Source organism: Aricia agestis, chromosome 9, assembly GCF_905147365.1.
Source record: "Aricia agestis chromosome 9, ilAriAges1.1, whole genome shotgun sequence".
NCBI classification, from domain to species: domain Eukaryota; kingdom Metazoa; phylum Arthropoda; class Insecta; order Lepidoptera; family Lycaenidae; genus Aricia; species Aricia agestis.
The window spans coordinates 2,324,326-3,422,035 of NC_056414.1; the positions used below are offsets into that span (position 1 = coordinate 2,324,326).

A 1,097,710-nucleotide genomic window follows, 5' to 3' on the forward strand; every position below is an offset into this window, starting at 1 on the left:
TTTTATAAAAGGCTACGTGAATTTACTTAGCTGAGTCCATGAAAATACTGTAAAGAGTTTCCTTTCCACCCATTCTGGACGAAGTTATTGCCTTTGAAATTTATTTTGACAAAGGATAGAGATATTTTTATATGTGTTTAAATCCATTTCGACGAAGGAGAAGGAGATATTCGATTTGAGTTTGATTGAAGTTACCTTGACTCCTGACTGGGTCACTCCATCAATCGCTCCATGGTCACAACCAACAACCATTTATATTTTTATAGTTATTTAATTTTTTGGGAATATAAATTTATTACTTTATCAAAACAAACCATCCCCAGATGTTCAAGTAACATCAACTCATATAGAGGATAGGTATAGCAGCTAGCCTGATGTCAATGTTTTACCAGATATTCTTGTGTTTATCTGTTCAGATATTCTTGTATATTTCGTTAGTCACAGGCGAAAAGGATTTGTACGGTAGTATTTTCTATTAAAATGAGCTTTTTACTCATTTTTTTTGCTATTCCAAGCTTTTTGCTATTCATAAGTTCTAACCATAAAGTTAATATACCTGTATATTAACTTTATGGTTAACACGTGAATAATAATTAAGCTTCGGCCGAACCCGCGCGACCAGCGTCTGCAACGCGGGACGTTCGCGTCGGGAGAGCGGGAATCTACGGTTCGCACCGTACGGTACGGTACGTTGCACAACAGTTTCGCGTCTGTTTCACGTTGCAGACGCTCCCGCATCGCGTTTGGCCTAAGCTTTAAAATTCGTCCTGCATAATATTTCACGTTTGACTTTCAGAAAACACTGTGACGACTGCAGCATCACATTTCAAAAACTTTGAGGAGGTTGCAAAGACTAATCTTACGCTACCGAAATCCTTACCTTCGTCAGAAAGGTTATCTAAGCCATCAATACGTTATGGCACACACAGCATGACAATAGAAATTGACAATGAAACAGTACTCATTGAGAATTATACTTACCCTAAATCATCAATGCATGTCGTGGAAACCCCACGTTTGCACAACATTTTAACTTCCCATCCCTCGTCAGAGAATAAAAAAATATTCAAGACCAATGGTGGTTACCGTCAGACAATTATATCAGGTCAAGGCCATGTTAACACCGTAGTTGGTTCCATTTCAACATCAGGGAATAAAATATTGTCTGTCGTGAAAACCCCGCACGATACCTACTATTATCGATATGAGAATAATATTCATATTATAACATCCGATCCCTCGTCAGAGAAAGGCACTGTGATATGAGGTATATCATGGTGGTTACCGTGAGACAATTATATCAGGTCAAGGCCATATTAACAACGTGATTGGTTCCGTTTCAACATCAGGGAATAAAATAGTGTCTGTAGTGAAACCCCCTCACGGTTTCAACTATCGATATGAGAACAACACTCACATTATAACTTCCGATCCCTCGTCAGAAAAAGGGAAGGCGACAATCAAGGGCAATGGTGGATACCGTGAAACAATTATATCAGGTCAAGGCCAAATTAACAACGCGATTGGTTCCATTTTAACATCAGGAAATAAAATAGTGTCTGTGGTGAAAACCCCGCACGGTACCTACTATGCATATGAGAATGACACTCACATTATAACTTCCGACTCCGAGCCGTCGTTAGAGAACACTGCGTTTATCCTCTTCCAAAAATCCTATATTATTTCAATTTTTGTATTCTTAAATTATAATATTTTCTAATAATTTGAAATGTTTTTTATTTTATGAGAGAAAGTTTGTCAATGTTTATTTTTAGATATGAAAAGTAAACACATACTATTTATTTCATTGTTCATTAGTGTCTGAGTTACACACACATTTAAGTAGCCATAATTCATAAATCTTTTCCATTCATGTAGTATTATAAAATATGATAGCGTGTCTGTCTCTCTTTATGTTTCAATTAACATTTCCGTTCGGCACAAATAAAGTTATTTTTTAAATAAAAATAAGGGGGCAAACGAGCAAACGGGTCACCTGATGGAAAGCAACTTCCGTCGCCCATGGACACTCGCAGCATCAGAAGAGCTGTAGGTGCGTTGCCAGCCTTTTAAGAGGGAAAAGGGTAATAGGGGAGGGTAGGGAAGGGAAGGGAAGGGAATAGGGGAGGGTAGGGAAGGGAAGGGAAGGGAATAGGGGAGGGTAGGGAAAGGAATAGGGTAGGGATTGGGCCTCCGGTAAACTCACTCACTCGGCGAAACACAGAGAACGTGGTATTTCTCCGGTCGAGCCGGCCCATTTGTGCCGAAGCATGGCTCTCCCACGTAAAAAAAAGTTGCGGGTAGCATCTAGTTAATAATTATAACTTTATTTGGAATAAAAAGTTGGCCATACAAAAATCATAAAACTCCTTTCATAAGTTTAAAAACATAAAAGAAAGGCGACAAAATATGCACATCCAAAACCAATTAAAATCTAACATAATAGTGATAATAAGTTATTGCACTCTACAGAAACCGTTAAAATATGAATAATGGAGAAAGGTTACTGTGTCAATTATTGTTAATATTTTTGATTAATGCTTAATTCTGCGAGGAATGAGGCGAGAGTCGAGACTAATCGTTGGTTTAAGACATTTAAAGACTGTACTGCCATAAAAGCGATGGGTGGCTAAGCTATCAAGATGGTATAGACTTGTTAATAGCTTGTTATTGGGTAGTAGTAGACAAGTGGTTTCGGCAGAGCGAGATTCCCCTAACACAGGTAACTTTACTTAAAAGGGGGTCTCAAACACTGTTATTATATTGTATTTTAAGTTCGTGAATAAAGATTTTTGTATTTTTTTTTTTGTATTTTTTGTAAGTGGCAAGCGATTATCGTAAACGCTAACAAATGTATGCTATTTGACATAAGTCATCTCTTCGCTAGCGAATACTAATGTCAAATCCCATACATTTTGTGGCTATGGCGTTTACGATAATCGTCTAGGTCTAGGTCTAGGTCTAGGTCTAGGTCTAGGTCTAGGCCCTCTGTTTTGCTGAAGACTTTCAGATTAGATACAGTCAGAAAAATACATCATTTTATCCCGGCCGCACATTGTCCGAATTCTGATCAGAAACAGTTGAATTTCGCCGGACCGCCACCCCGCACACTATTCGAAATATCCTTCCGGCGAGTTCGAGCTCACTTGGCTCAATACAAAATGTAAGAGACAGCGCGGACGTTCAGCTGTTTCTGATCAGAAATTTCGGACAATGTGCGGCCGGGCTAAACATGCTGAAACACTAAAACAAGTGGCAAGATTTGATATTTTCATCTTTCAAAATGTAAGTTCAAATTGTATTTAAAAATAGTTCTAGATCATAAAGTTTTTAATTAATGTATTTTTATTTTTTGCAAAGTTATTTTCATTCAAATGTATAATATAATATCTCGGTTATCGCTCGCTACGTCTATGCAATTACCTAACCTACACGTGATTTATAAAGTTATAATTAATAGCTGCGCTAGAAACCAGGTTATGACGGTCACGATATTTTGATAACATCGCATTCACGCAGGAGGTGTGCCTAAATAAATAAAAATAATCACATACATACACCGTTGCTTGAAGAATGGTTAAACTAATTTTAATGATTTTCAATAAAGATTATTGCTCGAGTAGTTTTGAAGATCTCTGTGGCCCAGTTGGTGAGCACGTTGGTAGCTCAAACCGGGGGTCACGGGTTAGAATCCCGCCGACGGAACAAAAAGTTTTTAAAGTTCCTTGGTCCTATGTATTATATTATCTCTTTATGCTACAAAGTTTTGTAGCATAAAGAGATATTATAATACATAGGAGATAATATGTGTGTGATATTGCGCAATAAAATTGGTCATCTAAGGTAATAGATTAACTTAACCTAACCGGCAAATATATATTGAACAACTTATTTGACAACAAGATTGAAAGGCCCGCATTATGAGAGAGAAGGCACGATTGACAAACGATTAACAATAACCACGAGTGGTGCGAGTGGACCTGAGATTATCCTCAAAAACTGGTATTGCGAGTTCAAGTTCATGGATAAAGACCGTTTACCATCGCAAGCGAAGCTAAAGATATTACAATATTGCTACAAAAATTACATTTAAAAATTTTTTTCGTTATTCTTAAAAACAGATTTAGATAAGATCACATAACATTAGATAACAGAACAGATTTTCAAGACGGGGCAAAGCAGTTAACAAATATATAGTTTATTATAAATATGAAAAGTAAAATATAAAGTATAGACTATAGGATGTAATAACAATCAATGATAGTATTCCCGTGCGGCGTGCGACTAGTGTGCTACGGAAATGCTACGGGAATGGTACGAGGGCTCTACGGGACGTCTACGGGCTGGCTACGGGAGCGCTACGCGGGATCTACGGGACGCCTACGGGCTGGCTACGGGAGCGCTAGGCGGGATCTACGGGACGTCTACGGGCTGGCTACGGGAGCGCTACGCGGGATCTACGGGACGCCTACGGGCTGGCTACGGGAGCGCTACGCGGGATCTACGGGACGTCTACGTGTTTGTTCTGCCCCGTTATTATATTAATATATTGGGGCACGATGTGGTGACGTCATTTTGTCATGGCTATAATTCACTAGCCTATTCTACAGATATTTTGAACGGGTTGTATATAATTAAATAAAAATAAAATAAAATAAAAAATGTTTTATTTCTGAGTAAATTTGAATCAAATTTTTTCAGAATGTCCACATTTCAGAATGTGAAAAACCTGATGCCTACCACCGGTTCGGGAACTACCCCGGCGAGAAGAACCGGCGTAAGAAACTCGCACGGGTCCCACTTTTTACCAAAAAAGTGAGAGAAAAATTGTTCTTTTTAAAATAAAGTTTACAATTTTGTAACTTAATATTATATACAATGTCAACATACATAATTGTAAGTCATAATATAATAATGTAGAAGTAGCCTTGCAAGAAGCCATCCTACTACCAAGATGTGCCATCTTCTAGGAGATCATTGACCTTATAATAAGCTTTCGCACACAAACGCTCTTTGACTACTTTTTTAAATTTATTGATGGAAAGATTTTGAACGTTTTCTGGGATATGGGTATATATTGACCTTTAAAAGATTTACTGACTTTACTAAGTCTGATCACTGGCATATCCAGCTTGTGCTTATTTCTAGTATTTTTACAGTGAATGTCACTTTTAACTTTAAATTTATTTATATTTTTTCTAACATAATATATTACATTGTCCAAAATGTATTGAGAAACAACAGTTAGAATACCAATTTCTTAAAATTTATCTCTCAGAGATTCTAAAGCAGACATTTTATAAATAGAACGTATGGCTCGCTTCTGCAGCACAAATATTGTATTAATGTCGGCAGCGTTTCCCCATAAAAGGATTCCATATGACATCCTACTATGAAAATAACTAAAATATACTAATCGTGCCGTGTCTTCGTCAGAAATTTCTCTAATTTTTCTGACTGCATATGCTGCAGAACTGAGCCTACCTGCTAGATTAGCAATGTGAGGACCCACTGTAATTTACTATCAAGTGTAATACCTAAGAATACAGTGTTGTCTACCAAATTCATCTTCTCATCATTTAATACTACATTGGTTTGGACTTGCCTAACATTGGGCAAAGTAAACTTTATAAATTTAGTTTTACTAGAATTTAAAAGTAAGTTATTAACATTAAATAATTATACTCCATACTACCATTTCTTTATGGCTTTAATTGGAAATCCTGTTTCATAATCATTCTAGTAGTTGAACGACGATCGCCATATTTTTATTCCTAATATTGCACATCTCTGAATAGACTGGACCGATTATGGTAAAATTTTGGGTGCTTAGTTAGGTCTGAGAATAGGCCAACATCTTACATACTCAAACCAACGTACTATCAATAAAGTTGATTCCTATGCAAATCGGGGACCTAAGTAGTTTGGTCGCGTTACGTCAAACCCAGCTGACAGATCACAATTAACATTGAATTGACATATTCGACCAAATAACGTTGGTCTGTCAGTTGCATAGGAATCAACTTCCTCGATGGTACATATATGACAAAACGGCCAGGTAAGTTCGTATATTACAGCATGCTGTGTACTCAACCCTATTGACGCTACTAAGTTAAGTTGGCTAAGCCCACGCTGAGTCAGTCTAACCTTGTTGACCTGTACGTTACCGTTTTGCCAAAAACAAATGCCAATTTCCGGATTATCAATAAGGATATTAGGTTGTACATACTTAAATATAAAAACTGCAAGTCATAGTACTTAAGGCTACCGACATTTTTGTTTGTTTTTTAATTAAGTTTAAGTGACTGGGTTATTTACATCAAGCTTGTCACGCAGTAATAAAACAATGCACTACTTTTTTCCAGCGAAACTCTTCTATGAAGTAAGGCTCGACTATACTATGCGTCCGCGGGACAGAGCGGTTTGACCACTTTTTTTTTGTCCTGAAGACAGGCCATAGCAACCCTGATGTCACTGCGACCCTTGAGGATCTATTGTGACTCCTTCGCATTAGGGTTGATTCAGACCGCACCGCGACGCGTAGATGCATTTCTAATTTTGTATGGATTTGACAGATTTGCAAGACGTCTGACGCAATTGAAATCTGTCAAATCCATACAAATTTAGAAATGCATCTACGCGTCGCGTTGCGGTCTGAATCAACCCTTAGAGTACCACCCAACCCAATGCTTCTCATAAATTGAACGATGTGATTGGTGTTGGCGCCACGAATTTCCTATGAGTATTCGTAGCAACCAAGGTGCCTGTTTCTGGTCTGTAGTAGAACAGGACAGTCAAGGAGAAGGTGTATAGGTGTCTCGTCCTCCTCCTTACAGAATCTGCAGGAGAATCGAAGGGTTTCACCGCTACACCACGAGATTATTTAAGCAATTGTATGTAACGATTAGGGTGATTGTTGTGTTGCGGCCAAATCGCTCTGTTGTGCCTACACATTGAGCCCTTAGGGCCAACCCACACGTATCACAACGTTACATCGATGCAACGACAGTGCGCGCACACCGCCCGCGCTCTCGCAAGGATACCAATAATAAAGTTCCTCTTCGAATGTCATGAGTTTAGTCAACACGTGTTTTTGCTATAAAAGCCGAAGTCGAAGCTAGCACACGACGCGACGTAATCACATCGCAACTACTGGCGACAACGCAACCACGTCGACATTTTGTCGGTACCACAACGCAACTACAAAAAGCTGCAGCGACGCTATTCACACGTAACCACTGCGTAACAGCGCATTTTATCGTTGCGACGCGGACGTGGTCACAGAATATACAGGGTGCAATTAAACCTTCCTGCCAAATTTTTTCCAGGGCTTAGGTATCATTAGAATTATCATGAGTCCATTTAACAAAAAAAATTTGGGTGTTATTATTTTTTAATGACATATTTCATCCCAGTTAAAATCGTTCCCCCGCGTCACTCGCGACGCGGGGGAATGAGAGGGAATCACGCGGGGTGAGGCGCGCGCATGGGGGCCAACACGCGCGGGCGACGCGTCGTGTCCATTAATTGTTGTGTTTTTTAGGATAACTTTCGGAAGCTATTTCTCAACATTTTGGTACTGAATGATTATAAAAGAAAAAATACGTGTATTTTTATTTTTAACAAGGATCAATATATCAAAATTTGGCAGAAAGGTTTATTTGCACTCTGTATATAAGTTATAGCAACGTGGTGTGGTTGTGGTACGTGTGGGTTGGCCCTAAGGTGAGAAGTAAGAGCGTGGAGACTATGACGGAAAAGGAAATGAATATAAATTCGAATACGTAAGTATTTACGTATTCGCCTATGCAAAGATTGAGAATTTTAATTCGACTTTGAACTTTTTAAACATAATAAAATGCATAATTATTGTTTTTAAGCTGTGGCTAATTTCGTTATCATTCAATTTTACTTTTCTCGATGTAATTTTATCTCGAAAACGCCATTAGCGATTTGTTAAACATAACATAGGTAATAATATTAAGCTTATCGTTTCAATAGAAGTTTTTTTAAGACTGAACTGATTGAATTCTAAATAATTGGTTCATTATATTAAGTTGTTTTTAAAAACATATCAGCTTTAAATTGATACGATTATGTACGTGTTAAGTGATTAAAAACTGAAGTTATTTTATTTATATCTGTATGGATGTGCACTTTGCTGAATCGAAACTGCTGGTAAAAAAAATAAAAGTTCGATTTTAAAAATCGTTATTAATTTATCATGATTGTCTTGTGTTGATTTTATCTTCGGCACGGCAATGCGTTGAAATTAGTTTCAGAGATTTGGAATTCGTTTTCTGATTAAGGGATCAATAATAATTTGTTTGATATTAGCGAATTATACTGATTCAATTATTGTCAAAATAGGAGTTATGATGTAAACACTTGTATGGCACTGGAAGGTTTTGTTTAACTTCAAAGCTACTTTTTAAACTATTTTGATGATATTATGTCTTTTATGAAAATATCCTATTTTTTAACTTTTCTTTGATCATTTCTTTCTTCATAGTTGCTCAACTTAAGTCTTAAGTTAAGGAACTAGTATTTAATTTCGCTCATAATAACTTGTCTAGTATAAAATCGTAAAATTTATTATGACAATAAAATGGATCAGTTAGAAATTATAAAAGTTGTTGACGGTATTAATCTAAAATTTAAATTCTAGTCTTGAAGCTTTTATGACGCCGATAAGTATCAAGATCATTAAATCACGCTAAGTTGTAACTATCAAACATAACATGAAAATACAAAATAAAGCAATATTTTTTATACAAAAAAGTTTATATTTTATTTTGCATACAGGGTTGAATTTTTTGGTAGCAAAGATGATGAATTATAAAGTAATGAACCTCTACCTAAAAAGTGAAGTTTAGCTTGATGACAGCGACGCGATAATTACGATAATTTTATTACAATAACGCCTTGGTGGTTTAGAGCTTAACCTTTCATTCGAACCGACGTTCGATTCCCGTGGTGAAATTTACAAAAACTAGGTAAAGGCTAATAACCTGATTATCTGACAAGAAAGTTGATCCATACTTCGAATGGGCTAGTAAACAGTCTCATGTCATGAAAGTGCTTACTGCTTATACTTGGACACTATAATATTATAATGATGCCTTGGGTGTCAGTGTAGGAGCTATTATTATCAGATCATGATGATGACTACAAATGGTCAATGAATTAGTAAGTCAATGAATTCCGCGTGATGTCGTGGTTCGCACTAATCCTTGAATGCCTTTATGGTCAAAAACAATTTTGCCAACAAAATTTACTTCCGACGGAAATTATAAAAATCAATGACTTTGACTTTGGTCAGCGCAGACTTACAATTTGTATCCCTAAAATTTTGAATGAATCACTTAACGTTTCTTATCAAAGACTACGACAAAGACGTTTCTATCATCCTACTGTACATTTTTGTACTTTTTGGTGCAACTGTAATTTATTGTCCCAAGCACAGAAATGGATATAGTATTTCTGTGGTTCCAAGACATAATTTGATTTTCAACTCACTCTAGTCACTAAATTCTGCAACTCTCAAAAGGCGAATTCACTACTTGTGCTCTTCATAAAAACAATTACATTACCCACAAATTAAAATCCGGCTAAGTACTTTGAACTATCAGAGAAGTTTATTCATAGGCAGATTGGGGACCTACGTAATTTGGTAGCGTTAAGTCAAACCCAGCCGACAGTTCACGTCAGGTGACTGAATTGACATAACTCTGCTAAATGACGTAGGTCCCTCAGCTGCCTATGAATCATTTCACTCGATTACACGTTGAAAATGACACCTTCTCGACTTAATTTATTAGAAATAAGGCTATAAAGTGGTACATCTTAATAAACCTCAACGATCTTAAAATCTCCCGTCTGCGCCGGCCACATACGTAGGCGTCGACCTCGCATCAGATTATATAAAACTATACAAAATCGCCGAATAACTAGAATCGATAACGGTAAATCGGGCAGGATGAAGTTGTTAGTGGCGTGTGTCGTCGCACTGGCAGGGTTAACTTATGGAGCTGCTGATGGTAATAATTATTCATGATAAATAGATATAGTAGTTGAATACCAAAATTTATATAAAAAAAGAAATTCGTGTGGCACTCGGGGACTGCCGCGGTAAAGCTATTAATAAAAAATTAAAAAATAAAATACGTTTATTTCAGGTTTTTTAACCCATATTTTGTTAGTAAACAATAAACCTAAAAACTATGTTAGCATTGCATTGCATTTTATCAACTTGTGCAATTATGATTTGCATTCGTCTAGTCGCACGCACACAAACACCGTGCTGAAGTCTAGCAATGCCACACTAGCCGGCACAGCAGTGGGTATTAGGTCTTTTTTGTTACGGTATTTTCTTAATAAATGTAACGAAAAAAAACTATGCAATAGCTTAATAAATTGACACTAAACAATAGATTATTTTCGCTAAGTCGATTTCAAATCCAATTTAATTACTATAAATAAAAGTTATATGTATTTAACGAGCTTTTGCCCGCGGCTTCGCTCGCGTTAATAAGTATTATTATATACAAACTTTCATCCCCTATTTGAACCCCTTGGGGCTGGAATTTATCAAAATCCTTTCTTAACGGATGCCTACGTCATAACATCTACCTGCATGCCAAATTTCAGCCCGATCCGTCCAGTGGTTTGGGATGTGCGTTGATAGATCACTATGTCAATCAGTCAGTCACCTTTGAGTTTTATATATATTATATAGATTAATGTATCATAATAATTATTATCAGTGCAACCTTATTGTGCGGTAAATATGTGATATTTGAATTGGTGTAGTTTGTGTTGACTTTAGTTACATTAAAATTAATTTTCATCTGAAAAGAGGTTCTAAAATATTTGGTAGTTGAAACGTTTTTATCCAATAATTATTAAGAAGTTTTTCAGCCTTAATAACAGTAGGCAATAGGCAATATCAAAAATAAAATATCAAAAAACCCTTTAAAGAAGTACAATTTCAATTAAATATTTTTAAGCTTAAAAATAAAACGCTTGAAAAAAATAACCATCTTCGCTTGCAGGGAAAATTTTAATTCTTTTGATCATAAGTAAACTCATAAAACGTGCAAAAAGTCCGCGACAAGTGTCAGCGAGCAGTTTCGTTGCGTTTTTATCGAGTCGTAACTTTTATGTGTCGCACTAAAGTGATAATTACCTTTCGGCATCTTTGATTAAACATTTTTATCATGAACTTGCTGTCCCGGTGAACTTTGTGTCACTTTAAAACCTTCCCTGGACCTTTACGAATATTTTAAGACTAAAATCAGCCCGATCCGTTCAGCCGTTTTCGAGTTTTAGCGCGACTAACACATTTGAAAATCCATTTTTATATAGACATTATACATGTTCATTGGTACACGCCAGCTTTAACGGCAACAGCCTCAGTGCATTTTTGGTGCTTTACCTGCAATAAAATGTAACAAAATGAAATTTCCTTTTTCTCAAATCACAGGCGTTTCATCAATAAAACACTTGACTTGACTTCTTGATTTAGGGAATTACTTTTACCGGAATTCCGGAATCAAAAATTAAACTTTTTTTTTTTTAACGCATCCGTGGTCTAGTGGTATAGAGCGCGGCTCTTGACTCGGAGGTCGTGGGTTCGATTCCCGCATTGGAAACATGTTTGGTTAGGACAATGCAGGCTGATCACCTGATTGTCTGACAAGTAAGATGATCCATGCGTCGGATGGGCATGTAAAAAGTCGGTCCTGCGCCTGATCTCTCGCCAGTCGTGTCGGTCGTCCGTCCCACTGGATTATGAGAGTAAAAGAAATGAGAGTGCTCTTGTGTACTGCGCACACACTTGGTCACTATAAAAATTACTCCTGCGTAGCTGGCCTGGTTTCAATGAAACCGGCCACCGTCACCGAAACCGGTGTGGGAGCTATTATTATTATTATGATTTTATAGTGCCGCACTCAGAGACCAATATTAATTACTTAACCGTAATTAAATGAAGATTTTGATATAAGCCATACATTATTATCTATCAAAATCTTCATTAAATTTAATTTTAATCATCGTTAAATGCCTCTTAGTGCGGCAGTTAAATAAAATTTTATTTTTAAAATATTCGCTTTCTTTTCAGAATCTTTAGTGCGCGAACCACGTCACTTAAAACAAAAGCTGTGCGGCCTTCTAGGGCTATGCGGTGGTGGGTTCGGAGGTGGTTACGGCGGTTCCCAGGGCAACCACGGCTACCAGGGCTACAACCAGGGTTACCAGCAACCACCAATCAACATCGGTATCAGTCAGTCACAGACCTCCAGCTCTGGAGGTGGAGGATATTACGGAGGCAGTCATCCAAGTAACCCCAACTACTACCAGTACAATGGAAACTTTGGGCATTACCCGAGGCCATATCCAGGTCACAACGGCTATGGTTACAACCAATTTAACGGCAACTTCAATGGTGGTCCTAACTTTGGAGGAAGACCAGCTTTCTACGACGAAGAAACCGGTGAACATATTAAGCCGATACACGAAGATGTGAACGAAAATTATTACGGACGATCAGCGAAAAAGGATTCGTATTAAGCAACTTAACATTAGAACTTCGAATTAGAATTAAGCAACCCATGGTCAGCACGCGTGATAATCTACATAATATAATATATAGAGGAAAGATTTTATATAGGATTCAAAAGTATGAGATCGAATTTGATAAATAGGTAGGGATTGTCTAACTTAAAGTGTTGCGCCCCTCCCTCGTATTCACAGTACAATTTTTTTCATTTATATCAACTTTGAAGTGGTGGACCGCGTCACTTCAAATTAGACAAGCTCTAATAGTTGCGTAGCCTCATATTCTCTCCTGTCTTAACTATGTCTGTATACAAAATAGACTACAGAAAAAAAAGTCTATTAAAAGACTACATTTATTGCAAATTTTAATCGCAAATATCACTCGGAATTTCCTATTGCCTGCACAGAAATGTGAGGTATATAATTAATAACTTGCAGAGACATTTAATGGTCGCTTAACTTTAATTTAATGATGATCTTGCCATAAACTCTACATTGTATTTTCTTTTAAATAGAAGGCAGAATCTTCTTTAAATTAGATAATTTTGTTAAATATCTTTGAGTTTACTCATCGATATTGTATAGGTAAAGAGAAGAAATTTAGAAGAATTCAGAAAAATAAAACTTAAGAAGAATTAAGAAGAAAGAGTTAGATCACGCCAGCTTACCGTGTTGTTTTGTAAAATAGCGATATTTATACTTGTTACTACATGTTTAGATATAATCTTAAACTAATGATCTTGTTCTGTACGAGTTTGTAAAATTATATGATGCATTTATGTTAACACGAATAATTTATTGAATAAAATATTTTAATCACATTTCTATTTTAATTTCGCTGATGAAATAATGTTACTTTTTAAAATGTGTACTATATATTGAAGCATGTATTTTGCCACGCAACGATTATATACAAAAAATTCAATCCTGGAATCCCGGTCGAAATATCGCTCCCAAAAATACCGGGATTTTATTTAGTAAATTCCGGAATCAGAAAAGCTAGCCGGGATTGTATTCCCCAAATTTATGTAATACACTCTTACTGCACTACCTACATGTTATACTTACCTATAATATGACACTTAGTATCTAAATTAACTATTCCAAAGTTACGCGACGGCATTTTACATTCGGAATGTACACATCACAATATTGTACAAAAATACATCCTTAAATCAATGTTTATTGTACTGTGATACGTAAATCATATTTTTCATTCTGGAATAATGCGTTTAGATATATTTTACCTCGAAATTTTAAGAATGAACATATGATTTTAATGCTCTCAAAATGATCTTGATATGAGACTCTTGTGTTATCTTTCTCGGAACGCAAAATTTAGGAACTTAAATAACCGCAACTAATTTTGCTCCTCCAAACACTTATCCCTTGATGAATGCAACTTTTCAAGTATCCTTATTTATCTCGAAAAGGGAAAAAGTATCATAAGTTGTACTTAAGTAAAAATATTTGAATCATTATTCGTTGCATTAACCTCTGACTCGTATTGGCTGGGATGAAACTCCTTAAAAAGTTCATTGAACGTTACCATAGCGACAGGATAAAATTAGGACTCGAAATAGCACCTAAAATGATCAATGATGATGCTTATTTCTGTTTAATTTTTTTTTATTATGACGTAGTGTTTTAGTTTTGACATGTCCAAAGTAAAAGTTCAAAATAATTTTAAGTAAGTACCTAAGTTACATGTCCTAATAAAAAAACAATACATGATGATTATGTGGCAATAAAGACACTATAACATACGCGATGTTAGTTTATTGATTATATTATAACCGTCGAAAATATAAATATTTATTTCGGGATCGATATTACTACTCTATAAGTGTACCTAACTTAGTCAAAATATTTACAAAATAATCTCCGTCGGCTTTTTCCAATGTAAATTTCGCTATAAATTTTGGAACAAGAGAAAGAAATTTAGCAAATTGATTTAGCAAGATAATTCAGCAATAAATTTCGAAAGTGTAGATTCGACAACAAGATACGGCCGTTGTCTCAGCGATCACCTGGACAATAAATATTTTATGGGATTCGAAATTAGTTCGAAATAATTTGAGTATCTAAGGACCTGTTCTATGACTATATAAGGCATTTATAATATGTAGGTACAGTTATTCGCTACTTAATGTGGCAAATTGGTTTTTATTGTAAATTTTTCATGCAATTACATACATAATTTCTTATCTTAATTACTTTCATAAACCTGTTTCGGTCACATTAATCTAATAAAGCCATTTTAATGCGACCAATTAGATATTGATTTGTGACAAACGTTTTGAATGACATCTAATATTTAAGTACTAGGAAATTTTTCAGTACATGTCAGTTTATCTGTCTAGTAGATCTTCGATCTTAAACTCTATAACCGATTCTTTTGAAATTTGGTATGGAGATACTTTAAGTCTGAGAAACAACAATATTTTTTTATCACGGAAAAATTTACGGTACCAGAAATTGCTGACAACATTAGGTATAAATATATATGTTTGCTGCGAAATGTCTACCTTGATTTCGTCTTCACTCTTCAGTGAGTTAAGAAGTAACGTTGTCATTACTTGAATAGTGAAGCCAAAAGTATGGGAAGTTACTGATTTTACTTAAGAGCTCACCTGACTCTAAAAATCAAACATCGTCCTTCTCTCTTCACACTCACGCCCGTCTTTCATATGCCAGGTGAAAAAGGACGGCGCGGAATCATCGCCGAGTTAGTTTTACTTGAATAAAATACTATAATGATTATGAAAAAAGTGTTTTGAGCAAATTTAGGTTTTATTAATACCTTTTTAGATATTAAAAAATATTAAAGAAAAGACAGCAAACTTCGAAGATCCAAGCGAAAATGTGTCTAAAACAAGGTTTTTTTTGTAAAAAAGAAACTGTCGAGCATTTTTTGAGTAATCGTGTTTTCGTCTTGAGCATTTAATCTTTATGAACTGAAGTTACTTGTGTCAAAAAATCAGTTTTCTAGACCTTACAGATTTTGAGATCTAGGTTAATGTATGTAGTCAAGTTAGGGTCATATGGGCTCTTAATTATAGAAGAATTAAAATAAAATGTAAATATAATATTAAGTCCGCCTATGTACCAACAGTGTGCAAAAAGTATAAATAAATAAATAAATACATGTTTACGGGACATTCCGGGGGTAAGACAGGTTCTTAAAATTGCACAGTTGGTGTTTATCTTTACAGAAATCCAAATTATGGGAAAAACAAGAGGTTTATGATAAGTTAGAAAAACAACAATCTTATGTTCTGAGGCCACTAGTACACGAATTTTAAGTTCCTTTGGTAAACTGTCATGTAAAACAGTTACGCAGTATGAAACCGCAAGTTGTTGAGTTCGTCGCTTTGCAGGTTCTTTATGATAAGGAATCCGATTATGGCGAAAAAATGTGATCTTTATAATCTTTATGATAAAAACTACTTGTATCATATTTTGCGAATTTTGAACATAAGTGATAGATGATAAGTAAATTTTGAGGAAACTGATTCTCATCGTTTAATGATAACCCACTTACAATATGCGCGTTTTCGACATAAGCTTAAAAGCTCATTATAATATAATATACATAAAAAACTCAACAAATTATATTATTTTTATAAACATATTTTCTTAAAGTTATTGAGCAGACATTGAATCAAAAAGACATTACTAACAATTAAACTTTAACCGATAAGGAGCCGTACTAGTTTAATATAGATTAGTCCTCCAAACACGTGGTCAAAATATGATTTATGTAAAGTTTACCGTAACATCATTCATTTCGCTTGCGTCTCTAAGATCTTGTCGCGGCGAGGCACGGGGGGAGGGGGGGATTTTGAGTATATAAGGCCGGAGAAATTTGGCGGAGGCATCCACTATTACTCACCACCAGTGAAAGATGGCGTCGAAGGTCATTGTCCTGTTATCAGCGATCGCTGTCGCAGCCGCGGTACCTGTGTGGATAAGTAAGTTATCTGATACCTAAAAAATGCGTTTCTTTTTAGGTATTGGGACCCTATTACTAAGACTTCGATGTCTGTCTGTCCGTCTGTCTGTTTGTCCAGGTTGTAACTTAAGAATGGTAATAGCTAGAGAGTTGAAATTATTTCTGTTGCCGCTATAACAACAAATACTAAAAACAAAATAAATTAAATGTTTAAGGGGTGCTACCATACAACAAACGTGATTTTTCAAATATTTTTTGCTCGGTATCAATGATGACAATAGGTTATTCGCTTTAAATTTTCACAAAAGCCTTAATTTTGTGTACTTTAATAATGAATATTAAAATAAAATAAAAATTTAAGGGGAGCTCCCATACAAAAAACACAATTTTTGGCCTATTTTTGCTCTATAACGTGAGCGAGCTCTATAACGCCCTTCGTGAGCGAGTCCGACTCGCGCTTGGCCTATTATTTTCTTTATTGTTTTATATTATTTAATTTAAAGCAGATTACGATTTCCTTTATGACGCGAATTTTTTATCAACAAATGAGAATGCTTTCAAAATTATTGCTAAGCTGCTCATTAGAAATCAATAATGACAATTTCGTTAACAATCTACGACATTTTCCCATTAAGCTAATTACTTAATTATTATTATTTTCAGATGCACCAGCTCAGCCCAGCATCTCGTATGGGTTCGGCAGCGGGTTCAGCAGCAACATCGGCGGCATCAGCCACTCCAGCGGCATAGGATCCGCCTACAGCAGCGGCGGAGGATCGGCTTACGGCTCCGGATCCGGGTCGTCGGGCAACGGATTCTCCCAGGCCATCGGATCAGCACACGCAGCCCCAGCATTGGTATCCGTGTACTCACCCCCAGCCCTGTGGATCTACCCCGGATCAAACTCCGCAGCAGCCTCAGCCCAAAACATTGGAGCCATTGGATCTGCCCAGTCCTCCGCCCAGAACGTCGGTCTGGGCCAATACCAATCAGCTGCTTCGTCAGCTCAGAACAACGGCTACGGCGGCTACCAGTCTGCAGCCTCTTCAGCCCAAAACGGAGGTTACGGACGATTCCAATCGGCTGCTGCTTCGGCTCAGAACAGAGGACACGGGCTCTACCAATCTGCCGCGTCATCAGCGCAGAACAACGGCTTGAGCCAATCTGCCATCTCTTCTGCACAGAACAATGGTTTTGGACAACAGCAGTCTGCAGCTTCGTCTGCTCAAAATAATGGTATCAGCCAGTCTGCCCTATCGTCAGCACAGAACATCGGTTTTGGCCAACAGCAGTCTGCTGCGTCATCTGCACAAAACAACGGTTTGAGCCAGTCTGCTTTATCCTCTGCGCAGAACATTGGTCTCGGACAGCAACACTCTGCTGCGTCGTCAGCTCAGAACAATGGCCTAAGTCAAATCGCCTCATCCTCTGCACTGAATAATGGTTTTGGACAACAGCAGTCTGCTGCGTCGTCAGCTCAGAACAATGGTCTAAGCCAATCCACCTTGACTTCCGCCCAGAACATCGGTTTGGGTCAACAACAGTCAGCAGCTTCATCCGCACAGAACAATGGATTAAGCCAATCAGCACTTACATCTGCACAGAACATTGGTCTGGGACAACAGCAATCTGCCGCTTCATCAGCGCAAAACAACGGTTTAAGCCAATCCGCCTTGACCTCTGCACAAAATATTGGACTTGACCAACAGCAGTCTGCTGCATCATCAGCTCAGAACAATGGATTAAACCAATCAGCGCTTTCATCGGCACAACATATTGTCCTAGGACAACAGCAATCTGCAGCTTCATCGGCTCAGAACAATGCATTAAGCCAATCAGCACTTTCATCAGCCCAGAACATTGGTCTGGGACAACAGCAATCTGCGGCTTCATCAGCGCAGAACAACGGTTTAAGCCAATCCACCTTATCCTCTGCACAAAACATTGGACTTGGCCAACAGCAGTCTGCTGCATCATCAGCTCAGAACAATGGATTAAGCCAATCAGCACTTTCATCGGCACAACATATTGGCCTAGGACAACAGCAATCTGCGGCTTCATCAGCGCAGAACAACGGTTTAAGCCAATCCACCTTATCCTCTGCACAAAACATTGGACTTGGCCAACAGCAGTCTGCTGCATCATCAGCTCAGAACAATGGATTAAGCCAATCAGCACTTTCATCGGCACAACATATTGGCCTAGGACAACAGCAATCTGCAGCTTCATCAGCGCAGAACAACGGTTTAAGCCAATCCACCTTATCTTCTGCACAAAACATTGGACTTGGCCAACAGCAGTCTGCTGCATCATCAGCTCAGAACAATGGATTAAGCCAATCAGCACTTTCATCGGCACAAAATATTGGCATAGGACAACAGCAATCTGCGGCTTCATCGGCTCAGAACAATGGATTAAGCCAATCAGCACTTTCATCAGCCCAAAACATTGGTCTGGGACAACAGCAATCTGCGGCTTCATCAGCGCAGAACAACGGTTTAAGCCAATCCGCCTTATCCTCTGCACAAAACTTTGGACTTGGCCAACAGCAGTCTGCTGCATCATCAACTCAGAACAATGGATTGAGCCAATCAGCTTTATCATCTGCACAGAACTTCGGTTTTGGGAAACACCAATCTGCTGCGTCCTCCGCTCAGAACAATGGCTTGAGCCAGTCAGCGGTTTCAGCAGCACAGAACAACGGTTTCGGTCGTTACCAATCCGCCATTGCCTCCGCCCAGAAAGGTCTCGGATACGAATCCGCCATCTCTTCTGCCAACTCCAACGGTCTAGGTTACGGTTCGTCTCTATCTGCCGCTCATAACATCAACGGGATCCAGTCCGCGTTGGCTACGGCTCAGGAAAACGAAAGATTCAACACCAACTCTGCGATCGCTTCTGTCCAGAACTACGGAGGCCACAGAACGAGTGTGGCGCAGGCTTTGCAGCACAGAGCCAATCTGATCCAAAGCAATGCAATCCACAACATCGCTTTAGAGTCCGCCAAATCTCAAGCCGGTAACTTCGGCCTATACTGAATACTCGAAGCCTGAAGATGAACGACAACGACTAGACACTACTCGTTTCTTTGTCTTCATGCTTATGCTTAAGGCCAAATAAAAGTATTAAAAAGTCTAAACTTTTTTCTTTACTAACTGTAATTAAGGTACCTACCTACTTTATTACTATAACTCATATTATAAAGACGTCATAATCTACACTGATATTAAAAAGATATGCGTATAAGGTAGAGAAGGAGGAACGTTTTTAACTTTAAAAACTTTTTTTAAGCATTTTGAACATTAAAAGTTTTTATACTGTGCGTGCTACCTACTTACTAACCTATAAAGTAACTAAGTTTTAATCATAATCATAATGAGATCTAAATCTTTATCAATGAATACCAATATTTATTATCTTATTCTTACGAAAAAAACTTGTTTAAAAAACATTTACACTTCATTGAGAGGCTGTACAGGTGGGCGAATCAAACCGGTTCGATATAATTTGATACAATAACCATAACGTAATAAATTTTGCAGGTGCAAATTATTATTGTATGACCATTTCATACTAAAGTTCCCATAACATGGATTAAAAGTTCCTTTAATAACAGCGTGTAACCAATAAATTGATTTCAACGCTTAGTAATATCGCAAATAAAGATTTAAGGTTTCGACAACATTTTTTCTCGACTTTGGAACTGCTAAAAATTGCTTTTTTACTAGACTTAATTATTAAATGAAGTAAATGAAATTCCTTATGCATAAATAATTGCAAACACTTAAGTACAAAAAAGATCGGAACCACTGTATTTTAAATATAATTGTACTGTATTTTAAAAATTTGTAAACTTATGATTTAATAGCGCAGTTTTGTTTACAGTACTTACAAACAAGTATTCAAACCACAGTTAATATGTACCGTACATGGAATAAATAGTAGAATGTAGGTTAAACAAATAAAATTTCGATTTCCTTAAAACTTTTTGTGTCACATCCAAATCGGAAGTACCGCAAAAGCGTTTTCGTCAATACAAATCATATTTTCATAAAATCATATTTTCAAATCGACTTTATTTATCAATCATAAGCTTTTATTTGATGATAAGGGAGAAATACGGTTTCTTAGGCCAAGTTCTACTAGAAATATGCATTTGTTCAATGAAATTGAATATAGGTCGAGTAGCCTAACAACAAATGTACGAGATATTAAAGTTGTGCTCTTTTTTCAATTTGCAAAAACTATGAAGATTAAAATATGAAATGTTACAATTAGTCTACCTTTTTAGAACAGACGATATGGTATTAATAATGGTGGTCTACAATATTATTATTAATACCATATCAAAAGTAATCGCAGTTTTTAAAACCATAAATAAGATTAATAAAATATAATATTTTATAATATTTCAATTCCCTCATTCTATCTAAGCAAGATAAATATTTAAGGCGTAGCTTACTTCGAGTTTTTTATTGGTATCTATGCGAATTTAATAGCGAAGCAATATTTACCTGCAAGTAAATTCCGCAACTACTGAACTTATTTTGATAAAATTTGGGAGGCTGGAAACACAAACCCACAAACGTAAACGTATGAAGGACTATATATTTTTATGGCGGAAAAATTTCTGTGATATTTCGTAAGAAGTAGCGGAAAAATAAAACTTATAACTAGAAAGAGTCAGTGGGTCACTCAAATTGTAGGCATAACATGAGAAATAGTTGTACTTTTCAGTTTATTAATTCGCCCGTTAGTCTCTGGAACCGCCTAACTGTCAGCAATAGTCACTAGTCGAGTTTTGTGTTTATGGTCGACCACGTTGACGAATGTTGAGACCTCCTCCAAAGTTGTTTACTATTATTTATTTGCGAGACAATATCTAACTTTAAATCTCGTAAATTTAATATTATACACATTTTATCTGAAGAAAAACAAGAAGTTTTTTTTTAAATCTCACATCTTATTAATATTAACTGATATTGTAGTATGTTATTTATATCATTTAGTACAGATACATGGGTAGCCCTAGCACGGCCACCAGAAGAAATGCGAAAGTATAGACAAACTGTGGACATAAACTAAAGGTGCCGTTCCGATCTTTACCGCGGCCAATCGCGATCGACAAAAATTCAATTAAAATGCCACTTTATGACAGATTATAGTATAATGTCATAGAGTAGGATATTATTTGAATTTTTAGGACTATAGTCTGACATAAAGTGGCATTTTAATTGATAAATAAATAAAATAAAATAAATAAATAAAATATCTTTTTATTCAAAATGGGTATCATGATACACTTTTTGAAAGTCGAACGAAGAAACTACGTTGCCTACCACCGGTTTGGGAACTACCCCGCCGAGAAGAACCGACGTAAGAAACTTGAATTTTCGGGAATGAAAGAAGATCGGAACGCTTAAACACAGTTAGTCCATACATTCGCATTTATACTGGTGGCCGTGCTAGGGCCTAGGGCTAAGGGTGTAACAAAACTACATGATAATACTTTAGAGTGTGTAATGTGTATGGGTCCCCCCTATTGAGTTCACTGAGAAAGTAGCAGCGCTGAAAGAGCAAAATTGTGTTTGTGATTTATATGGGCAAGCGTCAGCGTCATGGATTTTCCCATGCAAAAATAAAAATGTTACTCTTTCAGCGCCATTACTTTCACATCTAAGCCTATAAAAGGGACACATTACACACCCTAAAATATTATCACTTATGTTGGGTTGCACCAGAGGCGTGGATAAAGTTAAAGTTATGGTCAAAGTTATGGTTATAGTTAAGGCTAATTTAACTTTAACCTTTACTTTGACCATAGAATTTAACAGAAGACGTTGTTGGTCCGACAAGGCCTTATAAGAACGAGGGCGGGGGCGCTGCTGGTAAAGGAGAACTGTCAAAAATTGCGTTTTTATATTATGACAGCGTTAGTTACTTTTTTTGCCACGTGCATTTAAAGCCTTGTCGAGCTCTATAGTTATGGTTAAATATTGCGTCTTGATGGCGTCCATTTTTAACTTTAACCAAAGATTTGACATTTTGCATTGTAGTTAAAGTTACAGAACTTATAGTTAAAGTAAGTTGGTGCAACCCACCCTTAGTTTTGTTACACCTTGTTGAGTAAACCACGGAAAAATCATAAGCTATTTTTGCGAAAAAATGTATGGTTCCTGTCCAATTCCTTATTTACACGGGCAGAGCCGCGCATATTGTCTAGTACTTTTACATTGATTACAGAAGCTACGCGCCAATTTTTATTCAGTCACGTGTAACTTCAAATTGCACGTGACGTGATGCGACGAAATAATGTTCAGTTTTGAACGTGCCGTTCAAAACTGAACATTATTTAGTAGACAATAAGACAATGTTGAATTGTCATACTTGCCGCCCTCGGTATTGGTAGTAGACTGGTAGCTGCCTGTACCAGTTTTACATGGCTCATTAGAAAGGCATCGTATATCGCCGTGTCACATTAAAATATGATCTGACCCTAAGTCGTACTAGAATGCAATATATTGGATACGGCTTCACTCGAAAACATCCGAATAGATACGTAGCCTAAGTTCTCAGTAGTTTTAGACTAATTTATCAACTATAAAATACTAGATGTCCCGTGCGGCTTCGCCCGCGTAAATTAGGAATTTCACAGAAACCGTACATTTTTGAATAAAAATAGCTATAAATACTCCTTTCACGTGGTCTACTCTATATAAGTGCCAAATATTGCTCCAGTAGTTCGTGAGATAAACCCTTTCTAATATTTTCCCCGTTTTTACCACATTTTCCTGAGTTTCTTCGGTCGTATTAGTCTTAACGTGATAATATAATATAATATAATATAGCCTATAGCCTTACTCGATAAATGAGATATCTAACACTGAAATAAGTTTTTAAATCGGACCTGTAGCGCATTCAAGCAAACATACTCTTCAGATTTATGATATTAAGTATAGATTATTTTAAATTATCGCTTGACACTCGATCTAAAAGACTATGAAAAGGCTCATAATCATGGGACGATGCATGGTATAATATTATGGTAGTGATGATGATGATTATGGATGTAATTTGCATAGTAGCATATGCTTTCCGTTCTTAAAACAATACCGAAACTCCCAAACTTGTATCTATAAAGAATCAGGAGTTCTCTCAGCACCTTCCGAACCACGGTATACCTCGGTGCAAAATCTTACTTGTTTGTAGCATATGCTAAGAATACTTCTCACGAAACCGAAGTCACCACATGTTTCCCTATAAATTTTGAGGAGTTCCCTCGATTACTTATGGCCCCTTCATCAGATTACCACTTTAGTGAATATAATACCAAATTGGGATGATACCCTATATACCAAAAGAAAAATTTTGAAAATCAGTTAACAAACGGCGGAGTAATCGTTGAACATAAGAAAACGAACATAACACATCCCCCATTTTGAAAGTCGGTTAAAATTGTAGCCTATGTGTTATTCTGATGTATAAGCTATATTATTGTAAAGTTTCATTAAAATCCGTTCAATAGTTTTTGCGTGAAAGAGTAATAAACATCCATACATCCAAACAAACTTTCGCCTTTATAATATTAGTAGGATGAGACAAAGATAAAACCAGACTAAATAAAACATACTCACATGTGACTAACTGCTACACTCAGATTGTGAACACTTAATGATGGTTAAACTTCAATTTAATGAAGAGTTTGTGAGTAAGACAGCAATAAATAATGGATGAACTATCTTCATAATATGTCACAATCTTCATTTATTTACATTTAAGTAATTCATATTCGTCTCTGAGTGCGGCAGAAAAATGTAATCTTAAATTTGTCACTTGGAGGATGCTCCAAGTGACAATTCAAAATTCAAGACAAAAAAATCCAAGTGCGAGTCGGACTCGCGCACGAAGAGTTCCGTACCGGTATAGAGCGAAAATAGACAAAAAAACGGACAGACAACGAAGTCCTATGCCTGTTTTCACCAACCGCCTCCTAACGCTAAGTGGTCCCCTAGCGGCCATTAAGGGTACATATCCTTCAAGGTTTCACGAATTTTTGTGTGTCACGTTCGTCCTTAGGGCGTAAGAACTTTTACAAAACATTACTTTTTTTTTAATGTGTTTGTTTTAATAGATATTTGACCCGCAAAGATCGCTAGGGAACACTTAGCGTTAGGAGACCGTTGGTGAAAACAGGCATAAGTAATAGGGTCCCGTTTTTACCCTTTGAGTACGGAACCCTAAAAATCATGTTTATAATGTTTCTTGGGTAGTTAACAAACGTTTTTATGAAGCCGCGGGCAAAAGCTCGTATTCTATATATGTCCCTAACATTATAGAATACGAGCTTTTGCCCGCGGCTTCGCTCGCGTTAAGAAGAATTATTATATATGACCTTTCATCCCCTATTTTAACCCCCTTGGAGGTAGAATTGATCAAAATCCTCTCTTAGCAGATGTCTACGTCACATCATCACCTGCATGCTAAATTCCAGCCCGATCGATCCAGTGGTTTGGGCTGTGCGTTGATAGATCACCATGTCAGTCAGTCACCTTTGAGTTTTATATAATAAATATAGATATAGATTATGTAATTCTGTAAAATATTAAAAATGTGCTACGATGTTGGGTGTCCACAGGCGATGAAAACCGCTTCATAATATTATGATTCGTTTTCTCGTTTGCTTTCGTCAATTCTTTTATTCTTAATATATAATTACTTTTTACTCCTCTATACATTTAATATGTATTTTAAAATCCTATTTGAAAACAAAATAAAAATGTCCATTTATTGCAACATAAGCATTTTTGACTTTAAATAATTTAATTGAAATAAATGCCGAAAAAGGAGAATTTTTAATTTGTAATTGATTTTTTTTTGGACTGAGTTGAACATAATGCAAAATCTGAGACAAAATTCTGTATACGAGGACATATTTTCCTTTGAAAACATTCGAAAAGTCAATTTTTTCTTTAATTTATACTGTCTAATATTTTAAATACCTAACGGAATTCAAATTTAGTATACATATTAAATAATAATAACTATAACATAACATAAATATATGTTGAGAAAAGATGATTGATTAAAATTAACCACTAAAATAAATTTAACTGGTGACTACATTTTGTGCAGTGGAAAAGACATCAACGGGAACGAAGCGCCATTTTTTTTAATCAATTTTTGTTTTGTTTATAATAAAATATTTATAGTAGATGACCCGGTGAACTTCGTATCACTTTCTACATAACCTTTTATGGACTTCTATGAATATTTCAAGACTAAAATTAGCCACATTGGTTCAGCCTTCTCAAGTGTTAGCGAGACTGACAAAATTTAAAATTCATTTTTAAACAGATTTAAGGGGTACGTGAATTCTAGCTTAGAATATGGATTGTTTTAAAACTTTTATCCTATTTTAGGTTTAGAATTATGTGCTGGTATGCACACCACGAGACGTATCAATTCATTAGAATAGCTTGATTACTATATAAAACTTAGGAAGTTGAGGGGGCGCCCAACCCAAAAAATCAAACATCGTCCTTCTCTCTTCACACTCACGCCCGTCTTTCATATGCCAGGTGAAAAAGGACGACGGAATCATTGCCAAGTTAGTGGGCAGTAATAGCTATTATTTTTTTTAAAGGATATCTATCAAGTTATTAAAAATATATGTAACATAATTTTTTAAAATTTGTATCGGTTCAAACCATATTACTTATTTTATCGTAAGTAGCATGTTGTTCTTTTTGGTTTTTTGGTCATACTATCATTTAAACCTTTTGTTATAAGTACTTGTTTTTGCTTTGTATCCTATTTAAGAAACATTTCTATATTATTTAATAATTAAGACCACAATAGCATACATATAATTTTATCTGTTACTTAGAGGTGAAAACTTATAATTGGCTCTCTGATAATCATACATAAAATTGCCACTGACGTAACTTATTTTTTTTATGAAAGAAGGGGGCAAACGAGCAAACGGGTCACCTGATGGAAAGCAACTTCCGTCGCCCATGGACACTCGCAGCATCAGAAGAGCTGCAGGTGCGTTGCCGGCCTTTTAAGAGGGAATAGGGTAATAGGGGAGGGTAGGGATGGGAAGGGAAGGGAATAGGGGAGGATAGGGAAGGGAATTGGGCCTCCGGTAAACTCACTCACTCGGCGAAACACAGCGCAAGCGCTGTTTCACGCCGGTTTTCTGTGAGAACGTGGTATTTCTCCGGTCGAGCCGGCCCATTCGTGCCGAATCATGGCTCTCCCACGTATAAACTGTAAGTAATTAGCTGTAAGTTTTCCATGTTATATAAATAAATAAATAAAAATAAATAAAATAATGTAATTATACTAAAAAGTTTCAAGCATGTATTACTCGAATACTAGCAGTTTAACGTGTTAATTATACTCGTAGGTGACCAGCTGTCCCGGTGAACTTCATGTCACTTTAAAACCTTCCCTGGACTTCTACGAATATTTTAAGACTAAAATCAGCCCAGTCCGTTCAGCCGTTTTCGAGTTTTAGCGCGACTAACACATTTGCAAATCCATTTTTATATATAAGACTAGCTGTCCCGGTGAACTTTGTGTCATTTTAAAACCTTCCCTGGACTTTTGCCAATATTTTAAGACTAAATCAGCCTAATCTGTTCAGCCGTTTTCAAGTTTTAGCGCGACTAATACATTTGAAAATCCATTTTTATATATAAGATTTGGAAGCAACTTTGCAATTTTATTCTATCAAGAAAATTGTATGCTATCGTGTTTTTGACTACCATACTCACTAGTGTTAGTCCTGAAGTTTGCTGCATGTTAATTTAACATTCAGTTGTTCAATAATATTGATATTACAGACGATCATGTAAAGCAATTTGATTGAATATGCGCCCTTAACTTATTATTTAGAATATACAATAAAATATGTTACAAATTTTAACGTGGTAGAGCCATGCCTCGGCACAAATGGGCTGACTCGACCGGAGAAATGCAACGGGCACGCAGAAAACCAGCGTGAAACAGCGCTTGCGCTGTGTTTCGCCGAGTGAGTAAGTTTGCCGGAGGCCCAATTCCCTACCCTTCCTTCCCTATTCCCTTCCTTACCTCCCCTACCCTGTAATCCTATTCCCTCTTAAAAGGCCGGCAACGCACCTGCAGCTCTTCTGATGTTGCGTGTATTCCCTCTTAAAAGGCCGGCAACGCACCTGCAGCTCTTCTGATGTTGCGTGTGTCCATGGGCGATAGAAGTCGCTTTCCATCAGATGACCCGTTTGCTCATTTGCCCCCCTATTTCATAAAAAAAATATTATACAACAGTGTGTCTGTCTGTTTGTCAGCCTAACTTCTTCAAGCTCAAGCAGCTAAACCAATTTTGATAATATTTAGTGCGTAGATATTTTATGACCCGAAAAACAGCGTATAAACTCTGTTACTCCCTTTACCAGGACTTAAAGTATTCACATATTTATACTTTAAAAAAGATGTACGATTCGGGTTTTGCTCCTGCAATATCTAGTATGGATTTAAAAAAATCTAACGTACTTGATAGGATATTGATGTGATGAAATATCTATTCTTTACTAGATGATCCGGTGAACTTCGTATCTCTTTCTTTCTACATAAACCTTCCCTCGACGTCCACAAATATTTTAAAATTAAAATTAGCCAAATCGGTTCAGCTGTTCTTGAATTTTAGTCAGACTATCAAAATTAAAAATTCATATTATTCATAGAAAGATAGATATAGATTATGCACATTAAATTACGACAGTTTTGCACACATAAAATCAAAGCAAACAAAATAATAAAATCGCCCTTTTTATTATTGCTAACAATTTAATAAAAATGTATTTTATACATACTTAATTATTTATCGTTATACACGTTTTGACTTAATTACTCGTCTCCAAAATAGTCTTGTCCTACGATCCGTTATCTCGTCAAGAGTAAAAGCAAACAGGATTAGGACACATAAATAAATAGTTAATTATCGGCAGAAGAAATTGGAGCGATGACACGATGACTTCCTCGAGGTAGACCGGAGAAGGTGGGGGCAGCCACATATAAGCCAGCCACACAGCTCATGGTCAAACACTCAAAATGTACGCCAAGGCCTTCGTTTTGACCACCCTTGCGGTTTTCGGCAACGCTCTGCCCGTATTGTATAGTAAGTAATTTTTATTACAAAGTAATTAGTATTAATCTCACAAATATTAAAAAAAACTTATGTTAATAAATTAATTATATATATAATATATAATATATAAAAGCATTTATTAATTCCTTAAAAAGATTACAATACATTACATCTACGTACATTATTATGATAGCTATATATTAATATCTAATATACTCAATAAAACATCACAGATATTTTATTGAGTATTTAGATATTATGACTTTATAAAATATATTAGTACAGTATTGTTTAAATTATTCGCATCTAAAATCTTAGTTTTTATTCCTTATGCCATTATTACCACAATAAATTAATTATATATAACATTAATATTTAAAAAGCATCTATATTGTCTTTATAATATGTTATTGTAAATTAATACTCATATTAATTTTAAAATACAGTAATTTTGCTATAATTATAAACCCTACTTGTAACTTAGAATTTCATGGTACATTTTTTGCAGTTCAAGTTTATTTTTTGAGCGTGTAGATTTAGGATCAAGTAATTTTAAGGCCTCAAGGTGATTAAAGTTCACCATTACATAGAGTTTTTCATCAGGCAATCAATATCATTTATTAACAAAGCATTCAAAGCACACAGCAATTACTATAATTGTTATGTTTACGGTTATTTTTTTACAAATTATTTTGAGTTAAAAATAAAGCATATACTTTCATTTTTTTATTCTTTTATCAAAGTGTAAGCCTTATTGAGCCATTAACATAGTTAAAAAGTATATATACACGTTTATTGTTAATTTTTATGATACATTTTGAGGCCTTATTATGAACATTGATATATTTTTTTATCACAACAATGAATAAAAACAATCATTTTACAGGCGTCCCAGCCCAGCCGTCTATCTCCTTCGGCATCGGTAGCGGCTTTAGCAGCGACATCGGTGGTATCCGGCACTCCAACAGCTTCGGAGCAGCCTACCAGAGCGGAGGAGGCTCAGCCTACGGCGCCGGTCACGCCGGCAACGGAGCACAGGGAATTGGCATCGCCCAGGCCCCATCACATGAGTCAGGCCTCTTCATCCTCAACGGCCAGAGAGTAGACCAGTACAGACCCCACGGCTACCAGTCTGCAGCGTCCTCCGCCCAGAATGCCCCTGGATACCAATCAGCCGTTTCCAACGCTAACGGATTGAGCGGTTCCTCTCTATCTTCAGCCCAGAACGCGCCAGGATTCCAATCAGCCGTCTCCAATGCTAATGGATACGGCGGAAATTCTTTGTCTGCTGCCCAGAATGCGCCAGGATTCCAGTCAGCTGTATCCAACACTAATGGATATGGTGGAAATACCATCTCTGCTGCCCAGAACGCTCCAGGATTCCAATCAGCGATCTCCAACGCCAACGGATACGGTGGAAACTCCCTCTCTGCTGCACAGAACGCGCCTGGATTCCAATCAGCGATCTCTAACTCCAACGGTCTCGGTGGATCCTCGCTATCCTCCGCGCAAAACACTCCAGGTTTCCAATCAGCGATCTCCAACGCTAACGGATTAAGCGGCTCTTCATTGTCTGCCGCTCAAAACGCGCCTGGTTTCCAGTCAGCTATCTCCGCTGCTCAGGGCTATGGTCCGTCTCCTGGATCAGCTGTTGCCGCCTCCCAGAACTACGGTAGGAGCCAGGTGAACTTCGCCCAGGCGACTCAGCAGCGCGTTAACGGATTCTCCAGCAGTGGAGCCACCAGCTACAACGCGCCGGGCTACCAGGCCGCCCAGTCCCACGCCATCAACACTGGATACTACTAGACTTAAGAATTAAGACTGATAATTTATTAAATAAACGATAAAAATTATTGTAATATCTTTTTATTTTTTTCCTCTACTTTTAATACTTTATTATATCATGCTACCTAATAGTTATATATTCAACAAGCTTGCAATTAAAGGTATGTTTAAGATTGATTAATTCATCAAGCCCCATATGCTCACCGATGAACGAGACACAATAGAATATCTATTGTGTCTCGTTTTCCCACGATCGACGGGTTAAGTAATAAATTGTTATTATTAGACTTAGTATTAAATAGAGTTTGAAGTCAGATTAATCCATAAGTTTTTTCAATAACTATTAGTAGACTAATAGTTTATCAAAAACTTCTTAAACAATGTTATATAAATTATTTTAAGAAGTAGGTTTTTTTTATGAAATAAGGGGGCAAACGAGCAAACGGGTCACCTGATAGAAAGCAACTTCCGTCGCCCATGGACACTCGCAGCATCAGAAGAGCTGGAAGTGCGTTGCCGGCCTTTTAAGAGGGAATAGGGTAATAGGGGAGGGTAGGGAAGGGAAGGGAAGGGAATAGTTGAGGGTAGGGAAGGAAATAGGGTAGGGGTTAGGGGATTGGGCCTCCGGCAAACTCACTCACTCGGCGAAACACAGCGCAAGCGCTGTTTCACGCCGGTAGGTAGCTCAAGAGAGTTTATTTTACCAAAGTAAAAAAAAAAATGTTAGGTTACTTAGTAACAGTCTACGAATCATAAAAACTAAGGAAGAGACTGTGTCAAAAAATTTGTCCACGAGTCTACAAAATGTGATCCGAATACATGGATACCTACTTTATGCATGTATTCGGTACACAATTTTGTGTAAATATAGAAGTGACAATTAATGTCAACGGCTTTATTTCGTAAATTTGAGTGAGTGTTTCGTTGCTATATTTTAGTGTGCGTAAAGGAACGAAATTCAAAACGGTTAATGTATCGGAGTTACGTTTCCTTAGTTTTTACTTTTTATTATTCGTAGGTAACAGTATAATTTTTGGAGAAGAAAATAAAAATCTCAGAATATGTATCAGTGCATAAACATTATATGTCTACGATGTTGTTAAATCGCGTCGTTATATACATACCAATTTTATAAATGGCTCTGTCATCTGTGTCTGGGTGTCTGTCACATGAGTCTGTTATCTCTTCACACTTTGAATGCTAAAGCAATGTAGATGTAACGAATGGTGGATAGTCACATAAGCATGAGACCCTGGAAATGACTACAAGAAACTTTTTTTAATATATTTAACGAAATATTTCATATTTTCCGCACAAAATACCAATTTTCGAACAAATTTGTGAACAATATCCACTATACTATCGCCTACGATACTCATAAATCATAAAAACCTATAGTTAAAAAGTATAAAAGGATATTATGCAGCTTTTATGATGGTACCGCTATATGCGATTGATTATAATAAAACTGTAAATTATTTTATTTGGGGTTCCTTTAGAAAGAGTGTTAAGTAAAGATTTTTCCTTATTGATTACTAGCTGTCCCGGCAAACGTCGCTTTGCCATTATATTATAAAGAATTTCGTCCATATTATTTTATTGAAGTGATGTTACTATGACAACGTCCATCGCTATCCCGTCGCACAAACAATGATCGCGTCAGTCTCTAGTTGTAATAATTTACTATTATTCATACAACAAATGCACTTATCAATATAAAAAGTAGCCAGTAGCCGATTCTCAGACCCACTAAATATGCATGTAGAATTTGGTTAAAATCAGTAAAGCCGTTTCGGAGGAGTACGCGGCCTAACATTGTGACACGAGAATTTTATATATAAGATTTAGCTTACTATCGTATAGAAACAGCAGGTAACTTATGGATTTTAGTCTTAGGTGGTGAAACAAGGACTTAACAATTATTATACGCAATGAAAAACGTGAGCAGAATAACTAGTTTTAACTGTATTCATAGCAAAACGGGAATTTTCCTGCGTAGTAATTTAAAAGATTTAAATATGAATCACTGGGATATGATCTATGCGTATCATACGACGTATTCTACAGAAACTATGTGGTTTTTCAGGATATAAAGTAGCCTAAGTGTGTATTAATTGCCAATTTAATCAAAAAAATATTCGGTAATATATAATACGAGCTTATGCCCGCGGCTTCGCTTGCGTGAGAAGCATTATTATATACAAACTTTCATCCCCTATTTGAACCCCTTGGGGTTGGAATTTATCAAAATCCTTTCTTAGCGGATGCCTACGTCATAACATCTACCTGCATGCCAAATTTCAGCCCGATCCGTCCAGTGGTTTGGGCTGTGCGTTGATAGATCACTATGTCAATCAGTCAGTCAGTCGCCTTTGAGTTTTATATATATAAGACTAGCTGTTGCCCGCGACTTCGTCCGCGTGGACTTCAGTTTATAGCGCGCGGTGTCAACAAAATTGGTGTCCAATTAATTTTCCAGTTAAAAAGTAGCCTTTGTCCTTTCTCAGGCTTTAGACTATCTGTGTACAAAATTTCATTACAATTGGTTCAGTAGTTTTGGCGTGAAAGCGAGACAGACAGACAGACAGACAGACAGACGGAGATACTTTCGCATTTATAATATTAGTATAGATTTGCGTGAAGAAGTAACACTGTATACACACTAACTTTCTTCTTTATTTACTAAGATAAAAATTGTTATACTTGGATAAGGAACTTGTACTACTAAGACCCATTTCGCACTTGGCCGATTATTATTGATGTGCCCAAACAGGTACAGTAACACCGCTTTGACCTCGTATATCACACTGAACTCGCCCGGGCCCACCTACCGCGGCAAACGTTTTAGATGATTAATCTTAATAAAAATCGCCATTTGTAGTCAAAGTAATAAAAAGTGTGTGTAAATAAAAACTATTGTAAAAATACGTCCTGTCGAAACTACGAGCAGACTTTCCCGTACCTTTGCCAAAATAGACTAGGAAATGAAAAAAAAAATGTTTGCGCAGAAATTTTCAACAAAAAATAATATCTAAATACATAGACAGACTCACCTCAGCGTTTATTGGAATTTTAAGTCGACTATTACTACGAAATGCATAGGTAACCAAAATTCATGGCCCTAGAGAAATAAAAGCAAAGAGTCGCGAGAAACTGCTATAGATTATTATTATTACTAGCTGACCCGGCAAACGATGTTTTGCCTTATAAATTATTTCTAGTATCAATAATAATAATAATAGCTCCCACACCGGTTTCGGTGACGCTGGCCGGTTTCATTGAAACCAGGCCAGCTACGCAGGAGTAATTTTATAGTGCCCAAGTGTGTGCGCAGTACACAAGAGCACTCTCTATTCCTTTAGTCTCATAACCCAGTTGGACGGAAGACCAACACGACCGGCGAGAGATCAGGCGCAGGACCGACTTTTTACATGCCCATCCGACGCATGGATCATCTTACTTGTCAGACAATCAGGTGATCAGCCTGCAACTTGGAAATAACATCTGAGTCAAGAGCCGCGCTCTATACCACTAGACCACGGAGGCGTTAGTGTCAATATAAAAATTAGATAAAAACCTATTCTCAGGCCTAACGAATGTACTATCGGAGAAGTTGATTCATAGACAGATTGCGGACCTAAGTAATTTGGTCGCCTTATATCAAACTGACAGTACATGACTAGTATTGAATTGAGATAACCTGACCAAATGGCGTAGGTCTATCAACTGCCTACTAATCAATTTCCTAGGTGGTACATATAAAATTTTATTAAAATTGGTTGAGCCATTTTGGACACAAGCCTTATATATGTATATGTATATGTATATATATATATATATATATATATATATATATATATATATATATATATATATATATATATATATATATATATATATATATATATATATATATATATATATATATATATATATATATATATATATATATATATATATATATATATATATATAATATATAATATATATATATATATATATATATATATATACATATACATATACATATATAAGGCTTGTGTCCAAAATGGCTCAACCAATTTTAATAAAATTTTATATATATATATATATATATATAACATATAAAACAACTACACAATAACCTGCATAATTTTATAAAACAAAATAAAAATTTTATTCACCTAAAACTCACACCTAAAAATATTGTCAATAAAATATCTCTTGAGGCTTAAAAATACACGTGTAGATTGGTGATTATAGGCTAATATTTCATCAAACTGTAAATAATTTATTATTTGATCATTAGCAGAAAACGAGAGGACATTCATCAAAAACTAGAACACTCTATTGTAATTAACTCAAAGAAAAATGGCTTACCGCCAATTTATAAAACGGTAAAAAATAAATAAATGATAGAGAGATGGAAGATTAGATAGAGTAGAGAGACTTATAACAAAGAGATTTATTTACTGTATCCCTTATAACATACTAGAGAATAAGCTTAAAGTTTTTTTTTTTAAATAAGGGGGCAATCAAGCAAACGGGTCACCTGATGGTAAGCAACTACCGTCGCCCATGGACACTCACAACATCAGAAGAGCTGCAGGTACGTTGCCGGCCTTTTAAGAGGGAATACGCTCTTTTTTTTGAAGGTTTGCAGGTTGTATAGGTCCGGAAATACTGCTGGTGACAGTTCTTTCCAGAGTTTTACAGTGCGCGGCAGAAAGTTACGCGAAAAACGCACTGTGGAAGACTGCCACAGTTATGTTAACTTCCTATAATTCCTATGTTTGAGTAATTATTGTAAACTTAATGTAAATGTTATATATTTATATTTTATAACTGTTTGTTGCCAACTTATTAATAAAAATGGATTTTCAAATGTGTTAGTCGCGCATAAAAAATTGAAAACGGCTAAACGGATTGGGCTGATTTTAGTCTTAAAATATTCGTAGAAATCCAGGGAAGGTTTTAAAGTGACACGAAGTTCACCGGGATAGCTAGTAATAAATAAAAAAGAGTATTTATTGCTTAAACTTTAAGATATATCTAAAATGATATCATAGGAATTGATTTAGAGACAGATTTAATTTTAGACGGATTATATCACGCAGTAAAATTACCTTCATAAACGTAGATGTAGAATAAATTTCTCAAATCTCAGATAGTACAAAATATGCTTAAAAATAATATTATTATAGAAATTCTATACGAGGGAGAGCAATGCTTCGGCACGAATGGCCCGGCTCGACCGGAGAAATACCACGTTCTCACAGAAAACCGGCGTGAAACAGCGCTTGCGCTGTGTTTCGCCGAGTGAGTGAGTTTACCGGAGGCCCAATCCCCTACCCTATTCCCTGCCCTACCCTCCCCTATTCCCTTTCCTTTCCTACCCTCCCCTATTACCCTATTCCCTCTTAAAAGGCTGGCAACGCACCTGCAGCTCTTCTGATGCTGCGAGTGTCCATAGGTGACGGAAGTTGCTTTCCATCAGGTGACCCGTTTGCTCGTTAACCCCCTTATTTCATAAAAAAATATGTATCGCCTCAGAGAAAGTATCTCTTCAAACTGGTACAGATCTAAGGCTATCTACTTAGATTTTAATCGTGAGCTTTACAATTTATTTTACATAATTTACTGCTTACATTATAATAATATCTAAAGCATCCAAAATGGGAAGCCGAAAGGAAATGTTTAACTTGTTTTATATCTAGCCTCTTTAAATTATTAACAGCAAATAAAAATCAGAAGCTAGATTTTATAAGTCATAAAAATTTATGATTTATTTATGTTAAAATATCGATTCAAATCCATTTACCGTTGGGTTCATCTTTATCCTTAGGACTATTGTCCATCACCGCCTTCTCCGGGACGTCACCGACAAAAAGTCAAATAAAATGCCTCTTGCCTCTATGACATAGGTTTAGGTTTCGTTTTGCTACCACTACAAAAGAAGTATGAGTCGCTGGACTAATGTCGGTAGAAAATGAAACCTATAGCCTAGGTCATAAAGTGGCATTTTTAACATGCTTTTATTAGCTTGGGCTGTATCATGTATGTATGTAACGGAATCTTTGAGCAAGATTTTTACCTATCTCCAGTAGTCTAATTAATTCGAAACTTTGCATATTAGGAGTGAATGGCAATGTAATAATTTGTGTGCGTGTTTTTTTAAATGTTATTTATAGTACAGCTGTTCCCTAGAACTTTTTTTTAACTATCAAGCAAAACTTTCGTGAGTAGCTTCATTTTGATAAGACGAACAACAATTTTCTCTGCGAAAATTCTCGAAAGTGGTAGCTAACTGAGATAGAAAGGATTTAATATTTCAATTTGTTGGTCCTAAAATATGGATTGTTTTATTTGTAGGACAAGGTTACACTTAAACTACATAACTATTAAACTATCAATATACAAAAAAATCAGCTGGTTAGGGTTCCGTTTTAGAGGTCCGTAGTCAACGAGGACTTGTTGATTACAGAACCCTAAAACGGAACCCTAACCAGCAGGTTTGCTTGATAAGTAGGTATCAAAAAAAAATGTTCTAGGGAACCTTTACTATTATTTTAAATGTTTGTCGATGACGTCCCGGCGACGGAGGCGGTGGACAAACGGCCTGAGGTGGGAGTGTCAAGTCATATATAAGCACGAGAGACGAACAACAACCATTACTACAACAATTTGCAATGGCATTCGAATTACTCATCTTTGTATCGACGTTAGTTCTCATCGATGCCGCGTCCCTGCCAATGTTTTATCGTAAGTTTAAATTAAATTTTCCTTCTCCTTAAAACTTCAATTTCGTGACTAATTGTAACAAATATACAGTACCGAGTACAAGATGACACCAGTAACATGCATTTATCGCGGGGGAACCGTATATTTTTCCGGGATAAAAAGTATCCTGTTCTCGGGAGTCGGGACTCAAAGTATCTCCATAGCTACCAAATTTCAGCAAAATGGGTTTAGTAGTTTGGTGGTGAAGAGGTAATAAATAGACAAACAGAACATTAATTATAATATTAGTATGGACTGTACGATACGTATGTAATTTAACTGTAAAAAATGTATATTTTCTATTTACGCAGCAAAGTTAACAGTGGGTTAATTTTCTTTTTAATTACGTTAGGTACTTCTGTTTTTTATGTATTTATCTGAATTCTTAAAACGCTCACATTTTAACTATTTCTACATGTATCATTCAATATATTATCTACAATTCTACATAAGTAAAACTATTAATTATCATCTATACATATTATAAAACAAAGTCGCTTTTTTTCCCTCATGTCCCTTTGTTCCCTTAAAAAAATTATAAAGTAAGCAATTTCTTACAATGAAATGTCAAATGACTAACGGTTGATCACGGTAGGAACTAGTGAATTGTTATTTTTATGAACAATTCAATTATTCTGTAGCTATATAGCTATATAATAGCTAAAGAATAATTTCATGAAAGGTATCATTTTACCTTATATTATAAGGTATTAAAAATGACTTTATAATTGGGCATATTTTTTTATTATGTATTTTAATATCTGTCTGGGACAATCATCATTAAAATCAGTCTTATAGCTTCGAATCCTATTGAAAGCAAACAAATCAAACTTTATTACTTTAATTAGTACATTGCCCCAAATGCTATGATGTTACACATTATATAGCCGACCCCGTGTATTTGTCAGGACCTTTTGTCCTAAAGAATCTAATTGTACCTACCTTAAAAGTTTTATTGCGAAAATCCGTTTACATTTTAGCAGTGGCGGAGCAAGATCAAAATTTTATGTGGGCGAGATACATTTTGCGAGGCCCCCTAGGTCCAAATGGATTATTTTTAGACAATCATTTTTTCATTAATAAAATTTGAATATCAAAACGGGTAAATTCCCAAAAAAGAATCCTCGCCCAATAGGCGCGAGGCCCCTTGGACCGCGAGGCCGTGGGCGGTCGCCCACATCCCCCAACCCTTGCGCCACCTTTGCATTTTAGACTCCAAGGTTGAGAACACAGAAATCCATTTCTGTGGTTGAGAAGGTGTTAAAAAAACGTATAACACGAAAAACATAATTCTAATTTCGCGTTTAGAAAATTAGTGGCAAAAAAGGCACAGGCGCTTAGATAAAAAACAAAGCACGTCAGATTATTCAGTACCTGTAAGCCAAGATTTTATTCAAAATTTCAGAAAAATATAAAACATTACAAATAAGAAAATGCTCTAATGAGCATCCCAGGGACAAACAGATGTCTGCAAGTATTTTTATATTCATGAATATGTTTGCAGGATATATTTTTCAGAGTTTTCACCAACTATTTACTTTTCAGAGTACCCGTGGCTTTTCCCTGCGTCTGCATTTGACCTGCAGCTACCGATGCAACCAAATATACCACAACATCCGATAAACATACAACCTTATATACAACAACCGTTAAATATACAGCGCTTTAACATACCACAGCCCCTTAATATACAACCGCTCAATATAGCGGAGCCTATTCTACCACTGCAAGTTCAAATTCCACAGATTTCCATTCCAAAATCAAACTCTAAAGGACATTCTCCGGGACAGACCATCTTAGTTCAAAATAGTCCAGGATACCAAACGGCAATTTCCTCTGAAACAGATGGCATGGTCCTAAGATCTGCTTTAATATCTACGTCCAATACTCCAGGGTACCAAGCCGCTCTGTCATTGACCAAAACTTCTGGAAGCAATGGCTACGGAACATCTGTCTCAGCGTCAGTGAATTCTGGTCCTAATGATTTGAGTCTAGCTAAAAGTGCATCTGAGGACGGAAAAGTGGAACACAGAAGTATTTCGAGCAGTATTTTTACACCAGATCATAAGATAAATCAAGCTAGTGCAAATTAAATATTATATGTGTCGATAACTAGTGAGATAATTGCTGTGTTATAACTAGCTGGAGTCATTTTAAAGAGCCAAAGTATTTTTGCAATACATAGGACACTCTCTGTTCGTTGACTCTCATTACCCAGTGGGACGGATAAACGAATATGATGTGATATTGTTAGACTAAATAAGTATTTTAGTATTAATAAATTTATACTTCATGTACTCTGTTTTATTATTTACCTACTCATATTGAATTTATTATCATAAACGAAGACGTGAGTGGAAGAACACGATAAGTAATATTTCGATACATACGGATATTTACTCATTTTTTCCCTTATAATATGAACAAACCTTGTAACTTATTTAACTTCATCACCTGGCTTATATATCTGGCTACACATAAAATGCACAGTATTTTTTATTTCAAATCATTTTCCGGCCATAAAGCCTCCATTTTTAAATGGTATTTATCGTGATCATCCATTCGTCTTCAAATATATTTATTAGTTTTATATTAGTTATTGTAATTTATCATTATAATATATTTTATTTAAAATTGTATAGTCATTTGATATTTTTATTAGAATAACAGCGGGAAGTCGTTAGTAAAACAATAAAACCTATTATATTTTAAAATTTATGTTACAAATTTCTACGCTTCACACTTTGATCATAATAATATTATATTTAGGTAATATTATGATAAGTAATTAGTTGTTTTAAAAAAACGACCTTTACTCATGACCACCAAAAGTAGACTTATAAAAGAAGATAAAAATGTGTTGTAAGCTACGATAGGTATAAAGAAAAATACACGAAGACAATTGACAATGTTTATTACGATCAATTAATTAAAATTATATTTTAATTACCATCAGTCAAGTCTTATTAAAATCTAAGCACAGTCAATCAAGAGGAGATCAAAATTAAAAATCTACATTAACACGATTTTAAAAATACATAAGCATCAACTTTATCTCAGAGATTTTCAATTCTATACAATTTCAAAAACAGTACCTACATATTTTAGTTTGATCAGTTGTGGTTGGCGGCAAAAGCACTCGCACTTTGGTACTGAGGGGCAACGTACCTAACGCGACCACGATTGTTGTAAGCCTGGGCAACACTTGACGACTGTCTTCCGTAGTTCTGAGCAGCGGCGATGGCGGAACCCTGGTTGTTGTTAGCACTAGACACAGCCGACTGTAGTCCACCGTAGTTCACAGCTTGAGATATAGCAGCGCCATTGCCGAAGCCTTGGGCGTTCGCTGATGATGCTGCGAAGTTAATTCCTGGGGCATTTTGTGCTACGGCTGAGGCTGATTGGTACGAAGGGTTGAGACGAATCGGGTATCTATTTCCGTAGTAGTTGTAAGTCGGGATCAAATATCCATATCTGAGTTGCTCTTTGTTGTCTGCAATAGGTTCTGCGTTCTCAAGTTTCTCTGGTATCTCTGGTTTCTCTGGTTCGTTCTCTGGTTTGGAGTTGGAAGTAGGTGCCTCTGGTGTCTCTACAATAGTGGCTGGCTTAGGGTCCAACTTCTCAAGTTCTGGCGTTCTAGCGGTAGATGCAGGGGCTTCAGGGGACTCTACAATACCAGTCGGCTTGGCATCAGTTTCTTCGATGATGACTGAACGAACACGTTTGGGCTGGTATCTCCATGATTCCCAGGCGCTTGGTGGGCGATTCTGCATGTGACCAATTTCCACATATTCTGGCAAATCGCTACGTAATCCAACTTGAGCTCTATTACCTTGGTCAGGATTTACTTCTTCTACTTTATCTTTTTCCTTATCCGCTTCTTGAACGGGTTTTACAGAATCCTTTTCTTCATCTTTCTTCATGTCCATGTTACTGGGCTCCTCCACCAAGTCACTTCTGAGTTGGGGAACATATCCTGGATTATGAGTGGCAGAATCTACTCCTTGTAGTCCAATGTGGCCACTTCTAAGAATCAGCTTCGCATCTACCTCACCTTCTGAAAAACACAATGTTATTGATTGGTTAACTTAAGAACAGTCCGATTTACTCGTACATTCTAGAAGATAAAAAAAAAACAATGACATTTTGAGATGCTTAGGGACTCTAGGTCTAATCGATAGAAACTCTGAATCACGCCGTGTTCTGTTGTATCTATAGATATTTTCCTTTCTATAGACAGGAAAATTTATAACAAGGAATTGAACTTACCAGGCCATGTTGCTGAGTATATCCCAGCATTCGCCACCGCCAGCAAAGGAAGGAGAGCAATCACGAACTTATTCATATTTGTTTACGTGAAAGATAGCACAACACCCATTTCTAGTTGTAGTCTCTATATATAGAGACAAGCTGTCCCCTTCCTCGACCAGGGGCAATGACATCATTGTAAATTGATCACCCAAATATAAAATAATATGGTAAAATGCGATTTATAAATCTAGAAAGAAGCTTGTTTGTATAGATTCGTTGAACCCTGCGAGATTTACAACGTCCAGTGTCACAGTTGTTTAACTTGATTTGATATAATTTGTTTATTTACTGTTATGTTTTATTTGTAATTTTATATCTGACTCACTAAAATACTTCTTAGAATGTATTTGGGATCTAAAGAATCCTAAGACTAAGACCTAAAACTAAAACTTAGGGCATAACACTAAGTCTTAGTCTTTCATGTCGTTTATAATATTTTTTCAGTAAATACTAAATATTATTATTTTTGATGCACGTTTTTGTATAGAAAATTTTAAAATAAATCGTTATGTCTGATTATTTTGCTCGTCAAATCTATACTATCTATACTCATATTATAATTGGGAAGAGTTTGTTTGTTTGTTTGTTTGAACGCGCTAATCTCAGGAACTACTAGTTCGATTTGAAACATTATTTCAGTGTTAGATAGTCCATTTATCGTGGAAGGCTATTAGGCTATATTTTATCACGCTAAGACTAATAGGAGCGGAGAAATAGAAGAAAATGTGGAAAAAGGGGGTAAATTATTTGAAAGGGCTTATCTCACGAACTTCTGGATCAATTTTTCTGTTATTTGGCACAGATAAAAAGTAGACCTCGTGAAGGTGTTATTTTCATAAGTTATTTTTGTGGACTAATTTGTCTGTGAGATATCTAATGTACGCAGGCAAAGCCGCGCGGAAAGTCTAGTAATGAATAATTTTCTATTGCTTTACTTTTTCCTATTCATTTTATGACAAATACGTTGGCCTCTGGTACTAAGTAAATCTATAAAATTAGTTTATTTCTCTTATAACTACAACCATTAAGTAAAAGATTACTTCGTTAAGAAATCCTACCATTTAATTTAATAAAAATAAAAATTTACATATATAATTACCGAGTAAAACGCTGAAATTAAAACATAGAACTCGTATGATAGATGAAACGAGTTTTGCGATCGTTCACACTGTTGTATGGTGTTGAAAAATACGAACTGTATTTTTCAACACCATACACAGGGTTTAACAAAACTAAGTACTTAATAATACTGGGTGTGTATCTGTTCCTTGTAGAGAGTTCACCGTGAAAGTAGCAGCGCTGAAATACCATTTTTTATGTTTTGTATGGGCAAGCGCCCCAGCGTCACGAGGTTACCCATACAAAAGTGAAAAAAATACTCTTTTAGCGCTGCTACTTTTACAGTGAACTATACAGGGTGCAATTAAACCTTCCTGCCAATTTTTGATATATTGTTAAAAATAAAAATATACGTGTTTTTTCTTTAAATAATCACTCAGTACTAAAATGTTGAGTAATAGCTTCCGAAAGTTATCCTAAAAACACTGCACACGACGCGCGCGACGAGCCCCCGCGTGCGCGCCTCCCCCCGCGTCTACCCCGCTCAAAACCACCTCCGCGAGTGACCGTTCTGCAACGATTTTAAATGAGATAAAATATGTCATAAAAACACCCTTTTTTTGTTAAATGGACTCTTCTAATGATACCTAAGCCCTGGAAAAAAATTGGCAGAAAGGTTTAATTGCAACCTGTATACACGGGATTCATTTTCTTTATGAAATAAGGGGGCAAACGAGCAAACGGGTCACCTGATGGAAAGCAACTTCCGTCGCCCATGGACACTCGCAGCATCAGAAGAGCTGCAGATGCGTTGCCAGCCTTTTAAGAGGGAATAGGGTAATAAGGGAGGGTAGGGATGCGAAGCGAATAGGGGAGGGTAGGGGAAGGAATAGGGTAGGGGATTGGGCCTCCGGTAAACTCACTCACTCGGCGTGAAACAGCGCTAGCGCTGTTTCACGCCGGTTTTCTGTGAGAACGTGGTATTTCTCCGGTCGAGCCGGCCCATTCGTGCCGAAGCATGGCTCTCCCACGTACACACTCTAAAGTATTATCACTTAGTTTTAACTTTTGTGACATAAAACTAATGCCACCAATTTGTAATGTGTCATTTGATAGACGGCTGGTAAGCACTAGCCCTTCTGCAGAAGCGTAGCGTGACTCGGAGGGGCCCCGTAAAAATTTGCTTGGCGGCCCCCTCTCAAAAATGCTCAAAATTCACGTTGATTACGCCTACGTTATATACGTTCCCTTGTAACCCGGGGCCCCCTATAATTGATAAGGCAGATACGGCGGTAGCTATGCCCCTGCACTTCTGTCAAAGTAATTTAAGTTAAATCTTCTTATGTCATCTGCGTGCTCGAATAAAAGCGAGTAGAATTATTACAATCTAGTATCTACTACAAGAAAATATATACAATTCGAGAAATATTATTTAAAAAATCATCAAAATTCGCATAATAAACACAAAAGGTTTTTATAACAATTGATCAAAGCTTATGTGGCGAAGAAAAGACATCAACGAGAGCGAAGCGCGAGCCAAAGATATATAAACGCTTTTTACCTGCTTACAGCAAGACCGAACTTTCTTATGCTATTTATGTATGTATATTGTATATCATGTTTCTTGAAAGTGCCCAAAGTACCAATCTGATTCAATAAACGGGGAGCCAATATATTCCTGTTAATGACCATGGTATAAGAAAATAATTTAGACGGAAAGTAGTTTTTTACTTTTAAGCCTTAAAATATTTCTATAGAAATATTAGTATAATTTAATGTAGGGTAGCTGCAGCATATTTTAAAGACCAATAACAACAGGTACTTTGCTTGTACATTTTGCACCTTTATCATTTCATCCATAGTGAGTAATAAACCAGTTGGTCATCCTATAATTAGTATTTTATTACTTTTTACGACTATTCTTAAATAGTTTCCTTCGCCCATTAAATGGAATGTTTTGCCGAAAATTGATAATAAGCGTACAACTTGTTCTGTCTAGTTAGAGTCACCGGTCCTTAGATACCTAAACATAACACAGCCGGTCTTGGCAATAGCCTGTTTCATAATGAACCGGGAAAGGTCGAAATCTTTATAAATTATCATATTATGGCAGCAGGCAGAAGAATAAAGGTGCTACCACGCTGGAAAATGACGACTAAAATTAGTAGATAAAGTCGTCAAGCGATTTTTTGCTGTAATTTTCCAGTGAACCATTAGTGCAAATACCAAAATTGCGTACTTTGGCAAATGTAAACACGGTTTGAGCTTTATTGGTCTTTTTGAGTTTTTACTGATTTGTCAGCACGATTAGTACGATAAAATGAAAATTCTATTAAGTTTATGCCTCTAAATTTTCAATCAATTTAATTTAAGCAAAATGTATTTCATCATTTGTCATATTTTGACGCTTACCGAGTACCGACCGACGTATGACTCATTAGTCATTACCCCACATAGATGAAGATATTATATTCTACAAAAAATTGCTTACAGTTATTCGGCCATTAATCAGCCATTCGCCTCATAGCTGTCGCGCTACCGTAGCGAGTCGCAGACCCACCGACGTAAAAGACGTATTATATACGAACAAGAATATAAAGAAGAACATGGGAAATCATTACGCATTTGTTAGAGGCGTTTAAAATGAAAAGTATACTCGTTATATTGTCCGCCATAATCCTTCAAGGGATTTCGGGTACGTTCATTAAGGATATTGAACCGTGAAGATTTTCGGCTATTTTTTATTGCGAGTTCCCGGTACCATGGAATAACGGTACCAAAGAATACATAATGTGGTGTAAAAGTATAAACGTGTTTAGTGTGAAAGATTTTTAAGTGAGAAATTATTCATAAGTATTAACAGTTTAGCGATGAATATTATAGTTTGTAGTTCTCGGAAAGTGAACATAGCGGGGTCGGCGAGGAGGAGATTAATTTTTTCTCACTTTTTTTGGTAAAAAAGTGGGCCCCGTGCGAGTTTCTTACGCCGGTTCTTCTCGCCGGGCTAGTTCCCGAACCGGTGGTAGGCATCATGTAGACGTTCAGAGAATATTTGCAAAAATTTATTCTGAATAAAAAAGTTTGAGTTTGAATTTTTTGAGTTTGTGTTTGAGTATGGAAGTACCAGGGACTGATATTTTTGACGAGTTGTTTATATGATATTTGGGAATATGGTACCAGTAAATTACAAGTGCAAATTATTAAGGATAACAACAAAGTATACCTAGATAAGATGGAACATGTTTTCCATCCATGCCTTATTATTTTATCAGAAAAACTAGTATTAATAATTTATAGATCTAGCAGACAAGCATATTGATTGTAAAAATGAGAATAATAAAAAATTAACTTTATAATTTCAGGTTATTCAACCCATGAATATCAAAGGTACGTTACTAAAAATGTGAATGGATTCGCGACTGTAGAAGGAGTGGTGTCAAAAGATGGAGTCACTAAGAAATTCTACAAGGTGATTCCAGAATATAGCAACACCGATTCCATACCCAGTGGTACCGACGAGTTCGTCTTTCCAGACCCTATCAAAATGCCAGAGATTAAAATTCCAGAATTCGCATCCTTCCAGCAACCTATTCAAATCCCCACCCCAAAGTGGAATTCATTCTCTATCGATGATCACGTCAACAAATTAACAAAGGATATTTTTGAACAGAATAAAAAGATCCATGAGTCAATTAATTCAAACTTTTTGAATTCCTTCTCCAGCCAGCCAACTTTCGAAAACACTTTCTCGAGTCAGCCTACTTTCGGAAATACCTTTTCCTCTCAACCCCTTTTCGGAAGCACCTTTTCATCCCAACCGAGTTTCGGTAGCACCTTCTCTTCTCAGCCTAGTTTTTACTTTACCCAACCTAGTTTCGCAAATGGTTATTCAGCCTATCCCGGTTTTGGGAACACTTTTGCTGCTCAGCCCGATTTTAATGATTTCACTCCTGAGTTCAGTTTTGAGAACGCGGGAAATTCCATCTACTTCCCAGTGTATCCCCAAATTAACTACTGGCTTTGAATACTAGTAATAGTTTTAACTGTCTTTTTCAAATAATATAATTTCATTTTGAGATGTAGTTTTATTTCATAACCTAAATCTTTGAGCCATCTTTAAATAACTTAATTTATTCATTCGTCGATTCTGTCATTTTCTTCGATAAGTATTTATTAGTTATTGGAAAATATATTCGAATGGACACGAGAAACCGGCATAAATTTTCGCATTGTTGAATTTTTATAACAGAATATAATATAAATAAATATATCGACCGGTTTAGGTTTATCATGAAATATGTATTTTAGCCGTTTTCAAATACGAGCGCCTTATGTTAAGTTGCATACTGTCTTAATCAATGTTTCTAGATTTTGCTATTGCATTTTTAAAGGCGCTTAATGTTTCACGATCACGGATGCGCAATCTACTAGCTTAATCTCATGAGTCATAACATTAATAATTTATCCTTAACTTTCACATTAATTTCCTTGCGATAGAATAGAAATCCTATGAACACATTGCGCTTTATCTCAAAATAACCAGGGACTGAAGTGCAAAACGACGCATTTAACTGAAAAAAATTTAAACTATTTTTTTTTCGAAGATTGCGCGCAATAAACTCTTGAGTTATCTAAAAACTTTCTATAAGCTGACAAGTACATGTGAAGTCGCGAGCAACTACTAATAAGATCAGGTCGTGGTCGGTGTCGCAACTCCTCCCACTGCACTGTCATTATGCAACTTGAACCAGGACCATTCTACAACGTTTTGCACTTATTACATTATGAGGCTATTATATTTTGGTCAAAGTTATACACATTTCAAGTTATATTAATTAGATAATAGATAGATATTAGAGTGACGCGAATAAATAATAAATAATCTTTTGTGTCGGTGTCCAAAGATATTTACAATATTCAATCATCTAAGATTCTCTCTGATGAACAAAAATGATGATTCTACGAATGACGACTCCATGGTCATTATAGAAAAGTATTAGATAATACGTACATTATGCAAGAAAATGGTACATAATCACAAAAAGAAAACAAAACACAGATACAATAATGTATACCAAAATATATAACCTCCTCCTTCCCTCCTTTTGGAAGTCGGTTAAAAAGTATCACCATTATTGTAGTCACCCTAAATAAGGTAATACCGTATTTAATGTCTTATTTTGTGTAAAGTGATGTAGTGGAATCATAATTTATAACATGCAAGTTGTAACATGATACTTACATATAAGTAATATTTTTGTCTATGAAAGTTAATAAGAGTATTATAAATCTGATAATTTAAAGGTTATCGTGGCTTTGACAGTGAGTTATGATAACCAAAACCCACGGATATTCTATTTAATGTCAATAAATAATCTACCAATGTACAAATAGCTTCTAGGCATATATTAATGAAACAGACCGTGTAAATTAAATATTAATAATAAAAATATGCTCTAATTTTTTGCACTATTATTGCATATTGTTGTTGAATCATCCTCCTAGTCAGTGTGCGCACATTCGCGCGTCGACCGTCGCTAGCGCCATGCGTTTTCTACATTTGTTCCTTTTTGCTCTACTGCTTATTTGTACCTATGCTGCACCACAATCTAAGCTACAATACGGAAATGTTGGTGAGTACTATTTATTTCATATGCCTTTTTATCAAGATAGTTCCTTGACTTGTCTAGTCTCTACTGCATGTATCCTTACTATAGTTCGTTTAATGTTGTTTAACTTGGGATTTTATAATGACTAATGGGTATTATGATTGATATTTATTATTCATCGTTGGCACAAAGGTATAATTGTATAGGTAAGATAACTTAAACGGACTGTACTTATTAAATAATATTTTTATACAATTGCTACTTTAAATTGTGTAAGTTTATCAAAAAGTTTTCTTATTTATATAATACGTAAAATACTGTTGACTACATTACTCATAAAGAGTCCTAGATAAATTCTATTAAGCAGCAGAAATTGGATTTTCTGCTTAATTTTTTCATTATTAGTTAAAATCTTAACTTGTATTAAATGTTACCAATTGAAAACATTGCGTATATTCTGGGGCAATCGGCATACATTTAGCGATGTGATGACACTTGACATATTATGAGTGATGATTTTAAATTAAAATTAGGTCTAATGACTTGACATTCCAAATTTACATTCATCTTTGACATTATCAGCAATGAGAGGCCCAAAGTTGGCTCAGATCAAATTCACAAAATACACGCCAAACAAATCCAAATCACAAGGTTACCTCAAAAATTAACTACGTCGATTATTATTATGACGTTAAAGCAAAACCTAAGTACAGTAATGCTAAGAACTCATATGCGGTTTTGCTCGATAGTTTTACTCCAAATTAAGTAATAATTACTGCGTGGACCGCAAAACTGACAGCTCGAAGGCTCGCATCGAGCCGGCTTGATGGAATTGCTGCAATGCTGAATGTGAGAACGAAATCCCGAGCCGCGGGTTTTGCTTGACGTTATTGGCTCGATCGAGCAAAACCGTATACGCGAGTACTTAGCATAAGACCATCATAAAAGAGCAGAAAACTTTTAATAACATGGTCGTACGATGATACAGATTTGATTAAAATATAATAATAATTGTTCATTAACGGCCATTCCCAATATTTGATCTATCTCTGGTTTTGCCCTACTAGAGATAGGAATAGCTCACAATTGACATAAAATATATGTCTCTAATGTCAAATTTGAGCTATTCCTATCTCTAGTAGGGCAAAACCAGAGATAGATCAAATATTGGGAACGACCGTAAAACTTCCAACTTAAGTCCGTATAGATAGGCTGTTATTTTTCTAAAGGTTTCAAAACAAAAGTTATCTAGTCCACGTTCTAAATTTAAAAACTTTGATATTCAAATTACGTTAACATTTTGCACAACATGAATATTAATTTGATCTTAAACACACATTAATAAATTAATAACAGAGACTGTAATAATTATAAAACTTCATGAGAAAATATTATTTAAATAAGTTAATTATAAAAAAAGTTAATATTTTTTTCTAAAAAGTTAATATTTATTCTAATTTAGGAATAAAATATTTAATTCATAACTATATAGTGCCTGTAATTCGCTTATTACACGGTAACTGCACAATTTAAGAAACTGTAGGTCCCTTGTCCGGGATTTGAGGTATGTGCATCCCAAACTTCATCTAAATCGGTTCAGAGGCTTTAGCGCCAAGAGTAAGAGAGATAGACAGACACTTTTTAACCGACTTCCAAAAAACGAGGAAGTTATATGTTCGGCTGTGGATATATTTTTTTATTTTTTTTGTATGTTCAACGATTACTCCGCCGTTTGTGAACCGATTTTCGAAATTTTTGTTTTAAAGCCATAATTACGAAAATTATAAATGCGAATGTGTGTCTGTCTATCTGTCTGTTATCTCTTCACGCCCAAACTTGACGTGGGAGAGAGAGTTTCGGCACGAATGGGCTGGCTCGACCAGAGAAATACCACGTTCTCACAGAAAACCGGCGTGAAACAGCGCTTGCGCTGTGTTTCGCCGAGTTTACCGGAGGCCCAATCCCCTACCCTATTCCCTTCCCTACCCTCCCCTATTCCCTTTCCTTCCCTTCCCATCCCTACCCTCCCCTATTACCCTATTCCCTCTTAAAAGGCCGGCAACGCACCTGCAGCTCTTCTGATGTTGCGAGTGTCCATGGGCGACGGAAGTTGCTTTCCATCAGGTGACCCGTTTGCTCGTTTGCCCCCTTATTTCATAAAAAAAACTTTATCTTAATCGGTTCAGGCGGTTCAGCGCCAAGAGATAGAAAGACAGGCAGACTTTTACATCTACATAATCTATATAATATATAAAACTCAAAGGTGACTCAAAACTCAAGACTGACTGACATAGTGATCTATCAACGCACAGCCCAAACGACTATATAATATAGAATATAATATTATATAGATAGGGCTGAAATTTGGCATGCAGGTAGATGTTATGACGTAGGCATCCGCTAAGAAAGGATTTTGATAAATTCCACCCCCAAGGAGTTAAAAAAGGGGATGAAAGTTTGTATTAAACTTTGTCAATTTTAAACCGATCGGGCTGAGACTTTGATATCTACTTCTTAACGCGAGCGAAGTCGCGGGCAAAAGCTTGTTTATGATTTGAGTATGAACAATCATTATTATTAGTAGTTATAAACTTCTTAACAGTCAAAGTAAACGCCGTTTGCTCCTCGATTGATATTTTTAGAAAACTTGTTACCATTTAGAGAAGATGTTGCTACATATAAACAATGCACATTAAACTCAACTAGTTCTTTACGTACTTATAAACATAACAAGTCCTATTAAACCTTAGTGCGAGGGTCAGTAGTATTTGTTTACTGTAAAGTGACAAGAACATACACTTAGGGTAGGTTGCACCAACTTACTTTAACTATAACTGTAACTTTCACTATAACTTTAACTACAATGCAAAATGTCAAATCTTTGGTTAAAGTCAATAACGGACGCCATATTTAAGGCGAGGATAAACCTCAATTTGTTATTCCGCGACTTCCGGTTTACCTAGTTCCAATATAATAACGAAGTTTTAAAAAATAGAAGATATAAAGTACAATATTTAAAATACCTTAAACCATAAACATTTTTATAAAACTTAATACTTTGGCTGTAATTACTTTACAAACTCACCTCCGATAAAAATCTATTTCATCGAAATAAAAGTATTAACTAGGATAATTATAGATTTTCTTTAAATAAATTGTTAGTAAATCTATATTAAAAATTCTTTAACCGAACAATTTTGTTTCTTAATGTTTATTTCCAAAGATATTTAAAAAAAACATGAAAAATAGAGGAAATCCGTTTGAGTGACTTTAATGTTATGCTAAGCTAAAATGAATTTATTGCGATGCTTATACGCTTGGTCTTTGGTTGTGTGCAAAGTTATAGTTTTGGATTGAGATTAATCCCCGCCTTAACGATAACCTTGAGCTCGACAAGGCTTTAAATGAACGTGGCGAAAAAAGGACAATCTACCCTCAGAGAATGAGCAGTTTACCCGTACGAAATTGACTATTCGCTAGAAAGAGAGAAATCTTGTGGCCAATACTCAACGCTTGTAAATCTGTAGTAAAGAAAGCTTGGTATCCCGACCAATCAGAATTCTAGACAAAGATAGAAAAAGACTTTTGGCTGTACGTTCGTTTCATCTCTTTTACATTTTCTTGTGCACTTATCTACTTTATCTACACTTGTATCGGAGATTCTCTGTTCATGCTCTAATCTTTGATGAGAACACATTAAGAAAGAGAGAGAAAGGTCATCGTGTGCCTTGCACTTAATTTGTTTCATTGTTGAAAATATTTAAATTTCGAACTCTTTTTTTTTCAGCGGACAACGGCAAACAATTCGTAGAGGAGGTGGTTGTGGAATCGTCGCTGACTATCAAGACTCCTGCGAACCGCCAGGCGAGGACCAACGTCAGAACCAACCTGCAGGACGGTACTAGGATCGCAGAACTGAAGAAGAACTAAAACAGAAGATGCAAGAATAATAATGAAAGATGGAAGTTAAAAAAGTTCCAAATAAATCTTAAGCACTTGACATAAACTTGGAGAATCTGTCAAAAAAGTTGTGAATAGCCTATTCGCCACTTTATCAGAAAGTGGTGAAACAGGCCCTAATAAAATTAAGTGTCACTTAACATATAAATTAACATGTTATGTGACACTTAATTTATGTACTGCCCTAATTTTTTTAAGTAGCATACTAGAAAATGCTGATATAAAACTTATCCTAAAAATCATAAAGTCGGAATATGCCAGTAAATTTTCTCTATCACCCCCTTCCAAATTCAACAAAAATGCGGTAACCCAAAGATAAATAAACGATTTAAAATATTTTTTTGTTGTTTTATTAATAAGTAACATGCTGATTGGAATTGAAACATTTTCACATACAGCTAATGAATGCTGAATGCTTATTATTAATACAGTGCTGACCCAAAACTTGATCCACCCTGGTGTTTTATAAAACTAAGTAAAGATTTGTTGGTATACGACTTTTCTATGACCATTGAAAAATCAATTATTTTTTCTTAGAGACAAGAATATCCAGAATTTTTTTTTATGTTTTATAAAAGACCATAAAATAAGCTATCTTACATCTATTTACTGTCTTCAAAAATTCCTGATATTTCAGAAACCACAAATATCCTTAGGTCGTATTAACGTGTGTGTTTGAAAATCTACCATTTTTAGAAGCTCATAGCTAGGCAACGATTAGAGATAGATACAAAGTGTGAAGGGGGTGACAGACATGCGAGTAAGTACGCGGACTTATGGCTCGACGACCTTACTCGCCTGTGTAAAGCTCGCGTACTTAAAGATTGGCGCGTAAGTTCGCCGTCTTGGAATTTTACTCGTAGCTCGTATGTCTGGCAGCACTGCCAGTCGCGAGCCGCGAGGCAGTGTTGCCAACACGACTGATACAAAATTTGCTAAACTACTGTTAAAATTTACTGTAATTAATGCTAAAAATTATGCTAACATTTTTCAGTCAAATAAAACGTTTTTAATTTTAAATCTTTAATAATCAACAAAATCTCAATTTATTTTATGTTATCAAACAAAATATTAATTTATTGGTGTTCATCGATAGCTGATGCTGTTGATGTACCTACATGTAGTCGTAGAAAATTCATTGTCCAAACTATAAATCTCCTTGGAACCATGAAGTTAATATACCTAGCGGAATAGAGCAACAATTTCGAGCTGTCAAACGAAACCGAAATTGGTTTTCATTTGTGTGAAAAATATGTACGTACGTATACATTTAAACTTTTCGATTTAGTTTTTTCTTATTAGTTTTTAAAACGTAATATGATATTATTCTTAAATAACACAAAGCTTCTTCCGTCGACAACATGGTAACCCAGTGTACTCGTGTTTACCGACGCGAGCCGAGTAAGTTCGCGGACTTAAAACCCGCGTACTTAAAGTTCGTACGTCTATCACCGACGCGAGCTGAGTAAGTTCGCGAACTTAAAACTCGCGTACTTTAAGGTCGTACGCCTGTCAGGCACTTGAAGGACAAAGTTTTAAAATTTTATTAGCTTTTCTTATGTGGTACAATAAAATTTCGTACGAAGCACCGTTTTCGAAAATTAATCAAAAAAACAAAAAATTGGTCCATCTTTTCCCCCTTCCCCTCCGGCTCACCTCGGAGGGTTCAGGACTTTTAGTACCTTTGTTTATCTTCTAACTAGTCCAAACAAAGTTCCGTAGTCATAATTTCTGCTTTCGACTTTTCCAACCAGAATCATTCGTTTACTAGGCTATTAATATATTACTCAACACATATCAAAATTAAATATATATACATATTCTAATAGCGATCTAAAACTTTGCTATTAAAATTCTTGTAGGAATTAGAGTAAATATGAATACTACTACTGATTAATTTATATGAACATTTTCATTTCGAATGGTGATGATAGTGCTGATGATGATGATGACTGTTTTAAGAAGTTCGTAGCCGGTGTATTTGATGGATTAGCCAAAAACACGGGCGTAATGTATGCATAGAGCGGCACGCGAACTGACGGACAATGAGATGCGCACGCGCACCGCATAACACCGCCGGTACAGGGTGCTCGGTTAAAGACAAGTCTAACTGCCTTCAGAGTCATATTCCAACGATTACTTAACTTTAATTTAATATAGATTTTGGCATAAGCTCCACGCATTTCTCTAAAAAATTCTACAATAAATGAAAATATTTAAGTATAATATTCAGAATTGATTTTATTACAACCCAAGCAGCAAAACAGTCGAATAAGGATTTTTTTACTCAGCCTTTAATCGTATAAGAGCCGGGTAACCGTTCATAAAACACCTATTTATCGTATAATAGCGGTTATCTCGACTATTTGGCAATATTTGCTAATGTGTGCTTTAAGGACGTCGAATAAACGTTTACAGCACTATGTTTTAGCCCTTTTACTCCACCTTTTAGCAGATGCTGAATTAATATGGCTAAAATACTCATTATTCGATCGTTTGATCTCTAACAGTCGTATAATAGCTGTAGAATAGATGATTCGCTGAATTGGGTGCTTTTATACAGCCGTTACTCAGCTATCTTTTATGTTTCTATAAAAGCTCTATAAACGCAATCGAATTGCTTATGGCAACATTTCTGCTGTTACTGCACGCTTACAGACTAACTCTTATAGTAGAATTAAAAACGTTCGTATAGGAGCTGTAGTGTAATTAAGAGCTGTTATACGATATTTACGAAGCGAACCCTAAATCCTGTTATCATGGCGACACCTTGTGCTATAAATGTGGTGACCAGCACTCTTACTCGACTTTTAATGGAATAAGTTAGCTGTAACTGCAACTAGATTATCAATGTGGACAATGGCAGTAAAAAAATATATTTTAAGTAAATTTAATTATATTAATTAGTCTTCAAATTTAAGAAAATAGGCAGCGCATGAATGTTTATGTAAAAATGCCTTTGGGTTTATCAATAAAGCTTGTTGCGCATGATGTTTTGGAGTAGCTACACGAACAGTAAAAATAATCACATATTGATTTCTCAAAAACTTGATAATATAAATAAGGATTGAGATGTAGTTTAATAACTATAATTTTTTTACATTAAATTTATGTAGCACACAAGCTCGCACTCTTTACAGCACTAATTTGTCGAGTAAAAGCATTCTATTCGCTGTTATAGAACTAAAAAGGAGAATAAAAGCAATTCGTCTGCTATTATAGCACACTTTATCTGTATAATAGCAAATCAATTGCGTTTATTGAACTAAATATCCTATATACGCATTTTGGTTACTCTTAAAACTCTTTTAGTGTTTTCTACCACTTTTACTCAAATCTTACAGCATCTTTTTGTTGCTTACTCAGCGCTTATTCCACTTTAATAGGACTTTAGTCTGAATAATTTGCGCCTTTTTCGCGTCGAGTAAACGTTTACAGCACTTTTACTCGACTGTTTTAAGAATTTTTATAGAACTTAAAGCGAAAACAAGAACGTGCTCTCGACCATTATAGCACGTCCATTTGCTGCTTGGGAATATTATTTTTTTTCTAAACGTCGTTAAACAAAGCTCTTACCTAACCAGTAAGTAACTAAAAAAAATGAGTGAGACACACGCTTTAACAAAAATCATATTTTTAACTATTGTTAAAAAATAACGCCTAACTAAAATAATCAAATGTTAGAACATCACACATTGCTAGTATATTTTTAATTGAACAACAGATTCCCACGTTAGAACAACTTTAAAAAATGTTTCAATTTAATTTAGGACAACCCAATCTGTTCGTTCAAATCGCTTGAACGTAACGTAACGTAACGAGAAATATGAGCAATATATTACGTCTGATGGATATTTAAAATACATGATTTCTCACCGATCGTATTGGCTTATTCGAGCTATCGAATTATAAGAGTGACAAAACAGAAAGCGTCGTTGTTGCACCCTAAGGGTCTAATATGCATTTCTAAATTTGTATAGATTTGACAGACTTGCGTGATAGTTGCGCAATTTGCAAAACTGTCAATTCAGTTCAAATTTAGAAATGCATCAACGCGTCCTGCGTAGTTGATTCGATGACAAGAAAACGGGCTACCGATACCGAAACCGGTATGGCTTTTTCAGAACATCCTGTGGAGCCGAATCTGTTGTATTTGAATACAATCACCGTCCCCGTTACGGCGGTCGGCGGTCCAGGTTGCGGCTAGAGCATCTTCCGAGAACCCCGCATCGACATGCACGACGCGCCTACCACCAAATGTTCATTTGGGCCATGCGGATCTACATTATTTTATTTATTTATTTATATTTAGTACACAAACACAAACATAATCGGTCTTACTCTATATTCGATAACCGTACATTTGGCTATGATAATAAATGTCCTTTGGGGCTTAAAAAATCATATCATCTTTTCATTTAATCTGCTTGACAGTTCGAGCAGAACATACAATGATGATAATCTACAATGTAGAGTTTACGTATGTTTAAATTTTACATCACCTGCTTACACGAAATTCTAAAGTATAACTTAAGTAATCTCTGGCTGATTCGCTGCCAGTTACAATTTAAATAGAATAAGTAAAAAAATTGGTCGTTGTTAAGCATTTGTGTACAGCTAATCCACAAACATTTGGTGTTGTTTAATGTGTTATGAATGCAGTCTTATTCTAAATGTAAAATGATCTAAAGTACATGGCTGCATTCATAACTCAATACGTATTTTTTGTAGGACAGTACACAAAATGCTTAACAGCGTCCAATTTTTATTTCTTTTAGCTTTGTAGTTGTAGGTAGTTCCCGAACCGGTGGTAGGCAACGTAGTTTCTTCGTTCGACTTTCAAAAAGTGATACCTATTTTTAATAAAAAGATATTTTATTTTATTTCTATTTATTTATGTAGATTTTAACGAGTAAGGTGGGATTTCACCAGTTACACTTAAATTTTCGTTTTATAAAACTTAGTTCTCACTGAACGCGTTCATGCGGCGACGTAAATCTCGTTTTGTTGTTGTATTTCACAAACTTCTTTTGATCGCGATTAATAAATCTAAGATTACGTGACGTCACGCGATGAGGGTACATGTTTTCATCATTTTCGAGCCTCTTCTCGTTAATTTAACAACAAAATAGTAAAAAACAATACATATTATACTAACGAAACACATTTTCATTTTTGACATTTCTTATCGTCGACACTACACTGACAGGACTTAAACGGGTTTTATGAAGTAAATCGCGAACATTGGGCGTTCAGAAGATAAAACTCGGATTTGTTGTGAACTCGTTCAGTTTATGTCGGTGAAATGCAATTCGGTGTTATTTAAACGCGATTATTCGTTTAGGACCGGTTCAAGGTGCTCTGAACGCGTTCCATTTCTTTGGTAAAATCGCCCCTTAGAAGATATTTAAGCTTAGGTATATGAACATTAAAACTTATAAGTTATAACTTACGAGTTACGACTATGTGTTCTAGGTTCACTAATACACGTGTAAGTGACGCTCAATGAGTTAACAAGCATACTACCTAATTTGATCTTAGATTAGATTTTGAACAGATCTTAGATTAGATTTTGAACAGGCAGACAGAAGATCTGATATAAGTGTCACATTATAATGTAATGTTTAAGAAGTGTGAAGCTTCATTTATATCTATTCGTCTTGCAGAAGAATACAAGCTATGAAGCTTTAGGTATTTACTATTTAAATATTATTTTAAATACCTAAAGCATATGTATTATTGTCTACCTATCTGTTACCTATTCACGCTTAGCCTCTAAAACGATTCAGAGGGGTATGGAGTCCCGAGAAAACACATACAGACATTTTTTAGCAGGGAAAATGTTTCTCTGCAGCTAGCTAAGGTAAAAAACCTAACGAGTGTAACTGAGCCTTAAAATATCGGAATCAACGCACGTAAAGTTCATTCCGTAATATGAATTTAAAGATGTTTAAATATTCGATACCTTATAATCAAGGACACACCTTATTTTATTATATTTTATTGTAACAAAACTCAATTTGAATATTGAAATAATTCGGCACACCTGTGCGTTTTTTTCTGAATCCATTGTTTTAGGATTTATTGTATCATTTTTTAAAACGCAATCTTTGGTGTCCTTGAAATTATTTTTGAATTAGGAATCACGAATTAGCATAGTACTTTATTTTAAATTATTGACAGTAACATCGATAGAATGTGAGAAGAATAATAAGTACTTATAAGCGTAAAACTCCTTAAATTAATTTACGTGATGTTTTTACGACTAATAAAAACTTCAAGGCGTTACGTTATTTTGGATTCCGCCCAAAAACGGTTTTGCACTTGTTAAAACGAGTCTTCATAAAATTATGCATTTTACGGACGTTGAATTTAAACTCTAAGTCTATGCATTTTGAAAATGATTGCTAATGCCGAGTGCCGATTGCGGTTAAAAATTGTGTAAATTTGTGTACAATTTATTTTTATGAACCCTTTTAAATCCATTAAGGACGTCCACCTACGAAAGGTTATGAAAAATTTTAATGCATACTACAGTGGATACTAAAAATTCAAGTACAATCACAGAATAAATATTAGTATAGTACAATTAAAATTGTTTGCTCTATCTTTAGTCTTTACCTAAAAAATCCACTAATAGAATTAGTACATATTAATGTTATAAAGTGGAAAGATTTATTGTCTTCTTTGCAACGAATAAGCTCTCATTGTGATTAAATTGCAAACAGACTGAATTGACCATGGGGCATGGGGCAAAAAAATTGACAGGCTACTTTTCATCACGAGAAACAGAACATCTTACTTAAAGGTACAATTTAGTGGAAAGATTTAGAGGAAAGAGGCAGATTTCAGATACCTTTTAATATCATGATATACCTACAGGATGACTCCAGCAATTTCGTTGTGCCAAAATTTGAATATCACGCAGGAGCCCGAGCCACAGACTTTTCTGGAATCAAAAGTATCCTATGTCCTGTCTCGGGGTTAAAAGTATCTCCACATCATATTTCAGCAAAATCGGTTTAGTGGTTTGGGAGTTAAGAGGTAACATACAAACAAGACGGACAGACAGACAGACAGATAGACACTAGACAGGCTCACTTTCGCATCTATAGTTATTAGTATCACTATAAAAATAACACGTCCGACATAACGTGACCAAAACTGTGTGAGGTATTTCCACCATTGTTGTTGTTATGGTATGAATCGACGATGATATAATCGTGCGTCACCAGACGACATGAGACAACTCAGTTACTTGGCTTGTCTACACTTGAGTATCTCTTATCAGAAACTTTTAAGAGGAATAAAGTCGAGTCCCAAGCAAGACAATTTATATTCCGGGAAAATTATTGTGTGGAAAATCCACACAATAATTTCATTTCAGTACAAGTATCAGGCGAGTAAATTAAATCTATATACGTCTTTTAATTACTCGTGTTCAATTTTATAAGTACCCAACATGAATACCTAATTAACTGTCCAGTTTATTGTTACTCTAACGGCACAAGTAATAATTTAGGTTTTTACATAAGCTCTATTTTACATTTTCAGTCAAACTCATAATTTAAAAAGAATATGTAAAGTATTAATAAAATCGAATGCGGCCGTAAGCTTATTCAATATTTTGGGCTCTAGCAACTACCTCACTAACTTTGATAAAGTATTAATATTTTCCTCATAACACCTCATAAAAACCATACGTGATCTACCATAGACAAATTAACAACAGGAGCACGCGACGCGTTGATCTGTCCATACGACATGTCCATGTTAATGCCCAAACACAATGGACAGGAAAATGGTGGCACAGGGTAGCTGCGGACAGAAGAATTTTATGACTAATAAGCCTAAATTTTGATTATGAATAGACATGATGAGTTGATGAGTAATTCAGTGGCGAGGTCGATAAAATATGAACCTAACATTGAAGGATGAACCTAACCTACGGAAAGACTCACGTGATAGTGAAATGTGTAAATTATTGTTTTCTGGAAACAGTAAAAGGGCTAAATTTAAGACAAACTTGGTGGCATATTCTTTACGTTAGGAATTCCAAAAAAAGAAATTCCTCGCGAAAGCGACGCTCAAATATACAGAGTGTTTCAAATAGTAAGCCGAAAGAGAGTGACACTGCAGGGGGTCATTCTGAACAACGAAACGCCTCCGTGGTCCAATGGTGAAGAGCGTGGCGCTTGACTCGGAGGTTGTGGGTTCGATTCCCGCGTTGGAAACATGTTATTTCCAAGTTTGGTTAGGACAATGCAGGCTGATCACCTGATTGTCTGACAAGTAAGATGATCCATGCGTCGGATGGGCATGTAAAAAGTCGGTCCTGCGCCTGATCTCTCGCCAGTCGTGTCGGTCTTCCGTCCCACTGGGTTATGAGAGAAAAAAGAATAGAGAGTGCTCTTGTGTACTGCGCACACACTTGGGCAACTATAATACTACTCCTACGTAACTGACCTGGTTTCAATGAAACCGGCCACTGTCACCGAAACCGGTGTGGGTGCTATTATAATTATTCTGATCAATTTTTGTTCTACGATTTTTGGAAATTCTTTTGTAAAAGGGTTTCCACCCGTTCGGCTTACTATACCTTATTTTGAACACCATGTATGGTAATTTGGTTGGGTTTGGGTACATTGGAGAAAAATAGCGCGTACTTTTAAACGTATACGGGCCTATAACAACTTTCGTGTAGGTAAGTATACTCGTTCTGAACGAGTTTAAAAATTCTTAACTTAATTCTTAACTTAACTTCTTAAAATAAAAAATTGGAGGAAACTTCCTAAGTTCATAGTATAATATAAAAATAACTAGGCAGTTCAGGAAATACATACATACGGGTCGAATTGATAATCTCCTTTTTTGAAGTCAGTTAAAAAAATGATTTCTCTGTGTCTAGATGCACCTATTCCTAACTAATTTGACGTCAAATGATATGCATTGAATGCACCTTCCAGGAACGAAGCCTGTGACGTCACAATCTGTATTCGAAGCTTTTTACAATGTTCATCGATAGCAATCATTAAGTGCTTCGAAGAATCCATTAAGGTCTTTCCTGCTTTTTGTACGTAGGTTTGTACTGTTCTGAATGCATTACGCAAATCAATTTTAAAATACAACGTATGTAACTAGATGTTGCTCGCTACTTCTTTCGATCTGAAATCGTATATTGCCCGAAAATTATTATCTAATAAAATAGACAGACAGACAAATTAACATAATCATTTAAGTAGTTCATCACTACTTAAATGATTATGTTCTATTTTTGCTGAAATTTAAATTTATGCAGGAAACATAACATGATTTTATTCTAATATTATATTTTAATAAAAAAATTAAAACAAGATTTTTTTTATTCTACAATATTATTTACATTAAGTATATTTTGTTTATGAAGCGCAACAACTCTTATTAGTCTTATTACTCTCTCTATAGTTGGCGGAAATTTACTTGATGATAATATGCTATGATTCAACCATTTTGTACGGACACAGCATTCGTAGCAGGTGTCCCATTAAAATACTATCAAAATTACAACCATGTTTACTATAGTGATATATCGCTATAACGGTGATGGAGAAGGTCCTTGCTCTGATGGTGATTGGTATCGTTATCAGCAAATCTGACAGCTGTAGACAGACCGTCTGCAATAACAACAGTTGTAACTTGTACTGCATTCGTAGAATCACTGCTATAAATAAAATACCGCGTTTTCCTCACAGTTTTATGGGTAGTTTGTCAATTATAGGTAATTTGAGTTCGCAGTAAAGATGGAGATCAAGATTGATGTTAGCTTTGAAAATAAAAGGTAATGTTAACACCATAATCATAGGAATATTATATGAACTTTAAACTACTACTGGTCAAAGGCTAAGACTGGTTTTACTGGTCTACTTTTTTCTAAATTTAATTTAATCTTAATATTATTTTAATTTGAAAATATAACAGTTAAATTTAATTGTAATTTAAAAATATGACCTGTTGATGGGTTGAAATAAAGATTTATTATTATTAATTATTATTATTAAAGTTTAACAAAAAGTTTAAATTTAATTTATATTTACTGCATACTATTTTAACGAATTAATTTTTAAAGCGTGACTACCTTAGGCCCTAAATTGCAGAAAGAAGACATTAATCTGTTAATATACAGCCATGTTAATCGATAAATTAACAGATGAAAAAATTATAATGATTCTAGGGACATTATAATATACTGAAGACAAAGAACTCTTTGAAATCTAGATGTGTCTTTCACCAACAGTCTCCTTATCCTACGTTTAGAGCCCCCGCAGACTGCAGACTTTTAGTCGACCGATAGTTTGATGGAAAGCTTAACTTAATTAGTACGAAATACGAATATGTATGAAGGTGCGCACACTAAACGATTTGTATCGGCCGATAAATGTACTGAAACCCCTATTTGGTCAAACTTTCGGCCGACTAAAAGTCTGTAGTTTGTGGGGGCTCTTAGAGTACCTTCTTTTTGTATATGGTGAGTCACCAGGAACGTGAGGTCCACAAATTTGACAGTTATGATCGTTTAGCTGGACATTATACCTGATTTTATCAGCCGCAGAGAAAGAACGTGACTGAGTTGGTGATGACATAATCACCATAACCATGGGTCACTCATTCTGATAACTGATAAGCTTATACTGCATCACTTTATAATATAAAGAGGAAAAGTTTATCTGTTTGCATCGAATAGGCTCTGTAACTACTTGGCTCATTTTGATAGGTGGGGAAAGATATAATATTATAGCGTATCGCTATATTATATAATAATATGTATAATGTATAATATCCTTTCCCGCTCATCATCCTTTCTAATTTTTTATCGCAGGAAAATGTGCGATGATTGTGGGATACTGCTTTAAGGCGACGCCTTGATAATTTGGCTGTAGCGATATCGATTTTTCTCAGCAATGACTAAAGCTAAATTAAAGTTCATTGTCAGTATTCAATATTCATCCTGTCTTTATATTTGAATTACCCATAGCATAACACGATTGGTCAACTTTTATAACACAGAATAATTAATCAAAAAGACCTCTGTAAAATGGGATTCTAATTTTGTCAACAGAGGAGAGTGATTTAAGCTTCCAAAATTTGTACATAGATTGGTTCAAGCATACACTTTAATTTGCCCATAGCTTATATGAAATATATTTATGGTTTTTAAATTACGCGATAAAAACCATTTTGTCGCTTACGCCCTTTCCATTTCTTGCTGTTCCATTTCTTGTTTTCTATGAGAGGCCGGCCCGGCTTCTCATAGAAAACAAGCAATCTAAAACATTTCCAACACGGTTTTTTCATTTAACGCGGCGTCACCTTAGCGCGGGCGAAGTCGCGCGGAACGTCTTATCGAAAATGGCTTTGAAGCGACTTTCAGATATTTTACAGCGCTACAACCGACATTTAGTATTATTTTTGAGTTTACAAGCACAACTTGCTCAGTTACTACTTTTGGAACAATACTGTAAAAACTAAATTATGTAGAGACAACAAAAGATGACCTGGTCCTACGCTACATCCTCACTCGTCATTCTTAGCACGAAAATCTAAAAAATAAATAAAAAAAAAACGATACAAAAAGTTACCAAACTATAATTTATTGACTAGATACCAATAACGGTTGAGTCCATGTAAAACCGACGCAGACGCGGCATCGTGGACAGAATCCTAATGACACAGACAGACAGACATATAAGCCGGCCGCTCCCGGTGGGACCAACACAACTCGACAACCCGGCAACCAGCAACCAGAGTTGCCTGCAACCATGATCTGTGCCATCCTCTTAGTCTGTGCTCTTCTGGAGGTCCAGGGGTACCCGTACCCGTATTATGGCAGCAACTTCGATACACGTGAGTGCATTTTTGGTATTACAGAGAACTGAAGATAATTTTAATAACAAATTAAGTTTTAGAATTTATTGTACTTTTTATTTTAATTTAACGTCACAAGTTATTTAGAAGTATTATAATACTAATTCATTGAGAATTACCTACGTGCCTCCAGGTTTTCATCCTTTTAGAATTGAAGATTTATTATTTAGATTCTATAATAGAAGTATTATTTTGCATCAATACCTCATTAACAAAATAGGTATCCATATCAAAAATGATATGAATCAAGTTCTAAAAATAGTTTATCTCTTTCCCAGTGTCCTACGGCTCGAGTGACAGCAGCCGTGGTGGGATGGTGCTGAGCCGCTACTACAACCCCTACTACAACCCCCGCGCCGTCGGCGGAGGCATGGCCGCCTTCATGTTCAAACCCGAGGAGCAGTACCAGCCCCAGTCCAGCCAGTACTATGTACCCGACAGGAGGCGACAGACACCCCAGGAGGAGTACATCCCGCAGCAGAACGAGGTATACTACCCGCAGGTGTCTGAGCAGGTGCCAGAAAAACCGGTGGTCTTCGAACAGCCGGCTGCCCCCGAACATCCAGTGACTCTAGCTACAGATATAGCTGAACCAACTGAGAAGATCGAGGTTCAAACGACTACACTGAAAACAGCGGTTACACCTGAAATCACTGAACCTGAAATTGAAGAAGTCGAGAAACCCGCTTCCACACCCAGAAGACGCGTGACTAAGAAGAAGCAAGTCAAGAATACCGAGGAGGAAGACCAGGAGGAGGGCGAGGAGTATCCCCCAAGGATGCCCGCTGGAGCATACTTCCCCATGTTCTTTGGTTGGGGAGGACGGTCCGGGAATACTCCTCAAGGTGCCACCGCCATAGCCAACGCCTTCAGCACCGGTCGAGGGGGGGTTGCTACGAGCCACGCCACCGCATACGGACCGCCGCAACCCGAAATTGAAGAAGTACCTTCTAGTGGGAGATCAAAACTGCGACACTAGTTTTCGTAAAAATTCAGCGCCATCTAGCGTTTAATTCGTGTACTACAATAGCTTATAGATTAGCCGTGTACAAAATAATTCATGAAAATACTAATAGATGTCGCTATAATGTGTTAATTACAAAAAATAAATTGCTCAGGTCAAGAAAATAACCTTTAGGAGCAAAAACTGATGATTATTCTATGATTAAGAGTAACGTTATACAAATTATCATAATTATTGTTTTGTTTGTGCTTTTATTATACAGTTTTTTGCCATTTATTTTTAATAAATATTTTTTTCATTTCGATTTGTTTTCCTCAGTTTTGTTTAAATAATTGATTCATTTTAACATTCCCAACAAAAAATAATCAGAGTCTTAGCGGCAATTATCTTATTAGGTACGTCATATTTTCATGTTGGTATCTCCAAAAATATGACATCCCCACTTTTTGTTACTCTGGTTTACCCAAGAAAGTGATGTTACAAAAAATATAAGTTACCTACCAAATTAAGTGTCTGCAAATATAATATCATTGCTAATAAGTAATAACAGAGTTAGGTTAGGTTAAATTGTTTTTTTATACTTTTTTATTATTATTTGCATACCTACTTATCTTCTCAATTATTAATCTCTGAATCTAGATTTTCTACAGATTAGCATTTCAATATTCCGTTTAAGTTTATCAAGACGAAGCGTGATGCACCTGTACCTATGTAAAAACCACATCCGCATGCATTGTGTATAGCTAATGTCTTTAATAATATATTATAATTCTAGCAAATTGAATTAATATATTGCATTAAATAAAATACATGGCACATTGAGAAAAAATAACGTGATTACTAATCGTTTACTTCTTGAGGCTATTTTTGACTTGTCTTCTTGTATCTTGGCTGGGTTCATAAGGCTCGTTATAGTCTGTGGAAATGCTCTGTAGAAATGGAAACCTCTGATAGAGCTACGACTAGTGGGACCCGCCCAACAACATATTGTCCTAGTAGGAGGAATTTCTACTTTCTAAAATCTAGATAATATCATAATTGTAGATACTTAATTCTTTGTCTTTAGAATCACTCTAGGCTTCACGTTTTATGACACAAAGCCTGAGAGTTTTACAAGGATTAAAAATACTTCATAATATATTTAATACTGAATTGGATTGATGTAAGTAACTATTTAAGCCCGTCAAAAGAGCTATACTATACTCGGCGAAACATGGCGGTAGCGGTCATTGACTCCCTGTAAAAAAACTTGTCATTTTCTATATAAACCGCGATTAACAATCGACTAGGAACATCTGACACTTCATTTTCAATCGCGGTTTATATAGAAAATGACAAGTTTTTGACAGGGAGTTATGACTGCTACCGCCATGTTTCGCCGAGTGCAGTATAGTGAACATATGAAAATGAACTCAGACTGTACAAAAAACTCAGAAACCAGGCGTTAGTGCTTAGTTTTCAACACTTTTATTTTTCAACACAACTAAGTTATTGAACCAATAAATATCGAATTATTTTTCATTACATAATCCTATTTCTAGTAATAACACGTGCGTTTGTTTCTATTTCTTAGTAAGTTATAATATTAATTACTAACTCGTAGATCATAATAATTAATTAATCAATCAAAGATAAGTACTGGGAAATGCTATCTGTCAAATAACTAACCTTTACCACGCTACAATCTACATTTCATATTAAATGTTTGTTTATAGAAAATTCCATCGAAAATATGAAAACCCTTGGAATATACGTGTTTGATTCTTAGCATTGTTTGTTAGGATCATACGGAAGTTATATCATAATGTGTCAATCATAAATAAGACTTTTTATTAAAGTTATTTTCCTAAGCGGACCGAAGTCCGAAGCTTGAAGTTAAAAATAAACTTTAGGCGGAAAATAAAGACTGCTGACGCACTTTGTAAGTTTATTTATAGCCTAGGCTAGAGGTTTTCACTGACGAACGAATTTTGCTCAAATTTTAGCAGACATTGGGAAAATTGTTGGGACTGTTGAAACTCCAAGGATTTTACGAAATGAATTATTTTGTGACAAAATTATAATAAATAATAATAAATAAATATTTATTTCATCAAAACATTGTACACACATTATATAAAACAAATGTTGAGCTTCCCTATTAAGTACTAGTGCACCTGTGTCAGGAAAGGCCACTCTTCCTTAGCACACTCTTACTTATATTAGACTGATGAAATAGTTACAAAAAATTAGATTTAAAGTAAAGAAAACCTAATAAGCGTTGTTTCACGCCGGTTTTCTGTAAGAACGTGGTATTTATCCGGTCGAGCCGGCCCATTCGTGCCGAAGCATGGCTCTCCCACGTTTAAAAATGGTGTAAAGACTAAAGATAGTGTAAATATTATATTAAATAATTATAGTGTAAAATAATCTGTAAAATAGTAAAAATAGTGTAAATATTAAATAATTATGGTGTAAAATAATCTGTAAAATAGTAAAATAGTGTAAATATTAAATATGGTGTAATTTTTTTGTAAAATATTATAACAATAATAAGCTTTAGAAATTAAAACTTATACTAGAAAATATTCTGTTTCTTCATAATTTAGGGTCTTAAGAGGATACCACAGCGGCTAGAGAAATGAAAAAAAAGTACGTGTAATATCTACAGCTGTCTCCCTTACCTCAAGCCTATACCGCAGAACGCGATAGAGACAACTGCAGAAAATCCAGAAAATCAACGATTCGTTGTCCCCTGATTCCTTCTCCAAAACTTAACCGATTTAAGTACTTTTTTCATTAAAGATTAAAAAAAGGCTTGAGCTGTGTTCCTATGTTTTGCTTTTTTTGTATAATCTATCCAAATCTGTTTTCTGGACGTTTGAACACAGTGGAAAATCTGGCCATTTTTTTGGGTTTTTGAACGTTCATATCTTATTTAATAATTAAATTATGAAAAAAAAAGAAAACATAGGGACATTGTATTAGTGGCCGTAGATATTCAGGAAAAAAATTATAACTCTACTAGCATTATCCAGGGAGGAAACAGGGGACAACGTTTGTATGGAAAAAATGGCGGTGTGGAATCCTCTTAAGCCAGACTGTAACTTTGATTTTGCAGTCGCGTTTATTTAAAGAGAAGATTTTTAGTATTTTATTACATTTATTGTATAAATACGAGGAGAGGTAATGGAACTGACATTGGGCGAATTTTGTACGTAACTGTGCAACATTTGCTACTTTGTAGTCCCTTCTTTTTTTTTAATTTTTGGGTCATATTCTAATTTTATATGTTTTTTTATGATGATATGTTGTATGAATAGTCTTCTAATAGATAGAGTGTTGGTAATATTGTGTAAGTTCTGTGTGGAAAATCTTCTCTTTTTAAAATAAGCTACTTTTAGTAGTGCCCTTTGCGCTTTTTCAACATCAATAATCCTTGTTTTTTCAGCGCCACCCCAAACTGTAATGCCGTAAATCGCTATCGATTGAGCCAGAGCAATATAGATTCGGTCTATTATTTTTCTGGTGGTAACGTGACCAAGAAGTTTAAAGAGCCAAATAAGCTTACGTAACCTGGAGGCAACCAGATCTATTTGAGAGTGCCACGAGAGTCTTTGGTCCAGCATAATACCTAAATACTTCACAGCGTTTACTTTAGTTAGTGCAGGGCAGTTGCAATTTATGGCGCCTATTATGTTACTACACTGATGAACTCTGATGTTAAGGTCAACTTCAGGCTGAGTCTTATTAGTAAGTGCGAAGGTCACGTAGTTTGTTTTTTGGGTGTTTAGCGTGAGTAATTTTTTTCTTAGCCACTTCGATATTGTATGTAACCCATACTTAGTGTCCGTCTTAACCGCCTCCCAGGTAGTGTTTGTGAATACAACTGTGTCACTGCATATGAAAAAATAAGAGCGTTAGGTATTTTTAGATTGCAGAGATCATTTAGATAGACCAGAAATAGGGTAGGGCCGAGTACACTACCCTGAGGAACTCCGTAATCTATTTGTTTGCTGTTACTAACTAGTTCGCCGACCCTGACCCTCTGAGTCCTATTGCTAAGGTAGTCTATAAGCACTTTTAGTGAAACATCTCTAATTCCAATATATTCCAACTTTTTTACAAGGATGGGGATTGAAACTGTTTCAAATGCCTTTCTTAGGTCGAGAAAAACAGCTAGGCAATTATTTTTAGCATCTAGTTCATTAACAATTACAGACGTCAGTGCCTCAACGGCGTCTGTAGTTGATATGCCAGATTGGAAATCATATTGATTATTTGCTATGATGTTATATTTGCATAGGTAATTTACGATACGTATATTTATTATTTTTTCCACAATTTTTGAGATTGCAGTTAATACTGAGATTGGTCTGTAATTGCTAATGTCAAGCTCATCCCCACCCTTGAATACTGGCGTAATAATGGATTCTTTTAACGCAGTAGGAAAAACACCTTTCTCGAAACACAAATTTACTAGGTGACAAATGACTGGTACAACATGATGTCTAGTTAACTTAAGATAACTGGTTGAGATGCCATCCCATCTAGGTGCGCTATTAGACTTTAGGTTCGTAAGGACATTGTAAACCTCTTTCTCATCAGTGTCAAAAAGAGCGAAGGAGGTGGTTAGTGGCGAACCCGCAGGAGTAACATCGGGTTGATCAGACTGCAACAGCGGTATTTTATTTGCAAGCTCTCTACCTATGTTATTGAAGTAACTATTAATATAATTAACGGAATCCACTTTTGAGGACTTAATATGTAGCAATTTAGAGTTATCTGATTTATCTTTTTTTAGATTTGTAACTGTAGCAATACTTTTCCAAGGCTAGCTAGTGGTAGGCATCTGTGTAGCCCCGACGTTCAGAGAATATTTGAAAAAATTTATTCTGAATAAAAAATTTTGAGTTTGAGTTTGAGTTTGAGCTTCCTCGAGTCACCACCAGAATCCCGCAATAGTTGTCTGTCGTAATTTCGTTTCAACTTCTTTATTAGATTGTAACAAAAATTGCGGTAACGTCTGTAGGTGAGTCGAAGAATATCGTCTGTTGGGTTTATACGAAGTCTTAATAGCAATTTGTTCCTATGTCTAATGCACCTGAGAATTCCTGGGGTAATCCATGATTTTAAAGTACGCCTATTTTTTGGTATGATTTTAGTTTTAGTGTTTTCTTCAATTGATTCTGTAATTTTGTCTATAAGTCAAAATTAATCTCAGCCGGAGAAGAGTAGACGTGGCCTAAGATTGGGCCTCTTCTAGACTGTCAAATATTGAAGTGCAAATAATGAAAAGCGATGACGATCTACTTTTCCACGTAAAACTGATGGGCAGTCTCGGGGCAGCGATGACAGCGTTTCATTCATTGTGCGACGGACAGATAAAATATAATATTATCTTAATTATAAGGTCGGGTTGCACCAGAGGCGTGGTTAAAGTTATGGCTAATTTAACTTTAACCTTAACTTTGACCACAGAATTTGACAGAAGACGTGCTGTAGGCCTACTACGCAACGGTTTTGAGACTCAAACAATCGGACGAGAATGCCGCGTCCTGCTCTAACAACGTCATTTCACGTTTGTTAGAGTAGGATGCGGCATTCTCGTTCGATTGTTTGAGTCTCAAAACGGTTTCGTGGTACAAGCCCTGGTCCAACAAGGCTTTATAAGAACGTGGGCGGAGGCGCTGCTGGTAAAGGAGAAATTTACTGTCAAAAATGGCGTGTTTCTATGATGACAGCGTTAGTTCCTTTTTTCGCCACGTGCATTTAAAGCCTTGTCGAGCTCTATGGTTATGGTTAAATATTATGGCGTCATGATGGCGTCCATTTTTAACTTTAATCAAAAATTTGACATTTTGCATTGTAGTTAAAGTTAAAGTTGGTGCAACCCGCCCTTAGTGTATAAACAGTTTCGAGATTTAGTGCCTAATTTTTTCAATATGACAATGGAGCTTAGGTCCCGTGCAAAATGGGCCTAAGAAAATCGACGTAGATAATCTCGCGATTGCATTCGACCTACAAACTCGACTATCATACGTCTACGCGTAAATAAATTGTCCGTCTGTTAATTTATGAGTCAAGTTATAGACAATTACAATGATTGCGTGTTTACAGTGTGGCCTTCGCCTTACGATACCATCAGGTATAAAAACCAAAGTACATAATAATCTTTTTTTTTTGCTTATTTGTTTTATTAAATTTTGTAATGACTGCTTAATTGTTATGAACGTTATTGTTTACGATATTTTGTTCGAATCCGGCAAAGCCAAAAGGAAATTTTATATTTGGCGGAATGTGGTCGGAATACTACCTTGTTTGTGTACTTTGTTTTCTGTTGATTATAATACTTAGTTTCTGAGGTGTCTGGGGGTCCCGGCGCGTGCGGGAGGCGCCACCCCGCGCGTCATCCCCGCTCTACCCAACGCCGCGAAGTGACCGTTCTGCAACGATTTTAAGTGGGATAAAATATGTTATTATAAAAAATTAACACCCTATTTTTTGGCAAATGGACTCTCCTAATGATACTTAAGGCCTAAAAAAAATTTGGCCGGTAGGTTTAATTGCACCCAGTTTAAAGCTATAATATAACATATCTATCGTTCAAAATAATCTGAAGCAAGAAAATATTAATAATAGGTATATCAAGACAGCGCCAACTTTTTTTTACTTTTTGAGTAGGTAAAAGAATTTAGAATACCCATTTTTTTAGGGATCCGTAGCCAAAGGGCAAAAAACGTAACCCTTATAGATTCGTCATGTCTGTCTGTCTGTCCGTCCGTATGTCACAGCCACTTTTCTCCGAAACTATAAAAGCTATACTATTGAAACTTGGTAAAGTACATGTAGTCCATGAACCGCATTTTGATACAAAAATGGAAAAATTATTAAAAATTTTAGGGGTTCCCATAGGTACAAGTTACAACAAGTTACAAAGTTACAAAAAATTTTTTCGTCTAACCTATGCGTGTAGGGTATCTATGGGTAGGTCTTTAAAAATCATATTAAAGTTCCTAGTATCATTTTTTTCTTACCTGAATAGTTTGCGAGAGAGACTCTTCCAAACTGGTAAAATGTGTACATTACTATAAAAACTACCAACGAAAATTGGTTTGAACGAGACCTAGCAAGTACTTTTTTATACGTCATAAATGATAAACCTTAATCTAACTTTCATTAAATCAACTGAAATATAAAAATAAATAAAAATCCTTTTAATTTCATAATAAAAATAAACCTTATTGCTGCTGCGGGACCCTTCATGGGCGAGTCCAACTCGCACTTGGCCGGTTTTAAGATACTGCAGGAAGTTGAAACCTAATCTCAAAATCTTCAGTAGTTTATGTAGTTAGATAGAGAATGCGGACGGAATATCAACGAGTTTGAAAAACCTACTAGCAGGAGGTAGTAGCTAGTACTGACGAGTTCGAAAGTTCACGGAGACGATAAGGTAAACAGCTCGCTTACCTGGAAGCAAATATAATATTACTTATTAATAACTATACAGCATGACTGGTGAGACATGTTCAATACTCGAGGAGGTGATATTTGGCTATTAAATTAGTTGAAAAAAAAATCAATTGATCTCTGAAAATGAAGCTTAAAGTCAAATAATTATTTACCAACGCATGGACAACGCGCGCGGGAAGATTAGCGGCGTATAGTAATTTACTAAGTGTCCATGATTTATTTATTTTAAAAAGTTTGGTCAAAACTTAAGTAAGTATGTACCTAATTTTATTACTTAATAGTTATAATGAGAATCGCGTACCGAGTACTCTCCTTAAGTATTGATCATGTCTCACCAGTCATGCTGTATATATTAGTTTTTTTTTTGTGCTGAAGGCAGGTCAGGTAGCCCTGATGTCACTGCGACCCTTGATCTATTGTGACTCCTTCGCATTAGAGCACCGTCCCCAACCCAATGCTGCTCATAAATTGAACGATGTGGTTTGGGTTGGTGCAACGAATTTCCTCTCTGGATGAATATTCGTAGTGACCAAGGTGCCTGTTTCTGCTCTGTAGTAGAGCATGACAGTCAAGGAGGAGGTGTATAGGTGTCTCGTCCTCCTCGCAGAATCTGCAAGTCGTTAAGCTACTAACACATCCTATTCTGTTAAGGTGCTTATTGAGCTTGCAGTGCCCAGTTAGGCTTCTGGTTAGGCTATAGTGAGCACTGTCTCTGACAAATTCTTGTTGAAGCCAGGAATTAGTGCCTTGGAGTGTTAAAAATATTTTTTTATTGACAATTGAAATTTAAGTGGATGAACCCAATAAGTAACAATTTGTAACATGCGGACATTTACTCATTTTTTCCCTTATGTAATTTGAACAAACCTTGTACTTAACTTATCTACTAGATTTTATATTAGCCAGGTGAATCACCTGGCTAATATAATATCTTGACTTCACATAAAATGTACAGTTTTTTTTAATTTCAAATCATTTCTCCGGCCCTAGAGCCTCGATTTATGAAAAAAAGACAGTTTTTTTCTGTTAGTTATCGTGTTATTGCTTACTTCACTCATGTCTTTAATAAAAATTGACATAGCTAAAGATTGTTTGGAGCAAGTGCTTTGGGTTGAGTATTCCACACTTTAAATTTTATCGGGCTTATGATTGTGGCAATTTTTTCTGAATCAAATGAATCAGTAAACGAGCAGATGGATCAACTAATGGTCTGGGTGGTAGCGAAAGCGATGGTTACCGATATAGTCTTCTCTGTGATGTATCCATTTCTGATCCTAATATTTCCAACCTCCTCCAATTATGCGAGTAGTTTATGCTACGTCACATTTCCGAAAAGCTTAGCCAAATCCTGCGTATGCGCTGCTCCTTATGTTTTTTGCGATCTAATCGATCGCGGCTAATCGTGATATCTATAAACAAATACGTCAATCTCTCGGGAATTCAGTTCTCCGTAGCAGCGACGTCAGAGGATGTACTTATATAAGGTTGGTGCTAGCTGCTGGTGCCAGTAGTAAACATGAGGCCGGTGCTGTGTTTAGTATTTGTTGTTCTACTCGTACGCGGAGAGGCCGCAGGTAAATACAAATATATTAACTGTATTATATAGTTAAGTAACAGGAAAAGGGTCAATCAGAAATTAATACTTTTTAATTTTCTTTGGATTGAAATATGCCTTTAGTTTTTTGTGTTTGTGGTATTGTTTGGTTTGGGCATTAGCCAGTTATTAGGTGTTCAACGATTATAATTTATAGCTCTTTCAATATTTATATTTCCTAGATATTACAAATTATTTGACAGTGTTCATTGGTGTTCATAAAACTATAAGTAGTTTTAATACCAGTCGTTTTAAAAAACTCTTTTAACTATAAATACTTGAAAAATTTAACAATATATTTTATACGCCCTTAAAACATAACTAGACGTAATTTTATAATATAAATAATAATACATTAGATAATATTGACCAAAAATATTGTCCTGAAACTGCAATCTATACTAATATTATAATTCTGCAGAGTTTGTTAGTTTGTTTGTTTGTTTGAACGCGCTAATATCAGGAACTACTGGTCCGATTTGAAAAATTCTTTCAGTGTTAGATAGCCCATTTATCGAAGAAGGCTATAGGCTATATTTTATCACGCTAAGACTAATAGAAACGAAGAAATAGATGAAAATGTAGAAAAAACGAGGGGAAATTATTTGAAAGGGCTTATTTGAACGCGCTAATCTCAGGAACTACTGGTCCGATTTGAAAACTTTTTTGTTTAATAAGTATATTTAACATTAATTATAAGTATTGAAGCGCCTGGGCTAACGGCTTTCGTGGATTTTGTTGAAGCCGTGTCACAACCGCCAGGCGCCTAGCCATATTATTATATTCGTTATTACATACATCTCTACGTAACTATTTCAAATAAGACAAATTGTTTTCGTTTTCAGTTCGTGTCCGTAGAGGATACGGTGCTGGCGGCGGGGGAGGGGGAGGGGGTGGCGGCGGCGGGGGCTTCGGCTACGGCGGTGGCTTCGGCTACGGCGGCGGGGGCGGGGGTGGCGGCGGCGGCGGCGGAGGCCTAGGTTTGGCCTCGGGCTTCGGCGCTGGCCTCGACGTCATTCGCGAGGGAGTCAATGGCATCATCGGAAAAGTACACTCCGGGCTGAACAGCGTCGGCGGCGGCTTCAGCGCCTCAGGCGGAATTGGAGGAGGCAGCGGAGGCGGCCTCGGTGGCGGCAGCGGGGGCGGCAGCGGGGGCGGCAGCGGGGGCGGCAGCGGGGGCGGCTATGGCGGCGGCGCCGGCCTCGGCGGGGGCGGCGGCCTCGGCGGGGGCGGCGGCCTTGGGGGCGGCAACGAAAAAACGATCTACACCAAATCGGAAGACGGAAAATCTGGCGGTTTCGCGTTCACCGGAACGACGAACAACGGTGGTTACGGGGGCGGCGGCGGCTACAGCAGCGGCGGCGGCGGGGCCGGCTACGGCGGGGGCGCCGGCTTCGGAGGCGGCGCGGGTGGGGGCCACTCCGGAGGAAAGTCGGGAGGCCTGAGCGGAGGCACCGGTGGCTCAGGGGGCTACGGAGGTGGAATATCCGGCGGAAAAGGTAGCGGTGGCGGTTACGGCGGCGGCGCCGGGGGCGGGATCGGCGGTGGTATCGGCGGAGGCCTCGGCGGTAGCTCGAGCGAGAGCCTGAGCAGTGGAGGAGGTGGCTCTGGGGGCTACGGAGGTGGCAGTTCTGGCGGAAAAGGCGGCGGAAGTGGAGGAGGCTACGGAGGCGGCGCTGGTTTCGGAGGTGGACTTGGAGGCGGCCTCGGTGGAAGCTCGAGTTCAAATGGCGGTGGAAGCAGCTCTGGCAGCTACGGAGGCAGTGGACTCGGCGGTGGCAGTGGCCTCGGCGGTGGAGGTGGACTCGGCGGCGGCTCCGGGGGTGGATACGGAAAAGGTGGCAGCGGAGGGTTCAGTGGAGGCTCGAGTGGCAGCCTAACCGTTGGTCATAGCGGATCGGGCAAATTTGACAGCGAAAATATCGGCAGCGGTGGTGCTGGCCTCGGAGGTGGCTTCGGCGGAGGCTCCGGAGGCGGATATGGTAAAGGCGGTGGGGGCGGTGGTTACGGCGGCTCGAGCGGCAGCGGCGGCTTCGGTCTTAGCTTTGGCGGCAGCCTCGGAGGTGGCAGTGGAGGTGGACTCGGTGGTGCCAGCGGTGGTGGCCTCGGAGGTGGCCTCGGAGGTGGCAGCGGAGGTGGTCTAGGCGGGGGCTCGAGTGGCTCTGGAGGCTATGGCGCTGGCGGTTCAGGAGGACACGGTGGTGGCTTAGGAGGGGGCGCTGGCGGTTCCGGGGGCTACGGAGGTGGACTCGGAGGGGGTGCTGGCGGTGCTGGAGGATACGGAGGTGGCGCTGGCGGTTCCGGAGGATATGGAGGTGGCGCTGGCGGCTCCGGAAGCCACGGAGGTGGACTAGGAGGTGGCGCTGGCGGTTCCGGAGGATACGGAGGTAGCTCAGGTGGTAACGGAGCTTCCGGTTCCGGTTGCGGATCCGGTTCCTGTGGGTGCAGCACGTGCGGTGGGGGTAGTGGGGGCGCATACGCGTCAGCCAGCGCGAAAGCCTCCGCCTCCGCTAGTGCCAGTAGCTATGGAAAGTAATACTAGAATTTTGAAACCACAAAGTAAGATTACATTCGAATGAATAGATAAATATGACTGTTGTAAAGGATTTTGAATGAAACTTATTAATATTATATTTATTTGCCGATTGTATATTTCGAATGTTGAAAAGACGTTGTAGACAAAAGTGCAAAAACCCATGAGACAATATTTTGTGTTTCTATGGATCGAGTTTACCACTTTTTTACTTTATTTCTTGGTAATAAAGTTTAAAAAGTGATAATTATGATTGTGTACATTGCAATAGTGCATTGTACACTAAAAAGCTAATTACAACAAATTGAGTATTCATGATCAAACCGAGATTAATTTTATTATTTAGTAAATAAGTAAAACTATTAGCTGTGATTGTCTAGTTAATAAATTATTTTGCAATAAAAATGTTTTTATTCATACCCAAAAGTTTAGGTATACTTTCATAGTACTATACATTATGTATATATGTGTAATTTTCAAAACTTGACTTCAGATTAACTTGCCATCAATCGATATTAGCATTCATTATAATATTTCATAAATAATAAGTTATTGAATTGATAAAATTGATCTATTCTCTTAGTATAAATGATTTTTATGGGTGTTATATAACTCATAAAGTCTATTTAATGGTCAACTTACCAGTTTTAAATGCTGCAAAAAATCACCTTTAGGTGATTAAGCAGATGGTTGGTGGGGTCCATAGACCCCCAAGGAAAAAAGTTGCCACTGAACAGACATAAAGATAGAATTGTAATTGACCTAGCCTAGATAATTAATAATAATTTATCTACTTACAAAAAAAATATTCGTGATTGATCCATACTGCAGATATATAAATGCGAAAGTGGTTTTGCCTTTTTGCATTTCCGTCTGTCTGTTACAACTATTAAAAGCAAATAAACATGAAAATAAATCGGCCAAGTGCGTGTCGGACTCGCACACGAAGAGTTCCGTACTGTTATAGAGCAAACATCCTACTAATATTATAAAGGCGAAAGTTTGTTTGGATGTATGGATGTGTGGATGTATGGATGTTTGTTACTCTTTCACGCAAAAACTACTGAACAGATTTTAATGAAACTTTACAATAATATAGCTTATACATCAGAATAACACGTAGGCTACAATTTTAACCGACTTTCAAAATGGGGGAGGTGTTATGTTCGTTTTCTTATGTGCAACGATTACTCCACCGTTTGTTAACCGATTTTCAAAATTTTTCTTTTGGTATATAGGGTATCATCCCAATTTGGTATTATATTCACAAAAATGGTGATCTGATGAAGGATACATAAGTAATCGAGGGAACTCCTCAAAATCTATAGGGAAACATGTGGTGACTTCGGTTTCGTGAGAAGTATTCTAAGCATATGCTACCAACAAGTAAGATTTTGCACCGAGGTATACCTGGTATACCGTGATTCGGAAGGTGCTGAGAGAACTCCTGATTCTTTATAGATACAAGTTTGGGAGTTTTGGCGTTGTTTTAAGAACAGAAAGCATAATATTGTGCTACTATGCAAATTAAATTCATCATCAACATCATCATCATCACTACCATATTATACCATGTTATTGGTAATTTTCATAGTCTTTTAGATCGAGACTCGAGTTTGTCAAGCGATAATTTTAAAAAATCTATACCTACCTAATATTATAAACCTGAAGAGTATGTTTGCTTGAACGCGTTAATCTCAGGAACTACAGGTCCGATTTAAAAACTTATTTCAGTGTTAGGTAGCTCATTTATCGAATAAGACTATAGGCTAAGACTAATACAACCAAAGAAACTCAGGAAAATGTGGGAAAAATGGAGGAAATATTAGAAATTACGAACTACTGTAGCAATTTTTATGGCAATATTTGGCACAGATATAGAGTAGACCAAGTGAAGGGAGTAGGGACATAAGCTATTTTTTATGGGAAAATGTACGGTTTCCGTAAAATTACTAATTTACGCGGGCGAAGCCGCGCGGGACATCTAGTAGACCAAAAATTGTGTTTTTGAAGGGGGGCCCTTAATTTTTTATTTAATTTTAATATTATTCTTAAATATTGAAGTAGACATATTATAACTAAGGTTTTTGTGAAAGTATCAAGTGTCTACCTGTTGCCATTATTGATATCGAGCAAAAAAGGCCAAAAAAATCACGTTTGTTGTATGGGAGCTCCCTTTAAATATAAATTTTATTTTGTTTTTAGTATTTGTTGTTATAGCGGCAACAGATATACACTGTCTGTGTCTGTGAAAATTTCAGAACTCTAGCTATAGCGGTTCTTGAGATACAGCCTGGAGACAGGCAGACGGACAGACAGACGGACAGACAGACGGACAGACAGACGGACAGACAGACATCGAAGTCTCATGAATAGGGTCCCGTTTTCGACCTTTGGGTACGGAACCCTAATAAAACGATTAAGTCCTGTAAGGATTTAGTACTATCAGAGAAGTTGATTCCTAGACTGATGGGGCGCCTACGTAGTTTGGTCGCGTTACGTAAAATCCAGCCGACAGATCACAATTAACATTGAATTGACATGATCCGACCAAAAAACGTCGGTCTGTCAACTGCCTAGGAATCAATTGTAATTTTACATGTCAAGAAATAAATAAATAAATAAATAAATTCCTCGATGATCCGTTGACCATACCGATTACCGGTATAACAGACAGTACAAAGTGGGCTAATGTCATTCAACATACGAAAGGGACAGTTTCCATCACGCTAAAATGTACGGTCCTGTAGGAAATTCAAATCTCAGTATAAACAAATAACAAAGCCGAGTTTACGTATAGTTTATGCAATACAGTTTTTTAGTCCCATTTACTTGGCCTGTTTGTGGTTTCCACTTGCTCTCGCTTATATCTCTTACTTTGACTGTATAGATCTGTAACTACCTCATGTATATATCTCTCACTTTGTCTACAACATACTCTGTTTATACACATACAGGGTGTAACAAAAATTTTAGGGTGTCTACGTGTTTCTTGTAGAGAGTTCACTGTGAAAGTAGCAGCGCTGAAAGACCAAAATATTTTTTCACTCGTGACGCTCGGGCCCTTGCCCATACAAAAGTGAAAAAAAAATATCGTCTTTCAGCGCTCCTACTTTCACAGTGAACTCTCTACAAGGAACACGTAACAAGTATTATAACTTATTTTGGTTACACACTGTATATTAATATTTTTATGTAATAAAATGAATGCAAACGAACAAACGGGTCACCTGATGGAAAGTAACTTCCGTCGCCCATGAACACTTGCAACAACGAAAGATCTGCAGGTGCATTGCTGGCCTTTTAAGAGGGAATAGGGAAGGGTAAGGAAGGGAATACCACGTTAATAAATGTCATACTTTGTCTGTTTGGGGTATATAACTACCCCCGGTTTATGCCTATTGCCTCAAGCCTAATTTTCTTGCCTTACATAATGTAATATTTCGCAATAATTATGTGGTCAGCAGTCACGTGTGTAAACCCGAAACACTCGGCGTAAGTTTGAAGGTCATGGGCAGGAGCAAAAACCGCGAACAGGTTTACGGCGAGATAACCGACGAAAAGTTATGGCTTGTTCATGTGTACCGGCTAAGTGCAAGACGGGCCATGGCAGGTTCCGTAGAAATTAGGTTAGCGAAGTTTCGGATTCGGAAACCTTCTATTTTGGTCCCAACTCCCAAGCCACTAATGGCCACCGAAAACTTATTAAAATAAAATGAAATGAATACATTTTGTGCCATCTTCTTCTGTAGGCTGTAGGCTTCGGCTGTAGGTTGTAGTAACTGATTCAAGCATAGCTGATTGAATGATACCTGTCTATCAATGCAATGACTATATAATCATAAAGCCAGCTACTAGCTAGGTACTTGAGACTTTGCCTACGTGTTCCTTTAATGATATAGGCATCCACGATTTGGTCAAAGGATTTTTCAAATTTTTACCCGTAAGTTGATTGATTGTCTTGGGGCCCCCCAAGGCAATCAATTTTACTGTGCAATATATTAAACAGTATTATTGAATCATTTATTTGACAATAAGATTGAATGGCGGGTGCGTTCAATATCAACCCTAGAGTACGGTCAATAACATTGCACAATACGTGATATTGCACAAAAAATTGATCGTCCAGGGGCCCGCTAAGGAGGAAAATAGGCTCATAATTTGTATAACAGGAACCCAATTTTGCATAATATGCCAACCTAAATTATATTAAAATAATCATTATAATCTAAAACATACCTACTTACATTTTAGTTCTTTCAACAAATCTATTTTATTGATAAGTTGTAATTTATTTCATTAAGTATCGATGATGGTTATAATGAGTAGCAATTATTATGCGATGGTGAAACCTATTATCATTCTATTAGCAGAATAAGCTAGAAATAGCATTATAGTAGAAAAACCCGCTAACGAGCCGTGATAACAAAGGGTTAAAAAATCTCATGCTTACTGCATGTACCTACACAACAAAAAGAACAGATTTTTTAAGACTTGTCAGTCACTGAAAATGTATAGTAATATGTATAGTAGTAGTAGTATATTAGTAAGTAAGTAAGTCTTTATTTCCAACCAATCGTCATTACTGCAATGTTATCACTTATCAGTTATCACACTAGACTCTAGAGGCAGCACCAGCGCAGACAGTAAACAAAAAGCTTTATTCGATGTTTGCATAGTATTAAATATCCAATAAGGTAAGTAATCAACACTGTCGAAATCAGCTCTATATTTTCGTATTTAACTATAAGCCCCTAGGGCCTAGACGATCAATTTTAGTGTGCAATATCATGGATTGTAAAATATTATTGACCGTGTAGTCTGGGGTCTATAATATAGAGTATGTTGATCTGTTATGATAATATTATTCTTCCCTGTAAAATACGCTAACTGCCGCTCTCAGCGATAAATTATTTTAATAATTATGAAACTTACTATCAAAATCGTTATTTAATTACAATTTAGTAATTCTTCTCTGAGTAACATTCATAAAAGTATTTTTTTTTAATTTGAAATAAGTACTTACTATGAAAAAGACTTCAAATTCTATTTCAAATCCAAACCCTTTTGCTTCATTGAAAATAATGTCTTAGTAATAGTATCGCATCCAATTTAATTATAGACAATTCTAGAGAAAATAAAATTAATAAAATGAATGTATTATGTAACATCCCAAATATAAAATATCTAGAAATACTTGATTGAGTGGTCGGACCAGCTTGAGTGGTGCATTCTTCTTTGTCTATGGAACACCTGTGCAAATAATAGAATCAATCATTTAACTAGTAAAAACGTCGATTTTTTTCCTACGAATAATAAAAACTAAGGAAATTAAGTAACTTCGTCAAAAAACATGCTCTACACACAACTTGTCAAAAATTCTTGTTCTTTGTCTATGGAACACCTGTGCAAATAATAGAATCAATCATTTAACTAGTAAAAACGTAATTTTTTCTTTTTTTCCTACGATTTACGAATAATAAAAACTAAGGAAATTAAGTAATTCCGTCAAAAAACATGCTCTACACACAACTTGTCAAAAATGTGTACCGGTACACATTTTCAATACATTTGCAATATTTAGTGGCCTTGACTGGTATTAGGCTGACGTTACATGACAGTTCGAAAGGAACCAAATTTAAAACGGCTATAGTCTGTATGGGAGTTACGTTTCCTTAGTTTTTATTATTCGTAGTTTTTTTCATACAAAATGGGTTAGAGAATAGATCCTCCGTAGCAACTGTTGCTCAGTATTAAGAGGAGTCCACACCGCCCTTTTTTCCATACAAACGTTGTCCCCTGTTTCCTCCCTGGATAATGCTAGTAGAGTTATAATTTTTTTCCTGAATATCTACGGCCACTAATACAATGTCCCTATGTTTTCTTTTTTTTCATAATTTAATTATTAAATAAGATATGAACGTTCAAAAACCCAAAAAAATGGCCAGATTTTCCGCTGTGTTCAAACGTCCAGAAAACAGATTTGGCTAGATTATACAAAAAAAGCAAAACATAGGAACACAGCTCAAACCTTTTTTTAATCTTTAATGAAAAAAATACTTAAATCGGTTAAGTTTTGGAGAAGGAATCAGGGGACAACGAATCGTTGATTTTCTGGATTTTCTGCAGTTGTCTCTATCGCGTTCTGCGGTATAGGCTTGAGGTAAGGGAGACAGCTATAGATATTACACGTACTTTTTTTTCATTTCTCTAGCCCCTGGTGTATCCTCTTAATCCATGGGCGACGGTAGTTGCTTACCATCAGATGACCCGTTTGCTCGTTTGCCACCTTATTTTATAAAAAAAAATACTTCCTTACTCATATTATAAATGCGTAAGTGTATCTGTCTGTCTGTTAAACCTCTGAACCGATTTTGCTGAAATTTGGTATGTAGATACTTTGTGTCCCGGGAAAGGTCATCTAAGGATGCTTTTTATCCCGGAAAATGTACGGTTCGGAAAAGTCTAACGGAGTTGCGGGCGTCATCTAGTTAGGCTTATTAAGAGCCCATATGACCCTAACTTGACTACATACTTAAACCTAGATCTCAAAATCTGTAAGTTCTAGAAAACTGATTTTTTGACACAAGTAACTTCAGTTCATAAAGATTAAATGCTCAAGACGAAAACACGATTACTCATAAAATGCTCGATAGTTTCTTTTTTACAAAAAACCTTGTTTTAGACACATTTTTGCTTGGATCTTCGAAGTTTGCTGTCTTTTCTTTAATATTTTTTATAAAACCTAAATTTGCTCAAAACACTTTTTTCATAATCATTATAGTTCGTCTTTTATTCAAGTAAAACTAACTCGGCGATGATTCCGCGCCGTCCTTTTTCACCTGGCATATGAAAGACGGGCGTGAGTGTGAAGAGAGAAGGACGATGTTTGATTTTTAGAGTCAGGTGAGCTCTTAAGGTTTTTCGAAGAGCTTTTCAATATTGTGATTTGTGAAACAGAACTGGTGTTTCAATCGGAGCTTTGATTTAGCTATCGGCCAAAATAATAATAACCAAATCTTCAGCTTCAGCTCAAACGGCCCAAGTCAAGTACTTGCTAAAGATTTCTTGTACAAAAAAAACTTTGAAATTCTAAAAACGCTACCCTAAGTTTTAAGCTACTTTTTTATTTATTATTTTAAACAGTTCAAATATCTTCTTTATGAATAAAGACGATAACAATGCAAATAAAAAAGAGCAAAAAATATACTTTTTCCGTTGTTATTTAAATATGACTCTTTTTTTTTTTTTATGAAATAAGGAGGCAAACGAGCAAACAGGTCACCTGATAAAAAGCAACTTCCGTCACCCATGGACACTCGCAGCATCAGAAGAGCTGCAGGTGCGTTGTCGGCCTTTTAAGAGCGAATAGGGTCGGGATGGGAAGGGTAGGGAATAGGGGCGGGTAGGGAAGGGAATAGGGATTGGGCCTCCGGTAAACTCACTCAATCGGCAAAACACAGCGCAAGCGCTGTTTCACGCCGGTTTTCTGTGAGAACGTGGTATTTCTCCGGTCGAGCCGGCCCATTCATGCCGAAGCATGTTTCTCCCACGTCTAAATCAAAAACAAAAGTGTAACACATTTCCACGGAGGTAGTGTTTTCAATTTTTCTAAAGTATCGAAGACAATGCCGTAGTAAGTAACTACTTATTATCTCCTAATAATTAATATTAAGTTAAATTAAATAACATCACCATAAAGTAAACTTTCCTTTCAAGTTTAATTTCATTAAATCTTAGGACTGAGTACTAACTACTTAAATTATTACTCTGCAAAGTAGAATACAATACCCGCCTTCAGTACTCGTAGTCAAGTAAAAAGCAATAAGGAAACTATCTACTGGACTTAACGAACTCGCCAAATCATAAATGGATTATAATTATAAATTATGAGAGATCTCGCTCAAAACGTGTTATGTAGAAACCTTTGGATAGGTATTAAGAGAGGTATATAAAGGACTCCAAAATTATAGAATTCCAGTTCCACCATCCAATCTCCAGCCAACACCAAAATGAGACAAGTTGTGTGCTTCTTATTACTCGTCGCCTTGGCGCACGCCGCAGGTAAAATTCATTTTCTTTTTTACCGAAAATTATGGATAGATAATTATAATTTTATTTTAGGTATTGAATTATAATTTTATGCAATAAATGTAATTTAAAGTTGACCCTAAATTCTGAACATTTTATATCAACGTGATTTGCTTTTACAAGATGTCTCTATATAGATAAGTAGAGACTCGTAACATTAGTGTAGAAATTCATTAATGGTACACAATTATATCTCACTAGCTGTCCCGGTGAACTTCATGTCACTTTAAAACCTTCCCTGGATTTCTACGAATATTTTAAGACTAAAATTAGCCCAATCCTGTCAGCCGTTTTCGAGTTTTAGCGTTACTGACACAATTGAAAATCAATTTTCTTATATATAGATTAAATAATGTGTTATTATTTTTATTTTGAAGGCATTGATTCATTACAAATAATCGCAGACATTCAGTCGCCAAAGCTTGAAACAAGTTTCCTAATAAATTTTTGGTTATTAAACAAATTCGACCTGAGCAATTTTAATGTTGCAAATGGTTTCCTATAGGATTTAGGGCAATATTGTAATAATAAACTTAAAGCACTCGAACGCCTCCGTGGTCTATTGGTATAGAGCGCGGCTCTTGACTCGGAGGTCGTGGGTTCGATTCCCGCGTTGGAAACATGTTATTTCCAAGTTTGGTTAGGACAATGCAGGCTGATCACCTGATTGTCTGACAAGTAAGATGATCCATGCGTCAGATGGGCATGTAAAAAGTCGGTCCTGCGCCTGATCTCTCGCCAGTCGTGTCGGTCGTCCGTCCCACTGGGTTATGAGAGTAAAGGAATAGAGAGTGCTCTTGTGTACTGCGCACATACTTGGGCACTATAAAATTACTCCTGCGCAGCTGGCCTGGTTTCAATGAAACCGGCCACCGTCACCGAAACCGGTGTGGGAGCTACTATTATTTACCATTATTTATACCTAATTTTTTTTTACAGTCGAACGGAAGACTCGCCAAGCGTACTACGGTAGTGGAGGCTACGGCGGTTACGGCGGTGGTGGCCTGAGAGGAGGAGACCCCTTCGGCACCTTCGGAGGCCTTCGTCCAGGCCAGGGCGTGGTCTACAATGGCTACGGCAACGACTTCGGAATCCCCGGCCTTAAGCCCGGAGACGAGGTGGTCTACGAAGGAGTGGTTGGCAACGGATTCCAGGGAAACCCAGGCTACGGAAGCGGCTACCAGAGTTACGGACTTAACGGAGGCTACCAAGGTCTCGGAGGTTACCAGGGTCTCCAGGGTTATGGTGGATATTACTGAGCTTTAGTGAAATTTGTAGTATTATTTTTGTTAATAAATTAAGTTTTTGTTACAATGTATTATCTTTTATTTCAAATTTTATAGGTAATTTTTAGTCAGTATCAGATCTGTGGAATTAGTCATCACACTTTTTTAATAACGCTCATCAAACTGTGAGCAAGATGATAATGCACAATTCCTGAACTAGATCAAAATCAGACGACCCTTTTAGACGCATTTTACCACGAATAAACACACATACAGATATGATATACTAACTCATCAAACTTTTATAACCCAATGCCTGAAATAATCATAAGCCCATGACAGAACCTCATAGCACTACTGCAGGTGTCCAGAAATATTATATGCATTACAATGTAATGCATTAATATAATAATAATAGCCTGTAACTGTAATGTAACGCATTACAATGTAACCATTAATGACTTCCTTGAAAATGTTACATGATAATGATATCGATCATTGACACACTACGAATAATAAAAACTACAATATTAAAAGCTGGAGGAGAATATATATTCACTTACTCTTACTTCTCTAGTAGTTATTAAGTGATAAATAATTTAATAAGTATATCTCTCTACTAGCTCTCATAATTTGAGAGCACGCGATATTTGAAAAGGGAGATGTAGGTATTCTTAGAGCAGTGTAATAACGAGCGGAAGACGTGTTGGATGACGAAACCGACCCCAAGAAAACACGTGGTTTTCTATTTACCGGCTTGCCACCGGCTTGGCAACAAGTAACATATAATAAATGAATACATAATATAATAATATGATCTGAAATATTATAAAATTCTCGTGTCGCCAAACTCGTCTCGAACGGCTTATGATAAAATTTGTACGGCTTTGAGAATCGGCTAGGATAATTTTTTCATACCGTATCGTAATAAGACATACAAACCGGGCTGGCCTGCGGTGGCGTTAGATTGAAACAGGTGGAAGATTTTCCCAGCAATGGAATAGTACTATATGCTCTAAAAAAAAACATTATCTAGAACGTTTGTCATTAGCGGCGTTAGTTGAGGGCGACGCTGGGCGACGGCCCAGGGCGCTGGATAAAAAGATGGCGCATAAGGCAAACAAAAGGGGCGCCAATTTTTGAGCTCTACCAGCACCCTGGGCGCCGATAAAATCTTGCCCAGGGCGCTTGTAGTTCTAAAACCAGCACTGACGTTTATCGATTCGGCTGGTGTCATAATAATGAAGTGACCATACTGGTTCTCCGGTCAACGCGCATTCGCACGTGGGTCGTAACTCGTACGCAATGACCCTTATAATAGTTCAAGAGCAGGGACCGATTCCAAGGCCTCATATGTCGTTTCGATCGAAGACCGTCTTGATCGTCCGAGACAGCATGTGCGTAGGTCTCCGGCTAGAAAAATCGAACGAATCGACTCTTCAGAATGGGACCCCAGAGGTAGAGTTCATAAAAACAATTGATGAAAACAAGTAATTAAGCACCATTTATCTCTATAATTATCCGAAAATTTGACAATTAACGATCCCTCCTTTAACAAAATTACCCAAAAAACTGGCAAAATTGATGGCGAAAATCTCGTTCTAAACATGTTATAGATAGATATATAAATGGAGGTAAAATATAATATTTTAGTATTTCCACAAACATGAAACTCGCGCTGTGTGTACTGTTTCTGGTGGCCCTGGGGGACGCCGCAGGTATTCTTTTTAATTGCATAGAAATAATCGGCTAAGTGCGAGTAGGACTCGTGCACGAAGGGTTCCGTACCAGTATAGGGCGAAAGTTGGCAAAAAATGTGTTTTTTGTGTAGGATTAATTATTTATTTTATGTTAATTTTATTATTAATTTATTATATTACAAATGTAATTAAGGATTTTGTGAATATTTCAAGTGCCTATTGCCATTATTGGTAACGAGCAACAGGCCAAAAAAAATTACGTTTATTGTATGGGGAGCCCCCGATATTTTATTTTGTTTAAGTATCTTTTATAGTGCCAACCGAAATACACAATCTGTGAAAATTTCAGAAGTCTAGCTATAGAGGTTCTTGAGTTACAGCCTGGAGACAGACGGACAGACAGAGTAGTCTCAGTAATAATTAAAACGGGACCCCGTTTTAACCTTCGGGTACGGAACCCTAGAAAGAAAAAATAATAATGATATTGATAATATTTCATGTGTTTCATTAATTTAATATTCTAATTTTATCCATTAGCGATACCATTAGAAAAAGTGGTACAATAAATGATGAGCGGATCTGGTTTATTATAATAATTGACAATTTGGGTTAGTAGTGGTAATACCTACTGACATAATATAGATAATACCTATCGGAATAAAAAATAAAGCTACCTGTTGCTATTTAAATTATGAACCACTTGCTTTAGATTTTTGTATGCATTCACTTTTGCAATTAATATAACGTTTGTTGCTAAGAATTTTGTAAAGGAATAAAATAAAATTTATATTATGTATTGTCCATTAGCTTTGTCCACACTGTGCCTTTTTCTGTTCGTCAAGGGCATGCATTATAGCGCAGTCAACAGCGAACGTGAGGCATGCCCGCAACGCATGCCCTCTGACCGTATCCAAAACTTCAAAAATGACAATATTGGCATTGCGTTCCTTGACACATTCAATTATTGAATGCGCCAATATGACGGTTGATGACGAAAATTGAAGATGAAAGTGCACAGTGTGGACATAGCTATTGTGAATTAATAATGTTTTATATCAATCATTTTTATAATGTCTTAAATTAGTTGGCACTACTTTATCAAACTTATTGCCAATTTAATTTAATACTGTCAAATAGAAGACGTTAAGAAACTATTCTTTAAAAGGATTCCTTTACCATTATAAAGAGTGTGGGCCAAATTATTGTTCATTATGAAGCGCTTTTACAAATCCTCAGACATAGAGTCACCTAAACATGTTGACCTTGTATTTTTATATATTTTATTACCTTTTTTTAATAGGTAAGTATTTTATATTTTATTACCTTTGCGCCCGACACCTGTTCAAATAAAACGTATTCCTGTTTTTAGGAAACATACATTTTATTATGACACCTGTTCACAACCAAAACCACATAAAGTGTGGACTGTAGCCATATTGCTACATTGCGTTGCGTGATGCGTCGCATCGTCGCAACGAATTACAAATTGTATGGTGCATCTGAGATGCGTTAACGCGAGATCATACAATGCTGATTGCGTAGGTTCCGAAATAAAGCCCAGCCATATACTATACGACGCCATATTGCACTGATGTGCCACTGTTGAGACAAGTGTTACCATGTGTTATGTAATACAATAACATCCCAAGGAAGTCATATAGGTACGTTAAGGCCCTGGCCTCTGGCATTATTTTATGAAATTCTAATCAACAATATGGCATCCATTCTTGACGTCATAAAATATGCTTATGTATACTGATGAATTTCGGAACTTACCCAATATAATACAGCGCAGTGTGACATTCACCATCCAACATTGTCCGTCATTCCTTCCAAATAGCGCGCCCACGATAGTGAATAAGTTTTTACTATATTTATTGTCGTGGACAACAACTTACAGTGCTCTCAAAGTGATAATGCGCATAGAAGTTTTCGAAATTTTTCGGCAACGGTCGTATTTCCAGAGCGACGGTAGATGATATTGCATTTTCTAATTGCATTGCATTTAACATACGTATTAGTCAAAGCTCCTGTGTGTATTCCTGTAGTGATATTCCTGTAGCTTTTGTAATACGGTTATTATTCACGGTCATTCATGCGCATTATTAATTTTGGAGTACTATACTCCAGCGTGCATAACGTTGTTGGAGTAAGTTGGAGCGTCGCCGTTGTGACAACGCAGCCCAACGCAACGCGACGGGGTAATATGGTCACACTTTTAATTCTACAAATTTTTGCAGTGCGATCTCCTAGAGACCTGAAAGAGGGCAAAGAATTGAAAACTTATATCGAAGGACTTAAACAGAAACTAGAAGCAGCAGACGCGGCCGAAGCCGACGACGTGAACGACAGAGTGAAACGTCAGTTCTTCGGCTACCAAGGTTACGGGGGCTACGGCGGTTACAGAGGTTACGGCAATGGTTACAGTATCGGTTACGGCAACCGCGGTTACGGCTACGGATCTTCGGAGAGCTTCGAGAGAGGAGGTTACCGCCGGGGATACTATCCAGGCTTCAGATACGGCTCCAGCGAAAGTTTTGAAGGATAATCAAGATATCTATGAAACGAAAATATGTAACATAATATATGTTTAACTTTTTAATTATCGCTTTTACCTTTTGAGAGATCTGCCTCACGTTTTAGGTTTTTGAGTTTTGTTGTTGAATGTTGGTTTGCCATAAAAAATATTAAAATATTTTAGTGATTGGTAATTCTACATGAAAACTTTTAAGATCCTGCAATAATAAAAAAAAATGAAAATGTTTCGCAATAATTATTGCTGATTGCAAATGGAATTTTTCGGTTCTTATTCTTCATTACATAATATTGAATACGTAAGCATAAATGGAGGCTTTAGGATCGAAAATTATTTGAAATCAAAAAAAAAAAAAATTTATGTACAGCCACTACGAATAATAAAAATATAGCCAGATATATTAGCCACATTATGAAATAGGTAAGTTACAAGGTTTGTTTCACTATCACTACATATTATAAAACAAAGTCGCTTTTTTCCCTCATGTCCCTTTGTTCCCTTTAATCTTTAAAACTACGCAACGGATTTTGATGCGGTTTTCTTTAATTATAGCTAGAGTGATTAAAGAGGAAGGTTGTGTTGAGGAGGAAGTAAAGAAATACTGTTAATTTTGGGGTTTCTAATGTGATGTCGTAAATAATTACATTTTTTCCGCTTGTCATTGCAGACGCAGGCTGAATTGAAAGGCCCTACGAGATTTATCAAAATAATGTGCTAAGTATTGTACACTATAAAAAGGTCTACAGAAAACTCCGCGATGGTATATAATATGTCTAATGTCTATCTCTTGTGGATATCCCACAATAATATTTTTTTGTCATTTACTTTTAACTTCAAAATATGATGGCTAATTTTCGAAGCGATTTTAACCAATACGGCAATAATCCTTATTCAATTAAATACTTTATATACATTATTGATTTAATATAGATTTATATAATGGCCCTTTACAGCATATTATGATTTAAATGAATATTTTCGAAGATATTATTACAGATTTAAAAATTGCGGCGGTACCGACCAATGCGGGCCACGGGTAGTAATGAATATAATCAAACTTATAACACCCCTCTTTTGGTCGGGGGTTAAAAACTGCTGAATCGATTTTAATCATTTCTTCAGTGAGTGACATAGGCTATAATATATTTTTAACCCGTGCGAAGCCGGGGCGGGTAGCGGCGCTAGTAAATTATAAAGAAATTATTATTTGCCCTTATGTTATGAAAATTAGTTATCTAAAGGTACAAGTTGGAAGCCGGCTACATGAAGCGGCAGCAGACGACATGTCGCGACACTACTGGTTTCTATGTATTTCTATGAATAAGATTTGTCGCTAGCTTCGTTTTCATAGAAACCAGTAGTGTCGCAACAACACGTCGTCTGCAGTTGTCGTGTGTCGCTCGGTTCCAACTTGTACCTTTAGACTGCGTTTCCACCGGAGCTGAGCTAAGATGCTTTGTGAGGAATGTGTTTGCAACAACCAGTACAATCGTTTTGCTGATTGTGGTCAGGCAAATGAAGCGTTTCTATTGGTTCTTAAAAAACACATTCCTCGCAACGTAACATAGCTCAGCTCCGGTGGAAACGCGGCCTTAGGCCAGGCACGCACTAGCGGCCAGGTCGCGGCGGCCATCGAAAGTATGGTGTAGCCGCTGGCCGCCATGCGGCCAGGTGCGCGTGGTCTATGGCGGTTTCATACTAAAGAGTAAAGTGATTATCTCGATGGCCGTCGCGACCTGGCCGCTGAAATTTGGCCGCGCTCGGGCTTATCCACTTGATTCGCTCACATTTTCAATTATTCTCAGCTTACAATTAACAGCTGTAGTCTTAAAAATACGGCGCAGACTTGTTATATCACTTTCGAAAATGTCAACCTGTTGGATGCTAGCATCTTCTTTACCAAGGTCACCCACTTTTTATCGAATTATAATTAGAAAATAATGATTATTGTTTATTTTAAACGAGATTTCTGTAAAGAACAGCTTTGAGAAAACGATATTATTTTTATTTCCTCGTTTACTTTATTGCTAAGTGGCAAGGAAACACTTTCCGTTGATAGTTACAAAAATAAAGATTAATAAAATCGATTACTACTGACTCTTTTTATTACTGTCCTAACTACGTATTATTACAAAGTAAGTTAAAATCTAAGCTTGCGGTGAGTCTAGGCGAGAGGCGAGGTGGACGAGACCTTCAAGGTCTTGTTACGGAGTACTATTATAGTATATTCTGTGGCCTAGTGCGGTGCATCCATAAAGTATGTCACACAAATTTCATGATTTTTAGACCCCCTCCTTAGGTGGACACATATTTTGTGTGTCCTCCTGCTGTACTAGCATGCGCGAACGACGAGATATCCCACTCTCGTGTGTACTTATACTGTCGTTAACGACATAGTTTCAAAATCATTTTTAGGGTTCCGTACCCAAAGGGTAAAAACGGGACAATATTACTAAAACTTCGTTGTATGTCCGTCTGTCCGTCTGTCTCCCTGTCTGTCTGTCGCCAGGCTGTATGCCAAGCTGTATCTCAAGAACCGCTACAGCTAGACTTCTGAAATTTTCACAGATTGTGTATATCTGTTGCTGCTATAACAACAAATACTTCGCGTCGCTCCACTACAGCGTAATGTCGCCTAGAGCGTCTCACCTTCACACAGTGTCACAAAAGATAGCTATGTCCAAATGTCCACACTGACCAAACAAGCTGCACATATTCCACCCAGTAAAATGTTCTCGTGGCACATTCAGATTCCAAACACTGCAATTTCTGAACAAAATAACAATATTGGCGTTGCGTTCATTGACGCATTCTTTATTATTCGTAGGACGCATTCAATTATTGTATGCGCCAATCCGAAAGTTGAATGAAAGAAGATGACGAAAATTGAAGATGAAAGTGAACAGTGTGGACATTGCTAATGCGAATGAGCTGGTGTGTTTGAAATTTTAAGTAAAAATTTTCCGACAGGAAATAAGCTGGGAACAAATTATCGGACGTTGTCCTCGGACGTTTTCCTCTGATGCGGCTTGTTTCTATCTGGTTAATACAAAATACAATAAACTGTGCACATTGTCTGACATAAGTCGCGGACGCGACCTTGAGCTTTCGGACGTCTGAAAATAATCTGGCTATAGAGTTCGCATTAAGCTTGTCACACACAGAGCAGGTAATGTAAAGATATATATTATAGCACGATACATCTCGATACATCTCAATACATCTTTCTATAGAAATCGTCAGGAGACCACACACAGCAGCTATAATGTATATTTTTACATCTTCGACGTATCTTAAGATACCGAGCTATATGAAAATATACATTTATATTTTGATACATCTAAATACATCTCAATACATCTCAATATAATTCTGTATATTATACATCTCTTCTCTTCATAGGATGTTCAAAAATATCTGTGATTATATTATATGTGTTATGTGTATGAAAGACAGATACACACAGTGTTGCCACTTGACACCTTAGCACAGCACTTCACAGCAGATACTGCAGGCAGTCTGTTCCCCAGAGCCTATATTTTCAATCAAATATCTTCAATCCACATCGTTCTGTTTTAAGAATGCGCGCATCAAAATTACAATCCGAATCATCTTCTGATGAACTATCTAGTGAATCTAATAGCAAGTAACTCGAAAGGCCATAGTATTACAACATTAAAAATAAGAACAGTCTGTATAACACTTTAACAGCTGAAATGTGCGTCAAGCTGTGCGGCTACCATTGAAATGTAGGTAAAGATACATTACATTACCTGTTGTGTGTGTGATACATTATTATAATGTAAAGATATACATCCCGGGATGTAATGTACATTAATATACATTATCTGCTCTGTCTGTGACCTGCTCTGCCTTTATGTTTTAGCTTAAAATAGACACATGCATATTGTTATCGATAATACTAATTTCATTGCAAAGCTTGTTTCTAAACGTGTTTATAAGCATTAAGGTAGTATATAAATGCAGAAAAAACAAAATCTGTAGTATTTGTACTAAAATGAAACTCGCGTTGTGTGTATTGTTACTGGTGGCCCTGGCCCACGCTAGAGGTAAGTTTTTGAGATATTGGATATATATCTGACAAGGATAGAGTTAGACGGCCGGTCATAGACGGACCGCATCTTGCAGTCGAAACCGGCAGCAAAATGCGGTCTCTGATTCTGAAATCTGCGGTTCCATACTAAATTCATATCCGCAATACACGGACCGCTCGAGCAGTTCTTGAGCGGTCGGTGCAAATTTCAACGCGACCGCTCTAGAGCAGCCGGTCCCGACCATAAAGTTTATAATATATTCCGATAGGTAAATTAACTTTATGGTCCCGACTGCAACTTGTGGTCCGTCTATGGCCAGTCTAAGGGTTAGTTCAAGTCGCACCGAGACAAGGCGCTACGTTGAGTTGCAATTATAAATAAGCCATTGAAAACTGAATTTAATTTACTATAACAGAATACACAGACGTGTCGTTCACGGTGTTGGGTCGCCGTTTTTGAAAGGATCAATCTTAATTATTATTATGGCATCGTAACTTCACGTTTCAATTTATGAACCCTTAGAATACCTAAATTGCCATTAGTAGAATTACGCACACTTATCATGATATATTTTTCATAATTTTGGTAATTTTTATAGGTTTGGAAAAATAGAAACAAAATAATTGCTTCATGGCATTTTCAATCCTTTGGTTGTGGTTTGCCGAGTAAATATATCGAGTTTGTTCTGAAGTTATTTTTTATACAAAAATAATTATCATTCCATCATAAATTGCACAATATTTATAGTGGATAGTGGATCTCTGTTCACATGAACCAGAACAAGAAGTGATTCTATGACTGGACACCCCACCCCATTACAGTGTCAATATTATTTTAATTTTACATAATATTTTTAAAATATTATATTCTCGACGTGATATGGGCAGATATAATATGCCTGAAATAAAGGCCGTTTTACATTATTTATTATTTAAACGTTACTTTTTGCAGTGGAGAGGGTTTATCCCAGGAGGGGGTATACTAGAAGCGCTTCCGACGGCAGAGATGTCACCCCCCAACATGAACACGAAAATCATCAAACTCATGAGCAGGAGCATCTTGAAGGCTTAGAAAGGAAGGAGGATCATGGCCACATTCAGGAGAATCACCATGAACACATCCAGGAGAGTCATCAAGGCCGAAGCCGTCGTCAGTCTTATTCGTACGGTGGAGGCATCAGCACCGGAAACTCTGGGGAGGATTTCGAACATTCCGACCTCTCTGATAACAATTTCGATGGATACTATGCAGGATTCAGAGGAGACGAGTACTACAAATAAATAAATGCAGGAATCAGAGGAGACGAGTACTACAAATAAATAAATGGCTATTTATTCATTAAATGTTTTATTTTACGATTATGCTAGATCGCAAAGTAGCGCCAATGTGGCAATATCAAATTCAAATCAAATTCTTTATTAAGCATACAATAATATATACAATAGTATAAAAGCTAGGTAGCGTACATCACGTCGTCTAATAAAAATAAATAAAAATTGTTTTATTTCTGAATAAATTTGAATCAAATATTTTCAGAACGTTGAACTACACGTTGCCTACCACCGGTTCGGGAACTAGCCCGGCGAGAAGAACCGGCGTAAGAAACTCGCATGGGGCCACTTTTTAGTAAAAAAGTGGAAAATTTGTCTTTTAAAAAAATAAAATTTACAATGTAAATAACTTAATCTATACAATATGAATACACAATTGTAAGTCACATATAATAAATGTAGAAGCAGCCTTGCAAGCAGCCATGCTACTCCCAAGATGTGCTATCGTTTAGGAAATCGTTGACCATATAGTAGGCTTTGGCACACAAACGTTCTTTAATTACTTTTTTAAATTTATTAATTGATAGATTTAGAACGTTTTCCGGGATTTTATTATAAAGGCGTATACATTGACCTTTAAAAGATTTACTTATTTTGCTAAGTCTGATCACTGGTATTTCCAGCTTGTGCCTATTTCTAGTGTTTCTACCGTGACTATCACTTTTAGTTTTAAATTTAGTTAAATTCTTTCTAACATACAATACATTATCCAAAATGTATTGAGAAGCAACAGTTAGAATACCGATTTCTTTAAACTTTTCTCTCAGAGATTCAAAAGCTGACATTTTATAAATTGAGCGTATAGCTCGCTTCCGCAGCACAAAAATTGTATTGATGTCGGCAGCGTTTCCCCAAAAAAGGATACCATAAGACATTCTACTGTGAAAATAACTAAAATAAACTAGTCTTGCCGTGTCTTCATCAGAAATTTCCCTAATTTTTCTGACTGCATATGCTGCAGAACTGAGCTTACCTGCAAGATTTGCAATATGAGGACCCCACTGTAATTTACTATCTAATGTAATGCCTAAGAATACTGTGGAGTCCACCAAATTCTTTTTCTCATCATTTAATAGTAAATTGGTTTGAACTTGCGTAACATTGGGCAAAGTAAATTTTAAACATTTGGTTTTCTTAGAGTTTAAAAGTAAGTTATTAACATTAAACCAATGTACTATTTTTGAGAGAGCACTATTTACCTCGTCGTAATTTGACTGCCGTCACTTCACTTTAAAAATAAGTGAAGTGTCATCAGCAAAAAGTACTATCTCATTATCCTTAACTAGATAAGGTAAGTCATTAATGTAGATGAGAAAAAGAAATGGTCCTAAAATGGATCCCTGTGGTACACTTAACTCTATTTTGGTCCCATTGGATCTTTTACTATTAACTTCAACCCTTTGAGTCCTATTTTTGAGGTAAGAAGCCAAAAGGCTGAGTGCTGAGTCCCTTATGCCATAATGGTGCAATTTTTTGACTAAAGTAGCATGCTCGACACAGTCAAATGTCTTAGAGAGGTCACAAAAAATACCTAAGGCATCCTGTGACTCCTCCCAAGCTTCAAATATGCTAAATAGAAGACCTATACCAGCATCCGTTGTGGAACGACCCTTAGTAAAACCGTATTGGTTATTGTGTAATAAATTATTTAAATTAAAATGTAACAGTAATTGGTGTAAAATTATTTTTTCAAATATTTTACTAAGTGTCGGTAAAATCGAAATGGGCCGGTAATTAGTCGGATCTGATTTAATTCCCGCTTTAAATAAAGGTACGACCTTACTGTGCTTCATTAAATCAGGAAAAACACCACTCTTAATGCAGTCATTGAAAATTATTGCCAGATTTAATAATTTTTGTAGACATGCCCCAGAGATCAGTAGTATTTTTAATATCCAACAATTTAAAGGTATCAATAATATCTCTAGGGCTAATTTCCCTAAACTTAAAATTGACATCACATTCCTTTACATTGTCTCTGAGTAGCTTTTCAGCAGCTTCTGGTGAGGGATTTAGATTTTTTGTAGTTGAGACCGGAATGTCAGCAAAAAAACTTTTCAAAGACCGTCGCAACTTCGAGATTATTTGTAATCTTTTTATTTTCAAAGTATAATTCAAAATCAGTGTTACGACAGGTAACGTTTCCAGTCTCACCAGATATAACCTTCCATGTAGTTTTAATTTTATTTTTAGAATTTTTAATTTTATTTTTGATATATAGAGCCTTAGCAGCTTTACAAACTTTTCTGAAGGTTTTAGAATAATTTTTAACATATGCTTTAAATGATTCACTACTGTTGCTACACCTCTCATTATATAATTCATATAATCCTTGCCTACTTATTTTAATTCCTTTAGTTGCCCATTCAATAAATCTATTTTTTTTTATTATCGTTTCTAACTGTTTTAGAAGTAAATACTGTAATAAATTGATAATATATAATAATAATATAATAAATTATTAAAAGCTTCATCTGAGCTATTTGATCTACCCAATGACTGAATATTTGAATTTAATTTACTTCTAAATTGCTCAATACGTTTTGTAGTCACAGGAACAAACACAATATTATCATTTACGTTATAGTCGCAATTGACATTCAATGATGCTAACTGTCCACAGTGATCAGAGCTTAACTTATTAATTATTTCTTTTTTTATCGGGAATGAGATTTGTAAATATGTTATCAATACAAGTAGCTGTGGTCTCACAGACTCTTGTAGGTTCATGAAACAAATTGCAAAGGTTATATGATTTAAATAAAGATGTGAATCTAACAGTTGTGGAATTTAAATCCAATAAATTAATATTAAAGTCTCCACATATAATAACCCTTTTGTTAGATGCACATATTTTTGACAATATTTGTTCCATAGTTTGTTCAAAGGTATCAAATAACCCTGAAGGAGGCCTGTATACACTCACAATAATAAGATGACTTAGCTCTATGCAAGCTACTTCAATTGTTCGTTCAATAGAGAGACTCATAATATCTTTACGTTCCTTAAATTTCAAATTATTTCTAATTAATATTAAAGAGCCGCCTCTTATGGCATTTTCTCTACTGAACGAACTAGCTATCTGGTGGTTATTGAAATTGAAAGTGAGTTCATATTATCTGAACCAGTGTTCAGATATACAAATAATATCAATGTTACATTCCTTTAAAAATAACTCAATTTCATGTTCTTTACCTACCATACCGTGTAAATTTTGATGCACCAGATTAATCAAATTACATTTATTCTTACTTAATATATTTGAGTCTAACAAATTATTGGTATGATTTTTAATACTAAATGTATTTCCGCAAGAGATGTCCTCCATTGTCTTATTATCTAATTTAAATAAATATTTGGAACATATTCCAATTCGTTAATATTATGACTAGTATAAGTCTGCTCAATAGAAGCAGTAGTCTCTGAAGCCAAACACTTGGCTTGTTTAAAATCTAAAAAGTTAAATAGCAACCTGGCTATTCGTCTTTTATAAAAATTAGATAAGAAGTACTTATCTGTTGTCATGGTGGATAACTTAAAATCTAAATTATTAATGTCTACAACCTGACATTGCTTATGTGAGTCATCTAAAATAATACAATTATTATTTACAGCAGTATACATTAGGCTGTTCAGTTGATACCTAGAATAGTTTTCTTTATTATATCTCTTTGGCAACATTTGTATATAGGGAAAAGTAAACAAGATAACATTATTAATATTTTCAATAATAAATAATTTATCTAGAAATTCGGTCATTTGTTTTTTGTTTAATTTTCGCTTCCTCCCAACTAAAAGTATCAATGTTGTATTCGGACAATAAGTCATAGCCAAAGCCCTGCACATTATTTCACTGTAAGTAGCTCCAGGCATACAGAAATTGGAAAATGATTGTCCAATACACATCCTATTTAAATAAATACCTAAGTCCTTACCTAATTTATCACTGAACAAAGCAATTTGTGGGCATTCAGTATGTACCTTCTGCCTGGAACATATATCAGTTATACTATTCAAGACAGAATGATTTACTTTGTCTAAGGAACCGTTGACTCTCAATAAAGAGTAAACACGTTCCTCATTATAACGAGTCACTTCAAGCAAATCATTCATCGCTGATAATATGCCTCTGTGTTTCTTGTTGTGACAAAGCATATTTTCTGTTTAAATTATCCAAAGAGTCAAGAAGTATCGAAATTTCTTGCTGTAGGTTACATACATCGGCCTCATAGTTACATTTTATTTGCTCTTTGTCAAAATTACAGTTTAGTAAATTATTATTCAAGAGTTTATTTTCATTTATAACTTTTGATAAATGATTTAAACATTTTTTATTTTTCTTTGAAAGTTTACAATAATTTTTAATACACTTTTTGATTTTAATATATTTCTTTAATTTCCTCTTACTATTCAAGGTACATATTGGTAAGGTATCATCACTAGTTAAATCAATAGTAGAAATGTTTTGACAAGATTTAGTGTTAGAAGCAGAGTTGCTTTTATCACAAATAAGCTCATTATATAAGATTTGGGTTTGGGTGGAATTTTGAGCATGGATTTGTTCTTCTAGTTTTAAGATGTAGTCTTCGGCACTACTCAGCTTGATTTTGAGGTTAGCCGAGGTCTTGAGAAAGTCTTCATATTCCTCTCTGCATGTCAAAGCCGTCAACAATATTCTGTAACTCAATGTTTTTTTTAAGAATGTCCTCGTAGTCAAGACTTAACTTATTGAGTTCTAATTTTAAATCCTGATCCTGAGAATAATCCAGCTCCAATTTGAACTCGTCCAGACGTTGACAGTTGCACTTGGCTTGAACTTTAGTTTACAAAATTACACAGTTTTAAACAAATACTCCTAAGGGTTGAAGAGTTGCAATAGTTTCTAACACTTAGATTTTTATTTTTAGTGATTTACAGTACAAAATATATCTTAAAACTTATTTAATTTTAAAATAGTCGGGAGGTGACAAATGTACGTGTAGTTACAAATGTTGCCAGTCATCAAGGCCGAAGGGGCTTAATCCCATGCTAAGTAAAAACTGGTGTTATGGCAATCAGACAATATAATTTATTATTATAATAAAATAATATGTTTCCAGTACAGTCCCACCTGGTTTTGGTGACATAAAAGACTTTATGTTAGCATTTTATAGGAAATAAACATAACCTATCGTCTATCGCAGGCCTCGACGTAAGCGGTGGCATACATTTTCATACTCTGACTATTGTTCGTTAACTACATCCGCGAGGAGACCACCTTCACCTTGAGGGTGGAGCTTCTATATTGTCGCCACACAGTTAACTTCGTGAAAGTGAACGTGTTTTCTACTGATTCCATGTTAACGTATTTTCTACTGATTCCATGCATTCGGTTTTCCGAAGACGAAAAACGTGTGTACGCCGCCAGCCTTAGCCTAAGTTAATTTGGTCTAGTTGTGTAGGAATCTGTTGGATATATTTGATGTAACCGGAGTGAACTAGGTCTAGTTTATGAATCAATTAATTATCTGATAGTACTTCCTCCCTAGCTAAACAAGTGGCAGTAAAACTAGTCACTGTCACCAAAATCGATGTAGGAGTTTTAATTATTACTAACAAAGGAGCAATCATGGAACATGCAGGTCTAGTGAATTATACTTATCTACTATCACTTCATAATAGTAGGGGAGGTCGCGCTCATTTTAAAAAGTCATTTCATACCGAGCGAAAATCGTAACAATAATACTATTCTATTAATACATAAGAGTTTTGATCGTCAGCTACTCCAGTATGGGTGGAATAAAAATTGAGAGTATCTCAAAGTTGTTGTTGAGAATCGTATTGAATTGTCATTAAAAAGATCCCAATTCGCACCCAATAAAGGTCATATTATCTAGATTATACACGTTTAGGTTTGATAGGTGCTATTTTAGTTTTAGTATATAACAACAGATGGCGCTTTTAAAGTAAAATGTATATAATTCTTCTTGACAAATATTGAATATCGAATTTTATGATTAATTCAAACGAAAATCGCCGTCAGCTGAATATTTGCAGGTGGAAATGTCGTCTACGCGACGCACTAGGATACATTGAGCGCGAAGTAGGGCTATATTGGTAATAGCTTATATCGCTGGCTGACGGGCTTTCCACCCGCATATTAACGACTGACGGTGGCCTTTATTATTAAAAAGGTATCAACATTCACCTGTATAAATTTTGTACGTTATGAAATGACTTTATATTTTAATTTTTTTAACATAGTTCAGTAACGTGACTGACGTTGAATCCCCCGTCTGTGATACGGCTGACGGTGCATTTTTGGTTAAGCATGACCTCAATAATCATCCATAAAATTTTCATTCGGTTTAAAATCACTTTTCGCAATTATTTTTTTTACAACTTTGTAATACTCTCAGTTAACATCCCACCACGGGTGCGGCGACTGACGCTGATTATATTGATTGATAAATATTAAGCTACCGCTGGACAAAAATTTGGTCGGTATGAAATGACTTAGCAAACGATAGCACTATAAGCAGATAGGACCTACGTAGATCAACTGACAGATCAAGATTAGGCTTGACGTAACCCGACGTTGGTTACACGTACAGTTTCTCATCAGTTCAGTCCATCAATCTCGGTAAGATTGATGTGAAACTGAACGTCTAACCAACGATAAAACTGCTGATCATTTATTTATTAATTAAGTACTTTTTGGAAATTAATCTGTCATCAATCTGGCGTCAGTCTGAGATTAATGACAAACTGAACGTGTAATCTACGTCTAAGGGCGTTTGTGCATTACACAGAAATTTACCGTCCGGCGTTCATAACTTACACGTTTGCCATATCAAAACGTAAGAAATCGGGACGCCGCGCGCCGCGCCGCGTGCCGGTGGGTAAAATTCCGTGAAGTGCATAAACGCCCGCCCCCTAGACGAGCAGGGACCGATTTTATTGCCCAATAGCATGTATTGCGTCAGGGGCGGATCTACTATATGGCTTTTTGGGCTGCAGCCCAGGGCCCCGCGAATATAGAGGGCCCCCAACCGAACTGAAACCAATAGACGATATTGTCAATAATAAAAATTATCTAGAATTAAAAAAATCCGATCAAAAGGTTGGCGCATTATCCAAATGCCGTAGACGAACATTTAGTAAATGAGTGCATTCAGTTAAAATCTTACTTACTGCAGTCAAAGACAGAGTCTTACACCTCTTGCAGTGAAATTTTTTGGCTAATTTATGAAAAGAAACTTGTTTATGTTTTTCCAAACTGCTATACCATCTTACAGATCTTTTAACGATGCCGATCACTAGCTGTGAAGCAGAGCCATAGAGAAATATTATACACGGGGAGCAGAGCGTTCTTTCTCCAGGATGTCGTATATAGAAAACAAATACAGGACAACAATGTCATCATCAATTATCAGTTCTTTCGATAAATTTCTATTTAACAAAGGACCTACAGTGCGATGACCAAATAAAAGAATTTGCAGTTTGTTTGTTAGTTTGAACGCGCTAATCTCAGGAACTACTGGTCTGATTTGAAAAATTCTTTCAATCTTAGATAGCCCATTTATCGAGGAAGGCTATAGGCTATATTTTATCACGCTAAGACTAATAGGAGCGAAGAAATAGAGGAAAATGTAGAAAGAACGGGGAGAAATTATTTGACAGGGCTTATTTGAACGCGCTAATCTCAGGAACAACTGGTCCGATTTGAAAAATCCTTCCAGTGTTGGATAGGCCATTTATCGAGGAAGGCTATAAGCTATATTTTATTAATCTAAGACTAATAGGAGCTAAGAAATAGAGAAAATTATGGAAAAACGGGGGAAAATATTTGAATGGGCTTATCTCACGAACTACTGGAGCAGTAATTTTTGTGTTATTTGGCACAGATAAGAAGTAGACCACGTGAAGGATATTTTTTGTGGACTAATTTGTCTGTGAAATATCTAATTTACGTGGGCTGAATAACAGAAAAATTCCTCCAGTAGTAATAATTTATCCCCGTTTTTTCTACATTTCCCTCTATTTCTTCGCTCTTATTAGTCTTAGCGTGATAAAATATAGCCTATAGCCTTCCTCGATAAATGGGCTATCTAAGACTGAAAGAACTTTTCAAATCGGACTAGTGGTTCCTGAGATTAGCGCGTTCAAATAAGCCCTTTCAAATAATTTTCCCCCGTTTTTTCCCTCACTTTCCTCTATTTCTTCGCTCTTATTAGTCTTAGCGTGATAAAATATAGCCTATAACCTTCCTCAACAAATGGGCTATCTAACACTGAAAGATTTTTTAAATCGGAATATTAGTTCTTGATATTAGCGTGTTTAAATAAGCCCTTTCATATAATTTCCTCCGTTTTTTCCACATTTTTCACAATTTCTTCGCTCGTATTAATCTCAGCGTGATAAAATATAGCCTATAGCCTTCCTCGATCAATAGGCTATTTAACACTGAAAGAATTTTTCATATCGGACCAGTAGTTCCTGAGATTAGCGCGTTCAAATAAGCCCTTTCAAATAATTTCCCCCCGTAATCTCTGAAATGGCTGGAGCGATTTTGACGGGACTTTTTTTGGCAGATAGCTGATGCAGTAAGGAGTATCTTAGGCTACTTTTTTAACCGAATGCCAAAAAGAAGGAGGATATATTTTACTTTTTTCATATTTGTTCGCAGACTTTCCATCTTTGTTATTATACTATGTAATAGGTTGACGCGGACGAAGTCGCGGGCAACAGCTTGTTATTCAATAAAATTGAAGTGTGATATGGCACAATACAATTGATAGTCTAGTGGGCGGCTAAGAATCAATTTCTTCACTAAGAAACAATTTATGAAAGTCTGAAAACAAAATATGCATTAAATATTTAAAATAGAAGCAGATCGAACATAATGATTAGTGATTTCAAGAAGCTTAAATTAAGAAAACATTTAACTTAATTATGTTTTAAACATTTTAGCCTGAACTCTTTTTAGTCAGATGGGGAAATACATTTATTTTCGGCAATAAATTTTAGTTTTTTTTATTGAAAAGCTTGTTCTAAACGTGTTTATAAGATTGGTATATAAATGGAGATACCTAAAAATATAATGTTTAGTATTTTGTCCGAAAATGAAACTCGCGTTGTGTGTATTGGCGCTGGTGACTCTAGCCCACGCTAGAGGTAAGTGATTTCTAGTTCTATTCGCTCTTATAACGAACTAAAACCTGTTCGGGGTCTAGGGAATAACTTCCTAAAATCAGAAAAGAACTACCTTCTTAAAGTAAAAAAAAGTTTGAGAACCACTGGGGTAGAGTACACTCTACTGATCGATATCAGCACATCTGGTACTGCGATGTCGATCAGTATTCTCTACTCCAATGGTTCTCAAACTTTTTTGACGTCGGAACCTAAATTTTTGTCGAAACCACAAATTAAAGGAAAATACTCGTATTTGAGCCACTGTGGCAAGATGTGGATTTCCATGACGAATATTGCACCAAAAAGAATTTACTGGCATTATTTATGTGACTCCATAATAGTATCTGATGACATTTCTAAAAAATCGGCCAAATGCGAGTCGGACTCGCGCATGTAGGTTTTTGTAACATTATAGAGCAAAATAGGCCAAAAATTCTGTTTTTTGTATGGGAGCCCCCTTACATTTTTATTTTATTTTAAATATTATTAATAATGATTAAAGTAGGTACACATTACACATATTATATTTAAGGCCTTTGTGAAAATTTCAAGTGCCTACCTGTAGCCATTATTGATATCGAACAAAAAGGCAAAAAAATCACGTTTGTTGTATGGGGGGCTCCCATACAACAAACGTGATTTTTTTGCCTTAAATATTAATAGTATTTTGGTTTTAGTATTTTGTTGTTAGAGCGGCAATAGATATTATACACAATCTGTGAAAATTTCAGAATTCTAGCTATAGAGATTCTTGAGTTACAGCCTGGCGACACACAGACAGTCAGACAGACAGACGGACAGAAAACGAAGTCTCAGTAATAGAGTCTCGTTTTTACCCTTTGGGTACGGAACCCTAAAAAGATTCATGTATCGCTCACGGAACCACCATGAAAGCTTGTCTGCTCTACCCTACGCTATACCAGGCTCTACCCTATTCAGTTTTAAAACTAATTTTAATATTTTATATTCCTAAAAAATTCATATAAAAACTTGTCAAACAACTTGTCGAACAACTTGTATATTGTTTAACGCCTCCGTGGTCTAGTGGTTAGAGCGTCGCTCTCGACTCCGGAGGTCGTGGGTTCGAATCCCGCGTTGGAAACATGTTATTTCCAAGTTTGGTTAGGACAATGCAGGCTGATCACCTGATTGTCTGACAAGTAAGATGATCCATGCGTCGGATGGGCATGTAAAAAGTCGGTCCTGCGCCTGATCTCTCGCCAGTCGTGTCGGTCCCACTGGGTTATGAGAGTAAAAGGAATAGAGAGTGCTCTTGTGTACTGCGCAAACACTTGGGTACTATAAAATTACTCCTGCGTACCTGGCCTGGTTTCAATGAAACCGGCCACCGTCACTGAAACCGGTGTGGGGAGCATTATTATTATTATTATATTGTTTGCATTTCCAAAAAAGCATGTATAAAGTTTCACAACTTTTAACTATTATTATTTTCGTTTGTTTCCAGTGGAGAGGGTTTACCCCAGAAAGTCTCTGGCCCGAGGGTCCTCAAGCAACAGGGAGATCAACCTCCAACATGAACATGAGCCGCAAGTCGAAACTCATGATAATCATGAACCCAAAGAAGTATTAACTCACAATGTAGAATCCGAGAGTAAAACTGAAGGTGATAAAATTATTTACTATAATAAAACAAAGAGTTCCTGCATAATATGCTAAGTGATATTCTAACTGATATTATAATTAATGTAAAAGTGTATCTGTCTGTCTGTTACCTCTTCACTCTTAATTCGGTATGACACAGAAAACCGGCGTGAAACAGCGCTTGCGCTGTGTTTCGCCGAGTGAGTGAGTTTACCGGAGGCCCAATCCTATTCCCGTCCCTACCCTCCCCTATTACCCTATTCCCTCTTAAAAGGCCGGCAACGCACCTGTAGCTCTTCTGATGCTGCGAGTGTCCATAGGCGACGGAAGTTGCTTTCCATCAGGTGACCCGTTTGCTCGTTTGCCCCCTTATCACATGAAAAAAAAGATATTTTGAGTCCCGGGTAAGGACATAGGATACTTTTTATTCCGGAAAAATGTACGGTTCCCGCGCGATAAACGAATTTTGGCGCAACGGAGTTGCGGGCGTCATCTAGTTATTGATATCTATATATATATATATAAAACTCAAAGGTGACTGACTGACATGGTGATCTATCTACGCACAGCCCAAACCACTGGACCGATCGGGCCTGAAATTTGGCATGCAGGTAGACATTATGACGCAGGCATCCGCTAAGAAAGGATTTTGATCAATTCCACCTCCAAGGGGTTAAAATATGGGATGAATGTTTTTATATAATAATACTTCTTAACGCGAGCGAAGCCGCGGGCAAAAGCTCGTTATATTATAAAACTTGTAAAGTTTCTGCTTAAGTGATGCTATTCTAACTAATATTGTAAGTGTGAAAGTGTGTCTGTCTGTCTGTCCGTTACATCTTTACGCTTAAACCTTTGAATCGATTTAGATAAAATTTGATATGGATATATTTTAAACCTGGGAAAGCACAGAGGATAGTTTTTTGTGACGGTCAAAATGTATTATGTAAACGGTTCTCGCGACATAAGCGAGTTTCTGCTCAACGAAAATGAGGGCATCAACTTGTGTAGGCATAAAAATATTATAATAAATATGGTAAAGATACCAATGTACAAGAACTAGAACTATTTTTGAGCAACAAGGAAGTCAAAATCTAGGATCATGAACTTTTGATCTTATGCGGATGTAACATCGACCGGTTTCTATGCATTATACAAGGTTGGCTATGCACTATAAACGATTCAAAAATGTTTTTCTTACAGCGTATCATCCGAAAGAACCTTCAGCCGGCCGTGGCCATGTCAGAGAGCACCAACACCGAGAATCAAGTGATCACAGCGAGGTCAAAGGTGAATTAGAAAAGAATGGACAACACTCCAGAATGGACGCCATAAGGGAAGCCCTAGAAAGGGACGACAAGGAGCACGTCAGAAGAACTAGGAGTCATCATGGTTATGGCAACCAGTACGGTCACCGCCACAGCTCCGAGAGCTCAAGTAGCTCCAGCAGTTCGGAAAGCCACGAGCATGGCCACGGCCAGGCAAGATCCTACCAGCAGGGTTACGGCTACCAGCAAAGTTACAGCGGCTACCAGCAGGGTTACAACGGTTACCAGCAAGGTTACGGACGCTAACTTCGTCGCTACTTCAGCCCCATATGCACTGACCATCGCAAATGAGCAACAGTTATAGGCGAACAATCCAGTCGAAGAATATAAATACATGGGAAAAACATAGAACATACAAACCATAAACTTATAATGCACAGTATATTATAAGTTTATGATACAAACACTCTTATCATAGGAGTGCTATGAATAGGGGCCCCGAGAGATCCCTTTCGTAGGAATGTTATGAATTAAGGTCTTAGGCCCTTGAGGGCCAAGGGCTTGATTACACCTTCCGAATAAATTGGCGAGACAGTGCACTCGGCCAAGCACTCGATATGCTTTTTATGATGTGCTCAGCCGAGGACACTGTCTTGCTAGTTGCCACTCTACTCGATAGGTGTAATCAAAGCATAATAAATAAATAAATTTATTAGTTACCAATAAAACCATTAGATCGCGAAACGTGTATTTTATTGTTCTTCTATAGTTCCTTAAACTATAAGTACTAATTATTATTTAATTAAGAGAACAATTAGAACATAGATGTAATAAGTATCGAATCGTTTCAGAAATAGCTCGCTTAACTATTAATAAATTAATAATTACTATTCTTTAAACCCTGTTCTAAATATAGTTTTTTGTTGACGTAAATCAAGACGTAGATGAATAAAAAAACTCCAAATAATTAAATGTTCATCACTATGACGCTGACAGCCATGTCAGGATATTTCGAACATAGAACAACAGGCAACCAGTTCTTTAACTCCACATAAAAACTCCGATAAAAACTAGTTCAGTAAGTTTTTCTGGCTTAACTCCTAATTGTTTCGTTTCGTAAAGCAGTGCAATATTTTCTAACGAGTAGGTTTTTTGGTCCGAAAACATAAAAATATCATTTTCTCACCTCCGGGCGGAAAACGTCTACTTTTTTCTCGCTGCGCTTACCGATGTTGCCGTTTTCCGCCTCCATCGATGAGAAAAATAGTATGTAACGCACTATGGGCAGTGAATAAGAAAGCCTCAGATCACATGTTTGTTTGTAATCTGAGACATTTCTTATTTTCCTGCCCTAGGTGCGTATTGCGTAATGTACTATTAAATTGTATGTGGGTACTATCAGAGAAATTTAATTAAGTATAGGCAAATATGGCGGACCTGCGTAATTTGATCGCATTATGTCAAATTCAGCTGACAGATCGTCACTATCGAATACGGAAAAAAAATTCGGAAATCGAATACGGAAAACAAATTCGGAAAACGTGCGTATGCGCGGGCCAGCCGTGTGCGCCAGAACGTGTTGTATTTTCTGCTCATTCTAAGCATTCGTATGTTCGAATACGGAAAACTTATTTGGAAATTGAATGTGTATACGATAACAATATGTAAAAACACTGTGAAACTATCATAAACCAATATGAATGAGTTCTGCTAAACCACAATTAACTAAGTTGTAGGAACGCTTCGTATGTTAACTATTTCATCAATTTAAAATGGTTACCTATAACTAGTACTAGTACATTATTAAAGACGATCGCACATATAAGACAACACGTAGGTACTTGAAAAATGAGCTGGTTCGTAATTTTCGTCCTTTTTAATATGAAACAAGTAGTTTTTTGAGCAGGAACGTTGATTACCTAAAAATTGCTTAAGAGGACGAATAAAGCAAAAAAAACATCGTCCGTGTCTCTTCACTCTTACGCCCGTCATTCATATCATCATAATATTAATATACCAGGTGAATTACAACAACACGGAATTATTTTGTCGAAATAACTCGATAAATACCTATACAAAAAAAATTAAATCCGCCAGTTTAGTCTCTCGGTAATAGAATTTAACATTATGAATGCACGGTTTTTTTTTTTTATATATGAAATAAGGGGGCAAACGAGCAAACGGGTCACCTGATGGAAAGCAACTTCCGTCGCCCATTGACACTCGCAGCATCAGAAGAGCTGCAGGTGCGTTGCCGGCCTTTTAAGACTGTAAACTCACTCACTCGGCGAAACACAGCGCTAGCGCTGTTTCACGCCGGTTTTCTGTGAGAACGTGGTATTTCTCCGGTCGAGCCGGCCCATTTGTGCCGAAGCATGGCTCTCCCACGTATATACCGTTTTGGAAATAAATTGAAAAAATGTGAAATTAAGGACCCTGAGCCATGTAAAGCCACTCTAACGGGAAAATGCTTGTTATTCGTTTATTAACTAAATAAATTAAGAAAACAAATCATCAACTAATGGTCTGTTTTATAAGGTATCATATTATAAACCTCTTTTTAACCTAGCTTCAATAGCTATTTAATAAACTTAAGTTTTGTTAAGCTCTTCCAAATGGCCTTGCACACAACACACAACACAGCTCCAAACAAGGCCAATAATATACATCAGTCGTTTAACTTGAAAATAGAGTTACAAGTATTTATTTATCTGCTTTTACTAATTAAACGACATTATACTTTCTTTCAATTAAGCAACACATTAAATGCTCAATATATTTATATCATCTAAAAAAACTTTCACGAACATTGCTTGAACATCATCATATAACTAAGAATATAATAATGGAAATTCTTTAAAAATAGTAGTAATGAGTATAACATTGACACCTTATAACTAATTGCCAATGCGTTTTATAATGCAATCAAAAATGTTTTAAATCTAAAATGGCCTTCTTATGGGCCCGTTCTTTATAAGGCCAAAATGTTCAATACGTGTGTATAAGTTTAATAATCCTAATAAGTAAAGATGTTATAGAAAACAACATTATTTTAATTGTTACGGTACGCATTTATAACTAAAAATAACTCTTTATATGTTAATGATGTTTGGCAACAGCTCGTGAATTATAAAATCGTTAATTTTGCTTTCTACGCCCTCTTAATTCAGAAGTGTTTCTATGCCGCAAAGCCTTGAAATACATATATAAATTTCATGAAAATGGGAAGCAGGGACGGAGGGAGTTAGGCATAAATGAGGGAGGAGCGAAAAGCGAAAAGCGATCTAGCTATCTGCTATACATTTACTCCTGGCAACTGCGCATTTTTACTGAAAATAGATCTGCCAGATAGTACTATAGTGCTATAGTGTGCGCACGAGTTGAAGTACACGACCGTCCAATTAGATGCTATAAACAATAAGAAGTATTATCTCATAAATATTCATTTACCGTTACATAAGCCTGGTATACGAACATTGTATGTATGGAAACTTTTAAATAAACATGTGATTCATAGTTTTTTCATGCTAGGGTATAAAAAGATTTTTGGCAGTCTATTTATTTTTATTCGGCAATGGCGCCTACTTATAATATATAGTTTTAATGAAAATATCTCTTACAGCATACAATAAGTTATACAATATTAATTTGTCTTTCAGTTTTGAGTGACTTTTTAAATGTATTCAGACAACGACAAAACATTGTATAATATAGCGTATTTAATGTGTAGATATTTGAAGACGTGAGTTGAAGCTCAGACTTTGAAAGCTCCTGTGAGTACGTGGGCGTGGTCGTCAAATAAAGTAATCAAGTCATGTTTTTGTATGTCATGTTTTGTTTACTTACATCGAACATCAAAAGCCTTGAAAGATTTTAACTGAAGTTGTAATACTATGTTTGTATTAGGTTTGTATGCTATAATAAGTGCTTTGTATAGACCATAGACTTAATATATACTGTCGTAGCATTATAGGTTTATGGAATAGACTATAGAGGTAGCTATAGAGGCTACAAATACAAGGCGCCTATAGTTTTAAAATGTTTTATGTTCAATCGTATAAAATTGCTATTCAAATAGGTTCCTTGGTTACAAACTACACATTAAAAAGTAAAAACCCCCGCCAAAAAACTTTAAAAAGTAATGAAATAATATTTACTGACTTTAAGTTTGAATAATTCCTAAGAGTAAAGTAATATTTTAGTCCATAAATGTTGTCAAGGTGTTTCGCGAGGTGTATACTGTATAGCGACTTTTGCAATTTGTATCGCCATAGTTGTCGCTGATTCTCTCAATTCTGGTCGCTGTAAACTGTCCCTTAAACTATGATGTTATATGAAATCAAACATCTACATTAGCGGTCCCCCGACACACCTTGACAACATTTATAGACTAAAATGTTACTTAACTCTTAGGTGTTATTTAAACTTAAAGTCAGTAAATATTATTTCATTACTTTTTTAAGTTTTTTGGTGCGGGTTTTTTTAAATTTCTTAATTTAATTTTATTTTATGCTTTTTTTTATACTTTTTAAACTTGTGCAGGTATATGTCCTCTTGGATGAGGCCGTCAATATGAGCCCAAACATGAAACCTCCACTTTGGGTTCATATGGAGCTCGGCTCCTATAGAATCCAGGTGATACTGCAGCAGCAGCATGAAAATATTTACTTTTTATCTACGTCTTACTAGTTGTTGCAATTAAAATGAGCCCAAACACGAAACCTCTGCTCTAAATTGGTGAGGAGTTGGGTATCCTATTGATTACCAGGTGATGCTGCAGAGTGCAGCACCAGGTCAACTTTCTAATAATATGTATAATATATTCATAAGTGTCATGAACCAGATTGCAAAATATAAAACCCATCAATTTACCCTTTTTAGTTACCTATCCACAAGGCATATGGCTTATAATTAACTGATCACCAGAAATAGTAACATTTCACAGACAAAAATAGTAAACGATCACCAAAATACAGACCACCATTTTAATGTAAAATGATAAACCAAAGATTTAACATTTCTCTATCCTATTTATGTAAAATGACTCCAAATAAATCATTGTAAAACCAAAAATAGTAAATGATCACCAAAATTAGTAAATGATCACCAACATTTTACTCGCATTTTAATGTAAAATGATCACCAAAGATTTAACATCTCGCTATCCTATTTATGCAAAATGACTCCAAATAAATCATTGTTAAACCAAAAGTAGTAAACGATCACCAAAATTAGTAAATAATCACCAATATAATACTAGCATTTTAATCTAAAATTATAACCAAAGTATTTTCATTTTGCTATCCTATTAAAGAAAAATGAACCAAAAAATATTGCTAACCGGGAAATAATCTAAAATAAAATTGGAGTGTCTGTTTGTAATATTGAAATAACCGTTTTTTACTACATGCATGTGAATATTTAGACGGTACATACACCGAAATAACATTTTTTTAAATTTTTGTCTGTCTGTATGCTGCCCTGTTACGCACAAGTATGCTATTTTAAAGTAGACGAGTTACGCCTAACCACTGCAAAATAGTCTTAATCAGTACAGTCTATATGGCACTATAGACAATTTCAAAAAATTATTTATCAGTGAGTCAGAATCTCTTATGACAAATTCGTTTAACTTTATTTTTTATTGTATCAGTTAGGCATTACTCATTCAATTTAAGTTAATACAGATGGGCAGAATGTATCAATAAATTCTGTAACTCAAACTAAGTCTGTTATCTTATAGTTGAAATAGTTACGCGTGGCCACTCGCTGAAACAGTGAGCGCGGCCGGCCGGGCCGCACCGACGTGAAGACACCTTTGCAGTGTAATGGCGGCCATTGGACGCTGTCGGAAAAGTATGGCAAGGTGATTTTCGTGAATGGCTACTCGACGATGATTAGCTATGCAAAAATTAGCCTGGTACAAAAATTTTTTGCCTTTACGTAATTATACCCCTGTAAAACCGCTATATTGGTACAAATGACCAAGAATTTTGTGTCAGTATCTCCAGGCCTAATTGGCTCGAATGATGTTCTCTATAATTTCATAATTATTCAGCATAGATCATCTATCTGTCGCTCTGTCGCGGCGACACTTAACCGATTCAGTGCGGATGACACGGGAGCCGTGTCATACATATTTCTAACGTGTGGCGTATGACACGTGAGCCGTGTCATTTAAAAAGCGATTGTATCTCCCTCAAATTACACTTTAGAAGGTTCTACTCCGAACAAAACCGTTTTAATTTTCCACGTAAAACAAGCCTATAGGGTTTGTTTCTGAATATTCTGTGAATTGAAAAAAGTGGGGGCTGTCTTCTTTTTTAGCCCCGTCGTACGCCCGCCGGACCCCCGCCGGAACGCACTCTGTTCATACATTTTGTTGTGGACCCCGCATGTTATCAGAATTCTGACGTGTCAAAATGTATTTTTTGATCAGAAATTCGGATAATTTGCGGCCGGGCTTTTTAGTAGTAAACTTTTAGGATTTTTTTTTTATCTCCTTTATGTCCTGCGATCTGTCTTTATGACATTGAGCTGGATTTTATGTGTTTCATTCTTGGCGTGTATGGACCATATCCAGTGATATGTCCATTTCGGTGCAATGTTTATATTAACATGTCTTGAGGGGCTCGTCTTTTGAGCCTTTTGAATGTTGCATTAGGCTCTTCGCTCATTAGGTTTTTAGCCAGGAGGTTGGGATGATTTTGCATTCTTTTGGAGTATTTTTGTAGGGCGCTTTTATTTCCTCTTTAATAGTTTCTACCTTCAGGTCCTTGTAGAGGTGAGTGTTTGAGATGTACCAGGGGGCACCAGTTATCATACGCAGCGTTTTTGACTGGAACCTCTGCAGGATGGCAATGTTCGATGGTGATGCTGTACCCCACAGCTGGATGCCGTAGGTCCAGATAGGTTTTAAGATACTATTAAAGAGTAGAAGTTTATTTTCAAGACGGAGTTGTGACTTTTTGCCCATTAACCATTGAAGTTTTAGCAGTTGGAGGTCGAGTGCCTTTCTTTTTGTTTGGATGTGCTTTTTCCACGTCAGTCTACGGTCTAGATATACGCCCAGGTATCGAACGTCATCGGATTGTGGGATTTTGATTTCATTTAGCTCAACTTCGGGACATGTTTCGTGTCGTAGGCTAAATGTAACATGGACCGATTTTGTTTCGTTGGCCTTTATTTTCCAGTATTTTAACCAGCGAGATAGTTCGTCTAAATTTTTTTGAAGTTTGGCAGAAGCTCCAGCAGCTGTACCGTCTGTTGCTACAATTGCGGACCTGCTTTAGGAATATAAAGAAGTAATATTGGTAGCCCATATTATTCTATATTATTTTAGACTTTCAAGTTCTCGCAATTTTTTTAAACAATAATGTAGAAAAATACTTGCGTTGTCATCAAAGTATTACTAATCCACTAACGATTTTTGTTTTAATCTAAGTTGTTTCTTTCGAAAATATTTCTAACTAGCTGTTTTCGCAAACTTCCTTATCCATAGGAATAAAACGTTTCCCTGCAGTTAAAAGTAGTCCTATAAGCTTTATAACTGAAACCCAATTATCGTGCTTTTCAGCTTTCGTTCAACCCAATTTATCGAAAATCTATATAATATTATATCGAGAAAACTTAGTTTTTATGTATGGAATTGGCTAGTTCATATATTTTTTTTATTTCCTCATGGTTCCCATCATCAGACCACCACTTTTGTGAACATGGTACCAACTCGGAACCGGATTAATCGGAACAAATACCCCATACAACAAAAGAAAAATTTTGAAAATCGGTTCACAAACAGCGGAGTAATCGTTGAACACACATAAAAAATATCCACAGCCGAACGTATAACCTCCTCCTTTTTGAAGTTAAAAAAACTTAACAACGAACTTCTTTAAATTTATCTACGAGCGTATAATTTACATCGGAAACCCAGATCTAGTTAATATACTCATTTTTATAACTTTGAAACCTACAAAAGGTTTGCAACACCTGAATAAAAAAATCGCTTACCTTCCATTTTCAGGTTAAAACTTAGTAAAACTACTCGAAATCAACTCAAAACAACGTAGCCTTCCGTTAACATCAATGGTTTGGGTTCAATTAAATAAATTAAGCTAATAAACACGTAAAAACCAAGAAAAACAATAAACCTTTTTGAACGTGGCGGGTGACACGGTAGCCGTGTCATCTACTTCTATGGCGTCTGACACGGCTCACGTGTCACGAGAAAATTGTATGCCGCCATGACTGAAAGTCTTCAAAAACGTGCGCCGCATTGAATCGGTTGCGGTGTCACTGACGCTTTATAGTCTCAGATCGAAAGCCTAACTTTCGAACTGAGCGTCTGTGACATTTGTGAGGGTCAATTCAGACCGCAACGCGACGCATAGATGCATTTCTAAATTTATACTGATTTGACAGACCTCAATTACGTGAGACGTCTTTGAAATTGTCAAATCCATACAAATTTGACAAAGACGCTCACATCTGGCGACATAACGCCGCGTCGAACTGCAGAGGTTTTTACCACCTTTCGGTAGCACTCGTCAAACACATCTAATACAACTATTAGATAACATAGATAAGTTTTCCACCCATCGCATGCTGCTGATTGCACGCAACTCTTCTAACTTAAATTATCACACGACGCGTAACCACGTTTGTATGAAGTGATGGTTATTCATAACTCGTTTAACTCTATTTAAATATTAAGCATTACAGATATTTAAAAAATATATATGACAATATGTTCTAGAAACATTCAACAAAGTCAATCAAACAGTTTTAAGTTTATAGCACATTTTTATTAATACAATACAAGCAAATGTTTGTTTAAAACTTTAGAGCCGTTTTTCTCAAATTCGAGTTTTTTGAGATAGCATACTTGTGCGTAACAGGGCAGTATGTCTGTCTGTTTGTTCCGGCTAATCTACGAAATGGCTGGCCGATTTTGACAAAACTTTTATTGGCAGATGTAATAAGGAGTAACTTAGGCTACTTTTTAACCGACTTTCAAAAAGGAGGAGGATATTTTTTACATTTTTATGTTTTACCTATGTATTTTACTCCGCCGTTTGTGGACCGATTTTCAAAATTCTTTTGTTGTTGCATAAGATATGGTCCAAATTAGATACCATGTTTATAAAAGTGGTGATCTGATGATGCAATCCATAAGAAATCGAGGGAACTCCTTGAAATTTATATTGAAACATATCGTAATTTTGACTTTTTGTGAAGGATTTCAAGCATACACTACCAAAAGATAAGAAATTTGCACCGACGTATACCCTGGTTCCGAAGGTGCTGTACAGAACTCTTGAATCCTTATAGATATATTATTATGTTCGGGAATTTCGGTGGTGTGACAACAGAAATACATAGTTTGTGAAAATTTCAACTGATTAGGTAGTGCGGTTTTTGAGATACAGCCTGGAAATAGACAAACAGCAAAGTCATTGTACTAGGGTCCCGTTTTAACCCTTTGGGTAAGGAACCCTAAAAGGGAAATCATCTTTTTTTATTATTATGTTAACGCGGACGAAGTCGCGGGCAACAGCTAGTAAATAATAAAAACCAAATTTGAACTACATTTTAATGAGAAAGAAAAGAATTACATATCGTTACTTGAGTATCGTAAATAAATAATAATTATATAATAATGATAACGGGACTCAGTATAAGTAGGGTAGGATAGGTGTCTGTCTGTTAACTCTTCAGGTCAAAACTGCTGAATATAACATAATATGGAGTATGCTTATATTTTTTGTCAATTGTAGTGATTTATTTATGTATACAGAAATATCGCATTGATTTGCTCGCTTTGGTGATCATTTACTATATTTGGTGATCATTTACTATATTTGGTGATCATTTACTATATTTGGTGATCATTTTCTATATTTGGTGATCATATACTATACTTGGTGATCATTTACAATTTGATTTGGCGTTCAATTACAATTTGAAGTGTAGCCGTGACTAAAATAGCTGGTAGTATTGCAATTTTAGACATTCTTTTTTTGGTGGTAAATATCTTTTTTTTGGTAAGCAAGCTTAGGGTATCAGTGCATTTTTTGTGGTCATTATATTTGTTCCCATACAATATTATAGCTTGTTGTCTTAGAGTTGTACATATTATTACTAGCAGTCGCCCGCGGCTCCGCCCGCGTGGGTGTCGGTTACGGCTGCAACCCAGGAAAGACTCGGTCAGCAAAATGATTCCCAGGTCAATTCGCAGACTCCAACACTGACATCGACGACGCGGACGCAGTCATTATCCGAAGGGGTGCATATTGCACAGATTTTCATCCTCCCGCACGCGCACCCCCGCTTGGTGACGCCCACTATCGTTATATTTTAATTTCGCCATAATTCCAAAACTAAACGTCAAATGTTATCTACATAAACTGTACTTAGTGATGAAATAATTTATTTTCATAAGGATTAATATCATAAGTAAAATAAACGCGCTTAAATGTAGTCCAAAAAAATCAAGATTTTTAAATAAAAAAATGGTTATTGTGCCCCACTCGACATAGATAAGTATACTGTGTCGCGGATTTTTTTGTAGATATTTATAAGATCTACAATTAGAACATTTTATGGTTCTATCTTTTATAGTTTCGGCAGCGTACGCAAAATAAGTAACTTTTCTGATTGTTTCCGAAAACGTGTAATATCTTACGAAACCCTATTTTTCCAAAATAAAATTTAGCCTATGTTCAGCAGAAATAATGTAGGATTTATTGGCTTTTGCTTGTAGTAGTTTAAATAAAGCCAAAATCCTCGAAGTTGTATCTATAAGGACTCAAATGTTCTGTTGGGTACCTTCGGAACCAGGGTACATCCTGGTGCAAAATCTTACTTTTTGGTAGTATATGCCTGAAACACTTCAGAAAAAATCGAAATCATTATATGTTTCCATATAAATAATCGAGGGAACTCCTCAAAATTTATATGGATGGATGGGATCCATGAGTATGGATCCCATCATCAGGTCACCACTTTTATGAACATGATACCAAATTCGACTCAAACCCTATACAACACAAAAAGAATTTTGTAAATCGGACCACAAACGGCTGAGTAATCGTTGAACATACATTAAAAAAAAATACATACAGCCGAACGTATTACCTCCTTTTTGGAAGTCGGTCAAAAAATTAACTAAGGAATCAGGTTTATGTAGAACAGCAGCTGAAGTCTGAACCCATTCAGATAATGTTAAGTCTTGAAAAATTCGTGGAAGTCCAGGTTTATACGGTGAGAAAATGTTGGAGTTAAGTGATACTAAGTTCACGGATCATCTGTCTAGAGTCTAGACAAATCTGTTCCTATGACAGTTGCTGTAGGCAACGACGTATGTCGCTACGCTATGTATTCATAGGACAGTACTTCTCAAACTGTGCCTGGCGATGCCTACCTAAAGAACGGATTAAATAATTTTTTAAGCCTAATAGATAAGGTTAGGCTTAAGCTAGGTAAGTCTTAGCTTGTTTTAGTACGGTTTCCTTTTTTTCCTATGAAAAAAATAACATAGCTGAACCGAGATAACCTAAATAATAGTTCGTCGGTCAAAAATCTATGAAATTGACATTAGTTTAAGCTAATAATAATATTATGTACTTACTCGATATTCGACTCATACCATGTGAATTCTGTATATTATTTTAATCCGCGATTCTTAAAAGACGACTTACAGAAAACGTGTTGGCTACACCCTGAAACAAAATAGGTAGAGATTTCGTCCGTTTGGATCTCGTCGCCAAAATAGAACGTCGGTCGCAGTAAGAAGTTTGGGAAGCTCTGGTATATTAGTTCTATACTTACTGCCATAGTTGTATAGTATTGCAGTAAACTAGTCATGCGTTTGCGGTCAGCTTGACCGGAAAACCGTATACAATACGCTCATAATCACGATCTCAACTTCGTGAGATGATTTTAATAACCGAGATTGATATCTCTGTTCTATATAAAATCCCTAATCATCATCATCATCATTAGCTATTTTTAAGCAGGACTCAAAGTGATTTAATGATTACTTAACTTCATCTTAATGAAGATGCACATAACCTCCATACATACTTTATCAAATTGTGACGTAAATTAAGTATAATCAATTAATCATAAACGTCTCTGAGTGAGGCCGTTTGTACTTATTATGGTATTTATAACTCTACATTATATTGTGAGAACTACAGCTGTAAGTACTAATGTAGCCAAAACGTAGGCACCCTGATCCCAAAGTTACATAGTAAAGCTAGAAATAATCACAATTAACAAGTCTATGAGATATAAATTAACAGATTTTCACTGCCGTTATATTATCAATCCATGTGACTCTGTCAAGTTAAAAATATTTTGCTGCACGTATTTTTAGCAATTAAAGTTTGTTTTGCGTGAAGTAAATATTTTTAGTAAACGGGCCACAGTTCTAAATTAATCTAGTTTTGAATAACGTTTTGCCTTTGTGACTAATTCAGCATAAATAGGAAGTTTGTTATTATTTTTAGCAATATTCCGCGAAATAAACCTCAACCTTGAAGTGAATGAGTGAGTGTACGCATAGGCATGCGTACAGCACCTCCCTCCTCCCACACTGCCTATGCGTACACTCGCATGCAAGAACCTGCAAACACCACCACCACGCAAGCAATAATGTTGGCAAATCCGTGCAAACCACCACCATGCAGGTTAAAAACCTCGACGCGCGTTTCGCCCCAACACCGGAGCATCCTCAGGTGGACTCTACGAACAACGTCCGTCAAGTTAAAATAGGAAAACTTCCAGATTGCTTTTTCGTCGCTTATTTTTTAAGCAATTTGATAAGGTGCTCAGACGGCACGCGGGCCAATTATTCTTCCTATGTTTCATTATCAAATCCTACAAGGAACCAACATTATTTGCTTAATTTTCAAATGATGCAATTAATTTAAAAAATATATGTTTTCTAAAAGCCTATGTAGAGAATTAGTAGTCTCAATCCAGCCATTAGCTGCAACATAAACAATATTGATAAAAAACACTTTGATTCGAGGTTAGATTATCTCATAATATTGTTATGTTCCGAAAATGCATAAGCTGTCTACTACCCACTAATAGTCATCTGAAGATGATAATATTAGGTTTATCTCAAAGAAAATCTACATTAGCATGTTAACTGTTGAAATAGCTAGAGTATTTAATTAAAAATTGACAAATCAGATTCCGGTGCAAACTGTAGAAGGTATAGGTAGCTATTATTGTACTCAGCGTAAATTCTGATACTCGTACTGTAAATAATTTACACGCTAAATAAAATGTAGAGAACAATAATTTGTATCTAACTTGATCTGATTTTCAAACATCAATTTAATAAAAGATGTAGGATATTCATGAATGCACATATTGGCATGATATAGAGACAATAGGTACTATCAGAGAAGTTGATTCCAAGGGAGGTGGGGGACACCTATGTAGTTTGGTCGCGTTACGTCAAACCCAGGCGAGAGATAACAATTAACATTGAATTGACATGTTCCGACCAAATTAACGTTGGTCTGTCAACTGCCTAGGAATCAATTTCCTCAATGGTATAATGTGACAATTAATAATCATTGTAATTTTGTACTTAAATGTAGTTATGTCTAATTTCTAAATCTGCCCTACTACTATTTAGTTACTCTACGGCACAACTTTTTGCATCTTCTTAGAACGTTTCGTTGTTATATTTAAAATTTTTTGCTCCCAACATTGAACAAAGCAAAGTAGATAAGGCTTCTGATAATATTAATCTCTTTATATTGCCTGGGAAACCCTTTTTCCGATGTTTCACCTTCAGGGAATACCTGAATTTTAGCTTTGAACGTTTGAAGTTTTTGTCACGGTTTGTAAACAAAAGTATTTTCCCAATGTAATGGACATTTACACATTTCAATACCAAATATTTTTAAACTAATGCGCGAGATTTAAACGTGAATTATTTTAGAAGATTGGAATTTTCCTCTGATGAAAATTTGGGTGCCGCACTCTATATTATCTTCGAACGCTCACTAGCGAGATGAATCACAAAAATTATGACACAATTTGACCCTATAATACACAGGGTATAACATAAGTCATAACTAAGTGATTAAATACTTTGGTGTGTGTATGGCACTGTATGGGTACGCTATATCAAGTTCGCTGTAACGTATTATAAAAGAGCAAAATTATTATTTTTCACTTTTGTATGGGAAAACTCGTGTCGCTGGGGCGCTTTCCCATACAAAAGTGAAAAAAAATTTGGTCTTTCAGCGCTGATATTTTCACAGTGAACTCTCTACAAGAAACACATACACACTCTAAAGGACCTTTAGCTTTGTTACACCTCAAGTATATTTGATGGTTAAGAACATATTTTTAATATTCCTAGCTATAATTTTAATGCATCTAATATGATTTATAGTGGAAGAAACAAATTTACATTCGGAAAAATAGTTATAATTTTATCTTGAAAAATATTTACAACGTATCAAATTCGAACAAGGTAAAATATGTATTGTTACTGGTGATTATTACTTGTTTCAAATTAAAAGCTTTATGGTATCTAGTACCTATCTGCCAGTAGAGTTAATAAATAGAGAATTTATTACGTTTGAACTACTGAATAAATTATTATTACGAAGAATATCTCACCCACGTTAATATAAATAATACAATATCCTAGGAAAACAACACAAAGTTTATTCAAAGTCAAGTATATTTTAAGTTAAACTATTTTTTGGTGTCAGTTAAAATTTTTAACTGACACCAAAAAATAGTAGGTTATCATATTGACCCGTGTGTAGCATGTAATATTTCCAGAACTGCCTTGTTTTCTTATAGCGTCTGAACAAATGTCCCCAAAAGTGTGTGTATATTGTATGCTCTTATGTTTGTGTTAGCAAATCTTTGGAACTAAAAGTCTGATTAAAAGTTATTCTTTTTTTGTACGTACTACTTGCTAGGTATTATTCAACTTTCTATTCAGTAACTTTTGAGAATTTTGAAGGCGGTTTTATAATTTTTAATATTATATTTTTATTACTAACTTCTAGGCAATGATTATTGAAAACAAAGTAAAATAATTATAAGCAACAAACCCGAATGAGGATATATCAGTATGAGGATAAATATTACAAAACTACTAGTTCTTGTAAAATCAAACTATTGTGTTAACATAGCAAACATCGCCTATGTCTGGCGTTTACAATCAGGCCTTTAGCCAAAACCTTTTTTTATCGCTTCGTTATATATCTGTATATCGCCGATCAAAATGTGTGGAAATGTCATAAGCGTTCGTTAATATGTCGTTGACGTTCAACTCGTATAATGTCAATTACGTACACTTTGAATGGCGATTCTATAAAGAAGCGATAAAGAAAACGTCTTGGCAAGGGGCTCTTGGCCCGATCTAAGGGGGCTGGGGGGTTTGGGGGGAGCCTGCCCGCCGCCTCGCTGTAATAATAATTATAATCAGTAAACCTACAACTATAATTATTACCGTAATGAATTATTTATATTTGCTAATTGCTACGTCTAAGCGCTATATAAAAAGTAGTATTTTTTATTTTTATTTATTTATTTAAGTCAGGCATCTTGGCCCATATTATAAATACCTTATACTAACTAACATACAATATACAATTATACTAAAACTAACACTAAGCACTAAACACGTATTGTCTGCGACGTGGGGCGCGACGGGTTCGGAAGTCGTCCTCGGAACTTCCTATAGACGACTCCAATCGGCCAGAACTCTTCCTTCTCGAAGGTCGGTAGATGATGCGTCAGGACCCTCACCACAAAGGAGCTAAAATTGACTTTGTGGCGGGACTCCAAGTGCTCGACCCTCAAGACGAAGTGGGTGTTGCTCCTGATGTAGTCCACGACCTGCTCGACCGTCGTGGATCAGTGAAGCCTGGACACGTAGTTTAGGGCCATGATTTCTACGAAAAGCTACTTTACTATTAGTACTACGAAGTACGAATAGATGACGCCTGCAACTCCGTTGCGCTAAAACTTTTTTATCGCGTGGGAACAACACAATTTTCCGGGGCTCAAAGTATCTCCATATCAAATTTCAGCAAAGAGGTAACAGACAGACAGACACACTTTCGCATTTATAGTATTAGGTAGTATGGACTATAGATATAGAATAACATCACATTAATCCGAGATTTTAACCAAATTGTATAACTAGAGGACTCACAAGTCCGTTGCCGATCATCAAATCCGTCAATGTATGACTACGAAACAGGAGCTAGACTAGTTCTATTGACTAACTAAATTTAGTTGATCAATCACTTAAACACCTCTATGCCAATATTAATATTTACAATGTTAGCTCTTCTGTAGTGTCCTGTGTGGCCTCTACAATACAAATACTTTAAATTATACAAATACCCTAAAGTATTTGGATTATATTGCGTAATACAAATTTTTTAGGGAATTTTGAGACAAAGAAAAGAATATAAGCGTTCTTACAGACGAACGGCACGTGTCGGCGGCAGGTGTCGGCGGCAGTCGACGGCAGTCGGCGGCACGTGTCGGCGGCACGTGTCGGCGGCAGTCGACGGCAGTTGACGGCACGTGTCAGCGGCAGTTGACGGCAGTTGACGGCAGTCGACGGCAGCCGACGGCAGCCGTTGACAGTTTATGACGCTTGCAGGGGGCCTACCATGACCTTTCCTAAAACTATCATATTACCAGAAAACTTTGTTGTTAGATTACAATAACATTACCGTACTCACTTTTTTAATATAATTTTCCTAAAAAACAGTAAAAAATGCAAAATATTGTTAAATCCGCTGTGAAATATCAACTTTTTTAAGATCACTAGCTTGACGTTAAAGTAATTATTGCTTATCTGTCAAACGGTGTCGTAACAGTAGAGGTGGTGGTAGGCCCCCAGTTGTGACGTACCGCCTAAAGGTAAGCGGCCACAGGTCGGTATCATACGCAACGGACGTCTCGCATCAAACGGATAATTTTTTCACAATACTTCCGCTAAATCGGCAGCGTACGAATTATCGAATAGCCTAGTAAATGAATGCTCAAAAGGGGGGTGTGGATAGAATAGTCGAAAGCAGAAATTTTGACTTAGAAACTTTGTTTGGACTAATTTGAAGATAAACATACTGTCTAGTCGGTAATCCGTACGCTGCCGATACGGTGGACGTACTGTAAAAAAATTATCCGTTTGATGCGAGACGTCCGTTGCGTACGATACCGACCTGTGGACCTTTACCTTTACGCACTACGTCACAACTGCAAGCGTGATAAACTGTCGACGGCTGCCGTCGACTGCCGCCGACTGCCGCCAACACGTGCCGCCGACTGCCGTCGACTGCCGTCGACTGCCGCCGACACGTGCCGTCGTCTGCCGTCGACTGCTGCCGACGCGTGCCGCCGACACGTGCCGTTCGTCTGTAAGCGCTCTAAATGAAAGATAAACATAAATAAATGAAAGAAGAAATAAATAGAAGCTCTACAAATAGAGCTACAGTTTCTGACAGATCGTGAATATTCCAATATTTTGATTTTAGTAAATTTACCACTGTACCACCGATTCCAGTAATGCTTCTCTTACTGGTCCTGAGTTTTTTGTTATCACAATGTGCTGCCTTTTTTTACTTCTTGCTTATTTTTTGCGGGTCCTTAAACATTAATATAGTTTGTTGCCCGTAGCCCACGGGCTCCGGGTTTTGTGGTTGGTTGCCGCTGAAGATTCTAGCTTCAGTGAAGGGAATGTCTGGTACTAACAGTATTATTAAATAAAATATTGGTAAAAGGTGGCCCCGTGCGAGTTTCTTGCGCCGGTTCTTCTCGGCGGGGTAGTTCCCGAACCGGTGGTAGGCCTCATGTAGACACGACGTTCTAAAAGTGTTAACTTTGTGTGTGTTAACCTATTGAGAAATAAATATGTTTGTCTTTTTATTAAATTAAATTATTAATAATAATTATATTTGAAACGAGTAGCGGCGTCAGGGGGGGGGGGACGCTAGGCGTCGAACAAAAAGCGGCGCCGAAGGCACACAAAAAGGGGTGCAGCAAGCAACCCTTTTTTAGCTCTAGCAGCTGAGCACCCTGGATGCCAAAGAAATCTCGCCTAGGACAACGGCACTGTTTAAAACACCATTGACTCGGCATGCACACTATTTTTATTATTTGTTACTGTTTTAAGGAAGTATAAAGGTCTAGGACCTCAACAAGAAAACACTGAAATTAATAATGTGTATAACATTTCATTACCACACCAATATGACTCCTCTGGCCTCCATCTAAGTTTTTATTTGTGTTTGGCTTTATCAAACAAATAAAAAATAGTTCTATGAATTCTAATATTCATTTCGATCGGTTGAAGTGCGGTAAAAACTGGGATAAAAACAGTACGCTTGTATGACATAAGCGTATCGTATATAAGGCTGGTGTTGTGAGTACACATCACAGTACGATGACTAAGTTTGCAGTTGCTTGTGTGGCCTTAGGCCTTGTGGCCTGCGCGTTTGCGGCTCCAGGTAAATATTCATAAATTACTAATAATGCCTAGTTTCTGTTTAATATATCTTAAGTTTTAACTCTCGTTAGTCGTAGCCATGATCCGATCTAAGTGGGGCGAGCCGGGCATTTCCCCAGAGCGGAAAAAATGAGAGGCAGCAAAATTGACTTATTCCTATTTTCCAACCTAGCTGTTAGCCCAAGTTTGAGAATTTTACGTCCCAACCTTCTTCAGGTTCTATAGTGAAAATATTTGAGTACTTTACTTTAATATTCCCCCAATTTCCACGAAACTAGCGTGCTATTATGACTTATGTGGTTTCTGTATGTAAAGGGCGGCAAAAATTAACTTTGCCCGGAGCGGCGAAATAGCTTGATCGGGTCCTACACGTAGCGGTTCTAATGAAATACTCTAATAATTATTCAAAAATATAGTCATTTTGTGATGAATTTTGTTACATTTTTAAAGATTTCAAGTGTAACCGAATAGATTAAAACTGTCGAATCGTCCGATGAAAAGCTTCACCCTACCCAACAAAAATATAATTAAGTATTGTCCTACGCTGTAGAAGACATAGGTCATGTTTGAGGTCTTTAAAAACATTAATTAATATAATATTTCCTCAATATTTTATTTCCCAGGTTATGGAGGAGGAAATAGCGGAGGTGGTGGTTACGGAGGTGGGGGCGGCGGCGGCGGCGGCGGGGGCGGTTTCGGGAGCGGCGGTGGCGGCGGATTCGGGGGCGGTAAAGGCGGTGGCGGCGGCGGCGGATTAGGCGGCGGTAGCGGCGGATATGGGGGAAGTGGAGGACTCGGAGGTGGAAGCGGTGGTGGTCATGGCGGCGGCGGCGGCCTAGGAGGTAGCAGCGGTGGTATGTTTTAATAAAATATGTTTAAAAAATTCCAATAAGTGGTAATAAAAACTATTCTTTAAATAAATTCATATCGTAAAGCTTAAAAAGATCTAATCATTCGTAACTTCTATTCTACAGCTTCGTACCTATAGTACAGGAAACAAGTAACTACGATAGAGCCTTCTTAGTAAATAATTAAGAGCTCACAGACCCCTACAACAAGACAAAAACTCGCTAAATTTCCCCCCTAAATTTTGGAATTTACCATCCCCGATTCTTTCCAGGCGGCCACGGCGGTAGTGGCGGACTCGGCGGCGGAAGCGGAGGGCACGGCGGTGGAGGCGGCGGTCATGGGGGCAGCGGCGGATATGGGGGCTCCAGCTCTAACTCCCAGGCCAGCGCTAGCGCCAGCGCCAGCTCCGGTGGCGGCGGCGGAGGCGGCGGATATGGCGGACAAAAGGGCGGATACGGGTAAGATTAGTAACGCTATCTGGGCGCTGTTCGCCTATTCAAACCGGAGCGGTAACCGCTACCACCGCGCCGTGGGTAGCGCGGTAATAATATTTAGTATGGAATCGCGTTGTCGTCGGGATACCGCTACCCACGGCGGATACCATGGTTCCGGTTTGAATAGGCCCTTCAGCATTTGTATATTATCCCACAAAAAATTACGTATTGAGTTATGATGCATAATCATATTATGGTCTTTAGATCATTTTGAACGAGACTGCATTCATAATTCAATAAAAAAAAATTGTGGGTTAGTACACAAATGATTAACAGCAACCATCTATACTACTTACTAATGTAATCTAAAATATTTACGGGAATACAAATATTTACGGGAATGCAAATATTTACGGGAATGCAACAAACAATCCCTGCATATTTTGTAAAAATTGCATCAACCGGCTTGCAGCTAATCAAATTTACCATTTAAGCGATAGCATTTTAGACCACTATAAAGTATAATAGTAACATAATTGAATACGAGCAAATTCGTAATGTTTTCGCCAGCCTCCTAACGCATATGCGTCACCTAAGTTCTTAGGATCTAAGGTGTGAGGACTAAGGAGGTGGTAGGATAATAATAATAAATAACATCTTTATTTAAACCAATACTGTTGTACATGTAATGAGCATCTTTACACTACCATATAAATCTAATAGTTTTTGCCAAGAACAATGACAGAGTAATAGGAAATCGTGTAACAACTTCTAATAGTGACTAGCAGAATAAACTATTTAGCTTGAAGAAATTCCCTAGCTAGTGCCATGATTTCTATCCGTGCTTTTCGAGTTCCGACTGAGTCCACAACCGGTTTTCCTTTATTGCAATAATTCTACAACCAAACCAAAAAATTAATAAAATAATAACCAAGTAAATAACGAGTTGACCGTTTCAGATACTTGCACACGGACAAAAAAAATAATAACAAGCAATATTATAATTATATCACAAAAAGCTCACATTGCATTGTAAATAGGCTAATATTATTAATGATGTAAGGTATTATTGCTATAATTTATTCTTATTTTTTGTTTCAGACGCTAATTGAAGACCGACTGGTACGAGTATATAAGCGAAATGTGATAAATGATAATAGTTTCAATCTAGAGTTTTGTACATAACATCTTAACAGAATATATTTTTCGGTAATTTATAACTTCGTTTTATTATAATATTTAGTTATTGAAAACCCAACCCCTTAACCTTTCCCCCTAATCGGTGATGATTCATGTCTTATAATTATTACTAGCTATTTGACCGAGCTTGGCTCGGTCAAAACACAAATAAAATGACATTTTCTAAAAATTATTCCTAGCTAGATCGATTTATGGCCCCCGAAACCTCCTATATACTAAATTTCATGAAAATCGTTGGAGGCTGGAGCCGATTCCGAGATCCCAATTACATATATACAAGAATTGCTCGTTTAAAGATATAATACAAATTTTATATAAAACGGTGTACTAAGAATAAGATACTTATTCATAATTTTGTCCGTCGGTCTGTTTGTTACATCTTCTATTGAACTGAGAATATTTTACGTCCTGGAAAAAGACATACAGTAGATAGTACTATGTACGTATAAATTCTGCTAGAAAAACTTATATCTGAGCAAACAGAGATACGAGCAACATCTTTTTAACCGATTTAAAAAAGGAGGTTGTCAATTCGACGCGTAGGTATGTATGTAATTTACAATTTTCGTATATAATGTTAGTCTATATCACCGTCTGAACAAATATGTCAAATTTCAATAGTGTATGTATGTATGTTTTTACTTTTTAGGTTTGTGTTCGCATATCTCTGAAACTACTATTCCGATTTCAGTTTTTTTTGTTCAACTTGGGAATAGTGCAAGTTTTATCAAAATCGGTTCAGTGGTTTTGAAGATTGGAAGTTTTAACTTTTAATTCTCAATTAAGTACCTCAATTATCTTTTTAAAATACAGTTATCATAACATTTAAGTAATAAGTGAGCTCTACTGAGTTTATTAAAAAAGTTACATTATTTTCATTTTATTATTAAAGTATCCAGTTATTAGAAGTAATAATAATAAGTAATAATATTATCTATTGAAGCTTCACACCACGTCAGTCTGGTCCCGTAATGCCTGAAGGGCTTGTGTTACGGGTACCAGACAACGGAAATATAATATATTTATAATACTTTTATACTGATACATATATTTAAGATTTTTATCATATTGTGATACACATATTTAGTAAATGTAAAACCAGTCCTTTGGTAGGCAGACTTATATTACTTATATAATATTATTGTCGCAGTAAAAGGATTACCAATATTTGTTTATAAATAGAGTTTTCCTAGTCAATAATAGGTAAACAACAGACATATTGGCTTTGTTACGCTAACAAGGACAAACAATCTCCTTTTTTTGAACCCTGTAAGCGCGTTACACCATACGACACGATATCGGCATCAGTCATTCGTTTATCAAAAGAGACTTGTAAATTGTAATATTTAAAAAGCAGACCGTACATCGTCTCCGACAAACGCTTTAATAAACCGTATTGCCGATGTGACGGTACCCACAATTAGCGCCACATTTCTGCAACGCGCTATCGAAGTTTTCTGAAATGTATCACTGTTACTAGTTATAGTATAAACCTCAGGTATAAACACTAAGATTTGTTTAGTTTGTGCACCTACACGATTTTCTTTTATCTTATTTTAAATCTTCTCTACAAAAGGTTAACTGGTAAAGATTGCTTAGTAGCAATAAGTTAGTAATAAATTAGTAGCCATAAGTATAGTATTTAAATATTTATTAATTTATGAGTCATATTGTGTACCGTATGTAGGTATTTTGGTGTGCAATAAAGAGTTTTATTATTATTATTATCATGTGGGCTTCGGCCTGGCCGAGCATAACACCTCGCTCGGTCGGAAGATCTTCCTGGCCCTCATATATCCCACATTGGTGACCTTCGACAGAATACGCCTCCTTCATCATCATGACTCCCCGTCCCTCCGTACCGCGCCAGCCAGCATCGCCTCATCGGGTACCTCGTCCACTAGCCGCAATGTACCGCGGCCTGGGCGACTCCGCATCGGCATCATCGGACTTCCTCACTACACTGACCGGTCAGCAAGCACTGCATCTCTCCTGGTCAGCACGTAGCATCGGCCCTGCACGGCAGCTATCCGACTCACTGGATCCCGTGCAGCAGCTTCACAATTCCGACTCACTGGGACTCACTGCAACAGTTCCTACTCACTAGAACTCTCTGGCATTGGCGTCTCAAGCGACAAGACTTCAAGATTCAACCTCCGGTCTTCGTGGGGGAGGTAATGTGGCGGTGCCCACAATTAGCGCCACATTCCTACATCGCGCTATCGAAATTTTCTGAGCACGTCAGCATATTATATTATGTTGTGGCGGTACCCACAATTCGCCTAACATTCCTGCATCGCGCTATCGAAGTTTCGTAGAACGGCAAGATATATACAACGTCTGAAATGACGTCAGTGGGTTTCGGCCTGACCGAGCATGCTATCTCGCTCGGTCGGAAGATCTTCCTTTTCGGCCGCCACTAACAACGTTAAATTGGTGACCACCGACAAGAACACGCATCCTTCTGGACATCAATCATCATCAACACTCCCCGCCCCTCCGCACCACGTCAGCAGACTCAAGCATAACCGGGTCGCCTCGACCATAAGCCGCGTTGGAGGTCCGCGCCGGTCGAACCCGGTCTGGCTTGAACGGGGCAGCCATAGGCTACAACGACCGGTCAACAAGCAGAGCACGGGGTCCCTCTCCTGGTCATTGCACGCGTAGCTTCGGCCCACACCTGACAACACAAGCGCATCGAAGAATACTACAGGTCTTCGGGGGGGAGTGATGTGGCGGTACCCACAATTCGCCTAACATTCCTGCATCGCGCTATCGAAGTTTCGGAGAACGGCAAGATATATACAACGTCTGAAATGACGTCAGTGGGCTTCGGCCTGACCGAGCATGCTATCTCGCTCGGTCGGAAGATCTTCCTTTTCGGCCGCCACTAATAACGTTAAAATGTATACGACAGCTGAAATTTATCACGTGGGCTTCGGCCTGACCGAGCATAACACCTCGCTCGGTCGGAAGATCTTCCTTTGCGGCCTCCACACATAATATATCCTACACCGGCGTAACTGGACTTATCTTAGTAAAATCAACTACTGTCACCACAAATGATGTGAGCTCAGGAAACAAAATATCTAGTACCTATATACGGGCCATGAAAGAGCGAAACCGATTGCTACACACATACTGATCGTCAGAGACCTAACATAATATTGGGTAAGTACATAATTACAACGATATCGCATCGGCGTATGCTGGTATCGTGTAATTAATCTTACATTAAAAAATACCAAACATCCACAAAAAGTTTTGTACATTCAATTAGCTCTAGCTATAAAAGATGAAGACTAGACTGACTAAACAGTTTGAACATTCAAAATGTCGCAGTTAACAGTGGCTTGTGCAGTTTTATGTCTTGTTACATTCGTGGTGGCTGCACCAGGTAAGATATTAATCATCAGTTATTTGTTAATTGTAAATAATTTCGTTAATAGTAACTTGTATTATAAATAATAAATAGTAGTTTATTTAAAACAAAAAAATCCGTGTTATTTAATGCCAGCAACACAGCATAATTTTTAACAACCTAAGTATAATATCTTTTAATATATAAAATTCTCGTGTCACGGGGTGCGTGGTTGAACACCTCGGAAACGGCTCGACCATGCAATGGGCGCCGACAGGTGCACTTGCACCCCTTGGGAATCTCGGGATCAACAGGAATTATTGAAATAGAAAGCCGTCTGTAACCCTATTACCATGCCGTACAAACATAGTTCGTAATGTTTCGGCACTAAAATATGACGTATTCTGTTGACGTAAATAGACAGTCACTGTTCGTAAAAAGTAAAAATTAAAGAAAAGAAAGAAAACTAAAATCTGAACCCCTTGGAAATTATTTCTGCCGGCGCCTATGGGCTCGACCGATTTTCGTAAATCGTAGCGACCATAGAGTATACATTATAGCAAGCTATAGAGTGCTTCTAACAAGGTATGAACTGTAAGCACGAGTGTGAACATATTTTCCTATAAGGGTCTTACGATGGCGCATGGAGCATCACTAGACTTGCGTTATATGTTTGACAAGTATCTATAGTATCTGCTTACGATCGGCACAACGGGGAACGAGCGATGCGCGCGCTCTTTAGCTTGCTAATGTATACTCTAAGGTAGCGACCATATCGGCTAGGGTTGAGAATCGGAAAACATCTACTTTTTATATTGATAAGTGTAAGTTAAATAATTATTACAACTCGAGACTAGTATATGATTGTGTGACAAGTAAGATGATCCATGCATCGGATGGGCATGTAAAATGTCGGTCGCGCTTGATCTCTCGCCAGTCGTGTCGGTCTTCCGTCCCACTGGGTTATGAGAGTGAAGGAATAGAGAGTGCTCTTGTGTACTGCGCACACACTTGGGCACTATAAAATTACTCCTGCGTAGCTGGCCTGGTTTCAATGTATCCGGCCACCGTCACCGAAACCGGTGTGGGAGCTATTATTATATAATATATTATAGTCCATACTTACCAAATTTCATAAAATTGGATTGAATAGTTTACGCACAAATCATAAAAGTATATTATGCAGTAACCGTATATTATATTTTGAACGTGATTTAAACAGGTAATGTTTAATGTATTGTGACTGATTTTAGGTAACAGGGGCTATGATGATGTTAGTGGTAAAAACAAAGGAAATGAGAGGGAAAAAAACGGAGATGGCAATGATGGAGGCAATTGGGATGGCAATAATAAAGGCAATGGGGGAGATAATGATAAAGGCAACGAAGGAGGTCATGGTACAGGCGATGGAAAAGGTTACGGAGGAAATGATGGTAAAGGCAATGGAAAGGGCAACGAAGGAGGTCATGGTACAGGCGATGGAAAAGGTTACGGAGGAAATGATGGTAAAGGCAATGGAAAAGGCAACGAAGGAGGTCATGGTACCGGCGATGGAAAAGGTTATGGAGGAAATGATGGTAAAGGCAATGGTAAAGGCAATTGGTAAAGGCAGGAGCGGAGGATATGACATACCTAAGATATGGGAAATATTATAAGAGACTTTTAAGCAATATAAGGAAAACATTGTAATATTTTTAGTAATCCTTTGTTATTTAATTTATTCTTTAATATGATATAATTCAGTAAACTTTGTTGTTTTTTGGATAAGATTAAATTAACCATCATCTATGTCGTCCGCTTATTTAAAAGTTAAAACCGATTTACGATTCAACGGTATTACCACAGAATAGATAATAGTACAAGTATTACTACAAAATAAAAGTACTTACTTAGTAAATCGAATTGCAATAGTGATAATAATTATTAGTGATAACTGATAACTGATAACCTATATTATATGTCATGCCGGCTCATGCAGGATAGTAAATGGTGTTATTTTATCATGTTTGGGGGGCTTACAGGGCTTAAACGAAAAGCCAATTACAAGCCTCCACAGGTAGCTTGTTAATGTAATCTTATTTTAAATAAACTATCCTGCATAGCCGGCGGACGGCAAGACGGCCTGCCGTGAATGGGCCCCTTAGTGGTCCCTTAAGTCTTAACGTATAAACTATAAAGTAAGTAAGCTGTTTTCTTTGTAAAATTAAACGAAACAGTAATAGAACGAGATGCTATATAAGTTATAACCACGAAGCTAATACAAAGTTATTTTATTTGTATTAGCTCCGTGGTTATAACCATGAGTTATAAGTTATAACACATTGCCGTGTGGCGAGTGAAACGGCAAATCGTTCGCCGCTGTTTCCCGTTTCGCAGCATGGGGTGCACGTGGGTATTTGAAATATATTTTAGTAAACTTTAAATTAATAATTATTATTATTACAAAATAATATTACTTATACAAAATAATGATCACCATCAAATAATAATTAAAATAATTGTTTAATCGACCCCGCCCCTTAGGGAGCTCAATCGAGGATTTTAGTTTGAATTCCATGAATATTTGAAGTAAGAAACTATTTTTTTTAAATAAGTACCTATATCCTCCTCTTTTGAACCGACTTCCAAAAGAGTTTTGTTCGATTAGATATTTCCTGTTATCGCTAATCGGTTCATCAAATCACGCTCATGTTAATGACTCCTGCGCCCCAAATGCCCTTCTCACATCACCACAGTCATTGTTAGTTAATCAATTAGGTATGGCACAGCATGATGTGCAAGGTCTCCGAATTCTATGGCGGCGGTATAAAGCGTTGGAGTCGGTGATCCGCAACAGTTACCATGTACAAGAGGATATACGTTGTCGTTGCGTGCGCGCTACTCGCCAACGCCCTGGTGGTGCCTGGTGAGTAAGATTGAGATCATAGAAGTAGGATGATCAGGAAACACTGAGCTATGTACGAGCAGCCAGCAGGTGCCTTTACATGGAAAGGAGTCAGGAACCTATCGTTTTCGATTCTGCGATATGTTCCCTTACGTAACGAGTTAAAACAATGACGCTCGTCTATTATCCAGGACACTCAATCCATAGCATATATCACTCTTCATCATATGTAACATATATGCCAACCAAAGATTCATCATATATTATTATATGCCAACCTGAAATACTGTACCTAATATTCGCCTGAAACGCCGGACCGGTCGCTTGGTGATGAAATTCCGTATCGAAAAGTACTGAAATTGGTTTAACTTCTTTTAGAGCGACACAAGCGCGCGTTCCCGCCCTACACGCGCGGGGCGGCCATCAACCATGGCGATGTCGAGATCATCTCCACCGAGAGCGACTCCGACGAGCTCGACAGCATCCTCGACTCCAGGTAAAGCTGACCACCTGATAGTAAACCATATAGCACTACTAAAAATGTGTCCCTTGAATGGTATCTCAACGTTACAAGTAGCAAATCAGGAAGCTTGTATAACGGGACGTGAAATATATCGCGAGCTAGCTAGGTTGGTAGGCCGTTTTAAGGATAAAACTCAGTAATACTTGGTACTACTAATAATATATATTCTGTGGTAATTACTCTAGTTATGAATTTAGGGTAAGTACTTAAAATTTTAATTGGTAATTTCACCTAAACTATTCTTTCAAAAATGTAGCGCTAAGTTATTGTTCAATGCTTATAAAATACTAGATGACGCCCGCAACTCCGTTGCGCCAAAACTCGTTTATCGCGCGGGGACCGTACCCCCTTTTTCGGAACAAAAAGGATCCTATGTCCTTTCCCGGGACTCAAAGTATCTCTATGCCAAATTTCAGCGAAATCGGTTCAGCGGTTTGGGCGTGAAGAGGCACACTTTCGAATTTATAAGATTAGTATGGATGTAACATGCTCTGAAACGACTATTTATTTCAGCGAGGAACTAGACTACTTACCACTCGGCAGCCAGACGGCCTACACAGTAGATGGACACTCGTACGTCAAGACGTCGGCCGCCGCAGCCGCTTCCACATTCGAAGCGCACCACCAGTAGACGATAAAATAAATTATAATGTTTCAAAGTTGTGTTTGATTTACACGTACACGAAGGTTAGGTTAGTTTGTTTCACTACTTACTGTGAACAAGGAATTCTATTTAAACAATAGAAGTCTTTGACTGTGAAGTGGTGGATAGGTTATTCACAACTTATCTAAGAGATAGAGTATATTATAGAGTATCTGTCAGATAAGCTGTTGTGGATAAGTAAGCCTATCCCGCACTTATCAATAAGTTGTGAAACAGGACCTTATACAGGATGTAACAAAAATAAGTGATAATACTTCAGGGTGTGTACGTGTTCCTTGTAGAGAGTTCACTGTGAAAGTAGCAACGCTGAAAGACCAAAATTTTTTTCACTTTTGTATGGGGAAACTCGTGACGCTCGGGCCCTTGCCCATACAAAAGTGAAAAAAAAATCGTCTTTCAGCGCTGCTACTTTCACAGTGAACTCTCTAGAAGGAACACGTACACACCCTAAAGTATTATCACTTATTTTTGTTACACACTGTAGAATCCTCATAACTATCTGGTGATCGTGGCTGTCAATCTGGGGCTCAATTCTAATATTTCGAATCTTGGATTGATAAAGGCTGCCCGCCCGCCCACGCATTATATTAAACAAAAGTTAGTTGGTGAAATTTATCTTTGATTAGATATTTGCAGGCAAATAAGGTTGATTAGGTATAGGCCGTATAGGTCATTTCAAGCAGTCAATATGTTTAAAACAATCATACTTAGTTTTACTATGTGCTTCTTTTACTAAGTTGCAAACTTTTGTTTAAGCACTTTCAACTATTGTCTAATTTTACTTATAACTAGATGCTTCAATTTTATTGGAAGGAGGCACAATAAAACAAATATAATAATAAAGTTTTACGTATTATTTACAAATAATTAAAAAAGATCGTGACAGAGGTCACATCAACAATTCATCCAGAGCTGCGCAGTTACAATGTTTGCAAGTCACCTGCGACCATACATACGTACGAATCTGTACTTCGCTCGTTCGCGTTAAGAATGCAGGAGCCATCAGGACAAATGTAATAATAGACCGATAATGCAAAGCTTTTATTACTTTTAATTTAAGCATAGCGTTCAGCGGGCCCCTAGACGATCAATTTTATTGTGCAATATCACGTACTGTGTAATATTATTGACCGTCTAGATTTAATATTGAACGCGCCCGCCTTTCAATCTTATTGTCAAATAAGTTGTTCAATAAAATATTGTTAAATATTATTGTAGATCTAGGGATTTATCTACCTAAGAATTTTTAATTTTCAATTTATTACTTGAATTAATAAATTAATAAATTAAAAATTAACCGCTGTTCAATATCAACATTAGCCCTGATGGCTCACTGCCAGCTTAATTCCCTATCGTTACTTCACTAAACGTGATGTTTTGGTACACTCCTACGTCTAACATGTAAAATATTATAATTTATTTAAAAAACGAACGTACGCAATATTATGCACAAGATTTCATAAAATATATAATAGAAATATACATTTTTATTGTATTGCACAAATTAGAACACAATATTTCTTAAAAAATCTTTAGAAGAAGCTGTGATAGATCGTACTTCATATAATAAAATAGTACATAAAAGGCTAAAATTCGCTAAAAATTATTTACAAGATCAAAATAATTTACTCTATAAAAGCATACAATTTATTGCTAAATATTATGCGTCAATACATAAATATACAAATTTCATCTATAATCACAAAAATTCCATACATAGTATGTTTTTGTTAGCTTGTTAGAAAAATTCATACATACCCTACCCGATTAAATTGCGTACGCTCTCGTCCACAAATGTTTTACCAATAACCGCCAACATATTAAAAATATTGCAAACGTTAGCCAACAACTAGTCTTAGCTTAGTTTAAAATCGAGGTATAATTAGCACTACATGGACTAGTAAAATTGTATTCAAAATTATGCAGACACTTTATATGCTAATTCAGAACTAACCGACGGATAGATGTTATGGCGGACAAAAAAAATTGGCGTAAAAACTTTTGATCACTACTGTACATAAAAAAGTTTAACACAAAAATTTGTTCCTAAATATTTTCATAAATTCTTAAAAAAATTACCTAAAATTGCACAAATATTTAACGGCGTTTAATTGTGAGAGTATTGTAGAAAACTTTAAAAACCATTCAGTTATGGCAGTGTGTTTGTTTTGTCCGTTTTTATATTGCACTTGTAATTAAAAGAAAAACATTATTACCGTAATTATTATAACTTTAAAAACGCAATATTAACTTTAAAAGTAAAGGCCTATCCACACTGGTATATTTCTCTACGAAAAGCAAAATTACGACAAAAATTTCAAAATATAATGGTACTTACGTAATTTAAATAAGTATTTATTATATTTTGGCCTTAAAATTTCATAAGACTCAGTGTTTAAATACAATTTAAAATATTTACTTATTATTCCATTTCAAGAAATAAGACGTATTGAATTAGATAATTTTAGTAAATTGACAATGCTTGTTTTTAATTAAATACAAAAAAAACATTTCATTGATTTGTATAATGTCTACGAATTGCCATTTAAATGCCCCAACAACTGACCAGAGCGCAAGAGCAAAATAATTTAATAACCCACGATTTCATTTAAAAAATATAAAAATAACAACCTAACAATAAACAGAGGTCTTAGTCTACGTGATTATATGTTACCTATGTACAAGTTACAATATTTTGTTAAAAAATAATTAATCTAATATAAAATTCTAATCACTAGCCATTAAATTCGCATACTAAAAACTCTGGATGTCACTCGTATATCTATCACATACATAAAAATACGATAAAATTGATTCGACAAATTCTCCTACAAACATCCAGTTTTCAGCTTATCTACAACAGCTGTTCTTGTACCGTAATATTCGTAAATTATAACAAAGGTATGTCCACAGTGATAAAAATTCAAGTCACAACTTGTGGCTTAAAAAATCCAACAGCATCGACAGCGTAAACACACTTTTATATTCCTCCAATAAACCTCCGAAGAATTGAATAAATATAACAACTACATCTCAATTTGTTCCACAAACATCCGATATTTCGATGAAAATACGATCGGAAAATTGTAAATAAAAAAATTGAGCACAAATAAAAAAGCTTACAAAATGCAAAAAAGAGGCGTCAGAAATTCATTGTTCAGTCAGAATATTAACGTACCATGTAACGCATAGTACCTTATGGCATATTTCATAGATGTAAAAATGTCAGCATGTTCGCAAATCTCAGTATAAACTTGCACTAAATTTAAAATATCGATTTACAGATTAGATTAGCATTATGATGTGTATAGTTGACTCGAATTTGTGATGTAAATTACATAATATATCAATATCATTATAAATAAGATCTCACATGAAAGAGACAACAATATCCTATAAAACTTTTGCAACAACTTCACTATACTGACATAATTTTCGAGAAAAATCGTCGTCCAAAATCTTTGTACACGGTTAGTCCAAATTAGTGGGTTCAGAAATGCGACTCGTACGCGACCGTCGTGGTCGGCGACGTCACAATATTCTTTATGACACCGGGTGACGTCACGACATCCGGTGACGTCAGAGCGGAGCGGTCGGGCGAGAACGTCGTGACGTCAGTAGTCGGCGTCGTGGCGGGCGAGCGCTCGTGTGACGTCACGGGCGCGTACGTCACGGCTGGTGGGCGTGGTCACAATTGCGTGTCGGAGGGGCGGCGCGCGTGCGGCGAGCGGCGCGCCTCGCCCGGGTTCATGTCGATGCGCCCCGCCTTGCTCCACACGAGTAGATCCATTATGAACGCGAGGAACATTAGGGCGGCAGACAACCCTGAAAATAAAACATATCGAAATGAGACGTAAGTTTTAGTTAAGGTGATCCCACATTTATCAGCAAGCACGCGCCTAGAAGTGCGTCCACATTTGTATCATTTGCGCGATCAGATCTCCGATCAGATCTCCGTCGCGTATCATCGAAGCGTATCAAAATGATACGCATATCATGATACGCCCCGATCGCTATTAACCGCGTATCTGATACGTGTCGTATCAAATACGCGCATGATCGGCAGAATGATCTAATAAGCGTCCACACTATGATACGGCGCGATGATCGCGACGAAGATTTGATCGGAGATCTGATCGCGCAAATGATACAAATGTTGACGCACCTTTACGCGCCACATTTCAGAATTCGTTGTATGAAATGATGTGAAACCTCGCACATTCGTCCGCGCCGTACGCGCCGCATTTCGTGAACTATGCGGTGCATTCATTCGGCGTGTACGGAGCGTACGGTGCTGACAAATCTGCGATCAGCTTTAACCTTTAATAGTTAATAATGCAGAAGAAATTTGGTAAACGAAACTATTCATCATATCATACGATATGTGGTAATCAACGGGTTACTACACTATCTATCTGTCTCTGTCATTACCGAGGTAGAAGTGTCTGAATCTGTCGCTGTCGTACGACGCGCATGCGCCGAACAAGCCGCAGGCGGCGTCGCGCAGCCGGCACGCCGCGTCCACCGCCGCACCGAACACGATCGGACACGGCACGTTGCCGAACACGCCGATCGCGAACTGTATCACGCCCATCGCCATCGCCTTGTCTGTAAATGTAAAAAAAGAGTTAATGTGAGTTCGCACTGAGGTTCGCACTTAGCGACTACGCTACAGTAAATATTTTATAAATTGCCAGTTTTGTCGCAAAAAATGCTCATTCAGCACTGCTATTTTCAAATTGAACTCTAATATATAAGGGACATATACAAACCCTAAAATATTATCATTTAGTTTTTTTTACAAGGCGTAATTATTAGTATAAAAGCGTATATTATTCAATATTTATAGTATTCCATCAGGTGACCCGTTTGCTCGTTTGCCATCTTATTTTATAAAAAAAAATTATTAAGAGAGTAAAAATTCCCTTACCATGTTTATCCGTGCACCGTATAATAAGCAACACGGCGCCGACCTCCCCGCTCGCGTGTACGAACATGACCGCTGCGAATATGGCAATAAAGGCGTATATCGACGAGCACTCGCCCCCGCACTCGCCGCTCACAGCGAACCCCGGTGTGACGTCACTCTTGTCGTAGTCAGCCACGCCCGCCTTTGATTCGTTCACGTGATAGTAGCGAAGGCTGTAATTAAAAAAAAACGAGTATGCTTTAGACTACACAACTGAAGTAAAACTTCTTGAGCTTCATCTCTATGTATGTATATTGAAAAAGATGTGCGCGCAACTCTTCGTTCGCCTCGTTCGATCTCTACGATCACATTTTCATAACGTTCTCGTCACGCGTGTACTTTACACTTTACATCATGTATGTACTATCAGAGAAGTTGATTCCTAATCAGATGGCGGACCTGATACTCGTATAAGTAATTTGGTCGCGTTACGTCAAATCCATCCGACCGATCACAGCTAACACTGAATTGACATACGCCGACCACATGACGTTTTTGTTTTATGATGTAAGGGGGCAAACGAGCAAACGGGTCACCTGATGGAAAGCAACTTCCGTCGCCCGTGGACACTCGCAGCATCAGAAGAGCTGCAGGTGCGTTGCCGGTCTTTTAAGAGGGAATAGGGTAATAGAGGGTAGGGATGGGAAGGGAAGGGAATAGGGGAGGGTAGGGAAGGGAATAGGGTAGGGGATTGGGCCTCCGGTAAACTCACTCACTCGGCGAAACACAGCGCAAGCACTGTTTATCGCGGTTTTCTGTGAGAATGTGATATTTCTCGGGTCGAGCCGGCCCATTAGTGCCAAAGCATGGCTCTCCCACGTATAAAACGTAGAGTAAAGACGTAGGTCCGTCAACTGCCTATGAATCAATTTCTTGGATAGTACTTCAATTAGGTACTACAATATAAAGATACTAAATGCGTTGTGCATTAGGTCGCATAACTTACGTGTTAAACGCCTTCTCCCCATGCAGCCGAGCGTCGATACAAGTACAGTTGGAGTACAGCCACGTGCTGTTGTCGAGCTGCAAGCTGTTGAGGCAGCCCGCCTGGCACGGCGACTCGTACGTGTATGAATCCTGGAAGGATTTGGGATAGTGAATTAGTTCAGTTGCACGAGGGGAGGGGAAGTTGAAACAGTTGACAGTCAAAGTTACACCAGCGTTACGTTTGTGCACCGCTAAAAATTCACCGACAAAAATTAAAATTAAATGCCACTTTATGTCCTAAGCTATAAGTTTCATTTTCTACAGACGTTGGTCTAGCGACCCTTGCCGCCGTTATTTTGTAGTGGCATAGAGCAAAATAAAACTTATAGCTTACGACTAGAGTTGCGCCGATCGTGACTTTGGCCGACTAGCCGGCTAGTCGGCCAAGCCGATCATGGTTTCGAAAGTTTCCGTTACGCTTTTTTTACTCCTGATTCAAGGGTAAGTCGCACACGCCACCTGCGTGTAGGATCGTGTCATGATTACTAAGCCGTGCCGAACGTCTAGTTAATTATATTAGGGCCGTTTATCCCCCTTAACATTGCCTGTAGGACAGTGTAGGATCATCTGAACCTGACCTGTCCGCACACGGGGCTGTAGGGCGCGCTGTCGCAGTGGCAGCCGGTGCTGCAGCTGAGGTTGTTGACCCCGGGGGTCAGCGCGCGGTAGCTCTCCTCGGGGCAGCTCACGAACATCAGCACCACCATGCCTGGAAATGAGAATCAGATATTTATATTAGATAGTGAAAACTAGTTAATAAATAAAGTACACGTACACCGTTATTTTATCTGTCGCACCAACAAAAAACGAGCAGACGGGTCACCTCATGGTAGGCTTCCGCTTATGGGCCAGTTAAATTACTGGCTCTTAAAATCCCCACACCCTTACGTCTCCAGCTACCTCACCATCTTTCAAGAACCGTTGTTTCTCGTCGGTTTTGGCGAGGCTGCGATATTGATAATTAGACCCGACTCATTTGTGCCGAAGCATGGCAATTTTATTTTTTTTAAAAGCATGGCAATCCCATCGTCTTAACACGAACACTGCGTTCTTGACACTTTTTCTGTAAACACTTTATCATTATGCGGTCACATAATGATAAAAACTCCAATAATAATTACACAATGACATGGTGTACAAAGCATCCTCACCAGCACTATATATGGCGGCGGTGGCAGCAGTCCACGCGGCGACCTGGCGCGCGGTCGGCACCACCTTCAATATGACGACGCCTGATGTGATGATGCCCAGACCCATCACCAGAATACCGCCCAGACCTGGAAGTAGATGTTGAGAGTTATGTTAGTAAGCTGAACAAACGATTAACCGCGTATAACAAAGTGGCTGACTTAAACGAGCCTATATTGGGATTAATATATTTGAGGGTTGTCCTTGAAGAATCAATTTGGTGCTTTGGCCTGAGAGGCAGTAAGTCAGGAACTGCACCAACTCAGCAAATGAACTACCATCGTGGAAAACATAAACCTTGGCATAAAATATCACTAAGCCGACAAAGTTGCATAGTTTCACACAAGCACTTAAGACATAGTAAAAGGAGGGGAAGTAAGTTATCTTTATACAAAAACACGTACGGCACACAACAAAATCTCGGCCAGTTTAGCTTCGTGGGTACCGCCGAGATTTTGTTGTGTGCGGTACGTGGCGACGCATTGATACTATGGCGCACACATACAAGCCGCGCGCGGTGCCTTTGTATAAAGATAACTTACTTCCCCTCCTTTTACTATGCTTAAGAGATGCTCTTCTCTACTTAAAGCTTTGATGGATTATCTCGACTGTCAAGTCTAGCAATCACAATCGATGCAGTATCTAAAATTTACATTATGCAAAAATTATTAAATTTCCTTTGGTCACGGGGCTAGACCGATCATAAAATTTCGCGCAGATATACAATGTACGTAACAAAAATAAGTAATAATACTTTAAGGTGTGTACGTGTTCCTTGTAGAGAGTTCACTGTGAAAGTAGAAGCGCTGAAAGACGAAAAAATTTTCTCACTTTTGTATGGGCAAGGGCCCGAGCATCACAATTTCACAGTGAACTCTCTACAAGGAACACGTACACATCCTAAAATATTATCACTTATTTTTGTTACATCCTGTATAGCAAACGACGGGGAAAAAAATAAACTACTTTTTATGGTTGTTTGCGTGATTTAATCACAAGGCACAGTAGACATAACAGCTAGTACCTCACCCGAGACAAGGTTGGCGTCGTGCGTGGGCAGCCGGAACTGCTTCTCCAAGTACTTGGGCAGGAACGAGTACACCCCGCTGATCGGCATCAGGTGCAGCACCGACGACGCCGTGCGCCACATCAGGATGTCGTTGGTCAGCTGCCGCTTGATCGTTGCGAAGAAGTCTGGAGATTGATGTTTTAATAATGGAATGGTTTCTTTACGCACATAACACACGTTTTCCGTATGCGATTTCCGTATTCGGAAATCCGAATGCATGGAATCATCAATCAGTAGAAGATACATTAACTGCCACACACGTTCGTTTTTCTCCGTACGGAACGTACGTACGTTTCAAGTGCAAGCCAAGGCGTTCGCATGTATAAAAACGAACGTTTGCGCTAGTCACACGGTGTTCCAAATACGGAAAACTAATTCGGAAATCGAATACGAAAAACGTGCGTTTCCGGCCAGCCTAAACTGTGGATGATGTGGACATGCCAAAAATTCTAAAGAATTAGATTTATCTACCAAAACGATCGTAGTCATAATTACCAAAACTTTAAAGGCCTTATTAATTAACTAAGAATGAGACAGAACCGAATTATTATTCATATTGCAGTCGTTGTATTATATTCACATTTCTTTCTGCTATTTGCAAAGGCAAATGCTATTTTAACCGACTTCCAAAAAGGAGGAGGTTATAATATGTTCGTCTGTATATATTTTTTTGTGGTGAAATTGTTAAATACCAAAATTCCTAGTATTTGTGCTCACTGCTCTAGATAGAGGAAAAAAAAAATAATTGTGATGCAGATGGTACAATCAAATAATATGGTATTATTATAGAATGTTATGATGTAGTGACAGGATTGCTTAAATTTAGATTTGAGAAGGCGATTGGAAAGGTATATATTATGTAAAATAAATAGGTGTGGTTAGTTGCTAAGAATAATTTAAAATAAATTATCAGCTCATTAATATGGTATCGGTAATCGGTAATTTGATGTAATTAGGGATTGTTTAACTTGCCCAAGTAATAGTTAAGTTTTACTCAATGTTAATTGGCTAGTTAACAGAATAACGAATTAAGTAGGTATAAACTGCAACATTTTAGGATGTTACGAGAACGTATTTAAATACGAATTTAAGTGTATTTAAGTGTGTCTAATACATATAACTTTTCTGTACGCGATTCCGCGATTTAGAATAACCATACACGGTTATTACTTTTTTAATGGGCAAAAACGCAAGTATCAAGACGTCTTCCGGTGCGTCATCTGGCAACACACGAATGCTAGCAACACCGGAATTTCCCTTCACTTCTGCTTCTCAAGCTTATTTTCCTGTTCTGAGTTCTCAACTCATCACTGACCAGGGATGCAACATCTATTCTTTTATAAACGTAATGAACCTTATCTTCATGTTATAATTTACATCTAACTTCTTATACAGTCCACAAGTTTAAACTAATTAACACAAACATTCTTTTTTATATAACAATATTTTGTTATCAATAAGCTATAAAAATATTATTTTTTTTTAACTGGAATAGAAAAGAACTTTGTCCACAGTATCACAAATTTTTCCATCAGTTAGATGGAAAACAGATCCCTGTGTTAAATTTAACTACAACTTGTATGCAACAGCAACTTACTTAAGTACTACCCAATATGCTCTTTGGGAATATAAGTATAGTAGACTAATGCGTTTCTTCACCAACGGTCTTTTAACGCTAAGTGTTCCCTAGCGATCTTTGCGGGTCAAATATCTCTTAAAACAAACATATAAAAAAAGTAATGTTTTGCAAAAGTTCTTACGCCCTAAGGACGAACGTGACACACAAAAATTCGTGAAATCTTGAAGGATACGTACCCTTAATGGCCGCTAGGGGACCACTTAGCGTTAGGAGGCGGTTGGTGAAAACAGGCCCAAAGGCCACAAAGCAAGATCTTCCGACCGGTGGTATACTCGGTCAGGTCGAGGCCTACTAGATTGATTTCGTATTATACTCGTATTGGTGCTAGTTATACCGCCACTATGCTGCCACTATACTGCTACTATGCTGTTACGATGCCACAGGGATAAAAATTTCATCACGACGAATACTGACATAACATTAAGCTCGCACATTTTTTGGTCTCACCTTTAAAGAGTGGCTCCCGCTTCTCTTTGGCCTTCTTGGGCGGTGGCGGTAGCGGACTCTGCTTGATGGCACGCGGGAAGAAGAACATCAGCGCCGAGAGGACCACGATGAATCCCGCTATGAACACCATGCCTGGAAATTGGAGATATTATGTTAGTTATCAATTATCATCATCATCATCATCCCCGCAGTACCTACGTAAATCACGTGTCCAGTTCACATTCCCTTTGGACACGTGATTTACGTACTGCGAACAGAGGGCCTGTCCACATCTCCACGTCACGACGTCGTCAACGTGGAACGGTGCGGTAACGTGGCACAGTACGTTGACGTGACGTGTAAATTTACGTCAACGTAACGTAAAAATGCACATCTTATTTCTTCTATCGTTACCGTTGTCGCCGCATGTTGACGACGTCGTGACGTGGAGATGTGGACAGGCCCTTAGCTGAAGGAGAAGAAGCTAAAGTCCAAAAAATGTATAGGTAATTTGAAACTTCGTTTCGAGAAGATCTCGAAGAGCTTTCTGGTGAAAACTTTTGGAGTCATTAATAAAAGGCACGTTCTCAGGTGAATCACCAGTAAAAATCGATATACTTTTACATTTAATTCTACACAAGAATTTCATACTTTTTATCCTTGTTACCTTGTAGATAACTGATAAGTTATAATTCTTTTGGAATGTAACATAAGAAACCATATAAAACAAACCATTTTATATGGTATACTAATACGAAATCGTAGACTTGATAACGAAAAAACCAACAGAACCCACGCTCACTTATGTAACCAAGAACATTGAACTGCACTTATTAATTACATTGGAATAGACCAAGAGCTCTAGGGTTAGCACACCGAACATATTTCGTTGTTAGAAATTCATAAAAAATCAGCCAAGTGCGAGTTGGACTCGCCCATGAAGGGTTCCGCAGCAGCAATAAGGTTTATTAGTATGAAATTAAAAGGTTTTTGATTTAATTTTATATTTCAGTTGATTTAATGAAAGTTAAATTAAGGTTTACCATTTATGACGTATAAAAAAAACGACTTGCTAGATCTCGTTCAAACCAATTTTCATTGGTAGTTTTTATAGTAATGTACATCATATATTTTTTTAATTATCATACTAGGGGGGGGGGACATTTTATCACTTTAGAAGATTCTCTCTCGCAAACTATTCAGGTTATAAAAAAAAACCTCATTATGATTTTTGAAGACCTATCCATAATCCATAGATACCCCACACGCAAAAAAAAATGTTTCAGTTGGGCACTATGGGACACTACCCCTAACATTTTTAATAATTTTTCAAATTTTATATCAAAATCTTAATGCGGTTCACAGACTACATCTACTTACCAAGTTTAAATAGTATAGCTTTTATAGTTCCGGAGAAAAGTGGCTGTGACATACGGACGGACAGACCGACAGACAGACATGATGAATCTATAAGGGTTCCGTTTTTTGCCATTTGGCTACGGAATCCTAAAAACAATGATTTAACGGAGCAAATGCATGCTCATTGTAGATTTTTTTTTGTTGCATTATATACACTGCATTAAAGATAATTATAATGTAAGCCATACGCTTTACGGTCTACCGGAGAGGTCACCTGTACAGTTATGCCTGCGCAGGTGTCACTCGAAAGAACTGATTTTCGATTTTGCGCCGGTCGCCTGCGCAGGCTCAAAAAACTGCACAGGGCCTCTATCATGAGCTCTTAAATCCGTTCTTTTTACGTCCTAATCTGACTGTATAAGGACGTAAAGTGAATGGATTTAAGAGCTCATAATAGGGCCCCTGGTCTATTCCCACACTCATTTCGGTCTACCTGCGCAGGCATACCTGCACAGGTGGACCTCTTCGATAGACCGTAGCATGTGTGGTAGCCATTACACTATGAATCGCTTCTTTGTAACTATTAATCAATAAGTCTCTGTATTGGTAACCCTAGGTCTAGATAGTATTTCTTCGCACATGGGTGCAAAGAAATATATATCATTGCAAAAAGCCGCTAAACAAGTAAGTATAATATGGCTATTTACTATGGCCATATTCAGTGTAAAATGTTGACTTAATTTTTCACTTGTCTCCATAACTTATAAAGATCATGAAACTTATAAAGATCAAAAGAATTTCTAAAAAATACCAAAAGTTAGGTTAATTTATTAAAACCAACATTATTTTTCCCTAATTTGGGGAGATATCGTAATTGTGTGAGTTGATGATGATGCATTAAATTATAGCTAAAAATACTCTCAATCGTGGTAGTATTTAAATAAGAAAAAAATGATCAAAATGACCATGCATTTGGGAGCCACGATGCAATGAAAATTAAAATAATGAAGTTTCTGACGTCGCCGTTTTCTTCAAATAAAAGAGCTAAAATAAAATATCGCATATTGCTGTAGTGTAAGATTATCGTTATACTTGTCACGTACCATTGGGCTCTATCAGATTAAAATCGGCGTATCCTATGAGGTGCTAAAGGAATATATTATCAAAAGCGGAAATACAAATATAGACATTACAAGCGTAATCGCTTGACCTATCGGAGGCATGTGTCCTTCTGTAGGATGTCAAAAAGTGTCAAAAACCCACCTACAGCTAGCAATGAATGAAGTGTTGAAGCCAAACAACTGTTAAACTGCAAAGAGAAGTGAGATTGACAAAGATCAGCTTATCAACTTTACATTTCGAAAATTGCAGAATAATGAACTCTCAATAACAAAACCTCAGTGGGACCGTTAATGGGAAAGATCAGCTCTGTATTGCAAAAACTGCAGAAAAAATGCTAGAGCTAAAAATCTGCTCTAAATTACAGAGTGTGCACACACTCTGTAATTTAGAGCAGATTTTTAGCTCTAGCCATTTTCACAGCCAAGACGAATCTAATCCATACTAATACTAGCTGTCCCGGCAAACATTGTTTTGCCATAAAATGATTTTCCCTGTTTTCCTGCTTTTCTCTTGAAGTTTTCAGATTTTTTTTTTCTATAGACCTCACGGAGCCCGAGACCTTTCCAACGAATGCAAAACCTTGGAAATCGGTTCGTGCGTTCTGGAGTTATAGCGTCAGGAAGGAAAACCCGACTTATTTTTATATAATAGACTAGATGTCCCGCGCGGCTTCGCCCGCGTAAATTAGGAATTTTACGGAAACCGTACATTTTCCCATAAAAATAGCTCTTATGTCCCTACTCCCTTCACTTGGTCTACTCTATATCTGTGCCAAATATTGCCATAAAAATTGCTCCAGTAGTTCGTAATTTCTAATATTTCCCCCGTTTTTCCCACATTTTCCTGAGTTTCTTCGGTCGTATTAGTCTTAGCCTATAGTCTTAGTTCTTACTCGATAAATGAGCTATCTAACACTGAAATAAGTTTTTAAATCGGAATGTAGTTCCTCCGATTCCGTTCAAGCAAACATACTCTTCAGGTTTATAATATTAGGTAGGTATAGATTTTTTTAAATTATCGCTTGACAAACTCGAGTCTCGATCTAAAAGACTATGAAAAGTACTTACCAATAACATGGTATAATATGGTAGTGATGATGATGACGATGTTGATGATGAATGTAATTTGCATAGAAGCATATGCTTTCCGTTCTTAAAACAACGCCGAAACTCCCAAACTTGTATCTATAAAGAATCAGGAGTTCTCTCAGCACCTTCCGAACCACGGTATACCAGGTATACCTCGGTTCAAAATCTTACTTGTTGGTAGCATATGCTTAGAATACTTCTCACGAAACCGAAGTCACCACATATTTCCCTATAATTTTTGAGGAGTTCCCTCGTTTACTTATGGATCCTTCATCAGATCACCACTTTTGTGAATATAATACCGAATTGGGATGATACCCTATATTTATGATGATACCCAAAAGAAAAATTTTGAAAATCGGTTAACAAACGACGGAGTAATCGTTGAACATAAGAAAACGAACATAACACCTCCCCCATTTTGAAAGTCGGTTAAAATTGTAGCCTATGTGTTATTATGATGTTTAACACGTTCAGTGCCACCGACTCACCTGGAGAGTTCACATAAATTTGATTCCAGTGCCGACGACTCACCTGGTGAGTCCGCCGTACAATGTAGGCGGCATCCGAGAAGACATCACGAAAATCGTAGTGGTAAAGAACATGTTAAGCTATATTATTGTAAAGTTTCATTAAAATCCGTTCAGTAGTTTTTGCGTGAAAGAGTAACAAACATCCATACATCTACATATACATCCATGCATCTATACATCTGTGGGATAATGCGTGGCGACGCTAAAGGAAGATCTTCCGACCGAGCGAGGTGTTATGCTCGGTCAAGCCGAAGCCCACGTGATACATTTCAGCTGTCGTATATATACCGACGCGCTCAGAAAACTTCGATAGCGCGATGCAGGAATATTAGGCGATTTGTGGGTACCGCCACACATCCAAAATTTTTCTCACCTTTTAAACCTTCCCTAGACCTCCACGAATAATTCAAGACCAAGATAAGATAAATCCGTTCAGCCGTTCTCGAGTTTTAGCGAGACTAACGAACAGCAATTGATTTTTATATATATAGATAATAAACATACAGACATACTAATATCATAATTGCGAAAGTGTCTATGTCTGTCTACCTGTCTGTCTATAACAGACAGTTACATGACACATGTACCCAGAAAGGGGCAGGGGGGAGAATGCTCCCCCCCCCCCCCCCCTGAAAGAAATAATAAACGTCAATTTTCCTGGCAAGTGGGAACTAAAAACGTGTTACCGTGTTACCTACTCTGCGCAAAATGAAGTGTTGGAAACAAAATATATTTTCAGTCAGATAAATAAAAGTCAATTTTCTCGAAACAGGTATGCTGACCACCCCCCTGGCTAAAATCCTGGGTACGACCATGCAGACACTGTCACCTCTTCACGCCAAAACCGCTGTACCGATTTTGCTGTTTGGTATGGAGACTACTTTGAGTCCCGGGATAGGGCATATCACATAGGATACTTTGTATTCCGGAAAAATGTACGTAGCCGGGGGTCATCTAGTGATAAAACATATCTGACTCCTGATGATCTGATAAAATCTTCCTAAGCTCAAACTACTAGCCGTTTAGCAGTCTATTCTTGCAACATAGATGACCCATAACATCAAACTTGATAGATCAAAACAGAGAACATTTATTACAAGGTCGCCCGGTCGCGCTCAGTCAAGGGCGGTCGGTAGGTACAACGTGTATACGAAACCAATATCCAATTGTACAGATTGTACAGACGTGCGAGATATCAATAGGCAGAATCTTGTACTTTAAAGAGACAATCTTTAAAGTACAAGATTCTATACGTGGGAGAGCCATGCTTCGGCACGAATGGGCCGGCTCGACCGGAGAAATACCACGTTCTCACAGAAAACCGGCGTGAAACAGCGCTGGCGCTGTGTTTCGCCGAGTGAGTGAGTTCACCGGAGGCCCAATCCCCTACCCCATTCCCTTCCCTACCCTCCCCTATTCCTTTCCCTTCCTGTCCCTACCCTCCCCTACTACCCTATTCCCTCTTAAAAGGCCGGCAACGCTCTTCTGATGCTGCGAGTGTCCATGGGCGACGGAAGTTGCTTTCCATCAGGTGACCCGTTTGCTCGTTTGCCCCCTTATTTAATTAAAAAGACCATACTTCCATACTTAATATTATAAATGCGAAAGTGTGTCTGTCTGTCTGTCTGTCTGTCTGTCTGTCTGTTAGCTCTTCACGCCCAAACCGCTGAACCGATTTTGCTGAAATTTGGCATGGAGATACTTTGAGTCCTGGAAAAGGACATAGGATACTTTTTATCCCGGAAAAATGTACGGCTTCCGCGCGATAAACGAATTTTGGCGCAACGGAGTTGCGGGCATCATCTAGTTTTTATATAAACGGTGTCTCGGCAACGGCTGTAATGCCCATGACAATATAATATTATAGTGTATTTGAGGAAGGGTCTATATCACCGTCAAACCACAAATAATGAAGTTTTGTATGTTTTAATAGAGCCAAGTTTAGTCTTTCATAGGTACTCTTGATACTTATAATTGATAGAATTATTGTTAACTAAGAAGTGGGATCCTTTGACCGCTACTGGGTTGTAATGATGTTTTGCTAGCTTTATTGGGAAATAGCGTAATGAAAGGAGGGATGCGTATGCATGTAGCCATAATGTATTCGAGTATGTATTTGTTTGTTTGTATGTATGTATTTGAGAGCTACTTATAAAAACCATTATTACTTGGCAAGAAGAAAATCCACGTAAGAATTTCATTACAGAAATAGATAAGAAAATATCAGCCAAATGATGGAATCAGTGAAAATGTAGAGATAGAAAAAAAACTGTAACTGATTCACTAAAATCTAAAGTCGACGAAACTAATTCTATACAATAAACCAATGTGAAATAAATATCAAAAAAAAGAAAAATCTCGCTCGAAGAAAAAGAAGAATTCGTTTCGCCTTCTTAGTCTCTTTATTGAAAAGAGACAAAGTAGACGAAACGAATTCTTATACAACACATTCTAGTCAAATAGACATCAAATTAAAACATACAAAATAGGGGAAAACATAGACGAAACGCATCCTGTTGACACCACGAAGGTCAGCCCGACCGGTTTAAAAGTAAAAGTGGGCACGGCGTCCACCCACCAAGTCCTCATTACTTTAATTGTCTACAGCCTTGGCCGTGACCGCGACTAGTATTTTAGTCGGCGTGATGTAACGCCTTATATAAGTGTGCGTGATAGTCTCACGCCGGGAAAAAGCGAAAGCAAGGTGAAAATTGCATCTGTGAGTCTGTGACGGCACACTTTCGAATGCAGGACGATCTGTTTGAAATTATTCTGCCTGCAAAGGACCTGTATTCCGACGGCATATGGATCACTATTACACGAGTTAAAAGACTTTATAATGTACTTGTTGCCAGATTTTATCGATAAACGCAAAGGCCTTTAGCGAATGAGAAGTTTAGATCCGAAAAACCAATGAATGTAAGCAACACTAGAATCTAAAGAAAAGAAATCTGCAGAAGAACATAAAGATATAAGACGAGGAACTTATGTAAAAAAAAATGTAATTGCAGTCTAAATATAAATTGTGATTCAGAATATGACGGAGCAAGGATGACGTACCTCTTAGCTGTAATTATACCATTATACCTTACCAAAATATAATTATCGGTACGCCTCTAATTTTTCCCAACAGGTAAAGCCGTGTACTTTATCATAGAAACGGAGTTACATCACGAGCAATCCAAACGACTTACGAAATAATTATTAAAATTAGATACAGAGTTTTGAGCAACATATTTGTAAAGACATTTACTTTAAATAAGTAGGTAATAATGAAAAACGATTAAAATAATCTATTCATTTGCGAAGGTAAATATGTAATGCATTTTAAATGAGAGGCAATAAAATCGAAGGCACGCAGAATCCATGGCAACATATAGGGATAATACCACAATTTATGTTAATTTTGTACGGATATATCGCTCTCGATGGTGTTACACTGCAACGATAAAAAATAATGGTAGCTACTGAAAACACTGCTAGTGCAACAGCTACTAATGCTACTGAAACTAAAACTGTTGCAAAACTTATTAGAATTCCATTCTCCATTCATAAATGTTTCGAACAATAACGAAATACGCGGAAACCATTTGGCGTATTTGCAAATTTTATTTGTCGCAAGTCGAGGCACGTTGCGATTTTCCACTGACACCGAAGGACAATAAACCCTCGTGCTCACGTAATAAGGACTACGATGCGCGCGCAATTCGCAAGTTAGCCGGTAACGATACACGCATTTCAATTTGTACTTATGTCACGTGCGTGCTTTCTTCGTGGATTTGCGCGCAAATCTGCGCCAATATAACGGTAGGTGACAGTTCCGCGATATGTGTGGAGGAATCCAGGTTCCGAGGTGGCCACACTGAGTGCCACAATGCAGCCACACCGCGCACAATGGCCACATTATGCGGTTCGTGACAATTGCGCCAAGAAGCGCATAATTTCGCCACAACAGACAACCCGGGCTTTTGTAATTTCAAATAATATTTTGACTTTCTAAAGCCTTCGAAAACAATACATTTTATGCGCTGATGTCGAACCATTTCGATACAAATTCATGAAGACGGTTTACTCTCCTCGGCCGCAAATATTTACTTTGTATTTTTCCTGACCTATCGTGGGTGTGAATTTGGGAGTATTAGCACCGAGCCTTAGATAATCCCTGTCAATAGATGACGTAGCGACTCGTGTCCACCCGAATCACGAAATAATTGGACGAGAACAATCCACGAGTAGTTCTCGAGCATGCGAACATGATATTGAATGTGGATAAGAGCATCGTGACATATAAATCAAAGCCCGATCCAACAGATAGCTTCAAGGTCTAACGCACTCGAGACTCCACTAATTGCTTTCATAATCCGAAACGTAAACTTTAATGGTAATGGAGTAATAAAACAGACGTTCGTGTGTAGACTCAACATATTGTGCTCGCGGTCGTAGGGGTGCATTTATAATTCAAGGACCAACTCTTTTTGTAACAAACGTATTGTTCCGTTCAGTAAACACTGTTCCAACTTTATTAATCCCATTTCGTCATGTAGGCACACCGTCTACGCCTTCGACTATATTTGTTGGGCATAAAAGCTCCCTAAAAGCATCAATGCTTTAAGAATTTGATACATAGATTTAAGTTATTTTTCTTTTTATTTGAACAATGATAGCAGTAGATATCATGCATCGATATGATCCTGTTTTAACCATTAACCAATATTTACTTTTCTTTCTGGGCATTATTGTGGGATTATTAGATTCGAATCCAACGTAGTCGATTTCGCTATTGATAGCTCCAAGGATGGCTTGTGTAGTTTGCCTATAGCAAATGGTTCTTGCTGCGCTTCAAATCAAATAAGCTACTTTACAACCTCGACCGAACGATTTTCAGAGGAGAACTCACCAAGCCACCACGCTCCAACCCATCGTGGATCGCTGTACTCGTAGTCTGGAGTTATCAGAGGGTCCACATACACCCTCGTACAGAGCGCTCCCAGAAGAAAGCCCAGCGCTGGGCCTATTACTCGGATACCGATTGTGATTGCTGAAACAAAGAAATAATATAATTAATTGGTGGCAAACTTAATGCTGATGAATCTGAACATATTCTTGTTAATTTACCTACAGAAAATAATACTAGTGCAACTGCTACTAATGCTAGATGTCAGTTGTTAATATCTGCTAATTTATCTATAATATTTAATGAATCAGTTTTTAACATTTTTTAGCTTTTTCTGGATGTTATTATTCTCAGTCAGATTTTTACACTCGCTTCCTCAATTTATCACCGTGTTTCCGAGAACTGAACGTTGCGAAAACTTCACAAAAACATTATTTGCTTTAAATTAATGATATCTCAAATACAGGTATACCATACCATAAAGAATAAAATTACAAAAAAATTAAAAACGAAAGTAATTAACGAATGCCTGAGCAAGTGAGCATATGCACGGTGGAATGCGTTTAAAAATAAATTAGTGCGATAGAGTCGCGGTAAAAAGTCATGATCGGCCTAACGAACGTCAGTAATCGATGGCAGGTCGTTGGCTCTTCTGGCCCAATTTTGGGGATCGCGAAGGACTGAGGTGATCGACCCAACACAATGTACTTAGCTCCAAATTTATCGACCACCACTCGGAATAATTTGGCACACGCAGCATAATTTAGCGAGAACTGTGAAAGTCTTTCTCTCTTAGCCATTTTTAAACCTAAACAATACTAGATACTGTAGTCTAATCTTCTATGTTTGCATATTTTAAATTAGCTTTAGAATGCCAATAAAGATTACGCAATATATCGATTACCACTTAAAATAATTTGATAATATTAATGAGAATGCAAGTCCTTATCAGGCTTAGAGAAAGACTTCAGAAAGAAAAACTCAAGGCTCATAGAAGGCTTAGATTCTAATCCTTCTATGAGCATTGACTACAAACTGTGTACTATATTATATCACTCAGGTGGAAATTTAAATCAGCTTTATTTTCACTTTAAATTAACAATACTTTTACTACTTCTAAATTTAACATTCAACTAATTATAAAGTAAAAGCTCGAATAAATTGTTTGTTATATCATGCACCTTAATGACAATCTTGTCCATTTGCATCCCACCTGCAGCTACCACACTAATGGTATCTACAACGCTATTAGATTCTACAATATTTATTACGTACGGGTCCTGGACGTTTTCCTCCGCAATATATGGGGTTATCGACTGCCTTCGAGTCTGCGGTTCAGTACAACTATTCAACGTATCCTTAAACGGTTGCAAACTCACTTTAAACTCTTCCGTCTACAGTATAAAGTTGAGTTTTATTTGCGCTCGTTTTTTTCGCATTAATCGTTACCGGTCCCAATGCATCATTAGCAAACAAGTAGTCTGCGTGAGTAAGCGTATTGTCGAAATGACGAATTACATCATACACTCCTTCCGAAACTTGTTCGTCGTCGTAAACATTGGCATTGGTACTTATTTTGGTTGTTTATACTTTATTATGTACTTATTTATTGATATGAAAGTGGCTGGCAGCGGATGGATGAGGGCTGCCCAAGATCGGGATGGTTGGCGCTCACTGGGGGAGGCCTACGTTCAGCAGTGGACGGCAAAAGGGTGATGATGATGATGTACTTATTTATTAACCTTAATATTTTCCAATAACCACAAAATCACCCGTATAGTCCGTGCAATCCACGACGACGCCACCCCACCACCTTTTGGGTGAGCATCTTTCCCTTTGACCGTGACGCTTTTTCTTAATTGGTATATTTATTGTAATGTGCGCGTGTACTCATAGGTAAATAAGTAATTAGTGTGTACCGATAACACTCGAACATTGGCGAAAGCTTGCACACTTATACTATGAACGATTAGGAGGAATAGCGGGGCGCGTCTTCGTGGATTGCACGGACTATAGTAGGAAATATTTTTAGAGTTCTCACATCGGGGTCATTATTTGGTAATAATGATTAACCTGGGATTTCAACATGCACAGTTCTGACAACCTTTGAGATGATACAGGAATTTTGCATTATAACATTTAACGGCGGTAAATTATGCATAATGCCCATTAAATTTGATTTACACGTACATTTGTCACATGGCAGACAAGTGAGACACGAACTCAAAACTCTGAGCATACAGATATAAAATGGCGACTATTTATTTAACCTATTTCAACATATCGATGTTGGAGTAAATATTGAAGCAGAAATTGATAATAGTATTGAAGGAGCATATCACGACGCCACCTTAAATCCTTGTACAAACAATTACAGTGAGTCAAGATAGCCTTGGAAACTAGACGTCTATTCACCTCGGGAATCACTAAGCTTTGGTCACTTCCTAGACGCCTGAAGTTAATCAATCGTTTATTAGCAAGAAAATTTTCTGAGGCTTATCATGGGACCTATCAGAAACGTTCCCTTATTACGAGGAAGATTACGCAAAAGTATACATGGTTCATCACACAAACTGGTCCAAAAACAAATTCATAAATAATAGGCAAAGTGCGAGTCGGACTCGAAGGGTTCCGTACCATTATAGAGCAAAATTAGGCCAAAAATTGAGTTTTTTGTATGGGAATTAGGAGCCCTCCTTAATTTTTTATTTTAATTAAATAATTTATTTATTTATTTTTATAGACTCATCAACAGAACAGCATTTGTGACATTTTTTGTACATAAAATTTGTTCACAGATAAAATGAGTTCTAATGACAGGTGAAGTACAGCGTGCGTATGCGACAAAAATTAGACGAGATGAGATGTAGTGAATATGGTGATAAATGATAAAGAATACATAATATAACTAAGGACTTTGAGAAAAGATCAAGTACCTACCTGTTGCCATTATTGATAAAGAGAAAAAAAGGTCAAAAGCATCACGTTTGTTGTATGGGAGCCCCCCTTAAATATTAATAATATCTTGTTTTTACTATTTGTTGTTATAGCGGCAATAGATATACATAATCTGTGAAAATTTTAGATGTCTAGCTCTAGCGGTTCTTGAGTTACAGCCTGGAGACAGACGGACAGACGGACAGACATTGAAGTCTTAGTAATAGGGTCCCGTTTTTACTTTGGGTACGGAACCCTAAAAAATAAGACAAATAACACAGAAACGAAAGGCGAAACATTATTTCCTATTTTAAAGTGCTTATAAATGTAACAAGCTTACAAGCTAAAAATATTATACGAAGACACATAACACAGGACGAAGACCTACGAAGACCTATTATTTGCTATTTGTACTTGCTGTATGAAACGCCGAGTCAGCCATCAGGACAATAAACAGCCGCTATTATTTCATAAAAACTTTTATTACGGCCACTTTCCCAAGTCCCAACTCCAAGGAGGCGATTCTGATTAAAAAGTGAAGAATTTTTATTACATACCACTTCCGGACCATAAAAACTAGATGTAATAGCCTTAACCATAATCCGGATCGACTAATAAGGTAGAGTAATTAAATGATGGCAGTAAATTCGAGAATTAGATGGCATTCTTCATTAATTACTTTATCCTTGAGTAAACTTCTATTTGGTACTTTTCCTAACCGAAACCTTTATTTTAACAAACAAATGTTTGAATGTTATATTTTAAACGAGCGACTAATTGCTATTACCTACTAACTAATTGCTGACTAGAAATAAGCTTCTGAGACTTTCAACTTTTCGCAATAAGTGCATTATACGTGGGAGAGCCATGCTTCGGCACGAATTTGCCGGCTCGACCAGAGAAATACCACGTTCTCACAGAAATGAGAAAACCGGCGTGAAACAGCGCTTGCGCTGTGTTTCGTCGAGTGAGTGAGTTTACCGGAGGCCCAATTCCCTTTCCTATCCTCCCCTATTCCCTTCCCTTCCCATCCCTACCCTCCCTTATTACCCTATTCCCTCTTAAAAGGCCAATGCTGCCAGTGTCCATGGGCGACGGAAGTGGCTTTCCATCAGATGACCCGTTTGATCGTTTGCCCCCTTATTTCATAAAAAAAAAAATACTCCGAAGACAAAATTAGATAATAAAAGGGCCAAGGCTCATTAGTCATTACTGACAAAATTGATTTCCAGGTATGTTATATGGGAAATTCCAAGTAATTATTCCACGAACCGACTACGACTTAAGATACACGGCCAATGAACTATGTTTCGGAAAAGGATGACTAAATTCTGACTAGATCATAAAACTAGCAAATTTACACTAGAAACCAAATAGATCCATCCAGTTTTTGCGCATACGAAATTCTTTGGGATCTAGTCATCATTTTTAGTCTTAAAATCAATTTAGAGGCACTTTCGCCCACGCAAAGAGGTGACTTTTGGAGAATTTTAAGTGATACTAAAATAATTAACGATATTACATTCTCGTGTATGTGTTTAAACCGTTTAATATCGGTTATAAACTTCTACCTATTATGTTAATAGCAAAAATTCCATAGTGTATCATATTATGGAACTTTTACTATTTGTTAAAACACAAATATACCTAATACGATGTAGTATTATTTTGGCTTGACGAATGATATCTGTCAGCATCGATAATGATGATGGTGAACCGATACATGTACATTACATAATTTCCCTTAAGCAACTAAGCAGACAGTTTAAATTAATGCACAATGAGAAACATGTCCCCTCTATTGAGTAACCACAGTCCACAGGAAACAGCTGCTTAAACACAACAGAACTAAAAGCCTGTCATAACGGTCATTGCTGTTGTTTTAGGAAGCCTGGCAATAGTACCCTAGCCGTAGCCACCCTCCTAGAAAATGTGAAATAGGAATAAAAGAATTTCACGTTAGAGCAATCACGCCAACGAATAAATTCCTAATTCAAAAGCTGCCTCCACGACACATAAAATCAGGAAATAAAAATATATTATTCAGTAATCATTGATCATTTTAAAATAGAGATATGCCAATCATGACTTTGGCCAACTAGCCGACTAGCCGATCTAATCGGCCGAATAGTCGGCCAAGCCGATCATGCTTTCGGAAGTTTCTGTAAAACTTTTTTTCTGCTGATTTTCGGGTAAGTCACACTTGCCGCCTGCGAAGGTGTCTGATCCTGTAGTTTACTTCGCGTACGTAACTTTTTTATGCTACAATTATGTAATTAATGATTTTGAGGAAATATTTCATATACATGCAGTCTTGATATAATAATACATACTCGCCTTATTTGTTGTTGAAAACTATAATATTAAAAAAATATATTTATTTACCAGCGAGTAATTTCAGAAACACTTCATTTAATTTTAAAATGTGTAAGACTTATAAAGTGTGATACTTATAAACACATTATAAATAATCAAGGTTTTTCTATAATATTTATTCAATAATTATAGCAAAAATTAAAAAAGTAATAAGCCGGATAGTCGGCGCTTTTTGCCGACTATTCGCCGACTTCAAAAGTGGCCGGATAGTCGGCTTTACCGACTAGTCGGCACATCTCTATTTTAAATCTATTTTAAAAGCAGTTTAACTAATTTTTTACCGAAACATATTACGTCTTCTACAAAACCGCTAATGATTGAGTACTTTAATTTGAGGTTTCAATATTAATTCGTGCATGTTAAACAACACTGAAATCTCAATATGACGCCCAAACGGACCTAAAAAGTTACCATCCTTAAAAACAAGAGATCAAACACTCGAAAGGTCAAACGGCGATGACGTTGGTGGCACCACTAGCGCAGTCACCATGACTTACAGAAGTCATTGTTGGCTTTCATGGAAAAAGTTTGATACCCTGTTAAATCATGTGACTAAATATAAAACGCATATTATAGATCGATCAAAATTCAAATTTGCATTTATGCAATTCAATTTAGTTTTAAATTTTAACTGAAGACAGTTATAACTGTCTTCGGAAATCAGAAATTCTTCCGGATGGTAAAAATCGATGACGCAAGTTTAAGGGCCATATTTCCTGGAGAAATCCATATCCATACTTCCATAGTCCATACTAATATTATTAATGCGAAAGTGTGTCTGTCTGTGCTCTCAAACCGCTGACCCGATTTTGCTGAATTTGGCATGGAGATCCTTTGAGTCCCGAGAGAGGACATAGGATAGTTTTTATCCCGGAAAAATGTACAGTTCCGTGCGATAAACGAATTTTGGCGCAACGGAGTTGCGGGCGTCATCTAGTAAGATTAAAGATATAAACTTAGAACCGAATATAAGACGAATGTCTTTCGTCAAAGATGCTCATCATCCATACTTCTATACTAATATTATATCCATATCCATACTTTAATGAAATGCGAAAGTGTGTCTGTCTGTCTGTCTATCTGTCTTTGTGTGTATCTGTCTGTCTTAACGGACAGACAGAGACACACAAAGACAGAGGTTTGAGCGTGAAGAGGGTTCCCTCTTCACGCTCAAACCTCTGAACCGATTTTGCTGAAATTTTGTATGGAGTTACATTGAGTTCCGCGAAAGGACATAGGAAACTTTATGTCCCGGAAAAAAAATCGATTCTCGCGCAATAAACGAATTTTTGCGGACGGAGTTGCGGGCATCATCTAGTTGTGCATAGGTAGCTTCTCCAACCAGCATAAGCAATCCTAAGAAATCAGCATCCGATGCTGAATCGTCTGTTATGCAACAGTATCGCGTTCGTTGTGGCAGGTCAGTTACCGACGTCAGAGCTGATTAGATTACACGTTGGGAAAGATTAGATATTAAATGCATCTACTCGACTGAGGAAAATTCTGGATCATAATCAACGCCGTACAATAATAATGGCCCAAATAAATACCAAGTATCGCATTTGCTTCATGTCTATTACATGAAAAACGTCCTCACTTATCCCATTATTCCTAATAATATTATGTTTTTCAATAATTGATATACTAGCAGTGTCTGGACCTGCTTTTAATGTAGTTTCAAGTTTCCAAAGCGCGTCAGTTGGCCTAGCATGCGTACAACGAGATATCTCACTCTCCAGCGTAGTTATATTGTCGATATCGACATATATCTCTTTTTCCCTAACATGTACATAATATACCTATATAGTTATCATTAATAAAGATTATTATTATTATATTGTTGAACTTTATTTCTAAGCGACAAACGCACGTTTATTTAATATAATAATATTAGGTATGTAACTGTTGGTGAATTACGTGCCATGAGTTATGACGACATATTCTTAAAGTGCGATAAGGCTTTAAATGATAGTGGGCGGGGCGGGCGGGGATATATTTCTGTCGTCTGGGGAACATATTCGAGTCTAAGATTAATAATATTTATTTTAATCCAATTTGGCACTTTTTCTAATGTATTAATAAAATAAAGAAAAGTAAATTTCAGTAAATAATTGTAATTTGAAATGTTATCAAATTTTGGTTTCGGTTTCAGTTTCGGCTGAAAAATCTGTTTTGGTCGCACACTATAGGTAATACAATGTAGAGTTTTGGGTTCATAATATCAGTATTGTCAACTACTGTCATATTATATTTCTTTATGGTTCACAATGGTTCATAAGCTTTCCGAGCGTGCTTGCTTTTTTTTTGGCGGACAACACAGCGTAGCTACCGCTAAATAATCATCCTCACTGTTGCTGCTTGACAGTTGACATCTATAGTACCTCAATGGTTGACATGTTTCCCGCTAACAATTTGAAATGAGTTGAATGTGTCATGTGCTAAAATCTGACAGAAATTGATGTTAATTTCTATTACTGCACATTCGCATAAAATGAAACGAATACGACTGAATGTCCGCGGACGCGCTCCGCCGTGTCCGCGGATGAAAAAACATCTCGCTAGCCAGATTCTTTTAAGACGTCCGAACGCTCAAGGTCGCGTCCGCGACTTATGTCAGACAATGTGCACAGTCTAGTATATTTTGTATTAACCAGATAGAAACAAGCCGCATCCGAGGAAAACGTCCGAGGACAACGTCCGATAATTTGTTCCCAGCTTTTACCTTCCAAACCGTAGATGACATACTACTCTTTTTATAATGTCAAAATCTCAACAAAACTCGATAAAAATGTGTTGTCATGTTAGGGTTCGTTCCTCAGGTTCGTTCGTAGACAAAAATAGAACAGATTAAAAAAACACAATATCTCTAATTTTGACGACAGACACGAGAAAAAACTTATGTCATGTTAGGGTCAATAGAGATAAAGAGACAAACACTCAAACATCGAGAAAACATGTAGACAAAATTTTCTCGATGTGCGCATGCTAGACACACAGACGTTAGCATTGTTTCGATAATATTATGAGCAATGAACAGACGATTAAATATTCTATTTTTAAATTTGGGAAATCGTGAGCTTTCTGAAACAATGACACAAACACCAATGACCTTCATTGTAGAGTACTACAATAGGCATACTGAATAAGGATACATCACTTCATGATTAGTTGACATTCTAAGAATAACAGAAAGGAAAGGCAGTTATAATCCAAAAGTAAATAAGGAAAATTCTAACAATTTATTTAAATTTAGGTTAAAAATGACATGCAGACGATGAACTTGAATTTTGAGTTTGAGAACAAAAGTGCATTACGAAATACAAATACTAGTGATGCACCGGATTAGCTCTTTGTACAACAATTGTAGAGTAATTAATAATTTATTTGGACATGATTTATATGAATTTATTATCTTATGACATTATTTATATAAAGATTGACATTTTATGAATTGTTAAATATTATTATTTATTTATTACAGTTATAGGACATTTAAATTGAATTGTTGATTTATTTAATGTAATTATTGTTTTTTAATTTAATGATTTTCTGACCAATTTTATATTTATGTTGCTATTTAAGTACAACTCCTATTTTAGTCATTAATTTATCAATATCAAAGGTTTATATGAAAGGTTTTACATTTAAAATTTTATTTGTTTTTTTGGTAGAAAAGTATTGTTTTTGGTTGAAAATTGTACTAAATGGTAGAAAATTTAACATGACGCTGACAACCCTATTTTTGTTTACCAATTATTTAAAAATTTAAAATTACCTGCACTACACCTGATGATGATTTTATCGAAACCGATCGTGTAAAACATAATTGTTATTAATAAAAGTGGAAAAAGTGCATGAAAAGTGTATATTATTACTGTAATTAATAGTTAATAGGTATGTGTAGCATGTAAATTATACAGTTAAGAAAAAATAGCGTTTCTTCTTCATCTTAAAATGATCATGTTCTACAAGAAAGTATATATGAACGAATGAATCAACCTCGTCGAATCTTTAACCTCGTGGTACTACCATCACATCTTATCACACGTCGCTTAATCATATTATCAAGGTAATTAGGCCATTCCTTATCACCGATTACGAAATTGCCGAACTGGTACAGAAATTTCAAAAAAGGAAATAATGAATTCCTTATCGCAGTAGGTAACCCTAGATTAGGTTATCAATTTCACTATTTTTGTATAATATCATTGAATGATTCAAAGCGTTGTAATTTTTATCGTAATTTACATTGTACACAGAAGTCAGGTATTGAATTCCAGTAAATCTACGTTGGACCATGACGACCTGGATAATTACGAAGCTGCACCCTGTTAACACGGTCAATTAAAGACGAATATGCTCCTTCACATCCATCCGTCCTAGCATACGCCAACGAGATATCTCGTGGATATCTCACTCTCGAGCGTAGTGATATTGTCGATATCGACAATATATATCTTTTATTCCCTAACATGCGTACGTCGAGAGATACATTTCTCGTTCATAGACTAGCTTCACAGATAATAGGTATTTATCGACAAACTACTCTTCTCATTTGTTAAAATCTTGACAAAACTCGATAAAAATGTGTTGTCATGTTAGGGTTCGTAAACAAAAATAGCACAGATTAAGAAAAAAAACACAATTATCTCTAATTTTGACTACAGACACGTGAAAAAAAGTATGTCATGTTAGGGTCAATAGAGATGAAGAGATAAACCAGTTAACATCGAGAAAACATGTAGACAAAATCTTCTCGTTCGCGCATCTTAGGCCGGCATAATTGCTTGTGTTGGAGCATCTATCATGGGTACTACATGGATGTAAAGAGACCGGCTAAATCACTACACAAATCAAAATATGATATCGTTTGGGATTTAGATCCTTTTAAAGTTGAAGCCTTGAGTCGCCACGTGTTTTTGTCACCAAAGAATGAGAGCTGCCGGAAGAGATAATTTTGAAATTGGAACGCCAAGAGATGGCTGCATCCCGTCCGACCCGGTAACACAAATACTGACCCGTCTCAACTCTCAACTGACACAAATACACAAGTAGTATAATCTATATCGAGTATTAAGGAGAAAGAAGTAAATAGATATTAGAACATCAAATAAGTATAAACGATTTACACCTGCAGGGTAAGCTACTGACAAAAATTAGGGACACATTAACGGATTTCTCTATCTGTCACTTTTATGTGGTGGCCTTTTCTGTGAAATATTTCAGGAATAAAACTATAAAAATTGTGACATAGTCGTTTCCATTCGTTTCCGTTCCGACCATTGACTATCTCTACGTATTGTCTTTGGTTGTCTTAGCTGCACTTTTGCAAAGAAATTATACGTGGGAGAGCCATGCTTCGGCACGAATGGGCCGGCTCAACCGGAGAAATACCACGTTCTCACAGAAAACCGGCGTGAAACAGCGCTTGGGCTGTGTTTCGCCGAGTGAGTGAGTTTACCGGAGGCCCAATCCCCTACCCTATTCCCTTCCCTACCCTCCCCTATTCCCTTCCCTTCCCATCCCTACCCTCCCCTATTACCCTATTTCCTCTTAAAAGGCCGGCAACGCACCTGCAGCTCTTCTGAAGCTGCGAGTGTCCATGGGCGACGGAAGTTGCTTTCCATCAGGTGACCCGTTTGCTCGTTTGCCCCCTTATTTCATATAAAAAAAAAGAGGCTTAGGCCACAGATTATTAAATACTTGGGCCCTCTTTCTTTTCCAAACTTAACTTTTTTTTTAAATACAACGATAAGGCTACCTTACTAGGCTGACGTTTTATTTTGCAAAGAAAGACTAAGTATCCGTTGATTGTTAGCCTTCTGTCCTACTATATAGACTCCTAGTACCCAGTAGCTCGTGCTATTATGTACGAGGGGTCCCAGTATGCTCTATAGTCTAACTTCTAGAAGCTCAGTACATTGTCCAGTAGCACCTTGCATTAAGCAGTCCGTGGTGAATAACAATTGATCAGCCCCGTTACATAAATAGCGCATCTCGCATGCGCGCGCGCATCGCCGTTTCGTAACCAAAGCCGCGTTCACAACGGAGACAAAACGTAATAACTTGTAAAATATAGAAGCAAAAATGATGCCTTTAATTTGCAGTATTCTTCGATCAAATGCAGTAGTATTAATAATAAAAAAAAGTTACACAATGATTTGTCTTTGTCAATTATCAGTCGAAAGAATTTTCGGACGAGAGAAATTGTTTCCGCTGAAAGACATTTTTAAGCAGCCGCCAAAACAACAATATTTCACGTGTTTAAAAACGTTGTGAATAATTTGTAACAGCGCCGTGTATCATCGGAAATGTTGCGGCATTCAGTTTTCTGGTAGAAAGTGTATGAAACTTCCCCGGAATTCAAAGTGTCTTCATACCAAATTTCAGCAGAATCGGTTCAGGGGTTTGGCCGTGAAGAGGTAAACAGACACAAAGAGTAAAGACAGACACACTTTCACATTCTTAATATTAGTATGGATTCCTTTAATGATGAAGGTGATAATAATAATGATAATAATATTATTATACCTATAATAATCGGCCAAGTGCGAGTTGGATTCGCGCACTGGGTTTTCCGTACCAATATAGAGCAAAAATAGTAAAAATAGTGTTTTTTGTATGGGAGCCCCCCTTGATTATTTATTTTATTTAAATTTTATTATTAATTATTAAAAATACAGCTGAGTATTTTGTGTAAGTACATTTCAAGTGCCTACCTATTGTCGTCATTGATACCGAGCAAAAAATTTTTAAAAAATCACGTTTGTTGTATGAGAACCCCCCTTAAATATTTATTTTGTTTTTAGTATTTGTTGTTACAGCGGCAACAGAAATACATAATCTGTAAAAAATTCAATTCTCTAGCTATTACCGTTCTTGAGTTACAGCCTGGAGACAGACAGACAGACGGACAGACATCGAAGTCTAAATAGGGTACCGTTTTTACCCTTTGGGTACGGAACCCTTAAAAACGATTTCGCAGTTGCGTCAAAAGGTAACAGGCTTTATAGTATTAGTATGGATTGTGTTTATTTTCCTTGTGATCAATACTGCATGTTGCATGCTCGATGATTGCATGTTGCATTCAGTTGCGGAGTCTGAATTACAAGTGACAGTGGTTGCGTCAGACTTAACCATTTACTCAACATACTGTTTACTACTTAGTACTCACTACTGTTATTGTGGTTACTAATAAATACATACTTACTAGTAATGGTAGTAGTAGAGCAAATCTTTGAGCAAAGAATTACAGAAGCAGAATTACGATTTGAGTTTTCAGACCTACTTGCAATCCTTAGAAGTAGAGAAAACAATATCTTTCATACACACAAAGATAATATCAAACCATAGAACAAGCTATATCTTAAACGAGCTATTTCCCGCGGCTTCGCGTTAAGAAGTATTATTATATACAAACTTTCATCCCCTATTTGAACCCCTTGGGGTTGGAATTTATCAAAATCCTTTCTTAGCGGATGCCTACGTCATAACATCTACCTACATGCCAAATTTCAGTCCGATCCGTCCAGTGGTTTGGGCTGTGCGTTGATAGATCACTATGTCAATCAGTCAGTCAGTCACCTTTGAGTTTTATATATATAGATTAAATAATAATTAAATATGTTAATAAGAATACTCTACCAATATAAAAAATCTAATAGATGTTATGTTAAACAGTTAAGTCCTAAGATATTATCATCAACTTCATAACCAGAAAACATCATGGTTAATTTGAGCAATTTTTGAGATATTTTCACTTTTCAAAAGCGTTGTTGATTGGTTAATACTTTGAGTTTGGCCAATGAATAGCGCTAGCGAATAGATACCTCTGGTAAAGCCTCAGGAACCGCCTATAAACCATGTATAAGAAACTGTAGGACACGTCTACGTCAGTTTACACGGACGCCTACAACCCACCTACTCACTTTCTAAGCTTTAGGCGCATCCTGTACAGAACTACTGCCAATCGATAAGAAAGTAGTAATTAATAGATCAAGTAATTCGCAAACTTATGTGCAAACCAAACTTATGAGGAAAAGTTCTACCGTTCCTCTAGGATTCGCTTACACTGCATTAAGATTAGTATAGTAGTGAATATTTTTCAAGCTTAACCTGGGCCCGTACCACGAAACCGTTTTGAGACTCAAACAATCGTACGGAAATGCCGCATCCTACTCTAACAAACGAGAAATTACGTTGTTAGAGCAGGACGCGGCATTTTCAGCCGATCGTTTGAGTCTCAAAACGGTTTCGTAGTAGGCCTACTGACCTTTGCCGGCGGAGTCGTGGTGTAGGCTCACGCGATCCCGCGGCCCGCCCAAGGCGCATAGTGGAGTACCGCCGAGTTTTTAGTGGGTAGGGGCTGCGTCCACCACCATCTTCGGACGCAGCAGAGACCCACATACTTGCGGATAGAACCCCATCCCCCGCAAGATGCTTAAAAGCATTTTCTCGGCGCAAAAAAAAAAAAAAAAAAAAAAAAAAAAAAAAAAAAAAAAAAAAAAAAAAAAAAGGCCTACTGACCTTTGCTAAAATTTGGTATGGTGATACTTGGAGTCCTGGAACCTCTTTTAGGACTTCAAGTATATCCCTCTATCTGCTATAGGATTACTACTATCACAGAAAATGTACTGTGACCGCGAAGAATAGGAATCTAGTAAAGAACATTCTAAGCCAAGAGTTACACGCAGTAATGGAACGTTATAGCGATGATCCAAACAAGGTTTTATGTCTAGAAAACTAGTAGCATTCAATGTATTCCTAGCAATAATGAAAGAAAAACGTACAGTAACAGTAGTAGAGAAACAGATAAAAAGGTTACAACAGTGCCATGGACATATTATACACTGTAGGTCCGCGAGGAATCCGCGCAAAAACACTTGCAGTCATAACTTTTAATAGCGAGCCTTTGGCGGCGAGGCGACTGGTACAGATATTTTAATTTCCGTTTAAAATCATGTAATGAAACAAAATTTACACAGTTGGCTTGTGAAACTAAATACTCATCGATTGGTTTTTAAGTTAAATAATAATCATACTAACATTTCTTAATAATAATTATGCCGAAGCGAGATTTACTCTATTTAAGTGGCGCAGCAGAGAAGTTCTTAGAATTACATTCGTTTGTAATGTAAAGTTACAGAGTCGAGCATTACATCAGGGAAGGAGAACCGAGCATTACAATGTGCACCTTGTAATGATACAATGTGTAATATCTTGATATTACTTGTAACATCAATGCTACGATGCTACGTGACAGTGAAGTTAACTTGCTATGTAATGATCAAAGTCGAATCTGTAATGTTACATTACACGTGAATGCTCGCGGCGAGAAAGCACCATTAAGTTATAAAGATTTCTGTCTCATCTCACGGTATTTATCAAAGATCGAAAGATTAAAAGAAGAAAGTCATTTCAACCAAACTTGCATAGGGCAAATAATGCGCTTTTGTACTGCGCACACACTTTAGGCACTATAAGGCTGCCTTCACATTAAGTCGCGAGTATTGCGGCAGCGCGCGACTTAATGTGAAGGCGGACTAATAGCTAATTCGCCTACTTTTGATGAACCGGTGACAGTCACTGAAACGGATGTGGAAGGAATTATCGTCTCCTTTACGTTTAAACTAAATTCCAAACTGCTCTCTCTCGAATGCACTCGCGTCTAGGTTATAAGCGCACGCCCTGACTTTAATATGACCTAAATACTAAATAGTATCAAGTGTATGCACTTTAAGCTCGCGGCTACATATTTATATGACCTTGTAACGGTTTCTTAATCAGCACATCTCTCGTCTGTATATAAAATATACAATATACTTATTTTTATGACATATGGGCGATTAACTTAGATATTATTAATAATCCTACGACACATCAATGATTATTATTTTATGAATTTTCACTTCAAAATAAGATCACAAGTAACTCATAAATAGCTAGAAACAATTGTTAAGAATTGAAAAAATTACAGGAACTACATGTCCGCTTTCAAATCCATCATCTGTATAAGAGCTGGCGCGCACTACGACTTTTTTTCGCGCGATAATTTTACCGACCGACCAAAATTCAAATAAAATGTTAAAAAAAAAAATAGGCTACAGATTTCATTTTCTACCGACATTTGTCTAGCGACCCATGCTGCCGCTGCTTTTCAATGGCGTAGAGCAAAATGAAATCTATAGCTTATGTCATAAAGTGGCATTTTATTTGAATTTGTGTAGGTCGATTTCATTTTGCTCTACGCCATTGAAAAGCAACGGCAGCATGGGTCGCTAGACAAATGTCGGTAGAAAATGAAATCTGTAGCCTATTTCATAAAGTAACATTTTATTTGAATTTTGGTCGGTCGGTAAAATTATCGCGCGACAAAAAGTCGTAGTGCGCGCCAGCTCTTACAATTTACAGTAAAGACAATCGTGACTCTACTGAACTGAACTCTATTGTAATATTTATCTTACGCTATACAATATCATAGCGTCCATGAATGCTCAGAAAAATAGAGATGTAATTTCATATTCGTCATTCATAAAACCTATATTTACTCGGATTAAACAGAAATACAGAATGCAAATACTTAATTTTAGACAGAATTCAAATGATTTTAAACAGAATTCAAAATTTTTAAATTTCACGATGCCTCTACGAATTCCTAGTACTTTTAGTAGACGAAAAGTCTTTTTAGTTTTTATTCCAACTCTTCTTTGGATTACACCTACAATTGAATCTGCAGTGCTAGTGTTTCTATAGGTACACACATTGATACTAGGTATTATCAGTTTGTACGTTTCTCATGCACTAATTATGCGTCGAGACGCCAATTGTCTGCAATTGCTTGCCAAGTATTCGTACTTTTACTGCCTATAGACCTACTGTCCCTTTCTATATGCGATCTATAACAAGAACAAGATCGTTTATTTTCAAAATATGGTAGTTAAGAATATGGAACAATAAAAATGGCTCTCATGTTTTGTTGGATATAACATTCTCAACTCAATATTATACAAAACATAAAATGTAGAGTATTGAACCCCTACTTAATCTAGATTTTCATAGTAGCACTTTTAAATATGCATACTGCATATTTTCACTATTTTCAAGAAGTTAAGAAAATACTTTTATTGGATTTAGCCACGTATTAATACGGAAATGAAAGAACATAATACTGTAGACAGTGATGCCCAAAAAAGTGAAAAAAGGTGTGATTTTCCTTTTTGAAAACCCAATTTTGGAAAACCCTTTATTAGGTTTTATTATGTAAATTATTTTAATCGAAAGTTTTAAATGGATTGATTTTTTAAAATTTAATCATAAACTGTTTCCAAAACATATTTAGGGTTAAGTTCCTCAAAATTAAAAATAACGAAGTGATTGTTGCCCACCTGCCAGACAGTCTAGCCATTTGTATGTCCGTCTGTCTGCCCCCTTCACTTCAGTAACGTTCAGTAAGTTCGTTAAACCCACAAAATACGAGTAGTCGCACAAAAAGGGTTCTGTATGTCCGCAAAATATCTTATTCAACAATTTATCGAAGTATCATGTACTTGTAATATAATTTTTATATTACAAGTACATACCTACTTCGATTTAAATAAATAATTTTCCATCTTTTTTGGAAAAGATGACCCCGAGGGAGTTTCTTACGCCGGTTCTTCTCGGCGGGGTAGCTCCCGAACCGGTGGTAGGCCTCATGTAGACGCGACGTTTTAAGAGGATACACCAGGGCTAGAGAAATGAAAAAAAAGTACGTGTAATATCTACAGCTGTCTCTCTTACCTCAAGCCTATACCGCAGAACGCGATAGAGACAACTGCAGAAAATCTAGAAAATCAACGATTCGTTGTCCCCTGATTCCTTCTCCAAAACTTAACCGATTTAAGTACTTTTTTCACTAAAGATTAAAGAAAGGCTTGAGCTATGTTCCTATGTTTTGCTTTTTTTTTTGTATAATCTAGCCAAATCTGTTTTCTAGACGTTTAAACACAGCGGAAAATCTGGCCATTTTTTTGGGGTTTTTGAACGTTCATATCTTATTTAATAATTAAATTATGAAAAAAAAAGAAACATAGGGACATTGTATTAGTGGCTGTAGATATTCAGGAAAAAAATTATAACTTTACTAGCGTTATCCAGGGAGGAAAAAGGGGACAACGTTTGTATGGAAAAAAAGGGCGGCGTGGACTCCTCCTTAAAGTGTTAACTTCGTTAACCTATTTAGAAATAAATATTTTGATTTTTGATTTTTTTTTTGTAATAATAAAACAGAGCATAAAACTCATTAAAGAGAGATTCAAGAATGTATAACTCAAGTATAAACTTTTGACTTACCCATATAAAGCGGCGACTGTCTGCTGCCGACGTTGTCGTCGACGTACGGTATGCCCAGCGTCGCGATGCCGGTCTGCCCCACGCCCACCACCAGCATGCATACGAACAGCCAGGGTATCACCACCGCCGTGATCGACGACCGAGCGGAGCTCTTCACTTGGGCCTGGTCGCACATAAAGGTGGAGTTGCCGTTGATGGAGCATACGGGGGCCGCTCCCGCCCTGTGCGCGTCCAGGTGGACGTCCATCAGCCGCGTCCCGTACAGCACGTGGGGCAGCACGCAGCCGATCACACCCACCGCTAGCACCAGCATCATGCACGCGATCCAGCGCGGCCGGTGCCCTCTTCCGGCGAGGTAAGTCAAAAACAGCGCCGTGCATATCTGTCCGATCTCCGTCGCTGCCAACAACGTGCCGGTCGTCTTCGAGTCCACCTTGAATAGCTTCTCCAGGGTCGTGGTGACGCTCACGAAGTACGTGAGGAACATGCCCTGCAGCACCCAGCCCGACAGGAACACCAGCATGAACACCCTGGTGGAGTGGAAGGCGGAGCGGGGCGGCTGCTGTTGCGGCGCCGGCAGCTTGCAGTCGAGGGAGCCATTGTTGTTGCCGGTCGCCAGCCGCTCGGTCTCCTCCGGGGTCGCTTCAACGCCTTTCATGGCGCCCTGTTCAGCGGGAGCCGCCTGCCCGCTCGCTGCGTTCGCTACCGGTGTCCTGGAAAGAAACGCCACGTTATTTCCCGAAAACTACATCAGTGAGGCTTTTTATGACATAAACTTACGTCATCGCAATTTTTTAAATATCGAACTAGTGGATAAGCAGAGTTTATAGATCGCGTGTACCCCGGAGCAGGGGTGTGCGTGGTGCGTGCGCGCATTCGCCGTGCCCGAGTGTGACTGCAGGCTGCGCGCGCGCCGCCCCCTGGCGAAGGGTTTTGTTGGTCGTCTATGCATTTTTTATCGGAGACGTATTTACGCTCGGACTCGTCTGCACTTCGGACTCTCTTTACAATGCGGAATGTCATTCGTCTCGACCTTTTTTGGAACGATTCAAAACTCTACGTATATTTTAAGAGAATACGTGTCTCGTTTACTTTTTGCCGTTTCGAACAGGGTTTGTATCGCATTGTTAAGATTGCATTATTTGTGCATTGTAATAAAAAGTAATCGTCTGCCAATAAAGGGTAATACTCACTAGAGTCACTAGTGAATTATATATTGAATAGCCCTAAGATTTAGGTAAGCGTTTCAGAACCTGACTCCTTAACCCAATACAAAGAGACACGTGTACTGAGAAACCAACGAGGGTCTATGATCCGTCAGCGGCAACGAGCCAAATAGTCAACAATTATATTGTCAGTCCATCCGCACCACTAATAGGGTCATGAGCGCTAGTTCGCGACAGCACTAACAGAATAATAATGCGCCTGTACAGTTAACAGGATTCGCGAAACTCACCAAGTAGGCCGATGACCACAGGTGACACGCCACCCACCGGCTCAAACGTTGCAAAAATACAGCCAAACTCTTTCCACTACCATTAATCACGTGTCAGAAAAGTAACACTCTGTATATTTTCAAAAAGTAAAACACGCCGTATAAAGCAGACAGCCCTAAATTAGAACTTATAGACTAGAGAAGATCGGAAATTGGAATACGATCGCCATACGCGTACGATAAGCGAGATACATGGATAAACTAAATGCATTCGGAATGCAACGAGCATTATCCTTATCAGGGCTGATATCGTAGGTCGCTGGCCGAACAACCTTACGCCTTGCCCTATTTATCAAAAAACGGCCATTCGTGGAATCGTGTTTGGTGATTTGCCAATGACTTTAAATAGCGTGCCGCGGGTGCCGCCTAATAACAGGTGACGGCGTAACGCGGGTTGGTACAGTTCAGATGTATTCTACGTCCGGCAGGACCTTTGTGGTAACAACATAAGGACCACTGTTACACAAAATTAAAGGTAAAATAAAAGGAAGGAATAATTACGCCGCGAAGTACAAAGTGAAACACTGGAGGCATCGTGTGTGGTGCAAATAAACACCTCAATATGAACTAATTAACGTAGCAAGAAATAAGGAGAAAAGAGAATTTTTCATATTTCGGAAGAACTAACAAGGCCATCAGCAGCTGTAACAAGCTTTAAAACTTGTCGAGTAGCATGGGCTTTGGATGGTGAGTAGATAGCTAACTACAGCTAATATAGCTAAGAAAATAACAATTGCCAGGTTCCCACCATAGATATTTTGCCCAAATAACGTCAGGAAAAATATAGTTGAAAATTATTCAGATCGACGAGAGAGAGCAAGTAGAAACACAAAGGAAAAATACCGCTTCCTATTCAGATGTCAAACATTCAAAACACATACTTTCACTGAAATTTTACATAAATTACGTTACAATCGCACAGAATTACGTTAGAAAAGTTGGTGAATAAATTAATATTTAGTGAGCACCTGCTCATTGTGATTGCTTGCTGGACCTACAGTTTCCAGCTTAGTTTTTCCGTGTTTTTACGAATACTACTAAAATCCCTTTAAAATATTTGAACAACTTCAATACGCTACTTAGAGCTAAATAACAAAACAAAAACCTTTATGGAATGTAATATTCGGAGCATATAAAATTCTTTTATGGCATATTTAGTATCGTAAATAATACGAATCGTCGGCAAACCTTAACCGTAGAGCGCGAGCGTGATAAAACCGATGAAATTCGCTTTATAACAAACAGTTTGGAACACCCAGCGTCATTTAAGCCGTATAAAGAGCGGACACGGGCGTCGACAATGGCCCAATCTTTGTGCAGACTCGATAATTATGCGATTAATTTTATTGCTATATTTGTCACGGTCTTTGGTTCAGCACGGATTCGTCGGATATGTTTTTTTTTTTTTTTTGTAATTTCGTTTCGGCCATTAAATTGAATGCTTTGAACTCTTTTATGAGTATATACTCGTAGGTAGAATTTTTGAATGATTCAAACCACTTAGCATCCAATTCCTACCCGCTGCTAAGTTGCTTGATTAATGATCTATTAGCCTAAGAAAATTAAGCCGAAAATGGACGATCAGCGGAAATAATTCGTGTAGTTTTGAAAATCGCTACAGTTATTCCTTGAGATATCCAGATAAACATATCGAAAATCCCCAAGGGTGGGGGGTGAGCTAAAGGTGTAGAGGGGGGTCAAAGGACCCTTTTTTTAGATTTTAGCTCATAAGTCTAAAACCTGCACAAATAGCGTAACGGTTACTTCTAGGAAAACATTCTACATAAAATTTCCTTTAAATTTGATCCTATAATTTTTTTTGTATGGTCGATACTTTAGAAGTTACAGAGTGTTCAACTTTATATAGGTATAAAAAATGAGACGGTTTTATAAATAAAATAAAATTGGTATGTTTTCAAAATGTATTCAAAACTAGAAAATAATAATTAGACAGTCTTAATTAAATCAATAATTTTCTTATACTACATCATCATCATCTTCACCTTCTATATCTACCAAATCTACAGGTACGCCATTTGTACACGAACCCAAGCAGCCGTTGCATACTAGACTGCACGTGATACCAGCTTTTCGGCATCCACAATTACCAGTGCAATCACTTTTGCAGCGACAAAATATTGACTTCAGCACGGTGTCAGGAGCTGGAGGATCATGAGTGGTAACAGGCTCGAGGTTTCCATCAGCTCCTCGCTTCCATCCCCACATTTCAGGAGGCAGTGCGTTACCTAACCACTCTTGTACTTGGTGGAACACTCGGAATGAGTGAAATTTTGCTGATCCTTTTGTAGGTGGGAGGAGTAGGAGAGGAAAGATCTGGTTTGGATTTGGTGCTGGATTTGACAAAAACTGAGTATCGATGTCTGTTAAGATCAAGCTGATCAGTGGCTGCACGATACATCGTCAAAAACATCCTTTATTATTGAAATTAAATAATATTAAACTGAAGCAGGAAAGCGCAGTATTAAAACATGTCGTTTATATAATATTTATGCCTTATTTTATTGTTTTCTACGAAAAATGCTTTTTTCAATTTACTACCAATGTATTATCGTATATTTTACATGGCAATTGTGCGAAAGGGACAAACCAAGAAAATCGATTTCTCGCTCGTGCTCGCTACTATAAGGAGATATTAGTTAATAAAAATAATAATTTAGCACATGGAAGTAAGGTTCATTTTAATATTTCAAAATGATGAAGTAAGCCTTCCAGCTGTATAGTACTTCCTAATTCCATGGTGACTAGTCTAACGTTTTATAATAATAGCAGCTAGGACAAATAATTATCTGTGAATAGCAGGTATTTGAATCAGAATAAGTTGTTTTCTTAGTCTCGGACGTTCGATGCGTGTTATTTTCGCGATTCGCAATTTTGAGGAATTTGACCCCCCCTGTAGTTCCTAAAGTATTGACCGTACAAAAAAACTTATAGGACATAATTTAGAGGAAATTTTATGTAGAAAATTTTCCTAGAAGTAACCGTAATGCTATTTGTGCAGGTTTTTTACTTATGAGCAAAAACCTAAAAAAAGGGTCCTTTGACCCCCCCCTACACTCTTAGCTCACCCCCCACCCTTGAGGACTTTTGACATGTTCATCTGGATATCACAAGGAATAACTGTAGCGATTTTCAAAACTACACGAAATATTTCCGCTGATTTTATTAATTTGATCGTATTATATAGCTTGTTATAGCTTACTAAATGAATTCGGGTAGATTCTATATTCTGGTGGCCAATATCAGCCTATGCAGCTTCAAGCTATTTCACAGTGAGCCAAAAAGACTGCAGTGTTCATACGTTATTTAAAATTACATTTCATTATTCTAGAAGGAACACTAAATTATTTCTTATTACGAAACGTCGGCATAATCCAACGTCAACCCACATCAAAATTCACCAAAAACAAAACGACACAGCCGATTCTCTGAATCAAAGAACGCATGAGCTGATGCACTTTGATTGCATCAAATTCGTGGCATTTTATACGGAGTGTCCTCTATTTTATTCAGGATAAATTACACTCCAGTCTTTTATCTTACGATGAACTAAAAAATCTATCACTCGATCAGAATACCAATTGTTTTTAATCATCATCCCAAGGTCAATCCATGGTATCCTGTAGGTACTAGGTAATAACCAAAAGTCTGTTTTTCAGGCTTAAACTACTAAAGGTAATTTGATACACTTTAGTATGAAGCTGCATGAAGTCCCGAAAAAGATTAAAATGAATTCCGACGCAACGAACGTGCCTGCAACACAGCTCATAACATTGAATGCAGTTGGTTTATTGAAAACAGAGTGACAGTGTCATACATCAATGCGCTTACGAGACATTTATGGTCCATGCATCATTGATATCCCTTCATCCACGCCCTCCGACATTGTTCGGTGAGGGCCCTTGGGTGGCGTACCCACTGACCTATATCACGGTGACCTCCTCACGTGGTTTGTTCCCACCTGGGTCAGATCGTAAAATAGAAATTCCAAAGGCTTTAAGGTAGCCGAGTGAGGTAGTACACCATAGATGCCTCCGTGGTCCAGTGGTCTAGAGCGCGGCTCTTGACTCAGAGGCCGTGGGTTCGATTCAATGAAACCGGCCACCATCACCGAAACCGGTGTAGGACCTTAGAAACCTTAAAGTGATTCTGAAGTTGGAGACTCTACTTCGGTTGATGGTAACTCATTGGTACGTTCTATACTCGACCAACTCTATAATGCAGTGATCAGAGTATAGATCGTAATTACTCATACTTTTAACATGTAAACTTAGTGAGTTTCGAAACTAAGCTAATTATTATATTATGCTCAGGCCGTAACCAGTGATCTGATTTTGAAGAAATTCTACAATAAAAGAGTACGATATTCTATACCGATTAATTAAGTGGAATTTCATAGTATTTACTCAGATTCTGGTTACTCGCCAAGGAAGTCGCTATGCTCAGCTCTCTCACGCTCATCTTACATAACTATTAAATCATTGCACAGTAACCATTAAAATTCAATCTATATATTAATACGTGAGAGAAAAACTTTGTAACCCTTTTTACGAAAAATGGGGAAACTTAGGTGCATGAAATTTCGCACAGTTATAGTTTATATGGTGAAGGAGTGCATCGAGCTAATATTATTTTAAAATTATGCTTTTATCATATATATTTTTAACAAATAAAACGTTACACACACTACGACACTACTACTAGAAAAAATGACAGATTTTTGAGTGACAAGTCTATACATACGAATTATACTCTTTTATTTATGGTTGTAGTCTGTTGACAACAAGTTGACAAATTGAAAATGGATTATTGTTTTTTTTTAATTTTAGATACTATTAGACAATGCTTAAACGGCCAGTCTGAGATCAGCTGAGTCCCAGAGACATGAATTGAAAAAAACTATGATGAAGTCAATATTTTTTACAAAATATAGGTAGTAGTCCTAATGTCGTTGCAAGTAAGTTCGAATTTCGACCATTGGGCAATCTCTAGTAAAAATAATTGCAGCGCCAATAATGATAACGATTTGTGGTCGCTCGGCGTAAATCGCGTGATCACCTTCAAATTAACATATCAAAATCTATGGAGGCGCGGCGCTCGCGCAGACGGCCGACATAATGCAGCGCTCCAGACGTCACTTGAATTGCAGATCATTTTTGTAAAAAAATTGAGGTTTTTATTTGAATATCTCATTCAGGATCAAAATATTCCGATATGGAGAATAAACTACCTGAGAAATTATTTGCACAAAATATATTTTTTTTATTTCTTCGCGGTCAATTTGCTTTCAATTCATTCCCTTTAGTTTGCTCATCGACTACTGGCATCCTCGTTACTCTTCATACTATATAAATCAAACTGTTCTCTACCACCACGCTACTAAACTGCTGATCATTTTTTAATTTTTATTTATATTTACTAATTACTATATAATCAAACTTAAAAAATATACTTTTCAAGATGCTATTCCCGGTTTCTGAAATGTTTCGTCCGGTATTCACTAGATTTTCATTGGCTAACGTCAAACACTAACCAATCAACAACTCTGTTGAACAGATAAACTTCTCTAAAAAGGGCACAAGTCATCAGTCTGCAGCGAGCCCTATCTATTTCTAGGCCCTATCTCGCGTCGCCACTTGCCAGTTATTTATATCGAACCAGTCGATAGCTAATGCCCTTTCCCCGTTGATAACGAGTACTTAGGATAATATACCCGATACATTTCAAACATTCAATTATACTTTAACTACATCTGCAAATACTAATATAATAAATTCGAAAGAGTACCTGTCTTTATGCCTGTTAACTCTTCACGCCCAAAACACTGATCCGATCTTGATGAAAGGTATGGAGATACTTTGAGTCTCGGGAAAGGACAAAGGGTATTTTTAATCCCGGAAACATATACGGTTCCTTCGCGATAAATCAATTTCAAAGCATCGGAGTTTCGGGGGTCATCTAATCGTTTATACATTGGTGGGAAATTGTAAGGAACCGTACTTTGCAAATGGGATTTTAATTTGGCGAAAAATGACATCACCTTTCGTTTTGGATTTATGGAACTCATTATTATCAATAGTTATTTTAGAAACATAACGTTTACAATTTTTTTTTTTTATGAAATAAGGGGGCAAACAAGCAAACGGGTCACCTGATAGAAAGCAACTTCCGTCGCCCATGGACACTCGCAGCATCAGAAGAGCTGCAGGTGCGTTGCCGGCCTTTTAAGGGGTAATAGGGGAGGGTACGGAAGGGAATAGGGGAGGGTACGGAAGGAAATAGGGGAGGGTAGGGAAAGGAAAAGGGTAGGGGATTGGGCCTCCGGTAAACTCACTCGGCGAAACACAGCGGAAGCGCTGTTTCACGCCGGTTTTCTGTGAGGACGTGGTATTTCTCCGGTCGAGCCGGCCCATTCGTGCCGAAGCATGGCTCTCCCACGTCAACTTAAATAAAAAACTTAATAAAAAAAACCTCATTCAAGCGATATAAAAACATTGTAACTACCCAAACTTCTAGACGTAAAGCAAAGTCCAATGATAAGACAATTTTTGAGGTGATCCACAAGTCATCGAGATTCATACCTAGTAATAACATGTTATTATCTGTGTACCATATCATTTAACTTAAACAATAAAAAGGCAATAAAAAATTCCCAATTAAATCCGTTATCAGAATCGAAAGTACATAAACAAACCACGTAGGTGAAGATATTTATTTATAAACAAAAGCATATAAAAAACACGCGTCACGATTCAATCGGATATAAATTCACTGCAAATAAACGAGAAAAGTTTCACCAAGAGCGAACTGTACATAAATTGTACATAAATAGCATTGGGTTCCGCACAAGTTGTTTAAATTTTTAGGGTCAAGGAAGTTTACAGAGTGTCAAGTAAAACTTTTGATTCTTTTAATTTTAGCTATACTATAAGGTAGTATAAAGAATTGCTAAAAATGTCATAAAGAGAAAAGATTAAATGCGTCTATTAATTTTAGTACGTTAACTATTTTTAGCAATAAAATATTTTTACTATAATTTTATTGTTTCTTTATTAACTTTTTATTGCACATTGGAAAAGTTTCCAAGCGAAACCCTTTAAAAAATTTACATGGTTAATGATATATTAACAATTAATTAATGTTTAATAGTTTGTCTGTGTCTGTCAAGTGAAATTAAGAACATGTATCAGAAAAGAAAAAAACATTGTATAGCGTACCGAATACGCACAATAATCCCTTTTTTTCTAGTAACCATTGTGAAAACATAATATTATATATTAATCCTTTACTACTTCTTACATGTGTCTCGGTTAAGATTTTTACATTTGCTTACCCAACCCTACACGATATTGAATCTCAATATGTATGAAGTGGAATAAAATGTATGTAACATGATGTAGAGGTTGAGTTCTCTTAAACCAGACACCCTACAGGGCGATGGAACATACAATTTACTGCAATGCTTTATGGCGATATTAACTTTTTAATTTCATTTCGGACATAGTAATCGTACATTATGATTTGCGGAAAGAAGCGGACGGGACATTTATCTCTTGGAGGACGGGAATTAATATTTATTGTGTTTAATACATTTCCGATTTACTTATAGCACTGCTCTTAACTGGTAGTAGAATATTTTAACTTGAAATGTGCAAAGCCCATGTGCAAGGGTGCACAATTGGCATCAATGATATTCTATGTTACTAACGTAACTAGATTGGAAGTTTACGGTAGCAACGCGTTTCCACTTCGAAGATGCCTGCAGGCATATCTCACATACATAATGACATAACGAATATATGACTTGACATTGTCTTTTGAACAAAAAAGTGGTTACGCATTTCTGAGAATCTTTTGTAAGACATTGCTACTCTAGTATTTTAGAAACTCATTGATTGGCATATTAGACGGTTTACTCGATTGAATGGTACTTTGAATGAAAGCTCCAATTTCTTTAAATACTCTCAGCACTATGTTTCATTTTATATCCTTGCGCTAAGTGTTCCGCGCATCGCATCATGGTACAGTGCAATGTGGGCCATGCACTATTAGCCTTTAGGGGTTTCGCTGGCAGGGTCGCGGTTGTGTATCCCGCGTATCCCGTGGCTCTGCATAAAGCGGAAAGTAGGAACACTCGTTGGGTTTTTAGTGGGTATGCCCGGCGCGGCCTCACCGCCCTGGGGAGTATCACATACCCCGGTAGCCATCCCCAGATGGCTACCGGGGATGCGTAATTGCATTTCCCTAACGATAAAAATAAAAGGCATGGCTTACTATTCTATGACTTACTCATAGATGCAAAATTAAAGAATTCATTAAAAATTACCCGTACATTCTCAGCAGGCCATTCAAAACCGCAAATTCATAGAGACCAAACGACAATAATTATAGAGCACATAACATAGTTTTAGACAAAAACTCCATTCAAACATGGACACGACTCTTGGAATATCGTTATACATTTTATGGCAGAATGACCATATTTCGGCGACGACGATAGTTCTAGATCCGCTGGACGTTACATAATCCGACCTTGACACTGATCTCATGCTGGCAGCACGTGCTAATCTGTTTACGCGGGGTAGGCCGCCATTACTATTTGAGCAACAGCGAATATGACGTACTGCTTGTGGTCAGAAACATATGGATTTTCTGGCAACGCATTCAAAAATGTTGAAACGAAAAGTTTTTCATCCCTCCTTCATGTAAAAAGTCAGAAGGAATTCACAAATCTTTTCGTAGCCGTCCTATAGCCTTTCTCTTCGTGTTAAATTTTAAATAGGGAGAAACGAAAGAAATAAATAAATAGTTCAGGCGCAAATGCATTATATATTAATAGACAAAAATTAAGAATATTATATAAAACGTCGCATTTTGATGGCAATTAAATAGCGACTTGGTGTTATTTTAGGACGTAAACGAAAAGCAAGTTTACCAAATTATCTCAGCACAAAATGTAAAACATATGTAAATCAGAAGAAATAGAAATTCAATGGTTTAAGAAACTCTTGCTGAATGAACCGTCATCATTAAAGTGAAAGTACAAAGTGTGAGTCAGCTCTCAAAGAACTTCATGTCTGTCTATACTCTATCGTACTCTTTTATTTCACTTCGCAGAACTTGATAATGAATAAACTGTAGCCTACATTACTATTCAATCTAGGCGAAATAAACCAGAGCTGAAATGAATGAAATGAAACGAGAGGTGGAATAAGCAAAGAAAGAGATATCGAATTCATCTATCGCAGTATGCATTTGAGAAGCTTCCCTTTCAATGCTTGCGCATAAATTGAACCTATAATAACAATTTTTATGTGTCATTAATTTGCAGCTCTACGCCTTTGTCTTGTTATAAAAAGAACCTATGTGTAACAAGCAGCTGAAATTTAGTACCTAAAATATCCGACGAAAATGTACAAATACATCATACAAAATCATTGACCAAGACGGCAAGGACGCTTCAAACCGTCCAATTTGACACCACTCATTCCCACTTATGGTAATGGAACGATCAGAGACAGTTTAATGAGATGTGATGGAACTGATGTGCTCGAAGGTAATATTCATTCAAATATTTAAGGCAAACATTATTTGTCTTGACAAGGACATGGCGAAATCGTAGCACGCTCGCGGGACGTAGCGTCCACCGTAACAAACGACGACAGTACAAACAAACAAAACGTGCAACAACAAATAAAAGATGACTGCTTTTTCTGACAATAAATAAACCAAAAATAATAAGTTTAATCGTGGCATCGGAATTCATTATACGAATGCATAGCTAATGAGTAAAAGAACTCTGAAAATACGGTCAGAATGCAAAAAAACAACATGCATTAACAAACTAGAATCGCATTACTACCCAGTTCATAAAAATGTTAACAGCACTAAACTGCCTTATCATCTCTAACAGTTCGTAAATTTTCCATGAACGTTTGATGATCTGAACGGAAAGTTCTCAGCCCGCATGATATATTTTCGATCTAAAAATATACACAACACAATGTAATCTGCACTAGTTTTTCACCACGTAAAATAATAATAATCTTTATTTAAAACTTTTAGCATCTGTTTCAATGTGTAGTTATAATATGACCTAGAAGTACAATACAGTGTATATGAACTTACGAAGACAATAAATAACAGTTTTTGCACATCCATACTAATATTATAAATGCGAAAGTATATCTGTCTGTCTGTCTGTCTCGCTTTCACGCCAAAACTACTGAACCGATTGCAATGAAATTTTGTACACAGTTATTCTAGAGTCTGAGAAAGGACATAGGCTACATTTTGATGTGGGAAAATATCTTATTTCCATGAAAATATCGATGAAAATTAATTCGCATTGCGCGTGGCCAGCGCTCATCCCGGGGGTCCTGGGTTCGAGTCCCGCAGGCGGAACAAAAAGTTTTCAATGTTCCTGGGTCTTGGATGTGTATTAAAATAATATTTCAAAAATCTTAAATATATTTTATGTATAATATTATAAAAAATCCAGAAATATATCGATGCAATGAACATTTTAGTTCTAATACGATTCAACAGATGGCGTTTTATTTTTTACTTCATTGTAACATAGAACTAATCATACTTATTAGTTATTATATTTTTGTTTATAGTTTTTAATACGTTAGAACATTATGTTTAATAATATTATCACTTAGTATAATAATAATCAATCTATCTTATCTTATAGAACTCCTACTGCATTAATTCTAATATAATATGTGACAAGTTGACAGCAGAAGGCGCTCTAAAATAATCTCAACATTTTAATTCTAATATATGAAAACAGATGGCGTTTTATTTTTTACTTCATTATTGTAACAGAACTAATCATACCTACTTTATTATATATTGTTTTTATTCATAACGTGGTGGTTTTGTATTTGTTCTCAATTTTACACTTTTGAGCTAATGTGCACACCATGATAAGATTAATATCAATATAATTCAAATCGAATTTTATAAAACAAATTCAGAATTCTCTACGCAGTATTGAGTTTTACGGATTTCAATTTTATGTTCTTAAAAATAAAGTGCACTCGATGTTATCAAATGAAAACTATCAATCTTATCCAAATCTGCTGCTTTTATTGTACAAATTCAGAATACCCTACATTTTAGAATTAGGTTCACTTAGTGTACCTAATTAGATTAGAACTATGAATCTAATCCTTTCCGATTTAATGAATAATATCAAAAAAATCTTAGCAGTATCGAGTAAAAGTGAGGAACGTGTGAAATGTGAGTCGGGTTCGTCGACTCGATCCGGAGATAACCTGATCGTGACCGCGGGTGAAAGAAACGTCTATGCCAGATAATGGCGGCCTTAGCAGTGAACTTGCGCCGTGAACTCACAGTAAAAGTTTGAAGGTTGCGCCTAATATCACCAGGCTTAGTTTGACCATCAATCAGAAGTTTTTGGCCGACAAGGGCTACAAGTTGACTAAATTATCTAAAGCGGTTCCGCACTTGGGATTTAACCCTAGATTTCCCTCATTTTTTTAAGAGCCTATACTATCTCACTACTGGGCAAAGGCCTCCCCCAAGGCCATCTATTTGTCTTGTTTTAACGCCACCGCAGAAACATTTTTATTTATTATCTGCAAAACGTTCACCGCCTGCCATTTGTCGACTGCTGCTATGTAATATATAGACTATTGATATGTTTTCAGCGGAAGTATGGACAAATGACAGGTTAATTAAGGGAATTTTACATTTGGTGCCATAAGACAGATTTAGCTTGTCCCTCGGGCATCCCTGAGATCATATCAAAGGGTTTTTTGTGGTTGGTTGCCACTGTTGATCCTGGCGACACAGGAGTTGCAGTGGTTGGAATGTGTGACCCCCCACATTATTATCTAAGGCACCAAATTTTTTTTTGCCCGTTAAAAAAAATTTGGTGCCTTAGATAATAATGATAAGTCTGCTTTTTTATTGTGGCTATAGAGGTTATGTTTAATGTGAATCAACGGCTTTTTACTTGTGCCAACGACTGGATTTGTCAAAACAGACTTCTTTGCTGTAGACTTAATAAAAATTACAAAGTCATGTAGCTCAAAGGCGCTAAACACAAATGCTGTCAGTTAATTTATGCGCGTTTCAAAGAAGGTTTGTCACTATTGAAATAAGTCTGCAACTTTAGAGATTGAAATTCGGAAACCAAAAGCTGGTGTGTGCTATATATCTAAAATCCACCATCTGTAATATTTTACGCATTATACGTTGAACAGAACATTAGATTAGGTAAACATGATTAAAAAACGAAACGCGTAGTGAATGTAGGTGAGGGCCGTGCGAGTACTGTGATGGATGGCAGACGTCATACACTCATACATTTCATTGACATAATAAGCGATGCCCTTAAACTTATCATTTGTAAATCAGCTTCTGTGCAATTTAATGTTATTGCCTTATTGTTAGTTATTATGTGGGCTTTGCTTGAAGAGGATGTCAGGTGTTTATGGATTGCAGATTTGTAGAGTCTATCAAAATTACATGCATACTTTAGAAATTAGACTGAATGAAACTATTAGCTATTTATTATTATCTGTATTGCTGTAATTTAGATGATAAAATGTTTGAATGATTCGGAAATCTGAAGCTAGTGTAGACAAAAAATCATAAGTTGAAAATTGTAATCAAAGTGATTGATCAGAAATTGATTTATAATGAGCTAGAAGTCGCCCGAAACCCCATTGCGCCAACAACAGCAAAATCGGTTCAGTGGTTTGGGCGTGAAGAGGTAACAGACAGACACACTTTCGCATTCACAATATTAGTATGGATATAGTTTCACGTTGTTTTTGTAGGAAGAATTTCTCATATGTGTGTTTTTGTTGTAAAAGGATACCTCAAAACGGTGTGGCGTGTTAGTTGAGTAGCCGTAAACAAACACAAACGCTACCTCATGGGGTAAATATTGTCGGACAAGTTTCATGGAGGTTGACAACCTTCTCGAGCTCATTATCATTATAAGTACTCGTTAAACGTTTTTGAGCGCCAGCTCAGGCTTTTTTATTGCTACACATTTTTTCATCATGAACATCATCACTTTCTTAAAAAAAAATATAGGGAATAACGATGGAAAGATGGGTTATCTCTTAAATTTTTATGTTCTTTCCATATTTCTAAATTATGGATTGCTAATTCCAAAATATTGTACATCCATCGAATTCGTCTGTCTACATAATATTTTCTCTTATCTGCGTGTATTTTTAACAATGGCCGTTTTCTTTTCGTTCAGTGCCGCATTCACTAAGGGCCCGCAGTTACCGGTTCGGTTTCTCCCGCGAATTCTGTATGCAAATATGTGACGGACAATGACACCGAATTCATTATGATCAAAATGCCCCCATGCCAAATTTCATGAGCAACACTTTCACTTCTCTCGATCGGGGCCACGCCGCCGGTTACAGTCTCGTCAGATTTAACTGTGGCTTTTTCTGATACCATTAAAAGACTTTTATTGAATTAAGTTTTTGCTCCTCAAAAAAGTTTGTCAGCAATAGGCTGAGACGTATCCATAGATATCAACTCTAGTTTTAAGTAAGTCCGTTTAGTTTTAGGTTATTCTAGATCAGTTTTCAAACTGGTATCGTTTTTAGTATCATTTCACTCGTATTGTGAAATATTTTGTTGCCATATTGCAACTAAACAACTACAATAAGCTTCGTAAAATATTTAGGGGTCATGGTTGACGACAAATTAGACTTCCAGGAACATCTTGTCAGTACATCTAAAAAGATCCGAAAGCTTATCTACATATTCAAAAACTTACGTACATCTGCCACTCTACACCTACTTAAAACCGTTTATATATCTATATGCCAGTCAGTGATATCATACTGCATACCAATATGGGGAGGTGCAGCAACCTCTAAAATGATAGTCCTGGAAAGAGCGCAGAGGTCAGTGCTTAAAGGAATTTAAAAAAAACCCATCTGGTATCCTACATCAAGTGTATGTAAAGATTCAGATATACTCACAGTTCGCGCCATTTTTATACTTCAGGCTTGTGTTAAGGAGTTCATTAAAAGAAGTAAAGAGAAAAGTTAAAAACTGGCTCAAAACTCTAGATTATCAAGAAAAAGAACAATCGCTACGAGAGATATATCGATAGACAACACACACACACACATACACACACACACACACACACACACACACACCCATACACACACACACACACACACACACACTATATGTCTAAAAGAAGGAAAATATATTGGTGATCTGCAGGACAGGCTCAGCCTAGTGCAGGCGCCAAAGTTATATAATACTAGCTGTTGCTCGCGACTTCGTCCGCGTCGTATAGCGCGCGGTGTCAACACAATTTGTGTCAAATTTAAAAACTTTTTAAAACCCTGGTAAGTTATGAATAAAAACAATTGTTTTTATTCATAACTAGTTATGAATAAAAACAATTGTTTTTATTCATAACTAGTTATGAATAAAAACAATTGTTTTTATTCATAACTTACCAGGGTTTTAAAAAGTTTTTAAATTTGACACAAATTGTGTTGACACCGCGCGCTATACGACGCGGACGAAGTCGCGAGCAACAGCTAGTATTATATAACTTTGGCGCCTGCACTAGGCTGAGCCTGTCCTGCAGATCACCAATATATTTTCCTTCTTTTAGACATATAGTGTGTGTGTGTGTGTGTGTGTGTGTATGGGTGTGTGTGTGTGTGTGTGTGTGTGTGTGTGTGTGTATGTGTGTGTGTGTGTTGTCTATCGATATATCTCTCGTAGCGATTGTTCTTTTTCTTGATAATCTAGAGTTTTGAGCCAGTTTTTAACTTTTCTCTTTACTTCTTTTAATGAACTCCTTAACACAAGCCTGAAGTATAAAAATGGCGCGAACTGTGAGTATATCTGAATCTTTACATACACTTGATGTAGGATACCAGATGGGTTTTTTTTAAATTCCTTTAAGCACTGACCTCTGCGCTCTTTCCAGGACTATCATTTTAGAGGTTGCTGCACCTCCCCATATTGGTATGCAGTATGATATCACTGACTGGCATATAGATATATAAACGGTTTTAAGTAGGTGTAGAGTGGCAGATGTACGTAAGTTTTTGAATATGTAGATAAGCTTTCGGATCTTTTTAGATGTACTGACAAGATGTTCCTGGAAGTCTAATTTGTCGTCAACCATGACCCCTAAATATTTTACGAAGCTTATTGTAGTTGTTTAGTTGCAATATGGCAACAAAATATTTCACAATACGAGTGAAATGATACTAAAAACGATACCAGTTTGAAAACTGATCTAGAATAACCTAAAACTAAACGGACTTACTTAAAACTAGAGTTGATATCTATGGATACGTCTCAGCCTATTGCTGACAAACTTTTTTGAGGAGCAAAAACTTAATTCAATAAAAGTCTTTTAATGGTATCAGAAAAAGCCACAGTTAAATCTGACGAGACTGTAACCGGCGGCGTGGCCCCGATCGAGAGAAGTGAAAGTGTTGCTCATGAAATTTGGCATGGGGGCATTTTGATCATAATGAATTCGGTGTCATTGTCCGTCACATATTTGCATACAGAATTCGCGGGAGAAACCGAACCGGTAACTGCGGGCCCTTAGTGAATGCGGCACTGAACGAAAAGAAAACGGCCATTGTTAAAAATACACGCAGATAAGAGAAAATATTATGTAGACAGACGAATTCGATGGATGTACAATATTTTGGAATTAGCAATCCATAATTTAGAAATATGGAAAGAACATAAAAATTTAAGAGATAACCCATCTTTCCATCGTTATTCCCTATATTTTTTTTTAAGAAAGTGATGATGTTCATGATGAAAAAATGTGTAGCAATAAAAAAGCCTGAGCTGGCGCTCAAAAACGTTTAACGAGTACTTATAATGATAATGAGCTCGAGAAGGTTGTCAACCTCCATGAAACTTGTCCGACAATATTTACCCCATGAGGTAGCGTTTGTGTTTGTTTACGGCTACTCAACTAACACGCCACACCGTTTTGAGGTATCCTTTTACAACAAAAACACACATATGAGAAATTCTTCCTACAAAAACAACGTGAAACTATATCCATACTAATATTGTGAATGCGAAAGTGTGTCTGTCTGTTACCTCTTCACGCCCAAACCACTGAACCGATTTTGCTGTTGTTGGCGCAATGGGGTTTCGGGCGACTTCTAGCTCATTATAAATCAATTTCTGATCAATCACTTTGATTACAATTTTCAACTTATGATTTTTTGTCTACACTAGCTTCAGATTTCCGAATCATTCAAACATTTTATCATCTAAATTACAGCAATACAGATAATAATAAATAGCTAATAGTTTCATTCAGTCTAATTTCTAAAGTATGCATGTAATTTTGATAGACTCTACAAATCTGCAATCCATAAACACCTGACATCCTCTTCAAGCAAAGCCCACATAATAACTAACAATAAGGCAATAACATTAAATTGCACAGAAGCTGATTTACAAATGATAAGTTTAAGGGCATCGCTTATTATGTCAATGAAATGTATGAGTGTATGACGTCTGCCATCCATCACAGTACTCGCACGGCCCTCACCTACATTCACTACGCGTTTCGTTTTTTAATCATGTTTACCTAATCTAATGTTCTGTTCAACGTATAATGCGTAAAATATTACAGATGGTGGATTTTAGATATATAGCACACACCAGCTTTTGGTTTCCGAATTTCAATCTCTAAAGTTGCAGACTTATTTCAATAGTGACAAACCTTCTTTGAAACGCGCATAAATTAACTGACAGCATTTGTGTTTAGCGCCTTTGAGCTACATGACTTTGTAATTTTTATTAAGTCTACAGCAAAGAAGTCTGTTTTGACAAATCCAGTCGTTGGCACAAGTAAAAAGCCGTTGATTCACATTAAACATAACCTCTATAGCCACAATAAAAAAGCAGACTTATCATTATTATCTAAGGCACCAAATTTTTTTTAACGGGCAAAAAAAAATTTGGTGCCTTAGATAATAATGTGGGGGGTCACACATTCCAACCACTGCAACTCCTGTGTCGCCAGGATCAACAGTGGCAACCAACCACAAAAAACCCTTTGATATGATCTCAGGGATGCCCGAGGGACAAGCTAAATCTGTCTTATGGCACCAAATGTAAAATTCCCTTAATTAACCTGTCATTTGTCCATACTTCCGCTGAAAACATATCAATAGTCTATATATTACATAGCAGCAGTCGACAAATGGCAGGCGGTGAACGTTTTGCAGATAATAAATAAAAATGTTTCTGCGGTGGCGTTAAAACAAGACAAATAGATGGCCTTGGGGGAGGCCTTTGCCCAGTAGTGAGATAGTATAGGCTCTTAAAAAAATGAGGGAAATCTAGGGTTAAATCCCAAGTGCGGAACCGCTTTAGATAATTTAGTCAACTTGTAGCCCTTGTCGGCCAAAAACTTCTGATTGATGGTCAAACTAAGCCTGGTGATATTAGGCGCAACCTTCAAACTTTTACTGTGAGTTCACGGCGCAAGTTCACTGCTAAGGCCGCCATTATCTGGCATAGACGTTTCTTTCACCCGCGGTCACGATCAGGTTATCTCCGGATCGAGTCGACGAACCCGACTCACATTTCACACGTTCCTCACTTTTACTCGATACTGCTAAGATTTTTTTGATATTATTCATTAAATCGGAAAGGATTAGATTCATAGTTCTAATCTAATTAGGTACACTAAGTGAACCTAATTCTAAAATGTAGGGTATTCTGAATTTGTACAATAAAAGCAGCAGATTTGGATAAGATTGATAGTTTTCATTTGATAACATCGAGTGCACTTTATTTTTAAGAACATAAAATTGAAATCCGTAAAACTCAATACTGCGTAGAGAATTCTGAATTTGTTTTATAAAATTCGATTTGAATTATATTGATATTAATCTTATCATGGTGTGCACATTAGCTCAAAAGTGTAAAATTGAGAACAAATACAAAACCAATTAATAATAATAATTTAAACTTATCAGATTTTAAGATTACAGTTGACACTTTTTCAACTCCCAATCATTTTAGACAAAGACGAAAATGTGATCCTCAGAAACTTATTAAGAAAAGTATGAAAGTATTAAAATTCTACCTAGTAGTAGTAGTAGTAGGTAGTAAGATGATGGCGGAAGACAGAAATGAATGTTCAAAACTACAATCTAGTCATGTAACAATTACGTTTACAAATGGACACGACTGGTTTTAACTACGCACTAACATTTTCGTAGTCAATGCAAAAAGTAAACGAAATGCTACCCGAGTATATTCATGAGATAATTAAATAGTCAGAGCTTCTTTAAAGAAAACATAGTTTATGAAAGTAATAAGTAGCCTAAAATAAAAACTAACTTTATAAATGTAAGTTCAAGAAATTAATAACAGAGAAACCCTAAATTAGCAATCACATTAAATAAAAAAATCGCAAAATATAAAATAAATAAAAAAACAAAGCTGAATAAGTAGAGACAATCACACAAACACCTTGATAACTACATAAAACGAACAACAACTAGACAAGATAAACGACGACGAAACGACGAAACGATAGCGTCTAGCGAAATCGCGCAAAAAAAAAAACATCTGTCCCAAAAACATTGATATTGGCCGAGCAAAAACGCAACTTTGACCGTGAACCAAACAGATGCCGGATGTACAACAAAATATCAAATCAGATAGCTGTACAGCGACCCACTTGACTAACCTCGTTGACACAAATTGTAATTTCGCCAGTCAAATTTTGCGGAACACTTTTACTTTGGCACCGGGCTAAACTGTATGACACGGATTTCTCTTTCGATCACTTTCGACCACGAGCACAACAGAAGGAACCCCAACATACGCCATATTGAGACTGTATAGAACGTAGCAACTACGGCAGAATACTGGAACGCAAATTAGAATGAAGGCAATAGAAAATGGTATTTAAATGATAGCACTGTGAGTGCTTGTAAAATCATGAAGCAAGAGAGCAATCGTCGTTCATCGTTTCAGTAATGCTTCTAATATTTTACTCGTAGGCATCACTAGATCACTGGACTAGCACTCTCTCATTGTCAGTACCTACTCCTCCACCCTGTTTTTACCTGGTGATTTAAATTAAAAAAAATGTGAGGGCATTGTATCAACGTTCAAATCATATTCGAGCACGTTCACTACAAAACTTTTGCCGGGGCAATAAAAATGATAAAATTCTCTAACATTTTAGCACTCCAATTTATTTCGACATTAAAGACACGAAAAATATTTTAACCGCAGATACAGTGCATTTAACTAGATAAGGCATAATAAAAGTCGGAATAGATGATGTAAATATGGTTTAATGTCAATGCAAAGTAATTTTAAGCTTGGTAAGTTGTTAAAAAATAATCTTAATAATGCCTTTTACTCACACAGGCTCTACTTTAATATAATTATTATCTTCTTTCAATTACATACAGCTTTTTATATTTCGCATATTTCTAGCGACTACATTTTTAGAAATATTTAACCTAAGGCAAACTACCCCATTGTTGGTATTAAAAATAATCGGTGGCATTCTGTTGGTGAATCGTAATAAATAAGATTTTCTGTAGTATGAAATCTTAAGAGGATACACCAGGGGTGAGAGAAATTGAAAATAGGTATTTGAAATTGTATTGCTGTCTCACCAATGTCAAGTCTCCCACCGCAGAGCGCGATAGAGACAATAGACAAAAGTTCTAATAAAAGAACAGAAAATCTTCGATTCGTTGTCCGCTGATTCCTTCTCCAAAACTTAACCGATTTAAGTACTTTTTTCATTAAGAATTAAAGCAAGGCTTAGCTCAAGCCTTGCTTTAATTCTTAATGAAAAAAGTGTTCCTATGTTTTATTTTTTTTGTATATTTTAGCCAGTTTTGTTTTTGGGTGTTTGAACACAGAGGAAAATCTTGCCATTTTTTTGGGTTTTTGGACGTTCTTATCTTTTTTAATAATAAAATTATTAAAAAAAAAAAAGAAAATATAGAACATGCTAATAGTGGCCATAGATATTCAGGAAAAAAATCATAACTCTACCGGTATTATCCAGGGAGGAAACAGGAGACAGCGTTTGTATGGAAAAACGGCGGTGTAGACTCCTCTTAAGGTGTATATAGGATGTTTTACTCTAGTTACTGACTTCTAATGTCATAATATGTATAATGTACAATGTACATAGTATACAATCAAATTAATGTTATGTAGGATAAAATTGCGAACATTTGCGAATCCGTATAACGGAAAACTGGTAACGCTCTATAAAGTGTCTCTGATGGATCCATAGGTGAGGCCTTAAAATAAAGAGGCCCTAGTCCCAACAATGGAATTTTGAAGACTTCTTCAGCTTATAAATTTTGTAAGGAGCTCTCCCTTGCCAATCAATCATAATTTATTTGCTTTAAAAGAAGATGTTATTAAGTTTATTTGCAGGACTTTGTGGAATCTAATAATTAGGTATCTTAACATTTTAATTTTAACTCTACCAACACTTAATACCAATGTGTAAGATAGTATGAAAAACAAGCGAAGATTTCATGACAAAGTTTAATCAGACCCTATTCTTTATAAGTTTTTAACGAATATATTATATGTAACATAGAAACTATACTGAGCATATAATTTTATAATGTCAGCTATTAACATAGTCATACTCGCTTCAATATTCGTATAACTCGTTTCGTTACTTCGCGAAGGATTGAAGTCGGTCGGGTGTTACTTTTATCGATTGAAAATCGGAAGTCACTTTCTACGGCTGAGCCTGGGTTTAACCGAGTTGGTAGAAAGCAGGAAAATTTGACGACAAACGTGAATTAGAATCTTAAATAATATAAATATATAATATTTTATCTAGAAGACCTAATTTTATGTAGCGAAGCCAATAATTTTGAAGATCTTATATTCAAAATATAATCTGCTACACATCCATGTATCGCCCATAATTTTATGTGCAGCAGAATTAAGCGATTGCTTCTTTTAGGAACTTTATAATTGCCCGATCTATAAAGACAATTTTTTGTGCATAAATAAATGTCTTGTTACTTGGCCCACAAACTACACGTATGGTAGTAATTTGGACAAACGGATAAGCTAAATTTGACTCCGAAAAGGGGCAGTGTTTCCACTTCTCATGTCATTTTTGTCCGCTATTAGCTTGGCCTTTTTTTCTGGAAAAGGCTAGTACAAAATACTCCTAAACTAGCACGATCACAAACCTGTAATGATATGAAAAACGCGCCTGAAGTCTAGCCACACTGTTACAATGTTGCCAAAGACACCGAGATCGTAACAAATATACACCAGTTATCTACCGCACTTTCGTTTAAACATTACTTTTACTTTTAAGCTTAAAGCGAGTAAAAGTTAAATATCTCTCTCGCTGAAATATAATTATATCAACAGATTTGATAATGTAGAGTAGGTTAAATTATTTAATTGAATAAAATGTATTTCGTGTAGGCAGTTGGATTTTAATGTGAATGGCAAAATACTTTCTAGAGAGAAGGTATGTGCCAATTTTTGCCAAATATCGCTACTATGAGAAAATTATATATTACGGAGTTATTATATAATAATTAGGTATGTTAATATATACTAGAGATCACCGTTGAAACTAAGGTCGAAATTCGACCTTAGTTTCAACGACATTAGGACTACTACCTATATTTTGTAAAAAAATATTGACTTTATATTTTATTTTTTTTCAACTCTTGTTTCTAGGACCAAGCTGATCTCAGATTGGCCGTGTAAGCATTTTCTAATAGTATCTAAGATTCAATAAAAAAAAACTATACTCCATTTTCAATTTGTCAACTTTTTGTCAACAGACTTCAACTATAACTAAAAGAGTATAATTCGTATGTATAGGTTTATCACTCAAAAATCTGTCATCTTCTTGAGTGTGCGTATTGTAGTGTGTGTAATGTTTTATTTGTTAAAAAAATGTATGATAAAAGCATAATTTCAAAATAATATTAGCTCGATGCACTTCTTCACCATATAAACTATAACCGTGTATATATATATATATATATATATATATATATATATATATATATATATATATATATATATATATATATATATATATATATATATATATATATATATATATATATATATATTTAAATCGCCGAAGACTTGTTGCGTCTTTTCAAAGTCGAACCCTATGGCGTCTACCATTTCCAATGACTTTTTAATTGTTATTCGTGCGAATATAGTTACATTGCTGTCATGTGAATTCTATTGTCGACGAGAAATTTTGTTTACGTACGAAAATTAGATATTCAATTTGAAATAATTCTCGCTGGTTTTTTGCTTCCGTTCGCGATGGAAATCATGTGACACATTGTATATTTTTGTATTCCTTCCATGCATTTAATCGTTTTTCCTACATCCATTTAAATGTATGGTTATATTGATACCGTATATTGTACTATATTAATTCCATGCATTCTACTAATTAAATGACTCCTTACTATATTTGAGATTATATCGGTACCGTATATTATTTTTGTATGTACGCCATAAACTGTTGAGTTTGTTGCTTCCTCCTAACCTTATATGTTATATCGATACATACATAGGTACCTATATAATAGATCCCAATAAATTCATTGCGTGATGTGGTCTCTGTCTACCCTAATGAGGGACAGGAGTGACGATATGTATGTATAAATAGAGAATCATCCCTCTTTATGAAGTCGATTAAAATGAAATACTTATTTCTATAACTTGGAGTACATAACAGACATTAAAAACAAGTTATCCCTATATTACATAGATTAATTAAATTTTAAATTATAATTAGGTAAGTCCGCTAGGCTAACTAAAAAATATTAAGGATAATTATGATAGATATGATCATTTTATTTATTCATTTATTTATTTATAAATTCTTTATTTGCATTATAAACTATATAAAATAACAAAAACAACATTAGGCAAGGAACATAGCAAATAGGCGGCCTTACCGCTTTCAGCGGTTTCTTCCAGGCAACCAAAATATGGTGGCAGAAAATAATGTTAAAGTACTAAACTTAAACAAAGAAAAAAAAATACACACATACATACATACATATACACACATATATACACATACACTAAATACAATATATTACACATAATAAAATAGCCAAATGAACTACACAAATTTACACAGATATAATAAGGTTAAAAAGACATGTTGATATAATTACCTACATTACATTAAAAACCTATATTATAAAAAATAAAAGAACATTAAAATAATTGTACAAAAAACACCAAGAGTTTTACAAGGACTGAGCCTGATCTAGGTAGTGTGCTTTCAAACGTTTCTTAAAGATGTTAATTGATTCCGATTTTTTTATAAAATCGGGCAAGGAATTCCAGAGACGAATAGCGGAGATGGTGAAAGAAGAATCGTAGAATGAAGTATTGTGAGAAGGAAACGCAAGAGTCAGTTTGTTTGCAGAGCGAAGTATAGGATCGTCATGACCGAGGAAATTGAATTTTACTTTGAGGTAGTTAGGAGTAGAAGGACTAAAAAGGATGTTGTACAGTAAGTGAAGTATGTGAGAGTTTCGACGCAACTTGATCGGGAGCCATTCGAGCTGAGATCGATAATTAGAAACATGGTCAAACTTTCGAAGGCCAAAAATAAAACGAATACATAAGTTTTGAAGGCGTTGAAGGGAAGAAAGAAGATTTTCGTTTATGTCACTGTAGCAGACATCATGTGAGCGTGTTTCTTCTGAACTTAAGTATGAACACAAAATAAAACAATTGTTTCGGTAGTAGGTATTTTTAAGTTTTATTGTTTAAAATCAAGTAGGTACAATAATAAACCCATAGTCATAATAATCAAAGTGTCGGACAAATCAAATACACCGAAATAGGAACATAAAAGTAATTTAAGAAATTAACAATTTTAAGAACGACCAGTTGAGAGGCTAATTTACTGTGACATTGTCTATAGTTAACTTGTGTATGTAAGCAATACTAGTTTTCAATCGTGGCTCTGCCCACGTGACAAGTTGATAAAATTTAACAAATTGAAATTCCTTATTAGCCGTTTAGGCGTTAAAAAAATAAAACAAAAATGCTTAGAAAAATATTAACCTGAAGAATCACATATCAGACATACCTATCAGTACAAAGTCTCAAAAAAAGGCCCTTTAGGCGTCGAAAAGAAAAATAAAAACGTTTAAAAAATTATTAACGTACCTATCAAAAATAAGATAAAACAGTCCAAAATCTCAAAAAATTACACAACTACACAAAAATTACACAACAATATATATACTTTGTAAATTTAAATTATGGTTATTATCTATAATAGAACCTATTATTTCTGTTTATTTGTTTTGCACAAAAAGAGGACGGTATTTGATTATAATACAAGTTCACAATAATAATAAATTTTTTCGTAAGTAGTTGGTTAACGCGCGCGCGTAAACAAACACGACGCGACGTTGCGTTCTGTGCTGTGATAGTCATAGTCAATCATGGTTGTCGTGATTGATGTAGATCGTTTCGATCGTTTTTTGTATTGTTTATTGTATCTTCTTCTTCCTAGTCGTATCCTCATGGCTGAGGGACGTGACCACCAAAATTTGCTTTTTGGGATAGGGCTCTCCACTTGTCTCTATTTTTGGCCTGATGAAATGCCTCCTGGAACGTGCAGTCAGCAGCCTTGACAATCGCGTCTGTCCATCGTGTAGCCACTCTGCCTCTGCCTCTTTTCCCCTCTAATTGCCCAGCTAGTATGAGACTCTCAAGATTATTAGGCTCCCGGCGGGCTATGTGGCCAAAAAAGGCAAGTGATCGTTGTAGACAAAGCGTGGACAGGCGGGTGGTAATTTTGAGTTGCTGAAGTATAGACGTGTTGGTCCGGTGTGCGGTCCAAGGGATGCCGAGCATTTTACGCCAGCACCACATTTCAAAAGCGTCAATCTTAGCTCGAGTACGTGCTTTTAGTGTCCATGTCTTGGAGGCATATAAAAATATTGAAAAGATTAGGGAACGCATTAGTATTATTTTTGTGCTACGATAGATGTTCTTATTCTTCCATATCTTTTCTAAGCGCCCAACCGCAGATTTAGCCATCTGAGCCCGTCGGACTGAGCCTCTCGCAGTTACCATTGTTGCTAATCAACGATCCCAGGTAGACAAACTCCTCTACGGGTTGGAGATCTTGTAGTAAGGATGTCTTTTGTATTTGGTTCAGCTTATCGACGTACATCAGTTTGGTTTTATTGCGATTGATTTGGAGGCCAAAGTCTCGACTAATCTTTTCGAGCCGCGCTAGAAGTTCAGCAAGTTTCACTTCGCAAGTACTTATAAGCGTGGTGTCGTCAGCGAACCTTAGGTTGTTGAGAAGGTATCCGTTAATTTTAATACCATCCTCCCAATCTTCCAACACTCGACGCATTATATATTCGCCTACGAGGTTGAACAGCTGTGGAGAGAGGATGCAACCCTGTCTGACACCACGCTCTGTAGCAAACGGCTCTGACAGATCATTGTCTAATCGCACCCTTGATCGACCTTCCAGATAGAGGTTTTGTACCAAAAATATGAGATGATCGGGGATGCCCAACTCTCTCATCACCTCCAGCATTTTGGACCAGACGATGCAGTCAAAGGCCTTAGCGTAATCCACAAAACAGAGTACTATTGAGACATTGAATTCTCTGCTCTTTTCTATCAGCTGACGGATGTTTAGGATTTGTTCTCGGGTACCCCTGCCCTTTACGAATCCCGCCTGCTCTTTGGATATCTGTCTAGTTATATAGTGTGCCAATCTGTTGTTTATAACATGGAGAAGAATCTTACTGGCGTGTGAAATTAGTGAGATGGTCCGATAATTTCCACACTTTTTAGTCGACCCTTTCTTATGTAGTGGTATCACGAGAGATTCTGTCCAATCGTCTGGCCACTGTCCTGTTCTCCATACTTTAAGACATATTGAATGCATTACTCTGATTCCAGACTTACCCAAGCTCTTAAGCACTTGTGCCTGTATACCATCTCCACCGCAAGCTTTTGTTTTGAGCTTATTTATAGCTGCTTCTACTTCATGGAGAACGATGTCGGGTTCTTTATCTGTAAAATCTAATCTAGTGTCAGGTTCATCAGCGTCATATTTGTACAGGTCTTGGCAGTAGTTCCTCCATCTTGTCATCACTTGTTTCTTGTCTAAAATTTTCATCTTCTATGTTCCAAGATTTTGATTTTCGTTCCCGTGTGAGAATTTTCACCTTTTGGAACATGTCTCTTGGATGTAGGGTATCAGAGTGTGTTTGTATATCTCTACATATGGAATTGATATATGCATTCTTGTCATGTCTACAGAGACGCTGTACTAGTGAGTCAAGTTCAGAGTATCGCTGTTGTTCTTCCTTTGAACGAATTCCTCCAGTCTTTAGAGCCTTTCTTTGTGCGATTGCCTCCCAAGTGGTCATCCACTCAGATCTAGGGTGTTTTACTTTCCGTCCATTTGTGATTGTTCTAGTTGTCTCTTCTAATGCGGCCTTAAGCTGATTCCATGATGTATTATAATAATAATAATAATAATAATGTTTATTTTTCTCTCCACAATAAACAATTTACATATTTTATAACATTTACAATACAGTGCACATATGTTGTGGGGAGACTGGCGTCTTAAACTAAGCAGTTTCCTGCTTGTATTTCAAGACACCAGGCCTCCAACCCTCGTACTCTAATAAATGTTAACAATAATAGCATGATTAATTATAATGACATGTGACATTTTATTCTAATTTTAACATTATCAATATCATTTAAATCTCAACATTAACAATATTATTACTTTAAATTAATTTTAATAAGTATGTGTGAGTGGGAGTAAGTGTGGGTGAGTGTGTGTATGTGTGTTATTATAAAAATGTGATTATGAATAATTTATACTTATATATTATATATTTTTTATTTTTATTTTATTTATCCAGCTAATCTTTATTTCTACCTATTAGATTTTCTGTTTCAGTATAAGTGAGGTTTAAAAGCCATTGAGTTACAGATTTCTTGCATTCTAATTTTGTTTTGGGGTAGATATTTAATATTTTATTGGCATTATTATACAATATTTTTTCTAACTTAAAAAAGAATCTATGGGCAAAAGATGTTCGGGTAATCTCAGTATTAAATATTTTGTATTGTCTCCTAGAAACTGGTGTAGGTGTATAGAAAACCAGTGAATGCTGCTTAAGTATCGTGAAAAGTACAAACAGTTGTCTAACTGTGAGGACTTTAGCTTCCTGGTATAGCTCAGTGGTAGGGAAGAGCCTCGGCTTGATCAGGCATATCTTAAGTAGAAGTCTTTGAGTTCTCTCCAGCTCTATAAGTTTGGTCTTTGCTGCTCCGCCCCAAGATGTAATACAATAGGAGATAACCGATTGTGCAAGAGCGATATAAACTGTTTTCATTGTTTCTCCGTTGGCAACGTACCTCAATTTCTTAAAAACAAATATCAATTTTCTGAGTCTCTGGGATATGTTATGTATGTGTTCGGCAAATGTTAAGCTGCTATCAATCGTCACCCCGAGATATTTAATATGTGTCGTTGTACTTATTTCAGAGCATTGGCACAAAATGGAAGAAGGTAAAGAACATTTATGCATATATATTCTCAGATTTTGCGGCAAATTCAATTTACGCATTGAGAAACACATGTATTTGGTTTTCTCTATGTTTAGCGTTAGACTATTCTTAGCCATCCACTGAGATACGACGTTAAAACCTCTTTGTGCTAATTCAAAAACCTCAGTCCAAGTGTTGGCCGTGAACGTTATGGCAGTATCATCTGCGTAAGATGTTATTTCACCATTTTGTAGCGTAAGTTGACACAAATCGTTTAGGTAACATAAAAATAGAGTTGGGCCAAGTATACTGCCTTGCGGAATGCCGAAATTGAGTTTTTGTTCAGAACTACAGTGTTTACCTATTTTAACAAACTGAGAGTGATTTGTTACGTAATCCTTAAACAGAGCTAATTGTGTGCCACGAATACCTAGTTTTTCGAGTTTTTTTATCAATATTGTTAGAGAAACAGTATCGAAAGCCTTTTTTAAATCTAAAAATATAGTGAGTGTTTTTTTGTTACAGTCTAGATTTTTCACTACGTTTTGAGTAAAGTTATGAACAACTTCATCAGTCGACCTTCCCTTCCGAAAACCAAATTGTGTATCTGCTAAGAGGTGTTTTGATTCCAGAAAATTAACTAGGCGCTTATTAATTACACGCTCAAATACCTTTGAGAAGGAAGTCTGAATGGCTATTGGTCGGTAATTGCTAACAATATCTTTTTTTCCAGATTTATAGATAGGTATTACCGCAGATTTTTTAAAAGCTTCTGGAAAAATGCCTTTTTCCATGCAACGGTTAAATAGGTGCGTAAGTATTGGAGCAATTACCTCAACATTATCTTTAACAACCTTTACAGGTATATCATCACATCCTGGTGCACAATCTGATTTTAAAGTCATTATAATAGATGAAATTTCCTCTACAGTGGTGTCAGATAGAACCAAAGAATCAATCGGTGGATTATCTTTCGGGAGTGCCGTTTGATTGATTAAATCTATATTAGTCGGTATAGCTTCTGCAAGTTTACGTCCAACATTAGCGAAAAATTCGTTAACCGTGTCTATAGATTCTCGCTCAGTCCTTTTAATTTTGAGAAGTTCATTAGAACTTACCTTTTGATGCTCTAAGTTGGTAACTTCTTTAATACTTTTCCAAAGTTTTTGTTTGTTATTTTTAGCTTTCTGCAATTCTTCTTTTTCGTATAAACTTTTCATTTTTCTCAGTAATTTGCTACAATGGTTGCGGTATCTTTTATATGTTATTATTAGTGTTTCGTTGTTACTGTCGACTTTAAGTTTTTTTATGCATTTTATCCCGAGTTTTTAAGCACCTTAGTAGTCCATCAGTCATCCATGGCTTAATTTTAAATTTATTTTTAGTACATCTGAATGCAGATTTGTTGTCTATCACAATTTTTGAGATGCAGTCAATAAACATATTTGTGGCAATATTTGGGTTATTTTCATTTAAAATACCATTAAAATTATAAGTATCACAGTAGTTTTTAATTCCGTCAAAATTATACTTGAACAATAATTCTTGAGAATCAAACTTTTTCGTATTTTTTAACTTAAGACAGAAAAATACTGATTCGTGATCTGTCAACGAGGTTCCTAAATGAAAAGTAGAACATGGTAGGCTAGTTTTAATAATTACATGGTCCAAACAGCTCTTTCCACGAGTAGGTTTATTAATCGCTGGAATAAGACCATAGTATGAAGTTATATCAAGATAATTGGAGCTATCTGTATTATATTTAATTATGTTTATATTTATGTCTCCCACTAAAATAATATTTTTAAAAGTTGATAAGCTATCAAGCAAGGATTGTAGTGCGCTCAGGAATGGTTCAAGGTTTCTAAAACATGGTGGCCTGTAAATGGATATTAATACTGTTTCAGGGCCGATTTTCAGGATTAGGCAATTTGCTTCTACGAAACTTGGTTCTTCCATTTCAATTACAGACTGCAACGATCTTTTTGTGTAAATTACTAATCCGTCGTTTTGGTTGTGACTATGAGTGGATCTGTAGTATTGGCTGAGTCAAATGGGCAATACGTTTTACTGTCCAGTCAAGCTTGTAGTGTGTCCTCAAAAGCTTTCGCTTCTTGTGTTAGAAGAATATTTTTGGATGGTGGAGGCTTTGAAACTACTTTGAGGCGGACTCTGTATTGACCTATTAACAGCTGATGGTCGCTGCCACAATCTGCACCCGGAAAAGTCTTTGAGAGAGTTATGCACGAATTCCTGATGCTGATTAATATGAAGTCAATCTGATTTTTATGACCTGTTGGCGATCGCCATGTCCATAAGCGTCTTGGATGTTGTTTATATGCCGTGTTAGTTACGAATAGTCCTTTTTCAATGCAAAACTCTAACAACATCTCACCTCGACTGTTGCGGGCTCCTAAGCCGTATTCCCCAATAACATTCCTTAGGTGTTAATCATTATCAGTGTGCCCTATCTTAGCATTAAAGTCTCCCAGGATGATAGTACATTCCTTCTTTGGTAACGCTTTGCAGGTTAATTCTAGCTCGTGGTAAAATTCCTCCATCTCTTCTTCGGTGGCTACAGTGGTCGGCGCATAGACCTGTACAAAGTTAATTGGGTGTGGATGGGCTGAAATTTTTAAGGATATAATTCTATTGTTGATGGTATTAAATATTTCGTCTCTACAATATTAGTAAGTATAGATATTTAAAAATACATTCGTCCCAACCCAATTCGTAGTCTAAACTCAGTCACTGATGGGCTTTTGTTTAAAATATACAATAGGTAAGTACTTATCAAAGAAAATCATATACGTAGGTATGTAGGTAGGGACATAGTAGTTAATACAATCGATCCAAAATACTTTTAGACAGGTAAGTATATAAACAGTTCAACAACAAACAGGACACTGGACGTCAGGATAATGATCGTAAATTGCATATTTATTTGTAAATAAATATGCTGCACCAGAAAAATGAAGATTTATAAAGCGATTTTATGTTCTTTCGTTTCATAGGTAGAACAAAATGATTTGTAATAATATTGATATTATTCTTGGTCATTGCACCACAATTAAAACATTTTTTTTGTATTACAAAATGGGTCGACGGCCAAGGCCATTTTATTTTGTCTTTAAAATAGTTTTTAAAATCACTTCTTTTAAAAAAACGATCTACATCAATCACGACAACCATTGACACGACAATCTAACACTGAAAGAATTTTTCAAATCGGACCAGTAGTTCCTGAGATAAGCGCGTTCAAATAAGCCCTTTCAAATAATTTCCCTCCGTTTTTTCCACATTTTCCTCTATTCTTCTATATCTTCGCTCCTATTATTCTTAGCGTGATAAAATATTGCTTATAGCCTTCCTCGATAAATCTAACACTGAAAGAATTTTTCAAATCGGACTAGTAGTTCCTGAGATTAACGCGTTCAAACAAACAAACAACCTCTCCTGCTTTATAATATTGAAGTGTAGATAACATTTTTACTACTTTTCTTACTATTCTACTACTATTTTTCGAAAATGTGTCAAATAACTATAATAAACTACCTAATTGTAATATCGACATTGCATCGATTCGATATATTTGTTCCTGTTTTCCTGAAATACAGTTACAGATTTGATCATTATTCTGAATGATCGTCATTATGTTTTAGGGCTATTCAGGAAAAAGACGTTCAGGAAAATGAGGAATTCACTAAATTCGTTTATAATTAAGTATTGATATAAAGAAAATTATTAAGAACTTAGAAATGTTGCGGGCCTTTATAACTTGGTATAAAAAAAGTAGTGAAAAACAGACAAATGTTGGCACACATCGAGAAATGTAAATGACGTCTTATTTGGAAATTTTTGTAGAACGTATTTCAAAGAGAGAGAGAGAGCATAAAACGAAGACCTCTATCCACACCAAAGCACTGCGATCAAATAAAGTGAGCCAGCAGATTTTATCGCAAAATAGGTTTCAACCCGTCACGTTGAGTATATCGGCAAGGCATTCAAAACAAACAATGCGCAGGACAATGACGCGAATTTTATGAACATTTTAAAAATATAATTTTTAGTTATTTAATGTAAGTTGATGTGTTATTTGTTGGTATCGGATTCTTCTCTTCTTTATCTTCAAATTAACATTAAATTTTTAATCCTTTCTAGCTCATTTTTTTTTATAAATAATAAATTGTGAGCGGCAGTATCGAAACGACACGCAAAAATTTCATAATGTGGTACTTTTTTTTATAATAACTTTTGAAATAATAACTCTACTTTCAAATAGTTTTAGCAGCATTTTTGTAAGTTAATTAGACATTGAAATGTGTAATGTTACATCAAATTTACGAAGGCGTTGTGAACCCAACTTTGAAGACATGAATTTAGTCTCTCTCAAATATTCGCCCCACTACACAATATTTATACCACAAGCGTCATTACGTCCGCGCTGGCCGGCAAAAAATATAAACAAAAACATGCCCTTGCATGTCGCGTGCGAACTCCGCCCCCTCGCCTCTGTCACCCCCGCGTCTCCTCTGGGACGATGTCGTTTTGTGGGACGTAATTAAATCACACATTAGAATTGATAAAAACTTTATTATATACAGGAATCCACATTATCGGCGTGTTATACGTAAACAAAGTATCGAATATACGCCACCGATATACGGCGCACAGTAGCGACCTCCAAAATTCGCGCGCCAAATAGCGGAACTAAGAAATACGCCGAAAAGCACTCCGGTGACAAAACAACGTCCATGCCAATATTTCACCCAGCCATTGTACTAACCTTAACACTACTTCTGGCTGAATTTGAGAGATAGTCAATCTTGCGTCCGTATATAGGATGCAACAAGTCAGTCGGACGCAATATCATCGGTAAAAACCGCCATGTAGGACGTAATATCAACTCCGGGGTGGAAATATATATATATATATATATATATATATATATATATATATATAGATTCGAAGTTCATCTAACTGCAAAAGAGAGATGCTAAGCATTTTATCGATTACGGTACTACAACTTCCAAATTCGTTAGACTCGTGACATTTATAGCGAATTTTGACATTTCCTTGTTAACGTTTTTGGAACGGAGTTCCTTATTTATTTCTTAATCTGTATGCCCACCATATAGTCGACATTTAACGAATCTATTATAAAATAATTGGGTAGTTTACCGTAGTAGAGCAAAATGTTTGTCATTAATTAATCACGTTTTGAAGCCTCCTGTAACAAGAGGATAATGGCATACGTCTTTAACCTAGGAATTAATTAAACCGTCTCCGGGCCTCTGGTTTCTCATAAATAACCGAGACATTATTCGTCATGCCATTTATGACTTAAACCGCCGTGCCAATTTAACCCCAAACTCAACGCATCAGGGCACCTTTTGCCGGGGCAAGTACTTGGCATTTCGCTTCCATATATTATCAAAGGGTAACAAACTAGCCAGGGGACAATGACTAGAAGGTGATTAAAAACTGATCAATAAGTATGACGGCTATTTATAGTAGCGGGTTTAACTCTACAAAAAGTCAGCTCCACTTTAACGCGGTAAATGAAGCATAAACGCCGGGCGAAAATCGGCCAGCCAGTCAAAATAAAACGAATATGGCTGACCCGATATTTTTTACGACGATAGTTTCGATAGTGATTTTGTTGATTTTTTATTAACGACTAAAGAGTATCGTTTAGACCATAAAACTTTATTTTGTTTACTCTCTTGGCGGATTGTATTTAATTGATTTGAATAATCGATGTAATTAATAAAACTTTTATCGATACTTAGCTTTCGCATCCCTAACCTAACAACGAAAACCATACAGCTCGACAAAGCTTTAAATGAACGTGGCGAAAAAAGGAACTAACACTGCCATCATACAAAAACGTCATTTTTGACAGTTCTCCTTTACCAGCAGCGCTCCCGCTCACGTTCATTTATAGCCTTGTCGGGCTCTACTAATATTATAAATGTGAAAGTGTTCTCTTATTACAAGTCCTCTGAAATTTGGTCCCGAGAAAGAATATTGAATAGTTTCAATTTCAGAAATTTTTTTACGAGAGAGACACGAATTTCTGCGTGATCGATGCGATATGGATGATAGAGACGATTTTCATTATGTTACCAACTCTACAGCGTATAAAGAACCCCATATAAGAGGCCGATCGGTCCAGTCGGACTGATCGCAGGCTGAAATGATAACATGAAATTATTCCTATCGGATCGATCGGCCTCCCCGTATATGCATTAAAAGCTCCACTCTACGTGACATTAACACTCGTATCTCACGCCTCGTCTATGACGGTTCATTTATCTTAACAGATCAACATACAATCGATCCATTTCGTATACTATTACACGACGACCACAAAAAACATATTTTTTGGTAGTAAAATATCTGAGATAAACTGTCTAAAATATCAATATAAAACATGACTACCAACCTGTTCTAACGATAGTATCAAATGATGATAATGATTATTCAGTAAACGTGGTAATATTAGTTCACTCTCGATAGCACCTATGGTAAAAGTTTTTTGTATCTCAAGAAAAGCAATGCAATGTTCCGGGATAAACTTTTTTGGGGAATAACACAGGAGAAGATTTACTGTTGATTGTAGAAATTATCCCTGAAGTCCTACTATCATTATAAATGCCAAAGTTAAAAATGGATGTTTGTAGCCCCTACAAGCACAAATACTACACGGATTTTCATGGAAAGTAGCAGTTGAAGCTCTGCAATAAGATGAAGCGGCTTTTACCAAAATGGCTACGCCTAAATAGCCTAAATCTGTACTAATCTATAATATTATAAAGCGGAAGAGTTTGTTTGTTTGTTTGAACGCGCTAATCTCAGGAACTACTGGTCCGATTTGAAAAATTCTTTCAGTGTTAGATAGCCCATTTATCGAGGAAGGCTTTATTTTATCACGCTAAGACTAATATGAGCGAAAAAATAGAGGAAAATGTGGATAAAACGAAGAGAAATTATTTGAAAGGGCTTATTTGATCGCGCTAATCTCAGGAACTACTGGTCCGATTTGAAAAATTCTTTCAGTGTTAGATAGCCCATTTATCGAAGAAGGCTATAGGCTATATTTTATCACGCTAAGAATAATAGGAGCGAAGAAATAGAGGAAAATGTGGAAAAAACGGGGGAAATTATATGAAGTTGCTAATTATCTTAAGAACTACTGGAGCAATTTTTATGTTATTTGGCAAACATGAAGAATAGACCACGTGAAGGGACATAGGCTATTTTTTTGTGAAAAAATGTATGGTTGCGTGATATTTCTAAATTACGCGGGCGAAGCCGATGAATATAATAAAATCGTAGGAAGGTCAATTCTGTACATTGAATAGTTTTGTACAATAATACTTGGGACGTGGTCTACAGATATGCTAACGCGGACGAAGTCGCGGGCAACAGCTAGTATCTACTAAATTAACATAAACGTAACCAACGACACATCCAAAGTCTTAAATTAAACTCATAAGCATAAAACACAGAATGTTACATAACACCACCATAACATTTTCATATCGTGTCAGTTGTGGCGAGCTCCGTCGCCAACGAAAGTTATTAGTTTCGCTTTCGTCGGACCAGTTCCACATCTACACATTTTAATGTCGCTTCAACTTCTCCGTGGTCCAGCGGCTTGGAACGTGCAGCTCTTGACTCGTGGGTTCGATTCCCATATCAACAAAAGAAGTTTTCTTTCAAAATTTGGTTAGGACGCTGGTTTTAAAGCTTAGAGATATAAACTTAAAACTTCACGTGTCCCTATTATGATTTCGGCACCAACTAAAAACGTTTTTTTTTTTATTTCCGCCCCAACGGGATTAAGTGTCTCAACACATTAGGCCGAAAAAACGCAACCGAAGTTCGGCATGATGCTTGCAATGCGCTACGCATACAATACAGGTTGTTAGGTTTAACACCGTTATCCTTAAAAACCATCAAATGAGCCCGTCAAAATAAACAATTTTTTCTATGAAAACAATGCTGGGGACTCAAAAAATCCGTCTTCATACCCATACAAATTACCGATCCGGGTATAACGCGACGTAATTTCGGAATGGTCAGTCACATTGCAGGCGTAATCATGCCGAACTTCGGCCGCGTTGTTTCGGTTTAGTGTGTAGACACTGGAGGAAGTCAAAATTTTTCTGCTAGGTGAAATCCCTAGCCTGAGTAACAGGAATATGGATGACAATGAAAATTGATTAATTATTAGAAGTTGTAACCAACTTTGTTGATGTACAATGTACATATATATTATGTAATCGGTGCAAAGTAAATCTAGGACAGACCTAGATAATTTATAGCCAAACCGTACAATAGTGGTACTCGCGTGTGTCCCACATAGATAACTTTCAGATAAATAACTCAACTGGGATGCTTTATTTGTGCACTCACATTTAACTAATTGTAGGCGACGCTCTACACCATAGGCCATAAGTTATAATAATTTATTAGAATAGGCTTGATGACTATTTTTTTTTTCTTATTGGTAATTGAAAGACCCTTAAAAAATAGAAACATCGCTGAAAGAATGACTCTGATTGCTTAAAAATTCACCAAGATCATTCAAGATTTTATGAGATGTTTCATCAAGAAGAAACATCTCATAAAATAGACCTGCCCGAAACGCTCCATACAAAGTGCTACGAAAGACTGATGTCACTCTTTCGTAGTTTGTACGCATCGGGAGAGAACTTTGTTCGATAGGTATATTAAATACTGCGTTTATGAAAGTGTTTTCATAACAAAAGTTGCTTTTAATTGCATAAGATATCGAATGGTAAGTATACAAATATTAGGAAATTTAATTAAAAAAAAATCGACTTGATTATCCAACTTTGAAGGGGCATAATAAAAAAAAAAAAATGCTATCGAGCTGAAATTTTGGGAACACTTATTTTTCACCGTGATTTCTTTATTTTATTAACAAAATTCACTAATCTTTGACCTTGTCATCATCCCTATTAGTTCTCTGTATGAAACAGTGTTGACTGTTGAATGTATAGTCTATACTTAAGTTTAATAAAAAGCTCTTTGTATTGGTTTTAAAATACTGCTAACACTTTGTGATTTGTATGCTTTTGATAAATAAAGATTAGGTGCTGAAAGAGCGTTCCCACAGGAAAAGATTCAGGCCCTTAGGCTCCCGACTCCCTGCGGGCGCCGGGCCGGGACTCTCAGTCGCAAGTCGAAACCCAGTCGCAACCAAAGCCGCACGCAAGTCGCACGCGAAGTGACACTCAACTATTTAACGCTCCGACGCACCATAGTTTTTCTAATTCGTGGTTTTATTAAATTCCCTATAATTTCTGGTCCTTCGAGTCGGATCTCGAACTAGTACAATGCATCGTACAACTAGATCCCGCGCTAAATTGTTAGAAAAGTTCGAAAGCGCGTCGGAGCACGTGTTGTCGCGATTTCATCTTTGCTCAATACCACCGAAATAGGATTCACAATTAAGCAGAACTCACTACAGGCCCGTATCACTCACCTTGTGTACATGGACGACATTAAGTTATTTGCTAACTCAATTGATGAATTGCACCGCCTAGCCGATATAACTCAAACATTCTCAAATGATATCGGTATGGAATTTGGAGTAGACAAATGTAAGATACAATCAATAAATAAAGGAAAAATAGAACAGACCTCATATGAACTAGAAAATCAGCAAATTATAGGACCAGTAGATCAAGCAGAAGGCTATAAATATCTAGGTTATCATCAAACACAGACTATAAAAATTTAAATGTAGAATACATAAAATATTACATACACACCTCAACGCACATAATACAATCAAAGTCATTAACACCTTTGTCATACCAATACTTACGTACTCTTTCGGAATCATTAAATGGAGCAAAACCGACCTTAAATCATTGCAAACCACAATAAACACAGCACTAATAAAACACAGAAAACATCACCCAAGAGCCTGCGTCCAAAGGTTGACTCTGCCCAAAATAGAAGGAGGTAGAGGACTAATCGATATCACAAACCTACACAACAAACAAATAACTCTGCTTAGAACCGCTCACAACACTCACCAATTCACAACGCCATATGCCAGTCAATGCTTGCAGATCATACTAAACATATCACACTTATCTCGAAGCAACAGAAAATCGACGCATGGGCCCAGAAGTCTCTACACGGCCGCCATCGTATGGATTTAACCAGCAGTAATGTTCACAAAGAAACGTCAAACATGTGGTTAAAGAGAGGCGAGCTGTTCCCAGAGACCGAAGGATTTATGGTGGCAATCCAGGACATAGACAGGGTCATAGACACCAAATATTATAGAAAATATATCATCCGGGATCGCGGGGCAGGCAGCGATCACTGCAGACACTGTCACCGACAACCTGAAACCATCCAACACATCACCGGCGCTTGCCCATCCATCACCTAAACAGACTACAAACACAGACACGACCAGGTAGCAGCTATCATACACCAAAAACTCGCACTCAACACAACCTCATTACAGAAAAAACGCCTTACTACAAATACACTCCACAAATCATACTCGACTCACCTGACTACAAACTACTGGGACAGAACAATACGGGCGCCGGGCCGGGACCCTCAGTCGCAAGTCGCAACCAAAGCCGCACGCAAGTCGCACGCGAAGTGACACTCAACTATTGAACGCTCCGACGCACCATAGTTTTTCTAATTCGTGGTTTTATTCAAATCCCTATACTAACCATCATAATATTAAGAGTATTTTAACTCATAAAATTATTACAGTACACCAATTCCATTAATATAAAAGTTATATAATAAACTAGCTTATGCCTGCGGCTTCTTTAGCGTGGAATTCTGAGAACGATATAATTTCAGGGAGAAAAACGTAACTTTTTATGAATAAAATATAGCCTATGTCACTCAGGAATACACCAGCTTTCTATCAGTGTTAAAAATTAAGGAATCGCATCAGCATTTTCAGAGATTACCTCCTACAAACAAACAAAAAATTACATCTGTATTATATTATTGCAGGTATAAAATAATTAATATAAATTGTTACATATTGATGAATTTATTTTAGAGTGACAATAAGATCGAGCGTAGCATTTTAGACTAATCCGTTCTGTACTTAATGTTTATTCATGCGGTCTCGTGATGCGGCCGCATAATATGACTTCCATTAATCATGATCATGAATAATCATGATGACAATCATGGTCAACCATCATGGCCCAACATAGAGTAGTTACCAGTAGCCTGTAGGTATGATGATGATTTTATTTACAGAAACAGTACCAAGCGTACAAAAACCGTATGTTGGAGACGTCTTAACTGTACGTCTTATAAAACACAATTATTTTCCACTCACAATACAAATATAATTACAATGAATTTGCATATTTGAACCGTATTCGAGTTTTTCCCTCATACGGTTGTCTGAAGGAAAGCTATTTAGGCATAAAGCTATATTGTTTAACGTAAAATACAACATTATTAACATTAGACGCTGCCAGCAAAAATAAACTAATTTCGGCGCTCTTTGCGCGCGACAACCGTACAAATTTCTGGGACAAAAAATTATCACACGTCCTTTCCTGAGACTCAAAGAATATCCAAACAAAATTTCATTAAAATCGGTTGAGGCTGAGGAAAAATATACGAGCTCTACGAGATTGTATGCGTGCTACGAGCTTACGCTACACCGGAAGTTGCATCAGGCGATCCGCTATTTAACCGACTTTCAAAAAGAGGCGGTTATATGCGGTTGTAAAATGTATGTTAGTAAAAATTAATTTTAAATTTTACATATTAGTCTCGATAAAACTCGAGCCTGAACCGATTTGGCTAATTTTAGTCTTGAAATGTTCGTAAAAGTCCAGGATTATAATTTTATATAAGGAGGAAAGTGATACGAAGTTCAATGGTTTTAGGGATAGTACTATTAAACCCTAAAACTATTTTGATGAAACTTTATATTGGTTTCCAACCTGGTGTGGTGTCCTTAAATTAAAACATACATATTGTAATTACTAAAAACTCATAAATGTAAAAAGAAAACAAAGGAAGCAGACACATTATTTAATATGCAGCAGACAGAATATCATGTTAGACGATTAATTATTAAAAATAATTATTATTAAAGTCTGTAATTTATATGATTTTCTTGTCGATTATATTTTCTTCCGAGAAGTATTTTAATCGCACTTTTCATTATAATATTTAGCTGTGCTTTTGTAACATCTTCTATTTTTATTGTTGGTAACTTGCGACTTACAATATTAGTGTTCTTTACATTTTAAAATTTAATAACTTCTGCTGCGTGTTCGTTAAAATCTTTTAAACTATGACGGCTCAGCTAACGCAACAATCCTGTATCGCACTATTAAAGTTTTCCGAGTGCGACTGTGTTAATAAGACAGCTGAAATCAATCTTGTGGGTTTCGGTCTAACCGAACATAGCTCGGTCGAGAGATCTTCCTTGGCTTGCCTTTGCACGTCCCGCAAAAGGCATTCAATGTAGCTCACAGCAATACACAACGATTATTTCCAAGCATGCTACTTTTAAATGGTTGTTGTTCTCTATTGTCAGTTTTAGGAAGCGCAAAGCAAGTTTAGTTTCATTGATATTGCCTAAATTAGCAATTGCCAACTTCACTCTGAATTAGATTCATACGAGCCTGCAGAATGTCTTACGGTTGCGTTTGACTGAGAGGAGTGGAAGATTTTGGGGGAGGCCTTTGCCCAGCAGTGGGATAGCATAGCCTGTTTAATAAAACTGTTGTTTCTCTTTAATAAAATTGTGTCAGTAGTGAGTTTAGTGAGCATTGCCTAAATTAGTAAGATTTCCAATTTCACACTGGCAATTGTCAGCCTAAAACTGGAAGTTATTATCAACTTAACTGGCAACTGCAAACTTAACTGGTTAGTGATGATGTTGAACTTAATAGTTATGTATCAATCGGTGTAATGCCGGGTTCAACGACCGATAGCGCGGTTATCTAACGATACTAACTGAACTCAGAAAAAGTCAACCATTATGTAAACAGTCAAGACTCGCGATAAACTACAAGACGTTTTCCGCACTTATATCTGTTGAGAGGCAGAAATGATTTTATATTACTTTAGAATGGTAGGAATATCATTTAGGGTCAATTCAGACCGCAACACGCGTAGATGCATTTCTAAATTTGTATGGATTTGACAGACTTCAATTGCGTGGGACGTCATGCCAATCTGTCAATTCAATACAAATTTAGAAATGCATCTACGCGTCACGTTGCGGTCTGAATTGACCCTTACTAAGTTGACTGTGACTTTGTTGCGGAGAAATTAATAGTTTGTGTGGAAACCGCGTTTTTCCGGAATCAAACTGTTCTAGTATGTCCTAGAAGACTCAAAGAATCTACGTACAACAATTCATCACAATCGGTTATGCGGTTTAGGCATAAAACGACTGTGACCAAAATGACGAATGTAATAATACCTACCTATCAAGCTTAAATTTCATAGGTCCTAGAGTCAAACCAAAGAAATTACACATGAGAAAAACACCCCTGGTTATGTTACAGATAAAAAGGTTGGAAAACCCTGTTTTAATTCCTCTGCATTATAATAGGATTACTTCCCAACCTTTTAAAATTCGGGGCGAAACTTCAGTATAGGTACCTACTCCAGTGTTCCGAGAAAGCAACAACGGTGTACGTTTTCAGAGGTCGGACGTCTAGAGGACGCGAGCCCTCCCGTCTAGACTGGGTCCTCGGCGGACGCATTGATTCTGTAAACCTAGTAAAGTCCCACCATACTAATAAACTTGCGTGCAAAAAAATCGACCCACCTCTCTCCTTATGATTCAAACGGTAATAACTCAAGAAATATAATTAGTATTAAATAAATGTTGGAATCGTTTTAAAGGTAGTACAATAAGGATTTAATTATTGCTTTAGTTATTGTAATTGTAAATTGTTTACTAATTCTACAGCCTTAAAACAAAAACCGGTCAGTTTGGCATAACATTTCAGTAGGCGATTAATGACATCTTTCTTGTAAAAAACACTAACAAATTGATTTCAATAGCTCATAGTGCCATCCATTACCCTAATTTAGGTTTCCATCCGGGTTTTCCTTGACCTTATCAAAGTTATGATGAACTCCTGAGCGATACCATGCCGATCTTCTTGTACAGCCACCTGGAGGTCCTGAAGGGTATCTGCGGCAAGAGTTCGGGCGCTGACCCTCCTTTTGAGTTCTCCCCATAGATGCTCAATAGGATTAAGGTTAGGACTCGTTGCTGGCCAGTCCAAACCCGAAATTTCGACGTCGGAGAGATATTGACGAACTTTCGCAGCAACGTGCGGTCGAGCATTGTTCTACATCAATATGAAACCTTCATCAACAAAACCAGCACATGGCACCGCATGTTGTCCTAGTACGCCCTGAATGTATCGATAGGTACTCAAAGTGCCAAGGCGTGGCCCGGTTACGAACTCAAGATTGGTTTATGCATCAAAAGAAATCTCGCCCCATACAGTCCCGGAACACCTACCAAATGGAAGCCTTTCGTCAATGCACGCCTGCGCAAATCATTCTCCTTATCAACGGTATGCTTTTCTGCGACCATCGTTACCATAAAGACTGATTTAGCTTTCATCAGAAAAGAGCACGACCCGCCATTGCTCCAATGAAAAATCAACATGAGAACGTGCGAAACTATGCAGCGCTTGACTGTGTGCTGGGGCTAATTTTGGACCGTTAGCGAGTTTTTGTGAAGTCAAACAGCTACCTGCAAGTCTTCGTCGTACAGTCTACTCAATTACTGTAACTCATCCGACTTCTCTTGGCCGTCGTTGCACTTGAACTGAAATGAGATGTCGATTCCGCAAGGACGTTAACACCTTAAAACGGTCGTCACTTTTAAGAGGGAATAGGGTAATAGGGCATTTTCAAAAAAATGTGTACCCCTGGTTTTTACCTTGTCCCTTGACTTCGCTACAGATTATTTGTAAAAAATTACATACTAACATTTTGTAATTTTAATGTAGGAGCATAAACAAGTTTTCTTTTATTAAAATACATTCACGTTTGTATATAATTTTATTTAGTATGAGATTTATAAGGGTTTTTAAGTACCGAAACCTATTAAATTCACCTGTCCCCTTCCCAGAAGTTGTAACAAAATCTTTAATAACTATTTTTTTTCTTAAAGTAAGTTACTTAAAAAACTTATGTTAGATTCTTAAATACTTAATGTATCAATTGAATGTCTTGTTATTGAAAAATCTAACATAATTTAACTACAAATTAATTAAAATTATAATCATGAAAAAACAACCCGGCCGGAATGTTCGGTTTAGTGACCGTTTTTTTTAGTTTTATAAACATACTACAAAAATATTTTCGGCACTAAATGATAGCACTATATTTCATTGTACATCGAGAAACTTCAATTTAAATTTAGTAGTTAAAAATCTGCTACAAGACGCGGACGCAGGTTGGATGGTTCTTCAGGAACGGTTTATTTGTTCAGATAAGTGACCATATTTTGTAAGCATTATTATACTTTCTCCAACTGTTTTTACTGTTGACACGTTGCAAAATTAGTTTAGTATTTAGTATAAAAAATGAAATTGTGATAACTCTTATCGGTTATTTACAAACACTTTAAAAGTAAAAGAAAGTAATATTACGTGACTTCCGACTTGTGACTTTTCGTATGGTCACATATAATGGAACGGACAAGTCACAACAGGCGGAAAGCATAAGGCTTAGTTCACATTTTAAATAAATTATTTTTTTATTCACGGTTTTATTATGAAAATTGGAGATTTTTAAACTGGTACGATTAACGTACAAATATATTTTTTATTACTTATGTGTTAAGGTGACGCCGCGTTAAAGTAAAAAACCGTTTTGGATATGTTTTAGATTGCTAGTTTTCTATGAAAGGCCGGCCCGGCCTCTCACAGAAAACAAGCAATGGAACAGCAAAAAATGGAAAGGGCGTAAGTGACAAAATAGTTTTGTCGCGTAATTTAAAAGCCATAAATACATTTCATATAAGCTATGGGCAAATTAAAGTGTATGCTTGAACCAATCCATGTACATTTTTGGAAGCTTAAATCACTCTTCTCTGTAGGGAAAAATAGGAATCCTTTTTTTTTACACAGGTCTATTTGATTGATTATTCTGTGTTATAAAAGTTGACCAATCGTGTTATGCTATGGGTAAATCAAAGACAAAGACATGATAAATACTGACAATGAACTTTAATTTCTTAGCTTTAGTTATTGCTGAGAAAAATCGATATCGCTACAGCCAAATCATAAAGGCGTCGACTTTACTTAACAATAACAAATATACTATTTAAAATTTAAGTACCTAAAAGTTTTATGTTTTTTAAAAATTTTGATTTTATTTCCACTACTTTTCTATCAGTAAAGTTGAAAATCATTTTGTGTCGTTGATATTTGCAGATTTATAATAACTAGACATCAGATTATATGCATTTGCATACTTGCATATGCAAATGCATATAATGTCACTTTTTAGGCGATAGTGCATATTTTGGCAATTTTTCGTTGATAGTGCATATTTCGGTAGTTTAACTTCCATGGGCATTAAGATTGCAATCGGAAAATGTTGGTAGAAAATTATTATTGGCGTATAATAAATAAATAAAAAGTCTTTATTTCAAGAAATTAAAAATCCTGGATTTTATGAAATTATAAAAATTGGCGCTTTTATTAATGTCACTACCGGAAAAGTCTTAAAAAAAATAATAAATTTTAATATTAAGTGACTTTTGATTGTGCATATTTTGTGCATATTTCGACCATTTTTCGTGCATATTTGCATGGATATTTCGGCACTTTGATCGTGCATATAATCCGATGTCATTAATAACTTAGGAATTCGTAGACATGTGAACACATCTTTATGATTATGAGATGTTCGTCCCTCTAATTATTGAAGTTAAATCTATGAAATCAAAGAATTTTTTACTTTTATAAGTAGTGCAACAATAAAAATGTTTAAATAAAAGGTTTTTGTGTTATAAAAACTCCTTTAAATATGTTAAATATTACTTACTCATGTAAAAAAATGAAAAATAACCTAGTGGTTGGGTCACATAGTCACACTATGGATTAAAAATAATTGCTACTCTTGTTGATCCTTGAAATTATCTAATTTTTTTTTAATAAACAATTAAATATGCATTTCACTAGATTAAATTAACGAAGAAATCCATTTATTGCTGTATTTTTTTGTATAAAATTATATTTTACATTTAGTCGCACAACGGAATCTGTTTCGTCGAAAATTCGATTTTGTTTCAATAATATCAGAATAATATAACGTTTTCAGCGTTCTTTTTAACTTATTCCATTAGTTCAATATTTTTCCTTGTATATGACATTCAAAAAAAGGTAAATAAATGACCTTAAAAAATATAGACATATTTTTGCAAGGGTACACGTTTTTTTGAAAATGCCCAATAGGGAAGGGTAGGAAAGGAAAGGGAATAGGGGAGGGTAGGAAAGGGAATAGGGAAGGGAATAGGGTAGGGGATTGGGCCTCCGATAAACTCACTCACTCGGCGAAACACAGCGAAAACGCTGTTTCACGCCGGTTTTCTGTGAGAACGTGGTATTTCTCCGGTCGAGCCGGCCCATTCGTGCCGAAGCATGGCTCTCCCACGTATAAAATGAGTAATAAACGTTTACAATCAATAATTTTATAATGAAAAAATGTAGACATTATGGGATAATATACGAATTTAATAATACATAGAAAATAGAAATAAAGAGGCAGGCAGCTCTGGATTTATGTATAGGCAGTATAGGCCATGGCCTATGGGCGGCAGCGTCCTAGATGGCGGCAGAGTTCGTACATACGGGCGGCAAAATTAAAGGGGCCTATACTCATAAAAAATATAAATCCGACCCAGGGCAGGCTTTAGCCTTCATTGATTATATCTGTTGAAATTCTTCTAGCAACATAATCAGTGTTGCCAACTATGGGGATTTCCCACTTAATTTAGTGGGAAAAAATAAATTTTGTGGGTTTTTTAGGGGGTAAAATATTTTGGGGATATTTTTGGGGATAAAAATTTTGAAGATGGATTTTTTTTTTAATAACAACCTTAAAGTGGCTCGGAACTTTGCCGCGAGCGACCATGACGGACGAAAATTCAAACGAAATGCCACTTTATGACATAGGCTATAGGTTTCATTTAACTCAACCACTAGCTTTTACGCCGCCGCGCCACCGGCGGCAGCATGGGTCGCCACGCAAAATATGTCAGTAGAAAATGATACCTATATTCTATGTCATAAAGTAGCATTTTATTTGAATTTTTACCGGTCGCGGTCGCTCGTGGCATAGATCCGAAAGCCACCTTTAAGATGGAACTGCCGCACAAAGCACATGTCGCTATAGTCTTTTGAGTCGTACCAGCTGACAGTAGGCTGACAGATTATTATATTTGCTGTCGTTGTATACATGTAATGAAAAAAAAGATTGAAGTATTTATTTAAAATATGGAGGGTAGATGGAGGAGAACTATCTTATATGAGGGATATTTGAAAAAGTGTCCAGCTGTACGCAGTAAATAACAGTTGAAAAATCCTCCAAGAGTGGCGCTAGCTGCAGCAAAGGGTATGGAATGAATGTAGCCGTTGGTGACAAAATATAAATATATATTATTTAAATAGTATTCAAATTTATTTAAATAATATATTTTGAAAAATATAACCTAAAATAGCTGAAACAAAAGCTGCTAACTGATTTAAAATTTACCCTGTTGCTACTGACACTTTTTACATACAGAGAATATAGTTCTCCTCCATCTACACTCCATAATTTAAAAACTGCTGGCCTGTTTGTTTGTTTGGCCTGTTGAAGGTGTATTTCAGCATTTTGAGCGCTTAGTAGAACACACCCCAAGAAAATTTAAATATTTTGATTTTTTGGGGAGTTTTGGTTGAAATTTAGTGGGTTTTGAAGTTGCTTTAGGGGGAAAACGTTTTGAATAGTTGGCAACACTGAACATAATATTTATAAAACTTTCAGCATAGGTACTGATGTAGTAAAAGTTCATGCCATAAAACTGTTTTTTGATTACAAATATTAAATCGGTATGTAGTCCATGCCTAGGTATAATTATTTAACTTTTATATCTCAGTATATTTACTAAGACACTTATCGTAATATTTACTGATAGCGATAGTAAATAAGAGTAAAAGTAAATAAAGGTAATGAAAACACAAGTTTCATACATTGTATGTCGTTTGATCATAACTGTATATTTAAAATTAATATCGTCTTGAGTTAACTTTTATGTCCTTTATTGCCTTTACGATGTTGTGCAGTAAAAATTAAGTTTTACATACGCGGTTTCTTATATACGCGGTCAAAGTAGACTTTTCTATAGTGTTCTCTACCATTCCAATTTCCAGTGGATCAATGAGAAATATATTTCCAATGTTAAAGAACAATTTTGGCACGAGTTCGTACTATAGAAAGTTCTTATTATCTCTGGATAGCTAACCATTCAGGTCATTGTAACATACAGCTTCAAAAGTTCTGCTTTATTATAATATTTTCTAAATTGATTGATTATTATTCAAGCTTTATACGTGGGAGAGCCATGCTTCGGCACGAATGGGCCGGCTCGACCGGATAAATTCACGCGTTCTCACAGAAAACCGGCGTGAAACAGCGCGTGCGCTGTGTTTCGCCGAGTGAGTGAGTTTACCGGAGGCCCAATCCCCTACCCTATTCCCTTTCCTACCCTCCCCTATTCCCTTCCCTTCCCTACCCTCCCCTATTACCCTATTCCCTCTTAAAAGGCCGGCAACGCACATGCACATGCAGCTCTTCTGATGCTGCGAGTGTCCATGGGCGACGGAAGTTGCTTTCCATCAGGTGACCCGTTTGCTCGTTTGCCCCCTTATTTCATTAAAAAAAAAAAGCTAAAGATTAAGTTTAAAACAAAAGATGAACAAGAGCTATGAACCTCTTCGTACAAATAAAACTGAATAGTACGGGAGCCCTAGAACAATTTTTTTTGTGATTACTAACAAGCTAATTTTTTGTGAGCAGCTACATTTTGATAAGACGAACAACATTTTTATTTTCGAAAAATCTCGAAAGTGGTAACTAACAGAGATAAAAAGGATTTCATACTTTGACTTGATAGTCCTAAAATATGGATTGTATTGTTTGTAGGACAAAGTTACTTTTAAATATAACTATTAACCTACCAATATACAAAAAATCTGCTGGCTAGGGTTCCGTTTTAGGGTTCTGTAATCAACAAAACTTGGTTGACTACTAGTACAGTAGTCAACCAAGTTTTGTTGATTACAGTAGTCTTATCAAAATGTAGCTCCTCACAAAAAATTTGCTTGTTAGTAATTAAAAAAAAAAAAAATCTAGGGCTCCCTCACTAGAACGTTTAATGGTTTAATGGCTCTACAATAGAGCTTATTTCAGACTCTTGATTAACACGTAAGCTACATCTTTTTTTTGGACAAAGAAATTAGTGTCGGGAATCGAACCCCACATTCCACGAACGAGTTCCGGGTACCAAAGACAATATGAATGGCATATTCGCGAAGAGCGCAGCGCATAACAAATTTGAGTCTGTATGGGAATTGAAAATTTATCTTTATAATGCTAAGTACTCACATACGGTTTTGCTCGATAGTTTTACTCCAAATCGAGCAATAATCACCGTGTGGACCGCAAAACTGACAGCTCGAAGACTCGCTTCGAGCGGGCTCGATGGAATTAAATATGTCAAATATGTCATTTCCTTCGCTTTGGAGTAAAACTATCGAGCAAAACCGTATGTGAGTACTTAGCATAAGAGAGCATTTTCGACTGTATATTTACCCGAATAGGCCAAGGTTGCTTTTCGCCTTTCGGGTATCCTCGTTTGTGGTCTATTAACATTGTAATAACATTAAAATTACAACAAAATCGGTCTGTTTTAGGAGAGGCAACAAACACCGCGACACGAAAATCTTATTAGATTATCTAAGTTTGAATAGACAATAATAATAAAAATATGTTAACAAAAAGTAAAAACGTAAACGACAGTCACACTTAATAGTGTCAATCAAGACAGGATACAAGTTAGACGGTGACTGATAGACATAATTATTTCCTTAACGTGTAGAATATCCTCTCAAAATATCCTCCATCCTACGTTCTGAGAGTAAATTTTTTGTGGGCACCTCGCGTGGCCAAAAAAATGCTATACCTGTGTGCACTACAGTGCAGATCCCGGACAGATATGTTAATTTTATTACTAATACAAAAATAATCCGAACCGGTTGTTTCGACACACATGACACAACATTCATGTATTTGGGCAAACGTTTTGCGTCACTCGTGTAAAAACTCCCATAACGTACCGGTGATCCATCAAAAGTGGGCATAGAAACTTCGAAATTTCAATAAAATCGAACAAAATTTAACGACTAATTGCTGCGCAACAAAGTAATTTAAATTTCGAACATCCGCGAATCCCGGCAGCGAACAAGTATCAAAAAAAAACTCACGGTGGCAGAAGCCGGTGCCCGGACACTTAATCCTTCAGCGGTATTGGTATATCACTATCACTTCGGCGGCGGTGCGTCGCGGCCCGCGTGCTAGTACGGAGTGCCGGCGACTTGTAAACAAATGCTGGTGGGGGCCCCGCCGAAAACCCTAGCCGAACCGCTCACTTACGTCACCGGCAGCGCTGACCGCCGCGAGATTTACATTACACGGTATCATTCTTATCACACGGAGACCAAAGGAACCAAGGACGACTTCAGACTAGCCTAGGCAGCTAGCAAGCATCACCGACCCATGAACACATGCGTAGAAACGCATTAAATTACGCGCAAAACTTATCAAACACAGAGCAGTAAAAAATCAAAGGCCTCAAGGCACACAAGGCTAACCTATTCGCAAATGTTACCAAGGGATGGAACCAAACACCATCTGTATTCTGTATACAAACAAAATTGTACGCAAAACTTTACAAACACGGAGCAACAAAAAGGAACCAAGGACAACTTCTTTGCAAGGATGTCTATGCTGGTCTAGGCAAGTCGCCATTATTATTAAAATGGTGAATATAGAACACAGTAACTAGTAACTTTTAATTAAATTTAGAACAATATCATGCTATAGTTCTTATCGTGCAGCTCTGTAATAGACAGTGCCAAGGGCAACTTCTTTACAAGTTTCATTTATGGCTTGTTGCCTAGGCTAAACTAGACTAGAATTTAAGTTAAGATTTTATTACAAGAAATTCTTATCAAACGGAGCAGATAACTTACTAGATTTTTTTTTTGCAAGAAGACTTTGTAAGTCCAGGCAAATCTGGCGTCATTGACCGTGACAAACATTTCCGAATGAATGTACAGACCACAATTTGCAATGAAATAGTCCAGAAAACCATTAGTGGTTTTGGAAGTATGTATAATTTTCAATTCATGTCTTTTTTTTAAATGACAAAAAAGGAGAATTATTTTTTATTATTATATATAACACTACTAGATGACGCCCGCAACTCCGTTCCGCCAAAAGTCAACAGTCGGAAAAAACCGTAAATTTTTTCCGGGATAAAAACTATCCTATGTCCTTTCTCGGGACTCCAGGTATCTCCATGCCAAATTTCAGCAAAATCGGTGCAGCGGTTTGAGCGTGAAGAGGTATTACAGAGTACAGACAAACAGACAGACACACTTTCGCGTTTATAATATTAGGGGAAATAATAAAACGAGCGCATAAAAAATTACTTTGCGACTGATGATGAACATACTGTTTTAATAACATGAGCGGTATTAATTTGACTAAGCGAAAAATAAACTAAACTAACGACTAATATTGATTTATAATAAAATCGAGAAGGAGCTTACAAAATGTGGATTGCTGTTGGTTACTGATATTCTATTTGACGCATTATATTTTATATTTTGATACGTGTTTTAATGAAAACTACATATTGTTAAATGCGTGCGAATTCGAATGGGGGCGGGGCGACGAATCGTTGCAGTCAGGTGAGTTGGGCTGCGGACCAATACGACTTTTTTGGGTTAGGTTAGATGGCTAAGCCATCGTGGTTATTTTTTTGTAAAACACCCAGAAGTAGGAACCCCGCGTAGCGGGGCTCCGTCGAATCATAATTGAAGTCAGTTGTTTTATTTTTGGTATAGGTCGCCATTAAAATTTTACCCACTTCTTTGACGTTTCGTTAAGGATTATAATTTGTGCAGTTTATTAATGATTTTTATATATAAACGGGGTTTACCCCCCTCCCCGTCTCCTCCCCTGCCCCTCTAAATCGTTGGGTATGATTCTAAACTTTTACCGTTACATATATAATTTAAGTTCCTACAAATAGAACAATACATATTTTGGGATCATCAAATCAAAGTATGAAATCCTTTCTATCTCTGTTAGCTACCACTTTTTTCACATATAAAATTGTTATTCCTCTTATCCAAATGAAGCTACTCACAAAAAATTTGCTTGATAGTAATAAAAAAATTGTTCTATCCCTGTCCTGTCCTGTTCAGGGACTACCTGAATAAAAGTGTTTCATCAAATAGTTATTTCATATTCTTTTTTTTTTTAATGTGTGCTCATTATACTCTGCTCATTAGTGTATTTTTCAAAGTGGTTTTTGGTATTCGAAACACTTCATTTAAGATAAAATGCCGCTCAGTATAAAAATTACATTTGCCAAATATTGAAAAAAAATGCAGGACGTAACGTTGACACTCAAACAGATATTAGGTCGCTCAAAAATTATAAAGCTGCTCATTTTGTATTTTAAGTAACTCAAATAAATAATTTCTAAGTTGCTGTTCTGTTAATTTCTCGTCACTCACTCTCAGTCGCTCAAATAGTAATTCTGTAACCCAAATTTAGTAATTTTGACACCTAAAACTGTAATTTACAGTCACTCGATTAAATACTACCCTTTTATAGTCGTGTGTGAACTTAAAAAAGATTTGGCTAGAAAGTCTAACTAAATAGAAGAATAAGAATAAAACTTGAGAAGTGTCAAAGGACACCCGAATGGAACGAAGTTATTTCTTATGTTCAAAAAACCTGTTACATACATACCTATGCACTCAAAAAAACTACGAAATCGAATACTAACAACGCGTCGCTGTTTATTTAAAAAAACGCCATCTAGTTGACGCACAGGAATACTTACTATCCACGCCCTCTGCCCCTAACATGCAGGTACTATAAATGAAAAAGTGTCGAGGTCAAATCAAGGTCAAATAACGTTGATCGTTCTGCCTAGCCTTCAGATTTACGCCGAACGCGCGATAAGGAACTGCGTTCCAATAAAAGACATCTGATGATGATATTCTTCGTATTGATTAGCAGCTGGTTTTCATCAACACCCTTTAGGTCTACGCGAGATAAATTGGCTGTGAAGATACGAGGCCACCCGATAAAAAATATTACAAAAAAAAACAAAATGTCTCACATCTGGGATATTATTCATACGTTTTTTGCTCTTTACTATGCTCATTGAGTTAAGGATCTATCCTCTCGGCTAAATGAGGGTCTACTGCCAAGTTTTTTATTCAAGGTCCCAATTTCACCAAAGCGTGGTTATAAAGAAAAACGAAAATTAACAAATGCTAGTGGAATTGGAACTAAGGTCAATATAATAGTTAAGTATTTTAAAAAGATAAAACCGACTTAAATATTGTACGTAATTGCGAATTACAATTCCGTATCTCAAAAACTACTGCACCGATTTTGATGAAACTTGCACTATTCCCTAAGTTAAACAATACCTAGTACAACAAAAAAATTATTACTTAAATCGGACTTGTAGTTCGAGAGATATGCGAACACAAACATAAAAACATAGACTAGCATATACGAAAACTGGGCAGTTCTGGGAATATTACATACATACGCGTTAAAAATATATACAGACGGACCGAATTTCAACTGCAATCCAACCGCAAATTGCAGTTCAAGTGCAGTTTGGTTTGCAGTTCTATTGCAGTCGTGTCACGACTGCAATAGAACTGCAAAACAAACAGTTCACACGACTGCACGCCAACTGCAACTGAACTGCAATCCAATATGAAAAATAGACCCTAATAAATTAAGACAATCGCCAAATCCTAAAAAAGTTGGATGTCTTTTATAGTCGTGTGTGATGATTATGATACACTTTACGATCATTAATTTTTACACGTAGGCAAGCACCTGTTTTGTAACCCAACAGACCGTTTCAGTCCTTGGCCGAAAATAGGCACATTATAGGAGCCCCGAGCCACATCACTAAAAGTGTTACACTTCAGGTGCTTCATTATGTCAATTGAGCGCGGCGTTATAATCGCCATAGAACAAATAAACCTATATCACCTCTTTATAGCATCTTCTTTACTTTATAAGGATTTTTCAGCAATTTTTAAATAAAATTGTTAATAGTAGGGGAGGGGGGGTGCTATTTGCGTAGTCACTCGAGCGTCATTCAATATTTAAAAAAAAATTAACCCACCACGTAAAATATCTGATTTCTATACCATTATAACTAGACACATGTCGGAAGTCCATACAAGCTTAATCTGACACGCTCGAGCTTCTACCAAAATCCCCTCTTCCCCTCCCATACTATAATACATACTAATATTAAAAATGCGAAAGTGTTTCTGTCTGTCTATTAGCTCTTCACGCCCAAACCGCTGAATCGATTTTGATGAAATTTTGCTACGGAGATACCTACCTGGAGTTCTGGGAAAGGATAAAGGATAGTTTATCCCGGAAAACCCACTAATCCCGCGCGATAAACGATTTTTGGCGCAAAGGAGTTGCGGGCGTCATCTAGTAATATTATAAATGCGAAAGTGTGTCTGTCTGTCTGTTACCTCTTCACGCCCAAGCCGCTAAACCAATTTTGCTGAAATTTAATATCTAAGAGAGATATACTAAGAGTCACGGGAAAGGACATAGAATACTTTCTATTCGGGAAAAATGCACGGCTCCTGCGCGTAGGAGAGCCATGCTTCGGCACGAATGGGCCGGCTCGACCGGATAAATACCACGTTCTCACAGAAAACCGGCGTGAAACAGCGCTTGCGCTGTGTTTCGCCGAGTGAGTGAGTTTACCGGAGGCCCAATGCCCTAACCCCTACCCTATTCCCTTCCCTACCCTCAACTATTCCCTTCCCTTCCCTACCCTCCCCTATTACCCTATTCCCTCTTAAAAGGCCGGCAACGCACTTGCAGCTCTTCTGATGCTGCGAGTGTCCATGGGCGACGGAAGTTGCTTTCCATCAGGTGACCCGTTTGCTCGTTTGCCCCCTTATTTCATTAAAAAAAAAAAAGATAAACGAATATTGGCGCAACGGGGTTGCGGGAATCGACGAGTTTACGATAATACTTTCGCGAGGTCATTAAGAAATATTATGATAGCCCAGTTGACCAAGAAACCGCAATGATTAATTTCATTAGAAGAGCTAAGCCGTTAGGTAGAAGGTCGTCTGAGAGACAGTCAAAAAGTAGAAAGGATTTTCTGGGACTATAAATATACAAAAGGATTAAAGAATATCGCGTTTTACCATAACTCATAACAATGGCCAGCCTCGAAATTTTTACGACCTGTATAAATTACCTTTTCAATACAAAAATGTCCCTTAACATTATCGCCTTAATAGGAAGATAATTTTGTATTCATATTCTTGGCTTAAACTAGTTTTGTTGCATCACTAATAGTATAGTAAAACCTCTTTTTGCCCGAGACTCCGTCGTAGATGTGGTCAAAGACAGTGTAGAGTTTTTGTTGGATATGGAATATTTTTTCAGAAAAACTTGAACGGACGAGATCTTTTTGGTTTGGGATATGCAACCTTTTTATAACTCCTAGGTTTTGTCGAATTGTATTTAATTCGACATTCAGCATAATGCAACATTGCACGGTAACATGTGGACCTATACCAGCCCTACCTAGGTATAAGGCAATGTTATTTTAATATCGACAATCATGTAAAGTATTATGTACTAGCTGTTGCCTCATGCCTGCGACTTCGTCCGCGTGGACTTTAGTTTATAGTTTTCCAACAATAAACTAAAGTCGTTTACCTACGCGCAAACCATAAAATTACATTGTGTCGGAACCGAACATTTCTCCGGGACAAAAAGCATTCCTTGTCCCGAGATTCAAATAATTAATATCTCCATGCCAAATTTCATCAAAATCATAAAAGTTTATTGTGACATTTTCCGGGACAAAAAGTATCCCTTGCCCTTTCCCGAGACTCAAAGTATCTCGATACCAACATTCATCAAAATCGATTGAATAGTTTACGCGCAAATCATAAAAGTATATTGTGTACCTAGTAATAGTTCATTTTTCCTGGACAAAATGTATCTTATGTTCTTTTTCAGGACTCAATCTATCTATCTCTATACTTACCAAATTTCATCAAAATCGGTCCAGCCGTTTACGCGTATCTGTCGTGACTCGTGAGTGAGAGTTCGTAACCAAGGGATAAATGGATTCATTTTTATTATTTATGTAGATTAAATTGTAGCCCATACTGTATCTTACGTTCATTTGGTAAAAAAATGGGCCCCGTGCGAGTTTCTTACGCCGGTTCTTCTCGCCGGGTTAGTTCCCGAACCGGTGGTAGGCATCATGTAGTCCCATTCTGAAAATATTTATTTTAAATTTATTCAGAAATAAAACAATTTTGATTTTGACTTTGATTTCATAATGATTATGCCTATGTTCTTTCCCAGACGAGACCTTGAAATCGGAGTAAGGAGCATCAAGCTAGTCTATTTGATTATTATCGTCACGGAACCCAGCACCAAAGGTTGAAAAATATTTACTTGGTCTAAGTTTAAAACTATGGGCCATTTAATACTTTACCTCGCGTGTTACTGCCATAAAAAGTCGAAACAAAAAACGATCGGTCTAAGAAAAAAATATGTTCTAGATTTTCAATCTAACTCAAGGTCTACGTGAACAATTAGATATGGTGAATACAACCTCGGAAACACGAGGGTAGGAATTAGATAATTATTTAAAATACTTTCTTGTCAAAAAAATTGCATGCAGCCATAATTTTCAAAAAAGCTTTAAATATGCTATTTTAATACCAGTAAGGACTTATCTTCTTATTTACGCCTTTATCACGTTTTGTTCGTTTTACGTAACAGATGAGTTAAAAATAAGCAAATTACAATTTTAAAGTATACGATATGTAAAAATATTTAAAGGAAAATTGTTTTTCGTCGTAAACCATTTTCGCAGAACTTATCGTATATTTCTAAGCGAATAAATGAATTCATAATGAGATGCGACTCATAAGGGCGTTTGCACAAGAGCGAAAAGGTTTTATACCTTCCACTAGCAACATTGCAAATAAGTCAAGACTACACTACAATCTACGGCCAAGAAAAAATTAACAAAAGCATTAAATAACACCGCTATTCAAAACAACAGCTTTACGAAATCTCATTATTAAACCATATGTAGACAGTATAGTTACAGTAGCACCTTATCAGATCCAGTCTAAACCACATCGACCCACATACAACGTATTTGGTCTCAGTACAACACGCAGCTGGTGTCCCTCAGGGCACCGTTCTAGCTCCTTAATTGTATATTATCTTCATTAATAAGCAAACTATTGCGACAGCACACGCAGTTGCACGTTTAAAATTAGATATGTTTACGAGGTATCCGCTACTGATACCGAGGTTCGCTCACTTATATCTCGAGTTGAAATAATTAGTACTACCATAGTAAAAGGAGGGGAAGTAGGATAACTCCGGCCCAATCCGCGATATAATTACCTACTGTCTTAGGGTTGTCAATTTTAGGCGGCGCGGCGGCGGCGGGTTGGTGTGGGAGCGGCCGTCCGCGCTTCGTTCGCGCAACCGCATGCACAGCGGCAACGTCGCGGACTTTTAATAAAAAGTTAATCCTTATTGTGCATATTTTGTGTATATTTCGGCCATTTTTCGTGCATATTTTCATGCATATTTCGGCACTTTGATCGTGCATATAATCCGATGTCTAAATAAATATATAAAAATACCCTGTAAAACAACAAAACTAACGCTTGTCTATTATACTTACTATAAACAAATCTGTTGTTATGATTCGAACTTTGATTTATGTGTATTGTGATTTACAATTAGTCAATTACTTATTTTTAATTACGATTTAAAATAAGTAATTGACTGTAAGTAGTTATTTAATATACGGTCTACAACATAGAGAAATCGGCAAATTACTATTACGTAAACAAAGCAATAGCGGCAAATTAGTTGACGGATCAAAAGTACATAAAACATTATCTTATTTATACTATGTTCTAGTGGGAAAGTAGATCTACCTACCTACCTACTTCCTTTGTGTGATAGAAAACTAATACAATAAAAAAGCTTGTAAGTAAGTATCTGATCATCAAGTAAAAATTATTATATTATGCTAGAATAAGTGCGTAGTACTGACCTTTCCTGTTCAACAGGTAATTTGAACAAAGACAATTCTGGAATTGTTGCATTACTATTAAAACACCTAAACACACAGCAATATCTATTACTCCTGCGATTATGATCGGACATTTTTGATTCGTTTAGCCGTGGCGCGGCGCGGCGCGAGCGTGCAGCGTAAAGTGTTAGCCCCGACTGGTAAGGCCGAAATATTGTCCGAGATTTTGTTGTGTGCCGTATGGCGACGCATTGATACTATGGCGCACACATACAAGCCGCGCGCGGTGCCTTTGTATGAAGATAACTTACTTCCCCTCCTTTTACTATGGTACTACACTCTTGGCGAAGTAAATCAGGCTGAATCAGTTAATAGATTGACGTAAATAATAATCACTGTAAACCATGTAACTATTATTTTATTTTACATAGATATAAAAGCATGTTTTAGTATAGAGCAAAAATGATGTTGCAAAATACCTTCAGAAAACACCACTAACTAATACAAGGCCCAAGTCACGTGTATTTATAAAACAGCGTATGAAAGTCAAAACTTTAAACCACTGCGATTCTGCGTTTCAAATATCAAGTGACGCTATGTTTATTGTTAATATTAATGTTGAATATCAATTCGGTGCGGCGGCTGCGGAGGTTTTCAGAATTTTCAACACATCTCTTGTAAAAAAAAGTTTCGAATCTCATTTCGAGTGTGTTATATTCGCACTGCTTTTAGATTTGCAAAACTGATAAACGTACATTTACGTACATACTTACCAACGTACATACTTTTGCGTTCATAAAATATAAGGTTTTTCGTTACTTCGTAGCGGTCGTTAGCGTCGAAGCAATTGGAGAAATATTTAATTCCCGACAGTGAATTAAAGCTTACCCTTTACGATAGTAATGACACAAAAACGCATGAAGTACCCACATATAATACCGGCCGAGTAATTACATCGTCGAAGTACGGAAAACAAAATTTAATCGACGCGAACGCGTGTAATTTAGGTGTACTTATTGAATATTTTTTGGAATTTTTATCTTGTACGTGATGGGGCAAAACACTTTAACAAAAAGATGAATTATGATTTAAAATAACTCCGAAAACAATAGTTGAGTCTACTAGTACCTACGCTTTATCAATTAACTCTAAGCAACATTGGTGATTGTATCAAAGGCCTTTTTAAAATCTCTCTGTGTCCATTCCGTATTTTTTTTAATATGTGAATTTCTAAATGATTTCTTTTTTAAACTACATTTTGTATAACCTATTACCGAGTATGATCCAGAATAGTAACAATATTATGTATTTCCATTTTGATCTACACGGAGTTTATGGAATGTAAACATTACACATCGGGATAATTTACACTATATGAGATATATGCCAGTTTACTAGATAATTGTATGTACTTAACTTGTAAGGGGAGCTGTCATCAACAAATACCTGCCCAGTGCCCAACCCACAAAGCCTTGATGCTTTATTGATATTAAATTGTCGTTTAATGAAGATCTATAATGTGGTGTTGTAAAACTTTTAAAAAAGCATACGAAAAGTAGGTTGTTCACTAGAATTTTTTTTCGAGGAATTAGTAGGGGATATAATATTTATACGCCTCGCATATTAGTTTGCTATTGATGCTTAGAAATAAGTTTTTGTACAAATATGATGAGTTTCTTGTGTCTTTCAAGCGAAACTTTACAATATTATGGCGGTGCGGTGTAAGTGTAAATTTTGGACACGCACCTAGGTAAAAGCCCTATTATTAGAAGCTGTATATATTTAAAAAAATATCAAACGCTACGAAACGCGGCATTCAACACTACCATCTTATCTTATCAATGAAGTCTCAATAGCTTGTATTAATTTTATGACAAATATTTGCATGAGATACACATGATTTCATCATAGTTTCGTAACATATTACTACATTATGAATATTGCATCATATGGTACTATGTTTTAGTACCTAAATGTTTGATTGGGGGGATTTCCCGAAACTTGTTAGTTTTATTTATAGGTAGGCCTTAGCTAGCTCTTGATTGCATATTATGTTTAACGCGGTTGACGCGGTTGGCAATAAAAGGCGCGCGCCATTTTTTCAACCGGATGGTTCAATATTAACAAAATTGCATACACAATTTGACACACTCAGAATATATAGCCGATTGATCAGCTAACCGATTAGGTATGTAGGCTACAACAAAATGGTTATCCAAGACAGCAGCCGTTGTATACTTTTCACCTTTTTTTTTTGGATTGCTGTCGCAGGATGCAAATTCACCTGATCGGACCGTAGCTCGGTCTGAATTCTGATCGCAGGCCGACCCGACTTTTGCACTTAGGATTGCACAAATCGAGTCTGGGGCCGTACTACGAAACCGTTTTGAGACTCAAACGAAGGAATCGGAATGCCGCGTTCCACTCTAACAAAAAAGAAATACGTTGTTAGAGTAGGACGCGGCATTCTGATTCGCTCGTTTGAGTCTCAAAACGGTTTCGTTGTAGGCCTCCGGTCAGGTCGGCCTGCGATCAGACCGTGTGGGTCGATCGGCCTGCTCGTATACCGGGTCTTAACCCATCAATCTCCATGCGGCAGCATAACAATGGAAAACCTATTGTGTCTGCGATACCCACGATGGAGGTGCTACGAGATCTAGCGAATATTCCAGAGTGACATTCCGTGATTGTAAATGACGAATTGATCATGTCCTAGCGGTAAAAGAGTTTTTCATTATTAGAACCTATTGACACTGATTGGCTGGATTTTTTACAACTATCCGAGGACGTCTTCAAAGTTAAATATCAATTCTTGGAATAATTAGGCAGTGTGATAATTTTAGACTTGCATAACAGTAAGGCCACTTACACCAGTCTGGGTTATAACTTGTAACTGAGCGTTTATCAATTAAGATATTAAATGCCTTCTCTATCATTAAATTATAATATATATGAAGAAGAATGTTGGATCAAGGATGACTTTTAACCCGAGCTGGTGCAAGAGTTCTAAGTATTTCCTACCATTCCTATTTTCTTGTGATAAACTCTTCTCACAAGACAACTTTAGCATAGGTGAAAATTTTTGATGATGTCACCGCAAAACCAGTAAAAAACTGGCAAGCTGGGGTTACTGTTTAGTCGTAGGTATGCATGTTTAGAGGTTCATTTAAACCACTGGTTCTTAAGAGGATACAACAGGGGCTAGAGAAATGAAAAAAAAGTACGTGTAATATCTATAGCTGTCTCCCTTACCTCAAGCCTATACCGCAGAACGCGATAGAGACAACTGCAGAAAATCCAGAAAATCAACGATTCGTTGTCCCCTGATTCCTTCTCCAAAACTTAACCGATTTAAGTACTTTCTTCATTAAAGATTAAAAAAAGGCTTGAGCTGTGTTCCTATGTTTTGCTTTTTTTGTATAATCTAGCCAAATCTGTTTTCTGGACGTTTGAACACAGCGGAAAATCTGGCAATTTTTTTGGGTTTTTGAACGTTCATATCTTATTTAATAATTAAATTATGAAAAAAAAGAAAACATAGGGACATTGTATTAGTGGTCGTAGATATTCAGGAAAAAAATTATAACTCTACTAGCATTATCCAGGGAGGAAACAGGGGACAACGTTTGTATGGAAAAAAGGGCGGTGTGGAATCCTCTTAACCGGTGGTCCGCGGACCACTGGTGGTCCCTGGAGGCATTCCAAGTGGCGAAGCCATCCTAATAATATGTAAGAATTCAAAAGTTAGTAAAGAGACTGGACTACGCAGTCACAAAAATCACATTTAATTAAAATCTGTAACTTTTAGACTTTTGCCAAATAAAAAAAAATTAGTGCTAATTATAAAGTTGTCCTTATTTTCTTTATCAAAAAACCCTTAGTTTAGGTGAACCAACCGGATGGTCCCCGGCTAGACAAACATTTGGTAAAAAATCATGACTAAAAGGTTAAAAACCACTGATTGAAAAGGTTCATTATATTAATGAATCACAGAAGTTTTATCTTTACATTACGTTGGTAACTAGTTAACTTTTAGAAGTTGGCACGAAAAACAGAATTAACTGTACCTCTATATATTTTTGAATTAAAATCTAGATCGTAGTAGAAGAAAATCAGTAGGTATTAAATCTTATATTTGCTAACTACATGACGGCCAAAATCCGATTATCGCGGAAGAACCGTTAATTTTTCCGGGATAAAAAGTATTCCAAGTTTATTCGCAGGATTCAAAGTATCTCCATACCAAATTTCAGCGAAATCAGTTCCCACTCCCCGCTGAACTAATTTTGCTGAAAAATGGTGATATACTTGGGCGTGAAGATGTAACAGGGTTGCCAGATTGGGGGTTTTTTTCGCAATTCTGGGGAAAATTTTGACTCTAGGCGAAAATTTGGGGAAACAGTATCTTTGGGGAAATGTTTGGGGAAAATAAATACACTATGGGGATTTTTTGGGGTTAGCACTTCTAAAAAACATTACAAACAAATGAAACCAACGTCCTTTTCATTCGATTGACATCCTGGCAAATTTGTTGTTTGTTTGTTTTGGTTTGTTTGGTCGAGTGCGTAAAAGGGCTGACAGACGTACGAACTTAAATTCGCGAACTTACTCGGCTCGCGTTGGTGACACACGAGAATCGCTCACACTGGATTACCATGCCCCCAGGCTCGCGGCTCGCGGCTCTTTGCTGACACACAGGCGATTAAGGCTGGTATAAATAGTCAGTACTCAAGATGCATCTCGGTCTCAAGACACGGTTCAGGCTCTGTTATTGGTTGGCTCTCAAAATTTGGACCAATCACAGAGCCGAACCGAGTCTTGAGACCGGGTCGCATCTTAAGTACTGACTATTTATACCAGCCTAACTCCTAAGATCGTCGAGCCATAGTCCGCGTACTTACACGCACGTCTGTCACCCCCTTAAAAAAATTGGTCGAGCGAACGACTATGTGTTGTGTATCTATTTAACTGTCGAGTGATTGAAACTACTAAATCGAATAAAAGTAGTTTCAATTTTATGTAACAAAGCGATTGGGGATTTTTTTTTGAAAACGTATCATTTTGGGGAAATATAAAAATCAGTTTGGGGGAAATCGTAAAATTGCATCTGGCAACTCTGAGAGGTAATAGGCAGACAGACACCCTTTCGCATTAATAATACCAGTTTACTAATTGTCGACCCAAGGATCCCCTCGAACGACCCTGGCATACGACAAATGGGTCGCAAACTACAAAAATCAATGGTTATATTTATATGACGATATACGAACTTAAATTACGCGGGTTTTAAGTTCGCGAACTTACTCGGCTCGCGTTGGTGACACACGAGAATCGCTCACACTGGATTACCATGCCCCCAGGCTCGCGGCTCGCGGCTCTTTGCTGACACACAGGCGATTAAGGCTGGTATAAATAGTCAGTACTCAAGATGCATCTCGGTCTCAAGACACGGTTCAGGCTCTGTTATTGGTTGGCTCTCAAAATTTGGACCAATCACAGAGCCGAACCGAGTCTTGAGACCGGGTCGCATCTTAAGTACTGACTATTTATACCAGCCTAACTCCTAAGATCGTCGAGCCATAGTCCGCGTACTTACACGCACGTCTGTCACCCCCTTAAAAAAATTGGTCGAGCGAACGACTATGTGTTGTGTATCTATTTAACTGTCGAGTGATTGAAACTACTAAATCGAATAAAAGTAGTTTCAATTTTATGTAACAAAGCGATTGGGGATTTTTTTTTGAAAACGTATCATTTTGGGGAAATATAAAAATCAGTTTGGGGGAAATCGTAAAATTGCATCTGGCAACTCTGAGAGGTAATAGGCAGACAGACACCCTTTCGCATTAATAATACCAGTTTACTAATTGTCGACCCAAGGATCCCCTCGAACGACCCTGGCATACGACAAATGGGTCGCAAACTACAAAAATCAATGGTTATATTTATATGACGATCGTGGGAAGTAACCATTCACATTTATCTGGTGTATGACGATGTACCATCTGTCAAAATCAAAATCAAAATTGTTTTATTTCTAAATAAATTTAAAATAAATGTTTTCAGAATGTCCTACATGGTGCCTACCACCGGTTCGGGAACTAACCCGGCGAGAAGAACCGGCGTAAGAAACTCGCACGGGGCTATTTTATATGCAGACGGAATGAAAGATCAAAGAATAAACGAGAAGGAAAGCTCATAAAAACATTACAAATGGCATGTAAATCGTTTCGATAATATTATATTATTATGTTAATAATAATATTGACAACTTTTTAATATGGGTATTAACCATGAGGTCGGTTAGTAAGAAAAATAGAGATCATAGAGAAAATGCGTTATTTCTGAATAAGCGACTGAAAAGTGAAAAAAATAAGAATCAGTTGCTTATTAGTTATTACTTATAGTTATTATAGCTAATAACTAAAATTATGAATAGAAAGTATTCCCTTTGACATTGCTTTTCACAAAGAAAAAATTAAAAAAAGTCCCTAGGTTACGTCCATAAGGTTCTTCTAACTTCTAAACAAGCATATTTCCGTTGTTTGGGACATATAATTCAAATTCTTGCGACTTTCCTAAATCTGGTATGTCAATGGTGATTCAATTATCACTCGTTACAATAATGACCGCGAATTTTTCGTGCGTGCCTCAATCGCCGTTTCCTTTGAATAACTCTGATATAGCGCACATTCTTCTTGATTCCAATCTTTATTTTTTTTCTTTTTCTGTTTGATTCCGATACAAAAATGTGCAAAGGCAATAAATAAAGAAGTAATATGTAACTTAACAAGATAATGACTCTCCAAAAGACGCATACGGAGCGCGTTGACGTAGACTTTGCTTGAGCTAATCTCAGAGACATTCCAGCAAATTTGTCCCTGTTGGATTATCCTATAGGCAGGCTAAAGCTAGGTTATATAATGAAAATCAATTTTCGTGAACAAAGCACCCTATGCCGAAACCATAAAGTTAATAATATACCTAGCGGAATATTAACTTTATGGCCGAAACACAAGCTATTTGTTTTAGTTTATTTAACTTTAAATGCCTATGGGTCCCATTACCCATACAATAATTAGTATTTGGCGAAATCTTTTAACTTTTCGTTGCTATTATATTATTCAGTTGCAGCCTGAAATTTTGATGTCACGAATAGACACAAAGTCTATTTCGAAATAAAAGACAAACATATCTAATAATCACCTACATTTTTGGGGAGTCAAGTACCCTGGGACCTCGCATGATATCATTATATTCACGCTTATTCAAACTGTGGTGTCAGGTGTGGGCTTCAATCATGTACGACCATTAAATGACACAACGCACTTTCTGCTAGAAAAGTGAAATGATCAGACCTTGTAAGGCCAGGCGGTCTCACTTTCGTTCGAGGTAATATGGACCCGATATTCCTTCTACAGCTCTTGTTACATACATCATCATCAGCCTATCGACGTTTACTGCTGAACGTATTACGTAGGCCTCCTAAATGAACGCCAAAGATACCGAACTTGGGAAACCCTTATCCATCCACTACAACCTTCTTCAAATACAATATGTAAAACTACTTTAAAACTCTGAAACGAACTGTCACCAGCAGGATTTCCGGACCTATTTCCCCTTAAAAGGCCGGCAACGCACCTGCAGCTCTTCTAATGTTGCGAGTGTCCATGGGCGACGGTAGTTGCTTACCATCAGGTGAACCGTTTGCTCGTTTGCCCTCTCATCACCATATTATACTATGTAACAAATAAATACGTCATCACCGTCAAAGGAAATAATAGAAAATCTCAGTTTTAGCACCAAAGCCTCCTAACAACAGACTTTCGTCAACTTTGTCTATTCTTCCATAAAAAGGAATGGTGCAACCCTGCATCTATGGTGACATTAAATAAGAAGAAGGAATCTTTTAATATGCTGATCATGATAAAAATGCAGGTGACCGGTGCAGATATTATGTCTGCTGATGCATCCGCTGACGTGTAGAAGTGCCTACATTCAAGAACCAAATGACAAGTTAGGGAAAATGACATGGGGATAAATGCAAAAAAAATATGAAAATCGTGTGACGTACTTTACGGATAGTCCCCAAGTGAAACTTTACTACATGGCAATGTTAATGCCAATTCTGTTATACAAATTCTTGTAGGATTGTTATATAAATTCTTAGGACATTTATTAGAGTAGTGGATTATAGAAGAGCAGAGGACTTTATAAGCATCCCATTATAGAATGTTTGGTGGGTAATAGAGAGGGCCGGATCAACCATATGGACTTTCCGGGCTTAAGCCCAGGGCCCCATGAATTCAAGGGGCTCCAGCTAAGTCTAGAAAAAGGACGACAATGTGAAAGAATCCATAATTTTATTAAATTAAACCAAGGGTCGTGTGCGGACCAAGCATGTTCGAAGATGATTTTCACTCATCTCAGGACTTCAACATCTCTAGGATTTAATGACAAAGTCTCTAGCTTGCACCAATATTTCACTCCAAACTTCAGAGAGATAATTAGTAGCTGCAAAAAATGGTTACTCTTTATTTCATTTTTTTTTTTTTATATAAAATGTTATACTGCTGGTGACAGTTCATTCCAGAGTTTTACAGTGCGCGGCAGAAATTTACGCGAAAAACGCACTGTGGAAGACTGCCACTCATCAAGGTGATGAGGATGGTATGTTTTTCGCGTGGGACGATAGCGAAAAGTTGCAGGTGGTATGATTCCGAACAATTCCTCAGAGCACTCCCCGTGATACAACTGATAGAGGATGCAGAGTGAAGCTACATCTCGGCGTAATTCCAGGGGGTCCAAGCTGTTTGAAACACTATGGCAGTCAACAATTCGAGCAGCCCTTCGTTGGATACGATCCAGAGGGAGCAGTTGGTATTTTGGCGCCCCTGCCCAGAGATGAGAACAATATTCCATATGAGGCCGAACCTGCGCCTTGTAGAGTTGTAGGCGTTGGTCCGGACTGAAGTACTGTCTCGCTCTGTTAAGTACACCAAGCTTCTTCGAGGCTAATTTGGCCTTACCCTCAAGATGATATCGGAACTGGACTTCGCTCGATATGTTGACGCCAAGTATCTCAATGCTAGGCGAGATGGTTAAAGATGTGCCCTCGAAACGAGGATAAACGACCATTGGTGACTTTTTAGTGGTGAACGCGCAGACTTGTGTCTTGGTGGGGTTGAATTGGACTAAGTTACGTCTACCCCATTCAGAGACCTTCTCCAATGAATTCTCCACCTTAGATACAAGTTCGTTTCGACTCTCAGTGACATTTTGCCGAGAAATATTAGGGGAGCCGGTATATACAGCATCACCTGTACTATCATCCGCATAGCAATGAATGCCGATGGTTTGTAACATGTCATTGATATGCAGTATGAATAGAGTAGGCGATAGTACACAGCTCTGAGGGACACCAGCATTAACAGACTGAGTTTCCGAGCATTCGCCGTCAACTACGACCTTCGTCGTAGTAGACGCGTCTGTCTGCTAAGAAACTAGTGACCCACTTACATAATTTCTCGGGCAGCCCGTATGATGGAAGCTTTGATAGCAGCGCTTTATGCCAAACCCGATCAAAGGCCTTCGCAATATCCAAACTAACAGCCAATGCCTCTCCCTTCGACTCAATTGCCTGAGCCCAATGATGAGTCAGGTATGCCAAGAGATCACCAGCCGAGCGAACCTTACGGAACCCGTATTGTTTGTCGCTTAGCAATCCCTGGCCGTCCAAGTATCGAAGAAGCTGGCTATTGATAATGGATTCCATTATTTTCGAAAAGAGAGAGGTTATAGCGATTGGTCTGTAGTTGGAAGGATTTGAGCGGTCACCTTTTTTGAGGATCGGGTGCACCAAGGCCGTCGTCCAGGAAGCCGGGACGGTGCCAGTGGAATAGGAGAGCCGAAAAAGACGCGTCAAGACCGGAGCCAACTCTGGAGCACACTTTTTCAACACAATAGGCGGGATTCCGTCAGGCCCACACAGGACTTTTGGATATCAAGGGAACAGAGGGCTTTTCGCACTGAGCGCTGATGAAACCGAATATCCGACATGATGCTCGTGCATCGCGGTATGGTCGGCGGTTTCTGCCCCCCGTCATCCAGGGTCGAGTTTGACGCAAAGAGCTTGCCCAGAAGATCGGCTTTGTCCTTTGCGTCCTGGGCCAACGATCCATTTCCTACGTGTAGGGATGGTAGGGTTGGCTTGCAGAAATTTCCTTCAATAGCTTTGGCCAGAGACCAGAATTCACGGGTTCCCGAGGGGAGGCACTCAAGTCTCTTGCCAATTCTATTGACGTGCTGTTGCTTTGCCCGAGTAATCTCTTTCTTGAGGGACCTAGAGGCAAGGCTCCTTTTTATATGTGCTGGTATTTAAATCCCGAGCAGACACTGCGTTGACCCAGGATTGGTAAGCCTCCTGCTTCCGGCGAGAAGCTTTTTTGGGGGATGAACCAAACCAGGGACGAAATCTGCCGCCAGTTGGCACTACAGAGGTCGGAATGAAAAGTTCCATCCCCTGCATCACCACATCGGCAACAGAGTTGGCAGTGTTGTCGGGATCACCCGGTGAGAAGCACACGTGCCCCCAAGGATAGGATGCAAAAAACGACCGCATCCCATCCCAGTCTGCTGACTAGTAGTGCCACACACGACGGTATTTAACAGCGCGCTATTTTAACACCGTCGTAAGTGGCACAGAACTCCTAACAAGGCAATGATCCGATGAACCAAGTGGTGCGGTTACGGATATTTGGTAGCCGTCAGGATTTGAAGTCAGTAGGAGGTCCAACAAGGACGGATCCTGACCATCCACAACTGGGATTCGCGTAGGCGTAGTAACCTGTTGTGTCAAGTCGTTCGCAAGGGCAAAGTTGCAGACAGATCTCCCCGCATGATCAGTTTTACTGGAATTGAGCCAGTCGGCGTGGTGGGCATTAAAGTCGCCAAGTATTATGATCTCTGCGGATGGGATCTGCTGCTGCACAAAATCTGAAGCAGCTTGCAGGTGCTCCAAGAGTCGGTCCGTCTCGGGGTAACCACTATGGGACCTATAAAGGCACGCATAGACGCGAGGGTGGTCGCCGCAGTCTATGCGGAGCCATAAGTTTGATAGGTCCATGACCTCAAGATTGCTGAGGCGGCGAGAGCTGATATCATCTCTGATATACACACACACACTCCAGCTATGGGTAGAAAGGAGTGCTTGAGGTGATACCCTGGGTGGGAAAGGTATGATGTGTCACTCGGAGATGATATCTGCGTCTCGGTTAAAAAGAGCAAAGCCGGCTTTGCCGTCTCAAGGTGGTAATGGACGGCATTAAGGTTGGAGTGTAATCCCCTGATATTACAAAAGTCCATGTTTAATATCGAGGGGGGTGCCTTTGTGTGTTTGCTCTTGCCCCAAGCAGATTGGAGTGCAGTTACACAGCAGGGGTCACCAATTATGTAAAACTACATAATTGTTGACCCCTGGGTTAAACCATACAAAAAATATACAATTGTATGTCTAGTCTCTGATTAAAAAGATTGTGTGGTTTGCAGTCCTGCGAATTCTACAATGAATCAAAATTCAACAAGTCTACATTATAGAAGTTGTTATTTACTTCAAACTGACAGTTTAGTGTTATAACTAGGGTTATAACACTTGTAGCAGTAGGCCAAGGCCCTCTAAACAAACAGTCCAGCCCTGGTAATAGATGACTTTATAAGAGCAGAGAATAGATTATATTATATCCCATTACAATAGTTAACTTCAAGTTTCAAATGAGCCTACTAGCTAATAGTAGTTATTAGCATGCAGCAAGTTATTAGGCTTGAATCGTAGTAAAGAAAACAAAAGCTTATTATATGTGTTGAGTTATTTTCTGGAAAGTAGCTATGAAATAAATTAATATCTAAGCAATTCAAGTTGAGGCCAACATTTACTTGTAAATTTGATCTTTCTGATGGCTGGCTCGAATACACAAATACCATTTGTCGTTTAAGTTCTATCATGATAAGTAATTTTTTTTTAGCTTTACAGGAGAGACAAACACCTTTTAATTTGATATCTAAGACATAAATTACTTGTTGAGTATACTTCAAAAATAACGTGGGAGAGCCATGCTTCAGCACAAATGGAGCGGCTCAACCGGAGAAATTTCAAAAATTAGATAAGAAGCCAATGGGGGGTCATGAAATATTTTGTTGTGAGGTCGCATCATAAATAAGTTTGAAAAACACTGCTCTAAATCAAAATACACTCAATGTTTCCAAAAATGACTTCAGTACACAACTGCCCAAATAATAAATTTAAGCTATTAAAAAGTGTCCTTGATACATGCTAGTCTGCTATTATATCAAGAGAGCTAGCTGTGTACTATGTCATCTATAATTAATATTTTCTAGTCAGTGCTATGACTGTTGAAATGTAATAACTGTTCTTATGTAGGTACTATTTTTTTCTATCTGCACTACAAAGTATGAGTTTATTATGCATTTATCTTAGTTTTAGTCTTGGCAGCAAATACAACCAAACAATTAGTTTATCATGAGTTTGTGCCCAATGCTTTCCATAATTTTTTTAAACTACTGTTCACGAAATATATTAATTTATATGTAAGAATATACTACTAACCTTATAACAATATTATGCTTGTATCACTGTAGTCTGCAGCTGGTTTCCATAACTTTTACTTTTTCTTTGTGAAGAGGTTGTTTACGACTTGATAACGTACCAACGGGAGATAAACATTATACATACAACAATTATAACACCGATACCACTAATTAAACCACTTTCTGAATAAATAAGATTAAAAATTTGCCTACAATTAACTGACACTACTTCGCTTACTGCCGAATTGAATATCAATTCATTACCACAACAAGAACTCATCACAGTATTTATATATTATAAATTTACAATAAAAATTGAACAAATTCGTCTAATATAATGTTAAAAATAAAAATATATTTATAAATTTGACCTAAATAAAATATACGAACGTAAATTGTAAACACATGAGATGACACAATTGTCAATTTTTTTGACTTTAATTTTTTTTAGACCAACTGTCGAGTGTCGACATTCACCTTTAATTTTTATAACTGGCAATACTACTAATTAAACCGTTGTCAGTGTCAAGTTAAAAGAGCGGGAAAATCAAATTCAACGAATACTATACTCACAAGGAGATCAAATTCTCGTAAAAATATTTATATTTTCTTGTTCTGGTTTTTTCTGTTTTATATCTTGTATTTGCATGGTCGCATGAAGTCATCACTCATCACCCGTGCCCAGTGCATGGCAATCAGTTTATAATACTTTATAACTGCACATATTTTTCGCCTCAAGTCTGACGCTGGCAAGTGAGGCAACTCGTAAATGGGAAGGCTTACGCCAAATGAAGAAGAAAAATCACTCTACTCATCATCATGATTCATGAATCTTGATTCTTGACTCACGCAATTACTCAAGAATTTACTATTTTATCTGGAAGTTGACCAAATTCAAGTATTCGGCCTGGGCTTCTTCTCAGCAGCCTAGATGAATTTATGTCACTCCCATTCACCAAACAAATTGTTTTCTTTTTATTATATTGGCAATTCACCCTGAATTCAACTTTTGAGGCTAAGTTTTTCATCAGTATTATTGCGGCTGACACCGGCTGACACCATTAACAGATGAACATTACAATGTAAATGAAAATCAGAATAAGTATAATTTATTATTTTTATTATCAATTATTACAAACTTACTTCAATTTGGCTCCTTAAATGCTTTGTGTTAAATGTTAATGGAAGAAGCAGTTTCTCTTTTTTAATGTACATTCAGATGTTTAAAAGTTTATCAAAATTAGACGCAGCGCAGACGACACACTAAACGTGACGCAATTTTGCGTCACGGATAGTCTGTCGTCTGCGCTGCGCCTTACACAAATTAATAAATTAGATATGTTTTTTGTACACTTTATACAAATACAGAAATTTTAAAGCTATGAAAACAATATTATTATTAGTTACTGATTTATAAAAGGAATGCATACATTTACTGAAATTGTATAAATAGAAGTAAAGTTGTATATCGTATATAGTCCATGCCTATTTGAAGAATTAATGTAACTTTGTTATATTTGTATACAGCAAATTATAAATCTATATCTGTTTAAAACTATAGATCACATTGATTAATTACCTAAGTCACTGGCATAGACTATAATCTAAAGAATATATTAAGACATAAAAGCGTCGTTGTTTATAAAATATTCTATTGTGATATAAAATGGTTATTTGATTAAAATACATAATAAGTACTACCTCTATTGACTGTAAACTGGACTGTATGTTGCAATAATTATTAAACTACACAAAATATTATGCTTGAAATGTCTTCATTGCATTTATTTATGTTTGTTAGATATGAGTTTTTTTTTTGCTTTAAATATGAATATTTTGTACAAAAATCATATTAAAACTTTAATTCAAATTGTGATTTTTTAAGACTGAGTCTCATTCCATGCGCATAACTTATTAAAAATAGAGAAAAATTATTCAGACTTCCAAAAAATTACATTCAGCCACAATTCAACTTACACTATAAAACCTCAGTACAAAACTATGACTAATTTAAAGTTCATCCTTCTCTAGATCTACGTCTGAGAGGTCAATGTCCTCTTCTGGTGGCAATTCTCCATCTTTGCCGTCCCAGGGGTCGGTTGTGGAGATTTTGGGCATTTCAGCGCCTCTAACTGGGGCCGTTTGCCCGCGACCGAAGGATAGATCCCTGTAAAAAAAGAAATATTAAAACTTGATGCTACTTTCAGCATTACGATTATTGTGTTTACAATTTGGACAATTCATTTGCTATTGAACGAAATCGTATTACACAAATTATAATAATGTTACGGACACACAGAGCCATCTAGCGCCAAACCAGCGCAACTTATCGGAGAAGCGCAAACAGCGTAAATCCGCTATTCGATACTAGATGGCGTTAGGCTTCTAGAAATATTCCTCACTTGTTTACGCCAATGTTGTACATTCGGGAAAGGAATGTTCTCGTACAGTCCAGAGCTCGCCTCGCCCCATATAAATAGTCGCAGGCAGACGGGCCGGTAGTTCAGTTCGATACGAGCTATCATCAAGGCGACTTCGAAGTGAGAAACAAGTGATCAAAAAGTTATTCTAGTGGAACCTACGACTTGGCTACGACCTAGGACAGTGATAGTGCTTAGTGTTTGGACCTAGTGCTTTGTGTGACCTAGTGTTTGTGAATAAAGTCTTTAAAAGAGTCAGCAGGTCTTTCTCTCCAAATCCTTCGAACCCTAGCACGTAACAATAATTTCAGTTTAAATGATTAAAAACTATCACACTTAAAGCAACTAAACAAAAAAATGTTCAAATGTGTATCTTTCGAAACTACTAAGCGGTAAGTTTGGAACATACATTTTATTTCACATAGTTTGTCAAAAATAGTTTATAGCATAGCTACAATATAAATAGCGTTTGTTTTGTTTTCTGATACTCGAATGTCACTATGGCAGTGTCTTAAAAACCCATACCGTAACAACGTCGAAGACACAATCTACTTTTTAAAGAAGAAATCATTAAACTTTTAGGAAAATATGAAATAGCTCACCTCAAGAACTCATTGATGCCAGTCTCCGAGAATGATCCCCTCAGTGTTGAGAATTTAAGTTTCTTGGCGTTGACCACAGCCATGGCTGGGTAACCGAAGCCGCCAAGCTCTAAAGCCTCTTCTAGTGCCAACTGAGAGCCGGCCTCCGCCCATACCCATCTGTAAATATTATTTAGCTCTTATAAAGGTGCTGCCTCACCGGGAGCATTTGCTTGTAATGTAACATTACAGAGTTGAGCATTACATTAGTGAGGGAGGAGAATCGAGCATTACAATTCGCACCTTGTAATGATACAATATGTAGTATCTTAATACAACTTGTAACATCAATGCTACGCGACAGTAAAGTCAGCTTGCTATGAAACAGTCAAAGTCGAATCTATAACGTTACATTACATGCGAATGCGGAATGCTCGTCAGTCAGGTAGTATTGTAAAGTAATGCTCAAAGTCGAATCTAAAATGTTATATTACATGTGAATGCTCGCGGTGAATGAACAATGAACTAAAGCGTAAATAAAGTGTAGCCAACCGCACGAACTTTCTCGCGATAAAACCCTTTGATGTGCGGCTATATACCGACAGCGTCGTGAAGGGCGTTCGTATTCGCGATAATGATTCGCGATAGTGTTATTGTACGATAGATAGGCCAGACGTGTCGCGAAAACGCAATTATTCGCATTATCGCGATAGTGTGGCCGTAGCATAAGACAAAGGCATAAGTGCTAAACATTTTCATAACTGTGCCTTGTCTTGCTAAGGGTAGGATAGCGAAAGAGTAAAAACAATACCACTGACATCATATTATATCAATACAAAATAAATAAGTAAGTATCGATAAAAAACATAATTTATCAGTTTATTAACAATTGTCTGTATCAAGTCACACTAAGGGCCTGTTTCACCACTTTCTGATAAAGTGCCTAATAATAGGCTATTCACAACTTTTTTGACATATTCTTTATACTTGATCTGTCAAGTTAATTGGTGGATAGCCTTATCAGGAAGTGGTGAAACAGGCCCTAAGAATTACTTTAAACATTCAATCTAGGTTTAAGATCTGCCTGATAAAATAATGTTAATATATTCCTTACCCCCACATCTTATTCTTGTATTTGTCACCGAGTCTTGTGAGGATGCTGATGTACTGGTTGCGGCAGGCAGCGTTGCAGTCCAGGATATGGGGTAAGATGGACACCACACATAGTGGCTTCTCACTGCACGCCTTCATTGTTGACTCGTCAACCACCTACAGTAAAAAGAAATAATAAGTAAAATAGCCAAAACAAAGAACAGTAAAGCAATAAAGTATTTTATTTTTATTTTTACTCGAACTTTTCAAAGAAGAAAAAATATTCTCTTCCTCAACTTTTTGCTATAGTTGTGAGCCGTGCGGCGTGCGCGTGTTTCTCTGTCTGTCTCTCTCTCTCTCATAGAAAGCAATCCGGTAACTTCTTTCCATCTGGGTGGGTGTCCCTTAACACCTCTCAAATTTTTATTATTTTTCTTTATAATATTAACATCTCAACTGACCTGAACAATCTCCGGTGGTGGCAGACTGTCGGCCAACTTCTCGAGTGCCCAGGCCACGATGTCGCTGGACGTCCTGCCTCCATTGTAGTCCTCAGCGGAGTCGCTGGTCTTCTTGCCAGATGGGAACATCTTGATAGTAGGGTAGCCTTGGACTTGGAAGCGGGAGGCCAGGGCCTGGTGCACTGTGGCATCGACTGCTCCCACTTTAACCTGTAATAAGTGTTGATTTTAGACATTTGGATGCGGTTTTTGGAACGAAGTTCCTTATCGCGCGTTGCGAAAGGGGGCTAGACGAAAAGTTGTAACGCCACTAAAGTGTCGTGTGTCTTTTGTACAAAAGAAATAACTTCGTTCCATCCGGGTGTCCCTTGACACCTGTCAGGTTTTTTGTTATAAATCTGATTAAAATATTATGATCAAAGATACCACACTGTGCTTATTGGGACTATCAAGCAACTGTTGTTTGTGTAGAACTTTGTTTAGTACTCATAATATAGTGTAGCTTAAGTACATAGGTACCCAAGATCGCAAAATTTTAATCACACGCCGACCATACCCGCAACGTCGGCGCTGATGGCCCGAGATGTATGAAACTCTAGGAAGCGTTATTTACTAATGCGTAGCGGTCAGCGCTGATATTTTTGACATTCCGGTGTCGGCGCCAACAGTCCGCGAGACTAAAATCAGCCTTAGAGTTCTAAGGCACTAGTGGTACAAAACATTGATATTCGTTTACAAAATAAAAACGAAGCCCTGCTATAACAATGTAGTTGGGAAATCTCTATTAGCAATATTGTAGGTGTAGAAATTGACTCAGGTTTTATTGGTAGTAAATGTCATGACTTATGAGGCTATAAAACAAAAATAATAATAGGTATTTGTAATGTCTTAATAGAAAAAAGTGTTTGCCTTTAAACATAAATGTAAAAATACAATTCAAATAGTTCTATACATTTGAAATTCTAGTTGGTCTCTACTTACTAAAAAGTAAAAACTAATGCATTGATTTAACATGTATTCATTTGACTTTATTATTTAAATTTATTATATTGAGTTTTACTGCTAAAGGTAATTTGAAAAGAAAGAAAAAAATATAAATTGCTGTGACTAGTTTTTTATTTTATATTTTTTATCACTAAGTACATAATAGTAATTTAAAAAAATACGTAAATATTAAGAAATAAACCTTGATTGAATTTCTAACTCTGGTTCCCTCACTCTAGGGTAAGATATGCATGTAATTTATGTATCAAGAGATAAAAATTTAAAAAGAGAATCTCTGAGTAGAAAAAAAAGTGTCTCACCTTGCCCTTCAGTTCGGTGGCCGCCTTAGCCCAGTGGGGCTCCAAGTTCTTGCAGTGTCCGCACCACGGGGCGAAGAACTCCACCAGCCACAGGTCATCGCTGTCCAGAACCTTCTCCTTGAAGTTGCTCTCCGTCAGTTCAATCACGTCCGACTGTAATTAAAAGTTTTAGCGTAAATGACACATGTATTCCAAAGAGGTTAAAAGGTCTCTTACAGATAACGCAAACTAGCTTTTATTCTTGTTTTAATCATAAAAACTTGCATCAAAAAAATATATAAAATATTTTTTTATTTTATTTAAAAAAAAAACCCTTTGCTTTATTGATCTGATATAACATTAGGTGATGTAGGGCAACCTCCTCAACGGATTTTTAAATACGTAGTTAATATAATAATTTTCAATGTCAAAACTACTTTAGTGTATTTCATAACTACATGACAAAATTGGTTTATCATACATTTTTCTGGGTTAAATGTATCTTATGTCCCGGGCTTCAAAAGTGTCTCCATACAAAAATTCAGTAAAATTCATTTAGTATTTTGGACCTGAAGAGGTAAAAGACAGAAAGATAGACAGACACACTTTCGCATTTATAATATTAGTAGTAATTATTACACAATATTAATTCTATTAGCCAACCACTCGGGGCTTTTTAGTTTTTGTGTAGGAGTATGTAGGTGTAGTATTGGAAATCTTGACCCACTAAGGTCAGAGACAACCCACATTATGCACGCCTATGTTCTTGCGCTCTGCTATTAATAATATCAGCAAAATGACCCACTTAATGTACACAAGAACTAGTTAACCAAATAACAGCTTTCTTTTTTTTTTTTGCAATTGCTGCAGTACTATTTACGATAACCAAAATAACAAGGCACAGAATGTTTTGAGCCTTAATTTGCCTGTTTGGACTGGTCTTTAGAAAGCAACATTAAGGTATATTTTATAAACATAAACTATAATAATAAAAAGTTATTTTAATGACTAAATATTGTTTTTATGCCCTAAATCTGGAGTAATAATTTATCATTGTTTGTGTAATAAAATACACAGATGAAGTGTCACTACCCTCATAGGAAATTACATAACCAACATTACTCCCTTATCATAATTCAAACACAAGCTTGTTACAACCTTAATCATTGGAAAATTGATTAGGAGTAACAGTATCTTTATCCATTTCAGAACATTATTACACAAAACAACCATGGAATGATTTTGCTATAATATAATAGTAAGCTGTCTTTTATATTTTGTTTTACAATAGTAATGTAGAATTATTAAGCACTGAGTAAAAACAAATGTAAGCTTTTAATAATGCATCAAAAATGAATACAATAATTTTATTCACAATTAGTTTTGCTCTTCCTTTCATCCTTTTGCAAATTTTTTATTTTATATTTTTCACGTAACGGAATAAGTTTGTTTGCAATGAATCAAACCTTATCTTTTTTATTGCATCCAGCAAAGGTGGTGTCAACTGCTTCTGAGAAGTTGTTTTTGTCATCCAAGGAATATTGTGCCCATATAAATCATGCCTCAGCTAGCAAATTAAAGGTTACAGCTATGTTATAAGCAAATCATATTAGGAATGAGCTGCTAGTTCAAGAAAGAAGTATGTACACATGACTGTCTCTATTAAAGAAGATGTGACTTGAAAATATTGGCCTTTGGCCAAGTTGCATTAGTATTAGTTATAGTTTATCCTTATTTTATTTTATCTTGCTCATAATGTTATAATAAGAGATATTTTGACACAAGATCATCTTTAAGCCAAGGATGATAGTGAGGCCAATATTTTATAAAGATCAGATAATAAATAATTTTCCCTTACCTTATCAGATGAAGAGCTAGCCTTCTTTCCAAGATTATCATACGCCTTCTCCTTGGCAGCTTTGATTGCAGCATCTACAAATGCCTCTGCCGTCCTTTGTCCTTGGTATGGTGTGTGCTTGCTGCCTGTGAAGATTTTGATGGTTGGGAATCCTGATACTCCATACTTTTGTCCAAGATCTTTGTGCTGGTCAGCATCTACTGCTCCTACTTTGACTAAGCCCTGTTAAATGATAAGCCATATTCTACAGACAATTCATACTAGATTAATCACATGTATGGCAACTTAAAATGGAATGTCAAGATGGTTGTAGAATTTAGTGAATACAAAGAAAATAAAAAAAATAAAGACATAGTCTGTAAACAGGTTTACGTGGGTGGAAACTGGAAGACTAGAAGTTTCTGGTTACTTATGATACACAATCTCACCTTAAGTGCTCTGGCGGCCTTTTTATACTCAGGAACTAAGTTTTTGCAATGTCCACACCAAGGTGCGAAGAACTCGACGATCCAAACTTCATCTGAATTTGTGACTAGCCTCTCAAAATTACTAGGAGTCAATTCTACGACATCTGAAGACGAGTCGTATAGAGCGTACGAGCCCGTGAAACATAAAATAACACCTAGAAAGCAAATTAATGTTAAAACACCGGCAGAAAAAACAGCGTGAAGAAGTCGTTTTACACTTGATTAATTATTGTAAACTTACCTATTAAAAGCGATCGTAACATTTTTGTTACGCTAGCCTATAATCTATCACTTTATATAATGAGATCTATGAATTTTATTGAGTTTTAGCGATTTTAGAAATCACAGTCTTGAATTCTCGATACTAGTACACGTCAATTCGACTGTCGACAAATGAATCTCGAAGACCATAGATAGGTCCTAAAATTGTCAATGGATTTCGTGGTTGAATTTGATTGGTGAAAAATTTAGGGAGAGGTAACCGTAAACGATCCTCCTTGGATCCTCCGTCCTCCGATCGAAAACATCCACGATAGTCGTGTCTCTACAAATATATACTAGTAATCTGTGGTCGTGTCAACGCGCAGCGCGTTCAGGCGCGTTGACACGAGGCGCGTTGCGCGCCTACCAACATATGTCTATTGTGTCAACACATTTATAAAGGCTAAAGGTTGATGAACGTGGAATGTAAATAATAGCGCCAAAATATATACCTATCTGAATATATTTTAATACAAAATCTTTGGCCTGGTGAGTGGTGAGTGGTGAGTTGGTGGCTGGTAGCCACACGCTGAATGTGCTAACTGCTATCTGTGGTGCTATACTATACTCGGTGAAACATGGCGGTAGCGGCATCGGTACCGGTCATTAACTCCCTGTCAAAAACTTGCATTTTCCATAAGCCACCTCCCCATATAGGCGAACGCGTTGGCCGCCGCGTTGGCCGACGCGTTGGCAGACGCGTTGGCAGTGCGCTTGCAACGGCGTTTGTGAGTAATCCACACATAGGCACAGAATACTTAGGTATATACTAGGAAGGTCGTTCAGTATGCTTTGGATCGCGCCAATGTGCGGACGGATTCAAAATGGATGTTGAGTTGCTAACAGCTGCAGCTGTATATTTATTCACATAAGTTAAAAGCCGTATATTTATTCGCATAGTTTTTTAATATATTTTTTTTAAATTTTGCAAAAAAATGGTATCTTAGCACCTCATCTAAACCATAACTGATTAATTTTTATATTTTTGCATTCTTTATCGTAAGGTCTGTATAGGTCCACAATAATTTTTGTTTACGTCCCCCAAAGATGTTTTAGGTCCCCTATAGTTTTTTAATAAATATTTTTTTAAATTTTACAAAAACATTGATTTCAAAAATCCTTCGATGGGCCATGGGGTGCTAAATTTGTGCAGGTGCCACGTTCAAATAAAGCCTTGTCGAACTGTAAACCAAAGAGAATATAATCACTACGTTTTACTGTAAACCGCGATTGACAATGATCTGTGGTCTGTGGTCAAGTCTACCGTCAAAAGCTCTTAATCTATGGTCAAAAGTCAAAATCTATAATGGCCCCTCTTCAAGATGGGCCAGCGCTGGGCGATCGAATGGCGCATGCGATGGCTATGCAATGGTCGCAACGCCTCTACATGATGGCCGTGTCCAGTTGTGATCTAAACGTCGTTCAAGATGGACGTGTAAGCATTAGCCATTGCGGCAATGCAAAACGTGCATTTTTAATAATTTATGACTTCACCAGATGACCCGGTGAACTTCGTATCACCTCCCTCCTAATATGAATCTTCTCTTGAATTCTAGGAATAATTATTTCGAGACTAAAATTAAAATAATGGTTTATGGTAGTGATGATGATGACAATGATGAATGTAATAATAGCTTAATATGCTACCCGTTCTTAAAACAACGCTGAAACTCCAAAAATTGTATCTTTAAAGAGTCAGGAGTTGTGTACTATAATAATTATTGTAAAGTTTCATTAAAATCCGTTCAGTAGTTTTGAGTAAAAGAGTAACAAAAGTAACAAACATCCATACAAACTTTCGGCTTTATCATATTAATTTAGTTTCATTTATTATGAGACCACGTACTCGTCATTTTGAATGAAATTCGTAAATTGTAATACGAATTACGACGTCCTCACTCGACCGCGGTCCGGCACCGACTGTCGTATCGCCAACATGTAGAGGCGTACCGCCATCGCTGGGCCATCATCCTTTGATGTGCGGCCGAAAAACCGACACCGCCGCCATACCACGGCCGGCGCTGGCGTCATCGGCCATCCTACGCCACTACGTCCTCCACACGCTGGGCCATCGTGATGGCCCACTACGCTGGCCCATCGTGAAGAGCCGCAATAATATAATCTGTGGTCAAATTTCAAAATTTGATTCGGGTGAAGAAGAAGAAGAGTTATTACCTACCTACTAGACTGAAATTTTGAATTTTCATTTTTACGTTTTCTATAAAACTTATAATTAAGTGTGTACTTTTTGCAATAAAAATGTGAAATGTTATGAGAGTTACAATGATAAGACGTAGTTGTACCAGTATTTATAAAAACGGTAATTATTTTTTAGGTTATGTTATTGTTATGGAGGCTATTTTGAGGGTCGCTGACAGCTATTATCGCTGGACAGATGTTAGGTCAGTTTAGGCGGGAAATATTTACTGCGTGAGGTGGCTACTGGCTTCGCTCCATTGCGTCGTGTTTCGTGCGAGTGCTTGATAGTTATTTTTGGTTTTAGTTCAACGTTTTTGTAGAAAAATGTCTGCAATGAACACGAAACCGTTCACGGTCCTCGTGGAAGGTAACATTGGGAGCGGTAAAACTACCTTTTTGGAGCATTTCCGCCAATTCGAGGACATAACTCTTCTCACGGAGCCCGTCGAGCAGTGGCGCAACTTGAAAGGATGGAATCTATTGGTAAGTAAATCACTTTTATAATCGCGGCTTGCGCTTTCTATAATCTATATCTAATTGGCTCTTTCTCCAGGACCTGATGTACAAAGACCCAGCAAAGTGGGCGATGACGTTCCAAGCTTATGTGTCTATGACTATGTTGGACATGCACCGACTTCCGACGACGACGCCAGTAAAGCTAATGGAGAGGTCACTATACAGCGCCAGGTACTGCTTTGTGGAGCACATGCGGAGAGCAGGCACATTGCATCCAGCGCAGTTTGCTGTCCTCGATGAATGGTTCATGTTCATGCAGAGAACTACCAACATTGATGTGGATCTGATAGGTAAGTGGTTTTATTTGCAAATCATTGTTACAAAGGTCTAATTCATTGTTTGAATTTCATCATCATGGAAACATTTAATAGTCATATGTGTCTATTGTAAATAAAAAAATAAGGAGTTTCAATGTTTAATATTCTGACATGCATTCAAAATATAAATATTTTAAAATCCCTTTTAGAAAATGTTGTTTAACTTTATGTTTTCAATTTCAGTATATTTAAAAACAACCCCTTCAATAGTACACGAGAGGATAAAGAAGAGAGCTCGCTCGGAGGAGCAGTGTGTACCACTGTCTTATATTGAGGAGCTTCATAAACTACACGAGGACTGGCTTGTTAATAGAACTCATGCTGAATGCCCTGCTCCAGTAAGTATTTAAAAAAATTTAACAAAGAGAATAATTTTTCCTTATTTTTCAATGGTCCCATGCAAAGCAACTTTTTATTCTTCTCTCTTATTTAGTTTTTGAACCAGGTGTTGTCATCCAAATGTGTTACATTCTAACCATTTTGGAATTTAATAATTGTATTTGGAATTTAATAATTTTATTTGGGAAAATTTAATAGGAAAATTGAGTTTAGCGTTATGTGAATTGTGATAATATGGCCTGTAGCTTGTGAAATCTTCACTCTCCCTTGATAAGAATGAAAAATAAGCCTAAAGACAGAAGTCTAAGTACTAAACATTAAAGTTTAGTACAAAATTGCAATTGTTGTGTGATTTCATGTATTATGTTTATAAACATACATTGAAAATGGCAATATGACTATCATAACAGTGCAACGGCACTGTGTTTGCAAATATTTCCAGGAAACTGTGATACTTTTAATTCATTCTACGGATAACACTATTATTATAATGAAGATAACATCCTAGAAAAAGTAGAGCAGTAACATAGAGCAAGATTTAATCTTTGGCAACACTAATTAAAGTAAAAAAATGTGCCATATCTATAATTACAGCTTGAGAAGGCTTTAAAATACTTTAAACTAACTTTAAATGAGCATGGCGAAAAAAGGGACTAACACTGCCATCATACAAAAACATCATTTTTGACAGTTTTCCTTTACATACAAAGCCTTGTCGCACTTTATAATTGTGGGTTTCATTTTGTACATACCAATAATATTTTATTAAATTAAACTAAATCTTTTTTCAGGTGCTTGTGATTGATGCCGACCTAGATCTATCACAGATCACAGAAGAATACAAGAAAAGCGAGCACCAGATCCTAAGGCGAGCTGTAAACGTAGTTATGCAGTCACCGACAAAGCTGAGTCCAAAGAAACCTATTACGACCACACCTATCAAAATTCTCCCAAACTTAAGCCTATGATATAGTATTATAGTATTAGTTGTTAATTATGTTTACATGACCACATCACAAATGCTTTCATTGTCGTGATATTAAAAAAAAACAAATTTTCAATAGATTGAGTGGCTCAGTGGTGAGCGCGTTGGTAGCTCAAGCCGGGGGGTCGCGGGTTCGAATCCCGCCGACGGAACAAAACGTTTTCAATGTTCCCGGGTCTGGATGTGTATTAAATATGTGTATGATATAATAAAAATCTTAAATATATGTATAGTATAAAAGTATTAAATATATTTCCATTGTCTGGTACCTGTAACACAAGTCCTTTAGGTACTTAGCACGGGGCCAGACTGACGTGGTGTGAAGCGTCCATAGATACTATACTATTATTATGGCTATTAAATTTTTTTGAAAATGATCTTGAAGAATGAATATTATGATGTTTTATTAGGGTTCCGTACCCAAAGGGTAAAAACAGGACCCTATTACTGAGACTTCGATGTCTGTCCCTCTGTCACCAGAGGGGTTAGTGCGAGTTTTATTCGATCATACGCATCGACCACTTTAACGCGAAATTATATGGAATCAAAGCAGCGCCATCTACTGGCTAACGTGGATACTGCTTTGATCCCATATAAATTCACGTTAACGTGCTCGATGCGTCGGATCGAATAAAACTCGCACTAACCCCTCAGGCTGTAACTCAAGAACCGCTATAGCTAGAATTTTGAAATTTTCACAAATTGTGTATATCTGTTGCCGCTATAACAACAAATACTAAAAACAAAATAAAATTAATATTTAAGGGGGGCTCTCATACAACAAACGTGATTTTTTTTTGCCTTTTTTGGTCTATATCAATAATGGCAACAGGTACTTGAATTTTTCTCAAAGTCCTTAATTACTATGTGTACTTTAATATTTAATAATAATATTAAAATAAAATGAAAAATTAGGGGGGCTCCCATAAAAAAAACACAATTTTTGGCCTAATTTTGCTCTATAATGGTACGGAACACTACGTGCGCGAGTCCGACTCGCACTTGGCCCATTTTTATAGTAGACATTGAATAACCTATCAAGTATAGTGCTACATTGTACCTAGAATCATTTTATAGGTCTTCGATTCGTACTTTTTATGTATATCTAAACTATTTGTAGTTATTAAATTCAGTTTAACATTTTTTCCTACAACAGCAGTATAATAAATCGATATCATGATAAATGATTAGCTATTAGTTAATATTGTGCACATACACTATACTTATATTGCATTTTATATTAGTGATTGAGACTTGCAAGTATGAAAATATGTGTTCAAGAAATTTTAACATAGAAAATTGCAGACTAAAGTGTTGAAATAAAACTCCTATGTATGTTCTTAGTTTACTTACAAGCTTGTTAAAATATCTGCAGAATTAATAACATGGTTGGGAAAGAGCAATCTCTAGATATTTTGAGTGGGTAGAAGGACATACTATTATTTGAGAGTTGAGACTGATATAATAAACGCAAGTGCATAGGGCACTTGCGTTTAATTTTTTTTTACCAGCATATTGTCTGGTAAGGAAATTTTAACACACTCATACAGTTATGTATTCTCACAAGTATAACTGACCAAAGAACACCTAAAGGTATAATATTTATAAATCAATCTACCCAACTTTTTCTGCTAATTTTAGTATGAAATATGAAAGAAACTTATAAAACAAATCATTTATTTGAAGAAAGCCAGAAAATTTTTGTTCGACTGAGTGTTTGTGTGTAACTTTGGTATATTAATATGCTTTGTAACAATATTAAATCCAGAATCAAGCATTTCCTTGATTGTTAATGATATAAAGTTTATTTTGTATGCCTTCTCTATAATTACTAATTATAATATAATTGTATAACTTTAATATTTAATAAATTAATTTAGTACAACTTTTGTTTACTTTACCAGTGAGTTATTTTGGATTAGAACAAAGGTTTATTAGGAGAAAATGAAACACAAAAGTAGGTACATCGTTAAAATATATTTCAATCATAGGGATAAATCATACTAATTTATTTTCAAAGGTGGTTCCTTTACTTTCATAATACTGATTGTTTAAGTATGACAAATTAGCATGTAACAGATTTCATCTCCATTACAATTTTTTAACATAACATTTTTGATTCTATAATACGATTATTCAGCCTATACTAATGTATGGCTGTGAGGCTTGGACACTGACACAAAAGGAGAACAAATTTCTAGTTGCTGAAAGAAAAGCCCTCAGAAAAATCCTGGGCCCAGCCAAAACAAATGATGGCTGTTGGCAAATTCGGAAGAATGCCGAAATCGAAGAACTGCCAACTCGTGGCCCAACCTTTGGGTTGGGTTTCAGTCAATGGAGTTAGTGAGCCTTTGTTTCTCCAATTATATTGGGATTTGTCCCAATATAATTGGAGAAACAAAGGCTCACTAACTCCATTGACTGGGCCACATGGAAAGAATGGGAGAGGATTGCGGGGTAAAAAGAGCGTATAAGGGTCGTCCAACAGGCCGTCGTCCTGTTGGACGCCCCAGGTATCGCTGGAGAGATGCTGTTGAGGCTGACCTGCGTGACCTTCAAGTCAGTAACTGGCAGGAGGTAGCACAGGACAAGGCTCAATGGCGGAAGCTCATTTCGGAGGCCAAGATCCACTTCAGGTCGCTGAGCCAGCGGAGTTAGTTATATTATATTGATACAAAATAACATTATTTTATATACTACAAAATACACAGTTGTAAAAAAATAAGTTTTCACTTTAATACCTCGGTCATAAGAGTCACATACACAATAGATTTTCAATTGTTATGCAACAGCCGGGAGATTATTTAACAATACATCAGCAATTTTTTTCCCTAACAAAACTTAAACTGGGATCTAAAAACTCATAAACATGCAAAAATAAAGTAATATTCAGTCACTTATCTTATATCAAAATTCGAACACTTTGTTGTTTATAGTTAATTTGTGTTAAGAAAACAGTGTTATCAATGTCTCAAGATCTCTGATATTCAGGTTAATGTAAAGATACTGCATGTATAGCAGCTTATAACTTATAAGTTACTAGACAGTTTTCACTTTTTAATTATTACCAGTACCACAGTAAACTTTTATAAAAATTGGTCCAATTAGTGAGGGACCCCTAGAACAAAATTTTTTGTGATTACTAACAAGCTAATTCTTTGTGCATAATTCTGTAATCAAGAAAACTTGGTTGACTACTGCACCCTAGAACGGAACCCTAACCAGCTGATTTTTTGTATATTGGTAGGTTACTAGTTATTTAATTTAAGAGTAACCTTGTCCTACAAATAAAACAATCCATATTTTAGGACCATCAAGTCAAAGTTTGAAATCCTTTCTATCTCTATTAGACTTTTCGAGATTTTTCGAAAATAAAAATGTTGTTTGTCTTATCAAAATGTAGCTACTCACAAAAAATTTGCTTGTTAGTAATCACAAAAAAAAATTGTCCTAGGGCTCCCTGACTTAATTTATCTGATATGTATAAATTTTAATCACAACCCCTTTTCAAGTATAAGACACATTTTTACTTAAAATCTACACTAGGTTCTTAAGCTAATTTGTTCTGTATATAATATGGTAAAATGCACAAGCTGTGCTTGCTTACAAAGTCATTGTTACAACAGACATAGTCCGAAGGGTGTCAGTGGACATGACCCTCCCAAATTCTACTTTTCAAATCAATCTTCAATAAAGTTGAGGCAAAAGTTGAAAGTACTTAGATAGTTTTGTATAAGTAACTGCCCAAGCAGGCTGTGACTACACCTATGTTACAAATCTTTACAATTCCTATAGAAAAACGAACATAAAAATGTGCATAGTCTTTTCCATACATTGATTGTAAATGTACTATTTCAATTACATAGGTAACTACGCAGGAGTGAGACCCATGATATCATATTTTCTGTTTTTCTGACACAGTACAGGATAACAGATGGAAAAGTAGTACATTCCAGCAATAGCTAGGATTAAAGATACAATTACAGTTACTATACCCCAAGCAGATAGCCCCAACCCTCTTCTAGTCGTTGTATCCTGGTTTGTGGGCGCCGGAGCTGGTGCAGATTTTGATGATTCAGCTCGAGTATTATATTTGCTATTGTATCCTCTACTTTTGAGGCCATCACACGCACACACCAGCACTAAAAGTAAAGGAGTTCGCGTTATTTTTAGAATAAGGATTGAACTAATTTATAATCATGACGTTATGGATGAATAATAGCACCTTTTTTATACTTACCAATGACAAGAAGGAAAATGTATAGAACTTGCTTGCTCATTTTGCAGCTATTCTTGTAATATTGAGTTCTTTGGTCTAATATTGGCTTTTAGTTACTTGACAAAATGTAGAACGGATATAAAACTGGTTGTTCAACAATTTATTAAACTTTCAATGAAACAAAAGTTATTTACTGTTAATAATGCATGATGCACGTTGAAAATGCCACCAAGATGAATATCTGAAAATTATTTACTGATTTAATATTTTCTAGAGCAGCATTACTTATGGAAACACATAGAAATTATTAAAAATGAATTAACATGTGCAGAGAAGCTTTCGAAAAACACAAAAACCAAAACGAAAACTACCTTTAATGATATTTGACACTTTGACAGTAAACAAACTAGTCTCTAGTCTATGGATTTCTTTTGTCATACAGATACAGATTATAACAAATCATAGTGCCGTCGGGCGTCGCGGCGGCCTCTCGGAAATATCGGACGATAAAAACGCAGAGCTGTGGATGCAATAAGGCCTCCCCACAGACTACTTAGGGATACTACGTAGGCCTCCCACACGGCGCACACAGCACAGGGCCCGTACCACGAAACGGTTTTGAGACTCAAACAATCGTACGAGAATGTTGCGTCCTACTCTAACAAACGTAAAATGAAGTTGTTAGAGCAGGACGCAGCATTCTGGTCCGATTGTTTGAGTCTCAAAACGGTTTTGTAGTAAGCCTACAGGTCAGTGGTCACTGGTCACAGCCCACAGGCATGCGTTACAGGTCTTTGGTCGAAAATGGTCCAATGATCACGGAAAAAACCCTTTTCAACTGATGACTCACAAGATCACAAGTCACATTCACCGTTCATGAGTCACACAGACTACTTAGATGAGTCACGACTTGTGAGTTGTGACTTGTGAGTCACAAGTTCACAACTCACAAGTTACAAGCCGTGATTCGAGACTCACGAGAGTCGTAAATCGTGATTCGTCATTCGAGGTCCGAGGCCCGTTACCATTAATTGATGAACTGATGACTCACAACTCACAAGTCCCAAGCACAACTCATAAGTCGTGATTCGAGGCTATAAAGGATTTTTGATTTTTCGCGAATATGAAGTATCTTGTTGACATTCTAATTTTTACCTTGTCCTAAAAATTATTAACAAAAATAATTTTTTGATGGCGTGTACTTCCGGCGCAAGTCTACGTTGTCAAATGTCAAAGTAATAGATACCGGCGATGGCTAAATTACGGATTTGTGTTTTTATTTTACTTTATATTGCCGCATTCGGCTATTCTAACAAAGTAGACACAATATCCCCTGATATTAAAATAAAGAATGTCGACCGCTACATCGATATATCTTCACAACTTGTAAAAATCGTTTCTAAACTAACCTTGGAGAACTCCGGTAAAACACTGCTAAAGAGCTTTCTATTGACCGTAGAGGGTGATAAAAAAGAGAATTTAGCATTCATAGGTGCAAAAGACTCCAGTGGAAATGAATTAAAACTAGCCGCAACTACTGTGAAGGGGTACGACAATCTGAAGTTCTGGCGTGTGGATTTGAAGGAAGCAATCAACGCCGCGGCCTCAGCGGTCATCACCACCGAGTCGGTGTTCACTAAAGCGCTGCTGCCGTATCCTACGGAAATCACCCAGCAAGAAGACCAGCTCGTCAAGTACAACGGAAACCTGTACTTCTTTACGCCGTACCAAGTGGCATCGCAGAAAACGAGCCTCGTTCTAAATACAAAATCCGTGGAGTCATTCACCAAAGTGAAACCGTTCTCCCAGCAGGACGGTACCGTTTCGTACGGCCCCTACTCGAATATCGGTCCATTTACTGAAAAGGAATTGAATGCTCATTACAAGAATAACTCCCCGTTCCTGACCGTCACTCGCATAGAGCGGTTGATCGAAGTGTCTCATTGGGGCAACATAGCCATCGAAGAGACCATCGAGGTCGAGCACACCGGAGCCAAGCTCAAGGGACCGTTCTCCAGATATGACTACCAACAGGACCACCACAGTGGACCAGCGAGTGTACGGTCCTACAAGACCTTCCTCCCGGCTTCTGCCGCCGACGTCTACTACCGCGACACCAACGGTAACATCTCCACCTCCAACATGAAGCTGAAGAAGGATTCTGTTGAATTGGACCTGAGACCGAGATATCCCTTATTTGGAGGTTGGAGATCTCACTACACACTCGGCTACAATGTGCCGAGCTATGAATACTTGTACCACTCTGGAAATGAATATCTGCTCAAGATGAGGGCTGTCGACCACATATTTGATGATATGCAGATTGAAGAGGTGAGAACCAAGATTATCTTGCCGGAAGGTTCTATAGGCATCAAAGTCAACTTCCCCTACCCTGTGACAAGGCTGCCTGATAGCTTGCACTACACCTACTTAGACACAAAGGGACGTCCGGTCATTTCTTTCACTAAGAAGAATGTTGTGGAAAACCACATCCAAGATTTTCAGCTTCGCTACACATTCCCACCTCTTCTGATGTTGCAGGAGCCTCTTCTCGTTGTAGGTTTCTTGTATGCACTATTTATTTGTGTGATTATTTATGTAAGACTAGACTTCTCTATTCATAAGTCAGAACAACACAAGGAGTAGTGAATTTGCATTTAATGATATACTAATAAGTAATTAGTTTTTATTAATCTGTGTGGTATAGTAATGTCTCATTATTATATTATATCAGTCACAAAATTCTAATAAAAGAAATAAAATATGCATTGTTTTAAATCCTCCTTTAGATAATAATCTCCTTTTATTCCTCTTATGCCCGAGCCGCACGTGCTTCATGCTTAAAACAATACCATTGGACGATCTGCGTGTATCGTCCAATGGTATTGTCATAGCACGAAGCTTCGTATGATAGATGCATTTGCGGCCGCGGCATTAGTGATAAATAAATCCAGTGTTTATAAATGATATTAGTTGTTACATACAGTACTTACAATGTTTTGCTCTTACATTATAGTATTCTGATAATTTTGATAAAGTTGGTGGCTTCAGAGCAAGATAAATGGAAAAACTTGGTGGAGGCCTTGGGACAGCATTGGCTCTTAGTCAAAGTCAATTCTTTTTTATTCAGAATAGGTTTTTTCAAACAAATTTTACGAACATTGATGCTACTGGGGCCTACCACCGGTTCGGGAACTGACACTTAAAAAAATATAATTTGATAACTGGCTTGAAATAAGAACAAAACATTATTAATGTTACATAAAGATGTAAATAACACAATAGTTTGTCCTTTTTGTACAAAAATTATTAATCATTTAATTTTTGTTCAAAAATGCATGACATTGTAGTAAACAAGCAAAGATGGAAATAAAAAGTCTCAAGGTAGTTAATTTTTTTTATTTATAGGGGAGATTTTGGCCATACTATAGGATCATATTTTGTACTTGCTTAACAGAGCAAGAAGAGTAGCACACCTTTGTCTTTGACAGACAAAACATATTGCATTAGGTTTGTGTTTTCTATTCAGTTCTTAACACAGTAGGTCTAACAAAAGAAAGTCTCATAATAAAGCTCCTTCCGAGCATTGTTAAAAAATTTTGTGCTTACCCACATAATTCTATATAATACAAAAATATATTTACAACTAATTTTACACATTAAAAACTGTAATTGAGTATAATAGCACACAAAGTTTTATATTAATCATCTTAATCTTAAAAAATGTTTCAAGTCAGAAAATCATTTTTCTCTCCATTTCAGTATGTATGTACTATCAGAGAAGTTGATTTCTATGCAGATGGGGCACCTACGTAGTTTGGTCGCGTCACGCCGACAGATCACAATTATTCACAATTAAATTGACATGATCAGACCAAATGACATTGGTCTGTCAACTGCCTAGGAATCAATTTCCTTGATGGTACAAAATATACCAATGAAAGGGCATTCACTATACAAGACCTTATTTTAGCTGCTGCTAATTTATGGAGTCATTGAAATGCCATTTGAACGGCCATTTTTGCCACACAGCGAACCTGTGTGGCAAATACAACTTAGATTCCATATTCGGACATTTTGTATCGGAGCACTACAGGTGCACTAGTACACGGTAGTATGGCTAATTCCGTCACAACCGCGGTAACGAGACTCGAAGGAGTAACGTCGTACATTAAATTGAAAACATTCAAATTAGGATTTGACTTCCAGTCCTTGAGCGGAGAGTTCTCATCGGTTTTGTCGATCAAGTCATCGGGATCACCTGAAAAAAAATAATTGAATAGCTAAACTATCTTTATGGACATCCCACTGCACTATGATATTGACATCTTTATTCTTTATCAATTTATTTATTTTACAATTAGAAAGTCTATGCAGGATTTTCTTAGCCCATCCATTTTTGCATGTTTTCTGATATACAAAATTTGTTATAAAATATATTTTATTCTATTATCGGCTTTGACTATTATGGAGGAATAGCTTTTTTTGTATAAACTATTCCCCCATCCCAACCAACCAGCCCCCAAGTTATATTTTTACGAGCTTTTGCCCGCGGCTTCGCTCGAGTTAAGAAGTATTATTATATACAAATTTTCATCCCCTATTTGAACCCCTTGGGGTTGGAATTTATCAAAATCCTTTCTTAGCGGATGCCTACGTCACGACATCTACCTGCATGTCAAATATATATATATATATATATATATATATATATATATATATATATATATATATATATATATATATATAGATTTATTCAATGCAGCAATGAAATATCTATTACAGCACCATAAACTCATATACTCACCGCATTCAGCACAAGCAATCGTATCAGTATGCACGCGATCGGAGAACTTGTGCGTCTCGCACGCGACGAGTACGGGCACGTTGCGTGCGCGCGCCGCCAACGCCACGCCCAGCGAGCCCGCACGGGCCAGCACCGCGCCGTTCGCCAGTAGCGACTCGCAGCCGAGCACTACCTTGCTCACCTGGAAAATATTGCAAGTAATTGCTGCTACGGTTACTATGGCCTGTTTTGTTGAAACCTACATTACAATTATTTTAAAGTGCCAAATTTTGTGAACTATACTTTTCAGACAATTATATTATAGGGAACATTTTACATTTGTAGTGCAGCACGTAATGCGCAAGCGATAACGTTGCAGAAGCGTGCGACGTTTGCCGACGGACGTCAGCTTTTGTAACTCATGTACTTACTTAAAAACTGGGAACTTGATGACACTGTGCGAGCGGAACAAACATATCACCTGTCTCATGTACGAGCCGAGCGACGCGACGTCGACGTAGACGGTGCACACGCCGCGTGCGAGTAGCCGCCGCAGCATCTCGCGCGCCGGCGCCGACCGCGAGCCCGCCACCACCGCCGTGAAGTCCGCGCCGGCGGCGTGCGCGTCGCACAGTATACGCTCGATGAGCGATGAACTGTAAATTTTGTAACTCTTTATACAGTGCTACAGTCAACTTTGACTTTTTAATGCAGTTGCACTAACTAGGCACTAGCGGTCGATGACCTTACTAGTCTAGGATGAAAAACTACTTGTTCTGTATTTTTTACTTAAAAAATAATCCTTATAAAGACATTTACTAATAATAAAATTAGAAATTTTTGGTAACTGTTACAATAATAATCTCCAACTTTTTATGAATTCAAAGTGATTAACTGCATACTCAGTTCTAACCGAGTATGCCTAATACAGAATATGTCTTAAATGATGTGTATTGCATCGATGTGTCACGTTGAAATGTGAGCTGACCCTAACACAGATAATAATCGTTAATTACGATCTTTAAAAAACAATTAATACCTGTAAATAAATTACTATAAAACACATACCATCCATATGTAAGAATGCTGTCACCATCGGATATCTTCTGGCGTACGGCGATGCTGATGGCCTCTCCGGCCATGTCTATCTGTTCCCGTATATAGCGGTCAATCTCCTCTTGCAGCTTCTTTTTAGCCTGCAAATATAACACAATAAACTGTTTTAAAAGGTTTAATTGATGGCTATTTTACAACCAAAAGGTTACAAAGGGCACCCTATAAAGTCATATCAACTTCATTGTTCAAATATTTAAAACTCACGTCAAACTCGTGAACATCGGCGGGCAGTTGAGTCAGGTATCGTCTGAGATGGGACAGGGCCGTCAGCTGCGCCGCCGCCGGGGGGCGGAGCGCCCACAGGTACTCCGCGCACCGGGACAACTGGGCCTCGAGACCGCGACCGAACTCCGTGCGAGCGGGGAGAGAGTAGTCGCGGATCACCTGAAAAAAGGTAGAATTAATACTTCGTAAGTAATAGGTGGTTAGACCTATGTCCAGCAGTGGACGACTATGGGCTGATGTGATGTAAATAGGTTGGTTATAGTACGGGTTCCGTTATAGGGTTCTGTAAGCAACAAAACTTGGTTGACTATTGATCCCTAAAACGGAACCATAACAAGCTCATTTTTTGTATATTTATAGGATATAATTTAAGAGTAACATAATGTCCTACAAATAGAACAATCCATATTTTAGGACCATCAAGTCAAAGTACGAAATCCTTTCTATTTCTATTAGCTACCACTTTCAAGATTTTTCGCAAATAAAAATGTTGTTCATCTTATCAAAACGAAACTACTCACAAAAAATTAGCTTGATAATAATAATAAAAAATTGTTCTAGGGCTCCTGTACTATAATAATATGTAATTGGTAAAATATTCACACAACGAATAAGCTCTACAATTTTTTGCCTCTTTCAGTTACGTAAATAAAAATATACGCTTCATAGAAATAGAAAAAGGCAAAATATTGTATATTGTATGCTAGCCAGTGCGACAAAAGATGCGGCGTCAAATAGAAAAAGGCAAAATATTGTATATTGTATGCTAGCCAGTGCGACAAAAGATGCGGCGTCAAATGACAGATATTTATATAAGCGCATAAAGAGAAAAATAGCGATAGGTAAAATACGAATTTCTATATTATGTTCTAAAACTTTATACAGTAAACACATACCTTTTTCAAAGCATCCAGTAATGCCACACATTTGGCATTGGCACCAGTCACTACATGTGTTGCCAGTTGTACACCTAGTTTCACTATAGATGGATGCATGCTAGAAAACAAAAGTTACATAATAATTATTAGTATTCAATATTCAAAGAGTCATTTTATTTTTATTCAAAAGTGTATAAACAGGCATTTAAATACATGCCATTTAAGAGTCTTGCTAAATACTTTCATACAATCATTTCTAATACAATAAATGCTCCATGGAACCTTAAAAACATGATCATAACAAAATAAGCAAATGGAACATACTTAGAGTTCAGTGCAATATTTTTCAAAGCCTCCTCTCTGTTGTGTTCCACGAGAGGGTTTCTTCCAAACCAATTCATTTTCTGTGCACTCATTGTTTTTGCTTTAGGCTTCTCAACAGGTTTAGATTTTGCTACTTTCTCCTGTAAATAAAAGTTTGAACAACATTATTATTTTAGTCATACCATGTCATACAATAATAAGTATTTAACATATTTGTTACAAGCTGCTGCCCGCGACTTCGTCCGCGTGGACTTCAGTTTATAGCGCGCGATGTCATGGTGTCAAAAGCTTTTATAAAAATACCCTGGTATCTTAAATCAAAACAAAAGTGCAGTGTGCACATAATATTTCATTTTTTAAAATTAAACTTTAAATTTTATGCCAAATTTTAAAGCCTATTTAGCCCAATTACACAACTTTACCCATAAACTATTTATCATTGATAGGTTTAGGGTTACATACTTTATGCAGTAAAGTACTCAGTTATTTAATAACGCGACGACGTAACAATCGAAAAAATAAAAACACGGATGTAAGATGATACCACCTTTTATAGAAAGACGTTTGAGCAAGCATCAGCGCGATGTAGGAGACGCACGGCGCCATCTATATTGAATTTTTGGAACTAACTTAATTTGAACAAATTTACACATTTTCATCCCCTTACAACCCTTTTTTCCAGTAAAAAAGTAGTAGCCTATGTCCTTTCTTAGGCTTTAGACTATCTGTATACAAAATTTCATTACAATCGGTTCGGTAGTACTTTCGCATTTATAATATTATTTTATTAGTATAGAGTATAGAATAGACGACGCCTACGACTATTGTGCCAAAATTGGTTTATCGCATGGGAACCGTACATTTTAATTTTTATCGGGATAAAAAGTATCTTATGTCCTTTCTTGGGACTCAAAGTATTATTATGTATATACTACACAAAGTTTCAGCAAAATCAGTTCAGCGGTTTAGGCATAAAGAGGTAACAGACACTTTCGCATTTATATTATTAGTATGGATTGTGACCAGAATGTTACATACCTCTTTTTTGTCTACTTCATCTTTCTTCTTTTCTTTTCCTGCTACCTTTTCAGCTGCAGCTTGTTTAGCCGCCCTTTGAGCCTCCTGTTTAGCTCTTCTTTCAGCTTTCAACTCAGCTTTACTCTTAGCAGACTCTTCAGCCTAAAAGAAACAAAGTTATTTATGTCACAAAAGAAACAAAACTAAAAAAAATGACACTGCCAGGGTTAAAGTAAGGTAAAAAATAAAGCAATTACATTAATAAATAATTATTATAAAACAAACACAAAACATGCAAAAGAGGCAACCATTATGATTATGCAATATAAATTCAAAACCAGTAAGTATTCCTAAATTTTTTTAGTTTATTAAAATTATGTGAATATTATTTTATAAATATAAATAACATACAGATTGTACAATATTCTCAATACCCTGTGAAAGTTATTTTCGCCAGGTTAGTTTCTGAACCGGTGGTAGGCAGAAATATAAGTAAAAATATAAGTAAAAATTGAGTAACTTATTACTGAACTATGAAACATTAAAGTATGTTTTCGTTTGTGTGTTAAATGAATCATTTTATTAATAGAAATCTTAAATAACTTTAACAAGAACTATGAGATTAGGAATAAAGCTCAGACATCTAGACTATATCTTCTATCAAATATTAACATAAAATTATATGAATTATATCCACACATACTATAGGTTTAGCCTTTTTTGCTCCAAAATCAATAGCTTCAATTCTGGCAGTGACATTTTCTACTTCTTTTGCTATATCAACAATATCTTTTAATGTATTTACTATGTCTTTAACCGTCATGTCTGTTACTGGTGTAGTTTTATCTCCTTGCTTCTTCACAACTGAATCCACCTTAGCTATGATTGATGTGCTAGATTTAATTTTCTCAGCTTTAGGCACAGCCTTATCAACTTCATCTACACTTTCTGATCGCTTTGCTGTGGCTTCATTTTGTTTCACTATTTTTGTATTTTGTGTAGTATTATCTGTTGTCGTTTTTTGAGCACAATCTTTATTTTCTTTGTCAGGTACATTTGTAGGTGTGCTTACATCACCTTTTTTACCCTTGGCTTTTTGTTTTGCGAGCTTCTTAGCTTCTCTTGCAGCTTTGATGTTTTCTCTAGACATTTCAGTACTATCTTTTGCTGACATTATGGATTTAGATACAGTTTTATCTCCACAATAAACTCTAGGGTTGCTTATAGATTCTGTAACTGCTGACAAAGTATCGCAAGATGATAGATTTCTTTGAGACGGCTGTACAAGTACGGTTTGATTTACACTTGTATTACTATTTTCAATAAGTGCACTAAATAGTTTTTTTCTGCGTATTCTCCTTTTTTGAGACTTTGATATATTTACACTTAGATGATCTTCTATAACCTGAAAAATGATGATATTTATTATCTTAAAAATTATAGATATTTCAAACTTCTATAATATTCAAAAAAGAGACTTCGGACTTTATGTAAAACAGGCTTCTAATGAAGCAAACAGATATTTATTTTGCTGAAAAGGAGCCTAGGACTAAAAATATCTTCATAAACAGATAATATTTTATGCACAGCACACATAAAAAAAGAGAAATAATAACGATGAACACGTCATTAAAAAAATGTCTGTAAAGAAAAAACTGTAAACAACTTTTTAAAATGGAATTTGTTATGATAGATTTTTTATAATATGTATTACATTTTATACCTTAGAAAAGACCATAGCAGCTTATCCTCAGAATGCTAAGAAGTTAAGAATGGAAAAGTATTTATAATTCTTAATTTTACAACTTCTAATGGTAAAGTATAGAAATAAAGTACTAACGTGTGCAATAACTGAGCAAGTTTTTATATTTTTAGGAGAAGGATTCTTACCTGTAACAACAACTTAAATAAAAGTTAATTCTTGACAAATTATACTAATTTATGAATGAGCTTTCTGTTTAAAATATGTAATTCATAAATTATATTTTTGCAGCCTGCACAGAAAACACGATGAGGTTCTTCCCCATTTAGGAGTTCAGGAAGAGGTTCTTCTTCTTAAGAGGTTATAAATTAATAATTATTTTCATATTTTTGACATTGACAGAAAATAAATGTCAACTGCACCCACAGATTAATATTATGGTTGGGTTGCACTCAGTGCAGAGGCGTGGTTAAAGTTAAGGTTAAAGTTATGGTTGAAGACTTGAAGCACAATAGACATAAGTATTTAAAGTTTGACTGTAAGAGACGGACAGGTTTCAATATCTGTCAAATTCGTCGGTTTCACTAGGATTATAAACGGAATGTGCCTCGCGCTGGCTGATATAATTTATTTTTAAATATTTAAAATATAGATTTCAAACTTGGATTCTGACAATTTTGATCGCATGTGCCAAAACACAAACAACAATACGACCAAAGAGGAACACGTCCAGTGAATATGTCATAGTTTTAAATTCGTAGGTAACAAGTTAACAACCCTAGCGACGATTTTCGTCATAATACGTCAAATTTAAAAATTTCAACATCAGTTTTAAGTCGGCAGAAGTACTCTATAATTCTGTCTACTCTGCTTGAAGTATAAGGTAGGGTTGCACCAACTAACTTTAACTATAACTGTAATTTTAACTATAACTTTAACTACAATGCAAAATGTCAAATCTTTGGTTAAAGTTAAAAATGGACGCCATCAAGACGCCATATTTAACAATAACCATAGAGCTCGACAAGGTTTTAAATGCACCTGGCGAAAAAAGGAACTAACGCTGTCATCATACGAAAACGCCATTTTTGACACTCCTTCCTTTTCCTTCCTTCTTACCTGCTGGTAAAGGAAAACTGTCAAAAAACGCTGCGCCCCCGCCCACGTTCATTTATAACCTTTTTGGACCAGCCGTCATTTGTCAATTTCTCCGGTCAAAGTTAAGGTTAAAGCTAAAGGGGTTCGAACATTTTTGTATGGAGCCATATCTAGCCGCCGGCCATTTTGATTTTTTCCGAGCACGATAAAAGTGGTATATTTGGATAGAGGACACTTATACAAACAAAAGATCTATATAATAATAATAATATAATATAATAATATCTATGGACGCTTCACACCACGTCAGTCTGGCCCCGTGCTAAGTACCTGAATGACTTGTGTTACCCGGGGTACCAGACAACGGAAATATATTTAATACTTTTATACTATACATATATTTAAGATTTTTATTATATCATACACATATTTAATATACACCCATGACCCAGGAACTTTGAAAACTTTTTGTTCCGTCGGCGGGATTCGAACCCGCGACCCCCGGTTTGAGCTACCGACAGCCCACCCACTGAGCCACAGAGGTCGTCATCACTATATATGTCGTAGGATTATTTGATAAATCGAATTATCGCGAAAATTCTAGGGATTTCGTGAAAACACGGATAATTCTCTGATTGGTTGAAGACTTGACGTTTTAAATGTCAATTCATTGTCACGCATTGTTTTGTTTGTGGTTGTTTTTGTAAGCGAGTTAGGAGTTTTTGATATTTAAATTTTAATGTGTTTGCAATTGCAGTTGGACTTGATAAATAGTTAGTGCCAAAAGTTATCTAAAAGTGTGTCTGTAAATACAAAATGACTGATACAACTGAAATTAGTGCTGAAAGTTCAACAGAAGATATTAATTCTGAGGTTGTCGTTGAGATGAGAAAAAAGATAAATAAAAAGTAAAGTTTCTATGAAGAGGCACTGTCATTTCTTATGGTTGATAAGAGAAAAAGGTTAAATAAAAAGTAAAGTTCCTATGAAGAGGCATTGTCATTTCTTACCCTTTATAATTCTATTGTGTAATACCTCAAAGATACATAGGAAAAGATAGTAACCAATCAGAATAAGAGTTGGCCAGTAAGCAAAAATCAAGCCAATCAGCGTTTAAAATGTGCAATGTTACTAACGCAACTCGCGTTTTCCCGAAAAACCTAACTTTTTTAGTAAAATTGAAAATACAAACAGCATTATCTAATTATCCGTGTTTTCGCGAAATCCCTAGAATTTTCGCGATAATTCGATTTATCAAATCATCCTACGACATAATATATAATATCTAGTATGTTAACTTTATGATCAGAATCCAAGACAGAATCTGTTATCTGATAGCAAAAAGTGAGAAAATAAATTGCCTCTAGCAATACCGGGGTAAGATTTAAAAACATTTTCATTCTTTTTTATTGATGTGGCTTATTTTGTGTGTGAAACATGCAAATATAAAAAAATATCCAATGAGGATAAGGATATTTTTTGAAAATCTGCTGTCACAAATTGCCATCAGATTCTGGGAAAATCATAACTCATAAGCTCTCATAAGTCATAACTCATAACTTTATAAGTCATAACTCATAAGACAATAAATTAATTTAATAATCTATACTAATATTATAAATGCGAAAGTATCTCTGTCTGTCTGTCTGTCTGTCTGTCTGTCTGTCTGTCTGTCTCGCTTTCACGCCAAAACTACTGAACCGATTGCAATGAAATTTTGTACACAGTTATTCTAGAGTCTGAGAAAGGACATAGGCTACATTTTGATGTGGGAAAATATCTTATTTCCATGAAAATATCGATGAAAATTTATTCGCATTGCGCAGGCCAGCGCTCATCCCGGGGGTCCTGGGTTCGAGTCCCGCAGGCGGAACAAGTTTTCAATGTTCCTGGGTCTTGGATGTGTATTAAAATAATATTTCAAAAATCTTAAATATATTTTATGTATAATATTATAAAAAATCCAGAAATATATCGATGCAATTTAGTTCTAATACCATTCAACAGATGGCGTTTTATTTTATTTTAGTTCTAATACGATTCAACAGATGGCGTTTTATTTTTTACTTAAATATATTTTACTTAAATATATTATCTATACTTCTATACTAATCCATACTATTATTATAAATGCGAAAGTATCTCTGTCTGTCTGTCTGTCTGTCTGTCTCACTTTCACGCCAAAAACTAATATTATAAATGCGAAAGTATCTCTGTCTGTCTGTCTGTCTGTCTGTCTCGCTTTCACGCCAAAACTACTGAACCGATTGCAATGAAATTTTGTACACAGTTATTCTAGAGTCTGAGAAAGGACATAGGCTACATTTTGATGTGGGAAAATATCTTATTTCCATGAAAATATCGATGAAAATGAATTCGCATTGCGCATGGCCAGCGCTCATCCCGGGGGTCCTGGGTTCGAGTCCCGCAGGCGGAACAAAAAGTTTTCAATGTTCCTGGGTCTTGGATGTGTATTAAAATAATATTTCAAAAATCTTAAATATATTTTATGTATAATATTATAAAAAATCCAGAAATATATCGACGCGATGCAATGAACATTTTAGTTCTAATACGATTCAACAGATGGCGCTTTTTTTTTACTTCGTTGGAACATAAAACTAATCATACTTATTAGTTATTATGTTTTTGTTTATAGTTTTTAATACGTTAGAATATTATGTTTAATAATATTATCACTTGCTATAATAATAATCAATCTATCTTATCTTATAGAACTCCTACTGCATTTCTAAGGAGTTCGAGTGTGTTGTGTTGTGGCCTATATTCCATCCAGAAAATATATCAATTTAATTCTAATATATGAAAACATTTTAATTCTAATATATGAAAACAGATGGCGCTTTATTTTTTACTTCATTATTATAACAGAACTAATCATACGGTACCTACTTTATTATATATTATTGTTTTTATTCATAACTAGCTGTTGCCCGCGACTTCGTCCGCGTGGACTTTAGTTTATAGCGCGCGGTGTCAACAAAATTTGTGTCAAATTTAAAAACTTTTTAAAACCCTGGTAAGTGGTACCCCTCTTAGGGCCGCGCTACACCGGAATGGCAGCGCTGAAAGTGCTTGCCTCGCCGCTGCCATTCCGGTGTAGCGCGGCCCTTAATTAATCAAAATACCCAAAAACAGCTGTGCAGTGTGCACATAATCTGTACTAATATTATGAATGCGAAAGTATCTCTGTCTGTCTGTCTGTCTGTCAGTCTCGCTTTCACGCCAAACGCCAAAACTACCGAACCGATTGTAATGAAATTTTGTATACTGATAGTCTAAAGCCTGAGAAAGGACATAGGCTACTTTTTTACTGGAAAAAAGGGTTGTAAGGGTCGTAAATTTGTTCAAAAAATTCATAATAGATGGCGCCGTGCGTCTTCTACATCGCGCTGACGCTTGCTCAAAAGTCTTTCTATAAGAGGTGGTATCATCCTACATTTAAGTCTCGATTTTTTTCGATTGTTATATCTATTCTACGGTATTAAATAACTCAGTACTTTATCTGTGCAGGCAGTGACGTAACCTTAAGACCAAATTTCACCAACGACTGTTAAAGTTAATGCTCGAATTAGTATCACGTTAGCTGTTTTGTTTTTCATATGAATGAAAGAGAAGACAGGATATTTTAACAAGCTGTTAACACTAACAGACGTTGGTGAAATTGGGGCTAAACCTATCAATGATAAAGTTGTGTAATTGGGGGGCTAAATAAGCTTTAAAATTTGGCATAATATATAAAGTTTAACATACAAAAATGAAGTACTTATTGTTTGCACACTGCACAGCTGTATTGATTTAAGGGGTACCAGGGTTATTTTATAAAAGCTTTTGACACCAATTTTGTTGACATCGCGCGCTATAAACTGAAGTCCACGCGGACGAAGTCGCGGGCAACAGCTAGTTAATAGGTATAAATTGGGTATAAAACAATAATTTTTACAGTAATAAATTATGGCCCTCGGTTCACAAGCCACTACTGGGCTTACGCTTGATCTTGAACGTAGACAGCAAAGCTATCTTTTAGCAGGTCACGGGAAAATTTTAAAATATTATGTATATTTTAAAAATATCTTATAAATATATAATAAGTACTAGATGTCCCGCGCGGCTTCGCCCGCGTAAATTAGGAATTTTACGGAAACCGTACATTTTCCCATAAAAAATAGCTCTTATTTACTCTATATCTGTGCCAAATATTGTCATAAAAATTGCTCCAGTAAGAAACTCCCAAACCTGTATCTATAAAGAATCAGGAGTTCTCTCAGCACCTTCCAAACCACGGTATACCAGGTGTACCTCGGTGCAAAATCTTACTTGTTGGTAGCATATTATGCTTCTAGAATACTTCTCACGAAACCGAAGTCACCACATGTTTCCATATAAATTTTGAGGAGTTCCCTCGATTACTTATGCATCCTTCATCAGATCACCACTTTTGTGAATATAATACCAAATTGGGATGATACCCTATATACCAAAAGAAAAATTTTGAAAATCGGTTAACAAACGGTGGAGTAATCGTTGAACATAAGAAAACGAACATAACACCTCCCCCATTTTGAAAGTCGGTTAAAATTGTAGCCTATGTGTTATTCTGATGTATAAGCTTGTTTCTGCTATATAAGCTTAATTCTGTTGTAAAGTTTCATTAAAATCCGTTCAGTAGTTTTTGCGTGAAAGAGTAACAAACATTCATACATCCACACATCCATATTATAGCATACCATAATATTAGTAGGAAGTAGGATAAATTTTAAGCAAGAGCAAGAGGTTTTAATTAATATGCCTCAATGGTTCAAAAACCTTTGAACTGCTATGAAGAAAAGAAAAAAAAAGAAATGTACTCAGTGTTGCCAGATTAACCTAAACCCTAAATTCCCCATATTTGGCCAAAGCTTTAGCTAATCGTGCAACGAATACTATAATACAACTTACAAGGAGCAATCGTGTATGTAGCAATGCAAGTTTACAAGTACACTTAAACCAATTTGATGATTTTTTTCATTAATCTTTGTTTTCTCTTGTAATTGGTAGTCGTATGAAAAACTAAATTTTAAAACATAAAATAAGCAAATTACTAGTTATAATGAATAACATAATATTAGATAGAGCCTATCTTGGATGCAATATGAATCTAATCAGATTAACCAGAATAATCTCGACTTAAGCAGTTGAGACTTAAATGTCATCACTCATCAGTTAGGTCGAGGTCATTGGCTTTAGGAACCTTGTTCTAATAAGACCAAAATGTTTTACAATAAAAATACCATTTTAGAAACCTGTTATTATGAAATGTTAGCGCTTATACTAGTATCAATTTAAACGAGGGGCCTCGCGACTCGTGACTCGTGAGACGCGTCTATTGACTATTTGTCCATAATTTAGTCATGCTTGTGTTGATACAACACATACACAAGTTTTGATATGATATCGTTGAGGTTAGAATTGTGGTAATTTAATTTTAACTTTTATTAAATGTTAGATCAAAGTGAGAAGAAGAGATTGAAGCTAATTTATTATGTAGAATTATATTATATGCAGCTAACTATTTTTCACATACAAATAATAATTCCACAAGATAAAATAGCAATATTGTTTCGTCGTCACAGTGTAAATAGTTTTAATGCTTTACTTGTTATCGCTCTGCAAGTGAACTGAAGTGCCATGAAATATAATCAACTACGATAAGAATACAATAAACTGTTAGTCTGAAACTTTTTGTATATGTGGCCGGCTGGTTATTTGTTTACATATTGAGTACACAATAATTTGACATCATGAACGGAAACAAAAGTGATTATGTGCCGATTGTTGACCTTCCTGCTGATTCCAGGATGGACAAGTTAAGTAAAGCATTTTATGATGAGTTCCAAGTAAAACCAACTTTTATTGTTAGAGTACCAGGGAGAGTAAATATTATTGGTGAACATATTGATTATTGCGGCTATCCAGTGTTGCCAATGGCTTTAGAACAAGACATATTAGTAGCAGCTCATTGTATCGAGGATGGTAAACTTTATGTACGTAACAAATCAGCTAAATACAAAAGTATGGAATTAAAAATTACATCTTACGACGATATTAAAATTGAACCGGATAACAATGGAAAACCATTTTGGTACAATTATGTACTTTGCGGAATAAAAGGCGCATTAGAACATTTAAAGAATAAAATTAACGTTGGCCTACAATTATTAATTGATGGAAATATACCACCAGCATCAGGCTTATCGAGCTCTTCAGCTTTAGTAAGCGCAGCATGCTTAACATTTCTACATGCTCAGGGCGCAAAATTAAGTAAAACAGAAATAGCGTCATTGTGCGCGAAAAGTGAGAGGTATATTGGGACACAAGGTGGAGGTATGGATCAGGCCATTGCTTTTTTGGCTGAAAAATACTGTGCCCAGTATATTACTTTTCATCCACTCAAGGCTGTTTCCGTAGCTTTACCTGAAGATGCCACTTTCGTCGTAGCTCACTCACTAGCCGAAGCAAACAAAGCAGCTACAAATGATTTTAACAGAAGAGTTATAGAATGTAGATTAGCTGCAAAAATTATAGCTACATCGCTGAACGTTTCAAATGATCATACAATAATAACTTTGAGTCAACTGCAGAATATGCTAAAAGAAGACTTGAAGAAAATGGTGCTATATGTATTTTATTACCTGCCAAATGATTTATATACCAAAAAAGATATTTGTCAACTTTTAAAAATTACTGAAGATGAACTAAATAACATATATTTAACTCCTAATACCAGACATCTTACTGAATTTAAACTCAAACAGAGAGCTCTACACGTTTACGAAGAAGCTATGAGAGTTGATGATTTCCGTAAGATGTGTATCGAACAAACAAATGGAAAATCTACAGCCAACGGTCAAAACGGTCATGTTGAGGAAGATGTAATAGGAAAACTAGGCGAATTAATGTCACGCAGTCACGCCAGTTTAAAAGAACTTTATGAATGTTCCCATGAAAATTTAGATTCGCTTGTCGATATTTCTCAAAAAATGAATGTTCATGCTAGAGTCACAGGTGCAGGTTGGGGTGGTTGCATTGTTGCATTGTGCCACAAAGATAAAGTGAATGACTATATCGAAGCATTAAAAGAGGAATACTATGTCAAAAAATGTAACAAAGATAAAAACAAGACCGACGCTTACGTATTCGCCACTTCACCTAATTACGGGGCGGCAATTTATACATTATAACAGTTATTTACAAAAAAATCTTATATTTAAACGACTTCTACAATACCTTGATATTATGTTAATTCTAATTTATAGGAACAATTATTATTAAAATAGTTTTTATCGTTATTGTGCAATCCATGTATCATATCATATTTGCAGATAATATTATTATAATAAGCATTTATTAATATAAAATGTTTGTATACGGGTCATTAAAGTATTTTGAACGAAGCATTTTTAATTCAGTAGAACAACTTATTCTGTTATGATTTTAGCTAATGTTATACCATTAAGGCATAAATGTATTAATGATATTTGATATTACTTTATGTATTTTGTTAATAATAATAATTAAAATAATTACGAAAGCAACAATAAAAGTATAATAAAGCACTAGTTCAATATTTTGTATTTCATTTCTATGCTCTGATATTTTTATGGCTGCATAAAATTAAGAGCACGTTAAAACCTCTGCTCAGAGATTATATTAATAATGTAGGATTTTACAATAAATAATTATTGTGAGATACTACGTTCAATGCTCCCGGGATACCAAATACCTACTCACAATATGAGAGTAAAAATTTATATAAATAAAAGAAACGTTGCTTTTTATATTTAAATTACGCTCCGGTTTGTATTATTGAAATACCAGATGTTGCTGATCATATTATTATTTCGTTCACACAAAATTAAAAAAAGGAAGTATGTAACAATACAGAAATAGGTTGCACTTTGCGGGAAACTATGCGGGAAACTTTTACATAACTTTTCCCAAATTTTACTTTTTTTACAAGCAACACTCACCACCGCCGTTTTGAAGACATCAATTTGACAATTGACATTACTGTTTTGAGTGTTTTGTCCATTGTTTTTGTCAATAATATGAAAACTTGAAAATACAATTGTTTAGAATATTTAGTTTTTGTTGCAAAGTTTGAATAATTCTTAATAGAAAAAATAAGGCTATTGTGTCTGTTTATAATGGGTGGATTGAATATAGTCCAACACACATATTATTCAACTTATGTTTAAAATTGAGAAAGTTGTTACACCAAGAAATTATGTCGCATTTACTGGACTTTAAAAAGATTTGCAGAGCTTGTTTGTCTGATGCAGGACCTTTGAAAGACCTATTTACGGTTTGCTCAGCTGGAGTTTTTAAATACTGCACTTCGGTAGAGGTAATAACTAAGTAACTATTGAACAAAAGTTATGCTTTGATTAAACTGCACAACAAATTGTAGCTTATAAGTATTGCAGTGTAACTGCTTCCTATACTAGCAACTCACAGAAGCTAACCAAGCCCTTTGTTTATGTTGTGATTTCTTAAGCTATGATAATATATTTGTAGTGCTCATATTATGTGTAGGTACTTTTGGGTTTCTTTTACAGGTTTCAGATAGTGATCAGCTCCCAAAACTGATATGTCAAACTTGTCTGGAGCTGCTAAACAAGCTATATTATTTTAAACAAGTGGTTGTGAGGTCAAATGTTATATTAAAACAACAGTGTAGATTGCAGGTCAGTCAAAATAAGTAAAGTATAAGAGTATAACTTACACATATACAATACAAACACAAGATATTAACTATAGACAAAACATCCATAATATGTTTACATACTAATATTATAAATGCTAAAGTGTGTCTGTCTGTCTCTGTCTGTTACCTCTTCACGCCCAAACCGCTGAACCGATTTTGCTGAAATTTGGCATGGAGATACTTTGAGTCCCGGGAAAGGACATAGGATACTTTTTATCCCGGAAAAATATACGGTTCCTGCCCGATAAACGAATTTTGGCGCAACGGAGTTGCGGTTGTCATCTAGTATGTTTATATGACGATTATGACAACCTCTGTGACTCAGTGGGTGGGCTATCGGTAGCTCAAGCCGGGGGTCGCGGGTTCGAATCCCGCTGCCCCCCCCCCCCCCCCCCCCCCCCCCCCTCGGTACGCCCATAGGCCCATAGTTTCGGCTATAGGTGTATGTGAATAATAATTTTATTAAAATCTATAATATCAAATAACAGACAAGTTTTCTCTTTAAAATGTTATCAATATTTAGATTAGATGTAAAGGAAGAATCTAATTTCAGACAAAAAATGATGTAACCACAAATGAAAATGGCGAAATTGTAGAAATCAACATAACAGAAGTAAGTGAAGAATTAAAAGAGCAGGAACATAATACATTCCAAGATATCACTCCTGTGGACCAACCAGAGCGGCCCTCAGATGCTACCCTTATTAGGTAATGTTTTTTTAAATGTAAATAGAAGCAAAAGTAAGGAACTCATTTTAAATAACTAATATTTAGAATACATTTGAAATGGCTGTTATAAAAACTATCTATTGAATATTACTGTTATACCCAGTGCCGTAAATAGGGTGGTGCCACCGGTGCCCAGGCACAGGGCGTAGACACTGGGGGGCGCAAAAATGGCCAAACCAGGCAGGAGTATTATTTTTTCGGTTTGCTCCCGATAATAGTTTCCGCTGCGCCCCTAGAACATGATTCCAACAGTAAAATAGACCTATACATTGCTTTGGGTAATATAATATCTAAAAAAGCAAGGGCGCAGTTATAAAAGCTCGCACAGGGTGCAAAAAAGACTGTTTACGGCACTGGTTATACCCAAGCTTTTCTCTAATACATAAAAAAACAATACAGTACAGAATTTGTAAAATATGATCTAATAACTAAATCAGAGTGTGCATTGGAATTTAGCAAGAATGTACTACAATATTCTGAAGATACAACTAGTGTCAGATATAGAGCTTGTAATAGCTGCCGTATTTCAGTCAGATCCTGTCAAGGCGAAGGCGGAGGGGTCCAGGCAGACCCCCCAAGGACCCCGATGGACCGAAGCGGAAAGGGGAGAGGATGAAGTGCGTGAAATGTGGCAAGAGCTTCCAGAAGTATGAGAACTTTGAAGCCCACATGAGAGGACACTTTGGGAAGAAAGTAAGCACAGTGTTATATTTTTCCATTCCTATTGCCTTAATACCTATAACTACTACTCCTACAAAACTAGTTTTTGTACCCGTTTGATCATTGATTTACCAATAGAGAGTCCTGTGTATGCGCACCTAAAACTGATCAATTTTTTGCGATCTAATGCTGGCTTCCTATGGTAGGTAATATCACGAGCCGCGCCGCGCCAGCTTGAGCCACGCGCCGTGTGAGCGGGCGCGTCCGATCCGATTGATGTCGGTAAATTCGAAGGCGCGGCTCGAGCGGCTCGTGATATTACGCGCCGTGCGAACGGGTACCGTAGACTCGCCTGTTACTTTTACGCTTATGCCATTCTCATAATTATTCAGACACACATTCAAGTTCAAGCTTGTGAAACTGGCCATGTCTGTGTGTATTACTATCATTTACCACCATTCCACCTTCACAGCCGGACATAAAGTGCAAGCACTGCGACAAGACGTTCCTCTCTCTGCGCAGCCTGAGCAGCCACGTCCGTATACACTCAGCGGTACGCAAATACCAATGCCAGGCGTGCGGGAAGAGCTTCGCATACCTCAACGTGCTGAAGACCCACGAGCTCATACATGCGGGGGTGAAACGACACCAGTGCCATCTGTGCGACGCCAAATTCGTCCAAGCTTACAACCTCAAGGTGAGAGGGCGCCACTGGTCTGATGTACTGGATTTTGAACGCGATTCCGCGGCCCGTACGGCGTAAATGATGTTGTCCGTGGCCTACAGGGCATAAAGTCCTGCTGAGTTTTTAATAGGTGGCTGTGCCCATTATCTTGGGTGCAACAGAGACTTACATATAAAATATGATTTTTCTCCGAAACCCTCTGTGTTAATAATGTTATAAGCCTTATAACGTTTATATGTCTAACCCCTTATAATATAGGGCAGGGGTCACCAATTAGTTTCGCTCGGGGTCCGTTTTAAGAAATAAAATGACCTACGCGGTCCGCACATTAAAAAAAAATTGAGTAAACAAATGTAATTACGGAAATTACAAAGGTATTTGTAATTTCCGTAATTATAATGAGAAAAGTGTCAATTTTTGTTGCTACATGTTCATCAGTATGTCTAGACCGAAATTAATTTTTAACAAAGTTCATCTTCGAACATGCTTGGTCCGCACACAATGGGTCGGCGGCGGTCCGGATGCGGACCGCGGTCTGCCATTTGGTGACCCCTGATATAGGGAGTCAGACAAATGTTTATAATAATATTGTATGTTATTTCGAGAGACTGAGATGAAAATTTTAACCCAATAGGTAATCTTTTCTACTATTACGATATACTACAGTCTACAAGTATATTGTAATATTTTTAGTGGAAAAATAGCTTACACTTAGACTATAAATTTGAGCTGACAAGTACCTATTTAATTTATAATAGTCAATAATCAATTTTATAATAATATAATATAATATCTTGTTATATGAATAGTTATCCAGTATGTGTACAGACCAGTGGCTAAAGTTCCAACTCTCATTGCCGATTGAAGAATGAAAAAGTCTGCACCCATTTTGGTGATCGTCTGATAAGGTAAATTTAAATGAAAGCAGAGTCCAGAAGCACCAATAACCTCATTGTCCTGTGAAAAGGTATGTTATTTTACAATTACTAATCAAAAGTTTTTCAATCAAAATATCAAAATCAAAATTGTTTTATATCTGAATTTTAAAATAAATATTTTCAGAATGTCCTACATGGTGCCTACCACCGGCAATATTTTAGTATACAATCTTTAGAAACTGTACTAACTACTAAATAATGGAAATCATGATTTTTAAGTTCGTGAATGTCTGCCACACAACTTTTAAAATAAGACAAGACAATACATAGATTACATACATTCTATAAATTTAGATAAGCCACCAGGTGGCACTTCGTCTGAGTAAAGTCTGCCCCCTAGTGGTAAAGAAATATGTATTACAAACCCAAACTCTAATATTTGCTATATTTGCAGATACAATTCCAAGGCACAAAAACCATTTTGTCAACAGTGGCGTAGCTGGGTAACACGCTGCTGTCACAGCACCACCTTGCCTCTAGTAGCTACGCCACTGTTTATATTACCTTATACCTTACAGATGCATTTGGAAACTCACAACAATCAGAAGAACTACAGTTGCTCGCAGTGTGGCAAGAAATTCGCTCAGCCTGGCAACCTCAAGATACATCTAATAAGACACACAGGCATCAAGAACTACGCGTGTACTATGTGCGAAATGAGGTTCTATATCAAGGTAACAGTGGCGTAGCTAAACTTAGGGCAAAGGGGCGATAAACACTTTTTGGGGAGCCCATGTGAATTCAACATAGTACATTTGAAAGCTCTTGTGTGAGTGGGTTCTTCTCACAGACATAGATCAAGATAGATACCGCACGTCCCTCCATTTGTATGAAAACGAGCATGCCACTTTTTTCCTACTTACTGTGACGTACTGATGATAAGAAACGTGTCCATTATCTAGGTCAACGTTTCTATTCGAATTTCTACAGCTCAATACGGCACAATTAGGCATTTTTGAAATTCCGATTGACGTCCGATTCCGATAGCAGACTAAAGAACAAACTTTCGAAAGACGAGCATTGCTCGTCGTTAGGGATCGCGATATGGCACGCGAAGCACATACACATGCGGTATCTATCTTGATCTATATCTGTGGTTCTTCTATAATTGATACAACTAAAGCTATCATCCGTTGTCATTATTAATTACAGCTCTCAGCAGCAGCAGGCTCTGGCCTGCTGCTGCTGAGAGCTTTAAACCATGCAGTATATGGTCTCAGCTCAGAAGCTGAGACCATATACTGCATGGTTTAAATAAAAAAAACATACATAAATACCTATTATTTTCTATTTTAGGCAGACTTAGTGAAACACATGAGATCTCACTCCGCCGAAAAACCATTCTCATGTCAGCTCTGCGACAAAACTTTTAAGAGTAGAAGTTTTCAGGCCATACATATGCGAACTCATACAGGTAAGTTTACAAAAATTTGTACCTTCAAAATAACAGGTATAACTACATCATATAAAATTAACTAGCTGTTGCCCGCGACTTCGTCCGCGTGGACTTCAGTTTATAGCGCGCGATGTCAACAAAATTGGTGTCAAAAGCTTTTATAAAATAACCCTGGTACCCCTTAAATCAATACAGCTGTGCAGTGTGCAAACAATAAGTACTTCATTTTTGTATGTTAAACTTTATATATTATGCCAAATTTTAAAGCTTATTTAGCCCCCCAATTACACAACTTTATCATTGATAGGTTTAGCCCCAATTTCACCAACGTCTGTTAGTGTTAACAGCTTGTTAAAATATCCTGTCTTCTCTTTCATTCATATGAAAAACAAAACAGCTAACGTGATACTAATTCGAGCATTAACTTTAACAGTCGTTGGTGAAATTTGGTCTTAAGGTTACGTCACTGCCTGCACAGATAAAGTACTGAGTTATTTAATACCGTAGAATAGATATAACAATCGAAAAAAATCGAGACTTAAATGTAGGATGATACCACCTCTTATAGAAAGACTTTTGAGCAAGCGTCAGCGCGATGTAGAAGACGCACGGCGCCATCTATTATGAATTTTTTGAACAAATTTACGACCCTTACAACCCTTTTTTCCAGTAAAAAAGTAGCCTATGTCCTTTCTCAGGCTTTAGACTATCAGTATACAAAATTTCATTACAATCGGTTCGGTAGTTTTGGCGTTTGGCGTGAAAGCGAGACTGACAGACAGACAGACAGACAGAGATACTTTCGCATTCATAATATTAGTACAGATTATGTGCACACTGCACAGCTGTTTTTGGGTATTTTGATTAATTAAGGGCCGCGCTACACCGGAATGGCAGCGGCGAGGCAAGCACTTTCAGCGCTGCCATTCCGGTGTAGCGCGGCCCTAAGAGGGGTACCACTTACCAGGGTTTTAAAAAGTTTTTAAATTTGACACAAATTTTGTTGACACCGCGCGCTATAAACTAAAGTCCACGCGGACGAAGTCGCGGGCAACAGCTAGTTATGAATAAAAACAATAATATATAATAAAGTAGGTACCGTATGATTAGTTCTGTTATAATAATGAAGTAAAAAATAAAGCGCCATCTGTTTTCATATATTAGAATTAAAATGTTTTCATATATTAGAATTAAATTGATATATTTTCTGGATGGAATATAGGCCACAACACAACACACTCGAACTCCTTAGAAATGCAGTAGGAGTTCTATAAGATAAGATAGATTGATTATTATTATAGCAAGTGATAATATTATTAAACATAATATTCTAACGTATTAAAAACTATAAACAAAAACATAATAACTAATAAGTATGATTAGTTTTATGTTCCAACGAAGTAAAAAAAAAGCGCCATCTGTTGAATCGTATTAGAACTAAAATGTTCATTGCATCGCGTCGATATATTTCTGGATTTTTTATAATATTATACATAAAATATATTTAAGATTTTTGAAATATTATTTTAATACACATCCAAGACCCAGGAACATTGAAAACTTTTTGTTCCGCCTGCGGGACTCGAACCCAGGACCCCCGGGATGAGCGCTGGCCATGCGCAATGCGAATTCATTTTCATCGATATTTTCATGGAAATAAGATATTTTCCCACATCAAAATGTAGCCTATGTCCTTTCTCAGACTCTAGAATAACTGTGTACAAAATTTCATTGCAATCGGTTCAGTAGTTTTGGCGTGAAAGCGAGACAGACAGACAGACAGACAGACAGAGATACTTTCGCATTTATAATATTAGTTTTTGGCGTGAAAGTGAGACAGACAGACAGACAGACAGACAGAGATACTTTCGCATTTATAATAATAGTATGGATTAGTATAGAAGTATAGATAATATATTTAAGTAAAATATATTTAAGTAAAAAATAAAACGCCATCTGTTGAATCGTATTAGAACTAAAATAAAATAAAACGCCATCTGTTGAATGGTATTAGAACTAAATTGCATCGATATATTTCTGGATTTTTTATAATATTATACATAAAATATATTTAAGATTTTTGAAATATTATTTTAATACACATCCAAGACCCAGGAACATTGAAAACTTGTTCCGCCTGCGGGACTCGAACCCAGGACCCCCGGGATGAGCGCTGGCCTGCGCAATGCGAATAAATTTTCATCGATATTTTCATGGAAATAAGATATTTTCCCACATCAAAATGTAGCCTATGTCCTTTCTCAGACTCTAGAATAACTGTGTACAAAATTTCATTGCAATCGGTTCAGTAGTTTTGGCGTGAAAGCGAGACAGACAGACAGACAGACAGACAGACAGACAGACAGACAGAGATACTTTCGCATTTATAATATTAGTATAGATAATGCCCGTGATAAGCATTGAGGACCTTACTGACAACAAACTGGAATTAACAGTTGGAGGAGTTCCAGTCTAGATCGCAAGTCCCCTTAATCCTTATTTCGGAAATATATCTATACTAATATTATAATTGGGAAGAGTTTGTTTGTTTGTTTGTTTGAACGCGCTAATCTCAGGAACTACTGGTCCGATTTGAAAAATTCTTTTACTGTTGGATAGTCCATTTATCGAGGAAAGCTATAGGCTATATTTTATCACGCTAAGTATAATAGGAGCGAAGAAATAGAGGAAAATGTGGAAAAAACGGGGGGAAATTATTTGAAAGGGCTTATTTGAACGCGCTAATCTCAGGAAGTACTGGTCCGATTTGAAAAATTCTTTCAGTGTTAGATAGCACATTAATCGAGAAAGGTTATTAGCTATATTTTATCACGCTAAGACTAATGCGAGTGAAGAAATAGAGGAAAATGTGGAAAAAACGGGGGAAGTTATATGAAAGGGCCTAATAAAATCGTAGGAAAGTCAATTCTGTATATTGAATATTTTTGTACAATAAATGATACTTGGGATGCGATCTACTATGCTAACGCGGACGAAGTTGCGGGCAACAGCTAGTATCAATTATTCCATTACAGGCGAACGTCCCTACGCCTGCGACTTGTGCCCAAAAAAGTTCATGGCCCGCAAGGACCTACGGAACCACCGGATGATCCACACGGGGGAAAAACCACACAAGTGTCACGTGTGCGGCCAGGCGTTCATACAGAAGTGCGCCCTCAACCGACACATGAAGGGGCACGCTGCCCCCGCGCCGGTGCCCCCGCCGCAGCTTGATCCGCCCCTGCCGTTGCACTACTGGCCGGGGCACACGCTGTAGATTACTGAGTTAGATTGTCGTGTCACGACATGTGTATATTATGTAATATTATGTATATTGTATATAGATGCTACACAGCTGGTGAAATAAAACAAAGTGATAATAAAGTATTATCAATTGTGGTATGTGCATGTCTCACAATAAATAAAATAAATAAATAAACTTAAGACACATACACACTCTAAAGTATTATATCACTTTATTTTGTTACATCCTGAATACGCGTCTGTCCTATATGATATACGTCCGCAAATGTTTTATAGTTTAATGTGTATATCATCAGATAAAGTAATTCATAAGCTGATAACAAACCGCTAATTAGTCAGGTTAAAGTCAATGTTAGTAATGATCACTGATCACTGATCAGTGATCTGTTTGGACTTTGGACTAAACATAACCCGACCAACTTACATAGGTTCGCCATCTGCCTATGAGTCATTTTCTTTTAATTCTGATAATAAATACTTAGATTAAACTTTTTTAAGACATTTGCGTCTATCCCGCCCTTACGCTTATCTAATATCTATGTAATTGCCGTTGTCTACGTCAGCAATGTAGATAAGCATTGCGTGGTGCTTGATTAATAAGGATTAATCTACAACAGTATAACATTTTATAAACATATTTAATTTATACTGCCAATCAACATATCATAAGCTATGAAATCAAGCTATAAGGGCTTTAGATGTGAAACATTTTAAAGAAAAATCCTGCTTTTGATTTACAGTAAAAGTTGTGTCAAAAACTGTGCTTTGTAATAACTTGTAAAGTTTCTTGGTATAACTTGGTACAGTCAGTACAGTAGTAAACATTAAAATAAAATACCATCGATTTGTATAAAAATAATTTATTTCAATATGAAAATGCACATCATGTAAACAATTTATACTAACCTGAGAATCTTGTTAAGTATTAATAATTTAATTATTTATTATTTTCAATCTGTATTAAAATGTGTAAGATAATAAAAATCGTTAAAACCTATAAATAATGTGATTTAATAATAAGGATAACAATAGAAAAAAAATTCGTGTGTAAATATACTATACTTACAATAAACAGTTCAAATTATACTGATTTTTACATTTTCATACTGTTTCAGTCTAATTATATTCTATTCACGTTTAGAAGGTTAAAGGTGATCGCATATTTATCAGCACGCACGCGCTGAACGCGCCGCATTTTAGAATTCGATGTATGATATGATGTGAAACCTCGCACATTCGTCCGCACAGTACGCGCCGCATTTCGTGTACTATGCGGTGCATTCGACGCGTACGGGGCTGACAAATGTGCGATCAGCTTTAGTTTTATGAAAACCTTGTCAATATAATTAGTAATTACTGTCTATTGTCATTGGTAGTGCAAGTTAGGGCTGCAGAGGGAGATATTTAACGACAACTTAACTTTAATTTGATAAAGATATTGACATACAAACTCCATACAATTTCTATCAAACTTATCATTAAAATAAAGTTAAAGTAATAATTTAATCCATCGATGGCGGATTCTTGGAAATCTATTGTTATCGCGGTCGAAATCGACCGCTTGGGAGTTGGTACTTGATAGGTTAATGTCTCTGAATATGGCCTTTAAAGTCTTAATTATACATTATATCACAGGAATCTTATCATGTATCTTCATATGCCTCTTCATGGTGCCCTTCTGTGTAAAGCCTCGTGCACATACACTACACTTATACGGTTTCTCACCTGTATGTATACGGTTGTGTTCATTCAGCCTCTTTTTAGACAAAAAACTCTTTGGACAATAAGTACAACTGAATGGTCTTTCACCTGAATGTATTCTTTGATGTTCTTCAAATCCGAAGTTTGTTGTGAAAGATTTCTCGCACACTTTACATTTATACAATCTTTTGCCTTCGTGCAGTTGTATATGTTTGGCTAGATTGTGCTTGTCTGTGAAGGGAAAGTTGCATATTTGGCAGATGTACCGTTTGCCAGTGTGGCAGCGAGAGACGTGGCCACTCAAAGTCTTCTTAGTGAAGAACTTCTTGCCACAATATTCACAGGTGCATTGCCGTTCTCTGTTCTCTTGGTGGATTTCGAGGTGTATCTGAAAAAGAAGTTAATTTTTTTTACCGTGAAAGTGTATTTGCATAAAATATGGGCAGGCTCTTCCACGGAAATATTTTTAGGATGAATGTATTTACGACATAAATATTAATTAGATTGATGCCCCGAAGTTCGTTTCTCGAAAGGTAAACGTATATTTTACTCGGTCAGTAATATAATCCTATGTTATTAGCCGCGTACTGACCAAGCGAGCAGCCTCGCGAGGCAGTTGCTCGGTCGCTCAGGACGTGCCTAGTGAGCGCGGCAAACGTATCGAGGCGCCTTTGAGCATCGACAAAAACCGACAACGCTCGGCTCGGGCCGAGGCACGCTCGGGCGAGTCAACGCATGCGTTTCCCTCGGGCGAGGCACGTCCTGACCGACCGAGCAACTGCCTCGCGAGGCTGCTCGCTTGGTCAGTACGCGGCTATTTCCGCGGACTTACGGTATCTATACAGTCCATACCCTTAAAAATCAGTTCAATTAGCGTGAAAAAATAGGACAGACAATTTCACATTTCTAATGGGACATTTAGATTAAGCAACTGCCACTGCCGCTGCCGGCAATATTGCTCTGAATACTTCTGCGGCAGTGACGACGCGAGTGAGTGTTTACACTGAGCCCACACATGCCGAGTCGGGAAGCGGCAGCGGCGACGAATGGCAGCGCGCGTGACTATATACATTCTCGCGCTGCCCACTTTCCTGACCGACAGGGCTGAATCTAAACGACCCAAAAGTTGACTGTCCTATAATCACACCTACCTTCAATCCAAAACTCGACGAGTACGCTTTCCCGCATATGCTACATATGTGCGGCTGTCTGTGCGCATGCAACTTGACGTGTGCACGCAAAGTGTCGACGCTCCGCACGACTTTGCCGCACGCGCCGCACGCCGCTGCGGATAGACGCGAACGCTGGTGCCAATTTGCATTGTGACGTTGTAGCCCGCAACGGGTTAGAAACTTCTTGTTGCAAGGTACACAGTGTAGGGTTTTTTGTACCTGATGAAAAGTATAAAGTTTTAAGGTAAACGAAAGTTAAATACACTACTCACTACTGCAATACACAATTCACAGGCACATGGAACTTACATAGTTCTGGTTTTGTCTACTGTCTAGTAACTAGTCCAGCCGACCAATCTAGACTAAATTGACTCAATAAATCATAGCTTAATAAAACAACTTAGGTCCATCAGTGGTCCATCATCTGCCTATGAATCAATGTCAAACAAATTATAAAACAATGTTGTACAGTAAAATCTTACCTTTTTGTTTTTATGTACCAATTTATGTGCGCTCAGTCTCTTTTGGTTTAAAAAATGACGATTGCAAATGTTACATGTTAATGCTTCTGTTTTGTCCTCTTTGATTTTCACTCTAAAATAATTTTAATGAAGAGGAGTTAATTACAACGACTTCGCAAGGAAGATGATTTACTACAGTAGAAGTAAGGAAGCCTATACAGTGTGTAACAAAAATAAGTGATAATTGTATACGTGTTCCTTGTAGAGAGTTCACTGTTAAAGTAGCACCTCTGAAAGACGAAATTTTTTTTTCACTTTAGTATGGGCAATGGCTCGAGCGTCACGAGTTTCCCCATACAAAAGTGAAAATTTTTTTTGGTATTTCAGCGCTGCTACTTTCACAGTGAACTCTCTACAAGGAACACGTACACACCCTAAAGTATTATCACTTATTTTTGTTACACCCTGTATAAAGTAGTCTATAAATCTACAGAAAGGTCAGTGAATATTTTGTATGTCTGGGATGGAAAATCAGAGTCAGAAAACTTTATTTATAATTTTTAAAACATGGGAGAACCATGCTTTGGCACAAATGAGCCGGATTGAATAAACAACACAACTCTATAAAGAAAACCAGCCTACCTAGCATACGCCAACGAGATATCTCACTCTACATGTTTTCTCGATGTTTGATGGTTTGTCTCTTCATCTCTATTGACCCTAGCATGACAAACATTTTTTCTCGCGTAGATCTATCATCGAAATAACACATTTTTATAGAGTTTGGTCGAGATAATGTCTAGATTTTGACATTATGAGACGAGTAACTACTCGTCTCATGTCAAAATTTAATTATCTCGAGAGTATAAATGTGTGACAGTTCACAATACTAAGACTCAATGGGCCTATGAGATTTTTGGTACCCATAACCCAAAAGTGAGCAACACCAAAGAATTTACAACTGGCCTGGTGTTGTGAGTGTCCATAGCCTACTACAAACACCCGCCATCAGGAGTTCATTTCCTGTTCCATTTTATAAAAAATAAAAATTATAAAATGCTAGCATTTGAACATTATAAATCATAAAATAAAATATAACAGTTATCTGTTTGAACAAGTTGTTTATTTAGGCCATACCTTTTAATATCAGTAATATTGATATCTAAATACCTTTTATGAGTGATGTTTTCATTTTCTTCGAGAGGTTCAGCAAACACAGAGTTGCTATTGTCTTCACTGTCTGGTAACAAAGGAAAAGTATCTTATACATATATAAAATTCTCGTGTCACAATGTTAGTCACAGTACTCCTCCGAAAAGGCTTTACTGATTTTTACCAAATTTTATTTGCATATTCAGTGGGTCTGAGAATCAGCTACTGGGTATTTTTTATATTGATAAGTGCATTTGTTGAATAAATAATAGTAAATTATTACAACTCGAGACTGACGGCGACCATTGTTTGTGCGACGGGATAGTGATATGTTGCCATGGTGACATACTTATTTAGTCACGTCTTCAATGAAATAATACGGGCGAAATACTTTATATGGCAAAGAAACGTTTGCCGGGACCGCTCGCGCTAGTAATAACATATAATAAGATGTTTTGCAAAAATTAAAGTAATTTATTCACTTGTGTAATACGATGTTTGCTTATCTTGAGGTTTTAATAAACTAAGGTCAAACAATAATATCAATGTAATATTTTGAATAGGGATGATATGCAATGCATGTCTTTATAGTCAATTTTACTTTAATTAAAGACATGTTATGGGCTACACAAGGCTAGTTTTTCAAGCTAGGATAGCAAGCTAATTCTTTTTTAAACTATCTTGGCTAGCTGACCTGGCTTGGAATTTGCTAGTTCTGTTTACATGAGGCTATATTTTTTAAAGCTAGTATTATTGCTGTGACCGAGATGACCACACATCCAAACTAGCTTGTCAACTAGCTTAGAAATGTAGTTTGTTTTGTCTACACATAGCCAGAAGTACTAGCTTGCTTGTTTACTGACACTAGCTCGAAAAACTAGGCTCGTGCAGACCGGGCATTAAGAATTAATTTAATTTGAATGATTGAAAAAAATAGGTACCTTCAGAGTCGTTGAAATGTGGCTTAACATCATTGTAAACTGAATCTCCAAAACTCTCTTCCTTTACTGTATTAGAAAGTGCTTTCTTAGGATTAGTATCATTAGTTAACAGATTATTAACGTTTTCCTCATAGCCTACTAACGTCTTATACGATTGTATGCACGCATTTTTAAATTCATAAAAAGTTGTAAGTTTTTCAAAACAAGTCTTGCACACAGCTTTTGAGATTGTGTCCTCTGGTTTTACCTGAAATTGTATAAGTATGGGCACTAGAATAGCCTGCTAATATTGGGATTATGGTTCAAAAGGTTACTACAAAACAATAAGTACATTTATTTGTATACCTGAATGGACGTACAAAACCAATACATATCTGGAGAAACATTGTCAAACAAGCAATATTGTACAGACTCAATTGATGTTAGGCAAGTTCTGCATAATTTTGCCTTATTAGACATTACTTTTAAGTTTTAATATATAAATAGTCATAAAATTGCACAAAAAACATTAAAATCTAGGTTTGAATTTTGATGGTTTATTTATTTTGCATTTGGTAAAACGTAGTGATTATATTCTCTTTGTTTGGTATCATCAGCTGACACTTGACATTTAGTATAGTCTGCTTCTTCTTCTTTCTTTTGGGGAAAAATTGTTTATGAACATAGTAACACCACAAGTTATTTTCAACAATATTATGGTTTTTGTCGGTTTTCGAAATGATTTTTTGTATAACTTCGTTATGGGGGTCCGCGGTGTCATCCAAAGACCTTATAGTCTAGGGGTTCCCAAACTTATTTGTACTGTGACGCCCTTATTTTCCTGTTCTGAGGTGACGCCCTTGGCACTTTGCCATTTCTTTACGACGCCCTTCGTCAAGTGGTATTTCAAAAATGTTGACAGCTCGCACGCAAAAGGTTATAACCTACGAATAATAAAGTTATAACCAAAGAATGCTATTTAGTTTAAATAGAAGTCTTTGGTTATAACATTATGATGGAATGGTGAATGGTGCATCCCTGCATCTTTGGGTGCCATTAAACTAAGAAAGATATTTATTTTTTTATAAAGCCAGCAAGGCTGGCTAATGTGAAGGCTGCGCTTGCTTTACTGAGCATAGCTTCTGAAACCTAAAGACTGAAGGGGTTTAGACTGCCCGGGAATCCCGGGATGTATGATCGATTTAGTTGTGTTCACATGCGACGCCCCGGGGCGTCGCGACGCACAGTTTGGGAAGCCCTGCTATAGTCTATACCTATAGTTTCTTATGTCAATGATGTCATCTCTGCCGCTGCTGATCACATGATTGTCTGAGAAGTAAGATGATCCATGCGTCGGATGGGCATGTTAAAATTTAAAAGTCCGTCCTGCAACTGATCTCTCGCCAGTCGTGTCGATCGTCCATCCTACTGGGTTATGAGAGTAAAAGGAATAGAGAGTGCTCTTGTGTACTGCGCACACACTTGGGCATAAAATTACTCTTGCGTAACTGGCCTGGCTTCAATGAAGCCGGCCACCGTCACCGAAACCGGCGTGGTAGTTATTATTATTCATATTAGTATATATTATTTAAATAATATTTTTAACGTCTCGATGCAATGGCATTTGAAATTTGATGTGATAATATACAAAATAACAAAGTATGGGTATTGCTGTACTGTATAATATATAGGTACCTAAGATAAAAATAAAACAGCTTGTAACAAAGGTAAAAAATATATTAATAACAATATTGAAATATAATTATTACTTACATATTATACACTTCGTGAATATTGAAAATATAAATATTAAATACTGTAAAATCTCAATGTTATGGAATGTTTTACAGCCACCACCTTATTATAAAAATTTCATAAAATTTCAAGTTTTTTTTACATCTAGGGCAATTTAGACTAAACATTTTTGTTCTTAACTTATTAATTTCATCTCATATTTAATTATTAATTTCTATGAACATTTATTTAAAATTATTTTTCTATATACTTAAGTATATTTATTAATAAATTTGACATACATTTTACTATGAATAAAATATGTAAACGATTTGATTGTGACCGATATATAAAAGTAGTCAAGTTTGCTTATAGGTTTAGTTATACTGGCTTATTAATTTTTGGTATATTGGTCTGTTATTATAGATCAATATCATCCTAAAGCACTCCTTAGACGGTAATTCAGCATGACATGCATTTACATGACAGTATTAATTGTTGCACGACATACCGATCGCGAAACAGTCATGCACACATGGGCGTACCCAGGTTCTGGGACAAGGGGGGGCAAATTACCCAGGTTCTGGGCCAGGGGGGGGGGCAAATTACGCAGATTCTAGGCCAGGGGGGGGGCAAATCAGATTTTTTTATAAGCTAGGTGTTTATAAAGAATAAAAAATTAATAATTTTTAGTTGTAAAAATATTGTATTGCAAACAAATGGCAAAAATTCGTTTCATTATTTTTAATTTAAAGATGAAAGTACTAGATAATAGGTATACTTAGTAGGGACGTCAACATGATCCAGGGGGGGGGGCAGCTGCCCCCCCCTGCCCCCCCCCCCCCCCCCCTCGGTACGCCCATGCATGCACATATTGCAGGACGAAAAATTAAACAACTTGTCGATCAAAATATGTAGTTTGCATGTCATTCGCATCAATCAGTACAATAAGCGATCATGTGTGCATGTCATGCTGAATTACCGTCTAGGGAGCGCTTGAAGCCTCAATGTTATTATCATTTGACAAACAAAAGGTCAGCACAAACTAAAACTTACAGTTTATTCACGACACAAAATTATACTACAATATCAGCGCAAGACTCTTCAGCATGATGTAGCTCGAATATTAAACCCTTGTAAATGAATAAAGTTAAATTTTGAATCGACATTTTAAAAAGTTCTACGTCGTGTCTTATCTTACTGGTACTAAGAAGGTAAGTTTTAGTCTCTCTGCAACAATACTCAAATAGTGATATTAGACTTGACTACATACTTACATAGTTCTAAGAAGTTTATATATCTTAATCTAAGGCACCATCAGATTTCACTTTGTTTTGCTTCTTATTCGTATCTGTAAAAAAACATAATTTACTTTTGATATCCATAATAATATTTTAAATGCGCATTTCATAATAAAAAATTAAAAAAAAATGTAATGTTTTGGCGCAACGGAGTTGCGGGCGTCATCTAGTAATTATTAATATGATATAGCTGATTGTTTGACAGCTTAAACCAATAATTATTATTATAGCTGTTTAATTAATACAATGATATTGATACAGGCCATATCACTTGAGCATTCTGATATGTAAAAACTTATTATCTGCCGCACTCAGAGTGGAACATTAATTACTTATTTCTATAGTTTGTGCGTTCTAAGATGATATGGGTGACAGTTTTCATGTTCCTTGCTACGGGTTTTTTTTACAAGAAAACAAAAAAATCAAAATGTAATAAATTATATTCCATCTACAAAAACAAATGTTTCCTATAATTGTAAATGAAGAAAAATGAAAAGATGCTAAATGCTTACTTATTAATAAAAATTATAAATATTAATTGTGAAATAGGAGTATAAAATTATTGTTATGAAAACATTTCAAAAATGTCATATGCATGAAACGGAACTTATGTCAATAGAGATTGACTCTGTTGAATCGAAATCAAATCGATAAAAAAGGGCGGCCATCTTAAATCGCTGGCACCACTGAAATGTCAGTACGAAATCGATAATTTCGATTGCAATTCCTTTACGAAGTGATTCGATATTTTTAAACTATCGATTAATTTTTGTTAGGTAACTTCCCTACTATTGTCAATTATAATGTGTCACGCATATCATCATAAAACGCACAAACTATGGCCGTGTTCGTCGGCGTATTTTTGGACAAACCTTTTATTGCGCATGTCCAAAAGATGTCATGGCAACGCCATAACAAGTTGCTGGTCAAGTCGTAAACAACGTCTTAATTGTTTATACATGATTAAAATAATAAAAGCTAAACATAAATACATAAGCCTAAATTGTCTAACAGCCGCACAAATAATTTATTTAACACCATGATAGTGTTTGATTATTTTATTTTGGAAAATATGGATATGGAATACTTGGAAAAATTTAAAAATTTAATTGTTTTTTTTTATGAAATAAGAGGGCAAACGAGCAAACGGGTTACATGGTGGAAACAACTTCCGTCACCCATGGGCACTCGTAGCATCAGAAGAGATGCAGGTGCGTCGCCGGCCTTTTAAGAGGGAATAGGGTAACAGGGGATGGTAGGGATGGGAAGGGAAGTTAATAGGGGAAGGTAGGGAAGGGAATAGGGTAGGGGATTGGGCCTCCGGTAAACTCACTCACTCGGTGAAACACAGCGCAAGCGCTGTTTCACGCCGGTTTTCTGTGAGAGCGTGGTATTTCTCCGGTCGAGACGGCCCATTCGTGCCGAAGCATGGCTCTCCCACTGGTTTGTTCATTGCAACGCCACCAACAAATTGCAATTGGGTTAAATGTCAAGTTGTAAACAGTTGTCGTTGCCATGGCATGACATGATTTGGACATGCGCAATAACTAGGTTTTGCAGCGAATGCGCTAAAAATTACGCCGACGAACACGGCCTTTAATTAATTCAAAATTTTGACATCAGCCCCATACATTATCTGTCAAACTCTTCATTAAATTGAAGGTTAATCGTTATTAAATATTGTCTCTGAGTACGGCGGTAAGTAATTACAATCTCACTCAACTTTTGGAATTCGAACAGTTCAGGTAGAAAGAGACAGCAAGTTCACCTTATAAATCACAGTTTTCCCTGCATGAGCGGCTTGAGGTGTGTATGGAATGTCTGGTTGACGGGTTCCTGGTTGAGCGGACTCTTCATCGCCTCCGCCATCAGTCGCTCGTACGCGTTACCGTCGTACGCGCCTAGAGCTGAGTTCAGTATCTGAAAATTTTACCGCAGCAGTTAAATATTTATATTTTTAAAAAGGATATTTAAAAAAAGTATTTACAATAGCGAGAACCGATGGACCAATGAATTGTAAATTGTAATGCGGCTATAATTGGAAAGTCTTTCGAGAATAGACGTTTGAAAAAAAATACATCGTTTTACTGGGCATTTTCAAAAAAACGTGTACCCTTGCAAAAATATGTCTATATTTTTTAAGGTCATTTATTTACCTTTATTTGAATGTCATATACAAGGAAAAATATTGAACTAATGGAATAAGTTAAAAAGAACGCTGAAAACGTTATATTATTCTGATATTATTGAAACAAAATCGAATTTTCGACGAATCAGATTCCGTTGTGCGACTAAATGTAAAATATAATTTAATACAAAAAAATACAGCAATAAATGGATTTCTTCGTTAATTTAATCTAATGAAATGCATATTTAATTGTTTATTAAAAAATTTTTTGATAATTTCAAGGATCAACAAGAGTAGCAATTATTTTTAATCCATAGTGTGACTATGTGACCTATCCACTAGGTTATTTTTCATTTTTTTACATGAGTAAGTAATATTTAACATATATAAATAAGTTTTTATAACACAAAAACCTTTTATTTAAACATTTTTATTGTTGCACTACTTATAAAAGTAAAAAATTCTTTGATTTCATAGATTTAACTTCATTAATTAGAGGGACGAACATCTCATAATCATAAAGATGTGTTCACATGTCTACGAATTCCTAAGTTATTAATGACATCGGATTATATGCACGATCAAAGTGCCGAAATATCCATGCAAATATGCACGAAAAATGGTCGAAATATGCACAAAATATGCACAATCAAAAGTCACTTAATATTAAAATTTATTATTTTTTTGAAGACTTTTCCGGTAGTGACATTAATAAAAGCGCCAATTTTTATAATTTCATAAAATCCAGGATTTTTAATTTCTTGAAATAAAGACTTTTTATTTATTTATTATACGCCAATAATAATTTCCTACCAACATTTTCCGATTGCAATCTTAATGCCCATGGAAGTTAAACTACCGAAATATGCACTATCAACGAAAAATTGCCATAATATGCACTATCGCCTAAAAAGTGACATTACATGCATTTGCATATGCAAGTATGCAAATGCATATAATCTGATGTCTAGTTATTATAAATCTGCAAATATCAACGACACAAAATGATTTTCAACTTTACTGATAGGAAAGTAGTGGAAATAAAATCAAAATTATTAAAAAAAATAAAACTTTTAGGTACTTAAATTTTAAATAGTATATTTGTTATTGTTAAGTAAAGTCGACGCCTTTATAATTTGGCTGTAGCGATATCGATTTTTCTCAGCAATGACTAAATCTAAGAAATTAAAGTTCATTGTCAGTATTTAATCAATCAATCAAAAGTCACTTAATATTAAAATTTATTATTATTTTTAAGACTTTTCCGGTAGTGACATTAATAAAAGCACCAATTTTTATAATTTCATAAAATCAAAATTTTTAATTTCTTGAAATAAAGCCTTTTTAGTTTTTATTTATTTATTATACGCCAATAATAATTGTCTACCAACATTTTCCGATTGCCATCTTAATGCCCATAGAAGTTAAACCACCGAAATATGCAAAATTGCCAAAATATGCACTATCGCCTAAAAAGTGACATTATAATATGCATTTGCATATGCAAGTATGCAATGCATATAATCCGATGTCTAGTTATTATAAATCTAAAAATATCAATGACACAAAATGATTTTCAACTTTACTGACAGAAAAGTAGTCGAAATAAAATCAAAATTATTTAAAAAAATAAAACTTTTAGGTACTTAAATTTTAAATATTTGTTATTGTTAAGTAAAGGCGACGCCTTGATAATTTGGCTGTAGCGATGTCGATTTTTCAATGACTAAAGCTAAGAAATTAAAGTTCATTGTCAGTATTTATCATGTCTTTGTCTTTGATTTACCCATAGCATAACACGATTGGTCAACTTTTATAACACAGAATAATCAATCAAATAGACCTGTGTAAAAAAAAGGATTCCTATTTTCCCAACAGAGGAGAGTGATTTAAACTTCCAAAAATGTACATGGATTGGTTCAAGCATACACTTTAATTTGCCCATAGCTTATATGAAATGTATTTATGGTTTTTAAATTACGCGACAAAACTATTTTGTCGCTTACGCCCTTTCCATTTTTTGCTGTTCCATTGCTTGTTTTCTGTGAGAGGCCGGGCCGGCCTTTCATAGAAAACTAGCAATCTAAAACATATCCAAAACAGTTTTTTACTTTAACGCGGCGTCACCTTAACACATAAGTAATAAAAAATATATTTGTACGTTAATCGTACCAGTTTAAAAATCACCAATTTTCTTAATAAAATCTGTGAATAAAAAATTAATTTATTTAAAATGTGAACTAAGCCTTATGCTTTCCACCTGTTGTGACTTGTCCGTTCCATTATATGTGACCATACGAAAAGTCACAAGTCGGAAGTCACGTAATATTACTTTCTTTTACTTTTAAAGTGTTTGTAAATAACCGATAATAGTTATCACAATTTCATTTTTTTTACTGAATACTAAGCTAATTTTGCAACGTGTCAACAGTAAAAACAGTTGGAGAAAGTATAATAATGCTTACAAAATATGGTCACTTATCTGAACAAATAAACCGTTCCTGAAGAACCATCCAACCTGCGTCCGCGTCTTGTAGCAGATTTTTAACTACTAAATTCAAATTGAAGTTTCTCGATGTACAATGAAATATAGTGCTATCATTTAGTGCCGAAAATATTTTTGTAGTATGTTTATAAAACTAAAAAAACGGTCACTAAACCGAACATTCCGGCCGGGTTGTTTTTTCATGATTATAATTTTAATTAATTTGTAGTTAAATTATGTTAGATTTTTCAATAACAAGACATTCAATTGATACATTAAGTATTTAGGAATCTAACATATGTTTTTTAAGTAACTTACTTTAAGAAAAAAAATAGTTATTAAAGATTTTGTTACAACTTCTGGGAAGGGGACAGGTGAATTTAATAGGTTTCGGTACATAAAAACCCTTATAAATCTCATACTAAATAAAATTTTATACAAACGTGAATGTATTTTAATAAAAGAAAACTTGTTTTTGCTCCTACATTAAAATTACAAAATGTTAGTATGTAATTTTTTACAAATAATCTGTAGCGAAGTCAAGGGACAAGGTAAAAACCAGGGGTACACATTTTTTTGAAAATGCCCTACTACGAAAATGGGAGAGTTTTTGACTCTGACTGTTTTGCTATCGGACTACAGCTGAACATCCGAAGTTGCGTGCGACGTGCATGCGTGAAAATTGCGTACCGAGTTAGACGGCAAATCTCATAGCACTAACTTTTTATCGGCTACAGTTTAAATGCATTAAAGTAAGTACGGTATATCCCTTATTAATAAAAAAAATATAATAATATGGTGAATAAGTCATACATTGTCCTTGTCTATTAAATTACTTTTCTTACTACAAACGAGTACAAAGCATTTTATAGTTTATCATATTAATTAGTACCTAATTAGGTTATAAAGCAAACATTTCTTACCTCATCACGAATGTCGAAAGAGTCCACAAGTCCTACCGCGTTAGGACGAATTTTCGACAGCAAGTCTTCGTATGCGGACTGCATCTTCATAATCTCGCGTTCAGATATTGAAGTGAACTGGAATATAAATATATTATTATTATTATTGCAATTTTCGATGATTAGAAATCAAGGTTCAAAAATTCATTAAATATTTAGATAGTACGATTCACGCTTCTAATAGTGCCGTCTTGTTGTTTCATACCGCAAATATGCGTAATATTTGAGACTAAATTTATGAGTTTTCTCTTTGAAAAGTAGATGCTAGCAAACACAAGACCTGTCACAACTTCTTAAATAAACTTTTCTCACTAATGACAAGCCTAACGATATGAATCATCGTAATGTAAGAGTTAAAAGGTTAAAAGTTAAAACTATTATATATAGATATACTTATCTAGGCCCGTATAAATAGTTGGCTTTCAAAATTCATCTCAAACACTGATCAGCAACTTAGGATGTTATTTATTTAATAGTTTAGCATCAGGAGGGTTTCGGTTGATACTCGATATCGACTCAATCACCCCAAATCAGCAACTAAATATAAACTAAATATTATAAGCCTATTCTACACATACGAGTTACGTTTCGTTTATACGATTAAAAATCGATTTTATTAATAAAATAAAATTTTACTATATTATCTTTATTTTCTCACATATTTATAACACAGATTACCAAAAGTAATTAACCTTGATATTTTTGTATTATCCTAACTCATTTTCGTTTAAATTAAATGAAAAAAATCTCATAACTCTATAACATATTTTATAAAACACGTTCAGTCAAACGGAACGCGTTGAAGTCAACAGCTGACTGCTGTCACTGTCAAGTGTCAAGTATATGTTTATTTCTAGGTTATTTTCAAAGAAGAAGAATATCAAATATATACTAGTAATCTGTGAAGAATATTGTTAAAACTTTGTAAAAATCTTTAAGTTTTTTCGTTAGAACTTACAAGTATTAAGCATGTATTAAGTTATTTATAACTTTACCGAAAGCTGTGTAGTGTGTAATAATGTTTTGTGTTTCTTTATTTACATACTTTTTAAATAGTCCAAAGGGATATTATTTGTTAACCCTATTCTTTGTTTCAGGCCAACATACGTGGTTTGTCCAACAGTGACTACTAATAACACACATTCTTGCTTTCTTGAAGATAAATTCAGATTCAATTAAAGAACTGTACCTGCCTTACCAAGGCCGTCGATGTAGAAGAATATTATCATAGAAAAATGTGAGAAACTACTGAAAGAACATCAGTCATCAATAAGCTATGAAATTGTTCTGTACAAAAAAGCTTAATAGCCTTATTACATTTTAATTTCCTAAATATGTACAACTTTCTACTCGTCTTTTCATTTTCTTTTAGAAGATACTTTAAATATTTTGTTTTGTTTCTGTAGCTAAGAGTTTATAATGTAACTGATAAAACATATTATGTTAAAAGTTAAAATAAAGATAATGATGAAGTAAAAGATTATTTTGTATTTTATAATCCCTACCTTATACTTAACCTGTGGTGTTTGAAAAGATTAAAGAACCTATTTTACCAAATAAAATCCATCCCGATTGTGTCATTTGGACTATAATAGTTAGAAAGGGACTTTTAATTAAACCTCCTAGTATTATTCTGTTACTTTAGCACAGTCCACAGAGCAAGTCTATCTTACTAATTCATTTACTGATGACGAAGGTATTAGGCAATATAATATAACTAGGGCATGGCGGTATTGGGAATTTTTGCAATACCGGTATAATACCGGTATTGATTTTTCAAAAACCGGTATTCCGGTTTTTCGGTATTTTTGCGGTATTTCTTTAATTCATCAAAAAAAAAAGCGCTAAATCCATACTAATATTATAAATGCGAATGTATCTCTGTCTGTCTGTCTGTCTGTCTGTCTGTCTGTCTGTCTGTCTCGCTTTCACGCCAAAACTACTGAACCGATTGCAATGAAATTTTGTACACAGTTATTCTAGAGTCTGAGAAAGGACATAGGCTACATTTTGATGTGGGAAAATATCTTATTTCCATGAAAATATCGATGAAAATTAATTCGCATTGCGCGTGGGCAGCGCTCATCCCGGGGGTCCTGGGTTCGAGTCCCGCAGGCGGAACAAAAAGTTTTCAATGTTCCTGGATCTTGGATGTGTATTAAAATAATATTTCAAAAATCTTAAATGTATTAATTTATGTATAATATTATAAAAAATCCAGAAATATATCGATGAAATGAACATTTTAGTTCTAATACGATTCAACAGATGGCGTTTTATTTTTTACTTTATTGTAACATAGAACTAATCATACTTATTAGTTAGTATGTTTTTGTTATAGTTTTTAATACGTTAGAATATTATGTTTAATAATATAATCACTTGGTATAATAATAATCAATCTATCTTATCTTATAGAACTCCTACTGCATTTCTAATATATGTGACAAGTTGACAACAGAGGGCGCTCTAAAATAAAGGAGTTCGAGTGTACCGTGTTGGCCTATATTCCATCCAGAAAATATATCAATGCAATCAACATTTTAATTCTAATATATGAAAACAGATGGCGTTTTATTTTTTAATTTATTATTGTAACAGAACTAATCATACCTACTTTACTATATAATATTGTTTTTATTTATAACTAGCTGTTGCCCGCGACTTCGTCTGCGTGGACTTTAGTTTATAGCGCGCGGTGTCAACAAAATTTGTGTCAAATTTAAAAACTTTTTAAACCCCTGGTAAGTAAGGGTACCCCTCTTAGGGCCGCGCTACACCGGAATGGCAGCGCTGAAAGTGCTCGCCTCGCCGCTGCCATTCCGGTGTAGCGCGGCCCTTAATTAATCAAAATACCCAAAAACAGCTGTGCAGTGTGCACATAATCTATACTAATATTATAAATGCGAAAGTATCTCTGTCTGTCTGTCTGTCAGTCTCGCTTTCACGCCAAACGCCAAAAGTATCTCTGTCTGTCTGTATGACTGTCAGTCTCGCTTTCACGCCAACGCCAAATTTCCGAACCGATTGTAATGAAATTTTGTATACAGATAGTCTAAAGCCTGAGAAAGGACATAGGCTACTTTTTTACTGGAAAAAAGGGTTGTAAGGCGGTGAAAATGCGTAAATTTGTTCAAATTAAGTTAGTTCCAACAATTCATAATAGATGGCGCCGTGCGTCTTCTACATCGCGCTGACGCTTGCTCAAAAGTCTTTCTATAAGACGTGGTATCATCTTACATTTAAGTTTCGATTTTTTTCGATTGTTATATCTATTCTACGATATTAAATAACTCAGTACTTTATCTGTGCAGTGACGTAAATCTATCAATGATAAATAGTTTATGGGTAAAGTTGTGTAATTGGAGGGCTAAATAAGCTTTAAAATTTGGCATAAAATATAAAGTTTAATATAAAAAAATGAAATACTTATTGTGTGCACACTGCACAACTGTATTGATTTAAGGGGTACCAGGGTTTTTTTTATAAAAGCTTTTGACACCAATTTTGTTGACATCGCGCGCTATAAACTGAAGTCCACGCGGACGAAGTCGCGGGCAACAGCTAGTCCTTTATAATTTAATCGAATAAACAAAAAAACCATTAAAATCAACTTGTTTATTTAAAGTTTAACAGTTGAACAGTGTTTTGTTCCTTACTTAACAAATGTAACTAAAAAAAATCTTCCTTGAGTATACTTAAAATAACCAACAATTTAAACATTGAAAAAGCGACTATCATTTACATATAAGTTTCCAGTGATAGAACAATAACAAAATGCCTGTAGTATGAGCATAGGCTGAGGAATACCCGCTCAGACACACCCGGAGAAACTGGAAGCAGTTCAAAATTGGCCAACCCCTAAGAACAAAACCGAAGTGCGGGCATTCCTCAGCCTATGCTGATATAATATATAATAGCCAAACCATTACATCGTCTGACAGAAGATAAACGACAATTTAGTTTGGATGAAACTTCTGAAGATTATTTTCAGAAACAGAAGAAACATCTGTTTGAAACACCAATCCTGGGGTGTCCACAAACTGAAGGTCAGTTTATAGTCAACACGAATGCAAGTAACACGGCCATCGGAGGGGTGTTATCTCAAAAACAGGGTAAAAGAGAAGTTGTAATTGCACATTTCAGCAAATCTTTATCTAAGCCAGAGAGAAACTACTGTGTTACAAGAAGGGAACTCTTGACTGACGTAAAGACGCTACAACATTTCAACAAATATCTCATCGGCAGACAGTTTTACTGCGAACTGATCATGCAGCCTTGAAGTGGCTACTGCAATTCAAGAATCCAGAAGGTCAAGTAGCTCGATGGATTGAACAGCTCCAGGAGTATGACTTCAAGACGGAACACCACAATGGAAAGACGCATGACAATGCCGACGCACTTTCACGAAGGCCGTGTTCGAAATACTGCAAACATTGTGTAAAGCAGGAATCTAACGAAGTAACATTAAAGTTAACGAGAACAAGTCCTTTGGGTCTCTGGGAGAATAATGCTATGAGGGAGGCTCAAGAAAGAGATGACGACCTTCGGCACATCATCACATAGAAGAAACGGAGTGACGTAAAACCAATCTGAAGTGAGGTTGCACCCACTGACGCGTACTGGGCGTAATGGGATAGTCTGATACTTCAAAACGGAATACTGTACCGGAAATGGGAGAAGACTAACGGCAGAGAGTCCATCCATTTTTCATCCATCCATCCATTCCATCTTCAGATAGTTGTCCCAAGAACGAGAGTACCAGATGTTCTCCATGAAATAAACATCATAAGAGTCAGCAGCTCTTTTTCTCCAAATCCTTCGAACCCTAGCACGTAACATTATTATAATAATAAGTGAGACAAAGAAATATGCCAACACAGGACTCACACACACACAGCAAAACTATTATTTTACTAGCTCAGTTGATTTTAAGTGTATTGGTATACGTTTTTAATTGTTTCATAAATCATAATAATGTTGAGTTGAAAACACGTGTACAATACAATACAAAAATAAAATACCGAAAAACCGGTATTTTTCTCATTAGCACCGGTATTTAAAAATGGTCTAAATGGTGCGGTATTACCGGTTTTCCGGTAATACCGATTACCGGTATCCATGCCCTAAATATAACCTTACTTAGTTGGCATTAAACCTGTAATTTCCTAACTTAAATATTTTATTGTATGTATTGTATTTATTAGTAAGTATATTATTTATTTATTTTATTGTATAATTTTATTAATGTATTTTAAGGCGCATGTTTAATTTTGTGCTTTTGATATTTTTTAATTTAAGTAACTATACTTTTGCACATCACCGTTTTCTTGGATTTATCACTGAATGTTAAAAGGTTGCCTGGAAGAAATTGCTTCTATGTAATATGGCCGCCTTTGTGTACTATATGTCTTATTTATCAATAATTGTTTTTAATATTCAAGTTTTATTGTATTTTTTTGCACATTAAAGTACTTACATTTGTTTATTAATTAATTTCAGTAGACTACATAAGCCTTTATTAGTACTTATGGCAAAATTAGATCTGCAGAGTACGGTTTATTTAAGATTCATTATTAGGAATTTAAATAAGCTTGATAAGGCGGTTTATATACTTACTTTAAATAGATTAATTAATAGAATAATGTAATGTGATAACTACCCTTGCCCCGATTTAAGGTCAAAATGTATTAAACACTGTAAATTCGTTTTAAATATATATTATGCACTTAACAGCTTGGTATACTAATTTTGTGTTTAAAAATAAGCATTCCATATCCCAGAAAATATTCTTGAAATTATTATCTTTTTATTCTAATTGTGGGAAAAATCCCTACGATAGTATCCCCAAGATGGTATTTTTCTCCTAATTGTGGGAAAAATCCCTAAATTGGTATCCCTGAGCGCGCTTAAGTCAAGGTCTGTCCACACTTAAGAATTAGCCACTCAAGCAACAGTTTGATAACACATTTGAGTGCAATATTCCGTTTATTAATACGTTGCGCGCACAAGCGTCAGTTTGACAGTAGTTGAGTGCAAGATTTGGTTTATATATACGTTGCCCACTCGCTTGATCAAAGGCACTTAAAAGCTGTATTCAAGTGAGGTTTATTAATAAGGATAGCAGCTTGAAACACGTTTTAAGCGAGCTCTTAGTGGTAAGAGCCAACTATTTATACGGGACCTAGTATCTTAAGACCTATGAATGTCCTGGCTAGCTAATTTAACCACAGAATATATATTAGGTGTACCAACAGAATTCCCACTAGCGCAACCCGTTTAAAGAAATAACGACTCATGCTACGATACTATACAGTTCAAATTTCGACCGCGCAGTGCTAGGTGCGTACAATAATTATATTAAATTTGAATTTGTGCGCTCTCTTTCCATCGCATAACTCGTACCTTTTCTGACGAAATCAAGGTTTTCGCCTTTTAGAAAACAAAATAATCTTTTTTAGCAAACCTTTTTATAGTAATATAAAATTTTTGTAACCCAACCTATATTTTATAGTAGACTAGCTGTTGCTCGCGACGTCGTCCGCGTGGACTTCAGTTTATAGCGCGCGATGTCAACAAAATTGGTGTCAAAAGCTTTTTAAAACCCTGGTACCCCTTAAATCAAAATACCCAAAACAGCCGTGTAGTGTGCACATATATTTTTTTAATTAAACTTTTTTATAGGTCTACCAAATTTTAAAGCTTATTTAGCTTTACACAACTTAGCTGCATAATGCATTACACAATTTTAGCTTTGCCCATAAACTATTTAGTATTTATTATTGGTAGGCTGTTGTTTCTGATATCTATGTTGAACATGTATAACAATCGAAAGAATCGAAAAACCTAACTCAATATGGTACCACATCACCTCTTATAGAAATACGTATGAGCAAGCGATAGCGCGATCTAGGGGACTCTTCGCGCCATCTGTTGATGATGTCTGATGAGTTTTTGGAACTAACTTAATTTGAACAAATTTACGCATAAACACCCCCTTACAACCCCTTTTTACAGTTAAAAGTAGCCTATGCCCTTTCTCAGGCTTTAGACTATCTGTGTACAAAATTCCATTACAATCGGTTCAGTAGTTTTGGCGTGAAAGCGAGACAGACAGACAGACAGAGATACTTTCGCATTTATAATATTAGTATAGATTTATATATTCGATTATAGTGCAGGAAACTTTTACAATTTAAACATAGTAACTTGTGTTTATTTCTGTGTAGTTTGTGTGTTTCTTTGTATGAAATTGGTTTATTAGCTATGTTTGTATATTTTTCATCTACTTTTTGTATTTGAATACCTTATTCAAATATATATTTCATTGGCCTTTTTTAATTATTCATTTTTATACGATTTATAACGATTTAGTCACAGCGGTTAAATAAGTATTATGAATTAAATTCCTCTATGATCAGTAAACAGTAGATACGCGCCGAAAAATCTTGCGCGTGCGTCACCGCTCGCTTGTGAGTCCCTAGTGATTTGCCACCCGCGGGTGGTACTTACAGTTCGATGCCTAATCTCGCGAGTGGGACAGGCCTGATTTAACTAAATAGCTGCAACATACCCTTAACAGATCACCAACAGTCTCAAGTGCCCAATACAGCGCGTATATCTCCACTAGCTGCATCAGCACTAGTTTCAGCGGTGCTGACACTTCGAGAAGCTTCTCTGACGTCTCCTTGTAGAATGTCGACATAACGAATGCTCTGCAGTGCGCCTAAAAGTTAAAAAAACGTGTTAAATAGTATAATGTAATTTAAAACTAGAGTACAAGTTTCACCAACATTTGTTATTTGATTATTATTTTTCTTTACAATATAACTATTTGTTTGAATACGCGCAACTTCATGTGTTTTGTATAGCCTACGAATAATAAAAACTAAGGAAATGTAACGCCCATACTATTACCGTTTTAAATTTGGTTCCTTTCGAACTGTCATGTAACGTCAGCCTTTATACCGCTCAAGGGCCTCAAGGCCACCTAAATATTGCAAATGTATTGAAATGTGTACCTAAGGTACACTTTTTTGACAAGTATTGTGGAGCATGTTTTTTGACGGAGTTACTTTTCCTTAGTTTTTATTATTCGTAGTGTATAGCATATTATCTGTTTTAAGACCATCGTGTCTCAAGTGAGCGTGCGCACTTACATCCGTTACGACACTTCAATATTCGGTAATTTGACACTTTTGGTATAGTTTTGGAAGTTCCATATCGCGCGCATTGCGAAAGGGGGCTAGACGAAAAGTTGTAACGACACAAAAGTGTCGTGTGATGTCGCTACACCACATTGAACAGTGTGGTGTAGCGACGTTTTTTTTTTGTTGAGTGTATACAGGTTTTTTGTAAATACATAAGAAATAACTTCGTTCCATCCGGGTGTCCCGTGACACCTCTCAAAGTTTTTTTGTTATAATTTTTATTTACTTGGGGACTACACAAATGATTTCTACATACCTCAGAGGCGGAAGCGAGCTGCACGGAGGTCATGTTCCACGCGTCCTCATAGCACATACCGCTTTCCTGCCGCTTTTCGATTTGGGCGACGCACAGAGCGATTTTACTGAAATATTATTAAAATTAGTTTTATGATACCTTAATAATATTATGATACCTTAATAGTAAGTCGATTATATAGTATTTCTAGCCTGTGCGCCTTAAGAGAGCGATGTTAGAAATATGATGCGGAAAGTTCGAAAGCGATAGAACGATACGCAAAAATACAATACGGTTTGAATTGGGAGACAGTAAGGCCGGTATAAATAGTCCTTAAGATGCGACCCGGTCTCAAGTCGCGGTTCGGCTCTGTGATTGGTCCAAATTTTGACAGCCAACCAATCACAGAGCCTGAAGCTACATAAAAAGAGCCACGGAGGTGTCAACCGAACACATAAAAGATTATAACATAAAAATGGCTATAAAAGACAGGAACGATAAAGTCCTAAGCCACATGGCGGGTAGATTCGATACAGAACGATATCTCTTTAACACCCTAGAAACTCCACCCAGCTTGAGTGACCCCTCTCTACCCAGCCAATGTCACAACATCTAAAGGCAAAAGGTGGAGCAGCATAAAATCTAAGGAAATCGGAAAATGTCGGACCTACTGGCCGCCACACCGACTGGGACCTCACCGTTCAAAACATTAATATTATTATTATGTAATTTATAAAACAATAAATATGTATTTATTTATTATATGTACATATAATATATTATAGTCTATTCTATTAAGCATATATATATATATAAAAACAAGTGTCCATGGCGTGATGGACCACAATCTAAATAATAAAATAACAAAAAAAGGATATGGACGAACAGTCCATAGACGGCCACAATTGTATAATAAAAAAAAAAACACAGAGCCTGAACCGTGTCTTGTACTGACTATTTATACCGGCCTTAATCCGTCAGTTTAGCAGTTCACGGCAACACATACGTTCTGCATGAATCATAGATGATTATAAACTCACCCAGCAGCCACCATCTGCAGCGCGTGCACGATCCCCTCGACGGTGGAGTCGAAGGGCGGGTGACGTCGCGAGTCCGCCGCGACCGTCAGGTACGCCGTCGTCGGCGGCAGCTGCCGACCGCCGCGCGCCTGCTGCCACGCCTTTACCAGGTACCTGTGAATAGTTGTTATTGTAAATAATTGTAAGTTAGCGAAAAGTAAAAAGATTATCATAACAAAATAAGCGATACAAAGATGCTATAATTCAATTTCAGTAAAAATTGGAGCAAAGTATGGGTGAGAGTTAAAATTAGTTACATATAAAGACGGATACAATCATAGACTTAATATAATGGATACAATTTACTGCCTATGCAAAAAAGTTAAGGTTTTAGGCAAAAAAAAAAAAACAAAAACCCTGCCCGTAAGTGAAAAACTAAAACAGCAATATCGCTGTGAAATGTCTCTCTGCTGCAGCGTAATGTTGCTTAATGCGGTGTCCACTTTATTGTAGAACTTTAACGCTGCTTCTGATCTGCTCTACTAAAAGCATATATTATGAATATATTTATCTCTATCTATCCCTATCAGCGACGTATAAATCTATTTCTATACGTACGCCGCCGCATCGCTAGCACACTTAAGGCAGCACGATAGCGCGTGCAGCTGTCTCGCTCTAACACAGCGGGGTGTATACAGGGTGCAATTAAACCTTCCTGCCAAAATTTTTCCAGGGCTTAGGTATCATTAGGAGAGTCCATTTAACCAAAAAAAATTGGGTGTTATTTTTTTTCAATGACAATTTATCCCATTTAAAATCGTTGCAGAACGGTCACGCGCGGCGCGGGGGAATGAGAGGGGGTGACGCGGGATGAGGCGCGCGCGCCCGGGGCACGTCACGCGCGGCCGATGCATCGTGTCCATTAATTGTAGTGTTTTTTAGGATAACTTTCGGAAGGTATTTCTCAACATTTTATTACTGAGTGACTATAAAAGAAAAAATACATGTATTTTTATTTTTAACAAGGATCAATATATCAAAATTTGGCAGGAAGGTTTAATTGCACCCTGTATATCTATCTCGCTCACCGGGCGGTCTGCAGCAGCATGACGGTGTTCTCGCCCTCGTAGGTGCAGGCGGCGGTGACGTGGCCGTACGTCAGTGGCAGGTTGGAGGACAGCATGTACCCATGCCCCCCGCACGCGAGCCGGCACCGCTCCACGCACGCTGCCGCGTCGCTGGTGCATACTGATTTGAGGCAGCACGATAGCGCGTGCAACTGAAATCATATTACGGGGGTAAGCAGGAGCAATCGATAGCCGCGTAATAATAAATGATAAGTAAAGATATTTTCAAATAATAATGAAAAACACGTATGCAGTGATTAAGTAACAGAAAAAATATTTTGTAGTACGCGTGGTAATTTAAATATAATCTTTCATACCTATGGACGATTAATCAATCAAGAACAAATCAAGAAAAACGAATAGCAATCAGCCACGACACGTGGTCTTTTTGTGATTGGCAGAACGCGTCGTGGCTGTTTCACTATGACCACAACGCGTTGTGAGCCATTTTTTCGCTCATTGAGCGTTTTTGGTCTTTGAGCGTAACATATATACCTTGCCGTTCTCAGAAACTTCGATAGCAGGATTGTTAGGCTAAAGTACCACCACATTCTCTTACCTCAGGCAGCCGCTCCATATCGCCAGACTCGAGCTCAGCAGTAACATTGTTGTACATCTGCCATATCCACTCGGCGCTCGTCTTGTACGCGTGCACTGTCGCGATGCCGATGAACAGCTTGTGCTGCTGCGTCACGTAGTCCAGGATCTGGGGTTCGGGCTCGCTGGAAGAAGAAAAAACATTTAGACCAAGATGAAGAAAGCTTTAGATTTTTTGGTCTCTTTGATGGGCCAATGAGTAAGTTATAGATAAGCGACCAGACGGGTTTTTCACATATCTTAATCAGAACTTTATCCGTTACTGGTAGCTATTATTGGTACAACTATAGCTGTACCAACCGTTGTTACCGTTTGATGGTCAATTTCTTTGATGGTTCATAGCAAGGGCGTCGCCAGCCGATGGCGCAGGGGGGGGGGGGGGGGCAAGTTGACTTTACCTACTACAGTCTACAATTCATACTTTACTCACTCTCTATAAATGAGAAAAGTAGGTATGAATTGTAGGTAAAGTCGACAGCACATGAAACTTTTCACTTGTACTACGAGCCTTACATCTATTACCAGATTTTAATATTATAGTGGTCGTTGCTTTTGCATTATATTTGGCAACGTTTTTTAGAGTCTCTAGGGGGGGGCAGCTGCCCCTCCCTGCCCCCCCCCTGGCGACGCCCTTGGTTCATAGGTAGATTGGCAGGTTCAAGTTGTTTCTAAGTCTGATTATATAGGCCAAGTTCATGTTAGTCGTGACTATGTGATTTGTCAGCTGACTTTGTCATAAGGCTTCTTACAGACAAACTGCATTTGTCGACGGCTTTGTTGGTCTGTAAGCGCTTTAACTTGACCAAATTACGTAGGACCGCACTGAGCAATATTGAAATCATGCGCGATTTATACATTATGGTTGTATGCAGCTGTGGCCGGACATCGTGCCGTACGTCAGGTTTGTGCTCGGCGCGACCAGTACGTGCGGTTCGGTGTGCCGTCCTGACAATACGGCTGTGACTCACTCGGGTTTGGGCTGCGACTGCCTGCGGATGGCGGAGTAGCGCGTCGCGATGGTGACCGCCTAGGCCATGTAGCTGCACATGTCGTGCACGATCATCATCGTGCCTTACGTCAGCTTCGTGCTTGGCGCGTACAGTATGTGCCGTCCTGACAATACGGCTGTGACTCACTCGGGTTTGGGCTGCGACTGCCTGCGGATGGCGGAGTAGTGCGTCGCGATAGTGACCGCCTAGGCCCTAGGCCATGTTAGCTGCACATGTCGTGCACGATCATCATCGTGCCTTACGTCAGCTTCGTGCTTGGCGCGTACAGTACGTGCCGTCCTGACAATACAGCTGTGACTCACTCGGGTTTGGGCTGCGACTGCCTGCGGATGGCGGAGTAGCGCGTCGCGATGGTGACCGCCTAGGCCATGTAGCTGCACATGTCGTGCACGATCATCATCGTGCCTTACGTCAGCTTCGTGTTTGGCGCGTACAGTACGTGCCGTCCTGACAATACGGCTGTGACTCAATCGGGTTTGGGCTGCGACTGCCTGCGGATGGCGGAGTAGCGCGTCGCGATAGTGACCGCCTAGGCCATGTTAGCTGCACATGTCGTGCACGATCATCATCGTGCCTTACGTCAGCTTCGTGCTTGGCGCGTACAGTACGTGCCGTCCTGACAATACAGCTGTGACTCACTCGGGTTTGGGCTGCGACTGCCTGCGGATGGCGGAGTAGCGCGTCGCGATGGTGACCGCCTTGGCCATGTAGCTGCACATGTCGTGCACGATCATCACGCGCACGAACATCATCGTGCCGTACGTCAGCTTCGTGCTCGGCGCGTTCACGTACGTGCCGTCCTGAAAATAACACATACGCATAATATATTTTAACACGCTTTTATTACGTCCATCTGTAACTAGTACTTATTCGTAGACCGTAGTTGCAGAGTAGTTGTGTAAATAACGCCCGTATTATTAGGCCGTGCGCAGTCGCGATACTGTCGCATATTTGCATCGATACAATCGCGATGCAGTCGCTAGCTATGTGTTTTGTATGAAGTCGCAAATGCGACTAACGCGCGTTAGTAGTGACTAGTGATGCAGTCGTGCGCTTCATAGTCGCGACTGCATCGCTACTAAAAGTCGCAGTGGGCGAAGTCCTTTCCTCGAGAATATCTCTGCTTGACTCAAACTCAATCCTCAAAAAAATAATTCATAATAATATGTTCACGCCAAAACGCCACAAACTAATGGTGATTAAGTCGAGTCGAGTGGAGAAAATCTCGAGAAAACGATTGATACGGGTGTCAATCCAGAAGAGCTTAACCCTATGCTGATGATTACATAATTGTCATAAAAATAGGCCTAACCTAATGACAACACAGCAATATACTACGACCTGTTTGATGAGATTTTATTATCTATCTAGTCCATCATGCAGATAGAAGGTCATAGGAAGTCTACAATAAAACGACACAACCCTTTCGAGTTTGGGCTCATTTGATTTGTATAATGTGGAGTACATAAAGCTAGTTAGCTAGAATGATCACTCGAGCGGGCCGTCGGTTAAAAATGTTTCAATAATAATTTACATATCACGCAATCTTCCAACCTAAACATAAACGACAGTATTTCTGTAGCAACCTTGACTCTTTAACTTTATTCAAATCATGTATAATTGAATGACTGCAAAGATAGAAAAAAAAACACGCAATGTGTATTCTTATATTACCCGTGGCAGGGTCTTTTGCCGACGAAATAAGCATCACTATTACTTATACTTCGAGGAAAAAATAGGTACTTAAAACGAATTATAAGCATGACCAACAATAATAAGATACAAACTATTCATGAGAACTGTTAAATTGGTCGACAATTATTATAGTTGATTTGTCGCCTGCGACACGCAAAAACTAATCCCATACTTAATAGATTTAGATTCTCAATTTAATCGCACAAAATGTACGGTACCTTGGTAAAAGAGAAACAAACATACATAATATATACAAAACTAAGTGATAGTACTTTAGGGTGTGTATGTGTTCCTTGTAGAGAGTTCACCGTGAAAGTAGCAGCGCTGAAATACCAATATTTTTTTCATTTTTGTATGGGTAGCCGCCTATTATTATTATTGTTTAAGTATGATTGTTTAACTTCGCAAGTTCGCACAATCTTCTTATATATGTCGTAGGATGATTTGATAAATCCGTGTTTTCGCGAAATCCCTAGAATTTTCGCGAAAATTCGATTTATCAAATCATCCTACGATGTCGTAGGATGATTTGATAAATCGAATTTTCGCGAAAATTCCAGGGATTTCGCGAAAACACGGATTTATCAAATCATCCTACGACATATATAATACTAGTTGTTGCCCGCGACTTCGTCCGCGTGGACTTCAGTTTATAGCGCGCGGTGTCAATAAAATTAGTGTCAAAAGCTTTTTAAAACCCTGGTACCCCTTACATCAAAATACCCAAAACAGCCGTGTAGTGTGCACATAATATGTTTTTTTTAAATTAAACTTTTTTATACCTAAAGCTTATTTAGCGTTACACAACTTAGCTGCATAATGCATTACACAACTTTAGCTTTGCCCAATACCCATAAACTATTTAGTATTTATTATTGGTAGACTGTTGTTTCTGATATCTATGTTGGTACGTGAGTTAATTAATAACATGTATAACAATCAAAATATTAACTCAAGATGGTACCACCTCTTAGAAATACATATGAGCAAGCGATAGCGCGATCTAGGCGACTCTTGGCGCCATCTGTTCCAGTTTATGGAACTAACTTAATTTGAACAAATTTACGCATAAACACCCCCTTACAACCCCTTTTTCCAGTAACAAGTAGCCTATGTCCTTTCTCAGGCTTTAGACTATCTGTGTACAAAATTTCATTATAATCGGTTCAATAGTTTTGGCGCTGTTGTTTTTGAATTTGATATCTAAGGTAGGTGAGTTATTAGTTAATAACATGTATAACAATCGAAAGAGTCGTAAAATTTAACTTAACATGGTACCACCTCTTATAGAAATACGCATGAGCAAGCAATAGCGCGATCTAGGGGACTCTTGGCGCCATCTGTTTTAAGTTTTTGGAACTAAGTTAATTTGACCAAATTTACGCATTTTCACCCCCTTACAACCCCTTTTTCCAGTTAAAAAGTAGCCTATGTCCTTTCTCAGGCTTTAGACTATCTGTGTACAAAATTTCATTACTATCGGTTCAATAGTTTTTGCGTCAAAGCGAGACAGACAGACAGACAGACAGACAGACAGAAATACTTTCGCATTTATAATATTAGTATAGATTCTCGTGTCACAATGTTAGTTACCGTACTCCTCCGAAACGGCTTTACTGATTTTTACCAAATTTTATATGCTTATTCAGTAGGTCTGAGAATCGGCTACTGGCTACTTTTTTATATTGATAAGTGCATTTGTTGTTGCTGATAAGTAAATTATTACAACTCGAGACTGACGGCGACCATTGTTTGTGCGACGGGATAGCGATGGACGTTGTCATGGTGTGTTGTTAAAGGGGTATGAAGATTTTTGTATGGAGCCTGGCCGACCTACTTTCCGCCATTGTGTTTTTCCGCGTTCACGAGTATTTTTTTTTCAAAAATGGATAGCTAACATCAATACAAGCAAAAAATTATCTTAAACTAAACCGCGTAAAGTGTCACATTTCGAAGATTTGAGCTGCCAAAGTTGCAATATCTTAAATTGGTAAAACATTTGCAGCTCATATCTTCGAAATGACATAAAAACATAATAGCGGTACGGTAGGTCGGCCAAAATCTTCGTACCTACCCCTTTATTATTATTAGTCACTTCAATAATTCGTCCATATTATTAATATGGACGAAATACTTTAAATGGCAAAACAACGTTTGACGGGACAGTTAGTAACAATATAATTAGTATACTATTTTGGAAGTCGGTTAAGGCGACAGCTGTTATAGCGATATCCATTTTTCTTGGCAATGACTAAAGCAAAGAAATTAAAGTTCATTATCAGTATTCATCATGTCTTTGTCTTTAAATTACCCATAGCATAACACGATTGGTCAACTTTTATAACACAGAATAATCAATCAAAAAGACCTCTGTAAAAAAAGGATTCCTATTTTTCCAACCAAAATTTGTACATAAATGATTTCAAGCATACATTTTAATTTGCCCATAGCTTATATAAAATGTATTTATGGTTTTCAAATTACGCGACAAAAACAATTTTGTCCCTTATGCCCTTTCCATTTTTTCTGTTCCGTTGCTTGCCCGGCCTCTCATATTTCTATGAATTCTATGAGAGGCCGGGCAAGCAATGATTGCTTGTTTTCACAAGCAATCTAAAACATATCCAACACGGTTTTTTACGTTTATCTCACAGGAACCGTATCGTTTTCTGGGATAAAAAGTAAGTATTCTTTATATACATATATAATAATAATAATAATAATAATAATCTATGGACGCTTCACACCACGTCAGTCTGGCCCCGTGCTAAGTACCTAAAGGACTTGTGTTACAGGTACCAGACAACGGAAATATATTTAATACTTTTATACTATACATATATTTAAGATTTTTATTATATCATACACATATTTAATACACATCCAGACCCGGGAACATTGAAAACTTTTTTGTTCCGTCGGCGGGATTCGAACCCGCGACCCCCGGCTTGAGCTACCAACGCGCTCACCACTGAGCCACAGAGGTCGTCAACTTATCCTATGTACATTGTACATAGGATAAGTTTTCATAGCGACAAAATGTACGATTCCATCGCCATAAATAAATTTACTAATGTTACTAACGCCTAACGCCTAACCTGCGATAAAAACCTGTCGCTTTTGGTCTTTGGACTCACAAGTCATAACCGTCTCGTCAATACAAATAATAACGATAACCTTTATATGAAAACAAAAAATGTTTGGACTTTGATTGTCTTATAATACTTTGGCTTCGATAAACAGCATCTGATGGAAATTTATTAAAATCAGTCAAGAATCAAGATCCTCCTTAAGGGGAGGCGATTAAACTGATCAAAGGCCATCACAGAGCACAAAAATAGTCTTTGGCTCTGCCTAAAGCGGAAGAGCAGGAACATTATTTGTTGGGGTTTTAGTGGGTATACGCCCGGGCGCGGCCTCCGCCCCGAGGAGTCCCAACTCCCACATACCCCGGTAGCCCTCCCCAGACTGCCAGGGATGCGTAAATTGCATTTCTCCAAAGGAAAAAGAAGGTCAGAGCAGTTCGATCGGATTTGATAGATCTTCCCTTAGCCCTTAGGAGTTATAAAAATTTAATTTTAAGATTCGATGCGCAGCGCTGCTCTTGCGATGAAACGTTTTAATCCATACTAAAACAATAATTATAAATTCGGCCAAGTGCGAGTCAGACTCGCGCACCGTTATAGAGCAAAAGTAAGCCACAAATTGTGTTTTTTGTATGGGAGCCCCCCTCATTTTTATTTCATAAAAATTTCAAGTGTCTAATTGTTACCATTATGTATTGAAATCGAGCAAAAAAGGCCAAAAAAATCACGTTTCTTGTATGGAAGCCCCCTTCATTATTAATTTTATTTTGTTTTTAGTATTGTGACACAATCTGTGAAAATTTCAGAAGTGTCAGCCTGCTGACAGACAGACGAACAGACAGACAACGTAGTCTTATAGTAATAGGGTCCCGTTTTTACCCTTTGGGTACGGAACCCTAAAAAACGAAAGTGTGTCTCTGTTACTTCTTTAATTTTGAGGTTGAGATTTGGCTAAAATTTGGTACGGAGACACTGTGAGTCGGAAAGGACATAGGATACTTTTTATCCCGAAAAAATGTACGGTTCCCGCGCAAAATACTAATTTTAACGATGAGTTGCGGGCGTCATTTAGTATTAAAATATAAAGTTAAATTTCTTATTTGGTGTATGTGTATCATTTTGGTGTCGTGTATGTGTTTATCTAAGGGGGTAATTACGACGTACATAGATAAGGATGTATCAAAGATCAAAGTAATAATTATATCATCCCAATGATAATACCTGGATTTTAATCCCAAAAGTCAATGATAAAAACTAGTATATTAATCAAAGTTCACTTGATAAATTTTTGCTTGTGATAACAAATAAATTTTCAGATAAGTAAATTCGTTAAAAAGTACCTCTTAAGTTCATAACATTTTATTTTTATTTTTTAAACATCGTTTCCTTCGGATACTGATAAATGGATACATGTATTTTGATTGACATGGCAATAAATTAAAGTAACCAAGTTATTTTTGATAAGGTTATCAATATGAGAGTATATTTAAACTCTTTTAGTGCCAAAACCATTGCATATTTTGTTAAGGGAAAGATAGCGGTCACACATTCAAGCGTTCTGCGTTTGCATTCTGCATTCGAGCGGTCAGTTACACAGGAGGAAATCTGACGCGGTCGTAACGCTCCCTGTGTGAGTATCTCTATATAACGTAATACACCACAAAGAACGCAAAACTGACAGCTTGAACGGTTGACCGCGTGACCTCTCTCTATCTGAATCGGATAGGTCCCTAAGGATGTGTGGCCTTGATATTGGTAGCATTATAGCATCAGCAGAAGCTGATGACGTGTAGACGCGGTTTAAAACAACCTCTTATGGCCCAACCCAGACAGGTTAAATGTCAAATGTAAACTGAATTTTAATTTACTAAAGATTTTGACACAGACTCTGTATATTTTCTGTCAAACTATTAATTAAATTAAAGTCATATTTTTAATTTACAAAAAAACTTACTACTCTATGTTTTCTTAACTAAGTAAACATAAATGTCTCTGCACTCAGAGACATTTATGTTTACTTAGTACAGCTATAATGTATGAACAATCAACTCGACTCACCTCTAGAACCTTGGAGTTCTTCATGAGCAAGTGTTCTCTTGGTATCCTGACTTTGTCGAACCCTAGGAATCCATTATTCGTGCCATTCATGCCAAGTTTGACACCGATCTCTCCTATCTTGATTCCGGGGAGAGGCATATGGGTCTCTTCATCTCGTAGTTGGACTATGAAGGGGTGGATGCCATGGCATTTGCCTTTCGTGTATAGTTGGGCCATGACGATACTGTAGTTTGCGGTGTGGGCCACTGGAAAAATACGAGTATATGAGACTTAAAAGTATTTGTAACATGCATGCTAAATTATTAATGATTAGGATGATAGTTCGTCTACAATTTAAAGATCATTATAGCATGAATGGGATGGCGAAAATTTTTGATAAGTATCTTTATTTTCAAATATTGCGATTGCCACTCTTTTTCCACTACTTATAAAACAAAGTAAAGAACAATTCATTATGTCCTTATCTAGCTGATGTTTTAGGGTTCCATATTCAAAAGCTGATTTAAAATACTTACGACCACCGGGCCACCACTTGTAGGAAGTGAGTGTTGGACTGTGCAGTACAAATTCTTTGGTAGAGGCATCGTAAGTGGCTGTAGTCTCCAGTCCTCGGATGAATGTGCCGTGACCAAGTTCTGTCTACAGAAAAAGAATAAAATGGGGTGAGTGCAGTGTTAAATGGCTTTTCAAAATCTTAAGTGGCATTTTACAATATGGTACCAGTACTTCCAATTTACGCTACGTCCTTAAATAGCCTTATAGCTCTGTGATTTATTATAACCTTAAGTATACTTAGAATTCTTCAACATGAGAGCCATTGGGATAAATGAGATGAGTTAACTATTGTTTGCGATAACATAAAACTTGAGACTATAAAGTTTAAAATCTGTCAGACTATTTGTTAATAATATCTTCATACCTGGGCATAAGTTCCGATGATGTTAAGGTTGAAAGCCCTGCCGATCCAGTATGCTTGCTGCTCAACAGTCGCCTGACCCATCAGAGTGGGAATGAACATTACATAATGCAGCGTCAAGGGTGAACCATCACTCAATATTGCTGAGCCGAGACTACCGCCAAGTACCGCTCTAAAAACAATGTATTAATGAGAATAACCTTTTGGAAGTTTATTTATGTAAAAGAAAGCTTTATCTATAAAAAATCTAAAACAGTTAAAAATCATAATTTTTGATAAATTAACTAATTGTCTACTATTTTTTTCTGGCAGATATATATTTTTATTTTTATGTATCTGTCATTACTCATTATATAAATTAATTTTGTATGCACTCAGTGCCGGTTTTAGCACTAACAGCGCCCTGGGCGAGATTTCTTCGGCGCTGGTAGTGTGTGGGGGCTTGCGATGCCCCTTTTTGTTTGCCTTCGGCGCGGCGCCCCTTTTTATCCGGCGTCGGCGTCGCCCCCCTCCTAATGCCGCTACTGTATGCACTAGACTGAACATTTTTGTTCAGTTTAGTATGTTTACAAAATTTTAAAGTCTTCTCTACCTATAGTTCTCCATTCCAGCATTTTCTTCCTCTTGGAGTTTCCTGATCATCTTGAACAGCTTACAGGCTTTCTTGACAGCTTGTTCATACTTCTCCTTGTGACTCAGGTATATATTTGGCACATCATCTAAGTGTATTCCCTCCCTGAGAGCTGTCTCCTCTGTAAAATTAATTTAAATTATGACCCCATAATAAACATTGTAAATACTTGATGATTGATTGTTTATATGTCATAGGTTCAAAAATGCCTGGTAAGATTCATTATTTATTAAATCATCATGTTGTCTATTATCTTATTCTTCAATATGATGAAAAAGTTATGATTTTTTACAAACAAAAAAAAGGTACTATAAGACAAATTGAAATACAGCTGTAACAAATGTGTTTTATATTATACAAATTAAACTTAGTTTTAAATAAAAAAAAATTAGAGTTTTAACATATTGCAAATTATTATATCTCAAATCCAGAGAAAAATAGCATTACAAAATTTATTGTTAATTGTTATAAGCATTGCAGTTATATAATTTATAAAGAATGTGTTAATAATAACTGCTTAATTAAGTATATGGAATGAGACCAAGTCTGATAATATTATCTAATTATGGAATACATTTCTATAGAGATAAAGTAATATTGAACTTTGCTCTCAATATTCCTGATCACTTTGTAACTAAATTGTTGTTATTTAATATTATGTTGTAAAATTAAAAATAAATATTGTTATCAATAAAATATATAGCCTCAAAGATAGGAAAAAGTAGGTTTTATCAGGATTTGAAGTTTGGTTTAAAAACTATTTTTTAAAAGCTGATTAACATTGATACAGTAACTGGTTCTGGATACATGATGTATGTATGTTCAAAACATGTATATGGTCAGACATTTACATTGATTACATTGATGCAGGATCTGATCCAGTAATGGAAACCGATGATACTTGAATCCTAACACTGGCTACTTGAATTATATACAAGACTACATAATCATTATTGTGATGTAAAACAAAGCCATAAAAGCTGGAATCTCTGTGGAAATTGGAAAAAATATACCACAATACATTATATATACATACCTCTTTTTTTTCTTTCCTCTGTTTTTTCTGCTCCTCCATCTAAGAGGCATATTAGTTCTTGCACATTAAATGTACAATTATCTCTCTCCCGTTGTAAGTCTTTATTAATAGTTTTTGGGATAGATGTCATCTTGCTACTTTTTCCTTTCTAATTTCTTTCGGTTTGCGTAACACTTATTCGTAATTAGCGTACCAATTTGTTTAACAGCACAACAGTGCTGTTTACACGAGGGAATGTATCAAACTAATTAGCAACTTTGGATTTCGCAATTTCGGTCGGTCTGGAAACCACAGAGTACAATCCAAAATCCAACTCATCAGTCCACAAGAACTTGTTTTGCGGTTTGACAGACAATTTGTAAGCATCAATAAACAAAGCCAGAAAATACAGTTCCTAATATTTTATTGTAATACTTTATATTATTAAGTGATATTTTTAGTACTTGATTTTAAGCTATTATCCGGATATTGAGTAGAAATTAGTGGAAATAATTATTTACGATAAATATACGATGTAAAACATGTCTCAGAAACAGAATGTTATTATTTTGATTTTATATTCACAAGTCACAGTACTCGCAAATTTCACAACTATTGCGATATTTTATGTAAATCACGATTTACACAATTAAAGTACTTAAAGGTTCAGTTTCATTTTTTGTTTGCACTTTGCAGAATTATGAAAATTTTAAATAAAATTCATATTTTGCGTAGGTAATGTTGATGTCTTGATGTCAATGTCAATTGTCAAACTGTCAGACGTTAAAGGGGGGGGGGGGGGGGACGACTTTTTATTTTTTATTTTTTTGAGTGGGTATGTGTGTAAGACATTGATTTTAAAGAACTTGTCCGCCCTTGTTCGTTCTGTATGTCCGTCATCGTTTTTCATCTGGACTCTGGAATCCAAATAAAAGATATGGCTTATAATAAATTCATATATTCTTAAAACAGGAGAAAAATACGCAACACTAACGACGCAGCTGGGTTAGGAGGGCGGAGCCCCCCAAATAGGGAGGCTCGGGGGGCGAAGCCCCCGCATAGTAATCACAGGGCCCCCGTAAGGGCTACTGGCGCCTGTGTGCAAAAAAAGGATTTTGGGCGATCCCTTATGTCGGCACTACAAATTAGCCTACGCGTTCGCAGACGCGTTGGCCCACAGTGTACGGAGGAGACGAAAAACTCTTCAATTTTGAATGGGCATTAGTATTATGAATACGAGAGTAGAACACCCGCGTGTCAATTCGCAATAGTTTTTATTCTACGAGCTACCAAACTTTAGTGATTTTTTGCGGCCCAGAAGCGAAAAATCAATAAATCTCCAAAATTTTTACGTAATAAATTAAATTTTGTATTCCACCTGAAAGCTAAGGTATATTTCAAGCTTTTTTCCTGATCTGCAGAGTCGATATTTTACCTACAATAAAATAGTTTGCATTTTTAGGTTTTTATTTTTTTAATCCAAAACCAAACAAAAGATGCAATCGAAAATATCAACAAATTAAAGGTATACAAGCACTCTATACGCACAAAAAAAAAAAAACACCTGTGAGATCCGTTTACAACTAGCGCCAATTCTGGCCGTTTTAATGCTTTAGCCCACAACCTTTTCCTATTTTTTATCTTTTGGGAACAAAAGATAACCATTTTCCTTGCATCCCGGCACTGCACACTTTGTCATTTTTATTAGATTTATTATAAAAACGTCAAAAAGATCTCAAATGTAACGATGCACAGATAGGCATAGCGGATCATAGGAATCGCGACACCTAGCGGAGAAAAATGGCAAAAATCTTCCCTATTTCGGACAATGTGCGGCCGGGCTAAAGGTCTCAGCAACCAGGCCATAAGCTCCAAAAAAAAAAAATAGTTGGTACACTATTTGACAGGATTGGACAACAAATGTTTGACATGTTATAAACAAATCAGCATCTATTGAAATGATAAAGTATTCATTAATCATTACACATATTGAGTTTTCATTGTTTTTAAGATGTATTCTGCTATTCGGGACGGAAACAAATCCAACAAATCAAAAACCATGGCAATCGGTCCATCCGTTCTCGAGTTATAAGTGTTGTAACAAACATACACAATTTGTACAATATATATATATATATATATATATATATATATATATATATATATATATATATATATATATATATATATATATATATATATATATATATATATATATATATATATATATATATATATATATATATATATATATATATATATATATATATATATATATATATATATATATATATATATATATATATATATATATATATATATATATATTTTGTTTGTTACGTTTTCTCGTCTTTTATTTATTTATTCGAGAATACCCTTTAAAAACTTTTTCTTGTCCACATTTACAAAATAATTATAAGCTGTGAATAAATATACAGCTGCAGCTATTAGCGACTCAACATCCATTTTGAATCCGTCCGCACATTGGCGCGATCCAAAGCATACTGAACGACCTTCCTATGTGTGGATTATTCACAAACGCCGTTGCAAGCGCACTGCCAACGCGTCTGCCAACGCGTCGGCCAGCGCGTTCGCCTATATGGGGAGGCGGCTTTATGCAAATTTTTTGGGTCCTCAGTTTCGAGTTATAAGTGTTGTAACAAACATACACAATTTGTACAATATATATATATATATATATATATATATATATATATATATATATATATATATATATATATATATATATATATATATATATATATATATATATATATATATATATATATATATATATATATATATATATATATATATATATATATATATATATATATATATATATATATATATATATATATATATATTTTGTTTGTTACGTTTTCTCGTCTTTTATTTATTTATTCGAGAATACCCTTTAAAAACTTTTTCTTGTCCACATTTACAAAATAATTATAAGCTGTGAATAAATATACAGCTGCAGCTATTAGCGACTCAACATCCATTTTGAATCCGTCCGCACATTGGCGCGATCCAAAGCATACTGAACGACCTTCCTATGTGTGGATTATTCACAAACGCCGTTGCAAGCGCACTGCCAACGCGTCTGCCAACGCGTCGGCCAGCGCGTTCGCCTATATGGGGAGGCGGCTTTATGCAAATTTTTTGGGTCCTCAGTTTCGGCGCCCCTAAAGATGGCGATTTGGCGCCCCTAGAGGATGGCACCCGTGTGCATTGCACACATTGCACATATGGTAGCGGGAGCCCTGAGTAATCAATCCAAACAAACAATACAATTATTTTATTTATTTCTATGTATACACTTTCGAGATAATATGATGTAAAGAAAGCCACTCACTATATACCTCCTTAAGCTATCTTATCAAGAAACTGAAAGTCTCCTTGTAGTTGTTTATTAAAACTTATAGCATACGTTATATGACATAATATTATGACCTATTAAAATATTATGTATTTAGTAACGGCAATCATAGCACATATACACTCACACATCCCACACTCATGCACCATAGCAGTATTTTCTACTGAACCCAAGACGTTGTCGTAGGGCTATGGTGCATGCACCGCCTGAGTTCTGAGGCTATGGGGCTCGCACTTTCAGCGCTCATACAAGCACACACACACCCTTCTTTAACCCTAGACAGTACCATTTACTGAACCCAAGACACTCGTGTCGTAGGGCTAGGACACCAAAAACACAAACACACATACACGCACACAGACACACACACACACACACACACACACACACACACACACACACACACAACAGGAGAAAAAACACAACACTAACGAGTAACGAAGCAACCGATACTTGGAGCGGGGCTAGGGGGGCTCAGGGGGCAAAGCATACAAAAGCTTAACATAATCAAACCAAACAAACGATTAAAAAACTTAAGAGGTGTCAAGAAACACCCGAATGAAACTCTAAAAACCTGTATACATAATAAAAATATTAAACACTCAAAAAATATAAAAAACGACATCTAATAACGCCCAGGAATACTAACAACACGTCGTTGTTTATTCTCAAAAAGCCATCTATATTCTATAGTCTGTCAAAATGTTAAGAAATTAAAAAGTGGCAACATCGTAGTGTTATCCCTTTCAAATCAAGGAAAAAAGGGAAGACACTATGATGTTGCTACTATTTAATTTCTTCACTTATAGTTGACGCACAGGAATACTTTCAACTCCCTCTCCCCTACTATGCCTGTGTCTAGCCTGATTTACGCCGAACGCGCCATATGGAACTTCATTCCAATTATTTTATTTATTCTGATAATATCGGACGATTATAACCGTTTACCGGACGACTAGCAACGCCAACACCGACAACAACGACAGGCCAACGAAGTGTGTAGTCGTCCGCTAAAGTCTAAACGGATGAATAATCATCATCATAATATTAATTCGCGAACGAAAAACTTTGTAACCCTTTTTACGAAAAATGGGGAAACATGCAAAATTTAATGCACCTAGCATTAAATTTTGCACAGTTATAGTTTATATGGTGAAGAAGTGCATCGAACTAATATTATTTTGAAATTATGCTTTTATCATACATTTTTTAACAAATAAAACATTACACACACTACAACATACACATATGAGAAAAGACAGATTTTTGAGTGACAAGCCTATACATACGAATTATACTCTTTTATTTATGGTTGAATTATACTCTTTTATTTATGGTTGAAGTCTATTGACAACAAGTTGACAAATTGAAAATGGATTATAGTTTTATTGAATCTAAGATACTATTAGATAATGCTTACACGGCCAGTCTGAGATCAGCTAAGTCCCAGAGACAAGAGTTAAAAAAATGATAAAGGCAATATTTTTTACAAATTATAGATAGTAGTCCTAATGTCCTTGATACTAAGGTCGAATTTCGACCATTGGGCGATCTCTAGTATAAAATTAATCCGCTTACCAGACGACTAGCAACAGTCTTACAGAATACCAGTCACCACCAGTGACTCCAGTGAGTCGTGACTCGTGAGTCGCGACTCGTGACTCATGACTAGTGACTTGCTACTTGCTAGTGACCCCTGACGGCACTGAGTGCCTGCCTCTGACCAGCCACCTACTATGTCCGTGAAATATGGTGAAATGTTAATATCTATGTGATTTCTAAAAACAAGAAGAAGGGTTTTGTCGGGAATGTGAAAGAGTGATGTTGTGTTTTTGTATTATTTTCCTAAAGTTGTGTTAATGGGGTTTTTAATGTGTAAATATTGGTAGGATATTAACCATTAGATATTCGTTATCATGCACAAGTGTAGGAAAGTGATGAAATATCCAGAAACGAGATATTTTGTGTTCCCTCCAAAACTCCATCGAAAGTTTCAGTAAAGCGTCTATTACACTACTGAATCGACTGACTTGACTCCTGGACTGTATTGACTTTTTACATCGACTTTGACTAGACTTTTGACTTGACGATATAAAGAAACGATGCTGAAAATTGTATGGTATGCAACAAATAACAATACTGTTTTCCCGCCATTTATAATACTTGACAGTTGACACTGGCCATGATTAAATAGCCGAAGTGCCATAATAAGAAAAAAAAAGAAGAAGAAGGCTTGACGTAGCTTTGAATGTCTGACGACACTCGTCAAAAAGCCGCCATATTTCTTTCTTGTGTGCGTTGGATCTCACCGTGTCACGATGAGGTTAGTTTATGGAAAAAATACTATTTTTCATGGATATTTTACAAAATATAGTGCTATTTTTATTATTCATGACCAAACGAAGTTAATGGACATAAAAGTTTTGACCATATCACAGTTTTTTCACAACTTTACTACTCTCGCAGCTGTGTAGCCATGTGGTCTTGTAAAACATACCTTTATTTTCAGTTCCCTCAAGCTGCAGAAGAGGCTTGCAGCCTCTGTTATGCGATGTGGTAAAAAGAAAGTGTGGTTAGATCCAAATGAAATCAATGAAATCGCCAACACTAACTCGAGTAAGTACAACATAACCAAGAAAAATCATATTGACTGATAAATATTGACATGAAGTTAGACTTCACATCACAAGCACCATGAGCTGCAGAATGCTTTTTATAATTACAAATATGTATGTATGTATATAATTGAGAATTGTGTTGATAAATGATAATCTTCAAAATGTCAAATGACTATGGGTTTGATATAAAAGCAGTTTTAAAAAGGCTAGAGAATGCTTTTCAGCATCTTCTAATCTGAAACGATGAAAACAAATTGTAGAGCTACTTAAATTTTTAACTACCCGTAATTAAAAAATTGTCTGCATACCCTTTACAAAATTATGGTTATTAATTAGGCATTTTAAAATTCCAGGACAGAACATCCGTAAAATGATCAAGGATGGTCTTGTCATCAAGAAGCCAGTAGCGGTACACTCCCGTGCCCGTGTCCGCAAGAACACTGAAGCCCGCAGAAAGGGTCGTCACTGTGGTTTTGGTAAACGGAGAGGTACTGCAAATGCCCGAATGCCACAAAAAGTAAGTTATGTGTATCTTAATTTTGTTACTGGTATATATATATATTTTCAATTATTATGTGGCAGCCGGCTGCCGCTTGGGGATTGATGGGTTTATGCTTTACAGTATTGCATTACAGCAATAGAGACAGATGTTTCAGATCTTTGAGTTAAAACATATAGCTTAATATTAGATGTAATATACCAGACTTAAATGTCTTCTTCAAAATATATTAAAGCTATTAAATGATTAATATTTTTATTAAATGATTGACTGACTTCATTTTAAAGCAAAGAATACTTAGCACTAGTTAAATTGCCTTGACCTGCATTTATTATTCAAATTTGTGATTTCCAGGAACTATGGGTACAAAGACAAAGGGTGCTCCGTAAACTGCTCCTCAAGTACAGAACAGCCAAGAAGATTGACAGACATCTGTACCACGCTCTGTACATGAAGGCGAAGGGTAATGTGTTCAAGAACAAGCGTGTGCTCATGGAGTACATCCACAGAAAGAAGGCTGAGAAGGCTAGGACTAAGATGTTGAGGTGCGTAACACATTTTTAAGACTAATTTCAGAGATGCTATAAAAATCAGCTTGCTCTACGCCTTACTAATCTTGCCCAGGAACTACTCGACTCACACTATGTGGTGAAAAGATTGAAATGAAACCCCTTACTTAACTGCTAGAGACTGAAGCCCTGCCTTCTGGTCATCTTACACAACATTCAATCTTTCAAAATATCTAATTTTATAGTCTAGCGACTGACTAGATCGGAAAACAAAATTTCAGAGATCAAAAAGGCTCTGGGGTCGATGCCAGTGGTTCTTAACCAGTATACTAAAAAATAGTGGTCCCAGAAAGTGTAGTAAGTGGTCCACACATTCATCCCAGAAATAGGCTTATGGAGACATAGACCTATGAAATAAACAAGCTTATGTTAGAGGTGGTAAACCAATCCTAAATTACTCTGGTCTAAGCCATCCATTTATGCTAACAAAGAAATATTTTTATGATTATGATTTGTAAGTTTTGATTGTTGTACTTGTGCCTCAATAATCTTAATTAAAATGGTGAAGTACAAATTTCCCTTGCGTACCATGGGTATTGGGTAACAACAACAGCACAGAAGTTGCAGAACAAATGCAGTGCTGGTATCAATATGTTGTATTTCAGTATACCAGTGTAAGTAGTTGATTCAGAGAACTACATAATATAACTAACATGCCAACTGAAGATTTATTTATATTATACCATTTGATAATGTAACAAACACACATAAACTTTAGTTTATCAGTGCTAATGCACCTAAGCTGAATTAATCCGAAAATACTATTGAAACTCCAAGTGCTACTGCCTATTAGCACATACTCCTTGCCATTCCATAGATGTACCATTGAAGAAATTGATTCGTAGGCAGTTGACGGACTTATGACATTTGGTCCAATTAAGTCAACTTCCTTGATAGTAACTTTCCTGATAGTATTATGTAGTATTTGGCCGTTTCCACATGCATACAGTTACGGCACGGTCGCCGTGCCGTACAAACTAGAAATGTAGGAGCTACTTAGACAGCTTTCATATTATGGCACGGCGACCGTGCTGTGACCGTGTGTCACCCGTGTTTAAGCTGCGCGTGCACTGGATCGGAATCGGAGCGTACGGATTTGTTGCTTTGTATTAATTTGTATGGTACTGCGTGCACTGGATCGGCATTTCTGCGCCTGAGACCGGAATTTATGCCGATGACGTCATCCGCAGCCGCGTCTATGGGTAATTTATATATTTAGTGCAGAGTCAAAGCGCATCGAAACAAAGTATCAAAACTGAACATAGCAAATCCAACCTTTGGCTTTGGAGTTACAAAGCGTTAACGCACACATTACATATATACATTAATAACTAAATTGCCGATGCGGAATCCGAATGCAGTGGACGCACCCCATCGGCATTTCGTAAATGACGACGCTCCGTACGCTCCGATTCCGATGCAGTGGACGCGCAGCTTTTCCCACTACTAACGTGGTTCTGGCGCAGTAGCCGTCTTTGCAGTCATTTATGGACAAGTATAGACCTGTTCTAGGGTTGTTAAGGAAGTGATTATGAGGAAGAAGAGGAGGAAGAGGAAATCTCACGCGCAAATTTAGAGGATGCGGATGAGGAAGTGGAAGGTTGAAAGATGATAGGAAATTATAAATACTAGTGGACCCAACCCAAAAGTCTTTGTCCTGTCTGTACATAATTACTAGGTACATACATTACACAAAAATTAATTAAAAGAGCATTTTCCAGTGGACCAAACTATGAATCAAAACCATTCTCAAAACACACAATAAAGAATCATCAAAATCGGTCCAGCAGTTAAGGAGGAGTTCAGTAACATACCATAAAGTTAATATACCTAGCGGAATAGAGAAACAAAGGCCTGAGCAAGAGAGATGTCACTATCAGTAACACTGCGTGGTAAAAAGAGATGTGTGATACATGACAGCAGCACTCTTTATTGACGTTCAGTCGGCACGTGCCACACATTGACATGTTCAATCATGTATCGTTGTGTAAGTTTATATGTACACATGTTTTTACACACAGATGAACATAATTTCGGTTTCGTTTGACAGCTCGAGATTGCTGCTCTATTCCGATAGGTATATTATCTTTATGGTAACATAAACAAAACACGCGCACACAAAAAAAGATGAGTGAATGATACAATTCTCTGGCTCTGGCGTGTGCGTTGCCATGATTGAATACGCGACGCGCATGCGCAGTGAAATTCCTTATAAATTCCTCTTAAATTTTGAGGAAGCGATAGCGGAAGAGGATTTTTTAATTATTTATGAGGATGCCGTAACGGTTGAGGAATCCAAAATATTGTGGAACTTCCTCATTATGAGGAAGCGGAAGAGGAATCCTCAGCAACCCTAACCTGTTCACATGACACGAGTGCAACACGGCACTGCAAGCGCGGGGAATACCATTCAATCGCTAACATCACAGGGTCCCGGACGTTTTGAGCAGCATGAATACTGCTACCGCCACCCTCCGCGTTGCTGGGTGACCGTGCAAAAACCGTGTACATGTGAAAGGCTTAGCACGGCACGGCGCCGGGTCGTTTAGACTACAACCGTATGCATGTGAAAACGGCCTTTATGTAGGTGTTTCTAATAATCAAATTAATATTCCATTTTCTTTCCAGCGACCAAGCTGAGGCCCGTCGTAACAAGGTGAAGGAGGCCCGCAAGCGGCGCGAGGAGCGTATCGCGGCCAAGAAGGAGGAACTACTGCAGACGTTCGCGCGGGAAGACGAGGCGGCAGTTACAGCTAAGAAGTAAAAACATCCAATAAACGTATTGGGTAAATGTAGTTGTTTTATTGACATCTTTGTAGTTGAGCACTGTAGAACCTGGGGCTGTACAACGAAACTGTTTTGAGACTCCAACAAATCAGAATGCCATGTCCTACTCTTAACAAACATGAAATGACGTGGTTAAAGTAAGATGTGGCATTCTGATTCTCAAAACGGCTTTGCTGTAAGGCCCCTGTTGTTATTAAAATGTTTTGGTAAGACCTAAGCTGCTTGGCGATTACGTATCTCGCGACAGGCAAACAACTGGTGTTTGACAGCTGATACTGCACAATATTTGTCAAACGTCTGTTACTTTATGGTCGCAAGATACGTAATCGCCTAGTAGGTTAGTATATTAACTTTTGTTCATCATTGTGGACAAAGCAATTATTATGTCCTGAAGCTTACCTTTAGGGCCAGCGATAAAACTCGCGCGGGCGCTTAGCAGACGAAGGGACGGAGCGGACTGGTCAGTTTCGCCGTGAACGATCACAAAGGGAATACCATATTACCAACGCACTGCGCACACGGCAGTGACTGCGGGCCAAAAGACCGCGCCGATTGATAGATAAAATTTTAATGTACAGAAATCTTTTGCTCAATCTGCCCCTATATCAAAGATCATATATTTTGTATTTGTCTGTGCAGAAAGCTGAGTTTTAAGAAGAAAGGAAGTAATTTGTTTGTCTTCGTAGTAAATTAATTTTGCAAGAAATTATGTACATAAGGCGAAGATATAGCCCAATTTGTTATTCCGTGACTCCCGGTTTACCTAGTTCCAATATAATAACAAGGTGTTAAAAAATATGAGATAAAGCACAATATTTAAAGTACCTTAAACCATAAACATTTTAATAAAACGTAATACTTTGGCTGTAATTAATTTACAAACTCACCCCTGATAAAAATCTATTTCATCTATTAACTAGGATAATTATACATTTTATTTGAATAAATTGTTAGTAAATCTATATTAAAATGCCCTTAACCGAACAATTTTGTTTCTTAATATTCGGTTTATAGTTTATTCAAAGATATTTAAAAAAGACATGAAAAATAGAGAAGATCCGCCCGAGTAACTGCAGTTTTATGCTAAGCTAAAATGAATCTTATTGCGATGCGTATACGCTTGGTTTTTGGTTGTGTGCAAGGTTATCGTTTTAGATTGAGATTAATCCCCGCCTTAATATGAAAGAAAAATCTATACCTACATCTATACATACATACATACATACATACATACATACATACATACATACATACATACATACATACATACATACATACATACATACATACATATAAATAAAATTGGATTGTCTGTTTGTAATATTGAAAGAACTGTTTTTTACTACACGCATATGAATGTATATACGCTACATACACCAAAACAACATTTTTTGTCTGTATGTCTGTCTGTCTGTCTGTCTGTTTGTTCCGGCTAATCTCCGAAATGGCTGGAGCGATTTTGACGGGACTTTTTTTGGCAGCGATTTTGACGGGACTTTTTTTGGCAGATAGCTGATGTAGTAAGGAATAACTTAGGCTACTTTTTAACCGACTTCCGAAAATTAGGATGATATATTTTACTATTTTTTGTATTTGTTCTCGGCCAACTACGCCATTTGTGGACCGATTTTTAAAATTCTTTTGTTGTTGTATAAGGCGAAACCCGATTTCGGTAACATGATCACAAAAGTGGTGATCTGATGATGCGATCCATGAGAAATCGACGGGACTCCTTGAAATTCATATAGAAACATAACTAAAGTTTACGCGGACGAAGTCGCGGGCAACATCAGTCTTTAATAAAGATACAGACAGAAGTTACTGTGCAACATTTAAGTAGGTACCTCAATCCTGGGTAACTCAGACAATATATAAATATTAAATTGTTATGCGGTACCTGGGTGCCGGGTGTTGATGGGTTAGAGCGCCTTCACATTACGTCGCAAGCAGCGCTGCAGCCGCGCTACTTCTATACTATTAAATTAAGAAATTTAAAAAAACCCCCGCCAAAACAACTTTAAAAAGTAATGAAATAATATTTACTGCCTTTAAGTTCAAATAATTCCTAACTTGTGTAAAGTAAGATTTTAGTCCATAATTGTTGTCACGGAGTGTCGGGGGACCGCCAAGTAATACTACAACCTGCAACCGCCAAGTCGCTGATTACCTATCTCGATTCAGATCGCTGTGAATTGATCCTTAAACTTATTATGCGAAATAAAACATCTACATTAGCGGTCCCCCGACACACCTTGACAACAATTATGGACTAAAATATTACTTTACACAAGTTAGGAATTATTTGAACTTAAAGGCAGTAAATATTATTTCATTACTTTTTAAAGTTGTTTTGGCGGGGGTTTTTTTAAATTTCTTAATTTAATTTTATTTCATACTTTTTAAACTTGTGTTGGTTATAGTGTAGAATAATTCCTATCAACAGGATCATATTCTAATGATTACCATCTAGCAATGTCCTTTTCGATGAGGCCGTTAATATGAGCCCAAACATGAAACCTCCACTTTGGGTTCATAAGAAGCTCGGTTCCTATAGAATCCAGGTGATGCTGCAGCAGCAGCATGTAAATATTTACTGTTTATACTTTATCTACTTTTTACTGGTTGTCGCAATTAAAATGAGCCCAAACACGAAACCTCTGCTCTAAGTTGGCGAGGAATTGGATATCCTATTGATTACCAGGTGATGCTGCAGCACCAGGTCAACTTTCCATTATTATATGTATACGTATATTGTATATTCACAAATGTAACGAACTAGAATGAAATATAAAACCCATCAAACGACTACAAGTTGCTAACGGCCTTTCATGAACCAGATAAACCCTGATTGTCCAGCACTGAGCAGGCTGATGATGATGAATTATAGCTAAGAACACTCTCGATCATGTCAGCTTTCAAACAAAAAAAACTAGATCAAAATCGGTCCACCCGTTTGGATGCTGCGATGCCACGGACAGATACACACACAGACAAACAGACAGACACGTCAAACTTATAACACCCCTCTTTTTTGTCGGGGGTTAATGTGAAGGCAGCCTAAAGGACTTGCTAGTTCGGAGTTACGTAATGCGAGATAAAATAATCTATACTAATATTATAAAGAGGTAAACTTTGTTTGTTTAATTGTAATGAATAGGCTGAAAAACTACAGGACCGATTTTAAAAATTCTTTCACCATTGGAAAGCTACATTATTTACGAGTAATATAGGCTACTATTTATTTTGGAAAATATAGGGTTCCGTGAGATATTTGAGTTTTTCGGAAACAACCAGAAAAATTACTTATTTTGCTACGCTGCCTAAACTATAGAAGATAGAACCATACAATGTTCTAAGTAAATGTAGATCTTATAAATATCTACAAAAATGTCCGCGACACACTACACCTATGTCAAGTGAGGCACAACAATCATTCTTTCATTTAAAAATCTTGATTTTTTGGACTACATTTAAACGCATTTATTTTACTCATCCTAATAATCCTTATCAAAATAAATTATTTCATCACTAAGTACATTTTATGTAGATAATATTTCGTCTTTGAATGATTAAAATTGGACGTTTGGTTTAGAAGTTATGGCGAAATTAAAATATTACGATAGTGGGCGTCACCAAGGCGAGAGGTGCAGTGTGCAGCCTATAATGCGTATACTGTATAATGCACGAAGCTAAGAAATGACTGCGTCGTCGATGTTTAGTGTCGGAGTCTGTCTTTCCTGGGTATGCTATTTGCAGCGGGCGTAGCCGCGGGCGACCGCTATAATGTATATAAAATCTGAAAAAAAAAGATTAAAAGCTGAATCGATTTTAATCATTTTTTCAGTGGCTATTTATATTTTATACCCGTGCGAAGCAGGGGCGGGTCGCTAGTGCTAAATAAAGTTATGCAAGCAACAGCAAAATTCATCTTAGATAATTTCCTTTTTGAGTATCCAAGATATTATGATCAAACAAAACAGTGCGAAGTTCAATTCTACAAAAAATATTGAAAATGCCAATTTAAACAACATTAGGTAATTGTTAGTGTTTATTGTCTAGATACCCATGTCTTTCCTTTCATTAAAACATAGAAGTATAGAGATTATTATTATTATTAGAGAGATGCTAGTAACTTTATCGAATGTTGTTTTATCAGTGTTTAATATGCCTGCTTTATAATGTATCGTGATCAATCGTATTATAATATAGTCGTAGTCTGTCCGGAAATAATAACATTATAAAGGATTAAGGAATATAATGTGCTGAAAATGCATTTTCTTCGGCTGTGAAAAGCACGTATGTAAACCACAATGTATATTGTGGTTTACATGGTGAAGAGTGTTCACAGTTCACACTACACGCACCATTCAAGTCTGGTTAATTAAACTACCCATGTATGTAATTTATTGACAGTAGTTTATGAATTGGGAATATTACGCAAAGGTGGAGCAAAGGGGGCTACTACCACATATGGTAAATTATCCGACCAAAATCCGACATGTAGGCTGTAGCACACGTCAAAATTTAATATTATCAGTGGTGGATAGCCTACTGCCTATCTGGCACTTATCAGGAAGTGGTGAAACAGGCTCCTTAGGGTTGTGTTATACTTCTCAAAAAATTTCGTTTTGGAGTAAAGTAGTTGACAAGTATTCAAACTTTGACGTTATTGCTCGTCAATAATAGTGGGTCGGGTTATCTAGGAACTACACAGGTCATTGCAAGGATAGACGGTCAATGAAGCGTACAAGTGTTAGAGTGGTTTAGTCAAAAGTTGCGTAAGCCCTGCAACTCGATGTCCCAATGATTTGAAGAAGGTAGCAGGCATTGAAATCATTAAATAAGGGTCACAGCACACGTCATATAAACTCGGAAACAGATCGGCACCGTATCGCCTGACGCCTCGAGCGGTTCAATACGAGGGCTGCTATTTATGTATCCGGAATTAAAAAAAGAAACAAACATATATCATTTAATATGGTTTTATTGCTTTTCAAAATATTCGCCGCGATGATCGACACACTTTTGCATACGCTGGAACCAATTTTCATAGCACTTTTTCCATTCTGATTGAGGTATCTCCAAAACGTGCATTTTGAACGCATCAACAGCCTCTTCGCGGCTCGAAAAACGTTGACCACGTAATTTGTTCTTCGCGTATGGAAATAAAAAGAAATCGTTAGGTGCCAAATCAGGGCTGTACGCCGGATGACCAGTCAATTCGATCTTTTGACCCTCCAAAAACTGAGTTGTTTCAGCTGAGGTGTGACAGCTAGCATTGTCGTGATGTAATATGATTCTGCGTTGTCGGTTGTCCTTTCTTATTTCTTCAAAGACTTCTGGTAAACAAATGGTCGTATACCATTCAGAATTAACCGTTTTACGATTCTCTAATGGCACTGTAGCCACATGTCCATTAATTCCAAAAAAACAGGCGACCATTTGCTTCAAAGTACTTTTTGCACGAGTAACTTTTGTTGGTTTCGGCTCATCTTGGAACACCCACACCGTTGACTGTTGTTTAGTTTCGGGGTCATATGCATAGATCCAAGATTCATCACCTGTGTAGATATTATAAACGGCTTTTGACGTACCACGGTTGTATTTTTTTATCATTTTTTTGCACCAATCGACACGAGCCCGTTTTTGATCGATTGTCAAGTTGTGCGGAATCCAACGCGAACATATTTTTTTACAGCCAAATGTTCGTGTAATATCTTATGTATGCTCGTCATACTTATGCCTAAGGACGCCTCTATCTCGCGATATGTAACATGACGATCACGCATTATTAGTTCCCGCACAGCATCTATATTTTGTGGGACAACAGCTGTTTTTGGGCGACCTTCTTTATTTTCATCCGTGAGCATAGACCGCCCACGATTAAACTCACTGTACCAGTGATAAACAGTGGTTTTTGATGGTGCTTCATCTCCAAAAGTTGCGGTGAGTTGAATAAAGCACTGTTGTTGATTTAGCCCACGCCGAAAATCGTAGTAAATCATTGCACGAAAATGTTCACGCGTTAAATCCATGGCAAATGAAGACACGCAATTTTCAAAATGACGCCACAATGGAAAAATAATTGACAGTCACATGAAACAAAATGTATTCTTCAACCAAAGAGTTCTATTTTCAAATGTTGTAATTACTTTTTAAATATTGTTCTTGTAAGTGGCCAGTTCCGGATACATAAATAGCAGCCCTCGTATTGTAGGTATGAAACTCCCTACTGCAACTCACACTGGGAATCGTAACGTAATCGCCTCTCTTCGGAACAGGCTCCGAACCGGAATGCGACGCGTGGTCAACTAGCAGTCCCCGCGCTTACGGCTCGTCGTCCCCGAGCTTACGGCTCGTCGCCCCCGCGCTTACGTCCTTTCGTCCACCCTTGCTTCAAACTGATCTGGGGCCAGTGGTCGGCGAGCCGTAAGCGCGTCGCCGCCTAGCCGTAGCCGAGTTGACCTACAGGAGCTACTGATATGCTTTGGTTACGTGCATAAGTTAGGTTGACGCCTGGTTGACGGCGAGGCGAAGGCGATACGGTGACGATCCCTTTCTGAATTGGTATGTAAGATCAGGATGGTTGGCGCTCGTTGGTGGAGGCCTACGTTCAGCAGTGGACGTCGATAGGCTGATGATCAAAATAATAGGTAAAAGAAGTGTAATAGAACAAAACGATATTGAAAAGGGGAAAAAAGGTTGAAAATCTTACCATTTCTCTTTAGTATATTATGTACCTGTGCTTCTTTATTAAAATAAGTTATTTTTTAGTCATTAATTACCCATGATCGACGTCGTTGTATACGTCAGGGGTTCCCAAACTTATTTTGCTTACTGTCTACTTTGAAAAAAAAATATGTTTTAGCACCCATGGGGGGTGCTAAAACATATTTTTTTATCATGTTTTAATAAAAAAATGCATACAGTTGAAATAAATCACCCCCAAGCCTCTACACAACCTCCCTCCTCTCCCCCCCCATATACCTTCAGCGCCCACCGCCCACTTTGGGAAAGGGAAATGGGCCATGGTCTATTCATATTTTATGGCCCAACATAGGAAAGTGTATGTATGTAAGTGTAATGCCAGTAATTTAAATTTTATGCAGTCTGATGAGTAAGCAGACAATGCTAATGACTAATGAGTAATGACTTATGTATATGATACCGGCAAGATTACAATAATTTACAATAGTTAATAGAAATGAGAAGGTACGATTAGTGTCTAAGTACACTACACTGAAGACTAGATTTTATGTTAGGTATAAAACGTTTATTTTCGGGTAATTTCTTAATCTTATGCTTTACATTTTGCTTAACAACGTTACTTAGCTGTATTTATATTGAATACAGACCAATTTGGTCAAAAGTCACTATATACTCACTATAGTAAACAGTGGCTTCCCGGTTCTCGCGCGTTACAGACGTATTTTAAGAATGGCAGTAAATACAGATTTAAAAAACGAAAGAGAAAAGTGTACGTTTAAATTAGAAGAATTAATAAACTACATTGATGGTGGACCAGAAAAAACGAAGGAGAGGAGGTATAGACGTAAGTTTTAATTTTCGTTAATTGCATGATTAGTGATTTTATACACAACATGTTAATTAATGTTTTGATTACGGGAAAGGTTGACTGTGACTTGCCAAGGAATCCTAATTAGGTACTAATTAATTATTATTGTTATTAGTTAAATTCTCGAATTTGTCTTATTAATTATTCCACTTAGTCATGCCTCTACAAATATAATGCATATGCACTGTTGTAGTGTATTGTTTATAAATAACAGGTAAGTACATATACTTATAATTAAATATTTAGCGGTATAGACCGCTAAATATTTGATTACAAATTTTTTGTTCTGCCAAAAAAAATGTATTATAATATTAACTCCTAAATATAATATTATTGTCACCTCTACCAGTTTTCCCATAGCCTACATTACTAGGTAGGTATCTAAGACTATAATACCTCCATGTAGGTTTATTAAGGAAAATTGTTCTAATAAAACAGGTTTTTCTAAACTTGTTAAAATTATTAACGTTGATTACAACAATAATAATAATAATCGATGTAGGTAGATGTTGTCTGAGTGTAGAGTACCTTTTATATTCAGATGGCTCGTTGATAGAAATTATCTTTGGAGTATTTAAGCCTACAGTTTAATATATTAGATTTGGGCAGATAGCACTACTTATCTATGTAGATATTATTATTATAATAAAATCATTGGTGTAGATAAGTACTTACCTACATGCTATTATAATAAAATCACTGATAGAGATGATAAATATAAATATACGGCGTGTACTTTCTATACGCGGTCAAAAGATAGAGTTCGTTGAACCAGGTTGAACGGAGAACAATTGACCTCAAATATTCGCCGATAGCTGATAGACTTTAAAAGTGACATACTTACTTATTTATAGTACTTACTTATTTAGGGTTCCGTACCAAAGAAGTAAAAAGTTTCTACGTCATCGAATGAATGTAATCGCTATTTTCCGTCTTTAAAATGGCCATTTTTTGTAGGTCATTAGCCTGATTTGGAGCCGGTCTGTTTTGACCTTGACTTTGGGCAAACATTTTGTGAAATAAAAATTGACTTCTATCTCACCTGTCTAGCCTTAAATTCTGTTAAATAATCTTACAGTAAGATTCGATAATATGGTTTCGATGCAGTTTCGATCAGTTCCTAACGAGTGCCAAAGGTCAAAACTCGAAAGATCAGTTTATGATATGAAGAATAATTTATAATTAAATTAGCCATTCGCCATGGCTTCGAACGGGTGCTGCTGTATGCACCGTTACAATGCTAATTACTAAATAGACGATATACCGGTACAGATGAATACAGAAGACAGACAGACAAACAGAGGGAAGCGACTTCGTTTTGTACTATGTGGTGATGAAAGTGTGGCGGTACCTACCTACAAATAGCGTCACAGTCCTGCATCGCTCTATCAAGGTTCTGTCTGAAATGACGTCAGTGGGCTTCGCCTGACTGAGGAGTGAGGATGCTATCTAGCTAGGTCGGAAGATCATCCATCCAGGATCATCCTTTTCGGCCGCCACGCATATTCCTAAAAAAGTAATTTTTTGAAAGTTCAAGGTAATTACGAGAATTGGGGTAATTCAAAAGACTTTTATTTTTTAGACAATCTCATGCTAAGCCACAAGGAGTTATACGAAGGTGTGCCAGACGTGTACTTGAGTCATAAAGAGAAGTATGAGAATATCATCAAAAAGTCTGTCAAGTTCTTCTCGACCCTCAAGAAACTACAGGAGGGCTCCACCTTGGATCAGTTCAGGTAATGACAGAAATCTGGCAGGAACTCTACATAACGTAAAGGTTAAGCTAAGCCTTTTCCCATGCATAAATATGACACAGACTGTCACTATTAGGACAGGAATAGGGATAAATATACAAGCGATTCTTTATTTTGAGACTTTGCCGAATACTCTCCTGGATATATCTTAAAAGTAAGTTTTTCTTTCACAGCGAGAACCTAACTACCCTCCTCCGCTCGCACCCGTTCATGGAGGGTACGGCTCTGGGGCTGAACTTCATCATCTTCCTGCCAGCCATCCTCGGGCAGGGAGACGACGAGCAGCAGGCGCACTGGATCAAGAGGATATGGAATTGGGAGATCATCGGCAGCTTTGCACAGGTGGGTAAAGTTGTTTAAATATTTTGTCTCTTTCGTTCTCCGAGTTTACGGCATGACTTTTTGACAAGCAGAAGTAAACCACATCGTTTGTATGGATGGTTTTGTATATTTAGCCTACTAGCTACAGCATGCCTCAGAATAGTCTGTAACCTGGGATTAGAAGACTTCAAGGACTTGCCCTCTCATGGAAATGGATCTAGGTATGCTAATAGTGCTATCAATGGCAGTGGTAATGGACTAGAAGTTCTGAAAAATGACAAGTAACTAGCGCGAATGGGTGTGAAACTACGGGGGCTAGGGCTTTTCGCATCAGCGCTTTCTTCAAAAATTTCTTTAGAAGAAGAAATTTCTAGCGAAGTCATAGACGTGCCATCAAAAAATATAAAGGATTCAATGAGTATGGTAAGCTAAAGAAATCTCGTTTAATTCCAGACGGAGTTAGGCCATGGCACGTTTATACGTGGTCTAGAAACCACCGCGACTTACGACGAGCAGACCAAGGAGTTTGTACTGAACACTCCCACATTAACGGCATACAAGTGGTGGCCTGGCGCGAGTAAGTTACTGTGTTTTTTTATTCCGGCAATCATTAACTTTTAACTTGCTTTTAACTAGACTTTACTTCTATTGAAATTACTCAGCTGTATGTTTTCCATGATATTGTTACGGTACATGGTATACGGACACGTGGTGCGCAAGTACATACTCGAACCTTCTAAAAAGGTCCAATGTTTGTTTACGTGTTTACCCTTTATTTGTTAGCGTGTTTGAATTTAGACCTTATGACTGAGTCCATAAGGTCTAAATTAAATTCAACTTACTGCACTTATCGCAAGGACGGCAGTTTTATTGTGGTACATGCCCGAGCCGCCTAGAAATTTCCCACGGTTGTTTACTTGTTTACGTGAATCGGGAAATTTCTGGAATTCGTCTCGCCATATAAAAAGAGCCGCAGGCAGGCACGGCAAGTCAGTTCCTTTCGAGCTATCATCGAGGCGATTTCGGAGTGATCAATAGTGAGTGAACCAGTGAAACCTGCGACTTGGCTACGACCTAGGACAGTGATAGTGCTTAGTGATTGGACCCAGTGATTTGTGTTTGGACTTAGTGCTAAGTGTTGTGACCTAGTGTTTAGTGCAGTGTTAATAAAGTCTTCAAGAGAGTCACCAGGTCTTTCTCTCCAAATCCTCGAACCCTAGCACGTAACAACTGGTGTCAGAAGTGCGATTTGGAGATGCCATTGACTCCGAGAGAGGACTTCAAGGGGAGTGTCAGGACAAGGGCGCAGCGAGCTGCTGCCATTGACTCCGAGAGAGGAGTTGCGGAGGCCACACCCACTGGGGACCAAGCTCCGCCCACTGAGGGACAGGCCCCACCTACTGGCCCCACCCACATGGCTCCGCCCACTGGCCACGCCCACCAGGCTCCGCCCACCTTGGCTGAAGCCACGCCCCCTGGCCCCGCCCACCGGGACACGCCTACTGGCCACGCACCTCAGGCTCCGCCCACTTTGGGCGTGGCCCCGCCTACTGGCCCCGCCCACCAGGCCACGCCCATTCAGGCCACGCCCACTCAGGCCACGCCCACTCAAGCCCTACCTACTGGCTCCAGCCACCATGCGTCGCCTGTAGCTTCTACAGCCCCTCAAATGGCTCTTCATTTAGAAAGTTTAATTGAATTAATGGAGCTGCAAAGAGCTGAAATGAAGGCAATGATGGAGGCCCAAGACCGCAAGCTCGGCGCTTTACAAGATTCTCAAAGAGCTGAAATTCACGCTTTGCAAGAGTCACAAGACCGCAAGCTCGGCGCTTTGCAAGAGTCACAAGAGCAACAAAAGGACCTCCAAGAGAAAGCGCTTTTAGCTATAAAGGATGTCAGTGACACGGTGACTAAGCTTCGTAAAGATGTCGACGTAATCGACGAACGAGTTACCGGGTTAGGGGTTGATGTGGAAAATGTGAAAACTGGCCTCACTGAACTACAAAAAAAAGTAGTGCGCCTGGAAACCACAGGAGTCGCGACGTGTAATGGAACTTCCGGAGTGGCACACGGGCCACGAGTAAAAGTACCGCCATACGACGGCACTACTTCTTGGAACGCTTACCGTCAGCAATTCCAGACTGTTGCTTCTGCCAACGGATGGTCTGACGAACAATGCCTGACCGCTCTCACTGTCGCACTCAGAGGGCAAGCCTTGTCGGTCCTGGAAGCACATACAGGAAATGGGTTCAAAGACCTGATGGAGGCCCTTGAATCCAGATACGGGGAGCGACACCTGGAGCACGTGTTTCGTGCCCAACTGCGTGACAGAGTCCAACGCTCAGGAGAAGGATTACAACAATGGGCGTTGGAAATTGAAAAACTCGTCAAGAAGGCACACCCAGGAGCTGACGCCAAGATGGTCGACTCCAATATTGTGCAAGCATTTGTCGACGGAATCAGGGATCTGGAGGTCAGAGCTGCAGTGAGGCTTCGTCACCACACCTCGCTTAAGGAAGCATTGGCGCATGCTTTGGAAGTCGAGGCTGTTCGCCGTGACATACGACAGACCCATAAGATCCACGAGGTCTCTGAGGAAGTCAAGGAGGTCAAGGCTCCCACGAAGAAAAGTTTTGGAGCCATGTGCTACAAGTGCGGCGAGAGGGGCCATCTCCAGCTCAACTGCCCGCAGAAGGAGACCCAGATGGCAAGAATGAAAAGGCTCGAGGAACAAATGGAGGAGCTGAAGAAGCAAGCAAGGGCTTCGTCCCCTGCCCGGGAGCAGGGAAACGAATAAAAGCCAGGACTAAGGGGCGAGTGCTGGCTGACACAGAGGAAGCCCCAATAACGGTTGTCTCCCAAGCAAGCAGCGGGAATAGTCTGGTGATTCAGGGGACTATTAACGGTACGGATTGCAAAATGACTCTAGACACAGGAGCCTCTAGAACAATAGTGAACCCAAATTTGATAAAAGCCGCAAGGAGGCACAAGAGGAGAATTAACTGTCGGCTTCTTACCGCCTCCGGTCAGCCAATACCCGTCCTGGGAGAAATGTCAGTTACGATTAATGTAGGGGGAACCTCATACCCTCATGACGTTATCGTGGCTGAGATTATGGATGATTGCATCTTGGGTTTGGATTTCATGAAGAAGCATAACTGCAGAATTAATGTCGCTGACGGAGTTTTCAAGTGTGGTGAAGAAGAAATTTTCATCCTTGGAGGCGCCTGCGGGAAAGTTGAATGTGTAAAGAAAGTCATAATACCTGGACGTGCGGAAGCTCGGGTGCTGGTGAAACTACCGCCAGCTGGAAAGAAGAAGTTGAATAGATGCGTGTTGATCGAAGACACACCTACCAAGACATCAGCGCAAAAACTGATGACGGCGAGAACCCTTGTTAGTGGAAGCAGTAACGCTGTGGTCAGGGTTCTGAATCTTGCTGATCGCGAGATCTGCTTGAACAAAGGTGACGTCATTGGAAAGTGCGAGGAAGTTGTCTGGATGAGAAAGTGTAGTTCGATCACAGGCTCAGACTCAGCAAACACCAGCAACTATGGAATAGTGACTGAGCTACTCGATGACTGCAAGAGTAATCTGACTTATTCGCAGGGCATGAAAGCTAAGAAGTTTTTACAACGCCACGCGAATATCTTCTCCAGTCAGGAAGGCGACCTTGGAAGAACGTCGATGGTTCAGCACAGGATAGATACCGGAAGCGAGAACCCAATTCGTCAACGAGCAAGACGGATACCCATTGCAAAGGAAAAAGAAGTTGAAGGCCTTTTGGAGGACATGAGAAGGCATAAGATCATTGAACCGTCTGCAAGTCCGTGGTGCTCACCGGTTGTATTAGTGAAGAAGAAAGATGGCAGTACAAGATTTTGTGTGGACTACAGACGTCTCAATGATGTCACCAAGAAGGACAGTTATCCATTACCTCGAATTGACGACACTCTGGATACCTTGAGTGGCATGAAATGGTTCTCGACCCTGGACCTGAAATCTGGATACTGGCAGGTGGAAATTCATCCAAAAGACAAAGAGAAGACAGCTTTCTCCACCGGTAAAGGTTTATGGCAGTTTAACGTCATGCCCTTTGGATTGTGCAACGCACCTGCCACATTTGAGCGACTCATGGAGTGTGTACTGGCAGGCTTAGTTGGAGAGGCTTGCTTAGTCTACTTGGACGACGTCATCATTGTTGGCCGCGACTTCGAAGACCATTTGCGAAACTTAGAACGAGTTTTCGCCAAAATAGAGGGAGCCAAATTAAAGTTGAATCCGAAAAAGTGTCGTTTATTCAGGAGTAAGGTGAACTATCTCGGCCATGTTATCTCCAGTGATGGAATTCAGACGGACCCGGAGAAACTAGAAGCAGTCCAAAATTGGCCAACCCCTAAGAACAAAACCGAAGTGCGGGCATTTCTCGGCCTATGCTCCTACTACAGGCGTTTTGTTAAGGGATTCTCAGAGATAGCCAAGCCATTACATCGGCTGACAGAAGATAAACGACAGTTTATTTGGGACGAGACTTCCGAAGATTCTTTTCAGAAACTAAAGAAACATCTGTGTGAAACACCAATCCTTTTTTTTTTTTTTTTTTTTTTTTAAGGACGGGAAATGCTCCTACGCATTCCGCGGGGGACGGGGAAATCCTGCCGCGGATATGTGGGGCTCTCTGCGGTCGGCAAGGTGGTAAATTGACCGCAGCTCTACCCACTAAAACCCGTCCGTGCCTTCTCCTCCGCTTGGCGCTGAGCCGCTGGACCCGCCTGAGGCGAAAACTGCAGCGGCCCAGTTAGCGGCGTCTGCTTTCGCGCAGATACTCCGCGCGGCAGTCTGCTGCCGCCTACTCCGGGAGAGCTGCCCAAGGCACCGGGCGCTCTACGTCCGAAAGGACTCATGCAATAGGCAGCGGGTTCCCCAGCCCGTTGCCCGAGTCCTGTCTACGGCGGGAGCTGGCGCTCGTGTTCAGCGCGCCTACGCCCTCCACGCCGTCTTCGAATTGGGTCTGCGGCCACATCCGCCTCTCTGACCCGCTCGGCGGCCTCCTTCTGTGACATGACTTCCTCACAGAAGGTAGCTATTGCGTCCCATCCCTGTCTCGACCGAACCATATTTGAGATTATGGCCGGGAGTGTTAAGTCAAGTCCGGTGGTCGCAACAAGCACCGCTCGCTGTTCAACCCAGGCTGGGCATTCCAGGAGCGTGTGCTGTGCGGTATCATCATCATGATCGCAGTGGTGGCAACGAGGCGTTGGTTCCCTCCTGGCCGTGTGGTGCAGGTAATGACCGAAGCAACCATGCCCGGTCAGCACCTGAACCATTCGGTAGGTCAGAGCACCTCGAGCGTTTGCCACCCACTGTTGGAGTACAGGCCGAATTGCCGCCACTATTTGGCGACCTGCGGTTGGCGACGCCATCTGGTCCTGCCAGGCGCGCATTAGTATAACACGCGCCTGGCGGCGCCATCGGGTTACCAGGTCTGGTGGAACCCGTTCTCCACGTTCTTTGACTTCGGCAGTACGGAAATACACCTCAGCCAGTACACGTGCCTCCAAGTCCCATGGAGGGGACCCTGCCAGCGCCAGCGCTGCTTCGCCGGCTATCGTACGATAGCCGCGAATAATTCGCAACGCCATCGCGCGTTGTGGCCTCCTCAGCATCGCCTTATTTTGGGCGCTTAGGTGTTCCGCCCAAATAGGGGCACCATACAAAGCCATCGATTGTATGACACCAGTGTATAGCCTTCTGCATGTAGACCCCGGACCACCGATGTTGGGCAGGAGGCGTCCGAGGACCATTGCCGTCTTTTTTAGTTTTGGGGCTAATTGGCGGAAATGTGCGTTGAAGTTCCACCTGGAGTCTAGAGTCAGACCCAAGTACTTCATTTCCGATCCGATCGGCACCCTGATTTCGCCGATGGAGAGGCAAGCATTCGTGGGGGGCCGTTTGCGAGGGCCATGGAAGAATATGGCCTTCGTCTTTTCGACGGCCACGCGTAGTCCCTGTGCCTCAATTCGCACTACGATTAGGGACGCGCCTACCCTTGCAAGGCGTATAGCCTCTTCAAAGCTCTCTCCGCAGGCCAGCAGATATGTGTCATCCGCGTAGCAGACGAGGCGTAGCCCACGGAGGAGGGCCGCTCTTAGGACTCGATTAAACCCGATGTTCCACAGGAGTGGACCCAGGACAGACCCCTGTGGAACACCGCACTCTGTCACTATCCTGATAACGACCCCGTTGCGCCCGACACAAATTATATTTCTTCTCCTCAGGTATCCTCCTATGGTCTTTCGCAGATACCAGGGAACCTCATGGTATCGAAGCCCGTCTTCGATAGCTTCGAAGGGCAGGGTATTAAATGCATTGGCGATGTCAAATGACACCGCCAATACCACTCCGCCGCACTCGATCTGTTCCTCCGTGAGCTCTTTGACTTTACGGATTGCATCTATGGTCGAGCGCTGAGCACGAAATCCGTATTGTGCGTCGGACAGGTTCGGCCCTGCCTGCTCCAGATGTTTAACGACCCTAGATGCAATCACTCGTTCGAGAAGTTTTCCCGCCTCGTCGAGTAAGACGATCGGCCTATAAGCAGACGGCGAGTCCGCGGGGCGACCGTCCTTTCTCAGGAGGACGAGTTTTCCCTCCTTCCAACATTGTGGGAATTCGCTCTGAGTGAGGCATGCGCTAAACAGGTCCCGCATCCTGTCCTTAAGAGGCCCCATGGACTTGACCCAGACCCGTCCGGGAATTCCATCCGGACCCGGGGCAGTCTTACGCTCGCTCAGCCGAAAGATGGCAGCTTCAAACTCGCCCTCTGATACGGGCGGTACCTCCTCCATCAGTGTTGGCCTAGCATCGTTCGGTGGCTCTGAACCAGCGGCAGCTGGGAAGAGCGCCGATATAATGCCAGGCAGATGTTCTGGTGGTATAGTCTCCAATGCTGGCGGACCGCGGCCGATCTTGTTCCGCACCATTTTGTACGGACGCCCCCAGGGGTCCTGGTTAAGTTCCGCCAGCATTTCTTCTCTGGCAGATTCCTTTGCCTGTTTAATCGCAAGGTGAAGAGCGCGTGAAACACCAATCCTGGGGTATCCACAACCTGAAGGTCAGTTTATAGTCGACACGGACGCAAGCAACACGGCCATTGGGGGGGTGTTATCTCAAAAACAGGGTGAAAGAGAAGTTGTAATTGCATATTTCAGCAAATCTTTATCTAAGCCAGAGAGAAACTACTGTGTGACAAGAAGAGAGCTCTTGGCTGTCGTAAAGACGCTACAACATTTCAGCAAGTATCTCATCGGCAGACAGTTTCTACTGCGAACTGATCACGCAGCCTTGAAGTGGCTACTACAATTCAAGAACCCAGAAGGCCAAGTAGCTCGATGGATAGAACAACTCCAGGAGTATGACTTCAAGACGGAACACCGCAGCGGAAAGTCGCATGGGAATGCCGACGCACTCTCACGAAGGCCGTGTTCAGAAGACTGCAAACATTGTGTTAAGCAGGAATCTAATGAAGTAACATTGAAGTTAACGAAAACAAGTCCTTTGGGTCCATGGGAGAATGATGGTATGAGAGAGGCTCAAGAAAGAGATGACGACCTTCGACACATCATCACATGGAAGAAACGGGATGACGTAAAGCCAATCTGGAGTGAGGTTGCACCCACTGGCGCTGTCACTAAGGCGTACTGGGCGCAATGGGACAGTCTGATTCTTCAAAACGGAATACTTTACCGGAAATGGGAGAAGACCAACGGCAGAGAGTTCCATCTTCAGATAGTTGTCCCAAGAACGAGAGTACCGGATGTTCTCCGTGAAATGCATGATGGCGTATCAGGAGGTCATCTAGGAGTAAAGAGGACGTTAACGAAAGTACGAGAACGATTCTACTGGTTGCATTGTCGAGACGATGTACAGGATTGGTGCCGCAAATGCACTACTTGCGCTGCAGTGAAGGGACCACAGACAAGGAGCCGTGGGAGCCTGCGCTTGTATAACGTTGGCGCACCGTGGGAACGAATAGCAGTTGACGTAGCTGGGCCATTTCCTGTAACGGAATCAGGAAACAAGTATTTCATGGTTGTCATGGATTACTTCACCAAATGGCCCGAAGTGTTCGCCATACCAAACCAGGAAGCTACAACAGTTGCTTCTAAGCTAGTCGAAGAAGTAATATCTCGCTTTGGTGTGCCTCTAGAAATCCATTCCGATCAGGGCAGGAATTTCGAATCGCAGGTCTTCCAGGAAGTGTGCAGAATTTTGGGAATGCATAAAACGAGGACCACCGCGTACCATCCACAGTCTGATGGAATGGTTGAGAGATTTAACCAAACCCTTGAGAGGCATTTGGCGAAATTGGTAGATGACAAACAAAAGGACTGGGACAAGTATATACCGCTCTTCCTTCTGTCGTACCGTACCGCCGAGCATGAGAGCATAAAAGCTACCCCGGCGTATGTCAATTACGGTAGAGAACTACGAGTACCAGTAGACCTTTTGACAGGAGGATCACCGGAAGAACCAAAGACCGTACCAGATTATGTCTGCGATTTAAGGGAAAAGATGCGTTATATACACGCCATGGTTCGGGAAAATGGGTTACAGTCAAGTGAGAACATGAAGATCAGATACGACCGGAAATCGAATACAAGCGGCTTCGAAGAAGGGTCACTGGTGTGGCTGCATAACCCAACTCGCCGAAAAGGCAAATCTCCAAAGTTGCAGACCAAGTGGGACGGCCCATACAAAGTGGTTACCCGATTGAATGACGTGACTTACAGGATTCAAAAGCAACCAAGAGGGACATTCAAAGTGGTACACATAGACCGTCTGGCGCGTTACCATGGCAGTAACAATGATGCTCGGGACGAGCATCTCTAAGAGGGGAGTAGTGTTACGGTACATGGTATACGGACACGTGGTGCGCAAGTACATACTCGAACCTTCTAAAAAGGTCCAATGTTTGTTTACGTGTTTACCCTTTATTTGTTAGCGTGTTTGAATTTAGACCTTATGACTGAGTCCATAAGGTCTAAATTAAATTCAACTTACTGCACTTATCGCAAGGACGGCAGTTTTATTGTGGTACATGCCCGAGCCGCCTAGAAATTTCCCACGGTTGTTTACTTGTTTACGTGAATCGGGAAATTTCTGGAATTCGTCTCGCCATATAAAAAGAGCCGCAGGCAGGCACGGCAAGTCAGTTCCTTTCGAGCTATCATCGAGGCGATTTCGGAGTGATCAATAGTGAGTGAACCAGTGAAACCTGCGACTTGGCTACGACCTAGGACAGTGATAGTGCTTAGTGATTGGACCCAGTGATTTGTGTTTGGACTTAGTGCTAAGTGTTGTGACCTAGTGTTTAGTGCAGTGTTAATAAAGTCTTCAAGAGAGTCACCAGGTCTTTCTCTCCAAATCCTCGAACCCTAGCACGTAACAATATAATTAATTAAATAACTGAGGGGATACACAGACTTGTCAAACATAATAATATATTGAATAACATGTTTGACGTATCTTTGTGTGGGTGAACTCTGATTGTCTGTTATTGTTAAACTGATAAGGGAAAGCTGATTTTGGTAAAAAAACTATAGGTTTTGTAAGCTATAAAATTTATTACTTAAGTAAATAGAGTCAACATTTTTAGTAAAACCTAATCGTCAAGCAGTGCGCTTGCTAAAATACTTTTCTCGAAATCGGTATATCCCTTTGGGAGCAGACCGACGAATATAGTGTGTCAAGCTTATAACTCTGTTTTCATAGTTTTCATCTACGACCTTAAAAAATGGTATCTTTTCAGTGGGTCACACAGCGAACTACTGTATAGTAGCGGCGCAACTGTATACCAAAGGAAAATGCTACGGTCTCCATTACTTTGTGATACAACTGAGAGACGAAGAAACCCATATGCCCCTCCCTGGTATTAAAGTTGGAGAGATCGGAGTCAAACTGGGCTACAACGGTACCAACAACGGGTTCCTAGGCCTAGACAACGTTAGGGTACCTAGGAATAGAATGCTGATGAAACACGCGCAAGTCCTAGAGGTAAATATATCTTATTATTATATAAATCTTATATCTTTAAACGAGCAATTATTGCATGAAATTTAGTATATAGGGGGTTTCGGGGGCGATACATTGATCTAGCTAGGAATAATTTCTAGAAAATGTCATTTACATCGGATACCGAACAAAGCTCGGTCAAACAGCTAGTATTTATATTACATGAATAGTACAATACTAAGCGAATGTTACATGACTAATTATACATAATTAATTTGGTAATAATTAAGTACCAAATTAACTAGGCATACATTAATAAGAATATGACCCATGAATTAATTAATTATTCATGTGTCATATTAATTTTACCAAGAAGCATACCAGATTGCATGCCGTGTTTCAATGTGGTGACAATTGGTAGAGGACGAACCAGATACCCTTTGTGTTAATTTACGTGCTATATACGAATTATATGCTTTCTTTTTTCTAGGACGGTACGTACGTGAAATCCAAGAACAGCAAGCTGAACTACGGCACGATGATGTACGTGCGCATGATCATAGTGTTCGACACCGTGCAGATGCTGGCGCGCGTGGTCACCGTCGCCGTCAGATACTCGGCAGTCAGGCGACAGACCACCTATAAGACGGGGTAATTTGTTGACAAAGTTCTATTATGTTCTACTATTAAAAGTTATATAATATTTTAAAGTGTTAGCCTTTACTACGAATGGACGTTCAAATCAGCTGTTAAATAATATGGGGTTGTGGCGGTACCCACAATAGCCTAACAACCCTGCATCGCGCTATCGAAGTTTTCTAAGCGCGTCGGTTAAACATATGTTACCGTTAGAATGCAGAATACATTAACGTGCACATTACCCAGGTAATCTGCAGATTACCTGATGCCATCCGTTAAAGTGTGAAATTAAAAAAAAATAGCTTATATTTGCACTTTACCCAGTTAGTTTGCATTCTCTTCCTTCGTGAAAGTCCTAAAAACTTTGATTTAAGCTTGTCAACCTTAGACCAGCTAAGACTGTTGTTTTTTTTTTTTTTTTTTTTTTTTTGTTTTTTTGTTTTTTTTTCTATCTGTTATATTTTATAAGTGGAGTAACATTTTACTTAAAATTTAATAATAAGTGTATTATGTATCACGTCGGGGTCAGAGGGTCAATGACCTCTGACCAAAAACAGCAAGTTTCAGGCTGTCAGATACTCGGAGTCGGCCATGTGGCGGCAAATAACGTTCAAGATAGAGTAATTTGAGGACAATATGCTGTTATAACAAAAATCAACATACCGAAAAATTTTGCTATAAAAACTTAGCTATAGGTAAGTTAAAATCTGCTGTGTGTGTGAGTTTTTTTGCGTTTAGTTTCTACTTGTTATTAGACTGGGCCAGGCCTGTCTCACTCGTGCGTGTAGGTATTTAACTGCAAGTACTCACAAGCTAGCGGTGACGCACGCGCAAGATTTTTCGTCGCGTATCTACTGTTTACTGATTATAGAAGAATTTAATTCATGATACTGACTTAACCGCTGTGACAAAATCGTTATAAATCTTATAAAAATAAACAATTAAAAAAGTCCAATGAAATATGTATTTAAGTAAGTATTTAAATACAAAAAGTAAATAAAAACTATACAAAAATAGCAAATAAACCAACTTCATACGAAGAAACACACAAACTACACAGAAATAAACACAAGTTACTATGTTTAAATTGTAAAAGTTTCCTGCACTATAATCGAATAAGTATATAAAACTACTATAAAATATAGGTTGGAATACTAAAATTTATATTACTATAAAAAGGTTTGCTATTCGTACTAATAGTAATTAAAATAAAATATTTTGTTTTCTAAAAGGCGAAAACCTTGATTTCGTCAGAAAAGGTACGAGTTATGCGAAAGAAAGAGAGCGCACAAATAGGTGAATATAATTATTGTAGCCACCTAGCACTGCGCGGTCGAAATTTGAACTTTATAGTGACGAAGCATGAGTCGTTATTTCTTTAAACGGGTTTCGCTAGTGGGAATTCTGTTAGTACTACTAATATATTATATTCTGTGACTGGGCCATGTTTTATTTCGAGTTTACATAATATTATGAAAATAAGTTTATTTTCAGACAGCCGTAGCCCATGCTGTTAAAAACTAGAGTTAGTAATCGGTATAGTTAATTTTAATTAAACTTTTCTTTTCAGTGAACCAGAGAACCAAATACTAGACTACCACACCCAAAGACACAAGCTGTTCATAGCGATAGCGGCGACCCACGCGCTGCGCAGCGCCGTGCAGGCCGCTTGGGCTTACTTCAACACCGTCAATGTGGAACTCAATGAGGGGAATTATAAGCGACTACCTGAGGTAGGCATGTGTATAACTAAAAATTACGGAAACTTATCTATTTAATTTAAATTAAGTCAAAATATCATCACTTTTCTAAAGATTATTATATGTTCAGCCCGGGCTGAAGCCCTTCTTAGTTTTGATGTAAATAGTTACGAATTAAAAATTTTCCTACATTAATTATGACTTGACTATATTATATAAATTTAAATCCTTTTGGAAGCCGCTGTGGATAAATATTATCATAGTTATTTACGAATGTATACAAGAACAAGTAACTTATTAATAATAATTAATTAAATAAAACTAAACTCAACAAATTTTTAGATCCACGCCCAAGCGTGCTGTCTCAAAGCTGTCGCAACGTCAGACGCGACGCGTTTGATCACAGCATGCAAGCTAAGCTGCGGCGGGCACGGCTGTATGCTGTCTTCAGGCTTGCCGTACTCTGAGGCGTACGTCGCCGGCGCCGCCATATACGAGGGCGAGAACACTGTGCTGTTCCTGCAGACGGCGAGGTAGGTTCTAGAACAGCTCTAACATGGCGCACGCCACATTGAGATAGCTGCGGCGGGCACGGCTGTATGCTGTCTTCAGGCTTGCCGTACTCTGAGGCGTACGTCGCCGGCGCCGCCATATACGAGGGCGAGAACACTGTGCTGTTCCTGCAGACGGCGAGGTAGGTTCTAGAACAGCTCTAATATGGCGCACGCCACATTGAGATAGCTGCGGCGGGCACGGCTGTATGCTGTCTTCAGGTTTGCCGTACTCTGAGGCGTACGTCGCCGGCGCCGTCTTATACGAGGGCGACGTGTAGATAAGTTCTAGTACCCTAGTACTTAGTACTAATGACCACAACCTTAAGATATGTTCTAGTGTAATAAGCAGACAGCAAAAACAGTTGCGCTGAACATCGTTGGAAGCTGAAAACGCGATTTAGCTAAAAGTCGACAACCTTAAGGCCGGCATTGACGAGCGATCCATCCATTTGGCACGCTGTCGATCCAAAATTCGTCCATGAATGTGAAAACACTGTCGGTCCAAATGGACGCGATGGAATTCCAACCGCTCGTGAATGGTGTTACTCGTGAGCCAAAAACGCCATTTTGATTTGAGTATGCGTATAGAACACGTCCGGTGCTGTCAACGCCTACACTCAAAATGATTAATAAATGGAACGGCTCGCTGGCGTGTTCGTGAATGCCATGAATTTGGCTCGGCGCGACATCGAGTATCGAGCGAATGGCGCGAGAGCCATCTGCGGATCACTCGTGAATGCCTACCCTTACTGCCGGGCTGGTATCAAAACAAGAAAAATCTTTTATTTTTAATTCGGTTCAAAATTATCACTTTTAGATCGTCTACATAAGGCCTACCACTGGTTCGGGAACTAACGTTAATAGCTTTTCACGTTATTCTAAAGTTGCCAAGATAGATGGCGCTACAGCCAACAAGTAACATTAAGAGGATACCACAGCGGCTAGAGAAATGAAAAAAAAGTACGTGTAATATCTATAGCTGTCTCCCTTACCTCAAGCCTATACCGCAGAACGCGATAGAGACAACTGCAGAAAATCCAGAAAATCAACGATTCGTTGTCCCCTGATTCCTTCTCCAAAACTTAACCGATTTAAGTACTTTTTTCATTAAAGATTAAAAAAAGGCTTGAGCTGTGTTCCTATGTTTTGCTTTTTTTGTATAATCTATCCAAATCTGTTTTCTGGACGTTTGAACACAGTGGAAAATCTGGCCATTTTTTTGGGTTTTTGAACGTTCATATCTTATTTAATAGCAGAGTTTTACCTACCAATAAAACTCTTATTATGTCCGGAACCTTATTCAAGGCCTTTAAACAAAATTGAGATGGTAGTCTTCCGTTTCCTGCCGTAATATTGATCGTTGTAGTTCCTTTCCGGTCTTTTTGGCGCCAAGATGGCGCTACGATGGCGGTAAGATGGCGGTTTCCGGTGTTCACCAGGGCAGGCGCGCGCGCTTTCTTCCTCATTGCAGTCTCAATTTTTTAGCACCAGGCAGACCTTACTGTAAGGCCTTGAATAAGGTTCCGGACATAATAAGAGTTTTATTGGTAGGTAAAACTCTGCTATTATGTCCTATCACCGTTATTCAAGGCCTTTAAACAAAATTGAGATATTGTTTGTTGTCGCCTGGTGAACAAGACGCCAATGTGAAGAATCAAAATGATTATGAGACAGGAGTTTGTTATATTATATTTTTAAATGATTTACTTAGTATTTTAAGTTGTGCATGGTTTTAATAATTACAATTTGTTCAAAATTACATTAAAGTACATATTTTAAATTTTATCAAAACTAGTAACGGGTTCAAAAAGATTAGTTAAGAATTACTGGTAAAAGAAATCGGCTTATAAGCTTCTTTTGTATAGTATTTTTAAAAAGCAACGGAGACCGTACGCTTCCCGGAGTTGCCTCGATACCGGCTTCTTTTAAAATCAACTTAACCCATCCAGAAATTGCTGTTCTAGAAGCAGTTTTTGGTACTCCCCGATCTGATACAAATAAATTTTTGATGCCGGCTTCTTTCCGTCTATCGCTACCTAGAACAACTAATTTTATACGGGATCAGTATTTGGATTTTCACTGTTCGAAAAGAATTTCCAACCTAATAGATTGTGGGATTCTGAATCGGTTTTAAAACCGTACATTGGTCAGAAAGTCACAGTATCACTTTCATTATCATCTACAACACTGCCCTGTGACAGGCACACGATTAATAAAGTCAAGTCGTGCACTCTACGATCCGAATATAATTGGAATCTCGGAATCGGCTTCAACGATTTTCATGAAATTTAGTATAGAGGGGGTTTCGGGGGCGATAAATCGATCTAGCTAGGAATCATTTCTAGAAAATGTCATTTTCATCGGATACCGCCTGAAAACTGCAAATAAATTTTCACAATTTACGCTACTCGTAGATACATTAATGGCACAAACTGTACTCGGCTTATTACATTTTTGAACATTATTTGTTGAAAATATGGTGTTCAAATTTTTCTTTTCCAAAACATGAGAGGCAAGACTTATATTATATTATGATATGATATATTATATTTTGTACTGCAAAGTGTAGAAACAATTGACTTGTGAACTAGGATTGTTATGCTAGATTAGGTTTTAAATGTAAGTCAGCTAAAAAGTACACTAATTGGGACCCCGAGGAGTTAGTAGGCTGGACCCCCAAAACTTTGCACCAATTTAACCATCTTATCCAAATCTCCATCGTCAGGTTTTGTACTCGTGGAGGAGAAAAGGCCGTTGATAGATAAGTACAGAAAATTCGACTCCACGTCCCGAACCGTGAACGGCGGTGACTCGAGACTTTAGATCCACTTTCCATAAAGCCTGCGGTCACGAGAACACGCCTTTCGCACGATTTGTGATGCATCAATACTCTGGGCATCAAATTCGGAGGTGGGAATACCCAAGCCAGACTGAAGGTCTATTCCCATGAAAACGCGTTGTGTCTACGTCCTTTGATCCCTTTGGTCTAAGGTGACATACTTTGCCACTACACGTGAGCTCGGGTTGATGCAAATAAGTCGATCTCGGGCATGCCCCACTTCCGAAAAGATGATGTCGGTCACCGCAGGGGCTAGATGCCATTCGGGGAGAAAAGATTTTCTCGACAATCGATCTGCTGTATTGTTGTACCGGCCTGGAATGTGACGCGGTATAATATTATATCGAATGGATCTAAAATGTAAAAAATAATAATAATTATAAGTCAGATTCATTAGAGAATTTGATTTGTTCCCCCCCTTTATTTCTTAAGTATGCCACTACAGATTTGTTATCGCACTGCAGAAGCAGAGACGACTTACTTAGCGTAGGACCGTATTCGCGTAAACATTTAAAAATTGTTAACATTTCTTTTTTATTTATTTATTTATTTAATAATTTGAATGAAGATTTTCTTCATCATTAGGCCAATCTCACGTTAAACATACATCATTTAAATCCGGTCCCCAACCAGAGTCGGAAGCGTCCGTAGTTAGATTTGGGGAGGTGAAGTCGAGAAGACTTTTTACAATTAGCTAAAACACCATTCTAATTCAATAGCGTGAAAAGGTAGAGACCGCTTTTCATAGGGGCTACATCCAAGTACATTGTTGCAATGGGTTGCAAAAAAAACTTCGATAATTTAAGCGACCGACAATGCTCTATATTTCTCTGAGAGTTGCTTTTCTAGAACTTAACTTCTGAACTTTTGAATCTGGAATGGATTTTCGATTGTTCCATGTGTCCCAAAAATACCTAAATATTCTAAAGCCTTTTGTGGCTGAAGTATGGGATTTAATCTTATTAATTACAACCTTACCTAGCTTGAGCATCGTATCAAGCTCGTGTGATACAAGTCTGTTCTAATATTTTCGTTTTATCCTGGCATGCAATTACGAAATTGTGTAAGAAAGCGACTATACGCATACCTTGTTCTAGTAGTAATTCTGCTGTCCAATTTGTCAGGGACGCGAAAACTTTGGGGGCAGTGGCCAGCCCAAATGGCAAACAGGTCATTTGTAAGAGTTGACCTCTGTACATTAACCTCAAACAACGATGGTGTAGAGACACCGGTGTGTGATAATAATACGCCTGCGTTAGGTCTATCTTTACTAACCATTAGCCAATCGTTGGGCTGCAGAAATTCTGGTATTCGATGCGTAGCTATCAGTTGAAATTTACTTATCTTTAGAAACTCGTTCAATTTTTTTTTTTTTTTTTTTTTATTATTATTATTATTTTTTATTTATTTATTATTATTATTATTATTTTTTTTTTTTTGAAATAGAAAATAGGGCGCATAGTTACTTCGCTTTTTGGGGTTAAAACATTTTTGATAACAAACTAAGTTTCGCGGGCATATTCTAAAATTCTGTGCTTATTCCTTAAGCAACATTTGAATAACCTGATCCATTCCTGGGGACGAAGTCCGTGAATTAACGTGACTATAAGAGTCGAGGACGGTTTTCGTAAAAATTGAATTTTATAACTGGTTATTATTTTTTTAAAAGGGAAGAAGGAACACCCCACATTTTCCCAAACATGGTTAATAGCCTCCCCTCTCGAAACTCCTGTTGAAAGTCAAAATTTTCTGTCACCTCTTCCTCTCGGGGCATTGGATTGATTAAAAGACTTATTCGTATTTCGTACCCAGGGCCTGTTGTCTTGGAGGAAGAGACGTTGTTGGCTTATACGAGGACCAAAAACCCCTCATTACATTGGCATGGGAGCCAAAATTATAATTAAAAACATAGGGGTGGAAAGATCGCACCGCCTGTGCTTCAGAATATGCATAACTTTGATTATTACGTATAGCCAAACGGTGCTTGGAAGCGACCGGTTTGTTTGTAATAATTGGGGCCTGGTTGCGCAGCCAGAGCACCCGAAGCAGGCCGCCTCTCTTGCGCAGAGAAGGCTGGCTTTTTATTCTTTATATTAGTATCAAACAAATGAAAATTTTATTTAAGTACACCTCCATTATTTTTAATAAAATCGGACAACAGCTGGGCTAAAATGGTCGCTTTGGAGAGTCATATTATGAATCTTATGGTCACTCTGCTTGCAATTTATGTCTAGTAATTCGTATTTCATATTCGTCAGTTTCACAAATGAAATGACCATTTTAGCCCGGCTGCTCTTTATTAAATAAAATATATTCATATGTTGGAGGAATTTTTAAAAACTATTCCTTTACTTATTTTTTATGATTTATGAAAAATTCCTGACGTTCAATAATATCAGCATGCCTAACGGAAACTAATTGTAAACAGTCCAAAGATCAAATATCTTTAATTTTTGTTCAAAGATTTGTTGTTTTGTTCAAAGATCTTTAATTTTGGATAATAACGATATTTTACTATCTTAAATCCATTGTCATAAATCAGAAACACCCTTTTTTAACGCATCATTTTGCATTATTAATGAACTCGTAATAGCACCAAAAGACTTATCACTCGTATTCAAATTAAAATTATTTGCTTTCTCAAATTGCCCAGGGCCTTTCAATTCTTCGTTAATCGTTAACCTCCAATTATTATTCGACAAAACCATATATGGTTTTGTCGAATTTAAGGCCGGGCGTTATATATTTTTTGAATATCCGATTAACGGATATTTGACCAATTGTCAGAGTTAGATAAAGTGTTGCAAGCTACGTTGCAAGTAAATAATTGAGTGTCTGTAAATGCTCCGCAGAGGCATTCTGAATAGACGGTTCTTTGAGGTTGGTCGTCAAATCAAAATTAAAAATAGTTCGACGTATTAGAAACAGCGTCATGATCAATATTTTCGTAGGTGTTATCTAAAATGTTACTAGCACAATTTTCCTTCGCAATCGTATCCAAAGGTGGATAGACACAAGCTAAGAAATTTTGGATCTGACTGACCTGCTTGACAAGGTTTTGCCATACCTCGTCATCCCATTTTCGCTTCAGTTGTACGACTGGTTCTTCATCTGACGATGACGATGTAGAAGAAACACACTCGCAAACACTTTTATCAACATTATATTTCAACCAATGTAATGTTAAAACTTAAATTAAAAAAAATTTGAAACCACAAACGATCTAGAATAAATTATTAACTATTTAAGAAAAAGAATATTATAGTTATTAGCAAAGAAACAAAATTTCTTATAATTTTAATAACTTTAACGAACGCTAACAGCGTTATACGTCTTTACGGCACAAAACTCAAGACGCCAATGAGGAAGAAAGCGCGCGCGCCTGCCCTGGTGAACACCGGAAACCGCCATCTTACCGCCATCGTAGCGCCATCTTGGCGCCAAAAAGACCGGAAAGGAACTACAACGATCAATATTACGGCAGGAAACGGAAGACTACCATCTCAATTTTGTTTAAAGGCCTTGAATAACGGTGATAGGACATAATAATTAAATTATGAAAAAAAAGAAAACATAGGGACATTGTATTAGTGGCCGTAGATATTCAGGAAAAAAATTATAACTCTACTAGCATTATCCAGGGAGGAAACAGGGGACAACGTTTGTATGGAAAAAATGGCGGTGTGGAATCCTCTTAAGCTCCGTGTTAAAATTGCCTCAAAAATAGCAAAAGTACCAAAATTTCCGAGGAATGAAGTCAAAACTCAGCGATATTAGACTAGCGACTCTACAATGCAATTACGAACTAATAGCTGCAACTGAAACCTGGCTTGACCAGACAATTCTCGACAGTGAACTTTTTTCTAACAAATATAATATACTTATATAGAAGAGATCGCCACTCGACGGACTCATCATCGAAGGCTGGGGAAGGTGTCTTGCTCGCCGTTTCCAAAGATCTTGAATCTTATCGTGTTGAACACTACGAATGTGGTTTCGAAGACTTATGGATTAATGTTAAGATAGGAAAAAAGTATTTATTGATCTGTATACTCTACCTACCTCCTCCTATATCTCCTAATGCTCTGAACACTTTATTAGATAACATTAACTGTACAATCGTACAATGGACACGTCATGGTGCTGGGCGACTTTAACTTAGGCTTTATTAAATGGATACCAGACGGTAATGACACTAACCATTTATCTCCGATTAACTATAACAATACCCTTGGCTTTTCACTGGTTGACTTCATGTCTCTAAACAATCTTACACAGTTTAATTGCATACCTAACCAGAATGGTCGCATACTAGATCTTGTCCTAACTAATTTCCCTCACATCAAGGTAAGTAATTTTACTGAGTTACTTAGTAAGCTAGATCCTCACCATCCTTCATTAGATATCGAACTCCCTGTTGAACCTGAATATCAGTTATTGAATAAGAAATTATTCGCCACACAACTTCAGAAAGGGTGACTATAACGAAGTCAATCACAAGCTGCGTTTAATAGACTGGCGTCGTGAACTAGAGAATTGCACACACGTCAACGAAATGGTGAATACATTTTATACAATCAATAACATAATCGATACTTGTATACCAAAGACTCGACCTAAAAACAACAACTATCCGGTTTGGTTTACAAAATACATTTGGTTTACATAAACACCTGCTACTTTATTCAAGGACAGCAACTACAAGAGGTTAAAGTCATAAGGGATCTTGGAGTCATGCTAGATAGTAAATTATCTTTCATTGAGCATCTTGACCAAATAATAAGTAAAGCGTGGATGTTACTCGGTTTTATTAAACGTAACACTAGAGACTTCAGAAAGGCAATCAGCATTATTACCTTATTTAATGCCCTAACCCGTAGTACTTTAGAATATGCTTGTAGTCTGAAACCCCCACTACAAAACACACATTCAAAGAATCGAGAGGGTCCAACGTTCATTTACACGTTATCTATCATATTTTAAAGATAAGACGTGCTCTTACAGAGCAAGCTACGAAAATCGTCTTACGCATTTTAATATCTAATAAATAATTCTTGACGGGGCTATCATCCCCTATAGCTCCTCCGTTCGCAACCTCGGTATATACTTTGACCGCACTCTTTCATGGAACACCCAAACTCAAGAACTCCGCAAGAAGCTCCTCGCTGCCACTGCTTCTCTCAGACGCCTCAGTTACTTCCTTCCTGTATCAACCAAAATCTCATTAGTTCACGCTCTACTCTTTCCCATCCTAGATTACGCAGATGTCTGCTACAGTGATCTAAATGATCAACTTCTTTCTTCCCTTGAACGCCTGCAAAATCTTTGCATCCGATTCATCTTTGGTCTGAGAAAATACGATCACATATCTAACTACCGGACAGAGCTAAAGTGGCTACCTGTTAAGTTGCGTCGGAATACACATATTCTTCATCTTCTTTTTAATATTCTATTTAATCCCAAAACTCCTGCTTACCTCAAACAAAACTTTACCTTTCTTGGACACAAGCATCCTACACTTCGCTCAGCCAATAAATTAACTCTTGCCTTCCCTTCCCACAACACTAACTTCTATGACTCTTCCTTCACCGTCTCTGCTATTCGTCTGTGGAATTCTTTACCCGAAAGCATACATAAGTCCAAATCTATTGATAATTTTAAAAAAAGACTCAAACAATATTACTTAGATTTAGCTGCAAACTCTTAAACCCTTACTATTTATCCTCTTCTTCGATTCATATTATTATATTACTTATATGTATTTATTTTATTCGGTATAAAGTATCTATTATATTTATTTGTGTATTATATTTATTTATTTATATACTAATAGTATCTTATCTTATTTTTATTTTAAATATTTTTAGTTATATTTTATGGTTGCCTGGTAGAGACTGCTTCCAGCAGTAAGGCCGCCAATTCAAACTATTTCTGTTTTTGTAACGTGTGTAAATTGATCTGTTTTGTTTGTTTGATTAAAGAGTTTTTTTATTTATTTATTTATTTATCTACCCCCTTGAGTGTCGCAGGTTGGTGTCTGACCTATGCACCTTGCACAAAATAGTTAACAATAACTTTGACTCAACGAGTCTATTTGAAATTATCAACCTATACGTACCTACATGCCTTCCCAGAAATCCCGTAAAAACTTTTTCAACCAGTCCTGCTAAAACAAACCTAGGAAAATACTCTCCTCTAAACCGACTAACAGACTCCTACAATAAACTTGCTTCGTACGATATAGATATTTTTCATGATAATCTAGATAAGTTCAAGAAAAAATTATATTTGTTAATTAAGGATGATAATATAATGATTAATGAGTAATTGACAGATATTAATATTAATTTAATTTATCGTGTATTGTTTAGGTTTAAGTTAGTTTTAGTTCACATTGTATTTTAATTCTTAATTCTTGACATTTCCCCTAAATGCGCGTGATAATCTTTTCATTATAATTAAATTTAAGGACATTTTAATATATATTATTATTTAATGATTTTAAGTAATAACTAAATTCTATTGACATTTCCTTAATTTTGTTATGTTGACGTGTAAAAATAATACTTTTAACAAAAAGGCCGGCAACGCACCTGCAGCTCTTCTGATGTTGCGAGTGTCCATGGGCGACGGTAGTTGCTTACCATCAGGTGACCCGTTTGCTCGTTTACCCCTTTATTTAATAAAAAAAAACTATAATTTAATTAATTGTAAATGCTATTAATGTAATTTTGTATTTAATATTAATCAATTAAAATAATGTTTTGCTATTACATATAATAGGTATTCTGATAAATGCACGGAGAACTATATTAATTGTAAATGCTGTGTACACCTGTAATTAACTTTTGTTTTAGAATAAGTATACCTGTAAAGAAATGATGTATTTTTGCAGCAATAAGTTGTTGGTGTATCAATTTAAATAAATAAAATATCGGTTGTAAAATATATACCTACAATAATAATGGAGTCACACTTTCATTGTCATGAAATTGTGACTCTATTATTTTAATGGAAGAAATTACTAAATGTAAACGATTTTTCCAGGTTTTTAGCGAAAGCATATCAGCAAGTAGACAACGCAGAATTGACGCCCGCCATACAATATCTGAAGGATGCTAGGAATCACACCCTGGACAAGAAATGGGAAAACACAATCGAGTACATTATTAAAGGATTCCAAGTCGTTGCTATGACGTAAGTTATTATTAGTTATTTTATCCACATTCCTAAAAATATTTACATCGCAAAGCTCATAAAATTTAACAAGGTCTGTTTTTGTTTTTGCCGGGTTATTTAGTAAAGTCATATAACAAGAGCAGACTGCAAACTTTGACTAGTTATACGCTCTGAAGGTCTGCGTTGTCTTTATCTATATACGAATATCAAAAGAAAAGCGTTGAAATTTAAAACCAAAGAGTATATAATCACTACGTTTTATTTTAAACTTATAAATTACGAGCTTTTGCCCGCGGCTTGCCCGCGTTAAAGAAGTATTATTATATACAAACTCCCATCCCCTATTTTAAGCCCTTGGAGGTGGAATTGATCAAAATCCTTTCTTAGCAGATGCCTACATCATATCATCTACCTACATGTCAAATTTCAGCCAGATCGGTCCAGTGGTTTGGGCTGTGCATTGATAGATCACCATGTCAGTCAGTCACCTTTCAGTTTTATATACCTATAAGTATATATATAGATTTTTTTATTTGAGGTCGAATTTCGACCATTGTGCATTGGGCGATCTCTAGTTACTTAATAGTAGTGTGTCTGACGTCTATCCTTATAATAAAGTGGCCTTTCACACGCAATGGTTGACTTGATTTAGATGAAATTTGTTATAAAGATACTTTGAGAGACGGGAAAGGACTTGTATAGTTTTTGTTGCGGAAAAATATACGGTTCACGAGCGACGATCGAATTTCAGCGCAATGGAGCTGCGCGCGTCGTCTTAACGTTTAGACAATTTAGTGGCAGTTTATCCGGTAAACACCGGTTTCCGAAGGTCACTATATTATTTTAAATGTTATCATTATATAAATAGCTGTTCTTCTATATAATAGTGCAAAAAATCTAACGCTAAAAATAAATGCTTGGTTTTTTGCCCCTGCTAATTAGAATTGCTTATAACAATAATATGTATTGTATATTATACTTATTAGAATATAGATGTTTCCTACGACTCCATAATCACACTGAAATTCCAGGCGAACAATCATTTTCCATATTAAAAAGGAGCCTATAATTACTCCTTGTGTTCTACTCTGCACACATATTAGACCCATACGCACCCTTAAAGTAATATGAATTATCACTTAGTTTTGTTACACCCTGTATATTCCAAATTTCATCAATCGGTCCAGGAATTTTTCGATGCATTGAAAGTAACACATTCCTCTATAAATATATTACATAAGTATATTTAACACTAGAGGACGCCCGCAACTCTGCCCTGTTACGCACAAGTATGCTATTTTAAAGTAGACGAGTTACGCCTAACCACTGCAAAATAGTCTTACGACCGTTCCCAATATTTGATCTATCTCTGGTTTTGCCCTACTAGAGATAGGAATAGCTCACAATTGACATAAAATAGTTTATGTCTAATGTGAGCTATTCCTATCTCTAGTAGGGCAAAACTAGAGATAGATCAAATATTGGAAACGGCCGTTAATCAGTACAGTCTATATGACACTATAGACCATTTCAAAAAATTATTTATCAGTAAGTCAGAATCTCTTATGACAAATTCGTTTAACTTTATTTTTTTTTGTTTCAGTTAGGCATTACTCATTCAATTTAAGTTAATACAAATGGGCAGAATGTATCAATAAATTCTGTAACTCAAATTAAGTCTGTTATCTTAAAGTTGAAATAGTTACGCGTGGCCACTCGCTGAAATAGTGAGCGCGGCCGGCCGTGCCGCACCGACGTGAAGACACCTTTGCAGTGGTATGCCGGCCATTGGGCGCTGTCGGAAAAGTATGGCAAGGTGATTTTCGTGAATGGCTACTCGACGATGATTAGCTATGCAAAAATTAGCCTGGTACAAAAAAATTTGCCTTTACGTAATTATACCCCTGTAAAACCGCCATACTGGTACAAATGACCAAGAATTTTGTGTCAGTATCTAATTGGCTCGAATGATGTTCTCTAGAATTTCATAATTATTCAGCATAGATCATCTATCTATCTGTCGCTCTGTCGCGGCGACACTTAACCGATTCAGTGCGGATGACACGGGAGCCGTGTCATACATATTTTTAACGTGTGGCGTATGACACGTGAGCCGTGTCATTTAAAAAACGCTTGTATCTCCCTCAAATTACACTCTAGAAGGTTCTACTCGAACAAAATCATTTTAATTTTCCACGTAGAACAAGCCTATAGGCTTCGCCTCTGAATATTCTGCGAATTGAAAAAAGTGGGGGCTGTCTTCTTTTTTAGCCCGGTCGTACGCCCGCCGGACCCCCGCCGGAACGAACTCTGTTCATACATTTTGTTGTGGAACTCGCATGCTATCAGAATTCTGACGTGTCAAAATGTATTTTTTTGATCAGAAATTCGGATAATGTGCGGCCGGGCTTTTTAGTAGTAAACTTTTAAGAATATAAAGAAGTAATATTGGGAGCCCATATTATTCTATATTATTTTAGACTTTCAAGTTCTCGGAATTTTTTTAAACAATAATGTAGAAAAATACTTGCGTTGACATCAAAGTATTACTAATCCACTAAAGATTTTTGTTTTAATCGAAGTTGTTTCTTTCGAAAATATTTCTAACTAGCTGTTTTCGCAAACTTCCTTATCCATAGGAATAAAACGTTTCCCTGCGGTTAAAAGTGATCCTATAAGCTTTATAACTGGAACCCAATTATCGTGCTTTTCAGCTTTCGTTCAACCCAATTTATCGAAAATCGATATAATATTATATCGAGAAAACTTAGTTTTTATGTATGGAATTGGCTAGTTCATATATTTTTTTTTATATTCTCATGGTCCCAACATCAGACCACCACTTTTGTGAACATGGTACCAAATCGGAACCGGATTAATCGGAACAAATACCCCATACAACCAAAGAAATTTTTTGAAAATCGGTTCTCAAACAGCGGAGTAATCGTTGAACATACATAAAAAATATCCACTTCCTTTTTGGAAGTCGGTTAAAAAAACTTAACAACATACTTCTTTAAATTTATCTACGAACGTATAATCTACATCGGAAACCCAGATTTATTTAATATACTCATTTTTCTAACTTTCAAACCTACAAAAGGTTTGCAACACCTGAATAAAAAAATCGCTTACCTTCCGTTTTCAGGTTAAAACTTAGTAAAACTACTCGAAATCAACTTAAAACAACGTAGCCTTCCGTTATCATCAATGGTTTAGGTTCAATTAAATAAATTAAGCTAATAAACACGTAAAAACCAAGAAAAACAATACACCTTTTTGAACGTGGCGGGTGACACGGTAGCCGTGTCATCTACTTCTATGGCGTATGACACGGCTCACGTGTCACGAGAAAATTGTATGCCGCCACGACTTAAAGTCTTCAAAAACGTGGGCCGCATTGAATCGGTTGCGGTGTCACTGACGCTTTATAGTCTCAGATCGAAAGCCTAACTTTCGAACTGAGCGTCTGTGACGCATCTGTAAGGGTCAATTCAGACCGCAACGCGACGCATAGATGCATTTCTAAATTTGTACTGATTTGACAGATCTCAATTACGTGAGACGTCTTTGAAATTGTCAAATCCATACAAATTTGACAAAGACGCTCACATCTGGCGACATAACGCCGCGTCGAACTGCAGAGGTTTTTACCACCTTTCGGCACCACTCGTCAAACACATCTAATACAACTATTAGATAACATAGATAAGTTTTCCACCCATCGCGTGCTTCTGATTGCACGCAACTCTTCTAACTTACATTATCACACGACGCGTAACCACGTTTGTATGAAATGATGGTTATTCATAACTCGTTTAACTCTTTTTAAATATTAAGTATTACAGATATTTAAAAAATATATATGACAATATGTTCTAGAAACATTCAACAAAGTCAATCAAACAGTTTTAAGTTTATAGCACAATTTTATTAATACAATACAAGCATATGTTTATTTAAAACTTTTGAGCCGTTTTTCTCAAATTTGCGTTTTTTGAGATAGCATACTTGTGCGTAACATCCGTTGCGCCAAAATTCGGTCTACGCGGCGGAACCGTACATTTTTCCGGGACAAAAAGTATCCTATGTCCTTTCCCGGGACTCAAAGTATCTCCATGCCAAATTTCAGCAAAATCGTTTCAGCGGTTTGGGCGTGAAGAGGTAACAGACAGACAGACACACTTTCGCATTTATATTAGTACTAGCGACCCGCCTCGGCTTCGCACGGGTATAAAATAAATTATGGCCTAAGTCACTGAAAAAATACTTAAAATCGATTCAGTAGTTTGATTTTAAATAATTTATATTCATTACTACCCGTGGCTCGCATTGGTCGGTACTGCCGCAAAAGCTACTTACGTCCCGCAATTTTTAAATCTGTAATATCTTCGAAAATATTCATTTAAAATTAAAATCGTAATAATTATGCTGTATAGGGCCATAATCAATAATGTATATTTTAAAGTATTTAATTGAATAAGCATTATTGCCGTATTGGTTAAAATCGCTTCGAAAATTAATTAAATAAAAAGTAAATGACAAAAAAATATGTTATTGTGGGATATATCCAGATATATACTTATACGTGGGAGAGCCATGCTTCGGCACGAATGGGCCGGCTCCACCGGAGAAATACCACATTCTCACAGAAAACCGGCGTAAAACAGCGCTTACGCTGTGTTTCGCCGAGTGAGTTTACCGGAGGCCCAATCCCCTACCCTATTCCCTTCCCTACCCTCCCCTATTCCCTTCCCTTCCCTTCCCATCCCTGCCCTCCCCTCTTACCCTATTCCCTCTTAAAAGGCCGGTAACGCACCTGCAGCTCTTCTGATGCTGCGAGTGTACATGGGCGACGGAAGTTGCTTTCCATCAGGTGACCCGTTTGCTCGTTTGCCCCCTTATTTCATAAAAAAAAAATACCATCGCGGAGTTTTCTGTAGACCTTTTCAATGTGTACAATGCGCACCCCTGCATTGGTACTTGTACTATTATCTATTCTGTGGCATTGGTAGCGCCCACTTCGAAACGGGCGTAAATCGCAATATTTTAATTTCGCCATAACTTCTAAAGCAAATTTAATCTACATAAACTGTACTTAGTGATGAAATTATTTATTTTGATAAGGATTATTAGCATGAGTAAAATAAATGCGTTTAAATGTAGTCCAAAAAAAAAATCAAGATTAAATAAAAAAATGGTTTTTGTCATACTTGATTGACATACTTGTCACTTGACATAGATATATATATTGTGTCGCGGTCATTTTTGTAGATATTTATAAGATCTACATTTACTTAGAACATTGTATAGTTCTATCTTTTATAGTTTAGGCAGCGTACGCAAAATAAGTAAATTTTCTGGTTGTTTCCGAAAAACTGAAATATCTTACGGAACCCTATATTCTCCAAAATAAAAAGTAGCCTATGTTACTCGTACATAATGTAGCTTTCGAATGGTGAAAGAATTTTTAAAATCGGTCCAGTAGTTTTTGAGCCTATTCATTACAATTAAACAAACAAACAAACAAACAAACAAAGTTTACCTCTTTATAGTATTAGTTTAGATGAATACGTGGGAGAGCCATGCTTCGGCACGAATGGGTCGGCTCGACCGGAGAAATACCACGTTCTCACAGAAAACCGGCGTGAAACAGCGCTAGCGCTGTGTTTCGCCGAGTGAGTGAGTTTACCGGAGGCCCAATACCCTACCCTATTCCCTTCCCTACCCTCCCCAATTCCCTTCCCATCCCTACCCTCCCCTATTACCCTATTCCCTCTTAAAAGGCCGGCAACGCACCTGCAGCTCTTCTGATGCTGCGAGTGTCCATGGGCGACGGAAGTTGCTTTCCATCAGGTGACCCGTTTGCTCGTTTGCTTATTTCATAAAAAAAAAAAATATGGAAGGATAGTATGGATTTTAATATGAAGAGCTACACTACTTATAGGTATTATTGTGCTAGCTGACAACTAATTGTTGCTTGCTTAAATAATTTTAGAAAAATAAAGCCATGTTATTTCATTAATTGACTATTGTTTTTTTTTGTACTAATAATACTTAAGTGTAGTGTTGAATGCGAAAATTACCGTTCTTTTTTTAAATAACTAAATAAGAATTTGTTTTTGTCATAAATTATGTTTCTTTTTTATTTCCAGCAAAGTAAAGCAGTGTGTAGAGTGTATGCAGAGGAAGGTGGAGTCTGGCGCGACGTTTGAGCACGCCTGGAATACCACCTCCGTACGACTCGTGGCGGCCGCTGAGGTACGAGGGCTTAGCAGTAACTATTGGCAGCTGTGCGTTCGTAACGTAATGTAATGATGATTGATGACTACGAAAATCACATTAAGGCCAACTAATTGTTCCCGCCACGGTTATATTCCCATCAATATTTATTTCGATTGCGTAAGCTTTTTTATCACGTTCTCATTTAAAATTATTTTAGGTGTTTACAGCTGCGCAAGTAAAAAAAGTTTTGAAATACTGCTGTTGCAACTATATCTACGTCAATATTATAAATTTTATGTGTATACTTGCAGCTGATACCCAGAAACCATTAAGGTTGGGTTGCACCAGAGGCGTGGTTATAGTTAAAGTTAAATATGGCGTCCAAACACCCCATATTCTCATACGACATCTGTTAATTTTTCCGGTTATAGTTAAGGTTAAAGTCAAAGTTAGTTGGTTTTATACGTGGGAGAGCCATGCTTCGGCACGAATGGGCCGGCTCGACCGGATAAATACCACGTTCTCACAGAAAACCGGCGTGAAACAGCGCTTGCGCTGTGTTTCGCCGAGTGAGTGAGTTTACCGGAGGCCCAATCCCCTACCCCCCCTAGAAATGCCGCAGTTGAAAAACAATTTGTTACCCCAGGAGGGTACCAACTGCGTTGGAGAATCCCTCTCTGGACGTCCATGCTCAGGAACCCCTGGAACTGAACGTGGACGTCCAGGCTGCCCCTCGTATTCTGGGGAGGGCAAAACTGCGCTCCAATCTGCTCGGGGCAAGAGCAAACACACAAAGGCACCCCCCTCGATATTAAACATGGACTTTTGTAATATCAGGGGATTACACTCCAACCTTAATGCCGTCCATTACCACCTTGAGACGGCAAGGCCGGCTTTGCTCTTTTTAACCGAGACGCAGATATCATCTCCGAGTGACACATCATACCTTTCCCACCCAGGGTATTACCTCGAGCACTCCTTTCTACCCAAAGCTGGAGTGTGTGTGTATATCAGAGATGATATCAGCTCTCGCCGCCTCAGCAATCTTGAGGTCATGGACCTATCAAACTTATGGCTCCGCATAGATTGCGACGACCACCCTCGCGTCTATGCGTGCCTATATAGGTCCCATAGTGGTGACCCCGAGACGGACCGACTCTTGGAGCACCTACAAGCTGCTTCAGATTTTGTGCAGCGGCAGATCCCATCCGCAGAGATCATAATACTTGGCGACTTTAATGCCCACCACGCCGACTGGCTCAATTCCAGTAAAACTGATCACGCGGGGAGATCTGTCTGCAACTTTGCCCTTGCGAACGACTTGACACAACTGGTTACTACGCCTACGCGAATCCCAGATGTGGATGGTCAGAATCCTTCCTTGTTGGACCTCCTGCTGACTTCAAATCCTGACGGCTACCAAATATCCGTAACCGCACCACTTGGTTCATCGGATCATTGCCTTGTTAGGAGTTCTGTGCCACTTACGACGGTGTTAAGACAGCGCGCTGTTAAATACCGTCGTGTGTGGCACTACAAGTCAGCAGACTGGGATGGGATGCGGTCGTTTTTTGCATCCTATCCTTGGGGGCACGTGTGCTTCTCGCCGGATGATCTCGACAACACTGCCAACTCTGTTGCCGATGTGGTGATGCAGGGGATGGAACTTTTCATTCCGACCTCTGTAGTGCCAACTGGCGGCAGATTTCGTCCCTGGTTTGGTTCATCCCCCAAAAAAGCTTCTCGCCGGAAGCAGGAGGCTTACCAATCCTGGGCCAACGCAGTGTCTGCTCGAGATTTAAATACCAGCACATATAAAAAGGAGTACAACCTTGCCTCTAGGTCCCTCAAGAAAGAGATTACTCGGGCAAAGCAACAGCACGTCAATAGAATTGGCAAGAGACTTGAGCGCCTCCCCTCGGGAACCCGTGCATTCTGGTCTCTGGCCAAAGCTATTGAAGGAAATTTCTGCAAGCCAACCCTACCATCCCTACACGTAGGAAATGGATCGTTGGCCCAGGACGCAAAAGACAAAGCCGATCTTCTGGGCAAGCTCTTTGCGTCAAACTCGACCCTGGGTGACGGGGGGCAGAAACCGCCGACCATACCGCGATGCACGAGCATCATGTCGGATATACGGTTTCATCAGCGCTCAGTGCGAAAAGCCCTCTGTTCCCTTGATATCCAAAAGTCGAGTGGGCCTGACGGAATCCCGCCTATTGTGTTGAAAAAGTGTGCTCCAGAGTTGGCTCCGGTCTTGACGCGTCTTTTTCGGCTCTCCTATTCCACTGGCATCGTCCCGGCTTCCTGGAAGACAGCCTTGGTGCACCCGATCCCCAAAAAAGGTGATCGCTCAAATCCTTCCAACTACAGACCAATCGCTATAACCTCTCTCTTCTCGAAGATAATGGAATCCATTATCAATAGCCAGCTTCTTCGATACTTGGACGGCCAGGGATTGCTAAGCGACAAACAATACGGGTTCCGTAAGGGTCGCTCGGCTGGTGATCTCTTGGCATACCTGACTCATCGTTGGGCTCAGGCAATTGAGTCGAAGGGAGAGGCATTGGCTGTTAGTTTGGACATTGCGAAGGCCTTCGATCGGGTTTGGCATAAAGCGCTGCTATCAAAGCTTCCATCATACGGGCTACCCGAGAAATTATGTAAGTGGGTCACTAGTTTCTTAGCAGACAGAAGCATAAAGGTCGTAGTTGACGGCGAATGCTCGGAAACTCAGTCTGTTAATGCTGGTGTCCCTCAGGGCTGTGTGCTATCGCCTACTCTATTCATACTGCATATCAATGACATGTTACAAACCAAAGGCATTCATTGCTATGCGGATGATAGTACAGGTGATGCTGTATATACCGGCTCCCCTAATATTTCTCGGCAAAATGTCACTGAGAGTCGAAACGAACTTGTGTCTAAGGTGGAGAATTCATTGGAGAAGGTCTCTGAATGGGGTAGACGTAACTTAGTCCAATTCAACCCCGCCAAGACACAAGTCTGCGCGTTCACCACTAAAAAGTCACCAATGGTCGTTTATCCTCGTTTCGAGGGCACATCTTTAACCATCTCCCCTAGCATTGAGATACTTGGCGTCAACATATCGAGCGAAGTCCAGTTCCGATATCATCTTGAGGGTAAGGCCAAATTAGCCTCAAAGAAGCTTGGCGTTCTTAACAGAGCGAGACAGTACTTCAGTCCGGACCAACGCCTACAACTCTACAAGGCGCAGGTTCGGCCTCATATGGAATATTGTTCTCATCTCTGGGCAGGGGCGCCAAAATACCAACTGCTCCCTCTGGATCGTATCCAACGAAGGGCTGCTCGAATTGTTGACTGCCATAGTGTTTCAAACAGCTTGGACCCCCTGGAATTACGCCGAGATGTTGCTTCACTCTGCATCCTCTATCGGTTGTATCACGGGGAGTGCTCTGAGGAATTGTTCGGAATCATACCACCTGCAACTTTTCGCTATCGTCCCACGCGAAAAACATACCATCCTCATCACCTTGATGAGTGGCAGTCTTCCACAGTGCGTTTTTCGCGTAACTTTCTGCCGCGCACTGTAAAACTCTGGAATGGGCTGTCACCAGCAGTATTTCCGGACCGATACGACCTGCAAACCTTCAAGAAAAGAGCGTATACCCTCTTAAAAGGCCGGCAACGCACCTGCAGCTCTTCTGATGTTGCGAGTGTCCATGGGCGACGGTAGTTGCTTACCATCAGGTGACCCGTTTGCTCGTTTGCCCCCTTATTTAATAAAAATAAAAAAAATAAATAAAAAATGGTGCAACCCAGTCTAAGATAATACATTACAAGATCTTCTGTGACCCTTAAACTGTCATATATTTTTTTATCTATTTTAATCTTTAATTTTATTTTTTCCAGGCACACGCCCGCTTACTAATAATAACGTCTTTCGACGAGGAGGTGCGACGAGCGAGTCTGTCCCCCGAGCTCAAGACAGTGATGCGACAGCTGGCCGATCTGTATGCTGTGTACTGGACGCTGGAGAACTTGGGAGATCTGCTGCAGGTATGTTGAGGTTATGTTGATAACTGGGGTAACTTTACTTTTCCAATTTAAGATGGTTTCAGGCTGCCAGTGTAACTGTAATTAAAAACTTTCCTACTACATTTGATTTGCAATCTCTTCACTCCAAAGGTCACATACCTTAGCTGATTAATAGTTTATAGTTAAATCTTAACAGGTGACGTGTATGAACGGCGCGGACGTCCAACACTTGCGGTCGTGGTACGAAGACCTGTTGGAACAGCTGCGACCCAACGCCGTAGGGCTGGTTGACGCCTTCGATATCGATGATAGAGTGAGTACATACTACATTCCTTTATAATATTCTACTTATTAATATTAGATGTATTTTCAAGCTAGTTTTTTCGCGTCTATGCCCGGTATTCAAAGTTTTTCCATACTGTTTGTTCAGTGGTTTCAATCATGGGCGTAGCCTCAATGGGGCAAGCTGGGGCGCTTGCCCCATCCTGGCTCTGACCTATAAGAATTTTTTCAACTAACTACAATCATAATATCCGTAAGAAAGATACAAAAAAATTAGTCGACATGAAAAAAAGTGCGATCAAAACAAAAAGCGCGCACGATTTACGCGCGTATCGCAGCGGTCTTTTGAAAGCGAGCCGTATTACCGTAGAATAACTGAATATGAGTATTACATTTTATTAGTCTTGAAACAGATTCATAATTTGCATAGGCGCAGAGCTCAAACGGCTCAAGTTACAAAAATTACCGGGGGGAGGGTTGGTTGACTGCTGAGTGAGCTGACCCTCCCTGAGCCCAAAGCTGGCTACGCCCATAATCAATGTAAAAACGTTATGAACAGACAGACATGAGATACGCTTTTCTATTTACAATATAAGAACGGGTCTCTCGGTTGTTTCGATATAAAAATACCACATTTTTTCATCAGATTCTCGGCTCCACCCTTGGCGCTTCAGACGGGAGAGTCTACGAGCGGCTGATGGAAGAAGCGCAGAAGAGTCCGCTCAACCAGGAACCAGTCAACTACACCTTCGAGAAGTATCTCAAACCGTTCTTGAAGGGGAAACTGTGATGTTACTGTTATTTTTTATTCTGTGACCTAAGTAGATAATAAATTATATATTTTTGTTATGTGAGCGTTTATATTTTTTCATAAAGCTGCGAGGTTGTGCGAGTTCAAATGTAAAACTGGCGCTGACTTAATACTACACTTGGTGTCAATGACTTCGCGAAGTCCTTTTAAAAACATTCCAGAGTATTGCTAAAAAAATAACAATATTACGTTATTGATGTGCAAAGTTTATACTTAGTACTCATACTACGCAAGTTTTTAGAAAAACATAGCTAACGATGCCGATGTAGTTACGCACTCACGAATTAGGATATTGTAATCCGGGCATTATGGCAACAAACCCTGTTGACTTTTGATCTGTTTAATATGCATGTAGTACATAGGTATAATAAACAGTATCGAAACAATTGGCCGAGCGATTCCAGAAGAGACGGTCGTCAAAATGTCTGAAAATACAACTAATAAACAAATATGTGAGCAATTGAAGAAAGAACGCGCGAAATGTAAGGATGTGAATGAAGATTTGAAAAAGGAACGAGCGAGTTGCGATTTTACCATGGAAGAGGTGACGAATATTCTGGATGGCGGCAAGGAACAGACTGTGCGGAGGAGAAAACTTGGTATGTGATTGTTATACCTTTAGGCCTGCTTACCCCGCGTTCCACTAAGCGTTAAAAACTCAAAATGCCTCCTGTTTTGAGCGTTTTGATCGTTTTTAACGCTTAATGGAACGCGGGGTTCGAGATTGCACTATTCTAGGTAATTGTTAATCCTGTGTGCAGATGTTGCCTTCTCTTTCATGTGTACGAAGAACGAGAGAAATAGCGTGAAGTTTAACACAGGATTTATACAGGTGTGAGTAGGCCCAAATGTAGGCTTATTATAGTTATTAGGTAGATTAAGATTATGTTATGCATTGTAAATGTATAAAAAAATCTCGAAGTAAGTATACCAAAAATCTGTCATAATTCAATAATGTCATAATCTGACCTATTACATAATTTTAACACCAAAAAATCGTATTTGATTTAACAATAATTATTGCATTAACACCTCTATTATTGCAAAGAAATAATAGAGGTGTTAAATTCTTTTATTACAAAGAAGGAAATGACTTCTAAAGTTATCTTTTGGAAACCTGAAATCATTATTTCAGTGCAACGCATTTTATTGTTTTCAATGATTTATAAATATTCATGTTTTACTCAATAAATTATTCATGTTTGTTTCAAACTTTTATTCGGTGTAATATGATTTATGTATAGGCCAAATAAGTTAATTCTCTAAAATGTAATTCTGTAAAAAATGTCTCTTCTTTCCTATTACCCTGCCAACTGACCACCACCCTAAACGCTTAGTGCCCCCTAGCGGCAATTTAGGGTACCTATTTAGGTTTTACCAAGATTTAAGTGTCTTAGAATTTCTAAGGGCCTAAAGAATTACAAGACACATAAGCGATGGTGGCATATTTTTAAGAGATACATGAGTCATGAGTCATGACCCTGAAAGACCGCTAGAAGACATTTAGATTTTAATAATCAATTAAAAGTGTGTCTGTCTCTCTGTTACCTCTTTACGCTCCGCTCCAATCCGCTGAACCGATTTTGCTGAAATTTTGGTATGGAGATACTTTGAGTCCCGAGTAAGGATATAGGATTCTTTTTATCCCGGAAAATGTACGGTCCCCGCGCGATTATCGAGTTCTTGTGCAATGGAGTTGCAGGCGTCGTCTAGTTGCTTTATAATTAGCTTTTACTGTAATACGTGTAATCTAATATAAATAATAAATATATTTTCAGAGAACTTAGCATTAAACAGTGGAGCGTCCATAGACAAGATTCCCGATGAATGCCTGGACTTGCGGGCGAAATACGAGAACGCGGTGCGGAAATCGTGCGACTACTACAACATTGTAAAAGATGAGCTGGCAGCTATGAGTGGGATTGAATCTTATGGGTAAGCTAATATGCAAAAATAATATGCAAAAATAAATGAATTTGAAATTTGAATAAAAAAATCTAAACTACATTCCTTACAGCTGGTAGCGGAGTAGGTAAGGGTGGTTGAAATTATTCTATTTGCTAACAGCCACCAGGTACCGCTATGTAGCCTTAAGGTCTATCGTGTTAAACTGCTGTCATATGTCATGATATAGCTGTCATGTGTCACGATAATATGCCTATTTGGCAGGATAGACCCTAGGGCTATTTGGCGGTGCACCAGGTGGCAAATAGAATTTCAAACACCTTCTTATCTGGCTTTAAGTTTATAGCCAGATTATTAGTAGGTGAGTTACAAGGTTTGTTAAAATTATATCAAAATTATATCCGTTCATCTATCAGCTTGGCTGGGGCACTGCCGTGCCCCCAGATCAAAAGTTACGACATTAATCCTACAATTTAAAATCTACAAACTTGTGACAGTTTTAATTAACCAAATTAATAACTGTTACTGCTGATAGCAATATCACTAATTATTACTAATTAGTCATTTTAGTTTTTATTATTCGTAGGTCATTTCATTATAATGATTTCACATATAATGACATAATCACAAATCCTTACTAATCTTAGATAAGGCAAAAATAGTAATTGTCCTGATGTTATAAATTAATGTTAATTATTTACTTCATCCACTACTAGTCTATTAGGTACGTCTTTCTTTATTTATGAAGATGAAGGCATGACCACACAAAAATATGACCTCAGGGTTTTGAACGCCCTTTGACTTTTTCTTTTAATTTGTTTCTTGTATAATTTATCGAAAACAATTAATTCTGTATGTAAATATATTTATCGCTACTACATATTTATAACATCCGGTACTTTCTTTAAAATGTACTTGAGCACAGAATACAAAGCCTTACTAATCAAAAGATCCACACTGTCTGTGCTCTAATTAAACTGGTGTCAGAGTTACACAATATTTTTCCAGGGAAGGGTAACTTAAGCACGTTGGGGGTCCCGTATACCGTAGCTAGGCGGTAGCTATGCCCTTGGTCTGTAAACAGTATAGATCTATCTCTTTTTAGGACTAGGGGGGGTGTATCTTTACCATAATCTCCATATTTCAGATCCCAAATAATCCGCCGTACAGTAGACGGGTTCTTCAAGGACATATCTCCGTTCTACCTGCACGTGGGGATGTTCGTGACGACGGTGATGGGGCAGTGCACCCCGGAGCAGCAGGCGCGCTGGCTGCCGAAGGCGCTGACCATGCAAGTGCTGGGGGCTTATGGACAGGTAACAAGAACACAAGGTCTTCAATAATCCACCGTACAGTAGACGGGTTCTTCAAGGACATATCGCCGTTCTACCTGCACGTGGGGATGTTCGTTACCACCGTGATGGGCAGTGCACCCCGGAGCAGCAGGCGCGCTGGCTGCCGAAGGCGCTGACCATGCAAGTGTTGGGGGCTTATGGACAGGTATAGAGATGCTTTTTGGTCTATGAATGTAATTTTTGCAGACTTCGGTGGAGTCGAAAGATAGCATAGAATATAACAGTCTATGAACTATCAGAGAAATTGATTCATAGCAGATGGCGGACCTACGCATTTTACCTTTGTCGTGCTCGTGATGGCTGGGTTTGACATAACGCGACCAAAATACATAGCCTCGCCATCTCCAAGAAATCAACTTCTCTGAGAGTTTATCCCTAGCGCGAGCTTCTAGGAAGAGCTACGGAGACGGGAGAGTCACGGAATATACCCCGCCTTCAAATACAACATTTCTTACAATTCTTTTAAGCTTGTGCGCTAGACTCACGTTTACATTATGTGTATGTTTCATGTTTGTTACACAATAATCCAGCTAACATATTTTCATCTCTACAATGTTCATGTTCTGAGGTTCGGGTTATACTTATAATATTGTTTGTTTACAGACGGAGTTGGGTCACGGCACCAACATCCGTGGTCTGGAGACGACGGCGACGTACGACCCGGAAACCGAGGAGTTCATCATGAACACGCCCACGCTCACCTCCTACAAGTGGTGGGCGGGCACTCGTGAGTATCACGAGCTGAACTAATGCTTCCGTGGTCCAGTTGTTTATAGCTTTAAAGCTATAAACAACTGGACCACGGAGGCCGCGATTTCGATCCCCCCTTAAAAGGTTGTTAAAATTGGTTGAAGGTTGGTTAGCTAAATTTTAGTTTTCTGAAAAGATGATCCACTCATCGGGTACGATTACGATAGTTGATATAGAGAGTGCATCAGATGTCTAACTCTTATTATGATTATAAATAAGTAATAACCCAAAGCTCAAACCCTAATCTAAGCTCGCCTTACCTAAACAAGGTTAGGTTCCTCCCAAAAAGAAATAATACTCCTTGCATCCATTGTGGATGATTTATTTAGTATTTTCAGAGCGAAGTAAATACTGTACCTGCATCCTCTGCGAGTGCGAACCAAAACTCTACCCATTGGGCTATGGACGCTCCCTTAAAAGTACTACATCATCAGAATCTAATAACATATATTATTTCACATTTACAGTGGGCAAAACCGCCAACCACTGCGTGGTACTAGCTCAGTTGTGGACCCAGGGCAAATGCCACGGCATCTATCCCTTCATAGTCCAGATCCGAGACCTGGACACCCATCAGCCCCTCCCCGGGGTGCACGTGGGGGACGTGGGTCCCCGCATGGGTTACACCACAGCTGATAACGGGTTCCTGGGTATGAAGAATGTGAGAATACCCAGGGAGAATATGCCGATGAAGAACGCCCAAGTACTTAAGGTAATTGAATTGTAAAGTGGTGAGAAAGAAAGAAAAGGTTAATAATGGGTGGATTTAATATATTGTAAAAGCTACTGGCGCCATTGCTAATTCTTTGTTTTTAATTATCTTTCCCTTCCCTCCCTTTTTTCTATAAATATCGCGGGGTGATTCTGTATCTTGCGACAGCAAAGCAACAGGCGAAAATTTTACAAAATCTGTCGCCAAACGTCGGTTGCATTGATGTTGCAAGATTTTAACAACGTTTTAAACTTTAGCAATCTTAACAGACTGAATGAAGAATTGCACGGAAACACTGTGCTGTTCCCGTAATTAAGAGGAGTCCACACCGCCCTTTTTTCTATACAAACGTTGTCCCCTGTTTCCTCCCTGGATAATGCTAGTAGAGTTATAATTTTTTTCCTGAATATCTACGGCCACTAATACAATGTCCCTATGTTTTCTTTTTTTCATAATTTAATTATTAAATAAGATATGAACGTTCAAAAACCCAAAAAAATGGCCAGATTTTCCGCAGTGTTCAAACGTCCAGAATACAGATTTGGCTAGATTATACAAAAAAAGCAAAACATAGGAACACAGCTCAAGCCTTTTTTTAATCTTTAATGAAAAAAGTACTGAGATCGGTTAATTTTTGGAGAAGGAATCAGGGGACAACGAATCGTTGATTTTCTGGATTTTCTGCAGTTGTCTCTATCGCGTTCTGCGGTAGAGGCTCGAGGTAAGGGAGACAGCTATAGATATTACACGTACTTTTTTTATTTCTCTAGCCCCTGGTGTATCCTCTTAACGGTAATTAGACAATGTAACTTAATATACAGGATGTAACAAAAATAAGTGATACCACTTTAAGGTGTGTATGTGTTCCTTGTAGAGAGTTCACTATGAAAGTAACTGAAAGACCAAATTTTTTTTTTCACTTTTGTATGGGCAAGCGCCCGAACGTCAGTGAACTCTCTATAAGGAACACATACACACCCTAAAGTATTATCACTTATATTTGTTACACCTTGTATTTCCAGGACGGTACATTCGTGAAGAAAGACCGTCACGGCAAACTCACATACGGGACGATGGTGTTCGTGCGAGTGACTCTGGTCAGTGACGCGGCGTTCTACGTCGCTAAGGCCGCTACTATAGCTGTGAGATACTCTGCCGTGAGACGACAGTGCCAGGCTAAGGAGAAGTAACTATAGATTTTGATACAATATTTTGTATTATAACCTCCATAGTCCTTACTAATAAAAATATTTACGCAATGAATGAGGCCTGCTTGTCTTTGTCTGGTACATTAGTAAAGTAACGTGATAGACAAAGACTTTGAAACTATATTTATACCAGGAACATCTATGGTCTTCGGACATCGTTCATATACATTTCCCTTTGTTTTTATTTTCAGTATGGCATTTTGTAAATTTTCACGATTCTTGCACCTTTTGTTACTAGTGAACCCGAGCTCCAAATCCTGGACTACCGGACGCAGCAGCACAAGCTGTTCATCTGTATCGCGACAGCTCACGCGCTGCAGCTCGCAGCGAGATGGCTGTGGAAGACATTCACTGATGTGCTGGCTGATCTCAGAGAGGGAAATGTAGAGAAATTACCTGAGGTAAGGCCTAAAAACGGTATGTTTGATTTTAAGCCATTAAGGCTATTGATACTTGCTGAGTTATAGCATCTCCATGTTTATAGTTTTAACGTTGTTCGTGGCGGCCGAAAAGGAAGATCTTCCGACCGAGCGAGATAGCGTACTCGGTCAGGCCGAAGCCCACTGACGTCATTTCAGACGTTATATATATCTCCGAAACTACGATAGCGCGATGCAGGATTGTTAGGCGAATTGTGGGTACCGCCACATCACTCCCTCCCGAAGACCTGTGGTATTCTTCGATGCGCTTGTGTTGTCAGGTGTGGGCCGAAGCTACGCCTGCAATGACCAGGAGAGGGACTCCATAGCTCTGCTTGTTGACCGGTCGTTGTAGCCTATGGCTGCCCCGTTCAAGCCAGACACGGGTTCGACCGGCGCGGACGCCCAACGCGACTTATGGTCGAGGCGACCCGGTTATGCTTGATGTCTGCTGACGTGGTGCGGAGGGGCGGGGAGTGTTGATGATGATTGATGTCCAGAAGGATGCATGTTCTTGTCGGTGGTCACCAATTTAACGTTGTTCGTGGCGGCCGAAAAGGAAGATAGCGTACTCGGTCAGGCCGAAGCCCGCGATGCAGGACTGTTAGGCGAATTGTGGGGACCCCCACATAGTTAATGTTATACAGTGAGATATTCGATTTCCTATAATACTTATATTTCACAAAGTTTGTAACAGACGAGACAGGTTTCTAAACTAAGTATTAAAATTGTTGAGTTGACTTACTCAACTCAGCCAACTGACTTACTCACGTCACAGACTCAACGTCTTACACACCCACCCCACCAACTCGACCCAACCGACCCTTTCAATACACTCAATTTATCTACCCCTAATCAACTCACTCCCCAGTTACACGCGCTATCCAGCTGCCTCAAATCCGTCAGCACCTCCGACGCCTCCACCTGCGTGGAACAATGTCGGTACGCGTGCGGCGGGCACGGGTATATGATGTCCTCAAACCTGCCCTACATATACGGCCACGCGGTCGCCATACGGACCTACGAGGGGGACTATACGGTGCTGCTGCTGCAAGGTGCCAGGTAAGATATCTTCAATAAAGGCGAAAAGCATGTAAAAATCTCATAGAACTGATAATTATGTTGCGGAAAATCTGCATTCGATTCATTATATTATTATGTGTGGTAAAGTGTGTAATGCATCGCCAAAGGGCCGGAAGAGCACTTGTATTTCGAAATTAGTATACAGATTATGAAAACTTTGAGTTTTATTAGAAAAAGATTTTTATAATAATCTCTTGTCATTTTGGTATCCGTAGATAGTGTAAATACAAATGCAAAATCTTATAATTAATACTAATCCGGTGTCGATTTTGACAACAATTATAATATAATTTTTTACAATAAGAATCTTTAGTATTGTAAAAATAATATTATCAAGCCTTGCCTTTTAAGGTATTTAGTGAAAGCCTGGGAGCAGATGGAAGCTGGTAACCGTCTCACGCCGACAGTAGCATACCTGAGCAACGCCGTGAGCAACCAGCAGGCGAAGTGGGAGAACACGCCGGAGGGAATCATCAGAGCTTTCCAGGCTGTTGCTGCTGCGTAAGAGTTTTGAGTATACTGTAGTTTGTTTAGACGCAAAAACCGACCAAGCTCATGTAGCATTACATTTCTCTACTCTAGGGTAAATAAGGCTTTGATTTACCCTAGACACAGAATATATTTTAGTTGTACCAACATAGAGTAAAGAAATGAAATGCCACTTTTTAAATTAGAAAATGTCGTTAAAAACTTTATTGTATTTTTTTAAGTCTGTAAAACAGATTTTCTTTTACAGTAGACGTGTAAAATAGTCCTGCTGGAGTCGCTTTTTAAATTGTTAGATATCCTACTCTGTGTTTTGAGCTGTAACTGCAGCAAACTTCATCATCAAGTTTGCTGCAGTTGGAAAACTAGGATTGACATCAATCAAAAACAAACTGAACATACTTGTTTAAATATAGTATATTATACTATATAACAATTATGTTCAGTTTGTTTTTGATTGATGTCAATCCTAGTTTTCCAAAGAGAGCCTAATGCGACTCAATGGCGCACACTGCCGAATTATGCTGAAACCACTGTTCTGTCACAGTGCACGCATCAAGCGAAAGCGCTACTCTTGATAGTGCTTGATTGTGCGAAGCGGTGTTGTCGTTGAAACATTCAACGTTAAGCATTATGCCGCATAATGCGCTATGCTCTTAATAAAACACCCAATGTAACAAATGGTCACATTTTATTTTTTTAGGAAAATCCAGTTTTGCGTGCAAAGCATTCGCGATCTTATGAAGTCCGGCAAATGTTACGAAGACGCCTGGCAGCTGACGACCCTGCAGTTGGTAGAGGCGGCAGAGGTACACTCCTTTAAACTTTTTATTTCTTCTAAAACGGAGTGTAATTTGAGGTTTGGATAGTTGTTAGTAGAAACTTGTGTTATCTCCATCTCTCTTAATGTTATTTAATAGAGAGACATGGATAAAGTACTAACTCTTTGTATTACTTTTTCCTTTATCTTCTTGGCACTAAAATGTGATAAAACTATTTATAGATACGTTAACCAAAAGATCATGATCAGGCTACTATCGTTTAAATCAGACATTTTTTGAACTCTTATCACTACAAAATATTATATTTTAAGTAGACCTTAATTACTGGAAGGCAAAACTAGGACTTATAAACTTATTACTTGGATAGTAATATCTTAACCAAGACACTGCTGATTTTCCGCGTGTCAGAACGTGAAGAGTTCCGTAAATTAAAATACAAATTAATACTATCTAATATTAATTTATTTTTGTGATATTTTAGTAACGTAAAGCGCCATCTAGCGGCAAATAACATTCTCTTTGTTAATTGTAGGTCCATTGTCGTGCCGTGATGCTAGACACATACTGGAAGGAGAATCTCCGACTGACTGCGAGCTGTAGCGACAACGTCAAGAGGGTTCTACGCCAGTTGACTAGTCTGTACATTATATACTGGGCACTGGACAGAGCGGGCGATTTGTTGAGGGTAATATACGTTTAAGTTATCTTATCTTATATCTTACGAGCAAGATTTTCATGAAATTTAGTATATAGGGGGTTTCGGGGGCGATAAATCGATCTAGCTAGGAATCATTTTCAGACAATGTCTTTTTATTCGTGTTTTATCGATAATTGATAAACTGAATAATATGACTCTTCCTGACATCTATTGGCGAATAATAATACTATTTTGTTAGCAACTAATTGTTTTAACGACCAGCAGATGGCGTTATTAAGTAACACGAAGTCAATGAGCGTTTGCTATACCGAGCAAAGCTCGGTCATCCAGGTACTATATCTTTAAACGAGCAATTCTTGTATTATATAATTGGAATCTCGGAATCGGCCCCAACGGTTTTCATGAAATTTAGTATATGGGGGGTTTCGGGGGCGATAAATCGATCTAGCTAGGAATCATTTCTAGAAAATGTCATTGTCATCGGATACGGTCAAACAGCTAGTGAATATATTATAGGAAACAGTTACAAATATACGGAATAATACGATAGTTACGAAACTTTTGAGTTTTCCAATTTCTATTTAATATTATGGAAAAACTGACTTGACTGCCTTTTTTATAAGCCTGAAGCTCGCTTGCACCAGTATGAGTTAAGATGAATAATTTGAATATTGTAGTAAAATATATCATGTTATCTCTATCGTTTCTCGTATGTATGAAAGAGAAGGCATGATACTGACTGGCGCAAGTGGTCTGGATATCGGTACAAAATTTCATCTAAGCGTCATATGAACTAAAATAATTAAATATTTTTTTCCAGTACACATGTTTATCGGAAAAGAACGTCAATATACTGGAGAGGCAATACGAGGAACTACTGGCGGCGCTCAGACCAAACGCCGTGGGACTCGTAGATGCTTTCGACATCAGGGATGAGGTGAGAGTTGAGACAAAGAAGAGTAGCGGGCCTTGGTGCGGCCCCGTATAAAAATTTATTGGGGGGCCCTCAGGGGGGGGGGGTATAATAGGGAAGATGCGATATTTTTATTTTTGTGTTTATTTTAAAGAACTCCATGTAGAATAGACCACAAGTACATTTAAAAAATTAAAACACTGGAATTTACTGCAAAAATGCGGTTTAAAATTGTCAATTTCAATTTTGGCGCGAAGACGGATCTGCGGGGCTAAAATGGTCACATTTAGCAATTCCTCTCAATCAATTCAGCAAATTAATTGTCAAAACTGTCAAAATGACAAATGTCAAATCAGTACAAAAATATAGAAATGAATTGCAAGCAGACTTGCATTTTGCGATTTTAGAAAAATGAATCATATTATGATTCATATCATGATTCTTCAAAGCGACCACTTTAGCCCTGCTGTAGTCTGTATGACGTCACTACTGTTTGACAATTATTGACAATGGCCCCACCTGATCGTACGGTCTCTCAAAAAGTTGTCATGCCCCGCGTTCCATTTAGCGTTTTTAACGCTAAATGTATCGCGGGGATAGCATGTGTGACGTCACTGAACGCAGATTGGTGTTTTGAAATCCGTTCCGTTTCAAGATACTTTTAATTCTTCGGTATATACTTGCTCATACAGATCCTCAACTCGAGTCTGGGCGCGTACGACGGCCACGTGTACATCCGCCTGATGGAGGAGGCGATGAAGAGTCCGCTCAACGTGCAGGAGGTGGATCCCAGCTTCCACAAGTACATACGACCGCTGGCTAAGGGGAAACTGTGAAGTGTTGTAATAAAAGTTTAATAAACACTCGGCTTGTTATTTAAATTCTATCTCTGAGAATAAGTGATTTTGTTTTATAGTCACACTATTTAGCAAAGAATTTTAATAATAATATTTAGTAATTTGAGCATTTTACTAAAAAGTATTCTATGCCCTTTCCCGGGACTTGAAATTATCTCCATCTCCATACCAAATTTTAACATAATCGGCTCAGTGATTTGGCCGTAAAGAGGTTATAAGTAGACAGACACTTTCGCATTAGTATTAGTATAGATATATAGATGAATCGTAAGTAATAATAATATTTTGTGGGATGACGCGGTTGGTCGGTGCCTTATATAAATATTTTTTTCTTTCAACTACTTAATTATTGAAAATATTATTATATTAGAAATAGGTAAAACGCATAAGTGCATTCGGTGTAGGTACCATAACGATAATAATATTATCAGGCTCATAAATATTTATAGCTCTATGCAAGGTACTTTATATTCTTATAGATATTCATAATCTTTTGATTGACATTGGAGAGTATTAAGGTCTTAACAAAAGTTGTTTCATTTGGAGTAAATAATCAATTTTAACTACTGCATCTGTGAATATTTTACCAAGTACTATCTAAGCCAAATAATTGTATGAAAGGCTAGTTTTCGCCGGTAGAGTTTATCTAGTTAATAATACATTTAAGTAAGAACTTACGTCACTAAATAAGAGCATTAACCTCGATACTGATGTTGATGTTGTCAGTTGTATAATCAGTTTGCCGCGCCACTTCATACAGAATACACGTTTGTTTAATATGGTTTAATACTCTACATTTGTTTACGTTTATTATTATCGGCCATTTCCAGTTATCTATAAAGTTTTATCACAAGATAAAGGCCGTCTAAAGTACCGACCGTTACTAAAAACAATGTAAATACTTTTGATACCAAAGTTCCAAAGTGCAATTGAGTGAAATCGAGTGTGGATATGGCGCAAACAATTAATGTTGACTTGAAAAGGGAAAGGACGAAAACAAAGTTTAATGTAGAAGAGTTAACAAACATATTAGATAATGGAAAAGAGAACACAGCTAAAAGAAGAGAAATGGGTAAGAACAATAGCTCTTTTTACACTCTAAAATAATTACTGTAGGTACTGAACACAGTTTATTATGTTGAAATAAACAACAATGATAATTTATTTCAACTGAGTACATGTTAGATCCCTTAAATTAATTAAGAAATGTGTATTTGAACTTTTACATATTTCTTGACTGCCATCTGATTATTTTTAACATCCACCAACTAAGCACATCTTTCTGATTTCTTCAAATAATGCCTTGTGTTATTAAATAGCAATCACTATGAGCAAATTGTAATATATACTAGTAATCTGTGGCAAATGTGCTCTTTTATTGCAGAGTCATCCATCCTCAGCGACAAAAACCTAAAAGATGAAATCCCAGAAGAGTACTTGAGTCATAAGGAGAAGTACGAAAATGCAATCCGTAAAGCAGTGCTGCTGTATCGAAAGATGGAGTCTTACGCAAGCCAAGCTTTGTCTCTACAGGAGTCACAAGAGTAGGTAGTTAATCTTAAACCCAGAATATACTAGACCAAATGAGGCTTAAAGCCAAAACCTAAACCATTTCTTAGATTCCACTTTAGTTATGTGATGCATCCTTATAGAGAACCGCAATGTACAAATTCCAATTAAATTATTGTTATTTCCACACCTTTTAAATTTTCAGGTTCAATTTTCGTAATTCAATAGCATCTGCTATATTTAAGGAGGGCTCACCATTAATGCTGCACTTCGGAATGTTTATCCCGGCGATCCAGGGGCAAGGGACCGAGGAACAGATTAAGAAATGGCTGAAGCGAGCCATAAACATGGAAATTATTGGAACATATGCTCAGGTGATTTATTCTAGCGTTTGTGTATTAATATTAAGTTTAACTTTCTTAAATATGGTATTAAGAACCTGAAAATGTGGCCTACAGGTTTCCCATAACCACATAAGCCTTTTGGGTAAAAAATTTTTAATTGTATAAAGTTGGAAATGTTGTAAATGTTGAACTCGTGTGTTGCAGACTGAACTAGGACATGGAACATTCATTCGGGGACTAGAAACGACAGCAACGTACGATGCGGAAAAGGAGGAGTTTGTTTTAAATAGCCCCACATTAACTGCTTATAAGTGGTGGCCGGGTGGTTGTAAGTATTGCTAATACATATAAAGGTCATTGATTGCATTAATTAGGCTGGATTTGGATGCAATTCGTCAAATATATTTATTTATAAAGAAAAAAAGGATAAGTCACTTTAAAAAATAGTGAAGCTGATGATTTCTGTGTTGTTAATTTGGGCGCAAGCACAAGATTTAAGATCGATTTAGGAACTTTTAATTATCATATTGAACGATTTTTCAGTGGCACACACTGCAAACCATTGCGTGGTGATGGCGCAGCTTTATACTAAAGGCAAGAATTGTGGGATCCAAGCGTTTTTGGTACAGATAAGAGACGAAGAGACGCACATGCCTCTACCTGGCGTCAAATTAGGAGAGATTGGCGCTAAGTTTAACTTCAATACGGTCAACAATGGGTTCCTTGGGTTCGAGAACCATAGGATACCTAGAGACAGAATGTTGATGAAGAGTGCTCAAGTTTTGAAGGTAAGTCTCTTACATTACATTGGCTTATTTAATCATGTTTTCTCTTTCTAAACAATGAGAATATATAAATAAACAATCTTTACTTCACATATAAGTATTGTATAATATATGGCGGTTCTAGGATGGGACTTTCAAGGCATCATCCAATCCGAAGCTGGTATACGGTACAATGGTGTACGTGCGAGTGATCATAGTAAACACCGCGTCCAGCTATCTCGCCAGGGCTGCCACCATCGCGCTTCGGTATTCGGCGCTAAGGAGGCAGTCCAAATTGAAGGCCAAGTATGTATAGAGGTAGCAAATTTTAAGCAAAGTCTGTATTATACAGGTAGCGAACTAATAGCAAAGTATGTGTGATAGAGATAGAAAGAGTTGTAGTCCAGTAGTCCAGTTGCTATACCGTTTTGATTCACACCTATGGAAATGAGATAGCATTTTATTCGTTTGTGTTATAATAAAGAAAGGGAATTTCTATCTGCTTTGCTTTATAAAACTGAGGAAAAAAATAATTTATCCTATATGATAAGAAGATAATATTATTATTCTTATCGTTGAAAGGGATTAAAGTAAAAGATAGGAAGCTTATACGTACCAATGTTCAAAATAAGCCTTATGAATAGAAAATTTACTCCACGTTTACTCCATGCTAACACTAATCATTAATAATTAATATTATTGTCTGTAGCTTTCTCAACATGTATCATGTCTTCTATTTCATAAAAACGAATAACAAGAAAGAGCACATATCAACGAATAACTTTATCCTACGTAAGTGCATGGACGCATAGGCGCAGGGCCCCCGTGGAGTACTGGCGCCTGTGTGCAAAAAAGGATTTTGGCGCCCCTTTAGGCCAATTATTTGGGACCTTGGTTTTGGCGCCCCTAAAGATGGCAATTTGGTGCCCCTAGAGGATGGCGCCCGTGTGCATTACACACATTGCATATATGGTCGCCGGGGCCCTGCATAGGCGCAAGTAACAGTTATAATCTTTTTATTGTTATGGTACTTGCGATGAGTTATGAAAAATTCCATACATTTTCAACATCTAGCTTCGCCGCCGAAACTGGTGACTACAATTTGACTAAGCACTGAAATTAGCGAAATACTTTACAGTGAACCCGAGATCCAAGTGCTGGACTACCTGACGCAGCAGCACAAGCTGTTCATAGCTGTCGCCACCAGCTACGCCTATTTCTTCTCGGCGCGGTGGGTGTGGAGACTGTACAAGAAAGTGACTATGGACATGCAGCAAGGTCAGGTGGATAGGTTGCCTGAGGTGAGGCGAACTTTAAAGAATGTTGCACACTATGATATGATAGTTTAATAAATATACAGTATTGGTGCCCAAATAAGTTGTCATTGTTTGTCACTAGAGGCGCTTCTTTCTATAAACTCAAACTTTAGAAACTTGGTACTTAAAGATTTTAGGCTCTTTCATTACCCCAGTTAGGCGGTTACCCATGTTTCATGATTAAGTTCATCATAATATGAAACAGTTTTAACAACTTCTACAGCTACATGATCTGCACTTATTCCACATTGGATATTGGACTCTTTCTATGGAATGAAAATTGAAAAATCGGCGGAATTCTTTAATTTTTTATTATGAGTTTTGAACGATTTTGGCGGTGCGGTGCCACAATGCGCTTATGCGTTTTGACATGGTTTTGACCCTATGTTATTTTTAAGGACCTATCTTGATTTTCCCCAGTTGCACGTATTAGCGTGCTCCCTTAAGGTGCTCAGCTCGGCCGACTGTTCCTCCCTCATCGAGCGGTGCCGGCTCGCGTGCGGCGGTCACGGCTACACGCTGGCCTCCGACCTGCCGCAGCTGTACGCCTTGTGCTCTGCCATCTGCACCTACGAGGGCGAAAACACGGTGCTGCTGCTGCAGGTGGCTAGGTGAGCGAGACAGATATTTACCCCGCTGTATCAGAGAGAAACAGCTGCACGTGCTAACGTTGTTCATCAGTGTTGGAAGCGTTAGCTAACTATATTCTCATCTATATTAACTTCATCATCATGATCATCATTGGATCCATTTGTTGTATTTTCAGGAACAACATCTTTCGAATTCGAAATCGAAACTGGATTTCTCCTACTCCTCCTACCTTTCTTCTGATTAATTTCGTTGCGGGTCCCAAGACAGATTTAGCTCGTCCCTCGGGCATCCCTGAGATCATATCAAAGGGTTTTCGTGGTTGGTTACCACTGTTGATCCTGGCGACACAGGAGTTGCAGTGGTGGGAATGTGTGGTGGGCCATTTGCCCGTTAAAAAAACAACATCTTTAATATTATCGTTGTTAGCTGTATTTGCAGCAACATCAACATCATCATTATAATCATCGTTGAAAAAATTTGCTATATCACCTTCATGATTATTGTTAAAAACATAAACTATAATATTTTCAGCAATATCAACAACATCAACATGAACTTTAATGTGATTATTGTTCCAATTATTTTAAGATTATTTCATGGTTGCTCCATGCGAGCGCAGTTGAAAGCAGATAGTGCTTACCTAATATTTTTTTTCAATACGTTTCTTAAATTTTTATACTTTATTCAACTTTCACCAAGAGTGTAAGTATGTTTGTCTATTATAGCTGTTTATTTACTAACGATTCGCTGATGTTTTTATTTGACATACATAATTCACTTCAGGTCTCTAGTGAAAGCCTGGGAGCAGGCACATAAGGGTGCGACGCTCAGTCCGTCCATGGCATATCTATCAGACCGCTCCCCTGTGAGTGCCTGGGACAGTTCAGTTGATGGCATTATTAGAAGTTTCCAGAAAGTCTCTGTTGGGTAAGTGTTTGACATTCTTTAAACTATTTCAAGCCATTATTCATGCCAACCGTCAATCTTTATAATTTTGTTATCACTTTCATTTCGAAAAGGCACAATAATTTAACCAACGATTGGCAGGTAGGAGTAGATTACTTAAACCGATTGAATGATAATGTCGTGTGAAGATGTATCGTGATTAATTTTATATTCTTCAGGAAGCTTTCGGAAGCTGTGAGAAGTCTGAAGGAAAACTCCCAAAAGATGTCACCAGAAGATGCTTGGAACATGACTTCAGTTCAACTCATAGCCGCCGCTGAGGTATTTTATTGTATTTGTACTGGTAGTCAGGTTGTACTCCTTGCATGAACTTTCTACGGCAAACCACGTTGCTATGCTCCTTACTCCTTGGCAATCTTTGTTTATCTGTGGAGATGATGCCTGATAATAAATATTCAATGAAAAGTAAAATCGGTATGCTAACGTCTTAATTATGCGGTTTAAGCGTGAATGTATGTAGCTATAATGTACTGATAAGTGATAGTCAAACATTTGTAAATGTGAAGAATGTAAGACATCGGTGAATGACAGAATTCATAGATGGGTTAGGTTAGGTAATAGAAACACTTTGAAGTTTGATAGAAAAGACTGATAAGCCAATTTCACTCCTTGAGGAGTGAAATTGGTTTATCAGTCTTTCAAAGTATCTCCACAACCAATCTCTCAAACAAAACTCTCAACTTCAACGAAATCGGTTCAGCCGTTTTAGCGTGACGATGTTAAACCTAACAGACAGATGGACATTTCCGCATTTACAATGTTGACGAGATAACAGACAGGCCATTTCCGCAATTAAGGATATTAGTAAGGATATTTGTTCTGTTTTCAGGCCCACGCCCGAGCTGTAGTGCTGTCAATATTCAAGATGGAGGTAGAAAACAGCATGTTTGCCGCGTCGGCCGAACTTAGAGGAGTAATGACGTCGCTGTTAGAGCTGTATGTGGTTTACTGGGCGCTGGAGAAGACTGGAGATTTGCTGCTGGTATGTATATTTGACTAAGTCTATTCTAAACCTTATGTGGTTTGCATAAAGGTGCTGTCAAGGTAAAATAACGTCTTTATAACGAATAACGAATTCATGCATTTCCAATTATTATTTAAAAAAAAAACCCACGCTTAAGTTGCACTTAAGTGATGGTTTTTCATGAATTTATTTTCTATCAAAGTCTGTAAATGACCACTTAAATAAATAAATAAATAAATAATCTTTATTTCATTAACAAAATTTACAGTAAAAGTACAGTGATGGAAGCTAGTAGGCTTAACCTGTATCAGGCAACATCCCTCATATGCATTTTGCAGGCGGATTGTATAATCCGCCGTTTTACATTACGCCTAGCTGTTATGAAAAACAGGGCCGTTTTGTAATGCGGCGGTTTAACGATAAGCCGAATATTGTCATTACGATAGGTTCTTCAATAAGGCGGCCCACGTTTAGCCGCATCGTACCACTACTTAAATTGTAAGGTGACCACTCATGCTTGCAGAATAAACTATGTTTAAAATAATTTTGTATGTTCAACGATTACTCCGCCGTTTGTGCACCGATTTTCAAAATAATGAAGATTGTATACAGGAATAGTTGAGGTTTAGGCAAATTCTGAAAGAGGTACTACTAAAGAGTAAATTATTTCTTAATACTTTTTAGCTCATTTAAGAATAAGTCCAGTGTACCAAAGACAAGAGGACCTTGTATTTTTATTAGTAATAATTAGTAAGAAGGAATATTAATATGTCCTCTATTACTGACTACTGCAGCCTTTACTCTCACTTATAGGCCATTTTCTTATCCACAATAATTGTTTTATGATTATTTCAGTTCGCGAAACTGTCTGAAGCAGACGTCCGCGCGCTGCAGCGGCGCTACGAGCGTCTACTGACGGAGGTCAGACCCAACGCCGTGGGACTCGTCGACGCCTACGACTTCAGAGACGAGGCAAGTGCTATTGATATTTCATCAGCATACTTTACCAATTAAAAATTTAAACCATGTTTTAGACTTTAGAGCAAATATAAATTATGAATATGTGCCGTAGAGCGATTACGTACCTTTCGACAGGCTTACCTCTACAGCTTACCAATATCTGAATATTTGCTGTCAAAATATTATATTAGCTTTCTTGTTTTCGCAAGATACGGAATCCACGGACGGAATCGTCCTACCGTTTTCATTTGTCCACTTCTGCTGTCCGTGTCAACGCATCAATGTGGCATATTATTATCATACATTTTTATATATTATGTCGCCGGAATAGTCGCCGGAGCAGAGGTCGACCAAATCAATGAACTTTTTCTCTTCTTTATTTTCTTAAGCAGCGGCAAACATGGGCCCCTTGAGTGTTTTGTATTAAAGTTAGAAAATATATTTCAGAGATAGACAGATTCATGTTTTGCACGTTTTAAAATTTGCAATGTATGCAATTCAACGGATCGGAGGTTAGGTTAGGTTAGTTTTTAAAACGTCTGTCATTGCTGTTGCCAATACAAAACTTAGTTTTTCACATTTATATCACATTGAAATGAAACGGAGAGTGTAAAGGTCACGTAGAGGTACAAAAAATGCTTAAATTTCTACCTTACTATTTACGACGGAGAGTTAACTAAATAATTATTAATCATTGTTTAATTTAAATGTGCGACTAAGTGCGGCCGCTTTTACTCAAGGCTGTTATTGTCCTCAGGTTCTCAACTCAGCTCTGGGCGCGTACGATGGTAACGCGTACGAGCGACTGATGGCGGAGGCGATGAAGAGTCCGCTCAACCAGGAACCCGTCAACCAGACATTCCACAAGTATCTGAAACCCTTCATGAGGGGGAAACTGTAGATTGGCTTGTACCATCGAGGAAATTGATTCCTAGGAAGTTGTCAGACCAACGTCATTTGGTCGGATCATGTCAATTCAATGTTAATTGTGATTGGTCGGCTTGGTTTGACGTAACGCGACCAAACTACGCAGGTCCTCCATCTCCCCACGAATCAACTTCACTGATAGTACAATCTACATTACGGTGATAGATATTGTAAATTGTATTCAATTGTATAAAATGTAATTTTACTAATAAAAATATACAATCTTATAGTTATACAATATTGTGTCCTCGTCTGTCAAGCGGCTCTGAATTTATATGTATAGGCAGTATAGGCCATGTCATATGGGCGGCAGTGTCCTAGGATGGCGGCACATTGGGGCGACAAAATTAAAACCTATTCTCATAAAAACATAAATCCGGCCCTGCTCCAAGTCACTTGTTCATGCATTAGAAAGGGAAAAAAGTAAAAAAAAAATATTACACACTTTGCTGCTCGCCAGTTCTGTTAAATATGCTGGAACTTGGCTTGACACGCTGCCGCGTGTCTAAATAAAATTGGTACTTGCAATAATATAAAACTTCGTTAGCAACATTTGATTTTCATTTTGGGTTCGGTCACCCTAAATTACGTCCATCCCTCATATTCACTGAAAAGTTAAAATGTATTTCTATGGGAGATCGCAGACGACAGACTTTTTCTGCGATCGAGTCTGCGGCGCGCGGCGCCCATACAGTCGGGCTGTCGCGGCCATGCCGACTCTATGGGCGCCGCAGACTCGATCGCACAAAAAGTCTGTCGTCTGCGATCTCCCTAAATCAAATATTCTAGTATACTTCCGACTAGTAGTTTTGCTATTGAACATGTTATGTTTACTTTTTCAATGTTAAAGTACAGTTACAACTTACAAGGTCAACAAACTTTTTTGCTACACATCCATTATCAAAAGCTTCATTAATCTCAAAAGATTTGACCGCGCCTGACCCAGTGAGATCGTGACCTTATTGATAGAGGTATAATTTATTATAAACGAATTTAAGCTATAATACTAAAATATATTAATGAAGCCTTTTCAAATAACTTCACAAATTAAAGTATAACTCCACAATTTCAAACTAGTTAACTAAATAATTATACGCGGCCAAGCGCGAGCCGGATTCGCGCACGTAGGATTTCGTACTCGATACTCGATACCGACATCGTAGACCGAAGTCTTGAGGTACAGAATCCTAAAAAACAGGATATCAAGAAGGATGCATTTCAAAATCCAGTCTTTTATTGATTGACCACTATTACACTACCTTATCTTACATACTAAACATGCGCCAATACATACAGACAAGTTGACTAAGTCGTCTTTACATATTCGCTTCACTTGTTTTGACTAATAGCTATGGGACTTGGCTTGAGCGGATCCTGTACCGTAGCTGTTAGCATTAGACTCTGCTACTCTGTAAGACGCATTCACTCCCCTCACGACCGAAGACGCTGACCCTAAACCAGAAGTTTGGGCGTTAGCAGAACTAGGGTTCTGGTAGCCATATCCTGCATGTTGGGAAGAAGATTGAGCGTAACCCTGCCCGGAACTGCTGGCTTGAGAGTTGAGGGAACCGTAGCTGTTTCCAGCTGATGACTTGGCTGAACCGTATCCGTTTGAGTTGGCCACTGAATTTGTATACTGGTGGCCATATCCTGAGTTAGAGTTGGCAGAGGCGTGACCTTGAGTGTTGACCGACGTGTGAGTGTTGCCGTACTTATTCGTGTAGGCACTAGACTTTGCAGATCCTCCGTAGGAAGAACTTACAGCTTGAATGCGCTTGGGCGAGGGAACAACGTAGGACGTACCGATGTGCCAACCAAATTTCTTCTGATTTTTGTTGTAGTCTTTGTAATTTTGGGCGTTAGATGAGGCAGATCCAAAACCGTTGGCATTAGATGTCGCCAAGCTTGAATCCCCGTTGTTAGAGGAATACGCGGAGCTAGCACCGCCGTTGCTTTGAGAGTTGGACGAGGCGGATCCGAGGTTGTTCTGTGACTGAGAGTACGCGGATCCATATCCTTGGGTCCTTGTTGCTGACATGCCCATTCCGTAGGCATTGTTAGCGGTAGACGAAGCTGATCCCTGACCGAATGAGTTCGCATTTGAAGATGTGATTCCATAGCTTCCGATGCCATTGGCTTGGGCGTAACCCTGGCCCTCTGTTTTCGTTGAGGTCACAGCGTTGTTGCCGTACAATACAGATGAGGATTCCGCCCTATTAACATACTCCTTGGGTACTTCGAAGCTCTGCTCGTAAGTGACCACGCTTACAGGCGGTGGGATGTAGTAGCTTGGAACGTTTTGAGCCGCAGCATTGGCGGAGGTGTAGTATGGTGTATTATATGCTTCAGCGTTGGCTACTGCCTGTCCGTAGTAGTCATGCGGCTCAGAAGATGCGCTGCCATATGCGCTAGCGCTGTTGTCGTCGACAGTGGCATACCCAGTCGCCTGTCCAGTCTGACCGTAAGTTTGGGCTTGTCCAATAGCGAACCCGCGTCCGTCACGAAATATGTTATCTGTCGGTAGAAAAAGTATTTTTTAGCCTTCGGAATATTAGATTAACTAGTTCAAGAAATAAGGATTTTTTTTGGAAAAATGCGGATTTAATCGTATGCTAGGCAATAGGCTTTTCTGTGAATTTCCGCTACAAAAATTGTCAAATTCTGCAAATAATTTATACCCTAAAATATTTTAGTTATATGTCCCAATAAGGCTCCCTAAAGGTCTCATTGAAATGTTAGCAGCACTTAGAAAAATACTTTTTAAACATAGGTAACTTACCGTTAATAAGTACAGGACTGCTGCTGCACACCGCGAAGTAACCCAGAACTAGTACCAACTTCAGCGCCATTTTAAGACTAAGTACTGGATGAGACTGATTCTGAAGAAGCGCGCTGCATTTTATATACCTTGTACTTTCAATATTGGCCTAAAATGATCACCTACAACAGTCAAAAATGGAGTCGATAGGTTACTGTTATTTCACCGATATGTTTAGAAGTATACCTAAGTATATCATTTATAAAAATCATCTTCAAGTCAGTAACCGTTATGAGTTATAATAGTCAGGCTGATTGCACAATAGGTTCTAATTACAGTGTATAGTTTAATTTAGGTCTGTAACTGGATTTTGCATCGCCGACTAACCCAGTTTTGCGCGCCATTTAAATGTATGCTCACTATGGAGCTATAAGAATTTTAGAACCAGCCTACATTGGTTATCACTTATCATATAAACACTATTTGGATATTTATATTTTTATAGGGAAATAATGACCAAATCAAAACATAAGCATAAAAATTAAAAGAGAAATTAAAGCCAGCAAGGCTGGCTAAAGTGAAGGCTGCGCTTGCTTTTCAGAGCATAGCTTCTAAAACCGGGGATTAGACTGTCCGGGAATCCCGGGATGTATGATTGACATACCTAATGAGCGCGGCGCTCACTCGATTTGGTTGTGTTGACATGCGACGCACAGTTTGGGAAGCCCTGCTATAGCCTATATAAGCTATTATTTTTTTTGTTTCAGTACCTACTTTAAGTTTATAGATACCTAGTTACTAATTTACTATCCGTTATGTATACTTGTAATATTGTTGGTAATTGTGAAGAATTAATAAAACTCGGGAACTCTGCTCGGGATCTCGGCGTTTCATTGACGTATAATAAATAACTAGCTGTTTGACCGAGCTTTGCTCGGTATCCGATGAAAATGACATTTTCTTGAAATGATATCTAGCTAGATCGATTTATCGCCCCCGAAACCCCCTCGTGACGTTCGGGCGCTTGCCCATACAAAAGTGAAAAAAAAAAATTGGTCTATCAGCGCTGCTACTTTCACAGTGAACTCTCTATAAGGAACACATACACACCCTAAAGTATTATCACTTATTTTTGTTACATCCTGTATATATATATATATATGTCGTAGGATGATTTGATAAATCCGTGTTTTCGCGAAATCCCTAGAATTTTCGCGTAAATTCGATTTATCAAATCATCCTACGACATCGTAGGATGATTTGATAAATCGAATTTTCGCGAAAATTCTAGGGATTTCGCGAAAACACGGATTTATCAAATCATCCTACGACATATACAAGAATTGCTCGTTTAAAGATATAAGATAGGTAAGTACCACGGTAGCTCCGTACTAAGTAATTTTTTGTGCCTTCCTCTGACCTTGGGGTCGACAAACCGCTAGTGAGGGTCAAGAGTACTTATAAGTTCAAGAAAATCGAGAAATAAGTTTCTTGGTTTCGTTGAGTAAGAACTGGTAGCTAATAACAATAAAAAAAACTCTTGATGGAACCGAGACGTAATGGAAAATATTCTATTAGATTTTTTTAAAATTTAAATATAATATTATAAGCTTAATTTTAAAATAAATTGTAATAATAACACTAAAAGTAGAATTATTATACCATAAAAGAATTTGACAGCGGTGGGATTCGAACCCACGCCCTTTCGGACTGGTGCCTAAAACCAGCGCCTTAGACCACTCGGCCACGCTGCCTACTGTGTGTCTCGGTGAAATAGTGAAACTAATAATACGAACTATAACTATCTGATGAATAGTAGTAAAATTACGTTGCATTTTCTTTCATTTCATTTATTTAAGGTCGCTTAGATTTTATTTTTCGGAGATATTTTATTATTTATCATACATACCATACTCAATATTTTTCGGTTATTCATTGATACTGAAAAAGGAAATTTTATTATTCAGATATTAGACTACAAGCCCATGTCGAAAATGGATGGGTCATAATATGAACCATCTTTTCCTTTTCTACATTTTTCCCTTGTCTTAAATAGCTATTAAAGATAAATAAATTCGGAAAAATTATGCCGTACATTTTAATGCAGAGTAAGCGAAGTTCCGTACCATTATAGATCAAAAATAGGCAAAAATTATGTTTTTTGTATGGGACTCACCCCTACATACACTTTTGAATTCTTACCAGCACTCAGTTGGACAGCTTACAAGTGACGGCATAGTGCTAAATCTTATTCTTTTATGCTCTAATCGTCGTCGACCACGTCACCATAATAATGACCCATCCATTTTCGACATGGGCCTGTAGTCTAAGTATAGATAGTAATAAGTTACTAGCGACCCGCCTCGGCTTCGCACGGGTATAAAATATATTATAGCCTATGTCACTGAAATAATAACAGCCCTCTTTTTTTGTCGGGGGTTAAAAATCAGCCAAGTGCGAGTCGGACTCGCGTACGACTTAATATTATTTTGTTTTTAGTATTTGTTATCTAAGCGGCAACAGATATACACAATTATAATATGTGACTGAAGTCTGGCTATAGCGGTTCTTGAGATAAAGCCTGGCGACAGACAGACAGACGGATAGATGGACAGACAACGAAGTCTTAGTTATAGGGTCCCGTTTTTACTCTTTGGGTACGGAACCCTAAAAATGATTAAAATCGATTCAGTAGTTTTGATTTTAAATAATTTATATTCACTGTTCTTCACCCATGTTTGTTAAAATGGTATGTATCGCGGAAATAAAAGGCTAATTATTTATTATTATTACTACCCGTGGCCCGCATTGGTCGGTACTGCCGCAAAAGCTACGTCCCGCAATTTTTAAATCTGTAATATCTTCGAAAATATTAATTTAAAATTTAAATCATAATATTATGTTGTAGAGGGCCATAATCAATAATGTATTTAAAGTAAATAAGGATTATTGCCGTATTGGTTAAAATCGCTTCGAAAATTAGCCATTATTTGAAGTTAAAATTAAATGACAAAAAAATGTTATTGTGGGACATTCATAAGAGATATATTTACTTATACCATCGCGGAGTTTTCTGTAGACCTTTTCAATGTGTACAATTAACAATAGGTATTAGTGATATCCCTCCCGCGAGCGCACCCCAGCATTGGTAGCGCCAGCGCCCACTTCGAAACGGGCGTAAATCGCAATATTTTAATTTCGCCATAACTTCTAAGCTAAACGTCCAATTTTAATCATTCAAAGACCAAATATAATCTACATAAACTGTACTTAGTGATGAAATGATTTATTTTGATAAGGATTATTAGTATAAGTAAAATAAATGCGTTTAAATGTAGTCCAAAAAAAATCAAAATTTTTAAATAAAAAAATGGTTGTTGTGTCTCACTTGACATAGATAGGTATATTGTGTCGCGGACATTTTTGTAGATATTTATAAGATCTACATTTACTTAGAACATTGTATAGTTCTATCTTTTATAGTTTAGGCAGCGTACGCAAAATAAGTAAATTTTCTCGTTGTTTCCGAAAAACTGAAATATCTTACGGAACCCTATATTTTCCAACATAAAAAGTAGCCTATGTTACTCGTAGATAATGTAGCTTTCGAATGGTGAAAGAATTATTAAAATCGGTCCAGTAGTTTTTGAGCCTATTCATTACAATTATAATATAATACACGCAAAAAATAATCTTGAACAAAACCGCGTAAAGTGTCACATTTCGAATATTTGAGCTGCCAAAGTTGCAATAATAGGCAGCTCATATCTTCGAAATGTGACACCTTACGTGGTTTTGTCCAAGATTATTTTTTGTTTGAATTGATGTTAGCTATCCATTTTTGAAAAAAATATTCGTGAACGCGAAAAAACACAATAGCGGTACAGGTCGGCCAAAATCTTCGTACCCCTTAAGGTCTCTAGTCTAGTTCTGTCGTCGGTCGTCACTGGTTGGGGACCTGCTTTATTTTTTGTCCCAGGGTCCTCGGTTACTTAGCAACGCCACTACCCAGCTCTATCCTACGGAACCCTAACTAGGTTCCATGAAATGCGTTTTAGGTAAGTATCACTAAATAATGCAGTGTTTTTCAACCTTATTATGATGGTATGAAAAAATATTTGGCGACCCCCTACTATTTGCTTTTTATTAAGTATGTATGTTTATGAATATGTCCCTCTGTTGAAATTCTTATTTTTTTTTTAATTTTTATTGTTTTTTACTGAACTTTTTCTTTCGATCTTCTGCGACCCCCCAGAAGTCGCGACCCATAGGTTGAAAAACACTGAAATAATGTAATGTTTCTTGTGAATGAAAATTTCATATTCCATAGAAGAAAATGAACAATAGAAATAACATTTCCCTTTTTCATTTTCTTTTATTATTGAGTTGCATTAAATAGGAGAGGTGCAATAAAAAAACATGTCATTATTATGACCTGTATATTTACCTAAGTGTAAAGGAGCATTATATACAAGGTTGACATTAATTTATGTCTACCCTACATCTAGGCTTACGCTACACGTTCAAAGCACACAGACAACAATCGCATCGTTTTTACACAGATTACAGATCTGACCTGGGGCTATTCGATCCGGTTCTAGGGTTGCCAGGTCGCTAAACCGAAAAGCCGGACAAAGCAGGCAGCTTAGCCGGACATTGGTATTAAAAAAGCCGGAAACTCTCTCTAAACTCTACACTTTCAGTATGGCAATACGTACAGCAGCCTGTGTATATTTCTGTTTTTTTAAACAATTTAACATCTAATTGATACAATTATTTTACATCTTATTAGGTGTAAAACCTGTCTTAAAGTGGTAGGAAGGTAGTTATATTATTTTCGTATAAAATTATAGATTGAAAGTTCTACAACAGACACCCTTTAATTTTAGCCGGACACGCAATTTAAAAACCTGACTGTCCGGCTTTACGTCTAGCAACCCTATCAGGGTCCATTATGACCCATAGACAATATAAAGGATATTCTGACCCAGAAATAACTAGACCCAAGCTTGCAAAGGTTTAACAGGGTCATATTATAAATATTTCTGTTCAATTTTGAAAAGTTTTTATGTAGGTCAGATTAGCCCCAAGTGGAAATATTAAATCCATTTGATTTCATCCAAATAAATAGTCAGTAGAATATATTGTGTTATTAGTCCGTTTTAAAATAATTAATAAACTTTTAAAGACCAATGGCATTATACATATTAAAATTTAAACAATGCATGAAAAAAAGAAGTAAATCTACATATTGTTATAGTAAAAGTAATAATTATTGAGCAAAAAATATAACATAACTGATTCATTGAAATTGGTAGTAAGTATAGACTTTTAATAGATTTATTAAATAATTAACTGTTAAGCTCATTTTGGGTAACTTTGATTTGCGATTTAACTTTGAACAATACAAAACAATACATTATTGTATTGTTCAAAGTTAAATCGCAATTCAAAGTTACCCAAAATGACTGTACATTTGTAAAAGATTGTTAAGACAAAAATGTTACCTAGTATAACTGCTGTAAGGGAGCACCTTAAAAATTAAAATGCCATAATAATAAATTTCATAATTAATATAACACTGGCACTTCATTTATAATAGAAGGACAATGATTTATGAAAAACATGGACTCCCAGTTTCTGAGGGTTTGTGACAGGAGGTCACGTGACACGTTATTTAATCAAATACGCTATTGGAAATGTAAACTCCTGATAAAAAAGCTTACAAAATTGGAATAAAATATAAATTAGTTATTAGATCAATCAAAATCTTAACTCCTTGATTTAGCTGCTGGCTGCGTTGCCAACTTTTGCGACTCCCTAAAAATTGGTAAACTTATTAATTTGATTTGACTTATTTAATAAATGAAATCTCTCTCCTTCGAATATCATACATTCTCTATAATCATCCTATAAATTACAATTAAAACAATAATTTTATTAAAATCTGAAATTTATTTATTGTTTAGATTTTAGTTAGTAATTTTTAAAATCAGATTGTTTTAGAAAATTGTTTTAGAAAATTTAGATACTTATCAAAATTCGTTGCATTATAAATAATAATTATACAAAGCAATAATATTCCAATTACAAAAAAACAATGAAATTAAAAAAACTTAGCACCTAGAAACCCATATTAATCTAAAAACAGTTAATCCATAATTGTCAAAAATATAAAATATATACGACATATTATTATATAAATCATTCAAAATATACTAACCTAACATTAAGAGACAACATAAATGATATGTAGTTAACTGTAGCTACACTTGACTTTATATAGGTTTAGCTGTTTTAGCTAAACTTGATGTAGCTTTATTAGTCAAAACATAGTACAAGTGATTTTCTATAAACTGGGCGTTTAGTCAAGATGCATCTAATAAATTTTGGCTGAGAACTTCGTAACACAGCGTATGGGATTTGATACAACACAAAATATCGTAAGGGACATCTCATTTGTCAAACATTTTTATCAAATTCCATAATTTTTTGATTTCTTTACCGAAAAATTATAAAATGCAACTTGTCTTTATTCTCTTCAAAGCAATGTCAGAGTAGACAGAATTATAGAGTATACCGACTTAGAAGTTAGAACTGATGTTGAAATTTTGTGGCAATGTCGACATTAGGCATAGTACCTACATTAAAAGCTGCATGCGTTTATACAATGAATATTAATATGATATACAATATTCTATACATACCTATAAAAAGAAACTAGATTTAATTTTATGCTTGATAGCAGAATGTTACAATCAATAAGACTAACCATTATAAATATAAATTCATGATTATTTTTATCGGGGTAGTAGGTTAGTATGTTTGATTTGCAAATTATTATTTTTGTGTAACACTCTACTCGCAGCATTCTTTAAATAAACAACCATATTGAAAAGTAAATCTTAATCTTATCTTAAATTAGTCGTGTTATATTTTGGCAGATCTGATTGTAGTAAATGCTCTTAACTAAATAAGCTTCTCTTTGGGATACCCATTTAAGAAAAATTAATTTATGATGCTATTGTAAAAAAAATACACAGGGTAGGTTTATTTACAATAATTTATTTAGCGACTTGTATTATATTTATTTAGGAATGTAACTATTTTGATTTGTCTAATTTAGGAATTTTCACGTTATTTATATTATATACACATTTGGGCATTTTTGCAATAAATTCAATAAGGAAATTCAAAATGGAACATGTAGCTGGGACATACTTTGTCCGCCATATTAGTTTTTCAAATAAGGAACATTAGTTAATGTTGCCAGTGAAACTGCAAATTCTGTCCAATTGTATATTAAATATTTATCAATAACGTATTCTATATTATATGAAATATGGACGTGTCCATAATAATGAGATATATAAGTAGCCTAAGAATAAAACTAGAATGATGGGCAAATATACAATTTCAAAGCGGATGGCACATTTATTTTTACAGAAAACATTATACAAGAATCCGTAGATACATGAAAGTAAATCTAGTCATATAAATAGTGATACTTCAACAATATGGATGATACACATACAAGGTAGTGTTAAATTACACAGGTATGCCGTATGACGATGGGACAAGGATGAATCTTTTAAGGAGTATTATCTAAGATTTTCGTACTTTTAATCGTTATAGGCAATTTCTCAACAAAATTTTTACCAACTTTTCTGAAAAGAAGTTTTTCGTGTTCTGGTATATTTGACGTGTATCATCCAGTATTCGATCGAGGGCAGAGCCCTACGTATTTGGTCTTGTAGGTCGAACATGTACATTGCTTGTACTAATGTACAATGAGTACAATTAATATGTTCCATTAACAAAACTTAGTATCATCTCTATATTTTATTTAAGTTTCGACACTGTTAATCCAAAATTATTACTTATTTTCACTAGGTACTCACTTTATTTTATATTAAATTTAATTAATATAAAATAAAGCTGAGAAAAAATTACTGGCTGGCATAAAACTGCGTTGTTGCTAGTAAAAAAAACATAAGTTTTGAAAATGGAACATTCGAAACCGCTCCACGGCGGCTGGCAGCTCGAGTTTTCAAGATGGCGCGCATTTAAAAACTTCTCGGCTGGTTTTAGTAGACCTGGGGCAGGTCTCACGCGTAGAACTCCCTGTTGTTGTGGCCCTTGCCGTAGGAGGCGGCAGCGGGGCTCCGCTTGGGCTCGTCGAGGGCGTAGGAGCCCTCGTCCTTCTTGCGCATGCGGTACACTATGAACATCACCACCAGGATCGCGCATAGCAATCCCACTACCGCCCCTCCGATCACAGCTGAAATGAGAAACGTTTGGATGTTACTTTTATTGTCATTTTTTTTGCCTTTTGTTGTGTAATGTGTGTTGTAATAAATTTCACCAAAATAAGTAAGTACTTATATGGAATCAATCAAATTACACCTAGGGAAGTAAAATTCGCGTTAGCAGTTTCATCATTTTGGAAGTGGGGAAGTAGTCGCTTAGCGTTATAAAATAGTGTGTAGGTAATTAAAGTAAGTCCTTTATCACGATTTAACATGAATGCAAACAACTGATGAATAATTAGTATTAAAAATGTATGTATAAAAGGTGGGACGACCGCTTAGTTGCAGGCCCATGTTGGATGCGAGTAGCAGGAGATCGGTCATCTTGGCGTTCATTGAGAGAGGCGTAGGGGAAGGTGAGGTAAAATGATCCCCTTAAGGGAAAAATCTTAAGTAGATATGGCTAAAGTTGAAGGAAAAATCACAATATTTATATGGCTGGATGTAGTGAATTTACCAAACTTCGTGATAGCATACTTATTTTTTATCATATGTACGTACTTTTTTTGTACTAGAGGCTTTTGTAAAAGTTTAACTAAGGGATCATTTTATACACCCCTATGTATAAAATGATCCCTTGAGTTGGGGTAAAATAATCCCAGAGATAATATTTATTGTTGATAACCAATTTAAGCATATAAGTAAGAAACACGCATCTTTTAGTTTATTAGCAAGTTTTTTTAGGCTTCGGTAGCCAAAGGATAAAAAGGGGAGCAAATTTATTAAGATTTGCTGTCTGTCGGTTTATCGGTCCGTATCAAGGCAAAACACGATAGTAGTTAGTGACTTCTGAAATCGATATCTTTGATAATATATTTGTTCTTTAATAATTAAATTAAAATAAAATAACAATTTCATCAAAAGAAAAATATTCGCCAATTTCTACTTTATATCCAGGTATCATTTTATACACACAAATAGGGATCATTTCACCCCATATACCAAATTCCAAGAAATCAATCAAAACACAACCATCAAATACCACGTGGGGTGATCTAAAACTGTTTAAATATTAGGTAACTGCTATTAATACTCTATAACAAAATAACATTTAAATAAACACGAATTCGTAAAAAGTTATGAAAGTCCAAAAACAGGCTTAATTTAGATCAGAGCAACACTTTTTAAAAAGAATTAAATAAAATTTCGCCAAGCGCTCTGATCGCCATGATACTATAAGTGGCAACTGGCAGGGTTATGGGCAACCCGTTTCACGTGCATTTGGAAAGATGCCTCTGGTTTAATCTGATTTAAGGGGAGGGATCATTTGACCCGTAGGGATCGTTTTACCTCACATTCCCCTATGTCCAGCAGTGGACGACTATAGGCTGATATGATGATGGTGATGATGATGATGATGATGATGATGATGATGTATAAAAGATTAGACAAACCCCAGTCAGAGTATGTAGGCGGCTGAAATTCGCGAACGATATTGATAAAATATTTCGACATCCCGTTGATTCATAATACAACGATAATACAGTAAATTCTCAGTTCCCGCTAATTTAATTATACCTACTGATATTATAATAAAACTCAATGCTGACCGCAACTTCGTTACGCCGAAATTAATTTGTCTTGCAGGAACCGTACATTTTCCCAGGAGGGCATGTGTAAAGTATCTAAAATTTAAGCTATCATTTAAGTATGACCTTTCCTAATTCCTGCGACTCGAAACATCAGCTCTTAGATACATAAGGAAGTACGGAGATGCTTTGATTACTAATTATCTGGGGGCACGGGAGTGCCCCCGCCAAGATGAGCCAAGCGAAGCGCGCAAGGGCACTACCTACCTTTTCTCGAAACGTTTCGTCGTATTTTTGAACCCTCGTAACTTTGGTTTGAATAATTCCAGATTGTTGAAATTTTTAAGATATAATGGCATGGGTATAGTTATTAAATGCGCAAAGTTTGAATACCGTAGCTATTATACTTTAGATTTTATAGGTGTCCAAAAACCCGCAATTTGGTCACTGACTCACCGATCATCAAAACTGTTAGGGTACTTCCTGAAGTCTTAGAAAGCTGAAATTTGGTATGTAACATGATATTAGTACTAAAACAACAAAAAAATTATCAAACCCAACTTAACCTATATCCGTGCCATTATAGAGCAAAATTAGGCAAAAATTTGTGTTATTTGTATCGGAGCCCCCCTTAATTTTTTATTTTAGTATATTATTACATATGAAAGTAAATATATAACTAAGGACTTTGAGAAAAATTCAAGTACCTACCTGTTGCCATTATTGATATAGAGCAAAAAAGGCCAAAAATCACGTTTGTTGTATGGGAGCCCCCCTTAAATATTAATTTTATTTTGTTTTTAGTACTTGTTATTACAGCGGCAACAGAAGTACCTACATAATCTGTGAAAATTTCAACTCTCTAGCTATTATCGTTCTTGAGTTACAGCCTGGAGACAGACAGACAGACAGACGGACAGACGGAAAGACAGCGAAGTCTTAGTAATAGGGTCCCGTTTTTACCCTATGGGTACGAAACCCTAAAATACGAACTAAAAGAAAAAACAACGTACCTAAACCAGCTTACAAAAAGAAATGAAATACCACCAAAAACATTTTCATGTAAAAAGTTGCCAAGAAGAGAACATAATATTATAGTTCGTGGTGTCAAAATTAGTGAGATCTCATGTGGAGTCAAGTTTCTAACCTTACATACTCAGCCCTAAATCTAAAAACCTTAATTTTCTACTAAAGCGCGGCAAAATATTTGATAATAATATTATAATGTGTCAGCCGCACGAGAAGAATCTAAAAACTCTACACATTAGTCAAAATTGGTGGCTTGATGTATGTATAAGGAAGTACGGAGATGCTTTGATTACTAATTATTATTTTATCTGTTTCAGCATTAGTAGGTTGAGAGGTACCAGGCAGACAGACACATTTTTAAGATTATTATGGATCATAGTATCTACATTGTGTAACAACAATAAGTGATGTCGTTTTTTTTTTTTTATGAAATAAGGGGGCAAACGAGCAAACGGGTCACCTGATGGTAAGCAACTTCCGTCGCCCATGGGCACTCGCAGCATCAGAAGAGCTGCAGGTGCGTTGTCGGCCTTTTAAGAGGGAATAGGGTAATAGGGGAGGGTAGGGATGGGAAGGAATTAGAGGAGGGTAGGGAAGGGAATAAAGTAGGGGATTGGGCCTCCGGTAAACTCACTCACTCCACGCCGGTTTTCTGTGAGAACGTGGTATTTCTCCGGTCGAGCCGGCCCATTCGTGCCGAAGCATGGCTCTCCCACGTTGAAGCATTTCTCATAGAAACTGTCTAGTCAAAAGTAAATCTTTCATCTGGCCTTTTTACAGCGAACTCTATGTAAGGAACACATACACCCCTTATAGTTTTATCACTTTGTTTTGTATTAAACATGATCAATAAAAAACAGCATGTTTATTGTTTCAATCCTGCATAAACAGTCCTCCCGCAACACACGTCATACACACCGGCGCGGATGCCAGGCTGCGCAAAACAGCTAGTGAGCAGCTGACAGATGACCACAGTGAGGCGTCGGCCGCACTGCATGCGGTCTAGTTCTGAGTTCTCTGTAACCTTAGAACCCTACACACACAAAAGCAGGCGGACTGCGACCTATGCTGTGTGTAGAGTTCTAAGCCACCACGTAGGTTACAGAGAACGCGGAACGCAGAACTCGGAACACTGACCGCTAGACCGCATGCAGTGGGGCCGACGCCTCACATTACCCGACCAAATAGGACCCGACTATTTGCAGGATAGGTCCCATTATCTGTACGATACATACCGGCGAGGATGCCGGGCTGCGCGAAGAAGCTGGTGGCGCGGTCGTCGGGCTTGGCGTTCATGATGAACACCACGCTGTCCGCCGGCCGCTGCTGCCCGCGGTTCTCCGACCCCGCCTGCTCCTGGTCCACCTGCTCCTGAAATGTCCACATGGGGTTTTTGAGCAGTAGCGGCGTTAGGGGGGGAGGGAAGCGCTGGGTAACCGCTCAGGGCCCTGGATAAAAATGGGCGCCGAAGGCACCGCCAGCCCCTTCCTTTTTAACACTCCCTTTTTAACACCACCTGTAGCCCTAGCACGGTAACCAGTGGGAATGCGAAAGTATAGACAAACTGTGGAGATATGGTGGAGATTAACTTAATGTGTCGTTCCAAACTTTTTTCGTTCCAAAAAATTCAATTAAAATGCCCTTTGTGACAGACTATAGTCACAAACTGTGGAGATAAACTTAAGATGCCGTTCCGATCTTTTTTCGTTCCGAAAAATTCAATTCAAATGCCACTTTATGACAGAATATAGTTCTAAAAATTCAAATAACTTTATGACATATACTATAGTCTGTCATAAAGTGGCATTTTAATTGAATTTTTGTCGGTCGCGATTAGCCGCGGTAAAGATCGGAACGGCACCTTAAGTTTATGTCCACAGTTTGTCTATACTTTCGCATTTATACTTTTCGTCGTGCTAGCCCTACTGGTAGTGCTATTTTCTTACCAATCATTATTTACACCTAAAACCTTCTATCCTATATCCTTTCCCGTGTCTCAAAGTATCTCCATACCAAATACCAAGCGGTTTGGGCGTGGAGAGATAACAGACAGACATACTTACTTTTTACATTTAAAATATTTGCAACTAGAGGACTCCCACAACTCCGTTGCTCCAAAATTCGTTTATCGAGTTGGAACAGTATATTTATCCGGGTTTAAAAGTTTAAAACTATCCTAGGCCCTTTGCTGGGACTCAAATTAAAAATGTATCACGTGAACTCCGGCCTGACCGAGTATAACACCTCACTCGGTCGGAAGATTTTCCTTTGTATTGGTATGGATATATATGGATACACATAATATCCATACCAAGCAAACGCTTCTAGGCCAAGTTTTAGAAGAAATAGATGAAGTTTCGCTTGATACCTTCCTATCCAAGTAGAATCGACCTACTGAAAGAGGTTACAAGTTATTTCGCTCACATTCCTCACATTTACATACTATTTAGTTTGAATATAGAATTCAACATTATACTCACGACAGAGGGGTTGAGATCCTCCCCTGATAAGCTGATGTCGGTCTGGTCTGGACGCTGGTTCTCTTCAACCAATATGCGAGGTTCGATCGGCTCATAAATCTTTGGTTCACCGGCTGGAAACACATAGCAGTCTATATTAGTAGCTGGCAAAACACACGGACAATTAAAAAAGAAACTTTATTTTCTGAAAAAAAAATTGCAAGTAGTGTAGCGCGATACGCTAATTTTAATCCTTTACGCTTTTGAATTTGTTACACTTTCAAAATCAAACTGCCCTTATATTGATATTTTAAATTATTTACACAAATTTGCATTTTAAACTGTACATTTAATATGTACATCTCAAGGAAATTCCCAGGATTTATTCGCGGTGCCAATGCTTTGCCCCAGACAAGTAATAACTAATAAACAATGACCAATTTCATGGTTTTTACGTCATAATTAATTTTAAACTAAGCCGCGTATCAAATAATAAATTGTGGTTATTGTTAACGCTGTTGAAAATTGATCCAATTATACCGTAAAATTATAAATTGTAATACATAGATTGGTTTACTGGTATGAGAATATACTGACATTAAAAGCGGTATACCAGATGACGAAGACTCTACAACAACATTGATAAGACTAACGCATGAGTGGGGATCGGACTAGCATGATATTAACAACGATCAAAGTAACAATGGTGATGAGACGATTCTAAGAAAATTCAAAATTCGAACATGCGTTGATTTTTTTAAATGTGGTAGATAAAAATTGTAAACAGCCAGTGGTATAACAGGTCCAGCAGGCTTTAAAAACTATCTTACATAATTTTAGGGCTAGCGTTTGATTTATCATGTAAAATAGTTTTTTATGATGATAATATCATGCAAAGTGGGCAAATGGTGAATGTCATAATATCGAAGATAACTTACCGAGTCCCTTGGTTAGGTTTATTTTAAATAATACAATTTAAATATAGAACTCGACATACAAGTGTTGCGTGTGACAACGCCTGAGGCCGACTAGCCGAGGAAAATTATAAACAAAATGACTGAGAATTAGCACTCAATAATTACTATTCATGAATGAAGGTTATTCTGTATTAAAATCACGCGAAAACAGTGTTATTGAACCCGACATGAAGACACTTGTAATGGAAATACTTGGAATACATGTGTAAAATTTTCTATATACTCGTAAAAACATTTGTAGTAGAAAATATTAGAATCCATATTAATTTAATAGTTTTAATACCTTGCGTACTTTAACAGGCAACACATATTTTTTGCAAACCTACAATACTCTCATTATACTGCCAATAATATTTTTATATTATTACATTATTTATGACTCCAATTAAAAAAAAACCTGAACTTGAAAATGGGCGTCGGTACTAAAATTAAAAAGAACGCAACAAAAACTGGCATGCTTCAGCCACTACTCACAACTGACTACATCGAACTTGTCATCTACTGGCAGGACGGGCGATTCCGTGTCCGGGACCGGCGGCGGAGTGGTGGCCGGATCGGATTCCGGCGCGACACTCGCCGGTTCCGGCACGATCAGCCGCGGACGGCCGGCGAATGCACGATTGGAACTATAGTCTTCATCATCTTCCAGCCCGTCGGCGTCACCTGAGCCTGATCGCGCGTCTTCGTCGTCGGTGCCGGGTCCGGCGCCCCAACCTGAGCCGGAACTCTCGTCCGGTTCTAGGCCGGAGCCCTCATCGTCGATGGGCTGTTTGTCAGAGAACGGGCCGTCGTGCTGCGGAACTGCTGCCTCCGGCGCCGGCACAGCAGTCGCACCCTCCTGGAACGTTACATCCGTCACGTTAAAATACTGTAAATATTAAGAAAATTCCGTCTTACGTAGACAGTAATTAAGTAGGTACCTTAAAATAAGAAATTGTTATTTGGTAAGTCGGTAATAACTAATACATCACAAATATAAAACATTATGATGCATGAAATATCAAATAAAATAGAGAGGAGTATTAAAATCATTAATATGTACTTTTGAAGGAATTACCAATATTTAGGTACCTACTAATTTTAGGTAATTCAAGTATCAAGACATATCAGACACACTATACGGTATACCCCCTGAAAATGTTGTAAATTTGTCATATTTGAATTTCGAACACGATGCAAAAATGGCTGCATTCTACGTTCTCGGCTACCTTAAAGTACCTGTCCTAAAAGCATGCGATTATCCTGGGCCTAAAACTAGGTCAACAGGCAAGTGACACTTGTGCGTGAAAATTGTTATCAACGCTAATCATACGTAGAAACAAAAACATTGTGACGTCACCAAATCAACTTTACTGCGCACTTTTCAAGCCGATCTATGATCTTACAGAACCTTGGGATGGACTTATGGAGCTTTCTAGAACGCATAGGAACGGCTTATTTAAAATTCTTTTCAAGGTGTGATTTATTTGCCAATGCCAATATTGTATACTTTTTCAGGAATTTCACTACTAGGAGTTTACTAGGGGGGTACAAAATACATTCTTACCTGCTAAATCGCGTTAAATCTACAAGGCCTGATAATTGCACTATTTTTGAGCTTTTGGCAGTGTCCTTTCGGCTAGCGTAAGTTGTATAGTGGTGGGGCGATCGATAAGGCTTTCGGGGTGTCGGCGCGGGGAAAGGGGGGGGGGTTAAAAAGCGCCTTTGGAATAGTTCCCACTACCCGCCAAAAGATGGCGCTTCGCGGTTTCGGTTTTCAAAATAGTTCCGGAAAATTTTGATAGAGCGCGCTGTTAGGTAAAATTTTCCCCGCACATTTTTCGTTGTTCATACTAAGTACTTGGTTAAATGCATTGCATAATATTAATTTGTATTTTAATATCCTAAGCATTGTTCTTATTCGGTAATTAGTAAAGTTCTTTATGCATATCTAGAGACTTGTTAAACTGGTAGAGACCACATGCAAAGGAATGTTTTATTAGAATACAAGTTTACTACCAGATAAATTAGTCCCAACTCCACTCATCTAATTCCACTGTGTTATAATATTATTTATTTCTATTTTTATCAACGCAAATATTTGTGAATTATCGTCATGAAAGTAAAAAAAGTCTGACAAAAAGGTTAACTTCCAACTCAGGAATCAGTCAATGTTATACCTTAAATACGTATAGATGTTGACGAAACAAATGATATAAATTCATATAGCATAAAAACTACAAGCTATAAAATATTAATTAATGAATGGGGACACAAGAAAAGGTTAAAATTTTGTCAGTGAGTTAAAGTCTTAACTGCAGTAAGGCGCAGCGCATACGACAGACTACCTATCCGTCACGCACTTTTTAGTCCGTGGAAAAAGAACCTATGCAATTATATTATGCAGCAACGCACACATCTGCGCTGCGCGTCGTATGCGTTACTGCAAATAATTGTATAGGTTCTATTTCCACGGACTAAAAAGTGCGTCACGGATAGTCTGTCGTCTGCGTTGCGCCTAAAGCTTCAAAGTTAAAGTCAATATTTGTGGCTAATGGCGATTGTGATTGTATACCCACGCACCACAAAACATGCGTAGGACAAAGTAGATTGGTCTAATTTTGTTTCTAAACATTAAATGGATAAGAATAATCAAAGTAGGCGTAGGAAACAGGTAGGCTGGTTATTTTGAATATAACTTTAATAAATCAAAGTAACATTCAAAGTTAAAATAGATTTGATTATAATATTGTTCACGAAATGTGATTTTAGAATGTATTTGCCCGAACAATTTTGGTATTTACCATTTACGACTGTAGTAAGCTAATCTCGACTTAAAATATGTATAAGTACGTGTAATATTTTTACTTGTACCTATTTATAGTCGACGTACCTGTTTTTCTGTGGCGTTATAGCTCCCAAATGAATAAAAGGTTTATGTTCTAGTTCGTTTTGTACCCGACTTCGACGACACAAGGAAAAATACAAAATCATCACCCGATTTTGCCAGTCTATGTATTTATGTGCCCTCGTAGCAGTTAAACTACAGATTCGATTTTAACAAATAAGATTTCAAAGCTTAGTAATAATGCCGCGGTTAACTGGTTAGTACTAAGAGGTGACCTAAGCTATATTTTTTCCAATTTTTATTTTTACATACTTATTTGGATTATAGTTTTTAAACTTAGGTAGGTACTACTTGTCTTATGTCATACAGAATCATGATCTTAGCCATCATTCTAAGAAGTTTGTTTTTCGACTAAATCGACAGAAATTTTAAGTAAACTCAGTTTTAATTAAAAATAAGTTATTTAATTTTATAATTAAAGTGTATCGGTGTTTGTCGTACAAACAAGTATATGGGACGTCATGTAACCTAAAGCTCCGAAGTTAAACAAAGCCTCGGCGAAACCTTTAAATATGCGATGAATTTCCAAGTGGGCACAAAAGGCAGTTGGGCAAAGTTGGGCGTACGGGGAATATTAAGTGGACGGTCAGCAGAAAAGTATCCATTACTACATTAACGTAAGTCGCTAGAGGACGACGTCAAAGCCAGTCCACACGGCGCGTAGCGGCAGCGTTGCGTCGACGCAGCGCTGCCGTTGCGTTGTTTTACATACGAATAACCAAAGGTGTTTAACACACGGTGCGCTGCGTCGTCGCAACGCACACATGACAGACAGCAGCCCCCGAGACGAAGCGGGAGGGGGTGTTGACGTTAACAGCTGTTAAGACTGCTTCGTAATAACGCTGCGATGATGCAGCGCCCGTGTGGCCGGCTATGCATCAAACGGCAGCGTTGCGTCGACGCAACGCTGCCGCAACGCGCCGTGTGGACTGGCTCTAAGGCTGGATGCGGCGCGGACGCGCTGTTTGGCGGCTACATCGAGATACAAGCAAATGTATGTAACGATTTGTCGCGGTCGCGCTGTCATTTACATACATTTGCCTATGATTTTGCGGTGTAGCCGTCTAATCGCGCGTTCGGGCGTACGCATATAAATCCAGCCTCAGGCTGCACCAAACGCAAGGCGCAGGGACACTATCGATTTGTATGTGTTTTTCCATGAAATATCCTCGACTAGATTCATGTTAGTTTTGTAGAATATTTTTAGCTTAATCATTAATGTATCTTTTTATATGAATGAGTAAAATAATATTGTTAGAGCGAGTGAATTAATAATTCACTTTTGATTCGTAATAACTTTAATATTTCAAATTTATTACGAACCAAAATTAAATACATATTACCCAATTACTTATAAAAAAGTTACACAAAGGACGCGGTATACTATGTTTTGTCCTTATGTTGGAGAACCCCAACCCAACAGACAAGCCACACCAAACACCAAAATTAAATATTGTTTAGTCGTCGTGTAACTTTTTATTATTGAGGTGGATAGAACATAACAATCTTATCAGTAATTTGCGTTTTTTGGCAAAAATAAAGGTTCTGCTGACTGTACCTGCGTAGGCTCGGGAAGCTATAGGCCGGCCCTTCCAAATGGTTTACGGTCTACGTTAAGTATTCTACGTAATGTAAATAATTACTATGCAAATTACTTTAGTTTTAGGACTCTCGAAAGTCTTGAAGTGGTCTTGAAGATAAATTGATGAAGTGTCATCAAGAACTAGAATGATCTTTCCCACAACTTGAATTTTCAATTGCCAAAATATTATATGAAACTAGGATTTGACACTATTTTACGACTGAAACCGATTTGAATATTTGGCACAAAAAGCTGTTTAGAATTTTTGCCCGAATAAAAGGCATCATATTTCATGTCGGTGACATAAAATATTATGACACCTAGTTTATAATATAAAAGTAAGCACAATTTTATTTACCTAAAGATACTATGAAAAACAATGAGTTTAGTAACATAGAATATCATTGATAAAAAAGAACACATGGTAAGGTTTTTGCGGTGATAATTTTCCTTTGTGACGAAGTCCTTAACTACGCTCAATTAGATAAGGAGCACAAAGGACACGCAAATATTTATATTGTGAGGGCAACAGACAACTTAAGACTTCAAAGATAAAGTAAATCAGGGGAACAAACAAAAGAACTCGAGTGCTTTTGTCGCGTTGGCGCCCAACGTGGGGCGAAGACGCTAAGTGTGACTGTACCTTTATGAGGACTGTCTTGCGAATGTACTCATACAGACACAAATATACATATTATAAGTAAATAAGAAATTATACTTACGTTCTAATTTTGTCATTAGGGAGGTATAGAAATACCACGCTAGATATTGGACAAAGGATGAGACAAAATCGTAGATTGTTATTTCTTCAGTGACAAAACAAATTTCTACCTCTACAAACTCAAGTGTATAAACGAAGAAAAATATAGCGCAAAAAACTTTTTCTTTACTTTTATATTACATTGCATTCATTTATATAATGAACATAAAAACATTGCGCCCCGGCTTTTAAACTTAATGGATAGTAAAATAGTTTGACATAAGATTTAGACATCTCGAAGGGAGGACAGGGGACATAGCGGGGGGACATAAGGGGACATCAGGGGACACTTCCACGCCTTGACCCACTTCGTCTTGCCGGGGACAAGTTAGGGTCAGATCATACTTGCGGAAAGTTGAGACGCAAAGCACAATTCTGAAAATGTACCTGTTAAAATATATTATGTAAGTATTGTGTGGCGTGGTCATGTTTTCATACAGATATAATATGTTTTAACCGAGATGTAAATGTAGGAAGTTTATTTTTTACCTACATGATGTGATGCAATATTCTTCAGCATTGCATTCTGAGATTCTTCATAAGCTATATGCTTCTACTCCTTAACCCACGTTCGCGAGTTAAAATTAAGTCTCTCATTTCAAATCACACCTTTTCAAAGGACCGTTCACCGTGGACACAAGGGTGAAACTTGAATTTTTAATTTGGGTCAAATTAAATATTTCTCTGCGCCAGTGTGTTCTGACCCTATCCTCGACAATTGGAACCAAGCGTCGGCCCGGGGGTATTTAATTACTTTCAAATTGTTCCACCGAACGATTGTTAATATTATAATTTACATATTTATTAGGGGTAAAAGAGAATTTGTTATTGAAACCGATACCGTTTTGGTATTCAGGTATTCCCTAAGGAAATGAAAACTTTGCGCGAAGTTTCCACTGTCGAGGTTTGGGAATACCCTTGTATTTCCCACTGCCATATATACTTTTAAGTAAAAATTATGTAGAAAATAAATAGAAAATAAACATAGCCAGGTACATAATTATATTATAGAATATAGACTGTCAAAGTTCTTTTGTTGGGGAAAAAAGTACACACAATTTTGTCTCGAAGAACTGTACAAAATGGCTGCATTATTGTTTAGTTCTTACAGCCCTATATTACAGACAACCTATCCTTGTAATATAGAGAAGAAAATGTTTAAATGTATCTGTGTGTGTCATTGTCTTAAATTACAGTTTCCGGACTTTTTTCCCACTATAAAAGATATTATATGTAGTGTAATATTTTTCGCTAAGCGATGTCAAATTAGTTTCAAAGAAAATTTAATACTTTACCCGTACCGGGCGTTATTCATTCCGAAAATAGTAGCAATATTAATAAAAGCTAATAAGTGTAATAACTCAGAACGATCGTAAAATCTCTGCCATAACTTTTTACATAGTGAAGAAGCAGCCTTTATTATATTTCGTGAGATTTTTTACTAACGGGAAAGCAATGTTCTATCCTCCATTAGGGTTGTCACAAGCCGTTTTCCGCTCCTGAAATATCAAATTAATTTCCGTTCCAGCGACGCCATAACTTCGCGCAAAGCTGTCTAGACTTTGTCAGAAAATATTTAATGGATATAACGTAACTAGCTCCATGATGATGACTCTTTATAGTGATTTAAAACAGGATTCTAAAAGACGTGTTTGTCGATTTTAAATTTTTGTAAAATCGACAATACACAACTATTTTTTTATTAATTTCTAAACTATTCCGTTTGTGTTTTTGGGGTCAAAACCGCCTTAAAAGGCTAGTTTGTTTGTTAAGATAAATTTAAAGCTTAAAGTTGAGATGAATATTTAATCTAAGAACCAATATACAAAAAAACCAATAGGCTACTTGACCTATATTCAATTTCATTGAACAAATACATATTTCTAGTAGAACTTGGCCTAGGAAACCGTATTTCATCCTTATCATCAAATAAAAGCTTATGATTGATAAATAAAGTCGATTTGAAAAGATGATTTTATGAAAATAGGATTTGTACTGACGAAAACGCTTTTGCGGTACTTCCGAATTGGATGTGACGTCATTCTATTCGTAATTTAATATCTTTTATTTATCGCGCTCGTTATATGTAAGTTTATTTGTACATAAATAATAAAAATAAGCCTACAAAGATTTTTAAAATATATTTTCTTGAATAATTGAAATAAAACATCAGTTTTATAAATTATCTCCATTTATTCTAGACGGGAAATGAAATGGCCAAAAATTTTCTCCAAAAGTTTTCGACATTACAAATGATTTCTAATTTCTTATTTAATTCTTTTATAATTTTGGGCACTTTTAGACGCGTACATTTAGCGTATAAAAATATTCAATAAAGAGAGCTTAAAATACAAAACGTATGACGTCACACTATGACGGACAGTGTTTTCGGCGCCATTTATAAGGCATATTTTTCAATTAACATTTTTATGGGTTTCTACTGTCTAAAATATTAAAATATTAGTTTTTTTTTGTAATAATGAATGATTATGAAGCGATTAGCATGAAGAAAAAAGTGAGGTCAAGTAGCCTATTAATGGACTGCCACTCAAGCAGCCTAGATTGTGGCTATAATATAATCTAATATTTAGACTACAAGTAAAAAAAAACAGGAAGTTTTTAAGATTATTAGAAAAACATACTCGTATTTTTGAATAGCTAAGTGGTAAGTGCCAGCCCTAGCCTCTAGCCGGAAGAATATCTCGAGCTTGGAGAAAATTAATAAAGTGCTATTTTGTTTTTCCTTTTCGCTTTCCTTACTATTCGTTTCATTAATGTCGATTTAAAATGTTCTATTTTAATTTTACTTTAAACCCTATTAATTTATAACTAAATTAATAGGGTTTATAAATAATAAAATGGTCTAAGATAGACTTGCGTTTATAGTAATTATTTTATTGTATAAAATACTGTTAACTGTTGGTTAGTAGTACCTAAGTAGCCTACAATCTATAGAATAAGAATAAAGAAGAGTAGATAATATTTAAGGGTGTGTATTGATCCCTTATGTAAAGTTTACTGTTAATGATAAGCAGCGTTGAAAGAGTTACATAATATGTTTCTATGAGAGAGCTCGAACGTCATGAATTTGACCATACAATAGTTTTTTTTTTATGTATCGTTATTGTAAGAACACCCACTTCGACAAAGTATCCCCCTTTTTTTTATTTTTATGAAATAAGGGAGCAAACGGGCAAACGGGTCATCTGATGGAAAGCAACTTCCGTCGTCCATAGTCACTCGCAGCATCAGAAGAGCTGCAGGTGCGTTGCCGGCCTTTGAATGAGTCATTCTTCATGAGCGACGGTAGCGTCATGGGTGACCCGTTTGCTCGTTTGCCCCTTTATTACATAAAAAAAAAAACTCACACCGAAACATGATACAAGCCAAAAAAAAAACAAAGCCCTAAAAACAAGATGGCGGATTTAATTACAGCGAGCAATTAATAACAGTAATAAATTACCGTCCGTCCGTTTTGATTCTGTGTGAGATTTATCCGACCTTCTCCAAAGTGGCGGGATCTCAATTTGTTATGTGGGTCGCCACTCGCCGTGTGTGAAAGAGAACTGGTGAAAACCTGTATAGAACGGTCACCGAACAGGTAGAAATTCGATTATTGATTTACATGTATTTGTTTCTTTTGCTTTTAATATCTCGATAGTGGGAATCGCAGACACAATAGACTGTAAATTGTTATGTGGCAGCCGGGTGTCGCTTGGGGATTGATGGCTAAATGTGATTCGGACTTCGGACTTATGCATAAAGGTCGTTCAAAGCGATCGCGATAGGATGGTCAAATTGCCTATTAAGCATAACGCGAACGTTAAGACGATCGGCAAAATGGAAAAAGAAAGTGCAGTGTTTGATTTTGGCGGTAAAAGGAGTAGGCAGGGCGCGAAGCGCGCGCAAAGGGTCACGCTATTGGTAGATATTATGTTACCGCTAGAATGAATACGTTAACGTGCACATTACCTAGGTAATATGCAGATCCGTTAAAGTGTGAAATTTTTAAATAAAAAAAGCTTATAATATTTGCACTTTACCTAGTAAGTTTGCATTATCTTCCTTTGTAAAAGTCCTAAAAACTTTGACCTAAGCTTGTCAGCCTAGGACTGTTGTCGTTTTGATTGGTTTTATTCTAGTTGGTACGATCTGTTATATTTTATTAGTGGAGTAATATTTTACTTCAATTTATTAATTTATTCCTTTGTTTATGTCCAAAATATTATACTAAATAATTCTCTACAATTAAATAACATGTTTTATTCAAACAAAAGCTTGTTTTATGTAATTTAACGAGAATAGAATAAACTTCTTGCACTTTAACTGACTCACCCAGATAATCTACAATCTAACTGGCTTGTAACGCATATTAACGGTAACAGATATATGATCAGTTTTTTATTGGTTGATTGCGATCAGGCGGTGACATGTTATTGGTAGATAATACGGCCTGCAGTTTTACAGAGCGATCTTACTCATACAAACGAATTTGTGTCATTTAAATCATTTTGCCCTCCTCTCGAAACATACCTGTAACAAAAGAACATTTCATTATTTTTTGAAGAATGAGGATAATAACAATTTCTTTATCTTTGAGTAACAACCACGGTTGTAAGTTGTAACTATTAGAAAGAAGACAGAACAATAACAAAAAAAAAACATTTTCACCTATAAAATTAAGCAGCTACAAAGATAGTATATTAAAACATCGGCTAAGCAATTTAATTAAAAAGCAGCACAATTATAATTGAAAACCCATACAATTTTACGAGAGGAAGTTTCCTGGCAAGCTCGTTGACGCTCCGAACTCACGTATCACATTATTGGGCAGACATTACAGCGTCCAATTTCAGCGCTTTACAAATATCGGACAATATTTTGTAGGCTGGGTCTCACCGAAATCTGATTAAGGTTTAATAATAGTCATGTAAATATTATATTTTTTATTTACTCCATATTAATATTAAAGCTTTCTGTCTGTCTGTTACCTTTTCACGCCCAAACCATTTAACCGATTTTGCTGACATGTAGTATGGAGATACTTAAGTTCCAGGAAAGGACGTAGGATATTTTTTATCTCGAAAAAATATACGATTCCCAAGCGATAAACGAATTTAGACGCAACAGATTTGCGGGATCATGTATTTTTAAATAAATACTTTCTTGGTCCAGAAAAAAAGATAATGTGGTAAGTACGTGAATAAGTAGTATAAAATATGAAAAACCCTTACTTTTCGCTAGAATAAAAAATAATAAAAGAAAAGATAGGTAATAATGAAGCTCAAATACAGCGGTTGTACACAATTTATAGTCGCGTTAAACACGGATTTACCGCCAACATAAATCATACGGACTTTGCCGTAATGACAGTTTATTCCATTAATACGGTCATTTGTGGCCTTATCGTGCCCCCGCAGGGCCCCCGCCCGGGCCCCGGGACCCCAAAAGGACCAATTTACGCGGGGCCCCGCGGCCTAACAGATTATATCTGACTAAGAAAATCAGTGATGCGGAAAATTGCGTTGTTACTATTACTGGCGCCGCGCCGTCGTTACGTGAAAAAAATTTTTTTTTTCCTTTTGTGCGTTTCAAGTTTATCGGATTTCCAGCTGTAAATTGGAATGGGATTACCATGTATGCTTTCGCATAATAGGCCGCAGATAAAAGTTCGCGAATATTTTACAGAAAAAAGAAAATCGTGGTCCAAATGTTGGAAAAATAAAACCAATCTTTTCCTTTTGTTTGACTCTATTTCGTTAGAATGAATTATTCGATATGTACATACTTTTAAGCGCAGAGATACAACCTGCATTTCTAATATGTATAAAATGAGAAGTGTGCCTAGTCATAAGGTGCTATAAGCAGTAAAAATGATTAACTATAAGCTTACTAACATTGCATCAAAGTAAGAAGTAGTTACAACATTATTCCTACCGAGTCACTGTATTAAAATCCGATAAAACAAAAGACGGAGCGGCAAGGAAAAATACTTTAGGAATTGTGGCAAGTATTCTTTTAAGAATCGTGGGAAGGAAAAAAGTCAGGACACGCTACAAAAGAATCTGGATTAAGATTTCCCTAGTGGTGGTTAAAAGGCTGTATAATAAGGATTTATGGGTGACTGTCTGTGTTGATAAATGACTGTGTTTTCCCCTAATGGCTCGCTTAAGCTTTCCACGCCTTGTTATGACAAATTCTCGTCAAAATATTTGGCTTAAATACCATCGGGGTCTTTTTAATTTGCCGTAAGTTGTAATGTTTTGTTTACTAAATGGGCAAGATGGCGAATTTTAACCGTGCCGGGGTAAAATATTATTTTGCCTAAAATTATAAAGAGGAAAGATTTGTTTGCTGGCATTGAATAGAGTCAAATAATAAGTCGTACTATAGTTTTTTTATTAGCAACTATTTTAATGCTGCACAAATAAATATTGAGGAGAAGATTTTTTGAACACATTATCTTAAAAGCTTGTTTATTTCTTTAGCAAAAAATTATTATAATGCCCAGTCTTGAAACACTGAGCATATGTATATTATTATACAGTTTTTATTTCTATACCTACGTGTTTTATTAAGTGCTCGTGTACTGTATAATAAAGAAGCAAAAAACGCTAAGGGTGAAGCCAAACGAGGGTAATTTTGTGAGTCGTGAGTCGCAGAATTTCTGCCGCGTAAATATCTTTTCATACAAAATATCATGATTCACAAAATTACCTCGTGTGAATCAAACAGGACTTTGTATGAAACTGAATGCAGCAGAATTTCTGCCAGCCGAAATTCTGCGACTCACAACTCACAAATTACTCTCGTTTGGCTTCACCCTTACTGTACTAACGCGAATGCGATGCCCCTACGATATTTTATTACTACCCGTCATAAAATATTCTCAGCGAAAAAATAACAGTAATAAGAAAATAAAAAACTCATAAATCTTGTTTACCGATAAGAAAAATCCGCGCTAAGCCATTTTTCTTATTAAACAGCTACTTTACTTACAGCTGAGATAGGCCCTAATCTCTGATATTCTCATGCAAAACACTCTAGTGATGGGACAACATAGACTAGTGATGAGCCTTCATTGACGGCTCGAGTGACAATTAAATAAAACTAAGCAATAGATTTTTTGTGGGTAAGTTGTACGTCTAACTTCTAAGCGTATTATCTAACTTAAATGCGAGAATTTCGATTCTGCTTAAAATATCCAGTAAAACTCACTCAGTATTTTGTCTGTAACTTTATAATCATTTACTGAAAAATAATCACATCTGAGTGCTATTTTAAGATCTATTTTCGAGACTCGTCAACTCGTCGAGTGTTCGTGTAAATTCCATTGAATTCACTTTAATTTTAATATTTTCAATCGAATTATCGAGTCTCCAGTCGGCACTTCCCTAGCAGTTAATCAAGTATATCTATCTCTCTCGTGCAGGATAACAGGAGGAAATGAAAACATCTGAGCGAGACAGATAGCTCGACTGAGCTCCGGCGACAATGGTGGAATTTGAATAAAATAACAGTTCGGAAATTGGGCGCCATATGGAAGGACCAGAATTTCAAGTATTTGGGTCATTTTACGACTTTTATTTGTATTTTATGTATCGGGAAAATATGTTATCCTTAATAATGAGAGGATCGAAGGCATGCCTTTTTGAAGTTTTCCAAAAACGAGAACCGAGATTACTGTCTCAATAGTTTAGATGAGAAAAACTCGGATAAGGACATTACCATTCCTTTTAAAAAGTTTATCTTGTGGAGCTGCTGAAGAATACAATGGGGACTCAAGAAAGAGTAGATTGGACCGTAGTAGAAAATTAACAAAGTTTGTCTAAGTTTTTCACGGCACGCGTTTGTAACATCTGTGGTGTGGCGTCCAAGGTCTATAGGCAAGTATTATGCTCTTATAGGATAGACGTAGATCTACTAGATGTAGCCTGGCACTTCGTTGCGCGAAAATCCGATGTCCTTTCCGGGGACACAAAATCTACATTCTTTATTTTATCCAAATCGGTTGGGCGGTTTAAGCGTAGATATATTACAGTTAGGAGACAGACACTTTGTCGTTTTTATTCTTACTAATAATGCGATAGTGTGTGTGTGTGCGTGAATGGACAATCAGGGATGAAGTTATGAATATGCTCAAATAAATTCAAAACGAGATAAATGAACAGAAAGCATAAATCTTGCACTCAGCCGGAATAGTCACACAACAAGTCACAGAAATGTCAACCAACTAATGGAATAAAAGTTCCAACCGATAGAGGAAAACTACGAAAACCTTATTAAGACATTGGAAAATTAAGAGAAAAGGTTGTTCATCCCTCATTTTTTTTTTTTTATGAAATAAAGGGGGCAAACGAGCAAACGGGTCACCTGATGGAAAGCAACATCCGTCGCCCATGGACACTCGCAGCATCAGAAGAGCTGCAAGTGCGTTGCCGGCCTTTTAAGAGGGAAATGGGGTAATAGGGTAGGGAAGGAAAGGGAACAGGGGAAGGTAGGGAGGGGAAGGGAATAGGTTAGGGGATTGGGCCTCCGGTAAACTCACTCACTCGGCGAAACACAGCGCAAGCGCTGTTTCACGCCGGTTTTCTGTGAGAACGTGGTATTTCTCCGGTCGAGCCGGCCCATTCGTGCTGAAGCATGGCTCTCCCACGTTTGAAATCCTCATCCCCTGTTAGTATTATTAGACGATTAAAACTGGTTTACTTTTAATCGTCTAATGACACTAACATTTAGATGAAATCTGGAATAGAGATACTCTCAGAGGCGGGACAGGATAGATTAGTTTTTGTTGCGGAAAAATTTCCTCGCGATTAAAGAATTTCAGTACAGTTGTGGGCGTCATCTATGTTTAAAATATTCGAATGGATAGTATTTACTATACTATACCATACTACTTTTACAAACATGTGGCAAATTCATAACGCTGAGGCGCTTGCCCATACAAATCACAAAAAATACTCTTTCGGCGCTGCTACTTTCACTGAATGAAAGCAATATAAAGTACACACACCGTAAAGTATTATCACTTTGTTTTATTGCTTGTATCTTCCTATCTAAATATATATAACTCAAAGGCAAAGACATCTATTTAAACTTTATAGAATTCTTTGCTCAAAGGTGACTGACTGACTGACATAAGTGATCTATCAACACACAGCCTAAACCACTGGACAGATCGGGCTGAAATTTCGCATGCAGATAGATGTTATGATGTTCGCATCCGCTAAGAAAGGATTTTGATAAATTCAACCCGCAAAGGGTTCAAATGGGGGATGAAAATTTGTATATAATAATTCTTCTTAACACGAGCGAAGCCGCGGCCAAAATTCTCAACAATTGTTCTATACTTGTTGGAATTTGCAACGTCAATCTGGCCTGGCCATTAGCGGCCATCAGCAGCACTTGCCGAAGCCACCGTAATTAATGATGGCGACGCGTCGTTTGTCACGCGCCAGGTGTGTGGACGAGCATCGCCAATCGCGGATTCAATGAGGGTGTTTGATATTTTATTTGCCACCAAGTGCCGCTACGCTATGTAGCCTTAGGGTCTATCGTGTCAAATAGACATATTATGACAGATATATCGTAACATATGACAGCTATTTTGCGACATACGATAGCAGTTTGACAGGATAGACCCTAAGGCTACATAGCGACACCTGGAGGCAAATAGATGCGGCTGCGTTGGATCAAGAGGGTTGGAAGACTTTGAGGGAGATGTCCCAGCAGGAAGCAGGTAGGAGATGGACAGCATAGGCTCTTAAAAAAAGTCTAGATTTGTCGATGAGCTGATGATGATGATGGTTTCAGTTAAAAAAGACGGGTTGCACTCCGGGAGTGCCGGCAGAAGTGAAAACTTAATATTAACGTTGTGCAATTTTTTTTAACCCATTTTTTATGAAAATCGATTTTTGAAAAATCGATTTTTTTTATTAATCGAAACTCTTACAATCGATTAAATTTTTAACGCATTCTTTATGAAAATCGATTTTTTTAATTAATCGAAACCCTTACAATTTTTTTAACCCATTTTTCATGGATCATGTCAACGGACAATCAGGCCACTCTACATAGTCCTAACCAAACTTTGAAACAACATTTTTCCAAGCAGGAATCAAACCAACAACATCAAAGAATAAATCTCTGCACCACTAGGTTAAAAGCTATTAGGATCACAACAAGGAATCTACAGAGCGTAACAAACGTCCTCTTTAGACCTTTTAATAAAATGTGTTATAAATTAAAGGTGGAATTACCGGCAGGTAACACGTCTGTCGCATCCGTCAGTTGGACGCAATGGCGCCCAAATAACGCGGGAAACGCCAAAATGGCGACAAATGCCCGACATATTTTCCACTACGTTTTCATTTAAAATCCTCTGGTAATTTAGTGCCTGCTTACTCACTCACGGGATTTGTGTGAGTTTTAGGGACTGCGCGTTTTGAGGTTCTTTGTTGTATTATATTTTATGTTTAGATTTTGTGAAAACCTTTGATTATGAGAGTAGGATAAATCTTTTATACATCTCTAAAGCGTAGATCTTTCTTTCCCCAAAACTAAAATATGCCAGCAGGGGAAAGTAGAAATACGAAAAAATAGTAAGACAGATAGGTTTTAGAAACAAAATAAGAGATTTCCTTTGTCGATTTGTCACTTTGTCTATTATTTCGTAAAAAGAAACCTTTATATTATAGTGTATCGTGCGTCTGCAGGAGATAAAAAATGAAAGAACAGAGCATCAAGCCTCCCCCACACAGGCGCGTTATTATCAGTCGATAATATCGCATGCGTTATTGCGATATCTGTTCCTACTTCCATTGCGCATAATATCGCAGCAGTGTGTCATGACCGTCCTAATACAAATGTACTGAAAACAAATATCGCAATAACGCATGCGATATTATCGACCGAAAATAACACGCCTGTGTGGGGGAGCCATTAAACAATCAGTTTAAGTATCGATTGATATAGGTCCGCTCGAACGCGCGATTTGGCGGCTACACCGCGAAATCACAAGCAATTTGTAAATGACAGCGCGACCGCGCCGCTATTTAAAGAAATCGTTACATTATCCCATCAATCTCCAAGCGGCAGCAGCGGCTACCTACGTGATACCCACGATGGAGGTGTTTTAGGCGCTGTGCAGACGAGCGGGGTGGGCCGGTCAAATTTCGCCGCGAACGATCGCACAAAGTGAATCCTATATTACCAACGCACACGGCGGGCAAAAAGACCGCGCCGCTGGTGCTCGGCGGGCACTGGCGCGCATGTCCGCGGCTGCCCGCCGTGGATCACACAAACCAGTTTACATACAGTAACGCAGACGGCCTGTGCTTTGTGTACGTGGCGCAGACATCGACGGGCGTACGCGGCGAAAATAACCGGCCCGCTCCGCGCCGCCCCGTCGTCTGCAAAGCGCCTTAACCATTGATAATAATATTTTTACTTTCGATCTCGCGGATATCGTTCGCACGGTCGCATATACGTATAAAACCTTAAAACCAACGATAACCTTTTTTTCCATCACAATCTTCATAATATCAGTCCCTACTCCCTTGTGACTGATAATAATGATGGATGCAGACGATAAAACAATCAACTCGAATAATCAGATTGCGATGTAATCACACGCAGCTAAGCCGAATTGTAACAAACAATTACACCAGCTCCATATTAATGCCGGCTTGATAATTACACCGGGTTCCGTAGCCGGCTTCATCACAATATCGCCGGCTTTATTATTGCGATATTGTATATGCTACAATTAATTTCGATCTCAACGTAAACCAAATTCAAACTCAACCAAATTAATGGGCATTTTATTTCTTCGTTCATAGTTCATACGTCATGATATTTAAATTGGTTGGATTAAACATACTTTAAAACTAAACTTTATAGAAAAAAGTATCTACTGAAAATGATTATAGTCTCGTTTAGTTAGTTAGCACATAGGTCATAGAATTACAGGAATAGTCAAGATGAAAAAAGTTTATTCTTATTATAAGATTGTTGAATAAGCATAAACAATTATTGACACTATCTGAAAATAGCACGTACATTGAAGTTAAGCGAAGTCTAGCCGTAGGTTTGCAACCTAACCTTATTTTTTTGCTTTCCATACTTTTATAGCATATCATTTGATAAAGGGTCGTAAGTACAATACGCCAGAGGACAATTGACAACATTTCTATACTGAGTACCTACTCTGACCTAGCTTCCCGTATGCCATATTCTTTAATGGTTCATTTCTCGTTGTGTCCTCATTTTAAGCCTTTCAGCTCATCCATAAGTAGGTACTATCCATTAACTAATATTTTAATGTGAAAGTGCGTCTGTCTTCACGCCCAAACCGCTGAACCGATTGTGCTGGGCATGCAGATACTTTGAGCCCCGGGATAGATATAGCATATTTTTATCCCGGAAAAATGTACGGTTCCCGCGCGATAAACGAATTTTGGCGCAACGGAGTTGCGGGCGTCATCTAAATCTATACGTCTATACATATAAATAAAATTGGAGTGTCTGTTTGTAATATTAAAATAACCGTTTTTTACTACATGCATATGAATATTTAGACGGTACTTACACCAGAATAACAATTTTTAGAATTTTTGTCTGTCTGTATGTCTGTCTGTTTGTTCCGGCTAATCTCCGAAATGGCTGGACCGATTTTGACGGAACTTTCATTAGCAGATAGCTGATGTAATAAGGAGTAACTTAGGCTACTTTTTAACCAACTTCCAAAAAGGAAGAGGACATATTTTTACTTTTTTTATTTTTTACCTATGTATTTTACATTTTGTTGTCGCGGAAAATAGCTAGTAGATAATAAGTTTAAAAACATAGTGAATACGAAATAAAAGGAATCTATAAAACATTCTGGAACTGATGAAAGGCGGAATGAACTATGTTAGGAATGGGATCCCATTCCTACCAAGTTTTATGGCAGTTAAGAGTTGGAACTCACGTACCGATCAATTGATGAAGCATCTACCGTCTACGTACCAAGTTTTATTGCATTTAAATAAAAGCGTTTGCTTGCTCCCAAATCCCATTGCATTTGCTCTTAATGCTTGTTACTTTTTCTTTGTTTGTTTAATGTTTACCTCTTCACGTTTAAAATGGTGATCTAATTTGAGTGAAAAGTATGAAGATACTCTGAGTACTCTGACATACACAATCTGTAAAAATGTCAGAAGTCTTGCTATAGCGGTTCTTGAGATACAGCCTGGAGACCTATAGACAAACAGACAACGAAGTCTTAGTAAACCCTATTATTATGACTTCTGAAATTTTCATAGATTGTGTATATCTGTTGCCGCTATAACAACAAATACTAAAAATAAAATAAAGTATATTATTTAAGGGGGGCTCCCATACAAGAAATGTGATTTTTTTGGCCTTTTTTGCTCGTAATCAATAATAGTAACAGTTAGGCACTTGAAATTTTCATAAAATCTTTAATTATATTTGTACTTTAATAATAAAATTAAAATAAAGTACGTAATTGTTAAAGGAGTTCCCATACAAGAACACAATTTTTTGTCTACTTTTGCTAAGATAAAAAAAAGATATACTTAAACAATGAAATTTTTTGAAATCTCTATTAACAATATTATTAACTATTGTATATAGAATTTTAAAAAATATATTACTTTGACATTATTATTTTTTAAATATATTTTTCATCGGTCGAAAGTACCCAAATTTGAGGTTTTTCGAACCTTTAAAAATTCATATCTTTAAAAATATTAACTTTATCGTAAAAAGTCATAGGACCTTTTTTATTGGTATTTTAATAAACAATATAAAAAAAATTGTTCGGTTGAAAAATAACAATTCCTTGCTATTGTTTAAACAATGTTTGTTTAAACAATATGGCACCGGGTTGCGCCATGGCAACATGCATTTATATCATCAGAAGGGCAATTTGAAGAGGATCGCATAAAAAAATTGAGGTGAAATAGTTTTCGGTACTCATGCGCCGACTCGTGCTAGTCTATATAGAGTTCAGCCTTATCTTCTTTATTTAGGACTTAAAAGCTCTCAAAGTGAGGACGTCAGAAGTATGTTCAGTTTTATTTCAGCGAACCAAAACCGATGCGGCATATACAACGTCTGAAATGACGACAGTAGGGCTTCGGCTTGATATTCGGCATTTTGTGGCTTCCACTCATATTCCTTCAAATAACCCTATCCTCCCATACAATTAATAATAATATTAATAATAAATTAATAATTAAAACCCAAGCCATTTAATTAACACAGTTGAAGAAGAAAAATAGCCATCGGAAGACATCCGAACAATAATGAAAACCGCAAAAAAGACGTAAAAGTACCGTAAAACGACGGACGTAGTGGGAGTGAAGTTAAATATCCTGGAGGCAATAAAGTGAGCCTGCCAGTTGCTACTGACCTAGAACTGAGCTCGGGATTCAGACAAGTAGCATTCGATAATTTTGACGACTTTCTGCCGCACTCAGAGTTGAATATTAAGATTTAACTATAGTTAAATGAAGAATTTGACATAAACCTCATTCATTATTTGACAAACTCTTCATTAAATTAAACTTTAATTATCATTAAATGTCTCTGAGTGCGGCCGTTTAAAAATCAAAGATAAGGCATTGCAGGCGTCATTTTTAGGGTTCCGTACCCAAAGGGTAAAAACGGGACCCTATTACTAAGTTAATTATTATTGTACTCCTATAGATACCAAAGGTCGCTTGGAAGAAATTGCTCAATAGCAATAAAGCCGCCTTTGCGTTCTTGTATCTCTGCTGAATGTATTTTATGTTTGTACAATATCTTGAACGCAATAATGTATATTCCATTCTATTTAATTTCTAATTGTGCAGTCGAAGTTCTTAAATCCAAGTACTCTACTAAAAATAATTCGATGGAGAATATTACTATAATCGCTCCGCTTTTAATCGAGTTGTTAATTCACTCAATGACTCAGTGATGTGAGGTTTGTAGATAGATGGGCTGATATGACATGAATTACGCCTCATTTATATATTTTTTTGAAACATTTACTTTAATGTCGAAAAGAATGAAACAAAACTAAAGGCTCTGAACTACTGAACTCACTCGTTAATTAAACTATGACATTTCTAGTGGCATTCTATTATATTCAAAGTCCTATCATATTACGAGTAACCTCTAAGACCTAAGTTATCTATTGTAGGTTTACTACAAGCATTTGAGTTTCATATACTTTTGAAGTTGAATAATGTCAACATTGTTTTTGTTTTCTCATAAAATTACATACAGAACTACAAATTTCGTAAGCACGTTAAGTCAGTTTGGATTCATTGGGACAAAAATGTACCGTTCAGGTGGGCCAGACCTATAAAAGTAACCAAACTAAACACTACATAAAACGACAAAACTTTCGACTACCTTCTTACTGAAACCCGTGAACAATTTAACAATCTCTGAAACTTTCAATTTTTGCAGGCCGGCTAAAGCTTTGAAAGTTTTTGAAATGCAAATCGAAACCCGAAAGCTTCCGATTTACTTTGAAGTGTTAATTCCGAGCGAAAATTCTGCGGCAACCATTTATAAATGATAAGGTGTGAATAAGTCCTAGCACGTCAATGTCCTTGTATAATTTAATATCCCAATTAGATATTAAATACATTTATATTTACGATTTTGCTTTTGACCTGACTTTAGTGAAGCTATGGTAATGATTTTATTTAGTTTATAATATTACATATAACTTGGCGCTGGGTTAGTTAAAATACTTTGAGTTAACTCTAACACTAAGTAATCATACGGTTTTGCTCGATAGTTTTACTCCAAATCGAGTAATAATTACTGTTTGGACCGCAAAAGTCACAGCCCGAAGGCTCGCATCGAGCCAGTTTAAAGGCTCGCATCGAGCCAGTTTGAAGGCTCGCATCGAGCTGGCTTGACGGAATTAAATATACCGATTTAGGCGTAGCATAAATGAAATCAACAGTCATGAAAATTATAAAAACGACTGCAAGTTATGTGTAGTGTGTGCATGCGCTCAATTCTGCAATACGATCAAAACTGTTTAAGTCGGCCTCACAGAAAACAAAACTTCACCATTTCTGTGCAGTGAATCTTGATACAGAGCCTGATGATGATGGCAGCTAAAAATATAATAAAGTAAAAAATATGAAAAGAGTAGAGCTCAGAATGAATTTCACGGAGGAAAATAAATATTTAACTTCAATTTCCAAAGGAAAACATTCACGGGGCTAAATTAACCTTCGTTGGGAGTTTTGGTTTGCGCTAAGTCGATCGCTCTGACTTTGTGCAGCTTAGTTTACTTACACATACTTTGCTCTTCTACATTAACGTGTCCATGGTCCAGTAGGTAGTTAAGAGCATAGCTATGAACTCAGGGGTCGAAGGTTCGATTCCCGCATTAGGATATTAGGATAATACAGGCCGATCTGATTGATTGACAACAAATATGCTTGAATCTTTTATAGGCATATAAAAAGTCGGTCCTATGCCCCAACTTTCATAATGTCGTTTTTTTTCAGTTTAGCTGGGTTAGTAGAGCAAATATAAGAGAGATTGTCCTTGTAAACTGCGCAAACATTTGGACTTTATAAATTACTAGATGACGCCCGCGACTCCGTTGCGCCAAAACTCGTTTATCGCGCGGGAACCGTACATTTTTCCGGGACAAAATTTATCCTATTTCCTTTCCCGAGTATCTCCATAACAAATTTCAGCAAAAGCGGTTCAGCGGTTTGGGCGTAAAGAGGTAACAGACAGACAAACAGACACAGTTTCGCATTCATAATATTAGTAATATTAGTATAATATAAGTAGGAACTTACGCTCATAAGCAAAACCGGCGTGTGTACTCTTTTTGTGCATTACTGTGTACAAATCCTGTCAGGTTGGCCTGCGATCAGTCCAATCGGAACAATCGGCCTTTCTATGTAACCATCCACGGAACGTTAAACTCTGCCCCTGTCTTACAATCTCCTTTACAATGTGGTAAAAACCCCTCTTCCGAGCGTTAAAACAAATGTATCTCGAAATATGATGTAAGAATAATGACAATACACAATCATTAGTTATGCACCCTCCCTAATTCGCTTCCCTGAAACTCTGATTGCTGATACGCCATTCAAAAGTGCGGCTGCGATGTATTAAAATAGATGTATTCCCGCAATACAACAATATAGGAACGCTACGCGTTTTAATGTTGCAATAGAGGCCGTCGTCGAGCCGTGTAACTTTGCTGACAAAAGCATTAGATGCAATTTAACTAACAACTGCACTGAGTTTTGCTAATAATGTCTCTACATATTTTAATGATTATTTTACATTACATTATTAAAGAGTTAGTTACAGTAACTATATGGAATTTAAGTCAAAATCTTTATTAAAGTAACGCATCCGCGAGGATCCAGATACTCAACAAGTGAAACCCGACATAGTTTTTTACGCTGGTTTATTGTAAAGCTATACTATTCATGCCGCATTTGAATTTATTATCAGCATCTGCTCTATAACATCGATGGCATCCGAGGTCTCATTTCCATCCAATCCTGCGGATCGACGGCACAATGGTCCGTGAGAAAACAATCTTGGTCCCCTTTGTGCACCCTCTGGTTCCCCATTCTGGTCCCCCAGTGTCCCCCATTGTGCACCCCCAATGTGGGGCATAACCTCAAATCCTATTTACTTTTATGGGTCAAATGACCGTTAGAGAAACGTAAAAACGCCGGTAATAAGATGAGTTCTCGTCATTAATTACGAGGGAAAATGGAATGGAATGAAGTACCGGAGTTGAAAGCCTAGAGCAGGGGTTTTCAAAGTTTTGAGATGATGGAACTCGATAAAATTCTTTTTATTTTAATGAAACTCAAACGGAAGGAAAAAGGTAGCAATTAAAGCTCTAGAGAAATTGGTATATTGCCCCTAGGGTTTCGCAGAGCCTAGTTTGGGGATCCCTGGTCCGGTGGAATGAACCGAACGAACACAATATTGTGAGTGAATCAATCATAATTAATATCGACATTCAACTTCAGATATTGATATAACAATATACTTGTCTGTTTGTTCAATTGCTGTATATAGTCAGACTCTGCCTGTTAAATGCGGGAGATGCAAACATCTTCGGGAACCTCTATTTACTTTACGTGTGTGAGTTAGTTTCATGTACGAAAACTACAGACTTGCGGCATTATTCAAAAACAATAATAAAAGTAGATAATACATATACTTAATTAATAGTAACTCGGATCTTTATTTTATTTACATAAAACCTTCCTTTTTATAAGTCACCTTAACTGTTGTATTAAAACCATCATTGATCATTTAAGTGTTTTAAAGGAATAACTTAATTTAATTTTTTTAGTCCGAATTTTTTACTCTCATAAGCACTTTTTGGGCACTTTTTACCTACCAATTGAAAATTCATTACATCTTTCATTCATCATTATTAGGATTGAGTAATGGTTAATTTCCCTATCGGAAGGATACCTAACTGGCTGATAATAATAACGTGTACATCTAACACATAACCTGTACCAAAAATCGTGTTCATTACGTCACCGATAATAAAAGTAAATAATGAATCATGATACTGCGACGGATATAACGATATTAATGATGTCAATAAAATATAATGATAAAACTTGAGACCACCATTAAGCTGCGGTTACTTATCATCATTATTTTTCAAGCGTTAGGTAATAGAAACACCTGTTTATACTATAATCCTTTATGCTACGATAAGTAGAAAGCACGTAGAATTTGGATGTAGATTAAGAATTAATTAATCATTTTTTAAGACCATTATTTGCTACACTGCTTCCTGTTTATAGATATTGGTCAGTACTTAGATAATATCCGTCAATTCAGATACATAGATACGAAAATCTAACTAATGGCAATTAAAGAAATTACAATTCAGATTTTTTTTATATGATAGAATTTTTTTATAACTAACTCAAGGATGTAAGCATTCAAATACTCTTGTACTATTTGAAATAATTTCGCATGTTTGTATTTATTACTAGGTCTCATTACAAAAAAGTCTTCAAAAAATCTTGTAAAGTTTCAATACTAATAACTAGCCCAATGAATATGACATTAAAATACTGCTGTATTATTCTAAATATTGTCGCAAGTTCGCACTTGCAGTGGTCTCACTAAGCCTACAGAGCATTGCATCTAGTTTAGTTTAGTCCTGTCGATATTAATTGGAAGGCGCCGGCACCAAACATTACAGTTCATACATTACTCTTAATCCTATTAGTTTACATACAATATACCGTCAGTGAAATTGATTCATAGGAAACCTATATGCTATTCGGTCGAGTTATAATCAACTCTGTCAGCCGCCGAGCTTCATATAATTCTACCAAATAATGTAGGTCCGCCTATGAACAGTTTCTTACAGTAGTAGAACTGTTAACCACGGTCTTAGTCTAGATTTAATAACGTCTTAAATAAAATAAAATCCTGAGAGATCATGGATTTTTGCGCAAAAAAAATAGCTGTTGCTTTTACCTTTTTTTTCGCCGAGAAAATGCGTTTAAAAGTATCTTGCGGGGGAATGGGGGGCCCTGCCCGCAAGCCTGCGGTCTACTCTGTGTACAGGTACACAGGTAAAGCACACAAAATTTTAAACAAAATCGTCCCGTTTTGTTTGCTAACAAACGCTACGCAACTAGCTATCCCGGCAAATGTTGTTTTGCCACATAAATTGTTTCTAGTATCAATATAAAAAGTACATAAAAATCTATTCTCGGGCCTAACGAATGTACAAACAGAGAAGTTGATTCCCAGCCAGATGGCGGATCTAAGTAATTTGGTCCCGTTAAGTCAAACCCATTCAACAGATCATACCTAACATTGAATTGACATAAGACGACAACATGGCATGGGTCCGTCAACTGCCTAGGAATCAATTTCATAGATGGTACATATACAAAATTTTCATTAAAATCGGTAGAGCCGTTTTGGAGGAGCTCGCGGACAAACACTGTGACGAGAAACTATACTCCACTCGGGCTATCTTGTCGCTAGCGGTCATTGACTCCCTGTCAAAAACTTGTCATTTTCCATATAAACCGCGATTGACTGAAGTGTCAGATATTGTTCGTGGTTTTATATGGAAAATGACAAGTTTTTGACAGGGAGTCAATGACCGTTAGCGACAAGTTAGCCCGAGTGGAGTATAGAATAAAGATAATACTATACTTGCGGCGTGCTTCTATGAATACGAATAATAATAATATTATCTAATAATAATAAACAAAATGACATTCGTGACAAAATATCCTTTCACGAGCTCACGGGCCGTAATAAATCCCAAGACAATTTCCACCGTCAACAAAAGCCTATTTATTCAGCATAAGACGACAGTGAGACGATACTCCGCGGTCGTGTTGCACGCGGAAACTGCACATTTTACGAAAATAAACTAGCTGTCGTTCAAAGATCTTTTTAAGCTCTACCTTTTTAGGGTTCCGTAGTCAACAAGAAACCCTTAATGTTTCGGTATGTCCGTCCGTCTGTCTGTCTGTCTGTCCGTCTGTCTGTCCGCGGTTTTACTCAGAGACTATAGGACCTACAAAGCTGTAATTCGGCATGAATGCAGATATTAATGATGCCTATAAAATGGTTTATAAAATCTTAAAAAATATTTTTTTTTTATGGTACCTAATAAAATATTTTTACCGTATAATTGATTTGATGGAGAAAATAACATTATGCCTAAGATAATAATATGTATTATGATTATAAGTGGATAAAGATAGAATTGTGTGTGTACACTGTACAAGTACATAAGGGCGAAAATCGCCTGCACAAACATCCTGTAACACAACTCACCGCCACGTGCATAGCGTTCTCATTAAGTGCAATTTGCGCTCTACGGAGCAAAAGTCTCGGAATGGTTAATTATACAGTTCTACTATTAGTACAAACTTGACTATCGACCAAGTTTCTACTGGAAACGGGATGACGAATCGCCTGATGGACGGCACACTATACTCCTTTTCAATTCATTTTGACCTAATGCCCGCGATATAATGCCCGCGAGTTTAGGTAATGCTAGGATATTTTTTGCAGCTTCATTACACCAAAAAATATTTTCCGAGCTGAAAACCATGCTGTCTTTTCCGGATTTTTTTTTTAATGAAATAAGGGGGCAAACAAGCTAACGGGTCACCTGATGGAAAGCAACTTCCGTCGCCCATGGACACTTGCAGCATCAGAAGAGCTGCAGGTGCGTTGCCGGCCTTTTAAGGGGTAATAGGGGAGGGTAGGGAAGGGAGTAGGGGAGGGTACGGAAGGGAATAGGGGAGGGTACGGAAGGAAATAGGGGAGGGTAGGGAAGGGAAAAGGGGAGGAGATTGGGCCTCCGGTAAACTCACTCACTCGGCGAAACTCAGCGGAAGCGCTGTTTCACGCCAGTTTTCTGTGAGGACGTGGTATTTCTCCGGTCGAGCCGGCCCATTCGTGCCGAAGCATGGCTCTCCCACGTCAAAAATGGAAATAGAAATAAAATTCTATCTCCATTCCAGATCAAAATCGACTCTGCAGCGGTTCAAGCTTAGGTAAGAGATAATAGACATAAATACAGACACACTTTCGCATTTTATAATAAACTAGATGATGCCCGCAACATCGTTCCATCAAAAATCATTTATCGCGCGGGAACCGTACATTTTTCCGGGATAAAAATTATCCTTTGTCCTTTTCTGGGACTCAAAGTATCTACATGCCAAATTTCAGCAAATCAGTTCAGCGGTTTGAGCGTGAAGAAGTAACAGACAAACATACAGACGGACAAACAGACACACTTTCACATTTATAACAAGGGACACCCGGATGAAACAAAGTTATTAAAAAAAAAAGAGGGAGAAGGAGAGAGAGAGAGAGAGAAACACGCGCTACCACACGGCTTACAAACTATAGCATTTTTGCTCTAGTTGTAATATACCGACACTTTTGTGGCACGTCGTTACAACTTTTTCCGTCTAGCTCCCTTTCGCAATGCGCGATAAGGAACTTCGTTCCAATATTAGAAGTGTGGATAGTATGGATGATTCTCCTACCTGCGTTGACGCATGACAACGGTTCAGTTTGGTTTGGCATTCCTTGAGAATATTATTTTGCAGACCTGACTGGATCGAACAAGGGACGAATTAATAATATAGCAGAATTCGGATAATGCTGTCAAAAGTGACGACGTAAATCCTACAATTTAAAATCCACAAACTTGTGACAGTTTTAATTCACGAAATTAATAACTGTTACTGTTGATAGCAATATCGCTAATTAGTCATTTCATTAATGATTTTCATAATCACAAATCCTTATTATTCTTATGTAACAGACAATCCATACTATACTAATATTATAATTAGGTGTGTTGTTGCGGTAGGTTCTATCGTACCCGCAACACTGCCTTAAGCGATGAGTGGAGCACCATGGGGTTTTAGTAGGTAAACGACGCAGGAGTCCCACATACCCCGGCCGATATCCCCAATGCCGGGGATGCGTAAAGCATTTTCCCATGTTAAAAAAAAAAGAAAAAAAAAAAGGTGAAAGTGTGTCAGCCTGTCTGTAACCTCTTTGCGCCCAAACCGGTGAACCGATTTTGCTGAAATTTAGTATGGAGATATTTTGAGTCCGTTGGACATAGGATACTCTTTATCCCGGAAAAATGTACGGTTCCTGCGCGATAAACGAATTTTGGCTAAACGGAGTTGCGAGCGTCATTTAGTCTTGTATATGTCGCAGCCGACTGGTTTAAATAGCCGTTCAATCAAACAGCTAGCCCTTTGACTGAACAACGCCATTCGATCACACGCCTAGCTTTTATATTGAATATTTTAGTCGCTCAAAACGTTCAACACTACAGCTGATTCAAAAGCCGCCGTCTAATTGAAGTAGTTCAGCGCGCACCGCTGCGGCGCTAGGTGCGTTTTATTTACAATATGGCGTCAACTAGCAGGTGTTTGTTGGTGTTTGTGGTTGTTTTTCGGAAAGAAAGTAGTTAATAAAAGTTACAAGTGTTAAAGAGACAAAAATTGTGGAGGCACATACGAGTGAATCAAAATTTCAACAAATATTCGAGGAGAAATTACGGGATTATGAAATTAATGGACGCAGCCCCCCCGAAAGGGGGGGCTGCATCAAAACAAAAACAAACACAATCCAGAAAGTCCAAAAGTTGGTTGGGTTAGGTTAGAACTTAGACCACAACACAGAGGGAGCCGAGCGAGTGCAGCGAGCGTGCTGCGGCAGCAGCCGGCGACCGTCACCAAATAAAAGGGGGGCTCGGGGGGCGCAGCCCCCCGCCAAAACAAAAACAAATACAATCCAGAAAGTCCAAAAGTAGGTTAGGTTAGAACTGTGACTGTACTGCGGCAGAAGCCGGCGACCGTCACAAAACACGCCTCAGAATTTTTTATTTTTACTTATTGCTTTAATCTTTAGGTCACCCCTTAAACTTAATCCGAGAATAATCTTTCAATAAAATACAAAAAGTTTTCCTATTCTCCCAAATTACATATTAAGCTAATAGTCGCCTTAGTTAATTTGCCATTACCAGTTGGCTAAGCGACGTCTAGCTGTAGTGTTGAACGTTGTAGTCAACTAGTCGGCTAAACGACGTATAGCCGTGTGATTGAATGGCGTTGTTCAGTCAAAGGGCTAGCTGTTTGATTGAACGGCTATTTAAACCAGTCGGCTGCGACATATATAATTGCAATTAGTTTCTCGTGATAAGCTTCAGGTATTTCTTGTAGAAGAAAAAAACCCATAAAACGATATAAGTGGGAGAGCCATGCTTCGGCACGAATGGGCCGGCTCGACCGGAGAAATACCAAGTTCTCACAGAAAACCGGCGTGAAACAGCGCTTGCGCTGTGTTTCGCCGAGTGAGTGAGTTTACCGGAGGCCCAATCCCTACCCTCCCCTACTCCCTTCCCTTCCTTACCCTCCCCTATTACCCTATTCCCTCTTTAAAGGCCGGCAACGCACTTGCAGCTCTTCTGATGCTGCGAGTGTCCATGGGCGACGGAAGTTGCCTTCCATCAGGTGACCCGTTTGCTCGTTTGCCCTCTTATTTCATTAAAAAAAAATCTACTTGTAGCCAACTTTGGGAAATCCCGTATTTTAATCCATACTAATATTATAAATGCGAAAGTGTGTCTGTCTGTCTGTCTGTCTTTCTGTTACCTCTTCACGCCCAAACCGCTGAACCGATTTTGATGAAATTCGGCATGGAGATACCTTGAGTCCCAGGAAAGAAAATTTATGATACTTTTTATCCAGGATAAATGTACGGTTCTCGCGCGATAAACAAATTTTGGGTTGCGCCATCATCTAGTTTTTAATATTATTTAAGTTTTTCCTTTTTAAACCCGGAGAAAGGCTCGATTTTCCAGGTTATAAAGTTTGTCTGCTTTAGGCTAGAACAGCTTTGTAACTTAAGCAAATTGTTTTCTTTTATTGCGAGTCGTCTTTGGATGTGCTAATCCAATTTTATTCAATCAAGGTTTAGATCTTTTAAAAGCCCTACTGGCTTTTTAAAAACATCCTTATTAAAAACATCCTAAGTATTTTATGCTTATGAATGGTTATCTGAAAACTCCGTGCATAAAACTTAGTCCGTTTAATCGAATGCATTATTACTTCCTCGAACTGAACCTTAATCGCGACGATAAAATCTCTCGCATTATTCTAGACTCCTAAACGACACTTTTATTACGTTCCTACGTTCTACGTGCAACGAACGACCTGAAATATAACCTATAACTTTTACAATGGGAGTATTTTAGATTTCACTCTGGACTGGACGTTATGCTCTTCGACCGGAAAAACTATAAAAATATATTTTGCTATAAGTTCTATTGTAATGACCAAACCAACCTTTTCTTAGAGCTTTTTCAAGTAGACAAAAATATAATTAAAATGTGACACTCGGGGAATGTCGCGGTAAAGCTATTGCATAGCATTTTTTATCAACTTATGCAATTATAATTCTGAAGTGACGTTAATAGATGATGCACAGCAACGCCTATTAGGTTTATTTGACCTTTTGACGACCTCTGTGGCTCATTTGGTTGAGTGTGTGGCAGCTCAAGCCGGGGGTCGCGGGTCCGAATCCCGCCGACGGAACAAAAAGTTTTCAATTTTCCCGGGTCTGGATGTGTATTAAATATGTGTATGAAATAATAAAAATCTTAAATATATGTATAGTATAAAAGTATTAAATATATTTCCGTTGTCTGGTACCTGTAACACAAGTCCTTCAGGTACTTAGCATGGGGCCAGACTGACGTGGTGTGAAGCGTCCATAGGTATTATTATTATTGTTATTGTTCGTCACGGAATTTCTGGATTCGGTCACCGCGCTCAAAGTCCGCGATAAAAGCTATGCAATAGCTTAAAAATTACTAAACATATTATAAATAGAACTATAAGAAAAAAAAACGTCTTATTGGGAGCTAGACTCATGAAATTTCGTACACAAGTCGTATTTTGAGAAAGGATTTATCGAAATTCTTTTAAAAGAGTTTAATAAATGATCTATTTTTAGGGTTCCGTAGCCAAATGGCAAAAAACGGAACCCTTATAGATTCGTCATGTCTGTCTGTCCGTATGTCACAGCCACTTTTCTCCGAAACTATAAGAGCTATACTATTGAAACTTGGTAAGTATTATAGCTTACTAGCTGTCCCGGTGAACTTCAAGTCACTCAAAAACCTTCCCTGGACTTCAAGGATTAGGACTAAAATCAGCAGAATCGGTTAAGCAGTTATCGAGTTACAGCGTTACTAACACAATTGGAAATCCATTTTTACTCGTATATATATATAGATTATACGCGGGCGGAGCCCCTAGAAAAAGCTAATACTTCAACTAATAGTTATACTACTACATCTGCTAGTGACGCTGAGCAGTACTTTCAGACTTCGCACTACGTTTTAACCTGATCAAACAAGTAACTCCTACCGGGCACAGCAAAAAATACAAAAATATTCAAAGCGCTGGCAAAAACACGTGGCTTTATTTTCCGAGAGCTAGACTATAAGATTTTCTCATGATTTTGGCCTTTTTAGAAGTCGGTTAAAAAGAAAGAGGTTATTTAGGGCCTGTTTCACCACTTTCTGATAAAGTGCCTAATAGACTATTCACAACTTTTTTGACAGATTCTCCATACTTGATCTGTCAAGTTAATTGGTGGATAGCCTTATCAGGAAATGGTGAAACAGGCCCTAAGACTTCTACACGACTACAATACGTCAACATAATGTAAGCATACAATTTCTATGATATTATGTTTCTTTAAATATTTGGGAGCCTTCATTACTTTGATATTTACTTTGCTACTTTGCTACTCGCATAAGTCGTGATTATACTCAAAAACTCATTAGATTTCGATGAATATTCTACACCTTTATTCAGTAAGCACATTTTAATATTATAACGAAACTGAGTGTATCAGCAAGTGTTATGCTTGGTTTACACGGTGCTAGTTCACGTACGCAAAATGTTAATCAAAAAGTCATTGCAGATATTTTCAGAAGGACAATGATTACCAGTACCCGTAAGGTTATGAATTTGTTACGCCTGACTTTCTGTTGAACTTAGAGACTCCATTAGCCCATATAAAATAATACATAGTTTGTGTTTCTTCAGGGCTGCTACAGAGCTGCCTTGAAGAAGAGTGTTTTATTTTAAACATCCAGCTGTCGTATTTATTCGATGAGTTATTTATTTTATAGTGGGCAATTTTAAGTCAGAATTCCCTTTATTTTAGTAGCTAAATATAGAGATCTCAAATTATCGGCTTCATACAATATTGTTGAGACGTCAAAAATATAACAAAACCTCTTCAAAAATCTAAAATTATTGTATTTTACTTAATTTACTCAAAGTTACTTCTATTAAGTAAAATCGAATACTTTGTGAACTTTGTTTCTCGTGAACTTGCGTCGTGTCAAGCCAGCATTACGTATTCCGCGTTTGTGTGAGATTACCTACTCGGGGATCGGATTTATTTGATCGTTGTAATAACTATGTACTGCAAACGTTGCCTTTAATATTTATTATTTATTACATTGTAAGTGAGTAGGTACTGCAGCTCCAATCTTCACGAATTGAGTCAGTAAAGATGAAGGAAATTCTGAGAGCTTGGAATTTTTTTTGTAATTAATAAATAATTATTGTTTCTGACTTACTATGCTGATAACTTGAACTAGTTTTCGTCAAAATACCATGGTGGAAGTGTTTTTTTTACCTGAAACAAAAAAGAACATTCGGTTAAATACAGTACTTTACACACTTTTAAAGAAATTATTGGCAATATCTAGTAGGTAATTAAAATGATAAGATTATTATAGACAAAAGTATATTAACAATAAATGCAGGGAGCATGTGTACATGAATAAGAATATATGTGAGAAGACCAGCCAACTAAATAATATAACCATAAACTTACGACAGTATATTATAAGTTTATGAATATAACTGACAATAATCACGATCGTCTGACATTACTCCAACTAAAAAGAGGTGACGGTAAACCCGGTAAACCCATCAAACCAATACAAGTTGCTAACGGCCTTTCATGAACCAGATAAACCCTGATTGTCCAGCACTGAGCAGGCTGATGATGATGAATTATAGCTAAGAACACTCTCGATCATGTCAGCTTTCAAATAAAAAAAACTAGATCAAAATCGGTCTATCCGTTTGGATGCTACGATGCCACGGACAGATACACACACAGACAAACAGACAGACAGACAGACACGTCAAACTTATAACACCCCTCTTTTTTGTCGGGGGTTAAAAAGGGGTGACGGTAGTGATAATGATAATAATGAAAGTTACGAGCAGCCTCAACGACACTTGAATAATTCATTTATTACTGTAGTTCGGGAGCGCTATATTGTAGCGCGACAAATTTTCGACGGCGAAAAACTCCAGGAAAATGGTCGAGCGAAAATTTCAATTAAAAGTAGTTACGTTAATCAATTTCCAAAAACTTTGGTCGTCAACTGAAGGATTTTTGGTTGAGTTTAATAAGCTGTAGTGTTAATAACATTTTCTCTGGATCGAATATTCTTTTGTGCCAAGTTTAATATTTGTAAGACCCTATCAAAGGGTTTTCATGGTTGGATACCGCTGTCGATCCTGGCGACACAGGAGATACAGTGGCGGGAATGTGTGGTTGGCTATCGTCCGTTTAAAAAAAAACAGTACGCTTAGAGTTAGTAAATTAATGTTTTCTCATGATAATTGTATGTTTTCTCATGTTATTTAATTATTTTAAGTTCTTATGAGTAAATGTTTTATCCCTAAAGATTCCAGTAATTATTATTTGGCAACGTTTGTTGTGTAGAAACATAGCAAATTCTTTGCATTTTATACCGAATCAGCACTTTGAAAATAAACTGTTTTCAATGTATCCTTTTTAGAAAAAAAAAAACTCTCTCATATTTCCAATATAAGTTCAAAAGTGAAAACCAAACCATTCATACAAAGGAAATTAACAATAATAATTAAAGCACAAAAACCACACATTTCAATAATTGAATGAAACACCCGAAATAATGAATACACAACATTTAATTTTTTTAACCAAATTAATGGTTAAAATATTTAATAATGAAAGCCAAAAGCAAAACCTGGCAGCGCACTTAATGCACACTTTACGTTTGAATGTTTGATTTTGACGAAATTTGACATATTATAGTCAGAGAGCCCTAGAACAGTTTTTTTTTATTACTATCACGCTAATTTTTTGTGAGTAGCTTCATTTTGATAAGACAAACAATATTTTTATTGCGTTTGACTTATCAAAATGAAGCTACTCACAAAAAATAGCTTGTTAGTAATAAAAAAAAAATTATAGGGCTCCCTCTATATAAGCATCTCTATTAGTCAATAGAGATGCTTGGAATCCCGGGAAAGGATATGAAATAGGTTTTATCGAAAGATGTTCCCGCGGAGTAACGAAGGTAGTTGTGGATAACATCTATAGTTAATGAAAATGACGATGGAACTGACCGGAGGCCCAATCCCCTACCCTATTTCCTTCCCTACCCGCCCCTATTCCCTTCCCTTCCCATCCCTACCCCCCCTATTACCCTATTCCCTCTTAAAAGGCCGGCAACGCACCTGCAGCTCTTCTGAAGCTGCGAGTGTCCATGGGCGACGGAAGTTGCTTTCCATCAGGTGACCCGTTTGCTCGTTTGCCCCCTTATTTCATTAAAAAAAAAAAAAAAAAAAAAGAATTGGAAATAAATATTTGCAATCGCAGTCGTGGATATTTTGCGCAGAGTCGTCAAATGGGTATTTCGTTGTTTTGGCGGGACGTGACGAAGGGGACATCGCTCGGCTTTTTAATTGGACCCCTACCTTTATAATCCCCGACTTGTTTGCTAGCTCATAGAATTACTGAAGCTAAAATTTCGCCGGTTCCGTTTTAAGGAATAAAACGGAACCGAATAACTTTTTAAATTATAGCTCAACCCTTTTTTTCTTGATCGGCACCGATGCATTAATGAAAGAGCTTTCGATTTTCCCGAAGATTGCCGTAGGAAAATTGAGCTCTGAAAATGCCTATACCCAACATCAAAATTATATCGTAAGCTGAATGCTGCAATCATATTCTGGTAGGAATGTTCAACTTTAGCATCTTATCCTAGAAAAATTAAGCTCGGATATCGGCTACAACTTGCGGCATCAATAAGTAAGTAAAATTGCTCCAACTGCCAATCGGTATGGTTTGCCCTCATTGAGGGAGGCCTACATATAGCAGTCGACGGCAACAGGCTAATGATGATCATGGTGATTATTGCTCTAACTCACTTGCTCCAACCGAATTCTGGTAAGAGTCTACTTTAGCATGTAAATGAAGGCCTATCATCTTTGTTGATTTATTTATGAGTCCACGTACGTCACAGAGACAGGCCCAAGTAAACCGATTAAGCGATGGACGTCACAGCCCAGTAGCCCGTGAAATCCGATCGGAGTCTGCCCGCTCGATCGCAACGAAAAACTTAGTTTACTACGTGCAGCCTGTGAGCCTGCAACACGAGTTTTAAAATCACTAGTGACGAGATTAAACTGCCTCCAACCGGTTATAAACCCATTTCGCCGAATATTTGGTAGCAGCGAACAGGAAAGCATTTTTGAGAAAATCATCGAAATAAAAATGCATATTTTAGGTTTTTGTTGAAAATACATATTTGCCGATTTTCCACTTCAAAGGATTTAAAGCTAGTTTTACTTAGATTTTAAATTAATTAAAAAATAAGAAAACTTTTACGTAGATTTTAAATAAAATAAAAAATAAGAAAAATTAAGTATATTTTCAATCACAGTAACTTAGTACAAAAATTTTAGAATAATAATGCCGGCTCCGCCACTAATCACGCCATTTTATATCATCCCCTCTCCTCTCCTCGCCTCTCCCGCCAGTCTCCTCTGTTGCACCCTTCACCCCTCCTCCGATTATCGCACCACTCCACTCCGCCCGTTACAGTCGGCCATCCTGTAACAATTGCGCCGCAATTGGCACAAAAAAACATCATTAGCTCTCCAATAAATCAATCAAATCATCTCTATCAACTATTTCTTCATCACTGCTGGTATCACTACACTGTGGGGCACTGCGATATGGTCTTATAGAGTCTGCGGCTACAACCCCTGTAAACTTTTTATATCCTCGCATGCCTTTAATACTTCGAATTTCATATCGCCCGTTAGGTAATACTTTTTGCACAATATAAGGCCCCGAATAAAGTGCTTGTAACTTTGTATTTACATTTTTTACTTCCCCACCAGTAGGCGCCTGCTTCCATAAGACCAAATCGCCCTTAGCAAACTTTCTTTCAGGCTTATGACGTTTATCAAAATTTCTTTTCATAACCTCGCTACGATGTTTTAACCTACGAGAAACAATTTCTCGTTTTTCTTGAATAGATGTACTACTACTAGCTTCATTGTGTTCGTTTGTCAAGTTTGGCATTAGTCTACTACGATAGCTAAATAAAACTTCAAAAGGATGGTAACCCAAGCTCTCATTTATCGTATTGTTTATTCCCCACACGACATCTGGTAAACATTCAGTCCACATATTTGGATCTCTAACTCGCGTACGCATAGCATCAAGTAGAGTTCTGTTGTATCTCTCCACTTGGCCATTAGCACGTGGGCACGCTATAGCGTTAACTGTGTGACGAAAGTTATATTCTACGGAGAATTCTTTAAACACTCTACTTGTGAAAGCTAAGTTCCTATCCGATATGATTCTTTTTGGGTATCCGAATAAACTAAACATGTCTTTGAGTACCCTGACAGTCTCCACAGAGTTTATGGTTCTAGTGGGGCGTGCAATCAAAAACTTTGTAAAAGAATCGACAATCATAAGTATATACTGATAACCTTTTGGTGACCTACTGAAGGGACCTAAATGGTCGATATGTACTGTGTCCATTGGTGATGACGGTTTAGGAATTGGATGTAACTCTCCGGCGGGCTTACCATAATCACCCTTCCCATACGCGCACTCTAAACATGAATTTATGTACTTTTTAATAAAACGTGTCATTTTCGGGAACCAATAATCAGCTTTAATCAACTCATCGCACCTCTTAATACCTACGTGACCTATTTGATCATGCAATTTCTGCATCAATTTCCAACGAGCAAAAGAAGGAACTACGAGTTTTTCCCCATTAAAAGTTTTTCTATATAAACGATCATTTTTAATTTTGTAATTATTAATCACGTCATTACACGCATTACCCTCTTTTAGTTGCTTAATAATATTGTTTAATTTTTCATCTTGTAATTGTACTGTTAAATACCAATCTTCATTTGAAATTCGTAGCAAATGAAACTGATCATAATCATCAACAGGTACACTAATAGGGTTCCGACTGAGAGCATCGACATGTTTCATTCTATCGCCTGGCCTATATTCTATTTCAATATCGTATTCCTGAATTATTAACCACCATCGTGCTATTCTAGGTATTAATTCTTTTTTCTGTAACGTATATCTGACTGCAGAACAATCTGTAACAATTTTAACTGGCTTGCCTAAACTACTACTAAACGTAAACACGAAAACGCTTTAGTGACGCCACCACGGCTAACGTCTCCAATTCATAGCTATGATACAAGGATTCTTCTCGAGTGGTTACTCGACTAAAATAAAAAACTGGCTTTAAATTCCCATCTTCCTGTTTTTGTAACAAAATTCCTGCTAACCCACTTTTACAAGCGTCCGTATGAATTTCGCACGACAATTTTTCATCGTACAAAGCTAAAACAGGACGAGAAATTAGCCTTGATTTAAGTAACTCAAAACTTTGCATCTGTTCATGACCCCATTGCCACACATTATTCTTTTTTGTCAAATCACTAAGAGGCTTAGCTAAAATAGCAAAATTTTTAACGAACTTTCTAAAATAACTACACAACCCCAAGAATTGCCTCAATTCATGTAAATTATTTGGTTGACTAAATTTTGAAACGGCCGCAATTTTATGATCTCCTGGTTTAATTCCTTCACTACTAATTTCGTGTCCTAAAAATGAAACACTAGACTTTAAAAATGAACACTTACGCACATTCAGTTTCATGTGACTCTGTCGTAATTTACAAAATACTTTTTCTAATAACTCTAAACCCGCAGAAACGTCAACTGTTGACAATAAAATGTCATCCATGAAACAAATAATTTCATCACTACCCACCATTCGTACTAATTTTTGAATGACACGCATAAAAACCGACGGTGCATTTGCCAAACCAAAGGGTACCCTCAAAAATTCGTATAACCCGTCCGGTGTTATGAAAGCAGTTTTATTTATAGAATCTGGATGAATTTTAATATGATGGTAACCAGAAAATAAGTCTAGATTTGTAAATATTTTCTTATTGGCTAGCTTTGACAACTGGTCATCTATATGTGGGAGAGGAAAACATTCCTTAACGGTTATAGAGTTTAATGACCTATAATCGACACACAAACGATAATCGCCATTTTTCTTGCGAACTAAAATAATTGGCGAAGCATATTCTGATGATGATTCCCTAATAATATGGCCCTCTAACATCTCGTTAATTTTTCTAGCTACTACTTCTCTCTCCATATGAGCTAAGCGGTAAGGTTTTCTTTTTATAGGGATATCACTTGTAAGTTTTATTTCCATTTGCCCTAAATCCGTAACGCCTAACTCTTTGACAGTACTAGCAAAACAATCCGAATACTTAAACAAAAGTCGATATAATTTATTTTTATCTCCGTCACACAAATTATTGCCCATGTCGATATCATCAAGTTTTACACCACCTATATTACTCTCCTCGCCACTACTCACTAAAAAAATATTTGCACTCACCTCTGGCACAATGTCGCACCTCTCCGCTCTCGTTATAGTCTCATCCTTTTTCCACATTATCGGCTGAGCCCCGATGTTACAGACTTTGATGTAGCCCTTGCCTTCCCGTAAAATTCCACGTCCAAGAGCATACACGACTCCACTTAAGCTGTATTGTCTCGGTTTTGTGCTCAAATATCCAGGAGGTGGATTGGCTACGTACACACTCACGAGGCTGCTTCCGATCGGGACTTCAGTATCTTCGGCTACTAAAACTCTAAAACATAACGCTTCTTCAATTGTGTCGATAAGATTTAAATTAGTAACCGTTACCTTTTTGAAAAATGCACCATCTTTTGATACACTCAAAACAACTTTTTCATTATTTATGACTGGCTGTCCAATTAATAATGCTATGTCTCCTAAATTTTCTCGTGTGACAACTGCAGTCGTACGTAATTGGATGTCATCAACATTCAAATCAAAATGTACTAAGCCGTCAGCTTTAACGGCCGAACCTGCAAATCCTTTTAACATGGTATTGGATGGTTCCATTTGTAAATTGATTGCATCTGCAGCAGTCTTCGTAATCACATTTAATTCACTTCCGGTATCGATAAAAGATTTAACAAGAACTCCATTTACTTTTACCCTCTTCTTATAATTGTCGTTTAGATTCAACAAAACTTGCACCTTCTTTTCGTGACTTTTATTGCTTGCATTTGGCACAGGTTCCTGTTTACAATTCGTGGCAACATGGCCTTGCTTCCCACATCTATAACACTTACGTTTATCCGGTGCGCTACACTCAGGAGCAATGTGTCCAACTTCATTGCATCGATAGCATATAGGTTGTTGACGAGAATTTTTACTACCAGATGCTTCCATCGGCCGAGATGTTATGTTCCTGTTACTCACTAAACTCTTGGTTACCTGCGTCATTTGGTAGTTATCGACGGCTGACAAAAATCCCTCGTACAACTCGTCGGGACTCGAGCACTGGTATGCCTGAGCGTTAGCATGCAACTCGTGTGGTAGCCCTCTAATAATACACGAAACAGCAGCCTTATCACTTAGCTGGCATCTGTAACACATGGCTAACTTTTCTTGAAAATACTTCGTCATAGATTCGTTAGGTAATTTCTTACGGTTCATTAATTCCTCCAATAGAGTTGCATAATCGTGGTGACGGGGAAAAGCTCTTGTGAGTAGGTTTTTCCACTCGTCCCATGAATAGTTATAGGAATCCAAGCGGTTAAACCACACCCGTGCTTGACCTTGTAATTTAGATTGAAGGTGAAATGATTTAACTTCTTCGAACCAATCGTAAATATTTCCTAATTGATCAATTTTCTTTAACCAATTCTGCACATTCATATCACGATTTTCAGGATCAAATTCAGGAATTAATTTATCCGTATGGAGTAATTTATCTACCCTCCAATTATTGTTATTTTGAAATTTACTGATTACTTCACTAACCTTTTGCGATATTATGGTATCAACACTTTCGGTTAAGGAGTTATTATCTTCATTGTTACTCACGTGTTCATTACTTCTTATTTTCTTGGATTTTGTATTATTACCAGAATAATGACGCCGGAAACGCTTCATCTTCTTAGCACGTGGTAAAAATGCCACTTCTGAACTTTTACTTAGATTTTAAATTAATTAAAAAATAAGAAAACTTTTACGTAGATTTTAAATAAAATAAAAAATAAGAAAAATTAAGTATATTTTCAATCACAGTAACTTAGTACAAAAATTTTAGAATAATAATGCCGGCTCCGCCACTAATCACGCCATTTTATATCATCCCCTCTCCTCTCCTCGCCTCTCCCGCCAGTCTCCTCTGTTGCACCCTTCACCCCTCCTCCGATTATCGCACCACTCCACTCCGCCCGTTACACTAGCATTAAACATTTAGTACAAAAAAGAAAAATAGCTCCCATTAGCGTCAGTTATTCATACAGCAACAAAATATCGGCGTCCATTTGATTCTGTTTAATCACCACCGCCATAAAGGAGTTCTAAATGCGAAACATTCGCTAGAATTCTAAAATAGACTCATTTACAAGGCAAATGAAAAGCAAAAACATGAATACGATGAAATGGAAAATAATTTCGAAAGCAATTAAGTTCCACGCAACGGAGAGAGCACGCAGCGTCAACATCGCAGTGCAACAATTTCCTTTTGTGGAGCGGCCGTTTTGTGCGAGCTGTCTGCCGCTGTCTGGCGCTGTCGGAACTGAATAATTGGATCAACCCGCGTAACGTTATTCCGGAAAATAAAAAAAATGATTTTTCACACGAGTAATTTTTACATTTCAACATTTTTTGCTACACGTTTACACGCTCGAGCTCGTCGGGTGAATTTAGGTGGCCTTTCGCATTCATCAAAATTTAGATTGGACGACGCGATGTTTGAACTTTTATGTAGAATTAGGCTTGTCCGAAATCGGTTTCTCGGAAAGGGTGCTATCGACTTATCTTTGGCGATGATCTACAAAGGATTATCATAAAATTTTGATTGGGGTGCGGTAAAGAAAATTGTGAGAAAAACTTACATTAATTTTAAGATATAGGTGTACTCTTTAGAGACTCAAGGTCGACTTGTAAAAAACATTTAGATTTCAGGAAATTTATTGTAACAAACACGACACACACATTACCATCTCTTCATAATTAAGCACATCATCGACAACCCCTAATCTGCAGCACTCCTCTAACGATACTACGGGTGCATGCATATGCACCCGCTGCATGCACGATTAGTTGAAGGGGTGAATTGTTTATGGCGCGGGAGGAGCGCCTTTCATCTGTACCGGAGTTATCAGATCTTGCTCGGTTTGTTAATAACTGTACCAACTTGTTAATTGTTCCATCCGGCTTGCTAATACTCGTTAAGTTTGAAGTAGAGTTATTTGTTGTTGCACGTTGCTTTAGTTTACACTTTACGTCGCACGTATGAATTATTTCACTTTGTACTGCATGTAGAAATGTTAGAATTCAAAATATGAAACTTGAGTCTCCTCACCCCTAATTGAAAGTTTAAACTGAGTCTTGAAATCAAAAAAGAGGTATCAAATTTAAGGTGGACGCCGCCGTGGACGGCCTCAAAAAATATGGCGATATGAACAGGATGCCTACAAGCCAGGCTGGCCGGTGGCGTTAGTACGAGACATAGGCCTCGGGGAAGGCCTTTGCCCAGCAGTGGGATAGTATAGGCTCTTAAAAATTATACGTGTGGCACTCAGGGACTGACGCGGTAAAGGCAACGCGCATGCGTCCAGTCGCACGCACACAAACACCCTACTGAAGACTGGCAGCGTCGCACTGACCGGCGTTGCCGCACCGCCGTGCCTGTTGGAGTGGGGTGTGTTAGGTTTTTTGTTACGGAATTTCTTGATTCAGTTGCCGCGCTCAGAGCCCGGAATAATAGCTATGCCATACCTTAAAAATGTACGGTAGGTTAGTCCGAAAAATACGCGAAAGTGGAAAGAAACACGCATACATCAGAATGCAATAGCCTAGACCTCTACTCGAGCGTAAGCGTAAAATCAGCACAACATTTTCAATACAACGAACCATCACTTTTATTTATATGATCACAAAGACGAAAAACCAACAATATAAAACCCAACATAAATTTGAAATAATAGCCCAGTTATAATACACAACAAAAATACAGACGAAAATTATCACTTTTTTATTGCGTTGAATTGTTGTTTTTTCAGCTTTATCAGCGAGAAAATGTTTTTATATCGTCATATAAGTAGAATAGCGAAAACTGTAAAAAAAATTACTGTTATTGTAATCACGTTCGGAGTTTGTTTTTACGGAATGGGAAGTAATTCCGTTTTATATGCAACATTTTATGGTAAACATAACGTTACTGTGGCGGCGATTTGCATACGGACTTTTTGTGAATGTATTTGGAGCACATCTGAGCCTAGCGGATGCCGGAGAGATAAAATTTAGGACAAAAATCCCTCGGAAATAGGATGCAGTGTGCAAAGAGAGTATATTAGGAGTACGATTTTAAATTTGACTATTTTATCCGTAGTTACATTAGGGCAAAAATGTGTCGTCGGTCTGTCTGTCGCTCTGTGTTTCTTCTTTCTGTTTATTATTAGTTTTTTTTTGCAATTTAACCCAATTTCGTCGTCTCATTACTAGTGCCACGCGGGGCTACGTGCGTAGAACCGGGGCTACGTGCGTAGAACCGTGGCTACGTGCGTAGAACCAGGGCTACGTGCGTAGAACCAGGGCTACGTGCGTAGAGCCGGGGCTACGTGCGTAGAACCGGGGCAACGTGCGTAGAGCTGGGGCTACGTGTGTAGAACCAGGGCTACGTGCGTAGAGCCGGGCTACGTGCGTGGAACCGGGGCTACGTGCGTAGAGCTGGGGCTACGTGCGTAGAACCAGGGCTACGTCCCAGACATTAACAGTCAGCCTGCAGGCTCTGGTCGGGATGCCTGACAGTCATTGACCGTCTATACAAAATCTACAAAATCGTCAGGGGAACTGTGAGTCTGTGGTCTTTCCGATTAACTGTCAGGCGACCTGTTAATGTGTGGCGCCCTTAAGAGAATGCCACGTAGATGTATGTACATTGTACGGGCCATTCCTTAAAAAGAAATATTTTACCTGTGAAAATAAAAGGCTCGGTTGTCCTAACTAGCTAAGACCTAAGGTTCTAACTGGTAAATAATAATGGTACTTTTGAAGTAAATATATCACATTATTATAAAAAAAGTATACGAATCCAAATTACAGCTTCCTGCAGCTCGCATAACTCAATTCAGCTGCAGCTTACTGAAATTTAATCTGCCATGAGAACAACCGAGCTACAGTGTCGAGCTATTAAAACTTTTATTATAACTCGTAGATTTATTACATTTTTGCCTTCCCTTCTAGATTTAACGCAAATGTGCACATAATTCGGTTCTTGTTATATGCGATACATTATGCATTTATATTATTTAAAGCTGTTGCCCGCGGCTTCGCTCGCGTTAAAAAGTATTATTATATATAAACTTTCATCCCCTATTTTAACCCCTTGGAGGTAGAATTGATCAAAATTCTTTCTTAGCGGATGCCTACGTCATATCATCTACCTGCATGCCAAATTTCAGCCCGATTGGTCCAGTGGTTTGGGCTGTGCGTTGATAGATCACCATGTCAGTCAGTCACCTTTGAGTTTTATATATATACTAGCTGTTGCCCGCGACTTCATCCGCGTTAACATAGTATTTTTTAACACATTATTGAATGTGTAATGTGTCGAGCTAGCGAACGGTCGTGCTCCACGTTACACACGCCGCAAATATTATTTAATTAATATTTTCGCGAATCGCGCGGCACATTGCCGCTGCACGTGACCATGGCGATCGTAGCCAACGAGTTGCTGGCGTTTATCCAGCACGCCATCGACACCATGGACGAGGTCAGCATCATGCAGATCTGCAAGTCCTCCTTCACCAGTGAGGAGATTTGCAAGGGGAAGCAGCTGCTGTATGAGACGCTCGGCCAGAGCGTGAACATGCCGTCGCGACGAAGAGACGGAACCGAAAGGAGCGTGACATCATCTCCCTGCTGAAGCAGACTGATCCAGATGAGGTACCGGTTTTTGTGGCTAAAGAGCTGCACAAGCTGCCGCCCGTCACGTTGGACCACGTCGACGTCGTCAGCCTACTGAAGGACATCAGGTTCCTGAAGGAGGAGCTGACCGGAGTTCGAGGTAGATTGCAGGCGTCAGAAGCTATCATTAGTGATCTACGTAATGAATTATCACAACTAAAAAGTAATAATTGTAGGTCACCAGCTGACGCCGCATTCGTCACTCATCGCCGAGGCGCACAAGCGATCATGTTTAGCCCGTCAGCATTATCGGACAGGTCAATGAACGCCGCCGCTGCCGCCCCCGCCCGCGCTCCCCTCCTCGCCGACGCCGAGTCCACAGGCGACTCAGCAAAACTACGCGACTGTTGCTGGTCGCCCCGCGCCTCCCCCGCGGGCGCATAAAAATGGGGAAATTGAGAGCCGTAAGGCTTCGGAGAGTCGCAAGACTACGGAGAGCCGCAAGGCTAAGTCTTCTCGACCTGGCAAGGACGAGAGCAGGAGGTGCGATGAGGAGGGCTTTATACTGGTGGAGAGAAGGAAGAAGAAGCCCGCCGCCCGCAACCATCGCGGCACCGCGCCATATGTACCTGAGCTGCGTCTGCGGAGCGAGGTCTCCGCGACGCCCCTGTACATATCCCACCTGCACTGGTCCATGGAGGTCGAAGACGTCGTGGACTACATCAGTAAGAAGACATCCCTCCACTTGAGGGTCGAGCGTCTGCAGTCTCGCCACAAGGTCAACTTCAGTTCCTTTGTGGTGAGAGTACCGACGCATCTTCTCTCGACCTCTGAAGCGGAGGAATTCTGGCCGACTGATGTGGTTTACCGAAGGTTCCGGGGGAGACTCCGGAATGAAGCACGTGTCACGTTGCCGTTAATTCGTGATAATGTGTAGTTGTTAAGTTTATATAATTTTTATGTATGTTAGTCATTAAGGTATAATATATTGTATGGGCCTACGTAGCCTGATTTAAACTTTTTTGATTTAAGTTACGTGACTTTTTTTCGTACTGACAGCAAATTCTTTTATTTGATAGCCAATTCACGGGGGTGCATTTCAAATAGCCTGTCCACCATCTTGGCGAGGCCACCATATTGGATTTGTAATTACGTTTCATAGCTAGTCATGTATTGTCATCAGAACTCAGAGCGTGAGTAAAATTTCATCCTAATAGAAGACCGGGAAGTAGGTCAAATAGACCGGGAAGTAGGTCAAATTAAGATTCCCAGATTTTCTTACTTACTAATATTTAGTTACGAGTGAAGCTAATATAAAGCGTGTAAAAAAGGCCGGCAACGCATCTGCAACTCTTCTGATGTTTCAAGTGTCTATGGGCGACAATAGTTGCTTTCCATTAGGTGACCTGTTTGCTTGTTTGCCCCCAAATCTATATAATATGTATATAAAAATGAATCCATTTTCGCGTGGTCACAACATCACGCGTAATCGGCTGGACCGATGTTGCTGAAATTTGGCATAGAGATACTTTGAGTCCCAAAGACGAACATAGGATACATTTTGTCCCGGAAAAATCTACGGCTACTGCACAATATACTTTTACGATTTGCGCGTAAACCATTAAATTAATTTTGATGTATTTTGGTATTGAGATACTTTGAGTCTCGGGAAAGGACAAAAGATACTTTTTGTAGCGGAAAATGTACCGTTCGCGCACAATAATTTTTTATGATTTTCGCCTAAACTATTCAATCGATTTTGACGAATTTTGGTATGCAGATACTTTGAATCTCGGGAAAGGACAAGGGATACTTTTTGTCCCGGAAAATGCACGATTCCCGCTCAATAAACTTTTACGATTCAATCTATTTTGATGAAATGGGCGAAATACTTTATATGGCAAAACAACGTTTGCCGGGAGGGCTAGTTTTACATATATATATAAAAAAACAATTTTAACAGTAAAAGCCTATATACAGTACATTCAAACTTGTACAAAAACCAAAGCTCACATTTCTGGACAAAACTTCACTTCTTTCCTAGGATTTAACAATATGGAATCATTTCAAATAGCATAAGCTTTCTAGAAATATACATTCTTTAGTATTGGAATATCTCGGCGTTCAGCATTGTTAAGCCAAACCAATACAAAAATCCATTGAATATTCAAGGCGTTTGCTATTTTGTGCATACTTCCAATACGAGTGTCTTCGAGTATTCCACTGCAGGAATCGAGGATTCCAGCGAAATGAGTTTCACAAATGTTAAATGCAATTTCGTTATTGAAAGCTGAACGGTCTTTTTCTAGGGTTCCGTATTCTGTTGAAAACGAGAGATTTCGCTGACCGCCCGTCTATCCTAGGTCACGATTGCTAGATACACTACGGCCGTTCCCAATATTCAATTTATCTCTGGTTTGACATACAACCATCGCAGCTGACATAAAATATATGTATCTAATGTCTAATGTGAGCTATTCCTATCTCTAGTAGGGCAAAACCAGAGATAGATCAAATATTGGGAACGGCCGTAAATATACTTTGTTGTCGCTGTCACATAAATAGTAAGATTAAAGATACTTACTTAAAATTGTATTTTGGTAAGTAAATAAAACAGTCCTAGAAGGCATCTTGGTATAAAAGTTAAATGTCATTTGACATACACTTATTTAAAGTTGACGGCCACCAAAGTATATCTGCATGTGACCGAGTGGTTAAGTCTTTCATCAGGACGAAATACTTAACTACTCATGTGGCCGAAACACTATTTAGAGTCACATCTGTTTTGCATCCCCTAAGTGCCATGGGATGCTTGTATTATTGTTTATATTGCACATAAACGGTATTCACTTAGACGACACCCTTCCTGCGCGAGCCCGTCTCGCACTTGACTGGTTTTTTTCTCCTTCCCCATTAAAGTAGAAGAGGCTCTCGGCTTTTCTGGATGTTTATTGAAATGCAAATTACTACCTGGTTATAATTCTCAATTGTTTAACTAGTTAACGTTTGAATAAAATCAGCGAGAGTTGAACATAGTTATCTGTTGACCTGTTTTATACAAAGCTCGGGAATAAGCAGCAGATTATTAAAACTGATTGTGGCGTGATCAATATTTTTATATGAAACTAGCTGACCTGGTAAACGTACTGATTCGACATATTATTATATTTTGTAGGGATACGCTTGAGAGCCTCAAAGGTAGATCCGACTGTAAGTATAAATAGTCAGTACTTAAGATGCCACCCGGTCTCAAGACGCGGTTCGGCTCTGTGATTGGTCCAAATTTTGACAGCCTACCAATAACAGAGCCTGAACCGTGTCTTGAGATCGAGATGAATCTTGAGTACTGACTATTTATACCAGCCTAAGGGGTGAAGCCAAACGAGCGTAATTTTGTGAGTCGTGAGTCGCAGAATTTCGGTCGCGTAAATTATTTTTCATACATATATATAAAATACGCTCGTGTGAATGAAGTAAGTATTTTCTATGAAACTGAATGCAGCAGAATTTCTGCCTACCGAAATTCTGCGACTCACGACTCACAAAATTACGCTCGTTTAGCTTCACCCCAATCAATGGTCTTTTCAGGCGTTGTCAACATTTCTGACCAACCTAGATATTTCGATTCAGGATTGTACACTGTTTGGTCCAACGCATAATTCGGTTGCATGCAGTATTATGATATTTTCACTGGAGGAAGGAAGGTAGGTGAAAAATTCCGTGTCTCAGTGGCACTCAAAGATGGCGGCTTTGAATCTTATCCACTATCGAAACATCCTTAGTGTATTGTTGGTTATTGATCTGCAGAATCTCCCTCACCTTTGAACGTTTTATGAACCCTCATCACTCGTGTCATATCTGGCACACAATATATGGCTCTCAGCTAAACGGCGTGTCATGGTGATACCACGTGTAGAGGTAGATCCATCATCTTACAATTTGACAACATTTTATCCTCCGGTTAGGTAGCGCCAGCAAGAACCTGCCTGCGTAAGGGCCTTCAAATCTGCTAAATAATTTTGAACAGAAATACCAAAACATGCTTTTGTATTGGGTACTTCTGCTCAACAGATTTTTTGTTTATTTTGAAATTTAATATGAAGTGTAAATTCCTCTCGTGGTTTAAGCCACATAACCATAAAATTCCTATTGGCTAGTTTCTAAGTGGTTTCGTAATAAGTATTAGTTTAATGGTTGCAAGGTTCCACCTTTATTTATATAGTAGAAATACATATAAGTTTTTTAAATGGTTTCAAGTTTGACATAAGTAAAATGTACTTATACTATAGGCGGATGACGGACCTATATAATATATTTTTTTAATGAAATAAGGGGGGCAAAAGGGCAAACGGGTCACCTGATGGAAAGCAACTTCCGTCGCCCATGGACACTCGCAGCATCAGAAGAGCTGCAGGTGCGTTGCCGGCCTTTTAAGAGGGAATAGGGTAATAGGGAAGGGAAGGGAATAGGGAAGGGTAGGGAAGGGAATAGGGTAGGGGATATGGTAGCGTTATGTCAAACTCAGCCGACGGCTCATGACTAATTTGACGTAATCCGACCAAAATGACTAGGTCAATCACCTGCCTATGAATCAATTCGTTCGATGGTACCATTATTACTATACATGTGCGTGTCAATGGCAGGTATTCCACGCATCAATATTATCACGATTCCGTGATAATATTGTGTAACATAGTTGGGAAGGGGAAGAGGGGGTTTCGAGAGTAGCTCGAGCGTGTCAGATTAAGCTAGCATAGGCTTCCGACATGTGTCTAGTTATCATGGTATAGAAATCAGATTTCTCACGTGGTGGGTAATTTTTTTTTTTTAAATATTGAAATGTCGTCGGGACTGTCAGATTAAGATAGGACATGTTTAGTATACCCCAAAGAAGCTTCCATAGAACTTTAAAATGTCCCTACAGGCTAACCTAACCTAACCTAACGATTCAAAGGTTAGGTAAGCCTGTAGGGACAGTTTAAAATATAAAAAAATAAAGCTTCATATTTTCTGAATATATATATATATATATATATATATATATATATATATATATATATATATATATATAAATAAGGGGTCAAACGAGCAAACGGGTCACCCATGGGCACTCGCAGCATCAGAAGAGCTGCAGGTGCGTTGCCGGCCTTTTAAGAGGGAATAGGGTAATAGGGGAGGGTAGGGATGGGAAGGGAAGGGAATAGGGGAGGGTAGGGAAGGGAATAGGGTAGGGGATAGGGCCTCCGGTAAACTCACTCACTCGGCGAAACACAGCGCAAACGCTGTTTCACGCCGGTTTTCTGTGAGAACGTGGTATTTCTCCGGTCGAGCCGGCCCATTCGTGCCGAAGCATGGCTCTCCCACGTATAAAAAGTTTAAAATGGCTGCAGTTTCTGAACCCACCGCTAAAAAAAACGCTCTTATTATTTTTTTAACAGCTTTACCTAATATACAAAACCTAGTAGGTTTCAATGACGCTCGAGTGACTACAAAAATAGCACCCTCCCCTCCTCTACTAATAGGCCGAATCGCAGTAACACAGTACATTTGTGAATCGCGTGATACTAGAATTATGATAATATTGATGCGTGTAATACCTGCCATTGTAATCGCTCACAAAATATATTTGATTGAATCGCAAAAATAAAAGAATAAATTCATATTTCAATCGCACCCAACATTTCCACACGCAAGCAATATTCGCTATAAACCAGTACTTTTGCTGACGGTACACGGAATATATTACGTCGGGTCGGAGAGCAGTCAGGGTGAAAATTAAAAATTTATAAACGCCCGATACAAGATTGATCTCATTGAGGACATTTCGCTTTGAAGTTTAGACTGACGAAAGGGAATGAATAGAAGAAAGACGTGCTTATAACGAAGGAAATGTACTAGATTGAGAACCTCGAAAGGGATTGCATTAATGTCCGGTTTCTAAGGCTTTTTGACAGGAGTTTCTCTATTCAGTAGCGTTCTTGATTGGCTAATGCCAAAACCAATTAACAACGCTTTCGAAAGGACAAACTATCAAAAACCTTAGAAACCGGCATTCGGAAGACTTATAGTTATTTATAAATTACAAAATATTTAATAGTAATATTATGTACTCGATGGCGGGTAACCGTTCTCCGGTTAAAAGTAATGAAAATCATACTTGTCGTCAAGAGATTTTACACCGATACAATAATCATTATGATCTTAATGTTAAAAATATATATAAGTATATAAGGTATAGCCGCTCCTCGTAAAACACTACGCTTTATGATCTAACGCATTTTCGGACAATCCAATCGAACATTTCATATGTCAGTAGCAATAATTCAGTTAATGTCCGACTTTCCAACGTCTGATTCCCGTCCACTGTCCAATTACCCAGCGATCGATACGGAGACAATATCGGAAGTAGAAGCTAATTGACTGTGAACACAATTATTATAACTTGTCTACGGCTCCTGGAAGTTGGTAATTGATTCGTCCCAAGACGCTGTGATCCTTTGACTATCATCATCATCATCAAATTGCCAGTTTTGATTAAAATGTCCTTTATTTTACAGAATTTATGATTCATAATACTAATATATCATAATCATAATCATAATATTATTAAATACTAGATGACGCCCGCAACTCCGTTGCGCCACAATTCGTGTATCGCGCGTTCATTTTTCTGCTGTAAAAAGTATAGGTATGTACTATGTATGTCCTTTCCCGAGACTTGAATTACCTATCTCCATTCTCCATACCAAATTTCTGCAAAATCGGTTCAGCGGTTTGGGCGTAAAGACGTAACAGACAGTCAGACACACTTTCGTATTTATTATATTAGCATAATGTACGTGTAAAACCTTAGGTCTCTTAACAGAAACAAGACCAGTGTTGTTGCGTGTGACAAAAAACTGAAATGTCTTCGTACCAGGTTTTATTTTGCGAAAAACTAAAAAAAAAATACACTAAAGATCCTGTTTGTGGTTTAATTAGCACACAGTTCATGTGATTATTAAATTAGAATTTATAATCTGTGCCTCTTCAAAAGTTACCTTGTCTGAAAAGTTCCAAACGTGGTTTCATAGATAAGGCCCAAACATTGTATAACAGAAAGATCTTTATACACGTTGATCTTTTTATAATCAAGAGAGTAGTTAGTACATTAAATATTATATAATACTAGATGATGCCCGCAACTCCAATTCGCCAAAATTAGTTTATCGCGCGGGAACCGTACACTTTTTGGGGGTAAAAAGTATCTTATATCCTTTCCAGGGACTCAAAGTATCTCCGTACCAAACAGCAAAATCAGTTCTGTGGTTTAGGCGTGAAAAGCTTACAGATAGACAGACAGATGGATAGACAGACACACTTTCGCATTTATAATATTAAGTATGGATCTCGTATTAATTATAACCACTATAACCTCGTTGCCTTGTCGCTATAACCGGTGGTAATCGATCAAACGTACTAGCGGCTAAGCTGTGCCCGTTATACAAATATTGATTATAAACGACCGCACACGACCAATTTAGTGTTAAATTGTTTTTGGAACGTTTAATACTCGTATGGGGTCGCCAGTTGGGGCTGATTTGATGGACAGTCTTGGCAGTGTTGCGGCACTTTTGACCATCCTTGACGGTAGGTATTATTGCAATTGTGCAGTGAATGATCAGAGTACAATGTATCAGAGAAATTCATTCATGTTCTAAGCAGTTAGTGAGGCCTAAGTAACTTAATTCAGTTAACACCTCCATCGTGGATATCGCAGACACAATAGATTTTCAATTGTTATGCGGCAGCCGGCTGCAGCTTGGGCATTTATGGGTTACTGGACTTGCCAGCTGACAAAATCACGACAAATAATATACCTCTAACCACATACTACATAACACGACAAAAAATGTAGGCCGCCTTCTTTATCTGATGGCACTAGATAATATTGTATTGAAATTTACCAACAATGGATGAGTTTGAAACATCAAGTGATTTTTAACATTTCATATCAAGTGGTTTTCATATTATCCTACCAAAATTTCTCCCTTCTTTGAATCAGTAGGCAGTTTTTACGAGTTAACAAACCGTGACCAAAGTTACCAAAATGTATTAAGGGGTAATTTTACTTTTACTTTTTCAGAGATGATTTTTGCAGTTTGCAGACTTGCAGAGTGCAGACAGAAATTTGGTCTAACAAATCGCTAATAACTGTATCCAGGTTTTCCCAAAACGCGTGGTAGTTCCACCCGATAGCATTTCGCTTGACGCGACCCAAATACAAGCTATATTAATTGTTATAATTGTTTTTCACTCGCTAGTTTTTTCCAGTCCGCGCATATCCAGTTCAATTAAAACGCTTCCACTCCAATTATCAGCGTTGTTCATTTCGATTGTTCATTTTTGGTTTTTCGATTATTCGTTCGTGTACTTCTTAATCTACCAGATTTTTTTTAATGAAATAAGGGGCAAACGAGCAAACGGGTCACCTGATGGAAAGCAACTTCCGTCGCCCATGGACATTCGCAGCATCAGAAGAGCTGCAGGTGCGTTGCCGTCCTTTTAAGAGGGAATAGGGTAATTGGGCCTCCGGTAAACTCACTCACTCGGCGAAACACAGGGCAAGCGCTGTTTCACGCCGGTTTTCTGTGAGAACGTGGTATTTCTCCGGTCGAGTCGGCCCATTCGTGCCGAAGCATGGCTCTCCCACGTTTTTGCAGCTTTTCACCAATCGCCTGGATTTTGGTGATACTTATACGATGGTGAAATTTTAAGGACTGTGGACTAGGTACACTGAATGGCTGCGAGGGCCGCATAATGTTTGCTAAAAACGGGCGTTATAACATAGTTTTTAGTTTTCCATCATCGTCATTATTATGATCGTTACATGAAATAAGCCATGGCTAACCTACGCAGACAAACAATATCGTCTAAGCCGCGCGGCTACCGCACTGTACTCGCGACTTAATGTGAAGGCAGCCTTAGTTTTTAACTGCAAAACAAACTTAATACAATTAAATTTTCGATAACGTCTTAAATAACGAAACATAATATAACACAATTATAATAATCATTTACACGACGTACTTAAAAACACACATACTCATATGTTACTGTATAGTGTATACCTACTACAACACATTTTAGACCTTATTCTCATAGAACTAAGATAGAAAAGTGATAAGGTTTTCGGCGACATACAGATCTCAAGGGACAAGCCTTCATTACGTGCAATTTACGTGGGCCCTACGTTCCTGCCCTTTCCAATTTAAGAATAAAATGGATACTATCACAATGTGTTTAGAAACGGAAAAGTAATTCTAATTCTTGTTCTTATCCCTTGTCCTTAGCAATAATAATAAATTCTACAGTTTATTTGTTTGTTACATTTTCTATTTTCTGATTGCTACAGATTCCGAGAAGTCTTGAATCAGATCTTCAGATTACTTCGTTATTTTGATGAACTTTATTATTAGTTTACTAATCAGGTAATTCAATTTTGTTTAGGAGCTTTTTACAGAGAAATTGTAACTTCAACATTAATCAAAAACATTAAGTACTAGACTTTTAGTTTTTGATTAATGATGATCAAAAACGACGATTTGTGGCCGTAATGGCTAAAGAAACACCTGGAGAAGTACATAATATGTAGGTATGAATAAGTATGTATGTGGATAAGGTAACCATAATATGAGTCATGTTTGTTTTGTAAGGTACCTCTATGGATATCAGTCTATTTCTTAGACAACGAGGAGGTATGCGCCGCGCCTACTTTGTATCATTGTCATCAGAATCCAGGGTCACAATATCAAATTTAATGGCCAATTATTCACAAATATTGGCACTTTATTATTTATAAAGCGGATTATACAGTTATTATGAGATGAATGTGAATAAACGTTAACAATGCTATCGCGGCTCGCAGCCGGCGGTCGCGCGGGCCGCGGACAAAGCGACGCCATTTTGTTTTCACTCGATTACCACAAAATGGCGGGCATGATTTAGATTCAAAATATGTTTTAAATTCACTTAAAGAATATACGAGCGAGATGTAAATAACTAGCCATGACGAGTAATAGTAACATCTAAATTCTAAGCAGTAGGTAATAGTTGCAGAAATTTTCGATACTTCCATGCTAATATTATACATTGCGAAGGTGTGTCTGTCTGTCTGTGTGTGTTTCCTCATAACGCCCAAATCACTGAGCCGATTTTGTTGAATTTTGGCATGGAGTTTTTGAGTTCCGAGAAAGGACATATAACACTTTTATCCCTAAAATGTACGGTTCCCGTGCGATAAACGAATTTCCACGCGACGGAGTTGCAGGCGTCATTTAGTACAGTATAAATAAACAGGTTAGGGACGCTAGCAATAAGAAAATATTACAACGCGCGTATCCTTAGGACAGTGTCGTTCCGTTTGAGCTCTACATTTGCATTCACCGCCCAGCGGGGCTACCACCAATAAAATCATATCAATTAATATCAATATACCAAGGACATACGAGATAAGCTCAAAAGCTAACAGGTGAGTTCGATACCGTTGTTAATTTCCATCTACACTACTCAAGTTTCCGTGGTGTAGCGGTTATCACATCTGCCTAACACGCAGAAGGCCCCCGGTTCGATCCCGGGCGGAAACATGCTTTTATAAATTTTTAATAAACAAAAGATCTCAAATACCATCCATAAACACAATATTTCCTATCAACGATCAATTAAAACGAGAAATGAAGTATTGAGAACTAAAGCTTTCTATCATAATATGATATTTAGCACATCTTAACATAATTAATGCAAAAAAATCCCAAATCTGTCCTCCTTCAATAAAATTAAGAAGACGTCATACATGATGATTAAAACTAAACATAACCACAGCATTACGTTTTCTAATTTCCTTACACTCGCTGAATATTTAACTCGACGAATGCTCGGTCTAATGTAAATATAATGTTTAGTTTCCACTGCTGAGGGGAATTAATTATTAACTTTACACCCTTCCCCCCTTCAAGTTCGCATGTATTTCAACATTACCTAGACGTAAAGTATGGGGTTAAGATCTTCGTTCTCATTTAAAGGGAAGTACTTATATAATGTTACATCTTGTGTAAATTCATTCATTTTGCAGCAAAGAAACACGATATTTTACATGTTGAAATATATTATTATAAAAATATTTTAAAGTTTTGATTAAGTACAAAAATGGTACAAATTAAAATTATGTACGTACTTAAAAATTGTTTTATTGATTCCCGACAAAAGCATAAATGACGCGTCATCGTGTTTTATTTAAATTATTAATATATTTTGTCATCATCTTTTATTTAAATTATTAATACTTAATTGAAATTCTAAAATTTTTAATGTTTCAAGCTATTGCCATGACCTACGCCAATATAATCACTGTTTGTTTAGTATAAGACGAGAATATACTTAATAAATTATGTAATAATTAATTTAAACTAGTCGACGTCCGCAATTGTAACGTTGCATAAATATAACATTTTTCCAGGATTAAAATTATTTATTTATTTATTCAAAAAGGACACCAGCAGTGCCCAGGCACAGGGCGGTGCCACCGGTGCCCAGGCACAGGGCGTAGACTCTGGGGTGCGCAAGAATGGCCAGACCAGACAGATCCCTATTTTTCGAATTGCTCCCGATAAGTTCCCGCTGCGCCCCAGAGATGTTTCCCAATGTAATAAAAAAATATCCCCAGCCGAACATATAACCTCCTCCTTTTGGGAAGTCGGTTAAAAAACAAAGGTGCAGTTATATAGAAGCTCGCACAGGGCGCAAAGAAGGCTATTTACGGCACTGACCAGCAGTACATGTTAATTGAACATTACAGTTATATAACAACACAAGTAGGTACAATCCCGATACATGCACTTTTATAAGTGACACAACATTAGCTAAGGTACAAGTTAATCATATTATTCGAGCATAATTAGTACTTACTTAACTAAAATAATTAAATAATCAAGTAGTTATATAATAAAATAATTAGTAATCAAGTATCATATAAATCCTTTCCCGGGACTTAAAGTAAGCGAAGAGATAAAAGATAGACAGACAGACAGACGGACAGACAGATTACACTTTCGCATTTATAATATTAGTATGGATAGAGAACATACACACATATCTACTCTACAATTTTCTCTTTATATTATCAACAACTGCTCAATATTACATATTGTCATTATGTAATCTGTAGGTATACCGTATAGGTAATACATAGGTATCCTTGAGCTAGCTCAATTAATGGCTCGACGAATGAGTCTGGAGACACCCGGTATTTTTAATTAAAAGCCGGCACGTAGCGTCTCAGGTATCAAAGACCGATATCTTACAGGATTCTTCTCTTAACCAACTGTAAAAAGAACATTGTTATAGCCTCAGAACAGGAAAATAAAGAAAAGTGTTATATAGCGCCGTTTATATGGAAACCTATGTCGCCGACTTCAATGACACTATATTGTCAGCATAGTGTCAACGGTACACGGTCTAGTGATGTCCGGTCTATCAACGGTGTCGATTAATTATTATTTCGACGATTTTAGTAGGTATTTAAATACTATTATAAGAATGAAAGTGATAAATAATTAATATTACAGAGTCTAACAAAAACAACTTAAAGGCCGAAAGGGGTTGAAATCATTCATGATTTCGAAAAACTTTTACTATGGGACTAACTCAATTCGGCAAAATAATCAGCTGTTTGGCAAAATTGTAACTAGGCAATAGATACGAGGGCTGCTATTTATGTATCCGGAATTAAAAAAAGAAACAAACATATATCATTTAATATGGTTTTATTGCTTTTCAAAATATTCGCCGCGATGATCGACACACTTTTGCATACGCTGGAACCAATTTTCATAGCACTTTTTCCATTCTGATTGAGGTATCTCCAAAACGTGCATTTTGAACGCATCAACAGCCTCTTCGCGGCTCGAAAAACGTTGACCACGTAATTTGTTCTTCGCGTATGGAAATAAAAAGAAATCGTTAGGTGCCAAATCAGGGCTGTACGGCGGATGACCAGTCAATTCGATCTTTTGACCCTCCAAAAACTGAGTTGTTTCAGCTGAGGTGTGACAGCTAGCATTGTCGTGATGTAATATGATTCTGCGTTGTCGGTTGTCCTTTCTTATTTCTTCAAAGACTTCTGGTAAACAAATGGTCGTATACCATTCAGAATTAACCGTTTTACGATTCTCTAATGGCACTGTAGCCACATGTCCATTAATTCCAAAAAAACAGGCGACCATTTGCTTCAAAGTACTTTTTGCACGAGTAACTTTTGTTGGTTTCGGCTCATCTTGGAACACCCACACCGTTGACTGTTGTTTAGTTTCGGGGTCATATGCATAGATCCAAGATTCATCACCTGTGTAGATATTATAAACGGCTTTTGACGTACCACGGTTGTATTTTTTTATCATTTTTTTGCACCAATCGACACGAGCCCGTTTTTGATCGATTGTCAAGTTGTGCGGAATCCAACGCGAACATATTTTTTTTACAGCCAAATGTTCGTGTAATATCTTATGTATGCTCGTCATACTTATGCCTAAGGACGCCTCTATCTCGCGATATGTAACATGACGATCACGCATTATTAGTTCCCGCACAGCATCTATATTTTGTGGGACAACAGCTGTTTTTGGGCGACCTTCTTTATTTTCATCCGTGAGCATAGACCGCCCACGATTAAACTCACTGTACCAGTAATAAACAGTGGTTTTTGATGGTGCTTCATCTCCAAAAGTTGCGGTGAGTTGAATAAAGCACTGTTGTTGATTTAGCCCACGCCGAAAATCGTAGTAAATCATTGCACGAAAATGTTCACGCGTTAAATCCATGGCAAATGAAGACACGCAATTTTCAAAATGACGCCACAATGGAAAAATAATTGACAGTCACATGAAACAAAATGTATTCTTCAACCAAAGAGTTCTATTTTCAAATGTTGTAATTACTTTTTAAATATTGTTCTTGTAAGTGGCCAGTTCCGGATACATAAATAGCAGCCCTCGTAAACATTCATAATATTATATAACCAGATGTTATGCTGGAAAAAGACAAATATATCTGCGAAAACCGCATTCAAATCGGATCAGTAGTTTTCGTGTGATGCTGGAACAAACATACAGATAGACAGACAGACAGACAAAAAACTAGCCACAGTTTTGGCTTCTATAGCGATGTAGTAATATTCCCCACTTATTATTTTTTGAATATCTTTAAGAAGGAAAAAAGGGACCCTATTCCTAAGACTTCGATGTCTTATTGTCTGTCTCGGCTGTATATCTCAATAACCGCTGCACTTCTGAAATTTTCACAGATTGTGTATGTCTGTTACCGCTATAATAACAGATACTAAAACAAATTAAATTAAATATTTAAGGGCTCCCACAAAACAAACGTGATTTTTTTGCTACTTTTTGCTCGATATCAATAATGGCAACAGGTACTAGGTAGGCACTTGAAAAGTACAAAATACTCCATTGTATTTATACTTTAACAATTAATAATAAAATTAAAATAAACTAAATAATTAAGGATTCGTACAAAAACACATTATTTGCCTAATTTTGCTCTATTATGATAAGGAACCTTTCGTGCGCGAGACCAACTCGCACATGGCCGATTTTTTTCATACATTTCTCTTTGAATTTTGCGTCTTTGGGGAAACTGAAATAGGACTAAAAGCGATGAAGGTAATACAAATCATTCTTCAAAGATGCACTAATTATTGTAAGTTATTATATGAGTAAGCATTAAGCACCACTTCTTTCGACTATAAAATAAAACTTCCGCATATTTATAATAAATTTAGACCTTCCGCGCGGCTTCACCCCCGTAAATTAGGAATTTCAATGACAAATGAGCCCATAAAAATAGCCTATGATCCTTCATGTGGTCTACTTTTTATCTATGCCAAACAACATAAAAATTGCTGGATGGTGCGTGAGATAAGCCCTTTCAAATAATTTTCCCCGTTTTTTCCAAATTTTCCTCTGTTTCTTGGCTATGAGCTATCTAACTCTGAAAGAATACTTCAAAATTTCAAATCGGACTAGTAGTTCCTGAGATTAGCGCGTTCAAACAAACAATCTCTTCAGCTTTATAATATTAGTGTAGATAATAACGCAACCGCATAAAAAATGTCGATAAAAATATCGATACCAAAATCTGCATCACACCACATCACTAGTGCCTTAGTTTGATAGTTCACGGAACATTTTTCGTGAAGAATAATTGATTTTTAAATTAAAAAGTCGTATAAATTACAGTTGGCTGTGATAGGTGATCCCGCTATTTTTGAAATTCACAGTATCGCTGCAATTTTTGTCGGTAATTATAGCACAAGTCAGCATTTTGTTCGCAATTTACGGCGTAGTGTAAACGTGTAAGCCGTGGAGTGATTGACATACGACTGACAATTTGTGCTCATATGAGCAGGATTTGGCGACATGTGACACGCTCTATAAAATATCTCTTACTTCTAAAATCTGTGGTTTTAGCTTACTAGCTGTCCCGGAAAGCGTTGTTTTGCCATATAAAGTATTTCGCCCATATTATTTTATTGATATGACTAAATAAGTATGTCATCATGGCAACGTCCATCGCTATCCCGTCACACAAACAATGGTCGCCGTCAGTCTCGAGTCGTAATAATTTACTATTATTCATTGAACAATTAATGCACTTAAATACGAAATAATTAATTTAAAATCACCGGAAAACTGTTTGTTTACAATCCATCACTTCGTCATATTACAATCTCGCGGTTTTTACAATCTTACGGTGACATATATATAAAATTTGGTGAAAATCAGTAAAGCCGTTTCGGAGGAGTACGGTAACTAACATTGTGACACGAGAATTTTATATAGTTAAAAGATAAGATAAGATAATGTTTAGATCTACTATCATTCAAGTGTAGATAGCTTCACAACTTTTTTTTAACATTTTCAAACGTTATAATCTCAATCGCCCTATTTTGTATATATTTTTTTTGGCAATATTGACTAACATGTAATTAAATCACTCTAATATCGGTCAGATAAATTTTACGAATTTTTCGGAGTAAAAATTGATGCAGTTTTAATTAAACTTTACCATGAACTGGGTTCCCTAATAAAGTACAACTTTCTGACTGTCAGTCTGTCACCTCTTTACGCACAAACCACTGAGACAAACGAAATACCTGCTCAAAGTACCTGCCCTTTTTTGAAAAAAAAAGGGCAGTTATTACGATTAATTACACACATTAAATAAATATTCACCACGCAAAAAAATATACATTGACAATTTTCTCGAATATCAATTATATTTTGTTTTCATTTACCTTTATATTAAAATGTCTTAAAACTCACTTAGCTAAGCTGAGAATCTACCATGTTTTATCCTCCTAAATAATCTTGTATAATGTCAGAACAAGCCTGACTAATCTCCACAATTTATTCCAATGGCATAACTTAATCCTGGGGTGAAGTTATATAGGGTAATAATGGCACAAAGACGCAGGTACCCGCTTTGGTACCCGCCCCGGTACCCGCGCGGGTACCTCGGCTCATTTGAATAAAGGCATAGAATATGGAGAAGGCGGGGACTACATTGATTTTGAATGGGTTCGAATAGGAATGGTCCTTCGAATTTACACTTTGTAAGACACATCAAAAAGGATGTAACAAGGTGGAGTTGGCCTTGCAAATACAAAATTGAATGTCAAATAACGTGCCGCGTGAAACAAACATAAGTTGTTGATAAAGATAAATTAATAAAAAAATACGTGCCGCGGTAAAGCTATTGCATAGCATCTAGTATACACGAATACATCTAGTTCCGCGCACATAAATATCGTGCCGAAGTCTGCCGAACTGAAACGCCGTTACACTGTAACGCCGCACCGACCGGTCGGAGTGGGAGGGTGTTAGGTTTATTTTCGTTACGGAATTTCTTGATTAAGTCGCACATACACACACACACACCCAAACACGTCAAACTTAAGCGTCTGTTTTCATCGAGGATTTGAAACCCATCATTTATTTAACCTTTTATATTAATATCATTAACAACCTCAGAAGTCAATTTAACTTTTTTTTTTATTTGCAGTGCAATAAATAAAACCGTTTGTTCATTATTCAGTCGACGTGGGCAGTTTTGGCGCTCAGTCCACTCAACGTTGTGTTAATTGGTCTACAATTATTGTAAACCAACAATCGCATAATTGACGAATTTGTTGGACAAATAAGCAAAGTTAGCCGAAAAAAAATATCTGTATTTGGACGCTATTAAGCATTTCTATATCATTCCATAAAGTATACGTATTGAGTCATGAATGCAGTTATATTTTACTTTAGATTATTTAGAACAAGACCCACAATTTTTTTTTGAATTATGAATATAACTCAAAAAAAAACTTGTGAAAAAAGGGGCACCCGAATGGAACGAAGTTATTTCTTATCTTCAAAAAACCTGTATCCATATACACTCAAAAAATTTAATAATTTTTTGAGTGTATATGGATACAGGTTTTTCGACATCACGATATTTGACCTCGACACTTTTTTATTAGTACATATCGACAGAACGATATTTGACCTCGACACTTTTTTATTAGTACCTGCATGGTAGGGGGCAGAGAGCGTTGATAGTATTCCTGTGCGTCAACTAGATGGTGTATTATTTAATAATAATACACCATCTAGTTGACGCACAGGAATACTATCAATTATTTAATAATAATACACCATCTAGTTGACGCACAGGAATACTATCAACGCTCTCTGCCCCCTACCATGCAGGTACTAATAAAAAAGTGTCGAGGTCAAATATCGTTCTGTCTAGCCTATCTAGCCTTTACGCCGAACTCGCGATAAGGTACTTCGTTCCAAAAATTGTGGGTTAATACATAAATAAACAGAACAATCTTTGGTTATATTGCTTACTTACCTCAAAGATATCTGCTCCAAACAGACAAAGTTTCCGTCAAACTTCTCTGGAAATACCAATATCATACAGCTGTCACAGAAAAGCTAAAAAAAACCCTTGAAACCAGTACCAAGGTAACTCGTTATATTATTATAAATATTATTTATAATATATAATATAGTTATATACTTTTGCACATCACCTTTTTCCTGTATTCATCATCTCTATATTTGTTAAATGGTTGCCTGGAAGAAATTGCTTTCAAGTAATAAGGCCGCCCTTGTGTACATGTCTCATTTATTAAGTAAATAATGTAAATTTCACTGTTATGTTCGTGCACAATAAAGTATATTTATTTGTTTGTTTGTTTGGTTAATTAAAAATAAAAAAACTAGTACCAAGGTAACAGTAGTTAATTAAAAGTAAAGTAACGTACGTAGGCTCGTACGGGTCGGCGCGCATTCCGGCCAGCTATTGACATACTTGTTATGTTGAATTATGTTTTTTGGTCCAATTTTACCTGATTTTGAAACTACAAAAGATGACTTGATGGTGACTTTTATGAGCAAATAGTTTGATAAACATAATTGCGCAAAAAAAAAAACAACAAAATCCATACTAACATAATGCGAAAGTGTGCCGCCTGTATGTCTGTCTGTCTGTCTGTCTATTACGCTCACGCTCAAACCGCTGAACCGTTGCTAAAATTTGGCATGGAGATACTTTGAGTCCCGGGAAAGGACAAAGGATAGTTTTTATCCCGGAAATATGTACGGTTCCCGCGCGATAAACTAATTTTAGCCTAACGGAGTTGCGGGCGTCATCTAGTGTTATATAGACTAGTGTTACTAGAACTGACGACTTTCCGTCAGTTTTACGCAAGCGTACAGCGTCACTGATGTACAGAGTTCGCGAGAGTGACAACAGCATACTGAAGGCGATATGTGGGCAAGCTGACGGCGCGATAGCGGCGCACTGGGAGCACGTCCATGTCCATGTTTCTAGTGCGCCGGTACCGTGGCGCAAATACGGAAATTAAACTTAATCACTTTTTATCATTACTAACATAGGATTAAAATTATTGTTAATTACTTACCGCTATGGGCTGTGATAGTCTGTAATAAACGTTTTTTTTTTTTTTATATAAATATGCGAAAATGTATCTGTTCCGTCTGTCTATTACCTCTTCACGCCCAAACCGCTGAACCGATTTTGCTGAAATGTTGTATGGAGACATTTTGAGTCTTGGGAAAGGACACAGGATACTTTTATCTCGAGCGTTATCTAGAGCGTTTATATGTTTATATTGGGTTACTAGTTGATGCGTGAAGAGGTGACAGACAGAAAGACAGACACACTTTTATAAAATATGTTAGTATGGAAGTATAGATTTGGATTATTTGCAAAAAACGATTAATGGAATTAGATGTTTGGTTAATACCTCAAGGTAATAAAAAAATATAACACAGATTTCTTATCCATACTTCATTGCTAACATTATAAATGCAAAGTATCTGTCTGTATGTTACCTCTTCACGCCCAAACCGCTGAACCGATATTGCCGAAATTTTATATGGAGACATTTTGCGTCCCAGGAAAGGACATAGGACAGTTTTCAACCCGTAAAAATGTTTTACAGTTTGAGGGCAAATTCTCGCTTTATGTTAGTATTTTGTGACTCAATTATCTGTCTTGTCGTATTCAACATACATATTCATAACATACATCCACTTTACGTACAATAACTACCATTGTACAACTAAGTCGAAATCACTAACATCTTAACGTCTCAAACGTATTCCAACCTTAAGTCCTCGCCACAGAGTTCAAACTCGCTCGTCAGTAACAAGAGGATTGCTCAAACTTATCGTCAAGTGTGCAAGTTTAACACGAATTAAAATAATTTGCATACATAATCGAGATAATAACCCAGTTACTTGTGCGAACTTCGAAGCAGTGCTTGTATAAATAATTCACTTGCAGAACTGTGCTCGGAGATAGGCGACGAACGTTATTGATTTTTGAAGTTTGGGAATTATATGCTTAATGTGTGTGCGAGAGAGAGAGGGAAGAGAAAGAGACAGGTATATAATATAAAATAATATTGCGTACTTTGTTACAAAAATATTGTACGAACACCGTAGCAGAGCTACGGCGTAGGCTTGCTACGAGGCGCACCGTGGCGCTACGAGCCTACGACTGTAGCTCGATCTACGAAGGTTGAAGAACTTTTAACCTTGCTTCCTACGAATAATAAAAACTAAGAAAACTAACTGTGTCAAAAAATTTGTCCACGAGTCAACAAAATGTGACCCGAATACATGCATACTTTATGCAGTAATAATGTATTCGGTACACAATCTTGTGTAAATATAGAAGTGACAATATTAATGTCAAGGGCTTTATTTCGTAAATTTGAGTGGTTTCGTTACTATTGCCATAATATGTTAGTGTGCGAAAAGGAACCAAATTCAAAACGGTTCAAGTATGGGAGTTCTGTTTCCTTATTTTTATTTTTTATTTTATTTGTACAGAAAAACTTACAGCTAAACAAATCTCAATAATAGCTAAGTTAAAAACAAATAGCCATTTACAAGTTTTTACATTCAAGTAATATTTTAGTGAGTACGTTAAAAGAAGATAAAAAATAGTAGCATAAACAACATACAATAATTGCTAAGAAAAATTAATTATCTTACTTTATATTAATAAATAACCTATGGGTCACTGAACTGGTCTCGTACCAAATGCATACATGGGTCAATTATTCAGGAGAAAAGAAATCTTTATTTGCGAGTAATTTAATGTGTGAAGGTGTGAACGAAAAAGAATCTATATTTGAGTGAGCACGAATGTGATCGTTAAAGTGGGCAGAAGACCTACAAATGAACGAATTGCGACGATAATTAGTGTTAAAGGGTGGAATGTGGAAAGGAAGAAAAGTACGAAAAAACCTGGTGGGTACATTGATGGTTATTTTGTTGTGAAGCTCTGAAGAGTCAATGAGATTGTTAATTTTGCTTAGGTATACAAGATCCGAGACTTTGCGACGGTATTGTAAGGGAAGGAAATGATATTTCATACATCTAGCTTCATAGTCGATAAGGTTATCACCACATTTATATTGTATCATAAGAACTTTTTTTGAATTAATTCGATTCTGTGAATGTAAGTGTGATAGATAGGGTTCCATACTGCAGAACAGTATTCAAGTATACTGCGTACGTAAGAGCAGTAAAGAACTTTGATCGGCTTGAGTGCTCTAAAGTCTTTGCAGGATCTAATAATAAAACCAAGCGCCTTAGAGGCCTTCTTTACGGCGTGATCAATGTGCTCGTCGAAAAGCAATTTATACCTAAATCTTTTATAGAGTTCTTATGTGATAGGGCCGGATTGTTTGAAGTATAATTATGTTTAATAATAGAGGTAAGGAGTTTGCGAGTGAAGCTTACGACGAAGCACTTAAAAACATTGAGGCCTAGTTTGTTAAAAAAGCAATATTCACAAAATCTATTAAGGTCTTCCTGCAGTAATTGAACGTCACTACTTGAGGTGATTCGTTTTATTATTCGTAGCTTTCTTCTCAATAATTTATTGTGATTAATGCCAAGGGATCCCGAAGACCATAGTAAAGTACATTCGTGGTTAACTACAGCTGTCGATCCTGGTTTACAAGAGATACAGGGGATATGAGTATTGGCCAAAGCCTGTCACTGCTTTCTCGTACTAAGCCTTAGTTTAACACAATTTAAATGGGAAATTTTTGTTCCTTTTTATCTTCAACAGCGTTGACAATACCTTTCATTATATTATATCCATGTAAAGGTACAAAAGATTTAAAACAGTATTATAATTAAGGGGCTGCCCCTTGCCCTTAATTATAATATGTTATACCCCTTTATGCTAATCTCATTATTCGGTTGTAATTAAGAGGTGACCAAAAATTTGTTTAACGATGGATTGTTTGACCAAAATTTGGCCAATGCGTTTTTAGGACAACGATATTAATAACAATATGATCTAGGGATCATGTTAATATCGTTGTCCTAATTAAATTCAATTAAATCGCGTTTGGTTTACAAAGACTCAACAGTGCAAACGTCAAAATGGCTGCACTTAGTTAAAATATATTTTTTTAATGAAATAAGGGGAAAAACGAGCAAACGGGTCACCTGATGGAAAGCAACATCCGTCGCCCATGGACACTCGCAGCATCAGAAGAGCTGCAGATGCGTTGCCAGTCTTTTAAGAGGGAATAGGGTAATAGGGGAGGGTAAGGATGGGATGGGAAGGGAATAGGGGAGGGTAGGGAAGGGAATAGGGTAGGGGATTGGGCCTCCGGTAAACTCACTCACTCGGCGAAACACAGCGCAAGCGCTGTTTCACGCCGGTTTTCTGTGAGAACGTGTTATTTCTCCGGCCGAGCCGGCCCATTCGTGCCGAAGCATGGCTCTCCCACGTCTAACTGATAAATATTAATTTTGATATTTGAAGACTAGCTGCTAATTTTTTTTAAATATTAATAACTAGATCATACCCACTGCGCCAAAGTTCATTTACAACGCCGAAACCGTACATTTTTATAGGATAAAAACTATTCTATTGTTCTATCCCGGGACTCAAGGTATCAGCATACCTCAACAAAATCAGTGCAGCGGTTTAATTAATTAATTAATTTATTTATTTAAATCAGGCATCTTGGCCCATATTATATTAAGTATATACTTTATAGACTAACATACTATGCACTAAACACGTATTCATTATTGTCTGCGACGTGGGGCGCGACGTGTTCGGAACTCAGAAGTCGTCATCGGAACCTCCTGTAAATGACGCCAGAACTCCTCCTTCTCGAAGGTCGGTAGATGATGCGTCGAGTCCCTCACCACAAAGGAGTTAAAATTCACTTTTAAACGTGAAAAGGCAACAGACAGAGAGACACACTTACGCATATTTTATTAGTACGGATTTGATAATGGACAATTGCACTGATAACTGGGGCTATAATATGGGGCTAGGACTATGGTCACATTTGGCAATTCCTCTCAATCAATTCAGCAAATGAATTGTGAAAAGTGTCAAACTGACAAATGTCAAATTAGTACGAATTACTAGACATGAATTGCAAGCAGAGTGACCATTTTGCGATTTTGAAAAAATGAATCATATTATGATTCATAATATGATTCTCCAAAGCGACAATTTTAGCCCCGCGAGAACACTAAAATCCAGCTAAGCTAATGACTTAACACTTCAACGTGACATTTGGCTATGTCAGCGCCATGACGGTGATTGGGTAGCACGTGACATGCATGCTGCATGCAACATGCGACATGATGACAACACGGTTGAGGCATCTTGACATTTAGAAATTACGATTACACGGGAGAGGGACTGTGCAGAAACTATTATAGGTAGTATAAGTACAGTACGCGCGCGATCTTAGTGCAGCTCTGAGGAATGCGCTAGTGTTGTGACCTAATTAGCGACAATGAACGGAGTTCGATACTTTTCTTTGACACCTTAAAAGTGGACATTCAAACTGCTTGTATCTGTTAGTATTTTAACACATTTTATTTATTAAATTGGCGCTAGATATTTGTTTTACAAGTTATGGTACAAAAAAAAGAAAATATCATGCATACATGTGTGAAAAGGCGGAAATCTTAATCAAACAAGTTTATTATTGTAAAAAATGTATATTGTAATAATTTTAATCATCATCAGTTTCGACAATCACAGATATGGCAGAATCGGAGTCACCATCATCACTGTCGTCGTCGATCTCAATAAAAACACGCCTTTTATCAATAGGACTTGAAGTACACGGATCAGTCATCTTTTAAACAATAACACGAGTACTTGAGTAAAACGCTATCGATTAGCACGACACTACTCAGTACATAATATCATACCCCGACTGCACTAAGATCACGCGCGTACTGTAAGTAAATAATTAACACTTTCGGATTTGCGACCCCAATTGGCAGCAATTAACATGTTACAGGAACTATAATAAAGGATAAGTCAAGTAAATAGGCAATTTTAAGTTTATATTATATTATTTAGCCAAAAGTTACCTAGATATCAATAATGTTCAACGGCTCATATTTAAAATGAGTAATTTTTCATTTACTCAGAAGGTATTATAGTTAAGACAACCTCAGCAATAAGTCAGTGATAAAATAATAATAATCCATTTATAAATCTGAAAAACAGATCCAAAAAAAAATTAAATATTTGAAATCGAATATACAGTGTGTAACAAAAATAAGTGATAATACTTTAAGGTGTGTACGTGTTCCTTGTACAGAGTTCATTGTGAAAGTAGCAGTGCTGAAAGACGAACATTTTTTTTCATTTTTGTATGGGCAAGGGCCTGAGCGTCACGAATGCGAATACATATAATAGAGAAAAACCATACAAAAGTGAAAAAAATTTTTGGTCTTTCAGCGCTGCTACTTTCACAGTGAACTCCCTAGTCTCTACAAGGAACACGTACACACCCTAAAGTATTATCACTTATTTTTGTTACACTCTGTATACAATTTTATCATGTCTAAAAGTACAAAAAGGACAATTGTGTATCCTTACGTGTGTATACGTAACAATTGTTCGATTCGTGAAACCTCTTCACATAAGAGTCACCTCTTCAGTAGTCTTCAGAATGAGAGATTCCCAGAATATGATCCGCGACAGTTCCGGAAACTTCGGTCGGCGAGTTTCTCGGAAAACAACATCCCTCGCGGAATTACTGAGCTTACTCCTTATTTCAGTAAATGAATTGGCTTCCTTAGACCACAATTAAAGACATGAGTGGATGAAGCCGGTAATTAACATATTTTTACAACATAAGAACGATTACTCATTTTTGGAACGAAGCTCCTTATCGCGCGTTCGGCATAAAGGCTAGATTGGCTAGGCAGAACGATATTTAACCTCGATACTTTTTTATTAGTATCCGCATGGTAGGGGCGTTGATAGTATTCCTGGGCGTCAATAGATGGCGTTTTCTAAATCTTTTTTTTGAGTGTACATATATGTACTAACAGAGAAGTTGATTCCTATGCAAATCGGGGACCTAAGTAGTTTGGTTGCGTTACGTCAAACCCAGCTGACAGATCACAATTAACATTGAATTGACATATTCGACCAAATAACGTTGGTCTGTCAATTGCATAGGAATCAACTTCCTCGATGGTACATACAGGTTTTTTGAACACAAGAAATAACTTCGTTCCATTCGGGTGTCCCTTGACACCTCTCAAGTTTTTTTTCCCTTATAATTTGAACAAACCTTAATTATTATAACTTATTTACTTCATCATATATCCAATATATCTAGCTGTACAAATAATCCAACTTAAATATTTTTTTCACTCCTGAAGCCTCCATTTATGCAAAAAACAAAAATTTTCAAACTGTTAGTTACCCAGTTCATCCACTTAGGTCTTTAACTCTTTACTGAAGTTCAGTCAATGAACTGGCTCCCTTCCCTTCCCTTGAAAAATCTCAAAATCTTGCCAAATAATAAAAGGTTTCTAGCTATCCCCTGACCACCACTGCGTCCGACCTTAGACAGCTGTCAACCCAGAACCATCCGAGGGCGCAGATAAAAAAATATATATTAGTGTAGTGACTATTATAGTGAGTGACCCCCCCCAAATTTTCAGGCTGCGACCGCGCCTGATCGCAACGTAATTTAACCCTTCAGTACGTGCCAAAATCTTTGCAAAAATGTAGGGTACGTGATTTGCAAAAAAAAATGGCACCCGGCCTACCCTCTTTGTACAAATAATGTAATAACCTTACATCTAATCCATATTTTATGTTTGTGTGAAAAATATTATAATATATGTTAAATTTTCTATCTATCAAGCCATCATAATATAGTATTTAGTCAGATGTGATATTTGTCTCACCACTGTAAACTTTGAAATCTATATTTCTAACTATTTCGCAACAAATATATTAATACATTATTATAATCTCAATGACACAGAGCTATACAAACTGTTTATGTAAACAATTCTTTGAAATAACATAACTTGTTATCAATAAACAGATAAGAGATAAGAGTAATAAAAACCGGTTTTGGTATTATACACAAGCAAACTTCGTCCTTAGTGCCATACAAATAAAGTTCAAAATGGCCGCGGCCGGCAAAAAGCCGTTATAAATAGGTAATTTTTATCTTGATTATTTTACTAAAACGATACTATTATATACTATTACTAGGATCTAAATCGTTTTGTACACGATAATATACGCTTTTAACGTCAATTATTTACAAAAATATTCAACAAATCGCGTTCAAATTACATAAATAAAAACCAAATTTTCTCGTGTAAACTAGAAGTTATTACGATGTAAGTATTTATTTCAAATGATTATCTAAAACTATTTATAAATTATAATTAATAAATTAAACTATTTTACTACTTACATTCGTTAAATCCATCAATAATATCAAACAAACAACACAACATGGCAGAACACACACGAAAAATTCACGATTTTCAAATGACTGACAAATATTCGTCGACCATAGATTGTATAATATTTTGCATTCAGAATATGGCAAATTTATCGTAGATCATAACTAACCAAACTTCTTCATACAAAAGTAGTCTCTAAGTCGACGAAATACGTAATTCAATCGAACGAAAGAGCGCGGCCACATCCGGCCGCTTGGGTGTAGACGGAATGGCTGCAGTATAATCTGTGGCGGCCGGATCCGGCCGCTTGGGGATTAAAAGGTTAAGTCTGTCAAAATTATTACCCATCTTTTAGCATTATAACCAGCAGGCGTAGCATGGTCACCATAGAAACGGTTTCTTTCTACGGAAGAATAGACAAGGTAACAGTTAGACAGGACAAAGTGACAGTTATACAATGGAAATCCACCATTCTGTCGATAAAATCTGTCAGTATCTGTCAGTATTCATTCCCATGTCTACTGTTGTTATTAGCATAACAACACTTATTTTTTTTATTATCGATTTTATTATCGTTATTTTTTATTATCGTTGCGTCTTTTTCTACCAGCAGGGCGCTAGACGCAACGAGCTTAGGCAATACGCAAGTGTCACTAGAGTTTGGCCCATATTTTCGATCGCGAGTGTCATTACTGTGAAAGCCTCCATAATGGCCTGTCTGTTTTAACCTGTCAGTACTCGTTATGCCGTTATCACCCCCGGGATATACTGCCGTCTGAGCCTTACTGCTAAAGTTATATGATCGAATGTGTATGAATTCTGACAACGAAAAGTCGTAACTCGTAATGTATAAGTTTGAAAATCTATTAAGAATTTTCTGTTGTGAAAATTATAACCTCATTTTTGACGCTAACATTTATAACACTGAAATTAATTTTGAAGCAATATTCAGTTCTTATTATATTTATAATAATAATAATGGCTCCCACACCGGTTTCGGTGACGGTGGCCGGTTTCATTGAAACCAGGCCAGCTACGCAGGAGTAATTTTATAGTGCCCAAGTGTGTGCGCAGTACACAAGAGCACTCTCTATTCCTTTACTCTCATAACCCAGTGGAACGGAAGACCGACACGACCGGCGAGAGATCAGGCGCAGGACCGACTTTTTACATGCCCATCCGACGCATGGATCATCTTACTTGTCAGACAATCAGGTGATCAGCCTGCATTGTCCTAACCAAACTTGGAAATAGCATGTTTCCAACGCGGGAATCGAACCCACGACCTCCGAGTTAAGAGCCGCGCTCTATACCACTAGACCACGGAGGCGGAGGAGGATTATATTTAGTATTTAGGTATACCTACGAAATTACATCTCAACTTCACAATTAGGCATAATATAGACTTATTTCTGAATAAGAAATTATTTGGTTCTGTCGGTACAACCTCAAAAAAGAATGTCACATAATTCAGAGAATTAAGACAATAGTGGTACACTACACATGTATAATTGACCTTTAATTAAAACGTTACACTGGCATACACTTTAACCTAACTTATATGAGTACAACTGTACCGCCACACTTAGCTTCTAATCTAATGCTTAACCAAATTTGGCACTTATTGTCATAGTAATAAGTTCGAAATGCCACCATCGCAACGGACATGCAATCGCGGTTTAATTGGTCTAATACAATTAGCGACGTGGTCAGAAGCCACGCCAACTTTTAATGGTCTTGGCTGAGCGGCCGGAATACTTAAGCTGTTTTGAGTACCCCCCTACACCCCTCCTTGTACCCCCTCTGACCTTTGACCCCCTCTCTGTACCCCTTAGACTCCACATTCGTGTAAATATTTCACCCCTTTTTGTACTCCTATGACCCCCTGTGTGTCCTCCTGGACCCCTCCAAGCTAGGACCCCCCACCCCGAAGGAGACAGCCCCCCACTTAATGACAATCGAAATTAATTAACGCGGTCTCGGCCGTAAATTACGGAACGTAGTAAGATAACAAACATTCTTTGTGTTTTTTCTTTCTTTATGATTTAATTTGTTGTGTGAAACACGTTAATGAAAATATCAGCAGCTGGTGTGTTTTACAACACCATAAACTCTTTAAAGATGCGTTTTCAACTAAGATGTGTTGCGAGGAAAGTATTTTTGATAACGATAACTATTAAAATCACTTCCTTTTTGCTACATTAGTGCAGAAATTCTTAGTTTAGATGAAAATGAAAAATCATTACTTATTACAACTTATTACAATGATATTCTATGTTACTAACGTAACTAGATTGGAAGTTTACGGTAGCAACGCGTTGCCACTTCGAAGATGCCTGCAGGCATATCTCACATACATAATGACATAACGAATATATGACTTGACATTGTCTTTTGAACAAAAAAGTGGTCACGCATTTCTGAGAATCTTTTGTAAGACATTGCTACTCTAGTATTTTAGAAACTCATTGACTTATTATAACATTGAAGACAAGGCAAACTAATGCACAAAGTACCCCAGTTTTGCTTTGGCCTCATACAAGACATAATATTTTAGTTTCCGTACATTTAAAAACATTTTGTTCCTATTGTCAAACGAAAGCTATAAAACTTAAAATTTATTTATTTTTTATTTTTAGCAATATACCGCGAAATTTATTTCGCGGAATATTGCTGAAATAATAGCAAACTACATTTTAAGCTATGGATTTCCGCAAAGTAACGCCGATTCCATTAACTATTTGAAAGCTATTACCACAACCTAAGTTTTTAAATCTTTGATGATAAATAAAAGTTATGACTTATGAATAATGGATTTACGTGGGTTACTTAAGAAGCTTCGCACATTAATTTCATGAAAATTTTGATAAATAGTCTTACTACTTAGAAGACGGAAAGACTAAGGCCAGTACTCACAGTAATTAATTACTCTGTACTTGGAATCCATACTAATATTGGCTGTCTTCTTCGGGGTGGGGGGTCCGAGCTTGGAGGGGTCTAGAAGGACACGCAGGGGGTCAAAGGCGAAGGTGTGTCTGTCGCAGTCAGCTTGTTTTCTCTGCGATTGACTCTGCGGTATCATTCAATAAACGCGCTAGTCATTCAATCGAATCGCAAGCCAGATGACTGCGTCATGTCTATCTATCTGTCTGTTTGTTTGTTACCTTTGAAGCGATTTTGCTAAAATTTGGTATGGAGATAGTTTGAGTCCCGGAAAAGGACATAGGATACTTTTTATCCCGAAAAAATGTACGGTTCCCGCGCGATAAACGAATTTTGGAGCAACGGAGTAGCGGGCATCGTCTTGTACACAATATAACCCAGTGTTATTAGTTGGCGACCAATTTTCGCGTCGTCCATTTTGTTTAATTGCGCTTGTCGGGCTCGCTGCGCCCGTCATTCCCTCCTGGCTTTTAATTAACTTTCTTACGCTATTCCCTGCTGTTTTCATTACAGCGTACAATGACATGGCAACACTAGGATGCTTTCAAATTATAAAATAGTTTATACGCTGAACCTTTGTTATGTCTAAGGGGAATTTAATTTAACTTAAATTGGGAAGAATGATAGCATCTTATGAAAATATAAAGTGTAACGTGTTATTAACAAGAAAATAAAGTGCTAGAGTAACAGACGATGAGTAACTCAAGTAAGGGAGAGGTTATATTTCTCCAATGCGTTGCAGTTTGACAACGCATTGACGACGCTCCAACGCTTTTACATTTTACAGAAAGTTGCCTGCCGGTCTACAGTCAAAACAGTATCCGGCGGTAATCCAAAAATTTCGATTGCGATAAAAAGCATCCTATGTTAATCACAGTGGCCTTTATGAATGTGCGCATCAAAAACCGCCCAACAGTTTCGGAGCTTATTCCATGCAAACATACAGGAAAACTTTTGTGTTTTTAATTAGTATCGATGACATTGACAACGTAGATCGCGTCGTCGGAGGTGGTGTTCTGATAGAACGAAGAATAGGAAGCAAAGTAGCATAGATAATATGTATAATATGTGGTAGGGCGAATGACGCCCTATGCTACGACGATAGCCGTTTTGTTTCATGCGCACAACGCAAACAGAATACAATAATAATAATATCTATGGACGCTTCACGCCACGTCAGTCTGGCCCCGTGCTAAGTACCTGAAGGACTTGTGTTACGGGTACAAGACAACGGAAATATATTTAATACTTTTATACTATACATAATGTTTAAGATTTTTATTATATGATACACATATTTAATACACATCCACGACCCAGGAACTTTGAAAACTTTTCGTTCCGTCAGCGGCATTCGAACCCGCGACCTCCTTCGCCCTAAAATTACCTTATCGTGAGCAAGTCTCGGTAGAATTCAACAGCCGCCATTATTTTAATAAAACTGCACTCTTTTACTTAAGATTTTATCCGCTACGTAATTTTTCTCATGTTGAAGATATTTTAATATTTAGCTCCCGTAATCTCCTTCGCCATTATACGGAAGATAATATCCAGCAGGGTTTTGTGCAATATCAATATAAGGATAAAGATTTTGTTAAGATTGCAGGAAATTGCGTACTGCCATTACTTTTGAAGCTTGAAGATAAAAAACTTTTGCCTGTATGCTTGTCTATCTGATATGCTTACGCTTTTGATAATATATTTGATTTGATAGTGATAGGGTTTCGTGAGTCCCTAGGAAGGACCTTCCTCCCTTTTTCTCTACGCAGCGAAAATATCTCGTGCAGCAAGTATAATAATTAATATTTTTTGTTATAACATGTTGTATTATAACCGTGCCCGATTTTCAGCATGCAAACTCTTCGAGTGATTAATCTTGGCGTGCAAGTGAGAAGTTGGGCAAAACATGAAACATGGAGACGCAAACAATTTGGCAGGTGGCAGAACTTTTAATGGCAAAACTCCAGACCTCTCATTACGACTGTCATGAAGTTGCCGCTTTTTATCTAATTTAACTTTTTAACAAGCAATTGTTTTGAGTCGCTCTCAAATTTTTCTGAGGTCTCATATTTCTTACTTTCTTAAATATGACAAATTCGGTACACAGTACTGCCAGCCTTACGAAAAGTGCAATAAGTCGAGTTTTGTGGCAAATTGATTTTAGACTATTTTCGTGATTACGCGCGGTCTCAACTCAGTTTGCTCAAAAATTGTCTTATTTCACTTTCGAACGGCAGGACAGAAGGCAATGTCAAAAGAGATACTGTTTAAAAGTACGTAGTCTAAAGCCTTAAATCGCTTCGAACTCATTTCTTTTCACCCACTCAGTACGCAAGTTCACGAAACAACATTCGAGGTAGGTATAAGAATCGGGTCCCATATTGTTCCAACTACTTTTCCTCTAAATCCCTACGAGATGAACGTTGAACCCTGAAATTGTATTAAGTGTAAGAGGCTTAAGTGGCGCTTAAGTGCCACTTAACCTGATCTTAATTGCAAAGGTTTGGAAAATTGTGGCGGCGCCAACTTGCGGACTAGAATGGGGTTTAAATTTTGTCTTCAATCAATAATTACACCTTCTAGATTCGGACCTATACCTTTTCGATTGATTCTATTTTTATGCTCTCTTATCTGGGTGCTTGGCTCTACATGAGATCTCATATCTTATTCATAGGGTAAACCTTATATTGTGATATCGTCTCGGCAACATTTTACAAGAAATGTTTTTGGTGGGATTATAGATGTCTAAGAAAAGATTTGTTTGCATCGAATAAGTTTTGCAACTAATAAGCCGATTTAGCAATTTAAAATCTAAAAATGAAAATCAGCTCAATATTTAAAATTTCGCTATTCAATTTATTCAATTTCAAATGTGACATCACAAAACTTAGGACCCCCATCCTGGTGTTTCAACGGAATATTCTTTTGTGTCGACGTCGCTAGTAATATCTTTTTAATTATCCGACTTTATGACCTCCGGTTCGGAACTTATCCGGCGAGAGCTATCAAAATCTTTAGCAACTCGTAATTGACTAAAAAAAATGCAGTTTAGCTACGAAGGCTCAAAGGGATCAAACATATTGTCAAAATCATTACCTTTCTTTTGGCTTCGTCGACGGGTAAAAAAGCTGAAAATGTCAAAATGCATACAAGACTCCAACAATACAAAATCCGGTGTGTTGTATCAGCTCCACAGCCAATAAGCTCCCAGCTAATAGCACTTACCAGCAGCCGGCGCGCAGCACGTTAAGTATAAATTTCTTTAATGACGTACGGTCCGCAGCGACTGATTTGTGACGTCATTTCTTTTGTTTACGGCGCGCGTAAAATGCGGGTAGAAATAGAATTTACTGGTATCTTCTAAAAGGAGGAATAGGAATATAGATTATTTATAAAATTTTATGAGCTTATTGTTAATTTTTTATTAGAATATGGGGTATATCGCTTTTAAAATATTTATTGGAAAATATCTGAAATACCTTTTTAATCTATTGCATAGCTTATATCACGGATTTTGAGCGCGGTGACCGAATCAAGAAATTCCGTAACGAAAATAAACCTAACATCCTACCAACCTAACAAACACCCTACTCCGGCAATATCGGCCACGCCGCACCGCTGTGCCGGTCGGTGAAGCGTTGCTAGACTTCGGCACGATGTTTGTGTGCGTGCGACTAGACGTATGCGAATTATGATTGCATAAGTTGATAAAAAGGCTATGCAATGGCTTTACCGTGGCACTCGATGCCACACGTACTTTCTGGGGGAAGGTTGAGTTCTGAAATGCTAACTCAAATTAAGGCTGACCCTACGAATAATAAAAACTAAGGAAAAGTAACTCCGTCAAAAAAAATTATCTACAATATTTGTCAAAAATTTGTCAAACCTTAGGTACATAATACATTACACATTTGTAATAATAATTAGGTGGCCTTGAGCGGTATCAGGCTGACGTTACATGACAGATCAAAAGGAACCAAAAGAACGGTAATAGTATGGGAGTTACGTTTCCTTAGTTTTTACCCGACTGCCAGGAGGGTTATGTGTTTGGCGCGTATCTTGTATGTTTGTAATATTCTTTATTACCTTGTATCTCCAGAACCGCTAAACGGATTTTCACAATTGAGGTATCGTTAGATTTGTCTTAATGACCCAAGTGTTCTTAGATAGGTGACATTTAAAAAAAACAAAATTGCAGATGTTTGACGCCATATTGTGCGGTAAAAAAAATAAAAATTCTACCAAGCATATCGAGTGGGGTATCAAAATAAAGGATTTTAAACACTGATTCTAAATATGTATATAACTTGCCGTTTTAATATTAAATGGAACGATAAATCTACACTAATATTATAAAGTGGCAAGATTTGATTTTTTGTTTGTTTGGCTCCGAAACTACTGGACCGATTAGAAAAATTCTTTTACCATTGGAATTCTACATTATTTTTGCTGAATATAATAAATAAAATAAATTAATTAAAAATCAAAAAACCCGACTGCAAAAAATGTTAACTAAAAAAAAACGAAACAAGACCTAATTCTGCCGGAGGCATCGAATCCATGTTTTTTTTTTTATGAAATAAGGGGGCAAACGAGCAAACGGGTCACCTGATGGAAAGCAACTTCTGTCGCCCATGGACACTTGCAGCATCAGAAGAGCTGCAGGTGCGTTGCCGGCCTTTTAAGGGGTAACAGGGGAGGGTAAGGAAGGGAATTACAGGGGAGGGTGAGGAAGGAAATAGGGGAGGGTAGGGAAGGGAAAAGGGTAGGGGATTGGGCCTCCGGTAAACTCACTCACTCGGTGAAACACAGCGCAAGCGCTGTTTCACGCCGGTTTTCTGTGAGGACGTGGTATTTCTCCGGTCGAGCCGGCCCATTCGTGCCGAAGCATGGCTCTCCCACGTCAGACGGAGGCATAATATTTTATGATTTATGAATTAATGTTAAGCTTGGTGCGACATGCCTCCGGCTGCATTTTATAATCCTCTTCTTCCACATTTTTCTCTGTAACCTTCTATTTATCCTGGCATGAAACTCGTAAGCAAGAGTCGTATCAATTAAAACGTGGATTCGATGCCTCCGGCAGAATTAGGTCTTGTTTCGTTCTTTTTAGTTAACATTTTTTGCAGTCGGGTTTTTTGATTTTTAATTAATTTATTATTATTCGTAGCGCTGATCCTATTAACAGGCTTTATTGGCATTATGACAAGGATATTTTACTTGAGACTTGACAATTATTACAACAGTGAAAACTTAAATCAAGCCGTCTTTGTCTGTCGTGTGACTCTTCCAATATGGCAGTTAAAACAAGCAGACCAGAAAATCCATACTAATGGCCTGTTTCACCACTTCCTGATAAAGTGCCGGATAGGCTATCCACCACTTAACTTGACAGATCAAGTATGGAGAATCTATCAAAAAAGTTCCGAATAGGCTATTCGGCACTTTATCAGAAAGTGGTGGAATAGGCCCTAAATATTATAAATGCGCAAGTGTGTCTGTATGTCTGTTACCTGTTCACCACCAAACCGCTGAACCGATTTTTCTGAAATTTGGTATGGAGATACTTTGAGTCCCGGGAAAGGACATAGGATACTTTTTATCCTGGAAAAATTCCCGCGCAAATTTTTGCGCGACTGAGCTGCGGGCGTTATCTAGTGTTAGATAGGCATGACAGCGCACCGACTGTATATTTAAAAGGCCATTTACCCTTTTTGCGGACCGTACGTCTGCACCAAATCATTTTCGCATTTTCTTGGCGGAGTTTTTACATTTGTTAGTTCTGAATTTTAACTTCAAAACAGTACTATTTAAAACTACAGTCGTTACAAACAACTTAATGTTTAAAGCTGCGCGGGAAAGTTAGAAAACAATTATTGTGCTAACGATTTAATGGTGTACTTTCTTTTTGTCTGTGATTTAAGTTTGACCTTGTTTTGAAATGAATGTATGCAGAACATGATAGACGCTCTGGAGCGTTTTTTTTTGTATTCAGAAGGCATGGGTTAACGCAGGCGACAGGCGTACCTCCTCCTTAGTGGTCACATACCAATGATTGCGTGGTAAAGATGGCTTATAAGTCTTTAATTTTTACCTGAAACAAAAAAAAAACTTATTAAATACGTACAGAAGCTGAAGAAGAACCAAGAAAAAACAAGAAGAAATGCATACTTATGCTTTGGATATTATTATTATTTCAAAGCCGGCCAATTCGCGCTGAAGGACGGTAGATTAAATCTTAGAGGTTTTACGAGTGTAGTTTATCAGTGACACGGCGCGAACTGCACATAAAGCGGAATGGCCGCGATCAGGACTCGTAAAATGTTTATGTCTTCACTAGATATGGACCGGACGAGTTCCTTCAGCCTGTTTTATTGGGTAAGTTTATTTAAGACCGGGTAAGCGGAAACAATTGGTAATTGTATTTGTGACGTTATTTATCACGCGACTACCGGCCGAGTTCTTTCATTCAGTTTTAAACCGACGACGTCATACCAGAGTAGACAGAATTATAGAGTATGCCGACTTAGAACTGATGTTGAAATTTTTAAATTTGACGTATTATGACGAAAATCGTCGCTAGGGTTGTTAAGTTGTTACCTACGAATTTAAAACTATGACATATTCGCTGGACGTGTTCCTCTTTGGTCGTATTGTTGTTTGTGTTTTGGCACATGCGATTAAAATTGTCAGAATCCAATTTTGAAATCTTTATTTTAAATATTTAAAAATAAATTATATCAGCCAGCGCTAGGCACATTCCATTCATAATCCTAGTGAAACCCGACGAATTTGACAGATATTGAAACCTGTCAGTCTCTTTGCAGTCGAACTACTGGTAGTTATGTCTATTGTGGTCATACTTTCAAAAGGAGGGGGCTCTACGTTCAGTTGTGGATACACTTACATCCATCCGTCTTTACATCCGTTATGGATGATTTATACGGTATTTTTCTGAGCGAAGTAACCACTCCTCAAATACTGTAGTGCCTGGGACAAGATTCAAATCATAGTCGGCCTAGTCCAGAGCAAAGAACTAGTCAATACGTCCAGGACCAACTATGTGCGGGTTTCCTCACGATGTTTTCCTTCACCGTTCGAGCGTCCGTATTATGTACTTGAGATCAGAAAATGTCTCATAGGTACACGCCTCCACCGGGGTTCGAACCTGCACCCTCTAAGAGTGCGAACCAAAGGTCTACCCATTAGACCACGGACGCTCCTTAATGACATGAGTTACTTTATTAAATACTGGATAAGCGGAAACAATTGTATTTGAAACGTTATAAGAAAGAGATGAAAATAATGACAGCTCAAGCGCTCATACATTTCATAAGATGGTAATGTTATACTTTTAAGGTTCTAAATAATAATTAAAAAAAAGTCTAAGCCCAAAGATTTTTAAACAGCACTCTGCCAGTATTAATATTATTTACTTCTTTGCAAATAGGTACTTAATTCTCGTTTTTTGAATCTCATTTCGAAAGAGATATCTCTCATTTAAATAATATGCCTTTTTCACAAAAACAACAACCTCTTCCGGACACGTTATGTCCGCAAAAACCAATCTGTTTAAAAACCGTTAACAAAGGTACCACAACGGTCTAGAATAATCGAGAACGATCGAGAACAATCGAATGCACGACAGAATCGATTTCGCCGCGGTCTGATATAACCGCCGAACTGCATACACTGATTTACTAGCGACAAACCGGTGTACCTTTGGCTCTTACGGTGATTGTAATAAGAGCCAAAATTAACGACTATGTCGACTGTACTTGCGCTATTATTCATTTAACTTTATCCGCGGTTTTTATTAAATCTAATACGTTACTAAAGTCTAGTCGCAGGATATAGAGAGATCCGTAAATCGACCAATAGCGTTTCAATACGCATACGATACTAAACAGACTATTTACTTATCAAACGTGGAATAGGTATTTTCGTGTGGTACTGAAAGAATTTTAGCGATACTGCCGTCCTTACGATAAGTGTAATAAGTCAAGTTTTCAGGCCAACTGAGTTTAGACCGCGCGTTATCACTAAAATGGTCTAAAATTTGCCAAAAGAACTTGACTTATTGCACTGTTCGTAAGACCGGCAGCATAAATCGTTTAACGAAATCACTCTGTCCTGTGACAGGTCTATACAATATACGCGGGTGTAACGTTTATTATATTATTATTCTATTGTAATTATAGAAAATGCTTACACATACGATGCAGTTATGAGTACATTATTATGAGCCTCAGCGCGTTGCGCGTTGAAGAAATTCAACTCTATCAAGGGAACCGGTATCTTTTCGTGCAATAAATAAAGTTCGAATTTCGAATCTCCCTACGTGAACCCAAAAGGTGATCGCTCATTTGTCAGCAAGCACGCGCCGTATGCGACGCATTTTTGGATTCGTTACTATGAATTAATGATGTGAAACCTCGCACATTCGTCCGCACTTTACGTACCGCATTTCGTGAACTATGCGGCGCGTACGGTGTTTAGTGTTAACTAATGTGCTATCTACTTACTAAATAATTAATTTAAACAGCTCAGTTGGACCTTTTAGTAGCATTATACAACCCTTTCATTTCTAAACCGCGAATAAATTACAAGCGTCAAAAATGGTCAAAAGCTTATAATTCAGGGCAATTCAACCTTTCCGGGTATTAAAGTAAGGCAAGTCGACGCCATTACTCACGACGTAAGCCGAATTCAATAAAAGGGTATGTTAGCATTTTGTGAAACCGAAGTACACGGAATACCTACGCCTAATTATAAACTTTGCAAGTGAAATTAGACTTTACTACGGGAGAATAAGGGATAGAATTTATTGTACATTTCGTGCGACTTATGTTTTCGTAACTTTGTACATTAGCTACATCCGTCGTGTTTAATGTTACTTGTGGATTATATTATCAGTTGCGAACCCCTGTTCGATATAAAAGGCCTTCTTTATGAACAATTTGTGATTACGAGCGACTAGCGAGCCATAGATTAGAAAATAAAATACAGCAGAGAGAACAATTATTTCGGAGCTCTGTATCATAAAATATAATAATGGTATAATATAACATCATTATAAGTATCTAAACAGTAAGATCTTACTGTTTTCTTCAGGCCAAGTAAAAAAGTAAAGCAATCATCACCAATTTTATGCATTAACTAATTTAGTGCATAAAATGGGCAGATTAAACATTTAATTGGGTAGGTACTACGAAATCCTCTACCATAATATAAGCCAATTAGTGGCAGATATGCCTCTCCGTTTTGATTGACAAATAAAATTGACTCCGAACATCTAGAGATATTCGTCTGCGATTGCCCATCATCGACGTCGGTACTTCATCATAATATTATAGAAAGCTTGACAATTGAAGACATGAGTGCCAGAACACAGTATATAACTATATATCAATATTTTTATACTAACATATAGACATTTACTCATTGTTTTCCTTAAAATTTGAATAAACCTTGTGGTAATATTCTACTTCATTACCTGGCTAATATATCTGGCTACACATAAAATGCATAGTTTTTGGAATGAAGATCATTATCGCGCGTTGCGAAAGGAGGCTAGAAGGAAAAATTAAGACCAAAAGTTGTAACGACTCTTTTTGCCACAGACATAGATCAAGATAGACCCCATGTGTATGCACTTCGGGGGACATGGTATCTATCTTGATCAATGTCTGTGATTTTTGCTATAATTGTAAGCCGTGCGGTAGCACGTGTTTCTCTCTCTGTCTTTTGTTTTTTTTTTGTTGAGCGTTCCATCCGGGTGTCCCTTGACACCTCTCAAGAACACGATAACTATCAGAAAAAAATAGTTATCGTGTTCATCCACTCACGTCTTCAATCCTGATAGCGATCATGGTTATCCATCGTGAGGCCTTAAGAACCTCCGCCTTTTTAGGGTTCCGTACCTCAAAAGGAAAAAACGGAACCCTTATAGGATCACTTTGTTGTCCGTCTGTCCGTCTGTCAAGACCCTTTTTCTCAGGAACGCGTGGAGGTATGAAGCTGAAATTTATATCAATTACTCAGGTCTACTGTCCCTTGAAGCTGTGAAAAAATCAAACTTCTAAGCCAACGCAATCAAAAGATACAGCCGTTTATGCCGCAAATTTTCGACACTTGCAAGGGAATCAAAACCTACAGGGTGCTTCCCGTGAACTCAGAATCTTGAAATTTGGTACGAAGCAACGTCTTATAGCATAGATAAAGGAAAAATTACGAAAACCATAAATTTTTAGTTACATCACATAATATATTTTTTTTTAATAATTTTAAACTTACTACCCATTTCCTCATAAACGCGTAGAGGTATTAAATTGAAATTCATACCAAATACTCAGGTCTATAATACCTTTAAGCTGTCGGAACCCTCGGTGCGCGAGTCCGACTCGCACTTGGCCGGTTTTTTTAAGGAGTCGGTCAAAGTGAACAAACATAGGAAATGAGGGGCGGGTAACGCTTAAATCGTTAAAATCGTCACGCACGTTAACGATTAGGTACGTCTGAAGTAGGTCGGCGATAAACCTACACTTAACGTCGAGTTACGTCGAATTCAAAACGCGTACGCCCTGAGTTACGGGTGCCACAGTATAATAATACACAATAGCGTAACTCAGTGTTCTTTAAATCAAATTTGAGGAACGTACAGGGGCCTAGATAACCGAGAATCCTGGAACAGAAAATAAAGTGGGGTCCCGACGCAATTCGCTAGACGTTAATTTTATGAAGGCGAGATCCTCTGATCTGCAGATACGTGTTTGGTCAAGCCATGCCTGTTACCTTTGGTTTGTAAATAACATTATCTACTATCTGAAAGACGCCTTAAAAAGTTACAGTTACAAAACATCTACAATATTATATCGAAGGATCCTGGCATTGCCCCTCTTGCCCTTTAGTAGCTACGTCCCTGGGAACATAAGGACATTTTCTACGCTCGTGCGACTGACACTTTATTTTGCTATTATGTGAAATGACGTTCATGTGTGCGTGACTCGATTGATACTGATAGTCTCATATGAAGATTACTCACTACCTTCTATCATTTAAACTGTGACAAAACATTAAATTCAGGGTTCCACTATAGCTCTGCAATAAAACAGCGCAAACGATTGATGGCCATCTCTATAATATTAAGTTACCCGAGTTCCTAAAGTTGATAGTTACAAAGCGTTCGAAGTTATTTTACCTCTCACAGCTCCTTTATGCCAACGACATAAGATTCACTTCCAAATTATTATTGGAACGAAGTTCCTTATCGCGCGTTCGGCGTAAAAGAGGCTAGACAGAAGGATATTTGACCTCGACACTTTTTATTAGTACCTGCATGGTAGGGGCTGAGGGCGTTGATAGTATTCCTGTCCGTCAACTAGATGGCGTTTTTTGAGAATAAACAGCGACGCGTTGTTACTATTCCTGGGCGTCAATAGATGGCGTTTTTTAATATATTTTTTGAGTGTATAATGTATGTATATATTATGTATACAGGTTTTTTGAACATAACAAAATATAACTTCGTTCCATTCGGGTGTCCCTTGACACCTCTCATTTTTTTATAAGATGAAGCCGTCAACACCGTTACGTCTAAATTCGTTTATGAATAGGGAACGGGGAACCTTATATTTTCCGGGATTTTCCGCAGCGAAAACCTATGTCCTTTCAAATTAAAGTATATCCATAGCCATCTTTATCGCGCCGTTTTAGCGGCAAGAGATATCAGATAGACTGTCATACTTTCCCATTTATAGGAATAAGTACCCCGCGCTGGCATTGAAGGTAACATTATCAGTGTAGTCGAGTTAAATGTCCTTTCAGATCAAAATCATAGTATACTAGTCTTCATGTCTATTTTTGAAATAACAAATTCATACAGGATGCATTTGTAGCTAAAAGTTACGAGCGAGATCCAAATGAGCCCAATATGGCGGCAAACATATGCACGAACTTCGCTGTTATGCACGAAGTTCGTTACGCGGCAACTTCGCTACGATCAACTTATAATGTTGTTTGTGTTCTTTAAATTGCACGATCCTTATGTAAGCATATTTTCATAAGGGTCAACTCATACTCTGTCTGAACTGTAGAATAATAATTTTCATTAGATGCTCCCCGCAAATTCCAGTAAGATTGTTTATCACGTGGGATCAGTGCATTGTTTTGTGGTATAAACTGTCCTGTATCCTTTGAGAGACTCCTATACTATACCAATTTTGATGGAGGTACATACTTTATCTCCCGTTCCGAAATAAAACCCAGTATACTGGCAAGTGCTCAACACGTCATATATTCGACGCCATATTGTACTGTTGTGCGGTGTGCCACTGGTAAGACAAGTGTCACATATAATGGCATCACAAAAGTACTACATATTATACGTCAAGTGTCAACGTACTGGCGTGTATTTCGGAGCGTATCGACAGTATGGCGTCCATTTTTGACGTTATGAGCACTGATATGTACACCGGGTTATATTTCAAAACTTACCATATGTGAGAGGCTATAAAAATTTAAGCAATTGATACAAAGATTTTTCGCGGGGAGTTCAATAGAGGATCAAAGCATGTATGATAAAGACTTATAAAGATCAACAGTAGCCCCTTTATCGATAAGAGTAATCCATTTACAGTTCGATATCGATTGTTACGACGAAAATTTTTAGTGTCGTCAGATTAGGCGTTAAGATTGCATTCGATTTTTATGTTTTTTCGTGCTATAAGATACCTGGTTTTTATAGTTACGATACCTAATGATCGATGTAATAAACATTGCTTTATTTTGCGCGTTATGTCAGCAAGCAGATATAATTTTTTCAAGTAAAATCTTCTTTAGCGTAGTGCACTTTTTGGGATAGTTAAAAATGTTGAACTCCTATCAAGAATTCAAGACATATAAGCTGATCGAAATTTTGTAAGACGGAGTAAGAGTAGACCGCCTGCACGACGTAGGATACAACAAGATTATAAACACTTGGACATCGAGCCTGCTGAGTGTAGATCATGAACAGAAAAATTATCTCGGATCTAAGTGTGGTTTTATAATGACGCGTCTGCCAGCGCGGTTGGTAAGCGTCGCGGTCCACGAGCTTTGAGTGCCTTAGATCGTTACATAGTAAAAAAAAACCGCGCGGATGGCCCGCGCGGACGTTGTTTCGGCCGCGCTTTTCTTATTGCGACTGTACGAGGTGGCAAACCGCGTGGCACTGAACTCGTTTTACAGTTTTGAACGGGTCATCCGCGTGCTTGCGAGCCGCGCTTACCGCCCGCGCGGACGGTACGCGCCAGCCAGAAAAAAAATTATAACTCTACTAGCATTATCCAGGGAGGAAACAGGGGACAACGTTTGTATGGAAAAAAGGGCGGTGTGGACTCCTCTTAAAGTACCTACATAACTGAGTTGAAACGTACGAAGGTAACAGACGTATTAGCCGATGGAGCGGACAAGTACTACTCGTAGATGTAGTCTGCATGCTCTATGGACCAACGATTTGAAGAAGGTGTTGGATAACGGATGGATAAAGTCTGCCCAAGATCAGGATAGTTGGCACTCATTGGAGGAGGCCTTCAACTGTTGACAGCGATAGGCAGATAATGATGAAGATACACCACAGCCAAGTGGTATGTTCCAGGAACCATAGATGATTGTTTGTCCTGTCTATGCAAATGAAGTCAATATTTACATGTTTATTTCAACAGTAACGAATATAAATCTATACTAATATTATAATTGGGAAGAGTTTGTTTGTTTGTTTGAACGCGCTTATCTCAGGACCTACTGGTCCGATTTCAAAAATTCTTTCAGTGTTAGATAGCCCATGTATCGAGGAAGGCTATAGGCTATATTTTATCACGCTAATACTAATAGGAGCGAAGAAATAGAGGAAAGTGTGGAAAAAACGGGGGGAAATTATTTGAAAGGGCTTATTTGAACGCGCTTATCTCTGGAACTACTGGTCCGATTTGAAAAATTCTTTCAGTGTTAGATAGCCTATTTATCGAGGATGGCTATAGGCTATATTTTATTACGCTAAGACTAATAGGAGTGAAGAAATAGAGGAAAGTGTGGAAAAAAACGGGAGAAATAATTTGAAATGGCTTATTTGAACACGCTAATCTCAGGAACTACTGGTCCGATTTGAAAAATTATTGCAGTGTTAGACAGCCCATTTATCTGGAAAGGCTATAGGCTATATTTTATCACGCTAAGACTAATAGGAGCGAAAAAATAGAGGAAAATGTGGAAAAAAACGAGGGAAATTATTAGAAAGGGCTTATCTCACGAACTACTGGAGCAATTTTTCTGTTATTTGGCACATACAGATAAGAAGTAGACCACGTGAAGGATCATAGGATCATTTTGTGGACTAATTTGTCTGTGAAATATCTAATTTACGCTGTACTGGCGAAGCTGCGCGGAACGTTATATTTCGCGTGGTCACGACATCACGCGTAAACGCCTGAACACATTTTGCTGAAATTTGGTATAAAGATACTTTGAGTCCCGAAAAAGAACATAGGATACATTTTGTCCCGGAAAAATGTACGGTTCCTGCAACATATACTTTTATGATTTGCGCGTAAACTATTCAATCTATTTTGATGGAACTTGGTATGGATATACTTTGAGTCCCTTGAAATGTACGGTTCCCGCACAATAAACTTTTATGATTATCGCCTAAACTATTCAACCTTATTTGATGAAAAGTGGTATGGCAATATTTTCAGTCTCGGGAAAGGACAAGGGATACTTTTTATCCCGGAAAATATACGGTTCTCGCACAATAAACTTTTATGATTCTCGCCTTAACTATGTACTTAATCTATTTTGATGAAATTTGGTATGGAGATTGGAGATACTAATTTGAATCTGGGACAAGGAATGTTTTTGTCCCGGAAAAATGTGCGGTTCCCACACAATATACTTTTCTGATTTGCGCGTAAACGACTCAATCAATGTACGGGAACAACTATAAACTAAAGTCCACGCGGACGAAGTCGCGGCCAACAGCTAGTTATATATATTTTTCCAAGAATAAAAGCTATAATTTCACAGTCCGTATTTAAAGAATATACTTTTTTAAAGAAAGACTACTGATAAATTCTTTTACTTACATAATTTAATAATATCCACATGAATACTTAGTATTCAAGTATTTATTAAGCAACTCACGTAGAATTAAATATCGAATAACGTAAATTAGGAGAAAAGACGTGTTCAAGTTTTATATCAACCTTATTTCATTTAGATGAAAAAGAAAATTAGAATACTCAATAAATATCTTTGCATAAAATTTGGATTCCTAAAAAATTCACAAGTATTCTTAAGTCAATTAAATTAAACATAATAATATTATTATTCGTGAAAACCTGTCATTGGCTTTCTTTTTCTATAATATCGATTCTATTGTATTGTAAGTTAAAGCTGTTGGTTTTCCAAAATAAATAAATAAATAAGTAAATTATCTTTTTTACTTTTTTTACTTTTTTTACTACTAGGTACTAGGTCCAGGTGTCCCCAATCTTTGATGCCTAGTCTTACAAATTGAAATGTAGTATTTGGTTACGGCCTATAATTTCATCTTTAAATAATAATAATAATAATAATTAGATTAACAGTACAGCACAGCACAGTGTATCAAACCAAACCACGAAAAGTAAGAACCACGAATACCTTCTGATAGTTGTGATATTATCTCCAGGAGTCCCAGGTCTGTTATTATGTTCGACAACGAGCTGAGCCTCGCTTGTGACTCGGAATAAAATTAATAAGGAAAAAGTCATGTACTACATCCTACAATGACATGTGTTTACAAAATCATATTATAAGGGTGCGTCCACATTTGTATCATTTGCGCGATATCTCCGATATCTCCGTCGTGATCATCGCGCCGTATCAAGTATGCGTATTATAGTGTGGACGCCTATAATTTACGCGGTTTAGTGATCAGCGTATCACGATAAGCGTATCATTTTGACACGCTTCGATGATACGAGATCTGATCGCCCAAATGATACAAATGGACGCACCGTTATATTGCGTTGACATAATCTGTGTTGTCTTGCGGCCCGCGGGGCGCCCACTTGGGAACTCGTGGGGACTAGCCCAGTCGGTTGGAATTGAATCATAATATTATACTAACATTCCAACTACAAAAACCCACCTCCCATTGACAGGAACCAATACGTAGAATTGTTCCCACGGACTTGTCTATGGACTTGCAATCGTTCAGACATATTTTACCTCAAACAGGACCTTTAAGTATTACTGCACAAGGATTACTTTCTTATGAACTCTAAGAAGCTATAGGAGTAGTTTTTGTACCTCATACCACAGAGCATAGACCACAGACGGCTAAATAATGCAAGCCAATTACCGCGCAAAAACGTGTACTGAGGAAGCCTTGGCAGGACGGCGCCATTTTTTTTACCGGCATCAGTGATATTGGACTATTGGTCCGGGTTCGATATTCAGTCTTGACTATACCTTGGGTTACACGGAACTTCATAGATTTAGGCATGCATACGTATCTCGTCTTGTGAATTTGGCTACAAGATTTTTACAGGGAAATTAATCGCCTCTAAAAACTTTGGTAGTTTTTCACTGACGATCTACCTTTGAGTTACAGTACTACACGGATCAAGAATGATTTCGTGTGTTCGGCAAATTGCCATTAGGGACTGTAGAGTAGGTATCTTCATAGGAAGAAAGTGGAACTTGGAAGACTTATATCGCTAGTGTCATTTTTATCAGCAGCTCAAACATACTTGTAGGTCTGTAACTCAGTATTTGTATTATACATATCGACCTGTCGCGTAGCTGTCGCTACAGACAATAAAGTAGATTTAAATGGTTAATGAGAATAAAGGCTGTCATTACCGAATGATCGAATTCAATCCACCCCGATTCAACATTGATTAATCCTTAAAACTTCGCAGCGTCTCGAAGTGGACCAAAGAATTTGGCAAAGTAGAAAACTTTTTGATTAGAACACAATTTATGCTAAACCGGCCTAAAAATTCCCGGGAGTTTCACTTTTGTTTTCTTTGACTTTAAATGTTTATTTTTCGAGATTTGTAATAATGTGGCTCTGAATTTGGCGATTATTCTCAACGACTCCGGGATTGAACTCCATTCGTTTGTATAACGCGGTAATTTTTGTTTTGAATATATTAAAAGGTTTGTTTTAGTAGGGTTTTTTAATAGTTGTTTTACAGACATAACATTTTACAATTGGTATGCATATGAAATTTGAAACAGCTCTAAAGCAGCCAAGCCCAAAGTGGGTGATAACGCCCCCTTGTGGGCGCTGAAGGTCTAGAGAGGGGCTAGGGGCTAGGTGTGGGACCTAGAAGAAAATGGGGGCGTTGTGTAAAGGCTTGGGGGGTAATTTATTTCATCTAGATTTGTTTTCAAAGTGGGCAGTAGACGAAATAAGTTTGGGAACCCCTGCTCTAAAGTCTGAACGTACTGTAGTTTATATAGTGCTTGTGGTGCCACGTGATTTGCTAATGGATTGTTTCGGGTCGCAAATGGTATAGAAAGCAAATTTGACAACCCTCCATGAGTAAAACCAGTTTGTACCAATTTATTTGCGACAAATCGAACCGATCAATTGCAAAAATGTGGCGATCCTTATTACCTTTCGATTGTACCTCCTATTAATCGCAAAAGCGCCTGTTTAGTTTATTGTTTTTTTTAGCTATCAGTACCTAACTATAAAGGCCTGTTTCACCACTTTCTGATAAAGTGCCGAATAGGTTATTCACAAATACAGACGTGGGAGAGCCATGCTTCGGCACGAATGGGCCGGCTCGACCGGAGAAATACCACGTCCTCACAGAAAACCGGCGTGAAAAAGCGCTTGCGCTGGGTTTCGCCGAGTGAGTGAGTTTACCGGAGGCCCAATCCCCTACCCTATTCCCTTCCCTACCCTCCCCTATTCCCTTCCCATCCCTACGCTCCCCTATTACCCTATTCCCTCTTAAAAGGCCGGCAACGCACCTGCAGCTCTTCTGATGCTGCGAGTGTCCATGGGCGACGGAAGTTGCTTTCCATCAGGTGACCCGTTTGCTCGTTTGCCCCCTTATTTCATAAAAAAAAAACTTTTTTACAGATTCTCCATACTTCATCTGTCAAGTTAAGTGGTATCCACCATGAAGTATGGAGAATCTGTAAAAAAAGGTGTGAATAACCTATTCGCCTGATAAGGGCACTTATCAGGAAGTGGTAAAACAGGCCCTAAGGGTTGTTAATTAGGACATTTTCACTAATCTAGATCGCCCTCATTTAGGGCAGACCCTACGCTTTGTTACACTAACGTTCTGTCCACTAATAACATAGTGTAACTACTCAAATGTTGTGGGCTCGATTTGGTCTGCCTGAACTTAAGGGCAAGGATGTGTTTTACAAGGGCTGCGTTACAAGCATTTTTGTAACGATTGTATCGGGCATTAAAACATTTCTTGCAACGCCAGTCTATAGGATTGACCTATTCCATTTTTTGGAACCGTGCTTGTAAATTGCAACAGTCAAAATGTTAAAAACTATGACTTTGGGGCAAATTCCCTATTCTCGTTCGATTCGGATTCGAATACTTTATTGTACCTACACCACACGTAAATTTTCTAAATCAATAGGGAATAAGTAAAGGGGTGTGAAGATTTTGGCCGACCTACTGTCCGCTATTGTGTTTTTTTGGCGTTCACGAATATTTTTTTCAAAAATGGATAGCTAACATCACTACAAACAAAAAATAATCTTGGACAAAAATAAACTAAAAAAAATATTCGTGCACGCGGAAAAACACAATGGCGCACAGTAAGTCGGCCAGGCTCCATATAAAAATCTTCATACCCTTCCTAATTATTACGCTAAATACAAAATTATATGAGTTATGACAGCCAAGCCATAGATAAGTGCATATTGACAGCTTTTTCGTCAAAGTTAGATTAGTAGTTTAGACAGCCTAAACTCTACTTTTATTTCGGGCAAAAAGGACTCTTTTCTTAGCTCACCAAATATCGATGGTTCATCTGGTTTAAAACTTTCTGGCTGATGATGATGGTGTAAGTATCTCACAAGAACCGGTGGTGACTGGCGAGGGAGTAATATCCCCGGAACATCGCACGGCAATATCTCTCCGTCCCTCGGGAGCCCTGAGACGAGCCCTTTGATAAGCCTGCGTGTTTATACTTTTAAGGAGTGAGCACACTGAGACGGGCCGTGCCGGGGCTCATCGCAAAAATCCGCCTCCATACAATTTGTATGGAAGCGGAAATCCGCTGCGCCCTGACACAGTGTGCGATACGCGCATCCGCTTCCATACAAATTGTATGGAGGCGGATTTTTGCGATGAGCCCCGGCACGGCCCGCCTCAGTGTGCTCACTCCTTTATAGCCATATACATACTGCGATGATAATCATTATGATCGGGGTCAATTTCCAGATTTTATTAGTGTTCAATTTACAGTGTCGTGAGGAATTGCGGTGCACTTTTCAATGCGCTAATCAAATTTCAGTTTTGAATGAGTAATTTAAAAATGCATCCCATTGATTTGACGTGTCATGTTTTGCAATATGAACTGTCTCTTTGTATCACTTCACACTTTAGGTTAGGTCAGGGGTTCCCAATATTTTTCAGCCTGTGGCGCAGTTGCAACTTGCACGTCAATATTTTGTCACGGCGCCCTACTTTACCTAGCTAATAGAAAATTAATATACACATTTAAATCATTATAGTTACGTTATGCAGGTAAACAATAATAAACAAATATTCAATCATTTACCTGCTTCACCTACTTAATTAATATTATAATTTTTTTTTTTTATATTTGTGGTTTCGGATAAGGATGGACGATCGACTCACGGCGCCCCTCTTGCTTTTCCACAGCGCAGGGCGCCGCCGCGCACAGTTTGGGAACCCCTGGGTTAGGTACTTTTCGCCGGGCCAATTCCCGAACTGGGTATCACCGTATCACCATCCGAACTGTTAGGTTATAGGTATCACCATCCGAACTATTAGGCTCAAAACACACCGGAATGGCACTGAAACTGCTCGCCTCGCCTCTGCCATTCCAGTGTAGATCGGCCCTTAGGTATCATCATGGACTCGACGTTCCACCACCACCACCACGACCACCACCTTTATGAGTGGCAGTCTTCCACCGTGCGTTTATCGCGTAACTTTCTGCCGCGCACTGTAAAACTGTGGAACGAACTGTCACCAGCAGTATTTCCGAACCTATACGACCTGCAAACCTACAAGAAGAGAGCGTATTCCCTCTTAAAAGGCCGGCAACGCACCTGCAGCTCTTCTTATGTTGCGAGTGTCCATGGGCGACGGTTGTCGCTTTCCATCAGGTGACTTGTTTGCTCGTTTGCCCCCTTATATTATTAAAAAAATACACAAACACCAATGGTAATTTCACAAGTTACTTTCAAGTTTCAACTCCATTTTTATGTTTTCAGTGTCAATTTCTTTGCAAATATTGTAATATCATGAAACTCTTCGCGGAGAATATGACGGAGAATGTTATAACAAGAAAACAAGTTTTACATCGACACAATGTCCAATCTTGTTACGTACTTGTACATCTGACATGACATAAACTTGGATACGTGTATGATGGACTGCATGTTTGAAATTCAGACGGTAAATACACAGCGGTGAGTAGGTATTATCATCATTTTGACTATCAGCAACTCGTATACTTCTTGTTCCTAGCTACACCTGTAGCCTTAGCACGGCCACCGATAGAAATGCGGAAGTATGGACAAACTGTGGACATAAACTTAAGGTGTCGTTCCAATCTTTACCGCGGCTAATCGCGACCGACAAAAATTCAATTAAAATGCCACTTTATGACAGACTATAGTATAATATGTCATAAAGTAGGATGTTATTTGAATTTTTAGGACTAAATTACGTCATAAAGTGGCATTTGAATTATTTTTTTCTGAACGAAAAAAGATCGGAACGGTACCTTAAGTTTATCTCCACAGTTTGTGTGACTATAGTCTGTCATAAAGTGGCATTTTAATTGAATTTTTCGGAACGAAAAAAGTTTGGAACGACACCTTAAGTTTATCTCCACAGTTTGTTTATACTTTCGCATTTCCTCTGGTCACCGTCACCGTCACCTACTGAGGGTTTTTCAGGTTTTGGTTGGTTTGCAAGAATTAAGAGTTTAAACTTTGACATAATATTATTAAGATCTTTGTGAAATAAAGTGGTATTTTAAATTGGACAAGGAACTTATAACAATCTTGTTAAGCGATTGCATCTAAGCTCTTATCACGGGCTTTAAGCGCGGCGACCGAAGCAAGAAATTCCGTAACAAAAAACACCTAACATTCGTCTAACGTCGTTTCAGTTTAGCAGACTTCGGCTCGCTGCTCGCATATGTTGCTAAAATGCTATGCAATAGCTTTACCGCGGCAGTCCCCGAGTGTCACACGTATTTTTTTTTTCAAGACTTTGCGCATAACTAAGCCAAAACATCACGATTTAAATGATCACGAGTGCTCAAAAGATTATTGTGCAATAATAATATTAATATGCAAAACTTTACCTGCATAACATAATAACCATAATCTTACAACCCTTTAATCAACATCCTAGTCTGGCCCCCGTGTAATCTCATAAGGGAATAAACGTATATTACCGGAACATTGGTTTAAATTAGTCCCACTGAGCCGCGCTGCCAAATCCTGGCAAGCGCAGGTAAGTAAATCGCTTGTGTCGCACACGTTCGCTCACGAGCGACAAATATATCATGTTTAAGCGCTTTATTGTGTGGCATAATTAGTTAAGAGGTATATTTGGGATAGATTCCTTGTGGAGTAAAGATTAGAGGACTGATTCTCTTGCCTCGAATATCGCTCATGTCATGAGAATAGGCTCCCTGCATGTACTTTTATACGGTTACTAACAGGCGCGGTCGCAGCCTGCAATTTGGGGGGGGGGGGTTGTGACTCACTAGTCACTACACTTATATATATTTTTTTATCTGCACCCTCGGACGGTTCTGGGATGACAGCCGTCTAAGGTCGGACGCGGTGGTGATTAGGGGATAGTTAGAAATTTCCTTTTATTATTTGGCAAGATTTTAAGATTTTTCAATTTAACCTTAGATTTGGGGGGGGGGGTCATGTCCCTTGTGACATTGAATCGGATATTTAACCGAGGACAAAAAGTTGTTCACAGAGCACGCCAAATAGAATAGCGTGCGCACAGCTGGCTGAAAGAAAACTAAGTGATAAAAATATTAGGTGTTTTTTTTAATGAAATAAACAAACGAGCAAACGGGACACCTGATGGAAAGCAACTTCCGTCGCCCATAGACACCCGCAACAGCAGAAGAGCTGCAGGTGCGTTGCCGGCCTTTTAAGAGGGAATAGGGGAGGGTAAGGAAAGGAATAGGGAAGGTTAGGGAAGGGAATAGGGTAGGCGATTGGGCCTCCGGTAAACTCACTCACGCGGCGAAACACAGTACAAGCGCTGTTTCACGCCGGTTTTCTGTGAGAACGTGGTCTTTCTCCGGTCGAGCCGGCCCATTCGTGCCGAAGCATGGCTCTACCACGTAATAAAAGGGTGTGTATGAGTCTCGTGTATAGAGTTCACTGTGAAAGTGGCAGCATTTATTGTATGGTCGAATTCATGACGTAGGGGCATTTTTATATTCTTACTAGATGTCCCGCGCGGCTTCGCCCGCGTAAATTAGAAATTTTACAGAATCCGTAGCTACATTTTCCCATAAAAAATATTTCCCCCGTTTTTCCCACATTTTCTTGAGTTTCTTCTGTCGTATTAGTCTTAGAGTAATAATATAATATAACCTTCTCGATAAATGATGAGTCTTACTCGATAAATGATCTATCTAACACTGAGATAAGTTTTTAAATCGGACCTGTAGTTTCTGAAGTTCGCGTTCAAGCAAACATACTCTTCAGGTTTATAATATTAGGTAGATATAGATTTTTTTTAATTATCGTTTGACAAACTCGAGTCTCGATCTAAAAGACTATGAAATGGTATAATATGGTAGTGATGATGATGATGAAGAATGTAATTTGCATAGTAGCATATGCTTTCTGAATAATAGAATAATATTGAATGCGATGATAGCGCCGTCCACCGGATCTAATGTAAAACATTCCAAAATCAACAACTCCTTATAAATAAGAAATTAATTGAAAAAACATTTTCCAGTAGACCAAACTGTAAATCTAAACCATTCTCGAATCTCCACGAACACACACAAAAAATTTCATCAAAATTGGTCCAGTCGTTTAGGAGGAGTTCAGTCACATACACACGCACACAAGAAATATATATATTAAGATATATAAAATTCTCGTGTCACAATGTTCGTTCCCGTACTCCTCCGAAACGGCTTGAGCTTGAGCATATTGAGTATGTCTGAGAATCGTCCAACATCTATTTTTCATACCCCTAAGTAATAAGGGTTGTTCACCCTTAAATTTTTTTTTAAATTTTTGGACGAAATTTTTCGTTTTTATTTTTTTATAATGTGGCATTAAAAAATACATACAACCCCTTAATTTTTACTTTTTTATCTCCAACCCCTATTTTTTATAGCCATTTTAGTAATTTAATCATTGTTCATCCCCGGTTTATATGGCAAAACAACGTTTGCTGGGTCAGTGGTCACTGCTAGTAGAAACATAGATTAAATCAAAATAATACTATTTAAAAATATATTTCAGAACAGCTATTGCTGAGGGAGCTGTTATTACTGTAAACAACTTTCTAAAAGGAAGAAATACACACTTCCAAACATAATTTATACATAATTTTATACGTGGGAGAGCCATGCTTCGGCACGAATGGGCCGGCTCGACCGGAGAAATACCACGTTCTCACAGAAAACCGGCTTGAAACAGCGCTTGCGCTGTGTTTCGCCGAGTGAGTGAGTTTACCGGAGGCCCAATCCCCTACCCTATTCCCTTCTCTTCCCTACCTTCCCCTATTCCCTTCCCTTCCCTACCCTCCCCTATTACCCTATTCCCTCTTAAAAGGCCGGCAACGCACTTGCAGCTCTTCTAATGCTGCGAGTGTCCATGGGCGACGGATGTTGCTTTCCATCAGGTGACCCGTTTGCTCGTTTGCCCCCTAATTTCATTAAAAAAAAAACACGATAAAGTCTTATATCACTTTGTTTTGTTACACCTGTATAGAGTACACAGTCATAATATATTATACTAATGTATACTTGGCGTCTTTACTAATATACCAAAAAAAATTATCGCATCTTTATGCTTAACTAGATGTCCCGCGCGGCTTCGCCCGCGTAAATTAGGAATTTTACGGAAACCGTCCATTTTCCCATAAAAAATAGCTTATGTCCCCTACTCCCTTCACTTGGTTTACTCTATATCTGTGCTAAATATTGCCATAAAAATTGCTCCAGTAGTTGGTAATTTCTAATATTTCCCACGTTTTTCAGACATTTTCCTGAGTTTCTTCGGTAGTATCACTACCGAAGAAACTCAGGCCTACCTATATTATATAGCCTATAGTCTTACTCGATAAATTAGCTATCTAACACTGAAATAAGTTTCTAAATCGGACCAGTAGTTCCTGAGATAAGTGCGTTCAAGCAAACATACTCTTCAGGCTTATAATATTAAGTATAGATTTTTTTCAATTATCGATTGACAAACTTGAGTCTCGATCTAAAAGACTATGAAAAGTACCAATGACAGGGTCATTATAGGCTCATAAGTCATAACCATGGGACGATGTATGGTATAATAATATGGTAGTGATGATGATGATGAATGTAATTTGCATAGTATCATAATATGCTTTCCGTTCTTAAAACAACGCCGAAACTCCCAAACTTGTATCTATAAAGAATCAGGAGTTCTCTCAGCACCTTCCGAACCACGGTATACCAGGTATGCAGGTATACCTCGGTGGAAAATCTTACTTGTTGGTAGCATATGCTTAGAATACTTATCACGAAACCGAAGTCACCGCATGTTTCCCTATAAATTTTGAGGAGTTCCCTCGATTATTTATGCATCCTTCATCAGATCACCACTTTTGTGCATATGATACCAAATTGGGATGATACCCTATATACCAAAAGAAAAATTTTGAAAATCGGTTAACAAACGGCGGAGTAATCATTGAACATAAGAAAACGAACATAACACCTCCCCCATTTTGAAAGTCGGTTAAAATTGTAGCCTATGTGTTATTCTGATGTATAAGCTATATTATTGTAAAGTTTAATTAAAATCCGTTCAGTAGTTTTTGCGTGAAAGAGTAACAAACATCCATACATCCACACATCCATACATCCATACATCCATACATCCAAACAAACTTTCGCCTTTATAATATTAGTAGGATTTCCGAAAAAGTAGACTATTTTCAATTTATAACAGTCGATCAGAATGCAAATGGTGGCTTTTCTAGTAATTACGAGCACACATTGTTTCATTACTGGCTGTAATGGAAAAACGGTTACAGAGCGGTTTAAAAAGCAATCGACGGCCGAATGACCCGTTTGAAGTTCGGGAATAACGAACTATCTACCCCGAAGGTTTACGCAAACATTGATCTATGTAGACTATAGATAATAGAACGTGTTAGACTGCATGATGTCTATGTTTAAAAGTCTACCTATCGTGTTACAGCAAAATGCAAAGACCTGCAAAAAGCGACCACAAACATTTTTTGATAGAGACTAGAGTATTCAGTATTAATTTCATCGTTATATTTTCATTTTTCATGCGTTGCTGAAATACCTCGCCAGATGGACGGACAAGCAGGCAACAACAAAAACTTGTATCTTTTTAGTCTATTTTTTGTTTTAACCCTAAAAACAACAAATTATAAAGGATAACCACGCAATTTGATTTCTAAACTGTTTTCGACTTTAATTTCCTTTTCCTTTCTGGAATATCTCTTGGCTCTTCTCAGCGCAGCGCATATCTACTCTCCATTTCCGGCATTTCATGTATATTTTTGGCTCTTTTCTGTCATGTGTGTCATCACCCGCGCGCGGATCTTGTTCTCATCGCATCTTATCATAATATCATTGATGTTTGCGGACCAGAACCGCGGGTGACAACACGCATGACAAAACGTAATGTAAAATGCAAGAAAAACTTGCACATTACATTACGGCACATCTACTCTCCTAGTATCTACGCTGCGGTCAGTAGCTCTACCATGAGTTTAAAGCTATAGTATTTTACCGACAACCGTAAATTTTTTGTATGGCAAATTTTACAGCGCCTCTAGCGATTACTTGCGGAACTAAAATCGCCATACTAAATATTTACGTAGTCGTTATCGAGTATCGATAAATACTATAGCTTTGAACTCATGGTAGAGCTACTGAATCGACTTAATTTGTTTGCGCTGCGTTCGGACGTACGAAGCTCGCAATAGTTCGTGGTCGGCTCAAATGCGACTCGCTATACTTACTAGGCACACATGAACACCCACTTTAAGATGTACTAGGCACACATGAAAATCCCGAGAGGATCGCGATGCGCACTGTATTCCTGCGCATCGCGATACCAAGTAACCAAGAAGACGAACCGCTTAAGCAACCCATATGGTGCCTCTGCTCGGCCTAGGGTATTTAAAAAACCCTAACAGCGTGGGCCTGCTTTGGGTGAGAGCAGGTGAGCGCGGACGGAAGCCACGGAAGGCGTGTCATAGACTCTCGCGTCTCCGTCCAGCGCGGAAGTAGGAACACGGTCGGCTCATCGGCCCGCTACGGCCGATCCCATATAAAAAAAAGTGTTTCGCCGAGTGAATGTCGAGTTTACCGGAGGCCCAATCCCCTAGGGCCTACGGCCTACCCTATTCCCTTCCTTACCCTCCCCTACCCTATTACCCTATTCCCTCTTAAAAGGCCGGCAACGCACGTCCAATGATGGGCGACGCAAGTTGCTTTCCATCAGGTGACCCGTTTGCTCGTTTGCCTCCTTATTTTATAAAAATAAAAAAATTAACACCAAGCTCTTGGTGCACAGGCGCATATGAATTGTGAGTGTAGGTACTTCAAGTGAGTACCGAAAGGCACGTATTAGCACTTAGCTAAAGGTATACAGTACTCCCAAATTAATAATGCGCATGGAAATCTTCGCTAACTGTCGTAATCACGAAAACACCCGAATATATTAAACGTAAGAGCCCCAAACAAACTTCAGACGCCTCTACGTCGCTGCAAAGCGCTGTTTTTCTTAAAGTTAAGTTTAAAACAGCGCTTGCAGCGACGTCTTCTGACGCTGGGGAAATACGATCGTTGCCGAAAAATTACGAAAATATCTATGCGCATTATCACTTTAGGAGCACTGTACTGTGCAATCCCAGCTGTGGACACTAGGTACATATGGGCATCAAAAGTGTATTAGGTTTACTCAGGTATCAGTCCATTACGCTAGAACGTGGCGATATACAAGTGGCCATTGTTTATGTTCAGTAGTGCACTAACACTAACCAATTTACTATGCTACAATGCTGGGCTTAGTCCAAGCTAGAACCGCCGTTTAAGTGGCAATTCTTTTACTATCAATGTCATCTAAGTATAATCTTGAGTAGCCAGTACACAATGGCCCACAATGGCCTACTACAGGCCAGGCCATTGGCGCCTCGCCTGGAAATCGTCCGCCATCATACACCATTAGTCATTACCCTGTCTACAGAATAGCGATGGCTTGTAGTGGGCCAGCATGGTCAATAATTATTGCAATTATTATTGTGAAGAGGCACAGATTTACAGTGGCTGATAACGAATGTTATTTTGACTGTTTAGCACCCTCGGCCACTACCCATGATGTCATATCCTATATCCATGTAGCTCAGCATTTTTCCGACAATTTCCAATTAAAATATACATCAAGTAAACTGCATAATAAAATGACAACGGAATTGTCAATATCGCATGCATATTCATCGCCCCTTGTTTCGTAAAAATAATTTTCCCGGAATTTCCGAATAAACGGACAAAAAACGAACATCATTATGTTTTCCGAAAACTGATTAACAATTTTACGTGTAAATAAATGACAGTAAAAGGAAAATTCTTATTCATTACATGTAATACATGATTTCAGTGTATTAAGAGGATGATTTAATAAAATCATACCTTTTAACTAAGGACTGTCCTAAATTAAAATTGTCTAAACTTACTAATTAGTTACTAGGTAGTCTGCAACAAAAATAGACCATACCTGAAACAACAAAATAGATTTATTAGAGATAAAACATAATTATTACAAATTGATAACCTCCTTTTATAACGTAAGTATTCACCAATTCGTGTTTAGACGTTTCAGTTTCAGTGGTTTTTTACCGGACTTTATATTTCACTAGCGCTTTGAATTGGCAAAACTACATTAACGGTTAATGTATTTCAATGATTTTGTTAATGATTAACCAATAATTGTTTATTATGCCATTAAAACGTGATTAAAAGGAGAGCGTCCGTGTCCTATAGACCATTGGTTCGTACTCGTAGAGGATTCGATCCCGGGTAGAGGCGTGTACCAATGAAAAATTTTCTGATCTCAAGTACATAATACGGACGCTCATACGGTGAAGAAAAACATCGTGAGGAAACCCGCACATAGTTGGTCCCAGACGTATTGACTAGTTCTTTCCTCTGGACTAGGCCGACTATGATGCGAGAATGCCGTATGCGCTTGGGCAACCATACGGACATTTAAATCTTGTCTCAGGCACTACAGTATTTGAGGAGTGGTTACTTCGCTCTGAAAAAACTGTATAAATCATTCACAACGGGTGCAAAGGCATAGTTTTAAAAAGATAGAATTCTATCAAGAAATCTCAGAAAGCAATAGCATAAGTTAAACTAAAATAGATTCGCTGGTCCTATTTTCTAGACTTTAAGAACATAATATCAGGTTTAACAATAAGAATATTCTAGGATTGGAACTGTAGTAGCAATTGTTTGTGAATATGTAACAATAACGTTCGTAGCTTTCAACGGAATAATTTATCAAAGTGAGCGGATCTATATTTTATTAGTCCTTCAGCGGGACTATATCGTAACTTAAGAATATGTTTGCTATATCATTGTGTCACAAATATTTGTTATAAAATGTTATATTGAAACTATTGCATAAAAGAAGGTTGTACTCCAGCAGTGCCGGCAAAAGTAAAAAAGAAGTACGTACATTTTCAAGTAGAAAATCATAATATATTACTTTCTCTTCGTTTCCATTGTCCAATGTGTCGGATTTTGGTTGAATATTATTTACTGTATGTCCTATAGGTCTACCAGAATCTGATGGCAAATTTTCACGGCAGATTTTCAAAAAATATCCTTGATCATTGGATACATTTTTACATTTGCAGGTTTCACACACAGAATAAGCCGCTAAAGGAAATAAAAGGATTAAAATGTTTTATTCCTATACCCCGGTATTGCTAGGGTCAAATTATTTTCTCACTTTTTTCCCATCAGATTCTGGTAGACCTTGCGTAATGTTCCCTATTCAAAAAATGATATGATTGTTTTCAAAGCCCATCAACGTTTCTAACTTATCTTATTGATGTACTTTATCTTCGCCGCTTCACTTCAAATATTTGCTCCCCAGTCCCGAGTGCATCGTTATCCAACTTGGAGACAATCCATCATCTCAGGAGTTTAGTCCACATCTATCATATGCACCGCCGCCCGTTTATTGTGTATGAGCCCGCGATGGCTATTAACATCTTTAGACATAATATTAGATTTTTCGATTGAAGAATATAATATTTTGATCTCCTATTTAACCCCTATGCTCAGAAAGGCTTATCGAAGACTCAAAAACCGCTCAGGGCGCTGGATAAAAGGGAGCGCCGAAGGTAAACAAAAAGGCGCCCCTTTTTAGCAATAACAGCTCCTTGGGCGCCGAAGAAATTTCGCCAAGGGCACTGGTAGTACTAAAACCGGCACTGAATAAGCCTTTCTTAGTGGATAGGACATCCACTAAAAAGGCTTAACCAAGACCTCGTTTCTAGCTCTAAGAGTTCGGCATGTGCGTTGATCCATCAGTCATATAGTGATATGCAATATACAAAAGACGACGAGAAACATTATTTCAATTCTAAGCTCGACTATAACTGGGAATTGAACTGTTTTAAAACTACCCTATTTCCTTTTCCCGAAACTTAAGGGCAAAGCCAAACGAGCGTAATTTGTGAGTTGTGAGTGGCAGAATTTCGGTTCGGCAGAATTCTGCTGCATTCAGTTTCATACAAAAGTCCTGTTTGATTCACACGAGCGTAATTTTGTGAGTCATGGTTTGTATGAAAAGATATTTACGCGACCGAAATTCTGCGACTCACAGCTCACAGATTACGCTCGTTTGGCTTCACCGTAAGTGTCTCCAATAATCTCCATGGTCGTCAAAGTTCAACGCTTTAAACATAAGGAGGCAGACGGACACATTTTCGAATTTACGGTCACGGAACGGTGTACGGAATCAACATCTTGTGCTTATGCTAAATATATAACTATCATGTTAAATCTCAACATCGTATAGACTATAGGTACATAATTAGTACAGTACCTAAGCGTCTGAGCTAAGTTTGCGCGGTACATTATCCGGTGTATTAGCTGAGTTTAGGGGAAATTAATGTACGCCGCTCCTAGACGTATCTAGGGATGTCACTTTGAAGTTAAAGTTTCGTATAAGTTGCCTAACATACTGTTATTATTACCAGCCCTAGTTCTTAGGTCTTTAAACCAGCCGTCTTTTCTGTATACCCACAGCTGGAAACGATAAAGGAGGGTTTGAATTAGCGACTTCCTTATTATAATTAGAATGCATAATATTCATTATCCAAGAAAAAAATTTAAAGAAATATTCGAATATATTCGAATAACAACATTCCCTAACGTGAGTAACGCCACGTCAGTCAAGTAGAGCCTGAAACCGCTCGCTCGCTCGTCGCGGTACGGGACGTGGTAGTTACTTAGATTAAAAATAAACTATCTATAAATCTACCCCCTTACTAATAAACGCTGTATAAGCTTTGAATAGTTATACAGTGTTTTGTCGTCTTCAATCCATTTGAAAATGTCACTTGTGTGACAGGAACAAAACACTGTATAACTATTCAAAGCTTATACAACGTTTATTAGTAAGGGGGGTATTATATAAAACTCAAACTTGACTGACATGGTGATCTATCAACGCACAGCCCAAACCACTGGACGGATCGGGCTGAAATTTGGCATGCAGGTAGATGTTATGACGTAGGCATTAGCGGATGAGAAAGGATTTTGATTAATGCTACCTCCAAGGGGTTAAAATAGGCAATGAAAATTTGTATGAAACTTTGTCAATTTTTAACCGATCGGGCTGAGACTTTGATACCTAATTAATAATAATACTTCTTACGGGAGCGAAGTCGCGGGCAAAAGCTAGTCTAAGATATTATGACTCCTAGTCCTCACTGTAAACTGTTGCTGCAAGCTTTATAACATAGATAGACTTTGGTTTAGACAGTGGGGGGAGGGGTGTAACTTGTTACTTGTTAGGTTTTTTTCGTTACGAAATTTCTTGATTTGGTTGCCGCGCTCAAAGCTTATATTTTAAGCGTGCATATTGCATAATGTGTTATGTGTATTTATTACGTAATCCTCGTTTTTAACTTCTAATTTCGTTGCAGAAATTATCGAATCCAACTGTCTAAATACACTGTGCCGAATTTCCGTGGCGGAAGTTCGGATGGATTTTAAACTAGATGTCCCGCGCGGCTTCGTCCGCGTAAATTAGGACTTTTACAAAAACCGTACATTTTCCCATAAAAAATAGCTTATGTCCCTACTCCCTTCACTTGGTCTACTCTATATCTGTGCCAAATATTGCCATAAAAATTGCTCCAGTAGTTGGTAATTTCTTATATTTCCTCCGTTTTTCCCACATTTTCCTGAGTTTTTTCGGTCGTATTAGTCTTAGCGTGATAATATTTAGCCTATAATCTTACTCGATAAATGAGCTATCTAACACTGAAATAAGTTTTTAAATCGGACCTGTAGTTCCTGAGCTTAACGCGTTTAACAAACATACTCTTCAGGTTTATAATATTAGGTGGGTAAGTATAGATTTTTTAAATTATCGCTTTGATGATGATGAATGTAATTTGCATAGTAGCATATGCTTTCCGTTCTTAAAACAACGCCGAAACTCCCAAACTTGTATCTATAAAGAATCAGGAGTTCTCTCAGCACCTTCCGAATCACGTTATACCAGGTATACCTCGGTGCAAAATCTTACTCGTTGGTAGCATATGCTTAGAATACTTTTCACGAAACCGAAGTCCCACCACATGTTTCCCTATAAATTTTGAGGAGTTCCCTCGATTACTTATGGATCCTTCATCAGATCACCACTTTTGTGAATATAATACCAAATTGGGATGATACCCTATATACCAAAAGAAAAATTTTGAAAATCGGTTAACAAACGGCGGAGTAATCGTTGAACATAAGAAAACGAACATAACACCTCCCCCATTTTGAAAGTCGGTTAAAATTGTAGCATATGTGTTATTCTGATGTATAAGCTATATTATTGTAAAGTTTCATTAAAATCCGTTCAGTAGTTTTTGCGTGAAAGAGTAACAAACATCCATACATCCACACATCCATACATATATACATCCAAACAAACTTTCGCCTTTATAATATTAGTAGGATTACTGATGAGTGATGACACACCATGCCGAAATTCCGTCGCGTGCGTTTGACATTGCTGAAAAAATCATGCGGAATTTCCGCCGCGGAACTTCTGCTTAGTGTGTTTAGCTACATGTCCAGTTCCTTAGTTGCTGTGTTACAAAATGTTCTTACTAGTATCTAGAACTCACACTGTTCAGAAAAAAGTAAATTAAAAGTTTTCCGAAACAAGCCGAGCGCTTAGCCAGTAACACAGTAACAAATAAAGTTACGTATGAGACGGAAAAAGTTATTCGGAGAGACGAGTCCGAACAAGTTGGTAACATTCTTTAATGTTTTTTAGTAACAGAGGTGACGGGGACTGAGCACTTTATGGGGGAAGTTTCGAGTCTCCGTCGAATTCTATTTCTTTTCGATTGAGTGTTAATTCTACAAATAGTAAGCAACTGTACCGCTATTGATTCAATGGTAGAGTCTTGTGATTTTTTTTTAATGAAATAAGGGGGCAAACGAGCAAACGGGTCACCTGATGGAAAGCAACTTCCGTCGCCCATGGACACTCGCAGCATCAGAAGAGCTGCAGGTGCGTTGCCGGCCTTTTAAGAGGGACTATGGTAATAGGGGAGGGTAGGCAAAGGAATAGGGTAGGGGATTGGGCCTCCGGTAAACTCACTCACTGAAACACAGCGCAAGCGCTGTTTCACGCCGGCTTGCTGTGAGAACGTGGTATTTCTCCGGTCGAGCCGGCCCATTCGTGCCGAAGCATGGCTCACCCACGTATAAAATATGTACTATCCATACTATAATATTATAAATGCGAAAGCGTGTCTGTCTGTTACCTCTTCACGCCAAAACCGCTGAACCGATTTGCTAAAAATTTGGTACAAAGATACTTTGAGTCTCGGGAAAGGACATAGGATACTTTTTATTCTGGAAAAATGTACGGTTCCCGCGCGATCAACGAATGCGAAGAATTTTCTTGTGTACTTTTGAGTTTGTGTCTAGGACTCTCTTAAGCCTCAAATAGCGTTGCTCAATTTATTTTGTTTCAACAAAAAAATCACTGAAACGACTTTCGGATTTTCAATAAACTCGAGAATTCTTCGATGTCAACCTAAAACCGTCTTAAGCAGACGGAATGTAATTTAACGGGATTTCACGTCGTTTTAGATAAAAGTATCGTTCGTGTCACGGTGTCACGACGAGCGACGTGACGCCACATAGCCGCGCGTTATTCACGTACCAAGTATAAATATCACGCAATCAAAGAGCTTTTGTTTGATATAATTTTGAAGTTTATTTGTTGTGGAGTTTATGAAAGTAAGTCTTAGATTGGCCACTAATTTACGATTGACGGTTTCAATTCATCGCAAAATATATTGAAACTTAAAAAATCGGAGATCAAATATATGGAAAGATTGGCGATTTTATAAGGACTTGTTAAAAAACGTGAGCTAAGCCCCTGGTATGAATCGGATTCTTAGAAAGTAAAAAACATGTTTCTGTCAAACTAGTACATTTGCGATAAATCGAAACGATCAATAGCAAAAGAGCTAACGCCGATACAGGTAAAATTAAGATATTTTACCTGTATCGGCATTAGCTCTTTATAGTGTTAGACACTATATTATAGTGTTATCAGTTAATCACTATATAGTGTATATTTTAAAAAGAAACTTCCAATGCTATTTTCTATCCTGAGTTCTTATATTCTACTAACGCCTTTTTAGAACGAAATTAGTTTTGCTCGATTTAAATTCCCAGCACGTTAAAAGTTAATTAATAGATCGTATGAGTCGTATCTAAAGAATATTTTAAAGCTTTAAGCTCAACCAAAAAGCTTTAATTTCCCGAAGCAATATTAGTTAGAATAGTTCAATATTCAGTTCTACTTATGATTTTAGTTTACGACTGAAAACTCAGTTTTGGAGACCCCCAAAGTATTAATCAGTGATGAATTATTACACGTCAATAAAAATTAATTATTACACATCAATAATTAAAAACTCACGATCACGTCGTTAGCTTCAAATAAAAATAACAAGACTTGTTATATTATATAATAAGAAAGTAATTAGTTAGTAACTTAGTTAAAATCCCCTACGCTGCCTTAGTGAGAATGCGTAGAGGTTCCTTTATTTTGCCTTATATCGGTTGTATTGGTCCATCATAAAAGCCTGTCCAGATGAGGCGTTTTACGGTCGAAGTCCATACGCGCATTTCAATTTCTATTGCATCCAGATACCGCGTTTTACGCTACAAACATGGACTCGAAATTATCACGCTCCAAACAAATACGTCCATATGCAACGGACTCGCGCGTAGTTCTGGACGCTGCAATGCAATGGTACCCTGGAAGTATCTCGGCGACGTCGCGTCGCTCGCGCGTTTTACGGGCGGCGAGTCGAGAGTCCCGCTCATTGCAAGTGTTTTACGCGCGAGTAAGAAAACGCGCGTAGGCATCTGGACGCGATATATTTATAATATATTTTATGCGCGTACCTGATATACTAGAGCTATAACGCGCGAGTCGTTTACTCGCGCGTAAAACGCCTCATCTGGACAGGCTCTTATGTTGGACCAATACAACCGATATAAGGCAAAATAAAGGAACCTCTACGCGTTCGTAACGCGTAGAGGTTCGTTTTTTTGCCTATGATTTTAATTTATCGACGTTGATTGTGCAATGTCCATGCTACAGCTTCGCTTGGCTACGTATCATCCATCGCGAATGCCTTAAAATGCACATGACGTCAGAATACCAGTCAAACAGAAATATACTTAAACTTCTCGTAACCGTATCAAGTGCACTCGAACAGTCTCGAAGTTTCAACTTCTGTAAAGGAATTCACAGACGAGCTCCGGGAATTAGATGTCTCCAACAAAGTAAACAAATCCACTGTAAAAGCAATCGCGCTCTCCAACAATATGCTGTTGCTGTGTGAAGCTATTTTAATTACAATAATTTGCAAATTACATCAGTTTGCCAAACTTTTTTCATGAACTCCCAAAAATATATAATCCATACTAAGTATTTTAAAACCCAGTTTTAAAACATTTTAATATCAGGGTTTCCTAAACTTTTTGTGGATACATTAGACTCTAAGGTTAAGACTTTAAAGTGTAAATTCACACTAGTCTATACCAAAAACGTAAATTTGAAAGTATCTGTCTTTCTGTTACCTCTTTGCGCTCAAACCGCTGAATCTATTTCACAATGGTATATCAAAATGTCATATTTTTACGACAAAGTTGTTAAAAGTAAGCTACGCATACACAGACAAGAATTTTGGCGTCTTTGTTAATTACGGTGAAGTGTCAGCTGAAACAGAGTGGCTCTCAGTATAAGCATCTCTCAACTCATTCGCTGCAAACCGTCGCCATGTGAGTCTTACTAACAAGACAGGCTTTAAGCTGTGTGTGTATAAAAACAGCGCATCTTTTGAGAATACAACTGTATGACATTATGCACTGTAGTGAAAATGTTGACGCAAAGACTTTTAATGGAGTTTAAATTCTGACATACAAAAGTAAAATTATTTTTTGGGAGATAGATTTCTAATGCAGTAATTGACTCTTTAAGTGGTTCAGGTGGGTCGCTTGAGTGTTTACACTTTACACATCAAAAAAAGTCACACACTCGGTAGGTTATCTATATAAGTTGGTGGTTGGAATATATTTTTGCCAAGGAAGCAATTGCCCGATGATGGGCGCCCATAAAAGCTGCAGGGGGTTCTACGAAATCAATGGAAGATATAAAAGTTTGGGAACCGGTGGTGTAGAGGAAAACTACTGTACCTATTGTATAATTTTACCTGTCATAAACAAAACTATTTAAGTCTTTGTATTATAATCGCTTTATTGTGTTCTAATCAGCTAAATGCTCCTAATAAAGTAATAAATATATTTAACAAAGGAAATAGGTGTTGTCATGTTGTTATCTTTTTCCGTCTATAACTATTTAACCCACAAACAAAAACTTTGTTTATTTGTTTGTTATCATCGTTTGGAGCAGAAAAATAATTTTTTTCACCTCCGGGCGGAAAACGTCAACTTTCTTCCCGCTGCGCTTACCGATGTTACCGTTTTCCGCCTAAGTCGATGAGAAAAATAGTATGTAACGCACCATGGGCAGTAAATAAGAAAGCCTCAGATCACATGTTTCTTGGCCGAGGCGAAGCCGATTCATGTGATCTGAGACATTGTGCGCAATGTACTATTAATTTGTCATTGTGTATGGGCGCTTTCCTTCGATTTTTCAGTATTTATGTCCTACCAAGTACCTTTTTTTTCCGTTGGGGAAATGCATTTACGCATACCCGGTAGTCTGGGGAGGGCCACCGGGGTATGTGGGACTCCCCGGGGGTTGTGAGGGCCGCGCCCGGACATACCCTCTAAATCCCCAACGGTGTACCTGCTCTTCCGCTGCCTGGGAAGCCCTGGGATACGCGGAATACACAATCGCGTCTTACTAAGTCCACGTCCTACCAAAATGTTTGAGTACGTAAAATATTAAACAAAATATTCCCTTTTGGTCCAGGCACGACAGGTCACAGATAACCAGTAGTACAGTACAGTAGTAAAACTTTAGCGTGATGATAATTCTGGTCTCGTAGAAAATAATTCTCTTGTTTGAAATTCGTAGCTGCGTTATACGCACAATTATTATGATTTCAAGAACAGGGCTGAGCTACGCGTACTCTCACGTACCTACCATCGAGGAGATCCGTAGGCTGGGTTTGACACAACGCAACCAAATAACGTAGGTCCGCCATCTGAATATGAATCAACTAATTCCCTGATAGTATATATTTGTATTGTGTTCATAGGCCATCAAGGTAACAAGACTTTCACTGCCAAAATAAGGAAAAACATTTATTCTTCAGCGTCGCTGACTTCATACTTCCATCACATAACTCACTTTACCAAGGCCGTAAGGAGAAGTATAATTTATCACCTTATTGACGTTATTAATCCACGGATTAGTAGATAGTATTCGATGATATCGTTTTCATTACTATAATAATCGGCAATTAAAAACTTTATCAACTACGTTTAAATTCATTTTAATCTTATAGTAAACAAAAAAATGAAGTCGGCCTCATTGTTGTGAATTTCTTTTTATGAAGTTTCCATTATAGCTCATAATGGTAATTTCATAAGAAGTTTGTAACCTTTACCGAATTTCAAAGGCCTGATAGACGTACGAACTTAAGAGGAGTCCACACCGCCGTTTTTCCATACAAACATTGTCCCCTGTTTCCTCCCTGGATAATGCCGGTAGAGTTATGATTTTTTTCCTGAATATTACCACCACTATCCACTATTAGTATGTCCCTATGTTTTCTTTTTTTTAATAATTTTATTATTAAAAAAGATAAGAACGTCCAAAACCCCAAAAAAATGGCCAGATTTTCCTCTGTGTTCAAACACCCAGAAAACACAACTGGCCAGAATATACAAAAAAAAAATAAAACATAGGAACACAGTTTAAGCTTTGCTTTAATTCTTAATGAAAAAAGTACTTAAATCGGTTAAGTTTTGGAGAAGGTATCAGCGGACAACGAATCGAAGATTTTCTGTTCTTTTATTAGAACTTTTGTCGTATTGTCTCTATTGCGCTCTGCGGTGGGAGACTTGAGATTGGTGAGACAGCAATACATTTTCGAATACCTATTTTCAATTTCTCTCGCCTCTGGTGTATCCTCTTAAGGACGCGAACCTTAGCCGTAGGCGTAGAACAAACCTACGCGTCAGTGACGGAGCGTCAAGTTGCGTCAAGTTGTCAAATGTGTTTTTTGTATACAAAACACACATTTGACAACTTGACACACAGGCGATTAAGATCGTCGAGCCATAAGTCCGCGTACTTACTCGCACGTCTGTCACCCCTTTCAGAGTACCCAACCAACTCTTAAAATAATAATGCTAGTGTTATGATTAACGTAAGTCAGTACTTAGTTTATTGTTTTTAGAATACTAAATTATTGTAACTTAACTATTTTTGACTAAATTAGATGGTAGTTTTAATATTTAAATCTGGCCACACTGACAACGTGCATTCCCAAGGTTACGTTCGCTTTACTTGGAGTGGGGGTTGACGGGTAAAAATTGTGTATAAATACCCCAAGAGCGCAGTATGATGCGAATTTTGACGGAAGAACAATTGTAAGAGGAATCTCTGCCCGAAAGTGTACCACTGTATAATATTGTAGAATAAATGTATTTGAAAGTCATCATGCAGTTTCTTATCACTAGTAATTACACAAGATTTAGTAATCAGTAATCACTCATATCGCTAGATTCGGGTGCTGGATAACCACATTATTAGTATAGACAAAAGTTACAGAACTTCCATGAAAATAAACTTTGTGGCTTATGGTCATAATTATGACTACTGAACTTTATGAAACTTATAAATTTTAAGAATTTTAAAGTGAAAACGTCCAAATTGAAACCATATGCAATTAAGTTTGTTAAAGAGGGCAGAATCTAGTAGGTGTAACCACAATATCCCATATTAAATGAGCTGTTTTTATAAGATAAGGACGCAAAGGAGCAAACGGTCACCTGATGGAAAGCAACTACCGTCGCCCATGGACACTCGCAACACCAGACTAGCTGCTGGTGCGTTGCCGGCCATTTAAGAGGGAATACGCGCTCTTCTGAAAGGCTTTTTTCCACTCCAGTATCCAGTAGGTACATTGCACCAGCACCACCGTATTATAAAAATCTGCACTAAAACACCTAACTCTTAAAACTATATAATATAGTATAACTGACCCGGCAAACGTTGTTTTGTCATATGCATTATTTCTAGTATCAATATAAACAGTAGATAAAAACCTATTCTCAGGCCTAACGAACGTCCATACATAATTTCATTAAAATCGGTTGAGCCGTTTTGGAGGAGTTACACGCGCACATACTCTGTGACTGATTTTATATATTAGATGTCTCTTGTGTACCTTTAGTAATTTTCACCTTTATAAATAATCGTTTTACAACAAAATTAAATACCTAATCTTATAGTCCATTGTCAGATTTGATATAACTTTTGTCTGATCACGAAAACAACATGTTTATGGGTGTTGACCACGGCGCAGGGCAATCAAGTTGTAAATGTATTACCACCTGCTTGATATGCTTGGTGGAAGTCCGATTATACACAATCTTATCATTCAAAATACTAAGTTTATCGAACTTTATACAAACGTGACTCCCGGTTTTGGTGGTTTGGCTATTTGCTTGAAATAGTTATTAAGATTTTTAAGAATACTTCCGAAACCGCTAGTAAAGGCGTTTTCAAAGTTTGTACAAGCTTGTTCAGCTAATAACGCCAGGTTTCTGAATGCTTTTGACAGCATTTTACCAGTTCAACAGCATTATTAACTGCTTAACCTTTTGTCAAAATTCAATCACAAGCACTAGTCAAAAGACAAACTCTTGTAAAAAACCTTAGAAATCGGGTATTGGACTCATTTAAATCAGATAAAACGTTTATTGGAGAACAACATAATAATAAATGTTAAGAATAATAGGATAGAAATCTACATTCAGATTAACATCAACAGCATTACTGGATTAAATTTAAAAAGGATACTAGACGCTGGGCAGGATTTAAACACTTTTTAATTGATACCAGTACTGATACAGTGTTAGAATACTGTATGTCACATAAAGCAACCTTTGGATGCTTAATGAACATAAGAAATGCTCAGTCACTTTTGACTGAGCATTTTAGTTGCAATTTACACCATCTTTATGGTATAAATTGTAACTATCACGAGTACCTCAACTCCAAATCAGTAAACACTAAACTGTTGAGATGACCAACTTCTTGCAAAAAATATGATAATTGGAATTTATCAAACTTTTGAGACTAGGAAAAAATACTATAGAAATTAAATAAACAACGACCGAATTTTCTTTCTATTATTTGCAAAGTCGGTGAAACTGATCTAAATAGTAAATATTGATGATACTCTACGATAACGCACAGATTAGGATTTATCACATTACGAGACGATACCAGCGTTATAAAAGCGGTGGCCGCGAGATTTCCGCGTTGTATCGGATGTGGAGTAATCAACAATGTTGCGAATTTGGCTTTTGGTGGCAGCGGTGGTGTGCGCGGTGGCAGTGCCCGCTCCCTCTGACATACCTTTGAATAAACTTTACGATACCGTGAGTATAACTGCTTACCAGTAGCTCTACTATGAGTTTAAAGCTATAGTATTTATCAATACTCGATACCGAAGACGTAAATATTTAGTATGGCAAATTTTACAGCGCCTCTAGTGCTTACTTGCGGAACTAAAATCGTCATCTATACTTATAATAAAATCGTAGAGGTAAAATTTTTGTACATTGAAACTAAACTTGAAAAAATGAGTCAGGGGCTTGTTAAAAGAGTAATAGAACACATTTTAACAGTTTTTGAAATTTTTGTTTCTCTGTCTGTTTGTCTGTTTGTACAGGCTAATCTCTGAATCCGCTGGACCGATTTCAATGAAATTTGGCATGATGATACCTTACATCCCTGGTCAACATTTTAATACTTTTTTTAACCGACTTTAAAAAAAGGAGGAGCTAATGTTTCATTTGCTGTTTGTGGTCAGATTTTTTGTTGTATAGATTGCCTGAATTCTTTGAGCACGGTTTTTACCCATCTCCAGTAGTCCAATTAATTTGAAACTTTACATACGTATTAAGAGGCAATAACAATGCAATAATTTGTTAAAAATTTGAATAAATAAAAAAAAAACATTTTTTTAGTTCTTTTTTAAACTATTATTTATTGATGATATTACGTCATGCTTACATTTATACGCTGTTGATCAGCGCCGGAATCCAGTACAAGTTTAAATCATAACTAAGACAAACCACACAAAACATCCACAGGAGAAGAAAATCAACGAGGATGGTTTCCCGGCGGAGTCCCACCACGTCATAACTAGCGATGGCTACATCCTGGAGATCAACAGGATCCCCCATGGCCGCCACAACAAGGGAGACGGTGACAGACCCGTGGTCTTCCTCATGCATGGTTTGACTGCCTCCGCTGTTTCGTACTTCATGGTGGGACCGGAGATCAGTCCAGGTATGCATTTTTGTAGATTTCTCCCTTAGACTGGCCATAGACGGACCGCAAATTGCAGTTGGGACACGGGACTCGGGACCGACTGCCCTAGAGCGGTCGCGTTGAAATTAGTAGTAGGTAATAAAAAAGTGACACGCTAGTTTTCATACAAATAGAGCGACATGCGGTATCTATCTTGATACCGACCTCTGTCTGTGGTACCGACCGCTCAAGAACTGCTCGAGCGGTCCGTGTATGAATTTAGTATGAAAACTCAGATCACCGTACGGCGACCGCATCTTGCAGTCGGTTTCGACTGCAAGATGCTATCTGTTTAATTTTATTTTAAAATTAAGTATATATGCGACTTCTAAGTCCTCAAATGGGATATTTGTTTATCATTTGTATTGTTAATCGATTAATCAATCAAACATTATATATATCTAAGAAACTTTCTCAAAAATATTATGGCCTCATCAGAAAATTAAACCTACATTACATAAATTTCATAACTTTGTTCCCATGAACCTTTTGAGGAACATTCTAACAATATGCTACCTAAATCTGCTTTAACTTCCTGGTTATTGATAATAATTAGTTTTGACTTGAACAATACTGACACTAATTTCTGTAAATAAACAGCCATCCGTCATTATAATCGCACTAATTTGTAGGAAGGTAAAATTGGGATTGAAACTCATTAAGGTGTATTCAGCGTCATTATAAATGATTGTGTATGGGCTATGGCACAAGTGACACGGATCACGGTAATTAGTTCATGTGAAATAGATGAAGCACGGCACTCGTTTAGCCAAAACCCTGAGATGAAGCACTACAAATTGACATACAAAATAGTAATAATAGGTTAGTTGATGCAAGACAGATTAATTATGAGTTGTGTATCCACACTACATAACTATTCATGTCTGTCTGTCTGTTACCTCTTCACGCCCAAACCGCTAGTATGGAGATAATCTGAATCCCGTGAAAGGACAAATTTTTATGATCCCGGGAAATGTAGGCACCCGCGCGATAAACGAACTTTGGCGCAACGGAGTTGCGGGCGTCGTCTAGTTAATATCCTGATCCTTTTTACGCATTTTAAATATCTGAAAATTCGTTATAACTCTGAAAAGTGAAAGAGAAAATACTATAATACTTTTTAGACACATCGCACCCACGAGGCATTTAATGATGATTATACTTAATTTAATAGAGAGTTTAGCAGGAAATGTTTGGTGTCTAATGTCTATGTCAAAATCTTCATTTAATTAACCAACTTCCAAAAAGGAGGAGGTTACATGTTCGTCTGTATTTTTTTTGTATGTTCAACTTCGCCGTTTGTGGACCAATTTTCATAATTCTTTTGTTGCTGTATAGGGTTTAATTACAATGAAGTAGGTAATTAATATTCGTCTCTGAGTGCGGCAAATTAACAATTTATGAACAACACACCCATGTAGAATTTTCCCTAAGCCCCGTATAATTGAAGTATGACTTTGACCCAATTAGTCGGGTATTTCTTTCGAGGACCCCATTCGAGCTGACTCGTCGCAACTTGGCCAGTACTTCAGCGTCTTGTTTAAGATTTTTGCGGAAAATTTGCGGCCAGACTCACATTATTCCCTCGAGTGTTTATTTTGTTATTTCATTTTGTAGATGCTTCTCTTGCAGGTTATTAAGACTTAACTACATTTTAAGATTAAATTGCCAACTTCGAGGTTTTCAGTTCTTAACTTTTGCTATTAAGTTAAGAATACGCAAGGATTTAGACTCCACCACCTTTTCATGTACCGTCGAAGAAATTGATTCCTAGGCAGATGGCCGACTCATGTTATTTTAATACTCCCGACCACTCGCGACTAATCGCGGCCAAATTAAATAGGCCTGTAAATAAACTCCTCTAATAGTACTATCCTCAGAACAGGAAAATAAGGTACTATCAGAGAAGTTGATTCATTGGGAGTTTTTTTTTTTTTTTATGAAATAAGGGGGCAAACGAGCAAACGGGTCACCTGGTGGAAAGCAACTTCCGTCGCCCATGGACACTCGCAGCATCAGAAGAGCTACAGGTGTGATGCCGGCCTTCTAAGGGGTAATAGTGGAGGGTAGGAAAGGGAATAGGGGAGGGTACGGAAGGAAATAGGGGAGGGTAGGGAAAGGAAAAGGGTAGGGGATTGGGCCTCCGGTAAACTCACTTACTCGGCGAAACACAGCGGAAGCGCTGTTTCACGCCGGTTTACGTTGTTGACGGACCTACGTTGTTTGGTCGCGATAAGTCAACGTTTGAATCTATTTCCTCCATACTACTACTACGACTATTACCATAACCTAAGTCCTAAGCGATACTATAACACTTTCAGCATACAACCTGGCTGACGCCGGTTTCGACGTCTGGATAGGCAACGCGCGCGGCGTGCTCAACTCCCGCAACCACGTCTCCATGGACGCGAACGCTGATCCTATCAAATTCTTCGACTTCACCTTCGAGCAGATCGCCATTGACGATCTACCGACTATGCTGGACTACGTTCTGGAGTATACCGGCCAGAAGAAGCTGCACTACGTCGGCCACTCTCAGGGCGGCACGGTCTTCCTCATCCTCAACTCTATGAAGCCGGAGTACAATGCCAAGTTCGAGTCGGCCCACCTGCTGGCCGGTGTCGGCTATCAGAACTATTTCCCTACTGCCGCCCTCAGATTGGCTGCTATCAGTACCGACATAATTTATGTAAGTATGATTTTAAAGTTTGTATTGATGAGCTTTAGGATTAATCTAATTTTTTTTATTAATTAATTAATGTAAATTAAAAATTTAGGAATATTATAAAAGAAAGTGGTGTAAGTTACATTACTTATAACTCAAGAACGGATGAACCGATTTGGCTGAAAATTGGTGAAAAGGTAGGTTAGAACCAGGAGACGGACATAGGATACTTTTTATCCCGTCCGACCGCGTGTCCGTGAAGTCAGTATAAAATATCTTATACATAATATAAAATTCTCGTGTCACAATGTTAGTTACCGTACTCCTCCGAAACGGCTTTACTGATTTTTACCTATGTGCATATTTAGTAGGTCTGAGAATCGGCTACTGGCTACTTTTTATACTGATAAGTGCATTTCTTGAATAAATAATTAGTAAATAATAACAACTCGAGACTGACGGCGACCATTGTTTGTGCGACGGGATAGCGATGGACGTTGCCATGGTGACATACTTATTTAGTCACTTCAATAAAATAATATGGGCGAAATACTTTATACGGCAAAACAACGTTTGCCGGGACAGCTAGTTTTAATTAAAAGTACCGCCAGTTATCAAATAAAAAAATTAATGACAACGCCTAGTACGTTTCAGCATTTTCAGCTGATCGCAAATTTGTCAGTACCGTACGCGCCGTACGCACCGCATATTTCACGAAATGCGGGTTGCTGACAAAATGTGTGCGAGGTTTCACATAATTTCATACAACGAATTCTAAAATCCGGCGCGTTGATAAATGTGCGATCACCTTTAAGACCCACTTGCGCAAATCAGAGTAATATTGCTAGTTGCTACACGTTAGTCAAAATAGTATGCCTTCTCTTTCATTATTACGAGGAATAAGACTCGAGAGAGAGCGACAATATGTATTCCTTAATACCTAATATTAGATAGGCGCAACTGGACCTAAGTAATACTTAACATTGATATGTGTATTTCAGGCGTTGACCACATCTCAAGGACTTATTGAGGTGTTCGGACCACACTGGAATGAGATCGAAGACTGCTCAGGAAGCGACTCGAGTTGTGAACTTAACCTGGTGCACGACTTTATCGTAAGTTTCTATGTTTTTTTTTAAGTAAGTGAGATTCTGTTTCAAAATATTTTAAAAGAGCCACGCACTCGGGTGAAAATGTTGTCTTTGACCAACTAAAAAGAACACTAATAAAACACATTTTTTCGTGCACTTTTTCTACCATATTAAGATATTATTAAAACTTTTAAAAAATTACACGACCGGTTTCGAAATAAATCATCATCAGGTGTAAGTTTAACGTCGGTAGTTTTAAAAAATTAAATATAATCAAAACAAACATTAGGGTTGGTTGTTTTTCTTCCACATACAACTATTTTCTACTGATGTTAAAATTAATATTTAGTTGGAATTACCCATTTTAAATTGATAAATTAATGATATTATGCTGGTAATGTCACATATACAGATTTCATTTTAACATCAGTAGAAAATAGTTGTATGTGGAAGAAAAATTCTACCAAATTGTAAAAAAATACCATAATGTTGACAACCCTAATGTTTGTTATGATTATATTTAATTATGATAATAGTTACATGATAACGATCATATTTTGCAAGTAATTCTATTGGCGTGCTCTATTGGCCGCACAAACTGCCGCACTCAGAGTGGAACATTAATTACTTAAATGTCATTTAAAATTTTGACATAAGCCTCATACATTATCTGTTAAACTCCTCATTAAATTGAATTAATTTGTCTCTGAGTATGGCGGTTAGAGACATATTGTAGCACCTCTATCGTGGGAATCGCAGACACTATAGATCTTCAATTGTTATGCGGCAGACGGCTGCCGCTTGAGGATCTTGAAATTAAGTGTCTTTATATGTTAGAGGCAGTCAAGTCAATAATTTGTGTAGTTGATGACTGAGTAACATGTAATGCAAGAGTAAAGCTTTACAAGTTGTAATAAACATAATCTAAATAAGTTACAAAACTCGTCATTAGGCCGACACTAATAAAGTTGTTTAACGGACCCTACAGAAATTAAACGTTTATACTCAAATTTAAATTGCTCTTTAATACACACAGGCTCCATATTAATTTCAATACAATAATATTATTACGATACAATCTGTTATCAAGTCTTATATTCAGTTGTCACACATTAGTAATTCTTATCATAATCCGAAATTATTGAATGGGGTCATACATCATCATTAAAACCACAAAACCACTTTCTGAAATTTTTCTTTGTTCGGTATCACCCAAAATACTGGTGCAATTTTAATCAATAGCGTGTAAACATTTGTAATATATGCTAAGGCGTCGTCCACATTTGTATCATTGTCGCGATCAGATCTCCGATCAGCCCCTGTAGACAAGTGGCAAAACGCTAACGCTAACGCTAGCGCTAGCGCTACAAAATGTATGGATTTGACATTAGTATTCGCTAGCGAAGCGATGACTTATGTCAAATCGCATACATTTTGTAGCGCTAGCGTTAGCGTCAGCGTAAGCGCTTTGCCACTTGTCTACAGGCCCAGATCTCCGTCGCGTATCATCGAAGCTATTAACCGCGTATCTGACAGGTGTCGTATCAAATTCGCGCATGATCGGCAGAATGATCTAATAGGCGTCCACACTATGATACGCATACTTGATACGGCGCGATGATCGCGACGGAGATCTGATCGCGCAAATGATACAAATGTGAACGCACCTTTAGATTAACAAAATTATTGTGTTCTCCGGTAACATTACTTATGAAGCTTCTGATCTTACTCTTCTTGGGACTTCTGGAAGAAATTTCTTTTAAAGATAACATGTGTCATTATTAAGGTTCCGTACCCAAAGGGTAAAAACGGTGACCCTATAACTAAGACTTCAATGTCTGTCCATCTGTCAGTCTGTGCGTCTGTCTGTCTGTCTGTCCAGTCAGAGTCCAACTCGCACTTGGCTGATTATTATCTACATGTATAACTTGCTAACTGTTCATGTGTGGAATAAATATAAATAAATATAATATCTTCTTATTCCAGACGGAGATGTACGGCGACATGGAGGTATTCGCGGGGGCATCCCTGAAGCAGTTCGCGCACTACGGCCAGAACATCCGCGACCGGAGGTTCCGCAGGTGGAACTACGGTCTGCTGAACTTCATCCACTACGGCCGCATGGTGCCTCCGGAGTACGATCTGACGCTTATCACCGCCAACGTGACCATGCATTACACCACTAACGATGTGCTGCTCGATGAGCGAGATGTTCTCGACATGGCTAAGGATATGCCCAATACCAGCGTCCGGAAGGTCGCGAGAGACGACTTCCTTCATACTGAGTTCGTCTCCGCTCATGACTGCAAGGAACTGGTCACCGACTACATCATTGAAGAGCTCAAGAGCCACTACTAATCTGACAATTAAATGAAATGAAATACTTTATTTAATTAAGTAACATAGACTCATTTGTTAGTAGAGGCTTATAAATTATGTTAGTAACATCTTAATCTTTTGGTTTATTTAAACAATAATATAATAATAACTACATTGTGCATCACCTCTGCTCCATGCCGTTAGATATGGCGCAGCACTTACGTGCTGAACAGGACAGTCAAGTCGACAGTCAAGTCGACTGGCTATCATAGCAAGTATGCTGTTGGTACTCCCCCTCACTCTGAGCACTAAGGACGCGCATCGTTTCCGCAGAGCGGGGTAATAGCAACCCACCTGTGCCACAGAAAACATCCCAGACGCGCTGCAGTAGCGGGGAAGCCCCAACAGCATCCTGAATGCGTTATTAAACTGGACACGGAGAGCGTTGTAGGCCCTGAGCGTGTGTGAGCTCCACAGGCTGCACGTGTAGAAGGTGGTGCAAAATGCTCTGAAAATAGTTATTTTGACCTCCCTCGTACAGCGCGCAAACCTGCGGACCAAAGTATTAGCACGAACCGACAACGCCCTTCGTTTTCTTTCTATGTCGTCATCGTCCTTGAGGTCGGAAGTCAGCATGTATGGTTTCCATACCAGTACTTGAATATTTTAATTAGATCTGGTGGTAAATTTACATTAAACAGATTTTTGAGTGACAAGCCTATAAATACGAATTTGATACGAATTATACTCTTTTATTTATGGTTGAAGTCATGGTTGTTGACAACAAGGTGACAAATTGAAAATAGATTATAGTTTTTTTTTAAATTGAATCTTAGATACTATTAGACAATGCTTACACGGCCAGTCTGAGATCAGCTGAGTCCTAGAGACAAGAGTTGAAAAAAATATGATAGTCAATATTTTTTACAAAATATAGCTACTACCTATATTTTGTAGTCCCAATGTCGTTGAAACTCAGGTCGAATTTCGACCATTGAGCGATCTCTAGTTTGTTGAAAAGCACAGCGACTGTCACAACATAAGTTAGCAGTATTGCAGGGGAAGGGGGGGGGCTATAGTCCTGGCCACAACGGGACCAGCAATCAGCGACGAGAGTGAAGGCCCAAAAGGAGACTTTATTACAAAGTGATTGGCGAGTTTTGCAATCTTATTAGACTCATTTACACCGTTAACAGCAATCGGCAGGCCTGGCTTGTAGCCTATTTGTATGTTTCCAAAAATAACGAAATTCGTGTTTAGAGTGGTACGACGCAAAAATGACCATTTTTATTTGTCTCATGGTTCTGACACCACTTTAATCTAGATTTATATATTTTTCTAGATAAACACATTTAGTCATAAGTTTTACCACAAATAGGTTTACCAAATGTGACACATATTATGTTAAAGTTCTGCTTAGCCTCACGGTGCGCCTGCGCTACATATCTATTCCACCCCCCGAACAATTATCCTCTTAGGTCTCACACTCTTACTACTTATTATATAAGCTTCCCTTATGGCATCGACTAGCTATCTGCTTATATAAGAATACCTATAATACCTCTATGACTTTCATCACAACACAATATTTTGATCACTACAGTTTTGAAGTTAATGAGGAAAATCAATATTTCTTAACCTACTATGGCATTCATTTTGATAGGAAGTACTTTGTTTTTGTTTGCGTTCCCCCCATATAACCTATTTATTATGACTAAAATTTTTATCTACTTTTGTTGACAATAAACGACTAAAAAACTGAACTGAGTTATTTTTAGACGCGAAAGCTGCCAATCAAAAATATTTTTTTGTGTTATATATTTTTGTATTTGTAAGAAAAGTTAGTGATTTCTTTGAAACATATTATACAATATTCATGTAGAATAAGGCTATGATTAAGTAGGTACGCCGATTAGCATTCCCTCCAATGTTCCATTGTTCGTTTAAACTTGTTTTGCCGCCTATTCAGTCATTAGACAAATCATAAACAAACACAATAATTGACCCTTGTTACACCATCCTAACTACGATACACCTCAATATAAGTGTATCCACACCTTTATTTTAATATTCAGAAACCCAAGTGTGCACACAGCTTTACCGCGCTGTACCGCACACGGTGCAAGATTTCAACATCAATTCGAGGGAATATCCAAGTCAGCAGAAGCGGCCACCACCATCGTGCGACCAGCGGAGGACCTCATTCTTTTACTCCACTTCGGTAGGGAATCACTCTTAGTTTGTAATTCGTAATTAGTAATTTTAATTTTAATTAATGTAAAAGTTATAATTATTAAACTATTATTTAAAATTTGCTTTTTTTTGGCACCCACGGCTGCAGCTATCGTTACTGGCGCAGTCTTGTGGATCTATTCGCGGGCCGGTTCGCGAAATTCGGGATAATCATCATCGCGACGCGTACCACCCGTGTGGTAGAAGAACCTACGGTTGCAGCCTACGGGGAATCCAGACATTGATTCGGCTGAGAAAAATGCAAATGTAAGTACCTTGAATCTTTCAAGTTCCTTACCAAACCTATCCATAAGTTTCCTATTAAATATAAGTATTCCTTATACCATAAAAATTATATTGCATAATTTTTGTGTTAATTTTAGAATTAGGTAGATTTATTCTTTTGACAGAAATTAAATCGTTTAATTTTTGTGTTAATTATAGGATTAGGTAGATTTATTCGTTACATAAAAATTAAATCGCATAATTTTTGTGTGAATAATAGGATTAGATACATTTTCTTTTTAATTAAAGTTATTTTAGTTAAAAATTTAATTTAAGTAGTATTTCAAAATTTTTCATCCAAGAGAAAATAGTAATAGTAGGTTAAGTGAACGTAGTTCTAGTAGGAATAGTGCTTTTGACGAGAACAGGGATTTTTCAGAAAATATGTCTCAATACGAATTAGATAACATTTATAAATCAATGAGGATGTTACCCGAATTTGACGGGAACCCTCACGTTTTAAATCGTTTTATTAATCTTTGCGATCAAATAGTTTTAACTCACCTAGGCACCCAGCCAGAACATAATTTAGGTAATTTAGCTCTTCTTAATGGTATTTTAAATAAGATCACTGGTCCCGCAGCTAGATTAATAAATGCAAGTGGCATACCAGAAACTTGGCAGGGCATAAAAAATGCTCTCATAAATAATTTTGCTGACCACCGTGACGAGACAGCACTCTATAGTGACCTTTCGATGCAGACCCAAGGTTCCAGTACACCACAGGAATTTTATGAGCGTTGCCAAAATCTTTTTAGCACGATTATGACATATATTTCTTTGCATGAAACTGTCAGTACTACTATTGCGGCTAAGCGCACATTATATCAAAAATTAACACTGCAAGCTTATTTGCGAGGCCTTAAAGACCCCTTAGGTTATAGGATTAGGTGTATGCGACCGGAATCTATGGAAAAAGCATTACAATATGTACAGGAGGAATTAAATGCATTATACATGCAACATAGAAATGATAGCAGTCATTCGAGCAAAAAGGAAATTAATAATTCAAACCAGCATAGTCAGAATTTGCCTCTCAATAATTTTGTTCCTAAACCATTTAATTTAAATACGTCTAATTTTCCGCGACAATTTGTGAATAATTTTCAGGGTCCTTCAAAATTAAATTACCATCCCCAAATGCAACAGCGACGTGATCCCACACGTACGCAGCAAATAATGCGTGCCGTACCCCCAAATTACAACCCCCAAAGTAATATGTTCAGAATAAATAGGCCTTTCATGCATCAAAATTATAATAATAATTTTAATCATCATAATCAGCCCCGTCCCATGAGTGGCTTAGTAATTTTGTTCCGAGAGTTTTGCTACCAACCCTTAGTGGACACGATTGGCGTAAATCCGGCAATCCCCCACCAACTAATTATTTGAAATCGCGTGAAATGAATTATAACGAATTTGACAATGAATATAATGACTTATACGAGTATTATGACCAAGACTGTTACTATTCTGACCATGACCAAAATTATTTGACATGCGAACAAACTGACTACTATGTAAATCATGATCCTTACCCTGAAACAGTGCAAGTGACTGAAATTGAAAACCAAAATACTGCCGACGATGTAAATTTTCATCAGGCCCCGAAATTAGAAAAGCCAAAATAGAAGTTAATTTTCATATTCAGAGACAATTAGGTTATATTCAGATATCCGATCCACCCCTTAAGTTTTTAATTGACACAGGCGCTAATCAGTCTTTTATTAGCCCTGAAGCTGTACAAAAGTATTTTAGCCATATACCATTAAATTATGATCCTTTCGAAGTTACAAATGTGCACGCTACCAGTAGAAATAATTATTCTATCACTTTACCTTGTTTTCCGGAATTTCGAGATAAGGGCGATTTAACATTATTCGTATATTAATTTCATAACTACTTTGACGGTTTAATAGGCTTTGATTTATTGGATGTCTTTGGATCAAATATAGATCTGAAAAATAAAAAATTAATTACCCGTAACGCTACAATTCCAATTCATATGTATGACTCACGTAACGCAAATTTATACGAGGAGATTATTCCGGCTAACTCATCAAAATTAGTTAGATTACCTATCAACTCTTTAAATGGCGATGTTTTAATTGAAAAGCAAGTAATTTGTAACTGTTACATTACCGAATGTTTAACGAAAGTAATTAATAATCGAGGATGGGTTGAAATAACCAATCCTACGCATAATGACATTATATTTTCTATGAATAAACCAGTAGAAGCAGAACTCTATAATGTTGAGAGCCAGCCAGAAACCATATCTGAACGCGCAAAAGAAGTCATATCTCGCTTACGGACAGATCACTTAAATCCAGAGGAACGTGCAAATTTTATAAATTTATGTATTAATTATTCGGACATATTTTATCTTGAGGGCGAGTCTTTAACATTTACAAATAAAATAAAACATAAAATTCAGACTACCGATGAAATTCCAGTTCATACAAAAACTTATAGGTATCCTTATGTTCATAGGCAAGAAGTAAGAGACCAGATTAAAAAAATGCTAGAACAAAATATAATTAGGCCATCCAATTCTGCTTGGAGCTCTCCAATCTGGGTAGTGCCTAAGAAGGCAGATGCTTCCGGCAAAGTTAAGTGGCGTCTTGTAATAGATTTCAGGAAGGTCAACGAAAAAACCATAAATGATAAATACCCCATTCCCAATATATCTGACATACTAGACAAGCTAGGAAAATGCCAATACTTCACTACTTTAGACTTAGCTAGTGGGTTCTATCAGGTTGAAATGGACCCCCAGGATATTCACAAAACCGCGTTCAATGTTGAAAACGGCCATTATGAATTTTTACGTATGCCTATGGGTTTGAAAAACTCACCTGCAACTTTCCAGCGTGTCATGGACAATGTCCTAGACGAATTGCAAAATAAAATATGTGTAGTATATCTAGATCATATTGTAGTCTTCAGTACCTCCCTTCAGGAGCATATTATAAATTTAAGAAAAGTTTTTGATAAATTACGTTCATCTAATTTCAAAATTCAGCTAGATAATTCGGAATTTCTGAAACTTGAAACAGAATTTTTAGGCCATATAATAAGTAATGAGAGTGTTAAGCCAAACCCTAATAAAATTCATGCTATTCAAAATTATCCACTTCCGAAAACCACAACCGAAATTAAACGTTTCCTAGGATTAATAGGCTATTACAGAAAGTTCATTCGGGATTTTGCACGTATAACAAAACCCCTTACTCAATGTCTTAAAAAAGGTTCCAAAATTACTTTTGATAAAGCCTATACAGAATGCTTTGAACATTGCAAAACCCTTTTGACAAACGATCCCATTTTACAGTATCCAGATTTTTCCAAAGATTTTATTCTCACTACCGATGCGTCAAATGTTGCTATTGGTGCAATTTTGTCGCAAGGAACAGTAGGTTCAGATAAACCAATAGCTTATGCCTCAAGAACCCTTAACTCCAGTGAATGTAATTATAGTACAATAGAAAAGGAATTGCTCGCAATAGTTTGGGCTACTAAATACTTCCGACCTTATTTATTCGGCCGTAAATTCAAAATCATCACTGATCACAAACCGTTACAATGGATAATGAACTTAAAGGAACCCAGCTCGCGTCTTACGAGATGGCGTCTTAAGCTTTCCGAATACGATTTTACTGTAGTATACAAGCAGGGAAAAATTAATACTAATGCCGATGCACTTTCCAGAATTGAATTGCATAATGATGAAACGAACTCTATAGTAGTAAATGTTTCAGAAGAATCTCACGATCCAGAAGATGAATCTAGGACAATAACGAATAGTGTGTCCTCTTCAAGGACCGCAACTGCCAGCAAATCCTCTTCAAGGACAGCTACTGCTAGTGCAACCTCTTCAAGGACAGCTACTGTACATACTAGCCACGAGGAACCTATATTAAATATCCCAATATCTAATGACTCTTGAGAAAATATGATAGAAAACCGAAATAGAAATAGGGAACCTGACATTAATTACTTACCTGAACAGACAGTTTTTATCCACAATCCAACAGCTTCACGACAGAAACTAGCCCCACGTTATACCCATGATGTAGTTATGGCTGACTTACCTATTCATATATATATACGAGGAAAAAACGAAACCCAATCGCCAAAAATAGACTCAAAAGAGTACCTAAATCGGCGCAATTGTTACAGGAAACTGCTGACCCTCTTTCTTCTCCTGAGCGTCGTCCGAGCACAAGAGATAAAACTTGAAAGCCTAAACGACGGACCTGGAATTTTACCTTTTAAATTAGGATCCACTAGGATCATTTCCCATCATCATACCTTTTTAAATAAAATTAATCTTAAAGAATTAGAGTATCAAATTAAGTCTATCGATATTCAATTAGATTCCTTTACTCAAGAATTTCAGAATAAAACTAAATTTTTTCTAGAACCCCATATAGCATACCTTAAAAATAAGCTTACTGGTGTTTTAAATCAGCTAGAGACATTTGTGTCCAACCGTGCGAAAAGAGGCCTTATTGATGGTCTTGGCTCAGTAATCAAAAGTGTCACTGGTAACTTAGATTATACTGATGCTATTCATTACAATGAAGCTATTAAAAATTTGCAGGAAAACGAAAATAATTTGATAAATGAATTAAACAGTCATATTAGCTTATCTAAAAATTGGACAGTTCAGTATTCAAAAATTATAGAAATTATTAAAGAAAATCAGAATAAAATGATGAACATGGTTAATAAAATTAATGATAACAATGTAAAGCAGAATTTCAGTTTAGTGAAATATACTCGTGTCACTCAAATACTCTTAATATTGAGTGACAATGTAGATTCCATTTCACAGGAAATAATTAAGTTGCAGAATATTTTAGCATTTATTAAAACTTCCACTTTACATCATTCAGCTTTAGATCTAGCTAACATACGCTCTATTTTAAGCAAACTGTCATCATTGTACGGCAGTGAGCGTATTCTTAATTTAGATGTAAGAGAATACTATGATATAATTAGAGTAGGCTCCTTTTATGTGGGTAATGAAATAGTTTTAGTTTTTAAATTTCCAATATTTCTAGCTAAGATATTTACTTTATATAAGTTATCTATAGTTCCTAATAAGCACCATGAGATCCTCAAACCCACCTTTCCATTCCTAGTTATCCATGAGAAAGAATTCAGGTACATAGAGGCAGAATGCCCGAAGGCCAACAAGTGGCATATATGTAAGGAACAGCCGAACCCTCTCAACCAGCCAGAGGACTGCGTGCAGCGACTAATATCAACCCAGGAGCGAAGCCCTTCGTGCAAGCCCATCACTGTTACCCTGAGCCATGCAGCATTTGAAGAATTGGATGAGAAGCACTACACTGTCAGTTTTCCTGAGCCAACAAAAGTCCACATGTTCTGCGAACGTCACCAGTACGAGACTCTCCAAGGCAGCTATCTTGTCATCATCCCTAAGCAATGTTTTATGGAGGCCCCAGAATTTACCATTTCGAACTCCAAGGATCGTCTAAAAGGCCAGGCGCTCAAGCTACTGAATATGCCCAACTACACGACTACTGAAGAAGACTCACAGGCTACTCTTACACTAAACTCAGTAAGCCTGAAAAATCTACAAGAAATCAATACAAGAATCTCCATGCAGCAACCTATAAAACTGAAAAATGAAGACAACTACGGTATCTATCACACTACGATACCTATGTATGCATTGATACTATTAAGTGCATGCGCCCTCACTAGCGTGTACTTATGGAAGAGATATACCAGATCCTTGGCTGAAACATCAAAACCGAATGACAATAGCAAGATAGAGATGCCAGCTGTCTACGCTCGACCTAGAAGAATAGATCCTGATCATCCTCCAGCGCAGTTTACGACAACAGTCTTCAACAGGCGCTGTTCTACGGGGGGAGGTGTTACACCATCCTAACTACGATACACCTCAATATAAGTGTATCCACACCTTTATTTTAATATTCAGAAACCCAAGTGTGCACACAGCTTTACCGCGCTGTACCGCACACGGTGCAAGATTTCAACATCAATTCGAGGGAATATCCAAGTCAGCAGAAGCGGCCACCACCATCGTGCGACCAGCGGAGGACCTCATTCTTTTACTCCACTTCAGTAGGGAATCACTCTTAGTTTGTAATTCGTAATTAGTAATTTTAATTTTAATTAATGTAAAAGTTATAATTAATAAACTATTATTTAAAATTTGCTTTTTTTTGGCACCCACGGCTGCAGCTATCGTTACTCCCTAAAGCCAATGTTGTTGATAACAAACACATTTATCACACTATTATGACGAAATTGTAAACAAACTACAAAGCCCCCAAGTTGAGGGTTTTGGAGTCATTTGGTGACAATGATATGGAGAAGTGTGGTGTTGGCCACGGCTTTGAGTATAGTTGCCGGAGTAGAAGACAAATATGGACCTAAACTCGTTGATTTTGTGAGTATTTTTATGAATTTTGTTCAGTTTAGGCTAGTCGTATTGCATAACAAATAATCCTATCGATACAGGCTGGTAGTTTGGGTTTTTTCTAATTTTTATCGATTACAAGTAATTTTAAGTTCCACTTCTTCGCTTTCGTCTTCAAATGGCTACATTCTATTATTATTAAGGTACTAGAGTACTGCTCTACGGCCTTAGAATGACATTCATCATAAGCTTTGTCCACACTGTGCCTTTTTCTGTTCGTCAAGGGCATGCGTTATAGCGCAGTCAACGGCGAACGTGAGGCATGCCCGCGACGCATGCCCTCTGACAAAAAAGGACAATATTGGCGTTGCGTTCCTTGACGCATTCAATTATTGCATGCGCCAATATGAAAGTTGATGACGAAAATTTTAGATGAAAGTGCATAGTGTGGACATAGCTATAGTATTTCTATTGTAGGAAAAGATAATTTAAGACGATGGGTATCCTGTCGAAACTCACCACGTGATAAATGAAGACAAATACATCTTGGAGTTGAACAGGATCCCCTATTCTCGAAGTTCAAACGTGACGGATAGACCGTTGGTTTTCCTGATGCATGGTCTGTTGGGATCCGCCGTGAGCTTCTTCGACTTGGGACCATATTTTAATCCTGGTGAGCCCTTACCCTTATGTAATGTGTCTTCATACGTGGGAGAGCCATGCTTCAGCACGAATGGGCCGGCTCGACCGGAGAAATACCACGTTCTCACAGAAAACCGGCGTGAAACAGCGCTAGCGCTGTGTTTCGCCGAGTGAATGAGTTTACCGGAGGCCCAATCCCCTACCCTATTCCCTTCCCTACCCTCCCCTATTCCCTTCCCATCCCTACCGTCCCCTATTACCCTATTCCCTCTTAAAAGGCCGGCAACGCACCTGCAGCTCTTCTGATGCTGCGAGTGTCCATGGGCGACGGAAGTTGCTTTCCATCAAGTGACCCGTTTGCTCGTTTGCCCCCTTATTTCATAAAAAAAAGTATTTTACTTTATAATTCGTCGAGAATGTTCGAAATAAAATATCATTAAAATGTAAATCATGTAAATCATGAGCTTGTAAATCATGAGGAATTCCATCGTAATCATTATTATTTGATAAGAAACATTTAAATATCTACTTCTTATTAATGTTATTCCACATTTTAGTGTTAAAAATTACCTGTTTAATTTAGTCTCTTTAAAACTAACATTCTTTTCGTCAGCTTACAACTTGGCTGATGCTGGTTTTGATGTTTGGATGGGCAACGCGCGAGGTGTTCTGAACTCCAGAAGACATCTAACTCTGAATCCAGATGACTTCAAATTCTTCGATTTCACCTTCGAGCAGATCGCTCTTGACGATCTACCAGCTATGATAGACTACGTTCTAGAACACACTGGCAAGATGAAGTTGCACTACGTCGGACACTCTCAAGGAGGCACAGTGTTTCTCGTACTGAACTCCATGAAACCGGAATATAATGAGAAGTTTGTGTCAGTGCATCTGTTGGCTGCTGTGGGGTATCAGAAGCATTTCCCGAATGACAGGTTACGACAAATCGCTGAGCAGTACGCTGGTTTATTTGATGTAAGTGTAAAAGTACTTCTTACCTAAGTGGTAACATAGGTGGTATTATTTAATAATATTAGACAACATATAAATTAAACAAATCTCTATAGTCAGTGGCTCAGTGCAATCCACGAAGAAGCGCCCCACCAACCACCCAAAAGGTGGGCACTGGGCATATTTCCCTTTGACCGTCACGCTTTCTATTAATTGGTATATTTATTGTAGTGTGCGCGTGCACTCATAGGTAATTAGTGTGTACCGATAACACTCAAACATTGGCCACATATTTACTATAGACGATTAGGAGGAGGATTGCACGGACTATATTTATTGATTTAATAACATTTTGTAATTTTTATTTTATCAATCTTTTTGCACAATCTTCATTTCAGTCTCGAAATTTTTGGGCCAAATTAGAACGAACACACATGCGATTCAAAAGACAGTTCATTCTGTAAGCTGTACAATGAAACTATTGTAAGTTTCTCATTAGCCTCAATACAAAGCCTAATATTTAATATTTTATTGTTTACCAAACTTGCTAACCTATGATATTATAATTTTAAGTTAATTAATCATCTGTTTCTTTTTCAGTTGGAAGTATACGGTGCTTCGAAGATCCACGCTGGAGCGTCCCTCAAGCAGATAGCGCACTACGCGCAAAACATTAAAAGACAAGAAGTTCAGAAGATGGGACTACGGTTTCTGGAATATCTTCAATAACGACATCCAGAACTATGGTTTTCTGGAACCTCCGGAATATGACCTATCACTGATCACTGCTCCAGTGACATTACATTACAGCAAATACGATATACTGCTCAACGAGAGGGACGTTATGGAAATGTACTTGAAGATACCCAACGCTGCCTTCCGAATTGTGCCCAGCGCGGACTTATCTCATACGTGATTCACTTCCTCCTCTGAATGCAAGGAGTTAGTGACTGGTTACATTATAGACGAGATGAAAAAGCATTATAAATCGAATTGAACTAAACTGTGAATAAACAAAATAATGTCCGCAATTGTTTTTTCTTTGCAATTTCCAATAAGTCTACTGTACCACGTTGGACCAAATAATTGAGCCAGCGCATTAAACCAACGTGTAGAATACGGAATGTCGCTCCCAGCTTAGGGCCAAGTAGGCCTCAAGTATCAACCATTAGTCCAATGCGATGGCTGCATGCGTTGGCCCAATATGTACAGCGGGCTTTAGTCGTAGAGCAAAACAGAAGATAAACTATTTAAAAGTGTGTCTGGACAGACAATGTACTTTATGACCTAAGACAATGAACTGATAAAAAATAATAGATTATATTTTAGTAAGTATTTGTACATAATATCCGGTCGATACCCTGCAATCGTAATTGCTCATCTTTGATTGAAATTGTCTCTAAGCCAAAATTAATTTAAAGGAACTATTAATTATATTATATAACACTTAAGGCTGCACTCAGAGAGATAGGACTTACTTAAATCTAATTTATTGAGGATTTTTTCATAATATTACTAAAAAATTTGGTAAAAATTAGTAAAACCGTTTCGAAGGAGTACGATAAATAACAATGTGACAAGAGAATTTTATATATAAGACAATATAATATATTTTCTTTCAAACTTTTCATTAATTTAAAGTTAAGTAACTTTTTAATATCTGAATACGGGCATTAAGGGACTTTAGAAATTCGATGAAAAAGTAAACCATAACTACGACGACGACGCTTGATCGAACAATAATTACAGGTCAGGAAATGTAGGTCGAACAGACGCTTCATTTCTCGTTAAAAATGTTATAAAAGTTTCAATAGCTTAGCTCGACAAGCTGAGGTAATACACCGACAGACGTCAGAACGTCTGGGGGCCTACTCCGACATGTACAAATCTACGGATCCGACCGAAAGCCGAACTTACAAGAGACCTTACACCGAAGTTACATCGGGTTATAGCTACCTTAGTCACGTGACAAACTTCGGAGGCACGTGACAGACTTCGGTCGGCTCGAGCTCCGAAAGCTCGAACTTTGGCACGAAAGTATTTCAGTGTAGGAAAGAGTCCGATTATTCGGCCGAAACATTGAAATTTGCACTTCGGAGTAGACCTCCAGAACCAACCTAACGACCATCCGGCAGTTGAAAATGTTTTATTTGCAAGCGCAGCATATTTTCGTCGCTCCGCTGCTCTCAAAGGACAATATTGTGTCAATTTTCGCGTTCTCAAAGCGATACAGAGCATTGGAAGTGACTTCATAGACGCTTTTATTCAGTCGATTTGGTTTTTGGATGTTGAGGATTCTTTACGTTGAATTTTATAAATGTTTTGAACCGTAACAGTATTTATAATTGTTATTATAACGTGTAATATTCTGTTGATGTGGTAAATCCGAAAATGTGTTTCAAGGGGGTAAAAAGATAAACTTTCATCCTGATGAGTCCAAACATCACTCTTAGCTGCATTTACCTGAAACAAAAAATATTTTTTTAAGGACTTGAATTTCAGTGATTATAAATTGAAAAATAACTAATTATAAATATAAATTTAGACTTTGGCCACAATAAATAATATAATATGTAGTATACAAATTAATATGATTCACATTAACAGATTTGAATCTACAAATCTTAATTCCAATCGTTCGATGCAGAACAGATAATAATTTCCTCAAATCTAAGCCGATTAGCGAACAGAAATAAAACAAAAACAATATTTTGAGGTTGAAAGATAAAATTGATTTTCATCAATCGATAACAGCCAGAGTATACCGTATAAAAGAAATATTTATCTTTGAAATTGAGTATTTGAGTTATCACTGTAACAATGGTGGTGGTACTGTTCTTGCTAGTGTTTGTGTGTGCTCACAGTATCCAACATGTGCACTCTAGGGATGTTGTTGTAAGTGTAATAATTATTATGCTCCTAATCCTCCTTTTCATACTCTACTATGCCACTCTCACAACAGATTGATCTAATGACACCTCTTTATATCAAATGCTATAAACTGTAGATTGACCGTGGGAGACAGTGCCAAATAACTAACATTTATATTTTAAAAACCCTTCAACCCTATTTCTACCAATGCCAGTAAAACATAGAATAAGCTCTTTATTGAATACAAGATGTTTTAGAAGGAGCACAAAATTATCACTTAAAAATATACACTATACTTATTGTATTGCATTCGGTAATATAACCCATAACATATGGTGAAACTTTTAAATATGTACCATTGAAGAAATTGATGCATAGGCAGTTGACGGATCTGCGTCATTTGGTCGAATTATGTCAATTCAATGTACTCGTAAGTCGTGATCTGTCGGCTGGGTTTGACATAATAGACCTGGATCCCAGAAGGATAAAACATAACTTACTCTCTGATGGATGAAACCATAGGTTATTAGTAGTGCCTTGTGTACTTAGAATACCTGCGAATTTGTGTAGCTCTAAGTGTGACACCTGGTCAGGTACCAGGAACCAAAGTGGACTAAAAATTAGTCTTACTTTACTTATTTTCAAATGGCTAATATTTTTATATAATTTGCAGATTATTGTTCTGAACTAGTATCATGTAGTGTAAGACACTTTTCAATGACCAAAACTATTGCCAGACGTTTTAAAAATAACTTTGCTGCAATATTTTTTTCAAAAGCATTATTTCTATTTTCTAAATTAATATAACACCTTAGAAAACAATACGATCTTGCAAGAATTTATTTTCTACTAGCTGTTGCCCGCGACTTTGTCCATGTCAGCATACTGCATAGTATAATAAGAAAGATGGACAATTTTCCCCTGTTTCCTTACCCAAAGGGTAAAAACGGGACCCGATAACAAAGATATTTCAGCCTGTCCCTCTGTCTGTCTGTCCATATCCAGACTGTACCTCCCCTTTCTAACGTGTAGTGAATATTATTAAAGTATGGATACAATTGAGTATTTTTTGGTCATATACCTAGTCAAGTGAGTACCTAGTAGCCTAGTAAGTACAAAATATTACAAAGAAAATTTGTTTCTAGCTTAAGGCGACACCTTGATAATTTGGATGTAGGCTGTAGCGATATCGATTTTTCTCAGCAATGACTAAAGCTAAGAAATTAAAGTTCATTGTCAGTATTCATCATGTCTTTGTCTTTGAATTACCCATAGCATAACACGATTGGTCAACTTTTATAACACAGAATAATCAATCAAAAAGACCTCTGTAAAAAAAGGGATTCCTATTTTGCCAACAGAGGAGAGTGAGCTTCCAAAATTTTTACATATTATATTGGTTCAAGCATACATTTTAATTTGCCCATAGCTTATATGAAATGTATTTATAGTTTTTAAATTACGCGACAAAAACCATTTTGTCACTTACGCCCTTTCCATTTTTTGCTGTTCCACTGCTTGTTTACTATGAGAGACAGGCCCAGCCGCAATACAAAACAAGCAATCTAAAACGTATCCAATACGGTTTTTTTACTTTAACGCGGTGTTACCTTAGCTCAGGGTTTTTCAAACTTTCGGATCCACGAACCCATGTTACAATTTCCAGGTAACAGCGAACCCCTTACTAACTAATGAGAACACATAAAGTGCCAAAAGAGTGCCGCGCGTGCCTGCTAGTTATCAAGCCATATTACGTGAATCTTGTCGCGAACCCCCTGCCGTCGAAAATTTTTTTTTAGAATTTTTCGCTTCGTAAGAACCATCCTCGTACTTCAAGGAATATTAAAAAAAAAGAATTAGCGAAATCGGTCAATAAGCAGATCCTTTGTGTCGTTTTACTGTGTATATTGTCTTATTGTAATTGTTTCTTGTGCACAATAAATTATAAATAAATAAATTAAAAAAAAATATAAGCAAAAAACTTTTTGAAAAAAAGCTTTTATTTAAATACTTTAAAATAAAATATAAACAAAAAACTTTTTGAAAAAAAGCTTTTATTTAAATATTCTAAAAAGAAGAAAATAAACTCCTTAAAATTTTTAACTATTAAGTTATAATCCTCAATATATTATACAATTTGCATGATAATAAAAGCTTGTCGCGCGATTTATAAATAAACTAGTACCTACCAATTTATATACTTATAACTATATAACTGAGTAAATTGATAATTATATTTTTATTTTAATAAATTTATCAAATACTGATTGATATATTGTCAAGTCTCGCGACAAGCTTTTATTATCATGCAAATTGTATAATATATTGAGGTTATAACTTAATAGTTAAAATTTTTAAGGAGTTTATTTTCTTCTTTTTAGACTTTTTAAATAAAAGCTTTTTTTTAAAAAGTTTTTTGTTTATATTTTATTTTTTGTTTTTTAGTTATCTCTGGCTAGATTTTTGCATGACTAAAAAGTTAAATTTCATTTAACAAAAGTGACCTTTTTCAATCGGGCATTTTATGAAACCTGGCTGTCAGTCACGGCATTTCACGTCACGTCACGTGACGTCACGTAAAGTCACGACACGACACGTAACGTCACGACACTACACGTAATGTCATATCACGTCACGTCACGTCACGTCGCGTCACGTCACGACAGGACAGACATGACACGCACGATGACACGACACGACTTGAATATTATTTTTTAATTTACTCTCAATGAGCCCTTTTATTTGATACCCATATTGCAGAAGTGCTTTAAAATAACTATTCCCTTATCTCGGCTAAGCTGCCATAATGGATATAGAATGTCATTAATTTCGTTTCCGAGTTAATCTCAGTAAGCCCTTTCATTTAATACCCATATTGCAGAAGTGAATTAAAAATAACTATTCCCGTATCTTGGATGAGCCGCCATATTGGATGTAGAATGACGTTACATTCGTTTTCAAGTTACTTTCAATGAGCCCTTTCATTTGATACCCAAATTGCAGAAGTGCATTACAAATAACTATTCCCATATTACTTTGATACCATTTACGGAAGTGCATTAAAAATAATACTATTTCCGTATCTTGGATGAGCCGCCATATTGGATGTAGAATGACGTTACATTCGTTTTCGAGTTACTTTCAAAGAGCCCTTTCATTTGATACCCATATTGCAGAAATGCATTAAAAATAACTATTCGCCTATCTGGGATGTGCCGCCATGTTGGATGTAGAATGAAATTACATTCATTTTTGAGTTACTCTCAAAAAGCCCTTTCGTTTAATATCCATATTGTAGGACTGCATAGAAAATAATTATTTCGCCATCTTGGATGGTCGGCCATACTAGATTTAGCGTGCTGTCACATATCATATCGTGCATGGTCATCCAAACTAAATGCGTATGCAAAATTTCAGCTCAATCGGTTAAAAAAAATAAAATTCCACCGTAACATACATACTTACATACATACAGAGCAAGTTAAATAAAAGCTTTTAAAAAAGAAAATAAATTTCTCCTTAAAAATTCTAACTATTAAGTTATAACCTCAATATATTATACAATTCGCATGATAATAAAAGCTTGTCGCGTGATGATACTTAAACTAGTACCAATTTAACTGAGTTTTATATTATATTTTTTATTTTATAAAAGTAAATAAATACTGACAGATTGTTAAGTCTCGCGACAAGCTTTTATTATCATGCAAATTGTATAATATATTGAGGTTAGAATTTTTAAGGAGAAATTTATTTTCTTCTTTTTAAAGTATTTAAATAAAAGCTTTTTTATTTAAATACTTTAAAACCACGACTCGAGACGACACGACACGACACGACACGTTTTCAATTTACTCTTAATGAGCCCTTTTATTTGATACCCATATTGCAAAAGTGCTATAAAAATAACTCTTCCCCTATCTTGGATGAGCCGCCATATTGGATGCAGAATGACATTACATTCGTTTCCGAGTTATTCTCAATGAACCCTTTCATTTGATACCCATATTGCAGAAGTGCATTAAAAATAACTATTCTTCTATCTTGTATTAGCCGCCATATTGGATGTAGAATGATATTAGATTCGTTTTCGAGTTACTCTCAATGAATCCTTTCATTTGATACCCATATTGCAGAAGTGCATTAAAAATAACTTTTTCGCCATCTTGGATGGTCGGCCAAACTTAACGTGCATGCAAAATTTCAGCTCTATCGGTTAAATATATCTACTTCAAAATTGAGTTGCAAAATTTCATAAATACATACTTACATACATACAGAGCAAGTTAAATAAAAGCTTTTAAAAATATTTTAATAATTACAGAAAAACTTGGCAGCCCGCGATGGCTACCACGTGGAGTCACACAGGGTAACCACTGAGGACGGATACATATTGGAAATCAACAGGATCCCATATGGAAGAGATGGTCCCACAAATGCTAGAAGGCCGATTGTGTTAATGATGCATGGCTTATTGGCTTCCGCGACAGCCTTCATTCTGTTGGGTCCCGATAGCAGTATGGGTAAGAATGCAGAATATTATTATATTAATATACTCGTTGAGTAAAACAAAAGCTATCTGCCGGACACAACTTAATATCGTTACAATAAAAAGAATAATATTATGTTAGCTAGAATCGAGGTACAAACAATTCAACACAACTTTCTAGCATACAACCTGGTTGACGCCGGTTTTGACGTGTGGATGGGCAACGCTCGCGGCGTACTCAACTCCCGCAACCACGTCCAGCTAGACCCCGACAATGTCGCTGATAGAAAACAATTCTTCGACTACAGCTACCACGAAATTGGAGTCTATGACATAGCCGCTATGGTCGATTATGCCCTGCAGCTTACTGGTGAAGACCAGCTGCACTATGTCGGCCATTCGCAGGGAGGAACCGCCTTCTTAGCCCTGGCTTCATCGAGACCAGAGTATAATGCCAAATTCAGCTCGGTGCATCTTCTTGCCGGTACAGGCTACATGGATAACTTCCCGAGTAGAATCTTGGGCGCGCTCGCCAAAAGGACGAATCTTATTCATGTGAGTAGCTCATTTTGTAAGGCGCCATTTTGAACCAACTTCCAAAAAGGAGGTGGTACTATGTTTGGCTGTGTTTATATTTCTCTAAGCCACATTCTAGAAAAAAATCTCAGGTCTATTATAGTTGTTACAAGATTTTCAATCCAGTCAACAGGGAGCAATATTGAAAATACTACAAACATTACCCGATAAACTAACTTGCAAACTTAGTATTGAAATTCAAATTAACGTTGAGGTTAATTGATTTTATGATGTCACTAACTAGTTTTCAACTAGATTTAACATTTGAATGGGGACTCCGTAAATTTCAGATGGCAGCATCAGCCCTGGGTTACGTGGAGGTGCTGCGACCGAGAAACTGGCCATGGCTAAACACCCAAGTCAGTTGTGCTGACAGTATCTCCGAAGAATGTGAACTGTACTTTGCTGTGGAAACTTTGGTAAGGATTCAATTTTATTATAATAAATATAGGGGGTAAAACGAGTAGTGACTGGACAGTACCAGTCATTGGACAAAACACAAAAACACAATATTTATAAAGGTTGCTTTAAAAACTGCCAGTTTTAAAGTAATATAACGCCTGATTTTAAAGAAAAACAGGTAATTTTTAAAGCAACCTCAATAAATATTATAGTGTTTTGTGCTTTGTCCAATGACTAGTATTGTCCAATCACTCATGCTCACCCTATATGAGACCCTAGAATTTATATTATTGTGACTGATTAATATTAGGTATAAATGTAAGTATGGTTTTGTCTGCCTGTTACATTTTCAGGCCTTAACCACTTTGTCGAGTTACATGAAATTTGGTATAATAATACTTTAAGGCCCGGGCAAAACATCTATATATTAATACGTGAGCCAAAAACTTTGTATCCCTTTTGACGAAAAATGGGGAAACGTAGGTAAATGAAATTTTGCACAGTTATAGTTTATATGGTGAAGGAGTGCATCGAGCTAATATTATTTTGAAATTATGTTTTTATCATATTTTTTTTTAACAAATAAAACATTACACACACTACAACACACACACTAGGGAAAATGACAGATTTTTGAGTGACAAGCCTATACATACGAATTATGCTCTTTTATTTATGGTTGAAGTCTGTTGACAACAAGGTGACAAATTGGAAATGGATTATAGTTTTTTTATTGAATCTTAGATACTATTAGACAATGCTTACACGGCCAGTCTAAGATCAGCTGAGTCCCAGGACCCAGAGACAAGAGTTGAAAAAATACAAAAAAATATGATAAAGTAAATATTTTTTTACATCCTAATGTCGTTGAAACTAAGGTCGAATTTCAACCATTGGGCGATCTCTAGTTTTATTAGATTCGTCATATGAAGAATCTTCAACAATCATAACTTCAGCCGCAGCCTACGTTTCGTTAGGAAAAAATATGGACATAATATTCATTTGCCATTTTAACGAGTAGCAATCTTTATTTTCCAGGGAGCGATCATCGACCCCAACTACCAGATCCACGGCAGCGCAGCGTTCACCCAAATAGTGCACTACGGACAGAACATACGTGACAAGAGTTTCCGAAGGTGGGACTACGGAGCCCTGCGGAACCTGGTGGAGTACGGCCGAGTTAGCCCTCCAGCTTACGACCTGAGGCTCATCACTGCTGATGTCACCCTACACTATACTCTGAACGACGTCTTCTTGAGCGAAGCTGACGTTCTTGCGATGGCGTCGGTCATGCCCAATGCTCGACCAAGAAAAGTTGAAGATGAGAGGTTCTCCCACGGCGATTTCATGTTAAGTTCCAATGTTAAGCCTCTGGTGACGGATTACATCATTGACGACTTGAAGCGACGATAATTGCCAATAAATCCATATACCTCGCAGTCCGAAGACGAGTCGAAGACTTTTGTATTAAATATTATTTTGCTAATTTTATTGCATTTATAGTAATAATAGCTCCCACACCGGTTTCGGTGACGGTGGCCGGTTTCATGGAAACCAGGCCAGCTACGCAGGAGTAATTTTATAGTGCCCAAGTGTGTTCGCTGTACACAAGAGCACTCTCTATTCCTTTACTCTCATAACCCAGTGGGACGGCAGACCGACACGACTGGCGAGAGATCAGGCGCAGGACCGACTTTTTACATGCCCATCCGACGCATGGATCATCTTACTTGTCAGACAATCAGGTGATCAGCCTGTATTGTTTTTAACCAAATATGTTTCTAATGTGGGAATCGAATCCACGACCTCCGAGTCGAGATCCACGCTCTTAAACACATAGATTACTAGTATTAAGGATCTGTAAACTACGGAACCCTAAAACGTATTTAATAGACCAGTCTTAGTATGAAACTTCTATTTATATTTTTATTGATCTTATATTTCCTTTTTTAAATGTTATTTTTCATATTATTAGTTTTATTAGTATTAAGGTACATTAAGGTACATTAAACAATATTCATAGCATTTTTTTCTTTTTATTATGTTTTAAGGTTCTTCATTTTTCTTTAGAATGTAGGGTAATTTCTATGGGCTAGTGTACATATTTTATTTCTTATTTTAATGTCGTAATTTATTATATTATTATTTATTACTTTTATTAGTATTTAAGTACATTAAATTGCGCCTGAAAGAATTTTCATAGCATTTTTTTTTGTATGTCAGACAGTAAGGATGGCGTTCGGAAGTATGCCATATTCTTATATTATTTTTTTATTATCTTTTGAGGTACATCAGTTTACGTGGGGTGATTTTCTATAGGCCGTAACCCGTCTTCTATCAACGCTTTTCTATTGATTTTCTATTGTCAAAATATTGCTTTATTATTTTTTAGACATAATTTCTGCGACAGTCTCAGATTAATAAAGTCAAATGATCACAGACTGGCCGTGTAATAATTGTCACAGTATTTAAGATTACAGTATTTAAGATTAATTAAAAAAACTAAATCTATTTTCAACTCAGAAATTCCAACAAAGATTTTCAATTTGACAACAGACTTCAACCATAAATAAAAGAGTACAATTCGTGTGTATCATAGGCTTGTCAACAACTTGTCAATCAAAATCTCCTAGTTTGTTTTGTAGTGTAATGTTTTATAATATTTTGTTAAAAAAATGTATGATAAAAGCATAAAATATACGTGGGAGAGCCATGCTTCGGCACGAATGAGCCAGCTCGACCGGAGAAATACCACGTTCTCACAGAAAACCGGCGTGAAACAGCGCTTGCGCTGTGTTTGTGAGTTTACCGGAGGCCCAATTCCCTTCCCTATCCTCCCCTATTCTCTTTCCTTCCCATCCCTACCCTCCCCTATTACCCTATTCCCTCTTAAAAGGCCGGCAACGCACCTGCAGCTCTTTTGATGCTGCGAGTGTCCATGGGTGACGGAAGTTGCTTTCCATCAGGTGACCCGTTTGCTCGTTTGCCCCTTATTTCATTTAAAAAATCAAAATAATTCTCGATGCACTACTCCACCACACCACTACTAATATTATAATCCGGAAGGATATATTTATTAAGCTAAGACTTATTATAAGAGCTAAGAAATAGAGGAAAATGTGAAAAAACGGGGGAAATTATTTGAAAGGGGTTATCTCATGAACTACTGGAGCAATTTTTCTGTTATTTGGCACAGATAAGAAGTAAATCAACTGAAGGATCATAGGTTATTTTTGTGGACTAATTTATCTGTGAAATATCTAATTTACGCGGGCGAAGCCGCGCGGAACATTTAGTTAATTTAAAGATTATATTATTGTACTTTCTCTACAACTGTTATACGATATACTCACATTAATAAACCGCCAGACCAGAAAAACGACAGAACTGCAGACCTAAAAAGGTCACAAAGTGCAATTCCTTTCAAACCAATTCAGAAAAGTGTCTGTCAAAACTATCAAACTGATGAATGTCAAATTAGTATGAATTGAAGGGTTTCAATTCATACTAATTTGACATTCATCTGGATCGATCAAACACCAGCTGTCAAAAACTAATAAAATAAAATGGCAACCTACCCTCCTAAAAGGGTTTTTTAGGGTTCCGTAGCCAAATGGCAAAAACGGAACCCTTATAGATTCGTCATGTCTGTTTGTCTGTCTGTCTGTCTGTCTGTCCGTCCGTATATCACAGCCACTTTTCTCCGAAACTATAAGAGCTATACTATTGAAACTTGGTAAGTAGATGTAGTCTGTGAACCGCATTAAGATTTTGATACAAAAATGGAATAATTAAAAATTTTTTGGGGTCCCCATAGGTATAACTGAAACAAAAAAAAATTTTTCGTCCAACATATGCGTGTGGGGTATTTATGGATGTCTTCAAAAATCATATTGAGGTATCTAATATCTTTTTTTTCTAACCTGAATAGTTTGCGAGACAGACTCTTTCAAAGTGGTAAAATGTGTGCCCCCCCCCCCCCCCCCCCCCCCTCTAACTTCTAAAGTAGGGGCATGACAATCCTAAAAAAATATATGATGTACATTATTATAAAAACTACCAACGAAAATTGGTTTGAACGAGATCTAGCAAGTAGTTTTTTTTATATGTCATAAATGGTAAACCTTAATTTAACTTTCATTAAATCAACTGAAATATAAAAATAAATCAAAAACATTTTAATTTCATAAAAATAAACCTTATTGCTGCTGCGGAACCCTTCATTGGCGAGTCCAACTCACAGTTGGCCGGTTTTTGTACAAATAATGTAATAACTTTACAACCTAACTATATTTTATGTTTCTGTGAAAAATATTATAATAAATTACATATTATGTTAAATTTTCTATCTACGAAGCCATCATAATATAGTATTTAGTATGATTTAATATTCCTCTTACAACTATAAACATTGAAAATTATGTTGCTGACAGTTTTGCAAGAAATAAATGAATACTTTATTCTTATCTCATTGATAACAAAGACTTATACTAACTAGTTATTGTAAACAATTCGAAGCAAAAAGTTGAGATGTATAAAAACAAACCACTTGAAATGGGACACTCCGACCTTAGTGCTATACAAATAAAGTTCAAAATGGCCGCGACCGGTAAAAAGCCGTTAAAATAGGTCATTTTTTTTTATTAAATAAGGGGGCAAACGAGCAAACGCGTCACCTGATGGTAAGCTACTACCGTCGCCCATGGACACTCGCAACATCAGAAGAGCTGCAGGTGCGTTGCCGGCCTTTTAAGAGGGAATACGCTCTTTTCTTGAAGGTTTGCAGGTCGTATCGGTCCGGAAATACTGCTGGTGACAGTTCATTCCAGAGTTTTACAGTGCGCGGCAGAAAGTTACGCGATTATCTCAATTGTTTTACTAAAGCGATGGAATAATATACGATAAATTGTTGTTTACACGAGAATAATTCCTAGTATATAAGCTTTTAACGTCATTTATTTACAAAAATATTAAACAAATCGCGTCGGAATCACATAAATATAAGCCCACTTTTCGAGTGTAACCTAGAAGTTATTACGACGTATTTATTTCAAATAATTATAAATACATACATAAAATACCTATTAAAATTATTTAAAAGTACTTACATTCGTGAAAATCCTAAAGTTACACACAAAAACCATCAAAATACTCAACAACACGCGCGCCACAAACACGATTTTCAATAGACTGAAATCGAAATCGAAGATGTTCGACCACAGAGTAAAGTATTTTTTTCATTGAGAATGTGGCCCATGTATCAAAGATCATATCTAACCAAACTTCTCCATACAAAAGTAGTCTCTAAATCGACCAAATATGCTACATACTCGAATGAAAGAGCGCGGTCACATGCGACCGCTTGGGGTTTGACGGAATAGTTTTTGACATTTGGCGCGGTCGCATGCGACCGCTTGGGGTTTGACAGGTTAGAATGCGAATTACTAGACATATGAATTGCACAAAGTGGCCATTTTGCAACGAAAAAAAATCATAATATTATGATTCACCAAAAGTGGCCATTTTAGATCCGCTGGTGAAAAATTTTTGATGCGAAACTGACCCATGAATATTATTTCTTGTCAGATATTTAGTGAATTATTGTTGTTCTAAAATCTAAGGCACTAATCGAACGAAGCGCGATGACTTGGAGCTTCGCTACAGGAAAATGCATTGGCTGATTGGGAAAGAGTCATCCCTATCCATTAGTAACAAAATACTCTTGTATAAACAAGTCCTTATGCCCGTATGGACTTATGGTATTCAGCTATGGGGATGTACCAAAAAGACTAATACCATGATGATACAAAGATTTCAAAACAAAGTACTTAGATGCATTGTAAATGCACCCTGGTACATTAGAAACGAAGACCTACACCGGGACCTTAACGTGGACATGGTCTCTACAGTTATAAAAAGATACGCCGAAGCTCACGAAAAGAGACTTCACCATCATGTGAATGTCGAGGCCATCCAGCTCCTCGACAACACGGACTTAGTTAGAAGACTGAAAAGGACAAAACCTCTTGAGTTAGTGTATTAGTGTTAAAATCAGTGTAAAAGACCTAAAGTGACTGTGATGAACACAAACAATAGTGTGTATTCTCCTTTATAGAGACTTTAAGAAAGTGTTGATGGACACAATCTTAGTTAACTCTACTTAGCAGATTAAGTCAATGTAAAATTACTTATTAGTCTTAGTTAGGCTAGATTGTAATAATTATGAAATACCTATACAGGTATTTTATGTATAAAAAAAAAAAAAAAAAAAAACTAATCGAACGAAGAAGCTGCAAGCCACTAGACCACAGAAGCGTTTTACCATCCTTAAATATAAACCTTATGGATGGCATCATATACATCAGGCGATACATTTTATCTAGATGATATTATATTTTACCATGTGAAAAACTTACAAAACTTGTCCAAGTATAAGAGGTACTATTAGAGAAATTGATTCCGAGGACAGAGGCAGATAACGGTTTTACGATATTCGGTTGCGTTATATCAAACCCAGCCGACAAATCACTAACATCGCTGATTTGATATAGCTCGACCAAATAACATAGGTCCGCTATCCTAACGAATAATTATAATTAAAAACGTTTGTCTATTTGTCTGTGACCTGTTCACGCCCAAAGCGCTGAACCGTTTTTTTTTCTGGGTATGGAGATACTTTAAATCTAGGGAAAGGACATAGGATACTTTTTGTCCCGGATAAATGTACGGTTACTGAGTGATAAACGAATTTTGGGGCAACGGAGTTGCGGGCATCATCTAGTCAGACTATTAATTAGTTTGCTTAATAGTACTTCAATTCTTTGCAATTATTCGGTAACATATACTTATTATGACGTCAATAGAGTACATAGCTATCTATAGCATGGAAATTATCCACACCACTATCGGATCAAATCAATTAGTTATCACTAATGAGCAAAGACCCTTGCCGCGTGTAATAGTAAATGATGATAATCCGTCATTATTTTTTCTGATTTCCGAAACAGAATTATGATAAGGTTATCTAAGAGCATGTCTCATTAAACGAGAATTATAACGAATAATTCCAATCGATTTAATCACTTCCTATAAAAATCAGTAGATACTTTGGAATGTATAAAAATGTAAGTATAATTTTTAAAATTACAATATCAAGACAAAATAATATCTAAATCATCATCAATATTCCACGTAGGTATAAGACGATTGTTAACATAACATAACATTGATAATACTATCCAAAAACAATGGCTATGGCAAAGTGAAATAAAAAGGGTTGATGTCTACATTATAATGAGGGTTTTTGATATTCCGTTTGCCACCAGGCGCCGCTATGTAGCTTTAGGGTCTATCGCTTCAACTGTCAAATAGTTATCATATGTCACGATATAGCAGCTGTCATTTGTCACGATATAGCTGTTATACCATAGATTAAGGATATAAGTAGATGGATTCTTAGCTCACCAGCGCGTGGCCATTTTATGCTTGTGTGCAATGCCATAGTATGTGTGTAGGGATGGGCGTATATCGATAAAAATATAAAATTAGACTACAGCCATCGACCAATAGTCGACCATAATTTTATGTTATGGATTTTTATCACGTTAAAGATTTTTAGGACATCAAAAAAAGGAGGTTATCAATTCGACCCGCATGTTCAAAAGTATATGAAAAATGAAAATACTTTTATATAAATAAAAAATTTAAGTATATAATTATGTACACAAATTGTTAAAAATATACATAATATGTATACTCCATAAGCCACGAAGGCTTGTCCGGAGTGTAATTTCAATAAAATCAACAGTTTTTATAAGAAAACAACAGAAGAACAAAAATATTTATTATACTTCATTACTATTATTATTACAGCAATTTTGTATCAGTCAATACAATATGCCATACAACATAACATGTAAGGATCGGACACCGGTGTTAGGACACATTGTATAATATTGCACACTACACACATATTAAAAATTAGAAATTAAATGAAAATGAAAAATATTCAAACATAAGGTTTAATTGAATATGTTCTTAGTCGCAGCTTTTGAAGTAAGTAAATATAATATTAACTTCCATATAGGTTCCCAATTGTCATCATCATCACATTTACCTCTTCTCTAGGAGCATTTCTTTAACCTAAAAATAATTTGTTTATTAGTATCAATATTCAAAAAGTATTTATTCCATTTTTTACACATTACAAAATTTGGACATGTCAAGATTTAAATGAAAAAATATGAAATTAGCAATTTTTAAATATGGATTACGGGGAAGGTTGTCTGCTTTATAATTGTTGGACTCTGTTTAATGACTGCATTTGTGTATCATGCTACAAAAAATTACGTATTGCGATATGAATGCAGTCATGTTCTTTAGATCATTTAAAATGGCATCCATAACTTAAAAAATGTGGGTTGATCCACAATTAATGACTGCGAGTACATACGAGTATTGAATACTTAAATCCATATTATAAAAATATAAACTTTAGCTAACCTTAGTATGCCTCGCGAATTATACTGAAAACAGTTGACAACAGTCTCCTTAACGGGGGGGTGTCCTGAGGGTGGTAGTGATAAGGGGGATTTTCCTCACTTAAACCATCCCTCTTCACTCCATCTCACCACCACCAGATTACTCGGTTATAATCTAAACTTAAAAATAATACTATCTTCATTATAGGTCTCTCCGTCATCACCATCATATTGAACTTTTCTTTAGAAGCATTCCAAAAACCTAAAAAAAATAGTAGGTTTAGTGATTTTCAAATCCTGAAAAAAAAAAAACATTTAGTCCATGACAATATTCTTATCGATATAAATTTATACTTCAAGCAAGGTGCATCCCTAAAGCACACGTAAAAATCTATGCCATATTTGTAGCCAAATTATTACTTGATGTGACATTTTTATCACTAATGGCATAAACAGCATGATAAAGCGATTATCAAACTTATACATTTTCTTTTTAACTTACAAAAAATACCGATTGATAAGCCCAAAAAAGGTTGTTGAAAACTTACGTATGTTATGTTAAATCCACGTGTTTGAGGCATTCCTTGGCCGTTTTTATGGTTTATTATTTAGCGGAACCACAATACCCAACAAGATATTGCATTTAACGTTCACTAAACACTTTTATTAGCACTTTTAAAACATGAAATATGCAGACCGACTCCTTTGTTATGTTCTACTCGGTCGGACATAACATTACAGGCTTTGGACGTTTATACACCGATATGAGCTTTCTCTTTCACTCAACTTACTGCATCGTTAGTAAGAAAGAGTAACATTATCAACTGTCAAAATATAAGGCTCCCTCCAATAGTATTATACCTTCATGTGTTATACTGTGTCTATTTGACACGAGACACCGTAGCTCTACATAATAGCTCCATCTGGTGGCAAATGAAGTACCGAAAACCCTCATTGTCCCCATAATGTGGACATCAACCCTCAAAATAGTTTAGTAATCTGTTTCTCAATATTTGAGCCGCCAGGTGCGGTTCACCGAATTTTTCTATTTTTAACGACTACAAAATTTTAAACGTCCAAATAAGCTTGTTCTTTTAAAAATATAACGAAGTAGTGAAAAAAATAAAAAAAATTGAGTGTTAAGGTGACGACGGGTTTAAGTAAAAAACCGGGTTGGATATGTTTTAGATACATTTCATATTTAAGCTATGGGCAAATTAAAGTGTATGCTTGAACCAATCTATGTACTTTTAAAAGCTTAAATCACTCTCCTCTGTTGGCAAATCCCTTTTTTACAGAGGTCTTTTTGATTGATTATTCTGTGTTATAAAAGTTGACCAATCGTGTTATGCCTGTCTAGCATACGCCAACGAGATATCTCACTCTACACGTTTTCTCGATGTTTTATGGTTTGTCTCTTCATCTCCATTGATCCTAGCAAGACAAACATTTTTTCTCGCGTAAATCTATCATCGAAATAACACATTTTTATAGAGTTTTGTCTAGTTAATGTCGAGATTTTGACATTATAAGACGAGTAGTTTTTAATTATCTCGAGAGTGAGATATCTTGTTGGCGTATGCTAGGCAGGATGCTATGGGTAATTCAAAGACAAAGACATGATGAATACTGACAATGAACTTTAATTTCTTAGCTTTAGTCGTTGCTGAGAAAAATCGATATCGCTACTGCCAAATTATCAAGGCGTCGCGTTAATATTGCTAATTTCAGACATCAACAGAGATTAATTCAAGAGATAGTAGCCACAAACATAAATTACTGTCGTGTTGTAACTTGGTAGTGAAAATCAGCCAAGTGCGAGTTAGACTCGCGCACGAAGTATAACGTACCGTTATAGAGAAAACATAGGTAAAAAATGTGTTTTTTTGACTGGGAGCCCCCCTTAATTATTCATTTTATTTATTAAATTATAAATACAACTGAGTATTTTGTGAACATTTCTAGTGCCCACCTATTGCCATTATAGATATCGAGCAAAAAATAGCAAAAAAATTACGTTTGTTGTATTGGAGCCTCCCTTAAATATTTAATTTATTTTGTTTTTAGTATTTGTTGTTATAGACGGCAACAGATATTATGCAATCTGTTAAAATTTTAGAAATCTAGCTATAGCGGTTCTTGAGATATAGCCTGGAGACGGACAGACGGACATCGAAGTCTTAGTAATAGGATCCCGTTTTTACCCTTTCGTTACGGAACCCTAAAACTGGATTAAGGAAGATGCAATATGACATGAAAATAACACGTAAAACACAAACTTTTAAGTCGGATTATAACGATTGCAGGCGCTCGAAACTCTATCGATACCTAATTAATAAATAACGTTTAATCTGTAGATAAAGTGTATGAAAATACAGAAGATATAAAAAGAATGGGACATATAATATTTCAGCATAATAACAATGTTGCGTACAGTGTTGTTAATAACTGTGGTCGTAGGCGCTTGCAGCGTCCAGGGATTCGATCCTGATACCATCGTAAGTACACATCTTTATTCCATGAAAGATAATATAAGGATCGTCAATATTAAAATAGACCATGTACGGACTTAAATCACTACATAGTATAAAGCAAAGTCGCTTTTTCTGTCTCTACGTCCAATTTTGTCTAGAAATCTTACTTTAATTAATATTATTTAAAGTAAGATTTCTAGACAAAATTATAATTTTAGCATAAACCTGGTGCACCAGAACTTACAGGGAATAAAAGGAAAATAATTAGAAATTGAATTATTTTTAAATGAAAGTAACATTGACATTATATGCATATCAGAACATTGGTTAAAAAATCACGAATTAATAATAATAATAATAATAATAATAATTTATTTGCAGAAAGAAGTACAAGAAGTTGTCGAATTATTAAACATGGTTCACTCTTTCTACCTATAGTATTTAGGCATGCAAATAATGATAAGTAAAATTAAATTTAAGACATTATTAGAAAGTAGTAATTAGTCATAACATAATAAAATGGTTATTATAATGATTAAAAAAATCAATAATCAATAAATACATACAAATTATAAAATACATATAAATTTATTAATATTATTATGTAACTACAGTAATCACCAGTACTCTGTCACCAGTTAGCGAGTTCGTTCAGTCGAGAGAGTGCAATCAGGGGTGGCTCCTTAATATTGTTTTTTTTTTTTAAATTATCTTTTTTTAAATTTTCAGAGAGACAGAATAATAGCAGATGGATACTATACTGAGTCACACCAAGTGACCACAGAAGATGGATACATTTTGGAAATGAACAGAATTCCGTATGGAAGATTCCAGAATGAAAGCAGCTCTAATACTAAGAGACCCGTTGTATTCCTGATGCACGGCATTCTGACTTCGGCTATCTGCTTCCTCGCCTTAGGTCCTCAATCGGCCATAGGTATGATAATGTCACATATTTCTAAGAGCATTAAGATTATTATTGAAGACTAACAACAACTTATCACTGAAAGAAACACTATTTTGCCAGCTCCGTTGCAAAGCTCTATTTACGAAGATCAGTGGTGCAAAAAATAGCGTCAAAGAATTCAGAGTAAAGCTTGATCACATCTGATTTATTATTATTATTTTTTTTTCTAATTAAAGGACTTTATCGTAAAACGATAATGCCGTCACATCTGATATTTCTAGCAAATATTTGAAAAATGCTAACAAATGGTAACATTTTAAAATGATTGTAAATCTGTTTATTATTCTTGCAGCATACAATCTAGCAGACGCTGGCTACGATGTTTGGATGGGCAACGCTCGTGCTGTAGCCAACTCGCGCAACCACGTATGGCTGAATCCAGACGATGCCCACGACAAGATGGAATTCTTCGACTTCAGCTTTGAGGAAATCGGGCTTTTTGATTTACCGGCTATGATCGACTACGCCCTGAAGACTACTGGACAGAAGAACTTGCATTACGTTGGCCATTCACAAGGAGGAACAGTCTTCTTGGTTATGGCCTCGACCAGGCCTGAATATAACGCCAAGATCAAGTCAGCGAACTTGCTAGCCGGTGTTGGTTACCAGGAGCATACACCGGGTACTCTGGTTCACTTGCTCGCTGAAAGGACCACTCCCATCTATGTAAGTTTGAAGCACCTCTCAAGATTGATAATAATATTTAAGTGATAGCCAAATCCTTGACATAATTTTCCCAACTAAGCTAGACTATTAACTTTCACGCTAAGTCAAGAATTATTTATGATTATTAAGAATTGTGATGAATATAATAAAGACAGGTAGGTACTGTTTTAATCATTTTTTTACATTCCTTCAGTAATGTGAGTTTTTTTCCAGGCTTTCGCCCGCTTGACTGGATTTGTGGAGGTAGACGCGAAGAAGATCAGAGATACGATAGTGCCGTTTGATAACGAACTGTGCTCCGGTAACAACCCTGACCAGATGGAGTGCGAATTGAGATCTGTTATTTCTATTGCGGTGGGTATTTTTGTAATTTATACCTTCAAAATTCAGACATTAACAAAGTACATAGACGCATTTTGTACGGAAAAAACTGCATTTATGCAATTGATGTTGCATGGATCATGTTCAAGAAATTAAAATTATTAATATGCGCGCACTTCGAAATATTATGGTTAAAAACTTTTTTGGCAAAGCTTACTTAAAAACTCTTTATATTCCAGCAACGCATAAAGCACCTGTACCAGATCCCGGACAGGATCGCCATAAAGCAGCTAGCGCATTACGGTCAGAATATCAGAGACAAGGCCTTCAGAAGATGGGACTACGGCTCCGTCTCCAATCTGCTGAACTACGGAAGTCTGACGCCTCCCAACTACGACCTGAGCAACATCTCCACTGACGTCACATGGCACTACTCTCTTCAGGACATCATCCTTTCTGAGCAAGACGTGATGGCCATGGTGGCCACTATTCCCAATGCCAAAGCCAAGAGGGTGGAAGCTAATATTTTCTTGCATTCTGACTACCTTTCCTTGCCATCGGTCAAGCGCTTAGTGACTGATTACATTATCGAAGACATCAACAAGTACTACGAGAAGTGTCGTTATGAATATTGAACCTGACTGATTAAAGGACTGAACGATAACCTATCCTTCGTTTTATTTGTGTCATCAAGCTGATATAATTAAAATAAATAATCAGTTACCTAGAAATATAATTATTAACTGTTACTTTGCTGTAAGAAAGGTTAACAAAAATAAGGAATAGGCCAAAAATAAAATGACAGTTTATTAATTACGAAAACATATTTTGCTAACCAGCTTTCCCAAAAAAGAAGTAGGTTTTTTTCACAAGTTCTTAAGAGGATACACCAGGGGCGAGAGAAATTGAAAATAGATATTTGAAAATGTATTGCTGTCTCACCAATCTCAAGTCTCCCACCGTAGAGCGCGATAGAGACAACACGACAAAAGTTCTAATAAAAGAACAGAAAATCTTCGATTCGTTGTCCGCTGATTCCTTCTCCAAAACTAAACCGATTTAAGTAATTTTTTCATTAAGAATTAAAGCAAGGCTGGAGCTGTGTTCCTGTTTTTTTTTTTTTTGTATATTTTAGCCAGTTTTGTTTTCTGGATGTTTGAACACAGAGGAAAATCTGGCCATTTTTTTGGGTGTTTGAACGTTCATATCTTTTTATTAACTAAATTATGAAAAAAAAGAAAACATAGGGACATTGTATTAGTGGCCATAGATATTCAGAAAAAAAATTATAACTCTACCGGCATTATCCAGGGAGGAAACAGGGGACAACGTTTGTATGGAAAAACGGCGGTGTGGAATCCTCTTAATATCCTCTTACTTTACCTCTTTTTCACATTAAGCTCTATAACGCTTTCTTGTCCACTGGTTATTTTCCTAAAGTATGGAAAGAAGCCTTAGTTATATTTACACAAATCCGGCGAAAGACACAAAATAAAAAAATTATAGACCAATCTCTATTTTACTAACCTTTGGTATGATCTTTGAGAAATTAGTTTATCCGGTTCTATATTGATATATAAAACCCTTTATATCTGTTAATCAACACGGCTTCGTCAACACCAGATCTACTACTACCAACACCTTTGTAGACGAGCTTATGGATTCAATCGATAACCAAAACTTTGTGGATGTTATCTATACCGATTTTAGCAAAGCTTTTGACAAAGTTTCACACATAATACTTTCTTTCTCTCAAGAATACAAGAATTTACATGCATTGTCGCAAAAATGTTGTATTTCACATTTCACAACACATTTCATCCATAAAAAAAACTCAGTTGTATTGTTTTGTATTTTATTAAGTGTGATTTTGTTGGTGAATCAATAAATAAAGAAGTAAATAAGTAAATAATAAAATATATTGTATCTGTATAATATTTATATTTTGGCACAATCACGTTATTAGTAACATGCATTTACATGCTATTTATTGATGCTTGCTAGTCCAATGCCAAAAAAGTCTGTCATAGAAAAATCATTTCATGAAAAATCTTTTTTTTATAAAATTAGACAAACTCATACAAATATCTCTTTTAGTCACTGACCTCCATTATACAAGTACGCTGGACTAATGATACCCTTTGAAATGACAGCTATTTTTTTGTGCCTATTTGAAGCGGAATCAGCTCCCCCAATATTCGGGAAGAGAACTAAATTTGACGTAAAAATGATGTTTGAAAGTCGCCATATTGGCGCTGATAGCAGTAGTGGGAGTACTTGGAACTAATACTAGTTTCTACCATGGAGGTATACTATTATCTGTGGTTTCTATAACCAATAGCGATTGAGCGGCCATTTGCAAGTTACGTCAGATTTAGTTCTCTTCCCGAATATTGGGGGAGCTGATTCCGCTTCAAATAGGCACAAAATATATCTGCGTATCATCAGTCCAGCGTACTTGTATAATGGAGGTCAGTGCTTGTAGTGTATTGCATTCAGTTTCTTTGATTCCATAGCATTTTTAAATATTATGCCTTTTTGAGGCATTTTCAAGAATAAATTTAAAATATTTTAAATGATAAATCGCATGAATGACCCACTTTTGGATTCCTGCTTAGTTATATTTTACGTCGTTATTTAAATCCTTGTTACAAATATTATGATACAACATGATTAAGATACACATGGTGATTTGAATTTATATTATTTATTACGATTAGTCTCATGGTTGGGACCGTATTAATATACAAAGTATATCACTTGTTTTGTATTGTTTCATAATAATATTATTAAATTATCGCCAAATCATTCCTTTACGCTAATGTCTCTGTTTTTCTAGTGAGTATTTGGATAATATTAATCCGAACTAGCGGCTGATAATAATCAGCAGTTTCGTGACGTCACACGATTAAATGATAACAAACATCACCTCACATACACCTGACGGGATTTAAGAATGCCTATCTATGTTTAAGTAAATTGGTAAAATATAAGAAATTTATTTTGGTACCAAAACGAGTATTGTATTATAACTAAGTATATGCTAAATGCTTTGTAAAAAGAAATAAAAAATAAAGAAAGGAAAATGAAATTTTGCGAAGGGAAAGTCAATAAATGTATTTTCCTAAAAGTTTGGTGGTCTTACGGACATACAATGAACTTGACTTAGATGATATTATTATGGAGCTGAAATAATTACATTAACATTAGTTTTATTTCAGCCACTTGCAAAATACTTATTGGGGATATTATATTACAAGATAGCGCGTGTGTTTCAAACCAGCTGTCTTTCAAATGCTATGTCCACACTGTGCACTTTCATCTTCAATTTTCGTCATCAACTTTCATATTGGCGCATTCAATAGTTGAATGCGTCAAGGAACGCAACGCCAATATTGTCATTTTTAAAGTTTTGGATACGGTCAGAGGGCATGCGTCGCGGGCATGCCTCACGTTCGCTGTTGACTGCGCTATAACACATGCCCTTGACGAACAGAAAAAGGCACAGTGTGGACAAAGCTAAAGGGCAATTGACAAGATCGAGCTAGTTCCGGGTTTGGCCATGCGCTACGGGCATGTAAAACTGCAATGAGGGTTTTCTACATATTTTCATTAGCCGCTATCGGCAGACCTAGAGATCGGTAGAGTCTCATGAAGCACCACCGGGTAGACTTGTGTTTGCAGAAGCTGCGACTAAGAATTTTTCGACACTTTTCTACAAATCTTCTAGCAGATATATCTATGGTCCCGGGAGTTAATTGTACTATCAAACAGCTGTCATATGTCACGATCTTAAAAATGAAAGTCCAGAAACATCAGAGACAGTACCTTCCGAAGATGGGACAACGGCTCCGTCGCCAACCTGCTGAAGTAAGGAAGACTAACGCCTCCTAACTACGACCTTAGCATTATCTCCACTGATGTCACATCACACATGGCACTACTCTCTTCAAGGCATCATCCTTTCTGAGCAAGACTTTATGGCTACGGTGGCAACTATTACGAATGCCAACGCCATATAATGTACTATCATATATTATAACATATAACAATGATATTCTATGTTACTAACGTAACTAGATTGGAAGTTTACGGTAGCAACGCGTTGCCACTTCGAAGATGCCTGCAGGCATATCTCACATACATAATGACATAACGAATATATGACTTGACATTGTCTTTTGAACAAAAAAGTGGTTACGCATTTATGAGAATCTTTTGTAAGACATTGCTACTCTAGTATTTTAGAAACTCATTGACATATAATGTACTATCAAACAGCTGTCATATGTCACGAACTTAAAAATGTAAGAAAGTCTCATCATAAGTAGATTCTAAAATTAAAAAGCCGAGAATAAGCGCGTACTGTGAGCTTATCCTTGAGTCAGTGTTCTTAGTTACGTCTAAGAGCGCCTTAAGACGTGCGCGTGTTCTGCGAATGGCCATGCACGAGCTAATGGGTCAAAGGAGCACATACCTAATTTAAACACGATAGACGTAATTTGAAATATTAGATATCATGCCAAAAATAATCTGTTGATAAGTCAAACCGATATTATAAAAAGCAGGAGGCGATTAATCGTGTCGTCATATAGAAAATGTTCCGAATACTACCTATAGTGATCGCTACGGTGTGCTTGGCGCAGGGGAAGGTAGCGCCGACCGGGGCAGTCGCTGATGATATAACTCTTATATATAATACGGTGAGTGTCTTCGTAATTCTGATAGGATCTCTAGACGAGACAATCCAAAAAACAGTCAAAATAAAAGTTACGATTTGATTAGTCAAAGAACTTCCCAAGATCTAGTCTTGGAAACTCAAAATAATCATATCTAGAAGTTATAAAAAGCTAAATTAATTTGCCATTTTTTGTTTCGATATTTATTATTTATTTTTGACTATTTTAAAACACTTTAAACAAAAAAGTTAATTTGAAACTTGTTTAAAAGTTGTTAATTTATAAGCCGATTGAAAAATACAATGATTGTTCAAACGACAAGCCTTTTTCTTCCGAAAGTCTATTCTTGAGCTTTGAAAGTATTACTTACAAAATGTATATTTTAAGCTATAAAAAAATCATGATTTCGTCATAAAAAAGTAGGTTTATATATTATTTTTCCTAAATTAAGTAGGAAGCTAAACAATAATCAATCTAAACAAACAATCAGTGTAAAATTTTATCGACTCTAAAACTCAGGATTAACTTATCGTGAATCTGGAAGCGATTTGGATATCTAATCTACTTACATTAAGCCGTAAATAACATAATAAATAACATAACATTAATAATGACAAATAACAACATGAGTAGGTATGGGATAGAAATATTGATAGTCAACCTAATGGCAAAGTTTCGACCCTAAGCTTTAAGAAGTACGACCCTTGCCATCATCTTCAAAGAATGATGCACCCCGACACTGAAATGAGTTCTACACTTATTTAATAAAAAACGGCCAAGAACGAGTTGGACTCGCCCATGAAGGGTTCCGCAGCAGCAATAAGGTTTATTTTTATGAAATTATAAGGTTTTTGATTTATTTTTATATTTCAATTGATTTAATGAAAATCGTCTGTCATCAACCACCGCAATTACTCAAATACTCTAATTTTTTTACAGCAATCACGCATCGAAGAAGACGGATACTACTCAGAAGTACACCGAGTGACGACCAGCGATGGGTACATACTGGAAATCAACAGGATCCCCTACAGCCGGGGGCAGAATGCCAGCGAGGCGAACCCCCGCAGACCGGTGGTGTTCCTGATGCACGGGCTACAAAACTCCGCCGTATCATATCTTATATTGGGACCGAAGACTAGTATTGGTAGGTGCTTTCGAACAACAGTCATCTTTGGCACTTCCCACCACAAGTTAAATATGTGTCACTTAAACTCAAACTCAAATGTTTTTATTCAGAATATATTTTTACAAATATTTTCTGAACTGTGCCTACCACCACATCTATCGAGTACCACTACACTAGACACTACTATCGAGTTATTTTAAGGATTATCCATAAAATACTATAACCAACCTTTACCTTTAAAGGGTTGTTAGTTTGTTATCTACAAGAAACTAACTTTTTTTTTTTTGTTTTTAACATAATATTTTTGGTTATAATCTATACTTATAAAATTACATGTCCTGACTGACTGACTGACTGATTCATCATCGCTGAGCAAAAACTGTAAAAGTTACAGCCACGAAATTTGGTGAGTAGGGTTGTTTTATTAAGTAGACACCCACTAAGGAAGGAATTTTGAAAATTTTACCCCGAAGGGGGTGAAATAAGGGTTGAAAGTTTTAATGAAAGTCCGTCATTTCTTGACTTATAAACATGAAACTTTATTTTTGGATTACTGATTAAAAATGAATGGATACGTATTTAAGCGTTTTTGGAAATTCTACCCCCAAGGGGGTGAAATCGGGGTTGAAAGTTTGAATGAAACTCCGTTATTTCTTGAGTTAGAAACATGAAATTTTATGTTTGGGTTACTGATTAAAAATGATTGGATACGTGTTTAAGCGTATCTATTATACTTATAAAATTACATGTCCTGACTGACTGACTGACTGATTCATCATCGCTGAGCAAAAACTGTAAAAGTTACAGCCACGAAATTTGGTGAGTAGGGTTGTTTTATTAAGTAGACACCCACTAAGGAAGGAATTCTGAAAATTTTACCCCGAAGGGGGTGAAATAAGGGTTGAAAGTTTTAATGAAAGTCCGTCATTTCTTGAGTTATAAACATGAAACTTTATTTTTGGGTTACTGATTAAAAATGAATGGATACGTATTTAAGCGTTTTTGGAAATTCTACCCCCAAGGGGGTGAAATCGGGGTTGAAAGTTTGAATGAAACTCCGTTATTTCTTGAGTTAGAAACATGAAATTTTATGTTTGGGTTACTGATTAAAAATGATTGGATACGTGTTTAAGCGTTTCTGAAAATTCTACCCCCAAGGGGGTGAAATAGGGGTTGAAAGTTTAAATGAAAGTCCGTCATTTCTTAAGTTAGAAACATGAAAGTTTATTTTTGGACTGCTGATTAAATATGAATGGATAGATATTTAAGCGTTTTTAGAAATTCTACCCCCAAGGGGGTGAAATTGGAGTTGAAAGTTTGAATGAAAGTCCGTCATTTCTTGAGTTAGAAACATGAAAGTTTATTGACGTTTGCGTTTGACGTTTGCTTAAATAGGGTCCGTTTTTACCCTTTGTATAAGGAACCACAAAAACAAAAAGGAGAAAACTTTCCATCTTTGTTATTATACTATGTTAACGCGGATGAAGTCGCGGGCAACAGCTAGTATTAATATATAAATAGTTTTTAAAGTAACTTGTACTTAATTTTTCAGCCTACAATCTGGCTGACGCCGGATTCGACGTATGGATCGGCAACGCACGAGGTGTGCTCAACTCTCGCAACCACGTCTACCTGAATCCTGATGATGATGAGCAGAAACGGGATTTCTTCGACTTTAGTTTCGAAGAAATAGCAACGATTGACATTCCAACGATGATTGATTACATTCTTGAGGAGACTGGTCGGGAACAGTTGCATTATGTCGGCCACTCCCAGGGTGGAACCGTGTTCCTAGTTCTCAACTCACTGAAACCAGAATATAACGAGAAATTCAAGTCCGTTCATTTGCTCGCCGCTGTGGGCTACCAAAATCATTTTCCTACAAGGACTATCGAATTACTGGCGAAGAGGACTGATGCTCTTTACGTAAGTTGCTTTTGATTACAATTTCTGGCAAAATAATAGTGGCACTTGAGCTTAGCTGAGAAGTACCACTTCAATTAAATAATATCAGAGGATATTCAATTTAATTTCTTTTTCTAGAGATTATCAACGTGGCGCGGCCATGTGGAGATATTCGGACCAACTGTTACAGCTGAAATAATAGAAGCATGCGAGGTGTATGGCGACCAAGACGCCTGTGATCTCCTAGCATTTGAACAGTTTTGGGTAAGAATTTACGTTTCAACTACAAACATATTATATTTCAACCAAAAATCAAAAACCGCAAAAATCACAATCACAATAATAATAATTAATTAAGGAAACTATGTTCTGTTGACACCTAAGCTAAGAATTAAATAATGATACTCTGTTAATAGTATTGTTGATTTATTCCGCAGAAAGACTTGTTCAACATCTTAGATGTGGTAGCGGGATCAGCCATCAAGCAATTCGCGCACTACGGCCAGAACATAAGGGACAGCACCTTTAGGCGGTGGAACTACGGCACCCTGGGCAACCTCTTGCATTACAGGAGAGTCGACCCGCCAGCGTACAACCTTAACATGATCACGGCCGATGTCACTATGCACTACACCGTAGGAGATATTGTCCTAGATGAGAAAGATGTCCTGGCTATGGCCAACGTAATGCCAAACGCCAGAGCTCGCAGACTCGCCAAAGATTCCTTCAGCCACACCGATTTTGTCTTCTCAGATGAAGTGAAGAAACTGGTCACGGATTACATCATCGAAGAAATCAAAGATAATTATAAAATATGTGAAAATGTACACTAGTAAAATTGTACACCGTTTCCATTAAACGGAATAACATTATAATAACTGTTTATGATCTGACTCTCACAAATCCATGATATTATTTTAGGGAAAAATTAATATATTTTGGAATATATTGTTGCAAGTATTTTTCTGTAACGAACTGGTTCTCCCTTGATTTATTTTTACTAACTTATCCAAATGATTCTAGATTTCTATATGACCTATGTAAGTAAAAAATAATAGGCTTGGTTTAACAACTCCTTGACACTATGATATTGTATCTAATCTTATTTCAGGATTTTATATTTAAATCCTGAAAGAATTAATACATTGTTATACATAATATATATAATCAATATATTTTTCAAATAGTTTTTTATCTTAAAACTAATTAGGAAAAAACTATACATTATAATAGCGATAATAATAGCGATAACAAGTATTTACTTCCGTAATAATTGTATAAATACATAATAAGTAGTTATCAACTATACTTATATACGAAAGTTTCAACAAAACAAAACGAATAATCCGAGCTTAAGCAGTAGTCGAAACAGTAAAAACAAAAGATAAAAAACTGAAAACTCGGAATGGTCGTAAAGATTTTTGGCAACTAGCTCACCCAGCCAAAAGCTGTTAACGTTTAAAAATAGATAAACTTCGAACAAAATGAGCGTTTTATTCTGCAACGGCGGCAATATAAAAGGTTTCAGAAGTGGGATCAAATAATAAACAGCGAATAGTTCCGTCGATAGGAGTATTTGGTACGTTTAGTTGGACACAATATCTCGTGGATCCCCGAAGAGCTGTAATGGCCGAAACGATCGAGTATACTGGGCACGTGCATCCGTCACTCAATTTGCCGAAGGAATTTCCTGAGAACAATTCTCTATAAGAGCCCTCGTATGATTACACAAACTTGTAATTATTGTTCTCTTTATTCTCTAAGCTCGATGTTATTGGTTCATATTATATACAGGGTGTAACAAAAACAAGTGATAATACTTTAGGGTGTGTACGTGTTCCTTGTAGAGAGTTCACTGTGAAAGTGGCAGCGCTGAAAGACCAAAATTTTTTTTCACTTTTGTATGGGGAAACTCGTGACGCACGGGCCCTTGCCCATACAAAAGTGAAAAAAAATGTTCGTCTTTCAGAGCTGCTACTTTCACAGTGAACTCTCTACAAAGAACATGTACACACCCTAAAGTATTATCACTAGTTTTTGTTACACACTGTATATCAATATCTAGTTAAATATTGATTAAATCAGAACCTGAAATCATACTCGAAACAAAAACTTTACTATACTTAGTTGTTATATTCCACGTTAAGGAAAATTTCAATTCAGTCATTTAATACTTCGATCGCAGATTCCAGGAAATGCTTTTGTATTCTATTGTTGTCGCGATCACCGGTGCTCTTATGGCGCTTGAAGAATTATACAGGGTGTAACAAAAATATGTGATAATACTTTAGAGTGTGTACGTGTTCCTTGTAGAGAGTTCACTGTGAAAGTAGCAGCGCTGAAAGACGAAAATTTTTTTTCACTTTTGTATGGGCAAGGGCCCGAACGTCACGAGATTTCCCATACAAAAGTGAAAAAAAATTTTGGTCTTTCAGCGCTGCTACTTTCGCAGTGAACTCTCTACAAGGAACACGTACACACCCTAAAGTATTATCACTTATTTTTGTTACACACTGTTATATTATACAAAGTGAGTTTATTCATTTGAAAAAATACACGAAATCCGTAATCACTAGGCAATCCCATTAACCCATCTTGATATCGTAATGGGCAATAAAGAGCGTCAACAGCACCCGGCCATCTTAAGATGGTCCTTCGAGACTGATTCATAAGAATGTTTACAGAGTGTGGGGAATTACTTCAGAGTTGGAGCAAACGCGCTACCCGCGACTGCAACCAGCGTTCAGCGACAGTCTTGACCGTCATCGCATACAGAATACAAAATATATAAAATACTTTACACACATAATATATATTTAGTTAGGAACTAACAGCCAGTAAGTAAAATTATTCTACCTACAGCTCCTGAAATTGCTTCGCTACATTTCTCAGGTAGCACACGCTTGAAAATTTGACTGAAACCAGCACTGCTACTAATACACAGGTCTTTATATTAAATGCAGCGTCCGAACGCGATCAAAGTATCCCGTTTGCTCCAACCCTTCGCAGGGTAGGGCTCTCTGAACCCGGACGTGGTAATGCTCCGGGAAGCTGTTAGCAACATTAAACGGATAAATACCAACATTTAGTAAGGCGAGGAGGCTCTAATGAAGGAAACGGGTGTCAAAGGCGCGAGATAATGGGCCGTCACTCGTTTAAAATAAATTACACGCGTTTTTCATGAGGTATTAAGTACGAAGCTTTATTACAAGTCAAGAATATAATGGAGACAAGTGGTAATTAATCCTTTTTAGAAAAGTAACAAAGTAGGTCTAGGACTTTTGAAATAAAAACAGAAACTCTAAGGATCCTAAATTTTAGAAAATTAAAATGCTCCTAATTCAGCAACCTTAATTAGAAATCCTAAATTCAGGAAAGTAAAACACAATTCTCAATGCAGGGTCCAGAATTTGGGAATCTGAATTCAGGATCTATCAGCACCCTAAATTCACGAATATTTTATATTAGGTTAAAAGGTAGCAGTGGTAGATATGGGTGGTGGCCAACAGCCGTGAAAAACTCTCACTCCCTTTCTGTTGTTTTTCCTTGCGAAACCTTAATCTTCTTATATATAAAATTCTCGTGTCACAATGTTAGGCCGCGTACTCCTCCGAAACGGCTTTACTGATTTTAACCAAATTGTATATGCCTTTTCAGTGGGTCTGAGAATCGGCTACTGGGTAATTTTTATATTGATAAATGTATTTGTTGAATAAATAATAGTAATAAATTATTAAAACTCGAGACTGACGGTGACCATTGTTTGTGCGACGGGATAGCGATGGACGTTGCCATGGTGACATACTTATTTAGTCACTTCAATAAAATAATACGGGCGACATACTTTATATGGCAAAGAAACGTTTGCCGGGACAGCTAGTACCAGTAAAGCAAGATATCTTGATCTTGCGGCCGCTTGCTTACACAAGCCAAATGCGGGTTGCAAGCCGAGGCTAAGTTCGGATGCAGCTATCGCGGTTTCGGAAGGACACGTAATAATTTATGGATGGAGCCAAAATAACTTTACAGGTACGGTATCGTGGATAGAATCAATACGCTTTATCTGATTTATTCTGTAAGAATTGACCGTGTTATTGGATAAGAAACTTGTCTCTTGTTATGTGCTGTTAATTAATAAATAAGTTTGAGTGTTATATAACATCCACCAACAGAATAACAATTAGTCACTTACTTACCTTAGATGAGGTGCCGAATTTGTGCCTGCTCTAGGTACGAGTCAAAGATGAAAGCCGATTACCGATTTTAAAGACAACTGAAATCTTTACTTACCTTGAATATAACTGCTATATAATATATTATATACTTGTAACTTAAATTTTCATTACACACAGACACAATGATTTATTCTAAATATAATATATACAGGGCGCAATTAAATAAAAAATATATATTTTTTTTAAGAGGGCGACTAACCCAAAAAATCAAACATCGTCCTTCTCTCTTCACACTCACGCCCGTCTTTCATATGCCAGGTGAAAAAGGACGACGCGGATTCATCGCCAGATTAGTTTTTTCTCAATAACTCGATAAATATACAACATTTTAAAAATCCGCTAGGTCGATCTTTTAATGATAGAATTTTATACAATGTGTTAAAATATTAACTTAGTTCAATGCACGGTTATGGCAATGAATGAAAAATTCGTGAATTTAGATGCATCTTTGTGATTTTTTTCTATCGAGAAAATTTTAAGATATCGTGTTTTTGCTCAGATCAAATTCTCGGAAATATAATGTAGTATCTAATTTTAAAAAAAGGAAACAATTCGGGGCTTATTTTCAAGTATAAAAATGAATTATAAAATCGACACTTTAGGATTAGTCGCCCCCTTAACAAGGATCAATTGTTCAAAATTCAAAATTTGGCCGGAAGGTTTAATTGCACCCTGTATAAACTTCTTAAATTTTGTTCAGTTGATTAAACATACTTTGAAATAACCAATGGAAGCCCGAATGGCGTATTTTTACAACACATTTAACTGTGTAAAAAAATATATATCTTTTTATTCAAAATGGGTATCATGCACTTTTGTCAGAACAGAACATCATACACTTTTTGAAAGAACGAAGAAACTACGTTGCCTACCACCGGTTCGGGAACCACCCCGCCGAGAAGAACCGGCGTAAGAAACTCGCACTTATTTAGGGTCAGTATGAGAGGTTTTAGACCTACCAAAAGTCCTAATGGCCAAATAAGTTTAAGTGTTGCCTGCACAGTGCACACCAATTAGATAAATCCAAAGTACCCATCATACCTTAGACGGATGCGGCATGCATCTTATCATCATCTTAAAGTAAGAATTTTAATGATTACCATCAGATTTCAGTTCTCTCGACCGTGCAGCTTCAACCGTTTAATGAAATCTCGTCGTTGTCCGTCATTCAGACCACGTGTGTCCCGGGCGAGTTGTTACGGTTAACGAACCCGCTTCCTGGATGTCCCCACGTGACGAGCGAGTAAAACTACTAACTGTACTGACAGAACGAAATAGTGGGACGGTGGAAGATACTACAGTATTTTAGATTTTTTCCAAGACTTCTTAGTTGATTGCATGATAACAGACAAGTCACTTGGCGAGTAATGCACTGCTTTTGAACTTAATAAATAGACTAACTAATAGTCATGCTTCATCAATCGCTCTTTGCATTAACACCTCCATCGTGGGTAGACATCATAGATTTTCAATTGTTCAAGCGGCAGCCGGCTACCGCATAACTTGTCGCATAACGCCGGGATTGATGGGTTAAAGGCAGAGATGAGAGAAGGGATATTTCGTCGTTGGTGATTTAGGATCATAGGGTTTTCCAACGTTTTTGGTATTAACACAAGCAATAAAAAATACATAAAATCATAAATGATTAACACCATGTTAACACTTAGGTACATGCGTTGGTGTCATCAGGGAAATGTATTAAAAAATGCGCAATTTTTATATTTTCTGCTTCAGGCCAACACGAACTAAAGCTTGCGTATATAAGGATAAAACAATAAGTGTAAAAACCAACACAGTCACGTTCGTGGAATATACCAAATCTATTTTAAATTGAATCGCGAAATTCCCAAAAATAGTTTTATCATTTAAGCCTATCCTGCAGCCAGACAGTAATGGATATTTTGAACGCCGACAAAGCGTTTAGCTACAATCGAATCCAATCGATAGCGACCAATGAGTTTTATGAACGAAGTACAGGACATGCTAGACATGGAAAATAAAAGCGACTGCCTCAAGAACACTTTCTGGGAGACCGAAAACTACCTCTAGATCACGCGCACGCCCGCATCTCCATTGCGCCTAAGGGTCAATTTATATTAGCGCAGAGTCGAAGCGCATCGGAGCGAATTATTAAAACTGAACATTACAAATTCAACCTTAAACCCTCCAAAGCGTTAACCCATTTTATTACTTCTAAGAATTTAAAAAGGCGCGCGATTCCGCGCGCATTCGCGCGAATTCGCGTGACTGGGCCCGACCAACGCTGATTGGCCTCGCAGAAGAAACGTATGCGTTACGCTCTCGAGTTAAGATTGAATTTTCTGTGTTCAGTTATTGGGAATTCGCTTCGCTTCGCTTCGACTCTGCGCTATTATAAATTGACCCTAAATTCGTTTGTCGCGCGGGAACCGTACATTTTCCGGAATGAAAAGTTTTCAGTGTCCTGGTCCCGAGACTCAAAGAATCTCCATACCTCCTCTTCCATTTAACCGATTTTGCTCGAAAATCGGTTCAGCAGTTTGGGCGTGAAGAGGTAACAGACAGACAGCCAAACAGACAGAAACTTTCGCATTTATAATAATATTAGTATGGATGAACTTTTTGGTTCAATAACCTGCAAGACATACCTAACTTCATAGAAATACCAAATAAGTAGAATTATTTGAGAAATACAAGCTCAAATATTGAATTTACATACCTCTAATGCTAAGTGCTCACATACGGCTTTACTCGATAGTTTTACTCCGACTCGAAGGAAATGACATATTTGACATATTTAATTCCATCGAGCCGGCTCGAAGCGAGCCTTCGAGCTGTCAGTTTTGCGGTCCACACGGTGGTTATTGCTCGATTTGGAGTAAAACTATCGAGCAAAACCGTATGTGAGTACTTAGCATAATAGTATACCGATTGTCTCGTTTATAAGTCTAAGGCCACACAGCATTGGCCTGAGTACGTACCTAATGTAAGGTTAGTGTTACATTAAAGGTCCTTACAGCCTATCCTTACTTTAAACTCATTGCGATTGAATACAGCGTTAATTTCACCCCAAGTGCACTTTTCCCGACACAATTACGACAAATGTGATGTGATTGACTCGATATTAATCGAATCGATTTGAACTCGATTATTGAATCGCTTCGGAATCGATTATTAATTCGATTTCGTAGCGGTTTTAAATCGACACCATTTGCTCTATATGGTGGGGTTGAATCAATAATATAGAGTTGAGCGGTTTGTTTGAACATATTTCTTTGTGAACCGAGAAAGCGATTTTTTGTAGAGGATTTAGAATATTTTGTTTGATTTTCAGGTATTACCACGCTCTATATCCATACTAATATTATGAATGCGAAAGTGTGTCTGTCTGTCGGTCCGTTACCTCTTCACGCTCAAACCGCTGAACCGATTTTGCTGAAATTTGGCATGGACATACTTTGAGACCCGGGAAAGGACATAGGATACTTTTTATTCCGGAAAAATGTACGGTTCCCGCGCGATAAACTAATTTTGGCGCAACAGAGTTGCGAGCATCATCTAGTTTTTTATAATTTTAAAATTAAAGATTTACAGGGCGTCACAAAACAAACTGATATTACTTTAGGGGGTGCATGTGTCCTTTATATTGAGTTCACTGTGAAAGTAGCAGCGCTGAAAGAGCAAATTCTTTCTGCGATTTGCATATTATGTAAACGCCCCAGAATTTGCCCATACTAAAGTTTAAAAAGGTTATACTTTCACAGAGAACTTGATATATGGGACCACAGATTTTAGAAGTAATATGTACCCATATACATCTTATTAAAGTATTATTACCCTGTATTAACAGAAGATTCCGCCAATGGCAAATGGCTCAAAATCAAAGGACATCAGGCATTCTGGTCTAAAAAAATAAAATGCGCGACCAAAACTAAGAATATTTCCAACAGCTAGGCCATATTAAGAATTTAAAAAAATGGACAACCCTGTAACTGCATTTTCTGAGGAATTATTTAGTTAGGAAAAAAATATTAAAATCATTAAAAAGGTCTTACTAGGAACTAAATAATTACTCAATGCAGTTACAGGGTTAAGTCCATATATTTTTTTAAGTTCTTAATATGGCCTAGCTATTTTAAATAATCCTAGGTCTGGCCGTGCAGCTTTTTTTTTAGACCAAATATGGAAATTGCCTGATGTCCTTTCAAATCACAAAATTATTTTATCACATTATCTGAATGATTTTGTAAAATATCTAAAATTAATTTTAAATGTGCGTGTAAAACACAACACAAGTCGCAAAGATAAAATGCCTTTGATTTTGGGGAAAATATCAAATTCATCGTCGGGGGTGGTATAAAGTGAATTTGGAAATATTTGAGGCCGTGTAGCCCACAAAGGCTGTTTAGACTTTGCCTTAGTATATTGAATCTGTTCTTTGAGATTCTTGTTTCATATATTTTACAGCAGGCTTAAATCGTTTGAGAAAAATCAAAGCATATTACGTTTCCTTTGGTGAAATATATTAACATGTATACAGGGTGGTTACTTGTTCATTCTTTATTCTATTTGTTTTAGGCTAATTTTCACTTAAGATTTTTAATAGCACATAAAACTTTTACAAAAAAAGTGAATTTTTTGTTTTGTTAGAACGACTAAACCGATTTTGCTAGTTTTAGTTTTGAAATATTAAGTAATAAAAAAGAAGTCCAGGCAGAAAATAGATATTTTTTTTTTTTTTAAATAAGGGGGCAAACGAGCAAACGGGTCAACTGATGGAAAGCAACTTCCGTCGCCCATGGACACTCGCAGCATCAGAAGAGCTGCATGTGCGTTGCCGGCCTTTTAAGAGGGAATAGGGTAATAGGGGATGGTAGGGAAGGGAATAGGGGAGGGTAGGAAAGGGAATAGGGTAGGGGATTGGGCCTCCGGTAAACTCACTCACTCGGCGAAACACAGCGCAAGCGCTATTTCACGCCGGTTTTCTGTGAGAACGTGGTATTTATCCGGTCGAGCCGGCCCAGTCGTGCCGAAGCATGGCTCTCCCACGTATTAAATAGTACAAGTGGTCCAGGGAAGGTTTGTATTAGGAGGGAAGTAATAGTTCGCCGGGTCACCCCGTTTATCATAATTATGGATTATGTGTCAACATAAATTGTCTAATGTCCATGTCCATTAAATCCTTTCCAAAACAAAAAGCCCGAAGCATGTAATATCGCCGCACGCCTGACGCCACAGCTGGCTCGCCAAAATTAAACTTAAAAATATTTTACATACATTCGATATACGAAGACCTATTAGTGTATGAAACGGGTAAGTAACAATTTGAAAACTGACGTTTTTTTGCATGAATGGAGACTTTAGGATCAGAAAAATAAATTGAAATCAAAAAAATGTCGCTTCTAAGTATTAAAAAAAACACGTTTATTATACATGACTATTACAGCAATAAACGTGTTTTTTTTTAAATTAAAACAACAAAGGAAAGTATGTATGTATAGGTAGATAATTAGCCTGATAATGAAGTAGGAAAGTTATAAGTTCAAATTATTAGGAAAAAAATGAGTAATTGCAAATAAAAATGTTGGTTACCTGGTTCATCCATGTCATAGTTCATACATGAAATTTAGAATACAGGGTGATTGCAAAAATTCCGATACCGGGACCGATATTCATGGCTTAAGTTGGGACCGCAATATCGGGTGATCGGGTACGTGATACGGGTACCGATGCGGTGGTGACTGGTGACCGATACTGCTGGGATGAATATAGGGACAGTTACACGTGATGCTGTATGATCGAAATGTATTAACTTTGAGGGTTAAGCAAGTGTGGTGCAAGTTTGATTCAGTTTGATATTATGTGTTTCGATTACAATTTTTTATTTCCCCCACAAAAAAAAGTTTTATTTTTTTGGTTCTATACTATACTTAGATTACATACCAAATTTCAGCTTACTAGCACTTCAGGAAGTAGCCAAACATTTTGATGCTCATTAGTGTGTCAGTGACGAAATCGGTGTATTTTAGATATCAATAAATCCTAAGTATAAGAGCTATTCAATTGACACTTTGTACATACTTTGTATGTTTAATTAGTTAATTATTGACATCATATCCTGAGAATATTAACTATCTGGTACAGCTGAAACCAACTCTATTAGGGTTCAATAAAACGACGCTTGCGTTTCGCTTGGCTCGTCTTGGCGGAGGCACTGCCGTGCCCCAGATAGAAACGAGTAAATACAACACTAAATGTGCCCCGAGTATGTATATTGTATACTTATAATTATACATTGTCGTTTTCGTTTTGATCACCAACTTTCGACGCCGACTGTACCCAAAACGCGTGAAACTTTATAGTCGCATGATGTAGGTATCGCCATGACGAGCTCAGGAGTAATAGGCGGTTTTAGTAAAATACGACCCTACGTGCGCCGATCAGCGCCGAACCGATTTATATATTATGTGGAAAATTCTACAGATCGCATTAGGGCTGACACAAGCTTGATATATTTCTAAAAATATTAAGTTTCGATACGAGACTGGAATAAACAGATGTGTATGATGCATTACACGAAGGTGATATATAGCAAGAATGAAAACTGTAGCTTAGGCTGTTATGCCTATGAAACTGACAAATTTTTCTTTCAGAATATTTTAAATTTGCAAGATTTCCGTCCAAACATGTATTTACTATTTTCTATTTACCAAATGCTGCAAACGAAAGGATATTATGTGATTTGTGATCAATTTATCATAATAAAACTTGTACAAAATATTATTTACTTCTAAAAATAACAATTGCACAGCATTGACTTTCATATCTATAACTGTGCAGCGTGCGAAACAAATATTTTGTCAACATGACTCTTATCTAAATATCTGTTAACCCTAACACGATAAGGTTATATCGATATTTTATGGATAAACATGATTTAGTCGGGAGAGTAGGCAGCCCTGATCACCTGTGCCGGCGCGGCGGAGCGGAATCGTGATAAAACCTCTCTCGACGAACACCCTGTATATGTACTTACTGATACTAAATAATGCGACGTACTTTTGCGACACGGCATAAAATTTGATGTTATATCAATATTTGATGTAATATCACAGTAAGCAAATTCAATAAAGGTGCTCATTGCTTAAAAATGTTTTGGCAATAAATGAAAATAAAATAAGCGCATTAGTACCTGCAAAATGTTAAATATATCTAAATAACAATTAAGTCTTTCTAAAATATAAGACCTAACAGCTTTTTTATTTTGATAAACATTGCAAAAAAACATAGTCATTTATGCGAAATACAAGCAGCACTAACTGAAAACGTTTTTTTAAGTCGGATAAAACAAATTCCTGTTAAAAAAACATCTCCAAAGTATTGTCATCCAAAAACCGCAATCCTGACTATTGTTTAATTCAATAAGAACCGTCAACCGACAAACAACCGACGTAATTGTTTTGCGGTGAGCAATTATTTAATAATTAAAGCTAGTTGTCGCTTGATAAACAACTTTTTCTATCATTGTCGTAAATTATTGCATTACTTCTGCTTTAAAATGTGTATTATATTGCTGCGTTAAAATGTTTTTAAGACTAGAAAGGTCTTTTTTAACCATAAACCATAAAGAGTATCCATACTTTGCCCAGCTCTCTCAAATTAATTAATTATTATAAATATGTATTACCAACATTTAATTAAATGTTATAATGATTATTGGCTAGCTATATTATTATTTTAAAAAGCAGATGGAGCAGATGAAGATGGAACGTAGTTTAGCGCACACGTTTTATTACAAAAAAGTTACAAACACAAAGTCCAAAAGAAAGAAAAGAAAACTTGTTAACAAATAACACACATACATACGTATGCGTGGAAACTTTTAATTGGCATATCGCTGTGTAATGTAATGTAGTTGTAAGCTGTAAGTTTTCATAAGAATATAAAATAAATAAATAAAATATCTAATTATTATATTATATTGGCTTACGGGGGTATAAGTGTGCTGACTGCTAATTAGGTGACCGCATTTTGTAGGACTCTTCAGAATTTTTTAATAATTACCTGAAACAAAAAAATATAATGTTAAAAATGAATATTGAAGAATATAATATTAGGAATATCAATGATAAGCATGTAAATTACATGCTTAGTGAAGTTACGTTAGTTTAGGCTAAACTAAACGCCAAATTGACAATAATTACAAGAATTACACGCTAATATTTCCGAAAGAAATACTACATATTTATTATAATTATTATCATAGAATAATTTCCACGCGAGTACTTTTCTTGGCATTTTAATGCTCGTAATATATAACTAAAATTAAAAGCAACAAAGTTACTATAAAAAATGTACGAAATCGCGAAAGAAATTCGAGATGGGGTCGTTAAGAAACGTAAATATTTCGCAAGCACACTGTATAGGCGTTGCGGTTTGGCCGTAATGGGCGCGTGCGGCTGACGGCCACGCTTAGACCACTCGCTTTATTGTGGCATTATGTGTGCCTTAAGTAGCAATAGAGCTGCGATTCATAATTTAGAAACATCCAAAACAGCCAAAAAATGGCCAAGATAGGTCATTGAAGTATTTTTATTTTAAAATAAGCATGTATAATTTTTGTGGCCATGGTAGAGCACTCTCTTTAGGGTGGGTTGCACCAACTTACTTTAAATATAACAAAATGACAAATGAACTGTCAAATTCCTAGTAAAAGTCCATAATGGACGCCATATTTGACAATAACCTTAACTATAACTACGCCTCTGGTGCAACCCACACTTAGTGTGGCATAATTGTGTGTGTGTTGTATGTGTGCACAATAATGCCATTAATATAAGTTAGGAATAAAAAAACACTCTTAAAATTATATGTACAAAGAAATGGCCAAGTTACGGTCGTTATATTTTGCAGCACCCTGTATAGGCGCCGCTGTGGCTGGGCTATAATGGCCGCGTGCAAGTGACGGCCACGCCTACACCACTCCCGTTATTGTAATAATATTTGGTTATTTAATGTATTTTATATTATAGCTGAGATTAAGACGACAATGTCTCGTCGATTTACGTACGTGCTTAAGAAAAGATAGACCTTCAGGGCGCCTACATCCGAAACCTACGGTGTCTGATTTTTGTAGAAGAAAAATAGAGCATATTATAATACTGAAAAGCACACAAAGTCGTACAAAGTCGGTCGGTAATAATATTATTAAAATTCCAATCATGCCTGATTATAATCAGGCATGATACTGAGGCAAGAATACAAAGTTCATATTGTCGGTGATTGTCGATACTACAAAAAGTATGGCGCTCTTAATTTTTTTTTAAACTCTTTATTTGCATTGCCTGCTACTTCTTCTTCTTCTTCAGATATTATTTATTGTTACAACTCACCCTAGATTTGAACTTACAAGTAGGCAGGCTTACACCATAGAGGTCTGATTCAATTTGGACGTGGCAGTTTTGTATGTTCGATTTTAATATTCTGATGTACCTTGGTATATCAAATTGTACACCATTAATCTTCTGTATGCATTTTTAGATTGTACGGCTTTGAAAGGAAATGAAAATCATGCGTGACCTATTTTCAGAGAAAAAATATGCACGAATTTTTAATGGTCACCGAAAAAGCTTTTTGGAAATTAACAGCGTGAATTTACTTTTATTATGATAACCTACTAAAGGCTGTACTGGTAACATGATCCTAGTGTAGATACACTAGCTCATCAAAAAAGAATACTAAGAAAGAGTAATTAGGAAGAGGATTGTCTGACAAGTAAGATGATCCATGCGTCGGATAGGCATGTAAAAAGTCGGTCCTGCGCCTATAATCTCTTGCTAGTCGTGTCGATCTTTCGTCCCGCTGAGTTATGAGAGTTAAGGAATAGAGCAGGGGTCACCAATTAAACCTGGAGACAGACAGACAGACAGACGGACAGACAGACAGATAGACATCGAAGTCTTAGTAATAGGATCCTGTTTGTACCCTTTGGGTACGGAACCCTAAAAAAGAAGGAGGTAGTTACACTCTGTACAAAAAATCAATAAAGATTATTTCGATTCCGACCGCGTCCCATCGCTTATAGAGATAAATAAAACTCGTTACATTTTAATGGGAATAACATAACAATGATTTCTGTGAACGGATATCCCGTATAATCCGTTCAGTTGTTTTACCTCGGATTTCTATGAAAGGAGTCCTTATGGCGTTGGCATAGAGTCCAAAGGTAACAATAAAAGGCCTTTAACGTAGTCTGTACACGTAATAAGGATAATATATCCTGTAGTTTTTAAGTTTAGGGTTAAAAACCGAATCGAGTTACAAAGGTAAAATTATCAAGGTAATTTTAGTGATTTTTAAAATTCGCAGTGAGTGGCCAAGAGAGATAATGAAGAAAGAAAATGCTAGACAAGCATGGATAAAACATTGTATTAATGCGGGCTCCACACTCGCGGCGCGAATTACGGCCGCGATTCGCGCCGTGAACACGATTCCAAAATTAGGAAGCCGCGAAGCGCAAATAAGAAGCGTGGCCTTCGCGGGCTTTCGCGCCGCGAGAGTGAAGCCGGCTTAAGAGGATACACCAGGGGCTAGAGAAATGAAAAAAAAAGTACGTGTAATATCTATAGCTGTCTCTCTTACCTCAAGCCTATACCGCAGAACGCGATAGAGACAACTGCAGAAAATCTAGAAAATCAACGATTCGTTGTCCCCTGATTCCTTCTCCAAAACTTAACCGATTTAAGTACTTTTTTCATTAAAGATTAAAAAAAGGCTTGAGCTGTGTTCCTATGTTTTGCTTTTTTTTGTATAATCTAGCCAAATCTGTTTTCTAGACGTTTGAACACAGCGGAAAATCTGGCCATTTTTTTGGGTTTTTGAAGTTCATATCTTATTTAATAATTAAATTATGAAAAAAAAGAAAACATAGGGACATCGTATTAGTGGCCGTAGATATTCAGGAAAAAAATTATAACTCTAATAGCATTATCCAGGGAGGAAACAGGGGACAACGTTTGTATGGAAAAAAGGGTGGTGTGGACTCCTCTTAAGGCGCAGACAGCTGCCAATTTGACATCTTTGTGCAGTTTTCTAGACGTATGTATTTCATTGATTGGCACAAAAAAAATATATGTGATTTTTGATTATATTTGGAAAAGCTTGTCCGATTTAAATAATAAAATAATTTACTCCTACTGGATGAAAAAAAATACCAAAGTCACATCTTTCGGGAACTTTAAACAGTTCCAACTAAAGTAATAATACAATCTATGCTTTAAAAATTTGTTTATTTGATACCTTTTACAAAAATCCAAAGATTGCCCGATTTAATTTTCGGCTCTGACATCTAGATTTCCCACAATATTTATTTTTCCTCTAACAAACGAAAAATATATCCACGCTTCTGAGTGAACATTTCACATCTCTCTCTCTCGCATGAAAACCGACAGTGTTCGCTGAGGCGCGGTGCTATGTGGACGTGTGACGGATTTCGCTCTGCCGATATTGTGATTTTAGTGTAATTGAAGCATTTAGTTCTTAAAATTTGTATATAGGTATTTCTCATTGTTTTATAGTATATTAAGTTTATTCTGTAAATATTTTTCTGTAAATATTTGAAATTATATTGCGCGTCTGTAAAAATGGGTGACAAGAAAAAGAAAAGACGTCCAGCAAAAAAGCGACAGCTTCGTGAAAGCAAACAAATACATGATGGAAGTAAAAGTAAGTTCAATTTTATCTACTTTCTAGTTGCGTACGTCTTTATTAAAAAAAAAATGAACAATTACGACCCCGAATCAAAATATTTCGTCACTCTCAATGTGTTTTAGGATAACCAGGATCGTTGTGTCAAATAAAACATAAAAAAACTGTATTACGATTGATTACGATTTACGAAAATCCTCTAAGATTCGAACCATAGACCTTGGAAATTGACATAATAATGTTATCACAATCGTTGTGATAACATTATATCAATTTCCAATAGGCCTATGGTTCGAATCTTAGAGGATTTTCGTAAATCGTAATACAGTTTTTTATGTTTTATTTTATCACTGATAATAATTTTGCTTTGTATCTGAACATTTATGTTGGAGTTTTGCACTCCAAAATAAATGTTCAATAAGTTAAAAAATCACCACTCATAAAGTTGATTATTTCGTTAGCCTAAATAAGTTTTAGCGTCGCGCGTCGGGGATCGCTCTGATAAATCAATATTCAATCGGTCTATGGATCGAGTTTCAGAGAATTTTCGTAATACTTTTTATGGTTTTTTTTTATCACTATTAGCACAGAATAAATAATAGTACAAGTACTATAATTAGGTACTATAAGTTCATTTTGCTTTGAATCTGAAGTTTTATTTAGGCCTTTATTATTTAAATTTTTATTTCAGGCGGCGGAAAACCATGGATAGTGCAATTATTGATAACCCAAACGAATCACCAAATTCCAATTCAGATCCAGCGGCAGGTAGTATGTTGGAAAGGTAATATAAGTTTATTTATCTACCTACTTATTATAAGTTGTAACCAAACGTCCTTCACGACTACGAAACACAGCGCAAGGGCTGTTTCACGCCGGCTTTCCTGTGAGTCCGTGGTATTTCTCTGGTCGAGTCGGCCCATTCGTGCCAAAGCATGGCTCATTCATTGTATTTTTTATGATCCAGTTTATCTATTACAAGCTATTTTAGCCTTTTTATGATATTATTATGATTTAATTTTTTTCCAGTCGACCGAAAACGATGGAATTAGATAATAACACAGTGGAAAATGTAGCAAATGCCGATCGCAATATAGCGACGGGTAGTATTTTAAAAAGGCAAGTATATTTTTACAATTACGATAGGCTAGGTAAATATAGATATAATAAGTTTATTACTATTTGAGCGCGATGCGATTGCGCGATTCTTTCAGCTCTATTCAAGGACATGCTCCGTAAGGGCCGGGACACAAAATCACGGCACGACGACGCGACGTCGTACGGCGCCGGACCGTGTTTTTGTGCCCCGGCCCTATTAGGGTGCGGCTTCACTGCGGAGTAGGGGTGAGCGTTATTTCACGTCACTATAGTTACAATAACTAGCTACATACAGGTACCGAATAACTAGTTTCGAGTCGTATTTATATAGTAGAGTAGTGATTTTTGTAACGTTTTTATTGCATTGGGTGGTATGAAGTACCGTCGAGCGATCGTCGCGTTGTTTCGTTTGGAGTCGCAGCTAGCGCCCGCCGCCCACTGCACCGGTCGACCTAGCGAGCGACAGCGAGTTTGCTATAGTCCGCGCGGAACTAGTTGGCCGCGCCGCCGGTATGTGAGCATACCGGCGGCGCGGCCAACTAGTTCCGCGCAGATTACCTAGCAAAAATATTAATTAGTTTATATCAATACTAATATTATAATTGGGAAGAGTTTGTTTGTTTGTTTGAACGCGCTAATCTCAGGAACTACTGGCCCGATTTGAAAAAAGGCTATAGGCTATAGGCCCGCGCGCGCGCCTCATCCCGGCGTCACCCCCTTTCATTCCCCCACGCCGCGAGTGACCTTTCTGCAACGATTTTAAATGGGATAAAATATTGTCATTTAAAAAAAATAACACCCATTTTTTTGGTTAAATGGGCTCTCCTAACGAAACCTAAGCCCTGCGGGGCTAAAATGGTGATATTTAGCAATTCCTCTCAATCAATTCAGCAAATGAATTGTCAAAACTGACAAATGTCAAATCAGTGCAAAAATACAAAAATGAATTGCAAGCAGAGTTGCATTTTGCGATATTAGAGAAATTAATCATATTATGATTCGTCTCATGATTCAACAAAGCGACCATTTTAGCCCCGCTGGAATAATTGGGCAGGAAGGTTTAATTGAGAATGTTACTAGGTATGCCAAATTGCTTGAAATTTTCTCACAGTAAAGCCTGTATGTATACAAATACACTAGTTTTTGTTGCAGTCAAAAATACCTTGTAGTTTTGATTTTATAGGCATTCAAAGTTTCGAAAAATATCGATTCCCGCTAACAATCCCGCGACCGCTTGTGACGTCATATCACAATTTTTCCGCGCGGGTCCTATACAATAAACGTGATTTTTTGCTCTATCTCAATAACGGCAACAGGTAGGCACTTGAAATTTTCACCGAGGCCTTAATTATATGTGTACTTTAATAATTAATAATAATATTATATTATGTTACTAATCGGACTCACTTATGAATACACATACCGTTATAGTGCAAAATAGGCCAAAATTTGTGATTTTTGTATAGGAGCCCCCCTTAATTTTTTATTTTATTATAATATTATTATTGATTATTAAAGTACATATATAATTAAGGCCTTGATGAAAATTTCAAGTGCCTACCTGTTGCAGTTATTGAGATAGAGAAAAAAATCACGTTTATTGTATGGGGCCCGCGCGGCGAAATTGTGATATGACGTCACACCGTTACCGGGCGCCCGCGTCGTACAGTTACAACTTGTTTCGTCGGTTAAAAATCACATAACGACCCACCCCTACTGCGGAGTGCAGCGTATTAGCCTAATAAAATTTTTAGTATACCTTTTTAATGAAATTAGAAGGCAAACGAGCAAAAGGCTTTTTTAAATATTGAGTTCTGTATAATTTTATCCTAATTCCTATTTCCCAATAATCTAAAAGTTAATCATTTTAATTTATGAAATTTTGTGGTGATCCAGTTTTTAAACTGTTGTTAAATGTCGATGTCTCAAAGTATAAACTTACTTACAGGCTGGAAGAAAAAAGTACCCATGACACTGGACTATGTAGTTTGGAGGCTGAATGTGATGCTGAAAAGCTTATTGTTGAAACTGCACTTCCTCAGAAGAAACCTGATGTCGGAAGAAGAATTATAAGTGTTTCATATTTTTATAAGAGGTTGCAAGAAATTTCTCATCATGGTCCTCTTGGATGTGATTTAACTGACATAGAACTAGTAGGTGAAAAGCAAGATGGCCTCAATTCAAAATTCACATTTCTATGCATACTTTGCAATCTAATATTGATAATTGATAGTGACTCAAATGAAGACCATTACATGCCTATCAATAATAATAAGGCAATATTCGTAACCTGAAATATGGAGCTGCCCTTGCACCTTATAAAACCAGGAGTGATTTTTGTCTATATTTAATTTGCCCTGTTTATCTATTTTCCAAAATGTAACTTTTTGTTGTGTTATAGCAGCGTCTACTCCAGTGTTATATGCTGTGATGGGACATTTAATTTCTAAAATAGTTTTTTCATCGCAAATTCCATCGGGCGTTGCTCCTAAAAATGGCAAGTCTGTATCTATAAATAGCCCGCAAGGCTTTACTTTAATTCCTTCTTGTAATTCTAAATCTCTTATTGCTTGTTTTTAATTTTCTTGGCCATGTTTGTTGGCCATGTTAAACGAAGCTTATTTTTTTTAAATATAAAATGTCTTTTACTAGGTTAGCACTTGCAGTGTTGGGTCTTCTTTTTATCACCCGGCCAAAGTTTTCTAATAATTTTCTAATAACTTCATCATGATCACGCTTTGGGTCAAATTTGTGTCTTTGATGGGATATTTCGTATCAGTTTGTAAATTTTTAGCCTATTACAGAAGTTCCGAAGTAGGTGATTTCGGCATTCAATTTTCTCGACACAGGGTTTGTACGTGTTCCTTGTTGAGAGTTCACTGTAAAAGTAGCAGCGCTGAAAGACCTATTTTTTTTTCTTTTGTATGGGGAAACTCGTGACACTTGCCCTTGCTCATAGAAAAGAAAAAAAAAATAGTCTTTCAGAGCATATATATATATATATATATATATATATATATATATATATATATATATATATATATATATATATATATATATATATATATATATATATACATAGCTGGGCATTAACTCGTTAATCCGTTAATCGTTAATTAACGAAGTTAACATTATATTAACGGATTAACTTTTAAGTTAACTTTTAAAAATATTAACGGACTGGTTAACTTCCGTTAATATGCAGAAGTCCGTTATTCGTTATTCCAATGCCTACTATTTACCGCACGGCACCGCGGCGCCGCGCGAAAACAGGTTCAGACGAAACAAAAATAATACTAGATATACATTTTCAGGCGCATGCGAGTGAGAAGATATTTGTTTCGTTTTATCATTTCATTATGTTGATAAAGAAGAGTGCAGTATAATTTAGTTACCTAACTAAATTATACTGCACTCTTCTTTATCAACATGCAAATTATTTATAATAACAATAAACTATATCTATAATAATTATTGTATTGTAATTTCTACCTAGAATACAATAATTATAGAAGTATTTTGTTTTGTCCCTAACCTGTTAACTTCCAAAACCTTAAACCAACAGGTTTTGTATGTACACTAAAGCAATGATATAAGTTACAACAAGGCCATATTACACATATTAACGGATTAACGATTAACGTTAACTTGCGCTAATTCGTCCGCAGTGTAACGCTTTAACGTTTAACGAAGCTAACATTTTTTTTAACGGATTAACGACGGCGACCAAGTTTGTGCGACGGGATAGCGATCAACGTTGCCATGGTGACATACTTACCTATTTACGGCCGTTCCCAATATTTGATCTATCTCTGGTTTTGCCCTACTAGAGATAGGAATAGCTCACAATTGACAAAATATATGTCTCTAATGTCTAATGTGAGCTATTCATATCTCTAGTAGGGCAAAACCAGAGATAGATCATATATTGGGAACGGCCGTTAGTCACTTAATTAAAATAATAATATTATCGTAAATATAATATTATGGCAAAGCAACGTTTGCCGGGACAGTAAAAAACGATTCCTGAATTTTGTTTTATTTCTTGCTGTACTTATGTAATTGTAATTTTAATGTAAATTGTAATGTAACAGAAAAAATGTTTATGAAAAAAATTGAATGTTTTTACGCAGTTGGGTTTTGTCATTATTTTATAATATAATAGGTATATTATAAAAGAATAACTGTGTTTTATTTACCATAAGTAAGCCTTACACGTCTACCGGGGACGGGAGAGATCCACCTGTACAGCACGTAGGTATGCCTGCACATGTATACCGGTATGTGTGTGGGACCTGGTCGCCTGCGCAGGTCCAAAAAACTGCACAGGTATATTCCCTCACACATTCCGGTCTACCTGCGTAACGTGTATGGCTTACATTACTACCACAATAGACATAACGAATCAGTATAATATCGACTTCAAACTTTTAAAGATTCCCGCGTATCCTCGAGGACAAAGGTGCATTTTTTGTAAGGTTCAAGCATTTATGCACTTTAGTTTAATGATTAAAAAGTTTATTTTCAAGTGCGTTAATATTACCTCTCCGCTGTGCTCCGTTCTATCTGCATTCTGCACTAATCTTCCGCACTCTTATAGTTCGCTCACGGAAGTATAGTACATAGTATTTATTTATTACGCGCCATCTATTGAAATCTCTATGCGACAGCTCAATATTAATCAAACCTATCTTTTAGAAGTTCCCGGTTTAGCCGCTAGCAAAGCTGGCGCTGTCTTATCGGACAATTAGGGGGCGTGGCTTAGAAATGCGAATCCTCAAGGTCATTGGCAGTTGTCAGCGTCTTAAGACTTTAGACTAGTAACTACCCGTTACATGGTCAATGCTCATTGCTCGGTCTGGACTCTGGCATCAGTTCAGTCCATCAGTTTGGTGTAACCGGTTGATTGCCTGACTGATATTTTTTATGGGATATTATTAAATGCACATCAGAATAATTTTTCAGCACACTACCTTAACTCCACTAATTAACTGAATGCACACCAGAAAAACTAATGCTGATCAAAAAAAAAAAACAATTGATTAACTGAACATTGAACCTTCAAAAAAACTTAAACATCATACAATATCTATACAGGGTGTAACAAAAATAAGTGATAATACTTTAGGGTGTGTACGTGTTCCTTGTAGACAGTTCACTGTGAAAGTAGCACCGCTGAAAGACTAAATTTTGTTTTCACTTTTGTATGGGCAAGCGCCCGAGTGTCACGAGTTTCTCCATACAAAAGTGAAAAAAAATTTGGTATTTCAGCGCTGCTACTTTCAGAGTATACTCTCTATAAGGAACATAATATACACACCCTAAAGTATTATCACTTATTTTTGTTACACCTTGTATACTTAAATATCATAAATTTTATACGTGGGAGAGCCATGCTTCGGCACGAATGGGCCGGCTCGACCGGAGAAATACCACGTTCTCACAGAAAACCGGCGTGAAACAGTGCTTGCGCTGTGTTTCGCCGAGTGAGTGAGTTTACTGGAGGCCCAATTCCCTTCCCTATCCTCCCCTATTCCCTTCCCTTCCCATCCCTACCCTCCCCTATTACCCTATTCCCTCTTAAAAGGCCGGCAACGCACCTGCAGCTCTTCTGATGCTGCGAGTGTCCATGGGCGACGGAAGTTACTTTCCATCAGGTGACCCGTTTGCTAGTTTGCCCCTTCTTTCATAAAAAAAAAAAAAAAAAAAAACAAAACGAGACGACCTTTATAACTGAATTCACACCAAAAATATGGTTCATACATCGGATATATTATTTGTAAAACTAAAATTTAAATTGTTTATTAAAAAATACTAATTTGCACTCTAAATTGGATAATCTTACAACGGAATTTCTAAAAACGATATCGAAAGGTGCACCACAATAAAATCAATTTCTATTATCAAAACAAGTCTACAAATTGATAAATCGTGCAACTAAAATATTTTTAACCTAACTTTATTATCTTTTTGTTTCTCTGTTTTATTGAAAAACATGTTGGGGCCTCCTCATCTAACGCCGCACTCACTCCTTTGCGCTCGCTCTTTACTCTTTAGCGACCTATACAGGGTGTAACAAAAATAAGTGATAATACTTTAGGGTGTGTATGTGTTCCTTATAGAGAGTTCACTGTGAAAGCTGCAGTGCTGAAAGACAATTTTTTTTTTTCACTTTTGTATGGGCAAGTGCGTCACGAGTTTTCCCATACAAAAGTGAAAAAAAAATTTGGTCTTTCAGCGCTGCTACTTTCACAGTGTACTCTCTATAAGGAACACATACACATCCTAAAGTATTATCACTTATTTTTGTTACACCTTGTATATCTTGATCTATTTCTTATCGATATATCTTGATCTATTTCTGTGTTAGCGACAAAGATTTTTGGTAATTATGATGAGATATGGTGAAAGATTTTATCATTCCAAAACTATTTAATTCAAGGTTTCTTGATAAAAATTAAGAAAAATTGTGAAAATTCACTACTGTATTGTAATTGTATGGGTTAATTAATTTATTAATGATTCTTAAATAATTAATACAATGTTGGCCCAATACGACTTGATTGGGTTTGGTTAGATAGCGTAGCGAAGCGTACCTCCCTCCTTAGCCATCGTGGTTATTTTTTGTAAACCACCCAGAAGTAGTCCGTCTACTCATAATTGAAGCCAGTTGTTTTTTTCTTTTTTTTTCTTTAGTAGCTTGTCAACCCCTAGAGTGCAATTCCTAAGCCGGAAGCTTAATTATTTTGCAATATATCGGTAAAGAACCCTTTGAGCGCGAATTCGACTCGCTCTTTACCGATTGTTTATTATTATTGTTTATAAACTGAGTTACCATTGACTGTGCCAAAGTTTAGTCCATGTTAAGCTAACACTTGATGATTTTTATGAGTTCTTAATTATATGAACATAACAGATTAAATTGGGTTTTATTTAGAATAAATGATGTTCCTAAAAGTAATTTAGGTGATGTAATTAAACTTTTTAATCGGGACTTAACGCGACCTATTTAAGTAGTAATGCTACTACGAGCACATACTTTACAATGTTACATATTTAAAATGTTATAATTTAGGTGATGGTTTTCCTTTAAAAAGTTGTAGTATGTTTGTTGAACTAAGGAATTGTTAGATATACTATTTTAATAATAGTTATTCGTTCAGTAAAACAGTTTCGCAAATAACTTTAAATAGTATGCTGAATTCGCATTATTTAGGGTGCATAATTAGTGTGCAAGTCAGTATTTTTGGTGAAAATTTCAAATATTTTGATCGAGAAAAGGGAATATATACAGATATTGATTTAAATACATGCCTTTTTTACTATGCAGTTTTTAGGCATGATTCTGGCGTCAGTCTAAAGTCGGACCAAACTGATGGACTGAACTGATGTCAGACTGAGCATGTAACCCTAGTCTAATGTCTTAACAACGCAGAAATATTTTTTTGTTATAGGGTTAGGCTTTTTTATGAAACCAATAAACTACTTACGTATGGCTAAGATATAAGATTCCGATATCATAGTTTTTGTTTACGCAAATGCCAATAACTTGTTTGCGAGATAAAGAGTATTCCTTGGCCGATAACCGTGAAATATGGGGAGGGTTTTTCCTCTTTCCTCCCCGTGGGAAAGCTGGGAAAGCTGTTTGTAGTAAATTATAATACAACTTGACCTACTTGCAAAAGTTGGATTTCTTTGTCATATTGTACGCGTCAAATGTACCGGCAAGTTAAATTAATGTTTAGATCGATCGTCGTTGTTTTGTCGTGTTCTCTGTATTGCTATAGAGAAATTGATTTACTACGGCCAATTTTTTTCTTAAAAAATTGCAGATTAACACTTAATAGTTTTTTCTATTCGGAAACTTTAGGATATCGTGTTGTCGCTAGTACGGTCTGTGCTTACATAAATATAATGTATTATGTAGTAGCTGTTTATAAAGTGAAAGAGTCCGTCGCTTATAATTATTAGTACCTGGATGACCGAGCTTTGCTCGGTATAGCAAACACTCATTGACTTCGTGTTACTTAACAATGCCATCTGCTGGTCGTTAAAACAATTAGTTGCTCACATAATAGTGTTATTATTCGCCAATAGATGTCAGGAAGAGTCATATTTTTCAGTTTATCGATTATCGATAAACCACGAATAAAAAGACCTAGATCGATTTATCGCCCCCGAAACCCCCTATATACAAAATTTCATGAAAATCGTTGGAGCCGATTTCGAGATTCCAATTATATATATATATATATTTATATACAAGAATTGCTCGTTTAAAGATATAAGATTAAGTAAAAGAATGTAATTCATAATTTTCAATTTTGCGGCAACTACACGACGGATTTTAATGCTGTTTTCTCTTATAGATAGATCGTTTCAAAAGACGTGTTTTTATATACAACCTAATATAATACAACCTAAGTACCTAAGCACTACAACGTTTGTCGAGTCAACTAGATAATTATTGATTTAACAAGGTGACGCCGCGCCTGTAACTACGAATTGAAAAAAATTGTCTGTCGCCCGGTAACCGTACATTTTTCGAGATGATAAGAATCCTGTCTTTTTCCGGGACTTATAGTACATCCATAGCAAATTTCAGCAAAATCGGTCAAGCGGTTTGGGCGTAAAGGGGTAACAGACAGATAGACAAACTTTCGCATTTATAATATTAAGTATGGATATAGGGCAAAACAACGTTGGTCGGGTCAACAAGATAGATATGCCGCCTACTACACAGAGAAACCATAAAATCCCAGTAACAAGGCCGAAGCGAGGCCGCCCGCCGCCCGCCAGGTTAATGACTAATTTAATTTGTTTCACTGATTATCACGAGTGTTCATATTCATGTTATTGTTATATTTTGTGCAAAATTCTTGTCATAAAAATATTCATATCATGTTCAGGTTCATGCAAAATTTTATTACAGCTTAGCAGCAAGCTGTAATGGAATTTCGTGTGCATTTTGGGTAGGTTTGACTTTTGAGAAACGGAAAATCTAGTTTTTACACTCAAAATAACGTACATGGCAAAACAACACCAGTAGTACGACATTCTGAAAACATTTGATTTTTTATTCAGAAATAATAATAATACTCCCCACACCGATTTCGGTGACGGTGGCCAGTTTCATTGAAACCAGGCCAGGTACGCAGGAGTAATTTTATAGTGCCCAAGTGTGTGCGCAGAACACAATACCACTCTCTATTCCTTCACTCTCATAACCCAGTGGGACAGAAAACCGACACGACTGGCGAGAGATCAGGACCGAGTTTTTACATGCCCATCCGATGCATGGATCATCTTACTTGTGTCTGAAAATTAGGTGATATGCCTGCATTGTCCTAACCAAACTTGGAAATAACATTTTTTAAACGCGGGAATTGAACCCACGACCTCCGAGTCGAGAGCCACGCTCTTAACCACTAGACCACGGAGACGTTAAATTGTTGTTGGCGTTAAGATGTTTTATTCAGAAATAAAACATTTGCAACAACGTCTGTCAGGATTCAGGACAGCTAATGAATGTATGAATGGGTAGGATAGAAATTCGAAAAGCGCTAGTTAGTCAAAAACTCTATCGTTTTTTAGATAAGAGTTAAGACACAAACTTGCCGATTCTCGATACTCGAAAGTGTAACATTATGCGTGCACCTTCGTGTCGTAAGTTAAGTTCAATTTTGTTTGCCTATTTTGAATCCAACCCCGCTTTATGACTAAGTATGACCTGACCCTCACCTCCGTCTGACCCCTGTCCCAAAGACGAGCAATAACACAAATGGAGTAGGGGTGGCTTGATGGGTATTGACCTCTCATTAGCCCCTCCCTGATATAACACCAGTTTATTACTATGATGTGAGACAGAACACGCCATAATACACGATAGACCCCACGGAAGATGGATATTACTTATACATGGAAGTAAAACTAAGGCAAAAACGCATATAAGCGAAAGAGAATCGAGATTTTTTTTTCGCGCTTCTCTGTAGCTCCTATGGGTCTAATATTTGTCTTAGGGTTAAATGTTACAGTCGTTATTCTAAAATCGTTGAATTGGACCTATATTCCATAATTGTATGGACACAATTACGTGGTAGAGCCACGCTTCGGCACGAATGGGCCGGCTCGACCGGAGAAATACCACGGGCTCACAGAAAACCGGCGTGAAACAGCGCTTGCGCTGTGTTTCGCCGCGTGAGTGAGTTTACCGGAGGCCCAATCCCCTACCCTGTTCCCTTCCCTACCCTTCCCTATTCCCTTCCTTACCCTCCCCTATTCCCTTTTAAAAGGCCGGCAACGCACCTGCAGCTCTTCTGATGTGTCCGGGCGACGGAAGTTGCTTTCCATCAGGTGACCCGTTTGCTCGTTTGTCCCCTTATTTTATAAAAAAAGCATGCACAGCCAATAATAAAAGTACTTAGTTTTGCCATAATGGGTATACCTTCGGTTTGCACTCCTAGAGGGTGCAGGTTCGAACCCGGGTGGAGGTGTGTACCTATGAGACATTTGCTGATCTCAAGTACATAATACGGATGCTCGTACGGTGAAGGAAAACATCGTGAGGAAACCCGCACATAGTTGGTCCCAGACGTATTGACTAGTTCTTTCCTCTGGACTAGGCCGACTATGATGCGAGAACGCCGTATGCGCTTGGGCAACCATACGGACATTTAAAAATCTTGTCCCAGGCACTACAGTATTTGAGGAGTGGTTACTTCGCTCTGAAAAATCCATACTAATATTATAAATGCGAAAGTATCTCTGTCTGTCTGTCTGTCTGTCTGTCTTGCTTTCACGCCAAAACTACTGAACCGATTGCAATGAAATTTTGTACACAGTTATTCTAGAGTCTGAGAAAGGACATAGGCTACATTTTGATGTGGGAAAATATCTTATTTCCATGAAAATATCGATGAAAATTTATTCGCATTGCGCAGGCCAGCGCTCATCCCGGGGGTCCTGGGTTCGAGTCCCGCAGGCGGAACAAGTTTTCAATGTTCCTGGGTCTTGGATGTGTATTAAAATAATATTTCAAAAATCTTAAATATATTTTATGTATAATATTATAAAAAATCCAGAAATATATCGATGCAATTTAGTTCTAATACGATTCAACAGATGGCGTTTTATTTTATTTTAGTTCTAATACGATTCAACAGATGGCGTTTTATTTTTTACTTAAATATATTTTATCCATACTTCCATACTAATATTATAAATGCGAAAGTATCTCTGTCTGTCTGTCTGTCTGTCTGTCTGTCTGTCTGTCTTGCTTTCACGCCAAAACTACTGAACCGATTGCAATGAAATTTTGTACACAGTTATTCTAGAGTCTGAGAAAGGACATAGGCTACATTTTGATGTGGGAAAATATCTTATTTCCATGAAAATATCGATGAAAATTTATTCGCATTGCGCAGGCCAGCGCTCATCCCGGGGGTCCTGGGTTCGAGTCCCGCAGGCGGAACAAGTTTTCAATGTTCCTGGGTCTTGGATGTGTATTAAAATAATATTTCAAAAATCTTAAATATATTTTATGTATAATATTATAAAAAATCCAGAAATATATCGATGCAATTTAGTTCTAATACGATTCAACAGATGGCGTTTTATTTTATTTTAGTTCTAATACGATTCAACAGATGGCGTTTTATTTTTTACTTAAATATATTTTATCCATACTTCCATACTAATATTATAAATGCGAAAGTATCTCTGTCTGTCTGTCTGTCTGTCTGTCTGTCTGTCTGTCTTGCTTTCACGCTAAAACTACTGAACCGATTGCAATGAAATTTTGTATACAGTTATTCTAGAGTCTGAGAAAGGACATAGGCTACATTTTGATGTGGGAAAATATCTTATTTCCATGAAAATTTCGATGAAAATGAATTCGCATTGCGCGTGGCCAGCGCTCATCCCGGGGGTCCTGGGTTCGAGTCCCGCAGGCGGAACAAAAAGTTTTCAATGTTCCTGGGTCTTGGATGTGTGTTAAAATAAAATTTCAAAAATCTTAAACATATTTTATGTATAATATTATAAAAAATCCAGAAATATATCGATGGAATGAACATTTTAGTTCTAATACGATTCAACAGATGGCGTTTTGTTTTTTACTTTATTGTAACATAGAACTAATCATACTTATTAGTTAGTATGTTTTTGTTTATAGTTTTTAATACGTTAGAATCTTATCTATACTAATATTATAAATGCGAAAGTATCTCTGTCTGTCTGTCTGTCTGTCTCGCTTTCACGCCAAAACTACTGAACCGATTGTAATGAAATTTTGTACACAGATAGTCTAAAGCCTGAGAAAGGACATAGGCTACTTTTTAACTGGAAAAGGGGGTTGTAAGGGGGTGAAAATGCGTAAATTTGGTCAAATTAAGTTAGTTCCAAAAACTCAAAATAGATGGCGCCAAGAGTCCCCTAGATCGCGCTATTGCTTGCTCATGCGTATTTCTATAAGAGGTTGTACCATGTCAAACATGGGCTTTCGATTCTTTCGATTGTTATTTTTTTTTATATGAAATAAGGGGGCAAACGAGCAAACGGGTCACCTGATGGAAAGCAACTTCCGTCGCCCATGGACACTCGCAGCACCAGAAGAGCTGCAGGTGCGTTGCCGGCCTTTTAAGAGGAAATATGGTAATAGGGGAGGGTAGGGATGGGAAGGGAAGGGAATATGGGAGGGTAGGGAAGGAAATAGGGTAGGGGATTGGGCCTCCGGTAAACTCACTCACTCGGCGAAACACAGCGCAAGCGCTGTTTCACGCCGGTTTTCTGTGAGAACGTGGTATTTCTCCGGTCGAGCCGGCCCGTTCGTGCCGAAGCATGGCTCTCCCACGTTATACACGTTCTATACTAATCTATACTAATATTATAAATGCGAAAGTATCTCTGTCTGTCTGTCTGTCTCGCTTTCACGCCAAAACTACCGAACCGATTGTAATGAAATTTTGTATACAGATAGTCTAAAGCCTGAGAAAGGACATAGGCTACTTTTTTACTGGAAAAAAGGGTTGTAAGGGGGTGAAAATACGAAAATTTGTTTAAATTAAGTTAGTTCCAAAAATTCATACTAGATGGCGCCGTGCGTCTTTTACATCGCGCTAAAGCTTGCCCAACATCTTTCTATAAGAGGTGGTAACATCATACACTTAAATTTCGTTTTTTTTCGATTGTTATTTCTTTGTGTTATTTAATAAGCCTTATATATTTTACATTATATTACATAGGGTGACGTAACCTTAAACCTATCAATGATAAATAGTTTATGGGTAAAGTTGTGTAATTGGGGGGCTAAATAAGCTTTAAAATTTGGCATAATATATAAAGTTTAATTTTAAAAAAAATGAAATATTATGTACACACTGCACAGCTGTTTTGATTTAAGGGGTACCAGGGTATTTTTTATAATAGCTTTTGACACCAATTTTGTTGACATCGCGCGCTATAAACTGAAGTCCACGCGGACGAAGTCGCGGGCAACAGCTAGTACTGTATAAATCATCCACAACGGATGTATGTATGTATGTAAAGGCCTAGTTAGTTTTGCCATTTTTTACTCCTAATTTTTTGTCCAAATATCAGTTTCATGATTCCTACATCTTTAAGCTTAGTAAGAAATTAAATTAGTTTTCCCACTCTCCTGTTCCTAATTTTTTGTCAATATATATTAGTATTATTCTGTAGAATATAAATACTCTGAAGAAGATCGCACCCAAACACAATATAATAGTTTAAGAGTAAGCACACCAAAAGTAACTTTTATTCTAACACAAAGGGAAGACACAAGAGGCGGCAAGTGTTGTCATTAGGGTCGCGCCCGCGGCAAGCGGTTACCTAGTGTTACCTAGTGCTAGCCGTGTCTAGTGTCTAGACTGAACGTGCAATGGTGGAAAATATAACTTTATGTCATTGCAATTCTAAAAAAAACGGCCAAGTGCGAGTTGGACTCGCGCACGACGAGTTCCGTTATAAAGCCAAAAAGGCATACACGCAATCTGTAAAAATGTCATAAGTCTATTTATAGTTCTTGATACACAGTCTAGAGACAGACAGTCGGACAGACAACGAAGTCTTAGTAATAGGGCCTTTTTACCCTTTACGCACAGAACACTAAAAATACACACGTACACGGAAATTGGCCCAGCATCGCATTTCTGTGCACTCGTTCCGTGCACTCCCTTTTGAAATACGAGTCCGGTCATTCGGCCTGCGTCAGTCCGATCAGCCTACTCATTTACCTAGGGGACTTTAAGGGAAAATTCCTATGGATCTTTGCAGTATCTTTATCAGGCACCTAAACTACTGATCCGATTTCAATATATGTGGTGATAATATGGACGCTGTAAAGCATTTGTGAACCATCCCACAAAAAATTACGTATTGAGTTATGAATACAGTCATATTCTTTAGATCATATACAACTGCATTCATAGTTCAATAAAAACTGCCTGGCATAGTACACAAATGCGTAACAGCGACCCTATTGTGACCCGCGTTACATAAGGCATGGGCTATGTATTTTTTCTAGCCCGCCAAAATAAAATCCGACTACAAAAACATTTTTTATACTCGGATTTTATATTGGCGGGCTATCGCCAGAAGCTGATGTTGTATTGTAATCGAAATAAAGTACTACTTAGTACATGTACAGGCCCTAAGAGGGAGGGAATGGCCTTTATTGTTCGCGACTTATTGTACGACTCCTGCCTTTATCTCTGTTTAAATTCCCTTTGTTAAAGTCACCGTCGATTCTTCAAAAGCGAAATTACTTTTACTTTAGTTCGTCATTAAATTTAAGATAAAAGACAACGTACACAATGGGAAATCGTCTCATAAAAGAAAAAATTCGCGGTCGCCTATTGATAACTTGACCCATTTTTTGTTGGAGATGAAAAGAAAATAATTTATTAAGCTTAGCTATCACCTGAAGATGGCATTTATTTAATGAGTGTAATAATTTTACTTGGCAGGCGGAAACTGTTGTGGGTTCGGTATGATTATTATCATTTATCGGTAGTCAAACATTGAAATTATGATGTAATACAATAGCTGGACAAACGTTTCTAGCTTAACCCGCGCTTTTTTTAATCTGGGGTCCAATTTTCATCCCTCGAGCGATGCAATGTTTTATAAAAAGCATGTTTGCGTAGTTAGCAAACTGGGCTCCGATTCTATTACAGCCGCTTCGATCGCAAGTTGCCTGCGATCGAAGCGGCTGTAATAGAATCGGAGCCCAGTTTTCTGAGGCCAAAGAGGAACTTTGTAATCGAAATAGGAAATATCGAATCGAAATAAGTAACACCAATATTAAATTAACATTTGTTTAGTGGTCATCATAATTGGTAGTTTATCACGATTATGATGAAATTTCCTATTCTAAGTCCCGGGAAATGACATAGAATAGTTTTATTGCGGAAAAATGTGTGGTTCCGACGAGATTAACTAATTTTGACGCAACAGAGTTGCGGGCGTCGTCTAGTAGCCAACTAAATAGAGCAAAACCAGAAAGCTCAACGTTTATAGGGCAAGCAGAACAAATTATACATTAGGGCAATTAGATGTAATGTGTATTGATGGGTTCACGCCGCCGCGCCGCACCGCGCCGTCCCGCGGGGGACATTCTACTTAACGAGAACTTAGAATAAGAGCCGGCCTTCTTTATTGCATCGAAAGAATTAGATCACCGATAGGTATTTTCCCCAATAAATTGCGTAGTTAAAATACATCACCACAATTGGCGAAGTACATCTTGTGCAATGTTTTCTTTCGACGCAGCACAAAACTTTACTCCATGTACTTACATCGTCACTTATGGATAAAATGTCTATGCCTTCTGTTTCGTTTTCAATTCTGCTGGCATTTACGAAGGCAACCGTAGTTTTTAGGGTTCCGTACCCAAAGGGTAAAAACGGGACCCTATTACTAAGACTTCGTTGTGTGTCTCCAGGCTGTATCTCAAGAACCGCTACAGCCAGACTTCTAATAAATTTTACAGATTTTGTATATCTGTTACCGATCTAACAACAAATAATGAAAACGAAATAAAATTAATATTTAAGGAAGGCTCCCATACAACAAACGTGATTTTTTCGGCCTTTTTCGCTCTATATTAACAATGGCAAGAGGTAGGCACTCGAATTTTTCACACATTCTTTTGTTATATGTGTACTTTAATATCTATATTAAAATTATAAAGCGGAAGAGTTTGTTAGTTTGTTTGTTTGATTGTTTGTTTGTTTGTTTGTTTGAACGCGCTAATCTCAGGAACTACTGGTCCGATTTGAAAAATTCTTTCAGTGTTAGATAGCCCATTTATCGAGGAAGGCTATAGTCTACATTTTATCACGCTAATACTAATAGGAGCGAAGAAATAGAGGAAAGTGTGGAAAAAACGGGGGGAAATTATTTGAAAGTGTTTATTTAAACGCGCTAATCACAGGAACTACTAGTCCGATTTGAAAAATTATTTCAGTGTTAGATAGCCTATTTATCGAGGAAGGCTATAAGCTATATTTTGTTGCGCTAAAACTAATAAGAGAGAAGAAATAGAGGAAAGTGTGGAAAAAACGGGAGAAATTATTTGAAATGGCTTATTTGAACGTGCTAATCTTAGGAACTACTGGTCCGATTTAAAAAGATCTTTCAGTGTTAGATAGCCCATTTATAGAGAAAGGCTAAAGGCTATATTTTTTCTAGCGAAGAAATAGAGGAAAATGTAAAAAATTCTCACGAACTACTGGAGCAATTTTTCTGTTATTTGGCACAGGTAAGAAGTAGACCATGTGAAGGATCATAGGCTATTTTTTGTGGACTAATTTGTCTGTGAAATGTCTAAATTACGCGGGCGAAGCTGCGCGGAACGTTATATTATTACGCGTGGTCACGACATCACGCGTAAACGGCTGGATCCATTTTGCTGAAATTTGGTATAAAGATACTTTGAGTCCCGAAAAAGAACATAGGATACATTTTGTCCTGGAAAAATTACTGTTTACTGCACAATATACTTTTATGATTTGCGCGTAAGCTATTCAATCTATTTTGATGAAAGGTATGGCAATACTAAATTTAAGTCGCGGGAAAGGACAAGGGATACTTTTTATTCCGGAATATATACGGTTCCCGCACAATTAACTTTTATAATTCTCCCCTAAACTATTTAATCTATTTTGATGAATTTTGGCATGGAGATTGGAGATACTAATTTGAATCTGGGACAAGCAATGTTTTTTGTCCCGGAAAAATGTGCGGTTCCCACACAATATACTTTTCTGATTTGCGCGTAAACGACTCAATCGATGTACGGGAACAACTATAAAGTCCACGCGGACGGAGTCGCGGGCAACAGCTAGTTTAATAATAATATTAAAACATAATAGAAATTTCAGGGGGGCTCCCATACAAAAAACACAATTTTTAGCCTCTTTTTGATCTGTATCGGTACGGAACCCTTCGTGCGCGAGTCCAACTAGCACTTGGCTGATTTTTTTCTCCTACTTTCAGTTTAATTTTTTTTTTTATTTATTTACTACATCATCACCAATTTTTAGATTTCGACAATTAAAGAAACGATGTGTATCCGTCCCAAATAGACTATTAATATCAAAACCAAAGGATCTTACAATTTGTCACAGATTTCTACAACAGAAAAGAATAGAAAAACACCATAGAATAGCCATAAATCATCACTATTATATGGTGTTAACAAAGAACATTCGAGAGAGTTAATAAAACAAAAGACGTTGGTCCTTTATTCTTAGCACGCGAAGGTTTCATCTGTCTTCCCGCGAAAACCCATTACATAGTGCAAATATTATTTGCAATGAAAAAAACTGTTAATTTGTTACTCCGCGGTGAGAAAATATTTACATTTTTAAAATGCTTCTTAAAACTTTTTAGGAAATAAACTGAACGTCTGCTTTGTTTGTTTTTCAGCGACTGCTGCAAACTTCTAACTTCTAGCCTAAGTGGGATACAAGAGAATAAATAAAGTTTATAATATATCATCAGAGCTAAGTCTTCAATTCCATCCACAATCCACATATTGGATTAGAGCCATAATAATATTATAAATGCGAAAGTGTTTTTTTTTTACGAAATAAGGGGAGGGCAAACGAGCAAACAGGTCACCTGATGGAAAGCAATTTCCGTCGCCCATGGACACTCGCAGCATCAAAAGAGCTGCAGGTGCGTTGCCGGCCTTTTAAGAGGGCTTAGATGGGTAATAGGGGAGGGTAGGGATGGGAAGGGAAGGGAATAGGGGAGAGTAGGGCAGGGAATAGGGTAGGGGATTGGGCCTCCGGTAAAGCACTCACTCGGCGAAACACAGCGCAAGCGTTGTTTCACGCCGGAGCGTGGTATTTCTTCCGGTCGAGCCGGCCCATTCGTGCCGAAGCATGGCTCTCCCACGTCTAAAAGTGTATCTGTTTATCAATCTGTTTGTCTGTATGTCTGTCACCTCTTTACGCCTCAGCCGCTGAACCGATTTAGCTGAAATTTGGTATGGAGATACTTTGAGTCGCGCGAAAGGACATAGGATACTTTTTATCCCAGAAAAATGTACGGTTCCCACGCGATAAACTAATTTCGGCGCAACGGAGTTGCGGGAATCATCTAGGCAATAATAAAGATTATATACCAGAGCTAAGTCTTCAATTCCATCTATATATTAGATTAGAGCCCTGTATATCTAATACATAACATTCTCGTGTTACAGTGTTTGCGCGCGAACTCCTCCAAATCGGCTCAATCGATTTTAATGAAATTTTGTATGTACATTCGCCAGGCCTGAGAATAGGTTTTTATCTACTTTTTATATTGATACTAGAAATAATTTATGTGGCAAAACAACGTTTTCCGGGTCAGCTAGTTTTCTATACATTTTTAAACCAAACGGGCTGTTATCTGGCGCAGTAAATATTCTATTCCAGAATTGTGGAAGCCGCACAAAAACCCGAGCGTACGTAATTTTCACCGGAGTTAAGTGTCACGGCAAATTACTACCGCGGCTCAGTGCGGGCCACGTGAGATAAAATCTATACTCTACAGTTACAGTTAACTAGCACAATAGTTAACAACATCTAGTATTTTATGCAGATGTCCCGTAACCTTCCTTGGACATCCACGGTTACTTCGAGGCTAATATTAACCAAATCGGTTCTGCCGTACTCGAGTTTAAGCGCGAACAACAAAATTTAGAATTCATTTTTATTCATATAGACTAGAAGATACAAACGTTTATTTTGCTGCAAATTCTGTCTTTTGCGAAGTCTGTATTATATAGAAGTTATAGCCAAATTACTTCGGAGCTAAATTAAGTGAAAGCAAGATACTTACATCCTATGCTAAGTACTCACATACGGTTTTGCTCGATAGTTTTACTCCGAATCGAAGGAAATGACAGATTTGACATATTAAATTTCATCGAGCCGCCTCGAAGCGAGCCTTCGAGCTGTCAGTTTTGCGGTCCACACGGTGGTTATTGCTCGATTTGGAGTAAAACTATCGAGCAAAACCGTATGTCAGTACCTACTTAGCACTAGACCATCCGTAACCACGGCCACTGGAAACCAGTCGAAACGAATAAGAAAATTGCACCGCGACAGAGCCCGTAAGTTTAAAAACATTATTATAATGTTACTATAATGTTCCGCGCGGCTTTGCCCGCGTAAATTAGATATTTCACAGATAAATTAGCCACAAAAAATAACCTTTAATCCTTTACGTGGTCTACTTTTTATCTGTGCCAAACAACAGAAAAATTGCTCCAGTAGATCGTGAGATAAGCCCTTTCAAATAATTTCTCCCGTTTTTTCCATATTTTCCTCTATTTCTTCGCTCCTATTAGTCTTAGCGTGATAAAATATAGCCTACAGCCTACCTCGATAAAATATGCGTTATCTAACACTGAATTTTTTTTTCAAATCGGACCTGTAGTTCCTGAGATTAGCGCGTTCAAACAAACTCTTCTGCTTTATAATAATTAATATTAGTAAGTATAGATAGTATAGATTAATAATAATAATAATTTTTATTTGCAAAAATATGGTACAGAGGGTGATACAATTCAAGCAGTGTTTCACATATTTTGTCGATTTTTCGACGTGCAAAATGTTAAGTAAATGTTAGTCGTTCTTTATTCGCGTAAACTTAAGAAATAAATACTTAGGCATACATAATATTAATCATTAATACAAAAATATATCTTCCTATTCAAAACCCTCAACAAAAGTTCAGAACCACTGGCGGTGAAAAACAACTTTTATCCCGACAAAAGCACAAGCACTTAAGTCAACAAAAAAAAAAACAAAATCCTATTTACGCAGTCGAATAAAGGAGTAAAAAAGTGTTAACCTTTATTCGTCATACAAATTACATTGTACCACAATGTACAGAACGAACCAGTAGGCCGACTTCAAACAAGCTGACAAATCGGCGCGTTGGACCACGTGGAACCGCTGCAAGCATACTATAGAACGGCTCAGCAACGCAGTGTAATGATGAGCGCCAGCCGATATAACATACGTCATTATTTTTTATAACACAAGTGGGCAAACGATGGTCACCTGATAGAAAACAACTACAGTCGCCAATGTACACTCGCAACATTAGAAGAGCTGCAGCTGCCAGCCTTTAAATTACACCAATTTTTTAAAATGACGTATTTTATAAGACCACTTCTTAGTCGGCCTACTGGTTTGTACTGTCTATTGTGATTGTACCTTTCTCATTGTTAACCAGACGAGGGTCTTTTGACCTTTCTGAAAACTGATACAAGAGAGGCCACAGAATATACATTAGTGGAGAGGCGAGACGAAATAGATTATAATATATTAACCTGATGATGACCTTTAGGTCGCGACGGTCGCGGTTAGATCTTTGAGTAATCGGGGTGCAGATTCAATCCTTTTTTTTACATGGGGAAATGCTTTGCGCATCCGCGGCGGTTGGGGACATCGGCCGGGGTATGTGGGACTCTCCGAAGAACTACCCACTAAAACCCCACGGTGCTCTACTCCCCGCCTAGGCACAGTCACGGGCACGATTAATCCACCGCAACTCCAGCGGTTGTCCGCGTCTCGCAGACTCATCTAAGCATGTAGACTTTTCTAGGTCGTCTCGCGGGGTGGCCTAGAAAAGCCCACATGTGGGCCGCGATGTGCAGGAGCACAATGCGCATCACGGCCCTCTCTGGAACTCGGTGCAATGGGCAGCAGTGTCCCCCCACACTGCTACCACGAGTAGCAGGTTCAATCCTAGGCAGCGTGTAGCCGTGTAAAAAGTTTCAAAAATAAATTTTCCAAACATACCTACTTAATCACGATCAAATGGTAGTTTTTGCGCCTTGTATTTTCACAGATAACGTTTAAGTACACTTTAAATATTAACGCTCTGACACATTTTTTATTTGCAATAATAGGTTTTTGTACTTTTTATGTGATTTAAAAATTATGTTCGGCGTCTATCCTTTATTGACTCGTCATCTAGGCACTGATCGTTGAGTAGGCTATAGAATAAAGTGTTAATAATGTGAATTCGTATCTTTTTAACTTCATTATCATTCACACCGTGGCAAATGGAGATATTGCCATTCGCATGCTCTATTAAGAGGAGTCCACACCTCCGTTTTTCCATACAAACGCTGTCCCCTGTTTCCTCCCTGGATAATGCCAGTAGAGCTATGATTTTTTTTTCCTGAATATCTATGGCCACTATTAGCATGTCCCTATGTTTTCTTTTTTATCATAATTTTATTATTAAAAAAGATAAGAACGTCCAAAAACCCAAAAAAATGGCAATATTTTCCTCTGTGTTCAAACACCCAGAAAACAAAACTGGCTAAAATATACCAAAAAAGTAAAACATAGGAACACAGCTCAAGCCTTGCTTTAATTCTTAATGAAAAAAGTACTTAAATCGGTTAATTTTTGGAGAAGGAATCAGGGGACAACGAATCGAAGATTTTCTGTTCTTTTATTAGAACCTTTGTCGTGTTGTCTCTATCGCGCTCTGCGGTGGGAGACTTGAGATTGGTGAAACAGCAATACATTTTCAAATACCTATTTTCAATTTCTCTCGCCCCTTGTGTATCCTCTTAACAAAGTAAAGACATCGAAGCCTGTGCGTTAAGTGTAAGCGATAAAACGGCAAAGTTTCATCACAATTAGCGAAGCGATACTAAGCTTTTACGGCGCACCGCATAAGTGAAATGTTATGAAAATTACACTTTTACGAACAAAGTTGCCGACGATTAAGTAACAAAGTAAATAGCGAAGTTTAAGCGTACTTAAATAGCCAGTAAACTCGCCTCGTAAACCTCCTCATTATCGGTCGTAATTATGCCGCTATAATACTCGCCAAAGTAATATCTAGTAATTTTAAATGAAGTTTAAAACGATGCCCTTATTCTTCATTATATTCAAGCAATAATTTATAATATATTACAATAATAACACCTGAAAATCATGTTTAAATATTTAAAAAAGAGAGTTCTCAAAAAAAAAAAAACAAAAAGCGGGCGTTCAACGTAAAGGTGTTTTCATCTTCAACACTGTCATAATACGCTCCCAGAGACTTTCTTTGCAGGCAAAAAACATGAAACATCTAGCAAATAACATGGAGAAGAGTGAAGACTTGTAAAATATTAGATTGAATGTCAATGTGCACTATAAAACTACGTAAACTCTTAACTATGTCCTATACGACCATGACCAATGATGTAGCAGTAACACGAGATCTTAACCCTATAGCGAATATTATTATCGGTTTACCTAAGTTGCTATATTTAAATAATACTAGCTATTTGACCGAGCTCGGTATTTGATGAAAATGACATTTTCTAAAAATGATTCCTATATATATACAAGAATTTCTTGTTTAAATATATAAGATAAATAACTAAACGAGACATCTTCGAAAATATTTTATGAAACTACAGTGTGTGGACGAGAAAAATAAGGCGATTTAGACGTAAATCGAAAAACAATCTTGGATTTGATTTGATTCAGGTTTTAATTTTATTTGTATGAGTATTATAGTGAACTTAACATAACAATAAAAAATTGTTTTATATTGCAAACAGTTCTATAAAAGTGTCGCAAATCTACATTGCAGGAGTTAGATGTACATAAAAATGTCCCCACAAGCTCTTAAAAATTAGGTACAATCCAGTGTGAAATTTTAATGGGATCCTGCAAAATAGCTGCTTCGGACTCGCGTTTGAATTTATTCTGTAAAAACGGGGTTTCATTCGCATATGTCCCATGTGTCATGTTAGAATGCGGATAGTGCAGGGAATGAAAGACGAAATGCAATTTACTGAAACTTTTTCGGAACTGAAAAACAGAGGCGTAGCTTCCGCCGTATCAATTATACGGGGCCCCTGGGCCACGGCCACATTTTATCCATTTTTTGTTTTGTGGGAAATCTTTACCCTTTTCTCAAGGTCTTCAAACAAATTATTATATGGGGCAAGGCACACTAAGCTTCTGCTGAAAGTCCAAAAATGTATGTCACAAAGTGTTGATGACAAACTAATTAGATTTTTGGTTAGATTGACACACGGTGACTTATAGCGTGATAATATTTTTTGCGTTACCATCAAAGGGTTAAGTTAAGAGCATATATTTTAGTACTAAACATCAACGACATTATTGCTGATCATAAAATATCACTTAGTTTAATATGACAAGTAGATTTATCACATAGAGCGTTACTAGAAGATATGCGTTTTTATATCACCCTCCATAAAAACGTCGAATATATTCGAAGCTTTATTGTAATATTATCATAAACTTTGGAATTTTCTAATAATGTCGCCATTGGATTTCATTACTTCATTGTATGTGAATAATTTACGGACATTTTTGTATAAACACGTAAAATATAAGACTGTTAGAATTTTTTTTCAAGCACCGGTTTCTATATTATTTTTTATAGAAATGCTATAAAAATGGTTTGTATCAAAACATCCACTGCTCAAACACATAATTAACAATCGAAAATGCAAAATATTACGATTTTATGGCTACCTAAAGGAACTTAGGGTAGCAATAATTATTATTATTAATATAGTGTTCACATTTCTATAACTAGCTTATTATAATACTAGCTGTCCCGGCAAACGTTTCTTTGCCATATAAAGGATTTCACCCGTATTATTTTATTGAAGTGACTAAATAAGTATGTCACCATGGCAACGTCCATCGCTATCCCGTCGCAAAAACAATGGTCGCCGTCAGTCTCGAGTTGTAATAATTTACTATTATTTATTCAACATATGCACTTCTCAATATAATAAGTAGCCAGAAGCCGATTCTGAGACCCACTGAATATGCATATAAAATTTGGTTAAAATCAGTAAAGCCGTTTCGGAGGAGTACGCGGCCTAATATTGTGACACGAGAATTTTATATATAAGATTAATAATAATATAGAATTAATAATCCATTATAAAATAATGTTTTGACACTATATGACGATGATAGTTATTATTAAGTCAAAAATAGATGGATGGGCATACCTACTACCTACAATATAGACTCCACGCTACGTACAGGTATTTAGACTAACAAACTACTATGATTAAAAAATATTAAACCTTTTTATCCTAAAAGCATCACGAATGAGATTAACCCGAATCCCGACCACAGGGTATTAAAGACACGAAAACTTCACCTGCCGATATCCCAATTAAATAAGATGAAAGAACTCGGATTTGTCGATCGGATTTTTCATTTTTAGCACAAAACTGGCACAAGAAAAATGTTGTCAGGCACACGAAATATATTTTCAATAAAAGTAAGCAGGTTTTTTTCTCTACATTTTTTTAAATATTCTCAATGAAAGTAAACAGGTTTTTTTCTCTACACTTTTGAAATATTTATTACATATTATATAAAACAAAGTCGCTTTTTTTACCTCATGTCCCTTTGTTCCATTTAATCTTTAAAATTACGCAACGGATTTTGATGATTCTTTCAGTATTAGATAGTTCATTTATCGAGGAAGGCTATAGGCTATATTTTATCACGGTAAGACTAATAGGAGCGAAGAAATAGAGGAAAATGTGTAAAAAAACGGGGAAATTATTTGAAAGGGCTAACTTGAACGCGCTAATCTCAGGAACTACTGGTCCGATTTGAAAAATTCTTTTAGTGTTAGATAGCCCATTTATTGAGGAAAGCTATAGGATATATTTAATCACGCTAAGACTAATAGGAGAATGTGGGAAAAAAGGGGTAAATTATTTGAAAGGGAACTACTGGAGCAATTTTTATGTTATTTGGCACAGATAAGAAGTAAACGACGTGAGGGATAATGATCCTTCACGTGGTTTACTTCTTATCTGCTATCGATTTTAATCATTTTTTCAGTGGCTATATACTCAGTACCCGTGCGACGCCAGGACGGGTCGCTAATTCTCAATAAAAGTAAACGAGTTTTTTTTCTCTACATTTTTTTTGTTGGCTTATTATACTTGAGCTAGATGTTGCCCGCAACATCGTTTTGCGTCGAAATTCCTTAATCGCATAAAATCGTACATTTTGGCGGAATAAAAACTATCTTGTGTCCTTTGCGATGGAACAAAAACTAGCCATGTAAAAATTCATCATGAATAATACTGACGTTTGTTGTGAATGGGTATGTCGATTTCATATTTTACCTCTCCCGTTTTCCGTATTAACAAAGAGAAGGCATAGTTTAAGCCATATCAGAAGCGAAATTTGGACTAAAATGTTTAAACATTTTCAGCAGTATCTAAAACCTGGGTGGGCCAAATTCCCGTTTCGGTTAGGGATAAATCGTGACGCCGGCCAAGTCGCCTGGGGCTCTATTAGCTTTCAAAGCGGCTAACAAACCTTTTCATACTTCTATGTTCCTGGTACCTGAAGTAGGAATTATTTCATAACGCCCGCAATTCCGTTGCGCAAAAATACGTTTATCCCACGGGTATCGTACATTTTTCCGGAATAAAAAGTATCCAATGTCCTTTCATAAAGTATATCGGTTCAGTGGTTTGGGCGGGAAGAGGTAACAATCAAGACAGATAGGCGAATTTAGAATATTAGTATGGATTCTGGGCTCCAATTCTCAAACCTCGGATATCCCTTCGAACATTCTGAGCTGTCTCTCGTGCGAGGACAACAGCCAGCTAATTATCGAAAGGAAATAAAACAAAATATGAGACTGCGCGCGAAACGAAAATATTTTACAATAGTTACGAGAATTAGCTTTAGAATCATTGAATTGCGAAATTATTACATATATTTTACTTAACACATATTTGATAAGCATCTAGATTTACAGAAAATAACGCTTTCATAATAACAACTTAATAAAATGTCTGCAAAATCTAGAATATTCTTGATTGAGACGAAAGAAAATGCAAAAGTGCAATATCTCCGATATACCCATTTTGTTCAGTCAACAGCCGAGGTGCTCTTCATCTTCATATATTTTCCTTTTCCTTGCGGTCGGAGGAAAATGCACTCGATTTTCCATCGCCGCTTATCATGTTTTTATCGTGCTAAGCTTTTTTATAGTCTGTTTTATTTTGCGACGACCGGCTGCCGTTTATAGAGGCAACTTGTAATTATTAACGCTCAAGAAAATAATAAAGGTTAGGTCACACTGACATGGGGCTTAATCATTAGCTCCGCGGGCGTAATTGAAGACATGAGTGGAAGAAATAGGTAAGTGACAGTTAAAATATTGCCTTATTTTTGCATTAGGCATTTAATTTGAATTAAATCTATACATACATATAAATAAAATTGGAGTGTCTATTTGTAATATTAAAATAACCGTTTTTTACTACATGCATATGAATATTTAGACGGTACTTACACCAAAATAACAATTTTTAGAATTTTTGTCTGTCTGTTTGTTCCGGCTAATCTCCGAAATGGTTGGGCCGATTTTGACGGGACTTTAATTGGCAGATAGCTGATTTAATAAGGAGTAACTTAGGCTACTTTTTAACCGACTTCAAAAAAGGAGGAGGACATATTTTTACTTTTTTATTTTTTACCTATGTATTTTACATTTTGTTGACGCGGACGAAGTCGCGGGTAACAGCTAGTATAAAATAAAATAATTTGAATAAAAAAAAAATATTTTATGTATAGCCAGATATATTACCCAGATGATGAACTAGGTAAGTTATAAGGTTTGTTTAATTTTTTTAAAACAAACCTTGTTAAAATTTTAACAAATTATATATTGATCTTAATACGTTTGCAAAGTTTCGAATTATTTAGACTACTGGAGATAGATAAAAATCGTGCTTAAAGATTCCGTTACATACATACCTACTGTACAGCCCAACCTAATAAAAGCGTACTAAAAACTGCGCGTTTGAGTAAAGATTTCTGAGGAGCATGTATGTTGGAGATTACTACTGACTACGAAGTGATGAACCGTGAACAGCGATGATGGTGATGTTGACACAATTTCTAATGAAATACTTCACAAGTGCGACCCATTTGCGGTGATTGACAAAAGTAAAGCCAGCAGCCCGCTTTTATTGGATTTTTGTTGTCGCATGTCCTCATTATTGGATTAGGGTAAAACCCGTATTGATTTCTTGTGTTTCCGCGTATGTCATTGTGTAGCATTTCATGTATTCCGTCCGGAATTATGGACTTAATGAAGGTTTTTTCCCGGGCCTTTGTCCATCTTGTAAAGAGTCATTCGAAAGTTATCGCCAACACCCTCATGTCAATGTCATGAATGTGTCATTTTGCGCGCCAAATTATGAATTATCGCTGACATAATTTTCATGGGTAAGTTCCGAAATATTACCAAGCATACTGGCCAGTGCTCATGACGTCTAAAATCGCCGCCATGCCGATGATTAACATCACATTAGTGGCACACCAGGCTCTTTAGTCAAGATAAGCGATCGTTAAAAGAAGTTGACGTTCGACTGGTCTAATGTCTATTCCATAATATTCCATAATTTTGACCGGCGATTTTATAAAGCAGTGATAAAGAAAACGTCTTGATTCTGGATAATATGGCGTCAGATTCTAGACATCACGAGCACTGCACATAATATTGTACTAAATATCAGAACTCATGCATTCCAGGTGGAATGCAGGTGCATTAGAATACTCTTGGACCTGTACTTCTTGTAACGCGTTTGAAACATAAATCTAACAACAAATTCGAGCCTCATCGGAACGCGCTTAGCCGTCAGCTGCCGAGCCGTGATTGATACACGAACTTGCTAGATAAATTATATTTGTTCAAAACAATGGACTTCAATGTTGATTTATGAGGACTGAAGCCATTATTTTTCGTTTAAGTTTCGGATGTTTGTGTAGCGAATTCTGGAACCACAAGTACATATTATATACAAAATGTAGCAAAACTAAGCGATAATACTGAGTGTGGTATACATGTCATTAATATAAAGGTCACTGTAAAAGTAGGAGCATTGAAAGAAAATAAACTACAGCAGCTATTTTGTGTACATTATGATCTACTTACATAAAGACTTTTAGGCAAAAAAAAATTAAAAACAGAGCTTCTGATAATTCTATTGTTACAATAATGTTGTCCAATATAAACAATCATTGACGAAGTGCGAACCTCTCTACACATTCGGAACCGCTTATAGGCAATGTGAAGGGTGTGAAGAAACATTATAATCCATACTATTTTACTAAAATTATAAATGCAAAGTGTTTTTTTTTTTATGAAAGAAGGGGGCAAACGAGCAAACGGGTCACCTGATGGAAAGCAACTTCCGTCGCCCATGGACACTCGCAGCATCAGAAGAGCTGCAGGTGCGTTTCCGGCCTTTTAAGAGGGAATAGGGTAATAAGGCAGGGTAGGGATGAGAAGGGAAGGGAATAGGGGAGTATAGGGAAGGGAATTGGGCCTCCGGTAAACTCACTCACTCGGCGAAACACAGCGCAAGCGCTGTTTCACGCCGGTTTTCTGTGAGAACGTGGTATTTCTCCGGTCGAGCCGGCCCATTCGTGCCGAAGCATGGCTCTCCCACGTATATAGCATGGCTCTCCCACGTGTCTCTTTCTTTCTGTTACCGCTGCCCAAATCGCTAAACCGATTTTGCTGAAATTTGGTATGTAAATACTTTGAGTCCCGGGAAAGGACATATTATGATACTTTCCCTTATCCCGGTAAAATGTACGGTTCCAGCTTGAAAGAGGAATTGTGGCGCAACGGAGTCGCGGGCGTCATCTTGTCATTTATAGTTAAGTTTAACTTCTGTTCAAATGAAGTCACGTACAACACCTAGTGTAACCTCCCCTCTGTAAAAATATTCCTTTAAAATACGTACTATGCCTGTCATATCTTCGTGAGTTATAGCTGCTCTGTCGTAATGTGTAATGTGAAATCGTCTGTATATTATACACCATGAATTATGGATGACATGCTGCTCTTGTTTTTGACACTATTTAAGAATAAAATTTAAAATAAGGCAATATATTGTGTGTAAAATTATAATTAACAATGGGGTAAGATAGGATTTTAAAAAGTCCTAAAATGTGAGATAAGACTAGATGAAGAATTTAAATTCCGTGGCACAAACAATTTTACAAAGGAGACAAAAATAGAGCGTATGTGTACAGTCTAGTGTCTACACGTGTCATAAAACAAAATGTATGGGATTGGACATTACTCATTAGCATTCGCTAGCGAAGCGATGACTCAAGTCAAATTGCATACATTCTGTTGGCGTTTACGATAATTGCTTGCCACTTGTTTAGTCTAGCACATGAAACTTCTATCGAAAATCGTGACAGGCGGCGTCGTAACTCAATATATTACTCCGACTCTCTTTTACATGACACCTCTAATGGTCTAAACAAGTTTCACTTCAAAATTGTAGGGTCAAAAATGGCGGCTGAAAAAGTCAATCGTTTGACGAAGGTGAGCGTCAAACACAATAAAGTCGTGAGAAGAATTAACTTGGAGCTAATGGGGCCGAACAAACACAAACTTTTAATACTTGTTCGGAAAACAATTCCGACTGAGACAAACAAATAACGGAACATTGTTTTAACTTCTCCATTCTCTGTAGATGAATGTATATTCTGGGTACTAAGGACCAGAGCCCGTAGCCAAAGTCACTTTCGTTAAAAACGATGACGAAATTCGTTATCAAAACGTATGGGATTTGACATTAGTCTTCGCAAGTGAAATGTCATTTAGCGATGACTTATGTCACCGCATACATTTTGATGAAGAATTATCTTATTATCATACTTTGTCTAAGGGGCCCGTTTCACCACTTCCTGATAAAGTACCTGATAGGCTATCCACAACTTATCTGACAGATATTCTATACTGTATCTATCAGATAAGTTGTGGATAGCCTATTCGGCACTTATCAGGAAGTGGTGATATTTAAAATTTTATTTATTTTTTTAAACATTTTGTGATATTTAAAATTGGAATTATATATTTTTTTAGAATATGGAGTGGGTCCGATGATGGCTATACAGTATTCTACACGCTTAGGGTGAAGCCAAACGAGCGTAATTTGTGACTTGTGGGTCGCAGAATTTCGGCTGGCAGAAATTCTGCTGCATTCAGTTTCATACAAAAGTCCTGTTTGATTTACACGAGCGTAATTTTATGAGTCATGATTTGTATTAAAAGCGACGCGCGAATTTACGCGGCAGAAATTCTGCGACTCACGACTCACAAAACCACGCTCGTTTGGCTTCACCCTTAAGGTATGGATATACTTTGAGCCCCAAAAACAACCTAGGTTAAATTTAATCCCCAAAAAAAAATCATATTGCAATTATGAAAATCTAACTTAAAAACTCTTCTTTTTAATTTAAACCATAACGAAAACATTTAAACATCCAAAAATCAAACCATAAATTGTGGCTGCCCTCTCAACTAAAACATAAAGCACATACCGATCCCAGTAACCGCTACACAGCTCTTTGATTGCCAGCCAAGCCATTGGTTTCACGTGCTACACAAACTTTGACCAACTTTGATATTTAATACAAAGGGCTGGCACTATTTAGGCCGTCCGGTCCCTCGGGCCGATCTTACCTGAAAGGAAAAGTTATAATCATATAATATTATAATCAGCGTTTAGTCTGCGGTGAAATTAAAATTTTGAAATACTTAAAAAGAGATTTTATGTTTTAAAGTGTCTCTATATTATCATTGCTTCAAAACAATTTATTTAAAATCCAAGGGAAAAACAGAAGCGTTATAACAATAAAGACGTGTCTGTGTGTGTACAAGGCATCGTAACTCCAAAAGTATAACTTTGATTCATTTTTTTTCGTTTGAAACTCACATGATCGAAAGCTATAGAGACGGTAAATTTTTCATCAGTTTTTCCTTTCATTTTGGATCCTTTTTTCAAGTGAATGTTCAACAAAACGTTTACATCAGTATCGAATTAATTCAAAGAAAATCTTTTATTCGAATTTATTTGAATAAACTGTTTTGGTACTTACAATTCATCATCATCATCTGCAAAATTCAGGAGTTTACTTTTAAATGACAATTGGCTTTAGCGTCGAAATTCACTATTCTAGTTTTTTATTTCAAAATCAGAGTTTTACCTAACGCGATTCAGCTTTCTAACGTTAAAATGTATTGTATAAAACCACTTTTAAATCTTAATAGCGCGATTTGGGTCACGTCAGACATTTTCATAATGGGACACGACAAAACCTATGTTTTGGTCGTGAATAAAATATTCTAATAAAAGAGCATGGACTATTACTTTAATATGTAGGTGACCTAGTATCGGAGCACTGAAAGAATTTCAAACTACCCTACATATCTAATCTTTAAAAGTATTTTTTAAGCTTTCCACATTATGGCAGACCTTTAATTCCAAAGAAAGTCTATAGTAATTTATACGTGGGAGAGCCATGCTTCGGCACGAATGGGCCGGCTCGACCGGAGAAATACCACGTTCTCACAGAAAACCGGCGTGAAACAGCGCTTGCGCTGTGTTTCGCCGAGTGAGTGAGTTTACCGGAGGCCCAATCCCCTACCCTATTCCCTTCTCTGTCCTCCCCTATTCCCTTCCGTTCCCTCTCATATTACCCTATTCCCTCTTAAAAGGCCGGCAACGCACTTGCAGCTCTTCTGATGCTACGAGTGTCCATGGGCGACGGATGTTGCTTTCCATCAGGTGACCCGTTTGCTCGTTTGCCCCCTTATTTCATAAAAAAAAAAAAGTAATATGACAATGATTGCACATTCTTTGTAGAAGTAATTGAAGAAATAGGAATAGAAAGTTTGTACGTATATATTTGCGTAAAGAAGACAAAAGTAAAAAGTATTTTGCTCACTAATGGTAGTATTGTGTAGGCTCTGCAATATGTAGCCCAACTAATTTTTTTATTTAGTTGCGAAGGAAATGAGCAGAAAATGACTTCTTTATTTTTTTGGAGTTGTCGGTTTTCTGTGAGGCCATGGTTACCATTTATTTCAGCATGGTCCTACAATAACCTCTACTTTAATTGCAGTCGTTGCGAAAATTTTAATTAAACGTCGCAGATGCGGCGGGATGTTCAATATTTGAAGTTTTTGAACTTTCGTTTAACGCGCCCCGCCTTACAACGTGTTACGAAGATTTATTGTCTCTACTAGAAGACGCAAATCCGTTGCGCCAAAACTCGTTTATCGTACCTACTGGAACCGTAATTTTTTTTCATTTTTATTACATATCCTATGTCCTTTCCCGGGACTCAAAGTATCGCCAAGTAACTTAATCTAATTAATTAATATCGTTCAACAGATTTTTTATAACTCTACATTTAATGATATCTCTATTAGGGGACATCCTGATTTCTTGGGAGAAAGGAGGATGGACAATATGACGACTGCTAAACAATTTTCCCCGAATATACTGATGTTTGAGCCTCGTATGTCGTATATTACAGGAGATCTCGAGAGCTTTAGACGTGACAGTTACGTGGAAACGAAGACGCTGCCAAGACGCGAGGCTCTCTGACCGCGAGGTCGGGGGGCGCCCAAGGCCACGTCATTGCACCGCCCCTGCATGTGATACGGTCTATTACCAAAGTATAATTTACTAGATGTTCCGAGCGGCTTCGCCCGCGTAATTTAGGAATGTCACGGAAACCGTACGTTTTGCCGCAATTTTCCTTCTCCGCAATTCAGCCTTTCTCGATAAGTAGGCTATCTAACACTGAAATAATTTTTCAAATCGGACCAGTAGTTCCGGACTCCTGAGATTAGACAAACAAACAAACTCTTTCCATCTATTGTTATTTGTTTACGCGGTCGAATTCGACCACTTGAGAGTTGATAGGTTAATCCAATAGCACACGTCGTTGTTTTAGATTACTTGACTGTCTTTGTATGTTGGTCGATGATTTTCCAATATTTAAAATAATTACGAACAGTTATGGAGAGAGATATAGAATAACACTTTACATGTCTGTTTGTTATCATTTATATTGGTATATGATCCTCCATGCTCTCTCCATCGTCGATTACCGATACTAAACACAACTTTTCAATGACTTGACCTCTGTGGCTCAGTGGATAAATATGTGTATCATAATAAGAAACTTAAATATACGTCATGTAAAGTATAAAAGTATTTTTATTTCCGTTGTCTGGTACCCGTAACACAAGTCCTTCAGGTACTTAGCACGGGGCCAGACTGACGTGGCGTGAAGCGCCCATAGATATTATTATTTATTATGGTAGCAGACATGGTTCTCCATCATACATCTGTTTAAAACAGCTATAAAATGTAGCATTCACGTTCAAGGACTAGCGATACATTACTATAAAGAGCAGTTTTAAATTTCAGTCCGTACGTTGAACCAGAGTTAGATGACCCTTAGGAATAAAATGCATAATGTTATGGAAATGTTAGTCTTTATTGAGCTAAAACAAAGCTGGGTTTTTGCTTAAAATATTATATTCCTAACATAATATCTTAGTTTTATGGTACTAGATGGGATCATCTCGAGAATCGTACATTTTGCAATGATATAAAGTAGTCTATATGGTTCTCCAGGTCTACCATTTCTGTGCATATTTTAACAATATCGGTCTTGTATTTTCAGAGTATTTATTATCTATAGACCAGGGGTTCCCAAACTGTGCGCCGCGGCTCCCTGGTGCGCCGTGGAAAGGCAAGAGGGGCGCCGTGAGTCGATCCTTCATCACTATCCGAAACCACAAATATTATAACTTTAAATTAGAAGAATATTAATTTAAATGTAAAGCAGGTATATGATTAAATATTTGTTTACTACTATTTACCTGCTTAACCTAACTATAATCATTAAAGGTGTCAATTTATGTATCTTTTTCTAACAGCTAAATAGAGTAAGGCGCCGTGACAAAATATTGCGACGTCAGACGTGTAACTGCGCCGCAGGCTGGAAAAGATTGGGAACCCCTGATCTATACTATCGAAATGAAATTTATATTGGTGTAACAAAAAAAGGGAGAAAATATGAATAAAAATATATGATGCTTCAAAATACGAAATTAATATAATTCAAGCAAAGTCTTTTTCTAATTTATAAAAAGTAAGGATAAGAAAATTGCAAGTTAGCGAGTGTAAAGTTTGCGCCTGTTAGAATATACACCGCAACACAATTACAATTTATATTACGCAAAGTAACAACCAAGTCTCGGCAAAGTACTTACTTGTTTTAAGAAATAAATCGCGAAAAAAGTTCAGTTAAGTGGGTACAGTCTAAGTCAAAGAAGGTTAACATTTTCGATACTATGTCGACTCATGTATGATACCAACATATATGATATTCAAATCAGACCAGTAGTTCCTGAGATTAGCGCGTTCAAATAAGCCCTTTCAAATAATTTCCCCCGTTTTTTCCACACTTTCCTCTATTTCTTCGCTCTTATTAGTCTTAGCGTGATAAAATATAGCCTATAGCCTTCCTCAATAAATGGTCTATCTAACACTGATTTTTTTTTCAAATCGGACCAGTAGTTCCTGAGATTAGCGCGTTCAAATAAGCCCTTTCAAATAATTTCCCCCCGTTTTTAGGGTTCCGTACCTCAAAAGGAAAAAACGGAACCCTTATAGGATCACTTTGTTGTCCGTCTGTCCGTCCGTCCGTCTGTCAAGACCCTTTTTCTCAGGAACGCGTGGAGGTATGAAGCTGAAATTTATATCAATTACTCAGGTCTACTGTCCCTTGAAGCTGTGAAAAAATCAAACTTCTAAGCCAACGCAATCAAAAGATACAGCCGTTTATGCCGCAAATTTTCGACACTTGCAAGGGAATCAAAACCTACAGGGTGCTTCCCGTGAACTCAGAATCTTGAAATTTGGTACGAAGCAACGTCTTATAGCATAGATAAAGGAAAAATTACGAAAACCATAAATTTTTAGTTACATCACATAATATTTTTTTTTTAATAATTTTAAACTTACTACCCATTTCCTCATAAACGCGTAGAGGTATTAAATTGAAATTCATACCAAATACTCGGTCTATAATACCTTTAAGCTGTCGGAACCCTCGGTGCGCGAGTCCGACTCGCACTTGGCCGGTTTTTTCCACACTTTCTTCTATTTCTTCTCTCGTATTTATATAAGCGTGATAAAATATAGCCTATAGCCTTTCTCGATAAATCGGCTATCTAACACTGAAATATTTTTTCAAATCGGACCTGTAGTTCCTGAGATTAGCGCGTTCAAACAAACAAACTAACAAACTCTTCCACTTTATAATATTAATAAGTATAGATTTGATGTCATGAAAAGATGTATAGTTCCCGCAAGATAATCCCGTAGAAAAACGTAGTAGAAATCATCATCATCATCTTACTAGAACCTACTAGTGTAAATGTGATTAAATGCTTGAGTATGCTACAATTAACGCCCAAACCCCTGTTTAAACCCCTTTAATTTATACAAAGGGGTAAACTTTACCTAACTTCGATCTGTTTTGCGCAGTACATCTACCAAAATTCATCATTCTTCATTTTCCTTATTATTAAATGTTATTTGCCACCCTTAATATGATATTTTCCTGGCGGACGGCTCTTACTTCGGGTCAGATAAATTAGATAAGGATTATGAACAGTGGTTACACGTGCGAAAACTGACAGATTAAATATTAACGGTACACTTCATATTATATTAAAACTAGCTGTTTGACCGAGCTTTGCTCGGTATTCGATGAAAATGATATTTTATAAAAATGATTCCTAGCTAGATCGATTTATCGCCCCCGAAACCCCCTATATACTAAATTTCATGAAAATCGTTGGAGCCGATTCCGAGATTCCAATTATATATATATATATATATATATATATATATATATATATATATATATATATATATATATATATATATATATATACAAGAATTGCTCGTTTAAAGATATAAGATAACTTAAACGTATATTACCCTCAACAAATCGCCCGCTCTGTCCAGCGCCCAGTATATAATGTACAGACTAGTCAATTGGCGTAGAACCCTCTTGACGTTGTCACTACAGCTCGCAGTCAGTCGGAGATTCTCCTTCCAATATGTGTCTAGCATCACGGCACGACAATGGACCTACAAATAACAAAGAGAATGTTATTTGCCACTAGATGGCGCATTACGTTACTAAAATATCACATAAATAAAATATTAGACAGTATAATCAATTTGTATTTTAATTTACGGAACTCTTCACGTTCTGACACGCGGAAAATCAGTAGTGTCTTGGTTAAGATATTACTATCCAAGGAATAATTTTATAAGTCCTAGTTTTGCCTTCCAGTAATTAAGGTCTACTTAAAATATAATATTTTGTAGTGATAAGAGTTTAAAAAATGTCTGATTTAAACGATAGTAGCCCGATCATGATATTTTGGTTAACGTATCTATAAATAGTTTTATCACATTTTAGTGCCAAGAAGATAAAGGAAAAAGTAATAAAAAGAGTTAGTACTCTTTATCCATGTCTCTCTATTAAATAACAGTAAGAGAGATGGAAATAACACAAGTTTCTACTAACAACTATCCAAACCTCAAATTACAGTCCGTTTTAGAAGAAATAAAAAGTTTAAAGGAGTATACCTCTGCCGCCGCTACCAACTGCAGGGTCGTCAGCTGCCAGGCGTCTTCGTAACATTTGCCGGACTTCATACGATCGCGAATGCTTTGCACGCAAAACTGGATTTTCCTAAAAAAATAAAATGTGACCATTTGTTACATTGGGTGTTTTCCATTAAGAGCATAGCGCATTATGCGGCATAATGCTTAACGTTGAATGTTTCAACGACAACACCGCTTCGCACAATCAAGCACTATCAAGAGTAGCGCTTTCGCTTGATGCGTGCACTGTGACAGAACAGTGGTTTCAGCATAATTCGGCAGTGTGCGCCATTGAGTCGCATTAGGCTCTCTTTGGAAAACTAGGATTGACATCAATCAAAAACAAACTGAACATAATTGTTATATAGTATAATATACTATATTTAAACAAGTATGTTCAGTTTGTTTTTGATTGATGTCAATCCTAGTTTTCCAACTGCAGCAAACTTGATGATGAAGTTTGCTGCAGTTACAGCTCAAAACACAGAGTAGGATATCTAACAATTTAAAAAGCGACTCCAGCAGGACTATTTTACACGTCTACTGTAAAAGAAAATCTGTTTTACAGACTTAAAAAAATACAATAAAGTTTTTAACGACATTTTCTAATTTAAAAAGTGGCATTTCATTTCTTTACTCTATGTTGGTACAACTAAAATATATTCTGTGTCTAGGGTAAATCAAAGCCTTATTTACCCTAGAGTAGAGAAATGTAATGCTACATGAGCTTGGTCGGTTTTTGCGTCTAAACAAACTACAGTATACTCAAAACTCTTACGCAGCAGCAACAGCCTGGAAAGCTCTGATGATTCCCTCCGGCGTGTTCTCCCACTTCGCCTGCTGGTTGCTCACGGCGTTGCTCAGGTATGCTACTGTCGGCGTGAGACGGTTACCAGCTTCCATCTGCTCCCAGGCTTTCACTAAATACCTTAAAAGGCAAGGCTTGATAATATTATTTTTACAATACTAAAGATTCTTATTGTAAAAAATTATATTATAATTGTTGTCAAAATCAAATCATCGACACCGGATTAGTATTAATTATAAGATTTTGCATTTGTATTTACACTATCTACGGATACCAAAATGACAAGAGATTATTATAAAAATCTTTTTCTAATAAAACTCAAAGTTTTCATAATCTGTATACTAATTTCGAAATACAAGTGCTCTTCCGGCCCTTTGGCGATGCATTACACACTTTACCACACATAATAATATAATGAATCGAATGCAGATTTTCCGCAACATAATTATCAGTTCTATGAGATTTTTACATACTTTTCGCTTTATTGAAGATATCTTACCTGGCACCTTGCAGCAGCAGCACCGTATAGTCCCCCTATATATATATATATAATTATAAAAAAAGAATTGCTCGTTTAAAGATAATGAAAGTCTTTATTGATATTACCATTTAGCTAAAATTTTGGTAATAAAGTATTTTATTAACGGCCACACTCAAAGACAATGTTTACTTATCTTTAATTTAATGAAGAGTTTGAAAGAAAATGTAAGTACCTCGAGTTTCATTTTCAAATGGTCAAAACCATAAAGTTAATATACCGAGGTCTACGAATAATAAAAACTAACCTATGTATATTAACTTTATGGTCAAAACCTGTTTTACATTAAAGTTAAGTCATTAAATCATCCTAATAAACGGCGGGTAACACCGACGCGAGGGGCACAGGTAGTAATTAAATACATTACCGTTCTTGAGTTACAGCCTGGAGACAGACATACAGATAGACAGACAGATAGACAGACGGACAGACGGACAGACGGACAGACGGACAGACGGACAAACATCGAAGTCTTAGTAATTGGGTCCCGTTTTTACCCTTTGGGCGCAGAACCCTAATAAAATTATTTGCGTAGACTTCTTTAGGGCTACGTCGTAGAGGTCTACGCATATTGCTCTACGCGAGACAACTCTTGCGCTACGAAGCTACAATACTACTATTACTAGGTAGAGGCTTCGGGTTTGGCTTTTTTTTTAATGAAATAAGGGGGCAAACGAGCAAACGGGTCACCTGATGGAAAACAACTCCCGTCGCCCATGGACACTCGCAGCATCAGAAGAGCTGCAGGTGCGTTGCCGGCCTTTTAAGAGGGATAGGGTAATAGGGGAGGGTAGGGAAGGGAAAAGAAGGAAATAAGGGAGGGTAGGGAAGGGAATTGAGCCTCCGGTAAACTCACTCACTCGGCGAAACACAGCGCAAGCGCTGTTTCACGCCGGTTTTCTGTGAGAACGTGGTATTTCTCTGGTCGAGCCGGCCCATTCGTGCCGAAGCATGGCCCTCCCACATTAAGACAAAGATAGTTAAGACAGTCTAGGCTTTGAAGGAGTTGAAGTTTTAGCCAAAACTCAACTTTTAGTCCGACACAAAGGCCTGTAATGGCCGATTTACGGATCCAATCCAGTGCCCGTTTACATTAGACCAATAGTAAAAAATAGGATTGGATCACTGCATTGAAAAAATGTACACCGGCGAAAAGACAAAAAAGTTATATGCACCTATAGAAAAACGTTAATAGATAAAATAATTCGTTAGGAGGAAAACATTTTATCACTTGGTAAAACCCAGTAATAACTAGGGAATGCAAATCTCGCGAGATTGGGGTTCAAGCGAGATCCCGCGAGTTTATGAATACAATACCGCGAGATCTCGCCAATTTCGAGATCTCGCGAGATTAGCAGTTTGGTGGGATTTTTTGCAAATAATTACAATATTTGAATAAATTACAAAAAAAAGTAATAAATATTATAAGTATTAAAAGATTAACATTCATTTTCACGATTTTTTTCAATAGAATTTTATGCATTAAACATTGTTTGATGTATCTGTCTATAATTTTTAAGTAGTAAACTTTGACATACGTATCTACTATCTATCAAAAAACAAATGAAAGAAACAGCCAATCTTCTCTTCTAATGCGCTTTTATAATTTTGGACGTGGCGGTAATATCGTGGACGTCCGCGGTAAAACGATAACATCTATAGGATAACGAGACGTCCAGAATCATAAAAGCGCACTATCAAACACAAATCTTTTAGTATTAAAATAGTTCTTTAATCTTTTATAAGTAACAAAATAACGAGAACTCAAAATTCAGGACCTAGTTGAGAATCACAGTGCTAAGGCCAGCTCCTCTATGTTGTGACTCCGTGATCGCAACTCCGTCCGTGTCAGTCCGCGCTTCAAATAAGACGTTTTTATGCTCAAGTGCAATCTCGTTAAACTCGCGAGATCTCGCCTTTTTTTCGTCCGAGATCTCGCGAGAACGAGATTGCATTCCCTAGTAATAACCCAATTCCAGTCTAAATAACAAAAAACAAAATTCCTAGAAACTGTTGCTGTTGTAATAACATGCCTGACATCGATAACCTCTTTCAATGAAATAGCAACAACAAAAATTTTAATTACGTACCGTACTATAAAATCCGCACTAATATGATAAATACGAAAGTCTGTCTCTCTCTCTCTGTCCGTTAACTCTTCGCGTCCAAACCGCTGAACCGATATTGGTGAGTATAATACCCCCCCCCCCCACACCGGTTTCGGTGACGGTGGCCGGTTTCATTGAAACCAGGCCAGGTGGCATGAGTAATTTTATAGTGCTCAAGTGTATGCGCAGTACACAAGAGCACTCTCTATTTCTTTATTCTCACAACCCAGTGGGACGGAAGACCGACACGACTGGCGAGAGATCAGGCGCAGGACCGACTTTTTACATGCCCATCCGACGCATGGATCATCTTACTTTTCAGACAATCAGGTGATCAGCCTGCATTGTCCTAACCAAACTTGGAAATAACATGTTTCCAACGCGGGAATCGAACCCACGACCTCCGAGTCAAGAGCCACGCTAACCACTGGGCCACGGAGGCGTTAAATTAAATTTGGTGAGTATGGGAGATACTTTGAGTCCCGGGAAAGGACATTGGATACTTTTTATCCCATAAGAATGTACGGTTCCGTGCAATAAATGGATTTTGGCACAACAGAGTAGCGGGAGTCATCTCGTCATCCATACTTCCATCTATAATATAAAAATGAATCGCTGAATGTGTTGCTAAGCGCAAAACTCGAGAACGGTTGGACCGATTTCGCTAATTCTTTTTTTTTAATATTCCTTGAAGTACGAGGATGGTTCTTACGGAGAGAAAAATTCTAAAAAAAATTAAATTTCCTGAAAAAGTCTAAAAACAACACTTTTCTATAGTCCCATACAAAAGATTTGTGATAATACTTAAAAGTCAAATATATAAAAATGGATTTTCAATTATGTTAGTAACGCTAAAACTCGAAAACGGCTGAACGGGTTGGGCTAATTTTATTCTTAAAATATTCGTAGAAGTCCAGGGAAGGTTTTAAAGTGACACGAAGTTCACCGGGACAGCTAGTATCTTAATATTATAAATGCGAAAGTGTGTCTGTCTGTCTGTTACCTCTTCACGCCCGAACCGCTGAACCGATTTGTCTGAAATTTGGTATGGAGATACTTTAAGTCCCGGGAAAGGACATTGGATACTTTTTATCCCATAAGAATGTACGGTTCCGCGCAATAAACGGATTTTGGCACAACAGAGTTGCGAGCATCATCTAGTCATTTAAAATATTTATGGACCAGAAAGTAAGATTAATTTTACGAGGTCGTGGATACTAAAAATGTTTGTAATAATAAACACAATTTCGCAATAAAAAGGACAAAATAATACCAAAAATTTAATACCGGAGCGTAAAATCGTAAAACCTTTTGCGCACTTTGCGTAAAAGCGTTTAATGTATTGTACATTTGCGTTTGTTTCATCTATACATATAAAAAAATTAGAGTGTCTGTTTATAATATTGAAATAATCGTTTTTACTAGATGCATATAATAGTTATTATGAGGTACCTACATACACCAGAATAACCGTTTGTTCCGGCTAATCACTGAAATGGCTGGACCGATTTTGACGGAATTTTTATTAGTATGTAGCTGATGTAATAAGGAGTAACTACTTACTACTTATTACATCAGCTACCTACTAATAAACATTTACCTGCTAATAAACAAACTTACTACTATAGGCTCTTTTTATTTTAGAAAAAAAAATATAATATAATATCTATGGACGCTTCACACCACGTCAGTCTGGCCCCGTGCTAAGTAACTGAAGGATTTGTATTACAGGTACCAGACAACGGAAATATATTTAATACGTTTATATTATACGTAAATATAATAACTATATTTAAGGTTTTTACTATAATGCACATCCATGACCCAGGAACTTTGAAAACTTTTTGTTCCGTCGGCGGGATTCGAACCCCCGCTTGAGCTACCAACAGCCCAACAACTGAGCCACAGAAGTCGTCACTGAGCCACAGAGGTCGAGGTTTCATTTTAGAAAAATAAAGTATAATTTTAGAAAAATAAATGTAGTACTGACCAGTACCGCGCGCTACGTATCATGTATGCCACCAGTGTGGCGTCGCGTCGGTCGCCTTCCATTACTGCTCAAAAACAAAAAAAAAACGAAGGCCCAATCCTCTACCCTTTTCCCTTCCCTACCCTCTCCTATTTCCTTCCCTACCCTCCCCTATTCCCTCCCCTATTACCCTATTCCCTCTTAAAAGGCCGGCAACGCACCTGCGGCTCTTCTGATGCTGCGAGTGTCCATGGGCGACGGATGTTGCTTTCCGTCAGGTGACCCGTTTGCTCGTTTGCCCCCTTATTTCATAAAAAAAAACCTAAATAAAGTAATTAACTTTTTGTTAAATTCCACGCGGACGAAGTCGCGGGTACATCTATATTACATAATAAACGTATTTAAATAACGGTTGATATAAAACCGATTCAAAGCGCATTTCATCTGACAATCGCCGACAAACAAAGGCCGGACAGGAAGTAAAACAGTTAATTTAAGCTTTTTTTTAATTTTAATTAAAAAGGATTATTAAAGCCGCATTTGAATTTATCCCAAAAAACGTTCATTTTCCTGCGAAAAAAGGCTATTTCCATTCCCTTGATCGCTCTGTATGTGTAAAAAGTGAAAAGAGATCAGTAGCTCTACCATGAGTTTAAAGCTATAGTTTTTGTCGATATTCGATACCGACTACGTAAATTTTTTGTATGACGATTTTAGTTCCGCAAGTAACCGCTATAGGGCTCTAATATTTACGTAGTCGGTATCGAGTATCGACAAAAACTATAGCTTTAAACTCATGGTAGAGCTACAGGTGCAGTATTTGCTCATCCGACGCATGGAATTCTTTGTCATAACAATCAAGTGCATCATTTGAAACTCGGAAACACAAAGCGAGTTTCTTACGCCGATTCTTCACGCCGGGTCAGTTCCCGAACCGGTGGTAGGTCATCACGTAGACATTCTGAAGAGATTTGATTCTTTAGGGTGAAGCGTGAGTCGCAGAATTTCTGCTGCAGAATATCTTTTCATTTCATACAAATCATGACTCACAAAATTACGCTCGTGTGAATCAAACAGGAGTTTTGTATGAAACTGAATGCAGCAGAATTTCTGCCAGCCGAAATTCTGCGACTCACAAGTTACGCTCATTTGGCTTCGCCCTTAATCAGATATAAAACAATTTTTATTTTACATTTTTCGACGCGGGCATCGAACACACGACCTCCGAGTCGAGCTCTAAGCCACTGGACCCTGGGGATGTTAATTACGAGATATTACAATATCCGTATTGCAGACGAGGGCCAAGAAATTAATTATTGCATTGCTTTGTGGAACTGAGTACTGCGGTCTCTTTGAAACTCTGTGCCTTAAGGTGATACCAGACATTTCATTCTAGTGAGTGTTCACTCGAATGAAAGCTTCATTTTTAGGGTTCCGTACCCAAAGGGTAGAAACAGGACTCTATTACTGAGACTTCGATGTCTGTCCAGTCTGTCTGTCTGTCTCCAGGCTGTAGCCTGTATCTCAAATACCGCTATAGCTACACTTCTGAATATTTTTTTTTTGTTATACATTCGGCATTCATTTCTTATGACATTTCATATTCAAACATGCGCTGTTTCCAGGCGAGCTATCTCCTTAATCCTTTTCAATCCACTAAATACACCCTCATACAAAATTTCATGACAATCCAGCCGTTGTCACGAAGCCGATGATTATCATCCAACTCAGTGCCATTTAATTATTATTACTTAACATAATTATAATAAAGATTTAAAAGAAAATGTTCGGAGTTTATGTCAAAATCATCGTTAAATTTAAGTTCAGTAGTATCTCTCTGAATGAGGCGAAGAGAGTAGATATAAGAGAGTAATAGAGAGTAGAGTAAACTCAATATAAAAGTAGGCCTACTAATGACTTAATCACATTTCAGAGCAATATAAACGCATTTTCCATATTTCTCCCGTCGGCCGTCGATTTAATTTTCCTTGAATTCCATTTTCTCTCGTGGAAAATTAAATATTTTCCAAGTTACGATAATATAACTCGTAATGAATTACAGAAAAATATTTGTCCTTTCTATTCGTATCATTATAGTATTCTAAGCACGAATTCTGTATTTGCTTATAATATTATGTTTAATGGACACGCCTTTGGACGTGCGCGTGTTTTGCACATTTTAACCCCCACCAAAAAAGTGGGGTGTTATCTACTGTAGCGTTTGGAAAAACGCGCGCACAGCACCGCGAAACCGCGCTGAGCACGCGCGTGGATAGCGCGTTTTTGTCTGACATGAAAGAGTAAGACGCCGTACAAAATTTTCTAAACGTAATCATGCTCAAAAAGTGTTTTTTTTTTCTTTGTGTTTCTAGAGAGATCGCTTATACCTTGCACATTTTTATCTCGATGTTTTCATATTTTTTATGTGATTTCAAAATTGTGTACAGCGTCTACTCTTTTTTGACAAGCTATACTAATACATGCCCAACTTATGGGCCATGATGAGTAACAATGATTGCGAAGCTGTTTCGCTTGCCAAGTCTACATCGATCATGAGCAATCACATTCAATTGGCTATTATTCTCTATAAGTAATCAATTAAAACTAATTTTTAATGTTAGCAGTACCTCTATAATAGTTGCATACACCTATAATAATAATTAACAATAATTGTGTTAGTACAAAACAAAATATAGTCTTAACTCTTAAGCTATGAATGTTGTCACAGTATGTTGTATGTGTATTTTTTGAATAAAATAAAACATATTAAATGAAAAAAAGGTTCTTAATTTTGTGATGTATTAATTATTATTATAATATTTATACTAGATTTATATCGCTTTCCCAATAGCCACTGCCCTCATGGTATGGAAATGAAGATTACCTGAAACAAAAAAACATTACTTAATTAAAAAATCATATATGCAAATAAAAATATACCTATGCTAAGTAATAATAATAAAAATTATATTATAAAACAATTCAACATGCAGTATACGCATCACAACAAATTATTGTTCGTAAAGAAAACAGAAATAAATAATAGAGAAAAAAATATATATAAGAGCGACCGCAGACTATTTCAAGTTGGCCAACTAAATCGCTATAGCGATATATACCAATAGCTATAGCGACTTATGAGAGCTCGCACATTGCAATTTGCATCCAACTAAATTGTACAACTAGAGAATTGGACACCAATCATATTATAAGAACTGCGATTCCTTTCCGACTACCTACAAATTAAAAAGTTGTCCAATTAAATTATGAAAGTACGCGTTTTGGTTGTTCGACTATCTTAGTCGGCCAATTTGAAATTGTAAGTCTGCGGTCGCTCTAAACACAAAATGTACAAATGCTAAGATACGTCGAGTACCCTACCTACTCTACCTAAGTACAAAATATAATCTATAACCTGCCTTTTTAACTTTTAAGTATACAATAAACTTTGGTTTTTCTATGTTTGATTCCACGAAATTTATAACATATTGCCTGTGTAAGCGTAGTCCACAAGTTTAGCTATCAAATGAGACCTTTTTTATCTTCATAGGATATTTACATCAGAAGTGCTGGTCAGATTAGTGTGAAACCCCGAGAAAAACTAAAATGGCTGCCATTTTACAACCGTGAGAGAGAGAAAAAATTTGAGAGCCAATTTGTCGATAAAATATGCTATAGATCATGACATTAAAGGATCGGACACCGGTGTCGGGACACATTGTATAATAACTACTAAGGGTGGATTGCACCAGAGGCGTAGTTATAGTTAAGGTTATTTTGGCCATTATGGACTTTTACCACAGAATATATATTAGTAGTACCAACTTTTACTAAGAATTTGACAGTTCATTTGACATTTTGTTATGGTTAAAGTTATAGTTAAAGTAAGTTGGTACAACCCACCCTTACTAATACTAAATACTAATATGGCGTCCATTACGGACTTTTACTAGGGATTTGACAGTTCATTTGACATTTTGTTATGGTTAAAGTTATAGTTAAAGTAAGTTGGTGCAACCCACCCTAACTCTATTCCTTCTTTAAAACCACCTTTATCCAGGAATATCTTGGCAGATAAAAGCTCCCGTAGTTAGGTTTAATTTGCCGCCAAGTGTACCTTTAAATTGGACTTTACAAGCGGGCTTCATTAGAGGGATACTTTTATTCTAAGGCCATAAGCTTTTGAAGCGCTTAAAATATGGCGGAATTAAGAAAAGTTACAATAAGAAGACATAAAAGTGCGATTAACAATTTGTTTTTTAGAGTTCCCAAAGGGTAGAAACTTGACCCTATTACTAAGACTGATGTCTGTCTGTCCGTCTGTCTGTCTCCAGGCTGTACCTCGAGAACGGCTATAGCTAGACTTCTGAAATTACACAGAATGTGTATATCGGTTGCCGCTACAAAATAATATTAAAAACAAAATAAAAATTATATTTAAGGGGAGCTCATATACAACAAACGTGATTTTTTTTACTATTTTTTGCTCGATATCAATAATGGCTATAGCTAGACTTACATTTTTTTATAAAATCCTTTATTATATTTGTACTTCAATAATTGACTATAAAATTAAATAAAATAAATATTTAAGGGTTTCCCATAAAAAATCACATTTTTGGGTTATTTTTGCTCTATAACGGTACGGAACCCTTTCGACTCGCACTTGGCCGATTTTTTAGCTCTTGTTGATTGATAATGAATAATTTGTTTTATGCAAGTACTATTTGTCGCCCGCAACTCCGTTGCGCCAAATTTCGTTTATCGCGCGGGAACCGTACATTTTCTTGGAGAAAAAGTATCCTATGTCCTTTCCCGGGATCAAAGTATTTCCATTCCAAATTTGAGCATAATTCGTTCAGCGGTTTGGGCGTGAAGAGGTAACAGATTTCCTCTTCATGTTTTTAATTCCCCAAAAAACAAGGGCTAATGTTTTCCTTGTTTATGTATCTGATTGTTGAGTCGTAACTCGTAGCCTCTAAAATCTGAACGGGCGAACCGATTTCGATAACATCTTCGAGGATTTTCTTAGCTATTAACAACTGTTGCTACTACAGTTGCCGAGGGCTGATGTGAATTTTAATATTATTAGGGTCAATTTAGACCGCAACGACCGCGTAGATGCCTTTCCGTATGGATTTGACAGATTTCAATTGCGTGAAACGTAATGCAAATCTGTCAATTTAGTACAAAAGAAATGCATCTACGCGTCGCGTTGTGGTCTGAATTGACCCATACGCTGTAGATTGTTTTGTATTACCGACAATATACTGTCCCCGCGTGATAAATACTTACCGACATACTTTTCTTTTCAGCTATCTGAATAGTAAATATTGTCGTAATAATAACTTAACATTTTAATGAAATTCTTGTGTTATGCAAAAAAAACATTAATCAAAGAAGCAAGAGTTACAAAATTGGAAGCTTCTGGTCTTTGCGGGTTTATGAATATTTAAGTCGCCTCTCAAACTGAGCACAGTCATTTGTTTGGGCGCGCAATTTCGGTTCGGATTTACAGGGTCTTATTAGACCCATCTCAAAGCTCTTTTATATTTTAATTTGTATCCTAATACTACCTAACCTAGGGGATCTAAGTATTACTGTAACGGTCAAGCTGATTTTTTGTGAATCCATAACAATAAAATAATAGAACAATCCATATTTTAGGACCATCAAATCAAAGTATGAAATCCTTTCTATCTTTGTTAGCTACCACTTTCGAGATTTTTCGCTAATAAAAATGTTGTTCGTCTTATCAAAATGAAGTTACTCACAAAAAATTTGCATAATAGTAGGTAATATTTTTTTTTGTTCTAGGGCTCTCGTACCGTCCCGTGTTATCATTGAAACACAAGACATCGCCGTCAACCAAAAATAAACATAAATTAAATTAATGGCTTAATCATTTAACAATAGGCGTAGTATGCTATCGCTTTGCTATAAGATTATCGAATGCAAGTTGTCTTAGAACACTGGCCTTATCTATATATTAATACGTGAGCCAAAAACTTTGTATCCCTTTTGACGAAAAACGGGGAAACGTAGGTGAATGAAATTTTGCACAGTTATAGTTTATATGGTGAAGGAGTGCATCGAGCTAATATTATTTTGAAATTATGCTTTTTAGCTTTTATCATAATTTTTTTTAACAAATAAAACATTACTCACACTACAACACACACACTAGGAAAAATGACATATTTTTGAATGACAAGCCTATAAATACGAATTATACTCTTTTATTTATGGTTGAAGTCTGTTGACACTTGACAACAAGGTGACAAATTGAAAATGGATAATAGTTTTTTTTTTTTTTTTATATTGAATCGATACTATTAGACAATGCTTATTGCTTAGACGGCCAGTCTGAGATCAGCAGCTGAGTCCCATAGACACTTAACTTGAAAAAAATATGATAAAGTCGATATTATTTTTTTACAAAATATAGGTAGTAGTCCTAATATCGTTAAAACTGGGGTCGAATTTCGACCATTGGGTGATCTCTAGTCATGCTAATTTTGATAACTAAGTTCGAAATCAAAAATACATTGAAACCCGATTTGCCAAGTCACAAGGGGTCCTTCCCGTTTCATACCACTTATTTTTCATACCGCGGTATGAAACAGCGAAGTACTGTTTTTGAATTGCCTGTTTCATACCGGCGTCCGAAACAGCGAAGACCTTTTTTGAATTAGTCGATTCGTACCGCAGCGTAGATTTTAGTACAGTCAAGCTCAAAATGTCTTTAAATAAATAACTAAATTCTGCCACAATTAAATGTTACACATAATACAGAACTTATATCAACCAGAATAAAATTAAAAATTAACCTATTTTACCTATTCTACAGCTAATTCACACATAAAAACTATCAAAGGTAAACAAAAAATGAAATAAAATAATTAATGTATTAAGCACAATTATAGCACGGCAGTGTAACACCCAAGTGTGCAGAAACGGAGACCACTCAGGTTAAGACGACCGATCACCGAACTGTCGTCCCTGATCTTCCGTGGACCCCTAATTTAGGGGCAGAGTACATGTTTGTCCTGACGGAAGCTGTATTATAACATATTAGAAGCTGTATTATATCTGTATTATATTTCTATATTAATCAAAAAAATTGTGGCGGTACCCACAATTCGCCTAACATTCCTGCATCGCGCTATCGAAGTTTCGGAGAACGGCAAGATATATACAACGTCTGAAATGACGTCAGTGGGCTTCGGCCTGACCGAGCATGCTATCTCTCTCGGTCGGAAGATCTTCCTTTTCGGCCGCCACTAACAAAACTAACAAACAAAAAAATTATAATTTTATAGCCGACTTAAGTCTTACGACCAAACTAAACTAGCACTGTTTTTAATTTTGGCACCAGAAAAACAATAGGGGTGTATTTAGGAAATATATTTATATTACAGATGTATATTTGTTACACCTAAAAATATATAAAAAATACAATCTTATTTAAATTAAAAAACCACTCATTAAATTTCGTTTCAAACCCGCTAAAACGCTAAAGTTCATCCTGGCGTCGCTATGACGTCACGGTCCTCCAAACAACAAAAATCTTTGTAGAAGTTTGACATCGAAATGTCTCTGTCGCACACAATGTTTTGGAGATCGTGACGTTACACTCTGTGATGGCTGTTTGCGATCACGTGATATTACGGATTAAATATTTATTTTTTATTAAATAAAATAAAAAATATTATAAAGTTAATGGGTAAAAATATGCCATTTTCGGTAATTCTATAATACAAACTCTCAAAAAACAATAATTTGTATTATATTTCGTTTACTGTCTACACACTTATTATTATAAAATATACAAGTTAGGTGAATAGTACCTACACACAAATATTTTTTTATTTGTTCTTGTTACCACTTTTCTATACGCCAGTATAAATAAGTTTTTAGGCTAAAAATATTTAATAAAATTCGTGGTACGAATCCACCCATACCCAAAAAAAATTAGCCGTTTCATACCATTCCAAGCACCGCGGTATGAAACAAGCAATTCAAAAACAGTACTTCGCTGATTCATACCGTGGTATGAAAAATAAGTGGTATGAAACGGGAACGACCCCAAGTGACATAGCGATTGTGATGTCTATGTTAACCCCATAAGTAATAATCCATACTAATGCCCATCTGTCCGTCTGTCTGTCTGTCTGTTACTTTGTCACGCCCAAACCACTGAGTCGATTTTTCTGAAGTTTGGCATGAGATACTTTGAAAGGACATAATAATCTGGCAGTCTCCATCCCGGAAAATGTACGGTTCCCGCGCGATAATTTCACTTGGTACATTATTTTGATTATGTTTCCTTATTAATAACAGTTTTTGTGATAAATAGGTGAGTGAGTTATCGGTAACTCGATAACTAAGTTATCCGAACCATTGTTACTCGGGGGAAATCTACATCCCTAACTTTATTAACCGTGTTAACACTTTCGGTTTACGGTTACAAGGTCGTGGGTTCGAATCCCAGGGGGCGTGCTTATACTAGATACATACATTATAATATTATCCTAATTCCTATATTATACATGAGACTGACAGAATAATGAAATCTTTTCACGTGAGATCTTTCCGACGATCGTGCATCGGGGGGCAGGGGTCACCAATTGGTTTATCTCGGGGTCCATATTAAGAAATGAAATTACCTTCGCGGTCCACACATAAAAAAAATATATTAAACAAAGGCAATTAAGGTACATATTTTATTTACATATCAAGTATCAACACATATCAATGAGAAAGGAGACAATTTTTGTTGCTTGTTTGGAGTGAAATTGGTGCAAGCTATTGATTTTAAATCCTGGAGATGTTCATCAGTAAGTCGAAACCGAAATGTATTTTTAACTATGTTCAACTTCGAAAATGCTTGGTCCGCACACAATAATTATTACTATGTGAACCGAACTAACACCTCGAAGGCTCACATCGAGTCGACGATTAAAGTATTTTCTGTGCGTACTGCGTGTGTTGTATATGTTACTGAACTTGTTACTCAACTCCTCCTTAATTGCTGGACTGATTTTGATGATTATTTATTGTGTGTGTTTTGAGAATGGTTTAGATTCATAGTTTGGTCCTCTCGAAAATGCCCTTTTAATGATTTTTTGTGTAATGTATGTACCTAGTTATGTACAGACAGAACAAAGGCTTTTGGGTAAGGTCCGCTAGTATTTATAATTTCCTATCATCCTATTCCTCATCCGCATCCTCTTCCTCAAAAAATATCCTCTTCTTCATCCGCTCCTCTAAATTTGCGCGTGACAATTCCTCTTCCTCCTCCTCCTCCTCATAATCACTTCCTCAACAACCCTAATTAAATATTTCGATTTAGAGTAAAACTATCGAGCAATGCTGAATGTGTGGACGAAAGCCCGAGTCGTGGTTTTTACTCTACGTGATTGCTCGATCCAGCAAAACCGTATGTGAGTACTTAGCATTATGTAGAGTTCACTGTGAAAGTAGCAGCGCAAAATGAAATACTTGTGACTTGCATGCTTCCATGCCCCAAACGTCATGAATTAGTCCATAGCCCATACAATTGTTTAAGAATGTCCTTTAGCGCTGTTATTTTCACAATGAACTATATAAGTTTTATTGCCAGCGAGTCAAAAATATTTTGTAACACTTAACCTCGAGCACCTAAACAAGTATAAATTATATCATTTGTCAGTTGTTACGCCATTTTGTATTTTGGCGGTCCTCCAAAGTTTGTAAACGTGAGGTCTATACAGTCTGACACAAAAGATACCCTGAAATATATGGCCTCACTCTAGTATGATTGGTTTCGTTTTTTTTTATTTCATTTTAATGAAGCCAATCGAGATAAGTGATATTTGACTTACGTTTGATGCGCTCCATTAGCCCACAGAAGCCATCCTCAAATTAGTGTGCTCCGCGGAGCCCTGCTGCCCTGTTACGACAAAACAATGCAACCCGGGATACATCGTTTTGCAATAATATAGTCTAAATGATGATGGGCAAAAATGTATGGGCTCTGGTATTGGTCTCAACAGGAATGGATTGAATATTTTTAGGAAGGTATACACATATACATTAATGACCAATAGGGCGCTTGTCAAGATTCGTTGCACTTTTTGAATAAAGCCATGTTAAAAGTGACATCAGCGCTCATACATTTCTGTTAACATCACGTTACATTATAACATGATTATTTTTAGGGTTTCGTAGTGAACAAGGAACCCATATTATAGTTTCGGTCTGTCCGTCCGTCCATCCGTCTGTCCGTCTATCCGTCCGTCCATCTGTCCGTCCATCCGTCCATCTGTCTGTCCGCGGTTTTTCTCACACTATAGGACCTACAAAGCTATAATTCGGCACGAATGCACATATTAATGATGCCGGCAAAATGGTGTATAAGATCTTTAAAATATATTTTTTTTAATAAATCTTACCACATAGACGACAAACTACGTCGGTAACGCCGGCCTGGTAAGTGGTACGTTGACTGTACATTATTTCAAAAAGTACAGTTGCTAGGGGCTGGGCGCCATATAACTTTTTTACCTACTCACTAAGAACTATCTAATGGTATTCTATATCTACTCGTAATGGCTTTGTATTGATTTAACCCAAAAAATTGAGGACAAGTTTTTAACCTAAATATTTTTGCAAGACACTGTAAGCCACTTAAGGCTTACAGTGTAAGAGCGTGGGCAACGCACTTGCAGCTCTTCTGATGCTGCAAGTGTTGATGGGCGACGGAAGTTGCTTTTCATCAGGTGACCCGTTTGCTCGTTTGCCCCCTTATTTCATTAAAACAAAGTGTTTTGCAAAAATATTAAATATAGCGTAGCGTTTTGTACCCGTAGTAGGATAACAATCGCCCAAGTTTGAGCTTATTTATTTTTTGCAAAACGCTGCAAGCTGAGTTACCGTCACAATAATACATGTTTTATAGTATTTTAAGATAATTTAAAAAAATACGATAAAATAATGTTCTAATGAAAATTTGGAAATATGATAATTGATATAAGTAATCAGCTTGTATAGAAACCATGTAACATATTTGTAAACTCATTTTTTGAAAGTAAAGCGTTTTGTCCTAACAACAGGGTCGCCTGGGGGTCCGCAAAGGGCAAAGGCGTTGTAGGGGTTCCGTGAGCGGTAGATTATTTTTAGAAATATCATCAGACACAAGCATGGACAATTCATTCAAAGACTTTTTTTTTATGAAATAAGGAGGCAAACGAGCAAACGGGTCACCTGATGGAAAGCAACTTCCGTCGCCCATCGACACTCGCAACATCAGAAGAGCTGCAAGTGCGTTGCCGGCCTTTTAAGAGGGAAAAGGGTAATTGGGGAGGGTAGGGAAGGGAAGGGAATAGGGGAGGGTAGGGAAGGGAATAGGGTAGGGGATTGGGCCTACGGTAAACTCACTCACTCGGCGAAACACAGTTTTCTGTGAGAACGTGGTATTTCTCCGCTCGAACCGGCCCATTTACATTTTTAAAGGGTTCCGCCACCAAATAAGTCAGAAAACTGTTGCCCTACACAGTATGTCTTTATGGCGCAATTTAGTCCGCCATCTTGTAAAATGTTATTTATGATATAGTTCACGACAGCGCTCTGTTATCCAGGTATCAGCTGTTTCCCATCCATACACCCATGAAATATACATCGAAATCGCATCGAGGCGTTTAATCCCGTTTCAGTGTGCGCTGACCCTAAATCGCACACACAAAGGGCATGATTCAGTTAGATACGAGTGATGACACACATGATAAAACCGTTGACGAGCGCCGGATTATCTGTGACGAGATGTCACAGCGTCACAAACGTCACAATGTCACAGCGTCACAGAGCTGAATGGAAAATGAGGTGCAGTGTTTGGAGTGTTTTTAAATAATTGTGACGCGGAACACAATGCGCTGGCATATCGCGAATATTCAAATATTCTCGCTATTGAAAATGAATAATACTATCATTATGACGCCACCATAGGTAGTCCACTACCGACATACTTCTTTATAGTTAAATGATAATACTTCGAAGTTCGACCGTCTCTAAGAAGTGAAATGGATTAAAGGTGTGAAGAAAAAAAAAATTAAGGGCCTGTGTCACCACTTCCTGATAAAGTGCCGCATAGGCTGTCCACAAATTTTTTGACAGATTCTCCATACTTTATCTGTCAAGTTAAGTGGTGGACAGCAATGATATAATAATAAAAAAACTCAAAGCAGATATGTTACTACCGCGCGCGTTGTGAAGCTTTAAATACGATCCAATTGGGCCGTCTTTTATTTAGTCTGTCTCTTTTATGTAAATGGCATTTCGAATCTTTTGTTTCACTTATCTGTCAAATTTGTCAATGTTGCTCGGAAGTGATTTAAGCCGGAGAATAGTATGAACGTAACAGATCTCTATAAGTAGAATATCATTGGTGGACAGCCTATCCGGCACATCAGAAAGTTGTGAAACAGTCCCAAATACTAGTTATAAATATAGAGAGCAACTACCAATGAGAGCAACTCAAAGATAATAAAATTAAAAATAATATTAAAAACTATGTCCCTGACGTGTATTAGGTACCATCGAGGATATTGATTCCTAGGCAGTTGACAGACCAACGTCATTTGGTCGGATCATGTCCATTCAATGTTGATTGAGATCTGTGGCTGGGTTTGAGTTTTGACGTAACGCGACCAAACTACGTAGGTCCCTCATCTGCCTAGGAATCAACTTCTCTGATAGTACATTCTAGTTTCTCAGAGTTTTATAACCGACGAAAATTACAGAATAATTATAAAGATTATTAAGATCATTTTTAAGAAATAAGAGTCTTATGCGGCCTCTAAACATTGGCCCATAAATCATGATGGACCAATATAAAATACTACAGACGCGTCGAGCGCATATTCGTCAGTCTCTATGTTCGACGTTGATATCACACGCAAAATGGTAGGCATCTGTGTAGCCCCGACGTTCAGAGAATATTTGAAAAAAATTATTCTGAACAAAAAAATTTGAGTTTGAAAAAAAAAATCATGATTACCATCATGGCCACTTAAATGGTAATAAAACATTTGAGTGTATTATGAATTTGAATTCATAATACCCGCGGAATTTATATTAGGCTTGTATTAACAGGCGTAAATTAGTTAACGAGGTTACCCCGGCCGACTCAAACTTCGCGGAAACATGAAGCTTGAATAAATACCGGGAGGATGAAACTTGAAACGCTCTATTTTTCTTCTTCCTCTTCCTTGAATGGCCTCTGTCAGTATCAGTGCTGACGAGATAAAACAAAATATGGTTTTACTCCGGTATTCCAGTGAAAATGAAACAGCAGTAAAAAGAGAACAAGGATAATGTTACTTGCTCTAATACGAGGCGGTGTACTCTGCCTCCGCCTAAAGGTACAATTCCGTGCATCGCGATCGATCACGGCCGCGCGCGGCCTACGTCTGTCGTTGGCCGTTCGCGACAATAGTCAGTGTGGAAAAATGTATGGCACCGCTTCCGAGGCCCGCGACAGACGCGCATGGCCGACCAATGTCGTGAGCCGCGCGCGGCCGTATCTTGAAGAATTATAATACAACATCAAGACACGGCCGCGCGCGGCTCGCGAGAGGCGCGCGCGGCAGACGACAGTTGTAGGCCGCGTGCGGCCGTGTTTTAAAGTTTATATAACTTCAAGACGCGGCCGCGGAGTCGAGGCGAATCTGTCGCGGGGCTCGAAAGCGGTGCCACACATTTTCATATACTGATTATTGTCGCGAGCGGCCGACGACAGTCATAGGCGCGGCCGCGATCGATCGCGAGGCATGGAATTGTACCTTTACGATTTTTTTCGATTCAATTATGTCACCTGTGCTGACGCGAATTTAACATTTTAACTTTCTACCTTGTCTTTACTTCCATACTTATATTATAAATGCGAAAGTGTGTCTGTCTATTACCTGTGAAGAGGCCCAAACCAATGCACCGATTTTGCTGAAAGTTATGGAGATGCTTTGAGTCCCTTGAAAGAATATAAGATTCTTTTTATACCGTACAAAGGTGTTGGGGGCCGGGCATCGCCTAGTTCTAAATAATTTCCTTGTGGGTTCCAAGATAGTTTTAGATTATCCCTCGGGCTTCCTGAGATCACATCAAATGGTTTTTGTAGTTACTGGCAGCGCTGTTGATACAGGAGACGCAATGGCGGAAATATTGGCAATAAAAAGAAATATATCCATTAAAAACGACTGATGATTTCACTTTTTAAAGCCACGACAACTTTGTAAGTAAATTTATATTGCACTGTACAACATAGTAAAGTTATAGTACTTGGAAATACTCGTCTCAATGAGTTGCTGTTTATAATAACGATCGATAACTAGTGTAGTGATCTTGACCCTATGACAGTTGATAATTGTAATCGCAGCTTTTGCTTAGGCAAAATAAGCCTTATTGACCAACGAAAAACCTTCAATTATTTTAAGTATCAGTATCTTATGGCACCTTTCCACGTAGGCCATGACAGAATAGATATTACTATGATTGCAAAATTATTTATATCGGGAACCAATGATATTCTATGTTACTAACGTAATTAGATTCGAAGTTTACGGTAGCAACGCGTTGCCACTTCGAAGATGCCTGCAGGCATATCTCACATACATAATGACATAACGAATATATGACTTGACATTGTCTTTTGAACAAAAAAGTGGTTACGCATTTCTGAGAATCTTTTGTAAGACATTGCTACTCTAGTATTTTAGAAACTCATTGTCGGGAACAATCAACGTAAATTATAAATGCGAAAGTGTGTCTCTCTGTCTGTTACCTCTTCACGCCCAAACTGCTGATGCCGATTGTGCTGAAATTACTAAATTTCAGCACAATATGGACATACTTTGAATCCCGGGAAATGACATACATACCTTCTTACCCTTAAGCGCTGAACCGATTTTGCTGAAATTTGGTACGTAGATACTTTAAATCCCGGGAAATTACATAATATAATTTTTGACCCAAATAAATGTACGGCCCCGCGCGATAAACAAATTTTGTCGCAACGAAGTTGTCGGCTTCATCTAGTAGATGTATAATCAAATAATCGCAGAGGAATTCTCCTCCACATGTTCATGACTGTTTGTATATTGTATATCATAATTCATAGTCCATATAGGCCAACGTGTAAAAGCCGCATAACACTTTTGCACATTTATCTAATAAAATATATTTTGCATTCGCACTGTATAAAATCATTAACTCATTAAAACTATCGCACGAAATTGGAATTTGAAACAAAATGTCGGCAATTGACTAAATCATCGGTGGTTTGGCTGGCTCAAAAGTTTTAATACTACACTAAATTCGAAACTAATATTATTGTGTATGCGGAAAGTCGGTCTAACCTAACCTAACCTCTACACGCTTTGTCCGCTGAACCAATTTTTATGAAATTTAGTACGAAGATACTTTAAAGTCTCAGGAAAGGATACAGGATAAGAAAATTCGGCCAAGTGCGAGTCGGACACGCGAACCAATGTTCCGTACAATATATTGACGTCATCAAGCTAAAATAGGCAAAGAAATTGTATTTGTTGTATGGGAGCCCCACTAAAATTATACTGAGATACAGCCTAGTGACAGTAGTGACAGACAGACGGACAGACCTCCAGCCGATCATCTGGACAAATATTTAGGTGAAAACCCCGTCGCCAAACAAGGAAAGAGCATTTCTAACGAGCTCGCGTGCAACACGTACTGATATTATACAATTCAATTTTTTCCACTCGCCACTGTAAGTTTAGTGACACTGTCAATATCGCACGCGAATCGATGCGATGTTGCGTAACTTAAGGCGTTCTAGCACTGCAGGCTATACAATAGTATAGCTAACATAGCATGCCAAGAAGATAGATGCATCCGCTATCGATTATATCGCAGGGAGTAGGTACACTAAGGCGTTGCATACTTTTTAGTAATTACTAGATATACAAATATAATATACAAAATTCGATAATCGCGCGGGAATCGTACATTTTTCCGGGATAAAATTATCCTATGTAATTTCACGTGACGTAAAGTATCTAAATACCAAATGTTAAACTTAAAGTATCTGCATAAAATATGTGTACCAAAGCAGCAGTAGAAAACTTCAGGTAAGAAGCTTTCTGTCGCGCACAGTAAAACTTAGGAATCTAAGACCTTTCATATTATTCCTAACTAGCTGTTGCCCGCGACTTCGTCCGCGTTAGCATAGTAGACCACGTCCCAAATTATTGTACAAAAATATTCAATATACAGAATTGACCTTCCTTATAATATTTAGATGTTCCGCGCGGCTTCACCCGCGTAATTTAGGAATTTCACGCCACCGTACTTTTTTCCGCAAAAAATATCCTATGTCCCTTCACGTTGTCTGTTCTTCATGTTTGCCAAATAACATAAAAATTGCTCCAGTAGTTCTTAAGATAATAAGCAATTTCATATAATTTTCCCCGTTTTTTCCACATTTTCCTCTATTTCTTCACTCCTATTAGTCTTAGCGTAATAAAATATAGCCTATAGCCTTCTTCGATAAATGGGCTATGTAACACTGAAAGAATTTTTCAAATCGGACCAGTAGTTCCTGAGATTAGCGCGTTCAAATAAGCCCTTTCAAATAATTTCCCCCCGTTTTTTTCCACATTTTCCTCTATTTCTTAGCTCCTATTAGTTATAGCGTGATAAAATATAGCCTATAGCCTTCCTCGATAAATGGGCTATGTAACACTGAAAGAATTTTTCAAATCGGACCAGTAGTTCCTGAGATTAGCGCGTTCAAACAAACAAACTCTTCCGCTTTATAATATTAGTATAGATTTTTCCACATTTTCCTCTATTTCTTCGCTCCTATTAGTCTTAGCGTGATAAAACATAGCCTATAGCCTTTCTCGATAAATGGGCTATCTAACACTGTAAGAATTTTTCAAATCGGACCAGTAGTTCCTGACATTAGCGCGTTCAAACAAACAAACTCTTCCGCTTTATAATATTAAGTATAGAAGAGCATAGGGCGTAGGCCGTATTCCTTGCAATTACTGTCATCTTGCGGGAAGTAGTTTTCCGTCAGGTGATCCGGTGGCCTATTTTCCATCAAGTCTCATTAAAAACGATTTTCGCATGCATAGCTACAGCAAGCAAAGCGTAATACAAAGAAACTTATCGCATGAATATAGCTTAGCATCAGATGCGCAACAGTCTTGTACGAAAGTAAAATGAAGTTGACACACAGTTATTAGCCAGTGGGTTTGATCGCATTGCGTACGCACATTAGCATTATACAGATTAGTGTTTACCATGCACGCTTAAGGATCTATTACACGCATATAATAGTAAATATGTATTATGTGTAACGGAAATAACAACTACAATTTTTAGTAAGAGATGTTTTTAGTGCTGCACTGCTGGCTTGCGTATCCATTTACAGGGTGCAGTGTAACAAAACTAGGTGATAATACTTTAGGTCTTTCAGCGCTGCTAGTTTCACAGTGAACTCTCTACAAGGAACACATACACACCCTAAAGTATTATCCCTTAGTTTTGTTGATTTGTTACACCGTGTAGAAGTGGGTACCTCTATAATAATATTTTAAAATTTGGTTAATCTCGTTAGGACTCGAGAACGGCTCAACCGATTTGGCTAATTTTTAGTCTTGAAAAGTCCAGGGAAGATTTATATTGGGAGGAAAGTGACAATAAATTCACCGGGTCATCTAGTTTAATGAAACTGGCAATTTGGTGACCAAGGTTTTATATACCAGGGTCCAGGAAATGTGCTATATATTCCTCGATTATTTTAAGGTAAGTATGAATTATATTTTCCGTCTACAAATTATTATTGACGACCTCTGTGGCTCAATTGGTTGGCTTGAGCTGCGGTCGCGGGTTCGAATCCCGTCGACGGAACAAAAAGTTTTCAATGTTCCCGGGTCTGGATGTGTATTAAATATGTGTATGATATAATAAAAATCTTAAATATAATACGTATAGTATAAAAGTATTAAATATATTTCCTTTGTCTGGTACCTGTAACACAAGTTTTTCAGGTACTTAGCACGGGGCCAGACTGACGTGGTGTGAAGCGTCAATAGGTATTATTATTATAATTATTATTATTATTATATTATTAGCATTTGAATGAAAACTGTAAACTAAATACATATCTAAATCGATAGACACTTATTTTATTATACAAACTACAAATGTACAAACTATAGCTATGAAATAATAATTTGATATCTATAGTTTGTATATTTATCAGAAGACATTCCGTCCAGCTGCGGTTGACCAAACATCTCCGGAATTCAATCCAAATCGACACTTGGGTATGCGGCGAGCGATATTGTTTGTTGTAGCCCACAGTGGGACAGTGTAGCCTTTTATTGACTAGAAATCTAGATCAGTATTTCCCTGAAGGGAAAGTGTGGGACCGAGAAAAAAAATGGGGGCGTTGTAGAGGCTTGGAGGTGATTTATTTTATCTGGATGCATTTTAAATTGAAACAATGGGGCGCTAAATCATAATTTGTTCTCAAAGTGGGCAGTAGACAAAATAAGTTTGGGAACCTCTGATCTAGATTGTAGAATCTAGATGTTCGTCTGAGACTATGTGCAACATTAAATTCCGCAGGGCCCAGTAGGGTTTACCAAAAGGTGACATATTTGATATTACCATCTTAGGTAGATGTCAACGTATTTCTGGCAGTATTTCCGGACCTATACAATGCAAACCTTCAAGAAGAGAGCGTATTCCCTCTTAAAAGGCCCGCAACGCACCCGCAGCTCTTCTGATGTTGCGAGTGTCCATGGGCGACGGTAGTTGCTTTCCATCAGGTGACCTGTTTGCTCGTTTACCCCCTTATTTCATAAACATATAAAGCCAGCTGTACACATTGGGCCAACGTGTAGAGAACTTGGCGGGAAGTTGGGAGCGATATTCCGTTGGCGCCAACGTTGGCCTGCTATTCGAATGGTTTTACGTCGACACATCGAAAGATCTTGGGCTTAAGGTAGCATAAGCCTAAAGGCCCCCAGTAGAGGGCCGAATTTGGTCCAACTGAAAGCGGAACTGATCGGACTGATTAGCACTTATGTACCAGTCTATAGTCAGGGGCTTTAATCGCAAACACACGACTTAAGAGTTAAGTACTTCAAAATTATATTTAAATAGCTTTGTTAAAACATTTTTTCACTTTCTTCATGTCATGAATTAGTATTTTATAGGTATTATATCCATAGAAATTTATACTTTTACGATCTCTAGCTCCACTTAACGTAGAATAAAATCGATGTCCATAAAATATAATATTTTAACATATATTGCGTCTAGTCTAGACGGACCAGTCTAGTAATCTAGATGTAATATTAATATGAATGAACAAAATGGTATGAATAATGCATTCTAACTCTTTCACTGCCAAGTAATTTTGTATTAAAATTATGCTTTTACATTATGATTTTTATTTAAAATCCTTTTTTACACTTTTTATTTTAGTTTTAACCCACAATCTTATAGTTAAGTGTGTAAAAAACATAGCCTTATTTTACCTCTCCACGTAAAAGGTCAAACATGTAGAGGGTCTTTATAGTACCTACCTATCCGTCTGTCTTTAGTATAACACGTTTTTACACAACTTGTGAAATTCTGACCCCAAATTGCTGTAACTTTAAAAATATTGATTACTAGCTGTCCCGGTGAACTTCGTGTCACTTAAAAACTTTCCCTGGACTTCAAGGATTATTTTAAGACTAAAATTACTCAAATCGGTTCAGCCGTTATCGAGTTATAGCGTTACTAACACAATTGCAGATCCATTTTTATTATATACTAGCGGTCCCGGTGAACTTCGTGTCACTTTAAAACCTTCCCTGGACTTCTACGAATATTTTAAGACTAAAATAAGCCCAATCCGTTCAGCCTTTTTCGAGTTTTAGCGTTACTAACACAATTGAAAATCCATTTTTATATGGGATATTATTAAATGCACATCAGAATAATTTTTCAGCACACTACCTTAACTCCGCTAATTAACTGAATGCATACCAGAAAAACTAATACTGATAAATTAAAACAATTGATTAACTGAACATGTCCTTCAAAAAAAACTTAAACACCATACAAAACGAGACGACCTTTATAACCGAATTCACACCAAAAATATGGTTCATACACCGGATATATTATTTGTAAAACTAAAATTTAAATTGTTTATCAAAAATACTAACTTGCACTCTAAATTGGATAATCTTACAACGGAATTTCTAAAAACTATAAATTGACAAATAGTGCAACTAAAATATTTTTAACCTTATTATCTTTTTGTTTCTCTGTTTTACTGAAAAACATGTTGGGCCCTCCTCATCTAACGCCGCACTCACTCCTTTGCGCTCGCTCTTTACTCTTTAGCGACCACAGATATATCTTGATCTATTTCTGTGTTAGCGACAAAGATTTGTGGTAATTATGATGAGATATGGTGAAAGATTTTATCATTACAAAAGTATATAATTCAAGGTTTCTTGATAAAAATTAAGAAAAATTATCAAAATTCACTACTGTATTGTAATTGTATGGGTTAATAAATTTATTAATGATTCATAAATAATTAATAGCAATGTTGGCCCAATACGACTTGACTAGACATAGGAAGACTGCGCATAATTGAATTCATGTCGAAATGCAGCAAGTAATAAATCGAATGGGATTGTTAGAATGTCAAAACGCCGATATCGGCATCGTCGAATTGGAATCGGTTTTCGGAACAATTTGCCGACCAGAATGCGGCACCGAGACGAATGCATAACAATTTTTTACGTTTTGTGACTTACTATAATATAGGCTATAGCCCAGGAGCCCATGACCGCCAGAACGTATGTGAAATTCTCGTGTCAGGATGTTTGTTGCGAAACTCCTCCGATTGCACTGATTCTGATGAAATTTTTGGGTGTTTCGAGTAGGTCTATGAATCTGCCAACCAGGGCAACTTTTCATTTAAAACAAGTAAAATACGTGAAAAATAGTACCTTAAAATTCATTTTGAAGTATTAAATTATTATTTTTTTCTTTCCTTTAAGATATTTTATGAAATTACGTTACCCCCCGCCAGAATGTAATTTACGAGGTGTCTAGCTGGGGTATGTGGGTAATAATAATTTCGATATACTAAAAAGCTTAATTTTACAAGGTAAATAAATCTTTGGGTCTTAGGTATAAAAATGCTACCTCAATAGCTGTTAATTTTAAAGATTGGTGGCTCTTGTTCCACGATTTCGAATAAAAAGTATGAATTTATGAACGAACAACAGATTCACGATCGATGTAACGTTTTGTCAACGGAGTTGTATGGATGACATGAATTTTGCAATTATTGTATGACACGATTTTGCGAGTTAACCCTTTAACGGCGATGTTAAAAATTTGTAACTTTAGCGCACTGCGGGATACTCTACCTCAGTGTATTTCAAACTTTTTTATGATGTGAAGGGGGTCGACGAAGTGTGACATGGTATGACAAGGAGTGCTCCTAAGTTTTGTGACATCACATTTGAAATTTAATAAATTGATTCGCGAATTTTGAAATATTGAGGTGGTTTTAATTTTTAGATGTAAATGTAAAGTGACGTCATTCTTCCTCACAAATGTAACCACCCGTAAATCATGAATTTCGTATGACATACTTTATGAATGGTATAAGTCTTATCACATTTATTGCAGTGTCTGTGAAGCACAATAAAAGGCGCAAGATATAAAATATCGTGACATAAACAATAAACGTCAGTAGTTGATAATCATTCAAAGTATACTGTACAATCATCAAAAACCTTTGTTTTCATTATTCATCTATCAAATTGATTTCCATCAAACGGCGCAGAATTCAATTAGAGCTGTGATATCGAACCGTGCGGTAATTTTATATTACCAATGCACAGTGCACATCGATGCTACAATCAAAATTGTTTAACAACGAAGTGTTACGTAACAGCTGTTTTGATCATATTGTATTCATACTAATATTATAAATTCGAAAGTGTGTATGTCTATCCCTCTATCTGTCTGTCCATCTGTCTGTTGCCTCTCCACGTCCAAACCGCTGAGCCGTTTGCTAAAATTTGGTATGGACATTGACATACTTTGAGTCCCGGGAAAGGACAAAGTTCCCGTGCGATAAACGGATTTTGGCGCAAAGGAGATGTGGGCACCAATTAGTAATTTTATAATTCCACTAATGGATTTTAATGGGCAAACTCTTAACTTGTATCGATGCCTAAACGCAGATTTTTAGTCATAGCTGATTCCAAAATATACCCAGTGTACTGGCCATGACTGCTAATTAAGACGTCATGCATCCGCCATAATATTATATTATTGACGTTCAAAATCTTTCGATTAATAAATTTAAAAAAGTAGTCAAAGAACGTTTGTGTGCCAAAGGTTAGTAAAAAAATTATAAGGTCAATAATTTCATAAACGATGGCACATCTTGGGAGTAGGATGGCTCCTTGCAAGGCTACTTCTATATTATATTATGACTTACAATTATGTATGGATATTGACATTGTATAATTTTAAGTTACAATTGTAAATTTTATTCTAAAAAGATTAATTTTTTTCTCACTTTTTTGGTAAAAAGTGAAACCCCGTGCGAGTTTCTTACGCCGGTTCTTCTCGCCGGGATAGTTCCCGAACCGATGGTAGGCACCAGTAGTATCAACATTCTGAAAGCATTTGTTACAAATCTATTCGGAAATAAAACTATTTTTATTTTATTTTTATTTTATTTATTCTTCTGTACTTTCCTATTGGTGAGACAAGTGTGATGTTTTATAATGATAAGTGATAACCCAATAAAATCATAATACATCAATGCACTGGCGTATATTTCGTAACGTATCAACAATGCTATGTCAATTTAAGACAATATCATGAGCACTGGTTGGAGTGGTTGGTATTCTGGACAATATTTCGGAACATAACCATTATAAGGTCCAGCTTACATAATGTTAATATCAGCAATAAATGTACCGTCACATAACAAATACAATAACTAATAAGTAATAACGTACGAAATTCTACTAGCTACACGAAAATATTAGGCAATTAATGTATTATTACGACTAATAAGAAACACGAGCAATTACAGGGTTAAGAAAAATGTCCCCGGTCTGTCAGACCCATTCGTCTGGGCAGGAAACAATTTCATCCCAGTGATGGATAAGGGTTGATCAAACATCGGTCCATTCCTGTTACAATGTTATAAACGACAGATAAATGGTATACACTTAGGAAATCGTTTAAAGGGCTGTTTCACCACTTCCTAATAAGTATCGGATAGGCTATCCATAACTTATCTGATAGATACTCCATACTCTATCTGTCAGATAAGTTGTGGATAGCCTATCCAGCACTTATCAGAAAATGGTGATAAGTGACAGTGGTGAAACAGGCCCTAATTATATTATTATGGAGTTTTTGTTTAGTACTAAAATTCTACCTCTACTATAGGTACAGTAGGTATTATACTTCATGAAGCATTATGCAGATTCGTTGCTTGTTCAACACAATTCCTTTGTCAATCAGTCTATTCTCTTGTAGAATAGTTGTGGCAACTATACAGATTAAAAACTAAGCTTGCTGCCATGACAACTTGGAATAAGAGACAGTAGACACCCAGGAGTGGAGTTTTATACGTGGGAGAACCATGCTTCGGCACCAATGGGCCGGCTCGACCGGATAAATACCACGTTCTCACAGAAAACCGGCGTGAAACAGCGCTTGCGCTGTGTTTCGCCGAGTGAGTGAGTTTACCGGAGGCCCAATCCCCTAACCCCTACCCTATTCCCTTCCCTACCCTCAACTATTCCCTTCCCGTCCCTTCCCTACCCTCCCCTATTACCCTATTCCCTCTTAAAAGGTCGGCAACGCACTTGCAGCTCTTCTGATGCTGCGAGTGTCCATGGGCGACGGAAGTTGCTTTCCATCAGGTGACCCGTTTGCTCGTTTGCCCCCTTATTTCATAAAAAAAAAAGGATAGAAATGAAGCAAATCAATTTTTTATATTTGTCAATTTTTTCCCATTGCTTTATTTCTTAAAAATACAAATAATTAATTGAAGACATCGAGAGCGGGATCCCAAATTGATCAGTGATAGGAATCACTCTCGATACAAAAGCTTTTTATATATACTCCAATCTTATTTATTTGGAGTTTCGGGGTATCTAAGCATCAATACGAACAAACCCCGTCCATACAAATGTTTGCTTAATCTTTTTAAAAGCATATTCAATTACATGACGGTCTGAAATCGATCCTTCGGTTTAAGGCCTTGAAAGGGAAGTATAAATAATGCCTCCGGTTTCGGTGACGGTGGCCACAGTAGAAATGCGAAAGTATAGAAACACTGCGGAGATAAACTGAAGATACCGTTCCCATCTTTACCGCGCCTAACCGCGACAGACAAAAATTCAAATAAAATGCCACTTTATGGCTAAGACTAGATAGTCTATAAATTCAAATAAATTGCAACTTTATGACATAGACCTATGTCATAAAGTGGCATTTTTCTACTGTGGCCATTCTAGGCTGCAGGCCAGCTACGCATGTAAATTTATCGTGTCCAAGTGTGTGTGTGTGTATAGGAGCATTTTATCTCCCTTTTTACACAGTTCCCTCCCTTTTTACTAATCCAGTGGGACAGATGACCACCATACCTGCCCATCCGATGCATTGATCAATTGATCATCTTTCTTTTCAGAAATCAGTGGATCAATCAGTATTATTGTAACAGAAAAACTTAACGTATCTAAACATCATTTTCAACTCTGGATTCGCGCCCAAGTCTTCAAGCAAACTCTCGGCCACTGGACCATGGAAGTGCACTATACAGGATGTAATAAAACTAAGTGATAATACTTAGGAGTATGTATAATAATCTTATATATTATATATATATATATATATATATATATATATATATATATATATATATATATATATATATATATATATATATATATATATATATATATATATATATATATATATATATATATATATATATAGGGTATATAGTATATAGGGGGGGTATATAGGGGTATATAGGGGGGTATAGGGGGTTTCGGGGGCGATAAATCGATCTAGCTAGAAATCATTTTCAGAAAATGTGTTTTTATTCGTGTTTTATCGATAATCGATAAACTGAAAAAATATGACCCTTCCTGACATATATTGGCGAATAATAATACTATTTTGTTAGCAACTAATTATTTTAACGACCAGCAGATGGCGTTATTAAGAAACACGAAGTCAATGAGTGTTTGCTATACCGAGCAAATCTCGGTCATCCAGGTACTATGTCCCTTATATAGAGTTCACAGTGAAAGTAGCAGCGCTAAAAGATAATTTTTTTTGATTCGGTCGCCGCGCTCAAAGCCCGCGATAAAAGCTATACAATAGCCTAAGAGGGCGACCAACCCAAAAAATCAAACATCGTCCTTCTCTCTTCACACTCACGCCCGTCTTTCATATGCCAGGTGAAAAAGGGCGACGTGGAATCATCACCAAGTTAGTTTTTTCTTAATAACTCTATAAACAACAACATTTTAAAAATCCACCAGGTCAGTGTCTCAGTAATAGAATTTTATACAATGTGTTAAAATATTAACTTAGTTTACCTAATTAATGCATGGTTACGGCAATATTTGAAAAATTCGTGAAAACTAGATAGATCTTTGTGATGTTTTTCTATCGAGAAAATTTTAAGATAAGTATCGTGTTTATCCTCCGATCAAATTCTTGGAAATATAATGTATCTATGTTTAGAAAATGAAACAATTTGGGGTATAAAAAGGAATTTTTATACTTGAAAATAAGCCCCAAATTGTTTCATTTTGGGTTACTCGCCCCCTTAAAAGAATAGCTTAAAAGTTATTCTTTCAGAGCTGCTACTTGACCGTGAACTTAACTACAGGGGACTCGCACACACCCTAAAGTATTATCACTTAGTTTTGATATTGGGACAGTCGGTAGGATATTAAGAATGTAATGGACCGGCTAATGGAGAGTTGAATGGGAAATTAATCCCCTTAATCGATAGGCACTTAGACCGTACCTGAGGTATCTTAAGAGCCACCGTGTTGGCTTTTGTGGGAGGTATGATATCTAAGTATCCAAATTAAAATAAAAGTCATCATACTAAACTAACTTACTAAAGTCCTTACCATAAGGTTAATATACCTAGCGGAATAGAGCAACAATCTCGAGCTGTCAAACGTAACCAAAATTGGTTTTCATCTGTGTGAAAAATATGTATACGTATACACTTACACAAGCATGATTGAACATGACTTCTATGAGATTAGTGCGGGACGTGCCGACTGGACGTCAAAAAAAGATTGCTGCTGTCATGTATCACACGTCTCTTTTTACCACGCAGTGTTACTGATAGTGACATCTCTCTTGCTCAGGCCTTTGTTTCTCTATTCCGCTAGGTATAATAAATTTATAGTCCTTACTAATATTATGCGAAATATATGCGAAAGTGTCTGTCTGTCTATTACCTCCTAATGCCCAAACCGCTGAACCAATTTTGCTGAAATTTGGCATGGAGATACTTTGATGCCCCGGGAAAGGACATAAGATAGTTTTTATCCCGGATAAATTGTGTGGTTTTTTTTTATGAAATAAGGGGGCAAGCGAGCAAACGGATCACCTGATGGAAAGCAACTTCCGTCGCCCATGGGCACTTGCAGCATCAGAAGAGCTGCAGGTGCGTTGCCGGCCTTTTAAGAGGGAATAGGGTAATAGGGGAGGGTAGGGATGGGAAGGGAAGGGAATTGGTCCTCGGGTAAACTCACTCACTCGGCGAAACACAGCGCAAGCGCTGTTTCACGCCGGTTTTCTGTGAGAACGTGGTATTTCTCCGGTCGAGCCGGCCCATTCTTGCCGAAGCATGGCTCTCCCACGTATAAAGATGGTTTCCGCGTGATAAACGAATTTTGGCGGAACGGAGTTGCGGGCGACATCTAGTTGACTATAATTAGATGAATAATTTGTCAGCATATTATGTGTGGTGTTTTTGTCAAAATTTAGTTTGAAATCTTTGTGAGTGCGGCCGTAATATTTTAGGATTTTAATTTTTTATTTTTTTTAGGATAATAATTGTAGGATTTAATAATTTTTAATGCTCATAGCTGGTAATGATGTATAGCTATGTCCACATTGTGCACTTTCATCTTCAATTTTCATCACCACCCTACGAATAATAAAAACTATTATTATTCGTAGTCATCAACTTTCATATTGGCGCATTCAATAATTATTTTATTGAATGCGTCAAGGAACGCAACGTTAATATTGTCATTTTTGAAGTTTTGGATACGGTCAGAGGGCATGCGTCGCGGGCACGCCTCACGTTTGCTGTTGACTGCGCTATAACGCATGCCCTTGACGAACAGAAAAAGGCACAGTGTGGACAAAGCTATTATCAATTTATTTAAAGAAATATATTTTGACTCATCTAAGGAATAGAGATATACAGAGGAAGCATGAAAACATCCAGCTAGATAATAATACGAAAAAAATACCATGTGTTGCACTCGGTAAAGCTATTGCTTAGCATTTTTTTATCCACTTATGCAATTTTAATTCGCATACGTCTAGACGCATGCACACAAACACCATGCCGAAGTCTATCAATGGGAGTGGGGTGTGTTAGGTTTTTTCGTTACGGAATTTCTTGATTCGGTCGCCGCGATCATAGCTCAAAAGCATACGAGAACAAGATCTAACGACGTCGCCCGTAAAGACGTCACATCCTTTCTTTTTCATATTTTTAAAAAGCTAAAGAATCCAATGTGTAACGGAAAAGTGTGACGCCTTTATACTATAGCTCCACTGCATTGTAAACTCTATTATTGCAGGCGTAAGATGGTAATTTGAATGCGACTAGACGTATATGGTGCCATTGTAGCCAGTAGCCAGCTGGACCAAGTTCTTAATTAGATTCCGCCAAGTTTAATAGACGATAGAAGTAACTGAAACGTTTTACGAGATTGCCTCCTCTTGTTTCGTGAAAATGAATTTTTAGTCCATTTTAGAAGCTAGCGGAAGATTCTAAAACTCATTTTCTTTTCTATTGGTTTAAAGTTTAAACATTTGGAACGCGGTCTGGGAGCGGTTTTATATATATTTAAACTTAGTATTTGAATATGGAGTAGTATACAAATTAGTTTGAACTGGTTTCTAAAAATACCCCTAATATAAACGACCGAAGATCGAAACGACCGACTGACCGACCGTACATAGGCCGCATATTAGCTTATTTCGAGCCACAAACTGCATCAAAGATTTTCTTAAAGGACAGTGTCAATTTTAAGGGCCGGCAATCGTCAATTCTAAGAGCCGGCAAAGTCATATCACATCATCAGGGAAATTTATTGGAACTTTTCTCAGTATATTAATTGCTATGTCCTAAGGGAGGGGTGCAAACGAATGTATTCGCCAGGGCCACCGTACGAGTCGTACGACGCACCGCAGACTTCACAGGTAATTAACAGAGGAAAACGTAGGACCGACGGTTACATTTTCAGGAGAGAAATTTAGATTTAGAGCTCATAGACTCATAGAGAGCTGTAAAATCGTAACGTTATCTGAAATCGTACCGTCAAAATTAATCAGTGCGAGCGAAGCGAGCTCTAGTATATCCCCCAACCTATTTTGAGGTACACCTTACGGAAAAACTATCATGCCTATTGATTTGTGCTTGAACATAGTGATTTAGTAGGTAGGCATCAGCACCAACCTTGCAGAAGCCACGTGGGAACATCAAAGTCAAGGTATTACGTTGCCATACATCGTGTTTAGAAGCTGCGCTACACCTAGAGCAGCAACACTAGTAGAGAAGGGCAGAACAGCCAAGAGACTTGAGCCGTTCTACCTAGTCGTGGGGCAAGTTAGAGCAGGCTTGAGCAGGATAGATCACAGCGAAACTTCGCTCTAGAATGATATATCTATGATACTCTGCTCTACTCTGCTCTAAGCTGCTTTAACTTGCTCTATCCTGCTCTACAGCCTTCTCTAGCGCAATAAAGCAATTTATGCAGCTGAAAGCTGCTCTAGACACCTCTAGATTTCGATTTACACTATTATTTACTTTTTAAATCAAATAAAAAGGAATCGAAATCATCAAAGAAAATTCATGTCGTTCTACAGAAAATAATCAGATCCAATTATTCTTACTGTACGGTAATGCAACACGACTAAGTTTTCACTTTTGCGCAGCATAACCTATTTCTGTTAATTATGTTTAACAGCTTTTAACAGTAAGCGTCCATTTAACAAGACTTTGCTAACTAAGTTTCATATCCTAGAAACTGTGTACTGTGCTCTCCTCTATATGAATATCAAACCTTTAGAGCTCATATAATATTTTTATGTCTTTGATAAGGTTGCTATTCAAGGAGATTCCCAAAAGGACGGACACACAATCCAAATATAGTATTTCATACAGTAACGTAACGCTGCCATATTCTTATTTAATATAATATAATATTATAGTATTGGATCCGACCGTAAAATTCTGCAGGAATCGTTTTTTTCGATCAAATATATTTTAAAATAATCTTTAGAACGTATAGAATGGATTAATGTTGGGTTGCCTTGTCAAAAGTAGCCGCAAGTACCTCTAATTAAGTTGAATGTTCATGAGATAAATGCATAATTGGCATTTATATTTTTTTTAAGTAAATTTTACATCATTTGAAAGAAAATGACGTGAGAAAATAAGGTATAAATGGTTGCCAGCTCTAATTCGGCCGCAACCTAGGGTTGCCAGCCCGTAAACAGACATAGTTCTTCATCAAAATTGAAGCATCGATTTTTTAAATAATTTTGATACCAAATTAAAGTTTTATGCATCTTGTACATGAATATCCATGGTTGCCAGTTGCACGATAGCCGCAAACTTTTGTATATCACAAATGTTCAGGCCTACAATTATTATGCCTGGCACTGGAGGACTTCGAGAACTCGCAAGATTGCTATTTTTATTCAACAGGCGTTTTTATTTTTATGTGTATTGTCCTGTCATTCCTCAATGTCATTCCTTCTTAATTCTCTTACTTTTCTATTGAATACACGCAAGTTTGTATTACGGGCTTTAATTTTGCTCAATTAGAGGTACTTGCGGCTATTTTTAACAAGGCAACCCAACATTAATCCATTCTATACGTTCTAAAGATTATTTTAAAATATATTTGATCGAAAAAAACGATTCCTGCAGAATTTTACGGTCGGATCTTAGGATATTATTATGTTATTAATTGTACTGAAGTAACAAAGAACATATTTTTGATGGAAATTCAAGTTTAACACTTATAAATCAACTAATAACACAACACAATCTACTAGCGCTATTTCTATTATATTTATATTTATTAACATGAATTTTTTTAGTATTTACAGGACTGATGACGATATTATTTAGTGATTTTTTTTTATGAAATCAGGGGGCAAACGAGCAAACGGGTCACCTGATGGAAAGCAACTTCCGTCGCCCATGGACACTCGCAGCATCTGAAGAGCTGCAAGTGCGTTGCCGGCCTTTTAAGAGGGAATAGGGTAATAGGGGAGGGTAGGGAAGGGAAGGGAATAGGGGAAGGTAGGGAAGGGAATAGGGGAGGGCAGGGAAGGGAATAGGGTAGGGGATTGGGCCTCCGGTAAACTCACTCGGCGAAACACAGCGCAAGCGCTGTTTCACGCCGGTTTTCTGTGAGAACGTGGTATTTCTCCGGTCGAGCCGGCCCAATTCGTGCCGAAGCATGGCTCTCCCACGTAAATTTAGTGGAAAATAGTGCAAGAACTTGGTCTTGAAAAAATTTCGTGCAACAGAACGACAAGTTATCTCAATTAATCATTCTTATTTGTGCACCTGATGCCGGCGTTCTAGTATGAAGATAAACTACTGTATACTTTTATATTGTGGCGGACAATTCAGGTAACAGCGCAGATTCTGTTGTATCAAGAATACAGTATGAAAGGTGCCTCGTAGGAGCAGTTTGAGACATGAACTTGAATAACAAAACGTGTTTATTTTTTAAGACCTCATTCTCTATGAAAGAGGGACCCATACTAAATGAAATTTCTACTTTTGTAGAAGGAAAATATTTGTGGTTCTTTTGTAGAGTCAATTAAATTAGTTGTAAACCTATAATAAACTGATAAAAAATATCATTGGACGCAATGCAATTTGGTATGGAGATATCTTGAGTTGCAGGAATGGACTAAGAAGTTTTTGTTTCGAAAGAAATAAGCTTTTCGAGCTAAAATAAACGACTCAACAATTAATATGCGATACTAATAGAATGTAAATTCTTCAAACCTGCATAGAAATTAAATGTTTTTCTGAACTAAGACATCTTACCCGACCGCACCTAAAGAGGGTATCGATCAGTTCGCGTGAGCCGCGACCATCGACATGATGAGGGTACAGGGGGAATTTGATTACCTAATGCTTTAACGGATGAACACATCGGCAAATTAATAGTACAGCTCTGACATTCCCACGAAAGGACGGGGACATTATCACGCTAGTGCTATCAGAGAACTGAGAAGTTGATTCGTAGGTAGATGGCGAACCGACGTAATTTGGTTGTTTTATGTCTAACCCACGCCTCGACTATCACTGAAGTGATTTTTCGATGCTAGGTACAGCACTTCGAATTTAGCCTTTCATATAATTATTATAGTTTACTATGATTACCCAAAAAACTAGAGGACCCTAACTTAGTAAAGTCATGATAATCCAAATGAGTAAACTATGAAATGTCAAAAGTAGACAATAAAAATATATTATGAGAACTATTGTTACATGTTTTAATATCCAAACCTACAACATAAACACTACAACTCACAGTTCAGACGAATTTCCTCCCCCATATAGGGGAATAATGACGCAGCTGCGTCAAACCCCTCCCCTAATACCATGGTACCAGACAAATCCTCGTCTCGACAGCAAGACTGACGAAAATAAAGGAAATACAATCAAAGATGCAAATACAGCAGACAGTTAAGAAATCTCGAGAGAAAGTCCGAGACAAAATAACATAATATTAAAATTTACCTACAATAGGATATTTTGTCTAGAATTAGACTTCTCGTGTACATAAATTATTATAATTCTAATATAATAAATACGAAAGTATGTCTGTTTTGAGCCGCTGAAACTATTTGAGCACCGTATCTATATGCTAGGGAACATATAACAGATGTTTAAAAAATCATTTTGCAGGCACTACAGTACCTTAACTTTGGTCGATAATTCTGGTCTGCGTTTCTACCAAATCTAAGCAAGTTTCGTGGGTTCCATAGCCAAATAGCATAAAAACTGTACCTACATAATTCGCCTTGTTTGTTATATGCGGGAGCTCTTAATCATATACGAAAGTCATATTTTATGCTCGTCGTTGAATTCGCTATACACAAAGGGCACAAAGGGCATGCTGACGTTATCAATCAGATCAGCAGTAACAACAGTAATAAATCGATTGTATTGTAAGTCTGGTCACGTTCTCCGGGATTATAGTTGAGGACGTGTACCATAGTTCATAGATACCTAATGGGATTATATTATACACCTAAAATCATCTGCATCAACATTTACCACAAACATAATATTGTTACAATAATATGTTGACCTCCAACTAGGTGGGACGACGATCTCCGCTTAGTTGCAGGCCCATGTTGGATGCGAGTAGCAGGAGATCGGGCATCTTGGCGTTCATTGACAGAGGCCTATATCCAGCAGTGGACGACTATAGGCTGATATGATGATGATGAATATGTTGACCAAAACAAAATTTTCGCTGCTGGCTGCTGTTCCTTTGACTCGGAGGCCCTGAGTGTGATTGCCGCGTTTAAAAATATTGTATGTCATGTCATGTTCAACCAGTTAAAACCCATACGCGAATACATAATATTTGAATACAGTAGAAAATACCACAACGAGTGCAGACTTCATCGACCAACGTATTCCAAGGCGATGATTTTCATCCAACACATCACAGTCGGAATTCGATAATAGAAACATTATGTCAGATTTGGGGGGGAAAACGCAAATTTTCTTTTTTCATACGTCATTTTAACGTAGATAGAAAATATAAGGTGGATCTGCTAAGCTTGCTGATTACATTCAGCTCAGCAGCACTGCAAATGCAGCTGCGAGCGGTAGTAAATCTTTATGAGCACTTACCAGTCTTATCATAAAAATATATGTCAATTTCCCCGCCCATTCGGCGTCTGCAGGAATCAATCTCACAGGGAAATAGAAGTGGCGGCGGCAAATTGAAAATGCCTGTCGATTCTATCAAACCCCCGTGTTTAAACTTTTAACTAGCTTTTATTTTCAGGCTTGCCGAGCATACTAAAGGCACGTTTTACCCGTTTTCATTAATTTTTGGTTGAAAATATGAACAAAAATATAATATTTGCAGGTTATAGTTATAACCTGCTTCAAATATAAAATGTAAGGGTACATAGTGTAAAATCTGTTATATTGATATCTATATACAACTATAAGTTGTATATAGATAATGCAAAAAGTTTTTAAATAAAGATTCCCATCCGTACCCTCCCCTATTACCCTATTCCCTCTTAAAAGGCCAGCAACGCACCTGCAGCTCTTCTGATGCTGCGAGTGCCCATAGGCGACGGAAGTTGCTTTCCATCAGGTGACCCGTTTGCTCGTTTGTCCCCTTATTTCATTAAAAAAAAAAATTGTTTATAGTTTTGATCTCTAAATTATATTAGTCACGACAGGACATGTAGCATCAAAAGATAAATAACTATTAATTGCTTAATAAACTGACTGACTCTTTATCCGTGGCATGTGCACGCCGGAAGCAGAACAGAGAAGAAAAAAACTAAAAAAAACATTACACACAACACAACACAAACAAACAACGAACAAACAAAAATTAACAAATTATTGCATTACCATTGGCTCAAATTTCGAATTAATAAGACTAAGGGCCTGTTTCACCACTTCATGATAAGTGACGAATAGGCTATCCGCCACTTAAATTGGCAGATGAAGTATGGAGAATCTGTCAAAAAAACTGTGAATTGCCTATTCGACACTTTATCAGAAAGTGGTGAAACAGGCCTTTAGATAGGTAAAAATCGTGCTCAACGATTCCATTACATACATATTACATACTACCATTTAATACGTGGGAGAGCCATGCTTCGGCACGAATGGGCCGGCTCGACCGGATAAATACCACGTTCTCACAGAAAACTGGCGTGAAACAGCGCTTGCGCTGTGTTTCGCCGAGTGAGTGAGTTTACCGGAGGCCCAATCCCCTAACCCCTACCCTATTCCCTTCCCTACCCTCAACTATTCCCTTCCCTTCCCTTCCCTATCCTCCTCTATTACCCTATTCCCTCTTAAAAGGCCGGCAACGCACTTGCAGCTCTTCTGATGCTGCGAGTGTCCATGGGCGACGGAAGTTGCTTTCCATCAGGTGACCCGTTTGCTCGTTTGCCCCCTTATTTCATAAAAAAAAAAAAACCCGAGCATAATATAAAAGCGTGATACAAAATACGCATTTAATATAAAAAATCTACAAAGTAGGTACTGACACCAAGATATCAAAAGGTTATCATGGAGGTTACTGCGAATATGCGAAGGTCACGCTTTGATACCCAAAAAACTAGTTTAATATTTATTAGAGAACATTTCTCGAACGTCTAAGTAGACCTATTGATCAGAATACCGTTACCTTTCTACAAACGACTTCATTCATGATGTTATGAATGAATTTCCATTAAGAACCGGTATCGGTATTAAAAACTTGTGTACCTCGATCACAATCTCCTATAAATGTGTTATTACCTGGAACAAAATGAAGTTGTTAATTAGCAACGCTAAAAAAATATGACAAAAGATTTATAAGTTTTCATCAAATCCCAAAAATAGAAACAGACTTGAGTGTAGACTTTTTGCCTCGATCTCCGTTGCCCATAACCACAATAAGCCCATAACCATGTCGTGGACATTTTTATAACTTTTATACGCGTTTTAGTGATTTTATTCAATGTTGAAGCTTTATTATTTTTATTCATTTAAAGCACTTTAAAGACAATTCATGTAGCTTCGAGTTAGTTGCCATTGCTGTTCTCATCTCAAACTACTGATAGTTTACATTATCTCGTTGAAAAGTAAAGGCCTGTTAGTATTCAGTTTGATTAGTGACTAGTGCAGGTGATTAGTAATCAGGAGAAATCAAGTGTGGGCAGCGACTGATGTGCAAGTTCCTTATTTTCTTCTAATCACTAATAACCTGCACTAATCACTTGCACTCGCACTTATATGCGCCCGCGCGAACGAGTAGAATATGTAACGATTTATTTAAATAGCGGGGGGCTCGCGCTGTCATTTACATACAATATCTCGCGGTGTAGCCGCCAAACCGCGCGTTCGGGCGGACGCATACAAATTATTATAAACCAAGCCTAAAGGTACAAGCCGTACAAGTTGGAATCGAGCGACACGCGACAACAGCAGACGACGTGTCGGCGCGACACTGCTGGTTTCTATGTATTTCTATGAAAACCCCTCCGCAGCTGCTAGCGACACGAAGCTAGCGATACTTTTCATAAAAATACATAGAAGCAGCAATGTCGCGACGACACGTCGCCGCGTCGTCTGCTGCCGCTTCATGTAGCCGGCTTCTAACTTGTACCTTTACAGAAACAATCAATACCCGCATATCGATAACGCTTCCTGTTTATCTTAATTCACATCCACGGTCCAATACACAATGGACGTGTGATTGAAAGCTCCAAAAGATAAATAAAGATTAACACTGAAGATAAATTTACATTGTAAATAACTGTATAATAAATACAACTATTATATTAAAAAGATAACAGAATTACCGACAAATGTTTTTGGTAATCCATCCATACTTAGGGTGGGTTGCACCAACTTACTATAAATATAAATATAACTACAATGCAAAATGTCAAAACTTTGGTTGAAGTCAATAATGGACGCCTTATTTAACCATAAACAGAGAGCTCGACAAGGCTTTAAATGAACGTGGCGAAAAAGGAACTAACGCTTCCATCATACAAAAACGCCATTTTTGACAGTTCTCCTTTAGCAGCAGCGCCCAGCAAGGCTCGCCCACGCCCACGTTCATTTAAAGCCTTGTCGGTCCAGCAACAGACATCTGTCAAATTCTGTGGTCAAAGTTAAGGTTAAAGTTAAGTAACTATAACCACGACTCTGGTGCAACCCACCAATAATAGTAATAATGCGAAAGTGTGTCTGTCTGTCTGTTTCCGCCAAACCGCTGTACGAAAGGAAAGTACCAGATAAGGACATGGGATACTTTTTATCCTAGAAAAATGTACGGATCCCGCCCGATAAACGAATTTTGGCGCAACGAAGTTGCGGGCGACTTCTAGTCTTCAATAAAATGTAGTTGTTATACTTCGGAAATGTGGCTATTATAGGTCTACCAGAATCTGATGGCAAATTTTAATGGCAGATTTTCAAAGAATATCCTTAGCTATTGGATACATTTTTAAATTTGTATGTTTCTTCCAATTACCCCAGTATTGCTAGAGTCAATTTATTTTCTTTTTCTTTTCAATTTATTCACACTTTTTGCCATCAGATTCTAGTAGATCTATACATCTATGAATCGAAACCTAGTAGTGGAAACATAAGTATTAAGTGGTGATGATGATTATTGACAATATATTTTAAAGCCGTGAAAAAAATAGTCTATGCAGTAATAAAGTTGAGTATTTTCTAAAATTATTCCCGTGGGACACTTTTAGCGACTTTTTACCGTCGCCACCAATTTAAACTCAAGTCACGGAGGCGACATTTTTCTTTCTTTCTTTTTTTAGTCTAAATGAGGTATTATTAGAAAAGTTAATATTAAAATATTTTACTTAATCATGTTATTCTTTAAATTCTCTGCTTAAAATAAGTATTGTATAATGTTTCACAAATAAAAAAAATAACATGCCGATAAAACGTTACATCTATTAATTTCCTAGAATACGTGAAATAATTTTACAGGAAAATGTTTAAAAAAAGAAACGTTATTGTTTTAGCGTAAGTATGTAAATTCTAACAATATAAGTATTATAAAAGTAACTGACTTCCTCTCTTTTTGTCTGTCTGTCAAATGTTCACGAAGTCCACAGAGCCGATGACATATTAATATTATTATACCTATAGTTTGTGCGTTTTATGATGCGTGACACATTATAATTGACAATAGTAGAGAACAAAAATTAATCGTTAGTTAAAAATATCGAATCACTTCGTAAAGGAATTGCAATCGAAATTATCGATTTCGTACTGACATTTCAGTAGTGCCGGCGATTTAAGATGGCCGCCCTTTTTTATCGATTTGATTTCGATTCAACAGAGTCAATCTCTATTGACATAAGTTTCGTTTCATGCATATGACATTTTTCAAGTGTTTTCGTAATCAATAATTTTATACTCCTATTTCACAGTTAATATTTATAATTTTTATTAATAAGTTAGCATTTAGCATCTTTTTATTTTTATTCATTTACAATAGGAAACATTTGTTTTTGTAGATGGAATATAATTTATTACATTTTGATTTTTTTTTGTTTTCTTGTAAAAAAAAACTTGTAGCAAGGAATATGAAAACTGTCACCCATATCATCTTAGAACGCACAAACTATAGAGATCGCTCAATGGTCGAAATTCGACCTTTTAATTCTTCTTTTGGCACCCCGTTTAAAATATTGACTATTTCAGATTTAATAAAAAAAAAACAATCCATTTTTAATTTGACAACAGACTTCAACCATAAACAAAAGAATATAATTCGTATGTATACATAGGCTTGTCATTCAAAAAGATGGTAGTGGGTACATTGTAGTGTGGGTAATGTTTTATTTGTTAAAAAATGTATGATATGTAAAATAATATTAGCTCGATGCACTCCTTGATCATATAATATAGCCTATAACTGTGCAAAATTTCAATCACCTACGTTTCCGCATTTTTCGTCAAAAGGGATTTAAAGTTTTTCACTCGCGTATTAATATATGATGATGATGATGATGATTAGAAAGTATGAAAATATTTTGAGTCTTGATTTATTGAAGCCACAAAGTTGAACAATACTGAAGCCTCTGACCCCTGCTGTTAACTGTATTGCTTATAGGGATAAATACAGTACTGAAAAAGTTTATTTGCTAAAAATCCTGTTTCATTCAAATGACCATTACGTCTTGTCAGACGGCGGCAGAATATTATGGGTATCGAAAAAGCATCAGAGTAGGATCTCTGAAATGACAAGGGTAAGGGTCTGTGGAGCCCTAAGATCGTTAATTTACAGCCGGCTTAAGGGTTCAGTCCGTCTTTAAGATTATTAGGGTGTGCTAAAGCTCTGGAGTCACGGAAATTTCTGGGGAAAACAATCACATATTTCGCCTGAGCACGTTACTTATGTGGAGTTTATTGAAGACAGTAGATAATTCGTATGTATAAGAAAATTCAGGATATTTGTATGGAAATGAATGATTTTGAGGAAATGAATGACGTATTCCGCTGATTAAGGTGCTATTTTTTACCGTTTATTCACAATAATTGTCTTTTTTTATAAGTCTCAGCTCTCCAAAAATATTTTTTAATGTTTAAATATTTTGTAGTAAATTTACTCTTTATTTATATATTTTTAGTGTTTTAGCATATTTTAGTGCTTAAATATTTTGTAGTAAATTTTTGCGCAGGAACTAAGGTAATTAACTAATTACTATTTTAAGCTAAAAAATAACTTAAACATGGTAAATATTTTGGTATGAGAAAATGATTTTGGTATTACGTACCTAGGTATGTATGAGAATTTCGATGGCACCCGGCCCCTTAAGTTGCGGATCTTATTAGAGTGCAAACAAAATATGTATTTACTATTTAGTTATTTGTATCTATAATCTGTATGAGTCCTAAACTGATTAAAGTCATTTATGATCATTTTTCATCATCATGAACCCAGCATATTGGAGAATCAGGCTTTAAACGAGTATAAACTTTATGAAAGACTAGCTAATATTTTCATCAATAATAATGAAGCTTAATGCAAGCTAATAAAAGTAATTCGGGTTAAATACTTATTATAATGTAAAAGCAATATTTTATTTTGCGCAAAATAATATGGAAACATGTAGAGTACTGGAACACCCAAAAACTTCTTTATAAGGCTAACAAAAAACTATTTAAAGCGTACAAAATATTACCGAAAACATGACCGCATCAATGAAATATGAACCTTACCTGACCTATATAAAGCTTTTTTTTTCTGTGAATAATAAACTCCTGATTCCACTTTCCGATGTGCTAACGTAGACTCTATGCTAATGGAGGAGAGGTTGAAATTGCTTGGAAAGTGCAATATCCTGGTAACATTACTAGGTTTTATTCCAGTTTTATGCCTGCAGGCGGAGCAGAAATATGGACCCCGGTGATAGGCACTATTGTTATTGACCGAGGGTTGTTGCTTTCAGCTCAAAACAATGGTGAAATCATATTAAGACTAGTAGTTCTTTGTCCTAGTAACCCGTTGTTGAATGCGGTAACAGCAGGAGCAGACAGGGACAAGCTGAAATTGATTGAGAGGGATTGATACAAAATGTACTGTCGGAGAAGTTGATTCATAGGCAGATGACGGACGGTCTACGTAGTTTGGTCGAGTTATGTCAAACCCAGCGGAAAGATCACGGCTAACATTGAATTGACATAATCCGACCAAATGACGCAGATCCGTGAACTTACAAAGGAATCGATTACACCAATCGATTACACCACCACTACCCTAGAGCAGGTATAAGTGCGTTCCCAGAAGGGTGCTTTTATTTAATTTATTGCCTTTTAGCATAGATAGGGCCTTGAAACTTATTGAGTGTTTTACACTGTCAAACCAGTTTTTATGGATATATTCATTTTTCGACAATTAGTTCTTAACTAAATCTAATCCAAATACCATTAATTATTGTTCTAAATATATTTTATTTGCTATAATCTTTACAAAATAAACAAACTCTTGTTGTTTATTTTTTGACACATGCCCCTAAAACTTCTTTTGAAATATGTCACTACTATCAATCAATCAATCAATCAAAATAATTTATTCATGTAGGTCACACAGTAACACTTATGAACGTCAAATAAATAGTTTACACATTAACAGCATTATTAAGATTTAACTTCCTATAGTTATTAAGTACAAAATTTCATGTTATCCAATTTTCATATTTTAATACATAATTTTTATATTATTTAAATTGAACTCATATTTAGGTCGTAAAATATTAATTATTTTATTAAATAATTAATGTTTTATTATTTTATTATATAATTAAATAATATTTGGAGGCAATAATAATAAAATGTCAAAATAAATAATATGTACATCAAATAATATGTGTCAAATATAAAGTATAAAATATGTTAAATGATTATGATTATGTCAATTTATGGAATATAATATTATGTCAATGCATTAATTTTCACCTTGACTAATTATTTTTATTACATAAAGAAAAGCATAAAATTGTTATGAAAATACTATTCCCATGGATGGATGTCATCAAGAAAGTCGTTTATTTTGTAGTAACTCTTTCGAATTAATTTATTTTTGATACATTCTTTAAATTTATTAAAAGGCAAGTCTAAAATGTCATCAGGTAATCTATTGTAGAAATGTATACCGAGTCCCACAAATGAATTTTGAACCTTTTGAAGACGTGAGTAATTAACTGCTAGTTTGTTTTTGTTCCGTGTATTAAAAGAGTGCGTATCGGATTTTTTACTATAAAATTGAATGTTCTTTCTAATAAATATAATGTTGTCAAAAATGTATTGTGATGGAACTGTCAAGATATTTATGTCTTTAAACTTTTCCTTTAGGGAGCACCTTGATCCTAGTCTATATATGGCGCGAACAGCCCGTTTCTGCAATAAAAATATTGTTTGAATATCTGCAGCACTTCCCCAAAGTAGTAATCCTACTGACGTGCACGTTCCGAAAATCTGCTGTCAAAAATTTCGTATACATACAGTCACGGACGTAAAAAAAATACGGACGGATCGCCATTAAGAAATGAGTGAAGCACCCTTAATAAGCCCAGGCGATCATATGTACACATCTTGCACAAACACTAGCAATGTAATAAGCCGATCGTACCGCCATTACGCAATTAGACTGCATCGCGGTGACACATCTTTGTCATTCATAAATAAAAATAAATATGCCATCTTGTGTTGTAAAATGGTGCAAGAACAATACAACCTTACACAAAAAACATCAAGGAATAATATTTCATAGGTAAGATAACATATTTTTAAAGTATTTTGATAAAATAATGTAAATATTAATTCAATTTCAACAGGTCAGTAATGTCCATAACAAAGTGGGGAAATTTTCCCCAAACCGGGAAAATTTTTAAATTATTTTTAAATAATCAAATAATTAATTTTATTGTCTTTTATTAGTGTCATGTAAGTATTTAGCATACTATTGACCAGTAATTAGGCAGGAATACAATAATAGGGGTGTAGACAGTAAACGAAATCTAATACAAATTATTGTTTTTTTGAGAGTTTGTATTATAGAATTACCGAAAATGGACATATTTTACTTAATAACTTTATAATATTTTTATATATATTTTAATAAGTGATTTTTTTTATTGAAATAAGAGTGTATTTATTTTTTATACATATTTTTAGGTGTAACAAAATACTTATGTACTATCAGAGAAGTTGATTCCTATGCAAATCGGGGACCCAAGTAGTTTAGTCGCGTTACGTCAAACCCAGCTGACAGATCACAATTAACATTGAATTGACATATTCGACCAAATAACGTTGGTCTGTCAATTGCATAGGAATCAACTTCCTTGATCTGTAAAATAAATATATTTCCTAAAAATAGTCTACACCCCTATTAATTTCTTAATTTACAAAAGTGGATATAACTGTTGTTTGACGACCTCTGTGGCTCAGTGGGTGGGCTGTCGGTGGCTCAAGCCGGGGGTCGCGGGTTCGAATCCTGCCGACGGAACAAAAAGTTTTCAAAGTTCCTGGGTCATGGGTGTGTATTAAATATGTGTATCATATAATAAAAATCTTAAATATATATATAGTATAACAGTATTAAATATATTTCCGTTGTCTGGTACCCGTAACACAAGTCCTTCAGGTACTTAGCACGGGGTCAGACTGACGTGGTGTGAAGCGTCCATAGATAAAATTGTTGTCTTAGATTTCCTTCAGTAGTAGGGGAGGGATGGTGCTATTGGTGTAGTCACCCGAGCGTCATTGAGACCTAGTAGGAATGAAAATATTGAATGGACCTCTAGACCAGGAATAAATTTAACACCATGTTAGGTGATTTGATTTGACGTTAGCGCATGGTAGAACTCTCGATAGCTCTAACAGGCCGTTAACTGATTTAACAAGCCATTATTTATTTAACATTACTTGATTGTTTGATGAAACGGGTTACGGGACTTAAGTATCTTATATCTTTTCGTATACAGGTTTCATATATAGGTTTCGGGGGCGATAAATCTGTCTAGCTAGGAATTATTTTTAGAAAATGTCATTTTATTCGTGTTTTATCGAATACCGAGCAAAGCTCGGTCAAATAGCTAGTAATAATTTTATTATTGTAAATGTTTGTACATAATCATTATCACTAATAATGTTATGTAAATAATATAGGTACTTCTCTGTACGTAATATGTGTTTTTTTCTATCTATAGTGTCATAAAATTTTCATTATGACATCTTTAACAACCGCTTACATTTCTGAAGCGAAAAAACATAAAAATATGTTTAAGTATAAAAAATACATTTAACTTGTCTGAGTTTACAAAATTTAAAAGTAGGGAAATTTATGATTTACATGGCAACCCTCATATCACGCACACGTCCTACACGGGCGGCCATAACTAGGCTTCACTCGTGATTAGAGAAGGTTACGTCCGTACTTTTTTTACGTCTGTGCATACAGTAGCAACAGATAAAATATGCAATTTCTGCTCCTAAACGTTTGTAGCATAGCTGTTGTAATTCTGCCGGCCAAGCCCTACTGCTCACGGCAAAAACTGATCAGATTATACCTTAAATCCGATGAAAGCCGGCAGTGAAGCGCGCTGGTGATGCACTCGCGGACCGGAACGGAACAGGAAATCGGCCCAAAACATGCGCGTGAGAAAGCTGTGTCGTAAGCAACGAACAAGACCAGGGAAGCGGGGAAAATGTTTTAACCCCCGGGCCCCGACAAAAGAGAAGTTGATGACTGTCAGTGGCTTCGTAGCATCCAAAGAATTAAACCGATTTATTTTAGGACAATGCAGGCGGATCAGCTGATTATCTGACAAGATATGGTCCATGCGTCGGATGGGCATGTAAAAATTCCTGCGTCTCTGATCTCTCGCCAGTCGTGTTGGTCATCCGTTCCGCTGGGTTATGAAAGTAAAGGAAGAGAGTGTTTATGTGTACTGCGCACACACTTAAGCACTTTAAAAGTGACTCCTGTGTAGCTGGCCAGGTTGATAATGAAACTAGTCACCGTCACCGAAACCGGTATATGAAGGATAATATATATCTTTGTACTCGAAAATAGTTGATAAAATATATATCATTGATCACATTATACCTCTAAAAGCAAAAAATTGAAGAGATTTTAGCTACACAAATCTTTCATTTTCAATAATCGAGTGAATAATTGAATCCCGCCTTATCGATTTGAACAAAAGACCGGAATTAGCGCGGGAAGTCCAATTCGCGCTATTCAATATCGATAATTCGTCGATCATCCGATTATCATTCGTCTTTTAATTGCGTCTGTCTGAACGAGTACCGAGTGAACGGTGAACGAGCAATAAATCGATTTGGTAATTGATGGCCTCTCCTGATTGAGTTATATTTTATTAGCTTTTTGGGCGTGTTCGAAGCTGGGATTCGCTGACAAGCCTACTAGTTAAGGACTGGAAATCGCTGACAGGCTCTTGAATGCCCTGAATCAGGAGCTAATTATGACTTGGCCACGAATGACCTGGTCGAAAGGCAAAGGGAAGACGTAGTTCTTTATAAGATAGACGAAGCTTTCTAAAAACAATGGCAACATCAGGTAAGCCTAGTCATTTGCTATGTTGCCAATTGCTAAAGATTTAAAGACGACTAAGGGCAGAGATTGAAGACTAGTAATAATATCACTGCACCAGCACGCCTAACATAACAACATTAGAAACGGGAAAGGATCGACATACTGAGAGATTTAGTGATAAAATGGCGGATTGCCTTTGTCACTTCGTCTATTCTTTGGTAGAAAGAAACTGCTTCCATGGTGACCATGCTAAGCCTACAGTTTAGACATTGTCTTATCTTGGTATCAAAATTTCAAATTATGTAATCGAATAGTTCTGATGATGTATAAATAAGACATACCCAATTATACAGGTTGTAACAAAAATAAGTGATAATACTTTAGGGTGTGTACGTGTTCCTTGTAGAGAGTTCACTGTGAAAGTAGCAGCGCTGAAAGACCAAAATTTTTTTTCACTTTTGTATGGAGAAACTCGTGACGCTCGGGCCCTTGCCCATACAAAAGTGAAAAAAAAATCATCTTTCAGCGCTACACTTTCACAGAGAACTCTCCACAAGGAACACGTACACACCCTAAAGTATTATCACTTATTTTTGTTACACTCTGTATATAATGTATCCCCCAAACTCAACCACTCTAATTTATTTAAAGTTTATACCTTAAACTGTATCGCATAAGCCTAGTTTATGCCGCCATTACTATTGGCGGGGACAAAGCCCGCGGTATTAATGGCAACGCATTCTGCTATCTCGATCGTACGTTCTCATCATTTAGACTGGAAATATAACTGGATTTGATAGACTTTTTAACCCCTGACTAAAAAGTGGTGTTATAAGTTTAGCGCGTATGTCTGATCGTACCTTGGAATTGGATCAAAATCGGTTCACAAAAAAATTGGATCAAAAACGGCTCACAAAAAAATTGAATCAAAAACGGTTCACAAAAAATTGGATCAAAATCGGTTCACCCGTTTGGAAACGGGTAAACCGATTTGGATCCAATTTTTTTTGTTTGAAAGCTGACATGTTCAAGAGTGTTTTGAATTTGGAAAACTTTCTGGTTTTTAGCGATCTTCCGCAAGAATTACCCAGCATTTAAACGCAATTGTTGAGGTTTCTGAGGTTTTTTGGCAAATGGCAAGAGATTCGTGACTTACGTTTTGACATCCAATTTGTAGCCAATCAAAAGCATTATCAAAAGCTCCTATAAAAAACCTGAGAAATCGGGAATCGTTAAAAACCATATAAAAATCTACTACTCATCTACACAAAATATTTATGTAACAACTAGCTCTCCCGGAAAACGTTTTGCCATATAAAGTATTATTTTATTGAAGTGACTAAATAAGTATGTCACCATGGCAACGTCGATCGCTATCCCGTCGCACAAACAATGGTTGCCGTCAGTCTCGAGTTGTAATAATTTATTCAACAAATGCACTTATCAATATAATAAGTACCCAGTAGTCGATTCTCAGACCCACTGAATATGCATATAAATTTTGGTTAAAATCAGTAAAGCCGTTTCGGAGCAGTACGCGGCCTAACATTGTGACACAAGAATTTTATGTATAATAGATGACGCCCGCCACTCCGTTGCGCTAAAATTCGTAAATTTCAGCAAAATCGGTTCAGCGGTTGGAGCGTGAAGAGGTAACAGACAGACAGACAGACACACTTTCGCATTTATAATATTAGTATGGATAAGATTAAAATAAAATAATTTCTCGAATTGGCCCCAGCACTACTAATTGATAAAGTTTATTTGGCAAACTTTTTTAATACAAACCACTTAATCCGATCTCAGATAAAGTAAACCAAAGATCGGTCGAGAAAAAGTAGTTTATCGAGTTGAACTACTTCCCAATTGGGTTAAGTGTAAGCCTTTCAATTTGTTTATCTTCGGATCTATCTTCCATCGGGCTGAAGGATCCTGTAGGGCTGAAGGGTCGATTACATCAGGCAAATGATCGCGATGATAAGTTATTGAGAGTAGATTTTACATATCACTTGGGACTTGAATTTTGGGGGATTAAAGGCAAAAAATTAAATTCAAGAGTTTCGTGAACTAATGATAGATCGTTTACATCAGAGGTTCCCATACTTTTTTTTGCTAGATCCGGTGAACCCCCCGCAGCTATACCCCCCCCCCCCCTTCTGTTAGTTCAAGGCCGGTCTAAAACGCAAATATTTTCTGCTTTTTTAGGCTCCATTTAACACAAAAATTACCACACTTTTACTTATGTTGTTATATCGTAGTAGAATCAATTTAACATCAAAACTAACCATGATTATTATTTTAAAAACAGTCGCAATATACTCAAAATTTAAGTTTCTACAATGGTACCCTGACATAAAACTTATAATTTTAATGGGAGAGATAATTTCTGGTGAATTTACAGCTAATTATATCAATATTTGGCTTGAGTTTAGTTAAGTATAACCGTAAATCTCGCTCTAATCTGCTAATATGATATTGTCTGCCTATAAATCACAGAAGTCAAGTCGGGTCACCTAGTTTTTATAGACCCCCGTTAACGACTCGTGGACCCCCATTTTTCTTCCACGTAAGCGTATAGCTCCCGTGGACCCCTGGGGGTCCACTTGGACCACTTTGGGAATCAATGGTTTACATGATAAACAATAAACATGTACACTATTTTGAACGCTAAAGGAGACTTAAGAAAACATGAAATCATCAGAAAAAGCCTATAGTCTATACCATCTGGTGTAGAGTAGGGTAGAGAACAGAGAGTTAAATACATACGCTACAAAGAAAATCTTAAAATCTTTCTGCAGTTTATCCTCACCAAATGAAATTAGCCATGAAACTGATACTCGACAAGTAAGTGGGTAGACATCCTGGCAATAATTGCTGACCGCCACATTATATCAGACGGGAGACGTTATATATCCTCATAATCCTGACCTTCGCTGTCATCATACAATCAGACGCTTTATACATAGTGGAAAAGATTATTTTAATATGGCTGTTGTGATCAAGATATTGTAATGCAAAATATCATAGTAGGGGTTTCACACTAAACAGTACCCAATAACGGTACTCTAAGAATAACAAAATAACTCCTCCGTGGTTTAGTACGCGGTTCTTGACTCGGAGGTCGTGGGTTCTATTCCCGCAACATGTTATTTCCAAGTTTTGTTAGGACAATGCAGGCTGATCACCTGATTGTCTGACAAGTAAGATGATCCATGTGTCGGATGAGCATGTAAAAAGTCGGTCCTGCGCCTGATCTCTCGCCAGTCGTGTCGGTCTTCCGTCCCACTGGGTTATGAGAGTAAAGGAATAGAGAGTGCTTTTGTGTACTGCGCACACACTTGGGCACTATAAAATTACTCCTGCGTAGCTGGCCTGGTTTCAATGAAGCCGGCCACCGTCACCGAAAACCGGTGTGGGAGCTATTATTATTATTATTACTTTAAGAATATTCTGGTGCAATAACATAATTGTATAAATGGATACATGTTAGCCAAGTGATAACCTCTGCAGTCTAACTCTGATACTAAATTTGACATTATTTATGTAACATAATATATGACGTCACACACCCGATATCATACTGATATCATTAATGAAATTAGTTATATTATATGAATGAAAAGTCCATCATTATAAGTTTAGTATATTTACGTACGTAAGTAATTTGGTAGAGTTAATTCAAGCCCAGTCGACAGCGGGGCTAAAATGGTCGCTTTGAAGAATCATGACATGAATCATAATATGATTCATTTTTCTAGAATCGCAAAATGTAACTCTGCTTGCAATTCTTTTTTGTATTTTTGTACTGATTTGACATTTGTCAGTTTGACAGTTTTGACAATTCATTTGCTGAATTGATTGAGAGGAATTGCTAAATGTGACCATTTTAGCCCCGCTGATCATTACACCTACCGAGTAGACTGGCGAGACAGTGCTAACAGACAATTTGGTCGGCCGAGAGCACCGTCTAGCCACTGTCTCGCAAGTTTACGCGGTAGGTTTTTTTTAATAAAATAAGGGGGCAAACGAGCAAACGGGTCACCTGATTGAAAGCAACTTCCGTCGCCCATGGACACTCGCAGCATCAGAAGAGCTGCAGGTGAGTTGCCGGCCTTTTAAGAGGGAATAGGGGAGGGTAGGGATGGGAAGGGAAGGGAATAGGGGATGGTAGGGAAGGGATTAGGGTAGGTGATTGGGCCTCCGGTAAACTCACTCACTCGGCGAAACACAGCGCAAGCGCTGTTTCACGCCGGTTTTCTGTGAGAACGTGGTATTTCTCCGGTCTAGCCGGCCCATTAGTGCCGACGCATGGCTCTCCCACGTATAAATAGGTATAATTAAGTCTTAAAATTAACTTGCCTGTGAATCCTTCGATGGTACATTACATGACAAACTTACTTCTAAAATCTGTGTGGCAAAATGAACCAAAACTCAAATTGCGTCAGAATGAGTCAGTCATAATAATATTGTTACTATAATTAATTAAACGTGTAATTATAATATTATGAATGAAAGTCCACCATAATAAATTAAATAAAACAAAATAAACCACAACCCAACTTACTTCAGTATGAGCAGAGTAGACAGAATGATAGAGTATACCGACTTAGAACTGATGTTGAAATTTTTAAATTTGACGTATTATGACGAAAATCGTCGCTAGGGTTGTTATCTTGTTACATACGAATTTAAAACTATGACATATTCGCTGGACGTGTTCCTCTTTGGTCGTATTGTTGTTTGTGTTTTGGCACATGCGATTAAAATTGTCAGAATCCAATTTTGAAATCTTTATTTTAAATATTTAAAAATAAATTATATCAGCCAGCGCGAGGCACAATCCGTTCATAATCCTAGTGAAACCCGACGAATTTGACAGATATTGAAACCTGTCCGTTTCTTTGCAGTCGAACTACTGGTCGTTATGTCTATTGTGGTATGAGTCAAAGTTGTGTTTATGTTATTACTTCGATGTTCGTTCGTCTATTTGTCACCAAACAGGCTGTACCTCAAGAACCGCGATTGCATTTTTTTTTATGAAATAATGGGGCAAACGAGCAACGACAAACGGGTCACCTGATGGAAAGCAACTTCCGTCGCCCATGGACACTCGCAGCATCAGAAGAGCTGCAGGTGCGTTGCTGGCCTTTTAAGAGGGAATAGGGCAATAGGGGTAGGAAAGGGAATAGGAGAGGGTAGGGAAGGGAAAATTGGGCCTACGGTAAATTCATTCACTCGGCGAAACACAGCATTTAATGAATTTTCCGATATTTTTCTACCAGACGGACATAATATGTAGCATAGGGTATTTCATGTCATCCTGTCAAACAGCTATCATGTTTAATTAAAACCCTCACTATTTACAGCTTTCATGACATTTCTCAAGGCACATTAACGCAAAAGCACGCAGAAGTGAGCAATAAATCATTAATTTCCTGATGGCAGACCATGCGGAACATTGCGTGTGGCGTGCTGACTCCTGATATTGACAGTCAAACTAACCGCGCAATGGAGTGCAACGTTCCTTGTCGACTAACCTTCGATAACACACGCGCTGACGGACTACTAATTGCGGCTGTTACTATGATTTTACTAGACCGTGTTATAGTATTATACTGTGGCATACAGCTTCCAAAAGGATGAGCTTGTTTTGATCTTTTTGTTTGTGAAATGTATGAAAGATTAAGCGCAAATACTTGCACTACGCTTCTGCAAGTGAAAATTACTTGAATCATTTAAAAAGTTGCGTCTGGGCTATACGCTTCACCGAAACATAGAGTAAAATTTCTTAATTTTTTTTACACCTAAAAATCCTAATATTCTAGATAATAGAGCACCAAAAAACTATTAAAACACTGACACCAGCTATCGATAGAAATAAAACCAAATATGCGCATTGGCGTATAAGAAAGTATACCATCCTATCTCAAAAGCACCCAACGCGCCAAATATTCTCCACTTCCCTAAAGGATACGCCAATTAATCGCTAAGCCCTTATTAAAGCCCTCTGTTCTAGCGCCATAAAAAGACCAAGTAACCCCAAGATTCCCATCTGCTCGTCTGTATAGCTCAGTGGTACTCAACCTTCTTTTATACGGGCCACAAATAAGTTTTGGCCTAGGTGTTGCGGGCCGCAACCAAAATTAGGGTTAAAAAATAACGTTCTTAAAAAATGCGATTTTAAGGGGAACATTTTTCACTTCGATGTGAAAGTTCCGGCGATCCGCATGCGGCCCGCGGGCTGCAGGTTGAATATAGCTGGTATAGCTGGACGGTAATAGCTGTGATAAAAATAGCCCAACCCAGCTGAAGGGTTATTGAATGTTTTATTGTAAGTTGTACTTTTTGTACAGTAAGATCGACAGCATCAGAAATCTAGGCATTTCTGATGCTGTAGATCTTACGTTACGTTAAGCAAACACGAGTCACCTGCGACCTTCCAAAAAATAAAGTTCGACTAAACTTTTAGATGTAAGATTGCAACATTCAGAAAATAACTTTAAGAGTTTCGCCTAAATTTTAAATCAAAAGCCTTTCTTTCGGTCATACCAGAACCTGAACTAAATAAACCTTACAAAAGTCGTAATAGATATGTGGCGGTACCCACAATTCGCCTAACATTCCTGCATCGCGCTATCGAAGTTTCGGAGAACGGCAAGATATATACAACGTCTGAAATGACGTCAGTGGGCTTCGGCCTGACCGAGCATGCTATCTCGCTCGGTCGGAAGATCTTCCTTTTCGGCCGCCACGAACAACGTTAAATTGGTGACCACCGACAAGAACACGCATCCTTCTGGACATTAATCATCATCAACACTCCCCACCCCTCCGCACCACGTCAGCAGACATCAAGCATAACCGGGTCGCCTCGACCATAAGCCGCGTTGGAGGTCCGCGCCGGTCGAACCCGCGTCTGGCTTGAACGGGGCAGCCATAGGCTACAACGACCGGTCAGCAAGCAGAGCACGGGGTCCCTCTCCTGGTCATTGCACGCGTAGCTTCGGCCCACACCTGACAACACAAGCGCATCGAAGAATACCACAGGTCTTCGGGGGGGAGTGATGTGGCGGTACCCACAATTCGCCTAACATTCCTGCATCGCGCTATCGAAGTTTCGGAGAACGGCAAGATATATACAACGTCTGAAATGACGTCAGTGGGCTTCGGCCTGACCGAGCATGCTATCTCGCTCGGTCGGAAGATCTTCCTTTTCGGCCGCCACGAACAACGTTAAAGATATTTTGTGGAGATGTCATAAGTAAAAAAAAAGGAGAAAATTATTAATGCTCTACGTAATTTGGTCTGGTTATGTCAAGCTCAGCCAGAACACCACCAACATACACATATCCCAACGAAATTATGTACGTTAACCATCTGCTTTTTAAAACAGCACTATGATTCCATTAACAATTTTAAAAAGAGTTTAAAAAGAGTTAATGGAATCAGGCGTTACTTTGCGGAAATCCATAGCTTAAAATTTAGTTTGTTATTATTTTTAGCAATATATTTCGCGGAACATTGCTAAAAATAATAACAAACTAATATTTTTTTCCCTAAATATTAACAAAAATATCTACTTTTACATATTGATTGCCTGAAACTACTGAACAAAATTGACGAATAAATCATCCCCAACTATAATTACAACATTAATATTTATCGTGAAACGAAAACTTGCAATTTTGTTTGAAATTCCTTTAACTATCACTTAACTATCGTGTAATTGTAGAGTAAAGTTTAATCGTGTGAAGAATCACGCACAAATGTCCATTTAACTTTACTATCTCATTATTTACGTAAATGATACGCGTAAACTATACTTTAGAGTTTAAACTTTTACATGCAACTGCTGCACTGAAGGTTACTTAAAACGTGGCTTAAAACTTTAATAAAGATTATGATAGAAATAGTAAGGAGATTATGTTGAAAGCCTTCATTTAATTACATTTAAATAATCATATTTTAATTTCTGACTACAGTTGTAAGAGACTTTTCGTTCATTTAAAACGTAGTTAGTAGTTACTATTCGCCATAGAGAAAGAAAACTGACGTAAAACGACAAAATATATTCATAAAACAATTGAAATTCTGAAGCAAAACTCCGAGAAATCGTTCCCGGTTTTAGGAATGCAGCGCTTTTTTGGATAATAAAGAATTTTTTTACCCGGGACTTTCCCCATTCCGTATTGTAGAGCGGGACGGAAATAGATATGGGAATTGGTGTGAGGGAGATAGATTACCATCGATTAACAGACGACTGTTTGAAACACACGAGTCAAGACTCCACAGAGGCAAATACTTGAAGTTCTAAAAGGCTTGCGTCGCTTATAACTTTCGCGAGGTTTCTGAATAGTTGGAATATTCATAGTGGCCAGGAGTTTGTCTTAAGAACGAATGTAACATGAACTGCTGAAACTTAATTTACTTTTCCGTTTTACCTTGAGTGATCTAACTTAAATAGCTCCTAAAAACAAATAAAACTGTGGTTTGCTGATCTGATTGCTCAACAAATACCTGTTCCAAAAAACTTTTCGACAAACTGATATCAGGAACTTTTTTCTTTTATGAGTCGTGATGTCTAGGCTGGATTGGTTCAATTCAATTCAAAAATTTCAATTCTCGACCAATTACATGGCCTGACAATGTTTCGTACTTTGTACAAATATAAAGTCAGTATTCTTATAGACTACAAGCCCATGGAAAAAATTAACTTGTGAAACGAACTTATTTGCGATCTATATTGTTTACGAGTTTATGCCACTTTAATTTTGCCGCCCCTATGTACGAACTCTGACGCCATCCTAGGACGCTGCCGCCCCCCCTAGGACGCCATAGGACACTACCGCCCATAGGCCATGGCCTATATTGCCTATACATAAATCCAGTAGAGCAGTTAGTAAAGGCAAATTTTCCTTTAAAGAACCAGTCAAAAGTCGCAGCGTTTTCTCCGCAACTCCGCACCGTGGGTACCCTATTGTCCCGACTCCCGAGCTCCCCTCGGGCTGGAGTGGAAAAGAAAAGTGATTAATCGACACTTCGTCCTCACCGACTCACTCTTTACCAACTGACTAACAGTTTCCTATACGCTTCTTGTGTGTTTTTGGCAATATTTTGCAGTGATTTTAGGATACATTTTTTGATAATTAATGGGGAAGCTCAAAGCCCTTTATAAAAGTGTGGATGATAGTGCTGGGTACGAGAGTCCAAGACATCCAAATGATTACCTGAAACAAAAATAAATGATTTGAGTACACAATGTATTTGAAACACAATGATTTGAGTAAACAAGACTTTAGAGTATCAAACAGTTTTAGGGGCTAGTAATAATTTAAACAAACACATAATAAATGCTATTTTCGAAATTGAAAGGTACCTGGAGATTCTGAGATCTTCCTGAGAAAAACTCCTAAAAATATCAATTAAGAGTTGAAACCCCCAGCATCATTTTGATGGCCAGACTTGGGTTTCAGCCGGGCTCAGTACGGCAACCCAATGAAGTCAGTCTTTGCCTTTGGTCAAAAGATGTATTTGTTTACATTTATTAGGCTTTAAAACGACCAATAATTTTAATTGGTATAAATAGTTGGATAGACAATAGAGATACAATAGAGAATAGAGAAGAATAATTTCTAGGCAAATTTTGGTGCACCACGTGCTTGGCCACCAGTGAGTCTCAGAGTTTAACATTTTGGTGATAAGTGAATAAGTTTGTTGTTTGCTAATAATAACATTGCATTAACATAATCATAATATTATTATATAGGGTACTAAAACAGCGTAAACACTAAGACCCAGGCATAGCCCAGGTGTTTCTAGTTTACGGCTGATTTTACGCGGTCGTATAAACTTTAGCCGTATGCAGAGTACCTAAAGCATAACGAGTAACAATGGTGAAGTCAGCTTTTGCATTCGTCAACAATCCCAGACCTCTGCATTCAATTTGCATTGAAAAAAAATCATCATTTAAAAATATTACTTTCGTTTTAGCGCATTTGGTAAGAGAATAGCATAATAACTCCCACGCCGATTTCAGTGACGGTGGCCGGTTTCATTGAAACCAGGCCAGTTACGCAGGAGTGATTCTATAGTGCCCAAGTGTGTGCGCAGTACATAAGAGCACTCTCTATTCCTTTTACACTCATAACCCAGTGGGACGGAAGACCGACACGACTGGCGAGAGATTAGGCGCAGGACCGACTTTTTACATGCCCATCCAACGCATGGATCATCTTACTTGTCAGACAATCAGGTGATCAGCCTGCATTGTCCTAACCGACCTTGGAAATAACATTTTTCCAACACGGGAATCAAACCCACGACTACCGAGTCAAGAGCCACGCTCTTAACCACGCTCTTAACCAAGGAGAATAGCATAGCACAGATTACTAAATAGTGTATTAGTATCGTATTGGGCGTGAAGAGGTATCAGACAGACAGACAGACATGCTTTTGCAGCTAATAGATTTTTAAGGATGTAAGTACCATATTTTGAAGCATTTAAAAAAGAAAGGTTATATCCGTTATAATATTATTATTAACCATATTGTATAGGAACATAAAGCGGACGATGTGTTTTGTTTCAATGTCATAGAATTCATTAGCATACGATTAGCATTAAACAACATGTTTTAAATTTATCGTATTGCAATCCACATTCACACATCAATTGTGTACGGAAACTCATCGTACAACGTTACCTTTTTTGGAAGTAGATTAAATAATTTGTATAATTTTGATAACATTTAAACATATTTGGTTTTAAAGGCCGACCCAAAAATGGCGCGATGAACTGGCCGATTAGGTGACCAAATACAGTGTTAAGTCGTGAATTACTGTAGAAGAATAGAGGCCTGTTAATAGTGATTGTTAAAAAGAATGATTCCCGCATATCACGTATCTTGCGAGAGCAATGCGATAGCAATTATTGCGCGATAATTGCTCCAAAATCGCAATTTCGTATCACTTATCAGCCAAAACAATACGATTGCAATCGATCACTATTACATGACACCATTGTTTGTGACATTCATGACACCCAGCAATCACTCGCGCGATTATTGCTAGTGGATTGTTGATCGCTATTTTAACGAGATAAGGTAGTCTTAGATTTCTTTTATGAAAAGAACTAGAGTAAATGCAAACAAATCTCTTGATGATATACGATAACCACCATTCACGGACTCTCACAAAAAAGCACGCATAACTTCTATAGAATTGCGATTTGCGTCCCTGCAGGTGTCCTCAATATTCCATAATATTTTAGATTTTTTATTACCTGGCTCGGCAAAACACAACATAGGCGTCCTTTGGATCCCGGTTTCCTGTGAAGCCATGGTATTGATCAGGTCGAAGCCGTCCATTTCTGTCAAATCGTGGCTTTCCTACATCAGGGACAAAGGAAATGCTGGATAGGTAGGAAAAGGGGCTGTCGAAAGGATAAGACACACAAAGCTTATCGATACCATATTTCTCCCTCCCTCGGGTTCCCTGAGATTATATCAAAGGGTTTTCGTGGTTGATTATCGCTGTCGATCCTGGCGACACAGGAGATACAGCGGTGGAAAAGTGTGGTGGGCCAAAGCCCGTTAAAAAATACCATAATATTTCTCCAACTAACAAATACCAATTAAATTACTTTAAAAATATATGTCCCAGATTTCCCCAAGTCACAGTGACTGGTATGTTTGACAGTTGGCAGTAATTAAGGCAATGTGGACTGTGGAGGCCGGTTGACAGTTGACACAAATGACGCAGTTGACAGTTGACACATACTTTCATTGTGTCACAACAATGAGTAATGACAAATTAATGTAAAAACTGATTGGTCCACTCCCGGCGCGTACACATAATGGATTATTTTGGCATACTCTGTGGAGGTTATGTGGGGAATGGGGATGGACTTTCATTTCATCATCATCATCATCATCATCGACGTCCTGATCATCGTCATACAATCGATGCAAACAATCCGCTTACACTTAAAATTCTTATAATATGTTATAACGTAAAAATTAAGTTTCTAAGTAAAGTTTCTCTGAATAACTCTACTTCTTAACTACGTTATAATAATATTATTTCCATCTCATAAGAATCACTTAACATCGGTGAAATGTTTTCAATTCTTGATTATTATCAATTGGACCATTACATATTCCAAGACAACAAATTATGTTGACGGATATTAAGACGGGAAAATTGTATCTAATAGTCACATCAAGATTCTAGAGGTCTTGCCTTTTGGCCCTAACTAGCTCTGTCTAATCCACGCTCTATGTCTCTAGTCTCTACTCCCTCTTCACAGCTAATCTGCTGGACCGACAGATCTAAAGATTTCATTAAGAAAATACATCCAATATGCACAAGACATAGAACAGTTTTTTTTATCGTGAAAAATAATAGCACAACAAAGTTTCAGGAACATCTAATTAGTATTATCAGAGCACCTTTGTATACAATTAATATTAATTATCAATTATTAATACTAATTAATTGTCTTCGTGAGCACGAGCAATGAAATCACAAATAGTAGTGAGTCATGCCCTTAATTATGTCACAATTAGAGCGGCCCAACTCACAGGGTTCAGCGACGCGGAAAATATCAGGTGTTGGGACTTGGGTAATAAGCAAAATAAGGCTACTTCAGTGTTTTTCAACCTGCGGATCGCGACCCCTTGGAGTGAATTTCAATCTATACTTAATATTAAAATTCTGAAGAGTTTGTTTGTTTGAACGCGCTAATCTCAGGAACTACTGGTCCGATTTGAAAAAATATTTTAGTGTTAGATAGCCCATTTATCGAGGAAGGCTATAGGTTATTTTTTATTACGCTAATACTAATAGGAGCGAAGAAATAGAGGAAATGTCTATTCAGAATGTAACAGAATACATTCTGAATAGACATGTATAATCGAGGAAATTGATTCCTAGGCAGGCAGTTGACAGACCAACGTCATTTGGTCGGATCTTGTCAATTCAATGTTGATTGTGATCGGCTGAGTTTGACGTATCGCGGCCAAACTACTTAGGTCCTTCATCTGCCTAGCAATTAACTTCTCTGATAGTACATGCATGATGAAAAATCAAAGGGAGGGAAGGAAGGAGTTGCAAAATTTTTTTTTGATACCACATTACAAAAAAGGTTGAAAAACAGTTGGTCGGTTGGGCTACTTTATTGATTAAGAATCGCTAGTAAAGTTGCGAGCAAAGACATAATTTCTACGTAGAAACTTTATACGTATCATTGAAATACACCCTAGGCTGCGTCATTTATTAGAGGTAATAATATATACACAAAGACAGATAGGCAGGCAACGGGCAGACGGACTAGCAGGCACATTTACATGAACAATCTTACGTCACTTTCATTTCAAACGTCGACGTTATCGAAAGCAAGTTGTCTAAGCACCCAGGTAGTAATCGTGGATGGATCGCTGTCACCGGCAGCCCTGCTCGGTCGTTAGCCTGACAAATGAGCGATACGGTAATTAGCCCTAATGTAGCTCGTGTGCCTTTGTGCGTAGATAGGACATGGAAAAATTACAGAATATGTCGTCTGTACGTCTTATAGAGCTAAAGAGTTTGTTTAATAGCGCTCATCTAACGAACTAAGTATAGTCTGTCAAAAAAGTGAAGAAATTAAAAAGCGGCAACATCGTTGTGTCATCCCTTTCAAATAATATGTGAAACACTGTTACAAAATATGTGAAACACTGTTAGAATAGTAACACCTTATTGTACCATATTTATGCAAATAAATAAAATCGCCCAACGGGATGTGCTACTATTCGCAGGAAATGAATGGTTTTCCCGCAAGTAGTGGCCGGCCTAGAAAAAGATGGCGAGATGAGCTGGAAGCATACCAGCCAGGCTGGCCAGCGGTGGAACAGTAGCGAGCACAATGGAAGACCTTGGGGGAGGCCTTTGCCCATCAGTGGGACAGCATAGGCTAGCTAGAGAAAAAAAGTAGGCGGTTTTCCCGCGGAATTCCAATTGATTTTCGAAACAGTTTTGATGCAGTCTTAGCTTAATAAACGTCAAACCTGTCAACTTTAAAGCAATGCACGCTTTGATTAGTGGAAACGTATGGTTTGGCTTTTGTTTGTCCATCTTGGTTAAGAATAGAATTCCATACTGTCAATTTATAGGACTGGACTACTAAGGCACATTAAGGTGTCTCAATGAAGTTCGATTCGGAAATACCGCAATTCTAAATTCAATTGAAAGATTTCGATTGGAAAGGGTAGGAGCGGACAGTGCAATCGCAGGGCCCTGCATATTTAATGCCGGCTGGACAGCATCGATTTTCACTTAGCGCGACCTTTCACATTATCGAACCGATTTCCATTTCCAAATTGAGTAACTATCGGGTTTTCGGCACGAATGTACCGGCTTCGTAAATATTACAGAACATTGTTTTACCGTGTGCCTGAAAATATGGAAATCTGTGGGCTTAGCAGCTAACATAAGTTTCGTTATAAGTCATCAAATGTTTCAAACAGCACTAAGCGTCATTGGTTGAATTGACATATTTTATAGTGACTATTCACTGCAAACCTAACGCCAATAAACAGGATTACCCTTTGAAGTCATATTCTGCAATAAACTTGATTTTTACTTGTAAATTGATACAATATACTTTCTTGTGTCATTTTGCTCGCACGATTTTGAGTTCTACAGATACAGAAAAAAGATGGCCCCATTGGGGCATTCTTATTGAAGACATGCAACACATCTTCAAGCCCTGTCTTTAATGTACTTCTGTCAATCAATTCGGAATCATTATTTGCCGGTTATTGCAATGTAATTGGACCAGCACGAGGAATGCTAAGTAGGTACCGTTTTGGATTACAATAAACAATAGTAATCACATTTGAACGACGTAATAGGCTTTCTTCAGCAGCTGGCCTATTATGCGGAACAATGAAAGAGTAGGCTGGTCAGCTAATAGAGCGGGACAGCATGTGTGCGAGAGAGACAGCCTGCTCGACATTTAAGATACGAAAATCTGGCCATCACCATTCATCAGGTTTTTCTCCAATCCGTTTAAATATCAAAACGATTCGATTAAATGGCAGTAGGGGTCAATTATTGTCGTTGCCACGAAATTTTTATTTATACAATTAGCAGCTTACAGGCAGCCCAACAAGCCGCAAGCACAGAATATATATTAAAGTTGTCCGCAAGCAGCATGTCTCTAAGCTCAAAATATGTTGTGTGTACCTACTACCTATCTTCTTAAGTACTAAATAAAGTTCAGTTTTGAATTGCTTTCATGATAAACATGCATCGCATTGCAAATAAGTCTAATGTATTGAAGTTAGCATTAATGAGGAAAACTGGCGTTAAAAACTACTCAACAAATTGTTGAGTAGCCGTAAAGAGGTTGCATATTATATTACGGTGAAAATGGCGGTCGTTTTCATTAAATGCCTAGATAGCAGATACTCCGATTACCCACGTGGCCATTGATGTACCATATCAGAGACGACACAATCTTTTTTTCGCCTTTCGTTTAATCATTTTTCGTGAGCTTATAATAAAACAAAAATGTCACATTATAATATTATTGTAACAACGGCCTTTCTACATTGGTCCATGATGGGTTTTTCTTTTTTCAAACGATTACGAACGTTTATGATTGCTCATATTGTTTAATGTCGATTGCATGCTAGAGACAGACAATCGTGAACCAATATAGTTATATTTCTGCTGCAACGTCCTTGGATATGGGCTATGGCACATCAATGCACGTCGAATGATTAAATTACATTGGGTGATGCGTATTAATATCGGAATTAGTATTCCGCGCGACATGAGACATAAACTAGACGATACATTCCACGTTCCCTGCTGGTATCAATCCTTGAAAACTACTTGTTATTATTACAAATTGATATAAATAGCAATTGTTATCATCATCATAATCATCACATTAGACCAGCGGTTCCCAATATTTTTCAGCCTGCGGCGCACTTACGAGTCTCAATATTTTGTCACGGCTCTCTACTCTGCCTAGCTATTACAAAAACAATTCATAAATATTATACATAAACACTTTTAATGATTATAGTTAGGTTAAGCAAGTAAAAAATAAAAAACAAGTATTTAATAATCAGCCTGCTTTGTATTAATTCATGTTATGATAATATTTTTTAATATTTGTGGTTACGGATAATGATGGAGGATTGACTCACGGCGCGGCGGCCCGCTTGCCTTTCCACGGCGCATCAGGGGCCAGGGCCTCTATCATGAGCTCTTAAAGCCAGCCAGAATACTGACTGGCTCGCATTTTGGTACCATGACCTCTATTTTCCAGCCAGTCAGTGGTCACGTGACACAAAACTCACTTCTCCATTGTTAACTGAGTAATAATTTCGTATCGTTTGGTATCATGACAACACTTCTGACATAAGCTCGCTTGCTTTTACGTCAAATACAGCAATTCAATAAACACCAACCAACGAGTAGCTTTTACTGAATAGTTTACATTTTAGTAATTTTATTTATTAATATTACATACTTTTTAGTCTTAAATTATATTGCTATTTAGTTGGTTAGTTACTTAATAAGTTATATTTTAGTCTATAGCATATATTTTAGTGAAAATAATTCGTTATTAAAACCAAAAAACTAAACATTCGAAGTGTCCAAATTTTTGGAAAACGATTAAGTATTCTCAAGTTAATCACGAAGTGATACATAAGTAAAGACGTAGAGACCTTAGTAATCCATTTAGTGTTAGTGAGGTTTCAGAATAATAACATAAGTGAGGTGTAGTATACCTATATGTCTAGTCAACAATAAGGTTTGCATTTGTGCGATGAGCTAAGACTGCATTGATTTAGTACACAAGAAACACATACAAGGTATAAGGAACACAAGTGTTGTGTATAATTAGTTAATTACTGTAAAACAAGTATGAATTTTCACCAAAAACCTACAGGTACAATCTTATAGTTGCATTGTAGGTTTTTGTGTTATTTCACAAACTATTTCCTTGTAAACCTGAAGTATTTTGGTATATGCATGATAAACACTGCACCAAAGAGGTAAATAATTCAATATTACTTACTTTTAATAAGAATTTTCAGAACACAACCTTTTAAACTTTAGATGTATGTATAACATGCTCCGGATAAACATTGACACACCTAAACTACTAGAAAAGTTAAATAATTGATATGATATTATCAATCCCAATTAGAATCCCAATTAGCTAAATTCTCATATGAGCACTTTTTCATTTATAACTTCTTCTCTTGACTACAATATGGTATTATATGATGGGAATAGTGTAAATCACTAAATTTTACTCAAAAACAAAAACCTACATTATAGTACTTTTCCAAAAAAGACTTACTTAATAAGAATTGCATAACAAACATATGGAACTTATTGTTCATAAAACATAATATTATCATAGGAACATATATTATTATGTATTACCAAAAATACTTTTGTACTTACCTCAATAATAATAAGTAATAAGTATTAGTTTTATATTAAATTAAAACTTAAAATACATGAGGACTTACTATGTACTTCTTAGGAACCTATCTTAGGAGCATTTCGTACAATCTTTTGATTGCAGTAGGTCTTTGTGTTATTTCACAAACTATTTCCTTGTAAACCATGCATGATAAACGCTGCACCAAAGACGTAAATTCAAAGGTATTACTTTCTCAATAACAAGAATTTTGAGAACACAACCTTTGAAACTTTAGATTCATGTATATTCACGAATAAATATTGACACACACACATACACCTAAACTACTAGAAAAGTTAAATCATTGATAATATAAAATCCAAATTAGCTAAATTCTCATATGCACTTTTTCATTTATAACTTCTCTTGACTACAATATGATATAATATACAATGGGAATAGTCACTAAAACTTTACTTATAGTACTTTTTCCAAAAAGACATAACAAAAATTGCATAACAAACATACTTATTGTTCATAAAACATAATATTTTCATTGGAACTTATATTATTATTACCAAAAATTCTTTTGTACCTCAATAATAATAATATTAGTTTTATATTACTTATTACATTAAAATTTAAAATACATGAGGACTTTAGTAAGTCCTCATGTATTATACATTTTAAAAAGATGTGGTAGTTTTAGGGACCTATCAGACAGAGTGGTCACGCGTTGAAGCATTTGCGTTGGAGCAGTCAGTGTGTGACTGAGGAGCAATTCTGACACATTCAGAACTCCTCCTGTGTGAGTATATAGAGAAACTCACACGGGAGGCATTCTACAACATAATACAACACAAAGAACACAAAACCCTTGACCGCTCTCTGTCTGAGATATCCCAGGCAATTTCCCATAGTTGCAACTTGCAATGCAGTTTCTAATTGTTATTGGTTTGCCAAATAAAAGTCTGAAATTATAATATTGTTTTTATCTTTCATCAAAAGTTGGTATTTGAACTCCTTTAATAATAATAAATTAATATTTACACAAGGGATATTTGATTCATCTTCTTTGATTTTAAGTGACAAGACCTTGTTTAAGATTTCCGCTGTATAAATATTTTTATAAGTATAATATAAAAGAGATTTAACACTTGCCTATCTGATACTAGGTTGATAATAAGGTGTAAGACAAATGTAGTACCTATTGATGAAAGCTGTGTATGAATATGTATCTAAGGTAGGTATATTTAAGTGAGAAAATAAATGAAAAAACATTTAAAAACGAGTATTTATTAAATTTCTTTTAATTAAAGCTTTTGAGTGAATATATATTATCTTCCTAGGACTTCGTCATCATTACACTTGCAATTCTTTATTATAAAATGTAGTACTTATAGTATCTCAGTGTTAGCAATCATCCTTTATCCTGAAAAATATTTGGTTCAGCGTACACAGTACTAATAATGTAAAATGCCTTACAAGGCACGAAAAGGGGATTATTAAACTTATAAATTGCCTGTTTATGTTACAATAATACCTATTTGAAAGCTCAAAAAAACGTAGGTGTTCAAGAATGAGTTCAAGTTCAACAAACTATGTTCAACTCATGACATCAACTCTGTTGTAATGCATGTAATTGTAATCCACAAGTTTGATGCATTTCTAAGACTTTTTCATGGTAGATTATTTAGCGTAGGTATCAAATAGGTATAGGATATAATAAACTTATCAATTTCTTGCATATAACATAATCTCTATAAACTTAATAACAATATCTAATTATCTTTTTTTTTGTCTCCTTCTTCTTCTCTTTTTTAATTGCCGACTCAGTTAGTTGCCAATGTCAGAGAATTCTTTCTCCTCTAGATCGCCATGCTTGTGATAATATAAACATGAAGGAGTGTTATTTTCTCAGTGTTTTCATAAAGGGCTTATAAAATACCAAAAAATATAAATAAAACCATTTACACATTTATAATAATTACCTTTAAATACAATAAATCGGTGCAAAAGTAACTATTCCTACATTGACCACGTTATATATTAGAAAATAGTATATTTTATAATAAAAAATATTAATCTTTTTTCAACTATATTTTCATCTTGATTTACAATTTTTCCGTTAGTCGTTATGGCTAAGCCATTTCAATTCCTAAAAAAAAAAACAATTCCGTTAGTCAAATTTGACGTTCGTGTTTGACATTTCTTAATCCAGTTCAGAGACAAATATTACAGGTTAAAACCATTCAGAAGTAAAAGTGCACATGATACCGAAACAGAACCACTCACTTTACAACTGTTTACATACCTGCACGGATTAGCTCAGGTTTTGACAAAGTTAATGATAGGGGGGCAGGGCGCCGCGGTGCACAGTTTGGGAACCCCTGCCTTAGACCTACCTTTTGATTCAACTTATGCCAACCCTAGCATCGACATTTGACCATAAAACCATAATATGACACACATTAATAGTTGCAACTTCTGTGAAACAACAAAATTTATTATAACTTAATAATACGTCTAACATCGTTTTTAACGACTATGGCTAGACGAGAATAATTTAATTTTATTATACCAAGACTACACTATATTATCGCTGTGATATTTATTTATTTATTTATTTACTTTAATAAGGTTCACCAACAGTACATACATTGATACACATATAAAATAATTAAGCAAAGTAAAGATCTGATGTATGTACCAATTATAGGCGTACACATCATTACAAATTTAATGACAAATTATTACACTTTAATAAATGATATTAGACAAAGATAACAAAGATAAAGTTACTCGTATTAACAGAGATAACAATATGACTAATATTTGAGTTACAGGAGAGAGTGCTAAGTGGTTTGAAGGGCATTCATCAAAGAGTTTTTAAATTTATTTATGTTATGGATAAATATGTCTATATCTTTACTGTCAGCTTTTAAGAGATCGTTATAATGACGAGCCATTCTAGTAGTGGGGTTAAAATATGAAATATTGTTTTTATAAACTTGTAACAGAAATAGATTAGTTTTATTCGCTCTGCGTGCACTGTACTTAATATTAAAGTTTAGACAAGAAAGAAGTTCAGGACAATCTATTAGAGAATGTACAATTTTGTAGAGGTAAATGCAATCAAAGTATTTACGACGTGTTTCTAAGGTTTGAATGTTAAAAATACGGAGCCTGTCTGCATATTTCAAGTCTGGGCGTCCGGGTTTATGACGATAGAAGAGAATCTTAAGACACTTTTTTTGATATTATTGTAAGATTCCAGGCATTAAGATTTTTAAATTATTGCCTATTCCTCTTTAATTAAATGAAGTCTTCTTAAAAAATAGCGCGGTGTAGTAAAACATTTACTATTTTTGCTGACCGTTCAGAACAAAAATCGCATATTGACAGTAAATGATACCGTTTACTTTGCAAAAAGTATTGAAATTGTATATTCCACTTTTCAATTGACATGCAAAATTGCAAGACCATTAATAATTGAGATATATAATATAGCTATTTTGTCAAAACTATTATACTCTACAACACTTGCTAGTAAAAGCTTACTCTAGTACCTATATAAGTCGTACAAATAACGTTCCATTTCCTTTCAAAATACGAAAATCGGAAGAAAAAACAAAATAAAAAGTCGCGCACGCTAATCTGTTGTTCTACAATGGTCGTTCGCAGTCGTTGCGGTCGATGTATTCAGAAGCGGCTGCTGAGCAAATGTTGTGCTATCAAACAAATTGAATAGGCAGATTGTAGGTCTGCCACCTACAATATTTTGTCGGGTTATATCAAGTCAGTGTCAGTTGTGAGCTGGAATTGACATAACCGACCAAAATACGTAGGAAAGTGTTCCATCTATCTGTCAATCAATTTCTCAGATACAATGACGTCACAAACAAGTGTGACGTCATTTCTGTATTCCCGATTTCTCCGATGGTACAATGATCTGTAACGTCACTAGCAAGTGTGACGTCATCGTTCCCGCTGGATCTAAATCATTCAGCTCAATGCCGCGTACGGGGAATTAAGGCTAGTTGTCCTCATTACACGCCTCAGATACATCAGACATTCGAGCTGCGTAAGGCAGTTCAAATTTTGACCATGGTAGAGTTTTGCGAATCATAATAGGTATCGAATTGTATTTGTAGAAAATGTATAGTAGCCTTTCAGATCCAGATTCTCGAAAGGAGCAATTCTCAAAGTGTCGACTTCGCGAGCGATACATAAATTGTTTTTAGAAATGTTATAAAAAATAAAAATAAAATAAAATAAAATACGTTTATTTCAGGTAAAATATAACCCATAGGAAAATTCTTAAACTAGCAGGAAATGAATGTTATTAATTTAAATATTTGCCACTATCAGGCACCAGCATGGAGGCAATTCATTCAAAGACAAAACATTTTTTTTTAGGGATCACTCAAAATTGTCACTTCTTAAAAGCAATTCTCAAAGTGTGTTCCGCGGAGCCCTGGGACTTCGCGAGCGATACACAAATTGTTTTTAGAAATGTCATTGTCAGGCACCAGCATGGAGGCAATTTATTCAAAGACAAAACATTCTTTTTTTTTAGGGATAACTCAATTAAAGTATTTTTTGGTATATGTATTTGTCATCGTATCTTGAAGACTTGGTGCGATATTCAGGATTGTGGCGCTAGTTGGTACGCTACAATCTATTAGGCTTACCTTACCTTACTTTTACCATTAGTCACTACGTACATATATAAACGCTTGTACAGTATTATGACAGTCATGAAACAGGGAAAAAGCAGAGTCACCTGAAAGGTATTTTTGGGGTCACTCTGGTAAATATGTCAATTTCTTTCGTGTAATATTTATAAATAACTCGTAGAACTTAACCTAAGCATTTCAAGATTCTGTAGGATGGTGGCCAGAACTTGAGAGTTGAGACTCGAGAGAAATATTTCATTAAAAAAGATTCAAAATATTTTATAGATTGAGAAGAAGAATTTTGACAAAATACACATACCTACATGATAATGATAAAAAAAGAGGGGTCGTGACTCGTGAAATATTCATGTACAAAAGGTTGAAAAACACCTTTAACCAACGAAACTAATCTAAATAATCAACAGGAACTATCTTGTATGAATATTTATTTCACAAAAGGGAGTATTAGTTTTAGAATTTGGGGCACATTTCCGCAGCGCGACGTAAACGAGAAACACAAGTCGCGTATGTAAACTTGAAAACTTGACGTTTCTTAAATTGAATTTAAGCTGGAACTATCAGCATCGCCTTTCACGTTTCTATGCATGTTGAAAATTCTTTGCTCAATGCATGAACAGAAAAACAGCGAAAATTTAAGAGTTTGGTACAATGCCATCGCCATTCTATACACAAAAAAACATCAGTGGACTGATCACCAAGTTAGTCGAAGCCCGAAAAAATAACGTAGGGCAGTTATAAAAAGAGCCTATGGATAAATTTTTCTGATGGTGTCTTGCCTTTTAATACATTCTACACATTGCACACAGAAAATTTGCTAAGATGGTCAGAGAAACGGACAGAGTTTGTGTAAGGTTCCGTAGATAATATTAAAAAGTTAAAAGCCAATTAACATAACGATAATTCTAAGAAGAACAAATAGCGAATTGACGTGTTTTTACTACGAATTATTATACTTTTAAATACACTTGTACTTTTATTTTTACATCTTATACAGAAAAATGCTTACTTACTACATATTACCTACTTATATTGCCTACTTAATAAATATCAATCTGGGTTTCGGAGAAGTCATAGCACGGTAACGGCACTAACTAAAATAACTGATGACATAAGACTGGCGATGGACAACAAGAAAATTACTATTTTAGTTTTATTAGATTTTTCAAATGCCTTTAACTGTGTAGATTTTGATGTCCTACTTCAGCTACTGGCCGTTTTTCTAAATTTATCCCCATCTGTTTTAAACTGGTTATCCAGTTACCTTAAAGGACGTCGGCAAAGAATCAAAGTTGATGAACTACTTTCTGACTGGGCTTACACTTCTGCTGGCGTCCCCCAAGGCGGTGTGCTGTCCCCTCTACTTTTCTGTTTATTCATAAATACGATTAGCAAAAACATATCATCATTTTATCACATGTACGCTGATGATTTTCAAATTTATGTACACTCTTGCATTGAAAATTTGGCAACCGCAATTGCGCAATTAAATGAAGACCTGTCACACATTTGGGATTGGGCAAGTAATCACGGTCTACAGCTGAATCTTAATAAAACCCAAGCCATTATGATTGGTAGCCAGGGCATGTTACGTAGACTTGATCAATCTGATGTCCCTAATGTCGTGATGAATAACACAAAGATAAGTTACTCTAACACGGTTAAGAATCTGGGTGTCTTTTTCGATAAAACTTTGTCTTGGTCATGTCAAATTGATTCCGTTTGTAAAAAAGTTTTTGCGGCTTCTGCGTCCCTAAAACGTCTTAAGAATCTCCTACCTATACCAACTAAGGTTATGCTTGCTCAGACTTTATTGCTTTCAATTTTGGATTATGCTGACGTAAGTTACATAAATTTGACCGAAGACCAGCTAAATAGGCTGGAACGTATTCAAAACTTTTGCATACGTTTCATTTTTGGACTACGAAAATATGACCATGTCTCGGAGTTCAGAACTAAATTGAAGTGGCTCCCGATCCGTTACCGTAGGAATACTCATGTGCTGCACTTATTGTACAATGTACTTTTTGACCCTATGGCTCCACCCTACCTAAAGGAGATATTTACATTCTCATCTGAGGACGAGAATACTCGTCTAGCTTACAAACTAGATGTACCCACTCAAAAGACCAAATACTATGGTAATTCTTTTGCGTCCGTTGCCGTACGACTATGGAACTCATTACCCAATACTGTAAGAAAAGCGCCATCTCTTAGCATTTTCAAAAGACTACTCAAAGAATTCTACCTGACCGACAATATCAGTCAACAATCTGTGTAAATTATTATTTTAAGCTTTGTTTACTTGTTTGTCCACCCTAATTGTTATTTTCTAGATGTGATGCTCTCTGAAACGTTTTGATGGTTGCCTGGAAGACATCGCTTTCAGCGATAAGGCCGCCAAAATTGTACTTATATGTAACTTATGTGTATGTTATAACTGTATATATTCGTGGTGTACAATAAAGATTATTATTATTATTATATTACAGCCTGTACAAATACAAAATACAAAATCTTTATTCACAAACTTAAAATACAATAATATTATATTAACAGTGTTTGAGACCCCCTTTTACGTAAAGTTTACCTGTGTTAGGGGAATCTCGCTGTGCCGAAAACAATAAAAGGGAAGTGTATATTATGTAAAGAAATACTAACCATCAAACTATAATCACCCTGTAGAGTGTAGAATGAGTTGAAGACTCGTAAACAAAACAAGACGGATGCGTCTAGTTTACTGGGAGTTCAACTGAACAAATTGCTAACTGTTAGGGTCAGTTCACATTATACAAAAATATATATATAATACCTGATTTAAAATGCATCGCATCGATATAATATTATATCGATGCGATGCATTTTAAATCAGGTATTCACAACATAAGAAGTTCGGCTGCCTGTTACAATTTTGATTTTTTTTTATGAGCCTACGCTGTCACACAGCTGGGCGAAGGCCTCCCCCAGTCTTCCATTTTTCTCGATCCTGCGCCACCGTTGGCCAGCCCAGCTAGTATAATTACTAGCCTCTAGCTCGTCGCCCCATTGTTGGCCGGCCACGTTTGCGGTCGTCCGTCTTCGGTTACGCACTCTGTTGATTTTATCCTTGCCCAGCGGTAGGAGTGCTTGCGGCTTATGTGGCCAGCCCAGTCCCACTTTCCCAATCGCAATTTTGATTAGCTCATTTTAATACGTACCATCACATCTCATCGTAGAGTGACAATGTGCCTGACCCTTAGCGTCAGTTCAGACCGAGACGCGATACATCGTTACACTAAACAAGCAAAACTGAACTTTTTTTTAGAGAAAATAAAATACGTTTATATCAGGTAATAACCCATAGAAAAATTCTTAAACTAGCAGGAAATAATTGTTAAATTAGATAATTCAAATATTTGCCACCCTCTGGTACACCGGATACATGCACGTGTGCACGGACCCAGTGGTTCAGGAGGGGGCTGTCCAGCTTATCACTGAGTATTTTCAGGATGATGTTGAGGAAATACACGTTTCTAATATAATATGGTTTAAAAAATGGTTTGGTGTGAACACGCCCTTACGGTAAGACTAGAACAAATTGCGAACTATTAGTTTTATTAACTAAGCAGCTGTCGTGCACAAACGCTAACATACGAGTTAATTTTTATACAGATGGACCCTAGGAGCTGAAAAAATTTTTTTGTGAAAACATTTTTTCAACTCTTGTAAGGGTTGTCCTGAATAGTGAATACTAATATCATAAATACTATCTGTTACCACTTTCCCCTTAATCGACTTGATAAACTAAGGCTTCGAATACTTTGAGTCCCGGGAAAGGACATAATATTAAAGGATAATATTATTTATGGGTGGCTTGCACCAACTTTCTTTAAGTTCTATAACTTAACTCTAGCCATAACAAAATGTCAAAGGAACTGTCAAATCCCTAGTAAAAGTCCATATTGGACGCCATATTTGACTATAACTTTAACCTTAACTATAGTTACGCCTCTGGTGCAACCCACCCTATAATAATTTTAAATTAAAAAACTTTTAAAAGAAATTCCGGTTCAAAACTAGCTAAGAACACTATCGATAATGTCAGCTTTCAAACAAAAAAAAACAGATCAAAATCGATCCACCCAGATGCTACGATGCCACGGACAGACAGTAGACACACAGACAGACAGATAGTCAGACAGACACGTCAAACATATAACCTCTTTTTCGTCGCGGATCAAAATAAACAGTTTTTGCGGATAATCGAATTTCCGCGCAAATAAGTTTGTTAGGTTTCGTCCGCGACGTAGTTTCGTGTAAATATAATCTATAATATAAAAATGAGTCGCTGAATGTGTTGCTAAGAGCAAAACTCGAGAACGGCTGAACGGATTGGGCTAATTTTAGTCTTAAAATATTCGTAGAAGTCCAGGGAAGGTTTTTAAGTGACACGAAGTTCACCGGGACAGCTAATATTGAATAAATATTCCATTAAAATCAATTAAGAGACGATCTTCAGCTCCTAATGAAAACAGTGAGCCAGAATGAGAGAAACATTTAATAGCAATTTTAATTGAGTCAAAGAGCCGTCGCCCCCAAATTGGTAAATCACCATCAAATTTTGATAGGGGGTCTAGGGGAGCCCTGATTGGGTAAAATTGGATGGTCTCTTAATAAATTGCGAGAACATGGGACTGTTTCCTGTGTGACAGTCGCTTATTAGTACAACTTGGTACAATTCGGTATACGACGTTTTAATTCAGTTTATCCTTAGTTTCTTATTCCTCCAGCACTGGTAAGAAGATCTTTTGACTTTTGAGGCATGTAAATTGCAATCATATTCTCACATAAGTATTAATAGCGAATTATTACTGAATGACGAACGCAGAATTAACAGACCATAAATTCAGCTTATAATATTTAACAAGACTTTTTATCAACACTTTTTTTACACGTGTTAACAAGTACTTTTTGTGAAATTAATATCTTTCCATGTAATTAATGATCTGTCATAGTTGTATTTGTCACGAGTATGATTTCAACATCTGTGTTACACATGTTGGATATGAATTATTGTCTAATATCTCATTCGCGTTACCAACCGTCGCTCTTTGACTATTGTAACTCTGTGGGTATAGAAACGCTTGACATCTCAATTTTGTATTGCTATTATGCATCGCCGCGTTTTGTCTCGTTTCTGCCGCATTTAGAGACGAATATACAAATTACTCAGCCTTAATTAAATGAATATTTATGAAACCCCATAAATTAATCTGTCAAACTCTACATTAAATTGAAGTTTAATCATGATTAAATGTACTAAAAAGAAGTAAGACTCTAAATCGCTGTCCAAGCCTGGTCAGCGAAGTTTTAGTATATCCAGTCCCTTCAAATGTAATGTACAATATTGAATAGTTTTTGGACCACATATCTATTGCATGGGTTTTATTGAAAAAAAAAAACACTGATGAAAAGAGGTGTGTTTAGTGCATGATTCATGAAGTCTGAAGAAAAATAAATATAAAAATAAATCCACGTGTCAACCATAACACAAGGAGTGTTATTTGAAAGTACGTTACAAATAGAGCAAGTTATATTGTCCAAGAGCGGCTTAATCTAGTCGCATTACCGACATACGTAGTTCCCGGTGCTGGTTCCCACACGGCCCATCATCTCTCGGAACCGCATTTAGAACCGTACCGAAAACAATTTAATTCAACCATACTATATTATATATAACTGTTATAGAACATGTTCGTATGAGAATAGCTAAAAACTTCTTTTTGGGACGGGTGAAATTATTATAAAATCGTGAAGGGTCTCCTTCTGTCTTACGAATTTTCTATCAGGTTCTTCCTCTTCAATTCCAGAGCAGCGCCAGCAGTGTAAAACTACACTGCCGGCGCGGCTCTGAAGAAGAATGAATTGCCTCTTTCTACGTACCGCAGCTAAACCAAAATACCTTCATAATTTAAATGTACATACGTTTGTAAGGGGAAAGAGTAAAGTCCTCCCCAAAGTCTCTAATTTTTCTCAATAACTATAATTATTAATTGAGTTATTGCAATTAAAAATAATTAATGAAAAAAAAAACTTAAGTAACATGAGCATTGTTCGTTTTTCAATTTGAAGTGAAGTGGCAATTTTTGGCAAGTCGCCAGCAATAGTGTTAGGTCTAGTTTAGTTTGAGTGCTGGGGTTTTCCACGTTCGACTAAACTCGGATTAGTATTAGGCTAACAGCTGATCTTTAGAGTAAAGTAGCTCATCTGAACGCCAGCTCTCGTATTTCACTTCGACTTTCAATTGATTAGTGGGGTATTAAAGGAATCTTCTTGAGATTTTGATAAAACCATTCATTCATCAACCATTCGTTATCAATTTAAGCCTAATTTAAGGTCTAACTCAAGAAAGTTATTATCAGTTCGGGTTCAGAAATAAAACCTTTTTATTTAAATAAGACGTAAGCTACCTATGCCCGCGTCTTCATATAGAAGTTGAAATGACTTAGTTCTGATTAAGACTTTTTTCATGTTTAAAAATGTAATTGGATTATGTTATAATAATAATGGCTCCCACACCGGTTTCGGTGACGGTGGCCGGTTTCATTGAAACCAGGCCAGCTACGCAGGAGTAATTTTTATAGTGACCAAGTGTGTGCGCAATACACAAGAGCACTCTCTATTCCTTTACTCTCATAACCCAGTGGGACGGACGACCGACACGACTGGCGAGAGATCAGGCGCAGGACCGACTTTTTACATGCCCATCCGACGCCTGGATCATCTTACTTGTCAGTCAATCAGGTGATCAGCCTGCATTGTCCTAACCAAACTTGGAAATAACATGTTTCCAACGCGGGAATCGAACCCACGACCTCCGAGTCAAGAGCCGCGCTCTATACCACTAGACCACGGAGGCGTTTAATGTTATAATAAGGGTGACATTGTATAAAAATCTGATAGTTAACCAATCAAAAATCAATATTTAAAAAATATGCGATCATTCTCTACACATTATTATATATGAAAACTTAGGAACTTATAGCTAGATTATGAACAAAATAATTAAGTATCATAGAAAACCTATAAAAATATTATATAATATAATGTAATATTATTTCTTACCCATTGATGTTCTACCAACATACAATCTCAATCATCATATTATTCTAACCAAAACCAGACGCCATCTTCAAAAATACATACATTAAAAATAATAAGAATTATTGAAGGCCAAGGGACAAAAGGGTCCATTACAACAACACAATATATCCATCGCCCTGTGGGGTACAAAAACTTAACAAAAGGACGACTCTCTCTGTATGACGCCTGTTCTCTCAACAGTTTTGGTGGCCGTGGCTTCTTCTGTAATTATTACGCTCAGAATACAGAAAGAAATATTATGTAGATGCTACCCGTGTTTATGTGAAACCGAACATTTTTGCGTAACAATGCACAGACATTAGACTCAGTAATTATTATCAGTTTGCATTTTTAACCGACTTCCAAAAAACGAGCAGGTTATAATGTTCGGCTGTGGATATTTTTTTTTATCCGAATATTTTTCACTTCATATTATGTAGTTTAAAATTTTGACATAAGCCTCATACATCGACGGGTCCCAAGAACAAAATCTTATGGAAAAATAAGACGAAATGTATTTTATTGCGTTTTTGGATTCTACATACTAAAAACTATATGGCAGCATATTTTTTTTTATTTTATATCCTTTTATTTATTGGAATAATCAATCGAACACTATCTTATTAGAAATATATACCCACGAACAAACATGTAATGACATGTAGGCGATTGTTCTTTGCAACTCGCACCGAGCGCGCAGTGACGCAACGACATATACGATATTGTTCTTTAAAAATATAAATAAGTCCATCAGTAACTTATAAATAAATTCATGTAAAACCTATTTTACTTTTATATTCATAGACTATACAATGAGACTGTTATTAGACATATTTATATTCTAGCTTATTATTTTAACATAAGTCGCTGTTCGGTAAAAAACAATTTCAAGTAATTTATCGTTTGAGCAGATACGATTTTGTTCTACAAATTATTAATAAAAAAATTAGTCGTATATAAATAAACAATTTTGTTCTCTGTAAACTTTTTTAACATGCGTGTTTGTTTTACACAAAAGTATTTTATTTAATATTTTTTTTAATGAAATAGTACTATTTTTTGTAAGTAATAAGATTTTAGATATATATACTAGCATAACATATACCTTCTTATTTGCTTTCTGTTAGAAACTGGTTGCCAACGCTACACCAACATCAGCTCGCTGGAGCCGAGAATATTGGCCGATATGGCAGAAGTCTGGCATGATATTTTTGATGAAAATAATGAAAATGATAGTTTTAGGGAAAATAAGATCCTCATAATATCCATAACCCAGATATCGATTATGATACCTGCGATCAAATTACTTCACCACCTATGTATGGCTAATATAAGAAGTATTTACTCCATTGAACGTTGAGGTAACTCACCAGCAATATAATACATTATATTATTGAAGAGTTTGAAGAACCTGCGATTTCTACAATACCATCATCATCACATAATGGTATTAGGTCTACCACACATTCCCACCACTGCAACTCCTATGTCGCCAGGATCAACAGTAGTAACCACGAAAACTCTTTGATATGATCTCACGGGTGCCCGAGGGACAAGCTAAATCTGTCTTGGGACCCGCAACGAAATTAATCAGAAGAAAGGTAGGAGGAGTAGGGGATAAGGCCCATCACACATTCACATAATATGGTATTATAGCTACACTTATGCCTTCCCCAGTTAATGTACACAAAAAATGTAAAGATATTTTTTGTGCCGATCATAGTGGTTGGATTGATTCAGTCCAATCCCTAAATAATAGCACATCAAACTTAACGCCTGAGACTGCCCCGAAGCGAAAGTCAAAGAAACGTTTGGTAGGTACGTCGACAAGACTGGTCGAACGCGAAACGGAAAACCCAGAAAAATCTTGGAAAGAGTTACGTTTCAAGAAGAGGTCAATTTGTTAGAGACAAAATGATGGGAAAGCCGTGTAGTTGTAAGTATAAGACGTGTGGAGACAAAATTCAGACAGAAGAACAAAGACTTGAATATTTTAATCGATTTTGGAAGCTAGGAAATAGAGACAGCAGTACCTGTATCAGAAAATGCTTACTCGTCACTATTGAAGCTAACAAAAATAAAGATTTAATAAGTATAGTCATAAATTCAAGCAATGCAATGCCAAATATCAGCTGGCCGATTTTGTATATTACATTTTGTGAGTTAATCACTGAGTTAGTAACGAAACAAAGGAGTGAGTAACGGAAAGTCTCACTAGCATATAAAAGTGAGAATTTTCGTCACTTACTCCTCCGTTTCGTCACAATATACGATACAGAATCAGCCAGCTGGTAGATAATTCGAATAAAAACTGATTTGATTTAAATTTAGGCATAGCATGGTCCCCATAGAAACGGTTTCTTTACGGAAGAATAGACAAAGTGACAGTTAGACAATGGAAAATTAATAATCCGCCATTTTTCGATAAAATCTATTAGCATGTCGATTCTTTTCCATGTCTACTGTTATGCTAGGTGAGAAAAAGAGTAAAATTTATTTTTGTTAAATATTTAGCTCACTATTTTTTTTAATTACTTTTTCTATAGGTGCACTTACCAAAATAAATACAGCTAATTATTACTTACACATTTTTATAATAATTACGACTGAAATAAAACCTATGTAACATACACGTTGACATTGGTGTTAATTCAAAAACAAGGTTAAAAACTACTTTTTAATATTACTTTTGAGTTAAAAATGTTCTGAATTTATTTATTTAATTAAAGTTTTGATAATTACATTGTTATTTTCAATATCAATTCGAACGTTAGGGCTTAATTTTCTTTTAAGACATGAAACCGAAACATCAATTCCCTAAAACAAAGTCTTAAATAAAGATATATACTAGATTGTTCCAAAGAACAACGTCGTATATTAACATATGCACTAGATCGTTCCGGAAAACAAAACCTTATTGTATTATAAGAATTCATTTTATTCGAAAATAACAATTTAAATCTATAAAAAAAATATGGAAATAAAGAAATTAAGCTCTTCAATAGCTTTTGCTAATTTTTTTCTCAAAAAATGTACATTTGCTTCAAAAATTTATAATTATATTTACACAGAACTTAAAAACCTCATACCGTAAACCAATATTTTCATACATACGATTTTGTTCTTGGGACCCGTCGACATTATCTGTCAAACTCTTCAGTAAGGTTAATCATAATTAAAAGTCTCTGAGTTCGGCAGTAAGTGCATAATAAATAACAAAGTAATGAATAATAATATATATATATATATATATATATATATATATATATATATATATATATATATATATATATATATATATATAATCTAATTAAGAGCTATCACAGAAACTTTATCTACAATTTAGATTTGCAAAATAAAATAGGATGGCACAATACTGCACACTTTTAAAAAAACCTATGACTCAGTACCCTAGGAAAACGGCAAAAATTATAACCTCGACTAAAACTACTAACCATATTCACTCTATTTCTAATTAGTACTATGTTGGAGCTTTTCTTAAGAAGAATGTAATGTGGTTATTGCTTGATCATGATGATTAAAATTGTCGATGACGTAAGCACCATTGTATGCACTGGCGCATTGCAAAATGCAGTAAGTAATGAATCGCAACTAATAAAGAACACAGTAGGTAGGTGTTTATTGATTAGGTACAGTTGTCTGTCTGTCCTCTTCTCGCTTAAATTGCTGAATCAATAACGAACGATTTCAAATTAATAGTGGAGTTTAAACAAAAATGAGAATGTTACTCTTTTTAACGTTACGGTCTTATTCATAAAGTTAATATACCTAGCGGAATAGAGAAACAAAGGCCTGCGCAAGAGAGATGTCACTATCAGTAACACTGCGTGGTAAAAAGAGACGTGTGATACATGACAGCAGCACTCTTTTTTTGACGTCCAGTCGGCACGCGTGCCGCACGTTGACAATTTAATCTCATAGAAATCATGTTTAATCATGCTTGTGTAAGTGTATACGTACACATATTCTTACACACAGATGAAACCAATTTTGGTTTCGTTTGACAGCTCGAAATTGTTGCTCTATTCTGCTAGGTATATTATCTTTATGGAATATATACTTCGTAGGGTTATCTTGTTTATTGGCGCTAGGTTTGCAGTGAGTAGTCACTATAAAATATGTTATTTCAACCAATGACCCAAACCGAAAACTAATTTCGGTTTCGTTTGACAGCTCGAGATTGTTGCTCTATTCCGCTAGGCATATTAACTTTATGTTCATAACATACTATATTATGTATTTACTGCACACTTAGCAACTTCATGTTGTGTGTGTCAAAGTGCAAGAGAGACAGCAGACACAGGGGTCAGAGAACATAATATAATACTTTTTACCCCGGAAAAATGTACGGTTCCTGCGGGATAAACGAATTTTGGCAATTTGTGCCTCGATTCGCCGTAATGAACTATAGTATAATTCTGTCTACTCTGACTATAGGTTGTTAAACTAATATGTATTCTGTGCTATAGGTGTTTTCGAGAATTCAACGCGCAACGTATAACATTTATTAGTGAGTTCTTTTGTTACTACGCTGAACAAAATCATCGCTATACAGTGATTAATTTACCAATAACATCGACAGTAGAGGTTAAAACGATCATGTTTTAAATAACCTTGTACAATGTACATACTATGTAGTACAACATGTAGATAGGTACTTACCTTATTTTTTCTAGCATTTAGTTACAGGTAATTCCGTCCCAGGCCCTTTAGCCAAGATGTTTTCTTTATCGCTTCTATAAAGAATCGCTGATATGATTGATAAAAGCCGACACAGCTAAACCTACATGAAAATATAATTTATAAAAATTTTCCTACTTTTAATTAACGCTGGCAACCCCTTCCCACCACCCGATCGATTTAATTTTCTTTCTGGTGCATAGGAAGTACAGAGCAAATGTTTGGAAAAAGAATTCAAGTCGCTGAACCTACGTTTTTTTCCATTTTTTTCCCCACCCCACTACATCCACCGCCCACGGCCGTGCCAGCACGCAGATTATCAGAAAAGGCTGTTCAGGGAAGTAGCTACGGAGTTTTAGTACAGCTGAAACCACATGACATGACTGATTTGGTCGTCATCTCTTGTCTTAGTCGATATGACAATAGCAACGAAACAAACACTCTTTACGAAATAAAAGCCGTTATCACTTCCAAATTTACACAAAATTGTGTACCGAATACATGCATAAAGTATGCATGTATTCGGGTCACATTTTGTCGACTCGTTGACATTTTTTTTGAGACAGAGTCTTCCTTATAGTACGGGAGCCCTAGAACATTTTTTTTATTACTTACTAACAAGCTAATTTTTTGTGAGTAGCTTCATTTTGATAAGACGAACAAGATTTATACGTGGGAGAGCCATGCTTCGGCACGAATGGGCCGACTCGACCGGAGAAATACCACGTTCTCACAGAAAACCGGCGTGAAACAGCGCTTACGCTGTGTTTCGCCGAGTGAGTGAGTTTACCGGAGGCCCAATTACCTTCCCTATCCTCCCCTATTCTCTTCCCTTCCCATCCCTACCCTCCCCTATTACCCTATTCCCTCTTAAAAGGCCGGCAACACACCTGCAGCTCTTCTGATGCTGCGAGTGTCCATGGGCGACGGAAGTTGCTTTCCATCAGGTGACCCGTTTGCTCGTTTGCCCCCTTCTTTCATAAAAAAAATATATGCGAAAAATCTCGAAAGTGGTAGCTAACAGAGATAGACAGGATTTCATACTTAAGACTTAAGCTACTCACAAAAAATTAGCTTGATAATAATAAAAAAAAATTGTTCTAGGGCTTCCGTACTATTAGTTTTTATTATTCGTAGATGTTTAGCTTGATATTGAGACGAGGCTGTAACGAAACGATATCCAAGCTGTAATGATGTTAGATTTAAAAAATAAACCGGCCAAGTGCGAGTTGCACTCGCCCATGAAGGGTTCCGCAGCAACAATAAGGTTTATATATCTCTGACCTATATGCCTTCGACTTAGGGTCCATGTATTAAGAACAGTTCGGATTTTAATTATGTACTTGAGTTATGAGTGGTAACCGATGAGTCCTACTTCCTAAGATCTAGGTTAAAGTAAACCCTATGGCATCCATTACACAGTAGGTTTTGCTGTCAGTTTTACCACAGTCATGGCTGTAACTGATGGATAACCTACCGTGTAAAGGTGGCTTTCGGATCTTTGCCGCGAGCGACCGCGACCGGTGAAAATTGAAACAAAATGCTACTTTATGACATAGAATATAAGTGTCATTTTCTACTGACATTTTGGTGCCGACCCACGCTGCCGCCGGCGGCGGCGTAAAAGCTAGTTGGTAGAGTAAAATGAAACCTATTGCCTATGTCATATAGTGGCATTTCGTTTGAATTTTCGTCGGTCGTGGTCGCTTGCGGCAAAGATCCGAAAGCCACCTTAAGAACGTGACAGACAGTTGCATGAAGTTGATTGACGAAAATCTGGATATCTTGATTGTTGGTTCATCCAACCATCAGTCACGAATTTTGAGTGAGTGTTGTCACATCTGACAAAATAGGAAAAAAAATTGAAACGTATACCTTTGAAAATTTTGGCTTTGACTGACATAAAACTGAAAAGAATTGAGTAACCGTCTAATACCATTCGTCAGTCCATCAGTCAAACATAATCATGATTGACGGAATTGACTGTCGCTTGCATGAGCGTGTAATGGTTGCCTATGGTAAATTTCATGCAGTCAGTCATAAATACGAAGTTCGAGAATCGAAAGTAATAACTAATTAATAATTAAGTACATGATATTTTAACCCAGGATTAACTTTCATTATAATTTATAACACATCTCTAAATAAAATAATTTACAGTTTAGTGTAGTCTGGAGTCTGGACTCTTCAGACAAGACTTGTTAACTTAGTATTATGAAGTTCTATTAACCGCTAATGAATTACGGTCGAATACTTAAAAGCGACTATTAAGTTAAGTTCTAGTCAAAACATAGCTGTCCTTTTCTTTATCTAAATGAATGACAAGGACGACGTGTCTGAGATGCTCATAAAAACTGTTTTTATTAAGTAATCTTATTTTACGAGGTAGGTACAGTCGGATGCTCAAACGGCCATTAAGTTGAGCACCACTCAAATAACTGCCGTCCTTGTCTCTTTTTAATAGAATGACAAGGACAACGTGATTTTAAATTCCTAACCAGCGTTTCAGTAGTAGGTAATCATTGTAGGCGACAAAACAGACGAATTATTGGTGTTGTTTTCGATACCTACTAAAGATAATTCTTTCGAGTGCTCTCATTTCGTTATCACTCGCGACAAACGCGGCCGTATCGATTAAGATTGTGCGTCGGGAAGTAAATAAATTACGAAATATTACCCACGAGTCACGATTCACGAGTATGCAAGTATCTTAAGCCTGTCGGCTTGTTTGAATGCATATTCAAACAATTTGACGAAGGTCATTATTGACAATCGTAGCGTAAAATCTGGTAAGCCGGAAACTCGTTCTTGGCTGTGTGGGCCCGAGTCTTGTGCTTTCTCTCGTGGGCGCACGATCGTGCGTACTTCTGTAGTGCGTACGGCGTACCCGAGCCTCATTCACCGAATATCCCGTGTTTACTCGCTCGACCACCACAGATCGATGCGAGGGACACGATAACAACTGTTTACCTGCCGATTGCCGTTCAAGGCGAACGATAAGTGATGGGCGCTCACCCGCGCAGGTAATTCTAGACGCTAAAAACTAGACCGTACAGGAGTTTTTCCCCTGACCCAACGAGATACTCGAAAACTCGCGGTGACATTGAAAGTTACGCAAGTTTACTCGGCAGACTACACCGAATATCGTAGACATCGGAGCGCGTCTAGAGATCCCCCTTACCTCTGTCGCTCGAACATATCCTGCGAGAGCCACACAAGTCAGCCATAAGTATATGCTCAACTGCATCACACCAGATCGCGGGGCCCGACCGACACTGATTACACCACACACAAACAGATCACAATACGATTAGTCGTATGTAATAACACTGACACCATGCACACGGCCACAAAAACTATAAAAACGACATGCGGCGTCGTTCGGAGTCTGTAGTAAACTGAGCGCCGCTTTGCGCTCGCTTCACTTTATTCGGGCGGGCTCGCGGCTCGCGCCAACTTCATTGATGTGGGCTTTCTTCCCTCGCCGGTCGTCGGCCGCGGCCCGACCCGATGGTCGATGAGAATCTTTCGCGTCACGCACTCAGATTTATTACGGGGCCACCGAATAATCGAGTCACTTTGATAGCAAAATACATTTCACCTTTCGTATACGCGCGGCCATGGGAAACGCTTCCTGCGTCTAATTTCGTCTGGAACCGAAATATCTACGGTTGGGGCGTCGACCGTCAACTGCATTTGCAATGGTTTATATTGGGATACGATGCTCCGCTTTAAAGCAGTACACGTCTAATAACTGGGTATCAAACAAGCTGTATTCTCTTTGTAGTTTGCTCCAAAGAATGTACCTACATCTACCTCACAAAATCACAAGACAGCTTAAGAAGCTTTAGAATTAATGAAATTATGACTTACTATTGCTATTATAATATTACTAGAAAAACCTAAGTATCGTTTATGAATAATGTTAGCATTGTTAACTCTAAATATTAATGAATGAATGCATAGTGTTATGAATTCATTCATAGCATATTTTTATTCGTTTCTATCCAGTCCAGTCATGAGTAGAATTAATAGCATAATATTATGTATTATGTAGAAATATAACCCATGCAGTAGAATCTTGTGACATATTGTGGTCAAGCAACCAACCTTCCTAAATTCGTAAGTGGTGAGTGGTGGCCTATCACGTCACCTCGCGACGCGAGATGGCCGCCCAGCCCAACGAACAGATAAAATAAACCGGACGAGCTGTAGTGACTGATCAGTCATCACATGATGGCGACTGCTACAGACATTGCACGCCGCCCACGCTCGCAGCACCAGAGGACTCACTTTCTTAGTGTTAGGAATTGCATTCCTGGACCTGAGAAACCCCAACCAGACAATCAGAATCCAGATACCTAACTGATAACTCAATTACACGAAACATGAATTTGTGTCACGACCCATGCATGCCCCTTTCTAAGAAGGATCCGGCCGAGCTGCTCCGTTCGTGCCGAAGATCTCCCACTTATTAGATTTTCTCACCTTTTAAACCACTTGTTATTATTAACTTATGCTTAGCCTGTCATGTACGATCAATACGGTGTTTGGTTTACATTTATTGGCTTACCTTAATACCTTCTCAGCCGCGCCGCGGCCGAAGTGACAGTTGGCACTTACTTGGAAGTTGGAAAAGAATAGCAACGTCTTTCTACCTGCAAAAAGTAATAGTCAAACCTCACTAGAGACTAAGTGTAAGTATTAACCATAGACTCTATGGCATAGAGCAGGGTTTCTCAAAGTGGGGTACGCCATTCGACGGCAGGGGGTTCGCGACAAGATTTACCAATGGTGGCAACAGGAGTCATTATTAAAAATGCCTATAGATATATTAACTATTTTAAAAGCGAATGTCCGTAGAGAGCTCTTTAATTAAGCTGATTTTGAAAGGATGTCTTTGATAGAATTTTGGGCAGCGAGACAGGCAGAGTATTTCGAACTCTCACGCAAAGCGGTGAATTTTCTTTTACTCTTTGCTACAACATACTTATGTGAGAGTGGGTTTTCGCACCCAGGTCATGATAAAGAATAAAAGCAGAAATCGACTTATATACCGAGTCAGAATTAAGGTTAAAATTGTCCAAAACTACTCCCAACATTGAATCCATTTGCGACAAGAAACGAGTACACACATCACATTAATATTAGAAAGACATTTCTTTTGGCACTTTTTGAGTTACCTTTTATTAAAATAAAAACCTTATTTTCTCCTTATAGTTAGTAAGGGGTTCGCTGTCACGGAAATTTTACACAGGGGTTCGTGGAACCGAAGGTTTGAGAAACCCTGGCATAGAGGAATAATTACAAAGGGGGGTTAAAAAATTAAAATGCTTTAAAACACCTCCATCGAGGGTATCGCAGACACAAAAGATTTTCAATTGTTATGCAGCAGCCGGCTGCCGCTTGGGGATTAATGGGTTAAAAAAGATTTGACGTGATTAATGAACGGCCCTCTAATAGTAAAGGATAATGTTAATTCAATGACAAACTTTTAATACCATAGCTTTCGCAAAATATGGCTCAATCAGACTCATAGTCTAATAATTAACTGTCAATATCATAAAGTACTTAGGTAAGTTTTGGTTTCATCAAATTATACAGGTAAAATATAAGTAATTGTCATTAATTGTCCTTATAATGAAATGTTACTTATCCATTTCATCCACTTACGTCTTCAATTAATGAATCGGCTCTGCGGAACACACTTTGAGAATGGCTGCATATTGAAATAGATAGTCAAACATACATTTTCCTTAACTGCACCAAAATAAAATATTATGAGTACGCTGTATATATTGTAGAGACTATGTACATATAAAGGAGTGAGCACACTGAGACGAGCCGTGCCGGGGGCGCCGCGCCGGGGCTCATCGCAAAAATCCGCCTCCATACAATTTGTATGGAAGCGGATGCGCGAATCGCACCCTGTGTCGGGGCGCAGCGGATTTTCGCTTCCATACAAATTGTATGGAGGCGGGTTTTTGCTATGAGCCCCGGCACGACCCGTCTCAGTGTGCTCACTCCTTTATACAGCGTTATTCTAGTAGAGTAAGAGTCAGTTGAGTTTACTGTGAAAGTAGCAGCGCTGAAAGAGTAACGTTTTGAAACTTTTGTAATTAGCTCTTTGTACTAGTTCAGTGCAATTTTTTAAGTATGGAAAAATATCATGACGTTGGGGCGCTTGACGCTTGCCCTGGATCACTTGCCCAGGATACAAATCACAAAAAATGTTCTTTCAGCGCTGCTACTTTCACAGAGAACCAAGTGTAAGGGACACATTTTTTTTTTATTAGCCTATAGTTTCCCACTGCTGGGCAAAGGCCTCCCCCAGGATCTTCCACTGTTCTCGCTCCTGCGCCACCGATAGCCAGCCTGGCTGGTATGCCTCCAGCTCGTCACGCCACCATTTTCTAGGCCGGCCTCGGCGGCGGCGTCCATCTTCGGGTGCCCACTCGGTTGAGAGTTGAGACCCTTGCCCAGCGATCGGGATGCATGCGGCTAACGTGGCCCGCCCACTCCCACTTCAGCTTGGCCGACTTGACACCTACGTCCTTGATGCCCGTTTGGGAACGCAGTATGGTATTTCTTATTTTATCGAGAAGCTTTACTCCTAACATACTGCGCTCCATTGCTCTTTGGCATACCCCGAGTTGAGACCTTTGTGAATCGGTCAATAACCATGTTTGCGCATCGTAGGTTAGGACGGGCAGAATGCACATACACACATGAGGGACACAGCAAAAACGGGGGGCTCACTTTATATTGAAAATGCCACTGTAGAATATTTTCTTTTTGAATTTTACCTTGCCCTTAAGACATCTAGCGTTTATTTTATGAACTAAGTGAAACGTCATTTTTGTTTATAACAAATTGATACATAAATACACCGATAGATGGCGCTAAACATAGTTTTGTCTTGCCATCAACGGATGTCGCTCACAGAATACAAATTACTCGTGATGTCGCTTTTTCGATGTATTACTTTTATTTGGTAGGTTTCCGTATCCACTGCAGTTTTCGTCTCAGACGGGTCCAGCAACCCAGCACAAAGCGGAGAAGGCACGGGCGGGTTTTAGTTGGTAGAGCTGCGGCCAACTTACCATCTACTCGACTGCAGCGAGTCCCACATACCCCGGAGGTCCTTCCCCAGTGCCGCCGAGGATGCTTAAGCGCATTTCCCGTCTTAAAAAAAAGGGGTTCCGTATCCAAAGAGTAAAAACGGCCGCCTTCTTAGCTGCCTCTCCTTCTGTCTGTCTGTTTGTTTCCAGGCTATAATGTAACTCGAAAACCGAGCTAGATAAACAGCTGAGACAACCTAAGTCTTTTTGTTGCCATTATAATCAACAAATATTGTTTAAATTTTATAAGGTGCAGATAATATTATCTATAATGTATGGACTTAGTACAAAAACAGCTGCAACCCAAAGCCAATAAAAACCCTTAAATATTCCTAAGTTGTAAATAAAAGTAAATAAATTATTCTTGCTTATTATATTGACATGTTCAGAACTAAAACTAACAAAAATAAACGCGCTTTAGTATGTTGACTTTTTAATTGCATAAAACTTTTAAAATAAAAGGTTTGAAACAAAAGATATCAGACCAAAAATAAAAATGTTGTATGTATTTGTTTCAAACCCTCTAAACTGCACAGGCTACACCTTGCATAGATTTATATTAGGGCACTTTAAATCAGGCCTTGACCCAATAAATTTCACTCTAAATGTAAACAAAACATAAAACTTGACCAAATCCTTCGATCGCAGATTCTTGGAGATCTATTGTTATTCTATTAATGACACGGTCACCAGTGTCCTTATGGGGCTTGATAGGTTAAAGCGCCATAGTAATTATTGCATGTTTATTAAGTGACATTTAATCCATCCCAAGTGGCACTCGGGTGCCGCATAACAATTTAAAATCTGTTGTCTGGAATTCCCACAAACGAGTTAATAATTGGTAGTTCTATTAAATTTTGTTTAGATTTAGATAAAAATTAATTGGAAAGGAGCTGTAGAGTGTATTATAGTTTCACTTTGATTCGGGAATCTCAGCCATCTGTTGCTTGTGACGCCTGATCGCATCCTCGTGGCGTTTGATTTGTTCCTGGTGGAAAGCAATCTCCTTGTCCAGATGACCCTTGAGGTTTTCTAGCTGTTCCTTTTGCTGCAATAGAAAGTTTTTTTTTTTAATTATTAATAAGGTCAAGATAAAATTATATAGCCTCAATCCAAACCTAACAAAATCAATTAATAAAAAGCCTCATTTATTTGGTATACATATAAGCTATGCAGTTTTATCCATTACTTATTACACAAAATTACTACACTATAGTTGCAAAAGGCAATTCAAGAAACTCAATAATATTATGATTCCTAAAAAACTGTTTTTACGTTTACGTGTATAGTAAGCTTAGATGCATAAACTTTTTACTAACCTTATTGTAGAAGTACTGGTCTTCTCTGGCGGCCTCCATCTTGCCGAAGGAACCTCCGGCATCACGGATAGCACCACCGCCGCCGCCTCCCTTACCGGCTCCTGATCCTGGCTCACCGGAATACATTCTGGAATGTAAATTGCTCCTTTTATTTACCGTATCTACTTTGATAGATAAATAAGATAAAATTTATGCAAGCCCAAAACAGAAATTGAAAGAAAAGATGAATGATACTTAAGATAATCATTATGACAATTAATATTTTATGAAATCAATTTGATCAATCAAGATTCAAATCTTGATGTTACAGTAATTGAATATTTTATAAATATGTAATATAATACTACTCTATGGCAATACGTAATAAGTTTAAACTTTGTCATGACTGTGACAATAAAATAGAGTAGGCAAGGGCACGATAACAGGTAGGTCACGGGAAAATATTTACTGTAAAAATTACGTACATTGAACTGTCAAAAAAATAACCTATCGCGATTTTGAAACACCTTTTTATGCGTCAAAAGATTGATTGCTAGTAATGCATTTGATTCATATTCTAAATAAGGCATAGTTGGAGAAATAAATACAATATTTATTTTTAAATCGACTTGAAAAACTTCCAAGATTGCGTAACCTGGCGGCCGGGCCAAATGTTTGTTTTTTACGGAGAGTAAGAAAGACATTGTTTTACCTCATGTTCGCAATCGCAGGCATGAGCGATGTTCTTGTTCTTGCGAGGAAATTCATTGTTATTGTTTAGATTTAAGTACAAAAAGGAATTATTAAAATGGAATTGTTCGAAAACGCAATTTTTCACACCGTATAATTTTTGACTGTGACACTTGACAGTTGACACTTGTTAAAGTTTTTTTTTCTTATTATTGCGCTCGGCTTTTTAACCATGGCCAGTATCAAGTAAAATAATATGGCGGGGAAAAAAATCGTAAAAAGTTTACAAAATCTATCTAAGTCCGTCAAGAACACTAAGGTCATGAAAGTGAAGAAATTAAAAAGTGGCAACATCTTAGTGTCATCCCTTTTTTCTTCGATTGATTTGAAAGGGATCTGACACTACGATGTTGCTACATCTATACTTTTTAATTCCTTCACTTTCTTGACATGCTACCTATATATTCGTTTTTTCCAGATGATCGTCAAGTCGAAAGTCTAGTAAAAGTCTAAAAAAGTAGTCAGTGAAGTCAACGAGTCAAGTCAGTTATTTTAGTAAAGTGGTAGACCCTTCACAAAAAATTTCGATGGAGTTTTTGAGGGAACACAAAATGGGACGTTTCTTGAAGTTGTATCACTGGCCCAGACGTCTTGTGCACGACATCGAATATTTAATGGTAATTACTCTGTCAACATTACACAATAAAAACCGAATTAACACAATTTTAGAAAAATAATACAAAAACACAACGTCACTCTTTCGTATTCCCGGCAAAACTTTAAAGTTATACATAGTTAAAGTTAAAAGTATGTTGGTGCAATACGGGTGCACCGTGCACCCGTATTGCACCAACTGCTGCGCTGTTGAGCTGCTGAGCTGCGCGTCCACTGCATCGGAATCGGAGCGTACGGAGCGTACGGAACGTCGTCATTTACGAAATGCCGATGGGGTGCGTCCACTGCATTCGGATTCCGCATCAGCAATTTAGTTATAAATGTATATATGAAATGTGTGCATTAACGCTTTGGAGTTAAGGTTGGATTTGCTATGTTCAGTTTTGATACTTTGTTTCGATGCGCTTTGACTCTACACTAAATATATAAATTGACCCATAGACGCGGCTGCGGATGACGTCATCGGCATAAATTCCGGTCTTAGGCGCAGAAATGCCGATCCAGTGCACGCAGTACCATATACCATACAAATCAATACAAAGCAACAAATCCGTACGCTCTGATTCCGATCCAGTGCACGCGCAGCTTTATAATTTTACAAAGAGTATATTATTTTTAAACGCTCATTATATTTTATGATAGTGTTAAAATTTGTAATTTTTTATTTAAAAGTTCATATTAATTTTTTTTGTTACTTTCTGCCGCGCACTGTAAAACTCTGGAACCAACTGTCAAGTGTCACCAGCAGTACTTCCGGACCTATACGACCTGCAAACCTGCAAGAAAAGAGCGTATTCCCTCTTAAAAGGCCGGCAACCCACTGCAGCTCTTCTGATGTTGCGAGTGTCCATGGGCGACGGTAGTTGCTTACCATCAGGTGACCCGTTTGCTCGTTTGCCCCCTTATTTAATAAGAAAAATATTCTTGGACTGGCCGCTAGCGTCTGTGTAAGTCTGCCATACAAATATAGATGGCGCTCTATAGTCTATTCACGGAGCTAAAACTCCGCGGATCTACAGTGTGTAACAAAAATAAGTGAAAATACTTTAGGGTGTGTACGTGTTCCTTGTAGAGAGTTCACTGTGAAAGTGGCAGCTCTAAAAGACGATTTTTTTTTTCACTTTTGTATGGGCAAGTGGCCCGAGAGTCGCCAATTTCCCCATACAAAAGTGAAAAAAAATTTAGGTCTTTCAGTGCTGCTACTTTCACAGTGAACTCTCTACAAGGAACACGTACACACCCTAAAGTATCACTTATATTTGTTACACCCTGTGTAATTATTATGGACGTGTATCACATAAAAATCAGCCAAGTGCGAGTCGGGCTCGCTCACGAAGGGTTCCGTACCATTACTGAGAGAAATAAGAAACTTTATTTAAATTTTATTATAAACAATTAAATTACAAATATAATGACGTGTTTTGCGAAAATTTAAAGCGTTTAGCTCTTGCCATTATTGAATACGAGCAAAAAAAAAACAAAAAATCACGTTTGTTGTATGGAAGCCCCCCTTGAATATTAATTTTATTATGATTTTAGTATTTGTTGTTATAGCGGCACCGGAAATACACAATCTGTGAAAATTTCAGAACTCTAGCTGTAGCGGTTCTTGAGATACAGCCTGGAGACAGACAGACGGACACTGTCCTGTTTTTACGTCGGTCCGTCCGTCCGTCTTTCCGTCCGTCCGTCCGTCCTTCCGTCTATTAAATCTTCAAAAAATATTGAGGTTTCTAATATCATTTTTTTCTAACCTGAATAGTTTGCGAGAGAGACTCTTCCGAAGCGGTAAAATGTGTGTCCCTCCCCCTCTAACTTCTAAAGTAGGGGCATGATAAGTCTAAAAAAAATATATGATGTACATTACTACAAAAACTACCAAAGAAAATTGGTTCGAACGAGATCTAGCCAGTAGTTTTTTATATGTGATGAATGGTAAACCCTACGGTAAACCTTAATTTAACTTTCATTAAATCAACTGAAATATGAAAATAAATAAAAAATCTTTTAATTTCATAAAAATAAACTTTATTGCTGCTGCGGAACCCTTAATGGGCAAGTCCAACTTGCACTTGGCCGGTTTTTTTAATCTTTTGCGATTATTGTGATGGTTGAAACGTATTTTAAATGTGAAAATTTTGTATGTATTTTTTATGGTGTAGACGTGGAGATGAATATATTATCTTTCATTTGAAACCAAAATATTATCGCAGTGACTCCTAATTCTTAAAAATGGTACTTGAAAAACGCTGATATTTGTGAAAAAATGTGATAGCGTCCCGACGAAAATTTTATTTCCAAGCCTAAGGGCCTGTTTCACCACTTTCTGATAAAGTGTCTAATAGGCTATTCAAAACGTTTTCTTGACAGATTCTCCATACTTGATCTGTCAAGTTAATTAGTGGATAGCCTTATCGAAGTGATGAAACAGGCCCATAAGGAAATTCGAGGTAAATAAGAAAACTATAGGTAATGTAATAATTTATTATGTTTGTCATCTATATATTAATACGTGAGCCAAAAACTTTGTATCCCTTTTGACGAAAAATGGGGAAACGTAGGTGAATGAAATTTTGCACAGTTATAGTTAATAGGGTGAAGGAGTGCATCGAGCTAATATTATATTGAAATTATGCTTTTATCATAATTTTTTTTAATAAATAAAACATTACACACACTACAACATACACACTAGGAAAATTGACAGATTTTTGTGTGACAAGCCTATACATACGAATTAAACTCTTTTATTTATGTTTGAAGTCTGTTGACAAAAACGTGACAAATTGAAAATGGATTATATTTTTTTTTATTGAGTCTGAGATACTATTAGACAATGCTTACACGGCCAGTCTGAAATCAACTGAGTCCCAGAGACAAGAGTTGAAAAATATATGATAAAGTTTTTACAAAATATAGGTAGTAGTCCTAATGTCGTTGAAACTAAGGTCGAATTTCGACCATTGGGCGATCTCTAGTTTCAATAATTGTACTCACGTAATGTCATGTTTCTTCAGCCACAACACATGTTTCAACTTCTGCTCGGCTATAATTTTGTTCAGCTCAGCAGTTTCCCTCATAGCCTTCATGATCTGCCGCTGTTCCTGTAGAGATTCCAGTTTTAGCTGCTTCTCAGAATCTGCACACCTGGAATATACCTTTTTAATAATTTATTTATTTTATACTTTAATAATTTATACCTTGCTAGTCAGTAAGTATATCACATTGACAAGATGAGCGTTAAGCGGCGAAAGGTGCTATGAAAAACTGCGGGAAGCCATGAGGAGTGTCGAACAAAAAAGCAATTAAAAACAAAATTAAAACATACTGCAGAATGTGCAAACAAAATATTTGTGGTTTGTGTAGAGACAGGCATTTAAATCTGCACACCTGGAATATACTTTTTTAATAATTTATTTATACCTTCCTAGTCAGTATATCACATTCCGCTGATAAGAAATGTTTTTCTACTGATGAAGGCCGCAATTCGGTGACTTTGTGGAAATCACCCACGACTCTCAATTGGTTACCGAAAATATTGCAGCCATCACAATTAAAGCTGGAAACACCAGAATAGGAATGCTATCCATCTACTTAGAGCCTGATCAAAACATCGACCCATATATACAACAAATAAAAGACATCTGCCCAAAACTGCTCACACAAAACATCATAATAGGAGGAGACGTCAACGCTTGGAGTCAATGGTGGGGAAGCAGAATAGAAAACCACCGGAAAAAAAAAAAAAAAAAAATATATATATATATATATATATATATATATATATATATATATATATATATATATATATATATATATATATATATATATATATATATATATATATCTATATCTATATATCGTCGAGTGAGTTTACCCCCAATAATAATAATGGAATAGGATTCATTCCTTCCATTCCCTTCCCTACCCTCCCCTTCCCTATTACCCAATTCCCTCTTAAAAGGCCGGCAACGCACCTGTAGCTCTTGTGATGTTGCGAGTGTCCATGGGCGACGGAAGTTGCTTTCCATCAGGTGATCCGATTGCTCGTTTGCCAGCTTATTTAATAAACAAAGAAACTCTGGAACGAACTGTCGCAAGCAGTATTTCCGGACCATTGCAACCTGCGAACCTTAAAGAAGAGATCGTATTCCCTGCCTATTTAAATTTTGATAAAGAATTAAGAAATTACCTTAACATTTCTTCTAGATTTTCGCGAAATGCAGCTATCTTCTCCAAATTGTCTGTGTTAAAATCGGTCATGGTGTCGACTGACCTCTTGCTTGTTTCATTGTCGTTCCGTTCAGAAACACAACTAGTATCAGATTCTACTACGAGTGTGGTTGCAGTAGATCCATATGTATTCGTATTTTCCAAATTATCTATTGTAGTATTTTCGTAGATACTTGCATCATTCATCTCTCTGTAAACATTTGACTAGTTACTAGAGCTTCACGTGAGAGCGAGATTTTTCTCGTCTCGTCTCGTTCTCGTCTCGCTTTTACGAGACGAGAACGAGACGAGACGTTTTGGAAAATATTATCGGCAATACCGAGACCACATACAGGACATTCCGAGAGTCTCGTTTTGGGTCTCGTTAATTTTTTTATGAAGTTTTTATTCGAAAAATCAGAAAAGGTCCACTTAGAAAATAATATATTTTACAAAATATAAAATCTGGTAACCTTTCAAACTGCACTTTATCATCATAATATAAATAAGCTAGTCATGAAATATTCCTTATTCTCTTTATTATATTATAGAAATAAATCATTATTTACAACCAAGCGAGACGAGACGAGACAACTGGTAACGAGACGCATAGCTGGGCATTAACTCGTTAATCCGTTAATCGTTAATTAACGAAGTTAACATTTCGATTAACGGATTAACTTTTAAGTTAACTTTTAAAAATATTAACGGACTCGTTAACTTCCGTTAATATGCAGAAGTCCGTTAATCGTTAATGCCGCACTTTATCGCACGGCAGTCGGCACAGCGGCGCGGCGCGAAAACAGGTTCAGACTTCAGACAGTTAGTATGGTAAACGACAAGTGCCGGGCGGGCGGGCAGCGCGGCGCCGCGGCACGGCAGCAGCGAGTGAAACAAAAACAATACTAGATACATTTTCAGGCGCGTGCTAGTGTGAAGAGATTTGTTTCGTGTTACCATTTCATTACTCAGCGCCGGTGCTTATAGAGAGAGTGATTTGTTTATTGCAGTTATTATAAATCATTTGCATGTTGATAAAGAAGAGTGCAGTATAATTTAGTCAATAATTTTAGAAGTATTTTGTTTTGTCCCTAACATTTTAACTTCCAAAACCTTGAGCCAACAGGTTTTGTATGTACGCTAACGCAATGATATAAGTTACAACAAGGCTATATTACATATTAACGGATTAACGATTAACGTTAACTTGCGTTAATTCGTCCGAAATGTAACGCTTTAACGTTTAACGAAGCTAACATTTTTTTAACGAATTAACGATTAACGAAGTTAACTATTTGATTAACGGTACCCAGCTTTGACGAGACGAGACTTAAACGAGACTCAATTTTTTGAGGATTAACGAGACCGAGACGAGATTTTTGGTACTCTCGCTAACTGTCGTCTCGTGTGAAGCCCTACATTTGACTTATAATGGCAAAGGCAATGTCAATTATTATCTTTGATCCATAAAGTTAATATACCTAGCGGAATAGAGAAACAATGGCCTGAGCAAGCGAAATGTCACTATCAGTAACACTGCGTGGTAACAAGAGACGTGTGATACAATATGACAGCAGAACTCTTTTTTTAACAGTCCAGTCCAGTCGGCACTTATCGGCACGTTGACAATAATTTAATCTCATAGTATTCATGTTCAATCATGCTTTTGTAAGTGTATACGTAGACCGTACACATAATATTTCGTTTGTCGCTCGAAATTGTTGCTCTATTCCGCTAAGTATATTAACTTTATGCTTTGATCAGACTTTTAAATGATTGCGCTCGCACTGTAAAGAAAATGATCCATTTGGTCGCTTAACCATCACTAGTTACATTTTTGTTAAGTATTTACAACATCGAAAACCTAATATAACAATAACATTGCTTTATAGTTCTAATTGTACGTAAAACAAAAAAAAAATACTCACTCATCAATACATTCAGTTTTAATTTCTATGTCTGTGGCTATCGTTGCGTTAACATTTTCAGTTTTGATAGCGCCATTTTTGTCTAACTGCAAAACATCGCACACATCCAGCGAGACTTTCGTGTATTTCTGGAGCTGGTCCCCATAATTAGTAATCTCCTCCCGAGCGATACGTTTCATATTCTGCCACTGCGTTTTCAGCTTCTTAAGTGAGAAATCGGCGAACTTATTACCAAATTTTTCAGTTAACTTCCGTAGGATATCGTTCCACGCAGCATCCTTTTCTTCGTGTTGGTTGGGTCCGTTGTTAGGTTTGGTGATCACGTCTTTGTGCGTCTTGATCAGTTCTAGCAGGTAATGTTTTTCGTCGGGCGACCAATTCGGAGTTCTCGATCGTTTATTTGTTATTTTCCCCATGTCTATTCTCTCTCGCGGATCGTGATTTATTTTCTGCAACGTTTTTCTACAAACGATGCATTCGACGTCCAGGGCTATCGTTTTCCACATTTGAAAACAAATGAATGAACGTCAAGACGACAATTAAGTAGATTGATTTAAAAATAATACATGAATGAGGTTCATATTGTTAAATTTTTCGAATTACTTACTAATCAGCCAACGTGATTTTTTAGTTCGATTTGTTATTAATAAATGGAAATTGGCCGAAAAGTATTTAAGTAATTACGTATTTCCTATCGATCGATGTTTTATAGTATCGGTTTAAATGTTAATTTAACATCATTTACTCTTAATTTATGTCGAGTAATATTAAAATGTTATGTTAAGTATTTCTACGTTGGAGACAAACTTATTCTTTCTCTTTTACTTACCGATATTAACCGGAATGTGGAAAAATGGTTTTAAATGTTAATAAAATTTTGACTCCGATACAACTTATCTTGTCTTTGGTTGCTACGCAACTTCACATTTTTTTTAAAGAGGATATAAACTACTTTTTTTTACCCACGACGCAAAAAGAGGGGTGTAATTATATTCACTCGTTTAATTATGTAACTTTGGTGTGTGTAAGTACTATGTAGCCTCCTAAAATTTAGGTCTTATATTTTTAGTTCCTCCACAAGACTATATGATCTACGTATTTCAAACAAGTTTTAATACTTTTATGGACTTCGGTGACTTCTCTCCTGGTAGCACAGCAGTAATTTTAGTTTTTAAAAAGTTCTAGTTTGACTGTATCGAGCGTGTCAACGTTTTAATTCGTGTCTTCTATCAGTCACCAACACATTGATATAATCTTGATGTTGAACTAACCAGTATGAGCTCAAGCCGTAGCATCGCAGGTTGTTTATTAGAACGTGTGTCGTATGGTTTCAAATTTTAATAATACATACATTCATTCAATCAATCTACAATTCTACACAATAATAAATTAAGTACCTAAGATAGCTAAACTTTGATGAAACTTGCAAGGGGATTCATAGTTACCTACCTATGTTGAAAAATGTATTCAACCTTCTTCAAATTTTAACTTACTTGATGTAATTCTTACAACAAATATTATTTTTTTTAACAATTAGGTATTTAAGTTAACTAAGTAATATGAATGTGCTTAGAACCTAATTAAGAACCATGATTCACTCTTTAATAATTTGAATTAGGAACACATTTTTTTTAATAATTTTAAGGCATCGTAACATTTTGCCGCGCTTATGGCGTCGAGAAGACGAAAGTTGTGACTTGTGGAACATGTCAGTAGTTCGGAAGGCGCAGTGAGGACGGTTGTGTTGTGCTAGTGCCTTTAGTGTAGTGCAAGTTTTACACCTTTATGAATAAGGTAAGCTGTTGTTCTTCACCTATTAACCATTTCATGAAAAAAGTTAAAATCATATTTTTTACCGACGTCAACGGGAAAAAATTTCGACGCTGTCCATTTTAAATTAAACATTTTTAATGCATACAGCTTTATTTCGATTGCATAACCTAAAAAATTAAAAAAAATAAACTTACCCGCCCTTTTTTTAAACCAAAAAGTATTTTTTTTTTCTACTTAAATTCGGGTAATTATTTAAATAAATAACAGAAAACAACACGTAAAATACTTGTGGTTTTTTGTTGTAACATAGACTAAGTCAAGATTTTTACTATGTGAGATCTATGTTCTAGGATCTACCTAGAGGTAGATTTAATGTGTATAAAAACTTACTACACACGGCAATTAATTTAACATCAAAACTTGACATGTGCTGACCTCTGAACCTAAAAATTATCCCAATCATCCCACAAAAAGCGGTCTCTGTTTTGAGATAAGGTTTCCTTTAGCATTAAGATTATATATTCCACCTTTTAGAAGTTGGTTAAAAGTGATTATGCTTTGTTTACGGGGAAAACTTACAAGGTTTCGTTTCATTGACCTATGACACCCCCGCGTGCAGTGTAGGAAATAGGAGTATCAGGTACCTAATTTGTAATAGATGAAAGTACCTAAATACTTATTAAGTAAGTACCATTTTCAGACCGAAAAAGTACTGAAAATTTCGAATTATGAAGAAAATCGAATAATCGAGTGAGCATTGAGTGAGATATGAGCATTGAACGTCCAAAAACGTATCGTATCGTACGGTGTCGTATCGTATCGGGCCGACAGGATACGGAAACATCCGAAGTTTGAATTAAGAACATAAACTAAGTACTCATTGCATAGTACTAGTGCAATACGTAGTTTAAGTTCTTATAACTTTTTAAATTCAGCATATTTCCTACTCCCTTCAATTTTTCCACATTTCCAGAAACGACCGTTTAGCTGGTAGAAGGGGGGGGAGAGTGGGGACAGTGGAGTATAACGATTTTTTCCACTTTAAAACTTAATATTTCACAAATGGATCTCTAAATCAGAAAATAATCTATGAATACCCATAATATTTTTAAAAAACCTATCCAACTACACCCCACACGATGGAGTGGGCGCGAAAAAAAAAAATAGAATAGAATAGAATAAACGTTTATTTTCAGCTAAAATAATTATAAGATACATAATAATATTAAATAAAAACAAAAAATATAAATTTAAAATAGGAATATTACAAAATAGTGAATATTAGCATAGCCGCAAATTGGACCAAACTCGGCAGTGTTGGCACACTCAGCAGGCAACCAACGCCGGTCTTCCGCTTGACCCATTCTGTGACCTCACAACCATCCGAACTTCTAAGTGACAAGTCTTACATAAAATGACATAACTCATAAATCATCAATTAATTATAACTCAGAAATCGTCCCCGCTTGATGTGTAGAGGAGGTACATTAAACCGAACACAACGAACTACAAATCATAACCTAAAAATCTCAGTAAGTAGGTAATCAGTTTTGACAATACTAACCCGGAGTTAGTTGATTTAACCCTCCCGCATCGGTGGGTTAAAAATTTAAAAAATTAACACGATGTTAACTCCTAACTCTTGGTGTTGCAAGACATGATGAGAATTTAACTCCGAAATATAATTTAACTCAGAGTTAACCGTGTTAACCCAGTCTGGCGCAAGTGGGCCTCATACAGGGTGTCAAAAGACCGCTTCCGTTAACTTGGTGGGGTTATTATAGGGCATTTATAGGCATATAATATGTGGGGTTATTACAGACGTTGGTTTAAAACATTGCAACTCAAATATTTGGAAAAGCTATGTTAAACTTAGACTTTTTAATGTATGTATGTGACTATTACTAAGCTTTGTAGGTGACCATAGAAATACGAGTATAGGTATGCATTCGAACTTAGAACCTCCTCTTTTTTGGAAGTCTATTAACTATCAAAGTAGATTTCCATACTTTCTCAGTCAAAAGGGATTTTAGTGATAACGGCAGTAATCATTAAAGGACCGGTTTTATTTTAAAGTTCTTACAAATTATGGCATTATCTTTCCTTTCACAAAAATAGTCGAAGCCTATTAATTGGGTTTTTAATTAATAAACTTACATAAAACTTAGTTTGTAAAAATATAGAGCTGGTAATGAACAACAACGATTAGGTAAATTGTCTTTCTACCGACTTCCATTATTATTTTTGCAGTTATTTAACAGGACTTGATCTATTCAACGGTGTTGTTGATTGATAAACATTTTGAGGTTATAAAGTTTATCTGGCGGAACCGTACACTTTTCAGTTACACTACGTCCTTTGCCGGGATTCAAAGTATTTCCATATAAATTTTTATCAAAATCGGTTAAGATGGTTCGTGCAGAGGTAACATACGACCAATACGACCTGCAGCCTCGACCTGCAAAGTGCAAACCTTCAAGAAGAGAGCGTATTCCCTCTTAGAAGGCCGGCGACGCATCTACAGCTCTTCTGATGTTGCGAGTGTCCATGTACGATGGTAGTTGCTTTCCATCAGGTGACTCGTTTGCTCGTCTGTCCCCTTATTTAATAAAAAAAACATACAATCTTACATTCTTTGGGTTCCTTTCTATGATGTACAAAAAAGTATTTTTTATACGAATAAGTCCAATAAAACCAAAATTAAACCGATGTTTGGTGTTGCAATTATCGTTTACGAGGAGATTTATTGCTAGATTAAAAAGAATAATTACGTCTGTCCATTTATTTTAGGCCGTTTTTATCATAGTTTTGGCGAAAATTAATCTAAAATTCTCCAGCTAGAATAATTAGTAGTCTACGTCTTGCACAATTTAATAACAAAATAAGTTATTACCCAGGTAATATAATATATTTTAATAGTATTATTTTACTATTTGTTTATAAATGTAAAAAACATGTCCCTTTTTCTTCAGATTCAAAGGGAAATTTTATTATTTTTCTATTTTTCGGGGTAGGTACATGGTTTAGGGGTGCAATTATCATACCTCGAATTTCGTGTATATTTCAAAGCCCTTACAAAACCTAATATACCTCACTCCACAGCCTGATTATCGAGCAAACATCGAAAGCCCAAAAATTTTGCATTCAGACATTTGAATTTCAAAAGTATTATCAGATTTAAATCAATGTTAAGCCTCTTATAAATATTAGACGAAGCCAAAAATGGAACTTGTTACTCATAAATAAGAACTGAAATATTTTTACGACTGTCTATAATAAGTAAAATTAAATAAAAATAACACAGCGTTATTTTATAACTAGTCTCTAACAGAATAAGAGCCAGCGATAGCCAAACTTTTCTTATTTTATAAAAACTTAAGTTTTCCTGTTTGAAAATATGATCCCTACACTGGAGTAGCAACTATGGCGTTTCGGTCGCAGTTACTTTAGGAGATATAGAGTTCTGAAAGTCTACTTAACCTTCGAGAAAGTTTTTTTTTCTTATTTTCTTCGGGAATCTGGATGACTGTAGGTATTTCGTCTTCCACTGCTGGACATTTTTGACAGTCGCTTCCCTGAGAGAGTCCAGACTCCAGAGGTACCCTGAAATAGGTAAGTTAGACTGGGTTACACCAACTGACTTTAACTTTAACTGTAACTTTAACTTTAACTACAGTGCAAAATGTCAAATCTTTGGTTAAAGTTAAATATGGCGTCCTTACCTCCGCTCATACGTGAATTTCTCCGGTTAAAGTTAAGGTTAAAGTTAAAGGACGCCATATTTAACTATAAAAATAACTTTAACTTTAACCACGCCTCTGGTGCAATTCAACCTTAACAAATAAAACATAATTTGTTTCCAAAGTACTGCCCGTATACAAAATAAGTTTGGGAACCCTTGAACTACACGTTCGTAAACGCTTGTCCAGTGTCCATCATGGTCAACCATCAACATGTATACGCATAACAGTCATTCAACTCATTTCAATGTGCCTCGGAATATTTTAGTTACGAAATTGGAACTCGAAACCACAGAGTCACAAGAATGTTGAATATTAGAAGCCGGTATGGTAATTAGATGTGTGACACTTTTATTTATTTTCCGATACTAAATTTAATAAAACAAATGCCAATAGATAACAAATTAAGATGCAGTGAACGTTTTATGTGGAAACTCAGTTTTGGATACACTTTCCAAATAATCTAATAAATAATATTAAGTTTTAGGTGTAGCCACCACTAAATATTGTCCGCAATTTCGTTTTGCCGAAATACGGCTACAAACGGAAACGCTACATTTTTCCAGGATAAAAACTATTGTGTCCTTTCCGACTCGTATCCTATCACCTATGTCTTGTCCCGGGACTCTGGTGTCAGGATCTCTATTCAAAATTTTATCAAAATAATGTAAGAGGAAGCTTTAAAACATTAGCAGTTAGCACCCATGCATAATGAACATAATTATCACTTAGTTTTGTTACACTCTGTATACCTACCAGTATTTATTATTCATAGATATATAATATTATATACTTCATAGTTTTATACCAGTAAATAATAGCTCTAGTATATCCCACAACCTGAACATTTTGTGGTACACTTTACGGAAAAACTATCACGCCTATTGATTTACTGCTACATTGATGTGTTATCATCAGTCAATCAAGGGGCTGTACCACGAAACCGTTTTGAGAATCAAACAATCGTACGAGAATGCCGCGTCCTACTCTAAAAAACGAGAAAATACGTTGTTAGAGCAGGACGCGGCATTCTCATCCGATTGTTTGAGTCTCAAAACAGTTTCGTAGTAGGCCTAAAGGTGCGACGACGCGAGCCCTCACAAAGCTCAGCCACCACTTCCATATAAGTGTCGAATAGGCTACCCACCACTTCTAACTTGGCAGATAAAGTATGGAGAATCGGCATATTCGGCACTTTATCGGAAAGTGGTGAAACAGGCCCTTAATCTTCAGTAGTCAACTAAAATTAGGTTGGCCATAACCCAAATTACTGTGAGTTGTAACCTTGTAGCGGATTTTTTTTTTTAGGTATATGAATATTTATTTTTATGTGACAACGATAAGGCTCAAATTTTTGGTTTGATTATGTTTGAGAATATTTAAATTGGCTATTAATATTCAGAGGTCTAATAAAAATATTATCATAATTATAACTGGCTGGTCACAAGTTTGGGAGATCTAACTGCTGCTTAAAGTTTAGGGATCTTGGATCTTTAAAACGTTAATTCATAAATCTTATTAAGTAAATAGATCTTGTATATTACTTATAGGAATAGTACCTAGCTTAATATCATTTTGTACTTGAGTACTTATTTACTTTCAAGTTATACTTATTAGCTAAAATTAATAAAGGCAAAAAACTGAGGAAAAACAATTTGCCCGTATGAAATTTGGAGCAGATGCAACTACTGTAATGAACTAAGTGTTTTTTAAAACATTAATGGTTAAAAAAATAAAAACATTAAGTTTACATACATATTTAGCGCATATTCAAATATTGTTATAACACAAGACGATGCCCGTTGCGTGAAAATTTCTTTATTGCCTGGGAACCTTACATTTTCCGTGACTAAAACTGTCCTATTGTCCTTTCCCGGGATACCATAGAATCTGCATACGAAATTTCATGAAAATCGGTTCAGCGGTCTAAGGGACATATTTTCGCATTTATAAAAATACTACAGACCCGCCCCGGCGTCGCACGGGTATAAAATATACAGCCACTGAACAAAATGATTAAAATCGATAGGCTATATAATCCTTCACGTAGTCTACTTATCTGTGCCAAATAATATAAAAATTATTGCTCCAGTAGTTCGCGAGATAAGCCCTTTCAAATAATTTCCCCCGTTTTTTTCACATTCTCATAATATTAGTCTTAGCGTGATAAAATATGGCATATTATAGCCTTCCTCAATAAATGGGCTATCTAACACTGACAGAATTTTTCAAATCGGACCAGTAGTTCCAGTGCCGTAAATAGGGCGGTGCCACCGGTGCCCAGGCACAGGGCGTAGACTCTGGGGGGCGCAAGAATGGCCAGACCAGACAGATCCTTATTTTTTGAATTGCTCCCGATAAGTTCCCGCTGCGCCCCCAGAGATGTTTCCCAATGTAGTAAAAAAATATCTACAGCCGAACATATAACCTCCTCCTTTTTGGAAATCGGTCAAAAAACAAAGGTGCACTATATAGAAGCTCGCACCGGGCGCAAAAAAGACTATTTACGGCACTGAGTAGTAGTTCCTGAGATTGGCGCGTTCAAGTTTGCCCTTTCAATAAAGAAATAGAGGAACATGTGGAAAAACGGGGAAAATTATTTGAAAGTTTAAAAAAAAATTCTCCGTTTTTCCCACATGTTCCTCCATTTCTTCGCTCCTTTAGTCTTAGCGTGATAAAATATAGTGTAATAAAACTCTAGATCACAGTAATTATAATATTATATTTTCGTAACATAACTATTAATTATTATTAAATTATCACCAATTTACAGTATTAGGAGTAATTAACAATATTAACAATAGGTCTAATAAAACGTGAGCACGTTAAATCAAAAGAGTATAATAATTAATTAATGACTTACCAATAGAACCTGCCGAGATCAACGTTGATACCAGAATAGCCCAAATAGGGCTGAAACCTATTTTATACCCAGGTATTCCCGCCAACCCCCGCCAACTGCTATCAACGTCGAACTCTGAGGAAGTCAAATGCAACTTCCTTTAATACATTGTTTTATTTTAACAACACTAGAAAAATCCTAACATACTCTCAATAAATATTAAATAAATATGTATTTTTAATAAAATAACTTCCTAATTTTTACATACCCTTGATTACAATTTATAGAAATTGCAATACAAATTCCAATATTACTTCCTTCCAAATTAACAGTTTTACAAAAATCCAAAAACAACCTTAATAAATAAAGCATAATTATTCATCATTTTGTAATGACATTTCTTGATTTTAGCAGTCTTATTTTAATTTGTTATTGTTTACTTAACATTACATCCTTTTAGTTAATTCAAGTTAAAGAATATTGTTTTTAATTTTCAAATTAAAGCATACATTTCTAAAATAAAATTGACCTAACACTCGGCCATTCTGATGAGGTGTATGTCCTCATACACAAAATTGACCTAACACTCGGTTCATATTGCTAGTAATAATTAATTTTATCTTACAAAATATTATAACTGGTTAAATCTTATTCTTTTACGAGGTTTTCTCGATTACGCTGATCGTCCTTCAACCTCAATTACATACTTTTAAATCTCAATTTTTAAATCTCATACTCATTACAAGGTCTTCTCGATTACGCTGATCGTCCTTGAACCTCAATTACTATAATTTAAATCTCAATTACAAGGTCTTCTCGATTACGCTGATCGTCCTTGAACCTCAATTACTATAATTTAAATCTCAATTACAAGGTCTTCTCGATTACGCTGATCGTCCTTGAACCTCAATTACTATAATTTAAATCTCAATTACAAGGTCTTCTCGATTACGCTGATCGTCCTTGAACCTCAATTACTATAATTTAAATCTCAATTACAAGGTCTTCTCGATTACGCTGATCGTCCTTGAACCTCAATTACTATAATTTAAATCTCAATTACAAGGTCTTCTCGATTACGCTGATCGTCCTTGAACCTCAATTACTATAATTTAAATCTCAATTACAAGGTCTTCTCGATTACGCTGATCGTCCTTGAACCTCAATTACTATAATTTAAATCTCAATTACAAGGTCTTCTCGATTACGCTGATCGTCCTTGAACCTCAATTACTATAATTTAAATCTCAATTACAAGGTCTTCTCGATTACGCTGATCGTCCTTGAACCTCAATTACTATAATTTAAATCTCAATTACAAGGTCTTCTCGATTACGCTGATCGTCCTTCGACCTCAATCACTATACTCTGAAAACTTATTCTTAAAAATGTTAAATCAAAAATATTACTAGAAATAATTAACTCAATTATCATCAATGCTGTTATTTTCATCAGTACTATTAAAATCATCAACATCATTATGTACATCAAGGGCAGCAATATTAACCCAAGGTAACATGCGACTTGCGGATACGACTGTTTTACGTTTGTTTTTGCTATCAGTTAAGCCTGGAATTGCTGTTATCTCATACCGATCATTTCCTAGCACAGATACCACTCGAAATGGCCCTATATAAGGAGGCACCAGCTTTTTGCTTTGACCGTCGTTCTTAAAAGAGGTTTTTGTTATTTTTACCAAGTCACCCTCATTGTAAATTCGTGCTGGGCGCTTATGTTTATCATAATACTGTTTTTGTTTGATCTGTTCACTATCTATTCTATCCTTAACTTCATGCCTTATATCGGTAACGGTAGTATTATCTCGAGTTTCAGATCGCACTTCATTAAGAATAGGTTCTATCTCACTGTTCATACGGGTTCCAAACATTTCTGCAGGAGTTCTACCAGTAGTTTTTTGAATACTATTATTAAGACCCCATTGAATTCTACCCACCTTCTCATCCCAACATTTTTCATCGCAATTTAAGTTTTGAGCTGTAAGAGCGTTAAGAACAGTCCTATTGTAGCGCTCTACCTGGCCATTCGATTGAGGGCTTGCCACAGCATTTAACACGTGTTTGATTTTCCTATCTGTACAAAACTCTTTGAATAATCGCGAAGTAAAACAGGTTCCCCTGTCACTTATTATGCGGTCAGGAGTTCTAAAAACATTAAAAATTTCATCCAAAATTGCAATAGCTGTTTTAGACTTGGTATTTCTCACTGGCTTAATAAAAGAAAATTTAGTAAAGGCGTCTATGATTAATAATATATAAGAGTTTTGTTTTTTCGACTTCACAAAGGGGCCGAGATGGTCAATATGCAAGGTATGAAATGGATCTTCAATTTTAGTGATAGGGTGTAGTAATCCTTCAGAATTTGTAGATTGTTTTTTAGCATAAGCACATTGGAGACAGGCAGCCACATATTTTTTAATAAATTTTGTCATTTTGGGAAACCAATATGTCCCCTTTATTCGTTCCATTGTTTTATCTACTCCAAAATGACCAATATCATCATGGTTTAGCTTGCATATTTGCCATCTCGCTCCCTTTGGTACAGCCCATCTTAAATTATTCTTATCACCATCTATTATTTTGTAAATCCTATTATCTTTAATAATGTAATTATCACTTATGTGTTTCACTTGTTCTGCATCTATTTTAGAAGTTAATATATCCCTAACTCTTTGTAGCTCTGAATCACCGAGCTGTAAAGTTAATAGCCAATCCTCGTTATTTATTAACATGACAGTAGGGTATTGTTCTAGTTCATCCGGAATTACTAAATCCGTTGGGTTACGTGACAGGGCATCAACATGTGACATACGAGTACCAGGTCGATATTCTACAGTGCATTGATATTCCTGTAATAACAACCACCAACGCGCTATTCTTGGAATAAGATCTCGTTTAGAGAAAGTAGTTCGTAGAGCACTACAGTCGGTAATTATTTTGAATTCCTTACCAATTAAATAAACCCTAAACTTTCTAAGACAACAGATTAAAGCCAGGGTCTCTAACTCGTAAGAGTGAAAATTCTTTTCCTCAGGAGAGGTTTGGCGACTGTAAAAAGCTACTGGTTTAAATGTGTCATTTTCTTTAAGCCGTTGCATTAATATACCACCTATACCAATTTTGCTAGCATCAGTATGAAGTTGAGTTTCAGCTGATGGGTCATAAATAGCTAAAATGGGTCTAGTAATAAGTCTACGCTTGAGTTCGTTAAAGCAATTGTTTTGTTCATCAGTCCAGACAAAAGTGGCATCCTTTTTTAATAATTGACTCAAGGGATAAGATAACTGTGCGAAATTTTGAATAAACTTGCGGAAGTAACTAACCAATCCGAGAAACTGACGTATACCGTGTTGATTTGCAGGCTGAGGAAAATTTTGAACACTTTCTATTTTTTTATTACCGGGCCGCACTCCTTCAGAGCTAATTTCATACCCTAAATAATCGATTCGGTCACATAAAAATTCGCATTTTTCTAAATTAAGAGTCAATTTTGCGTTTTCTAGTAAATAAAGAACGTGTTTTAATTTATCCAAACAATCCTCAACATTGATGCCATAAATTAGAACGTCATCTATGTAGGCAGTAGCTTTAGTAAATCTAGAAGAGCCTAACACCTTATTCATCATTCGTTGGAAAACTGCTGGTGCATTGGCAAGGCCAAAAGGCATGCGGTTGAATTCATATTGCCCATCAGGTGTGACGAATGATGTAAGGTATTTAGAATTTTCTGATATTGGTATTTGGTAATATCCTGAAGCCAAATCAAGAGTAATAAAACAAGAATGTCCGGATAATCGCGCAATTTCATCTTCAATTATAGGCATCGGGTAACGTTCTTTAACGGTTATTGAATTAAGCATTCTATAATCTACACAAAGTCTTTGCTTCCCGTTTTTCTTTTTAACCAAAACAGGCTAAGGCTTGCGTATTCTGACGTTGAGTCTCTAATAATACCGGCCTCTAACATTTCGTCAATCATTTCCCTAACCTTTTCACGTTCTGCATGGGACAGTCTATATGGTCTATACACTACTGGTGTTTTACTATTTAATTCTATATTCATTTCAGTTGCATTTGTGCATCCTAAATCCTGAAGAGACTTTGCAAAACAATGTTTGTACTCGTTTAAAATCTGCAAGAGTTTAAGTTTGTCCGACTCACATATAGAATCTCCTATGTGAAGATCGTGGATGTCTATATTTGTAATATTGTTGGCACAAAATTTGGAAGAAGAAGTAGAAGTAATACAGTTAATCATTTCAACTGGAAAAGCTCGAGCGATAATTGTATTCTGAACAATTTGACATGATGACGATTCTGGTGTAATAACAATGTGCAATTTATTATTGACACAACGGTACAAGCCACCATTAACAATATACTGCTGAACTGGTTTACCTATTATTTTATTATCCAGCAAAATATAACCATCGTAATCACCCTGAACCACAGCCTTAACAGATGAAATTCCAAAAAGTGTAACGGTTTTATTTGCAACTACTTTTATGAGTCTCGCTTCCGAGTCAAAAATATCCGGGAAAGGCATCTCATTTTTAGAACTAAGGAATTCCAGCTTATTACTACACTTTCTTACTAAAATGTGGGGCTGCTCTGTAAACGACTGACCTATTAATAATGGTGTGTCTAAAAGTTCATCTGAAACTACCTTACTGTCAACCTTAGCAGAAACGCCATCTACCACAAGATCTACCTTCACACTACCAAGGGCTAACACAATCTCATTTCCAAATCCTTTCATAGGGTAGGAAATGCAATCGTGTTTTAAGCCTAAACGAGTTAATAACGATTGTTTAATAACCGTAACTTCACTGCCAAAATCTATAAAAGCATTGACTTGTAAATTATTAATTTTTACATTCTTATAAAACTTTGCATTGGGAGAAGAAGATGAAATGCACATAGTTTTAGGAGTGGTATTGTTTTCTTTATTATTTGTAAGTTTGAGAACACACTTTTCAGAAGTATGACCTATTCTTGAACATCGCGAACACTTAATTAACGGTTTAGTGCAGCGAATGTAACTATGGCCCTGTTCTTTGCAATTAAAACAAGTAAGAGTTTGAACTTGATTGGTACCCGTACGTGTAAATGATTTTTCATTCCCTACTCTAGGCTTCATAATTGACCGGTCTAAGGGAACTGAGTTATCCTTATTACTCATCAAAAACTGTAGCAACTGATCGGGATGAGAACAACGCAATGCCAAAGCACTAGATTTCATAGTTCTATCACTTATTCCGTGAATAATACAGTCAACCGCACGTTTCCCTGTTATGTCACATTGATTTACAAGTGCTAATTTTTCATAAAAATAATTTTGGATTGATTCGTTAAACCTACTCTTACGTCTAAGCATTTCTTCCAAGGATTGGCCATAGTTATATTCATGTGGGAATGCGCTAGTTAATTTGACTTGCCATTCGTCCCAAGTAAATAATATAGTACTAAGGCTTTCGTACCAACGCTTGGCCAATCCTTGTAATTTTTGCATAGCGAAATGGATAGTAGTCTTTTCATCCCAGCCATAGACAGCAGCGCATTCGTTGACCTTTTTTAGCCATATATCTATTCTTTGATTGTTAGATGACGGATCAAATTCTGGTAAAATATTTTTGTAATCATTGCTTCTATTGTTATTAGCTGGTGTCTGTGGCTGCGAGGTAATCGATTGAATTAGCTTCAAAACATCGTCTGTGGACATACGAGAGCTCACTGACCTTCTGTTCAACTCGTTTACGTCTCGTTCCCGGCGCTCTTGACCGCTGCGATGCGTGGATTCGTGGTCGACGCGCTCCCGGCTGCTGGAGCGCGAGTGCTCGTGGTTGTCATACTCGCGGCGTGTTCTGCTTCTGCAGCGAGAGGACTCGCGGCGCGGCCTGTTGCTGCGTCGTGATGACTCGCGGCTGTCACGCTCACGGCGTGGTCTGCTGCTGCGTCGCGAGGACTCGCGGCTGTCACGCTCACGGCGTGGCCTGCTGCTGCGTCGCGAGGACTCGCGGCTGTCACGCTCACGGCGTGGCCTGCTGCTGCGTCGCGAGGACTCGCGGCTGTCACGCTCACGGCGTGGCCTGCTGCTGCGTCGCACGAATCTGCCGCACTCTCGGCGCGGTGTTTGCAGTCTGCGTGGCCGTTTCTTGTCCTGACTACAGCTGCGACTTCTGTGTCTGTCGAGTCGGGACCTCCTCCCTTGTCGTGGCACACGCTGATGACCACGACGTCGGGGATGGTCGCTATCAACACTTGAAGTTGATTGGCTTCTCCTGTGGTCTTCATCGTGTCGTCTCTTTCGCGATTCGTGTTCCATTGCGTCTCAAACACACAAAAAGTGTAATGCTTTATTATATGATATCACTAAAAGAAAAATACGGTTGAAGTTTTCAAATTTTGTAGGCGTGTACATCCCACTTCTGATATGTAATAAAACTCTAGATCACAGTAATTATAATATTATATTTTCGTAACATAACTATTAATTATTATTAAATTATCACCAATTTACAGTATTAGGAGTAATTAACAATATTAACAATAGGTCTAATAAAACGTGAGCACGTTAAATCAAAAGAGTATAATAATTAATTAATGACTTACCAATAGAACCTGCCGAGATCAACGTTGATACCAGAATAGCCCAAATAGGGCTGAAACCTATTTTATACCCAGGTATTCCCGCCAACCCCCGCCAACTGCTATCAACGTCGAACTCTGAGGAAGTCAAATGCAACTTCCTTTAATACATTGTTTTATTTTAACAACACTAGAAAAATCCTAACATACTCTCAATAAATATTAAATAAATATGTATTTTTAATAAAATAACTTCCTAATTTTTACATACCCTTGATTACAATTTATAGAAATTGCAATACAAATTCCAATATTACTTCCTTCCAAATTAACAGTTTTACAAAAATCCAAAAACAACCTTAATAAATAAAGCATAATTATTCATCATTTTGTAATGACATTTCTTGATTTTAGCAGTCTTATTTTAATTTGTTATTGTTTACTTAACATTACATCCTTTTAGTTAATTCAAGTTAAAGAATATTGTTTTTAATTTTCAAATTAAAGCATACATTTCTAAAATAAAATTGACCTAACAATAGCCTATAGCCTTCCTCGATAAATGGGCTATCTATAAACACTGAAAGTATCATCAAAATCCGTTGCGTAGTTGTAAAGATTAAAGGGAACAAAGGGAATGAGGGAAAAAGCGACTTTGTTTTATAATAAGTATAGATTAGCACTGAGTTATAAGTACTACGTACGTAGTACTTATAACTCAGTGAATATTAGTATGAATTTTACCCTGGCCTGAAACTTAACCATATTTATTTAGTTTAGTAGATACAGTTACATAATTATTAGTAAACTGATACTGGCGTGGAAAGCCGTCCTGTCCTAACCACAGCGTTTCTACGAAATAGTTAAATCCCCATTATACCGGTAATGATAATATTCATAATTAAGTTAATAGTTGAACGTTGTAACATTCAACATGCGGTGCAGTATATTTTAGAACAAGTCCATTTATTCAAATACTGGTTAAGTTTCTAGTTTTCTATACAACTGTCAATGCTAGTAAATTGTATAATCTAATATATAAAATTCTCGTGTCATAATGTTAGATAGCGTACTCCTCCGAAACGGCTTTACTGATTTTAACCAAATTTTATATGCATATTCAGCGTATCTTAGAATCGGCTACTGGGTACTTTTTATATTGATAAGTGCATTTGTTGAATAAATAATAGTAAATTATTACAACTCGAGACTGACGGCGACCATTGTTTGTGCGACGGGATAGCGATGGACGTTGCCATGGTGACATACTTATTTAGTCACTTCAATAAAATAATATGGTTCGTTTGCCGGGACAACTAGTACCTATCATGACGCCTGCAACTCCGTTGCTCCAAAATTCGTTTATATGGAGATACTTTGAGCCCCCGAAAAGGACATAGGATACCTTTTATCCTGGAAAAATGTATGGTTCCCACGCGCATAAACGAATTTTGGCGCAGCGGAGTTGCGGGCGACATTTCAATGAAACCTACGTGTGAGGTGTTCCATGGCGCGTAAAAGAACACCTGTGACGTCATAAGTCATGCGCAGACTAATCCACTTACCACATTACAGTAAGGCGGTCTTCAACGACTATTTCCTACTAGAAAATTTTACGTTTTAAGCTAAATGCATAGCATTGAGCTCGACGACCGAATCAAGCATAACGAAAATAAACGTAGTGCCAACCCTTCACTCGGCGGCGTTGCTCCTTGTAGAGAGTTCACTGTGAAAGTAGCAGCGCTGAAACACCAAAATTTTTTTTCACTTTTGTATGGGGAAATCCGTGACGCTCGGGCCCTTGCCCAATTTAAAAAAAGAGTAGCTAAAGGTGTTATTCTATATATCTGAGCACTTGCTGAAGTATCTATTGAATTCCTGAAAAAATCTACTGGAATCCGTTCATTAGAAAATTAAATAAATTGCGTGAAAGAGTACCTAACAATCTTCCATCCTAGAAAACTTTAATGCTAACAGGATCATTATTATAATAAGTAATAACTATCTTATATCTTATATAATATATATATAATATATAAAACTCAAAGGTGACTGACTGACTGATTGACATAGTGATCTATCAACGCACAGCCCAAACCACTGGACGGATCGGGCTGAAATTTGGCATGCAGGTAGATGTTATGACGTAGGCATCCGCTAAGAAAGGATTTTGATAAATTCCAACCCCAAGGGGTTCAAATAGGGGATGAAAGTTTGCATATAATAATACTTCTTAACGCGAGCGAAACCGCGGGCAAAAGCTCGTTCGTAATAAATTCATAGTGGTCAGTAGGGGGCTCGTATTCAAACAGTCAAGGAAAAGACACGAATATTTTGTACCGGTTCTGGTTAGTTGAGTCTAGAATATGTTTCATTGTTCATAAATTACGGAATACTGGTCGCCCGAGTGGTTAGCTGTGACGTGTGTAAAGAATTTTGGAAGAGATTTTCAAGTATAATAATATTACTTTAGGGCACAGATTAATAAAAAAGTTTGTTTAGGGGGGGTAATTTTGTACGTGTTCAAATTACAAAGTTCAGCGGGGCTAAAATTTCACATTTAGTAATTCCTCTCAATCAATTCAGCAAATCTGTATCTTACTTACTACTTTCCTTATCTTACATGTTGTGCAAAACTGATTCAGCAAATGAATTGTCAAAACTGTCAAACTGACAAATGTCAAATTAGTACAAATTACTAGACATGAATTGCAAGCACTTGCACTTTGCGATTAAAAAAAAGAATCATATATTATGATTCACAATATGATTCTCCAAAGCGACACTGTGTGAACTGCAGCGCTGACTTAATTTCGAATCTCGAAATCTGTTTCTACGAGCAAAATGCTCCAACGTCATGAATTTCACCATACGAAAAAGCGCTGGAAATGTTACATAGTGCTATATACAGAGTGTAACAAAAATAAGTGAAATAGGGTGTGTACGTGTTTCTTGTAGAGACTTGACTGTGAAAGTGCAGCGCTGAAATACCAAATTTTTTTTTCACTTTTTTATGGAGAAACTCGTGACGCTCGGGCCCTGCCCATACAAAAGTGAAAAATTTTTTCGTCTTTGAGCGCTGCTACATTCACAGCGAACTCTACAAACCCTAAAGTATTATCACTTATTTTTGTTACACACTGTACAGCACGTTGTATTTTCTAAATTTCCATGATAATATCGGACGTCTATCAGACATGTGTCTCTTACATATTCAGGTTACTCCTTGTAGACGATTGGAAAAATATCTTTAAGAAGATGCTTCCTGTACCAAATCTGGACTTCAATTGACGTTTAATAATATCCTATACGGTGAACTGTTGATGCTTGTGTTGACTTTGATTTTATTTTCTAGATAAAATTCAGAAAGAAAGGAGTTTTTTTTACCGACTTCCAAAAAGGAGGAGGTAATACGAACGTATTACCTCCTCTGAATGTATCTTTTTTTTTTTGTTTGTGATCCGATTTTCAAAATTCTGTTTGTGTTGTATAGGGTTTAACTCGAATTTGGTACCATGTTCATAAAAGTGGTGATCTGATGATGGGATCTTGGAGGAATCGAGGGGACTCCTTGAAATTTGTATGGAAACATATAGTGATTTTAATTTTTTCTGAAGCATTCAAGGTAAATGCTACCAAAAAGTAAGTAATTATAATAGTAATTTAGCACCAGGTTATACCCTGGATCCGAAGGTACCCAACAGAACTTTTGAATCCTTATACATACAATTTATTTGATCATCATCATCATAATTATGCCATGGGTCATCACATTATGACCCAATTATTGATGCTTTTCGTGATATTTTGCATCGAAGCAGATGTTTTTGATGATTATTTCGCTGTTTGTGGACTGATTTTCAAAATTCTTGTGTTGTTGTATAATTTTGATTTTGTATAATAATTACGAAAGTGGTGAGCTGATGATGGGATCTATGAGCAATCGAGGGAAATCCTTGAAATTTATCAAAAGTCTCATAGTGGTTAAAATATTGTTTCTAGTAACTTAAACATATGTTACGAATAAGAGAAAGTTCATACGAAGGTGTCTCTTGGTCCCAAGTCACTGAACAGAACTCCTGAACCTTTAAAGATAAGTTTTTAAATTACTGCAAGCATTTACCACAATTTCGCTTACAGTAACATAATGTGAATAGTTAACATTCGTAGTGGTTATTTACGCATAAAGCCTTATCTTGTAGATAACTAAAAAGAGTGAAATTATTATTTTTAACAAAAAATTAAAACCGACTTCCAAGGTAAAAACAATAATAATATGAACTAAAAAGTATTAAATAACTATTACTCTATAATAGTGCCTATTTCAGAATTCGTCTAAATCTCAATTATTTCTGTACATACTACAGTCTTCATTATTTGAAGTCGGTACCAGCTAATTTTATCGTGAGTTCAGTCAAAGTCAGAATATCTGAAGCTTTTGGGACTGGTACCGACTTCAAAGTAATGAAGACTGTAGTATGTACAGAAATAGTTGAGATTTAGACGAATTCTGAAAAAGGCACTATTATAGAGTAAGAGTTATTTAATACTTTTTAGTTCATATTATTATTGTTTTTACCTTGGAAGTTGGTTTTAATTTTTTGTTAAAAATAATAATTAACGATAATATTATAAAGATTTGAAAATCTACAGTTTAAAATTGAGTTTTGTCTCACTCCTGGCCGCATCATTGTGATTAGCGACGCACACTTGAAAGTTGAGAATCCCTGGTGACTGGTCACCATAAAACACCTATACTTAGACATAGATTACACGATCTGTCTGGCATCAGTTCATCAGTCCGATCCAGACTGACGGGAGAGTGATCGTGTGACCGTTTGACTGTACTTTCCGGTCATCATTCTGGCGTCCGCGTCAGTCTCAGACTGATGGGCTGAACTGATACCAAACTGACCGTGTAACCGTACTCTTACGTATTAGCCACATTGCATTCGATAATAATAATTTCTTCTCTTGACCTTGGGAACCATAAAATACCTGTTCAGTGTTCAATCATTCTTGTTCCAGAGCCAGATGCCGTCATAATGGACCAGAACCTCAAGGTACCCACGCGCAACGTCCTCACCGGGGCCATCGTGAACTGGGATGACGACGAGATGAGCGTCGGTGACAGCCCCGAAAACCTCACCCTGGCCTGGAAGGACCTGTCGGTCTACCGGAAAAGGAAGACGCAGAAGAGCATATGGAGTTCAGCGGTGTACGAGGAGGTGAAGGTGCTGCATGGAGGTAAATTTTTGTTTTATTTATGTGGCGAGAAGTTTAATTTATGTGCCGCCAATTATATCTATGAGGAAATTTCCTCAATAGTACCATCGAAGAAATGGATTCATATTTGGTCGAATTATGTCAATTCAACGGTTGTAATCTGTCGGCTGGGTTTGACATAACGCTACCAAATTACGTAGGTCCACCGTCTGTCTATGAATCAACTACTCTGATTACCTTCTATGGGAACTGTTGATCATGATTGCCTAAACGACAATAATTTAATTGTTCCACATCCTGTCTCATTCTTCATTCACAAAATTTTCCATTCATAAAACTTAATATATACCTTGTGAATTTTCCTGTATCTAGAAATTGTTTGGTATTCATCGCTCCCATGACATTTTCGCTTCCGTTTACATAATATCAAAACTATAACTATGTTACATTGTATGATAATATTATGATTCATTATAATATATTGCTCAGACAGCTTAATTACCATTATATACTGGAATTTTATTGGTAGGCGTGTATATTTTATGATTAGCTGTCCAGTGTTTACTACATTTGATGGTCACATACATGATGGTCTGTCTATGTAGTATGTTTTGGTTGGGGAAAAAGTTTCTTCGCATTTTATATCAAAATTCAAAAGGTTTTTTTTATAGTTTTTTTACAATTATACATTTTGTTCGATAACTTTTTGCCATCTAGTTGGTAGGGACATGCTCCCATTGCTATAAAAATGTTGGAGCTTCTGATGAATAAACTGCGACAAGTGGTTTTGGCAGTCCTCTTGTGATGTCAACCTGACACTGCCTAAGGAATTGCGCAGTGACCGAAACAGGTGGAAATCTGAAGATGCAAGGTCAGGACTATACGGCGGATGCATTAACACCTCCCAGCCAAACTCCCGTAATTTTTGCTGAGTGGCTAAAGATGTGTGAGGTCTAGCGTTATCATGGTGAAAAACCACATCCCTTCTGTTTATTAATTCCGGCCGCTTTCTCTCAACTTCTTGCTTTAATCTCATCAGTTGTTCGCAGTACAATTCAGAATCGATGGTCCTGCCTGGCAGTAATAGCTCATAATGAATAATGCCCTTCCAATCCCACCACACACGCAGTGAAGCCTGACCGACCTTTGACCACGACCTTTTTCGCACGTTCTTATCGTACGTGATCCACTTTTCATCACCAGTTATCAGCTTCTTCAAAAATGGTTCGGTTTCATTACAACGTAATAAAGAACCACAAGCAAGTACACGGTTCATTAGGTTTCTTTCAGTGAGCTCATGAGGCACTCCAATATCGAGCTTTTTTGTGTAGGATCAGCTTCTTTCAAATGCGCACAAACTGTTTTGTGGTCAATCCCCAGTTCTTCAGCTACATCGTAACTACTAATATGCCGATCTTGCCCCCACTTTTTCAAAAATGGCATCAGTTTTGTCCGTAACAGGGCGACCAAAGCGACGTGCATCTTTGATATCAAAATTTACGGATTTAAAACGCTTATACCAAATTTGCGTTACTCTCACATATTACAGGTCCATAGTACTGTGTGTACTATGGAAGGTCCATAAACATCACAAATTTTTTTCGCGGCTTGTGTTGCATTTTTACCTTTTTTGTAATAAAATTCTATTTATCGAATTTCTTCATTAGAATCACTCATTTTAACAATAATAAAAACAAGTGAAAATCTCACATTTACTTAATTTGAATTATCTTCTGTAAAATTAAAACTTTTTAATGATATGTACCAAAATCAGCCAGATACAATTATTGGTAGGTATAGCCCAAGAGATTTTCTGACAAAGTTCATTAATGCGAAAAGACTTTTTTCCCAACCTATTAATTTTCCACATCACTGATAGCGGGCTTACATTATTTTAATCCAGTAATCCAATTCAGCGCTTGATTGCAACTGGAAAAGTGTAAGCGGGCACTGGATTCACGGGAATGCAAGTACATTGCATATGGCTGGATGAGAAAAATGTAAACACGCTATTACGACTTACATTCTGCTTGCTCCTGGAATAATGTAAACGGGTACTGGAATGCACTGGAATGCAATTTCTTGGAGTATCAATCCAGCACTGGATTGGATTACTGGATTCGAATATTGTAAACCGACCATATTATTATTACTTCTCTGGCTGAGTGGTTCAACTCTTTAACCACCCAGTCAGAGCTACACTCGTATATACAGTTATTCCAAGAAGCATTTCTGGACAAGTCAAGTAATCTTTGTTTGGATGCATATTATGAAAGTTTATGAGAACACCTCCATTTTGAAATTTTATAATACAGAGACAGCATCTAAACCTTATTATACTGTCTTATTGTAAGAAGTAAGCACCTCTTGGACAACTGTAGGAACTGCCGATAGTGATTTAGTTTGTAGTTATTAGTATAATAAGTGGTTGTTTGTTTACAGTTAACGGCGTAGTGTCCTCGGGCAACCTGGTCGCTCTAATGGGATCAAGGTATGATACATTGTAACTAGGTGGAATACTTATAGTCAGTGGCGGTCCTACGGGGTGGTGAACAGGGCAATCGCCCGGGGCCTTGCGCTTGCAGGGGCCTCGCAAGGTGTTTTTTGAAAACAAAGGGCCTCGCAAAGACGTTCCGTCCATAGATATTATATTATACAGGGTGCAATTAAACCTTCCTGCCAAATTTTTTCCAGGGCTTAGATATAATAAGAAGAGTCCATTTAAGTAAAAAAATGGGTTTTTTTTTTCAATGACATTTTATCCCATTTAAAATCGTTGCAGAACGGTCACTTGCGGCGCGGGGGAATGAGAGGGGATGATGCGGGATAAGGCGCGCGCGCGGGGGCACGTCACGTACGGCCGACGCATCGTGTCCATTAATTGTAGTGTTTTTTAGGATAACTTTCGGAAGGTATTTCTCAACATTTTAGTACTGACTGACTAAAAAAAATACATGTATTTTTATTTTTAACAAGGATCAATATATCAAAATTTGGCAGGAAGGTTTAATTGCACCCTGTATATCATTGGAGATCTGTGGCACGGAAGTATCTTCGCTAGAACGTAGAATTTAATGAATCAATAACCGTTGGAGAGTCAAGCTTTATGAAAAAGAAATAGAAACCTAATAGCTTTGATGTATCCAGCCTTCTCACGCCTCTCACGAGTAACGACTCACGATCGATACTAATCTTCCTTTGAAATTCAAATAATGCGATAAGCCGTTAGGCTCTAGACTAGGCCAAAGAAACATAAAGCCCTGTATTCCCAGAAACGGAAGATTTTCAAGATTTATTAGTAACAGTAGACACAAAAATATAGTAATTTAAATTCTGAAAAAAATATATGTGTTAGTTAAGGATCTAACACAGTGAAAAAAAAAGACGACGATCAAAAAAGTATAAAATAGCAGGCGCAAAGGTTCGGCTGGTACGCTTTCAGTCACACACTTTGCGCCTGCTATTTTATGGTTTTTTGGTCGTCGTTTTTTTATACATCAATTAAATCGAGTCAAAAAAACGAAACGCCCTAGATATATTCTTTTTCTTTAATTCAGTGCAAAAATTATCTGAAAATTCCAAATAATTTGGACATAGTATGGCAATTTCGTTAAAAGAAGAGGTAACTTTGGAATTTTTTTCTATCGAGTGAAGTTCATGATATTGCGTAATGGAATATAAATTCTACTGTGTTAGATCCTTAACTAACACATATATTTTTTTAAGAATTTAAATCACTATATTTTTGTGTTTACTGTCACTTTTAAATCTTGAAAATCGTCCGTTTTTGGGAATACAGGCTCTTAATAGATGTTCTCGTCTGTCAAGACACACAAAACATTGTTAACTGTAACTTCTGTACACTGTGTAGAAAGTAGCAGCGCTTTTTTTCGCTTTTGTATGCGGAAACTCGTGTCGCCGCGCCGCACTGAGGCGCTTGCCCATACAAAAGTAAGAAAAGGTGTCATCTGTCAGTGCTGCTCAATGATGAAAAACTCAAAGCAGATATGGTACTACCGCGCGCGTTGTGAAGATTCAAATACGGCCCAATTGGGCCGTCTGTTGTGTAATCTGCATCGAGCGCAGTCACGAACGTGCCGCGTCTTGTCTTACCTAAATAAATTGAAAATGACGTCGTGCGTGTATCGAAAATGTACCAATTATGACTCGAAAGTAAACAAAACACATGGAATCTCGATTATTTACATTTTCAATTATTTTTTCGAACAATCAGGAAAAAATCGAATTTTCGTCATAGCTCAGGCGAAGAAAGAGACAGCAATACGATTCGACGTTTAAAAATAGAACTGTCTCTTTTATGTAAATGGTTTTTCGTATCTTTTGTTTCACTTATCTGTCAAATTTGTCAATGTTTGCAATTTTGAATTTGAAAATTGTTCGGAAGAGATTTAAGACGGAAAATAGTATGGACGTAACATATCTGTATAAGTAAAATATCATTGGTGCTGCTACATTCACAGTGAAGAACATGTACAGTGTACACACTCTAAACTCTAAAGTATTAAAACGTCATAGTTTTGTTACAGCCTGTATAACCTCATACAGCATGCTTCACTTACACAAGCTAATCCTAGACACTTTCCAGTGGTGCTGGCAAGACCACTTTGCTAGCGGCCATCAGCCGTCGCGACAAGTCCGCCATGACTGGCTACCTGATGCTGAATGGCAGATTGGCTGGTGCTGATCTGATCGCCAGGATATCAGGCTTCGTACCCCAGGAGGACCTGTCCATTGATGACTTGACTGTCACTGAGCATATGGAGTTTATGGTGAGTGTTCCGGAAATATTCATACTTCCTTATTAAAACTATGAATTCGAAAAAATGACTACTTACCTGTTTATGCTTTGACAGCTGAACTCGTTTTGAAGAATTTTCCATAGAATAGTTTTTATCCCGCAAACATTAATACCTTTCCAGCTAAATAGACAAATTCTGGTGCTATAAAATTACGGGAAAAATCTAAATAACGACTACAAAAACGAAAACATACAGCTAACCTAAACAATTAGGTATAATAGAATCTAATTACAATACAATTTAGAGATTATAGTTAAAAGTTGTATCACTTGTATCTCTTAGCGGCTTAGAGAGCGATCGATTAATAAATTTAAAAAAGTAGTCAAAGAACGTTTGTGTGCCAAAGCATATTACAAGGTCAATGATTTCATAAACGATGGCACATCTTGGGAATAGGATGGCTCCTTGCAAGGCTACTTCTACATTATTATATTATGACTTACAATTATGTATGGATGTTGACATTGTATAATTTTAAGTTACAATTGTAAATTTTATTTTAAAAAGATTATTTTTTTTTCTCACTTTTTTGGTAAAAAGTGGGACCCCGTGCGAGTTTCTTACGCCGGTTCTTCTCGCCGGGATAGTTCCCGAACCGGTGGTAGGCACCATTAGCATCAACGTTCTGAAAGTATTTGTTACAAATCTATTCGGAAATAAAACAATTTTTATTTTATTATTTTATTTATTTAACAGCGTAATATTATGTGCATTTATTTGTAGTTCTATTTTTTAATTTATTTTTAGTAACTTCTCCTCTTAGATTCTGCATAATTAGCAGATCGTTTGCTCAAAATATCCATACTAAATTATTAATATTACATGACCTTACCAGTCTTAGATAAGTTTAGTCATAGAATTCATAAACGTTGTGACTTTTTCAGAACATTAAGATGATAATATCAGGGTGGAATTATCATATTTTATCCCTGGTGCCAATACAAGCTGTCACATAGGTTACATTATATTTGAATATATTTGATTGTTATCTCCCTATATTCGTGTTTTTATAATATTAACACGAAAACTTATGTATTTCTGCTAATTTTATTTTGCATATTACACCCATTCGATGATGTTTACATGCATAGATAAGAAATTAACAACTTTTATTAGACTGATCTGAAAAATTTGCTAATCTATATTCGTCTAGCCACAGAAAAAAAGGACGATGTTTTTATTAATTTATTGTGTGCAGAAAAGACGACACTGGTGTGGAAACCTTAACAGAAATAAAAGACAAATTTCATTTAGAATTTAATATTCAAGAAATGAATATATTTTGATACTCTTCTAATAATATAAGTACATCTAGGTACTTGAAAAACGGTAGTAGACTTCTTACAATTAAGTACTTTTAAGTTTTAAATTCCGGGATTAAAATTCGATTTTCAAAAAATATAACCTATTAAGTAAGTAGGTACTTAATAACACAGAATAGCAAGTATACAGTAAGTATACAGATAAGTAAGTAAGTATACAGTTGCACAATTTTGAAACTTTAGTAGGTCATTGTTATTTCGAATTTGCAATAATTTTTATGAAATTCATGTTCAATGAAATAATTACTTACACACTTTCCTTGCACTTATTCCACTTTATTAAATAAAGTGGAGTGCAAGGAAAATTATTCTTTGAAAGACGAAAGAAAATAAAGTGTATAGGTAATTATTTCATCGAATAATTACACACTTTCCTTGCACTTATTCCACTTTATTAAATAAAGTGGAGTGCAAGGAAAGTTTTTCTTTGAAAGACGAAAGAAAAGAAAGTGTAAGTATATATAGGTAATTATTTCATTGAATAATTTTTGGAATAAAAAGAATTACTTAAATGAAAATTTACAAAATGTAAGCTTGTATTTTTGGTGCTAAAAATATTAATTAGCATAATATCTACTTATATCTGTGGCGTGTTATGCACGACAAAAGAAAGGAGGAGAAGACGGACGGTCATAAGTGACAGCCGACTTTCCCTCGCTCTTCTGGTTTTTCCTCTCGCGGCACTGACAATCAGGGCGCAGTCTACTAATTACTATCGAAGATAAAACTGTTATTTGCTGTGATTCCTGTAAGTGTACGAAGTGTATATACGTGTGACTGGAATATACTCTGTGTGTTAAGTTATCCAGAAGTTTTATTTGGTGTGACCTCTGCCAACTTGCACCTCCGTAAATCTTCCTCCAAAGTCCAAATATCGATTATCGATGGATCGTTAAAATTTTATGTTCATCAAATGTCATGATTTATCTTGTATTTAGAAATTTTAATAATTAATAATCTTTCTTATCTCGTTAGAGATTAATAAACATTAAGGTCCTGTTTCACCACTTTCTGATAAAGTGCCGAACCACCACTTAACTTGACAGATAGAGTATGGAGAATCTGTCAAAAAAGTTGTGGATAGCCTATCCGGCAGTTTGTCAGGAGGTGGTGAAACAGGCCCTGAGTATATTATCTTGTTTTCACACCCAAGTAAAACTTTACTATAGCCATGTCATCCTCCTCAAAAGTACGTTTAAAATATTATTCATGATGCAACTTTTAAATCCTCAGAATAGAATGATATTGATAAACATTTAAATTTTGCCTCAATAATCTTCTGTTAAAAAACCTACGATACAGAAGCATTTATATTTTTTGCTTAAAAAAAACTACTTATTTAAAATAGGTAATATTGTTTATAACACAAATGGCACGTCAAGGCAAAAAAGGTACTGTTTTTCTATTTCGACATTTGAAATGTTATGTTATTTACATACCGTGCCCTTTTCTCACCTATAGGAAGATTTTCGTTATGAAATATACATAATTATAGCGTTTTCGGCATCTACCTACAACTGCCCCAAAGCAGGGCAGGCCGAATGCCTACGGAAATAGCCGAACAAAAGCGGTGATCCACGATGCACTTAGACTTAGTACTAGGAAGTCATAGTATAAGTTGGTACTACTAATATTATATATTCTGTGGTATGAGTAGTAATTTAAACGGCTCACCCTGCCCCGGGGCAGTTCTAGATGCCGAAAATGCTAATATTAAATGGGTTATCTTCAGTTTTGAACTCATTGCTTACAATTTTGTTACCCAGGCCCGCCTGATGATGGACAAGCGCTCAAATTCTACCATGAGGTCGAAGCGTATAGAGCAGCTGTTGGCGGACCTGGGAGTGTCCACCTGCAAGCGGACCAAGTTGAAGGCACTGTCTGGTGGGGAGAGGAAGCGAGTGGCGCTGGCTGTCCAGGTAAGATGAACTGCTTTTTGGTATGGACAATATGAGGTGGGGGGTCAAACTGTGATAGCAAAGCCTGAAATTGACGCGTTGTACCACGTGGTACCGCTGCAACATGCAAGCATACTATGAAGTATGAAGTATGAACGGCTCAGACGCAATGAATTACGGCGCACGCCGACCTACGACCGCGACACTCATTTAAAAATTTCCCGAAGTAGAGTACCCGTACCACGAAACGGTTTTGAGACTCAAACAATCGTACGAGAATGTTGCGTCCTGCTCTAACAAACGTGAAATGACATTGTTAGAGCAGGACGCGGCATTCTCGTCCGATTGTTTGAGTCTCAAAACCGTTTCGTGGTACGGGCCCAGGGTATTGTAGCGGTAGGGTTCACTTGGTGCGTGATTTATTTGAATAAAGTCTTGGCGGGGTTTCTATTTCTACCGCGCCGTGACACACCAAAGCCCAATAGGGCAATAACATTGGGCTTTGCGAAGTCCACTGTCTGCTATATTATATTATGGTGTAACAAACCTAAGACGTAATAATATTCTAGGGTGTATAGTGTATACCTACAGTATAACTCTATATTGTATAATAATATGTCTCTCATAATAGAAATATATAAAACTCATAATTTTATCTGATGTAAGTAACGCATAATTTTAACGTAAAGTATGAAATGTGCAAAGTCACTTTATAAAAAAACAAAGTCACCATGTTTCAAAACATGGCACCAACCAATAGGCACCAACAATATTTATATGAATTTTTGAGCGTACATAATGTATAAAAAAACGCATAATTTTATACATCTTATATTATCTTTAAACGAGCAATTCTTGTATATTATATGATATATAATTATTTGAATCTCGCAATCGGCTCCAACGATTTACAAAAAATTTAGTATATAGGAGGGTTCGGGCGATAAATCGATTTAGCTAGGAATCATTTTTAGAAAATGTCATTTTATTCGTGTTTTATCGAATACCGAGCAAAGCTCGGTTAAATAGCTAGTGATAATATATTATGCGTTTTACGAATTTCAAGTACTTAATATTAAGTAAAGTATGAAGTGTGAAGTCAATAATTTATCAAAAGACAAAATCACGTTTTTCAAAATATTGCACCATCAATATTTAAATGAATTTGTGAGCGTACATATTTTAAAAACCGGTTTTTTCCAAAACTAGGTAAACTGAAATTAATTTTTAAATTTTAGGAGGTCATTAGAACTTTTCATTCTTTTTCGAAATGTTTGTTTTAAATCCGAGTTTTTGTTCTATTGTAAACCGGTTTTGTTGCTTTCTTGGTCGATCTAGATCGATGAATTAATTTAAACAGTCCATTGACTTTCGAAAAAAGTGGACTCATTAACTAGAACAGAAAATGAATCGAATAATATTCTTTAGATAGACAACATTATATTACTATAACGATATTTGATACCTATTTATTAAAGCTTTCTAATATTTCCATTGAAACTCGATTGATTTAAATTATTTTTTAAATAATAAAGACTACACACACCACACTTGAAACTAACTAAACATTGCAAAATATGCTTAGAGTAGGTTGCACCAACTTTAACTCTAACTACTTATAACAAAATGTCAAATCAACTGTTAAATTATAACCACAGATTTTAGAAGTAAGAGAGCTTGTCACATGTCGCCAAATCCTGCTCATATGAGCACAAATTGTCAGTCGTATGTCAATCACTCCACGGCAAACACGTTTTCACAACGCCGTAAATTGCGAACAAAATGCTGACTTGTGCTATAATTACCTACAAAAATTGCAGCGATACTGTGAATTTCAAAAATAGCGGGATCACCTATCACAGCCAACTGTAATTTTTACGACTTTTTAATTTAAAAATCAATTATTCTTCACGAAAAATATTCTTCACGAAAAATGTTCCGTGAACTATCAAACTAAGGCACTAGTGATGTGGTGTGATGCAGATTTTGGTATCGATATTTTTATCGACATTTTTTATGCGGTTGCGTTATTATCTACACTAATATTATAAAGCTGAAGAGATTGTTTGTTTGAACGCGCTAATCTCAGGAAGTACTAGTCCGATTTGAAATTTTGAAGTATTCTTTCAGAGTTAGATAGCTCATAGCCAAGAAACAGAGGAAAATGTGGAAAAAACGGGGAAAATTATTTGAAAGGACTTATTTCACGCACCATCCAGCAATTTTTATGTTGTTTGGCATAAATAAAAAGTAGACCACATGATGGTCATAGGCTATTTTTGTGGGCTCATTTGTCTTTGAAATTCCTAATTTACGGGGGTGAAGCCGCGCGGAAGGTCTAAATTTATTATAAATATGCGTAAGTTTTATTTTATAGTCGAAAGAAGTGGTGCTTAATGCTTACTCATATAATAACTTACAATAATTAGTGCATCTTTGAAGAATGATTTGTATTACCTTCATCGCTTTTAGTCCTATTTCAGTTTCCCCAAAGACGCAAAATTCAAAGAGAAATTTATGAAAAAAAATCGGCCAAGTGCGAGTTGGTCTCGCGCACGAAAGGTTCCTTATCATAATAGAGCAAAATTAGGCAAATAATGTATTTTTGTACGAATCCTTAATTATTTAGTTTATTTTAATTTTATTATTAATTATTAAAGTATAAATACAATGGAGTATTTTGTACTTTTCAAGTGCCTACCTAGTACCTGTTGCCATTATTGATATCGAGCAAAAAATAGCAAAAAAATCACGTTTGTTGTGTGAGAGCCCCCCTTAAATATTAAATTTAATTTGTTTTAGTATTTGTTATTATATCGGTAACAGACATACACAATCTGTGAAAATTTCAGAAGTGTAGCGGTTATTGAGATATACAGCCGAGACAGACAATAAGACATCGAAGTCTTAGGAATAGGGTCCCTTTCTTTCCTTCTTAAAGATATTCAAAAAATAATAATCGGGGGATGTTACTACATCGCTATAGAAGCCAAAACTGTGGCTAGTTTTTTGTGTCTGTCTGTCTGTCTGTATGTTTGTTCCAGCATCACACGACAACTACTGATCCGATTTGAATGCGGTTTTCGCAGACATATTTGTCTTTTTCCAACTTAACATCTGGTTATATAATATTATGAATGTTTATTGCCTAGTTACGATTTTGCCAAACAGCTGATTATTTTGCCGAATTGAGTTGGTCCCATAGTAAAAGTTTTTCGTAATCATGGATGATTTCAACCCCTTTCGGCCTTTAAGTAATTTTTGTTAGACTCTGTAATATTAATTATTTATCACTTTCATTCTTTTAATAGTATTTAAATACCTACCAGAATACATCGATATCGTCGTAATAATAATTAATCGACACCGTAGATAGACCGACATCACTAGACCGTGTACCGTTGACACTATGCTGACAATACATATAGTGTCATTGAAGTCGGCGACATAGGTTTCCATATAAACGGCGCTACATAACACTTCTCCTTATTTCCCTGTTCTGAGATTATAACAATGGTTAAAATGACGCCATATTTCAATTCTAGCAGCTATAGCGGTTCTTTACAGCCTGGAGACAAGACAGACGGACAGACATCGAAGTCTCAGTAATAGGGTTTTACGCTTCGGGTACGGAACCCTAAAAAGCGCATTAATGTTACGAGCTGTATCAAAATATGTATTACACATTATCATTTTAAGGTGTGCATTGTAATGCTCAGTCCTCCTTTTTCACTCAGTGTAATGCTCGACTCTGTAACGTTACAACTTACATTACACGCGAATGCTCCCGGTGAGGGGAGCACCTTTATGACTGGCCATAGACGGACCGCAAGTTGCAAGCGGGTCTGACTGCTCTATAAGAGCGGTCGCGTTGAAATTTCCACCGACCGCTCAAGAACTGCTCGAGCGGTCCGTGTATTGCAGATATGAATTTAGTATGGAAACTGGAGATCGCCGTGCGGCGACCGCATTTTGCAGTTGGTTTCGACTGCAAGATGCGGTCCGTCTATGGCTGCCGGCTGGCCTACGGCATTTTCTCAACGATGACCATTCTCAACAGCTTCTCAACGACCCACCAATCCTTTTCTGCGACGAGCCGACCACCGGGCTGGACTCGTCAGCGGCGTCCGCCGTCGTCTCCCGACTCCGCCGCCTCGCCATCGGCGGGAAGCTGGTGGTCTGCTCCGTCCACCAGCCCGCTTCCGGCGTCTTCGAGCTGTTTCACCAGGTGGTGCTGCTGGCGAGCGGCAGGATCGCCTTCCACGGGACGATCGAGCAGGCGGATCAGTTCTTCGCGTCGTGAGTAGTTTTTAGTTTTTGGGACGAAGTTCCTTATCGCGCGTTGCGAAAGGGGGGCTAGAGTCTAGACAGAAAAAGTAGTGACGACATGACACAAACGTGTCGTCGACACGTTTGTCATGTCGTTACAACTTTTTGCTCTAGCTGTACCGACACGGTGTCGGTATATTACAACTAGAGCAAAATTGCTATAGTTGTAACTTTGTAAATTGTAAGCTGTGCGGTAGCGCGTGTTTCTCTCTCTGTCTCTCTTTCTCTCTCTTTTTTTAGGTTTTTTACGGTTCCGGTTATTGCTAAAATGTACCTTAACTGTAGCTATAACAACGCCTGTGGTGCAAGTTGCAACCCACTCTTAGCTTTTTATTCGGTTTGCGTTGAGACTTGAGACTAAAGGTGGACCAATGAAAATATCCATAGCCGAACATTTATTATAACCGCCTTTTTGGAAGTTGGTTGAAAAGCGATATTGAACAAACATTGCGTTTTAATAATCACGTTACGCATTAAAAACAGATCAAGAAATTATAATGTTGTTTGTATAGCACAGCTCACATATGAGTGTATCGAACCCAAACAAAAAATTAGAAATGGTCTCGATTATTTAGAAATGAACACCTACCGATCTGAAATGAGACTTTATAATAAGCTCGTGCTGCATAGAAAAATATCCAATTAGAACTAAATAATCTATTAAAAATCCAATAAATAGCTCATATTTGCTAAATATGACGAATCTGGTAAAAACTAGAATGTGCTATAATATCATATTTAAATCATTATTAATAAAAATTGTGATGTTAGATGCTAAACAGACAATTTTTAATATGCAGGCTATAAAAATATCGTTTTGAATAATATAACAATAAATAGTCATAAAAAATAATAATTTAACGAAACAACAATTTTAATAATATTCATGTGTTGAATAATATATAAAGGAAATGCAACATTTGTTAATAATTAGCAAGACATTATGCTACCGGAAAAAAAACTTTAGGCCCAATTTCACCAACGTCTGTTAGTGTTAACTGCTTGTTAAAATGTCATGTCTTCTCTTTGATTCATAAATCATATGAAAAACGAAAGAGGTAACGTGATACTAATTCGTTCATTAGGTTTAACAATCGTTGGTGAAATTGGGCCATATCTTGGCAATTGGCATAATTACTATGGTATATGCTATGGTTATATCAGTTATCAGAATGCGAGTATACAATCTAAGAAGTACGAGTATATTGCTATATACTCGTAGTGGTACACGATTGCCTGTGTTGTCCCAACATACTTTTTTGTTCTAATTTTCGATCCACCAGATCGAAAACCTAGTTCTAAAATTTATACAGGGTGGCAATTAATTCTTTCGACTTTTCAATGTCCCGACAAGTTACAAGTGACAAAGCGTTGGCGTTTTCTTTCAAATAGAAAACCAGCCATGGAAAAAGTTGTTTTAAATATATTAGTTATTACATACCCAAAATATTTTATCAACAAATTAAGAATCTATTTAAAATGTCCCAGTAAAATTTTCCATTTAAGTGTCTCATAAATGACAAAATTAATGATCCATTAAATCAATAGTTTTAAATCTCTCTTTATCTCATAGATTAAACTTCAAATGCCCCGTGGGTTTCAACGCGGCGGAATACTACGTCTCTCTCCTCGGAATAGAGATAGACAACGAGCAGGACAGTAGAGAGAGAATAAGGAGAATATGCAACGAGTACCAGCGGTCAGCCATCGCGTCAGAGATAGAGAGTCAAGTAGGAGATGTGAAGGACGAAGCAGAGTATTTCGATGGGACGTTGGATGGAAAGGTGAGTTTATTCCAAATTGTTTTACATCTGCATGCTTAGCATAACAACATTAGAAATGGGAAGGAATGGGCATACTGACAGATTTTAGCGAAAAAGCCGTTGGAATAACAACAACGTTGGAGTTTAACAAGTTACAAGGTAATATTTTAAATTATGTGACAACTGCCAAATCTACATTCCCAAAAACGTTATAAATTATCATTATACAATCTAGGATTTGTGACCTATGACATTTTTTTCCATAAAAATTATAATAAAAACGAACAAAATCAACACATCCAGTGTTATGTTTGCTATAGAAGATCAGACTTCTTATCTTAGTTAGATCTATCGAATATAGATTATAGATAATAAGATAACTATCTGACTTGATGTTATCTATGTCGAAATATATTCTGTTATCTCTGTATAAATTACCGAAAGTTTAAGTCGATTTTGATGTAAATTAGCTTATTTTGGCTGGCACGATTTAATTAGGACTGAAATATTGATTACAAATTAAACGTTCTGCAGAGGAATTAAGAAAAAATTGGGTTCCGTAACACTGGCTAGGTACAGTGTTCTCAAAGTGATAATGCGCATAGAAATTTTCGTAATTTTTCGGCAACGGACGTATTTCCCGAGCATCGGAAGACGTCGCTGCAAGCGCTGTTTGTTTAAGAAAAACAGCGCTTTGCAGCGATGTAGAGGCGCCTGACGTTGCTTGGACGTTACCATGATAACGCCGCGATGGCTTACCGGTGAGCTTTGGCCACCGGCTATATGATATTTACTTCTATTTCCTTTGAACAAGGTGCAAAATGCAAGTTTCATATTTCGTGATTACGACAGTTAGCGAAGATTTCCATGCGCATTATTAATTTGGGAGTACTGCACTTTGTAGAGTGCCCGGTGCCCGGCCCTTTTTTAAGTTGTTTTTATTTGTATCGAGCAGAAAGGGGCAAAAATGTAGATTTTTTATATTGTGAGGTAATCTACTTGTCAATCAGAATGGTCAATGGTGATTTGCTCATGTGTTGCCACAGATATAATCTTATGTTTTTTTTTACTATTTATCATCACAACCTGCAGTATCGCCCCTCCCCCCAAGCTGATACGATTTTGATTTACGAGTCTGATTAGTTCCAAATTGAGCTGCAGAAAGATCTAGCGCTAGTAAAGCTGTCAGGAGTACGAAACGCCGTTGAGATCGAATCAGTACCAAATTGAGCCGCATCACGAATTTGCGCTAGTATACATAATATGTCGGAAGTAGAAAAAGCTTTGAAATCAATTCGGATTCTGTCGGGACTCAGGGGTAAGGCAGCTGAAATCTAGTTTTTACTGAATCTATAATAAATATAAATATATATCATATCTTATTTCCGGTTGTTAAGTTTTTGACAGGAGTTTTTCTATTCACTAACGCTTATTGCAGAGTAGCTTATTGGCTTAGGTACGTCAAAATGGAAACAAGCTATGCCCTGTGTATTATATTTCTCTATGAAGCTAGTCAAAGACACTGTTAAAGTTAAATTACTTCTTTCGAAAAACCCTAAAAACCTTGTAACATTAATAATTAATTATATTTTGTTTCAGAACCTGTATTTCGAAAGATATCTCACCCTGTAAGTATTTTTAATTTATGATATAAATTTTCAATTTTATGTTTCTAATCTTTTTTGGTGACTCTAATATTTCCAATTTCCATATTTCTAATATTATTCAGATAAGCATCTAGTTTACAAATTCACGCCTTAAATAAGAAATTATTTCCTCGAAGTGTATATCATTTTGTATGACTAATTTATTCATAGATCATAAATGTACAGGATGTTATGTCTACGTTTAACCATTTATGAATTAATGGTTCATACAAATACTTTTTTCTTTCATAATTTTCTTTATCTGTTCGCTTAGATCTTTTAAACTACTGAAAGGAGTTTTAATCAGTTTTCGGCAATAGACACAGTGATTTAAGAGGAAGGTTCTTTCACATACATCGACACCCTATAACAAATAAATACTGTGCTGTAAAGCTACCTTCACCATAAATCGAAAGGAGTGTTTGTTCTGTTTATTAATATACCTAATACCTACACGTTGCATTCGTGCGATACCAGAGAAGCAGTTGTTATACTAGCACAATGGCTATTTCAAATCATACTACTGATGATGACAATGACGACCATGAAGATGAATAATGTTCCAATCTGTCCAAACAGAGTCAAAGTGAACTACTTCGTGCAGTTCTACTGGTTAATGTGGAGGAACATACAGTCCATCAAACACAACAAGGCGTTGTGGATATCTGAATTCCTGTTACTATTGGTAAGTTCATTATAAAATTTTATATGGTCGTTGTTAAGCATATTTTGTGTCTTAACCCACAATTTTTGTTTGCTAAATGTTTATGTAGTCTTGTTCTAAATCATTTAAAGGACATAATATAACTGCATTTATAACTCAATACGTAATTTTTTGTGGTTTGGTGCACGAATGCTTAACAGCGTCCATATTAGAATTTAAATCATTTATTTGAATAAATTACATTTTTGTACATAATGATGTCCACAACATCGTTCACGTAGATATTCATTTTTAATACCAAGAACATAATATTTCCATTTATTATTAATCGCTTACTATTAATTTGGCAAATTTCAAAGCGATGATAATTTTTCAACCTTAAATTATTAGCTCCTCTACCGATTGTAGCGTCGGTGGCTGATTTTATTAAGGCGCTCCCCCTACGGAGATGCCGTAATTTACCGTATTTAAAGCCTTATAAACTCATAATTTGAAAGCTACAAAGTCATAATAAAAATATAGCAATAATCATAATAAAAATATAAAATAAGAAATTAATAACGGGGAAAGGAATGTTGATATACTGAAGTACATCAACATTCCTTTCTCCGTTATTAATTTCTTATTTTTGATTATTATTCTCATGATATTAGCTTCCAAAGTAATACCAATTTATTAAAATTGAGACATACATTCATCATCTTCCTGGTATTTACAAATTACGTTTATTTGAAACACACGACAATAGATAGACAATTTCATTAACAACATATTCCCCGTTTGATTTTTTTGATCAATTTTGAACTAAGATAAGTAAAAAAATAAGATTTTTGTGCGATCTCGGCAACGCGTCAAATGTATGGTCAAGGTCGTTTTGCTCGGGGAATTTAAAGTGCATAAGTTTGCACAATGCACAATACACAAGGCCACAATGTTCCTTTCCTATTATAGCCCATCACGAGTGGTACGACTGATAAAATCTGATACAACCGGCGAGAGATCAGTCGCATGACCGACTTTTTACATGCCCATCCGGCGCATGGATCATCTTACTTGTCTGACAATCAGGTGCACCTGCATTGTCCTAACCAAACTTGAAAACGACATTTTTGCTATTTTCACCACAGGAAACAAACCCACTTGCGAAAACCAAACTCCAAACCACTAAAAGCATGATAATTTCAATGGCAATATTTATGTTACGTGTACTATTCTTTTCAGTTTGTCGGCTTCTTATATCCATCCCCTACATGGGCCACTTCAAGGAGTTCGAAAACAACATTTTAGTTTTATCAACTGCAGGAATCGTACTCTTGACCTCAAAAAACCAAACTTAAACCACTAAAAGCATAATTATTTAATTAGTTGGCTGTGTTATTTATGTTACTACTCTTTTCAGTTTGTCGGCCTCATAATCTCCATCCCCTACATGGGCCACTTCAAGGAGCTCGATCAGCGCGACATCCAGAACGCCGAAGGTCTCCTCTACCTCACCATCACGGAGACTCTCTTCCTCTTTGGCTACTCTGTCTTCTTTACGTTCCCCGGGGAAGTCCCGATACTGCTGCGAGAGTCTGCCAGTGGACTATACTCGCCGCTGCCGTATTATTTGTCGAAGATGATATTTTGGGTAAGTTCTTCTTTATTCATATTATTCTTTGCTTTCTCACCATCACGGACACGCTCTTTCTCTTCGGCTACTCCATCTTCCTTACATTCCCTGGGGAAGTCCCGAATACTGCTGCGAGAGTCTGCTAGTGGATTGTACTCCCCGCTGCCATATTATTTATCGAAAATTATATTTTGGGTGAGTTTTTCATTATTCTTTGCTTTCTCACCATTACGGAGACTGTCTTCATCTTCAGCTACTCCTCTTTCTTTGTTACTGTATTAGACTGCTAGGAAACGAGATGATCTTAATTCTTAACTAAGTAAAGGTCCTTGGCTAAGAATAAAGATGCTTGTATGAATAATTTTAGTGTCGACAAGCTTCGACATGATAGAATAAGTATGTTGATTGACATGTTAATTGTAATCCCTTACAATTAATGAAGGCATTTCACCGAAGTGCTCAGTATACACCTATGGCAAAGTCTTTGTTGGAAATGATAATATCTTTTTTCTTTTATCTTTTATTGATCCAATTTTTAAGAACGAGGCGTCAAAAGCTCATGAGTTGAGCTACTGCTCACAAAACATAAGCACGTGTACCACAACCAGACTATAAGTTATATTGATAATGCTGAACCGATATAAATGATCCAATTTATTTAAATTATTTTTTCAATAAAAAAGCCAAAATTAGATTAATCATAAAATTGATAACGGTTGACATTTGACGCATAATAAACCAATAACTTAGAATTTAGATATTTATAATAAAATGGACGTGGTAACTGGTAAATATCAAATATTTTATAACTAATAAAACGTCTGTTATCTGTTATGTCTGCATAAATAAATATCAATAATATTATACCTGGGATATGCCTTGGTGCCAATCTTACTTTTTGGTGGCATGTTATGTTAATTTTTACTTTTAAAAAAGTGGAAATTACTGTAATGTTTTTGTTGTAAAGGAGTTCCGTCGATACCTCCCGATCCCGAGAAAGTCATTATCAAGTCACCGTTTTTAGGGTTCCGTACCCAAAGGGTAAAAACGGGACCCTATTACTGAGACTTCGATGTCTGTCCGTCTGTCCGTCTGTCTCAAGGCTGTAACTCAAGAACGGTAATAGCTAGAGAGTTGAAATTTTCACAGATGATGTATTTCTGTTGCCACTATAACAACAAATACAAAATAAATTAAATATTTAAGGGGGCTCCCATACAATAAACTTGATTTTTGAATCATTTTTTGCTCGATATCAATGATGATAAGAGGTAGGCATTTGAAATTTTCACAAAGGCCTTAATTATAGGTGTACTTTAATAATTAATAACAATATTTCAATAAAATAAAAAATTCAGGGGGCTCCCATACAAAAAAACACAATTTTTGGCCTATTTTTGCTTTATAACGGTACGGAACCCTTCGTGCGCGAATCCGACTTGCACTTGGCCGATTATTGAAAACATGGTATCAAATTCGGATTAACAATCTATACAACTAAAAAAGAATTTTGTAAATTTGGCCGCAAACAGCTCAAGCTTTTTTGCAAGTCGGTTAAAAGAAAAGTATGTACGATGTTGACCAGGGATGTAAGGTATCACCATGCCAAATTTCATTGAAATCGGTCCAGCGTACAAACAGATAAACAGAGAAACAAAAATTTCAAAAACTACTACTCTTCTAACATGCCCCTAACTCGTTTTTTCAAGTTTATTTTCAATGTACAAAAATTTTACCTCTACGATTTTATTATAAGTATAGATAGATATAGATAGATAAAGATTAACTACATGTTAAAATTTTACCCGTTGGTTTTACACGTATACCCTTGCATCATAAAGTTTATGATGCAAGGGTACGTGTAAAACCAACGGGTAAAATTTTAACATGTAGTTAATCTTTATCTTAACATGTAGTTAATATTTACTGTAATTGTAACTTTTATTTAATTAGGTAGGTAGTTGAGACAGATATAGTCTGTAATCATCAAGAATTATAAAATAATCAAGTCGCCAGAAGAAAGAAACAATTTATGCCATCTTATTTGCTCTATTGGATCGAATCGATCTAATAGATTGAAACGATCAACCGTAAATAGGTGGCCGCCTTTAAATCCACATTGTCGGAGAAATAGTCGCAATAAAAATGTAGTTTTCGAAACAACTTCGGACATCCAAAACTATCTCCCACACTACATCCGTAGTTACAAAAACCTGTTTGGTTAAATTTAACTTGTTCGGTTACACTTATAGTTAGCAGTGAGCTGTTTTTACAGACTTTTTAATAGTCAAAGATTTCGCCACGGGTGGTAAATATTCAATTAATATTTAATTTACGATCAGTAGTTAAATGATTTTAGCAACTGTGTAAATACATTTTATTATTAATTTTCAAGTATAGTTACTGGTTAAAAGTTAATCACACGTTGTTCTTCACTGAGTATCAACTATCAACGTATATTTTATAAAACAGTTAACATTTTATGGTTATTAATACCGAGAACTAGGAACATTCCAACATACTAACATACGTTCGGCGTAAGTAGATATAAATACTGTGAGCCCGCAAAACCTATAACAGTATTTTAAGCTGTTAATGCAAACAAATCACAACAATTCTTAACTATATAAGATAATACTTAACTATAATAAGTTGTCAATGAAAACGATAATGAAGACAACGTAAATACTGATAATTATTAAGAAAACGACTATTTCCATTTCATTCTTGTTAGTGATAACAGCTGATAAATTATCGCTAACAAGAATGGAATGGAAACATCACTGATATAAATGATAATAATGAAGATGATACTAATCATAATGATTATGCCTGTTTGGCAGTAGACATCACATAGATAAGAGCTAATCTCAAAAAATTCTGTGAGTGTTTTCTGCCTCCGGTAAAAATGCTAAAGGGTAGAAATACCACACATAATATTTTAATCAACGAAGGAGATTACCTTGAACATTCGTCGTTTTGCCTATTCGTCCATAAAAAGAAATACCCTTTCTATGGTCACAATGAAAACCAATATGACCAATATTATGGAAACATAAATATTTAAAGTTCCTCCAACCAACCTAACAAAACTATCCATTAATCCAAACCTTGTATCCAATTTCTGTATTCATGATTGATTACTTGTAATTCCAGATCCCGCGCGCCGTGATAGAACCGCTGGTGTATTCCACGCTGATCTTCAACGTCGCCGGTCTCACCGGTGGACTGCAGGACTGGCTGGGATTCTCCTTCATCACCATACTGTGTGCCAACTACGCGAATGCTTATGGTGAGTTTAGATGAATTTTATTGGTGTTTTTTTTATTGCAATAATTAGGGTCGTCTATGGGCCAGTCGGCCATATCCTTTAATTTCAATTAACACTAAACACCAATAAAATATATAGATATTTTATTGGTGTTTAGTGTTAATTGAAATATCATTTGAAGTGGTAATTCATAATATAATAATATGATATTTTTAATTCTACTATTTTTGGGTCTACTAGTATAAAAGTTTTCTGGAGTACTATTATAGATACACACTAACCTAGAGTAAAATTTGTTTGGATGTACGTGATGATAACATTTTACTGTTTAGCGTGTTTAGCTACTCAAGGCTTAGTTTACGATTAGTTTACGATATCGGCTTTTGTATCTCCAATCTCCATAGTTATTAGTTATTTTCCTTTCTAAAGTATGCTTTATTCAAGTATCAGTTTAAACTTTGTTTTAAATAGACCAATCGCAGTTTAAGTACCATGTATGGTATCAGTCGTAAGTTATATAATAGATTATGTACTATATCTTAGTGTTTAAAAGCCAATTTTCAAAGACCTATTTTATCACAACTTATACTTACAATACCCTTTTCTCCATTCAAGGTTCCTTCCTATCATCCGTGTTCGACAAAATGGAGACTGCAGCATTGGTATCGGTGCCTTTCGAGCTGGTAGGCACCATGTTCTCTGGTATCTACCTGAACTTAGGTAGCGTGTCACCTTACGTCGCCTGGTTGAAATACATCTCAGCTTTCTACTATGGAGTAGAATCTATCTCGATCCTACAATGGGACTCGATAGAATCCATCGCCTGTGTAGACGTCAAAGGTATGCCGTGTATAAAGACGGGACCGGAGGTTTTGAAGCGGTTTGGTTATGAAGAAGCGCACTTTTGGAGGAATTGTGTGTGTCTATGTATTATGTACTGTGTCGCTCATACTGTTGCTTTCATCATGGTGGTCAAAAGAAGTCGAGGGACGCCCGTATATTAAGGTGCTTTATTTTTGAGAATAAATGCGATCAGTTTGAGGAATGTCCTTATAAGCTTATTATTCCCTTTGCTGGGATCAATGATATTATTATTGATTGTGTCGAGTATGAAATTGTAGATGTACTATGTAAATACATGTGTTACTTCCTATTACCAACTGAATATATCTTTCTGAAGTTAGCTTAGTTTTATTAACCTAATACACAAATTTATTTTATTCCTGATTAAGAACTGTGCTGTGCGCATTTAGCAGCTAACTTCAGAGCGATATATTCAGTGCATGTTTTCAATTTAAGGAGTGTTCGTAGTTTAAATACAATTAAGTTTTAATTTTGAATTAGATCTGGAGCAACCGCGGCTAACTTCACTCTAATATTTGCTAAACAAAGTCTGAAGTTGGCTGCTTTTGCGCGAATGTCGTGGTCTGCGACTAAGTTTACTCTGTATTTTGACAGATGCCTTTATAATTATTTTTAAATTAGCCTGGACGAATGAGAAGCCACGGCAAAATCGAATCATTGATATTATCAATATATTTTTTTATTCCTATAAAATATAGGAAATGTGTTTTTGCATGCTCTCTTTATTTTTTTAATACGTACAATGTAGATGTGTTAATATTGTGAGATTAAGTAGTAAATTATGACGTGTTTTTGATTTTTATATGAATAAAATATGATGATTTGTACTTTATTTCTTTTTGAGCATGAAATCGAAAATACTAACAAATTCCCAGTCATCAATACAATTATTAATCCGTAGAGTTAAACCCCCATCCAGAGTAAATAAAAATTTCAAAAACAAACAACACTCGACTATCTTCACTCCGAATTTTGGAGTCTGAAGCTAGCTCGTATCTGACATTACAAATTGTCAAATACGAGCGAAACGTGGCTATCTTTATCGCGCATTTTTAAGTCTGAAGTTACACAATATCAAATACGAGTAACATGCGGCTATTTCCACTCCGCATTTTAGAGACTGAAGTTAGCTGCATTAGTGCATTACTAAATGTCAAATGCGATCAAAACGCGGCTAACTTCACTCCGCATTTTTAGACCAATCAGGGGGGTTCAAATAAAATACCATCATCAATAAGCATATCCTTTACTCTCCTCCCTCCTCAGTCCGCAGTAGCCCACTATACTCCAGACCGCTGTGACGGTGGCCAGACCCAGGCTATCCTGGTATACGAAGTCAGAAGAGTACCCTGACTCCATGAGCACCGCTTCTCCGTTTGGCAGACAGAGGGTGGAATTGAGGGGGCAATCTGTGGAGATGTCGAATTGGGCTTAAAAGAATAGATAAGATTTTGTCTATTACTTACGAAAACAAAAACATTTCTATGGTGGTATTTAAATACAAAGCTTACCGCCGTACTCAGAGACATTTAACTTTCAATTTAATGAAGAGTTTGACAGATAATGTATGGGGCTTATGTCAAAATTTTGAATTAATTACATTTAAGTAATTATTGTTCCACCCTGAGTGCGGCAGTTGGAGGCATTTTATTTATTACACCCGAACACTTCCTGTGAGTAAATAATTATACCTTGTTTGTTATTAGTTTGATTCATCAGCGGAAATAATATAATTAAGTTAACTTTTTATGGCGGCAGTTACATAGAAAAAATAGTGCAATGAACTTATTACACGATTTATTATTACATAAAAACTATTTTATTGCTAGTTCAAATTAGGAGTACAGACAAAAGTAAATAAGTATACAAATTAGAAAAATAATTAGTAAGTAACTTTTCTCACACTCGTAACATTGTAAAAACGAACGATAAATATTATATTTTATCGTTCGTTAATATTATTATTATTTTTAACAAAAAATTAAAACCGACTTCCAAAATTTAAACAATAATAACATCCTTATAATATGAACTAAAAAGTAATAAATATTTTTTCCTATCTAATACCTAGTGCCTTTTCCGAATTCGACTAAACCTCAACTATTTCTGTACTCAATATTCCTTTTCGGAATCCTTTTTGGAAGTCGGTTAAATATAACAAATATTCATTAGTATGACCGTACCCGTATGCATAGCGGTCCAAAGGTAAAAAGTACTAATTAAAAAACCTTTTTTTTTTAAATGAAATAAGGTGGCAAACGAGCAAACGGGTCACCTGATGGAAAGCATCTTCCGTCGCCCAAGGGAATAGGGTAGGGGATTGGGCCTCCGGTAAACTCACTCACTCGGCGAAACACAGCGCTAGCGCTGTTTCACGCCGGTATTCTGTGAGAACGTGGCATTTCTCCGGTCGAGCCGACCCATTCGTGCCGAAGCATGGCTTTGCCACGTGTAAAAAAAATCAATCTTACCAATTTTCTGAATCTGTCTCCAATAGATGTTACTCAGTGCATCCATTCCGTAGTAGAAGTGTGACGCGTACTTGATAGGATACAGCCAGAGCGGTAGAGAGGATATCCTGATGAAGGCCCCAGACATGAGGAACAGGGGCAGGTCGACGCAGGGCATCACGTCGCCCATCACGCCCGTGGTCAGGAATAGGGCCCCCATGCCGAGACCTGTTGAATACGCCCCTGCTTTAACTCGTTAACATAATATTGGAAAAATGACCTTTGCTAAAAAGCTTGGCTGGGGCACTGCCGTGCCCCCGATTATATTATGTTGTTGAAATTCGTTTTGCGCAGGAACCATACATATTCCCGGGATAAAATAGCTATCCTAATGTATGTTCTTTCCTAGGACTCGCTTTATCTCAATACCAAATTTTATCAAAATTGGTTAGAAGTTTCACAGTTAAGAGCCAGTTGTCAGAAATATCAAAGCACCGCCCCGCCTACACACACCCGCTATCCTCCAATCGTGATATAATGATTCCATGAATCGTGCCACCGAGTATTTTGTGCTTTGCGCTGCAGCTAATATGTACAATATCGCGTAACAACGGTTCCCGCATTATAGCACGAAAGTAAAGGTCGTAAGTCCCAAAAATGTTTTTGATGATTACTTAAAAATAAAATATTGTAGTAGTGCAAGTTATTTAATGATAGTAACTCAATAAGTATAACAGATATTTGTTGAAAAGCTCAGAAAGATTCATAACTTCGAAAAATATAACTATCGAGTCAAAATAAGTGAATCGTGTTTTCCGTTAGGCAAATATCAGATAAATATACAATGATTACATAAATCTCAATTTCATCTAAGTCAATCGTCTTCTGGGATCCTAATACTTATGAGAAAACACAGCAAAATTTGGCAGCCCGCTCTCAAGACTTAAGACGTAACAGTTAACAGACGGACAATAGACTTCCTCATTTATTAGGGTCCCGTACCCAAAGGGTAAAGACGGGACCCTATTACTGAGACTTCGATGTCTGTCCGTCTGTCTGTCAGCCTGTCTGTCCGTCTGTCTGTCAGTCTGTCTGTCAGCCTGTCTGTCCGTCTGTCTGGCAGGTTCTGGTGCCAGGGGGGGGCAAATCACCCAGGTTCTGGGCCAGGAGGGGGGGGGGGGCAAATCAGATTTTTCATAAGCTATGTGTTTATAAAGAATAAAAAAATTATAATTTTTAGTTGTAAAAATATTGTATTGCAAACAAATGGCAAAAATTCGTTCTTAATTTTTAATTTTTATAGATAAAAGTACTAGATAATATACTTAGTAGGAACGTCAACATGATGCCATGCCACGCCCATGGCTATAGCGGTTTCAGAAGTCTAGCTATAGCTAGACTTCTAAAATTTTCACAGATTGTGTACTTCTGGTGCCGCTATAACAACAAATACTAATAATAAAGAATATTACAAACACACAAGATACGCGCTAAACACATATCCCTCCTGGCAGTCGGGTAAAAACATTTAAGGGGGACTCCCACACGACAAACATGTTTTTTTTTTGGTATTTTTGGCTCGAGGTATTTTTTGGTAGACTCAAAATCCTCAATAATATGTGTATTTTTATATTTAATAATAATATTAAAATAAAATAAACAAAAAAGGGGGCCTCCCATACAAAAAACACAATTTTTCCCTACTTTCACTCTATAACGGTACGGAACCGTTAGTGCGCGAGTCCGACTCGCACTTGACCGATTAAAATAGACATGGTACATCATGCTAAAAACGTTTTTAAAACAAATATTTTGCTACACGCCTACAAAACCATGCCTATAGAGATAGTATGTATTAATTAATAAAAGTTAAAAACAATTAAAAATATAAAGTATCGCGATTAATATTCGTGAAGTCATCTATCTTGTCGAAACTTTTTGATCAGGCCCTTAGCATTATGTTAATTAGGTAACTTGAATTTACATTTGGTGAATAAAATTTCAATTTGTAAAGATAGAAAGTTTTTCAAGGCAACGAACTTCCGCTAACTCAAATTAAAAGTAATTTTGTCGGTTTTGGGTTATGCCCTTTTCCATACACACTTGAATGCAACAGAAAGACAGATAAACATTTTATATTGTTAATCAATAATTATTATTCACGTAAACTTTGAGTAAAAAATTAACATTCAATATTATTGCTAAAGAGTAAAGACTTAAGTATTTTGTTTTAACCACTTTAGGTCTAAAGTCTAAAACGAAGGAAGTAACTTTAACTACCGTCTCATATTAATCCTAACATGTCACCCATATAATTTGCCCATAAACTTCTTCAAAATGTCACAATATTTCACAACATTTCGTCACACCACAGCATACACAACAGACAGTAGATCATCATACTAGACCGCCCGAATCCACGTGATCTCATAGAACTTAAGACATCAATTCTCGATCGAATTATGTTACTTACTCACTCTTCCAAAAACTTTACGAGATTGCCCCAATGCACCTTACATTAAAATATGCTTTGTTAATACTTCGTTTACTATTGAATATAATATATTTCTCATCACACAGTAAAATTATAGTATTCTCAAACAACGTCATTGATGTTGGTTTTGTCATTTCCTGATAATATTATACAGAGAGGAAACGGACTGGATCGAACATAGAACGAAGCTACATTAATAATTCTCGTATAGAATAAAATAGTATACTTTTCGAAGTACAGTACAGTTCCTCGTGCACAAATATTTCAAGAACCCATCTGAATAACGCTACTATCATACTAATATTATAAATGCTGAAGTGTGTCTTTCTGTCTGTCTATCTGTTGCTTCTTGACACCCAAACCGCTGAACCGATTTTGCTGAAATTTGGTATAGAGACACTTTGAATCCCGGGAAAGGACATAGGATACTTTTTATCCAAAAAATGAACGGTTCCCCGCGATAACGAATTTCGGCGCAACGGAGTTGCGGGCGTCATCTAGTATTTTTATAACTTGTATAACTGTTGCACTGTATAAAACTATTTTTGACGCAACGGAGTTGCGAGCGTCATCTATTATAATATATGTTATAACTTGTCCCTCTGTCGCACTATATAAACTTATGTTCTCTAATTTGTACAAAGTTACCCTACTGTATCATAGTTCATACCATATGCTGTAGACCCGAAGGCGGTAACGACTAGCGCGGCAACGAACTCGGCGGTGGTCAGCAGTCGGTTAGGCAGATCTACCGCCGACGTAGCGGTCATTACGTATGCGATAGGCCATAGCACACACCGCGGCACCTAGACAAACAACTTTTTATACAAGGCTAAAGTAAGTGTCTAAAGTCTAAACACACTAGGCCGAAGTTACGCGGCGTAAATTCCGCATGATTACGCCCGAAATGTATTTTAAATTACCAATGACACACTATTCCGTCGCGTTCCGTCCTTTGACGTAATCATGCGTTATTTACGCCGCGTAACTTCAGCTTAATGTGTTTAGACACGGCTGCGTTTTCACTGGAGCAGAGCTAGACTGCGTTGCGTTGCGAGGAATGTGTTTTTAAGAACCAATAGAAACGCTTCATTTGCCTGGCTTCGTTCAGCAAAACGATTCTATTGGTTCTTGTCTCAGCTCCGGTGGAAATCTTAGCTCAGCTCCGGTGGAAACGCAGCCTTAGAGGCCAAAAATCCTGAATGGACAAACAACTTTTTATGCTTAGAATAATGGTTGGTCATTAATCTAAGTTTCTACGTAGTGAGGTTATTAGAGTTAAGAAGAGTCCAATTTTTTTTTCGTTATAATGTGTTAGCCTGGCTTAGTTGTAGCTGTTAGATAATCCCAAAATCTTAACGCCTTTACTTTATGGATGAATAATAATGAACAACAATAAAATAATACGCGATACCACAGTTTTTTTTTTAATGAAATAAGGGGACAAACGAGCACACGGGTCACCTGATGGAAAGCAACTTCCGTCGCCCATGGACACTCGCAGCATCAGAAGAGCTGCAGGTGCGTTGCCGGCCTTTTAAGAGAGAATAGGGTGATAGGGATGGGAAGGGAAGGGAATAGGGTAGGGGATTGGGCCTCCGGTAAACTCACTCACTCGGCGCAACACAGCGCAAGCGCTGTTTCACGCCGAATTTCTGAGAGCCCGTGGTATTTCTCCGGTCGAGCCGGCCCATTCTTGCCGAAGCGTGGCTCTCCCACATTCAATTATATTGTAATACTGTGGCGATACTATGCATCTATGCTAATAAATAAGAAAATGTCTGTCTGTATAGCAGATACTTCTTAAATCTTGGTACTAAAACCACTGAACCAATGCAGTTAAATTTTAATTGGGAAAAACTTTTATTTGTCAGAAAGGGCGTCTAAGATAATTTTATCCCATTTCCCGATAAAAAGCATGGCTTACGCGTAAAACAAATGCTGCGTACAGTAACGGACAAACGAAGTTGCGAACAACTTATTATTTACTAAGGGTCTGTTTCACCACTTCCTGATAAGGCTATCCACCAATTAACTTGACAGATCGAGCATGGAGAATCTGTCAAAAAAGTAGTGAATAGCCTATTAGGCACTTTATCAGAAAGTGGTGAAACAGGCCCTAAGTATATTAAACAAACCTAACAAACCTTATGCTAAGTTTTACTCCAAATCGAGCAATAACCACCGTGTGGACTGCAAAACTGACAGCTCGAAGGCTCGCTTCGAGCCGGCTCGATGGAATTAAATATGTCAAATATACCATTTCCTTCGATCCGGAGTAAAACTATAGAGCAAAACCGTATGTGAGTACTTAGCATATAACTCTTTAAGCCTATGAAAATTGACTTAAAGTTCAACTGTGCTTAATACGTAAACCATTAACTATGTTAAAAACTTAATAAATCTGCAAAACTTTTATCAATCAACTTGGAAGAATGACGCAGATTTGCGGCAAAACTCGTATCATTTAAATTTTTAATGAATGAGTTAACCGAAATATCATTTAAATTTTTAATGAATGATCGTTATTGTATATAACCAGACAACCAGACAACCAGACACATTATACACCTACCTAATTAATGATTCCCAGAAACCATTTCCCATGTCAATCAGCTTTTGTAAGACACTAAAGTTTTGGCGTTTTGGGAACTTTTTGTTCGTAATAATAATAATAAATTCGGCCAAGTGCGAGTGGGACTCGCGCAAGAAGGGTTCTGTACCAATACAGAGCAAAAGTATTACCGTTATTAATATCGAGCAAAAAATAGCTTAAAAATCACGTTTATTGTATATGAAAATATTTAATATATTTTATTTTTAGTATTTGTTGTTATAGCGGCAACAGATATACACAATCTGTGAAAATTTCAGAAGTGTAGCTATAGCGGTACTTGAGTTATAGCCTGGAGACACACAGACAGACAGACGGACAGACATCGAAGTCTTAGTAATAGGGTCCCGTTTTTACTCTTTGGGTACGGAACCCTAACTAGCTTATAAGTATAACTATGGACATTTCTACAATATGTAAACTTCGCCTTTTAAACCTATTAAAAGTAAATTATCAAAAAGCTACACCTTCTAAGCTAGCTAAGTCTAGCTAGCTTTGAAGGTGAAGTCTAGCCTAACAAGCTAAGTATTTCACTTGCCAAGCATATTATCAAAAACTTTTTAAGATTTCCAGCAGAAGAAGTTAAAATAATGATCTATTTTATTCATGAGCTTTCAAAAGATCTTTTGCTGTAATTAAAAGCTTAAAAATACATTACATAAAGGTTCATGCTCACTTTTTAAGTATAGGGTAGGTACCTTAACTTTTAAACTTAAAATGTTAAAAGCTCAAAGTTGTGACCAAAGTTTAGTGTCAATAAGCTCGTTCGTTTTTTTTACTTAATGGCGTCAACTTAGATTAAGAACCTGTTTGATAGGAACCACATGATAACACCTTAGATTAGTATATTTTTTTACGTTTTAACAGGGCTACATTCTATTAATAGTATTATAGTTGATTTCTCTAAGTTTGAACATGATAACTTCTATTATTAAACAAGGTATATAATACAAGGTATATAATTATAGGTACAATATAAGTAAATAAATAATGTAAAATAAATTTATTAAATGTCTCTCAATTATAAATGTAATAAGCAAAAGTTGTGATAAAAATGAAAAATGATGAAAATTGAGTTGTAAAGTAAAATGTAAAAATTAAAATGTCAAGAAAATGTTAGATATAAGTATTTATTGCAAAGTTGTTACAAGGATGGAAAAGTTATGTATGTATAAAAGTAATAATGTCTCGTACAAAATGTAAATATGTAAGTGTAAATAAAAACATGTATAACAGTCAAAATACGAACATGTAATAAATAAATAAATGTAGAAATTGTCCCTTATCATGTAAGGGGGAACAAAAAAAAAAACTTCTATTATTAAACTGAGTGACCACATTTTTGTCAAACTTAAAATGCTATCAAATTATTTGTCTTCAAGTACAAAATAAAACAAAGAATCTTTAAAGTATAGATATACAATTAGAATTGAAGGTATGACGGATAACGGAAGGTACCTTCCTATACAATAATTAGAGTCATAAAATTTTACGATGTTAAAATATTGGTCCTGACCTTAGTTCGGCCATTATTGGAGTACCTACTTAAGTACCAATCTATCATTATAGATTTATGTAGTAGGTAACTCGTAAATCGTACTTTGTGTGTATTAGAGAAATTTATTTATGGGACATGACGGACCTACCTAGAATGTGACGATATAATAGTTTTTATTATTCGTAGCGACATAATAATGAATCTTATTTTACATGGGCGTACCCAGGTTCTGGGCCAGGGGGGGGGGGGGGGCAAATTACCCAAGTTCTGGTGTGCCAGGAGGGGGCAAATCACCCAGGTTCTGGGCCAGGGGGGGGCAAATCACATTTTTCAAAAGCTAGGTGTTTTTAAATTTATTATTATATATTAAAATTTCGTTCTTAATTTTTAATTTTTATAGATAAAAGTACTAGATAATATACTTAGTAGGGTCGTCAACATGATCCAGGGGGGGGCAGCTGCCCCCCCCCCCCTGCCCCCCCCCCCCTGCCCTTTCATTAATATACCTAGCGGAATAGAGAAACAAAGGCCTGAGCAAGAGAGATGTCACTATCAGTAAAACTGCGTGGTAAAAAGAGACGTGTGATCAGCGTTGCGAGACGTCCCGATTTTGGCGGGACGTCCCGATTTTTTCATCAAAATTAAATGTCCCGCGCGGGACAGGCTCAGTCCCGCTTTTCGGGGAAAGCCCGAACGTACGTGCAGCGTGCTGAGAAAGAAAGGTGCGTAATGAAGATAAAAGTACGGGAGGTAGAGGGCTGGATTTTCTTTGGCTACTTTAGCTATCTTTTGCCACGTAAACGTTATTCTAATGCACATAAAAAGATAAAAAATTCAAAAAACTTTGATTTTATACCCTTTTTTACATTGTCCCGCTTTTGACTGAAGAATCCCGCTTTTTTTTTCTCAAAAAGTTCCAAAGTCCCGACTTGGTACAAAAAAAATCTGGCAACGCTGCGTGTGATACATGACAGCAGCACTCTTTTTTTGATGTCCAGTCGGCACATGCCGCACGTTGACAATTTAATCTTATAGAAATCATATTCAATCATGCTTGTGTAAGTGTATACACAGATGAAACCAATTTCGGTTTCGTTTAACAGCACGAGATTGTTGCTCTATTCCGCTAGGTATATAATCTTTATGGCCCTAACCTAGACCACAGAATATACATAATTATATTAGTAGTACCAACCCAGACTAGCAGAAATAATAAATGTCAAATCTGCATCCGTACTGTTTAGCTACTTATTAACATAGATCACCCGTCTTGATTATTTCTTGAATAAAACATGAGGAATCTCATTCATAGAAGCAATTAAATGAACCTTGTGTATGGTGTAACTATGGTGTAATATTGTTAAGGTCATGAATTATTTAAATACTTAATGACTCCCACAATCATCGCATCGCCCAGGAACCGTAAATTTTTCCAAAATAAAAAGTATCCTATGTCATTTCCCGGAACTCAAAGTATCTCCATACCAAATTTCACCAAAATCGGTTCAGCGGTTTGGGCGTGAAGACACACTTTCGCATTTATAATATTAGTATGGAAGTATGGACCAGTGCAATAATATAATTAACAACAAACGTGGTGCAACAGCGATGAACAAAACATAATTGCAATGTCAAATAGTATGACAAGAGCCGCTTGACAAATGAATCGCAGTTGAGTCCATAAATAAAAAAAATATTACGTTGAGTCTCTTTATAACGAATCGTTTCGGAGACTGACCCTCATGGCCTCATCTACATAATAGTGTAGCCAAATGCCACTAGACTATTATTTAAGCTGCTAAAGTAGCTAAATATTATATGGCTACAGAATATAGATAGTCAATTATATTGAAAAAATTACGTGTAACACTCGGGGACTGCCGCGATAAACCCTCGCTACCGCTTCGCAGTCGCCTGGTCGCGTAGGTTTGAACAAAGCATAAAGCTAATATGCTTGAAACGCTTTTTCACAGAAAACCGGCGTGAAACAGTGCTTGCGCTGTGTTTCGCCGAGTGAGTGAGTTTACCGGAGGCCCAATCCCCTACACTATTCCCTTCCCTACCCTCCCCTATTCCCTTCCCTTCCCATCTCTACCCTCCCCTATTTCCCTATTCCCTCTTAAAAGGCCGGCAACTCAGCTCTTCTGTGCTGCGAGTGTCCACGGCTTAGTCATAATTAAATGTCACTGAGTACGGCGGATAGTCACTAGTGTTAGTCCTGACTCCTGAAGTTTGCTGCATCTTAATTTAAAATTCAGTTTTTCATTAATATTGATATTACAGACGATCATGTAAAGCAATTTGATATAATACGCGCCCTTAAAAATTGCTCGTGAGTCGTGGTCTATCTCACGCCCCGTGGTCTACCGTCTACTATACATACAGCTGGACATTTTTTTTTAATTAGCCCAGTAGTTACAAGAAACAAATCCTTCCTGGGTAAATATATTAGTAAATATTAGTAGCAGACTTCCTCTGTCTAAATAATGTACTTAAATGAATTCAACGCCTACGCAGACATATAATGACAGACGGACAGACAGGTTACATCCCCGATGCTGCGGACAAAACTGGTTATAATGCATTTTCAATTAAAACTTAGCTTTTTATCCACAAATAAATTAGTCCACAAAAAAGCCTATGATGCTTCACGTGGTCTACTTCTTATCTGTGCCAAATAACACAAAAATTGCTCCAGTAGTTCGTGAGATAAGCCCTTTCAAATAATTTCCCCCGTTTTTTCCACATTTTCCTCTATTTCTTCGCTCCTATTAGTTTTAGTGTGATAAACACTGAAACAATTTTTTAAATCGGACCAGTAGCGTTAGCACGGCGACCAGCGGAAATGCGAAAGTATGGACAAACTGTGGAAATAAACCTAAGGTGCCGTTCCGATCTTTCTTCGTACCGAAAAATTCAATTAAAATGCCACTTTATGACACACTATAGTATATGTCATAATGTAGGATATTATTTGAATTTTTGGAACTATAGTCTGTCATAAAGTGGCTTTTTAATTGAATTATTCGGAACTAAAAAAGATCGGAACGGCACCTTAAGTTCATCTCCACAGTTTGTGACTATAGTCTGTCATAAAGTGGCAATTTAATTGAATTTTTCGGAACGAAAAAAGATCGGAACGGCACCTTAGGTTTATTTCCACAGTTTGTCCATACTTTCGCATTTCCGCTGGTCGATGTGCTAGCACTACAGTAGTTCCTAAGATTAGCGCGCTCAAACAAAAAAAACGAACTCTTCCGCTTTATAATACTTATTAGTATAGATGTAACCAACTATATTTATACGTGGGAGAGCCATGCTTCGGCACGAATGGGCCGGCTCGACCGGAGAAAGACCACGTTCTCACACAAAACCGGCGTGAAACAGCGCTTGCGCTGTGTTTCGCCGTGTGAGTGAGTTTACCGGAGGCCCAGTCCTCTACCCTATTCCCTTCTCTTCCCATCCTTACCCTCCCCTATTACCCTGTTCCCTCTTAAAAAGCCGGCAACGCACTTGCAGCTCGTCTGATGCTGCGAGTGTCCATGGGCGACGGAAGTTACTTTCCATCAGGTGACACATTTGCTCGTTTCCCCCCTTATTTCATAAAATAAAAAAACCAAATATACTCACCATAGTCAGAAACCTCGACACATAGAACGCAGAAGCATTATAGATCCCCACTTCTCTCTTGAACAGTGTGAGATCGGCCTCAAACGCGTACAGGGCGTTATACGACAATATGAAGGAGACTTCAGAACACATCAGCCACAGGAACCCTCGGAAGTCCTGGATGCCGCGCTGCGTCGTCCCCGATATACCCACGAAGCAGGTCCCGATGATCAGAGATGAGAACAGCTGGAAGGTGGATTAAAGGTAAAAGTACCTGGATGACCGAGCTTTGCTCGGTATAGCAAACGCTCATTGACTTCGTGTTACTTAATAACGCCATCTGCTGGACGTTAAAACAATTAGTTGCTAACAAAATAGTATTATTATTCGCCAATAAATGTCAGGAAGAATGAATCCTATCTAGATCGATTTATCGCCCCCGAAACCCCCTATACCTATACTAAATCGATTCCGAGATTCCAATCGAATCGAAATTCCAGCTGGATTAAGCCTTTTCAAGGAAAAATTATCAGAACAAAATTTTCTCGTCGGCCGTCAAGCCCGGTCCGCAGCAAAAAGAAAGTGCTAGCAGTGCCAGCGATCCTTTTACCTTCTTTGGGGAGGGGTGTAGCTAATATTTACCTAAGTTAGAGTATAATCGAAGAATATAAAAGAAGGAATATCTAAATAATTATGTAGATTGTAGCCTATGAGGACGAAGACGACATTGTTTCTTGTGTTTTTTTGTGTGCTTGCTCGCTTGCTAGGCTCGCATTGAAAATTTACCATAGGTTATACCTACCGTTGAAATAAATATCCTTATAAAGAACCCACTTAAAGTCCTCTTGAAAGTTAATAACGACCTCCATAACAACAGAGACACTTGCTTGAACCAATTTCTTCTGAATCTAAAAACATTAAGAAAAGGTAATCAATTTTGGTGTGTGATAGAAATTTGAGTTTAGAACCATATTATGGTTACAAAACTAAGTGATAATACTTTAGTGTGTGTATGTGTAATGTGTTCCCATAGAGTTTTCTGTGAAAGTAGCGGCGCTGAAAATGTTTGTGATTTGTAGTGGCAAGCGCCCCAGTGTCTCGAATTTGCCCTTACTAATCACAAAAATGCTCTTTTAGCGCTTAAGTACACTTAGTTTTGTTACACCCTGCATTGTAGAAGGTTTGGATTGACATTGGACATAATATACTCCTTTTGGTCTCCATGGGTTTTTACCCACGTTCAACTGCAAGCCCAAAACTAGTTGTTTTAACTTTTAACCTAAGTAACTTCTAATGACACAACCTAATGACTAATGAGTAATATTTTACATACAATATAGATATAATTCTACACCCATGTCAAGGTCTACCGCCTCCGATATTATTTACAAGGTGCAATTATAACTGGAGATTACATACAACCTCACACGCACACACACACACTCACACACACACACAAACACAAACATCTCATACATAACTGTCACGGTGACATCCATATCCATGTCTATAGAGACAACCATATTGTATTAAAATAAATAATGATTATTATTAGACATAGAGTATTTTAATAATAGGTTTATGTCGGGGCCATTATTATTCCTGTCATTATTAATACTGGGTACCGAATTATGGTTTCGGGAGCCTTTATGCTTTAGCCTTAATATAACAATAAAGACAATTAATAATTTAATATAGCTATCAAAAAAAATCAGTAACTCGAAAACTAATAATATTATCAATAGTTAACTTAGCAAATAAATCAGAATAATACTCATAACAATATTACTAACAGCCTATAACAGCATTATAATAAGAATATGATTGTATCATATTAAGTCAACAAGTAAAATCTATTTTGAAGTTTAATAGCAGTAACGGTACATAAAATATAAGCATTCGTTACTCAAATATTATAATGGTTTAACCTAAATCGTTTGTGTGGGCATATTGTATAGTTCAATCAAGAATGTATTGGGAAAGATGTACTTAATAAAAAAATAAAAATCTATGGTATAAAGGGCCCTTTATACAGTCTTAAAAGTCGCGACCTGTACATTTAGTATTAAAAACTTAACCTATCTATAATATAAAAATGAGTCGCTGAATGTGTTGCTAAGCGCAAAACTCGAGAACGGTTGGACCGATTTCGCTAATTCTTTTTTTTTAAATATTCCTTGAAGTACGAGGATGGTTCTTACGGAGAGAAAAATTCTAAAAAAAAAAACCTGAAAAAATTTGTGATAATACTTAAAAGTCAAATATATAAAAATGGATTTTCAATTATGTTAGTAACGCTAAAACTCGAAAACGGCTGAACGGGTTGGGCTAATTTTAGTCTTAAAATATTCGCAGAAGTCCAGGGAAGGTTTTAAAGTGACACGAAGTTCACCGGGACAGCTAGTTTTTAATATAAAATGAAGTCTAAAAAGTCTACTGGTATAACCTCAAACAATTAAATAAGATCTCGGAGTCTTTATTTAAAATAATCATTACGAACATAATATTGTCATTCTTATTTTTTTCTATAATTTATTTTAAATTTTTAAACTTTTGCTCGGTAAATCAACAACAAAATCTTATAAAGTATAATTTAACGCTTACACGCGACGCAACTTAAAAAACACGTAAATATTTTTGTTTTGTCCTTAAAATACCATAAAATCATTCGCCATGGAAATTTTTAAACTTGTTTTACATTTTCCACCAATGTATTACTTACCTATAGGCTATATGTGAATTTTTATAAGTACAACAGGAAAAATTTTATTATTTCTGGAGACGTTATCTATACTAATATTATAAAGAGGTAAACTTTGTTTGTTTGTTTGTTTAATTGTGATGATACTTTTTATTTTGGAGAATATAGGGTTCCGTAAGATATTTCAGTTTTTCGGAAACAACCAGAAAATTTACTTATTTTGCGTACGCTGCCTAAACTATAAAATATAGAACTATACAATGTTCTAAGTAAATGTAGATCTTATAAATATCTACAAAAATGTCCGCGACACAATATACCTATCTATGTCAAGTGAGGCACAACAACCATTTTCTTATTTAAAAATGTAGATTTTTTTTGGACTACATTTAAACGAATTTATTTTGCTTATGCTAATGATCCTTATTTTATAAATACAGTCACTACACTATAAATACAGTCACTAAGTACAGTTTATGTACATTATATTTGCTCTTCGAATGATTAAAATTGGACGTTTGGTTTAGAAGTTATGGCGAAATTAAAATATTGCGATTTACGCCCGTTTCGAAGTGGGCGCTACCAATGCCACAGAATAGATAATAATAGTACGAGTACCAGTGCAGGGGTGCGCATTGTACACATTGAAAAGGTCTACAGAAAACTCCGCGATGGTATGTTTTTTTTTATGAAATAAGGGGGCAAGCGAGCAAACGGGTCACCTGATGGAAAGCAACTTCCGTCGCCCATGGACACTCGCAGCATCAGAAGAGCTGCAATTGCGTTGCCGGCCTTTTAAGAGGAAATAGGGTAATAGGGGAGGGTAGAGATGGGAAGGGAAGGGCATAGGGGAGGGTAGAGAAGGGAATAGGGTAGGGGATTGGGCCTCCGGTAAACTCACTCACTCAGCGAAACACAGCGTAAGCGCTGTTTCACGCCGGTTTTCTGTGAGAACGTGTTATTTCTCCGGTCGAGCCAGCCTATTCGTGCCGAAGCATGGCTCTCCCACGTATAAGTATATCCCTTATGGATATATCCCATAATAACATATTTTTTGTCATTTACTTTTAACTTCAAATAATGGCTTATTTTCGAAGCGATTTTAACCAATACGGCAATAATCTTTATTCAATTAAATACTTCAAATACATTATTGATTTTGGCCCTTTACAGCATATTTATTACGATTTTAATTTTAAATGAATATTTTCGAAGACATTACAGATTTAAAATTGCGGGACGTAAGTAGCTTTTGCGGCAGTACCTACCAATGCGTAATGAATATAAATTATTTAAAATCAAACTACTGAATCGATTGTAATCATTGACTTAGGCCATCATTTATTTTATACCCGTGCGAAGCCGGGGCGGGTCGCTAGTATAATATAAAGTGAATATAAACAATAAAATTTAGTTTATATTCATATTAGATCACACGATAATAAGATCTGAAATGACAAAAAAATTATAATATTATTATGTTGATGATTTAGCGATGTCTTCCTTTATACAGGATATAAATCCTGACATAATAATACGATTTATGTGTGATTTCCGCCCCGTGCTTACAAAATATCTTTACGCTCTTTTTAATAAAACTAACAATTAATACATTTTTAAAAGTACCTCTAGGCCTAGGTCGCTGCAGTTACATCACAATGTACCATCGAGGAAATTGATTCCTAGGCAGTTGACAGATCTACGTCATTTGGTCGGCTTATGTTAATTCAATTTTAGCTGTCATCGGTTGGATGGGTTTGACTTAACGCGACCAAATTACTTAGGTCCGCCATCTGCCTAGAAATCAACTTCTCTGAAAGTACATAATAATATGAATGTTGAATGTATGTAGGTACTATCAGAGAAGTTGAGAGATGGAGGACATACCTACGTAGTTTGGTCGCGTTATGTCAAACCACAGCCGACGCCCGACAAATCACAAATAACATTGAAACATAATTCGACCAAATGACGTTGGTCTGTCAACTGCCTAGGAATCAATTTCGATTCGATTCGAAATCGATGGTACATTGTACATTGACAACAAACGTCATGTGAAGTTTAAACTTAAACCTTAAAATATAAATTAAAGTCCAACAGGCAGTCCTCTGCGGGGCTAAAATGGTCACATTTAGCAATTCATCTCAATCAATTCAGCAAATGAATTGTCAAAACTGTCAAACTGACACATGTCAAATCAGTACAAAAATACAGAAATGTATTGCAAGCAGAGTTGCATTTTGCGATTTTAGAAAAATGAATCATATTATGATTCATATCATGATTCTTCAAAGCGACCATTTTAGCCCCGCTGATCTTTCCTTTAAAATATGTGCATTGTGAATGAAACCTTAGGCCTACTCGCCGACATAGAACATCCGTAATAGTGGGTGTGACGAAATTTGTTTTTTCATTTTATGTTTCTCTATACGATAAGACTATGTGTTGTGGAAGCCTTCAATAAATTGATGACATTAATGTCTTTTAGTGTTATTTATATGCCCTAAACAGCCTAAACTAGATCATTTGCAAGATTAATGGTGATCACTTTGCGACTTATAGGTAAGCTAGAGAATAAATAGTTTAAAAACTTAAAAACACGCTTTGAACATAGGTGTATGTACCTACAATCTACATACAAACATATTATTAAGCTACTAAAGAGTAAAGGCGTGTTCAAAATTAAGGGCTACTTTTTAGACCTCAAGTTTGACCTTTCACTCTTAATTTTTTCTTAGTTCGGTTTAAAAGAAAACAATATTTGAGCCTAAAAGAGCTATCAACTAACATTTAAGCTCCTATACTTAAATATTTTTTAGTTTGCGATACAAAACTTCTTCTACAGAGTAGCGATTAGCTCATACTTGTTATTGCACAACTTTTTTCACTCGTATCATTAAAAACCTATACTAGCTCATAATAATAGTTATTAATAAACGATTTATTTTAAATTCCAAATAAATAATTGAAGACGTAAGTGGAAGAATTGGGTAATTGTCATTTTTATAAATATATTAGTTTTTATTCCATGATAGTCGCTTCAAGGCGCGTGAAATAATTTATAGTCAGAAAAAAATTGATGTTATGTTGCTATAGTTTATATGTACATATAAATGCATTTTTTTTTCATGCATATTGCCGGTCCTAAGCCACCATTAAAGAAAAAAAAGAACATAAAAAAAACTTACTTAGGTACTATAAGTTATAACTTACCCATTTATTCGACTTACGTTGTTAATAGTTTAACGATGTTTCACATTTACCTTTGGAACAGTTGGCGAGGTATGGGCGTTTGGGAAGCAGTTTGACAGTCTGGTCTGTGTATCCTCTCCACGATGGAACCGTCTGACACGGCCTTGATGTAAAACTCGGCTGGGTTATAGTTTGTTGGGCACTTTAGTTTCGCACTGCGGAAAAATTTATTGTTTCAACTTTCAATACCAAAATTCAACTAAGCACCCAGAAACTATTGTTTCTAGATGTAAGCATCTTGAATGCATGCATGCATTCAAAAGGTAAAGCGAGTTAGAGAAAGATGTATGATATGATAAAATATATATTTTGATGTCGTATCGCCAAGTCGTATGGCGCTTGCGATGGCATATATTTTTATATGTATAATCAAATCCGACACATTTTATTTCTAGCTTCTTATTGGAGTCAAAATTATCCTACATAATAATTTGATTTTTCCCTAATAATATATTTCCTACAGCCTTCTATATATATAAAACTCAAAGGTGACTGACTGACTGATTGACATAGTGATCTATCAACGCTCAACACACACCACTGGACGGATCGGGCTGAAATTTGGCATGTAGGTAGATGTTATAACGTAGGCATCCGCTAAGAAAGTATTTTGATAAATTCCAACCCCAAGGGGTTCAAATAGTTGATGAAAGTTTGTATATAATAATACTTCTTAACGCGAGCGAAGCCACGGGCAAAAGCTCGTTGTTCCATAATATTATATCCTGTCTTATAAACATAATACAGCTATTTTTAGGCTTAAGTACATGAATGATTTTGAAAACTGGTTTGTGATTTACTATCGTGTAACTAGTTAAATACGTTTCTCATTCGTGAGAAATTCTTGAAGAATGTTTAAAGTGACCTTCGAGCTTTTCGAGATGATTGTAATGATCATACCAGTCAAGTTACTTAAATATTAATAATATTGTGTTGTATATTATTAATTTTTTTTGTAGCAAAACTTGTCATAAAACAAAAATAATCTAGGAGACAAATTTTAGAGCATAATTATCATAATATTACACGACTTACAATGTATCGTCCAGATACAATACTATAAAACATCTTTATTCTTAATAAAATGTAACATACCTACCTACTAGTGATGTAACGAATGTTGGATTTTTCACATTCGCGAATGCGAATGCGATTGCGAATATTTATCTTCAACATTCGCGACTGCGAATGAGAATGCGAATATATTAAAATTTCAAAAAAAGCGCGCGTAAAATGTTCGACAGGTTTGACGTTTCGTGTCGGCCATCTTTAAATTGAACATAGCCGAACCGATATTGCTTATAGTCTGTCAAGAAAGTGAAGAAATTAAAAAGTGGCAACATCGTAGTGTCACCCCTTTTTTCTTAGATTGATTTGAAAGGGAAGACACTACGATCAGAGTAGACAGAATTATAGAGTATGCCGACTTAGAACTGATGTTGAAATTTTTAAATTTGACGTATTATGACGAAAATTGTCGCTAGGGTTGTTAACTTGTTACCTACGAATTTAAAAATATGACATATTCGATGGACGTGTTCCTCTTTGGTCGTATTGTTGTTTGTGTTTTGGCACATGCGATTAAAATTGTCAGAATCCAATTTTGAAATCTTTATTTTAAATATTTAAAAATAAATTATATCAGCCAGCGCGAGGCAGAATCCGTTCATAATCCTAGTAAAACCCGACGAATTTGACAGATATTGAAACCTGTCCGTTTATTTGCAGTCGAACTACTGGTAGTTATGTCTATTGTCCTACGATGTTGCCACTTTTTAATTTCTTCACTTTCTTGACAGACTATAATTGAATGAATTTAGTCACAGAAAGTTCATTCTAAAAGTTTTATTTTGTTTTGAGGTTAGTTTTATGTTTCAAGTAATTGTTTAGTTTTTTAGTAAATAGAAATTGTAAACTTTATTTAAAAATGATAGTGTAGTAATAATATACTACTAAATGAATGCAAACCTTACATAGTATACCAACAAGGCTGGTTAATGTTAGATTTGATAAGATCTCTGAAGTTATTTTTTCATAAATGACTAATGAGGCTTTAATTAAGAATGTAGAAGTAAAAAAATCTAAGTGTTATCTATTGTATTATTATATTATTTCAAATGCATGCATATAATAATTTCCTTTTTGATTATTAAAACATTCGCTAAATATTCGCATAATTTTTGCGAATGCGAATATTGAAAAATACGCGGATATTCGCGAATGCGAATGCGAATGTGAATATCCGTTATATCACTACTACCTACCTCTCAAAAACACGTCTGCAGTCCTCATGGGACCCATGATATATCAGTTTCCCTTCACTCATCAGACACAGAGAGTCGAACTTAGCGAAGAGATCCGAAGAGGGTTGGTGCAAGGTGCAGATAACAACTTTTCCAGAGAGAGACAACTTTTTCAGCACGTCAACGACTAGATTTGCGTTGGAGCTGTCTAAGCCAGTCGTTGGTTCGTCACAGACGACTATTTGAGGGTTGGATAGTAGCTGGAACAAAATAGTTAATTGTAAAAAACTAGATGTTGCCCGCAACCTAATATACATCGATTTCGATCGATCGAAGGATTTACATCGATGTTGTTGGGTCGAAATTAGCTTATCGCGTGGGGACTGAACTTTCTTCCGGATGAAAACAATCTACGTGGGTGAATTTCCCAAACGGCTTTTTTTTTGTCTTCGTTGAAATTACTATTAAAAAAAGGGAATATTGTTGTAAATTATTTGTTTTACTATTCAATGGGTAGCTATAGGATTGTGGCAAAAATATAATATGCCTAGGACTATTACAAAGGTAGAAATAAATAACTTGAAGATCTATTTTTATCAAATCGGTGCTGTCCCTTTACTTTTTTTACAAACAAAAACGCTCACATACTAGAAAATATGAATAATTTAAGGGTATAACTTATATTATTTCGTAGAATATTAGTTAACCTATTATTATATTTTAATATATAATTAACGATAATAGTTAGTTAGAGGCACAAATGCCCTGAGAATTTTCATCATATCGCTGGATAAAAGAAATGTGAGCATTACTTTTCGTCGACGAGTCGGACAGTCTCCCCACCCCAATTTTAATTTACTCCTTAGTGTGTGCTTCCACACAGTCAAGACAGATTTTCGTCAAACCGCTGCATATTCGTGCCAACAATATAAGTATGCCATTAAAATGTTCTAGGGCAATTATTTTATAATATCGGTGATTGAATTTTTTAAATGTAATTAATAGTTTTAAAATTGTTGTTTGGTTCTAATGAATGTATTAAGTGATTAAGCTTCATTATCTGTAACCAAATTTATCTTAGATATAATGCATTTTTTATAATTTCCTAAAAAGTGCGTTTTTTCTCACGTCGCTGCTCTCATATCGGTGTAATCGGTGGTCATTTTAACCACCGACATGATAATTTACACCGAAATTATAAGAAAAAACGAATCGGTGTCTTAAATCTAATATCGGTGTTTGGAATCATGACCAACGCACAGTTTTGTCACATCGGTGGATTGCTTTATCATATCGGCTGATAATAATTTTACCATATCGGTGAATTGTTTTATCATATCGGTTGATCTAGTGGCATATCGTTAAGTATACAAAGAAATTACAAATGCGCATGATAGTAAAAATGAATGGATGTAAGGATGTATGGGACATTTAAAGTTTTTACTTTATTTTTCTTTTCACATCTAGTTCATTTTAATAAAGGCAATGGTGATAAATTTTATTATTTTATTTATTCTATATCCCTACATCAAATGACTGGATTTCTCAAACTGCTTTTTTGCGCGGCAAGGCTGAAAGCTATCTTATTTTTTCAAGATATCGTTTTCATTTTTGATTTTAAAAGTAAAACATAACGCTTATAATTTAGGCCTATCTTTATTTATTTTTTTAAAATAATTATTATTTTACAAGAAAATAAACATAATTTATAGGCGATTTCCAATTTTGGTGGCTTGTCGCCGAACTATTTTACTCAATATCTAGACCGATTAACAGAAAACTTGATACTGGATTAGATTTTTATTTTTATGTAGTCGTTTTATATAGCTGACTCTTCATAATATATCAATTTTATTGTTCTAACTTCTGTAGTTGAGTTTTTATGACACAGTTTAGGTCTGTCGCGGAGAGTTTCTAAATTTCGGTGGGATTTACGAAATGTTGTTTCTAAAAAATATCATTGATCCCTTAAGCATAAAAAATACGCCATTTACTTCATTTAGCCACACGCTAACCCGTTTAGGAGGTGGCTGTGGGCTGGGTCGTACCAGTTTCCAGCCAGAAATGAAAGAAAATCGTTTTATCACAAAACCCCCGATTTTATGCAATTTTGGTGTACTTAAATTATCCTACTTGGGGCAATAATATAATGTGGTTATTTTGAATATCGGTAGAGTTTTGGTTTGTTTATAGTTAATTTAATGTGCTATAACTTTAGTGCACGAATTTTTTTTAATGATTATTTTTCTCGCAAATTCCAATTTTGGTGGGTAAGATTATTTTTACAAGATATTGTGTAAAACATTATTTTTACAAGAAACCATTGATTCTTGAAGCATAAAATAAACGCCATTCACCTCATTCTGTCATAAGCTAACTCGTCTAGGTGGTGGTTGTCGTACCAGTTGACGTAAACACCTAATCTCCAATTTTGGTTTAAACAAAAATTTCCACCAAAATTATATAAAAATGCAAGTTGTTGAAATCCACTCAAATATTGTAAAACATTTTAAAAATATTTTAATTTTATTTTATGCACCCTGTTCTTGATCAAAATAAATACATAAATATAATATTATAAAAATAATATTATCACATCGCTGGATTAGTATATCATTTCGGTGGTTAAGCTTATCATATCGGTGCACAGAAATAAAAATCGGTGCCGGCTTATCATATCGGTGGAAACCAGAATTCAAACTGAATTTTCTCCTTAGTCTTAAATGATACGTTAATGATATTAAATTTGGGAACATTATGTATCCTGAAGAATACATAAAACCTGAAAAGTATATAAAATATGTATAAATAAAAAAGTTCACCGATATGATAAAAAAAGGTCATTTGTTGAAATTCACCCATGTAATAGTTCTTCTGAATACCCATTAAAATCGATTCAGCGGTTTGAAAGAGAAGAGGTGACACAGACAGAGTTGCTGATAGGCAGATAGTTAGACATACATATAATATTTCATATTTGATTTTTCGAATAAATGTATAGTATAAAGCTTTAACATTAATTTGTCGTCGAAATACTTAGTTTAAATATCTGAGGTTCTCATATTTGCGCCTCTTGAGGTTCTCTGCTTGGTTTTTATTTACCTACTATTTTATAACTGTTATTACCAGTTGGAAATGTAACCAATAAACGATATTTATATGTCATTAACTCTGATTTACCCACAGAAGTAGCCAACGAAAGCAGTCTTCTTTCTCCTCCAGACAGCGCACTGACCGGAGAATCTTCTAGATGTTTGAGGTTCAACTCACGAACTAAAGCATTTAGGACGTTCAAGTTTTCTATGTTCTTAGTGCTGCCTAGCTTCATTTCTGTCTGCAAGGTAAAAATGATAATTTAGGTGCAACAGGAGTGCATGAAGTCTAGAAGTTATTATCTCTGCAGATTTTCCTGCCTCTATCTAAAACCTGACAGGCATTTTTGTAAATTTGACTATACTTAGGGTCTGTTTCATTGCTTTCTGATAAGTGCCAGATAAGCTATCTACCACTTCTTGACAGAGGAGTATGGAGAATCTGTCAATTAGGTTGTGTAGTGGATATCCGGCACTTTATCAGGAGGTGGTAAAACAGGCCCTTAATGTTGATGGCCCTGATACAACTATACTCTGTTTCAATTTTGATTTAACGCGGGTGATTTTGTTGGTAACATTTGCCAAAATTATGAAGCCTTCTCTTACACAAGAAAATTTGTAGGTCAGACTCACCCAAATGTTTGAAACCCATCCTAACTCACCATAAACACCAAATGCTCCCTCACATACAAGTCATCCATGAACACGTCCCTCTGAGGGACGATGTCCACCGCCCTTTGTAGCTCCCTCACATCCTCACCATTGATGGTGACAGAACCCGAGGATGGCAGGTTACATTTACCGGCCAGGGAGGCCAGGAGAGTTGTCTTACCGGCGCCGCTATAGAGAATAGGCTCTGAATTATGTCAGTTTCTTTATTGGCGGGAAAGAGGCTTTAAAACATTTGAGGCTGCATTCATAGAGATTTAACTATCAGTATGACGTAACTTTAATATAATATGATTATTTCGATTTTAAAATCCATAGATTTTTCAGTACTCTTCATTAATATTTAAAGTTATGTAATCATTAGGGAAAAAAATATTACGAAAGGAATTATGACTTATTTAATATTAATTAGGGATTTAATTAAAATATATTTTTAGAAATGCATCTCACAGCATCTACGCGTCGCGTTGCGGTATGAATTGACCTACGAATAATAAAAAACTATTTATTATTCGTAGGAATTGACCCTTAAATATGTCTCAGCTGAGTGCGGCCGTCCGCCGTAGTGACATCTCAATTTCGACGTATAGTACTCCAATAGTACTAGGGTACTATTTACTCCCTTGAGACGGCCGAGGAGAAGACGCGCACCACGGGGTGGTCGCAGCGCCTTGCCCTAGCTAGGATACTCGGGGTGGTAGTGTGGGGACACCGCCGCCCATTACACCGAGTTCCAGAGAGAGCCGTGATGCGCATGGTGCTCCTGCACATCGCGGCCACCGTGTGGGCTTTTCTTAGCCACCTCGCGAGGCGACCTAGAAAATCCTGCATGTTTTGATGGGTCTGGCGTCAGACGACCGTTGGTAAAGTTGCGGTGGGTTGATCGTGGCCGTAACTTTGCCTAAGCGGTGAGTGGAGCACCATGGGCCTTTAGTGGGTAGTTCCTCGGAAAGTCCCACATACCCCGGCCGATGTCCCCAATCCGCCAGGGATGCTTAATGCATTTCCCCATGTAAAAAAAAGGGCACTAATTACTAGAGTAAAGCATTTTACCTTGGACCGAGAATAGCCACAAACTCGCCCGACTTGATAGAAACTGAAACTAAGGAAGACGAATTAGCAAAATTCTATGTCAAGGAAGAATAATGTTAACAAAAGTAAAAAATCCAGTTCAAAGCATTCCCTTACCATCACAGAGGATATTCGTCGCAGGCTTAACTATTTTTCTTCTCCAGGACTTGACCCCTGGCGTCCACACATTGAGGTTGTCAGCTCTCAGTTGCACACCGTAGTTTTTCTAAAATTTTAATAAACCTAGAGTATTTCTAAATCTGTAAATCAAGGCCTCCTTTTCAACCGACTTCAAAAAAGGAGATTATCAATTCGACTTGTATGTATGTAATATTTCCAGTTATCGTATATTATGTTAGTCTCTATCAGCGTTTGAAAAAATGTGCCAGATTTCAAAAGTATGTATTATCTTTATGTTTGTGTTCACAATATGTCTCCGTAAAGCTACAAGCCCGGTATTTTCTTTTTGTACTAGCTGTATTGTTCAACTAAGCGAATACTGGAATACTGCAAGTTTCATCTAAATCGGTTTAGTAGTTTTTGAGATAGGGAATTTTAATTCTTAATTACGTACATTAATTTTGAAGTTGGTTTTATCTTTTTCAAAAAATACTATTATTCAATCCTCGAACCGTGTTATTTTAAAGTCGATTTTTTGTGTGACCATGGTATAGGTATAGAAGAATAGGCACTTTAATTATAAATTATAATGAAGTGATCTCAGTTAATATCATAACTAGGCTGCTCTATCTTTGAAAGATAGAGCAGCCTAGTTATGATATTAACTGCAAGCAGCCTAGAAGATCCGTCCGGATTTGTCCTATTTTGAAGGGTCAGGGGACCGCCCGGCCGGGTGTTTGGAAGGTGTCTGGGTGCAATCCGATCACTTTTTTTGTTTAAAGAATTTTTTTAACCAGGCAGCAATAAACGAAAGATAAATACTCGCTAAACATACACACTTTCTTTCTTCTTTGATCAAAATCAACTACGATTTCAAGGACTTAAAAGTTAATCAAATCTTTACAAACTTTTGTTGGAAAAGAAAGATGTTTTAGCAAAAATTGGTAAAACGTAATCGTAAATATTTTTAATGGTCTGGGGAAATAACCACATTTCGGCGATATGACCGAGATTTTTGTTATGCTAGACCGGCGACGGCAATAAAGGTGATGTCAATTATTGGCAACCCTAGTCAATACCGCGTGGCCTCACTCGAAACAAAACATATTTTATCCATAACAAACTTTTGCATCATTTACAATTTTAGCAAGATCTATTACGATGGTCGTGAGTCGTGACTAAATTACTAGATAATCGGTAGCTTACCTGCATTTGCAATTATTTTATCCTTTTCAAGGTTAAAATTATCCTCCGCAGGATTAAAGCGCTTAGATTTTTACAGCCACTGTATAGTTTTATAATATGTGAACAATTACTATATGGTACATATAAATATAATTGTATATTAGTATAGGAAGTCCTGGTATATAAACTTTATAAGGAAACCAATAACCATGCGGCATAGTTAGGGAATGCAATAGCGGGATACCGGGATCCCGAAATACCGGGATCCCGCATGTATTTTGCGGGACTAATCCCGTTCGAAAATTTAGCGGGATCCCGCGGGACTGGCGGGATTACAAAGAAGCGTGATACATACGTGTAACTCTGCGCGAGGGGATGCGAGAACTGGCTACAGGCAGCCCACTAAACAATTTACAGTCAATTCACCTATATTTCACTTTAAATGATAATAATTGTCCCAACCAGCTTGGAAGCTGAGCGAACTTTTTCAGCTGCTGGCTACTTTGTGTCGAATATCAGGAGCCGTTTGGGAGGCGACAAAATTAATAAATATAACTTTTATAAGCTTGGGCTGTATCATGTATGTATGTAATGGAATCTTTTAGTACAATTTTCTCTATATTTAAATTAATAAAAAAAAAGCTAAATTTAGCCTTAACCATAACTTTAACCTTAACTTTAACCACGCCTCTGGTGCAACACAAGTGAAGTAATCGATTAGGCTACTGACCTTTTAATATCATCCGTCTCTGCCTCATCCCATGTGAGGAATAGTGACAGGTAAAAAGGTCAATGGTCGAATAGTTAATTTATATCCTATCCTAACTTAACATTTTAACTTTTGGTATAAATTATCAAGAAGTATTGCGTGTTTACAATATTTTATGATTTTGTAAACTCAAACTTTGTAAACAAACCAGCTTAAAAAGTGTAATTTTGTATCAGTTACTTTCAAAAGCGCATTGGTAAATGAAATTGATACAAATTAAACTTCTGAATGTCTATATTTTGTAAATGTCGACTTTCAGAAAGTGACAAGAAAGTTCCCACCGCGGTTTTACTCTAGTTTTGCCTAGAAAATCCGATTGAGTGTTAGAAACTTACAAATTTCAATTTTAAGTAGTTATCGTAGACGAGAAAAAAAAAATCACCCTTTTTTACCATTAGTTCAGTTTGTGTCACAAAACACTGAATACTAATAAACTAAATATTAGTAAGAACATAAAATAAATAATTATACAACTCTACATAGAGTCTTCGAAGATCTAAGCTCACCGCCACGTTTGAGAAGCTGCGAAACCGGAAATTTTACGATAGTGTATACTATAATATATGTGTGTTACATAATGTATATTGTATATGTAAGAATAATATATTTTAATATATCACTTCACAACAATACGTCCCGCTCAACAGAGGGCCACACGGATACTAGTTATCATAATGTTCGAATTGTTTTTTTGGTTTCTTTTGATGCGTTTTCCAAAAAAGGTGACTGCAAATATTTTAATATTAGTTGAGACGTGTTTTGGATTTGTAACTCTATTTTTGTAACAACAATGGTTGTTTTTACATTGGATTTAAGCAAATATAATTGCATAAGACTTGAGAGCTTTAGCAAAGCTGAAGTTGCTGTGTGTCGCTTAATTTATCTACACGATGAGTGATTTTATGAAATTAAATGAAGAATCTTTATTCAATAACCAACATGTTTTGTATTTTAGGTAAATCCTGTGTTATTAGACCCTAATATATTATTAAACTTAATACAACCAGCAACCTATGGTATTTCTACTGTCTACGTCTCATTGAAGAGGCTGGCCATTGATGGAGCAGGAGCGAAAACATTGGTAGATCCAGGCCTTTGCTCAGCCGTGGGACTGAAAAGGCTAACAAAAAAAGTCTCATTTAATCGGTCCTCGATAAATATTATAGATTATCCAATTTTAACATTAATAAATAAGAAGAGATTGTCATAGAGATGAGTATCCATATTCATTTTAAGAGAATAAATCCTGTAAAACATTTTTTGGAATTTGACCAAATTAGAAAGGAAGAGAAGACGGCCTGTTTTAAGTCTGTCAGCCAATTTCTTAACATTCTGGTGGTGGTAACTAAGAGCATGGAGTAAATCGTCTATGGTAAGAGTTAGGTTTCATAATATTTGATTAATATAGACACGACATACTGTATTGGCCTGTGTCCGAAGGTGAAGGACGGGACTTACACGAGGCAACTATTTCGGTAATACGAGTACAATAATGGTCCTGAGGCTTTTTATACAGGTACGGTTCGCAGAAAATTAAATGCATTATTTCAAGTACCTACTACAATAGTAGTTTAATATATGTACTAAGTACTAACGTAATAGGTCAATGACAATAATATAATTAATTTTTATTTTAAGTCAACTTTTAATTTAATAAAAACTTAAATGGTCTACCTTAGTAACCGTTACTAAGTCTAAAAATATCCTGGTATGCCCTAACAATGTATTTTAACTTACAACTTAGTCAAGTTTTGTCTCGAAAACCGTGACAACTGATAAGTGAACCGTGTATACAGGGTGTAACAAAAATAAGTGATAATATTTTAGGGTATGTACGTGTTCCTTGTAGAGAGTTCACTGTGAAAGTAGCAGCGCTGAAAGACCAAATTTTTTTTTCACTTTTGTATGGGAAAACTCGTAACGCTCGGGCTTTTGCCCATACAAAAGATAAAAAAAAAATTCATCTTTCAGCGCTGCCACTTTCACAGTGAACTCTCTACAAGGAACAGGTACACACCCTAAAGTATTATCACTCATTTTTGTTACATCTTGTATAATATAATTTATCAGTTATCATGGTTTTCGAGACAAAACTTGGAGGCATAGAGCCATAAAGAATTAAAAGTCAATAGAAAACACTGTGGTTTGTCTGTGTGTCCTAGGGCTTAGCATTTGGATAAAATATGAGTGAGCCATTTTTTTTTAAATCTGAATATAGAGATTGAAAGTGTTCATACTTCTTAGATATAATATGTCATCAGTCATCACCAACTCTCACCCTGTTACAAATTTTGGGGGCTCTTTTTAATTTTCTTAATTTATATAACGTTTAAAGGTTGTTTGTATACTAGTTTGCCGACCGTACCTCAAGCAAGTGTCTGACAGGATAATTTGACTATAATCGGCGCTTAAGTGATTCTCATAGGCGTCTGGGTGCTGTCATCAATCATCACTATCTAAAAGATAATCATCATCGAGCCATCTTCCGTGTACACGATCGGATATGGACGATTACGTTTATAAATAAAGTCTATGGATAATTATTAATTTTACGCCTACGGCTAACTCTATGTACTACTCATTGTATAATATTCTATATATATATATATATGTCGTAGGATGATTTGATAAATCCGTGTTTTCGCGAAATCCCTAGAATTTTCGCGAAAATTCGATTTATCAAATCATCCTACGACATATATATGTATATATATATATATATATATATATATATATATATATATATATATATATATATATATATATATATATATATATATATATATATATATATATATATATATATATATATATATATATATATATATATATATATATATATATATATATATATATATATATATATATATATATATATATATATATATATATATATATATATATATATATATATATATATATATATTTTTTTTTTTTTTTTAAAGAAGGCAGGTCACTGTAGCCCTGACGTCACTGCGACCCATGAGGATCTATTGTGACTCCTTCGCACTAGAGTATCATCCCCAACCCTATACTGCTCATAAATTGAACGATATGGTTGGGGTTGGTGCCACACATTCTATATATACTATTTTTTATATTCTTATCCTTCTTCCTAGTCGTATCCTCGTGGCTGAGGGACGTGACCACCAAAATTAGCTTTTTGGGATAGGGCTCTCCACTTGTCTCTATTTTTGGCCTGATGAAATGCCTCCTGGAACGTGCAGTCAGCCGCCTTGACAATCGCGTCTGTCCATCGTGTAGCCACTCTGCCTCTGCCTCTTTTCCCCCCTAATTGCCCAGCTAGTATGAGACTTTCAAGATTATTAGGCTCCCGGCGGGCTATGTGGCCAAAAAAGGCAAGTGATCGTTGTGGACAAAGCGTGGACAGGCGGGTGGTAATTTTGAGTTGCTGAAGTATAGACGTGTTGGTCCGGTGTGCGGTCCAAGGGATGCCGAGCATTTTGCGCCAGCACCACATTTCAAAAGCGTCAATCTTAGCTCGAGTACGTGCTTTTATATAATATAACAATATATTCTTATATAATCATATAAATAGTATAGAATATAGAATATTATTCTAAAGTTTTAGCTTACTCTAGCTCTATAGACTCCAAAACTACTTGACCGATTTCAATGAAAGACACTTTTATGACTGGACCACGAGAAAATTTATTTCTAAGTCTCCTTATTTTGAGGTTAAAACAATACAAAAAGCAAAAACTTCTATTTTTGTACAAAAGCCGCTTATGTTATAATAAAAATTTGTGAGTTATTTTACATTTTAAACTCTAAGTACCTACTTATATTATATTTTAGCCTCATACAGTCACGCGCATAGTAACAGAATTTTGCCCTCATTATAATTTCAAAACTATACCATAAACTAAACTAACAACTATTTTAATATGCTTACGTAAACTCGTAAGAATAGTTAAGGGCCAAATTGTTGGAATTTTAAGAACGGGCCTTATTTGGAACGAGTTTTATATTTATTAGGGTAATTAAAGTGATAAAAATATTTAAAACTTTCAAGGTTTTGTGTGTAGTTTGTAGTTAGTTTTGATTTCTATTTATTGTTCCTTTATGAGTCTTCTTCACATTTTTTTTTATGAAATAAGGGGGCAAACGAGCAAACGGGTCACCTGATGGAAAGCAACTTCCGTCGCCCATGAACACTCGCAGCATCTGAAGAGCTGCAAGTGCGTTGCCGGCCTTTTAAGAGGGAATAGGGTAATAGGGGAGGGTAGGGAAGGGAAGGGAATAGTTGAGGGTAGGGAAGGGAATAGGGTAGGGGTTAGGGGAGTGGGCCTCCGGTAAACTCACTCACTCGGCGAAACACAGCGCAAGCGCTGTTTCACGCCGGTTTTCTGTGAGAACGTGGTATTTATCCGGTCGAGCCGGCCCATTCGTGCCGAAGCATGGCTCTCCCACGTAAAAATCACATTGGCTATGATGGTCCAATACAAGCAATTATTATGATCAATCATTCTGTATTCATCAATTATTGCCCTGAATACATGTCAATTGCGATTTGTGCATGCTACTAATTATAAAAGCTTCTCAGTCCCTTGACTGTCCCTTGGGCCCTTGATAGATACCCTTGTATCTATCAAGGGCCTTAAGATTTAATAATATTAAAATTTTAAATTAATCACAATATAAGTAGGTCGGTACATGACATCAAATATTAGCGAGTGATTATTATCATTTTAAAATATGGTTGATTTTAAATTTTGTTCCAAAAAACTTGTCCAACCGTAACTTTTTAAAACTTCCTGAAAAATCAACGAAGAAGGTCCCAAAAAGTTTTTTTTGTCTCTTTTTAAAAAAAAAACCCTTATTCAACTAAAGTAATGATTACGAATAATAATTATTCTGATTAATAATATGTGGTAATGACATACCTCATCGAACAGCATATCGCGGTCACTGTGGCTGCGCTGATGACTTACTACTAAGTACTACTTAGTGCTAACTTATACGGTACACCAAGGATCCTGAACTGGGACGGAGATAAGGGAGATAAAATGTCTCTGAATGCTCAAATTATGTTAAATCCCGGCTCACACTACTGTCTGTGCTATATTGTGATGTATTATAAATTATAATAGAGTGGACTTTTAATATTCGGATACCATTCTTAACGGAAATGAAATGTTTTTTCCGTACTTACTTACTAAATCTATCAAAGTGCTATTGTTTCCCAGTGTCTCAAGTTCACACAAATAGTGTGTAATGTGAGTTCAAATCAACTTGTAATAAAAATTTTCTTGCAGCCTCTTGAAATTTACATTTAAGTATAGTAAAGCTCTTATCTTTTATTTATCTAAATGATCACCATATTCTAATGCTATATTATATCTAAAATCAATTAGCAATATTCGAACGCATCAGAAATAAACCAGCACTGTAATTTTCAACAATATTGAGTTTCATAACGACTTGAAACACGAATGATAAATTGCATTTTAATTACAAAGCGCATCATTTGACATTTGCATATTATTAATAAGCCATTAAAATATTCTACATCTTGTGGTCTTACTTGCTAAGTATAGCAATAGTCATAAGTCATAAACTTTACTTGTGTAAGTGAATATCAAAACCCGGCAAGTCACACCCATACTCGAAACTGAACTATGAATGGCGCTAAATTTGAAATTTAGTTCTGTTTAAGTTTCTTTTTTCCAAATCACGTATTAAACCACGTTTAAAATCGACGATTTATTTCAAAACTCGGTACGTCCATTGATAAATCGAAATCAAACTCAAGCACGTCCACTTCGACCAATCACAACTAAGAATGGCGTCCAAGATGGCTGCCAGTTTGAAGAATTTTTGAGAGAAATACGCCTCGTTGTCGTCGATTTTATTGAATTTTGTGAGAAAAATGGAAGAACGCAGTATACAAATTAGTGTGGATCCTGAAAGAGCAAAGATGATGTCTATGTCAAAAGTAAAATGCCGAGAATAAAGTTAAACTACATTGTAAAAAGATGTGTTTTATTTTATGGCTTAGTAAAATATTACGATGAAGCAACCCTCAGTACGGGATTGTCAAAATAAGATTTAGCAAAACTAGATAATTTCAGTACCTATTTTTCGAAATCCGGTAAGTCCTCAGCGACAGTATTCACCAAACACCGATATGTCCAAACTTTAACAAGGTTTTAAAACGTAATCTCTTATTAAAACTGTATTTTTATATTTTCCTTTACACACTATCTCCTATATAAATCCCCATTTGCTGAAAATTCCAAGAAATACCTTTATCAATAGCCAAAAACATATTTCTCTAATTTGCCAAGTTTCGCTTATGGTGGACATACTGGGATTTGATATTTGTCTACACACTTATGACTTATACTTACTACAATAGATATGATATAACTTACTATAATATTATATATGATATGACTTATTATGATACCTAATCATCTATTGCTATAGCAATTATAGATACAGTGAAAAATTGTAACTATCAATCAAATATTTACTTCGTAATTTCTACTATTTCTACTTTTTACAACTTAAAAACGTTATTTTAAAATATAGTTCCTTTTGTAAAGTTTGTGCATACCCTTATTATGCATACAAAGGTAGTCTGTGACTGATAAGCAGTACTTAATCTAATGAATATTCATAACTGTGAGCTGTGACCTTGTTTAATTCATTTTAAATTTATTTTTTAACTTAGTAGTTTTAATTTAACTTGTCTAGACACAAGAGATTGGCGATAATCTTGATACTTACTAAATAAAATATACTTCAGAGCCGACTATTAATTACTTAACTGCAATTAACTATTAAATGTTAGACGTGGGAGAGCCATGCTTCGGCACTAATGGGCCGGCTCGACCGGAGAAATACCACGTTCTCACAGAAAACCGGCGTAAAACAGCGCTTGCGCTGTGTTTCGCCGAGTGAGTGAGCCCAATCCCCTACCCTTATTTTATTTTATTATTATATTCCCTTCCCTATTCCTTTCCCTTCCCATCCTTCCCTATTACCCTATTCCCTCTTAAAAGGCCGGCAACGCACCTGCAGCTTTTCTGATGCTGCGAGCGTCCATGGGCGACGGAAGTTGCTTTCCATCAGGTGACCCGTTTGCTCATTTGCCCCCTTATTTCATTAAAAAATGAAGATTTTGGCATAAGCCCCTTACTGCATACATTATCTATCAAACTCTTCATTAAATTGAAGTTCAGAATCAGAATCATTATTAATGCCTCTGAGCGCGGCCTTTAATTTTTAAACTATCCTTTCTCTACTTTAATTTCAATTAAAATTATGAAATTTTACAATAACTGTAATTTTGTAATACTTCTTCTCATACATAATATCTTTCTTGTTTTAAAACGCTTTAATTATAGGATTCACGACTTTGAACTTATGGTAAAACTAAATTAGCATATTCTGACATACAGCTTGATGTGCAAAGGTATAAATAAATATTGATGAACTATTGAGAAATACAGTTAAGTTCTATGAGACTAACCAAGAACGATATTAAATCTTTAACCAATTAATTCAGTGACTCAAGTTAAATTCAAAGGTTAAACAGAATTAATGACGCTTCGGTAATTACTATAAATTATTATCAATTTATATAAGCATCATATTATATTTTATTGTTGTACAACTAATTGAAAGTTTGATGAAAATGAAATTATATTTATTTTATTACCTAAAGGCTCTTGCCTGAAGCTAGCGGGCCCCTAGACCTAAAATAATAATATTTAACAATATTTTATTGAACAACTTATTTGAAAATAAGATTGCATGGCCGGCGCGTTCAATATTAACCCTACGATTAATAATATTGCTAATTGCACAATACGTGATATTGCACAATTGATGGCCTAGCGTCCCGCTTAGGACAATAAATAAAACAAAGTTTTTTATAAAATTTTATTAACTTTAAAATAAACACCACACTCGCATACGTTAATGTAATACTTAAACAGACTAATCGTCGTATATAACAATGACTTCAATTGAAAATGGCACTTAACTGCATCTACTTTGAGTTTAAATTTAAACAATCACAAAGATCAGAGCCCACCAAAATTTTTCTGCTTCCCTACAATAAAACAATTTGCATACTTTTTTTTTTCAAAATATTCTCTGAATATAAGATTCTAAAAGTTTATGATAAGCTTAAGGCACTGTAAGTAAATTCGTTGCATCTTTGTTCGTAAAACTAATTTTATACTTAGATAATAAATACATAGAACCAAGGTAAATATAGTGTAATAAACTATAGATATACATATTATACTAGTTAACTCGCAAAGATTCAGACCTCAAAGTCATTAGAACACAGGACTTCTAAAGAATTATTATAATAATTTTATATGTTATAAGTTTATAATTAGACAAGGGGACAGCTCGATCGGAAGATCGGAATTCGGATCGTATAAGGATCGGATATAGGTAACAGTAATTTGGGCCCCGTAAGAATATTCTAAATGTCTGCTGCCTATAGGTACAAGTATTTATTATTTTAATTATTATGATGGTATACTTATATAAAAACTATTCGGTTAGGAAGTTATAAATTATATAATACAAATGAATTCTTGAATGTCAGAAAAAGAAATGATTTTAGACAAAATATTTTAAACAAAATAACTATTACATTTAAAAAATATGTGAGGCCGTAAAAGTAATAAATAAATGAATGAAATTTGAATGTGTATGTAATTATAATACAATTATACAAACACTTAGGCTACTTTTACTAAAAAATATTCATCAGTAGGATTTTGGATGGATTTACTTCTAATTTTATCAAATTTATTTTTAAACATAATATAAGTAGTAAGTATTACTTAATTAAAGTTTTATTTCAATTATCAAAATTCAAAACTTAATTCGAGTCATAACAGAGGATAATTTGCTTTAAATATTGTAAATTGTCGTAAATCGACTTGATGACTATTATTTTTTAGTAATTTCTGAAGATTTAATTTTATATCTATTAATTTAGGGAAAAACAGGCTAAGTTCGGAAACAGGGTAAGTCCGGACAATTCAAATTCAGAGTTAACTTTTTATCATGAATAATTCAAAACAAGGTAAGTCCAGACTCCAGATTATTACCCTGTATCCAGATTATTACCCTGATTAGATTTATATTAAATTCGAATTAAACTTAATAAAACATGTTGATCGTAGGCGGGCAAATTCTAACGGAATATCAATTTTTGGTCCCTAAAAATCGATAGCTTAGAAAAATCGCAATATCACACCAAAATTTACACATGCTTTTTAACATTATATTACACATACAGTATACACAGTAGTATTCACATGGCATTTGAGAAAAAGGGCACAGCCAGTGTGCCAATGCAAAATTTTATTTTTTCCCACCACCTTGAATGTCAATTGTCAAATCGAATGAAATCAGAAAAAAATGAAAATTTAAAATTCGAGTGCACAATTTCGTGAATAGCGCAATATAAATATACACAGTAGACTAACTGAGGCGTGTCCATGCAATTTAACGTATTTAACACACAGACTAGCTGTTTCTTCTGTTGAATACATTCGATGGCATGATGGTACATAGTTTTGTCACGCTATCAGCAACCCCTTTTGAGTGTAAGCGTGCAACAGTGCGCTGATTTATAGTCTGTCAAGAAAGTGAAGAAATTAAAAAGGGCAACATTATGTCATGCCTTTCAAATCAATCTAAGAAAAAGGGGATGACACTACGATGTTGCCACTTTTTAATTTCTTCACTTTCTTGACGCACTATAGACAGTTTAGTATGAAGATAGTCTACTGTATAATTATATAAATTGTGTCAGTAGTTTTGTGTTCTAAGACATTCAATTTTCAAATTTCGATTTGGACACATTTGATTTGACATTCACGGTGCTAGTTTTTTAATCGCCTTTTTTTATGTAATTTCATGCAATACACCGTTGCGCATACATCCTCAAGTCCTCATTTGTACTGGACATAGATCAGCAGGCGCAGGACTTGCTGCTTGCGTCTCTGTTGTTGTCGCCATTCGCGATTTTGTGGTCGAGAGCGAACTTTTCGGCGTCTTTGTCGTTGCTCTGCAGTAATTTGTCGTTTAGAAGAATCTGGAACAAAATTAACCTGTTAGGTATTTATGTTAAACTTTACCTAAGAAACGTGTTAAAAAGAATTTGTTTCCAAACGTGAATTCGATATCGAAGTTAGAAATCAAACATCTATGAAATTTGGCGGTAAGTGGCATGGCTTTCACACTATAACCACGCTATATTTTGCTACGGGCCCCGCGCTAGGTGAATACGTCACTGAGTTTCACTGGCAGCAATTTGCCCGTAAATGAGAATCTTCCGATATTTCAGCTATTGTTTGCTTCATTTATTATTACAATCAAAAACCGTAAAACCATTGAGAACTATTTTACCTACGTTTCTGTTAAGTAACAAAGTCCCCACATAATATAATATATCTATAGACGCTTCACACCACGTCAGTCTGGCCCCGTGGTAAGTACCTGAAGGACTTGTGTTACGGGTACCAGACAACGGAAATATATTTAATACTTTTATACTATACATACATTTAAGATTTTTATTATATGATACACATATTTATAATACACATCCATGACCCAGGAACTTCGAAAACTTTTTGTTCCGTCGGCGGGATTCGAACCCGCGACCCCCGGCTTGAGCTACCAACGCGCTCACCACTGAGCCACAGAGGTCGTCAATCACATGATCTTACGATAACACACAACGTATGTTACTGACGTATAAGAAAGGCTTCGTCTTTATGACGTGTAAATAGATTTCCCCGATGACGTAAAAGAGTACGCATCCATCCATATTCCATACTAATATTATAAATGCGAAAGTGTGTCTGTCTGTCTATTGCCTCTTTACGCCCAAACTACTGAAACGATTTCACAAATCGGTATAGATATATTTAATATTATGTACTTTGAACTTTTTATCTCGGAAAAATGCACGGTTTCCACGCGATGAACAAATTTTCGCGCAACTGACTTTCGGGCGACATCTAGTAGTGCATAAATCTATAACAAATAATACAGGTTTATAAAAGCCTTAAATAATAAAATACTTAAGGTTAAGTATAGAATAAATTATTCCATCCTTGGCTGTAATATTCCTACGAAAAACAACAAAACATAGTTCTTGCTAGACAACAAGAGATTTAGGTTTATTTTTGTGATAAAAGCTCAAAAACTTATTCACATAGATAAAGAAATCGTATAATATTACAAAAAATATCAAATTTGAGATTATTAAATTTTTTGAACGATAAAATGCAAAAAATATGAATTAATTTTATTACTAATTGAATATTCTAAAATTTTATTAAAAAAATTTCGATGATATTGAAATGCATATTAAAGAAAAATATCTATACGTACTTAATATTATTGGATACACGAGTACAATCTAAAACACCAATATCATAAAAATGCAATAAAATCTATGACCTAAGTTTATTAGCTCATAAGTCATAAACTACGACAGTATATATTAAGTCTATGCTCATAACTATTCAAAATAACTTTTATTATTAGCATAATATAAACCTATTCATAAGTGAAGACGTGAGTGGATGAAAAAAGACGCATAAGCAATATTTTGTAACGTCATATTAAGTCATAAGGGCAGTTAGGTAGTAGATACTCCTCTTTTCCTTAATAATTTGCAAGGTTTGTTAACCTTGTTTAACCTACTTTATAATCTGGCCAAAATATCTGACTATACGTCATGAAATCCATATTTTTTTTTCAAATGATTTTTATAGTCCTAGGCTGGTTTTATAGTTAAGCGTTTCGGCAGCGCCGTCGGAGCGCCGCGCGTTCGAAGATGTATGGGGGTAGTAGTAGCGTTTTAAAGTCGCGCGCTTGAGCAGCGCCGTTCGTCCATACGTTTGTTACAGCTTTGAACGCGCGCGCTCCAACGGCGCTGCGAAACGCATAACTATAAAACCAGCCTTAAACTTATATATTTTATGCAAAAAACTAAAATTTTCAAATTGTTAGATACCCTCTTCATCCGTTTTTAAGTACGCAATCAGCGTAAATATTGTATAAATAATGCTATATTTACAACTGAGGAAAATAATTAAAACTACTAAATGTGTCGAAACCCAAGGTTTTTAAAAACTGGTCTATTTGGTTTGTAGCAGTGTTTTTCAACCTGTAGTTCGCGATCCTCTGGGGGTCACGAAGCTCCTGTAGGGGGCATCCAGATGTTTAGGAAGATAAGGAAAAAGTTTTAACAAAACGATCCTTACTAATTTAAAATATTATATTATGTGGAAGCGTGGATGTTTGTTACACTTTCACGCAAAAAATACTTTACGAATCATCATGAAAATCTTTGGACACATACTCTTGGAGGTAGCAGAAGTAACAACTAACATAGGATACTTTTTATATTAAGAAATATATTTTTTACGAAAATAAATGACGTGGTCGCGGACGAAGTCGCGGGCAACAGCTAGTATATTCATAAACATAACTTCATGACAAAAAAGCAAAAGGTTTCGCGAAATATTTTTTTATACCTGAGGGTCGCATCATAAAATAAAAAAGGTTGAAAGACACTGGTTTTTAACATTCCTCCAAATAGGTTCGTAGAAAAAACATCCGTCGTTAGTGTGTTATTTATAGTCACCGTTGTTTTACGACATGGCATTTTATAGAAAGTTGTAGCCTGTAGGTTTGATAGATAAAAGAAAAAAACATTTTGTTGTCTATCATTGGCATGCGGCAGACGAAGTTTTTTTTTAAATATTTATGTTGCTGAGATTATTATTTACCATGGGAGGTTTATAATTTCCAAATACGGAAAACAAATTCGAAAATTGCAAACGCAATGCAGCCGGATTGAAGTCTTTGCGTAACAATAATTTATGAGGCTAATGTAAGTAGGTCTTAGTATCACACACAAACCAAACGGAAAAATCATCCTTATTAACTTACATAATATTTCTTATGCTCCTTCAACAAAAATCACTTATTAATACACGGGAAAACCGACCTTATTAACTAGTGAGCGCGCCGCCTCCTCTATATTGATGTTCTCCTTGGCGGAGGTCTCGAACCAGCCCGCGAACCCCTTCTCCCGGCAGTACTCCTCCATCTTGGCGGGAGAGTTCACTATGCCCTCCTTCTGCTGATCACACTGGTAGAGAGAAAGAAAATTGGTCAAATATGACATCAGTAGCGGTGATAGGGGGCGACGCTAGGCGACCACCCAGGGTGCCAAATAAAAAGGGGCGCCTAAGGCAGACAAAAAGGAGCGCCGCAAGAGCCCCTTTTTTAGGCTCTACCAGCATCCTGGGCACCCAAGAAATCTCGCCCAGGGCGCTGGTAGTGCTAAAGCCGGGACTGCTTGAGAAAACGGTTAAGTTCCCGAACGCCAGGTTAGTTCCCGAACCAGTAGGCACCAAGTAGGATTCAGAAAGTGTCAGTAGGTTAGGGTAACACAAAAAATTCACTTCATTTTCATAGCCTAGCATTAATTAAAGATTATAGCGCCGTAGCTGACGGCCCATTCTAGCAGAAGTAATTTTTACGTTCGAAAACCTTTAGAACCCTGTTGCTACTGCGACCCAGTTAGATTTATCGTGACAATTGCCGAGGTATATACTCACTTTGTTAGCCAGCAATATACACGGTATGGGCGATCCGTCGGGCAGCTGCACCTTGGAATCAAGGTCGGCCTTCCACTTGACCACGGCGTCGAAGGTGGCCGCTCGCGACACATCGAAAACTATGAACGCGCCGACCGCCTCCTTGTAGTACACTCGTGTCATGTTGCCGAAGCGCTCCTGACCTGAAAGGTGGAAACTTCTAGAATCTCAGGTATAAGGCCAGGCGCGTACTAGCAGCCAGGTCGCGGCGGCCATCGAAAGTATGATGTGGCCGCTGGCCGCACGTGGTTTATGGCGGTTTCATACTAAGGTAATTATCTCGATGGCAGTCGCGACCTGGCCGCTGCGGTTTGGCCGCCAGTGCGCGCCCGGGCTAAGTGCTTGTTCAGACACAGCGGGAGCCGCGCAGTTTAACCGCTCGCAGCTTATTACAAAGGCCAAGTCCTGTTCAACCCTGTTCTTGCTATTAGTGGCGTTTCTTCCTATTAATAAGGTAAAGTGGCTAGCTGATTCGATATGTAACAACTCTTTTTTAAGTGTTTTTTTTTTTGAAGCTATAACAAAATAGAAGATCGTGTGATGCTAGGCGTAGGCCGTAGCTTGTGCTGTATCAACTTTATCAGCTGCATCAATAATTAAATATGGCTCTCAATCTACATACAGGTACGTAGGATAACTCATTGATATGGGGTCCACAAGGCTTGCTAAGCCACTGGAGGTTAGAGACCCTAATATTATCTTTAACATTTTCTTATTGGTTTTCAGCACATAATTGATTCGCCCGTAAAAAGCAAAAAACTTGTTACACATGCTGCTCTTTTAAGATATGCCTATGCTCTTGCACTTACAATCATTTACCTTAAATCATTATCAACAAAGACATGAACATCAAGAAAAATATGACAACGAGAATCATAAAAGTCCACACTAACGCTATGCCTATGTCATCCATTTTCCTCAATTTTTCCAAAATTTTTCACAAATGGATGCAGGCAAGCTGCAGGAAAGTCATGGAAAAGTAAAAGTCAAATGTATTGTCAATGATTACTTTAACTTTTCTTGTTTTTTTTTTCCCAAGCAAAAGCTTTACATTAAGTATTGCATAAGCAATAAAATTATTTTTATTTTTAACAATAATATGTTTTCTATTAAAAAGAAACATACATAATATAATAAACTAGACCGCATTACAACCACTAAAAGCATATTATGTTATTTTGTGCTTAAAATAGTTAATGATCCTATAAAGACTCATATTTTCAACTCATTTCCTCGTCTTTATTTAGATTTTATTTATATATTGTTGTTTATTTACTAACTCAAGATAATTATATATCTTGAAGATCCGGTGATAAATCATGCTTGTATATAGATATAATAATTAGGTAATAAAACCATTATCACAATGCACCTTATTACGTAACTTTTATTATTATGTTCCTACTAAAGATCTTGTTGAGGTTATCTTTAGAATTTTACTAACGATTTTACGCATTTGTTATTTGACCTTCCGGCTAGCCGATATAATGTGACTTTGGGCCCCTTTGCACTAGGCTGGAATATTTGAATAATGGCCGGTTTACAATTATTCCAATTGAGTGATCCAACCAGCGCTGGATTACTAATTGAATAATGTAAACGGGCTTATACATAGGATCCAATTTTTTAAATTTCGAATCATTTTCCCGGTCCTGAAGCCTCTATATATGCTAAAAAACGTTTTTCAAATTGTTAGTGACAAGTTCAACTTAGCATAGGATAAGACGACGTACATTGTACACTGTCTACTTTGTACTATATTAAGTGCATAAAGTTAATATACCTAGCGGAATAAAGCAACAATCTCGAGCTGTCAAACGAAACCGAAATTTATCTACGTCTGTGTGTAAAAATTTGTTTACGTATACACTTACATAAGTGCCGACTGGACGTCAAACAGATGACAAAAATTGGTTCTGCTGTCATGTATCACACGTCTCTTTTTACCACGCAGTGTTACTGATAGTGACATCTCGCTTGCTCAGGTCTTTGTTTCTCTATTCCGTTAGGTATATTAACTTTATGATTATGTGTTATTGTATGAGTATAATATTATAGAATTTATAAAACATACCTGCTATATCCCATAGCTGCAGGCGTATGATCGTATTCGCGTCCCAATTCAGCACTTTCAGCGCGAAGTCAACCCCGATGGTGGCTCTGTAGTGCTGGCTGAAGAACTGGTGCACGTAGCGCTTGATGATGGACGTCTTCCCGGTGCCAAGTTCTCCGATCACCAGGATCTTGTAGAGGTGCTCCCGCCTTTCGCTACTGGACGCGTGGCTCTGGAAGGAGAGGATATTTGAGGGTGGTTGGTGCAGCATAAAGTACCCCTTACTAGAGAAATAGTCCACACTCCACACTGTGTTAGATATTTTAGTTACTATGATTTACAAGATGACGCGACGACGCCCCAACTCCGGAGCAAGATCGGCATATTAGTAGTTACGATGTAGCTAAAGAACTGGGGATTGGGGATTGGCCACAAAACGGTTTTGGCGCATTTGAAAAAAGCTGGGTACACAAAAAAGGGCGATATTTTGGTGCCTCATGAGCTCACTGAAAGAAACCTAATGAACCGTGTACCCATTTTTTTTTTTTTAAAGAAGGCAGGTCACTGTAGCCCTGACGTCACTGCGACCCATGAGGATCTATTGTGACTAAGTTGTGTAATGTGGTTCTTTATTACGACGTAATGAAACCGAACCATTTTTGAAGAAGCTGATAACCGGTGATGAAAAGTGGATCACGTATGACAAAAACTTGCGAAAAAGATGATGCTCAAAGGTCGGTCAAGCTTCACAGATCACTGTGGCGAAACCCGGGCTAACTCGCAACAAGGTGATGCTGTGTGTGTGGTGGTATTGGAAGGGCTTGAATTCATTATGAGCTGTTACCGCCCGCGCCAGGCAGGACCATCGATTTTGAACGGTACTGCGAACAACTGACGAGATTAAAGCAAGAAGTTGAGAGAAAGCGGCCGGAATTAATCAACAGAAAGGGTGTGGTTTTTCACCATGATAACATAGACCTCACAGATCTTTAGCCAATTTCCACCTGTTTCGGTCACTGCAAAATTCCTTAGGCAGTGTCAGGTTAACATCACAAAAGGACTACTAAAACCACTTGTCGCAGTTTTTTTATCAGAAGCCCCAAAATTTTTATAGTAATGGGATCATGTCCCTACCAACGAGATGGCAAAAAGTTATCGAATAAAGTGACACTTGTAAATAAACTTTATAAAAAAAAAAACTTTGGAATTTTTATATAAAATGCGAAGAAACTTTTTCCCCAACGTAATATAAGAGGTTTTATAAAGTATAAAATTGACACTATAGTAGGTATACTTCAGTAATCTGACAGAGGGAAGCCGTACTACGACGTGCTGATGCTTGTTAGCCACCTCCTGCTCATAATCGCGATTGTCTAGTCGCTACTAGAAATATCCGTCTATAAATATTTATACTATGTTTATAGAATATAAAACACTTAGCACCTTTGGTACTTTCAGTGATTAGCTTAGAATATTATATTACTGAAGAAACAATTCTGCATACGAGTACATATACCACAACTCTCATTATTTTGACAGACATAATATTTCGGGAAGACAAATTGATGTTGAAAAAGTCTGTATCTTCAAGTTTTAGCCGCTAGACCGATTTTGACCATACTCGATAATCATGTAGAGAAATACCTCAAGACCCGGAAATGAACATAAAACACTTTTTGTCAAAAAAGGTGCAGTTCCGAAGCGACAAACTAATATGAGCGCAACATCCAACTATCCAACTAATAATATAAATGCGAAAGTGTGTCTGTCTGTCTGTCCGTCTGTCTGTTACCTTTTCACGCTCAAACCGCTGAACCGATTTTACTGAAATTTAGCATGGAGATACGTTGAGTCCCTGTAAAGTACATAGGATGCTTTTAAATCCGGAAAAATGTACGGTTCCAAGGCTGCAATGCGATAAACTAATTTTGACGCAACGGAGTTGCGGGCGTCATCTAGTCTAGTAATAATATAAGAAGTGTATTATATTGTTACAACATTTTTAACGTAAAGTAATTAGAGTGGAAAAATGCAACAAAGTAATACATTACTGAAACGTCACACAGTAACTGAGTAATGGGATTACAAAACGTAAATATTACTTGTTATTGTTGTTAATTATAATTATTGTAATCTAATAACGAGGTTAAGAATTCTCTTGATCATGATCTTACCTCTATAGTCAAGGTTTCGGAAGTCTGATATTTTTCTTTGCGTGTTTCATCGTAGACATATAAAATACAGTACTTATAATAGTAAATACTGTTTCATATAGGTAACGACTTTTAAATACAATCATGTATTTCTAGGGTACACAGTCAAATCGCATTCGATAATTTGTATAGCGAAGAATATGGATGAATAATGAATGGGAACAAAGTGTTTCTTTTGATTTCTAACTTCGCTGTCCAAATCATTGAAGTTGCCATCTCAAAATCGATTTGTATATAATTTCAGCTGTCAGTTGCTTCTTAATAAAGTAAAGTAACAGGAGTACTAGCTCAGAAATTACAGTCACTAGACTAACAAAGTACCTCCAGTAGGAGATGAACTATGGACGATTATCTTCAATTCATATCAATTATAGATCAAGACTATATTCTTGTTGACTATCTACGTATGAACTGGGACCCTTTATACTGATAACAACAATGTAAGAAGACATGTTGTATTAATAAATAAGTAGTTAAGTACAATATAATCATTATAACATTATAAAAACTTTTCAGATGCGAAGTAACTCCTAACTTTTAAGTTCATATCCCACGGAAATATTTTACTTTTTGCCAAAGCCAATGTATTCATATAGAACCTAATTTCATACCACGCCAAATTTGAATACAATCCGTTCAGTAGTTTTTGTTGGAAAAAGACATATTACACACACAAAAAAATTCGCCTTTATTGTGTACGTTATTGGTCTTTATTATTCATTCAATAGCCTTTTTTTTTGGTGCGCAGGAGAAACCCTTTATGGGTGCCCCGGGTTGGGGGTGTGCCTCAGTTAAGCTGAAGCACCCCGGGGGTATGTGGGACTCTTACCCACTAAAACCACCTGCAGTTTGCCTTCAGCCGTATACGGAAGGATGTCCTGGATCTGTCTAACACAGGAATTCATTCAATAGCCTAGGGCCTAGGCTAAAGGCTTATTTGCACATAAAAAATCGATCTTACTTTTTTGTTCGTAGTTCAATACTTTTTTTTGAGCTGTCCAATTTTTTTTAAATTATCCTCTATAAGGAACATAGCCGCAAGTGTCAAATTTCGTAGCGAGAATTTAAAATGATTCCTAGCTAGATCGATTTATCGCCCCCGAAACCCCCTATATACTAAATTTCTTGAAAATCGTTGGTGCCGATTCCGAGATTCCAATTATATATAAAATATACAAGAATTGCTCGTTTAAAGATATAACATTTCGTAATGGATTAACAAAAAACTGTTGACGCTTTCAATCTGCATTAACGTGACTTCATCGTGAATCACGATTATTAAAAATATCTAAGTAATTATTATTTTACATCCCAATTAAAATATCTTTAGACTAAATGCCGCATATAGAGACTGTAAATGAATAAAGAGTTTGACAAATAATGTTTTGGGCTTATGTCAAAATCTACATTAATTAATTATAATTACAGTTAAGTAATTTACTCGTTTCAAGTGCGGCAGTTTAACTATGCCAGCCAAGTTTATAAATATTTTCAATGGCTTATGCTTCAAAAGAAATTTCATCTTAGAAAGACTTACTCCGTGGTTAAAGTATAAAAGTAAGTATATACTCCAAGTAAGCAAAAGCCGTAAGCAAAATCAACGAAAATCTACGTTACGCCTTTTGCTTTCACCCCAAAGTCAAAAGCTGCCTTAAAAAGAGTTCAACGCCATAAAATTAAGGATTACTTGATAAAACACTTGCCCCTAATTTTTTTGATGTTATTTTATGGAATTTTAGGCTAGTTTCTAATATTGATATTATAATTATAGGGTTTTTCTGTAAAATCAGTTTTAAAAAGAAAACTCAAAAATCGAAATAGGCTTATTCATTTGAGCTTAGGTTTACACAGCAGAAACCTTTTTTGGTAAAATTGCTGGGAAAACATTCACAACTTATTACAAAAGGCGATATGATATAGAATATCATTAATTGTTTATTACGGTGTTAGAACAAGTACTTAGTACATTGAAAACATGTTTATTTCTTGTATACTACTGTTAATCCAGACTTGTCCCATTTAGATATGATATGACCACTTGGTGACAATATAAATACTTTGTTAAACTTATCGCCCATCTAACATGTATTTGTTTACTTTACTTATCAATAACTACTATCGATGTCAACTCTTAAACTAATCCCTCCCTATTCTTTTATCGCGTTATTGACCGACTTCCAAAAAGGAGGAGGTATTTCTGTAAGGTTACATTTATATTCGTCCGCCTGAACGCGCGATTTGGCGACTACAACGTGAGGTTACAAGCAACTGTATGTAAATAACGCGACAAAAACTTGCATCTCAACAAAAAGCGGCTGCCACATTGTTAATTTCGCAGCAACAAATATGTAAGAAATATTAAAAATATTTACCAATGTTATAAACACGAAAGTATCGATATACTGTATGTTTGTTACTTTCGCTTAAACCGCTGAACCGATATTGTCAAAATTTGGTATGCATTGAAAACCGGCAACATGAGATAGTCATCTCGAACAAATATAACCTACTTTAAATAAAACTGTCTCGATATATAATACTTGTAGCTAAGCTAGAAATAGACTCATTGGTGTTCTAAGAACTGATTATGCAGAAATTAATATAATGTACGTAAAAGCAGAAGTTGATAATGACTATGATTGTTACCTAGATAATGTCGCACTGTCGGTAGAACCTACAACAACAATATTCTTAGTGAATTTCCACTTGCGACCGTAAAATGATTCATCGTAATCTTTCGCAATAATTATACTTTAAGGACGTTAAATCGCAGGAAAGTGTATTTATAATATTACACCTAACGATGCCGGTAAACGTAAACTGTATATATTGAAATTTGGACCTCTGTGGCTCAGTGGTGAGCGCGTTGGTAGCTCAAGCCGGGGGTCGCGGGTTCGAATCCCACCGACGGAACAAAAAAGTTTTCAATGTTCCCGGGTCTGGATGTGTACCTATTAAATATCTGTATGATATAATAAAAATCTTAAATATATGTATGGTATAAAAGTATTAAATATATTTCCGTTGTCTGGTACCTGTAACACAAGTCCTTTAGGTACTTAGCACGGGGCCAGACTGACGAGGTGTGAAGCGTCCATAGATATTAAAAAAGATATTAAAAAAAAGAGGACGTATAGAGGCCCAGAACCTAAACTCATACGGATTTTATTTCAATAAAGTAACGCGCAGTGTAGGGGCACAAGCGCCATGACAGTAAGCGATGTTTTATGACAAATCTTAAACATTATTTACATCTAACTTCCCTGCCAAAGCCCAAAACTAGCCAATTAAATGCAATATTGTGAAGCAGAGTCTGAAAATTAACACGTTAATCAATGTAGCACAGAGTCAGACGTTTATTATTAATGTTTTTGACCTCATAGCGCCACATTTACAATGATTTGGTAATTACATTGAGTAAGTCATGTTATGTAATTAGTGCAGAACAAAAAAGTCGTTACTCATAATCTGCGTTAAGATTATAATGCGGTGTCTTATTGTATAAGTATTATGTTTTTTGGCTTTTATCAATCACTTAGGAGATTTAAAAAGATCCACAATGAATCATTAACTGTTATCATCTTATCGCACAATTTGCACATGTTTTTCTATAGTAATTATCGTATATTTTAAAAACAAAAGTGACACTATTAGTGTATAAAAACTTAAATAAGTACTTACTTACTTATATTTATGTTTCTACAAGTAATTCAAAATTTAATTTTAAATATGATATAATAATAACATTAGTTAGAATAATAATATAAAATAATGATCACTATTCACTTACTGCATTTATTTTATTTATTTTAGGCGCCATCACAAATCAACTTGATCTTCACTTATCACTTTTGCCACTGAGGAAATAAAAAAACTGTGGCGATCTCGTTTAAAATTCGAAGGATACGTCAGATTTGCATAATTCGTGAAATATTCTTAATTTTAAATTTAAATACAAGTAACGAGAGGTGCTTTGCGACCGGCCTCTTAGTGACGTCTACAATCTTCGAACTCGTACGGATAACAGACTACTATAATATACTGGAACTATCGGTGTATTATCGGTCAATACGATAAAGACGGTCGCCTGTTTTTTTAGGGTTCCATACCCAAAAAAAAATAGGGGAAAAAACGGGACCCTATTACTATTGTCCGTCCGTCCGTCGTCACTCGTCCGTCCGTCCGTCCGTCCGTCTGTCTGTCTCCAGGCGGAAACTCAAGAACGGTAATAGCTAGAGTGTTAAAATTTTCACAGATTATGTATATCTGTTGCCACTATAACAACAAATACTAAAAATAAAATAAAATTAATATTTAAGGGGGGCTCCCATACAACAAACGTGATTTTTTTGGCTTTTTTTGCTCCATATCAATAATAGCAACTGGTAGGTACTAGATTTTTTCTCAAAGTCCTTAGTTATATGTGTACTTTAATAATTAATAATAATATTTAAATTAAATAAAAATTTAAGGGGGTCTTCCATACAAAAAACACAATTTTTGGCGAATTTTTGCTGTAAACGGTACGGAACCCGTCGTGCGCGAGTCCCACTCGCACTTGGCTGATTATTATTTTTTATAAGGCAAACTAGCTTGACCGTATTGTACAAAAAGTTTTGAGTGAATAAAAAAAGTTTAACCCAATTCATTGGAATTTATAGACTCGTGTGTAAATAAGTGGCTTGATCTTTTAATTAATTTGAATAAAATGTTGCGTAGGGGGAAATATATTATGAAAATATGTTTTGTTAAAACTTGTTTTTAACATAATATTATGATTCCTTTTTAAAGTCGAATTTGAATCACTTGTTTTTAAATTTCTTAATTTACACACAAGTTATTTTTATAAAATATTATACTTACTTACTTAATATTATTAAGGTTTCATAATTTTTATAATGTTACATAATGATTATTATGTATTATGACAGTTTACAGATGGTGGGAATCATTTTTTGTCAGACCCTTGTATTCTCTAGGGATAAGCAATAAAATTTCAATTAAAACCTTCGAGCTTTTCGCTTTAAGCTGTAGCTAAGCCGACATCCCATCCTTTGATGTCACATGTGCTCAAAATTTTAAAGTACAAAAAGTTCTTTAAAACCCTTGTTACAAAATATCCTTTTTTTTGTTACTTCTATATTGTAGGTTGAGCATTGTATTTTTTTTTAGCAACGTCATTCACAAATCACAAGGAACGAAGATGCTCGATTACCATTTCCACGTGAATAGGGATGATGACAAGGTCAAAGATTAGCGAATTTTGTTAATAAAATAAAGAAATCACGGTGAAAAATAAGTGTTCCCAAAATTACAGCTCGATAACATTTTTATTTTTTTTGTTATGCGCCTTCAAGGTTAGATAATCAAGTCGATTTTTTTTCAATTAAATTTCTTAATATTTGTATACCAATCGATAACCTATGCAATTAAAAGCAACTTTTGTTATGAAACCACTTTCATAAACGCAATATTTGATATACCTGTCGAACAAAGTTGTCTCCCGATGCGTACAAACTACGAAAGAGTGACGTCAGTCTTTCGTAGCACTTTGTATGGAGCGTTTCGGGCAGGTCTATTTTATGAGATGTTTGAATTGTCATATCTTGTTGCATTTTTAAGCTATCAGAGTAATTCTTTCAGCGATGTTTCTATTTTTTGAGGGTCTTTCAATTACCAATAAGAAAAAAAATAGTCACCTAGCCTAATAGGCTAGATGACTATTTTTTTTTCTCGCTCCATACAAAGTGCTGCGAAAGACTGACGTCACTCTTTCGTACTTTGTACGCATCGGGAGACAACTTTGTTCGATGTTTAAAATTTTATTTCATGACTATATCATTTTGTAATTTTATAGTAAATGGACTGGATGGAACATGAAACGAATAGGAACGAACGAATACGAACGAAACGAATCTTATACCTGTTGTCAAAATAATACTAATAGGCTACTTTTGTTACACTGAACACAAACTAAGTGATAATACATTAGGATGTATATGGGTCCGCTGTATTGAGTTCGCTGTGAAAGTAGCAGCGCTGAAAGGGTAACTTTTTTCACTTTTGTATGGAAAAATTCATGACAATGGGGCGCTTGCCCATACAAATCCCAAAAAAAAATGCTTTTTTTGTTAGTTTTCTCGAGTTTTAACGAGACTAACAAAATCTAAAAATAATTTTTATTTACTTAAAACATAGATTATTAGATAGTATTTGTTGTAGTGAAATTGCTTTTCTATTTTTATCTATATATCCGCCATGTATGAGATAAATGATAAGAGATGTAAGTCATATTATGCATTATGTTCAATGGAATAATGAGATAACATTCATTCTATTCTGTGAAGTATCAACAAGTCCTAGCTGGGTACTAAGACAACTTACATTCGATAATAATATCGACAGAGAAGAACAAGAAATATACTAATTTTACATGCCGTATCGTAAACATCGTGTCATTTAGCACGTGTTATAATTAGTAATATCAAAACCCATAAAATACAGGGTACTCCGACAACTTGAATTCGATTATTGCGACAAGCTAGCTACTACTACGATACGTACTCCACTTCCTACATATCTACACTACTATTATAAAGAGGAAAGATTTGATTGTTTGTTTGTCTTGAATAGGCTCCGAAACTACTGGACCAATTTGAAAGATTCTTTTACCATTAGAATCCTACATTAATTCTGCTGAACAAAAGGCTAAATTTTATTTTGGGAAAAATAGGGTTCCGTAAGATATTTGGGATTTTCGGACGCAAGATGTAAAAAATCAACCAGAAATGTTACTTTTTTCGCATACGCTGCCTAAACTATAAAAAATAGAACTATAAAATGTTCTAAATAATTGTAGATCTTTTAAATATCTACAAAAAAGTCCGCGACACACTATACCTATCTATGTTGAGTGAGGCACAATAACCATTTTTTTATTAAAAAATCTTGAAATGTTTTTGGACTACATTTAAATGCCTTTATTTTACTCATGGCATTAATTCTTATCAAAATAAATGATTTCATTACTAAGTACAGTTAATGTAGATAATATTTGGTCTTTGAATGATTAAAATTGGACGTTTGGTTTTAATGTTATGGCGAAATTAAAATATTACGATTTCTGCTGCACGTTGCGAATTGGGCGTCGTCAAGGCGCGTCGCGCGGGTGTGCTCGCCCGGAGAATCCACGTAAATATTAATTATTATTACCTCGATCATGGGAATCGCAGACACAACAGATTTATAATATAATAGTTATGCGACAGCCGGGTGCCGGTGAATTCTTGGAAATATAATGTAGTATCTAATTTTAGAAAATGAAACAATTCGGGGCTTATTTTCAAGTATAAAATAAAATCGAAAATTTTGAGTTAGTCGCCCCCTTAATATCGAGCAAAAATTGTTCGTTTTGGTGATAATTTCTTAAGCTATTTGTTAAACTATGTTAGTGGTGGTTAACAGTGCTTTATTGACCACTATTAAGATCAGTGGTTGTACATAGAATATTGCAGTGGTCAGTGGTGGACCGCTAGACGCCGTAAAGCGATACCTTGTATAATCTTTCATGTAGGTTTCACAAGAATACTGTTGTTTACTACTAAGTATCTAGTACTCTAGTACTGTATATTACTACTAGATACTGTATTTTACTTTATACTTACGTAGTAACTATTCAGTAATCTGTGGTTTATGGAATATTTAATATTGTTTCTTTCTTAGGTCGAAGCGTGAAGAGGTATAGACAGACAAACGACAGAATCTATATATACATATAATAAAATCGTAGAGGTAAAATTTTTGTACATTGAATAGAAACTTAAAAAAACAAGTCACCATTTTAGAGGAGTAATAGAACACATCTTAACTGTTTTTGAAATTTTTGTTTCTCTGTCTGTTTGTCTGTTTGTACAGGCTACTCTCTGAACCCGCTGGACCGATTTCAAGAAATTTGACATGGTGATACCTTATATACCCGGTCAACATCTTAGATTTAAAAAAAAAACCGACTGCCAAAAAAGGAGCACTTAATTTTCTTAATATCGATTTACGATTGTAATAACACACATTCACGCGGACGAAGTTGCGGACAACAGCTAGTATAAGAATAATAAGGTGGAAGAGTCGCCTAAATACATCGAGGAAAGCGTCTAATTCTAGTCTGATTCTTATTACGTCTCAGTTGCTTGTTTTCTTCTAGTCTATTTTGTTAATTTTGTGAATAGATAATTCAAGAATTTTACCTAGATATTACCTTTTTTTTGCAACAAAATCCGAGAAGGTCATTCAATACCAATATAACCTTGAACATTCAGAATTGTAATTTGATACAAATCCTAACAATCTACAGATATTGTTACACCTACCGAAGGCCACTGGATAATAAGCCTTTCTAAAAAACTACAATAAGATCTTATACGTTAATAACATAAAAAACCCCGACTGAAATGTAGCCTGTGTCACTTTAAGGACCGAAGAATTTTATGAAACCAATAAATCTTAAATTGTACAGTTTAGACTTTAGGCCTAGGAGAATCTAAGGCCTAAGCCAGGCCTCGAAGACTCCTAGAGTGTGCCAAAGAAATTAAACATAATGTTACTAAAATTCATATATTCATTAATTCCTTCGGGCTGTCAGGTAATAGAATCTTTTAAAAAATCTAGTAGTGAATGTTCGTGAAAAAAATGTCCAATCGAATTCGTCCTTCAGCCAAAATGATTTTACTTCAGGACGAGATGCCAATCTACACACCTATTATAATTTTGATTCCCTCTAAACAAACTTTGGTATTAAACAAATTGCAGTTACACTAAAATAATTCCTTTTATCAGGAAATCGAGTTTTTTTCTGGGATAAATACTATTTGAATTTATTACTGGTAGAGAAATAAAGTTATTTTATTTCTGTAGATATTCACATATCTAAAGAAATATGCAATATTTCATATTATATTGCAATTGTTATTATAGGTACACTTAACAATGCCTAAGCGTTCCCTAACTTTGATGGAAGTCCGGTGTGAGGTAGACCGGTCGGTCGTGGAGGGAGTCCTGTGTTAGACAGATCCAGGATATACGGCTGAAGGCAAACCGCAGGTGGTTTTAGTGGGTAAGGACGGCGGAGGCACATCCCCAACCCGGGGCACCCATAAAGGGTTTCCTCTACGCATAAAAAAAAAGGTACACTTAACAAACAAGTTTGGCCAAAGTGAGGAAGCATCTTTAAACATTTGTTATTTGTGTTCCATCTCGAAGTGGTTTCTATACTGGCACTTCTCACTAGTGTAATTTACATAGGTAATTTTTTTTGTGCCACATATTTTGGGACAGACAAATGTTGACATCTGCAGTTTCGGCTCACTATACAGTATTCACATGTGTGTTTCACAACTAAAAACTTGTAACAAAAAATTGAATGCCGTTTCTAGAAGATACATTAAAATTTAAATTAGAAAAAAAATAAAAAATTAGTAGGTTACTGATTTTCGAATTTAAATTGGATGTAAAATGTTTGCCATCTATTTGTTTAATACTTTGAAAACAAAAAAGTAAAGTTTATTGTTATTAGAGTTTATGATAATGTGCGAGCTATTATTTCCACGTCCTTGGTGCGAACTAAAAGTTTATTTATTTATTTATTTATAATGCTTTTTATTAGTGGCGCAAGAGTATTGTAACTTCTAGTCTTTGTAAAAGGACTTTACCGCCTCGTTTACTTGCTTCCAGCAACTTGATCCCGTTAGGAAATAATTGCACCTACCTTAACTTGTTACGTTTCCATACCGTAATGAAAAAACGTTTAAATAAACGAAGATTAATCATAAAATAAAATAAAAATCACTTTTGATAACACTTCACTTTACATACATTATCGAGACTATCAACAGGTATTTCCTGTATCCACGCCGCTATCGCAGAATCTATTATATAAAAAAAAAAGTATACGAAGACACCGCACAGGGCCAGCCCGAAATAAAAAAAAAAACAAGTGGTCTAGCGGGTATCACACGTGCCTAACCTCTCCCGCTACCAAGGGTGCGCACACACGAAGCCGTATGTACTTACGGGCATGGCGGGCGGCTAGTACTGTGTAACCTACTGGGATGAGCAGCGTCTCCGCGCTGAACCCGCAGCACTCGCACACCGTGAGGTAACACTCGTCGCCCGCCTCCTCGAAGGTCATGGCGCGCACGACTGGCGCCCCCCGCTAGCACGTCGCGACTGGCGCGAGCCGCTAGCATCACTACGACTCACCTCCTCGCTCCCGGCCTTGTCCGGCTCGATGAGGTCCCCGTAGGCCGGCATGTCAGCGTCCTCGCGCTCGTGCGAGTGCGCGCGAGCCAGCCGCTGGCGCGCCAGCGCGACCGCCTCCTCCAGCGACCCCACCTCCCCCTCCTCCTCCTCGCCGTCGTCCGCCGGCTCCTCGGACTGGTACATGGAGGCCTGCGCCACGAAGGCGATGCGCCGCTTCTGCGCGCCGGCCGGGCTCGGCTCCTCCACGGGCTTCGCGATCTCCGTCTTGCTGCGGCGCCGCCACGCCTCCTTGGTGAAAGCGCGCACGGCCACCGGGTGGTCCACGGCGATGGAGAAGGGCGGCGGCTCGGGCGTGCTGCCGCGGTCCTCGCTGGCGCTGGTGGACGGCACCTCCGAGTCCACGGATCGCTTGTCGTCGTCGCCGGAGCGGTCGGCGGGGCGGCTCGGTTCGTCGCGGCGCTCGTCGGATCGGGTCGGCTCGTCGGATCGCGTCGGCGCGTCGGATCGCGTCGGCGCGTCGGATCGCGTCGGCTCGTCGGGTCGCGGGTCGTCGGCCGGCGACGCACTTTCGCCGCGTTTTTTTCCGATACTACCCATCCTGCCGAGCAGGCCGGTCGGTTTATTTTGCGGGTCGGCGGCGCGCGAGGCGCTCGCGTCTGCGCGCTTCCTGCCCTTCTTGCGCATGGTGCGGTCGGTGCGCGCGGGGCCGCTATCCGATACTGAGGATTTAGTCGACGCGGAGCGCTTGAGCGACGATATGTGGAAGGGTGAGCCGGCGCGGAACGGCGAGCGGAGCGTCTGCAGCGTGCGTTTGAGGCGGGAGGGCGCGGGTGCTGCGGGGGCCGCGGCGGGGGCCGGCGCGGTGGCCGCGGGGGCGGGGAGCTCGGGCCACATGCTGGGCCGGCGTCGCTCGGCCTGCGACTGGCGGTCCTGCGCCGCGAGCCCTATGCGAATTGCCGCAACCTTGCTCCTGATCACCAACCGTAAACGTAAGGACGGGCTTACGGTAATCCTATAAGGGTTCGGCTAAATTCGTTAATCCCTCGCACCGCAAATGCCGACCGAATTCCGTACTTATTGGTAAATGACGATATAAGCGATACTTTCGTACGATAAGTAGAAACAATCTACTTACGATCAAAAATTTAAATCTTTTCAGTCTGAGTGATATCACATTACATAATATTGAAAGTTATAAAGTTATGCATTTAAAAAATAAATTGTGATCTCATTAAAATATCACTGATATTAAAATTATTTGATAAAATTATCTGGGACGGAAACTAGAAATTGGATAAAATGTCACTCAATGATAAACAAATAGATAATAAACAGGCAATAAAAACATCAAATTAAACGTAACAAAAATAAATACATTTTAATTTTTACCCTATTTACCGCTGGACGTAGGTACGTTGCCAAATTTTGCAACTTTTCGTAGAGGTGCTACGAAATCGTAGCATTGGCGTAGAATTGAAAATATACGTAATTTTTTGGGTACATATTGATTTTAACGCTTAAAATATTTAAAGAACTTTTTAATTTTAATTGAAATAGGTTCCAGCAATGTTTGGAATGTAGTCAATGAACTTACTAATAGGCTACTTGATTCATATCGAATTTTATTGAACAAATGCTTATTTCTAATAGAACTTGGACTAGGAAATCTTATTTTATCGTTACCATAAAATAAAAGCTTTAAAAGATTGATAATTAACAAACTAGACTTGAAAATATGATTTTTATATTTTTTTATTTCTAATACGCCTAAACATGTTCCCCGGATACATAGTAAAAAAAAAAAGTGGAGATTATGTCATAAACGTAATTTAGTTCTTTTTTTTTTTTTTTATTAAATAAGGGGGCAAACGAGCAAACGGGTCACCTGATGGAAAGCAACTTCCGTCGCCCATGGACACTCGCAGCATCAGAAGAGCTGCATGTGCGTTGCCGGCCTTTTAAGAGGGAATAGGGTAATAGGGGAGGGTAGGGAAGGGAAGGGAGTAGGGGAGGAGTGTTTTATTATTTTAACATTAAGTTTTTTTAATGATGTAATAAGAATTTGGTTATATTAGAAATTCTTGTGTTCTGAGTAACGCGTTCACTTATCAAATTATTAAAAACATTAGAGTAATGTGTTTTTTTATAGTTTACATTAATGAATCAGCAATGTAAACTAAAAAAAACACATTTTTACAGAAAGATTTCAATTTCAACACAAAAAGTTTTCATTGTGGCTTTGTTACTTCTTCACAAAAACTGTAAAACAGATTTTGTTCAGTTCTGACATGACTATAGATTAAAAGATAGGCTACTCCTAAGTCCTGACAAGAAAAAGTTCCAATACTTCTCAAGGTATCTTCTCAGGTATTCATCATCATTATTATCTATTTTTTTTTAATTTTCTATCAAACCTACTCCCACAGATTACTAAATATTTACTACGTAACTTATATGCCTATAATAATAATAATAGCTCCCACACCGGTTTCGGTGACGGTGGCCGGTTTCATTGAAACCAGGCCAGCTACGCAGGAGTAATTTTATAGTGCCCAAGTGTGTGCGCAGTACACAAGATCACTCTCTATTCCTTTACTCTCATAACCCAGTGGGACGGACGACCGACACGACCGGCGAGAGATCAGGCGCAGGACCGACTTTTTACATGCCCATCCGACGCATGGATCATCTTACTTGTCAGACAATCAGGTGATCAGCCTGCATTGTCCTAACCAAACTTGGAAATAACATATTTCCAACGCGGGAATCGAACCCACGACCTCCGAGTCAAGAGCCGCGCTCTATACCACTAGACCACGGAGGCGTCGAATAATAATAATTAATTTACGTCTGCGTTGTTTACCTCAAGCCAACTGCGGCAGATGATGAGTATATGTCATCGTTCTACAAGGTCGAAGAAATAATTTCTAACTTGAAGGGACATTTCATAATTTTGGGAGACCTTAATATGAATAGTGCATCTGTTACCATAAAAAAATATTATTGTTATTTCTTAAGTTATTGTAATATGTATGATGTAAATGATGTGGTGAATATGCGTGGGAGTAAGTTGGATGTTGTTTTGACGCGGAAGGGCGCTGTCGCTAGTTGTGACTATGTACCGGGAATGGAACTGGTCCCGATTGACCTATATCATCCTCCTCTTGACGTTACTGTCTCCATCGTGTCGTGTAAGCCCACTGAGGCTATGGAACCTAGTAACGTCAACAAGCGGCACGATTACAATGTTACCAGAGCTGATTTTGTGCAATTATACCATACTCTGAAAACTGCCCCTTGGCACAATGTTCTAGATAATACTGATATTCATTCTGCTACCGATACATTTTATAACATCTTGTATAACGCTTTCGACACTTCTGTTCCCATAAAAAAAAGACAATCTTCGGGCAACAGGCGGTATCCTGTCTGGTTCACTGCAGATATAGTTAGTGGTCTAAAACAAAAGAAACGACTGCATAATAAATGGAAACGTACTCGTTCTGAGCTAACCTACACTCAATTTAAGAGTCTGCGTTCGGAACTGAAAATGAAAGTAAAGGCCGAGTATAGCTCCCATTGCTCTGCCGTCGAAAGCAGGTTGTTCAAATATCCAAAGCAATTTTGGCAGCACATTTCCAATTTAAAATCTAAGGGTGGGTTTGAACCAACTGTATCATTTAACGGTTCTTTCTATTCTGGAACTAAAAGTGCAGAAGCATTTGCTCGATACTTCTCTAGCGTTTTTCTCCCTGATGTACCTAAACTAGATCCCAATTTAGAGTCTGTAAATGCAGTGGGAACTAATATAATTATTCCGTCTTTAATCCCTGGTGACGTAGAAAAGGCTATTGACAAGCTAAAAGCACACAGCTCGATAGGCACTGATAGTGTACCCCCATATGTCCTAAAAGCGTGCAAAGACATATTTACCGTTCCGTTATGTCACCTGTTCAACACATCAGTCTAAGCCGGAATATATCCTAAACAATGGAAATTATCGAGGGTCATACCTATTCCCAAAACGAGCGATCGACTGTCTGTAGAAAACCACAGACCTATAGCTGTATTGCCTTCTGTTGCCAAAGTTTTTGAGCTGGCACTTCATAATATATTAATGAAACAGATGCGTGGAATTCTTTCTGACAACCAGCATGGTTTCCGCCCTGGTCGCTCTGTCAGTACGAATCTTCTAGCTCACGTCACATAATTTCTAAGGCTCTTGACGCAGGCTATCAAGTGGACGTTCTATACTTTGATTTCTGCAAAGCCTTTGATAGAGTCGATAATGATGTCCTCCTCAAAAAGTTGAGCGCTCTTGGGTTCTCTCCTGGTCTTGTTCGTTTTTTCGCAGATTATCTTCGTAATCGGAAGCAATTTGTGAGGTATGGATACATCTTTTGAGAGTGCCCCTTATCATACACGCTCTGGTGTTAGCCAAGGGTCAGTGTTGGGCCCTCTCTTATTTCTTATATTTATTAACGATCTTACAACCATTCTTAAGTTTGCTAAGTGTTTACTGTATGCCGACGACCTCAAGATTATTATGATCATAAAATCTCTTTATGACTGTCTTCTTCTACGAAAGGACTTGGATGCTGTACAACACTGGAGTATTTCCAACAACCTTTTGTTTAATATGAATAAGTGTAGCGTAATGACTTATGGGCGGAAGCTACACTCGATCATCTTTAATTATTCTATGGATGGTCATATTATTTCCCGTGTCCATAGTATCAAGGACTTAGGGGTGTACTTTGACAAAACTCTTACGTTTAGGGACCACATATATGCGACGGCTCAAGACAGTTTCAAACGTCTAGGTTTTGTACTCCGCAACGTTAAGGACTTTAAAAATCCCGCCGTTATAAAATTGCTATACAACCCACTAGTACGCAGCAAGCTAGAAACAGATGCGTGTGTCTGGGCTCCCTACACAGCTACATCAATTCTGATGCTGGAAAAAATCCAAAAGGCGTTTCTCAGATTTTTATTTAAGAAAGTGTACGGATACATGCCCTTACATGTACCCAACTGGCTATCTCTTGGGTACCTTAGGTTACCAATCTCTAGAGGTCCGACGAGGCGTTGACCTAATATTAGTTGCCTTAAAAATCCTTCGCAATATAATCGATTGCCCTGAACTCCATGCCTTAATGAGCCGCTTGTTTGTGCCTGACAATTATCTAAAGCACCGTCCTAGCCGTCGGCCAAAATTATTCGCACTGCCGACATGTCGGACTGTCGCGAGAGCTGAGTCCCCGCTGTACCGAGCACTAAACTTGCTCAACGCCCTTCTGTCGGCCAATCCTGAATGTGATGTGTTTGTTGATAAGTGGTTGGATGTGAAGAGAGCATGTGTAAGATTTTGTGAATGTAAGTACGAAAGGGTTTCTTCTATTACTATTTAATTTAATTTGTGTATGTATTGTAACAATGTCATAATTAATTTTAAGTTTTAATTTTAGTCAAGATTGTAGTTAATTATTGTAATTGGGGTGACCCGTTGTAATTAACTTTAATAAATAAATAATAATACTCCCCACACCGGTTTCGGTGACGGTGGCCGGTTTCATTGAAACCAGGCCAGGTACGCAGGAGTAATTTTTATAGTGCCCAGGTGTGTGCGCAGTACACAAGAGCGCTCTCTATTCCTTAACTCTCATAACCCAGTGGGATGGAAGACCGACACGACTGGCGAGAGATCAGGCGCAGGGCCGACTTTTTACATGCCCATCTTGCATGGATCATCTTACTTGGCAGACAATCAGGTGATCAGCCTGCATTGTCCTAACCAAACTTGGAAATAACATGTTGCGGGAATCGAAACCACGACCTCCGAGTCAAGAGCGACGCTCTAGACCATTGGACCACGGAGGCGTTATATACCTATATATAGCCGTCGTCACCAAATTTTAATAGCTCTAAGCCAATTACAAGTATTTGGCGTTGTCACTTCCTCATTGCTCGCTGACCCCTCCCGTTGAACCGCACTTGTACGGACTCCGGAAACCGTACAACCACATCGATTGCCATCAATTTTCGGTGAAGGTGAACCATTGTTGTATTGGTTAAACCAGTTATTTTGGTTGGTCGTAGGTTCAATTCTACTTTTAATAAAGTTCCACCACACAAGTAATCACTTATTTCCTCTAATCTTATTAAAATATGCTCACACGATCCATAAGATACTTATATGATAAGTACTCACATACGGTTTTGCTCGATCGAGCAATTACGTCGAGCAAAACCCGCGGTTCAGGCTATCGTCCACCAGACATTCAGCATTGCTCGATAGTTTTATTCTAAATACGATACGAGCCTTCAAACTGGCTCGATGCGAGCCATCGAGCTGTGAGTTTTGCGGCCTACAGTCCACACAGTAATTATTACTCGATTTGGAGTATACCGAGCAAAACCGCATATGAGTACTTAGCAATATAGTTATATACAATGTTTTGTGGTTTGTCCTTGTCTGTCAAGTCACTTTTATAGCGCATTAGACAAGGTCTAAAAACTAATGACTGAACTAACTGAAGTCTATTTGTTAATTTTTTCAAATGTCTTTGCGAATTACTAACTTAAAATATTTTTAAATTATTTTTCTTATTGATAATTGGCTTATAATTGTCGGCTGTTAACTTCGTCAACAGAATAAGATTAAACTTATAAATCTTATCGAAAACAGCCAAGCAAGGCGAGAACTAGTTAGTTTATATAACGTATGCTACAGTCTACACGATGATACGGAAATGTCACGGCCAAATCATGAGAAATTATTGTAAAAATGTCCGACGTCCGGTAGAATCAATTCTTTTACTTACAACTTACAAGACGCAAGCGATTATTTTTACAAATTGCGAGCGATTGTTTTCTTTATTTCAATCTTCAACCATAGAGGTGTATCCTTCAAAGCAAAATTGATAGGATCCTATGTCGGCGTTGGTCTCTGGAGTAACTTTTTACACGTGAGGAAATATCATAATTATTTTCATTACTTTCAAAATATTTGTCTGTATCCTATTTTTATATATTTACTATTTTACACTTTTACCGAAAAGATTTTTTTAAATGAAATAAGGGGGCAAACGAGCAAACGGGTCACCTGATGGAAAGCAACTTCCGTCGCCCATGGACACTTGCAGCATCAGAAGAGCTGCAGGTGCGCTGCCGGCCTTTTAAGAGGGAATAGGATAATAGGGGAGGGTAGGGAAGGGAATAGGGTAAGGGATCGGGCCTCCGGTAAACTCACTCACGCGGCGAAACACAGCGCAAGCGCCGTTTCACGCCGGTTTTCTGTGAGAACGTGGTATTTCTCCGATCGAGCCGGCCCATTTGTGCCGAAGCATGGCTCTCCCACGTATAAATTTACGGGTCTATAAACGGAAAACAAGTCACAAATGGAGACATTTTAAAAATAGAACGTTTTATTTTTAAAATCAAAGGGCTGGAATTTATAGTGTTTGATGGGAATAGTACTATTTAAACTTTAGATTTCTTTTCTATTGGCTGATTTCAGAAGCTTTCTGACTGGAATTTATTTCACCAGCGTTTCTGATTAGTTATATTAAAATCAACACGTAAACCTATAAACAACTATGTTGAATACATTACAACCTCAGAAATATGGCAATATTAGTCATACTAGAGATCGCCCAATGGTCGAAATTCGACCTTAGATATAAAAAGGGCGGCCATTTTAAATCGCCGGCGCCACTCTGAAACGTGAGTACGAAATCGATAATTATTTCGATTGCAATTCCTTTACGAAGTGATTCGATATTTTTAAATTATCGATTAATTTTCTAAGGTAACTTCCCTACTATTGTCAATTAAATATAATGTGTCACCCATATCATCTTAAAACGCACAAACTATAAAAAACTGTGTGATAAAAGCATAATTTCAAAATAATATTAGCTCGATGCACTCCTTCACCATATGAACTATGATGTATATTGTATAACTGTGCAAAATTTCATTCACCTACGTTTCCGCATTTTTCGTCAAAAGGGATACAAAGTTTTTCGCTTGCGTATTAATATATAGATATATAATATCAACCTCAGAAATATATTCTAAGCAATAGTCATATATTCTTAAATAAATTGCAGGTAAATTTTTGTATTGTTTTTATTTGTCGCGTGCCTCCAGCCTCGTCTGAACCATTTTCAAAGAACTCTGAAAAATGATATGCAACAAAAGTATCATTTTCTAGCAAAGTGCCAGCTTGAAAGTCATATTAGTAGCAATGGCGCTTCCTCAGATAAAGACCGAACAGGAAGTATCAATATCCAGAATTGGTTACCATCTATTTCGGGAGTTAATGTATCAGAAGCTACGTGTATACTGTATACTGTATAGTGTCCGATGAACCACATTCCAACCTTTATTAGAATGGAGTAAGGTTGAAAAGATATAAATTTCGAAAGCTATACCTCATTTTTATACGTGAGCATATTTTAATACGTGAGCATATTTTAATACGTGAGCCAAAAACTTTGCATCCCTTTTGACGAAAAATGGGGAAACGTAGGTGAATGTAATTTTGCACAGTTATAGTTTATATGGTGAAGGAGTGCATCGAGCTAATATTATTTTGAAATTATGCTTTAATCATACATTTTTTTAACAAATAAAACATTACACACACTACAACACACACACTAGGAAAAATGACAGATTTTTGAGTGACAAGCCTATACATACGAATTATACTCTTTTATTTATGGTTGAAGTCTGTTGACAACAAAGTGACAAATTGAAAATGGATTATAGTTTTTTTATTGAATCTTAGATACTATTAGACAATGCTTACACGCAGTCTGAGATCAGCTGAGTTCTGGAGACAAGAGTTGAAAAAAATATGATAAAGTCAACATTTTTTTCAAAATATAGGTAGTAGTCCTAATATCGTTGAAACTTAGGTCGAATTTCGACCATTGGGCGATCTCTAGTCAAGATAATTGGTGAACTTGAATTCGATAATTTCGTCGACAGCAAAGTCAGGAATTAAAAATGTATGATATAATGTCACTTACGGCTGCACTCAGAGATTTAAAACGATGATTTAGGTTGGGTTGCACCAGAGGCGGGGTTAAAGTTAAAGTTAAAGTTATGGTTATTGTTAAGGTAAATTTAACTTTAACTTTAACCTTAACTTTGCCCGGAGAAATTGACAGAACTGATCCAACAAGGTTATAAATGAACGTGGGCGGGGGCGCTGCTGGTAAAGGAGAACGGTCAAAAATGGCGTTTTTGTATGATGACAGCGGTAGTTCCTTTTTTCGCCACGTGCATTTAAAACCTTGTCGAGCTCTATGGTTATGGTTAAATATGGCGTCTTGAGGGCATGAATTTTTAACTTCAACCAAAGATTTGACATTTTGCATTGTAGTTAAAGTTATAGTTAAAGTTACAGTTATAGTTAAAGTTAGTTGGTGCAACCCAACCTTAACTTCAATTTAATGAAGAGTTTGACAGATAACTTATGAGGCTTATGTCAAAATGTTCATAATTAATGAACTATTAACTAATTAATATTGATCTCTGAGTGCCGGAGTTAGCGACGTTAGTTATCAAATTCCGTTAAGATTTTTAACTTCGCACTCTGAATTATCAAATGCAATTTGCGTATGTACCCTGGGCTTCTTTCAGAGATGACGTAGGCAAAAACTAGTTTTAGGTTATGTGTAGAATCTAGACTCTTGATATATTTGTTACCTTCAAGCGGCCATTCTGCTGAGCCTCCAAAGCATCTTCAGCCATCATTTTATTCACTATCACCAGTTTTATTCACGCTACAAGCAATACTATAAACACAACTTGTACTTTAATATATGTAGTCGCTCTACCACTAACTTAAAAAGTTTTCAATGCATCACATTTATCAACATTTTGAATTTTGAATGCGGAAAAATATATGGTAAGAAAATATAATATCCTTAGTCAACAGCAAATAACTTCAAGATACCCTAAATCTCCAGTAACAATAAAATAAATAAGTTTTATGTCACCAATAAACCAAAAACTAAATCACCTTTCCACGCTGTCACAGAGTTGACTACACTAGCCTGGTTCTTATCGGAACTTTATCACTCCGATAAAAATAATCGAAAAAAAACACAGGTAACCGAGTTTATTTACTCTGTCTGATTCTGATATAATCCGACAAAAATGCAGCTTATAAACAGGTAGAAGAAGAAATAAATATTTTATAAATTATAATTTATAAGATACATGGTGGACCTATGTAATTTCTCGGGACTAGGGTTATAGATCCAGAGTGACAGAAATGTCCTCTCACGTTAATCGCCTGTACCCATTTATCAGGCCTGGATTTAATTATAGGCCTCTAATTAACGGCCTAGGGGCAGCAGCATCGTAGGGGTGCGGTTACGTCCAAGGTTGCGAGCGGACGAAGTAAAGTGGCCCACACTTAAAAAAATTGTAAATCCGGCACTGTCCTTGTGGCCTTGTGGGTAAACAACTAAATACTAAACATGGAGAGGCAGCGTCAAGGTAAAGCGAAAGTGTTTAAAAATATTTAATTTTGGACATTTTTACTTATCCTTTAAGCTTAAGTATAATATTTTCGCAATCATATTATAAGTAGTATTAAACTGACAACAAGCTTGCAAATTGCGGTTGTCACACACTTCTTAAAACCGCAGACAAATGATGATTAATGGAACTACTACCACAGAATATAATATATTAGTAGTACCAACTACTACGAGCAGGCATAAAATATTATCATAATATTAATTATAAATCGTCTACAGACGACGTAAGTACTTAGATGAACTGGCTAACTAACAATTAGAAATTTTAATGGCGGCTTTAGGACCGGGAAAAAGATTTGAAATAAAAAAGTGGATTTTAAATAATCTGTCTGTCTGTCTGTCTGTCTCTCCGTCCGTTATATGTCACAGCCACTTTTCTCCGAAACTACAAGAGCTACACTATTGTCTGTGAACTGCATTAAGATCTTGATACAAAACTGGAAAAATTGTTAAAAATTTCAGGGGTCCCCACCCATGAACAGTTTGCGAGAGAGACTCTTCTAAGTGCTAAAATGTGCCCCCCCCCCCCCCTCTTACTTTTAAAGTAGAGGCATGATAAGTCTAAAAAGAAAATTGGTTTGACCGAGATCTAGCAAACTGTAGTTTTTTTATCTCATAAATGGTAAACCTAAAATTTAACTTTCATTAAATCAACTGAAAGTTAAAAATAAATCAAAAACCTTTTAATTTCATAAAAATAAACATTATTGATGCTGCGGAACCCTTCATGGACGAATCCAACTTGCATTTGGCCGATTTTTTTGATTTCAATGTTGTTGTTTGTTTGAAATAAAAAGTGGATCTTAAGTACTTAAAATGCACTTTTTTATTTCAAATAATTTTCCCGGTCCTAAAGCCGCTATTAAATTTTCAAATCGTTAGACGCTATGCAGCCACATATTAATATTAGCCCTATGATGAAGTAGGTACTTACCTAAGAACAAGGTTTGTTAAAATTTTGAGAAAAACAAATTTTTCGTTACAAAATTTTAGTTATCCACCTCATCCACTGACGTCTTCATTTTACAATCTACTATTTTGGTAAACGCATTCCGGTTTTCGACATGTGTATTTTGGTAACGAATTCTATCGTGGTCGTATCGAAATAGTCAAGAAGGCCCACCGGCTATTAAAAACTAGCTACTTAATAACTTGCATTCAATATTTTTGGCAGTTTAGTTAGCGGGCCCCTAGAGTCTAGACGATCAATTTTATTGTGCAATATCACGTATTGTGCAATATTATTGACCGTCTAGGGTTGATATTGGACGCGCCCGCCTTTCAATCTTATTGTCAATACACAATAAAATTGATCGTCTAGGGGCCCACTTAGAAAGAATTATTGCTAAGTTACAATATGGGCCATGGCGCTTGCAAAGTCACATTTCAAACATTTTTATTTTTCAAGCCCCATAAGATCACCGGTGATCGCGACAACAATAGAATAACAATAGCATGGGTGTACCTATATAAGGCGGGGTCCTGGGGGTCCGGACCCCCCCCCCCCATTACTATCCATCTTACTTGTGAAAATAATTAAGTATTATTATACTGTGGAGCGTATTACTTTTTTCTAATAAATAAGAAATATATTCAACATTCCAATATTCAAATTTTAAAAAATACTTTTCATTTCTTAAAAGTCCAACTCGCACTTTGCCGTTTTTTTACGTTAGGCCTTAGGGAGGACCCTTACCAAAGCTATAATATATACGCCCGTGAACATTATAGTTTCCAAGAATCCACAATCGAAGGATTCAATTTGGCAATTTTGTATTAGATAAAAGAATGCAGATATTGAAAGAAGAATAGATATTGTCACGGAAAAATTCGCTGACGCCAGACGGTAAACGAATTTTGTACGAAGGAAGTTGAGACTTGAGAGTAAAAAAAGAAAAAAGTCTAGCCTATTAGGCTAGATGACTATTTTTTTAATAAGAAAAAAAAAATAGTCATCTAGCCTAATAGGCTAGATGACTATTTTTTTTTCTTATTGGTAATTGAAAGACACTTAAAAAAGAGAAACATCGCTGAAAGAATGACTTTGCTAGCTTAAAAATTCACCAAGATATGACAATTCAAACATCTCATAAAATAGACCTGCCCGAAACGCGCCATACAAAGTGCTACGAAAGACTGACGTCACTCTTTCGTAGTTTGTACGCATCGGGTGACAACTTTGTTCGACAGGTATATCAAATATTGCGTTTATGAAAGTGGTTTTATAACAAAAGTTGCTTTTAATTGCATAAGTTATCGATTGGTATACAAATATTTAGAAATTTAATTGAAAAAAAATCGAATTGATTATCTAACTTTGAAGGCGCATAACAAAAAAAAAAAAATGCTATCGAGCTGTAATTTTGGGAACATTTATTTTTCACCGTGATTTCTTTATTTTATTAACAAAAATCGCTGATCTTTGACCTTGTCATCATCCCTATTCTGTCTACTCTGGTTTAGGTAACATCAATTCACAGCAAATTTAAAGTTACATAAATGTTCTAAGTTATATTATCAGCTGTCCCTGTCATATTATATGATATGGGGAAATTGCATATAGGCTATAACAGTAGCCCTAGCATGGCCACGGTGAAAAATGAAACTCAGTGGAGATAAACTTGTAGTGACCTCAGTCACTTGTAGTTGTACTATCTTAGCAAAATTTATTTTATTTTGTCCAAATTAATAGTTCTTAAATTAACTTTTAAATAAGTTTTAGAAATAGGTTTTTACAAACTTTATCAAAATTTTATTATTCGCTGACATCGCCCCCTTCAAACTGAAGGTGTTCCGATATGTTACAGTGGCATAAAGTGGCATTATATTTGAATTTTTGTCGGTCGGGGTTAGCCGCGGTAAAGAGTGGAACGGTACCTTGGACCTTCAGTTTATCTCCACAATTTTTTTATACTTTCGCATTTCTTCTGAGGCCATGCTAGGGTCGCAGGGGTTCTCAAAGTGTGCGCCGCGGCGCCCGTGCGCCGTGGAAAGGCAATAGGGGCGCCGTGAGTCGATCCTCCATCATTATCCGAAACCACAAATATTATAAAATAAAATAATAATATTAATAATGATGAAAATGATATTATAATGTTGGTTTATTAGTTATAATTACTATTTACCTGCTTAACCTAACTACGAGTATAATCATTAAAGAAGTTAATGTTTATTTAAGTATCCTTTTCTAGTAGATAGGTATATTAGGGCGCCGTTACAAGCGACCGTTAATTGCGACGTGTAACTGCGCCGCAGGCTGAAAAAGATTGGGAACTGCTGGCCTATAAGATGATAGGGATAGCATGAGATTTACATGAATTGAAGCAGCGTAGAGTATTTCAACGTTAACTTACTACAGACAAAAGCCGACTTCGTTAATAGTCACGTAGACGATGCGTAGGCAATCAGTCGTTAGTCGTGAGTCGTGACTCGTGAGCAATAAAATGTTTTGCTAAGAAGTTCACTCAACTTAAAAAAATACGTAAATTGTAGCACAAGGAGACCGAATAGAATTTAGAAAAAAACCTTTATTTCCAAAAACTCACTTTTATGATTTATCCCATTTTTTATATCTTTAGGTATTTAAATAAGGGGGATTTTGCTTTTATGATCAGATTATAGGGTAAGGGCGCCAGTAGTCAGCCCCACACCAGTAGTCAGTCTTTTCCAGCTAAAAACCTATAGAAATAGCGTTCTATTGCAAATTAACCAATCAAGTTAATTTTAAAAAAAGCTTGGTCTTCTTATTGGTCACTTCAGAACGTCACAATGACGCTAAGTGGCTGCAAGAAATGGTAATCCCACCAAAAACATTTTCATGTAAAAATGTTGCCAAGATGAGAACATAATATATTATTATAGTTCGTCGTGTCAAAAAGTAGTGAGATCTCATGTAGAGCCAAGTTTCTAACCTTACATACTCAACCCTAAATCTAAAAACCTTAATTTTACCCTAAAGTGCGGCAAAATATTTGATAATAATATTATAATGTGTCAGCCGCACGAGGAGAATCTATAAACTCTACACATTAATCAAAATCGGTGGCCTGGCCATTTATCATTAGTTACTGTATATTAAGTTCAAAGCCCTGGCGAATAACAAAATGGCCAAGCCACCGATTTTGCTTAATGTGTAGAGTTTTTCTCACTACTTTTTGACACGACGAACTATAATATTATGTTCTCATCTTGGCAACATTTTTACATGAAAATGTTTTTGGTGGGATTTCATTTCTTTTTGTAAGCTGGTTTACGTTGTTTTTTCTTTTAGTTCATTTTTTAGGGTTCCGTACCCATAGGGTAGAAACGGGACCCTATTACTGAGACTTCGATGTCTGTCCGTCTGTCTGTCTCCAGGCTGTAACTTAAGAACGGTAATAGCTAGAGAGTTGAAATTTTCACAGATTATGTATATCTGTTGCCGTCGTAACAACAAATACTAAAAACAAAATGAAATTTATATTTAAGGGGGGCTCCCATACAACAAAAGTGATTTTTTGGCCTTTTTTGCTCTATATCAATAATGGCAACAGGTAGGTACTTGAATTTTTCTCAAAGTCCTTAGTTATATGTGTACTTTAATATTTAATAATACTATTAAAATAAAATAAAAAATTAAGGGGAACTCTCATACAAAAAACACAAATTAATCTCTCATACAAAAAAGTCTAATTTTGCTCTATAATGGTACGGATATAGGTTAAGTTGGGTTTGATAATCTTTATGTTGTTTCAGTACTAATATTATGTTACATACCAAATTTCAGCTTTCTAAGACTTCAGGAAGTACCCTAACAGTTTTGATGATCGGTGAGTCAGTGACCAAATTGTGGATTTTTGGACACCTATAAAATCTAAAGTATAATAGCTACGATATTCAAAATTTGCGCATTTAATAACTATACCCATGTCATTATATCTTAAAAATTTCAACTATCTGGCATTATTCAAACCAAAGTTACGAGGGTTCAAAAATACGACGAAACGTTTCGAGAAAAGGTAGGTAGTGCCCTTGCGCGCTTCGCTTGGCTCATCTTGGCGGGGGCACTCCCATGCCCCCAGATCTGATTCCAATTCGACGTTGTCACTAGTCGAGCCAAGATGCGGCTTGCGCCAAAATTTTCTTAGTGGGAAGTGCCCGACAAAAAGGTGAGTTATTGTGATTTCTTCTTAACTTTTGTGTCATATTTTATTAAAATATATTGTTATTACATTTTTTACGTCTAAATCAAATGAGATATAGAACAGTTTCTTTATAGTTATTTAAATAATGAGGTGGCTGACTACCGGGTATGCGTTTCTTGTACATTATCTAGTGTTCGGCCACCCCCGGCTGAGTACTGGTCATACATAATTCTATATAAAAACCAGTAGTCGGCCGCCTAACTAGACACGGTCGAATCACGGCTGAGTACTGGTGAGGTATACCCAGTGTTCAGCCATCAGTAACTTACGCTGCTTAATTATTCATTTATTATGAAGCACCTACCTACCAGGTAATTTCTTAGTTTTTTGGCATTGTCAGAGACCAGACATGCATTGTTTATTTGTTTCAGCTCCATAGGTTTCTTTCGAGGCCCATCTAAGGAGAGGCTGACTACTGGTAGCTATTTGGCCGAGAACTGGGTTGTGACGGCTGAGTACTGGGGAAATGTGCCTTATTTTGAAAAATACTTTATTTTCAATACTTTTTAAGAAAAATTATCTTATATGTTAATTTCTTAACAATATTTAATAAATGATTAAGTGAATGAGTACAAAAGGTTTTTGATTACTATTTTAAATAATTTTCTATCCACATTTAAACTTGCACTTTTCACTAAAAGGCTGACTACTGGTGCCCGTAACCTAGTTACGTTTACAATTTTTTAATAAATAAATACTTAATATCTTTATTGAAGCAAAACAGTTGTACATTAAGAGGATACACCAGGGGCGAGAGAAATTGAAAACAGGTATTTGAAAATGTATTGCTGTCTCACCAATCTTAAGTCTCCCACCGCAGAGCGCGATAGAGACAACACGACAAAAGTTCTAATAAAAAAGAACAGAAAATCTTCGATTCATTGTCCGCTGATTCCTTTTCCAAAAATTTACCGTTTAAAGTACTTTTTTTATTAAGAATTAATTAATTTTTTGCAAGGCTTGAGCTGTGTTCGTATGTTTTATTGTTTTTGTAAATTTTAGCCAGTTTTGCTTTCTGGGTGTTTGAACACAGAGGAAAATCTGGCCATTTTTTTGGGTTTTTGGACGTTCTTATCTTTTTAATAATAAAATTATGAAAAAAAAGAAAAGTTAGGGACATGCTAATAATAGCCATAGATATTCAGGAAAAAAATCATAACTCTACCGGCATTATCCAGGGAGGAAACAGGGGACAAAGTTTGTATGGAAAAACGGCGGTGTGGACTCCTCTTAAGAAGCCTCTGACCCCTGCAATAGTGTCAACGGTATTGAAGAGGCCAGCGTTCTCGCCCTTTGAAAATGTTTAAATTTAAAGAGATGTCATTGGCCTTACTATTGGTAACTATCTTTACGTACAAAAGTCTTTAGAAACTCTGTATAAACAACAACAAAAACTAACCTGATTTCGCTTTCCATTTCTCACCGGCATTTTGGTTAGAACTTATAACTCATAACTGAGTACACCTACACTCACTCTCGACTTCTCGAGTCGCGACGTACATAAGCGATTGACAGTACGCAATTAAAGCTATCAATGTTGTTTGCCCCTTGGTGATAAGCCAAGACGTCGGACACACTAGCGAGAGACGCGTTTTGAACCAAACGCGGCAAAAGAAGAATTTTAAGCCAAACGCAGCAAAAGTTTTAAACCAGACTCAAAAATAAGTGCGCCGTTTTGAACCAAACGAAGCAAAATGTTTGGAACCCGCATAATAAGTAGGAGGGGATTATGTTCTCAAGCACTTTTATTTATTACATAATTTAATAATATGATTGTATACAGGAAGAAGTTCAGAATTGTATAAATATTTATAGAGGAAAATGTGAATTTAGTTGTTTGTAATCTGCTTCAAGTATTTTTTAAATATGAGCCAGGGTATATAAGAATCTTGTATTTTGTTCAAATTCTCACACTACTTGCCTAGGCGTGTTGGTAACTTTTAGACAGAAAATAGTTAGACGACCTCTGTGGCTCAGTGGTGAGCGCGTTGGTAGCTCAAGCCGGGGATCGCGGGTTCGAATCCCGCCGACGGAACAAAAAGTTTTCAATGTTGCCAGGTCTGGATGCGTATTAAATATGTGTATGATATAATAAAAATCTTTAATATATGTATAGTATAAAAGTATTAAATATATTTCCGTTGTCTGGTACCTGTAACACAAGTCCTTTAGGTACTTAGTACGGGGCCAGACTGACGTGGTGTGAAGCGTCCATAGAAAAACAAATGTTTTATTTCTGAGTAAATTTGAATCAAATTTTTTCAGAATGTCTACCTGATGCCTACCGCCAGTTCGGGAACTACCCCGGCGAGAAGAACCGGCGTAAGAAACTCGCAATACATTTTTAATCGTTGCACTTGCGACAAGTTAAAATACAAGTGCGATTAATTTTCATTTCATTCATGGATTAACGATTGATGGAAGATGGATTTTCTCGTAGGTTATCTTTAAACGCTTAACCATTATTAACTGGCTTCCAAAAAAGAGGAGGTTCTATATCCAGCTGAAGATTTTTTTGTATGCACATTAATTGTAATCTTATACGCCAATCTCAGTGCCCACCACTAGGTACTAATTTATTATGTATCGATCGCTGTGTCAATGATCCTAGGTTTATCAACTTTATTGCGAAAAAAAAAACTAACCGGATCCAGACTAAATAATGCATTTCCTATATCTAAGTCTACAAAAATGGCGCTGCCTTGGGAATGTTTTGGCATTATTGAAAAGTTATTCCATTTTTTCCATTTAATTCGTCGTATGCTACGCAAGGATAACCAAGGTTTTGTAAAGACTACGTTGTCCGTCCGTCTGCCTATCTGTCTGTCTTCACTCTTCAGGCTGTATCTCAAGAACCACTATAGCTAGACTTCTGAAATTTTCACTTTCTGTTGTCAGTTGTCACTATAACAAAAAAAATACTAATAAAAACAAAATAAAATGGGGACTCCCACACAACAAAAGTGTGGGGGGGGGGGGGCAGAAGCGGGCAAGGCAAACAAAAGGGAAACCTCGCCCAGGGCGCTGGTAGTGCTAAAACCGGCCCTGGATTTAAGAAAATCCTAGACTGTGAATTCGTGATTTTTAACAAAATATGAGCGAGCGAACTGGGATTGACTGCCTCCCCTCTCACCCCGCAACTCTCCGCTCCATGTTTAGGTATGAAACTCGTGAGCATTAGCGACCGATCGCTCTTGTAGGGGGGGCAGCTGCCCCCTGCCCGTACCTCGCTACGCCCATGGAGGGTTCCCATACAAAAAAACACAATTTTTGGCCTATTTTTGCTCTATAACGGTTCATACGGCATACCCTTCCCACCCTACCCTCTCTCTTCCGAAGAAATTATATCAGATTGTCTGAACAAAACAGTTGTTTTTGGTTAATACTGAGCTATGTTAAAATATGACCTCCTGTCCCCACTCTATGCACGAAGGTGACATACCGTTTATCACACTAAGCAAACATTATTGCAGGTAGATATGCAGATTTTCGCACTTACCTACCATTTGTCATGTTATCTCATTCATTTATTGCCGAGAGCATGAGAGAGATAACTATAGGTCCACATATAAGGCAATACCCACAACATTCCTGGGGACTAAAACAATAGATTCTTAAAATAAGTTAGAACTACAAAGAGACCTCTTTTGCAGCTCTTAAAATCTATCAGTTCCGTTTTAGTAGATAATATAGTACCTAAGTACCTACCTATAATACTAAGTTTACTGTGCTTACATGCGTTGTACCTGTACATGGGCGTACCCAGGTTCTGGGCCAGGGGGGGGCAAATTACCCAGGTTCTGGTGCCAGGTGGGGGCAAATCACGCAGGTTCTGGGCCAGGGGGGGGGAGGCAAATCAGATTTTTCATAAGCTAGGTGTTTTTTATAAAGAATAAAAAATTAATAATTTTTAGTTGTAAAAATATTGTATTGCAAACAAATGGCAAAAATTCGTTCTTAATTTTTATTTTTATAGATAAAAGTACTAGATAATATACTTAGTAGGGACGTCAACATGATCCAGGGGGGGGGGGGGGGGGCAGCTGCCCCCCCCTGCTCCCCCTTCGGTACGCCCATGTACCTGTAGGTAGTTTGTAGGTACAGAAAAAAAATTAAAGGTTTTTACGACTGTTTGAAATAGTATAAAGCGAATTGTATTTTAATCTCAGGCATCTGTATCCATTGTGGATGGTTTATACTTTAGGTATACGGTATTAATATTATCTGAGCAAAGTAAGTTCAAAATTCGAACACTGTAGTGCCATAGGGACGTGATTTTTTAGGGTTCCGTACCCAAAGGGTAAAAACGGGACCCTATTACTGAGACTTCGATGTCTGTCCGTCTGTCCGTCTGTCTCCAGGCATGGGCGTAGCCAGCCTTGGGCTCAGGGTGGGGCAGCAGTCAACCTATCCCCCTCCCCTACCCCGGGTAATTTTTTTGGAACTTGATAAACAATTACACACAAGATAGATATTAAAGTTTTATTTATGAATAGTCAGTGTTATGAATTACGCGTTTTAATAAAATGTAGTATTTAGTTTATTCAATCTTTATAAAAGCCATCATGCCGATGTTTTTAATTAGGCACCTTATAGGCCCCAGTGTGGCTACGCCCATCCAACATCCATCTCCAGGCTGTAACTCAAGAACGGTAATAGCTAGAGAGTTGAAATTTTTACCGATTATGAAGCTATTTCTGTTGCCGCTTTAACAACAAATACTGAAAACAAAATAAATTAAATATTTAAGGGGAGCTCCCATACAAGAAACGTGATTTTTCAAACATTTTTTGCTCGGTAGGTATCAATGATGACAAGATAGGCTCTTGAAATTTTCACAAAAGCCTTAATTAAGTATATGTGTACTTTAATATTTTTTAATAATATTTAAATTAAATAGAAATTTAAGAGGGGCTCCCATACATAAAACACAATTTTTGGCCTATTTTTGCTACTCAAACTCAAACTTTTTTATTCAGAATAAATTTTTGCAAATATTCTCTGAACGTCTACATGATGCCTACCACCGGTTCGGGAACTAACCCGGCGAGAAGAACCGGCGTAAGAAACTCGCACGGGGCCCACTTTTTTACCAAAAAAAGTGAGAAAAAATTAATCTTTTAAAATAAGGTTTACAATGTTGTAACTTAAAATTAAATATACAATATATCAACATACATACATAATTGTAAGTCATGAAATATTATGTAGAAATAGCCTTGCAAGCAGCCATCCTATTCCCAAGATGTGCCATCGTTTATGAAATCATTGACTTTGGCACACAAACGCTCTTTGACTACTTTTTTAAATTTATTAATGGAAAGATTTTGAACGTTTTCTGGGATTTTATTGTAAATGCGTATACATTGACCTTTAAAAGATTTACTAACTTTACTAAGTCTGATCACCGGTATTTCTAGTTTATACTTATTTCTAGTGTTTCTTCCGTGACTGTCACTTTTGGTTGTAAATTTACTAAGATTCTTTCTAACATATAAGTAATACATTATCCAAAATGTATTGAGAAGCAACAGTTAGAATACCAATTTCTTTAAACTTTTCTCTCAGAGATTCAAAAGCTGACATTTTATAAATGGAACGTATAGCTCGCTTCTGCAGCACAAAAATCGTATTAATGTCGGCAGCGTTTCCCCATAAGAGGATGCCATACGACATTCTACTATGAAAATAACTGAAATATACTAGTCTTGCTGTGTCTTCGTCAGAAATTTCCCGTATTTTTCTGACTGCGTATGCTGCAGAACTTAGCCTATCTGCAAGATTGGCAATATGAGGACCCCACTGTAATTTACTGTCTAGTGTAATGCTTAAGAATACAGTGGTGTCCACCAAATCCATCTTCTCATCATTTAATAGTATATTGGTTTTAACTTGCCTAACGTTCGGCAAAGTAAATTTTAAACATTTAGTTTTCTTAGAATTTAGAAGTAAGTTATTAACGTTAAACCAATGTACTATTTTTGAGAGAGCACTATTTAGCTCGTCGTAATTTGACTGTTGTCGCTTCACTTTAAAAATAAGTGAAGTGTCATCAGCAAAAAGTACTATCTCATTATCCTTAACAAGATAAGGTAAGTCATTTATGTAGATGAGAAAAAGAAATGGACCTAAAATGGATCCCTGTGGGACGCCTAATTCTATTTTGGTCCCATTGGACCTTTTACTATTAATGTCAACCCTTTGAGTTCTATTTTTGAGGTAAGATGTCAAAAGGTTGAGTGTTGAGTCCCTAATGCCATAGTGGTGCAATTTCCTGATCAATGTGCTACATTGATCAGGAAATTGTTGCTCAACACAGTCAAAAGCCTTGGAGAGGTCGCAAAAAACCCCTAGGGCATGCCGCGAGTCCTCCCATGCTTCAAATATACTATAAAGAAGACCTACACCATCCACGTTGTGGATCGACCCTTAGTAAAACCATATTGATTATGGTGTAATAAATTATTTAAGTTAAAATGTAATAGTAACTGATTTAAAATTATTTTTTCAAATATTTTACTTAGTCGGTAGAATCGATATAGGCCTATAATTTGTGGGATCAGATTTAAGTCCCGCTTTAAATAAAGGTACAACCTTACTGTGCTTCATCAAGTCAGGAAAAACACCACTCTTTATGCAGTCATTAAAAATCATTGATAGATGATTAGCTATGATGTCAATTACGGAAACCTCCGTGCGCGAGTCCGACTCGCACTTGGCCGATTATTTAGTGTTGCCCAAGCACATACGACATTCTCGCAAGTCGCAACATAGGTACTGTGAACTGTCAGTCTAGTCCAGTGGATTGGATAGCTCAACACGTCAGGGACCATCCTTGTGCGGGTTTCCTCACGATGTTTTCCTTCGTTCGAGCATTCGTATTATTTAAGTACTTACTTGAAATATGAAATGTATCATTGGTACAAGCCCCCACCCGGGATCGAACCTGCACCCTCTGGAGTGCGAACCAAAGGTTTAGTCGGCTCTGTTTTACCTTGGTCTAACATGAAGAGAAAACAACATTAAACCCGATTTTTTAAATTGAAATAAATAAAGGTAACTCACCATTCTGGCACAATGCACAGTTATAGTATTTTTATCACTTCACAAAAAAATGCAGCTCACTGAACCGCAAGCCACCGCGCACGAATGTGCGCGACTGATATCACTACTGATAACAGATATTTGATGTGGTGTCGTTGATATGATGTCTACAAACAGTCGTTCCAATCAGTTTTGTTCTAACTATAAACATCAATTTACGTTTAAATTGTCGTCCATACCGCATTGTTTACGTTTAAGATCAAGATGAATGGCAACGAAGTGCCTAAGCAACGTCATAACTCGTATACAGCTATTTTTGGTATAGAGCAGCTTTCTTTAATCTTGTGAACGTAAACATGATAACATAATAATATTATTATTATTAAAGCATTATCAGAGAAATTGATTAAGTATTTATTATTTGGTTGGATTCATGGGCTTACCCAGGATTTCAGCTAGGGGGGGCTGCTCATACCTGTTTCGAGAATATGGTTATTGTGGTAGATACGTTGAAATAAAAAATCATGAGAATTTATTTTATTAATACCTAAGTATAACTACTTATCTGAAAAATATTTTATTTTCAACACTTCATTTTGCGCAGAGGTAGGTAACACGTTTTTAATTCCCACTTGCCAGGAAAATTGACGCTTATTTTAACTAATATAATATTATTATATAATACTACAAGTATATTATCTAGTACTTTCATCTATAAAAATTAAAAAAAAACGATTTTTGCCATTTGTTTGCAATACAATATTTTTACAACTAAAAATTATTAATTTTTTATTCTTTATAAACACCTAGCTTATAAAAAATCTAATTTGCCCGTGTTTCGCCGAGTGAGTGAGTTTACCGGAGGCCCAATCCCAACCCCAATCCCTTCGCTACCCTCCCCTCTTCCCTTCCCATCCCTACCCTCTCCTATTACCCTATTCCCTCTTAAAAGGCAGGCAACGCACTTGCAGCTCTTCTGATGCTGCGAGTGTCCATGGGCGACGGAAGTTGCTTTCCATCAGGTGACCCGTTTGCTCGTTTGCCCCCTTAGTTCATAAAAAAAATAAAATAGTTTAACTACACCTGCAGTCGTTGCTGTCACTTGCATTTAAATATTTGGCTCCCTACGAAACGGCAAAGTTTTGAAATTGGCCGAGCACCAAGGAGTCAACATTGTGCTTGTGAAACTCACTTTATTCATATCAATGCAGAATACCATAATATGTGTATATTTGCATTCTTATCAGCGCTGTTTTCGCAAACAAGATGAAACATCTATTGTTAGTTGTCACTGTTTGTGTGCTGTAGGTCGGGAGAGATAATGAAAACATTCTTAGGATTATGTTGGAGACATCTTTGAGATTATCCGTTCAAATGTACTACATATTATAATATAAATACAGAATGGAATCATAAATTATTTAGTTGATTTATTGTCGTGTTAAGCATTTTGTTTTTAAAATAAATCTCTAGTGTCATAATTTTATGCTAGATGGCGCTTTCTGTCGTCGAAGAAACGAATTAAAAACTAAATTAAAATTTTACTTTTTTAATATCATAACAACGTTTACATAAGCAAAACCAATTTGTACATAACTAGGAATTGTAAAAAAATATTACATTATTTTTTTAATATGACACCATATTCTAATCACACCAACGAATACCCTGAAAATTTTGAAATAAAAAGATTTCATGATATTTAGAAACTTATTATAAAGTATAAACCATGTCCGAATTATAAAAAATAACATAATGCTCTTTCTTATACCCATTCATATTTTTTTTTCATATTATGTGTAATAGCAAGATCCTATATTATGTTGTGTAATTTGTGTTGTTAAATAAAAAATTTGCAAAAAATTACATCTTCGTGGAGATGTTTGATTTCGAATGAAGCAAAACTACTGGACCGTTTCAATATTTTTTATTCCCTATTTGCTGTTCTTCTCATTATAGTTTATCACAAGAGAAAATGTTTTGAATTTTAAATGCCCAACGAAGTGTGCACGGTACATAAAACTCATAACGACACTAAAATTTTAATTATAAACACTAGGAAATGCAAAAATATCTAAACGCTAAGCACACGCAAGTACAAAAGCAAATTTTACTTTTGTACACAAAATAAACAAATCTTTTAAAGATTTGTTGTATATGGAATAAAGAATTGGACATTTCTAGAACAGTCATTATTCAATTTTTCCACCCGCTCATGGATAGTATAAACCTATAAGGAGTAAAACTCATACTTTTTTATACTTAATCTCTAATAGACACTATAGCAATTATGTATTATGAGCAGTGCCGTAAATAGGGCGGTGCCACCGGTGCCCAGGCACAGGGCGTATACACTGGGGGGGGGGCGCAAGAATGGCCAGACCAGGCAGACTCTTATTCTGTCGAATTGCTCCCGATAAGTACTTCCCGCTGCGCCCCAGAGATGTTTTTCAATGTAGTAAAAAAAATCTACAGCCGAACATATAACCTCCTTTTTGGAAGCCAGTTGAAATACAAGGGTGCAGTTATAAGCTCGCACAGGGCGCAAAAAAAGCTATTTACGGCACTGATTAAGAGTATTTGAACTAAATACCTGAATAATAGTAAACAATTTCACAATAAATTGAGTCACTTACTAATATGTATTACTTTAATTTGTTCCTGGGTCATTAACTCATTAATTAATATTGAATTAATTATCATTTGTCTTTCAACACTACATAATTGCCTCACTCAAGTACATTCCTATGCATTTAAAACTAAGAACCTAAAAGTAATTTTTGGTTTCTTTTCAAGTGTAACGGCCTGTTCACATCTCCACGTCACAACGTGGAATAGTGCGGTAACGTGGCACGTTACGTTGTCGTGGCACGTTACGTTGTCGCGACCCGCGACGTGCAAATTTACGTCAACGTAACGTGAAAATACACGTCACGACGGCGCAACGTTGCACGTCACCGTGCCTTGTAAAATTCTACCTATTGTGCATTAACTAGGGTATGTTATTCGAATAGAAAAAGTGTACTGTACGGCAACGTCACCGTAAAACTGCACGTCACGTCGGCCGACGTGGCTCGATCCATTGCGCTTGCTCAGTTATTATATGCAGAATAATGAATAAGTAGAATTTTACAAGGCACGGCGACGTGCAACGTTGCGTCGTCGTGACGTGCATTTTCACGTTGCGAGAACGTAACGTGCCACGTTACCGCGCCGTTCCACGTTGATAACGTCGTGACGTGGAGATGTGGACAGGCCCTAAGATCCTAAAACAGTTATTAAGTTTAGATCACGTAATGCACGTAAATAATTTTGGATACGTTTTTGAAATCTTCTAAATATATTTAGTTGATGAAACAAGTAAGTATATTATTATTAAAATGTGATGTATCTCCAGGAAACTTATAGAAACTTACAAATACGATTACAAGCTCACAAGTCCCAAAGATAAACGGTCTTACCTCAAAAAACTAAACATCTAATGAACAGTTGTTTTAAGACCATTTTGTACTGAAATTTTCTCTAATTAACTGTTCAACAGCCTGCCTAGTATACGCTAACGAGATATCTCACTCTACATCTTTTGTAGTAAGACCGAATATTTTTTAAGTCTTTGTTTAAAAGTATTTGATATCAGCGTTTTGTCTGAAGAATGGATACATAAAGACCGTCTTATTTACTTAGAAACAGTCCACACGGCGTCAGCGTTGCATCGACGCAGCGCTGCCGTTGCGTTATTTTACATACTAATAACAAAGGTGTTCACACGGCGCGCTGCGTCATGCACGTACATGACGGACAGCAGCCCCGAGACGAAGCGGGAGGGGGTGTTTACGTCAAGACTGCTTAGTAATAACGCTGCAATGACGCAACGCCCGTGTGGCCGGCTATACGTCAAACGGCAGCGCTGCGTTGGCAACATTTATAGGCATAGTCAATTTTAAGACAGCACAGTCATCGTCAACTTAACATAGCTTGATACAATGATATTCTATGTTACTAAGTATTTTAGAAACTCATTGGCTTGATATGTAAAAATGATACGACTGGCGCCGTCTATTACAATTTTCGCAACAACAACAGTAAGATCGAAGACGGTCCTCCTAGTCCCTTGTCTGTCCTTAAATAAAAAAACTATTATTCAGCGGATAAATTACACAAGACTGTTGTTTTTGTGTAATGCGTCAGTGACAACAGAAATACAGAACACTTATGTAACTTATGAGCCGTAGATTTTCTAAGGGTCAATTTACATTGCATCCTGACGAGGAGCTGTCTCACAGACATAGATCAAGATAGATACCGCATGTGTATGTACTTCGCGTGCCATATCGCGTTCCCAAACGACGAGCAATGCTCGTCTTTCGAAGTATTTTCTTTAGTCTGCTATCGGAATCGAACGTCAATCAGAATTTTAAAAATGCCTAAAAGTGCCGCACTGAGCTGTAGAAATTCAAATAGAAACGTTGGCCTTGATAATGGACACGTTTCTTATCATCGGTACGTCACAGTAGGTAGTAAAAGTGGCACGCTCGTTTTCATACAAATGGAGCGACATGCGGTATCTATCTTGATCTATGTCTGTGAGCTGTGCGCTTTTATAAATGAGCCAAATCAAATTATATCAAATTTAAACCAGGCAACTCAATACCACGGTGGCAAGTCTGTCAAATGAATATGCATGTAAGGGCATAATTATTATGAAACTTGAAATAAGTTTTCATTGAAAACGACCACCGTCACCGACACTGGTGAGGGAGATATCTATACATTGTGACGAGCCGCTTCTGCCCTGCTGCCCGCTGACTCGAGACTGAAGTCAGACCCCTTTATAGTTTTTAATCTCATGTAGCGAGTTTGATATCCTGTCCGCGACGCAACATATAGTGCGACACGTTTTCATATGTTAGGAACGTGATCATCGTCGCCGGCACAACACGCGTCAGGTTCGGTTTCAACCCCTTGTAGAAACCACGCCAACCTTCGTATCTGAAACGTTAGAAAAATTCTGTAGTCTTCGTTTTTTAGAATAAAAAAATCAATACTTACCGTTAATTAAAAAAAAAATGTCTATGGCAAGGTCAGGAAAATTAAAAGAAAAATCAAACAAACAATACGTCAATTTGCTATCATTTATTGATTACACAAATTGAAAGGAATCGAAACATGTCCTACCGAATTATTCATATTATAAAAAATATATTGTGATTTGTGGCCAGCCACCGAGTAATAGCACTATGTGTAATGAAAGACAATTATATACTAAACATATACTTTCTGACTTCATCACATTTATTTGGTGTAACATAATCGCTTTTGTCAAATTAAAAATCTGAATTTCGCGCCATTAAATTCAAACTTATTCGATGACATTTAAATTCAAAATTTGAAATCTAAATATTTTTTTAATGCGACGGTACAAGGCCATCTCGTCATATTTTTAAGATTTTTCAGATGACAAAAGCTTTGCAAAATATTCTAATTTGTCGATCTAAACTTGAATTAACTATAATTTCACTAGGTTACGATGTTAGGAGTGGAAACATTAAGATATTTATTAAGGCGGGTAAAATGTCTAAAGCCTCAAAGATAGAATAGCTTCAACTTTCATTAAGTAGGCATAGCGATATAATAAATTACCAAAACTACGTATAAATAATTTTATTACTTTACAAGCTGAAACGTATCCTATCTTATCGTATAGCCAAACGTCGTCTCACCACACATGTAACGGTTCAACAAAATGTCTTTTACATACAATATTTTATTTAAGACATTCTATATTCTATTATCACAAAAAATTAAACTAGCGGCGACAACCCTCGCCGTTTACTTTATCACAATCTGATGGGAAAATAAAAACTACTGTTAGAGATTACATACGACTGACATATGTCGTGAGACAGGTGTTTACATAATCATATAAATATACAAATTACTATAAGAACTCGCTTAAATTTATTACATTTTAGCTAACATTAACAAACATTTTATACATAAACCTGTCACAACTGAATTAAAACAATTCAAAATTATTGCATCGTGTAGGATACACACGTCAAAAAATTATTGTCAAAAAATATGTTAAAAGAAGCTAATTCACAATAAAATGCACTTTTATTACAAAACAAAAACAAAATAGTTACCGCTTATCTCTAGTCTTACCTTAACAAAATCCATAGACAATAAGAATGGACACCACAAACAAAACCCTGTATAGACGGCTGTCGCACTCATAGACATAACGATACAGCGTTCCCTGAGCGTACTCATGGAATCGGGAACTCTCTAGAAAGAGACGAGCGATCGTGCAGCTTACATACTTTCAATAGTGACACTGGCCGCACGACGCTTATTAAAAACACTGGATCTTGTCTATGGTCACATCTGTCAACGTCAAACATTACTGTCACTGTCAAAAAAAACTCGTTAATTTTACAAATAAATAACAATATTTTCCCATCAGATTAGTCGTTATTGGTGAATTTCTCCCATATGAGCATAACTAGGCATATGTTTGGCGTTACATGTAGGAGATATGGCGTGAGGCCCTTGTAGAAGCCCCGTAGGCGTTCGTACCTCCATGTCTCGGAGACGCAGTGCCAGGCGCCGTTGTAGACTCTGTGCTGGTCCTGCAGCCGGGCCCGGACCACCTGGTAGGGGTAGGTGGTCCCGGCTGCCACCAGCTTGGAGATAGCAGCGAAGGTAAGGTACTCGGCTGATGACTGGAATGTGAAAGATAATCGATTAATACATACGTGAACCTGGATGTGTTAAAGTCTTCATCTAGGCTCTTAAAATTATTTTAAGAGCCCCATGCCCTTGTAAGACTCCAGGGCCGGTTTTAGCACTACCAGCGCCCTACGCGAGTTTTCTTCGGCGCCCAGAGTACTGGTAGTGCTAAAAAAAGGCGGCGCCCCTTTCGTTTGCGTTCGGCGCCCATTTTTTCCGGCGCCCTGGGCGGTCGCACAGCGTCATCTTTCCCTAGCGCCGCTACTGTAAGGCTCGTCCCCATCAGACACGGCGCGGTATATGCGCGGCGGATAATATGACCTTAGTCCTTAGAGCCTAAGTATGCAAAGAAAAATAGTGCAACTTACCAGTTTAATGTCAATGGGTAAGTTCCTGTACTGGTTGTATCTGTTCTTCATCTCCTCGTATGTCATAAACTGAAGCGCGCCGTGCGACACGCCGAACATGCCGGGGACGAAGCCCTGAAAATTAAATAAAAATTGTTAAAAAAAATAATTAAAAAAAGGTTTTTTTTATTCATTTTTTTTAAACATTTTAACAAAATATTGCATTATCGTTGGCTCTTAATACGTATGCAGAGTTTCGAATTAATTAGACTACTGGAGATAGGTAGAAGTCGTTCTCAAAGAATCATATCTATATCATATATAATATATTATAAGTTATAAGTAATTATAACTTTTTAAACAGTGCAGTGGTGGTATTATGTGACATGTGCTGCCATCTAGAGGTACTTATAATTTACATTTTCTTATACGAAGAAAGTGCTTTATTTGATTCGTGCATGTTCCCTGGAGTGGCTTAGACCAGGGTTTCTCAAACTTTCGGCTCCACGAACCCATTTTAAAATTTCCAGGTCACAGCGAACCCCCTTACTAAAGAATCCCCCCCTTTGGGGGATTAGGGGGGCCCAAGAAAATTATAAAATTGACTGTTAAAGAAAATAAGGTTTTTATTTGAATAAAAGGTAACACATAAAGTGCCAAAAAATATGTCTTTCTAATATTAATGTGATGGGTGTACTTGTTTCTTGTCGCAAATTGATTCAATGTTAGTACGAGTAATTTTTATCATGACCAGGGCCTCTATCATTAACTTTGTCACTTCCATGCAGTTTCCTTGCAATTCACTTATCAGTTGAAAAGTGAATGGTTCTGTTTCGGTATCATTACCGCTTTTACTTCTGAATGGTTTTAACCTGTAATATTTGTCTCTGAACTGGATTAAGAAATGTCAAACACGAACGTCAAATTTGACAAACGGAATTGTTTTTTTTTTAGGAATTGAAATGGCTTAGCCATAACGACTAACGGAAAAATTGTAAACCAAGATGAAAATATAGTTTAAAAAAAGATTGATATTTTTTATTATTAAATATACTATTTTCTAATATATAACGTGGTCAATGTAGGAATAGTTACTTTTGCACTGATTTATTGTATTTAAAGGTAATTATTATAAATGTGTAAATGGTTTTATTTATATTTTTTTGGTATTTTATAAGCCCTTTATCAAAACACTGAGAAAATAACACTCCTTCATGTTTATATTATCACAAGCATGGCGATCTAGAGGAGAAAGAATTCTCTGACATTGGCAACTAACTGAGTCGGCAATTAAAAAAAAGAAGAAGGAGACAAAAAAAAAGATAATTAGATATTGTTATTAAGTTTATAGAGATTATGTTTTAAGCAAGAAATTGATAAGTTTATTATTACCTATACCTATTTGATACCTATGCTAAATAATCTACCTTAAAAAAGTCTTAGAAATGCATCAAACTTGTGGATTACAATTACATGCATTACAACAGAGTTGATGTCATGAGTTGAACATAGTTTGTTGAACTTGAACTCATTCTTGAACACCTACGTTTTTTTGAGCTTTCAAATAGGTATTATTGTAACATAAACAGGCAATTTATAAGTTTAATAATCCCCTTTTCGTGCCTTGTAAGGCATTTTACATTATTAGTACTGTGTACGCTGAACCAAATATTTTTCAGGATAAAGGATGATTGCTAACACTGAGATACTATAAGTACTACATTTTATAATAAAGAATTGCAAGTGTAATGATGACGAAGTCCTAGGAAGATAATATATATTCACTCAAAAGCTTAAATTAAAAGAAATTTAATAAATACTCGTTTTTAAATGTTTTTTCATTTATTTTCTCACTTAAATATACCTACCTTAGATACATATTCATACACAGCTTTCATCAATAGGTACTATATTTGTCTTACACCTTATTATCAACCTATATCAGATAAGCAAGTGTTAAATCTCTTTTATATTATACTTATAAAAATATTTATACAGTGGAAATCTTAAACAAGGTCTTGTAACTTAAAATCAAAGAAGATGAATCAAATATCCCTTGTGTAAATATTAATTTATTATTATTAAAGGAGTTCAAATACAAACTTTTGATGAAAGATAAAAACAATATTATAATTTCAGACTTTTATTTGGCAAACCAATAACAATTAGAAACTGCATTGCAAGTTGCAACTATGGTAAATTGCCTGAGATATCTCAGACAGAGAGCGGTCAAGGGTTTTGTGTTCTTTGTGTTGTATTATGTTGTAGAATGCCTCCCGTGTGAGTATCTCTATATACTCACACAGGAGGAGTTCTGAATGTGTCAGAATTGCTCCTCAGTCACCAACGCAAATGCTTCAACGCATGACCACTCTGTCTGATAGGTCCCTAAAACGACCACATCTTTTTAAAATGTATAATACATGAGGACTTACTAAAGTCCTCATGTATTTTAAATTTTAATGTAATAATATAAAACTAATATTATTATTATTGAGGTACAAAAGTATTTTTGGTAATAATAATATAAGTTCCAATGAAAATATTATGTTTTATGAACAATAAGTATGTTTGTTATGCAATTTTTGTTATGTCTTTTTGGAAAAAGTACTATAAGTAATGTAGGATTATATTTTTGAGTTTTAGTGACTATTCCCATTGTATATTATATCATATTGTAGTCAAGAGAAGTTATAAATGAAAAAGTGCATATGAGAATTTAGCTAATTTGGATTTTATATTATCAATGATTTAACTTTTCTAGTAGTTTAGGTGTATGTGTGTGTGTTAATATTTATTCGTGAATATACATGAATCCAAAGTTTCAAAGGTTGTGTTCTCAAAATTCTTGTTATTGAGAAAGTAATACCTTTGAATTTACCTCTTTGGTGCAGCGTTTATCATGCATGGTTTACAAGGAAATAGTTTGTGAAATAACACAAAGACCTACTGCAATCAAAAGATTGTACGAAATGCTCCTAAGATAGGTTCCTAAGAAGTACATAGTAAGTCCTCATGTATTTTAAGTTTTAATTTAATATAAAACTAATACTTACTTATTATTATTATTGAGGTAAGTACAAAAGTATTTTTGGTAATACATAATAATATATGTTCCTATGATAATATTATGTTTTATGAACAATAAGTTCCATATGTTTGTTATGCAATTCTTATTAAGTAAGTCTTTTTTGGAAAAGTACTATAATGTAGGTTTTTGTTTTTGAGTAAAATTTAGTGATTTACACTATTCCCATCATATAATACCATATTGTAGTCAAGAGAAGAAGTTATAAATGAAAAAGTGCTCATATGAGAATTTAGCTAATTGGGATTCTATGATATTATCAATTATTTAACTTTTCTATTAGTTTAGGTGTGTCAATGTTTATCCGGAGCATGTTATACATACATCTAAAGTTTAAAAGGTTGTGTTCTGAAAATTCTTGTTAAAAGTAAGTACTTAATATTGAATTTACCTCTTTGGTGCAGTGTTTATCATGCATATACCAAAATACTTCAGGTTTACAAGGAAATAATTTGTGAAATAACACAAAAACCTACAATGCAACTATAAGATTGTACCTGTAGGTTTTTGGTGAAAATTCATACTTGTTTTACAGTAATTATACACAACACTTGTGTTCCTTATACCTTGTATGTGTTTCTTGTGTACTAAATCAATGCAGTCTTAGCTCATCGCACAAATGCAAACCTTATTGTTGACTAGACATATAGGTATATTGTACTAATATACTACACCTCACTTATGTTATTATTCTGAAACCTCACTAACACTAAATGGATTACTAAGGTCTCTACGTCTTTACTTATGTATCACTTCGTGATTTAACTTGAGAATACTTAATCGTTTTCCAAAAATTTGGACACTTCGAATGTTTAGTTTTTTGGTTTTAATAACGAATTATTTTCACTAAAATATATGCTATAGACTAAAATATAACTTATTAAGTAACTAACCAACTAAATAGCAATATAATTTAAGACTAAAAAGTATGTAATAAAATTACTAAAATGTAAACTATTCAGTAAAAGCTACTCGTTGGTTGGTGTTTATTGAATTGCTGTATTTGACGTAAAAGCAAGCGAGCTTATGTCAGAAGTGTTGTCATGATACCAAATGATACGAAATTATTACTCAGTTAACAATGGAGAAGTGAGTTTTGTGTCACGTGACCACTGACTGGCTGGAAAATAGAGGTCATGGTACCAAAATGCGAGCCAGTCAGTATTCTGGCTGGCTTTAAGAGCTCATGATAGAGGGGCTGGTGTGAAAACCCACTCTGACATAAGTATGTTGTAGCAAAGGGTAAAAAGAAATTCACCGCTTTGCGTGAGAGTTTGAAATGCTCTGCCTATGTAGCTGCCCAAAAATCTATCAAAGACATCCTTACGTAAATCTTGTCGCGAACCCCCTAAGGTCGAATGGCGAACCCCTAGGGGTTCGCGTATCCCCCTTTGAGAAACCCTGGCTTAGACTAACAAAAGGCTTGTATCAATGCTCTCAAAATCCGATGTAAGTTTTAGCAGCAGTATATTTATTTAAAAGTTATAGCTAAGTTGCGATTGGTAGAACTCTTTTCTAGTCTGAAGGGGAATGTTGTTTTGTTAATAATATTCAAAATATACTCAAACCTGTCATAAACCTTCATAATGTAATCAGAAAAAATATTTAAATATTAATAGAATGTGAATAGAAATATTTTAGCTTTTTGATGTTCATAAACAAAGGATTTAATAAGAGACTTTACAACTAACACAAAGAGACATAAAACTATATTTGCATGTGTTCATGAGCAGTAAAAAACTAGTTTTTTATTATTATTACAATTGATAACAATGATGACATGTTAAAACAACATAACTTAAATTTTAAACAAAGAAATAAATAATAATAAAATAAATTTAGTAGGCCCCTTTAGTCAAAAAAAGATTCACAATGTTTATAAAACTTTATTTTTGGTCTTTGTATAGCAAGCACCTTTTCTAACGAATCAGACATGGACAAAATATTGTTTGGGTACGTCATAATAGGAGGAATTCTTAATTAGTATGTAAATTTTAATTACATACTATACCTATGTTATATGACGAGCACAACACGTGCTCATAGATAACCTACATCAGTATCATTAGTTCGCTAACCATTATACTTAGACTTTGCTCTTTTATTACTTTATTTTTTTTTTTTATATATTAAATAAGGGGGCAAACGAGCAAACGGGTCACCTGATGGAAAGCAACTTCCGTCGCCCATGGACACTCGCAGCATCAGAAGAGCTGCAGGTGCGTTGCCGGCCTTTTAAGAGGGAATAGGGTAATAGGGGAAGGCAGGGATGGAAAGGGAACGGAATAAGGGAGGGTAGAAAAGGGAATAGGGTAGGGGATTGGGCCTCCGGTAAACTCACTCACTCGGCGAAACACAGCGCAAGCGCTGTTTCACGCCGGTTTTCTGTGAGGACGTGGTATTTCTCCGGTCGAGCCGGCCCATTCATGCCGAAGCATGGCTCTCCCACGTCAATTTAATATTATTTATAATTATTGAGAACTTCATATGAAGTTTTTCTTTATTTTTGTCAAAATTTCATCAAAATAGGTTCAACTATTGAAGTGGAAATACTTTAAGAGTGATGAAATAAAACTTAACAGATAGACCGATACACAATTTCCGCATCAATAAAGATGACGATAGCTTTTATCCCAACATCAACAGATACTATGTAGCAGTCATAGCTCATTCATTGAATGGAACCACTTAATAATTGGCCAACTTGTCAAGACGTTGACTGTGCGTTTATTGTCTAAACAAAAGGCCAACTCGTCAAGTCTTGAACTGTAAATGATAAAATTAATTCGCTAGTAATTCAACCAAATACCTAGCAGATTCAACCAGATGACTGCGGCATGTTCAAAACAACAGATTGTAAATAACAGTTTTGTTTGTGGCTAATGCTACATGACCTATAATTTCTAGTTCATACTTCATTTCATCATCTGTTATCTGTAAGCAAGAATATAGGTGAAGCGATAGTGCTAACAATAAACATCGAATATTATGTTTAAGCTATCGATTTAAATAACGTATTCGCGTCAAGAAGAAAGTGGCATCTCAATTCTCAGAGAAACGTGAAAAGTGACCAGAAGTACAGGTTGCTTTCAAATATATTAACTATTAATTTACTCTTATGAGTTATGGCGCCATATGAGTATTTTTACTATAAATATAACAATTACTCTTATGGCGAACAGACTAGGTAAATAGTTCATAAAGATTTTACAATGGTGAATGGATACGCCGTACGCGAAACAAAGTGTTTCCTTGACTGAGACGTTCGAAAAGTCGGTCGATCATTGACATAAAATTGTAGTTTTTTTTTATTAAGTCCAAGAAAATAATTATAAAATCTAACGACCTAAACCAAATTTAATTAAAGTACATGTATCATAATTTAACTAGCTTGTTTAAATTTACATCATAATGTGAGAACATGAAAATTAATTTTCATTATTATGCAGACATTAATGTAATGATTACAATAATTTTCATATTACGTAAAATATGTGACGAGCCTTGAAGAATATTCCAAACAAAAGCTAAGAACCTATTTTTATGACTTTATTACTCTGCCGCGAAATCCTATGGGACGAACATACAATAATTTTTTTTGCAAAATCAATACACTCTTCATTCCTCAATGAGCAAACGAAGAAAAGCAGAAATTATCATCCAAAGAAAAGGGCAGCAACTTTTATAATTGAAAAATAAAATAGCTGTTCTAAATGACTGCTAAGGCGTTTTTGTATGAAACAATCGATTTTTAATATACATATCCCCACAGAATATACTTATATTAGTAGTACCAACCTGTACTAGGGTTGCCAACCGTCCTGTTTTCCCAGGACATGTCCTAGCTTTCGTATTGTCCTGGGACGTCCTGGATAATTTTTAAGCAGCGACCTAGGTTTTCTACATTTTATGTTTAAAATTAAGTTACAATCAAAAGTGTATGCTTTACATTATAATTTTAACTTTAGTCTTTATTGTTTCATTGTACCTCTATTTTTGTATCCCTTTTCTTGGTATTAATTTTGCAACCCTACCCTGTACCTACAGTTTTGATAATAGTATTATGACAAGTTAAATGTGATAACTACCATGCATTTTATATTTTCCTTGCACAAAAACGATACACTGTTTATACTTTTCGTGCATAAATCTGGTGTGAATATAAAAATTATATAAAACTTATCATCCGTAATTCGTAATACAGATAAACAGTGATTGCAGACCTGATAGTGACTATTTTTGTTCACTGAAATTTTTATTTTAGCGGTTATTGTATTTATATTTAATATGCATAAAGTGTAAACAAAAGATCATACAATTTTTATACATACTTATAAGACCTATCACGACCTAAGATTAGCACTTCGGTAAATACAGGACTATGTTTTTTACTATTAAGTACGCCAGTTTTCCCTGAGATCTTTACATCCTAATGCCTATATCTTTCGTTTCTATTATGAGGCCCATTTTTGTTAAAAGTTGGCACCCGACCGAGTTTAGTTCGCCGTATACTTGTGTGAATGCGATGTGTCACATTAGAACCCGTAATAGCAAAGTAGTACTTTGCAATTACGGGTTCTAATGTGACACTATTATGGGTAGAGGGTACTTTGAAAATACCCCCTACCCATAATATGTAATGTTGTGTTTGATTTGTCCGAGTAAGTCTGACGTGGGCTGACCCATTAAGAGGATACAACAGGGGCTAGAGAAATGAAAAAAAGTACGTGTAATATCTATAGCTGTCTCCCTTACCTCAAGCCTATACCGCAGAACGCGATAGAGACAACTGCAGAAAATCAACGATTCGTTGTCCCCTGATTCCATCTCCAAAACTTAACCGATTTATGTACTTTTTTCATTAAAGATGAAAGAAAGAGTTGAGCTGTGTTCCTATGTTTTGCTTTTTTTGTATAATCTAGCCAAATCTGTTTTCTGGACGTTTGAACACGGCGGAAAATCTGGCCATTTTTTTGGGTTTTTGAACGTTCATATCTTATTTAATAATTAAATTATGAAAAAAAAGAAAACATAGGGACATTGTATTAGTGGCCGTATATATTCAGGAAAAAAATTATAACTTTACTAGCATTATCCAGGGAGGAAACAGGGGACAACGTTTATATGGAAAAAAGGGCGGTGTGGACTCCTCTTAAATTTTCTTTTCGAAATAAACTTTTCTTTCTTTCATGAAAACGACTAATTACTTTCCACTATTGCGAGCGTATTTTCATGACGTAATAAACGGAGGTGTGGAAAAAATTCCCCCCATTCATACGTAGTTCTGAGTTCACGACTCACGAGTCACGTGTTAAATCTGTCGCGTTGCTGGCGGGGAGCCAACCGTCATATTAGGCTAAATATACACTACATACACAATTAACAGGTGTATATTATATTAGACTTATTAGTGGTACCTTCAAGGTATTATTACGGATTTTGTACATTCTTCTAAATATCTTCTAACTAGAAGTTCCGCGCGGCTTCGCCCGCAAGAAATTCGACGGGAACCGCACATTTTCCCATAGAAAAGTAGCATAGTCCTTCCCCGTCCTCTATGTATATCTGTGCCAAATTACATAGAGAACTGATCAGTAGTTAGTGAGATTAGCGCGTTCAAACAAATAAACTATTCTATATATTGTGTTAATAATGAAATTAAGGTAGGTACTTTTTCATTTGTCTAAAGTGTGGACATAACCTTACAGCGTCATAATATTATGACATAGTACACAACATTACAATTCCTAAATTAGTGATGATTTATTCGAATTTCCCTGAATTCTTTTCTCATATTTTTATGCTAAGTACTCACAAACGGTTTTGCTCGATCGAGCAATAACGTCGAGCAAAACCCGCGGCTCGGGATTTCGTCCACACATTCAGCATTGCTCGATAGTTAGTCTAAATCGATATATTTAATTCCATCGAGCCGGCTCGATGCACGATGCGAGCCTTCGAGCTGTGACTTGTGAGTTTTGCGGTCTACACAGTAATTATTAGATATTTTGGAGTAAAACTATCGAGTAAAACCGTATGTGAGTACTTAGCATTACAATTTTGTTTTGTTCAGACAAACCGTTACCTTTTATTCTTAATCTCAAGCCACTAACTAATCGGCATCTAGAAGATTATGAAGTATAAAATGCGGAAAATTCAACCCCCAAAGTGGGTGAAAATATCAAATTAATCCGACAAAAGAAAAATGAGTAAAAAATGCACGCTATAAAGTATAAAGGCACCTTTATACTATAACTAGCTGTCCCGGCAAACGTTGTTCTGTCCCATGGCAACGTCTATCGCTATCCCGTTAGTCCGTCACACAAACAAACAAGCGCCGTATTCAATCTCAAGTTGTAATAATATGTAATTCACTATTATTTATTCAACAAATGCACTTATCAATATAAAAAAATGGATTGATGATTGAAAAAAATGGATTGATGATTGAAAAAAATGGTTGTCCGTTTTTTAACCCTAGCCCGTAGCAGATATGCTCGCTAATACTAAGTACTCACATATGGTTTTGCTCGATAGTTTTACTCCAAATCGAGCAATAACAACCGTGTGGACCGCAAAACCGACAGCTCTAAGGCTCGCTTCGGCTCAATGGAATTAAATATGTCAAATATGTCATTCCCTTCGATTCGGAGTAAAACTATCGAGCAAAACCGTATGTGAGTGCTTAGCTTTAGATTCACAAAAATCGGCCGAGCCGTTTCAGAGGAGTTAAACCACGCACCCCGTGACACGAGAATTTTATATATTACATTAGATTATAATGATATTCTTTCAACTCTTTCTTGTCTAGTTCACGGTTGAAACAAATCAATAAAAATTATAACCTTGGTATTGATTGGTAGGTAGTCTCAAGGACGCGTCAAACATTTATCACAGAATTTAGAGGAAAATCGATCATCTTGATTATAATTTATCAAATACATTCATTGAGTATTCGCTATCACTTATGTTCAATGCATAAAGCATAATATTATTTTCAATTATGCAACGATTCTAGAGAGAAAGAGATGGAGCAATTTTACAACTATCCTCCACTAAGTACTTATACTATTATAGTTTATAATTTATCATTTATACTTGTACTTATTATTAACACATCATAAAATATTGAGTAAGTAATTCCTAAGCCAATTTAAACAATTTGTGTTTTTGTGCCACTACGAGAAATGCTTCTTTTTATTAATAATCCGATTTTACCAGATTCTATATTTTATAAAACGTTTTCTCGCGCTATCTGTTCTATTTCAGTGGCAACAATAAAACCCTGTTTTCTAATAATAATTTACAACCAGTTTTTTACCTCTGAATTTCCGTAAAAGTGAACCTAATTTCTTTGTCATAAAGATGATGTCAGGGAACAGAGGTAAAACAATTCTGAATTGTATTTTCAAACGCTTAACCTGAATAATAGAAAACTGTGTGACCATGTGACCGACGCAAAGATGTGTTTACAAAACATAATAATTTATGTACATTTTGTATTCAACCGCGGTTTTATTGGTCTATTTTATTATTGGTTCGCTATTGAATGTAGTATTTTTCCATGGACTGTTGTGACTTGTGGTAACTATAAACTGTTACATACACGAAAATATTTATATATAGAATACAAGGTTAGCTTTGTTTGATACATTGTAACAGTCACATGACAAAAAAAGACACCAATTTGGGTGAATTTACTTATTATAATTAAAGTAAAGACTAAAGAGGAACAACATCATGTACCTACTCTACTTGAATATCTCGTAGACTTTAGAGTAGTAGAGTTTGGGGTCCAATTCTCGTAACTACATTCTACAATATTCGCGGGTGAGCATAACAACCTGTTCGACATACGAAAACTGAGCCCAGTTGCTTGACTCAGGTTTCAAATAATTTATGCATATTTTGTCTTCGTTAGAGCCTGCCCACACGAGCGTTGCGTCAGCGCAGCGTTATTACGAAGCAGTCTTAACGTCAACACCTCGCTTCGTCTCGGGGGCTGCTGTCCGTCATGTGTGCGTTGCGACGACGCAGCGCGCCGTGTGAACACCTTGGTTATTAGTATGTAAAACAACGCAACGGCAGCGCTGCGTCGACGCAACGCGCGGTTGGACTGGCTCTTACTCAATATAATGTAAGCAGCAGCATATCCCTCATAAGTTATTTGACTCCTTTTAGATGAGTTGTCAAGTCCAGTATATCATGTGATTCTACGATCAAGTAACAAAATATCAACTCACCCTATACAACCCTCGGATGCCTTCCGTTCTGTAGATCTTGCTGAGGCCGTCGATCATGCCCTTGTATCTCTTGTTGTCGGACAAATGGGTCTCCTCGCTGTACTGGAGACACAGCCTGGTCTTCACCACCCATATCGGGTTGGTCATGATGAGAGACAGCACTCCTGCTTCAGCCGCTGCGAGCATGTGCAGGCCCGGGCCCAACGGAGTCCGAGCGTTTCCACCTTGGATCCACGTCTTGATAGCATTGTAGCTGGAATGGTAGTTTATTTATAACAGAATGCCAACATAATTTTTATCAAAAACTACATGTCAGCAACTTCTTTTATTATATTTCCGCTCTACAAAATATATACAATATTTTGTAGAGCGGAAACAGTTCATTTTTACATGATTTGTATCATGTAAAAATGAACTGTTTCCGCTACACGCGCACTATCCTATGGCTAACCCAAATGAAAATTTTGAGAAGTAATAGCCAGAAAAGCAAACAGAATATAACATAGAGTTATGTATGGATTTTAAGGGTTTTAGTAAACTAAAACTGATACCACAGTCATGAAGATTTAGATAGTGGACAGTATTATTATCTTGTATTTATATATCATATATTATGTTTTGTTAAAAACAACAGCAAAATCATAAACTCAAGATAAAGAAAGTAGTTTAATAAATCATTTCAATGACTGTTGATTGTTGACCTCTGCGGGGCTAAAATGGTCGCTTTGGAGAATCATATATTGAATCATAATATGATTCATTTTTAAACTTCACTTTGCATGCAATTCATATAGTGATTCGCTTCGATTAATGATTGGCCGCCGCGCGCGAGCGCCGTGCGACAGACCAATCATTGATCTAAGCGAATCACTATATGAATTGCACGCAAAGTGGAGTTTAAAAGTGACTCGCTTCGATTAATGATTGGTCTCCGCGCGCGAGCGCCGCTCGCGGTACCAATCATTAATCTAAGTGAATCACTATATGAATTGCACGCAAAGTGGAGTTTAAAAATTAATCATATTATGATTAATTATGTGATTCTCCAAAGCGACCATTTTTGCCCCGCTGTCCTCACGAGCATTGTAATAAACATAGTTTAGCTTTTTCTGGTACTATCCAGCATCCAGATCCACCTAAAATGGAGCAGCTCTAAAATGAAGTTGTATGAACTTAAATCTGGTTATGACTCTCATAAAATTAATAATTATCATCTTATTGTGCAACAACATCATCAGTGGCGTAACTATGGGGTGGCAGGGCTGGCAAAATGCCACGTGCCTCCGACCCTAAAGAGCCCAAGAGGCCGTGAAATCAGAATTTTTTTATACATTGTTTTATATTATTAACATTACGATTTTTACTGATAGGGCCCCATCAATTTGCCAAGGGCCCCGAATGTTATAGTTAGCCACTGAACATCATAATAAAATTATTAAAGCATTGCTTGAACTTATTTCATAATATGGAATATGGCAGAAGTCCCATTATTTGACATGAGAGCTGCTGACGCAAAATACATCACAGTAGCATAGTATGTATTTGGCAAATTTGCATGGATGATGGAGCCTTAAGAAAAGGGGTGTAAAAATAATAATCAAGTACAACATTAATAAATGAGGATAGTGTTTTTGCAATTGTACAATTAGTATTGCTTTTCTTGTGTTGTTTGTTTTCTGGTCATTAAAAAATTATAAATCATTTGCTGGACCAATTGCTGGAGGCCTGTGCCAAATGGCAATCAGAAATTGATAAACTTACTAGATAACTAACATAGTAATCTATACTAATATTATAAAGCGGAAGAGTTTGTTTGTTTGTTTGTTTGAACGCATTAATCTCAGGGACTACTGGTCCGATTTGAAAAATTATTTCAGTGTTAGATAGCTGATTTATCAAGAAAGGCTATATTTTATTACGCTAAGACTAATAAGAGCGAAGAAATATAGGAAAATGTGGAAAAAACGGGGCAAATTATTTGAAAGGACTTATCTCACAAACTACTGGATCAATTTTCCTTTTATTTGGCACAGAACTGATAAGAAGCAGACCAAGTGAAGGATCATTGGCTATTTTTGTGGACTAATTTATGTTTGAAATATCTAATTAACGCGGGCAAAGCCGCGCGCCTAGTTATAAATATTGTTGTAATTCTGAAGTAAAGGCTATATTATTATAAAAAAATAATAACTACAACTTACAACAGGAAATAGAATCCCCAAGCCGACCCGGAACCCCAGACGTTGGGGGTGACACCTCTGTACAGCCCCCGCACACCCTCCTTCTTCACTATTGTAACAAACGCACTGCTAAGACCATCGTACCGCGGCACTGTTGCGGTCCTTCCGTCATTTACTGCAAATTAACATAAAAATAATGAACAATTCTTTACTTAGGATGTACACTAAGCAGTAAAAGTAATTCAACATTAAATTTTGTTGTTATAATTGATAAGATACAGGCAGGTAACAATGACAATAATCAGTCATGATTTTTGTTAATAACTATAAAAGTGTGCACATTATTGGCACTGGTATTGGATAAAATAACTAAACATAGTTTTATGCTAAGTACTCACATATGTTTTGCTTGATAGTTTTACTCCAAATCGAAGGAAATGACATATTTAATTCCATGAGCTGTCAGTTTTGCGGTCCACACGGTGGTTATTGCTCAATTTGGAGTAAAACTATTGAGCAAAACCATATGTGAGTACTTAGCTTTAGTCTTTTCTCTCATTTGTCAGAATATGACAGTTTAATCAGGAACATCCTATTATGCTAAGTACTCACATACGGTTTTGCTCGATAGTTTTAGTCCGAATCGAAGGAAATGACATATTTGACATATTTTTAATACCATCGAGCGGGCTCGAAGCAAGCCTTCGAGCTGTCAGTTTTGCGGTCCACACGGTGGTTATTGCTCGGTTTGGAGTAAAACTATCGAGCAAAACCATATGTGAGTACTTAGCTTTAGTCTTCTCTCTCATTTGTCAGAATATGACAGTTTAATCAAGAACGTCCTATTACACCTTGTATGATGTTCATTACAAAATGATGTACCACTCATCTTGTATTATTACTTTCTCCGATGCACATATAGATATTATTAGCTATTCAATGAGAAGAACATTTAACACTTCAATTTCCAAGAATCCACAATCAAATGATTAAGAAACCACAAGTATTAAACAGACACTGCTCTACAGTAATGTTTCTTATAAATATTCAGCAAATTGAAAAAGGAAATATCTCAGTCATTAGAATTGTATAACATATAGCAAATTGAAAAAGGAAATATCTCAGTCATTAGAATTGTATAACATACAGCAAGTGTAATAAGTTTTTAAATGGTCAGATGAATCATACAATGGCTAGTGTGTATAATAATACATATTTTCATTGTTATAAAGAATAAAGGTGCATTTTTTGCATGAACAGATAAGCATTTACTAGAAGCTGAAAACAAAATAACTTATTTGAAATAAAGTGTGGCAAATAGTATTTTTATGATTAACAAATTACTATTCTTCCTTCACTTTTAATCTTGTGAAGCACAAAGAAGTAATTAGGTTAGGAATAGATAAAATAACATTTCCTTTTGTAGTATAGCCATAAATGTAATCCAGGCAGTAATATTACAACAAAAGGTAACACAAAAATTCTAGAAAAAGTTGCATCAGGAAAGAAGTTGAGGAACATATAGTTTACTTTCATAAGTTGCAAGTTCAAGGCCTTCTTTGATAAAATCTTGCTCAATAATGATTTAATTCTTTCTTTTATACAACTGCTATTTTTATTAAATGCGTTGCCATATATTAAATGCGTAGCTAGGAAAACAGATAGACATCATTTACGATGAATGAAAAGCAAGAATACTTTTGCCTTACATTATTCTACAATGGCGCGGAAACTTACCTGCAAATCTAATTTTAATCAAGTCCAACGGGTGCAGTATGAGCGTAGACGTGACTCCACCTGATATTCCAGCTACCAGATGTTCGTACTTGATGTGGCTTAGGAGAGCAAGTTTAGAAGACGACGAATTAGAATTCTTCATAGTAGACATGACGTTGGGTAATAAATCACAGCTGAAACATTATAAACTATTGACACTTAAGACTACGAAAACTTATCCACGAAACTTTAAAGAAATTTACTAGTATTTGATCTTCACTACACATCATTGCTTTCGTAATATTCCGACCAAATGGAATAGGCGTGAACAAATGCGATATGATTTCCACATGATTTCGGTCATTTTATAAAATGTTCCGTTTGACGATTGTCACATGCCACGATTATAGGGTTTGGTATTTCAAAAACTATTTAATGAAAAAATATTCTAGCTTTTGCAAGCAATGAACTTTATACAAGCTTTTAAAAAATATGATCAAAATATAAATTAATGTACTGAAAATCTATTCTTTTTGTGAAAACATCTAAAATTGTTTTTCATATTTTGTGAAATGGAATATAAGCACAGATAAAATAGTGATCAATCCAATGACGTACTTATTCTGTGATCAATCTGTCTACGACATAGAGTATACATTATAGCAAGCTAGTCTACGAGTCTCGGAAGGTTTTTCTTTATCGATTTTCTTGACGTAATATCGATTCAATGACTTTTCTAAAATATTGACTTTATAGAAAAATAATAAAAGAATGTAAAAAAATGTTATAAATATTAGCATGTTTAGAAAACTCAAAATTCAGAAGATATATATATATATATATATATATATATATATATATATATATATATATATATACAGTGTGTAACAAAAACTAGTGATAATACTTTAGGGTGTGTACATGTTCCTTGTAGAGAGTTCACTGTGAAAGTAGCAGCTCTGAAAGACGAACATTTTTTTTCACTTTTGTATGGGCAAGGGCCCGAGCGTCACGAGTTTCCCCATACAAAAGTAAAAAAAAATTTTGGTCTTTCAGCGCTGCTACTTTCACAGCGAACTCTCTACAAGGAACACGTACACACCCTAAAGTATTATCACTTGTTTTTGTTACACCCTGTATATGGACTGGACGGATCGGGGTAAAATTTGGCATGCAGGTAGATTTTATGACGTAGGCATCCGCTAAGAAAGGATTTTGATAAATTCCAACCCCAAGGGATTTAAATAGGGGATGAAAGTTTGTATTTAATAATACTTCTTAACGCGAGCAAAGCCACGGGCAAAACCTCGTGTACTATAAAATATTATCAGGGCGATCGAAGCGAACGAGTAGTCCGAGTAGTCGTAGGGTAGAGCAGAGTATTTGTAGGTAATTTTACCGTAATTTATATAAATTACTGTAAATACTCGTATTTTGCCAGCGTCTACGGTAAAATTATTTAATTTTGTAACCCTATTGCAAGTTTGTGACCGTACGACGCAAAGAGAATTAAGAATAATATTATAATCACTATATTATTTTATGACGTTGCTACGACGTACTGCCGTCCGCCGTATATATACGTGACTTTTGAGTTTTACTCGATTATTTGACTGAGGTTCAATTCGTTCAAATCAATACAATACAATGGTGAATCGACTTTTTTTTTTTTGTTAATTCGTCTCGGTCGGGACAGGCAAAGGGAGCGTTGCCCATACAGCCATTTCTATGTTTTCTCTATTTAATGAATGATAGTGAAGGCCGAAGCCAATTCTTTTATATTAACCATCTGAAATAGAGTTTTCATCAGGCCGAAGCCAATTCTTTGATATAAATAATATGAATAATAAGTTTTTTCATCAGGCCGAAGCCATTTCTCATGTTTTGATAGTATTGTTTTGTTTAATTAATACTGTCCCTTCTTCAATTTGACATATTGTCGTCATTGGTCATTGTCTTCATTGTCTTGACGTGGTCTTGACTCTTGACAGATGCATAAAAAGGCTAAAAAGTCTGCTAAGATACTGGCAACTCACAAAGGAGCCATTAATAGGTGGTTTTTTGGGAGAATGTGAAAGAGTGATGTTGTGTTTTTATATTATTTTCCTAAAATTGTGTTATCTGGGTTTTTAATGTGTAATATTGGTAGGATATTAACCATTAAATATTCGTTATCGTGCACAAGTGTGGGAGAGTGATGTAGTAACCAGAAACGTGCTCTTTTGTGTTCCCTCTAAAACTCCATCAAAAGTTTCAGTAAAGCGTCCTACCACTTTACTGAATCGACTGACTTGACTTCTTGACTGTATTGACTTTATACTTAGACTTTGACTAGACTTTGGACCTGACTGACCTGACGATAATATAATATATAAATATATAAAAAATTGTATTAAAGAATATTGTTTTCCCGCCATAATATTATACTCGACACTGGCCATGGTTATAGCCGAAGTGCCATTATATGAAAAAAAAAAAAAAAAAAAAAAAACCATTAATGATTTTTCGGTGAATCGAATCAAAGAGAATATAATCACTACGTTTTAAATCGAATAAAGAAAAGCACAACCCTCGCAACGAATTGACTTTTCTAAAATTTGACGTTTGCCTTTTGACAATTTGTCATTCATTTTGCAACATTACGTAAATCAGCGAGTAAAATTTTGGTGCAAGGAAAAGAAAATGTTGAAGGTAGCGACGGTATTGAGATTGGCTTCAAAGCCGAATAATAATGTTCGAGCACTAGCCACAGCCGCGAGCAAGAAGCAGGCCCTCGTGAACGTACCCCCGACACAACTCACAGTCCTCGACAACGGGATCCGCGTTGCGTCCGAAGATTGTGGTGCACCAACCGCGACTGTAGGCCTCTGGATCGATGCCGGATCCAGGTACGAAAACTCCAAAAACAATGGAGTCGCCCACTTCCTGGAACACATGGCTTTCAAAGGCACGAGCAAAAGGTCCCAGACGGACTTGGAACTCCTCGTCGAAAACATGGGAGCTCATTTAAACGCTTACACGTCGCGGGAGCAGACCGTGTTCTACGCTAAATGCCTCGCCAACGACGTTCCGTTTGCCGTCGAAATCCTTGCCGACATCATCCAAAACTCGTCACTCGCTGAACCCGAAATCGAACGAGAGCGCGGCGTCATCCTGCGCGAGATGCAGGACGTCGAGAGCAACCTGCAGGAGGTTGTATTCGATCACTTACACGCCACCGCCTTCCAGGGCACGCCCTTGGGCCAGACAATCCTGGGACCTACTAAGAACATCAAGAAGATCTCCAAAGCCGATCTCCAACAGTACATCAAGACCCACTACCAACCTGCCCGTATTGTCCTGTCCGGGGCTGGTGGCATTGAACACGGAAAATTAGTTGACCTGGCCAACAAGCACCTGGGTGGCTTAAAGAACACGACATACGATGTACCCGAAATTGCACCTTGCAGATACACCGGCTCAGAAATCCGAGTAAGAGATGACTCAATGCCCCTCGCTCATGTAGCCATTGCCGTAGAAGGTGCAGGGTGGACGGATGCCGACAATATTCCATTGATGGTAGCCAACACTCTTGTCGGTGCTTGGGACCGCTCCCAGGGTGGCGGCGCTAACAATGCATCCTACCTGGCCCGGGCATCCGCCGTGGAGAACCTCTGCCACAGCTTCCAGTCCTTCAACACCTGCTACAAGGACACAGGACTGTGGGGCATCTACTTTGTGGCTGAGCCGTTGCAGCTGGATGACTTCATGTACTGTCTCCAGAAGGAATGGATGAAACTGTGCACCACCGTCACAGAAGGTGAAGTCGAGCGGGCTAAGAACTTATTGAAGACAAACATGCTCCTTCAATTGGACGGAACCACCCCTGTGTGTGAGGACATTGGTCGCCAAATCCTGTGCTACAACCGCCGCATCCCCCTCCATGAGTTAGACGCTAGAATTGATGCTGTTAGCGTCCAGAATGTCCGTGATGTCTGCTACAAGTACCTGTTTGACAAGTGTCCCGCTGTAGCTGCTGTTGGTCCGACCGAAGGTCTCCCAGACTACTCTAGAATTCGCGCCAACATGTACTGGCTCCGAGTCTAATCGAGTATAATAGTTATTTAATTAGTAAAATATCATATTAAGTACATTAAAAGGTTTTTTCGAAAGTATGTCGTTTTATTGAGTAAAACACAGTGTCTTTTGTGTATGTATTTATTAAAGTAACAATATTCTCTGTAAATAATAAATATAACAAAATTATAACTATCTTTTATTGTCCTACTATTTCACTTAAAATGTATGAAAGTCAGTTTTCTTTAACCCATAATAAATACATAATAATGCAACCTCGCACTTAGTTGCCCAGGTTTATGTTAGAAAAACGCTGAAGTAGTAACATTAACTTCAAATATTTAGGAACTAAGCTAACAAACTTTCATTAACAGTATACCAAGTTTATAGGGATTAGGGCTTAGATCACTAAAGGATTAGGGACTAAGATAATATTATTAATAAATTAGCTGATGAATGATGATAGTAATGCAAAGATTAATTGCTAAAGACTTTTATAACCGTTCACTAGATGGCAATAGGCGTTATAAATAAAATTTATTTTGAAATAATCCGCAGTCGCACCCACGACGACCAGGCGACTTCGAGATATTTTTTCAAAATATTCGGATTGAGTAAAAATATAAGTAAGCGTTCTTTAGCCCCCAATTCATCAGATCCAAGAATTGCAAGCCTATACTTATACAGTATACTTCTACCGTCTACTAGATGGCGCTAGGAGGTAGCTACGGCCACGAAGCTAAAACAAAGTATTAGGCCCAATTCACACCGGATCGGCAGCGTCGCGAAGAGCACCTTTAGTGTGAAATAATTTTAAACTTTACTAGTAGTTATAAGTATTTATAACTACTAGTATCGCTTGAAAACTTCAAAAGGGCTCGAGGCACCGCGCGACCGTCGGCGGAAAGAGCTCGCGGCTTCCCGCGACCGCGCGCGTCGTCGCGAGGCGCCTCGAGGCGTCGCGAGGTGCCGCGAGCACTTTCCGCCGACGGACGCGCGGTGCACAGTGGATCGAAAATCGAGTATCATAGACATAAGAACTTGAATTTCCAGATGTCATTTTTTTGGGCTGAAATATGGTCTCCTAGTTGTTATTACATAATAAAATGTAAAAAAGACGCAGCTACGTGTAATGATAAGGGAGTTACAATTTTTTTATGAAAGTAAAGAACACGGATCATTTAACAAAAAAACAATAGAATATGTCAAGTAGTTCCAGACAATTTAAATTAATTATTATTATTAATTCAGTTGGAAGTTATAAATTGTAACTGGGGACACTGGAAAAAGAGAGGCTTGATACATTATATCACCATAATAATTTCTTTCTTCTTTCTATTTGAATTAAGTTTTTAATTAACCAAAATAAAGTACCAATGGACAGTTTTTAATTAACCAAAAAGAAGTACAAATGGTGCCGTAATACAAAATATGCCAAAATGTGAGTAATAATTAGTACTATAATAGTGTGTGAGGATATAACGGCCAACCATGCGATTCCAGAGATATTATGCTCATTTTTCATGTCGGCTCCATACTAAAATTTCTTTAAAAAATTATTACTCCCTTATTATTACACGTAGCTGCGTCTTTTTACATTTTATTATGTAATAACAACTAGGAGACCATTTTTCAGCCCAAAAAAATGACATCTGGAAATTCAAGTTCTTATGTCTATGATACTCGATTTTCACAAAGTGACTAATAAAGTTAAAACATAGTTAAAACTAAAATTATTATTCTTATTACATTACTATTTTGTAGGTCACTTTATTTAAGTAAGTATAAAAACTTGCTAAAAATAAGAGCAATCATGTTTTATAATATTTTTTTTCGATCGATTTACAGAGAAGAATTTGGAGGAGAATGATGTGCAATTAGTAATACAATATAAGGAATCTATTTACTTAAAATTATCTAATTAAATTATTAAAATGCAAAATCCTTATATGTTATTTATTTATTTTGATTACAATATTCGTTGAACAATAAATAATATAAAAGATAACAATGTTTCGTAATAGTTGTTACTTATTTAATATAACTAGATGACGCCCGCAACTCCGTTGCGCCAAAATTCATTTTTCGCGCGGGAAACGTACATTTTTCCGGGATGAAAAGAATCCTATGTCCTTTGCCGGGACTCAAAGTATCTCCATACCTATTTCCGTTGTCGCGTACCGACGCACTTTGGAAACTTCGATAGCACGATAAATGTTTGTGGCGCTAGTTCTCTTTATTTATTCGTCTCTTCATTTTGTTTCTCCTCGGTGTTCTCAGGTACGCTGGTAACACTGGGTTTCCGTACCGCCGCCTGTTTCTTCTTCCCATATGGCAGGACAGTCTCGTTATGGCTGATCAGACTCGCGGATGAGAGGAACACGGCCACTTGCTCCGGAGTAGGGCACGCTACGAGTAGACCGTCCTCGTACGAGTATGCGTGATTCGGATTCGTTAGCAGCTGACTTACTTGACCGAAGTAACCGACGACGTTGTTCTGAAAAATATAGGAATATTAAATAGACTAAACTAGAGGTCAGAGTGTAAGTTTTTGTTGCTTTTCAGAGTAAGCACGCGACGTTAACTAAAATCTGTATCGCGTCAAATTAGTTACTATCGTTGATAAATATTAAATTCCACACAAATTGTAATTTAATTCAATAATATTAAGAGTGTCAATAAAAAGCAAAAACGCTATGCAATTTGCTTATTTAGATAAGATAAGATAAGCCTTTATTCACAAGAATCACAACAAATATTTTACATATTTTATAAATTAAACTATATTTCGTTGTTGGTTGTCTTAAGACATAGGCCTCCTCCAGATTATGCCACATAGTCCTGTGTGGACGAAAGACCTAACCGAATGGTACCCAAGGAATGCAAAAAAAAAAGACACTTGTTACAAGATTGTTAAATAGGCCTATATATTGGGCCTATTTAACAAAACACTAGTATGATAATATTTTATGATACACACCCTAATAGGCCTGAAGAGTATGAACTCAGTTTCCTTGTTAGACAGATACAACTGCATGGACCGTTGTAGCGGTGCGAGGTTGCTTTTGATCCGTTTCTGGGCTTCTTTCACAACAACGGCCAATTGTTCTGGCGTTGCCCACTGCTGGGATCGCAGTTGGGCGCCGGGAGGTACAGTGTTAATCTGGAAATATTAGTTATTACTTTTTAATCCTTACACTTACGAAGGCATTGAATAGTAATAGAAAATTGAGTAGTATGAAAAATAAGTTGTTCTGCCTTTTGTCATTATTGGCTGCGGAACCAACGAATTCCAACTCAACTTTTCTATGTTACCTCATAGACCAAACAAGCAATTACGAACGTGGAGAGGGGCATAATTATTCATCACGCATGCAATCTTGGTAATCCATAACGGCGCAATGAAGAGAAGACTTTATATTAAAATATGGCCGTAAATCATAAAAAATAATGCTTACCTATAAAGATTACAGATGACATTAATTAATTTTTTGTCTCATTCGACATGTCACATTTTTATATAAAAAACAACATACCTTTTCCATAAACTCGATCAACGGACCAACCAGAATGTCCGTGCAATGTTTGATGAAACTCTCGCAGCATCCCTTCAGTTGTCTATCCACCTCTTTTCTTGAATCCAACAAATGTTCTCTGACCATAGGCGTGCCTTCTAGAAGAAACTCAAGCAGTGCATTATTGCTATTCAGCGAGAAAATCTGTCTCGGTCTTTGAATCAAACCGTACGCAGCATTCTTCATATTACTGAAATCAAGCGTAGTTTCTTTTACCACAAAATCAACTTGGAAAGGAGCTATTTGCTCTCTCAATATCAACAAATGTTTGATCTCAAATAATTCGCCGTCTATGTTAGTTTTTGTTGCTGATATTTGCTTGGCCGCGTTGTCTACGCTTTGAACGCATATAGATATTGCTTCTTGAGCTAGTCCTTGGAAAACTCTCTTCTCTAGGCACCTGTATAATCTGTAAGTAGAAATTTTATATGCATTAGAATAAGTAGCATTTTCTTTCGATTTGTATGAAATGTGTGCAATAAATACCTAATACCTGGGTATGGTAATTTAGAAGAGTAAGACAGAAAATATATGAAGCTTATGTCAAAATCTTCTTTTTATTTAAAATTAAGTAATAATTATATGTCTTTGAGTGCCACTATAAATCGCAAAAAAGTTCAGGAATCACTTATAACTTATAAGCGATTCCACACCAACACCACATATGGCAAAAAAGTTAACTGACTATGCTGTCTCACCGGTCAAATAACAATGCATACTCCACTCATTTGCCATCGATCGTTTCGATTCATCGCAAATAATGTTGCTATGTCCTTTCCCGGGACTCAAAGTATCTTCATACCAAATTTTAGCAAAATCGGTTCAGCTGTATGGGCGTGTAGAGGTAACAGACAGACACACACGCATTTATAATATTAGTATGGAATTACCTGGACAGTGCAGCGAGCGTCCTCCTAACCCCCGGGTACCACATACCATGTAGATCAGCCGGCGACGCCTGCGGCCGCCTCTGTGCTTCAATGTTAATGTTGGCGACCTCCTGCGACGTCGCGGAAATGTCCGACACCATGGAGTTGCGGCTGTCGCTGCGTTTAAGGGTTTGTTCTTGGAGGGATAGGGCGATTTGCTGGAACGTATAATAGGGTTGGTTTGACTAATTGCTTTAGTTTTATACTATCAGTCCAAGGCACAAAACATGATGTTGACACAAACATTTTTATGTTAGTTCTGTAATTGTTGACTTGAAAATAATAATTTTGATTTTTTTATTCTTATCTCCAAACTCTTTCGACCAGACATGAAAAGCTTTTGACCACAACATCTGGTAATAGGTAAGTATTACCCATACAAAATAAATGTTTTAACGATGTGAATGGCGGCCGAAAAGGAAGATCTTCCGACCGAGCGAGAAAGCATGCTCGGTCAGGCCGAAGCCCCGTCATGACGTCATTTCAGATGTTGTATATACCTTGCCGTTCTCAGAAACTTCGATAGCGCGATGCAGGATTGTTAGGCTAATTGAGGGTACCGCCACAATGAAATAATTAATAACCACTGTAAACTGACCTCCATCATCATCAGTTTATCAGGATAAGCGAGATCACCGGGCGCCGGGCGATAGTGTAACACGTCAGCCCGCAGCTGCACGTGCGCTCGGAACACGAGCCGTTCCTGTGCGTCTTGTAGTAAGGCGCGCGCCGCCGCACCGAGTGGCGCTAGAGTTGCTGGAAAGAGGGGTTTTTTTTAATGTAATAAGGGGCAAACGAGCAAGCGGGTCACCTGAGGGAAGCAACTTCCGTCGCCCATGGACACTCGCAGCATCAGTCTCAACTTGATTACACCGGAGCGGTTGTGCAAAAATGCCTCATTGAGTGTCGAATTGTAAAAACAGAAGTACGAAAGTGAATCGGTCAAAAGGAGGTATTTCTTTCCACGGGTAAGTTATTTGTTTCTGTGTGTGTGAGCTATTCCTTAGCAACGCACGCGCGTTGCTTTTCTATCTTGAATAATTTCTGTGCGCCTAATACTAACACGCTAACACTAAACGTTTGTGTGACAGATTTCACCGTTCACTAACACTGAGGCCATATTTATTTTGGTCTGACTGCCAGTGCTGTTACAGGTATCGCTAACTACAATTTGAAGGGCAGGAAACAGCGCCCCTTGTGACAACAATGGTGACCACTATGTTTAATGCTGGACACAAATTATACACTACTACTGACTACACTTATACAATACTCGTACCGTCGTTCAGAGAGTGCAGGTCCCAGCTGTAACAGAGATACTCACGGTCCGAGTTGACCTGCTCCTCGATGACCTCGACGCGCAGTATGACGCACAGCTCCGCCAGCGTCTCCAGGTGGTTCACGTGGATGATGGCTGGCCGCATGCCCTCGTACAGACCGTTGCAGAGGGAGTGGAGGTACTCGCTGTAAGTTAAAAGAGAGATTTCTAGCTTGAGATATAACATCACAGTATTGTAATAGCAACGACTTGAGTATAACACACATTGAATTGCAGTCTGTATATCTCAATTTTTATTGGCTTCTCTTACCATTTATATTACATTTTGAAGTCCCTCATCAAAATGACTGGCCAATAATATATGTAGCAGTATGGTAAAGTCCTTATAGAAGACACTGTTACATTATTTACACTCCATGAGCAGAACTACGATATATCGTTACTTTGCAATTGAATAAAAATATTTGTGATTCGTCTGACATTTACATCATCAAAGTCCCAGTAATGACAGGTTGTACCAGCGTCCCGTTTCTGGCGGGACGTCCCGATTTTTTCATCAAAATCAAATGTCCCGCGCGATGTTGTTAGTAGTGTAAAACACGTTAAATGTTATAAATGTGCATTCATTGACCATACAATAATTAAAAAAAACAAGCGGTACTACCGACGGAAGTCGGAACCCTATATTGCGCGTGGACCGAAACACACTTGGCCGGTTTTTTTTTACTTTGTTCCGCTTTTGACTGAAGAATCCCGCTTTTTCACTCAAAAAGTTACAAAGTCCCGACTTAGCACAAAAAAAATCTGGCAACGCTGGGTTGTACTCACTCTAACGCCGTCGAGGGCCTGCTAAAGAAGTGCTCGTACAGCGCGCACTCATCGCGCACAGCCAGAGCCAGCGCGGAGCATGCGGCTCGGAGCTGGGCCGCGTGCTCGCGGTGTGAGGGTGTACGGGAGACGGACAGACGCCGCCGGCGGTTAGCGTACTCCGTACACAGGTCGGATAGCAGGGCCGCGTATCTGTTAATACGATGGAAATTTATTTAGAGCCAGTTTCACCACTTCCTGATAAATGTCGAATTAGGCTATCCGCATCTTATCTGACAGATAGAGTATGGAGTATCTGTCAGATAAGTTGTGGATAGCATACTTATTATTTTACTACATATACTGTAGCATGTAACCGTTCCTTAATTACTGTGTGTTGTTCAAAATCAAAATATTTATTTCTAAATAGGTTAACAAAGTTAACACTTTTAGAACGTCTACATGAGGCCTACCACCGGTTCGGGAACTAACCCGGCGGGAAGAACCGGCGTAAGAAACGCGCTCGGGGTCCATCTTTTACTAAAAAGAGTTAATAGACACATTAACATTAACAAAAACTTAAGCCTAAATAAATTTTCACGAAATACTAATTTCGGGAAACCGTACATTTTTCCACAAAAAAAAATTCCTATGTCCTTCTATGTGGTCTGCTCTATATCTGTGCCAAATATAGAGTTAAGAGCAGCGCTGAGTGCCTAGTAATTAAAATACATTTGTAAAGCTTTTTTGGTTATACATTACCAAAATATAAACAGCTTTCAAAGATACATGACGACCTCTGTGGCTCAGTGGTGAGCGCGTTGGTAGCTCTAGCCGGGGGTCGCGGGTTCGAATCCCGCCGACGGAACAAAAAGTTTTCAATGTTCCCGGGTCTGGATGTGTATTAAATATGTGTATGATATAATAAAAATCTTAAATATATGTATAGTATAAAAGTATTAAATATATTTCCGTTGTCTGGTACCTGTAACACAAGTCCTTCAGGTACTTAGCACGGGGCCAGACTGACGTGGTGTGAAGCGTCCATAGATACATAAGTCATTTCAATATAATACTCACTCTTCGCTGTTATCGGCTCTCTTCTCAATTTCACTAATAACATATTTTAATTTCGGTGCTGCAGCTTGAAACTTGCCAAAATACACCGCATATGCGGCATCCGCCGTCTCTCTTTCTGTAGGTTCATCAGGCGTCAAAACCTGTTCTGTTGCATTGTTCAGTACATGTATAACATATGCCTTGATGAGCGATATAGCTCGGCTTTGAAGATGTCTATATTTTACTAAATAAGTGTGCGATTCCTTGAAAGTTGTCTGTAAAATAAGATGAAAAATTATGGTAAGAAAATGACTCAACATTAAGATAAGGTAACAAACCACATTCATAAATTTTAATTTTTAAAAAAACAACACCAATGACGACCGAATAGCCAATAGATCACAAAGTAACTCCTACTGGAAAGTCTACAATGGCTACTGCTGGTTTGGGAACTTAACCGGCAAGAAGAACCGGCGTAAGAAACGCACATTACTCAGTCTACAGGTCATAGTCAATAAAATATACTTACATTGGCCTTCATGTACTCCAAGCACTCATCAATCTTGGCCAAAACTACAAAGAATGATTCACTGTTGACCGACATGGTGGGACTGTTCAGTCTCTGTGATAAATGCTCCACTTGAGTGAAATAATGTAGTTTCTGTTTTATGTCATCCCCTGGAAAGATCATTCAAAAAGATTATGATTAAAATCACTGTTAAAACAGAGATAGACATTAAATTGGTAGAGGTACAAATAAGTAGCAGACAATACTAATAAATTATATAATGTTGACTTAAAGTACAGTAAATAATGATCTCAGCTTCAGACATGTTGAGGTTGAGTGCAGAAACCTGTCATAACATAGCACAGGGTCAGAAGAAATGGAATGCACTTTTGAGGGACGCTAAGACTCTATTTGTGTTGCTGCATCAAGTAAGTAATACTTTACTTATGACAGTTAACATACCAATCTCTGACAGTTTAGTCTGATCAGCTAGCAGCTGTTCACTCATGGTGTGGAGGGCATTTGTTTTGTTGGACACAAACTTGTACTCCTCCGACAGCTTGTCCAGATCAGACATTGTGGCCGCTATCTAAAACATTATGAGCAAATCCAATTAAAGGATGCATATTGTAACCATAAACCGAAATTGTAATGTGGTATTTAGTTTAGAATGCATTGGATTTGATTTTTTCAGATTGCATCATCAGTCATTTAAAATACATTTTTTCTCATAGATTAAATTCTTTTCATTTGGTAAGTAGAGGAAAACTTTATTCATACTTATATCATTCAAAGAAGACCAGTTAAACAATGATGTAAATTAATGGAAACAAAACATATTTAAAACCCAACATGTAGTTAATGACTAAATTATGCTTCTGTTGTGTGGTAATGCTAAATAGGTCAACTTCAGTTCCTTTGTGCTGAGAGTACCGACGCATCTTCTCCCGACCTTTGAAGCGGAGGAATTCTGGCCAACTGATGTGGTTTACCGAAGGTTCCAGGGGAGACTCCGGAATAAAGCGTGCGTCACGTCGCCGTTAATTCGTGATAATGTGTAGTTGTTAAGTTTATATAATGTTTATGTATGTTAGTCATTAAGGTATATATTGTATGGGCCTACGTAGCCTGATTTAAATAAATAAAATAAATAATAATTGAATAGTGTTAATTATTATAAAGTTTATAACATACTTGATTATTGAGTGATATACACTCATCTCTTCTGGCTTCCAACTGCTTGTAATAGTCTTCATATGGAGCATCAAGTGTTTTTAGATTTGTTTCATTCAAATTCTCATACCAATTAAGAAAGTCATAGGTTGTGTTAATTTCTGGAATATTGTCTGTAGAATCATTGTCATAGTGTTGTGATTCCTGAAAATATTTGAGTTTTGACTTTAGAAGTTTGTAAGTATTTCATTTACATTAGTACTGGTTGCTAGATTGGTGTAATACATAATATTACATATTTACATACAGTACTTGGATGCTGGGAATGCTAACATTAAATACAGTGTTAATACGTCGCCCACCGCCAGAATTCTAGCGTCCGCAAATCATGCTGGTTTAATTAATGTAAATCAGCATTTCTTTTGTTGATTTTCTGTAGTACACATTAAATAACATTCAAGTTTGCTGCTTTTGATTATTTAAGCAATAATTTTGGAACTTACTTCCTCAGATTTCGACGGATAATCCTCTTCGTGTGATATAGATTCCAAGTCTAGTATCGCTTCACGTTGAGAGGATGTCAGCGGCGCCAGAGGATTTTCGGCGGCCTCCCATAGTAGTAGTTTGCTTTGAATTTCTTTTAAGCTTAAGTTATCCATATTTTAATAGTTTATATTCGCAGCAATCAGCATTTTAAAAATATCCAAATAGGTACCAAACTTTACGGCAAATGTTTACGTTGCTTACGAAATGTCAATGTCATGCGTCAATCGCATGTCAATCGTCATTTCAATTGACAGTTGACATTCTATCTTTTTAAACTTTGGGTGCTGAGGGCAAATGTATTAACCAAGTCCGTAGTCACGGGGGCTTCAATTAATATCGTTATTTTTTCGTAACGTTACTGCTTCAAGCCTAAGCTAAGCTGAGCTAAGCTAAGCTGCAGGTAAATATAACAGTATTGTTAACATTACGTTGTTTAATGTATTGAATTATTATTTATTTAAGTAAATTTTATGGGCTCTTTTAAAATATATTTAGAAAATTGGTTATTTAGGTAAATTATAAATATATTTTAGACCACAAGGACTAAATCATTTAGTTTAGTGCAAAATAAAATATCTGCGAAGATAGGAAAATATGAACCTTTTTTTTTTATTAATTTTGATTTATTAGCTTTTTAGCTTTATTTTTTTATATTTTAAATTATTATTTTAAAATGCCCCTACAGGCTTACCTGACCTTTGAATCGTCAGTGCTTTATATGGAAGCTTCTTTGGGGTATACTAAACATCCCCTATCTTAATCTGACAGATACGATGTCATTTCAATATTTAAAAAAAAATACCCACCACGTGAGAAATCTGATTTCTATACCATGATAACTAGACACATACCGGAAGCCTATACAACTTACAAGCTTAATCTGACACGCTCGAGCTTATCCCGAAATCCCCTCTTCCCCTCCCCAACTAACACGTTTTTCCTGCTAGCATACTTACTCTGAAGTCTGAAGCCTACTACTAACTACCTATACTGTATAATGAGCTGCTTTGTTGTGGGTCGTCCTTGAAACGTCATTCTGATTAGCACCAATCGCATTACTCACTGCAGGAACTAGGAACATTATGGCATCCTCTGCTATCAGTGCGTCATCACAGTCAGAACTTGCTAGTCTTTTTATGGACATACAATGGAAAATAAAAAGAACGAAACTATGCCATAAGCCCATAGGTAAAGCCCATAGACATACTTGCTGTAGACTGCAGTGCAAGTCGCAAGACCATATTGCTAACACTACTCGACAAAAGTACGGATCATAATCTTATATATAAAAAATGATTTTCAAATGTGTTAGTCGCGCTAAAACTCGAAAACGGCTGAACGGATTGGGCTGATTTTAGTCTTAAAATATTCGTAGAAGTCCAGGGAAGGTTTTAAAGTGACACGAAGTTCACCGGGACAGCTAGTTTAAAATATTATTCTGTTTATACGACATTTATAATATAATAATAATAATAATAAGCCCGCAGGGCAGCTTGTGGCGAGCTGTTGGGGAGTAGCGACCTCACGAACCCGAGTGCTCCCAGGGAAGCCTCTGTTCTCCATCTCCGGCTTGCCTTCACCGGCCGGCCGGAGTGAACACTGACGGAGAATCAGGCCCTACCTCTGCCTTGCCTTAACCGGCCGGTCAGAGTGGAGTCGCAAGAGCTTCGGCTCGGAGGAAGGATGTGAAGCGTAAGTGGCGAGTGGGCGACGAGATGGGACCCTCTGAGGGTGCAAATGATCGGCGTTTAAAGTCCAGCGACACCTCTCCTGCCTCAAGCCGCTCTGTCAATGTTGCCGCCTCGGTGCACCGTGCGTGCGACCATTTTGAGGGGCCCATTCAAAGAGTTGGCGAGTCACCGTCTGCCAACTTTATGATACATGTTTCCACGTTGTATCGGCAGACGCCATAGTCCTTCCATAGTTCCAGTTACCCAGTCCACTAGCACCTCACCCCATAGCCCGGTATCATTTCTAATATCCATTCCCTGTAATAGTCCTACACTGGCCGCTGGCTCTCCTTGGTTGTACTCCCATAGTGCGGACAGGGAGAGTCGCCGGCCAGTGTCACATAACATTTAGATTAAAACTGTGTAACGGGCCTCTACGTGTTGGCTTCGGCCCCACGCATGCCTTCCAAAGGTCCGGGATTTAATTGCCCGTGAGCAAGGAATACCTTACACAAACATAATAATAATAATATCTATGGACGCTTCACACCACGTTAGTCTGGCCCTGTGGTAAGTACTTGATGGACTTGGACATTTGCCATGCACTATTGGGGATATGGTTGAACATTATTGTACCATGTAGCGCTACCGACCTCAAATGAGGATTGAGGTGTCAAGAGTCAAGAATCAATAGATACTTTCAGAGAAAATGTTAGTTGATACATAGACAGATGGCGATCTACGTAATTTGCTCGCGTTATGTGAAACCTAGCAGACAGATCTCAATTAACATTGAATTTACCATGAATTTACATGATCCGACCAAATGACGTGGGTCTGCCAACTGCCTATAAATCAATTTCCTCGATGGTACCCATTGGTTGCCCCTTGACAATTTGACATTTGAAGCAATTTTCGTAGTCAGCTAACTGTATACAATGGCATTATGCCCTTGATGCTGTGGGAAATCGTTTGCATTGTGTTTATGAGCATTTAGCACTTTTAGCAGTTAGCACCTTATCGCTTACCAACATATTATTACCTATTGCGAAAAATGCGAGCCCTGCGAGCTCTATATAGACCCTAAAGTTAACTAAAGTATTTATCAGTTATCACTTACTTTTGTTACACCCTGTATAGTATGGATAGATGGTGCTTTAGTTCTCTTGCTTATATTTCTACTTATTTTTATTTACAAGTTAACCAAGTGGCATATTATGTAGTATTTTAGCCACTGAGAGGATATGGTTTCCTTATTAATAAATTATTGGCAATACAATTACAATTATAAGAAAAATGAAAAACCATAAAATCACCATCATCAACTACCAAACCAAACCAAACTATATTTTTACCAATTTATCAAATACTTACTTTATGGAAACGTAGCTAGTCTTATTTACGGCTCACTAGATCCTTTAGCCTCTACATAGAGCACAGATGTATAGATTTGTTTATTATTATATACTTACTTCTCTTACTGCCACACTCAGAGATATTTAATTATCATTAAACTTCAACAATATTTAATGAAGAGTTTGACAGAGCGTGGCAGTTAATCATCTTATGTGTAGAGTTGTAGACAGTCCACCTCGGGCTACTAATATAACGGTAAGGTTTTTACTTTAGATTCAGTATGCTTAGCATGGCCAGAGTAGAAATGCGAAAGAATAGACAGTCTGGCAGATTTAATAGACCAACTGGTATAATGGTATTATGGTATTATGTATATATTATTTCCTTTGTCAATCTGTCACTTTGTCAGCTCTACCATCGAAGACGTCTTTCTGACAATGCAGCGTACACGTTAGCAATTTGTGATGGCTCATGGCCTCAGGCTGAAGGCTAATTAGGTGTTTAGATTAAGATTATAGGAGTCATCAAAAAAAAAACAAAAATAGAGTAATTTTGCATTTATTGGGTACGAGGAACAATCTGGTCAACATAAGCTATAATGGACATTCTGTTTACATTATATTTACACTTCAGAATAAACTATAATTGGAGGATATTTATACAGATACGTTACAGCGTACAAAATACTAACAACTAGGAAAATAGTCACATCCGCTGCCTTCACTCTCTCTATCTCTCTATCCACAATAATCTCTTCAAATGCAACGATCGCTTCCAAACGGTCCCATTCACTTTGTTCGGTAAAGTAAGAAGCTAGTGTACAGCAACTCATCGTAACCCTCTATAGACTCACTCCATGAACCATCTCATCCTCTATTTACATTCCGCTCTACTACTTGTACTATATACAAACAATTTAAACAATTAAAAAAATACAATGTTAAATTGCTATAAACTTTATCGATACATCATAGGGTTGGAATAAAAATAGCTTCTTTAATTACAGTTTCAGCGTGCGAATTCACTAAAGCCAGCGAGACTACACCCTCGCGACCGCGCTCCGAACGATTATATTAAATCTGTTACGTCTATAATAATATGTTACAACTAAGGAGAATTATACACGGAACTATCCACAGATCTTGCTTTCGGTCCGCGAGGAACGAAACACTCCGAGAACACGATAAAACTCGTCCGAAATAACTTAAATTACGTACATATAAAAAATAGAAAATAAATTAGCAGTCATCGTTCTACGCGTAGAGATATTTCATCTATTTCATATTACATTAATTACAAACACACGACTTAAATTACATCTCACGTGGAATATGTGACGCGGGTTACGGGTATGCGATGCGGTGAACTAAACTAGACCCTAGGACTCGCGAGTGTAGCGAAAGCGTGGCTAGACATTCTGCACTCTATACAGATATATAACAGAAAAATATACTTGTATATGTTCAAAGCGTGATAGTAGATATATATCTGGGCGGTGCGCTCGGGGCGCGCCGGGCGCTTTGCCGCGCGACGCGACGGTCCAACGCCGCGTCCGTCCCTCGGCGCCATTAACCTACGTATTAACATAGCACAGCCATAACAACTCCTGTCCCGCGTGGAGGGCGCGCCGAGGGGGAAGGCCGGAGCCTGCAGGTGAGGTCAGGGCGGGGGGCTTCGCCCTATGACACGGGCGGCTGCGGGCCCTGCGGCTGCGGCGGGGGCTTGGCCCCGGCAGCCGGGAGCTGCGCGAGCGTGTCCTGCGTGGCGTGCGCGCGCAGGTAGCTGTTCTCCACCTCGAGCTGGTTAATCCTCTCCATCAGTTCGGCGATGCGCTCCTTCAGCACTTCCACCTCCTCCCGCACCGCGAACATCAAGTGGCTCTTAACCAGATCCTGGAATAGAAGAAACAATAAAATTAGCATAATTCTTCGAAGGCGTGAAATTTAAAAAAAGTATTTTTTTTTAATTTTAATTAGCTTCTCAAATAATAATACCTAGATTATATAACTAAAAAAACACGCTCTATTTATTTTCATCTCTTATAAGGTATAACTTATTACAATTATTCGAATAGGCATGATGACTATTTTTTTTTCTTATCGGTAATTGAAGGACACTTAAAAAATAGAAACATCGTTGAAATAATGACTCTGATAGCTTAAAAATTCACCAAGATATGACAATTCAAATATCTCATAAAAAAGACCTGCCCGAAACGCTCCATACAAAGTGCTACGAAAGACTGACGTCAGTCTTTCGTAGTTTGTACGCATCGGGAGACAACTTTGTTCGACAGGTATATTAAATATTGCGTTTATGAAAGTGGTTTCATAACAAAAGTTGCTTTTAATTGCATACGTTATCAATTTGTATACAAATATTATGAAATTTAATTGAAAAAAAAATCGACTTGAATATCCAACTATAAAAGCGCATAACAAAAAAAATACAAATGCTATCAAGCTGAAATTTTGGGAACACTTATTTTTTACCGTGATTTCTTTATTTTATTAACAAAATTCGCTAATCTTTGACCTTGTCATCATCCCTATTCTCTATTTTTCAAAAAATTTTAACAAATTATTGAATTGTTATTGGCTCTTTTAATACGTGTGCAAAGTTTCGAATTCAATAGACTACTAGAAATGGGTAAAAATCGTGCTCAAAGATTCCGTTACATACATAGAACCCAAGCTTATATTATAAAAGCGTGTTAAAAATCCTTAAAATGTTTGAAAATCCATCCATTACATTTTAAAATCGATTATTTCAGGAAACATAAATAATTTAGATTTAATTTGTTAATGATATTACACCTCAATCCTTTATTAGAAATGATTTGAATAAAGATAAAAACGCGGGAGTATACGACGCAATAGGTTTTAAAAATAACGAAAACGATGCTAAAAATAAAGACGGCAGTAAAAAACAAACGCGCACTCCAATCGTAAATAGAAACCGGTTCGGAGAGAAACAAAAAATTAGGAACGAAAAAGAAACAGAAACGTACTTTTGGATTAGGCACGACCACGTAACAGGGATCCTTTTGTCCCTTCTGTCTGATCTCGTAGAGGCAACCATCGTTAGGTTTGACGACGTCGATCATATTTAATATTTATAAGGGAGCACGGACGACACGTTGTGCACCAACGGTGGCACGGATACGACTGATGAGATCGCGGAGGATATAGGCGTGTGATGCCTTCGCGTCCTATCGGGCGACTGATGGTCTGCGGGCGCGGGCGTCCCATTTAAAACGGCGACACGTCACAGCCACGCGAGCCGCATGTGGACGGTGGCAAACAAAGTTGCCGCGGTAGGTATCAACAAAGCTAATGTTTATATCATTTAATATTACGATATAGAGTTCATTATTTACCTTCATTATCATCGAAACGTTATTTACGACCAAAACAACTGATTTCGAGCAAATTTTACATTTATTTACTATTTTCGTACACAAATTTTCTACTGGAATATCCGCTTACGCATTTTAATGTTTTGGGTCAACTTTTTCCAAGGCGCAAATGATAGTTATTAAAATATTTACATAATATATAGATTACTTTGACATAAATACCTATAGGCTATGTCCACACTGGGCACTTTCATCTTCAATTTTCATCATCAACTTTTATATTGGCGCATTCAATAATTGAATGCGTCAAGAAACGCAACGCCAATATTGTCATTTTTGAAGTTTTGGATACGGTCAGAGGGCATGCGTCGCGGGCACGCCTCACGTTCGCTGTTGACTGCGCTATAACGCATGCCTTGACAAACAGAAAAAGGCAGTGTGGACATACTAGGAAACTGTATTGACAAGATCTATAAGTAAAATGTGTATCTAAGTGAATAAGAAAATTTTGCAATGCAAACTGAAAGGATCAAGAGAACAATGCAGTAGACGACAAAACATAATTCGAAGTCTTCTTAAAACTGAAGAGGATTAAAAATAATAAGTTGTAAAGTTCCAGGATTTTAACGTCACTTAGTCCATGATATTTTAAGTAACCGGATTATCAAGGATGACCCATTTATCGGTTTAAATACACTATTTATAGTTTTAATAGCATTAAAGCATTAACTCTACATAAGGTAAGCAAAATTGCGTCAATAGCCAGCGTGGTATGATGCAATTACGATAATGGCAATTAGAATCATCGGCAGTATAGATTATTTATGATAATACGTAGGAAAAATGCGGATATTCGAAGTGAACAACGTTACAAGCAATGTTTATATAGAACACCATGTCACGTACGCATTAGAAACAAATGATTGCAGAAATATGCTGTGAACTATTTTTCAAACGCTGCCTACTCGTTATAGAGACATAAAAAGCTGAGTTGCATGAGTCAAAACATTCTAACGTCTGGGATAAAGAGACGGGGACAAAAATGGGTTTGAGCAATACGCGCTTGTTGTATAATTAGAGCGAGCTAAAAATAGTCTCTATGACTTTTACAAGACTTCCGACCTTCAATTAAAGGCACACTGAGTACATAGTACCCTGCAGATTGTTCTGGTTTCCATTAGTTCACATTACGTAACTTAAAAAGATTGGCACACTACAAATAGACTCATTACAGCTAATAGCATTAACGATACTGAATTGGTTAAAGCTTCCGGAATTTAACAGGACAAATAAAGTAAAGATGAAAATTGTAGTAAGAAAGTACGTATTAATATGAGATCAGCGACATCAAGAGTAGAGAAACATCTCGCTGTGGCAACACAGAAAAGCAAATAAAAACCAAGGCCAAATTTCGCTTATCAAAAGAAGTGCTAAGAAAAATAATTACAATGAAAACAGTATCAAGTATTAACTTAGCAAACTAAACCCATGTTTGCACGTAAAGTGGTTCAACTGATAACAGCAAGAGTGAAAAAATAATGTCATTGGGTCGAGTTAAATAAGGGAGATGATTTCATTGATGGAAGAGATATTCTAGAAGGTATTAACAAGTGCAACGCACACATTATACGTACACTGAACTTTTTACAATCGAAAATAAAGTACGTACGTAATTGCTTAAAATCCGCAAGGGCCTTACAAACTTGTCAGACGGCTTTATCAATTGGGACAATGAAAATCATCTGAGGCGATGTAATTATGTATTTGCATCAATTTAGGTTGCTTTATTAAGATAATATAGAAATTATACAACTTCCGTATTTGATAGATGATCAGTTCGAATCACGAGAGTGAACAATAAATCTTTGAACAATAAATATCCGCGTAGAAACGATTCCATATCTGAATCTAAATTGAATGTATTTACGATACAAAAAACTTATTGGCAATTCAAATTATAAAACGAATAACAGGTTAGCGTAGAAGTAAACAAGAGTCCGAATCATGGAGGCAACTAAAGGTTTGATGGTGATGATGTCACCGCCATTTTAAGCTACGGCTTTGTGCCTGACCATTATAAAAACACGCGGCAACCGGTTGGCGTGTTATTAACTATTAACGACACAATTAATCAAGCTCCTTTGTTTACATACACTGTTTGAATTTTAATCCCCCCAAAACATGTTATTGTAATCAAAACGGATATGTACATCGAGTTTCAAGTAACGCATGTGTTTGTGAGGAACGAATACATAAAATATAATACAAAATTCAAATATGAAAATCTAAACATAAACAATGATCTTATCTTGAAGATATGTGCAAGCATAAAGAATATTTGTTGTATGTATGTCGCCAAATATGTTAAAACTTAAAACGTAAAGTTTTTGCAAGAACGTGTCGGCGCAATAATATGGAGCCAGTTTTTGTTCACGAGTTAAATACTTAATATATGTACACAGCTGCAGGCATATTTATTAATATTGATGACCCAATTTTGTATGACCACACCGAGCATAATCGTTTGACAATAACAGAATTACTGGAAATAATTTAAATTCTTTTACTCAATTACTTTCAATTTAGCAGTTCTACTATAATAAAAAAAATCCTTATGCGAAGTAAAATTTTTGCAAAAGTAGATAAATTTAAATTTCACGATTAAGTCATTGTAAAACACAGCTGAAAACAAGTTTTGTGTATAAACACAATCGTTAATCGTCTACGAAAAAAATTATAATAAATTGACGCAGACAGGTTATCAACGGGAGATAACGAAAAGAAAAACAAGTAAAATGTGGTCACACTTGATACTTGACCTAGAAGTTGATGTCATTTGCACATTGGTGATACGGCGCGAATTGTTGAACCCGATGAGAGCATTGCTGAAGGCATTGATGACATCGTAAATACAAGTTCATTGCTCACCGCAAATGAGGCTGGCTAATGTAAACAACTCTACTGCTTAGTCACTTCTAGATCTTTGCATTGGTGTAAACTGTAAACCAAACTCTATTTGAAAGATGGTTGTAAGAGTAAAATTTTCTTACTTTTTCTTGTCAAGGAAACAAAGTATCCAGGAGCAAAAACCGATCAATATCACCTAACATTAGTATTACAGACTCTGAAATAAAACTCTACAAAAACACATTTGAAAATATAATATCTAGTATTTTACTTTAACATCGCGAATTCTAATGTCCCTGAAACGCACCAAAGCCATCGTTTTATCATCGATCAACATGTTTACGAATGCGGTTTATTTTCGCACACCTCATATCTTTCAGATATGGGATCGATAACTGAATTGTTATACCGCTTGTACTTTTCCACCTCCAGATTATAAACATATGGAAAAATATTGAATTAGCTCTGTAAAGTGTAAACAACAGCTGATAACCCGGTGGTTTAGCGCGGTGTTATCGTCAGGAGGCAAAAAATATAAAATAGTTTGGCTTTTTCTCGCAACTCTACGATATTCTTGAATGCTCTCAACAGACGTAGAAAAAAGTACATTTTCTTAACTAATAGTTACAGGGTCACGTACAAAATTACAAATCATCGGATATTTACCGGAATTCTATTACTTATATTACCGTAATATTTACTTTGAATTGTTACTTAGCGAAAAATATTACTATGTTTTGTGATAATAATAGTGTGCAAGTTTACGAGTTATGTATTATCTTATATCTTTAAACGAGCAATTCTTGTATATATATATATATATATATATATATATATATATATATATATATATATATATATATATATATATATATATATACATATATATTAGACCGGTTCAAAAAAATCGACTATTTTTTTTTTCAAAACCCGCAGTGAAATATCTTCCTAGTAATGAAAAAAGAAGCCTGTGAAAACGGGAGCTCTTAATATCAATTTTGAAAGGTCGCTCATCGTGAATTTCTATTTTACATTTAAATAACATGGGATTTTTTTTTTTTAAATTTGGAATTTTACAACTCATTTTTGAATTAACATGTCGGGATGAGCGATACATATTTTTGAAGGAAATTGAACGCTCTAAATAAATTGTCTCTTATGTTTTTTCTGTAAGTTCACTCCTTCAAAAGTTATTCGAGTTTAAAATCCAACATGTAATCAATTCAACGTTTTTTTCCTTAATTGTGATATAATAATAATACTTATCTTCAAAAAAAAATATTGTACACTTATTAATTGTATAGTTGATAGCTTTACGTTTAACACGATTATTTTCAGTTGATAAAATTTACAATTTTGATTCTAACTATCAGAACTATGAACAATGAAATGCTACTAACAACAATTGAATACCAATAATCCAACAATGACATTTTAATAAAAAGACGACACTTTAGGAATAATCTTTTTTTATTTATTGAAATGAAAGCATCAAATTTTAGAGTATCATGTTCTAAATACCTACATAGTACATACATACCACATAACCTCTCCATTTGTGGGCAGTTTACGTCCAATAAAATTTTCATTCATTTCACCAATCAAGTATACATTTTGTTCCATTATTTATAATAAAATGATACAATTATTAAAAAGTGAAATATTTTTAAATTATTATACATCAAAATCGTAATTATAACAAACAGCTAGGAACCAGAACAACAATTGAGCAACAGTACCGAAAAAGTAAGTTGATATTACAGCACATCTCTATTTCACCGGTAAAGAAGTGCACGACATTTCCTATAAACCACAGTTGGTCATTATTCCAAAATTTATGTACATACAATCCAAATTTTTTGTAAACTTCAAATAAAGAATTAATTTCGGATTTTTTAAATTAAAAAGTCAACTATTTTTAATAGCAAAATCATAAAGATCTACTTTATCAACGACGTTAAACTTGATGATTCAATATTTTAAGCCAATTTTTTTTTTCAATAATAATTATGAAATATTTAAGAAAAATTTAAAAAAAACGTTGAATTGATTACATGTTGGATTTTAAACTCGAATAACTTTTGAAGGAGTGAACTTACAGAAAAAACATAAGAGACAATTTATTTAGAGCGTTCAATTTCCTTCAAAAATATGTATCGCTCATCCCGACATGTTAATTCAAAAATGAGTTGTAAAATTCCAAATTAAAAAAAAAAAATCCCATGTTATTTAAACGTAAAATAGAAATTCATGATGAGCGACCTTTCAAAATTGATATTAAGAGCTCCCGTTTTCACAGGCTTCTTTTTTCATTACTAGGAAGATATTTCACTGCGGGTTTTGAAAAAAAAAATAGTCGATTTTTTTGAACCGGTCTAATATATATATATATATATATATATATATATATATATATATATATATATATACCACTTTGAATATTTACTGTTCATTATGTTACAGCTTGAAACTTTTCTCTGCATTTTTAATTTTGCGTGTGGTCAGCAGCATATAGGGTTGAGTTGTATGTAGTAATTATTTCTTTTGAAAGGGTTCTTTCTAGTGCAAGGAATCTTTACACTTTCGCTGTCAAATCAGTCTACCCTCAATCCTCATATAAAATTTAGTCTACTGCATAATATTACTACTCTTGTTGATAGATACTACTCTTTCTATTAAAAATTCTGCATAGGTACATAATTTTTTTTTCTCCTTTCTATTTTTCTATTTTCTCAACTCATTGCATACATCTCGCGTGACCCTACCCCGATCTACGGTCGTATCGACGTCGTAATCAACCCGGCGCGTGTCTCCACTCCAGTGGCACAACGGGGCCAGCTTTCCTTCCGTATCTATTCTTAGTCCTGCCGGGTCACGCCCGCCTCATGCAAATCACGCACAAACCCATTAGCATAACGTTACGTTTCAGGAAAAAATATTGCTCTTATCAATTTAACATTTGGTATATCGTCTAAATCCGTATTCTTGTTGTACTTTAAGTACCATTAATATTCTCTTTTGAAAAGTCTCTTAAACTTATGTTTTATTCTGGAGTTTTCAATTATATTATTACTTAAATTTCAGCTCTCTTTTAAAAAAATAAATTAAAAAATCTAGTTTCAAAGGGGCTACTCAATCAATGTCATTTAGCGTGTAAATGAAACCATTCCTTTAGATGTTACGTATAGCGCGGCACGCTAGAGATGAAACAGAAAAAAATAAATCGGCCGTTTTATCGCGCACAGATGGTGGAATCGAGGTCAGTGGTACTATTGCCGATGCCCGAACATCAATAGGACGAATCTCGGTAAACACAACTGTGATGTAACACGCCGCTCGAGCGGAATTACGAAATCTACGAGTACTTCCCAAATTTAATACTTGACGTGTCATACGCGCTCCAAGGCGAACCACTGCAGCTGTGACCATGTGACTTGCTACAGTCCATTCAGAGCACCTCCAAGTTTCTATGAGGGCGATCCTTATGCATAAAGGTCTTAAAGGAGGTAAAATAAATCTTAACGGTCTGAAGTTGATACAATGTTAAGTTTTCGTTGAATTGTTACTTTAACATTATGTAACGAAGCTAAATTTAACAGGCGCTGAATTATTTTTAGGTTCATTTTAAATTGTAACAAGTTTTATACAACAGAAAAAAAAACTAGAACATAATGAACTATGTAATGCAAGGATATTTTAACTGAATAATTCAGAAGGGTCTAGAAGGGACAGTAAATCACGAGCATGGTGTGTGAATATATAAAAATATAGCGCGATGTTTGCGAGCATTAGGGCTGGATTGGGGTCAATCGCTTGAGGCCATCTGCGTGGTTAATTATAGACTATGCAAAACGAGTCCAATAGCGCACGACCATGGAGATCAATTGCAACCACGACATTGTATGATGGAGAGCACGATGCACAAAATGCACTATTCAAAAGCCACCAAAATCGCAATTGCAACTAACAAGATGAGGAACAACCAAAAATATCCTAAGGAGAACAAAATTCAAGATCGTTGAATATAGTATATTTTTTTGTTTAGACGCCAATATCTGATTTAGCTTTAGAGGATGAGAAAATTTTTAAACTGCAAAAGCACAATGACAGTTACAAGATATTAAGTTAAACAGTTTCCGAGGTCTCCTGAGTTCTAATGCGTTTAAAGTTATAACCGAAGCAGCGAAAGGTTCGTATACTGAGGATGGCACCTGCTATGAATTTCAAATAGCCGCCTAGTTAGTTGTCACAAGGAAGCGGCTTCGTCTACCTCGAATAAGCAATTCAAATTTTCTACAAAATACTCAATTTTCATTAAAAATTATGACAAATTTTGGCAGGTCAGTACGAACGTTATGGACATTAAAATAACATTCAATATCAGCGCGCCTTGTACAGTGGCGGTTACGACGCTAGCCGCTTTCTTGATAGGGCGAAAATGTATGAAGAAATTTGAGAGCGTTTCTTATTTTTCTCATAAATGGAAATGTTATTTATTTTTATATAAAATATTTAGCTATTTGTATAGGGGACTAAATAAGCAACAATTTTTTTGAATATTTATTTTCCTTAGTTCAGTGTATTTAGCTATAATGGTACCTAATCAAACCCCATTTTTTTAAATATTTTACGATTATTGTGATGGTTAAAACGTATTTATGTGAAAATTTTGTATGCGGCTATAACATTTGTATGTAGTATAGACGTGGAGATGAATATACTATCTTTTATTTGAAACCAAAATATCCTTACAGTGTGACTCCTAATTCCTTAAAATGGTACCTGAAAATCGCTGATATTTGTGAAAAAAAGTGATAGCGTCCTTAATTACTTCACAAAGAACGTGTGAGTGAATTAACAATTATTTAAATGAACAAAAAACGAAACTAGATTGTTAAAGTTGAAACACCGTAATTCTGCTGTATATATACTATATAATATACTATAGGCCAAAACAAAACAGTATTCCACCAACTTAGAAAAAAAATCAATCTATTACGATCCTCAAGAAAATACTTGTCCCGATTCCGTTTCTAGAAACTACGTCGATTGCAGTCGATCTAGATTCTAGATCACGCGGAACGTACTAAACTAAACAACAACACAAAGTGTGATGTGGTGTAACATTGGAAAGAAGAGGCAAAATGTATTTGTTATTAAGGTAGAGTATGGCCAAAGTAATCGAAATAATATAATTTACTTAATCAACAATAAACATGATCAATGTTGTTTTTTGTTAGGTTCACGATAATTATTTGATAACAATTTTTTCAATGATTAAAAACACAAAGCGATCGGATATAATGCGTGATCAATTTATAAAATTGTTTGTATTTTACCAATAAATTCAGAAGACTAACTTACTCTTATTATGTAATTCATGTTTGCATTTTACATAACAGTGTAACATTTTGCTAATTCAAACACTGATAACGTCAAGGGCTTTACTGATATGCGATAATTCGTAACACACGAGAGTGATAACTGATAAACATTAGAAGACCAAACTAATGGTGTCAACAGGGACCATCGATTGGACCGCCTAGTGACATAATAGATGAACTAGATAAAAATAGCAAAATTAACGAAGATACGATCACGGCGATACAGCTATCGCGTTCCTATCTAATTAACGGACATTTTAAGTGGATGCCAAGAAGTCGTCCCAATTAATTTTGGCGGGAAACTAGCAGTTACACGATGACAAGTGACGAAATAAGTATTAGTGGATTTAATTAGGTCACAGACGGTGTAATAAAAGACGGTGATTAATTTACGAATCGAACGAACCGGTACCAATTCAACCAATACAAAAGAATTTCTGCCTAGGCCGGTATTTTTTCGCCGCTATTGATTGAGCACAATTTACTTCATTTACAGCCAATTACAATAATAGATGTTGGCAAACAGGGAACGGTGTTTTTATACGAGTAAAATATTACTTGTACAAAAACACTATATTCTTTTTGTATTCAAGAAAAAACTTTATTTTTATTTAAAGGTTTAAAGTTGGAATATGGAATTATCGAATCGATACACCTTTATTGGAAAATCAAATTATAAATAGCGCAAATTACACCAATACATAATCCTGTAAATCTCAGGAAACTTGGTACTAGAATAACTTTATAAGGCTAATTAGAAAAGCTATGTTGTCAAACGTGTAGCTCGCTACGTAGTACGTAGGCAAATATTTTCACAATTTCCAACACAAAAAGCATTAGGAGAATACATTTAGAAGAGAAAAAAACACGCATTTTGCAATCACCGATCCACTTTTTACCGATTCAAATACATTATTTAAGAGGGACAGGCGTATGAATGACTAACAAAAAAGTTCAAAGATTACGACAATTTGACACCGACTAATATAAGAGACAATAGTCTTTGATTTCTTTTCAAAAATATTTACATGACTCATGAATCATGATCAATGATCATATTTCAAACTACTATTGGTGTAAATTAAAATATGCTTTTACTGATATTACAGAATCCGATAGCCTATATTTCTATAATATGAAAAACTTATTGAAAACGATCGTAGCAAATCAAGATGGTTGCGTCGGAGAAAATTCGTTGACGCGCACATTGAAGATGGAATAAGACGTTTAAAACATAGAGCGTCTCAACGGGCCATTATATGGAACATTAATTTGGGCAAAGGAATCAGGAAGGAAGTTAATATTTGTTACTCAAAGACGAATCTTAGCTTTAGTACTTAAAAAAAATAATCTTTCATCTTAACTCTTAAGCTAGCGGTGAGTAACAAACAACTACACTTTTGCATTAATCCTTCGATCGCTGATTAGTAAAGATGTAGAACTTACCATTGCTTGCTCGATCTTGTTGTCGATGGCCACGGCGCTCGTGCCTGACGCACTGTAACAATAAAAAAAACGACTGTTAATTACTTGTTAAAAGCATTATGTTACATTACAAATGAATCATGGCAACTTGTATCCCAGAGTCACGTTGGCCGCTTATCAACTGTCAATAATTACTGCTTATTAGAAGTTTTTTAAATTTATTTTAGTAGACCTCGATACTGACAATAAACTAGAATAGTTGCAACGCATAAACCTCAAATGTAAGTAGGTAAAGATAATAAAATAAATTATCATAGAATATTTACAGCTGCAATTAGTATGCATAACCAAATCAAAGGTGCGAACTATCAGTTGAAAAACTTCATTGATTCAAGTCAGGGCGAACACAAATACAAGAGAAAGTAGCGGTTGTGAATTGTGATGCGCTTATCGCAAGTCTTGAAAGTGCGCACTTGAAACCACACATCCGTCTAAAAACACAGGCCGACTCAATTTGAGAGACACGCAGCATGGTCTGAGGTATGCGGCCACGTGTACATGCCGGCAGCCGACACAGTCTAATTGCCGGCACTTAGAACTACAATTACACAGATATTCACGTGGATTACCTGAAAAAAGGGCAATCTGGGAAATTCTAGGGCATCCGATTGACTTTTTCCTTTCCCATGCGATGAGAGTCAACTAGAGAGGCTTTAGAGGTTCTCAAAGTTACATCAACGTGCATTTCGACAGGCGTGTACTTGACTTTCGCCGGATTCAGATTCCGTGTCGACTGTCGCGTCAATGAGGTGAGCTACAGTACAATGCTCAGGCGCACCGAAGCGTTGAACGGGCCAGCAACGCCCATTGCGTATCGATTTCGTCCGGTTCATTACTGAACTCTCAAGTATTAAATAACCAAACCAAAACCGCAGTGCTCGTGAAAGAGTGCAAGACCTATTCGATTAAAGTGCAACAATGTATTTTAACACCAAATAGATTACAAAAGACACATAGCAGGAGTTGTAATAGACTTAATTTTAGTTGGTAAAGTATCAGATCAGTCTGCTTTATTTGTAAAGTAATATGAATTTTCTTATTTAACGTTTTGAGCGGTTAAAAGTCACAATAGAAATGGCATGATTTCGTAAGCCCATTTAAAACAACCAGTTTGGTAGTTTATTATGTAATAAGATCCGGTGACAAGATTGCAATCCAACATGTCATATAAAAACATTGACAAAAGAAACCTACAGCAGAAACAGAGAAAGTTGCCGTGGAAGCCAAAATGAAATTAAACAAGAATAGTTAATCGAGATGTAAAATATACGATAAGGTATAATCAAAAAGCCTACTTTTGATAATGATATGTGATAAAGTATAAATTATTATTAAATACAAGCATTAAGAAGGTGGTAAAGCTAGCGCAAATGAGCACATACACAATAAATAGTGTACGACAAATAAGGCGAGTGAAGGCAAGATAAACGTTTTGTGTTCGTACACGTGCGTATTTATTTAGAGCCGGCCCGCCCTGATAACAAAGAACATGGTGGAACCATATTAACATGGACAAATTGCTGTATAGCATCAATATATATAGCTTGAGTAAGTATTTTTAAGGTAATACGCGAGCAAGAAATGTAAATTGTAAAATAACATTTGCTGTTACGGTTGTAGTGGGTGTGAATACTCTATCGTTGAGAGGTAAAATAAATTTAAGAAAGATATAATATAATTAGATATTTAAAAAAGTTAACAATTACGTTAGCTGACTGGGAAGATATTCAGCTAAATTGCTGAAGAATTAAGACCTGTTGAAACAGTTAACGTCAGTAAGAATAAACTACAGAATAAAAACTTAAATGATCACAAAAATAAATCGTGTAATTGCGTTTTTATTGCAATTAATTCTCGGCGCCGTGCATAAAATTAGATAAAAAGTCAAACATTCAATAATTTATCGACATGTTTATGCGCTTATGTGTTTGGATGACGTCCAAACATACTACACAATATGTAAATTTTCTTGCTGCTAAACCAATATTTACCAAAAGTGAGTCAACGTTCCGCGCTTTCATGAAAAATTGCATCGTCTCACATTCTCTTGAAAAGCTTTCAAGAAAGGTGAGACCGAAGTGATTGGAGGAGAGAGGTAAACATAATTTATTTGAGAACAAGTCGAAGGATTTCAAGAGTGATCTTTTTAAGATAATATAAGTTACGATGTTTATATTTTTGTACGGAGCAAAAAACAATACTGAAGGTAAAGTTATTTACGTTGTAGAGTTTCATGAGAATTTAAATTTCTTCAATAGTCATTGTTAAGTGATTTCAGAATTTTTAAAGAATGAAATTAAAAAGTCGAACAATACAATTACGTGTTTATTTAAGTACATGACTCATACGATTAAATGTAAAGTTATTGAGGAGGTATACTTTTGTAATTCACAACAAACATTCCCTCACCGGGGGCCATGAAAATAGTAAGTGGGCGAATCATACTTTTAAATTATTTTGGCGATGATAATGATCACAAAGCCATAACGGGACGTCTGGTAGATGTAAAATATGAAAATTATTCTGCACACTGGTGTAACGATGTAATTATTTTACACAGGCCAACATGAAGCCCGTCAACAGACAATGGCGCTTCGCATGAAAATTTAATATCCTAATGTATTTTTGACGCTATCGTGCTGCAGTGCAGCAGCGCCGGCGAATCGCCCAAGGTCGTTGAAGGGAAATCGACGGCTGATGTCGACACGGCGGCCGACGGCTCATGACGACCGTTACATCTCGCCACTTGTTTCACAATTTCGTATCCGTTTAGTAGTCAGTTAAATAAACGATAACGCGACTCGAACATAAAACCTCTTTGAATTTACATTCTAAATCTGGGCGGACGTGATTTTCACGAGAAACATGGCCGATCAGATTTTTGTCACGCGAATTTTCACGCAACACTGCGTTTGCAAAGCTTTTTTTTAAACACAATAAGGTTATTTTACCTGGCTTGTGTTTTAAATCAATAGTATCTGACATCTAGTGACTATCTAAACTCCGCATTACTTTTTATAGCCCTTACTGCCTACACAAGAATCTAAACTTAGATTTGCCTAATTAGGGTCTCTTTTTTGCTCGACAATAAAGGTCAAGGCTAATAGATCCCAGACTTTATTAACGAGCTGATCTCATCACATAACAAGTTTAGAACATATCTAAGCGCCGTTGGCGTATTGCAGCGGATCAATACAGCAGCAGAGACGTACAAAGATGTCTGGATTGAATAGGCGGCGCTCACATCGGCCAATGACAACCGCCTGGATGCAGTCAAAGTCATTGCTGCGAAACCTTCACCGAGTTGCCGGTTCATTTGCTCGGAGGAATATCGTAAATCATGCAGCCGCGGAGTACCAAACTAGAGACGCAATGCGGTAAATTACGAAACGTGGGACGAGGCATAAAGAAAAATTACTCACACTGGGTAGAAGTAGTCGATGTACTTGACGACGACTTCCCGGAGCAAGTCCTGTTTGTTCATGATGGACGAGTACCCGGCACTTATGAGTTTAGTTTGCATGGCTTCCGATAACGTCGGCGGCTGTTTGTGACGGGACGCGCGGGTCCCCAATTTCGGTTGCAGCGGTGCCGTTTTGAAACTTAATACTACGCAGTTGTGCTCGAAAATGAGGTAGAAATTGTTAAAAAAAAACGTGATTAAACCAGGCGAGTGACCGAAACAACGCGTTGCGGCGAACTGGGACCCGGTCGGCGCGGCTGAGGGAGGGGAGAGTGGCAAGTGGCGCGCGCACGGTTCAATCTACTACGATGGCGCCTCCGAATACCTTGGTAACGCTTTTTACCGGCTGCAATGGCGAGAACGAATTCGTAAACACTCAAATTCTACGTTGAGCATCAAATGCGCTCGTTTTGGTTCAAGGTTAGCGTCATTCTGTATCATTCGTGATACTTTCTCATGGAAATAAAACTAAGCACTAGCTTAGTTTTATTATTTTCCATTTGAAAGTATCAGTTAACAGTTTAACGTAAGATGCTTAATAGTTAATGTTACGGCGTACGTATAATTACCAGTCGTAACAAATTCACTGTAAACATTAACACTAATAACAGCTTTAGTAGTAGTATTAAAGTTTACAGTGCATTTAATTTATCTAATAAAGCTGCTTGACTGTAATGAACATTGTGTAAACTCTTCTCGCTGTAGTACATCCCGAACTGATGGAAGGTATAATATACATTGTAGAGTTTCAGAAAGAAAAAATTCCAAATAAAAAATATCTGATTCGGCTTACTAAATAAAAATTGGTTTAAATCAGCAATAAAATAGCCATCAAAATTCATGCTGTTCGTTATGGCTTATAAGAGTTCCAAGAAAAACGTATAATGGTCGCAAGTAACGAGCTCTCGAGGTAAAACGAGGTAAGTAGCACCCTGTACATCTTGATAGCTCACACGTTAACAGCCATCGTAATTACTCTTAGATCTAAGTGACACGTGCTATATTCCTCCGTTCGCGTTGATTTTATCGTCATCATCACTTCTACATTGGCAAAATATTGTGTGTCACTGTAAAGGTCAAGTTGATTGCAATTTTTTACAAGTGTTTCATTCCTCTAATTACTAATATTTACCAAATCATTGTCCATCATCTCATATTATCATATCTTTGTCTGCGTCTCTCATTTGAAATGATTTACACAATGTATCTTACTAGTTTGTTTTTCTAAAAGTGTAGGATGATTTTTTTGTTCTTTCAATATATTCTACACTATTGACCTCCTCCTAGTAAATGTCGCATTTGATTTTACATTTCTATAACTACACACACTGGCAAAATTAGCGGAACATTGGTAAAAAGGGCCAAAACTTGAACTCAAGTGGGCCGGGCTGTCTGAAAGCCTTTTTTATAGCTTCTAAGCTCATTCAAGAAATAAAATATTGAACAAAACTGGCAAGTTGACAGGTTTCTATAGCAATTATGCCCTGATAAGTGTTTTTCGATTATTGACGTTGTAAGTGTTCCTGATAAGAATGGCGTTTTAGCGGGGTGCAAGGTATGCTCAGCTCATTTGATTGTTTGGTTTTTGGAAGAACACATTGCTTAGATACAAAATTAGTGATTTCCCAGCATCTGCAACAGCTAGAGCTGTAACCACGATAGAGAAAGGTCACACCTACCGTTCGGTCAGTCAGGCCTTAGGTGTGTCGGCTTCCGTGGTTCATCGTAACTTTCAACGCTTCAGAGAGACTGGATCTTACGTTCGGAGACGAGAACAAGGCAGATATCGGGTGACAATGGTTCAGGATGACCATTTTGTAAGGAAACAAAACTTAAGAAATCGACCTCAAACTGCTATGCAGACACGAAACCTGTCGGAACAGGTCCAAGATGAACGTGTAAGTGATTGTACAGTAAGAAGAAGACTCAAAGAAGTTAAATTAAACTCAAAAGTGCCAGCAAGGGCATCAAAACTTGAGACAGGACACCGAAGAGCCAGGCTAAGATTTGCGCGTGAGCATCAAAATTAGACAAGTGAGTGAAATCTTGTGCTGTACAGTGATGGGAGCAAATTCTGTGTACATTGTATTGACAGGCGATAAAGAATGTGGATAAATCATAAGGAAAGCTACAGGCCATCAAACTTACCGGAAACAGTGGCCTATGATGCAGGCTTCGTAATGGTTTGGAGTTGCATATGATTTGGAGCCCGCATGGAACTGATGATTATAGATGATGGTACTTTGACAGTACAGAGCTATAGCACCGACATCCTGGAACTGCATGGTGTGCCTTTTAGACAGTTTTAGGTAGTAATTTCAATTTTATGTGCGTCCATAGAGTAAGAAAATCGGGCATTATTACCTAAACGATGCTGGCGTAGCCCAGGTGGAGAGGCCAGCGTAGTCTACGGATGTGGATCCGATTGAAGACGTGTGGCACATTAATGGGTGAACGGTACGAGTTAAAACTCCAGCTCCAAAATGTGTCCAGGATCTCGAGTTGGCGCTACTGGAGGAGTAGGAGAATATCCCACAGGAAATGATTGACAATTAAAATGCAAGCATGGAATGGCGTATCCAGGCCCTCTTGAGATCCATAGAAGGCATTACACCAGCATTACACGCTTTTAACATGGCATTTCTTTAATAAAAATGGAGAATTTATCTTAAAAACTTACTACTGAAATTTCAAAGATTTTCTTAATTTTTTGATTTTCGCTGATTTTTTTCTATTTTTCACGTTTTTATGCCCTAAATTTATACAAAATTTAATTTTTAATAATCAATTAGTAAATTAATAAATAAATATATAAAAATCAGTGAACAATTTAAAAAAAATTGAAAATTTTGTTATGTTCCTCTAATTTTGCCGGTGTGTTTAGTTATTACACTTTCTTCTTCTCGACTTGAAGGAAAATTTATTTCGTTTCAACGACGGTTCGAGCCTTCCACGCATGCTCGTGCACGTTGAAGTGTTTGTATATGTTGTAGTGTTATCTAGTTTGTGTCTGTCTGCACTAATCTATTGTAACACCACTTCCGCATATTGTTCACAGTGTCGTATAACATTATGTATTATTGTAATTTGCATTCTAGAATTTTCCACACATTAGTCATTGTTGTCATCCTCTAGTATCTATGCCACTGTTGCTGCACAAACGACCCATATGACATATCTACTTGATTATTAGGATTTTTTCCAATAAATTCAGATGTGGCCAAATTATTATTTTTGTTGTTTCTTTAGCAGAAATAAAAATAGCTGTAAAAATGAGCAAAAGAACAAAGAGGTAATTAATTATGAATTCAAAAATGTAATTATAGAACAAGTACGACATAAAGACAGCGGGTACTGAGTACCTACTCCTAAATGAAATATGCCGAGAATATAAAAGTAAATTAAAATTATTCAAATCTTTTAAAATATTCTAAATTATGTTTTTTATATTCTTTTGGACGATTTTGTCGTGATTTAATACAGTACTTGTTTAAGTTCGCTATATGCTACAAGTTACAAAATTCACAAACCATGTTGAAACGGTTGCATTAACATACGAAACCACCAGAATTTTCGTAACTTAGATCCGCGATGAAGATAAATATAAAAGAAATATTTAAATACTAATATTATAAATGCGAAAGTGTGTCTGTCTGTCTGTCCGTCTGTCTGTCTGTCTGTTACGTTTTCACGCCTAAACCGCTGAACCGATTTTGCTGAAATTTGGTATGGCGATACTTTGAGTCCCGAGAAAGGACACAGGATAGTTTTTATTCCGGAAAAATGTACGGTTCCCGCGCGATAAACGAGTTTTGGCGCAACGGAGTTGCGGGCGTCATCTAGTTTTAATATATTAAACGTTTTTCCGCGGATGCAATACCGTGGTGGGCTGCAACGGAGCTCTTGCATTTCAAACGTAACGCTCGAAACAATACCGTTTCAAAATAACCGTGTACGAGTGCATTATATAATTTAGGCATGCGTTAACACTGAACATGTGGTTTACTTATGCAATTGGTTTACAATATTATGATGGACGAGCTTTTGCCCGCGGCTTCGCTCGCGTTAAGAAGTATTATTATATACAAACATTCATCCCCTACTTTAACCCCTTGGGGTTGGAATTTATCAAAATCCTTTCTTAGCGGATGCCTTCGTCATAACATCTACATGCATGCAAAATTTGCCCGATCCGTCCAGTAGCTGTGCGTTGATAGATCACCATGTCAGTCAGTCACCTTTGAGTTTTATATATATAGATTCCAGGGATGGGGTTTTCACAATATTTCAAGATTGAAGTTGATATTTTTAAGGACATTGCTTTAAGAGGATACACCAGGGGCTAGAGAAATGAAAAAAAAGTACGTGTAATATCTATAGCTGTCTCCCTTACCTCAAGCCTATACCGCAGAACGCGATAGAGACAACTGCAGAAAATCCAGAAAATCAACGATTCGTTGTCCCCTGATTCCTTCTCCAAAACTTAACCGATTTAAGTACTTTTTCATTAAAGATTAAAAAAGGGCTTGAGCTGTGTTCCTATGTTTTGCTTTTTTTTGTATAATCTATCCAAATCTGTTTTCTGGACGTTTGAACACAGCGGAAAATCTGGCCATTTTTTTGGGTTTTTGAATGTTCATATCTTATTTAATAATTAAATTATGAAAAAAAAGAAAACATAGGGACATTGTATTAGTGGCCGTAGATATTCAGGAAAAAAATTATAACTCTACTAGCATTATCCAGGGAGGAAACAGGGGACAACGTTTGTATGGAAAAAAGGGCGGTGTGGAATCCTCTTAACAAGCATTACTCATTCTGCAGATTCCGATGTACATTACACTGGAGACTTGTCAGTTGATGAAGTGGTTTCCTCTGCTAAACCATAAAGGCTAATGCGTTTTGCAAAACCGATAAAGCTACAGAAATTATTAGCCAGTCGAATTAGTATTTTTAGGTAAAAATAGAACTAATAACGAGAGAATAATTTTCTTATTCCGTAAGCATAACAAGCAGTTCTGAGTATTCCAACAATCCTTAACCCTTAACCTTAATGTTGAATGCGGTTCTGAAAAACCTGACAATAGTTATTATGAGCATTATTAACGACTCGATAATAATGGTCGTACGTAGCAATTATTTTGTAATTTTCCATTTGTCACATAATGTCTATGTCGTAATTGACATCGGGCAACAAGAGACCGAGCGAATCATTATTCATTGCTAGACTCTATATAGACTAACACGAGTCGGCGCATGAGTACCGAAAACTATTCCACCTCAATTTTTTTATGCGATCCTCTTCAAATTGCCCTCCTGATGATATAAATGCATGTTGCCAGGGCGCAACCCGGTGCCATATTGTTTAAACAAACATTGTTTAAACAATTGCAAGGAATTGTTATTTTTCAACCGAACAAATTTTTTTTATATTCTTTATTGAAATACCAATAAAAAAGGTCCTATGACTTTTTACGATAAAGTTAATATTTTTAAAGATATTAATTTTTAAAGGTTCGAAAAACCTCAAATTTGGGTACTTTCGACCGATGAAAAATATATTAAAAAAATAATAATGTCAAAGTAATATATTTTTTTTAATTCTATATACTTTATACAATAGTTAATAATATTGTTAATAGAGATTTTAAAAAATTTCATTGTTTATATCTTTTTTAGGGTTCCGTAGCCAAATGGCAAAAAACGGAACCCTTATAGATTCGTCATGTCTGTCTGTCTGTCTGTCTGTCCGTCCGTATGTCACAGCCACTTTCCTCCGAAACTATAAGAGCTATACTATTGAAAATTGGTAAGTAGATGTAGTCTGTAAACCGCATTAAGATTTTGATACAAAAATGGAAAAATTATTAAAAATTTTAGGGGTCCCCATAGGTACAACTGAAACAAAAAAAATTTTTTTCATCTAACCTATACGTGTAGGGTATCTATGAATAGGTCTTCAAAAATCATATTGAGGTTTCTCATGTCATTTTTTTCTAACTTGAATAGTTTGCGAGAGAGACTCTTCCAAAGTGGTGAAATGTGTGTCCCTCCCCCTCTAACTTCTAAAGTAGGGGCATGATAAGTCTAAAAATAATATATAACGTACATTACTATAAAAACTACCAACGAAAATTGGTTTGAACGATATCTAGCAAGTAGTTTTTTTATACGTCATAAATGGTAAACCTTAAATTAATTTTCATTAAATCAACTGAAATATAAAAATAAATCAAAAACCTTTTAATTTCATTAAAATAAACCTTATTACTGCTGCGGAACCCTTCATGGGCGAGTACAACTCGCACTTGGCCGCTTTTTTATCTTAGCAAAAGTAGACAAAAAATTGTGTTTCTTGTATGGAAGCCCCCCTTAAACAATTACTTTATTTTAATTTTATTATTAATTATTAAAGTACAAATATAATTAAGGATTTTGTGAAATTTTCAAGTGCCTCGCTGTTACTATTATTGATAACGAGTAAAAAAGGCCAAAAAATTTGACGACCTCTGTGGCTCAGTGGTGAGCGCGTTGGTAGCTCAAGCCGGGGGTCGCGGGTTCGAATCCCGCCGACGGAACAAAAAGTTTTCGAAGTTCCTGGGTCATGGATGTGTATTAAATAGTATCATATAATAAAAATCTTAAATATATTATGAATAGTATAAAAGTATTAAATATATTTCCGTTGTCTGGTACCCGTAACACAAGTCCTTCAGGTACTTACCACGGGGCCAGACTGACGTGGTGTGAAGCGTCCATAGATATTAGATATTAAAATCACGTTTCTTGTACGGGCAGCCCCCCTTAAAATAATAATTCCTTGCAATTGTTTAAACAATGTTTGTTTAAACAATATGGCACCGGGTTGCGCCCTGGCAATATGCATTTATATCATCAGGAGGGCAATTTGAAGAAGATCGCATAAAAAAATTGAGGTGGAATAGTTTTCGGTACTCATGCACCGACTCGTGCTAGTCTAATAGTAAACGTATGTCTTATGTTCTGTCATTGAATGATCTATGTAGAGTTTACTGTGGAAGTAGCAGCGCTGAAAGTGCAATATTTTTTTGCGATTTGTATGGGCATTGGGCCAGCTCCGCAGCGTCATGAGTTTGCCCATACAATGGTAAAAAAATGAGGGTAAAAAAGGGTAAAATTTTAAATGTCAGAATTACGCTTTGAATTGTTTTTAGTCATTTATGTTGATAAACTTTCTGAGAAACCATAGAAAAACCGCACAATGTCAGATCATTTTATTTCAAAAGAAAAGTAGAGCTAAGGACACATAACCACAATATTAATTAAGGCTCAAGGCTTCGTCCATGAAACTAAGGCCTCCAGTGCATAATTAAAGTAAGGATTAGCTTCTGCTTAGAGCTTAATTACAATCACTTGTAAGAAAATTCGTCTATACTACTTTGTGATATTTATAGAGATAGGCTTGTTTCTTTTACCCAGATCTCTTGTTTAATTTCAACTCTATGCTTATATGAAACTATATAATAACAGAATGTAGCTAACAAGTCTACTGCAGAACAAAGTGTCATAGTATCATCATTATTGCAGTTACTAGAGATATTATTTTCCTTTTTAGCTTTAATTTGACTGCAGCATTCTAAAGGCCTGTTCACACCTACCGAGTGGAGTGGCACATCATAATATTATGATATACATGTCGCAGTCATCTGGTTTAAACTGCGATTCGATTGAATGACTAGCGCATTTATTGAATGACAGCATTCAATCGAATGACTAAAGGACAACTCGTCAAGACGTTGACTGTGACGTTTAACGTCTTGACTTAAAGTCATATAGTGAAAAGTCGTTAAATGGGATGCTATATTTTTTTTTATTAGCCGTTGACGGGGTAGTTATAGGTTAATCCACGCTGTCATAATATTTTATTACAAATAAAACACTTTAAAGTTAATTTAATCGACAAAATATCAATACAGTGCTATCAGCTGGCCGAGCTGTTGGACGCCATATTTGTTTTGGTGACTACTAGCGCCGCAGTGGGAAAAAAATGAAATACGTTCAATTACCTGACTGATTTCATGTCCGATATCTTCAAAGGGCTATTGGCAGCCCTACAATATGTATATCCATACGAATAACAAGAGTAATAAAATAGTGTTTAAGAGAAATAAATATGATTGTATACGGTACGCTCATTACGTGATCATCATAATATGCAATTGCACCATTTAATGAATATTTATTGTTTGTGTTGCAACTGCGTCTTGACAATGCCAAGTAAGGTCTCGTGTTTACATATTTAACTTTTAAACTTATGTAATTAAGCGTTAAGAGATGAAAGCTGCATTCTTTAGTATCTCTTGCTTTATCTGGAGGTAGACAATTAAGTATTGCCACTGTATCTTTAGTAATAATTATTTTATGATTAATAAGCCCACCTACTTATTGTCACGTTTTGGCTTTGTATACCCAATTTGAATCAAAACTAATTATTTAAGGGCGATGCTTCGATTGAACATGGCATACATCAAACTAAGGTAGGCTAGATTACGAATGGCATACGCATCTGCCACTTATTCTGCTTTCGACTGCAATTTACGTGAATCATCTAATCATAATATTAACCTTTCAATCATTGCAAACAAAGCTTAAAAGTTGACATTTGAAAATGAAATATTACAATATGGGTAACATTTTGAAGTAAGCTGATGTATTTAACTATCAATTACATAATATTATTATATCAATATACTTTAACCTTCATGTGACCTTTGAACTGAATATCGATATCCACACATTCTAGAAAGATCTAGCGACACACTTTGTAACAATTGCGATACATATTTAATTCGCCATCATCGCCATACACGCGACCCACAAATTACATGACGTTCGTCAAGCAAAACAGCCATTACACAAATTACTCGTGTTTTTTTTATAAACAATGACTACATTTTAGTAATTAGTAGTTGGCAACCATAAAGTTGTAGTCACAGATTATAATAGTACTGTCAACGGTCCTGAAAGCTTCGTCTTTTGAGTCTTTACATCATATTCTTTCGTCTTAATCAAAAACTATGTTGTTTATATTTTACCTCCTGTAAACCTGACTAAATTCCTGAAACATACTCTTAGTATTAAGCTAATCTACCTCTCTTTATCGATAGACGTTAAATGTCGATTCACCGAGCGAATTGAAAGAAATTCACTCAAGTGAGTTGTTCCGGACCTCTTCATTGCCTCAATAGACTTTAGTTGCACAAATTGAAATTTCCTCTACTTTAGGGATGGCTCATACAGATTAGGTTTCAGACTGTCTGCAGACAGTACTAATAAACCGAGACTATCATAATACAGTAGGTACTATCAGAGAAGTTGATCCATAGGCAAATGGCGGACGTGCGTAATTTGGTCACGTTATGTCAAAATCATCCAAAAGATCACAGCTAACATTGAATTGACATAATCTAACCAATTGACGTAGGCCCGTCAACTGCCTATGAATCAATTTCTTGTACGAGATTTATGCCCGTTTTCACCAACAACTCTTAAAATTTAGGTATCCCTTAAGCCAATATAAGAGGCACCTAACGTCAGTTTTGTTTCAATAATTTAGTCCACATGTCCCTTTGTTCCCTTTAATTGCGGTTTTCTTTAATAGATAGAGTGATTAAAGAGGAAGGTTTGTGATAAATGTATGAAGATATTTATGGGAGTTCGCTATTTTACAAGTAAAATATCAGACGGCCATTCGATGACAGATTCATTGTCAAGGCAACCGTCATCTAACGTCATCGTCGTTGCAACATACGTCACCTAAGTCACAATTAAGTGTTACGGGGTCGTCAATTCATCCCCTAAATTATAAGGGTCACCTAATGGTTTGACGGATGAATCGCATAATAGGTTGTTTTAATCAAAAAATACGTTACCTAAGTTTTACGGGCTTGTCAATTCATCCCCTAAATTATAATGGTTTAGGTGTTACTTAAACGTCGGTAAAAACAAAACTTGCGTTAGGTGCCCCTTATATTGGTTTAAGGGACACCTAAATTTTAGGTGTCGTTGGTGAAAACGGGCATTATACTCGCGTCTCGTGGCTCGGCTCGCGGCGCGTCTCGCAGCTCGCGTCGAAACGCGAGTGTAAACACAAAGCTCGCGTCACCCTCGAGCTCCTTTGGAAATCGCTCCCGACGAGAGCCGCACCGCGAGACGAGCGGCGAGCTCGAGTTTACACTCAGGGCTCGCGGCGCGTCTCGCGGCTCGCTTCGTGGCTCGCGCGCGAGTGTAAATCGAGTATAAGATGGTACAACTGTAACATGGTGTCTGAACTCTGAACACTTTGATTCGATACTAATAGGTTGTCTACTAAGGCAATAATTGTTGCATGATGAGATTTAACGGTTATTTATCTTAATTTTTTAAAACAACAGAATTACTCGACGAATTAAAATCTGATATGAACAACAATGCACCAAGAAATCAAGGTATTGCGTATGCGATAACACTCGAGCTATTCGATATCTCAAGGTTAGATCGATCGTAGGCTATATTTCCTGCATAATAATTAATAACATGTACTTTATACCTTTTGCTACTACTTTTAACGAAAGGAAAAAACAATTTTATTGATATTGCCAATAGCTCGACAACAACGGCTTAAGAGATACGACAGAGACTAATAGATAAGAGACGATAAGGTGCGAATGGTGCGATTACTGCAGGTATACAACAAGGAGACAGCAAATGGGATAGTCTCGATGAATCAGTAGTGAATAATACTTCTGGGTGTAAACTTACATCGAGCACCAAGTGTTTCTACGCGTGGCGTTAGCTTTGGGTTTTTCGGGGCTCGCAGTTTTGGAACCGGCTTCGGTGGATAGATTCAGTTTGAGGCCCGCTATGGACTTCCTTCGTTTGGCGGCGAGCGCCCGGGAGGCCAGGTCGGCGTCGTGGCCGTGATCGGTCGGCGTCGCGTTCGAGCACGTCTTGATGTGCGCCTGCGCAGTGGCCACCTGGAGCAGCTTGCTCGACAGACTGCGGCGGCCGAGGGCCTCGCAAGTCGCGCACCGCTTGTCCTCCATCGAGGTCCTCGTGTGTCCGTGGCGGGCACGCCGCTCGCACTGAACGCGTTACGTTTCCAGCGGACGTGGTTCAACTGATGTCATCCGACTAACGACACGCGCTAATACGTTACCGGCTCGCACTCGTGAACTACAAGACTGCGTCTCCGAACAGAAAATCGATCGGCCGACGAAATAGGCTTAATAAGATAAAAGGAGCTCGATAAGGCAGAACATCGGCCACGTGAAATCGTGTGTTGACCTGGCCGTTGACGTACGGCTTCGAGTCGACCCCGTCGAATCGCGCGCGTCTCCTCGCGGTCGACGGTCACCACGTCCTGCCACCCCGTCCGCCGTAATCCGAACTAATACGCCGATATCGATATTTGCGGTGAATAAGTACTCGACGGACATTGGATGACGTGTTAGATATCTCGATCCCTCCGCCTTTGGACATCATCCAGGTACTTAGACAATAAATAATGACTATGACACCGGAATGACAATTTTCGTCCATTAGATTAAATGACCGAAACTTCGACGGATGATTTGTCTTTTACAGCATTAGATTTTCTAAAGTTTACGGATATCAGTGATATATATTCGGTGCAAGGTCGTCTGGAGGAAATTGTTATTTACTGAAGTGACGAAAATGAAATAAATTGTGGGGTGCTTAATTTTAAAACCGTTACGTGGTCAGCATAGTTTAAAAGTAAATAAGACGAAGCGACATACAACAATAATCTGGAAGGTGGAAACTACCGGATGTTTAATAGCCGTGAGTAAGTAAATTTATTCTTCTGAAATTTATCTAGATGCTTTATTGCAGCCTTTCCCAAAGTGGGCGATAACGCCCCCTTGTGGACGTTGAAGGTCTGAAGGGGGGCGGTGTGGGACCCAGAAAAAAAAATGGGGGCGTTGTTTATAAGAGGCTTGGGGGTGATTTATTTCATCTGGATGCATTTTAAATCGAAACAATGGGGGCGCTAAAATATAATTTGTTCTTAAAGTGGGCGGTAGACAAAATAAGTTTGGGAACCTCGTCTTTATTTTATAAATTATTATGATGAAAAATGAAAATGACACCATCATTAGTATTTCTTTTTTTTCATTAACATAATATTATGCATTATTTAGACACGTCCTTTGCTGTTTCAGAGTGACTAATTCAGGAATAGCTGCGGTTTTGAGACTGTTCTGTCTCGTAGTCACAAATGAGTCAAGTTTGGTCGAATGAAGTGTAATCAATAAAATGCAAGCCAAAATATGAATGAGTGTGTATTTGTCCCTTGTTTCCTCACTATTATTAAAATTTATCGCTTCGTTGAATTGGGCTATGAAAGACCACTGTGTGCACGAGGACGAATTGTGTAATTCTAATTAGTAATTGTTACGACGAATAAGAAGGTGATTACTGATTAATAAAATAATGACTTTCATTCATAGTTAGCTGAATTCTACGAAATACGAGGTGAACAATGGACAAACATATTTAGAATATTTTCCTGAAATTCAGGAGTGAGTATATTAAGTATACAGATTACAGGGTGTAACAAAACTAAGTGATAATACTTTAGGATGTGTACGTGTTCCTTGTAGAGAGTTCACTGAGAAAGTAGCATCGCTGAAAGACCATTTTTTTTTTTCACTTTTTATGGGGAAACTCGTAACGCTGGGGCGCTCCGCGCTTGCCCATACGAAAGTGAAAAAAATAATAATTGGTCCTTCAGCGCTACTACTTTCACAGTCAACACATACACACTCTCTACAAGGAACACATACACACCCTAAAGTATTATCACTTAGTTTTGTTACATCCTGTACAAATTGTGTGAAATTGCGAACGTTCATCGTAATGCTGCATTGCGCAAAAACCGTTGGAACGAATTTTACTACTTACATCGGGGTCAACATGTCAGACAATGGGGTGGGAAAACTTCGGAAAACCATTCGTAAATCATGAGCCGGAGAAACCTGTATAATTGATAAATATATATGAATAGTTAAAATCTCTTGTCAGTTATAACATAGTTAATTATAGGAATGATGACTATTTTTTTCTTATTGGTAATTGAAAGACCTTAAAAAATAGAAACATCGGTGAAAGAATGACTCTGATCTTGGTGAATGAAATTTACCAAGATATGACAATTCAAACATCTCATAAAATAGACCTGCCCGAATGCTACTCGATTATGACGTCACCGTAGAGTAGCTTCAGTAGGCATCGTGGGAGAACTTTGTTAGATAGCTATATTAATAACAAAAGTTGCTTAAAATTACATAAGTCATTGAATGGTATACAACGATTAAGAAATTAAAAAAAAACGACTTGAATATTTTTATATTATATCCTTATTATAACTTTGAAGGCGCATAACAAAAAAATCAAGTTTAACAAAAAAAAGTTATCAAGCTGAAATTTTGGAAACACTTATTTTTTACCGTTATTTTTTTTATTTTATTAACAAAATTCGCTAATCTTTGACCTTGTGATCATCCCTATTGATTGATAGATTAATGCACAGGTGACTAGAGGTAGAAACAAGAAAGTTAAAGTTAAGCACGTGTTAGTCATTCACTGTGTTTTTCAAAATTTCACCACCAAAGGAAAATCACTGTTAGTCAGTATGCCAGGAAAACTATTTCATGATGACTAAACCGCTAGAAAAAGGTAGTTGTAAATATAAAGTAACATTATCTGAAGCTTTTTCGAAAACTCCCAAAACGATAGTAGGAAGGCCTACCAACCTACCATCGCATTTCAGATATCTCTTCAACTTTTAGCCATTCGATTCCTATCAGTTTTATTTATCTAGCACGACCTACAAGTAACATTCCAGCATACCTCAAACAGACAGCATGGCTATTGTGTATGTCTTATAATTTTAACCCGGCCACCGTCAATTCATAGTACGCTATTCTATGCCAGGGGTTCCTAAACTTTTCAAATAACGTATCGCCAAACAAAGGTAGATTTTTTCCTGTTTTAGTTAAAGGTATCAAAATATCCACAGCCGAACGTATAACCTGCTCCATTTTTTGGAAGCCGGTTTATAAAACAATACGATACGAAGGACTTCTATTCCTTTTTTTTCATCTTACGCTAATACAAAATAGAATCTGTAGCGGCATTCATTGCAACGAAAAAACAACAATGGGCATTTTTGTATGAAGCCCGTCCCCACACGATGATATATCTTATAATAGTGCTACGTTATAATTCTAAGTATGATAGTGCTACCAGATGCAGTGGTAGGAACGATATTATGCCCAAAAGGACCCAACTTTGGGAATACCCGATCCAAATTATTGTTCTATCCCATTCCCAACCACTTCCAACCGTCAAAGGATAGTATTGCGTCGTTTCATCTAAAAATAATGCAATCGATCGGTTAGCGATTATTTAATCGATTCCAATTTCCACCACATAAATCATGTCGCATGCCAAATCGATTGTAATGCGACCCGCTGTTGAATAAATAACAACAAAATTGTAATGTAATTGGAGGTATGTGATGGGCGGGTGATGAAAGACATCATGACCTACGTCATCATCACTGATGATGTAAGGTGATGTCGATCATCGAGTGCACAGCGTCAACAAATAATGGGATGGGCCGTATATAAGACAGCTTTTGGATATGAATTTTCGGTATATCAGCCATTGTACGTTAGCGTTTAGCTAGAAGAATTTTAGTATCTTGGAAGAAAATTATTACCTACTTATGAAGTCATTACTTACTATAAATATTATTATTATATCAGAATTTGATCTAAGAAAAATCCCAATGCTACGTGCCATCTGGCATAACATACAGCATACTCGGAGTGTGGTAATAATAAACAAATATAATATTCAAATATTATAATAACACGAATTTCGTGTACATACTCGTAGTGGTATAGTAAACTACTTTGTTTAAATCCAAGTCAATATAAAATAATGGAAACAAAAAAAAATTAAGGCGTCCTTGCTACTGCACATGGGTAAACATTTTGTGACAATGATAAGTTGGAAGTAGCATAAAATGATGTATGATATTCTTTTGTTTACACGAAGATTAAATTGCATCTGAACAGAGTATGGGAGTAAGTGTTTGTGCATTCAGGCGAGAATCGAGCGTAACGTTACGAAATACACAGGAGACGGTGTCGAAACCAACCGTTGCTAGACTTATAATAATACTAGACGTTAATAATACATAATTATTTGTATGACCTAACCTAGCCTACGATCGTATAGATAGGGTTAGGTGTCTAGTGCCTGTACACTTAGTTATGCTTCACGCGTTAAAGCGGTTACGCTTACGTGTTATGAAGACAAGGTGTTCGAAAAAGAAGACAATCCTAGTCTTTAAATGTAATAAAGTGATGCATATCATCCATATAAATGAAAACTTGAGAACAGCTGATCCGATTTGACATAAAGTCTTCAATATTCGTGGAAGTCCAGCCTGCCTAGCATACGCCAACGAGATATTTCACTCTACATATTTTCTCGATGTTTGATGGTTTGTCTCTTCATCTCTATTGACCCTAACATGACAAACAATTTTTCTCGCGTAGATCTATCATCGAAATAACACATTTTTATAGAGTTTTGTCGAGATAATGTCGAGATTTTGACATTATGAGACGAGTAGTTTTTAATTATCTCGAAAGTGAGATATCTCGTTGGCGTATGGTAGGCAGGCTGGGAAGGTTTATATTAGGTGGGAAGTGAAACCATACGAAGTACACCGGTTATGAAGTAGATAATATATTTAAAAGTGTAGGTAATATATTTAAAAATATATTTAAACTTTTGGACAAAAATTATTGGTTTCGTGGCCCAAACTGAGTAAAGCTTGAATCGTGTCCTTTACATATGGACTAGATGGGTTTTTAATTGCAAGTAAAAATTAACTTAAGCACAAACTGCTTTAAAATATAAAGATTTGTAATAGCAACGAAATTCTTAGAAAATATTTTATTTTTCTATCTACAACCATAAAAACTGAAGGAATTTTCACGCTTAAAATAGATTTATTATCTTTATAAAAACATGCTTAAAATTCATAAGCATGGAACAACCAAGCCAAGTGGCAAGTAGTCGATTGAATATAATTATTATATTTTACCACAATAAAGTTTTTATAGCACAATCCATTATCAGAAGATAACTGAAGCGATAAAATTAAGCACTAATAATTATATCTCCTGTTAATTTGAGATATAAATACATTTTGAGGATTTAGATATGATTTTATCTTATTGTTCGGAGATATTATGTATAACTTAAAAGATTATTATATTATATATACATATTTTCGTCAGGACAATTATTTGCAATGATATTCTTTATAGTCGCTAAACAATCTGTTGATTACATACTAAAAATATATACAAAAACAAATAAACGATAATATGTTGAAACTGACCTATAACAGAAAATATTACATGTTTACTAAACATTTTCGTGTTCACCCAAGCATGTTATTTTCGTGACGTTATATTAGTGGAAGCGCTTAATCTAAAATTTATAGCTCCGCGACACATCTTATTTTAGTGACTGGAGGGAATAAACATTAAAATATTTTCGTTAGTATATTGTATTTACTTCTGTATTTAAAACCAAAAGGTTTTTGCCTTCAGACAACGCATTGTTTGTTGCAAGATAAGATACATCTCAAACAAAGATAACACTAACAATTAACAATACAAAAGACAAATTATGAAAAATACTCAAAAACCCAATTTTAACTCATGACAAACACGTTTTGAAGGTATATAAGGATAAGGATAAAATCACTAAGCAAAGAGTAGGTAATAATAATAATAATAAGTAAAAGCCTTTATTAACAATCTTAATACATATAACAATGTTTTTTTTTAGACACCGGTTTCTTGACTGTCTTGCTCTTTGGCATAGGCCTCCCCAAGTGTTCTCCAAAGCTCTCTATCCCTTGCTATCCTCATCATCATCAAGGCAGGCAACATCGAAGATGGGAGGATGATATCAAGGAGGTAGCAGGACCATGCTGGATGAGGATGAGGAAAGAGTAGGTAAACTGGCATGAAATGTTGGTAAGGCTGTTTTTTACGCAGCACTCTAATAATAAATAAGGATTTATCTTGCGAATCGTTCGTCGAGTCTTAGAATGGAGCATCTAGATCCATAGATGCAGATACAACAAAAGTACAACGTGTTCTTTAACATAAATCAGTGGTGCTAAACATAATGTTATTTGCACAACTATGAGCAATGTACCAACGACCATCATTATCGCGATTCGAATCGCACCGCGTTTATAATTTACGCTTGTTTCGCTAATCTTGTCATCAGAAATACATTCAGCTGTAGCGTCATCATCATTAATCTCAATCTGCTATTCTACAACAATATAATCTCTGTTATTAGGAATTGAAGGAGTTACATATTGTGTGATAAATGCATCTTATAGTTACTATAGTTACAAACCTAATATTACTATACCACAAATTTAGATTTTTAGTTGGATTACTTCGGTGTTGGTGAAGTTTTTTCTAAAGAGTCAGCTGGCTTTAAATTAGTTTCGTATCAATTACAAAATTTAACATTCATCAATCCTGATCTACGATTACTAATTAAGTGTGGCATTGAATGCTCAAAAATCATTAATGGAAACGGCGTTCTTGAACTATCATATTCACTATTAGCGGGTATAATCATTATAGAGCGTGCAACCGCCGCTAGAGAACGGCGATAGGTGCTTCAGTTTACCTTGAGACAGTCTACTATAGCGGCCTTTCTTAAAAATACGACGGTGTTACAAAATTCATAAGAATATGCGTATCAAAGTTGAATTTTACTTATCGAAAGCCACATACAATTTTATCAAGTCAGTATAAAGTAGTTGAAATCGTATACGAAAAGTGATGAAGATAACAAATCTTGATGCAAAATCATAGCTAACTCTCAACTCTCAAGACATATCGATCCCATAAACGAGTGAAAGGGAGTAGCTAGTGGCTGGGGTAAACATATGAATACGTGTCAAGGACGGAGGCATGTAGCACTCATACACCGTAAAAAGCTTCAACTGACCTGTCCAGTACGATACTCATGTGTCTGTGTAGATTGGCTTTGAGATCACGACGCGTATACTGCTGCTGGTTGGGCGACGTCGGCGTCGGCTGCGGGGGCGGTACCGTGGTCTGTGCCCGCTTCCCTATCAGCACCTTCAGATCGGCCATCAATTTTTGTACCATGGGGAACGCGACCGCTATCACCGCCGAGTGCACACTAGTGTCAAAGAGTCCTCAATCGGTTCCTCTGCCAAAAGTCATTGGCTCGGTCGTTGCAGCTGGCGACGTCACGGGTGGTACACACGTGATTGACGGGCGGTCATCAGTATCGACACGCGGTCGGCCGGCGCGGGCGTCTTCACAACGCGCGGACGGTGGCCGCACTGCGCTCGCGCCCGACTTTGACCTCGCCGCCGTTATAAGCGTCCGATGAGTGCGCAAGGTGTTGTGTACGAGAGCGCCACTATATTTTGTTATACTTAGGCGAGAACAAAGGGCGCCCGATAACATTGAATTAATTTGATGCGACGCGCTAATCAGATGAATATCATTATGGACATTTTTAACCAAATGTGATTTCCACTTTCATCACATTTATCGAATATCTTTGAAAATGGTATAATATTCGATCGCCATTGCTTTAAATGGCGATCGAATATTATACACAAATTTGACTTTTGTGAGGCAAATTAAGTCTTCTGAACCAATCGTTGAAAGCTTCTTTCCACGGCTACTATTTGTTGTTAAACACAAACAAATTTCGTGGTTTTGTTTGCCCATTGTGTCGTATTTAAAACGTCATATTTTAATGAGTGAGCGTGAGCGATTCAGATTTAGGTCAGTTGTATTGTCACGCCGGCTCTAGAAATGGGTCGTGCGAATGTCGTCAAATTAGAACGCGAAACAATATAACTATTTCACCATTCAATTGGACCAAGGCTAGGTAAAAATAGACGAAAAGTAGATCTCATAAAAAGTAGAATCAGGTAAACTGAAAGCGTAAGAAAAAAGTCAGAATTCTATTTTAGTCTAAAAAATTAAAGTAAGTTAGACTTAAAAGAGAGCTAGAGTTACAAACGTATCTGGATTCTGGATGAATTACAATTTGTTAACATCACAAACTGCAAATCACAAGCAGACTAATAACTATCCAAACTGATATTATGTACTTCAAAAACTTTGATTATACACTACACGTATAAATCAAAGTTCAAAAATTTTAGCAGATGAAAGGTATATACGAGCTTTATTCCCAAATCTGCAGCGAGTTTCGTAAGCGCTCCTCCGATTTATACCTGACATGTGCTGGAAACGCAAAATGGCTGCTAAAAGCCGGTATACCGCAATTAATGGAACAAAAACCCGCGGAGGAACCACTTCTCGTTTAAAAATAATCGACTTTGAACGTGAATAGTGAGTGCAAACCGCCCGCGGTAGAAATAGTACCACCTGACACACCCGACAGGAAGTGTGGACGGGTGAGCACATCATGTTTTGAATAACGCACAGCATTCCAACATTAAAACTAAAACTTTGTCGTCAAACAACAAAGTACACATGTTGTTCGATGACGTTTTAGTTATTTAAATGATATCAAATATGTCTACATAATATGAGACCTAGAGGGACTAGTTAAAGTGTAGATATACATTTTCTAAAGTAATTATCAAGCATCTCAGTTCCTTCTCTTGGGAGGGAAATAGGAAACCAATCGTGAACGTAAAAAGTAATTCAATCACTGTCCTACATTTAAATGTTAAGGGGTAGTTTATAGTTCTCTCCGAAGCGAATCACATAGATATAACCTAAATAACCTAAATGCGAAAATGTGCCCAAATTATACATTCATCTGCAGTCACAATTCATCTCAATTTGTACGCAAATATGACCGTAATGATCTATATCAGAAAATTGTATAAGAGTTGTTGTTGCGTAAATACACTGTATGCTTCAGAGATAAATTAACTCAGTAATATCCTATGGTCAGGCTTTCTCTATGAAATGAGAATATCAAGATTATCGGAGCGTAATCGACAGACGCAGAGACTAATGCTTCCGACTGCAGCACAATGCGGAGAGGAAGTCTTGGCAATTTCCTCTTAACTTTATTATACAGCCACCTCGAGCGTTCTGCTAATGAACTCATAGGCATCCACAAATAAACTGCCTTGTTGTAATCTTTAACTAGTAGAGTAGTTCCTACAATGCATCATAAAATTGTTTACATGACCTTAAAGAGTAATATAAACATACTTTTGAGTTACAAAAATGGTTTTAAATTTCCATAAAAGTAATTCAACAGCTAATTACGGCCTATTGTTTGCCTATTTAGAGTCAATTACGGCCTATTTAGAGTCAAGGCCTTCTTAAGCCATTAAAAAGCTTAATAATATTGAAGTCTTCCTAAAAAAAGTTTAATTGTAATTGAGATGATTACAGAATGACAGGCAAAATTATTGTAATGCGGGAATACTGCAGTAGTATCCACTACTACAACAAAACGAACAACAACAACCTCCAAGTGAGGACGCGGAAGTGTGACCTACTTATTCCCTCGGGTCGAGAAGTTCGATTTGGGTACTTACGATTATTACAAGCTTAACAACCGACGTCCGAAGCGGCTGGTGATAATTTTTCAGTTATATCCACTGTTTTTGATTCACTTTCACCCGTTTGTGGAGCGTTTTGAGGTCAGTACGCGACCTGACAGAGCGGGACCCGTGTACACACTGAGTTTGCGCGCCCAATCCATGTTCCCTGCGTGCGTCCTTGTGGATAGGGCGCTTCGGAGGGGTGGCGGCGTAGATACTAGCGACGTCAATCAATATGCAAGACGAGACATCGAGCCAATCAAACTTTTGAATGGATGCAATTTAAATGTGCCGACTTTTTGTGACCTTGGAGAAATTTAAAATTCCCAATTTGAAAAAAAATACATGGCTACGGGATGTAAGACTTTCGAAGCTTCTATTCTGACTAGGTTAATAACAAATACAATGATACGATATCGAAAATGTTACGTTGCATTTAAATTCTACGTTTCTAATCTAAAAGCTATTTAGGTAAAAAACTAAAATTTATAAAAACTAATTGCATGCAAAAGTGACACAGAAGTATCTACATAATTAAGTAAAAAGTTATTTCGACACAAAAAAAAAACTATGAAAAATCTTAAAGTCAAATAAATTAATTTTACGTATTTTTAAATGCATTTCAATTAAAAGTGATGCCGGATAACGTGCATGCAACATAACGTATAAGAATAATTTCAGATAACGATTATGCAACGCTCGTTATTCAATTAGATAGAGTTATCAGTATTACGTATTAGTTGAAGAGTTTATCTCAATTTTTATCATAAAAAATTAGCAAGGTTCAACTGAACATAGTCACATTAAAAAGTTTTCTTCACTCAGCCTTATTGCTGTTTAGTCCGTTCACAAGTTTTTATTCTGGTTCAACATAAATCCTATAAAACAGGTCACTTGTCAGGCAAAGCCTACATAATTATTGAGCCGTGGCAGGTCTACAATTTATTAAATAATAAACCACGCTCGTACTTAGCAACCTAATAGTTACATATCGATTAATCTAGTCAAATCTAATGATATAATAGTGCGAATATGCACCGCTTTTACGCAACTTACGCAACGCGGTTACGTGCAGTAATGATACGCACTATCTCCCCGTGGTATCGCAACGCATCGCTGCGAGACACCCGACAGCTGATAGACGGGAACCGTTCGCAAATCGACCACCAGTGTACATAATGACAACGTAACCGTCGATATGGTCAGAACGGCGGCTGTCAAGAACTACGGTGGAGCCCTAATGAAGACGGAAGCCGTCATTAAGGCTTTGTTGAACACGACTAAACGACACGAACAGTCACTCGCAACATATTCATGCTAGCAAATCTAAGCTAGGGAGCTAATGAAGAAAATATTTTTGACAGCATGCAGCTGACTATTATTTTCTCACTAAATCAATGATACGTTCTTTAAAAGGGATATTATTCAAAGTAAGCTTAGATGAAAATATAGCACGCACAATGACAGTGTGAAAATATTGATGGGTTTTCTGAAGTCAAGCATAAAATGTCCCAAATGATTTATAAAACCACACAGGAAGCACTAATTAATGAGACCATTGATATTTAATACTGATGATGTTCCGCGCGGTTTTGCTCGGTTAATTTGGGGATTTCGCAGAAACTGTACACTTTTTCGAAAAAATAGCCTATGTCCCTTCACGTGGTCTATTCTTCATGTGTGCCAAAAAACATAAAAATTGCTCTAGTAGTAAGATAACAAGCAATTTCATATAATTTTTCCGGTTTTTTCCACATTTTCCTCTGTTTCTTCGCTCCAATTGATCTTAGCTTGTAATATATTAAGCCTTCCTCGATAAATGGGACATTAAAAGAATTTTTCAAATCGGACCAGCAGTTCCTGAGATTAGCGCGTTCAAACATAACAACTCTTCAGATTTATAATATTGTTTAGATATTTTAACTTTTTGTCGTGGGAGAGCCATGCTTCGGCACGAATGGGCCGGCTCGACCGGAGAAATACCACGTTCTCACAGAAAACCGGCGTGAAACAGCGCTTGCGCTGTGTTTCGCCGAGTGAGTGAGTTTACCGGAGGCCCAATCCCCTACCCTATTCCCTTCCCTACCCTCCCCTATTACCCTATGACCTCTTAAAAGGGCCGGCAACGCACTTACAGCTCTTCTGATGCTGCGAGTGTCCATGGGCGACGGAAGTTGCTTTCCATCAGGTGACCCGTTTGCTCGTTTGCCCCCTTATTTCATAAAAAAAAAAACTAAAAAGCAATAATTTTTCAAAAATAAAATTAGACTGTCGAAATTATAAACACAGTGCTAACCGGCAAAGGATAAGCTAATTATTATTTTTGTTATCGGATTACCCAAATAACTATTCTAATCTGCATAGATATTGACAGTAGTAAGATTATTATAGTTCTGCGTACAGTTAAAATATTAAGAACTGTCAATCAGTTCGTAAAAATTAAAATACGACGTGACAAGACTGACGAAGCAGATAACAAACGTGAAGCACAAAGCGATGAAAGCGACCACAGTGATGATATCGAGATAACATCAGTTGTACGTGATGTTGATGATATCTGACGTTACGCAATAAACACATCTACATATTACACAACCTGGAAAAGGATAGAGAGAAATCTGTAAAATTAAATTGTCCAATGAGAGATTGTGGGGTTGGTATAATGAGGGCGAAGCCGCAATACGCGAAACCATTAGTGTGAAACGAAATGAACAAAACGAATTAATACTGGCCGATAACTCCGACTAATCTGACCGCAAGGGAGAATAGCTTTCCCTTTTGTTATTGTGAAAGTGATGATAGTTGGAACAAAGCAAAGGATGCATCTTGAGCACGCCTGATCCAATCAGAATTGATTTGGAACGTATTTGATGCTACAAGTATTAGCAGGACGAGTTAAATGCATAAAACTTAGGCTTTATAAATTATAGATACTTGAAGCTTATGGAAAATTATATATTTGTACGCACATGCAATCATCATTGAAATATCACTGACCTAGTCGATAGTAAATAGGACGTCAATGTGTTTAGATATGCAAAACGTATACCCACCGCGTTAATTGCAAATGCGATCAGCAAAGAACGAATAGAAACACTCGACCAACTGCCAAGTCGGTCAATGCAATCGGCTAGATAGAAAGAGCTCTGCAACGGTTTTTGAGACGTTTACGTTTAATTAATTAAAATCATAATTCATAGCCTTAAGGAAACGATGGGTTGTCAAATAAACAACGCCTTTGAGTTACTATTTGTAAAATACTAGTGCGACATTGAAAATTCTAATTGGTGGATTAGTAGTAGACGTATATTGAAACATAATTACCTATAAACAATCAGAAGACCAAGTTTGATTAACAAAATATGCTAAAAGTTTCTACCATTTAAAATGGTCATTATACTTTAATAAATTATTCTGACTAGCCAACTAACTTTAAATTGATGTTTTATAACTTAATCCGAGCTTGTCTTAAAATTACCTTTCTGTTTCAAGTACGTTCTAAAAATACAAGCGCTGGTTTTAGGCTTATTTAATATCACAACAATTTTGCTAATTGTTCTCATCTCTCTTTAAACTTTATGATTTTTTCTACGCAATTTCTAATTTTGTTTACGCTCATCAATAGAATTTGCAATATTCAAAATACAAATTTTGCATATTATGATGAAACCACTTTTATTGCTTTGTCAAAATATTTAAATTCAGCTTGGCTTATCTAACAAGTTTCGCCAAAGCGAGTTTTCGGACTCAAATATAATATAGCTTTAAAATCAGGTTTTGAATTATGTATCACCTTATAAAGGTTAGCAAATATAGGCGTGGGCATGTCATTACGTTCGTACCAAGGTCTCTTACTGTATACTTTTGCGATACAACTATAAGCAGCTCTTATCGTCAAGTTGTTAATATTGTATTAAATATAACATTTGTTATACTACGCTCTGAATATTATAAATTGAAATTACTTCGTTCGTGTTTTGTATTATGTAAATGGTTAACAGCCATGTATACAAATTTTCGCAATTATAATACGAGACATGCAATAAAAACACTTTTGCAATGTATGTGAGTTTGAACTTGATACTTCATAATGGCAGATTAGGTTAATTTTAGTTTGTTTACGAAATAACCAGATTTATTGTTTACTAGATGTTTCCTGTAACTCGGTTGCGCAGCAATTTGATTTTTACGCACTCAAAATGCAAAAACTATGGATTTCCTTCTTTAGGATTTAAAACATATCCATTGTAAACATCAAAATAGGTTTAAATAGTCTAAGCGAGAAAAATAACAAGATAATACAGACTAATACTTCGCAAACCGTATTCGTATTTAAAGAATTTGATTTAGATTATGATACCATGTCCGAGCTTTTAAGTTTTAGTTTAAAATTTAATTTATGAATCGCATTCTATATTATGTTAACAAATACAAAGAATGACCATATGGCACAGAATGAGGGATAATATAATCACCCCTAGTTATGAATCATTTTTATTACGCAGACCCTTACCTACAATAATAATTATAAATTCTACAATAATGCATGAAACTAGTAATTATACTCTATCTACGATCATTTATCAACTAATTTAAAGCGGCGAGGCGAATAAAGTAACTTTACGAGATTAAATACTGAGCATAAAGAGAGTTAACCCGAACTTACGAAATACAATTTACATAATAAATATATTTTATGTAAAATTAGGTCACTAGAATAAGGGGGCACAGTAGGTATATTGGTAAACATATTGTGATAACTGATAACACATGCTCAGTACCGGCGAAACCAAGGTCGAACCACATGAGGTAAAAGATACAACGAAAAGAATAACAATTGAATTTGTCATTGTGTTTACAAAAATATTGTTATCGTATGTTATTTTCATGTTTTTACATCTTATTGTTCACATAAATCACACCCATGCCTATCACAGACATCTTATGTTTTCAACCAACACGGTTTTGCTTAGTAACCACATGTTTATTGATTTTATAAAAATTTTAAATTCTATTTTTTCATTGGTTAATGTTCTAATTGTAATGGATATTCCTTGCGGAGGATCTCCTTAAATTCACGGCTCAGTTTTACAAAATTTTGATATTATTCCTGAAGTTTGCTTCAATATTAGCTAATGGCGGACTACTGAAATGTATCGACGTACTGCGGCGTACGACTCAACCTGGAGATTTTCTAAACATTATTAAACATTATGCTGATATTTTTGGCTCTACCAACTAATATGTATTCTGCTATATATATATATATACATAAAAATGCTAAGTGAATTAGGATATTTTCTATTGAATTTAGATCACCGAGAGAGTTTGTCACATATAGATACAAATCAGTATAGAGTTTGGTTATGTCATTAGTTCACCGCTCAAGCTCTATTTCAGGTACGTTTATCAAGATCGATTAATTTAATCTTTTGATAACAAATTACTTTTATGTTTACACGTTTTTGCAATTAGATAAAGTAAAACCAACATTTCATTTCACGCACAAATTCCGACATATTTTAGCATTCTGCCAACACAAACTTGGCTGCAGGCTAACGAATCGATAAGTTCGGAGGTCGGGCCGAAGGGGCCATTCTGGACCTCGGATGCTCTCGGACATATGCGAATCAAATGGACTCACCCGATGAAATTTTTGATGAAGCAGTAGACCGCGAAAAGGGTGGCATCGTTGAGGCCCAGTTCGGGCTTGATCCGGGGCAGAGCCGGGAGCGCGGTCTCCGGCGGGCGCACATCCGGCGCGGCCGCGCTCATGGCGGGCGGCGGCCGCGGGCCCGACGCGTGCGGAGCGATCGTGACGAGCTGGCTCAGCGTCGCCAACCGCCCCGCATGCCAGCTACCGCTACCGCCGGTACGCCGCGCTACACAGCGGACGCCGGTGCCGAGTATCGATCGCGGCGGCGCGCCTGCGCAGTGTTCACAGTGTTCTCCTACGGGGAGCGTCACACGTCGAGCATGAGGAACGCGAGGTACACGACGAGGAAGAACCACGGGCAGAACAGGTACATGCAAATGGACATCGTCCGCGTTGTTTACGGAGGGCTGCACGTGCGTGCGCGTGTGTCGTGCGGCGCGGCGGCACTCTGACTGGGCGCGCGGCCGCGTGCTGCCGCGCTCGATATCCGCTCACCGTAGTACTATCTATACGTATATCCGGAGCACGTACGACTTACACCTTGATTTACATGCTGGAGACTCGGCAGTCACACTGGCGACAGTAGCCTACCACGCTTCTGATTTTCTTAGATGATGCCCGAAGATAGCCGTACGAGGAAAGTTTAATGACTTCGGAAGCCAAAAGTTCTAGTCGCTCTATGCGTGGTCTCTTACATGAGACTCACAAGTCACACTCACAACATACGTTCATAATCCAATTATGTTTGTAATTTGTATATATAACCTACCTGATACCGTAGTTTTCACGTCTATTATATCTTCTTAAATATTCTTTTTAGGAAAAATATTTTCTTTTGCCATGTCGTTTACGATAATAATATTGAGTTAAATGTTATGGATATACGAGTAATATAGTATTACTAGATAATTAAAAATACGATTATCTCAATTAATTTAATTTATTTCTGATGAATTTTACTTGATTATTATATTCTATTAGATTATTTGCAAAGATATATCTAATTCATAATTAATAAAAGCAAAACAGGAGCAGGAAAAACATCCTATTCATAACAATTGCTAATGAAATCAAAGAGAGCGACGTAAACAAAACAGCTGGTTTTTTGCCTCCTAATCTACCCAGTCATTATTGCGGTACATGAATAATAAATACGCGATCAATAGTCACATGTGTTGTACATAGTATAGGATCCCCTAAAGTGGAACTAGTGTCAATGGCCCCGCGGCGGACTACGTTCCAACTGGTACAAAAAACTCAAAGCAAGACGCTGTGTAGTGACGCAAAGCATTTTTTGCACCGCAAGTATGTACAGAATCTATCCAATTATATCTAGAATTTTCCATGAAATGTGTGCTGCGGTTTATTGAATGCGACGATCATAATTTATCCCACTATAATTACAGCCACAGCGAGAATTTATTCGAGCTGAATCAAATGTATTTATTTAAGATAATATCTCGAAATACGTTTTAGGACATAACTCGATAAGAAACTCCGAAGCCTACACATTCCACTAAAATTAATGTGGAACACCTGCTAAAATTCAAAATATATTTCGTAAGTCTCAAATTACATTCGTCATTTATTTTTATTATTGATGATCAGGCGTTCCAATCGTAAAGTAAAAAGGAATAGCAAAAAAAACTCCATTATTCCAAATCCTTAAATGTTTGCCGCATCAACAATCCAAGTGGGTGACAAAACAAAGAAATAAAAAAGAAAGTAGGTACAAAACGCGATTTAATTAAACTGCACAAAATAGTGTTGCCAACATTCGCCAATTCTGGGAACACAGCTGCCGAGGAGACGTCGAGCACGCGGAAGGCGATACAGATTAACGTGGCGAATATCGCACGTGACGTCGCTCTTATTGTCCAAGACTCAAGAGGGATGGCGACACGACAACTTCTTAGAAGATCGCTCCCGACTTCCTGACGAGAGTCCTACGAGGGCTTCTAAGAAATTATATTACGAGAGCAATTAGACACGTAATTATCGAGGAACGTATGATAGAGCACTATTAAAAAGTTTCTGTTGCAAGAGTCCCATAAGTTGCGAGATACCCGATCGATCAAGAAGCTTGAATTTTATAAAATTGAAAATCGAATAATCAATCATTGGAGCAATTTTGATTGGACACAGCTTTTTTGCGCGTTGGTGGCATTTCAAAAGCAAAACAAATATGACGGTAATATAGAAACACATTTTTCCTCAAAGCAAACAATCTGCAGTGTCACGGTAGGTACCTATTGAGAAAAAACCTGCAGTCGTGCCAATATAATAACGAATACGTAGAGCTAAACGAAATTGAAGTACCATTGTACCCTGATTCTCAAGTAATATTGTGTTTAGTAGTTATAAACAGATTTTAGGCAAATTTTTAGAAGTAAGGTAGAAACCATTCAAAATGAAAAGGTATTATAATGATTTATCAGCCTACTATAGTATATTTTCACTACATAATAATCATACCTAACAATCAAACCTTGACGAATGCGCTATTCATATTCACCACTCGTACCTACGCCAAAATACTAAGAATTTTAGTTACTTCTAAGAATTACAATCCCAAATACAACGAGAAAATGATGCAACTCATCTAATTAGAAGCACTTCACAGCTCAAACAAATTGGCTACCTACCGCAAATAAAGGGCTGTTACAATTCAATCCGAAAGGGAAAGTCGTGGGGGGGTTAAACAAAAATGGTATTATGATATCAGAAGCGATAGCTATCGGAAGCCTGATTTAGGAGCAATCTGTTCGTATCGGCGCGGGCGCAGTTAATTTTAACACCGTCGGCGGCGGCGGCTACCGTATTTACGCAAGGCAATTTCCCACATAGCGCACGCGCTGCTCTGTGGCGCAACCTTCCATCATTATTCTCCAACGCAACCGCCACACCCGCCCCTGTCAAATATCTGCCTGACAATTTTATTTGTAGTACTTATCCTGTCATATTTTGCTAACACAATTTAAATTCTATTTTTGGAATAACAATATTGTTTTCTTTTTAACGTAAAATCTCACCTATTCCTACTTGTGACAAAGCAATTTCAATAATTTTTATATTGAATTATATTACTGGCATCTTATATCCACTCGTATCTAGATTAAAAAGGCATATCTGGATTGGAAGTAGATCAGAGAAGTCAGGTTACGATCAAAATAAATGATAAACCAAACATGTATCTGAAGCTCTTATTACATTATTTACAAAAGACTGGAAAATGTTTTATTTTCTTCATTGGATGGTTGCGGTACTTTTACGTGAGAATATTCCCGCATCTTATAATTGACAATACTAGATGACGCCCGCAACTCCGGTAAGCCAAAATTTGTTTATCGCGCGTGAACCGTACATTTTTCCGTGATAAAAAGTATGTCCTTTCACGGAACCCAAAGTACCGCCATGCCAAATTTCCGCAACATCACTTTAATAGCTGTTGGGGCGTGAAAAGGACTGGAGTGGACCACGGGGAAGAACATAGACTACTTTTTGTGAGAAAATGTATTTTACCCGAAAAATTCTTAATTTACGCAAACGCATTATGTTATATAAAGTTTTGTGACTAGCCTCGTATTGAAGATAGATCGAAGCTTGTAAGCTGACTGTAATGGACACTAAAACTGAACGATGAAGGGCTTATTCACGGATACGATTCGTCAAAGTCGATACGTATCCGCCCACTGACCTAGTCGAACGTAATTGATGGACCATAAGTTGGAGCTCATCTTTCGCTGTAAGCTATTAGACGATATTAGGCCTCTATGGTAAAGGGCTTATAGTGATCATAGGGTTTTAAAAGGCGGTGCCCTAACCTTACACAACCTTAGCGTATGAAACTCCCAAACATCCGTCACAAACGGAAGCAACTTCATTTATTTATACCATCAAGTTTTATTAACTGCATATGAACTGGACATATCACAGAAACCGACCGATGACAGTGTCTGATTACGATGGAGTCATATTATGGAGTCGTCTAAGGTGAGGAATTCGCACCTGGGCTAGTAACTTCCACGAACACAATGAGTACAAATATGTATCAATGAATGTTTAAATTCTACCCAATTTGTACTGGAATTTAGAAAACTATCACCTAAAAGGTAGGTACTTATTTTTTAACATAAGTAAACAAAACGATCTTCTCAAGATATTTTATATTCAGACGATACTCCAGAAAAACATGTAATGGCTTTTGTAAAGAAAATCTTGTCTTGCTACAAACAAATACCAAGAATGATTGTAAGTATTATGTTCATTTTCATTTTTCACTCATCACTAGCTGACGATGATGCCTAAGTCTTAAAGTATGATGACGACACGGGCAAATTTACATTGGAGTTATTTCACATGGCAGCGTATGGCGTGAGCGCGCGAGAGGGTGTTGCAACCATCTCGTAACCTGTTTCATTAGCTTGCCCATATAAATTACCTGCTTTTAGACGCTGAGCAAAGTTTGATAAAACATAACCAACCGTACCCCAATTCTGTTATTTTTGTCAACTGTATACATTCTCCTAGATAAATTATATTCTTATGAAATGTCAAAAAAAAAAAACGTTTAACGAGGTTTCATTGATCCAAACTCCAAAAGCCTATAGTTCCAAACGATGAAGATTATTACCATTATACTTCTTGATAGAATGCGGATGAAATCAAACAAGGAATTTTAATATATTAAAATATTAGAACTGGGTTAACGAAATTAATCTATAGCTTAATTATTCAGTTTTTTGAGGACAGCCGTTTAAGAAAGGAGTGTAGTCTAAACTAACTTCTTTCAAGGACAACAAGTAAACAAATTACCTGGAAGTGCCGTATCATTGGTCGCAAAGTTTCATATTTCAATATTCTCGGAGGCAATCGTGCGAATATAATCTATGATTATCAATGACACAAGTAGCTGTCGGCGTGGGCGAATTCTCACGCCCTTTTGCGATTAGCTTTGCATTTAACCGTTGCATATCGTGTTAAAATAGAAGACCAACTAATGTTTGTTGGTCTTCTATACAACTTCAGATTTATACCATAAAAAACTGCCCATAAGACGTAAAAAGATTAATAACGTAAAAAGAGAAGTCTAACCAACGTGTTTAGAACAAGTACCAAGGTTTTCGGCAAGGTGAAAACCTTGGTACTTGTTATCAGCGATCTAGTCTTCTTGAAAATTTCAAAATAAGACTGGATTTTATATAAAATTAAAGATTCTAGATTTTAATTTAAAAATTAATGAGCATAGGCCCATAGTCTATCAACGAGCGTTAGTGTTAGTAACGTTACACAGATAAAAAGGATTTCTCGAATCAAGAAAAATAGTTTTCTTGACATATTAAGTTATTTTAAGGAAAATTGTGTTAATACAAGTAATGTTTATTCATCTTTAAATAATGGCAGTCTCGAAATGAAAAAAATATTTTCTTGTTGCAATTTTACAATCAAGGAAAAAAAAATTAATTGAAGAATAAGTAAAATTAACCTAAGAAGTTCAAATTTTATTGCTCTAATACAATGAAATACTTATTTCAAACTGTAAGTTTATTTAACACAATGAAACATTTCATCCAATGAAGAAATTATTACCTTGAATCATATCTAGAGCAATTTAAAAAATATATATCTTAAACTAATGACATAAAATCTTGTTTTTAGTAAAATCCTGTTTTGCCTTAAAATTTTATTATTACCTTGTTTCAAATACATATAGTTTAAGAAAAAGTTAAAAATATTTTAATTTAATGACAAGTTACTTCTAGTCTACCTTTTTTTTTTTTGGTATGAGTTATGACTATTGACTACCGAGTCTACCGACGCGACGCCACGATAGTGCGCACGCGCCATGCTAAAGCAAGCTAAACAAGTTTAAACCTGTTTGTGCAGTTTGAAACTAAACGTGTTAATTTGAGGTGAATATATACGCAATATCTCTTGTGGTGCGGGTTAAGTGGTAATTTGTAAAACAAAATGAACGAAAATAACAACGTAGTTACTCTCCTCGAGGCAAATAATATTTCTCCAGAAGTAATAAGTAGAAGTTTTTGTGTGTAAGTATGCATTGATTTTACTGGCCAGCCTTTGATTATAGTATTGTTGAAGTGCCACCCACCCATGCAAAAATTCATCAAAAATCATATCCATGTTGAGTACGTTAAGCTAAGTCATAGATTACTTAAATGTATCATTTCGGTTCTACATTGCAGCAAATGGCATAACAACAGAGTTATTCTACAAACTCATTCCAGAGCACCTCAAGGAACTCTGCCCTCATCTTGGGACCCGGATAAAGCTAGCTGAAATTATCACAGCTCATGTAAGTGAAATCCATTGGCATTTGCACTGTGCTGTGCACTTCTGCATCTGCAACTGGGCAGCGTTTATTCTTTTTTGTATGCAGCAGGATGTATAATGAATATTAAAGCTCTTTAGTCACACATACATTCATAATTTGTTTAATAACTTTGCCAATGAAGACAATCTATAGGTACTAGTTATTTAGGGTAAACTTATGTAAGTACATGATTTAGCCACTGTGCATTACACACATATTTTATGTTTTCAGGCACCTACAGAGTCATTTAATGAGTGTTCAGAGTCATTGAGTGAAACAGACTTTACAAAACCTACGTCCTCTAGCTGTTCTGAATCTCAGGAAGTTTATACCACAACAAATGTACTGATTACAAGATATTTTCCAGACTTTGACTTACATACCTTATTACAATCAACAGTTGGAGGAAACAGTATTTTGAAATTTTATGAAACTCACAAACAATTTTTTTGTCAAAATTTTTGTCTTTTATGTAAAAGAAGTAAATAAATTTTTATACGATTAACATCTCTTCATTTTGTTTTAGAAACCACTATTTGATATGTTTTTCTGTTGTTCCTTGTATGTTGTCTTTTATTTACCTTTCAGGAAACGCCTCCAGAACTTCCATTGGACTATTGGGAGTTCCTGAGCCGTATCAAGGCCTATTCAAACCGGAGCGGTATCCGCTACCGCCGTGGGTAGCGGTATCCCGATGGGTACGTGATTATCGCCTTAATCGCGTTTATTATTAGCGCGTTAATCGCGTACCCATCGGGATACCGCTACCCACGGCGGTAGCGGATACCGCTCCGGTTTAAATAGGCCTTTATTAATAGTACCTTTAAGACATTAAAACCACTTAACACAAGCATTTAAAACTTTTATTGAAAGAAAGTAATAATATTAGACCAAGAAATATTTTTCCCGAAACAAGAAAGGTTATTCTTTATCGTAGGTTGCATAAATTAAAATTTAAAATATTAGTTATTGGTCTAAGGATATAATTTTCTAATATTAAAATAAACACTACTTTAAATAAGTAAAGTTAGTGTTCAAGCTAGATTTATTATTGTTGACAGAAAAAATTATGTACTTATTTAAATTAAGCATATATTATTTCTAATAAAGTGATTTCTTATTTGATTGAAATCAATATTTTCTTAAAATGAAAATACATCCTAAGCTTGCATCAAGAGAATTATCAACTTACATTAAGAATTCTAATAATTCTTGGTAGAAAACGTATTATATTAAATCAATCGGAAATTGTCTTAATTCAAGATTACTTCAAATATCAGTTTAAGATTATTATTTTTTTAGCGTAAGAAAATATTAGTTTCACTATATATGAGGCAACCATAATCTTGACTTAATGCAAATTGCTTTCATGCAAGATTATTTTTCTTATTCGGAGAATACTGTTTTTTCTGTGTAACTAAAACACACAGAAATGTGATATAAAGTAATTCGACAAACAGTAAAACGCGGTTAGTACCTATGTACTACATTCCTTAAAAATACCAGTAGCAGCAAAATATGAAATTTAAAACCAAAAAACGAAGTAAACAAGAATATGCTAAGTAGGTGTAGAGTTACAATGAATCGTATAGTAGGCAACTGAGCGAACAAAATGGATGTCAAATGACTTTTTGCAGAATCTGCAATCTTCGCATTCCACATAAAACTGATGACTAGATATTTAGCAACATATAATAAAATACTATATTTCACTACTCAATCTTTATACGATATGTTGAGGTCGTCAGTTCCACTCGGGTTGCGCAAGGAAGGCAAATATATTCAGGCTAGATGACACTTCATCAAAACGCAATTGCGCAATCGTATGCGCTTAATTAAACTTTACAATGATATTACAATAATGATGTGTGAAATATCACGTCCTCGATGTGCAATAATTCATCTTCCTCCATCCTGCGGGTCATTCACGGAAGTATAGTGATTAGTATATAAACCCTGTAAATTGATCAATTTATAATCGACTGCGAATTATAAGATTACGTAACATTTAGAGCCGGGCTATATTATGGGAGGTAGTCTCAGCGCGCCAGTGGTTTAGACAGTTTAGACTTTAGAGCATAATATGGCTCTTGACTCGGAGATTGTAGGTTCGATTACCGTGTTGGAAAAATATTGTTTCTAAATTTGGTTCGGAAATTGCAGGCTGATCATCTGACAGTTTGTCCATGCGTCGGATGGACATGTAAAGTCGGTCTTGCACCTGAACTCTCGCCAGTCATGTGGATCAGTCATGTCGATCCGACACAGACAGAGAGCTCATATGTTCTGCGCACACACTGGAGCACTATGAAATGACTCCTAGACGCAAATAAACAAGTGTGTGAGAGACATTTTAGTATTATATTTAAAAAAAATCATATACATTGGTGATTGTAAGTAAAATAAGCAAAACTTGCTATGAATTATAGAAAGAATATTGTGCAACAAACTCTACAGTCCAACATGATTTCTTCGTAATCCAAACGCCGCGTCCCAAAAATAAAACTGTTGCATCTCGGGTTGAAGTCAGGTCGTTGGATGTTTCTTGTCTCGGGGATCATAAATGTAACCGCACAGGATGAACGCACCATCCGAACATGTTTTTGTGTTTAACTTTTGAGCTGTGGCGACATTTGTGTAGATATTGGAAGCATTTACTTTGTAATGTTGGGTCATGATGGTTAACTATGATCGCCAACAAGATTGCAAAGCTGTAATTGTCGACGTCAATAGTTTGCGGTTGATAGACGAATATAGATTATAGGTACTCCTCAAAACGCTCGCACTCACGTCATGTGTCCTTTCATCTTGGTAACAGTGTTTTACTTACTCACTATATAAATATACATACTTCGAAGCCATGGGACTTGTCAAATTTTGCGGCTTCCCAAGATAATTACGTCCAAATTGTTTTTGGCACGAATAACGATTGACCAATTACACAACCGACGATTTACAGTAAATATTTTCCTCGTCGAGTTTCAGTTATATTTTTATAAGGAAAGTGAAATATAAACGAGTTAGAGCTTATTTAAAAGATTTATACTTTATAGTGACCACAATTCGCATTACTTGTTCCGTTTAGTGAATTTTATAATATCGTTTTTCACAGTTATACAGTACACGCTTGGTTTACTGATTAGGCTCCATTCTCCTCGCCTTATGGTAGTACCGGTACATTACAAAAATCTAACAATAACAGCGTAACTCATAAAAGAGCGTCACATCCATCATCTCTAACAAGTTGCAGTCGTGATGCCCAAAGACCTAAGCTACACCAAAACATACAAAAGTTCGCTTTGAGCCTTTCTGTCGTACATCTCATTATCGCGGGTGTAGTTAGATCAAAACAGTGTAATAATACCGAGTAACCCGAGCTATTAGCGCGCCCGTCAGTCTGAGGCTCAGCCACGCAACGGCCCTTTGATCAGCGACGGACGGGGGAAATGCTAAATGAACACTTTCGTCGCTAAAACTGGAGACAGCGAACAGTAGTTCAAGACGATACGACATTTTTAAAACAAGACACGAATACGAAATGTTTTTAATTACACTTCAAAGTAGAAGACGGAAAACCTAAAAATTGCGAGTTGGACTCGCCCATGAAGGGTTCCCAATAAGGTTTATTTATATGAAATTAAAAGGTTTTTGATTGATTTTTATATTTTAGTTGATTTGATGACCAGCATTTACGTGCACTGTAGACCGAAACAGAAAAAGCGGTGACACTTTGGTTGTAGAATTCAAAGCTCAATTTGCAATACGTACTCTTTGTGTTGCGAGTCTTAATCATGAAGTTCTAAGACTCTATGTAAAGACGTAAAGATGCAAAACGTTCAAGTTGGTAAGAGCAATATGAACAATGAACGCAACATCTATATTCTGTGACATCGACGTCAGAACGTAACAAACAAGCGTGCGTTTCTAAGAATATCGTAGCCGGGAATAATGTCAAGTGTCGGGAGACCGTAACTGAAGAGAGGAAGCCGGCGTCAAAATAAGAGCGCCCGTGATAAATCTAATAAATCGTTTCCTCCAAGACCACCGGTTACTTGTTGCATGTCGCCAATTATAATTAGGCTCGATAATGATCAATCAGATTTAATCAGTTTTTGATGCAAAATGTTACAGGTTACACGAACTGTCGAATGAATTTGTTGTCAGTCGAATAAGTGCAAGTATTGCTTAAATTTTTAAGAGCTATGGAAGAATAGATACTATACTTTCCTTATCACATCACGTTATCAGTTCATCTCGGCCAATGATAGATTTGCACCAACTTTACATACCTGAAACAAAACATACAAAATTATTAGATACATTTTTTTAATACAATTATTACATTACGCAAATAAAATAATTTATACACATTATAATTATTTAAGAGTTTAATGCTCCTGGATGTTAGTAGGTGCTTCATGTTGTAAGTTTTTGCTTGAAGAAAATAATTTCTAAATGGCTATTGAGAAATTATTGCATTCGTTGCAATCGCAATGGAAAATGTGCGCGCTCCTACGTGATGTTGATAATTTTGTTTTTTTCACCTGTTTGTTTGTCATAAATGCTCACGTATAGAATATGGATAGAAAAATTATACAGGCATTTTCATAGACAATCAGTATACATTTCAAATCAAATTAATTGCAGCAAACAAAATCTTCGGAGGAGATAGAAGAAGACATAGATAGATCACACAATAAACATATTATATTATTATTATTATCAGCCTACAGTGTCCCACTGCTGCGCAAAGGCCTCCCCTCCTTTTATAAATAACAGAAAAAAACCATTTGAATCCTAAGAATCAATTATTAAGCCAATGATGACATCATAATTAATCGAAGCAAAGGCAATGCACATGCTGAAGTACCTATTAATGCAGCTATTCTAGTAAACTAATCTCCAGCAACACCTAAGGTCCTCCATGACCAGACTAGAATAAATCAATCAAATGCAAACAACTTAATCACAAGGAAACGGTGCTACGAGTGATTAAACAATCATTATGTGGAGGAAACCATATTTTCCAATTGTTAAGACGTTTATATTATTTAAATCGTATGTAGATCTATGACCGGACTCTATAAATTTTCTTCCCCCGTTGAAACATTGCATCCTCCGATAAATCTAGCTTATCAAGCATTAAATATTTCTACGACTCTCTTATTTGTAATTAATTATTATTGTTAACTCTCAATATAGCCGTTATTGTATTAATTGTATTATGACTATTAAAGTACTGTAATATTTAAAATTAAGGAAAGTAGTTTCTGAGGCCTATTTGCGTTAAACTCGATCGTGGAAACTTAAACTTAAATGAAACATAAATGAATCGATCTGCAATCACAATACTCTTAAGAAATAATTTGGATCAGCGTAAAATCTAATTAACTTTTACAGATTCACTTTAGCATGAACTATAAAAACTTTTAGCAATTCTAACAACGAAATGTCTATTATTCCGTTAAATGCTCCGGGATCCAGCTCATCCGGGAGCGATTCCTACGAACCGACATCTGGGATAAATGTTTACTTGCAGACGATGAATTATATAAATCATCGTGTCCGAGCTTCGGGAATCGGGAACGCTCGTGGTTTCTCACAACTGCCAGGTAATTACCGATTTCACGAGCGAAACCGGTAAACAGGAGTTACCCGGGAGTAACCCTTTAGAAAGAAAAGGATAGTTATAGCAGAAAAAGGGTTCAAGACAAATACGAACTAGTACTACTACCACTAACTTATTTAAATGGAATGCTGTGAACTGTAAGTTGTTTGGTGGTTCCAAAGTTTCGCTCCAAAGATACTAACGGAAAATAAAAATCGTGAATCAAAACCCCATAAAAGGAATCAGCTCTCCATTTCAAGCTCAATCGAAAGTTGTAGTCAAAACTTGCTATGCAATTAACGCAGCTATTTACATTAATTAAAGCCAAAATTCTTAGAAGATCATCCGTTATGGTGCGATTGGCAAATCCGAAGTTACGAAAGACATCGGAAAGGAACATGTTCGGACAGTGTAGGGAAGTCGTAAAGTAAAATTATGGCTGTGGGTGACGTGTTGAAACCTATGACCAGGTGTTTCCTGTGTGACCTTACAACTTACTGGATATAATCGTAATGACTAGATCAACACGTCAATAACTTAAAGCAGTAAATTATTGGTTTTCTAAGGAAATCGATAGTAAATTCTTAACAAAACATTCATATTGTTCAAATCTCTATAATCTGTTATATGTTTCTGTTATCTTTGCATTATCAAAACACTGAACCACGTTTTACAAAGAAATGACAGGCATCACATTTACAATGTTGATGTAGCTTCGAGTACTTTCAACCAAATTAGTCTCAAAAATATATAAAACACTACTATAACTCTTTATCAGAACCTACAAAAACCAAGTGCACATTCGCTTCCCGGAATCAATATTTAAGGTTACAAGGTAAAGTTAAAACAATTGAGTTTATTTTAACATGTACATAAACACTTCGCGGCTGGATGGCAAGAACCTTGAACGTCGCTATTAGCATTTGATTCCATTAATTATTACCTCTATTATAGGCGTTAGGATATACACAGCTAAAGTGATATAACATGCAAGCTATATAATTTCTGAATTTTATTATCTACTTATTAGTTATTACTTTGTCTAGCATGACTAAGCTTAGGTTTATTTTTGATAATATTAGTATAGATTCCGGGTTGTTTGTTACATCTAGGTAGTACGTCTAGAGCACGGAGGAGTAAATATTTTTGCTAACGAGGAGTGTACATAAGATGTTTTAGGGTCACGAAAAAAATTGACATTGATGAATCCAATGCTATAAAGTATAAACACATACAAAGAAAACTAACCAACCAATTTAAGACTTTCGTTGCTTTAATTCTTGAAATCTTGACTCACGAGCTTAAAATTGTCTGCATCTTTTAATGGTTTAAGAATTAAGACGGACAAACGCAATTTGTGTTTGGGAGCGTCCAAAAAGGAACACAAAATGAAGGTTAAGAAGTCGACGTCTGAATAATTTCAATAATTTTCGTGATGGATACAGTTCGGGACGCTCATGGCGACGTATTACTTTAATACGCGGTTGCGGTGATTTTGCACCAGCATAGCACTCGGTTATGTATATACAAATTACGAAACAACCGGTCTGGACTCGAAATTATGCCTATGAAGTAATTCCATAATAATATGAAATCTGCAGGTAGCTTACAAATTGAATTAAAGTGGGGACAGACCAACACATAAGTCTAAGGCAACACAGAAACTACCTAATTTACTTTTTTAAAAGATTGCTTTTAATTTTCTCTAGTATCTTTTGATTACAATTTGAACGTAAACATAATATGTACTAAACACGCTTTTGTTTGTAATTTTTATCTGCGATTAGAGAACTGTAAATTTCAAAATGAACCACATAGTTTCGCAGCATTAAAAAACGTTTTAGAATTTGATGCTACAACGAAGAGTCGTGAAGTTGTTTACGTCATCGAAACGCCGCGAGCATAATATCATTAGTGGACTGACATCATCGCCCGTTTGGAACAATGCGCGGCAAAAAGTGCGGGCCCGCCGACCGGCTATCACTGATCGCGAACTTTCAGAGCATATTAAAGTTTGCAACGCAATAGAATATGACGTGACGAATCGAAAAGGTTCAATGGCATCGGCTCTGTTACAATAATTGATCGCATCATTAATTTTAATACGACCAGAATTAGCACGCACACAAATGAACCATAGTTTGTCTACACACTTTTTAAGCAGTGTATCATATACGACTAAACGATCGTGTAATTTTTTACTAATTGATGTACTATCCACGATAATTACGACAAGCTTGAATGCTGCAAATAATTTACTAAGCCAATTTAATTTGCATGCAAAAATGGTAATCTTGTAATTAGGTACGTTTAGTAAAACATCAACCATGAAAATAGAGAACATCTCAATCCGTACCGTTATAGAGCGAAATCTGGAAAAAAAGTGTTTTTTGTATGGGGGACCCCTGACATATTTATTTAATTTTATTATTAATTATTAAAATACAAATACAATTCAAGATTTTCTGAGTATTTCATGCGCCTACCTTTAGCCATTATTAATTACGAGCAAAAAAGGCCAAAAAAATCACGTTTGTTGTATGGGAGCCCGCCTTAAATATTTATTTTATTTCGTTTTTAGTATTTATTGTTATAGCGCCTAGCGGCAACGGAAATACACAATCTGTGAAAATTTCAGAAGTCTAGCTATAGCGGTTCTTAAGATACAGCCTGGAGACAGACAGACAGACGGACAGACATCTAGCTATAGCGGTTCTTGAGATACAGCCTGGAGACAGATAGATAGACGGACAGACATCTAGCTATAACGGTTCTTGAGATACAGCTTGGAGACAAATAGACAGACTGACAGACATCTAGCTATAGTGGTTCTTGAGATACAGACTGGAGACAGACAGACAGACGGACAGACATCTAGCTATAGCGGTTCTTGAGATACAGCCTGGAGACAGATAGACAGGCGGACAGACATCTGGCTATAACGGTTCTTGAGATACAGCTTGGAGACAAATAGACAGACGGACCGACATCTAGCTAGGTATAGCGGTTCTTGAGATACAGCCAGGAGACAGATAGACAGACGGACAGACATCTAGCTATAGACAGACATCGAAGTCTCAGTAATAGGGTCCCGTTTTTACCCTTTGGATACGGAACCCTAAAAATTACATAACGCAAAACTAATGTAGGTACGCCAAAATAAAAATTATAGTCAAGTAGCAAACTCAAAAACAAACGCACACCATCACAATTACAAGCCACTTGTTTATCATGTTTCGTTCCGCCGATGAAATTTCCAACAAAAAACACGACAAAAAGCGAGTAATGAATTTGTATGTTCCATCATGGGAGGGAGTGAATTTTTTGCTGGCATAACGTTACGACGTAGCTATTTTCGTTAATTTTAATAGGATTATCGAAGACAGCCAAGAATAATATGAGTTTTTTCTCTGATTTAAATAACATTGGTCATTGAACTTTGTTATGTTTTGTAAATACATACATATTTGTTTTTAAATGTACCCTATACATATTATGACGAGGTGTAAGCATAATAATATCGTGTTCTGAAAGTTAACTTTGCACTTGTAGTAATTCTGTAAGTTAAATTATTGAGAAGAAGACTATCAAAAACGTGTATTTTTACAGTCTGAAGACTATTCTAGACCAAAATACACAATATTAGATAATTCATAAAAATTATAGGTCTCTATTCAATAGATAATGTTTCGTTGACAGTTACTACGTTCAGACTTTAATAAATGTAATTTTTGTCGAGTCGTAAGATTAGAATTTAGAACCTGTTCAAGAATTCAGGTCAATTTAGTTGTATCGATAACTGTAGTTTTTTGTCTGCAATATTTATCTAAATAACTAATAAGAATGTCCGTGTTACTCCCTAATCTTCGCGAGGTTAAATCTGTTGATGGATGTGCAAATATTATGTTAACGTCATACGAAAATAGCAACGGTATCATACTTTTTGTTATTATTTTATAAATTATAATATTATATACTTAGACGTTTTCACATATTGATATTTCTAAGTATTTGTGTATACTTGGTACTACTAATATATATTCTGTGTCTATACTGTCAGTTCAACAGTATTCAAACGTGCACACTAATCTACCTATGCGCGTAAATCTAAATAAACCATTATCGAAAATACTTGTAAGAACTATATATTTACCATTTTAGAATGCATATTCACAACTTATTTAAATAAATTGTGATTACGATTACGATACGTGTCTTCGCTGTCAAAGTAAGTTGTTGGTTACAATCGCGACACAAATTGCTTTTTGTTCGCGTTCACCAGATGGCACTTGCGGAGCTTCATTGTGTATTTAAATATGGCGGACGGTCGTGACCAGTGCAGGTGTTCGCGCCTGTACAGTGGGGTAAAAAGATTAAGCAGTCGAAAGCCTTATGATAATAATATTAAGTTTGCATTGCATCACATAAAGTCTTCAACATTAGCTTACATCAGTAATAGTTCACACTATATCTTTATCATCAAATGTAAGATACAAGCCAACCTGCTAAGCTTTCATTTTACCTGACTGATCATTAGGCACCTCAATACTCAGACAAATTGCATTAATAACAGCACGATCGTGACTTGTGCCGTTTTAATGCCTGCGTTAAATACATAAGTGGGCGGTATTATGTGTTTCTTAACGCTGGCTTATTTATCATACACCATCATTATTATCATTAATCATACTAATATTAATAACCTATCCTTGATACGAAATGCTGCATAAGAAACACCAAACGCATTTCAATTTTAACTATTCCATCGACAAAATAACTCCATCAAAGAAAGATTTTAGAGACGGTAGTTAAAAATATTGGATGGTACAACTAAAAATATTTTTTGGCAGGAAGTCATCCGTCACGCTTCAGCTACTGGCCACTGACGCTGAGCACATTCTGAGAACATCACAGCATACCTACTTATAGTGTAATTTACGTTATGTTAGATTTGAGACAAATAATATAAAAATAATACTTTTCACCAACTAAATTAAGCCATCCAGTCAGTACAAACGCGACATCGACGCCAATTTCGACATTTGCACTACAAAACGGAATCGTAAATCGTAATTAAACCCACCGAGTTGGATACATAACTATAAAGATAACTGGTGACATTGTAGACAGTCTGTAGGTCATAGAAACATAAATATCGATTAGCGCTAATACATAGTAACTGCACAGTATAGCAATATGACATATCCCTACAGTAGTGAAACGAATGTACTTGCGCAGAGCAACGGAGGGGTACCCGCGGGGAAGCGGGCGGCGCGGGCCCGCGTACACAAACTCGCGGAGTTTGTATACCTGCGCCCACAGGGGTGACGTTGGCGCGTTGTCTATGAATTTTGTGTTGTAAAACGATAACTTATCGTATAAACAATGGGATATTATAATAAATGTTCAGTGTACGGATGTAAATCTGATTCAAAAAACAAAAAGGAGTTAAATTTTCATAAATATCGGCTCACAGTTTACACTAATATTGTGTTGGCTTTGGCGGCATTTATTTGCATCTCTGTTTTATTGTTTACGTTGTAAGAAGTGTAACAAGGAGAGAAACAATATAGAATAAATTAAAAATCTGTCAAATACCATTTTACATGGCATACCATTTTACATACATTTTACATTAAATATGGCGGACGGTCGTGACCAGTGCAGGTGTTCGCGCCTGTACAGTGAGGTAAAAAGATTAAGCAGTCGAAAGCCTTATGATAATAATATTAAGTTTGCATTGCATCACATAAAGTCTTCAACATTAGCTTACATCAGTAATAGTTCACACTATATCTTTATCATCAAATGTAAGATACAAGCCAACCTGCTAAGCTTTCATTTTACCTGACTGATCATTAGGCACCTCAATACTCAGACAAATTGCATTAATAACAGCACGATCGTGACTTGTGCCGTTTTAATGCCTGCGTTAAATACATAAGTGGGCGGTATTATGTGTTTCTTAACGCTGGCTTATTTATCATACACCATCATTATTATCATTAATCATACTAATATTAATAACCTATCCTTGATACGAAATGCTGCATAAGAAACACCAAACGCATTTCAATTTTAACTATTCCATCGACAAAATAACTCCATCAAAGAAAGATTTTAGAGACGGTAGTTAAAAATATTGGATGGTACAACTAAAAATATTTTTTGGCAGGAAGTCATCCGTCACGCTTCAGCTACTGGCCACTGACGCTGAGCACATTCTGAGAACATCACAGCATACCTACTTATAGTGTAATTTACGTTATGTTAGATTTGAGACAAATAATATAAAAATAATACTTTTCACCAACTAAATTAAGCCATCCAGTCAGTACAAACGCGACATCGACGCCAATTTCGACATTTGCACTACAAAACGGAATCGTAAATCGTAATTAAACCCACCGAGTTGGATACATAACTATAAAGATAACTGGTGACATTGTAGACAGTCTGTAGGTCATAGAAACATAAATATCGATTAGCGCTAATACATAGTAACTGCACAGTATAGCAATATGACATATCCCTACAGTAGTGAAACGAATGTACTTGCGCAGAGCAACGGAGGGGTACCCGCGGGGAAGCGGGCGGCGCGGGCCCGCGTACACAAACTCGCGGAGTTTGTATACCTGCGCCCACAGGGGTGACGTTGGCGCGTTGTCTATGAATTTTGTGTTGTAAAACGATAACTTATCGTATAAACAATGGGATATTATAATAAATGTTCAGTGTACGGATGTAAATCTGATTCAAAAAACAAAAAGGAGTTAAATTTTCATAAATATCGGCTCACAGTTTACACTAATATTGTGTTGGCTTTGGCGGCATTTATTTGCATCTCTGTTTTATTGTTTACGTTGTAAGAAGTGTAACAAGGAGAGAAACAATATAGAATAAATTAAAAATCTGTCAAATACCATTTTACATGGCATACCATTTTACATTAAATATGGCGGACGGTCGTGACCAGTGCAGGTGTTCGCGCCTGTACAGTGAGGTAAAAAGATTAAGCAGTCGAAAGCCTTATGATAATAATATTAAGTTTGCATTGCATCACATAAAGTCTTCAACATTAGCTTACATCAGTAATAGTTCACACTATATCTTTATCATCAAATGTAAGATACAAGCCAACCTGCTAAGCTTTCATTTTACCTGACTGATCATTAGGCACCTCAATACTCAGACAAATTGCATTAATAACAGCACGATCGTGACTTGTGCCGTTTTAATGCCTGCGTTAAATACATAAGTGGGCGGTATTATGTGTTTCTTAACGCTGGCTTATTTATCATACACCATCATTATTATCATTAATCATACTAATATTAATAACCTATCCTTGATACGAAATGCTGCATAAGAAACACCAAACGCATTTCAATTTTAACTATTCCATCGACAAAATAACTCCATCAAAGAAAGATTTTAGAGACGGTAGTTAAAAATATTGGATGGTACAACTAAAAATATTTTTTGGCAGGAAGTCATCCGTCACGCTTCAGCTACTGGCCACTGACGCTGAGCACATTCTGAGAACATCACAGCATACCTACTTATAGTGTAATTTACGTTATGTTAGATTTGAGACAAATAATATAAAAATAATACTTTTCACCAACTAAATTAAGCCATCCAGTCAGTACAAACGCGACATCGACGCCAATTTCGACATTTGCACTACAAAACGGAATCGTAAATCGTAATTAAACCCACCGAGTTGGATACATAACTATAAAGATAACTGGTGACATTGTAGACAGTCTGTAGGTCATAGAAACATAAATATCGATTAGCGCTAATACATAGTAACTGCACAGTATAGCAATATGACATATCCCTACAGTAGTGAAACGAATGTACTTGCGCAGAGCAACGGAGGGGTACCCGCGGGGAAGCGGGCGGCGCGGGCCCGCGTACACAAACTCGCGGAGTTTGTATACCTGCGCCCACAGGGGTGACGTTGGCGCGTTGTCTATGAATTTTGTATTGTAAAACGATAACTTATCGTATAAACAATGGGATATTACAATAAATGTTCAGTGTACGGATGTAAATCTGATTCAAAAAACAAAAAGGAGTTAAATTTTCATAAATATCGGCTCACAGTTTACACTAATATTGTGTTGGCTTTGGCGGCATTTATTTGCATCTCTGTTTTATTGTTTACGTTGTAAGAAGTGTAACAAGGAGAGAAACAATATAGAATAAATTAAAAATCTGTCAAATACCATTTTACATACAACTAACTAGTACCTACCTAGCTAGGTACACACACCAAGTGTAACATTTTGTCCTTTGGACCGCCCTTACCGCGCACGTAATAAGAGTTTTGAACAGGGATGTAAGACGGCCACTTGGAAATCCTTGTATCGAGCTGGCTGAAAACTGGTATCGGAGACAGAAAACTGGTACGCCTGTACTCCGCTCCGGCGCTGCGAACACTGATGACAAACTGTGTCGGAAGTCGCATCCCAGTGAAAAAAATTTATAATTTAATTTCGTATACTGTTAATAGAGGGCAGCAATCATCGAACGCACGGAAGAAATATCATTTTGAACTGCATTATCTTTTTTGATATTATACTGCATAATTCGGGTATAAAATGTAAAATATATTGGAAAAAAATAGATAAATGATTCATAACGAAGATTCCGTCTGACATCCCTGGTTTTGAAGTGCTTCTTTTACACCTTTTTTTTATCGTTGGGGGAATGCTGACATGTGATTAATTATTGGATATTTTATATATTCGAAATTTCGAATACGTCTTCATTATTAATCCTTCGATCGTGATTCATGGATCCTTGGAAATCTATTGTTATTCTATTGTGTCTCGCTCACCGGTGAGCTTATGGGGCTTGATGGGTTAATTAAATTTTTAAATAGAGAACTAAAATCATCTAAAAATAAAGTTTCACGTAAATATCTGGCAGTACGATATAATATGTAAATATAACACGCTGATTAAACAGATTAAATGATAACATTTGCATTACAAGCACAATATTTTATTTTTATTTTATTTCCCGTTTCGTGGCAACCCTGGCATATCTGCTCGGTACCTGTCATCGGTGGCGGCATCGTGCGACATCAAAGGCGTTTCGTTACTGTAGGGACTAATATTGCTATACTGTGGTAACTGGTAGGAAGACGGAAAATTATATAAATCTTAAAGCGACAAACAAATTAAATACAACTCAGATAAAGGAAAATTTTAATAACTGCATCTTCAATACACCAAAACTAATACAATCTAAGCCTAACAACCTCTTTGGAGTTGGACAAACAAGTAAAACGTAAACAACAAATTGAATTACAATTTGAAGTAAGTACTTACTTAAAACTCTAGCGGCAACCAGAATTTAAAAACTATAAACAAACCTGTAAGACCACCACAAAGTCCCATTACAAATTTAGTACGCCCATGAGGTGATCTCAGAGAGCTAAAAATAAATTTAAAATAAGGTAAGTCAAAAGTTATTCGAGCAAACAAATTAAGTAATATTTTTGTATTTATTTTCAGCAATCAGAACAACCGCGTATTGTAATTGCATAATATTATATGCAAAAATTTTTACCACGATATTGTGACACTTGTGAACGAGAAATGAGATTAACATATTGTATTTATAAAAACTCGCATAAAAATATAACAAGAATAGACGTCGTCACCTTTATCAATAAATATATAAATATTGTATAATTTCATGTTTTTTCTAGAAACCTAGCTATCTAAGCAATTGCAATAAGATTAACTAACTGAACGTTTACGTTTGCAATCACATAATCAGATATTAAGTAATGCTAAATTTATTTCTAACACACATGGTAAATCTTGGCGATTGTAAAATATTCAATAGCATGTTGATGGTCTTGGCACACTATAAGTTTCAATTTGCAAGCGTGTTAAATTTCGCATAAACATGTGGAATAATCGAACTTCTGTATTTTGTAGAACCGCAAAGAAATATTTATGTAAAGTAGACTTTGTGAATATACTCAATAAAAGTCAGAATAAAGCAGCACATTTCAATTCCAAGAAACGGTAAAGAGTAAATGACCCTGATACTCGTGGAGCGAGAGACACTACGGTCCAATACCGCAGGACTTGCTTTACTTCGAGCCGTGGAGTAGTAGAATTATGTCCAGCGTTTGTTTTGTTTACAGCGGGCCGCTCGACGCTACCAGACAGCCTGTCGCCACTAACGCCAGAAGGAGATAGTCGTAGTATTAAACAGTGTAGTAGAGCAGGACGGCTAGCGGTACCACGACGCGAATATAAAAACTCAGCGAGCCGTGGTGCGTGACGTAATCGAGGCGATCGTAGAAACAAAAGAGCATTACGATGCCAAAGGAGTATTATAATGCCACTTAAAATTTTAAAGAAGTCATGATTGTACGGTCTATTTGGCAAAAACAATGGTGAATTACTATGGTAACGAGCTAAGTAGAGTACCGAAAATTATATTATAAAACATTCAAGAACGTGCGCAATACTCTAAATAAGCAGCAAAAAACATCCGGTTTTAAAAGTAAGAAAGTTCGTTATTATATTTTACTATAATGTCATTTGTTGGGGTAAAAGGCTTTTAGGAAGCCATAAACATAAACTTTTTTCCGACAAAAAAACTCTCAAGTGACTTAAAAAGTAAACGTGGAAGTTTTTACAAAATTTGCCAATTCCGTGGCTTCCTCGGAGATATCAGTGTTATGTAAACGTAATATTGTGATAAAAGCAACTATCGGGTTATCGTCCAGTGTATAAACAAATAAATATTGCCAGCAAGTGTCACGTTTACTCGTGCTGATCGTATTAGTTTTACGATTGCGTGCACAAAATATGCTCCAAAATTTTGGCTGATGTTCAAATTCTTGACAAGTTTGAAAGTTTGCAGAAATAGAAATATTATTTGAATAATAATAATAGGCTAAAGCCACGAAAGCTGACTTGGCAACTAAGTTTAATCTGACTGTTAGCGCACGCAAAATAGGAATGATCGATTACAATACCAACACAGCAACAATTTTGATGATTCGAGTTGATAAACAGGTTCATAACCCTTTAGGTAGAGAATTTACTTGGATTATCTTAAATTCTAAATATTTTAAGCACACAATAATTTCCATCAATGTATAGAAAACTTACAGATTTTACGCTTATATTATAATAGTGCAGAGTCTTAAGGGTGATATTATTGATTATTATAGTTTTCACAACAAGGTGCTAAGTTGGTTGGTTAATGGGATATCGTGCAAGCGCAGAGCAGAAGGAAATCGTTCAAGTGCCAATTCTATAATGTGACCTAACGATAATATCATTGCATACTTTAAATTATAGATAGTAAACCAAAAATTCCTTCTTGAAGAAGGTATGTTTTTGTTTTTTAAATTTTAATTACTTAATTACACTTTTACGAAATAACGGAGGAAGTCAATATTATAATACCTACAAAAATAGTACCTTGACACCAATACTAACGAGCAATAAACATTTAAATATGTTATTTTTAAATTTAATATGATTTGCTTATGAAGACTATCCATTCAGACCGGTTATGGTAATTCAATGAATAATTATAAATATTCCTAATGATAGAAATCTGGTAATTAATACAATTCTAATTTCAGCAATTGACCAATGGAAGCGTTTTGAAAAATGACGTGATGTAGCAGAGTCGTGATTGGCCAAAAAATATGAAGCCATGCTCGTTCGAATTTCGAATTCACATGCGAACCCGACAGGATCAGTCGATGACATCACCGCCATCGAATTTAATCTGCAGTTTCCCAATTTAGAACATGATGCAATTCACTGTTTAGAAAGTGGTTTTTAAAACGTGTTGTAGAATTTTGTGTATTATAAATATTTTAATGAAACTAGGTCTGCATTTAAAATAAATCCAAGTCGTGGATTTTTGATTTATTAAGTCGTGCTTGTTGAATAATACGCCTACGTAGATATTAATCAAAGAGTTTTTTACCAAGCAACCAATTTATTGCAGTGTCCTCTTTGCTCTATAAAATTGTATAACCTAGAAGTTTATAAATATCACTTATGATAAGCTATATTTCTCCCTTAAGACAAATCGTAGACATTGTAAAACATTATTTTTTTCTAGTTTGTATATAAAATAACTACTTACAACTTACATTCACAAAAAATTGAAACAAATTCAAAATGTTAAAATAAACTTTATGTGCATCACGCTAAATAGTAAATTATTCCAACTCCACGAATATAACAACTTTCCGGTCATACGGTCATACACATGAAATATAAATTTACCGTTCCTTCATTGCTATGATGATGTAATCCCATGGCATCATTTGGTGCAACGATTTTCCGATAGTTAAAGTGCCACTTAAAATGTTGAAGTAGATATTAAAAAATTGAAAAATTTCAATTCGTAACGAAGAGTAGCAACTTAAAGTCAACAACTGAAGACGTAAGTAGATGAAAAGGCTAACTAACAATTTGACAAAATTGAGTATTTTTGCATAACTGGAGGCTTTAGGAATGGATAAATGTTTAGAAATAAAAAAAATTACAATTATGAAGTAGGTAAGTTACAAGGTTTGTTTAAATTATAAGAGAAGAAACTCTTCATTCACTAACGTGTTCAATTAAGTACCGTTTCCTTTGAATTAAATTTTACAATTACTGTCATAGTTATGCTTTCATCATGGTATACCATGATGTCATCTGCTATGACCTCACGCGGGTGGATGACATTCCGATTCCATATCATTACTGTAAACAAATTTCCTCCCTATTGTATCACTGTATATTTCTGTATATCCTAACTTAATGACGTGTGCTTCTAAATGATTAATGCAGCGATTCAAGCCTGTTACATCAAAATTACACGAAACTAAAGCTGAAACACGTCATGTGTTTAGAACTTTTGACTCATCGATGCAATGTCAAAAATTACTTAGACCAATTATATCATTTGAACGCTGCTTCTCAAAATTAGTAAATTTTGACATTTCCAGTGGTCAGTGCAATTGTAAATGTCAAAATTGGTACCATTAACTACTAGCTCAATTGTTTTTTGGTCTTATTCTGAACAATTAAAATTAAATTAGTAATTTGATACACTCGTTAATAAAATACATTTTGCTTCAAGTGGTCACTCTGCCTAAAATGTCACTTAGGTCACGCTCGTTTTAATGTCATGTCGTTAAATAGCATCAATGTTTAATCGAGTAAGAAAAGTTTTAAAATTGACATGTCCAATGGAAGCCCTACGGTGTGTAATGCTCGCCTCTAAGTAGGTTAAACACGCATAATGCCCATCCGGAAAGCGGATTGTAATTGGGTTTCCTCGTGTTTCTCGCGCGCTCGAGAACTTGCGACGAGCCCTACATTCTAGAACAGTACGCTAACGTACTCATTTAAAATTATAGTAAGTAATACTAGATGTTCTATCTCACTTTGATGTGCCAAAAACTATCCTACGTCTTACTATCCTTACCCTCTCGGGGAAACTGACTTTGACGTTTGGTATTCCCTTTTCAAAGATTAAAGAAATTAATAAACATTTTAGGGCCTGTTTCATCACTTTCTGATAAAGTGCCTAATAGGCTATTCACAACTTTTTTGACAGATTCTCCATACTTGATCTGTCAAGTTAATTGGTGGATAGCCTTATCAGGAAGTGGTGAAACAGGCCCTTGGAGTATTTTATTGAAACTAAGATAAAAATTACTGAGCTTTTAGCTTAATTGGTATTGAACTCGATAACGAAGCTCAAAAGCAAATGTTACTAAAGCATCGCCATGTTGCTTGGAGATGCTTGTTATAAATAACTGAAACAAAAATGTATGTGACATGTTTGCTGTCGATAAAAGTGATGAAATCTTGCTTGGGACTATTAAAATTTAACATTATTTCAATAATGCACCCGCAAATCTTACATAATAGCAACTAGATGAATCAAAGTACCCAAAAGCAACAATCACAAAAACGTTACACGAAAGTAAACCGAGGCGATAACGTATGAAGGGCGCTCCGTTATCGACAATTGCACAACGCAGGAGCGTAAACATATTCGTTAGCAACAATTATAAAAGGGGGTAAACAGCTGCGAAACGAGGACACTCGACTACCGAGCTCTAGGATCTCCGATAAACAATATACACGATGAACATAGAAACAATGTAGAAGAAAATTTTAAAATTGATAATTATCGGCAGCAACAATGTAGAAGGTCCGTAGAATTTTGGATTCACGCTGTGATATAGGTCTTTACCAGCACGCATGGCCTAGAAGGAAACTCTACTGAAAAAAAGTCACAGATTAACTAACGTAAAATTATGTATTTTTATCTTCTCCTAATCAGCATTTCAATTCTTACGTTTCTATACTGTGATCAAGCATGCGGAGCACAACCAGGATTGTTCTCTTCTACAAAGATTTGTAAAAAGACAACCCCAGTGAAAACCAAGTAAATATTTAACAATAAGCGAAAGTCAAAGTAAAAATACAGCGAGATGTTATTGAACAAACACTGTTCACAAAGAAGAAAATCCACAAAATATGTAGGTTAACAGGACGGTAAATATTATACTCAATTTAAAAAGGTGTTATGCAATCACTGAGAATAAGTAATTATTATGATGGTTTACTGACTTACTCCAGTTTACCGACTTAAGGGCCAAAATAAAGGAATTTATTTTTTTCTTAAATTTTACTGTTTTGTTTTTGTTGTGTTTTTAAACTTTCATTTTGACATTTAATAGTTGTCAGGTACGCGTGCGTCTGTTTATATTTTTAAAATTCCAGTTCTATCTTAGGTCACTTTCGATGAATTCTAGCACATTATTGTACCTAATTGCAAGTCGCTATATAATGTGCAATTGACGTTACAACTCTTAATAGCTATTACGATGTTCTTTGCGAATTTGTTGACGTTAATAATGAATATAATATATCCGCATATGGCGACCTAAGACCTATGTGATAGTGGCCACTCGGTGATGAGATTATAATGACATCTGTGACCTCGTGAGTCTATATTCCACATTCTAATGATTTCTGTAGGCTTTCCAAGTCTTGTGACAGTAAAAATTACCCAAAGAAAGTTATATTGCACTGAGCTCGTTAAAACAAAGTATGTATGACAAAAATACTAACAAAATACACATTTCAGTTATTTCAGTTTTGTGGTTTGATTTGTATATATTTCTTATCTTATAAAATAAAATGATCATTTGATTTTAGTATAATAGGTGCATGTTTTTTTTTCAGCTAGCCAGTATATCAAAATCTTAAAATCTAAGCAAAGCGAAACGACTTAATTTAATAGTATTAAAATATATTTTTGAGAAAGTTTTAAAAATTCTAATAAAATTATCTAAAATGGTGTCAACAGTTACAAAAAAAAAAATAAATAATCTGTACTGATGATATCATCATTCATCTTATCTTGAGTGAAGTTGATAATGTCAACATAATATTATAATGTAAATATTTACTTTAATATAACGTTAATTTCAAGAATATTTTCGGGTAAACATAATTCTATGAATTTTACTTTCTTTGTAAATGTTAAATATTATAAAATAAACTTTAAAATCTAAAGTTCCAATACAACTCTTTAATGTTCAGATTAATTCAAATTCTAAGGGCCTGTTTCACCACTTCCTGATAGGGTTATCCACCAATTAACTTGACAGATCAAGTATGGAGAATCTGTCAAAAAAGTTGTGAATAGCCTATTAGGCACTTTATCAGAAAGTGGTCAAACAGGCCCTAAATGTTTGTTAAAATTGAGATTGATATACAACATACATACTTATTAGTTCGCAAATTTTAATCTCATACCAATTAACAATATATACCTACAATATTAGTAACATATTAATTATTATAGTACAACCGGTATACGACCAGGCACTGAGGTTTTTGGCCCATTATCTTGTTGGTTGGTGGTAAAAACTCCATGTCAACTGTTCCTTAAACAATAAGTTTGTGGGCTATCAGAATTGACTTCACATTTTTTGTGACACATAGATATTACTTGAGCTTTGCCAAGAAAAAATATCTTTGTTGAAATTCTCATTAAATTAAGGTTCCGTCGGTTTCAGGAATCACAATGCAAAACATCGTTATCAGTTGACTCTACACGAGTCAATGTAAACAGTTCAGATAAGACAGATTGACTTCATAAAGTGTTTGATCGATGTACGCATACCAACCGCAGAAACATTGCCTGATATTCACTAAAGCTTCTGAGTAAGTACATCAATACAATACTGCGGCAACATAGCAATAAGTTATAACTTACCGAGCAGTATGTTAATAAGTATATTGTGTACGTAAAGTTTGATATCTACAAATCATTAAAGACGGGCACCTAAAGAGGTGTGTTTGGGGTTTTCAAGAACTGATAGCCTTCTGCTCCTAAGACCTGATGGTCTTAGGAAATAAATTACGTACTTGCTGATGCAAGTATTTGTCATACCGAGCTGAAAACTTAGGTCCGACATAGGCTCTGGTTCGCTCACAACTCAAACTATATTTTGCGATAGATTCGATGATACGTATTAAACACGTCTTCTTTACGCCTAGATTTCGTATTAGAACACTGCTTGTGAACGTAACCTAAACTAGAAGGTATACAAGCGTACTCGTACGTAGATCAATCATTTGAAGATGGCTGTTGCGGGCAAAGCTGCAAAGGTTTATCGCGTGTGTTGTGACCCCTATTCTAATTAGCGCTGTCGGATACCAGACTTGGATCACCTCATACATAAATTATACGCGCCGACTTATGGTTTATTCATGCCTTGAATAGACACTTCGATCATTGCGGCAAAGGATCTTTCGAGTGGTTTGCGATATTTATCTGTCACTGAATATTGTGTTGTTGTTTCATTGTGTAGGTATTTTGTGCAAATACATACCAGCGATAGAGTAAGTCCGATTGAAATAAACCTAATACAAGCAAAAGAACTAAAGCGATTGTTTTATCAACTTATACAAATAATCATCTATCTAATACACTCGTATACTCGTTTGTAAGAGTCAGAGACAACAATTAGGAGGCAATCCAATAGTTTTGAATACCTACAGTCGCAAAAGCGGCGACTTTGTGTTCAGAGAAACCGAGAGGACCCTTGTGATCAGAATCGCGCCTTGTGGGAGGAACAGCTCAGAGAGCCGTGATGAAGGATTCTTGTGGGCAATCAATACAAGCATGTTGTTGAATTCCTTCTGAAGCTGTGCGGAAAGAACCTTTGATCTCGATTCTTTTGCTGCATGGGCTTACAAACTGAGAATTACCAATAGTCTTATTTCAATGGTTAAGCATAACGAAAAATGGCGTCTTTAAGAAACAAAAACAATAATACTTGTTAAACCTGTGTGTAATATTAATAAATTATAACTTCACAGATTTTAGAAATGTCACATAACTAAATAAAAAAGAGAGAACATTTTAAATAGTTATACGCCGCGTAAATTTTTTTTGTGTGTTGTGTGTTGATACTAGCTAATGAACAAAACACACATTAGGATTACAATTTAACGCAACATGGCTACGCGCGAAAACAATCCATTACAACTATAACAAATTGAGTGTCACAAATGTCAAAGGAGACATTCAAATCACGAGCTAGAGTTGAAACAATGAGCCTGAGTCACGGTTGTAGCCAAGGAACGAGTCGATCCAACCAGAGATAATGAAGAGACTACAAACACAATTGTCTATTGTGCGTTCAAAATTCAATTCGGCTCGACAATGGCAACATTAATTTGAAATAAATTAAAAACATACAAAATCGCCAAGGTTAAAGGTCACTGCTAATATGATAAGATGTTAGTATCCAGAAAAAAAAACAAAAACAAGACAATGCGTAGAAAGTAAAACTTGTAAGAGACAGTACAGATAGAAGGGAAAAGGAAACAACTGAAGCTAAAATAATTTATCACTTAGGAGATTTAAAATCATGAATTCCATGAAAATATCAAAGCTTTATAAATTGTATTGCGTAATAATGACGCAAAATCTATGAGTATTTTTTTTAAACAAACAGTATGGTTTGTGGTTAGTGTAGTAAAACAAAGAGAATGGTGTGAGTAGTGACGCATATAAAAACTTGGTTCAGGGAATATCCAATTTGGATAGTCCTTGTTATTCTTCCCTTGCACTTGCGGATACGTTTTTTAGGTCACGGTTATGACTCATTTTTAATATTGCAACTTATTTAACTGTCAATAATCTGAATATTATATATACGTCATGAAAAAGTCCTACTAAATCTCTTAAAATAGTAAAGCATACTCTTGCTCTTGCACCAGCTAACCTTATGTCAACCGGGAATGGAATTCATTAAAATACAAATCGGTACGCAGCCAGAAGCCTCAAAAATTTCAAAGTTAACACAATATTTTAAATCACGTGGACATTTAAAAATCATAATAAGTGCCAAAAAGAATATGGTACGGTTCAGGTGTGCGTTGGCGCGGTGCCCATGAATGGCGTAAACAATCTATTTCTGAACAGTAAGTTAATTCTCCACCTATACGTGCGACATTGTCACTTCCCTATACAGGATTTAAATAAATATTTGCTAAATCAGCTCTAATATTATATCTCTTACACTCTAATATCTCCTACAGATTATATCAGATGCTACAGCTAATATAAAGTCACACTTAGTCTCTGTTATCAATTTTCTTATGGTCCGCCATTTTATCCTCTGGGGGGGCTAAAATGGTCGCTTTGGAGAATCATATTAGGAATCATAATATGATATATTTTTTTAAATAACACTCACTCTGCTTGCAATTCATTTCTAGTAATTCGTACTGATTTGACATTCGTCAGTTTCATTGTTTCGACGATTCAGTTTCTGAATTGATTTTAGAGGAATTGCAAAATATGCGGCCATTTTAGCCCCCCTGATCCCATGATGATCCGAGTGACTTATAATTCGATGACGATCGAAGTCTCGTAAGAAAGCAATTTATCATAACCTATGTTCCATAGGTCAAGAGTAACAGATACATTAATTGATCATTATGTAACACGTCAATTATTGACGTCATCGAGGTTCAAAGTTTCATCTTCGGACGTAAGGTCACTTTTAAATCCTTTACGTGCATTGAGGAAAACGTCTTTATGAATAATGATAATGCTGTGAACTGACCACCCAAAGAGAGCAATTAAAATCGGTTTAGCGAATAAACTGTAATTATGCTTCTTGCATCCATCTGATACCCATCTGGGCCTGATATTGGAAAGACCTGGAATTATCTTGGAATTTTGTCGTCTGAATTTTTCCCTGAACAAAAATTAATAATGTTTGTTCAGGGAAAAATTTGGCTACCGCGTGTCCGCAAATTTCCCTGTTTGTCTTGTGCATCATTTTGCTATATTATTAATGTGACTAAGATCAAATGTTTGTCCAAGTTATCGGTAGCGTTTATGCCGAAATCACAATCGCGTCACAGTACAAACACACAAACATTTGTGACTAACGATATTAAGTAACCAACGGGGTGGACGACCCCATGTTTGGATATGCGTCCGTTTTTATTAAGCGTCTTGTGTTTGCCAATCTTTTAGGGTTCCGTACCCGAAGAGTTTAAACGGGACACTGGTATGAATAAATAAACGTTGTATAAAATTATCAAAATCGTCGACTACTAATGGACGCACTCAGAGTCATACAATGATTTCTTCAGCTATATGATTTTTTACTGTTTTGCTCGATATTAATAATAGTGGCAACAAAGAGTCACTTGAAATATTCACATGGCACCTAGGCAATGATACAGAACCTTTATTTCACGAGTCCGACTCACACTTAGCCAGTTTTTTTGCGTGGAACACGAACTTGACAAGTTTTTTGTTAGCTTTTGCATTTGCTTGTTTAACTGAGTGTAGTGTAGGCGTTAGTTTTTGCTGTTTGTAATTGAAACATAATTTATATTCATTTTAGAAGTTTGTTATTAAGAATTCAGCAGTATAAAACTGCTTGATAATTAATGCAACCTTAGAATAGGCATTAAAATTTTAAAAAGTATAATTTACCGTATGTCCTGCCTCCGTCTTGTGAAAGATGTAACTCGTTTATTAGACATTGCCTTACCTGTAAAAAATAAAATAAAAAATTAGATAAGTTTCATCTAATACATTTAGAATGAATAGATGAAACAATACAATACATAAAAATAAACGCATACAATTCTCTACGAGAAATATTTGAATGACTCCTATTATTACAACGACAATGAAACTTCGCTTGATTTTAAAATGTGAATAATTTTATTTACGTGTATGAATATTAATATGTATGTAGTTACGAAGCCTAAATATTAAACAAATTGTAAATAATATCTTCTAATCTATATTCTTAGATTGTTTTTCTGAAAACCCAGTCTAGAGTTCATAACCGCAAATACAATTTTAATGGAATACATTTTACACAAAACCGAAGGTTTAAGTGAATAATCCCACAAAACGACATTGAGTTCCTAACATTGTTAATTGTATAATATGCACGGTATCTGGTATGCGATATTATGAAAATTTTCCGTACCAATTATTATCTAATACCGTGCACTGTTCTATGGAACATTCCAGTGTTTATTGCGATATGGAGCGAAATATTAACTTTGCATCCTACTCTACAGTCTACATTGCTTCAAATGCTTCTATTTCAGTTACGATGACCACCAGATGCGAAAAACTTTGGAACCCTTTTTACGAAAAATGCGGAAACGTAGGAGCATGAAATTTCGCACAGTTGTAGTTTATAATATGGAGAAAGAGTGCATCGAGCTAATATTGTTTTAGAATTATTCTTCTAACATACATTATTTTAATAAATAAAACATTACACACACTACAACGCGCACACTACCATGTTTTGACTAACAAGCCTATAACACACGAATCCTATACACACACTCCTTTGTTTATGGTTGGAGTCTGTTGTCAAATTAAAAGAGGATTGTAGTTTTTTTTTTCATTAAATCTGAAATATTCAATACTTTAAACGGGCAGCCAAAAGAAGAAGATAATTAAGGTCGAATTTCGACCATTGGGCGATCTCTAGTATATTTTAAGACTTCGAGGAAATTTCCTAAATTTTAAGACCGTAAGTCACCATAAAAGATAATGAGGTTTCCGCAATTACAATTGGGAAGTGGGAAACGACGAAAAATGCTCTTTGATATTCGTCATTTCCTCAATACGTGCTTTATGCCGTGGTCGTAAATAATGCGAAATGTCAAATTTGTTACATTTATTTCCTTTTGTTTTGTTCCTACGCACCACGCTTAAATCATGGTCTTATTAGCAATAAACTTTATTTTTCTGGTAGCATTAATCTTCGCAGTTTGTTTCCTGCAGTATGAAATAACTTCTTCCGTGTCTTTGCTAAATTGTTTATTACCAACTGAAACTCTACGGCGCGCTTTCCTTCCTTAGGTCAGTTAATTTGCTTATGGAGCAGAAATTTATAGTTGAACATGCGAAATAAAAGTGACGTTGGCATAATGAAAGTCAAAATTTTCAAAGATTTTTTAATTCGTAGATTTGTTCGGGATGCATCAGGCCCAGTCAAATAAAGTCTGAGTTTCCTACTCAAGCAAACCAGAAGCATCAGAGAATCAATTTCTCTGATGCTTCTGGTTCATCCCAATTTTATCAGCTTCTATTATCTACTTCCATTCCATTGAATTTACCGGATTATTGAATTTCCCCATTGAATGTATCTTCGATCGCTCTACCCCGGCGCATCTAACTGTATCACCCCGAAGCCGGCATTGTGTTGTTCACCGTTAGGAGTTGGGCTCCGTCCATCAGATATAAAACCCACTGACAGGCGATAACGGGACCCGACATCATTATTTATGTAAGTTTGCCTACGACGGCTCCTATTGATTAATTCGAGTCCTGGCCTATTATAATAATTCAAGGTTCATCACTAAATATCTCTACAAATAAACATCATTTCTGAAAAAATTCTTCACCATGTTTTCACACTCTCCAAGCCTTTACAGTCGCTATTGACTATGCAAAAGAAACCGTTACTTTGACTAAATATAGGTTTTTTTTCGTACTAATCATGAAAAGTGTCAACCCCTTTTCCACTTGGTTGTCAACACAGGAGTATACTTTGTTCACAATCTATTTACGAACTTCCGTCTCTGCTTTCATTGTCTGTTTTTCAGATCAGATTTCAACGGAAATATTTTGGCGCTCGATCTACATAATTCATTTGGTGCGAGACTGATGTGACAGAATATGGCTGTCTTTTTTAAAGACAAAAAAAATGCTCGTATTAAACTAACCCAAAAAGCAGAGAAAATAACAAGTTCATAAGCCTCATCCACTTTCAGGAGATGCTTTGAAACTTAAAGACCTTTGGACAAGCTAGGAACTAGGAATAGGGACGACAATTTAATTATTATGTATCTTGCGACATACGATTGACAGCATCTGTTGTACAATTTACGCCTGTGGTACTGCTGTCGTAAAATACAAAATCACCCTGCCGAATTAAAATGGACGCCGATTTAAAATCTCCTTGTCTACACGTATCGGTAATGATACTTAATATGGCGCATTTTTACAATTCGGCTATTTGCGGAGCGGGTCAATGCTGTTAATTAACGTCGTGCGTGATCAGCGTGGAGCTGTCAATCTCAATTATTGTCGCGAGAACCGCCCATATCAGCGGCTCCAATTTAAGATAACAAGGAAAACTGTTTCTACGTATTCTTGATGGTTTCTAGAGCTTTTGTTTACTTGGGAATCCATCACCAAGAAGTGCTTTGATATACAGACTAGGCTGTTTTTGCTTGAAAAATGTCTTAGCCAAGATGTAGAAGTTCCTCAATTTAAACTAAACTTATCGTGCTTCCTTATTCATCACAGTCGCCCGCTCGTCTCGCTGATGTAGTGTCCAGTCAACAATGTAATTATTACCGTCGGGAGGGTACGAGCCAGCGATTTTCTCTATAAATAGTGCCAAATCATCGGTTCATTCAGCAATGATGACACTTGGCAGCGCGCGGTCACATTTTGGCAGTAGTGGATGCCCTCGATTATGAGAAATAATTGTTCGTAGACTATTGTCATTATTCACAAACGCCCATATGTTTGACGGTAAATTACATATTGGTACAGTTAAATAGCTGGTTAAGAGTATTTTTATGGGTTAATAGACTGTGACAAAGTTTGCTAGTCTGGCACTGAAATTAAATGTAGGACCTACCTACATACTTACAACACCTATAAAATACATAAGAAAAGTAGTTACTACTATATGACTGTACCACAAGACAAAAATTTAAGCTCGTGTCTGGTACACGAGCTTAAGTTATTTCCTACATTGTTTTGAATTTAAGGCGGATTTTTTTTTTCTAGTCGGGGAGCAAATTCCATATAAATCGATTAATCAAATCTCTGGAATGCATGTAGTGGCATGTTTATTATAGATATTTCCATTCACAATGATACCGTAGCGACACTAGAATATTTTACAAGAATAACTTAAAATTCTTGAACAATTTAAACCATGTTTTTCTATGAAGTATCCCAGAAATTTTCTAACAAAGTAATGAACTTAGTTTTATGGTATACTCGCGTAATTTATTAACGATTAATTATATAAACGATAAATTTAGCCCATGTAAAAGATATCTAAAATATTTTTATTTTTGGTTTCCAACAAAGTCAAAGTCAAAAGTATTTATTCCATTATTTGCACGAACAAAATTTGGACATCAGTGTCCTTCACTAAAAATCAAAAATCAAAATGTCAGTGATTGGTATGAAACTGCTCCAATCAAGCCCAAGTCTTTAGACTAAACTACTATTGAAAGTTCAGATATAACCATCGTGAGAAGTCTCCACTTTTCTTAAAACAAGACGGTTATAGTCTACGTAAGATTTTAGTCTCCTCAGACCTAATTTTATAGACGGATCTAGTACTTCTTGTAGCTAGAAAACGTCCAGATATTTTCTTTATTTTTATGAATGAAACAATGTGTTTCGTAACAGCAGCTGTTGACGATAGCACATTGTCAGAGACTGTGTTGTAATACATTACGATCTCTACAAATGCGCCGCGCATCATCAACAATGTGATATTAATATATTCATGGAACACGAGGACGTCGAGTTTATTAGATATTAATATAATATCAATTTTAATATTGATCGTAACTTATAGCGATATAGAGCGATAATAATCTCTAAGAAACGTGTAACTACTGTGTTTCTGTTTCCTTCTACGCTTTCCTTAGGTGCTTTAAAATCATTTGCAAGGGTGCCACCTTATTTTGAGAATTGCTCTATTATCCCCTTTTTTTAACATTTGACAAACTAGAGCAACTTTCCCAATTCCTTTCCTGATAAGATTAAGGAAAAAGGCATTTATTGAGAAAGTAAAATCATGAATGATATCTTTTTGCATCGCGATTTCATTACGACCAAGTGAATGTACAGTCTGACCTTTTATGCAGATTTAGCCGTGAAGGCTGACATGCGCTGAATACAGATATCGTACGATTTTAAGTTACGTTACACACCTACGAAAACGGAGGTTATTTAATTGCATCAAAACGTTCATATCCTTATTGACTCGCCATGTCACAGAATATCGACGCCTAAGGGTAGACTTGCTTTTACTTTCATGAATTTATCTTTTTCTCTCCTTTCATTACATTACATTTCTTAATTATTATCATCATCATCATCTTCACCAACGAAAAATAAATTATAATATTTCTATATTACGAGATTATTAAGTACTAGATGACGCCCGCAACTCCGTTGCGCCAAAACTCAGCGGGGCTAAAATGGTCGCTTTGGAGAATCATATATTGAATCATAATATGATTCATTTTTCTTAAATCGTAAAATGCAAGTCTGTTTGCAATTCATGTCTAGTAATTCGTACCAATTTGACATTTGTCAGTTTGACAGTTTTGACAAATCATTTCCTGAATTGGTTGAGAGGAATTGCTAAATGTTACCATTTTAGCCCCGCGGTTATCGCGCGCGAATCGTACATTTTTCCGGGATAAAAAGTGTCCTATGTCCTTTCCCGGAACTCAAAGTATCTGCATGCCAAATTTCAGCAAAATCGGTTCAGTGGTTTAGGCGTGAAGAGGTAACAGACAGACAGACAGACAGACAGACAGACAGACAGACAGACGGACAGACAGACAGACACACTTTCGCATTTATAATATTAGTATGATTATACTAACTAAGCTACTTCGATGATCATCATTAATTACATTTTTCTATTGATATTTTAAATTATATAATGCTTACGCTTTTCCGTGGAGAAATCAAACTGGAGGCCTTGTTATTTATCTTCGTATAAAATAAACCAAGGTTATAAAAGCAGCATTAGACTTGCCTTGAACACAATAAATAACAGTATTTACAAGATTATTGAATTATAGCTTAAGCTTAATTTATACAAATCTTACAAATGCTAAATGTTGCCTGTCTATCTTTATGTTACCTCTGAATTTAACTTTGAACCCTGGAAGACATAAAACGTAGTTTTCGCGCAAACCCTAATTTCACAGCGACGACGTTGCGAATACGTTTAATTTATAATCACTCGATCTAATCGATCAACATCATGTTACTTTTGATCTCCAATCGAACCGATCGGTTTTAGACGTTATGACAGTACGTGCTGAACTGAAATATCGTCATGTATTTCCTGAACACCAAATTATCTAATACACGTGGATCGTATTATAAATACTTATTTAATACTATGTTAGTTGTAGATTAAATGTTATTTACGCGTTTACGTATAGGGATAATAAATAATTTATTTATACAGGACATCCATGGTATTTTTTGTAGTAAATTTAAGTTTGCTTTCATACATAAGCAGCATTAGGAGTCAGAACATTTCAGAACACTGTTCTTACACATAAGGCCATTTTCCTACAATGTGTAAGAGGAATCATACACTCACCTTTATTATATATTTATCAATCGTAAAAAATCGAAAACTGCATTGCAAAAGTGCAGGTTCATATGCACGTCTGCGGTCGTGTATTACGCGTTTCCCGTAGTCCCACCTTCAGGAGCAGGAACACCGTTGGGGGTTTTAGTGGGTAGTCCCGGGTGCGAATATTACGTCCGCCCCGGGGAGTCCCACATACCTCGGTGGTCCTCCCCAGGCCCCGGGGATGAGTAAATGCATTCCCCAACGATAATAAAAAAAAAGGTTCATATGCACGTGAAACGCGAGTAAACAGGCGATAGGTGCTACGCTCATCATGCGAAAAGACAAATGCGCGTTCAAACGCTTTGAAAAACTCACCATGTGAAAAAAGCTTAATGCTGTAACAATAAAACGCAGTGACACAAAAATTATCCTGCGGTCTAGCTATTGCGGTTTCAGTATGGAACGAACAACAATTGACTTTCATCAGTTTCAAAGTGGAACTTCACATACATAAAGGATATAAGGGAAGGCCGATCGCTCTGGTCGAACTGATCGCAGTTATTTCGATCGCAGGTCGTCTCATGTGCGCATACGAGTCTAAACGAAGATAGTCTGCGATCGAAATGAGAATCGGGGCCCGATTCTCATCGAATGTCCTAACCGGGTTCATCCGTCCGTCGTGGCGCGCAAGCGAGCACGTTTAGCCCGTCAGCATTATCATCGGACGGGTCAACGAACACCGCCGCTGCCGCCCCCGCCCCCGCTCCCCTCCCGGTTGCGCCGACCCTGAGTCCTCAGGCGACTCAGAAAAACTTTGCGACTGTTGCTGGTCGCCCCGCACCTCCCCCGCGGGCGAAAACTAATGGGGCGAATGAGAGCCGCAAGGCTTCGAAGAGTCGCGAGACTGAGAGCCGCAAGGCTACGAAGAGCCGCAAGGTGGAATCTTCTCGGCTTGGCAAGGACGAAGGCAGGAGGTGCGATGAGGAGGGCTTCATACTGGTGGAGAGGAGGAAGAAGCCCGCCGCCCGCAACCATCGCGGCACCGCACCATATGTACCTGAGCTGCGTCTGCGGAGCGAGGTCCCCGCGACGCCCCTGTACATATCCCGCCTGCACTGGTCCATGGAGGTCCAGGATGTCGTGGACTACATCCAGAAGAAGACGACACTGCGCCTGAGGGTCGAGCGTCTGCAGTCTCGCCACAAGGTTAACTTTAGCTCCTTTGTGGTGAGAGTACCGACGAATCTTCTGTCGACTTTCGAGGCGCCGGAGTTCTGGCCGATGGATGTAGTCTATCGGAGGTTCCGGGGGAGACTCCGTTTATACTGACTATTTTAAGTATATATAAAATATGTATGTTAGTTTTAAGGTATTTATTATATAATTATATGTATGTTAGATTTAAGGTATTTGTTATATGGGCCTCTGATGCCTGAATTAAATGATTTGATTTGATTTGATTTTGTGCATTTCGGTGCGTGTGCACGAGTCCAATCAGGTCGACCTTCGATCGAACCGACCTGAACTATCGGCCGCTTTGTATATGGGGGCCTTAACGGCTAACGCGCACCACAAGTCACAACACAGTCGTCAAGGTAAGCAATTGTGCAGAGAAATGTTGCATACATCATTCATCCAACCTAATCATCAGTACTAAGCATAACAGGGCGGTATACTCATTATAATAAATCAATAACTGTAACTGGCTATAATAAGGACCTCTTAAACCACAGAGGCTAAATAATTCTTTGGATTTTATGCAGTAGAATCTTTAATATCTCGATCGTGGGAATCGCAGACACAATAGATTTTCAATTGTTATGCGACAGCCGGGTGCCGCTTGGGGATTGATGGGTTATGGCAATGTATCCATAATTGATCCAATATTCTCTTATCAGAAGAAGGCCACCTTAAATCAGCAATATCCGAGTCCTTGTGCCAAGATATCTTTTAAGTAGTGCAGCAAGTAAAACGATACGCTTTTCGATTCTTCTAGAAAGTTCTGTCTCTTGAACCTTATTGCGTGCACGCAAGTTCACTTTTCCCACTCCGTCCTTGACAATGACAGAGCTGACGTCCTTGCACGCACCGCTGCGTCCTAGCATCTGAAGGCTGGTTGCATTACAACTGGTTATGTAAGCGAACAATGCCTATACAACCTAAGAAACCTATTGTTTATGAATTCGAAGACTCTCCTCCGTAAATAGCGCGGCCTTTTGAGTATCGATCTCGACGAGATTAGATCAGCCATGGCTGTTTGTGCTAAAAATGGACATCTTTAAGCCTTTGATGTTATCGTATCAGAATGTTTGCTTGCCTTGGTCCAAAATTTTAGGGACTAATTTTATGGGATAGGCTTTTGGATCATGCGTAATCATGTGAATTCCAAAATAAACGATCTTGCGCACTGCAGCTATGAAAAGCGCACGCAAATGAATCGTGGTTATCTTAACTTAACGTTTGTATGCTTATGGTCCAAAAACTACAAGTGCTGTAAACATAGCCAAGATTTCGAGCACTGCTCTAAAATACTACAAACAGAAGAATAGTGGCTGTACAAACTGCGAGTAACATTAATATGTTTTTGGTTTCCGCAGTCACGAATTCTTCGATCACGGCGTACGGATCATTCGGTCGTGACTGCGCAACTCTCTTTAGAAATAACAAGTGCAGATAAGAGGGTATTCTTGTAAAATATCGCTCTCATTACACAAACAAACATGTGAAAATATTCCGTACGGCAGTACCCGAACATTCCAGGAAAAAGAGTGATGTAATATTGGAGTTTAAATGTGTCAAAGGTGTCTCTACTCTATAACGCTTCTCTCTCTAGGTCTTCGTGTTTACTCAAGATTTATATTATAACTAGACCCGTTGTCGAGTTTGAGCATTTGCTTTATTATTTTGCAGTGGACTTTCTAATCCTTTAATATTGATTTTCGAGAATAATAGGGTGTGTGGACTAGTGGTGGCTGGCAACGTGTGGAAATTCCTTTAACCTACCAGGAATCAAAGCTCAAAGTATCTCCATACAAATACAAAAAATTGGTTCAGTGTCTAGGGCGAAGGTAAGAGACGCACTTTCGCATAATGGATGTTAGTATAGATAGATATAGATAAAAGCATAAACTTATTACGATAGGCATTGTCCATAACGGAGGATTAAACGCCCGACTGAAGTCAAACCTTTTGACAAGGGACACTTTCTTGATGCACTATCACCCGGAAATACCGAAGGCGCTAGTTCAGCAGTTCAGTCGTACAGGGCCTGTAGACAAGTGGCAAAGCGCTAACGCTAACGCTAACGCTAGCGCTACAAAATGTATGCGATTTGACATAAGTCATCGCTTCGCTAGCGAATACTAATGTCAAATCCATACATTTTGTAGCGCTAGCGTTAACGTTAGCGTAAGGGTTTTGCCACTTGTCTACGGGGGCAGGGCAGACATTTTCTTGCCAGTAACTAGAACAGTGGTGCTTAACCTTTTAGTCTAGAGGGACTATCTTAACAAATGTTTGTCTTGCCGGGGACCACCCAGTTGGTTTACCTAAATTAAGGGTTGTTTGATAAAGAAAACAAGCACAACTTTATAATTAGCACTCATTTTTTCATTTGGCAAAAATCTACAAGTTACAGATTTTAATTTAATGTGATTTTTGTGACTGCATACTGTTTACTAACTTTTGAATTACCACATATTATAAGGGCGCGTTCAGACGTGCGCGTGTTCTACTATAGCGTATGGGAAATCACGCGCGCAGCCTGCGCGTAGGTTCTGCGCGGGTTCAGCGCATGACGCGCGCGTGTTTTCCCAATACGCTATAGTAGAACACGCGCAGAACACGCGCACGTCTGAACGCGCTTTAAGGATGGCTTCGCGGACCACTTGCAATGCCTTCAGGGACCACCGGTTAAGAACCACTGAACTATAACATTTTGTTGCCATGTGGGCTCACTGCCAAGGCCCATGTATGTATTGTTTATTTCGAGCGGAACGGAAACGATCATACTGACTTTTATTTATTCGGTTAATCTGTCTCATCTAGAAATTTTTGCGATTTCAATATTAAGCGTATCTCTTTTCATAGCTCTATGCATCGAATTGGCTGTCTAGCATCCAATTATTAGGCTTTAGCTTCGCCCATTTCTTTTGATGCAATCACAAATACCTATATGTAAAAACATAATTCGAAACATGTGTTAAGCTATATTTCATTTAAGCATCTTTAAGGTGCTGTAAGTTTTCCTATTGAAACAAAATAAGCTAAGCGTTTTGAATCGCAACAGAGCTCATGTGAACAGAGTCTTCCAGGAAGCAAATATTGTATTTCAAGTAAAGCGGCACTTCAGCGCGCATTGTCTTCGCCTCTATGAATATAATATTACACGTGTACGTTATTATGGTAATATTCGAGAAAACAAAGGGCTTTTCATGTCTTGAAATCTATGTGGGTGTTACCAGAACAAGTTCTTCACGCTCGTATTTATAAACCCCTTACGAAAAAGAGGGGTGTTACAAGACTGGCGTGCCCATTTGTCTGTCTTTGTATCTGTCCGTGGCATCGTAGCATTCAAACGGGTGGACCGATTTTGATTTAGTTTTTTTTTACAAACTAACAATAGGTAATCGAGAGTGTTCTAAGCAATAATACATCATCATCAGCCCGCTCAGTGGGAAAGGCTTTGTCTATTTCATGAAAGATGGCAAGCAACTGGTGATTTGATAAGTTAAATATTTCACAATCCTGTTTTACAAAATATAGATAGTACTTAGTAGTCCTAATGTCTTGAAACAAAGGTCGAATTTCGACCATTGGGCGATCTCTTGTAATCGTTAAATGTATTTATTTATGTATCTTTTTCTAATAACTAGGTAGAGTAGGGCGTCGTGACAGAATATTTTACGTGCAACTGCGCCGCAGGCTGAAAAAGATTGGGAACCCCTGCAGTACTTATATAATATTTTTTGTGAGGCTGTAAAGTCTTCTCAACTAATTTTAATAAAACTTTGACAATTAATTAATATTCGAATTTCAAAAGCGATTCTAAAAATCAATTGCAATCTAACTTCAAACGAGCTCAATCTACGAAGACAAATATAATCAAAACTTTGAAATTGGGCACGAACTAAGGTTAAGTTAATAGCCCTTTTAAGACCTGCATGAAAATTGGATTAGTTAATTATTGGGCTCATCCAATTTCAGGCTCTCGTTGGAACATATCAGTAAATTCACAAAATAATTAACGTCTACTGTGGGTAAACTAGCGTTAAGATTTAGAACTCTTTTGGGTAGTAAACTTTATTGAGGTGGTCTTTGAAGAAGTTGGACCGCGACCTCCTCAAAGAGGCAGCAGCCGTCGCATCGTGGGCGCCTCTACCATCAGAGGACGTAGAAGAGTGCGCGGAGTGGCTGATTGAGGCGGCACACAACATATGTGACGCCTCAATGCCCCGCGCCGGACCAGCCGTGCCAAGACGCCAGACGTACTGGTGGAGTCCGGATTTGAAGCGTCTCCGTGATGAGTGTGTGGCAGCTCGCCGCCGCTATTTGCGGTATCGAAGACGACGGATCCGAAGCGAGGCAGAGGAGGAGTCCATATACGATGGATACCGCACTGCGCGCCATAACCTTCGCGATGCCATCAGACTGGCCAAGAAGACGGCATGGGAGGAATTCCTGGGTACTCTGGAGCAGGACCCGTGGGGCAGACCTTACAAGTGGGTGAGGCAAAAGCTTCGCCCTGCTGCCCCACCTCTCACCCAGTCCTTGCCACCGGAATTCTGTAGAACTATTGTGTCGGCCCTATTTCCACCCAGGGCCGAGTGGTCCCCACCAACTATGGCACCACCAACTGCAGAGACCGACGAGGAAGAAATTCCCCCAGTGACAGCCGGAGAACTGGCAGCGGCGGTCCATAAAATGGCCCTCCAGAACAAAGCCCCTGGATTGGACGGGGTCCCCGGTCGTGTCTGGGTGCTAGCGATGGAGCAGATGGAAGAGCGTGTTCTCGCCCTACTGAACATGTGCTTCGTGCAAGGGCGAATACCACGTCGCTGGAAGACTGGCAAACTCGTGCTACTCAGGAAGGTCGGGCGACCCGAAGACCAGCCGTCAGCCTACCGCCCTATCGTCTTGATCGACGAGATTTGTAAGACGATGGAGAGGATCGTAGTGGCGCGTCTCGACCGTCATCTAGAGAGCGTCGGCCCGAACTTGAGCGATGCTCAGTTCGGGTTCCGGTCTCGTCGATCGACGATGGATGCGGTGGCACGGCTCCGGTCTATTACGAGGGAGGAGATCTCTCGGGGCGGGGTGGTGTTGGTTGTCTCGTTAGACATCTCCAACGCATTCAACACCCTGCCCTGGGAAACCATAAAAGAGGCCCTTCGGTACCACCGAGTGCCGGGATACCTTTGCAGACTCGTGGGCGACTATCTGTCGGAGCGCTCGGTGCAGTACCCTACTGAAGAGGGATGGGAAGAGCAGGAGGTGGACTGCGGCGTCCCGCAGGGTTCGGCTCTCGGCCCGAAACTGTGGGACATGGGTTATGACCACGTGCTTCGCGGTGCCAACTTACCCGGCGTGGAGTTGATCGCGTACGCGGACGACACCGCGGCGGTTTGCCGCGCCAAAACACACCGCGAAGCCGTAATACTTGCGACGGCAGCTGTTGCACAAGTTGTGCGCAGAATACAGGCGCTAGGCTTGACGGTGGCGCTTAACAAATCTGAGGCCATCATCTTTCATGGGCCCAGAAACGCGCCGCCGCCCGGTTTGGCGGTGATAGTCGGTGGAACATCCATCCCAGTATCGTCAACTCTGACATACTTAGGGCTAGTACTCGATAGTCGGTGGTCCTTTAAGGAGCACTTCCGCCGGCTATCCGAGAAGGTAGCGAAGGCAGCAGGAGCTCTAGCATCGCTGCTCCCCAACCTAGGGGGCCCGAGCCTGAGCTGTCGGCGCCTGTACATGGGCGTTGTACGCTCCATGGCCATGTACGGTGCGCCGATCTGGGCCGAAAATTTGTCAGCCAAAAACAGGCTCATCCTTGGTCGGCTACAAAGAACGATGGCAACGCGAGCAGTGCGCGGGTATCGCACCATCTCCCGGGATGCTGCGTGCCTGCTCGCCGGAAGCGTCCCATGGGACCTGGACGCAAGAGCCCTCGCCGATGTGTAGCGGCGTAGCGCAGAAGTCCGCGCGGGGGGCAGCAATCCCCTTCCGGACGCCGTACGTCGGTGGAGGGACGAAGCCAGAGACAGGGCCCTGGAGTTGTGGGAGGAGCGTCTCTTGGAGCCGCGTGTAAGCGTAGACCTCATAGGGGCTATTCACCCAGTATTCAGAGAGTGGGTGGACCGAAAGAAAGGCGCCCTCTCGTTCCGCCTCACACAGGTGCTGACCGGGCACGGCTGCTTCGGTCGGTACCTGTGCGAGATCGTCGGAAGGGAGGAGACGACGCGGTGCCACCACTGTGACGACGAAAGGGACACGGCCGCGCACACCTTAACGGCTTGTCCCTCTTGGACACGACAACGTGCGGCATTAACGGCCGCCATCGGACCGGACTTATCACTGCCAGCGTTGGTAAGTGCCATGCTGAGCAGTGAGCAAAACTGGAGGGACGTGGAGAAATTCGCCGAAGAGGTGATCTCCAACAAAGAAGAGGCAGAGCGCGATAGAGAAAGGCGGGCGCTGGACCCTCTTCGACGAAGACGACCAAGGCGACGTGTCATCCGGAATGATAACTTGCCGCCGTAAATGGGGAGCTCAGGGTGGCGGTATGGGGATGCCGTCACTCATTGCACCGAGTCCCCGAGAGGGTCGCGATGCGCAGTGTACTCTTCGCGCATCGCGACGACAGAGAGAGTCGCCAAGCCCCGAAAGGGCTCTGTTTGGTGACAGAAGCATAGCGACAGTGCTTCAAAGAGGACGGGCCCGCCATTGATACGCGGGCGGTCGATTGTCGAGCCACGGAGTAGAGCTCACGCGTTCTCGCGACTCGGCAACGGGAAGACGAAGAGTACCGACGGGTTTTAGTGGGTAGGGCTGCGGTCACTTACCATCCTTACGGCCGCAGCGAGCCCCACATACTCGTGGGGGAGTCCCCAATTCCCCCGGGATGCGTCAATGCATTTCCCGTCGAAAAAAAAAAAAAAAAAAAAAGGGTAGTAAACTTTATGATGAAAGTTTTTATGCAGTGCACTTTAAATCATAGCTATATGAATTAAAGTCGAAACTTTTGTACTTAACATTTTTTATTCTGTGTTTTTCCTAAATTATTTTCCTCTAAACGCCCAACAACTTAATAAATACCTTGGAGATTTTAACAACTCTTGAATCATGGTAGTATAACTTTGAAACTAACCATCATTGTTCTTACTAATTTCAAGCATCATATTATATGTACCTACATATTTACTTGGCTAAACTATACATTACAAAATTGGAACACATTAAGCGAACTATCATTACAGTACATTTAACTGTTTGGCTGACATTAGCGCGACTTTTTGTTCTAATTTCACATGGAGACGACCAGAAAGGCAGGTAATTTGGCACCGCCTCACCGGATGATTGACAGCCAAGAGTTTAGGCGATAAATCGCGAATGGCAAATCTTCGAGGTCGCCAACAATGAGGCTTTCACCGGGCATCGAACCCATCGATCGAACGTTGCTAGGGAAACCATAACGGAGCGGAGGCTTTGCGCAAAAGAAATTGCGATTTGCGACTAGCCATTATTAAAACGAATCCATAATAGTCGCTCTAATGCTCATCACATCAAGGTTCAATTTGGCTTAATCAAATTAGGCAATCGTTGGAGTAAACGTAAAGCTCTTTCGAGTGTAACTTTTCAGCCAATCGCTGCTCCTTTAACATTTACAGTTTGAGAGTTATAACCGTTACCTGTCATCTTAAATGAATCTAAAATGAAGTAGGTAATTTTGGCGTACGTTGTTGATTTGGTGAGGATTAAGTAACTCGAATTAAAATTTGCTAAGAGACTACAGTCATCTGCGTCAATTGGAATTCTCAACATTTCTGTTTCTCGTTCTTGATTCTTCGATAGAAATTCGAAAGACAATAGTGTAAGTACTGTAAAGTGCTATTAATTGAAAACAATAACGTTTCTTAGAAGAATCAATACAATTGTTTATTGATAGAATTTTGGCAGCATCGCAGCTGTATCAACCATTCCACTGTCCAACTGAGAATGGAGGTGTTGAGCGACATGTTGACACTGAGTATATTGAATATAATCAAGATATTATTCAGGTCTAGAATATAGAAACTATATTGTCTAATATAGACAATAAAGGTAGAGAAACACAACTTTATATCTCTACAACTATAAAAACATAATCTTAAAGGTGACTGACTGTCTGACTGGCATAAGTGGCATAGTGATCTATCAACGCACAGCCCAAATCACAGGACGGATCGGGCTGAAATTTGGCATGCAGGTAGATGTTATGACGTAGGCATCCGCTAAGAAAGGATTCCCAAGAGGATAAAATAGGGGATGCAAGTTTGTATGAAACTTTGTCAATTTTAAACCAATCGGGCTTTGATACCTAATCAATAATAATACTTCTTAACGAGAGCGAAGTCGCGGGCAAAAGCTAGTTGTCTATAGTAATTACCATCGACCTATTAAGGTGATGCCGCGTTAAAGTAAAAAATCGTTTTGGATAACATGTTTTAGATCGCTTATTTTTGGCCGCCAGGCCGGCCTCTCATAGAAAACAAGAAATGGAACAGCAACAAATGGAAAGAGCGTAAGCGACAAAATGGTTTTGTCGTGTAATTTAAAAACCATAAATATATTTCATATAAGCTATGGGCAAATTATATTGTATGCTTGAACTAATATATGTACAAATTTTGGAAGCTTCAATCACTCTCCTCTGTTGGCGAAATTAGAATCCCTGTTTTTATAGAGGTCTTTTTGATTAAGTAATTATTCTGTATTATAAAAGTTGACCAATCGTGTTATGCTATGGGTAATTCAAAGATAAAGATAACATAATATGAAGACTGACAATGAACTTTAATTTCTTAGCTTTAGCTGCAGCCAAATTATCGAGTATACATAAACTACTTTCTACCTTTGTCGTATAATTGTACACTTCATGTATTGTTTCAACCCTCTCGTAACTGTTATTATGCCCTTGAGCAGGTCGGGTGTTTAAAGCGTTTCGCCACCCTGTATATGCCCTTAAAATGCCCTTAGGCTTTAGGGTGTGAAAACAATACTGTAATATTACTAGTTATATAAGTTTACTAGCACTGACAATCCCTATTTTTGTGTTCCTTTCATACTTAACATCTTGTGCTCTACATAAAGATAGAAATTTGAATAACATAACTTCATTGTAAACTATTTAAAACATATAATTGTTCATTGCTCATTAAAATACATGTGTGGATTAAGTTGGTCACTAACATTTTACAACATAAGAGCAAATTATTATAGGTATATAGGACTGGTGTGACCAGGTTTCGGGTCCGTGAGTCTGTAGCTAAGAGAGGAACAAAGAGAAATCGCGAAGGTAAAGCGGTTTCAATTCAAAAAAGAGAAAATACTCAGAATATCTCACAATATGGACTAACTAACCAACACATTGCTCTCCTTCAAGGTATCACTTTAGCCCCAGAAAGAAGGACAGGAGTGCTTAGGAGTTTAGGGCCACTTACACAGGCAATTCTCTTGATAATGGAGGACAAATACTTTGATAAGCTGAAATCGGCACTAACACATAGCCTCCAAATGTTACCAATGTCGTCTGAAATAATAACATCTTTTAAAGAGGCCAATTATCCTGGAAATGTTTCAGGAGTTATGAAAGAATTAGGCGACATCTTACTCTTAACAACTGCCAGATCCACACAGAAAATATATTTCCCATTAACATTGTTCTGCATGATTTGGCAAAAGAAAGGGGCACTTCAATGGAGCTTTTCAGGAGCACCTGTAATCAAATACTATACCGACTTTTGTAAAATTCATAACCTGAAGTATAAAATACGTAGTGGTTCAGATCCCTTAAAAACTTCTGAAGTGATATTCCATGCAATGTTTGGGACATACTTAGACAACTTAAATGTTTTGGAGAAAATTACCACTAAAGGGAAATGGCACACAAGGAAAGAAGTTAACGCAGTATTCCAGAAAAGATCAGAAAAAGACAAAATTTTGGTTACACCGGTAACATTTAATTACGTATCTAAGATGGCACAGGCTTTGCTGACGAAACCATTGGGTAATATTGACCCCATGTCTATAGGGAGACCATCTTTCACAGGGTTCAGAAAAAGGCACTTCACACAAGAGTTTTTAACGTATCTAACAACAGGCAAGAGTGCACTAAATTTTACTAGTGAGCCTACGCAGTTGCAATATGCGTTAAAGAAATTGAAGGATGAACTTCTGGGTGAAAAAGACAAGATAATTAAGGGAGGAACTACAGGATGGGAAAAGAGGGCACAAAATGGTGAGTGGGAGAAATGCAGCTATGAGGTGGAGGAAGGCGAACTGTTCTTCTATGGAAACTGATTATATTTGTTTTATTGATTGAATATTATTATGAATGTATTACTAAACAATTTGTAATTTTGATAATAAACATTTAATGTAATTGTAATTGTAAAAATATGATGGCAATTTTTGACAGCAGATTTTTAAAAAATATCCTTGGTCATTGGATCACGTCGCGCATCACGTCGCCGAAAGAGACTTTACGTGATTAAAGTGTAGTGTGTTTGTGTGTGTGAATGTGTAAATAATATATATTAGGATACAATTGTTCGGCGTGCATCCGTTGTCTGATTGCCATAACACAAGTTTTTACTTAGCATGGGATTAGTAGCTTTTATACTATTGCATATTATTGTATGCTTAATAAAGAATATGAATTTGGATACATTAATTTTATATTTGCATATTTAACACACAAAATCAGCCGCTATAAGAAAAAAAGGATCAAAATGTTTTATTCCAATTACCCCGGTATTGCTAGAGTCAATTTATTTTCTCACTTTTTGCCATCAGATTCTGGTAGACCTATACTCATGTTTTCCTTATAACTTGAACAAATCTTGTAACTTACTTCATCATCTAGCTTATAATTTATAGCTATACACATAGAATCCACATTTTTTATATAAAATCATTTTCCCAGTCCTAAAGCCTCCATTTATGCCAAAAAACCTCAGATTTCAAATTGTTAACTTACTTACCGACTTCATCCACTCATGTCTTCAATTCATTATGATTAGAGTTTCTAGAGTATTTTAGACTTAGATATGCTCAAGATCATTTGAAAGGTGACGCAAAGTCATCAGATAGTATCATGATGCAGTCGAGCGAATTCAAATTAGGACAAAGCGAACCCCGTGTATCCCAGTCTCCTTGGTATGACATCTGAGCGTCGAGTCAACAACCTGCCCGCAAAAACTCTACAATAACTAACACATTGACAGCCGTTCTATTCTCGGAGCGTGATGTAAGCGCTCATCTACAGCCGAATTATGAGCGCAGCAATAAAAGGATCGGCAAACAAGAGCTTTAAAATGCTGCACCTAACAGTGAGATTAAACTGCTTAACTTTAGTTTTATATTGACATAAGCTCAAACATTTTCCGTTAAACTCTTCATTAAATTAAAGGTAAGTTCAAGATTGTCATTAAGTGTCTATACAGCCGTGAAAGATACTTAATGATTTCTCAAGATAGTTAATGAAGACTTTGAGAGATTTATGGACTTCGTGTCAAAACCTAAGTAAGACTTAAGATTGATAATAATTAAACTGAGCGCGGTCTTAAGTATCGCAAATTACGGGTCTTAAAAATTTATTTCATAACTAGCTGTTGCCCGCGACTCCGTCCGCGTGGACTTCAGCTTATAGCACGCGGTACTCGGTAGTTCCCGTTTCCATGTAGGCTACAGTAGCTCTACCATGAGTAGCTAATAGCTATAGTATTTATCGATAGTGGATACCGACTACGTAAATATTTAGTATGGCGATTTTAGTTCCGCAAGTAACCGCTAGAGGCGCTGTAAAATTTGCCATACTAAATATTTAGGTAGTCGGTATCGAGTATCGATAAATACTATAACTTTAACCGGTAGAGCTACAGAGTTGCTTCCGCAGTACGTGTACGATGAGGTACTTCAAACTTCAAATAAAACGCGAAACATTTTTCATCCTTACCACCTCTTATAGAAACACGTATGAGTAAGCGCTTGTGCGATGTAGACGACGCACAGCGCCATCTATTATAAATTTTTGGAACTATCTTAATTTGAACTTTACGTATAAACCCCTTATTCCAGTTAAAAAGTAGCCTATGTCCATTCCCGGACTTTATCTGTGTACAAAATTTAATGACAATCGGTTCAGTAGTTTTGGCGGGAAAGCGAGACAGACAGACAGACAGATATACTTTCTCATTTATAATATTAATAATATTAATAATTAGTATAGATTTACTGTACAGACGTTAATAGACGCTTCTAGTTAGCTTTTTTCCATTAAAATTCATTAAATTCTTTTACAGTAAAAGTTTGAACTGTTAGTTGTCCGGACCCAAAAAATCTAATTACTTATCTATATATTAATACGTGAGAGAAAAATGTTGTAACCCTTTTTACGAAAAATGGGGAAACGTAGGTGCATGAAATTTCGCACAGTTATAGTTTATATGGTGAAGGGGTGCATCGAGCTAATATTATTTTAAAATTATGCTTTTATCATATATATTTTTAACAAATAAAACGTTACACACACTACGACACTACTACTAGGAAAAATGACAGATTTTTGAGTGACAAGCCTATACATACGAATTATACTCTTTTATTTATGGTTGAAGTCTGTTGACAACAAGTTGACAAATTGAAAATGGATTATTGTTTTTTTTATTTAATTTTAGATACTATTAGACAATGCTTAAACGGCCAGTCTGAGATCAGCTGAGTCCCAGAGACAAGAATTGAAAAAAACTATGATAAAGTCACGATAAAGTCAATATTTTTTACAAAATATAGGTAGCAGTCCTAATGTCGTTGCAAGTAAGGTCGAATTTCGACCATTGAGCGATCTCTAGTTTATATAATAGTCTTAAGTATAATATTTTTTCTGTAAGTAACATAATATTTAGAATTTAACTGTCTGGAAGTGTAGATAGTATGTCCTTATTTATTTTTTTGCCCCCAGACTGAGTCGCAAGTAAAACTCCAGTATATTACGGCCACACGTCAATAAGTAGCAACTTGCAAGTGTGTTGCGCGCTGGCATCACCTATTTACGTCACTTATCAAATGGAGTGACATTAAAGCATTATACCGTTGATTGACATCATTACATCTTTCCAAGAAGCGACTTGGATGATGGGTCGATAATTTGAAAAATTGTTATTATGAAATAATTGACTCTACATAGAAGCTACCGGGAATGATTGTGCAATATTTATTATGAGATATGTTGCGTATGTAGCAAATGTACGGCTCAAGCGCTTTTAAGATTAATTTACTCGAATACTGCAATTTTATAAGGATAAGATCACAGTAACAAAGTATGATGCATATGACACCAAAAAAACCACCCACAAAATTTTATTGCATAATTATGCGGATTTTTTGGGTGTTATATTTACCTACTAGTTCATAATTGACTAATTTAACAGTTCCATTAAACATTTTAAATCTAAAATCTAAACATAAATAAATCATGATAAAATGAAGCTAATGCAAGCGAGGATCAAATTATTTACTCATTATGTATTAGCACATTTTAGGTGCCCAACTCGGAGCACCGCTAACAACCAGTCATTAGTGCTTGATCACTGAAAAATGGTGATCATTTGTATTGATGTCATACGTATATTGCGGTTCATAACAAAAACGATAATGACCACATTAAAACAAAACACAAGACTAAGCAAAAACAAAGTCGCCGGACAAACAACGATGGAAAATGTAACAAAAAACACAAAAAGCGACATGCAATCAAATCGTGTAAACAATAAAATATTCTGGAATAAACAACCAAAACCAAAAACTTAGGAAGTGACAGTGACCTTGGACCAACACCTGCACATTCGAGAATAATTCGACTACTAGCTTTGTTTTAAGCTTTATTTTAAATTGATTAAGTGAATTACTGTATTGTATTTTTCCAATTACATATTATACACATATTTTGGTTTTAAAATGTAATTATCAATGTAATCGGATATAAGAATGTAAAAAAGATCAAACGAACGCTACATATTATCTGTAACAAAATCCACATGGCACATTGGGGTGGTAGAGACCTTGATGTCAACGTTCTGTGGAGGTCTTATGGGTGAAAGTAATGAGAGCGTTGGCCACTCCAAGTCAATGACAGGGTAGAATTAGGAGCTCTGTATAATATTATACTATTGTGAGTTCCTTGATATTGTTATTATACTTAATCACTTTTAGGAATAGGTACCTAAGGTACTTCAAAGAGATATTTTTAACCACGTGACAAAATTGGCAACTAGACAAGAATCTGTTCACCCTGTCATTATTGCAAAAGAGATAATACAATAATAATTAGAAACTTTTAAAAAATATGACTTAGGTAAAAAGGGATAATAAAACAAAGCTAGCAGTGTTCAAAGTAGAAGCCAATGCCCTGCTACCTGGTATGCTGCCTGTCGGGAGGCGGGGAGGGCGCGCGGGAGGTTTCCGTGGAATCCCTCGCCTCAGCCGTCGACGGTGTACCGCTGCCGCTACCGCCCAGCGCCAACGCCAAGCCGCTGATGCTGCCGACACAACTCCACGTCACCACAAGCCCTAACCGCTACCGAGGCTTACCTGCTCCAATACATCTTTATAATCAAGACCTGTTATGCAAAGCCCTTTTTTGTTCCATCGGAAGTATGATAGAGCAGCTGAATCGCCAGAAGGTAAGCAATCGCCGTCCGCTCCTGGACGCCCGCAATATCAGACTTAAAAGTTGCTGGCCGTGTTTAGTTTACCAGCCCCACTTCCCTTCAGAATATCTTCAAGAGACACACAAATTTACGGGCATGAATCTGTCTCCTTATCGGCAAAATCTAGGACTATCTAAAAGCAAATAATATTTCGTCTATTTCTCGTGATTTTGATGTATGGGGCTAGTTTTTTCTGCATCTACAGCTGATTTTCACTCACACACTTTATCTACCTAATTCAGTAATGATGATAATATTGGAGCAAGTAAGGTGATGACACTAATTTCTAAACTATTAACGAGTAAACTATTTTTATAGCTATATGACAAAACACAAGTTATCCCGCCAAGCAATATTGTTTTCTCATCTTCAGCTTTTCTAGGACATATCGTTTCACCAACGCTCGATGCTGGAGCACATTTTTCAACAAGAGTTTATCTAAGTAGAGCTCGACCTTTTTACAAAAACATGGTAATATTTTGATAATAATTAATTTATTCCATTTTTTTTGGTATCATACTGAGTATGGTGGTTGGCATACAATATTAGCTGAGCGAAGCAGATCATTCTCAGCGGGGTGTCAGGTACACAAGCCATAGTAAAAGGAGGGGAAGTAAGATACCTTCATACAAAGGCACCGCGCGCGGCTTGTATGTGTGCGCCATAGTATCAATGCGTCGCCACGTACGGCACACAACAAAATCTCGGCGGTACCAGCCTCTAAAACTCGCCGAGATATTGTTGTGTGCCGTACGTGGCGACGCATCGATATTATGGCCCACACATACAAGCCGCGCGCGGTGCCTTTGTATGAAGATAACTTACTTCCCCTCCTTTTACTATGCACAAGCGGTGTCAGTTAGTGGCAAGGCATTCGGGTGTCATCGTTAGTGGAAAAGCAAGCAAGCCGTTTCGTCGGTGATCATGCAAAAAGAAAATTAAATATTCAAATAATAATCTCAAAGTAAACTATAAGGCTTAAAATAACGATATAAATCAGGTTAGCTTGGTTTAAGACAGACGTTGGCAGGAACGATTCAGTTGCCAATCAAGACTTCAAGATAAGAGGCCTGGAAGTCATTAACTTAAGCTCTAATCATACTAACGCAAATATTCGCCGTTGAATTGCTAATAAGTAAAAGGGCAGCTTCCTTTAATGTCACCACGTATGACGTAACACAATTGACAATCAGTCAAATTTCGTATATCATCAATCCTAAACCTTAAATGTAAGGACGACGATTCCCACAAGTTCTAGCTAAAACTATGATGAAATGTCAAAGCCATTTAAACTAAAGACGCTCACCTAGTTGAACTCAGTGTGAACGTAGCTTTAGTAGTGGGCGAAAACACGCTTACATGTCAATGAACTAGACAGTAATACGGGAGAATCTGTGTTAATGAACTAAGGTCACAAGTACTATTAATTACTAATTTTAACAACCATAATAATACGTACACATTAAGATACGACTTTGCTACTAATAACTCTGTACCTAAAAATACAGATAAGATAATAATATTGTTTCCGTGTACATCGAAATTTTTACGAAAAGGTACACCTAAATAGAATGCGATATTAACTAAAACCAATGATTTTACAAGAATTGCTACATCAACAATCGGTACGTTAGTGAGTGATGTGTTTGTTCCGTTTGTCTACACTAAAATTAATCTTAGAGGGGTAAGACAGGGTTATGGAAGGCACAGCTACTATGTAGCTACGAGTCTCTTTACTCCTCTTGTAGATCGCAGCCCAACAGCCTTCAGGATTCAGGACATCAGAGTATGTAATTTAAATTCGTAAATTGTTATTAACGACTAAGGTCTATGCCACGACCTGTGTTTGTAAACAGACAGTAAAATTGATATTGAAAACGTTTATTGCGCTTTTATGACCAGAAATCAATAAATTGAAAACGGACGTAGATGGAAAGTTTTATGTATTTTTTGTGGCCGTTTTCCTGTGTATCGATGAAAGGCATAATGACTTGTCCCTAGAATTGCGGATCTTTTGGAGTAACTTATTTAACCACTTTAATAACTCGTTAAATTTTGTTAAAAGTTTAATTTAATATTGGTTCCTGAAAAATTATGGATATTTCATTAGAAATATGCAATGAAACAAATCGAAAAAAACTGAGCTAGAAGTAGATTGACTGCCATTTTAACTTTGATAACAAGATAAGTACTAGATAATATTGTCAATCCGATCCATCTTTTATAGTTTTCTTTCAACTACCATATAAAATGGTACTGTAGTATCTTCATTTACTCTCGTACTCTGCACGGTACAAAGATCTCAATACGTGAGACCTGCATTTTTAACCCGGACCTACGACCTACCGGACGGTTTCCTCATACACAAGTATCAAGTTTACGAGCATACACGAGTTACTTAATAATAATAGCGGTTATATAAATACAATGGTTTTTACAACAATACAAGAATCAAGCACATAAGAGATCTGTGTCGTTAATCGTTATGCACACAAGCCAGTAGCGAACTAGCGAATGCTAGGGTTGGCGTATTTGAGGAATACCTTCGGAGAATACATTCTAGTAATTTTAGTTGCTTCTAGCAGATATGAGAACTAATCATATTTTGGGAACTAGTTAGTAACCAGTTACAACACGATACTGCCAAATCCAAACGGTTAATTTATAGAGAAGAAAGACCACACGGGGACACGGGAAGGCAGATCGTACGGGTCGGACTGATCGCAGGCTGACCGGATTCGCTTTATGCATTCCCGTGTGTGCACGAGTTTAGATCGTCCTGCTATCATTCCCACAAGGATCGATCAGCCTCCCTGTAAATGGAGCCTTAAATCAAAAGGAGATAATACGTCTGGACAGCCCTAATCAGTACAAACAATGTAAGCCAACCTTAATTCCAAACTATAGTTCCGGCGACCACAAGGTCAGTCGTGGAGGTTGAGAAAGTGAAAAGATTAATATCTGTAATTTGTTATTACAAAACCAATTATTTCACTGGTGCACTGCGAGTGACATTTAAGAATTAGAACCTTGTGTACTTAATCATTGCCAAGTGATTGCATTTTGCGTTGCACTGTTTGGACACGCCTTTTGCCAGAATATTCGATCAACAACAGGCAGAAACTTTTAAATGGAGCAAATACTTTTCTATAGTCCGTCAAGAAAGTGAAGAAATTAAAAAGTGGCAACATCGTAGTGCCATCCCTTTTTTTAGATTGATTTGAAAGGGATGACACTACGATGTTGCCACTTTTTAAATTCTTCACTTTCTTGACAGACTATAAACATTTTAACTATCCTTTCTTTTTAGAAGTGTAGCGGTGGCAAGCCCCAAAGAGTTTCTGACAGTACTAGGTGCGCGTTCAGACCAAAGCTCTTGGTACATGGCTAAACGTACAAATGATTAGTTGAAGTCGTTGATGTTGAGTCTACTTCAGAAGTTTTGATAGCGCGAATTAGGCCCGCCAAATTTTAACTTGCGAGCTGACTACCAACATCCAAACTCCGACCAACCTGCAAGTCTCGAATATTCTCAGTGGGCAGATTTTTTGGAGATGATTTGCATAACAGGTTTTGCGTTTGCATCCAACAATCAAATATCATTATCGATAACGAGCAGCAAACGTTGAAATTACAAGAATCGTTTGCATGTTGATAAAAAAGCGGTGTTCTCATGATGAGTGCGCAAAAGTGCATTGCGGCAAGGGTCGCGTGAGTCACCCATGTAATGGCGTTTTCATGGCACGCCAACACAACATAAAGCCGATCGCTATGACGCTATGACTATTTCAGGCTAACATGGAGGATTTATGAGAACACATTAAAACACCATTTACACGCCACATACTCTTTTTGTCCTTTTGAACTAGATATAATATGATTTGTTTATGATAAATTGGTGGGAATTATTTTCAACTTTACTTAAACTAAACTATTTTAAAGGAGAGGTTTTAAAGCAAAGTTTTCTTGCGTTTAAGACAGTATATTTTCTCTTGCCACGAATGCGAGTCATTCATGGGCTGAACCAGTTCTAGAAGGAAGAAATAAGGATCTGTTTATTACGTGATTTATAATTAAGCCCTTACGCAATTAGGGATTGATAATAATTATCGGCAAGACCCAATTCCGTTATTGGGAAACGTTTTGCATAACCAGACCGTACAAGCTCCATCCCTTCTCAAATTTTTAATAATGATAGTCGAAAGATAATACATGATGCAATATTAATTACGGCAAACCATTTCAAATGTGTTGCGTAAGCGCAATGACAGAGCCCTTTCGAAGCTATTATGATGAAAGGGACTTATAACAAGCCCGGGCCGTGTTAATTCGAGATCACAATTCACACTGTATCGGGGCTTGCATCACTCCAAACAAATTGCTTTAGTCTATAGAAGGTGTTGGGCGCGATAAATTTAAAATCGTAGTTATAGGGTTAGACTTTCAGCAATAAACAATTGTTTGCCAAGTCTTGCGAAAGTAATCTTTCGATTTGGATAAGTCAGCTGTACTAGAATTTAGGTCATAAGCCAACTACGGGGCTGATACATTTAATTGTCCAAAAATAAGCCTTTCTAAATACGGAATTACAGTATTTATTGGTGCTCATAAAATTGAAAAAAAAAACTAATTAAACTACAAGGATGACATACAAGTATCATTGAAAAATATTTTTTGTTTCCTACAATAATAATATAACAAGATTAACGTTAATCATACACGAATTACGTCACTCGTTACACAAGGACCTTCGTTGCGTAAAACCACGAGCATCAAGATATAAGAGTGATTATCGTCGCATACTGATTCATCTCACGAGACTCAAATACTAATATTACTAGCATATTACTAGCAATCGGAGCACGTGGTCGAATATAGAAAGCATTGCATTATATCACCAGCGGAGCTCCAAAATACACCAGCCGTACAAATAAAACACTAGTTATTAATAAAACAGCGGTATTCCATGTTCCGCTTGACACACATTTGGCAGAGAATCAAAATCTCGCAATGTTCAGAATCAAACTAAATCAGACGCGGCTATAAAACGAAACTGATATATTCTAATTGCGGTAGTTGGCGTTGAAGCTAATTAGTGTTTCAGCGGAGTAATAGCCTTTAAACGTTTACTGCATTGTTAGAACGTGCTGGAACTTTCCAAGCGTCGTGAATATGATCTACTGGTACATTCTCCGCGGCGAGCGCCAGGCGTTCAGAAACATTCGAGTCTACTACTGTTATTACAGAAATGTCCAGCGAGATAATTTCATACACTCAACATCTAAACATCGATTAGTGCACTCGAGAGTCGAGACATTTGCTCAGAACGTTGCGACTACATAGTTATAAGTTTAGCTCCTGCGAGCTCTTTAATTACAGGAGTGGCTGCCTTTATATTTGGTAATACACAGTTAAATAAGGATGATTATTTTTATAAATTAGCATATATCATTTTAGTAACGACGAAAATCTTCCACCATAGCATAACCATGGAAATGCCATATTTGAAACAATACAGAGTTAACCTGAATAATCTCTACCTAGATAATTTCAAGGAGGTCGTAAGTCCAATAAGGTCCAAAGAAAGAGATCTAGATCTCATTATTGGAACTGCTATTGGTGTAAAAACTTTTCAATTAACGTTGCAGTTGACTAATGGGTGACGAGCGGTCGAGGCGGCACATATGCCTGGTTTAGTTCCAGAGGTTACGGACTCCGTTTCTGGGTCGAGATGGCAATTTTGCAATATGTTTTTACAGCATACCCGTGATAAAGAGGTCGAGTATATACATGAGAGTGGGAGAGGTATATACGTGGGAGAGCCATGCTTCGGCACGAATGGGCCGGCTCGACCGGATAAATACCACGTTCTCACAGAAAACCGGCGTGAAACAGCGCATGCGCTGTGTTTCGCCGAGTGAGTGAGTTAACTGGAGGCCCAATCCCCTAATCCCTACCCTATTCCCTTCCCTACCCTCAACTATTCCCTTCCCTTCCCTACCCTCCCCTATTACCCTATTCCCTCTTAAAAGGCCGGCAACGCACTTGCAGCTCTTCTGATGCTGCGAGTGTCCATGGGCGACGGAAGTTGCTTTCCCTCAGGTGACCCGTTTGCTTGTTTGCCCCCTTATTTACTAAAAAAAAAAAAAAAGTTATGTAGACGTGGCTTTTTAACAGACAAACCATAGTATAGTTGGCGTGCCGTTTCTCGGTTGCGATCTTAAGAAGTTTCATTATCTCTCGCACTATTTCTTCGCCTAGGCGCTTCGGAACATTATTTGTCTGCTTCGATGATCAATATAGCGCAGACATTAATGTGTTTACGATTGCTATACGCGGTCGCCGGCAGCCGCTGCAAATACATTACAATTTAGATTTACATACGAAAACATTTTTATTCGTTTGACTCACAGCGACCCAATTCCGAGTGATAAATTTAGTATTGGAGTTTTTTCGTCGTCGTCGTCAACGTACATATTATCTACTTTTCTCATTTGTCTTTGTCTTTGTCAAAACTTAATTTCTGTTAAACTATGTATATACTAAGTAGCTGTTTACAGAAGAAGGTGGTGAGAATATCGGTACTTATTATGGTTAAATTACAAAGTATTTATTAGAGTACATATACAGAGTACAATGACAAACCATTGCAGAATGTAGAACCTATTGACGTTGACCAGCTGCACCAAAGGTTACAGCAATTAAGTCTACGGGCAATGGGCATACAATTATATAACACTCAAACACCTCAACATTAAGAAATAACTCTAACCTCTCAGGCTATTATGTGGAAAGAACAAACATTGCTAAAGATTAGCACGATTAATTGCATCAGATTATAAATACAACTTGTTTATTTACGATCGACATACACCTTTATGGTGTTACGGAATATGAAAATAAGGAAAGGCGTTCCAAATTGCTCCTTAACATTTTAATGCACTTAATATAATATAGACGTCAGTGTATAGAGGTAAAAGAGCTAGTGGACATAAAAGAGATCCTAATAAGGTTTGCGGCGGTGAAGCTAGAAGTTCAGAGGGGAGTGTGAACAATGAGCGCACTGTCGGCGTACATCACACGGCGGGAGATAACCTCGCGGATGCCGTTGTGCCAACAACCCGTACCCTTCGGAGTAAATCACACAAACATTACTTGTGAGCGCGTGCGCAGAATGGACCACTACAAACTAGACCCTATTGTCAATGCCGTTAGACATAAAACTATTTGCTAAGATACGCTAGGTGATAAATAGAACAATCGTCCTTTATTTTTGACTCGTGACAACTTTGACCCGATTTCTTTGAAACTTGACATAATATAAAGAGCCATTTTATTTAGAATAGTTAGGGCTAATAAATGTCGCACCATCTTATTTACTGATCGTTTTGAGTTTTAAATGGTACAAACGTATTTTGATTTACCTTGTTATCTGTTGTGTGATTTTTATTTTGTCCACAATAAACCATTGATGTCATTTCAACAATATCAGCGTGAAAAGCTAACATGCTTTCTAATCATATCATTCAGCTATCAACTAAATAACTGGTGGATGTTTGTTACAATGTATGTAATTCCTGCCTACTCGCACTTGTCAGCAGTCAAGTGTCCAATTAATTCTGGTATGATAATGAAAGTGTCTGACTGAGCTCTTGATTCTCGAATAACACGTCTCCTGACGTATTATCCAGCAGTTCGGTGGACGCTCGGCCTGGACCAGTGCCACATTCCCCAACGACATAAATAATATTAACGACCGCATATAATTAAACTGGTATATTTTTTCGATGTCACATAGCAAAGCCAGTGTTTTGATCCGAAAACTCTGCTTTTCATAAAAGGGTTTATCAGATACCCTTGCATCTATTTTTGGCAAATGATGTCATGCGAGCCGAAAATCATTCAACTGATCTGAAAGATACAAAGCACAAACCTGAACCCTCGTCATCATTTATTGCAAATTCTTTAGATAAAGTCGCCGCACGGTCGTGACCATTTCCGACCATTGACGTCAAGAAGATAAAGGGCCGAGTAACAAAGGTTAGGGCATGTAAAGCGAGGTCATTAATTAGCGATACAAAGTCGTGAACTGATGGATTGCGGACAGGTGTAGTACGAAGGGTTCGCGTGCAGATAAAGGGCCGATCGAGCTGAGGCGTAGGCAAGAAAGGCATGTTGGATTTTACATAGAGAAGACGACATTTGTTGTCCAAGCCTAATCACCACTCTGCCAGTTGTCTAGAAATGGGCAAGTGGAATTCAACTAAGCTAAGAATGGAAAGATCATTTGAAGATCCTGTTCAATTAGAGTATCCTCATAAATGTACCCAATTAGCAACTTATTCATCACAACTGTCACTTTAATGCGTTGCAACTTGGTTCTTTTACAGTCCTGGAAACTACATTAGCAGAATTAGAACCTGTAATCTGCATGCTATCGGATTAGTCTTATTGACACGATCCAAACGGCAACTAATTCGGGAAGCTGTTGTTTATTTTAGCCGGCGGCGCGGCGGTAGGGTTGGCAGGTCCCGAAACTTAACAAAGAAGTCAGCTGAGGCCTTAGTCGGATATTTGTATAAATAAAAAAGGCGTAAACTTTCAGTATATACCTAGATTCTCATAAAAGCAATACGTTTTAACATCTAATAGATACAATTTACTTCTTATTAGTTTATGAAATGTGGATCCTGTCTAAAATTTGTCGGATTTTAATATAAAATAATATATTCCAAGCTCTACAAATGCCGGACTCCCTTTAATTTTGGCCGGACACGCAATCAAAAAGCCTGACTGTGGCTTGATCAGAATGCGTGGCAACCCTGGGCGCCGGTATCTCCTTGACCGCGGTATTGTCGGCTCGGTACAATAAACCGATGAATTTTTAACCCCACAAGCCCCAGAATAAATACATTTTATCGATTCCGTTGACCGGAGTTCACCGAATAATGACTTTTGGGGGACGCGTGAGGTCGTATCACTTTCTTTGCGTGTGAAATATGAATTATTAATTACATGGGTTATATGGTTATACGTTAATATTTTGCTCGATTGAGGTTTTGTGCATTCTAATTCCTACCTTTGCTTTTTGAGACAGTAAGCATCTTTATATGCATACAGCATATACCTAAATAAAAGTTAAAAGCAGTGGAATACATACATGAATTGCACATTGCACACGTAGTCGCAACTAGTTTCCCAACAGAAAATTTTCTTGTGTTTAGTGTCTCGCAAAATAAATTACAACTTAAATTGATATAATAACCGTTTATGTTCACTTTCCTAGTGTCATAATCCTGGTAGCCGTCCCATAATCAATAACCAAGATGTCCGCAGTTACAGCGTAAATCTCACGCAAGTTTCTCAGATATTCTCAACAACCGATCGCCATTAGCGTTTCATTGGCACAATGTAGATAACATTTTCTTTCAAACGTTAAACTTTCAAATATCTTAAAATGGTTCGTAACATTCCTAAGGCCTAAAAGGTACACTTTCGTATTGACACTTGGATTTATTGGAGAGCTTTTGCGCGCCAAAAAACCGAAACAAACTTCAAGCGATATAATATTTCTATATAAGTTCTTGATGTGGCTATTTTTTCTCATTAAAATTTAACCAGACAGGCAGAGTCCAAAACATGGAGCGATTAATAAATGCCATTGGGGAATTAGTTGCGTTGTCAAATATACTCGAGGAGAGATAACATTATTAATAATAATTGATGAGAACGACGCAGCGCCACTTACGCCCACCGACCGAAATGAAGACACGATGGGATGAACCGGGTAACTAACATTTTACAAAATAAGAGCACTAAAGGTGATCATACATTTATCATCACGCACATGCCGAAGCGCCGCATTTTAGAATTGGTTGTATGAAAATATATTGATGTGAAACCTCGCACATTCATCCGCACCGTACGCGCCGCATTTCGTGTACTATGCGGTGCGTTCGACGCGTATGGCGCGTACGGTGCTGACAAATGTGCGATCAGTTTTCCCTTATAATTTGAACAAATTATGTAACGTTCCCACTACATCATCTGGCTAATATATCTAGGTATACATAGAATCCACATTATTTTGATTTCAAATCGTTTTCCCGGTCCTAAAGCCTCCATTTATGCAGAAAACTACAGTTTTCAAATTGTTACTTACCCGCTTCGTCCACTCACGTCCTCAATTATACGACAACCTGACGAATGCGAGCGTTCTGTTTTATTGCGACCCTGAAACACCCCACGTATCCTTGAGTTTTTTGCACGCACCCAGAAATAACATTTTCCGCGGAATAAACTTTGACTAACGCCGGTTTTATTGTTGTCGAAGTGCGAATCGTTCGTAACGCGTAAAATATTTATTATGCTCGGGCGATTGGTTTTAAAGATTTAGTAGTAAAAGGTTAGTGACTACAATTATATACTAGGTTTGTCAAGAAGTGCCAAGATAATGAATATAGAGTAAAAGCCACCGAGGGCCAGACCTTCCTTGGTTTCGTAAAGCTGAAAGTTTACCTGTTTGTGACCTTTACAGAGGTAAGAACGACCAGCAACTATGGAGTTTCGGTCGCGGTTACTTTAGGAGGTATCCAGTTCTGAAGGTCTACCTGACCTTCGAGAAAGAGTAAAGCTTAATTTCATTGCTTATATTATTCGCGGTAAGTGGCGGAATCTCGACTTCCAGTGCCGAACATTTTTGACAGTTGCTTCCTACTGCTAGACCCCCTCAAAGTCTAGTACTTTAAGAAAGTTTAAGGGTGGGAAGCGACTGTCAAAAATGTCCGGCACCAGTGCCACCAGTGCCAGTTCGTCTTCCAGAAGACGAACTAAAAAAGTTTGGAAACTAACTCAGTCATCATTAGCACCTGAGACATTGTCGTTGCTAATCAATTTATTTCAAAGACCTTTTATTACTTTAAGGGCCTGTTTCTCCACTTCCTGATAAGGCTATCCACCAATTAACTTGACAGATCAAGTATGGAGAATCTGTCAAAAAAGTTGTGAATAGCCTAATTAGGCACTTTATCAGAAAGTGGTGAAACAGGCCCTAAATATACTAAATTTCCTCTAAAGTTAATAATTAATTTATTATTTAGTTTATTATTCGCGGTGACTTCAAGTCTGTGGCAGTTATCGCTATCAACATTCCGCCGTCAACATGTCTACGAAACTCTTTATCGCTTTAACCCATTTCCACCCGCGGGCCGCGGCGAATGTGACCCACATCACGATACCGTAAACACACAGGATTACACGGTTTTGTAATAATATTGTTTCAAGTATATTTAGACATGCTCGCCTAGATACCGAGGTTAGCCTAGGTACCGAGCAGACGAGGCAATATTGAATTATGGAGTGAAGAGCTAAGCAGGACCGTCTTTTAAGGTGCGTTTCCACCTTAAGCTGCGTTGCGAGGAATGTGTTTATGAAAACCACGACACAGTTCAGTTCAGCTTTATGAAGAAAGTGTTAAGAGTTCGGCAAACATAACATGATGGCGCTGGTAAGAGGAGAGTAGGTATCCTGTAAAACTTTAAAATGTACCTACTCTTGCTAAGTAAGTGGCGTCACACATTTTTTGCGGACATTTTTCATCCTAAAAACGGTATTCCTTTCATATACACTCAGTGATTCAATTGCTGTGACATCGATGTAATCCCGCAAATTCCAGTTAGCTCTACCATGAGTTTAAAGCCGGTATCGGTCGGTAATCGGTATTGAGTTTTTTTTTAATGAAGGGGGCAAACAAGCTCACGGGTCACCTGATGGAAAGCAACTTCCGTCGCCCATGGACACTCGCAGCATCAGAAGAGCTGCAGGTGCATTGCCGGTCTTTTAAGAGGGAATAGGGTAATAGGGGGGGGGGGGGGGGGGGTAGAGATGGGAAGGGAAAGGAATAGGGTAGGGGATTGGGCCTCCGGTAAACTCACTCACTCGGCGAAACACAGCGCAAGCGCTGTTTCAGGCCGGTTTTCTGTGGGACCGAAATATTTCTCCGGTCGAGCCGGCCCACGTCTAACTCGTATCGATAGCTTTAAACTCATGGTAGAGCTACAGTTACCACGTCTCTACCTTTCCTGTTTACAATAATATGTACAAAACTAAGCTTATTCTACATTTAACCTACCAAATGCGTGAAGTACCTACCAACAAGAACTCATACAAAACATCACGGTGTAATTTCCTCAGTGACGACGTGAAGGACGAACAATGAACCTTTATGCGATTACCGAGTTCAAGGGGCAAAGGGCCATATCGATTTATGATTGAACCGATTATGCCCCCAGGTTGATGTCCACAAGGACGCGAAGGTCAAACCTACTAAAAGCGACATACGAAGGATGTGGGCGAAAAGCCCAAAGACGAATCAAATAACTTAAATAAATTAAAAAAAAAACTGTCAAACTGACAAAATGTCAAATTAGTACGAATTACTACAGATCGACAAGGCTTTTTATGAACGTGAGCGGGGGCGCTGCACGTAAAGGAGAACTGTCAAAAACCCCTATCCTTACTTATCCAATGTGTTTCGTTGTCTCCTGTATGAGTTACTACTCATACAGGAGACAACGAAACACATTGGATAAGTAAGAATTTTGATAATTTATTTGCTGAATTGATTGAGAGGAATTGCTAAATGCGACCATTTTAGCCCCGCACTGGATCGAAGTTAAATCATTTTGTATTTTATAAATAAGAAAAACGAAAGAGATAATCCGGCGGATAGGCATCTAACCCAGGGTGAATTTTGACGTATGTCTACGCAAATGGAGCTTAGTATAATATTATCGTAATGTTCATATGTCCGAAGAGGTCCTAAGTCCAAATCCCAACACAGTACGTTCAATCTACATTCTACTATAGCAGTGTAAATATAAAATTGTTTTGTACGTAACTTTGTTGAGAAAAACAAACCTATTAATAACAATCTGTTGTACAGAAGCCGGAGTATAAATATACTATTGTTATTTGGAAGATTCCGAATGAAATTAATTTGAAGGCCGCAGTAAAAAATATGATACAGTTAAGAGTCTTGCGTTTTTTTTTATAACTCAAATTCAAACTCCGTTGCGTCAAAATTAGATCATCACGCGGGAACCGTATATTTTACGGGATAAAAAGTATGTTATGTGCTTTCCCGGAACTCAAAGTATCTCCACACCAAATTTCTGCAAAATCGGTTCAGCGGAGGTAACAGGACACACAGAAACACTTTCGCATTTACAATATTAGTATGAATGTAACATAACGAGCTTTTAACATTTTAAACTTTCGCGTTGCATTATAATGAAACTTTTTAATCGGGACTTAACCCGACTTATTTAAGTAGTAATGCTACTACGAGTACATACTTTTTCTCGACGTTTTGGCCGTGTTGCAATGCATTCCCTATTTGAACCTCTTGGGGTTGGAATTTATCAACATCCTTTCCTAGCGGATGCCTACGTCGTAAGTCATAACATCTACCTGCATGCCAAATTTCAGCCCGATCCGTCCAGTGGTTTGGGCTGTGCGTTGATGTTATGATAATACATCTTTTCTGTGTATTCGAATTTAATATCTATATAATTCGAATACACAGAAAAGATGTATTATGTATTATTAGAAAACCTCCCAAGCATGATTTCAACACAGCACAATCGACAATCATTCTCTTTCGTTTTACATAGATATTGTCTTGTATTCAGATAAGTACAAATGTATTGCTTGAGCAATTTGTTGTAGATAACAAGATCGCATTTAAGATAACAGAATCAAAACACGATATTAGATAATGTGGAACAGAAATCGAATCTATCGCAACGAATTGATGACGTGGCTGGAAGAACCACATAACTAACATTTTATAACATAAGGTAAAAGGACAATTACTCATTTTTTCCTTTGTAATTTGAACAAACCTTGCAACTTATCTACTTCATCATCTGGCTGATGTTTTAAGCTACACGTAAAATCCATTTTTTTTTATTTCAAATCATTTTCAGGCCCTAAAGCCTCCATTTATGCAAAAACGGCAATTTTGTAACTGTTATCTGGTTCTTCCACTCACGTCTTCAATCGTAAGACACAAATCGTAAATCGGCAGTGAGAAAGGTACGGAGGCAATATAATTTTATTCCCGTTTCAATTAGCTTATGACTGCGACGTATTCGAAAGTTTATAACGTTTTTCAAGATCTTAAATCAAACTATCGATTTATTACTGGAACGATATAGGCTGCGTTTCCACCAGAGACGTGTGCGAGGAAATGTGTTTTTAACCGACTTCCAAAAAACGAGGAGGTTATATGTTCGGCTGTGGATAATTTTTTAGATAATTTTTTAAATATTACTTCTTTTTTTACCTTGGAAGTCGGTTTTGATATTTTGTTAAAAAATAATAATTGAGAACCAAGTCGCCGCATATAAATCTAGCCTATATAAAGTTCAACTTCTAGTTAAATATACATTGCTCTTTTTATTTTCACAATGTTTGCGAAGAAGGCTTCAAATTTTAACTTGAGGTCTTATAAACTCTTATCTATAGAGCAACAAATTTCTTACTTTCTACATGGTTATTCCATATAAAGGAAACGAGGAAAAATATTTTATACGTGACCTATAATATTTCTTCAATCTATCACCCCATTTGCTCCAAAACATAGCCCCACATATATCCCATATCCCTTAATGGATACCATGAAAGAAAACGAGGGACACAAGCTATTTTGTACGCGGCCTATATCTCTTCAATCTAAAATCCCATTTGTTCCAAAACATAACCCCACCATCCTAAAACGGGTGAAGCACGTAACAATACATCGACCCCATGAAACTCCCATCAACCACCGTGAGCAGAGGTCGCTGAAAGGTCGTCCGTTGAACTTCCTGCTCACTTCTGGTACCAAAGCCATGATTGATGTTCAGCGATTAAAAATGTCGGACGGGTCAAAGTCCGAAGAACCAAAAGTCATTAATTATGCGTTTAGTATTTGGTTTGAGTGGATGGATAAATTATTATAAATAATAATTTGTTGGTTGAAGTCCCAGACCGTTTTACTCTGCCAAAAAGCTTTTGCAATAGATAATAGATCAAATAAAGTTTTACGTTTGTCTCTCTTGAAATAAGTGGATTTTGAAGTTATCCCAAGGGAGACTTGGGTGAGAGAGACTACCTTTATCATATTCCAATCTATCATATCCATCTAATGTCCACCTACGCTACATAATCATTGAAGTATTACGTATCCTGGCCAAACTTTTCCATCATTGCCTGTATCCAAATAACCAGTGGTAGCTTCCGTCCGTAAACAATACGGTTTAGTAGCGATGGTGCGTTATTAGCTGGACGTAAAACGGTTTAACGGTATGTGTATTGAGCGTTTCGCGTCTAATTGCTAAATGTGCCCGTTCGCGATTCCGCATTGCGACTTGGTAAATGTTTTGTTTTCGCGTTGAGCATCTTTATACTACCACTATAAAACGAAGTTATTGCCTGTATTTTCACTTTTATTAACGTATTTTTCTTTTGATTTCTTTTACTTGTTCTTAATATGCCTTCATCACAAAAGGTTGGCAACTTTGAATGTTTACCTTTTTTGAAACGACTTAATTTTTATTAAAGCTACCTACTCGTAATAATAAAATGTAAATAATATATTAATAAGTTGCAGTATAGCTGCACTACGTGTCTTAAAACTCATTTGATCGATCTTTTTTATCTGAGTACCAAAAAAAAAAAATAACGTAGATACAGCAGCAAGAAATTGTAATCATACAAATACAAAATAACCCTATAAAATCCACAGCAGTTTATGTAAACGCAGGACATGAGCAATGAGCATGACGTACAATAGCGCTTAACTCGCAACATTCAGGAACATTAAAGTTGCAACGCGCATTAAGGCATTTTATGATGTTGCGTCGCTCGTTAGTCAGATCATGTATTTACGTTGCCCGCTCAGTGGTAAGCACCAACTACACATACTGGCATAGAATACTGGCTTCATCCGTCTTGCATATCAAATCCCATCTTCACAACCATTATTCATCAGTTACGGAGGGGACTTGGCAAGTTGGCACTCTAACGCTCTGCGAGAACACTGGCCCATCTCCTTTGCTTATCAGATCCCATCTTCACAGTAATATCATCAGTTAGGGATGAATTAAAGGGAGAAATGAAATATCCTCGATGCTCTCCCTATCGTAAGAACATAACCCACGGGCAGTAGGAGCATGTTAGACTCTAGTTTGATATGTTGCTACTACCGGTATATCTATCAGATATGCAGTTTTTCCTTTACATTTTCATTCATCATTTTAAAAGAGTAACGGCAAGGATTTGCTACACCTATCCTTTGGCTAGACCAAAGTTGCACTTAAAGTTTACCCAAGTAACGGAAGCTCAAATGGGAACGGTTAGGATTCAAGTTTCATTAAAGCTTATTTATTTCATCGGGAAAGGACTTCAAAGTTATTATGCGTATAAAAGCTCTGATAAGGAAATAACAAATTCACTTATAACCTTCTTGAGTTACTTGAGCATTTTTATTGTCTTACAAAAGGAAAAACTTTTTAGCATAATGCTAAACTTTATGAGATTGTTTATTACAAAAATAATGTTCCTTTCTTGTTTAATTTCGTATATTTTCGTTTAAAGCCGGCGTGATTTGCATCTTTTCCGTTTTGATTTTCGTTAGTCATATAAAAAGTTATTAAATATCTTATTTAGAGTTTAAAATTTAACTATACTGGTATATTTTGGTGTTTCAATTCTTATACCGTTCGGCCGACTCGTTCATTATAATGTAACGCGCACACTCTTGGACATTACAAAAATGACGAGTGTGTAGCTGAGTTGTGTCATCAAAATCGATGTAGGACTTAGGAGCTATTATATTAAAATTTTCAAAGAAGATAACAGAATACAGTTTGCTTAACTCCAAAGTCATTTGAATCACTTTAAAGTACAAACACATAAACTACTTAGCAGTAAAGATGAAATTTTATATCCAAAAGATAACCTTTGTAATGTAAATACTCTTGGATACTTTCATTCATGACTTAGCTTAGATTTAACTGGCATTAAAACCTGTGGAGTGGACTTTGAAACTTAAAAACTCACTTGAAGTGTCGGGCGAAGGCGGAAGAAGGCAATGCAAAAGAAGATATGTCTGCAACGTGTGTACGAATTATAAATTAAGAATTTGAATTTATCACATAAACTGTTTTTTGTGTTCGTGTGTTATCCTACTCGCTTACAAAAGCACAATCCAAAGCTCCTGGATTGTGCTTTTGTAAGCGTTTTGTAGAGCTAACTGTAGCTCTCTATGGATTTTTCAGAGGAATGAGCATTTCGTCTACGTATGTAATCGTAATGTGTGGAGCTGTCAAAAAGTTATCGACGTCACAACTCTCCATGCCTTCTCCTGCTCATTGTTCAGTACAAAACTTCACTAATATTTACGCCTTTATACCGATGAAAGTTAATTTAAGATGAAACTCTGCTCCATGACTAATCGACTGTACGCAATCTGGTTGGCTTATAGCTTTCTACCTTCTATACGACCGTGTCCTTAGCTAGTTAACAAAATCTAATGTTCAGTGTGTAGAATTTATATGAGAAAGTGTGCTGGGCCCACCGTGTAGTATTTAGCATATATTTCATAGTGGTTTATATCGTACACACTTATGAAAGCAGAAATGAGTTGAGTTTTCTAGTAACTTAATATTTAAAAGGGTCTTCGGAGAAAATAGTAAAAAAAACTTGCGTATAATGCTATTAGTCACTGGTTTATTATTGGGCGATAGAGCAGAAATGTTTCATTAGCGCTACAAGTACCGAACTGTTGAATTTTACATCATAATAAAAATAAGAAGATCTTGAAAGCTGTGGTTTTTCTGAATTTTTCGCACTCTACGATATCGGTACCGCCGACTACTCGTTTACCAGGTTCGTCAAACACTTCCAATTCTAAAATAAAGTGTCCTAATAAACTGTTCCTAAATTGTTTTCCACTGAACCCTTTACCCTAGGTTTCCGAGTTATCGCAAAACTTTGGGAATCCCTTCTTTATGAGTATACCTAGATTCTAGAATTTTCGACATGGATTCGAATCCGTTACCGCCCGCGACCTAGTAACCGTCAATCAAACAGTTAAGGTCGTTAACTCGGTAACCTTGCTTTAACTTTGACCTTTATGGTATCATGTTGAAAATTATTTGTAAATTAACTTGTAATTAGTACCTAATAATAAGTCCAATTAAAATGCAATTATCGTATTTATTTCGGATTGCATTCTCGGAAAATTAAAAGAAAGGAAGTACAAATTGACAATAATATGATTAAAAACATATATATGATTAAAAACATGGCACCGAGTAGTTATGAAAAATATGGTTGGACCTCTTAAGAGGCTAAATCTTTAGTGGAAGATAACATAATGATAATGATAACAATCCTAATATCTTTAGTCTTTACTAATTGTACAGGGGAAAGTTAGTATGTTTGCATCGCATAGGCTTTGCAAATGACAGGACTGATTAAGATAAAAGGCACAGATATAGAAAAGGACATTTAATACTTATTATCTCATGAAAATGTATAATTTCAGCGGGATACTGATTTTACTCCGGCAAGGTCGCGCGAAACTTACAGTCTATCTAAATTGTAAAATGTGACAAAAGCTTGTGAGGATGTCTGTCACTTTTCAACGCCAAAACTAGTGTTCATTTTGGTCCCCAAGGCATTGACCTCTAACTCGTATTTGGTACCCAGCAAGTGAAAAACGATACCCTGTCAGCATGTCAAACCGCCGAAATGATTTCTCATGTGTTTTAACAAGAAACGTATCGCATTTGTTATTTGTTATTTTTGTTGCGGATTTCGCAAAGATTGATTTTGGCCGCCTATGTCTTTGTAAACAGCAAACCCTCAGATTACAAAAAAATCTACTGTTATGCCTGAGCATCAGCAAAACCAAATAAGGTATAGTTTAGAGACGTATAACTCTAGAGAGATCACAACTTTCTAAAAGAAGGCAAGTTAGGTGTCACAGGCTATAATCCCTAGTCCCAAATCAGGATAATTTGAAATCATTAAAAAATAGGTTTAAGGAAGGCTAAGTTAACAAGCACAAAACTTTAATGATTACAGACTGACGAAGAAATTGAACTCCTGACAAAACCAAACACTGTTGCAATTATTGCTATTGCTCTGTTTGTTTTGCAGGCGTTTAAGCCACATGCCTGCTCTGCCAAAGGCTGATTTAATTCGTTTAATCAATTTTATTTTATGCGTTTTTAACTTTTCTGGGGCATTTTTGGGGTCTCCTCCATCACTTCCATGCTTCTTTTCTTTAAGACGTCAAATACTCTGCCATATCCAATCGGTGCCTTTTATAAATTATAAATGTTTTCATGAACCCCATCTAAAACTGTGTTAGAAAAAGTTTCATCAAACCCCACGGATTCCAGAAAAAGGGTAAAAAGAGTGCCTAGAAAACACAGTTCTAAAAATAACCACCGTATATAAGGGTAATTTAACAGCATAGGAAAAGTTCCCAGTTAAATTGGTTTAATAGGTCTTGATGATTGCGTGTGATCAGGAAAATACAGACGAGTTGGTTCCAGACGTTTCGTCAGTGACTCACAAACATCTGATGCTTATTCCCGGTAATCTTACTTACTCATTGTCATAGGGTTTTTATCTTTCAGAAATGACTTTCAGAGAGATAATTAGAAGCGCAAAATATGAATCTTTTGATCTTTGAATATCGCGATAAAGATATATCAACGCCAAGATTTCTTCGAGCCAAATAAATAAATCAGCTACAGCCTACAGCAAGTGGCTGTAATACGAGTACTATAGTAGGTACTATTCTACATAATTTGCTCATTGGGTTACATTGTGCGTGCTAGACAGAAACCATAGACCATTGGATACTGACAGACTCTTTTCGCCACTCGTCTTCCGTTAAGGCTTCATTCTTCACCACCTGCCCAAACAATTTTCCCTTTCCCACTCTTAAGGCATAAGTTTGTCTTGGGAGTTGGGATACATTTAACAATCCCAAAGAAAATCGAATAGTTTCATCATACCTATCAACTGTCTTGGCCTCAAAAAAACCTTACCTTCCAACTTCAATTCCTAGGAACCTTGTGGGTTTTGGCAAATTAAACAATAACAGGAAATTTGGGGCACCGCTATCTAGACTAATTGGGGGCAAGAAGATTTATCACCGAACCAATATTTGCCTATTGATATGGAGACATAATGAACTAGATAAACCGTAAAATTGGTTCATTGACAAATTTTACAATTTACAAATAGTTACACCTACGAAATGTATTAAGACTATTCAGGGACCAAGTTGATAAGTATTAAATTTAATAGACTAACCCCAAAAATAGTCTACCTATTTTAGGTAGGCAGAGAGTACTGAGCTTAATAGAGTAAGCTGACAACTTGATGAATGATGATATTCAGTAGAGATAGTCAGAAGCTACGTAGAAAACCTGCTTAAGAGGAGTCCTCACCGCCCTTTTTTCCATACAAACGTTGTCCCCTGTTTCCTCCCTGGATAATGCTAGTAGAGTTATAATTTTTTTCCTGAATATCTACGGCCACTAATACAATGTCCCTATGTTTTCTTGTTTTTCATAATTTAATTATTTAATGAGATATGAACGTTCAAAAACCCAAAAAAATGGCCAGACTTTCCGCTGTGTTCAAACATCCAGAAAACAGATTTGGCTAGATTTTACAAAAAAAAATAAAACATAGGAACACAGCTCAAGCCTTTCTTTATTCTATAATGAAAAAAGTACTTAAATCGGTTAAGTTTTGGAGAAGGAATCAGGGGACAACGAATCGTTGATTTTCTGCAGTTGTCTCTTTCGCGTTCTGCGGTATAGGCTTGAGGTAAGGGAGACAGCTATAGATATTACACGTACTTTTTTTCATTTCTCTAGGCTCTGGTGTATCCTCTTAAGGCATGAAACATGTAGCAAGCACTTTCCTTTAATTTGAAGTATCGCACATAATATGCAGGAAAAGGTACAGTTTATGTACAAATAGTTGAGGCTCGGTTATCACAATTATCTATAATAATAGTTGTAACGTGATATGGATAAATTCACGGCGTGATAACGTGATACTCACATGGAGAAGGGACGTTGCACAGCAGTTTCCAATGTTATAAAATACAGACCTTATGGTACTAGATTGTCGTATCTTACTGCCACTTATTTGCTACCATAATGCCGATAAACGCAAAGTGCATAGACACCATTTTCTCCCACACTTCACACCCATCTTTCACCATACTAGATTGTCGTATCTTACTGCCACTTATTTGCTACCATAATGCCGATAAACGCAAAGTGCATAGACACCATTTTCTCCCACACTTCACACCCATCTTTCACCATTTTCACAAGAGTAAAAAAGTAAAAGTAGATCTTTTTAATGATTTTAGAATTGAAGAGATCCATTTTCAAGGATCCACCGCTAGTGACCAAATGAATTTGTACGTTTCTTTTAAGGTATCTTCGTAGCATTTCGCAAGTTCCTTAGCATTCCTGCGTGGCAATCACAAATGACCAGAAAACATTTGGACTCCATTGCTGGTATTAACCCAACCTTTACCGATTCTTGCAACAATCAATTGCAGGCTACAGCCCACCCGAAGCTAAAATGTGCAATATGCGCTATCAATCTCAATAATAACAGCAATTTGCTTGCACGCAGCTTCGTGACGCCTGCGCCTGTGCTGACTGACACAGACACAGCCTTCGGTGTAACCGGTCGTTAGCGAATATCTATAAAACTGGGAAACCTACAATTATGCGCCTAGATACAATGAACAAATGCTGAACGCACGAGAGTGTCTGCAATATTGACAGGGCTCTTGTGGTGCGAGTTTTTCGTTTTGAAATAGATCTTCCACCAACATTAGGTTCTAAGGTCGGTATAAATAGTCAGTACTCAAGATGCATCTCGGTCTCAAGACACGGTTCAGGCTCTGTGATTGGCTGTAAAAATTTGGACCAATCACAGAGCCGAACCGCGTCTTGAGACCGGGTCGCATCTTAAATACCTACTGACTATTTATACCGGCCTAAGATGTATGACAGAAACCTGGGCTTAGCCACTTCTCAAGAACTTTGAAATTGCTTGTATGCTACGGTTTTGTTGGTTAGGCATACTTGGGAAATTGGAAGTAGCATCTTCACAAGCAGAACACAAGCGATCTACGAGTTCTATGGGCGCTTAGTGCTTATACTAATAGGTACTGTTTGTAAATACAACTATATAGGTACATAATATTATTATACACATATTTCGGTTGTTCATTGTTGTTAACAATAGCTGACAATTTGATTTTCCTCCATAATTATTATGGAGAGGCTCCTGAATTCCGTTTGTGACATTAGCAAGCAAATGCCCTTAGTAACGGAATGTTAAGATGCCAGAATGTTCCAAAGTTTTGTAATTTAGTTAGCTATTTCTTCCCACTCTACCTTCGAAAAGTGCATTATAAGCATGACTCGACGGACGGTCATTCTCCTTGAGAGCGCTTAGGTTTCAAGATTTTTCTGGCAAGCTCTCGAGAATCTCGGAGCAAGCTTACTAAGGCTGCGTTCACATTAAACTCTACGTTTACGTGCTTCTAATCGTGCATGGATCCATATCAGTAGCACTTTTATTATATTGTAGAAAATACTTTTCTTTCCTCTATCTACTAAGTACCTCATCATCATACAGTGCCCTCTTCATATCGAAGTTCGGCGGTTAGAAGGTTGAATTTCTTCCGGTCCTGGTAATAATACCCGACATGCTCAAATAGGATACCGACTCAAAATTTTAGTTCTATACTAGTTCTAATGGCTAATCATATTTTATGATTATCTCACCCATAAACACCACACGCGTTATTTTTGCGTTTCCTAGGTACTCAGCACTACTCCTACAATTAGTTATTGTACTATCGCTGGCTTATCTACCTTTCTAAGAAAAGCCCTTGTAGGGGCGGTGCTGGTAAATGAGCGGGCGTTGGAAGACATTAGCGGCGCACGATACTGCCTCACGTTAAAAGCCTACAACCAGGGCCGGATTTATATTTTTTATGAGTACTTATAAGCCACTTTAATTTTGCCGCCCCTATGTACGAACTCTGCCATCCTAGGACGCAAACGGGTCACCTGATGGAAAGCAACTTCCGTCGCCCATGGACACTCGCAGCATCAGAAGAGCTGCAGGTGCGTTGCCGGCCTTTTAAGAGGGAATAGGGGAGGGTAGGGGATTGGGCCTCCGGTGAACTCACTCACTCGGCGAAACACAGCGCAAGCGCTGTTTCACGCCGGTTTTCTTTGAGAACGTGGTATTTCTCCAGTCGAGCCGGCCCATTCGTGCCGAAGCATGGCTCTCCCACGTTAAATACCTAGTATATATATAAGTTATTAAAATTTTAAAACCTAGTAAGTATAGGTTATTAAAATTTACTAGTTTAGTAAGTACTATTATCGAGTTGTAGGTAAGTATAGAACTTTTGAAGCCTTGTTATAGTTGATCGTCGTTGAAACTGTGAGGACTTTCTAGTTTCTTAAAATTATAAAAAAAATCTATTTGAAGATGTAAACTTAATGGGGTGACCAACTTTGAAGATGAGTAGCTGGATCGTTTCTCTTCAAAACAGCCAACGACGTACGTAATTACTATCCCCGGCTCTATTATAATTATTGGCCAATGCAAGGCAAAATTAGAATTCAATTCAGGATCTTTTTGATGTATGTAACGCCATCTACATTTCAAATATTGTGACTTCTTTTTCAAAGCCCAACGAAACGCCACCTAGCGGGACTACACTAAACTAATATGTAACTAAGCTTACACGTTACGCTTTAGTCACGAAAACCGCGCAATAGATGTCGCTTTGATAACGGATTGGCAAGACACGATTTTTTCTTTGCCTTTTACAAATTCATAATATGGAAATATCTAGAAGTTTTACCGTAGTTATGATACTCTTTAAAACCTATGTTCTTAAAAAAATCTGTTAAAAAGCTTAAAATTATTTTACTAAAATACAGTCGGTGCTTGGTGCAACAACTGCACTATTAATTGCATTGTACTTCGGGTCCAGGAGAAATATCAAAAAATGTGTCAATGTAAACATGAAAATAATAAAAAAGTAGCCGCCCGAACAGGGACTTGAACCCTGGACCCTTGGATTAAAAGTCCAATGCTCTACCGACTGAGCTATCCGGGCCGATACCAAAATGCTGTAATGTTACAACATACTCGAGTATATAGGTAGGTAGAACAAAATTACAGTGGAACATATCTTTAAATTTTAATAAATTACAAATTAAATCGAACTAATTCTCCATTTAAAAAATCAAAAATTCGTTTTATGCCAAGTACTCACAAACGGTTTTACTCGATAGTTTTACTCCAAGTCGAGCAAAAATCACCGTGTGGACCGCAAAAGTCACAGCTCGCAGGCTCGCATCGAGTCAGCTCGAGCCTCGAAGGCTCGCATCGTGTTGGTTCGATGAAATCAAATATATCTAATTTCCTTCGATTTGAAGTAAAACTATCGAGCAAAACCGTATGTGAGTACTTAGCATTAGAGAATTACTAGTTCCATCATATTTAACACTTGAAGTAAATATTTCTTGTTAAGAAGTATAAATATTTACAATCAATTACTACTAGCGCCCGTAATAGCAATCCAAATTAGGATAATTAATGAGAAAAATAATTTTAACTTCTCAATAGTAGCCTAGCGCCATCTATTCAAGTGGTTCGTGCTACTCGCCGTTAGATGGCGTTGCCTCATAGTTTTTCGCTTAAATCTGTAGTGTTTGTTTAATTTTTATCGTGTAATTAACATAAAGCGAACACCAAATATTAAGTAACTCATAAAGGTACAATGTTCAATGGTGATGTGTGTCAAACAAAAAATAAAATGGTAGCCTTGCCATTAAAATAAACCACACGTAGACCTAAACCCATGGGACATGTCTGTCGCTCGCTCTTGGCGGGAACAGGACACCATAGAGACACCATCCAAACACCATTATTGCACTTGCATGGCGTCATAATGGTCCTTAAACCTTATACTAGCTATACTGTATGTGCAATTTTCGTAACTATAACTTGACGACTCTTGGCGATCATGCTATCCCATTCTTACACGTATCGTATCGCATAATATGAGAGTGAAATAACATGATGTATCAAACTGTCAAATTTCAGTACCGAGAATTGGTTTTAAGGCTCTATAATTATATGCGTCCGCCTGAACGCGCGGTTTGGCGGCTCCACCGCGAAATCACAAGCAATCAATGTATGTAAACGACAGCGCGATCGCGGCGCTATTCAAATAAATAGTTACATAGTAAATAGTAATAATAGGGTGGGTTGCACCAGAGGCGTAGTTATAGTTAAGGTTAAAGTTATCGTCAAATATGGCGTCCATTATGGGATTTTACTAAGGATTTGACAGTTCAGTTGACATTTTGTTATAGTTAAAGTAAGTTGGTGCAACCCACCCTTATTAGTTAAAATTTGTTTGTGATCTCGTTCCACGGCCAAACCGCTCGTTAGCGCGGAAGCATATTAAAATATAAATCGAGACTAAATATAGCACGAAAACACACTAGCTATACAGATAACAAAATACTATAGTGATGTGCTTATTCTAAGAATGTTGCCTAATGAATCGAATCAATGGACACGTTATTAATTAGACTTCCAACGAACCAAAACAAACCGTCAGAACGATTTATCAAGAGGTGTTTTGTGAGCGTTATTTTTCGCGGGCGGAATTCACTTAATTGTTTTGCTTTCAATATTGGAACTGTTACAGAATTTTTTTCGGTAATTGTTTTAAAACACCAACAAAAAATTACATTGAATTTTGTGAAAGATGCTTCTCAAATAACGAGTATACAGTAAGTACGGTTACTACGTTTAGTATTTAGGTGTATATTGCTGTGAGCCGTGAGGCCAGAGCGTTTTTCTGTTTTCGGATAAAAAAAAAAAAAAAACAAAATCTTGGGAATACTAAATAGGTGTTAAAACTTATACTTCTAAAATTATTGTAAGGGAGATCGCAGACGACATGGCCGCGCCAATCGCCATCCCGACTGTATGGGCGCCGCAGACTCGATCGCACAAAACCTTACTGTAACAATTTCCTTTTTCTTTAACTGGACAGTACCTTTCAATGTATTGAACTTTACCAATACACTAATATAAGGGACGTATTATCGTCATACATGAACGAAAGTAGTATGAAAGTTTCATCATCATTATCTGACGTATGTTATCACTACATATTGGAATTAATGAATTGACGTCACGCATGTGTTCCGTGTGTAAACAATCATACATTACACATAGTAACACAAACTTTTGTGTTATTTGTGACTGAAACAAAAAATTATGTTCAGTTTCTAAGGGTCTTTGACAGGAGTTTGAAAGATAAACTGACTAGAATATGTCGCCCGCACCTCCGTTGCACCAAAATTCGTTATCGAGCGGAAACCGTACATTTTTTCCGAGATAAAAAATATTATCCTTTGTCTTTTTGCCGGGGCTCAAAGTACCCCGGCAAAATCGAAAGGTAACAGACAGACAGATACACTTTCGCATTTATAATAATAATAGTATGGAAATATGCATAATATGGATTTTCCGAGAACGAGCAACAGTTGCTTAGTGATTAGTCGGTTTGGCGTTTTATGTGAATAGCTGATTAGTGATTTATCAAGACAGCTTCAAATGTAAGATTTAACTAGGAGAATCGATGTACAGTCTTTCAGCGCTCTGAAACTTTGCATTCCAGGGTAATTATACAGTGCATATTGGGCTCGATTTTCAATACTCGAATAACATTACGATTACGGGTCGTGTCATTTGGGCATTTACAGTATGCATTTGAAACGACATTTGTCTGAGAATCACGCCGCATATTACTAAATAGTTGACTATATTAATTAAAGTTTCAGCCTAATCGTCTGAGAAGTCAGTTGGAAGTATACTATGTCTTGTATCTTGACTTATTTCCACAACGTTTCTACTCCATTGATACGTCATGAAGCAACATTCGTATGACTCACTGTGCGCGTCTCTGACCGCCATAGTACCTGCAACAAAATACAACAGTTTATTAGCTTCATATCGTAACATTATGTACTACAATTTACAAATAATAATTGCAATTTGAACGAGTAGAGTATAATAAAATATTAATTCTTCGTACATCAACAAACATTACAAAGGGTTTTTTGAAAATAGGGAGTAACCCAGTAAAGCTGTGGAAATTTAGAGTGAATATTATTAAATACTCTGAACACTAAATATATACAATTTGAGGTGTACCCTGTACACGTACAGTGTTAGCTGTTAGTGTTAGTGTTGGTAGTAAAGGCCGCCGGCTTGGCGATTGTCTGGCGATTAGGGGGCCAAACACATAGTGTATATCTATACTAATATGATAAAGCGGAAGAGTTTGTTTGTTTGAATGCGCTAATCTCAGGAACTACTACACTACAGGTCCGATTTGAAAAATTATTTCCCAGATAGCCCATTTATCGAGGAAGACTATAGGCTATATTTTATCACACTAAGACTAATAAGAGAATGTAGAAAAGAACGGGGGAAATTATTTGAAAGGGAACTCTCTCTTCTCGCGAACTACTGGATCAATTTTTCTGTTATTTGGCACAGATAAGAAGTAGACAACGTGAAGGGTTATATTAGGCTATTTTTTGTAGACTAATTTATCTGTGAAATATCTAATTTACGCGGGCGAAGCCGCGCGGAACGTCTAGTACATAATAATCTTACGAAGCGAAATTCATGACATGAGAATAAGGACTCAAAGCTTTTAGTCAAATTTCAGCAAAATGGCTACCAGCTCTCGAGTGCGACAAGGCCCTAAACGCGAGCGGTTAGATCACATTCGCCCATGCGGTGATTTTCATTCATGATGCGATTATATTGTTGATTGTATACAATCACACGGCATCCGGCACGTGTGGGCTAACAAGTGTCTTCGTCATCATCACCACCACAGAAGTCACAAGTGACACGTTATAGTCCATCAGTGGGGTAAGTTCCAAGTTTTTTTAACGGGCTTAGGCCCACCCATAAAGTTAATTATATTTCCGCTAGGTATATTAACTTTATGGGTCCACCACACATTCCCACCGCTGTCAAAATATTATGTGTGCTTCGATCACATATATACGCTGTGTCTTAAAAAATTTATACAAAACACCTGCTCACCCCGCAATGATGCTCTATCTACTATATAAGAGACTGGAGACGCGCAAATAATATTAGTTGTGTAATTATAATACACTAAATAAGTGCGCGAACAGAGGATTTTTGCGGCCGAATACGGGCGTTTTGCGATGGGCTACTTTTTGTAGGTAGTAAAAAGTTTCGATGACTGCCAATTATAATTATACTTGGAAGCATGGAAGGTAGCCGCTGACATAGACTGGTGCCTGCTATAACCTATACCCAGTTACCTTTTACCTAACTATCTACATATATGTATATTATGATTGATTGAGATCGAACATAAGCCCCTTATTATGAATGCCGCACGGAAACCTGAGAGTTTAATCGAATTATGACCAATTATTTACACATTCTATTGGACGCTAGATAACCTTATCCTCCTTCACAATCAGGGAACTGGCAATTAGTCGAATTGTCAACACTTTCGAGGAGGTTTTCCTTACAATTTTCTATTTAAGAACGTATCTACTATCTACCTAGCTAAAAAACAATTTTTATCCCAGTGATATTTTCATCTACAGTCTACACCAATATAAAGTACATAATGTAAAGAGGAAAGAGTTATCGACAGAGTAGTCTCTACTCAGTAGAGACTAGAAACTAGAGTATAGGGAGAATTATATAAAGGAGGAAATTGTTTTTTTTTTTTTTAATGAAATAAGGGGGCAAACGAGCAGACGGGTCACCTGATGGAAAGCAACTTCCGTCGCCCATGGACACTCGCAGCATCAGAAGAGCTGCAGGTGCGTTGCCGGCCTTCTAAGGGGTAATAGGGGAGGGTACGGAAGGGAATAGGGGTGGGTACGGAAGGGAATAGGGGTGGGTACGGAAGGGAATAGGGGAGGGTACGGAAGGAAATAGGGGAGGGTAGGGAAAGGAAAAGGGTAGGGGATTGGGCCTCCGGTAAACTCACTTACTCGGCGAAACACAGCGGAAGCGCTGTTTCACGCCAGTTTTCTGTGAGGACGTGGTATCTCTCCGGTCGAGCCGGCCCATTCGTGCCGAAGCATGGCTCTCCTACGTCAACAACGTTACATAGTAATAACTCTCCTTTCCTTTTTCTTTTGACACAGAGTCTAATTAAAACCAAGTTTTTATAAGAATTAAAAAAAACTGCCTAAATAGGTTATTTTTTGTAAACAACAAACCAGACGTTTGACAGGTGTTGATGATGATGAGGCACGTGTGTGGAGTGTCGCAAGTGTAATGATACATAATTCTAAGAAAACTCTTTTCAAAAACCGTGAAGTAACACATTATACGAGTACCTACCTACGGACAATTTACGAAATATTCTATTTATGTTCATCACATTATTATATTCTCGGTAACGACTTAACAAGCAGCACCGTATTTGAATTATTTCTAATCTGCTTTTTACCTATTTTTAAATCATATCAAAATGTAAATTTAAGTTTGTTTGTTACGCTTTTACGCATAAACTAGGTACTTACCTACTCAACCGATCTGAAAGTTATTAGTATAGGAATTAGAATAAATATTAATAAAAAAACATATTTTAGCTAAATACATATTAATATATTGGCATTATCTACAATTCATATTTTTCATTGACTAGCTTTAGTGAAAGGTCGCAAATCTCTTTTCCTTAAGCCGCCCCAGTTGAATTAAAAAAAAAACAAATGTTAACTAAAGCTAGATTCAACCAAACATAACATGAATGTTCCTTTATAACAATTAATGTGACGTCCTATCTGCGCATAATTAGTAGCTCTACGTATTAAATGGCGCTCCACTAGGGTTGTCACTAATCACTTAACTAAGGGGTGACTAAGGAGTAAGGGCCTGTTTCACCACTTCTTGATAAGGTACCGCGCCGGATAGGCTATCCACAACATATTTGACAGTTGCTCCATACTCTATCTGTCAAGTTAAGTTATGGATAGCCTATCCGACACTTATCAAAAAGTGGTGAAACAGGCCCTTAGTATACTATATTGTATACTAGATGACCCGGTGAACTTCTCCTTACTTTCCTCTTAACATAGTTATACCTTCACTGGACTTCCACGAACATTTCGAGACAGAAAATAGTCCAATCGGTTCAGCCGTTCTCGAGTTTTAGCGATACTAAAAAAATTTTTAATTTATTTTTATAGAAGAATTGATTCATAATGAAATGTTAAGTCACAACACTTAAGCAGAGTAGACAGAATGATAGAGTATACCGACTTAGAACTGATGTTGAAATTTTTAAATTTGACGTATTATGACGAAAATCGTCGCTAGGGTTGTTAACACACATCATGGTGTCACCTACGAATTTAAAACTATGACATATTCGATGGACGTGTTCCTCTTTGGTCGTATTGTTGTTTGTGTTTTGGCACATGTGATTAAAATTGACAGAATCCAATTTTGAATACTTTATTTTAAATATTTAAAAATAAGTTATATCAGCCAGCGCGAGGCACATTCCGTTCATAATCCTAGTGAAACCCGACGAATTTGACAGATATTTAAACCTGTCCGTCTCTTTGCAGTCGAACTACTGGTCGTTATGTCTATTGTGAATTAAGGTACTATAACAGTTACAGTACAACAACGATTAGTATTTAAACCTACAATACGACCCGACTAAAACTGAGTCGTGTTTCCCGAGACTCAAAGTACTTTTTTCAAATCGGTTGAGCGTTACGAGATAAATGTCAGGCAGACACGATGCACCTGCCTTTGGATAGGTCAATTATTTATAGTACGATCAAATTAATAAAATCAGCGGAAATATTTCGTGTAGTTTTGAAAATCGCTACAGTTATTCCTTGTGATATCCAGATGAACATGTCAAAAGTCCTCAAGGGTGGGGGGTGAGCTAAGAGTGTAGGGGGGGGTCAAAGGACCCTTTTTTTAGGTTTTTGCTCATAAGTAAAAAACCTGCACAAATAGCATTACGGTTACTTCTAGGAAAATTTTCTACATAAAATTTCCTCTAAATTATGTCCTATAAATTTTTTTGTACGGTCGATACTTTAGGAACTACAGGGGGGGTCAAATTCCTCAAAAGTGCGAATCTCGAAAATAACACGCATCGAACGTCCGAGACTAAGAAAACAACTTATTCTGATTCAAATACCTGCTATTCACAGATAATTATTATTTGTCCTAGCTGCTATTATTACAAAACGTTAGACTAGTCACCATGGAATTAGGAAGTACTATACAGCTGGAAGGCTTACTTCATCATTTTGAAATATTAAAATGAACCTTACTTCCATGTGCTAAAGTATTATTTTTATTAACTAATATCTCCTTATAGTAGCGAGCACGAGCGAGAAATCGATTTTCTTGGTTTGTCCCTTTCGCACAATTGCCATGTAAAATATACGATAATACATTGGTAGTAAATTGAAAAAAGCATTTTTCGTAGAAAACGATAAAATAAGGCATAAATATTATATAAACGACCTGTTTTAATACTGCGCTTTCCTGCTTCAGTTTAATATTATTTAATTTCAATAATTGTTACTAAACTGAGCTTCTCAGTTGTGCGATTTTCTTTTAAAATGTCTTAAGATTTACACATAGGCAAGAAGCATGGTTACACTAGTTTGAAAGGGACAGACCAAGATTAATGACCTCTCGCTCGTCGCATGCTTAATGCACAGTAAGCTTTCCAGCTGTACGAAGTTCTTACTAATTCCATGCTAGTCACTCTTTCCACACGTTTTGTATGTGTGCCTAATATCGAAGAGCTACGAGCGATAGGGACGACGCTATACGTAAGCAGTGCAAATGCTTCTCTTTCCTTTCTTACCTGGCGCGACACAACTTCAGCTATTTACAGGAAAGGCAAAGTGTCAGTTGTTAAGCTATTTGATCAAAAACCAAAAATCAAGGATATTGCCGCCATCTTCTACAATCCAACATCAACATCTGAAGAAATAGCAGAGTCAGGAGAAAGGATGTTTTTGACGATGTATCGTGCAGCCACTGATCAGCTTGATCTTAACAGACATCGATACTCAGTTTTTGTCAAATCCAGCACCAAATCCAAACCAGATCTTTCCTCTCTCCCACCTACAAAAGGATCAGCAAAATTTCACTCATTCCGAGTGTTCCACCAAGTACAAGAGTGGTTAGGTAACGCACTGCCTCCTGAAATGTGGGGATGGAAGCGAGGAGCTGATGGAAACCTCGAGCCTGTTACCACTCATGATCCTCCAGCTCCTGACACCGTGCTGAAGTCAATATTTTGTCGCTGCAAAAGTGATTGCACTGGTAATTGTGGATGCCGAAAAGCTGGTATCACGTGCAGTCTAGTATGCAACGGCTGCTTGGGTTCGTGTACAAATGGCGTACCTGTAGATTTGGTAGATATAGAAGGTGAAGATGATGATGATGTAGTAGAAGAAAATTATTGATTTAATTAAGACTGTCTAATTATTATTTTCTAGTTTTGAATACATTTTGAAAACATACCAATTTTATTTTATTTATAAAACCGTCTCATTTTTTATACCTATATAAAGTTGAACACTCTGTAACTTCTAAAGTATCGACCATACAAAAAAAATTATAGGATCAAATTTAAAGGAAATTTTATGTAGAATGTTTTCCTAGAAGTAACCGTTACGCTATTTGTGCAGGTTTTAGACTTATGAGCTAAAATCTAAAAAAAGGGTCCTTTGACCCCCCCCTACACCTTTAGCTCACCCCCCACCCTTGGGGATTTTCGATATGTTTATCTGGATATCTCAAGGAATAACTGTAGCGATTTTCAAAACTACACGAATTATTTCCGCTGATCGTCCATTTTCGGCTTAATTTTCTTAGGCTATTACTGATTTAGTCAAATATTGAAATACAAGAACTATATAAACGTGGGTGACGCTTCTGCACATACGAGTTGTTCCTAAGTCGAGTCCATGACATCAATATGATAGAGCCAATAGAATTAGCGCCACAACGCCTAACGACGAGTGTGATAGAATTCTTCGCCGAATCGTTCACAAGGCTAATCAATAAGCTTTTAGGCTAATAGGCATTAATCTAAAGTCTAACTACCAATTTGTGTTTAATGGCAAAACAACACGCAAATTTTCTGTAAAATAATACAGTTTATCATAATAAATAATCAAATAACAATTAGTTTATGTTAATTACGTATATAATATGTTATACTTATTACTATACTTTACCTCTATTATTAAAAAAAGTTTTACTTTCCAATGCCGCTAGATCAAAAAGAATACTTATAGAAAACATGAACGTAAGTATTCTTAAAAAATAAGTGGAAAAGCTTGGCTATCATAATTTTTTTATACCGGAAAAACGCTCTTCTCACAGAACCTCGAAGCTTGAAGGCTCAAAGCAAAGCACCTAATTGGCTCTCGACAAGTTGTATCATGTTTTAAACCGAATCAATGAGATGACATCATTAATAAAACGCAAGCAATGAAATTTAATTTGACAAGCATAAAACTTGGTTCCGATAAATAATAAATTATGATTTTTATTACCTACCTACAGTACGGACGTAAACGTAAAAATTTTACCGCCGAATGCATATTCCCGAAGAAGAGAACTGGTGAGAACTTATTGAAAACGCAAGCTTCACTAATCCTATCTCGAATATAACACAGCGCTAGAGAATCTAGAAAAATCTTCCAGATTTTCTAGAGCCTTCGATAGATCTTTGCAGATATGGAACACTGGACGAGAGCATGGTGGTATGTCAACAGGAAAGCATCCGCGGAATTCCCATAAGTCCGGCCACATAGCGCCGACCGGTTGTAATGGCCGACCTCGTCTGCTGTTGACCTCAGCTGCTTACATATTCACAAACATATTCGCCGTCCATATTACGTTAGCAAGTCATCACCTCTTGAGAGGCCAGACAAAACAGACACGTGCAAACGTAGGGTGATCTTATTATTATGCATAAAAAGGGAAGCTTAAGCGTTTTTTTTAAATCTTTACATAGCGCTCGACCTTTGAAGTATAGGCTAGAGAGCACCCGAATGCATTGCCACGTTCAACTACCGCATCCCTAAATCCTAGCCTTTCATCCATACTATATAATATTATGGATGTTAGAACTTAGGCTGGGATTTAGGGATGCGCGGTAAACGAGTTTTGGCGCAACGGAGTTGCATGCCTCATCTAGTTCCTTATAATTCCTCAGAACTTGCGCGATAACTGTCAATGACTAAATAAACTGCCATAATATCCGCACACATTGCCCGAAGGTACGTCACGTCTATAAAATGAAAATAAACACTTATCGCAAAATTTTCGCCCGTGCGATACGAATTACGACAAAACGTGAACGTTACATAAAACAATTTTCGTCACAAGCCGTCTACTTGACGAAACCGTTTGAAAGTATTTGCGCGAGGGCCTCTTGAGGATATAGAGGAAAGAAATGGTACCCAAATACAGAGCAGATATGCGTGAGCCCAAATCATGGTGATGTAACAATCATTCGAAACCTGTGACGGATTGTCACAGGTTTTCAACAACAAAACAATTTTCTACAGCAAGCATAAAATATAGAAATGACCTTCATATTTAAAACATACGCATTCAGCTAAAAAAAGTCTTCAAAGTTCACTATCACAAATCACGCTACAGATAACGTAACAAACGCAAAATCAATTCAACCAGACCATACATAAAAGACGAGAACAATGCAGCAACCGAAGCGTATCAGCGTATTATAGAAACAATCAGCCAGGAGATATCTGCGAACGGATGTTCTATTTCGGTGCACGGGATCAATTGGAAAATGCATCACGATCCATCTGTAAACACGACAAATAGGTCACCGAAGAGGACCAAGGGCGGACCCATGCCGTTGTTTGTAATTGAATTTTGATCGCGCAGGACGCGTCCGATGGCAATTTGCATGTGCGACGCGACTAATCTGTGATGTGATGTAAATCCTTTCTAACTTTTATTCACTTGTTCTAGTGTGAAATATCCATACTAATATTATAAATGTGAAACGTGTCTGTCTGTTATCTCTTTACGCCCAAACCGCTAAGCCGATTTTGCTGAACTTTGATATGGAGATACTTTGAATTCCGGAAAAGGACATAGGATACTTTTTATCCCAGAAATATGTACGGTTCCCGCGCGATAAACGAATTTTGGCGCCTAGTTATAATTATGTAGAATGTAGAGCTAAGCCCCAATTTCACCAACGACTGTCAAAGTTAACGCTCGAATTAGTATCACGTTACCTCTTTCATTTTTCTTATGAATGAAAGAGAAGACATGACATTTTAACAAGCTGTTAACACTAACATACGTTGGTGAAATTGGGGCTAAACATAATCTATACTACTATAATAAAGAGGTAAACTTTGTTTGTTTGTTTGTTTAATTGTAATGAATAGGCTCAAAAACTACTGGACCGATTTTAAAAATTCTTTCACCATTCGAAAGCTACATTATTTACGAGTAACATAGGCTACTTTTTATTATGGAAAATATAGGGTTCCGTAAGATATTTTGGTTTTTCTGACACAAGGTTTTCACCTTGTGTCAGAAAATCAACCAGAAAACTTACTTATTTTGCGTACGCTGCCTAAACTATAAAAGATAGAACTATACAATGTTCTAAGTAAATGTAGATCTTATAAATATCTACAAAAATGTTCGCGACACACTATACCTATCTATGTCGATTGAGGCACAACCACTTTTTTTTTTTAAAACTAGATGTCCCGCGCGGCTTCGCCCGCGTAAAGTAGAAATTTTACGGAAACCGTACATTTTCCCATAAAAAATAGCTTATGTCCCTAGTCCCTTCACTTGGTCTACTCTAAATCTGTGCCAATTATTGCCCTAAAAATTGCTCCATTAGTTCGTAATTTCTAATATTTCCCCCGTTTTTCCCACATTTTCCTGAGTTTCTTCGATCGTATTAGTCTTAGCGTGATAATATAATATAGCCTATAGTCTTACTCGATAAATGAGCTATCTAACACTTAACTTAACGCCTCCGTGGTCTAGTGGTTAGAGCGTCGCTCTCGACTCCGGAGGTCGTGGGTTCGATTCCCGCGTTGGAAACATGTTATTTCCAAGTTTGGTTAGGACAATGCAGGCTGATCACCTGATTGTCTGACAAGTAAGATGATCCATGCGTCGGATGGGCATGTAAGAAGTCGGTCCTGCGCCTGATCTCTCGCCAGTCGTGTCGGTCTTCCGTCCCACTGGGTTATGAGAGTAAAAGGAATAGAGAGTGCTCTTGTGTACTGCGCACACACTTGGGCACTATAAAATTACTCCTGCGTACCTGGCCTGGTTTCAATGAAACCGGCCACCGTCACCGAAACCGGTGTGGGGAGTATTATTATATTATCTAACACTGAGATAAGTTTTTAAATCGGACCTGTAGTTCCTGAGATTGACGCGTTCAAGCAAACATACTCTTCAGGTTTATAATATTAGGTAGATTTTCTTTAAATTATCACTTGACAAACTCGAGTCTCGATACTATGAAATGGTATAATATGGTAGTGATGATGATGATGAATGTAATTTGCATAGTAGCATATGCTTTCCGTTCTTAAAACAACGCCGAAACTCCCAAACTTGTATCTATAAAGAATCAGGAGTTCTCTCAGCACCTTCCGAACCACGGTATACCAGGTATACCTCGGTGCAAAATCTTACTTGTTGGTAGCATATGCTTAGAATACTTCTCACGAAACCGAAGTCACTACATGTTTCCCCATAAGTTTTGAGGAGTTACCTCGATTACTTATGGATCCTTAATCAGATCACCACTTTTGTGAATATATTACCAAAATATTGGGATGATAAGGGTATAATTTTCAAGATTTTCAAAATTTTTCTTTTGGTATATAGGGATATACCAAAAGGAAAATTTTGAAAATCGGTTAACAAACGGCGGAGTAATCGTTGAATATAAGAAAAGGAACATAACACCTCCCCCATTTTGAAAGTCGGTAAAAATTGTAGCCTATATGTTATTCTAATGTATAAGCTATATTATTGTAGAGTTTCATTAAAATCCGTTCAGTAGTTTTTGCGTGAAAGAGTAACAAACATCCACACATCCATACGTCCAAACAAACTTTCGCCTTTATAATATTAGTAGGATCTTGATTTTTTTTGGACTACATTTAAACGCATTTATTTTACTCATGCTAATCCTTATCAAAATAAATTATTTCATCACTAAGTATAGTTCGTGTAGATAATATTTTGTCTGTAAATGATTAAAATTGGACGTTTGGTTTAGAAGTTATGGCGAAATTAAAAATTGCGATGTACGCCCGTTTCGAAGTGGGCGCTAAGTACCAAAGCGCAAGATGTGCGAAGATTATGGCCGGCCCTGCAGCTGGTGAATTAGCTCATATACCAAGAATACCAATGATCCCTACTGATTTGCCTTTAAGTAAAGTAAAAGGCTCCAATTTCCTGAAAAAAATTATTTTGCACTAACGATAAATAAATCCCAGGGTCAACCATTCAAATTAGTAGGAATAAATTTACGATTATTATTTTTTAACAAAAAATTTAACCCGACTTCCAAGGAAAAAACAATATTCTTAAAATGACCTAAAAAGTATGCAATAATTATTATTCTTCATTAGTCCTTTTTCAGAATTCGACTAAATCTCAACGAATTCTGTACTACAATTTCATTCGTTTGAAGTAAAAGTACCACTAATTGGGTTATAATGTGATGACCCATTGTGTAATTATGGTTGTGATTATAATGATCAATCAAATTGATGTGTTGGCTTATGCTTTCAGTTGTTTAAGCAATGCCGAAATCCCCGAACCTGTATCTATAGGGATTCAAAAGATCTGTTCGGTACCTTCGGATCTAGGGTATAACCTGGTACGAAGTCTTACTTTTTAGTAGCATTTACCTCAAATGCTTCAGAAAAAATCGAAATTACTATATGTTTCTATACAAATTTCAAGGAGTCCTCTCTATTTCTCATGGACACCATCATCAGATCACCACTTTTGTGAACATGGTACCAAATTCGAATTCAACCCTGTACAACAACAAAAGAATCATGAAAATCGGTCAACAAACGGCGAAGTTATAACCTCCTCCTTTTTGGAAGTCGGTTAAAAAGAATACAGTACTTTTACGTATGGGCAACTTTACAATATTACCCTTTTTTTATGAAATAAGGGGGCAAACGAGCAATCGGGTCTCCTGATGGAAAGCAACTTCCGTCGCCCGTGGACACTCGCGGGATCAGAAGAGCTGCAGGTGCGTTGCCGGTCTTTTAAGAGGGAATATGGTAATAGTGGAAGGCAGGGAAGGGAATAGGGGAGGGTAGGGAAGGAATAAGAGAGGGTAGGGAAGGGAAAAGGGTAGGGGATTAGGCGTCCGGTAAATTCACTCACTCGGCGAAAACCAATTGCAAGCGCTGTTTCACGCCGGTTTTCTGTGAGCCCGTGGTATTTCTCCGGTCGAGCCGGCCCATTCTTGCCGAAGCATGGTTCTCCAACGCCCTATTACGAGTCGGGGCTCCCGACCATCAGTATATTTTGCTACGAAAAGAACTAAACGTCAAATGTTGTTTATAGAGAAGCTCTACAATAATCGCTTTAGTTTAAATCTATCCTTAAACAACGCAACGGGTTGCACTCCGGGACTACCGTCAGAAGTGAAAACTTATTAATTATTAATTAATTATACACATTTAAATATTCTCATCATTAACAACTTTAACACCCACAGAAAGATAATCTTACAGCCTGCGCATAATGACTGCGTCGTCGATGTTAATGTCGGTGTCTGTGAATAAACCTGGGAATCATTTTGCTGACCGTGTCTTTCCTGGGTAGGCTTTTTGCAAATTGCAGCGGTAACCGACATCCACGCGAGCGGAGCCGCGGGCGACCGCTAGTATAATATATATAGTATATACGTATAACTCACATGTTTCACTTCGACTAATTTCATACAAAGTCATTTGATTTTAAGGTAAGATCTAAGTAAGCAATATTAAAAAATTATTCCATTTGAAGAAATTCCTGTGACTTCTGCTAAGTCCAGTAAAACACAAAGTATTAGTTTCCTCCGTAACCAACTAAAATAATCACTAAAATTAGATACCGCGGAGTTTGAAGTTTGAACAATACGTAGACGAATATCTAACACGGCATAGCTCAAGGATCTGCTATAGGACCGGTTCATTATATAATATTTTACAGAATGGTCGAGGCGGTCGATCATTGATACCAATCAAGTTTGGGCGATGACATATTGTATAATATGGCAAGTTTTGTAAACCACATATCAATTAGCTAGCGCTAATTGCCAAAAGTAACGTATTCAATGCATTTACTAAGTAATTACTAATTAGATACTAAAAATAGGCGGGGGGGCGCTCATACAACAAACGCGATTATTTTGGCCTTTTTTGCTCTACATCATTAATGGTTACACGTAGCCCCATGAAATGTTCACAAAATACTTAATATGTTAGTACTTTAATAAATTAATTATTAAATTAAAATATTTTTAAGGGGGTCCCAAATCAAAAATAAAAAACATATTTTTGGCCGATTTTTTCCTACTTCGCGGATTCTTGAACCGAAAATTCGGTAAAATTTGTACACGGTAAATATTTTGCACCTCGCTTGAAACTTCTACGAACTCTACATCTAAGATTTAGGTTTGGAATATATATAGTTATATACTATGTATTTCTACTAAAATATTAAGCTGACCGGCATTTTATATTTTTCTGCCGCTTCACAACCACCGCGAACGCGAAACGGAGGAAGCAATTGCATTTTTTCATCGGAATTCACTGTGTCACGCAAGTATCCAAGTTTGGCCAACGCTATTATTCGGTCGACTGATAATTTTTTGTGAGCAAAAAACTTCGGTAACTAACAACACAAAAATTATTGTTGCGTCCGATGTGTTTTCTAATTACATGTCGGATAAAAACGCCGACGAAGACCAGAAAGACGAACGTAAAATGTTTGTTGACAATTGTAGCTTTAACAGAATAAGTAGATACAGCATAACTTGTACATAATTTAGACCTACACTCATTCACGTCTATACAGAAGGAAAAAATATGGTAAAAAATATTTTATTCGGTAGACAGAAAAATAGGCGGTCTTAGACTTAAAAGTTTCTAAATAAAAACAAATGAATAAAACTTTTATAATAAGTGATTCGAATAAATCTTTGAGTAGGTAATAAAATACATTATAGGTATCAGTGATAATAAAATAACTATTAAATAAGCCCTTCAGAACGATACAAGAAGTGAAAAATAGTAAGAAAAATTTCGTTTAAAATATCGCTTTTCTAAACATGGTGTCCCGTTTATAAATCGACTATTATGTATTTGATGATTTTGATGGCGCAATATCAAAGCAAAGTATTTGAAACAGTAGAAATGATCTAAATCTGTTCTTTTTTTTATTATGGCACTATGGCTAATAAACCAAGGCCAATGTCGAGTAAATAGCGGGAAAACTATTCTTGTTACAATTTTAACAGCAACATTTTTCAATCGTCAAGTCCAAAGTCAGAGTCCATGCAGTTACTGTTGAAGAATCAAGTCAGTTGACTCAGTAAATTAGTTAGTAGTTTTTGGAAGTTGTATCAAGTCTTGCCCACACTTGTGCATTATTATGAATATCAATTAGTAATGGTTAATATTCCGTCAATGTTTCACATTAAAAACTCAGATAACACAATTTTAGAAAAACAATACAAAAACACAACATCACTCTTTCATATTCCCGGCAAAAACCCCATCTGTTGATTTATAGTTAACAGCTGTTAACAGAATTCACAGACAAAAACCGACTTTTTACTTTGTTTAATCTAATAGTATTGTCTGTTTGCGGCGTTGCCGTCTTGTGCATCGGGAATAGTTATGACAACCTTATACCGAGTTTATGAGTTAGAAAATAATCTTAGGTTATTCCTAATTTATACCGAGTATAACTATTCCTAGTTTAAGCTTGGAATATCCTAAGGATAAACATTTTTTATAAGTAACACTGTTAGCGTTTAATCATCATCTGGATAATTTAGGAAAATTAACGAAGACACTTATTATGCACAAGAAACCAATACTATAACACACACAAAATAGAACAAAAAGCTCACCCTTGAGGACATAGAATCGCGCACGCCTATTTAAATCCATCGTAAGCAAACGCTAAAGAAAGACTGAACTGCATTAGCATGGTCTTCTGTTTAAATGTCACATAAATCTAAGATAGTAGAACTGTAGAAGTGCTAAAACAAACACGAACGCAGCCTCGGTGCTCGTTGATCACTACCCGAAACTGACACTCGAAATAACTGAGGACGAACAAGGATATCGAATAGGCAATTAAGTTAAGACGAAGATAACTGTAGAGATCCTCCTAAAAGTAATTTACAAAACTTTATATAAAGGTAAAAAAACACATTCGCGGTTATATTAAAAGTAAAAAAATCCTATGCAGATGAATATACATTTTTTTGCACCTTGCGAGCAAATATTGTAAAAGGTTGTATACGTGGGATAGCCATGCTTCGGCACGAATGGGCCGGCTCGACCGGATAAATACCACGTTCTCACAGAAAACCGGCGTGAAACAGCGCTTGCGCTGTGTTTCGCCGAGTGAGTGAGTTTACCGGAGGCCCAATCCCCTACCCTATTCTCTTTCCTACCTTTCCCTATTCCCTTCCCTTCCCTACCCTCCCCTATTACCTTATTCCCTCTTAAAAGGCCGGCAACGCACATGCAGCTCTTCTGATGCTGCGAGTGTCCATGGGCGACGGAAGTTGCTTTCCATCAGGTGACCCGTTTGCTCGTTTGCCCCCTTATTTCATAAAAAAAAAAAGTTGAAACAGAATGATTTACAACACTGCAAGGATTAAGAATATTGTAGTCGAAAAAAAATATTATAATTATTGTATAGCAAAATTTCGTGTAAGAGCTAATATTAGCAAAAAAGGACCAAACATGACCATCGCGATCATTGACACTTCAAGAGATAATGGCATAGAGAAAGCTGTAACTGAATGCGGGGCCGAAGCTGAGAAATGATCTAAGCCTGGCACTTATCTGCATTTTATTACTTACCAGAAATCTATAACACGCCCGCGAGCGCAAATTGTTTTTAGAATGGGTTCTTTGAAACGAAACTCTGTAGAAATCTCTATGGTACAAGGAAATCTTATTCTATCTGGAAGTACAATGTTAATAATAATAATAATAATAAATATACTTTATTGTGCACACGTTAAGAAGAAAATTACAACATTTATTAACTAATACAGTGTACTACAATGGCGGCCTTATTACTAATTAGTAATTTCTTCCAGGCAACCACAGGTAAAGAACTGAATATTATTGAATTATTATTATGAGTGTGCAATATTATAGTAGATAAGATGACATTAATGATGTTAACATGCAGACAAATCCTAAGATCAATGACCATTGCGAAATTCTCTAAAAACAACAGAACAAATAAAATTAAAATTCATAGACACGCTAACGATTATAAAGATTATAATGCTGAAACAAAAAATAAATTATCATGAAACAATGGAGCGGAGCAAGCGCCGGCGACCAGGCATAGCGCCATGGGATAAAACGAGCGTACGACGTACGCCAATTTTTTACTCGGTCACTCTAGTGCGGGCGTAGCGCGTCACGACTCACGAGTGAGCATCATCGTAATATTATTATGTACGTATGTTTATACTTTATGGTTTATTGAAGTCAATTCTGCAGCACTTTTATTGCTTTATTTTTTAGCAATGTGTTTAAATAATTTATCATTACGGTCAAAACTCTACATGTACCCTTGAGTCTTGACCATGACTGTGAAAAGGGTTTATAACAGTTTGGATTTTTTGTAGAGAAAATATGCTACACTGCTGTACTTACTAATAGATGGATTCAATATGTGCCTGAAGTTCCGAACGTTCAAGTGAACGAATTAGCTACAAAACAAAAACAACTTATCTTGTGTATCAAAATATAATATGCATCATAGTGAGATAAGGGGACACTTTTAGAGGGTGCAAATGTTATTTCTAACTCAAAAAATAGTCACCCCTAAAACCCACCCTTATAATTCCAAGTCGCTTTTCTTCCACCCCACAGTGATTGAAAATTCTAAAAAAAAATCATGCTAGTATATTTATAGATCCTACATACGATGGTAATATTTTCAACTTGCGGACTCACCCCTAAAACTTACCCTTAAAATTCAAAGTCGATTTTCTCCCACACCACAGTGATTGAAAATTCTAAAAAAATTCATGCTAGTATACTTATAGATCCTTCATACGATGGTAATATTTTCAACTTGCGGACTCACCCCTAAAACTTACCCTTAAAATTCAAAGTCGATTTTCTCCCATACCACAGTGATTGTAAATTCTAAAAAAATTCATGCTAGTATACTTATAGATCCTACATACGATGGTAATATTTTCAACTTGCGGACTCACCCCTAAAACTTACCCTTAAAATTCAAAGTCGATTTTCTCCCATACCACAGTGATTGAAAATTCTGAAAAAATTCATGCTAGTATACTTATAGATCCTACATACGATGGTAATATTTTCAACTTGCGGACTCACCCCTAAAACTTACCCTTAAAATTCAAAGTCGATTTTCTCCCACACCACAGTGATTGAAAATTCTGAAAAAATTCATGCTAGTATACTTGTAGATCCTACATACGTTGGTAATATTTTCAACTTGCGGACTCACCCCTAAAACTTACCCTTAAAATTCAAAGTCGTTTTTCTCCCACAACACAGTGATTGAAAATTCTAAAAAAAATTCATGCTAGTATACTTATAGATCCTAAGTAAGGGTAAGTATTTTTAATACCGAAATTGGGTAGGTATTAATTTTTTTAGTTTATGGTAGACTTTTACATGGAACTGCCCTGTTAAACTGAACTATAAGGCATCTATTATTTAAACTTATATTATTACTTCCAATGAAATAAAATACGAAAAAGAGGACTGATAAATGTATACTTACCGAATGACACAGAGATCCTTTAGCAATCGATGAAAACGACACACCGTCGATGTTTTCTATATCTTTAATTAGTGTAGCTATTACTTCTGCGAGAGAAACTTTTTTTGCTGTGGGTTTATGCATTTTAAATAAATTAAACCAAGAAAAAAACCACAATGTCTCGAAATATCTCAAAGCGTTACGTCACAGATGGTCGAGCTTGAATGTAGTTGTGGAAAGTTCCATAAATTTTGAATTCAAATCATAAATTTGAAATTCAAAAATTCGAAAACGGCCCGAACCAAGCGGCGCGGCGTGTTTCCGGCCGGCAACACCGAGTGTGAACCAATCAGTGAGGCCCATTCACTGCAGGACTGCCGTGCAGTCCTGCCGTGAATGGGCCTTTTAACACGCCGCGCCGCTTGGTTCGGGCCGTTTTCGAATTTTTGAATTTCGAATTTATGATTTGAATTCAAAATTTATGGAACTTTCCACGACTACATTCAAGCTCGACCATCTGTGACGTAACGCTTTTATATTTTCAATCACTGTGTTGTGGGAGAAAATCGACTTTGAATTTTAAGGGTAAGTTTTAGGGGTGAGTCCGCAAGTTGAAAATATGACCATGGTATGTAGAATCTATAAGTTTACTAGCATGAATTTTTTTAGAATTTTCAATCATTGTGGTGTGGGAGAAAATCGACTATGAATTTTAATGGTAAGTTTTAGGGGTGAGTCCGCAAGTTGAAAATATTACCATCGTATGTAGGATTTATAAGCAGACTAGCATGAATTTTTTTTAGAATTTTCAATCATTGTGGTGTGGGAGAAAATCGACTATGAATTTTAATGGTAAGTTTTAGGGGTGAGTCCGCAAGTTGAAAATATTACCATCGTATGTAGGATTTATAAGCAGACTAGCATGAATTTTTTTTAGAATTTTCAATCACTGTGTTGTGGGAGAAAATCAACTTTGAATTTTAAGGGTAAGTTTTAGGGGTGAGTCCGCAAGTTGAAAATATTACCATCGTATGTAGGATCTTAAAATATACTAGCATGAATTTTTTTAGAATTTTCAATCACTGTGGTGTGGGAGAAAATTGACTTTGAATTTTAAGGGTAATTTTTAGGGGTGAGTCCGCAAGTTGAAAATATTACCATCGTATGTAGGATCTATAAGTATACTAGCATGAATTTTTTTAGAATTTTCAATCACTGTGGTATGGTAGAAAATCGACTTTGAATTTTAAGTGTAAGTTTTAGGGGTGAGTCCGCAAGTTGAAAATATTACCATCGTATGAAGGATCTATAAGTATACTAGCATGAATTTTTTTAGAATTTTCAATCACTGTGGTGTGGGAGAAAATCGACTTTGAATTTTAAGGGTAAGTTTTAGGGGTGAGTCCGCAAGTTGAAAATATTACCATCGTATGTAGGATCTATAAGTATACTAGCATGAATTTTTTCAGAATTTTCAATCACTGTGGTATGGGAGAAAATCGACTTTGAATTTTAAGGGTAAGTTTTAGGGGTGAGTCCGCAAGTTGAAAATATTACCATCGTATGTAGGATCTATAAGTATACTAACATGAATTTTTTTAGAATTTTCAATCACTGTGGTGTGGGAGAAAATCGACTTTGAATTTTAAGGGTCAGTTTTAGGGGTGAGTCCGCAAGTTGAAAATATTACCATCGTATGTAGGATCTTAAAATATACTAGCATGAATTTTTTTAGAATTTTCAATCACTGTGGTGTGGGAGAAAATCGACTTTGAATTTTAAGGGTAATTTTTAGGGGTGAGTCCGCAAGTTGAAAATATTACCATCGTATGTAGGATCTATAAGTATACTAGCATGAATTTTTTTAGAATTTTCAATCACTGTGGTATGGTAGAAAATCGACTTTGAATTTTAAGGGTAAGTTTTAGGGGTGAGTCCGCTAGTTGAAAATATTACCATCGTATGTAGGATCTATAAGTATACTAGCATGAATTTTTTAGAATTTTCAATCACTGTGGTGTGGGAGAAAATCGACTTTGAATTTTAAGGGTAAGTTTTAGGGGTGAGTCCGCAAGTTGAAAATATTACCATCGTATGTAGGATCTATAAGTATACTAGCATGAATTTTTTTAGAATTTTCAATCACTGTGGTGTGGGAGAAAATCGACTTTGAATTTTAAGGGTAAGTTTTAGGGGTGAGTCCGCAAGTTGAAAATATTACCATCGTATGTAGGATCTATAAGTATACTAGCATGAATTTTTTTAGAATTTTCAATCACTGTGGTATGGGAGAAAATCGATTTTGAATTTTAAGGGTAAGTTTTAGGGGTGAGTCCGCTAGTTGAAAATATTACCATCGTATGTAGGATCTATAAGTATACTAGCATGAATTTTTTAGAATTTTCAATCACTGTGGTGTGGGAGAAAATCGACTTTGAATTTTAAGGGTAAGTTTTAGGGGTGAGTCCGCAAGTTGAAAATATTACCATCGTATGTAGGATCTATAAGTATACTAGCATGAATTTTTTTAGAATTTTCAATCACTGTGGTGTGGGAGAAAATCGACTTTGAATTTTAAGGGTAAGTTTTAGGGGTGAGTCCGCAAGTTGAAAATATTACCATCGTATGTAGGATCTATAAGTATACTAGCATGAATTTTTTTAGAATTTTCAATCACTGTGGTATGGGAGAAAATCGATTTTGAATTTTAAGGGTAAGTTTTAGGGGTGAGTTCGCAAGTTGAAAATATAACCATCGTATGTAGGATCTATAAGTATACTAGCATGAATTTTTTCAGAATTTTCAATCACTGTGGTATGGGAGAAAATCGACTTTCAATTTTAAGGGTAAGTTTTAGGGGTGAGTCCGCAAGTTGAAAATATTACCATCGTATGAAGGATCTATAAGTATACTAGCATGAATTTTTTTAGAATTTTCAATCACTGTGGTGTGGGAGAAAATCGACTTTGAATTTTAAGGGTAAGTTTTAGGGGTGAGTCCGCAAGTTGAAAATATTACCATCGTATGAAGGATCTATAAGTATACTAGCATGAATTTTTTTAGAATTTTCAATCACTGTGGTGTGGGAGAAAATCGACTTTGAATTTTAAGGGTAAGTTTTAGGGGTGAGTCCGCAAGTTGAAAATATTACCATCGTATGTAGGATCTATAAATATACTAGCATGATTTTTTTTAGAATTTTCAATCACTGTGGGGTGGAAGAAAAGCGACTTGGAATTATAAGGGTGGGTTTTAGGGGTGACTATTTTTTGAGTTAGAAATAACATTTGCACCCTCTAAAAGTGTCCCCTTATCTCACTATGATGCATATTATATTTTGATACACAAGATAAGTTGTTTTTGTTTTGTAGCTAATTCGTTCACTTGAACGTTCGGAACTTCAGGCACATGATTCAATAACAATTTCATTTCGTATTCAAAACAGACATCAGTGAAATTTCTTTAAACCATACTGCAGAGTGCAGATGGTTCACTAGTTTAGCTTAGTATTGTACAAACACAATAAAAACACGATATATGAAAACTGGCTGTGCACTCTCATAATTAAATTTAACATACGAGAGGTAGGACTCAAAGGAAAAAAAAAAGTTTCATTTCAAACCCGGCAGGCACTTGCCAATTGGGTCAGCTCTTTTCAACTCTTTAGCGGACGGCGGCACATTTCAGCATAATTATACGTTTGCAGGCTGATAACTGAATGACGGTACACACGAAGGCACTAGCTTTGCATCCTGACTTTGACTCATCGGAAGATCTCGATGTGTTCACAAATTCACAAATGCTTGAGATGAAAAAGAAAAGAATAACTTATGAGAACGAGTCGCGAAGTAAACAAGAAGTGAATATAACTGTATAAAGGTGTGGCACATCATAAAATGAATTAAATCTGCTTTGTAAACGGACTGATTAATTACCATTCATTATAATGCATATGTGATGTGGACTGCGGTATTTCCGTAAACTCCAAAGTTGCGATCATATTATGCGATTCTTTCAATAACATAATTATTAATATCGCGTGTTTAGCATTTTTGAATATTATTCTCGCAAAGAAAATATTTCAAAAGTGTATTAACGCCTATTGAAAAGGATAAAACGATCCACTTAATGAAAACTCATTTTTCGCTTCGCTAAATACACGTACACAGGCAGATCAATCATGGAATTTTATGTACCGTAAAATGTTCCTACTTTGCTCCTATAGGGTTAATTATGCTCCAATTCTTTAAAATGTTTTATCGCTTAATATGTCCAAATCGGTGCAACATTTCATTTAACTGTGAACGCACCCAAAACATCTTACTTATAAGTAGCAACACTGAACTGTCAAATTTTTCATCCGCCATTTTTTTCGTAAGTCAGGTGCAGCTGTAGTGCGAGACCTTAAAAGTTTGATTTTTTTTGTATTTGAAAAAGCTACTTCCATCTTGAAATCTGCATAGTGCATTAAGGTAATTATGTTTTAATGTTATTATGTATATAATCAGGTAAACGAATACGTAAATATTTCATTGGATTGCTGAGTTAGTCATAATCTAACCTCATATATTTGGTGCGCTCATATTTTCTTTGGTACGATGGGGTAACTTTGCGCCTGGAGCAAAGTAAACCCAAACATAAACCGCTCTAGTAATTTTTTTTTATTCACTGTAAGTGGATATTAACACATTAGTGGATATTATTTTGTTTCAGAAAAGATGCCAAGAAATTATAAAAAACGTGTAGGGTCGAGAAACTATAAAAATTACAGCTCCGAAACTCTAAGACAATGTTTGGCTTCCATAGAAAATAAAGAATTAACGCAAAGAAAAGCCAGTGAAAAGTATGGCATCCCACGCAGAACCATTATTAATCAGCTAAGACTCCAACGATCTAAAATGCCATCTAGACCTCCAGGCGCTCCAACAACATTTTCAAGTGAAGAAGAAGCCTTGTTTGTCGACTGCATTTTAAGATTGAGCGAGTACGGCTTTCCTCTCACAGTGTTTGATCTTCGCATTGTTATTAGAACATATTTGGAGAAAATTGGTCGGAGAGTTTCAAAATTTAAAGATAATTGTCCAGGTACTGAGTGGGTATCGAGTTTTCTAAAAAGACATCCATGTTTATCACAACGATTTGCGACCAACATTAAACGCAGCAGAGCAGCCATTGATAAGGAAACCATCACCGCATACATAGAAAACTTGAAAGAGGTGGTCAGAGACATACCGCCCGAAAATATATGGAATTTCGATGAGACTAATTTATCCGATGACCCTGGTCAAAAAAAAGTAATAACGAAGCGAGGCGCAAAATACCCCGAACTTATAAGTAATACCTCCAAAAGCTCAACGTCTGTCATGTTTTGTGGTAGTGCTAAGGGAGAAATGCTACCGCCGTATGTCGTATACAAATCCAGACAACTATGGAGTACATGGACGGAACAAGGGCCAAAAGATACTAGATATAATAATAGCCCATCAGGGTGGTTTGATATGAATATATTTAACGATTGGTTTTTTACACAAATTTTGCCAATTTTGAAGAAACAAGAGGGCGCGAAAGTTATTATCGGAGATAATTTATCATCTCACATTTCCGTAGACGTCCTAAATGCCTGTGACAAAAATAATATTAGATTTGTTTGTTTGCCACCTAACAGCACTCACCTAACGCAGCCATTGGATGTGGCTTTTTTCCACCCAATGAAGGTAGCATGGCGAAAAATCCTGACCGAGTGGAAGGCAAGTGTAAAAGGTAGTCGAGAGCAAGTACTCCAGAAAAGCAGTTTCCCAGTTCTGTTAAACCGACTCACCGATATTTTAGACCCGACGCGGGAGGTAAACCTCGTTTCAGGTTTTCGAAAATGTGGAATTTATCCGCTTGATGCTAATCCATTATTAGAAAGGTTGCCTACAAATGTTGATAAGACTGCTTTGCAAGACTCTTTTCTACAGAGTCTTGAAGCTAAGAGGTTAGAATGGACGACAAATGGAACTACAAAAGGACGTCGCAGGAAATTAAACATCACTCCTGGAAAAAGTGTAACTGAAGAGTTAAGCACGCTTTTGGATAACAAAGAAAATGAAGAGTTGGCTCAGCCATCAACTTCAAAGCAACTATGTCGCCGTAGAGCCAGTAGCGAAACCTCTTACGCAGAAAGTGTCAACATGTCAGTTCATGATTCTTCCGATCTTTGTTCTCTTGGAGATTTAGAAAATCTTGAAACTAATACTGATATAGCAGCCGAAACTGTCAATAAAAATTGCATTTTCAAACCAATTGTGAAGGTGGTAGGGAAATATGTAGTTTTCAAATATGAAGGGGAAATGTTTCCTGGTAAAATAACAAAAATAACTAAAGAAGGGCCATATATCTCTTCAATGAAGAAGTCGCTAAAATCGTGGACGTGGCCTAAACCCGTCGATGAAATGCAATACGATTGGCAGGATATATTGGGATGTATTGATGTCCCTAAAAAAATTAGTACCCGCCGCGAAATATATTCCGTTCCTGAACTGACTACTTGGGATTTTTAGTTAAATGTGTCAAGTTTAAGAATTTTTCATTTTCATAAATATTTGTTGTTTATGTAGGTTTTGATTTATGAGAAGTTTATCTTGTTATTTCATTCCCTAGTTATTTTCGACTGATTTTTCTCCAGCTTTTTTAACCAAAGTTAGAAGTTAAGATTATAATTTAAGAATATGAAAAACCAATGAAACAAACTGATTTAGTCATTAAATTTAAGAATTAACATTATTTTTTGAAAAAACACGGTTTATTTTATTTTTTTCCCATCTTTCGACCATTGATACTATCAGAAAAGGTAAAGCGTAATATCACTGGAGCATAGTTTGTCTATGGAAAGTATAACTTTGCTCAAAAAAGCTTCTACAATGGACATTGCTTGTGAAATATACCCAGGAGCAAAGTTACCCAGTACCGTGGGTAACTTTGCTCCTTATTCATAGTTTTATATATATTATGAAATACTTCATTAAACTGATTTAACTTTAAAAATATGTTAGATGGCATATTATTCTTTATATTAATACATCTCAGTATATTTCATATTTCATAGTGTAAATAATATTCATAATTCCCTTTTTTTGGAGCAAATATTGGAGCAAAGTAGGAACATTTTACGGTATTCAAATATTCGGCAAAATTTTGGACAGCATCCATCATGCGCTGCACACAAATATTACGAAATATTTGAAATTTACACAAAAATGCTTTTAGAAACTCGCACGCTCTCCCAATTGCAAAAAATTAACATTTCTTTTTTAATTTTAAAAACCTAGATGCCAAGAATTACAACAATCTATATTAAAAGCGATCTTCTCCTTGACTTCTTCGCTAATTTTAAAGAGTGCATGGGCTTGGCACGCTGCGGACTGTAAACTTACATACACGTGCTGACCGACATGTAACTTAAATCTGACCTTTCATATACCGCATTTCAGCATAAAAGTGAGGCTGGTGATAAAGAAGTTTTCACTTTAAATATTGAGAATTCCTAACGAACAGCAACTTTAATATGCTTTCCAAACGCAACCATGTAAAGGCTTTAGCTGCACTTGCTGCACAAAGAACAGATGTAACTGAGGCATTATTGGAAGAAAGTAGACGGAGAACAGACGGGGTACGCTCAGAGCCGAATGTAGGTTAATTGAAGCTCGCAGACGCGCTGGAGGCGACCGCGAGAGATCTAGCTCCAAAATTACAATACGAGGCTGTGCATTCAATTATTTTTAATTATTATTAAACTAGATGTAGCCCGCTATTCTATTGCCGCAAAAATATTGGATGGAAATGAGGCTCAAAATCTCGTGGACCTATTTTTTTGGTTTAATTAAATATAAGTCTACATTTCCATATAAAATTTAAGTAAAATCAGACCAGTGGCCTATGGGAAACACCAGAACTATCAATCTCTTATTTGTTTCAGAAGTTTTTCTTTTTCATCAACCAGCCTTTGTATAATTCAAAACAGTTTCCAATGTTCCCCAGCCTAGAAGTAATTAAGCTTAAGTTATTAAATACTCGTAAATTAGCGGAGCAATCATAAGAAAGTTAGGCGGATAGATTAAGGTCCGCCGGTCGCATGATTTACGGCCAACAAGAGAGACACTTTCTCCGACTGTACTATATGTAGCTAGGTATCCGCACTGCGACATCTCACATCGATTTCCGAGACGTCTAGAAATAGGCTCGGCTCCTTTCAATTACTCCGCGAGTACGCCAGAAAACAATTTAGCTTTCTTTTGCCAGTTTATCTAACCTGTGCCTGGTATTAAAGAATGCAATTTAGCCTGAAAAGAACACATTTCGTGTGTGAGATACAGCAACAACGCTCCCAATTTTTTAAACATTCGACCGTCGGTTTTATGCGTCAAGGCTAAATTTTGCAGAAAGATTACAAAGTAACACTTATTGGTCGTTGAACCTTCGTGCGCTCCAAAAATTTTAAACCCTCTTTTACTTAGCACGTCTTTCGCTACAGATAATTTTTCTCAATCACACAGCAATCAGCTAATCAGCGTAAGCACACGTTCCGAGCAATAAGTCGAAACGGTCGTAAATATACGGTAGCAATATCCACACTAATTCATTTGCAACGCCCACACAAAGTAAACCGGAGCAGAGTTCATCGACATAAGGAGTGAAAACTCATTCATCAAAACCACAGTTAGATTCGTAGTATGTTCGGCAGACAATACGGACAATGACTGACGAGTGACAGGCTTTTATGATGTCATCGCAGACAATTAGGTCAGTGAGCTAAAATTTCTCTCGCTCCCATTTCGGCTAATAGGTCGTTTCTTTCGGCTATTCATAATTACCGTTAATAACGGCCTCGGTTTCATTGACACCGGCTCGCTACGCAAATCGCGAATGTTGATATGGATCGACTGTGCACGTGTATTGGGCCTACCGAAGTAATGCGACGTGCAGATACTCACGCGCTAAATATACTCGTCATTCTCAGGGAAAAAGGAAAACATGTCAATCAACTCTACATATGCTAATCTGAACAGATCCAAACAGACCTCCGTTCAGAAATGATATTTTCTTGATCATAAAATTGAGCATTACCGTCTATTTGGTCTCCTTCGTTTCCAAAAATGTTAAAAACGACACAAAACAACAACCCAACATTCCCGCTCTCACCGCGCGTATTGAACCCGCAACCTTCGTGGCTCTCACCGAAGCTCGTCAATGTAATTGCCGTTAGCGATAGGACAATGCGGCCAACCGTTCCGGGAAGCGCAGACGAGGCGCAGACGGCGATGACGTCACGCCGGCAACCGCCAATTGGGGCAGCGGGTCTGCTCAAGTTCGTTCACTTGTTTCGAAAACTCTCCGGCAGCGATCGATGGCGGCCATAGCACGCAAAAAATAAACTCAACCTCACGACCGCACTGTGGTTATTTCGCGATGATACAATGCGTTTCACTTCCGCAGTCACGAATTCCAATCTCACCGCAGATACTAAGGAAAATAACAAAATTGTAGCAGACATGAGCTTAGTATGAATAGGGCTAATATTAACATAATGTAATACCTCTCTAGGCCTCTCCGAAAATATTATAGAAAATAGAAATATTAAAGGTACGAACTCGGGAAATTACCTCTCATGTCGCTACGATCCTCCGTAATAACGATATTTCAACTCTAAGTAGAGCTGAAGGTGACCCAAAATAACGTCAAAATTAGAGCGCTTAAATTACTGCGGGGCTAAAATGGTCGCTTTGAAGAATCATGATATGAATCATAATGTGATTCATTTTTCTAAAATCGCAAAATGCAACTCTGCTTGCAATTCATTGCTGTATATTTGTACTGATTTGACATTTGTCAGTTTGATAGTTTTGACAATTCATTTGCTGAATTGATTGAGAGGAATTGCTAAATGTGACCATTTTAGCCCCGCTGTAATGTTTTGAGAGGATAAAAGCTTTCAATTAGCAAAATATTCAGAGAATATCTAGGGCGTATCTCATTTTGCACCTCTTATTACAATTAAATCGCTAGCGCTACTGAATTCCAAATCCACGGAACACCAAATCCAACTCAGCAAAGCTGTAACAATTGCAGATGATTCACCAGATGAATTAGTCAGATTGTATTCGCTGACGGCTATTATACTTTTTATAACCCTTGCAAAACCTAAGCCTCACGGTGAGCAACTTGTGTAATTGCTTTTTTTAGTGGCACCGAGTGCACCCCAAGGCCGCGGAGTCAACGCACAGCAGGAAAGCACCTGTCTCCGCCGACGTCGCTATCAGACACGACAATATTTACATATCCTCCATTGGCATTCGTGTTTATGCAAACATCCAATAAAAATATTGCACACCACAATTCAGTGGCAATACAATCTGCAAATTGCAATACGTTTGTATAGGCAATAAGGCATGCAAATTGCAATCTAAACGTAAGTATGTTTCTCGCAAAATAAAAATAAAATGTATGTAGATAGTTTTGGTCAATTTTATGTAAGTATTCACTACGCTATAAGTTAGCAGTTTTTTGTTACTTATTTTACCTACGTCTTTTCATGTTTAGGGGCTTATGCTTATAAGAAATAAACGTCTTTAATCGCTAAGCGTCTATTAGGATCACAGCTTTTTTGTTATGTACCTAGAAATAAATTGAAGTGAACAAATTGGCAAAACTTACAAAGCCATTATAATTTAGAGGCAACGTTCGTTATATTAGAATTTATGTGTTAAATAATACTCTCGTTTTAAACAATTACACATGAACAAAGCATTGTGCGACTCCAAATAAATTTCTTTCACTATTCAAAATTTGCACACCAAACTAACAAACGTGAACATGGCATCAAACAATATTACTTAATGCTTTTGATACTTAATAGTAAATAGTACCCGCAGCATTAACATACTACATACGTTAAAGAATTCGAAGATACATAGATTAATACATCGATAAATAGTTTTGGAATGAGCTACAAGTGTAATTAGACCGATTATAAAAAAATCTCCAGCAAATTGAACGAACGAAATGAAGACAACGACTAATACTGGAATGCTAATACGGCAATCTTAGTCACTGCATGAGTCGCTCACTGAATACGTGATTAACGACGAGTTTGTAGGCGTGAAACGAACCGAATCTAGTCCCAATAACGGAGGAAAGTCACTCGAGCTACCACGTATCGACTCTTCTATAGATCATATTTATTAAAAAAATCCCCAGAATTTATCTTCTGCATTATGATAAAGCAGACAAAACCCCAGTGACGTTAGCGCTAAACGATAAAATTGGGAGGTAAAAATAACAATTGGAGATAACAGACGGCATTTAATCACGCCCACTCCTAGATATGGTGAACGCACACAATATTTTGAAAGGGACGGGAACGAGAGGAACACATAAAATGAGCTGAAATGGAGAATAGAATTACATTACACAATCGTATTACACTAGATTAAACGAGATTTATGCTAACCAAATACGATATAAAGCATTTTCGCAGAAATAAAACACATTGTTACGAAGACCAACACTTTAAATGAATTATTGCAGAAGCACAATGAACATGATCTATCGCACTTTTCACGAGGTCCGAATACCGTAGCGCGAGTCACATACGCTTACGTAATGTCAATTTCTTAAATTCGCAATGTTTATACGGATCGGTCTGGCACGGGGCCAATGGCGTTTTTAATCGGTCTAATTCATTGAGGAATTGTTTTATTGCCCGGCGAGTGTAGATAGACAGGGGCGACCTCACCAAGGTCGCTCGCACATTTCGTGTGGAAAAATCTTCGGTGCGATATTCGCATCGCTCTGACGATATCGCGCCTAATTTGCGAGCCGCTCGGAATGCTCGAGAATTTTCCAAATATATATCGTATTCTCAAAATCGCATACATTGAAGAAAAGATACGCTCGTATATAAAATTGATAAACATTTTGCGAAAGTTGATTATACACACAAGTTAGTTGTAAAGATAGTGAAATGTGCAGACGAGCGAGGCACTAGACGAGCTATCGACGGATTTAACAGTCAACGAGAAGGTAAACATGATAAAAACTAATACAAAGAATGTGTTAGATCAAACACTTCGCAATCCTCCGCGAAGTTTGTTGTTTATGTGACGACGTACGTGGTATTTATAGATATAGACAATCGCAAATTGCGCATAATGTACAGTTGCAATAAATTCTTATTAATTTCGAAACTTTAGGGAAACTGATTTCCCTTCTTAGAAAAGATAACGCCGCTAAAGATATACTTTATACACCTAAAAAAAACTAGGTCAACACGTAAAATAAACAATATTATAACTAACTGTAATATTAGTAAATCCATTCACTATCAACCAATTCATGAAAAATACGATTTTCCCAGTGACGTCATGGTAAGACGCTCATGTTCATATTGTATGGAAAACTGAATAAGTAATGTAATATTTAGATAGATAACGTACATTTATTATAATAAATTCATGACGCAGAGTAAACAAATTGTGATTATCTACTACAATAATTGAGGTATTACTTGTTTGTACCGCCCACCATTTAAGTACTACATACTACGTATTATTTGATTAGAGAAGTATATGACTGATAATAACAAATGCACAACTATTATAATTATAGTTAACATTAAAAAAACTTCTAACGTCTTAAACACGAATGAGAAATAAAATCGAGTAACTCTACTATTGATTCTAAAGCACAGCTAATGACATGCTGTTGATATTAATGATTAGTTTGGTCTTTATACTCGCATGAAAAAAACGAAAGAAGTTGAAAGTACTCCTTACATAATAGAAATCATATAATAGATGATATAAAATTTGAAAGCTACAACAAAACTGTGTTTATTAATCATTACTTCATTAAGAGGTAACACAAAATAAATTAAAGTATTTTATAATTTTGACAGTCATGTATCTTCCTTGTGAGGTTAAATAATACTCCTAACCAGCTGAACAAAACAATGAAACTCTTCATAGAGTTCAGTGCACTCTTCTAGGAAAACTGAGTATAAACAATACGGTGTATTATTTATTGCAAAAACCATGAATAATTGCAAATGTTATAAATAGACACGGATAGTGGTGAGATTTAAATATAGATGGCAACTTATTAAAGAAAGTTAAGCTTTTCCTATAATTTAAAATCAATTAAGTAATTTATCTCCAGAGGGCAAGCCCTCTGACAAATCTACGTTAAATTCAAATGGAACATTTTAGTGACTCCTGCAACTTGCTAGTAATACGGCATTAACATTTTCTGGCATAACGCCACAGGCCACTTATCAATCGATTACTCAATAGAAATCCAGGTAAACATAAACGAAAATTTTATAGAAGAAAGTAGGACAATACAAAATTATATTATGATACAAAAATTAAAGTAAGAAAAGAATAGGAGACTGAGAGAGTGATAATATGAAACCGCTTTAACAAATGCAACCTATCAAACAGCTGAAGTTCAAACATAAAACTGCCGGTCACACAAGAGGAATTAACGATCAAGATTATTGAACTGCACAAGTAGCTTCGAAGTTCACAATCCGATAAGGATACTGTGCGACCAATACATGGCGGAGTTTTAATCGCGAGTCGATAATTAAGACATGGGTGAATGAAGTGGGTAACTAACATTTTACAAGTTACAACATATGAGCAATTACTCATTTTTAGGGTTCCGCACCCAAAGGGTAAAAACGGGACTAAGACTTCGATGTCTGTCTGTCCGTCTCCAGGCTGTAGCTAAAGAACGGATCACCGTTATTTTTTTTTATATTATAATCTGTGAAAATTTCAATTCTCTAGCTATCAAGCTAGAGAGTTGAAATTTTCACAGATTACGTATTTCTGTTGCCGCTATAACAACAAATACTAAAAATAAAATAAATCAAATATTTAAGGATTTATTTTGGCATTTTTTGCTCTATATATTGATATAGATAGTACCTGCTGCCATTATTGAATGGCAGCAGGTAGTATTTTCACAAAGGTTTTAAATATATGTCTACTTTAATAATTAATAATAATAAAATAAAGAATAAAAATTCCACATAAAAACACAATTTTTGGCCTATTTTTACTCTATGACGGTACGGAACCCTTCGTGCGCGAGCCCAACTCGCACTTGGCTGATTATTCCCCTTATAATAATTTGAACAAATCTTGTAACTTGTAAGTTACATACTTCATCATCTAGATAAGCAATAAGCTATACATACATTAGCTCTACCATAGTTTAAAGATATAGTATTTATCGATACTCGATACCGACTATGTAAATATTTGGCGATTTTTAGTTCCGCAAGTAACCACTAGAGGCGCTGTAAAATTTGCCATACTAAATATTTACGTATATCGAGTTTAAACTCATAGTAGAGCTATAATCCACATATTTTTTATTTCTAAACATTTTCCCGGTCCTAGCCTCTATATATGCAAAGAGACGACAGTTTTCAAATTGTTAGTTATCCACTTCATCCAGTCATGTCTTCGATTGTGCGTGTGCCCGGAGCCCACTGACCTCAGCGTACGGACGAGATAGGGGCTATTTCGAGCGCGCAGATAAATACATACATATACGTCGATTCAGATACGACATCGAAGGCGCCGGAAGACGCCGCATTGGTGGATTGTTCTACAAGACTTTTTGTAACGAAGTTCCTTATCGCGCGTTGCGAAAGGGGACTAGAAGGAAAAAGTTGTAATGACATGACACAAAAGTGTCGGTATATTAAAACTAGATTAAAAATGCTATAGTTTTAAGCCGTACGGCAGCGCGAGTTGCTCTCTCTCTGTCTCTCTCTTTCTTTTGTTTTTTTAGGGTTCCGTACCCAAGGGGTAAAAACGGGACCCTATTACTAATTTTATAACTTCGTTCCATCCGGGTGTCCCTTGACACCTCTCAAGTTTTTTTTTTATAAAATGTGGGGGCAAATGAGTAAACGGGTAACCTGATGGAAAGCAACTACCATCACCCATGGACAGTCGCAACATTAGAAGAGGTGTAGGTGCAGGTGCGTTGCCGCTACACGATCTTCTGGGTGGTGAACTTGAAACAGGGATGATTCCTTGTCATAAATTCATCAAGACCCATTAGTTTTAGCAAAAAATGGGGGAGAGACGTGACATTGGCACAAATTGATACGGGCGATAGTAGAAATCAGCACAAAAAACATTAGATTATAAAATAGAACATAAAAATGTTAAACAAATTTTCAGAAAAATATTGATAAAAGCTCGTATATTATGAACCAAGAGCCTGCGACGGCCAGACCTTCCTCGGTTTCGTAAAGCTGAAAGTTTACCTGTTTGTGACCTTTACAGAGGTAAGAACGACCAGCAACTATGGAGTTTCGGTCGCGGTTACTTTAGGAGGTATCCAGTTCTGAAGGTCTACCTGACCTTCCAGAAAGAGTAAAGCTCAATTTCATAGCTTATATTCTTCGTGGTAAGTGGAGGAATCTCGTCTTCCAGTGCCGGACATTTTTGACAGAACTTGCTTCCCACTGCTAGACACCCTCAAAGTCTTATACTTTCAGCTTTACGAAACTGAGGAAGGTCTGGCCATCACAGGCTCTTACTCTATTTTAATATATGTTGTTATAATATATAACATTCTGATACATTTTAACAACCGCAAAGTTTGGCAGCTGTGCAATTTTTGAAGCGTACGCATTCATCATCAATTTTATATCATTTCATTTTTGAATAACATTAGAATATATAACATTGACAGACACACAACATACACAACAAATTGCGGTTGAGATTTTACAAGTTTTGCGCACACAGAGTGATAGAAAATAATGTTGGTTTGTAGTATAAAGACTTGTTACTGAATTTTGCACATACGTATTTAAGCAGTTTCAAGCGAAGACAGAGACTTAAATGTTAGAATATTAACATTATCAAGACACGTTAAATCGCATTATCATAACGGAATTTAAGTAATAAAGTTTCCTATTGCGCAGATACAATTAAAACCTGTTCCGCATCTGATTTATGTAGTATTTCCTACTCCGAAACACAAGTTAGGCGATATTTAAAACTCTACACTTCAAATACTTAGGTATTGAAAGCACAAATATTCATTTACATCTCCAAGCTGTATGTGAGTCAATTTTAAATTTTTACGCCTTTAAACGTATTTGGTGCTACGTAGAAGAACTCAAAACATTTAACGTAATCAAAATAAAAATGTAAGATGTTAAGCGGAAATATAACAAAACACGTGACAAACGAAGAGTAAACACACGTACTATTTATAGAAAATGAATGTCTATTTTTATAACGTTCCACAAGTAGACACATTTGGAATGAAAGCATCGCGTTTAAACGTTTATTAAAAATTGCGTGACAATAGTTAACAAATCCCAAATGGCGATGTAGATAATGATGAACAGAACACTTATGATACAGTAAAAGCTGAATCAATAAACACAGAGGCTGATTCAGACTGCAATAAATCGCCAGACCGAATAGAATCTTAACCGTTTGACATAGATACAGTTTTCATTTGAAACGTCGACCTTAATAAGTGAAAGTCATCTCGTCCCTGTCCTTATGATCTTTAGGAGAAAATTATGCACATGTGTGGTCCGGAGCATGATATAGATAGAACCAATAGGCGAATATTACTGCGTCCAAACAAGTATTAATAGTTAAATTACTTTGGACTTTATATTAAAGTAATACAATATGTCATTTTGCAAAATGGTATTGCGAGAGGTCATGCAACTTAGGAGGTAATTTCAGCCATATACTATACCATGACCTCTTAGCAGTATTACTTTAATATTACTTACAGATTTCGCACAAACAAAAAACATAGCTATGTACAAATAGATATCATGTTTGTTTACGTGAAAAGTTAATATTAAAGTAATCTATACTAATATTATAAATGCGAAAGTATCTCTGTCTGTCTGTCTGTCTCGCTTTCACGCCAAAACTACCGAACCGATTGTAATGAAATTTTGTATACAGATAGTCTAAAGTCTGAGAAAGGACATAGGCTACTTTTTTACTGGAAAAAAGGATTGTAAGGGGGTGAAAATGCGTAAATTTGTTCAAATTAAGTTAGTTCCAAAAATTCATTATAGATGGCGCCGTGCGTCTCCTACATCGCGGTGACGCTTGCCCAGACTTCTTTCTATAAGAGGTGGTATCATCTTACATTCAAGTTTCGATTTTTTTTCGATTGTTATTACTATTTTACATTATTAAATAACTCAGTACTTTATCTATGCAGTGACGTAACCTTAAAAGTTAAACCTATCAATGATATAAATATTAAATAGTTTATGGGTAAGGTTGTGTAATTATGGGCCTAAATAAGCTTTCAAATTTGGCATAAAATATAAAGTTTAATAAAAAAAAAATGTACACACTGCACAGCTGTTTCGATTTAAGGGGTACCAGGGTTTTTTTTTATAAAAGATTTTGACACCAATTTTGTTGACATCGCGCGCTATAAACTGAAGTCCACGCGGACGAAGTCGCGGGAAACAGCTAGTACTGCTATAAGAGCTCATGGTAGGTCCTCTGATATTCTGTATCAATTATTCTGCATCGGTATTCGCTACATTATGAAAGAAATCTAAACGAAACGACGCGCTCGAAAAATAAACAAAGACCTAATGTACTGGCAGATTATGTGGGATTTAATGTTCAACATAAAATGTCGTTTTCATGACGCTCGTGTCATGTATATTCTCTACAGTATTGTCGTGCCTAAAAACTTTGCTCTGCGGATCATTTGATACTATTATTTTAATAAAATCTCTACTTTTTACGTTATTTTCATAATGAAGCACAGTTTTGACATATTTATCCATTACGTCTTCACAGGACAGGCATCACCTATCGGCTATCCAACTAGGTATCGCATTATGTAAAACAATTTTGGTTAATTGTATTTACCAAGAACATTGGTAATACTGCCACTCGATTTCCCATTTCAATTAACATGTTTGCTTTAGCTTAGAACATTTCTAAAGCTTTATTTCATTACTCTTGTTTCTTTTTCAGAAATTCAAACCCACCATCACCATTCAATGGTAAGACGATATTGCTGTTTGAGTCATCTGCGTCTGCGCAGAGTAATTTAGCATTTATCCCATTAGAAAGTCTTAGATTTGGCTGAGGTCGTCGACCGGCGCGGTCCGAGCCCCCGCCCCGTTGCAACTCGCACGGTTCACCTATATTGATATTACAATTTATAACTCTTGTAATCTTTTCACAATAATTTATCGGTCGTAAAAGAGTTCATTCAATAAAGTTGCGACTTGACGATTGTAACTTTTCTTGACATCATTATTATTTATTCTGATTTTGGCGTTGACCTTTTATCACTTAGCTTAAATTTCACCCATTCTACCTTTTACTAGATTGACACAATTATTTTTATACCAAAATTAGCCTAATCAGTCGCGCTGTTCTTGCGTTTAACTGTAACATTAAAATTGCAATCCACTTTAACACAAAAACCGTAATTAACTATAATCCCGTTTTGACACACTATCTGATATTAACATACTTAACGTCAAGAAATGGGCTACAATTTACAAACTAAGCCGTCTAAGCCGAGCTTATAGAGAATTCGGACAGGAAATCGCAGACGGTTTTTTGCTAACACCTAAAAAGTGGCACAGTGAGAGTGATACGCTTTTTGTCTCTAATAATAGATCAGTCTTGTCCGTACTTGTAGTCTACATCTTGCGAGGTTCAGTTTAATGATTTTTGCAACCCACATAGTACAACGCTTCAGGTCGTACATTCTCATTTAAAGCATTCTCCTCACTTAAAACAAAATTAATGCAGAGCATTCAACCTATTCAAGGCCTATTTTTATCTTTTTATGACGTTTCCAATATACCAGACATAGACAAGCAGATTTGGAACAGTTATTCGCTTTACAAATTCTTTCATAATTAAGGGGACATAACTGTGACTTTTCGAAGAATCCAGTCATCATATCCTCCTCCATATAACAATGCGAATCGACAAGTTAATTTAGTTAGGGCTGTTTAAGGTTTAATAAAACCGGTGAGCATTGTTATGCATTGAGTCAGCCCCGCCTCGCCGGGCCGATGTATGAGTACGCTGCAACTTGAATAGCATTACTAATGGACCGGTATTCGTTGCATTTAAATTATTTAATGAGACAGCTATGCAAAGCCAACGTGAATATGGAAGTCGGCTTCGAGTTTGAGAGGGACAAAGACTAGGTGTTGCCCGAGTTTTATTCGCGCAGTAGTTATCAGGAATGAAACGTACATTTTTCAATGATAAAAATGTGTACTATCCCGGGTCTTAAAACTTACCTATGCCACATCAATATCGCTTCAGTCGTTAAGCGTAAAGAAAAAGCGTTCTCTGTGCTTCCGCTTAAGGTGGGAGAACTAATGACTGCAAAGTGGTTTCGGAAAATATTTCCAATAGTTTTGTACACCCAAAATAAAGATTTTAACTGCGACCTTTGAATTGTGCGGAAAATTTAAATTGAACATGTACATATTATTCAGCAATTAAAATATTCAAAGTGTACTCAATATTTTCACACTAAATAGATGTATAATACATACTACATGAAAATGATAACGGAACCTAGATCTATAAATTATTATAAACAAGATTTGGTATTACTAATAGTTACTACGTCACAAGCAGTTATCATTTAGATAGTAGATGGTCTACAATAGTTTATTCTATGTAGCTGATTATGAAGATACGTTCAACGTGGTCAACGTTGAACGTATCTTCATAATCAGCTACATAATAACCACACATGACACAGCGAAGGTTTTGGCTTCCGTAGTAAAAGACCTCAAGACATACTATAATATTGAAAATTATCACGATAGATTTGCTGAAGATAAATAAATAAAAATGTAAGTAGAGCTGAACAGGCTACAAATATAATTAAAGTAGGCGTTCAATTAGGCAATCCCCTGTGTAATATACATGTAGGGCAATTTAAAGTTCCAACTTCCACAGGGCGAAGCGCCTCGAATTCGAACACAGACGGCGTTAGCGTCTAATTAGTTTCTTGCGCGCTGGCGTCAAAATACAAAGTGATAAATCTTAAAATATCCTAACCGATAACACCGGTACGTGGAATAAATCATAGTGCAGTGCCAACGTTAAATGAAATACTGCCAAAATAATTAATAAAGTTATCTCGTAGGTAATTATATCGCGGGGGTCAGAGATACATTCGAAGAAATCGTTTTGGATGAAAACATTTACACTAATGACTAATTGATTAAAATTTCTTTTAAATTCTACAAAATATACTAAAACTTTTGTATGTCATATTCTAAAAGAAAAAAATCTTCGGATTCGGAGCTTATTTATCATTACATAGACAATTAGACAATAGACATTAAATATTATGGGTTAATCTGGCTAGCCAGATTAACCCATAATAATATTTAATGTCTATTAGACTCTAGAGTCTAGAGCAATCTTTGAAGCACTTAGAAATTGCACAAACTTTAGCAGCACACTTTCAAACGTTCACAAACGTTGAAAAATATATTGGCCCAGTTCAAAATGAGCGAAATGAGAAATGCAAGACTGCTATACTTTTAATACATCGTTTTAATTAACTACTGTGTTCGGTGTAATCTTATGCTAATGTAATGCAAAGAAATGATATAAAAAAAAACGATTTTAATGAGGTGCTTGGTCACTAAGCGCTGTCAATTATTATTAAACTTTCTTTGCAACATTTTTACAAGTTTAATGTTTCATTTAAATGGATCGTGATAATTACAGAACAAAGCAAAATTCGAATAACTTTGAGCTACTATTGCTTAGATATTATCAAAATTTTAATTTCTTACTACATTTCCTTTATCATATAACTTTCAATGACGCTTTATTACTGTTAGGTGCAAAACTAACAATAAAGTAGGTAAATAACTATAAATATGTTCATCAGCAAAGATATCTTTGCCGCATGCGGTATGCTCTATTTTTAAGTCAATTACATTCATTAAGAGGAATGGGACAAAATTTACGCATCGATTTGTATCTTAATGTTCACCGGGAACGTTACGTAAAAAGGTAGATTTTGCAACCGAGCGCAGAAGAATAAAAATAGGTCAAGTATATATGAAATTTTAAGCAGAAAAATATTTAATGCAAACGCCAACGACCAGACATCCAGACCTTGTGCCTAATTACCTTAGTTTTAAGTAAAAAAGAACCATGACTGATGTCTATGAAATGAAACTAAAAGTTTCTAATAATTTTATTTTAGCAGAAGCTTTAGCTTTAGATAGAAATAAAATCAAAGACACATGTCCAAAAATAACAACATATTGCAAGCTAATGTAAGAAGGAAATATTGCTAGGAACGTTGCACAGATTTCCTGTGAATACGAATATTGCTGCAACATCGAGGAACTGCATTCCTGTAGTGCCCCGTGTGGGAGATACACACCAAGAGCAAGCGATGGGTGAAATTTACGACGTGTTGTTTTACTACAATGCATCAACGTTGGCTCCACACGATCGCATTCCTGACCGGCCGTGTACATTCCGGCTCACAATAAGTATTTTTAGTTCGATCGACGACTCCGACTTTCTTATATAAACTTTATTACATTCTAATCCTTAACATTTAACTGAATCCTCGGAAAATTCAGAATTGGGTCATCAATTTTCATTTTAAACCGATCAGGGCCTCTATCATGAGCTCTTAAAGCCAGCCAGAATACTGACTGGCTCGCATTTTGGTACCATGACCTCTATTTTCCAGCCAGTCAGTGGTCACGTGACACAAAACTCACTTCTCCATTGTTAACTGAGTAATAATTTCGTATCATTTGGTATCATGACAACACTTCTGACATAAGCTCGCTTGCTTTTACGTCAAATACAGCAATTCAATAAACACCAACCAACGAGTAGCTTTTACTGAATAGTTTACATTTTAGTAATTTTATTTATCAATATTACATACTTTTTAGTCTTAAATTATATTGCTATTTAGTTGGTTAGTTACTTAATAAGTTATATTTTAGTCTGTAGCATATATTTTAGTGAAAATAATTCGTTATTAAAACCAAAAAACTTAACATTCGAAGTGTCCAAATTTTTGGAAAACGATTAAGTATTCTCAAGTTAATCACGAACTGATACATAAGTAAAGACGTAGAGACCTTAGTAATCCATTTAGTGTTAGTGAGGTTTCAGAATAATAACATAAGTGAGGTGTAGTATACCTATATGTCTAGTCAACAATAAGGTTTGCATTTGTGCGATGAGCTAAGACTGCATTGATTTAGTACACAAGAAACACATACAAGGTATAAGGAACACAAGTGTTGTGTATAATTACTGTAAAACAAGTATGAATTTTCACCAAAAACCTACAGGTACAATCTTATAGTTGCATTGTAGGTTTTTGTGTTATTTCACAAACTATTTCCTTGTAAACCTGAAGTATTTTGGTATATGCATGATAAACACTGCACCAAAGAGGTAAATAATTCAATATTACTTACTTTTAACAAGAATTTTCAGAACACAACCTTTTAACCTTTAGATGTATGTATAACATGCTCCGGATAAACATTGACACACCTAAACTACTAGAAAAGTTAAATAATTGATATGATATTATCAATCCCAATTAGAAACCCAATTAGCTAAATTCTCATATGAGCACTTTTTCATTTATAACTTCTTCTCTTGACGACAATATGGTATTATATGATGGGAATAGTGTAAATCACTAAATTTTACTCAAAAACAAAAACCTACATTATAGTACTTTTCCAAAAAAGACTTACTTAATAAGAATTGCATAACAAACATATGGAACTTATTGTTCATAAAACATAATATTATCATAGGAACATATATTATTATGTATTACCAAAAATACTTTTGTACTTACCTCAATAATAATAATAAGTATTAGTTTTATATTAAATTAAAACTTACTATGTACTTCTTAGGAACCTATCTTAGGAGCATTTCGTACAATCTTTTGATTGCAGTAGGTCTTTGTGTTATTTCACAAACTATTTCCTTGTAAACCATGCATGATAAACGCTGCACCAAAGAGGTAAATTCAAAGGTATTACTTTCTCAATAACAAGAATTTTGAGAACACAACCTTTGAAACTTTAGATTCAAGTATATTCACGAATAAATATTGACACACACACATACACCTAAACTACTAGAAAAGTTAAATCATTGATAATATAAAATCCAAATTAGCTAAATTCTCATATGCACTTTTTCATTTATAACTTCTCTTGACTACAATATGATATAATATACAATGGGAATAGTCACTAAAACTCAAAAATATAATCCTACATTACTTATAGTACTTTTTCCAAAAAGACATAACAAAAATTGCATAACAAACATACTTATTGTTCATAAAACATAATATTTTCATTGGAACTTATATTATTATTACCAAAAATTCTTTTGTACCTCAATAATAATAATATTAGTTTTATATTACTTATTACATTACAATTTAAAATACATGAGGACTTTAGTAAGTCCTCATGTATTATACATTTTAAAAAGATGTGGTCGTTTTAGGGACCTATCAGACAGAGTGGTCACGCGTTGAAGCATTTGCGTTGGAGCAGTCAGTGTGTGACTGAGGAGCAATTCTAACACATTCAGAACTCCTCCTGTGTGAGTATATAGAGATACTCACACGGGAGGCATTCTACAACATAATACAACACAAAGAACACAAAACCCTTGACCGCTCTCTGTCTGAGATATCCCAGGCAATTTCCCATAGTTGCAACTTGCAATGCAGTTTCTAATTGTTATTGGTTTGCCAGATTTGCAGATTTCCGCTGTATAAATATTTTTAGAAGTATAATATAAAAGAGATTTAACACTTGCCTATCTGATACTAGGTTGATAATAAGGTGTAAGACAAATGTAGTACCTATTGATGAAAGCTGTGTATGAATATGTATCTAAGGTAGGTATATTTAAGTGAGAAAATAAATGAAAAAACATTTAAAAACGAGTATTTATTAAATTTCTTTTAATTAAAGCTTTTGAGTGAATATATATTATCTTCCTAGGACTTCGTCATCATTACACTTGCTATTCTTTATTATAAAATGTAGTACTTATAGTATCTCAGTGTTAGCAATCATCCTTTATCCTGAAAAATATTTGGTTCAGCGTACACAGTACTAATAATGTAAAATGCCTTACAAGGCACAAAAAGGGGATTATTAAACTTATAAATTGCCTGTTTATGTTACAATAATACCTATTTGAAAGCTCAAAAAAACGTAGGTGTTCAAGAATGAGTTCAAGTTCAACAAACTATGTTCAACTCATGACATCAACTCTGTTGTAATGCATGTAATTGTAATCCACAAGTTTGATGCATTTCTAAGACTTTTTCATGGTAGATTATTTAGCGTAGGTATCAAGTAGGTATAGGATATAATAAACTTATCAATTTCTTGCATAAAACATAATCTCTATAAACTTAATAACAATATCCAATTATCTTTTTTTTTTTGTCTCCTTCTTCTTCTCTTTTTTAATTGCCGACTCAGTTAGTTGCCAATGTCAGAGAATTCTTTCTCCTCTAGATCGCCATGCTTGTGATAATATAAACATGAAGGAGTGTTATTTTCTCAGTGTTTTCATAAAGGGCTTATAAAATACCAAAAGATATAAATAAAACCATTTACACATTTATAATAATTACCTTTAAATACAATAAATCGGTGCAAAAGTAACTATTCCTACATTGACCACGTTTTATATTAGAAAATAGTATATTTTATAATAAAAAATATTAATCTTTTTTTAAACTATATTTTCATCTTGATTTACAATTTTTCCGTTAGTCGTTATGGCTAAGCCATTTCAATTCCTAAAAAAAAAAACAATTCCGTTAGTCAAATTTGACGTTCGTGTTTGACATTTCTTAATCCAGTTCAGAGACAAATATTACAGGTTAAAACCATTGAGAAGTAAAAGTGCACATGATACGGAAACATAACCATTCACTTTACAACTGTTTTTAGCTCAGGTTTTGACAAAGTTAATGATAGGGGGGCTGGAATCCTAATCATGATCTAGTTAATAATCCAAACAATCGGCAAAGAATGTCACTTGAAATAGAAATTAAAGAAAGGGCTTACTAACTTTGAAATTAAAACAAGTGCCTAATTTATATTTAAGTAAAAGTTCGAGAATTAGCAAAGTTTAATTCAAAAGCTTTAATTCATCCTTGACTTCCGATTTGAACAGACCGCAAGTAACATCTAATAAAGGTACTGCTATAACTTTCAAAGCCATATAATACACTACAAAACAAGAATTTTATATTTAACATTTCAAGAATCTCGTTAACTCGGTCTCGTTCGTAACGGAAGAGAATCGGTCTCGAGCACGCGACTCCGATATCTAACGTGGATTTTGCATCATTCGAATACCATATTTATTTTTTTATATTAGTCAATTCTGTTTTCCAACGGTTGAAATTTTAACGTTTAAAAACAAAACGCACAGTAATTTAGTACATTCGAAAGCTCAATAACCAAACAAGAATGAAGATTGCAAAATAATGTCTCCTAATGAAGGTTTAAAAATAAAAGCTGCAATGAATTTCGTCGATCTACCTATCATTTAAGGCAAAATGTTTACTTTATTTGTGCATGTACAAACCGAGTTCAGCCAGCTAACTTGTAAAGTTCATGTCAACGTACGGGTAAAGGAACAACGTAAATTACGTGGTACCAGCTGGTGCGGCACCGTGACCTTGGCACGCTACTGGATGGAAATCTAAGAAATCGATCAGCCTGTAAAATATATTCATAAGCTTATAAATATATCATGCATGCTACCGTAGATGCTACCTAAAAATACAAAAAATATTAAAGAAAATTTAAACTTAGACAATTCTAAGTAGAAGCTTTCCGATAAGGTAAGTGCATCTATTATGGTTTTCGCACCGTTGTCAAAAGCTAGATCCCAATAAAGATAAAAACTGTGGTAGCACATTTAATACTAAAGAAAAAAAAATACTAAAGTTAAAATCGATGACTAATCCCAATGCACGTCCGTTACATCGCAAACAAAAAACCAAAACCGCATCGCCATTATCAACGTTGCAAACAAGCACAAAACGGTACAAGATAGAAATTTGAAATGCGCATTTCGCATGCGAGGTCGCTCCGGCTCCGCGCTTTATGTAAATCCTCATTGATTGCAAATAGGAGATCTCGTTCAACCGCAACGATAATAAGGTGGCAATCTCATTTATCTTTGCAGCGAAACATTAATTTCGAGGGGACACGCTGATTGCGGTCGCAGTCAAAGAAGATACAACAGAAGATTGGCTAAATGGATAGGAATTGTTTATTTGACGTGCGCGTCCTGAGAAAGGTGATTTACGGAACGGCACCTTCCAAGATTATACGAAAAAACCGCACATTTTTAAAGCAACTTAAAAATATATTTAAAAATGCATAGACGTTGATTTTATTACAATCAAATTAAACTTTAAACAATTAGAGGGATGTAGGTCATTTTGCTAAGTTCATTTTCTCATCAGTCATTACTCATTAGATTTAGGTTGTATAATGTATTTTAATGAATATTAAATTAATTAAGAATAGATAACATCTAATGATGATAATATTAAACAAAATAGACAGAACCAGTTCAGAGAGGACTAGTAGACACAAGGGCTACAGTCTACACGAATTCAAATCATTTAATAATTATTGTCTTCTCACGTTCATTGGTGTAACGAATACGGAGTGTACTTATCACGGATCCGGACGTAATCGGATATTTTCGGAAATGTCGCGATACTCTATTAAATAACAATCGGTCCGTTGCGTATATTGAAAAGATACGTTCATTTGGTTTGGCCGGCTGCCATTCCAAAGACGTTTCCGGCACTACAGCAGGCCACAGAGCGAGGAAACTGGAGTAGGTGTACCATGACCCTTCATCATCAATCTACCGAATACCCTAATTTGACGCCCTAAAATTATTTCCTTGTTTTATTTCTATGTTTCTTAACCACATAATATTGTTTTGGTTGGCTTTTTGGATTTAATATTATTTTATGGGTCGTTCTGTGATTAGTGATTACCTACTCCAAAATTTTATTTCATTTTGCTAACGCAGATGTTTCCAGAGATGTTCAAATATTTTGTAGTTACATTCGCTAAAGACTCAAAGCTTGATTTTCAGCAAAGAGTTGAATGTTTCCGAGACATCTTTTCCTTACTATGATCTGTTTGTATTATGACGTAGGTAATGCATTTAGATAGCGCATAAGGATAGACCTACTATGTGTCGACTGTGACATAGCGAGCGCGTAAGAGGGCCTTATCGCACCGGATTTGGCCGGCGCAAGCGAATGCCAAAAACATTACCATATTATGGCGAAGTCAATCGCTCAGATTACAATTTGACCTATTAGTTATATAAACATTTTTATAACAGATTTAATGCTTTTTTTGTAGCGATTCTTTATTGATTAACCACAGAAGTTGTGGATTACTTTAAACGTTTAATTTAAAATCTAGAATCTCGACCAGTTAGGAACGGCTTTATTACTGTAGAAACAATACTTGTAGAATTTCTCCCAGTCCAACAAGTAGGTAATATGCCCGAGATATAAGCCGATACGAAACCTGAACTAGACCCTACCTTATCAACACCTACGCTTTCCACTTTGCTGTCGTGCGACTTGGAAACTTATACTTATTCATATTACATTTTCTAATATGGCAGACAGATATATGATTGAGTCCATTTAGAATATTTGATACAGGCTACGTCTATTTAAAACGCTGAGTTCCTATATACATTTTTAAGATCTCTATAAGATGGTACACATATAGAAAATCGCGTCTCAAAAGCTGTTTACACACAACTCGGAGTGCATATGGATATTTCTATAAAAAGGCATGGCGGTGTAAAAATAGCAGCACATTTATAGTGCATCTAAACATTGCGGTGAGGTCAACAACGTTTCATTCAAAGCCTCGTTGTACTCATATAATGGATTATTATGCGACTAATGAACCTTTATACACATTACACAGCACGGATCATGATAATCGCTATTTAATATGTTATTTATAGCTCGCAGGTTAAACGAGCAATTGAGAATTTATTCGCGAGTTAAAACTACCGTCTCTAGAGTATTTATGGGATTTAACAACTATTCTGTGTTTAATATGTGAACGGTTTTACTGTTGATCCTGGCCACATAGGTGACAGAAACAGTGTGTTATAATGCCATTCGTCTTTTTCAACGCATTAGACTTTAGAAGTCTTATCCTTTGGGATAACACAATTAATTACCAAAGAGGTTGGATATTTCTATATTTTAATCTTCTTATTAATTTTGTACTTATTATCTCTATTTTAAACATATCTGATCACAATAATATACGTTTGAAGTTATACTTGACTATATTTTCACCATGGCTGCCGTAGATTCAGCTGGCACGAATTTGAATGATGAAACAGATGGTATCTCACTTGGATTCGCTTACAAGCTTATTTTAAACTACGCAAAAGCAATATTCTGATGGCACATAAAGATAAGTTTTTGCGAAGAAAGTTGTCGGATGTTTGAATACAATATTTGAGTATTGAGGCTTCACCATTATAACAAATAACAAACAATGATCAATATTATGTTTATAAAATAAGTTTTCAGATTTTGATTGTTTTTAAAGATTTTGGGAACCCGAAAGCTTTATAAAAATTACAAAAGATTTGCGTAGCAAATCGAAGTCAAAAATCTCAAATAGCTATCGATTATCAGTTTGCACTATCAGTTAACGAATCGAGATAACAATTACTCCGAGTAAACACAATACTCCGATTGATCAATTTTAACACTTGCGGTGTGAAGTGTACACATCGGAGGTAAATAGTGACGGAATTGGCAAATGTATTGCAGGAACAAACAGGATATGTATTGAAAAGAGATGCCTGGAACACTTTAAAAGCGGTTAAAATTGTTTATTGAAACTAAAGATGGCCGTTTAAATTGTGTATTCACGTAAAGAATGTGAAATGATTTATTGACGTCTTAAAACCAGTCCAAAGGTAATGAAAAAACACACCATTCATGACTTTTGCGTCAAAACATTTAGTGCCTGCGGAAATATGTGAGTGGATTCAAGGACTTGACTGCTACAAGTAAAAGTTACCAAATGATCAACATAGGAATCTAACAGGACGTTTTAGAAACTGCTTTGTCCATATTGGTCCAACCCCTTTTCTATGGTCATTTTAAGTACCGTATGTGGGTCCCTATGTAGGGTGTTGTACAAGGCTATACTCTTATTCCGGTCTTTAAGACTTTAGATGCATCTCCATAATCAAGATTCTTCAACAAGTAATTCTTATACAGGCCCAGCTATTCATAGTACTGGTGCTAAACATTAATAGGAGATGAAATAAGTATTTTAATTGAAGGCAGTGAGTTAAGGTCGAAACTAATTAGTCGGCGTGGAGGCATTCTCGGTATGCGCGAGATATCCTTTAAGTTCATCGCTCCTTAATGAGTGAATTATGTACACGAAACAAAACAAAGAGTTAGCCCGCTCTAGGGTTGCCGTCCGTTTTAGTTAAGGTACTTTAGTTTCAGATATAAAACCAACATATTTTATAGTTGTAGGCAGTCGCTGAATGCCTCTTGGATTACCTAAAGTTTCATGAATTTCAAAATTTCATTCAAACAACAAATTGTATTGAGAATACGATTGTTTTGATTCGAGTGCAATTGTTATAGCTAAAAACTTTGGGATGGCAACCCTGGACTACGGCCGCAAGAATTTTTAAAACACATATTTCTGAAACCTAGCCTAGAACCAGCCTATCGACATTCTACAGTAATTTATAGCGCTCGTTGTGAAGATGTGGAAAATTATACAAGCGCTCTGGGAGTAATCTCAGAGCTCGGTTAAATCAATTGGCAAATTCTTTCACAGGCGAATTCCTGCATTTTGATTTTTAGTACAAATCACATTGGTAATGAATTGAGCGACTTTCCAGAATCATGACTCAGGTAAAATAAAATCCTGCCGTTACACAAACTGACCTAACCATCTCAAAAAATGTGTATAGTCAGTTCCAATTTATCTGCGACCATTTTGAAGCGTTTATTTTTTTTTTCTTTGGGAAATTATATGAATTACTTTAACCTAACTTTAGTAAATCTTGCGCCACCATGATCAAACACGGTTCCTACTCAAGCATTCTCTAGCCAGCTTTATTTCCTGATCAGCATATTCAATCACTGCGACACGCGTCATTTAAGTTCATTTATAGAAGAACCGTTTACCGTAGGCTATTGCGCCGCAAGTTGGAGGTCGTCTGGCCTCCGGCGCTAAGCATTGATTACACTGTCGATTCGCTGATAAGTATTTAAGAGGATACCACAGCGGCTAGAGAAATGAAAAAAAAGTACGTGTAATATCTATAGCTGTCTCCCTTACCTCAAGCCTATACCGCAGAACGCGATAGAGACAACTGCAGAAAATCCAGAAAATCAACGATTCGTTGTCCCCTGATTCCTTCTCCAAAACTTAACCGATTTAAGTACTTTTTTCATTAAAGATTAAAAAAAGGCTTGAGCTGTGTTCCTATGTTTTGCTTTTTTTGTATAATCTATCCAAATCTGTTTTCTGGACGTTTGAACACAGTGGAAAATCTGGCCATTTTTTTGGGTTTTTGAACGTTCATATCTTATTTAATAATTAAATTATGAAAAAAAAGAAAACATAGAGACATTGTATTAGTGGCCGTAGATATTCAGGAAAAAAATTATAACTCTACTAGCATTATCCAGGGAGGAAACAGGGGACAACGTTTGTATGGAAAAAATGGCGGTGTGGAATCCTCTTAAGGAAATCATTAGTGTGTAGCAGACCTATAAGTGTCAACTGTTGCACGCAGCTCAAAGAGGCCGCAAAATCAGCAATCGACCACATTCAACAGTGTTGCATTAAGTGATTTTACTAAGAAGGTCTAGGGACCTTTTTGCAAATTAAGTAAACGGATTGGAGGAGATCCTAAATATTACATTCTATACTTAACTTTTTAATTTTTTCACAATCATCAGTTACATTTTTTAAAATAACAATAACACAATCGGTTAAGTAAGTTAATTCTCATTTTTTAAGGATTTCCATTTATTCATAGCGTGTCTTCATGCACCAATGATTTATTGCGAGACAAACATCAATAAAAATGTCAATAGAAATTCATCATTATTCATTTTTCTTCAGCCAAAAAACAGGTCAAAATCGGAATAATGATGATAATTAGCAATTTAATAATAAACTGGTTAGTATATTTTATTAAACTGGTAAATAATAGCAAACTGATAAGTTCAAATCCAATTTCATTCCTTCATTTCGATTGTCCCACTGTGGGGATAACTTGAATGCAAATAATTTTGCTGTACTTCACGACTCTCAATTTAGAATTTTAACTATATTTACCGACCTGATGATTTGTCAGGGATAATCTTGAATGATTATACTTCTCACGTCTTTTGCAACCCTATCCCGTCTAGGTCCTATTTTTAGGATCCCTTAATCATAATACTTCCAAGTTTTAACACACTTGCACTTGCTTGTGACATTACAAGAGACTGCTATAACAAAAGTTAGGAGCTAGAAGTTCTCTCCGTCAAGACGTCTCCAAGAAACTTAGACACCTATATTCTTCTGATGCAGCGTTGGCATTGAGCCAGGATTCGATCGTTTTGGCATTCATTAGGAGTGCACACAGTAAATCATGGCTTTGATCACGATAACGGTCATAAAAATCTAAATAACTTAAAGTGACGATGGCAGTTTTACTATTTGGACACCCTTGACGTGTAGCAGACCTAGCAGCATCAAATATTTGTAAATCGCGCTATCAAAATTTCTAAACTTAGTGCGACTTCCTGCCACGTATGAAGTGACTACGGTGGGCTTAAGGGGCGACTAACCCTAAAGTGTCGATTTTATAATTCATTTTTAAACTTGAAAATAAGCCGCGAATTGTTTATATTTCCAAGAATTCGATCTGAGCAAAAACACGATATCTTAAAATTTTCTCGATAGAAAAAAATCACAAAGATGCATCTAATTTTCACGAATTTTTCATTTATTGCCGTAACCGTGCATTGAACTAAGTTAATATTTTAACACATTGTATAAAATTCTATCATTGAGAGATCGACCTAGCTGATTTTTAAAATGTTGTATATTTATCGAGTTATTGAGAAAAAACTAATTTGGCGAAGAATCCGCGTCGTTCTTTTTCACCTGGCATATGAAAGACGGGCGTGAGTGTGAAGAGAGAAGGACGATGTTTGATTTTTGGGGTTAGTCGTCGTAGTAGGTATTAGTCTAAAGTCCGACCGAACATCTCGTTTGGAATCTGACCTTTTTTTAAGCCTTAGCTTTCTACGTTTCACATTGCCCATTGGTAACCCCAACATGATTTATCCTACTGATGATTGTCATCAAATTAATAAAATCATTACTCCTTGTTTTATTGTTATCATGATTTCGTATAATTTTATAATACTAAGCTAAACACTCAATTTCTTTGACTTCCACATAATGTAATTATATAATTACATCGTTTAGAAAAACCAGCATTTTACCTACTACCTAAAAATACAGTCGAAAAACTTATTACAGACGATTAACGATCTTCGCTGGCGTCATACGGTCTGGGATTTTTTTAGAAGCGACTATTATGTAGGTAATGTAGGTAACAGATTCTACTAGGTATGTATATTGTATAATATTTGAACCTTGTTAAATTTCTAGGGTTAAGACGTTACATCTTATTATACAGTACCTACCTCACTAATCTTGCGACAGTATATTATGAGAATTATTTGATAAGTTAGATGAACTTCATATCACTTCCCTTCTAATATAAACCTTGCCTGCCTACCTAGCATACGCCAACGAGATATCTCTCTACATGTTTTCTCGATGTTTGATGGTTTGCCTCTTCACCTCTATTGATCCTAGCATGACAAACATTTTTGAAATAACACATTTTTATAGACTTTTGTCGAGATAATGTCGAGATTTTGACATTTTGAGACGAGTAGTTTTTAATTATCTCGAGAGTGAGATATCTCGTTGGCGTATGCTAGGCACTAGGCAGGCTGGACTTTCACAAATATGTCAAGAGTCAAGACTATTAGCCAAATCGGTTTATCCATTCCCGAGTTTTAGCAAGACTAACAAAAAATTCATTTTTATTAATAGAAGATAGTATTTTTTAATGCTCTTTGTAATCTTGCAACTTGTCTGGTTTAATTTTTTTCTAGTGGCGACACCAGTTTCCCATAACAATTAACAACTAACAAGTTATGTAGTGGACACCAGACACGTCCTCTTGTTATATTATAATATTCTAGTTTGAGACAACGCTGATGATGATGAACATCGGCATCACGCTACGTCGCGACTCGCGGCCAGTGCAAATGAGCATCTCGCGTAGCAACTAGAAGTTATATTGCGGAATTTTGTGCATCCACTTTCGCCGGTACAAGCACGCCAGCACTGCATCTTAGAAACTACACACTTAAATTTCTTATTTTTTTATAGTGCAGCACGATATAATCGACATTTTTTAGATTTTTCTTTTTTATTACATTTTTCCTACGAATAATAAAAACTAAGGAATCGTAACTCCCATACTATTACAGTTTTAAATTTGGTTCCTTTTGATTTGTCATGTAACGTCAGCCTAGTACCGCTCAAGGTCACCTAAATATTGCAAATGTATTGAAAAGTGTACCTAATGCCGGCTCTTGATATAGGCGAACGCGTTGGCCAACGCGTCTGCAGACGCGTTGGCCCAATGTGTAGAACGGGCGTTCGCGCGTTGGCCGTAGGTATTTAGACGTTGGCCGACGCATCTGCGAGCTTGCCGCGCGGGTCGGAAATGTCGGCAAAAGATCAAAGGACATTTGTCGCAAGCTTCGCGCTCCATCCACACATAGGCCGCGCGATCAGTTTGCCCGGAGTTATAATTATGATAATTATTATAATATGTAATAATTTTTGTATGTAATAATTTAATAAATAATAAGTAGGTAATAAAATAATTACTTATATTATTTTAATATTATAAAATATTATGTAAAAGTGAGTTTATTTCTTTGTTTGTTACGTTTTCTCGCCTTTTATTTATTTATTTCCAGAATACTCTTTAAAAACTTTTTCTTGTCCACATTTACAAAGTAATTATAAGCTGTGAATAAATAAACAGCTGCAGCTGTTAGCGACTAAACATCCATTTTGAATCCGTCCGCACATTGGCGCGATCCAAAGCATACTGAACGACCTTCCTATGTGTGGATTACTCACAAACGCCGTTGCAAGCGCACTGCCAACGCGTCTGCAGACGCGTTGGCCAACGCGTTCGCCTATATCAAGAGCCGGCATAAGGTACACTTTTTTAACAAGTATTGTGGAGCATCTTTTTTGACGGAGTTACTTTTCCTTAGTTTTTATTATTCGTAGCATTTTTCATTTTACTGGAGAAGTTTGACTTAATTTGGCGTCGTTACATCTATACTAAATATTATAAACTAGATGTTCCGCGCGGCTTCGCCCGCGTAGTTTAGGAATTTCACGGAAACCGTACATTTTTCCGCAAAAAAATAGCCTATGTCCCTTCACGCGGTCTATTTTTCATGTGTGCCAAGTAACATAAAAATTGCTCCAGTAGTTCTTAAGATAATAAGCAATTTCAAATAATTTCCCCCGTTTTTTCCACATTTTCCTCCATTTCTTCGCTCCTATTAGTCTTAGCGTGATGAAATATAGCCTTCCTCGATAAATGGGCTATCTAACACTGAAAGAATTTTTCAAATCGGACCAGTAGTTCCTGAGATTAGCGCGTTCAAACAAACAAACTCTTCCGCTTTATAATACATATTAAGTATAGAATATAAATACGAAAGTATCTGTCTGTCTGTTACCTTCACTCCCTTAAACCGCTAAACAGAATACGATTTACGACGAATTTTTTTAACTAACTCATTAGACAAAAATACAAACGATGTTGCATGCAAAATCTGGTACTATTCTTATTATGTACTATGTAGGTATTGATAATTATTAAGCAACTTTGCAACTTTGCACAAAAACTATCTATCGAGTCTAGACTCTAGACAATTAACACATCTACAATCATGTTAGTCATTAAATTGTTGATACTGATAATCTGATGATATGGGTTCCGTGAACGGGTAACATGATACAGAAACAATGCGCTATTAAGAAGATAATCGCTTAAAAGAAATTTCACATCGTAAAGTGTCAGCACCTGCGTTTGATTACAAACCATGACCTACTGATTGAATCAAAATGCCCATTGTGTTATCTAATCAAGGGACTCTAAGGACGTATAATAAGTATACAAGTACCAGCCACTGTTAAACTGATATTCATATATTATAATCAGTTTAAATCAAATCTATCCGATTAGTTTTAGCTGGAATCTCATTTTCATTACAAAATGTAGTTATCTGCCTCTACGAGAAAAATTATACGCTTTCACTGGCATGTGGATACAAATAAAAAATGAAATCTAAACTGATTATATTTCATTTAATATGTATTTTATTTTAAGTGAAAATCCTATAGTCCATTGAAATGTTACAATTTAAGGACCGAAAATTGCATAAAGGACCGAAAATTGCATATTATATGTATTTTGTTAGAGATCTCTAAAAAATGCAAAGCTTTCTAAAACTCATGTAACATTTCAATGGACTACCACTGTTTTAAATAATTATGTAGTTAATTAGGTCAATAGCTTTAAGTGCACATCACTATCTGATTAAAAATGGCGTATTCTCTCCTCACGACAGTTTCTGAGGTCGTTTAACAGGAGTTTATCTAGATTCTAGCGCCTTTGATTGGCTAGCGTCAAAATTTTAAGTGCCTGATAGACGTACGAACTTAAGAGGAGTCCACACCGCCGTTTTTCCATACAAACGTTGTCCCCTGTTTCCTCCCTGGAAAATGCCGGTAGAGTTATTTAATGCCAGTTTCTGAGGTCGTTTAACAGGAGTTTATCTAGATTCTAGCGCCTTTGATTGGCTAGCGTCAAAATTTTAAGTGCCTGATAGACGTACGAACTTAAGAGGAGTCCACACCGCCGTTTTTCCATACAAACGTTGTCCCCTGTTTCCTCCCTGGAAAATGCCGGTAGAGTTATGATTTTTCCCTGAACATTTATGGCTACTATTAGCATGTCCCTATGTTTTCTTTTTTTCATAATTTTATTATTAAGAAAGATAAGAACCTCCAAAAACACCCAGAAAACAAAACTGGCTAGAATATACAAAAGAAAAACATACGAACACAGCTCAAGCCTTGCTTAGGTTCTTAATGAAAAAAGTACTTAAATCGGTTAAGTTTTGGAGAAGGAATCAGCGGACAACGAATCGAAGATTTTCTGTTCTTTTATTAGAAATTTTGTCGTGTTGTCTCTATCGCGCTCTGCGGTGGGAGACTTGAGATTGGTGATACAGCAATACATTTTCAAATGTATGTACCTATTTTCAATTTCTCTCACCTTTGGTGTATCCTCTTAAAGTACGCGGGTTTTAAGTTCGCGAACTTACTCGGCTCGCGTCGGTGACACACGAGAATCGTTCACACTGGATTACCATGCCCCCAGGCTTGCGGCCCGCGGCTCGCGGCTCTTTGCTGACACACAGGCGATTAAGATCGTCGAGCAATAAGTCCGCGTACTTACTCGCACGTCTGTCACCACTTTTAGCCCATCAGCTACGCTGTTGATCAGATATTATCCTGTCAAAAATCCTCAGAAACCTGGCATTATCGATGCATATCGAGCGAGTGGCGAGTGTCGAATTTCACGACCTTCTGATATCGACTCGCTTACCGGCGTCGCCGATGACGTTGCGTTGGCGCCGGCCTCTTCGCTCCGTGACTCTTGTCAGTGCTCACTGCTCGTAATACCGACTTAAAAACCAGCTGCCATAATTTAACCGTGTAAAAAATATTGTAACGTACCAACGCGTCCAATTGAACAGGAAAACGGATCATCAATAGTGATAACTGAGTAGGTACTATTTAGTCATTGCATTCCTTCGATCACGTATATTAGTGATCGAAGTTGCATTCGCTAATTTTGACACCGAATTTAGATGTCAAATGTAAATCCCGTATATTTTCGATATCTAACTTCCCTATCGGAACTAGTGATGCAATTCGACCAAGTACTAAGACGCTTACTGAAGTCAACTCTGAGAACGCGAAATATAAGATCGTACCTAGAATATACACTAAATCAAAACTTCACGAATGTAATCTAAGGAACGCACCATATTTAATCAGACATAATCTAATCTGTACGCCGCTAAAGCCTAATTGTGTCATCGTCTGAATTAACGCAGGCAGACTAAAAGAATGCCATTCTTTTTTGGTCGGCTTAATCGAGCGCCAGAGTGATTCACGCATGCCGACCGCACCATGCACTGTGCAGTGCGTGTCAACCACCTATTTACGTCCAGGACGAAGCGCAAAATAAACAGCATCAAAGGGACGTCGGATTCCGTTTGCCGGTACACGCCGCGAGTCGCGACCAAAACAACATCCATTGTCTACGGATGAGTGGTTCCCGCAAATAGAATGCGTCTGCTCTGCATGTGCGAACCAATGTCTTGGACACTACTACAATCTTGTAATCCGTCATGTAACATGTTTCATGTAAAATATAAATTTAGGTCTTCAGCGCCCACCAGAGGGCGTTATCGCCCACTTTGGGAAAGGCTGCTATAGTCCATTGAAATGTAATTTAAGAATATCGATAAAACTTTTCGACATTTCGCGTCAAAGAAAGAATTTTTTTATCATGTTTTGAAAGTGTGTTAATTATAAATTTGTTTCAAATAAATGCAGAAACCAATAATTAAAACCACACATTGACCTCAGCAGTGAGCAGCTTAACAAAATAATATAATATATATAATTAATAATAAGCACCTAGTATTAAATCATCAAAGTTTAAAATTTCGGTTACGTAACCAATTAAAATGTGAATAAAATTATTACTTATTGAATTACTGATTTATAGGAAATATTAAAATAATATTATTGGAACAATTACAAACATGTAATTTAAATACACAAGTCATTTTAAATCACTTATCATAATTTTTTTTTGTAACTAGCTTAGATATTAAATTGCTGCATTAAATTTGTCATAGGCTTATTGACCAGTAATTCTTCTGGAGAAGGCAGACCTTTTTGAGTGTATTCCTACAAATAATAAAATCTAAGAAGGTAACTCCTATATACCTCAATCGTTTTGAATTTGGTTCTCAGGTTCTTTTCTTGGTTCTTTAATATGGCAAAAGCTACAAAACTCTATACTCCACTCCGGCTAACTTGTCGCTAGCGGTCATTGTCAAAAACTTGGCATTTTCCATATAAACCGCAATTGACAATGAAGTGTCTGATATTGTTTGTCATGGTTTAATATGGAAAATTACAAGTTTTTGACAGGGAGTCAATGACCGCTAGCGATAAGTTAGCCCGAGTGGAGTATACATTCAAATTGACAAAATAAAGCCGTTGACAATAACTGTCACTTCTATAACTACGCAAAATTCTTGCATGTATTCAGGTCTCTTTTTGCATAAAGTATGCATGTATTCGGGTCACATTTTGTAGAATCGGAACAAATTTTTTGACACAGTTACTCTTCCTTAGTTTTTATTATTCATAGGTGTATTCCTTATAATACATATATAACACTACTATACACAGACATATTTATAGTTCAACATATTATTATAGATGATTAACCCTTAGATCGTGGAAAAACGAGACACAATAGAATTTCTATTGTGTCTAGGTCACCGGTGACCGTATGGGGCATGATGAATTAATTGTAAATTGATTATACTATGCAGAAAATATACTAATAACATAATAATATAATGGATCAAAAATGCCTTAGTAATATGTAATCAGATTGTTTCAGTTTCTGTAACTAAAATAAATAAGCTAACCAAACATAATATTCCAGAAAATAAAAAGACGTCACAATATATTGTTCACAATGATATGTCAGACTGATGAAGTAATGGTATCACACAAAAATAGTCTTATCTTATCAGTGGGTGGAGCTTATCAATGCAACAACATTCATTAATAATTTAATGACATTATCAGTTGAAAATCAAAGCAAATGTGATAAAATTCTACTGACCTTTCATCCTCGGGCTGCGAGGTAGGCTGTGAATCCTCCTTGCCGTCCGCTGTATCGCCAGCCTGCATTCCGTCTGAAGCAGCTTCTGGAGCACTATCACAATTCACATTCACTGCACCACTGATCGCATGGGACACTACAGCACTCACTGGGCTACCGAAACCCTGACTGTCAAGGCCCGGCTGAGCCGTGTTAGTCACATATGCCGTAGAACTGACCGGCATAGACACTACAGGAGAATTAGTTCCGGACACAGCAGCTTCAACTGAAGCGACACTACCCTGCGACATCACCGGAACAACACCACCATAGGTTAATCCCATGTTAGTTTGGGATTGGACTACATTAGCGTGGACTCCGCTGCCCATTCCAACGGGCATGGCCTGCTGCATTGACATTGGTATATTCTGGTGAGCCATCGTCACCTGTGGCACCGACTGATTAGGAACATATTGTACGCCACCCATCTGCCCTTGGCCGCTGACTTGAGTTTGTAACATGTTCTGGGGTTGGGCCATGTGCGCTGGCAACTGTTGACCAACATTGGCTTGCTGCATGTATATAGGATCTGAGCCGGGTATCTGCATGCTGGGCTGATTCCCGTCTAGAGCCATCTGCATATTCTGTTGGGTCATGATCTGTATATTCCCTTGAGGAACATTACCCTGTTGAGCAGCCATCGTATGGACCGGAGCCTGCTGCTGTCCAGGTAAACTCTGAAGATTAGTCGGCAGAGTTGTGCCCTGGGGTTGAGATACCATCGGCTGCAAGTTGGATGGAAGTGTTGCACCCTGCTGGGATGTAACAATACTAGACAGCACCTCCTGTGGTAGAGTCTGGCCCTGCTGATGCTGAGGGATCTGAGACTGTTGCGTGTGGTACTGAGGCACATTATGTTGAGTTTGTACCATTGGTTGCTGAGAAGATGAAATACTAGCTCCGATCATGGATTGATTGGCTTGTTGATTCACAGCTTGGTTGTACTGCGGCTGAGGCACGGCCATGCCCTGTTGTTGCATTTGTGGGTGCATCCCCGTCACAACGGACTGCTGCGCCTGCGATGGTAGTTGATGCATCTGAGTCTGCATCTGCGTCATTTGCTGGTTAGGTATCTGAGTGGGTATTTGCATTTGCTGCATATGATTTGGTATTTGCTGATTCTGTAGAGCCTGCATTTGGGCCTGACTAGACAAATGTTGAAGCTGAGCCTGCTGCGGTCCCATCGGCTGCTGCTGCTGCAGATGATGGCCTTGACCCATATTGGGTATCTGGGCCTGTTGCATCTGATAGTTTTGTTGTTGTTGTATCTGGGGGTTGGGCTGGCTCTGCATTTGTTGCATCTGGAGCTGCTGCATCTGTGGTTGCTGCCCCGCCACCTGAGTCAGCTGGCCCTGGTTCGGCATACCCTGCATTTGCTGCAGTGGTTGTTGTATTTGCATGTTAGTGATCTGCGCTTGCGGCAAATGTTGACCGATTTGCTGCATTTGCTGATTGGGAATTTGTTGCATTTGTTGTGGCATCTGCTGGTGCATGGGAATCTGCTGCATCGCAATACCCTGGGACTGTGCAATGACTTGTTGCAGCTGGTGCTGAGGGAAGCTCTGTGGGATCTGTTGAACTTGCTGCTGCTGGGTCGGCTGAGGATGGTTCTGAGCAGTGTTCTGCATAGTAATATGGGTCATACTCTGGGGATGTTGTTGACCAACCTGCTGGGTCGTCTGTAGATTTTGTCCCTGCATCTGTTGAGGGATTTCTAGCGGAGGTGATTGTACTGACACGGCTTGGTTTACCGGCATCTGTTGTTGTACTATATTGATCGGCTGGGTGAGTGACTGCCCAGGAGACGCCATAGGAAATTGCTTCTGGACATTTTGCTCAATTTGTTGCACTTGAACACTCTGTTGATCTTTAGGCCCTTTATCGTTACACATATCATCATACTGATTGTCATTTATAACACAACCACTGTCCGGAGCTTGGAGGTTATTCTCGGTCACGTCCAAGTTGTTGTTCAAACTGATCGGAGGGTTCTGTTGAGTGGTAGTATGATCCAAATAGTCCATACACATCCAACGGCCGCGACGAAAAGGTTCCGTGCTCTCTATCTTGACCACTTTAAATCTCTCATTCCGCACATGCTCCTGTATCTCCTTCATACCTTCTTGTGGTTTCGCATTACCGATAAGATTAATAATGCTGCCCGAGCCGGCGTTCGTGACGCTGACGTGCATATCATTCGCTTCCGTGTTGTTGGTGTTGGCCCCCACCTGGTTGGAACTGTTTTCCTGGCCGACGATCGCGAGACCGTACTGAGAACTGGTCGGGATCACGGGCGCACAACCTAGCGATGTACTCGAGGCGTTGTAAAACACATCGTCTTTCGAGAAGGTGTCCTCAGAGTAACTGGGTGTCTCATTCTCTATGTCGGTTACCCTTGAGATGTCATCGGTGTGAGATTCATCCAGATCGTCAGCGGAGTCCTCGCCTGCATCAGTGCTCACCCGAGACCCAACAGTGACACTGGTTATCTGAAAGGAAGATATTTTCCTTGGGTTATGGGCGGATTGAAGACTCGTCGGGTGAGTCACTCCCTTTTCTGACTCGTTAAGCCGTAGAGATTCACTCGTAGTACGATGAACAACGTTGTTATACTTGTTTTTTTCGCTAGTTTTATGTGACTTTTGTATCAGATTGTCAGCCATTATGCCGTCCCGACTCGAATGACTACCTAATGAAAATTTCACTGTTTATTGGCCTCACAGACATTTGATAGATTTCTAAACCACAAATATATAATCTAGAGAAAACATTTTACACTCACAATTTCACAAACACGATAATTATACTATGAAAGTTCTTAAAATTCATTAGTAAACACACACAGATGTGAACATCTTTCAGACGGCAGCAACATGGCGGCCATTTATGCGCAATGCACTATGGTTGACAATTTGCAGTAGAGTGTAGACTAAATTAATTTAATTAATCATATTACTCGATAGATGTCACTACTTGACATTATATATTTTTCACTTTTCAGTGCAAAGCAAACATTATTTTAAATAAAATATTAATTTTTAATGAAATATGTAACAATAGACCTTTTTGTATTTGTAAAAATATATTAATCTACTCCTTTTGCAAAATTGCACCAATTTTGTACGGAGATTTTAATTGTGTCTAATCTGTGCTATTTTTAATTTTAGTAAAAAATTATTGTAATAGATGGCGCTAATAATGCCATGGCAGTTTTGGCAGTAATAAAAAGATGGCGCTTTGTAGATTTAAATTTCTCAGGAAAACAACAATATCTCGAAGAAGATGTTTTATTATTTAGACGACGATCTTTAAAAAAACTTTACAATGTGAAAGTAATATTATAATGTCAACATGATATCGTTTACTGTTCTGATAATCTGATAATCTTGGATAATATTTTGCTACCATGCATGTTTAAATTTTAATCTTTTTTTACTTTTGAAGCTATTTTGTTTAATATTTCAGTTCCTAAATTTTCCACAGATGCTTTTAAAATGTAAAAATCATCTTTATATTCATCTTTTCTATGCCTAGGACCGAGGACGACAGAACTTACGGTCTTCTGGAACTTAATGTACAGTTAACTGAAAGTGCCATCTACCGGCACAAAGAAATGTTATTCACCAAGACATTGAAAATGTGCTGCGTGTTGTCTTTTTGGAGGCTGGGCTGGGGCATTCAATTTCCACAATGAAGGCTTTTCCTTGGAATACCATGAATTTTTTTGAGGTGATTAATTTTTTTTTATCTATGTCCATCCTTAAATTATGTAAATTATGTAATCTTAAATCTAATATTAAGTACTTATACTTATACTTTTTGTTTAAAGTATCGAGGTACTGGGTACATTTGTAACTCATCTGGTGCTGCGAGTGTCAATATATAATCACTTACAATCAGGTGATCCGTTTGCTCCTTATAGGTAAAAATATGAGGGTTAGCTATAAATAATTATCACAGTCTAGGTTAAAGTTGGATCACAGAATCATAAACTTAGTTTACGATAATCTGGAAGTTAGAACTGTGGTGGCATCTATGTGGCATCTATATTGTATTGTAAGTATTGTTCTTTTTCTCTCTAACTAACCAAATAAAATATTTTATTTGGTTAGTTAGACATAAATAACTATGACACCGCAACTTATTGCGCCGACATTCGATAAAGCGCGGACGGCGGGAACCGTACGTTTTTCCGAAACGATAATTATGCTACTAGCTGTCCCGGCAAACGTTGTTTTGCCATATATTTTTTTGTATGAAAAATAGATGTTGGCCGATTCTCAGACCTACTCAACATGCTCACAAAATTTCATGAGAATCGGTCAAGCCGTTTCGGAGGAGTATGGCAACGAAAACTGTGACACGAGAATTTTACCCATTAAAATCGGTTCAACGGTGTGTGAAGAGCGTGACACACAGACAGATAGACAGACACACTTCGCATTTATAAAATTAGTATGGAAGTATGGATATTATTTTGATGACGTCTTATTTCTTTTGAATGTATACAGACAGTGTGTTAGTGTAAATACCGTTATCCTTGAAACCATCAAATGAGCCCATCAAAATGAACAACTTTTTCTATGAGAACAATGCTGGGAACTCAAAAAAATCCGTGTTCACACCCATACAAATTGCCGATCCGGGATTCCGTATGGGTATGAAGACGGCATTTTTTTTGAGTTCCCAGCATTGTTCTCATAGAAAAAGTTGTTCATTTTGACGGGCTCATTTGGTGGTTTCAAGGATAACGGTGTTTACACAAACACACTATATGTATATTGGACAAAGATCTCCAAAAATATGTACTTACTTAATTCTTAGTACTTTTGCTATGAAAAAAGATAATCAACATTTTTTTCAGGCACTTGCAAGTTGCAACAGCTCACAGTGGTCAGTGGTCAGTGCGGTCGGATTCTACACTAGGGTCGTTGAGGAAGTGATTATGAGGAAGAGGAGGAAGAGGAATTGTCACTCGCAAATTTAGAGGATGCGGATGAGGTAGAGGATATTTTTTGAGGAAGAGGATGCGGATGAGGAAGAGGTTGAGGAATGGGATGATAGGAAATTATAAATACTAGCGGATCCAAACCAAAAGCCTTTGTGCAGTCTGTACATAACTAGGTACATACATTACACAAAAAATAATTAAAAGGGCATTTTCCAGTGGACCAAACTATGAATCTATACCGTTCTCAAAACACACAGAATAAAGAATCATCAAAATCGGTCCAGCAGTTAAGAGGAGCTCAGTAATATAATACACAACACACGCACACAAAAATAATCGGCTAAGTGCGAGTCGGACTCGGGCACGAAGGGTTCCGTACCGATATAGAGAAAAAATAGGCCAAAAATTGTTTTTTTTTTTTTGTATTGGAGCCCTCCTTAATTTTTATTTTATTTTATTATAAATCATTAAAGTACACCTACAATTAAGGACTTTGTGAAAATTTCAAGTGCGTACTATTACTACCATTATTGATTACGAGCAAAAAAGGCCAAAAAAATCAAGTTTGTTGTATGGGAGCCCCCCTTAAGTATTAATTTAATTTTGTTTTTAGTATTTGTTGTTATAGCGGCAACAAAAATACACAATCTGTGAAAATTTTAAAAGGCTAGCTATAGCCGTTCTTGAGATAAAGCTTGGAGACAGACAGACAGACGGACAGACATCGAAGTCTCAGTAATAGGGTCCTGTTTTTATTAAGACGAGTGAATGATACAATTGTCGCGCTCTGGCGTGTGCGTTGCCATGATTGGATACGCGACGCGCATGCGCAGTGAAATTCCTCATAAATTCCTCTTAAATTTTGAGGAAGCGATAGCGGAAGAGGATTTTTTTATTTTTATTTATGAGGATGCGGTAACGGATGAGGAACCCAAAATATTATGAGGAAGCGGAAGAGGAATCCTCAGCAACCCTATTCTACACGCAGTCCTGACATCATTGAGTATAGGTAAGAAATAAATCAATTTAATAAAATTGATTTATTTCTTTTATCGATTATTTTTCAATTATCGATTATTATTTTTGCGTTTGAGTTTGAAAGTACGGTTTGGACTTTTTGGAATAACACCTTTACGTTGCGTGTGTCCGACGGCGACGGTAATCGTTTTCCATCATGCATTCTGTTTCTTTTATTTGCTTCTATTTATATAAAAATTAGAAGTATCTAGAAGTAACTCGCCTTAGGGCTTGGTCACGTAAAATATTCGCAGCAGACTACAACAGCGAGAAAAGTTTCCAAGTTTAATCATAAGTCATGGTCTCTAACCAGTGTTTTAATATTTTAGAAGTAAGTATATTCTAGAAGTAATCAACTCACCTACTTTCCTGGGCACCTGAGCTATTCTGCCCGGGCCATTACGCGCAAGGTCCCAGCCCCACCAATCGCCGTCACACTTCTTAAACGAGGATAATTCGCCATTATTGTAAATTGGCGGCGCGTCCTGACTGCCTCTCAGTCGGGAGCGCGGTACCCTCCCGTCTCCACATAATCCGTAATCAAATACCACCAACTATAAACAACCCGGTGCGCTGAGGAGCGCTAGTCGATAAGATACACCGCGATAAAACGGTCTGAAATGTAACGCCAACGGCATGACAGATTCCGATAATAAAAAAGTTAATTTCCCCGACATGGACGAGGAGGAGAATCCGGGATGTATCCGGCGGCTGATCGTCGGGCTGCGGATCAACCCCAACCTGATCATGCTGAAAGTGACGTTATTCGTGATGTACGGAGCCACGGCGTCCCTGCTCCCGTATTTAACCATCCACATGCAAAGCATAGGATTGACTGTGCCCGAAATATCTTTTGTGTACCTAGCGCTACCCTTCACGACTTTCCTGAGTCCGCCCATAACAGGTATGTAGACAAAATCGTCTGTATAGAGGTGGTCACAGATGTTACGACAATTAATCTCCGTTTTAGGGTTTCTGGTGGACCGTTTCGGGGAGTATAAGCCGGTGGTGATAACAGCGCTGATTCTCAATGCAGCATTTCACCACTCCCTCCTGCTGATACCCCACCAGGAGACTCCGGGGGTGATGCCATCAGCTTACGTGATGCGCCATCCGATCAAGAACACAGTGGAGGTAAATGTTTCGTAATAGAAATTGGTGCTATTACACGGCTATAAACAACTCCTGTCCTTTGGCAAATCGCTCCCGTCCGGTCCGAGACCGCTCACTGTTGACGCAATCATTAGTTAAGAGAATGAAAAATTCACGCATATGTCCTGCGAGATTATAGTCTTCCTTCTTAGCTTCTCACATCCAATTCTTTTGTTGCAAGACAAATTAAGACAAAACTTTACCTTCTTTTTAAAGTTTGTAAGGGCCTCTTTTACAAAAAAACACCAGAAAAGATTGCATACATTTTCACAAAGTGGTTGTGAAAAACTGTTTGACACTATATTTTACACAGTATATTATGGTATAATGTACACTGAATAATGGAATGGTAAATTATAAAATTCCATATCCACGAACAGGACTCCCAACGGAACGAATAGCTTTCCAACAAAAAAGCCTTCTACCCCTACACGAAGAAACTTTTCAGGTATGGTGGAGTCCCTGCCCCAGTCGCGAGTGTCCTGATGAGGACGAGCAGGTGGACTTCATCCTGGACCGCTGTGTGGACCACTGCATGCTGTCCAGACCGACGGAGCGACCGCCCGTGCCTGATGATGATGAAACTGATGATATCGACTTCCCGATAGCACATAAGATACATCCGCCGAATTTGTCGAATAGCAGGTAGGTATAATTTGGATCTTTCAGGCTTCAGCATTTAACGCAGACCATACACGCAAGGGTGTATCTGACAGGTTTGCCTGAACAGGTCAATTGTTCAGGTAAACCGGAGCGTGTATGTTACAGAACTGTGCAGAGTTTGCCTCAACTTTGCCTGACAGCTAGCTGCACAGGCAAACCTGTCGTATTCTTTGCGTTTATGTCCTGCTTAAATAACTCAGACGAGAAAAAGAAACTTCTATTAATCATTGTTTATTCAATGTGCTTTTGATATATTGGAACATTATCTTCATAGAAAAGGATAATTTATGAAAAATGTGTTTATAGGCATGTTCTAAACGTTGAAAATCGAAAAATAAATCGATTTTTTTTGATTAAATTCATCCTTTGGACGAGATTTTTTACTTTATATTTCGAAAACAAAAAAGAATTTCTTCTAAGTATATCGGTTATTATCTTCCATAGAGTGGGTACGTCACAGAACGTTTAAAGTAGTAAATTCTAAAGTAAACTTTGTTTTAAATCATGCAATTCTTAGGACTGTTAAGCCTTCCGCAAAGCCCTGGGATTTTGTGGCGATAAAAACCTACGCATCTTTGTTCTATTATTGAAAACACATTAATAATCGTCATGTTACCTCACACAATTTTTAACATTTTGGCCCTTTGTTCATGTTTCTGAAAATGTTAAAAACTAGGGTTTCATGAAGACGTCCATTGGTTTTTGTAGCATGATTTACAATTGGTGTTAAAAATTAAAATGCAAGTAAAAACAAACTAGATAAATAACTAGCTAGAAGACGCCCGCAATCCCGTTAAGCCAGAATTCGTTTAATGCGTAGGAGCCGTACATTTTTCCGGGATAAAAAGTATCCTATGTGTTTTCCCGGGATTCAAAGTATCTCTAAATAAAATTTCAGCAAAATCGGTTAAGCGGTTTGGGCGTAAAGAGGTAACAAACAGACAGACACACTTTCGCATTTATCTATACAGTGTGTAACAAAAATAAGTGATAATACTTAAGGGTGTGTACGTGTTCCTTGTAGAAAGTTCACTGTGAAAGTAGCAGCTATGAAAGACGAAAAATTTTTTTCACTTTTGTATGGGCAAGGGCTCGAGCGTCACGAGTTTCCCCATACAAAAGTAAAAAAAAAATTTGGTCTTTCAGCGCTGCTACTTTCACAGTGAACTCTCTACAAGGAACACGTACACACCCTAAAGTATTATCACTTATTTTCGTTACACCCTGTATATAGAACTCAAAGGTGACTGACTGACCTGGTGATCTATCAACGCACAGCCCAAACCACTGGACCGATCGGGCTGAAATTTTGCATGCAAGTAGATATTACGATTTACGACGTAGGCCCATCCGCTAAGAAAGGATTTTGATTAATTCCACCTCCAAGGGGTTAAAATAGGGGATGAAAGTTTATATATAATAATACTTCTTAACGCGAGCGAAGCCGCGGGCAAAAGCTCGTTATAATATTATTATATATTAGTAAGGATTATAGTATAATATTCATAAAGTTAATACGAGTATACCTAGCGGAATAGAGAAACAAAGGCCTGAGCAAGAGATATGTCACTATCAGTATAACACTGCGTGGTAAAAAGAGACGTGTGATACATGACAGCAGCACTCTTTTTTTGACGTCCAGTCGGCACGTGCCGCACGTTGACAATCTAATCTCATAGAATTCATGTTCAATCATGCTTGAGTAAGTGTATACGTACACATATTTTTCACACAGATGAAAACCAATTTCGGTTTCGTTTGACAGCTCGAGATTGTTGCTCTATTCCGCTAGGTATATAATTAACTTTATGATAATATTACACTTTAAAGTATGGAATGGTATGGATTTGTTTTAGTTTCCATAACATGACTGACGAAAGCGACGAGGAGTACAATGATTCAGCGTTCTTCCAAATTGAAGTTCACGACGATCTCGGCGAACCGAAAGAACAGCTTGGTATAGAGATGGAGAGGGTAAGTACCATCGAAGAAATTGAGTCATAGTCAGATGACGGGCCTATGTCATTTGGTCGCGTTACGTCAATTTAGTGTAGTTAAGTTGTAATCAGTCGGCTGGATTTGACAAACCCTGACCAAATTTCATAGGTCTGCCATCTGCCTGTGAATCAACTTCTCATAGTACGATCAATTTAGTCTTAACTCAAAAAAATTAGACTCATCATCACAAAAATGAAATATTTACTCAGTTCAGTACCAGCCTCCTACTTTGTGTGTGAATGATGACATCAATTAAAATATAAACAGACATAAAAACACAAAAATCTTATTATTAATAGACTTAATATTGTTTGTATTCTTAATTCAGGACGACAATGACACAGTAACGGATTTTAGATCAAGATTTGGGGAAAAGCTTCTTCTATCTCAGGGAGTAAATATTACGGCTTTGGATAAGGAGGACCTGAGATGTGGTGGTCTCGTGATGGTCCATAACATGACAAAGCTGTCCAAGGAACGACTGGCTACGCTCGCCGCAGATTGCATGGTCCAGAAATGTGACTTCAGGTACTACATAATAATATTATTATAAATGTAGCACCTAAGTTCATAAAGCAAGGAATAAGGATGGATGGACGTTAAATTTTGTTACCCTTTCATTCATTATTTTGTGATTTGACACATCCCACTGTTTTAGTGGGAGATTTCATATTTAAAGGACGGAAGGAGTCTTGGACTAAAGCTACTTATCGTAATTTAAAGTTTAAATTGCGAAACACATCCTTGAAGCTATATTAAGTTGTTGTTTACATACGAAAGCTGTAGTGTCTTTTACTTTAGGAGACTGATAAATTATTATCTTTTTCACAGACGAGGCGGCCCAGAAATCTGCCCACCAGATTACAAGGAGAGCGACGATAAGACATTCTACATCTACTTCTTCCTGCGTTTCATGGGCACCATCATGCTCTCAGCCGGTGTCACCATCATGGATCCCATAGCCCTGATGATGATACAGAAGTACGGCGGAGACTTCGGCAGGGAGAGATTATTCTCCAGCATCGGAATGGCAATTTTCTCCCCCATCACTGGCATGCTCATAGATATGAGGAGCAAACAAGTTGGTACGTATTTTGTAATCGTTATCGTCAATGTCAATAATGTAAATCAATATTTACCTTCTGTTGCAGGATACACAGACTACTCAGCCGCTTTCTACACGTACGATGTTCTGTTGCTGATATCGGCGATTACTGTCGCGGTCATGCCATTGGGAGCCAAGCTGCCAGCTGACAATTTGCTCCATGACTTAGTCAATATAATCAAGATGCCCCACGTCATAATTTTCATATTCTTCCTTTTCACCCTGGGCAATTTTTGGGGATTCATAGAGTCTTACCTATTTTTGTATCTGAAGGAGTTGGGTGCACCAAACTTTTTACTTGGTAAGTTCAATATTAAAGACTCTATCTTTATCAAACACAAGATTAGGCAAGTTGTACTGAATACATTAGCTTAAAGCGGAAGCAACAATTGACAATTAGGTCGAAAAATACAATTTTTACATAATAAACGGGTTTTAAGAGCAATGAGCGTATATTACCACTAAAATTTTGATGGGAAAATTGTCTGCTTCCTCACTTCTGTGTAAAAAGTGCTTTGTAATCAAAATACTCCTTCATTTCCTATTCAAGATGTTGAATTAGGTTGGCTTGTTTAATATTGTTGACTTGCTGACTGACTGACTAATATCCAGGAATAAGAGTACTTGGTAAATGCTTCCATTACCTCGTCTAATAGGCACTGTAGTGCTATAGCAATTACAGTTTGCAGTGTTAATCTTACAAATGTTCAGGCTGGGATAAATTACCATTTGCTTAGTGTTATCTCAAAGGAATGTTATTGAATACCTTTATTACTAGAGCATGTTTGCCAATCGCCAAATAGCGTATCATGAAATTATTCCAGATTTGTTCTTCGTTTCTCAATTGGCTATTGTAAAACTGTTACATAATCTTTAATCACAAGATTAAAAAATAGTAGTTTGCCTTTTACGTTACCGTCTTCTCTTAAATCACTAGAAGTCCTGCCATTTTCCGAACCTTCATCTAAATATTTATTACCTATCTAATATCTGAATAATTATATCCAGGAATAACGGTGACGGTGGGCACTCTGAGCAGCATCCCGTTCCTGTACGGCGCTGATGCTATCACGTCGCGTATCGGGCATGTCAACGTCATCATCGTTGCCTTCTTTTCGCACGCAGCCAGGCTCGTCGGCTACTCGTTTATTGAGTGAGTAGTTTCTCATATAATGTACCATCGAAGAAATCGATTAATAGGCTAATTGGTCAATAATTGGTCGGGTTATGTCAATTTAATGTTAGCTGTGAATTGTGATCTGTTGGATGGATTTGACATAAAGCGGTCAAATTACGTAGGTCCACCATCTGCCTATGGATCAACTTCTCTGAGAGTACATTTGGGCAGTATTTATTAGGCACAAGTATTAGTAGATCACGAGAAAGCACATTTGGTACGTTTCATCGTACTTCGGAGTGAAATGTTTTTACGGGATCTTTTTTATTATGTGCTGGATATGCGAGCAATAATCTGGTTTACTAGGTACGATATTTCTTAGGCCCAAGTTCGCAACTGATATGTTTACATAATGGTAGGACTTTAAGTGCATTCATTCATTCATATCAATTAACAAGTTTTGTAATTACCAAGTCATGCCAGCATGCCAAATTATTGATAAATTTCGATACATTATTTTAATAGTAATTTCTCCTCTATTTCTTCAAAATATTATGTGCATATTACCACTGCGTATATAGATGTTTCTAGCTGGAATGTATAGAACGAATAATGTATACAAATAGTCTAGCATCAAGAATATTTACTTCGAAGTCTGATAAAACAATAGTTCCACTTATCAGATAAGGGTCAATATACTTGGCAATAATTATAGAACATCACAAAGACATTTAATTAACATCTAAAGACATCATTAGCCATTAAATGTAAGTAAGAAATTGAAAATTATAAAGTAATTGAAGTCTTGGGATTTTCCTTCTTGTACTTGATTAATAAACTAGCAATGATCCCAACTAGACCAATGTAATCTTTAGGATGAAGGTATTGAGGACAAAAATACACACATTCCTATTTAACTACTATATAGGTGTAAATAAAGTGGATAAAGTGGAAATGACAATGTAGCCAAGGTTGGAGTTACGACGAACAATGTCAAGAATCAAGAGTAACTATGCAGTAGGCGTAATGCTATCTCATAGACCGTTCTTCCTAATAGCTCCTAGTTTATCATTAATCTTGACGACTAGTCAGTAGTCTATAAGGTAGCGTACAGTCAGCAAGGATCCGCGATAGGTCTAATATTATCACCCCCGTTTGGGCTTCTCTAGGCCACCCCGCGGGACGATGGAAAGCATTCATGTTTTGATGAGTCTGCGAGATGCGGACAAAGGTTGGTACTTGGTAGATTAGAGTTGCGGTGGGTTGATGATTGATCGTGCCCGTAACTATACCTAAGCGGGGAGTGCACCATGGGTTTTAGTGGGTAGTTCCTCGGAGAGTCCCACATACCTCGGCCGATATTCCTAATGCGCCGGGGATGCGCAAAGCATTTCCCCATGTAAAAAACAGGTCTAATGTTATAAAAAATTTTCCATATTGTGGTTAACAAAACTTTGAAAAAAGTTATCAGAGACAGCTATCAGCTCTTACAATTTTGATTAATCCCGGACGTTTCGGCTGCTTTACAGCGGCCGTGGTCACGGGTGGACTGACGAGACAGGCGTCCAATTCATTGAAGTTCTTTAACTACACGAAGAATGAACTCACAGTGTTTTGAAGCCAAGGTGTCCTAGATTTGTGTTTTAGTTTGTTTATCCCTGGATCCCAACTAGATGGCAGCACCCAACCATCTTCCCGGTTAAAATTAGGGCGTTTTTTAAATTTCTATGGCCTCGCGTATCATTCTTAGGCGGTATCTTGCTTCTTTTGCCAGTACTTGTGGCTTATCAAATCTTATGTAATGGCGAGGTTGATCCAGTGTGTATTCACAAATTGCGGACTTGGTGTTCCTGTCTTAAACTCAAATCTCATGAATCCTACCACTTTTGTGTTAGGTGTATGACAACTGACCAGACAATCTGTCTTAAGAAACTCTTGGTAGCTTTGAGACCTAAATATTTTTTTAATCAACATATAATATTGTCTCTCTCTTCAATGCCATTCTTATTCAACTTTATTCCTCTAGAAATTCATGGTGGTGCTTCCCGTTCGAAGCAATGGAGTCTCTATCAGTTCATCTGATGTGGGTGGCAGCGGCGACCTACTGCGCAATGCTCGCTCCGAAGAATCTACTCGCTACACTTATTGGCGTCCTTGGAATGGCACATTTCAGTCTCGGTAAGTGTAATGACTAATGTCACGCATCAGCATTCAGCTGTTTCAGCAGCAACCCTGGATTTTTAACTAGGCCGTTATAGTTAAAGCCTCATAGACCACGGCCTAGGGGCGGCAGCATCCATAGAGGCCCTACAGATTGGAGAATACGTACATGGAAATAAAGTGACCCACTCTCATAAATAAATAAAAAAAATTTGGCACTGGCTGTAGTATCTACAGAGTGGGAAAGTGTAGTATAGCTGCAAGTAGGCGCTTCATATTTTCGTATGATAAAATTTCAACGTTACCTCATTAGCTACGAATAATATAAAAACTAAGGAAACGTAACTCTCATACTTCAACCGTTTTGAATTTGGTTCCTTTTCGCACACTAAAATATGACTGTGGGATATGAGTGTGGTGGCCAAAGGAAGATCTTCCGATCGAGCGAGGTGTTGTGCTCGGTCAGGCCGGAGCCCACGTGATACATTTCAGCTGTGTATACCGACGCGCTCAGAAAACTTCGATAGCGCGATGCAGGAATATTAGGCGAATTGTGGGTACCGCCACATCACCCCGAAGACCGGAGGTCGAATCTTGCAGTCTTGTCGCTTGAGTCGCCAGTACCAGAGAGTTCCAGTGAGTCGGAACTGTTGCAGTGAGTCCCAGTGAGTCGGAACTGTAAGCTGCTGCACGGGATCCAGTGAGTCGGATAGCTGCCGTGCGGGGGCCGATGCTACGTGCTGACCAGGAGAGATGTGCTCTGCTTACTGACCGGTCGGTGAAGTGAGAAAACCCGATGATGCCGATGCGGAGTCCGCCCAGGCCGCGGTACATTGCGGCTAGTGGACGAGGTACCCGATGAGGCGATGCTGGCTGGCGTGGTGCGGAGGAGCGGGGAGTGATGATGATCAAGGAGGCGTGTTCTGTCGAGGGTCACCAATGTGGGATATGCGTAGGTGGCCAAAGGAAGATCTTCCTTTGTGGCGGCAATGCATATTCCCACATTGGTGACCCCGACGTGACAATAGATACGAAACACTAACACTCAAATTTACGAAATAAAGGTCACTTCTTTAATTACACAAATTTCTTGCGTGTATTCGGGTCTCTTTTTGTAGCTCGTGGTCCGTGGAACAAATTTTTTGACACACTCTTCCTTAATTTTTATTATTCGTAGCTCATTAGTCATTAGTTTTTAAAAACGCACTGATGTTTATCTAACAAAATAGAATTAGATGTACTTAGATTAGTTTTAAACTACGGAACCCTAAAAACGCACTGATGTTTGTCCAACAAAATAGAATTAGATGTAGACAAAATAGTTACGGTAGATGAAAGATAAAAGTACAGAAATCGAATTATCATAGAATAAAGTCACATTAAAGACATTATGGTCAAAACCAAAGCTAGTAAGCAGTTTACTCGCTTCGTGGGCCATGGCTTTGATCGTAGTAACTATTCTACATCCGTAGTAAGACTCTCTATTCTCGGAGGAGCAGCAAAATTATACAATTTGCTGATTGCTCCTCAGACGTAAATAAAAATGCATTTGCATACACAGCAACTGCCACCACACTAACTGCACTAACTGCCCTAAAATACAGGAAGTTTCAAACATCAAGTATCTTGGCGTTATTATTGATCGTCATCTTTCCTGGAAAGAGCACATTACGACTATTAGCAGTAGAGTACGTAAACTCATATTTATTTTCAGACAATTACGTAATATTGCCGATAAAAAGCTTATAGTAAAGGTCTACCGAGCTCTATGTGAGTCTATACTAGTCTACTGCAATACTGTATGGGGAGGAGCCTGCAAAACTCACATCAAGTCGATTGAAAGAGCCCAAAAAGCAGTTATCAAAGTAGCCACATCCAAACCCTATCGCTTTCCAACCGATGCACTTTATAAAGACGCCAACGTATTATCAGTTTGGCAACTCTATATTAAAAACCTCATATTAGCACAACATCGCCTTACTAGTAAACTAGATTCTACAAATAACAGCAGTAGAAGAAAAAAATGTAAAATATTTACAATACCTAAAATCCAAACCACAACTGCACAACGCCATCAACCATTTCTTGGCCCACTATTGTACAACCGCGCTTATAAGAAAATTGTTAATCTTACCACCTTAAATAAGAGAGACACCAAGTTAGCAATCACCTGCTGGCTTAGTAGTCTAAGTTATCAGGAAACTGAAAAACTGCTAGAAATAATAAAATAAACCATGCACGAAAACACACACACACACACACACACACCACACACCACACACACACACACACACCACACACACACAAAGACACGTCTTAGTTAACAATTTATAAACGTATGATTATTGAATTATATTTGTCTTTTCTCTATGATAATGTTATTTTGTATACGTACCCTTAAGAATTTTAGTCAACCCCTACAACACAAGTGTTCTTAGTGTAGGGGTTGCGCACTTTAATTGGTATACCTTGGTGCTATGATAATATTTGTGTTCCTATCTAAATTTGTATTTAATTAGAGACAATAAAGTTTATTTATTTATTATTATTTATTCCTATAAATAGAACAGTAAACGTTTGAACAGAAAACATTATCTATAAATAAACTACATTGATAGCGACAAATGCTAAAAGTCAGGCGTAACGAGAAAATATCGTTTGTCTAATCTTAGTTTTCTAAGAACTGTTTGAACAATATTTCAGAGAAAACACTCAAATACAAGAACATACATTTTATTTTTACAAAATCAGAACAAATAATTTATTTATTTTGTCATTCATATCTTATTATCGTATCTGTTTATTATTATTATTATTACTAATATTTTATTAGTTTTATTGTAAGAAGTACATGTTGACATAATATCACATTCATGATTGTGCACGTCCTATCTGCTATCCTTATCCAATCTCTCTCCGTAGGGCTGCTGGAAGAGATTTCTATTAGAAATAAGCAGATCCTTTGTGTCGTCTTACTGTGTAAATCATTGTTTTGTTAATATTTCTTGTGAACAATAAATCATTAAATAAATAAATAAATCAAAATTTGTGTAGATCCTGGTTTATCGTTATGTGTTCCTAAATAAAGACAATATTAAAAGCGGGTGATAAATTATGCCTTGCGGAAGTCTTTTACAAGCTTTCACTGGATTTTTTTTTTATGAAATAAGGGGGCAAACGAGCAAACGGGTCACCTGATTTAAAGCAACTTCCGTCGCCCATGGACACTCGCAGCATCAGAAGAGCTGCAGGTGCGTTGCCGGCCTTTTAAGAGTAGGGTAATAGAATAGGGTAATAGGGGAGGGTAGGGATGGGAAGGGAATTGGGGAGGGTAGGGAAGGGAATAGGGTAGGGGATTGGGCCTCCGGTAAACTCACTCACTCGGCGAAACACAGCGCTAGCGCTGTTTCACGCCGGTTTTCTGTGAGAACGTGGTATTTCTCCGGTCGAGCCGACCCATTCGTGCCGAAGCATGGCTCTCCCACGTATAAAGTTTATTTATTTATTAATTAGAAGAATATTACATAGAAGAACTATACACCATTGGAATATTACTACATTATTATTTGCAATAGTTATTATGTTACTTTAGAAGTTATTAACAGACAAATAGATAAGAATATGGCGCCATAACCCGTGGCAATAATAACATAATTATTAGTTATTACTTATTACTATAACAATATGAATAAAATCAGTTTCTTTTCGTATTTGGAGACTACTGAGTTTTTTTAGACACAATATAATTTCTCATCGCATATCGCATGCGGAAATATGTAGATTGTCTAGAAAAAAGTAAATTTTGTTTGCTGCACTAGTTTTCTGAATGCGTCCAACTGGAACTTCCAGAACAACATTTACTGGGTATTTGTATTCGCTACTACCTGAGAAATTCAAGCATATTTTGTAGACTAAAGAGACGCAATTATTCAACATGTCTTTCCAGAGTTGAACGATAAACAGTTGTAGACTGGTAAAAAAGCAACGGTTTTCACTATTTATGTAGAAGTACGCTATTTCGTTTTAAAATATTTATCACTTGAATTATTTACAGCATCGATAGAGGATATATATTTACTATTTAGCTTAGATGTAAGTAGGAACTAGGATGTTCGAAATCGATGTCTTGTTACAAAAAAAACTTTTTCGGACTGTCAATCAAACGTAATATTTTAACACTAATGTACCACCGATGAAATTGATTCCTAGGCAGTGGACAGGCCAACGTCATTTGGTCGGATCATGTCAAATGAAAATACTATGGTGATCTGTCGGCTGGGTTTGACGTAACGCGGCCAAACTACGGAGATCCCCCATCTGTCTAGGGATCAACTTCTCTGATAGTACCTTTTCATTTGTTAATATTCTGATATGAGATGTTCGATTTTTAACACACTTTTATTAGCTTGGGCTGTATTTATGTAACGGAATCTTTGAGCACGATTTTTACCTATCTCTAGTACTTAGTCTAATTAATTCAAAACTTTGCATACCAGAGTCGTAAATGCAATAATAATTTGTTAAAATGTTTGTTTTTTTTTTAATCTTTTTTTTTTTTAGTTTTTTTTACACTCTAGTATTGTTTTTATTCGCACATATGTATTATTAGTATTTTATACTGGACTTTTCCAATCCCAGGTCGAGGCAGCGGTAGTTTCGGTGGTGGTCTTCTCATAGCCTCGTTAGGCACCAGAGAGGCGTTCCGCTACATGGGTCTAATAGCATTCCTCGGCGGTGTATGCTATGGACTCCTACATTACTTCTGGCTGCGCAAGATCACTATGAAGGGAATCAACGACATCAGCTGTGAGCCAGATACAGGTTCGAATGTTTATTTCTGTTCTTATTTATTTCATATTTTAAGGTATTTTATGAGTGTATAATAATAAATTATTATTATATTTGATTTGGTAGGTTACAAGCTTGCTCTAGCTCGCCTTTCCTAATTACGGATTTTTAAGTAAATTAGGCAAAATTTTTTTAAGATATAAGTTTGTAACTTTAAAACATACAATTAAAATAATTATATACATTTAAAACACCACATTTAACACACAACATACCCAAAACTCTTTTTTGATCTCACTTCTCTTTCTCTTTTTTGTTTACAATAGCCTGATAACGAATCTGTTATCCGGAAGTTTAGCTCACTTTAAACCGAGCGGAAGCGGAACAGACAATATTTTTTGGATAAATGTTATCAGTTATCACTTATCAATAATTCATATTTCACAGAAAGTGGTGAAGGTGACAAGCTGAACGGAGAGCCTCTACGCAAGGACGCTGAGACCATGGTGTCCCTGGAGAGGCTGCACATGATCACAAGATTCAATCCTTTAGGATCATTGCACTCCCTGTCCAGAGGATCGAGAGCTAGGGTAAGTAATAATAATATTATCTACATCCCTAATATTATGAATGTCTGTCTTTGTGTGTGTTTACGTCAAAACCTTTTACCTAACCATTTTGTTTAGGTTTTTCAGAGAGATACTTTGAGCCTCGGGCTATGGCTTAGGATAGAATTATCCTATCCCGGAAAGTGTACTACGAAACTACGGGCAGCATTTACTTATCTGTTTTATATTTTTCATACTTTCTAGTTTCTAAATGTTTGTATTTTCGGCGTTTCGAGATGTGTTGATGACTTTTGTAATGTCTCTTACATTTCTGGAATTGTTTATTGTTTAAAGACTTTATAATATTTGTCGTCTGAGTTACAGCAAATAATTTATTACTGTCGAATTGCTAGTGCTTACTACTTTTGATTATAGTTTGTTTTATTATTTATTTAAATTGGTTTTAGCAGCTATAGTAGTAGTATTATCTAATATTTAATGTGCCCCTTTAAAATAAACTGAATAATTGATGCAATCGAGTGATGAAACTTCTCTCTTTGAAAATATATCTATATCTAGGAATACGCTAATTACTTAGATTTTTTTGCGATTTTGCATAAAACGTTTGTGTGAACTGCTAAGTTTTAACTGATTGCAATCTATACACTGAAAAATTAAGCTCGTCCAATTTCTACTGTTTTTAATGCGCTATTAAAAATAAACTTTAGAATTAGTAGCATTTTAGGAATCATACTAAACTTTGTCTATTTCAGAATTCAGATTAAAATAAAATTAAACAATGCAATTTATAGTGAACATTTTCCAGCTCTCCCAAGGTGATATAAATGAGCTCTGCCGCAGTCGCAGCGGCAGTAACAGTCAGAGACGCTGCAGCAATATCGAGATATCACCCAAGTCCCCTCCACCAACACAGATATCAGCGTCCAAAGTGGACATGCTGCGGTCAGCACTGGAGATCAGCCATCAGCAGAGGATCAGTCACATATCAAATCCAGTGCTGTCGAGTCCGAATAAGCCGGTGCATCTGTATAAAGTGAGTATGATCTTGTTATGAATAAATACAAATTAAAAATACGACGCTAAAGTTCGATTCTAAGCTATCAATTTATAAGTCCCTACTCCCTGATTAAGAGCAAATCAGTAATATGATTTTGGCAAGATTAGATAGACCAATTACTCACGTCAAATATTTTTATAAAGGTGATTCATTATTTGATAAAGGATAGAATATTTGTTTAAGCTGTGATGAAATAATGTGCAATTGTTGCGTATGTAAATGAATTGTTTTAGGTTACGCGTTTGATGAATCACGACTGCTAAGGTTTTAAAATCCGTCCGCACTCTGCCACAAGTTTTCAAGTCCGTACTCCATTTTAAAGTTGTGCTAACAGATGGCGCTTTTTGAAACGTACAGCGCCATCTAGCTTGTAAACCGGAACTAATATAATCGTTCAGACTGATGACTGATTGGTTACTTATAATTCTAGCGAATCCTGAAAGAAATTTATTATTGCTTTCTAACAAATAAACTAAACTGAAAAAGTATTTTTGGAAAAATTAAAAAAAAAGTTGTTTCATCATGATTTTTCTTGGTGTGTTTTGAGGGTTTGAACTCATGTCCTTCTATGAACGTGTATGAAATTTTCGTCACTTCTTTCGACTGGGAGCGTGGCGTCTCCTGTAATCCGGCTACTCGGAGGTCGGGTGCGGAGGATGGTTTGAGGTCGGGAGCCCTGGGGCTGAGTGGCCCATGTTGACCGGACGTCCACACTAAGCCCGGTATCAATATGGACCCCCCGGGGGAGCTCGGGGGGTGCAGGTTAACTAAGGAGAGGCGAACCGGGCCAGGGGGGAAACCCAGCAGCCAAAAGTCTCCGTATCGGGCAGTAGTGGGATAGCGGCCGGGAGTGGGCGCTCAGTTACAGCCCGACCAACACAATCAGACCCGTTCCTTTTGCCGTTTTCAAATCAAATTACTAATTGTTTGTTTTTTAAACTAGATTTAAAGATATCTATTACACTGTGATACTATAGAGTCTAAAGTACTCAGGGACATCGTAGCTATTCATTAATGAATGGATTTTTGAAATCGGTCTAGTTCCTAAGATTATCGCGTTCAAACCATCTTTAGGCCCTTCATTGTAAAGCCACACAAGCCCATTGCTGCATTCACAGTGTAAATAAAGTGTCAATTGTTTTGTTCTTGTCTGTCAACTTGTCTATCAAAGACTATTTATAGTTTATGTAGTAACTATTTGGGCTATAGTTGTGTCTGTATGTATGTGTGGTAGCAAGTCTTGCATTGTAGCCAAACTTGTTAAATATGTAAGGTTGGGTTGCACCAGAGGCGTGGTTAAAGTTAAAGTTATGGTCAAAGTTATGGTTATAGTTAGGCTAATTTAACTTTAACCTTAACTTTGACCATAAAATTTGACAGAAGACGTTGCTGGTCCGACAAGGCTTTAATAGACGTGGGCGGGGGCAAAGGAGATCTGTCAAGAATGGCGTTTTTGTATGATGACAGCGTTAGATCCTTTTTTCGCCACGTGCATGCAACCTTGTCGAGCTCTATGGCTATGGTTAAAGATGTCTTGATGGCGTCCATTTTTAACTTTAACCAAAGATTTGACATTTTGCGCTGTAGGTAGTTAAAGTTATAGTTAAAGTTAAAGTAAGTTGGTGCAACCCACCCTAAAGCAAATGACCAACGAACGCTTTTGTCTGCCTTATCTAGTATAATTTTAAATGTTACAACGTTTGTAACAAAAATTGTGCTGATACAAATATGTAGTAGGTAAAATGTATTACCATGTGATTTATTTTATTTGAACGATAAACAAACGTGTTACAAGCTTGAAAGAAAAATTTATAGCTTTGATTACCTCTGTTATCGTACTTTAATTGATAAAGAATTGTTGATAGTTTTGTTATATTTATTTATGATACTACGGAAAATTTACGATGTGATTTTCTATTTGAAGACAACATTGTTGTAAAAAAATATTCATTTTATTTAATTACTTATTTATTTTTCTAATAATAATAAACAATTGTAATATCATGCATTTCATAATAATATTATGCGGCCTACATCTAAAATCAAAATACATAAATTATAACACTATACTTAATACCTATTAAGTAAATTTTTCGGCGATAAAAATTAAAAAGTACTTTAACCAATCTTAAGTCTCTACATTCTAGGAATCTAGCATCTAGGCTCTACCTGACTACTTTTCTAGTTATAGAGAAATATAATTGATATTTGCAGGATATTTATTATTAAAAATAATTTGTTTATAATTTATGTGCCTTTGACTTTTTAACCGACTTTCGAAAAAGGGGAGGTTCTATGTTGGGCTGTGGATATTTTTTTATATAAAGATATTTCTAGTGCCTACTGCCTTTTATTTATATTATCATTATCTTATATTTCAGTTTGCGAACAGCGCGCCGAAGCTGACACAACGGAATAACATCTCGCAACCAGCGCTGGTAGAATTCGAACGTCGAAGAGATTCCATACCCGAAGAAGCGGAAGAAGACAGGCTGGTTATCGCGAAACCAGCGAAAACCAAAAGCGACCACCTCCCCCCTCCGCCCACTTACGACGAGGCAACCAGAGAGAAGAGAAAAAGTTGGCACTCCGATGATAGTACACCGACTTAACTTTTTTACCGCTGCCGTGTAAAATTGAGCCTTATTCCGTGTAGTGTAGAGTCGTTTCACAACGGCAGCGTCAGGCTACGTCATAGCTGTCGATATCGAATGAATATTCCAATATCGACTTTATGAGTTAGGCAGTCAGTTTATTTTGTAATGACAGCTAATTGTATCTAAATACTTGAATGGCGGGATTTTGCGTATTATTTTGATTTTCGTGCAAATTAAAAAAGGCATGTATTTAAATCAATATCTGTATATTCCCTTTTTTCGATCAAAATATTTGAAAGTCTCACCAAAAATACTGACTTGCACACTAATTATGCACCCTAAATAATGCGAATTAAGCACACTACTTAAAGTTATTTGCAAAACTGTTTTACTGAATGAATAACTATTATTAATATAGTATATCTAACAATTCCTTAGTTCAACAAACATACTACAACTTTTTTAAGGAAAACCATCACCTAAATTACTTTTAGGAACATCATTTACTAAATAAAACCCAATTTAATCTGTTATGTTCATATAATTAAGAACACATAAAAATCATCAAGTGCTAACTTAACATGGACTAACCTTCGGCACACTGAATATTAACTCAGTTTATAAACAATAATAATAAACAATCGGCAAAGAGCGAGCTGGATTCGCGCACAAAGGGTTCCTTACCAATATATTGCAAAATAATTAAGCCTCCAGCTTAGGAATTGCACTCTAGGGGTTGACAAGCTACTAAAGAAAAAAAAAAGAAAAAAAAACAACTGGCTTCAATTATGAGTCGGCGGACTCTACTTCTGGGTGGTTCACAAAAAATAAGCCAACATTGCTATTAATTATTTAAGAATCATTAATCAATTTATTAACCCATACAATTACAATATAGTAGTGAATTTTAATAATTTTTATCAAGAAACCTTGAATTATATGGTTTTGGAATGATAAAATCTTTTACCATATCTCATCATAATTACCAAAAATCTTTGTCGCTAACACAGAAATAGATCAAGATAGGTATATCGGTGGTCGCTAAAGAGTAAAGAGCGAGCGCAATGGAGTGAGTGCGGCGTTAGATGAGGAGGCCCCAACATGTTTTTCGGTAAAACAGAGAAACAAAAAGAAAATAAAGTTAGGTTAAAAATATTTTAGTTGCACGATTTGACAATTTGTAGACTTGTTTTGATAATAGAAATTGATTTTATTGTGGTGCACCTTTCGATATCGTTTTTCGAAATTCCGTTGTAAGATTGTCCAATTTTATACGTGGGAGAGCCATGCTTCGGCACGAATGGGCCGGCTCGACCGGATAAATACCACGTTCTCACACAAAACCGGCGTGAAACAGCGCTTGCGCTGTGTTTCGCCGAGTGAGTGAGTTTACCGGAGGCCCAATCTCCTTACCCCTACCCTATTCCCTTCCCTACCCTCAACTATTCCCTTCCCTTCCCTACCCTCCCCTATTACCCTATTCCCTCTTAAAAGGCCGGCAACGCACTTGCAGCTCTTCTGATGCTGCGAGTGTCCATGGGCGACGGAAGTTGCTTTCCATCAGGTGACCCGTTTGCTCGTTTGCCCCCTTATTTCATGAAAAAAAAAATTAGAGTGCAAGTTAGTATTTTTGATAAACAATTTAAAATTTAGTTTTACAAATAATATATCCGATGTATGAACCATATTTTTGGTGTGAATTCAGTTATAAAGGTCGTCTCGTTTTGTATGATGTTTAAGTTTTTTTTTAAGGACATGTTCAGTTAATCAATTGTTTTTCTGGATCAGTATTAGTTTTTCTGGTATGCATTCAGTTAATTAGCGGAGTTAAGGTAGTGTGCTGAAAAATTATTCTGATGTGCATTTAATAATATCCCATTAAAAAACACTGACGTCCTTCTGTAAAATATATCTCATGCCTAAATCTGTAAGTAAATTAGGATTTAAGTATAATTTACGCAGTTTAAAGTAAAATAATGATAAAATGTTTTTTCAAGTGATAATAAAATTGTTGGTGGTACATATTAGGGCATTGTGGCATGTAGGGTTAAATGTTTATTCTTGAAATAAATAATTCTCTTGAAGAAAGAAATGTTATATAAAATTATATTCTCAGGTAATAAAAATGTGCACGAATAGTTATAGGTTTTGTACATAAATTATAATATAAATTAAGAATAATTTAAGTAATTCAATTATTAATATTGTTTATTTTCATTAAAAAATTACAAAGCCAACTTTAGTACTTCTACTTGTCACAAGATGGTGTTATGGTAGCTCTAATTAGTTTAGTCTATTCCACAAAAGATAGAGCAACAGTGACTCGTAGAAAAAAAAATACAATTAATAAATTTTATGACCTACAATTTTCATCTGAGGTATTTTTATGAAAAAAAACTTACCGTTTCGCCGAAAATCGTAAAAATTTAATTTTTTGGACCCTTGACCTTGAATAAAAAAATTAGCAGACATGCGAATTATGGGGAACTTTCTAATTTTATTTGTTATCATATTCAAACCAATATTACCGATTTTTAGCTTGGTGCGAATTTATGCAACCTCAAATGTCTAACTTGACTGGGGTATAAGTATGTATTAAACTAATTAAGGGTGGGTTGCACCAACTTACTTTAACTATAACTGTAACTTTAACTACAATTCAAAATGACAAATCTTTGGTTAAAGTAAAAAATGGACACCATATTTAACCATAACCATAGAGCTCGACAAGGCTTTAAAATGCACGTGGGGAAAAATGGAATTAACGCTGTCATCATACAAAAACGCCATTTTTGATAGTTCTCCTTTACCAGCAGCGCCCCTGCCCACGTTCATTTCAAGCCTTGTCGGACCAGCTGTCATATTCTGTCAAATTCTGTGGTCAACGTTAAGGTTAAAGTTAAATTAGCCCTAACTTTAACCATAACTTTGACCTTATCTGTAACTTTAACCACGCCTCTGGTGCAACCCACCCTAAATTAGTATTAAACAAAAATCAGACAATTAGAACGAAGAACAATTTAACGTCATCATCATTCATTATTGACATAAATTTATTAATAATCGGCCAAGTGCGAGTCGGACTCGCGCACGAAGGGTTCCGTACCGTTATAGAGCAAAAATAGGCCAAAAATTGTGTTTTTTGTATGGGAGCCCCTTTAAATTTTTACTTTATTTAAATATTATTAATTATTATTAAAGTACACATATAATTAAGGCTTTTGTGAAAATTTCAAGTGCCTACCTGTTGTCATCATTGATACCGAGCAAAAAATGTTTGAAAAATCACGTTTTTCAATCATTTTTTGCCCCCCTTCAATATTTAATTTATTTTTTTTAGTATTTAATTTTGTTGTTATAGCGGCAATAGAACTACATAATCTGTGAAAATTTCAACACTATAGCTATACCGTTCTTGAGTTGCAACCTGGAGACAGACGGACAGACGAATAGACATCGAAGACTCACTCAGTAATAGGGTCCCGTTTATTACCGTTTGGGCACGGAACCCTAAAAATTATAATGTGGGGGCTAACGTAAAAGGATATTTTTAATTAATTTTTATTAAGTACATAAACAAGTGACGAACAAATGATTATTTATAACGAACAATCAATAATAAAAGACGAACAAACGATATACGAGTATAAAAAAATATAAAAAATAGAAAAAAATTTGGGGACTATGTTCCAGGAGCCCTTCCATTCAATCATTTCTCAACACTGAGATATATAAGTACCTACTTACTACGTTCGTAGTAGCTACTTATATCTCAGTGATTCTCAAGGTCTAATTTTAAATTCAATATATTATATCTACAGTACCTTTAAAGTTATGTTCTGCCTATTGGATATGAATATTTTTTATGAATGCAAAGGTCATTATGCAATAATATTAGCCTACCTATGTTATGATAAATCTAAGAAATGTTGAATCGTGAACGCAATTTATTAATTTAACGGTCTGCAATGACAATAGCAGTATGATCTTGACCTGTTGTGGTTAGCGAAACAGGTAAGTTGTAAATTGATGTTGTTAAGACAGCCATAAACTAAGGCCGGTATAAATAGTACTCAAGATGCGTCTCGGTCTCAAGACACGGTTCAGGCTCTGTGATTGGTTGGCTGTCAAAATACTGACTATTTATACCGGCCTTAGAGGCTCACAAGAATTAAGTTTTACAACGAATTCTAGAATTATGTACAAAATGTATGTAAATAGAAGTCCTACGAAAGCCTTACAATTTTGTGGTAAAAAAGTCAAAGTATTGAGAAAGTTATTATTGTATTTTCGTTGCCTGATTAGTGATTACACTCTATAAAAAAATTGTCCTTCTAGACCACGGGATTAGAGTGACGGATAATAATATTATTATAAAGAATCTAATTTTTTTCAGCCTTTTTTGCTTGTTATTAATATTATGGCAACAGGTAGACACTGTGGTAGACACTCGAAATTTTCACAAAATCCTCAATTTTATCATCATGTGTACTTTTAATAACAATATAATAATTAATAATAATATTAAAATAAAATAAATATTTAAGACGCTGACAACTGCCAATGACCTTG

At 36.9% G+C, this 1,097,710-nt stretch overlaps 33 protein-coding genes, 4 long non-coding RNA genes and 3 other non-coding genes across 61 annotated transcripts; 21 read left to right on the forward strand and 19 right to left on the reverse strand.

The window, feature by feature from the left end:
* Window positions 1–4,300: 4,300 nt before the first annotated feature.
* On the forward strand, window positions 4,301–30,452 carry LOC121730660 (hornerin-like). Its single transcript, XM_042119801.1, has 4 exons — window positions 4,301–4,532; window positions 12,125–12,496; window positions 17,180–19,534; window positions 29,533–30,452. The coding sequence occupies exons 1-4, from the start codon at window positions 4,301–4,303 to the stop codon at window positions 30,450–30,452; spliced, it is 3,879 nt and encodes a 1,292-aa protein (XP_041975735.1).
* An 897-nt stretch (window positions 30,453–31,349) lies between these two features.
* On the forward strand, window positions 31,350–49,169 carry LOC121730637. The gene is made up of 3 exons (XR_006036138.1): window positions 31,350–31,449; window positions 32,536–32,538; window positions 49,158–49,169. It is a non-coding gene; the product is annotated as an uncharacterized LOC121730637 (long non-coding RNA).
* On the reverse strand, window positions 40,254–65,907 carry LOC121730632. Its single transcript, XM_042119772.1, has 2 exons — window positions 65,805–65,907; window positions 40,254–41,247 (listed from the first exon to the last, which is right to left on the reverse strand). The coding sequence occupies exon 2, from the start codon at window positions 41,117–41,119 to the stop codon at window positions 40,304–40,306; it is 816 nt and encodes a 271-aa protein (XP_041975706.1). The 5' UTR covers window positions 41,120–41,247; window positions 65,805–65,907; the 3' UTR covers window positions 40,254–40,303.
* On the forward strand, window positions 63,834–65,245 carry LOC121730633. Its single transcript, XM_042119773.1, has 2 exons — window positions 63,834–64,009; window positions 64,309–65,245. Exons 1-2 carry the CDS (start codon window positions 63,925–63,927, stop codon window positions 65,007–65,009), a joined length of 786 nt encoding a protein of 261 aa, XP_041975707.1. The 5' UTR covers window positions 63,834–63,924; the 3' UTR covers window positions 65,010–65,245.
* An 8,020-nt stretch (window positions 65,908–73,927) lies between the features above and the next one.
* LOC121730444 (glycine-rich cell wall structural protein-like) lies at window positions 73,928–76,978 on the forward strand. 3 transcript variants are annotated; one of them, XM_042119477.1, is made up of 4 exons: window positions 73,928–74,020; window positions 74,886–75,169; window positions 75,206–76,304; window positions 76,398–76,978. In XM_042119477.1, exons 1-4 carry the CDS (start codon window positions 73,963–73,965, stop codon window positions 76,574–76,576), a joined length of 1,620 nt encoding a protein of 539 aa, XP_041975411.1. In that variant the 5' UTR covers window positions 73,928–73,962; the 3' UTR covers window positions 76,577–76,978. The 3 variants fall into 3 exon arrangements, with proteins under 3 accessions (XP_041975411.1, XP_041975409.1, XP_041975410.1); XM_042119476.1 differs by having other exon boundaries at window positions 73,930–74,020; window positions 75,206–76,978; XM_042119475.1 differs by having other exon boundaries at window positions 73,929–74,020; window positions 74,886–76,978.
* A 7,336-nt stretch (window positions 76,979–84,314) lies between these two features.
* LOC121730593 (glycine-rich cell wall structural protein-like) lies at window positions 84,315–85,975 on the forward strand. The gene is made up of 2 exons (XM_042119703.1): window positions 84,315–84,637; window positions 85,604–85,975. Exons 1-2 carry the CDS (start codon window positions 84,586–84,588, stop codon window positions 85,921–85,923), a joined length of 372 nt encoding a protein of 123 aa, XP_041975637.1. The 5' UTR covers window positions 84,315–84,585; the 3' UTR covers window positions 85,924–85,975.
* A 1,581-nt stretch (window positions 85,976–87,556) lies between these two features.
* Window positions 87,557–90,138, forward strand: LOC121730661 (neuropeptide-like protein 32). The gene is made up of 2 exons (XM_042119802.1): window positions 87,557–87,608; window positions 89,831–90,138. The coding sequence occupies exons 1-2, from the start codon at window positions 87,557–87,559 to the stop codon at window positions 90,136–90,138; spliced, it is 360 nt and encodes a 119-aa protein (XP_041975736.1).
* Window positions 90,139–125,969: 35,831 nt separating this feature from the next.
* LOC121730430 (glycine-rich protein DOT1-like) lies at window positions 125,970–128,573 on the forward strand. Its single transcript, XM_042119457.1, has 4 exons — window positions 125,970–126,074; window positions 126,697–126,927; window positions 127,194–127,380; window positions 128,458–128,573. The coding sequence occupies exons 1-4, from the start codon at window positions 126,011–126,013 to the stop codon at window positions 128,462–128,464; spliced, it is 489 nt and encodes a 162-aa protein (XP_041975391.1). The 5' UTR covers window positions 125,970–126,010; the 3' UTR covers window positions 128,465–128,573.
* An 11,089-nt stretch (window positions 128,574–139,662) lies between these two features.
* LOC121730333 (solute carrier organic anion transporter family member 74D-like) lies at window positions 139,663–244,452 on the reverse strand. 4 transcript variants are annotated; one of them, XM_042119338.1, is made up of 11 exons: window positions 244,150–244,452; window positions 172,906–173,618; window positions 155,266–155,406; window positions 146,288–146,419; window positions 144,162–144,326; window positions 143,096–143,221; window positions 142,523–142,653; window positions 141,904–142,034; window positions 140,919–141,130; window positions 140,420–140,596; window positions 139,663–139,813 (listed from the first exon to the last, which is right to left on the reverse strand). In XM_042119338.1, the coding sequence occupies exons 2-11, from the start codon at window positions 173,561–173,563 to the stop codon at window positions 139,677–139,679; spliced, it is 2,010 nt and encodes a 669-aa protein (XP_041975272.1). In that variant the 5' UTR covers window positions 173,564–173,618; window positions 244,150–244,452; the 3' UTR covers window positions 139,663–139,676. The 4 variants fall into 4 exon arrangements, with proteins under 4 accessions (XP_041975272.1, XP_041975274.1, XP_041975273.1 ...); XM_042119340.1 differs by lacking the exon at window positions 244,150–244,452 and adding an exon at window positions 223,609–223,690; XM_042119339.1 differs by lacking the exon at window positions 244,150–244,452 and adding an exon at window positions 174,362–174,579.
* Window positions 203,544–226,139, forward strand: LOC121730335. The gene is made up of 3 exons (XR_006036095.1): window positions 203,544–203,554; window positions 204,864–204,870; window positions 226,085–226,139. It is a non-coding gene; the product is annotated as an uncharacterized LOC121730335 (long non-coding RNA).
* A 1,536-nt stretch (window positions 244,453–245,988) lies between the features above and the next one.
* On the reverse strand, window positions 245,989–252,697 carry LOC121730474 (protein disulfide-isomerase A6 homolog). The gene is made up of 8 exons (XM_042119522.1): window positions 252,534–252,697; window positions 252,254–252,447; window positions 251,826–252,047; window positions 249,989–250,141; window positions 248,685–248,894; window positions 248,246–248,400; window positions 247,153–247,311; window positions 245,989–246,297 (listed from the first exon to the last, which is right to left on the reverse strand). Exons 1-8 carry the CDS (start codon window positions 252,553–252,555, stop codon window positions 246,141–246,143), a joined length of 1,272 nt encoding a protein of 423 aa, XP_041975456.1. The 5' UTR covers window positions 252,556–252,697; the 3' UTR covers window positions 245,989–246,140.
* A 1,993-nt stretch (window positions 252,698–254,690) lies between these two features.
* Window positions 254,691–256,990, forward strand: LOC121730760 (deoxynucleoside kinase). Of its 2 annotated transcripts, none has more exons than XM_042119926.1 (5): window positions 254,691–254,704; window positions 255,057–255,235; window positions 255,306–255,558; window positions 255,769–255,923; window positions 256,716–256,990. In XM_042119926.1, the coding sequence occupies exons 2-5, from the start codon at window positions 255,077–255,079 to the stop codon at window positions 256,890–256,892; spliced, it is 744 nt and encodes a 247-aa protein (XP_041975860.1). In that variant the 5' UTR covers window positions 254,691–254,704; window positions 255,057–255,076; the 3' UTR covers window positions 256,893–256,990. The 2 variants fall into 2 exon arrangements, with proteins under 2 accessions (XP_041975860.1, XP_041975859.1); XM_042119925.1 differs by lacking the exon at window positions 254,691–254,704 and adding an exon at window positions 254,739–254,873.
* Window positions 256,991–262,331: 5,341 nt separating this feature from the next.
* LOC121730757 (dolichyl-diphosphooligosaccharide--protein glycosyltransferase subunit 1) lies at window positions 262,332–263,810 on the forward strand. Its single transcript, XM_042119920.1, has one exon. It carries the CDS (start codon window positions 262,380–262,382, stop codon window positions 263,772–263,774), a length of 1,395 nt encoding a protein of 464 aa, XP_041975854.1. The 5' UTR covers window positions 262,332–262,379; the 3' UTR covers window positions 263,775–263,810.
* A 1,362-nt stretch (window positions 263,811–265,172) lies between these two features.
* Window positions 265,173–271,530, reverse strand: LOC121730754 (translation initiation factor eIF-2B subunit delta). 4 transcript variants are annotated; one of them, XM_042119916.1, is made up of 10 exons: window positions 271,365–271,530; window positions 270,178–270,879; window positions 269,496–269,636; window positions 268,458–268,597; window positions 268,152–268,251; window positions 267,235–267,414; window positions 266,983–267,110; window positions 266,396–266,570; window positions 265,936–266,116; window positions 265,173–265,389 (listed from the first exon to the last, which is right to left on the reverse strand). In XM_042119916.1, exons 2-10 carry the CDS (start codon window positions 270,646–270,648, stop codon window positions 265,184–265,186), a joined length of 1,722 nt encoding a protein of 573 aa, XP_041975850.1. In that variant the 5' UTR covers window positions 270,649–270,879; window positions 271,365–271,530; the 3' UTR covers window positions 265,173–265,183. The 4 variants fall into 4 exon arrangements, with proteins under 4 accessions (XP_041975850.1, XP_041975851.1, XP_041975852.1 ...); XM_042119917.1 differs by lacking the exon at window positions 271,365–271,530 and adding an exon at window positions 271,315–271,334; XM_042119918.1 differs by lacking the exon at window positions 271,365–271,530 and adding an exon at window positions 271,189–271,206.
* A 5,982-nt stretch (window positions 271,531–277,512) lies between these two features.
* On the forward strand, window positions 277,513–283,302 carry LOC121730755 (N-acetylgalactosamine kinase). Its single transcript, XM_042119919.1, has 2 exons — window positions 277,513–279,504; window positions 283,287–283,302. The coding sequence occupies exons 1-2, from the start codon at window positions 278,076–278,078 to the stop codon at window positions 283,295–283,297; spliced, it is 1,440 nt and encodes a 479-aa protein (XP_041975853.1). The 5' UTR covers window positions 277,513–278,075; the 3' UTR covers window positions 283,298–283,302.
* LOC121730758 (zinc finger protein 32-like) lies at window positions 280,391–288,803 on the forward strand. 2 transcript variants are annotated; one of them, XM_042119921.1, is made up of 8 exons: window positions 280,391–280,681; window positions 280,893–281,021; window positions 281,595–281,749; window positions 282,301–282,463; window positions 282,903–283,127; window positions 284,572–284,727; window positions 285,350–285,467; window positions 288,485–288,803. In XM_042119921.1, exons 1-8 carry the CDS (start codon window positions 280,562–280,564, stop codon window positions 288,724–288,726), a joined length of 1,308 nt encoding a protein of 435 aa, XP_041975855.1. In that variant the 5' UTR covers window positions 280,391–280,561; the 3' UTR covers window positions 288,727–288,803. The 2 variants fall into 2 exon arrangements, with proteins under 2 accessions (XP_041975855.1, XP_041975856.1); XM_042119922.1 differs by having other exon boundaries at window positions 282,903–282,983.
* A 1,430-nt stretch (window positions 288,804–290,233) lies between these two features.
* On the reverse strand, window positions 290,234–294,641 carry LOC121730759 (zinc finger protein OZF-like). Its single transcript, XM_042119924.1, has 6 exons — window positions 294,486–294,641; window positions 294,141–294,387; window positions 293,218–293,287; window positions 292,069–292,180; window positions 291,566–291,805; window positions 290,234–290,802 (listed from the first exon to the last, which is right to left on the reverse strand). The coding sequence occupies exons 1-6, from the start codon at window positions 294,597–294,599 to the stop codon at window positions 290,338–290,340; spliced, it is 1,248 nt and encodes a 415-aa protein (XP_041975858.1). The 5' UTR covers window positions 294,600–294,641; the 3' UTR covers window positions 290,234–290,337.
* Window positions 294,642–298,922: 4,281 nt separating this feature from the next.
* Window positions 298,923–324,746, reverse strand: LOC121730424 (probable peroxisomal acyl-coenzyme A oxidase 1). The gene is made up of 13 exons (XM_042119451.1): window positions 324,350–324,746; window positions 323,275–323,434; window positions 322,686–322,854; window positions 322,282–322,405; window positions 321,767–322,011; window positions 315,567–315,727; window positions 313,880–314,042; window positions 313,282–313,472; window positions 312,215–312,367; window positions 311,196–311,301; window positions 310,303–310,455; window positions 302,691–302,807; window positions 298,923–299,074 (listed from the first exon to the last, which is right to left on the reverse strand). The coding sequence occupies exons 1-13, from the start codon at window positions 324,477–324,479 to the stop codon at window positions 298,931–298,933; spliced, it is 2,016 nt and encodes a 671-aa protein (XP_041975385.1). The 5' UTR covers window positions 324,480–324,746; the 3' UTR covers window positions 298,923–298,930.
* Window positions 300,963–318,916, forward strand: LOC121730425. Its single transcript, XR_006036112.1, has 3 exons — window positions 300,963–300,984; window positions 313,244–313,247; window positions 318,849–318,916. It is a non-coding gene; the product is annotated as an uncharacterized LOC121730425 (long non-coding RNA).
* Window positions 324,747–329,948: 5,202 nt separating the features above from the next.
* Window positions 329,949–334,187, forward strand: LOC121730277 (60S ribosomal protein L19). The gene is made up of 5 exons (XM_042119253.1): window positions 329,949–330,033; window positions 330,220–330,326; window positions 330,682–330,845; window positions 331,182–331,372; window positions 334,025–334,187. The coding sequence occupies exons 1-5, from the start codon at window positions 330,029–330,031 to the stop codon at window positions 334,158–334,160; spliced, it is 603 nt and encodes a 200-aa protein (XP_041975187.1). The 5' UTR covers window positions 329,949–330,028; the 3' UTR covers window positions 334,161–334,187.
* Window positions 334,188–341,599: 7,412 nt separating this feature from the next.
* On the forward strand, window positions 341,600–378,077 carry LOC121730275 (probable peroxisomal acyl-coenzyme A oxidase 1). The gene is made up of 13 exons (XM_042119252.1): window positions 341,600–341,735; window positions 343,342–343,495; window positions 343,687–343,855; window positions 344,288–344,411; window positions 353,646–353,890; window positions 354,339–354,499; window positions 356,058–356,220; window positions 356,530–356,720; window positions 366,628–366,777; window positions 372,915–373,020; window positions 376,879–377,025; window positions 377,201–377,317; window positions 377,933–378,077. Exons 1-13 carry the CDS (start codon window positions 341,621–341,623, stop codon window positions 378,074–378,076), a joined length of 1,986 nt encoding a protein of 661 aa, XP_041975186.1. The 5' UTR covers window positions 341,600–341,620; the 3' UTR covers window position 378,077.
* A 417-nt stretch (window positions 378,078–378,494) lies between these two features.
* LOC121730221 (probable peroxisomal acyl-coenzyme A oxidase 1) lies at window positions 378,495–389,204 on the forward strand. Of its 2 annotated transcripts, XM_042119175.1 has the most exons (13): window positions 378,495–378,696; window positions 379,876–380,032; window positions 381,150–381,318; window positions 381,961–382,084; window positions 382,575–382,819; window positions 383,842–384,005; window positions 384,266–384,428; window positions 385,318–385,508; window positions 385,881–386,030; window positions 386,719–386,824; window positions 387,330–387,482; window positions 388,276–388,392; window positions 389,061–389,204. In XM_042119175.1, the coding sequence occupies exons 1-13, from the start codon at window positions 378,519–378,521 to the stop codon at window positions 389,202–389,204; spliced, it is 2,061 nt and encodes a 686-aa protein (XP_041975109.1). In that variant the 5' UTR covers window positions 378,495–378,518. The 2 variants fall into 2 exon arrangements, with proteins under 2 accessions (XP_041975109.1, XP_041975110.1); XM_042119176.1 differs by lacking the exons at window positions 378,495–378,696; window positions 379,876–380,032 and having other exon boundaries at window positions 381,267–381,502.
* Window positions 388,137–395,440, reverse strand: LOC121730232. The gene is made up of 3 exons (XR_006036080.1): window positions 395,431–395,440; window positions 393,267–393,274; window positions 388,137–388,190 (listed from the first exon to the last, which is right to left on the reverse strand). It is a non-coding gene; the product is annotated as an uncharacterized LOC121730232 (long non-coding RNA).
* LOC121730222 (probable peroxisomal acyl-coenzyme A oxidase 1) lies at window positions 389,980–397,591 on the forward strand. Of its 2 annotated transcripts, none has more exons than XM_042119177.1 (13): window positions 389,980–390,297; window positions 390,610–390,769; window positions 390,940–391,108; window positions 391,283–391,406; window positions 391,622–391,866; window positions 391,988–392,148; window positions 392,981–393,143; window positions 393,579–393,769; window positions 394,533–394,676; window positions 394,874–394,976; window positions 395,545–395,697; window positions 396,535–396,651; window positions 397,397–397,591. In XM_042119177.1, exons 1-13 carry the CDS (start codon window positions 390,177–390,179, stop codon window positions 397,538–397,540), a joined length of 1,995 nt encoding a protein of 664 aa, XP_041975111.1. In that variant the 5' UTR covers window positions 389,980–390,176; the 3' UTR covers window positions 397,541–397,591. The 2 variants fall into 2 exon arrangements, with proteins under 2 accessions (XP_041975111.1, XP_041975112.1); XM_042119178.1 differs by having other exon boundaries at window positions 390,181–390,297; window positions 390,610–390,773.
* A 1,286-nt stretch (window positions 397,592–398,877) lies between these two features.
* On the reverse strand, window positions 398,878–400,415 carry LOC121730666 (probable ATP-dependent RNA helicase ddx17). Its single transcript, XM_042119810.1, has 2 exons — window positions 400,346–400,415; window positions 398,878–400,080 (listed from the first exon to the last, which is right to left on the reverse strand). Exons 1-2 carry the CDS (start codon window positions 400,413–400,415, stop codon window positions 398,909–398,911), a joined length of 1,242 nt encoding a protein of 413 aa, XP_041975744.1. The 3' UTR covers window positions 398,878–398,908.
* Window positions 400,416–401,998: 1,583 nt separating this feature from the next.
* Window positions 401,999–402,078, reverse strand: Trnal-uag. The gene has a single exon. It is a non-coding gene; the product is annotated as a tRNA-Leu (tRNA).
* A 6,227-nt stretch (window positions 402,079–408,305) lies between these two features.
* LOC121730228 (syndecan) lies at window positions 408,306–716,607 on the reverse strand. The gene is made up of 5 exons (XM_042119186.1): window positions 716,374–716,607; window positions 415,102–415,465; window positions 413,672–413,784; window positions 412,427–412,562; window positions 408,306–408,605 (listed from the first exon to the last, which is right to left on the reverse strand). Exons 1-5 carry the CDS (start codon window positions 716,437–716,439, stop codon window positions 408,433–408,435), a joined length of 852 nt encoding a protein of 283 aa, XP_041975120.1. The 5' UTR covers window positions 716,440–716,607; the 3' UTR covers window positions 408,306–408,432.
* On the reverse strand, window positions 450,278–454,533 carry LOC121730226. Its single transcript, XM_042119183.1, has 2 exons — window positions 453,257–454,533; window positions 450,278–450,396 (listed from the first exon to the last, which is right to left on the reverse strand). The coding sequence occupies exons 1-2, from the start codon at window positions 454,388–454,390 to the stop codon at window positions 450,382–450,384; spliced, it is 1,149 nt and encodes a 382-aa protein (XP_041975117.1). The 5' UTR covers window positions 454,391–454,533; the 3' UTR covers window positions 450,278–450,381.
* Window positions 469,371–469,443, forward strand: Trnav-aac. The gene has a single exon. It is a non-coding gene; the product is annotated as a tRNA-Val (tRNA).
* Window positions 716,608–721,042: 4,435 nt separating the features above from the next.
* Window positions 721,043–722,474, reverse strand: LOC121730231 (ATPase inhibitor mai-2, mitochondrial-like). 3 transcript variants are annotated; one of them, XM_042119193.1, is made up of 3 exons: window positions 722,324–722,474; window positions 721,633–721,759; window positions 721,043–721,361 (listed from the first exon to the last, which is right to left on the reverse strand). In XM_042119193.1, exons 1-3 carry the CDS (start codon window positions 722,377–722,379, stop codon window positions 721,227–721,229), a joined length of 318 nt encoding a protein of 105 aa, XP_041975127.1. In that variant the 5' UTR covers window positions 722,380–722,474; the 3' UTR covers window positions 721,043–721,226. The 3 variants fall into 3 exon arrangements, with proteins under 3 accessions (XP_041975127.1, XP_041975126.1, XP_041975128.1); XM_042119192.1 differs by lacking the exon at window positions 722,324–722,474 and adding an exon at window positions 722,119–722,216; XM_042119194.1 differs by lacking the exon at window positions 722,324–722,474 and adding an exon at window positions 722,097–722,193.
* A 3,495-nt stretch (window positions 722,475–725,969) lies between these two features.
* On the reverse strand, window positions 725,970–730,009 carry LOC121730667. Its single transcript, XM_042119811.1, has 4 exons — window positions 729,946–730,009; window positions 729,117–729,606; window positions 727,169–727,399; window positions 725,970–726,123 (listed from the first exon to the last, which is right to left on the reverse strand). The coding sequence occupies exons 2-4, from the start codon at window positions 729,530–729,532 to the stop codon at window positions 725,970–725,972; spliced, it is 801 nt and encodes a 266-aa protein (XP_041975745.1). The 5' UTR covers window positions 729,533–729,606; window positions 729,946–730,009.
* Window positions 730,010–730,776: 767 nt separating this feature from the next.
* Window positions 730,777–772,318, forward strand: LOC121730224 (protein scarlet-like). Of its 2 annotated transcripts, XM_042119180.1 has the most exons (13): window positions 730,777–730,899; window positions 747,805–747,814; window positions 749,104–749,323; window positions 751,745–751,793; window positions 753,909–754,092; window positions 757,211–757,363; window positions 761,403–761,641; window positions 763,245–763,455; window positions 765,034–765,062; window positions 765,660–765,765; window positions 767,144–767,374; window positions 770,513–770,648; window positions 771,243–772,318. In XM_042119180.1, the coding sequence occupies exons 3-13, from the start codon at window positions 749,122–749,124 to the stop codon at window positions 771,629–771,631; spliced, it is 1,929 nt and encodes a 642-aa protein (XP_041975114.1). In that variant the 5' UTR covers window positions 730,777–730,899; window positions 747,805–747,814; window positions 749,104–749,121; the 3' UTR covers window positions 771,632–772,318. The 2 variants fall into 2 exon arrangements, with proteins under 2 accessions (XP_041975114.1, XP_041975113.1); XM_042119179.1 differs by lacking the exon at window positions 747,805–747,814 and having other exon boundaries at window positions 730,777–730,910; window positions 749,105–749,323.
* A 403-nt stretch (window positions 772,319–772,721) lies between these two features.
* On the reverse strand, window positions 772,722–804,237 carry LOC121730225 (protein white-like). Its single transcript, XM_042119181.1, has 12 exons — window positions 804,166–804,237; window positions 797,302–797,410; window positions 797,167–797,215; window positions 796,107–796,284; window positions 795,537–795,686; window positions 792,374–792,612; window positions 790,121–790,264; window positions 784,959–785,064; window positions 784,178–784,402; window positions 777,106–777,241; window positions 773,963–774,169; window positions 772,722–772,900 (listed from the first exon to the last, which is right to left on the reverse strand). The coding sequence occupies exons 1-12, from the start codon at window positions 804,178–804,180 to the stop codon at window positions 772,722–772,724; spliced, it is 1,737 nt and encodes a 578-aa protein (XP_041975115.1). The 5' UTR covers window positions 804,181–804,237.
* Window positions 804,238–809,023: 4,786 nt separating this feature from the next.
* Window positions 809,024–850,299, reverse strand: LOC121730229 (ras-related protein Rab-32). Of its 5 annotated transcripts, none has more exons than XM_042119191.1 (5): window positions 850,280–850,299; window positions 815,021–815,231; window positions 812,908–813,089; window positions 812,292–812,435; window positions 809,024–809,357 (listed from the first exon to the last, which is right to left on the reverse strand). In XM_042119191.1, the coding sequence occupies exons 1-5, from the start codon at window positions 850,280–850,282 to the stop codon at window positions 809,235–809,237; spliced, it is 663 nt and encodes a 220-aa protein (XP_041975125.1). In that variant the 5' UTR covers window positions 850,283–850,299; the 3' UTR covers window positions 809,024–809,234. The 5 variants fall into 5 exon arrangements, with proteins under 5 accessions (XP_041975125.1, XP_041975123.1, XP_041975121.1 ...); XM_042119189.1 differs by lacking the exon at window positions 850,280–850,299 and adding an exon at window positions 844,614–844,717; XM_042119187.1 differs by lacking the exon at window positions 850,280–850,299 and adding an exon at window positions 827,312–827,443.
* A 4,688-nt stretch (window positions 850,300–854,987) lies between these two features.
* Window positions 854,988–872,954, reverse strand: LOC121730227 (mitochondrial folate transporter/carrier). Of its 2 annotated transcripts, XM_042119185.1 has the most exons (7): window positions 872,828–872,954; window positions 872,586–872,758; window positions 870,870–871,023; window positions 868,669–868,921; window positions 857,359–857,472; window positions 856,838–856,983; window positions 854,988–855,247 (listed from the first exon to the last, which is right to left on the reverse strand). In XM_042119185.1, the coding sequence occupies exons 2-7, from the start codon at window positions 872,734–872,736 to the stop codon at window positions 855,103–855,105; spliced, it is 963 nt and encodes a 320-aa protein (XP_041975119.1). In that variant the 5' UTR covers window positions 872,737–872,758; window positions 872,828–872,954; the 3' UTR covers window positions 854,988–855,102. The 2 variants fall into 2 exon arrangements, with proteins under 2 accessions (XP_041975119.1, XP_041975118.1); XM_042119184.1 differs by having other exon boundaries at window positions 854,989–855,247; window positions 872,586–872,946.
* Window positions 872,955–875,170: 2,216 nt separating this feature from the next.
* Window positions 875,171–876,809, forward strand: LOC121730412 (mitochondrial-processing peptidase subunit beta). The gene has a single exon (XM_042119437.1). It carries the CDS (start codon window positions 875,247–875,249, stop codon window positions 876,648–876,650), a length of 1,404 nt encoding a protein of 467 aa, XP_041975371.1. The 5' UTR covers window positions 875,171–875,246; the 3' UTR covers window positions 876,651–876,809.
* Window positions 876,810–878,734: 1,925 nt separating this feature from the next.
* Window positions 878,735–886,716, reverse strand: LOC121730590 (conserved oligomeric Golgi complex subunit 3). The gene is made up of 12 exons (XM_042119700.1): window positions 886,454–886,716; window positions 885,972–886,154; window positions 885,240–885,366; window positions 884,799–884,947; window positions 884,291–884,544; window positions 883,232–883,423; window positions 882,449–882,588; window positions 881,723–881,880; window positions 881,086–881,282; window positions 880,157–880,604; window positions 879,601–879,783; window positions 878,735–879,117 (listed from the first exon to the last, which is right to left on the reverse strand). The coding sequence occupies exons 1-12, from the start codon at window positions 886,607–886,609 to the stop codon at window positions 878,857–878,859; spliced, it is 2,448 nt and encodes an 815-aa protein (XP_041975634.1). The 5' UTR covers window positions 886,610–886,716; the 3' UTR covers window positions 878,735–878,856.
* A 3,348-nt stretch (window positions 886,717–890,064) lies between these two features.
* On the reverse strand, window positions 890,065–1,072,848 carry LOC121730528 (protein bunched, class 2/F/G isoform-like). Of its 2 annotated transcripts, XM_042119615.1 has the most exons (4): window positions 1,069,926–1,072,848; window positions 986,035–986,157; window positions 902,618–902,669; window positions 890,065–891,414 (listed from the first exon to the last, which is right to left on the reverse strand). In XM_042119615.1, the coding sequence occupies exons 1-4, from the start codon at window positions 1,072,625–1,072,627 to the stop codon at window positions 891,202–891,204; spliced, it is 3,090 nt and encodes a 1,029-aa protein (XP_041975549.1). In that variant the 5' UTR covers window positions 1,072,628–1,072,848; the 3' UTR covers window positions 890,065–891,201. The 2 variants fall into 2 exon arrangements, with proteins under 2 accessions (XP_041975549.1, XP_041975550.1); XM_042119616.1 differs by lacking the exon at window positions 986,035–986,157.
* Trnak-uuu lies at window positions 1,010,509–1,010,581 on the reverse strand. The gene has a single exon. It is a non-coding gene; the product is annotated as a tRNA-Lys (tRNA).
* Window positions 1,072,849–1,076,419: 3,571 nt separating the features above from the next.
* On the forward strand, window positions 1,076,420–1,093,341 carry LOC121730529. Its single transcript, XM_042119617.1, has 13 exons — window positions 1,076,420–1,076,836; window positions 1,076,903–1,077,066; window positions 1,077,533–1,077,729; window positions 1,079,604–1,079,721; window positions 1,080,074–1,080,273; window positions 1,080,577–1,080,830; window positions 1,080,897–1,081,151; window positions 1,081,859–1,082,003; window positions 1,083,994–1,084,145; window positions 1,088,766–1,088,948; window positions 1,089,363–1,089,505; window positions 1,090,290–1,090,517; window positions 1,092,923–1,093,341. Exons 1-13 carry the CDS (start codon window positions 1,076,569–1,076,571, stop codon window positions 1,093,151–1,093,153), a joined length of 2,538 nt encoding a protein of 845 aa, XP_041975551.1. The 5' UTR covers window positions 1,076,420–1,076,568; the 3' UTR covers window positions 1,093,154–1,093,341.
* Window positions 1,093,342–1,097,710: the final 4,369 nt, after the last annotated feature.

Excerpts from the sequence above, each read along its gene's own strand:
- LOC121730222 (XM_042119177.1), top strand. The coding sequence starts at position 390,177 with ATGGCGCAAACAATTAATGTTGACTTGAAAAGGGAAAGGACGAAAACA. Across the intron at positions 390,298-390,609 it reads AGCTAAAAGAAGAGAAATGG|AGTCATCCATCCTCAGCGAC; the intron begins GTAAGAACAATA and ends CTTTTATTGCAG. Across the intron at positions 393,144-393,578 it reads AGGTGGATAGGTTGCCTGAG|TTGCACGTATTAGCGTGCTC; the intron begins GTGAGGCGAACT and ends GATTTTCCCCAG.
- LOC121730474 (XM_042119522.1), bottom strand. The coding sequence starts at position 252,555 with ATGTTACGATCGCTTTTAATAG. Across the intron at positions 248,895-249,988 it reads CCACCGAACTGAAGGGCAAG|GTTAAAGTGGGAGCAGTCGA; the intron begins GTGAGACACTTT and ends CACTTATTACAG. Across the intron at positions 248,401-248,684 it reads CACCACCGGAGATTGTTCAG|GTGGTTGACGAGTCAACAAT; the intron begins GTCAGTTGAGAT and ends TTTTTACTGTAG.
- LOC121730632 (XM_042119772.1), bottom strand. The coding sequence starts at position 41,119 with ATGGACATGAAGAAAGATGAAGAAAAGGATTCTGTAAAACCCGTTCAA.
- LOC121730228 (XM_042119186.1), bottom strand. The coding sequence starts at position 716,439 with ATGCAGTTGAGCATATACTTATGGCTGACTTGTGTGGCTCTCGCAGGA. Across the intron at positions 415,466-716,373 it reads GATATGTTCGAGCGACAGAG|GAGGGTGCGACTGCTGTGCC; the intron begins GTAAGGGGGATC and ends GTAACGTTCCAG. Across the intron at positions 412,563-413,671 it reads AGGATCTCAACCCCTCTGTC|GAGCAGGTGGACCAGGAGCA; the intron begins GTGAGTATAATG and ends TGGACATTTCAG.
- LOC121730224 (XM_042119179.1), top strand. The coding sequence starts at position 749,122 with ATGGACCAGAACCTCAAGGTACCCACGCGCAACGTCCTCACCGGGGCC. Across the intron at positions 751,794-753,908 it reads GTCGCTCTAATGGGATCAAG|TGGTGCTGGCAAGACCACTT; the intron begins GTATGATACATT and ends GACACTTTCCAG. Across the intron at positions 754,093-757,210 it reads CTGAGCATATGGAGTTTATG|GCCCGCCTGATGATGGACAA; the intron begins GTGAGTGTTCCG and ends TTTGTTACCCAG.
- LOC121730227 (XM_042119185.1), bottom strand. The coding sequence starts at position 872,736 with ATGTCTACTATGAAGAATTCTAATTCGTCGTCTTCTAAACTTGCTCTC. Across the intron at positions 868,922-870,869 it reads TGGGGATTCTATTTCCTGTT|CTACAATGCTATCAAGACGT; the intron begins GTAAGTTGTAGT and ends CTACCATTCCAG. Across the intron at positions 855,248-856,837 it reads TGCGTCTCCGAGACATGGAG|ATACGAAGGTTGGCGTGGTT; the intron begins GTACGAACGCCT and ends CTAACGTTTCAG.
- LOC121730221 (XM_042119175.1), top strand. The coding sequence starts at position 378,519 with ATGTCTGAAAATACAACTAATAAACAAATATGTGAGCAATTGAAGAAA. Across the intron at positions 380,033-381,149 it reads AGTGGGATTGAATCTTATGG|ATCCCAAATAATCCGCCGTA; the intron begins GTAAGCTAATAT and ends TCCATATTTCAG. Across the intron at positions 387,483-388,275 it reads GAGCGGGCGATTTGTTGAGG|TACACATGTTTATCGGAAAA; the intron begins GTAATATACGTT and ends ATTTTTTTCCAG.
- LOC121730660 (XM_042119801.1), top strand. The coding sequence starts at position 4,301 with ATGCTACGGGAATGGTACGAGGGCTCTACGGGACGTCTACGGGCTGGC. Across the intron at positions 4,533-12,124 it reads CTACGTGTTTGTTCTGCCCC|AATCTTTAGTGCGCGAACCA; the intron begins GTTATTATATTA and ends CTTTCTTTTCAG. Across the intron at positions 12,497-17,179 it reads TTTCTACGACGAAGAAACCG|ATGCACCAGCTCAGCCCAGC; the intron begins GTGAACATATTA and ends TATTATTTTCAG.
- LOC121730758 (XM_042119921.1), top strand. The coding sequence starts at position 280,562 with ATGTCGCATTTACTGGACTTTAAAAAGATTTGCAGAGCTTGTTTGTCT. Across the intron at positions 284,728-285,349 it reads AAATGAGGTTCTATATCAAG|GCAGACTTAGTGAAACACAT; the intron begins GTAACAGTGGCG and ends TTTCTATTTTAG. Across the intron at positions 285,468-288,484 it reads ACATATGCGAACTCATACAG|GCGAACGTCCCTACGCCTGC; the intron begins GTAAGTTTACAA and ends ATTCCATTACAG.
- LOC121730760 (XM_042119925.1), top strand. The coding sequence starts at position 254,825 with ATGAGAGTTACAATGATAAGACGTAGTTGTACCAGTATTTATAAAAAC. Across the intron at positions 255,236-255,305 it reads TGAAAGGATGGAATCTATTG|GACCTGATGTACAAAGACCC; the intron begins GTAAGTAAATCA and ends CTCTTTCTCCAG. Across the intron at positions 255,559-255,768 it reads CATTGATGTGGATCTGATAG|TATATTTAAAAACAACCCCT; the intron begins GTAAGTGGTTTT and ends TTTCAATTTCAG.
- LOC121730759 (XM_042119924.1), bottom strand. The coding sequence starts at position 294,599 with ATGTCTAATAAGGCAAAATTATGCAGAACTTGCCTAACATCAATTGAG. Across the intron at positions 291,806-292,068 it reads TGGTACATAAAAACAAAAAG|GTACAAAAAACCCTACACTG; the intron begins GTAAGATTTTAC and ends ACTTTTCATCAG. Across the intron at positions 290,803-291,565 it reads CGTCGAGTTTTGGATTGAAG|ATACACCTCGAAATCCACCA; the intron begins GTAGGTGTGATT and ends CTTCTTTTTCAG.
- LOC121730275 (XM_042119252.1), top strand. The coding sequence starts at position 341,621 with ATGGCAGTAAATACAGATTTAAAAAACGAAAGAGAAAAGTGTACGTTT. Across the intron at positions 344,412-353,645 it reads CAAGTGGTGGCCTGGCGCGA|TGGGTCACACAGCGAACTAC; the intron begins GTAAGTTACTGT and ends GTATCTTTTCAG. Across the intron at positions 377,026-377,200 it reads ACTTGGGAGATCTGCTGCAG|GTGACGTGTATGAACGGCGC; the intron begins GTATGTTGAGGT and ends AAATCTTAACAG.
- LOC121730444 (XM_042119475.1), top strand. The coding sequence starts at position 73,963 with ATGAGGCCGGTGCTGTGTTTAGTATTTGTTGTTCTACTCGTACGCGGA. Across the intron at positions 74,021-74,885 it reads CGTACGCGGAGAGGCCGCAG|TTCGTGTCCGTAGAGGATAC; the intron begins GTAAATACAAAT and ends TTTCGTTTTCAG.
- LOC121730225 (XM_042119181.1), bottom strand. Across the intron at positions 796,285-797,166 it reads GTGGCTATTCTCGGTCCAAG|CGGCGCCGGTAAGACAACTC; the intron begins GTAAAATGCTTT and ends TATTCTCTATAG. Across the intron at positions 792,613-795,536 it reads TGCTTTCGTTGGCTACTTCT|CTACTATCCAACCCTCAAAT; the intron begins GTGGGTAAATCA and ends ATTTTGTTCCAG.
- LOC121730529 (XM_042119617.1), top strand. The coding sequence starts at position 1,076,569 with ATGACAGATTCCGATAATAAAAAAGTTAATTTCCCCGACATGGACGAG. Across the intron at positions 1,077,730-1,079,603 it reads CCGAATTTGTCGAATAGCAG|TTTCCATAACATGACTGACG; the intron begins GTAGGTATAATT and ends GATTTGTTTTAG. Across the intron at positions 1,080,831-1,080,896 it reads TATGAGGAGCAAACAAGTTG|GATACACAGACTACTCAGCC; the intron begins GTACGTATTTTG and ends CTTCTGTTGCAG.
- LOC121730528 (XM_042119615.1), bottom strand. The coding sequence starts at position 1,072,627 with ATGGCTGACAATCTGATACAAAAGTCACATAAAACTAGCGAAAAAAAC. Across the intron at positions 986,158-1,069,925 it reads TCGCAGCCCGAGGATGAAAG|CATCAGCGGCTTGGCGTTGG; the intron begins GTCAGTAGAATT and ends TTGTGTCGGCAG. Across the intron at positions 902,670-986,034 it reads CCCGACAGGCAGCATACCAG|TGCGTCAGGCACGAGCGCCG; the intron begins GTAGCAGGGCAT and ends TTATTGTTACAG.
- LOC121730333 (XM_042119337.1), bottom strand. Across the intron at positions 141,131-141,903 it reads GGGGAGAAGGCGTTTAACAC|CCTTCGCTACTATCACGTGA; the intron begins GTAAGTTATGCG and ends TTTTAATTACAG. Across the intron at positions 139,814-140,419 it reads ATTCAGACACTTCTACCTCG|GGTTGTCTGCCGCCCTAATG; the intron begins GTAATGACAGAG and ends TTTTATTTTCAG.
- LOC121730412 (XM_042119437.1), top strand. The coding sequence starts at position 875,247 with ATGTTGAAGGTAGCGACGGTATTGAGATTGGCTTCAAAGCCGAATAAT.
- LOC121730229 (XM_042119187.1), bottom strand. The coding sequence starts at position 827,395 with ATGACCTTCGAGGAGGCGGGCGACGAGTGTTACCTCACGGTGTGCGAG. Across the intron at positions 812,436-812,907 it reads GTATATTGCTGGCTAACAAA|TGTGATCAGCAGAAGGAGGG; the intron begins GTGAGTATATAC and ends TCTCTCTACCAG. Across the intron at positions 809,358-812,291 it reads CGCGCTCACTAGTTAATAAG|ATTCTTCTAAACGACAAATT; the intron begins GTCGGTTTTCCC and ends ATTTTGTTCCAG.
- LOC121730666 (XM_042119810.1), bottom strand. The coding sequence starts at position 400,415 with ATGGCGCTGAAGTTGGTACTAGTTCTGGGTTACTTCGCGGTGTGCAGC. Across the intron at positions 400,081-400,345 it reads CAGTCCTGTACTTATTAACG|ATAACATATTTCGTGACGGA; the intron begins GTAAGTTACCTA and ends TTCTACCGACAG.
- LOC121730231 (XM_042119192.1), bottom strand. The coding sequence starts at position 722,201 with ATGCCTTATTTAGAATATGAATCAAATGCATTACTAGCAATCAATCTT. Across the intron at positions 721,760-722,118 it reads GTGTTTCAAAATCGCGATAG|AATGTATTCCGGTGAGCCAG; the intron begins GTTATTTTTTTG and ends TTTACATTCCAG. Across the intron at positions 721,362-721,632 it reads ACCAGTACTTCTACAATAAG|CAAAAGGAACAGCTAGAAAA; the intron begins GTTAGTAAAAAG and ends TTTCTATTGCAG.
- LOC121730424 (XM_042119451.1), bottom strand. The coding sequence starts at position 324,479 with ATGACATCTATCCCAAAAACTATTAATAAAGACTTACAACGGGAGAGA. Across the intron at positions 313,473-313,879 it reads ATATGGAGCGGCTGCCTGAG|TTGCACGCGCTATCGTGCTG; the intron begins GTAAGAGAATGT and ends ATATGATTTCAG. Across the intron at positions 311,302-312,214 it reads CTGCAGATGGTGGCTGCTGG|TAAAATCGCTCTGTGCGTCG; the intron begins GTGAGTTTATAA and ends ATAATATTTCAG.
- LOC121730226 (XM_042119183.1), bottom strand. The coding sequence starts at position 454,390 with ATGAACCGTAAGAAATTACCTAACGAATCTATGACGAAGTATTTTCAA.
- LOC121730755 (XM_042119919.1), top strand. The coding sequence starts at position 278,076 with ATGAACGGAAACAAAAGTGATTATGTGCCGATTGTTGACCTTCCTGCT.
- LOC121730754 (XM_042119916.1), bottom strand. The coding sequence starts at position 270,648 with ATGTCAGCAAAAGATAGTACTGAAATGTCTAGAGAAAACATCAAAGCT. Across the intron at positions 267,415-268,151 it reads TACTGGATGCTTTGAAAAAG|GTGATCCGCGACTACTCTCT; the intron begins GTATGTGTTTAC and ends ACCTTTTTTCAG. Across the intron at positions 267,111-267,234 it reads CCGATGTTCACGAGTTTGAC|GCTAAAAAGAAGCTGCAAGA; the intron begins GTGAGTTTTAAA and ends TTATATTTGCAG.
- LOC121730661 (XM_042119802.1), top strand. The coding sequence starts at position 87,557 with ATGAAACTCGCGCTGTGTGTACTGTTTCTGGTGGCCCTGGGGGACGCC. Across the intron at positions 87,609-89,830 it reads GGCCCTGGGGGACGCCGCAG|TGCGATCTCCTAGAGACCTG; the intron begins GTATTCTTTTTA and ends AAATTTTTGCAG.
- LOC121730430 (XM_042119457.1), top strand. The coding sequence starts at position 126,011 with ATGACTAAGTTTGCAGTTGCTTGTGTGGCCTTAGGCCTTGTGGCCTGC. Across the intron at positions 126,075-126,696 it reads CTGCGCGTTTGCGGCTCCAG|GTTATGGAGGAGGAAATAGC; the intron begins GTAAATATTCAT and ends TTTATTTCCCAG. Across the intron at positions 126,928-127,193 it reads CCTAGGAGGTAGCAGCGGTG|GCGGCCACGGCGGTAGTGGC; the intron begins GTATGTTTTAAT and ends GATTCTTTCCAG.
- LOC121730667 (XM_042119811.1), bottom strand. The coding sequence starts at position 729,532 with ATGGGGAAAATAACAAATAAACGATCGAGAACTCCGAATTGGTCGCCC. Across the intron at positions 727,400-729,116 it reads AAAACTGAATGTATTGATGA|AGAGATGAATGATGCAAGTA; the intron begins GTGAGTATTTTT and ends AAATGTTTACAG. Across the intron at positions 726,124-727,168 it reads AATCTAGAAGAAATGTTAAG|GTGTGCAGATTCTGAGAAGC; the intron begins GTAATTTCTTAA and ends GGTATATTCCAG.
- LOC121730277 (XM_042119253.1), top strand. Across the intron at positions 330,327-330,681 it reads AATCGCCAACACTAACTCGA|GACAGAACATCCGTAAAATG; the intron begins GTAAGTACAACA and ends TTAAAATTCCAG. Across the intron at positions 331,373-334,024 it reads GCTAGGACTAAGATGTTGAG|CGACCAAGCTGAGGCCCGTC; the intron begins GTGCGTAACACA and ends TTTTCTTTCCAG.
- LOC121730757 (XM_042119920.1), top strand. The coding sequence starts at position 262,380 with ATGGCTAAATTACGGATTTGTGTTTTTATTTTACTTTATATTGCCGCA.
- LOC121730590 (XM_042119700.1), bottom strand. The coding sequence starts at position 886,609 with ATGGATAACTTAAGCTTAAAAGAAATTCAAAGCAAACTACTACTATGG. Across the intron at positions 884,545-884,798 it reads TGGAGTACATGAAGGCCAAT|ACAACTTTCAAGGAATCGCA; the intron begins GTAAGTATATTT and ends CTTATTTTACAG. Across the intron at positions 880,605-881,085 it reads ACGCTCGCTGCACTGTCCAG|ATTATACAGGTGCCTAGAGA; the intron begins GTAATTCCATAC and ends TTCTACTTACAG.
- LOC121730593 (XM_042119703.1), top strand. The coding sequence starts at position 84,586 with ATGAGACAAGTTGTGTGCTTCTTATTACTCGTCGCCTTGGCGCACGCC. Across the intron at positions 84,638-85,603 it reads CGCCTTGGCGCACGCCGCAG|TCGAACGGAAGACTCGCCAA; the intron begins GTAAAATTCATT and ends TTTTTTTTACAG.
- LOC121730633 (XM_042119773.1), top strand. The coding sequence starts at position 63,925 with ATGATCTGTGCCATCCTCTTAGTCTGTGCTCTTCTGGAGGTCCAGGGG. Across the intron at positions 64,010-64,308 it reads TGGCAGCAACTTCGATACAC|TGTCCTACGGCTCGAGTGAC; the intron begins GTGAGTGCATTT and ends TCTCTTTCCCAG.